This window comes from Panthera leo, chromosome B2 (genome assembly GCF_018350215.1).
Source record: "Panthera leo isolate Ple1 chromosome B2, P.leo_Ple1_pat1.1, whole genome shotgun sequence".
Classification (NCBI taxonomy): domain Eukaryota; kingdom Metazoa; phylum Chordata; class Mammalia; order Carnivora; family Felidae; genus Panthera; species Panthera leo.
In genome coordinates this window covers 15175185-16328617 of record NC_056683.1, presented here as the reverse complement: position 1 = coordinate 16328617, position 1153433 = coordinate 15175185, and the positions used below count along the sequence as shown (strand labels likewise).

Sequence of the window (1153433 nt, the reverse complement as noted above, 5' to 3'; positions counted from 1 at the left end):
AAGCATTATTGGCTGCATATTTCTTACCATGCACAGGTGCAAGAAGTACCCAGGGGGCTTCCCCACAGCTCTGTGTCATGCATAGCTTTCCCTTGATGACATTCTGTACCCTCTTTACACCTCCCTTCCCTCAAGTCTTCCCTGATAATGCCAGGGTAGGGACATTCTGTTCCAAGTTCATTAGTCAAGAATGTTACCAGACTGCCCTGAAGAGGTTTTTTTCTGCTGTGGGCTCTCCCCAGTTGGGCAGAAAAGCTGAACATCATGCTGTCCTTATACTGAGTTCAATTCAGGATTGCATTTCCTCACCAGTGCCCAGGCACTAAATAGATGTTCTCTTGTGACTCCAGCAAATTTACAAAGAAGTACAAATTAATAGTTATCCAGCCTATGGAAGAATTTAATGACCCCCTGGAATAGTCATCCTTGAACCCCTTCTTCCATATGGTTCAAGGTTTGGCCTCATCTTGCTGGGGAGAGTAGCTCTTCTAATGCACTAAGTTCGAGGAGGGTAATGTTTGTGTCTGTCTGCAGTCACTTTGTGGGAATCTCTGGGAAAGATAAAGAGCCAAGCATTTGATTCATGAATGTTTATCAAGTGCCTACTATGTGTCAGGTGCTGTAATTTATACAAGTGATTCTCAAATTTTTCTGTATTTCAGAATCTACTGGAGAGCTTAAAAATAATACTGATGCTCATGTTACTGCCATATCAAATACATCTCTGAAGAGGGAACCAAGGCAGCAGAATTTTTTAAAGCTCCTAGCAGATCCCAATGTACAGTCAAAGTTGGAACCAGTGTTTTTGACAGCGTTCCTCAAATTTAATATGAAAATGAGTCCCCTAGATATCTTGGTAAAAATGCAGATTTTGATTCAGTAGATCCGGGTGGGGCCTGGCATTCTACATTTTCTTAAAGTTTCCAGAGAACACTGATGCTTCTGGTCTTCAGAACAAACTTTGACTAACAAGAAATGAAGCTCATTTATCCCTTGGCGTGTCAAACTTTCCTTCCCTTGAGCTTTCACATAGGTTCTTCCTTTTTCTCTAGAATCATCTCCCTGGAAATCCCCAGAAAAGATATCTTCTCATGCTTTGGTTTTTCAGGTTTTCCCTGACCACCCAATATGGAGTAATCTGTTCCCTCTTTCTCTATAATTCTCTATTTCTTGTTTTCTCAATGGTCTCTCTGACTAGTCTAAGTGCCAAGAAGCCAGGAACCACCTCCATCTTGTTCTATATAAATTACACTCAGCATTTAGCACAGAGGATCTGAGAGATGCTTTTTGGATGAATGACAATAGGGGACCCTGTCCAATTTCATCTGTTTTTCTATTTTAGGTGAGACAAGAAGCAGAGGTGAGAATAGTTCAAAGTTTTCTAAGAGATAGAAGACAGTATCTTTGAGCGTGTCTTATCTGGCCCTTTTTTTTCTAAAATGTGCTTTGACTGAAAAAGTATGGGCTAGCTCAAGAAACTCAAACCCCTTCCTAAAAGCAGAGTTTGAAGAAAAACACTAGGAAAATCGACTGCATTGCCTAGAGAATTCACCCCATTCCTACAAAAGAATGAATCGTCAGTTTGCCAGTATTATCTTTTCAGGTCATTGAAGCTCAGTAAGATAGCACCAAGGTGAATAATCAACAGAGAAATGCCATAAATGTCTCAGAAACTGAGGTGACCTTGGGCCTGTTTCATTACTAACCTGATACCATATCAAAGCCTTAACTCACTAGGGGCATCATCTCATCCTTCCCAAATCTGGGATGTAAGATGGCAACTATGCCAAGAATCTTCTTTAGTTCCCCATTTTATTTATTTGTGTGTTTATCTACATTTTTTATTTTTTAGAGAGAGTATGAGGTCGGAGATAGGAGAGGGAGAGAGAGGATGAGAGAGAGTGTCAAGCAGGCTGCACGCCCAGCACAGAGCCTGATGTAGGGTTCCATCCCACGACCCTGAGCCAAAATCAAGAGTCACACATTCAACTACTATGCCATCCAGGTGTCCCCAACCCCTCATTTTACGTTTAATTTTTGAAAAACAGAAAGTTGTATTGATTTCTCATGGATGGTCCAGAGGTCAGAGGTAATACCAAGGCTGTGGATGCTCCAGGTAAAGGACCATGAAGACCCTAACTAAAGTTATTTGATGGGATTATTATTATGATTCGATGCCTCTTAAGAGGCACAAAATTTATCCAGTTTCACAAAATGGGAGGAAAGGGATATTATCGTCTCCCTTACTCTTGAGAGAACTAAGACACAAAAGAACTAATTGATCACCTAAAAGTCTTTAAACAACCTGAAGTTGGGAAGGCAGGAGAGAATAGAACTAGATCATCTCTCTTCCCAGTGGTGGCCTTTTTACACAGTGACACAGTCTCCCTTTTCCTAAATGTACTACAAGGGATTTATGTATTATGTTTTCTTTAATTTTCCTGAATGGGGCACGACAGAATCTCAAGCCTGTTTCAGGCATACACATTTGAAGGGTAATGAATTTTTGTGTTTGCCTTAAGTGTTTATTTAGTTTTTCATTTTGAAAAATTGGCTGTTACCACTGACCTTTTCCTTGGTGCTGAGAACACCCATGGGCTGTGTATATGCTGGTGAGTGTTTGTTAGTGATGTTACCTTTCCACATTATAGAACAACAAACAGGGAAATGGCAAGAAGATGTCGGAGCGATATTTAGGGACAGGATATATACAATCTGTGAGTTTGGTGACACTGTCTGAATCAGTGCCACGGTATTATTTAATCTGATCCACATGTGGAAAAGGAAAGTTTTGGTAAGATGGTCCATCTCTCTCTCACATTTCCAAGGTCTGGAGTCTCTAAAAGGCCTGGAGCTTAGATATTCTGTGTGAGTACAGCCTATAGAGACCTCTATAGCAAAAATATAAATCAGTAAGGGTAGATGTATTCCAAGGGAAGTTTCTCTATTTGTCCTTTAGCCATTCAGTTCTAAATGCCAGGAAAAGAGAATGAAATTCATTCTGCTGCGGGCTCCAGGACAATCTTTGAAGAATAGGAGTTTGATCAGCCTACAACATCTCACATTGCTAGCACAGAAGAAGAAGCTGCCTCGAGAGATCATAGAAGTCACAGGGTCTCAGCACTGGATACCAAATGGATGGGTCTCACCTAATGCAAGCCTCCTTACAGAGCATCCTCTAGGCCTGGTGAAGAATGCAGAACTCAGAACATCAGGGAAAGTCATTCTTTGTTGGTTCTATTTTTGTTTTTATCACTTAAGTACCTGAGTGTGTGTTTTCCAAAAACAAAGGTTTTTTTTTTCCTTACAGTGTAATTTTTTTTTTGTTTCACTGTCAGTGTATGCCTCTCCAATTTCTGACACAACAAATCCCTTCTTTTTATTTTCTTTTTTTTTAATATGAAATTTATTGTCAAATTGGTTTTCATATAACACCCAGAGCTCATCCCAATAGGTTTCCTCCTCCATGCCCATCACCCACTTTCCCCTCCCTCCCACCCCCCCCCCCCCATCAACCCTCAGGTTATTCTCAGGTTTTAAGAGTCTCTTATGGTTTGACTCCTTCCCTCTCTGTAACTTTTTTCCCCTTCCCCTCCCCCCTGGTCTTCTGTTAAGTTTCTCAGGATCCACATAAGAGTGAAAACGCATGGTATCTGTCTTTCTCTGTATGACTTATTTCACTTAACATAACACTCTCCAGTTCCATCCACGTTGCTACAAAAGGCCATATTTCATTCTTTCTCATTGCCAAGTAGTATTCCATTGTGCATGTAAACCACAATTTCTTTATCCATTCATTAGTTGATGGGCATTTAGGCTCTTTCCATAATTTGGCTATTGTTGAAAGTGCTGCTATAAACATTGGGGTACAAGTGCCCCTATGCATCAGCACTCCTGTATCCCTTTACCCAAGGGATACAGGAGTGTTCGTTCTAATTTTAAAACAGGTCTTCCTTAATTTAAGTCCATGTCTGTATCACTTTAATTTCTATACACCTATCTTAGTTTTCACCTTTAAAGCAAGATATATATATATATATATATATATATATATATATATAATCAATGATCAATTCTTTTTCTGGCCATTTCATATCCTTTACAGAAACAGAGAGTTTCATTTACAAGTTTAAAAAGGAATGACTATTTCCAACAATAATCTTTTGAGCAATTAAACAAATATATTAAGACCTGTCTTAGTTAATGTTCTTTTCTATACTTGGAATGTAAATGATTGATTTTTGTATATGGTTTTAGAGCCTTCATGCTAGATGTTCTTCACGCATTAATTTATCCACCAGGCAATCACTTATTCATCTAACGCTCTGTATATTTTATGAAATATATAGAACGCAAGGGGACTATTATTTTCCTTCTACCCTCAAGAAAGTAAGCCCGTTGTGTTAGTATCTTTATTAGCAGCTTTTTCACATAGTCAGGATCTGTTTTTAGCTCAGTCCATCTCCTTCCGTCTGTGACTGGGAGGAGGTCTGTTGTCTGTCAAAAGATTTACGATAAATATCTTCCGATTCATGTTAAAATGGTCTTGAGAGAGAAAGAGTAGAACTATACCAAATAGTAGCTGCTTTAATGAGACAGATAAGCATAAGTAAACAGACAAGAAACCAGAGCGCAAAAGAAGTAGTGGGTTGCCTCGTGGGGTGAAAGCAACTTTGCCTTCACTAGAGTTTCCTCAGATGTTGTTGAGAAGTGTCCCACCACGAATAGCATGAACTACAAAATTTGATTCAACGTTAGAGTCTGTGATTTCAGTGGTCCCTGTGCCTTTAGACTTCTCCATTTTTTTTTTTCAGTTGTTTGGTTTTGTGTTCAATGAGTGTAGGGAATAAGCCCTCCCTCAGCTGCACTGCTAAATCAACATCCCACTCTTTGCCCCATGGAGCCAATCATACAGGAGCTAGGTAGAGGTTGTGTCATTTACTTAGAGCCAGGCGTTGCTGGCTCTAAGAGCTTTACATGCATTTAATCTTGCTATTCTTCTAATAGCTTTATAGTTTGAACTCTTAACATTGAGGTTTTTGACCCATTTGAAGTTAGTTTTTGTATATGATACGAGGTAAGGGCCCGACTTCATCCTTTTGCATGTGGCTATTTAGTTTCCCCAACATCAGTTGTCGAAGAGATTGTCCTTTCCCCATGGAAAGGTCTTGGTACTCTTGTCAAAAATCATTTGTCCTTTTATTCCAAGGATTATTTCTAGGCTTTCTACTCAATTCCATTGCTTTAAATGACCGTCTTTACACCAATACCACACTCTTTTGATAACTGTAGCTTTGTGGTGACCTTTTGAAGCCAGGAAAGGTGAGATCTCCAACTTTGTTCTTTTTCAAAAATTGTTTTGGCCATTCAGGATCCCTTGAGAATTCATATGAATTTGAGGATAATTTTTTATATTTCTGCAAAAAAATGCTACTGGGAATTTAATGGGGGTCGTATTAAATTTGTAGGTCACTTTGTGCAGTGCTGACATCTTAACAGTATTTTGTCTTCCAATCCATGAACACAGGACGTCTTTCCATTTATTGGTGTCTTCAATTTCTTTCAACAATGTTTTATACTTTTTAGTCTACAAGTCTTTTCCTCTTTGGTTAAGTTTATTCATCTTTATTCTTCTTGGTGCTATTGTAAATGGAATTGTTTTCTAATCTTTCTATGAATATCCCATTTTATAGATGAGAATACTAAGGAATAGAGACATTAAATAACCTGCTCCTTTAGCGGTAGTAATGATATGACCACCAGGATGTGAAATCAGGATTTGATCTCAGACATCTTGACCCCAGAGTTGAGTTCTTAATTGCCCCCACTGTACTGTCAGCGCAGGAAGTGGACTAGACCCTCAATGGCCTTCAGGATGGTGATTTACAGTGGAGAGTCAGGATTTCTGTGGTTCCTGACTACTCCTCCCTGTCCTTCCTTCACCCTTCCAAACTACTTCTTTCTAACAGTTCATTGCGAGAGGGAGACAAATTGTAAACAACAGACCTTCAACTTTCAAACTTTAGAGGCTTGATGAAGATTTATAGCCCATTCTCTTTAGAGTGCTCCTTTTCCTTCCTTTCTTAACTGAACTGTGAATAACTCTTATCTACTTGTGTTTTTATTTTTTTTACATTTTACTCCAATTTCCCAGAATAAGTTCAATAAATGATTATAAACTGGTTTGAACACACAGCAATCCATTTTTTTCTTAATTGAACTTTGTTGTAGTGACTTTGGCATTTTCCTTATTACAGATTTGTCTGGGTTGTACAAGGATTCCTTTGTATGACCAACCTCAATAGACCACTGGGCCAAACAGAGGCTTCATTTATCTCTGGCACAGTAGCACTAACCTAATTCAGGTCAATGACCTGAAGTATTGTGATAAACTCTCTCACAAGCCCAGGTGTCAAAGACATAAAGATATATGTGGAAATACCCTAATGCTTCGCCTGTTTTACTAGAGCAGCATACTAAGAACTCATTGGGGAACCCCTAAATGAAAGTATTGGAAAAATGTCTATTCTGTAACATCCTTTATGCAATCAAATGAGGAATTAATGGAGAAAGAAAAGGCAGTGGTTCTTCATTCCTTTCTGTCTCTCTTTCCATCCAAATAACCAACAAACTCTACCCATGCTTATTTCTAAATATCCTTCCAGGTCATTCACTCTCTATTCCCATTGCCACTGTTTTCATTCAGGCTGCCATTATCATTGGCCTAGATTTCTACTGCAGGCTCCTGACTGCACTCCTACTTTCAGTGTGACCCCCCAGGGTGACCCTTCCAAAAAAATCTCATCAACGGATGGCCTCACCTGCAAACGCTTGATCTTCAATCACACCACTTCCTTTTTCTGTCCCATTTCTCCGTCATATTTCTTTCTGTCTTCTTCTCCAGCTAGACTTGCGTTTAGGATATGCTATTCTCTCTTCCTGGAGCACTAGCACTCCTTTATCTCATGTTTCAGTCAAGGTCCACTCAGGAAAATGGAAACCACTGTAGTTTCAGACAGAAAGAAAGTTAGTAAAGGGAACTGGTCACATAGATGACTGAAGAACTGAGAAAGCAAACAAGGGAGGTGATACAACTCAGATTGCCAAGAACAAGAAAGAGTTACCCTTCTTTGGCATGGAGGGATAAAGAGATAAGATCGTGTTATTTGATTCCAGAATTCAGGTAGATGTTAGACTCGGGGCAGAAGCTGGGGCATGGAGAGAGAGAGAGAGAATGTCTTGTGGGACCTGGACTCATTGAGGACATGCAGCCATTGCTTGAGACCCTAATGAAAAAAAAAAAGGAAGAAGGGGCCAATACCAAGCCTTTCCCTCCTCCCCAAATCCACAATCCCACAGTGCTTCTCATTGGCTGAATTCACATTGAGGCCACAGGAGAAGAGGTCTGAATCCATCGCATACACAGCAAGGCAGAGGAGGGTAGGAAGAGATTTGCATGTTCAACTAATTCCCTCTTTTCAGAATTCTACTTACATGTCATTTCTTTTGGAATACTTTTCCTGATGTTGCTGTGGTATCCAATTATGGTCCTTTCTTTAAGTTTATTACCTTTTATTATAGATACTCATTTAATTATTGTTTTCTGCGCTGGCTAATCCATGAGGTCTCTCAGAATATCCATTGTCCCAATAACATAGTGGTATGGTAATAAATATTTGTTTGTTAAAGGAGAAAATGATCTTGATAATTGCTCTTCGTAGAAGTTGTACTGGTGTGCACTCACCCACATAATAAAGTGCTTATTTTCTGACATCTTCACCAGATTGTATGTAAGTAAACTGGTTGAGACTCGTGGACTCGAACGTCGAAAACGGCATGTCAATGAGGATTATATTTGCATTCTTTTCATTGCAAGTGAAGATAGGAATCTTTTCATATGTTGAAGAATCTGCACTGACAATTATTTGTATTTTTTGCCCAGTTTTCTTACTTGGTTGTTGGTCTTGGTCATATTGATTTACAGGAGTTTATATACCAGGAGATTTAGTCTTTTGCCTCATATGAGTTATGAATGCTCTTAATTCATTGTTCATTTTGAGACTTAGATTCTTATGCTTTTACTACACAAAAAATGTTCAAATTTGTTAATATTTTCCTTTAAGGGTTTGAATTCAATATGGCTTTTGACTTATACTTAGGTCTTCTTTATCCTAAGGATTATATATATATTTTTAATCTCCTGTTTTCTTTTAGTATTTTATACTTTTATTTTTTTTTTATGTTTACATCTGTGATCAACCTGGAATTTATTTTGATATAAGGTATAAAGCATAGATAAAACTTTACTTTTGGGGCTCCTGGGTTGCTCAGTTGGTTAAGCGTCTGACTTTGGCTCGGGCCAGAATCTCATGGTTCATGGGTTCGAGCCCTGCATTGGGCTCTGCGCTGGCAGCTCGGAGCCCAGAGCCTGCTTTGGATTTGGTGTCTCCCTCTCTCTCTGCCCCTCCCCCACTCATGCTCTGTCTTTCTTTGTCTCAAAAATAAATAAACATTAAAAAAAAACCTTTACTTTCTTCCCCTAAATATTTTTTAGTTGTCTCGGCATCATTGCTTAATAAACCATTTATTTTTTCTCATGAATTCAAAATGCTAGCTTTATCACATACTAAATGTGGATATCTCTTATTTCTCCTCTTTCCATTATGATGCACTGATTTGTCCATTGACGCACCAGTACCGTAATCATTTAAGAACTATAACACTGAATTTTGATTGCAATATTCAGATGTTCTGGTTCAATGCCTATTAAAAATGTATGAAAAATAATGAATCATAAATGGTAGCAGTGACAAAGTTTCCTCTTAGAGATTCCAAACTACACCATGAAGATTTATATAAAATTAAATAAGCAAGACTTCTGCTTTCAGGTTGGATATAGACTAATGCTTCCACTAGAAGAAAATCTGGATTCATTACAAAAACATCATATTTTAAAAAGATACCAGGAAACTTCAGAAACAAGAAGAACTAGATATACTAATTTTTAGTAAGGGAAAATGTTTCTGAGGAACACAGCATCCAGCTCTTTTTTTTTTTTTAAGCCTTAAGGACATTTATTAACTATGGGCATAGGTTGAGCATTGGATTTCCCCAAGCAAAGAGACTCTATAGGGGAAAAGAAACCAGCAAGGCCACAGAGCTGGTGTGTCCAGATGAAGACTCACAGGGACCTAAATGCACCACTGGATTCCCATGGAACATTTCCCGGGTTCCGCTGCTTTGTGGAAGAGGAGAACTAGGACGGAAGATTTTAAAAGACAGAGTAAAACCTCTCACAGTCTTGTGTGCTTGGGAAACAAAAAAAAACTGCTGGGATAGCATTGACCTTACTACAAGACATCTGCCGGAGTCTGAGGACACATGAAGCTGGAACCCAAGCAGGGAAGGTTTGGATCTCTTAATCCAAGAGGAAATGGAGACTCTTCAGGCTTTCAGTCAGAAGATCAGAGGTCCATGTCCTGAGGGCAGAAGTAAGCCATAGAGGAGATGATTCTCACTACACTGCAATCCAGCAGTGCCCCAGCTCAATTTCTGACTGAACTGAGTTGATCAGAACCTCACTTTGTTTGCCTAAGAGAGGAAAAAAAGGAACATTCTAGAAAACATCTTCTGGAATGGTTCCTTAGTATGCGGTATCTGGAAAAAAAATGCAAAGTTACTAATCATGCAAAGAAATAAAGCTGACTGATAAACAACAGAAAAATAATATAATAGATGCAGGTCCACAGATGATCAATATATTGGAGTTAGCAGATGAGGCTTTTAGTAAAACTAAGATTATTATGCTAGAGGAAATAGAACAGGAAGAACAAAGGAGATGAAAGTATGGAAAATTTTAATAGATAAATCTGTAAAAAAGAAGCTGTGGATATTCCAAAACTGAAAAACTTTAAAACTGAAAACTGAAAAACAGGATGAACACAGAGAGAACTTAGGCAAATTGTAGTCAAATTGCTTAAAATAAAAGTCTTAAAAACAACTAGAGGAAATATAAGCACATTACCTTTACAGGAACAACAGTAACGCAGTGTCTCAACAGAAGTGATGGAAGCCAGGGGCAGTGAATAACATTTTCCAAGGGCTGAAAAAAATCAAGAACCAATTTATATCCAATAAAAACATAGAATTTATATCCAGTAAAAACATCCTTCAAAAATGAAAGTGGAATACATATGTTTTTAGACAGAGTTCAAGAATTAGTCAAAAATAGACTGCACTAAAGGAAAAACTAAAGAATATAGAGCCCAATCCTTCAGTTCGAAGAAAAATGATTACAGATGGAACCATGGAAATATTGGAGGAAATAAAGAATCATGTAATGGGAAAGTATATGGAAATTTAAATCTGATAGTACAAAACAATAATCTTAATGTGGGCAGAACATAAATTATATGCAGAACTAGAAATGCATGGCAATGGTATGCAACAATGATTGGAAGTAAGTGGAATATAAAGGCTTCTAGAAATGTCAAGAAAGTGGTAAAAGTTATCATTTATATTAATAGTGTAATAAGCCAAGAATGCCTATTATAGTCACTAACATAATAATAATTTAAAACTAACAAGTTAATAGAAGGAAAAAATAGATAATAAATAATTGATTACCTCAAAAGAAAGTAAGAAAAGAAGAACAAAAGAGAAATATAAATAGGTCAAATGGAAAACAAAAGGTAGTCAATATAAACCCTAATGTATCCATAATTATGTAAAACATAAATGAACTAAATACTACTAGTAAAAGAATATTATTGTTAGACTCAATGAAAAAATATGATGCTTAGGAGAGCATAAAGGTTGAAGAAAAAGAATGGAAAAAGATACACAATGAACATTCGACTCCTGATTTCAGCTCAGGTCATGAACTTACGTTCATTAGATCAAGCCCCACATCGGACCCTGTGCTGGGCCTGGAGCCTGCTTAAGATTCTCTCTCTCCCTCTCCCTCTGCCCTTCCCCCACTTGTGCACATGCACAATCTCTCTCTCAAAGAAAATTTAAAAAAATAAAAAAATAAAGAAAGCTAGTGAATCTATACTAATATCAGACACGTTATATTTTAAGACAAAAAATATTACTAAAGATAGAAAGACATTTTACCATGATAATGCCAAATCTATCAGGAAGAAATCACAACACTTTGATACATGAATATCAAAAACATTCTTCAAAATATATAAAGCAAAAAGACAAAAATTAAAGGGTGAAAAACACAAATCTTAAATCATAGTGAAATACTAAGGCTCTTCTTTCAATGCACAATAGAAAAAGCAAACAAAAAAAATCAGTAAAGATACAGATTATGTGGATAAGAATGTTAACTAGGTTGATTTGATTGACAATAGAGAATATTGTATTCAAAAATGATTAAAACTTTAAAAACACAAGAACATTTTCTAAAACTGGCCATATGTTGGGTTATAAAGAAAGCATCAACAAACTTCAAAAGATTGAAACCACTCTGATTGTGTTTCCTCACCATAATGGAATTAAACCAGACATCAATAGCAAAAGGACAAATAGAAATATTTTAATGAATGGAAATTAAACCTATGTTTCTAAATTATTCACGGGTCAAAGAAGAGATCAAAATGGAAATTACAAAACATGTTAAGAAAATGGTAACAAAGATACAACACAGCAAACTTATGGAAATCCCGCTAAGGCAATTAATGGAGGAAAAGAACTCCCTGAAGTACATATATTAGAAAAAAAAGGTGAAAATTTAAGTTTCCATCTCAAGAAACTATAAAAATAAGAGCAAACTTAAGATTAGGAAAGTAGAAGGAAAGAAATAAAAAAGATACTGGCAAGTAAGAATACAATAGAAAAGAAACCAACAGTTGAGAAAATCAACAAAGCTAAAACTGGTTCTTTGGGGGGGGTACAATAAAATTAATAAACCCCTAATAAAAATGATCAAGGAAAAGAGAAAACACAAATTACAACAATCAGTGATGAAAAATGAATATTAGTTAAGATCTTAGAGGCATCTAAAAAATAAGAAAATGTCACATATTTTATTAAGATAATGTGCTAATTTGAATGAAATATGTAAAAATCCTCAAAAAATAAACTTTACAGAAGAACAAAGAGAAAATATGAATGTTTTATACCTACTGGAAAGCTTGAATTATTTATTTGTTTGTTTGTTTGTTTGTTTATTTATTATTTTTCATTTACTGGGGCTCCTGGTGGTTCAGTCTGTTAAACATTTGACTCTTGAATTCGGTTCAGGTCATGATCTAACAGTTAATGAGATCAAGCCTCACATCAGGCTCTTGTGCTGACAGTGCACAGCCGACTTGAGATTCTCTCTCTGTCCCTCCCCGCCCCCCAAATAAAGAAATAAATAAACATTAAAAAAAAAAAGCCTTCTCATAAGAAAATCTAGGTCCAGATGGCATCTTTGAATTTCTCAAACTATTAAGGGATAGAATAATATCATCTTACATATAGTATTCTATGGAGTAGAAATAAAAGGGGGGGGGGTAGTAAGTAAAAGTTTCTTAGAACACACAAAGTTTTAACCATAATAGAAAAAAAACATAAATAAAATTTTGTCAAAATTTAAAACTCTGTTCAGCACAAGATACATTAAGAAAGTGAATAACAGGTAAGAGTCAAGACGAAAATATTCACAATACCTCTATCTGACAAAGAACTTGTATTTTATCCAGAATATATACGCATACATATATATATACATATATATATATTTCTTTTATATATATGTATTTATATTTTTATTTGTATATAAATATATATTTATTTATTTTTATGTATATAAATACATTTATATTTATATATAAATAAAATTTTAATTTTAATAAATTTTAATAAATATTAATTTTAATATTTATGTATTTATATATTTTATTTACATATATATTTATTTTTTAAGTTTATTTATTTTGAGATAGAGCTGAGGGGGAAGGGGAGAGAGAGAGAAAGAGAGAGAGAATTGGAATCCCAAAAAGTCTCCATGCTCAGTTTGGGGCTTAATCCTGTGACCGTGAAATCGTGACCTGAGCCAAAATCAGGAGTTGGATGCTTAACTGACTGAGCCACCCAGGCACCCCCAGAACATATTTTTAAACTAAGTCATCTAAGGTTCTTGCAATTTCCTGCCAACCAGGTCCAATAGGCATAAAGACACCGAATGCCGGTACCAGCGTGATGTTTTGAGGCAAATCAAGTATCAGGTTCCATTTGGACTATATTATGACAAGGAACTGACATGGCCCAAAGTAAAACAGTTAAACAGTAGTAGGCTGCTGTCTGTGCCATGTGGATGCATATTATTTCCCACTATTTTTTCTTCTAGAGCCCTAGGTAACTTCATAAAACACAAGAGTGAAAATAACCACAAAATTTCAGGGCCTTGAATATACTGGTGAAGTTTCTAGGGGTCTAATTTTAGGGACCCTTAGGATATTCCCTTACACCACTCACTAAAGAAAAAAGCACATGATGGATAGTTTTCTTTGAATTATAAAGGCAGCATATAGCATAGTGAAGCATGCTGCTCCAATCTGTTTATCAGGTAACCAACAAGGACATTAGTTTCGAACGGATCAGAATGGAAGGCTCTGAAGCAGGTTCATGCCGCACTGCAAGCTGTTCTGGCACTTGGGTCATATGCCCCACTACATCCAATAGTGTTGGAAATAACTGGTTCTCAGAAAGCTCTGGAAAACCTCAAGAGAACATTCACAGAACAAGTTCTAGGTTTTAGAGTATGGACATGTTCTCTCTGCCAACAATTCTCCATTTGAAAAGAGCTCCTGATTATGCCTGATCATGAGAAATGAAATGACCACCCAATTCTAACTTCTCCTAATGAACTGGGTATTATCTGATCCATTGAATGGTAGTGTCCCATTGTAAAATAAAGATTGTATACACAAAACTTAACCCGAGTGGGTCCGGAAAGTACAAATACGCTGTATAATAAGCAGGCAGTTCAGACTCCTATGGCACCTGCTCCTACTACTTTGTAACTTCTGCCTTGACCCATACCCATGGCCACATGGAGGTTTCTTATGACCAGCCAATGGAGGAGGAAATAATGTGACCCTGGTTTACAGATGTTATCTGCATAGCGTGTACATTATAGTCTTATGGAGGGCAGTCCCTGAATGATCGTGCTGATGGGAAAGTCTCCCAGAAGGCCTAAATCCATACCCTATATCTAGTTGTCCACTTCCCGTGGAAGGAGGGGTGATCTGCTATGGATCTACATTAATTCATGGGAGGTGGCTGATGAATTGACCTCCTGGATAAGGACCTGTCAAGTTGAAAATTTTGTACAGGAAGTTCTGGGGCAAGTGGTAAGTGAATGAGCTTTTGGAATGGGCACAGGGTATGTAAATATTTGTATGTAAATTTGTATGTAATTGTATGTAAATGTAATTGTATGTAAATATGTAAATATCCCTAGATACCAGGCAGTATCTACTTCAGAGGCTTTCAATAATCTCATTGTCAAGATAAGTCACCCTATAGATCTCAGCCTTTTTCTCCCACCGTCCTGCCTTGATGAACCCTGGGGGCAGAAAGGGCTAAGCTTGGAACTTGGTGGATTCACTGTGACATCTCCGAGTGCTGCTGTCTTGCCCAACAGCTCTGATAAAAGGAAAACCATGGCATCCCAATAAACATAGGATGACCGAGCAATCATAACCCACAAAAAGTGAAGGTTCAGCTACACCCTGTCAGACCAAGTTGCGTGGAAGGAACTATGAGATGGGTGGTAAAAGAATGTTGGTATGATTATCCACTGGGTCTCCTGACCATTTTGCAAGTAGAACTGTGTTTTATATTAGTTGATTCTTTTCACGCCTGCTACATTACACCTTATATGGAGAGTATTGAGAGTAACTAATGTGTTAAGTTTTTGATGGCAGCATGACTGAGAGTATAGCAGTAGGACTCAGTATATATCTGAGAGGAAACAGCATCCAATAGGATTTTATGTGTCTCCTGTGCTGGGATCACAATAGTTTGCATCCAAAAAACAAGAGTAGATGCTGAGGGGCAAAAGTGGACTGCATATTTTCTTTTTCCCATTGAAACTGCTCTCCATCCTTTACTCTGTGTCCAGAGAGGCTTACTTCTATGGGTTATATTAATGGGCATCTTCACTTTCTGTCTCCTTGTTGGGTTTACCCAATAGAAATCCCCAGCAGGGGTCCAGAGGACTAGAAGAAAGAGTGAATTCCGAGTGTATATTCCTCTAGTTTTTCATTGTTCTACATAAGGATTAGTTCCTACTAAGGAGAACTTCTGGCTTCTAGTGACCAGTCCCTCTGTAATAGCCTCTGTTGCCCTGGGATAAGGCACTACTCCTTGTTGGCTTCCCTAAGCCCTGCACATACTTCTGTAATTGGCTCTCTACTAAATTTCTCTTAATTACTCATTTGACTGTGCCTTGTTCTCTGCTTAATATCCTAGCAGTTTACATCTCCCCTCAAAACCCTTCTTATTAATGCATTCCTAATATTAACATATGACATTACCACCTACCCAGTTACCCAAGATGGATATCTAAGTGACATCTCGATGTATTCTTTCTCTCAGTCTTCCTGGCTTGCTCACAACCAACTCTTCTTTTCTTTTAAATTTTAGTGAGTTAACAAATAGTGCCATATTGGTTTCAGGAGTAGCATTCAGTGATTCATCACTTACACACAACACCCATTGCTCATCACAACAGGTGCCCTCCTTAGGACGCATCACCCATCTAGATCATCTCCCACCTAATTCCTCTGTCAACCTGTTGGTTCTCCATCATTAAGAGTCTCTTGTGGTTTGTCTCCCTCTCTTCTCTCCCTGCTGTCCCATATGTTCATCTGCTTTCTTTCATAAATTCCACATATGAGTGAAATCATATGATATTTGTCTTTCTCTGATTGACTATTTTGCATAGCATAATACATTCTAGTTCCATCCACATCATTGCAAATGTTAAGATTTCATTCTTTTCGATGGCTGAGTAATATTCTCTTGTATATGTATGCCACATCTCCTTTATCCATTCATCAGTCAATGGGCATTTGGGCTCTCTCCATAGTTTGGCTTCTGTTGATAATGATGCTATAAACATTGGGGTGCATGTACCCTTTTGAATCTGCATTTTTGCATCCTTTGTGTAAATACCTAGTATTGCAATTGCTAGATCATAGGGTAGTTCTCTTTTTAGTTTTTTGAGAAACCTCCATACTGTTCTCCAGAGTGGCTGCACCAGTTTGCATTCCCACCAACAGTGCCAGAGGGTTCCTCTTTCCCCACATCCTTACCAACATCTGCTGTTTTTGTGTTGTTAATTTTAGCCACTCTGACAGGTGTTAGGTAGCATCTCATCATGGTTTTGATTTGTATTTCCCTGATAATGAGTGATGTTTAGCACCTTTTCATGTGTCTGTTAGTCATCTGGATGTCTTCTTTGAAAAAGTGTCTATTCATGTCTTCTGCCCATTTCTTAACTGAGTTTTATTTTGTTTTGTTTTGTTCTTGCATGTTGAGTTTGATAAGATTTTGGATACTAACACTTTATCAGATATACCATTTGCAAATATCTTCTCCCATTAGGATGCCCTTTAGTTTTGTGGATTGTTTCCTTCACTGTGCAGCAGATTTTTATCTTGATGAAGTCCCAATAGTTCATGTTTCCTTTGTCTCCCTTGCCTTCAGCAATGTGTCTCATAAGAAGTTGCTCTGGCCAAAGTCAAAGAAATTGCTGACTGTGTTCTTCTCCAAGATTTTGATGATTTCTTGTCTCACATTTAGATCTTTCATCCATCTTGAATTTATGTTTGTGTATGGTCTAAGACAGTGGTCCGGTTTTATTGTTCTGCATGTCAGTTCTGCATGCTCCAGTTTCCCGAGCACCATTTGTTGAAGAGACTTTTTTCCTTTAGATATTCTTTCCTGCTTTGTCAAAGATGAGTTGACCATACAGTTGTGGGCCCATTTCTGGGTTTTCTACTCTGTTCCATTGATCTACGTGTCTGTTTTTGTGCCAGTACCATACTGTCTTGATGACAACAGATTTGTTATACAGCTTGAAATTCATAATTGTGATGCTTCAGTTTTGTTTTTCTTTTTCAGGATAGTTTTGGCTATTTGGGGCCTTCTGTGGTTCCATACAAATTTTAGGATTGTGTGTTCTAGCTCTGTGAAAAATGCTGGTGTTATTTTGATAGAGATTTCATTAAATGTATAGATTGCTTCAGGTAGTATAGACATTTTAACAATGTTTGTTCTTCCAGTCCATGAGCATAGAATGTTCTTCCATTTCTTTGTGTCCTCTCCAATTTCTTTCATAAGTGTTCTACAGTTTTTAGACTACAGATCTCTTACTTCTTCAGTTTGGTTTATTCCTGGGTATCTTGTTGTTTTTGGTGCAACTGCAAATGAGATCATTCCTTGATTTCTTTTTCTGATGCTTTGTTATGAGTATATAGAAATGCAACGGATATCTGCACATTGATTTTATATCCTATGACTTTGCTGAATTCATGTATTAGTTCTGGGAAATTTTTGTGGAGTCTTTAGGGTTTTCTACATTAGAGTATCATGTCATCTGGAAATAGTGAAAGTTTGACTTTTTCCTTGCCAATTTGGATGCCTTTTATTTCTTTTTGTTGTCTGATTGCTGAGGCTAAGACTTCCAGAACTATGTTAAATAGTAATGGTGAGAATGGATATATTGTCTTGTTCCTGATCATCAGGGAAATGCTCTCAGTTTTTCCCCATTGAGGATGATATTAGCTATGTGTCTTTCATGATGTTGAGGTGTATTCCATCTATCCCTACTTTTTGAGGGTTTTTATCAAGAAAGAATGCTGTATTTTGTCACATGCTTTTTCTGTATCTATTGACAAGATCATATTGTTCTTATCTTTTGTTTTATCCATGTGGTGTATCATGTTGATTGATTTGCAAATACTGAACCAGGCTGCAGCCTAGGAATAAATTCCGCTTGATTGTGGTGTATAATTCTTTTTTTTAATGTTCATTAATTTTTGAGAGAGAGACAGAGTGCAAGCGAGGGACGAGCAGAGAGAGAGGGAGACACAGAATCTGAAGCAGGCTCCAGGCTCTGAGCTGTCAGGACAGAACCCGACACAGGGCTCGAACCCATGACCAGCGAAATCATGACCTGAGCTGAAGTTGGATGTTTAACCAACTGAGCCACCCAGGCACCCCTATCATGGTGAATAATTCTTTAATGTACTGTGGAAACCAACTCTCCTTCTTTAATATTTTTATGCACTTACCATGCCTACTGCTACTACAGCTTTATAACTCAATAGTTGCATGGTCGGGCTCTGCGCTGACAGAGAGAAGCCTCTTTGTCTCTCTCCCTCTATCTTTGCCCCTCCTCTGTGTTCTCTCTCTTTCTCTCTCTCTCTCTCTCTGTCTGTCTCTATCTCTCAGTAAAATAAATGAATTTAAAAAACAAAATGTGATACACACACTCACACACACACACACACAGAGGAAGATTATTCACCCATCAAAAAGAAGAAAATCCTGTCACATACTACAACGTGGATGGACCTGGAGGACATTATTCTAAGTGAAATAAGCCTGTCACAGGAGAGCAAATACTGCATGACTGTCTTCATATGAGGTATCTAAAATAGTCAGACTCATAGCAACAGAGAGCAGAACAGTGGTTTCCAGGGGCTTGCTGGGGGTAGGGCGGCGGGGGAGAGAAAGGGGGAGTTGCTGTTCACACAGGTACAAAGTTTCACTAATAGAACATGAGAAAGTTCTAGATGTATGCTGTCCAACACTGGGCCTATACTGAACAATGCCAGATTGCACACTTAACATTTTGTTAAAAGTGCGTCTCTCCAGTTGTGTTCTTCCCGCAATGAAAAGAAAAAAAAAAAGAAAAAAAATGGAGGTGATCTGTTGACCAGAATAGAAGATGTAGGACACCGCTCTCCTGGCAAAATGCTGGAAAGGTTGCCAATTTGCAAAGAAGGTTGTAAGCATTTCGTTTAGCAGCGCGGTCGCCCTGGCGTAGACCCCCTGCCCTGTGAAGGAAACGACACTGCGGGGCCTAACTGGTGATTTCTGTTTTCACATTTTCAGGCGCCATTTTTTTAGGCGAGTCCTGGAATGGGACAGAGGCTTCTGCTTACTGAGTTATGTGCTGCAAAATGCGAAGCTGATGTCATGATTTCTTCTTTTCATACCAGCCAGTGTCATTTTTCTCTCTTGCAGGGCCCCCACCTCACCCCCGTGCCCACCCAGAGCTACTTGAATTTCCTCCATCAATATTTCCTCCATGTGCTTAGAAAAGAAAAGCCCTGGAGAAGTGAATTTGACACCCTGGCCTTCGCTCTTGCTTGGACATTTGTCCTTTCGGAACCAACATTCAGAGCATTTTCTGTCTCTTTTAAATTTGTCGTGCTGCCAGACGGACACCAAAGGGGACCGTGGATTGTTGACAAGATTCAGGCACTATAGCGTCCATGTAGGACATGGAATATCGAACGTTGAAACACTCAGGCCCTCTTGCCTCTCTCTGAGGGCGTCCCCGTGAGTGTTTTTACTCTCCGGCGAGGCAAACACAAAGAGGTCTATGTGCAAAGCATAACCAGCCTTCACACATCTGGAATGCTCCCACAGTCGGTCTACAAAGCAGCTGAAGGAGGACCTGTGTACCCTGGCCATGGACCTCACGCCATCATGGCACGTCGCAGACTCTTTCCGGGGGGAAGCCCTGAGTTGTGCACCTGCTGAAGCCACGGCTTCATCCCGCTGGGCTGCTGGAGATTTGTCCACTGAGGGCTGAGACATCCTTCTTTTCATGCTGCTCCCCAGGCTGGTCTGGACTCGGGAGGGGACACCTGGATCATTCTGGGAGCCAGGTCCCTGGTTGTAGCTATACATCCGCCCAGCCTCTGTCTCCCTACCCCCCACCCCAAGTTTCCTCATGGGCATGGGCGTGTCCACATTTGACAGCCAGATGGTGAGTCTGAATTATGACATCTGCCTGGTCATCAATGTCACCCTTCTGTCTGACAGTATGCCTTGCTGACTCCTTTACCCAGTTTGTTCAGGTCAGGGTCATTCGTAAAGTGCTGAGCTAAAAGAACCAACATAATCAGGAAATCCCTGTGTTTTCACAAAAAGCAAAATTCAATTTTGCCTTCTCTTGGAGGCTTGGTGATTGACGTCAGCATTGGAATGGTGTTCATTACGAGGCATCCTCTGTATCTATAATAATGTTAGAGATGTTTAGATGCTTCCATGGTCCAAACTGAAATCTAGAACCATAAAACTCTACTGTTGTATTCATTCTCTGTATCAGTATTTCATGGAGATCTGGATGTGGCAGGTCTTATTTTTAGCTTAGTTTTTATAGAATATAAAAATTCTATGCATCTAATTTCAAATTGTCTTAATCCTCTCTTCGGCTTTTATGGACATGCCTACCTCTCACTTTGGTCAGCATAATACTATTTTAGAAATGATAAAGAGGAGAGGAAGTATAGCACATTGTTGGGACATGTGTGAATTATGAGGTGTCCTAGTGGGCCGAATACTAACAAGAGTTTAGGTCGTGTTGTGGTCTCTTTCTCTAAATTCTCTTTATTCTCTAAAATTCTCTAAATTCTCTTTCTCTAATTGGGCAAAATAATAATCCTGTACAGTTATTGTTCTCCCAACTGCATTTTTAAACTTACTCTGACTTTAATAAAAGCCCTCTCTCCTGGTTTTTTTTTTCAGGACTTGTATCTTTGCCCCGGAGGAAATTTAAGAAAAAAAAAAAAAACTTGTGATTTTTCCCAGGTCTGAGAAATCCACAAATGGAGGTAGTGAGATACGGAGGCTCCTTGCCCAACACTGACTACTATGTATTTTTTAAGAATCCAATGTCACCAGGACTATTTTTTCCAATTGGTCCTTTTCAAATTCATTTTTCAGAAGTGTGTACAAATTTGTATATTCATTCCAGCCCGCGTGGAAGGCGAAGGCCTGTTGGGTCAGGCTGCAGTCTTGTAAAACCATCAATGCCTGCTCATTCTTACATGCACGTGCTTCATGAGAGGAACAATTTTGGGGGAGAGTATTACTGTCGTCTCCACTCTAACGGGAGGCTAAGATAATAAAAAAGTGTACTTGGAACAAATCATAAATGTAAATGAATCATAAAGACAGAGACACGAGACCCCGAGAAGCCAGCATTATGAAGTTTAAAGTAAGGACAGTGGAAAGTTTAAGTCCAGTGGGAAATATCTTAGCTCCCCGTCTTGAATTTCTATACCGAAGGGAATTAATCTATTTGCTGGTCTATCCTCCATTCTTTGGCTGTTTACAGCTATTCTTAACATGTTATCCTGGTTAATTAATTTCTGACCCGTCCGAAGGAATCTTAAGATTTACCTATGGAGATCATAGAATCAGATTCTCTCCTACTTTGCCTTCAACGGGGAGGAATGTTTCCTGGATTACGCCAGGTTATTAAACAAGTCTGTTAAAAATGCTCTCTGACCCTCACCCCCACCAACATATATGTGCACTCGTGCACCTAGGAGCACAACTATTCCCAGGTACCAATGTGTCTCCATAAAAACATGCACCATTTCAGGGGTTGGCTGTAGGAAAATGCAGTTCTCCCCCAACCTTACCTCGCGCGATAGGCACACCCCTTGTATTAAAGCCTATCTGTTGGTGGTTCAGGTATAGGGACTGAGAAGAGCATCGTTTTAGGAGTCTGCCCTGAAGGTGATTAAGATGGATGGTTTAATAGTCACAGTAGAAGAGCAAGCAGATGGCAGTAGGATTCCCACGTGCCCAGTTCATTTAGCCTGTTTCACTGACTTTCCGGGGAGGCCCTGGCATCTGATTTGCAATATAGTAAAACCTTGGTTTGCAAGCATAATTCATTCCAGAAACATGCTTGTAATCCAAGCACTTGTGTATCAAAAAGAACTTCCCCATAAGAAATCACGGAAACCCAGCTGATTCGTTCCACAACCCCAAAATAGTCATATAAAAATGATTACAAGACTGTAATCCGATACAAAATAACAAAGAAAATACAAAATGTGAGGAAGAATACACAATTAGTCTGCACTTACCTTCAAAGACCTTCATGGCTGGTGTGAGGGAGACAAAAGGGAGGGGGGTTATTGTGTAGGACGACTTTCAATATCACTAACAGAAGCGTTGCTATCTATTGGCTCAGCGGAATCTTTTTCTGCATGGGGGCCATTGTATATGCTCTCATGGATGTTGACTACAGTTCAGAATTAATAAACTCTTGTCATCCACCGTATGACAATAAGGCGGCAGAGGAAAGGGTCTCTATCTGCAGGCAGCCTGACCTAGAATGAAGCAAAGCATTCCTAAGCTTCCTCTTGTCGGGAAAAGCAAAGGACTGTCCAGAGGTGCTTTGAAGTGACAAAAAATACACGAGTGCCAGTGTGGGCACCTTCCAACGTTCTGAAAAAAATCACTGATTTCTGCCAAACACCGTGGCCTGAGACCGAGCATCCGAGCATGGGAGACTATCACTCACAATCCTGCAGACAGAGAGAGAGAGAGAGAGAGAGAGAGAGGGAGAATCATTGGCTTAGTTGAGATCATGTGATATTCAGCGTCATGTACTACTCGTATTGTAATATATGGCTCATTTATCAAGTTACGATTTATTATAAATGTTTGCTTATCTTGCAAAAAACACTCCTAGAACAAGTTACTCACAATCCAAGATTTTACTGTATTTGGAAATGTACTCCCTATCTGGACTTCCCTCTTGTAATTCCTGGCTCTCTGTATGCTCCATAGAGTTGATATAGCAGATATATTGAGGGCATATTATCACTTATTATTCTAAGAGTTATATACTATTCCGATTTCCATTCTACTGTTGAAAAAAAAAATGAAGAGTAGAAAGGTTACCCTGGCCTCAGTCTTACGGGTAATGAATAGTATGATCTTGGGTCTGTTGGACCCAGGATATATACTTCTAACCCCTATGCTAGACTGTCTCCAGAGTTCTGAAATCCAGCTTGGGCTACAAGTGCTATCTGTCCCCATCTTTAATTTAAATTAAGAAGAGAGAAAAGTTTACATATTCATTAACTCTACGAGCCCCTGGGCTAATAAATTTTCTTACAGAAAACTTTACTCAAGAAATTTTCTGAGTCGTATCAGCCTGAGATTCAATAGGATTATGTTAAATAATATAAAACAGAAACCTATGGTTTAGCACCTATCAAGAGATAGCTAGGGGGTGCTTGGGTGGCTCAGTCGGTTAAGCATCTGACTTTGGCTCAGGTCATGATCTCGTGGTCCATGAGTTCAAGCCCCACATCAGCTCTGTGCTGACGTGCCTAGAGCCTGGAGCCTGCTTCAGATTCTGTGTCTCCCTCTCTCTCTGCCCCTCCCCTTCTTGCACGCTCTCTCTCGCTCAAAAATAAAATAAACATTAAGAGATAGCTAAAATCCCAAGTTCCTTAGGAAATTTTCTTTGGGAGAGGTTTCCGCGTCCTTCCACCTCTCCAGGTGGCGGTCTTCTCTTACGCCTTCATGTTGGTCTCTGGGATTCAGCTTTGTCCAGTGTTTTCACTCATGCCACCACCATCAAGTTGGTGGCATTTTCTCTCTCTTTTCACATTGCTGATGATGTTGCTCTGATCCTCATTGCTTTTTTGTTTGGCTCCCTAAACTGGATGGCTGATACTCTCATACTTTTGTCCCTAGGCAACGAGGTGTATTTTTTTTTAATTTTTTTTCATACTTATGTATTTATTTTTGAGAGACAGAGTGAGACAGCATGAGCAGGGGAGGGGCAGAGAGAGAGGGAGACACAGAATCCAAAGCAGGTTCCAGGCTCTGAGCTGTCAGCACAGAGCCCGACGCGGGGCTCGAACCCACGAACCGTGAGATCATGACCTGAGCCGAAGTCAGACGCTTAACCGACTGAGCCACCCAGGCGCCCCGGCAACGAGGTGTATTGAGCTCATTTCCTATTGGTCTTACAGCAATTTAGCACCTATTTCCCATTGTTTTCAGGCAAACAGGACATCTAGTTCTCCAAACACTAAATTCATGCTCCTTGAGGACAGTCTGGAAGATAATCTGGGTGTCGTGGCCCACATTGTATGCAAAACCCCAAGCCAACCTCAGTCCCCTTGTCTGTCCCTCCCCAGTAGGACTCAGGCCCAGGGGTTAAGGAGCAGCCTCTCTTCCAGGAGAGCTCTGCCGCTGGACTTCAGCCTTCAGCCTTGGCATGTCTGGTCACTGTGTCTTTCCTGGGACCACTTGGCCCTCCAGACAGGCCCTGACATGCCCGAATTCCTGGTGGTTGTATGATTTGGGCCCTTGGTCTGGGACTTCGGCTCTTAGTTTTTGGTCTTTTTTCCCCTCTGTGTTCTTCTTCTTCCTCTTCTTCTTCCTCCTCTTTTTCTCCTCCTTCTTCTTCTTCTCCTTCTTCTTCTTCTTCTTCTTCTTCTTCTTCTTCTTCTTCTCCTAATGTTTATTTTATTTTTGATAGACAGAGAGTGCAGGCAGGGGAGGGGCAGAGAGAAAGGGAGAGAATCCCAAGCAGACTCCACACTGTCAGCACAGAGCCCGACGTGGGGCTCAAACTCAAGAGCTGTGAGATCATGACCTGAGTGGAAATCAAGAGTCAGATGCTTAATCGACAGAGCCATCCAGGTGCCCCTCCCGTGTTCTCATTTCAGGGATCATCTGTCAGATCTCAGAGGTCTGATACCTGGCTCCTGACACTCTGCAAGTCCCCACCTCTATTCATCCAACTCTCCACCAATACGGTATCCCCATCTTTCTGTCTTTTATGACTAGTGTTTATATACTATTATCCGTTTCTAGGACACAGTTTTTTATCTTTAGGTTGAACAAGGTCATATCAGTCGATGAAGTCACATCCCTATTCTGAAGCTATGCACCAGGCAGCTGTTCTGGAAGACTCTTTTGCTCCTTTCCAGAGGGCCTCAGGTTGGGATAGTCATACCCTTGTTGGCGAGCAAGACGGTCTTGGCAGCAGAGGAAGAAAACACTGAACTACTGTTTCCATTTATGTTTTACCAAAAGAAAACTAAAGAGTAAACTCTATAGTCTCTGCTCTGTCTCTTGTTTTTTAATTTTTTTAATGCTTATTTATTTTTGAGAGAGAGAGAGAGAGAGACACAGAGTGTGATGGGGAGGGGCAGAGAGAAAGGGAGACACAGGATCCCAAGCGGGCTCCAGGCTCTGAGCCGTCAGCGCAGAGCCCGACGTGGAACGAGGGGCTCGAACCCACAAACAACGAGATCATGACCTGAGCTGAAGTTGGACACTTAACTGACTAAGCCACCCAGGCACCCCATCTCTGTGTCTTGACACCTGCTGCTCTATGTTCCAATGACAAAAGATGCCGTGTGACCATGGTCCTTGAGGGATCCTGAGAGAAAGGGCCACTGGAGGCCTGATAGTCAGTTGGTCACTCGACGTCAGCAGAGTGGCACGTATCGCCATTTGTGTTTGCCCGGTTCTGTGGATTACAGATATTATCAAGCTTTACTAAATTAAATCAGCACAATTAAGGGCATACAAAAATGGCTGAAAGAGACGGGTGATCGAGATAATATTGGGGCGCCTGGGCGGCTCAGTCGGTTAAGCGTCCGACTTCGGTCAGGTCACGATCTCACGGTTCATGGGTTCCAGCCCCACATCAGGCTCTGTGCTCACAGCTCAGAACCTGGAACCTGCTTTGGATTCTGTGTCTCCCTCTCTCTCTCTGCCCCTCCCCTGTTTGTACTCTCTCTCTCTCTCTCTCTCTCTCTCTCTCTCTCTCTCAAAAATATATAAACATTAAAAAAGAAGATAATATTGATTATGCTGACAAAAGGGGGAAAAAAACGTGAAGCTGACTCTTCTGAGTCCCAAATAAACTCTCATTGGTCACTGCAGAGGTAAAAAAAAAATAACTATTGAATCCAATATCAAATAAGAAGTCAAAATAACAAGAGTTCCCCCCAAAAAAACAAAAATAATTGGGAAGACTACTTGATATATGGATTTAAAGTCATTATGGTTAAGAACGAGTCTGATTTAAGGATGTATATCTGTCGTTTGAGGTATCAACCACTGCAATTAGAAAGACACTTAAAAACCAAGAATTCAAAACATCATCAATATTCTAGGTGAGAGCTAAAAACCATTTGGTACCATTAATATATAGAAGACAAAATTATTGGGGGAGCCTGGGTGGCTCAGTCGGTTGAGTGTCCAACTTCAGCTCAAGTCACAATCTCACAGTTCGTGGGTTCGAGCCCCGCATTGGGCTCTGTGCTGACAGCTCAGAGCCTGGAGCCTGCTTTGGATTCTGTGTCTCCCTCTCTCTTCCCCTCCCCTGCTCACTCTCTCTCTCTCTCTCTCTCTCTCTCTCTCAAAAATAAAATAAGACATTTTTTTCCTTTTATTTATTTATTTATTTATTTATTTTTAATATATGAAATTTATTGTCAAATTGGTTTCCATACAACACCCAGTGCTCATCCCAAAAGGTGCCCTCCTCAATACCCATCAATAAAACATTTTTTAAAAAGACAAAACTATTAACAAAATAGGACCAAAAGAAATAAAAATAACTTTAGAAGTATATCATTTTTATCTTAGTCTTTTAAAATGTATTCTTTATAGTTGTCATACATGATGTAGATATAAATGCATAATTTATAAATGATGAACTGTGCATATACAGATGTATTTGTTCAGTACTTTGGAGTGATAGGAACACATGGCCCCAAAAGACTCTAGAAATGGTGTCTTTGAGAGGAGAAAGAAAGAGCAGCACATTTCTACACAAACTCACATTAAGAACATTTTAGGGGCCCCTGGGCGGCTCAGTTGGTTAAGCGTCTGGCTTTGGCTCAGGTCATGATCTTGTGGTTTGTGAGTTCGAGCCCCACACTGCAGCTCAGAGCCAGGAGCCTGCTTCGGATTCTGCGTCTCCCTCTCTCTCTGCCCCGCCCCTGCTCCTGCTCTGTCTCTCTCTCTCAAAAATAAATAAACATTAAAATTTTTTTTTAAAAAAGACCATTTTAAAATCATTGTACAATGAATAAAAATGAATTAACTTTCCTTGTTGGTCCCCTCGTGATTTTCTCTTTAGACTTTCTTCTGATTTCAATGGCATCTCCATTCTGTTTTTTCCCTTTTAAGTGTAAATGCCAGCCAGGCTGACTTCCTGTTAATATTGTAATACTGTGAAAATAAGGCCAGGCACATTACGTCCCCATTCCACACCTTCCGCTGCCCTCCCATCCACACCCCCCACAATGGACTTCAAAGTCCTAAGGGATCCCTTCCCCACCTCTCCCCTCCCAACCTCATCAATTAAAATTGTCCCTGCCCTCACTGGTTCCCCTGTTCTTCACACATGTCATCCCCTCAGGCTTTTGTGTTCTCGGATTTTCCCAGATTTTCACACGGCTGGTGCCCAGACCTCCTTGGGTCTTTCTTCAACTATTGTCTTCTTAGTGAGCCCTTCATTGGCCACCAGATCCACTCCTGTTCATTTTCCTTGCTTTATTCATCTCCTAGACATTCATGATCATCCAACATACTATGTGTTTATTTACAAAGACATTTTATTTATAAATACGTGAACAAACACATTGCACGCTATCCTTAAAATTAAATGAATCGCTTTATTATTGTATAGTTTAACTACTGTCGTTCTGTGACACATGGAAGGGAAGGTTTGGCTTGCTCACGGACTAGGACCTCTTGGCAGGGACCGATACTGTCATTTGGATGCATCGTATTTGACAAGAGAACAAAAGGTTTCACCAGAAATAATTTGGACTTTCAACATATAAAATATTTAACTTTGGAGATCTATACATCTTTAAAATGCCAAGAAGGTATTTAGAAGAATTCTCTTTTGACAAATTTATTTCTTGGGATATTAAAAGGACTCTGTAGAAAGTGCTCAGTAAGGGTCTAAACATTTCCTTAGAGCCCTTACAGAGGGTAAGTTCATGAATGCAGAATTGGAAATACTATACATTCCAAAAAAATGATGTCATTGATTCTCTATCGCCATAAAAACATAACTAGAAGGAGACTTGCCTATGGAGTCATCAAGATACTAGATCTTTGGAAAAATTACATTCCAGAGGTGCCATGGAATAATTCAAGAAACAATATGATTGGGTGAATCCACTGAGGGGAAAAAGACATTTTATGGATAGCAGTAGAGAAGAGAAACAACATTAGGGTAGCCCCAACTTTAGAAAGCAGTGAGCATTGGGAGCGATTTCTTTCCTACAAAGTAATCTGTCTATCTTTTAGAAGTGGGCAGAACTCAGGGGATGACGGAGGAGTTTTTTCAGAAATGTACTCAGAGTTATTACCACTCTGCACAGAGAATGTTCACTCTACCGGGAACCGACGGCACAGATATCTTCTTCTCTCGGGGATCAATCTAATTCTGGCCCTAAGGTAACGGAGGAAGTAAGGACTCATGGGGATGATGGTGCCTCTAAGTTATTTCCTCTGCTCTGTTAGCACCACTGTTTTATCAGCAAGAAAGGCCTTCAGGAAAGAGGTCATGTGCCAGTTATCACCAGTTACACACACGGCTCGCAGGACATTCCTAAAGCCACACATTTCCAGGATGCACTGAGATACTGCAAAAATGAACCCAATACTTACTTTCTGTCTGCCCTAAAAAGACCCCTACACAGCATTTTAGTCCTTCGGCAGCTCCCGAAGAGTCAAGTTATCAGAGGGTTGCTGAATAATTGGCCTCGCTGTTGTTTCTGATTTTTCTCAGATAGAAACACTAGTTATAGGCTACATAATCTATTCTGATAGCTTGATTGGGCCGGCAGAAATTCAACTTTTTAGGAGATCATGCATGTATTAAGTTTTTGAAATATAATCTTGCCTTCATGATTCTGATGCAAGATACCTCTACATTCTTTATCAATGGGGAAACAGGACCTCGTTTAATGGGTATTGGTAATTAGTTGTTATGTTTTGAAATGTGTTACTTGGGAAGAGCTTTCTTGCGAATTTTAAGATCTTTGACGCTATTTGAACATAATAAATTTTTTTAATGTTTACTTATTTTTGACAGAGAGAGAGAGAGCATGAGTAGGGGAGGGGGAAAGAGAGAGGGAGACACAGAATCTGAAGCAGGCTCCGGGCTCAGCACAGAGCCCAATGCAGGGCTTGAACTCACGGACTGCGAGATCATGGCCTGAGCCAAATTTGGACACTCAACCGACTGAGCTACCCAGGTGCCCCTATATTTGAACATAATAGATTATTAGTACGTTTTCTTAAATGAATGACTCAATCAATACATGAAATATTGGGACACCTGGGAGGCTCAGTCGGTTAAGCGTCTGACTCTTGGTTTTGGCTCAGGTCAGGATCATATGGTTTGTGGGTTCGAGCCCTGCATCAGGCTCTGTGCTGGCAGTATGGAGCCTGCTTGGGATTCTCTTTCTCTCTCCTTCTCTCTCTGCCCCTCCCTCCCTCACACACACACACACACTCTCTCTCTCTCTCTCTCTTTCTCTATTTCTCTGTCTCTCTCCAAATAAATAAATAAACTTTAAAAAAATAAATGAGGGGCACCTGGGTGACTCAGTGGGTTAAGCGTCCAACTTTGGCTCAGGTCATGACCTCACGTTTTGTGGGTTGAAGCCCCACATTGAGCTCTGTGCTGACAGCTCGGAGCCTGGAGCCTGGTTCGGATTCTGCGTGTCCCACTCTCTCTCTCTGCCCCTCCCTGGCTCTCACTGTCTCTCTCTCAAAAATCAATAAACATTAAAAAATTAAAAAAAAATAAAAGAAAGATGGAATTATGAATGAGTATCAGAGACCTGGTCTCTGTCCCTAAAAGCCTTAAGATGTAGGTGAGGAGACAGTACACAATCCGACAAAAATGGAGAAGCAAAGGGCAAACAGGTGGTACAGATGATACCTTCTAATGAACTCCCGTGGTGGAAAGGCCTCTTGGCAGAAGCTGAACTTGAACTGTATGTTGATGAAAGCTGAGTAGGATTTCAGCAACCGGAGCAGGTGTTAGGGTATTCCTAGCAGGTTAGCGATGGCGATAAGGACCCAGAGATGTGAGGTATGTTCTGGGCACAGTGACGAGATAAGATTAGCAGAGGAAGCAGGCTCAGAAAGCCAAAGGAAGGAACTTAGGCTTTATCCCGTAGACAGTGTCGAACTGTACAGTTATGGAATTCATTTTGTAGACTCCAGGAGAGGTGCGAGAGACCCACGTTAAGGACGGACATTGCCACAAATATGTCCACAAAAGCGACAGGCATTCCGATGAATGGGAGTTAGGGTTTGGCGGTTGATTCTCTCTCTCTGTCGGCTTAGCACGTGGGGCTGCTGAGCCCAAGCCCTGTCTTTCACATTAGACATTGTCCACTGCGCTCAGCTAGAGAAAGAAAACAATGCCTCTGTGAAGAAGTGCCCCCAGATGCTCGGCTCCGGGAGCCACCTTCAGGCAATCTGTCTCACTGTCCAGTGTTTTCCCACGAGAGTTGAAATCTTACCCGACACACTGGCCACTAGACAGCCCCCAGCAGCACTAATTACCAGTGTTTCCCAAGGGCTTCAAATCTATCAGGAGTCATGGGGAAAAGTTCTAAATTATTTTCCAGCTTTTCAAAAATCATAGGGAGAAGTCATCATCCTCCTTAACACGTCACACATAAGACACTGTCTTTTGGTCAAAACACATGATGGAAAATAACTAAGATTTCTTTACAGTTCCATGACTGTGAAAAAGAAGTCCACATGCAAATTTTTTTTTTTCACTGCTTTGACCCCCTTTTAGGGAGTAGCAAGAGCCAATAAGTAACCAATTTAATTTTTGGCCATACAGAGAAGGATCACAGTTTTAAGCAGGAATTATAAAGACACATGCTTTTTCATAAGTCTATAACTGCCATCTTCTAATTTTAAAGTAAGAAGAGACTATTTAAATTTGGTTGGGTTTGTAGAGAAGGCATGGTAGCCCTCACTAAGAAAGTAACTTGTTTTAAGAGAAAATTTCAGAAGAAAAATCTGTTCAGAATTTTAATGGGGGAGGGCCTGGGGAGCTTTGTTTTTGCTAAGGCAACCTAGTAATTTTCCCTGTTGAGCTGTTCAGTCTCACACCTGCATGGACCAACGGTGTCGTGACCTTGAATGTCGTGACCATTCTAGAAAAATCTCAGCATGACAGAAGTTGGTACTAATGACTCAGGTAGCTTAGAGAAATGAAAACCGAAGAGCGTGTCCTCACACATGGCTAAAAGAGACAAGGCGACTTTCGCGTCTCCGGTGAGGTCTGGTGTTTCTAAATACGTTCAAAGTTACATTCTTTAGCCTGAAACTAATACAAGAAAATAAAGTTACAAGTTTTAAACATGTGTGCTCAGGTGGTTCAGGTCAATTATTCGCAAATGCCTCCCCTTTCTGTCCTAAGGAAACCCAACCTCTCGAACCGTACAAGCAACTTCTGTTTATAACTGACCTTGTCTGAACATCAGGTTTACATCAGCACTATCTACTTGCAGGTGATTTTACCTTTTTCTTAGCTTTTCAGTATTTCTCCTGTCTGGACCTCAGACACCTGTCTTCCCAATAACCTATGACGGTTCACCTTGAAGCTTTTCTTTTCTTTCCCACTCTGACCTCTGGTAACTGCAAATACTGTGAATCTTGTACCTTGACCACCAGAACTGATGACCTCTGACTCGTGCTTGCAGTGGGCCAGGAGTACCCTCTCCTCCAGTTGTCAGGTTTTTCTAGTCTTGACCTTGACTTTGATTTTCTTGCTGAAATGCCGTTCTTAGACGCTACACGGCTGTAGGACCTCATTAAGGAGGTTTGTGGAGTCACTTCCTTGGGAAGTTTTCATAAGAAAAGCTGAATAAACTTGTTTAGGTATATGAGTCTAGCCTTGGGGACTCAGAGGCATCCTTATAATTTATGATCCTTCTCAACATTACTGCTATAAAGCCACACGGCACCATGCTAAAAAGAGTTTCTGTTGATTACAAAACATTCCTGACGTCTCTCAGGTTCAATTTCAGGCCCCCCCTCACGTGACATGTGTCTTGTATGTGCGGACGTGAGTCACGGAAACCCAAAAGAAATGTGGAATTTTGACTATAAAAACTACAGCAAGAACCACAAACACGGAGCACTTTGTTTTCCCTCAAGTCATTAGATATTTCTAGCGAGAAATCGAAACTGACATGCCTTATCATTTATTTCACCTTCAGAAAGATCTCTGAACACTCAAAGACACTTTTATTTAAGTGGTTACGGCTTGCTTTTCTGTTCAAGGGCTCAAAAAAAAAAAAAAAAAAAGAATAAGGGCTTTCTGAGTTAAGCCTCCTCAAGTCCATCTGTAGGAAGGAGATAGCTGTGGAGCCTTCTATGGAGGGAGTCTGGCCCAGAAAGGTGCAAGACGAGAGCAGGTCTTGAAGACGTACAACAAGATGACATCAGGCATCAAAGAGTCTGGGAAGCCTGGTTAGGCTACTCCATTATCAACCCATAGTGGGATGTAGGGGACCCCTCAGAGGTCGGTGAGGCAGGTAACAAGATGAGGCCCCTTCTCTTTCTCCTGGGGTGTTGGTTTAGCACGCGGGGCCACAGGGCCCAGAGCCCTGCTTGCCTCCCAGGCTGGGCATTTTCCATTGTGCCCAGACAAGGGAAAAAAAAAAAACAAAAACAAACCAGTGGCCGCACAAAGAAGGGCCCCAGACGCTCAGCCCCCCGGGAGTCATCTTCAGGCAATTCATCTCACTCCCAACTGTCCAGTGTTTTTGGAGGAAAGCTGAAACCCTACCCAGCACACTGGCCACCAGACAGCCTGAGCTGGGCATTTCCTTCAGCAGTGCTAATTCCTGGTGTCTTTACAGGGATCCTGACCCAGAAATGCATCTCAATAGGTAAGGAGTTAAAAAACACACACACACACACACAAACAAACAGGGGAAACAACCCGGAGATAAAACATTCTTGGGCTCTGGGGGAACTCAGAAATGGTATTTGGAGCACAATTCACACTTGGGCCAGCCAGCTCTGTTCACGCTGATAAGTCATTTTTGGGAAAAACAAATGAATTCATATCTGATAAACCAGCACATTGATAATACCAAATTCCTTTTGCTTTTCTAAGTCTCTATCGGGCAGGGGGGAGATAAGTTCAGGCTGTACAAGGGCTGAGGAAGGTAAGGTTGACTACAGATGCTACACAATGGAATATTTCTCAGTTTAATTGGTTTTGCAGGGATTGTGGTGATAAGTGCCCTTCCTCCCAGGTAGTTAAGACACATTCATGTCCCCATACCTGCTGCTGATAACATCTGTTTCAGGAGTGTCTGTCATTCCAATCACAAAGAGCAGCTGAGTGGATCTCAGGAGAGTTTTTCTTTCTTTCTTTTTTTTTTAATGATTTTTCTTTAATGTTTTTGAGGAGGTAGGTCAGGTGCTGTCTAAATTTTACCTCCCGTGATACACATATACATATATACACACATATATAAAAGTTATTCTCCTTGTATATTGCCTATTCATCCTTAGCTAGCCAATCAGCGACCCTAGAAAAACGCAGGGTAAATAAATTAGAGATTGGGCTGGATTCTGAATGGTGGGTCTTAAAAACCGACTTCTGATTCTGCATCTAGCCTTAGCACTGAATTACACTTGTATTTACTCTTTGTGATGTCAAATAGTAGAATAGAATTTTTTTAAATTTTTTTAAACTTATTTTTGAGAGTGGGAGAGACAGAGCATGACCGGGAGAGGGGCGGAGAGAGAAGGAGACACAGAGTCCGAAGCAGGCTCCAGGCTCCGAGAGAACTGTCAGCACAAAGCCCGAGGCGGGACTCGAACTCACAAACCATGAGCTCATGACCTGAGCCAAAGTCGGATGCTTAACTGACTGAGCCACCCAGGCATCCCCACGTGGTAGAACATAAAAAGTCAAAAATGCCTGAATAATCTAGTGGCTTCTAGCAAGGCATTCACAAAGTAGAAAGCGACAGCAGTGGGACAAATTCTGAGTCTTTCTGAGTAAGTCAAGGATTTGTTGATACAAAAGATCTTGAAAAATGGGTGGGACATAAGCAGACAAAAGTTTTTGTTTTGTTTTGTTTTTTCCAAATATATCTAACACAGTGTGACATGCTTAAATACTCATTCATTCGTTCACCAGGAAAACCTACAGAAGCATCCGGGATAAGACGGTTCACAAAATAGACTTCCTTGTGTTCATCACACCGTGATGTAGCTGTTTAAAGACTACAGACAGGTACAAAGACAATTATAACACAGTCTGATATACACTAGAAAGGACTATGAGAGAGGGGCAGAGTGCTTAGCAGCACATAACAGAATGAAGAGGAAAATTCCACACTGTGGCTCCCTCTTCGCCTAAAGGTAGAGTAAGCACTCTCTTATCTTCATGGCGATTTATCAAACCTTCTTCTTGGCGTTCCTTAGGGGAATTGTCTCCTGTCGTTTGGGTCAAAATATTCAGAATCAAGGCAAAATTCATCCTCTGGCTTGGCTCCCTCAAGTCCAGATTAAAGGGTCTTCCTTAAAATATGGGTTCGATTTTGTTTTCCATCGCCAAGCAGGGGCCGTGGCATATACCTTCCGGCACTTCTCCTGGCTCGCTGTTGCTGGTTGAAAGACAGGTGTCAGAGTCCCAGAGAAAGCCCTGCTGGTCCACACTGGGATGTAGATGTCCCCCTCTCTTACGGGCAGGCATTCCATAGGAGACTATGCGGGCAGATGCCTCTCTGGGCCTCCGTTGTCCCTTCCTTCTAAATAAAAAGCTTATTTATTTATTTATTTATTTATTTTCAATATAATTTTATTGTCATGTTAGCTAACCTGTAGCAGGATTCGGGCACGGAGAGTCGTGACACTGAGGCTTTTCTTTCCAGGAAGCAACTGTATTCCTGCCGGCACCGCTCAGTTGGGTTTGTACCCAAAGAACTGAGCCCTGAGCACCACGTGGCATAGTTTTTTGTATATTTCCCCACTTTTTGTCACCCGTATATGGTAACACACAAACACGCAGTCTGACTAAGTTGTCTTACGTTCCAAGGTCGTGAGGGATGCTGTCATGTACACGTATAACCAGGTCTCCTTGAGTTTTGTTTTTGTTTGTTTGTTTGTTTTTTTCCTTCTCTTAAGGAGGGGACCCTACCACAAACATACAGTGTATACAGTGTGCTCTTGGCTTCAGGAATAGACTCGCTTACGTACGACACCCACTGCTCATCCCGATAAATGCCTCCTCCATGCCCATCACCCATTTCCCCCCTCTCCCACCCTCCCATCAACCCTCGGTTTGTTTTCTGTATTTAAGGGTCCCTTATGGGTCACCTCCCTCTCTGTTTGAAACGTTTTTTTCCCCCTTCCCCCCTGGTCTTCTGTTAAGTTTCTCAAGATCCACATATGAGTGAAAACATATGATATCTGTCCTTCTCTGCCTGACTTATTTCACTCAGCATAAGACCCTCCGGTTCCATCCACGTTGCTGCGAATGGCAGGATTTCATTCTTTCTCATTGCCAAGTAGTATTCCATTGTGCATATAAACCACATCTTCTTTACCCATTCATCAGTCGATGGACATTTGGGCTGTTTCCATAATTTGGCTATTGTTGATAGTGTTGCTATGAACATTGGGTTACACGTGCCCCTATGCATCAGCACTCCTGTATCCTTTGGAATGAATGAATGAATGAATGAATAAATAAATAAATAAAAAATAAATAAAGAGTTTAGACTCTGTTAACTCTAAACCTTCTTTTCAACCCTCTTACATTCAGAATCTCCTTTTTTGTCTATTTCTGAGGAGCTGAATCTTTGAAATCAATGGTGCTTTTGCATCATTAGAGGGCAGACTTCCCTTGGCGTAGGAAATGAAGGAAAGTTTTGGAAAATTAAAAGCTTTGATGTGAAGCAGTGGATGCTTTTCTTGGGGGGTGAGCATCAGAGAGGCAGAGACTGGGGGGAATGGAAATAAAGAAGGAATTGCCCCCTAGCCCAGAGCGAATGGTCACTATCAATCAGATCCTTAGTGTACGGGGCACTGTGGCACTGTGTCGAAATACAGGTTTCGTTAGTCACGACATCATGTTATTGCATCACAAATAGCATGAAAAATAAAATAAAGCAAAATAGAAAACAGGGTGTGTTTCATATGATACGAACAACGCTATTTCATGAAGTTTGGCTTCGTATATACGTGTGTGAGAATGTGTACTGAATCACGATACAAAATTCATTTCAAACTGCACGTACAGGTCAAACATCTTGAGAAACATTGGTCTAAGGGACCCAATGTTACTTTGCAAACATGTGAGATGTTTGCAAAGTTTATACGCTAACATTGAAATCGTGGTTTAAGATCTGGTTGAAGTAGGGCAAGACCAACATTGATAAAACAGTATTACAGACTTAATCATCGTGAAGAAAGAGAATGCATTCTATTTCATTCACAGACACCAACATCTTTTATCCTGGAACTTATAACACTTTTTTTTTTTATTTTGTAAGTTTTGTTTGTTTGTTTGGGTCTTTGTAGACCGTGTTATTGGCTTTGAAGTTAGACCTGCATCCAGATCCCAATCCTACCATCCCCTACGGGTATGACTTTGGGAAAATAATTTAGCCTGTTTGTGCCCTGTTTGCCTTACTTTTAATAGGATAATTGTACCTCTCACACAGAGTTGTTTTTACTCTATCAGCTAATGTATGTAAAGTGTTTAGTCCAGTCACTGGCACCTAGTAAGCTCTTAATAAAGTATAGTCCTCACGGTTAAAAGAGAATTAAGCATTTTTCCCTCCTTTTCTTTTTTTAAGTTTATTTATTTATTTTGGAGAGAGAGAGAGTACACATGTGCACAGGGGCGTGGGTGAGGGGAGGGCAGAGAGAGAGAGAGGAGAGAATCCCAAGCAGGCTCCATGCTATCAACACAGAGCCCCCACACAGAGCTCGCTCCCACGAACCGTGAAATCATGACCTGAGCCGAAATCAAGAGTCAGATGCTTAACCAACTGAGCTACCCAGGCGCCCCACAAATGTTTTCCCTTTTTAATTTAGGAAACCAAAGTGCAGAAGAAACCATGTGATGGCTGATAAGCCAACAGAGATCCACCATGAAGTGGGTTATATCTTTGTCCTCACCTGCCCCCGGAGAAGCAAAGTATTAGGTGCGAGTAATTAACTAGCACAGATAGCAAAGAACGAAAGCCGATCTCAGCTCACACACACCTCCTTCGAACTGCTACTTTAATCTGGCTAAGAGACTGTATCATTTCTGGGCCATTTTCCAGTTGAAAAACTTCCGAACATGATGCCTCTGTTTAGGGTGAGTGGGTTGGTTGCTGACTTCGGACAATTCACTGCTCCGAATTGGATCCTACTTCTCACCTCTGCTTCAGGTCATGATCGAGAAACATAACATAAAAGGTTGTGTGTGCACGCAGTAGGTTTTAGAGTGCCCGTGACAGAGGGATCCCATGTCGGTAATACAGTTGGTTTCAGAGTATCCAAGTCTTGTTATTTGTGAATAGCACCCATTGGAGGTGATAAAACTCATGTGACATTCGTGAAACATGGACTATCTTTTATCTTTCAAGTTATCTGTGCTGGTGGATAGATTGGTGGTTTGTCTAAAGCATGATGGAATTATATAATACTTTTTAAATATTTATTTGCTTATTTTGAGAGAGAGAGAGAGAGAGCATGAGTGAGGGAGGGGCAGAGAGAGAGAATCCCAAGCAGGCTTTGCACTGTCAGCACAGAGCCTGACACAGGGCTCGATCTCACGAACCGTGAAATCATGACCTGAGCCGAAATCAAGAGTCAGACGCTTGGCCAGCTGAGCCACCCGGGTGCCCTAGAATTATGTAATTTTTGAGTTGCAAGACATTACAGAGATCATCTAGAAGAAATCCTTCATTTTACAAAAGGGGAGACAAAGCCAGACACATTAGATCATCTGCTTAATTTTCTCACGTAGTTAGCATGTGGCACAGGACCTGAATTCAGACATTCTGTCTCCAAGCCCGGTACCCTTCCCACTGCATTCTAGATTCCCAACAATGGGTATGAAGTAACGGTAGTCCTTGTAGTTCAAGGTCATGGCAGGACTACTCAGAGTGGCCTTCACAAAGCTGGCCTGTCAGTTCTCACTCAGCCTGGTCCGGGGACAGACCTTCCAGAAGAGCCAGGAAACTAGGCAACATTTCACATTTTTCTCTAATGAACAAAAAAGGTGTCACCCCCTTTCTGAAAGGCATTTGACTAAATGTTTCAAAAGCGCGGTGAATATGCATGACTTTTAGCTTAATGATTCCACTCCTAGAAATTAATCACGGAGGATCTGGGTAAGAGCAGAGACGTAGCTACCGAGATAACGTGGCATTGTTTCTATAACAAGATCTTGGACCCAGGGGGATTGTGTAAGTAAAGACGATATATTTATACATGATCATTTATTTTACAACCAAAAAAATGATGTTTTAGAAAGTAACATCCAGTAACTTGGGGGAAATGTCCTTGATGTATTGCTAAGTAAAAATGCTTTACAACAATATGTACAGAAGGATTCTAAATCTGTAACAAAAATCTATATGTATACCTTTTTTTGTTGTTCAAAATAAAGACTCAGGTTAGATATTCCAATATGTCAAGAGCAGGTGGTAGAATGGCTGGGTCATTAATAGTTTTGTCTTTGGGTTCTGTTGTGTTTTCCAAAATTTTGAACATGGACATACATCATTATTGTAATGAGACAAAGTTCTTTAAAGTTAGAGTCTGATTTCTTCCTTTCCTGTGTTTCTAGGGGTAATCCCAATGAGCTAAAGACAACGTAGGGCAGTACTCTTTAGACCTTAAGTAGAGGTACAGTGGTGGGAACAAGGGAGGGTCATACTCTGCAGATTTATTGTGTGTAGTATTTCCAGTCCTTTGGATCCTACTGTAAACCTCATGAGACACAAGATATTTTTCAAGATTTTTTAAAATGTTTTGTTCCAGACAACCTGAAGGTAATATTGGTCTGAAACTTTTTAATTTTTTTTAAGTTTATTTATTTATTTTCAGAAAGAGAGCACGAGCAGAGGAGGGGCAGAGAGAGAGGGGGAGAGAGAGAGAGAGAGAGAGAGAATCCCAAGCGGGTTCCGTGCTGTCAGCGCAGAGGTCCATGCAGGGTTTGAACTCACAAACCGTGAGATCATGACCTGAGCCGAAATCCAGAGTCAGACGCTTAACCGACTGAGCCACCCAGGTGTCCCTGAAAAGTTTTTTAGATCAAGATCCAGTTAAGCAAGAAAAACCTACCTCTTCTATCTGTGAGATCAAGCCCTGAGCTGAGATCAAGAGTCAGACACTCAACCGACTGAACCACTCAGGCGCCCTATTCCCACTTTCTACTGGTTACATAAAAAGGGTGAGAAAGAAAATAAAACACATTGCAGCAAACCTCTCGCTCACGATATATAAGGATCATTTACTTCCTGTGTGTGAAAAACAAATGAGCTTATCCACGTGATTGCAAGGTATAAAGCCATCTATAAACCTAAAACACACCAGGTAACGTTATTACCTTGGCTTGTTAGTAAGTTGCAAATTACTTAACTAGAACAAATGTACAATGGGACATAACACCTCGAGGTTTTGCCATCCAAGCACATTTTGGGACTTCTATCTGCTCTCGCACAAGGATGTCGGTGGGTCATATTTGAACGAGAACACATGTACCTTGGTTGAGTAACTGGGAAACTATAGGGGGGAAAAAACTTGATACAAAAATTCATCACTGCACATGATAGGTGATAGGGCCAATCAAATAAACTACATCAAACCAGACTGGTAATAATGAAGCCAGCCAAGAGCAATTCATTATTGAAAAGCAAACATGACCACTATTGAAAACTCTCTGCAACCAAAACAAAAATTTTGAGGCGCTGCTTTGAAAGTCACCTTCTCGAAATTTACGGAATTCTCGAAAATATCGGCATGTATGCCCACACTGTAGGGCCCGGGGAGTGCGGCCTTGAAGGTCCCCCTCCCCCCTTTTTTTTTGGTAGAATATGAAAGAAATTAGAGTCTCAGTAACATCCACTAATAGACTATTCTTGGTTTATGGCTGCAAAGTTTGTGTAACTTTTGATAAGTTACTTAGCAAGTTAAACCTACGTACAATGGACATCAGTGGCCTTGCTCTGCTCCTGACTACAAGCATTCAGGAAAGGATCCTCATTTTGGAATCGGCTCTCTGTCTGAGGGGCCACCACTGTGCCACATTAGTCCTATAGATTACCGTGAGGTTAGGGGCTTCTCGATCAAAAGAAAGTATGGAAATGAGCAAGGTTCTGATTCATGGGTTCACCCAGGGCCTCTGAACTTTGGCCTCAGAGGTGAGGGGTCAGAGAAGATGCCTCTTCTAGAGCGTGCAAAAACCCAGACAGCTTTTCTCCTTTTTCTGTTTGATCTTTCCTCCTTTCCTATGTCCCTCCCCTGTTCAAGGTCTAAGTAGTGACAGAAGATGGTTAGTGAACACGCCATGTCAGTGCTTTTTTTTTTTTTTTTTTCCTTCTGATGACTTTTCATGTTTTGGGTTCTTTCTCTTTTTTTGAATTTTTTATAATTTTTCGTTCTTTTTAAACAAGCCATCTCTCATCTCTGGCATAGCTTTCCTTTTCAATCGCTATGCACCCGTAAAAAGGGGAGCTTTCCAATGTAAAAAAAAAAAAAAAAAAAAAGAGAGAGAGAGAGAAGTTGGAACTTCTTTAATAGCCTTCATCTTCAGGGAATTAGTAATTACGAGAACATTCCTAACAAGGCTCAAGAAGAAAACCTAGGGATCCTAACCACTAGACAGGCACTGTGATGCCCGGGCCTTCACAGTGGTTGAGAATTAGCTGTGGTTTGTGGAATGAGTGGAGGATGTTAATTCCAGCAACTGAAAGGGCTTTGCCTAACCCCCTTCCTTTTAAAAATGGTTGGGCTTGTCAGATGTCATCTGACAATTTACATGGCTCTGGCAATTTACATGGCTCCCTCCAGGGACAGAGGAAAATGGAACAATAGCAGTGGTCCGGAGGCCTCGTGATCTTATGGGCACCAAGGTGAGAAGGGACCGAGGCACGGGCTGTGGATTGCACGGCCAGACTCTGAGGCTACTTACGGCTGACAGACTTGAGGGCACCCCTTGTCGCCCCTGCCCCGTGCAGGGGCCCTGCTGTAGCTGAGGCTGCCCAGTCAGCAGGAGTCAGGCCGAGGCACTCTTGGACATCGGTGATGTTTGTGTTCCGGCCCCTCCCTCCCGCTGTCTTCTCTACTCTGTGTGGCCTCTTTGAGCTTTTCTCAAAGTGTCTTGACTCTTTTCCTGCCGACACTTGCACTCAGAAGAGGTGCTGATCTCTGCCTGACGTGTGACTATTGGCTTAGGTTGATCGCTACCTTTCTGGATGGAATTGTCCCTATCCCATTTTCCTCCAACGGTGCAGAGAAGGTCATGTCCCCCTGGCAGAGACGGGAGTGACACTTTGAGGACTAGGAGGATTTCTCAGGTTCCCTGACATCACAGGACTGCTCCTTCCTTAGATAAAGTCTGCTTTGGGGCGGGGTTGGGGGGGACGGGTAGGAGAATGGTTGAAAGGTACAAACTTAAGCTGGAAACTATCACTGGCTACTGCCAGCTGTCACAGGACTCCCGACAACAGATCCAGATTTTCTCTCTCTCTCTCTCTCTCTCTCTCTCAGGAAAGAAACTGGGCCTATTCAGAAGTGCCTCGCATTGGTGGTAGAGGGTGAGCAGAGCTGCTTCCAGAAGGGCCTCTGCCATGTCTTTACTTACCCTCTCCTGGCTATAGGGAAGTACCTGGGCAAGTGGCCTAAATTTGCTGGCCTCAGTTTTCCTCATCTATAGAATGGGTGTAATAAAAACACATTATCTTTTAGGAGAATTGGCTGTGACAATATGTGTACAAAGGCATTTGGAAGAATGCGTGACACACAGAAATCACACTTGGGTCCCATGACTGGTCACCTCTGAGGCTTGAGGGATAAAGAATTACCACCTAGCTTTGGAACAGTGCCTATAGTTGAGGTCCTTGTTTTTTGTTTGTTTTGAAACTGGAAGGATAAAAGTTAAGTAGTAGGCCATCTTTTCTCACTTGGTGCATCTGGGGGTCCCCATGGCAGGAGCTTATCTCAGGAAGCTTCTTTGGCTTTGAAGTGGTTCTCAGTCCAGCCAAGCACATGAACACAAGGTTGCATTTCCTTCCCTCAGCCTCTTCCAACGCAAGTACTTAATTATCTGGCTTGGTTCACCATGTACTTGTGTCTGTTTTGCTCTGTGTTGCATGTCAACCACTGTCCCAAACCAAGAACCAAGTTCTGTCTCAGCACACAAATACTAAGAGAAAAAGAAAGATGAAAGGAGAGGAGAGGAGAGGAGAAGGAAGGGAAGGGGAGGGGAGGGGAGGGGAGGGGAGGGGAGGGGAGGGGAGGGAAGGGAAGGGAAGGGAAGGGAAGGAATGGGAAAGGAAAGTCTTGAGGATGTGGTCAATCGGGCAATACAAGGTTAATCCAAAAATCCAAATAAACCAATGTATATTTCAGCCACAGCTCCTTGGATTGATGGGTGTCTTAGTATGGATCACGTATTAATATTGAAATGATATGTTTCTGTGTCTGTCAATCCTGCTAGACTCAGCTTCTTGTCATTTCTGGTGTCCTCCGTGTATCCCTAAAGCCAACATGCAAGGTTCCAGAGATACGTTATCCCCTTAGCCAGTGATATACTTACCCTTTGGTTACTGAGACAAGTCAGGGAGGGTCGAGACGAGGGCTTCTTTCTACAGATAGACTAATGGGAAAGACAGGCCCACATAGCATCTGAGAAAAGAGACCAGGCATGTCTGTGTCTTCTAGAGCCTAGGACAGCATGGAGATCCTTCATGGATCTCCACTCCAATGTGTGTCGCTAATGTGGTCATTTCTCTGTCCATCTCTGTCTTAGTTCAGGCTGCTATAACAAAATACCATAGACTGGGTGGCTTATATACAATGGAATTTATGTCTCACAGCTCTGGAGATGGGGAGGTCCCAAGATCAAGTTGTCAGCAGAAACGGTGTCCAGTGAGAGTCTGTTTCTGGGTTGCAGAGAGCCAACTTCTTGTTGTATCTTCAACGTGATGGGAAAAAATGCGAACAAGCTCTCTGGCCTCTTCTAAGGACACTCGCCCCATTCATGAGGGTTCCACCCTTGTGATCGAATCACCTCCCACACGTCCCGTGTCCAGATCCCAAATCCTCGGCAGCAGCCCCGCATTCTTCCAGCCACTCACCCTGTGCCTAAAAACGACGAGAACAAGTCAACAACACCATCTACCATCCAGGTCCCAATGGGATCTCTTCCAACATGCTTGTGACATGGGATTAAACAGCATGGGAGTCAGAATTTGAAACAAGGTTATTTTTATTCTCACCCTCGTGACAAACTATCAACAAACATGACAAAGCCTGGAACATGGAAAGTCATGTTTCTAAGATGAGCCAGCCAATATTCCCAGTTCTGGGACTCTCTCCTACCCCACCTGTGGCAACGGCCGTCTCTCCTATCCCCCGTATATTTCTAAGCAATTGCACACTCTCAGGAGTGAGAACAGGACAGAAATGTTCACCCCAAGACAAAGGCAATCTCCTAAGATACGGACCAGAACTGCAGGACAGAGGACTGCATTTTTGCCATTTTATCTCATCTCAGCATGTTAGGTTCAGAGTTGTCTCCACTCCACAAGATGGGGAGAGAAGAAAGGGACAAGCAATCCATAAGGAAAGAACTACGCGGGAGGAGAAAAGCTACGAGAAGGACAGAGAGCAGTCGATCTAAAAGTGAGAGCCGAGCGCTGAAATACTGTTTGACTCAGCAAACAGTCTGCTACATCTCCTGTCAAAATCTCCGTTTGCTTTGTCCTTAACCCTGTCTCTTCAGGGATGGAGAAGAAGGCATGAGCACAGGAGGTCATCCCTCAGTGCAGTCCTCCCTCCCTGCGCCCGGCTGCATACCCCTCCCCACAGCTCCCAGTGAAAACCCATCCCTGTCGTGCCTGCCACACTATAGTGACATAGGCTCTCGCTCATGGAAGGGAGGCCACGCAGGCGTCGGACAGATTTATTCATCTTTATACTTGAGGGTCCAGCCCTTCGTATGTTGAAGCAATAAGGCTTGAAAGGAGCTGACCGATTTCCTCCGATGAAACACAGTAAAACAAATAATTTTTGCTATTTGCCCAGCTGATTAAAAATCCTCAAATTAGGGGCGCCCGGGTGGCTCAGTCAGTTAAGCATCCAACTTCAGCTCGGGTCACGATCTCACCATCTGTGCGTTCGAGCCCCACGTGGGGCTCCGTGTTGACAGCTCAGAGCCTGGAGCGTGCTTCAGATTCTGTGCCTCCCTCTCTCTGTGCCTCTCTCTCTCTCTCAAAAATAAGTAAGCATTCCATTTCTTCTTCAAAAGCCTTCAATTAGAAGCCGCGTGTAACTTACTCTTTCTATTCCTGTGACCACCCAGAGGCCGCGGCAGTCTTTTCTAGAGATGGAACAAGAAAGATTGCGCTCAGTACCTCCAGTGGCGTATTGGCAACAAGGAACCACACCAACACGCAGTCCTCTTGGGGCCCAGCGTGTCCTTCCTTGCTAGGGTGAGGTTGGAAGCTGGCCTCTCGGGGCCACCCTACGACCTCCCAGCGATATGCGCAAGAGGCACGGACAGCTTCTTGTTTCAAACGACCTGCGAGAGAACCCGATCTTGAATAGCATCAGAACTAAACGGGCAGAGGGGGCCGTGAGAATTTAGCACCGTACAGCCGTCAAAACCAAAATTTATCCTGGTTTGAGGGCTCATGTTTCTTGTCGCAGCTTTCCTGATCAGCTGTCATAAAATAGTTATGGTTGGAATAAGGGTCCTGTAAACAAGTCGTTAGCCAAAGCGGTAACAACAGCGACAAAAAAAAAAAAAAAACAAAAAAAAAAAAACCTCTCATGGTTTTTCTTTCATTTTTTTGTTCATTTTTTTATTTTTTAGAGAAAGAGAGAAAGCGGGACTGGGGGAGAGGCAGAGGAAGAGGGAGAGAGAGAATCCCGAGCAGGCTCCGTGCTCAACGAGGAGCCCAGGGCGGAGCTCGATTCCACAACCCTGGGATCATGACCTGTTTCGAAATCGAGAGTCAGATGCTCAACTGACTGAACCACCCAGACACCCCCCTCACCAGATGTGCTGGTTTTTAATGCAGCACATCTAAAATCTATCTTATCTCAAATGACTTCCAATGAATAGAGGAAGTAGGGCACAGACTAGACGTTATCTTCATCTCACTGTCCCCACAGTGGCATCGTGACCCCCAAAGCTCCCCATCAACTTCCTACTGGGTCCCCCTCCTGCCTTCCTGGACAGGTTCCCCCCCCCCCTTCCCCGCTATTGGAGTTTGCTTTAGGCCGCTTTCCTCTTACAAAAGACCAACTTCCGGACCTGTTTTCACAAACCGAGAGAAACCCAAAGAGGATTTTCGCTTTTGTGACACGGTACTTGCCCTGTCACTTGTGTGCCATTTCGGTGTGCGAAAGCCTTCCTAGGAACACTCTACTTTCAGACAGTGGGGGAAACCCGTATTCTTCTTCTTATTATTATTTGGCAGGGTCTGTTCTGGTCAGAAAGGCATTCCGAGTGACTGCTTGTGGAACTGCTGACCATTGTTAGGGAGACAATAAAAGGATGTCTGATAAGGATCTCACGACAGATTTTTCTCCAGCTGAAGCATATTGGCGGCACAACTTTCCAAATTTGCATTCTACCTGTGGCTCCACGGAGCTAGCTGAGACCCCTTGCCAAGAGAGGACATTGTTCCCTTATTTCTAGAGGCCGCAAACACTTACCAGATTGTTGCACACATTGTCTTGAACTGGCGAATTCTCACACGACTAACTGGCAGCTATAAATCTCTGGTTGTTCAAAGGATTTCTGAACCGTCTCGATTTTTCAGGAAAGTCTATTCTGACTGAGGAACATGTGAGCAGGTACCATTGCCGTCTGGGTTCAACGAGGAGTAGGTGTGAACACACGTGTAAAAATTGGGATTCTTTTCGAAAAGGTTGACTGAAAAAGATGCTTTGCTTTGTGGGATAGTCGCAAAAAGAGAATGGGAATCTTTTGGCTATTTTTCTGTCACTGGATGCTTTCAACCGAGGCTTAATGACTATTTTCAAGTACAGTCTAGAGAGGTACATTAATGTAGGTTGAAAACAACACCAGATGGTTTTTTTTTTTAATGCCAGCTCCAAGATCCAACCTTTCTAGGATGCCTTTAGGTAAGAGAATCCTTACGTATTTAACATACGGTTCAATTAAGGAAATTTCAAGTTACATGCCATACTATAGGAACGTCCATTGGCTGAAATAAAACCCTTGTTTATGTTCGGCTAATCAACTGTATTTATTGTGTGTGTGCTCTTTTGAAGGCACTATACTAAGCATTTTGGGTAGCAAGAAACTAAATATTTGAACTGAAATATCTACTGAAGGAACAAGTCATAGGTATATAGAAAATCAATTTTTAAAAAATTTTTTTAACGTTTAGACAGAGAGAGACAGAGCATGAACAGGGGAGGGGCAGAGAGAGAGGGAGACACAGAATCTGAAGCAGGCTCCAGGCTCTGAGCTGTCAGCCCAGAGCCCAACGCGGGGCTCGAACTCACGGACCGTGAGATCGTGACCAGAGCCGAAGTCGGACGCTTAACCGACAAAGCCACCCAGGCGCCCCTAGAAAATCAATTTTTAAATAACAAATGGTTGCCACAACTTTTACAGGTGATGCGGGTGTTCATACCAAGGAGAGAGCATTCCAGACGGTAATGCTGAGGAAATCTTTCGTTAAGGGAGTGGTATCCGTCCTGTCCTCTTTGAAGAAATTTTTTTATCTGTGTGTTCTCACCGCTTCCATTTACCTGTATCTTTGTGGTTAATCAGAAATCAGTACAGGGACACCTGGATGGCTCAGTCAGTCAAGCATCCCATTCTGGATTGAGGCTCAGGTCATGATCTCACAGTTCGTGGGATCGAGCCCCACGTCGGGTTCTGCGCTGACAGCACAAAGCCTGCTCGGGATTCTTTCTTTCCCTCTCTCTCTGCCTGTGTCTCGCTCAAGCATGCGAGCGTGCTCTCTCTCTCTCTCTAAAATAAATAAATAAACATTAAAAAAAAAAGAAAGAAAACAGTCCAAAATAATAGTTCCTTTTGTTGTCTCCTATGTCATTCAGAGGATCACGAAAGTAAACAGAAACATAAGAGATAACCCAGAAGTAGATTTGCAGGGCAGCTAAAATTTTAAAAAGGTAAACAGGATGGGAGGACAAAGTTGTTTATTGACAACCCATATCTTCAAGAATCTCAGTAATGAATTAACATCTCGGTTCCATTCATTCAGTTTGAGCTGAAGTATTTTCAACAGTCACCACAAGAAACAGCTGGAGGCAAATTATTGCCTCAGACCCTCTGGGTCAGTATCAACAAAAGGGACGATGATTGCAACATTCTGAAATTATTGAGAAGAGCTAGTGGGGTCCCTTCTGACCCAAATGTGAATAATAAGGAAGAACTTCAGGGATTGAACTGCATTTCTGTGTTTTGTAACATTTGGAAAACATAAGGCACCTTCATTTTCTATTAGTATAAAATTCCAACGACCCTTCAATAATCCAAATTCAGTGACAGAACATGACCAAGATTCAGTTAATATTAAGTAGATAACAAAATTCTATTCAATCTCCTACTTTGAAAGTAAAATAGCTTCTGCAGGCCACTCATCCACATTTTTGTTAGAAGGTTTCTCCTTCTTGAAAACATTTTTAATAGTACAAAGTAGTATTGTTTAGAATCCAAATATTTGTTATTAACCAGTTTCATGATAGAATGATAGTTTCCACTTGGCCTATTTATTGTTTTAAATAGTTTACTAGAATTAATAAGATAAGCTTCCCACTTACTTAATCTGTTCTTTTAAGTAATTGTGTTTCAATCGTTTTTTTGGTCTTGATGTTTTGGACAAGGCAGAAAGGATCAAAATTGACCGATAATAAGCACCCAACGTCATACACTTGGGGAAAATTAAGCAGATTACCATTATCCGTAGAGCATGCACTCAGCCCAGTGCTAATTACTTTTCTGTGTATAAAAAAGTGAGCCTCGATCGAGACCCTCAAAGTACTTCCCATCTTGCTAAGGAAAGAAGACCCCTACAAGTGACCTCATTAGGCAATAAGATCTAACTTGAGTGATTCAGGATGATAATATTTAGGGTTAGAAATACATAAATGGGGAATCAGATCCATGAGGAAATGCACAGGACAAAGTAAGATCTGAAGTGGTCTTTGAGATGGATTCCATTCTCAACAGGCTTAAGGGCAACAAACATTGGAAAGAGGACATTCTGTTCCTAACCCGTGAGAAATGATCACTTAATCAAACAAAGAAGCAGAAATCAGAATTAAAAACAAAGAATATTCACAAGTGAACATTCACGAGTGAATCGAGAGCTAACATGTGGCCAGGCAAAGATAGGCTTTGAAATTTAGACAGAAGAGTCTATAGCAGTGTTTGGATCCTGAGGAACCCTGGAGAACCCCCAGCTGGACAAGGCATTTCAAAACTAGTATAAAATGATGTGGTTTTATTTTCAACTGCACTATAGAAGTAAGTTAGGAGATAAAATTATTTCACTCTACATGATGCTTCTAAGTTCGTTTGTTTAACCCATAATTTTTTTTTTTTAACTTTCAGGGATTGTTGATTGTTTTCTAGTCTAATTCTAAAAGACATTAGGACTCAAAGAGCCATTCAACCATTTGAAATCTGACAGCTTGCCTTTTGCTTTGTTATTTTTGAGAGCGAGCTTGTTTTTGAGAGAGAGCACAAGTTGGGGAGGGGCAGAGAGAGAGGGAGACAGAGGATCTGACGTGGAGCTCAAACTCATGAACTGTGAGATCGTGACCTGAGCCGAAGTCAAATGGTTAACCGACCGAGCCACCCAGGTGCCCCCTTTTTGCTTTGTTTTTAAGGAAGGCTTCTGCTTGGGCCTCTAATTTGTTACATATATTTATTACAATCAGATATGGCAGCTGTTAGGTAGAATAACTAAGAACACAGACCTTAGAGTCAAAGCAAGATTGTCTTAAATCTTAGCTCCCCCTCTTACCACTATATGACTTTCAAGAAGTTGTTTTACATATCTGTGCCTCAGTTTCCTCATGTACAGAATGAGGAAGAGGACAGTGATGATAATGATGGTAATAATAAGAACTACTTGGAATTAAATGTCTATCTATCTATCTATCTATCTATCATCATCCAGCTAGCTAGCTAGCTAGCATTTAGAATAGTACTTGAACAGAAGTCATCAATAGGTATTAGCTATGATTATTTTATAGTAGCAAAAGTGTCCCCAATATTATAGTGTAATTAAGTGTACAAGCATTTTATTGTACCTACAAAGAACACTCTAAAATCTGAATATTGGATTAAAAAGTTTGAGAACCACAGAGTCAAAAATAGGAAGCAATTATAGTTTTTGTTCAAAAAGTGACGTGATGAAAATATTTTTCAGGAAGACTAGTTAACTTGCTTCTCTTTTTAATGTATTTTCAGTGCCTACATTTTACCTAAACAATCTTGCCCATCCCCATGGCTTTATATGTAGTATTTTGTATAAGCTGACATCCAAATTCTTATCTCCAAACATGACCTTTTCCTCTAATTCCTCACCTGTCTATTCAATGGCCTACTAGAAACCTGTTACTTCTTCAGGGAACCCAGTGGCAATGTTTCAAACTCAGCTGGTGTCCACATCTGTCACATTGATAGACACCAATGCACTGGTTCCCAGAATGCAACCCCCTACCAGCAGTATCAGCATCCCCAGAGAACATGTCAGAAATATATATACTTGGGCCCTACACCAGGCCTATTGAATCAGAAATTTGGGGGTGAATGGGTGGAGGGAAGGACAATGATTTGTCTTAAAAAAATTTTTTTAATGCTTATTCATTTTTGAGAGACAGAGAGAGAGTGTGTGTGAGCAGGGGAGGGTCAGAAAGAGGGAGACACAGAATTCGAAGCAGGCTCCAGGCTCTGAGCTGTCAGCACAGAGCCCAACGCGGGTCTCGAACCCAGGAACCGTGAAATCATGACCTGAGCCGAAGTCGGTTGCTTAACCAACCGAGCCACCCAGGCGCCCTGTCATAATTGAATTTCTAAAAATGTTTATCCTTGTGCATTTAGGAAGCTTGTGGGCAAATTACATAACTTTTCTTTTTTCTTTCTTTAGTTCTTAATTTATTAAGTCTCAACTATGACCCATGTATCTGCTTAGTATTGGTTATAAAAAATAAATAAAGCACTGCTTTCAAGGAATGCATTATCTAGAGAAGAAATAAGTTTACAAAATTTCATAATAGGTTTAAACAGTTAAACAATGGCAAAAAAAATGATGTTTCTTAATGTTAAAAAATACATAATCTTCATTCAAAACATAATCAGATACTCAAGGATAACAGAGATTTTTATGAAAACCAATTGCAAGAAAGGAAGTAGTGATAATAAATGATACAAATGATAAATCGGAGAGACGGCAGAAAAAAGAGAACAGAAATATAAGGTTTTTGTTTTCACCATTTTACTGTCAGAGTGATTGGAAATATCATGGTCTCCTAAATTATGAATACAGCTTTCTGACAAAAGGAAGAATTCGGGAAACAAAAGCATAAAGTAATATTGTTAAATAATAACCAAAAAAAAAAGGCTGAAGTAAATAGGATGAAAAATTTAGAAAACTAATAAGACTTTAAAGATGAACAATGGGTCCAACATCTGTGTAATAAAAAATCCAAAAGAAAAGAGAGAAAGAAAGAAAATGAAAGAAATGAGCTAAGAACTAAAAGTTGTAATTTCACCAATCTTCAGATTAAGTCCTGGACTGAATAAATGGTTGGGGGAGGGGGGAAGCAAAACCAGACACATTATATTAAAATCTCAGAGTAGTTTAAATAATACGATCATTTTAGGAGTCTGCGCTCTGAATTTTCAGAAATGCAAAGGTTTAGAAAGTTTAACTCCCATGCACCATAGTTGTAAAAATTGTCTGAGAATAAGCTAACAATACAAGGGAAGAATACCCAAAGAGAACATGGAGTTGAAGAGAAGGGGAGCTAATTCGGGTATACAAAAGAAATACTGGGAGGTAACTATGCAGCAGACAAAGAAAACTTCAGGTCCAACTTTCACCACGAATATTTGTTCATCTGAGAAAAAAATCATCTGAAAACAAAAATATTGTAATTTAACTGTATGATGTAATTAATAAGTTGGGCTATCTCATTTATGTAGGAGAGGTGACTTATAGTTCTCTTCTCAGCAAAAACAGAACAAAAAAATGACAGTCAAAAACTACAGGAAGAACCCATAAACTAATAGTAATCTAAATATGAAGCAAAGAGACATTTGCATGGCCTAGAGGAATTTAAGTGTGGTGAAAAAAATTCATATATGGTGAAAGAAAAGAGGTTTCATTTATTCTTGTTTTTATAACATTTTCAATCTGAGTGGCACAGATTTAAAGGCATAGAATTTATTTTACCTCCAATCACACCAGTTTATTTTATGGTAAGCAACACTTTATAATCAAAATATTCTAAATGCTGCTTATTGATTTTCCTTTTTTATGGTTTCCACTTCTCTGCTGAAATTCTCAATCTTGTCTTTTAATTCCTGGAAAATATTACACACGGTTATTTTAAAATTTGTGTCTAGTAACCATTTCTGAATCCCTAGGAGTATGCATCTATTGAATAGTGTTCCTCTTTTCCTTTCTCCTCCTCCTCCTCCTCCTCTTTCCCTTCCTTCTTTTCCTTCTTTTCTTCTAATTCTTCTCCCTCCTCTCCCACCTCCTTCTTCTTCTTCCTCTTCTTCTGCTTCTCTTCTCCTCCTTTTCTTTTCTTTTCTTTTCTTTTTTCTCTTCTCTCCTCTCCTCTCCTCTCCTTTCTCCTTCTCCCTCTCCTTCCCCTTCCCCTTCACCTTCCCTTTCTTCTTTCTCTTCTTCTTCTTCTCCTTCCTCTTCTTCTTCTTCCTTAATCATTTCTGGTTATTTTTTGTTGTGTGCTAGACATTGTTTATGAAACATTGTAGAATTAATTTGAGGCTTAGCATGTTATGTTTTTCTAAAGAGGATTTGTGTTCACTTCTAAGGGATTGAGGTGTTTCTAGGGCTGGTTTCAGTTTTATCTTATTTCTGGTTCACTGTTTTTCCTAAGGTATACCGCTTCAGAGTCCCAAGTTAAAGTCTTAGCAGTTTACCAGGGCCCATCCAGTTTGCAAGTCTTGGTTCAAGTCATAAATCTTCATTTTACAAACTGGTGATTTAACATATACTGCCTAATATCAATGGGACTGAAACTAATGGTTTTACACATATTAAAGTTATAAAAATAGTAGATGAGCGTACCAAGTAACAACAATGTACCTGAAAAATTGGGGACCATTAGGGAAATAGGGAAAAGTATAAGACCTAAATCTTTGTCTTTCATAACAGTGGTCAAAAAATGCAGAACAGTGACAAATAACTTTACTTATAAATGTGGCAATAAACAACAGATCTAAACATAAAAGGTTAAACATGGTTATCTCTTGGGAGTGGGGATCAGAGAAACTAGTGGAGGAACTTTTCCTTTCTTTTAGATCCACTCTAAAATATTTAACTTAAAAAAATAATTCTGGGGAAATCAGTAAATGTTTTATAGAGAGGGAACACTGAAGTTTCATTTTAATAGATAATTTGTGTTTTTCCCCATACTCATAGAAAAACAGTGGTCATTCTAAACAGAGGGAGTGGCTTAGAAGGAGGCATGGACATGTACCATGTTCTATTTTAGAAATAGAGGAACATTCTATGGATTGGAGCATACAAATGAAGGAGGGGAATAGCAGGAAATGAGGCATATAAGTGAATTAGGGGCTAAAGAAGAAATGATCTTAGAAGCTCTGAAAGTTTTCCCCCACTGGTTTTTATTTTAAAGTCTGGTAGGTCGTCCTCAATTTCCTGAAACAGAGGATAATAGAGGCAAAGCAATCATATGAGGTTAAAATGAAATGATACATACTGCATACCCTGCAATACACTCTCACTTGCTCTCTCAGGTTTAGTAGTACAGTTACTTTGACTTTTTAAAATCAATTTAATTCTGCTTTCTGTAGTGACCTTGATTGTTTTCTATTTCAGTCTCCATACTCTTCGTTAAGGTTGAACCAAGTTGGAGGAATCAGTTGGTCTGAAGCCTCACTGTGCAGAAAAGCACAGAGGCACGGAATGCACATATGAGGTAAGGTCGAGGGCACTGCACTCAGACCACCTGGGTTCAAATCTGGATTTTGTGCGTTGGGAAGTAAACTTGGGACAAGTAAATTAATCTTTTTATGCCTCAGTTTCCTCTTTTGAAAACTTGGGATTAATAATGTAAACAATCTCAGATTATTGTGAGATTTAAATAGTTATCGACTGCTGCGCATCACATCACCTTACCCCAAATCCAGCTGCTTAAAACGACACTAAACACTTACCATCTCACATAGTTTCTGTGGGTCAGGAATTCAGGAGTGTTGTTAACTGTGGTCAACATGTCATCTGGGGCGGTAGTCATGTAGAGTTGAGAGGGCTGGAGGATCTGATTTCAGAATGATCAGCCATCACTGCTGGCCCCTGGAAAGAGATCTAAGTTCCTCTCCACGTGAATCTCTTTCCAAGGCTGCTTGAGCATCCTAACAACATGGCGGTTGGCTTCCAAATGATCCGAAAAAGAAAACAAGGAGGAAGTTGCCCTTTTGACCGAATTGCTAAAGTCTCACACTGTCACTTCCCCAGTGTTTAATATGATCTATGCTCAAAGGAAGGAGAATCAGTCCCGCCTTTGGAAAAGAGGAGAAACAAAGAATCTGTGGACTTATTTTAAAACAGCCACATGCCTTAATGCATGATCTACATATGGCTGCGATATCAAATAAGAACTGAAAAGATGTTAGCCAGTTATCCATAGCGCTGTCATGGAGGAACTGCAAATTGATTTATAGTGGCGGCTTTTGAGTGTCTTTGACATGTGGCAGAGAGGGAGTCTGTGGGCACCTGGGTAGCTCAGTCTGTTGAGCATCCAACATCGGCTCATGTCACGATCTCCAGGTTTGTGAATTTGAGCCACGCATCGGGCTCTGTGATGACAGCTCAGAGCCTGGAGTCTGCTTCGGATTCTGTCTCCCTCTCCCTCTCTGCCCCTCCCCTGCTCGTGCTCTGTCTCTGTCTCTCAAAAATAAATAAACCTTAAAAAAAATTTTTTTAAAAGAAAGAAAGTGAGTCTGTAAACTAACAAGAGATAGGTCAAAAGGGGTTGAGTATGTCGTAATATACTTTTGCCTTTTTCCAATAAGTCCTGGTTTCCAAACTGGGCTACTCCCAGGGCACATACGATAGGCAAAAGGAACAAGTGCTACTTGAAGCAACAGGATAAACACATATCTTATCTACTGAAGTGTTATTTTATTTGAAGAAGGGAAAAAAAAGTAACACTAAAAAGAAATGAGCTATCAAACCATGAAAAGACGTAAAGGAAACTTAAATGAATATGACTAAGTGAAAGAAGCCAACCTCAAAAGGCTACATATTGTAGGATTCCAACTAGATGACACTCTGGAAAAGGAAAAACTATGGAGAAAGTAAAAAGACCCATGGTTGCCAGGAATGAGGAAGGAGGTAGGGATGAATAGCAGAGCACAGAGGATTTTTAGGGCAGTGAAACTCTTCTGTATCATACTATAATGGTGGATATAGGTCATTACATATTTGCCAAAGCCTATAGAATATACAACAGCAAAAGTGAACCATAAACTATGGACTTTGGGTGATGATGATATGTCAGTGCAGCTCCATGAATAACAACAAGCGTACCACTCTTGTGGGGCCATTGATAATGGAGGAGGCTATACAGGTGTGGAATAAATACATGGGAAATCTCTCTACCTTCTACTCAATTTTGCTGTGAATCTAAAACAGCTATAAAAATAAAATCTATTTGTAAAAAAAAAAGGTAAATACATTATAAGATAGATGGCAAAGTTGCTTGGATTTTAAAAATGGAACCTTAGACAAGTGGAATATCGGCCTTCTGTAGGCTGCTTTGGATTATATCCCTTGATCCTGAGTAAATAGTATACTTTTCTTTCCATTTGGGGTAACTTAATGGGGAAATTGGATGATTCTGTTAGCTGACAAAGAATTACTGAAGGATCTTAGGCAGGGTAAGAACTTGATGCTCTCAAAAGATACCTCCGTCAAGAATATGGAAGAAATTGTTAATAAAGGAAAGGTGGTAAATGTTTGAATTAATCCAACAGATATTAAAGATGCTTCAAAGCCTTAATAATTAAGCATTTAAAAAACTAGAACAAGAATAAAGAAACAATCCATTTCTGAGAGTAGTTGTTCCAGAAATAGATGCTGATATATACCTAAAAACCCAGTACAGAACTAAGAAGGTGTTACCAAGCAATGGCTGAAGGAGAGGATTTAGGGCATGTCAGGGGAAAATGGACTCTTTAGAAAAAAGGTAACTCCTAGCCTCACCTTGCATTATATGTTCAAGTAAATTCCAGATAGGTGGGATAAACATAAAAATGAAATCATAAGACACTTGAAGGGAAAGGGATTTCTAAATATGAAAGCCTTAGGACTCACCAGGGAAAAATAATGAATGGATGTATCTAAGCAAGTACTGAATCTTTGTGTAACACAATAAAAATTTTAAAACAAACCTCCAATACTCCTGGATAGCATCCATCACGTACCAGCTATTTGCCAAACACCATGCTTGGAGCTTTGTCTTAATTACTTATCCTTAATCCTCACAAAAACCACCAAGGGCTCCGTATTACTACCTCCAAACCGAGACTATAAGAGATTATATCAGTAGTTTGCAATTCTGGATGCACTCTGAATTATATAGAGGGCTTTACAAAACCCCATGTGCAGGCTCTGTCCAAGCACAATGTAATTAGAATCCTGAGTGGCAACTGGACATTCAGTGCTTTGCCCAAATTTACCCAGCAAACACAGAGCAGAGGTCTTACTGCCTCTTAAACGTCTGAATGTTTTCTACACTGCCTAGAAGGATTTCTTTAAAATATAAACAGCTGCTTAGTTCTCAAAGTTTGTAAAACCTAAATGAAGGTTTAATTTAAAGCAGGAAAAAATTTATATATGAAGATATATTTGTTGACCCATCTGCAACATAGACTTCATAACTGTGTTCTGGGGTATTGGTTAAAAAAAACCCATAGGGTGGGAATGGTCGATGCCCCGAGAGCTCCTTCTAAGCTGTGTGCTAAAGGAAAGAAGAGAAAGTGTAGGATGCTTAGGGGAAGGACAGCATTTTGATGGTCTAATAATTCTGAAACGATTGGCAATGCATACACAATGTGTAAGATGTCTGCATGCACCTACTTTCTTTGGCTTATTATTGCCATTGTAACTTCTCCATCAAGCGAGACATGACAATGTGCATGAACAATTTCATTGCATCATTTTTAACAGAACAGGTTTTGAAAACAAATTACCTAATATAGTCCCCAAGTACACCCTTTATAGCTCTGTAATTTTAACTTAGTTACTTAACTTCCTTATGACTCAGTTTCCCCAACTATAAAATAATAATAATAATAATCATAATAATCATAGTGTCATCTTAAAGCTGCATAACAAATAACATGAAATATGATCTTTCTAAAGATCTTCTTAAGATCTTTTATGGTTTTTCTGCGTAGGAATGCAGGAGCAGCTTGGGTTGGCATTTCCAGCTCAGGGTTTCTCTAAGCTAGGGCTGCAGTCATCCGAAGGCTCGATTAGGACTAGAGGATCCACTTCGAAGGTGGTTTGCTCACATGCGTGACAAAATGGTGCTTACCCTTGGCAGGAAGTTTTGGTTTCGGTCCCCAGAGTCCTCTTTACTGGACTGCTTGAGAATCCATATGGCACACCATCTCACTTCCTTCAAAGAAAGTCACCCAAGAGACCAAATGAAACTTGCAATGCATTTTATGACTTAGACTTGAGGTCATACACCATCACTACTGCTGTATTTCATTGGTCATAAAGATCAACCCTGATTCCATGTGGGAGGAGACTACACCCTGGTACCAGGGAGCAAGGATCACTTGGAACCATTTTGGAGGTAGCTACTAAAAGTAACTAGTTTATAGGCTCATTGCAAAAATACACACACACACACACACACACACACACACACACACACATTTATTACAGAGCTTAGACCAGTAACTTAGAACACACTTAGAACTTAGGCCAAGGAATAATATATTGTATGTGTGCATATACATACGTTGCCTTTAGAACAGAGCTTAGACCATAGTTAATATTATATAAGTGAATCAGAAGTTCTGAGGGGGGTCCAGGCAGTAGTATTAGTAGCTTAAAACTCACCTCGGGTGGTTCTAATATGCAGCTAGTTTTGAGTTTCATGATCGTATTCCAATAATTCGCTTCATTATGATAATCAAAACTGAAGCCCCAGCCGAGAGGCGTTCTACTACAGCTGCACCGCAGAATCATCTGGAGAGCTTTAACAAATCTAGATATCCAAACTGCATAGTGGTCCACTTATACCAGAATCTCTGGGGCATGGGACCCAGGCATCAGCATTTTTTAAGCTCCCTAGGCCATTCCAACGCACCGTCAAGTATGGAGACGATGGAGACCCATGACTCCAATTATTTAACTTAGATGATTATATTCCAGTCTCCCCGTTTACTCTCCGAGCTGAGCTCTAACTCGGCATTCAAATCCTGGAGACCTAATTTCACTTGTTGAAAACAAAGAGAAGACCTTTGACTCACCCTAACGTGCTGAAGATGGGTGGGAATGCACAGCATGGCGCCAGTTGTTCTCTGTCTGTAACTCTGTGCGTCTGGAGGATTTGAGCCTCCGGCATGTCAGCCAGGCTCCTTTGGCCAGAATTCGCCTTCACTCGAGTAGAAACCTCCCAGGCATGTGATTGCCGGGCCAGGAAAATGTCACCCATTGCCAGAGAAAAACCAGCCTTCCACAAAATTAGAGTGAATGGCACATGAAACCAATTAAGCCAAAGTGGTTGGAGACGCATCAGAAGCGCCGTGAGATGGCCATTCTGGAAACAATGCCTACAAGATGCACCTGGTAATGTTTATAGGCGCTGTTCAGGCACAGAACACGCCTCAAATTCAAGAACACGGAGCTGCCTATTTTCTGCTCTCCGAGTCTGCTTTTGTAAACGAGCGCTAGCATGGCGTAGAAAGCAATCAATTACCATTTGGGGAAGACAAGTGTTAGAGTGCAAATGGCAGCTCTCTTTGGGCCGGAAGAACACCAGGTGAATGGCAATTTCTAGTGAATGATGCCATCAAACTAGACACAGAACTTGCATTCTGGAAAAATCAACCCTTTGTGCAAATATTTGGGATTGAGGGAAGCTCTTAACAAACTTTGCCCATAGCTCTCTCCCCACATTTAAACCTATGTTTGTTTTAAGTAAAGCTTAATCCTTGTGTTTCTGATTCCTTTACACATAACTCATCAGAGTCTTTAGTTTGAAAAAAAAAAATCAAACAACTTCTTAATGTCCTACATGACTTTGCTTTTTGGCCTTTTAAAGCATTTTCCCCTTCTTTGACAAGGGGCTCAAATAGCATGTTTGCAAATTTAGAGCCCACTCAACTGTTGTGAATGCAGAATTTTGCCACTGTTCGGGATTTGAATTTCTCCACATTTGCCAAAAATGTGACTTCCTGTTTGTTTTTCATATCCAAATCCCCTTTTAAAATTAAGTTTGAGACTCTCAATGAACTCTCAATACAGTGGATTTGCCCGACTGTAGATTCTTTTTCTCTCCCTAGTGTGGAGCATATTGATGCATTCATATTACAATCTTTCTGACCCTTGGGAACAATTTTTATTTGTGTTGCCTAGTAATATAAGAAAAATATTTTAACTTTTGATAGAACTTCTTATCAAGGATCTTAAAGCTGGCTTTCAAACAGCTTGTAAACATGGGCACAGAGCTATGACAACATTAGTCTCCAAATACCCCCATGATGAATGCAGCTCTTGATTTGGAGTAATGAGAAAATGAGAAGTAAGAATATAAAAGAAGGACTGTATGGATGGAAAGGAAGCTAAATGGACCATTTGGACCCCAATAATTATTTTCTCATACATCACCTAAGAAAACTAGTTATTTCTGTTTTTAAATTCTTAAGAAACTACTAGGTATTTACCCAAAGAAAATGAAAACCCTAATTTGAAAATATATATGCATATTTATGTTTATTGTAGTATTATTTACAATAACCAAGATATGAGAGCAACCCAAATGTCCACTATATATAATGGATATTATATATATATATATATATATATATATATATATATATATGCATATATATATAATGGACACTATATATATATATATATATAATGGACACTATATATATATATATATATATATATATATAATGGACATTATATATATATATATATATATATGTAATGGAATATTACTTAGTCAATAAAGAATGAAAGCTTGCCATTTATGACAACATGAATGGACTTAGAAGGTATTATGCCTAATGAAATAAGTCAGAGAAAGACAAATACCATATGATTTCACTTATATGTGGAATCTAAGAAATAAAACAAATGAACAAGCAAACACAAAAACCAGACTCATAAATACAGAGAACAAATTCATGGTTGCCAGGGTGGAGAGGAGTGGAGGTGATGAGCGAAGTAGATAAAGGGGATTAAGAGATATAGACTTCTAGTTATAAAATAAGTAAGACACTGAATGAAAAGGACAGCATAGGGAATACAGTCAGTAATATTGTAATAATTCTTTATGATGGCAGCTAGTGACTACATTTGTGGAGAGCATTGAGTAATGTATAGAGCTATAGGGTCAGTATGTTGTATACCTGAAAACTCATATAACATTATATGTCAATTATATTTCAATAAGAAAGAAAGAAAGAAAGAAAGAAAGAAAGAAAGAAAGAAAGAAGGAAGGAAGGAAGGAAGGGAAGAAGGAAGGAAGGAAGGAAGGAAGGAAGGAAGGGAGGGAGGGATGGAGGGAGGGAGGGAGGGAGAGGAGGAGGGAAGAGGAGGGAAGGGAAGGGATGGGAGGGAAGGAAGGAGGGAGGGAGGGAGAAAGAGAGGGAGGAAAGAAAGAAGCAAACCTAGGTAAGTGTCTCTGTTTCATAGCCTGTTTCGTAGAATGAGAGGAAATGAGAACTGACCATGTTAATCAGATTAAGCCAAAGTTGGGTTCAAATAATGCAGATCACCTAATAAAAATGAAATAAATGTTAGTCAGCTACTCAGACATATTTATATCTGCATAATACTGTATGCTCTGTGATTTGGAATATCTTTCTTTTTCTTTATTACAATTTTAAATTGTACATGCTTGGTTCAGGCAATCAGAAACAGGGAAGAAATAAAGCTCAAGAAAATTGTAATCAACTATTGCAAAGAAACTGAGATAAATATTGTTTTCATAGATGCTGTAAACTGATATCTAATTTAACCCCCAGGTGAGTTAGTTGGTCAACTCCATCTTTTATGGTGACTGTTACTTGGTAACGTGGAACATTTGTACAGGAAATGAAAGTCATAGTTCTTGCCCTTGAGGAACTTACAATTAGAAGAGTTTATAAAATTTCATTATCAAATATCAAGTGCAAAAATAAAGGATTAAGCTACAGCAATGAAGATGTTCAAGCAACTCAGTCCTTGGGGAGGTGAGGAGGACAGAATATCGACAGAGACACTTGAGTGACCAGATCTAGGAGACGTACCACACTTTGACTGCCAGGACACCCACAGTAAGCATGGTTTTCCACCAATAAAAATTCATTTTTGAAAAAAACAATCATCTAAGTCATTCTATTTTATACACATGGTCTCAAGTTTGATATTTAAAGAGAGGATAGACAAAATTGAATATTGCAGTGGAGAAGAACATACCTTAATAATTACTATTGGCAGTTTGAGTCTATTTTCTGTAACAAGGTCATATCCACTGTATCTGTTTAATATAACCAACTGGGCCAAAGCATGTGTTATTATAGTAATCAATTTTTAAGTGAATATCATGAAGACCATTCTTCAAACTGGTTATATTTTTGATTTAATGTATAGGCACATTTTCTTATTTTATTTTATTATATTTTGAGTGTGCAGACATTTTATCTCAGGGCTGGACCCTTAAAATGCCAGTGGTTAATGTAAACTGCACTTGCCTCTTGAAGATTATACCACCTTTTTTTATTAACCAGGAAAAAAAATTAGACATTTTCGAGGGAAGCTTTGAATTTGTTTTCTTTGGGTGGCTAACCTTCATTCAGTAATTCAGTTTGTCTCTCAGTCTCTTTCTTTCTTTTTTCTTTCTCTTTCCTTCTTTCTTTCTTTCTTTCTTTCTTTCTTCTTTCTTTCCTGCTTTCTTACTTTCTTCTTTCTTTCCTTCTTTCTTTTCTTCTTTCTTACTTTCTTTCTCTCATTTTTTCTTTCTTTCCTTCTTTCTTACCTTCTTTCTTTCTTTCTTTTCTTTCTTTCATTTTCTTTCTTTCCTTCTTTCTTACCTTCTTTCTTTCTTTCCTTCTTTCTTTCTTTCTTTCATTTTCTTTCTTTTCTTTCTTTCATTTTCTTTCTTTCTTTCCTTCTTTCTTACCTTCTTTCTTTCTTTCCTTCTTTCTTACTTTCTTTCTTTCTTTTCTTTCTTTCATTTTCTTTCTTTCCTTCTTTCTTACCTTCTTTCTTTCTTTCTTTCTTTCTTTCATTTTCTTTCTTTTCTTTCTTTCATTTTTTCTTTCTTTCCTTCTTTCTTACCTTCTTTCTTTCTTTCCTTCTTTCTTACTTTCTTTCTTTCTTTCTTTCATTTTCTTTCTTTCTTTTTTTCATTTTCTTTCTTTCATTTTCTTTCTTTCTTTTCTTTTTTCATTTTCTTTCTTTCTTTTCTTTCTTTTCTTTCTTTCATTTTCTTTCTTTCTTTCCTCTTTCTTTCTTTCTTTTTTCTTTCTTTCATTTTCTTTCTTTCCTTCTTTCTTACCTTCTTTCTTTCTTTCTTTCTTTCTTTCTTTTTCTTTCTTTCTTTTCTTTCTTTCATTTTCCTTCTTTCTTTCCTTCTTTCTTACCTTCTTTCTTTCCTTCTTTCTTTCCTTTTTCTTTCTTTCTTTCTGTCTTTTGCAAAGTAGAGCTATCATTACTTCCCAGAAAAGAAGTGAGGGAATGAGTCAAGGGTGAATGCTTGAAAAGGACATTTGGACTCCATAGTTATAAAAACCATCATTCCTGGGTTTCTGAGAAAATAGCAGAGTAGTAAGCATGAGGCATCTGATTCCCTACCTAGACAAAAATTGTACTGGTAGAGTCTGCCTGAGTAACTATTTTGGACCTCTGGAGTCTATTGAAGGGTTGCAACTTTCAGGGGGAAGACTTGGATGCTACATGTGGTTAATTATGATCAATTTTAGCTCTTAGCTCAGTAGCTGCTACCCCTCCCCCCACTTCTAGCTCCATGTTAGGCAGTTGTATGTGCAATCCCAGCAGCAGCTAACATGCAGCTTGTAGGAGCCAGGGGGGGTATACTAATCAGGGTTATGCAGAAAAAAAAAGAACTAATAGGCCGTTATCATCAAATTTTCGGACAACAAAGAGAGACAAACGACAGCAGGAAGAAAAAAGTGATTTGCTCCCTACAAGCGATCCTCAATAAGACCGTCAGCAGATTTCTCAACAGAAACTTGGGAGGCCAGAAGGAAGTGAGCAGATATATTCAAAGTGCTAAAAGGAAAAACAAACAGACAAAAATCTCTCAACCAAGAATCCTGTACTTGGCAAAAGTGTCCTTCAAAAATGAAGACAGGGGTGCCTACGTGGCTCAGTAGGTTGAGCATATGACTCTTGATTGTGGCTGAGGTCACGACGCCAGGGCCGTGGGATCGAGCCCCACATTGGCTCCACACTGAGTCTGGGGCCTATTTAAAATTCTCTCTCTCTCTCTTTCTCTCTCCCTGTCCCTTTGCCCCTCTCTCCCATTCATGTGCACACTCTCTCTCTCTAAAATAAAAAAAAAAAATGAGGGAGAAAATAAGACATTCCCAGGTAACCCAAAGTTGAGGGAGTTTGTTATCTCTAAACATCCCTGCAAGAAATTCTTGAGAGAATCCTTCCAGTTAGGATTAAGGTAACCCAGAGCTGTATGAAGAAATGAAGATCTAACTAAAAGTTAATATATAGGCACTTATAAAAGGTCATAATATTGCAACAATAATTTATAACTCCACTTTTTTGCTTCTGCATTATTTAAGAGACTAATACATTTAAAAAAATTATTAGTGTGGGTGTGGTAGGGTCCCCTCCCTAAGGAAAGAAAAAACCTCAAGGCAACCTGGCTATAGGCATACATGAAAACATCCTTCACAACCTTGTAACATGAGACCACTTAATCAGACTGCATGTTTGTGTGTTACCATATATGGGAGACAAAGAAGTAAAAAAATATATAAAAAACTGCCATGTGGCGTTCAGGGCTCAGTTCTTTGGGTGCTGAACCCAACTGAGCAGTGCCAGCAGGAATAAAGTTGCTTCCTGGAAAGGAAAGCCTCAGTGTCACGACTCTCTGTGCAAGAACCCTGCTTCATGGGGCACCTGGGTGGCTCAGTCAGTTGAGTGTCTGACTTCGGCTCAGGTCATGATCTCCTGTGCATGGGTTCTAGCCCAGCATCGGGCTCTCTCCTATCAGCTCAGAGCCCGCTTCAGATCCTCTGTCTCCCTCCCCCCTGCCCCTGCCCCGTTCACACATTCTCTCAAAAATAAACATGTAAAAAATTATTAGTGTGGAAGTGTTATCGTCACTATGGTTTGTAACTGCGCATGTTGTCTTCTACATAATTTAAGAGATCAGTGGATTAAAAGAATTATTAATTTATGTTTTGGGGTGCACAATGTGTAAAGAGGTAATTCTGTGACAACGAAAAGAGGGAGATAAAGCTGTCAAGGAGCAAAGTTTTTGTGTTTTATTGAAATTAAACTGATATAAATGCAAACTAGAGTGCTGGTAATGTGAGATTGGCCATGGTAACCACAAAGAAAATAGCTATAAAATACACACAAAAGAAAATAAGAAGGAAATTTAAATGCTTCACTGTAAAAAAATCAATTAAAAAGAAATGAAGACAGTGACATAGGAAATGAAAGAGAAAGAAAAACTATAAATCTGTTCTTATCAGCAATTACTTTAAATGTAAGTGAATTAAATTCTCCAAACAAAAGGCAGAGATTGGCAAAATGGGTAAAGAAGCCAGGCACACAAAGACAAATATTGTATGATTCCACTTATGAAAGGTAATTAGTCAAACCAAAGAGATAGAGAGTAGACTGCCAGAGGTTGGGGAGAGGAGGGGATAAGGAGTCACGGTTTGATGGGGACAGAGTTGCAGTTTTACAGAATAAGAAGGGTTCTGGAGATGGATGGTGGTGATGGTGGTACAAAATTATGAATGCTTTTTTGGGATGAGCACTGGGTGTTGTATGGAAACCAATCTGACAATAAATTTCATATATTGGAAAAAAAATTATGAATGCTTTTAATACCACCGAACCGTATACTTAAAAGTGGTTCAAGATGGTTAAATTTTATGCTATGTATATTTTACCACAATAAAAAACGAATAAAAAAGAATCATTATTTCTAAAGAACCGGTTGCCAGTTGAATGCTGCATTGTCTGGCAAGACGAGGGAAGTAGATGCATCTGGCTTAAAACACCGAAGAGTGAAAAAAATGTCATCTGCGATTTGCTTGACTTCTCTGGGCCTTAGGCTCATATTACTCGACCACTTCCCCGTATGGTGCCAGCCACATCTTAACTGAGAGACATTAGGTAACTATACATGCCCAGCAGTACATTAGGATCTGCTTACTGGAGTGGGGTACCATGTTCTTGCACCCAGAGCCTCACATGTAGACGCATTTCAGCATGTACATCCCACAAGAAAAAAAATGGTCATCCGAAAGAGAAAGATAACGTGTCAGATTTGAGGTTTGGTTTGCATCCACTCAAGTGACCAACAAACATTTATTCGGCATACACCAGGCACCAAGCGCTAGCCCAGGTGCTAAGGGCTCATTGGTGGGCAAACTTTCATTCCCAAGGAAATGAAATGATATTTTTCCACAATCACGTCTGTGTTGGAGGAATATTGCACCACATCGAAGTCCTAAAAAATTTTTGGCTAAGTCTGGAATCTTTCAGTTGTTCTGTTTCCTTGTAGACATTACATATAAAATCATCATATAATGGGGCGCCTGGGTGGCTCAGTCGGTTAAGCGGCCGACTTTGGCTCAGGTCATGATCTCACAGTTCATGAGTTCGAGCCCTGCATGGGGCTCTGGGCTGACAGCTCGGAGCCTGGAGCCTGCCTCGGATTCTGTGTCTCCCTCTCTCTCTGCCCCTCCCCCGCTCATACTCTGTCGCTCTCAAAAATAAATAAACATTAAAAAAATCATCATATAATAAGAGACATGTTGCAAAGTGCTCTCATGAATTATAAGTTAAAGTTAAAGCCATGTTTTAAACTAGGCCGTGTAGTGTTTTGGACTTATTGTAGTCCCCAAAGCAGGACCCAATTTGCAGCTTTGCTCAGTGAATTATGTAAGCCATTTAACACCACCGAACCTTCCCATTCATGGTAAAATGCTGATAATTCCTGCCCTTCTGCGGTGGACAGTGTTGACTTACCCTTCTCATTGTCTTTTCCCTGGCCGGCTTCTTCTATAGTCTTTCAAAGCTAAATCCGAATTTTCCAGCAAGACTTGCAGCTAGAAACGGTTGTGTCATGAAGCAAGTAGAGGTAAGTAGAGGTGTCAGTACCCAATGAGATTCCAGTAGATACCTGCTGAGATAGGGTGGAAAATTCTGGAAAACATTTACTTCCCAGATAGAATGGCACAGACGTGGCTGGTGCCATTTATTCTCATCTCCTCTCTTCCTTGAATGAAGCCATGATATCCAAAGTGTGACAACCATGCTGTGACGAAGAGGTGACCAGCAGCGGACAAAAACCCAATATGCTGAGGACAGCTGAATGAAAAACAGAGCCTGAACCCTGGAAGACATTACCGAGCCCCTGAGTTGACTTCAGCAAGAGCTAACCTCCTGATTTCCTGCTGCGGAAGGGAAACACCAAGCACCCTCAATTTCTTTAGGCCTCCGTTAGCCAGGGATTCTTTCTCTGGCAGCCAAACACATTGCTGTGTGGTGACTCTTGTCTGCCTAAGCTTATCGTAAGGATTTTGCACGGAAATGACATCACATGTTTATTTTCCATTATTGATTTCGTATTCTCATTTTTCATACCAAGAAGCCGAGACTCCAGAAGCATAAGTAACAGAGCAAAACTAACCCAGGTCCGCTAGCTGCATTTCTTCTGCCCCTTCCCACCCCCCTCCCTCCTCCTTTGGGACCAGCAAAAAGCCCTTATTGTAACCGCCACCAGGATAAACAAAGCACTCCTATTGGCCAACTTTCGGGACAGAGGAAGAGCCTCGTTAACACACACCCACTCCCCATCCCCACACGACTTTTATTCTATCTTACCCTTTGCATTCTGATAGCTGAGCCAGCATACGTTTAGAACGAGACTGAGAGTGAAGGTAGCCCACCTTGTTACGGATCAGAAGTCTAAAATACTCACCTGATTACTAATATTTCCAAGAGTTTGAAAATTCCTATTATTCCAATACGTTGCTCCCGTTCTGCACCTCAGACAAAATTAGTATTTATCTACAACCATCTTGGTTGTCCCGCTGCCCTATTTAGTGTGTGAACTAACCTGCGAGTCGTCTCTCACTGCATCTCTCATGATCACGCCGTGCCTCGCATCCTTTCGAAGCCTGCAGAGTGTACGAAAGCATTTTCTAAATGGTGTCATCATTTCCCTTCATGACCTCTGCTGCTGCTCGGCTGGGCAATCCTGCCGTCACACTGAACGGTTCCCCCTCACTGTCCCTTTTTTCTCAATGGGTCCAAGCTCTTTCTTTGCTTCATGTTCCTGCCTTTGTCTACGTCCGCACATCTCTTGTAAAATCCTATTTCAGTTCAGTGGGGTGTGTGACCACCTCAGTACAGACTTCAGCTTGTCTGAGGCCGACAAATTCCGCAGCTCTCACTAAAGAGGCTGTCTTCTTGGCCAAACTCACTTACTAGGGGGAAAAAATGCTTATGGCATCGGGCATGAAATGTGGCCAGTCCTGGCCAGGGACAACTTTGACAAAGGTGGTGCCTCCGATTCTGGAGGAATTTCACCTCGCTTTTTTTTTTTTTCCTTCCAAGCGTGTGTATGTAGAGGAACTTCTTTGCCTCATTGGAGCTAACCCGGTAGAGTCCGCCCTTTGTACACCGCCCCCCACCAAGTTCATGGCTGTAAAGTGATAACAAATGAAAAAGCAAACACCAGTTTGTTGAAACACATTCTATGCGTAATAAAACACGGCCATCCAGGGCAGACAGGGAGCTAAGGAGTAACTCTACGTAAAATCTCGCCAATGAAGTCCTGCTCTGCCAGACATGGCCCCAGGACCAGCATTATCATCGTTACCTCAGAATTTGTTAAAAATGAGGGATCTAGGGCTCTCCCCCAGACCTGCTGAATGAAAATCTGAATTTTAACAAGAGCCTCTGGGGATGTGGATGTGTGCTGAAGTTCCAGAAGATTACCGTTGAAGCGCTGCCTATCGCATAGTTGCATCGGTTACGGGGCGGGGCGCGTGGACCAGGATTTGCCAGAGTCTGTGCGTTTGCCGTCTCTTTTCTATCTTGCTTACGGTGTCTGAAGAATTTCAGTGACCTAAAATGCACATCCCTCGGCCCACTTCCTTTTATTACTGAAAAGTGCAAGTTGGTCTACTAATACGGTTTTATAGTGAGTACGTTTGAATGCATCCACATGGCGCACTGGTGGATTCCCACCATTGTTTGTCCTCTCCGGTTGGATTTGGACCGACGTTCGTGACTGAATTCCTGAGATCTTATGGCTCCTCGAGTACCACTCCAGTTTGCAAAAGTGGCCGAACAACGTATGTGAAGGCAGGCAGTACGGTGCCTATAATAGCGTGGTGTGCAAAAAACGATGCCCTTACTTTTGTCTGATGAATTGGATGATAACTGTTGTTTGGATTTGGGGGCCCACACTTAGAGGATATGGGGAAGCTAGGGTCCCACGGTAGATAGGGTATCTCATGCATCTTGAGAGAAGTGTGATGCGTGTGAAGTGTATGTATGAGCATGTGTGTAAATGGTGTGTGTGGTGGATACGTATGAGGTGTCTTCGTGTGAGTGTGGTTGGTGTGTGGGAATGGGTGAGGTGATATATACGTGTGCATGAGTGTGCGAGGCGTGTGCACACCTTTGTGTGTGTGTTGGAGGAAGAAGTGAGAAGTCTTGGGGCGCCCGGGTGGCTCAGTAGGTTGAGCGTCCGACTTCGGCTCGGGTCACGATCTCCCGGTTCGTGGGTCTGAGCCCCGCGTCGGGCTCTGTGCTGATGGCTCAGAGCCCGGAGCCTGCTTCGGATTCTGTGTCTCCCCTCTCTCTGTGCCCCTCCCCTGCTCATGCTCTGTCTCTCTCTGTCTCTCTCTCTCAAAAGTGAATAAAGATTAAAAAAAATTTTTTTTTTTAAAGAAGTAAGAGGTCTGACTATAGACGAACCTTTCTGGAGGTAGCGATGTCTGAACTGTCTGTATTTTCAACTCCAATCAGGAATTCTTACCATGCTCCATTTTAATGACACTTGCCACATTCTCAGACCAAACCTAATGCTCGAGTCCCATACTTCACCTAATTTGCTCCACTGAATTCCCATGTTAGTAAATGGCACCTGCTTCACATAGATCCTCAGAGAGTGAACCTAGGAATTATTCTAGACTTTCTTTCCCTCACGCTGCCCAATCCATCTAACGAAGCCTGTTAGCCCTACCTTAAAATACCCTAGAATCTGAGCACTTTTCACAACCTTTGCTGTACCAGAGTCGGTACAGGGTCGGTCATAGTTGGAGGGGGGTGAGAGGACGTTTTGTGCTTTTGGTCTGGCCGTGGATAGCCTTGTTTAGAGGTAAAACGATTAGTTTCGTCCTGGATGTTTTGAATTTGAGGTGCCAGGGGAGCATCGAGTCTGAGACGTCTGGTAAGCAGGGGATAACATGTGCCTGGAGCGAAGGGTGGGAAATCTGAGCTTGAGACGATTGCAAAAAGTGGTTGGAGCCATGGGGGGGAGAGTGGGATCATCCAGTAGGCAGGCCAGGAGTGCAGCCACCCCTTCCTGCTGGTTCATGTGGCCACTCAACGGCCCCATGAATCTCGTTCCCAGAGCAACGAATGTAGATTGGCCCTGAGTTAAGTGCTGGTGGAGGCAGGTGACAGGGCCTTTAGAATTACCTTGAACCCTCTGTACACCCCCAGAAAACGCCCCATTTATGCTTCAACCCACCTGCCATGAAACTGAGTGCTCTGCTCTTCTCCATTGTGATGTGTAACACAGCAATCACTCGTTCCTGTTACGGCAATTCCCCTGTCTCATCACTGCCCGTTCATGGCTGCAGTCCCTTCACGGGTGGCTTTGGGGCCTACAACTCTACAGAAGCTGTTTTCTGAAGGCCTTTAATACCACAGGCATAACCCGTTGCATCTACATGTCCCCTGCCCTTTGCTGCTGCTGACATTTGACCCTGTTGATCACATCCTGGCTGTGCAGCCCTCTCCTGTCTCTGGGAAGTTAAGGACGGTCATTCTTTCTCCTCCCTCGGTTCTAGATCTTTCCCTGTAGGCTCTTTCCAAATCGCATAACTTGGCCTTCCCTCGTTTGGTTTTCTGCTTTCTCTCTGGGACCTCGGTCAAATATACCCCAGCTTCACAACTCAAATCTGTCACTCCATCTCCAGCTACGCTTCTCCCCCATGATCCCTATGTGCCTTACGAATATATGAGCTCTCTGTTTCCGGCAGCCCTCTGAACACTGCCACTGGGTATCAAGCTTCATTATCATGACACTAACGTATTCTGAAACTGAACTCACCATCTTTGCCTACCACACGGGCTCCTTTTTCTGTCTTGCTTATTTTCATCCATGGGAAATCAAGGTGCTGAATTGCGAAATTACATTTAATATTCCGCTATCTCTCAGCTATTTAACTAACCAGCCACTAAACTGCATAAATTCTTCTTTTTTCATGCCTCTTCTATCCATATTCCCCCTTTTCTTTCATTGTCGTCCCTGTGACCCGGGCCTTTAATAGCCCATGCCTAATTAACATGGGGCAGAGGATAAGAGCACAGGCTCTGAAGCTGGCCCACTTATGTCGGACTTCCAGCTCTACTCTTTACTCTGTCATTTTGGACAAGTCATATCATCTCTGTGTGTCTCCGGTCCTCACCCGTCAAATGGAGATATAATGCCGTCCATCTCATACGCTTGTTGGAGGATTAAATCAGTTGATATAGGTAACACACTTAGAATAGTCCTGTCACATTGTAATTATGCACTGTTATCGGCCCTGGGCGTTATTATTCTCTTCATCGGCTTTGCATGACTTACTAACTGCTTGGCCTTCCCAGTACATCACCACCACGTTCCTAAAGTACTTCCACCATTCCCTCTTGCTAGGGGTCTATAATGATTGCCGTTTCCTCCTATTTCCAAGAAAACTGTTTGAGTTGCCTTTCAAGGCTGCCTACAATCTGGTGCCATCCTGGCTGACCACCTTATTCCTTACCTCCCCCGAACACCAGCTGCACGTCATTCAGCTTTCATTTCAAACACAGTATGTGGAGAGATTTGGGGATGTGAAAAAACAAAAATAAGAGAGAAGCACGTCTTACTTTTCTCACCAACCCAGTTTAAGCCTCAGATCTAGTTTCCAATACCAGCTCTGTGTAACCTGGAACAAGTAACTTAATCTCTCTGAGCCTTCGTTTCTTTGTTTGCAAAAACTGGAGTGATAGCGTTGTTATGAGTATGAAATAAAATGGTGTATGTTAACTGCTCAAGGACTCATTGGGATTTGTCTGCATATAAAGAAAATACATTATTTGAATGACGTATCGTGAATGGAATGTAAAAAAGCCGGCTTAAAATGGGTGCTCAGGGAACGTATGCAGAGTCCCTGGAAGTCACGCAGGGTTAAGGAATGGATGTGAGGAGTCGACATAAATCAGACTAGTTCATTCTCATCCTTTGGCTTAGTTAAAACTGCTACTTACTTACTCATCTTGACCTTCTCTGCCTTCCCATCTTTAAAAAAAAGTTTAACTCCTGTATATGTAATGTACAGTGTTATTCATTTCAGGTGTACAATACAGTGATTCAACAGTTCTATGCATCTGTCTCAGTGTTCCTCACGATGAATGTACCCTTAATCCCCTCGACCTATTTCACCCATCCCCCATTCCCCTCCCCCATGCCTTCCCATCTTATAAGTCCAACTCCGCTCTTTGCATTTGGGACCTGTCCCCTTTCGACCCAGAGTTCTCTTTCTTCCTTATAATATCGGCAACACATATCGTCCAGCTTGTTAATTCAGGGTTTTCTATGAACTGCCCCGCCTTGTCAGTTAAATTTTTACGTTTGCATGTTGGCTCTATTCAGCGAAACTATCTGTGCTTCTCGAGCACAGAAACTACGTGTTCGTGTTCCCTCAGCGTGTAGAACAGGATTTGACAAATAGCAGACCCTCAGGTTTATGTTTTTAATTTCATGTGCCGGGTAAATAGGACCATTTGCCGGGCTGACTTGTCATGTTATGTGAATGCCGTGGACTCAGGGCATCTCTCCTCCTCTGTAGAGGAAGTGCTGACCACCCTCAGGCCTGCCGGGTCTTTGGAAGCCATATGGCAAAAGTGCACTCTTTCCATCTCCAGTACGTGCTCCTCTGTAGAAGTCTGGTGTAGACGGAGGCCCAGTATGTGAAATCTCGTTGTTCTATACGCTAATTGCAATGGTCTTCTCTCTGGTGGGAGCATGTAGATCAGGCTTAGAAGAAAATAAGATCCAGCAAGAGGAAGTCTCACCATAAATAATACAGAAAGCAATTTTTAAACAATCCCTAGAAACAGTTGCCTCTTTCCTCATCTGGCAACTTTGATTTGAGTTTACACGAATTTTATTAGTTTCAAATGAGAGGTGTTCATAGAACCTTAACTTGCCTCGTTATTTATTTCAAAGTGCAGAGCACAAAGATTTTGATGTATTGTAAGTGATCCTATTATAATGTTTAGGTGGTGGCCTGAGCTAACTCAGGCTTTCTGTCCAAATGCATTACAAAAACAACCCCTTCCTCAACAAAAGCTTTAAAGCTGACATTGGTGCTGTGGGCCACAGTCCCAGCATAGCCCATTAGAGAGTAAAAGAGGCCGTTCTTCACATGCTTTGGGCATTTATTCTATAATGAGGTTCAACAGCCATTTCAAAGAGCCCAGGGCCATGTGAGGGGAATTTTGATCTACAGACTAAGGAACTTGAGCAGAACCCCCGTCTCCAATGCCTTGTTACTCAGCCTGAGAAAGCACTAGATTTCTGGCAGAGCCTCACATGCTGATCAGTCAGTTGAGGGCTCAGCATTTTACCTACTGGTTGGAGAAGTAACAAGACTAGCATTGGTGGGTCAATAACTCTAGAAAAATAGTGGCTCAGTCAGTTGAGCATCAGCTTTGGCTCAGGTAACCATTTCATGGTTCATGAGTTTGAGCCCCATGTCGGGGCTCAGAGCCCACTTTGGATCCTCTGTCCCCCTCCCTGTCAGCCTCTCCTCTGCTCATGCTCCCTCAAAAATAAGTAAACATTTTAAAAAATTATAGAAATAGTGTTCTTGCTAACTTAAAGAGCAGCGTACTGAGTGTTTTATATATTCTATCTCATTCTACCTTCACAGCAATCCCTACAAGGTAGGTGGAAGACTGAAGTCAGGTGAGTGACTCAGTTTTTAAGTGTCAGGGATATTATTTGAACCTAGGTCTAGCTTGCTACAAAGTTTCTTAGGTCAAATATTATACTGCCTAAATGAGGATGTTTCTTTTTTATATATAATGTGGTTTTATTAATTTTATTTGTTTATTTTAACAGAGAGAGAACACGCAAGTGTGTATGAGTGATGGAGGGGCAGAGAGAGAGAGAGGGAGAGGGGGAAAGAGAGAGAGAGAGAGAGAGGGAGAATCCCAAGCAGGCTCTGCAGTGATAGTGGGAGGTTCTTACCCATGAACCATGAGATCATGACCTGAGCCAAAATCAAGAGTCAGACCCTTAACCCACTGAGCCACCCAGGTGCCCCTAAATGAAGATGTTTCTTGATGTTGTAAATGTTTTCGTGGCTGAGTCTGAATTACTGGGGACGAATGAATCTGTATGATTTGAGAAGTGTGTTTCTTTTGAAGAAAATATTTCAGTAATACCTAATAACAAGAAGGAATTTAACCACATGGTAGAATGAGTGTATAAATCTTTGAAACTGATTTTAGAATATTCTGACTGTGGACTGATTACCTTCCTGTGTGTGAGAGTATTCAGTAGAGAGCAATTATTGACTAGAAAGGGGCACAGGGAGTTGGAAATGTTTAATCTTTTGATCAACATTTATATGGGTGCATATCTATGTAAAGTTTTTTTGAGCTGTATACTTAAGATTGGGACACTATATTTGTAAGTTATATCTCAATAAAGACTTTTAAAAATTAAAATGTCTTTAGATATTCTGACTTTATTGTTATTTGGTAGAGGTTTAGATCATTGATTTTAGACCTTTCTTCTTTTCTTTTTTCTTTTCTTTTCTTTTCTTTTCTTTTCTTTTCTTTTCTTCTTTTATTTTCCTTTCTTTTCTTTTCTTTCCTCTTCTTTGCTTTTCTTTCCTTTTCTTTTCTTTTTAATTAATTTATTTATTTACAGAGAGAACGCACGAGCGATTTGGTGAAGGGCAGAGAGAAAGGAGAGAGAGAGGATCCCAAGCTGTCAGCACAGAGCTGGACACGGGGTGCGAATCCACAAACTGTGAGATCATGACCTGTGTGGAAATCAAGAGTCGGATACTCAACCAACTGAGCCACCCAGGTTCCCCAGATCTTTTGTCTTTTCTAATATGAATATTTTATGCTACAAATTTGTTCTAAACATTACTTTGGCTGTATTTTCTACATTTTGATATATTGTGTTATGCTCATTCAACTCAAAACATTTTCTATTTTCTCTATGAATTCCTAATTGATCCGTGAACTAGTTAGTAGTGTTATTTAACTTTCATATACTTGGAGATGTTTCTGTTTATAATTTCCAGTTTAATTCCATTGTGGTCAGAAAATATATTCTGTATGCTTTCAATTCCTTGAAATGTGTTGTATGGTCCAGAAAGTGATTTATGATCTATATTATACGTGCCTAAAAAGAATGTATATTTTCCTTTTGTTGGATGGAATATTCTATAGATGTCAATTAGGTCAAGTTGTTGATAGTGTTTTTCAGGTCTTCTATATCCTTACTGAACTTCTTTTGACTTGTTATTATCAATTAGTGAGAGGGAACTATTGAGGTCTCCAACTACAATTGTGTATTTGTGTTTTTCTCCTTATAGTTCTACCAGTTTTTATTCATCTATTTTCAAGATATGTTAATAAGTATATAGGGTTATTATATCTTCTTGATTATTTTAGCCCTTTGTCATTAAGAAGTGATCTTTATTCCTGGTAATATTCTTTGCTCAGAAATCTACTTTGTATGATATAAACATAGCCAAGAGTGCTTTCTTTTGATCAGTATTACCATAGTGTATCTTTTGCCATCTTTTACCTTTAGCCTATTTTTGTCTTTATATTTAAAGTGAGTTTCTTGAGATGTGGTTTATATATACAATGGAATACTACTTGGCAATGAGAAAGAATAAAATCCTGCCATTTTCAGCAACATGGATGGAACTGGAGGGTATTATGCTGAGTGAAATAACTCAGTCAGAGAAAGACAGATGATCATATGTTTTCCCTCATTTGTGGATCTTGAGAAACTTAAGACCATGGGGGAAGGGCAGGGGAAAAAATAGTTACAAACAGAGAAGAAGGGAGGAAAACCATAAAAGACTCTTAAAAACAGAGAACAAACTGAGGGTTGATGGGAGGTGGGAGAGAGGGGAGAGTGGGTGATGGGCATTGAGGAGGGAACTTGTTGGGATGAGCACTGGGTGTTGCATATAAGCCAATTTGACAATAAATTATATTAAAAAATAATAAAGCGAGTTTTTATTATTAAAAAATAATAAAAAATAATAAAGGCAGCATACAGCGGGTCACACTTGACTATTTAATCTGACAATGTCTGTCTTTTCACTGGTATGTTTAGTCCATTTACATTTCATGTGATTACTGATATGATCAGGGATAAAACTGCAACATTGGTATTTGTTTTCTAATTGATCTATTCTTTGTACCTTTTCTCCTACTCCTCAGACTACTTTTTAATTGCGCATTTTATGATGAAATTTTATCCCTGCTTTGGGTTTATCACTTATAGGTCTTTTTGAAAAAAGTGTCTGCTGAAGCTTTTATACTATACATGCTTCATCAATTATAGGTTATCCTCAAATAACACGGTACTGCTTCAGGTAAAGTGTAAGATCCTTATATCAATGTATGGCTGGTTCTGCCTCGCATCTTTGGTGCTGTTATTGTCATACGTTTTAAACCTTAGATGGTATAAGTCCACAGTAGACTTCTACTATTTTTCACTTAGACAATAATATCTGGGGCCCCTGGCTGGCTCAGTCAGTAGAGCATGCAACTCTTGATCTCGGGGTTGTGAGTTTGAGTCCCATGCTCAGTGTAGAGAGTACCTAAAAAAATAGACAGTAACTTCTTTTAGAGTGATGAGATACATGAAAAGATATTTTCTATATTGACCTTCATTTCAACCATTCCTAGAAATCTTCATTTCTTTGTTTAGATTCAAATTTCTGCTATCATATTCATTTTTCTTAATTAACATTCTTTAACATTTCTTGTAAACCAGGTTAGTTGAAGATGAATTCTCTCAGTTTTTTGTTCACCTGAAAAAGTCTATTTTGCCTTCATTTTTGAAAGATATTTTCACTGAGTGAAGAATTTTAGATAATTTTTTTTTCCTTTCAAGTCTTTAAAGATTTCACTTCACTGTTTCCTGGCTTGCGTGGTTTCTGACAAGAAATCTCTGGTAATTCTAATCTTTGGTCTTGTGCTTGTAATGTGTCTTTTTTTCCTCTGGCTGCCTTCATGTTTGCTTTTCACTTTTGGTTTTCAGAAGTTTTCATCTAATGTGTTTAGCTATGTGTGTCTGTTTGTGATGGTTGGAAATTCTTCTGCTTATAGATCTTTGAGATTCCTGGATTTGTGGTTTGATATCTCTTGGTATTTTTGAAAAAAATTCAGCCCTCATTTTCTCAGCTACTGTCCACTTTCTATCTCTTTGGAAAAGCCTGTTTCTCCTTAAATATCAGGCCTGTTGGTTGCTTTGAAATCTCAGCTCCCTGAAGGACTCACAGGAAATTCTAATATTATAGTTTGCCTAGGTTATTCTTATCATCAGAGTAGAAGCAGCACTGTTTCCTAGAAGCAAGTGGAATTCTCTTTATTAGACACTTCAAATAAGTATCTCTTTGTTATATGAAACTTTCAAAACATTGAAGGGTTTGAAATTTTACTCTACTTATAAGGTATCTAGGTAGGCTGCCTCTCTTTCATGGATGGTGGCCAAAGACACAAGTCAGACAGAGGTTGATTTGTTACTCATAGTAATAGGGTTAAGCATCTTCATTTTAGTGCCCATCCCCAAGCATAATTCCCATAGGACAGTAACCAGAGGGTCAGGTGATCCCTGCACATGCAGTGGGTTGTGTTACAGGGGAGCCCAGATCTTAAGGAAACCAAATATTTTATAACGGGCAGTAAGTTTTACCAGCACTACTTTTCTATTTCATTGTGAAGACTCCACTTTTAAGAGGCTAGTGCTCACAAGCAGATGTGCCCTTTGCTGCGAAGGAGACACTATTTCCCTCTTGTGTGCTGTACAAATATCCTTGAAGAGATAGTCCAAAACAAAGGGAGTCAGTACCTCTTCTCCCAAGGTGTACAAAAATGCAAGAGACTTATGGAGAATTGGCTCCCAAAAGAGATAGCATCTCGAGCTGATCTGTTTTCTCAATCCACATTCTCAATCCAATTGTAGCAGTAACATAACTCTATATTCTGTGTCATAGAGCATTTATTTCCATTCATTTCAGTGATATTTATTGGGGACCTCTCATGTACTGGCACACGTGCCGGGTGCTGAAGATATGAAAGTGAATAAAATAAATACAGTCTCTATTTCTCTAAGCCGATAAATAGGATAATTGAAGTTTTTTAAAATCCTGAAAGCCATACAAAGTCTTAATGAGCTAAACCACCAGGGATAGAAGACTTAGATATTCAGACCATAATTTCACACGAATGCCACTTACGTTTTCGCATCTCTAAGCTTGTCGGAATTCTTTTCTATTATGCACATCACTGTAGGAACTTTAATACCATACTGTGAAGTTTCTCAAAGCAAGAAATGCATTTTATTATGCTCTGCTTTGCTGTAATATCTCAGAGGCTTTATTACCACATAGGAGACATGAGAACTTTCTGTGTGAATGTGCCTTTAAATGTGTTTTCTAAGCCTCACATGTTATTTCATTAGAAAATAATACTTCATCCTGCTTTTCAATAGCATGGTAAAATGTCCACCTAATTTTTACCTGGATGTTTGCCACGTCATGAAGCCTTGAATCATTGGGCATAGCATGCAAATTCTGATATTTTGTCACCAGCAACCTTTACACTTCATAAAATAGATATGATGCTTCCTATTTCTGTATTTGAAGGTAAGAGATAAAATTGAAGGAAGTTTGCACTTGCAAATGACTTGGAACCACATCTTGAACGCGATTTTTTAGCACATGTCCTTTTCAAAACAGATATAAAATCTATTATTTTTTTCTTTGTTTTTTTTATTGCCAGGAAGAGGAATAGGATGGTATTTCATTTCTGATAAAACATCACAAGTTTACCTATTTTCGCCAAATCATGCCTTTGACTTAGTCAAAACGAGCCAATGTGTTTTTTTCATGTTTCCTCCTGGATTTTTAAGTTCTGTAAATGTGTAGGTGTGTATACCAATGTGTCTATGTCCCTAATTTAAACTATCTTTTTTATTCATTCATGCTTAATTTACATGTCTTGATTAGATGTTTCCGTGCATGAGGTGTCTTGTCAAGACAGTTGGTAAGTGCTGGCCTTTGAACCTAGGAATTAAGTTTTACCAGCACTCAACTGTAGCGAGGCCAAAGTTCAGCTCTCAACTCTGTGTGTGCAGCTTGATTTAAATGTGAAACTTGGCACTGCATGTCCTCCTGTGCCTGGTTATTATTCTTGGAATGCAAAAGGTACATGTTTTTGTGATTCTCTAAGGAACTCCTCTATAGCTTTTCCAGAACCTAAGTCAGGTTTCACTTTCAGGCTATGTTCCAAGTCCTAAAATTCATTTTTGAGCAGCTCTCAGACAGATGGGTGCTATTTTTGAAATCTATACAGCCTTTCCTGTCTGCTAGGGTCTATTTAATGGTCTACATTATTACTACAGCAATACACTTACTGTATCCGTTCTTCCCTTGCGGCATTGAGGGCTCTAATTTCCATCCAAAACACTGAAGCCATCCTGGGGAGTAAAGGGAGAGCAAACTCATCCGTAAGTGAACTTTGGTCAGCATTTCTGAACTTCCACAGCTTCTGTTTCAACATTTATTGGAAACTTCAGGCATTAGCAATAGTAAGAGTATGAGGCCTATGGCTAACTTTGCAGCCTGGGAGAAGGAAATAAGTGAAATATACATATGCATATGCTATGATGTTAACAGCTGGTAAATTCTTAAAAGATTATGCGTAGATTAAGGTTTAGGGAATTAAATTACATTTTCAAGGCAATAGGGGAGCTTCTGAGAACAACATTCTATAAGTAAACAGTCTTCTGTATCTAAAGGACCACTGTGGGGGGAGGGGGTCGTGCCTGGGTGGCTCAGTTGGGTAAGCGTCCAGCTTCAGCTCAGGTCATGATCTCACGGTTGGTGGGTTTGAGCCTCGTGTCGGGCTCTGTGCTGACAGCTCAGAACCTGGAGCCTGCTAAGAATTCTGTGCATCCCTCTCTTTCTGCCCCTCCCCTGCTCATGCTTTGTCTCTCTCTGTATCAAAAATAAATAAAACATTTCAAAGAAAATTTTTAAATAAATAAATAAATAAAGGGTCATTTGCTGTCCATTTTATTAGCCCTTGTTTTTGCAACTATGACTTTACCCATCTGAAAACCATGCATCCTGTAACTGCCTCCATTCAGAACATAACCCAGAGTCACAGAGTAAGCCAAAGGTGATGTTGCAAGCGAAAATCGATATCTCAGTGTTCGTGCACGGAAGCCCAGGAACTTGACTCATAGGCAAGCCCTGCACCGAGATCTATTGATTCATAGTTCACGCACAGTTCTAAAACCTATCTCTTATCCATTTTTTTGTTTGTAAAATTTGGCTAGGGCTGTCATAACAAGTGCCACAGACTGACTAAACAAAAGAAATTTGTTTTCTCAGTTCTGGAAGCTGGGAAGTCCAAGATCAGGGAGTCGGCAGGACTGGTTCCGTTCTGAGGCCCCTCTCCTTGGCTTGCAGATGACCATCTTCTCCCCGTGTCTGCACACCTCTGCTCCTTCAGACATGTGCATAATCTGCGGGTAAATTTCCTCTTTTTACAAGAGCACGCGTCATATTAGATTAGGACTCACCCTTAAGACCTCACTTAACTAATCACCTCTTGTTTCCAAATAGGTACATTCTGAGGTACTGGGTGGGGGTTATGACTTCAACATCTGAATTTGGGGGGTTACAATTTAGCCCATAATGTTATTCATACCAGCTTTTGAAGCAGAAAATAGACACAGTGATGATAGAAAGATATGACCTTAATCAGGGATACCTGATAGTAGCAATAAGCAAAAACACGAGGGCAAGAAAGAAGATAGCAAATTTATTTTAAAAGCTCATGTAGGTACATTGAAAAGCACAAAAGTCTGTTGTGAACATCCTTCATCTCTCAGCACGTCCTGGATCATCTTGATATAACCGCAGAATTATAACCGAGAACAGGTGACGTGTTCATCGAATAGAAGCAGAAATTTGTCATAGAATGACAGATGGGAGTCTAAGTCCAAACAGCATCACTTGGACAACCCACATAAACTCCCTGAGTATTTGTTTTCTCATTCGTATCTTGAGAATAAAATTATTTGTGCAAATGCCAGAGATAAGAAGGCCATGTGTGGGTAAGTGCTACAGAAACTGATAGGCATTCTACCAGGAAGAAGTTCTTAGATCCAACAAGAAGGCCTAATAATTTGTTTTAGGATTAAATAGGATCTTGATTTACATGTCAAAAGGCTCAAGGAGGGAAATGTTAAATTTTTAACGAAGCATAAGCTAAGTCAATTGCCAAGAGTTCTTTAAACTACTGATTTATTGCTACGGACTTTTGTAAGACAAAGCATAATTGCTTGTTAAAATAACCAGATGAGGTCTTTCTGACTATATCGTCCCGTGTTCCAATTCAAAAAATCAAAGCTGTAAGAAGTAATACGATGTAAGTGAAAGAGTTCTGTTCTGTAACTAAAAAGAATTGGATTATGATTAGAATGCTGTAAGTACCTTAAACTTCATTTGTTTTTCTGGGTCAGTTTCGACATATTTAAAATAAAGGACACCCACAGGGTTTGCACGATGTCTTCTAATAGTAGAATTTATGAAGACCCATTTCTACTTCTTTTGTTCTCACTTCATAGAACTGGGAAAGATCTAAAAGAGAAGACAGCTTCTGGGGCATCTGGGTAGCTCAGTCAGTTGAGCCTCTGACTTCAGCTCAGGTCATGATCTTGTGGCTCGTGCGTTTGAGCCCCCCATCAGGCTCACTCCTGTCAGACTGTCAGTGCAGAGTCGGCTTCGGTTCCTCTGTCCCCTTCCCTCTGCCCCTCCCCTGCTTGTGCTCTTACAAATACAAATAAATATTTCTTTAAAAAGAGATAGCTTAGGGGACACCTGGGTGGCTCAGTTGGCTAAGCGCCTGACTTTGGTTCAGGTCATGATCTCACAGTTTGTGAGTTCGAGCCCTGTGTAGGGCTCTCTGCTGACAGCTCAGAGCCTGGAGTCTGCTTCTGATTCTGTGTCTCCCTCTTTACGTGTCCCCTGCTCATGCTGTCTTTCTCTCTCAAAAAATAAATAAGCATTAAAAAATTTAAAAAAAAGAGACAGCTTCTACTTATCAATTCTCCTACACATCCCCACCCCCAATTTGTGGAGATAAGAATGGTGACAGTATGAATTACCAGAAAGCCTGGTCTCCACCTCCTCAACCACCTGTCTTCAATCTTGACTCTTTTTCTTTAAATATTTTTTCATGTTTATTCATTTTTGAGAGACAGAAAGAGACAGAGTACAAGCGGGAGAGAAGAGAGAAAGAAGGGAAACACAGAATCTGAAGCAGACTCCAGGCTCTAAGCTGTCAGCACGGAGCCCCACGTGGGGCTTGAACTCACAAGCTGTGAGATCATGACCTGAGCCAAACCTGGACGCTTAACCGACTGAGCCACCCAGGCGCCCCAGCAACTTTGACTCTTTGAGTGTTAGAAGTCTGTTCCTTATATAGGGACTTCCAGCACAACACATGATTGTCACGGCTATATCTCATAATGGGTAAGGTGCCATTTTAAGCTGCTAACTTCTCCTCAGCAAGGTAGAGCCAGACTCTGCCCTCATCTGTCAGGAGTGTTAATCTCTGCCATTCAGAAGAAACCAAATAACCTGACAAGTCACAGCATGTATGTAGGTTATGTCAAATAAAATGTGCCTTTAAATGCTGTCAATAATTTAGTCACTATAGAAAGCCCAGAGCCCACAGCTTCCTCCTTCTCTAAAGTCCTAAGAAGAAAACCTTGGATGGAAGCATGTCTAAGAGTATCTCTTTGCTTGAAGACAGTAAGAATTCACCAGATGTTAAAAATAAACTTTCCAATCCCTCTACCTAAAGCAGTTAAGCATTTGGGGACAGCGGCAGACATAGTTAGGCAGCAAGCACTTTCCCAGCTCTAAGTGACACAAGGGTGCACATGAGAAGATAAACTTCACTGGGCTCATGGTCTAAGAGAGAAAGAACAATGTAAAATGCTAATACCAGGGACTTAGGAAATAGGGCAATGCTTCTGCAGTAGAACATGCAGGGATACAGACTCTGAACTCCCAAAGACAATTCAAATGGAATATATCAGCCACCAAATTCATTTTCCACCACTCCTTCAAACCAATTTTCCTAAGTCACCCAAGCAAGAGTGTAACCTCCTGTACCTAACCAGTAACTAGGACCTACTGACTCCATCTTGTAAATATTTCTGAAATCCATTCTGTTCTCCTGTTTTTATTACTATTACCCTAGTTAAATGTCTGTCTGCCTCTGGTCTTACCAACCTCTAAATCATCCTTTACACAACCAACAGATTATCTAAATAAAATGCAAATTCAACTGTAATATTCCTCTGCCTAAACTCCCTGAATAACTGCCCATTTTCTTCAGTACAGGTCCAGCTTTCTCAGAAGGGTATATAAGGCCTTCTGTCACCTAATCTCCTTTCATATGTCCACTTCATTCCCTTCCTTGTCCATTGGCCATAGAACATGTCAATTCCAGTCCATCTGTATTTCTTTACACATTGCTTTAATACACTCCATCTTAGAAATGCAACATAAATGTGTTCATTTCATAACATTAGGTACCTTATAATAATTTTATTGATTCTCTGGAATGAACAACTTCTGAATAAGTTTAAGTGGTAAGAGCCATTTTCTTCCACTGGATCATCAATCTAAGCTGAGAATCTAGGTTCCAGGACTTGACAAGGAAAGTAAAATTCTAGATTTTTTTCCCCAAATTTTTATTTAAATTTTAGTTAGTTAACATACAGTGCAATATTGGTTTCAGGAGTAGGATTCAGTGATTCATCACTTACATACGACACCCAGTGCTCATCACAAGTGCCCTCCTTAATCCCAGTCATCCATCTAGCCCATCTCCCAACCACCTCCTTCCATCCACCCTCAGTTTCTTTTCTATCTTTAAGAGTATCTCTTGGTTTGTTTCTTCTCTCTTTCCCCCTTCCCATATGTTCATCTGTTTTGTTTCTTATATCCCACATATGAGTGAAATCTTACGGTATTTGTTTTTCTCTTATTTTACTTAGTTCCAACCACATCGATGCAAATGGCAAGATTTCGTTCTTTTTTATGGCTGAGTAATATTCCATTATGTCTCCCTCGTCTCTCTCTCTCCATATATATATATATATATATATATATATATATATATATATCTCACATCTTCTTTATCCATTCATCAGTTGATGGACATTTGGGCTCTCTCCATAGCTTAGCTATTGTTGGTAATGCTGCTATAAACATGGGGATGCACATACCTCTTCAAATCTGTATTTTTATATCCTTTGGATAAATACTTAGCAGTGCAATTGCTGGGTCATAGGGTAGTTCTACTTTTAACTTTTTGAGGAACCTCCATACTTTCTCCAGAGTGGCTTCACCAGTTTGCGTTCCCACCAACAGTTCAAGAGAAACCCCAGATTAAAAAAAAATGATAACAGCCACCTTCATAAGCCTATTCTCTAACGTATTCTCCACTATTACCTTTTCTCCATGCCAGGCAAAGTTATAGTGAGTAAGATAAATCGATTTACAGAATTCAAATTTAGAAACAGTGGGGAGACAATGTAATAGTCTTTTGATAAGCATTGTTTAGTACAAGGCATCTCTCGCCATAGGTATAAACTAATATTGAGGCGGGAGGAGGGTGGGGTGGAAGGAACATGAGCTACTGTCCATGGTCCTGATACAAAAATACACACTATGACTTGATTGTTCTTCGTGTGCCATGTGCCTCCTTCCCCATGTCTGTCATCCTCCAGCATCCAAGAGTTCTATCAACACTACTGGTTGCAATTTTTTTGAGTGAGCCAGTGATTTAAATGAGTACTATTATAGGTTGTATCCTCTTAAAAGATATACTGAAGTCCTAACCCCCAGAACCTGTGAATGTGACCTTATTTGGAAACGGGGTCTTTGCAGATGTAATATGGTAAATATAGTAATGCCTTACAAGTGAGGGAGATCACATTGTCAACACTAAGTTAGGCTTCAGGCCCGAGTTCCATGATGCTTCTCTACTTCTGCTTCAGCTCAGACAGCAAGGCAAGTACGCCTTTCACTTAAAGGAACAAAACAGCTCCATATTATTCAAAGTTAGTGCTGACTCACAGGTAATTTATAAAGATTTTGCTTTTCAACTTTTCTTTTGAATCTTTAACGCCTAAGTATTTCTCTGAACATTAGCAGTGATTAGCATGTCTACTTACTGTTTTAAGACATTGTTAGGTAAAGAAAAAAATGTGAATTATGTCTCAAAATGTCTATTTCCTTAGGTCTCTTTTGCACAAGATGGGAGACTGGTGAAGAAGTTGTCAGAGAGAGAGGGTGGCATGGTGGACATAGCTTGCTTTAGAAATGGTAAACGTTCCTTGTGACTTGGTTCCTCCTGACTGAAGTGATTCAGGTTATTTTCTCCTCTCTGCCATGCATACATTCATTGGCCGAGAAGGCTATCTTTATTATTCCTCTGCCTATAAATGCCATTTTGTTGCCGATGAGGACACAGAAGCATTCCTACCTTCATTACTCTCTCATCTGGGGTGTGTGTATGTGACCAGGGGGCGTGTGCTCAATACTGGGCTTGCTGATGTTATCAAGATAACCTATAGAGCATACTGTTGAAGAGAGTTTCCTGTTCCTTCACAACAGAACAGCCAGACTGGGTTTTCAAACAATGTACTCTGGGTGGACGATGCTGAAGGCTGCACGTTAACTCAGAAGAAGCCTTTGGCATGATTGGCAAAATGACATCTAATTCTTAGATTGTTTTTCTTCTTTTCTTTTTAAGGGAGAGATATTTTCTCATCATAATTTTCCTCTATATTTCAAAGCACGCTGTGTATCCCAGTGTAAACAGCCTCTGGGGTGGGGCGGGGGGTAGGGTGGGGGCGTCTTCCTGAAATGGATTTTCTTGGGTGAATTTTGGGACTGGCATCTAAGTATGTTATATACACAAACTGACTTCACTGGGTTGCTTTCAGATTGTGGCACTAGTTTACTAGAATTTGACACACCATTAGAACTTCTGTGGGATTCATTTATTTTATTTTGATCATTTGCAACTAAACACAGCAAAACTAAGAACTGTATTTCAAGATTGGTTTCACTGATGTTAAATGAAATAAGCAATAATCTTACAGATAATTGGTTTTAACTTGTGAGATGTTAGGCCAGGCTCTTGCCCTTCTTGTAGGCCTCTGTGACCAAGTGAAATAATTACGATTTACTTGCCAAAACTGTTGGCCAGGTGAACTAATGATTATTTAATGAAACTACTCCTTTGGTTCTTGTTTGAGTATGGTGTCACTGTTGACCGTTGTAGGATTATAGCTTTTGGATTAAGCCAAAAGATCTTGCAGACTTAAGAGCCATAAATTCTGTTCTTAGCATTGATCTGTTTAAAACAAACAAAAAAAAAAAACCTTACTATTACATTCTTCTGCTCAATTGTTGACTCAACTATTGAAATACTTTGTCACTTACATCTCCCTCTGTTTGATTGTTCTCATCTTTCAAACAAGCAGCAGAATGCATAGTATTTCTTGTGTTAAAAAAAAATGACTCTTCCCAGAGTGAAAACACTTTGTGTGCAGTGACATGGCTCTGGGAGGAGACAAATAAGAAAAATGAATCCTGCCTAAATTCCAGAAAAGTTGAAAACTGACTTACTTTATTTAGTAATTGATGGAGCTAGCTAATAAGTTCATCATGGGGTAGATATTTAGAGATTCTGTTATGATTTGAATATTAAATTTTAACAACACATTTGACAAAATCTTATAATATGCTTACGGACAAGATGCATAGTGACAGCTGTACAAAGTACTTTACAGTTAAGATGCGTGAAAAGAAATATAAAACTCCTACCAAGGTACCTGCTTGTCCCACCCAGATCTGTGTTTGTCAGGACTGCCTCGAAGCCGTGGGCTCAGTTCTGGATGTTACACCTTCAAGAAGACAGTGGCTGTATAGAGTGTATCCAGAGAAGAGAAGCTAGAATGACGTAAAGAGTAAAACTCGAGTCATTTGAAGGAAAAGCTGAATAAATTCAAAATATTTAGCTTGGATGAGAGGAGACATGGGAAAGATATGAAAGGCTGAACAATATGGTGGGCCAGTACGTCGAAGAAAGGCTTATTCTGTGTGGCTCCTTGATTTAGAGAGGCAGCAGGGGATAGAAAGGAAAGATCAAGAACTTAGAAGTCAAAACTGGATTGTCACACCATTTTCTAGCTGCGTGGGGCTGGACTATTTTTTTTAATCCTGTCTGAATTTTAATCTCATGATCAGTAAAAGGAAGATAATTATAATTACCTTGAGACGTAACAACAACAACGTGGATGGAACTGGAGGGTATGATGTTCAGTGAAATAAGTCAGTCAGAGAAAGACAGATATATGTTCTCACTCATATGTGGAACTTGAGAAACTTAACAGAAGACCATGGGGTAAGAGGAAAAAATAGTTACAAACAGAGAGGGAGGGAGAGAAACCATAAGAGACTCTTAAATACAAAGAACACACTGAGGATGGGGTGGGGGGAGAGGGGAAAATGGGTGATGGGCATTGAGGCGGGCACTTGTTGGGATGAGCACTGGGTGTTGTATGTAAACGATGAAACACGGAATCTACCCCCGAAACCAAGAGCACACTGTATACACTGTATGTTAGCCAAGTTGACAATAAATTGTATTTAAAAATAAATAAAATAAAAGACAGATATTAAAACTGCCTGGCATATTGTAGATGTTACGGACTGTGTCCCCTCCCTCCCAAATTCATATGTTGAAACTCAAGTGTGATATGCTGGCATTTGGAGGTGCTATCTTTGGGAGGTAATGAGGTTTAGATGAGGTTCTGAGAGTGGTACCCTCATAACAGGATTAGCATTTTTATAAAAACAGGAAGAGACGTGAGAGCTCCCTCTCTCCCCAAGCCCACTCACCAAGAAAAAGCCACATGGGGACATAGCAAGCAGGTGGTCATCTGCAAGAAAAAAGGGCGAGAAAAAAAGCCCTCATTGAGAACTGAATCTGCTGGTGCCTTGACCTTGGACTTCCTAGACTCCAGAATTATGAGAAAATGAATATCTGTTGTTTAAACCCTCCAGTCTATGGTATTTTGTGATAGCGGCCTGAGCTGACTAAGGTAGCAGGTACTATTATTTCAAAGAATTAGAAGTAATATCTAGAAGGTCCTGGGAAATGGTTTTGCTTCCCTATAAAGAAGGGCTTTCTTGTATTCTAGGCATTCTACGAAGAGAGTGGAGGAGTGAATTCCTTCTTGCTGAAGGAATCTAAACGAGAACCTGACTGATCTGTGCAAACTTTCCACCCACCGGCTCGCCCTTTGCTGTCTGCTAGAGAATCTAGGCCCAAGAAAGTGAGAAATCATATAAAGGGGAGGCTGATTGAAAGAAGATCATCCCTAATTCTTATCAACTTCATGGGTCTGTAATTCAACCTTCTTGAAAGAATTTGTTCATTTATTTCTGACTTGGATGCGTTCATTTATTTCAGCCAGTTGTACCTGCAAAATTATATCTTTTAACACAGTATCAGTTACTTCTATCCAATGACGTGGTTATGGACTTAAGAAGACTGCTCATTCTCATAAACTTGGAACTCAGAAATGAGTGTTAATTGCTCCAAACCAAACATACACTGCTTTCAAATGGGGAATTGTAGACTCCGAAGAGAATAAAACTAAAATGCAAGAATGCATCATTTTCTATTTTCAGAGACAAGATAGAAATTCAACTACCATATATTCCCTGAAAGAAATATAGAAATGACCCTCCATAAAGCACAGAGGGTCCCAGTGGAACACTGGATCTAACTTATGGCACCGTGAAGGCATGTTAGTGTAATTTATAACCCACTAATGATTCTTACATGAATTTCATTAATATTAAAAAGTAAATTGTTGCTATCTCTGTGTGGATAAACTATATTTCTTTGGTGGCTTTTGAAAACAATTCTGGGTGCATAATGGGAACTATCACGGGAACTGAGATTCTGCGCATAAAAATTAGTATGCATATATCATCCCCTGTTGGCAGCTCAAATTATCATTCAGTGTAACATATATTAATATGTTAAAGCTGCGTGTATCTAACTAATGGATTAAAGAGAGGCAGCATTTTTTTGAAGATTTTGTTGTTGTTGTCAACTTTATTAAATGCAGTAAGAAGGAAGATTCTAAACATGGCTGACATTAGAAGTCATTCAAATCTGAAGGAAAGGACATCTTAAGTTTCTTTCTGGACCACAAATCTGATCTCCAAATATAAAGTGTATTTTAAAATGTCTGAGTACCTTTTCCAGAAATCAAGATAAATTCATCAGTGTATTCTGTTATCAATTATATGAGATGGGTATAATTAGATGAGTTTTCTCTGTAACAGGGAAATTCATCATGTCTCCCCAACAAACAGGAATTGATTGAAAAATCTTTTGAGACATCCTTTGGATGACAAGTTGGCTTTTCCAAAGACATTTTTAAAATTCTTCAAGATTTGGTGAGCCAGGAACCTCAAGTGCCTCAGGTAAGAAGAATCACTCCTAGGTATGAACAGATAAAGCAACTTACGTATTAACCTGTCCAACCTACCGTGCAAATATGCCAATCATTTCCTGAGAAAGAAAGCATTTGACATAGGACTACAAATTCTTGTGAGCATTATGTAAAACGATTATATCCATATCCATATATGATTTGTCTCATCAACTTCCTCACAATTTAATAAAAGTTATTTTCCTCAAATCAAAAGAAGAATTTTGCTCTTGCTTTCATGAGTGCCTCAGGGAGCTACAAGTGGCTCACACTGAGCCTTTTGAATGTGCATAACACTTTTCCAAACTCAAAAATGATCTTAAGTTTAGAGAAGCTAAATAGTTTCGCCAAGTGTACAAAGATGGCAAGTGGCAGATCTGGGACTCAGACCCAAGTGAGATCGTTTAGAAACACGGGCTTTGTTTTTCTCCAGACACCACTCTCTCTTCTTGGAAAACCTTTCCAGCCCTTTGCTGACCTCATGCCCTCCCTTCAACCTCTGAGTAGCTGAGCTCCTTGGGACCCTGGACTGGGCCTCCTTCTTTCAGTCTGCTCTTTACCTGGACCACCCCATCTGTCCTCACATGCGCAACTATCACTCGCAGGTGGACAACTCCCAGTTCCCACCTCTGGCTGAAATATGTCTCCTGAGTCCTAGATTTATACACCGAAATGCCTTATGGTCAACTCCATACTTAAAATGTCAAAAGCTTGCTTTCTCTACAAACCAAAATGCACCGTCTCCACTTCTTCCATCTCAATAAGTGGTACATCCTCCCACGCATTTGCTCATGATGTGAACCAAGAAGTTACCATTGATTTGTCTGCACCACCCACTCCCACACCCCCGCCCCTGACAACCTACCTCCTAACTATGTTCTAAATATTCTAAATATCCCTTGAGTCCCTTCCCTTCTCTCCATCTCCTGGGGATGACGACCAGGAAAGTGGCTAGTGAATCAGAAAACCCAAGTTGATTTAATGGCATAATAAAGTGGGTTCTACTTGTTTTCTGGAAAACTATGGTCATGCATTTGCTCATTTCTGTAAGAACTTGCCTTCCTTACTTTGTCAAAGTTTGAACTGTCTTTAATTTTATGAAGGCAAAAATAATTCATGATTTTTTTCCTCATCTCAATGCCTCTTTTCCTCTTTTCCCTATGTGGCATGTTTTGTGCTTTCTAGAAGCCCTTCCTATCCCAGTGGGGGTCTTCTTTACTCAATTATTCCTCCCTTGTCTAGTCAGTTCTCAAATCCTAGTTCCACAGGGGCTTTTTTTTTATTATTGTTGTTTATACATTAACATACTTTGTATAGCCAGGCACGTGAAAACATTTTATTTCAAGGTTTTCCTCATTTTCAAAATATTATAGAATGGGATTTTTTTTTATGCTAGAGAAGGGAGAAAAAGAAGAGAAACATTAGCACTTCTAAGTCCCAAGATTTTGCCACAAGAGGAAAACACTGTAATCAAGTTTTTGAAAATATCACCCAAGTTCTTTCTTATCCCCATCAACACTCAACCCTTCAGGTAGCATTTCATGCTTAGAGAGCGGTGTGCGTGACAAACACATCTCACACATTCCTGATAATAACCTAGTGTTTTCTCACAAAGGCAGAGCTTCCCAAAAGGAAGAAAACCTAAGTATTTTTTTTTTACTTTTTTTTTAATGTTTATTTACTTCTGTAGGAGAGAGAGACAGAGCGTGAGTGGGGGAGGGGCAGAGACAGGGAGACACAGAATCTGAAGCAGGCTCCAGGCCCTGAGCTGTCAGCACAGAACCCGACGTGGGACTTGAACTCACAATCCGTGAGATCTTGACTTGAGCAAAGTTGGACACGCAACCGACTGAGCCACGCAGGCGCCCCAGGAGAACCCGAGTCTTAGTCGCTGATCTGAGACTTGACAAGATAGTGGTCTTTTGTTTCTCCTCAAACACCAGTCTTCACCCTACATTAGCTGAGCTAACTTTTTTTAGCAAAAAAGGCCACCTTCTGAGAACAGAAAACAAGGCCGAACATGGATTTCTATCAAGGTCTTCAGGCGCAGTCTCGATGTTGTGAGAACTGACAGGAATCACTGAGTGAAAAAATAGATGTTTTGTGGCTATTTTATATGCAACAATATCTCTAACAAACTTCTAGTTAAGCCTACTTCTTATCTATGGGTAGTTAAATATAGTCCAACATTATTGCATAACTCTCATGTTCAAAATAAGGCAGGAGGATTTTTGTTTCTTTTAAAGGAAAAATTATGAGATTTGAGAGTCAGAATCGTAGAACCAGAAAGATATAAAATGAATACTGCCAGACTCAGGCCAAGGAAAGTCGAATAGAGGGTTTTGGACTCAAAGTCCTGCTTTGCCACTTGCTGGCTGTGTGAAATGGGCCAAATCATTTTAGCCTCTTTCCTCTTATGTAAGATGGAGATCTGTTTGTAATTCAGTAATATTCATTGAGCATTTATTATGTGCCAGCACCTATCTTGGATTGGGATGAGGGGTGGTTAGGGAGAGAGAGCGGTAAAACGAGGAAACCAACAACAACAGCAACAAAGACAAACAGACAAACATGTTTCCCGTTTCCCAGAAACTTCCTTTAGTGGTAGGAAATTTTAAACAGATAACCAAGAAAACAAGTATGATTGAGTGAAGCATCTTGAGATTAGCCAGGATTATCCAGACAGGCCCTAAATGCGATCACAAGCATCCTTATCAGGAGGCTGAGGGAGATTATAATCAGAAGAGAAGGAGGCAGTGATGGAGACTGCCACAGCCAAGGAAGGCTGGAGCCACCAGATGGTGGAAGAGACAAGGATTGGATTCTCCAGCAGAACCTCTGCAGGGAGCGTGGTCCTCCGGGCTCCTTGATTTCAGCCCAATGAAACGGGTTTCATACTTCAGACCTCTGGAACCATGAGATAATACATGTACGTTGTTTTAAATTTGTGGCAATTTGTGTTAGCAGCCTCCGCGTGTCATAGGGCTTCTCAAGAGCAGGCACAGTGCCTGGACTATTGTAAACTCTCAGTTTCCATTCACTGCCATTATTATCTAAACCACCCAAGTTAGTGGGATTCCGTCCTACCTTTAATGATCGTCCCCAAAAAGAAGAGGTCTTGCTCCTCAGAGAGAAGGAGAGTCTGGCCAACCCTGTTGCTCACCAACGGATGGCCATCATTTAGAATTTGTTGTGCACAAAATGGTCTGGAGGGTTTAGTTAATCATGCCGTTCTAAGGAGAAAATATTCCCTTAGGACACGATTTTTGCTCTTTCAGCATTTTGGTCTAGCCTTCGCTACAACCCTTTTTTTCATATTTCAATTTATTTAAATGGACGTGTCTGAATCACGAAGGTGGGGGGGGGGGGGGCGGATCTCTGCAATTTGGTTCTATATTCCCAGAACAGAGCCGAGTGTCTGGTGTGCGGTAGGCATTTCGTTATGAATGATGAACTGATGGGCTGGCTGAGCAAACAGATTCATACTTTCCAGTTCATTTCATTATATAGAAGTCCAGGGTGGCGGAAGAGGGCCACACGGCAGACAGAGCAGCGAGTGCCTTTTCGGAAGGAGCACGTACGTGCAGCGAAGAAGGCTGAAAGCAAACTACTGCGCAGCCTAAGGAAGGCCCTGGTTCCCTGTTCCTATTTTCTTCTCTACTAAGGATCAGATCAAATAAAATAAGGGATTGTAGTGGGTTAGACAGTTGAGTCATTCAAACGGTATTTATTGAATACTTTGGCCAGACGCTCTTCTAGGACCTGGGATAATAGCAATGAAAACAATAAGATCTTTTATTTCATGGAGCTTAAACACAGTTTCTCTAAGAGAGAAACAAATACAAACACGTTAGGTAGTGCCAGTGATTTCGAAATCATTAAGCTGCATAGTACGATAGACTTTTAACAAAAACCTAAATAACAAGGAAGTCATGCAATGATCTGGGGATAATGGTTCCAAGCGGAGGGAGAAACCAGTGCACAGGCTTTAAGATGGCGAAAGCTTTGCATCTTTTGCACAGTGGAAAGAAGGCAAGTGTGGCTGGAGGGATGGGGCAGAGACCAGGATAGCCCAAGATGACAGCAGAGAGGCTCCAAGGGGCCAGATCATGCCGGGTCGTAAAGAGCCACATAGGGAGCTTGTAGAATTTTTATTCTTTCAAGCACTGAAGGGTTTGAAGCAGGGGACTGACTTCACTTGGGCTATTTATTTTTCAGGATCACATTTTGTGAGAGTGGGCCGCAATGAAAGCAAAACACCAGATGGCACGCCATTGCAAAAGTCTGCATGGGGAAGAATGCTGACGGCTTCCATGAGGGTGTTAGGAGTCAGATGGAAAGGACTGGGCAAATCTGAAATCCTTTTTGGTAACCAAGTTGACAAGACCTTCTTCTCTGTTTATCGGACACAGAGATAAAAGAAAGAGGATTCATGAATGACTCTTGGGTCTTCATCTTCAGTCACTGGGTGAATCACGGGAAATTTATTAAGATGAGGGAAAATAAGAGACAAGTCAGGTTCCAGGATGGGCATGATGATTTCCATTTTGAGATTCCTGCCAAACATTTAGTGATATGTCAAGTGGGCAGTCAGATATGTAGTGTGGGGTTCAGAATCAGTGAGGGAAGGAGATCATAATTGGGAATTAATATTACACAGATAAAGTCTGTGTTACCGGAAGTTGACTTTACAACAAACGGAAGTCAAATACAGGAGCTCTACTCTCTGCAAGGCGGGAAGGGCTGGAACTGACCTCTGACTGGAGCAGGGGCCCACTGTCCTCTGCAGCACATCCTTTGATGCATCTCCGATCTGGGACCAGTAAACAAGCCGGCTTGCGGGATCCACAGGCAGGAGGTTTGAGACACGATGATGAAAATGAGTGGTGGCTCTTTTTGGAATCCTTCGACTTCCTTCAATTTGTGTGCTGGGTGAAGCAAAGTCATTCACTGAGAATGAGTCAGGAGGAGGGTGTGTGGGTGATAGGAAGGGAGGGAGAAAGGTGTGAAAGACATTATGGAGAGTGGGAAAGTGACCATACTAAGGACATATACTAGGATTGATGTAAGGCTGCTTCTAATTGGGTTCCATGATTCGAACCTATGATAGCTGGATACACCCACACAAGGGTGCTCTCAGAGTCACTTATTTTAAAAAATATTTTAATGTTTTTATTTAGTTTTGAGAGAGAGAGAGAGAGACAGAGCCTGAGTGGGGGAGGGACAGAAAGAGGGAGAGACACAGAATCTGAAGCAAGCTCCCCGAAAACTGAGTTTTGGGCAGCTGAACTACACGACTCTGGGCTGTGCAGTTGAAGAGTGTGGAAAAGACACAGAGCCAGACCTCGAGCGAATAATCAAGTATGTTAAGCTCTTTATTTTTCCTCTAACTGAATATTAAACTTTCTCACATAGATTCCTCAAGTTTTTGGCCAAGACTCAGTGGAGTTAGGAGTGGGCAAAAATGAAAACAAAAGTAAAGCAGTAAGTGGAAAGAAGGAACATCCAGTGAATAGGTGGAGATACGTTCTTTTTCACCATGGCAGCTGGCTGTCAGATGCCCAGAACAGAGAGGACAAACTTCTTGGAGAGGCTTAGCGGTCAAGAGAAAAGCTGTCCCTCTTGCTCTCTGTGAATTTCGCAGGGCCGGGAAGGGCATTTTGCTCTCAAGGGTTGAGGGACTCTCCAGGGATTTTCTTGGGGCCTGAGGTGTCCCTTGTCACGTTTCACTTCATCCAGCCGACGTGAGCTCTGTCCTTTCCGGCTTGGGAAGAGCAAGTCTGCCCTTGGGTGATCTTAAATTTGATGCTAAAGAAAGAATGTGGAAGCAAAGCAGCATGAAGCATGCCGCCTGGCTATGTGCATTCCTACCAGATTGCGAAGAATCGGGCTGATGCCTCCCCCCTGTTTAGGAATTCATGAAACAACAATTATTTATTGAGCACCTGGTCTGTACCGGGCATCGTTACAGAAATGGGCACTCTTGGTCGTGCCATTGAGTTTGCATGAAGTAGCCAGTCCTTCTTTCCGAAGGAAAACTAACGGCTCCATAGTTTGCAGACTTTAGCACTTAATTCTCCTTGTGAATATCTGCGCCAACTTTCACTTACTGTCTCATAATTATATTTACCCTATGTCCAGCCATTTATCTTTATTCATATAATAATAATGTAATAAATATATACTATATTATGTAATAAAATACACTATTATTTAATATTTAAATTTTCTTATGTAAAAATTAATTCTTATTATTACTTAATAATTATCTTTTTCCCCTTCATTAAAAGGGTGGCATAGAGATCATCAGAATCAGTGTGCTTTCTATGACGTCATCAGAATTGTTTTCACTTCTGTGTCTCTTTGCTCTACCTTTCCTCCTTCTACTCCTCATCTCCCCTTCCTCTCTCTTTCCATGTCTCCCATTACCCACACACGCACGCGCGCGCGCGCACACACACCCACACACACACAGAACACAACCCTCATACCTGGCTTTCAAACACCGGGGATGCTCTTGACCGCATTACTCACAAAGGGCACGACTCCTGCTCTCTCTTTTTCCAGATTGAGTGGCGACACAGTGTTCCTGTCTACTGTCACGTACCATTTTCTTTCTTTTGTGAAGTAATTGAAATGGAGTCATGACTCAATCCTTACTGAAACACCACATTGTGAGGCTGACAGATTTGGAAAATACGGGAACTCCTGCCCTAACCAAAGCGGTCTTTCTGGTCTCTTACTCTATTCTTCCTCCCATCAGCTGCTGTCCGTGCCTGGAGACTCCTTTTCCTACTTAACTTCATTGCATGACTAGATGTAATGAGGAGCCTAAGTGAGCTGCAGATTAGGAATGAAAAAACAAAAATAGCGTTCAGAGAAAAGTTAAAAAGTAAGGAGATTCTTACATCAGAACCACTGCATGTGAAACACTGGAAGAAATCAAATAGAGCTATGGGAAACAAAATTTTGGACCCCCTGGATCACAGTCGATCGGTGTATACGTTGATCCATTTTAAGTGGTTTCAGTTATAATGCCAACCTGGTCTTAAAACGTACATTTTTGTTTTTCTCATTTAACAAAATGTTAAACATTTTAACTAAAAGTAGTACGTTTTTGTTTTTCTCATTTAACAAAATGTTACACATTGTGTTTAAACCCCATTGAGGGGTTACCTATCATCACCTTATCATTTCCCTGGACTTTCATTTTTCATAAAGAACAAATTGGGATCTTTAGAAGTTAAGCATTTAGTGTAATTTTAGGATACAGTGGGATCTGGAATGGCATTTGGATTTTTTTTTAATGTTTATTTATTTTTGGGACAGAGAGAGACAGAGCATGAACAGGGGAGGGTCAGAGAGAGAGGGAGACACAGAATCTGAAACAGGCTCCAGGCTCTGAACGGTCAGCACAGAGCCCGACGCGGGGCTTGAACTCCTGGACCGCGAGATCATGACCTGAGCTGAAGTCAGACGCTTAACTGACTGAGCCACCCAGGCGCCTCTGGAATGACGTTTGAAGCTTCCAGTATGCAGACCTAGAAATCCCAGATCGAAGGTAGCATCTGCTGAGGCTCCATTTGTCTGGTCTTGCTAGTCGAATGGCATGTGCCCAGCAATCTCCCAGTGGATATTGATGCTCTGAATGCTTAACTGCACTTGGGGCTCTCACTTATGATATTTTTTTCTTGTCTTTTTCTTTTTTCTTTTCCTTTTCCCTTTTCTTTTTGTCCTTCCTTTCTTTCCTTCCTTCCTTCCTTCCTTCCTTCTTCTTTCTTTCTTCTTTCTTTCTTTCTTTCTTTCTTTCTTTCTTTCTTTCTTTCTTTCTCTTAAGGGGAAGGGCAGAACAGAGAGAGAGAGAGAGAGAGAGAGAGAGAGAGAGAATCCCAGGCAGGCTCCACACCAGCGCAGAGCCTGACACAGGGCTCAGTCTCATGACCATGAGATCAGGACCTGAGCTGAAATCAACAGTCCAACGCTAAACCAACTGAGCCACCCAGGCGCCCCAGTATTTTTTTTCTTACTATGCAAGATTGTACCCATTTACTCTTGTATATAATGCCAACTTATTATTTGTGGCTTTTACCTCTGTGTTCTCCATCACTCTCTCTCCCTCCCTCTCCCTCCTCCTTCCCACATCCCACCTGTCCTCACCAAGGAGTGGGGTCATTCTAGCGAAGCCACAAAGATCTCGAGTCTCTGACCTGCTCCTTTGAGGACCACACCTTGATTTTACCTTGCCACCTTCTTGGGTACGTCTCTAGTTCTTACTGCTCTGATGTCAGAGCTCTCTGCGCCTTTTGAAATTGCTAGGCAATCTGCTACTTTCACTCTAATCACGTGCCCTCATCTCCATGAAAAGTGCTGAGTCCTTGCCTGGATTGAGCGGCGCCTCTCGCGAGCTCACTGTCGGTTCTGCATCACCCCTGATTCCGCCTTGCCCAGCACTCCTCGGGGCTATACTCTGTCACTGGCCCTGTCAGCGAAGGTCCCTAACTTACAGCCCCTGAGAGATTCCATCCTGGGCCACAGACCAATGACTTCATTCATCACCTTCCTAATTCTCTCCGGGTCCATCCTGATGGCTTTTAGGGTTTTTTTTTCCTGGCCCCCAATCCCATTGAGCAGACCCTCCACAGCCTGCCTGACCAGAATCCACAATGTGTGGCATGACCAGCGACCACATACTGACTTTCAGATCTGCACTCCTTTTATGGCTCCCAGGACTGCGTTCAGCAGGCTGGACGGCTGTTTGTCTTGTCCTGTGGTTTTGAGCCTCTTGGCGGTCAGGCAGCATGGCGACTTGCTCTCCAATGAAGCCTAGATTTTCACCCCTTGCATAGCCCTTCCCTGCTCCCGATTTCAAACGATCCTCCAATGGCCGACAGAGGCCTCTTCTATGGAACCTAATTTGTTAGCTGGGCCTGGAGCAGACAGCATTAGCTCTTTCTCGCCTGCTAAATGAGCAACGCTCGTGCATAGGTCCTTATCGTGATAAGTTGTAATCCAGTCTATTCTGGAAACTCATCGTGATGGGCACACCTCACATTCTCTCATAGGGTAAAACATTGTCCCAAATCCTAGGGCAACAAGATGCAATCCTTACTCTCAGGCGCATGAATGTTCTTATGTTCTTGTGAATATTTACAGTAACACACACACACACACACACACACACACACACACAGTATTCAGCACTGTAAAGATTGGACACATTCCACAACACTCATCCACACATACGTCCATGTGACCGCAGCAGCAAAATATTAGAATTATTCTCAAAGCAGCCATTTTTAATTCAGCCAAGTTTGGTTTGTTTTTGGGTTTTTTTTTTTTTGGAAAATTGAATTTTAAGTTTTAAATGCTGCTTTGTGACACTTTCCCAAAATTCCCTGCGCACACAGACTTGTTTCAGGTCTTTCTACCGTATATGTGATTGCCAACTCTTTATTCTAGAAATACCTGACTCTCTTCGCTTGCCATACCACTTCAGTCCATACTGGTCCCCCTAAGAAACCTCAGTTACAACTCCAGACTTAGAGTCTCACCCCAAAGAAATAGTTCTGCTCTCCCTGTTTTATAATCCCGTAGCATTTTGTGCATTCTGTACTATGTCGATATAGGGTTGTAGCAATTTGTATACATGACTGTCTCCACATTATAGTGTGAGCTGCTCGGAAAAAGGTGCTGTCCTTAGTCATCACTGTGGTCCTAGCACTTAGAATAGTGCCGAGGACATGACAGACCCTTAGTCAATTTCCACCCACATACAAATGGTCAACAGGAATATAAAAAGGTGTTTAATATAACCAATCATCAGGGAAATGCAAATCAAAACCACACCTGTTAGGATGGCCATAGATCATCAAGAAGACAAGAGATAACAAGTGTTGGAGAGGATGTGGAGAAAAGGGAACCCTTGCACACCGTGGGTGACAAAGTAAAGTGGTGGAACCGTTATGGAAAACAGCAGGGTGGGTCCTCAAAACATTAAAGATTGGATGACCATGTGATCCAGCAATCCCACTCCTAGGTACATTCAAAAGAATTGAAATCGGTGTCTTGAACAGATACCTGTATACTCGTGTTCACTGCGGACTCACAAGAGCCAAGATAGGGAAACCCAGGAAGTGTCCTTTGACCTGTGAATGGATAAAGGCAATGTGTTACATACATATATATGTATGTATGAAACTGGAGGTATTATACTGAGTGAAATAAAGCGGACAGAGAAAGGCAAATACTGTATGGTATTATTTATGTGTGGAATCTAAAAAAAAAAAAAAGGCTAATTTCATAGAAACAGAAAGAATAAAATAGTGGTTGCCAGAGGCTGGGGGAGGGGAAATGGATGGGTGACATGGTTCAAAGGATACAAATTTCCATTTGCAAGAAGAGCAAGTTCTCAAGAATCTAAGGCACAGCATGGTGACTATAATTAATAAGATGATATTGTGTACTTGAAAGTTGCTGAGAGTAGATCTTAAGCATCCTTACCCCCCCCACACACACATGCAAAAGACAATAATGTGAAGCAATGGATATGTTAATTACCTTGCTCTTGGTAAACTTTCCACAATATATATGTATATCTAATCATCACATTGTAGAACTCTAAATATGCACAATCGTATTCATCCAAAGAAAAGTAGAAATAAACAGGGCCCCCTGGGGTGATTCGGTCAGTTGAGCATCCCACTTCGGCTCAGGTCATGATCTCATGGCTGGGGTCGTGAGTTCGAACCCCGCATCGGGATTGCTACTGTCGGTGCAGAGCCCTCTTTGGATCCTCTGCCCCCCCCCCCGCCCCTCCCCCGCGTGTGCTCACTCGCTCTCAAAAATAAACATTTTTGTAAAAAATAAATAAGTAAATAAAAAAATAAAAAGTATAAATAAACAAAGCCCACGTTCAACCACAGTGTGGTTTTTTTAATAAGTGGTGGTGCTTGCCCACCCAGCCTGAGGGGTCGCTGTGGTTAGAATCTTACCAGGAGGATCGGTCGCTTTTCTCAGCGCATGGTCGCTTTTCCCAACACCGTCGCTTGATCGTGCTGACACGTTTCAGGGTACCACTCGATTGGATTAAGCCATCGGTCTCTGTTCTCTTTTCAGCTTTCCATCAAGTTTTCTGCGAGCGCTTCGGGGCCTCGACCTTACCATTTTCTTTGCCTCCACGGCTCGTTGGGGAACGCTTCTCGCGAAGGGAAGTCCGAGGTCTTGTCTGCCGGCGTGGCAGTTCTGGCGAGGCGACTGTTTGCCAGGCGAGGACCGAGGACGCTTAGTCATCTGTACATACACTACGCTCTCTTCTGTCCTGTCAAGTTAGGAGCCCATACAGACATCTTAGCCGGCTTAATAAAGGACAGATCATCTCTCTCTGCGTGCATGTTTTTCTAGCGTGGAGCCAAACGTTGCTCGCGCTAAAAAGAATGATACGCGTGTGTTTGGTTTGCTGTTAGCTCTATTTTGAAACATAGCGCCGCGCTGTAATTCATCTTGTCACCCCGAGCACACATGCCACTTCTTTCTTCCCACTTACCGCCAGGATTCCCTTGTCTGCTGCTTTGTGTACTATGTCCGGTGGGGGGCGGTTCTGGGTTGAACTCCATTTACCGGGCCATTATGAAAACTCAGGTTTGGCTGACGCCTAACGTTGCCCTCTCCGAAAATGAGGTTTTCTAAATAAACCTTAAGGGTAAAATAGTTTAAAGAAACGGTCATTGTTTGAAAGCAAAGGGATCCTGCTAGCCAGGTGTCCCTTTCTTCAATCACTGAGCAAAACTTCCATCTGGGGGGCGCCTGGGTGGCTTGGTCGGTTAAGCGTCTGACTTCAGCTCAGGTCATGATCTCACGGTCCGTGAGTTCGAGCCCCGCGTCGGGCTCTGTGCTGACAGCTCACAGCCTGGAGCCTGTTTCAGATTCTGTGTCTCCCTCTCTCTCTGCTCCTCCCCTGTTCATGCTCTGTCTCTCTCTGTCTCAAAAATAAATAAACGTTAAAAAAAATTAAAAAAAAAAAAAACTTCCATCTGGAAATATTCTGCTACATTTCTCTGCATGTCTTGAGGTATGGGAAAATAATAAAATTGCATTTTATTTATTTTTTTAACGTTTTATTTATTTTTGAGACAGAGAGAGACAGAGCATGAACGGGGGAGGGGCAGAGAGAGAGGGAGATACAGAACCGGAAGCAGGCTTCAGGCTCTGAGCCATCAGCCCAGAGCCCCACGCGGGGCTCGAACTCACGGACCGCGAGATCGTGAGCTGAGCTGAAGTCGGCCGCTTAACCGACTGAGCCACCCAGGGGCCCCTAAAATTGCATTTTAAAAATGTTCCTATAATGATTAATTGAACCTCTGTGTTGTTTTTTTTTCTTCTTCTTCTTCTGGTAATCCAAGTGAGAATCTTGTTAACCTTCAAAATAAAACAGTCAGCTAGTTTGCAAACAAAATGGGTTTGTTTGGGAATAAGAGAGAATTGCATTTCGGGACATGCAAGCTATGGGAAAATCATAGGCAAATCCAACAAACAAAGTAGAAGAACATTATTTTATGGAGGAGGAAGCTGGGAGGGGTTGTTCTGGACAAAAATCCTTTGGAGAAGAGCAAGAATTCAGGGTGATGACAGTTTCTCACTGGCTGATTTCGGGGGTGGTGGATCTCTTGTAAGAGATGCAATGTACATCCTTCCCTGTGGGGGCCTGTAATTGACGATTCTTTCATGTTGAAGATTCTTCTGTTGGGACCAGTAATCGACACTGCTTCCTGTAATTCACATGGAGCGGTACAGCGCCCCCTACCGTCTCCCCTCTTCTAGCCTCCCAATTGTACTCTATGCTCTATGTTAGTGAGGTTTCCCTTCCCCCCTTCTTTCTTTTAAATCTCTTATTTATTTTTGAAAGAGAAAGCGCAAGCCGGGAGGGGCAGAGAGAAAGGGCGACAGAGGATCCAGAGCATGCTCCTGCTGACAGCAGAGAGCCCAATGTGGGGCTTGAACTCACAAACCCGAGATCATAACCTGAGTTGAAGTTGGATGCTCAACCAACTGAGCCACCCAGGTGCCCCAGTGAGGTTTCCCTTTCTTAATTTTCACAGCTTTTACAGTCAGTAGAGGGGAATGGAGAGACCAGGATATAGGGACATAGGAAGATCTGTCTCCACTTATACTAGGAACTCTCCAAGTCTCAATGATTTTCCTTTCTGGTTTTTTGTTTTGTTGTGGTTTGCTTTGGTTTTTTTTTTTTTTTTTTTTTTTGTCTTTTTTTTCGAACACATCCTGGGGTAAAGAACTTGTCTAGGATTTGCTGGGAAGTAGGACAGGAGCTGGCAAACTTTTTCCGCAAAACGACTTATAGTAAATATTTTAGACTGTGAGGTCTATATACTGTCTCTCCTGTGTATTCCTCATTGGTTTGTTTTACAGCCCCACCCCCAGCAGCACTTTAAAAATGTAGAATCTCGGGGCGCCTGGGTGGCGCAGTCGGTTAAGCGTCCGACTTCAGCCAGGTCACGATCTCGCGGTCCGTGAGTTCGAGCCCCGCGTCAGGCTCTGGGCTGATGGCTCGGAGCCTGGAGCCTGTTTCCGATTCTGTGTCTCCCTCTCTCTCTGCCCCTCCCCCGTTCATGCTCTGTCTCTCTCTGTCCCAAAAATAAATAAAAAACGTTGAAAAAAAATTTAAAAAAAAAAATAAAAATGTAGAATCTCTTCTTAGCTCATGAGGCCATACAAAAAAACAGACACTGGCGGGATTTGGCCCACAGGCAGTAGTTTGCAACACCCATGGAAGAGAGGGTTGTTTGTTCCTTGAGGACACTCGTAATTATGTGTGTTGTGAGTGCACGTGTGAATGTGTGTGTGAGTGTATGTGTGCTGGGGGAGGGATTTAGATAATGGTCATCGAAAACCTGGAAACGTGGTTTTTTGTTTGTTTTGCTTTATGAAATGTTTTAGTTTTTAAAAAATTTTTTGTATTTTTTTTTTAATTTTTTTAACATTTATTTATTTTGAGAGAGAGAGAGAGAGAGAGAGAGAGCATGAGTGGGGTAAGGGCAGAGAGAGAGGGAGACTCAGAATCTGAAGCAGGCTCTAGGCTCTGAGCTGGCAGCACAGAGTTCAACTCGGGGCTGGAACTCACAAACCACAAGCTCGTGACCTGAACCAAAGTCGGACACTTAACCGACTGAGCCTCCCAGGTACTCCCGTAATATTTTAGCTTTTTAGCACTCCATCTGGATTCATCTAGTGAGCTAAAACTTGCCACTTTAGATCTTTTCCACAACAAAGTAGAGTATAAATGCATAGTCATTCACAAATGAGTTGAATAATACATTAACAGCCTTTTTAATTGGTGCATCCACCTAGAAATGTATATTGATCCCATAGTTCTAATATCACAACCCAACAAAAAAACAGCAATAAAGGTATTTATGTTGATTTCCCTCCAAACTTTTCCTATATGTGTGTTCCTGTTATACACACACATCTATACACAACTGTATACGTGTGTATAGAGCTATACCTATAAATGCCTCCAAGTTCAGATAATTTCATATTTCAGAATCATTTCATATCCACCCATTTTCGTTTAATATAAGTCTTTCTTGATGCAATCACTGGTTTTTTGTAAACATAATCTTCGATTACTAGGCAACACTCTGTCCGAGCAAAAGACGATCAGATATTCGATTGTTTTCTGCTTTTTGTTATCCTATTTAACACTATGAGGTGCAGTGTTCTTTTTTTTTTTTTAATTTTTTTTTATGTTTCTTTATTTTTGAGAGAGAGGGAGAGACAGAGCATGAGCAGGGGAGGGGCCGAGAGAGAGGGAGACACAGAATCCGAAGCAGGCTCCAGGCTCCGAGCTGTCAACACGGAGCCCGACTTGGGGCTCGAACCCACATAACCGCGAGATCATGACCTGAGCCGAAGTCGGACGCTCAGCCGACTGAGCCACCCAGGCGCCCGAGGTGCAGTATTCTTATCTGCAGTATTTGGGGGTACTTTTGGAAACTGGTAGTTTCATGTTCTTGAAAGAAAGCCAAAGATTTCACACCCTGAGTAGTGAAGAGCATGAAACAACCACAGTCGAGTCTCTTGGAAATATTTGTGAATAACAAAAGGAGTACAAGAGTTCGCTTTTGACCGGGAAGTAACTACTCTGGAAGAATCTACTGGGTCTGTCTTCCTCGGCAAGATAGGCCGGGCTCTTCGTGGTACTCGTTCACCCGGTTTGTCTGTTCATTCTCCAAATTCTTTTTTCCACTTGACTTCACCTCCCTGTTCTCCGTGAGCCCCTTGGGCCTCGGCTATGCACAAGGTGTGTGAAGAAACCAGGGCATAGCTGCTAAGTGCTACTTTGTAAGGAAGGATTTTCTGTTAGCAGTTCGACCTAGAGCAGGCTACCGATCTCAGGTTACGGGGAAATAAGGACGATTTGAAACATAAAATTCAACCTAGTGGAAAAGGGTCAGTGTTTGCTTTTAAATCGCGCGTGCCAGCTGAATTAGTTTTGAGCGCGACAGAAAGAGAAACTTCTATTACCAGAAGGGGCCTGATATTAACTGTTGGCAACTAAAGGTCTGGATGAAAAATGCAATGTTTTAACTACCTAGTGTTTGTTACGGAAGCTCAAAAGATAAGAGCAGGTCTAATTGCTTATCCACCATACAAAGTACTGCAAAATATTAATCTAATGCCTTACAGCTAAAACCGTGGGAGCGTCTGAATTAGAAATATGTATAGCATTCTCTTTATCTAAAAAAGTTATACACGGGCAGCAAAAAGAATAAAAGTAAGCATTCCTTTTAGGCAGGGATAATTGTTTGACTGATGGTATCCAGAGATCTGAAAATACATAGAGCCTTCCCTGAATGATCAGATGGGTTCATTTAGAGGACGTTTTCAGGACATGATTCCATCGGCTGTCCAAAAAATCCACTTTGCACGCAGGCAATTGCTAGGTGTTTGGGGGCCCCCAGAAGAAGAGAGGTGGCCCCGGAGGCCAGGGACAGAGAGAGAGGGAGACCTAGAATCTGAAGCAGACTCCAGGCTCTGAGCTGTCAGCACACAGCCTGATGGCTGGATGTGGGGCTTGAACCCACGAACCACGAGATCGTGACCTGAGCTGAAGTCGGACGCTTAACCGACTGAGCCGCCCAGGTGCCCCTAATCAATTTTAATAAGAAGAAAAACGTCAAGAATTTGTGAACACACGCAACGGTATTTTTTGTGTGCTGTCTCTAATCTTTATAAAAACTCTGCAATTTAGAGATTTTTCTTTCCAGTCCACACCTTCGGCTGAACTTGTTTACCTGGCTGAAAATGCAAAGATAATTGGCCATAAAATATTGATGGCAGAGGGAAAGAGAAATCTAGAAGCAGGGACAGCAGATCTAAGCTGACAGTGGACTGCTTGAGGCAGGGGATGTGCATTTAGGGGGAAGAGGGCCTTGACAGCATTGCAGAAGGTCACAAGGCTAGTGTGTGTCCCAGGAAAGTGATGCAACATCTCTTGACATCGTGTTTTCCTCATTTGTAGAAACAGCGATTCCTACCTTCCAGTGTTGTCGCGGAGAAGGGAAAAAGAAAGTTGTGGAGCACCAAACATAATCTGCCTTTACCTCGAAATTTTGCCTCCAGCCAGCCCTCTGCCCGAATGGAATCTATTTTTTCGCTCTCTGATAAATCTTTGTCACGAAAACAAAACAAAACAAAATTGAAAAAAACCTTTCCTTGGCCCCGTTCTCCTACAGCTACTGGGCCATTTCTTGGTCCCCTTTTTGCAGGGACTCTCCTTAAAACAATGGTCTGTTCTCCTTGTCTCCAATTCCTCTCCTCCTATTCGTTCTTTAACTCCAGCCAAGTTCTCACGCCATCACATCACTGAAACTGCAGTCTGGTCCCCGAGTTGCTAAACCCAATGGCCGGGTCTTCATCAGGATCCTGCACGACCTATCAGTGACACAGTTGGTCACTTCTTTCTTCTTGATTAATTTTTTTTTTTATTTTTTTTTCAACGTTTTTTTATTTATTTTTGGGACAGAGAGAGACAGAGCATGAACGGGGGAGGGGCAGAGAGAGAGGGAGACACAGAATCGGAAACAGGCTCCAGGCTCCGAGCCATCAGCCCAGAGCCCCACGCGGGGCTCGAACTCACTGACCGCGAGATCGTGACCTGGCTGAAGTCGGACGCTTAACCGACTGCGCCACCCAGGCGCCCCTCTTGATTAATTTTTTAGGCAGTTTATAAGGCATTCCACCCTCGTGGGTTTTCTCCCACCCAACTGACCACTCTTTCTGTACCTCTTTTGCTGGTCCCTCATCTTCTCCCCAGACACCAAATGTTGGACTGTTCAGGGCTTCGGTCATCGTGTGTTTCCCTCGGTGTATTAAATCCGTGGTGATCATGGATTTAAATGCAGTCTATATGAGGACAACTTCAATCATATAGTCCCAGACGCAACCTTCTCTTAAGCCCCAGCTTTCCTGAGCCAAGTGCCTACCTGCCATCTCCCCTTGGATGTCTCATTGGCTTTTCAAATTCAACGATGTCTAAAACTAAAACTCCAAAGCCGCCCTCGCCCCGTATGAAAGTAGACATCTACTTTATCTGTAGCCTTCCGCCTCGCAACTGGTGGTGACCTGTCCTTCCAGTTGCTGAAGCCAAAACCTCGGAGTCGCCTTAACTCGTCACTGTCTCACATCTCACATCCAGTCCTTCAGGAAATCCTGTCTCCAAACCATATGGGGACCTAACTTCTTCTAACCGCCGCCCCCCCCCCCCCCCCCCGGACACCCCGGCTGCCCTTCTGGTTTGAACTCTGCCATCTCTTATCAAGTTCAGTAGAAAAGCCTCCCGAATGCCGTCCTTGATCCTACATGGGAGCCAGAGTGATCTTTTAAAATGTGAGATTAACTGGGGCCCTTGGGTGGCTCCATCAGTTAAGCATCCACTTGATTTTGGCTCAAGTCCATGACCTCACAATTCTTGGGATTGAGCCCTGCACTGGGCTCCAAGAAGTCAGCATGGGATTCTCTCTCTCCCTCTCTCTCTCTCTCTCTCTCTGCCCCTCACCCATTCATGCATGCTCCCTCTCTAAATAAATAAATAAATATTAAAAAAAAAATAAAATGTGAGATTATCACATCATTCCTTTCCTCAATTACTTGCCATGTCTCTCCATTGCATGAAGAATAACAGCCAAAGCCCTCAAAATGGCCTGCTTGGTCCGGTGCCCTGTGGGCCCTGCTCCTCCCCAGTCTCCATTTGCCTGCTACTCTTCCCTTCTATCCCAGTCACGTGACCCCCTTCTCGGTTTTTGGAAGTCAGACGTATTCCGCTTTAGGAGCTTTGCCGTAGCTATTTTGTGCCTGGGACACTCTTCACCGAGAGGTGCCTGTGGCTGATTCCCTCACCTCCTTCCAGCCTTCATGCAAATGTCACCTTCTTGACGAGAGGAGACCACCTTGCTTAATACCTCATGCTACTCCCCAGCTCACCGTGGATCCCTCCTATTCCTTCTTATACTGATCTCCTTGTTTTATTCCCCATAGCACTCACCGCCTTGTAAATATTCTATATAATGCGCTGATGAATTCTGTTTATTTTGAATTTGTTTTCACCCACCAGAGTGTAGGTTCCTTGAGAACAGAACTGTTATCTGCATTGTCCAGTGATGCCTAGAAGAGTGGCTCCACATAGTAGGCACTTAATAACCGTTTTCTGAATGACTGATTGAATGGCTGAACTGGAAATGAACTGATTCTGACTCAAGAACAGAAAGGGCACTTCCTCCCTGTCAATCTGTGGAGAAGTTAGAGGCGCCAAGCAGAGAATCTACCGGTAACCACTTTCCACTCCAAGGGAGACGTGTGAGTTTTGCAAAGAAAAGCTTAGCTTATCAATTATAATGAAAATGTGTCTATTTTCTATTTCTGGAAATAGAAATCAAAAGAAGTCGATTTATGCAGACTCTCATTCCTAGAAATGGATTTTTTTTTTTGGTTTAGACAACTCTATGCATAATGGTTGTGTGGTCGGTGAGTCAACATTTGAATTCAAATCTCGTTTATAAAAAAGTAGTGATCTGAGCCTCAGACTCTTGTTAAACATTCCTTATTTTCCACGGCACCTGGGTGGCTCAGTCGGTTAAGCGTTCCACTCTTGATTTCAGCTCAGGTCGTGATCTTGTCATTCCTGAGGTCAAGCTCCACATCAAGCCCCATGTCGGGCTCCATGCTGGTGGTGTGGGGCCTGCTTGGGATTCTATGTCTCCCTCTCTCTCTGTCCGTCCCCCACTCGCTCTCTCTCAGAAGTAAATAAACATTTTTTTTTTAATTCCGCTTTCCACAGTATGTTCCTTGGAACTTCAAGCCTGGGAGACGTTTAGTAAAATAAGTGTCCTTGCGTCCAATAAGATAATAAAATCACTCAGTGGAGTCTGAGATCTGGCTTATACTGACTCACAAGAGCCAAATGGACACAGCTTTCCGAACGCTACGTCGGTACTGTGCAGTCTGCTGTATTAGGAGTATCTACACCAAGGAAACAGACAATTGGCAACAAGCAGATACTACAAATCAGACCTTGTTATTTTTTTTAATGTTTATTTATTTATTTTGAGAAAGAGAGAGTGTGGGGGAGGAATAGAGAGGGTGGGGGGAGAGAGAGAACCCCAAGCAAGCTCCACACTACCAGCACAGAGCCCAACACAGGACTCAATGTCACAAACAGGGAGATCATGACTTGAACCGAAATAGAGTCGAACACCTAACTGACTGAGCCACCGGGGCTCCCCAGACTCATTATTCTTGACCAGATTTAAATGAAATTTAAATGAGAGGCCAACAAATAAATACATAAATAAGAAAATAAGACAATCCATAGTTAAATTTTACTACTACACAAAAAACATATGTGCATATTGAAACCATAGAGATGTCTGTGAAAATAATCGATTTAATTTTGTCTTCTAATCTTACTACATGTGCATAACTGTGGAATCAGTTTTTTTGTTGTTGTTTTTTTAACCATGGAACACGGATTAATATTTTAATAAAACATCCTTTATAAAATGCTATGAGAGTGGAAAATGCACGGAATTTTTGAGTTTGAAAAGCCTAGGTTATCAAATGTGTAATCTTGAGCAGAATATTCCTTGATGTGAAGTGAGGAAATCAGCTAACTGGCTAGGTTTTTGAAAGGCTGAAAATGAAACAAAGCAACAATATCTTAAAAGACATTTACGTATCCTGGAGTTAAACTTAAACCTCGATTCATCATAGAGGCTCCTGGGGGGCTCAGTCGGTTAAGTGATCCACTCTTGGTTTCTGTGCAGGTCATGATCTCAAAGTTTGTGAGTTTGAGCCCCACACCAAGCCCACATCAAGCATCGAGGTCCACACTGTATTCCTCACTGAACAGTGTGGAGCCCACTTGGGATTCTCTCTCTCCCTTTCTCTCTGCCTCTGCTTCTCCCTGGTCTCCCTCAAAACAAACAAACAAACAAACAAACAAACTTTGATTCATCATAAAATAGTGCATGTCATAATTTAAAAAAACATAAATCTTACCATAAGATTTCAGTTTTTGTTTGTTTGATCCTGTCTAGTTCTCTTAATTTCTTTTCCTGATGAGTTTTCTTAGAGCCAGGAATCATGGAAACATCTTTCAATTTTACTTCTTTTTTAAAAAAAAAATAATGTTTATTTTTTGAAAGAGAGAGACAGAGACAGAACACGAGCAAGGAGGGGCAGAGAGAGAGAGGGAGACACAGAATCCGAAGCAGGCTCCAGGCTCTGAGCTGTCAGCACAGAGCCCGATGCGGGGCTTGAACGCACAAACCGGGACATCATGACCTGAGCTGAAGTCAGATGCCCAACCGACCGAGCCACCCAGGCGCCCCTCAATTTTATTTCTTCGAGACAGCTTATTCCACTCCAAATTATAAGAGCTTTGGGTCCAAGAAGTTTCAGTATGAGTGAGCTGTCTTATATCTGGTAGGTATTTTTTTCCTAGTAAACAAATTGTTCTCCATATACTGAGTGGGTATTTCACAATGCATTGTAAAATCTTCTTTATCTCTTATTTGGTCTCTCTTATTTATCATGAAGACCAAATGGGTAATTACAGAGGTTTCTAAGAAACCTCACTTCTCAAACAATCTTAATACAGATTCCAGCTCAAGAAGTGGTTTCTTGCCAAAGTCAACTTTCCCTGTCCTAAATGGTATTGAGCAAAACTCCAACGACTTTTTCATCAGAGTAATGTAGATATTCCAAATGATGTTTCAAAACAACTCTTAAAAAATCCTCCTCTGTGTAAATTGGAGACACAGCAGATTATGTAAGGGGAAAATTTTTTTTCTGTAAGAGTGTTTCCCGGGGGACGCTCACATCTTGATTGGAAGGTGCTACGTGATTTTTCCATGAGAATCCCTCTCCAAATTCAAGAGAGGGTGAGTGAGTAGGGAAAGTCATACACGTGCAAATGGAAGAACCCCTTGGCAGGAGTAACAGAGCTCTTACAGAAATTGAGACTGAGATCCAGGTGTGTAGAAAGTCCTAACCATCAACCACCATCTAAGACCTTCTGGTCTTCAACGAAGCCATGGAATAGTAATCTTCAGAAACACAAAATGGCCAACTTTGGTCACCCTGTGGACGGCAAAGATTTTTCTATCTTGTCATCTTTAGGCATACATGATCTTCGGATCTATTCATTGTGTGCGTACATCTCTGTGAAGAGGAAACAAGCACATTCAAGAGGAACCATCAGCGAAAGACCTTCCAGAGGCCGAGGGGTACTTTCACTGCATTCTGCTGGTTTTGCCACAGCCAAAATTCTTGTGCACTCAAACAGCCCATTTGAACTGCACTTAATGCAAAAGCAAGAGCCTTTGCCAAGAGGAGATTATAGCTGGAACACAGACATTAATAAGCTACATAACTAACAACTACAAAAACTAAGCTGTGCTTTCTTCTACGCATCCTTGCCAGCGTTTGCCAGAATTACCATGAAAGACTGTTAATTTTATACGGAAAAAAAAAAATTAGTTCTTTTTTTTTATTAGTAGTGAAATTGAATGGTTTCCCACGTTTGTGAGGTAGTTCACAGTTCAACCTTTAAAACTTTTGTTCATGTCCTTGGCACGGTTTAAATTGCATTTTCATCAGTATTCCTTGTATACTTCTTGCGAGCTCTTTACCAAATAAAGACAGTGGCCTTTAGTATTGAATATATGAATCTGAAACACCCCCGAAATTCTGATTCTGTGCACAAGGAGAAGTTTGACATTTTTATACAGTCAGATCTATCACACTTTTCCTCTCTAGTGTTTTCTCTCACACCTAATCTTGTGAATTTTTGTGTGCCTTGCAACTTGCTAAGCATACACTCTTATTTTCTTCCGGCTTTCTAAGGTTTAACTGATTTTAAACCTCACGTAGCACATCTAGAATTTCTTTTAATCCATTGGGTGAGTGAGGATCTCAGCAGAGAGTTTCATATTTTTAAATGTCTATTCATGTTGAAAGAGAGAGAGACAGAATGCGAGCGAAGGAGAGGCAGAGAGAGAGAGAGGGAGAGAGAGAGAATCCCAAGGAGGCTCCATGCATTCAGCACAGAGCTCCATGTGGGGCGCTATCTCACAACCTGTGAGATCATGACCTGAGCCGAGATCAAGAGTCAGAAGCTTAACCGGCTGAGCCACCGGGGCGCCCCATCAACTGGTATTTTTAAACAGCAAATTACCTATCCCAATATTTACCAAATAATCCTTTCTCTCCCCTCGGATTCATGAACCTCAGCAAGATGGCTTGCATAGGGTGGGAATGTGCATTAGAGAGCTTAGGTCTTCCTCTCAGCTACTTCTTTAACTGAGTCATCTTGAGCGAGTCCCTTTATCCTTCCGGATTTCAGTTTGCTCATCCGTGAAGTAGGGGTAATAATGTCTAACTGCCCAGGTCATCGTGAGGATGAAGCGGGAAAAGACAAGTCAAGGGTGGAACACAGTCCTTGCGACATAATCAGAGCCACCTGGTGGTGTTAATGATACTTCTGCGTCTCGCTGAGAAAGGCAAAATGCTTACGGTGACCTCCAGGCCCTAGCCCTGCACAGTCTTTTCCTTCCTTCTCCCCACTCTGGTCCCTCTCTGACCTCATCTCTTCCCCTTAGCCCACCGCATCCCCACCACAACGTGTCCTGGCTGGCTCGGAACCAGCCAAGCTCACTCCTGCCTCATCCCTTTCCTCTTTCTCTTCTGTCTCCCTAGATGTTTTCCCAGATTCACACTTGGCTTGCTCCCTCACCTCTGAACAGTCTGCTCGACTGACACCTGCTCGTGGAGGCTTTCCCTGAGCCCCCCATTTTGGGTTGCACCTGCTCCCCGGTACTCCTTCTCATCCTTACTTACTTTTCTGCACAGGACTTGCCATCCCAATAGAGTTTATGCTTTGTATTGTATGACTTGCTGATCAGCTGTCTCCCCCACCCCCACCTCACGCCAGGACAAAAGGTCCATTTGGACAGGGCTTTTCAGCCATTTTTTTTTATTAGCGCATCCCCGGGGCTGGCAATAGTATTTGACAGAGAGCACACGCTCCATACATTACTGTTGAATGAACAAGTTATTGGGCTTTTTTGGATATGCTATTTGCTTCAACTAAGGATGGGGAGGGATTAACAAACTGAGACTAGAAGAGGCGAGGGGAAGAGGAGGAACAGAAGGAGGAACCGCCCGCATCATCTTCAGGGTGACGTTCCATTAGAAGCACCTGCTCCCGGGGCGCCTGGGTGGCTTGGTCGGTTAAGCGTCCGACTTCAGCTCAGGTCATGATCTCACGGTCCGTGAGTTCGAGCCCCGCATCAGGCTCTGTGCTGATGGCTCAGAGCCTGGAGCCTGTTTCGGATTCTGTGTCTCCCTCTCTCTCTGCCCCTCCCCTGTTCATTCTCTGTCTCTCTCTGTCTCAGGAATGAATAAACGTTTAAAAAAAAAATTAAAAAAAAAAAAAAGAAGCACCTGCTCCGAAGGTGCATTTATCTTGCTTTCTTAAGTGCCCTAAGACTGAAAAGTCTGTCACTTAATACTCAGCAATCCTAAGTAGTATAGTTCTAAAACACTTTTTAAAAACAAAGCTGATTCTGGGCCACCTGGGAGGCTCAGTCGGACTCCGGCTCAGGTCATGGTCTCACAGTTTGTAAGTTCGAGCCCAGCCATCTGTCTCTGTGCTCACAGCTCAGAGCCTGGAGCCTGCTTCCGATTCTGTGTCTCCGTCTCTCTCTCTCTGCCCCGCCCCTACTCACACTCTGTCTCCCTCGCTCCTTCAAAAATAAATACACATTAAAAATTTTTTTAATTTTTTTTTAATGTTTATTTTTGAGAGAGACAGAGACAGAGCTCGAGCAGGGGTGGGGCAGAGAGAAAGGGAGACAGAATCCAGAACAGGCTCCAGGCTCTGAGCTGTCAGCGCAGAGCCTGACGCGGGGCTCGAACTCACAAACCGTGAGATCCTGACCTGAGCTGAAGTCGGACGCTCAACCGACTGAGCCACCCAGGTGCCCCGACATTAAAAAATTTTTTAAATAAAAATAAAACACACCTGATTCTTAGGTATTGGCTGTCTTTCTCTACACTGAAAAACAAAACAAAGTGATTTCAACACAAAAGTGCAAGTTGCACTAATCTCTTGGACGTCATCATTTCGTGACGGTCTCTGCAGGACTGTTGGGAAAATTAGATTTATTTCTTGTTTTCTATTTATGCGGTCAGATGGGAGACTCCGGAGGTGTCTTAGCACTTCATTCAAATGCCTTTCTCTTTATTCTTGCATTTACTGGACAGAAATGCAGTGATCTCCTAAACCGTATGAACTACACTGCCAAAAGCCTTTCAAATAAACTCTTCTCTTTCCACCCAACTGATGGGCATGGCTTTCTGAAGGATCAGCACCAAGGGCGTGTTTCCCTTTGTCGTCGTCCTGACTTTTCGCCAACCTATGTCATCTTCATTTTGTCCCGTTTCCTTCCATTCTTCGCATTTCCAATGATTCCTAGTAGAGCTCCTTAACTTTCTTCCAGATTGTGTGTCCCTGGAGGACTAGAAGAGCCTTCACTTTAGGAAAAGCAGGGGGAGGGGATGACTCCATTGTCTAAGCTACAACTCTTTCATAACTCCTCTTGGACCTGAGGTGGAAGCTTCCTGCCAGAGAGAGCATTTTGCGGTTGCCTTGGTAACCCCCTGACTCACGGCTCCTAGGCGCTCCCACAAGTCCTGAAATAGCTGAAGCCCGTGTAACCGCTATCAGGATGCCCCATTTGGCCCCTGATTACTGTGGAGCACCCAACCGTGATGCATTTTCGTTCATCCATCATGAGACAACCAGTGGTCGCTTGCCCATACATGAAGAGGCGGGCCTCTCGAAATCAGGGTTCCTTGCCCAGTACCACCAGCAATGACTCAGACAAGTCGGATTTGGGGACAACTGCTTGCGAAGAGTTTCACAAACCAGCCAGCAGCGTGGTGCTCACCTTACTGACTAACAGGCTCTCGGTACCGTGTTGATTAACGAAAGTTCACGCCCTTCTCTTGTAACAGCAACATGACCGGAACAACTTTTTGTTCAAACGGCTCTTTGTTCCATCGGGCGCCCCATTTTTTTCCGAATTAGATCTCGTCTCTACCCTCCACTCCTCCCCGTTGAGAGCAGAAGAGGTGTTTGTCAGTAGAAGCAGTCCACGGGCATTTCCAGGGTATCACGTTCTTTGGCCAACTCTGTGGTGGTGGTTGTGGAGGCCATGAAAGCATCACAAAATATTGTTTCGGGGTCAAAAAGGCTGTAGCATATTATTCACATCAGGAAGATGAATTGATGGTGGAGAACCCACCCACCCCCACCCCCCCAGGCCTGTATGTGTGTTGGTTTGCATGGAAGGGACGGGTGTTTGAGGAGAAAGTTTACACAAGAAAGCCTGGAGTCAGAGGCAGGGGAAAGGCACATGCCTCTCTCTCAGCCTGGCTCATGGAGTAACCGGGAGCTTTCTCACAAGAGGAACCGAAGACAGAAACTGAAGGTGGGGGCGAGGGGGCGGACGTTGAGAGACTCAGAGCGTCGCGCAGAGCTTCTCTGAGGCCTCAGTGACAGAGAACAGCACCTAATGGGGACAGGGATAGAATGACAAAAGGGACATTCTCCTCCTCGTGTATGAACGGGACAGAAAGGGCACAGTTTGGGTTCCCACAGGCCTGCGACTGGGGGACATTTGGGATTTATATTCTGGCAATGGATACAGGTGCTAATGGGCTCTGTGGACAATGGACAAATGGGCCGATGTGGACAAACAGAGGAGGGCCCTTGGTGACCACACGTACAGGGACCACCGAGGGAGTCCCAGAAATTACTGGGAGAGATTTAGGGCAGCAGGTGGGGGCCTCACTGGGCAGGTAGGTGCCATGAGGCAGCCATTTTCCCCTATCACTCAGTGTAGCCTTATTTGTACCCACATGTTGGAAATAGTTCTCCTGACCTGATTTTGGGACTCTCTCCAACATTTATGAAGAGAACGTTGGTGAGGCAGTTCCTTCCAGGACATGGCCAGTCAGAGAGGGAGCAGGCTGAGTGGAAAGAAAGGAGAGGCTCAGAGCCTGGGTCAGTCCTAAAAAAAAAAAAAGGAGGCAAATGATGTGAACATCGTCTTCCATTTCTCTTTGATTACTTACATGACTTCAGAGGGTCATAAACCCCTGGACTGCTAAAAAATAGGAGCGGAGGAAACATTCTAATGGAGGTTAAGGAACATTAGTCAAGTGGAATATTGCTCCCACATGAAACCCGTGTTTGCTTGAAGGGACGCTCTCCAGTTGGCCACACACGCTGCTGATTTTTGCCTCTCTCCTGCCGGCTCGGCGAGGCCAAGGTGAACCGGTCGATCGCTGTGTGAACAAGGCAAGGAGTAAGGTGGAGACTCGGTTAGTACAGGCCACTCTTAATTATTAACAGCTGCTTATGAGCCTGCTTTTTCGAATCAAGCGATCTCCAACTGAAGCAAGATTTCACCTCTTCCAGGAAGTCTTGCAATCTGTCCCTTCTTCTCTTCTGTTATCTGACATTTGATCCACATCCGACGTATGTTAATACGACGATCAGAAACCTGGGGGGAGGGGCGCCTGGGTGGCGCAGTCGGTTAAGCGTCCGACTTCAGCCAGGTCACGATCTCGCGGTCCGTGAGTTCGAGCCCCGCGTCAGGCTCTGGGCTGATGGCTCGGAGCCTGGAGCCTGTTTCCGATTCTGTGTCTCCCTCTCTCTCTGCCCCTCCCCCGTTCATGCTCTGTCTTTCTCTGTCCCAAAAATAAATAAAAAACGTTGAAAAAAAAAAAATTTAAAGAAACCTGGGGGGAAAAAAAATCTGGAACTAGCCCTGTCCTATTTATTGTGACTTCCGCAAGCTTGGAAATGCCCGGAATTGTCTTTTGCGGGCATGCCACTTACCTTTGGAAAATGTATCAGAAGAAGATTAAAGCCAACACGCAAGAAAGAACTTTTATAGGTGACCCCTTGCCCTGCGTCCCTCTATTTCCTCCAGATACAACTGGTTTTATGGGCATTTCATTGCAGAGTTCTGGGGTTACAAAAATGAATTGTGAAATTGATGTATCCGTTCTTCTCTGAAATACGATTTGAAATACAATAATAGATTTCATTTATAGGTAAGGTGTCAGAGGCTAAGTATCTTATGTCTGGTTCGTTATTAAGAGCACCTATTCAAAATGAAATTATCTTACCTATTCCGTATGTCAGAAACTGCGAGGGATCTGGGATTTTACCTTATTTAGAAGCTAACAAATTAGCCTGCCATCATTTCACAGATGCTGGCCCCAGACATGAGACTTCTGAGTCAGAGGCAAAGAACTTTGTGGCTCGCAGCAATAACAATAAGCCAAGTATTAACATTCTCTTGTTCTATTCCACAGCCCCAATTACACAGTGCAGTTCAAAGGGAGCCAGGTGACATCTGTACACATCGTGGGTTCCAGTACAAGATAGAAACCATGAGCTTAAGGGAATTAGAATCTCTTACTGTAAGCCTGTCTGTCTTTTTCTCCAGAGAGGGACACTCTATCTTCCAAGGCAATTCGCTACACGAAAAGCCCTGAAAAGGTAATTCAGAACAAAGGCAGTCAGTACCTCTGCTTACAAACCGTGCAGAATAAGCTATCCATTGAGAATTGTCTCCTAGCCATATGCACACATTTTAAAAGTGAATGTCTGTGCCACGTCAAATTACAGAAATGAAATATGATAGGTCCTCTAATGTCACATGAATTTTACCTGATAATATATAATCTTAATACATATGGTGTTAGTAAGATTCACATCCCAGTTAATGATTTCATAAATACAAACATATAATGATGATAATAATATTTTTAAAAAGTTACTGTTTCCAAAGGGCTAGATTTCTATTTGAATTGAGGTGAGCAGTAGAGTTAGCAATCAAACAGAAAACCAGTTAGTGGAGATATTTGCAAAGTTTACTCAATCACAAGACAATATGGAAGAGAAATCGTTTTCTTTTAAAAATACTCATTTGGGGGATGCTGGGTGACTTAGTCAGTTAAGAGCCCGACTCTTGGTTTTGGCTCAGGTCAGGATTTCATGGTTTGTGGGATCGAGCCCCACGTGGGGCTCTGCATTGACAGCATGGAGCATGCTTGGGCTTCTCTCTCTCTTCCTCTCTCTCTGCTGCTCTCCCACTCTCCCTTTCACTCTCTCAAAATAAAGAAATAAACTTTAAAAAATAAAAATACAAAATACAAAAGTATTCATTTGAATGGAAAGACTCCAATATAAGCGAATAATCAGAAGGAAGGTCATTTGTCCTCCTTAATGGGAAGGAAGCACTTAAGCTTGGCATTGAGCAAATATGGACATAGAAGGCAGGAGGTAGTCCAAAGTCTATATGATGGCATAGGTTACCTGAGAAATGCAGGATGCAAAGAAAAGGCATTGGTCCAATTCAGATCTTTCCAGTAACAGATAAATACTAGTTGATTCGTTGTTGTTGTTGTTGTTGTTTAACTGCCAGAAACATTTGATTGCTTAAATGCAAGTTCTTATCCCCTCTTTTCCTTTTTCTCACTCATTAAAATTTCCCCATCCCAACCCAGGAAAAATAATAATTCTATTAACCCCCAGATGTACGCAATTTGTTCCGATACCAAAAGTTTCAGCGGGTTATGCTTCTACCCTCCAGAACTTGATAGAACTTTAAAGACCGACTAGCTCATTGAAAGTATGCTGAATTTAATTTCTTCCATTTGTTTATTTAGATAAATGCATCCCCTTGGCTTCTGGCAGTTTTAGATCTAGGGTGGTGTTAATATTGACTTGTGTAAAAAATCTTACACAATATGATTTGAATGTGCTAGAAAGCTGTCCTTTACAACCTTCCCCTAACATAGTAACCCAAAACCAACAAGCAAACAAATATAGTGTGATGTCAATGTATCTAAGAGTTTGTAAATGGAATCTCCGCCCACAAATGAGAAAAGTATTGATTGTAGAGTGAAAATGTCCAGGTCCAAATCATCACTGTGCACCTTACAAGCAGGGTGACCATGGGCATCTTACTTTGCCTGCTTATGCCTCAGTTTCCCCAACTGTGAAATGGAGATCGTGATAGTTTTTACCTTAGAAGCTTGCCAGGAAGGCTATATGATCTAATACGTGTAACATCTTCAGTGCCTGGCACACAGGAAGCACTTTATAAACGTTTACTATTATTATCTCAAAAATGACATTTCTCTCTCTCTCTTTTTTTTTTTTTTCCAATCAGAGTGAAGTTTAGGCCTTAGCAAACCTAAAAATAATTACATCACCGTGACTTTTCTGAGCGCCGGATCGGGCGGCTGATAAGCTTTCAGTAGCTATTTGTTGTATGTATGGCTACACTCAATGCCTCCACAAACCACTCTCCCCTCTCTATTCTCATTTGGCCACAAAGTCCAATAATTATGTTGAAAATTAAGTGACAAGGAGCCGGAGAATAATCCTGAGCCTGAGCCAGTGCCTGGGGGAATCTGCTGTGATGGTGGTTACATCAACATTGACTTCCTCCCTCCCTCAGACAGTCCCGTGTGGTGTTGGTGAGTGCGTGTCTGCCTCTTTCTCTCTTGTGCCGTGGAACTTTCAGGGCATCCTTCTGGATAGCACAAGGCAGATCTACGCCCTGAGCTATAATGGATAATTAAAGTGAAAAGTCAGACGTACCCAGTCACATAATGTCCTCTGAGATCATATGGGATGAAACATAAAATTAATTATATGCACTCCAACTGCACTGCGGTCGGATGTTCAAAACTCAAGAGTCATGGCATTCCGTCCATATCTTCATCCACAGATTTTACCCTCCATCACCTTTGGGTGAAATCTATTTGTAGTGGCAGAAAGCTCTTGAGCAGAAAGGGCTGTCTCTAGGGTGTGTTTTATTTTTAATTCCACATAATTACTCAAGTTGTTCTGTCTCACTGCCTGATGGAGTTTAGACTGAGGTAACCTGACAGATATTTTCCAACATGTCTTGGCAGTTGCCTGATGCCCCACCAAGGGCTTTGCCGTGAAGAAAACCCGAGTGCAACTTGGTCCCATTTGGAGGGCACTCCGTTTGGGGCATTGGAGTGGTGGAGATCTGAGGCACCAAGGGCTACGTGAGTAAGAGGGTGTGGGTGGAACTTTAGCACGTATCACAAACCTCGGAGAACTTTTCAAAGCTACAGCAGCACCACGGTTTCTACTGGAATGTGAAGGAATAATTTTCTTCTTAAGAAAAATGAACTCCGAAGACAAAGTTAGTTCCCGATATGCAACTGACTCGGAAGGAAGGGACACAGAGTCGGCAGTCTTGGGTTTCTTCTGGTAGTTCCAGAAAGCCTCTACCACAGAGGAAATGTAGGAAGACATTTTAAAGGAGGCTATCACGCCCTGAATTGTCTCTCTCCCTCCTCTCCCCCAAATTCGTACGCTGAGTTTGCTCTCAGAATGCGGCCATATTTGGAGATCGGGTCTTTACAGGGTAATTCAGTGAAAATGAGGTCATTGGGGTGGGCCCCGATCCAATATGAAATTCAGACACGAGCATGTAAGAAGGAAGATGAGAAAACCCAGAGAAAAGACCGCCATCCACAAGCCAAGCAGAGCAGCCTCAGAAGAAACCAGCTCGAAACCAGCCTTGGCAGCACCTTGAGCTCAGACTTCGAGCCTCTTTAACTGAGAAAATAAATCTGTTTGTCCAAGCCCCTCACTTGGTGGTAATCAGCTATGACAGCTCTAGCAAACTAATACAGGCACAGAAGACTAAAGTCACTGCAGAACAGCAGGAAGGCAAATCGCCATGGTCAATACCGCCATTAAGGTCCTGAGAGGGGTGGAAAGTTCTGATGAAAATCAGTAGTGCAAAGTTTTCACACTCAAGTCCTGCTCTGGAATTTTGAACTTCAGAGCGCTCCTTCTGTTGAGTACTCGGCCCTGTGGGCTTCCTGGTTGTATTTCTTCGCGCATGCAACGTATCTCCCCCCAGACTGTTGTAAGCTACTTGATGAGGGAGAACTCCTTAGCTTTCTTTTTCTAGAATCACTGATTCATTCGTTAAATTTTGTTTGCCTTGTGGGCTAGACTCATGTTTAAAAAAAAAAAAAAAAAAAAGACATACTCAACAGAGGGAGGCCTCTATAAACTTCCCAGAAGGAGAGATCTGGGATGATCATGGGAGCTTTCAAGGAGGATGTGAAATTGACTCAGTCTTTGAAAGCTCAGTGGAGACTGGATATGAAAAAAAGACAGACGTGTCTCAGGCAAAGGCAAAAAGACAGACAATGGGATGTATGTCTTAGGGACTAAGAAAACAGCTTGCAGAGGTGGAGCCTTTTTCACGCTGGAGAGAACACCTTTGGATGGCAGTGTTGTAGGGCACTTCTTCATGAGCCATGGCCTTAAAAAGACAGTGAGGTAATCTGACTAGTTGTTGGAGGCAGAACTGGCTCAGCTATCAAAACCAATCAGGACTATTATGAATTTTATTACAGCAGATGGATGTTTCATCTTTCTGACCTGCATAACGAAGCCTCACTATTCCATGTCAACCCGTTGACACTTTAGACTTTTGGACAGGGACTGCACTACAATTACCTTTGCTCCACGTAAGAAAAAAAGAAGTGAATGAATAAACATGATTCCAGAAGGAATGCTCCCAGAGCTTTAAAATACCAGTTCCATCGCCATGGTATTCTAATGATGAGTCTTGGTGATCTTGTCATCAAAATAGAAACCTGGAGGATTGCCACTTGGCGTTGCCCTTAGGCCTGTTTAGTCCATTCTGTATGTCTTTGAAATCAATGACTGTGTTTTACAATTTAAGCTTTTAATTCAGATTGACCATTACTACAGTAATTCAAATGATTACTTTTTATTATACTCTCAATCTTCTGTGAATTGAATCAACAGATAGTTATTGAACTTCTACCGTGCACAGAATTAGCTTTAGGGAAGAAATAACCCTAAAATAATTGATGATGCTGATGCTGCGTGATGTATATATTGTCTGTTACCGCCATGGAGGGCTCCAAAACCCTGGCAGTAGATACATGTTTTATTCAAATCGAAGTAGGGGCTGGTGGAGAAGTTTGCATTTTGAAGATGAAAGAGACCAAGTCATAGATTTATGGAGGATGACGTTACATGGAAAAAGCTGTTAGCTCTGCCACTCATTAGTGTCTTTACCAATAAGGGGTGGGGAGGGAGAGTGAAGGTAAAATTTAAATTAATTACTGTGTCTCCTTATGAACAATTTTGACTAGAGCTTCACGGTGTGGCTGTTGAAGGAAGCTTTGTTGGGAAAACGCAGAGGGATCAGAGAGAATAATAAGTATTAAGAGAACAGCAGAAGCTCACAGTCTAGAGCTTGGCTTTCCTGTTAAGAGTAATGGGGAGTCATTGGTGTCCTTGGAGTAAGGGTCTAATAAGATACGAGTGACATTTGGTAAAATTGTTGTAGCAGTAATCATCAGAATGAATCCCAACTTAAGAAGCGAGAAGGCAAGGGGCGACAGGGTGGCTCAGTCGGTGAAGCGTCTGACTTCGGCTCAGGTCATGATCTCGCGGCTCGTGGGTTCGAGCCCCGCGTCGGGCTCTGTGCTGACAGCTCGGAGCCTGGAGCCTGGTTCAGATTCTGTGTCTCTGCCCCTCCCCTGCTTGTGCTCTGTCTCTCTCCATCTCTCAAAAATGAATAAATGTAAAAAAAAAAAATTAAAAGAAGCAAGAAGGCAAGCCATGGGCGATTTTGATCGTTTGAAGGAGAGCTGATTATAAACCGTTGCTAACAAGAGTGGTGATGGGGAAGGTGCTGATAGAAAGAACAGGCCGACAGAATGTGGGGGGAGGTAGACTGAGGAGACCAGGGTGGCTGAAAGCTAGTGGACATGAAGCACAGAGAGGCTGCCTGTAGAACGGGCTGTTTCAAAGGTCACTTAGGATAACTTCCAAGGAATGAGATGAGAAACACGATCAGCTAGTGTCCTACACATGGTTGCCCCTGTCTTACAACAGTTGGGGAAGTTTACATGCACCTTTGACGCATGCCTAAGTTCATCAGAGCCCAAAGTTCTTGATTTCTTTCTTTTTTATTTATTTTTTTTAATGTTTATTTATTTTTGAGAGAGACAGAGACAGAATGTGAGTGGGTTAGGGGCAGAGAGAGAGGGAGACACAGAATCCGAAGCAGGCTCCGGGCTCCGAGCTGTCAGCGGGGCTGGAACCCACGAACTGCGAGATCATGACCTGAGCTGAAGTGGGACGCTCAACCGACTGAGCCACCCAGGCGCCCCAGAAACTTTTTGATTTCTATCTCACGTACTGACAAAGACGCTAACGAGCCGTAACCCTGCCATTGAAACATTTTGAATCGCCATAGCTTTATGTCCCATCGTCTTCAAAATCTGAATCTCCCTGCCTAGTCCCATCTTGAGTAAAATTGAACACTTCCCTTGCTTTCGTGAGGGTTCATACCACTCTGCATGGTTGGAATTCATGCCACCAGATTAGGGCACCGAGTGACGAGCTGTTTTTAAAAGTAAAATACCACTACTATTGCTACTAATAACACTAACGAAAACTAAGCACACGATCAAAGAGGAATATGCCAACTTGGGAGTGTATTCCCTCAACCTTTCATAGCCAGACAAGAGTTATAAAAATTCCCCTTCTCTCTGAGGGTCAAGTTCCACAAGGTGACAGATGCAGTGGCAAAAGGAAGAGGCCCGAATCAGATACAGAAGGCCTAGGGTGTCGTTTCTTAGGTCTGAAATCTTAGGAAAGCTACACAGATGTGGATGCTGTAACGTGAGATTCTTCTCGTGAGGCTCCTCGGAAATTTCTCTCTCTGGTCTATGGACTAAATGGAAGCCATGGTTACTGATCTTGTCATCGTTGTTGTTACTCTTACCCTGTCACCGCCCTGCCTTAAACACGGGCTCTGTGGCTTTTCTTAGCTGTTTCCCATGCTGAAGTAAAGAACCAGAAGCCTCGGGCTTGTCTAGGGTTGGCCCTTCTCCTGATGCCAACTTACTGTCATTTTTTATGGGACTTTGAGGAAGGAGCTGGTCTGTTTGGGTGAAAGTGTTTCATCAACTACAAAATGCTTTCATTTCTTTTAATGTTTATTTATTTATTTATTTATTTATTTATTAACATTTGTTCATTATTGAGAGACAGAGGGACACAGAGCGTGAGCGACACACAGAGCATGAGCGAGACACAGAGCATGAGCAGGGGAGGGGCAGAGAGAGGGGGAGCCACGCAATCCGAAGCAGGCTCCAGGCTCCGAGCTGTCAGCACAGAGCCCAACGCGGGGCTCGGACCCACGAGCCACGAGATCATGACCTGAGCTGAAGTCAGACACTCAAGGGACTGAGCCACCCAGGCGCCCCTCGGGCTGTTTTTCTTAAAGCAGTATTTCACCTTTCCAATTTGGTCATCAAGCCATATGTCACCTGTGGACAGCAGTTTCCCTTTCAGATAAGCGATCCACAAGCTGCTATTTGGGGCAGAAAAGCACATTCCGGGTAGGAGCTCTGGTATCTGTAGGAATCCTATCGCAGCTCTGGTTTGCTGCCCTCACCTCACTGCTGCGATTACATCTACATTCGCAGCCGAAGTGCGTGTTTTCTGGAGAGAAGTCATGGATGCACTTCCGGTGGCCTCAGGGACTTTGTGACCTTTGCAGAGCCACAGAAATACTTCGTGCCTTAGAGGCAAGTGATTCCCCATTACCTCCCTCTGACGGGTGCTGTCAGAATTAGAAAGCTCTGGAAGATTCTCAAAACAGAGGCCTAAAATAGTCATTATAATTACTAATAGTAATTAACTTTCATCACAGGTGAGTCACCTATACGTTCAAGTTTCAGTGATAATTTGTCTCAAAGTTACCCTCGAGCGTTTCCTTACTTACTCAGCCTCACTCCTCATAAAAGGTAAGTTATATATATTTTTTGATGTTTCCAGCTTTATGGAGGTGTAATCGTCAAACACTGTATGGTTAAGGCGCACATTGCTATATGTATACATCGTGAAATGATCGCTATAATCAAGCTAATCAACAGACAAATCCATTTGTGTGTGTGTGTGTGTGTGTGTGTGTGTGTGTGTGTGCGTGCGTGTGTGGTGAGAACATTTAGGATCTACTCTGTTAGCAAATTTAACTATACGATACAGTATTGTTAACTGTAGTCACCATGCTATACTTTAGGTCTCCAGAACTTGTTTATCTTGCTTCACCAAAATTTTGGGTCTACCCTATGACCCCCACCTTCCTATTTCCCCCATTTTGCAGCGCCTGGCAAAGGAAAATATGCTCAGCTTTTGAAGAAAGCAGAGAGGAGGTTTCTTACCTTATATTTAGCGCATGTGGATGACTGATGTTGGCAAAGTAATTCTTTCTTCAAAGGACAATGAAAAGAAGGGGTAAATGTTTTCTAAAGTCGTCTGTAATTCTGTATCTGTAATTATGTCAATACTGATATTTTTGCTTTTACATTCCTTCAGTGCGCAACAGGGGAGCTTATCTCGGTGAAATGTTTCCTTCTTCCTTTTTCCAATAACAAATGGATAGGAGGGTCAAACATTTGTACTTTTTCTTTGAAGCAATTGGCCCTAAACCGGGAAAGCTGTTTCATCAGCTACAATTTTGAGTATTTTTATTTCCCCTGATAAAGTTTCAGGTCTCTGCCCATGAACAAGATGTATGACTGTCAATAGCCACCTTTTCAGCGGATAGAGTCAGAGTTACTTTATTAATCAGGGTTCCATTAACTCTGGTAAGTCTGATAACCACACATAATGATGTCTGTCCACTTTCTTCTTCATCAAATCCCACTACCTTTCCCAGGCCAAAAGGAGCGTATGATTCTCTTCTTGAGGCAGATAAAAAGGGCATGGGGACTCTAAAAACAGGTTTAGCTGAGGGACGTGCCATGGTAAATTTGCTTCGTGAAGCTGACCAAGATAACTTTATCTTCCTATGTTTCCATTTCTCGTACAAAAGCCCCAGAAACAGGTTCTCCTACCCAACAGTGTCATAACCATGAAAACGCACGGTCAAGTTAAAAGACAACCACATCTACGTATACATACCAACCCCTGCCCCTTCCAAAAAAATCTGTCAGTTTCAGTGCAGGGAGAAATATAAAGCTTTCAGACAGGTTCATGTTTCTCTAATCGCAATCTTGCCTTTGGTTTACATGATGTGCTCCTGAGCCAGAGGCATAATACCCACTGTGGGTGCAGGGGATTCAGGAACAACAACATGTGAAGAATCAGAAGCTTAACATTATCTAAGTGGAAGAAAAAATGTTTCTAGGCCTCCTATGGATATTGTAAATTCTGGCAAAGGGAGAAAGGAATAAGACAAGCCAGGCGATGCATACATCCGACTCTCCTCTGGCAGCTTTAAGGAACAGAGGCACTTTTTAATATCAATCCTCAATAATTTTCATGCCTATGGCTTCTTCAGCTTGAATCTTTATGTTGTTTTGTTTTGTTTTAAAGTGGCTGGATGCCGGGGAGAGGAATGGTTCCTGATTTCCAGATTTTTAAAATCTGCAATACAGGGAGAGTTCTGGCAGGGGGTTTTCAGCGACTGGATTCACTCTTGTCCTCTCTCTGGGAAGCAGTCTGACGATGAGAAGGTACAACCCGACATCGTCGCTCTCTTTTGGGAGCTACGGCCGAGAGGAATGTGCTCACCGGATTCAAGCTTCATGAACGTTGGTGTGGAAGACGGCAAACTGTAAAAGAGCTAAGCGTGAGACGTTGCATAGAGTGTTACAGCTGAATCCTGGCGAGCCAAGATGGGTATATATGGGAGTCAGATCTTCAGTATGAAGCTTTGGGTTTTCACAGCCCTGGTGTTGGGTTTCGATATTGGTCCTTGCCACTTAGGCTGCGATCCAAGCGAAAGACAGCTCTGGAGATGCAACAAGAAACACGCCCCCGTACCGATGAGGCCAGATCCATCGTTATTACTGCCAACCCATTCCCTCTATGAAGCTCTTTCCTAGACATTCTCGGCCATAGCCGGAATCAGCATAATATTTTGAGGATTGTGCTTTCATGCTTTTAAATTTCCAAACAATACACGCACTTATGGTCACAAATACAACTGAGAGTTCCATGGGTTCTCCTTATTTTTATCTTTCTCTCCAACCTCTTTCTTATCTTATAACTACATTACTAGCAGTCCCCTAGATAACTTCAGATATGAGCCAAGATTTTCTGGTATGCTGTGTAAAATACTACGTTCTCTTTGGGAGTATATTTATGCATTTGATTAGAAAGTCTAGGTTTTGTGCATTTGTCTTAGTGCTGTATTATTTTTTACATGTGTATTTATTTTGAGAGAGAGAGTAGGGGAGGGAGAGAGAGAGACAGAGAGAGAGAGAGACAGAGAGAGAGAGAGAATCGCAAGCAGGTTCTGCGCAGAGCCCAACAAGGGGCTTGATCTCACAACTGTGAGATCATGAACTGAGCCGAAATCAAGAGTTGATGCTTAACCAAGTCACCCAGGCACCTCTGTGTTTGTGCTTTAGATTTCAAGATCGTGGCTGTTTTCCTTTCCAAGTGATGTTTTTCCGTGTTACTCAAACAGCCTGATATCCTTTTCTAAAAATTTCAGTGCATAAATTTCTGTCCCTTGCTACCACAAGTAAACAACTCTCCTCCTCCCTCTAAGCTAAGCATTTCTTCTGTCAGTCATTAAAAATTACCATGGGAGAGACGGTGACACCAAAGCAAAATATTCTAAAGTTAGGCCCTGTGGTTCGCCTTCTCCTCCAGGGCTTTTATTGTGTTTCTTTCTTTTTTGGTCTTGGATAAAGCGTTCGAGAAATTCTTGACGTGAGACTAAATTTTATTGTGGTTAAGACTTACTTTCTTTCTGGGGATGAAACAGCCCATAAAGATTCACCAAAATGTTTCAGTCAGAAAGTCACAACATGTTTTCCAACTCTCAAGCAACTAAGTCGTCTGCACTCTGGAGCCATCCTCCCTGTTTACTGAAAGACAACTGTCAGTGGGAAAGAGCTTTTCCCACTCTCTATTAGAACAGGGTCTTTTCCCCACACGATGACTCCTTGGCCTTCTGAGGGAAATCTCCAGTGAGCTGGCTGGGCACATTCCAAATGAGGATTTGGCACTTAGCAGGGAGAGGAGAATAGCTCTGCTGTCAGTCCTTAGTGGAATATAAATCATTCCAGAGAGGAGCAAAAGAAACAAAACAAAACAAAACAAAACTGTTCCTTTCTAGTCTTTGTCATGAGTTTTACACACAGCCATCTTTCTAACAGGTCCTCTGAGATACTGCTCTAACAGGGCTTTCCTTCTTGGTTAAACCAGACATCAAAGAAAGATGGAAGAGGCCCACAGACAGAGACTCAGCTCCCCAATCTCTCTCCTGATGAGTCTCCAAGGGGACAAATATGCTAGGGACACAGAGAAAAGCAAGCTAATTGAGCATTGAGAGCCCAAGGATTTCAGACAGACTCTCCTAAGGCAAGAGATCTCTCCGAAGAAAGGCCCTTATACCCAAAACTGTACACTCCTATGAGACGTTTGTTAATAAGGGATAGAAACCTAACTCAATCTAGCTTAGAAAGAAAGACAGAAAGACAGAGGGAAAGAAAGAATGAATGAACGAAAGAAAGAACAAAAGAAAGAAAGAAAGAAAGAAAGAAAGAAAGAAAGAAAGAAAGAAAGAACGTTCTGGAAGTCAACAGATTGGATCCTGGACTTGAAAGGTGGCTTTAGCAGTGCATATGCCTGTTCTACACTTCTGTTCATAGGCTCCCCCACAACCTTGAGTCTACATAGAACGTTGAACTTGTGTTCTTAGAGGAAGAGACACCGTCTCTTCCAATATTCTGGCAAGGCTCAAGAGAGGGCTCAGATTGACTTGAGTTGGGTCACATGCCCATTCCCCAATCAATCTTAGTAGCCAGCAAGATGAGTAGCCAGAACGGATCCAGAGTCTATTCCCAAGACTAGTGAGTTGGACAAAGGTGAGGACTTAGGGATCACCTGAATCACTTACACTGAAAGGTGTTATTAAAAGTTAAGGGAGAGTTGGTTCTCTAAGGAGGTATTAGAAGTATAGAAAAACATATGTTTGCTGCACATATGGAAAGACCCTGATAGGGCACTGATTGAAGGACATCATGCATTTCTCAGTGTTTAGAGAAGTAGAGGGTTCTGGATGAAGCTGGCACAAGTCATATACGAGTTACAGCGTAGAGCTGTGGATTCAATTTCAAGTAATTTCATTTACTTTGCTGGTTGTTCTGGTCCTAGATAAGATTGTGAACTCACTGATGCTTGTGTTGTGGGTTTCTACTTCTTATATCTATGGCCCTTACTTCTCCTTCTGTCTACTCACTACCCACCAAAGTACTTCTTCTCAAACCATCTGGCCCTGATCTCCCACGCCTGACTAATGACATAAACACGTTACCCCTCATTCTTTCCCCAAATGACTCACCCTATGCTTTAAGCCCTGAAGAACTTCAGGGAAACTGATGATTAACATGAACTAAAATGAGTGTTATTACCAGACGAGATACTATCGATGTTTCAAGAGAAGCTATCCCTTAACCTTGTGGCTCCCAGACTTTGAGATTTTCATAGTCTGTCAAAATGAGAGAAAGAGCACTATTGAGAAAGTAAAGGTGAGGAGAAGGAGAGGAGGAGAAGGGAAGAGGGAAGGGAAGGGAAGGGAAGGGAAGGGAAGGGAAGGGAAGGGAAGGAAAGAGAAGGGAAGGGAAAGGAAAGGGGAAAATTAAGGATTGGTTTAGGGTTCTTAAGCATTTTATTTTGATAGGTTAAGGACCTTAAAAAGAGCCACAATAAAAGTACTATTTGACATCACCAAAATTTTATAAGAGAAAGGATATTTTAATGCCAAAAAAACTAGAAAGGATTTACTTTCATATTTAAAGAGAATCCTTTAAATTTTAAAAATTACAACTTTTCTGGAAAACTCACTGAAATGTCCTGGATTTGCCTGGAATCATTTAATGATTCACCCCAAACAACCCTTGCTAAAGATGAGTACTTGAAAACCTCAGTGTTATCCCAAAGAGTTCATGGTGGGAGTTTGGGGTCTGTAGGTCGTCCATGAGAATGTTATGGCCACTGTGCCCTCATACCAAGAAAATAAATAACTGCTCTATCTGTAAAGACCTTGGTTTCAGGCTAGGGATTCTGGCAGAATCTACACACGACAGAATCACCCTTGATAGGGACATTATGTCACTCAGCACAACCTGCTCTATCCATAGAAGGGGAAACTGAGGCTCAAGAGGAGAAGATACTTGGATAAATCCACACTCTGCAAATAAATCCCATAGCCAAGGCAGATCTTATACGAACCAGGACTGAGCTGGCATTTAGACAGAAGGCAGAGAGAAGGATCAGAACCTGAAGACGAACTCATCCCTGGGTGGGTCCAATAGAGGATGGGTGAAGAGGACCAGAAATGACAGGAAGGATTCTAGACCAGCAGGTGGAGCACTTCAGCACGAGAGAATGTTGCCAAGGGATGGATCCCAGCCTGGACATCCTGGGCTTTCTGTCTGAGGTATGTCAGTAAAAATGGTTCAGATCATATTTTGGGCCTGGCGGTTTTCAGGCAAACCCCATGAGGTCTAAGCAACACCCTTCTCTCAGAAACACTGGGTTAACAGGCTGGTCATCAAGACAGGCTTTTGGGCTTCCTGGAGGACAAGTCAGGGTAAGGACAGCTGGATCAGCTTCGGAATGTCAGGCCAGCGGGTGGGACAAGTGAATTCCGATATGGAGAGTAGAATGTTAGCACCACAGGAATGTTTTATGTTGTAAATGTGTTATTTGGTGGGAAGAAATTGGTAGCGTTTTTTTTCTTTTTTTCCTAGTAAAATGGCTGTTATCTTTAATATCTTCCTGTCTCTTGAACTCCATTGTTGACCAAGAAAAGCACGTCTCAAGCACGGTGTTAGAAAAGGCATGGTCATGTATGGATGCGGGGACATTTGGACGAGTTGGTGGAACTGTAAGCCATTCGGAAAGAAAAAGAGACAATTTTAGTGAAACCATGGAGAAAGACAAAGGCTTTAGAAGCCTAACACCCAAAGAGGTGGCCTAAGCCTTGGGAATAGGGACAATATAACTGTTTGAGAGACTTGAAAGAGAAAGCTCAGACTAGGCTCTGAGGATCCCTTGAATCCAGTGGGCATAAACCACCAAGATTAAACCCAGTCAGGAATGCCTAAAATTCTTCCGTGCCGTGAGATTATAGGAAGCTGGACTTCGGGGTTCCTCCACAACTGCAATAACATTGACTTATGTCACCTTTAAACCGATGAGCTTAGGCTTGGGGGAGTAGGGTCAGAAAGCGTGGCACCACTCACCTATTTGTCCCGGAACACAGCAGTGCCCTGGATATGGGAAATCTTTGGTGAAAATATCAGCCATCGAAACAAACGAAATATCCTTGTGACATTAATAATTAAACGTTCATATCTTTTACGACGAAAACAATACTCGGAGCACAGCATTACTGGAAGTTCATGAAATGAACCCTCTTTTTTGGGTCAGTGTTTACTACAGTCCTGATTGTTTCAGAAAGAAAACTTTATGAAAGGAAATCAAGAGCGTTTCTCCAACTCCACGGGTACAGCAATAACAGGAAACAAAACTCCTATTTCTGTAGTTTGCCAGATAAGAACTGAACAGTAGATTTTTTTGAAGGCATGTGGCAAATACTGTTAACGACATATAAATTACTGTCTATTGCAGGGTCTTGGCTGGGTGAGTTACAATGTAGCTTCTATTTCTGGTGGGGGAGACACGGGCATTTGTCATGACTCCAGAAAATGGTAAAAAAAAAAAAAAAAAAAAAAAAGACAAGTTGGCAGAGGAGAAATTGTTGTTCAAAGAGCAGCCGCTTCATCCCTGGTCGTCTGGTGGGACCACCCTGCCCCAAGAACATTCCAGACAGTGAATTTGCAACAGGGCAAAAGCCAAGTTACTGAGCAGTTGGAGGTAATTTCCAATGGACTCCTAAGATACTGCATTCCAGATGCTAAGAGTAGAAGAAAAACGTAGCAGCTCGTGGCCTTAACTGAGATCATTTCATTGACTATGTAAGAAGATGCCTTACTCAGTTCAGTCCAGGGCATATTTGCTTATTATGCATTTTATAATTCAAGTACAATAGCTAGCTGGCCTATTACAAAATTACTTCCCCCAAACTTTCCTCAAGTTAAGTTTAACAGCAGACATAATTAGGGAGGTATGTGCGTTTCATTTGAAAGGCTATCTTCTCCAGTGGCTTTGAAAAAGGCAGGAGAGTAAGTTTGGAGAGCCAGTGAGTCATTTAAGACAGAAATGTCATAAAACACACCTTCTAAAGCACATATTGATATCGAAGTATGTACATTGAGGGATCTTTTAAAGTTCTTGTTTTCAACCTTTTAATCATGACGACTGATTATCAGTTTCCTTGTCTGCTCAGACATCATTGATGCTCTCTGTTGTCGACAAGGCAGAGAAGAAGGGATTTTTAATATATGGTTATGTCAACAATTGTGAAATATTCCTGAGACCAATAACAGAGGGTAAGATTAGTATCTTTATTGAATATATTATAGTTACAACCATTAAGGAATTCTAAAAATACAATACAAGGCACCAACATCGCATCCCCAAATTCAGACTTAGTCACTGCTTACATTTTGCCATATTCTGCTATGCGTTTGACTTTATGCCTTTACTGGACCACGTTTGTCCACAATTCTGCATCCTGTTTTTCTTTCACTCACCTTTGTATCATAAGCAAGTTTCTACGCTACTAAAATTCTACGCAAAGACCACTTTTATAAATGGATTCGTTTTTTTACCGATATACCATATTGGTATAATCACCAAAGTTGTTTGCAGTGTTTGTTATTATAAATAATTCTGTGTAAAATGTCTTTGCAAATCTACCTCCTTCTTTATCACTTATGATTTCCTCAAGATCCTTAGGAGTAAAATCACAAGGATTTTATATAAATTCTTTTAGAACTCTTGGTACAGGTTGCCAAATCACCCAGTAGAAAGGCGGTATTAACTCATACCTCCAACAGAGGTTTATGAAGGTAAGCAAGAAAACGCACTTAGTTTTCTTTACTTTGGTCATGGTTCTATGAAAATTAATACTATGGTAACAGAGCATTTGTTAAAAACAAACTATTGGATATTTTTGTTTTAGATAAATAAAGAAGGAGGGCATCTTTCAATTACTAGTAAATGCTAGGAATTTAACAATACCTTTAAAATTCATAGTGGAGGCAACATCATAGGCAATTTTTTAAGTCAGATTTTTAAAAATAAAAATAACCCCTGATATCTGCTACCTGCTCAACAGTTTGCAAATGCTTTCATAAATGACCCGGTATTAATCACCATGAACGTTAGCAAACCCGGAAATAATTCAGGCCTACCAGAAACCCGCAGATGCCGTCACATTTAAAAGTAACACAAAATTGTCTTGCATTTAAAATCATTTTTCTCGGGGCGCCTGGGTGGCTCAGTCGGTTGAGCAGCCGACTTCGGCCCAGGTCACGATCTCGCGATCCGTGAGTTCGAGCCCCGCATCGGGCTCTGTACTGACAGCTCAGAGCCTGGAGCCTGTTTCAGATTCTGTGTCTCCCTCTCTCTCTGACCCTCCCCCGTTCATGCTCTGTCTCTCTCTGTCTCAAAAATAAATAAACGTTAAGAAATAAAAAATAAAAAAATAAAAATAAAATAAAATCATTTTTCTCATTAGCTTTAAAAGTTTTATTCCCAAGGAAGATTTTCTGCTCTGGGTAAAGAATAAATTCTATGGCCTGGTTCCTTCACTCCTAAGCAGCCAGCGTAGGAAGGCAGGTCTATGAGACAGGCTGACTAGTGTCTGCATGTCTAAATGCCTTTGCACCAACTTGAAATCAAATGAGGGAAAAAGAGAAACCCTTGCAGCTCCCCAAATGTGCATGCCCTTACCTCCTTGTCCTCCCACCCGCTGTTCCCTTTAGCTTGGAGCCCTGGCTCCCCAGTGATATCATGGCTTCTTCTCCCCCTTCCCCCAGGTCTTTTGCTCAAATGATATGATCCCAAGTTGGGCCTCTTTGCATGACCCTGCTTAAAATGGCAACTACCACTATCCCTCCTCAACCCCCCGGCCTCCAAAAAGCACCCTCTGTTCCTCTTCCTTGCTTCCCTTTTTACACAGAACTTTTTACCATGATATTTTTTTTGTTATTATGGTTATTAGTATTATTAGTATGAATGTTATGCTCAGTTATCACAGCAATGTTAGGAAGCAGGTAAACTCTTCTGAATATGTATTCTGTGGGTCTCCAGATAAGTCTGGATAATGCTAGGGTAATTCATCCTCCGCTGGGATTCGTATTATATCGCTATATATTACGTATTAACATATGAGGGAGGTCTGCAATAAAGAAAACCATTCAACTTTAATTTGACTTTAATCTTTTATTTGAGTGTAATGAAGCATGACCCAAAGGATGCTTTTCCTTTTTTTTACACGGCCCATATTGGCATCATGTCAAGATGGTGATTCCTGTAAATGCCCTTTAATAGCTACAGAAGGCATGATTTCCTCCTCTTAACAGAGGACGAAGGCGAGATGCACAGAAGCTCGGTGACTTACACAAGGTCATGCAGAGAACAAAGAGAAGCGCAGATATCCTAACCCTGCTCAACCCAACCCAGGAGGCTGATCTTACCACCACCTCGCTGCATGTTGCCCCCTATCACCCAAGTGGGTTACGAGTCTCGCACATAGAGATGACAAGACAACAACCAACGACAGAGCTGCCCTTCTAGCATTGTTGGAAATGCAAACACAGCTGGAAAATGGACTTGACATAAGATTACATTTTGCGGGGGCGCCTGGGTGGCTCAGCTGCTTAAGCCTCCAGCTCTCGGTTTCGGCTCAGGTCATGATCTCACAGGTCATGAGATCGAGCCCCAAATTGGGCTTAGCACTGACAGTGCAGTGGAGCCTGCTTGGGATTCTCTCTCTCTCCTCTCTCTCAGCCCTCCCTCACTTGCATATGTACTCTCTCTCTCTCTCTCTCTCTCAAAATAAATATATACACTTTAAAAAAAAAAAAAAAAAAAAGAGGGGCGCCTGGGTGGCACGGTTGGTTAAGCGTCCGACTTCAGCCAGGTCACGATCTCGCGGTCCGTGAGTTCGAGCCCCGCCTCAGGCTCTGGGCTGATGGCTCGGAGCCTGGAGCCTGTTTCCGATTCTGTGTCTCCCTCTCTCTCTGCCCCTCCCCCGTTCATGCTCTGTCTCTCTCTGTCCCAAAAATAAATAAAAAACGTTGAAAAAAAAAATTTAAAAAAAAAAAAGATTGCATTTTGTGAACCTGAAAAAAACATGCTACATGAACTCCAAGTGCCTGGCCACGGCTTGGTGTTACCAATGACTTTCTGCTTTCTGACATTTATGTGGTGGGCAGGCAATCAAAAGTCAGGCCCTTATCTAAACCCTGGAAATGTCATGATTCACCTCCAAAGATTTAAAAAGAACGAATCAAATTAAGATCCGTTCATTAGCAACAACGAACATAATACAAAATGTTCAAGCTGGTACAAAACGAATCCTGAAGGTATTTTCCTTATGTCAAAGAGAAATCTGGAAACTTTCAGAGCGTTGGGTGAGAAAAGAAAAGCCAAGCTTTAAAAAAACAAAAAAAACACGCGTCTCTGCTGTGACTTAACCAGGGTGAGCCTCCTCGACAGAAATCCCAGCTAGGCAGAAAGGCTCACTGGCAAACAGTGGCTTGCCTGTTTTGGAGTTACACTTATTTGGTTTCTGAATCAGCCAGAGATTTCACATTATGGAACTAGTTCGGCCTTTTGAAAGCCTGACAGAGGTGAACAGAGAGGATTCAGGTTTTTGCTGTTTCTGAAACGTATGGGACGTTGCAAGCGAAAGAGAAAAAAAAAAAAAGTCCATGGTAAATAGGGAAATCGTATTTGAAGTTAGTAGCTTTATCATTAATCCCCTCCCCAAAGGATTTAGAAGTCAGGATGGGCAAAAGCGATGGGAAAATCCAGACGCAATGAGATGCCAGAGAAACATCACAATGGTGAATTGTGTTTGGTCTCAAAGCAAATCCTCTCAGTTCGGATAAGTTGGAAATAGTTTCTGTGCTGTTCGTCTAGCACGCTATAGGAGATAAGCAAGACTGGAAGGGGCGTCTTAAAGATTAGACCATGTATCCATCTAGCTCGGTTTGTTTTGCATGTTGTGTCCTCCACAGTGTCCCTCAATAACTGCACCAAAATAGGAATTGGATAGAAATATTCAAATTGTCACTTCTTTTTTTTTTTTTTTGGTCTCAGCCATGATAAACATACCCAGGTACCTGTCCCAGTCCCAGGCTGACCTACGTGGACTTCTCTTGAGACATTCCACGTGTGATTACTTTATAATTTGTTCCTGGTTGTTAAGACAGTAGACATGGAGGGCCTAAGTAGGGCCCCTTGGGCGTGCCTCTGCGCACTGACACAGCGGCAAAACTCTCAAGGTGTTATCAGTGGCAACACTGGCTACTAGAAAGAACGTGAAACTGTGCTCCTCAATCAGTGTGCTGAGCCCCATCAGCGACAGAGGGGATGAGACTCAGGTGCTTGGAGAATGACACCTTGCTCTCTGTAGTACGGTCTATATGCCCTTACACCCAGTTTAGTGGCCCTGCAATATCATCGGAAGAAAGGACTTCTTTATATTCCTATGGTGTTGTTCTGGGATAATAGCACGCACATTTCTAACGTGCCGCTCTTCCAAAGATAATTAAGGATTTGGGTTTTGCCAAAAATGCATTTGAAGCGGGCCTTGCAATGTCAAACTTGGAGGCTCGCAAGATGCCAAGTATCTATGTTTAGGGCAATTTGTACACATTTTGGAAAAGAGAGAACTATTTATTTTGAAACTAAAGCGTCTCCAGGCAACCCTGCATTACGAAACATTTGAGAAAAGCCTTCTGGCAATGGCTGAGGAGTATTTACCATATGTATGAATAGGCATGTGGAGATAATGGGCAGAAAAACCCATTTCCAACTCCTGACACTGCTTATGCCTGATCTTACCTCAGAAAGAAGTCACAGGAATGGGGCTGCCTGCACCGGCTTGCTCGGTACAGCACCTTCAGGTTTGTGTGTGAGTGTGTGTGTGTGTGTGTGTGTGCATCTGCGTGTAGTGCAAAGTAATTACATATGATGTAAACTGCAAGAACAATGCTAAAGTTTATCTCAAAGGGGTAGGTTTCTACGTTCATTTTTCACATTATCCGTCTTCTGAGGAAAGTGGCCTTTAGGCTAAGCGTTTGTTTGCTCTTTCCCTATATTCTTGGCCCACATGGAAATGCTTATTGGAGAATATCTATCAACACCCACAACATTATGAATAGATGGGGAGATAAGTCACAGGACATGAAAAGCATGATTATTAAGTACATTTACCTGACACTTGCAGGTGGCATTTCTAGAACATTCTCTCGCGAGGTGACAGGTGAATGGAGACTGGACAACATCGTCTCTCCAATACAGGAAATCATGAGGCGAGAAAGTAGAATACTGTTGATGCCCTGCTGTTAGGGCAACTCTCCATCAACCGGCAGGACTTAGTTTGGAGGGTTAACTTCCGGTCTGTCTGTGCCTCACAGAATTGTTTTACTTTAGGAATATTTTTTTCTCTGTGTCCATAAACCTTTCTTTATTTGCACAGAAACTATCCTTTGAAATTGTGTCTTGGCAACATTCTGTGCCTTCCCAAGCAGAAAACAATTGCTCAGTTAAATATAATTCAAGTCTCATGCCTCAGCAAATCTTCTAGAGTCTCGCAAATAAATACATCATCAAATGCTGAAATCCTTGCTGAGCTCAGACCCTCCCTACTGAGAGCTTGATATAGTTTAGCACTCAGCTCATCTATCTCCTTATGTTCTGAGTCTAAGCAAATTCTGACTGTGATTTCTCTCCCCATGTAGGTCTGACCACAGGGAGAGTTTTCACTAATGATGCCACCATGAGTATTCCATTTCACTGACAGTTCTATTTCTCATTACAAATTAATACATGGGCTAGATTTAAGTGACACTCCACAACGGTTAATTTGAGTCTGCCTGCCCTCATTGAATTAACAAAATCTAGTTTCAGAGGCCACAGGTTGAACGTCAGATTCAGGTTCGTGGTAGATCATTCCTCCAAGGCTCTCTTGGGCTGTCTTACTGTTGGTCTACTTCCCTGCAGGCAATTCTCAGATATTACCATGTGGAAACTGTTCTAAATTCCTACAACCTCCTTTGTGCTTTTTATTTTTTTCTTCTGGGAAAATTTAGAAGCCGTGTGGGCAAAAGTATTTTGAAACGGCAGGGGGATATTGTGGAAATTTAGGTGATCATAATGTAGAGGGAACGGTTGCTCTAAAGGCTGGGAGCACCAGGTCAGGCAAGGATAGATTCTATATCCTTCTATAGAGTATCCACAACATTGCTGGCATGCCAATGTGAGGGAAGAAGAAAGGCCTCCACAGAAGGGAATGTTTATCCAACGATAGCCAAATTTTGGAGGATGAGGAAAATAACAGTTCTCTATCTATATTAACTTGGATTTGTCTCTATCCTTTATCGTTAATCACTGCTCCAAACAAAGTTAATGGGAATGTTATGGCTCAATTTCTGTGGACTGGGGAAGCTTATCAATGGGGCTGCCACTTCCTAGCTACTTGTGGAATTTATCTGTGTTAAATGAGTTCACTCAGGGATGTCACGAACATTACAAATGCTGTCCGGCCAGGATGATGAAATATTTAAAAATATACACACACGTTTAGGAAGAAAGAAAAAAAAAGAAATCTCCTAAAATCCAACTTCTTCCCCCCATTCTACCATGGAGACTTAAATGGACATTTTTAATTACACACAGTAATACATATCAATGGAAATTAATTATATTTTCAACCCAAAAACTTTACAACATAGTTTTTGGAATACAGTCTGTGGCTACTCAAGGACACATCCCTTTAAGAAAGAATATTGTAAAAGATCATAAACAATGAATTGGTAGCATACTGAAAAGTTGCTCTCTTGGATTAAATCTACCTGAATGGCTTGCCGTCTACCCACACATGCACAATTAATCACATTGACTTACAAGGTTGTTTTATTATATTATTCAAATAGTGAGTCATTGCTACTTAAGAACCCTTGATTCCTACAACTAAGAAATAAGGCCACATCAGGAACACTGTAGCTGAGTTACAAAGGAGTGTAAAATTCTTGCGCAATACGATATGGAAAACTAGTCACGGAGCCAATCCTTCCAGTTAAAGATACCATCCACGAAGTGCACTAGCGCGCCCTGTGTTTCAATTAAATTCTGCCTTTGCGCAACAAGAGTGAAATGCGAATGGTCTTGAGATAGTAGCAACATTGCTAAGGAAAGATCCGAGAGCTCTGCTATTTGCCTTTGCTCAAGTCTGTGTTATTTACATGAAGATTTATGGTATTGAGAGCCCAGGTACTTTTAGTCATTTACATGTTACCGCAGGGGTGGGGTGAAAGAATTAGGTAAGAGAGAAAGACACCTCACTAAAGAATGTCACACACCCTGTCTTCCTTTAAGGTTGAGAAAGAATTCTGCACTTTAATTTTAAAAGGCACCATGTGACTTTCAGATGGAGCTTCCTAAATAGGCTAAGGTTAAGGCTCTCGGGAGGGAGTGTGTGACAGGAAACAACTAAATTAATTGAAGGTAGCTAAATTTCACAACATTTTTAGGGGCTACAAAAATGACTTAATCAACGTTCCCAGGCAGATAACTGCCTTCCTTCCCCTCACCCCAAGCCTTTATCTCCACATTATTCACCAAAAAGGTACATGTTCCTTGCGAATTAGAACGGATTTTATTAGAAATAGAATTTACTTGGGGCGCCTGGGTGGCGCAGTCGGTTAGGCGTCCGACTTCAGCCAGGTCACGATCTCGCGGTCCGTGAGTTCGAGCCCCGCGTCAGGCCCTCGGCTGATGGCTCGGAGCCTGGAGCCTGTTTCCGATTCTGTGTCTCCCTCTCTCTCTGCCCCTCCCCCGTTCATGCTCTGTCTCTCTCTGTCCCAAAAATAAATAAAAAACGTTGAAAAAAAAAATTAAAAAAAAAAAAAAAGAAATAGAATTTACTTTAAGAAATATTCTCCTGATAACAAAGCCACTGAAATATCCTTTCATGTTAGATATATTCCTAACAGTTTTGCTAGGATGCTAAAATTGAACGACTTTGTTTCTCCTTTTCAAGTGCTATGGGCCTAGGGCTGAAGAAAAGCTTTTCTACTCATAGCTCAGTAATCTTGGGTATGTTGTTTCAATTTTTTGAGATTTAGTTTCCTCCTCTCTACAAATAAAGTTAGCAATTCCTACTATCTAGCGTAGTCATGCCAATTGAATTGAAAAACCATATACATTTTTTTTGGTTTCCAGATTACAGGGGGTCCCCAGTATAAATTTTCCCTATAATTCATTCAACTCCAACTAGATTTTAGGTTTCTTTGGTCCTATGATAGCCAACTTTTTCTATCATTAGTGGATTCAGTCATCAAAAGATGATACACAAATTGTTCATGGTAGAATATAAATATGTTTATTATAACCATAATCAAAGACATTAGATTAAATATGCGTTATTAGTTTTATTTTTCTAATCATATAGTACTTAATAAACACCAAATCCTAATGTACCTATTTATGCCACTGGCAGGAAGATTTTATAAAAATAAATTACATACAAGGAGAAGTAAGAGGTAGTAAAGCTTCTTCACTCAAAATCAAAATGAAATCATGATTTTATCCTTTGATCTTTGCATAAAGACCAACGCATACCAAATCCATCGGAAGGATTTGGGCAGGATTCTGGGCAGGGGAAGTATGAGCAAATGTGCCAATAGCTCAAGACCTAAGTCAAGTACAAACCATTTCAGCATTTCCTTGGCTGTTATCTTATTTGCTAGACACAGGGCACCCTGCTTTGTAGACAAAGAAGACGTGTGAGTCCTTTGACAGGTTCCCAGCCTAAAATGAAGCATCAGGAATAAAATACCGTAGCTTCTAGTGTGGGGGATTTGGAAGCCATAGACGGGACCCAGATGGCCAATTCAATTTGGTGAAGGTAGTGCGGTCCAGAATGTACTTAATGCAGATGGAACCATGAGCCTGATCCTTATACACAAATATTTTGCACGCATGAGTGTCCATCAAGTAGGGAGAATGGAGATGATGGTGACTAGCAATAGACCTCAGAGAAGGACCTCGTAAAAGAAAGCTCAAAAGTGTGAAACATCCTGGGTGGTTTGGAGCTATAGGAATGTGAATGGGCCTGACACAGAGGCGTGGGACAAGAGTAAAGCCGGGAAAAGTAAAAGGTGTCAAATCCTTACAGTTTTCTGTTTATTCTACAGAAGTTGGACAGTGTCCTTAAGGGAGCAGAGAGCCATTAAAAAGTTTTCAACAATGAGGGCAAATGAGAAGATAGACATTCTAGAAAAATCTCCGGAAAAAGCACAGAGGATGGAGGAAGGCTAGATGGACGTCGAGTCCAGGTTGGACACTGTTTCAATCCTCCAGGCTAGAAAGTGGCTAACATTCTCTTCTTTGAAGTCCTAATGTGCTGATTGTCAGTGTAATTAATTTTACCGCTTAGCTGTCTTCTTATTTCACTCAGAAGAGTTTTCTCTCTACAACTACCTTGAAAAGTATTCCGGCTCTGACGTATCTTGAATTGTTTTTTGGTGTCTCCTCTACTAACTCTCTGGAACATACTCATACACACACTCAGCTCCCAGGATAGGGATACATACAGAGAAGATGGGAAGACAATGCTTTTAACTGACAGATTCTACTGGTCTCAAGTGATACACAGCCAGTACCAATGAGGTCAGCAGCAGTGAAGGTCATATACACACATAAGCTCCTGAAAGATATTTGAAAGCTAACTCAACACACTAGAGAGTTAAAATGTGTATGTCTTTACATTTATTCAATGTAACTTAATTTGAGTGTTTGCATATAAAAATGCTTGGCTAGGGGCACCTGGGTGGCTCACTCAGTTGAGCGTCTGACTCTTGATTTCAGCTCAGGTCCAACCCAGGTTGTGGGATTGAGCCCTGCATCAGGCTCCACAGTGAGCATAGACCCTGCTTGGGATTCGATCTCTCTCTCTCTCTCTCTCTCTGTCCCTTCTGTCTCAAATAAATTTTTTAAAAAATGCTTGGCTACCATCAATTAATACTCTGATTTCGATTTTGCTAAATGTATGAGACGACTTTGTCCTCAACACATTGTTTTCATGGCCCACACCTCTCAAATTGAGTTTTCTTAGAGTCTCATCCAACTCAGTGGAATTTTCATTCAAAAGCATCTATTCATTTCCTTGCAAAGTTTACTTTTTAGTCTCTTTTCTGTAAGCACACATTAGCCTTCACTGAATGCATTGACTGAACTGATAAGGGATTACATTATAGGTCTATTAAAAATGCACTCACAGTTTAAGCAGTGACATTTGTGGATGATTGGGAAGTCATAAGAAGGAAAAATCTCCCTGTAAGGTATCCTACAGTTCTTGGCTTTAAGATTCATGGAATTGGGTGACTATGTAGTCTAAGAGAAGATAAAAAGCTTCTGCTTTGAAATGCGTTTTTCCCTGGGTCTAACAAAAATTTTTCATTGGCCTTCAGAACACATTGCAAACCACATTTTAAAAAATGTGTGCATTGTAATAGTGACAGCTGGAGAGCTAAATGTTTAAGGTTTTTAAACTTATATGGATATGTGTGTTTAGATACTAGAAATTTTAGCTGATTCTGAAAGAATTCAGCTATTGTTATTCTATAAGGAGGTCTGGTGTATTTTTTTAGAAGAGAAAGGGACAGGGCAGAAAAGGTGAAGAAGAAGGAAGAAGGAGGAAGGAAGAAGGAAGAAGGAAGAAGGAAGAAGGAAGAAGGAAGACGGAAGAAGGAAGAAGGAGGAAGAAGAAGAAGAAGAAGAAGAAGAAGAGAAGAAGGAGGAGGAGGAGGAGGGGAAGGAGGAGAAAAGGAGGAGGAGGAAGAGGAGGATGAAGAGGGGGAGGAAGGAGGAGAAGAAAAAGAAGAAGGGGGAGGGGGAAGTGGAGGAGGGGGGGAAAGGAAGAGGAGGAAGGAGAAGAAGAAGATGAACAACAACAACAACAACAACAACAACAATAAGAACAACAGAAAAGGAACAAGCAAAGGCAGAGGCAGCTGCAGTGGAGATGGGAATGAAGAAATGATTTTGTATAGTGGAAGGGTTGGAGAGTAACTCCCGTGCAGGAGAAAAGGGAATATCAGAGGCATCAGAAGAAAATGAAAAAGAAAGACCATGTGGACATCCACGATATTGCAAGTTCACCTCACGGCTGTTCCCACCCTCTTCTGCTGTGTCCTTTTGAACTGCAGTTGTGAGAAAATGAACATTGCATTGCCCAGACTCGTTGCGGCTGAAGTTTCTGGACACGATTTGGTTTTGTTGATTAGATGCACTCATGAAAGGCTTGAATTTAGCACTGCACCGGAGGGGAGCCAGGCAGCCTCAGGTCAGGTATCCATTTTTCTGACAGAGGTATCATAGAGGATACTAGACTCTGGAACCAGTCATTCCGGTGATGACTCCTTCATCCCCCAAATATCTCAGAACACGAAATCCTGGAGATGATGACAATCTGAGCCTTGGATTCTAGATAAATTTAGGGCAGTGGCTTCCTGATTCCCAAGCATCTTGACTGTGGTAGAGATAGAGCCTGCCCCTCCGGTATGTGATTCTGTTTTGAATCCCTTGCTGCTTAAAATAGCTCGAGTGCCTCTGTTGTCTGTAACTGAAATTTGATTGATACACATCAGCTTTATGTAGTGACCCTGAAGGATCCATGAGAGAAAATTTGGGAGTGATTCCTTTAGGAAATAAAACTTCACTTTATCATTATCAAAGTACCTTAGACACATTACATCTGTATTGGTAAATATAGTCAACTTCACTATTCAAAGGTCACCTTTCTTTCATCATTCACTGTCCTGACTATAGCCCCTAATACTGGGATTGAAAGAAAGAAAGAAAGAAAGAAAGAAAGAAAGAAAGAAAGAGACTTTTGGACAGAGCACCTGTATAATTCTCATTGGTCCTCATTTGACAAGCATTCAGAGTATCACTGATGGCTAATTACATGAAATTCAAACAAGCTGATATTTATAATTTCTCAGGAACTTGAGCAGAAATTAGAAATACATGGAAAAGACTTACAAAGACAAGCACAAATGAGTAAAAGATGAAACATCATAGAGGAAACGGAAAGAAATCGAAAGGAGATATATCATATTCCCCCAAATATCATCCAACTTATAATGCAAAGACAGCCAAAAAAACCCCACCAGATATTCTCAGAGACAAAATATAAAAATTGCTATCATTTTTGAGCTTAAAAACATACACTGGGATGAGACATCTTACAACATAAGCGTTGTAAGTAAATGAGCCATGCTTTAAAATGGACGGATCACCCTTGGAACAAATGAACGGTCACAGAGATAATCAAGTGTGCGTCCTTCCCACCATGTGTAATTCATCAATGGAAGTTGGACTGACACCAAAGAGCCTGAGTAATAATTCTCTAATTGAGTAAATAGGAAATATAGAAGTACGTCTGGAGTTTGCTTAGACTATGTGGCGTAAGGACACATTTGTGGAGAGTTGTCCATTTCGAGACAGCGAGGATGTTCACTTGACAATCAATTATAAGCCACTGAAAAAAATTTCCCATCACTTTTTCCCATAGCCTACTCGGGGTGGCCACTAAATCAAATCCGTGAGTTTTTGCTGCCTCTCCCTTCTTGGCTTTGTAGTAAGGTCCAAGGCAACAGCGTTTGCCTGTATGCATGACATCAATTATTGAACGGGTTGTGCAAAGCATAAATTGATAGATAGATAGATAGATCGATAGATGATACAATTTTCCAAGGCATCTTACTACATGAACAATCAGTTTGCAGAATAATACCTAAGGCATAATCCCCATTTAAAAGAAAAAAGAAGAAGACAGTTGTTAAGTGTATATGTCCAGGTTTGTGTAACATACACAGAAAGTAGAGTGAAAGACCCCATGTATGCAAAGTAAACCTTTAATAGTCACACCCCTGGGAAGAGAAGCTGGGCTGGGAATAGATGACGTGGTGGTGGGGCTCCAAGGCAGGTGCACGAAAGCTAGAACCATCTTAAACTCCCTGTGCATCTGGATGTAATGGGCACCATGTCCTTTCAGTATTGCCCTTTCCATAATTTTAGAATTTCCAATTTTGAAAGATGGCTGTTCCCACCTTAACTTCCCCAGCTCAGTCAGCCAATATCTTCCCACTTCAGCTTTGAGCTACTCTTCCAAATGGCTTCTTTTCTTTTTATTTATTTACTTTTTCAAAGTATATTTATTTTGAGAGAGAGAGAGAGAGTGCAGGGGAGCAGCAGAGAGAGAGGGAGAAAGAATCCCAAGCAGGCTCCCCGCTGACAGCGCAGAGCTTGATGTAATGTGGGGCTTGAATTCACAAACCCTGAGATCATGACCTGAGCCAAAACCAAGAGTCACGCTTAACCAACTGAGCCAACCAGGTGCTCCCGAACGGTTCAATTCCTTCTAGTTTTGTTTACATGATCATCCCACGGCAACCCTAAATCCATGCCTTAGCCATAGCTCTTTTTAAAATCTTTGAATTTGAATATTAAGTATTACACAAGTATATATTCTGCACAGATATATTTTCAATGCAGATAATTTTGATATCAAATTATCCAAACATTTCCTTTCTGCCCCTCCCCTCCTTCACTTCCCTACACATTCTCCACCCCAAAGTCCACTTTCCTCCCCAGAGGCACTGGGAGTGATTTGTTATGAATCTCTCCCATTTCTGTCTGTCCTTAACACCCTCACACTTCCATACACATTTGTCTTTGTTAGTTTTTGCAGAAGCCTGATTTACCGTATATATTATTCTGCTGCTTTAGTTTTCCCTTAATAATTTGTCTCACAGCATTTTCCATTTAGGTATATAAGGTCTATCCTATTCTGTTTAATTGCCGTAAAATATTTCATATTGATAGACATTCAAGCTTATTACAGTTCCATGCTATTAAAAATTCCATATTTGTAAAGCAGCCCCATTTCTATAGAATAAACTCTCTAAAAGTGGTTGAGAGGATCTTTTTTGTTTTTGATAGATATTGCCCCAAATTACATTCCAATTTTTTTTAACCTATTCACACTTTACCTATTAGCACTTTCAACAAAAGTACCTGTTTCTGCAACTGATTTTACCCTTTAAATGTTTTTAATTAAAAGATAACATATGGGGGCTCCTGGGTGGCGCAGTTGGTTGAGCATCTGCCTTCGGCTTGGGTCATGATCTCACGGTACGTGAGCTCAAGCCCTATGTGGGGCTCTGTGCTGACAGCTCAGAGCCTGGAGCCTACTTTGGATTCTCTGTCTCCTTCTCTCTGCTTCTTCCCAACTTGTGCTCTGTCTCTCTCTGTCTCTCGAAAATAAATAATTATAAAAAAAAAAAACCCTTTAAATGATAACATATGGCATTTACTTATTATTAGAATTAGTAATTCCAGAAATATAAAACATATTTTACTTTTTTGTCTGTTATCTCTACTTCTATGTTTTGACAAACACATATTTTCATTTATTTTAATAGATTTTTTAAATTGCTTTGCATGAATTCTATCTATAGATTGATCGATGATCAATCACTCTTTCATCTGATATATAGAGCTTCTGGATTTTTTTGTCTGGTTCAGACAGTCCTAACCACATATTTAAAAATTACTCAAAATTGTGTTTTGATAATCCATTGGGAATCCATGTTGTTGATGTATGAAGGAGAACACAATATTTTCTGTTTTTTTCCCCAAACCAATAAGTAATGGTCAAAGACCTTTTATTTCATGGTCTTTGTTCCAATGGTGTGAAACCATTTCCAATAAACCACAACTCCATATATACATGGTCTGATTCTGGACTCTCCATTCTTTTATACTAATATGTATTTATGTTTTATTTTAATGTCACATTGTTTTAATTATTATAGTTTAATGACATGTTCTTATATCTAATAAGATAAGTTTCCTTTCCTTACTTAAAAATTTTTCTTGGTTATTTTCATAAGTGTTATTTGTCATATATCATGAAACATCTTATTGGGATTTTAATTGGGGTCACATTAATTTCATGGGATAATTTGGGGGTAAACAACTATTTTGCAACACTGAATCTTCTTGTCCAAGAACATGGGTAATTATTTAAGTCTTTAAATGTCCTTCACTACAGTTTTACAGTTTTGTTTTATATAGCTTCTTGTATATTTCTTGAATTTATTGTAAGGTCTTCTGTTTTTATTTTTGGTACTGCAAAGGGAATTTTTTTTTCCTTCCAAAACATTTTCTAATTAGTCATTTCTGCTATTTGGGAAATTTTTAAATTTATGTCTTTGTTTTTCACTCTGTCTACTTTTTAAACTCTACATCTTGTTATTCATTTTCTAACTTGTTGCATTTTAGGCTTTGCTTCTGAGAGCTTTACTTTGAGTCCTTTTGATTTCTCAGAACCTGGGTCTGGTGAGGGTAGAACATGGCAAAAGTGAACCATTGGTTGTTAGAATCCTGTCTTTGTTGTTGTTGTTGTTTAACATTATTGAGGAATATTGACAAACACAATTATATATATTTAAAGTATACAGTATGACAATCTGATATACCTATACATTATAGAATGATTACCTGATCAAGATCATTAACACACCCATCACCTTAAGAGTTAACAGAGGTAACTTTTGGTGTCTGTGTGTGTGTGTGTGTGTGTGTGTGTGTGGTGTTGGTGGTGATGATGATGATGCTTAAGATCTGTTCTCGGGGCACCTGGGTGGCTCAGTTGGTGGAACATCTGACTCTTGATTTCGGCTCAGGTCATGATCTCACGGTGGTGAGAGCCAGTCCCTGCTCTGGGTTGGGCGCAGATCCTACTGAAGATTCTCTCTCCCTCTTCCTTTGCCCCTCCCTCGCTCATGCTGCACTTCTCTTACTCTTTCTCTCTCTCAAAAAAAAAAATCCGTGATTTAATATCTGCTCTCAACAACTTTTGAGTGTTGAGTACCGTATTTTTAACTGTAATCATTATAGAAAACACTATGGTGGTTTCTCAAGAAAAAGAATTTAATTGAAACACCATACGATCCAGCAATCCCACTCTTGCATATATAATGGAATCTGGATCTCAAAAAGATAGCTGCACCATTATGTTCATTGCAGCATTAGTCGTAGTATCCAAGATATGGAAACAACCTAACTGTCCTTCCACCGATGAAGCAATAAAATATAGTGTGATGTATAGATAATGTGTATTATGTGATATATTATAGTGGAATAGTATTCAGCCATAACAAGGAAGGAAATCCTGCCGTTTGCAACAACATGGATGAACCTGGAGGGCATTACGTTAGGTGAGATAAGGCAGGATCAGAGAAAGAGAGTCCTTTCCCTGAGAGACCAGTATCTTCCTGTAATACTTCTCCATCTTTCTTCTGTAGTGCCCACCCTCATTGGCTCAGTTTTTGGTAGCCACCATGACTGTCCATGTGCAGCCCAAACGAGGAAGCAAGAGATGGGAGAGCCACACTCCAACTTCTTTGACCACAGCCACCAACCCCCACCCCACGCCCAGGGAAACTCCATGATGCTTCCTCCCTGGGTCCTGGGACTCCCAACTTCTGTAGCCATTTCTTTTTTTCTCTCAACTCTATTCTGGACACAGGAGAGTACATGATTTTTTTTTCTATTTTCTATTTTTCTAGGAATTCCTCAAAATCTCAGATCCACCAAGGCTATAGTTTCTTGTTTTCTGTTGCTATTATTGATTTATTCACTTTCTATCAGCTTTTTGATTGGCAGGCAAACGGAAGTATCTGTTGATCTGGTGGTCAGCTCACTATCCTGATCACCAGAATGATTGCCTCCAGCTATAAAACTTACCATATCATTTGTCTCTTTATTTTATTTACTTTTGAATATTTATTTACTTTTGAGACTGAGAGAGAGACAGCATGAGCAGGGAGGGGCAGAGAGAGAGGGAGACACAGAATCCGAAGCAGGCTCCAGGCTCTGAGTGGTCAGCACAGAGCCCGACGTGGGGCTTGAACTCACAAACTAGGAGATCATGACCTGAGCCAAAGTCAGACCAACTGAGCCACCCGGGCACCCCTCATCTGCCTCTTTAAAACATGCCAGTGATTCCTCTGTTCCCTCCTCTGCTTCACAAGACCCTTCATCACCCAGTGCCTGTCACCTGCCCACCTCTTTCCTTAGCACCTTTTCCCTAAAGCCCAGCTCTCATTTTCTACCTGGACACATACTAAACTACTTGTGTCCCCCACATTCCATCTCGCCAGTCCTTGCTGTCCGTTACCCCTCACGCTCTTTGTGAGTTTTGTTCATTTCGCCAGTGAGATTAGAGCTAACATGGCAACTCCTCCAGAAAGCTTTCCCTGATCTCCAAAATTAGGTTAGATGTTCCACGTCTCTCCTTCCCATGGTACCCTCTGCTTATTTCTGTCATTGCATTTGTCACACTGTAGGTCAATTTGCCATTTACTTGTTCTCTAACTCTTCAGCCTGTATTTTATGTGAAGTGTGTCCATCATTGTAAACAACCTGATGCAAGGAACGGCCATGGATTCTTATCTGTATAATTTCTAGAACCAAATCCCCTGCCTTAAACATAGCTATGGTGAAATGCAAGAGCTTTGGGGTGAGTCAGACTTGGATTCAAAATTGAATCTGTCATTTATTAGTTCTGTGCAGGGCTGGTTACATAATTGGTTGGTGGGGAGGGAGGACAGGGCAAAATTAAATGTGAGTCCTTACGGGGGTGAAGAAGTCAGTCTTCCTTCCCACAGGCCTACTTCCCCAACCCACAGCTGATAGGCAGTCTCCAAGGGATTGCGGCCTCCTGGTTGGGATGGGTACATGGATTGGGGATAGAGAAGTGGCTCTTGCCATAACCAAGTACACATGGTAAGACAACTTGTCATGGAAAAGCAGGAGAGGTCTCTTGCCCCTTTCACAGACTCTGACCTTCCCTGTATGCCTGGCCAGGAAGCTGACAACAATGGTAGAACATCGGTCTCTGCCTACAGTCATTTCTCTGTCATAGGGTGGAGGGGAGGAGAGAAGAAGGACAACAGCATCTGATAGGCAATAAGAGGAAGGACCACTTCTAAGCTAAGGTTCCAACTCCTGGCATACCCTCCATTGTCTCTTTGGACTTCACTTTAAAATCAGAAATTCAGGGGTGCCTGGGTGGAGCATCCGACTGTGGCTCAGGTCATGATCTCATGGTTTGTGAGTTCGAGCCCCACGTCGAGCTTGCTGTTGACAGCTCAAAGCCCACTTCAGATCCTCTGTCCGCCCCCCTCTTTCTACACCAACGTGATTTGTGCTCTCTCTCTCAAAAATAAATAAACATTAAAAAAAAAACAGAAAGTCAATGATAAAATAATTAAAATGCCAAGAGAAGACAGCAGATCTTTGGTCCCAGGAAGAAGGCCCCACATAGCCCAGAAAGCTGGCCCTGTCTCTGTGATCTAAAAAAAAAAAAAAAATTCACCTAAATTCTCAGCTTCAATGTCTTCACCTAAAAAACAGACATGATAAAACATACCTCATCAGGTTTTAGTAAGCCTTAAAGAAATAATGACCACAGAGGTGCCTAGGTGGCTCAGTAGGTTGGGCATCATGACTTAGATCACCATCTCACAGTTTGTGAGTTCAAGCCCTAAATCTGACTTTCTGCTGTCAGCACGGAACTCACTTCAGATCCACTGTCCCCCCTCTTTCTGCCTCTCCCCCGCTTATTCTCTCTCTCTCTCTCAAATACATAAACATTTAAAAAAATCTTAAAAAAAAAAAAAAGAAGAATTGTCCCCAAAGCTCATCGCACAGCACCCTGATATTTTTATGGGAATTTCAAGATCTACTCTGGGAAGGACTCAAATATAACTTTGTAATGGACTTTTTTTTTTTTTGGTAATTCTTAAAATGTTTCAAAGTTTACTGAGTCATTAACCATCTTAGTCACGAATCCTTTTCTTAGTCATTAACCCTTTTGAGTTGGATTGAGAAGCAGAGGAAATGGCCGGGAGATCATTTCACATTTCAATCGACCATGAGGTATGGAAATTGGTTCTCAGTACACATCTCAGAGCCACCGCTCATGATCATTCTAGTGTCTAGATGTGTCTAGATGTGTCTAGATGTGTCTCGTGTCTAGGTATCTAGAAAATACTGTTTTCTGAGCTCCACCATCAGAATATATGGAGATAGGATCCAGGAATACATATATATGTTTTGTTGTTGTTGTTGTTGTTGTTGTTGTTGTTGTTTTTTCTTGCAAATCTCCTGGGTGACTCATACACACACACATTTTTTCTCAATATTTTCTTATGATGTTTTCCTCCCTTTAGAGGTAAATTTACATACATGGAATGGGTAGATCTTAAGCACACATTCACCAACTTGACAAATGTATATAGACCCTATGCAATCTGAGCCCCTACCGAGATATCAAATATGCCATGGACTGAATGTTTGTGTTCCCCCCAAATTAGTATTTCGAAACCTAATCCCCAATGTGTTGGTATTTGGAGGCAGGCACCTTTGAGAGGTAATTAAATTAGGAAGGCACAGCCCTCCATCAATGGGATCGGTTTCCTTAAAAGAAGACGCACGAGGGAAATAATCTGTCTCATCCATGTGGAAACACAAGAAACTGGCTGTCTACAAGCCAGGAATCTGCCTTTCCCTGGTACCAGATCAGCCAGGGCCTTGATCTTGGACTTCCCAGCTTCCAGAACTACAAGAAGTAACTGTTAAAAAAGAAAACCACAAAGCCCAAGGTGGAGTAAGCCAGGACTTAATTGCAGTTTCAACTTCTCCAACAGTAGAATTTTAAACCAACCAATCTTGAATTTTCAGGTCAGTACCAGTGAGGTAATCTGTCACATGGGTTCTCTCCAACCCCCAAAGGAAGACAAGGCAATCCATCTAATCAGACCCTCTTCCCTTCTCCCTAAGAGAAGGTGACCTTGCCTGAAATAACCTTTTCTTTTCTTTTGCTAATAACTTATTGTCTTACCTTCTTTCTGGGAGAAAAAAAAACTGTCCATCTTGTACAATTCCTTGGAGCGTCTCACTACTTGCCAGATGGGATGCAGCCTGATTCACGATCACTTAACAAAGCCAATTAGATCTTCAAATTTACTTGGTTGAGTTTTTATTATTTCACAGTTGTTGAAGCCAACCAGTCTGTGATATTTTTGTTTCAGCAGCGTGAACTGACTAGGGCAGAATATTACCATCACTCTAGAAACTTTCCACCTGTCCCTTCCCAGTAAATACACATGCATAGCCTCCCAGAGGCGACCACCATTTAGATTTCTTTCCAACATAGATTTGTGTGCCTGTTTCGGAACTTCATATAAAGGAATCGCTTATCATGTATGTTTTTCTGTAATGTTTCATTTATTCAGCCTGTTTTTGAGACCCATCCACAGCGTCATGTGTTTCGTAGTTTGCCCCTTCTTGCTGAACATTACATAAACTGTATGAATTCGTTTCGTTACGTGAATACACTGCCATTTATTTGCTTATTATCCTACTGTTAGACACCTGTGCTGTTTCCAGTTTAAAACTACTATGAATACAGTTGCCATGAACATTTTTGTACAAGCCTTTTTGTGGACATAGATTCTTACTTCTCTTAAATCCTTAGCGCAGAACCTGCGTGGGATTCTCTGTCTCCCTCTCTCTCTCTGCCCCTCCCCTGCTTGAGCGCTCTTTCTCTCTCTCTCTCTCTCTCAAAATAAATAAGTAAACATTTTAAATTTAACCACTCTGGTAGACATATAGTACCATCTCATCACAGTTGTAACTCCCATCGTCCTGACAACTATTGGTTTTGAGCACGTTTTGAATATGCTAATTGACCATTCAAGTATCTCCTTTGGTCAAGTGTCCATTTCAGTCTTCTGCCATCTTGAATTTGGCTCTCTGTCTTTTTTAGTGTTGCTGTGTAGGAGTTCTTAATATATGCGGGATGCTAGATACCCCTCCTTAGATACGCCTTACAAATAGTTTCTCTCATTCCAAGCTGTCTTTTCTTCTAAGGGTGTCTTTTGAAGAGTTGGCGAAATTCAACTTAATACTTGTCCCTATGTGGTCGTGCCTTCTCCCACACCAGCGAGGTCTGTATTCTCCTTTCTCATCTGAGCTCCCCGCCTAACCGCACATGGGAAAGAGCTGCACCCCCATTTCCATTCCCCCTCACCCTTTGATATCACTCTGCAAGCTCTCCGCTCAAATGACCTCTGAACAACGACTTCAAGGAAGTGGACTCAGGAGGCACTCAAAAAAAAAAAGTCCGTGCATGATACCACGGTTTGACAATTATCATTATTTGAAGAAAAAGATAACTGTCCTGGTTTCCTGTTGTTCACGTTTTTCAGAGGCACAAACTCCTTTCCATGTTGAAGATTTCCTGACAGAATCAAACTCTGGGCCATGATTTGAAATCTTCAGACTTAGGAACTCACAGTGCAGGGAGAAGAAGAAAATTGGGATGACTGCCGTGAGCTCCTTGAGCTATTTGATTTTATTTTATTTTAGGCTCTGTATTTAGAAACAATCATCTGGAGTTCGTGCAGCATTTGACGGGCAGTTAGGTGATAAGGTAACCATCTCTGATGAGAAAAAGCAGACGCGGTGAGAAGGCACCTTGCCGAAGGCCACTGTGGGGGGGGGGGCGGGGGGACGAGGAGCTGGGAACAGAAGCCAAGCCCCTATCAGGAGGTCCCAGTTGCCTCTGAAATTCCACGATCAGAACAGGCAGAACACAAAAGAGAAACCCACTGAGGAGAGGAAATGTTTTCCCACAAAAGCAATTTCCTCCAATTTGTATTTCAGCAACAAATTTGTTTCCAGTTTCAGAGGCCACTATTCAAGAATGACCTGTTGCCTTTCGACTAGAATAGAACCTCTCTCACTTTTCAGTGACTTGCTTGTAAATATTTATCAATACGGCTTGGCCCTTAGCCCCCTTTCTCTGGCTTTATTACAGAGGGCCCCCCAGCCCCAGCCAATGCTTCTCAAACCTCGATTACTGCTATGTCTTTCACGTGGATGGATGTATTTTCTCACATGCTTTATGAAGTGCTATAAACATTTACAACTGAACTGTCCACGTGCGTCAATAAAACACCGTAATTTTTATAGTTCAGTAATCTTTATGATGCGTTCTATTCTTTCGCCCAGATCCAGAAGATTTGCTCCATCTCAAGAAAGTGAAGCATCGGATTAGATCAGTTTCACTCTATTACTCAGGGCCAGTTGTGCTAAAATCCTAACACTGGCCCATCCTTAGAGTTGTATGAGGTTTGTTCTTTCACTGGAAGCTGGCTTATTAATGCTAGAAACAAAGGCTTGATTAAAATTTCAGTCTTCCTCCCATGGACAACTCCAGTTGTCTAAAGCAGCGGTTCCCAAATGTCAGCCAGCATCAGAATTCCCTGGAGAACTTGTTAAAACATAGATTTCTGGGCCCCACCTCCAGAGGCTCTGATTCAGAAGATCTGGAGTGGGGCCCGGACATTTGCGTTTCTGGCAAGTTCCCGCTGATGTTGATGCTGCTGGTCCAGGAATGCCAAGCACTGATTTGGTTCTTCCATCTGAAGAACGAAGGGTACTCACTTTTCGGTTTTGATTCCCAGCGAGTGATCGTTACACTCCATATTCTGAGCTATGCAGAACACCAAGGCTTTGGCTTCCCAGATAGCAGGGCTTGTCTCGTGCAAAATCGGAGACTAAGCGACCCTCACACATGAACAAATGCACATCTCCAGGCACCAGGGGGTACCAGCAGGCACCCTGCCCGGTCTCAGGGGCCTCCGGCCGTGCTGGGCCTCTCCTGCTTTGGGAAGGTTTGTGCAAATGTTCCGGTATGTTCTTTGCTTCCTCCACACCACTACCTCTTTCTAGCCAGATGCTTTTTTTTTTTTTTTCTAACTTCTTCTGCAGAGATATGTTAATCAGTAGGACTCGCTTCTCATTCGATCTTACCCTCCACATCCCCATCTGTTTTAAACAGACTCCTACTCACGCTTCAACGCTTAGCCGAAACCTCACACCCCCCACCCCCATGACACCCTAGAGGAACTGCCAGCACCTCTCTGCGGTCTGGGAGCATTCTGAACGGATATCTTACTTAACGCATGGCCCTACACTTTTCCGATTACATGTTTACCCCTCTCTCTGAAGCTCGGCTTTTCTAGACAGAGCAGTGTCTTATTTATGTCTGTCACCCTGCAATGTCACCCTCAGTACATTAAGGAGAGAAGGCAAGATGGAGGGAAGAGAGGACATTCTGTTTCCAGGACATATGAATCATTTATTGTAGAGAGAGGGGTAGGACGGTATTTGGGTGGCTGGGGAAAGCAGTGGCTGCTGCTATCTACCATGACAACACAAAAGCCTGATTCTCACGGCAACAATGGAATCAGCCACATGAATGATTTTGCCATAGGTCAAGGACATAGTTCCAGCCCAGCAATAGAAAACGCATGCAGAATGCATGGCCTGCGCCCTTGTGGTTCCTCTGGCTCTTTGGCAGAGGGTGCAGATGGCCATGACGCTGACAAGGGCTCTGGGCAGGGGGAGTTATTTGAGGCTGCAGGACTTTGACACTCAGGAAGGGATAAAGGCAAAGACCAGAATAATGTTTGCAAATCGAGGGCCTCATCATTGGCACACTATATGCCAGGCACTGTTCTGGGGTTAGATATACAATGGAATTGGTTAATTACATTGAGAGTTATGTAATAAACTAAAATAAGATGTATTTGTGTCTTCATCATGTGTGAATAGTATTGGGTTTCCCTTTAATATAAGGAAGAAATCATAGACTCTTTTCTATTAGTTTATCTTCAATATCTTGCAATATACAAATGGCAAATGAATTTCATGCAATGTATGTCTTCTTGCGGTGTGCCTGGCTGGCTCAGTTGGTAGAGCACGCAACTCTTGATCTCAGGGTCGTGAGTTCAAGCCCCATGTTGGGCAATGAGCTTACTTTAAAAATGCATGTGTGTGTGTGTGTGTGTGTGTGTGTGTGCGCGCGCACATTTTTGCTCCTTCCAAAAATAGTTTCAGAATATTTCCTTCTCACAGAGCCACTTTAAAAGACAGTTTGGGGGCCCCTGGGTGGCTCAGTCAGTTAAGCGTCTGACTTTGGCTCAGGTCATGATCTCCCACTGTCTATGAGTTTAAGCCCCGCGTCAGGCTCTGTGTTGACAGCTTAGAGCGTGGAGCCTGTTCCAGATTCTGTGTCTCCCTCTCTGTCTTCCCCTCCCCTGCTCACTCTCTCTCTCTCTCAAAAATAAAGATTAAAAAAATTTTTTTTACATAGAGGACAATTTGGCAATGTCTTACCAAACTAAACATAGTCTTACGCTACGATCCAGCAATCATACCTCTAGGTATTTACCCAAGTGAATTGAAAACTTACGTCCACATAAAAACCCGCACTCACATGTTGAGAGTAGTTTCTTCATAGCTGCTAGAAACTGGAAACAATCAAGACATCCGTCAACAGGTAAGTGGATAAATAAACCGTGTTACATCCATACAATGGAATATTATTCAGCAGTTAAAAGAAATGAGGGGTCAAGCCATGAAAAGACGTGGGGGGAACTTTAAACACATATTGCTAAGTGAGAGAAGCCAATCTCAAAAGGCTACATGCTGTATGTTTAGGACAATGGGACATTCTGAAGAAGAAAAATGGTGGAGACAGGGAGAGATGGGTGGTTGCCAGGGGCTGGGGCGGGGAGAGCGAGATGAATAGTTGGAACGTTGAGGGGTGTTAGAGCAGCGAACTGATTCTATGTGATATTAGAATGGCGGATATGCATCATTATGCATTTGTCAAAACCCATATATTGCGCAACATCAAGGGCTCCCCGAAAACAGCGGACTTTACCTAATTTTACTGTATCAATACCGGCTTATCACTTATAACGAAAGTATCACAATAATACAAGATGTTGGTCATAGGGAGAAATGAATGCAGGACGGGAGGTATGCAAATTATCTGTACTATCTGTTCCATTTTTCTTTACCCCTAAAACTACTCTCCACGCAAAACACAGGGGAGAAAAAAAATGAAAGCCGACTAATTCTGTACCACTCCAGAGGATCAGACTTAGGTGCGAGAGAGAACTTGCTTCAAATGAAAGTTGATAAATATGGCTCCCTTTCCTTGGTAAGATCATGCTTGCAATTCTGATCCCCTGTGATGCTATAGAAAAGCAACCACAGGTATAATGAACCCTGTAGAGAATAAATTTAAGTCAAGATGACACATTTGCCCAAACTAGGGGTTAAGGAAGGCAAGTAAAGCATGCAGGAGGAGTGTAATTCTGAGTAGTGGTCCTTGCTCAATGAGGAGTGAGGTGAGCGGGAAGAATTGAGGAGCAGTGCTTTATTGATATTCGTTTCTTTTCTGGAAATTGTATTAAGTGCATGCGATGATGTAAGATATTGACAGCTACCGAATCTTTCCTCCCCTCAGTTTCCCCAAGAGTATGATCACACACACACAAACACACACACACACACACACACACAAATGATGAATGGGTTGGCCCACGAAATGCTTAATTTGGGTCTTGAAACATCCATATCAAGCCTCAAAGATACTCTAGAAACAATAGAATCAACACACGTGGAATAAGAGCCTCTAGGCTTATTCAGCCCGTATCTGGAAAATTTTACAAATCTCCTCTTTCTCCCCCGGTAAGGGAAACTCCAGGAAGATTTTGTAAACACACCTGGATAAAACCCCATCTATGGTCGCTTAGGTGTTCTTCTCTACAACATTAAAAGAAATTCAAGGTTCGTGTCTGCAGAGCTGCTGTTGCCAGGGAAACAGAGCCTCCTCAGAATGCAGCTGCTTTAAGTCTTGGTGCCCCAGTTCTGGCTTTTTTGATTGGTCTACAACGCACATGAATCTCTTCATATCTAAGAAAGTCAATTTCTTCGTATGCATCTATTTCCCCAACATATCTGTCACCTGGGTCCAGATAGAATACTATTTCTGGTTGCCCGATTAGAACGTGTTCATGGAGAGAGGGAAAGCCGGGCCAGAGGATGGATCGTTCCATGCTTCACAAAGAACAGAGGATGGATCGTCCTCTACTACTGGGTCCTACTGGGTCCTCTCTGCTTTCCTAGAAAAAGTTCTGCAGAGACCAAAAGAGCCGTAATACTTGTTTCTGATAGCCAGACAGTCTATCTTCCATGAGGGCCCCGTAATGGTCTATGATATAGATAAATTCAACACAGGCCACTTTCCGACTAGAACGGACACTAACGTTACCTAAATATTGAAAGCCAGGACCGCTCATCCGAATTCTCTGGCACTCAGCTTTTATTCGAAGGTCTTCCAGAAGCAACCTAAGTCCTTATTATAATCTCAGGTGTGTTCCAACTCAAACAACTTACCTGAGTGATTTCTGGAAAGTCTGTGAACTGATGCAGACTGGGCTTGAGCGATTTTGAGCTTGATAAAAACCCAAATGAGATATTACCCCATTCGTATCATTCAGTAACCTAGCAGGCCAATCTTTTTCATGTAGATATGCTTCGGGGAACCATCTGTATCCAATTTTTGTCTTCTTTTCTTTCTTCTTCTTTTTTCTTTTTTTTTTTCCAATTGTTGTTTTATTGGTGATAAGTGACCTGACTTTCTTAGTCATGCGACGGAGGATGAGAAAATGAACATGCTAATTAATGTGTTCATCCAAGAGAAATAGGAAATGAGGTCATTTTCAAAGTGCCTTTTTTAGGAGGGCAATGAAGGTGTGGTGACTAATTATGAAGGCTCATTTCATATGCACCGTTTAGTTTTTTAGTAAAGGATCTTGAAGTGTTACTCTCTGGAAAACTTCATGCCTTTTCTTTATACTGTCTTTGCATTTCCCTGTATATGTTAGCAATATTTCCAGATTTTTTTACTCTCTCCTTAGCATTTATCTAAAGTGCTCTATTCTTATATTTTACTTTTAAAGTAGTCTCTCTCAAGAGTTCTGATATTTACTAATTATTTTCATTAACTTACCACTGCATTTCCAAAGAATATTTCGGGACTTTATTTTTATTTTTATTTTTTTGTTTTTTTGTTTTATTTTGTTTTTGTTTTTGTTTTTGTTTTTTCCCCGATTACGTCTCGCTTGAAAATAACATGATTTCAGGGGTGCCTGGGTGGCTCAGTCAGTTGGGTAACCGACTTTGGCTCAGGTCATGTTCTCAGGGTTCGTGGGTTCGAGCCTCACATCGGGCTCTGTGCTGACAGCTCGGAGCCTGGAGCCTGCTTTGGATTCTGTGTCTCCTCTCTCTCTCTCTCTCTCTGTCCCTCCCCCGTGCACTCTCTTTCTCACAAATAAATAAGACATTTCAAAAACATTTTTTAAGAAAAAGAAAATAGCATAATTTCAAACAAAATCCATTTTAGTTCATTAGGTATAGAGGGAGTATTTACTTATTCTCCTGATAGACAAATTCAGGTTTAATCGGGTTCAGGTGGCCCACACAATCAAGGTATTCTGGATGTGATCTCCTCTGAATGTTTATCCCTTATTCTTATAGCTGGGACCATTTGCCAGGTCATCCGGCAACTCCAAAATGATTGTTTGAAGCAAAACAATGTGCCTGTGTGGTTGAGTGTACAATGTAGAGCCCTAACCCAAAAGGTTGACGTTAAAACTTGACAGAAACATTCCTTTTGCAGTAAAATAAACAGTTTTCTCTTCTCCTAGATAAGATGCGGTAATTTTTGATTAACCCATATGGTTTGTCCCTTTGCCTAGGAAACCGCTAAAGACAACCATTTTCCAGCTCCCTTCCTCTGAGTTTTCATTATCAATAAATGCCTGTGATATCAGCTGAAATTGTTTAGCCCACACATCCGGCTTGTATCTTAATTGCAATAACTTCTTGTCACAAACAGCCAACTCAGTTGATGTATGGAAACAGTGGATTTTTCTTCTCCTCCCCATTCTCCACCCCCCCTCTCCATACCTCCAACGCCTTTCTCTCCATTCCCCATTCCCAACCTCACGGAGCCCGGAAAGTCTCCTAGCATTCCTAAAAAGTTACATAAGACACCAGAAGTAGATAACATTGTATGTCTCAAGTGTAAAATGCAGAATGTTTATGCCTGTAGGGAGAGAAGAATGAAAGAAATGTCTTTTTCAGGAATCCTATCTGAAACGACTGGAGTCTGACAAGTGTTTCCCTTAGAGTAAAAATGATGTTTGAGGAGTTTGGGTGTTCTTTACCACCTACGCAACGGCAAGTTCTTTGTTCCTTAAGAATAAGTAACAAGGATCTTAGATGCCAGGTTACAGATTTCTAAGGTCTCTGAGATTTCTAAGGTTTCATCCGATGCAGCAGTGATGGAAGTAAATCTTCAGATTCAAGTGCAGTGTCTTTGTGCTGAGACCCCACCTTGTTTTAATGGTGTGGAAGGACCAAAGAGAGGAGGACACGAGCCTTGGGTTGGCACGAAAGCAAGGCAAACCAAATTCTCTCTTTGGCATTTGATCACCTTGCTAACAGCTAACTCAAAGATATAGAGACTTGGGTCTGTCCAACACCTTAACTTTTTAATCACAACCGCCCTTGCCATCACGCATAATATAAGCCTTCTCTGAGAACCAAAGAGACGATGCCGTGATTCAAAAGAGGAGATCACGTAGTTGGCAAATGGAGACACCCAAAGATGAAGAGGTTTAATGTGTAAACATATTTCCCCAAACCAATATGCCACACAGAATTGGTTCTTCCAAGGCCTCCTGACCTTGCCCTTCCCTTTGGCAAGGTCAGCGGGGACAGACACGCGGCCCGGGGCTGATTCCAACACACTGCAGCCATCTCCAAGGCAACACTGATTTAAGGTCATCTCAGTGTTGCCCAATTTCCAGGAAACTTCTGGGGCGCTCTGCTGTTTGTGGTCTGGCATCGGGATGGAAAGTTTAACCTGAGCACAAGTGGAGGCTGGTTGGTTCCTACAGACTCTGCATTCTTTTCTCTGGTGGGTCGGGTTTGTGAACAAGGATCGGCCCCACCGATAGTGTAAATATTTTGGAAAGGCTTGGAGAGTGTAGACGTGACCTCTACCCAATGCACTTACCACCCATCTAGATAAGTAACAACAGACGGGAAATGCAGGGAGCATCTCCACTCGTTTCGTTAGAAGGAAAGTGACCTGCGAAAAGGAGTAAATGAAAGAGAACTGAAGAATACAAAACGGTTTGGGCCAGTTTCTTCCCTCTGTTCCTTTTGGCCCCTGCTATTGTTCCTTGTCATCCTGCTGAATTTATTTGTTTTATTTTCTGTAATGGAGTTATGCCATGGTGGGATTGGGGGTTGCCGACTAGAATGGAAATAAAATGCAGCATTCGCCAATGAGTGTCCTTACAGCAATGGCGCCCCTCTGTTTCATTGCATTTATTGAGGTTTGAGGGGGGTGCGGCAAAGCTGAACGTGTTCCATGTATGCATCTTGATGAGTCTGAGAGAAGTGTTCCCTTTTGTTTTAAATATGTCCTCAGCCAGTTCTTTCTCGCATGAGTCCTTTTATCTCGTGTCATGGACGCCATTTCCTCTTGCATGGAATCACCAGAAGTTTATAGAACCGCTGCTAAGCATGAGACACCGTGCAAAGTCCTGCAACAGGGAAACAGGCCATTGTAATGCAATCCATAAGTGCCATGGAAGGCAAGAAGAAAACACGTTCAGATGGACAGGCCAGTGTAATGGCCTCAAAGGGATGATCCCGGACACAAGGGGACCAAAGGATCCATAACCTGGTAAGATTATTAACCTCTCTGTGCTTCGGTGGCTCATCTAACATGGGGACGCGAATAGTATTTCCTACAGAGGCATCTGATGAAGTATATGTGGGCTTGAAGTGACTGTCTTCTACTTGTAACTCATCTCTAGCCCAGCAAGTTCAAGGAGATGACCCATTTGCTCCCTGACTTGCAGGGACTCCCAATGCCGAATGGAGACGAAAGGGAAGTTGGGTTTTCTTCATTTGTTAAGACGCTTTCCATCACTTTGTGGGGTTAAGTTAGACACAGATGTGACCAGTCCCGTCCGGCAGGGCTGATACAAACTTCTATCAGCCAGGCCTCGGGCAAAGTGTAGCTCACCAAATCTCCAGACATTCTAGAAGGCGTGGGAATGTGAATATGCAGGTGTCTAGTGTTTTATGTCCAGACAGACCCAAGAGTGCCAAGAGGGCAGTTGTGATGTACACAACCAACAAGAGACAGTATCACTCTGACAAACAGGACCCGCTCCCACATGGTTCCATCTCAAGTGACCACATCTCCACACAGTAGCTCACACAGACGAAGATCACTGGATGAAGGTTTTGATTTTAATACTTTGCCATACTCACGAACCAAAGAACGGAAGCTGGTTAAACTCTTTCAAAGATATTATCACTAGCTGTGAGAAACTACATACTAAGACTAAAAATTGTCATTTGACTTGGAGAATCAAGGTAGGATGCAGAGGTTTGGGAAGGTGGACTTTGGTGGGTGAAGTGTCTTATCTAAGAGATTTACCACAAACCTCCACTTGTGTGACATCCAAATAACAGACACTAAAAAACCCATAAGTGAAAGTTTTCATACTCAACATTATGCCAAAGAGCCAACATCCAGGGAAACAAGGAGATAAAGGTAAAACAAGCACACACACACACACACACACACACACACACCCAAAGAACTCATAACTCTTCACAATTATCTCATGAAATAGATCTTTTCCCCATTTTATAGACGAGTAAACCAAGACCTAAACAGACTAAGTGATTTGCACAAAGTCATCCCAAACCACTCTCTCTGGCTCTGCAATCTGAAAATTGAATGCTGTAATATTCCTTCACGTCAGGGATTTACTTATGTCAATCCACCAGTTCCAAAAAGGGGGGGAGACACCCAAGGCTACCTAAGGCGTTGCAGCCTTAACCATAATATAATATTATCTAGCATCAAGAGATTTTTTTAAAAAATAAATCATCCTCTAGGGCAAAGGCTGGAAGACTATAGCCCATGGTCCATATCTGGTCCTCTGTCTTCCTTTGCACGCAAAATTTTGTTGGGATACACTCATTCCTTTAGCATTGTCTGTGGTTATGTTTAGTCTACAACGGTGGAGTAAAGTACTTACAACAGAAACCCTAGGCTCTGCAAAACTGAAATTACCTACTACCTGGCCCTTTACAGGTTAGTATAAAAGGGTTAGTCCCAAATGAGTCTATCTGCCTATGTATTATATTCAATATTTTACAGTGCTCATAATATTAACCCTGAGACTTCTTGCAACTTCTTAAGGGATCATATAAACCATAAAAGACTCAAGACTACTCAATGCAGTTTTAGGGTTAAGTACATTTTACACCATTCAAATCCACTTCAGGGAAACTTCATATCAGGCTCTTGACCAAAACGTCCTATCCCCCGAAACATCCTGGTTAAATAAAAGCTTGACATGAAAATACTCAACAGTCTCTAGCACACAGCTCAGATTGCTGCAGTTAAAAGCTACCTACGGGTTGTGGACTCAGCAAGTTTATTCATATTAAAACGTGGTTTAGATTTTAATTTTGCTTCACAGCCCCCGCGAGTACAATTTGATTTCTGCTCTTTGCTGTGGTTTTATAAGCAACGCATCTTTTGACTTTCAGTTGCATTAGCCTTCAAGCATGCTTTTGTTTTCTCTCATCTTAAAAAATAGAAACTTTCTCTTGACCAAACTCTCCCGCTACGGTCCCACTCGCTAACATTTCCTTGAAGTGAAATTTCTTTGGAACGTCCTTCGATTTCTCTTCTCTCTTCTCTTTTAAGCTTTTCCAAGCAGGCTTCCAACCTCCCCACTCGTACTCCGGCTACTAGCAGAGTCGGCGATGACCTTGTTGTCAAACCCATACTCAGCCCTCGGTCCCCATGCCACCTGACTTATGACTGGTGGCGTCTGATGTAACTTGCTTGCTTTATTCTCCTCGATACCCCTTCTGCCCCTGGCTTCTAGGATGCGACACTCTCTTGGGATCTTGAGTTTTGTCCCAGTTCACACCTAGAACTAGGCCTGGCACATGGTACATGCTCAGCAGGTAACTATTTAAATAAAGGCGGCTTTATTTAAGCCTCATCTGTATCACACACAAAATTCACATCACTGCTATTGAGATACTATATCAAATGTTGTTTGAAAGCTAGTTAAATAAATATGTTTATATTCAACCCAAACAATCACATTCCAGTGAAAAAATAACAAGTACTGTTAGCAAAATAGCTATCCTTCATCTATCTATGCTATTCATATACTGACTTCAAGATGTTTAAGGGAACTATAAAATTTTTATTGATAAACCAATGACAGTATTTCATTCTTCTGAGAATGCCACCCATTTTGGGGAAAGAGTTACAAATCTGAGTAGACCGGTGATTGAAAAGCGTGGCCTCGAGGTGCCCGGGTGGCTCAGTCGGTTGAGCGTCTGACTTCGGCTCAGGTCGTGATCTCACGGTCTGTGAGTTCGAGCCCCACGTCGGGCTCTGTGCTGACGGCTCAGAGCCTGGAGCCCGCTTCGGATTCTGTGTCTCCCTCTCCCTCTGCTCCTCCTCTCACACTCTGTCTCTCTCTCTCAAAAATAAGTAATAAAAATAAACATAAAAATTAAAAAAAAAAGAAAGAAAAGAGAAAGAAAAGAAAAGCGTGGCCCGCCATCTTTCTTCCTTACTTATCATTGTATTTGACAGAAGTTGTAGGAAGACCCATGGAAATATATCAGTGGTGGATAAAGGGGTGGATAGCCATGTTAGTAAATCCATTTAAGGAGAAAGCCATTAGGATCAGGGTGACACATTAACTAGGGTGTCATCTCCTCTGGTCAGATAATATGCGGCATGTAGTAGAGGAACCTTCCCTACCTTTTCACTCTCCATTAGAGGACAAGCTCCTGGTGGGTATCCATGAATACTCTGGAATGGAAGGGAACCGAGAAAAGCGTCCTGGTCGATTTTAATTGAGTTGCCGTTGATTGAAGAAGCACGTTTCACTCAGTATGTCCTTCCTAGATCAAAACACTCTTATGGGGTAAATAGGAATTAAGAATCCAGATATTCAAAACGGCCTTTGAGAAAATCGCAAACGATCTCACCGGGCAGACGCACGTTTAAGGAGACGAGAAGCACGTATCACGAGGGTCCTGTAAACAGTGTGAGGACGAAGCCGGCTTTGTGATGTATGGGGCTTCCTCTGGGTGGTTGACATGCCACCAAGACAAATGGCATTCCAGCCACTCAGTTGGCCAAAGTCTAAGATTATTAACCAATTTCCGTCCTGTTCTTCTTTTTTTTTTTTTTATGGGCTCTAATGACCGGGCGAGATTTCACTGTTTAATATTTAAACAAATGTTTTTATGCTGAGACAATAAGCCACTGTGGAGACGGGAGAGGACTGTTTAATATCCTCCAGGATGGCTGCCTGCCATTCCCGCTGGAGTAAACGGCGTCAGTTGATTTCTAGAAGTGTTCAGAAAGTAAAGCTCTTTCTGGTGACACATGTGAATGGAATCTCGGTGAGTGGTCTGCCCCGCAGGGTGAGCTCCTCTACTTTTCCGGCTCTTCTAGCAGAACACGATTCGGTTAGCATGGCTTGTGTTGGCTCAACAAACTGGCTTGTTTCCACGTGCTGCTTCTTCTCCGCATTAACCCTTATCAACTTGCTGGCAATGGCCTTTAACACACCCCTTCTTAATCACCCGTCATCAAATGCCGCTTGCTGGTGGGCCACTGCTGTGGGGGTGAATAGCCGTCGTTGGCAAGATGACCTTCAGTGAGCCACTGAGGCACGCGTACTCAGCGCGAGAGCGTGTTTCACACGAGGCAGGGCATCTTTCAGAATCCACTTTGACCTATTGAAACAGTAGTTCTATATTCTTTTCCTTCAAAGTTCAGGTGTTATAATGGTTGGATTCTACCAAAAAGCTAACTTTACAAAATGTTCCGGGTCGCTTACGTGTCTGAAGGAACTGGAGTGACAAATTCGCAGATCTTTGGAGACACCCCTAGGGAGGTATCCTCTCTTATAAGGTTGGGTGTGGGTAGGACAGGCTGCAAATCGTGTCCCTATCTCTGTGGATATTTAGCCACACAATCCCCAAAACATCGAAGTTGTACCTTCTGCTTGTGCCCGCCATGTTTCAACTAGTTTCTTCCCTAGATGAGAATGGGGCTCAGGACAAAAGCCAACAATCAGAAATAACAATGTAAACCATCTTACGTGTTACCAGGGCAGCAACGAGACAGGGACCAATTAGAATTTGAGACAAGCCTGTTGATTTCTGTTGTTTAAACTTCCCTTCTTTAACAGCGGTCTTTGTACATCTCCAGCGTAAAAAATAAAATCATTTGACTATCATTGTGTATGAATTCTAAAGCTTCTGTAGCACACTGTCCGATAAATAAAAAGAGGATTCCTCTAAACCAAGACCCTTAGGCTATGCATTGGAGAATACATTTTCTCAAAAGGGGCATGAATTGTATAAACTCATCCACATTCTCTCACCTAGCTCTCTCAGACTCATGATTTTGGCACAGGCTGCCCAGAGCCAGTAAACCATGTAAAACTACCTGGCCAAGGGGAAAAGTTTTTTCTCAAATTTGTCAGATCAGAAGTACTACTTGGGCCATTTGTTAAAAATAGAAATTCCCTGTACCCTCGCCCACATACCCCTCACTTCAGATAGACTCATTAGATATGGGTTGGAGCCCAAGAATATGGATTTTAATAAGTCAGTTCTTTACGTGGGGAGATTGCGTGACATACTTTTCCAGGATATAGAATCCCACAACTGTGACTTCACCAATATGAAGATGTTCCAGTTTTCTGGCTTAATATATTCACAGGGAATAAACAAGAGAAGCCAGAAAAGAATTAATAGATAAAAAGCATATATATGGAATATATATGATAGGAGAAAAATAAAGAAAATGAAGCATGACAATATAATAATCAGAAACAAGTAGTGGCCAGAAACTTAGGATGTGAAGATATGAGGGGAAAACACAAAGACCTGAAGACAGAGGTACAGACAGATATGGATTTCCAGAAGAGTTTGCTTTCTCACATCCACTCTGAATTAGTCTTGGACTTATGTCCACAATCAAGACCCCATTCTCATGACCGTGCCCTGCTCAATAGCCCCTGTCTTGTTTTCATATATGCAGCACCAGAGATCTGGAAGCTAAGCGGCGATACGTAAGGTTTTGTTATTAATGTTTATTTTAAAGTAGAAATCATTAAGGAAAAATCCATGGAGGTAGGAATATGTTGCTGAAATGGCAGCATCCAGCTACGTTCCGCACACTATCCTCATCGCTCTGACATCACTTTATGGATCTTCACAACTCTCCGAGAGAGGTTTGACAACAACGTTGTTGATCGGGAAACAGAAGCTCAGAGAAACGGTCATCGGAGGTCACAGCATCTACCAGTGACCGTTGGGGTTTGAACCCAGATGTGTCTCTTTCTAGGACGTCGTATGTTCGGGAGACAGCAAGCGGCGGATTATGAGGCGAGAATCTGGATTCGTTTCCAAGGTTGCCTGGTGGCTCGTCGTGTGTCTTTAGATCAGTGTGTTGGTTCTTTTGCGCTTTGGCTTCCCTAGCTTCCAGTCTGCAGGCAACTTTTCTGTCTCCTGGTCAATACAGCATCAGTTAAAGTAAGGACAAGGCTTCTATTTTGGTTCTAAATCTGGTGTGAAATTGGAAGGAACGTTTTAGAAATCTTCCATTCGCCATCAGAATGGTAACAGTCGTTCACAGATGAGGGAGCCCATTCAAGCAGCGAAAGGAGCTATTCGCCCATCTGAGAACCATTTGATGAATTACTATTGTCTATGGACCTTGGGTCATACAGGTCAGTTTGCCAAATTCTGAAAAAAGGGACAGAATAAAGCTACCATCTAAAATAAAGCACTCTGGGGCTCCTGGGAGGCTCAGCCCATTAAATGTCCGACTTTGGCTCAGGTCACGATCTCGTGGTCTGTGAGTTCGAGCCCTACATCAGGCTCTGGGCTGTCAGCATGGAGCCTGCTTCAGATCCTCTGTCTCCCTCTCTCTGCCCCTCCTGCACATGCTCTCTCGCTCTCTCTCGCTCTCTCTCTGTCTCTGTCTCTCTCTCTCTCTCTCTCAAAAATAAATAAACATTAAAATATTTAAAAAAAAAATAAAGCTTTCTAGCCCAACTGACAAAAGGCAAGCATGATCTCCCAGACACTCTTGCCTAGAAGTAACCGTTCTCTGATGAGTTGCTGTTTTTATTAAATATTATGTAGAGCTGATTCACCCTCTTGGATTATAAGAGACACAAACATAACGCAATGTGCTTTTCCTATGCAGAAGCTGTTTGCAGCCATGTAACAAGTCCCGAGTGAATGTCTGAAAATCAGTCATGTTTGTACAGATTTAAAGAGGTTTTCACAAAGCTTTGAAAGAATTAAAAATAAGCATTTTCGAGCAATCACTTCATCCGAAGGACAGTGCTCCCTGGGGTCAAGGCGTATCCTTTGCAAGAAGGAGCTGGGGAATATGAAAAAAAGAACATGAAATTAATGTTAAGAAAACAGATGTCTAGAGCCGTAGGGACTAGCAATGCAATTCCTGAGCAAGAAAGCTATAAAGTGCAAATGAGTCCAGGAAGGAAATGTGATAATGTGGGGGAGTGATATCTACTGGGTAGGTCCCAGGTCTGCAGGGGTTTCATATTTTCAGCAACGACTCAGTGATGGCACCAAGAACCTATTTGTGTTCATTCAGTTAATAGGTGACCCCAGGCTGACCCAGAGGAAATTAAAACCCAGAGTGATTTTATTCAAGATGGAGGAGAAACTTGGTGAAAAATCTAAGGACATTTTCCAGACAAGGCAAACATTGCAGAAAATAACATGGCAGGAGAACATTGTTTGGGGCCTACGATGAACTTCATGCCGTCTCTAGGTCACCAGTGCACAGGTATGGCACTGTTTCCAAACAAGCATGTGGGATGTGCAGTATTTAACTGGAAAAGAATATGTGGTTGGCCCCCTTTTCTTTAGTCAGTAAAGCAAATGACAGAAGGAGAAAATAGGAGAGAATTATAGAATGGGGATCCAGGTCAACCCAGAGAATGAGATTTGCAATAGATAGAACTGTTCAACAGCAGAATATCTGGTTAAGGATGTAATGACCAACCTTATTATCACTTTCCCATGGTCTTTAAAAATCGGAGAGTTTCTTGTCCAACCAGGACAAGGACCATGGTATTAGGACTACCAGCAAAAATGGCACCTCAGTTCAGGTGATTCTTTAAGACTCCTTTAGTCTGTTGTTTCTGTGGACATCAGAAGAGGAAAGTGCAGGCTGTTTGAAGTTGCCCCAGGCCTCCTGCTCTCACCCTGGACCCAGAAAGCTCTCAGGAAAACACAGACTTAGGTTGTGCTGGCTTTTCATCTCTCTATGTTAATTGACTCTGAAGTTGGAGCACATCTCTGTTTCTTCCCACTCTATCCCCCAAAATGGAAACGGATGAGTTCATTTTCGCCTGACCTGAACTGGCTCTGACTTTGCTAGCTCATGTTCTCAAATTTAGTTGTCTCACATACCAGACTGGGATGAAGAGGCAAAAGATAAAATAAAATAAAAAGGAAAGGAATAAAAGAAGACAAAACACAGGCGGTGCCACGGGGACGGCTGGGGACGTGAGCCTTCGTTCAATTTCCACTTGCCCATCATCTTAAATGGCACTCAACGTCATTGGAAATACTGTCTTGACTCAGGAAATGGAGCTTCCCTGCAAATTCCTCAGCCTCCCCCTTCCAATCCGTTGGCTACCCTAAAGCTAGAAACTCTGGAACTTTCAGTTCTTTGCATTATCAAGGAAGTGGTCTCTGATTTAAGAACCAAAGCCATCGTGAGTTACCCGAGACATCAGAGAAAGAGTATCTAGTCTAACAACTTTATTTTACACATTAGAGAACAAAGAGCCAGGGTGATAAGTGAGTAGACCGAAACCACTGTCCCCTGGTTTACAGTCTATATTGTGGGCTTCTGGTGAGCAGGACACTTGTCCATTTTTTCCTGCCATATCCTCAGAATTTAGCACACTGCCAGGCATATAGTAGAAACTCAATATGTATTTATTGAATGAATGAATGAATGAATGAATGAATGAATGAGGCAAGATTTCAGATGCCCTTTCTCCTGTTCTTCCATTCAGGCACATATTTTAGCTCTCAAAAGAAAAATAAAAAACACCAAAAAGCAATCTGAGGCCCAATTTAGCTCACTTCACCCCACCTAAAGCCCTGAAATGACCTAATATTTTATCTTGGAATGTTCTACTGCGTTTCCAAACATTCTTAGTATGCTGTAGTGTGGTTTGACTTAATTCTGTTTTCACAAAAAAAGTTTGGTAAGTGAGCCTTTCACAAATGCTCCGTTGTTATCACCAGACTCGAAGTTTCGCCAATGAAAGAGCGTCACCTTATTAAAGTTTTGGTGTTCTGATTCTCAGACTTTCTCCTACTTTTTACACTTCAGGGAACTCTTACCTTAGTTCATGGTAGAAGTACGTATAGAGTACCGTAAGCCATACGTAGGTAATTCTCACTATGTATAAAGTCTCATCTTTGAAAATCTGATTTTACAACAAATACATCACAGGAGAAGCCAATTCTTTGTAGTACTGAAGGGTTTACCGTAAGATTCCTTTCAATACCCATCTAGCGTGCAAATGTGGCTCAGATTACATATAGCTTTTTAGGAACACATCTCTTGTGCAAGAGAGGTAACTTCTGATACAACCAAGGATAGACAAAGCAGTCAATTCATGCGGCGTGTTTTCAGACTGACTCAGGGTATTAGGAGCCAGAGTTTCCAAAGCTCCGTAAAGCATGTGGACTCTTTCAAGCTCCGGAGGTCAGGGGAACACCTAAGAACTACCATACTTGAAACTGCTTGCTTCACAGCCGGTTAAGCCCAAAGATGAGAGATGAATCGGAATAGGAAAAGTACATTTTAACTCTTACTGGCAGGTCAAATGCACTAGTCCTGGTTAACCTTGACTGACACATAACACAAACTAACACCCTCCCACTGAGACAGTCACAGTCCACATTAAAAAATAAATGAATAACGTAGGGGGACACATGCGATAAAATAAAATAGAGAAATCAAATGGACCTGAGAAAAGGGATAGGAATATGAAAACAAAGAGGGAAGCTAATACAACCATGTGCACCATAATATGTACTATTGTTAAGAGACATGGATGTTGATTTCTTTTTTTTTTTTTTTTTAATGTTTGTTTTTGAAGGAGAGAGAGAGAGACAGAGTGTGAGCGGGGGAGGGGCAGAGAGAGAGAGGGAGACACAGAATCTGAGGCAGGCTCCAGCCTCTGAGGCATCAGCACAGAGCTCGATGCGGGGCTCGAACCCATGAACTGTGAGATCATCACCTGAGCCCAAGTCGGACGCTTAACCGACTGAGCCACCCAGGCGCCCCATGGGTGTTGATTTCTTGCTTTTTTTTTTAGCGGTCAGGGAGAAACAGGAAATTGATCAGTTACGTAACTCACTCTCTTCCTGTGATTTTTTTTTTAAATGCTCAAGAAAGCATAGCGGGTACGAATTTGTCTCCTGAGCCCTCATAAAGATGACACCAGGTAAGTAATAAATAAATCCTTAATGATGTGCTTCCTATAGACCAGTGGTTCTCAAAACTTCACAGGACATCGGAACCAACTGGAAGACTCGTTCAAACAAAGATTTACAACACCATTCTCCAACTATCTGGTGCAGTACATCTGAAGGGAGGACCGAGTATCTGTGTTTGTAATATGCTCCCAGGTGATACCAACGCTGCTGGGACAAGAACCACCCTCTGAAAACCATTGCTGTAGGCGCAAGGCCAAATTTGCCAGGTCTTCTCCTATAAACATCTTTCCGTAGAAACTGGTGACAGAGAACCACTGAGCAGTTACCTAGCATTTGTGCAAGGGAGTCCAGACACATTCCCTCCGCAGCCTACCGTGGGAGGTACCGGTGGAGAGGGGTCATGGCCACACCATTTATCATCTAGTACATTTGTTGTGTCATTCCTTAATGGAGCCCAGCCCTGTTGGTGTATTTATGGCACTTCTCAGCAAACTTACAGACTTCTTCCTCACCCGTCAAGTGGCGCTGCAACCCGGAGCAGAAAGAGCTCTAGCCATCGGAACACAGCCCTCATTTGTAAGCAATCACGAGAACAATGTTTTCGGATTGAAGCCTGCCTCTTAAGTGTCAATAGACTTTGTGCCTATATTACTCATTAGTTACATGTTCTCCTTTTATTATTCATATGTTGTTCGTCAACTTTTTAAAACTGAGCCTCTTTCCGTTTCCCACCACAAGTCAGATTCTATCAGCCATGTCTGATGCGTCCCTGTATCTCTAAATCACATGGTATAGCGGTTTGTATAAAATGGGCACTCAGTTATTTGAGTGCTGAAAACAATATATAAGAAGAAAACTGTAAGAAACCTGTAAATCTGGCAACTAATGTCAACAGAGGAGATCCCCTTTGGGGATAAGCCTGCCTCTTAAGTGTCAATAGACTTTGTGCCTATATTACTCATTAGTTACATGTTCTCCTTTTATTATTCATATGTTGTTCATCAACTTTTTAAAACTGAGCCTCTTTCCGTTTCCCACCACAAGTCAGATTCTATCAGCCATGTCTGATGCGTCCCTGTATCTCTAAATCACATGGTATAGCGGTTTGTATAAAATGGGCACTCAGTTATTTGAGTGCTGAAAACAATATATAAGAAGAAAACTGTAAGAAACCTGTAAATCTGGCAACTAATGTCAACAGAGGAGATCCCCTTTGGCCATCATGGTATATGTTCCTCCCACAAAGCCGGACTCTTTAAAAAAATTTTTTTAATGTTTATTATTTTTGACAGACAGAGAGACAGAGAGCAAGCAGGGAAGGGGCAGAGAGAGAGAGGGAGAGACAGAATCAGAAGCAGGCTCCACGGGCTCAAACTCACAGACTGTGCGATCATGACCTGAGCTGTAGTCAGCCGCCCAACCGGCTGAGCCACCCAGGTCCCCCAAAGCCGGACTCTTTTAGATGGACTGCATTCTACTGAGGGAAAAAAAAATGTGCATTTAAAAATGTGATTTTATTAACAGTATGAAAAATACATGGTATGATTATTCTCTTGGAAATAGGATTTTCTCTACATTTTAAAGCTGAGTTCATTCACTGATTCGACAAACATCCTGAGCACTTACTTTGTGTGGAATAATAGCAAAACAGAGTACGTTCCTAAGGAGCTCCCATCACAATAGGGAGCCCAGACACATAACCCATCAACTTGACCCATGCTAGACTAGAGGTACACAAGGGGTAAGATGGGGAAACAAAGGAAATAATCAGCATGGAGGTGGCAGAGGATGGGCCTTGAAGATGATCATATTTGAGGTAGCAGAGAGCATACTGATAGAGACAGAACCTTTTAGGAAAACAGGACTCCTGCTGTTAGGGATTGGCATGCCTTTCACCATAACAAGTGAAGCAAGCAAACTAACCCATTAATCAACTGTGAGCCAGGGAAGCTTGGAGAATAGGACTGAGAAGACACACACAGTGATATGTGTTGAGGGGAGCCCAAGATATCCTGCCACCAGTTGCCATGGTCCTGCCATTTCAGCATTAAGAAGCCCTTTCTATACATCTTCATCGCTCTCTGGTTTTCAAAGTCCTCGGGTAAAATGCCATTTCTCCTAAGATAATATCTTTCAACCTTGGTGACACTATTGACATTTTGGGCTAGATAAGTCTTGGCTGATACATTGCAGGATATTTAGCAACATCTCTGGTCTCTACCCCCTGAATGTCAGTAGCAGGCCACTCCTTGGGCATGACAATAAAAAAAAAATCTCCGGATGCTGCCAAATGTCCTCTGGGAGGCAAAATCACCTCCCTTGGAAGACCACTGTTCTGGGAGGTATAACACCATGGGCTGGAGGCAGCTTTGTTCTGTTCCTCATGATCAAAGAATAGATATCTCTCTGGGGCCACGGCCTCCCCCATTTAGTCACTCTGCAGCTAAAAGAGAAGTGACCCACCAATTAGGAAGTGGGATGGCAATTGTGCACCAATCTTATTGGCTATACCAGCTCTGGCTGCCAATGAGGTGATGTGTCACCTCCAACTGAAATGTACAAATCAAACTATTTGAGCAGAAGAGAGACCTTGGGAAAGGGAGAGGAGGCAAATCAGAGTGTGACAAACCAACACGGCCCAAATTTATGAGAGCTTGAAGAGTGCCGGAATTGAATGTTTTCTGTTTAGGTATATCATACAGCTGAAAGGAATTTGACTGATAATTTTTTGATTGACCAGGTGTCTTAAAGTACTTAATTATCAGTAATACACTGTAAATAATCAATCATGATCATAACAATGCCCTTTACATATATACAATGCTTTATAGCTTTCAAAACCCCTTCACATATGATCTTTTCCATTCTGATGTTTCAAGGATCAAAACAATCTAAACGGAAAGTGTGATAAATCTCATTTCTTACCCTTGGCCCCATTCACTCCATTTCCTCCTCACTCTAGATAACTATTTTTGAGTTTCTTTGATACCGTCTAGAATTTCTTCATGAGAATACAAGAATATGCAAATATATATTCATATTTTCCTGTTTCTTACGCAAAAGGCACCATGTTATAAATTCTGTTCTGCAGGGCTTTTTTTCCACTTAACCTCTTAGAGACTGTTCCCTAAAGAGCGCTTTCTCATCACTTGTTTTTATAGCTACATTGTCTTCCATACACGGATATGTCACTGTCTGGGGACATAGCCCCCTACTGATGAACTCCTGGATTGTTCCCAATTATTTTCTATCACACACAGTGCTGCAAGAATTATCCTTGGCCGAGCATTGTTCCATGTACTACCTTCTTCTGATCCTGACATCAATCCTATGAGATAGACAGAAAAAGAATGTTTCCTACATTTTATAAAAATGATTCTTTTTCTGTGTGTGGTAAAACACGCACACACACACACACAGACAAAATGCACAATGTTAACCATATTTAAGGATACAGATCAGTAGCATTGAGTATATTTACATTCTTGTGAAACAGATCTCCAGAAATGTTTCATCTTGTAGAACTGAAACTCTGTACCTGTGAAACAATAAATTCCCTTCTTTTGCCCCTACCCCCAGCCCCTGGTAACCACTTCTATTTCTATGAATTTGACTACTTTAGATGCTGCACGTAAGTGGAATTATACGGTATTTGTGTTTTTGTAACTGGCTTGTTTCACTTAGTATAATGTCCTCCAGGTTCATCCATGTTGTAGCATGTGACAGCATTTCCTTTCTTTTTAAGGCTATATAGTGTTCGTGTGTGTGTGCGTGTGTGTGTGTGTGTGTGTGTGTGTGTGTACTACATTTTGCTTATCCGTTCATCCGTTGATAGACCCTGGGTTACTTCCATTCATAATTATTGTGAATAGTGCTGCTATGAACATGAGTATGCAAATATCTCTTAAAGACCCTGCTTTCAACTATTTTGGATATAAAGCCAGAAGGAGATGGTTGGATCATATGATAATTCTATTTTTAATTTTTTGAAATTAAAATGAAATTTTTGGTTGCGCCATTTTACATTCCCACCAGCAGCACACAAGGGCCAAGCTTTATTCTTAAATACTCTAAAGTCAATGTTTTATATATGCAGGAACCAAGACATGTTGTAGCGTCACAGATAATACAACACCAAACGGGAATACGCCAACAGATCTTCTGACAGAATCTAGTGTCCTGAATTATTCAATTTAATGCATTAAAATTCCAAGTAAGGCAAATAATACTAATGTTATTATCTGTCGTCAGTAAGCTTGGTAATCTCTGTTAGAGACTCTGTGATAATTTTAGCCAATAGACTTTTCTACTCTTTGAAAGAATACATCTTCTCCTTCTTCCTCAATTCTGCTACTGCTCTCCCCCAACACCACTTCCAAAAATATAGAAGATTAGTATACTAGCTCATCAATTGTTATTTATCCCAGGTTATAGTCATCTTCCATTATACACAAATTAATTGAGATCTTGAACTTGGAAACAGAATGATGTCCCACTGGCCTAGCATTAGGGAAAGAGTCCTGAATGACTCATACAGTAACCCGGCTGAATGTGTTTGCTAACCCAAAAAGCTGTGATCTCTGGGCCAGGCACGTGGGGCCAGAGGAAGAACTAACTCTTGGCTGAATTAGTGGATTTTTCCACCAAAGAATTATTGCAGGAAGACAGGTCACAAAGTCAAAGCATATATTACTGAGCAGGGAATACCATCAGAGGCAAAAACAAATACCAGCAGGAAAAAAGGAAAGCCTGGCCCACTCTCCCTCACACGTCTCTCCTCAAAGATGTGGGTAGTTGGAAGCTGTTTCAATAATGATAGCTCAAACTGCTCTCTAGCACTGTCCCCGTGATCTGGCTGTTTTATGTTTCATAAAATGCCCAATGAAGAAAAGGAAGGTAATTACCACGGGGAAGGATATGGCTGAATGTTGTCCAGCAGAACTAATACTTTCCTGCTCTACATGTGTTTCAAGTCAGCTGTCAAAGCCTTTATGCTCTAATTGTCGGTAGGTTTGCCACTAATGATAAAAGAATCTTCTCTGACACTGAAGTGCGTGAAAAAAATTTAAGAAAATTTAAGAAAAAAAATGGCTTTTATACGTGAATGGCATAGTTAATAATCAGCTAGCAAGTACTGGAAACTGATGTATCGAAGCAAACTAGAAATATACCCACATATCGAAGGAGACATGGAGATGTGCCTGCCTAAAACTTGGCATTGGATGGGAGGGGAAAGAATTCTCCCTGAAGAATTCACAGCCACACTCTGGCACATATGTAGGTTTGCTACCCAGTTTCGCACTTCCTGTTTGGTACAGGGAAATCTGAATCCCATCCAATCCCTCGGGGAATAAGCCTTGACCTCCAAGTTCTTTCTATTTCCCAGTGATCAAGCCCTGAATCTGATTATAAATTATCTTATCACTTATCTTGACGCTTAAATTTATTATCTAATATAAATACTTCCAGAAATCAGTAACACATGGAGATATTATTACCTAAGTATCTATTGTAACTCTATTCTTAACTATCTACATAGCTAAAGCAATTAACTCCTGAGTCTCGGAATTCATCAGTTCTGGAAGATGGAAACAAGTTAAGGAGTGAAAGGTAAATGGAATTAACATTTTGAGTTCAATAGTGTACCCTATTAAAATGATTTCTAATTTAATTCTCATAAAATGCTATATTGTACTTACGATCACTATTAACAGTATTGCTAACTTACAGGTGGGGAAACTGAAGCAGTGATTAAATAACTTGCCCAAAGTCATGAGAAGTAAATGGTGGTAATTGGCAAAGTAGAATTCAATCCATGATAAGCCCCAAATGTTTTACTACCATATTGTACACACTGCCTCTTTCCAGTGCACACATTCTACTGTTTTGCAAGAATTTAAAACTCAGAATTAGTTTTCTGTTCTATAGTTAATAATATGTCTTTCATACGATAGATATTTTTCCTATGGTTATTTCCATCCAATGTGAGATAAGAGCTTGGATAATCACGTCTTCCCATTCAACCATTAATGTCTCAATGTGAATAAAGCATCTGAAAGTAGTTGTGACTGGCTTTGGGGAAAAAGAGAGAAATTAATCATTCTGAATGTTTTCGAGGGCCTACTAGGTTCCGGGTCCCGTACGTAGATCACTGAACAAATCGCACAAGAAAACTGCTCTTTTTAAGAGTATAAGAGGGAAATGCGTATAATCGGCAAGTCGAGGGGCACCTGGGTGGTTCAGTCGGTTGAGCGTCCGACTTCAGCTCAGGTCACGATCTCGCGGTCCGTGAGTTCGAGCCCCGTGTCGGGCTCTGGGCTGATGGCTCAGAGCCTGGAGCCTGCTTCCGATTCTGTGTCTCCCTCTCTCTCTGCCCCTCCCCCGTTCATGCTCTGTCTCTCTCTGTCTCAAAAATAAATAAAGGTTAAAAAAAAAAAATCGGCAAGTCGAAAAATAATGATAGCTTTAAGAAAATGGTAATTGCTATAAAAAGTAGAAAAATGGGACAAAGAATGACTGCCAGTCAGGACAGGGCTGCTTTTTCACTCCTCAGTCTGAGGTGGTGACGCTTGAAGAGAACCCTGAATAGTGAGTTTAAAAATCCCATCATCCTGAGATCTGGGGTCTCAGAGAGGACTTTCCAGCCAAAGAGAACAGCAAGTGCAAAGATCCTAAGGTAAGAAAGAAATTGCTATATTTGATCAATAATCCCTTACTGGCCTGTACTTTACATGAAAGAATGGTTGGATGATTTCAGAGAGATGCATGGGTCTAGACTATACGGGGCCTGGTCATTGGTTGGAAACTACTGGAGGATTTTATCGTATCACTCTAACCACTGTTTGAAGGACAGAGTTGCAAAAGCAGTACGGTGAGTTCCCAAGTATCCTTCACCTAGCTTCCCCCAAGGTTAACATCTTACATAATCACAGTGCAATGACCAAAACTAAGAAATTATGAACTACAGACTTCTTAGGAGTTTCAACATTCTTCTTTTTCAGGACTCTACATTGCATTTAGCTGGTACTTCTCCTTCAGTCTCTGATAGTTCTTTAGTCGTTACTTGTCTTTCATGACCTTGACATTTGGAGAAAAATGGTCAGCTACTTTTGTAGTTTTCTTCAATCTGAGTTTGTCTGATGTTTTCTCATGATTCGATTGAGGTTCCATGTTGTTGGAGAGAACACCACAGAAGTGACTTTCTCTTCTCTGTGCGTCACCATGTCAACATGATACTATTGCTGGTGATGTTGACCTTGACAATGTGGTTAAGGGGCTGTCTGTTGGGTTTCTCCACTACAAAGTTACTAATTTTCCTTTTGTAATTAATAATATCTTAGCAGAGATTCTTTAAAACCATATTCTGTAAAATACCCTGTTTTGTCTCAACTTTGTGTCTACTGATTTTAGCATACATTGTTGAATCTCGCTTCCAACAATTACTAGTGTGGATTTTACTCTGCTTTGGTGACAGTAGGGTGGAGGGAGCTGAAGACAAAAATCTAGGGCTTATCCAAAGTGAAGAGTCTAATAAGAAATAGTTATTAGATGGCACGGGCTGATATAAATACACTCATAGAAGGGGATATCAAAAACTTGCGTGTCTTAAACTTGTGGTGTGAAGGGCAAAAATATTTCCTTGGAATTTCAAAGCAAAATCTGGGGCGCCTGGGTGGCTCAGTCGGTTCGGTGTCTGACTTCAGCTCAGGTCATGATCTCACGGTTCGTGAGTTCGAGCTTCGTGTCAGGCTCTGTATTGACAGCTCAGAGCCTGGAACCTGCTTCTGATTCTGTGTCTCCCTCTCTCTCTGCGCCTCCCCCACTCATGCTCTGTCTCTCTCCATCTCTCAAAAATGAATACATGTTAAAAAAAAAAAAGAAAAGAAAATTTAAAATCAAAATCTGTCTTTAATGTGAATTTGCTTCCCAGACTCAGACTTGCAATTGATTCCAAAAATGTATTTTAAGGTAGCTTTAGGTCACTAGTGCCCCCGTCACCTCACGAAATCAAGTGAAAATACTCTAAGCAGAGATCCACTTCCAACATTGACCATAAAATATTTCCCTGGATAATGTTCCACAGAACGTGAATTCACAGTTAAAAATCACAAAATATACAAAGGAAAAAAATGTCTTAAAGGGAAACCAGCAGAAACAACGTAGACAGCAGAATCAGATGAGCCAATATTTCTGATATTTAAATTTTTCAGTAAAAATACTTAATAGGTTTTAAAAATAAAAGAAATGGTCAAGATATTAATAAATAAGTGTCTATAAATTACCAAACAAATTTGAAAAAGAAAAATAGATCACTTAGAAGTAAAAACGAGAACAACTGAAGTTATAAACTCAGAGGATGAGTTAAGCAGAATATCAGATCAGGCTGAAGAAAGAAATAGTGAAATGGAAAGCATATCCAAAGAATTTACCCAGAATTTAGCATATTGAGTCAAAGAAAGAGAATATAAAAAAGAGTTTAAGAGACTTGGAGGAGAGGAGAGAGTCTAATGCCCAACAAGCATTATAAAATTGGAAAGAAATGAGAGAAAAAAGGGAAAGGAAATATTTGAACACAGAATAAAATAATTCTTCAGAATTATGGAAAAGTAAGAGATTTTAGAGTTAAGAATCCTGTGTAAGATAAATAATATACATCTACGGTTAGACCTATCCTAGTAAAACCGAAAAACACTGAAGACTAAGTAATGATCTAAAATTTGCCTGAAAGAAAACATATTACTGACAAATTAACAACAATTTGACTCATTGATATCTCAACAGCAATAATGGAAGCTGAAATGCCTGGAATGATATCTTCAAAGTGCTATGCAAAAACAATTATCTACCTAAAACTGCATACCCAGAAAAAACTATTTAATAGTTTTTTAGATATAATAATATATATTATTTTATATGATATTATATTTTATTTTTTATATATTATCTAAAATAATAATGATATTTTTTAGGAAAAAAACATCATAAGAGAATTTTCCATCAGTAACATTTACTAAAGGAAAGGATTAAAAAAAATCCTTTAGGCAGAATAATCACATATAGATTGTCTGTAATGCAAGAAGGAATGGCTGAGTAAAGAAATTGGGAAAGCATATGAGCAATTCACACAAGCAGTGATTGTATAAAATAACTAATATTTTCTAATTTGTTTAAAATACACAAGAGAACAAAAATACAGTGCACTGATGGGAGGGAAGAGAGGATAAATTGCTTGGGATTGTAGTGCTATTGGAGCCAAAATGTTAAGTAGCAGGGCAAAGGTAGTGATTAGCTTTATACATGAGTCAGGGTTCTCCATCTTAGTCTAAAGGGTTGAGAACTGGGGAGTCCTGGTGTCCCAGAACAGGAGAAGCTGGGCCCAACTCCAACGGGGACATGGCATTCACCCTTCCTCTGCCTCTTTGTTCTATTTGGGTCCTACTGGACACCGCCCACTCACACGGGGGAGGACCATCTACCTTATTCGGTTCGGCAATCCAAATACTAATCTCTTTTGTAAACACCCTCGCAGACCCATCCAGAAATAATGTTTTACCAGCTTGCTGGGTATCTCTTAACCCCCTCAAACTGATACATAAAATCAGTCATCACACGTTAGAATAAAATAAAGGAGTATGGTAAAAAATTTTATGGTAAGTATTAAGGAAAAAGAAATTGAGTTTATAATTTAAAATCAATAGAGGAATAGAAGATGAGATGAGAGGGAAAAAGTCAAATAATTTAAAAAAACAAGACGGAGAAGAAACTAATGCACTCAAATATTTAGAAAAGGGGGAAGAATTTATAATGGTAGAAATAATTCCATATATATAAATAATCATAATAAATATGTACCCACTAAATTTAGCAGCCCAATAGCAAAGATTATTACTTTGGATTTAAAAGAGTCACTTATATGCTGTTAACAAAAGATATATATATACATATATACATATATATGTATATATATATATCTTCTATATATATGTATATATATCTTTTATATATATATATATATATCTTCTATATATATATGTATATATATCTTTTATATATATATATATATATATATATATAAAATAATGTAGAAAATTTGAGAGTAAAAGACAATGTTAGCCAAAAGAAACCCAACATCACTATATTTATACCAAATCCAGTAGACTTTATAGAAAGCAATACTGGAGAAACAGTCACTACATCGGGATAAAATGTTTAGTTCACTAGGAGGATGATATATATAACATATCACCAACATATGTAAAATGAAAATCAACAGAACCACAATAAGAAATAGATAATTTCACTAACATCCCTATTCCTACTTGATAAGTATATAGATTTTAAATAGCACAATTAACAAGTTCAGTATAGAGATGTTTACAATGTTGCACCCAAATCATACTTTTTTTTTTTTAATTTTTTTTTAACGTTTATTTATTTTTGAGACAGAGAGAGACAACAGCATGAACGGGGGAGGGACAGAGAGAGAGGGAGACACAGAATCGGAAGCAGGCTCCAGGCTCTGAACCATTAGCCCAGAGCCTGACGCGGGGCTCGAACTCACGGACCACGAGATCGTGACCTGAGCTGAAGTCGGACGCTTAACCGACTGAGCCACCCAGGCGCCCCCCAAAACATACTTTTTAATCATACAAAAATTTTTTTTTAATCTAGCCTATAGTATGGTTAAATTGTGAAAATGGCAAATCTCAAAATTTGGTATCATAAAGACTTAATTCTCCACCCATAATACAGCAAGATTATAAATTAAATAAAAATATAATCAGCATTGTTCTTTTTATCTGGAATTTTTTCATATATGATGGAATTTTTATCAAAGAAAAACATAGTTCAATATCTGAGACATAAGAGAAATAATAATGAAAATTAAAAAAAAATAAAACTATCCAATACCCAAAAATACTACACATCAAACCCTGAGTGATACTGAAAAAGCAATACTTAGAAGTATAGAGCTTAAATCTTTGAATTAGAAATGTTAAAAGATGAAATTTTAAAAAATAAGCATTTAGCCTAAGAAATTGAGAAACAATGTCAGAAAAAAGGACGAAAGAATGGAATGATAAAGCTAAATTTGGAGTTAGTAACATACAATGTAGAGAGAAAATAGAGGATTAAGAAACCTAAAAATTTATCCTATGTAAATACTAAAAAATTGACAGCATCTTAGCTGAATTGATCAAGCCAAAAAGTAAAAATAAAATAAAATGAAAATAAATTAAAAACAAAACAAAAAAAACCCACAGTTTTTTAAAAACACATCGTTAAAATTGACTTAATTAAAAAAAAAAAAAAAAAACCTGAAATAACCTAGCCATTTAAGATATTGAATCAGTAATTTAAAATCATAGACAAACAAGAAAACACTAGTTGCATCAATGTAAATCATGTAAATCACTCTAATTTACAAAGAAAGAGATTTGGTACAGGGTACTCACCTTTACAAAATCACCACAAGGGCTAGTCTGACTTTGGCAAACTTTTTCTGTAAAGGACAAGATAGTAAATATTTTAGGCTTTATGAGTCATATATAATCTCTGCCACCTATTATTCCTTGTTTTTGTTTTTGACTTTTAACAACACCTCAAGAATGTAAAAACCGTTTTTAGTTCATAGATTATACAAAAACAGGCCATGAATTTGGCCTACAGGCTCTAGTTTGCCGGGCCCCGATCTAAGCCGAACATTCTGGAATGATTCCCAGAAATTCATTAGAGGAGTTACCAAAGGAGAAACGCACCAGGAGAATGGAAGATGTGGGATCTAGGAAAGAGGAGATCCAGCACGTAAGAGAAATGAAAGACATTCCCATGATGGGAGAGAAGAAATTGTGTCCAAGAAGACAATTGTGTAGCAGGCCTGAGAGCTACCCATACAGATTCGAGCAGGAGGAAGAGGGCTCCAAAAAAATTGGCTTCAGGAAAAATGTGGAACTCATAGGTTCAACTGATGTATTTGACTACATGAAAAGGGGTTTTATTGATTATTAGTGAGTTTCAGGATGAGCTAGTTAGTGTTAGCTGCATAGGAAACCAAACATTAAAAACTAAAACAATAACAAACCTAATGGTAACCATACACACACACACACACACACACACACACACACAAAAGAAAAGCAAGAATTAACTCCAAGAAAAATGATAAGATACACGAAAAGGGAAATGAAATCGTAATACCCTACATGGTTCAATTACTAATAATTAGGGTAGGGTGGGGACACATGTAAGACTCCTAAACTCTCATCTTCTGAGCAAAGTAGCAACAAATAATAAACAACTTTAAAATCAAAAAAAAATATTGTATTAGGTCATTATTTAAAACATGGTACTAAATATCAGAAGACAGCTAATGCTCTGTGATTGAGTAGTCCTACCCTTCAGTCCCAGATCACCTGCTTCGTAGGAGGGACAAAAGAGATCCGGTTTTTGAGAAGCCAATAATTCATTCTGAGGCCCTCGAAGCTATATTATACTTACATTTATATTTTTAGAAATATGCATTTTTAACTTCATGAAAATGTTGTTATTCTCTGAATATTGCTGTATCTGGATGCTCCAAGGGTATCCCTGTCAAGAGTGCTACATTCCAGAGGATAAGTAGAGGTCTTAGATATCATCCATTCTTTCTGATAATGGATTCCGTTTTAAAACTCAAAGACCTGGGACGCCTGGGTGGCCCAAGGGGTTAAGCGTGTGACTCTTGGTTTCGGCTCAGGTCAGGATCTCACAGTTTTGTGGGTTCAAGCCCCACTTCGGACTCTGTGCTGGCAGTGCAGAGCCTGCTTTAGATTCTCTCTCTCTCTCTCTCTCTCTCTCTCTCTGCCCATCCCCCGCTCAGGCTGTCTCTACGTCTCTCAAAATAAATAAACTTTAAAAAAAAAAAACCCTCAAAGACCTGGTATATAAATGAAACATAATAGCGACACAGACATTTTTGTCTCCTATTTACTTAGGACCTAGCCCTGTCAATAGCTTGTGAAATGTCTCACAATTTGCTTAAAGGAATGACCCATAACTATTGAAACCTGGGAGCAGTGGAAGCAAGCGGTTTGTTGCCCACGTTTAGAGATAATTGCTAACTCTTCACTTTGCCTCATGCCCTTTAAAATTAAGAGCACTTCATATTCTATCCTCAGGAAAACTTCATTAGGGAAATAAAATGTCCTCAGAACTCCACGGGGCTGCTTTTTGCACAATTGCGTTCAACATGCCCTGAAGTTGAAATATTTGTTCCTCTTTTCCTATCGCACTAATAAATTATGTTCTTTTTCCCTGTAGGTGCTTTTTTATTCATGTACATCTTTACAATATCTGTGTACGATATCGATGGAGACATGTATGTTTCAACCACTATATATTAATATTATACGCTTATATCTAACTATTAAAATGTATGAAATATGTATTTGTTATTCTATTTTCCCAAGGCTGCCGACTCTGTTTGAGCCTTCTGTAGCTGTTGGCAGCTTACAATTACAGGCATTTATTGATTTGCTTATTGCTTTCTTCTCACCCTACCTAGAATGTCACTTGTTAACTAAATATCAAAATCAAAGACATTTTGGAAAGAAGGGGACAAGTAAATTCAATAAATGAAACACGAATCCTAAGAAAGTATGGAAAATGTATTTAAAGCACGATTATCAACTTCACTGTGTTCAGGATATGATATAGGCTACGAAACTTCTAACTGATAATACTGTGTTGACATTGAAAGCCTGGACTATACATCAGAGAACAGTATTCTTTTTGTAAATTCCTTTCAGCTTATTCTCTTTTGTCTAGACGTGGCATGTCCTGAATACGTCTTGGTGCAATCTAGCAATCTAGGATCTCTAGAATTTCTAACCCAATTATTTTAATATTTCTTAAAAATTAATAATTTCTATATGACAAACTGAGCTGCTAGTTGATCAGCCATGATCGTTCAACTCTCTCCAGCCCACCCTCTCTTTTGTATATATTCTCAATGGCCCATTTTCAAAGGGATTTCGTTTTAATATTTCCACAGAAAGCTCGGGGCACATCCCTGGGAAGTCTATAATGTAGTGGATGAAGTCATCAAGAATTTCCCTGAGGTCGAAATTGAAATTCAATGACGTTCTTTCCCTGAGTTCTCAGCTGGAGAGAAAGAACAAAACAACCTGTTCATTGCCATCTATAGAAATTTGGATCTAATCAACGACTGAATATTAATCATGTTTTTACAGGAAGAGCAACACCAGGAAGCTCTTCTCGCTGAAAATAAAGAGAGAGAGAGAGAGAGTGGATGAAAATAAAGCAGTGCATTTCACAAACTTGAGAGTTCTGAAAATGACTCATCAAGGAATTATGTCAGGAATGCCTGGCTGTTACCAGATGGCTGGTTTGGGTGTCAGACTGGATTCTTGAGATCCAGGTGGAGGGACCGAGTCTCTCCTTTAGATCAGACCTTACTTTAAACTTGTCGAGATCCCAGCCAATGTCCAGATGGGACTGGGTGTTCCAAGGACACAGGGATAGTTCCATGTTCTTAGTGGTTAGCTGACTGGTGGAAGAAGCAGATTAGTTTCAACTCTCGTCCGTATATCCGAAAATAATAAAACCAAAAAAACAAGCCTCATCTGTCTCGGTGGGACATCAAATTAATGTAAGCATGTTTCTAAAATACATTTACATGCGGGTCATAATATAATTCATACACATATATGCACTTAGATATGACTCATAGTGCCTTGTCTACTGTCTTTTATTTCAATTAACTATGTACTGCCTTATGAGGCTTCACATATAATGTGTAACACAATTTAAACTTATATCATTTGATGTTTTCATTTATTCTCTTATCTACCAAAGCTAACTATAAACTCACTGAGAGCAGGGATCATGCTTTTTACTCTTTTGTGATTCTCATCTACACTGAGTTGGAATTCAAGCACATTCTGCATTTCAAAGGGATAAAAAAAAATCCACGAGATCGTCTTATGAAGGAACAGAAAACAGCTAAGAAAAAATCGAGATAAAACATTTTCCATAAGCTTATCTTGTTCTTGTTGGAACCAAATGACAAAATCTTGTTGGAGGGGTAATGCATTTGTTGGTCTGTTTGTGGTTCTCAAAGACACTCTGGGTGCACCATGCTTCTCCTTGGGGCATAAACACGGGTGATGCCTTCCCCCTGGCTTCCCTTACCATCGGATATTACCACTGACCTCAAAAGCAAAGTTAAGTAACAATTCATCTAAATATAAAGTAAGCAGGGGAGCCTGCGTGGCTCAGTCGGTTAAGCGTCCGACTTCCGCTCAGGTCATGATCTTACTGTTCGTGAGTTCAAGCCAGGCATCGGGTTCTGTGCTGACCGCTCAGAGCCTGGAGCCTGCTTCAGGCTCTGTGTCCCCCTCTCTCTGCCCCTCCCCTGCTCATTCTCTGTCTCTCTCTCTCTCTCTCTGTGTGTCAAAAATAAACATTAAAAAAAAAGAGTTTAAATATAAAACAACCAGCATTGTTATTGACAGTCTACTATGTCTATGGACTATTTTTCAGACATGAGTAGGTGTTATAAAATCAAAAACAGAACATCGTAACACCAAAACTAGAAATCACTGTGTTAATACTATTTGCAGTGTAATGTTTTTGGAAATAAGCTTTAAGATTAAATTCTTTAAGTATGTGGGGGTCAGGGAGGTATCTGGCTAATTTACCTATTTTAAACACAAGGATCGTGACCCTGATTAATCAGGTAGGCACTTCTGAGTTTAACACCTTAGAGTGGTGTTTCCCAAACTACACTCCTTAGTACACCAATTTCTGGCAAGAAGTCAGTGAGTGTTGAATGAAAACAGTGATTAAGTAAGTTTGGGAAATAGTGCCTACTATATCACCCACTTGAATAATTCCCAATGCATGTAATCATAGTACTGATTCTGAGAAGTCCTTCTGTTCAAAAAGCTTTGCTCTGCTTTGCTTAACTCAGTGTTTCCCGAACTCACTTGCCTGTAAACTGCCTATTATTTTTAATGATTTGTTAACATTTCAAAGGACGCTAGTGTTCCAAACAGCACAACTTAGGAAAAGTTCCCTAAGGAGTTCATTCTTTATTCCCATTCTTTTTGAGGACAATAAAAGGATTCGTTGAGAAAAACCACACCTGCTTTCTGTAATGAGAACTTCACTCGGTTTACTCTGCAGAAGCATTGGTATCATGGCTAGCCTCTCCTCCCTAAGAAGCAGAGAATAATTTGTAACCAGTGGGGTAAAAGAATCATTACTATCTACCTAATCTTCACCTTTTCCCCTTCTCTCTCCTATTCAAGGTCTTGCTCATCGCGCGCGCGCACGCGTGTGTGTGTGTGTGTGTGTGTGTGTGTGTGTGTGTGTGTTGGAGCATTTATTTCTTATTCTTCATCCCAAGTCACTAAATGTAGAAAAGTTCTTAATATTTCCTTTAGTAACCACAGAAATGATTTGTTGCTTACTGCCGAATTTTTCAGTCTTTACGACTGATCTGTAATTCTCTCTGACAGGTCAACATTCTGTGATATTTGGAAGAAAACAACAAAGATAAAGATATATACTACCTACTCTCTTGATAATCCCTTCCATTCGCCAGAATATTCTGTGATGATTGATAGCACATGTCTTCAACTTCTTCCCTCAATTGGCTTCATTGCCTCACTTCATAAACACGTCCAAGTCTTCTCTATGCTAATCAGACAAATTCTCTTAAGTGTCTTAGTTACAGCATTATTCTTCAGGCCATCATCAGCCGAGTTTCTAGGAAAATGTTACTTTTCCTCAATCCATTTGCACCTGCGATTTACTCCTCAGCCCTCCGCAATCTAATTTACCCTACATTCTTCCCCGATCCATTTTCCTGATACTGTTCTAAGAACACCAGTCATCTTGTCTGCTGTTATCTTGTTTGATCTTTCTGATGCAACGGACTCATTAACCATGAGCCTCCATGAACTTTGTACTTTCATCGTTTTAGTTACGCCACACCTCCTCAGTGATTCTCATTCTTGGTCACTCTGTGAGATTCCCAATGTCCATCCAACCCTGACTTTGCAGTTTTCAGGTGTCTCTGCTTGCTCACTCTCCACACTCTGTTTGTTCTTTCTGCAGAATTCATTCCATTCTCAAATATGTGGCCACCACTTGTTTGCTGATGAGTTGCAATTATCTATCACCATTGTGAATATCTTCCCTATACACCAGATTCACATAATCCAACGTCTCCCAGACACCTTTATCTGGACGTTTCACCCGAACTCACACTCGACATATTCGCAATAGAACTTCTCACCCCTTCCTCCCACGTCACAGAGATTTACCCTTCCAAATGTAATCCTTACTACAGTTGCTGGCAACGTTATAGCCTTGGTCATGTCAAAGAGAAACCTGTGTCCCGCTTCCATGCGGCCAGCCTCTCCTCTTTTCTTTCCCTCACGTGCAACATCTACGAGTAAGTTAGTCCTTTTAATTCTGTCACATTACCTTGTGGAATAGCCTCTGAACTTGTGGTCTCACTCATTCAAGTTTGTGACCAAGCAGCTAGAATAACCTACCTAAAACACAAAATCGTATCAATTCATGGCTCTGCTTAATGCTTACCAGCCAAAATGTAATGGAAGGTTATTGTCTAGAGTAGCAGGTCTGTTCCAGATGGTCCATGAATTCTTGACTTTCTTGACTACTTATCTCTAAGAAGCTGGATTTTCTCCATATGCTTCCCAAAAAGTTAACATTAACACAGTAGATTCAATGCAAAAACTGATATGAGAACTCCAGCCAGACACTAGAGATGATTGGCAAAAAAACGTAAAACAATGCTTCTTTTCTCACCAAATTTGATTCTTATTTTGGAAAATATAGCTGATTTGCATCAAAATAGGTTATTTCTGTTAACATCTGATAAATTTAGTGTTGTTATTTTTAGATGAATGGATAGATATTTGAGACGCCTCCGTTGTAATTTCTGACAGTAAATACAGGTTGATACAACCTGCATAAGTCAAAGTTATTTAGGGTCCTCAACCATATGTAACAGCATAACGTGGTCGTGAGACCAAAATCTTTATAATCTTGTGATCTAAATGTCACAATGCAAGCTTCTTAGCAGACAGATGTTCACTCACCTATTTAATGCATTACTCACTTAAAAATGATAATGTAGGGGCACCTGGGTGGCTCAGTCAATTAAGGGTCTGACTTCAGCTCAGGTCACGATCTCACAGTTTATGAGTTTGAGCCCTGCATTGGGCTCTCTGCTGTCAGCGCAGAACCTGCCTCGGATGCTCATTCTCTCCCTTTCTCTCAAAAATCAATAAACATTAAACATTTTTTAAAAGAGTTTTTTTTTTAAAAAAATGACAATGTTACATCTGATCTACAACTGTCCCAATCAATTCTGGGGTCACCTCCTTGAGAAAGGATTCCTCAAACCCCAGTCTGCATTAGGTTATTCCTTCCCTGTGCTCCAATTGTGCTGAAATAACTTGTTTTTGGTGATCTCTCCTAAAGAACTGTCAACTCTTGAAAAAGGTACTCTGTTAACTTTTATATTCTCAGTCCCTCGCTCAGTGCCTCAAGATAATCGATAACTGGTCACAAATCAAAGACAGGTGTATGGCCGACTTTCAAGACGGTCTCAGTTGTTATAACTGGGCTTCTTCCAACTACACCCAAATGGGTCAGTCTCAAATTCTCCTAATTTATGACTACAAATCATCCATTTCATATACTGATTCACTCACTCACCATTCAACAAATCCTGATTACTTACTGTGTCTCAGGCACTTGGCTGGGCCCAGTTTCAGTGCTGAAAGAAAGCATACGTGTTCTCTTCCCATTTGTCTTCCCAAATTGTCTAGGAAGAAAACTCTACTGCACCAGTAAATGCACAAGTAATGTATACTTGCAAATACTCATATGCATTGCTAGGAAAAGCAAACAAACGTTGTGCTATTAGAGAGGGTCAGGAAGGGGCAAATCTCCTGATAGTTTGAGCCATCAGAGAAGAACAACCTTACAGGATGATGTTGAAGCTAAAGGTAGAAAAGAAACAGATATAAAATGGAGTAAAGAACAGGAAGTGTGAAGTCCCTTCGGTAGTAAAGACCTTGGCATATTTGAGTAGCGAAAAGATACTTGGTGTGACTAGAGTAAGAGGAACAAGACGCAGGAGAGCCTGACCTAATATCGAAGAGGAAAGATGCCAAAGCCTGTAGGGGCTTATAAGTAAAGTCATCACAACTTGCCATCCAAAGTGGGACGCTTCAGAAATGAAAAAGAGTGCTCAGAGTAAGAACTCAGTCTACTGATAAAAACAAGACTGGTATAAACAAGGTTCGGCAAGCCTGGACAGACGGCCACTCTACTTACAAGCCATTTGAAGGGATAAGGTTTTAGTTCAAGTGAAATGGGAAGCTGTTCAAGGGTTTCAAGATCAATCTAGCTGCTATCTGGGAAACGACGAATGAGAGAGTAAAATTAAAAGCAAGAAAACCATTTGGGGAACTCCTGCAACATCCAGGTAAGAGATAACAGCAGATTAGACTAGGGTCAAAATGGAAAGATTGGAGATCTATTTGGAAGTAAAATTAACAAGGTTTGGTGGTGAATTAGAAGTGAGGATTTGGGGAAAATGTAGGAGTCAGGAATATTCCTACATTTTTTAGTTGAGCACCTGGGTGGGTGGTGGGGTCTTTTACTGAGAAAGATGTCTTTGGGAAAGTAGGTATACATGGTGAGGAGAAGAGGGCAGAAATCAGGAATTACGTTTGTAATTCCTATGAGACATTCAAGTAGATATAGGTGAAAAGTTGGTCTTTGTATATCTAAGTCTGACCCCAGAAAAAATGACTGACCAAAAATGTCACCGTCAGTCATCAGCACATCGATAATATATAAGTAAAATAAGGTTCAAAATATTTTCTTTTGCCTCTTTTTCCATCTAAAAATGTTGGGATAATTCTTAGCCTTCGCCATCCCATATTTGGGATATAAAAAAAGTTTAGAAACTGGCTTCCCACTTTCAGTTTTGAAAGCTTTGCTGTCTCCTGTCCTTTTTCTTTTTACATTTATTTATTTTTGAGAAACAGAGTGAGACAAAGCATGAGCGGGGGAGGGGCAGAGAGAGAAGGAGACCCAGAATCCAGAGCAGGCTCCAGGCTCTGAGCAAGCGGTCAGGGCAGAGCCCGATGCGGGGCTCAAACCCACAGACCTCGAGATCATGACCTGAGCCGAAGTCGGACGCTCAACCGAATGAGCCACCCAGGTGCCCCTGCTGTCTCCTGTTCTAAGGCGACTTCGATAAATTATTATACATTGCATCTCTCGAAGATTAAAATTTCAGCTCTTCTGGATAGGAGTTGTGGTATTCCTAAGGGTTTGAGAGTAGATCACTTCGGGGAAAATTAAATTATTTTGCAAGCGCATGAATGAGGTCAGTTATTATTTATATTAACCCCGTGGTGAAGGAACTTATGAAGCTAGGGATCTGTCTGATTGGTGAAACAGCATGCTCGGAGGGTCTGGTAGAGAAGTCTGGATTTAGGATACCAAATTGTCTTGAACAGGTAAGACCTGAACGCTGTTTGCAAAGCGGGTACATTTATTTTGTCTGTGGCAAAAAGCCTACCAGTCTAAGTCAACAGTATTCCATTAATTATGGGTGGGTCTCTTTCCACTTTTAGATTTGAAGCTAAAACTGAAGCGCTTAGGTCATTAATCTTGGTACTTCCAAGTTCATGTAAGAACTCATGCCTGTGGAATTCTCTGATTGAGGCGGCGATGTCAAGAATTTTGGAGAATACCCCATTCAGTCTCCCAAAGGCTTATGGCCTCTCCAATCAGTACACATAACACATAAATAAAACAAAACAACTGTGATTTGCTAACAAAACAATCCTGAGAGATGGAGATGGGAGGTATGTGCGCATGAGAAAACATGTCCAGTTACCTGTTTTTTTAGGTTTTTATTTTAATTCCAGTTAGCTAGCACACAGGGTGATATTAATTTCAGGCGTTGGTTACATATTTTTACACACTAGTTTCTAGGTATTACTAGACATGGGGATCTTAAAACAATGACATATCACCAAATTTTTCATCTATCTCTTGAAGATTTTGGAAAAAAGAATATCGCGATTCTGGTTAAGCATATAAATTAAATGTACGTGTGTATTTATGTGTATATGCTATGTCTATACATGTACACACATGTATGGATGTGTATATATGTAGTATATTCATATATATGGCTTATGTGTAGATGTAGGTATATATGTGTATATGTGTGTAGGTGTATATATGTAGGAGTGTGTACATATATGTGTAGTTTATGTGTAGGTGTAGTTGTAGGTATGCCTGTGGGTATGTAAATGTCTGTATACAGGTATGGATGTGTATATATGTAGTATATCCACATATATAGTTTATGTGTAGTTGTAGATGTGGATATATGTGTATGTGTATATAGGTGTATACATGTATAGATGTGTATATATGTGTGTAGCATATTCATATATGTAGTTTATGTGTAAATACAGGCATATATGATTATGTGCCTGTATATGTATGCGGACATATGCATAACTGAAAAGAGAGATATCCGACTATTGATATGGATTTCCTCTGAAGAGGGGTGTGGGAATATAGAGAACCATGAAGTGGGTTTTCATGTTTATTCCATGTACATCCATAATATTCTAATCTTCCACCATGTGAGTATATTTACATTTCTTGCATAATTTAAAAAGAAATATAGGGAAAAAAGAAATAGAAGAAAATAAACAAATGGGTGGATAATACTTTACTTAAAAAGCAGGAGGAGAAAGAGAGCAAAGGGGAGACAATAAACAGTGAAAAGATGGCAAAAGTGTTTAGACTTGCTTCATCCACTTATTTCCTATCTGGAAAATTGACGCAAAGATCTGGACTCTTTTCAGTGTAGCCATCTGAACTTTGGCTAGACCAAATGCTCCCAGGACCAATTGGCTGGTTGGGAAGGCATGAAACTTTTTCTACTGTTTTCATGTAAAGAGACCCACCGGATCTCAGAACTCCTTTTTCTCTGTGCTTCTGCCACAACACCTCCACCGCCGTCCCTCACAGGGATCCTTCAGCAGATGAGTCATTACCAACGTTACACCCTTGGTCTCTGTTTTAAGGCTCCCACTATCTGGATGGCTGACCTTGGCTGCGGTCCTTATTCTTTCTGTTTTTTATTAAATTCATTTTAAATGCAATCTTGTAGGGGCGCCTGGGTGGCTCAGTCGGTTAAGCGTCGGACTTTGGCTCCGCTCATATCTTGCAGTTTGTAGGTTCAAGCCCCTCATATCTTGCAGTTTGTAGGTTCAAGCCCCTCATGGGGTTCTGTGCTGACAGCTCAGAGCCTGGAGCCTGCTTCGGATTCTGTGCCTCCCTCTCTCTCTGCCCCTTTGCCAGTCACACTCTGTCTCTCAAAAATAAATAAACATTTAAACAACTTTTTTAAACAAGCTTGTGTAGGCTGCTTTTCTTTTCCCTTGGGAATGGTCAACCAATCCTCATGCGTCATAAAGTCGGTCCTCTAATCCTCATGAATACTAGTTCAAGATGCACCTCTTAGGAGAAAAAACTTCCGTGAGCAGCTTCTGTCAGAAAAACCCTCTAACTCCTGGGGAGTTACATCCACCCTGCCCTCCACAACACCTGTAGGTCCCCATATCAGAACCTATATTAGAAAATGCTTGGAGAAATTTCCCCAAGCCCTGAGCAGGCCCGTGTTACCAGGGATACAGTGATATCTGGATGAACAAACCTTAGGGCTGGAATGGAAATGGGCTTTCTTACTGACAACAGAATGTCCTGTTGTTCCCTTCTCTCCTTCTGCTCACATCCCTACATTCTTCTTTTCTTTCTTCCTCTTTCTTTCTTTTTTTTTAATGGGTAAAAGATTTAAACAAAGACTTCATTTTTTATATTAAATACAAATTATTGTCAAATTGGTTTCCATACAACACCCAGGGCTCATTCCAACAGGTGCCCTCCTCAAAGCCCATCACCCACTCTCCCCTCCCTCCCACCCCCCATCAACCCTCAGTTTGTTCTCAGTATTTAAGAGTCTCTTATGGTTTGCCTCCTTCCTTCTCTGTAACTTTTTCCCTCCCTTCTCCTCCCCCCGGTCTTCTGTCAAGTTTCTCAGGATCCACATAAGAGTGAAAACATATGGTATCTGTCTTTCTCTGCCTGGCTTATTTCACTCAGCATAACACCCTCCAGTTCCAACCACATTGCTACAAACGGCCAGATTTCATTCTTTCTCATTGCCAAGTAGTATTCCATGGTATATGTAAACCACATCTTCTTTATCCATTCGTCAGTTGATGGACCTTTAGGCTCTTTCCATATGTGTACAGCAGCACTTTCAACAATGGCCAAATTATGGAAAGAGTCTTTCTTCCTCTTTCCTTCCCTTTCACCTTTCTCTTCATTTTATGCCCAGTATCTCCAAGAGTCTTTGCTTTCTGAAAGCTATCTACCCCAGGGCAAGTATGACTTTCTGAGCATTAAGTGTCAGTGGGGTTCCCTGGCATGGCTGCCCAGAATGACACAAGACCCTCAACAGGTCTCAACACAAGACCCTCAACAGGTCTCAACACAAGACCCTCAACAGGTCTCAAGACACTCAACAAGTCTCAACACAAGACCCTCAACAGGTCTCAACACAAGACCCTCAACAGGTCTCAACACAAGACCCTCAACAGGTCTCAGCACAAGACCCTCAACAGGTCTCAACACAAGACCCTCAACAGGTCTCAAGACACTCAACAGGTCTCAACACAAGACCCTCAACAGGTCTCAACACAAGACCCTCAACAGGTCTCAGCACAAGGCCCTCAACATCTGAATGATGAGCTAGAACACTCAGATTTAATCTGACCGGCAGCCTCAGCGACTTGAACAAGGAACACTTGGTCCTCCCTAGTGAATCCAAGTGCTCCCTGTCTGTCTTGTCCTCCCCTCCCTGCCCAGGGCAGTTTGGAGATCCTAAGCCACACTGTAGACAGAGATAGAGCTGCCTGATTGCCTCAGATGCTAAGAACAAAAGTATCTGCAAATGTCTTAAAATTGCCCAATCATCATACTCCATTTTGTTGTTGTTGTTGTTTTATTTTTTTTTAACGTTTATTTATTATTGAGAGACAGAGAGACACAGAGCGTGAGCCAGGGAGGGGCAGAGAGAGGGGGAGACACAGAATCTGAAGCAGGCTCCAGGCTCTGAACTGTCAGCACAGAGCCCGGGGTGGGCCTCGAATTCCCACACCGAACATACCCCATTTTGTTAACTATCTCTACCTCTGCCCCAAAAATTAAAGGAAGGAGAAACAGAAGAAGAAGATAGCCCTGTCATCTCCTTAAGGTCATAAAATATTGTACATACTATGGTGAGAAGTGGTAACGAGTAAAATAGATTGTTAGGTCTTCCTGGACATTTGGAGCTGGTTTTTAATGTTTCTGCGGGAGAAACTGGTCCATCAGAGAAAAAATTAAATCTTATCCGTCTATATTTTAGTGTAAAACTGCGAAGAACTTTAGGTTGACAGACTGACATACATCACGTCTTCAAGGCAAAGATGTCTTAGGCTCCTTCTCCCAAGACCCTCGTATAAGTGACTTGATGTAATAAGTCATTGATTGAGTATGGAATTAAACTTTTTGGAAGCAAATTTTATGTTTGATGTGTTTCTTGGTAAAGACTGGCTGTTGAACAAAAAATAGTTGACATTTGACCCATGAAATTTCCAAAATGTGCACGTGCAAGATTTTGAAGGTGTAGGCAAGGTTATTTAAGTGTAACCTGGGGGGCCTGGGTGGCTCAGTTGGTTAAGCGTCCGATTTCATCTCAGGTCTCGCAACTTATGGGTTGGAGCCCCGCGTCGGGCTCTGCACTGACAGCTCAGAGGCTGGAGCCTGTTTCAGATTCTGTGTCTCCCTCTCTCTCTGCCCCTCCCCCGCTCCCACTCTGTCTCCCTCTGTCTCAAACCATAAATAAACATTAAAAAAATAATTAAGTGTAACTTAAGTCATATACCACAGACTTCAAGACTTCTGAACAGAGATGACAAAATTATCTCAAATAAAGAAATGAAGTCAAAAGAATTTAGATTACTTATCTTAACTATACTTTGGATATTGAGCGCAAGACTTTACCTTCAGGGAAATTCTCACCCTATATCTATTAAATTAAGAACCCAGAATCACTTGTCGACTTGAGGAAACCCACCTAGAAACATCCAACAACTTTTACTTCTCACCAAGTAGAAGAGTCGACCTTGGGTAGAAGTTTGAAGACCCTCTCTATTTTTAGATACGTGCATAGGCATTGTGAGGTATGCTCATCCCCCAGGCAACCCAGAGCATAATATTTTCTTGCTCTGGGTCCTTTAATGACTTTGGATTTGCACCACACCAGCATATAGCACCCCAGCGTTGCTGATTTTGAATAACTCAACAGGTCCAGACTTATAGGCAAGAATTTTAGGGCCATCGCCCAGGCCTGAATCAGCCAGGAGTAAATCCAATTCATCACTTTGCAATGATATTTGTTTATTCTTGTTCCAAATGTGGCTCAAAGAAAAACAAAACCCAGAGGAGCTGGCTACAACGTGTTAGCCTGCAGATAGCAATTATTTTAACAAAACTGTATAGACCTGGTCGCCAGGCCATTCCAAGGACCCTTCGACTTCTCTTATTCGAAGTGACCAACAGAATCAGAAATGACTCATGATAATTAGTTATTGTTCTTAAAGGGGAAAAAAAAGAGTAATAGCCAAAGCCTTTCAGAAAAAGATGATGTACCAGAATATCCATAATCCTTCCATGGTCCTCAGTTGCAGTAATCTGACTGTAGGTCTGTTGACAGACCTGTTTACATACCTTTTGGGTGAAATCTGCGATCACTGGCAGCAATTATGTCAGGACGATATTCGTCTCACGAATCGCCTCCACCTCGGTTGAGGTGACTCTAATCTTATTATTGGTAAGTCACCACCCAGGCTTATTAATCATCCGCATTGCCATTTGGGGTGCAATAAATGCCGAAAACCTCGAAGTATTCCTTTTCTTCTTTAAATCTCCAGATTACAGCTTACACCTGTGTTTTGAGGCCCAACCAATAAGTGTCCAAATTTTAACCTCTCCAGAGGATGCCATCTCACTTTTTGATTTTATAAAGTTGATCCTGTTCATGGATGGGGTGAAATCCCTAAGAAGGTGGGGGTGGGTGGGAGATGGGAGGTACCCTCCTTCCCAGCCCTAGTAGAACACCTGACTGCCCCTGACTTGGGGGGCAATGTATTCTCTGCTTTTACAGTAAAATATGACCAACCTGTGATTTTCGAAAGGGTGCCCTCTTTTTGCCTTAAAGACCAAAAAAAAAAAAAAAAAAAAGATATCTGTTACATTTGCTCCCTACCTCTTGGAAAGAAATAAAGAGAAGAAGAGAAGTCTGGTAAAAAGTGCCACAGGTTGTCAACAGTGGAAAGTTTTTACTTTTGTGTGGGTTGAATTGGTTCAGTGTTGTGGGAAAACCTGACAATTCTTCCTCCCTGCCTCTATTAGAAGAAATATCCCTCTGAGGCAAGCTTTTTTCAGGAGGGCTGGGTCCGCGTCTGAACTGAAATCAGCTACCTCAGGAAACTGTGGGTGATATTCTGGCTGTTTATAGAGACGGTTGGAAACAATTCTTGCAAAGTATTTGGAGATAATTGACCACTACAGGTCAGGATCACAGCTGTACAAATGGTTCTTCAAAAACCATGACTATCAGTGAGGTAGTTCTGATGGTTGGAGGGAGAGACTTCTTACTGTGACCCTTTGGGGAACAGCGTATTTGCTAGTCAGGAAAACTCTCATTGAGCTTGTCCAGACACACTTTACCCCCAGCAGATGATCTATCTTCCTTCAACTGGGATAAAATGGATTTCTTAGAAAGCCACGAGAAGCTTCAACCGCCAATGACGAATAAGGGAATAAACGATCCTTAAACTGAATTATGGTTGTTTTCACAAGCAGGTAACTCACTATAGCCAGCATCTTGGTCATTCCGTACCAAACACAGTTCAACAGAGTTACTGATGAATTAAAATGCTCCGATACCCATGCGTATTGTGTGCTGCTATCCTTAGGATGGCTTGAGTTTGCATTCGAGTCTATTAGAATTCAAACGGGACCTCCTTTGGCACTTTATCCATGTCTGTCTTTTGCAATTTATCTCTTTTGATCTGTGGCCACAAATCATGCCTGCGCTCATGACCTAGCTCCTTTACGAGACAGTAATCCCCATGCTGGCTGGACACAGATCCGAATCACTTCTTCTTCCTCACTATTACTCTGCCAATAGTATATACTCGTGGTAAACAAATTGTTATTGAGTGTAGATAACCGTTCTAAGAATATTTTCTTTCTTCTAAGCAGAAGGCTGGCATGTATTTATACATAGATAAATATGTTGATAACTGTAGGTGAAATCAGGACTAAGAATATCCTCATTCGTATTTCTGGTTTACATGGTATTTACATTATTTTAGGGAAAATTTTCTATTGTAGGTTTTCAAGAATTTCAAAAGAAGAGACAGAAAGAGTGAAGCTGTCAGACTTTCGGAGGCACTTCTATGTTTCTCTCATATTTGGCCTTAACTCCTTTTTGGTGTTTAAGTTTGTTTTCTTTTAAAAGAGAACAGTCTGTCACTCTTCCTCTTTAAAAAATTCTTAAAACCCAGAGAAGCATACAAACATACTTAATTATGATTTAATAGTAATAATTAATATCGGAGAAATATCAGGGGTCTTCTCAAAACTTAAAACTAAAATATCACTTCTTTATTGACTTGGTCTGTCTTCTACCAGGCATAATGAAGTTTCCAGAAGTAATATAATCTATAATTGCTATAACATTACAGACAGAACTACAACCTAAAATAATCTCTTTCTACCCCACAGCTTTCAAGGAGAAATGCCCACAAAATGCAGGCAATGCTGTTCATTTTGATCACCAGACTTTCCGATCTATTGCATCCAACAACTGCACAGAATTTTTGCCTATACAGACACCTAGTTTTTTAAAAAAGCCCTTTTTGATCTAACTTTAAAAAACATTGTCAATGTCAAGAACACAGAGACTGTAGACCGTGAGTTGTTTATTATGCTAGAAAGAGTCTTCTGTGTTGTATTGTTTGTTTGGTATGAAGCAATATTGTGTGCCTGCTGTCCCTTCGGGACCCTCATGAAAAGGAGGCATCTTATCCCCTACCTATGCCCGTAAATGAATTCTGCGAAGTAAACGCAATATATAAAGCCCGGCCTGGCTCCAAAGTCATGTATGTGCCTCCCTTTGGCTATAGAGGAAATTAGTAATGCTTATCAGAGGACCAAATTTTGGGTGCCATTATTGGGTTGTGGGCAGTATGGTAACAGGAAACCCCTAAGTGGTTTTTAATAACAAGGTCTCCCAGTCTGCTGGCCCTCCGGGAAAGTGCTCCTCACCTTATCCACAAGGTGGAGGAACTTCTATTAATAAAAAAAGAAGTCAGATTCTTTGAGAAATGACGTCGGGGCACTAGGTCATGCAGGGGCCGTGGTTAAATACGTGAATTGAATGATACGTTGTCACGTATGCGACACTGAAATTTGGAGAACTGGAATTTAGTTTATTAGCTTAAATCAACGTGGCATTACTTGCCTCCCGTGAGGAAAACAAACATGCAGGAATTTAACCACCTGACAAAACCGTGACCCCATTACAAGCCAGACAATGAGAAAGGACAATGGAGAAGGAAAGTCAAGACGAAATTATAGTGCTTCATGACTAAACCATGTCATTTATTTCCTGATCCTGACTCACAGCCTCTTCCGCTCATGCACATCAGTTTTGTCCCATCCTTTCCTATTTCTCCAGATTCCTTAGAACATCGGTGTCTGACGTCTGTCACCATCAGTGCGGTCTCATTGTTGGGGTTAAATAAAATTGCTTCAAAGCCGTGAACATCCAGACTCAGATCCCGACTCTGCTACCTGCTAGCTGTGTGGCCTCAGACAAGAGCTTTCTAAGCCTTGCTTGCTTTAAAAATGCATTACAGATTTTACACAGCAGCTACAGAACTTACGAAACACAGTAATTTCATAGAAAATGAGGCTATGAAATCAGGTCATCATTCTAAGATATTTTCAGAAAAGCAACTCATTGAAAATACCCAGGCTATTTTTTTGAAGACAAAAGTTTAAACGGGGAGGCATTTTGTTAATTACCATCCTAAGACTTTTAGCACTTGCCGTGTCTGTTAGCAAAGTTAAAGATTTAATTTTTACCCGAAGGCATTGAACTAATTCTTGATATTCACATGAAAACATTGATTCAGATATTACTGATTTTAATGTAAAATTTAGAAATAGAGGGGCACCGGGGTGGCTGGGTGGGTGAGTGTCCAATTCTTCATTTCAGCTCAGGTCAGGATCCTAGGGTCGTGGGATGGGGCCCTGCTCAGCATGGAGCCTGCTTAAGATTCTGTCTCTCTCCCTCTGCCCCTTTCCTCCACTCACGCCTCCTCTCTCCTTCTCTCTCTCTCTCTCTCTCCAATAAAATTAAAAACAACTTTAAAATTTAGAGATACAAATAATTGAAGGTTTTATTTGTTTTCATTGAGATGTAATTGACATGCAACATTATGTTAGTTTCAGGTTTGCAACATAATGATTTGAAATTTGTATATGTCCTACTGTATGGTCACCACAATAAGCGTAGTTAACATCCATCACCATACATAGTTACAAAAACTTTTTTCTTTGATGAAAAATTTTAATATTCAGTTCTCCTAGCAACTACACGACTTAGCAAATATCCAGCATTAAGTATAGTCCCCATGATCTACATCACATCCCTTTTTAAAAAACATTGCTTATTTTAAAAACAATTTAAAATTTTAGATCTTAGAAAATCAAATCTGGCTGGGGCGCCTGGGTGGCTCAGTCGGTTGAGCCTCCGACTTCGGCTCAGGTCATGATCTCGCGGTCTGTGAGTTCAAGCCCCGCGTCAGGCTCTGTGCTGACCACTCAGAGCCTGGAGCCTGTTTCAGATTCTGTGTCTCCCTCTCTCTCTGACCCTCCCCTCGTTCATGCTCTGTCTCTCTCTGTCTCAAAAATAAATAAACGTTAAAAAAAAAAAAAAAAAAAAAAAGAAAATCAAATCTGGGATCTATGAAAACATAACTGAGAGTTTTATAAGCGTCTCCTGTCTTCATTTTTCTCCTAAGGAATCCTTCTTAGAAGCTTAAAAGAAATACGTAGGTCAATATTTTGTCCACTATCCATTGTATACAAGTCTGCTAAAAATTTTAACTTACAATGTCAGCTCTACCAACATTTCCATCATGCATAAGCCTGAAGAATCAAGATCCATGCAGCGGGTGCAAATTTTATACATTTATAACAAATCTGGAATATATCTTTAGGTTTTCTGTGGACATTAAAGTGGTCTATCGTGGCCTGTCTCCCCCTTAATTTCATCCCAAAGTGTAAATGAGAGACTGTCAAGCACCAAACACAGCTGGGATAGAGGCGCCCAACAGTGTTGTCAAACTCCCCAAAAGTAACAGTCTTAACCTGAGTATTTCAAGAAGTAACAGCAAAGTTTCTTCTTCCTATAACTACATGGAGAAAGGGAAGGACTGACAAGATTTCCCACCCTCCACCGGCGGGAGAGAAAGACGCGATGGGAAGAACCGCTTATGATTCTGCTCAGTGGGTTTGTGTAAATCTACACATTATAAAAAATGAAAAAGAACTCACATTGCTCTCAATAGTATGGGCATCGATTTTGTTCCCCTTGGTGATTTAAAAACATATCTGGGTCTGGATGTCTGTGCTCTTAAAACTGCAATCTGTCAACTTTGTTGTTGACATATGGCATTTGTAGGGGTTGATTCATGCTTGTCTTTAAAAAAAAAAAAAAACTTCTTAAAACTGTATGCCTTTATCAGAAGTCGCCTCCGGGCTATTTACAAGTGCCATGGTTACAGTCCTGCTAGACTGATGATATTCACATGCAGGAAACAATGCAAGGAAAACAGGATTTGAACGGCTCCGACTGCACTGGCCCAAGAATTCCAGGAAGTGATTGTACTTTATGAAACCGTCTGTGCTCCCGCTAGATTGTCTATAGCTTTTAAGGTCAAGTCCTATCACACTGAGTTTGCAATGCCCTTTGTAACAACGCGCAGTGTTTATGGAGCTGAGTACATGCTGTATTGTTTACCAGGCTGTGTGGTTGAAAGGTGCGATATCCCAGTCTGCCGTTCAGGATGGCACTGGGAATCCATCACGGGCTTTTCCGACACAGGCTTGGGATCGGTTCAAAGAGGCGTTAGCAGCAGCCACGACGCTGCTCGGCGCATGGAGAAAGTCACGAAGCCCGCGGTCTCTGACGGGAGAGCCGGGGTGAGATAAATGTGGGGAGCATTCTGAGTTTATGTTCTAAGAGTTCTGTGCTTCCTGGTGTGGCCGAGCAACCTCTCCTTGGAAGGAGCAAGGGGCTGGTATACAGTATTCCGAGAGTGCGGAAAGGAGATCGAGACAACAATGGAATTTACTTCTTCGTAAGAGAGCTGGGAGGCAGCCAGGCATTCCAGGCCTTCCTTGCTCTCGGATTCTTTGATTTCTCTGCAGTGCATGATGACTAGAGATGCCTTGTGCCGCTGGACTCGGGCTGCTGGAGCCGGTCGGTGGACACTAAATCTGTCTGTAGCCGCCAGACTAGACATGACCTACCAGACCCTAGTTTGCTCCCTTGGGATGAAGGATGTTGAACCAGCAACACCCCATAGCCCTTGTGAAGTCTGCATCCTTTCACTTAACATCCACTGCTACCCAGGCTTAAGCCAACTGACTTGCTGGAGGTATTCACAGCCTACGCACCAAAGTCATGGCACCTTGGGGGCAACTGTGACCGCACACTGTTTTTCAGTACATGAGCGGAATGAACCTCAGTGGGTGATCCTTGGGGTCAAATCAACCAATGTAAATTTCATGCAGCCTATGCGTTTGCAGGTCACGTGACTTGTCAGTAAGCGCCATTTCCTCTAGGGTGGGAGATCAACGGACGACAGTGAGATACACTCCATCCAGCCTGACATTATGCGCCTCAATATGTATCTAGTTTCACGATGGGGAGTTGTACTTTGTTGAATGTATTTGTTTTTAAATTTACGGATATCCTCAGATTCATCTTTAAATGGATAGGTATGCTGTGAACAAAATTTCCCAGCTTTCTTTAAACTTTTTAGTAAAACTCGGGGTGCCTGGGTGGCTCAGTCGGTTGAGCGTCCGACTTCGGCTCAGGTCATGATCTTGCGGTTCGTGAGTTCGAGCCCCATGTCGGGCTCTGGGCTGACAGCTCAGAGCCCGGAGCCTGCTTCGGATTCTGTGTCTCCCTCTCTGTCTCTGCCCCTCCCCCCCCTCTCAAAAACAAATAAACATTAATTTTTTTTAATTCTTTAAACTTTTTAGTAAAACTTAGTTCTTCCAAGTGGGCTCATAGAGGGTCATAGTTGGATGCAGTAGTGAGTATAACTGCCTAATAAATAGTCGTTTGCTAACTACTAGTCAAAACACACAAAACTAAATAAGATAAAAACAGGGAGGGAGGCAAACCATAAGACTCTTAAATACAGAGAACAAAACTGAGGGTTGCTGGAGGGAAGGGAGGGTGGATGGGCTAAATGTGTGGTGGGCATTAAGGAGGACACCGTTGGGATGAGCACTGGGTGTTATATGTAAGTTACGAATCACTAAATTCCACTCCTGAAACCATCGTTACATTATTCATTAAGTGACTTGGATTTAAATAAAATTCAAAATAAAATAAAAATAAAAGACAGCACTCATCAGGCAAAAAAATATGGTAGAAAACACAGATCAGTTGTCCTATATCTTCGCTCTGGTTTTGGCTTTGGCACTAACTACTAGGAAATTTCACTTCTGCTGTTTGTAAGCGTTGGGATAATCACTCCCTGAACCTTTGTCTTTTCATCTTCAAATGGAGGAGCTTTAAATAGGTGATCTCTAAGGGCTTTCACATCTATAAAGATAGGATCTGAATATTTGGCCTCTAGAAAAGAAGAGTCTGTGGAGGGGGAGGGTGAAGGCTTCCAGGAGAAAATAGGAAAATAGAAAAACGCACATAGGGGGAAAAAGAACCAAGGTACAAAATTTTGAGGATGAATCCGGATGCAAAAAGAAAAAAAAGACTCGGTACTTTATGTTTGCATAGCACTTTTTAAAAAACCACTCAGCAAAAAAAAAAAAAAAAAAAACCGAAAAACGAAAAAACAAAGCGATTCCACATTCATTAAATCCTCAGAAAAAGCCTGGGAGGTTGATATGATAATTTTCAATTCACAAATAAGGAAGCTGAGTCTTGCTGAAGGTACATGGTGTTGAAGGCTTGCATACAAAAAACCCAAATGAAGCTCTCTGGATCCAAGACCAGGGTTTCTTAAACAGTCCAAATAAAAGGGCAGTGGTGGCGCCTGATGGGGAAGATTTACGACTGAGAATATGTCTATGCTCGGTTCTCCTTTCTGTATCGTGTTTTGCTTTCTCGATGTTTTACGTGGCAAAATGCAAAAGGCCACTCACTGGCCCTTTGTAAGAATATTTTCTGACTTTAACTGTGCTAATTTTATTTTTCACCCTTTGAAGACATGCACACGTAGAAAAGAAAGGAAATTATGGAGCTATTCACTTGGGGTATAGCTTGGCTAAGAGAAATATATACATTAGAGATTATGAAAACCATTTTTTGTGACCTAAATGCTCTCAGCACATTGTCAGATGATATAAATAAATAGTAATTGCTTTGTTTATTCAATATTTAGGCAGTTAGAGCTAACAAAAGCAAGTGTTATATATATGAATACAAAATATGTGAGGTGCAAAAATGCAGTTTTGTAGGGGAAAATATAGTTTGCAATTCTTGTATTAGAAAAGAGGAGACTTAAATTTAAATAACCTCAATACCAATTCTAAGAAATTAGAAAAGGAGCAAGAGAAGAAACCCAATGAAAGAAGTAATACGAACAAGTCCAGAAACAAATAAAACAGTAAAATTTCTGATAAATATTCAAAAAGCTACAGGTTGTTTGGGAAGACAAAATTCTGGTAGGTTTATCATAAAGAGGATATGCAAACAAATAGCATAGGCATAAAAAAGGAGAAATAAATATTATTCCCACAGATGTTTAAGAAGAAAATATGATGAACATCTTTAGGCTTATAAGTTTGTAAACTGATGAAATATATGAGTTTGTAGGAAACAGAAACTTTGAAAAATAAGTCAAGAGGAAATAGAAATCCCTTACGAATTACAGGGGCCCCTGGGTGGCTCAGTTGGTTAATCGTCCGACTTGGGCTCAGGTCATGATCTCGCAGTTTGTGAGTTCAAGCCCTGCATCGGGCTCTGTGCTGACAGCTCAGAGCCTGGAGCCTGCTTCTGATTCTGTGTCTCCCTCTCTCTCTGCCCCTCCCTCCCTTGTGCTCTGTCTCTCTCTGTTTCTCAAAAATGAATGCATGCAAAAAAAAATTTTTTTAAGAAAAAAAAAGAAATCCCTTACAAATTAGAAATATAATTGAATCTGTAGTTTAAAATCTCATAAAGGAAATGTCATGCCAGATTTTTTGACTTGGGAATTCTACCAAACATTTTTTATACAGACTCTTCTAAACAATAGAAAAAGATGGAACACTTCCTACCATATTTCATGAGACTTGTACAAAAACTAGCTAAGAACAAAGCAAAGCAAGGAATATTACAAGTCGGGATTATTGTCATTCACTACATTAACAAGTTAAGGGAAATAAGCCAGATAATTACCCCCAGAGCAGCAAAAAATTGTATAATGATATTCAATAGCCGTTTCTAATAAAACTTTTGGCAGAGTAAGAATAGGAGACAATGTCTTAACTTGATGAAGGAGACCTGTAAAACTCCAGAGCAAACATCATACATAATAGGAAAAAATTGAAACTCTTTCTTCCGAAATTATGAGCAAAACAGGGATGACCCTATCACCACCTGTTTTCCACATTGTCATGGAAGTTCCAACCATCATAGTAAAACATAAATAATTGATGAATGAAATCCATCAATCAAGAATTAAGAAGTTCAAGAATTGAAAAGAAAGGAACAGATCTTTTGTTACTAATAAGTGATATGAAAACCCAAAATATCAAAAGATGAATTATTTCATTTTTTAAATTAATAACAAATCAATTAGCAAACAAAATTCATTTCTAGCTATGTTCAGATACAAAATGTATTTTAAAATACCTTCTACAGGGGCACCTGGGTGGCTCAGTCAGTTAAGCATCTGGCTCGTGATTTTGGCTCAGGTCAAGACCTCACAGTTCGTGAGTTCAAGTCCAGGATCAGGCTCCATGCTGACAGTGCAGAGTCTTTTTGGGATTACCTTTCTCTCTCTCTCTCACTCTCTCTCTCTCTAAAAATAAATAAATAAACTTGAAAATAAAATACCTTCTATGATGAGTGAAATAAGTCAGTCAGACAAGGACAGATATCTTATGTTTTCACTAATATCTGGATCTTGAGAAACTTAACAGAAGACCATGGAGGAAGGGAAGGGGAAAAATATAGTTACAAACAGAGAGGGAGGGAAGCAAACTGTAAGAAACTCTTCAATACAGAGAACAAACTGAGGGTGGATGGGGGTGGGAGGGAGGGGAGGGTAGGTGAGGGGTATTGAGGAGGGCACCTGTTGGGATGAGCACTGGGTGTTGTATGTAAGCCAACTTGACAATAAATTATATTAAAAACTAAATAAATAAATAAATAAATAAATAAATAAAATACCTTCTACAAAAGCAACAAATGATATAAAGTACATAAATACATAAGAATAAATCTAACAAAAACATATACAAGGTATGCATAATTAGAAAGCTTTTCAAAGTTCATTAAAGAACTCAATTAATGGAAAAATACACCATGTTCTCAAGATATGAAGAGTCATATCATAAGGTTGTAAATTCTCCTCCAATGGACCTAAACAGTAAATATGATTACAATCACAATTTCCAAAAGTTTATTTTTGAAATTTAACAAGCTGATTTTGAAATTTACATAACAGAATGAAGGGAAAATGGACAGCCAATATCTTTTCAGGGAAGGAAAATTTAAAAAGGAGGAATCCGTGTTCTTAGCTGTAGAGACTCATGTAAAACTATGCTAATTAGGATACCAACAAGGCGATATTGCACGCTAATTAACAACTAGATCAAAGGAATGGAATGGAGAACTTAGAAGCAAACCCACGTATAACATGGAAACTCAATTTATGACAGAGATGGCATTTGAAATCAATAAAAAAGACAGACTATTTAATAAACACTACATCCAAAAAAAACTTTAAGATTTTTTTAAGTAATCTCTACACCCAACATGGGGCCCAAACTCACATACCCAAGATCAAGCGTCTCATGGTGTACTGACTGAGCCAGCCAGGTGCCCCCTACATTCAAATTTTTAAAACTGAAATTACACCCGTTTCTCATAGTATACACAAAAAATCAAATCCCAAGAGGATTGAAGAAGTAAAGGTGAAAATCAGAAGTATAGAATCCCAAGAGGAGGTATCTATAAACAGAACTTAAAATTCACAAACGCTAAATAATAAGATTGAAGAATTTAATGACTTTAAGAACAATTTCTTTGTCCAATGAGCCCACCAAGAGAGTGAAAATAATTAGCTTTGGAGTGAGAAACCATAATTACCCTGTATATAATGTAGAAAAGTAAAGAAACTCCACATCGTTAAAATTTTGGCCTATCACTATTACTGCTTTATTAAGAGCTTGAATCAATTCATAAGAAAAAGAGGAGTAACCCCATAGAAACATGGGCAGATTACCAAAAAGTAATTCCAAAGAAAGTAAACACACATGGCCTGTAATAAACACATGAAAAGATGTTCAGCTTCTTCAGTAATCAGAGAAATGCAAAGACAAGATCACAATGAGATTACACTCCATAGGTACCAGATTGAAGAAAGAAAAACAATTTTGGACATTAGCATGTGTTAGAGACGATGTTGAACCATAGGAACTCTCATCTACATCTGGGCGGGAGGCGGGGTTTAACTACTGCTTGGAAAACAGTTTGGAATTGCCGAGAAATCGGAACATTCATAGTTTATGACCCACTCATCCACTTCGAAGTCCATACTCAGAGACTCTTGCATATGCACACCAGGAGACAAGTACCCGAAAATCCATATCGGTGTTCTTTGGAGGGGTCCCAAACTAGCATTCACACGTGGGCCAAAATCAGAGGAAATAAAGCAGAATGAACAAATTCTAATGGGCATCAAGGTAGGATAAATGAATTCATGGGAAGGAATACCCCACAACAGGGGAAAAGAGTGAGCCACAGACACAAGCATCCACGTGGAGAGATCCCTAAATGATAATATTGAGCAAGAGAAGAAAGTCCCAGGGAAGTATAAACACTTGTATTTATTCGATATCTTTGATATTTCCTTGATATAAAATCCCACAAAAGTCAAAACTAAACTATAGTCTGTTTAGGGATGTGTACAGGAATGTTGAAACAACACACACACACACACACACACACACACACACACACACCTGTATACAGACGTAGACATGGATATATACTTTTTAAAGCAGAGAATGATTGACACAAAATTCAAGATAGTGGTTACCTCTGATGGGATACGGGGAGCAGCTGAAAGTTTCACACAGGAGGATTTAAGTGATAAGTTCTGTTCTATTGCTAAAGCTGGGTGGTAGACAGGTGGGTATTCATTTTATTGTAATCCTTTACAGTACAGGTATACTTTAGACACTTCTGCATATGGATGATACACCTCGTAATAAAAATAAACAAATCTATGCTTCCCTCACCGTTCATGCCCAGAAACGGTGTTCAAAATAGCTTAGTCTTTGCCTCTGGATCATTTCGGTAGGAAATGTTTAGGAAGCCCTGCCTCAATCAGCGTAAGCGATGAGCTTTAAGGTTTGTCTGGATGAGATAATACATCATGAGAGAGGGCGCCGACTACCCCAGGGTGGGGGGACGTGAGAGGTAAGAGATAGGAATTAGTGGGCACCATTGCCAACATGCTTCACATAGTTAGTAATTTCACCCGACGCGGTCCCTGCCTTGCAGAATTGCCAAAAGTTGGAAATCCTACATCAGTCACCACTTCCCTGGTGATGTAAGCTCTTCGTGTAAATTCCGCATCATGGAGGGCTGAGTATTCATCACAAAATAGGAGGAAATGGAAAACAAAGACGGAGCCCAAGAAGTGGAACGCAAGGGCTGGGGTTTCTCCCTAAATTTCCCTTACACGTGTGTTGAGGTTCTCCTTGGTTAAGTATCGGAAAACACGTCATGTTTTATGGGGAGGGGGTTCCCCCTAAAAAGAACAGTTTATTCCCATACTAGAAAGAATGGCAGTGTTTTCATTCCTTATTACATGATAGCACCAGAAGGGAGAGATCTTGTTTAGGGATATACACACGTTTGTAAAACTATAAAGAAAAGCTGGGAATAACAGAAAAATGAAATGGGCACTTACCTCTGGCAAGGGTGGCACGATCCCTGAGATTTACCAGGTAAGGAGGGCGGTTCTAAAACACTGGCAATATCCGATTTTTTAATCTGGCCGATGGGTCTGTGGCCTTTCCTTTCACTTGTTACTCTTTGAACCATGTGTAAACATTTTACACTCTCTTTTCTACGCATTATAAATTTCCCAGTACAGGTTTATTTGCTTTATTTTACCCAAAGTTCTATTTCGATGTGAAAAAAAGAAAAAGCAGAGATAAACATAGGAGCAGGTACAGAATCCAGCAGGCCAGCGTGAGAGAAATTTGTCACGTACACCTGTGCTTTCGTCAGGCTCAGAATTTTAAATACACACTTTTCAGAGGAGACATTTTAAATGCTCTCCCCCTGACCCAGACAAGTCACAAGCATCTGCTGGGATGCTATGGGTTGACTGAAAACGGAAGGGAATACCAGAAGAAGAGAAGCCACTGAGTTTGCCACCCAGTTGGCCTGCCAGAAGCAATTCGAGAAAGATTCCAAAAGCGTCATGTCAATAGACGTCGAGCAACACTGAGTCAGCTAGATAGCTGCCCCTGTGTATACCAGTTTGCTTGCTGTGGCCTTAGCTATGTCTTCCGCCCCAGAATAATTATTATCAGTGTGCCCTTTTGCTCTCAAAAACATCCTAGTAAATTAAGTGGTCGTTCAGTACATAAGGGAAAAAATGTAATGGTACTGTGGGAGGTCAAGGACTCATCCAGGAAGACTTTGTTTTTTGTTTTTGTGTTTGTTTTTTTTATTTTAGAGAGAGAGTGGTGTGTGTGCAAGCAGGGGAGAGGGTAGAGGGAGAGAAAGAAAGAGAGAGAGAAAGAGAGAGAGAAAGAGAGAGAGAGAGGGAGGGAGAATCTCAAGCAGGCTCCACACTCAGCACAGAGCTTGACACAGGGCTCGATCACTCGACCCTGGGATCATGACCTGGACTGAAACCACGAGTCAGATGTTCAGCCATCCAGGAGCCCCTGATCCAGGAAGACTTTATAAAAAGGGAGAATCTGAAGCTTAGATGCTAGGCTGTAACTGGCAAGAAAAAAAAAAAAAGAAAGAATGGAGAAAACTGTTGAAAAAGAAATCGAGAGAGAAAAAAAAGGAGAAGAAGATCTGTACGAAAACGAAATGCACAAAGAGACAGAGAACAGAAACACACTCCTAAATACAGAGAACAAACTGGGGGCTGCCAGCGGGGAGGGTGGGGGGTGGGCAAAATAGGTGAAGGGGATTAAGAGCTACGAACTTCCTGTTGTAAAGTAGGTAAGTCACAGAGATGAAGAGTACAGCAAAGTCACTAAGATGGCAATAACTTTGGATGGGGACAGATGGGAGCTACTCTTGTGGTGAGAATTCGTAATGTACAGACTTGTCCAATCACCCTGTCGTGCGCCTGAAACGAACATAACATTGTGTGTCAACTGCACTTCAACAAAAATAAATAAACACACAAATAAATAGGGAAAAAAATGCAAGAGGAGTAGCTCTGATTTTCTGGACCAACTTTTCTTTTGCTTTGAGCTTCTGAAGAGCATGCCTGGGGTTCTTTGCCCCTCAATTCCCTTTCCATCCGAGATGGGAACTAGAAGGTCCAGTTGGGACACCTGGGAACTGGAAGGATCAGAGTTGACTGAGCGATTAGGGAAGGGCTCATTTCAAGCCCTCCACCGTGTCTCTGGAAGAAAGGGTGGAAGCTTCCCCCACACACCCCCCCCTCCAGTCCTACCCAGGAGAGCTTGTGACCTGTGTTCTTGTTATTCCCCAATACACATTCTTGTGGCTTTGTTAGTTAATTGGAATGCTGGAATTTATGAGCTCTCCTCTTTTGACCCCTTTGGGCTGAATTTATCAACATTCTCCCATTTTATTAACAAAAGAAAAATTATTTTTAGGTGTGATGACCACAGAAGGCTGACACCAGACCCTCCCAAGCATGTTGCAACTCTGCAAGATGGTCCTGTGAGGCTCCTTCTCCCCACACGTGGTCTCAGCTCATAAGTCATTGTTTTGCAAACCTTGTCCTAAGAGGGTCAAGTCACAAAGTTTTTGTTTTGTTTTGCTTTTGCTTTTAAGATAATCTCAATTTGCGTATAACCGTACGGTGAATTATAATAGCTTATAGCAGAAAGGGGAGGGACAGAGAGAGAAAACAGAGTAAGGAGTGAGCAGAAATGATGACGCGTCACAGAGAAACTGGAAAACTACAAGTTGCGATAGGAATCGTTTTCTTTTTCTTTCTTCACCTTTTCTTTCTAAACAGTGACTGAATCAGGAGGGGTGAGATCTGACGGGGGTCCCAGATGCAATATGTCTGCAGGTTTGTGGATGAGGAGGTGAGGAGTTGGACCAGCTAGGAAACCCTTCGGGGAACGAAATTCAAATGAACAAGTTTCAGCATCCCACAGGCGTACCCAGCCTGGGGGAGATCTCAGCCTCCAGACACCCCAGGAAAAACATGAATAGTGGAGTCACCTGAATATAAGCGATTTAATTTGACTCAGGAGAATGAGTAGAGAGAAAAGCCCAGGTTCCCAGCCATGGAATCAGACACTCCTAGGAGGAAAAAAAAAAATGCCATTTGCTAATTTATTCATTGACTTATTTATTCAAAATGAATAACAATAATCAAGTCATGGTTTAGCTACAAGAGGAAAATTTTATTGCTCTCAGGTCTGCTAAACTCTGGGTATGAATTTCTTGATCACTCAGAATTATTCTACAATGCTGCAACATATTTAAGAAAGACCCTTGGCGGGGCGCCTGGGTGGCTCAGTCAGTTAAGCCTCTGACTTCGGCTCAGGTCGTGATCTCATGGTTCGTGAGTTCGAGCCCCGCATCGGGCTCTGTGCTGACAGCTCGGAGCCTGGAGCCTGCTTTGGATTCTGGGTCTCCCTCTATGTATGCCCTTTTCCTGTACATGCTCTGTTTCTCTCTCAAAATAATAAATAAACATTAAAAATTTTTTAAAAAAGACTGTTGGTGGCAAAAAGACTCACACCAAAGCTTAAGCAGATTCATGCCAACTCTAATGGTTCAGTAAACATGATCAGTCATGTCTTCACTTTTCTTGGTTTCAAGGCTGCCACTTTTCTACATGGGCAACTCAGTTCTCCCCTTGAGTATCTGTTTAAAAAAAGAAAGGAGTCAGGAGTCCTATGTTAGACTGTCCCTTGACTCCCCGTGGCAAAAGTGTTGAGACTTATGAATACGAAGGACAATGACAAAGCAATGTACAAGAATTTCTCCCCATCCACACCAACTCCAACAAATGTCATAATAATGAAGATTTGGGAAGTGGAAACTTTTCAGTAAAGTAAAAGGTCTTGACAGAATTGAACTTGGAACAAGGAAGAGAGGCATATAATTTGTGTTTTAGAGCGTAGATGTCCACCATAAATATATATATATATATATATATACATATATAAATATATATATATATATATATATACATATATATATATATATATATATACTTGTTCAGTCCTCATTAAAGCGCTGTGCCAAGTATTTATTTTTTCCCACTCTTTTTCCAAATAATGGGCGAGGTCCACTCTTTCCCAGAATGGAAAAGGTGGTGATGGCAACTTCCCCTCAAGAAACTAGCTGAGCCTCTTAGCTGGGATGCCAAAGGGAAGCCATCCAGAAAGAAAGCTTCCAAGTATCAGGACGGGATTTTTCTCTTGAACATTCAAGTTCACTTGCCCCTTTAGACGACTTTCAGCACCTCCCCCTTTTTAAAACAAATCCACTTGGGAGAAGTCTTCATTTTAAGCGCTATCGACATCTGGATTAATTTTGAAGTGATGCCTCGGTAGAAACTTGTGCATAGTCAGATGACTCTTTCAGAAGGACAAGTGACTGATGAGTATGGATGTGAAGGTGGAAAAGAGATGGCAAAGGCTTCAGGAGACAGACAACAGTAGAAGAGAAGAGGAGAGGACGAGGAAGCTTAATCTCTCAGATTTAAAACTTTTACCTGAACTAGATCTGGTCGTTTTAGGAATTAGCTCCTGCAATGCCTTGCAATACCCAGTCATCTGGCAAACCTTTATTGAACACCTCGTGGGTTCCAGACACTCAATTCAAGTCTAGGGATTCAAGACTGGACAAGACATAGAGATGACTTCTATCACAGGCTGCCTCCCGGAGGAAATTACATCTACGTTGAGCTGTGTAGAATGAATTCACAAGAAGGGCAGGTAGCCAGACATGGCCATGTGTGACTCCCGGTTCAAAGGGACCCTCAAGGATCGCTTACGATTCTTTCATTTTTCCTCCAAGTCTCTGCACTTTATCCCCTGGAGCCTTCAGTGCCACCTCGTATCTACTTGCTGTCAGGAGACGACCTAGGCTCCTGTTTCTCAGAGAAAGAGGGGCTACCATTCATGAAATCTTCAGTTTCTCTCCAACATCACTCATCTATAACTCCCCATTCCCACCTGAGACGAGGCGAGTCTTACAGGAAAATGTATCCTTCCCCCCCCCCCACCGATGTAACCAAGTCTCTCTTCAATCACTGAAACCTGTACCTTTTCTGTCTTTTCTAGAACCTATGACACCACCGACTCCAACTTCTCTTATGCCTTCATCTTATTTCTTAGCCCTAGTTCAGCATGAAAAATGCTCAGTTTTTCTCCCTCTTAAAAGCGCGCGCACACACACACACACACACTCACAAATGTTTATTAAAACAATTCCCATCTGGTTTTCCCCTACCTGTACTTCAATTGTTTTTATTCATCTCCTCATTTACAAATCAATGAATTCTTAGCAACTCTTGACCTAATTGACCTTTCTGTGCTGTTAGACATTACTGTGTCTTCCTTCTTGCAGTGCTCTCCGTTCTAAAATATTAACTCCTTCCCAGTTCTTTTATCTATTTAATTATTCCTTCTAGATATCTTCTCATTCCTCAGCCTTTAAGTATTTGTAGCCCCAAGGGTTCAGGTCTTGATCTGCTTCTCATTCCATTAGCTCTCCCAGGTAATTTTATTCATTTTTAGAGCTTCCTCTCTCTGACTTCTTATGCCCGACCAACAATAATTTCTAGTAGATCTCTTTTCCTTGTATTTATCAATTCTAACCTAAATCCAACGTACTGTCATTACTCAATGTTGGCCAGCCTCGTCTCTCACTTTGTTTAGAATTAAAGCCTATTAATGCATCTCTGCCTCTATTCTGGCAACCTTCCAATTCTTCTTCCACTGTTTGCCAGAGAGATCTTTCTAAGTGATAAGTCTTATTTTGTTCTCCTGCTTCAACACTGGAGTGGCTCTTCATTGCCTTCAGGATACAGTTCAAATCCTTATGAAAATTATTATTGTGACACAGAGACTCACTTAAGATCAGACCCAATCTACTTTTTTGATCCCTCTCCCCTTCTTTCCACTCCAAGCACACGCTTGGGGAAATTTTTCAATACCCTCCAACCACACCATGATTTGCACACTGCATGCCTTTGCTTCTGCTGAAATTTCAGCCTGGAAGCCCTTACTTGAATTTCTACGCATGGAAAAATTATACTCGCTCTTCAAAATACAAAAAATTATTACATCCTCTGCAAAGCATTTTTTTTTTTTGAGAGTGAGAGAGCAGGGGAGGGACAGAGAGAAGGGAGAGAGAAAGAATCCCAAACGGGCTCCACACTGCTAGCATGGAGCCCAGTGCTGGGCTCAAACCCATGAACCAGGAGATCATGACTTGAGCTGAAGTCAAGAGTCAGGCGCTTAACCAACTGAGCCACTCAGGCACCCCTGCCAAGCATTTCTTGATATTCCTCCTTACCCTCTCTACTCTACAAAAACACATCTCCCAGGCAAATTTAGTTACCGTTTCTTTTTTCTCCTCTAATATTTTATTCATTCCACTACTTATAGCCCTTACCATATTGTTTCATGATCATATGATAACTGTGTTTCTCCTAGGAATTCAAGGGCCTAACCCATCATGTTAAGGACAGGTAATGTCACTACTGGAGCAACAATGATCTAGAACACTCAAGCTAGTGAGACATCTCATAGACTGCCGTGTGTGGTTAGTATCCTCCTGCTGGAGAGGAAAGTCGATCTAATAACTCCCGAAAGTGTCTGTACTACCATGGTTCTTTGACCAGCTTCTTGTGCCGTTGCTTCACCACAGAACCCACCTAGCTGATGCCTTTGTTTTCTGAAGGCCACCCTGTGAACAGCGGCAGAAAAAGCAGCATCTCTCTTACCACATCACAGGCGCCATTACTGAAGGCGACATCTTGACAGCATGCAGGCTTGCTCTCATTCCCAATTGCCTGGATGAACAGAATGACATTTTTAGGGCTGTTCCATAAACAGAATCATTTTGAGGAAGGGGCACAGCACTTGGGCTTTCCAATATGTGGCTTACTGTGGTACACAGAATAGTAGAAATGAATTTACTGTGTGTTATTGACCTGTTGGTTCAAAAGAACTTCTTTAAGATCAACCGAAAAATGAGGGTGCTTCTGAAGTCTGAGGAACTTTTTGTTTTCTAAAATGGGAATTGAAACGGAGATGTAGCTACAAACCCAAGAGAAAATTTAATCTAATCGTAAGTACTGGAAATCCCAAGTGAGCATCTACCATGAGCCAGTTGAGTGAGATATAAACAGACACGTGACTGTGCAAATAACATTATATGGAAAGGATTTAAGCTCCGTGAATACATTCTCAGACAAAATTCTTTTACGCGACAGTTTTAGAATACACGATGGAAGTGGTGGGCCTCATGTGAACAGCGTGTGGTCCACACAAAATGGTAGCAGTTCAACTTTGAAAATTTGCCCTGTTCTTTCACCTTCTCCAGTACAGTACGGACGAAACATCTGTTTCACAGAAAGACACAGGTTAAGTACGATAAGTGAAATGGTAGTTGCCTTGGTTCTTAGGAGAAGCCACACACGATAAGGCCAAGGCATGTTCATCTCTACCGTATATTGTCCGTTCATTCAGCAGTAGTCACTGTGCACTCACTATGTGTCAAGCCCTGCTCTAAGTGTGGGATGAGTAGAGAACAGAAGAGACAAGAAGAGCAAACATTCAGTGGAGGAAGAGAAAAGCAAATGAAAGAAAGAAGCTATATATTGGAAGATGATAGATTGTATGGCGAAAAATCAAGGGAAGGGGGACAGGGAAGTCTAGGGTTGGAGATGGATTCCAACTTTGATGGCATGATGCTCTGGGAAGACCTCACTGAGAGCAACAGTTGAAAGGCACCGGAAGAGATAAACGAGATGAGTTGCAAACAGGAAGGTATCTGGGAGAAGAGCATCTGGGGCAGGGGGCAGGGGCCCCCAGGTGGGAAGGGTTTGAGATGGGAACAGGACTCTGCGTTCAAGGAACGGTGAAAAGGCCAAGGTGAGGGGAGAAAGATCCGAGTTAGCAGGAGACCAGATGCACAGAGCCTTAGAGTCCGTTAAAAGGATTTGCTTCTCTGAGAGAGAGGGGGAGTCACTGGGGGACTTTACTTAGAAGAGACACATGGTCTGCCTTGCGTCTTAAAGCTATTCCTCTGGCTGCTGTTTTGAGAATAGATTTGTGGGAAGGCAGGCTGTTGTAGTAACGCAGTTCATGGTTAGGGCAGGAAGGTAGCAATGGAGGCCATGGAAATTGGTCAGACTGAGTGTATTTTGTAGGTAGAGACCACAGGATTTCCTATGGCAATGAACTTGGGGGTAAGAGAAAGGAAGGAGTTGAGACTGACAGCATGACTATCGTCCTGGCAAATGGAAGAATGTACTGGTCATTATGATTCTACTGGTGTGAAATTAGTTCAATTTGGGGGAACGTAAGGCAAATAATTTAACATGATCTCTTCTTCTACATGTGTGTATATCTTTCCAAATGGTAAAAATGTGAATACTCAGTTAAGAAGGTTCAGGGGCGCCTGGGTGGCTCAGTCGGCTGAGCGACCGACTTCGGCTCAGGTCATGATCTCACCGCTCGTGATTTCGAGCCCTGCGTCGGGCTCTGTGCTGACAGCTCGGAGCTTGGAGCCTGCTTCGGATTCTGTGTCTCCCTCTCTCTCTGCCCCTAACCCACTCGCATCACATTCTGTCTCTGTCTCTCTCAAAAATAAATAAACATTAAAAAAAATTTTTTTTAAGAAGTTTTAAAGACTTTGATTGAAAGAAGTTATATAATATTTTTTGCACATATATATGTGTGTGTGCATATATACATATATGCACACACACATATATATGCACATATATATTTGCACATATATATGTGTGTGTGCATATATATATGCACATATATGCACACACACACATATATATATAGCTTTAAAAGGCTCACTTGATCCTAACAAAATATCTGTGATATAAAAAGTTTTTTACAAAAAAAAGATCCACGTTGAGGGGCACCTCGGTGGCTCAGTCTGTTGAGCATATGACTCATGATTTCAGCTCAGGTCATGATTCCAGGGTCATGGGATTGAGCCCCATGTTGGGCTCTGCACTGAGGGTGAAGCCTGCTTGGGATTCTCTCTCTCTCTCTCTCTCTCTCTCTCTCTCTTTCTCTCTCTTTCCCTCCCTCCCTCCCTCTGCCCCTCTTCTTCTCTCTCTCTTTCTCTGTCTCCCTCTTTCAAAAAAAAAAAAAAAAAAAAGGTCCACATGAAAGGGACAGACAGTACAGTGTTATTACCCAGACTTTACAAATGAAGAAACCAAGGCCCTGAGAAATCGTCACGCTGTTAGGATCCAGTTCTGGTTCCTTCTCCAGGGAACTTCTACCGTAAACATTGCCTCTCTGATCACATTAAGCCCATGCATGTTACTTGGATAATAAGAGTAATGATTTCTGTATGGAAGGACTCTTGTGTTCTAACGACGAATGACCCCCCCCCCCCAATCTAGAGACTGTGGATTGCTATTCTAAGACACGATATATTACCAGATGTTCGCTTTTTTTTTTCTTTAAATCCTACTTCCCCATCCTTCAAGTTAGAAAGTCTTTAATCTGCGGCTCTGTCGTGCCAGATGTATCAAAGCTAAACTGTGAGGGTTGACTTGAAATGCAAATACTATTTTAACACCTTTCCAGCAAATACTACCTCTTGTACTAATGCTAGAGCATGTGAGATCAGTGGGTTGTGGAGTTCGGGTTATTTCTGCTTTTCAACGGCCTCTGCTTGCTATCCTAGAATGTTCTGAAGGCAGCAAGTTGTGCTAGAAGAGAAAGTTTATAACAATTTGTATTTCCTCTGCTGTGGGGCAAAGAAAACCTTAAATGTCGGTTTTATAGTCTTCTGTACCCTCGGGGGAATTTAGGTATGCAGCGCTTTGGCCGAGATAGGAAAGGAACAGCTCAGAGGTGGGGGCTGCTGCTTAAAATGTTCCTTTGTTTCGTTTTTTTCCTGTTATTGTATATGAAACTTTGAAACCATCCTGACTTTCCATTGCAGAGGCACAGACCAGCACAGGTACCAATAGCGGGGACTGCTTACATGAGGGGTGTACTGGGTTACTTACTGGCTTTTATGGGGCTCCGAACGCAAGCAGAGGGGGCTTCGTGAAGAAGTTTCCACCGTGAGATTCAGACGTCTGCCGGTTAGGGTGAGCTGTAACCCTTTGTCACCTTTGCGTGAAGGGTATCCTGTAAGGACATTCAACAAGGGAGCTTTCCAGGTTAGATACAAACAAGCGTAAAGCGGGATCCTAGTTTACCCCCCAATCAAGTGGAAACTCAAAGGCTATGGGTTCTAAACCCAGTCTGTTTACTTGCCTTGTAAGCGAGGCAAAGTGTCTTTCAATTCCTTCTGCCTCCATTTCTTCATCTACTGAGTGCTGAATGCCACCAGTGTTATGTAAATACACAGATATCATCATTTCTTGGAAAATAAGGACTTTGTTTAGCCAACAAGTCTCCCTTTTCTGCAGAGCAGGGTGTGAAGCGGCGCTCCTGGGTCTCACTCCGAAATTGGTGAAGATCTTCTGAAGACGCTATGGAAGAGGCACTTTGGCTTTAGGTACATCACCCGATGACTGTGCAGAACTCTGGGAAGATCCCTTTTATTTTTCTTTTGGATAAATTACTCTGAAGAGATGAACTTCAAGTTCTGCTGGACTGACCCCATCTACCACGTTGAACAGCAAATTCCACCTTCACTTGCTGGGTTTATATTCCATACTCTCGCCTACGCCACCTCTCCTCCCAAACACCACACACACACACACACACACACACACACACACACTTTTATGATTATTATTGGTTAGTCATTCTCCAGCTAGAAGAGGAAGGTAAACAGTGTTGGTGAAGAGACAGAGCAAACCATATATTTGGACCAACCTTTTAGGAGTGTTCATTTTAATTTTTATTTTGCTCCTGCTGATGGTAAATTTTAAGGGCTTGCGACAGCAGCCGTATCCTGCAGACAAAGACCGGTCCCATCGCTCTGTTGCTAATGACTGGAGTGACCTCTAGTGGTGCCTTTATTATACGAGGAGGAAAAAAAAAAAAAAAAAAAAAGCCCCAAGTACGAGCATCAGCTTTCTTACTGTGTTGCTTGTAAACTCAAAATTGACAAATTGCTCAAGAGGAAGCGAATGTAGCGTTTGAGTTGACCGGTTTCATCATGAACACGTTAACGTCCACGGAGGAGTTTCAGCAATCCCTTCTGAACATCGTCACACCCTCACTACCATTTGGCTTTGTTTGCTTTACTCCGGAACCAAAGGAGTCCCATTCAGTTAGGACGACTCGGTTGCCCCCCAGGTACCGGACACTGTGCTCGACAGAAAGGGATACACGAAGATGCAAACTGGCCAGGCCTCTGCTCTCAAGGAGCTTCTTCCTGAGTGAAGGGATAGCAGATTAATTCGAGAAGGAGAAAAGCACTAAAAAGAAGTGCCTACTCAGAAGGTACTAGAACAGATGTCAGCGCAAAAAAATTACCCCCGTTTGATGCTTTCTGAAATTGTACACAACCTTTCTCTTTCTGATGTGCGAAGAAACAGATGCCCTTTAAATAAAGGAAGCAGGGGCGCCTGGGTGGCTCGGTCGGTTAAGTGTCTGACTTCAGCTCAGGTCATGATCTCGCGGTCTGTGAGTTCGAGCCCCGCGTCGGGCTCTGTGCTGACAGCTCGGAGCCTGTTTCGGATTCTCTGTCTCCCTCTCTCTCTCTGCCCCTCCCCTATTCACACTCTGTCTCTCTCTGTCTCAAAAATAAATAAACGTTAAAAAAAATTTAAATAAAGGAAGCAGAAGAGAGCGTGTGTATCCACTGAGATATGAGAGAATTCTCTCCCACGGGCTGCGAGGCATTGCCGGACAGTAGAGCCAGGGAGTAAAAAAAAAAAAAGAAAAAAGAAAAAGAAAAAATACTCTGCTCCGCTGTGTTTTTAAAATCCAGGTTAAATAATGCAAATTCAGACTTCACAGGCCGTCTAAAGAAGTCATTTTAAATCTGTTGTGTTATTAGCAATTCTAGCCCACTTAGCTCCTGGGTAATTGCGCTTTCAGATAAACTTACTCCTGTCTATAAAAGCAATGCATTAAGTAGGCAAGTAAAGATGATAAGTTTTTATACCTTGATATAAATTTTCATGTGACTAAGTTCACAAGTCGGAGAAATATTTTGTCATTTTACCTTGTATGAGATTGGCAATGAACATCTATCTACTCTGTGTCTAAAGGACTAAGAATCCCGAAAAGAATGTTAGTGTTCTGATATGATATCCACCCTTTAGTCATTTTTATGTGAGGGCTATATGAAGCTAAGGAATATTTTGAGCTACACATGGAAAGTAGAATTGTCTCTTATTTCTCTACTCACTCTTCATGAAGACTTTGGTGATGTCTAAGTGACAAGCTAATAGCCTGACAAAGAGCTCTTCAGACTTAGCAGAAATTCAGAAATTACTCAAGCCTGCTTCAGTCTAAAGGCCAGAAAAGGAATTCGCAAACCATCAAATTCCCCTTGTAACAACTTTATCTGGCGATGGGGGTAGAGGATTTGCTCCAAAGACAATGTCACTGGAATTTTCCCGAATCCCTGGGTTTCGATCACGAGGAATTCTGTTTCCTTTCTTTTTGTGGTTTCTAGTTAGTCTCGTTTATGTTCCTTCTTACGTCCTGGGAGTACAGCCATCACCGGTGAGCAGCGCCCAAGAAGTTGTGTCTTTAAAGCTGATTTGTTAAGTTATTCCTATTTATGTTTTCTTTTTTTTTCTTTATTCTTTATTTCTGGCTATGTTTCTCTATTCTCTTTTATTCTTTATTCTACTGATGATTTATCTTCTTTATTCCTCGCTGGTCCTCAGTTTGAATAAGCTTTAAGACAGTCAGTAAGATGTGCTGTGTCTGATAAGGGGCCAGAAAAGGATGGAACCAACAGTTCGTGAAGAAATAGTACAGGAAAGATCAATGGGGGAAAAAAACCCAAGTTGAAAATTATAACATTACCTGCACCTCGGGAGTCTTTGATTTCTCACTGTCAAACTTTGTGGACTCTATGTTTTATTTGCTTTACACTTACAACTATATTTTTAATCTAACAGTCCTTGATAGGCAATTAATATTCTTAGCTAACATTGAGTGGTGATTTGCACGCAACTACACAGCTTACGCGTGTCTAAGCACCTGCACTAAGCACTGGCCGATACTAGTTTCTTTGCTATCTTGCTTTTAGTGATTTGGCCTTAAATGTTGCCACTTGAAACAACTATCCGCACGTACCTAAAACAGATAAAAGAACTTAGCTGGCAGCACAGATTTAAAGATAACTCTTCACGCTAAACGGGAAAATCTGGGACATCTGGATGTCTCCTCTTGACTCCAGAGAAATAGTAAAACTGGATGGGGTTTTTCTCAGAAAAGTGTTAGGGCCTGCTGGGTGCATACCTCTTCTCTGTGAAGTGTAAAAGTTGATGTGGCTTCAAGAAGTTTCAGAAATATTGGGAGATACGATCACCGTAACGGTGCCTTTGAATCTTCGCGAGCTACCGTGCTCTTTCCTACCATTCCGTTTCATCCACATGCCATTTGCCACGACTCCCTGGCGGGATCACGCACAGGTTTGAGCGGTTTTTTGGTCCCTTGGCTAAATAATTGTTGATCTCAGCAGTTTGCTGCCACCTAGTGTCCAGTGTGGAGGGCCATGCGTTAAATCCGATTTGGCGAGTGAGGGACAAGCCTGACCCTCACCAGAGAGCGCAAAATGCCAGCATGTAAGAGTGTTGTGACCATGGCTCCCTCAATGACCCCACAACACCATCAGAAAAGACTCACCTCGCATTAATACGTGACTCACAGTGGGACTGGGGTGGGCGTAGGGGTGGGGGACAGACACAGTCCCAGTCTCAAATTAAATTGGAAAACCACCTTGCACATTTTCAGGCGTCCGAGTTTCAAAGCTCATGAAGTTAATCGCAAGAATCCTTCCGGCGCCAGCCCTACCACCTGAGTTTAGTGAACAGGGTCACAAAAGCTTTGGTCGCACTGAATTCGGTCCGCCATTCTCCGGGTTGCTTTTGGTTACTCAGTCCTAGTATAAGGGAACTCGCTCCTTATTTTGCCTACACAAAATTTTAGACTCCTCCACTTTAATCTTCCATTTATATCCCACTACAATTGGATGGCATATTACTTCTGAAAGTCTCTGGTTGTTACCAGGGGATGACAAACAGTGTTTGACAGCCACTTTTCCTCCTGAGCCTGTGCCACTTATAGCTGTTCTGAAGAATAGATCTCGTTTTGGGAGGTGAACACGGTGCTGTTACATAAAGTCTGATTGACGGGAGTTAAGGTGGGCAGGCGTTCTCAAGAGCTGAAAACCAAGTATGTGAAGGGGAAGGAATGTATTATCATTAAAGAGGTAGAAGGAAATGGTTGCCTGCTCTGGCTGAATGATGGGATGGAAGCACCAGCCTTCGCTGGAGATCCCAGCAACCGAGCCGGGCATCCGAGAGGATTCGCTCTGCTGGACTGATCTTTTCACAATCCATTAGAGCCACTTGCCAGAAAGAGTCCTCTTTAGCAATTGATCCAGTCACAAGTAAAGACTTGTTTGGACATCTCTCTCTCTGTCTCACCAGACTAAAATACTAAAACCTACAAAGGAATGACTTCAGCAGCTCAGAGCCAAAAATGAGTTGAGGCAATAAGGAAGAGAGAGAAAAACTCAGCCTCCCTGTTGAGTTGATTCCAACATCTCTCTTCTCCTCTGTCCCTTTCCTCCCTACTGTGTCACAATGCTTACACTTGCCCACTCTCAGTCTCCCTCATACACACCTACAGGTCCTCACACGTTCATCTCTCCTCTTTCTTTTCTGCAAGAAATATATGCCACAAAATCGTTCTCCTGGTAGCAGAACAACCATTGCAATATTTAAAACCCTGTTATAAATTTTACTGCTACTCATTAAATTTCCCAGCTGATTGCCAATCTTTCTCCACTATTTCCTACATGGATATAAGCTTATAAGGCTGGAGCATAACACAGGGTTTTGGAATAAAGCAAGTATAATATCTTTACTTTCATAACTCTGAACATTTTCATTTAAATAGCCCCATATCAGCAAAGGTGAGACCGTTTTTTTTTCTTCTCTTTTGATCACTAAGTACTTGGCTACCTGAAGGAAGACAGGATTTTGGATGAAGAATTTATTCTGACCACACTGGCTCTGTTGTGTCCTTGCGTGTCTGATGACATTCTTAATGAACATCTAAGCCGGTGTTACAGAGGAGGAAAAGCACATCGGTGATAGGCAGTAATGCAAATTACATGCATGTGTGATATATACATACCCACACACACATGCAATGTTACTGAGAGGTTATATGCATTACAGAGGTGCTGAGCCAGGAATGAAAATCTTGATTTAAATACTAGGCAAAGAAAGTCACCCTGAAATATACTTTTCCAGTACAGAACTTGAGTCACCAATTGCTAGTATTCATAAACCTGATGGTAATAAAACACCTATTCCTTGTTTAGAAAATAAAGCGGTGCCCGGGTGGCTCAGTCGGTTAAGCCTCCGACTTGGGCTCAGGTCATGATCTCACGGTTGGTGAGTTCGAGCCCTCCGTGGGCTCAGAGCCGGTGCTGACAGCTCAGAGCCTGGAACCTGCTTCAGATTCTGTGTCTCCCTCTAACTCTGTCCCTCCCTTTCTTCTTCCTCTTCTCTCTCAAAAAATAAACATTAAAAAAATTTTTTTAAATATCTGTTGACACCGTGTTACATAAAGAAGGTTAAGAATCTTTTTGGCAGTGTCCTATTAATAGAACAGAAGATTTCCATCAATTGTCTATTGGTGTGCCCTTGGTAGGATATTAACAACAATTTCTTCTGCAAAAGGATGAAAAACAAAAAAACCTTGAATAGTGAAAGATTGGACATTCCAAGAAGGTTAGCTAATTTCCTGCCATGGAGCACAGTGAAAGCCGTGGACAGTGTGTGTTGTTGTGCTTTATCTGTAATAAAAATTTTTTTACAAAAGAAAAAAAATGAGTAAGAAAGAAACCATGGCATCGCCATATCTTCCGGCATCCAGATACAAAATTCACCGAGTTAAACCACAATGTTGAGCCACTTTGAAAACATTGTCAATATTGTCTGCTATTTTAAAGAACAAAAACTTTCTCTTCTTACCTCCAGCTGCCCTACATTTCAATAAAATAGACTTAAACCAGCAAAACACATATTTCTGGGTTTTGATCATTAAAATGCTTCATCCGTAGACCTCTAGCCGCAAATAATCAACTTGAGAAAACAAACCAAACTAAACGGCTTTCTTGTTCCTCCTCACCACTTCTGGATTTTTCTCAACCTTCTTTTCCTTCTGGCTCAAGCAAAGAGAGCCCAAACAAACACAATCCAGCCGTTTGCTCAATCTTTTCGGTTTAAGCCTGCATAAATCAAACTAGCACTGGTCTTATTTCACCAAAAGGGAGTTAGTGACATATCTAAACTTCCCCCTGAGTAAAAAAAAAAAAAATAGGACAGGCCAGAAAGACAAATCATAAACCTGTAAGTCAAGGTTTATCATACAGAAACAATAGGAAATATCTAATGAGGTTGTTTACAGCTTGTCAAGCTGGCTTAATAGAAGACTACATTATGTGACTTACCTTGACAATAGTTTAAACTCTGGAATTTCCTTCCACTGTAGTAAATTTTATGGTGCCCTTGAACCAGGAAAGCAGCATGGTACGCATTGGGGGAAGGCACAGGCTTTGCTGAAGGGTGAATCCCCAAACAGCCATTGGGCTTTGGCGATTTCTTAATGAATCTGAAGTTCTTAATCATAAAATGGGTATAAGAATCTACACTCCGTGAGGATCTAGAAGTAACATACGAAAAGTCTGTGGAATACATCCGGAGCCATTATCGAGAGCAGGGTGGGCGTCAAGCTACGGAAGACACAATGGGGAGAAGATTTTGTTGGGGACACAGGGAGGGAAAAAAGGCTGGAAATTTGGGAGAACTCAAATACCTCTCTAGTAAAAAGTTTATTTAAGATCCAACCAGCACGATGAGGCAGGGAAACCAGATGATGGAGACTCTGGGAAGGTGTACCCCGTCCCAAACCGGACCTGTTCCAGTTTAACACACCTGGGATGCATGTCCAAAAGACCCTTACGGTCATAGGCACTGTGAACAGGGAGCGCCCCTGGGAAGGGTCCTTCTGCAATCACTATGCTAAACTCAACCTTGGCGAGCCGAGGACCTGCGATGGGGGCCTTGGCAAATGCTGATTTCCCCCACCCACTGGGCACATGCCGAATTGGCCATACTCAGCAGTTCTTCGATTGTTAAATCTACATAAAATAAAGCATTGTAACTTGGAGGGCGTTTTGCTACTTTATAGACTTAGGAAATGAATCACTCGGTAGAAATATGCAGCTAAGGACTTTAATCTCAACTTGACATTATTGTCACCGATGCCAAAGTGTTGTCGTCTTCTAAGCAAGAGCTGAAGTCAGGTGCCTCTCCATATGTCTTGGCAGAATTTGTGTCTGCGAGATTCAGCGCTAAGCCCCACATGCCTCGGCACAACAGCTGCACGGATCAGTGCTGCTGGAGTTGTTCTAAGTACATCAGAGCATAGATTTGCAGCAAGAAGTCCGAAATTTCACATCTAGCAGACAAGGTTTGTTCCTGGAAGGGTCAGTTGATTTACTTCTGCAAACATCTCTTACGCATCTTTTCATACAAGCCGTTGCACACACATTATTTCATTTTTCAGCTGCCTTGCCCAGAGCTCTAAAAGTATGCAAAAGTTATTTTGTTTATACCTCAAAAAACATTTTTCACTGGATAAAAAGGCAGCACACATAGTTTCAAAGCTTCAAAGAAGGGAAAACTTATTTCAGAACCCTACCGATATTCACTGCAGTGTGATTAGGAAGAGATCTTGGATAGGCAAAGAGTTCGTGGATAAGACCAAAAAACAAAAAACAAAAAAAAGGGGGGGGGCACTACCAAAAAAGAAAAAACAAATTAATAAACTGGACTTTATCAAAACTAAAAATGTCTTATCATCATAAGACTCCATGAAGAAAATGAAGAGGCATATCACAGAGAAAAAGGTTTGAAATATATTACTCAGATGACCGAGGACACATATCCAAAATATATCAAGAATTACTACAAATCACCAATAGTAAAAATGCAATAAATACCGGCAAAAATTTTGAATAGACACATCCCACAAGAAGATATACAAGTAGCCATATGAAACAACTTTTCACCATCATCCATCATCCGTTAAATGGAATTTCAAACCAACGGAATACCACCTGACTCTCACTAGAATAGCTCAAATTAAAAAGTCTGACAACACCAGGGGTTGGCAGAGATGCGGATCATCAGGAATGTTCAGACACTGCTGGTGGGAGTGTAAAATGATAAACACCTTGGGAGAACTGTCTGACCTCCAGCAATTCCCCTCATATGCATTTATGTAAGAGAAATGATAAACTATGTCCATAAAGAAACTGACTTGTACAAGAATATTCATAGCAGCTTTATTCATAAGGGCCCAAAGCTGAAAATAGCCTAAGAGCCCCTTCGCAGGACAGAACTACTAATATACACATCGACCTAAGTGAGTCTCATAAGCATCATCCCAAATGAGAGAATCCAGGCACAAACGGTACCCATGGTATGATTCCATGCATACAAAGTCTAAATTCAGACAAAACTAACCTATGGTTATAGAAATCAGGTAATAGTTGAGAGGAAAACTTGACTGGAACAGAGACCGGAAAAAGGTGCTCCGGAAACAGACATGTTTCATATCTGGTGTCAGATACAGATAACCAGGGTGCCTACAAAAGTCAATGATTGAAAGGGGTTCCATTTCTGGTAGTAGCCAAGTCTCTCCTTCCAGAACATTCTACCCACAGGTAAATAACCTCGGGACGAAATGTAAAAAGCGACTGAACTAGAATTTCAGCTGCCATCCACAGTTTTCAGTTTGAGGCCAGTCAAATTATCCAACAGTAGAATTCAGTATTTTGGCAGACGCATTAGAGTCCAAGGTGCTTGCCATATCACTTGTCCAGAATATAATTCAAAGCTTTTCAATAAAGAAAGAGGGAACTATTATCCACACTCAAGAGAAAAGACAATCAGTGGAGACTGACCTCAAGATGATCCAGATTTTGAAATTAGCAGGCAGGTAATCTAAAGTAGCTATCGCAGCTAAGCTAAAGTCTGCTAGAGTGCTGTAAGGAAGAAAACGGTAGGGCATACAGAAGAGAAATGGAAACTAGGAAAAAAAAAAAAGAAGAAGAATCAAATGGAAATTCTAGAACGGAAAAAATTAAATATCTGCAATAAAAAATTTAACAGATGAGCTAACCAGCAGATTGGATATTATGGAAAAATTACTGACCTTGAAGACTAAGAAATAGAAATTATCCAATCTGAAGCAGAGAGAGAAAAATAAGATTGAAAATAATACATAAGGCCTTGGGAGCTTGTAGCACAATATTAAGAGTTGTATCCGAATATTTGGAGTCCAAGAAGAAAGAGAGAATGAGGCCCCCCAAAAAATATGTTTGAATAAATAATGGCTGAAATGTTCCCATTTTTGGAAGACAAAATCTATAGATTCAAGAATCTCAGCCAACACTGAGTCTAAGAGATAGGATATGGGGGCTTAGTGGACACATTTTTCAATCAATCTCTGTGTTTGAAATTTTTCATAATAAAATAGTGAAAATAATATAAAACCTCATCAAAACAAACACTGAACATCTGTATATGATATTGCATCTTAAATATCAATTTTTAACAAGTACTCTAATTCTGGACCATATTCGGCGGACACCGAAGCTTCAAGCATTAACTGAAAGGTACAACATTCAACACCTTTATGATTCCTGTTTATTGAGGTAAAGCGTGGCCCATGAAAAGGGGGTCAATGATTCACATTAGCTGATATAGGGTCTAATCCCCCAAAATCTGTTAATTTATCAGTCCTCTTGTCACTCAGTGAAAGTTCTTCATCTCATCTCATGGATAAATACATACACATCTGATGTAAAGGTGTTTTTTTTTTAAGAAAAAAAGAAAAGTCAGGAATGAAACATGGCAGACAGAGCATCACACATAGCAACCTCCCCCCCCCCCCCCCACTATTGCATTGGTGATCTGGTCTCTATCAGCAAGAGGGTACTGTCTAAGGATACACCAGACAGCCTAATCTTACAGCACTACATCTGAGCTTATGATGGCAACAAATACTGTGCATAAATTTAGTGCCCCGCCTCTGTCACTAACTAGCTGAGCGACTGTAAGCAAACCCCTAAATTTACTCGAAACTCAATTTCTTCTCTACGGTATGAAGAAGTTAAGAAAAAAGTTGCTCCCTCAAGCCCCTCTCATGTCCAGTATTTGTTGTCATCGCTGGGCTCTTTTGAAAAGGACAATAATAGTTCTCTATTTCCGGGAACTCTACCAAGATACCAGGTGAACGGAGTTTGAGATTTTTTTCCCTCTGGTCAAAGTCTAGGACCTACTTTCTGTTGGCCCCACCTGAACCCAGCAGATTGGAACATTTTCATATAAGCATCACAAACTCTGAACAAGTGTTCTTGTTTTAAAAAGGGAACTGACATTAGCAACTAGGTGGGTTTTAAAAGATATGAAAATCCCCAAAGAAAGTTAATGTGCTGCGATTAAGTTCGTACAGAACTGACATCATGTAGGGGGAAAGGGAAAACCACCTACAATAAAATGTTACGCCTTTGCCTGTTTTCCATTTTCTCCCACGCGTCTACTGCTTCTGTTGAAACTTGTAATTGCCAAAGTACTTTTTTATCATAAAAAGAGCTACAGTTTTAAAAGGCACTCTTGGCATCCCAATTCAGCTTCGGTGTTAGAGGCAATTAAATTGTGTTTGGTAATTTCTTTCCTGGGCATTTAATAGCATTATTGTTGTCAGTGTGCCCAGAACAGGGAGGGGGTGCTTTCTATTAATCATAAACAGAGAACAAATATTACACTAATTTTTGAGTATTTATTTTTGAGGACAAAGAGCTGGCATGTATTGAGGGACAATGGCAGAAATTAAAGCAAAGATTTAGCTACTGGTAAAAAGCTGTATCTGTTCAACTGCTAATCAAAACATAAAAGGAAGTGTAAAAACTCATCTCCTAATTCACGGTTCTTTAAGTACAAAGAAGCTGTCTTTAGAGTAAATCTAAACTATACGAAAATCTCCGTTTAAAAATATAAAATCTAGCCTAATTTTCTGAATAAGTACAGATGATCTGATGATCAGTTACTTAACCTTCTGAGAATTAACTATCAGCGAGGCTCTGATTTGCACTTTTTACCCCTTTCCTTCTGGCTCTCCATAGGTGTAACTAACCCTGAAGCAGTATCTATTTCAGGAAATGCTGAAATCTGTTTATTTTATAATTAACAAATGGGGCAGCCTTTTTCTGAAGCTTTTGTCTGGGTAGCCAGAATTGCTGGCTGCTGTTAAGCTTATGGCCCTTTTTTCTTTAGGCAAGAATTTTATCAGTTCATCATTATAATTCAGAAATCAGTTTATCTAGGGCTGCAAAAGACAAGAGATTGCGGTGTTTTCCAAACTCTGCTCCCAGAAGTCCCTGCCGATCTACAGAGATGCATCAAGGGCCTGGCCCTCTTCAAGTAAAACAGCTCAGATTATTCTGTTTCTTTAAAAAAAAATAAAATGGAAGAAAACCGTGGGTTTTATCCAACTCCCTCAATTTAAGGTCAAGAAAATTGGAGCTCAAAGACATGCAGTGGCCTTTTATAAGGTAGCTCAGCTAGAGGACTGGACAAGTGGGAATGATTGGACCAATACACACGAGAGAGAAACAGAGAGAGAGAAAGAGAGAGGAAGAGAGAGAGAGACGGAGACAGAGAGAGAAGCAGGCTTGAGACACCGCCCCACGGTGGTACACCATTTTCCTGGTGCCTTGGGTAAATTTCACTTCTGTGTCATATCTCAGGTCTCTTGTGTCCTTTTCACATTTATGGTTACAAAGTCAGTTTAGGCTTCACTTGCTCACACAGGCACTAGACCGTGTCTCCCTTCAGTTTCATCCGGCATGTTCTTCTTCCGATCCATTCTACCCGTTGCTACCAGACTTCCTACCGCCCGTGTTACTGCCCTGATGAGGGACGCCCAACGGCTCCCCAGTGGCTCCTGCTATGCTTTCCAGGGTGCAGTCCTGGACCAGCAATATCAATGCTACCTGAGAGCTTGTAAGAAATGCAGTTTCTACACAGAACAAACTGAGAGGCTGCTGGAGGAAAGGTCAGGTGGGGGGATCGTTTAAAAGGGGATGGGCATTAGGAAGGCACTTGTTGGGATGAGCACTGGGTGTTCTACATACAGCGATCAAACACTAAATTCTATTCCTGAAAAAAAAAAAAAAAGACAATGAAATAAAACAAAATAAAATAAGTACAAATGAGAACAGAAAAAAAAAAAAAATGCAGTTTCTCATGCCCCAGCCCAGACTTATTGAATCTGACACCGCACGGCCGGGCCTCCATAATCTGTGTTTCATCAGGCCGTCCGGGTGATTCTGTTGCACACTCACATCTGAGGACCCAGGGCTACAGAATAAACTCCAAACTCCCCGCGAGTGTCCAGGGTTGTGCGTCATCAGTTTCCAACCCGCCTCCCTTCTTTATCTTTTACTTCTTCCTAAAATGTCACCGGTCTTCCACATCAACTGGCCTATTCTTTTGACCTAACAGATGACCGACCTGTTCCTACCTCCCGGCCTTTGCACACTCTGCTGCAGGAGCCAGAAGTCTCCTTCACGCTCATCTGTATCTGCTGAAAACCCACCGGTCTTTCAACGCCAACCTCAACGGCTCCTTCGAGAGCACCTCACTATATCCACATGGTGATATAACTTCTTATGCTGCATATCTACAACACTTTCTCTCCTTTCTTTGGCTTTCTGTATCCTCACTGAATTATAATTATTTGTGCATCTGTCTTGTCGTGGCTACTAGATGCCTTAAACCCTTGAGGTCCAACCAAGGCTGTATTTGTTAATATTTTATATCTTACAGGGCCTTTTACGTTGTATACAATTGGTAAAAAAAAAAATAAAATAAATAAAATAAAATAAAATAAAGACTTCTTAAGACCAAGAACCTTATCTTCCTTGGCATACATGTCACAATGCTTGATGTGTTTACCACTTGAATGAAAAGCTGAAGGACAGCAGTTTGCTTCAAAGGGCTGGTGTCTGATTTGTGGTAACAGTCTCTGCATGGTCTTCTCTACATCAATATTTTATGGCCGAAAGTACAAACATCCGGGAATTTAAAACACCTGAATTCTAGACGAGCTATTTGTTAGTATGCAACCTTCCGCAAGTCACTTATGTTTTCTGGGTTTAAATTTCCTCTTTTTGAAATGAAATTTTTAGGGGAGCCTCGGTGGCTCAGTCCGTTAAGCAGCTGACTTTGGCTTAGGTCATGATCTCACCGTTTGTGGGTTTGAGCCCCGTGTGGGGCTCTGCGCTGGCAGCTCAGAGCCCGGAGCCTGCTTCAGAGTCTCTGTCTCCCTCGCTCTCTGCCCCCCAACCCCGACTCGCGCTCTGTCTCTCTGTCTCTCAAAACTGAATAAAAGCTAAAAAAAAAAAAATTTAATGAAATTTTTAGACGTTTTTAAAAGCTATCCTACTCTTTAAATCTGTAATTTTATAAATTAGCGTAGTGCAATGAAAAGAGCATCCAATCAACAGACACCGAGAGTCTTTCTGTGATAACCATTCTGTCAGGCACTAGAAATGAATTTTGAGTGCCAGATCCAGCCCCGTAACTGACTAGCTTTTTATGTTCATCAAGCTCCTTAACTGTTTGGGGACTTCAGTTCTTAATTTATAAAGTCAAATCTTACTAGGTGACTTTTATCGTGACAGAGCATCTCTTTTCACGTTCGTTCTTGCCACACTCACACCGCCTTGTGCTACAGCGACCAGTACGATCTTTTCTAAAGGACTGCTCTGCTTTACCCCCCATATTTTATCTTATAGTCATACAACATGCTTAATAAATGTCTGTTGAGCTTAATTGGAAAGAGCACGTGTTTTCTTTGACCTCTTCGTAAAATTTAATAATTTACTGAAAACATGACTCTACAGTTTTCTACCAAAAAATTTAAAGCTTGGGGTGCCTGGGTGGCTCAGTCATTTAAGCATCTGACTCTTGGCTTTTGCTCAGGTCATGATCTCTCAGTTTGTGAGCTCGAGCCCCGTGTGGGGCTCTGTGCTGGCAGCATGGAATCTGCTTGGGATTCTCTCTTCCACCCCCCATCTCTCTGTCTGCACCCTCCCCCCTCAAAAATAAATAAATATCCTTTTTTTTTTTTTTATTTAAAACTTGAAAATTGTAGAAGAAAACAAGCTCAGATACTGCTGTCTCATTGAAAAGACTTTAGGTGTTAAAAGGAATGGTGGAGAGGGGGCGCCTGGGTAGCTCAGTCGGTTAAGTGCTGACTCGGGCTCAGGTCATGATCTCACAGTTCAGGAGTTCGAGCACCACATCGGGCTCTGTGCTGACAGCTCGGAGCCTGGAGTCTGCTTCGGATTCCGTGTCTGTCTCATCCTCTCTGTATCCCTCCCCCACTTGTGCTCTATCTCTCTCTGTCTCTCAAAAATAAATAAATGCAAATGTTTAAAAAAAATTTTTAAAGGAACAGTGGAACTTTATTTTACTTGGGGCATTTCAAGCCTGACACTTTCTTACAGCAGAATCAATCTGTAGTGGCAAGGTTAAAAATCCACACCGACTGGAGTAACACGAGGCAAAGGAAAAGAAACTAGGAAACAAATCAAAAGGCAGAAAGTCTGGAACAACTCAACAGTCTGTATTGAGGATGGTTGCCATAGGATGGTCTCAAATCTCATGATGCCCTTTTCTGAGGATAACAACGTGGTAAGTAAGATACATACCACGCTGACCATGCTGAAATTGACTGTGTGCAAGAGCTGTTCCTTGGCAGACATGTTCTGTTTCTCAGATTATGCCTGAAGAAGGAAATACATCAGTCTGTCATCTGGATGCTCCAATGGGATTCTTTCCAATCAGTTTCCGAGGAAAGAATTCTGCCACCTTCTGAAATTAGGCGGGGGAAGATATCCTTTCAAATCTTGGGATGAAAAGAATGAGTTAGGGTAGGCATGAAGTCTCCCAGGCACCCTCTTATCAAAATATAACCTTCGCTTCTCCTTCTGTTTAAAACAGCCCCACATCTTCCCCCGGACCATGGACGAAAAACCAGAGGTAGCAAAGAGGGAAGACAATATGACCCCTCGGAAAACTCTGAGTATCAAGTGGTTGTATGTGCACTAACAGTGAGACAATTTTGACCTTGAGGCTATAGGAGGCTAAGGCTAAAACTACCCTAAAAGAATACAAATGGAAAAGTCCTAGGCCCTCCTCCAGAGCAGGAACAGTAGAGGGAAGATTTCCCAAGGCTGGTACAACAAGAATTTCAAGGCCCAGATTCTGGTCACAGACCTCGGTGATGCAATTTGCCAAGTGGCCAAATTATTAGGTTATTTGGTGGTGGGGTAAGTGGTTTCTGGGCAGTGACCGAGCAGAGGGGATACAAATCAGCAAAATCACCAATCACTATGCCCTTGGCCCAGAAGGCATCACATTCCACATTTACCGAGACCTCCAAACTCAGGATACACTGTGAGATAGGAGGAAGAAAAGACACCCACATCTGTGTCTCCTATGTGTCCCTTGTATTTCTTATTAGATGCTTTGAATTAAACCCACGAAAAAGACATCTAGAACTCTTTCCAGCTTGTCACACTTCCCATCCGTGAAATAAAACTGAACTCGGTGGTCTGGCCTCAGTCGGAAACCTAAGCTCTCAAAAGAGCACAGACTGACAAGTCTGGCCTGTTGCAGACTGGGTCGATGTGGTGCATTGTATTTCTGTTCTCCAAGAGCCACTGCCCCTACTTCGGGAGAATGATCTTACCCATCTAATGGACAAGGGGCTTGGCTGTGTGGCTGGCTTTAGCTAGCGGAATGTGAGCAGAAATGATAGTCCAAGCTGAACTTCTAAGAGTTCAGCCAGGTCTCCTGTCCCTCTGCTGAGATCGAAGAGCTTCGGGTTGGAGTCACCCTTCCAAAGTGAAGAGACTCTGGAGAAAAGCCATAACAAACATCACGTGCATGAATTTAGAACAGTAAATCTTGGCGATTGTGAGCCTTTATGTGGAAGGATCATTCGTTACCACAGCATGGCTTAGCTCAAACTACTTGGTACACTCATGGTAAGTGATAGGAGTTCTTGGCTGTAGGAAACGCATGCCAGCCTTCTTCTTTTCCAGTAAACAGCTGGAACGTGCATAAAAGAACTATGTCTGATGTTTTACCGTGCTGAAATTTTACGCCTTTGTGTTTTCTGGTTGGGGTTCAAATGGTCGTATCTTTACCAGGGGATTCAGAACCATGTACATCCGCATTCTCTCATCTATCAGTCTTCATTTGACCTCAAGTCATTGGTAGCCAATTTCCCCTCTGAGGCAGACAGCTGAAAATGTGTCACTAATCTTGAAACTCTCCGCTAATTGAAAATTGAGTGCTTCCCTAGGTCTGCAATCCAAGTTTTATAAATGCATACTGTCATTGTTTGGAAGTTGCCTGGAGAAAAGAAAAGACAAAAGTCATATTATTTTGAGCTTTACCCGTACCCAAAGAAAATATACCTGGTAGAAGCCAAATTGTGGTCCAGCCTATGAAATCAAGGGCGTTCTCTCTCCTCACCAGGTGAAGAGCTGTTACCTCGAGATACAGGCCAGACGGCAGAGGATTTTCTCCTCTTAAGAAATGACAGGAGGAATTTTTTGTATTCCACAATTACACTTTAAAGTTTAAAGATATAATTTCCCCATGGATTATGGTACACGTTCTTTTTCTCCACTGCAAAATTAAATTCACTTATACTTTTCCAAATTAGAGCCAACCAGTTCCCATTGATGTCAGATCTAACAATGTTTGCCCTTTAATTAAAGGGTTTATAGTCTATTTACACTTAATGTAATTACTGATACAATGGGTTTGGGTCTTGTATCATATACAGTCCTTCTCTTACTTCGGTTCAGGTCATGATCTCACGGTTCATGAGTTTGAGCCCCACGTCAGGCTCTATGCTGACAGCTCAGAGCCCGGAGCCTGCTTCGGGTTCCGTGTCTCCCTCTCTCTCTGCCCCTCCCCCACTCACCATCTGTCTCTCTCTCTCTCTCAAAAATAAATAAACATTAGAAAAAAATTTTAAAAAACAGTATAATTCTATTTATACTCTCTCTTTCCCATTGTCTCATTGTCACATATTTTTTTTTAAATACACTTAAATCCCATAGTACATTTGCTATTTTTGCTTTTAACACTTAATTGACTTAATTTAAGAGCAGAAATAAAGAAATTTTTATATTTGATGTTCCATTTGATATCATGTCAGAAATTTCTCTTAGCGGTTATTTTTTTCCCTTCGCATTTCTTACAATGTGGGTCTGCTAGCAACAAATTATCCCAGTTTTGGTTTATCTAAAAATGTCTTACTTTGTTTTAAAAAATTGTTGTTGAATGCAGAATTCTAAGATACTACTTGGTTTTTGTTTTTGTTTCAAAACTTTAAAGATGTTATTCCATTGTTTTCTGTCTCCATCCTGATGGGAAGCCAGTTTTCATTCTTATCAGTGTTCACCTCTATGTGATATATCTGTTATTCTCTGGATTCTTTAAATCTGGTGTTCAGAAGTTTGACTACGGTGGATGGTGGCGATGTTTTTTTTGTAATTATCCTGATACATGTATGGTTGCAGCTGTAGTCAGTGTCAGTTTACATTTGGTTTCTAAAGCTCTGATGACCTCTGCTTCCTGGTGGACTCTGGGGTCAAACTCATATGGTTACCAGACCTTTAAACAATAAGACCTCTGGCCTACGGAAGGACAAAATTGTGAGACCATGGCATATCCATTGGTTGGACATATCCATTGACCATGAGACTTCAACCCTATGAGCCTGTAAGACTGAAGATCATGAGAAGGTGGGACTGTGGAATGACGAGATGTTGAGACCATAAGACTTCAGGTCTCAAGATTACAAAATGCCCATGTGAGGTTGTGAGGTCACGAACGTGATGGGATACACAGTCTCTGTGCCTACTCAGACATCTGACTTAGTATTTTATGAAGCAGTTTAGTAAACACAAAGAACTTATAGCTTTTGTGGATTTATTTGGAACTATCTAGTTTTGGCACTCCTTGTTTTTTTTTTAAGCAATCATTTAGGTATTAATCTTTACAGATTAATCGAAATTACAGATTTCTGGCCTTAAGATTGTCAAGGAGACATCCCTTCACCTCTTTCCTCTTGAAAACCACTCTGTACTAATAAGAACAAAGAACTCAAAATCCCTTTTTGATGAAATCTGCAACCCTCAACCACAAAATGGGAAGAGAGAAAACAGTTGGAGGAATAGTATAACTTAGCTGAACAGGCGGGTCGATCTAAGTGCTGCTGAAGGTCATACGAATAAGGACAAGCCCATTTGCCCTGTAGAACCCAGGAAGAGCTAAGGAATAGGAGGCACCAGATATTTTGTGAAATGCATATACACTTGAAAGTCTATTTTTTTTTTAACATTTATTCATTTTTGAGAGTGAGAGAGACAGAGCATGAGCGGGGGAGGCTCAGAGAGAGACGGAGACACAGAAGCCAACGTAGGCTCCAGGCTCCGAGCTGTCAGCACAGGGCCCAATATGGGGCTCGAACTCACGGATTGTGAGATCATGACCTGATCTGAAGTCCGACGCTTACCCGACTGAGCCACCCAGGTGCCCCAACTTGAAAGTCTATTTTAAGAGCAGTTAGATACCCAGTGTTTCACCTCTTCCAGATAATGAGAGCACTTCTCCTCCATTCTACTACTGAATATAACAGGTAATTTTTTTCAGAGGAAAAACATCAAAGAGGCTTCAGATTCAAAAACACCAGGCACAAAGATAGGTATTAGTGAAGTAATAAACTGCAATCCAGATCCCCTCACCCCCCAAAAAGTGTAGTGGTGCAAACACATTTATGTTTTATTCTCACTTATGTAACAGTCATGCCATCATGCAAGCATCTGGACAGATAGAGACTCTGCAATCTTCAACACATGATATCCAAGACTGCTTTCTGAGAATCCTTTTCATCCCAGATAAAGGAATACACTAGGGTGTTTCCATGGGCCAGGCCTGGAAGTGGAAAAAGTCACTTCTACTAACATTCAATTGTGCAAAACAGTCATAACGCCATATTTAACTGCGAGAGGGCTGGGGATTCTGGTGGGCAGCTGGAAATTTTTTGCCCTACTCAACCCAACATCTAAACCCATGACTGGCGGGTCTCCAGTCAGTAAACCCTGTTTGTGCAAAGATTTTTTTAAGTGCCCGTGCCTGATTCATATAAACAAGCCTCCGTAAAATGACATTAGGACCATATGAAACCATAAGAAATGCAACCATAAGAAAACTAGAAAGTATTATTGGACATTAGAAATATTATGGCCCAAATGAAATATTCAAAAAATGTTGTAAAATGAAACTGAAGAAATCTCTTAGAAAGAAGTATAAAAAGAAGAGAAGACCAAAAGGAAAGGAAAGGAGAGTGAAGGGAAGGCAGGGGAGGAGAAGCAGCAGAAGAAAAGGAAGGAAAGGAAAGGTTAAATTATGTGAGAAGGTTTGAAAATCATTTCAACAGCAACATTGGAAGCTAGAAGCAAAAGATTAATGTCTTCAAACTTTAAATAAGAATTTATTCCAGAGCACTTCAGTCAGTTAAGCATCTGACTCTTGATTTTGGCTCAGGTCGTGATCTCATGGTCTCGAGATTGAGCCCTATGTTGGGCTTAAGATTTTCTCTCTCTCCCTCTCGGCCCCTCCCCCTCTCAAAAAGAATTATTCCAAGCCAAATGATTAACCACATGAAATAAAGAAAATTTCATATATGTCAATTTTTTTTAAATTTACCTTCTATGAATCCTTACTAAGGCAGTCAGTAAAAAATGCGTTCAACCAAAACAAAGAAGGAAATCAAAATGATAGAGACACAAGATCCAAGAAAAAGGCCATCCAAAACAGAAAGAGAAGAGGTGAGGGAGTCTTAGAATGAGGACAAACGGATTCAACAGCAATGTTGCTGTTGAAATGATTCTCACAGCAGACCTCGAGAATGTTCTCTCTAGCAGAACTAGAGAAACACAAGTATAATTAAAAAATTGAACAGAAGTCACAAGAAGGGTTTGTCTCAAGAAAAAATAAAGCAGAACTGATCATCAAACCAATTTCACCATATGTTATTGAAAGGTATTAACAGAGTTAGTGGTTAATGTGGCAAAACTTAACCACAGGGTCAAAGAAAATTAAGCAAATGGAGGAAAAAAGATTATTGATTTCAGAAAGAATACAAAGTGACGCAAGGAAAAACGTAACCACAGTATACAACAATATAAACATATATCTATATAGTCTATTTGTTATTTGTTGATGTATGAGAAACTACCCCCAACTTAGCAGCTCACAACGGCACAGATTTATTATCTCACAATCTGTGGTAAAGGAATTTGAGCCTGGCTTAGTTGACTCTTACACTCTGTGGCCTCTCACAAGGCTGAAATCAAGGTGTCAACCCAGGGTCTATGCTATCACCTGAAGATCTGACTGGGGAAAGATCTGCTCCCATATTCACTCAGTGGTTGTTGGCAACATTTGGTTTCCCACAGGCTATTCCAAAGCAACTCAGTTCCTCACTGGCTGTTTCCCAGAAGCCACTTATCATTTCCTTGCTACATGGGTCTCTCCAATATGGTAGTTTGCACTGGGCATTGTATGGAAACCAACTTGACAATAAATTATATTTTTTTAAAAAAAATACAGTAGTTTGCCTCATCAAAGCCAAGAAAGCAATGGAGAACGTCTGCTAGCAAGACAGAAGGTACAATCTTCCGTAACCTAGTCACAGAAATCATACGCATTCCAGGTTGCCATATCCTATTGGCTAGAAGCCAGTTACGCAAGGAAAGAGAATTACACAAAGCGTGACTATCAGACATGGAGATAAGATCATTGGAGACTATCTTAGAAGTTGCTCATAACAGAGCAAAATAATTGTTGGATTTTTACAGACTGAATTCAGTTTGACAGACATAACTAGAAGTGTGATAGAATTCTATTGAGAGTATGGGCAGAGAAGGAAGGAAACATAAGAGAATTAAAGTCCATTATTGACCATGTAGGAAATATTTAATAAACAGCCACCGGAGGATAGTAACACCAACACAGCACTTAGGCATATGAAAGTAAATGTCAGGAGAATCTCAAAAAAGTTAACATTGATTGCCTCTGGGGAGACGGTGAAGCAGGAGACAACTGGTTTTGGTTCTGGTGTTTTCCTCAATGACATTAATCAAAGAATCTGTATTTCTCAAATCAGTCTAAATGGATGAAATTTTGGTGGCTAGAGGAAAACTTTAATGTTGACCACATTCATTGCATTTCAGAGTTTAAAAACAAACTCTTTATGACTTTCTTCGCTTTACGATTTGTTTTCTCATCAGTTGCATCGATGTTTACCTCCTAACACGTAAAACATACTGTCAGACGTTCATTGTCATTTCTAGATTTTCCTTTGGTCAGTACAAAAGGCTTTATTTATTTTTTTGCTTCAAAAATTTTTTTAATGTTTATTTATTGTTGAAGGAGGGAAAGACGGAGCATGAGCGGGGGAGGAGCAGAGAAAGAGGGAGACACAGAATCCATAGCAGGGTCCAGGCTCTGAGCTGTCAGCACCAGAGTCTGATGCGGGGCTCCAACCCATGAACTGCGAGATCATGACCTGAGCCAAAGTCGGACACTTAACCGACTGAGCCACCCAGGGACCCCTCAACAGGTTTTATTTAAAGTCTATATCGTGTTTGTGTGAAACAAGAGAGTTTCTCTTGTGCAGTAGAGGTTCCAAGCATTGCCTGTTGGAGGGCTTGGCTATAACTCTAGGAAGAAGACACTAAAATATTCTCACCATTACATTTATCAAAGGCTCAATGCTTCTCCCTCTTCTTTCTCTCTCTGTCTTGCCACTTTTTGCGGTGGCCAGGGTTATGGTCACCAGGTAATGTGAACAAAGGAATATTGCACGTGGATTTTTTTTTTTTAAACGTTTATTTATTTTTGAGACAGAGAGAGACAGAGCATGAACGGGGGAGGGGCAGAGAGAGAGGGAGACACAGAATAGGAAGCAGGCTCCAGGCTCTGAGCCTTCAACCCACAGCCCGACGCGGGGCTCGAACTCACGGACCGCGAGATCGTGACCTGAACTGAAGTGGGACGCTTAACCGACTGAGCCACCCAGGCGCCCCTGCACGTGGATATTTTTAAAGTGTCGGCATTTCCTCATGAAAACATGAGACTCTTCTTGAAGAGTTCCCTCTTTGGAGATGGTTGCAACAACTTCAATTGTATTCATGAAATGTTCTTTCTTTTCTTTGTGATTAAAAAAAAAAGATTTTCCTTAGATTAAAAAAAAAAGATAGGGTTGCAAATCTAATTGCTATCTTTTGTAGAAAGTGGAAGAGGCTTTAACAAGCAAGACTATTTTCTTTGTATGCATAGACATTTACATGGTTCATTCAGTTGTAATCATTTATTAGTTCTTTGTAAAGATGATGAAAATATGGTTTTTTTCTTTGTGACACAAGTTTTAATTATTCCTCGTAGCAAGTGAGGGAGTGTTTTCACTTGTATGTTGATCTTCATATTTATTAGCTTTAAAAAAATTTTCCTTACACGTGAAGTACTTTTGAATTTCGGCCTAAATTTTAATGCAAATGAATCCCTGTCCACTCTTGCATTCGCTTTTTTTAAAATATTTATTTATTTTTTTTTTAAATGTTTTTTTTTTTTAATTTATTTTTGAGACAGAGAGAGACAGAGCATGAGCAGGGGAGGGGCAGAGAGAGAGGGAGACACAGAATCCGAAGCAGGCTCCAGGCTCTGAGCTGTCAGCACAGAGCCCGACGCGGGGCTCGAACTCACGAACTGTGAGATCATGACCCGAGCCAAAATTGGATGCTCAACCCACTGAGCCACCCAGGCGCCCGTACATTCGATTTTCTGAATGCTTGCGTTGCAAGCTGACTTTTGAGATAGGGGCCCAACCACCTTATGAATAAGAACACAGAGAGTCCTTTGCTCAAGGTCACGAGGCTAGTTAGTGCCAGTATTGAGAGAATGCCCTGCTCTCCTGACAGACTCCTAGTCGTTGTTTGTTCCACAGTGCTTAAAATCTTCTCACCATTTCCTCTAGTAAATAAATGGAATTGGGATTTGTTTTGTAATTTGGATTTATAAATATTCCCTTCTGCCCCTAGGTGAGAAGTTCAATATATGTCCGTGCAACACTTATGTACTATCATTCATATCAGCACTATTCATAGTAGCCGAAAAATGAAAACTATCCAAACATCCACCCGTGGATGAATGAACAAAATGTGGCATATTCATACAATGGAATATAATACAGCAATAAAAAGGAATAAAGCACAGACACATGCTACCTCTTGGAGAAACCTTGAAAATGGTATGCTGAGAGGTGCCTAGCTAAGAAGAGTGTGTGACTCTTAATCTCAGAGTAGTAAGTTCGAGTCCCATGTTGGGTGTAGAGATTACTAAAAAGATAAATAAAGAAAAACTTCAAAAAAAAAAAAGAAAACCTTATGCTAAGTAGAAGAAGTCAGGCATGGAGGTCCGTATATTGCGCGATTTCATTTATATCAAACGCCCAGAATAGGCAAATCTGTTGATGCATAAAGTAGATTCGTGCTTGCATAGAGCTGAGGGAGGTGGGCAGGAAGGCTCGTGGGCGATGGGTTAAGACACGTGTGATTTCTTTCCGCGGTGATGATGTGTTCTACAGTTGATTGTGACGATGGCTACCCAATGCCCCTCCGTATACTAAAAGCCATTTCATTGTACCCTGTGAGTGAAGTATGGAATATACATTATACAAAAATAAAGCTGTTAAAAATACACTTTGTTGGTGCTCATTTTAAAGAGAATTTAGAGTTATATCATTAACACTAAGATGAAAAGAAATAACCACCAGCCACCATAGATATAAATAATGAGCAAAGAACACCCAGATGGCTTGGAACTAAAAGACATGTAATATATCTTGCTTTCTTGTGCTTTAACTTATGTATTAGATCCTCACTGTAAGCTGTGCTAAGAAAGGATTTGAAAGCCTATTTAGCTCTCTGTGATAGGCTCGCTCAGTCTGCAAATGTGGACCACCTACCGGCTGCCAGGAGCTGAGCTGGACACTGAAGGGAAAATGATAAACAGCACCAAAATAAAGCCCACTCAAGGAGCTCATGGTAAAAATTCCAGTTTTTTTAGGAAAAAAAAAAGAATATGAAAATACTAATTTGAAAGGATACGTGCACCCCGACATTTATAGCGGCATTATCAACCTTAACCCAATTATGGAAAGAGCCCAAATGTCCATCAACTGATGACTGGGTAAAGAAGATGCGATACGGACCCCTGGTGGCTTAGTCAGTTGAGCGTCCAACTCTTCATTTTGGCTCAGGTCATGATCTCATGGTTCATGAGATCAAGCCCTGCGAAAGGATCTGGGCTGGCAATATGGAGTCTGTTTGGGATTCTCCCTCTCCCTATCTCTGCCTCTTCCCCACTCATGCTTTCTCTCCCTCTCTTTCTCTCTCTCTCTCTTCTCCTTCTTCTTCTCTCTCTCAAAATAAATAAATAAACACTTTTTAAAAAAAAAAGATGTCTCACACACACACACACACACACACACACACACACACTGGAATGTTATACAGCCATAAAAAATGAAATCTTGCCATTTGCAACAACATGGATGGATCTAGAGAGTATTATGCTAAGCGAAATAAGTCAGAGAAAGACAAAATCATATGATTTCAGTCACATGTGGAATTTAAGAAACAAAATAAATGAGGGGCGCCTGGGTGGCTCAGTCGGTTGGGCATCCAACTTCGGCTCAGGTCATGATCTCACAGTTTGTGAGTTCGAGCCCCACATCGGGCTCTGTGCTGACAGCTCAGAGTCTGGAGCCTGCTTCAGTTTTGTCTCTCTGCCCCTCCCCTGGTAACCCTCTGTCTCTCTCTGTCTCTCAAAAATGAATTAATGTTAAAAAAAAAAAAGAAAAGAAACAAAATAAATGAGCATAAGGGGATAAAAGAGAAAGGAAAAACCAAGAAACAAACTCTGAACTCTAGAGAACAAACTGATGGTTAGCAGAGGGGAGGTGGTGGGGGGAGGGGTAAACTAGGCGATGGGGTTTAAGGAGTGCACTCACGACAAGCACTGGGTGTTGCACAGATGTGTTGAACCACACCCGGAACTGATATTACATTCTATCTTCACTAACCAGAATTTAAATAAAAATTTTAAAAGGGGGCACCTGAGTGGCTCGGTTGGTTGAACATCCGATTTTGGCTCAGGTCACGATCTCACAGTTTGTGAGTTCGAACCCCACATCAGGATCACTGCCGTCAGCACAGAACCCACTTCTGATGCTCTGTCCTCCTCTCCCTGCCCCACCCCCTCTTGCACTCTCTCAAAAATAAACGTTAAAAAAAAACATCGACGAGTTAGCATTTGTTGAACATACCATATACACCAACCACCATGCAAGTCATTGTGCATGGGTTTAAAGATATAATGGCCAATGGAAAACCCAGTGATCACACTGCAGTTAATATTCGTTGGCTATTAAGATAATTGACGTCCTTAAATTATTCAGTTGACATCTATTTCAAAAATAAAGTCAATCGCTGTCTTATTCATCGCTGTGTCTCAGGAACTTACTCAACTAACGGTCATCAAAATACAGTTTATGATAAAAAATTGTGGAACTACCCAAAGCTGTTAATATTTAGCAATATGATGACCCTGTGACCGCAGTTCCCTAAAATCCAAAGAGCTGTCAAACAGGTGTCTTATTGATTCTCTTAATTTCCGGTTCAAGAGAGCAGAAAAAAGAAAAATATTTACAAAGGTAGCATATGGAGAGTTAGGAGTATAATTCATAAGCCCGGATAAGGCCAGTGCAAGTTTATGGGCTACCATGGTCTGATGACTTTTCAAATGATTTGCAAGACTAACCACTGCGTTCTGCCTTATTTCACATGCCTTCCAAGATGCCCTCAGCCACAATAGTTGCTTTATTCTTTTGGACTTAAGCTTGAAAAGTGAGTTTATTACGTATGTTTTGAGTGCACCGCATGTGAAGGCAGAGACTTGGCCAGTGATATTTGTCCCCGCTGCAGTCAGGTGGATTATAGTTACCTTTCCAAGTGTGACCTTTCTCCTGAGAACAAAGTACTTTACAAATATCTGACTGAGCTCAGAACCTCAGCAGAGAGACTGGAAAGATAGGGTCCAGAGTAAACTACACTAAAACCTTAGATTGTGAGTAACTCATTCTGCGAGGGTTCTGCAAGACAAGCAAACATTTCTAATAAATTTTAACTTGATAACCAAGCGATGTCTTGCAGTACGCGCAGTAGGTGATGCTGAATGTCACAAGGTCACAACTGAGCCAATGGTTCTTCTCTCTCTATCTCTCACTGTGGGATTGTGGGTGATTGTCTCCCATGCTCCGATGCTCGGTCTCAGGCCACTGTGTTTGGCAGAAATCAGTGATTTTTCAGAACGTTGGAAGGTGCCCACAACGGGCACAAGACTATGGACAGTCTTGCTTTTCCAGACAAGAGGAAGCATAGGAATGCTTTGCTTCACTCTAGGCCATTGGATAGGTTCCTTGTTCAAGTTGCAGGAAAAGAAAAGGATTCCAGAGATGCCTGGGTGGCTCAGTTGGTTAAGTGTCAACTTCAGCTCAGGTCATGATCTCGTGGTTCACGAGTTCGAACCCCGCGTCGGGCTCTGTGCCGACAGCTCAGAGCCTGGAACCTGCTTCAGATTCTGCGTCTCCCTCTCTCTCTGTCCCTCCCCAACTCACGCTCTCTCTCTCTCTCTCTCTCTCAAAAATAAATCAACATCAGAACAAATTTAAAAAAGAAAAAGAAAAAGATTCCATTGAGCCAATAGATAGTAGTGATTCTGTTAGTGATAATGAAAGTCGTCCTAAAAAATAAATAAATAAATACATACATACATACATACATACATAAAAGAAAGTCGTCCTACACAATAACCCTCCTCTCTCTTAGCTCCCTGACATCAGCCACAAAGGCTTCCAAAGGTAAGCGCAAGTTAATTTGTTTCTTTTTCTTTACATGTCGTATTTTCTTCATGATTTTGTGTTATATTACAGCCTTGTGATCATTTTTATATGAACATTTTTGGGTTGTGGAACGACTGCTCTGAGTCTCCACTACCTCTTACGGGGAAACTCGCTCTGATATACAAGTGCCTTGGATCGCAGGCATGTCTCGAGAACGAATTCTGCTCGCAAACCAAAGTTTTACCGTCTTCCGCATGTGAGGAAAACAAAGAAAACGAGGCTTTCCAACCGAGACCTTGTAACTACTCAAGGCAAAGGTCTGAGAAACAATTCGAGGCTGACTCTGCCTCTTGCATCCTGACAATGGCAACCCAGTCTGCCGGGTTTGGGGCCATTCTGCTTGAAGTGCAGGCACCCAGCCCGCACAGATGGCGGCATTGCAAATGGCGCCTCGTACAAGGAGGTGTTCAACCACAGTGCCTTGAGTCCAGTGGGCTCTTGGTAAATGATCGTTGAATTCACTTCGGAAAACGTGGCATGAATCTGTAGCATCAGGGTCACACAATTGCTGTTAAGCACACAACTTAAGACAGTCTGCAAACTGTCACTGTGACCATAAGGGATTTGTTAGCTGCACGAAGTCACTTGAGATGGGTTTGGATTATAGCAACCCACAGAAGGATTTGGACTTTTTTGATGTGTGTACATGCATACACACACACACACACACACACACACACACACAAACTATATATATTTAATTCAATCAATAATAAATGTTACCAACAACTAGGGTTTGAATTAAAGCTATTTTATTTTTTTAATGCTGACTTATTTTTGAGGGGGGGAGGGGAAGACAGAGAGAGAGGGAAACACAGAATCTGAAGTGGGCTGCAAGCTTCGAGCTGTCAGCACAGAGCCCGACGTGAGGCTCAAACCCACAAACCCCAAGATCATGACCTGAGCCGAAGTCAGATGCTCAACCGACTGAGACACCCAGGAGCCCCTAAAACTATGTTTAGATGAATTGATCTTGGTGTGTGGATATTTTTACTGTGTTATTCTTTGGAATGACAAGAAAAGAACAAATAATATGGCGTTGCCCTGGGTAGGTCAAGATTTTAGCCAACCAACCGCCATTTCCTGCTCACTGTGTTCTTACAAAGACAAATTGGGTTAATGATGTAAAGGATGCCTAGTAGTGCCCAGAACAGCACATGCTGTATAAAAGCTATCTCTGTTATTGTTATTGTTGTTGTTGCTATTATTTCTATGATTTCATTCACATAACAGTACTCCCGTATGCAAAACAGACATACTATGAAGTGAATGAGTATTAGGAGAGGGAAGAATGCTCCTTGCTCTTGAATAAACACAACAACCTTCTCAACTCGTGCCACAGTCTTCGTTCCTCCTTCCTAGAGCAACATTACCGGGGTTCAGACTCCGGTGAGAGACCCAGGAGGGGCTTCCCACCCTTAAATCCTAGGCAGGCAGTCCAGAGTCATGGATAACGGAGAGAGAATTCTGAACCTAAGTGGGAGAAGATTATTGCCCAGCTCTGTTCCCTTAGAGGAAAGGGACTGAAATGAGTAGAGCAATAAAACCCAGGAGACCTATTGCAGCAAAATCTCCCTTAAAAAATCGAAAGGGGTAGTTACCAGCAGGATGGGAATCAGGGATGGTGTAGAAACAAGACAGCAAAGACAGGCTGTGGTCATCAGTGGCCTCTGGCATCAGGCATGAACACCCTTGGAAAATAGCAATCTCAGTGCTCAGGGCGACATCTGGGGAAGGCAGCAAGAGCCCGGAAGGCCCTCAAATGGCATTTATGGCACAAGTGACATTTTTTGTCATTGGTAGCAAACTGGCAAGCAATCAGGGAACTGAAGGGTACCAGCTGGGGAAGGTCCGTGTTCTGTCTCACTCTTCATGCACCAGACGTATCTTGGGATGGATCCTCAAAGAAGCTTCTATTTAAGGGGCTGTTACTGTCCTGGGGACTCCCGGTTCAATGGGGAGCAATTAAAGAGAAGCCGTGATTTCTGCAGAGCAAAGGAACAGTGTTTTGTTACATTTGAGGCAGTATTTTTGCCCCAGATAACAGTTGCCGGGGCAGAAAAATAGAGGAGTTATGCTCACCTTCCAAAAGGATAACATTTTTAGTGCTTTTAAAAGCCAATTATGAAAAGCCATATGTAATTATAAAATAATGTTGTGTTATTCTAATCCTGTAGGATAGTGCCAACAAGAAAAATAAAACCCCAGAATTAACTGCAGTAAGGTTTCCTGTATGTTTCCAAATGATACCGAGGCTGTAAGTTTTAATTTTTTTTTTTTTTAACGTTTATTTATTTTTGAGACAGGGAGAGACAGCATCAATGGGGGAGGGTCAAAGAGAGAGGGAGACACAGAATCTGAAACAGGCTCCGGGCTCTGAGCTGCCAGCACAGAGCCCGACGCGGGGCTCGAACTCACGGACCGCGAGATCATGACCTGAGCCGAAGTTGGACGCTCAACCGACTGAACCCCCCAGGCTCCCCGAGGCTGTAATTTTTAAAATAGCCTTTATATGGTAGAAGTCGAAATAGTGTGATTTTTTATTTGCTCTTGCTGCCCTGATTATTTCACATATGTTACCACGACCAAAGTCAAGAGAATATTTGTGGCATAAATGATGAAATACATAAACGCCTGGTCTCTCGCACCTGTTGCTGTAGATAATGCAGTACACTGTTTCCATCTCTCCTGAATGTGAATTTATTTTAAGTGCTTGAGGACCTGATTTCATTGTTTTCGTTTTTCTTAAACTTGCCGGTAAACTTATTTTTACACTAATCAAGGTATTTAAATGCCTTTCTGTTGAGTCATCCCAACAGAAACAGAAACGGGGTTGGCTTTAGATAAAATTGTGAAAAGGCAACATTTGTTTCCATGTCCCCGGGTTACCCAGCCTGTTTTCTTAACCTTCCCCAAACCCCAGCTCCCTTCTTCTCTCCTGTCCTTCCCAGCAAACCTTGTCTGTATCACCTGCCTGAATGAACCCGTCAGTGCCTGTCTTTCAGTAACTGAAACTACTTACCCCTCACTCCTTTTATAAAATGTATCAGAAAGTACCAAATATAGCAACTGAATTTCAACCAGAAACATGCCTGGGCTTCTGACATCAAGGTAGCTTTAATCCTGGGAGTGTATTGGGTCTGTCAGCATTCGCAAAGTCTCAGGAAACATCTGATGGTATACATCTTCTTGAACGTAACTATTAACGGTACATCATTTTAAGCATTTTAGAGGAAAACAAACATGGGTGTCAGCATTGGGACTGCAGAGTAGCCATGAACTGTAAAGGCAAAACACAAGACTGGGAGGAATCTTATAGTTATGATAGGCAGGTTGAACAAAAGCCCCAAAGCCATTCATTTCTCTGTTTTTCAGCCTCATGTCCCTCTGCCATCATACAGACATCTGTAGAAAAATGAAGTAGCATAGGTTCCAGCCGAAGGAATGAAGTCTTAATGTATTATTATTTCAGTACCATCCAGCTAGCGAGACACCAGATATTAGCAAGAGGATGATAACTCTTAAGTAGTAGAAATAAATTGAAGTTCCAACATTTACCACCTGTGCGACCTTGGGCAGGTCACTTAACCTCTCTGAGTAAATTTCCGCATCTGTGAAGTCGAAACTATGGCCCCCAGTTCAGCTTTTCTTCACGAGAACTGGTGAGACTGAAAGATGACAATTGGGAAACACTTTATAAATTATAAAATGCCACATAAAGGTAAGTCACTCTTGTTGCACCATTACTTTGTAGAAATGTTCTGGGAAGCCTGGATATCCCGTTCCTTTTTTTTTTTTTTTTTTTAACGTTCATTTTTGAGAGACAGAGAGAGACAGAGCGTGAGCAGGGGAGAGGCGGAGAGAGAGAGAGAGAGAGAGAGAGAGAGAGACAGAATCGGAAGCAGGCTCCAGGCTCTGAGCTGTCATCACAGAGCCCGACGCGGGGCTCAAACTCACGGACCGCGAGATCATGACCTGAGCCAAAGTCGGATGCTCAACTGACTGAGCCACCCAGGCGCCCCTGGAATCCCATTCCTGGGGCTGAGCCCCACCCTGCCCACTAGCGGACTGCTGGTCTCCTGCTCTGGTGTGGTGTCTCCTTCTGGATTTCTGAACTCAAGCTGAGAACTGCCTGGGGTGGAGTGTCGACATTGGATCGTAATTAATTATCCTTGTTATATATTACGATTTTACACAGAAATAGAAAAATGTGTGCATCTTAAAGCCTCCGTGCGTGATTTTGGCTCGCAACCCTCCTCCACCTGCAGGATCTATAGGAGCTTGTGAGGAATGCAGAATGGGTTCTGGTAATGCCTACATCAGAGGTGGAAGTCATTCGAGAAATCACACTTCTTTCTTTGGAATCAAGATTAGATCTATCTTTGGTTTATTTGCCATCTGTGCTGGTAAATCTTTTGGGGAGAGACAGATATATAGCTCTAGATTTGAGGTCCTCAGTTAGGTATTTATAAAAATAGAAACATGTCTGAACTTGAAATTCCTGGTAGTGGGCTTGGATACAGAGAATGCCACCCTGCTCCCCCCATAGAAGGCAAGCCACGCAAATGCATACGGTGAATTACACAGGGTCTTTCAGTCCTAAAAGACATCCCCCAAGTGCAACTGTTGCATAAGAACACGATCTCTTCCAGTGGCTACTGTGTTCTCTTTGGTGTGTGGACAACTGGGAACTTGAGTCAGCCCTAGGGCTTTGTCATCGAAGAGATAACGCAAAACACACGACCACTTAAAGCTCTGAGAATAGTACCTCTCGGGGAAGGGTATATTGGCAAGCAAAAATTAAAAGTGCCCTTTCCTAGGGATTGTTCCAGATAACATGATCTGGTGTAGTCTGCTCAAGTTTGAGAGTGAGCACATCTGGCTTCTAATCCCACTTCTCCCACTGAGATTGTATGACTGGTAGAGCCAGTTTCCTGCCCAGCTGGCATTCGAGGAGGCTTTGGCGGAGACGGGAAAGGCAAACGAACATTCCGAGGGGATGGGAACAATCCCCAATCCAATCCTTCCTTTGGCTTTGAACGTGTTCATTCAAATGCCACAAACTTCGATGTTAGGACACATGGCTCTTATTTACTGTTTTTCTTTTTCCCTTAAGACAGATCATTTTCTTTCTCATTTATTTTATTTTATTTTTTATCTGTTTTATTTTATTTAACACTCGATAACATGTGCTCACTTCCAAAGAACAGATACAAAGAGGACAATAAGAACTATTGTGGGCATGTTGGAATATTCCTTTCAAGGCTTTTCACTATGAATGTGCATGTGTTTGAAAAACAGAGTCATAACATACATAACATACAGTCATAGTTAAAGCATTTCTTCTTTAAACTACACATGTCCTGGGGCGCCTGGGCGGCTCAGTCTGTCCAGCATCGGACCCTTGAATTCAGCTGAGGTCATGATCTCATGAGCCCCATGTAGGGCTCTGCCCTAGGCGTGGAGCCTCTTGGGATTCTCTCTCTCTCCCTCTGCCCCTCTCCTGCTCCTCTCTCTCTCTCTCTCTCTCTCTCTCTCTCAAAATAAATAAAGAAACTTAAAAAAAGAAATATTACTTTCAAGGCTTTTAGCGATGCATATTCATGTGTTTGAAAACCAGCATCATAACGTACACAGTCATCAAACATTTGCATGTCTCTGTTAAACCACACACATCCTTGGGGCGCCTGGGTGCCTCAGTCGGTTAACTGTCCAACTTCGGCTCAGGTCGTGATCTCACAGTTTCTGAGTTCGAGCCCCGCATGGGGCTCTGTGCTGACAGCTCGGAGCCTGGAGCCTGCTTCGGATTCTGTATCTCCTTCTCTCTCTGCCCCTCCCCCACTTGTTCTCTGTCCCTCAAAAATAAATAAAAATGTAAAAAAAAAAAAAAATTTAAACTACACACGTCCTTTGCCCCAGTTTTTAAGGAACCATTCTCCTCTTTCCAATTGATTTCAAAACCCTATTTATACATCAAAAAGAGTAACACTTTATAAACGGAGCGGTTCTGTGCATGGTTTTTCTTACTGTTTGAACTCGCTCATTTTTTTAGGTAAACATAATCATAATTTTCTGAGCGACAAAAGCAAAACATATCACTGTGGGGAAAAATAGCAAATATCATTAAGAAGAAGAAAACTTCGGGGGGAAAAGCTGACACTAATCTACACCTTGAGATAACCACTATTAGATATTGGTATGTGTCTTTTTCCATATGTGTATTTCTACATGCATGTATTTCTTTTGATCATGGTTACCTGAAAATCATTGCCCAATGCCTTTATATCTGACTTGACCATGTCCCTTTACTTTAGGCTTATGGCTTAAGGGCTCCACCTAATTTTTCTTTCCCTCTAATTTGAGAGCCTTACTGTGGCACTTAAAACCAATTTACTCTGCTATCATGTTCCCACCTGCCCCACTCCGGCTGTTTCTGTTTCGGTTTATTACCAAAAGGACTGTTTGGACTGTTTACTCTGTGTCTCCCGTTTCTTTTTGTACTTTATTTTGATACATAGCCTGTTTATGTTTTATTAGTGATCACATTTTATTATGTAATTACTATTCAATTAGTTATTCCATGATGAGTGCTTTATTATTACATGGTTTTCCTGTTAAGAAATTCTGATACTTTCGGGGCACCTGGGTGGCTCAGTCGATGAAAAGCATCCGACTTCAGCTCAGTCAGCTCAGGTTGCGATATCAGGGTTCACGAGTTCCAGCCCAGCGTCGGGCTCTGTGCTGACAGCTCAGAGCCTTGGAGCCTGCTTCAGATTCTGTGTCTCCCTCTCTCTCTCTGCCCCTTCCCTGTTTGCACTCTCTCTCTCTCTCTCAAAAATAAATAAACATGAAAACAAAGTTATATAAAAAAAGAACTTCTCATACCTCTTTATGCTGTAGGTGCATGTTTCTGTTACAAGTATCTCTAATACTAATCAGTTTCAACGGTCATGCACAGTGCCACTTCCTGTTTCACGTAACCTACACATTTTCCAGTTCTCTGTTTTGATTTCTCATTCAGTTCGCTGGACTAACTGATAAGAGACCAAGCCCATCTCCCATCCCCTTTGTGCATAAAATATCTGCAGGGAGTCGTCACTCTCTTCTCATCTGTACATGACAAGCACTTCTCATCTGGAAACTCCAGGGCAATTTTCTCCTTGCTCTTTACTGTTTATTTATTTTTTGAGAAAGAGACAGAGCACGAGTGGGGGAGGGGCAGAGAGGGAGACACAGAATCCAAAGCAGGCTCCAGGCTCCGAGCTGTCAGCACAGAGCCTGATGTGGGCTTGAACCCACGAACTGTGGGATCATGACCTGAGCTGAAGTCAGACGCTTAACCAACTGAGCCACCCAGGCGCCCCTCTTCTTTCTTTAATTATTACTCTGGGTCCATCAACAGCACCATTTCTCTGAAAGGCCATTCTACGTAAATGTAGGTCCTAAATATGTTCTGCATTATTCCTCTTTTCTTTTTCTCCTTATCTCTCCCACTTTTATTCCTAGACTTTCTGCCTTAATTTCAAGAAAAATTCTTGAGTTTCTCTTTCACTTCAGAAATTTTATATTTTCAGTAGCCAATCTACTGTTCATTGTATATACATCATGGGTTTTTATTAGACACTTGTGTTTCTCATCTCTCTCTATACCACTCATGTGATCTGATTTTAGAACTTCATGACTACCTATTTTGGATTCATATATGCAAATGTGTTTAAAGTACTTTAACAACACACTCAGAATCATTGAGTTTTCTTTTCCTACTGTTTTTTTTTTGAGGCCAATCTGTTTCAGAGGGAAGTATTTGCTTTAATTCTCCAGAGCAGTTCCTTATATTAGGTTAAAACATGTAAAATTTCTGGTATTCCAGCCTTTCTTTATTTATAAGTAAAGATGTTATTTGTAAACACGGTGACTTTATATGGTTTCACCTAAAAGAAATATTTCCCTTTTTTTAGGACTTATGACTTACTCGAGTCTTCCAGAAGCAAGTTGTTGCCGCCCAGATTAGCTTATAGTCAACTCAAAGTTAAGATGGGTTTGTTAAGAGATTGATTTGTGTCTTTGTTACTGTTCTTCAGGTCCACGTAAATGGGAAGAGTAAGTATTATTCTTGAGATGAACTTGTATTGTCACTTGAGCTGTCCTGCGTGCTGGATAAGGCATCAGTCAGCGACACTACAAACCGTCCTAACAGTCAACTGTGTCCATGTAATTTCCATATGTGATACTGGCTTCCGCACAGCAGAAAACCCCACGTCTCCTCAAGACTGCTTAGTAATCATTTCTCTTCAGGAATCACAGCAGATAACAACAATGGCCCATGTTCTTCACTGCTATAGACATTTGCCCGATTTGGCAATTAGCAATAAAAGATGCCCAGTTAAATTTGAGTAAACAGCAAATAATTTGTAGTATTGGTATGTCCTATGCAATATTCGGGACCTGTTATACTAAAACTTATTTGTTGTTAATGCAAATCGATACCACAGGGAAGTACCACCTTCTATCTGTCAGAACAGTTAAGATCAAGAAGACAAGAAATAAATAACAAGGGTCGTCGAGGATGCGGAGAAAAGGGAATCCTTGTGCTTTGTTGGTGGGAAAGCAAACTGGTGCAGCCGCAGTGGAAAATAGCGTGGAGGTTCCATCAAAAATTAAAAATGCAGCTACCCTACCATCCATTAATTCCATTACTGGGTATTTACCCAAAGAAAATGAAAATACTAATTCAAAAAGATATATGCACCCTTATGTTTATTGCAACCTTATTTACAAGAGACAAGATATGCAAGTAATCAAGTGTCCATCAATAGGTGAATAAATAAAGATGTGAGATGTAGGGGGCGCCTGGGTGGCTCAGTCGGTTAAGCGTCCGACTACAACTCAGGTCATGATCTCGCGGTCCGTGAGTTCGAGCCCCGCGTCAGGCTCTGGGCTGATGGCTCAGAGCCTGGAGCCTGCTTCGGATTCTGTGTCTCCCTCTCTCTCTGCGCCTCCCCCATTCATGTTCTGTCTCTCTCTGTCTCGAAAACAAATAAACATTAAAAAAATTTTTTTTAATAAAAAAAAGATGTGAGATATATATATGTGTATGTATATGTATATACCATCATATATATATATATATATACATATATATATATATACACACCACCATATATATATATATACATGTACACACACACACACACACATACACACACACAGGAATATTACTCAGCCATAAAAAGGATGAAATGTTGCCAACATGGGTGGACCAGAGGGTATTATGCTAAGTGAAATAAGTCAGACAGAAAACAACAATTAGCACATGATTTCATTTACATGTGGAATCAAAAGAAAAAAAAACACAAGTAAGCAAACAAAAAAGAAGAAACAGACCCATAAATACAAAAAAGCATCTAATGTTGCCAGTTGGGGGTAGGGTGGAGAGATGAGCAAAATTGGTGAAAGGGAATGGGAGGTACAAGTTTCTGGTTATAGAATGAATAAGTCATGGGGTCAGGTACAGCATCAGGAATATAGTCAATGGTATCGTATAGCGACAGATGGTGCAGTCTGATACAAAAATTATTCATCATTTGTCTGAAATTCAAACATTATATTCAAATATAATAGCTTAACTGTGGGGTATAAAGGCTGCCAAATGGGTCATGCTTGTCTCCAATCCTTGCATTTCTGAGTTTTTGGAGGCTTGCCAGGGTCTGTCAGGGTCTCTTCCATGAATGGCCAGGAACACTGCCCTTATTCAGGAGGAACAGCATGGGCCACTCTCTATAATTCCCATCAATGTTGGTCCATCTCACCAGCTCTCCCATAAATTCATCAGATGTTATGGAAAGTCAGTAGTGCCCTTCTCTACTTTCCAATGTTCATGCAAGTTTATCTTCACTATTTCAAAGGAATTTGGGGAAGAAGAATATTATGACTGTGATAAAGTCATCTTACCACCCAACCTGGAGAGTCAGAATAATTTTCTTGATCTGAAACAGAACAAATTTTTGCACATGGTCAATGGGTATATTCCACCAGGAACTTTAATAATCATATAACCTTCATTTGATACTTATCCATAGAATGGCCAGTATTTTCATGAATTGATTATTCTGATTGTAAAAACAGAGAGTTTTTAGAAAAAATAACCTTGAAAGAAATTGCCTCTTGCCCCCTAGTTTGAGCGTGGGGCAAAGTGCAGACAGTAAGAATTGCTAAATGAAGAGTGTAGAATAGATCCCTTTAACATAATGAATGAAATCTTGGAAATTTCACCTTAAGACAATCTCTCATTTCAACACACACTGACGAAAATTTAAATGAGAATCCACTAAGAATAAAAATCAAAGAATTTAGACAGCTTCTCCAAAATGATCATACATGCCCTCTTTCCTTCTCTTCTTTAACTCTTCCTCTCCGTGGGTGACATATAACAGAAGGACAACGTTCTGTAGCATTTAAACTAGATTTCATCCTCATTATTATAATCATATGCACATCAACGGTACATGTCATATTCTCGCTTAACTCATGGAGACTATCAGGAAAGCATTCCTTTGGAGAATTTAATTTTTTTCTCAAGTTTTATGGATATTTCATTCTCGAAAAGTAAGATTTTGGTCTAAGTATTGAGGATCAATGTTTCATTTGAAATATTCAGTACATACCAAGGCCACTGACCAAACCTATCATGATGCTCTCAATACAACAGGAAGTTACAAGTTTGATTGATTTTCAGTTCAAAAAGTATGTTGTTAATAATGCCCTACTGTTCCTGCAGTGAGAGGATCACTTCCCTTTTTTTTTTTTAAATCGAGGCATAGTTGACACACGATGTTACATTAGTTTCGAGTGTACAACATAGTGATTCAACTTCTCTAGACATTGAGCTGTGCTCACACAAGTGTAGCCCCCATCTGTCACCATGCAACACTATTATGATCCCATGAACTATATTCCCCATGTGGAATTATTCCGTTTATTCCTGGGATTTATTCATTCCATAACTGGAAGCCTGTTCCTCCCTCTCCCTTTCGCTCATTTTTGTCCTCCTCTCTGGCAACCACCAGTTTGTTCTCTGTATTTAAGGGTCTGTTTCTGCTTTTCTGGAAGGTTACTTTTCTTTTTCGGCATGGAAATAGCTTTGATTTTTTTATTTTAAGTTTCATATGTAATGCATATTCAAAGGAAAAATCGAAAAGCATAAAGTGATATAAAGAAAATATGAAAAAAATTACCTTTAAATCCAACACTATGAGATAAACTTCACCATGCCGTTGGTATATCCTTCTGGACTTCTCGTTGTTTATAGTCAGAAATATAAACGAGAACATATATGTGAATATAAAAACACAATCGGAATAGTTGGCTTTATTTTAGGTAATGTGTGCTTCAGCACTCTGTCTGAATTCCTTTTTAATTTTAAAAGTCACCCTATAAAGTACTGGTAGCATTCCCAATTTAGAGATGAAGAAATTTTGAGGACAAATTAGTCAGCCTGTCCAAAGCCACATGCCAGCAAGTGGTGAAGCCAGAATCCGAAATGAAGCAGATTTACTCCAGAGCCCGAGACAGGCTGGGTGCTGTTAACGACCTGCATTTTTCACCCAACAGCGCATCACTGATACCTTTCCACATTAATACATATCCAAACACATATGTCCTTTTTACGGATGCAGAGTGTACCATTAGATCATCGTGCCATAGTTTACACAAATGACGTCCTCACGATGGAGTTCAGTTTAGTTCTTTTCATTCTTTTTTTTTTTTTTCACTTCCTCACTAATGCTCTGAAGAGAACCCTTGCCCTATATCTTTGCTCATCTTTCTGATGACTTATTTCAGATCAATCTCTAAACGTAGAACTGGAGAGCTCAATTTAACTTTTTCTACCCAGTGACGAAATGCATCTTCTGAGGATTAGACCTGTCTACACTCCTGCAAACGGTCCACACGAGTAACTCTTCTCCATGCTTGCTGCACTTAGAAAAAGTCTTAAAATCCCACATTCTCCTTCAAGTCCAACTACTCTAAAGACTATGATGCTTTGCCTATGGACCAATGAATGCCTTCCTGCACAACCCTGTTCCAGAATCCAATCGCCCCATCGTGGCCAGTAGGCGGTGCTCACACACAGATTAGAAAGCTCTCTGTGGTCACCTTCAGTCTGACACCCAGGACATCGTTCACAAGGTCTCAAACTCTTGGACAATGCATCGTGGCCTGCCTACTCAAAACTTATATAATGGTTTATCCAGTACTCCTAAAATTCAGATTTATTGTTATTCTTATATCAGTGTCTTGGCAGGAATTAATGTTAGTAATGTCCAAATATCCTGCTGATCACAAGGTCCCTATATAGAGTCAATAATAACTCGCTGGGTCTCATCCAGGTGAAGTTTCAAGCATCTGGTCTTAAATTTGTATCAGCCAGCTTCAGCCTTTCACTTATTTATCTATACTGCATTTCTATAAGGAGGGGCATAGGCCAAAACACTATCTAATGCTCTCCCTTTTCTACATTGCACTTGTGTTTAACCCCCACATATTTCTTTTTAAAAATGTGGCTAAGTATTTGTCATTGCAAGCCTGAGGCAGATAAGTTTTTCTTTTTTCCTTCCTACTAGAACTCAGTCTGTTTCTCTTTTAATGTCTTTATATTTGGAACTACCTTGCTGCCTTATACGTACTGTAAGAACATTTCTGACTCCTCTGTGATTTGGTTACTTCTACCTTGAAAAGCAGAATTTAAGCGGAAAGGTTGAAAGCGTGACCACACAAAATAAAGAAAATGTCTGAAGGTTCAAAATCTCAGAAAAGAAATGTGAGAAAAATATTTATACCAAATATGATCCGCAAAAGATGATCCTTAAGAGATAAAGAGATTATAAATGTCTATTAAAATATTAAAATCATAACAGAAAAAAAATGGACAATGAACTTGCAGAATTTACAGAGGCACAAGTAACTATGGATGTATTTCAAGAAAATATTTAATCTAATCCATTGTGAGAAAAACAGGAATTAAAATGATCTTGTTCAAATTAGCAAAGAGTAATTCGATATTAGGAATGACGGTTAGGACATGGCAAAGGTCAAAGTCACACCTCACACATGGTTAGTAAAGGTATATAACCATTCTAGAAAGAAATTTTAGAATTGATAACAAAAACATTAAAAACATTCATGCCATTTGACCAGTAATATGCCTCTGGAAATTCTTGGAAACCAAATCATATATATGTGTATATATATATATATATATATATATGCATATATATATGTATATATATATGCATATATATATATGTATACACATATATATATATAAAGTTCATTCTGACATTATTTATTACAACAAAGCACTATACACCTTCAAATATCCAATAATGCAGCATAAGTTTTAATATTATACATGTATTGATATACACATATGCAGGACAAATAAAGGAAAAAATATATCCTATTTTTGACATTTATTTTCTGTAGCTATAAAGTCAGACTGTTTGTTTTTAATTTGTGTTTGTATGTGTCTCACGCTTTGTACAGGAAATTGTATTACTTTCACAATCAGAAAAAGCACAGCGTTTAAAGATCAACTTGATTCAGGTATAATTTCCATACCATAAAATGTCCATCATTTAAGGGTAAAAGTAACTGAGTTCTGACAAACGGCACCCTAATGTGGCACTCACTATAATCAAGATACAGAATATTCGCAGTTTTTCGAAATAAGCTCTATGCCCACGCTGAGGCTTGAACTCATGACCCCAAAATCAGGAGTCGCACACTCTACTGACGGAGCCAGTCAGGTGCCCCAAGAGACAGGATATTTGCAGTCAGATCTCTCCACCTTCATTCCCAACAACCACCGGTGAGCATTCTGTCAGTACTCAGCAGTTTAGCCTTTTGAGAATTTCACGTAAATACAATCAGTACGTTGTTTTTCATGTTTATCTTCTTCCCCTCTGCATAATGTTTTTGAGATTTAAACACGATGGTACATATATCCACAGTTTGCTTCTTTTTACTGTTGAGGAGTATTGATTTCAAAGATATACAACAATTTGTTTAGCAAATCAACTAATGATGGAATTTGGGTTGTTTCCAGTTTGGGGCTATTATAAATAAAGCATCTAATTACATTGGCATAAAAGTCTGTGAACATATGCTTTAGTTTTTCTTGAGTAAATACCTTGGAGCAGATTTTCTGGGTAGCATTGTAAGTGAATATTTATTTTTAAAAAACTACGAAGCAGTGTTTCTAAGTAGTTTTACCAATTTATTCTCCCAGCATCCAAGTCTGAGAGTTTCAAATGTTCTACACTCACACCAACATTTGTTATTATCGGTCTTTTTAACTTTAGCCATCCTAGTGATAAGAAGTGGGATCTTTTATTTCCCTGATTATTGATGATTTTTAGTGTCTGTTCATGGGCTCATTGGCCATCTGTATATCTTCTTTTGTGAATAGTCTGTTCAAATCTTTTTCTAATTTTAAATGAGTTTGAAAACTTATTATTGAGTTGGTAGAGTTCTTAGTATGTTCTTAATAAAAGTCATTTGTCACGTATGTATATTGTGAATATTTTTCCCAGTTTGTGAATGTGTTTTGAAAAACACTTCTGGATTTTAGTGACATATAATTTCTCAGTTTTTTTTTTTCTTTTATGAATTACGTGTATGGCGTCATATCTAAGAAATATTTTCCTCCCGTGAGGGAAGAAAATGCTGCAATGCTATCTTTTTAAAGTTTTATATTTTTAACTTTAATGGTTAGGTCAATGATCTATTTCTAGTTAATTTTTATGTGTATGTTGTGAGGTCATTTGGACATTCAGTTTTCGTAGAGATATCTAGAGGTCCTGGTATCATTTGTTGAAAAGGCTATTTTCTTCCCTAATGAATTACCTTCTGAAATGTTTGTTGAAAATCAATAGACTAAAAATGTAAGGGCCCATTTCATGGTTTGTCATTCTGCTTCATTGACCCATGTCCATCCTGAAGCCAGGAATCAACAACTCCAACTGTTCTGTCATCTGCATGTGGCTCCAATACTACATATGGACACTGAAACCACTTAACGCCGAGGACTGTGTAATTGGAAGAAATTTCTCTTAAATCTCAGTGATTCCTCTAATGAGCAAGGAACGGGAACAAGTCGTTTAACTTCTCGGAACCTTCATTCCCTCACCTACAAAATAGGTGTTTTCATACTCAGTTTCAGGGATTGTTTTGATAATTTAAGGTGATGACAGCTTAAAATGTCTAGAGCAGCACCCGACACAGATGGGGAAACCAAGACAGGTTAGCGTGTCTCTTTAAGGACCCTGGTCAATCATGGCTTTTAAGCAACAGTCAGCTAGGGGTATGTTAGAATGCATTCTCCCCAGGGGTCTCCAGCTGTCATTTTGCATCTCTGGCCATCTGATTTTCATTTTGATTTGGCCGCTTCATTATTCAAGGACACTTTGATGAACCATATAATTTCTCTGGCTGTAGTCTCTTCCTCTGAAACATTAGGTCATTAATCATCCTTTAAAGTCACTTCCATCTGGGGTGCCTGGGTGGCGCAGTCGTTTAAGCGTCCGACTGCAGCTCAGGTCATGATCTCATGGTTCATTAGTTCTACCCCTTGCTTCGGGCTCTGTGCTGACAGCTCAGAGCCTGGAGCCTGCTTGGGATTCTGTGTCTCCCTCTCTCTCTGCCCCTCCCCAGCTCGCTCGCGCTCTCTCTCTCTCTCTTTCTGTCTCAAAAATAAATAAACATTAAAAAACATTTTTAAGTCATTTCCGTCAATAGCCTATGGATAGCCACCTTTTCATCATGAATTCAAATACCAAAACCAAAATAAAAGAAGAATAAAATGTGTTTCTGCTTTCTTATCCGTGAAAGTGAAACCACAGTCTTCCAGCTCCGAAGTACTCAGTGCCTTCTACCACTTTCTCCTGGACCAGAATAATAAAAATGAAAAGACAAAACAGCTTGAAGAAAAAAGGTGCAAAGCGATTTTTAACTAGGTCCCACAATTCCAGAACTGAGGGCAAATTAGGCCATCCTTCTAGGATATCAGACTACAAATAGGAACTTTACATCCAAAGAATCATAATGTCGCTATGTTTATTACTTGATAGACTGATACACAAACATTAGCACTGTGTCAGTTGCACACAAACCCTTCAACTACGAAGGTCCATTTTTATCGTGTTTTCTCATTAATTTTGTTCTTTTTTTTTATTTCAGCCTTATTGAGCTATTCACCAATTCCATACTTTGAAATATCTTATTAATACAACTTCAAATACTAAATATTAATTTTTTATAGCATGCTTGATTCATCAAAACCTTTTGTAAGTGATGGCTAGCGCATCTGACTGGCATGAGAAAGCCAGGTTACCCTGATGGAACACCTCTTACAGAGGATGCTTACCTACATGTTGTGGTAAATTAATCGCATTATGGCCCCAATTCTTTATCCTTTCTTGTTTCCATCCTTCTTGTCAATGACTTTAGAGTTCTTCCTCTAGGGATGGAGTATCTCACCATCCCACGTGCCTTGCTTTGACCTTTAGGACTAACGGAAATGACCGTGAACTGGTTCTGAGCCTAGACCTCAAGGGACCTTGCACGTGTCTGCTTGCTGTCTCTTGTTTTCCCATCATCCCCTTGACTACATGCCCCGGCTAGCCTGCCAGAAAATGAGACACATAGAAAATGGAGCTGAAGAGCCCATCGTCTCAGCCATGGCCAGCCTGGCTCTGCCAACCTCCAACAGGTGAGTGAGCTCGATCAAGATCAGCAGGGACTCTTGGTTAACCCAAAGCTGAGCCCACCTGATAAACGTGTCACTGGGCCACAAGAGAGCTTTACGGTTGCTTGTTACGATGACCGTAAGTAACTGAAACAATTATTGTGAGCTTTCTGGCACGTACTGTAACACATCTACTATGCTTTTAAGTACATTGAAAATAATCCCCCAGTTTGTGTTTCCCGGAATACCATGGAAGCTTGGGTACTCCCGCTTACAAACAGACCCCTTCTGTGTGTGCGATCACAGCCATTGTTACAAACAGGCAGCGCAATCTGTCAGATATGAGTCCGTATAACACAAAGCAGGAAGAGCAGCCTTCAAATGCTGCCGTACTCATTTTTACTCTCAAAAATCAACTTCGAAGTGAAATCCATAGAGTTGGTAAATCTGGACCCAATATAAATGTGTGCAGGTATGTGTGAATGCGTGAGTTTGTATCACACATACACCATCCTTATTAAACGCCTTGAAAGATCTTTTAAATCATACACCCGTCTGCAAAGAAACCCTCAGTGAGTTCTAAGTACAAGCACACAGATTATTTTCTCCCATCTTACTACATGAACCCCAGAAATTTATTTTAAAAAGGTTAAACCAGAGCATCAAATTACCTTTAAAACTCTCCTAAAATATTTGTATGCCAAGCAGAAGATAATTCTTACAAATTATTAGTTAATGAGGATTAGCAGTATACTTCCTCAATAAAATAGTTTTCATCTGAAACCACATACCACATCACACCCAGTGGTGAAATATCTGATTTTCGCGGTAATATCAGAAACAAACAGATGTACAATGGCACCACCATTATTTATCTGTGTTCTAGAAGTGAGACATCGTATATTAAAATAAACAAGAGAAGATACCAGTGTTAGAAAAAAAAATGCATTTATCATTATTTGACATTAACAACATTTTCAGTGGAGGCCATTCAAGAATATTGATAACAAATATTTAAAGTCACAAAAAGTTAAATAAGGTAGCTGGTTAAAGCACAGACAGAAATAAGTTGACATCAGATAAGCTGGCACAGCGTTTCAATTTCTATCACTGGGAATTGACTGAAATCATCCTTGTTTTCACATTTTAAATTCATTTATTTAAATTCAAGTTAGTTAACATACAGTGTAGGATTGGTTTCAGGAGTAGAACCCGGTGATTCAACACTTACGTATGACACTCAGTGCTCGTCCCAACAAGTGCCCTCCTAATGCCCGTCACCCATTTAACCCATCCCCCCACCCGCCTCCCCTCTTGCAACCTTCATTTTATTCTCTGTATTGAAGAGTCTCTTATGATTTGCCTCCCTCTCTGTTTTTATCTTTTTTCCTTCCCTTCCCCTATGTTCATCTGTTGCGTTTCTTAAACTCCACATATGAATGAAATCATGATCTCTGTCTCTGACTTATTTGGCTCAGCATAATACACTGTAGTTCCATCCACGTTGTTACAAATGGCAAGATTTCATTCGTTTTGATCACTGAGCGACATTCTATTATATCCATCTTCTTTATCCATTCATCAGTCGATTGACATTTGGGCCTTTTCTATAACTTGGCTATTGTTAATAGCACTGCTATAACCATTGGGGTACATATGCCCCTTCGAAACAGAATTTTTGTATCCTTTGGATAAGTACGTAGTATTGTAATTGCTGGGTTGTAGGGTAAAAATAAAACTACCCTAAGAACATTTTGTTTGTTTGTTTGTTTAATTTTGAAAGAGAGAGCACAAGTTGGGGAGGGGCAGGGAGAGCGGTAGAGAGAGAGGATCCCAAGCAGGCTCCACAGCATCAGCTCAGGGCCCCACACGCACAGACTCAAACCTATGAAACGTGAGATCATGACCTGACCTGAAACCAACAGACACTCAACTGATCGAGCCACCCAAGTGTCACTGAAATCACGCTTTTTACTGATATATATATAGATATATATCAGCTGAATATATCAGCTGATATATATCTATATATATATCAGTATATCTATCTATATATCTATATCTATATATATATATATATATATAGATATAGATATATGTAAAATCTCTCAAGTTTGGAGATAGATAGATGCCAGCATATAGGTATACAGATAGTTATATAACCTTAAAATAATCATATACTTATTTGTGGTTAGTTTTTTCCTGTTGACTAATGCTATGAAGACTACTAGAATTTAGGCGGGGCACAGAACAAGTACTACGAAATGAAAAGCGGTTAAATTTTACTGTAGTTTATTCCTATGCATACTCTATCCCATGCATATCATCAACTAAGTACGTGCTGTAAATTGCCATCGACATTTCAGTTTATACTGCAAAGTCATTTGTACTGTGGCTGTAAAAACCCACACTTGTGTAATTATTTCAGGCAGTCAGTAATACTAGAAAGTACTAGAAAGCACCACATTTTTTTCTTGATAAAAATAATCGTATTTATTGTGAAGATCTGCGAAATATTTGTTAGTACCTTTTTTCTTGAGAGAGAGTGCACAAATGGGGTAGAGGGGCAGAGGGAGAGACAGAGATAGAGACAGAGAGAGAGGGAGAGAACCTCAAGAAGGCTCCACGCTCAGCCCTGAGCCTGATGCAGGGCTTGATCCCTTGACCCTGGGATCGTGTCCTGAGTAGGATGCTCAACCAACTGAGCCACCCAGGTACCCCACCACAATTTTTTTTAATCTGAATATTTTTAAACATGCCTGTAGCTATGGCAAGCCTACTCACACACTCTCAGTTTATCCTGGGCAAGGGATATGTTATTTTACCTATGGTCCCTATTCTTTTCAGATGAGTCCTTTTTTTTATTATTATTTTTTTTAATGTTTATTTCATAAAGAAGAAGAGAGAGACAGAGTGTGAGCAGGGGAGGGGCCGAGAAAGGGAGACACAGAATCCAAAGCAGGCTCCAGGCTCTGAGCTGTCAGCACAGAGGTCGATGCGGGGCTCGAACTCACGAGCTGTGAGATCATGACCAGAGTCGAAGTCAAACACTTAACCGACTGAGCCACCCAGGCACCCCTTCATATGAGTCTTATACTTGGGTTGCATAAAAATCATTTCTCAGTGAGAAGCAATTCACCTTTACACTATGAATTCCAAAAATGCTCGAGTAACACGAAGGCGGTAAGATTCGTGCAACGAGACCACAGATGGATGGATTGGGGTTCATCTTTTCTTCCTCCTTCAACCTACTGCCTGGGAGAGGTGCTAATGAACAGTGAAATGACCATATGCTTAATACAGCCAGAAGCACAAAAAGGGAAAAAAGAATCAATAAAGTCTGCTCCTGAAAATTCAAGTGTTTCCGAGGCTCTAAAGTCAATCCCATAGAAAGTAACAGATACCAATCATTACATCGCAAGCAAAACAATGATGTAAGTAGATGTAAAGCGGATCAATCTCACCAACAATGAGAAATGGAAATTAAGATGAGATACAATTTGTATCCCCCAGATCGTACAAAATGAGAACGATCGTGTCAGCAATAGTGTAGGGCAATGGCATTTTCATCAAATGCTGGTGAGTAGATCAACTGAGACAACCTTGCATAGGATGGTTTTGTCACATGTGATAGAAAAACCCAGCTAACAACCTAACAGTGAATTTATTTTTAAAGCATAAAAACTGCCTGGGAAGATGAAAGTTGCTCACCCTGGTTTACCTGCTTGTCTTTCCATCTTACTGCCCCCTCATTGCACAGTTGTGGAATCTTATTTCCATTCCTTTCATCCCGTGATGGAAAGATGGCTGCCCTAGCTCCAGGCTACTACGGGAGAATATCAAACAGAAAGTCAAGTCTGAGAACAAAAAGACCCTGGATTCTGAGGCTCTGTCTTTTCATCAGGAAGAAAAGTCATTCAGCAGTCTTCCCCTTGAGTTTCATTGGCTAGAACTGACACACCTCCACTCTCAGACCAAAAACTATTGAAGAACAATTAAAGGTACACAAGGCCTTCCTTTCCTGACCGAAAATAACGATTGAATGAGGCATGGATTTGTGGCATTTATGCATTTTGTGTATGACATTTTGGTATCTACCAAAATGTAAATGCGTAAATCGATCACGGTGTAATATTTCTTCGGGACTTTAGGCTATACTTTACTTCCAGAAACACTGTGGAAAGAAACGTGTTTCTCTGTATGTACTTCTGGGAGTATTTCCATGTATGTACATGTATGTGCATCTTTATGTCTTTGCAGAGTACTTCTGGAAATACATGTAATCATACCAACATCATTAATAAAAAATTGGAAATATGGTATAACTTAAATGTCTGTTAATGCATGTTAAATACTTAGTTAGCATCAGGTATGATACATGCTAAGTAAATATTTGATATTGGTTTGGGGCTCGGTGCAAATTTTTTCTTCCTTTTTTTTCCTCTCCATAAAAATAAGATTAAATCATTGGCACTTCCACATATTGGAATACCTTAGAGCAACCACAAGAACAACGTAGGTTGACATTTGCTGACACTGAAAGATGTACAAGATATATTGTTCAGAGAAGAACAATGCAAGTTTCTTCTTATGTGTAGTATCATCTTATTTTTCTTTAAAAAGGCAAGGAAAATAAAGTTGAGAATACACCTGGGAAAGAGCTTAGGTTTCAATTTTGTCATATTTTTTAGACAATAAGTAAGCATCACTTTTTTATTCCTCTGGGTGTTTTTAGATGTTCTTTTTGTTTTCAGTTGCTTTAAGTACGATGAGCATAAATAGGAGGTGTTTTGTATTTAACCTGCTTCGAGTTCTTAGCACTTCTTGAATATACATAACTGGATATTTTCCATCAATTAAAAATTCTCAGCCACTGAGAAGCCATATCTCTTCAAATACTGCTACCATCCATTCTATTTCTTTTTCCTTCTGGCACACCAATTATACATGGTATACCTTATCATATCTTCTATGTCTCTTTTACACTTTTCTGTGTTTTCTATCTTTTTATTTCTTTGCGCTTCAGCATGGGTGGTTTCCTCTATCTTATCTTCAAGTTTACTGATTCTATCTTTAGTCATTTCTAATCTGCTGTTAAACCATCCACTGAGTTTGCAGATGGCATTTTGCAGTTCTAAAATCTCCATTTGATTCTATTTTTAGAGTTTCCCTCTAGAAGTCTCATTTATTTATTTGAAGATATGTATTTTGAAGTCCCTGATAACTTCATTATCCATATCTGAATATCTATTTTTCCTCTTTTTCTCTTGATTTTGGGTCAAGTTTTGTTCTCTAACGTGCCTTATTATTTCTGATTAGAGCCAGATATTCAACATTAAAAATCATACAGATGTTTTGAGAATCTAGATAACATTACCTTTCTCCAGAGAAACTTTTGTTTTGCTTCTGGCAGTCAGCTATACTAAGTGTGTTAGCAATCCAAGAGTCACTGTTTTGATCAGGAATTGAGATGATCTAAAATTGGGCTTGACTGTCTTTAAAGAATATTCTGTTGCTGTAACGCCCGAGGTCGTGAAATCCCCCACAAGAGACCACCAGAGTCGTAAGTCAAAGCCAAGCGGCAAGGGTCGTTTATTGCAGGTTCGAACCTGGACCTCCGCGCACTCGTTGCCAGTGACGCTAAGAGGCCCCGATCAGGGTTGGTACAGCGTTTTTATAGACAGAGACAAATAGCATAGGGGAGGTTTCAGGTTATGAGGGGCTTGATTGGTTAATTTTAAAGTAAAGACATTTGTTGTTCTCTGATTGGTCATCCTTTGTCCTTTGGCGGGAAGGCTTTGTCCGTTACTTGTGGCGGGAGAAAAAGGGGGAAGGGGGAAGGGGAAGAATGTGTTAAGCAAGCAAGATTACAGAAGCGAGAAAATGCTGGTTAGTAATTATTTTCATAATCTTAGGGTATAGCAAACTAAGTCTAGAAAAATTTAACGGTGCTCACATCGAACAATAGGCAAGACATGCAAAATTTTAAATTCATTTTCTACATTGCCAGTATCCCAGATCCCTTTTATCTTTCCCTTGGAAAGTCCCAACTAAAAATCTGGGATTTTTGTGAGCCACTCCCCTCATATTGGTGGGCCTTGATTTCCAATTTTTGTAACCTCATTCCTGTTGATAGTACTACTCACCTTCCCAACCTTTTGACATTGCTCTGAAAAATTGGCAAATGCTTTGAGGGATCAACTCTCTGATTCGATAGACTTACTGGTTTGTTTGGGGTTTTTTTTGTTTTTGTTGTTGTTGGGGGTTTCTGGAGTATATAAATCTTTGCTCTCTAGTTTTTCTAGCTATTTTCTTTTTTGTAAGTTTATTTATTGATTTTAAGAGAGTGCAGGGGGGACAGAGAGAGAAGGAGGGAAAGAGAATCCCAAGCAGGCTCTGCACTGTCAGGGCAGAGCCCGGTGAGGGTCTCAAACTCATGAACCATGAGATCATGACCTGAGCCAAAACCAAAGTTGACACTTAACCAGTCCAGCCACCCAGGCTCCCCTTTAGCTGTATCCAGAGGGTTTGTGAGAAACAAGCCAATATAGCATTGGCAAAACACAAATCACAAGCAATGCTTTTGTTCTTAATTAAAAAGGAGGAGGATACAAGAGAAAATTCCATTAGAACAAATCACACTTTGAGTTAATATCTAACATTTATAAAAATGAGACTGGGGGGCACCTGGGGGGCTCAGTCGGTTAAGCATCTGACTTCGGCCCATGTCATGATCTCGTGGTCCGTGAGTTCGAGCCCCACGTCAGGCTGTGTGCTGACAGCTCAGAGCCCGGAGCCTGCTTCGGATTCTGTGTCTCTCTTTCTCTCTGCCCCTCCCCTGCTCATGCTCTGTCTCTCTCTGTCTCAAAAATAAATAAACATTAAAAAATTTTTTTTTTAAATGAGACTGAGGAGTTTTGAGAAGAACTCTAGATTTAGAGACCATCTATATTCTAGGAATTTGAACCCTAGAAAATGTGAGGGGAACTGCTAAGTGTGTACGATGTTAAAAATGGGAATCTGGTTATCTTCAGGCTACTCCTTACCTTAAAGTTAATCCTACTGGAAGCTGGGATCTATCAAAAAGTGACAAAGTGACCGAACAGTAGGAAAAAGAATGCAATTTCTGGGTTAAAATGTCAACATGAAGCCAGACCATAATCTCTTTCCATGAATACCATTAAGACAGCTATTAAATGAATGGCATTATTTTTTCTTAACCATGTATCTGGCAGTCTATCAACGTAAGCTAATATAAGCAAGTAAAAATTTAACGTAAAACGATAATCATCAGCAACCAAGCAACGAAAGGTCCAATAAACTTTTAAAAAATGACAACCAAGAAACTGAAAATTCTTCTGTGACTTCACATCTCCTGGCCCCACAAGTAGCTCTCAGAAGTCTTATCAGTGAATAAAATGTTACAGAATCCTGGAAATTCTCAATAGTACCCATTTGCCAATTTAGGTATCCCAGACTGGCAATAACTAGGTGATGAAGAACAAATTCAAGGGGAAAATATTAATGAAAGCATCTACCTAATATTACAGGATCTCAGCAAAGGCAAGAAAAACCACTACAGCTCTTTTGTTGGGGGGCACACACATAATGGAGTATCCCAAAGTACCCTGTGAAGGGAACGGAGTATCCCTCCCAAATAGAAGGAGTAAACTCTGAAACAGGTCACCTAGTCCCATCATAGGAGGGACAACAGAGGTGACACCAGTCAAGGATGTAGTAGATGTCTATCACTTCTCAGCTTCTCTGCCACCCACCAGTCCCCACACACTGCAGAAGAGCGACTAAAACCAAAACACCACCGTCCTTAAACTGTGGGTTAAAGGGAAGGTCATATTAGTACACTGGTATTATATGAATTAGAAATATTGTTTAGAGGCGCCTGGGTGGCTCAGTCGGTTGAGCTTCCGATTTTTGATTTTGGCTCAGGTCGTGATCTCACCATCCCGGGATGGAACCCCTCGTCCGGCTGTGCGCTGACAGCTCAGAGCTTGCTTGAGCTTGTCGCTCCTTCTCTCTCTGCTCATCCCCCACTAGCACGGGCACTCTCTTTCTTTCTCTAAAAAAAAATAAATAATAAATAAATAACATTTTTTTTAAAGAAACGGGACAACATTAAAAGAAGTTATGAACTGAGGGACAGATAAAAATTTCCAGTCAGTGCCTCATGTCATAGTAAACTTTTAAAAAATATATACATTTATAAACCAAGGACTCAGTTAAAAAAATAAAACTACATAATGAGAGGGAATGGGAAAATACTTTCCAGCCAAGAAAACAAATGGACAACAAAAACCCCACCATTACCTAGCTTATAAATAAATTAGAAACCTTAAGGAACAGATTAACCAGGGCTGAAAATTAAATTACTGACAAGGACAAAAACCCTTGGGATAATTATAATAAATGCTGAGCAAATGGGCAAACAGATAAGACAATTAGAAAGAAAATAATAGATACAAAAGATGGACGAACACTATCTATCATCAAGATAGTTCCTATCCCTGAGGTAGAAAATGGCAAATAAAATAACAGCAAAAAAAAAAAAAAACCTGTTTAAATAAAGATACAATAGGCAGTTTTCTTCTATCCTAATGGCCAACTATAACCACAGAGTAATAATAATAATAATTGTAATAATAACTTCAGGGAGAGCAAAGAAGAAAAGACTGTAATATAATTTGGGAGGCTAAAAAAGCAAACAGAACAATGGTAACCAATTCAGGAAACACAAGAAAGCCAAATCTTAAGCAGTCAAGAAAGTTGAGGCTCAACAAAGTTTGCTTTACAGAATCCTCCAAGGGTACAGGAACTGGCAGCCTCAGATCCCTCTAGAACTGTGGGCAAATGAAAAGATGCTGAACTTCACAAAAGAGTTAGCTTCTGAAGATGCTTTCCCATTTCATTCTCGGCCTTGGGATTTATCATCTGGAGGTTTAAGTTCGGTGGCTATATGCGCACTGATTTCTGTTTTCTCTTCTTTTTAATTTACTTATTCAAATTCAAGTTAGTTAACATACAGTGTAGTATTGGTTTCAGGAGTAGAACTCAGTGATTCATCATTTACAAAGAACACCCAGTGCTCTCATCCAAACAGGTTTTCCTCAATGCCCATCACCCATTTAGCCCATCCCCCACCCACCTCCCCTCTAGCAACCCTCAGTTTGTTCTCTGCATTTAAGAGTTTTTTTATGGTTTGCATCTCTTTCTGTTTTCATCTTATTTTTCCTTCCCGGTGGATATATGCACACTGATTTCTTCTTTTTTTTAAGTTCTTTTACTGCTTATTTATATTTGAGAGACAGAAAGAGACAGAGGGCAAGTGGGGGAGGGACAGAGAGAGAGGGAGACAGAATCTGAAGCAGGCTCCAGGCTCTGAGCTGTCAGCACAGAGCCCGATGCGGAGCTTCAACTCATGAACCATAAGATCATGACCTGAGCCGAAGCCAGACGCCCAACCGACTGAGCCACCCAGGCGCCCCTAAGCACACTGATTTTTTTATTGCAAAGACCACCATCACCCCACTGTCCCAGTTCCTCCAACTTTGGCTCTAGCAAAGTTTCGCATCTGGATGTTTATCTTCCAGGTAGAAGGAGGGGCTCGGAACACTCAGCAGTCCAAGAGAACATTTTTAAAGACACCCATATCTGGAGTTTCTTAACAAAAAGTCCATCAAGGTCACTCCATAATGAAGCTCAAATACAATAAACCCAAGTCATGAACTTGGTGCTTCCAGGCAGCTTTCAGTAACTCATCTTGATCATAAATAGACAACCCAGAATTGTAAGAACCAAAGGAAAACATGAAAAAGCCAAAACAAACAAACAGCAGGAAAAGAAAAAAGAAAAAGAAAACCCAAAGTAGAGAAAACTGGAAAAACTATGTAGGAATAAAAAAAAAAAAAAAAAACCTTTAAGGATTTAAAGATACTACTAATACCCTCAGAGATAAGGAAAACTAACACATCCTTGAAACAAGATTAGGATGCTCTCTATTTTATTTTATTTTTTAATTTTTTTTCAATGTTTATTTATTTTTGAGAGACCGAGACAGAGCGTGAGTAGGGAAGGGGCAGAGAGAGAAGGAGTCACAGAATTCAAAGCAGGCTCCAGGCTCTGAGCTGTCAGCCCAGAGCCTGACACAGGGCTCGAACCCACGAACCGTGAGATCATGACCTGGGCCCAAGTCAGACGTCCAACTGACTGAGCCACCAGGCACCCCTAGGATGCTCTTTAAAAAGGAGATTTCAGGGGCGCCTGAGTGTCTCAGTCCATTAAGTGTCCAACTCTTGATATCAGCTCAGGTCATGACTTCTTGGTTGTGAGGTCAAGCCCTGCATCAGCCTCCACACTCAGCATAGAGCCTGCTTGGAATTCTCTCTCTCTCTCTCTCTCTCTCTGCCCCTCCCCTGCTCATTTGCTTACTCACTGTCTCTCTCTCTCTCAAAATAAATAAACTTTTTTTAAAAAAGGAAATTTCTGGGGCGCCTGAGGGGCTCAGTCAGTTAAGCGTCCAGCTTCGGCTCAGGTCATGGTCTCACAGTTTGTGAGTTTGAGCCCAGCATCAGGCTCTGAGCTGTCAGCACAGCTTGCTTCAGATTCCGTGTCTCCCTCTCTCTCTGTCCCTCCCCTGCTCATGCTGTCTCTCTCTCTCTCTCTCTCTCTCAAAAATAAATAAACGTTAAAAAAATTTTTCAAGGAAATTTCTAAAAAGCAAAAGCTTTTAGAAACGGAAAACATAAAATAAAAACTGAAAAACTCAAGAGGTGATTTGAAAATATGTGAGGAAGTTCTCATTAAAATAGTACAGCAAGACAAAGAGATTAAGACAGAATGTGTAAGAAAACCATAAAGCTAATCCAGGCACTCAGAAAGCTGGAATAAAGACAAGTGAGCAGAAAAAGTCACCAATATTAGAATGATTTAAGAAAATATCCCAGAACAGAAGGACACACAGCACATCAAATAAAAATTATACAGAATGAAAACATAAATAACCTCATATAAAAATGGTCAAAGGGTATGAATAGACATTTCTCCAAAGAAGATGTACAAATGATCAACATACACATGAAAAGAATCTCAACATTATTGGCCATCAGGCAGATGCAAATCAAAACTACAATGAAATACCACTTAGAAGGATGATAACAGATGTTGGCATGGATGAGGAGAGACTGGAACCCTCATACATTGCTGGTGGGAATGCAAAATAGTGTAGCTGCTTTGGAAAAATTCCAACTGTTCCTCAGAAGGTTAAATATAGACTTGCTGAGTGACCCAGCAATTCCACTCCTGGTGTATATGCAGGAGAACTGAAAACATATGCCTACACAAAATCCTGTACATAAACTATAGATCCTTCACAATAGCTAAAGCGTGGGAAAACCGAAATGCCCATCAGTTGATGAATTGTGATGTATCTATACAACGGAATATGATTCTGCAATGAAAGAGGGGAAATACTGATACATGCTGCGAAATGAATGTATCTGAAAACATTAGACGAAGCGAAAAAAATCAGTCAGGAAAAGTTACATAACTGTATGAATTCATTTATCTGAAATGTGCAGAAAAGGCAAATCCACAGACATAAAGTAGATTAGTGATGCCTAGCTATGGGCGTTCGTGTTGGAGTTAGTGCTAAAAGCTATGGGATTTCTTTAGGGGATAATTCAAATACTTTACATTTGATTGTGGTAGGGGTGCCTGAGTGGCTCAGTCGTTAAGCATCTGACTCTTGATTTCAGCTCAGGTCATGATCTCACGGTTTGTGAGTTCAAGCCCTGCATCCAGCTCCATGCTGCTTGGGATTCTATCTCTCTGCCTTTCTCTCTGCCCACTCCCTAGCCCTCTCTCTCTCTCAAAATAAATAAATAAACTTTATAAAAATAAATACATTTGATAATAGTAATACTGGCACAACTCTTTGAAAATACTAAAAAACATTTAGTTGTACACTTCAAATGGGTAAATTATATGATAAGCAAGTTATATCTCAGTAACGTTGGTTACATGTAAATTGTAGTTCATTAAAGCCTTTTTAAACAACGATTGGCCAGGTTTCCAGTATGATGGGTGAGAATACATGCACCCAAGATGTTTTGTTGCCACATTTCAGAATACCAAAGACAAAAAGAAGATTCTATAGACTTCCAACAAAGGAAAAACTGGTTATATAATGAGAATCAGAAATCTGAATGGCCTCACGCTTCTCGACAGCAACAGAACCATGAAAAAACACAGCAATGCTTGCAATATCCTGTAGGTAAATCTCTCCAACCTAGAATTCTATAGAACCACACTGTAATCCTGCATGAGGGCAAGATGAAGACATTTCTAGCATAGAACGTCTCAAAAAATTACCCTTGGTCACCCTTCATCAAGAAGCTCTTGGAGGATACGCTCCTAGAAATGAGCATGGAAACTAAGAAGACAGTGGATCTAAGGAAATGGGTCATCCAAAGCTGGAGGGAGGCAAAGAGAATTCCCAGGGAATTCCCAAGGAAAAGGGAAATCTCGGATGATAGTTGTGTTGTAGGTTAGAAGGCAAGCGTCCAGTCTGCAGTAGCATGACAAGCAACAAATCTGTGAAAAGCAGTCTCCACCAGGAGACCTACCGCCACCCTACTAGAATGCCTGGATGTGCCTTCTCCACATGCTTATGTGTTTTGGATTGCATAACCACGTGCTGTAGAAATGTCTCTCTCTCCTACCCACGTTCCAATGTTGGATCATCTGAAGATGCTCGTTTTAAACCACAGAAGTGCCACTTCGTTCACCTCTACTGGGCAGCTAAAAGCAAGCCACGATGAGCTGTGTTCATCAGAGTGTGATTATGCTGGGTAACAAATTCACTCTCAAGCTTTGGTGACTTATCACTCGCACACCGCATGCCCTGCGTGCCTTGGGATGGATATCCTGGTCCCTGTACTCACTGAGCACCTAGGCTACTGAACATTCTGGTTCTTAACATCTTGTTCTCACAGTTGCTACGGAGGGTGAAAAGACAGTTGGTTTAGCAACCTCTCTTGAACTGCTCCCAGAAACCACATACATCGCCTCCCCTCCCAGCACCCTGGCAAGAGCTAGAAAAATGACCACACTCTAACCGCAACGCTTCTAGGAAACGCGGCAGACCACACGAATACACGGTGAGCAATAAACATCTCTACTATATAAACTGGGAAATAGAAAATACAAAGCGGCCTAATCTCTCTGACCATATTTTTGTCAGATATCCAGAACCTGGCTCACAGCCCATGCCTGCCAGAGGCCCCAACTTGGTAAGCCCTGTCTTTTCCAGAATGCAGTTGTGACCTTGTCCACTTGCTTCCTCCCAAAGAGGCAGTTGTTAATTCCGGAAAAGCTGAAGCTAGAATATGAAACTGAGATTGTTCAGCTTAGGTTTTCTTCGTCAGTGAGCACTTTCCTTACATAACCGGGTTTGTGCTTGCTACTCGGATTTTCAAAACTAAGAGCAGGTAGATAAAGAGCAGGAGAGAGAATTATCAATACAAAAGTCAAAATAGTGGTTCTCTGGTGGAGCAAATGGTAATACAGCTGGGAAAATTCAAAAGCAATATATTCTATTTCTTACTCCGGGTAGTCAGTACTGGGTACATAAGTCTTCATTTTATTAATGTTCTGAAGTCTCGAGCTAGGTAGCGAGCCAAACAGCCATCCATCCATCCATCTACTACGTATCCAGTCTCCCTGTATGTGCGTCCAGTTTCCTGTTTCGTGGTAAGGATTCAACGTTGACCAAAAAAAAGTTTGGCCTTTGACTAGCTCCTGAAAAGTAACCCCTCCACCCTTAGAAAACCTTTCCTGCTAAGAGTGTGTTTATTATCTGGAGGCCTTGGACCACGCAATATCAGCTTGCCATCCAGAGAAGCTGGAGAGAAAGGTCAGTCATGTGCGCAGTCAGCCATGCCCATGTGTCGGGCCCTAGTGAAATCCTGGGACCCCGAGGCATGCTGGAACTTTCCTGTTTGGCAATACTCCAGGCGTATTGACACGCAGCGTTGCGGGGATGGGTGGACCCTGCCTGCGTGATTCCCCTGGGAGAGGACAACTCAGTTGTCCGAGACGCTGTCCTATGCGCCTCTTCCCTTGGCAGATTTTAATCTGCACCTTTTTGCTACAACAAACAGGAACTGTGAGTGTGACAGCTTTGCCGTGTTCTGTGAATGCCTCCAATGAATCAGTGCGCACGAGAGCGGTCTTGGGGACCCTGGAATTACACCTGTATATTAGACCTTCTTCTCACTTAGGTTTTTGTAATATAATAGAAGAAAATTTCCCTAAACACAGGAAGAATTAAATCTGCGGAACACGAAGACATCTTGCGTTTTGTAAAAGATTTATTGTAATAGATCTGCATCGAGGCATGTCACAAAGAAGTCCCTGGACATTAAGTATAATGAGGGAAAAGAAAATTCTAGTCATCCAGAGAAAACGCGGTTTACTTACAGAGACAAAAAAATAATTGCCGTTAAATTCCAGGAGATAATATCAAAACATCTCTAAAACTCTGAGAAAGTACTATGAAGAATATAGTACTCACCTGAAATTTATGCTCGAGTATTAAACTAACAGGCCGACATTCTTACTCGGGAAACAATCACGGGGTAGTGTGCCCACTGACCCTGGCTGAAAGCAGTTACTCCAAAATGAAATCATGCAATTAAATACGGATGGAAATAGGAACAAAGATCTCAGAGAGCAAGACACAGAGCTAAAATGATGAGCATTGAACCCTGAATTCATTTCATCGTGGCAGCTGCTTAAACAACGGTTGCAATCATGGGCCTAGAAGAGAGCATAGATGTTAAAAACTCTGAGCTAACTAAAAATAATAAAATAGAAGCCAGGATGTGATTCGGAAGGTGGGAGGAAGAAGGAGAAAACATGATAAATTCCTCCACCTTTCCTAGCAGAAAGCTACAGAATGTTTTCAAAAATGGACCTTACCCAAAAACATGACTCCATGTCTAATATTTTTCATAACCAACTTTCCTCAAAATAAATCTATATAATTGAGCTAATATAAAAATAACTGACATTTATGAATCACTATCTTCTAGCACTGTTCCAAATGTTTTCTTTGTATTATCTCTTCTTATCCTCACAGCATCCTATGATTTCGGTACCATAAATCCTACTCTACAGATGAGAAATCTGAGGCACAGAAAACGTTAAGTCACTTGCCCACGTCCCCACAGATAGTTGAGGCATGGATCCTGGAAGTAATATTTTTTTCACGTATGGAAACAATTCTATAAAGTTTGACTTCGGTTATTTTTTCCTTTCGTATGTTCACTTGTTCCTAAATTTGAAATTTTACTCAATAGAATATGCCGAACATAATCTTATTTTTCACAAAAAGGGATTTCTTTTTTTATAAAAGAAAAGTATTTCTTTTTATAAAAGAATGTGTTTCTTTTATAAAAATGTATCTAGCTACTTTTCCAACTATATGTGCATAGAAAAATGTTCAGGATAATAGTGAATAATATTGCCGTAACATTGGATGGTGATTGCTCAAAACAAAAAGGAAGAAAAATGTGGGGAAATGTTGCTCATCTAATATTAGAGAAGGTAGTTCAGAGAGTTAAATTGGGGGCAATATTTTGCTCTCTGCTCTATAGTTATCTATATTGTTTGAATTTATATAATTAACAAGGTATATAAAGTTAATAAAATTGTCTTTAAAAATGTATCTCCTAATTTGGGGGAGAAAAACCAACATGCTTCAGCTGCACCAATACCATGAAATTTTGAGCAGCGATTTACAGTGCTAGTGTTAAGACTTATGAATAAGTAAACTTATTTTTGTAAAAACAGTCAATTTGCAATACAAGGTGAAGAATTCATTTAATGGTATAAAATTAAATATGGGGCGTAGGGGTGCCTGGGTGGCTGAGTCTGTTAAGCATCTGACTCTTGATTTCAGCTCAGGCCATGATCTCACGGGTTCGTGAGTTCGAGCCCCGTGAGTTCGAGCCCCACATCAGGCTCCATGCTGACAGTGTAGAGCCTGTTTGGGATTCTCTCCCTCTCCCTCTATCTCTGCCCCTCCCATGCTTGCACCTTATCTCTAAAACTTAATAAATAAACTTAAAAAAATTAAATATAGGGTGTGTGTGTGTGTGTGTGTGTGTGTGCGTAGTTAGGCAGACAGACAGACATCGAAGTATGTTTTTTCAAGGTATTAGCAGTGGTTATATCTGAATGTTAAGATTTGAGATAATTTTTATTCTGTATTGTTTTCGGTGCTGGCCACATTGTTAATCATAAGCATGTTATTAATTTAACCAAAATTGGGGAGGAATCAAAAATTAAAATTTGGGGAATGGTAAAGGCAAAGGACACATTTGTATTTGTCCCTCAGAGAGGTTCCCTGATTCCTCTAATCTCTCACTGTTTGGCAAACCTGTGGGTGTTCGGGTTTTTTCCACTCTCTTTTTTCCTTTGCTGATGATTGCCTAAAACCTTGTTCTTGATTACCCTCTTTGAGATGTAAGACAGCAGGAACCCTTTGGTATTGAGTCATTTTGCTGGGGAGGGGAAGAAAATGCTCCGGGGCCATTTGAACAGCAAGAAAGGAATTGATTATGTTTCTGACCTATTGCGGCTCAATTAGGTGAGCCTACCCAGCCGTGGAGATTGCCGGGGCAGGTTACTCTGCAGAGGAAGCACCTCGTTCTCAATCCTTTGCTAGACTGATTTAGCCCCTTGCTACTTGCAACGTGATTTCTGGAACAGCAGCACAGATCTCACCGGGGAGCTTATTAGAAGCACGGAGCCTTGGGTCCCACCTCAGACCTACTTTTATCCAGATCCCAGGTGATTCTCAGGCGCATTGAAACATGAGAATCACTGATTCCAAGAGCATCGTGTTTCTGACTCTCTCTGATGGGTGGTCAAATGTGAGCCTGCATCAAGGTCAGAGAATCACAGAAGGTTAAATGGAAAATACCCACATTCCACAGAGGAGAAACCTGGGGCAGAGGATACGCTGAATTAGAGGAAGAGCTAAGCCTGGCTCCTTGCCTCCAACCACACCCCAGACATGCAAACCTACCCCTCCAGGGACCTGCAAAACCACAACTCAGAGAGGTAACTTGGCAGCTTTAGGATACCTAAAGATGGGAAGGTGTACGTAAGAAATCGGAAACTAAAGACCACAGTACTTGAATGTTCTGTTGCCTCTTCGGGGGTGCTGATTGCCAAGCTCACAGTCCACTGCCTGGCACGTAATAAAACACCGTGTTTGTAACCCAATAAAGAATAAATTCGGGGCACCTGACCGACTCAGTCAGTGGAGCAAGCGATTTTTGATTTCAGGGTGTTAAGTTCGAGCCCCACATAGGGTGCAGAGATTACTTAAAAATAAAGCCTAAAGAAAAGAAGGAGAAATTACACACAACCATAACAAAGAAAATCAAGACACAGAGTTTGACAGACAAGCCCGAGATCAATGCTACTTAAAGATAAATCCGGGACTTGTGTTTAGATCTTTTGATTGCTGTTCGGTGTTCTTTCTATTTCCTTCCCAATCTTCCTTTTTCTACTTCTTTCCCTTTTATCTGGTACTCTACCATCCAAGTGATATAATAGACCCAATGGGAGATTATGATTCTCTCAAGAGCTATCAAAATGGGAACTGGAGGGCGCCTGGGTGGCGCAGTCGGTTAAGCGTCCGACTTCAGCCAGGTCACGATCTCGCGGTCCGTGAGTTCGAGCCCCGCGTCAGGCTCTGGGCTGATGGCTCGGAGCCTGGAGCCTGTTTCCGATTCTGTGTCTCCCTCTCTCTCTGCCCCTCCCCCGTTCATGCTCTGTCTCTCTCTGTCCCAAAAATAAATAAAAAACGTTGAAAAAAAAAAAATTAAAAAAAAAAAAAAATGGGAACTGGAAAAGAGTCACCTTGCTTTCCTGCTTGTTAAAATTATCAGAATAATGGATGCTTTGCAATCGTGATTAAATTATGTCAAATAAGCTTGGTGTTGAAAGGCCAAATTTAGGGAAAAGGCAAGCAAAGAAATTCGCAATGAACAACAACAAAACTAAAAATCATGGGATGCCTAGGAATAAACTTACTACCTTCAGTGTAATTCTAGTTAAAACTCTAGAAAAATGTTTTCAGGAGTTCAGAGGACAAGCCCAAATCTCACCTGGAATTATAAAGAAAGCAAAACAGCCAGTAAAATTCTAAAAGAGAAGAGTAGTTAAGTGAGACTTGCCTCCAAGAGTTTTCAGCATCTATGATCAAGCTATTGTGAATGCAACAGTATCTTACAGGTGACTAGTTTGTAGTTTAAATCACATATTAATGGGAGCGCCTGGGTGGCTCAGTCGGTTAAGCGTCCGACTTCAGCCAGGTCATGATCTCGCGGTCTGTGAGTTCGAGCCCCGCGTCAGGCTCTGGGCTGATGGCTCAGAGCCTGGAGCCTGTTTCAGATTCTGTGTCTCCCTCTCTCTCTGACCCTCCCCCGTTCATGCTCTGTCTCTCCCTATCACAAAAATAAATAAACGTTAAAAAAATTAAAAAATAAATCACATATTAATGATATTTTTATAATGTTGAGTCTTCTCCAGGTAAGAAAGAGTATGTGTCTCCTTTTATTAATACATGCCCCTCAGTAACAGTTCATAATATTTTTTATATATTTATATTTTGTTAATTTTTTTTAATGTTTCTTCACTCTTGAGAGAGTGAGAACGATCAGGGAAGAGGGAGAGAGAAGGAAACAGAGGATCCTAAAGAGGGTCTGCACTGTCAGCAGAGAGCCCCATGCAGGGCTCCAACCCACGAACCATGAGATCGTGATCTGAGATGAAGTCAGACAAGTAACCGACTGAGCCACCCGGGCGCCCCTGTCTTGTTAAGTTTATTTCTAGGTATTTTATGTGAATTTAGTAGTGGTTTTGTTACTGCCACTATCTGTGTTGCTGTTATGACGAACTGATCTTTTCCAAGATTCTATTTCCCGTTCTTTTTTTTTTTTAATTTTTTAAATCTTTATTTATTTTTGAGAGAGAGAGAGTCAGAGTGTGAGCAGGGGAGCGGCAGAGAGAGAGGGAGACACAGAATCCAAAGCAGGCTCCAGGCCCTGAGCTGTCAGCACAGAGCCTGACGGGGGGCTCAAACCCACGAACCGTGAGATCATGACCTGAGCTGAAGTCGGACGCTCAACCGACTGAGCCACCCAGGCGCCCCTATTTCCCATTCTTTATAAGAAAGCTTTTCAATGCTTAGCAATTAAGTCTGTAGAAGCACTCACAGAAATCAAAGATATATAAAAAGATGTTCCATTGTGGCTTCAAATAGTAAAAATAGGGTTTGGTAAGTAACTTATGTTCTATCCATACAATGACATACTACAGAGTCATTTTTTAAAATGACATGGATATGTAATGAATTGACAGGGGTCACTGTCCAAGATATATCATAAAGAAAAACAAAGTTTTAAAACAGCAAGTAAAATATACCATCTTTTGTATTAAAATAGTGTGTGTGTGTGTGTGTGTGTGTATACTATATATAAAATAGTATATCGTCTTTTGTATTGAAATAGTATATATATATACTATTTATACTATACTATACTATACTAAATATATAGTATATATTTATACTATATATACTATTTATATATAGTGTGTATATATATATATATACACTATTTTAATACAAAAGATAGTATATTTTACTTGCTGTTTTAAAACTTTGTTTATATATATGTATATATACATATATGTATACATATACATATATACATACATATACATATATGTATATATACGTATATGTATATGTATGTATATATGTATATGTATATATATACACTAATATAATATGCATACAAACTAATTTTATAGAATGAATAATGTGTTAGGGGCTATATGAGGTGTCTTACTGTTATTTCTTGCATTTCACAAATGAGGAAACTGAGGCCCAAAGAGACTAACCCATTCTCCTAAGACTACACATCATAGCTGGGAATCAAACTGAAGTATGACTGATTCCATGCTCTTAGCCTTTATGTGATGTGGTGTGTGTGTGTGGGAGTGTGTGTGTGAGTGTGTGAGTGTGTGTGTGTGTAAGAATATTCCACAGACTTATCAGACTATTAGAATTCTTATTTTCTAAACTATGCATGTCTATGATGTTTGTATTTTTTAATAAAAGCTCATATTGTGTAATTAGAAGAAATTAAGCTGGAACATCTTTAACAAGATGCAGTTTATTGCAAGTATTGTGGCTAACTTGGGAGAAATAAATCAAAGCAGTTTAAGAAAGAAACCTGAAAATTGAAAAACGGTATTAAAAACACCACACTCCCGTGATCTTGCTCCAAATAGTAAAATATCATAATGCATATGTTCCTACCTTTATCATTGCTAACTTGTAAGCATGTTGCACATAGTTTACAATGAATGTGCTGGTAATATCATATCTTGTTGTGCAAATGTCCCATAAATTACTTTCTCCTTTTCTTACAACCGGATAGTTAAGTTGCTTCAATTTTCTCCATCCTAAAGAACAGTATGAAATGGATCTTCAAGCAAACAGCAATATTTATTAAAATTTAATTTCAATTAACATGACTTGCATATTCAATATCTCAAGTTGAAATCATTGCTATGGCCTTCATCGTTATTTATAGATATTTACGATCAGCAGAATAACCACTTGAGAAATAAAAAATTCATCAAAGCTGTTTATTTGACACAAAATATTATTGTACTCACTTTTTTTAATGTTCATTTATTTTTAACGCTATTTTAATATTTATTTATTTTAATATTTATTTATTTATTTACTTTGCAGGGAGACTGCAAGCGGGGGGAGGGGCAGAGAAAGAGGGAGACACAGAAAGCAAAGCATTCTGTGAGCATTCTGTGAGCTGAGTTACCAGCACAGAACCCAACGTGGGGCTCGAACGCATGAACTGTGAGATCACGACCTGAGCCAAAGTCGGCAGATTAACTGAGCCACCCAGGCGCCTCTATTTTTATTCACTTTCTGATTGACTCTTACCTGGAATGCTTTATCTGCTTGATACTCAGGAAGAGTGAGCAGGGTGGAAGTTGCTTTGCATCACAAAGGTCGGCGATCAATTCTTTTTGTCGGAGTTTTGAGGCAAGAATTCAAAAATACCTTATACTGGGATACAGGGGAGAGGCCTCAATGTTCTTATTTTATTTGTAAATTACCATGTAATTAACGATAAAAATTAAGTAAATAAAATTGACTTGAATTAGTAGGGCACTCTAACAACGGAGCATATTATCATTAAAGACCGCTGCTGGAAACGGTCAGTGGTTCCCCTGGGCTTTGTCAGTGCGAGCATTTGAAATGCCTTGAAGGGGAAAATGAAGCTACAGCACACTGAGCCAATTATGCACTTCTACCAAATTTTCCAGGAAATAAAGCTCATAATGTTCATTTCAGAAGGCACGGGATCTCGAAGGCTGCACCTGCAACCTGCCATTAATAATTCAATTTGTCTGATTACTACAGATAAGGAGAATATTGTGCATGGCTATGGAATGCTTCTTTTTAAACTGCTTCTTTTTCTCACCTTTACAACATTCCTAAGGTTGAGTTTAGAGGTGGTATTTTAATCTCCACTATATAAATGAAGAACTGACCCCCAAAGAGTTGGACTCTCTCACCCAAAGTGATGTTAAATGCCTCCCAGGTAGTTCTATTTGAAGTTGGTGATTCTCCATATAGTGTGGGCTCTGATTTGTTTGTCTAGAAAGCAGAATACTCATTAGATAGATGGCTTTCAAAAATCAAAACGGTTATGTAAATTTTCAACCACTTCAAAATTATATAAGCATCGAAGAAGTCATTAAGTGGCATTTAAATGGGAGTTTTACATCTAAGGTAGATGAAATCTAGTCTGCCTTTGTGGAGAGGAGGCAAGATTTATTGGGAAAGGCATGCACAAACTTTCCATGTGGATGGTGATTGATATTCTTAAGGGTTACAGGAGTGGACAGATAGGTGATAAAGCGAGTACTGTAAAATTTAATGGTAGAGTCCTGATGTGTATTTAGTTTTATAAAATTCTCTCCGGGCGCCTGGGTGGCTCAGTCTGTTGAGCATCTGACTTTGGCTCAGGTCGTGATCTCACAGTTTGTAGGTTTGAGCCCCACATCTGGCTTGCTGCTGTCTGCCTGTCAGCACACAGCCTGCATCAGATCCTCTGTCCCCCTCTGTCTGCCCCGCCTCCTTTGTGCTCTTCCCCAAAATAAATAAATATTTAAAAATACAGATTTAAAATTCTTTCAACTTACTGGATGTTGTATGTAAGTGTTGAATCATGGGAATCGACTCCCAAAGCCAAGAGCACACTGTGTGCACTCTATGTTAGCTAATTTGACAATAAATTCTATTTTTTTTTAAATAGAGAAAATTTAAAAAGTAGAGCATTCAGTTAAAAAAATTCTTTCAATTTTTCTGTATGGTTGAAAATTTTCTGCATATTATAAAAATATAATAAAATGTCGGGGGGAAAGGCATGGAGATTTAATCTTATATATGTTAGAAACCCAGGTCTGGGCTGACAAACCACCTACATTTACCTGAGAAACTTACTTTGAAGGAATGCACAAAAAAATTATATCTTAGAGAGGCATTTGGAACCTTACTACATTACTCAAGAAAATATTGATTTCTCCAAACTATATCCTAACTTTCCTACAATGAAAGCTAGATTATTGGTTCTTTTCTGGATACTTGAGATCAATAGTTTGTGTTCAGAATACTTGATTGTTAATGGATTTCTTTACAATCTGTGTTGTCAGCAACTGAATAGACATTTCTTTTAAAAAAATTTTTTAATGTTTATTTTATTTTATTTTATTTTATTTTATTTTATTTTTGAGAGAGAGAGAAAGACAGGACAGAGCGCAAGCAGGGGAGGGGCAGAGAGAGAGGGAGACAGAGAATCTGAAGCAGACTCCAGGCTTAGAGCTGTCAGCACAGAGCAGGACGTGGGGCTCGAACTCAGGAATGGCAAGATCATGACCTGAGCCAAAGTGGGACGCCTAACCGACTAAGACACCCTGGCGCCCCTAAATAGACATTTCTAAGTGTATCTTTTTTCAAATAATTATAGACATTTCATTTCTCTTTCATTGTCATTTCAAATGTTTTCCCTATTCTTAGGACAATCTAGAAAGAAAGCAAAACAAATATTTAGAAACTTAGTATGTCTGGGATGACCTTGCCATCAAGCTCGCTTGTCTTACTCTTTTTCAGGTACAATGGGAAAAGAACCACTTCCTCTTTCAAGGCAACAAGTTCGAGTGACAGACAGCTGCCTGTGTTGGCTGAATTCACCTGCAAGGTTTTCCTCCATTCCACTCGTCTTTTGATTTTCACAGCTCAAGCAGAGAAGGCAAAAATAAACAAACAAAAGACCCCTAAATAGCCCAAGCGTAATTCTCAAAGAAAACTATTTGGGACAATTGCCTTAAAAGAATAGGGAACAATCCTTTTTAAAATGACCTTAACAACGTAGGAGCTTTGCTTTTCTAAAAATGATGCATTGATGGAAGATGGGCATTTTTCTCTCCTAGGTATGTGTCCAAGCTTAATAAAGGCAGGCAGTCACTGCCCATTATTCTTTCTGGAAACTCTGGGCTATCAGAAAACTCACCTTTGTTACATTTCTCCTACTATAGAAGATGAAGGCAAGTTCTGTTTGCTTGTTTGCTGAAGATATTAAAACACAATTCTTTGTTGATATCTATATACTGCTCGAGGCTCTTTCTGATTTTTAAATGCTTCGCCAGGCTAAATACCTTTATATAATTCCATGGTGGGGGCTAAACCTTATCTCAATGTCCATTGATATATTAACACTCTTCAGAATAGTTCTATCGAATTTTTAACTTTCGGAAACCTGAGCTTATTTGTGAAAGTTCCTTATTAAATTATCGAAGAACGATGACAAGAGGTGCATTTATTGTGATATGATTAGTTTTTCCTGGGAGGGATGTCCAGGTTACTGGCACAAAAATATATGAAAAGGAAATGACAGAGTCTGCTGGCTGTTTCTCATGAACCCAAAAGGGTAGAGGCCATAGAAGTGAGAGGGAGCCTGAGTCTAACACGGAAACAGAGGGAACTCCCTGGGGAGAGAGAAGGAGCGGGGTCTCTGTTGCGGGGTAGGGAGCAGGAACAGCGATGAAAAGCAGGGAACAGAGGACAGGGAACTAGGTGGGGAGCATGTTTTACCGTGTTCTTTTGTCTCCTCCATTACTTTACCTGCTGTCTTGGTGGAATAGAACTTTAATTATAGCCTAACCCTGGGTAAAGGAGTAGGTAACATCAGAGAAGTTCTGGAACTTGGTTTGGAGGAAAAGGGGGTAAGAGGCGGTGAGGTAAACTAGCCAACCCTCTATACACAATGCCTTCTCCTCCTACGCTAATTCCACCCTCAGCTAGGTAACTGTAACTCAGTGAGGAGACTTCAAAAAAAAGCAGTGCCTCAGGCAGAGGTGCTGGGGGTTTCCAGAGGAACAGGACCATTCTATGAAGAGGTTAAAAATGCAGTAACTCAGGGGGCGCCCGGGTGGCTCAGTGTCTGACTTCTGCTCATGGTTTGTGAGTTTGAGCCCCGCGTCGGGCTCTACACTGACAGCTCCGGATTCTGTGGCTCCCTCTCTCTCTGCCCCTCCCTTGCTCATGTTCTCTCTCTCTCTCTCTCTCTCTCAAAAATAAATATTTTTTTAAAAAGTGCAGTAACTCAGGTGTAACCTCAGAGGCATATGCCCCTTTCCCTGAGAGGGTGGGAGCTAGGGCTGAGGCATTTGTCCCTTCCTCTGCCTCTACATCATCAGCCAATATGGCTCGTGGATCCAAAGGATTACGGGCTCACAGAGGAGATAAGCAGATATCTGCGAAGCACAAGGAGTATAGAAGTGACTGAGACCACATATGGAAAACCCCTGCTAATGTAAGCAGAATTAAGGAGTGTGGAGACCAGAATTTAAAATAAGCATAACAAAAATTTTCAATGAGATAAAGAAGAATATTGAAAACGTGCTGTGGTCAGCAATTGTAAATAAGAGCCATTTAGTGAGATGAGGCATGAAAAATATCGGAGCTACATAATGACCTTAAAAGATGGTCAGTTCACAGAATCGGTATAGTCAAAAACGGGTGAAACCAGAGTAATATTAGAATATTAGGTCAGGTTTAGGAGTCCCAGAAAGAGGTAAACACACACACACACACACACACACACACACACACATCATTTAATAAAGGGAAAGAAGAAATGGAGAAAATCAAAAGAAAATATAGCAAATAAAAGGCATGACAGAAAAAAGTATTCGCAATAAATATAGTGGAATAAATTAAGATCAAAAGATAAAGCACCAATGTCGGCTCAGGTCATGATCTCGTGGCTTGTGGGTTCGAGACCCGCATCAGGCTCTGTGCTGACAGCTTGGAGCCTGCTTCAGATTCTGTGTCTCCCTCTCTCTCTGCCCCTCCCCCACTCATGCTCTGCCTTTGTCTCTCAAGAATGAATAAACCTTAAAAAAATTTTTTTAAAGATAAAGCACCTCATATTGGATTAAAAACAAGAAAAAACAAAATACAACCCAGCAATATAGTCTATGAGATATATTTACAATAAAATGTATTAAAAGATGGACAATGAGAGGATAAGCCACCAGGTAAATATGAGTTAAAAAACACATTGTAGTTATTTTAATATCAGCCAAAATAAAATTTAAGACAAAAAATTCTTAGGGATCAAAGAGTGACATTATTTACTACAAGAGGGATACTTGAGCAGGCTCCACACTGATCTGGAATATAATTGCATCCAAACGTAGTCTTAAATACATAAAGGAGTGACACCTCAGTGGCTCAGTTAGTTAAGCGTCCAGCTTTGGCTTAGGCCATGATCTCATGATTCATGGGTTCATGTGCACACCCACACTATCTCTCCCTCTTTCTCTCAAAAATAAACATTAAAAAATACAGAAAGGAAAACTGATATAGATTGATCAACTTGTGAATGAATATTTTAATAGCCCTTTTGCACAGCAGATTAGCTTGATCATGCAAAAAAAAAAAAAAAAAAGAAACAAAAAAAGACTTAATACAGTGTATAGGTATATAATTTAAATTTATCTATATGAGAAAATACACATTCTTACCAAACACACACCAAATATTCACAGTAATTGACTATGAATTGAGCAAGAAAGAGAGCTTCAAAAAATTTTAGAGAAATAATGTTATATAGATTATATTCTCTGATCATAATGCAAAAAAATTAGAAACTAAAAATTAAAGGAAGTTCAATCTGAAAAGCCAAAATTGTTATAGCCAGTTCCAAGAAATTAATTACATTCAACAGGTGTTTCTTAAGCATCTACTAACTTGCAATCCTTGGATACCGACAGAGTGCCCAATAATGCCCGTTAAGATATAGGAAAAACATAACTTATTTACCTTTTCTCATACTTTTTTTAAAAAATCTATGTTTGCATATGTTTTATAATGTACATACTATATTAGTGTAGAACTTCAAGCATATAACGCATAAAAGGAGGAATACATGTTATATATTTGTTGAGCGTTTGTTGTTAACGTTTGTATTCGTTTCCTAAGGATACCGTAACAAATTATCACAAACTGGACAGCTGAACACAACAGAAACTTATTCTCTCAAATTCTGGAGGCTACATGTCCAAAATCAAGGTGTCGGCAGGACCACGCTCCCACAGAAGGTCATAGGGAAGAATTCTTCCTTAACCTCTTCCTACGTTCCAGTGATTGCTGGAGATCTTCGGCGTTCCTTGGTTCACCTCTCTGCCTCATCTTCACATCGCCTTTTCCCCACTGTATGTGTGTCTGTGTCCCCCAGGACCCCTACCCTTGTAAGGACACCAGTCATTGGATTTAGGGCCCACCCCAGTCCACTAGGAACTCATCTTAAACTGATTACATCTACAAAGACCCTATTCCAAGTAAGGTTACAGTCATAGGTTTGGACTTCAAGATATCTTTTGGGGGACACAAGTCAACTCGCAACCTTTGTTCAATAATAGAAGTACGCAATTCAAGAAAATTGAGACCACTGATGTGAAATTCAGGGGCAAGTACCGTGGGAGATAGGGGGCATATACCAGAAATGGCTCCTGGCGTTAGCACCCTAGCACTCTGTGTGATCCATCTAGGTTCACAAATTACCATAATATAGTTTGACCAGACAAATGTCACAAGAAGGGTCCTGACAATTGTTCTAAGGCAGCTCAAAAGAAAGGGGGTCATATCTAGGTGAGGGCATCATGAAAGCTCTTGTTAAGGAAGTAATGTTTGTCTTCAGCACTGAATACCATTTCATCCAGAAAGATGAACACTACATAGAATGCATTCCTGGCACGGATACAGAGCCCAGGGAAAGAGCAGAAACACTGAATATAGTTTGGTTTGGAGCGATGGATAGAAAAATAAGATGAGATCATATTGCAGAATCCTTAGGAAACCAGAAGGAAGATTTTATTTTGTTGTTGCTTTTCTTTTCCTGTTTTTTTCCTTCTCTTTATTTGATGGCAATAGAGAGCTCAATGATTTCGAGAATATTATTCTGGCAGCAGCGTGTATGCAATGGTTGGGAAGATGGATAGACAGGAGCTACAGGGAGATGCTGTTTAAATATCTAGGCCAAGGAGAAATAAAGACGTAAAGCTTCAATATCTAGGAGACTACTATGGAGAAAAGTGATTTGAGGGGCATGACCGATGTGGAAGAAATAACCTGGCAAGTGATTGTATTGATAGACAAGTTAGGAAGAGGTCAAGGGGCTGGAGTAATCAGCAGGCCAATTAAATGGTCATGAAAATAGAAGAATCCAAAGGAGACCAGAAACTGTGTTTGTAAGACTTTGAGGCTGAAATGTTGACATATGGCGATTTGGGACTGCCAAATAAAGATGTCAGACAGGAAAATGGAGAAGGTTTTGCATGTCCATGTGACATCCAGGTTGAAGGTGTAATTTTGGGAGTCATCAGCCTAGATCAAAGTTCTGGGAATCTATTGGCTCTCAAGGAAGAAAATAACAAGGAAAGCATAGATGGGTGGGCTGGAACTGGAGGTCTTGATTTAACTGCTTATTTTTAGGGTTATCTTCCACATCCTCCAACAGATTTTACAAATTCAATTGCTGAAGGATGCTTTTTGTGGCAAAACAGGACTTTCTTATGTAATACACTGCTTTTCCCTTCTTCTTGTGTTTACTTTTTTATTCTTTGCCCAATAGGCCAGCTAATTTCAGGCAAATTGAAGTGGGTGGCCACAGAGACGTCTGCAGCAGGTCTGAATTTCGAATAAATATCTTTAAAGATTCAGACACACATACACAAGTTTAGCAAGCACTGTTAGGAGCTGGGATATATGAAAGGCTTTAAGGAACCTCTAGCTTAATGTGGAAGCTTTGAATAATGTAGGGGAGAAATTTTAAAACTAGAATTGAAGGTGTTTGCTGAAGGAATGGGTAGCGAGGTCTCATTATTTAGCTAATGATTAGATATTTTTCTTTTAATGAGTTTGGTTGTAATGCAAAGGGGGGGGGAAACAGCAATAGCTTGCAGGTTGAGCAGGATAAGAGAAAGAAAATCATGTTTTCAATGATGAGGACAATGTAGGCATGATTACTTCAAAGAAAGGGACCCACAGAGAAGGGGGGGCTGGGAATCCCTACGAGAGAGAGGATAACCAGAAGTGCGGGGTCAGAAGCAGGTGCAAGTGGATGGGGCTGGGGCACCAGCCTGACCCTGAGCTTCAGTCTCCCTTTTGAAGAGGAAGAGACAATGTGGAAGATAATTCAAGATGGAGGAAGAAAGTTGAAGCAGCAGACATTGGATGGCCAATTAACGATATTGCTGGACTTCAAAGATAAGCAATCTGTAACATGCAAGTAAAAATATCAAGGGAACAAGAATCTGACTGAGTCTCAAACTTTGCCACGAAGCTTTTACTCCAAAATCCGTGAAGAAAAGGAGCAAGACCCAAGAATTTTATACCCACCCAAGATGTCTCTCATGTATAATGACATACATATTTTGAAACATGCATCGAACTCAGGGACTATAGTCCCAGATATACTGCATAAAAAAAGCTAAGAAGCTATTGCAGAAGAGAAGTGAGTGAAAAGTGTGTTTAAAAGCAACAGATACATAAGGGACTGTCCCTTCCTTTTTGTACTGTACGCGGGATCCATTAAAAGAGGTAAACCCAACTGTTTTCCCTGGCCCAGAAAAACACATGTGAAAAAATTTATTTCTTTGAACAAGATGGGTTCCAAACCAATTTTTAAGTAAAATAGTGTTAAATAAACTCATTCCGGGGTCAGAGACTGCTGGCTGTATAACTAAAAGTAGGCTGCGATATTATGGAGTTAATATGCGCCGATACTCTCTAATTTCCAACCTTACTCTTGGCAAGGGAATGAACAATTATAACAACATAACAGTTTGACTTAAATAACACTGTGCCCAAATTTGTCTTTTAAAAAAGAATTTTTAAACTGCCTAATCCCTTCTGTGTTTCAGGGAACCGCAGTCAAAAATAAATAAACATTTTGGGGCACCTGCGTGGCTCAGTCGGTGAAGTGTCCAACTTCAGCTCAGGTCATGATCTCACAGTTTGTGGGTTCAAACCCCGTGTCGGGCTCTGTGCTGACAGCTCGGAGCCTGGAGCCTGCTTCGGATTATGTGTTTCCCTCTTCCTCTGCTCCTCTCCTGCTCATGTTCTCAATTTCTCTCTCTCTCTCTCAAAATAAATAAACATTAAAAATTTTTAAATAAACATTTTTTTAAGACTGAACGAGGAGGTAAAGATACAAAAATGTGCTTACGGGGAAGCTTTTGTGGTGGGCAACATTGACCTCAAGAGCTGCACTGCATTTCCGGGGGCCCCGGTGGCCACACAAAGGAGCCACCCACTAGCCAGTGCTGGGGCAGCAAAGACCCGACCCGCCAGACTGTTTACTGGTGACGGTAGCAGCGACCCCACCAGACTCATCGCAGGTCTCAGCTGCAGTGAAACTGTGGCCGTGGCCCTAGTTCTGAACTCCTACCCACCCTTTTATCCGCCACCGTGGATCCTGGATATTCACAGTGCAAAACACTCGCATATGCATATAACACAGAAGGAAAAGTCTAGAGTCCAAGCAGCATACCGTTTCACTTAACACAACTTTCCGGGCGTATCTCCGTTATTGCCATGCTCTACAAGCTGGATGACTTATCACCTGCACATGTCCCCCTTTCAGGCTCCTGACAATTCCTTGCCTGGGGTGAAATTTCTCTTTCTCACCAACGACTTCAGCTTTTGCAAGGCGTATTCCCCTTACAAAACTAAGCCAAAGGAGGAGACAGCCACGCAGGTGTAGCTGGAGAGAAACCCGTTTTGGACGTTTGATGGGTCGTGGCTTCCTGCTGGTTCGTGGGTGCTGGGAACACCGACCATCTCTTTGAGAGCGAAGAAGGCTGGCTTATGACTTGAGGCAAGTGAACTTGTTCCCTACCTAGCAATGAAGGGGAGGGGGTATCCTCCCATCTAATTCTGCGAATCCCTTCCTAAGGTGCTTTCCTACGGCTTTTCTCTCTTTTCTCACGATGATTCCCCCTCCAAAGAGCCATCCCTGAACAAGAACCTTGTACTTCATTAGCTGATGCACTGCTTAGTGGAATGAGCAAAAGAGTTAGCCTTCCCCCCACCCCCCGCCAAATAACTACATTTTTCATTGCTGTTTCTGTGTTTTATTATACACAAAAAAAGAACCCACATTAGATGGTGCTCCAGAGCTCATTTCTACTAGCTAGGCAGATCTCTTGCTATACTCCTTAGCCTCCCACTCAAATGCAAGGCCCTCCTCAGTGCATTTCCCGACCCTTCTCCTGCCATTTCACATCCTTACCGCATTCAACTTCTTTTGTGTTGCCACATCAGTTGGTTACTTCTCTTAAAGCAATCACACAATCAGATGTACCAGTTACAAATGACATGTTCTCTTTTTGTATCTTTCCTGTTCTCTCCCCTTTCCTATATTTTAAGTTACCGAAAGAAACTAACAACCCGAGACGTTCACAGATGCAGTCATTCAGCAATCACTAAACAGAGTGCTTGCTTGTTCAGGTACTGTTCTTGGCTTTGATCACACAGAGATGAAAGCAATAGATTCTGAACTCGAGAAACTCAGAATCAAGGGGGAGAGAGACATGTAAACATCACAAGGCATCGGTGTCAGTTTAGGCAAAAATAAACGTGCAAGTTTTGGGACCTCCTGGGATCCCATCCCAAATGGGTTGGGGGAGTAGGGAGGAAACATCCTAAGGAGGTAGGACTTGCTGTCATTCCCGAAGAGTGAGTAGTTGTCAACGTGGGGGAGGGGTGGAAAAAGACGTTCCAAGGAGACGAATAGCGTGAGCCAAAGCAGAAAAGCAAAAAAGCGGCCTGTGTGCGTGGAACACAAGGATTTCGGTGTCACACAAGTGTGAGATACAGAGGTGAGGGTTGAGAAGGGGCAGGGGGGCCAGATCGCAGACGGACACATATACCGCGTAAAGGAGTTTAGGATTCATTCTGGAGGTGTTGGAAAGCCAGTGAAGGATGAAGTGTGGAACTGTATCGTTGGTTTAATATTTTGGATCGATCACTCCATTGCCTTTGCGAAAGATGGATCTGAGAGAGAAAAATCCCAAAGGCTGGTAAAATGATCCGGGGGCTGGCCCAATATTCCCCACCACAGACTATCTGTCCTAGGATAGGAGTTGTAAGGTGCGACAGACATGATGGCTCGAAGAGACAATTATACAGTAAAAGAAAAAAAAAATCGATTGGGTTTGGAGACATATTTTCCTTGGGAGTTTACGCGGGAGGGTGGAGTCAAGGCTGCTCCCACGTTTTGTTGCCTAGGAGATATTCTCAACCTGGAGGAAACACAGGGAGCCAGAGAAGACGATGGTGTCAGCGTGGGGCCAGTTGGGTTTCACTGTAGTCAACACCCAGCTGGCGGTTCCATCATTAGGGCCCCCGTGACTTAGCAAAGGGCTGAATTTCAGGAGAAAATTCCGTGCTAGACAGATGTGTGACTCACCAGCACCCAGCAGGTGTTGGCACACAGGAGAATGGGCATCACTGCAGAGAGGCAATGAGAAAATAACACCGGGCTGGCACAGGAACAAGGCACACCGGCTGTAATGAGGGGAAATAGGCAAAGCGCCCTCCACAGAGATGCGTCAGGGGAAACCACCAGAAGGCAGAGAGTGGAAGCAGCACGCCTGCAATCGCCAGTAGCCCCATGGGAGCACAATTCTCAGAGCCACGCCCTCGATCCCTGACCTTCAGTCATCTCTCACATCAGGGGACACGGCCGACGGCAGGTGTTCTCAACATGGCTCAAGCCGGCCAACCGCTGTGGACGGTTAAGCAGCTGTCTAGCAAAACTGATCACAATGGATAGCCCGACCCTGTGTACATGTTAAGTTTTCTTCGGTCGGCGTTGCTATGAGGACGAATTGTTAGGCTCATGGCCTTGGATCTCCGCGAAGGCATTTCCCACAGAGGGTTTTCCATGAAAACCAGGCAAAGAGGCAACGGCAGAAAACACGGGCTACAGAACAGGCATCTCTGTCTGTCTCCTAGTCTCGGTTTGCCTCTCCTTCCGTGGACTTCTCACGCTACTGTTCATTTTTTCACTATTCTATTTTGAGACAGATTTACAGATGCCGTCACACCTACTGATGTCTGGTGGTAAAAGTCATTTTCCCTGTTTTCGGGCCTTTGCTGACCAGCATTCATAATGAACATTTGGATCTCCTTCGGTACCAAAGGATGCTGGGTGGGAGAAGTGCCCAATGATAGCCTGAGGACTCCCATCACGGTAGACTGGGTTTGGGTATCTTTTTTTAATTGTCAGATTGACAAACACGTTTGTGGTCACTGGGACGATATTCTATCAACCTCAAATCCAGGGTTTTAAAACTCTGACATAAAGGCCAAGACCGTATGTGAGAAACTAGCTGGGCAAAGAATATTCCCTCTCTTCCTTACTCTGACAAGTGAGCAGCCTGGGTGAATGCTGGGGACTGCGTTTGACTGTCCAGTACGTATCCTGCTCGGTGGCTTTCTGTGGGTTGTGACAGAAGCCAGCCTGTAGCAGGAAGGGGGTGGGAAGGTTGTGTCTACACTAGAAGCATAAGCAGTTTCTCAGAGTCCTTTGCTCCTATATTTAAATTTGCTTCCTTAATGCTTAGCACACCGTCTTGTTTCGAAAAAATGCATTCTCCAACTTCTTTATTTAGTTTGTAGACTTATCGTTCTCACTGCCGGGAATTGACCGGGTCAGGGGTGCGGGGGCGGGGGGGAGGTAACTGACTTCTCAGTAACCTACTTCCTGTCACCCTGTCACCACAGGGGATCCCACTCAGGCTGGGAAGGTGACAACTCTGAATGGCCATCGTGTGTGCCACCTGATGCAGAAAGACAGAAAAATCTATATGAAAAGTAAATGTACCTTGTGTCCCAAGGGAGAGAGGACACTTTGAAACATGTTGATATTTTTTCCCCCTTGGTTGGCTAATGTCCTCCCGTGTTGAGGAGAAGAAATGTCAATCCCTCTGGTTTCCCTTGCTAAATCAGCAAAGAACAGCAAGGTGTCCCAGCGGGGTCCCCTCGCTCCTCAAGCCCCGACCGTGCAGACTCATCCCCAGACACACACCAGAGCCAGTTCTGCCACAGACGGAGGTGTTCCAAGCAGAGACTAAATCATGATCGTGCCCCCTGCCACACACACACACACACACACACACACACACACATCTCCCTACTCCCACCCCAAATCCCAACCGTCTTCCAAACGAGGGAAGCCCAAATTAAATTACCAGGTCCAAAAAGTACGTTTCAGCTTGTAATACCAGCAACAACAGGACCCCAGCATCTGGTGTCCACTATAGGACAGGGGAGAGGTCTCTCGCTCCATCATGAATTCAGCCACAAGTCCGAGGGATGACTTAAGAAATGCTGGGAACAAAATATACAGAAGAAAGACCAGTAACGAAAACACAATGGAATACAGTTCTCCACAAAGATTTAAGAGCATGAGTATTCTTTTTCTTTTTTTAAAAATTTGTAATGTTTGTTTATTTTGAGGGAGAGAGGGACAGAGTGTGAGCGGGGAAGGTGCAGAGAGAGAGGGAGACACGGAATCCGAAGCAGGCTCCGGGCTCCGAGCTGTCAGCACAGAGCCCGACGCGGGGCTCGAACTCATGAACCGTGAGACCTTGACCTGAGCCGAAGTTGGACGCTTAACCGACTGAACCCCCGGGCGTCCCATGGATATCCTTTTCAATTGTGAAATCGGAACTGTGGCCCTCTCTTGAAGACCATGTTCCTTACCTGGCACAAGAAGGCACGCGAGGTGATGGTCAAGCATGATGAAGGCCCCTGTGTGAGTGTCCCATCAGAGGAAGCGAGACTCCAACAGCAGGAACCACAGAAGAACACCCAGAAATGGAGCGGAAGCACGAGAGAGTTACAGCCGACCATCAGGTGCTCAAGCAACAAGTGTCGCCTCTGCAGAACAAGGCTGAGTCCAGTGCCGTGTGACGCTGGGGGGGGGGGGGGGGGGAGAGAGTGGGAACCGGGAATTGGAAGGGATGTAGGAGGTGACGAGAGAAAAGGCTGTGAGTTGTGAGCAAGGACTCTGGCTGGAGACACGTTGAAAAGGCAGAGACATTGCTGAAGGTCCACAAACACACAGGGAAGAGCGTCAGGCGAGAGGGAGCTGACGGGAGGGTGCAAAGGAGCAGCAGCGTGGGTGAAAATGAGGACAGGGACTGGGGAGAGACACCAGAAAGGTAGGGGTCTGCATCGAAGGCAGGCAGGAGTTGGAGGGAAATACATAGAGAGACAATTTTGAAGAGGAACTTCCCGCTTTACGGAAGTCAAGTCCCAGGAACCCGGTTAATGAGTTACCAGCGAGTAATAGTTAACGCATTGGAACACTGCCTTTTTTTTATTTTTTATTTTTTTTTTAAGGTTTATTCATTTTTCAGAGACAGAGAGAGAGAGAGCGTGAGGGGGGAAGGACAGAGAGAGGGAGACACAGAATCCGAAGCAGACTCCGGGCTCCGAGCTGTCAGCACAGAGCCCGACGCGGGGCTCGAACTCACAGACCCGGAGATCATGACCTGAATTGAAGTCGGACGCTTAACTGACTGAGCCACCCAGGCACCCCAGGAACACTGCCTTTTTAAAAAAACAAAAACAAAAACAAAAACAAAAACAAAAACCTAAAATCCAACAGGAACTAGCCAAAAAAAAAAAAAAAAAAAAGTACACTCAAATTATTGACAGTGACCAGAAAAAAAGGCAGCAATGGGAAATAAGAGATCTTCTCTTGCTACAAGATTTTGTGACCTGAATGTCACACAGCTCCCCAAGTCTACTGCTGTCCCTTCGTTTCTGTTAGTCATCGGTAAAGTGACTTGAACAGATGTAAGGATACGTCCTAAGAGGCAACGAGGCCAAAATATAATATAGCCCACTTGTACTTTATTTTTCTCCTCCACAGCTTCTGAACACAGAGAGAGGTTTTTTGAGCTAAGCCGATTTACCTAGATGCGTCGTTCTGGTGACATCATCCGTGGGCCCCCAGTTCCACCTGCTATATAACCCACCCTCCCAACCCTTATTCTAGTCTGAGGTCCCAGAAGGCAAGAGTAAGAGGGAGACAAGGAAGACATAGGAGGAAACACTCCCAGCTCTGACGCCTGTCGCTAGAGGGCACTTCCGGAGACCAGGATATCACTGGGGAAAAAATGGCAGGATTCCAGGAAATGGGTGATGATGGTCTGTGTGAGTGTGGAGGATGGGGCAGAGAGAAAATGACAAGCTGAGAAATACTTAGGGGATAAGTATAAGGACTAACTGGTGTGGGATAAGAAAGAGGAAATAAGAGGTCGATGGCTTGAGCCTCCCTGATGAATATGGTGCTTGTTACTGACCTGGGAACAAGGAGGCAGAGGCTGTGGATTGAGATGATTCCATTCAGAACACACTCAATATGGCGGGGGCAGAGGAGGGAGACGTCCAAATGGGACGACCCAGTAGGCAATTGAATGTATGCATCTTACGCTCAGGAGTAGGTCTTCGCTGGAAACACAAATTTGGGAGTTAGCAGGATTCAGGTTTAAGCTGTGAGATTAGGCGCGAACTTCCAGAGGGACCGTAAGGAATCCATAAAATAGAAGGGCTATGAGAAACCCCAACCTTTAAAGGACTGATAGAAAAAGAAGCCTAGGGAAACATAAAAGTGGGGTAAGAGAAGTAGAAAAAAGGTAGGGGTCCCTGGGTGGCCCAGTCGGTTAAGCATCCAACTCTTGGTTTCGGCTCAGGTTATCATCTCACGGTTCATGGGTTCAAGCCCTGTGTCGGGCTCTGAAAGGTAATAACGTATTTCAAGAGGTCTGAAATGTCAGCAAGGCTCACAGAAGACTATTCTGGGGAATCTCCCTAAATTCTCCATGTAAAAGGAGACACTAAACAGCAAAACCAAAACATATGGGAACATGCAGAAGAACTCTCAGGGACAAGACATCTTTACAAACTCCAAAATACCAAGGAGCAACAGCAAACCGTCAACCGTGACAAAACACAAAACCTGCGTGATTCCAGCCTCCACGCGGGAGAACACAGATGGAAGCCACAGGGCACCCGACGGACCGGAGAACAGGAGGACCCCAAAATAGCCGCCAGGAACTCACTGGAAGGTAGAGTGGGCCAATTCGAGAAGAGCAGCTGAACCGGGCAAGGGTTTCTTTGCTCTGAATCTCTTTATTTCTTTTTCCTTTTTTTTTAATTTTTAAAATGTTTTTAATGTTTTCATTTATTTTTGAGACGGAGAGAGACAGAGCATGAGCAGGGGAGAGGCAGAGAGAGAGAGAGAGGGAGACACAGAGTCCGAAGCAGGCTCCAGGCTCTGAGCTGTCAGCACAGAGCCTGACGTGGGGCTCGAACTCATGAGCTGTGAGATCATGACCTGAGCTGAAGTCGGACGCTTAACAGACTGAACCACCCAGGTGCCCCTGAATCTCTTTATTTCTAACGCGAAGGCACCCGCAGTAAGAAGGTCTCAAGCAGTTGAAGGGGCTTCTGTGCTCTGAACTCTTAAAACGGAATTTTGGGGCTTCTCATGGGACAGGCCCCACACTGGAGAAGGGACCTCAAAATCGAGCATATGAAAGAGAAGCCTAGCTCCAAGAGGAGGAGGGGAACAGAGACAGGAGAGCCTAGGAAACAAGCCACCAACATTTTGTGACCCCCCGCAAGAATGACAGAGGGGTTCTGTGAAGTTAGAAAAGCTATCAGAACTAACCTTCTAAACGTTCAGAAACATTGAATTGTCATTAGAAAATTATCAAGTTCACGTTTTTTTACAAAGTTTCTAGAAGATAAAGAAAAGCGTGCCAAACAATATGTTTGAAATAGATCAAAATGACTGCATGTATAAAATGAGTGAAAAGACATAAAGAAAATTATACAAGACATGAAAAATCAACACATATCAGTATCAGAAAACCTCAAATGATGTGACATAACTCAAGAAGAAGTAGAAATAAGAGTATAGAGATGGGACGCTCAGTCGGTTAAGCATCCAACTTCGGCTCAGGTCATGATCGGCTCAGGTCATGATCTCACTGCCCTAGAGTTCAAGCCCCCCCATCAGGCTCTGTGCTGACAGCTCAGAGCCTGGAAGCTGTTTCAGATTCTGTGTCTCCCTCTCTCTCTGCCCCTCCCCTGCTCACGCTCTGTCTGTCTCTCTCTCTAAAATAAGTAAACGTTAAGGAGTACAGAGATGCAGAATCACTATGTTGCACACTTGAAACTAATGTAACATTGCGTGTCAGCTATATTCAAAAGAATTCTTTTTAAAAATAAAAGAAATAAAAGAAAAAATTTATTAAAATTTTTTTTAATGTTTATTTTTGACAGACAGAGAGACAGAGCACGAGAGGGGGAGGGGCAGAGGGAGAGGGAGACACAGAATCCGAAGCAGGCTCCAGGCTCTGAGCTGTCAGCACAGAGCCTGACACGGGGCTCAAACCCACAGACTACGAGATCATGACCTGAGCCAAAGTCGGACACTCAACCGACTGAGCCACCCAGGCGCCCCCCAAAAAAATTTATTTTAGATTTGAGGAGTAAGCTAGAAGGACAACAGTAGTAAATAAACACCACAGATAATACCTGAAAAGAAATAAAAATTAAAAGGTAGAAATGTCTCAACTCAAATGAAACAAAGACATTTTTAAAAGGACTCAAGAGAAAATGACAAGTATTGAAGATGGACCAAGGTGATATAATAAACAGATAATACCAAAGAAGAAAAAATAAAACCAAAAGCAAGGGAATAGAACAAATACCCAAAACTAAAATTCAAGAGACTCTTTCTAAATGAAAAAAAAAAAAAAAAAAAAGATTTGAGACTACATATTGAAATAGCACAAGGGCACACAGACCTAAAACAAACAACGGCAAGACATCGTCTAGAAAAACGCTGAACTTTAAAGAGACTTCTAGAGAAAGAAAATTAGATAAGCACCCAACTTTTTGACCCCACAGCTTTGTATCAGATGAATATAAAGTGAAATACTTGAGATATGCAAAGACGGTGATTATGAACTAAGGGTTTTATATTCAGCAAAACAGACCATCAAGTACAAAGGTAAAGTTGTTATCACTAAGAAAGAACAACAGTGTTCCTATAATCCCTTCCAAAAGAATCTACTAGAGAGCAAGCTTTGAGCAATCAAACGACTAAAGAAATATGACATGAAGCCTGGTGCTAAGCCATAAATCTACAGCAATGTGTCAAACCACAGCTAAGGGAGTTCAAAGGGAGAGAGTTTAGTCTGTAACAGCTTCACAATCTGACATCGTAGATATGGCACAGTCATTACGTTGTGGTGCATAAGGGGATTAGGACACGCAAACACTATTTTTAAATTACTCTAGTTATTGTGGGGTGCCTGAGTGGCTCGGTCGGTTAGGGATCTGACTCCATGTTGGCTCGAGTCATGATCGCATAATTCAAGAGATCGAACCTCATATCAGGCTCTGCGCTGAGAGCACAGAGCCTACTTGGGATTCTGTCTCTGCCCCTGCCCTGCTCATTCTCTCTCTCTCTCAAAATAAATACATAAACTTCATAAAGAAATAAAGAAGTAAATTTAGTTATTGTAGTTGATGGTAGCAGCATCAGGATTATTATTCTGAGAATATTGTGTGTGCGCGATGTGGGGGTAGTGAGGTTTCTGAATCTTGGTACTGTTACCATTTTGGACCAAATAACTATTTATTGTGACAACTAGTCCCGTGCATCTAAGATAGTTAGCAGCGTCCCTGGCTCCTAGATACCATTAGCACCAAAATCCCCTCACTCCAATCGTGACAACCCAAAATGTCTCCAGACATTGCTAAATGTCCCCTGAAGGAGGAAAGTCATCCCTGGTTGAGAACCACTTGGATAAAGCAAATGAAAAATCATAGGAGATGCTCATTCTAATTTATCCCCTGAGTCCTTTTCTTGGTATAGAGGAAAGGAAATACAGGATACATTACATTCAGGGAGGAGAGAGAGGAGAGAGAGAGAGAGAGAGAGAGAGGGAGAATATGCCACATTCCGGTTTTTGTCTCGAAATATTATTTCCCATTAAGAGAAACCAGAGCTTCTTGGAAAAATGGCATGTAGGACAGGAAATGTACACGACGATTCTGGAACCCCTTGACATATCAGATATCAAGGAAGAAATTAAAAGACAAGTAGGGTCACATCAAAAAGATTCAAGATCAAACTTGAAAAGTTAGATCTCTGGCCAAAGTCCAAGCAATTAATCTTGAACAAAGATAAGCTTTGCCATTGACTGGAAATCATTAATTATGTTTAAGTGTATGAATTGTACAATCATTGGTGATTTTCAGAAGATGATAAGGGACCAAGTAATTTTCTTGAAGACTTACAGACAAAGAATATGAATCAATACTTTATCCAGCCTTTCCTCAATTAACCAAATAATAGGTGAGAGAAAGCGTCTGTATACTAAGTTTTCAAAAGTAAGTTCAAAAGAAATGATAGATTAGAATCTCCTCATTTTGCAAACTCCCACCAGACATAAAGTGCCTCTTGTGAAAAGGACACACTACCACGTAGAGTCTTGCCAAAGCAATCAAACCTGACTCTGATAAAGTGTCTGGGCCCAGCTGCCCATTTGCAAGAGATAGGACCGAGGAACATGCCGCCATGGGTATGGCCATCAGCAAAGTTCAGATTGTGGAAAAACATGCAGCAACACAGCCAGAGTGTTTTCACAGTCAAATTGTGAAGGGAAGAAAAGGATGCAAAAGGCAACTAGATGAAAAGAGACCTAAATGCTACATCGAATATTTTTTAAATGGGTAAGACTAAGCTATGATGTCTAAGCTATCATAGGGATGCACACACGAGTGACAAAACTGTGAAGTACAACGAAATTATTAATACAAATGTCAAGATGGAGGTTACCCGTGGAAGGAAGGGCATCTGAGTTGGCCGCATAGTTTCTATTTCTTGGCCTGATGGATGTTAACCAGAGTGTTCACTATATAGTAATTCACTAAATTATACAACGATTCTCCATGATCTTGTGCAATCTGTTTCATTTTACAATGAAACGATTAAAAGAGAGAAATAGAGACAGGCGCCTGGGTGGCTCAGTCGGTTGAGCGTCCGGCTTCAGCCCAGGTCATGATCTCACAGTTTGTGAGTTCAAGTCCTACATCGGGCTCTGTGCTGACAGCTCAGAGCCTGGAGCCTGCTTCGGATTCTGTGTCTCCCTTGCTCTCTGCTCCTCCCCCACTCATGCTCTGTCTCTCTCTCTCTCCTTCAAAGTTAAATAAAAACATTAAAAAAAGATTTTTAAGCGAGAAATAGAGAGAGAGGCATAGGTCTCAAAAATGAGTATTTCGAAACCCTCTCAACTTCATGACAGGGAGGTCAATTTTTGCCTTCATATTGAGGCAGTTTCGGTGACGTGGGAGAAAGAACAGAGGGGAGGGTGAGGAGGGAGTGGGGGGTAGGATATGGGAGAAGCAAGCACGGACAACCCTATCAAGAAACACAGCTCTGAAGGAGAAACAAGAGACACAGTAACAGACAGAGGGGTCCCCCTAGAAATGAGAGGGAGGTACGTTGAAGTGATGGTGGAGAGCAGTCAGCAGAGAGAGAGGGATTGACAAGACAGCTGAGAGATCGCCAGAGACCAAATCTTGAAGATCTGAGTATCAAAACAAATTATGATAAAGAAAGAGAACTCATTTTTAAAAAGTCTCTAAGTCTATAGTAATTTAATTGATGGATGGATTAATTGATTGATTAAAGAGGAGAAAGGAAAACTCTTCCTTTCAGTAAAACATCAATTACTAAACATGAAGGAGTGATAGAGCTGGGAAATAGGGAGTCTTCTACAGGATGGGAATTATAGGATGCTGGACTTCATGAGTGAAATATTGAGAAAGAACAGGATATTAACACAATCTCAAGTTATCTCTCCACAAATAACTTATTATTTACAAGGGAAAAAATAATACCTTTGTCATAGGGAAATATGACAGACAACTTCACTAAGTTAATTTTACCAATATTGGGACAACATGACCCCATGTACCTCCTGATACAATGCACCGAAGAAGACACAGCATCGTGTGTGTTATATTCCTGCCAAATATGAATGGCCTGAATTCTAATTGTGAGAAAATAACAAACAACATTTTACAAATTAATGGGTGTTTATGTTACAAAATCGTCAAGGTCACGGGAGACAAAAAAAAAAAAGGGTGAGGAACTATTCTAGATTAAGGAGACTAAAGAGATACGACAACTAATTGCGAGGTTCATCTGGGCTTGGATCCCAGAATGGGAAAGGAAAATAGCTACCAGGGACATTATTAGGAAAATTGCTGGAATATGAACACGGACCACGGATTCAATCACAGTATTGTTGTCAATGTTAAACTTCATGATTTTGATCATCGCACTACAGTTACATCAGACAGCGTCACTGTTCTTGGAAAATACAACCTGCACCACTTAGGAGGTAAGGAGTTGGCTTTCTTTCCAATGCATCTGAAATTATTCCTTATGAACTGAGACAGAGAGAGACAGAGGAGCAGATGGGGCAAAATGTAAACAAGTTGTGAATCTGGATACAGAGTACACGGGTTTTCTTGTGCTATTCTTGCAACATTTCTGCAAGTTTGAAATTACGTCAAAATAGAAGTTAGAGGGGAGAGGAGGAATGATTGATGGATTGAGGGGGAAAAGTCTTTAGATGACTCTCATCCACTTTTGAAAATTGATGAAGGAAGGAGCAAGAGTGAGCCTAGAGCAGAGCATGTTAGTGAATCTTTGGGTTTGCAAAGAAAGGTTTTAGGTTGACTGCGTGAGAGCACGAGCCCAGTCTTGCGCAGGGGGGGAGAGAGACTGAGAGAAGGACAGGCAGAGAACACATAATGGGGGAAGGTCCCACCTTCAGGCACCTATTCTCCTCTACTGCCCAAACTAGGATGCCTGGTCCTGGTCCTGCTTATGATTTTCCCCTAAGCCAGTTTTCACAAGATGAGCCTTTGGGCTATTTTTAAACAAAGGCATAAAATGCGTTCTACCTGTAAATTGTTCACACAAGTGTTTGCCTTAGTCATCGCTCAAATTTAAAAGCTATTTGTGGAAAGATGAAATCCTGCAACAAATAGTGAAATAGTCAAATTATAAACCCATCTCTGTAAGTACAGAACAGCATTACTTTCATGGTTTTCTGTTAAAATGCCCCGACGAGATCAATAATCAAGATAGATGCAATGCACTTCCATTGAAAAAGTGGGTTTTTCTTCCTTCTATGGCTCACAATGTTCGCCATTGCCTCTCTTCAGCTTGTTAGAGCCAAGAGTTGGTCAACTGAAAGATGCACCATAAAGACTTAAAAAAAATAAAAATTTGACCTCCGGAGACATCTTACTCTTATAATGGTAATACTATTCAGGTATAAAGTTTAAATATAGTGTTCTTTACACATGGAAGAATATAAGGCCATGAGAAAAGTTGTTTTTTTTTTTTTAATAAATGAAAGTGTACGCATTCGAATGAACGAAAAACCTTTTTGTATAATTTTGGATGTTGGCAAATCGAGGGAATGGCTGAATCTCTCTTCTACGAGTCCCTCTTATTTTCAATCCTCTGATAAGATTACTCAGAAAGCTTGACAAATGAGATCTACTGCCAGAAACAAGAAGCTGGCCCCACACAGCTGGACCTTGGGCTCCCCAGAGACGGTACAGTGTCAGACCGCGAGGAAGAGGCTCTAATCTATTGTGGACAACGCAGGTGGAGAGATGGGTCTCAGGTACAGTTCATTGTAACCACCGGGAATGGGCTTGAAGGAAGGAAATTGATATGATATTTACTCAAACACCAAAATCGAACATAAATTGCACACAACAGATACAAGCTAATGTGTCAGATATGCTATGAGAGTACATTTGATGTACAACCCTATAATTGGATCACATCTAAGAGCCAACCATACGTTTTATAGATCGTTCTTTCTAGAAGTCATCTAAAAGGCAAATGTCTAGCAAATACTGCGACGTTTTACTCCTTCGCTGTGTAGGCAGTATTATGTTCAAGATCCCGTGTTAGAAACTGAGGATCAAGAAAAGAGTGGAATAGTCCTTACCCCAAAAAGCTCACAGCCTAGAATGAGGTGTTTGTTACCTTCATTGTTGTTGTCGCCGCCATTTCGTCGCAGTGGATATAGACAATAAAAACATGGCCCTAGTATTTACGGGAATATCAGAGAGGGAAACATGAGCAGACTGTTAACTCAATCTTCTGCCGTAGGAGTACTGGAAGACAAAACAGACTTACACGGGGAGAGGAGAGTGGGTGAACAGAAGGAAGAGCATATACAAAGGCAAGGAGGCCTTCAGAAACCAGAACTTTCATCTTCTTAGGGGGGAGAATGCTTGTGGAGATGCAGTGATGTAGGGCAGTGGCCGAAAGCAAAAATCTGGGACGCTGTATCTTGCGCTAGAGAGTCTGGACTCCTTAGTAAGAATCCTGAAGAAAGAATCTCCAAAGATCGCTATTGCTAGGTAGAGTCCAATTCTTCCCATTTTGAAGGTTTTAGACTGACTTCTCACCTTAAGACTAAGGTGGAAGATTCTTGGAGGAAGCACATTTTAAATGACCTAAGTTTACAGTTACAGGCAATGTATAAAAGACAGATTGACCCAGCAAAGATAATCTGCTATGGAATGTTAGCATGCAAAATATTTATCTCAACCACTTACTGAAGTGCTCCAAACGTGGCTTCTTCTCTTTCTTAAAATTGTTAGTATGGGGGCGCCTGGGTGGCTCAGTCGGTTGAACATCCGACTTCGGCTCAGGTCATGATCTCGCGGTCCATGAGTTCGAGCCCCGCGTTGGGCTCTGTGCTGACGGCTCAGAGCCCGGGGCCTGTTTCAGATTCTGTGTCTCCCTCTCTCTCTGACCCTCCCCTGTTCATGCTCTGTCTCTCTCTGTCTCAAAAATAAAAAATAAATAAACATTTAAAAAAATATTAAAAAAAATTGTTAGTATGATCATCCCTTTCTGGTTTTTTATTTTTTATTCTTTTAAAGCATGTTTATGTATTTTGAGAGAGAGAGAGAGAGTGCACATGCGTGAGCAAACAGGGAAGAGGCAGAGAGAAAGAGGGAGAGAAAGAGAGAGAGAGAGAGAATCCCAAGCAGGCTTGTAATATCAGGGCGGACCCCAATACGGGGCTCAAACAGGAACTGTGAGCTCAAGACCTGGGCCAATTTCAAGAGCTGGACATTTAAACTGACTGAGCCACCCAGGCACCCCTCCCTTTCTGGATTTTAAACTTTTTTTTTGTTTGTTTTTCTGTTTTTCCGTTGACGTATTAACTGTCATGTTCCTGAACAGTGTCTTTCGGGATCAAACTCAAGTGGTCTCTCTCCAGGTACCAGGGGATAATTTCCCAGAAGGGTGATGTATAGAGACTTACATAGATCGAATCAATGCCAGCGAGCGCGGTAAACACTGACATCAAGTCCCGCGAGACACCTAGGGAATCATGAGAAACTGACATGTTTCAATTATACATGAATCTCCGGCCTCTCCTTGTTGGTGGCCCCAGTAATGTTTGAAGTTTGATTTTATCTTAGGCTGATGATTCCCTGAGGAAGAGCCTCTGGCTGATTATAGTTTTCTCAGCATCCAAAAGACTATACTAGTTTCTACTCAAAAGCTGGTAGTAAAAACTTTGCAAAGCTTCTCTGATATGGATTCTGTGCCCCCACTTGTTGTTGAATCTTTAGCTTCCCCAAAGAGTCACTGTAGTGAGTTTGATTTCCTATACTTGAAAAGAAAATGTTTTTAACTAGGTTCCATGACAAGCATGGGGCTCGAACTCCCATCCCTGAGATCAAGACCTGAGCTGAGATTAAGAGTGGGTCACTTAACCAAGTGGGCCACCCAGGGGCCACTTAGACACTTGAAATTTTTTAATTAAAAAAAAAAAATGTGTTTATATATTTTTTTAACCTTTTTACCCTTATTTCTTTTTGAGAGACAGAGAGAGACAGAGCACAAGTGGGGGAGGGGCAGAAAGAGGGAGACACAGAATCCGAGGCAGGCTCCAGGCTCCCAGCTGTCAGCACAGAGCCCGACGCAGGGCTCGAACTCACGAACGGCGAGATCATGACCTGCCCCGAAGTCCGACGTTTAACCGACTGAGCCACCCAGGCGCCCCCCCAAATTTTGTAAAATTCAGGTGCTTTTACAGTACTTGAAATTTGTGCGCGAAACAACATCTGCAATGACTCTCGGGATGAAGAGTGTGCAGAAAACTTCAGGAGACCATGCGGCTCCCTCTGATACATCCGAGAGGCGAGGTTCAAGCAGGAGGTGGTTTTGTTTGGCAGTGGGAATGAAGGGCATAAACAGCACTTACGAAGAGGGAAAATCGACAGGACTTAGCGACTGGCCGGATCTTGCTGGATAGAGAAAATATAGGGGTTTAGGATGACAACTGGCTTTCTGGATGAGATTCCCTGTATGACGATGTGCTATTTTCAAAAAAAAAAAAAAAAAAGAATACAGGAGAAGGGCATGCAAAACGATAACAGCTGACGTTTCTTCAATGCACGATGCCAAACTCTTTGCGTTGTGTTATGTCAAAGGGCATGATGAGTTTGAGAGGTCTATGCTGTCCAGGGGGACATCCTCACCAGCAGCTCCAGGGGACATATGAGTCTGCAGCTCAGAAGAGCTGGTTGCTTTGGAGATCCCAGCTCGAGAATCATGATAATGACAATAACAGCTAACGTTGATTGAGCGTTTATCACATGCTAGGTAGTGTGCCGAGCATCGCATAGGTATTACCCGTGTAATTCTCGCAACGTCCACGTGAGATAGGAGCTATTATTAATTCGTTTCGCAAAAGAGACCCAACAAGAGACATTAGTTGACTTCCCCAAGGTCACAGAGCCAGTGAACGGCTGAGCCAGCATCTGAATCAGGAACCACAGTCCTAATTCCTAAACCTTGAGGTTGAAGACCCAAACGTTGCTGAAGGGAGAGCCCTGAGCCACACTGGGCTCCTTTGACAGTAGACTCACTCTCGTGCATTTTCAACTCTGTGGTGGTGTTCTACAATTCAGGGAACAAACGGGCATATCCCAGAGGGAATGTAGGCTAAAAAACAAAAACAAAATCAAAACCCGGTTCGAAATTCTCCTTTGCGTGATTTTAGGCAAGTAACTTTATCTCTGTGAGCTTCCTTTTTTTTTTTTTTCCAATCGGTCAAAATTGTATAATACCACCCAAAAGGACTTTTCTGAGAATGAAAAGAAATGGGTTTATCTGAAAGTGAATAGGCACTACAAGTCTATCATACATTCAACTCTCTTCAATTTGCTGTAGCCTATTCACTTCTAAAAGTAGCCACCCTTGGGGTGCCTGGGTGGCTCAGGTGGTTGAGCGTCCGACTTCGGCTCAGGGCATGATCTCACGGTCCATGAGTTCGAGCCCTGCGTTGGGCTCTGTGCTGACAGCTCAGAGCCTGGAGCCTGCTTCTGATTCTGTGTCTCCCTCTCTCTCTGCCCCTCCCCTGCTCATGCTCTGTCTCTCTCTCTGTGTCAAAAATAAATGAAAACATAAAAAAAATTTTTTTTAATTTTTTTAAATAAAAGTAGCCACCCTCACAAAATGCCAGCGAACAGCCAAGGCCAGAGGTAGGGGAGAGATATTGCAGAATGGACTTCCTTTATGTCTTCTTTGGAAAATTAACATACGCAAGTGAGAAAACCAACAATGCTTTTGTTCTACCCTATTTCAAGAATTGGAGTGAGCAGCTAATTATGCCTGTGTTCTAAGTTAAAGAGAATTACAGGAGATTCCAACTTCTCAGGCCAGTATTTTGGGTCCTTAAGCTGACGTAATAATTTTTTTTTAATGTCGTATCAGATACTAAGCTATCTGCAACTATTTTACCTTCTTATATCATGAGGGGTATTATTGCCGTCATTCCATTTTTAAAACCCGGGCTTCATGACTTTACAGATTTTTCTCGGCTTTAAGCGCAATTTTATCGTATCTTCAAAACAAAATATTTTCTGTAGATGCACAACTCTAATTGTTTTCATTGAACAAATGTTTCAGCTTCCCAAGGACGGAGAGACTGTCTTTCAATTCTCTCATACCATCTGTAGGTACCCAAGATAGTTTGGAGATCTTAACAAGCAGCGATTGAGCACAAAAATACAGACATTCTATAAAGCGTAAGAATCGTTCTGCTGTTTGGTCACTTTTAAGATTATGGCAATTCTCTCATTATTACCATCTCTGGGCATTCTGAAAAGTCTTATTATGATCAACGCATAACACGTTCTGTGATACTTAGGAACTCCTAAGCTTTTTGAGCTCTTTTACATCATTGGAGCTAGCTTGCCAACGAATAAGCTAGATGCTTGAGGAAATTTGCAGAACTATTTAAAAAAATACATGGTTTAAGTCTTTCTCCATTCTCGGAGTCAGGCATAATCCCTCTGATTAAATTATAACCCAACATAAGTAGTACTTTAGACTCAGTCAATACTTCCTTCTCCGCAACTTGATTTCCAAGGCAGAGGCATAAAATTCCCATCATACTCTATAATTTAGGTATTAATCTTTGACTCATCCTTGACATTCTACTTACACCTACACAGTCTTTCAGTCTTACGAAATGCCACTGTTCCAAGGTTTCGCGAATTGAGGCATACAGCTCTTTACTGCTAAAAGAAAAACCTCTCTCCTTCTCTTGACTTCTTGCCCCCACCCTTCCCCCCAACTGCTTCAGTGCGAGAAAAGTTTTGATCCTATTTCTGCTAACTTCAAAAGGTTGTTGTACAAGGTTTCGAAGTTAATTGGAACTCTTGGGAGTGAAGAGCTTAATAAAAACTCAAAGGTTTCCGAAAGAATATGCTATGTTTTATGCCATGGGTGATACCTTCCAGCAACTACCTCCACACCATTTTTCTGCACAGCAACTAAGGCTTCTACCATTGATATGTTCCTAGCATTACACTCTCATTGTAAAAACGATTACATTTGATTGAATTTAGATTTCTGCTTCCTCTTAAAGACTTCTTAGTACAATGATTCTTTTCCCTAGGTATACATTAGAAACACCTGGGGAGCTTTTAAAATACTAATGCCTGGGCCTTACCCCAGAACGAATAAATCAGACTCTCTAGAAGTAAAGTCTGAGCTTTGGTATATATTTTTTTAAATTATGACTTTTTTTTTTCCAATGCGAGGCCAGGGTTTAAACTACTGTTTTAGCGATTCAGGGGGTACCTAAGTTGAGTTTGGCCAGCACAGCCCAATTATCTTCTAGGGATGACCCACGATCCGTGCAATGGCAAGACCCTGGTCAACTCTCACGTATGAAGCAGGCATTATACTTTAATGTGCTTGGATGTCACCTGTGAATCTAAGCAAAATGAAGATTCTGACTCAGTAGGTCTGGGGCGGGACCTGAGACTCAGCATTTCTAACCAGCTGCCGGGTACACATGCTGCTCTGGGGGACACCTCATTGCTTAGGCGACCGTGCCTGTTTTTACCATTTCGCCCTCCGAATAGGCTGGTTGAGAATCCGTATCTATTGGTGTGACCTCTCCCTTTAGACCCGAATTTCTTATTTCCTTTTCAACGTCCACTGTTGAGTGTTCCTGAGACCCTGGAAAGTCAAAGTGACTCCAATTAAATTTCACTGCGTGAAGTCAAGTCCTCATCGTATTTTGCCTGGATTTTGTCAGTTGTCTCTTCACGAGATTCCCTGGCTCTCATCTGGAGAATTAAACCAGAATAGGAGATCCTCCAATGTGTGGTTCCTGCTTACCTCTTAATCCTCCTCTGCCAGGATCTGACCCCGTCCTCTGGAGGAGCCCCTTCGTCTACTCATCCCTCTTGAAATAAGCGAGGCTTTTCCTAGCTTCCATGCCTTTCCTGGGCTTCCCCTTCTGCCTAAGACACTCTGCCCACTTTATCTTCCTGTGCAACTGCTACTCAGCTGTTAACTTAGGCCAAACAAACCTGCTGTTAAGCACTCGATAGGCCGAGATGAGCTGGTCAATTCCTCTCCTCCATGTCTGTATTAAAACACTATAACCTTTGGATTGCAATTATTTGTTTCATAACACTTTCCTTTACCAAGCTACAGCCCCCTCACCACTTCTGCCCTGGAAAAGGAACTCTGCTGTTCCTTCGTGGCTGTTGTTTTTAAGCACAAGTCCTTTTGAGTGACTAAAAAAAATTGCACAACGAATGGGTAACACTAAATTGTCACTAATGTTGCCTTCTTTGACTCTGTAAAAGCGTTCAGGTTTTGTTTGCTTTAGACTTTCGTTCAATAAACATTTTTTTATTTGTTTAAGCTCAAATTGATTGCTTAGCTGCCCTAGAGAGCCCCAGAGTTAAGAGATGTCGATTTACCAAATAGAAAAAATAAATACTCATGTACTAGGATGAATTCAAATGCATAAATTGTGGTTCTTATGAGGTAATGCGTTCGCTTGTCTCTATACCTTCATTCCACAGTCAGTCCCAGATAAAAGTGTCGTGTTCATCATCATAAAAGCAACTCAAGATCCTTCCAAAAAAAGGTAAGGCAGTTTCAAGGGTATTCTTATTGTAGCATGCTTTACATAGCTTTTCAGGCATTGCAGTTTGAAGAAAGCCAAATTTCCAAGCTAAATTCTATAAGTGGAAATCGGAGGCTATGGTTAAGTGAACAGAAATAGAATTGACAACCTAAATGCGTCAACATCCATGAAAAGTGACATCAGCAGATTTGGTGTGCTATTGCTTTTTTTTTTTTTTTTTAAGGTGAGTAGGTGTGTAAAACTTTTAAATGTTTAGAAAGTGTTCTTTTCGGCTTATTTTTCTTTATGTAATTTTTTTTTTAACAAGAAAGAGGTTCTTTACACGGATTAGAAGATATGTTAGCACCAACAGATGTAAACTCGTGTATGTGCCTAAAAACAAAGGACATCAAAAAAGACTATAGCCCTCTCTCTCAAGAAATGTAATTTGGGGATTATTGTAATAATCCCGAATAATTAGAAGAGGGCTCTGCACCTTGGATCTGATCATGAGTATCTGCCATGGAACATCATCACCACTTGCTTCTACATGAACCATTTGATGACAGTCTCCTTGCTGATATCCAAAGGACTTTTTAATGAAGGGTCTTTTTTAATGTTTATTTAATTTGAGAGAGAGAGACAGACAGACAGAATGCGAGCAGGGGAGGGGCAGAGAGAGAGGGAAACACAGAATCTGAAGCAGACTCCAGGCTCTGAGCTGTCAGCACAGAGCCCGACGTGGGGCTTGAACCACAAACTGTGAGATCATGACCTGAGCCAAAGTCAGATGCTTAACCAACTGAGGCACCCAGGCGCCCCTGTAATGAATTTTTTAAGAGGCTAGAAGAACAGATAAATTTAAAGTTTCAAGCACAAAAAAAGACGAAAATATTCCCAGGCAATCTCCTCTATATTCTGCATGAGTCTGTCGACGTTATTACCTTTAAAATGACTTTGTGAGCCCTGAAAAGGATAGGTAGAGTATTCTATCAGAATATTTTGCTTCTACTGACGAATGGTAATCAGGAAAATTCTTGATAAAACAAAGTTAATCTCTCCATTCTCTTTGTGCCCTAAGTACCATGTACATGTCTTTATTATAGAACGTTCATGTTTATTATATTTTGAAACTATTTACTTCAGTAGACTGTGAATTCCTTGAATGCACGGATTTTATTTTTAATCCTTTCTGAATGTTTAGCACCTCAAAAGTTTTTGATGTTTTTGCAAACCAAAAGTAATTCAATACCAGCAATTTCATATTGTGTACTCTAATAATTGTTCAATATTTAATCAATGAATACTCAGCCAATTGCTTCACATCACTATTCCATCTACCAGTGTTGGACTTTTCAAAAGGAAAGTCAGCACCTATTCCATGACTTTCATATTTTACCATGGTTATGAAATGATAGGAAGTGTCGGGACACTTGGGTGGCTCAGTCGGTTAAGCGTTCAACGTTGGCTCAGGTCATGATCTCACGGCTCGTGAGTTCAAGCCCCATATCAGGCTCTGTGCTGACAGCTCAGAGCCTGGAGCCTGCTTTGGATTCTGTGTTTCCCTAGCTCTCCGCCCCTCCCCCACTCATTCTCTTTCTCTCTCTCTCTCTCCCCCCCCCATGATAAATAAACATTAAATTTTTTTAAAAAATTATAGGGAGTGTCAATTAGTCAACTGCTGACTCGATGGTATGGGGAATTGCCCAGTTACTGTGGTAAATAATGGAGCCCTAATGGAGATCAAAAAAGACTTCTGTACCTCATGGTATTCTGATAAATGAATTAAAGTGGTTTTTTTTTTTAATTTTTTTTAATGTTTATTTATTTTTGAGACAGAGAGACACAGAACATGAACAGGGGAGGGGCAGAGAGAGAGGGAGACACAGAATCTGAAACGGGCTCCAGGCTCTGAGCTGTCAGCACAGAGCCCGACGCGGGGCTCAAACTCGCGGACCGTGAGATCATGACCTGAGCCGAAGTCGGACGCTCAACCGACTGAGCCACCCAGGCGCCCCAAATGAATTAAAGGTTTGTAGATCTTTTGAATATGAGAATGTTTGTTTCTAGAAACAGTTTTTCATTCAGTGTGTGCATGTTTATGTGCCATATATATATTACTCTATATAGGTTTTTCTCAACATTTCTTAAGAGCAGACAAAAAAACTAAAATGGAAAAAATAACTCTGGAAAGTTTAAGCGAGCTTTTGGGGAAGATGCCTCCTTCTGAAGACAACTTCGGAGAAATTCAAACCAACCAACAAGCTAAAGGATTCCAGAGTCAAAATAAATTGGAAAGAGCCATATTTCTCTTAATTGCACTGCCCAAGTTGATGATGTGAGAAATCCTTTATACCACTGAACAATATATTTCAACAACTGCTCATTCTGTGAGAAACAAGATAACCACATAAACATTCCAAAGGACCATTTTTGGTATGGATGTTTCTATCTCATTTAAATGGCATGTTGGCCTTGAAGCCATTATAATTTAACCTAACATCAAAATATACCTCCCTTGATACGTTTACTTCTTTTAAAACCAGTTTACCTCCAGTACTAGTATTCAAAGTGACTTGCTGTTATGAAAAATAATTAGAGCCAGAATTGCTGCTTGTCTGATGTAGAAGCCTCACAATGGGCTCTGCATGTTTACATGTAAGAAAGCTATGGTGTAACCCCTTTCGGAGCAATGAAAATGCCACTGAGCTGGGTTAAATCTTTAGAAGTCGTCTCCTAGAATATTAACTGGAAGGAATAAGATAGAAAAATGGATGTTAAAGTCAATCAACTTTTCCTTCAATTAAAAAAAAAGATAATAACTTTTTTTTTCTTTTGCACTGTTGGTGAGAATATAAAATGCTATGGTCGCTATGGAAAACCAATATGGCAGTTCCTCAGGAAAATTAAAGATGGAACACTGTATGATCCAGGAATTACACCTCTGGGCGTCAGCCCTAAACCGTTCAAAGCAGAACTTAAAGAGTGATTTGTACACCTACATTCTTAACAGCATTATCCACGATGCCAGAAGGTAGAAGCAACCCGTGGCTGGCCATTAGTATGTGAATGGATCAACAAAATGTGATATATCTGTAAGTGGAATGTTATTCAGCCTTAGAAAGGAAGAAAATTCTGATGGCTCCTATAACATGGATGAACTTGGAAAGGCATTTTGCTGAGTGAAATTAAACAGTCACAAAAACACAGATACAACACGATTCCACTTTTATAAGGCACCTAGAGTGGTTGAATTCATACGGGCAGAAAGCAGAAGGATGGTTGCCCCATGGGGAGAGCAGAGAATGGGACGTTATTGTTTAGTGGGTACAGGGTTTCAACGCTACTCAATGAAGAGTTTTAAAGATAACTGGTGACGATGGCTTCACAACAACGTAAGTGCACTTAATCCCGCTGAACGCTACGCTTTAAAATGGCAAGATGGCAGGACACTTGGTGGCTCAGTCGGTTAAGTGCCTGACTTTGACTCAGGTTATGATCTCATGGTTCGTGGGTTCAAGCCCAGTCCTAGGCTTCGTGCTGACAGCTCGGAGCCCGGAGCCTGCTTCGGGTTCTGTGTCTCCCTCTCTCTCTGCCCCTCCCCTACTTGAGCTCTGTCTCTCTGTCTCTCTCGCAAATAAACGTTAACAAATTTTTTTAAATAATAAGATAAAAAATAAAATGGTAAGATGGTAAATTTTATGTTATGCACAGTGCACAATGTAAATTTTTTTTTCTTATTTTAAAAAAGCATCTCCAAAAGGCATTCTCCATTGTCTTGTTGCATGAAGTCAGGACAGGCACACAGTGGCACAGGCGGGGAGCACGGTCAATATTCTGAATCAGACACAGTAGTCAATGACACTAGATGTGGGACCCAGAACTCTGCTTTTGCTTGGGCTCTGCAACTGACCAGCTCACACAAGTCAAATCAGTTCTTAGGCTTCAAGTCCATCCCTTCTGTAAAATGAAGTCATAATCCCACTCCTGATTTCCACGTGATGTGGTCACAAAAATCAAACGATGGTTTTTAAACTGAAAAATCCATGTCAGGTTGGAAGGCGGGTAAGGTCCAACAAAGATCTTCTCTGCCAGGAGACTCGATCTGTTAATAAATAGGAGAGGGGTAAGATGGGCAGTTTGAAGGAGGCCTAGTGGACACGCCTTCTTCTTCTCAGCTGACCGGCCATGTTGGGAAGTCCAGCTTCAACCTGCATTGGTTTCACCCCTTAAGAACCTATTTCTTGTGTAACTATAGTCAAGTTCTTTGCACTTTGGTTTTCTCATCTGTTAAATGATTCTAAAAATCAACAATTACTTCAGGCGTTGAGAGGAAGGTAGATCACAGCGCTTAAAACAGCTCACCTGGCTGCCAACAGATTTATCAACAGAACGTCACCTCTGGCCATACACTATGGCAGTGGCTCCCAAATTTTAATGTGCATACGAAGTTCTTGAAAAGCTTTTAAAGTGCAGACTCTGAAACCGTAAGTCTGGCGTGGGGCCCAAGGTTCTACGGTTCCCAAGTGCCCGGGTAATGCTGATGCTGCTCGTTCGTGGACACATTGTGAGCAGCAAGACTCTATACCACGGGACTCACGGTGTGATTCACCTTTAAATGTTCTGGTTTCGCTTTACAAAAAGAAATAAAAGAGTCAAAAGGTTTAATCAGGCCTCAGTTCTACTGACTTCAGTTCTGAAAACTCTAGACTTCTTGACCCATAAGATTCCTTAGACGTACAGGCTCAGTCAGTTAATATCTCCATCTTACAAGTGGGGGAAAGAAAAGCCCGGAGATGATGAGCACCGTGCCTGCCTAACATCACAGAGTAACGGACTGGGGACCAACATCTGGGTTTCTCAGCTCCCAATCCTTACATTTTCCAGGAATACAAAGGACAGAGTCTTTACCCCACACTTCTGTAGACATACATCCAACCTGAGGAAGTTTGAGAGACAGACGGGACAGTGGTTGGCCTCTAGAGAGAAGCCAGTGGAGTCTCACGGTTCGTTCAGATCCACAATGTTCCTCTGACACTTCCCAAAGGAACAGAAGTGAATGACGAATCCACATTTTGGCAATATCTCGGAACCTACGTAAGTCTTACGCGAAACATCCCAGACCGTTTCCGTCCTGAAAATTATTTTTCCTTGGAAATTGAAAACACACTCAGCCAGGATTCAGGCTGACTCTGGCCTGTGGATCTTTGAATCTCAGGCGTTAGGGTCTTACTCTTTAAAACAGAACCACTGGGGTCCTCCTTGAAGAACAGACAGTAATGGTGACAGCTAACACCTAGGGCCTATGAGACAGTCGACACAGAGGGGGACTCTCTCCACACCCATGACTAACCACTCCAGCTTCCTGAGAACGTGTTATAAATGTTCCCAGAGCTGCACTGCAACCCAGTGGGTGCTTTTTTGGCCCCGTCTCACCACATATGTTATCTTCATGGTAGCTGCTCCCAAAAAGGATTGCAACTCAAGGGAATCTCTTCACAGATTCATGTCTGGCTTTAAAACAAGGAGCTCTCAAACCTGTCAAATCAGGGAAGCAGACGGTATCTCTATTTTGGGGTACATTTTCCCTCTGGGTTTGTAAAGGTTTCCTCTGGGAGGACTCTTCCCTTTTACATTCATGGGTTTGATGCTTGCATGTTGGAAACCAACTCCGTGTCTGGAAAAGAGTCTTTTTCAAGGTATACAATTTAGTGAAGTTCAGGTTGAATCCATAGGGAAGGGGGTAGTGGGGGGGCGGGGAGGGACACGATGCACAGCTTAATGTAAACAGCATGTAGCATGAGTTGAATACTTCTGTTGGTTGCCATAGGAATGAGAAGACTTTTGATTTTAAATCATAGCTCCTCTGGAGCTATGTTAAAAATGTGACTGTGGATTCTTGCTGTTTACAGCTATGAGCTTTTTAAATCAGGAGCTCTTAAAATGATGCAGCCCAAATGTTTACCCTGCCAAAGGAGGTTACACTAACCTCAAAAAATGTCATTCCCAAGACCCTATCAGCTAAAGAACACGAACTTCTTCCAACCACCTTGGATGCCGCATTTCCAAGCTAGTTACAAACAATGTGGTCCCGTTAGTTTTCTTCTGCAGGGGATTTGTGAAATACACAAAAGAGCCTATAAATGGGGGCAATTCCCCCAAGGCAATTGTCATGTAATTGTCATGGGAGAATATTTAAAAACTAAACCATTGGTCTTAAACCAATAGTTCTTGAAATCATTTTTAAAACTGTTGGTTAAAACATGGTGGCACCTCCCTCTGAATTTGTCTCGTCCATCAGTTGGCTCTCTCAGCATTTTCATTGCTAATTCAAAGTTCTGACCTGGAAAACCAACCTGCAATTTCAGGGTTAAACACCACTCCAAGTTTGATTAGTATCGACTCCTTGCATCTCCCACCACCCACTAGATGCTGTATTTTTCATCTAATTTGAAAAGCTATGGAGAAATCAAAGAACTTAAAAGTTGAGCATCTTATATAAATCTTCCCACCTGGCATGCCAAGATGTTGCCCCCTCAATCCTGGATGGCTAAACCCACAAAGCTGACTTCCCCTGAATGCATCTACTCATTTACAAATAGAATCATTTTCAATGTATGCCTTAACATGAAAAAAGTTGGGAGAATCTAAGTTTGGCTAACTTTGTAGCCTCCTTGAGAAAAGAAATTGGTCTAGCTTATTAACGTATTCCCAACAACTCTTAACATTGCCTGGTTCATAGTGCATGATAAACAATTATCCACCAATTAAATAATTATGAATAAATGAATAGTGCCTGAACATTTAGACCAGACAATGTGTCTGGACCAACCCTGGGAAACATAGAAACTTCTGTTGTTGAGCCATTTATTACCCAATGGATACAGTGCCCACTCTGCTGTAAGCATCTACATGTATTATACTGTTTAATGTGGCTGAGGAAAGGGATGAGTTTATGGAAAAAGAGTGGCCAAGATTCTGCTATAGTTTGTAACTCTCCGTTGCAGGAAAAGGAAAACAGAATGGTGGAAAGAATAACAGTGGCCCTTTTGGTGAGAATATACTGGTTGGGATTCTTGATGCTCCCCTCCTTTGCATGGCTTTCCAGAAAAAGAACACACATGGAAGAGTTCATTGAGACCGCCAGCTCCTGTGGAGGAAGATCATTATCATAATGGACACCCCAGGACACTTCCTATGGGCAGGTACCATTCTAGACGCATCTAGAAGTAATATTTCAACTAATACATGAGAGATGTAGCTGGGGTGCATGGGATGGGAAGTCTTACTCTCATAGCTCCTTACACTTGTAAGCTGTTGAAAAAGTATTGTATTTTATTTTTTAATGTTCATTTATTTTTGAGAGAGAGAGAAAGAGAGAGAGAGAGAGAGAGAGAGAACATGAGTAGGGGAGAGGCAGAGAAAGAAGGAGACACAGAATCTGGAGCAGGCTCCAGGCTCCAAGCTGTCAGCACAGAGCCCGACGCGGGGCTTGAACTCGTGGACTGTGAGATCATGACCCGAGCCGAAGTTGGATGCTTAACCAACTGCATCACCCATGTGTCCCTGAAGAAATGTTTTAAAGTAATGCCTAACCTAAATGCTTCCTGTGTGTCAAGTTCTGTGTTGTCTACATAGATTACCTCATTTGAGTCTTATTTTTATTCTACAGAGATGGGAGATGAAGCCTAGAGAGGTGAGATTGCTCAGTGAATACGCAGCATAACCCGGATTCCCAAGTCAGTATGTTTCATTACTTTACTGTATTGTTTCCTGAAAGATTGGATAACATTTCCTCATTGTTTATTATATAGCAATGAGTGTTTGAGGCTAAATATGAGAAATGTTTGGGTTTTTTTCCAGGTTTTTCAATGCTTGTGAGAAGCTAAAACTCAGTGAATACCGATAAGTTTCTCTTCATTTCAGAAGCAAGTGCCCACCTACCATCACCCCCCTTTACGACCATAATGGTAGGGATGCGCCTTCTGTTCTCTTCAATCCACAAGGAGCAGAGAATGCTGATTTGAAAACCTGATATCTGTGATATGATGCTCCTCAATGCCTTCGGGTGATAGATCCCAAAGACATTTATCTCTGAAATCAAACCAGGAAGTGTGCCATGAATATTAATATCTGTTATGCAAATACCCTTGCAGATATGCATAAGGAAAACATTTAGTATTAGTATTTAAGCACATGGACCTTGCTGTAGAACGTGTCAGTATATTAAAAACCTAAAAGGGATGAAACAGTTACCAAAGTTCCTTTGATTTATTCAATTTTGTTTGTTGACCTTGGCATTTGATAAAAAGAAAAAAAAAGGTAATTCAAGGTTATCACTGTGTCTAGATTCATTTTGATCATATTCTTCTACCTCTGTCTCTGTCTGCCTCTCTGTCTCTTTCTAATTTCTGCTTCTACCTGTACATCTATCTATCTATCTATCTATCTATCTATCTAATTTATCTCTTGGTAATCCTCGGTTTTCATAGTAGAGTGGGATTGTAAAAATGACCTTGAAGTGACCTTAAAATGACCTATACTGTTTTGATACAATTCAAACTCATTCCCTGTTGGCTCTCGCTGCTATATCCAATCATACTTTCCTAATATGCTTTGAAAGTTCAGGAGCCACATCTTCTCTGTAGGGTCTATAAGACTTATGACCCTCAGAGATCATTATTTTTCTTTCTTCAACACATCTTGGGATATTTTCAGGTTGCTTACCTAGATTTTTAGGAGGACTAGGAAAATGCAATTGAACTTGTGATTAATTTCCTCCCCGCAAGAGAGTTGAAAACAAATTACACACACCCTACACGTAAAGAATTGAGGGTGATGTGATTTTTCTTGCCAGGGGGGGAACGAAGTCAAATATCATTATAATTCATCCTCAAATTCATGTTTAAAAAAGCGACAACTGTCAATGCATCTCTCCATCAGTAACTGGTCATTTTCATGTCTTCGTAGTCAGGGATTTCAGAGTTATAGTAAGTAGAGAGTTGCTTGAGGATTCCTCATTTCCCTACCTAACATTTCTTCATTTCCTTATTTCTAGATCAATTAGATAAACACTAAGGTAGAAATATAATTTATGAGTATTCTTTCTGCCAAGCAAAGAGATTTCTGTATTGTAAGAAATATCAACTTACTAGAGTCCAGTTGGCAGAAGCCTATGATGCCTTTTTCAACTCTTTTTTACTCTGTGAACAAGCCCTTCTACAAGTATTAAAAGAGGGGACAAAATATTTTCAGAAGTGGGAAGCAAGTAGAGCCAAAGACTTCCTTCATCTTGCCCTCGGCCTCCACCATATTGGCCAAGGTCATCTCTCTTCTAATGTGGCTTTCTCCAATGTAGTCAAGAACAACGGGATGTATTCGCTTGTTTTGAAGAATGTTCCTGCTAACTGAGAATGAGCCCAGGGGAAACAAACTTGACATAATGTTCTTCAATAGGACTTAGAAGTCTGCCTATGGTCCTTTGGGGGCAGTGGGGGTCCTTTTCTTTATTGCACTTCACGGATACCGTGTTTTTTACAAGTTGAAGGTTTCTGGCAACCTACATGGAGCAAGTGTATTGGCTCCATTTTTCCAACAGTATTTGTTCACTCACTTCATGTTGTGTCAGCAGCATGAAAATGACATTAATCTCGTTATCCCTCTCCACCAGTTCTTGGTTGACCTGGCACGTTGTCGATGAGCAGCAATTCCTTGAAAGGAATCTTCTTCTCCTGAGCAGTGGGTCTCAACAGTGGGCTTAAAATATTCAGCAAACCGTGTGGAAAACAGATTTGCTGGCATCCAGGCTTTGTTGTGCCACTTACAAAGCATGGGAGGAGTCGACGCAGCATTCTTCTTCTGGGCCCTAGGACCTTTGCTATGGGGAGTAAGCAGTGGCTTCCGCTTAAAGTCACCCTACCGCGTCAGATCCTAGCAAGAGAGTCAGCCGGCCCTTTGAAGCTTTGAGGCCAGGCGTTGACTTCTCCTCTCTAGCTATGAAACTTCTAGCTGACAGAAGTAACCCCAGAGGGGTTACATGTTGGTAAGCTTCACAATCTTTCAAGCTTGATGATGATGATGTTTGTTATGGTGATTGGTGATCAGTGATTTGGATGCTGCTATTGTAATTGTTATGGCACATCACAAACTGCGACCCTGTAAGACAAGGTGCCAAACCAATAAATGCGTGTGTTTTGACTTTTCCACCAACTGGTTTTTCCCCCATCTCTCCCTGTCCTTGGGCCTCCTTATTCCCTGAGATACAGCAGTACTGAAATGAGGCCATTTAATAGGTTTACAATGGCCTCTAAGTGTTCAAGTGAAAAAAAAAAGTCACACCTCTCTCATTTGAAATCAAAGGCTAGAAATGATTACCCTTACTGAGAAAGGCATGTCAAAAGCCAGGGGAGGCTGAAAGCGAGGCCTCTTGCACCAAGCAATTAGCCAAGTTGTGAATGCAAAGAGAAAGTTCTTGAAGGAAATGAGAAGTGTTACTCCAGGGGCACATGAATGGTAAGAAAGGGGAACAGCCTTATTGCTGCCATGGAGAAAGTTCTAGTGGTCTGGATCAAAGATCAAACCAGCCACAGCCTTCCTTAAGCCAAAGCCTAATCCAGAACAAAGCCCTAAGTCTCCCGAGGTCTGTGAAGGCTGAGAGAGGTAAGGAAGCAGCAGAAGGAAAGTCTGAAACTAGCAGAGGTTGGTTCATGAGGATTAAGAAAAGAAACAATCTCCATAACAGAAATTTATAAGCTGGCACAAATTATCCAGAAGGTCTAGCTAAGATAGCTAAAGAAGATGGTTATGCTAAACAACTGATTTTCTTTTATTTATTTATTTATTTATTTATTTATTTTGAAAGAGTGAGAGAGAAAGAGAGAGCAAGCACAAGCAGGGGAGGGGCAGAGAGAAGGAGACACAGAATCCCAAGCAGGCTCCACACTGTCAGCACAGAGCCTGATACAGGGCTCGAACCCATGAACTGTGAGATCATGACCTGAGCCGAGATCAAGAGTCGGACACTTAACTGACTGCACCACCCAGGTGCCCCTAAACAACTGGTTTTCAATGCAGATGAAGCAGCCTTCTATTAGAAGAAGATGCCAGCAAGTCTGTTTACCACACGGTTTGCTGAATATTTTAAGCCCGCTGTTGAGACCTACTGCTCAGAAAAAAAGGTTCCTTTCAAAAAATTGCTGCTCACTGACAATGCGCCGGGTCAACCAAGAACTGGTGGAGAGGGACAACGAGATTAACGTCGTTTTCGTGCCTCTGACACAACATCCATTCTGCAGCCCATGGATCAAGAAATCACTTTGACTTTCGAGTCTTATTTAAGAAATACATTTCAATTTTTTTTTTCAACGTTTTTTTTTATTTATTTTTGGGACAGAGAGAGACAGAGCATGAACAGGGGAGGGGCAGAGAGAGAGGGAGACACAGAATCGGAAACAGGCTCCAGGCTCCGAGCCATCAGCCCAGAGCCCGACGCGGGGCTCGAACTCACGGACCGCGAGATCGTGACCTGGCTGAAGTCGGACGCTTAACCGACTGCGCCACCCAGGCGCCCCAAGAAATACATTTCATAAGGCTATGGCCGCCACTAAGTAGGGATTTCTCTGAGGTATCTGGGCAAAGTAAATTGAAAACCTTTGGAAAGGATTCACCCCTCTAGATGCCTTCGGAAGATTCAAGGGAGACTGAATGAAGGATCTTCATCTTCAGAAGATTCATCAACAAGAACAGGAGTTTGGAAGAGGTTGATTCCAACCCCCATGGCTGACTTGGAGGGGTCCAAGACTTCAGTGGAGGAAGGAACTGCAGATGTGGTGGAAAAGGCAAGAGAACTCGAGTTAGAGGGAGAGCCTGAAGATGGGGCTGAATCGTTGCCATCTCATGATCAAACTTGAAGGAGCGAGGAGATGCTTCTTAGGGACGAGCGACGGCAGTAGTTTCCTGAGGTGGAAGCTTCTCCTGGTGACGATGTGGTGAAGATTGTTGAAATGACAACAAAGGATTTAGAATCTTACATAAACGTAGCTGAGAAAGCAACGGCAGGGTTTGACCACGTGGATCGGCTCCAATGTTGAAAGAAGTTCTCCTGTGGATAAAATGCTTATTGAACAGCATCACAAGCTACAGAGAAATCATTCATGAAAGGAAGAATCAATCAGGGCGGCCAGCAAAATTCATTTTTGTCTTATTTTAAGAATTTGCCACAGCCACCCCTCTCCTTCAGCAACCACCACCCTGAGCAGTCAGCAGCCATCAATGTTAAGGCAAGATGCTCCATTAGCAAAAAGATTGCAAGTCTCGGAAAGCTCAGATAATGGTTAGCATTTTTTAGCATTAAAGTATCTTTAGGGACACCTGGGTGGCTTTGTCCGTTATGTGTCTGACTTCAGCTCAGGTCATGATCTCACGGTTCCTGAGTTCAAGCCCTGCCTCGGGCTCTGTGCTGACAGCTCAGAGCCTGGATATTTTTTTAATGTTTTATTTATTTTTGACAGAGAGAGAGAGAGAGAGCATGAGCAGGGGAGGGGCAAAGAGAGAGGGAGACACAGAATCTCAAGCAGGCTCCAGGCTCTGAGCTGTCCGCGCAGAGCCCGATGCGGGGATTGAGCTCACGAGCTGTGAGATCATGACCTGAGCTGAAGTCGGACGCTCAACCGACTGAGCCACCCAGGCGCCCCAAGCATCTTTAATTTCAGATGTGTACATTGCTTTTTTAGACATAATGCTACTATGCACTTAATCAACTATAGTTTAAACAACTTTCATATGCACTGGAAAACCAAAAAAATAATTCATTTACTAGCTTTATTGTGATATTCACTTTATTGCAATGGTCTGGAACTGAACCTTCAGTACCTCCAAGGTATGCCCCTATCCAGCATCTTATACATAAGTGAGCCCTCAAAACATGACTACAGGCTTATATGGAATAAAATTAGGCTCCTTCTCCCTGTGAGACTTTGTTTTTCTCAACCTACCCTCCCAACCCGCACAGCCTTCTTTAGCTGTCCAGCTATCATCAAAAGCTTCTCACAAGAAATGTTTGGAAATTCATTTACTTTCCAGTGGAAGCAACTGATGATGGCTTACAGGGGTTCCTCTTCAAGGGAGAATTCAATATGGATAAAACCTCAGCTGAAACATTTGCCGTATCCTACCATTTAATAACAATCTTTAGTGAACAGGGAAGGAGACGCTTCTTTTAGGGGATGGGCTGAGACATAAGAGAGTAAATTGGCAAGCAAAGAGAAACCATTGCCATTGCACCATATTCTGAGGTCCACTGTTCGCAAAAATAAATGAATATATTGCTTTCCATACTCGTTTAGCAAGCTGACACTTAACCGTAGACCTTCAACCTAGGTACCCCATCAAGGAATCCAAAATGCTACCGCACAGTAAGAGAGCTTCTAATATTAAGATTAAAGTGAGTTGGGTTTGTGGGGAAAAGAGAAACATCCCCAAGATTTCATGCATGGAGAAGGCAGAACCTCATGTAGTTCCACACGAACATAAAACATGGGTTTCTAGAGAGCTCTGGAATATAGTAAGGCAATCAAACAAGTAAAATTAGTGATAAAATTGTCGATAACTTCTCTATCTCTTAGCAAACAACCAAAGTGACTCCGATGGAAGTCAACAGGATACTGCAAAAAGAACAAAAAAGCAAGCTGTCTACTTACAAATCACGTGACCTCCTTTCCCAAAATGTTTGGGTCTTGTGCCATCCAATAGAATAAATAAGTATACCCCCAAAACAAATTAACACAAGCTGATGTCTTTGCTGGTCTCCGGGTTCTATCTTGAAACATACGTCCATTTTGAATTAATCAAATACTGTTTCCCTTTGTGTATAGAGCACTCACACACATATCCCCGTGTCACCAACCTGAATCGAATATACACATCTCTGCCACGTCATGTGTTTGTAACAATCCTGGATCATTTGTTTCAGCCTTCCAGTTCCAAACCCCCATGTTCTAGTACCACCGATATAAAAGATAAAACTTCACTTTGGCCTCTTTTAAGATAATTGTTTATTTCTTGCTCACTGAGATACGTCAACCCTGTCTGAATTAACTTTCAGAGCTGATGTCTCGAAGATGATTTGGGCTGAATTGTTCAGTGCTGCATTAAGCGTTAGCCTGAATCCTTGTTCCCACCTTGCCTTCTTCTCTGTCTGGTTCTATTATACCTCAGAACAATGGGCCATTATAAATGTTGCTTTTGTGCAGATTAAAGTTATAAAACAGAGCTGAGCTGATCAGATGGTGGCATTGGGTTTTGCACATGACAATGCTTCCCACCTTTAAAAATAACCCCTCACACAGATATTCCTATATGTAATCCACATCAGTGCTCTCAGAGAGTAAAAGAATATTTTGAACATCGATTTCAGAAGCTGGTCATATTATGTTAAAAAAAAAAACAACAGTTGCTAATTATCTAGCAAAATGAAGTCCTCATTTTGCATGTGAACAAGCATTCCCTTCCCGAATATATTTATTTCTCTAAGTTGAAAACGTCCTTTGAGCTTTCTTAAATCATGGCCCTTTTCTATTACATGTGCACTTTGTAAGACCTTCAAATGTACCTTTCTTGGTCAGCTCTCCAGAAACAATTGACTTCCAAATCCATCCCCCAACCTCTGGGAATCAAGTCTGTTTTTCAAATTTCCAACTTAACATCTCCGTCTTCAATCACACATTCATCTGTGCTCACAGAAACGTTTGGTGTTTGCCAGGAGCAGTAGATTGCGCATTCTCTTTCCCTCCCTCTTTCTCTCTCTCCCTCTCCCTCTCTCTCACCTATGAGTCATTACAATTTCAGTAGATTCACAATAGAGAGTTCAGAACCTGTCGCCCACACCTCACTGTAAGCTAAAGAAACCAGAAGACAGCTTTCTCCTCTTGTAAATGTCAAGTGTTCAGCATGTCTCCGTCAGAGGGGGCATAGATATGTACAGCTTAGGAAAGTAAGTCCTTGGGTCTGGGCAAAGCTTTGAATATTCTGCTCCAAAGTGGACTTTCCCCACCAGAATATATGATTGGTACTTTCAGCTTCTTCTTTCATCAGGCTGAACTCTGCAGCACCAGCTTTGTATCTGATGTGTTCTGATTGGGTGGGACAAGACAGACGGGAGATTTTCAGATTTGTCTCCAGAGCAGCAGGACTGCGTCTATGGGAGGGGCGAGTGTGGTGGTCTTCCGGCCAAGACTTCTCAAACGTAGCTTCTCTTTTCTAATGTCCAACACACCACGCTTGCTACCAATTCTTCTTGGTCAACAAAGGGTGGTAAACCCAATATAGGGCTGGCATTTGGTCATCATTATGCCTCTCATGAACACATCTTCAGGTACTGTGTCCAAAAGTCCTCCGGAGGCTTGGTAGAGAAGATACCCCATCAAAATAAGCTCAGGTATCTAACCAAAGTGTCTTCGTTTGCTGCTGGGATGATTTTGTTGCATTCAGACAGAGAAGAATGCATTTAGACAGATTGGCATGATTGGGACTGGAGATTTGACCAAGCAATCAGAGGCAGGGAAAGGAAGAAAGGCCAGGGAAGAGGTGGGGGGTGGGGGGGTGGGGGGTGAAACCAGATGTTCACTCTGGATCGCACTCCAGAAAACAGCTCACAATTATAATTCCCCACCTTGTTTTGCAGCTCAGAATACAAGTGGCGTTGCACCAAACCCTACCCAAGCAGCCGTCGTGATTAGAAAGTACTCCACACCTTGGAGAACTGAGGAGACATGAGCATAATTTTAAATGCAAATTAAATTGAGGGGGTAGCCGAAAGAACACATAAAAGACAGGAAAACAAAACCTTTCAATTGTCTTAAATTAGCAGTCTAGCGTGTGCTAAAGAGCAGTTGCACTCAGATCCCTTCTTAGGGCTTGCTTTTCATCACAATATAAAGGGGGCAAATCCATCACTTCCCTCCGCTCAGCGCTCTTGAACTGAGATTGAAGGGAAAATTAGAAGCCGCTCATTTGGGCTTCGAGCTCAGCAGCGTACGGTTTCGTTTCATGCTCCGCGGTGTCCTGCTGAAAGGGGCCAACAAGTGCTGGTGAGTACCTGCTAACTTCAAGACTCTCCCTCTTCCTTTCATCGATCTTTTCTGGCTTTTACGCGTGGGGGAGGGGGCCTCCCCAAAGATCTATGTTCTAACGCATTTTTTCAAAGCTGGGAGATTTCAGGCAGCTTTTTAGGCTTCTTCCAGGGACTGAGTCGCAGAAGGAAAGAGAGAGTTATTTTCAGCCTAGATGCTGGTGACTGATCTATGTATTAATTATAACAGGGGAGCGTTTAACATATGCTAGCTAAAATGGCCTTTCCCCGCAACCCGTAGCCAGCATTAGGGTAAGAACTGAGCGCCCCCCATTTCTGGACAACTTTTCTATCATATTAACTGGTTAATCATGCAATGCTGTTGTGATTGCTAATCAAACTGGGACTGGGGGCTATCAACATAAATTATCAAGCCAAAACCCATTTTTAAAGGACGGTGACACTTCTCTGTACACGAGAGGGAAGGGGTGATGGGGAATGGACCACATGATGGTTATATGTCGATTTCGACGGTGATGATTTGGTGCCAAAGTTTTATACGGGAAAGTGGTCATTTTCTTCCTTCACAGTGGAGGATACAAAGAGGCTGAGGCTGGCGTCACCTTCCGTTGCTAAGGTAACATGTTCTGGCCATTTTATCTGGTAAAGGAGGTCCAGTGGACTGTATACATTATTCATCGCTGTTCTAAGCAAACAATCAAAATTGTTTACTTTCATCGGGAATTTAGTGAGATCAAAGCCACTCTGGCTGAAACTGCTCTTGCTTTTACTGCCGGCAGTTAGTCCTTGGTGGTTTTTTTTTTTTTTTTTCTGTAAGTATGATTTGCTGTTGGGGTACCTTTGGGTATTTCTTAAAGTTTCCTCTTACCAGATATGGTTTCTTAAATTAAAATACGCACTGTTAGAAAAAGAAACGAATTGGATTAGCCCTCCGAGCTTGATTTTAATGACATTATCTTGTAATTTCTTTCCTAAAACATCCTGCAGAAATAGAGATACTTCATTTGTGCAAGTATCAGGGAAAGGCTACATATGCTAAAAAGAAGCCAACAGACTGAATGTTTTTTAATGAAGTGCATCAGCTTCCTGACAGGCTAGTGCATGATAATATTAGGGGAATCATTGCAATTCTGAAATAATTGTTGCTGCTCTACAAACCAGAATTCTTTCTCAAAAGCAGCCTAGGTCAGGGGCAAGCAGGTGATGATCCTGTCGCACCTTGTAAAACGTGCTGCAGGGAATCACCAAGAAGGAAGGAATTCAAGGCATTTTTACAGCAAACATGTCAGCATGTGTCATAAACGCAAGGCACCTATAAGTGGAGGCTCGGATTCCCAGGCGATTCTCACTGTTCTAGGGGAATCAGAGCTCCCGGGACCAACTGAGGATCAATTCAGAACGGCTGATGCCATTCGTCAGATGGACCTTTTGAAAATGGAGAGCATATGAATCTAACGGCATATTTTCCAATTAACACACAACAAGGAAATACTGGTATGTTATTCCTCTTTAGCTTGAATCGTGTGTTGTTGTTTTTTTTTTCTGGATGCAATATATTTCTTTTCATGAATGATGATTAAATGTTGCATTTTCTCAACACAGTAGGAAAGGTATGTTGAGGGGTGGTTTTAGCATTGGAAATGTCAGTCAAAGGAGGGAATATTATAATGGGACATTTCTTATTCCAAAATGTTTAAATATATACGTGTGGGTATAAATATATCCTTATATAACAAATATAATATATTGCATCTACATATCTATTTAAATACATATATTTAAATACATGATATATTATTAATTGTATGTGTGTGTGTGTGTGTATATATATATATATATATATATATATATATATATGTTTTTAAAAATCTATTTGCCAGTCCAAAATATTGTGGATTTTTTTTTCCTTTTTCATAGGTATACAAGTGACTATTTTGTCTTGAAACTCTGCTTTTGGAACCTCAAGGATGGATTATCCCAAAATGGATTATTTTCTGGATGTCGAGTCGGCTCATAGACTCCTGGATGTCGAGTCTGCTCATAGATTCTTCTACAGTCAAGGAGCTCAAGGTAATAAAAGGCGAGGAAGAGAGGAAACTCCTCTCTTTTGCATGTTGGTTTTCTATTGACAGTGTCTACCACAGGCGTCCAATCATTGGGATTACTAAATTGATCACGAATCTTTGCCAAACTGTTGCTGAAATGGAGGCAGGCATGTAATAGAATGGATAAGTGCAAACTTTTGGGATGTGGGAAAGAAAGGAAGAAGGAAAGAGAGATGAAAGAGAGAAAGAAAAAAACCATCCTACTCAACTTGTGGTACAAACATCCCTTGGAAAGCTCTGTTAGAAAATGATTCCTCCCCACCTCCTTGCGCCCAAGGCACGGGTTTGAAAGGTGTCAGGAATGCTTTCCCCGTTGCCCCCCCTCCCCCGGAAAAGGTTAAGTTTGCAGCCACTACGCTAGAGGAGATCTAGGACACACTGACCTATCTGACCGAACTCCAGCTGGATTCGGGGCTCCCCGAGATAAGCTTTGTGCCTCTCGAGCTGCCTTATCTATCTTAGATGAATTCAGCTCCTGCTCGAGGAATTAACCGTGCACTCGGGGAGCAGTGAGGAACACGCCTGTTCTAAAGTAGGGCTGCTCTGTGCGTTTTTATTACACATTTCAGGAAGGTCAGTTAGGCTCCAGTGTGCTTCCCGTTCCACGGTGCATTCAGAATGTTTTGCCAGCACATTAGAAAGAAGCCGGAGTGTTTTATGGAATATCCTGATGGGCAGGACATTTTTTCAAAGCACTGTTTTCTTTTTTTTTCCATGCAACATTTAGAGTACCCAGTCAGGGCAATCTGATGATGGGATGGGCCTCCCCCGAATGTCAGAAGTGATGCACTGAGGACAAAGGCAGAGTTCATACGTGTTCTCGAACAGAGAAGTAGTCAGATTCTTGGAAGCCAAACGGCAGACCTGAGAGGGAATGCCGTGTGGACCGTCCTGGCGTCCCTCGCTGTTAGGTGCTGGTGGGCACTTCACACGGGGCTCTGATGGCATCTGGCTTTCCCCAGAGGTCTCCTCTGCATTGGTTTCTTCTTCTTCTCAAGCCAATTTCCCATAGCAACCTCGAGGGCTTGCAAGCCTCTTTCTTCTCTGCGTCCGTTTTCCTGGGCACGATCCAGGCTTCCTCAAGTGGAGAGGAGCTAGAAATTATCCGGTTGATTTGCTCGGGTCAGGGTGCTTGATAAATTAGCCCAAGTGATAGGATAGCTCATTCTCCTCGTGCCCCTGGTTGTAAGCGTCAGCAAATGCTACCTTCAGCCACCTAAAGAGAACATGTATGCTGAAGTAGGAGAAGAGTGAGAGTCTGGCCAGAACCTCCAGCCTCTTCTGGATCTGCAAGTAAGAAGACGCTGGAAGTAAATGGAGGAAAGGGGGCCGAGGCTCAAGCCTGTCACCAGTCCCGTGTTTAAACATTCCCGTGTCCGGATCTGAGCGGGACAGTAATGTTCCGTGGTGGGGTCATCTACATGAGCTGCATACCCTTCGGCAGAGCAGAGAAGGGGGGGCGCCCTTCACGATCGGTATTCAAGATGCCCACCTTGCCTCTTGAGTAGGGACGGTTTAAGCTTTCAAGAAGCCCGTGGGCTCCGGGCTTTCACGGAAGGCAGGCAGGCAGGGTGTGGGAGGCTCAGAGGACTCAGAGCCGCCTGGTGGTTGTCAGCAGATGGATTTGGGGGTGGAGTGGTCAGAATTGTCACCATCCGTGACTGCGGTTTAGACAGCAGAGCTGGGATGACTAGAAAATGCAGGGTAGGCGGTAGCATAAGCCTCTGGAGCTCCCGATAGCACCTTTGTTTTAAGGTCATCGGAAGGATGTTCCAGGCAAAGAATCTCGGATTTGTAGTGAGGTTGAGGGGTCCCGAGACATCACCTAGGCTGACTTCTCAAAACCTCAACCTTCCTGGAGCCGATGGGCAGGTGTAAAGCCGAGGAGTCTGCGTCGTAAGCAAGAGCTCCAATGATGATTACCAGCACCTCCGTCTGGGGGCCCGCAATGAAAAACCAGTCTGCCCGGTCCAATTTCTTTCCTTCATCCCTGGAACAGGAACACTTTCATCACCAATAGAAGCAGGGTGATGCATGGTTACAGACCCCGGGACCTTGTCTAACCGGGTTCAAATCCTAAGTCTGCCCCAGTGAAGCAGGACAAGTTCCCCTCTTTGATCTTCAGTTCTCTCCTCTGCAAAAAAAAGAAAAGAAAAGAAAATGGAGACAATAATAGTGCCCAATTCCTAAGTTGCTAAGAGTCTTAAAACTGTCTGCCATATAAGAAATGCTATGTGTCAGCAAATCGATGAAATAAATCTCCCTGGCAAAAGGCTCTCCCTTCCTCTGTTTGAGATTTCATAAGGCAGCCACTGCCTGGCAAATAAGAATGTGGCCTGATAGGAGTTTTACCTCCTATTTTTAGCAACAAAAAAAAAAAAAAAAAAAAAAAAGGAAGGAAGGAAGGAAGGAAAGAAAGAGAGAGAGAGAGAAAGAGAGAAATAGAGAAAGAGAAAGAGAAAGGAAGGAAGGAAGGAAGGAAGGAAGGAAGGAAGGAAGGAAAGAAGGAAGGAGAAAAAAGGAGGGAGGGAAGGAAGGAAAGTGAAGGAAATAAGGCAGGAAATTAAATTTTCCATAAATTCTAAAACAGTGATTATTTTCTTGTCACATCAAAACCCCACTCAGGGCAAAACAGAAAACTAGTGAAAGTTTGTCTTGGTAGTCCCTATCTGCCCAGTCCTCCATTTCACATGAAAAGTGAGACCCCCCCCCTCCTCCCCACACCTTCCCTAGAGCCCCTCCATCCAGGACCGGTGAACCCCCTTTCCTTTCCCCAGTCTTTCCTGGACAACCAGCCCCTCAGCCTGGTAAAGGGCTCTGGGTGAGTGGGCAGAGGCCTGAGGACCACAGTTTGCATCCCTCCCTTTCAGAACCAGATGCTTGTGTTTGGATGGATGGCCACGGCCAGCATCGCACCAGTGGCCAGGCTCTGAGCACCAGTAGAAAGGGGGCAGTATGGGAGCTGGCTCTCGGAAAGGCATTTGAGGCAACTAAGGTTTATGCTGCTATAAAGCACAGCAGCTCCCTACCTGGCCAGCCCAGCCTGGGGACAGGGGCATGATAGGTCAAGTAGCCCTGATTTGATGCCCTCTTCTCAAAGAAGTTCCAACTGGGGGGGCACTTGGGTGGCTCAGTTGGTTGAGTGTCCGATTTTGGCTCAGATCAGGATTTCGCTGTTCGTGGGAGCCCGGGGATGGGCTCTGTGCTGACAGCTCAGAGCCTGGAGCCTGTTTTGGATTCGTGTCTCCCTCTCTCTCTGCCCCTCCCCCACTGACCCTCTGTCTTTCAACAATAAATAAAACATTAAAAAAAAAAAGTCCAGTCGGGAGCACAGTATTTAGCTGAGCACCTGGAAGTTGGGTGACCTAGGATTTGATCCACTAACTTGTGTGTGATGATTGCCTTGTTGTCCACTCTCAAAGTCATGTTGGTATTTCTACAGACTGGTCAAGTGTTCGTGTAGGTATAAATACTTGTAAACAGGAAAGGAAGGAAATCTGAGTTTTATTTTCCACATCACCATCCTCGTATCAATTTTATTTACAAATTCACAACCTTCTTAGAAACCACCTCTTCTCTATTAACTGCATGTAAAATGGTTATCTGAGGCCATGATACCAGAATTATAATGTTTCTGGCCCCATCGCAGTTATTTTTCAATTCTTTTTGGAAAGTGGCAAAAAGCCTACCCCGAAGTAGAAGATGTTTTTAGCTGGTAAAAGTCAGAGAAATCCCAGAGGGTGAAAAAAGAAGGGGGAAAACAATGCAGTCTATCACGGGACAGATTCTTTTGAAAGTCCCAGAGGTTTTCAAAAGTCAGTCATCTGCTCTGTGGAATAAAGCAGGTTGCTCTGTGGCCCTTCACTTTTCCTTGGTTTGGCTCCAAGGTAGGGAAGATGAGCCCACCTCTCTGGGGAGTCTGCTTGAGAGCGTGATGTGCTGCAGAGAGAGGAAGAAAAACTAGGGTCACCCTGTTCATCATCCGTCAGTGAAGGATCTTCTCCCAATTCATCTGTGAGTGCTTTGTCAACAGCCAAACCTGCTTACCTAGAGAGAGTTCTTTCTGCAAAGGTTGCCATTAACTTGAAAAGAGAACTCTTGAGGTTGAAGACATGCGGGGCATAGACAGCCGCCACGTCCCGACATCACACAACTTGAGCTCACCCATCTTCCAGGTTGCTGACAACGACAACTAACACACTCAGCTTCAGACTCTGCCATTTTTTCTTACTGAACGACTGCATTGGGAGAGAGGTCATGTTCTAAGATCGCAAAATTAGCATCATGGGATTTTCAGGTTGAAATGGACACCACACGTGGGCGATTCTCTTGGTCCTTTCGAAAACCAGGTGAAATGGAACTTGGGAGGGAAAGTCCCGGGTCCCAGTGCTGCATTTACAACCACCCACCGGGCTGGTCTGATGAATACTGAAGGTTGAAAGCCACTGCTCTGGATCGTGTGCTATTCAGAGTGTGGTTCTGAACTAACAGCACCAGCTTCAGCTTGGGGCTGGTTGGAAATACAGAATCTCAGGCATCCCGGCCCTAGAAAATCAGAGCCTGCGTGGTAACAAGATTTCCCGGTAATTTATGTTAGTTTGAGAAGAAATGATGGAATCCAGGGCATGTTAGAAACACCTGGTAAGCTTTTATGAACTCGAGACCGGAGCCCCTGGCAGACCAATTAAATCAGAATTTTTCCTGGTTAGCCTTGTACTTGGGAATCATTTTAATTGTCCCTGGTGATTCAAATTGTGCAAACAAGACTAAGAACCACTGACCTCCCGTTTTATAGTAAAACAGGTTTTAGCACATCGTGCAGCTCTTTTTCCTGTCTAGGTCTTTCCCTTAAATAAATCCAAACCATTGGAAAGGTGCAAATGGACTTTTGAAAAACAGGACTGGGCTACACATGGGTGTACCCTCTGCAAGTTCATTGTATCCATTAATTCTCAAAGAAACTTTGGGAAAGAGGGATTATTTCACAGATTAGAAAAGACGCATTCAGAAAGCAGCAGGGCCAGGATTTGAATTCAAGTACTTCTGACCCCAGCAACCTCACAGGTAGCAAAGGAGACATTTGTGACCAAATCACACATCTGGAAATGGTAAAAGCTCAGAGTGGTTCTACCACATGCCCAGATCACACAGCTCACAGCAGAAAGTGGAGACTGGAACCAGGCTGCCTCTTACCACACACACCTATGCCCTCTCTGCTGCCCTACATTTCTCTTCTCCAAGAGCATCAATATCCTTGGACAATTAAATTTCCTTCCAAATGGGAAATGCATCAAAAGGCAGCCAATTGACTAGAGTCACTAAGCAATCGAATTTATGACTCCTGCTCACAATTTCCCCCTTTTATCATTTTAAATAACCATTGGCATTGGAGCCACGTGCTATATTCACTTCGTCCCAGGGCATCTTCTCTGTCTTGTCCAACCGAGGGAAATGCCGGCTTTGGCAACTGATGAGCGCCACAGTTAACAGCTAAGAGTCTCTTCAAGTCGCATTTGGAAATGGAGAGGAGTTTGTTTAAACGTTTCTCTCTCAAATGTTTCCTCCACCTTTTGCTCACCCTGTGACATCATCAGAATAGCTGGCTTGTCAATCTTTGGCCATGAGTTGAATGTACTTTAAATCTAAACTCTAAACCCCTGGGTCTTCTTGACTTCTTACTCCAAGAGACAAAGACCTGTGATAGCCCTCAATTAGTTGCAAATCATTGGCGACAGTCATCGGCACAAAATGTGCTCGCGCGGTTTCCTCTCCTGTACTCCATGCAGGACCCGGCCCCAGTGGAACCTCCTGTGTGAAGCCTTACCTGACGTTTCCAGAACTCTCTCTCACAGCGTTCCGTTCGGGCCTACCCCGTAGCTTTGTCATGTTGTGTTCTCTTTTCACCATGTACTAGCTGATGAGTTCACATGAGTGGCTTCACGTCTCTAAGCCCGAGAGCCCTCATCAAAATGGATAGAACCCCAACTCCAAAATCATAGGTATTTTTGAGAATTAACGGAGGTGTGCTTATAAAGTGTTCAGTACGTTCTTTATTGTTGATTTGTCATCGATGCTATCGTTTTGTTATCACCCAGGTGTCTCTTGCCTACCCAAATGGTGGTGATCTCCTTAAATACCATTTTCTCGGTGCCGAGTATCACCCTTGGCATAGGGATGCATTTGGACTTAGTAAAGTAGGAGCATTTGGACTTAGTAAATGTCTCTACTGAGCTCAAGACCTGAAAATACTTAAATCTCCATTACAAGGAGATGCTCGGGGTTCAGGCAAAGAACTTTTGACAACTGAAGATTTGGAAAACAGAACCTTCTAGGACCTTTAAAGCATTCAAATCTTCAGGTGAAAATAGAGGCTGCTGAAGGCGAAAGGGAGGGGCAGGTCAAAAACAATTCTCAAACACATACAGGTGCAGGAAAGGGCAAGCGTTATCAACCTGGCTATACCTCCCATAAAATAGAAGAAATTTAAAAAACAAAGGCCCAAAGAAAACACAGCAGGAGGGATTTGACGTCCTAGTGAGGAGAATTAACCTTTGAAACAGAATTTACAAGGCCCCTGAAGAGTACAGTTCTTAGAAGAGCTCTTTAATACTCAATAGTCTGTGATGGTTGAGTTTTTATTCCGCCAAAACATAGAATTGTGGGATAGGAGACCAGTCAAGCTTTACTCTGCTGAACTTCATTGACATCAATTCAAAAGCCGCTCTGAAACTAGCTCTGAGCTATAGATCTCAGTTAAGACACCCTTCCCCTTCCTTCTTTACTGCCTAGTCCAGTCCATAGGCTCTTTGGTTGCATAACCTCAAATCAGCTTCCGTTCACACTCCTGCTTCTGTCCAGACTCAGCAGAAGGTGGCTGCTTCTACCCATGCCCCAAGCCCCACGCTGGAGACACCTACTTTGAGAACCACTCACTGAAGGCCTGACCATGGTGTTTCCAAGAGTCTTGCGAGTGAATACCAGGTTTTCTTCCTTCTCCCGGTCTATCCCCCTGAGACCTTCATGTCATGGTCTTTGATGTAGCTCATATCGGCACTGACAGGTCAAATTTGCTCCATAAGGAGGTAGAAACAGTGACTGAAAAGCAACCTGATCCCCACGAGAAGCATGACTGCCAACTGGGCTCTAACCTTTTCCGGTCACCATTCTGGCGTTCGCCCATTTGTCCCTCAGAGCCCCAACACAAGCAGTATGTCCCAAACAAGCAGTATAGATATAATTTCCAGGACCTTGTCTCTGAGAAGTGCTTCAGAATACACTTTACATATGTTGTCTCTAGCCTTACTTTAATGGCGCTCAAGTCCTCACCATCAATAAACACTTGCTTTTTGGCTTGTTCTACCAGCCCCCCCCTTTAAACCTCTATCGGGGAAGCAGCACCCTGAGCGTCACTCACGGATGACAAGCTAACTACCAAGCCTTCCCTCCTAACCTCCCACACGCTCCATTTTAGACCTCTAATTGCTCACACGCAGGCTCTCCAAACCTGTGTTTAACACAAGGAACATTCTGTGTGAAGGAGAGGGTGAAGGCAAGCGAAAAGAAAAAATATCATGGAGATGGCCAGCCTGCCAAGTTCACCCATAGGGAGATGGCCATAAAACGTAACCTTCCATCTCTGGAGCGTGCCATTGGGTCAAGGCAATTCTCTGCGCGCAAAGTAACGTTCTGGATACCAACGAGCGACCTGCACACGGTCTTCCAAAGCTCCTTGTGCCTTTGCCCCCAGCCAGCCTCAGCTTTGGGGTGCATTGTGATTCAGGGCTCCAAGGTACAGTAAGATATGAGGACAAGAGGAAGAGAGAAACGGCGAGGGGATCAGAAACAGAAAGGGAGAAAAATGGTATGAAAACACGATGGGATCATCCCAACCGATTAATAACTCCCACTTTCACCTAAGGTATATGAGAGGGTGGATTATAGATTCCACACAGGCTCACACACAGCCAACATCAGCCAGGACCCGATTAGCGTAAACAATTCAGAGGTGCTTGGGAAAGAATTCTTTCCATTTTCCCAAGCTAAATCTGTTTTCCTGCAAACCTTCAGGAGCAGCCTCTGGGACTGAGCTGGCAGAGGCAAGGATGGGGTGCCTAGCACATTAAAATCAGTTCATGGTGGGGCGCCTGGGTGGCTCAGTCTGTTAAGCGTCCGACTTCAGCTCAGGTCGTGATCTCACGGTTCAGGAGTTGGAGCCCCCCATCGGGCTCTGTGCTGACAGTGTGGAGCCTGGAGGCTGCTTCGGATTCTGTGTGTGTATCTCTCTCTCTGCCCCTCCCCCACTTGAGTTCTCTCTCTCTCTCTCTCTCTCTCTCTCTCAAAAATAAGTAAACACTAAAAAAAATTAAAATCCGTTCATGGCTAATACCATTTTTTCAATATTTCAAAGAATATTTCAGCAAACAATTAGACCCACACACCCATGCAAAACCACAGAATGAATATTGATGTTAAATAGTACTCCTGAAATGCTAGGACTGAACAGGGAGGTTATGTTGGAGATTTATGTATCTTTTCTCAATCGTAAAAGCAAAACAAGGGTAATATTGAAGTATCTGGCCAAAAAATGGAAAGGGAACTCAGCCCTACATAGCCACCATTGACCTTGAACAATCTGGGACACCTGCTCATCCTGCAGTCAAAAACCAGCCTGTGACCTTTGACTCCCCCAAAACAAACTATTAAGGGCGTACTGTTGACTGGAAGCTTTCCCATTGGTAAACAGTCGATTAACACATATTTTGTGTGTTATATACATATTATTTACTGTATTCTTACAACAAAGTAAGCTGGAGAAAAGAAATTGCTATTAAAACAACCATAAGGAAGAGAAAATACATTTATACTACTGTATTGAATTAAAAAAAAAAAATTCACGGATAAGTGGAACCCACCTTGTTCAAGGGTCAACTCTGCATACGTATTATGAATATCTTCTGCCGGTCTCTGCCTTATTTCTTTTTTTACTTTCTTAGTGGTATATTTTAATAAGCAGACATTTTTAATTTTGATGAAATCCAGTTCATTTTTTTCTTTTATGGTTAGTCCTTTAACAAATCTTTGCCATCCTGCATGTCATGAAGATATTTTTCTGTGCTGGTTTTTTTCAAAGCCTTATAGTTTTAGCTTTCGCATTTAAGCCTATGATCCACCTTAAATGAATATTCCATATGATACGGGGTAGAGGAGGAATTGTCTTTATGAAAGTATTCTTATTACAACTGACATTTTGAAATGTGATCACTGAGACCTGGACATTTTAGTTATTTCTTTTTTCTCTTGTGCTTTCTCCTTTCCTCCATACTCTGTATAGTCTTTATGTTACCCCGATCAAAAGTGACTTATCACAGATGTCATTTATATATCTTTGGAGTTGGTGGTTTCCATGAAACGGGAGTTAGGAAGGTTACCGTTCTGTTTTTAAGTTACCCTCAAAAGACTGAAGAGTTCCCAAACTGGACTTTTTTGTGAAAATTAATTATCTAAGTGGCATTAAATATCCAAAAATCTAATACAGTTCTTTGTTTACACTTGTGAATGTTGGTATACCGATTCCATAACTATTGGCATTAGAAATAATTGAATCTATTATTCTGCCACTGTGTTACTTAAGAAGTTTTTATGCTCTTAAGGTATTCTTCTAGATATTACCCAGTCTAATATCCCTGTTATCCATTGGTTTCTCCATTCAACTACCAGAAAGTTCTCAATATCCATTTCTGCCCATAAAATTCATAGCTTTCACAATCAATTTATTCACAGCTCTTTACTTTTTTGTGACACATCTGCATTAACATTTTGGCTGATTAATAGAATTTCAACACACAAAACACATTCATTCAGTTGGTCATTCAACAAATATTTATCGAGCACCTATAGAGTGCCCACTACTGTTCTGAGTACTGGAGCCTCAGCAGTCAACAAAACAGACGAAAACCTGCCTTCATGGAGCCTACGTTTTAGTGAGATTTTTCACGTCAATTTATATCCCAAACGTGTGCCTTTATTTAAAATTGAATATTCAAGGGGCACCTGGGCAGCTCAGTCAGTTAAGCGGCTGATTCTTGGTATCAGCTCAGGTCACGATCTCACAGTTCATGATATCAGCTCAGGTCACGATCTCACAGTTCATGATATCAGCTCAGGTCACGATCTCACAGTTCATGATATCAGCTCAGGTCACGATCTCACAGTTCATGAGTTCGAGCCCCGCATCGGGTCCTTTGCTGACAGCAGGGAGCCTGCTTGGGATTCTTTCTTTCTGCCTCTCTTCCTCTCTCTCTCTCTCAAATAAACGTTAAGAAATTTAAAAAATAAAATAAAACGGACTGTTCAGATATTAACAATATGTCTGAATACTTTGCAGTAGATAATTATATGTCAATCAAATCGTGCCACCCCCCCGCCCCTTTCGTGGTGTAGAGTTCTCCCGAGATATTGCTGCCCAACCAGGAATGATATTTCCCAGACCCCTTTATACCTTTGGTAGTGCCTATAATCAGTTCTTGTCAATGGAATGACAACAGAATTAATGTGTCCCTTCCAAGCCAAGGTATTTTAGAAGTGGGTATACCTTCTTGGTGCTTTTGTTTGCCTTTCGCTGGCAGGATACAAATGACTACAAAGCCCTGGGGGATGGGGAGGGAAAGAGCCTATGACCGTCTCACTTCGGGCAGGAAGGGGGTCTACAAACCAGTAACTCAGACTCCAATGAGAACAAAATAATACACCTTACTGTGTCAAGGCACCACAATGTAAGGTTTATTTGCTAAATTAGCATTGCCATAACAAATATACTTGCCTTGTGAAGACTGAAGACTGTTCGTCTGAATAGGTATGATGTTTATCTGAGAATAGAACCATTACCCTTGAGCGGTACAATTTCAGGGTTGCCAAAAAAAGGTGATACTGAAAGAGACAGTCAGCCATGCAGCCTCCCAGAGGGCAGGGCCAGCACCTAAGATGAGATTTTTGGTAACTACTGAGGGCAACACAAAATTCAATGCAACCCCGAGGCACTTGGGTGGCTCAGTCAGTTAAGCATCCAACTCTTGATTTGGGCTCAGGTCATGATCTCACGGTCATGAAATCGAGCCCTGCACCTGGCTCTGCGCTGAGGCACAGAGCCTACTTGGGATTTTCTCTCTCATTCTCTCTCCCCCGTCCCCCACTCTCTCTCTCTCTCTCTCTCTCAAAATAAATAAACTTAAAAAAAAAAAAAAGTAAATGCATCCTTAGCAGTTAGGGACCTAAAAAAAAGTTACAGAAGAAAGTAGGAGTAATTTTGAGGACACTTTGGCCCACGAACCAAATTTGCATAATTATAATATCAAGTGATTACTATTGGAATTCTGATCAAACAAGGCTGAAGAATGTGGGGGGGGGGGGGAATGCTGTAGGAAACCTATGTCCTTCTTCATTCTGTATGGCAGTGAGTGTAAAACAGGTCAGAAAATAATATATGCATGCTTTCTATGCTCATACAGGAATAGAATTTGTTTCCTCTGTGGGAGTCGAACCAGTGACTAGAAACAGGCTGGAGGAAGACTCTTCATTTTTTCACTTGTGAACATTGTACCGTATGAAATTACCTATTTAAAAATACAATTTTTAACAACGCAGCTTAGCTGGTGAGAATTAGTTCGCATCCGGGAAGGTATAATTTTCCTGACTTCCAGCAAAACTCATTATGAAAACGGGTGGATGGGATTGCAAAACTGACACTGTAAGTTAGTAAGTACCCTCAATGATATCCTTCCCTTAAACTCTATGAAGTTGGGGCGCTGGGGGCTCAGTCAGTTGAGTGACTGACTCTTGACTTCGGCTCAGGTCATGACCCCAGGGTCATAGGATGGAACCCTGTGTGTGACTTCACAGTCAGCATGGAGCCTGCTTAAGATTCTCTCTCTCTCTCTCTCTCTCTCTCTCTCTCTCTCTCTCGGGTGCCTGGGTGGCTCACTCGGCTGAGCTTCCGACTTTGGCTCAGGTCATGATCTCGCGGTTTGTGAGTTCGAGTCCTGCGTCGGGCTCTGGGCTGACAGCTCAGAGCCTGGAGCCTGCTTGGGATTCTGTGTCTCCCTCTCTCTCTGCCCCTCCCCTGCTCATGGTCTGTCTCTTCCTCTCTCTCAAAAACAAATAAACATTAAAAAAATTAAAAAAAAAAAGATTCTCTCTCTCTCTTCCTCCCTCTGCCCCTTTCCTGCTCATGCTCTCTCTCTCTCTCTCTCTCAAATTAAAAACAAAAAACAAAAAACAAAAAAACATCAAGTCGCATAGGTTTTTGCTTACAACAGCTATTACACCCAGTGCTAAAATACACTGAGCTGAGATCTAACCCTCTGAATTAACAATATCCTAAAATGATCAGTCAAGATGTTGTTACATGTTGAAGCACATTGAGTTCCATGGCTTCACTGAAAAGTTTATGTTGTATCATAATACATCCCTAATGTATGATATTCCAAACTTTTAGTCAAACAAACAAAAAAAAATCACTTGTCTTATTTATCTCCTTTAAGTCATCTGTTAACTCTCTTTTGTGCATATTCTATAGTGTATATAAAATATTCATGCGATACAATATTGGTCCGCAGGTTAAGAAGAACATTCTTGGGGAATGCAGGCCGGCTCAGTAAGCTTCCGCTGGCGGGCTGCTGGGTCCAGGTTTGGAGACATCTCCGTCTGCCCCGGAAGGTCAGAGAGAGCATCTCTGACGGCAATAGTCAGGTCAGGGCCGTCTCAGTGGTTTGAACCTCGACTCGAAGGCTAGACAGGATTTATTTATTTATTTATTTATTATTATTATTTTTTAATTTTTTTAACGTTTATTTATTTTTGAGACAGAGAGAGACAGACCATGAACGGGGGAGGGTCAGAGAGAGAGGGAGACACAGAATCTGAAACAGGCTCCAGGCTCTGGGCCATCAACACAGAGCCTGATGCGGGGCTTGAACTCACGAACCACGAGATCATGACCTGAGCCGAAGTCGGACGCTTAACTGACTGAGCCACCCAGGCGCCCCCTAGACAGGATTTAAATAGGAGAGAGGACAAGGAGAAGGACATTATAAAGCAAGAAAACATAGAACCCACAAGGCTTGTCTGGCCACTAACGCAATTCTCCAAGCAGGATCTGGGCCCGTTCACAACAGCATCAGTGATGTCATTGTTTAAAATGCTTTCCCCAGACCTGTTAAATCAAAACTTCTGGCAATACTCATTTTTATCAAGCTCCTGGCAATTTTTAGGCATACCAAAATTTGGGAGGTTCTCATTCCATCAACATACCCTGGAGGGCACGTGGATTTGTATTGCAGAGACATTATCAGTGATTTTTTTTGTTAAATTTAAAACAGTGATCAATCTCAGAAAAGGAAACTGAGAAATGGCTGCTTTGAAATATTTGTCCTCCATGGGTCAGCCATTTTGCCAATATGTAATTCAGCTTTTCAGCATTTGCATTTCTATTGAGCACTGAAATGTTCTGCTGCTGGGTAATAAAGAGAATTGAAAAGCTGGGTTTCCATTCCTGTTTTGAGTGTTGGGCAGTTCTATTGTTTAATTACCTTTAACTCTAGAAAAAGACCAGAAAGGCAACAACGTTGCCTGCCACATTCCCATCCTGCCTGTTTGCCCTAAGGCAAGGTGAAATGTACTTTTCAAATTGGGTGTTACATGTTTCAGGGGTTGAAAACCTCCTTGTGCCATCAACTGCTCATAGCCCACATACTCAGGTTCTGCGCGCCACAGCTTTGTTACCACTAACGCCCGTTGTAAGGTAGGAAGAGGAGAAAAAAAAAATGACGAATTCCTAGATTCCTATTTTCCACAAGCTGTTTCCAGAACGATGAGTGGAGCTCGCGGTGATCATATTAATATTGAATATCATCTGAATATAACTTTTATTCCCAAATGCCCTGTTTCATGGGGTTATGTTGCTACATTTGCAATCCTGGTGCACCTGTTGCCACTTTGTGGCAAGGGGCTTTTGTTTTTCTTTTCCTCCTGTGGAGAAAAGACCAAGATCCACCCCAGGCTACCTTAAATGAAACCCTGAAGTTAATGTGCCTTCAGATTACAATAAAAGCAGAGTGCCAATTTAAACCGCGTGGGCGTGCCTTGCATTTCTCCCTCCAAAGGGGGGAATGTTCCACAGAAGACTTAGGTTTTTCAAAATAAAATAGGACCTAGGTGCTACACAGAAATGTAGAGCCTGGAAAGCATATTTTAGGCGCATGCACACTGGTTTTGGGAGATGAGTCGCAGTAAGGCTGAGCAGGAAAGCAGGCTTCTGGATAAAGGGACGAAGTGAAATGCAATTGACCCTTGAACAAAGTAGGGGTTATAGGTCCCAACCCCCACCGTTGGAAATCTGCAAATAACTTTGACGCCCCGAAACGAAACTACTAATAGCCTCTGTTGACCAGAACCCTTACCGATAACACATACGGTTGTAATACATGTTGTGTATGTGACGTGTGTTACCTGCTGTATTCTTACGATAAAGTAAGCTAGAGAAAAGAAAACGTGAAGAAAGTCCTAAGGAAGAGAAAATGCATTTACAACAGTACTGTACTGCAGTTGTTCAAAAAATCCATGTATAAGTTGACCCAGGGAGAAATCAAGGGCCAACCGTATTTTAATTTTTTATGCTTAACTTTTGGTCACTCTCATCCCCATTCGCATTTTTACCAAGTTGCATTTGTGACATATACAAAATTGGGGTTAGGGATGAAATCTTTTTTTTTTTTTTTTTTTTTTTTTTTTAATGTTTTAGTTTTTGAGAGAGGGCAAGCGGGGGGAGGGGCAGAGAGAAAGAGGGACGGAGGATCCGAAGCAGGCTCCGCCCTGACAGCCGCTTGTGGGGCTTGAACTCACAAACCGCGAGATCGTGGCCTGAACTGAAGCCCGCGGCTCAACCAACGCAGCCACCCAGGTGCCCCAGGACTGGCTGAAGAATATTATGTTTTAGGGCTAGGCTGCAGAATGACAGGTAGGAATGACTTTAAGCAAGTCCTTTCATCTTCCCTTTTGAATGCAAATGAGAATAAGAGTTCTTAACCCAGAAAGTTCCAGGATTAAATGAAACAAAATGCATTTCACAAACCATGGGCCAATATATGATTCGCAGGCTCTACTGACGAACTCGTTTATAATAATCATGTATCTGTTTTCATTATGTGTTAGAAAAAATGTAAATTAAACCAATTCCATTAAGATATTAAACTATTTAATTAGACTTTAGGGACTACTGCTTAGACCAAGGGGGGGAAAGGTAGGCTACCTGAAGTTCATTTAAGGAAAAGCACTAAGTAAATAGTAGTTAGGTGACACTCTAATGGAACAAAAATCCATAAAAGTGACACAGAAGTGACTAACGTTTGGAAACACTGAACAAATAAACGTAAAACACTAAGCAAAATATCAAGCACCTAATGTGCATTTAGTAAGTGCTGGCGCCTGTGTTAATTATGCTTTAGTTTTGTCAAGGCTCCATGGAAAATGGCAGGGTCTCTGGTTCTCCAGGAGAGACCTCCCGCCCTGTATGATCTCAGGTCTTCTCTGCCATCATCTTATGCCCAATTCAAATTTCTAAGCAACAAAACTTTGATTTTTTTTTTTTTTAAATCAAGTTGCTCAAAATCCCGGAAGAATTTTCTTTATGGTTGGCCTGCGAAGAAATTTTGTCCTCCTGACTCTCTCAAAACATTAGCTACGCTGTACTGATTCCCTCTGAATTTGTGGCAAACTCCAGTTTATCAGGTTGTGACTTTCAGGCGGTGAGTGACCTGAGTCAGCATTTACCGAGGAGTGAGGCGCTTTCTATCCTATTTCTTTTCATCCTTTTCTTCTGTGCAAAAGTGTAAGTAAGAAAGCGTGGCGACGTGAAGAAAATGACATCAGAAACACCGGATGCTAATTCTAACCCGGCCATTAAATAACCATGTGAGGAGCTATACAAACAGCTGAAACTCGACAAGCCTTTGTTTCCTCTTTTGCGAAATAGTAACAATGCTTGCGATATTATTATTAAGAGGATGAAAGGACATAAAATAATCAATTTAGATGAGTAGATTCTCAATTTGGAGAGTAGATGCTCGATGAATATTTGTTTAAGGAATGATAAATTGCCACAATAAGGAAAGACAAGAACATTCGCTGAGTTCTGTATCTTCAAGATGCTCAAAGATAATATAATATATGATATAATATAATATAATATAATATAATATGTATTATAAAATATAATATATGTATTATAAAATATAATATAAGATTATAATATATAATATAATAAAATAATATAATACAAAATATCCTAATAGAAGCAAAAACAGGATCGGAAAGAGGAAAAGAAAGAATTCAGAGAATTTTTCCTGAAGGAGTTGATGCCTGAATCTCATCGTAGAATTAGCACAATAGTGGGGCATTCCTTAAAGAAAAAGCTAGTATGTATAGGTCTTTCCAGAAACGATTCGGTGTGACTAGATCAAAAAGTACAAGAAGGTGAAGGTGATATTTGGGATTGGAGAAAAATGCAGGGTTCAAGGAAAGAGACCTTGAATACCGGTTTAAGAAGTTTGGAATCTGTAGGAAACACAGGGCACCGGAAGGATTTTTCAAGCTGGAACAGTTTCTAGGCCTGTTGATCTTGCTAGGTAAGCCAAATCTTGTTAGATAACAGAAACATACATTTTACAACCTGTGCTCAGATGCGCTGATCAGAATTATGGGGAGTTGGGTGTGGCAATCTGGGTTTTTTTTCTCTCTTTAAGGGGTTGTTTTGTTTTACTTTTGCAGCTCCTGGATGCTTTGATGTAAATAGTATGAAGTGTAGAATTTGAGACCCATTGACTAGTCTAATTCTTTACTTTTATAGATGAGGAAAATAGAGCCCAGAGAGGTAAATGAATTAAATGGAATAACAATCCAAGCTTATATTCATTTAAATTCACTATTTGTTAACCGCTAACCATGTGCCAGGGATTCAAACTCAAAATAGACAAATTCCTAATATAGGGGCAGATAAATACATTAATGATTTCAGGCCCAAAAGAATATATATAAACACTGTGAGTTTCAGAAGCACAGAGGACGCCATCCACGTCCCACAGAGATACATGCGTGTGTTTTGGGGGGAAAGGGTAGATGTGTTTCCATGTCGGTGTCCCAGATGAGATGATAGTTCATCTGTCTTTGAGTTAGATTTAAATAGGAGAAAAGAGAACATTCTGGGCAGTGTGAAATGGCTTGTGATAAGGCATGGACACATTAGAAGTACGGTATGTTCAGAGAACTGTACACATTGAAGAATGAGAGATGTACTGGAAATATAGGGAATGGCAAGAGAAGAGACTAGAATAACAGGCAGTAGCCATGGCATGAAGACTTTATATGCTTAACTAAGGAATTCCAAACCTGATATGGAATGAACTAAAGAATCTAACCCAGAGGAGATCTGTTGTGAGATCTGCTTTTATCAAGACCACAAATATGGAGGACAGGTTGGAGAGAGTAAGAATAGAGGCAAAGAAAGAGAGGCTACTGCAGGATCCCAGCAAGAAGTAAAGAGCACGTGAAAAGGAAACTGACAGAGTTTCAGCAAGGGAGAGGGATCTTGGAAATTATGAAAGTTCTTTACCAGATTATGTGACGGTAGGGGGAGTAGACAGAAAGTCAGAGAGGAGTACTTCCAATGATCTCCCAATGTGTTACACAGACCCATTGGGTAGATGATGAAGCTGTTCACTCAGAGAGGGGATATAAGAAGGGAATCAAGATGGAGTGGAGAAAAAGATAAGTTCAATTTAGAATATGTTAGAATTTGGAAACTCTACAGAATATCCAAGCATAGATTACCAGTAAAGAATAAGTTCTACAGGTACACTTGCTATAGAGATCTTAGAAAGCCATCCAAAATATTCTATGTGCCTATGTAATTCCTAAAATAACATCACTAACTATTTTACATCTGTCTCTAAATACATGGTTCCACTGGGCCTTTAGTTTTCCTTTCATAATTCTTTTGAGGACTGGGAGATTGTATAAAGCAAACATTTATTTTGTAAATTAAAACTTTTTGCTCTGAGTGTAGTATTTTCTTCCTAACACTAGTACTTAAAATTTATAGGCCATTTGAAATATTTACATAAACCAGATGCTTGAAGTTACCAGTTATTATTTCAAATTCTAGCTTGTGTTTTCATAGGAAGCAAAATTTTGAGTTAACACGAGATCATCTATGGAAAACATTTTTTTTTTTCTTAAATAATCTCAATGCAGCCATGTCTCTTTACAGAACTATAGGTTCTGACAGAATGTTGTAAAAGAAGTTGGGGGGGGGGTGGTGGATGGAGATTCAGCTGTAGCTGGTTAAAAATAGACCTTACTTTTCTTTTGAAGGGAGGCAGTAAGATCTTTTGTTACATTTTGTTAATTATGTACTGCTTGGTGACTAATCTTGATAAGTGACAGGCAGAGGGGAAAAACAGAAAAAACAACTAATTGACTTCACCCAATTCAGTTCTTGTCTCTGGAAAGCAAGACCACACTCTAAGACATCATACCCCAAGACTTATTTTTACATTAGCCCCCTATCCTGTGCCAGCTCAATAATGTAGGCGTGCACCCAGAAATTGCAAAATGAAATGAGAAGGGGGAAGAAGCCTTGCATTTGATGTGTCAGGGGCTTAGTATTTATTGCCTTGTTTAGTACCAGAGAAAGGGACTTTTGAGAAGTACTTGTTATTCTCATTTCACAGATGAAGCAATCCATGTTTCCAAGAATCAGGTTAACTTCCCAAGCTCATACTCCTGTTAAGAATGGAGCCAGAGAGGCGCCTGGGCAGCTCAGTTGGTTGAGCATCTGACTCTTAATTTCTGCTCAGGTCATGATCCCAGGGGCTTGGGATAGAGCCTCGTGTGGGGCTCCTTACTGAGTGTGGAGCTTGGGATTCTTTCTCCCTCTGGCCCTCTCCCTTGCTCACGTGCTCTCTCTCTCTCTCTCAAAAAATAGGGGCGCCTGAGTGGCTCAGTTGGTTAAGTGTCTGGCTTCGGCTCAGGTCATGATCTTACGGTTCATGGGTTCGAGTCCCGCATTGGGCTCTGCACCAGAGCCTGCTTGGGATTCTGTCTCCCTCTCTCTATCTGCCTCTCCCCGACTTGTGCATTCTCTCTCTCTCTATCTCAAAATAAGTAAATAAACCTTTCAAAAAAATAAGCAAATTCTTCATATCTTGGAGTGGTTGATTCTAACAAATGTAAGAAATAATCAGACACAACTTGGGCTAAGAGACAGAGGTCAACCATGCTTCGTTGTTGCCGAAAGAGTGACTTTGCCAGCTGGTCGATGGTCCTGGCTCTGTTCTGCCATTATTTACTAGACAGAGTCTCTGACTAATACCCTGTGATCTGATCACTGTCATCAGGCCATCTGTGGACACAACAGAATACAAATAAAATATCTGCTGAATCTATATTGGGCAGGCCTTTCTCTTAAACACATACGTTTAAGAATTTTTGTGTTTTTTTTCCCCCTCTACCACCACAATGTGTTTTTATTTTTATTACAACCAGATGGGGCACTTCATTACATACCAAGAGCAAGTGCACAGATCTAAGGTTTCACTTAACAGTATAATTCCTACGATAATAGAACATTAGAACTAGAAAGGTTTTAATTCAACTGGCTCATTTTACAGGTGATAAAACTGAGGATCAGGGAAAAACGGAGAAGCAAAATGTGTTCAGTAAATACCCGATAAATACCAGAAGCTATACATTTTTATTTCATTCAAAATCATAAGCTTATGAGTTAGATATGATTGCCCCCAGTTTACAGGAAAGTAAAGCTTAGGGGATTACACAACTAAGAAGAGGTAAAGCCTTGATCCCAACATGAATCTTTCTAACTCAGCTTTCCCCTATGACATCCTGCCTTTCTGGAAAGAGGTGACTTATTTAAAATCAGACATCTAGCTGGTACAAGTGCAGAAACTAGAACCTAGTCCCCTACTGTCTAGACCGATGTCCTTATCCCTACATCTCGTTATTGGGATCAGTGGGATTAAAGCCCATGGTATTTGCCTCTAAGGTCACTTTGCAAGTGACCAAGCCCAGCTGTTTGCCACACAAAGATGTATCCAAGTAAATGTGACCCTTTTGTACACTGAACATGAATTCGAGATATTAGAACCTTTAGATTTCGAATTATGTCATTAATCACAGCCACTGTTTGAAAACTGACCACGTAGCAAATACAAAATTAAAATAAATAAGGCATAACATTACCTGTGCTCTCAAGCAAGATTGGAAAAGTGACTTGTGTAGCTGAACCAGGCGTGTTCAACATTTAAGTAATAGAAAGCTATTTCGGTTTATGCCCAACTCAGTTCAACATACAAAGCCTGAAACACATTTTCCTTTTCTGCATCTAGCATGATTTAGCACCCAGCCCCCAGCCGCTCTGCACAGTATCTACTTTAAGAAGCTGAGAAGAAAGGAAGCAATGAACATTTGTTGCCCGCCTCCCATTTGTCAGGCTGCGTGTTAGGTGTTTTACATTTATTATATAATGTTTTATCCTCCCAGGGCCCAGTGAGAGAGTTTATTTTATCTCTAGTTTACATACAAGGAAACTGAAGCTTGGAGAGCTCACTAACTTTTTTCCAAGATCTAATAAGGATTAAGCTTGGGAATGATGCCAACGTTTAATTGCACAGTGACAGGCTTTCTTGGAGCTGTCCAATAATAATAGTTCTGAAATAATAAATGTTTATTGGGAATTTTCTTTGCCAAAGACATTGCATATTTGAATCCTCATAGCAATCCTAAGACCCAGGTATACATAAAGTCCACCTTATAGATGCACAAGGGGGAAGTGATTTGCATGAAATCAGACAGCTCTTAAGCACAAACTCAGGAAGGTTAACCTCAAACCCTGTGCTGTTAATTTCATAGTTCATATTTATTTACTATATTGTCTGCAAGGAAGTGAATATCCACATTATTGCGTTTATAATAAAGAGAACACGACAGAATACCTTAGGTGGACCGTGGTAAAGAAAGAAGATGTTACATTCTCATAGTGGTGTAATCGGGGATGGGAATAAAACGATTCCAGCCACAGAGGCCGGGCAGAGTTTAGACAGGCAAAGATCCCCCAGCCATCCAAAGGCTTGACCAGGGCTTCCAAGGTGACTCACACAGAAGCCTCGGTCCTCGCCACACGACCCTCTCCCGGGGCTTCTTGAGACCCTACATGACATTGCAGCTGGCTTCTTTCAGAGCAAGAGACCCCCAAATAAAGCAAGGTAGAAGCCACAATGTATCTTCAGACCTGGCTTTGGAAGTGATTCACCATCGCTTCTAGCATATTCTAGCGGTCACAGAGACCAAACCTGATTGAATATGGGAGGGAACGACCCCTGGGTATGAATACCAGAAGTTGGGCATCCCGGTGGGCCATCTTGGAGGCTGGCTACCACAACACGCACAACTTTTTGTGGGAGCAGAAAAATGTCAAGAGAAGTCAAAAACATGGCTCCCATACTTGGACAGATTTTGCTAATACCTCTCAAAGCCTCAAGTGGTTGTAAAATTAGCTACAATTTTGCAAAAGCCAAAACGTGGTCCCTCTGGAGAAGCAGCCACTGTGCCAGTGTTAAGGTAGCTATTAAATCACCTTACGTCCATCTTTGTCCAGGTATTAATTCAAGGAAAGCTAGATCATAAAGCCCTAAAAGAAAAGTCAGGACAAGGTCAATGTTAGACCCATATCATTATAGGAACCAGTGCTGGCCTGAATGCCCAGGCATGGAACCATTTCTTTTGAAGTCACCACCTTTGGAGCCTGACAGCACAAGCTGCGGAAGATTCTACAGTTCTAGTCATGTACACTAGGAGGGGAATGGTGTATCTCCAAAGTCGTGCCGCCTGATAGAACTGAATTCAGGCCAGTAAACATTATGGGGCTAGAAAGCTGGGCAGCGATTATAAAAACAAGGCAGCCATGCCCTCACCTTTCTGGCCCCACAAAATTAGCCAGAAAGAAAAAAGAGGCTTCATATCGGAACTTTGTGGAGCGGACGGCTGATTTAATGGCAAAGTGAAGCAGAGAGAGCTAAGATGTATCGATAACAGTTCCACAGACTCTTGGTTTTCTAGCAAAGTATGCATATTTATAGAAAAGAACAAATGTCTCAGCAGCTACTTACTAAATCCAGTTATAATAAAAAGCCCAAAGTCTTTTCGGTGTATTTTTGTCAAACCCTATTTAAGGTCTATGTTAACCAATGCAACCTTGGGGGGTTGATATTTCAGTTAGTTGCTTTGATCCTCATCAGTTACATTTCGTATTTTCCACGAGTGATTTTGAAATTTTTTTTTTCAACGTTTTTTATTTATTTTTGGGACAGAGAGAGACAGAGCATAAACGGGGGAGGGGCAGAGAGAGAGGGAGACACAGAATCGGAAACAGGCTCCAGGCTCCGAGCCATCAGCCCAGAGCCTGATGCAGGGCTCGAACTCACGGACCGCGAGATCGTGACCCGGCCGAAGTCGGACGCTTAACCGACTGCGCCACCCAGGCGCCCCAATGAGTGATTTTGAATAACATCACTGCAATCGGTGGGTGATATCATGCGCATTTTAATTGTGAGGTGTGAAAGTTCTTACATTTTTAACTCATATTAAATTCGCAAAATAGTGACATATATACTTCATCTCTACAGCCCAGATTCTTAATCTGCTTGACTTCTCTAGCAATCAATTTTTTATTTTTTGAATGTTTATTTATTGTTGGGTGGGGGGCAGGGGCAGAGAGAGAGGGAGAGGGAGAATCCCCCAGCAGGCACTGTCAGCACAGAGCCGGACGCGGGTCTCGATCTCACAAACTGTGAGATTGTGACCTGAGTCGACATCAAGAGTCAGACGCTTAACCGACTGAGCCACCCAGGCGCCCCAATTTTAAATTTTTGAACAAAAATTGAAAGACCTCTAGCTTAAATACAGGACCGATTACCCTTAAGATCAATACCGTATTTATCCACAGCCTGTGAGAACAACTGACAATGACAATTTTTCAGAAAGGTTGGAAGTAAGGATGGGGCATCATCTCTAGTCCTTGGCAACTCTCTTAAATAATAAGAAATAGACATGCTTTTACTAGCATGATTGATTGTTCTATCCAGAGAGGAATGTAAAAGTGCGTATTTAGAGAGAGGAATAGAGACAGACAGAGACAAGAGAGGAAGGGAAAGAGAATATATACATGCAAGTGTGTGTGTGCATTTGATTTTGTGTGTGTGTATATATATATCCAAAAATATTTTTTTCTAAACCATCCTAGCCCTTTATTCCTAATACTTAACTGTGCATTTCCTAAGAATAAGAATAGGATAGCCTGTTCCATAACCACAGCATAGCTGTCAACTGGAATCAATTGAACATTTATACTAAATATATATTTTCTAAAGTTTTTATTCAAATATCAGTTAGTTAACATACAATGTAATATTAGTTTCAGGTGTATAATATAGTGATTCAACACTTCCATACAGTACCTGGTGCTCATCTCAGCAAGTACACTCTTTAATGTCTATTTGTTTTTTGAGAGAGAGAGGGAGGGAGGGAGACAGCAAGTGGGGGAGGGACAAAGAGAGAAGGAGACAGAGGATTCGAAGCAGGCTCTGCACTGACAGCAGAGAGCCCCATGCTGGCCTCGAACCCGCAAACCACGAGATCATGACCTGAGCCAAAAGCAGACGCTTAACTGACTGAGCCACCCAGGCACCCCTCGGCAAATACACGCTTTAATCCCCGTCGCCTACTTTTTAACCCATCCCCCCACCCATCTCCCCTCTGGTAATCATCAGTTTGTTCTCTATAGCTAAGAGTCTCTTTCTTGGTTTGCCTTTCTTTCTTGCCCTCCCCCTTTGCTCATTTGTTTTGTTTCTTAAATTTACATATAAGTGAAATCATATGGTATTTGTCTTTCTCTGACTGACTTATTGCACTTAGCCTTATACACTCTAGCCCCATCCATGTCATTGCAAATGGCAAGATTTCATTCCTTTTTATGGCTGAATAACATTCTGTTGTATATTGTACAGATTCCAGTCTAGGGTCAGATATCTTTCACCTCCTTTTATCTGGAAGTTTTCAAAGCCTTAATTTGCCTTTTAGAACATCAGTATTTTTTAAAAATACAGTTTCCCCGTCCCCTTTTTAATAAACGCTTCCTACTTTTGAGGTGTCTGATACATCCTCGTTGTTCTACTCAGGTGATGCATTCTAGGCAGGAACACTCCAAGGGTAATTGTATGTTCTCCATTCAGTGTTTATTTATATACACCACATCTTCCTTATCCACTCATTAGTCGATGGACACTTGGGCTGTTTCCATAATTTGGCTATTGTCGATAATGCTGCTATAAACATTGGGATACATGTGTTCCTTTGAATTAGTATTTTTGCATTCTTTGGGTAAATACCTAGTAGTGCAATTGCTAGATCATAGGGTAGCATATTTTTAGCTTTTTAGGAACCTCCATACTGTTTTCCAGAGTGGCTGCACCAGTTTGCGTTTTCCCCAGCAGTGCGCGAGGGTTCCCTTTTCTCTGCATCCTTGTCCGCCCCTGTTGTTTCTTGTGTTGTTGGTTTTAGACAACAAAATATCCCCCTAGACTTAGCATTATGACAGGTGTGAGGCTGAGGCAATGTCTCATTGTTTTGATTTGTATTTCCCTGATGATCAGTGATGTTGAGCATCTTTTCATGTGTCTGTTGGCCATGTGTGTGTCTTCTTGGAAAAATATTTCTTCATGTTTTAATTGGATTATTCACTTTTTGGGTAGTGAGTTTCATAAATTCCTTATATATTTTGGATACTAACCTTTATCAGACATGTCATTTGCAAATATCTTCTCCCAGCCTGTAGGTTGCCTTTTCGTTTTGTCAATTGTTTCCTTCACTGTGCAAAAGATTTTTATTTTGATGAAGTCCCGGTAGTTGGGTTTTGCTTTTGTTTCCCTTGCCTCAGGAGACAAATCTAGAAAGAAGCTGCTATGGCCGATGTCAAAGAGGTTACTACTGCTTGTGTTCTCCTCTAGGATTTTGATGGATACAGGTCTCACACTTCAATCTTTTTTTTTTCTTCACATTTAGATCTTTAATCCATTTTGAATTTATTTTTGTGTAGACTGTAAGAAAATGATCCAGTTTCATTCTTTGGCATGTGGCTGTCCAGTTTTCCCAACACCTTTTGTTGAAGAGACTATCTTTTCCCCATTGGATAGCCATTCCAGCTTTGTCAAAGATTAATTGACCATATACTTGTGGGTTCTCTTCTGGGTTTTCTATTCTGTTCTATTGATCTGTGTGTCTATTTGTGTGCCAGTGCCATACTGTTTCGATCACTACAGCTTTGTAATATAACTTGAAGTCTAGAATTGTGATGCCGCTGGCTTTGCTTTTCTTGTTCAAGGTTGCTTTGGCTATTTGGGGTATTTTACAGTTCCATACAAATTTTAGGATTGTTCTGGCTCTGTGAAAAATGTTGTTGGTATTTTGATAGGGATTACACTGAATGAAGAGATCGCTTTGGGTAGTATAGACATTTTAACGATATTTGTTCTTCCGATCAATGAGCATAGAATGTCTTTCCATTTGTTTGTATCATCTTCAATTTCTTTTATCAGTGTTTTACAGTTTTCAGAATACAGGTCTTTGACCTCTTTAACATTGATACTTTAATCTGCTCTTTGAATTTCAATTTTCTCAGTTGATCCCAGAATGTCCTTTACAGCATTTTTCCTCTGCAAGACAGGTATAGTCTAGAGTCAGTTCGGTCTAAGATCTAACTCCAGTACAGATTCCAGTCTAGGGTCAGATATCTTTCACCTCCTTTTATCTGGAAGTTTTCAAAGCCTTAATTTGCCTTTTAGAACATCAGTATTTTTAAAAAATGCAGTTCTCCTGTCCCCTTTTTATTTTTTTTTTTAAATTTTTTTTTTCAACGTTTTTTATTTATTTTTGGGACAGAGAGAGACAGAGCATGAACGGGGGAGGGGCAGAGAGAGAGGGAGACACAGAATCGGAAACAGGCTCCAGGCTCCGAGCCATCAGCCCAGAGCCTGACGCGGGGCTCGAACTCACAGACCGCGAGATCGTGACCTGGCCGAAGTCGGACGCTTAACCGACTGCGCCACCCAGGCGCCCCTCTCCTGTCCCCTTTTTAATAAACGCTTCCTACTTTTGAGGTTTCTGATACTTCCTCGTTGTTCTACTCAGGTGATGCATTCTAGGCAGGAACACTCCAAGGGTAATTGTATGTTCTCTACTCAATGTCTATCTGTCTCCTATTGGTGATGGTAACTTTGATTGCCCAGTCAGGGTGGTTTCCCATTTCTCCCTAGGAACTAATAAGTCTGTGGGGAGAAACTTTCAGATCATGAAAATATCCTGCTCATCGTCAAAATTTCCACCGAGACTTAGCGTTACCGGTCCTTGTTTGATCTTTATTACAATGGCTGCAAAATGATGATTTTGTAACTTTTCCACTTTTTCCACATTGATGCATTAGCTCTCTGCATTCTACTGGAAGCAAGAGCCCTCCCCTTTCCTGAATTAACTTGTTTGGTTATTTACCCAATTCGTATCAGTTTTATCCACTTACATATTTATTAGTAGGACTCGTGAATACCCGTTATTAACAATGTATCATTCATTAGTGGACTTAAGTATTTTTTGTGCTCCAATCATTCCAGATTTGACCAGGGCAACTCCTTTCAGGCTGGCTTCTGTGTTCTTATGACATACCCCTTAATTTGGGGGAATTCTGCCTTGTTTCCGGCATAACAAGAAGCCTACTTTCATCATTCTTTCATTGTTCCTCATCTGCATTTTCAATCTAGCTATTTGTTGTTGTGTTTAATGCAGCACAGAAGGCTGGGAACAGAATACTTAAAGAGATCATGGTTGTAAAAGATAGATATGATGATATCCCAAAACTAAGACTGAGACAGAAAAAAAAAAACCCTACGGAATTGGGGGGTAGTGGAATGTTGATCTTCACAAAGATGGCCCAAGTCATTAGGAACCTATTTTAATTAATCAGATCAAAATTAATTGTCATAATAGTGTGGTTTTGTAAATATTTGGTACTCAAAGGCAAGGATTATCACATTTATTTGTGCGTATTAATAAGCTGGAAGCATTTTAACTTTCAAAAAGAGCTTGTGCATTTATTTTTAAATTGATAATAGTTGGTGCCAAATAACTACAATACTCCACCTTCTATCATATTCTCCGGGATATATTTGTTTATATAATAATGTATAAGTTTTATTTCTAAACGTATAGTAAATTTTTACTAAAGCAAGCATAATTTTGTAAGCTGAAAGCTTTCAAAGATTTATTTTTACTGGTATATAATATATATAGTGATATGCACAAATATGAAATGTATAATTTGATGAACTTTTACAAAAGTAATTACCTTTTCTAAAAGAGATAATCACCACTCAAATCAAGATACAGACTCTTGCCTGCATCCCAAAATGTTCCTTTGTGCCCCCTCCAAGGCATTATCTTTTTAATTAACCTATTACTCTATATTCACTTTATTTCTTTTTTTTCAAACTTCACATAAATGGAATATATACGTATTCATACAACATATACTTTTTTAGGTCTGGCTTCTTTTGTTCAACATTATGCCTATGAGATTCATCTATCTTGTTGCTTCTAGTGATAGTTTGTTCTTTCTTCATTTCCATAATGTATGACATTGTAATGAAGATACTCCACTCAGTTTTGTACATTTTTCTGTTGATGGCCATTTGAGTGTTTTCAGTTTGGGGCCATTATGAATACATCTGTTATGGACCTGCTTGTTTGGGTCATAGAGTATTTGTGTGCATATTTGAGTATATGTTTATGTATACTGTGTGTGTAAACAGCTTTCCAGACTGGTTTTACAAGTTCACATTCCCACCAGCTTTCATGAGAGCTCTAATTCTTCCACATCCTCACCAATTTGGCATTGGATGACTTTTAAGTTACCCAAATTGATGGATGTGTAATGATATCTCATTGAGGTTTCTATTTGAATTTACCTCTAAGTAATGATTCTGAGCATTTTTTCTTAGGCTTACTGGCCATTTGGATTTTCTTGTGGGTGAAGGACCTATTCAAGTCTCTTGTCCATTTTTTTAAAAGATATTGAATTGTCTGTCTTTTCATTCTTGTTTTAGAAGTTCTTTATATATTCTGGTTACTAGTCCTTTGTTGTATATAAAACTGAAAATATCTTCTCCTAGTCTGTGGCTTGTCTTTCCACTCTCTTACTGATGTCTTTTCTTTATTTTTTTAAAGATTTTATTTTTAAGGTAATCTCCACACTCAATGTAGGGTTTGAACTCACAACCCCGAAGTCAAGAGTTGCATGCTCCACCGAGTGAGTCAGCCAGGCACCTCTGTCTTTTCTTTAATTAAGAAGAATGCATGTAGTTTATTTGTACTAAGCTATTGAATATATGTGCATACATGTGTTGGTAGTATTCTCTTATTATCCTTTTAATAGATATAGGATCTATAATGATTACCCCAGTTTGATTTCTGATAATAGTAACTTGTATCTTATCTATTTTTATCACCACTAGGCTTGCTAGAAGTTAATCAATTTTATCAATTTTTTTTGAAGAATGAGCTTTTTGTTTCATTTACTTTTTTATTGTTTTCATGTTGTCAATTTCAGTGACTTATGCTCTTATCTTTATTAGTTCTTTCCTTCTACTCACTTTTAGATTTACTTTCCTCTTCTTTTTCTAAGTTCTTAAGGTAGGATTATTGACTTGAGACTTTTCCTCTTCTCTAATGTAAATATTTAGTGCTCTAAATTCCCCTATCAGCACTGTTTTCGCTGCATATCCCACATTTTTTGGTATGCTGTATTCTTAATTGTATCTAGTGATGAACGAAATTTCTTAATTTTAATAGTGTCAACATGCCTGTTTGTTCTTTTATGGTTAGTGCTTTTCATGTCCTATTTAAAAATCTTTGCTGAAGTCATAAAATATTCTATGAAAAAATTTTCTTCTAGAAACTTTGTTGTTTACCTTTCACATTTAGGTCCATGATCCACTTGAAATTGAATTTGTATGGTGTGAGATAGGGATCAAGGTTTGTTTTCTTCCACCATGTGAATATCCAAGTGTTCAAGCACTATGTATTGAAAAATCCATCTTTACCCTATAATACTGCAGTGGGACTCTTGTCATAATCAGGCAACTGTTTATCTCTGGGTCCATTTTAAAATTCTCTGTTCTCTTCCATTTGTCTAATTATCTTATTTTGTTTTTGAATTCTATATCTTTATAATAAGTCTTGATATCCTCTACTGTAAATCCTCCACAGCTATTTTCTTTGTCATGATAAGACTAGTCTCATCCCTTTGCATTTTCATATAAATTTTAGAATCAGCTTGTCAATGAAAAAAAATGGATTTGAACTGGAATGTCATTGAATCTATAGATCGGTTTGAAGAGACCGATGCTTTTACATAGCGTGCCTTTTAATTCATGAGCATGAGAATGGTTTAGTCATACCATTCCTCATTTATTTGGGTCTTATTAATTTCTTCCAGGAATGTTTTGTAGTTTTTCGTGTAGAGATGCTGCTCATCTTTTGTGAGATTTATTCATAAGCATTTGATGGTTTTGACACTATTGTAAATAGTTCTTTTTAAATTCCATTTTCTGATTTTGCCAGTATGTTGAAACAAAATTGGTGTTTTATACTGCCATAGTATCACTAATGTTGTCAAATGCAGGCATTATTTCTAAGAGCCTGGATTCTTATGGTTTCTATGCGTACACAATCCCAACATATTCAACTAATCACAATTTTATTCTTGTTTTCCCATCATTATATCTTTTTAATTTCTTTCCTTTGACTTAACTCACTGCATTGACCAAGACCTCCGGTATTAATGTGACTACAAGTGGTAAGAATGGACTTAGTTAGGAGCCTTTTGAAAATCTAAGTAACGAGTTCTCATCCCCTCAAAATTCAGTAGGTCCAGGTTGGGGGCCTGGAAAACCTACACTGTAACAAGTATTCTAGGTGATATCGATGTAGGGGTGTCCTAGAAACACACTTTGAGTAATATTTTTAAAGCTTCACTCACCTAAAGAGTTTTCTTGATTAGGATGGAATATTGCTCTTTCGTTCTCCCTTCTCTTCCCACTTTTATCCTCTTCCATGCCAGTGAAGGATACACAAAATACTACTTTTCTGACCACCATATTGTTTCTCTTTTTCTGTTTCTCACGGTGGATACAACACGCATGGAAGGGTCTTCAGTGTTAAAACGTCGGCTGGTTTTAGAAAAGAAAAAGACCCTCATCCTGGGTCAGGAGTCTACTCAAAAAGAAGCAAGCTTTTTAAACATACATTCAAAAGTTCTTGAGATCACAGTTGAATTCAGTTCTTTCTGAATACACACCCAAACCCCCACATGTGCACACGCCGTCAGTCATATGGGTGTTGCCACATGATGGAAACACTAGGAGGAAAAAAACCAGATTCTAAAGGATGCACAGGTGTAGAAAATAGACTTGAATAATATGAAATCACTTGAGACAAACATGGATACCATGTGGTTTCCTAAATATGATTAGTTGCAAATCAAAGGAACAATGTATTTTCTGAGACCCAGAGGTAAAATATGCCATGGATATTTACGGAAAGGAGATACAAAAATAGCTGCAAATATCCTAGAGTATTAGAGCCAGGCAGGGCCTTAAGATCCCGTCATCTGACTCTGGTATTTTTCAAGCTGAAGTGACTGAGATCCATGTTGGTAGAGTGAGTGATGTCCAGTGTTGTCTGGTGAGATGCACAGAACCCAGCATCCCGGATCCCCACCACAGTGCTTCTTCCCTTATGTCACTCAGGTAGTTTATGAGAAGAGATCATGTCTATGGAAGGAGTCCCAGAGAAACAAGAAGGGACAAACCCACGAAAGCGAGTCCTCAGACCAGATAAGGGGGAGATCCGTGAAACGGAATTGATTTTGTAAGCGAATTGTACGAAAGATGTGCGAAAAGACGCGACGTGAGCAGAGAGTGGGAAAACCTAGACGAGAGAAAGGAGGCAGTACACTGGGGAAGTCCAAAACTGGAAGATAAAACTATGCTAAAAGGGATGTCTGGGTGGCTCGGTCGGTTAAGGGTCTGACTTTGGCTTAGGTCATGATCACACTGTTTGTGGGTTTGAGACCACCCTGGGGCTCTGTGCTGACAGTTGGGAGCCTGGAGCCTGCTTCAGATGCTGCGTCTCCTCTCTCTGCCCCTCCCCCACTCACACTCTGTCTCTCACTGCCTCTCAAAAATAAATAAATGTTAAAAAAAATTAAAAATATGATAAAATAATTCAAGAACATGTAGGTAGATGTAGTATTTTTATGTCATTTTTATCAAACATAGGTCTGTCGAGAATTATCTCAATCATAAAATGACCATAATAAAATCTTATGAAAGTACACTTAGACTCCTTTAAAGAAAGGTATACCTCAAGTAGTAGCAATGTTAAGCTCTTAACCTCCTAAAATGTCAAAAGTAGAAGATATAGAAATCCAAAGATGTACTTTCTATATCAAGAAACATTAAATGTAAAATCAAAGAAACACAGGGAAAGCTAAGGCTAGGTATTTCTGCAAATGGCTTTATTGTTTTTTTTTAAATTTTTTTTTAAATTTTTTAATGTTTATTTATTATTTTTGAGACAGAGAGAGACAAAGCATGAACGGGGGAGGGGCAGAGAGAGAGGGAGACACAGAATCGGAAGCAAGCTCCAGGCTCTCAGCCATCAGCCCAGAGCCCGACGCGGGGCTCGAACTCACGGACAGCGAGATCGTGACCTGAGCTGAAGTCGGACGCCCAACCGACTGAGCCACCCAGGCGCCCCCCATAATTTTTTAATGTTTATTTATTTATTTTGAGAGAGAGAGAGAGAGAGCAGGGAAAGGGCAGAGAGAGAGAGAGAGAGAGAGAGAGAGGAAGAGAGAGAATCCCAAGCAGGCTCCATATGCAGGCATGAAGTCCGACACAGGGCATGATCTCACGACCATGAGATCCTGACTTGAGCCGAAATCAAGAGTCCAACGCTCAACCGACTAAGCCACCCAGGCACCCCAGGTTTTTTTTTTTTTTCAAAGACACGGCTGATGAATGAAAATATAAGGGGGTGGAGAATCCCAAATATTTTGAACAATTAGTTGCACTGCCTTCATTCAAGAGAGGTAGAGTTTACACAGTGTTCAGAATTGTTGGCATTTATTTCCTTACGTTTCCACTTCCCTAAGAGCCTGAACCTAAATGTTACAATCATAATATTGGTTTGCAGCCTGTCTAGCCATTGAAAAGCACTCACCTTCATGGTTCATTTGATGAGCCAAATACCCTGGTTGTGTCTCCTGAGAGAGGAAGTATCCATTTTGAATCTATGTTTAACAGAGATAAACGGGCCATAATAATTAGGCAAATGTCACAGAAAAGTGAATTTTAAATGTGGCTAGTCAACCAAATATATGTACTTAGCAAATCAATATACTGGTTAAGGGCACAGGATTTAAAAATCAGGCAGACAAGGATTTATTTGATTCCCAAATTCAGCTACTCATTACTTACGTAACAACTCCTTCTTTCTCTTCTCTCCTTCCTCTCTCCCTTTCTTCCTCTCCTCCTTTCTTTTATTAAAAAAAAATCTATTTAGCATTTACTATGTACTATGCCAAAGACTAGTGGGCCAGTTATCTGACATAACTGAGGGAGAACATGCGAAGTTTATAGGGAAGAAATTTGTGGTCTGTGACCCGAGCCAAGACACAAATGCAGAAATGAGCCAGACTCGCTGGGAGAATTCTGGGCAGACTGGAATGAACAATGGGAGACAAGTTTGGAAAAACATATTAGAGTCAGGTTGTGAACGGCCTTGAATGCCGGGATAAGCAATTTCAAATTAACATTGCAGATACTTGGTGAACAATCAGAAATTGAGCGATTCAGGAGGAAGCCTGGCACTGAAAGCCAATGGAGGAGACTGGTTCAAAAGAATAGTTTACTACACGCTTCAGAGAAGGCAAGACAGAAATGGATTTAACTGTTAGAAGGACATGATGACCTTTAAAATAGCATTGCTTGCGTGGGGGGGGGGGGGGATAGGAACCAGCAGTGGGGATGACAGAGGGGGTTGAGGGTGAAGAAACGGAGCCTGTGGGGCAAAAGTTCCACGGGAGGGTGAAGCAGAAGGGGAAGGAAATAGTGTGGTAGGGATTCAGGAAGCAGTGAGGCCAAGGGCAGATATATTTTTCCCAAGGTGAAGAGTTATTCTCCATGTGGGATGTCAAAAACCCGTGCGGAGAGACTGAAGATTCTAGAGCGTAAGAGCAGGAGATGAGAGTTCATGAGAGTTCCCACTGACCCCTGAAGTGCAGAGGGAAGTCTTGCAGAGATGGGGCAGCGTTTCTTCCTCTGAGATTGAAGGGTATGACTTGACATTGAGAGATTGCCTTTGTAGCCGGGAGAGAATCAAGGCAGCATTTATCTGTGTACTCCAGGTGAGCTCTTGCTAGAAACATGAGTGTCAACATCGGGCCACAAAAAAGACCAAGTGACCCAGGCTGTAGAAAGGCAAACATCAAAGGGTATAGCCCATCAATAGATTCAGCAGGAGCATCAGACCATTTTCAGTCACACTCCAGAAACCTTTCTACTTCCTTCCGTGCTGGGTAACGTGGGAAGTTTGCAGTGCAAAATTTCAAAGAAACGTAGCCTGTCCTTGATCTTTACCTCTCCTTCAAAAACAATGGCACTGGGTTACAGAGACTGTGGGTCCAATGTGAAGGTGACTCTTTGTCCTCTAAGTCACCGCATGAAGAGAGTGTTGAAGGTTAAAATGAATAGGTACTTAGGTGGACACAAGCACGTCCTAGAAGTTAGTGGCTGTCAAAGAGGGTCCCTCAGTTCTGGGTGGGTATGCCTGGTCTACATTCAAAGTCCCAACTCTGGAAACTTTACTGCCAAAGTGCTCCCAAACTTGTACAGACTTCTCGTCTCCCTCCACATCTAGGGTTCAATGGGGCTGGTGAGAAAGCTTCCGAGGACTGCAGACCAGGTTGCATCTTTATTTGAGCTCCGGGTTGGGAAAGGGGGAGCAGAGGGGGGCCCTGGGGGCAGTGCCCTCCTCCATGAACCACCCCCCCCCCCGAGGCTTGCACCCCAACGGTATAGTAATTCCATCCGCACAAGGAAAGCCGAAGTTGGTGTGTCTGGCCAGGCATCCTCAGTCTAGAGAACGCTGTGGGTTAAGGAGACCCTAGCGTGCACTTGAAGAGCAGAGTAAGTGCGTTTGGCGGGAGAGGGCACAGTGCTGACTGGGCATCTTTGCTTTGGAGCCTTCCCTTTCGCATCGGCCTGTCTGTGCCAACAGCCGAGAACCGGGGCTGCGGGCAGAGGCGGGGTGTCAGTCCGGGAACACTGACCCATTGGCCCTGTGGCTGCAAGAGGAGTTAGGGGAGCCCTGGGCACAAGCCAGGGATAGAGAGCCTGATCTCTGCTCCAGTCCACGAATCCTTAACGGATTTTCTTTCTCTCCCTTCACCCTTTTCTCTCCTTTGCTCTCTTTCTTTCTCTCTCCCTCTTTTTTTTTTCCTCTTTCCCCTCTTTTCCCCCTCCCTCCCCGTCCGTCCCGTTCCCTTCCTCTCCCCTCCCCCCTCCCCTCCCCCTCCCCGTGCGTGAGCCTCTTCCTTTCCCCTCCTCCCCTTTTCCGCCTCTCTCTCCCTCTCTCTCTCCGTCTCCTTCTCCCTCTCAGCTCGCCGGGCGACCCTGCTCCTGCCTCCCACATTAATGGCGGCATCTTCGGAGGATGATATAGACCGGCGGCCCATCAGAAGAGTCCGCTCCAAGAGCGACACGCCGTACCTCGCCGAAGCCAGGATCTCCTTCAACCTAGGGGCAGGTAGGGACGACCCTCTCGCCTCACTCTCTCCCCCACCCCGCTTCCTCGCCTCCCTTCCCTCCACGCGCCGGCTGGCTCAGCCCCCTGCCCCTCCTGGGGTGCCCCCTTCCCGGCGGGGTCCTCCCTCCCGCCCCCCTTCCTACCCAGCCGGACGCCGGGCTCGCTCACTCGCTCTTTGTGTCGCCGGTGTGCGGAGGGGTGTGTGTGTGTGTGTGTGTGTGTGTGTGTGTGTGTGTGTGCGCGCGCGCGCGTGTGTGTTGCAGAGGTGGGGGAGGGTAGTGCGTGGAGCTCTACATCCGCCCTGGAGTCACACGCGGGCTTCCCCTTTCCATAAGGAGAAGAAAGTGTTGTCAGTGATAACAATGATCATAGCAATAACCCAGAGCTGGATCGGGCTGCGAGTGCACTGGCTGTGGGCGGAGGGTCTGGCAAGGCTCTGCCGGGGAGGTGTGCTGGCAGGGCTCCTACAGGGTGGAACTTGTTGGTGACATTCGGGCTGGTGATTTTGCTGGGCTGATGCCACTGCTGCGGTGTTGGAGGGGTGAGAGGGTGTGGGGTTGACAGCTACCAACGGGACCTTATCTTTCCACCAAGCAGTTGGAGAGCAACCCGAAGTATGATAATAATAATAATAATAATAATAATAATAATAATAATAACAACAACAACATTGTCTGTTGGATACATGTTAGGTGATCTGATTCTGTCACTGGTACTGGTGCTCAAAGTGGCCCGGATGGAATTAAGTGAAAAGGGCAACTGAGGTAGAGGAGGGAGGGAGGAGGGAGGGAAGAGGGTAAAGAGGGAGGGAGGAAGGGGTCATGGGAGGGAGGGGAAAAGAAGAAAGAGGGAGAGGAAGGGAGGGAGGAAAGAAGAAAGGAAGGGGCAATAGAGAGGACTGAGGGATCCAGAGAGTCAACATGCTTCAGTTGAGAGACCTCTCAGGCTTACCTGATGAGAAGTGCCCAGTGTCAGCTGTCCCCACTGCTGCTGCTTCTCCGGATTCATAGGCAGACATCACCCCTGTTAGTAGTAGATGGTCACCATCATCGGGAAGAAGTTGTTCAACAATGACTTCATAGTGCTGCCTTTCTGAATGACTCCTAAGCCACCACCCCAGCTGTGTCTCTTCGTTTTTAGAGTCCCTCAGTGTTCTAGCAAATCCATTGCAAAAAGAGTGAGGGAATTTTCCTGAACACTATCCCTCGAAATAAGTTTAAAAACCAGATAATACCTTTTTCTTTAGGAAACTAAATCTTTGAAAATGGAACTGAATGAAAGTATGTTGTGTGCATGTGTTGGAGCAAAGAGAACCTTCACATGATGAGTATTTTATACACTATTGAGAAGTTTGGACAAAAGAGAAAAAACTCTGAATAGAGAAACAAGATGTGTTGGCTAAGGAACCATATCTTCATGACTAGAAGGGTAACTGAAAGGATCAGAGCAGCCAACTTGGTTGGATTGTTATATTTTCCTGTCTTGGTGATTTGGGTTTTTAATCATATGTTTTCTTGTCACTCCTAAAATGTTTTCCTCTGGATTTCGTGCTGGGGAAATGAGGACTTTATTGGGAGAAGCTTTGGCAATTTTTGTGGCATGCTGTGTAGCCTGTGGTCTCACTTTGGAACTGTTAATCCTTGATTCAGGATTCAGGATATGGTTGTGAGGGGTCTTCAGAAGGACAGAGAAGAGTTTCTTTTATGACTGAGATTGTTTTCTTGCTGAGTGATTTCAGAAATTGTACCACTGACCCCTTTGCTACCAAACTCTGGTACACTCCCTTAGTGTCTTTGTCTCAGCACAGGAAAGGGCTAGAGCGGCAGTTAGTAAAGGTTATTTACCTTGTTTTACTTTTGACAACCAAACAATAAAATAAAACACTAAAAGAAGGCTTCAAGTTTCAGCTACTACTGAGAGAGTTGAGCCATTTCGCCACCAGATTAAACCCAGTGACTTGCCGTCTTTTATTCTGGTTAAATTTCTCTGGAGGCCAGTTAAAAGATTGGACTTTTCAGACAAGACTTGTCTGTCTTTTCTCTGGAAATGAACAAGCCCAACAAGGTCCCAGTCTCTTCTATATGCCCCTTAGAATCTCCCTAAAAGCAAAATCAAGAAAGACACCAGCAAGAAAGAGAAAGTGTATCCAGAGGATGTTGGTAGAGAAGGGAGAGCAGTCGCAGTGGACGGTGTTCTGCAGATAGGGGAGCTGTCCTCCCTCGGTGGTGCTGAAACGAAGGACTGGGTGATAGAGATGTGACTATAAACAAGACAGCGGAGGGAGGGGTGCCCAGTCCCTCCCAGTGATGGAATCCCAGGGAAAACTCAGGAGATCTAGTCACCAAAAACTTTTCTATCCCTGCCCACCTACATTTGCCGCCTGTTTACTACGCCTCACGCCTACTGCTCCACTGCTCAAATCAGGCAGTTCTGCTCTAATTTTGCGCAGGCTGTTCACTCCTGGCGCTTTGTTTATTTTCCAGCTGGTTTCTGGTTGCTTTCCTGACATAGTAAGATCTACTCACAGATGTGCCTTTCCCCCGCGTTTAAAAGTAATTGTAACCCCTGGTTTAAAAAGCAAACAGCCTTGTTTATCTCCTTGAGCAGCAAGTTGTAATTAAACTATTAGTGTCGTTATCAACGTTGCTGAACAGAGGAGTCTGCACACTTCGGGTAAATTACATAATTTGGGCATAGAGAGAACTTTGTCTCGTAACAATTTATAAACAATTAAGCAAGGAAGATTTCATTTGCCCTTTATTGCCACTCTTCTTCTACCCCCCAGTCACTTAGTGTTTATTCTTTCCAGAGAAATCCTTTCTTGGTTTAAACCATTTATGTTTAATATTTGCTTTCTCACACCCACTCATTATATAGAAGTACATGTTTAATATTTTAGAGGTTTAGTAATGCTTCATGGAATAAATATACAGATGTTCATTTTATTTGGATATCACGAAATCATTTTGGGGACCAACTCCCTTCAGCTAACCTGTATAGTTGCCAAATAACGTGTACTGGGCATTTTGAGTACTAATTAAATACTTATGCATCCTTTCAACTACATCCTGTCCCTGAGGGCACTTAATAATATCATTTCAGAAATAACTCCACAGCTTGAGTGAAGGCTATACTCCTTCACCTACCAGTCCCAAGTCAGTCAAAGAATAGCACCAAAATGTGGGTCTTTCATCACTTTATGAAGATGCAAACTCCAAGTTTCAGCATAAACTGACGGAGTATAGAATCGGGATTTTCTGAACCGTGACTTCCATTCTTCTCAAAGAGACCCTTTTGTTGGTTTTTAACTTCTATTCAGCACTTAGTATATTATGCTAACAGTGATAATGGTTATTTGCTGACGGTAGAGAAAATTAAGCCAATGTATTTGCTGAAACTTACGCAGACACATCAGACCTCATTTAAAACATTGAAAGAGGTTTTTTTTTTCCCTGAGAAATTAAAATGTGTTATAAGGACATCGTGTAACAGAAGAGTATGTTCACACTATTAGTAGCAAGTGTTTCTAATTGTGTTCTCACTTAGTAATGAACATCATTGACATTTAGCTTGTGAGAACTTACCCTGCCTTATGAGGTCATGCATTCACTGCATTGAAGCGGGTGCCCTGAAGAGTTGCAGCCTGTCTGGAAGATGTTTTCCTATAGGCTAGTGTGTTTTATTTATCTTTATATTGACAGTATGTAGAAGGGTATTTGGTCCCTAGAGGGTGCTGAAACTGAAAAGTTTTCGGCAGTTACACGCTGAAATGAATGGAAATGTGGTAAATAAAAAGTTAAGCCCATCTAAAATTTCTTAAAGGCGTGTCAAAAGCAGGAAAGCTAGTCACGCTGATGACTTAGGATTGTTTAAACCCCAAAACCAATATTGGGCCACTCTTGAGAAAAATAAGTACTTCTCTAAATCATAAGGAAATTTAACCTTTGTTGACATTTCGGAATTGCTTTTTGCGTGGAGTAGATTTTAAGCTAATGGCATGGTAAGCTTCAGAATGCCCATCGTCCTTGGGACTTCAAGATTAGTTTTTGTTTCTGATGTAAACCAAGGAGAGCTATTTCTGATTTCTGTTGGTCTTCCCCACTCTTCCAGGCACAGAGGATAATGGCAGTCACAATTGGCTTGTTTTGGCCACCTGTAAGAATGGATGGGTCCGCCAGATTAGGGTATAACCTTGGTCTCAGGCGATCTCTTTCTTAACTTTCTTGAGGAGGAAGATCTTTATCTCTTAGTTACAGTATGAAAATCTATGATACTGAGAAGTGACTGCCCAGAATGCGAGATCATCACTTAGCAATGAGAACTGTCCCTAGGCAAAATTGGGAATACTGTCACACTGAACCAAGATTGTTCAACCAATGCGAAGGTCTTGGTAAGCATCTTCCTTCACTCTTTCACTGAAGAATGCCAGTGTCTCCCTCACAATGTTTTCTTGTTACTGATTTCAAAGTGAAGGTAGGTCACATGGGTCTGGCTTTTATTTTGTAAGCTCCAAATCTCCTTGAAAGTACTGATTGCTTCTCACATTCAGTAGCCACAATCCAACTGGAAGGCCGTGTAGTTGACCAGAAGCCTCTATTACGGGGCCCTCTGAGGGTCTGCCCTCCTCCTTTGCTGTTCTTAAAGCTAACCAACCTGGTAATCTCATTATGTAATGCATTCAGATGGTACTGATGAAGACCACTCCAAATAATATAAATAATATAAACAAAGTAAGGGAAAGTAAATAATTAACAATATGAAGAAATAGGAAGCCCTTTGCCGTTAATATTTAACTTGACTGCTTACAATATTTTTGTTTCAACAACAATCCATACGTTTCTGAGACACCTTGAACACTAAATCTGTGTTACATGGTTAAATTTTCTTGGGATCTCTGGTCTGGGCATTATTAAATTCTTTTTAACATCTAAGGATTACATTACTATTCTCTTATCACTAACTGATATGTTACTTAGTTTGTCTGTAATTATATACATATATATATATATATATATACGCATACATGTATATGTATTTAGAGAAAGAGAAGAGATTTCATGGAAGACCATGAAAGTGTGTTTTATATGAAAAATATCAGAAAAACTTGATTTTAATGCATCTCTGCCTCTAAGACCAGGCACAAGACACTTAATTTTTCTAGGCTTCGTTCACTCGGCCCTTAGATGACGGATTTCGATTTTAAAATCTAGGAAGTCTCAGGGTGCCTGCGTGGCTCAGTCAGTTAAGTGTCCAACTCTTGATCTCAGCTCAGGTCATGATCTCAGGGTTTGTGGGTTTCAGCCCTACGTTGGGCTCTGTGCTGACAGTGTAGAGCCAGCTTAGGATTCTCTCTTTCTCTCTGCCCCTTCCCCACTCACATGTGCATTCTCTCTCTCTCTCTCTCTCTCTCTCTCTGTCTCTCTCAAAATAAACAAACATTAAAAATAAAGAAAAAATAAACAAAATATTTAAAAATTAAAAAATAAAAGGAAGTCATTTAATCTAAAAACCTGTGAATAACTGGTGTTTCTGACTCTAGCTGTACTACTGGATATTCACTGATTTTTATATGCAGTCTTATTTATGGTATAAAACATATAGTAGAATAACATAACTATAGCAGTGATTTAAATATTTGATCACAGCAAAGTTATGAAAATAAGCTTAAGTAAAAGAATTAATAAATATTAATCATAATTAATAATTACTTCTTAATAGTTAATAATGTGCTAGGAGGTACATTTACATACACCGTCTTAATTAGAATGTTTTAAGCTTGAATAGTCAGAGATTAGAGTCTTTAACACAGTTGATGCTTTGTAACTGTTTGTTGTATGATTGAAAAAGGTATTGGCGAAATCTGAGCAATAAATGGAAAGTGAGAAAACTAAATATTAATCTGGTCTTCCAATTGGCATTTTAAGTGTTTCCTGTTCTCTTTTGTAATTAAAAGGAATAGGTTATAAGATCTATATTTTCCCTTTCTCTTTTTAAATTACTGGGGAAGGTAAATACTTGCCTTTGGAATTCACAGATAGAATAATCCTATCTTCTAGGTTCTAACTGTAAAACCTGGCCATGGCCTACAGAGAACTTTTTTCCTTCTTCAGAGGCATATGTGCTGATAGGAACAAATAAACTGTTGGTTAAAATAGGTGCAAAACAATATATTCTTATACAGTTCTTTTATTTTATTTTTAATTTTTTTAATGTTTATTTATTTAAAACATTTTTTTAAATGTTTATTTATTTTTGAGACAGAGAGAGACAGAGCATGAACGGGGGAGGGTCAGAGAGAGGGAGACACAGAATCTGAAACAGGCTCCAGGCTCTGAGCTGTCAGCACAGAGCCCGACGCGGGGCTTGAACTCACGGACTGTGAGATCATGACCTGAGCCACAGTCAGACGCTTAACCGACTGAGCCACCCAGGCGCCCCAATGTTTATTTATATTTGAGAAGGGGGAGGGGTAGAGAAAGAGAGAGAGACACAGAATCCGAAGCAGGCTCCAGGCTCTGAGCTGTCAGCACAGAGCCCATTGTGGAGCTTGAACTCACAAACCACGAGATCATGACCTGAGCTGAAGTTGGGCACTTAACTGACTGAACCACCCAGGCACCCCATCATGTATTTTAATTCGAAGCAAAAATATTTTCGTATCGCATATGGAGTTACTCCTTGACGTATGCAACTTCAATTCATGATTGTTTATTGTACAAGCAAGAGTTAAAACACAACTGAAAACTGAAGATAATATATAGAGCTAGTTTTCTCCTTGACTTGATAAGTTGAAAAATGAGACATATAGTCAGTGTATTATGTCCAAAAAAAAAAAAAACCAGAAGAGGCCCTGAAAGAACTATTAATAGATATAACATGTTCCTCATTGTATGATACAAGAAGAATTGTAGCATTTCCCCCCTTTGTTTCATCCCTGTCCCCACCCTCTTTGGTAGTAGGTAATAGAGTGGATGTGATTTCAGGAGGGAAAAAAGTGGGTCATGTTGACATCTTAATTGCTTTAATTTACAAGTCTTTTATATAACGTAGGATAGTTAAATAAAAGACAAAATCAATTTTATGACCTTATTGAAGGATGATGGATTGGCATGACTTCCTACGCAGGCTATCGAAAGACAACAGAAATAATCACACTACTAGTTATTTAACATTTATAAAAGCAAGTGTTGTATAAAAGCTTGTAGTTTTCCTATTGATCTTTTCTGCCTCATTTGTATACCCTAAACTAACAATTCAGGAGCAGAATCTTTGAATAGTAAATACTTGGGCTATAATTGTAGTCATGAGGATTCAATGTATATCTTGGTTTTGAAACTATACTGAACTTTATCAATGTGATTATTTGCCATTTATAGACATAGACAACCCATTATTTCTGGATCTCTACCACACAAATAACAAGTTGGTTTAATACTCAATCATGGTTTAATCGAGAGTATAGAAAGAGCTGTGTTATGCTTGATTTTCCTTATTCCATCTGGGCCCTGTGTTTTGGGAGGGGGGAGGTAGAAGAAGGTAAGAAGAAATCATAATATTTATTCATTCAACAAATGTTAATTGGAAACTTAAATATGTATTAGGCCATGTTTTAGACACTTGGGAAATATTAGTAATCAAAACAAACTCAGTTGGTTCAGTTGGTGAAGCATTTGACCCTTGATCTTAGCTCAGGTCTTGATCTCAGGGCCGTGAGTTCAAGCCCTGCATCGTGGAGCCTACTTAAAAAGCAAAAACAAAAAACAAAAAACAAAACCCATCTAACCCTTGTGAATTTTAACTTCGTAAAGTGGGTTATGGACAATAAACAATCTAATATTTATACACACTGTATAATATTTTAGAAGTTAAGGCAAAAATGAAGCAAGCTAAGTGTACAAGACATGTAGGGGCAAAGAAAGGGGTGGGCTGCAGGATAGGCAACATTGAGAAGAGGGGATGTGAACAAAGTTCTCCAAAGTAGGTAAGAGAATGAGCAATACCAATATGGGTGGAGGACAGCAAGGGCAAAGGCCCTTTAACTGGAGTGTTCCTCGTGTGTTCAAGACCTGGAGAGGAGCCTAGTGTGGCCGGAGAAACTTGTAGGGAATAGGGACCAGAGTATACAGGATCTGGGGGCTACTGTGGGCTTTGACTCTCTTAGTGGAGTGTGGGACGATGCGGGGATTTAAGCATAGGAATAACACGATCTGAGATAGATTTTAAGAGGATTGCTGGGGCTGCTGGGCATGAGCAGACGGTAGCGGGACATGAGGAGGCAGGGAAGCTGATTTGGAAGATTTCAGTAACCCAGAGAAATGGTGGTGGTTAAGCAGCGAGGCAGAGAAGCGGCAGTGAGAAGAGGTCAGATTCTGTATGTATTTGAAAGGATAGCCAACAAGCTTTCATGATGGATTCAGTGTGAGTTGTTAAGAGAAGGAAAGGAGCAAGGAGTCCCTCCAAGGTTTGGCCTGAGCAACCACAAGGATAAAAGGGCCTTTGGGGGGCATGGGGGAGTGGTCAGAAATTCAAATGCAGACGTGTCAAATGTGAGATGCCTACTAGACATCCCAGTGGAGGTATCAGATGAGCAGTTAGATAAGCCTAAGGTTAAAAATGAGGTCTGGCGCAGAAATATTTATTGAAGGGGCACCTGGGTGGCTCTGTGAGTTGAGCATCTGACGTCAGCTCAGGTCATGATCTCACAGTTTATGAGTTTGAGCCCCACGTTGGGCTTGCTGCTCTCAGTGTGGAGCCTGCTTCAGATCGTCTGTCCCCCTCTCTCTTTGTCCCTCCCCCACTCAGGCTCTCTCTCTCTCTCAAAAATAAAATAAAACATTAAAAAATATATTTAAGTTGTCAGCATATAGAGGGTGTTTGCTAACATCTGTACCGTGGGCTTTGTAAACTCTTGGTTATCTATTTCTCATAATGACCTTATGAGATTTACATGATTATTACTGTCCTTATTTTATCCATGTGGCAACTAAGTCACAAAGGGGTTAAATAACTTAGCAGTGGTAATGTAGCTAATAAGATGAAGAAATGGAATTTGGATCATCTTTTATATGACTCAAATCCATATTCTAAATGGCCACGATTTCTTACAAGAGAGCAAGCTGATACAGTCAACTTTGCTATAAAGTCACATTTTAAGCTTATCATGGCTAAGGGAAAAACGAGAGAGAATCAGGAATGCATCCTAGCCCAGTATTAAATATATATATATATTTGGCTAGGACTCATTAAGAAATGCACTTTAACATCACATACACACATGCATATTTATGATTGGAATAAAATATTCCTCAAAATGCCCTTAATATGTGCAAATAAACTCTGATGTTTTCTACATTACCCTATTCCTTCCCTTCCCATCCATTCCCTTCGAACATAGTCTAATTATAAAAATGCTGGTTATGACCCATCTAAGTGATTTTACAACCCACAGTTTAAAAAACATTACTTAATTCAGGGCATCTGGACGGCTCAGTCGCTTAAGCATCCGACTCTTGGTTTTGGCTCAGGCCATAATTTTGTGGTTTGTGAGTTTGAGCCCCAGGTCAGTCTCTGGGCTGACAGTGCGGAGCCTTCTTGAGATTCTCTCTCCTTCTGTCTCTGCCCCTCCCCCACTCACAGGCATGCACACACACACTCTCTCTCTCTCAAAATAAATAAGTAAACTTTAAAAAAAAAAAGTTAAAAAATTAAAAACATTACTTAACGCATTGTTTTCTAGGCACTATTTCTGAACTCAGAAAAAATATTTGCAAGGAAATCCCCATCTTTTTTGATTCCCCCAAAGAATGTGGTAAATTCATTCTCTTCACAACATGAATCAAGATGAAAGAGAAAAGCTCCAGAGTCAAGGCCAACTTCGCTCTTAGGTAGAGTAGGCTCACAATACCTTTTGAGGCTCACAAGAAAATGTTTTAATTTCTTTTAAGGTCAGAAGAAAAAAATGAGTATAATCCAGCCTGGTTTATATTTGTCTCTCTACCAACATCATAATAGATATATAGTTTTTAATATTTTTTGTGGTGAAAGGGGCTTTCGAAGGCAGAAGTGACTGGGACCCATGGAAGTCATAATGCAGCCCTGCAGAGTGGAAAGAAGAGCCGTGAGGAAGAATCCTCTCTTTTTCAGGGTAGTGATAGTGGTTATGTGAGTATGTCTGGAGCTAGGCTTCCTGGGTTCAAATCCCCACTCTGTCATTTACTAGCCGTGTGACCTTGAGCAAGACATTGAACCTCTTAAGTTTCTCACCTATAAAATGGAATTAATAATGGTGACCACCTTGGAGAGTTTTTTTTGAAGAGCAGATAATTTTATGAAATGTGAAAAACTTAGGGGCTCCTCGGTGGCTCAGTCGGTTAAGCATCTGACTTGATTTCGGCTCGGGTCATGATCTCACCGTCAAGGATGGGATGGAGTCCTGTGTCGAGCTTGCTTAAGATTCTCTTTCTCTCTCTCTCCTTCTACCCCTCTCTCCCCACTCGCGTGCTTTCTCTCTCTCTCAAAAAAAAAAGAAAAACGTGAAAACCTTAGGATAGTACTTGGCATATAGTGAGTACTCATTACACAAAGTGGAGAGCAAGCTCCATTATATTTCTGTGTATTGCCTCATCTTGGTTCTATTCTTCCAAGATATTACCCAAAAGAAAAAAAAAAAAAGGAAAGAATGAAAAGAAAAAAGGAAAAAAGAAAGATGTCCTTCTAGTTACCACATCTTCTAAGACCAAATGGCCACAAAGTCATAAACGTTCAGACAAGGAACAAGTTTTCTTAGCTAATTTCACCTCTATTCAGTCCTTGTTTAGAGTACTGAATGAGTGTGACAGGCCCAAGATGAGAAAGGAAGTCACCCTCAGACTCTAAAAGTTAAGGAAATTTACATTAAAAACAGTCCATCCTCTGACTGACGTTGAATGGATCAACTCTGAAATATCAAAGGGTCACATGGAAATGGCCACATGGAGAAGACTAGCTACTGGATGTCCCGGTGGGCCCCTGAACTTGGAGGTGGTGTTTTGTGAGAAGGGAAAAAAAAGAGCAGAGAAAGGGATGAAGGAGGAAGAAAGGAGGAAGGCAAAGAGGGAGGGAGAAAAGAGAGAGAACACAGCTTTTCCGTTTGAGAAGTCATCCACGAAGGCCAGGTGAACATCAAAAATCACGGAATCTTAGCTTTTCAGAGTCAGGGAGAGCATCTTCTCATTTCTGAATCACGGGCATAAGTGTTCCGTGATGGGTTTGGAGATTTGCTGATCCCCAAATCGGACTCTGCTACTTACGAGCTAAGCCATCTCTGAATCTTTGAAACCTCGAACACGGAGATGACACTCTGTGCCTAATTCTGGTTGTTACTTTAAGGACCAAATGGGAAAATGTCTTGCCAATAGGCAAGCACTATATACAAAGACGAGGAACAGAGGTGGTCTGGATGAATGGGACAGCTTTAGATTTCTCGCTGTGGCACGAATGAGGCACTGGAATGAAAATGTGAAAACTAGATTAATTCTACTGAAAATGTGGCCTTTGCCATAGCCAAAAATTCAACACAGCCCAAGAGTCCAGAAAGACTGACGACAGCATCTACCGATTTATAAATGTAGGTGATGTTCATGCCTTCAGTGTCAACTCTCATCACGGTATGACGTGTGGTTGCCTTTGGATACTCTTATCCATCCATAAGAGACAGAGTGCTCGAATGTTTACAAGTGTTTGTTATTTTGAAACTAAAAGTAACTGTACTGCCCTCTAGAATGACTGGCCTTGCAAGGCATTTGTCCAACTTGGTCTTAGGCACACACCAAATAACCAGATGCATCCCTCTTTTCTAATCTCCCCTTCCATTTCCTTCACCTTGTCCTCCCTTCCCTGACTGAATGCCCTAATTACTTGTTTTGACCTTAATCAACACACCCAAAGCTTCCAAGGCAAGATCTTCATTTCCGAGAGGAAGAGGCTTCAAAAGTCCCCTGTGTATCTGAGGAAGTCTAGGGCTGATCATTACCTCCCACTGAAACCACAAAATCACACATTTCGCACAGCTGTGGAGCCAGCTGCCCTAAGCTCACCCCAGATTGCCCACCATTGCTGCCTTCCAGCAACGTCTTTGCTGTATCTGGTCGTGATGCTGGCTTGTAATCAGCTGAGAAGCAGCTATTTCAGTAAAAAAAGTGACTTTCACCGGCAGTTTGGGTATGGCACTCAGAGCCACCTTTCATATAAGGCAACTTCGCAGTTCTAGAAACGATTTCTCCATGTTCAGCGGGTTCAACTGAAATAGAACAGGCAGAAACCAAGTTAGGAGTGGCTGGGCTCTTCGTTTTGTTTTTTTACTCTGTGTCTTTGTCTCCCAGTTTGGAGGGGGTTTCATTCATATAAAAGCAAAAATTTTCAACCGACATCTGGGTCTGGAGCTATAATGTAGGTAATGCAGATCATGCCAAATGGTGGCTCATCACAGATTCCCCATTATGTACAATTTGTGATACCACATAACTTTCATGAGTGTATTTTACTGCATTTTGACACAAAAAGGTATTTGGTTAATAGGCTTTAAGCAAATTAGATACTTGATACATTATTGTAATTTTGTAAAGCTTCAAAATGACTACGGCCTTTTTCAAGTTGTAAAAGCCCTGAGGTAGTTTCCCTTTATCTTCTTGTGTAAGGAATTCATTTTAAATACGCAGAAATAAATCGTTATTGTGGTTTCTGATGTTTTGGCCAAAGGTGTTTCCTACATCCTGTGGTACCACAGACTCCTCGCCACAGAAATCCTCCCCATTTTATGAAGCAACCAGACAGAGCATAGTCAGCGCTCCCTGGGTGGGCCATTTAGTTGATTTAAACATGTCTTTTTTGTTTTTCCAAGTCTATCCATATATTTGCACCTGTCGCACCGGTAATATTCTTTCTGGCATCTTGAGAACATTTGTATTTCCAGAAAGAAAAGATTGGCTCATGGTTTTCTTGTCCAGCAAGATCTGAGTCAAACTATGACATCACTTGTCTGATAAAATAGCAACCATAGACACGGAAGTGTGTGTTAAGTCTAAGACCAACTAGAACCATCCATAAAAATAATGCCAGGTCAACCCAAAGTAAGCTCAAATCAGCCTTAAACTCACTTCATTGGCCTCTCTGTTACAGCTCATATAATATGATCTGTATGAACAATTTCTGCTGTAAAGTTACCTCATGAAGACATATATCATCTAAGTCCTTCCATAAACCCAGTTATAGGGGCAATTCAGGAGAGTTACAGCTACTCAGGTCTGCGTTCTATCTCCTCCCCGGTTCCACTTATTAAGGACAGTGAAGTGGAAATATTGAGGTAGAAATGAAACAATGACTGAATTTAGCCAACACAGAAAAGACTGCTCTAATCACTCAATCAGGCATTGCATTAGCTTTTTTATTGCTATGTTGCCAGCTTCATTCATTATAGAGGTGATTTGTCCAGAGAAAAGCTATCAGCGGCCCTTTGTACACAAATATGAATATATGTTCAATACCTCACTGACTTATTTACACAACATTGTGTATGTTTCATTCAAAATTATTAGCACTCTTTCATTATTTTTTTTATTTAAAAAAAATTTTTTTTAACATTTATTTATTTTTGAGACAGAGAGAGAGCATGAACAGGGGAGGGTCAGAGAAAGAGGGAGACACAGAATCTGAAACAGGCTCCAGGCTCTGAGCTGTCAGCACAGAGCCCGACGCAGGGCTCAAACCTACGGACCGCGAGATCATGACCTGAGCTGAAGTCGGATGCTTAACCGACTGAGCCACCCAGACGCCCCTTATTAGCGCTCTTTCATTTAAATTCAGTCATCCTAGTACTTAGATAACTAAGCTCTTGGTCGCAAGTGGCAGAGAGGAATATAAGAGTAGTAATTAATAAAACACACATTAATTAATAATTGATAAAAAATGTATCACTGAGGCAAAAAAAACCCAAAAAGCCCAATGGTAAAAGATAGAATTCCTTTTCATGTTATAACACGGTTCAGAGCAGGAGATACTCATGTTATCATTTTTTTAAGTTTATTTTATTTGACAGAAAGCACGAGCAAGGCAGGGGCAGAAGGAGAGGGAGAGAGAGAATTCCACCCTGAGCACGGAGCCCGACACAGGGTTCGAACCCACGAACCGTGAAATCATGACCTGAGTCGAAACCAAGTGTCAGAAGCTTAACCGCCTAAGCCACCCAGGCGCCTTTCATGTTAAATTTTTTGTTCCCCACAGAACTGAAATGGTTTTGAAAGGAAATCACATAGGTCCTAATAAAAAGGCATAGAGAGGGACTACATAGAGACGTGGATGTTCATCAGATTAAAGCTTTTCTGCAGCCAATATTCAGCATTCAGAACTGGAGGAAAATGAGAAGCATCTTACGGCTACTTGTACATTGATTCAAATATGTAGCACATTCACCGCAACCGAGCACAGACACTCAACCCTGGTGTATATTAAAGCGGATGTAATTTTCTTTCCATTGCTGGTGTTTCAGAGGAATGTATTCTCTGTCAATCTCTGCAAACCTCAAATACGGTCCAATAACCACAGTGAATCTTGAGCGCATTTTAGTGTCTTTTCCAAATTATTTAAAAAAAATTTTTTTTTTAACGTTTATTTATTTTTGAGACCGAGAGAGACAGAGTATGAACAGGGGAGGGGCAGAGAGAGAGGGAGACACAGAATCTGAAATGGGCTCCAGGCTCTGAGCTGTCAGCACAGAGCCCGACGCGGGGCTCGAACTCACAGACCGTGAGATCATGACCTGAGCCGTAGTCGGCCGCTTAACCGACTGAGCTACCCAGGTGCCCCATTGTCTTTTCCAAATTATAACTGGTTGCATCTCTCTCACGCTTACCCTTTGGTGACCCTAAAAAAAAAAAAAGAAGAAGAAGTGTGTTATTTATGTGGGTTCATAAAAATATATATTTTTTCCATAAGGCTTCAGCTTCCATAAATCTGTTGCTGCGGTTCAATTGTTTTCCTCCCCCGAGTGGGAGAACAGTTTCAAGTCTGAGGTCCACCTAATCCTAGCGTCAGGACAAAATGCCTTACTGTGGGGGAGGTGTAGAGGTCGTACAGGGGGAAGCCGATCAAGGGAGCAGGGTAGCAAGGGAAAGAGAGAGTTCTAGTCTTCCCAGGGGTAAATTGCCAGGAGCGCCCACTGATTTGGAATATGTCATCATGCATAGAAGGAGAAAAATGCCTTGGGATTTTTGACTCACGTGGGAGCTTTGGTTAGGCACAGGTGTAGGGCAGCTCTCCTGGCCGCTCTTGAAGTATCGCTTGGAGAGGGCGAATGTGCCCCGATGTGTCGGGCAGAGCTGGATATGAATTCTGACCCTGTTGGGCAAGTGTACCATCTTGATGAACTCGGTTTGCTTACCTATAAAACGGGCAGGTTCATTTCCCAGAGTCACGAGAATGACCCGAAGGGGGGTTAGAAAGCAAAGTCCCTGGCATAGTAGGTGCTCAATAAACACCTTTCAAACCATTCAAGCAAGACGCATGTTCAGTTTAGTTTACTAACATGAAATCTTGATGTCGTAGCACAGAGACAATGATTAGAATAGCCAAAGTGCCCTTATAAAATCTGGACAAGGGGCACCTGGGTGGCTCAGTCGGTTGAGCGCCGACTTCGGCTCGGGTCACGATCTCGCGGTTTGTGAGTTCGAGCCCCGTGTCGGGCTCTGTGCTGACAGCTCTGAGCCTGGAGCCTGCTTCGGATTCTGTGTCTCCCTCTCTCTCTGCGCATCCCCCGCTTGTGCTCTGTCTCTCTCTGTCTCTCAAAAATAAATAAATCAATGTAAAACATTAAAAATAAAAAAAATCTGGACAAAATTTTCAGAAAGGAACGAATGACTTGTTTATCGTGACTTATTTCACCAAATATCCATATAACAAATATTCATCAAAAGCCTGCTACACGCTCAACATGGATTAAACAGTTTCTTCAATAAGCAAATCCATCCACATCCACCAGACTCCAAGCTTTTTTGCGGAAAGGGATCATGTCTGCCTTATTTACCCCGAATCCTCAGTGCCTACCGCAGAGCATGGCCCATGACAGGTGCTCAAAAACTACTTGTGATAAAAAGAAATGTCATCAGGGCAAAGGCCGCTTTGCTCTTAGTTCGACTTTATACAAAACTCACTGGGTTTCTTCTTCAGTTTTTTTTTAGAAAAGGACTTCATTTTTTATTTTGTTTTTTTGCACTTGTATGTTTTTACCGAGATGTAATTGACATACAACATTGAGTAAGTGTATGGTCTATACGTGTTGATAAAAGGTCTTTATATTTTTAAGAGCAGTTTTAGGTTAGCAGTTTTAGCAGAATGGAGAGGAAGGTACAGAGATTTCCCCTGGACCCCTGCCCCCACGCATGCACAGCCTCCCCCATGATCAGCATCCCCCACCAGAGTGGGACATTTGTTACCAGTGATTAACCTACATTGACGTGTCACTATCACCCGAAGTCCCTAGTTGACCTTAGGGTTCACTCTTGGTGTTGTACTTCCTGTGGGTTAGTCACACGTACACTGGCATGTATCCATCATTCTAGAAACATACAGAATATTTTCACTGCCCTAAATGTCGTCTGTGATTTTCTTATTCATCTCTTTCCCTCTCCCCCCCCCAGCCCCTGGCAGCCACCGATCTTTTCACTGTCCTTATTATTTTTGCCTTTTCCAAAATATCATAATTTCACATGCATTTAAGGTGGTGTGCATGTAAGGTTTTTCCATGTCTTCTTTTTTTAAAAAAAGATTTTTAAAGTGTTTATTTATTACTGAGATAGAGAGAGACAGAGCATGAGTAGGGGAGGTGTAGAGAGAGAGGGAGACACAGAATCCAAAGCAGGCTCCAGGCTCGGAGCTGTCAGCACAGAGCCCGTTGCGGGGCTCGAACTCAAAAACCGTGAGATCGGGACCTGAGCTGAAGTCGGTCGCTCAACCGACTGAGCCACCCAGGCGCCCTTCCATGTCTTTTCATGGCCTGATCATTCATTTCTTTTTTAATTTCTTTTATTTTTTTTAATGTGTATTTATTTTTGAGACACACACACACACACACACACACACACACACACAAACACACACAGAACGTGAGCAGGGGAGGGGCAGAGAGAGAGGGAGACACAGAATCCGAAGCAGGCTCCAGGCTCCGTGCTGTCAGCACACAGCCCGATGCAGGACTGGAACTCACAAGCTGAGAGATCATGGCCTAAGCCAAAGTTGGACGCTTAACCAACTGAGCCACCCAGGCGCCCAGGTTCGTTTCTTTTTAGCGTTGAATAGCATTCCATTGTCTGGATGTACCAGAGTTTATTTATTTGTGCACCTAGTGAAGGCCATCTTGAATGCTTCCCAGTTTTGGCAATTATGATTAAAGCTGCTATAAACATCCATGTGCAGGTTTTTGTGTGGACATAAGTTTTCACCTCCTTTGGATAAATACCAAGGAGTGTGATTGCTGGGTCATATGGTAAGAGTACGCTTTGTTTTGTAAGAAGCTACCAAACTGTCTTCAAAAATGGCTGTACCATTTTCCCTTCCCACTAGCAATGGATGAGACTTTCTTCTCTTCACTTTTTCGCAACATCTATAGACTTCTTTATATATCTGATCCTTGATTCGTTCTGACAGTTTCCATAAGCAGAAGGTTTAGAGCAAGGAGACACTTACCCCATCAAAGCTGTCTACAACCCAGGCAGGCTTCTCAGCGTCTGCCTCTTCAGTCCTGCTCTCTGGGAAGAGGCCAGAGATACGATATTCTCCAGAGTTTGTGTCTGGGTCCTGTAAAACATGGAAAGGAAGGGTTATGTTGGTTTTCACTCCTGTTTTATTATAGTTGCAATAGTACTTGGGATGATACCGTTAACTTTATCAATTCTCAGCTCCTAGTGTCCCCTGAAGTGATTCCCTAGACATGGGGGAAGGTTGAAAGTCAGTTCTTGCGAAGGAGACTAGCTGTTCTTTTCTCCCATGCTTCACAAAGAAGGATCCCTTTCATTTGGCCTGTTTTGAGACTGCAGAAGGAGAAAGGAAGCAGCTCTAAGCAAACTTAATGTTTTTCTCCTCATTCACCTGGCATTTTGTTTCCTTTTTGAGCTGAACTGTAGGAATTGACATCATTATGAGAAGATCATGGCAGTCTCCCACTTGCTATATCTCTGAAAACCATTGCTAAGTTTTGTAAAATGAACCTCAGTGAACTAGAAAGAACATGCTCTGTGTTGGAGGCCATTCTATATCTCCAAGTCTTTGGAGTATAAACTTGGCTGCGATAGAATTTTTGGTAATTCTGGTATCATAGTCTGCCCTAAAATTCAGAGGGGGAAAATTATTAAAATATTTAAGGAGTTGACCTTATGAAGTTTGGAGATTACCTGTTCCAGTTAACACATTATGCCCTAGAGAGCCCTATGATCCCCAAGAAGAGAAAAGAAGGAAAGGGAAGGGGTGCCTGGATGGCCCAGTCAGTTGAGCGTCCGACTTCGGTTCAGGTCACGATCTTACTATTGGTGAGTTCGAGCCCCACATCAGGCTCTGAGCAGTCAGCACAGAGCCTGGAGCCTGCCTCAGAGTCTGTCTCCCTCTTTCTCTGCCCCTGCCCCACTTGTGCTCTCTCTCTCTCTCTCAAAAGTAGATAAACATTTTTTTAAAAGGAAAGGGAAATAGAAAGTCTTCAGATTCTAGATGTTTAAAAGCAGCTCAGTTCCAGGGGGATGCTGGAGGCAGTGCATATAGGTTCTTGAAAGCCAACTAAGCACATCTGTTCCCAACTCCAAGGTCAGTGTCATCACATCAGGAGCTTTGCAATCAGCCAAAGTATTTACACATGGAAATCAACAAACACTACTATACATCAGAACATTTTTCTGGATGTCTGCTTATTTTTGAGAAAGAGAGACACACACACACACAGAATGTCAGCGGGGGGAGGGGCAGAGAGAGAGGGAGACACAGAATCCGAAGCAGGCTCCAGGCTCCGAGCTGCCAGCACAGAGCCCAACACGGGGCTCGAACCCACGAATCGTGAGATCGTGACCTGAGCCGAAGTTAGATGCCTCACCGACTGAGCCACCCAGGCGCCCCTCAGCACATTTTTTTAGAGGGCTTGTTGTTAAACAGTTACTCGCACATCACTGCTCAGTTCACGGAGTTGAGCCTGATATTTAATAGACATACTCTAAGCACCATCCAAGTATCTATGTAAGTGGTTTAGGCATGTTTTATTAGATGCTAAAAATATCAAAGGCAAAGTATCAGAATGGCTTTGCTTGACCCATTTAATTTGAGAACTTCACGTTCAAATGTTTATTCACTTCAAAGGATCTAGGAACATGTTGGTAGGTGAAATTACTTTATTATTGCTTCACTGGTATTTTAATATGGCAAAATCAATATGGCCAAGGTGCAGGATATCAGCATGTCTGTTGAAAATATGCTTTCATCTCTGGCATCGATGTAAAAATGTGTGATACAATCTAGCAGTTTTTCGTCGAAAATATCTTTGCATCTTGCATTGTATTTTGGACACTTGTGACAATGAAAGTGGATTTCTTTCTGCGGTCCATTCGGTCATAAGATCAGATTGGTCAGTGCTTCAGCATATCACGCAGCATTTCCACATTGACCAACTAATGCTGCTGTAATACATTAACTCCATTTGGAATCCAGATTCAATCAAACAAATAGTGAGTCCGTTGCAATATCCCCATCCTAGCCTTGCCAGCTGGAAGGGTGACTGTCCAAGCAAGAAGTCGACAGCTATTGGGGCGCCGGGGTGGCTCAGTCGGTTGGGTTCCGACTTCGGCTCAGGTCTTGGTCTCATTGTCGGTGAGTTCGAGCCCCGCGTCGGGCTCTGTGCTGACAGCTCGGAGCCTGGAGCTGCTTCGGATTCTGAGTCTCCCTCTCTCTCTGCCCCTCCCCCATTCACCCTCTGTCTCTCAACAAATGAATAAACGTTAAAAAATTATTTTAAAAAAGAAGTCAACAGCTATTTAGAATTCTTCTGGTCTATCAGTCCTTAGAACAATTGCTCATCTACATCAGAGTAAAACACACACACACACACACACACACACACACACACAAGTCATTGCATGTAGGCCTTCCAGAGAGAGCCTTTTAAAATTATATTTCAGTTTCTTCGAGTCACATGTATTTTTCAAGCAGTGGAGAGAAAGGGTTTTTTTTTTGTTGTTGCTGTTTCCTGAATGGCTGTTAACTTCTAGTAAATGCAGTGGTGGATGAAATCAGGGTCCCAGGGGAGTTATCTGACTTGCTGGAGGGAATTTGAACAAGTTCCTTTACATTCTTCTTTCTTTTTAAAATGTGACTCAGTGACAATCATAAAGGAGTGTGCGTACATACACTAAGAAACCGATCTAGAACTTTGCATTTATGCATGGGGGCCGGTATAGGGTAAGAAATGAGAACATTTTCTCTCTTAGTGTGTTTTAAAGCGTTCCGGGTCATTTCTGGGCATTCTGACATACAGAAAACAGATAAAAGGATTCCAAACAAGAGGTCATTAGTTAAGAAAAGAGCCTAAAGATGTTGAGAGTTCTAGGAAAAATGACAAGACAAACTCAAAACGCATTGATAAATCCTGTTTCAATTACTTTACCTCATTCTAGCTGCATAACATGAATCAAGCAGAAAATGTTATTGTATGTGGCCTAAATATTATCGCATAATTGGGCTTAGCATTTCCCTTTAATGTAGAAAGTGACACCTGCCTGACACATTGGGACAGTGGATTTGTCTGTTGGGAATTGGAATTCCCTCATTTTGACCAGTTTGATGTGACTATGTACAACAGAATCTCTTTCTATAGGGACAATTACTTAGAATGCTATCCAACCCATTTTAGGGAACAGATCCTGGGGGGAACAGTTATCCCCATCAAATCCCCGTTGGGCAGAAGATCCTGACAAAAGAATGGATTTTACCTACTTAAGGTTCTGGTAGGATGCATTGGTATGAGGGCCAGAAATTTTCTTTTCACCTATTTCTCTTTTTGAGAACAGAATGACTTTCAGTCTGGTTTCAGGTTGGGGTCTGTGGGTCAGACTGTGGACCATGGAGTCCTGGCCCTGGGTTTGCCTCTCACCTCTGGACCTCATTAAGTGTGAGGTTTTGAGTTAGTTGCTGAACCTCTCTATGTCTTTCTTCCTTCTCAGTAAATTAGGGGTAATAATAGCATCTATTTTATAGTGGTGGGGATTAGAGAAAGCAGTATGTACAAAGTTCTTAGAGGAGTTTCTGATACATAGTAAGCACTCAGCAAACACTCGCTGGCATTGTTAGTGAACACTGTTGGCGGGGTCAGCCCAGGATGCTACTAAGCTTTAGAGACTCAGCACCTGTTGGGAGAAGAGCCAGCTGGCTCAGCCGTGCGGTCCCTTCTGTGAGTCCGTGCTTTTGCTTTGCTCCCCTTCTGCACAGATCTGCTTAGAAGCTCAGAAGGAAACCTCTTTAACCCCCAGGTCCAATCTTGGCTGAAGCCACCTGTCCCAAAGCCATCATCCAGGCCGTGACTAAGCAGGTTCAGGATTCAAGGCGTCTTTTAGGTAACTCGATTTATGGGGTTAAGTATTTAACTCAGCGGGCAGGTGAAAGATGTGATAAACCAGTGTTTAGTCCCTTTTGCTGCTAACTGCTTGAGATGATTATGCAATCTGAGATGCCACAAGATGTGGGAAGCACGGTATGAGTCAGTGAAGACGTACATCCTCTTGCCCTTTTCATTTGGAAAGCCTCCTTGGTACGTCCTCTCCCTGTGGGGACTCTTCAGCCTGGTTTCACAATTAACCCCGAAGGGCGATGGTGAGACCAGAGTCCCGGGTATTGACACAGCTATTTTACATCAGCCCTCTGCTTAGTATCCCCTCCCTGCCCCCAGACCCCGTGCTAGGCACCAGAAACACAAAGATAGATAAGGAAGCCCCTCGTCCTAGAGCCCCAACTGGTTTGGGTCGAGGGATAGCAAACAGATAGTTCCAAGGCAGAGTGGTGTCAGGGCCATAATCAAGGCAGGGGCAAAGCATCACTGGACACAGACACTGAAGAGACCAGCCCTGCCTGGGGAAGTTGGGGGATCTTGACTGAGGAGGGCGCTCGGGGCAGATCCCCAGAGGATGAGTCAGATTTTTTTCCCCTGGAGGAAACCACGGGGTAAGGGTTTCAGGGATTGAAGGGCATTCTAATCAGAGGAAATGGTCTGCGCACAAGGCATCTGGCATTTAGGTTACTCTGGCTCGCAAAGGTTGTATTCATTAAGAAATATGCATATATGATCTGCAATGCGCCGAACTGGCCCTGGATGTCTCTGCCATTGGGGAGCGCAGACTGAGAGAGGATAGCCATGGAAGGGTGACGGTGATGTAGCCCAAGTGCTCTATGGGCAGAAAATGGAGATCTCCCCCCAGGCAGAGCCTCGGGATCCTGTGGGGGATCGCGGTGGAGGGTGGAGGCTGGAATGAGACTTCGGGAATGAGAGGCACCCTCGGGAAGGCGGGGGGAAGGGGTGTGTGTGAAGGCACGGGTCAGGGCACGTGCAGCCTCTCAAAGAGCAGGAGAAGCTGGTGCAAATGGAGAGTGTGTGAGCGAGAAACTGCAGGGCGGCCCGGGGAGGGGACCGGACAATGCGGGCGTCATAGGACGCTCAGCAGCAGTGAGGCAGATGAATTGGAGAAGGCCGATACTGGAGGCAGGGAGGTGCTTTGTGTATCTTGAGCATTTGCCAGGACCGGATGGAGGCCTGAGCTGGGGCAGTAACGGGGATGGACAATTGATTTCGAATCCGGATATCTTAAAAGGTGGAATAGCCAGGACCCAGCAACCATGGACTCGGAGGGCTTTGGGGGAGGGGCACGAGGCTCTCTAAGTATCTTCCTTGGCGGTTTCCCAGTTCAGGGAACCCAGGACGGGGCACATAGTCTCAGGACAAGTTAATGAGCTTATACATAGGCGGGTTTGGGTGTGCCCGTGTGGCCTCCTTGTAGAGGATCCATCAAGAAGCAAGTGCGTGGGGCAGGCACTAGGGGAGAAGGAGTCATACTTACTAAAATCATAGGTGAGTAAGAACGCCTAGGTCAGAGATTCTTGTCCAGCGTATCACCCGCAATTGCACTGTGCGAAAGTAGAGACACCCTCAACGTTGTGTTCGTTTTAGGTGAAAATCACAATGTCGTGCTCATTATGTGCTCATTATGAAAATGGTCGTCATGATAACGTTAAGTAACATCCCATCACCAGCCTTTTCTTTCCTTTCTATTTGGGGGCGGGGAGCGTGGGGACAGTTGACCTACGATGTGACGTTATTTTCGGTTGTAGAGCATCGTGCGATTCAACTTCTCTCTAGGTCATGTGGTGCTCACCACAGAAAGCTGCCATCTGTCACCACGTAACACTATCACAATACCGTTGACTCTGTTCCCCATGCGGTGCCTTTCACTCCCTGGCTGATTCATTCCACAATTGGAAGCCTGGGTCTCCTGCTTCCCTTCACCCGTGTTGCCCATCTCCCCGCCCCCGCTTCCTTCTAGCAACCACCAGTGTGTTCTCTGTGTTTATAGGTCTGATTCTGGTTTTCGTTTGCTTGTTCATCTGTTTTGTTTTTTAGGTTCCACATATGAGCGAAATCGTATAGTATTTGTCTTTCTCTGACTTACTTCCCTTAGCATAATACTCTCTAGCTCTATCCGTGTTGTCACAAATGCAAGATTTCATCCTTTTCATCGCTGGGTTATATTCCATTGTGTGTGTATATATATATATGTGCCTACTTGCGTCCCCACAAAAGACCCTGAATAGCCATTACCATCTTTTTCTATATTTGACCTGACAGAACATTTGGAAGCCTTGTGCTACAGAAACCGTGGTGAGAGACAGAAGAGAGTGGGGAACAGATTCCCAATGGACATCCATTTTTTTTAAGTTTATTTATTTATTTTGAGAGAGACGGAGACAGCACAAGTAGGGAAGGGGCAGAGAGAGAGAGAGAAAGAGAGAGAGAATCCCAAGCAGGCTCCACGCTGCCAGCACAGAGTCCGACGCAGGGCTCAAACCCACAAAGCGGCGAGATCGTGACCTGAGCTGAAATTAAGAGTCAGTTGCTTAACCAAATGAGCCACCCAGGCGCCCCTCAACGGACATCCACTTTAAAGGGTATAGAGAAGGGGAGTCAGCACCAGTAGCTATGGAGGAATGAAAGGCCTGGGGAAAGAGGGGTGTGTGAGGAGGGGGAGGGAACAAGACAAGCCAGAGGAAAAAGGGTTTTCTGGGGAAATGCAGCGGCTCGTAGGTTCACATGCAGCAGAGGGACACAGGGTGGGTTAAACCATGGCCTGTCATTTGGTGCCTTTATCAACGGTTATTTGTCAAGTGCAAATAGAGGTGAGAATTTGGAGGCACTAACTAGCATTGATTCTTCATGCGAGGGCGTTGGCTGTGCAAGAAAGGTAAGAACAGTACCCCGGCTTGCTAGAGGGGGACAGGTGGCAGAAGAGCTTCGTTTTGTTTCTCAGTTATGCACAGAGGTGTGGCTAATCTGATGTCCCCAGTTAGGTTACGAGCTCCCTGAACAAGCAACCGTGTTTGTGAAAAGCGCTGGGCACAGCCCTGATGCTAATTCAGGACGGGAAGATTCACATGCTGATTTTCGTCACCCAGTTATTCAGACAACACTCACGGTCTGCACCCAAATTTAAAATGTGATTTCTTAATAGCTTAGAAATATGTGACTATACCCATTTCATAAGGGGAGAAGGCGCATTTTGTGACGCTCGTGAACAATAATGAATCTGTTCAAAATATTGTGATTCGCTAGACGCTTAGCCTCTGGCTCTGGAGATTTTCTTTTATTTAGACTTATTTTAAAGTGTAACAAGATATTTTGTGCCTGCTTTTCTCTGCACACCGGCCTTTCTCCTACATTCATCTGTCAAGCAACATTTTTGCAAACCACAGTGCTCGGACCATATGTTCCCCTTCTGTAGTGTTTTGACTTTTTTTTGGTGGGGTACATGGTACTTAGGGAGGGTCTCACCGTTCTCAAATACCGAGCAAATATACTCATTAGGCTTAAAAATGAAATCAACTCTTTCTGGGCCACAATTCCTTGATCAAAAAATATCATACCCTACCACTGCTCCTAAATCGAAAGGTGTGTGTTGTTTTATGCTAGGCAAAGCATGTCCCCCCAGAACATGACAGTCCACATTTAAAGTTTCTGTTTGTACTAGGATGTGTCGTCCAAGCTCAGAAAAGTGTTAGAACTGATTACAAATCATGGCAAATGGACTCTGTTTCCAACTCCCATTTTTAATTTAAACTTGTACCAAATCCAGTAGGGTTTCCAGACATTTATATAAAGATACACTATGGATGTGATAAGAAAGAGACCCTCAAATAAGAAAATATGCCCTTCAGGGGGTGCCTGGGTGTCTCCATCGGTTAAGCGCCCGACTCTGGGTTTCAGCTCAGGTCATGATCTCACAGTTCGTGGGTTCGAGCCCTGCATCAGGCTCTGCGCTAACAGTGTGGGGCCTGCTTGGGATTTTCCCTCTCTCCTCCCTCTCTCTGCCCCTGCTCTCTCTCTCTCTCTCCCTCTCTCAAAATAAACGAACTTAAAAAAAAGAAAATATGCCCTTCAAAATAATGAAGAGAATAAAACAATCTGGTGAACTGACAGATTACATAACAGAAGCCTCTCTTTAATAGAGGTTTGTAAGTAGTCATTCGTTCATGTTTAATGATTTCTGTGGTTTCGGTGTGCATTTTCCTGAAGTGAAATTGGTGGTAGACATTAAAAGATGTTTAGATCTCCAAATAAAAAAGACTGGTTATGTCAGCGAAATTCCATTTCACGCCAAGGTTTCTCAACGGGAAGCGACGAATGAAATGTCACTTCTGGGCGTTGCCCCTCACGTGTACCTAAGCATGTATATGTTCTGTATCAGCTCAGTATTTTCAGAGTGCTGTGACAAATGGTTCTCTCTTTCCCAACCAATGTCCAGTTACTAGAATTTGTACCAGCTAGCCTCACCTGATTCACTAGGGTGTTTTTCAGACTTACACAGTCTGTCACCTTCCTAGAGGGATACGACGCACAGTGTTATTAATTCTATGACCTTGTTCTAAATTAGATACTTGAAAAACTCCGCATTTCAAACGAGCCCTGCGACGCATGTATAACATAGCCAGAAAGAAAGCTGTCAGTGCAAGTTATATCTCAGCTCTAATATTAAACCTCAGCTTTCACAGATCTCGTAATATCTGAGCTGTGACTATTTGCCTCAGGCATCAACGTGCCATTTAAAACACATTTTTTTTTTAACCGTGTGGACATTTCGCTTTGTCAGAATGTTTACTTCTTGTGTAATGCTTAGAAATATCACACTTTAACTGAAACATCCAATTTTGTCACATTCCACGGGTCAGAAGTCTCTTTGTGTCTGAGGAGGTCGTCTTTCCTTCTTTCCGTTTCTAGGCTCCTACATACTTTGTCACCCATTTTGTATCGGTTGGTTGGTTGGTTGGTTGGTTGGTTGGTTCATTGATTAGGTGATCAAATTGACTGCCCAGAAAATACATTCTAAACACACAAAAAAACCATTTTTTTTCCTTAGAATTCTTGCTTACAACTTTCACTCGGGGAAATTAAGGAACGTAGGCATACAAGTAAAGGACAGAAGAAAGCAGTGGGAGGTAAAAAGAGAGGTGCTGGGTTGAAAGGTGAGCGAGTTCATGAAATTTAAACTATGTGCCAATAGTGTCTCTTCCAGATGAGACAAACACGTATTTTCGTACGTGAAGTACTTCGTGTTTTAGACTCACATAGATATTTGATATCATTAACTCTCTTTGCACACGATATTCATGATTGATGTTTGCATAACCCCCTAGACTTTGCAAAGTGCTCTCAGCTCTTATTTTCTCAACCACAAGGTAAGCGCCTTCAGACCCAGAGGCAAGTTTGTATGTTCCTGACACATCAAGGATTTGGACACATCCAAGTCAATAATTCTTTGAGCTGTTAGGGATCGGTGGGGTGTTGAAACTCAGTATCACACCTGCAGACACGGACATATGACAGCCGATAGTCCGTTTTCAGGAGAGGCAGTAAGAAAGAGGCACAGGCTTTGGCATCTGAGCTGGCTCAGTCCCCCCAAAGCAAAACCACTTCCCAATGAAGTAAGCAGAGATGTCGCTAAGAAGTCCCCGAGTTGCGTTGACAGTGTGTCTGCCGCTGAAGGACCGTGACTTTCTATTATCTCTCCAAGGTGACGCCCCTCTTGGGAAGTGCTAAACTGATGGGGGCACCAGGTGGGGGTCTCCCCGGGCCCTCCCAACCAGAGTAGCCTGCTGAAAGGATGAGCAAGGGAAGGGTTCAGGGACCCACTGTCTTATCTCTCCGGGACCCACTTCATGTCTCTTCATCTTTTTGACACATTAATGACCCGAGGACTCCTGCATTATATCACATCTTGTCCAATTCTTCAAATAGCCGGTTTCTTAGTATTTGTAACCCTGTGATAAATCAACGTGCGGCTCTCCCGAAACACCCTTCGTGAAATGACACCTCCTGTTTAAAAAAAATGTTAAGATAAATATCTTAATTTTTTTTTTTAAGCATTTGTGTAGAGGAAGTTAGATCTGGCCATCTGTTGCCACGTAGCTAGCCAGTAATGTAGTAAATACAATATGAGGACCTGAATCTATTTCCATTCACCGAACTCATTAACCAGGTGGCCAAAGGGGCTGTATAGCACCAGTCACCTATTTAATTTGTATTATGATAAGAGAAGGCTAATCCTGGGACACTTCGTTCCTTTTTGAACACCAAATGACAAATTGAAATATAACTTAGTGGGGGGGGGGGCTTTTAAAAAATCCATTGTGGTGGAGAAAATATGCAAATTCATGGGAGATGCAAAATGGTTTGACATGCGTTTGTACATATGGGAATTCAGGAGCGGGAGGGGCGGGGGTTTCTTTTGCTCTTCCTCCAGTGAATTTGTTAGAAGCTTGGTATTTTAAGATCTGAGAGTCCAAGATTCTCTCCTGCCAGTAGTTTTGACTGGAATATCCTGTACCACCAGGCTTTGCCTACCTCCAGATCTGATAGAAGACAAGAGATTCTCAACCCTTTTCTTAGATGCTTGGGGCAAGAAACCATTCATTACTTGTTCAGGTTACCATCTACAGCCAAGCCTAAATAATTAAAAATAATTACTTCATTCAACAAGTATTCATTAAAGGCTCACTCTATGCCAGGCATTATGCTTGGAAATGAAAAGACGGCAATGAACAGAAAAGTATTATTCCCTGTTTTCATGGCTCTTACGGTCATAAAGTCCACCTTAATCTGAGCACTCCTGTTTGAAAATTTAAAAAATTAAAAAAAACTATTGTCTGAAGACCTCTTTTCTTTGAAATGCATATACAACCTTTTAACCAAATGTGAGGTTATTTTCCTACATCTTTCGGCTATACCTGTTTACTTTTTTTTTTAAATTTCTTTAATTACACCTTTCCACGTCAACAGAAGAAAGTATGGGGTATGTAGCCAATGCTGTCTGTTTTCCTCTTCCTGTTTGCTTATAGATTGAAGGAAAAAAAAGTGAGAGTTTCTTCTGTTGTCTTAACACGCGCCTCATTACCATTTACAGATTTAAGTTAGTCCAAAATAAGAAAACAATCTTTCTACTTCTGCTGACAAAGCTAACTCTGTGAAGCCTGAATCAGCACTGGCAGGAGCTCCCGGTAAAACAGGTGTCTGGTCATGTTCACCAGCTGGTACTGGTCGTGGTCCTGGAGGTCTGTGCACCCCCATCCCGCAAAGGTTTCCACTTGGCTTTGAGAAGCATCGGACAGCAGCCATCCCTGGGTAGATGCGGGCTCCAGTTCTAGGAAAATCAGAAATGTCTTGTGGATAGTATCTTCATTCCATTACTCCATTTTCATATTTGGAATTTCACATCTTCTGAGTAAAATCTCGCGCAGCACTGACATAGAATTATTTAAACAAGACAGACATATTATTTTAAAGTTTGTGTTTATTTTCGTTGGTCATTCATACCATCTTCCCTAACTTAAGACCTGAAGAAACCTCAAACATGAGTTACGTAACCAAATTCCCGCTCACTCACAGCGTCCTAAGACGCTGGGCTGTAGAATAATCCTGAAGATTCTTAGATTTCTTTAGAAAAGGATGAAAACTACATAGTATCCATTACATGATAGAGCCTGTTACGGAATATCATCTTTAATACTTAGAAGTTAGGATCCATCCTTTGTCCCACAAAATAACCAAGAGACAGCTACAGTGGTAATTTTCACTCGTGTTTTGGCAGAAACCCTCACTTTTAAGGTTAGAAATTCTTAATGTGGCACACAGTTTGTGTTTAATGTCCACTGATTGGCAGAAGCGATGAATCGAGTAATACTCGAACATTTTTGTGCTTTATTCAATACAACGATATTTGCAGTACATCTGAAGAATCAGAATACGGACATGTCTGACACTAATTCATATACTTGTTAATAACTCGTATACACCCATGGATGGGGTGGCTTCTCATAATAACTCTGGGGTACCACAGCAGCTCCAAAGGCATGGGGGTGCTGTGGAGTGGAGAAGCGGGTTTCTCAAGGTGGAGTCGTGTATGGATCCTTTTAAAAACATACAAAAAAATATTACTGGACCCCTGGAATTGCAAACTTGGTGATTAACTCCTTTGCACTCAGAACCCTTGTCTAACCATAAAATCAAAAGAAATTAACAATCAAATACAGGCTGCAAAATCAATTAAAATCAAATTAACGAAACCAATTTAATGTGGCAAAACATGTTGTTTGGCTGAAATTAATTTACTACTCAAATGTAATATAGTATCAATGCTATGGTAAAGGGCCTTCTGATCTCCTCACGTCTATATATTTCAAGTGCCAGGTGATAGTTTTCTGGTAGAACGTTAGTAAAGCCTTCATTTCTTTCTTGGATTTAGTTGGTACACATAAATCATTTACTTATGAGTCTATTTTGTAATCTTCAGTAATATTACTTGTCACTGTTGCAAAAAAAAAAAAGAGGGGGAGGGCTTATAGAGGCGCCCGGGTGGCTCAGTCGGTTGAGCATCTGACTTCAGCTCAGGCCACGATCTCGAGGGTGACGAGTTCAAGCCCCGTGTCGGGCTCTGTACTGACAGCTCGGAGCCTGGAGCCTGCTTTGGATTCTGTGTCTCCCTCTCTCTCTGCTCCTCCCCCTGCTCATGTTCTGTCTCTCTCTGTCTCAAAAATAAATAGAAACATAAATTTTTTTTAAAAAGGGTTATGTTAATTTTTTAGATTATGATCTGAATAAAAACAATTCCTGTAGAGAATTTGCAGAATCTTACAAACATGTTCCAACACTCCCCTACCCTTGTTCCCAATGACCATAGGCACCAGTTTGAAACCCCTAGAAGGTAGTGAATGTTGTTCTGAACCCGTACTAGGTCAAAGGGTAGTCTCTGTGATTATAGTGCAAAGGTTTGAAATTCAGTGTTATATTATAAAGCATTTAAGTGTCCAGTTTGAAGGTGGCCTGAGTAGCTCAGTTGGCTAAGTGGCTGACTCTTGATTTCAGCTCAGGCCTTGATCTCGGGGTCGTGAGTTCGAGCCCTGCGTTGGGCCCCACACTGGGCATGGATCCTACTTAAAAAATAAAAAATAAAATAAATGCCAAGTTTGATTTTCCTACATCGTGTATCTCAGGTTCATTACTAACCCATGTTGTTCCCTTGTGCAAAGTAGAAACAGACACCCCTCCCAGCAGACACAACCCCAAGCTGTTGTTCTTGGCTTAGCCACAGGGGCCAGGCAGGATTCCAGCCCCACGTGCCCCTGGCTCGTGCCTTCATGCTACGACAACCTATACAACTGTACATGACAGACCCCATGTATTAAAAAGTTAAGGAAGCAAGATTCCTCTCCTTAATTTTGTTCTCCAAAGAAAAGAAATCCTGACACTCATATTGACTCATTAGCTAAGTTAAACCTCTCTGTGATGTCGTATTTACTTCAGTTTAATTAAGTCAAATGCACTGGGAGAAACTCCATGCAGTTTCCCTCAGGAAATTATTCCTGGTGACCTCATCTTAAATAAAAGACACGTTCTCCTCATGAGCAGCATTTCCACGTATTTCACTAATTTCGGTTCATTTTTCCCATTTTCCCCCCATTGGATATAATTGTCCAAGTAATCAAACCCTAATTGCAAGTCCCCCCACACCTTGTTTATCTCGCTTTACTTGAAAAGCCTATTTCCTTACTGTATGTGACATTGTGACTTATGAGAAATGTATTTTGGTCGTCTGAATAACCAAATACACATTTCTTATATATATTCGGTCTTAGTCCACAGCTCCTACCACCCTTAGAATTTCCTGTGATGAGAGCAATAAAGGTATCTTTTCTTATCTTGATGAGGTGATCTTTGGAAAGCCTTTAGGTAAGCTCAGGTCGGGGGCTGCTTGCCAGGAGAACCAACCAGTGGTGCAGGGTTGGAATGTCCAGTCCCACCTCCGACTTCCTGAGAGAGGAGCTGGGCTGGAGATTGAGTCAATCAATGGCCTATGGTTTGATCGATCCTGACTATATGATGAAGCCTCCATAAAATCTCGAAAGGGCAGTGTTCACAGAGCTTCTCCAGGTTGGAGAACGTGGTGACTTGGGGGAGTGGTGAGTCTAGAGAGGTCACGGAAAGCCCCTTCCCATACACCTTGCCCTATGCACCTCTTCTATTGGGATGTTCATCCGTATCTTTGTCATATCCTTTTATAATAAGCTGGTGTGTGTGGGGGCCTGGGTGGCTCAGTCAGTTAAGCATCCGATTCTTGATTTCGGCTCAGGTCATGACCTCGGGGTCGTGAAACAGAGCCCCACATTGGGCTCCGCACTGGGAGTGGAACCTGCTTAGGATTCTCTCTCTCCCTCTCCCTCTCGCTCTGCCCCTCCCCTACTCACACTCACTCTTGCTCTCTTTCTCAAAAAAAAAAAAAAAAAAAAAAAAGAGTTGATAATCCAGTAAGAAAAATCTTTCTCTGAGTTCTGTAAGCTGCTCTAGTAAATTAATCTGACCCAAAGAGGAGGTCGTGGGAACCGCTGGTTTATAACCTGGGCGTTCAACTGGTCTGATGTGGGTGGGGGTCTGAGGAGCAGTCTTGTATGGATGAGCCCTTAACCGTGGGATCTGATGCGGTCCCTGGGTAGATAATGTCAACATTGACTCGAATTGCCAGACACGCAGTTGGTGTCCAAGCATTGCCTGTTGCTGTGGGGGAACCCCCAAACCACACTGGAACTGGTGACCAGAGCCACCAATTTACATCTGATGGGGACTAGAAAGGAGTATTTTCCCCGTGGCAGCATTTCTCAGCAGTGTAGGGCCATACATATATATATATATATATGTATGGCCCTACATACATACTAAGCTATATATATATATGTATATATATATATATATATATATATATATATATATATATATATAAGTGTTCTTTTCATATTGCTAGAGCATGGTGAATAGGAATACATCATGGAGAATTATGTAATACTGTTATCTTGAATATTGCTCACTGAGCTTTTAAATGCTACTTACGGGTCATTTCTCAATGTGCACGTCATTGAGAAAGCCCGTTCTAACCCAGGGAGAAGGGAGGAGGAGAAAAATTTATCAAGGACCTGTGGCGGAGAACTCTAAGATGACACCTGGAGGTAGAAATCAGGAAGTCCAGGAGGATTTAGAGCTTCAAGAATGTAATTGTAATTTAGTAGTGTGGATGTCGTTTCAAATCTTCGACAGGTATGTGCATAATAAAAGCCTAATATCTAGAAGAGAGAACAGTGGAAGCATTCCAGCGTGTGTGTGGGTGTGTGGGTGTGTGGGTGTGTGTGTAGGGGGCGGGGAAGAGAGGGTATTCCATCTTGTGTGGGTGCGTGCACATACCTAAGCATACTGCAGAGGCAACTTTAGATTTGAGCATCAGGGCTTGATATATAGAAACGGATCGTTGCTGTTACGCGATTGTGAGCTCATATAGTAAATCCTCTCTTCTCTAAGCTTCATAACCAGCAGAATTATGCAGAGGCAATTTTACTTAGTGGATTATGGCCATTTATCACAGAGTAAATCTTTGCAGATCCCGGCAGAAGGAATAGAGAACTAGGAGCCTTATACCTTTGGATGGAGCCTGCCACCCAAAGAGTCCAAGCCTGAGTACCTCCCTCAGACCTCCCTTTGCATGCATAATGACCTCCTCTGGGCAAGCAGATCAGCAAGTGCGTGCCCAAGGCACGTCCTTTTCTAGGCTGCCTTCCTTGGTGTTGGCATACATTCATTCAAGCTGCCTTAAGGTCACCTAAGCACGAGGACGCAAAAGTTACGGAAACTCTATCTCCAAAGCTCTGAAAACACACGCAAATCTTAAAAGGGACGTTTGCTGAAATGCTACCATGCAAACTGACCCTAGCTTCATCCCTGTCCTCCCCCATGTGATACGTGGTTTTAGAGGACAGAGAAACTGGGCAAAGGGTGGGGAAAAACACCTATCAGCTTTATCTCCTTCCCCCTCATTTAGAGAAGGACGCTTAGCACGAGTTGTCACTCACACGAATCTCGGGCAAATTGCTGGGGGTTCACTCGGGGAAAACTGAAATGCTTCGTTACCGCCATTGAGGCAGAGGCCTCCCATCCCTTGTCCCTCCCCTGGGGTGGGGAGGCTGCAGGGCTTGAAGCATGAAAATTAATGGCAATTCCCCAGATATTTTGGAGTCCTCCTAGATTCTGTCCTGGACTTGGAGACTGGTAGTGCCGAGTCGTCCCCTCCCCGTCACATTCTGCTCCAGGAGGATTCTCGCTTCACTGTGAATGCTTTGCTCTCTGATATCTTTAAGGGTGGAGAATCCCTTGAGCCACTGACGCTAAAGTTGATGATTGTTCGTTCTTTCACCACGCTTATAGTCGTTCTGCCCGGTGTTAGAACCTCTGGTGACAAAACCCTTTTCAAAGCAACGTTCACTCTATTAAAAGAGTGGATTCTGTGTTCAGATGCTTGGCCAGCTGTTTATTTTCCAAACAGGCCAACCAGGGTTCCAGGGTTGCCCTGTTCAAAAGAACACTTTCATCAAGAGTGGTCGGTCACTGTTAGCTAGGCTTTTTCATCCGGAAGGAATAGAAAAGCTCCATTCGGTCATCTCAGTTCGTGGGAGATTGTTTTAACGAAAAGCATAGCTATAGGGCAGCCCAAGAGCAGTCGCTGTCTACACCCCTTCATGGTGTACCCCCCAGGACCTGGACAGTTCTTTCCCATCTCGTTGCCACTTTAGCCACAGGTGTTCGTGACTTCTGGCCATCTCTTCCTTTTCCCGGAGCAAGGTGGACAGTCAGTTTGTACTCTTCTCCAGTTACTAAAATCCCAAGTGAAAGAAGGCATTGGTCCTTACAAATGAATATCGACTCTTTTGGGGCCAACCTTTTATACCAAGTCATCTCGTAGGATTCTGGCCAACCTAAGTGATGGCAGTCAGGTACCCCTTCTTGGTCCCTTTCATTAGATCTGGATGTTTTGAATGTGCAGAACATGAGCCCTGCACAGGGCACTGCCTGTGGCTGCCTTCTCCAGCAAGGCAAAGGGCCAAGGTCATTGTCCTCAGAAAGCACGTTAGAGGTGGCGCGTACCATGACCGACCCTCCCGGTATAACGTCAGGCCATAACAGGACTATATGCACAAGGACAAACTATGATCATCTTGTGATTCCAATCTAGTGTCTAAGACTGGATGGCATGTTTGCATATAGATTTGTGACATAGAGGTTATGGCTAAGGTTCCCATAAAAATATGGACTGGAAAACGTCAATCTTTTCCACCTAAGGCTTTCAATCTAGCGTTTTGCTTTTCATGAACTCGGATAGTGATGGCACACGGGATAATTATAGGAAGGGTAGAGTAGCAATTTATAAGAACTGAAAGATGTGCTTAGCCTTTAGGGAATGTTAGATAAGGCTGGATGGTGGCCAGCAGTCGAATTTAAAAAGAGGACTACTATTAATTAGGCAGGCAGAAGAACAGAAAATAACGATTCTGGATAGCATCCTGATGATAGGAAGTGAGGGGCTGGGCAGCTATCAGAAGGAAGAATTGTCCAGTAGACAGTCATTATCTTAGTGGAAATTCAGTTGGGAGGTAGCGAGGAGGGGGCGGGGGAGAAATATTTACATTCAGTCTGTATCCTTTTTGGATTCCCATATTTACAGTGCTCGGCTGTGAGTGTTCCCGACGGACTGTGGCCTTCTGTGTTTCGTGTAGCCGCGTTTGAGGCAGAGCAAATGAAATACGTTCAGTCTACGTGCCTTATGAGCTGGACTGTGGGCTGAAAAGGCAAGGCTGTCAGCGGTCTGTTGCTTTGCTCGTGGATGGTCTGTGTGATGTCAGGAACCCCGGTTTCGGGCGTGTTGTCATGTGGTCTCCCTGCATCCCTTGTCCAGGTGGGCGGCACCGGATGCACAGGTGTTTTTGCGCTGCGGGCCCCGGGCGGGTGACTAGGAGCACCCCGTGGGGGGGTTCAAATGCCTTCGCACCCACAAGAATCAAATCCGCGCTGCATTAGAGTTGCATTAGAGGTGGCAAGTGTAAGGATTCAATTTCACAATGTAAATTTTTTTTCGCGGGCTTAATTAATGACAAATTCTTTGCTCTCCCTGTGCCCCGAAATACGTGGGGCGCACAACGGCAGCTGCGGGGCCATGGTTACGTGACAAAGCAATGCGGAATGTGAATGGATTTTGCCTATGGTTTCGTGACCGTGAGATGACCTTATACTTCAAGTTTACTTTTATCTTGTAACAGTCCAAACCCCATGGATTTTTCAATGGAATAAACACATTTTTATAGCCATCATGGGCTTGCTGCTTTGATAAGCAAATCTGCAGTGGGTTCCAAAATAGCATTTGTCAACTTCAAGGAGCTTTTTGATCACGTTACGGAGAAAGGCAATCATAAAAATCACAACTGTCATAGCAATGAACATTTATTGCATGTTAAAATGTTTTCAGTGTATTTCTAGGCATACACAAAAATATCATAAATCATTGTCTCGCTTTCACAAAGGAAAAAAATAGGGTCAGTGGGGTTAAGTGACAAGCCCAAGTAACCAGATACAAGATTCAAATTTAGGTTATCTGCATGCCAATCCACATTTTTCTGTTATATCATCTTCAATAGGCAAAGGGGTGAAAGAATAAATAACAGCTCTATGAGTAATCGCTCTAGGAATCCAGAGAGAGGAAAGTTCAACACGAAATGTCGATTAGTCCTATACTTGCTTGATAGCCTTTATATGAGAAGGTGCTAGGAGGCACACATACATACGCATGATGATATCTACACACACACAGACCTGTACACGTATATACTCATAGCCATGACGATATGTACGTAGATATGCACACACACACATACCCATGTATGATGGTATAGATCTGCAATGTAGATACACATAGACACATACACACATATTATAGAAAGAAAGAGAAAGCAAAAATTGAAGTCCTTTAGGAATATATAGTCTAAGAAGAAATACCCATGCCATACCCATGGGGAAAAACAATGCCCTTCATTAGAGCTGACACGTAGATCAGCACCGAGCCTCCCCCGCTAAAATTGCAGGTGTTGCCTTTAGATAGAAGGGCCCCTATGTCCACCCTCCTTGCTTCGTCTCCACTGCTGTTCTATAGCAGAGCTGTTAGATAGGCTAACAGATAAAAGTGCACCCATCAGTTTAACACGTAAGGGTAGAAATGGTGCTTTCTTGTTTTGGTCAGTAAGGAAACCTCAGACCGCAGTTACGTCTTGGTCCTGGCTGTCTCAGAGCACTGTGTGGGAGGAGGGCAAGGGTGACTATTCTCCGAAGCCCCGCCAGCCTAGTCACTAGAATCAGTGGGAAAACAGAAGGATGGTTCAGCTTGCTTCTCTTGGGTTGAACAACTGAATTTTCATGATGTCTTGAGTCAAGGCTCTTTGGTATCACAAAACTAACTCAGAAATTTCTTAGGGTCTGAAAGCAACAGAGAAGAGGTCCTTAAAATAGGCCTGATGTCAGGTGCCAGATGCCCTCCTACACGCTTTGTTTCGTAGAAATGATATTTTTTCCTTTGCCAGTCTGGTTTTATTCACTTATTTATATTATGTTATGCGTAATACTTCCTTCACCTCCTATTCATTTGTATTATCCATTCGTTAATCACTCACTGTGGTTTTATTTTTTTTTCATTCATGTAACAAATATTTATTCAGTTCCCTACTTTGTGCCAGGTAATGGGGTGTATTTCACTGATTATAGCCACTGAAATGCTGATGTCCGTTCTGACATCCCTGAAGGGAATTCTTTCTTGACAAGACAATCCTTCGAAGGTCATTGTGCAAATAACAGCTTGGTAGTTTGGAAATTCTGGAACCACTACTCGAAGGGAAAACAAAAACTTTTCTTCTTAAAGTGGTTTTGTTCCCCCCTGCCTCTGGGTACTCAAAAATATCAACATGCTCCTGCGAGTGACTATATATTCTTCCCCAGGAAATGAGACCTTGGTTGTAATAGTCTGGCTATACGCCCTTTAGCATCTTAAATATAACACAAGGTTCAATTATAAAGGAGTGTGACCGGTTTTCTTATGCTACTCATAAACTGATGGTGATCCAAAACCGGGAGCTTCTAGTTTTTCTGTGTGTGTGTGTATGTGTGTGTGTTAGACCAATGCCAGTATTATAAATGCATAGCTTTCTAAGGTGATTCTTTTGAATAGGAAAATAATTCCTAGCACAAATTCTGATATTTTGTTAATAATCAGTTTCAAAGTGGGGCACCTGGGTGGCACAGTCGGTTAATCGTCCAACCAGCTCAGGTCATGATCTCACGGTTCATGAGATGGAGCCCCAGGTCAGGCTCTGTGCTGATATCTCAGAGCCCGGAGCCTGCTTCAGAGTCTGTGTCCCCCTCTCTCTCTGCCCCTTCCCCACTCACACTCTGTCTCTCTCTGTCACAAAAATAAATAAACATTAAAAATTTTTTTAAAGTAGTCATCAATTTCAAAGCATCAAATCGGGGGCTCAATACAGTCCAGAGTATGATGTTTGCTATATAATTGGACCTAAGCTTCCGGAATCAGTATTCAAGTAAGAATAGCAGGGAAAATACTGAATTGCCTGTTTCTGGAAAGTGCCAATTGTTAGTGGTGGTATCTGCTTCAGGGCTGCTTGGGATCTGCACAAAGTGACAGGTTCCCTTGCCACACTATTCAAAGTAGTTATGTGTCAAAGAAGTTAGCCGTCTGGAAATTGTGGTTTTTAAAGTTGAGTTCAGAATGACGGCTGTTTCCGGAGCACGAGAGCCAAGCCCTTCAGTGCCCGCCATCAACAATCTTCATAAAAGTAGTCATTTTGTTGGTCTCCTCTACTTTAAAAGCACTTAGCTAAGCCTCGGTGTCACAAAAGTGGATACGTAAAATTAGGGTCATATATAAAAACATCCCATCTATAAAATGACATGTTTCATAACGACCGAGTTAAATTGCCTACGGTAGTGTTTTGGGAAACAGAAGGGGCAGGGGGACAGACATCATGCCTGGCTTCTATAACTAAGGGAGAATCACAAGTTTTACCTAAATTCAGAGATGTTGGAAGTAAGCTCTGAGAGCATGGGTGAAGCACTACACCAAGGAAAATATTTCACTTAGCGAAGCAGTTGAAAAGCGAGACTATCGTCCAATTGATTGAAAAAGAGACGCCACCTGCCTTTCCACGGAGGCCAGGAAGGCTAAGAAAGAGCTCAGGTTGCTTCCAATTTAGTCAGGCTCCTCCAACAAGCTGGCAGATCCTACTCAGAATCAATCTCGTGTTAGGCTGGGGTTGAATGCTAAATCACAGCTCCCCTCCTGGAGGGATTCTGGCAGGAACAAGGCTCGTGTGTTGACCCTGTGGGGTCCCAGGGCTTTTACCAATTGCATTGCTCTACCCCGAGTGACCTTTCTAGACAGGAACCAACATCTCAGCATCTCAGCATGAGTAAGGGAGCCAAATGTAGAAGCCATGGCCTTCCGCCTCGGCCCTGGCCTAAGCCTGGGGATTCAAGAGGGCACTTGGGTCCATTAAACGGCAGATTCGAGCAAATTAAATGAGAGAAACTGAACACTGTCACAGCCACAGCTCCCCTCTGCAAATTCCCCACCATATCAGCTGGTGTAGTTAGTCGCAGTATTTTCAGTTTGTATCATTTAGCAAGGCGTGGGCTTTGCAGAAATCAGACCCTTTCTCTTTTTTCCAGAGACAAAAATCTAGACTACAGGCAAGAGAAGCATGTTGTCTTGTCAAAGTTATTGTTAAAGATTTTGAATGACCTAGAAATGATGTACAAAATCACAGGTTTTTAATGAGGACCTCACAGGGTGATGAAGAAAAAAGAAATATGACAAATGAGAGCATTTCGTCAGGACTCTGAAGATATGTGAGGCTCGACATTTCGGTGCGATGGTATTTCATGTTGGTACACCGTTATGATTTTCAGGTGGCACAATATTAATTCATATTTGTTATTATTCTTACCTGTCAAAGTATGAATCAAGGGAGGAGTTAGTTACCAGAGAATATAAATTAATCGGACAGAGAACAGTGGCCAAGGCCTCGTTGGGTGCCCATCGTGTGCATAATATTCTAGCATTCGTTTATAAGAGCACCAAACAAATTTAAAGCATTGTCTCTGCCTTCCAGGCGCTAATAATTTTGGAGAGAGATAAGACATGTAAGAGAAGAGTAGAGTACCATCAAGTGGGAGTACAGGCAGAATTTGATTAAATGCTGAATTGAGGCCAGAGGGAATAAATGCCTAAGCACATCTTCAGAGACAAAGCAGATACCATGCGTTGGACTTTAAAAGGGAGACGGGGATTGAAGAAGCAAAGGGTATTTGGAGAAGAAAAGAAGTCACTCAAGAACTGAACAGCTGGATTAGTTTTTCACTTGTTGAGGTTCTTTGGATGATACAAACCACCATTTCTTTGTTCTTCCTCATTAATACTCACTGTCCCCAATTTCTCTGTTCTCGTTTCCTCTTACAGCACCTGGGTTCACGTTTTTGCCTTCACACTTCCCTGAGATTGCTTTTGCTGAGACCTCTAATGCTTTCCATCCTATTACATCTAAGGGCCGATCCCTACATCTTGTCTTTCTGGACCTGTCAGCATCATCGGTGATGGTAGGACCCAGCCCCCTTCCACTGGCAGACTTTCCTCACGTGCCTGCTTTCCAGAGCAGCGCTTTCTGCTGGTTTCCCTCCAGAGTCACTGATAACACACTCCCGATCTCCTTTCAAAGCCCCTGATCTGTAGCATTGGGCTGCCTCAGAGCTAGGTCCTTGGCCCTCTCTTCTCCATCTACACCAACTCCCTTGGGGTCTCCTCTGGTCTCATGATCTTAGATACCAAGTATGCAGAGATAACGTCCAAATTTATGTCCTGAGCCAAGACCACTCTTCCAAATTCTGTAATCACATCTCTTAACTACTCTTTGACATTCCTACCTAGATGTCCAACATCTGTCCAAAACTGAACTCCTCGCCCATGCCCATTAAAATTTTGCTCTACCCTCAACGTTTCCATCGAAGTTGATGGCTCCAGCCGTCTTCCTGGTTGCTTAGTCTAAGGCCCTGGAGCCACTCTTGACCCTTTCTTTCTCTTGTCACCTACATCTGGAAATCTTAAAAACAATTTCTAGTGTCGGACCACCTCTTGCCACTTCCACTAGTATCACTTTGGTTCGGTACCGCAATGGTAAGTCTTCTGGTCCATTCCAATAGCCTTCAAATAAACCCGTGCTTCTGTTTTTTCCCACTAGAGCTCTATTCCCGAGGCAGAAGCCAAAATCTTTTAAAATGAAGGGCCACGTAACTCATCTGCTCAAAATACCTTACTCGTTCCCAGTGTCTCTTGGAGTGAAAGCCCAAATCCCTACAATGACCTGCAGGGCCCTCATGATCTGGGATCCTGTTACCTCTGCCCTTGTCCCCTCGAATGGTTCTGCTCGGCGCTCTCCCCGATCCAGCCACAGTGACCTCCCCTCTTTTTTCGAACACATCAGGTGAGCTTGTGCCTCACGGCCTTTTCGCCGACGGCTTCCCGTGCCTGGAAGGCTGTGCCCCCATATATCACACGGCTCATTCCCTCACCTCCTTCAAGTACCTGCTCAAGTGCCCTTCCCCTCAGCGAGGCCCCCCGCAACTCCTCCATTTTAAATCGCAAACTACTTGCCCAGTCCCAGCTTTGGGCTTTGGAGCCCATCTCCTCAGGTCTCCACAGCAGGCTAAATTATGATCTCCATTTGGATCAAGGTCGAAATTCCAGAAAGAGAGCTCTGATTGACCTAAATCGGTCACCTGCCCAACCGTCGGCCAGGGGAGGTTGGGGCACCTTGATGGACCTTTCTATCTAAACTGGCTCCAGTGGGGAAAGAACAGTCCGTCCCTTTAAAATCAGGGTGCTGTTATTTTTAAAAGGAGAATGAATAATGAGCAAACACAATAGGCAGCCTATTCAGTAGTCATTCCGCCAACACGGGTTGAGCGCTAACTATACGTCTCCTATTGGGCTGCTCAGAGCGGGGAGCACAGGAGGGACAGTCAAAGTAGTTACACGCAATACAATAGGCCAACCTTCTATGGTGATATAGAAAAGCAAAGGGCTCTGCAGCAAGGGAGAAGAGAAGTAAGTGAACGTTTTTAGAGGCTGTGAGATGTTTCTCCAGGGAGAAGCTCAGCCTTTCATCCTTCAGTCCTGTCACCTGTGGCTGCCGAAGGGGTGCTGGATTGGAGCCTCTTTCATGGCAGTTCGAGGTACTTCCTCTTGGTCTCTCCCTGGGTTGGAGGAATATATTTAAGGAGTTAGAGCAGCTCAAATAGCCAGAGATGAATAAGACCCCAGGAACTTGTCGCTCATCTCACTTCCTCCACAAATGAAGTGACCCGGGCAAAGCTTACATGACGCCCGAACGTGGCGTTCTCAGGGAGAAGTGAAGAGACCAGACCTTTGGCAAAAGCAGGTGCTCACTCCGCAACCTCAGGAAAGAGACCGAGGAAGAGGCAGAGGGGCCACATGGCCGGATGCGCTGGCAGACAAGGCTTGAAGCCGCCCGCTTGGGAGAGTTTCTTCACTTCTATAGAAGTCACCTCCAGAAGGAGGAGAAAATGGGCCAGAGCCATAACCTTCCTTCAGAAGATCAAGTAAGAGCATGAGTTACCATGTGCAGAACGACCAGCACCGTGCCCTGTACCAAATAAGCAGCCGCCATGTTTCTGTCCCCGGTGATTGTTTGCTGAGCCCCTCCACGTCCAGCCTCTGTTTCAGGTGCAGCAATGACCAATATGGAAATATATTGCTCCTCTCCCGGGAGCTACACCACGGTATGAAGAGCAGATAGTAAATACATAATAGGTTTCATAATATGCGGATGGTGATGGTGTCGTGAGGAAAAATAAAGTAAGACAAGATGGATAGAAGGTAAAGGAACAGAGATGGGTAATAGTTACTACATAGGCTGGTCCAGGAAGGCTTCGCTGACAATGACATTTGAACAGAGACCCAATGGAGATGTTAATATACGTGTGAACGTGTATGTTAAGTGTACAAAAGTAGGTAGGTGTGAGCATTTATTTAAATGTGTATATATACATATCTATACGCTTATATATTCAGGTATTTGCATTATAGATTACGTTTAGAAATCAGAGAGTAAAGAGTCTGACGTCATTCTGAAAATATTAAATCTGCAGGATAATTTATATTTCTGAGAGGGGCGCCTGGGTGGCTCAGTCGGCTAAGCATCTGACTTTGACTCAGGTCACGATCTCATGGTTCATGAGTTCGAGCCCCACGTCGGACTCCGTGCTGACAGCTCGGAGCCTGGAGCCTGTTTCGGATTCTGTGTCTCCCTCTCTCTCTGCCCCTCCCCTGCTCATGCTCTGTCTGTCTCTCCCTCCCAAAAATAAATACACATTTAAAAAAAATGGAAAAAAATAAAATTTTATATTTCTGAGAAAACGCAAATACTCAAAAATTCACATCCTGCAGACATCACATTCATGCCCATATATTTAATGCTATCTGTAATTGTGAAAATTTCACTGTTTTGTGTCTTGGAAATTAGTCTGTTATGATCCTATTCTTCCCATTTCTGTTCAAAATCCTGAAAATTTAACTTGGGGCTAGGATTCTTTTGAACTCTGGGGCTTTTTAGACCCCATTAAAATGGAATTCACGATTTATGGATATTAAATAGAGCTGTACATTCTTGAGCTTGATATTCCCACTATATTTGTTCCTTAAATAAAAGCTTTTTTCAGGGAGCAATCATCAAAGGAATTCTGAAGCTTTTCTATCTTGACTACACCTACGTGTTTTCTATTTTTGGCAAGCTCCCTCTAGTCAAAAACATGCTTAGATTTTAGATTTTTCTTGCTCCTAGTGAAGTTCGTGAGATTTGTCATTTTAATTTTATCTTCAAAATTGTATTTTCCCTCCTGAGGTCATTATCAATTCTTGCCCCATGTTGGAAGGAAAGAAAGAAAGAAAGAAAGAAAGAAAGAAAGAAAGAGAAAGAAAGAAAGAAAAAGGGAGAGAGAGAGATGGGGGGAGAGAGAGGAAGGAAGGAAGGAAGGGGAGAGGAAGGAAGGAAGGAAGAAAGTAAAGGGAGAGGAAGGAAGAAAGAGAGAGAGAATGGAAGAAAGAAAGGAAAAGATGATTATTAAGGATCATTCACATTAACTGCTTCAGCCTGTGCTGCACTATTTCTCAAGTGCTCTGATCGGAGATTATTAAGTCGGTATTTCATGAGTGTTTTAGAATTAAAATTGAACATATGTCAAGTGTTTCCTTGTGTGACAGTTGGCAACCATTCCCACCAGTACTGATTCTAGAGTTTTATTGGGTTATAAAATCTTGTGGACTGCAAAGCTTTGTGTATAATTTTTCCTTTATTGAGGTTGGTTATTTTTTCCGTGATTGGCATTTTTTAGAGAAAGCCATTTGGCAAGGGACAAGGGTTAACTGAATGGAATAGCGTAGGATTTCAATTCCTGTGTCTTTTTCTCCACCCTCCTTGTATATCAAGTGAACAGAAGGAAAATGTATTATCCATTATGTGAAAAGAACTGCAAAATCATAGAGAGAAGAAAATTTTTATGAACCTTTGAACTGGAAGACACCTGGTGCTCCAAATTCTGATTCTTTTGATTAAGAAACCAAACCCAGATACACGGAGTGGCTATTTAAAATGAATTTAGTGGTGGAAGCCACATCAGAATCCAGGGTTTGTTGTTACCAACCTAGTGGTGTTTCAAGCATAACATTCTATTGTCTGAAGTCAAGGAGAAAATGTATGGCGTAAATCAGCTTTTTAGAGACATACTCCCATTTCTGTTTTCTTTAATGGGGCACCACTTGGGGCGTATGGGTGGCTCAGTCAGTTAAGCATCCAACTCTTGATCTCAGCTCAGCTCTTGATCTCAGGGTTATGAGTTCAAGGCCCACGTTGAGCTCCATGCTGGACATGAAGCCTACTTTAAAAAAGGGGGGGGGGGCATAAAATTTCCCATGTAATCAATATCCCTTTCCTAAAGCTTCCTCCACAACTACCCTATGGCAGTTAGTAACTTAAGTGAGAATTAAGAGGGAATTCATGTGAACTATGAATAAATTTAATCCAAGAAACATTTACTGTGCACCAAGAAAATGTTGGGCATGCTCAGTCTTGGAGATATAAAGAGAAATTAGATGGAAAAGGCAGAGTTTGAAGTCAGAGGGTCTTGGGTTTGAATCATGGTTCAGTCACTTAGCAGCTGTGTGGCCTTGGAAAAATACGTTACCCTCTCTGAGCTTCGCCCCATTTGGCCTACTTCTGAGGACAAAATGGAACATGCCACTTTGTAAAATGTTTGGTCCACTTCACACACCCCACCTTTAACTCACAGATTAATCAGTATTAATTAATCCATAGTAAGTAATATTAATTAATCAATAGTAAGAGATCAAACTAGGAACAGATGACAGTGCTAGTTTGATAAACCTGCAAAGGGTTACTGCTGAAATGCTCCGAGTATCCTTGCTTTATCCTGGAAGAATGTGTCAGGGAGAGCAGAAGATGTGTTTGAATAGGGAAATCACTTGCCAGGCAGAAACGGGTAAAGAAGAAAATTCCAAACTAAAGGAACTGCTCAAACAGATCACTAGCCTGAATATACTGGGCATAGAACAGCACTGTTCCATAAAAGTAAGTACAACTAAAATTCCTAGTAGCCACATTTTTTAAAGTGAAAAGTGGAAAATAATTTTGAGACTTTGTTTCGCTTCGTGGGTTGTATACCTGAAATGGTATGTATCTACATGCCCTCGATATAAAGAATTAACGAGCTGTTTCACATTCTTTTCCCCATCCCGAGCTTTTGAAATGCGATGTGTATTGTCACTCACAGCACATCTCAGGTCATACTGGACACATCTGAAGTGCGATAGCCACGTGGGGGGCTGGTGGCTACCGTAGTGGACAGCGTTGATCTAGAACAGCGGGTGTGTGGGAGGGAGGAGCTCAGGGGGTAGAGAGGAAGGCAGGGACACGATGACAGGGAGACTTGCAGGCGAGATACTGAAATGGATTTGACGTTTGTAAGTAAGAGAATTACATAACCACATCTGAAATTTACAAAGATCGCTCTGGAGGAGAGGGGGTTTGAAAGAAGGACTAGCCCTTAGGAGGCTGTCACAAATGATCTAGGTAGATTGTGGCCTCTCAGTCTGTAGTGTGCGCGTGGATAATCCGCGGATCTTGTTAAACTACAGATTCTGATATTCTGGGTCTCGGATGGGACCTGAGAGCCTGCATTTCTAACGAGCTCCCCAGGTGATTCTCCACCTGCCGGTTCATGGATGGAATTTTGAGTGGCAAGGATCTAGAATAACAACTAAAAAGTCATGGAAAGGATCATTTTGCCTACAGACTAAGAAGAACCATTAGTTAATAATCAAAATGCAAACAGGTGCCAGGAGCTCTATATAGTCCGGAGCTAACACTTAGCACCAAGCCCCTTTTGAAGTCACCACCCCTCCCCCCCACTTCTCCGGGAACTGGTTGTGTCACTTAAGGGTGTGAATGACAACCATTACCTTGCATTTCAATTTTGTTAACCTTTCCAGAAAGCTCGTTAATTCATGTTAAAAGGATAAAGACATTTGGAGCACAAACTGCCTGTGACTTAATGCTCCTGGGGAAGAACATTTTGATTCACAAATAAGTTGGAAACCACAGGACTGTAACAAAATTGCCCACATAAAGGTTGGATGTATGATTAATGGATCCTAGTGTTTGACACAGGGAACATGCTACCAAGTGACGAGTCGGGGAAGGAAAATGACAGCAAAACCGATAAATTTTTCATTGTGTCCTTATACATTAAATAATTTGGGAGAGGTCAGTTGACCGATATGGGGAGTCCCATCGTGGTTTTGAAGTTTATATTATTTTATATACTTTATTCCACTGCCTTTTTAGAGTGCAGAGTAAATTAGCCCATTGTGCTGACTTTCCTCTTTTCTTTTCTTCCTTTCTTTTCTTTTTCTTTTCATTCTTTTCTTTTCTTTTTTTTCCTTTTTGGTGGAAGGGAGAATTTTCTTCAGGGAAAATTCCTGGTAGAAAATTTGTCTTCCCTTAAACAGAATTTATATTTTAGGAAAATCAATCTTCACATTCTTGGAGACACATAAGTTATTGTTCTCAAAATTCTGTAAAGATTCCCAAAAGATTCTTGGCCATTCAGTGAAGCTAAGTAAATCAAGATTTAATAGGCTAAATTAGAAGAAATCCAATGGATACATTGGGAATGCAAAGAGTTAAACGGTATAACTTATGTAAAGTTCACCAAGGCCAACAGAGCTGATTTTTTTTCTTGATTAGGTTGAAAGAACCTCAGAAGGAAGGGGGGAAAAACAGCATTTAGGGGATATATAGAGTGGGGAGACTTAATTGCTGTAATTCCTAAATATATGCATTTTCTTCTATAACACTTTGAGTGCCCCCTGACTTAAGAATGCGTGTGCTTTTGGTTTAGAATAGTTATTTATCAAATCCAATTTGGATCCAAACAGTTTGGACAAGAGAACATTTTCCTTTTCCCAGGGATGCCACCTGGAAGAGGGCTTGATGTCCAGGACCGTTAGGTTGCCTCCTCATGAGACCTAGTGCCCGGCACAGACTGGCCAGGCCGCAGCATCTCCCCTGCCGGCTGACTGAGGGCTAGCACGGTGCCCTCATAGCCACGTTGTATACAGCAAGATGGGTCTTTAAGAGGCCTCTGCAGGGGCGCCGGGGTGGCTCAGTCTGTTAAGCGTCTGACTTCAGCTCAGGTCATGATCTCGCAGTTCATGAGTTCGAGCTCTACATCGGGCTCTGTGCTGACAGCTCAGAGTCTGGAGCCTGCTTCGGATTCTGTGCCTCCCTCTCTCTCTGCCCCTCCCCCGCTCTCTCTCTCTCTCTCTCTCTCTCTCTGTCTCAAAAATAAACATTAAAAAAAATTGAAGAGGCCTGTGCAGAAGGAAGCACAGCATTTGGATGAAATGCCTTGATTTCTAGACACGTGGTACTCAATCGATAACTAATTGTCGGAGCTCCGATTTCCTGGCCAGATTCCCAGCATACCCCCTAGGCATTGGTGCCCAGAGTTCCCACAGATTCCTAAGGAGCGAACTACAGTAGGAGGAATAGTTTAGGGTAAATGAAGGTAGAATCATAGGAAAGAAAGCTCACGGGGACCTGACGGCAAGTAAACAGTGGGACCCTCCAAGGCTAGAGTCCACGGGCAAGGTTTAAGCCGGAGCAGCAAGAGGCATCTAATATCTACACTTGTCCATTGCGTTCCAGATCCCGGGCTGACACTCCTACAGGATTTCCGGGCAAGTCAGTGCCACAGGGCAGTGATCACCACTTCCATTTTACAGAAGACATTCCTGCATGCGTAGGGAGGGGGTGAGGAGGCGGAGAGGGGGAGGGGGGAGTGAGTAATAGCAGAATTTGACTTGGGGACGGAAGAACTGATCTTGCAAATCCTGAGTCCTTACAGGAGTAGAGGACAAGACTAGTCCAAAGTGTTGTGCCCAGTAGGTGCAGGAAGACAGATTGATGGGATCAAAACCTACCAAAAATTCTGTAGCATCCAGCTTGCAGGCAGCCTAGGGGTCCTTCCAGTATTCCTGGAATAAGGGTGTAAAACCAACCACTAGCAAAAAACCAGACGTTCATTCATGCACACTGTTGTGTGGTGATTCAAGGACAAATACTTTTACTGAATTCTCAGTCTGGCAATCAGTACATTTATTATCCATGGGCCCCTTCACAGTTTTGTTTGGTTGCTTTTAAAAAAAAATTTTTTTTAATGTTTATTTACTCTTGAAGGAGAAAGATAGCACGTGAGTAAGGGAGGAGCAGAGAGAGAGGGAGACACAGAATCCGAAGCAGGCTCCAGGCTCTGAGCCATCAGCACGGAGCCCAACGCGGGGCTCGAACCCACGAACCGTGAGATCATGACCTGAGCTGAAGTCAGATGCTCAACTGACTGAGCCACCCAGGCGCCCCTGTTTGGTTGTTTTTTTAAATTTTATTTGAGACAGAGACAGAGACAGAACACACAAACGGGGGCAAGGAGCAGAGAGAGAGAGAGAGAGAGAGAGAGAGAGAATCTCAAGCAGGTTCCACAATCGGCACGGAGCCCCTCGAGGGGCTTGATCTCACAACCCTGGGATCATGACCTGAGCCGAAATCAAAAGTGAGACGCTCAACGGACTGAGCCATCCAGGCAGGCTGACCTTTCGCAGTTTGAGAACGTCAGTGGCTCTACCCATGGGACACACACAACTGAAAGATAATCATTCACTACTTCTTTGATAAATAATTCTTTGAGCATCTTCTCCATGATGTTTCAGGGCTTATAAGCTAGTAGGGAAAGGGGACAAATAATAATCATGCAAGAGAACAACTGAATTGCTTCAATGGAGATAGCAAGTGTAGTAGGAGTGCAGGGCTAGCAAGTGTGAGCCCATCTGCCCCGTGGCCAGTGGAGACCTTGGTCCAGCCCAGTCCACCTGTTGTGCCAACCTCTTCTTAGACCTCCAGTCCCCTGCCTGCCCCCCCACGCTGCAGCCACACTGGCCTTTCTGTCGGTCAAGGCACCAGGCTCATTCCTACCCTGGGGCTCTGCGGTGCTTCCTCTCTCCACCTAGAACCCTTCCTCTTAGACCTTCACAGGGCGGTTAGGTCTCAGCTCAAATGTCACATGCCACTTTGTCGTTCCAGACACCATTTTTAAAATAACCTCCCTCTCCCCTCAGCCTTGACTACCTCTTGATGACGCTAACCACTCTTTAACTCTAATCTCATTTCTGTTCATTTCCACGGTTAACTCCTTGGGCTTCACCCTTCACCCTTTCCCCAACAGGCATACCCCCCGTGTATACAGATATGGGAAGGGATCTGGGTTAGTTACCGTATGTATCCTCTGTGCCCGGCCACTGTGCTTCGCAGGGTCACCAGTCAATACACGCTCAGTGAATGAGGGGGAGAAGGAGACGGGAGGGAGGGCAGGAAGAAGGAGAAAAGAGGCAAGGTTTCACCGAAGAGAGCTGAGGAGTTCCGGTGGGTGTTTAGATAAGACAGGTGAGGCGGGAGGGAGGAAAGCTATATATGATGGATTCCAGGGACAGAGTGAGAGGGGTGGAGTTCAGGTTGGAGAGTGGAAAGCACCACTGCCTGAAATGGCGGGGAAAACCTGGGGAGAGAGGTCAGAAGTCATTTGAGATTCCAAACAATTAATGCTTCGACGAGGCAGTGAGTATTAGAAGGGCATTCTGGACTCTGGGCACGGTCCAAATATCACTCCTTAAGTAAATTAAGTGTTACAGCACAACTGAGCTTAAGTATAAATGACCAGTTTGGGGGCACCTGGGTGGCTCATTAGGTTGAGCGTCCAACTCTTGGTCTAAGTTCGGGTCACGGTCTCACAGTTTCGTGACTTGGATCACTGCATCAGGCTCTGGGCTGGCAGCATGAAGCCTGCTCGGAATTCTCTCTTCCTTCCTCTCTCTCTGTCCCTCCCCCACTTGTGCTGTCCCTGTCTCTCTCAAAGTAAGTAAATAAACTTAAAAAAAGTTACAGGGGCCAATTTCAAGGCAACGCTCGGTTGACAGTACTAACTGCTTACGTCTTGAGATTTTTCAGAAAGAGTGCACATCCTGTTTTCTAATTAGAGGACGGGTGACCTGTCTTGCGTGCTTTGGACAGTCACCTAAGAAGTCAGCATATTGCAAAGGAAGCTGTCTTCGGTGCTGGCTCATTTCCCTAGCAGAGCTCTCTATTGTCTTGTAAATTTTGATGCGTAATTAGCACGTTGGCCCTGGCGCAGTGTTGGAACAAAGTCATGTGGTTTCAAAACATCAACAGCCTCTGGCCCTTTCCTGAATCCGTAAGGTGGCAGTGGAACGCCTCTCTGTTCTTCTATTCTAGTTGGTTGATCTTTCCTCACAAAAATTCTGCCAGTTCCACTTAAAAGAATATTCAGATTCTTCCCCCTCTAAAATTGTTCTCTTTTCTTTCCTTTGTGAGGATCTCCAGGTAGCACGTTGGAGCATTTCATTGATTTAAGGCTATGCCAAATTGCAGAAAGGCTGAGTGACACCTTCTAAATGTCATACTCTACCATAGTCTCTTTTGGGAAAAGCGATATCTGTTTTTTTAATTTGACCTTTCTTGAGAGCATGTTTGGTACATGTGATTCACTTCAGTTTTCCTCAAGTCCTCTCCATAAAAGATTTATAAAAGGATCCTCACCAGCATGATATTTCATCGTGATGCAACGGGAGGAATGTTTTACAAATGCCACAGTGTGATGAGAGGTAAGGCCATGCGTCAAGCTGGGGTCACCCTAGAGGCGGCACTCATATAGAGAGAATTCATCTTCACAGCTTTTTATTTAATATCTTTGGAATCCTACCCAAATCAACATGCATATGGAGATGAGCCATTGTTCACTTTCAAAGCTAGAACCAGTTATCAGGTCTTCAAAATACTAGATATTTCTTTCCAGGGTTTTTGTTCTGGGTGAAAAATAACTATGTTGTCTTCTTGCTACAATAAGAAAAACATCCCTTCATGCTAAGTATCTATAATAACAACATTTGGAGGGATTCCCCAGGAAATGATAAAGACTAACTATATTGTTTTGGAGAGGGGATCAGAAGACACCCCCCCCCCATCTCATCACTCAGATTCATTGGTAGAAACAGACATGTTACAAATTTCTGATGTGTCAGTAATCTTAGCGGTCCTGGCCAAGCTGTCTGGCCGTGTGGTTAGTCCTTACGATCATCTAGTGTGGATGATGTTTTTGCCATGAGGTAGCTTGACTTTAATATGACCTTGAAAGAAGGGGATTTTGAAAGGACTTTTCTTTTCTTTTCTTTTCTTTTTTAACATTTATTTATTTTTGAGACAGAGAGAGACAGAGCATGAACGGGGGAGGGTCAGAGAGAGGGCGACACAGAATCCGAAACAGGCTCCAGGCTCTGAGCTGTCAGCACAGAGCCCGATGCGGGGCTCGAACTCACAGACCGCGAGATCATGACCTGAGCCGAAGTCGGCCACTTAACCGACTGAGCCACCCAGGCGCCCCTTGAAAGGACTTTTCATAGCTAGACTTTTATTCAAGTGGCCATTTATACTGAAAGGCAGAGAAGAAAGCTGAAGGTAATGCCGGTAATAACAGTAGTGATAATTCATTAAGTTCTAGTGCTATAGCGTGTTATTCTGTGTTACCGTTCCCAAAAGAAATCGCACGTACCTTATTGACTTTAATCTTTCCATCAACGCTGTGTGCAAGTTTTAAAATCTTGTTATTGTTCCCATTTTATTGGTGAAACCATTGATGCCAAAATGAAAAACAGACACCACACTAAAACCCAGGTCTTCTGACCTCCAATTCCACGTTCATTCCATTTTCCCAGTGAGAAGGGACCCAGAAGAATTGCATGAGCAAAAATCAGTGGCACAAAACAGTTTTAAACTCCTTAACCTTACCATCTCTAGGCCGGATGCTTATACTTTGTGTTGGTTAGAATGAGTGTCAGGGGACATAAATCTCTGGAGTTAATTTTTTTGAGGCCCAGGGATTGGCATTCCGTATGTGCAAGAGAAAACATCTCAAAGACTAGGCATCTCACCAGAGAGCTACAACCCCCCAGAAAGTGGACAACACATGCAAGAGACAGACTTGAACCTCGGGCGTTTCTTGCCTAGGACAAACTTGTCTTAGCCTCAGGTTCAATAAATTGTCTCATTGTAGGCCATTGTTCTTTACCTTGAAGTCAGCAGAGTGATTCCCTAATTTTAATATGTGTAGGTCGTTAATTAATATCTGTGTTGGTAAAGTGATCTGGAGAAAGACTTCGAGCTTGTGAATATATGTGACAGTAGTCAAGAGGGGAGACAGTACATAAGACTGGAAAGAAGGGTACAGATGACTCGTGGGCAGACGGTCCAATCTGGCGGTAAGGCACAATTCTGCATGTCAAGTCAATGAGATGCTCAAGAGGACCACGGGACTGATGGTCTGGTCAGCACTGTGGGCGTCACGTGCCCCTTGGACCAGGTGTCGGCAGGTTTCACGTAACTCAACCACGTATGGCTTGGGCATCCTATTTTCATCAAGAATGTAGGCAAAGGAGAACGAGTTCAGAAAGGGGCCACAAAGATAATTCTAAGGGTTCACTGATAAGAATGAAAACCAAAAAGAACAGAATATCCCCACTGTGTGGCTGACAGCTCCATCAGGGCACCGATGGCAGAAGGGGAGGAATTAATGGCAGAGAGGGAGCTAAGAAGTCTGTAGAAGTTTAGGAAGGAAGCATTTAGCAGAACCCTGGAATTTTAAAGCTGTAAGGTATCTTAGAGATCGTCTAGAGATTTGGTTGGAATTAATGAGGCTAAATTAAGCCGGGGAAATGAGATAAAAAGCAAGAAAAACCTTCTGCAGACCAGAGTTATTGAATAATGCTTTATTGAGCAAAGTAGAAACTCTTGCTCAGTTCTCCCTTCGTATCATAGGATCCTGGAATATGCTATTCCTTTGCAACATTTAAGCCAACGCCTTTACGAATATGAATCAAGGATTAAGCCACTGAGAAGTGACTTAATAAGTTGTCGTCAGATCCAGTCTTCTGATACCCAGTTAGCATTTTTTGTACCATATTAGTAGCCACATGTGATTGAGATTTATGGAACTGCATAGGGAACATATAATTCCTAGGTTCTGGTGTGATCATTTAGCCTCACACAACCCCTTAAATGTATGTATCCCTGCAATCGTAGGAAATGGCGCTATATATTATATAATTAAACTTACATAGCCGGTTAACGCCAAAGATGATGAGTCGATACTAATCCCTACCTATGCTCTTCTGTTTCCAGCCTAACTCGTTTATTGAAAAAAATAAATATTTTAAGTCCCTATTAGTTTTGTAATCCTCATTAGCAATTTATGATGGTGTAAAAGAGAAGGGAACAGCTTTAGGAACAAAAAGCTACACACAAAATTAATCATTTTTATGTTCTGGCAAATGGAATATATAACTAGGGCAAAATAGCAGCTGAGCAAGAAGCTAATTTAAAAAAGAAAAGGCGTATCTGTAAGTTTCAAAAGAGCAATTGTAGAGATGACTGACCTGATCCAAGTGATTCTAAGAAATTTGGAGAACACAGACTTCATTAAATCTAAAATGCTATCAATTATAGGAGGTACCATTATTTTATCTGCCACCCAAAAAGAGAAAACCAATTAAACCGTGACACAAGGCTCTCTTATCTCGTCAATTATACGATGCATCTTGCTTTCTTTAGTTGTTAAAATGTTTCTTGAAGTGTGCATAGTAGAATCAATGAAATACTGTGTCTTAAGTTTAAACCCATAGCAATGGAAGGCATTGACTGTCTTCCCAGTAGAAACCCCTTGACATCCGAGGTCCTCATCTCTATCCTTTTATTCGGAGAAGAGAAATTTTTTAAAAATGTTTATTGGTTTTGAGAGTGTGAGAGAGAGACGGAGTGCGAGTCGGGGAGGGGCAGAGAGAGAAGGAGACACAGAATCCGAAGCAGGCTCCGGGCTCTGAGCTGTCAGCACAGAGCCGGACGTAGGGCTGGAACTCACGGACCTGAGCCGAAGTCGGATGCTCAACCGACTGAGCCACCCAGGCGCCCCCAGAGGAGAAATTTTTCAAGTGGCCACACGTTGAGGGGGGTTGTTCTTCTTTGTAAGAAGAAAATGGATTTAATGCATCCCTGTTCTTGGATGACAAGAGAGGCCAAATAAAAAGTTTATGTGAAGATAGCTTGTCTGTGTGGCTTTTTAGGGAGAAGGAGACACACTCCAGAATAACGTGAAGGTGAACTTGCTTGTTAAAATACCAGGCTTTCCTTTCAAAGCTTGTGCCTTCAATTGTGAGCCGCTGCCAAGCTGCCCTGTCTTATCTGTGCTCTGCTGAAGTGTGCTCCCCTTTGGTCCCATTATCTTATCACTTGTCTGTGTCCTCTTCTGTGAAAGTCTTTGTGTCAGTCCTGCTACACTCAGTAACTCACAGACTCTGGTACCCCGGAGCCAAGCAGGGAAGCTAATCGGGACCTAAGTGCTGGGAGGAGGTGGGGGGGGGGGGGCGGGGGTGGAGATTTAGACTTGTAACCTGCCTGTTCCATGTCTCCCCTTACACCCTCACACCTGCACCGCTAACCCTGACCAGCTCCCCCCGCCCCCCCCCCCCCCACGCTTCACAAGGAAGAGGGGAAGGAGGAGGCAGATTAGGGAAGGGGAGGAGACCAAAAAACATCCTCCAGTGGGTTGGGCAAGGAAGAAGATGAAATTAAAGATCTCAAAGACTGGCCAACCACGCCCTTCTCGGGCGACTCCCATGTTAAACCAAAAGATGTGCACTCTTCCAGTCTAAAGTGTGTTTTAATCAATAGGAGAAAGAAAATCATTGTTATCTATCCATCCTAAAACATGCTAGAAGCGTTGAGAGTGTGACCATATACGTTTCTAAATTTCTCTAAGCTGTGCTCTAGTTCAGTTCCCCAGCTGTGACACTACTGATATTTTGGGCCCGATGATGATTTGTTGGAGGGGGTGGGGGCTGTTCTGTGTACTGCAGGGTGTTTAGCGGCATCACTTGGCTTCTAGATGCCAGTAACACCCCTCCCCTAATGGCGACAACCAAAAATCTCTCCGTCACGCCAGGGTCTTCTGGAAGGCAAAATTGTCTTCCCACCCCTCTCCATTTGAGATTCTCTGCTCTAATCTCTCTGTAGAGAGAAGCTACACAGAATGGAGTTAAAACCCCAAATGGTAACAAAATTGTTGCTCATCTACAAAAGGCTAAAATGGATTCCTTATTCTAGAATGGGCCAATGCCAAGCAGAGAGAGAAAGAAATGATCAGCATCACTTGTAAAACATTGTCTGGAATGGTCTTGTGTCTCGTAGACTTGTTTTGCTTTTTTAGTTTAAAACCAAGTAAATGCCCATTGAATTATATGCCAATTGAATTATCTGATGATCCTCATATTTAGCTCAGAAAAAAAACAACCCTGTGTTTTATTCAGTGACTTCTGAGAGGGCACTTTCAAGTGTTGACTTCTGTTTATATGTCTTTTAAAATTCCTTTGTCCCATAAATTTCCCCAAGTTCTTTCCATACATTCTTCTGTCTTGCTTGAAATGGCTTGGAGGCTGATAGCCTAAGAAATGAGAAAGCATCGTGCATAAGTTAAATGCGTGAAAGGAAATAATTCACTGAAATCAGATTTATTGGAAGGATGATGATTGGTCCCTTTACACAATATGAAATCATTCCTTATAGAAGTCTTATTAAATAGTATCTTATTAAGTATTATTTTTGTCAACCTCATAGGAGATATCAAGTGAGCACAGCTGTATGAAAATACATGCTACAAAAAATGAATAATTAATCCATAGAAATGTATTCAGAAGCTTTATTGTAATTTACATGGTTTCTGCTACAAAATTGTTCGGTAACAGCGATCACTTTTTCTTTTTCTCTTTTCTTTCTTTCTTTCTTTCTTTGAGAGAGAGAGAGAGAGAGAGAGAGAGAGTTAGCACTCTCTAATGCAGGCTCCATGCCCAGCATGAAGGCCCACGCTGGGCTCAATCCCAGAACCCTGGAATCATGACCTGAGCCAAAATCCAGAGTCGGACATTCAACCTACTGAGCCACTGAGGCGCTCTGGAAATTGCTATTTCAAGTGCTGTTCAGAATCTCACCTCTCTTATCCTCAACACATGTGTGGCGAAAGAATTTTCCTTTTTGGTTGTATGTGGGTTGATTGGGATTGGGCTTTATAACATTTTTCTTGTAAAGTCTGGGGCAAAAATCTATCAAACTATCTTATTAGTTAAGTCAGAAAACTTTATCACAGAGGATATGACTCATCTGTGCTCTTAAAAATATCATGCTTAGAATCCATCAATTAACACATCGTATGGAATTTATTTAACAATGCTTTTCAAGGCATCAAACTCTTCAGCTCCTTTCTAAAATAAATCTCTTCCTAAGTGATCTGGTTTACTTGAGGACATAGTGCCTCGACTATTTCACTTCTCTAGAAGCATGAAACATATGTGCGGCTTTCAATTCTGGCTCACACTCTCTCAGCCTCCCAGAGCCCTCTTCGGCCTCAACAACCTCTATGTGGTCAACCTCCATCGTAACCCAGTCCCCAACTCCTGCCCCACAATGCCGTGCTCCTTAAGGCGCTAATGACTAATTGTCAATGTGGCCTCGTATTTGCTTCCTCACATCGGAATAGCGTTTGCCGCTGTTGGCCACGGTTCTGTCATGGAACTTCCATCCTTTGGCTTCACAATGCTGTTTTCTTCTCCTCTTCCTACTCCCGAAACCCCAATTTCCCAGTCTCCTCTCCCTTCCTACCAATTGTACCTGGTTTCTCCTTCTCTATTGTGTTGCTCACAAGTCCTACCCAGTCTCAGAGCTTTAGTACCTGCTTCCCAAACCATACAGATCTGGCGTTCCCTATCTGCCTTTAAAACCTAACAGGGTCTCAATTCTCAACAGCTGTACAGCTGGGTCCACCACCCTGTCACTTGCAAATGCTCCCGTCCTAGACTCATGACACGACCGTTCGCCTTTGCCATGACCAGAGTTTCATTTAGAAGAAAGCCTTAACGTCCTTCTTTTTCCCCTCATGCCGCACATTGTAGGGGCGAACAGAGAAGAGGTACTTTTGTGATGTCCCTGTGGTCCCTCCCCTTTTTTTATACAGTCTCAGGTTCAGGTCCTTATGCCCTCTCTTGTGGGCTAAGCACCTGTCCAACTTCTCCCTTCTGATCTGTCCTATACGCATCTGCTGGAGCTTACCTCTTTATAAAGAAGGGCTCCTTCCAAAGAATGGAAACAGGTTCCCAAGCTCAGAAATCTGCAGTGATCCATCCAATGAGGCACTGCCTTCTACTTTCTGACCTCAACCCACTTATATCTGTGATGTCGCACAGGCCAGCTGACCCAGGTGACTTACCGTCCCCTGAACATCGTCCACCTGCGTGCCGCTCTGCTCACACCACGGTGAGTACGTATAGAGTGGGCTCAGGACCGGCACATCAGCAGCACCGGAGAGCTTGCTAGAAATGCAGACTCTGGCCAACCTCAGACCTGCTGATTGGGAAATTCTGAAGGGAAGGCCCAGCAATCTGTGTTTTAATAAACGCTCCGGGTGATTCTGATGCATGCTAACGTTTGCAAACATGAAATGCTTTTTCCTGTTCTTTCTGCTAAAATTTTCTCCATCTTTTGAAAAATTGCTTCGATATGAGGTTTGTCTGTGAGGTTGTCTCTGATTCTCTGCTCTGCTCCTACATTTATGTCTGTGCCTTTATCATGCCATTTGCAAAGCCCTTCCTTGTTTCCTAGTTATATGCATCTGTTGGATCGCCTCCTGGTAGGTGTTCAGCTCAAGAATAGGGAGCCTTTGTGTGTGTGCGTGCGTGTGTGTGTGTGTGTGTGTGTGTGTGTTCTGCTTTGCTTTAAGCCTTGTCTTTGTATTTGGTCATTTGCTTTATATTTTTAAAGACTAGAATTAAAAGCAATAAATAAAACTTGCCCAATTTGTGAGTGATGTAATTCATCAGAATCTGGAAGGTTATCAGAAGCAATGAAATGGCACTTAAAATTGGGGAGAGTAGCTTTAATCTTTTAATAAAATAAATCCACTCTTTATTCTCACATGCCTATTCAATTAGGAGGGGCCTGTCTGATACTGTGGTATTGACTTCAGAACACTCTGACTGCCTGATCTCTGGAAAGAAAATTCTAACACCCAATAACCTCACGGGGACAGGAAGTTATGTTTTCAGAATGTGACTTATTTCACTCGAAGCCCATGGCACTATTGCAGTTTGCACAATCGTTTTATCCAAGGAGGTGTCTAGAAGCAAGGAAGAAAGTTTCCCGAGACAGGTGTGAAGTTTAAGTTTTAAAACCAACGTGTCTAAATGGACCCAATTGTCCTGCATCTGTGATTTGAACTCTTATTATGCCATTTTGTACTGTTACTGTTTATTGATTCATTTAAATGGTTATAATGTAAAATCAAGTCACTATGGCCATGCGTGTATGTTGAATATAAAAGAGTCTTTACAAACCCAGCTTTTTTAGGTAGGAAGCAGCCCGGGAGGAGGGGTGCAGGGCAGAAAAATGGAAGGCAGAAAGAGTAGGGTCTAATGGTGTCACACAGGTGGTGGTAACCAATCTACAGTCTCAAACGTAGCCATAAACTGCTGAAAACCTTGCTTTAATTTGTTTCTTTGTTTGAGACTGGGTAGGCAATTAAAGTAGTGATTAATTCACGCTTCTAACGATTGACCAAGAAGAATTCACAGTAATGACTTCGTAATTGGGAAACTCCTAGAGTGTCTATACCCAGCACGTAAAAAATGGCACGTTAGCTCTTAAAACCTCCCAGAAGGGACCTACCATGGCCCCAGCTGACAAACCAAGACGCCTGTGCTGGGGAAGACTAAGACACTTGTCCAAGGTCTCCAGGCTGCAGGGATGCAACTCACCCAGACCTGAGACCGAACAGCCACTGGGGGCCCCTCGAAAGATGAACATCAGTGGTGCTCAACCTTTGGGTCCCTGTAGCCCTTTTGAACTCTAGACATTTTGGCAGTGCATTTAAAGAAATCCCAAGACTTGGAACATCTCAAGTCAGTGCTGACCACGGTGTAAGCCCTTCCCCAGGAAGCAGTGACTGCGTGCCCATGTTGGCATCCTCAGCCCTCCTGCTTTTGTTTCTGACTTACCCCCCTCTGTGTCCGGGGGACAGTGAGCAGAGTCGTGTGTGTCTCTCACTGCCGTGATGGGTCCCGGAGGCTAGCCTTGGCACTCCGGTGAGGGGACTTTTCTTTGACGTAGCTTGACATTAACGACACATTTTCACCTCTGCGCTTTGTAACACAACCTCTCAACTCAATGACAGTCATTGCGGTATATTCAGTAATAACAAAAATAAGCTTTCCACGTGGCTGAAACTTTGTCAACACATGTGACAGGATTGCAAGACACAGAGGACCCCTGGAGGATATCATCTCAGCGTCCTTTGAATGATTATGTAATGGAATATTAAGGCTGGGTCTGTCATATAACAGAAATGTGAACAGGAAAGTTTAAATGATGCTAACTGGATTTTTTAAAGTCTTTTAAAAATTATGACTTCCACCATTCATAGCCTGCTTTAAATACTAGAAATTATCCTTTATAGGGTATTATTTCATCGAATAATGCATTTTTTTATACATCAGATCTCCATTATACATTTTCACTCGTAATAGCTATACATTCAATCTTTAGGATGATTAAACTACTCACCACCCATCAACATCCCTGGGAAAAAATGACTGTCCTTAAAAAACATAGCCGGTAGCACGTATATTTTCAGAATCGTGAATTTGTTTGCATGATAACTGCAATTACAAATCTGGAGTTTTTAATCTAGCAATCAGATGACAAGATGAGCAATTACCATTCCGTGCTTAACTATTTTTATGACGACTTTTTTTTCCCCCAAAGCAGCTGTTGTGGTTAAAAACACAAAGATTCTTATTTTTTTCTTCCCATGCTACAGTATTTTGGCAAACAAATCTCTGTTTCCCAAAACATGAAGAGTCGGATTCCGAGAGATGATGTAACACATGTGTGCTTTCATAGATTTTCCAGTGCTTAATTATCTCGCGGATATGGACTTTTTTCTTTTTTTTTCTTTTTTAACCTCACACAACGCTTAATACAGAACAGGTACCCAATGAGTCGTTCATGAATGGAGGAGTGAATGAATATTTGGATTATTTACCTGTATCTTTCTAAAAGTGATGTGTGTGTGTGTGTGGTCGCAACTGGAAAAGAAAACCCAAAATATTTATCGATGCTGTTTTCCTTTCTTCCCCAACTGGCTGATGACATTAAAGAGGTAGATAATGTTCTCTGGAGAATTGCAGACAAGAGATACAAGTGTGCGTTAGAGAGTTTGAGTCCCTGTGTTAATCATTGTGTCAACTCAACGAAATACAAGGGAATGAGAAAAACAGGATGAGTAGTAAATAGATAAATGCCACTGATCAGTGCTGATTTCAGATAGTTTTGTTTCCCAGCAGACCGTTTTGGTTAGAATAGATGTGTAAAATTCTTACAAAAAACAGGCAGGAACTCTGCGCAAAAATCTCATACCAACCCAGGCTTCTTTGTGAATCCGTCTAAAAATCCCTCCTTTATAAAGCCTTCACTGTTAATCACGGACCTAGCTTATTGTGTCCCTTGCCCCTGTGTCTGACACTTACTCGCACCCATTCTAGCACTTGCTACGCTGACACCTCCCCCCCTCCACCCCCCAATATGTATTTGGATGTTCTCCCAATAGCCTTGTTACAGCTTTAATGGGTGAGACCATGCTTTAGTAGTCTTTGCACCTGCTGTGTCTGGCATAATGTTGTTGCCCAATGAAATTTGTTGAGTTTGATTGAGGGAAGGGAAATGGGTAACATACGCATACCTCAGCTGCAGTTACTTTAAGCAGATTTACAGTTTACAAGTATAATCTTCAGAGATCGAATTTTCCATTCAGGCTGCAGGACTATTTCCATAAGTTTAAGGGGTTGGTTTTAATTTATAGTCAAGGTCATATTGGAAACGGGGATCACAGTGTAGAACTCTGTTGTTCCTGTTGGTAGGAGCTTCTTATTTTCTCTGAGACATCTCAAAGTAGAGCTCAGTGGCAAGTCCTGACCCATCTGATGAGTCAAGATATTCGTGATAAGCAGGTAATTTTTCCATTATGCTTTTGTGTGCATAAAAAGTATTGTGTCACCCACATGGTTTCACATATGACATTAACGCGATTCATTGTAGTCATGTGGTGCAGAAACCAGTTTTTTCAGAGCAATCACTAACCTATACAACAGAATTCTTCATCGGTCTTTTAAATCTCAGCACCATTATTCAGTCCTTGGGCACATTTAAAAATGGACTTTCAAATTTTAAAAGCTGGTGGAAAATAAATTTATAACATTGCAGGAGGGCTGCTCATCAATACCCATCAAAAGCAATCGCATGTAATTTGTCTCAGCAATTCTGTCATAAAATTCTACAAAAATTTCATGAAACTGGGGTTATCAAAACAGAAAAACTTAAAGGCCATCATGATATACAAGAATTGTGGTTAAGCTACATAAAACTGGTTAAATGGAAGACAAGGAAAGTATTTTGAAATACAAATATTTTCATGAGTTAGGAGCAAAATTAAAACATCAGGTTGCAAAACTACATGAGCACAACCCCTTTTTTGGAGAACGATACCTAGATGGGAAAAAGGGAGAGGATATCTACCAATATTGCCACCACATCTTTAGGTTAAAGAATGGTCATGATTTCTACTATCTTATTGGTAGCTACAGGTGTTTTCTAACTTTCTGCAGTGAACATGAATTGCTTTAGCAATAAGGAAAATAACTCTGGAAAACAGTATGGAGGTTCCTCAAAAAATTAAAAATAGAACTACCCTACACCCCAGCAATTGCACTATGAGGTATTTATCCAAAGGATACAAAAATGCTGACTTGAGGGGCCCCAGCACCCCAATGTTTATAGCAGCACTATCCACAATAGCCAATTTATGGAAAGAGCCCAAATGTTCATCAACTGACGAATGGATAAAGAAGATGTGGGATATGTATATAATGGACTATTCCTCAGTGATCAAAAAGAATGAACTCTTGCTATTTGCAACAATATGGATGGAACTAGACTGTATGATGCTCAGTGACATAAGTCAGTCAGAGGAAGATACTTATCATATGATTTCACTCATGTGTGGAATTTAAGAAATAAAACAGATGAACAGGGAAGGGAAGGAAAAATAAGATAAAAACAGAAAGGGAGGCAAACCATAAGAGTCTCTTAAATGCAGAGAACAAACTGAGAGTTGCTAGAGGGGAGGTGGGTGGGGGTTCAGGCTAGATGGGCAACAGGCATTACGGAAGGCACTTGCTGGGATGAGCCCTGGGTGTTATATAGAAGTGATGAATTAAAAATTCTACTCCTGAAATAAATAAATAATGAATGAATGAACGAATGAATGAATGAATAAATGAATGAATGAATGAATGAATAAATAAATAAATAAATAGGAAAAGGAAAAATAAATTTTAAAATCCTGGGGGAAAAAAAAGAAGAAAAAAGATAAAAGAAAGCTATCATTGACATTTACACAGAGTCTTCCGCACGGCATTGAAAAAAGCAAACCGCCTAGTGCCGGAATAGCAGGTACTCCACACCCAGGGGACCCCACTCACTAATCGGAGCCCTTTGCCCTGGGCAACCTTGATGGAACCCAGTTTTCCTCAGCACCGTGCTCTTAATTATCCATTCATCCAAGCTGGCGTGAGAAATGCAACCTGTTCGCCGACTCAGCTCTATCAAAACAAAACAAGCAAAACACAGTAGAACTCTCTCTCCCCGGGGTTGAGATTCTCTTGTTGCATTCCATTGTTTTCTATAATAGTGGTTTTTAAAAAATATTTTATTTATTTATTTTGAGAGAGAGAGAGAGAGAGAGAGAGAGAGAGAGAATTCCAAGCAGACTCCGCGCTGTCAGCACAGAGCCCGATGTGGGGCTCAAACTCACAAACTGTGAGATCACGACCTGAGCCAAAATCAAGAGTCGGACTCTTAACCAACTGAGCCACCGGGCGCGCCTATGATAGTGTGTTAATTTCTCCACTCGTAAAAACTTCTCTTTCCTTCCAAGGAAGTAATGTAGGTGAACAAAATGGTAGATGTGAGGCCAGATGTCTTTCTCGGAGGAAAAAAAAAAATAATGCCTTAAATCAGGTTCATAGTTCAATTGTTCTCACAAGATCAGATACGGATGGAAGGCCTGTGGATGAGAACTTTCTCTCCATCCACCTCCCCACCCCCGCCAAAGTCTATCAAACTTTATCTTTTGTGCATAGCAAAACTTACTATTTGATTATCCTTCCAACGACTGGTTAGGACGGTAAATATAGTGTAACATAATTCATGTCTTCTTGGTATTGAAGTCCAAGGCCTCACCCTTGTAAGGAAAGTGGTCTAGGACCCTCATACTGGAAGTCCCTTCTTAGATGCAGCACTTACAGGTTCAGTGGGTGTGGAACAGAGCTAACCAAGTGAAATTTATCTGGATTAAAAATGAAATTATTTCCTCAGATTATTTCTCTCTTCATAAGGTACACTCATTTCAAAATCTAGGTCTTTTTTTTTTTCTTACTGGTGATTAATTTAAAAGGGGGAGGCAAAAGTCTTCCCTATTTTATGATATTTAGTACTGTCCCCCCATCTCCTTTTCTCCCCAAAATAATTCCTCTTCCTGAAGACAATACCTCTTTCTTCTTCCCAGGCATTTATAAAAATGTTCTCATTGAATTTCACAGTAAGATCTGTGTGAAGCTCCTTCAGGTTTCAGGAAATGGAGATACACTTCTTGGGTTTTCTCTGTACGCGGTGTTTCTTGTAAAACTCGCTGAGAGACATTAGCAGCTGCAGAACTGGAAGGCTATTCCCTCTGTCAGGAGGTGACAGTGGCTTATGTTCCAAACGTCTTTTTTGTAAGTGGCCCAATAGCAACAACCCTACTCATACCTCAGTGTTCTGGACCCCACTTCCGTCATTAAATGTCTTCCCTCTCTATCACCAACTACTTCCTTGTTGTCTCCTTCCCCTGTCATGGCTTCTGCGTACTTCCTTCTCTCTGTGCTTTGCTCCTGTTCTGCTCTACTCTGTGTCGCCTCTCTCTGTGTGTCTCATTCAGACTCCTCAAGAAAGAGCATGGTTGGCCATCCAGTCATCCCCTAGTACCAGGTGGAGAACCTCCAGGAGGCAGCAGACTTTTTAGACTGCTGCCCAGGCTATAAATGGCTGCCTTTGTGTTGGTTGATGACCTCCTTCCTATCAGGTGTTTCTCTGCCCAAGAAACATCTCAGAAATGGCTGTAGATTCAGCAAGTTCATATACCATGACCTATCCTGGTAGATCAGTTTCCTAGATTATTCTGTGAACTATAAGGTGACGTGGTATTTAGCGTAATAAAAAGAGGCCTTATTGCCTGATTGACTGTCAGTCAGACATTACATACGGGGGTCTCAGAAATCATAGGAGAAGGGAAGTGTAATAGTTTGAGAAAATGTTGAAAAATGTAGGAGATTACAATTTGCCGGCTCACCTAATCCTTCAAAGTAAATGGAAGACAAGATCTGGCTCTGAGTTTCTTTATTTCTTTTTAATCTTTTTTAATATTTATTTTTGAGAGAGAGAGAGAGAGAGAGAGAGCAAGTGAGCATGTGTGGGGGGACGGACAGAGAGAGAGGGAGACACAGAATCCGAAGCAGGCTCCGGGCTCTGAGCTGTCAGCACAGAGCCCGACATGGGGCTCGAACCCACGAGCCGGGAGATCATGACCTGAGCTGAAGTTGGGTACTTAACCAACTGAGCCACCCAGACACCCCTAATGTCTTCAAAACCATTATATGAAATGCATCCTTGATTACCTAGGTTATACTAGAGAATATGGTTTCATTACCGAAAAAAAAATTGATAGGTTTTAACAATGTGACTTGCTTAACATTCACATTTTTTTACAAGAAACATTCTCTATCTTGACATGGGCGGTGGTTCCAAGGGTACATACAAATGGAGGGAAAAAAAAAGAAGTCATCGAGCTGGATGCTTAAGGTTAGCGAACTTGATGCACTTGATGCTGTTTTTCAATTCAAAGGACACTGCATGATTTCTTTCTTCCTTCCCATCCTTGTCTTGGCCGAATCTTCTCCAGCTCGAGGCTCTAGACTAAATATGGCCTACGCTGCACTCTCTTCCCTTCCTGTTGCTCTACCCCAGGTCAATCACCTCTTCTGACGCAGTCCTGATCTGCTTCTGTCTTCATCAGGTGCCCTTATTTAAATAACTCTTGTGCCCGTCTCTTATCGCCTACTTAGCAGTACGCTTCCCGGAGGCAGTCATCATCCTTTATTTTGCCTTTATGTCTCCGTGGCAACCGGCACAGGACTTAGCTCATAGTAGGATTCCATTAAGGACATGACTCCAGGAATAGCGGAACTTCCAGGAACCATAGAGACTGATGGCCCTCTTTCTTTTTTTTTTCTGAAAGAGATCGCTAATATACAGGGTGTACGTAGGGAAAGACAAACAGGCACTGATTTTTTTTGTTACTAATAAAAACGTTATCATTTTACTTTAAATTGCTACACGTGAGATCACACTAGCCATTTTGAAGCCTACAATTCAGTGGCTTTTGCTAGAGTCACAATATTGTGCGATCACTGCTTCCAACATATTTTCATTGGCCCCAGAGAAAACCCCATATTCATTAAGCAGGCTCCTCTGCCTCTTCCTTATCCCCGGCACCTGGGACAACCACTGATCTGCTTTCTGTCTCCATAGGTTCGCCTATTCTGGACATTTCATATAAATGGAATTGTATGACACGTAGCCTTTTGTGTCTGACGTCTTTCATTTAGCATAATGTGTTCGGGGTTCATCCACAGGTTATCACGTATCAGTGTCTTATTCCTTTGTATGGCTGAAGTCCTAATGGGTTTTTTTTTTGGGGGGGGGTCAGGAGAGCACAAGTAGGGGAGGGGCAGAGAGAGGGGGACTGAGGATCCCAAGTGGGCTCTGCGCTGACAGAGGTGGGGCTTGAACTCTCGAACCGCGAGAACATGACCTGAGCCGAAGTCAGATGCTCAACCGGCTGAGCCATCCAGGCGCCCCCGAAGTACTAATATTTTTAAGCACAAAACACCAGATACCGTGCCAGCTACTTTCCATATGTAAGTAGTCCCCGTAACAGCCCTAAAATTCGTAAACAGTATTATCCTTATTTTTACAGACCTGAATGCTAAGGTTCCCAGAAGTGACGTGTCTCGCCCGACTTTGGAAAGCCAACCCACCAGCCAGCCTAGTTTGGGAGCCACGTTCCTGACCACACCGAGTTGTCTCTCTTGCTAGGATCCTTCCTTACTTTACGTCTGGGTCTGGTCATGCATTCCCTGATGTCATATCAGTGACATCGCCTGACATTTCAGGGTGGGCCAAACAGACCCTTGTTTGTGGTTTCCCTTGTTTGAAATCACCTGTCCGTTCTCAATATAGATACTGAAAACTTCCCAGAAATTTCCATTGCTCTCCAGGCGTGTGTAACTAAAGTTTCAGCCGACTGAAACGTGAAAGCAATTTTCCCTCATCGCCTAGAGATCATCAGAGAGGAAGACCTCATCCAGCTCGCTTTAAACTGGTGAAAAGAGGGAGTGCTTTGAATATGCATGAGCATCACCGAGGCGGCAACAGCAGAGGTGGATTTTAATAATTAATTCATTAGGCCAATTTATTTCTCTAATTGGTTGTGAAGCTTTGTCAACTAGGAGAGAGTAAAAACAATTACGAATTTTTAAAAGAATTTAAAACTTAGCGGAGTTTGGATGTTAACGATGCACAGAGAGACGAAAGCAGACAGGAGGCCCTAATTATTTCTTAAATAAGCGTTTAAATATTTACAAATTGCACTTCAGCGAAACTCGTGTTTACTTTCATGGACGTGTGCCGTCTCCATTTGTGCTGGGATTGTGGTTCCGAACACAGGCCCTGAGGGCCTTTTTCCGGTTGAAGGGCCGCATTCTTAACCTTGGATTCATGAACCTTTTCAGGGGGTCTGGTGACACCTTGAAATGATCTGGAACACGGTCCAGCTCTGGAACACGTGCATTTTTTTTCTGAAACGGGAATGCGGTTTAAGGAGCTGCAGCAGGGGTCGGAGCCCAGCGTTGGAAAGGCTGTCCCTTCATACCTTCCACCTGTCCCTCTCTTACTAGTAAACCAACTGTACAGTCAGCTCAAAGCCTGCAGGAAATTCCAGGGGCAGCTAGAGGAAGGCTAACACGAGAAGCAGTCCGCTGCCGGAGATGGTTTTCAGGAGGTGCAGGAAGCAAGAATGAGCAGAACCTTACAACTCAAAAAGCGTGGTCCACAGACCAGCCACACCAGCATCCCTGGGGAGCTTGTTAGACCCGTAGAATCTCAGGCCCCACCCAGATCTCCTGGATCAGAGTCTGTATTTTTAACTGGGTGCCCAGGGATTCCTAGACCCGGTAGAGCCTGAGAAACACAGGTCGGGCTAGTGCGCTTTTCCAGACACCGCCGTCCATTCTCAGCACGGCCCCTTCTGCTCCGTCCCCCGTAGGAAGCCACATCCTCTTCCATCAGGGCCCTGATTCTAGCCCCTCCATGTCACTCGGGGTTCCTGGTGTTCTCTGATGTCACCTTATGGAAGTGGCAGTTTGTAACGCATGTGCTGTCGGCTGCAGCCTCTGTCTGGTGCACAGGCTCCTGTGACTACCCTCTCTTGATGGTGCTGGGATAAGAAGAGAGGAAGGAATGGGAAGATTAGGGTCTCCGGTCACCTTCTCCATGGGCCATACGGCCTTGAGCGGGTCACGGCCTCCTGTGCTCGGTACCCTCATCTTCAGCCTTCGCGGGATTGGGGTAACTGTTTTCTTCTTTTCTAAAGCCGCTTTATTGAGGTATGAGTGGCATGTAAAAGTGTGTTCATGCATCATGTGTCCAACTTGATGAGTTTGGGCATACACCACCCCCATAGCCCTCACTCCCCAAAGCGTCCTCGTGCCCCCCTTTTTATGATTATCACTGTTATTGTGGTATGATTACTATCTTGTGGTTCTTCTTATGAAGTGTTCTTAACATAAGGTCTACCTTCCCAGCAAAGTTTAAGTGCTACAGCATGATTGGCTCTCGGCACTACTCTGTACCGTACGTCTCCCCCTCCTTAGGGATTCTGAGTTACCGTGGCTGCTTTATGGCACCCAGAGCCACATCCTTGGTCCTTTGCGAGGCGTCCTCCACCAGGTTTGCCGCGGAACGCGACACGCTTCGCGTGCATTGAGCAGGGTTGCAAATTCCTCTGCGACAAAATGAGAAGATTAATTTTTGAGCTTCAGTACTTGGTGTTTATCTGTTGTGGTGCTGTCATTGCAATGATACAGTCTCCCATGCAGACAATTAAAAATCAGGCTGACGGAATCTGTCCTAATTGCTTTGCCTTGAATCATAATTCAGTGAAGAAGCATCGCCCGTGCAAATAGGAGAGCCGCATGCTTTGTTTGAAGGTTCACCGTTGCTTTGACTTCCTGTAGACACTGTTCTCTTCCTCCAGAAGATCTCAAGGACCCCCTCTCCCCAGCCAAAGCCAGGGACTTAGGAGGAATGGCTTCGGTGGCGCCTAGAATTCCTTTTCCCTCTACTCTTAAACCCCAGGGCTGTCCCCATGTGACCCCCTCAACAGGCTACCCAAAATTCCCTTCTCCACTGAGAGCTTCGCACTTGGATATTTTCTCTACTTGCGTCTTCCTACATCGAACTTACCTGTTTTAATCGTTCCCTCAGAAGCCAGATCACTGCTGCTAAAGAGCAAACGTGGCAAATTAATCTGTTCGCAAGCCCTGAATAGTGGGTGCTAGTGAAGTTATTTCTTTGTGCTTTACAAATGGAAAAGGAAGACGATCATGATTCTCCTCTTGTCACGGAGCGTGAGTGACAGTCACATGGGGGCGTGGGGAGGAGTGATGAGGGAACAGCTCCTTAACTCCATCTTCTCCCAAATTAAGTCAAACTGGAGAAATCCCAGCTCACGCCCACAACAGGGGACCGAATACAGGCTTTGGGGGAAATGAAAAGAGGGATCTGATGAATTGTTCTTTGGTTATTTTTTTTCTTCTATATTTTTTGTCCCTTTGTCTCTTTTCTGCCATAGACAGCTTCTGTTCTCCAACTGAACACATAACAGTAGGTAGAGCCTTTCCATGCGAACCTAATGGCATTTATGAAGTTTAGTCCCCTTCTGCTGGTGTGTGCCATCTTCCAGGGGAGCAAGGCAGACAGTCACGTGCCTAGGCTCAGTTTGCAAGGGAAAGAATCTCTCCAATGTGGACAAGACAAGAGCAAGTTAATTGAGCACACTCACAGGTGTGGATCCTTTTTGGGTGCGTAAATAACAGTTGTACATAAATATTACGTTCTAGAAGGTTCTTCCAATGCTACTTTAAATGGCTCCCTATTGACTCCGAATTGGACCTGAGTTAATGATTCTTTCTTTTTTAAGTTTATTTATTTATTTTGAGATAAGGTGAGCAGGGGAGGGGCAGAGAGAGAGAGAGAGAGAGAGAGAGAGAGAAAGAGAGAGAATCCCAAGCAGGCTCCGCACTGTCAGCACAGAGCCCGATGCGCGGCTCAAAGTCACAAACCGTGAGATCGCGTCCTGAGCCGAAACCAAGAGCCGGACACTTAGCCATCTGAGCCACCCAGGCGCCCCTGAGTTAATGATTCTTAATTTAAATGAACAGTGGCATTAACATGAGGAAGCCGTCAACTTACCTCCTTAAGGTACTGGATGATACCTGATCTATTCAAAAGAGGTGTAAACTTCGTAACCACTTAGGAGAGATGGTTTTTCAGACCCATTCCTTCTGAGTCCCAAAGAATGGATGTCATCTCTTAAACATTTTATCCCTCTCTTAATCTGAGGTTCTCTCTAAGGTAAAATCAGCCATTCCCTTTAGTCGTTTAGACTTCGTAATTAAACACTGTGGTTGTGTATCTAGGGTTTCATGTTAGGGGGAGACAAAGCCTGGTTCGGCTCCCTCCCTAGGGACAAGTCACTAGTCTGAGATGGAGGGGACTCTTGAGGGGCTTGTATTAGGGGACACCCTAGTTTGGAGACCTCTATCAGCACGCCACTGTCCTGCAAAATCATATCTGATACTTTTCGTCCATCTTCATAACCTGAAAGTAGCCTACAGTGTTTCAGAAGTGGGAAAATCCTGTTTTCACCTACAGCAATTGCAATAGCCCCAGCTTGGAAGAGAGGCTTTGATTTTTTTTTTTTCCTTTTGTTTTGAAAACTCTTTCCAATTTTATTAACAAACCAGAGCGGTCAGATGGATGTGTTGACAAGTGTCAAAAGATTTCGTGAGTCCCATTTCAAGAAAGAAGACCAAATGATCAGAGCAGTATTTACATCCTACTGGAATAGGATGTGTAATGGAATTATGGCTTCGCGGTGAGAGCCCCCGCTGGGTTTAGCTGTGGGAAAGAAAATAAGAAATCACTCTGGCAACTGAGAAGGACACTCATGGTTTATACTGAAGAAGGGGAGAGAAAGGAGAAATAAGGCAGTGTATGTGCGTGTGCACGCGTGTGTGTTGTGCAGGTGTGTAACGACAGGATTCTTCAGTGGTAACACGGCTTCCCTGATTGTCGGCAAAGTACAAATTTGGTTACGCTTGCGTAGTGATCTGAAGATGACATTTTTCATAAATGCTTACTGCCTTTGGGTATTTTTAGCTAGTGGTGGGAGAAAAAGGCACTTTTACAAAGGGGATTTTAACCAAGGAGATAGCGATGGCAAAATTAGGAAGCAGGTGAAGTTTCTCCTTCTGTCTCCCTTGTCTGCAAACTATTTACTGCTCTCCATACCTCCTTCCGACTTCTCCATCCATTGAATCCTGGGAAAATAGTTTTAAACTTCTTCATAGCAATGATAAATGGCTTGGTAGGCCATGAAGCGAAATGGTCAAGGGTCAGAAAGATCTGGGATCGAATCCTGGCTCTGCCAGATACTGTGGAGTCTTTCCACATACAAGGTCAACTTTCCGAGCCTCAGTTTCTTAAACTCAAAAGTGGGAAGAATCAAATTTTCTTGGTGAAATGCTATGATTGAGTGAGATAATGCTATAAAGCACTGAGCATAGGAGTTGGGACACAGTAAGTGACAGATTAATGATAGCTTTTGTTATTGCTGTATTTCGTCATCCTTGAAAGGAGAGAAGAGATTTCAAATCTTTGGAATTTTTCTAACAGTAATTGGAAGACTTTGGTTATATTTTCTAGGAAAGGGAAATCCTGGAATCAATCCACTTTCTATTGGGAAGGGAGGCTGTATGTATTGCACAAGATCACCACTACTTAACAACAAGCAAATGTTTAATTAATTTTCGTCAGCTTTATTGAGGTATAATTGACCCTTATAAAATTGCAAGGTAGTTAAAGGGTACGTCGTGGTGATTTAATATATGCATACACTGGGAAAGGATTCCCCCCACCTAGTTAATTCGCACACCCGTCACCTCATACTTAAGTTCTGCTGTCTCAGAAGTGTTCAGTTATATAATACAGCATGATCAACTGTAGTCACCCTGTTTCACATTTCTCTCCTCAGACTTTGTTCATCCTTCAACTCCCTTTGTACCTTTTTACCACTTCTCCCTGTTGCTCCCACTGTCCCCAGTACCTGAGAACCATTTTTATACTCTGTTGCAATGAGTCAGACTTTTTTTTTTTTTATAAGATTCTACACGTAAGTGATATCATTAGTATTTGTCTTTCTCTGCCTGGCTTATTTCACTTGCCATAACACCTCCAAGGTCTGTCCAAGTAGTCCCAGATGGCAGGAATTCCTTCTTTTTCATGGCTGGGTAATGTTCCATTGTGCATGTAGATTGTCTCTTCCCATTCATCTGTTGATGGGAGCTTAGGTTGTTTCCAAAATTTGGTTATTGTGAATAATGTTGCAATGAGGATGGGAATGTATATATCTCTTCAATATCCTGTTTTCATTTCCTTTGGATATGTATCCAGAAGTGGGATTGTTGGATCATATCATACTTCTGTTTTTAGCGAAACCTCCATTCTGGTTTTCTGTATTTTTTAAATTTCTTTTAATGTTTATTTTTTTAAGAGGAAAAGGAGACAGAGCGTGAGAGGAGCAGAAAGAGAGGGAGACACAGAGTCCAAAGCTCCAGGCTCTGAGCTGTCAACACAGAGCCTGATGCGGGGCCCGAACCCACAAACTGTAAGATCATGACTTGAGCTGAAATCAGACGCTCAACCAACTGAGCCACCCAGGCACCCCATACTGGTTTTCTATAGTGGCTGAACCTATTTACATTCCCACCATCAGGGCACAAGGCTTCCCTTTCTCCACATCCTTGCCAACACTTGTTATCTCTTGACTTTGAATGATGGCCATTCTAACAGATGGGAGGTGATATCTCATTATGGTTTTGATTTGCATCTCCCTGGTGATGAGTGATGTAAGGCACCTTTTCATGAACTTGTTGGCCATTTACGTGCCTTCTTTAGAAAAATGTCTATGTAGTTCCTGTGCTCATTTTTTTTTTTTATTGTATTGTTTGGGTTTGTTTTGCCTTGTTTTGTTTGCTTTTGAGCTATCTAGTTCCTTATATATTTTGGATATTAACCTCTTATCAGACATACATTGGCACACACTTTCTCCATTTCCATAGGTTGTCTTTTCACTTTGCTGATGGTTTCCTTCTTTGTACAGAAGCTTTTTAGTTTGATGTACTTCAGCTTGTTTAATTTTGCTTTGGTTGCCTTTGCTTTGGGTGTCAAATCCCCAAAAATAAGTCATTGCCAAGACCGATGTCAAGCAGCTTACCCTCTATGTTTTCTTCTAGGAGTTTTGTGGCTTCAGGTCTTACATTCGAGTCTTTAATGCATTTTGAGTTGATTTTTGTGTGTGGTGAGATAGGGGTCCAGTGTCATTCTTTCACACGTGGCTGTCCAGTTTTCCCTACACCAGTCCCTGAAGACACTGTCCTTCCCCCACTGAATATCTTTGGCTCCTTTGTCATAAATCAGTTGATCCATATATGCCCAAGTTTATTTCTGGGTTGTGTATTCTGCTGCATCGATTTATGTGCTTATTTTTGTGCCAGTACCATGCTGGTTTGATTATCGTGAAAATCAGGAAGTGTGATGCTTGTAGGTTTGCCCTTCGTTCTCAAGATTGCTTGGGCTATTCAGGCTCTTTCGTGGTTCCATAACGATTTTAGAATTGTTTTTTTTTTCTATTTCTTTGAAAAATGTCATTGGAGTTTTGACCAGGATGGTATTGAATCTGTACATTGTTTGGGTAGGATGGACATTTTAAGCAAACACTTTCTTTTCAATTATTTTCTTTGGGGGGAGTGTGAGAGTGTATCATTTAGCATATACGATGCGACAAACCATTCCCCAAACTGAGCCTAAAGCAGCATTTGTAATTTCTCATGATTCTGTGGATCGTCTGGATGCTTCTCTTGGTCTGAGCCAGCCTTGCGGGGGCTGGCTGGTCAAGAATGGTCTCACTCACATGACTGAGCCTCAGCTGAGACAGCTGAGCTGCCTGGGCTGGTTGGAGCCTGTGACATCAGGCAGGAGGCTCACCTCAGCTTTTGGATATGGTGGCACAAGGATTCCCAGTAGCTAGAAGGGGTAAATCCCAATAAGCAAGCACTTTTTAAGTCTCTGTTTGCTAATCCGTCAAAGCGGATGCAGATTGAAGAAGCATAGCATCCATCACTCGCTGGAAGTTACTACAAAACAACCCCCCTGTGACTATTCAGACTCCACGATACAGACATTTTAGGTTAGCCAGCCCTTCTAATCCCCATACATGGCTATAAAGAGAGCTCTTTAGAATATTCTGTGGCGCGTCGACAGCTTTGTTCCAATAAAAAATCAAAACCTTTAGGAAAAGTGCAACACTTCGTAGAGCACCGAATCATCATCTATATATAATTCTTGGCCTTTCAATCTCTGCTAGGTTTCCCAGTAAGAAAGTCTTTGGAAGTGTCTTAAAAACGTGAAAGGGACAAGGAAAAGTAAGGCATTGTTATCATCTCTCAGGAGTGGATAGGGTGGCTTTCGTTTCCCACCCCCTTTATTATTTTATTTATTTATTTATTTCGCTGGTTTGGTTTTGGTGAGAACAATGACGACTTTTTTTTTTTTTTTCAGAGAATGCTCACACAGACAGTTCTCGTATTTTAGTCACCTGGTTTCTATTCTTAATCAGAAAAACGACATCGGTATACCTTTTTAAGTTTGAAATAATAAAGAGTTGAGATTGTAAACGAAATGTTTGGCACTTTGATTTCAAATTAATTTCCATTTTCTCTTGCCAACAATGCAAGCTGTGCCTTTGTAAATCTCCCTGGGGAGTAACCCTTCTGGTAAGGGCATATTGCTTGAAGATAAGAGATGGGATGAGAAGGAGAAAAGGGCCGGAGGAGAGGGAAACCGTGCAAGTGAGAGGTAGTGGGAAATTGCATAAAGCGCCTCTTTGCTCTGAAACAAGTTTCCATCGTCTTTAGAAACATTAAAAATACTTGATCACAGGGGCGCCTGGGTGGCTCAGTCGGTGAAGCGTCCGACTTCAGCTCAGGTCAGCATCTCGTGGTTCACGAGTTCAAGCCCCGCATTGGGCTCTGTGCTGACAGCTCAGAGCCTGGAGCCTGCTATGGATTCTGTGTTTCCTTCTCTCTCTGCCCCTCCCCGCTCGCCCCCCCCCCCACAAATGAATAAACATTAAAAAAATTTTAATTTAAAAAACACTTGTTCGCAGATAATGTTACGACACAGCGAGCACTCAATCGTGTATGCCACACATTTTACAAATAAGGGAGGGAGGGGCGCCTGGCCGACTTGGTTGGAGGAGCACTCAACTCTTGATCTCGGGATTGTAGGTTCAAGCCCCACATTGGGTGTAGAGGTTACTTAAAAATAAAATCTTAAAGAAACACAACAAATAAGGACGGGAGGTTAAATAAGCTGCTAAGCTTCACCCACCCTGATCCACGTTGGAACCCAGACCTAAGAGTAAACAAATTGAACAATCTGATTTTACTCTGTCTTGGTGAATGGTGCTCAGGAATGTGAGAACGCCTGGAGAGAAAATTTTGGAGAGGCTAATTCTATTTGCAAGCCACACGAGGCGACCATGGTTGAGGTGCGCCCCCCTGGCCTCAAGCCAAAAAAGATGAGACTTAAGAAAATGGTCAGGAGAGGGGCGCCTGGGTGGCTCAGTCGGTTGGGCGTCCGACTTCGGCTCAGGTCGTGATCTCACGGTTTGTGAGTTCGAGCCCCACGTCGGGCTCTGTGCCGACAGCTCAGAGCCTGGAGCCTGCTTTGGATTCTGTGTCTTCCTCTCTCGGCCCCTCTCCTGTCTATCTCTCTCTCACACACACACACAAAAGTACATAAACATCAAAAACTATTTAAAAAAACAAAAAGGAAAATCACAAGGAGAGTCTGTTTTGGGTCGTGTGGTGCTGGGGGAGCACAGCAGCTGCTGTAGGACTCGGGCGGAAGAAACATGAAAGACAGGAGCCTCAGTGCCGCCACAGAACAGAGGTCTGTGGTTTCTGGAAGTCACTGGCCTCCTGTCAACTAACCGTCAAAGGTGTGTGTTTCCAGGGAACGTGGGCAGAAATAGCAAACTGACCCGGAGCTCCTAACTGGACTTTGGCACCTGGAGGGACAGTGAGATCCCAACAGGGAAACCCTGTGTAACAATGGGCTTCTGAGAACCCGAGACCTAGTGGGAAGCCGCAAGGAACCAGCCAGTCCCCTGGTTGGGGATCTACTAGGGAGAGACGCCAAGCAGATGGTGGCTGGGGCCCAGCTGGGGGACAGCTGGGTGGGAGGCCTTTTGACACTCTGCAAAGCTGTCTGTTGACTTTAAAACTCTGCCCCAACCAGAAGAAACCGATGCCGGCTCACGACGGTTCTAAGCAACGAAGACATCCCCTGAGCCTTATCTGTCTCTTCTTTCTGCGCCTTTCCTGAGTCCTGGGGGAGAAGGAGCATCTAGAGAGTGTGGGCCGAGGGCAGTAAGGAGGGCAGAAACTCCAGGCCGGAAGGAAATAAGTGTGCGATGAAAACAGAGTTTTCTGGACATACTAATTACCGAATTGACAGTGTTTCAAGGTCTGCAGTGAGAAAAGGATTTTGTATTTTCTTTTGTTTTGTTTTGTTCTTATCTCTGAAAAGTGGCTGAGCATTCGTCACGGCACAAAACCTGACCGTCTGTGGTGGCTGTGCCATTTACTAGTGTCCATATAACCTTGGGCAGCTTACTTATATTCTCTATGCTTAGATTTCTTTTTTTTTTTTTTTTTTTTAGTGTTTATTTTTAAGACAGAGACAGAGCATGAGTGGGGGAGGGGCGGGCAGAAAGGGAGACACAGAATCCGAAGCAGGTTCCAGGTTCCGAGCTGTCAGCACAGAGCCCGACGCGGGGCTCGAACTCACGAACCGTGAGATCATGACCCGAGCCAAAGTCGGACGCTTAACCGACTGAGCCACCCAGGTGCCCCTCTATGCTTAGATTTCTAATTCCACGAAATGGGAGGATGAGTGTCACCTTTTCATGCGACTTTGGAGGAGAGGAAATAAGTTGATGTGTCTCAAGTGCGTCGAAGAGGAAATGACACGTGGGGACCACGAAGTGTGGTATCTCCAATGAAGTTGGTGAAAATCCACACAGTGAGTCCAGGAAGTTAGTGTGAAAACATCACTGGGTAGTGAAGTTACCTCTGGATGTGGGTACGTTTGTCCTGTTGGCTTTCATACGGATTGGAGATCTGCGTGACACGTAAAAGTGGTAGAAGCAAGGGGCGCCTGCGTGGCTCAGTCGGTTAAGTGTCCAACTTCCGCTCAGGTCATGATGCACGGTTCATGGGTTCAAGCCCCACGTCGGGCTCTGTGCTGACAGCTCAGAGCCTGGAGCCTGCTTCAGATTCTGTGTCTCCCTCTCTCTCTGCCCCTCCACCACTTGAGGTCTCTCTCTCTCTCTCTCTCTCTCTCAAAAATAAATAAACATTTAAAAAAGTGCTGGAAGTGAGCTGACCCACTCGCGTGACCGGAAGAACACAGTACTGTATTGAATTCCTCGAATTGACTTTTATAAAAATCCCTCCCTCAGTTGGAGCTAGAGATTCATCCTCTATTTTGATTCTGTCTGTGGTTTCGTCTATTATCGTAATAGGACAGAAGTAGTTTCCTACCAGTAGGTTGTACTCAGCCCTCATTTATTACATGCATTTTCCCCCTTAGTTTGCAGACAAATACAGGCTAAAATTCACTAGCTGTTAGGGATCATTTGCTGCTCTGTTAGGGTATGACTACATTGTGATTTTCCGCATTCCTGAATTACCTTTGCCGTGATTTTCCTTCCAAGAGAAGGAAAATTCTGCTGCCTGCCTGATGTCTCTAATGGGATTATACATCTGCACATGATTAAAGAAAAGAGAAGCCATATAAATATGTTTCACTCTCAATCTACTGCTCTGAAAGAAGAAGGCTTAAGGATGGATTTCAGAGGGCTTGGGAAGGGGCGGTGAAGGCAGGGATGGAGACCCTGAGGGAAGTAGAAACAATGCTGTCGTATTTCCTAACTCTGTTTTCATCACACACTTAATCCCTTTTCGGCCATGGGATAATAGGATCTATTAATACACCTGGGTCCTGAAGTTTCAGAAGATTAACAATACACATGGTCTGTGTGTGTTTGTGTTTTGATCTAACACTTAGTGTAGTGGTCAAGAGAACACCGGTTCTTGATAAATAATAAATAATAAATAACACCTGGGCTTGATTCTGGGCTCTGTCCATCCTCGCTTCAACCCCCCCCCGCCGCCGCCCTCCACCCCGTCCTCACTTCCACCCCACCCCCCAGCCCCTGACCTTGGGCAGGGAACTTCTGCTCTCTGTGCTCAGGTTTCCACCTGTGTAACATGAGTGCCAAGGAAATTAAGTTCATGTATTTAAAGTGTTTAGAAAAGCTAATGACGTTATTAGCTACTACTCGTTACTTCAAATGATAGCTAAGGGTTTAGTATTGTTCTTCTCCATTTTGTTTAGAAACATACCAGCGTTTTACAAATGGAATAGAAAAAATGACCGCAACACCTCAGTTTGTATTAATACGGCTTATCTCTGTTTTTAAGAAGTTTTGAAAAATCATGTGCGGGAAGGAATAAATCCTACCATTCTTGTTTTTACGTGGCATGTACATTATAAAAGTCACATCCAAAAACAGCAATGAGCCTCAACAGCCTATACGCTGCCTTCTTCCTTCCCACCGACTTCCTTCCCGTTTCATTGTTTGCATTATTATGCTGCTGCTTTTGAAAAATTTTTTTAATGTTTATTTATTTTTGAGAGAGAGAGACAGAGTGCAAGAAGGGGAGGGGCAGAGAGAGAGAGGGAGACACAGACTCTGAAGCGGTTTCCAGGCTCTGAGCTGTCAGCACAGAGCCTGATGCAGGGCTCGAACCCACAAACCGTAAGATCATGACCTGAGCCTAAGTCAGATGCTTACCCGACTGAGCCACCCAGGCATCCCTATGCTGCTGCTTTTATTTAAAAAAAAAAAATTTTTTTAATGTTTATTTATTTTTGAGACAGAGAGAGAGCATGAACGGGGGAGGGGCAGAGAGAGAGGGAGACACAGAATTGGAAGCAGGCTCCAGGCTCTGAGCCGTCAGCCCAGAGCCCGACGCGGGGCTAGAACTCACAGACCATGAGATCGTGACCTGAGCTGAAGTCGGACGCTTAACCGACTGAGCCACCCAGGCGCCCCTATGCTGCTGCTTTTAAAACAAAGATATTCATGTGCCTCCTCTTACATCAGGACCTTTTTTGAAAGAAACTACCCAGACTCGGTCTCAGGGCCACATGCCTATTGTTGTAAAGGAATAACTTAGCCTCCATATTGGATGAATGTCCAAATTATACCATTTATTTTAGAAAAAAAAAAAAAAATTGGATTTAACATGGGAGGGACACGTCAGGGGCAAATGGCAACCAGAACTGAAGGGTCCCCACGCTCTGCCATCTGGAGCCAACCCCACACTGGGCACCTAGAAAATTCCTTTTCACTGAGAGTACTCGCCCATTGAGCATATAAACAAATCCTCCTTGAGCAGTTAGTCAAGCAAGGCATGAAGATCTGCTTTCCTTCAGTTACAGGCCGTTTGGGAATGTTAAACCCAACCAGGCAGGAAGCCAGATAGCAATAGTACAACCTTTAGGTGAACTTGGCAATCCAGCCCTGATCTTGGCTTCAGAGACTCCTGGCCATTGCTTTCCCCTGACTCCTTGCTTGTCCTGTCACCTCATACCTTCCGCCTACCCACCTGTACTTTCCAGAATTTCCTTCTGTCTCCGTGTTTGCTCCTTCATCATACGATCCTGTGCAAGTTGCCTCTTTCATCACGAAATTAAGGTTTGCTGCACTCACCATGACTCTCAATAACCTCTCCATTCATTAGGAGGTAAGCCTTCAAAATGATGAGCAGAAGGAAAAGAAATGTTAAGAGGAGACTTTTTTTTTTTTTGTCTCCACATGTTAGGTTTACATTAGTAATGAGATTTTTTTTTCCAGATTAAAGTTTTCTTTGAATTTTAATTAATAATTTTAATACATTGGGAGTGTTTTTCAGTATGGTTCTATGCATTCACTTACATTACAAGGCTGTGTAATGTTGAAAGTAATTTTTGCGCCTGGCTAACTCCAAAAAATCCAAACATGTCACTGATTGATTTAGAAACAGGAAGACCAATAGACGGTACATTTATTTCATCTTGTTTTCAAGATTTTATTTTTAAGCCATCTTTACATCCAGTGTGGGGCTCGAACTCGCAACCCAAAGATCAAGAGTCTCACGCTTCACTGATTGAGTCAACCAGGCACCCCTCGTGAGCGGGGAAGGTGCAGAGAGCCCAACGTGGGGCTCAAACTCACAAACCGCAAGATCGTGACCTGAGCTGAAGCTGGACGCCCAACCACCTGAGCCACCCAGGCGCCCCTCATCTTTTTTTTTTTTTTTAATCTATGCATTTACCATTTTTTCCAGAAAGCAATTGAACCGCTCACTCACAAGGATACATATCCTCCAACAAGATCGCTTGATGTAAAGTTGTGACACCCCCCTGCCTCCAAAAAAAGAACAGAAAAAAAAAAAATTAAACATAAAGTTGGAAGTAATATCGAGCCCAAGAGGCTAAACACCTATATCTTCATGACCCAAATCTTTTCTTTGGAGGAATTCACCTGGTTGACTAGAAAAATGGAAACATAATCAAATTTAGTAGCAATTCCCAGTAGTTAGTAGAATCAAATTTCGTAACAGTTTGTCAACTTACAGAACAAGTGACTTTTACCTGCCAGAGAGACTTTCCTGTGGGGACCCAAGTATAGACTATTTTGCTACTTGTTATTCGTTCTCTCTGCCACTCAAGTATTCCAATGACTCTGACATAATTCTAGGCTATCCTTGAATCTTCTCTAATTTATTTCTTAAGTACATAATTTATAATCTTTATTACTTGAATATTAACAATAAAAACCACTGGCAATACATCTTAAACATACTCTGCCAGAGAACCTCCAGGTTTGCACAATGCTCAAGGTCCATAAATCAATATAAAGGAAATAATAGCTCAGGCTAAGGGCAATTAATCTTGAGACAAAGGTTAAGTAGGGATTTCTCCTGTAACTCCTCATGAAAATGAGCACACTTTGATTACCTGGATGCCTTTCTCCCATGACATCCTGACAGAACTGGCAAGAAGTTCCATGGGATTAATTATTTTAACAGCCTTGAAAATAGGCCGCGAATAACATTTTTTTTAAAGCACCTAAATAAGCAATTCTGTCCAATACCTACATTTTATCACTTGTCATCTTTATTAATTGCTTCTTATCATAAAGCTGATTATCATTAAGCTATTGATTTTTTTTCGGCAAACAGCCCATCTTGAAATAGTGTTATTGGCAGGGCACCTGGGTGGCTCAGTCAGTTAAGTGTCCGACTTCTGTCCAGGTCATGATCTCACAGCCCGTGAGTTTGAGCCCCGCATCGGGCTCTGTGCTGACAGCTCGGAACCTGGAGCCTGCTTCGGATTCTGTGTCTCCCTCTCTCTCTGCCCCTTCCCTGTTCACACACACACACACACACACACACTCTGTCTCTCTCTCGCTCTCAAAAATAAATAAACATTAAAAAAAATTTTTAATAATATTATTAGTTAAAATTCATCAAGGTTTCCTGAAAGGACTTTTCCTGTCTTTTGCTGAATCACTTTAGATACAAGGGCTATCCAAACAGCTGTTAGAACCTTACTGCATAAACATCGAAGCAACTTCATTCAGTGTATTATTGTAGGGCCTGGTTTCGTAGACACTTTGGGGTCACACACCCTTGAGAAAATGATGAAAGCTATAGACCCCCTTCCCCATAGCAACGCACAACGATTCATCCTATTAAATGTTACGTGCCTTTTCAGAGATGTTCTGGACCTCCTAAAACCTATGCAAAGGCCCCTCCACCCCAAAGATGCCATTCCTTCTAACTCAAATAAATGGACGCTGGTTATTTTAAGATATATACACATAAATGAAAGCCGGCATAAACTTTCATAAATGAAAGTTCTGGGACTTAACTAGAAAGGACCGTAGCATCCATGTGGAGAGATAGACTGTGAAGTGTTTTCATCCATGTAAAAGGCAACAAAAGTCCCCACACAGATGGAGATCCAGTTTACTGAAATTAACAGACCCTGATGTTTATAACTGAGAGAATTCTGGAACTGCCAGATATTGATATTATCATGGAAGCAAAAGGAAGCTTAAAAGTGTCCCCCCTTCATGAGAAGACTGGACCTTGGCAGGCATACCAATGATGTTAAAAAAGGCTGAAGTGAATTCTCATATCACCTCCAACTATATTATATGACGACATAAAACACAGTTGTATTTTCTGACTTCGATGAGGGAAGGAGTCCTGAAATAAATAGAATATTTAGGAGCTATCATGATTGGATATTTGGGTCTTTTCGGTACTCATTAGTCATTTTGGTGTTTAGCAATTGTTCAGTGCCTCTCTTTTCCAACAGCAAATTTAATTTGGGGATGGGATTGTCAGGTTAATCCAGAGCTAGAATTATCTGTACAAAGAAGTAACTGTGGGCTCTGATGACCTTGCTAATCTTAACCAATCGCAGGTGGCTTAGTGGGTAGGCAACAGAATTGTCATTCTGTGATTTTGCTAATAGGACGTCAATTGACCAAAAGGATTTATTTATAGATCATGAAATTCTCAGCTTAAAGTGGAACGTTATGCTTCTGTGTTCTCTTACTGGTTAAGAACTGCCACTGATGTTTCCAGTTCCCTACTTAAAAACTATTAGGATTGACACTGTATATTTCCTATAGATTACCTGTCTGTATTCAGCACAAAAACATTACTCGTGAGAACCCAGAAATTGAAGCAGATTTAGACTCTGTGAGAGGACATAAAATTTTGTGGAGGTATTCTTTTTATACGAAAATAGCTATGAAAAGTAGATGATCAAAGGTATTCTGTGGTGGAATTTACTATTCATTTTTGAGTTTTTTATTGGTGATAATTAGCGTTTTAGTATTACTTTAAATTTACACTTGAGAACTTGGGAAGTGTAATATTTTGTAAAAAAAAAAAAAAGGGAGAAGGAAATTCATGAGAATTTAATGGTAGCTTTCTCTGGATGGGTAGGATGATGGATGATTTCTATTCCCCACTGTTTCTTTATCTTTCTTTTCCAATTTTTCTGTTATATACATGTATTGCTCTTATCATGAGCAAAAAGCAACAAAAGAAACTCCATTGGGGGGTGGGGAATAGTGTTTTTGGTGTAAAAAATGTGGGCCTTTTTATTTTATTTTATTTTTTTTATTAAAAAAATTTTTTTAACGTTTATTTATTTTTGAGACAGAGAGAGACAAAGCATGAACGGGGGAGGGTCAGAGAGAGGGAGACACAGAATTTGAAACAGGCTCCAGGCTCTGAGCCGTCAGCCCACAGCCCGACGCGGGGCTCAAACTCACGGACCGCGAGATCATGACCTGGGCCGAAGTCGGCCGCTTAACCGACTGAGCCACCCAGGCGCCCCTGTGGGCCTTTTTAAAAAGCAACTTGGCATAGAAGCAAGACATACCTTGTGGCCTTTGGCCAAGGCTGCCACATCGTAGAGGTGAGGAGGGGCGATGCCTGACTTGAAGGGGTGTGAGTGGAGTGTCTCAGGAAAAAAAAAATGTAAAAATCACAAATTTCGAGGCTACAGAAGCTTCTTTCTAGTATTGAAAAGAACTATTTACATGAAGTCGTATCGCAGCCTGAGACAATCCCGAGGGACTCTTAGGAGGCTTAATGGAAGAGTTTGGGGTCACGTTGTAGCCTTAAGGAAAAGACCAAGGATTCAAGGGTCTTGGAAAGAAAGAATCCGAAAAAAAAAAAAAAAAAAAGCATCGATAGTAAGATATTGGTTTCTTTAAATCTCCGCTGTATGGCGTCAGCATATTTAATGCTCATATTGATAATGTCTATATTGAACATGTAAATAAAAATAATGAATTTGATAGAGGGGCACAGAGAGAGAAGCAAAGAGCCTGGAGTTCAGACTACCAGTCTATTATCAGCTAGTGACAGCATATGATAAAGATTCACTTCTTCCAAGACATAAACAACATTATAAAATCTTGATATGTGCAAACCTGACCATATGAAATTATACAAGAACTGATTTTTCGGTTTCCCCCAGAAAAAGAAAATAAAGTTGAAGTGCCCGTCCATGTTTTCTGATTAAAAATCCATTATAAAACTGCGAGGGATGACATCCTTAATATAGGAGGAAATTTTATCTATGGCTCAGTTGGTTAAGCATCCAACTTTGGCTCAGGTCATGATCTCGCGGTGTGTGGGTTCGGGCCCCGCGTGGGGCTCTGTGCTGACAGCTCGGAGCCTGCAGCCTGCTTCCGATTCTGTCTCCCTCGCTCTCTGCCCCTCCCCCGCTCATGCTTTGTCTCTCTCAAAAGTAAATAAACATTAAAAAAAATTTTTAAAGGAAATAACACACGATCTAAACTAGGAGTCCGAAACAGAATCCACGCTATATAACCGATAACTGAATTGTATACTCATAGAGGTTTTGCTTTAGACTAATGGGCTTCTTCCCAGGTCAAAGCATGTGTCACACTCTAACATCAACAAAGAGAGTTCATCATGGTCCAGTTGTGGATGTGGAACAGTAAACACTGCGAAATAATTCATGTCTGTAGTTAACTCAAATAGTTAGACAGTTCATCTCTTGTCAACAGGAAGCACTTCTGGGCTTTTTCAACCTGGTCCTGGTATGTGGCAGCAAAGAGATGTTCTAGAGAGTCAAGAATTTATTGTATGAAAGATGATGAACTCTCAAAGCAAGGAAAATGGAAACGCTGGTATTACATTTAGTGTAATGCTTAAGATTTCATTTACCCTGTTGCTTGTTTCAAAGTTCTCTGCCTCCTGAGATACTCACCCGGAAGGGAACCACTTCCCGCACCCCTCATCCTTTGTTCCCCTTGTGTTGTCAGGCACAAAGAAGTACACGGCAGAGCGCCTGGGTGGCTCAGTGGGTTAAGTGTCCAGCTCTTGATTTGGGCTCAGGTCATGATCTCGCAGTTTGTGAGATCGAGCCCCGTGTGGAGCTTTGTGCTCACAGTGCAGAGCCTGCTTGAGATTCTCTCTCTCTCTCTCTCTCTCTCTCTCTCTCTCCCCGTCCCTCTGTCTCTCCCCTGCTCGCGCTTTCTCTCTCTCTCTCAAAATAAATAAATTTAAATATATATATATTTTTGAAAAGCACATGGGGATATAGAAAGATTGGTAAGTCTTTGTCTACACTAAATGTAAAAATACCTTCCCTGAACCAGCACACTTGACCTCTTTAACATCACGGCCAGTTAAAGTCTTAGAAACTATGAGGTGCTTTGTAAAAGGAGTCTTCCTGAGATGTTCTTTAAGTAACCTGTAGTTTTAGAGTATCCACTATGATGTGATCCAAAGGGCAGATTCCAGATTAGCATTGGGCCAGAATATGACGAGGAAGATAAGATATGGAGAGATGTAGTCTTAGTTTCGGAGCCTATTAATTGTCTGTCCTTGGTGACGTTATTTACCGATGCAGTTCACTGTCTTCTCATCTGTTAAATGGCTTCCGAGGTCCCTTCCACCTCAGAAACGCTATGATGTAAAGAATTATCCATATGTTATTTGTTTCTTTGCTTCCTTTTCTGTGTGAAAGCTGAGCACATCTGAGGTCTCTTTTGATATATCAGATCATCACTGCTCCAGAAACCTCTGTACCGTAATCTGAATCTGCCCTTCTCTCTAGCCTCACCACTGCCGCCATGTTTGAAAACACCACCTCTCTCACCTGAATTATTGACTGGTCTCCTGCTCGTCACTCTTGCTCAGACACACACACCACACACAGTCCGTTGTCCACATGACAGGCGGAATGAGCACTTCTAAGTACCAATCCTCCGATGGCCTCTATCTTGGAATAAAATCTCAACCCCTTTGCCTGCCTTAGAAAACCCTGCATGGTCTGGCCTCTGCCTCTCCGTCATCCTTCTCCCGCCCTTATTCACCATGCTTAGTTGCTCTGGCTTTTTTTTTTTTTTTTTCTGCTCTTCACAAACACCGAGCTCTCTCCCACCTTAGGGCTGGCTTTTGAACAAATGGCTGACTCTATCTGGAATAGTAGTCCCCGATCAGTCACCACGATGGATCCCCAAGGCTGGGCCTTTCGTGTGATTCTCAGTTTGGTTGCTGTCTCCCTTGGAGAGCTTTCCAGAACCCCGGTCCCGACATGTTCTCCGGTCACTCTCCATTTGGTCATCCTGCATGGGCTCCGCCACAGCTTGGACCATTTTCCAGAATCATTTTATTTGTGCGTGTGTCCACTTGTTCACTGATTTTATTCCCACTCACCCAAAAATATGTGAAGAGATTTTGCTTATATTTTCCACTGATGTATCAGTAGAACAGTGCCTAACTCAATAATCATTTTTTTTCAATAGCTATTTTAGAAAATAGCTATTGAAAGATTGGATGGAATCTTTCATCCAATCTTCCATCCAAGATGGAAGATTTTAGAAAAAAATAAAAATATGTTCCCTTTGACTGAAATAATTTAGTTTCATCAACTCGGGGGGTCTGAATGGCATAATTGATCCATTGATATTAGTGTAAATGTCTCAGCCTTGTTCCCGGAAGAGGCCTGAGCTTGTGAAGTCTGGTTCTAGAAACTGAAATTTCTGCAGATTGGGCAGAGTTAAGTGGGTTTAAGTTAGTGCAGAGACACGGTAGTGTTAACCCAGAAGAAGTGAAAATAGAGGGTGCAAGGTATCTTCATGTAACTTACACCTTCAAATTATATACAGCTATCTGTAAATTAAACAACCAAGAATAAACCAGGTGTAAATGAAACATGCCTGTTTCAAACAGAAAATTCACACGGATTCAATACGGTCAGAGCGCACACAAGTCCAGAAAACCATAGCAGTGGACAGAAACAAAAATATTAGTAATTCAAGCAAAACATATGCTAAGATGGCTTATCCTTGCTTTTGAAATGTGATGGTGGGAGCCATAAGGGAGTGAGATTAGAAAAACAAAAGTCTGAATCCACAGTTCTCTTCATATTATCTTCAGAATGAGTCAGAACATCATAAAGCTTTCGTCCTTGTAGGCAAATAGATCCAATCAAACTCCTAATGGTGACTCATTTTTGAGAAGTTGCTAGGACAACCTAGAACATGCTAGAACAGGGGGACGGACCACCCTCAAGAGGAAGCATCTGCACATTTTCAAATACCGCCATCCCCAAGATGAACATTTGATCCCCGGAAAAATGAAATGATTTGCTTTTGACTCACAACTGGTTTAGCCATGAGGGGAATTCGGAAAAGGAGAGTAGGTGAAAAGCTTTGAGAACGAATCGGAGCTGGGGCCCAGATGGGATGGAAAAGGTGACAGGGGCAGGGATAGCCGGGCAACCCCAGAGGGAGAGAACCACGGACACAGTAGACCTCTTTAGGAATGTGTCTTGGGAGTCAGGATAAGCCTGAGGTAAGTATGTCTGTGGGAGGAATGAAGAGTCTTGCGGAGTACATGGAATTATAAAGGCATTTCTTCCTCGCCAGCCCATCACAGGCATCTGGGCTGAGGAAGACAAGACATTTCTGGGGATGCCTGTGTCGGACTGTGAGACAGAATATCGCATAGGGGAGGTATGGAGTGCCCTTTTGCCTCATCCTTTATCTGGGAGCCACTTTTGCGGTGTGCCCGGCCGAATCAAGGAAACATTCTTTTCAAACATTTCTTTGTTGGCTTTAATTTTATTTGCTTTATTTTTCAATGGACCATACGTTCTTATCATTCAAAATTCAGAAGCTTCAAAGGGCTATACAAATGAAACAGTTCTGTGCCACCAACGAATGGTACACATTTCTAGGTGCCCCTTGTGGGAGATTTCTCAAAGAAGAAAGTATATGAGGGGGGACAGATTGAATAGCGATGTACTACACGTTATAGAGTGCTTTATTCTCTACCATAGTGTCACGCAAAGTATGACAGGTTTGACTGTTTCAAATCTTCTGACCAAAAAAGGCAGGGGGTGGGGAGTTAAGTGACATATCCCAGGCTTATTCCCTTTTTAGTGGAAATGTCCAGATTAAGACCCAGCTGGGGACGGGGGGAACACAAAGGAAAAAAAATAATTAAAGATAACTATAATAAATGAAATTTCCCATGTACTAATTTCATCCGTGGTGTTTTGAACAGCTACAAAGCAGAAAGTTTTAGATTCCTTTTGAGGCAAAAAAAAAGAAAATTTAAGCCATTAATTTGCCTACATTGTTTCTTTATAAAATTCTATAAAAAAAACAATAATGGCCTTTTGTTTAGTACCACAAAAGCGACAATAATCATGGTCTTGGTGCTGGGGAATTAAGCACCAGGGCCTTTGTTTCAGCTTGAATACCTTTCTGGAACTTACCAGGAAGCCATCAACTTCACCTGACTTCTAAAGACGTCTGAAAAGACACCCACAGCAACTTAAAATATTAAGGTAATATTAATTACCTGGCTCTGAATTTCAGCTCCCGTCTTTCTCTTTCTCTCAACTGCCAACGCTGTTTCTTTCTTCAGTTCCAAATTCAGCGTAAAAGATGAGAAAAGGGACTCTTTTTTTCCTACTGGCCAGGCAATGCCTCCGAAGTTTTTGGTAGCACCGTTTAGTGAATTTCAAACAGCAGAGTCCAAATCTTGATTTCTCTTGAGCTTGACTTGTCAGGATTTTATCTCTTTCATTGATCCGGAAGCCAAGAACGTTCATCCATCGGGAAGGATTTTAGGCTGAATATGAAAGTGGAACATCTGCAACACCACTTAGCAAACTGAAAGGTGAAGAGGCATCCGCGAGTACTAATCAAGCTGTCATCTCGGAAAAAATTTCCAGAACAAATGCAATAAAGAATGATTTAAAAAGACACTGTGTATCCCAGAGAGGGGCTCATTTAGCTTGGGTGTCCATTGCTAGAAATGATAGTTCCTGGGGCGCCTGGGTGGCTCAGTCGGTTAAGCGTCCGACTTCGGCTCGGGTCACGATCTCGCGGTCCGTGAGTTCGAGTCCCGCGTCGGGCTCTGTGCTGACAGCTCAGAGCCTGGAGCCTGTTTCCGATTCTGTGTCTCCCTCTTTCTCCGACCCTCCCCCGTTCATGCTCTGTCTCTCTCTGTCTCAAAAATAAAATAAAAACGTTAAAAAAAGAAAGAAAGAAATGATAGTTCCTGTGTCATATTGCTAGAGTCTAAATTACCTACTTTTAAAATGACTGTAGTTACAGAGAAGACAGAATTGTTCTAAGACAGCGAGTACCTCTTCAGCAATTCAGGCATAATTTGAAATATTTAAGATTATTTCAAATATTAACTGTGCTCACGAGCGTCTCCAGGGAGCCAGGGGTTTCTAAAAGGCATTATCTCATCAGTCCGATTAGTTCCTCATGTGCTGAATGCATGGAGCAGATATTTCAAATCTTTTTCACTTTCTACCGCCACTACATAGATAAGCAAGGGACACCATTTATCCAACTGAGTACAGAGATGAGACCAGCAAAGCACAAAAATCGCTTTCTCTTTATGAAATACAGCCCTACCTCAAGGTAGCAGAATGGCCCCGGGCAAGCAACTTAACATCCCCGAGCATCAGCTTTTTCTTCGTCAAAACAGGGCTAAAGCCTTCTTCGCGGAATTATTGGGAGCGTTGTAGAGCTATGCGTGTGAAAATAGCAGTCCGGAGACTGACAATAATAGATATCTATATTAGTTCTTTGGATCTGCATAACAGTGTCACTTCACTTTGTGGCTTAAAACACCACCCATTTCTTGTCTCACAGTTTCTGTGGTCAGGAGTCCAGGCACAGCTTAGCTGGGTCTCACAAAGCTACAGTCAAGGGGTTGGCCAGGGCCACAGTCTCATCCGTAGGCTCAACTGAGGAGGCCCCATTTCCAAGCTCACATGCTTGTTGGCAGAATTCAGCTCCTTTGAGCTGTAGGGTTGAAGAACTTGGATTTTCACTGACCATTGGCTGGAGGGCCCTCCGTTCCTAGAGGCCTCGTGGGCCACCCTGATAAGGCCACTTGCTTTATCAAACCAGCAAGGGGGAGAGTCTCCCTATATTACATAATCATAAAAGTGACATTTCATCACCCTAGCTGTTTTCTACTGAGTAAAAGCGAGTCAGAGTTCCCGCCCACACTCAAGAAGAATGGATCCCACGAGGGTTTAAAAATAAGAAGTATCCTCGGTCCACCCTGGAATCTGCCCACCACAGTATCTCATACCCATTTCCTTCCCTTTCTGCCTTACCAACCCTTTCTTTTTTCTTTAGTTTCTATGTCAGAAGACCATGACCCCTACTGTTCGTCAAAATCCTCTTTGTCTAAGTAGCTAAAGATCGCACTTTAGAGTTCCCTGAAAATAAAAGAGAAGAAGACAACTCGCGGTGGAAAACACTTGGTGTTTTATAACAAGTCAAATTGTGTTCCATAAAATTACTAGTTGAGTAAAATTTGATTAAAATAGAAGCCCTTTTATTTTCTCTTGTTTCATGCTTTTGATGCATTTTTGTTGGAGTCTGTTCAGAAAATGATTGCACATCAAAATCATTGAGTACAGAAGTACTCATGAAACACAGGCACTATAAAGTAATTTCACTAACTAGCCTAGAAGTGGTTGTGGATTTTGTTCCCCAAGCGTGGTTAAAAATAGCCCCAAGTCCCAACATGAGGCCGAGGGGCATCGATGCACGTATTGGTTGTACGGTAGTTTGGCCATGTTTGGCATGCCCTACCTGAATCTCCAGTCTCTGGAGTCTCTGAGAACCAGAATCTTCCAAAGATGGTAGGAATTCGCATGACTACAAGGCTGTCGCTACCAATGGAAACAAGGACAGTGATGGCTAGCTAACATTCACTACGTAGTTATCACGCGCCAGTTACTCTAAAATGCTCTATATATGCGATCGAACACAACCCCATGAGAAAGGAATAATTATGATTTCTATTTCACAAATACAAAAACAGAGACTTGGAGAGATTAGGGTCATAGAGCAGGCAAGCAAATAGAAAGGCTAACCTTAGAAAGGCTCCATCTCAGAACCTCAGAATTTGCCGTGAAAAACCAGGAGCCTAAATATTCTCTTCAAATGTTCTAGGACTGTCTGCCTGAAGCTGGATCAGAGTTGCACCTGTGGCCAAGGAATGGTGTCAGCCTTGGCTCTGACGTTCGCTCACCCTATCCTAGCTGCCGGTGAGCCATTATCCCTTCTCTCACAGCCAGTCAGTGGGGAGTGGAACAGGATATCCGTAACCCCCTCTACCCCACATGGAGTCCTTAGCGGGATTCAGGAAGGGTCAGGTTGTACCGTGCCAACAAACAGAGTAGCTAGGGCGTTTCCGCAGCACGCTGCCCCCTCTCAGTACTCCGTGGGTCCTGTGCACTGGTCCCCTTCCACCTGGTCCCACTGGCCCATAGTATGGGCACCAAGATACCCCTTGTTTCCTCAGGCATCAGCCTCCGTACCTGATCCCAATGTCTAACGCAATTAGTGGAGGCAGAACCCTGGTCGCAGCACATCAAAATGTGCACATTTTGACGGACAGTGAGTCCATCCGTATCACGTGATACGCCCCTCATTAAATTAAAATGAAAGACCGGATGTTTATACTCCATGAGCTCACCTGGGCCAGATGTGGTGAGGGTGGGCTGTGCAAGATGAAAAATTAAAGGTCTGTGGCAAGAAGGCAGGAACGTAGGTATAATACTGCTACAAAGCAAGAACCAAGGATCGTGACCAGATATATGCCTCTGTCAGCAGAGATCGCTCCCAGCCCCGAAGCAGAGGAGTTATATATGGACGAGACATCGTGAGCAGAATTTTTATGTGGATGTCCCACATGAGACTTCAGGGAGATTCGGTTATTATGTCTCACTAACTAAAATTATTTTCAGACATTTATATTCGGTTCTTTTTTATGTTAATTCTGTTAAGAATGCACTGTATAGATCTTTATAGAAATTTATGTCAAAAGGCAGAACATCTGATTCCACTCAAGCCAATATTTTGGCATGTGTAGTCTTCTTTCTTTAAACACTGGGCGTTTATTCCATTAGCTTGGTCCATTGTGCTCACAACCCAAACGTAACAGAGAAAAAGCTTTCATCCATGAATAAGAAGCTAGTAGTGCCTGTATTTGGGGCGTTCCTTGTAGAAACCGACTTCCAGACACTTGAATTTGCAAGGAGACCTTCCCAAACCCCTGATTGGACCTGCTTCCTCACCCACATAGACAAGCACCAATGCATCACAGCGGGGGAAACTTCTGGGAGTCCTGAATGAGGTCCTATGTACTAATGGGTAATTCAGGCATGGATTTTCTATACCCATACCTATATTTTCTATATCATTACACTTCTCACCATGTCTGCAAATACAATGAAGTAAAACCTTGGACTGTAACTTGTTTCTGCGAGTGTTCCGCAAGATGAGCAAACATTTTTAATGAATTTTAACTTGATGAACGAGCACTGTCTCGCAACACGAGTAGTAGGTGAAGCCGAACGTCACATGATCACAACTGAGCCAATGGTTCTTGAGATTCGCTTTGATATGCAAGTGCTTTAGATTACAAGCATGTTTCCGGAACGAATTATGCTCGCCAGTCCAGGTTTTAGTCTGTACCCTCCACCACCTAAAGTAGTGACCATTTCTTTTTGCCTTTTAATTTAATTCCAAAAGTGTTATCAGTGCTTTACAGAAGAGTGCTGTGTGGTTCATGAGTTTGAGCCCCCATGTCCAGCTCTGTGCTGACAGCTCAGAACCTGGAGCCTGCTTCAGATTCTCTCTCTCTCTCTCTCTCTCTCAAAAAAGAAATAAACATTCTCTGACTGACTAATTTCACTTAGCATAATACCTTCCAATTCATTCCACGTAGTTGCAAATGGCAGGATTTCATTCTTTATGATTACCAAGTAAATATGCTAACTAATTTGGATGTAAATTATAAAAAAAGAAAAGAAAAAATAAAAGAAATAAACGTTTAAAAAATTTTTTTTAAAAAAGAAGAGTGCTATGCATGAAGGAAGCACTTAATAAATGCTGTTGCATTGAGCTGGTAAGAAAAAAAAACACCACAGTCTCAGCAGCTGAACTGACTTAAGTCGGTGACATGGTCCCTCTCTCTGCCATGTTCAGACAAGACCTCGGGGATACTCTGGGGTACCCTGGCTACACGAGAGTGAGTTGCAGAGAGAAATTAACGTTGTTGCTTTACTGTCTATTCCACAGTAGGCACTGTAGGAAGCTCTTCAAATATACTTACTTCTTTTCATTTTCACAACTTTTTGAGGTATGAGATAAGGAAACTGAGATTTGGAGAAGTCAAGGTCAGATATTTAATACATTGTCAGATGGGGCTCCGACTCCAAGGCCATGTTCTTTCCATGAGGGCAACGTGTTCCTTGCTTCTTTTTCTCACTTGATGGACAGTCACATCATCCTACTAAAACTGAAGAGTATGCCCCTACAATATTTGCACGAGGGTGCTAGGAGAGGCCACAACCTTGAATTTGCTAAGTTCTGGGAGACTACTGTTTACTACTGTTTACTAAGAGTAAAGCAGGTAGGACTTCAGAGTTTCTCTGCTCTGTACACTTCCATTTGCAAGGGGAAGAGCACAATATATATGAATCGAGCTTCACATATCAAGATTTTTCTCGTTCGTTATGTCACTGGAAAAATAAGAATAATTTTAAGGTGCTGATGACGAGATTAAAATCAAATTTCTAGCACGCCTGGGAAGAAAGTTAGTCTAATGGAATAGTTTAGTATTTGATGTTTACTGCAGCCGTCCAGCTATCAAAAAAGACTAGAACTGATAGTTTCTAAAATAAGCACTCTATTTAAAGAATTACACAGAGTTGGCTGGGAAGGAGTGGTGTAAACATTTCAATTTTACACCACAATTTATTTTGATAAGTATCTGGCTTTAGTTGGTGTATCTCCCGTGGGAATCATTAGGCACTGACAGTGTTCTTTTCTACTGATATTATCACTTAATTAAGCAGCTTACTTCAGATGCCCGAGAGCGTCTGCACCTTTATTTTAAAAATAAAAGAGTACTCTTTAGAACCCTCGTTATTATCTTCACAATCTACTTCAGTTTTATGGCTTCGTGTAAAGCAGTCATGAGTGGTTATGTTTATGCTGTTAGAAATAAGGAATTTTAGGGGCTCCTGGGTGGCTCAGTCGGTTGGGCAACCGACTTCGGCTCAGGTCGTGATCTCACGGTTCGTGAGTTCAAGCCCCGCGTCGGGCTCTGTGCTGACAGCTCAGAGCCTGGAGCCTGTTTCAGATTCTGTGTCTCCCTCTCTCTCTGCAACCTCCCCCCCCCCCCCCCCCCCACATGCTCTGTCTCTCTTTGTCTCAGAAATAAATAAAACATTAAAAAAAAAGAAATAAGGAGTTTTATTCTGTGATAACCATATAGCACTGTATTTCTATCCCTTAATGAGAGACATTTACAAATAAAATAAATAAAAATGCATATCTAAAACAACAGTAAGGAAAAAGCTATATTTGACTAGGAAAAATGCAGCTAAAAATTTAATTGAAAAATTTCTGAAAGCAACCAGATAGTTAATTTGCATTACACAGGTATAAGTAATTTAATTATTTAAAGCATAATTTCGTGTCTTCTCTCAGTATTATACGCTACATAGAAAAATCTTCAACTTTTGCCCACATTACTAAGAAAAATAGGTTGTAAGAAGTGTGTCAATTTTTCTTGTAACAACAAGGTTGTAAGTAGGAGGCTGTGTGACCTTGACCAATGGCTCAAAGTTGTAAATTACTGATAATCTGTTTAAAGGGAAGGATGTTAATTTAAAGGATTAAAAATTATCTTAGTGTCTCACTGGTCAGGGCCTGATCTCCCGGTTCGTGAGTTTGAGCTCGCCTGGAGCCTGCTTCAGATTCTGTATCTCCTTTTCTCTCTACCCCTCCCCTGCTCACACTCTGTCTCTCTCTCTCAAAAATAAATAAACATTAAAAAGATTTTTTAATAAAAATACAGAAATTATTTGAAATAATAAGACACATTTTAATAAATGCATTGAAACAGTAAAAGTATTTTTTTCTAAATATTGCAAAACATCAACATGAATACACTGTACTTACTATTTGAGGAATTTCAATGTACCAAAGGCACAATGGACATCTAGCACATAATTACACATGTCTTCAGGGTTACAGTTTGACTTATCTCCCCTTTATGTGCTATCTGAAACAACCATTTTCTTAGCAAAGATGCTTTTTTGCTATTTGGGATGTAGAAAGACTTTGTGGTGATATTTTGATGCTCCAAGTATCTTGAAGTTGGAATCAGCGGCACCCCCCCCCTAGAGCGAGGCACCTGGGTGGCTCAGTTAAGCACCCAACCTTGATTTCAGCTCAGGTCATAATCTCACAGCTTGTGGGATTGAGCCCCGGGTCAGCTCTGTATTGATGGCACAGAGCCTGCTTGGGATTCTCTCTTTCCCTCTCTCTCTGTCCCTTTTCTGCTTGGGTGCACTGTCTCTCTCTCTGTCTCTGTCTCTCTCTGTGTCTCAAAAAAATAAATAAATCCCCTAGAGCAAGGAGAATATTCAAAACTTCCCCTTACTAGTTAAGAGCAGAAATCAATGTGAGTCAGTTTTTGAAGAAATTAAAATAAATGTCAGTTCTGCAGCTCTACTAAGGACTTCAGCTCCGGGAGTTTGGACAGCAGAAACCTCACACATCTAGTGCTGTGATTGATCTTCTTTTCACTGTTCCCATTTCGATAATTGTTTGGGAACCTGGAAGAAAAGGGGAAACACAAATGAGGAGCCATAGAAAGGGTGATGATACTAGAAGGTTGGGGAGGTAGCCACTGGGGGAAGCAGAGCAAGAAGAGTGGAGGATAGCAGTCACACACACACACACACACACACACACACACACACACTTACCCAGAAACACCTTTTCCTTTTGAAGTTGAGGGGCAAACCAGTTGCCTGGAAACCATTGATTCCTTGTAAGTGATGTGTTAAGCCACGCCTCATAAATTGACATCTTGTTCCCAATGCCAATAAGAGGAAGGTCAAGGATTTAAGGCTGACAAGAGGAACCAAGTTTTGCAGATATTCAGAGCGTGGTTAGCAAAGACAGGGCGCTGAGCAGTGGAGATGGCACAGGTAACTGACCTCATACTGGGTATGACGCCTTGACTATCAGTCAATAAAGTTCCCTTTGCCTTTCACTCAGAACAGGTCCATTTAATATTAGTATTTGTACAAAATGCTTTACATGGCCATAACTGTCCTTTATTTCTTTGAAGAAATAAATTGTAGTAGAAACCAAACATGTTTTAAAGTCAAAAAGATGTAGGTCTGAACTTTAGTTGTGTCCTCACTAGCTGTGTGACCTTGTGCAAAATGGTTGATGTCTCTGAATCCTGGAGTCCTCTTACGTTAGATGAAGTTAGAAACCTGACTCTAAGAATCCACTATCCAGCTATGAAGATCTGCAATCGTGTAGGCAAGTGCACACATCTTGGTGTCCTTGATGATGCTGCAGGCATTGTCCTAAGCAACGGGGCCACTCAGGTGAAGCATACAGACCGGGTCCTTGCTCCTAGGAGTTTATATATTGGTCATCAGCTTCCATAAATGATAGAATTTATTTATTTTAAAAAATGTTTTTAATGTTTTTATTTTATTTTTGAGACAGAGAGAGACAGAGCGTGAGCAGGGGAGGGGCAGAGAGAGAAGGAGACACAGAGTCCGAAGCAGGCTCCAGGCTCTGAGCTGTCAGCGCAGAGCCCGACGTGGGGCTCGAACCCACGAACTGCGAGATCATGACCTGAGCGGAAGTCGGACGCTCAACCGACTGAGCCACCCAGGCGCCCCTAGAATTGAGCAATGTATGCAAAACACAGTCTTACAGGGTGAAGGGGATACTAGATGGGATAGATGTCATGTAGAGCCTGCAACGATTCAAGAAATATTTAAGGGAAGAAATAAATACGGGAGAGGGGTCAAAAGCAGCAGCAGAAGTTGCCACTGGAGAAATCAGGGAAGAGGTGTCTCGGAGGAGAGATCAGGACCTCATTTAAAGGATCTACAGGCCTGGGCGAGGGACCTGTCCCCCTGTCAGCCATCTAATGGTAGAAACAATTAACCACAACGAAAGCTTGAGCAACAGCAGGCAACCACAGATGCACGAAGGGTCACTAGTTGGTTGCAGTTCTCCCCTGCTGTAAGAGTCTCCCCTGCTATTAGAGTCTCTGTTTTTCAGCATTTTTTTTTAATTTACAATGTGATTACGTGCATGGTACGCTTGTAAATCTTTGCATGGTACAAGAGGGGAAGTGAGGAAATGCCCTGAGTTCTTTTGGCCTCTTTTCTTCTCCAGATCCCATGATGCATGGGTGTCCCCCATCACATATGCTGCTGAGTCCTTTGTGAACCCCTCCCCCACCCTCTCCTTTGGACTCTAGTCCCTGTGGCCAGGCGCTGGCGCATTCTTCTGCAGGGAGAAATGAACGGAGCGCAAAGACGTCCACAGAGAAAAATCCCCCCTAATGCTGAGCATCCCTTCTGCTGCTCTGCAGCCTCACATGGCAGGATCGTCATCCATGGCACAGAGGTACTTCACCTCCGGGATTACTGTTTCTGTTCGGCACAGAGACACTCTAACGTGCAGAGATTATTATCATATATGTGGCTTTTGTGCACTATTTACAAAAAAAAAAAAAAAAAGTACTGGTGAAAGGAAGATAACCAGTGAGGTTAATGCTTCTATTTAGCGTGCCCCCCGCAGGTCAGGGTACCAGATCCCCGTTTATTAAGTTGCTTCTGTGGGCGCTGATACGGAATTGTTCACATGCGTCCCTGCAATGCACGTTATCTTATTTCTTTTAAAAGGCCATTTGTCTCCCCAAAAGGCAGCATTCTCTTAGACTCTGCAAAAGTCACTTTGACTTCTTTATTCGACAGAGCTCTTACATTGCCTTTACAATTCCCTCTGACAGAATAAGGAATTAACTGTGAGCAGACCTCGGGCACCTGCTAAAAATATGTCTCTTTTTCCCACCGTATTCCAGAGTCAAGCCAATGAAGTGAATAGTTTTTTTTTTTTAAGTTTATTATTTATTTTGAGAGAGAGAGAGAACCAGCAGGGGAGGGGCAGAGAGAGAAGGGGAGAGAGAGAGAGTCCCAAGCAGGGTCTGCACTGTCAGCACAGAGCCTGGTAAGGGGCTCGAACTCACAAAAACGTGAGCTCATGACCTGAGCCGAACTCAAGTCAGACGGTTTCACTGACGGAGCCAGCCAGGTGCAAAGTGAAAAATTTAAACGTAATCTGGTTGCAGATAGCAAAAATGAGGATTGTGGAAAGGCGAGAATCGATACCCATTTCGAAACCATTTCTTAAAAAAGATAAACAAAAAAAACCTTGAGGCCTATGCACTATGGAACAAAAAGGCTTCCACTTGGAAGGTTGATTTTAGCCCTCATGTTGGTATTCGACCAGGGTGCCTGGTGGACAGCCTGGCCCATAGGAAGAGCTTAATGAATAACTGCCCAGGGAATGGATTGGTAAATGTAGCCGTCTGAGAGCACGATCTTAAAAGGTATGGAACTGGAAAATTAATCGTACTTTGATGCCGCAGGTCAGATACTCTCCTCTTGGGATTATGTCGCAAATTTCCTTCCACAGAGTGACAGTTCTAAGGGCTCTGTGCTCTGACAAATCACTGTGCCTTTCATAGTTTAAGGATCCCTACTGCTAGGCGAGTGCACCTGTGGGCGGATGCCCTTTTGCAGCAAAGCTTTGGGTAGACCCCGAGTCTAGCATTCAGACAGAACCCGCGGCCCGCACTGATGTCACTTGCTCACGGAACTCAGATTTCTGATGTGTAGATGTGGCAAGAGCTTTGGGCGCTTTTTATTGGGCTTTTCAGTTCTAAGTTTGCTTGTTAACTTCTGACGCGATATTGTGAAAAGATAAACTGAGGCATATTTAAAAATTCTAAGAGCTCGTTTGAGCCAAAATCCATTCAAATTGGACAACACCAGACCGGAAGTGGTGAGGGGCACTCTGTGACAGGGAGGGGCAAGACTTTTAGACAGAAGAGGCGGAACCGAGCCAGGAAATCGTTTGGTTGGCAAACGCTTAAGCATTTGCATTCTTCGAAAGCCCAGTTGGTGGCTTGTGATCGGTTGTTCTTGGGTTGCAATTTCTTTCTTTCTTTTTTTTTTTTTTTTTTAATTATTGAGAGAGAAAGAGAGAGAGAGAGAGAGAGAGAAAGAGCGCAGTGGGCAGGGGAGAGGGACAGAGGAAGAGAGAGAGAGAGAGACAGAATGAGAGAGAGAATCCTAAGCAGGCTCCACACTCAGCGTGAGCCCGATGTAAGGCTCGATCCCATGACCTCCGCTGAAATCAAGTCGGGATGCTCAACTGACTGTGTCACCAGGTACTCCCTACAGGTTTCAGTGTCTTAACCGTGAGGCATCTCAGGTTTAGGTTTTGGTTGGCTAATGTAGGCTACTAAGGCATTAAAGCCACTTTCATCGAAAGGCCTCCTTCTTTAATTAATTTAACAATAGTAACCCCACAGAAACTTTGTAACTATAGAAATTGAAAATATTTCCACCTTAACCCAATGACAAATGCTCTCTCTGCCTGTTTCTCTTTGGTCCTTCTTCCATAGCCTCAGAGAACTTGGAATAATTCCAATTATACTTTGAAGACCATTCAACATCCCGTCTTTTTCTTTTTTTTCTAGATAATGTTCTATACAAACATTTTAAGTTGCTGCATAGTCTTCCCAATTGTAAATAATTCTACAACCTGTTGTAATGACATTCAATGATGTCATTTTAACATCAGTGCCCTGTGTGTGTGTGTGTGTGTGTGTGTGTATTAGCAGATATAGATAAATAGAGAGTTACGAATTCAATAATATATACACATATATTGGGAGGAACAGGTATATATGAATAAATAAAAGCCTCTCAACTATTTGTAAATCGAACACTCAGCAACCTCATCTTATGACAAAATACACGAGTCAAAAACCAAGCAGAGAGGGGCGCCTGAGTGGCTCAGCCAGTTGAGCTGCCCACTCTCGGTTTCGGCACGGGTCACGATCTCACAGTTTTATGAGTTCGAGCCCCCACATCGGGCTCTGTGCTGACAGTGCAGAGCCTGCATGGGATTCCACCCCTTCTCTCCCTTCCTCTCTCTCTCCCCCTCCTCTGTTCACACTGTCTCTATCTCCTAAAAACAAAACAAAACAAAACAAGAAGAGAACAAACCAAAAAGCTTTTTCAGTAGCCAACCTAGATGACACAGAGCTGATGAATCTTCATTATATTAAGCACTTGTAGTTCTTATTGAGAATCTACTCCTCTTTTTTTACGTGCAATTCTAACACACTTGGTTATTGGTTTTGATGTTAGTATTGATATTGATATTAATAATGGCTAGGATCTATTAGCCCGGAGAGAAGTGGTAAAAACGATTAAAACGACCGTGAAACCTCGATGAGAGCGGAAATCTGAGACCATCTAGGAAAAGAGAAAAAAACTTCAAAATACGTCCCAAGATGTTTCTGTGGTACAGTATTCTGGTAGGAAGCTATTTAAGAAATGCTGCTTTATATTCAGGAGACTATTTCTGAGGGCGAGGAAATACCTAATATATTTGGAGATATTTCCATCCAAATTTGATTTTAAAAAACTAAAGTGAGAGTTCAAAGGACCAAAACAACATTCCTCGAAATTTACCTCTTTAAAACAAGTTGTTCCTCCTTGGGGCACTTTGGGTGGCTCAGTTGGTTAAGCATCCGACTTCAGCTCAGGTCGTGATCTTGCGGTTCATGAGTTTGAGCCCCACATGGGGCTCTGTGCTGGCAGCTCAGAGCCTGGAGCCCGCTTTGGATTCTGTGTCTCCCTTTCTCTCTGCCCCTCCCCTGTTTGCACTCTGTCTCTCTCTGTCGCTCAAAAATAAATAAGCGTTGAAAAATTAGAACAAAAAACAACGTATTCCTCAATGATACCATTTAACTGAGGTTTTAAAAGTATTTGTAATTTCCTATGTATTATTTTTTATTTAGGCTCTGATATACCTCCTATCCTGACGTGGTTAGGAAAGTATTTCCTGGAACAACAGCTGACCATTGGGTGATGCCCGTATATACACATTAGAGTATATACGCGTTATATACATCAGGAAGAACAATATAATAAATGATCCGTCATAATTGTTACCCTTTTTTCATGAATCCTCAACTTTAGGCTGGACCAATAGCGCATACTGGTTATAAACAGAGTAGAGTTAACCCGCCTCATGGAGATCAAGACTGTGAGTCCACATCTTGACCTTTAACCGTAGAAACAATCACCCAGTGGTTTCCAGTGTTGGAAGATCAAGCCATGTCCATGTTTTCTGCTGATAGTCTCACCAGTATACACATACGTATATACACATATTTTAAATATGCTAGATTTTACAGAAACACGTATACATAAGGGCAATTGGTCATTTTTCTTTCCTTCTAGTATCTTCTTTTCCCAAGCTCTCTTAGGCTCCTTTGGACTGAATCAAGGCACCAATTCATTTCTATTAACAATGCAATGCAACTGGGGTGGAGACATTCATTTGGAAATTTTATAGCTGTGCATTTAGAAAGGAGGGCGGGAGTGGAGTTTGATAAAAGGTTTCTCAAGACAATTGGTTTGCAACATGCCTGGGGATTAGCTCACTTTAAATGACATTTAATAGCTTCTGTTCCACATCCTGATAAACATTTCAGCGTAACTGATCGCTTTGAAAACAAGACATAGGAACTTGAGCAGACATGAGGAAAATAGCTAGATTTCTGGTCCTGAACTTATTTTCAAATGGCTTTCTGCTATCAGAACACTAAATAAATTCCCTTGAGAAAGAAAGCCACCTCTAGAGGAAGCAAATCTTTCTCTTTTCTTTCTTTTTCTTTTTTCTTTTCTTTTTTCTTTCTTTCTTTCTTTCTTTCTTTCTTTCTTTCTTTCTTTCTTTCTTTTTTTACAGAAAATGTAAGCTTCTGGATTAATAGCTGAAAAATCAAAAGACATTCATTAGAGCCATCCAAATATAAGGAAATGGAGATCTTTTTTTTTTTTTTTTTTTTTTTGCAAAGTACATTTAATCTGACCACCTCTAATTATCAATGATTATTCCATCTAGGATTTCAAAGACAGGCAGCATTCTTCCCTGCTACAACTCAAATTACTTTGCAGATGGTGCCTTGTTCCTTTCACACAACGCAATGCCCTGCAAAGCTTGAGGTGGATGCCATTTCTCCCCAGCAGGAATTCCCGGTGTGGCCAGTAAGGAGTCTGCTGAGTTAGATGCGGTATTTTCCCAGTTTGTGAGCAATCACAGAAGTTCCCTGGGAGTGTGTGGGAGAATGGACCTCACCCTTCCTTGGAATTCTGGAAGACTTGGCAACAGAGGCACCATGGCAAGCTCTTAGGTTTCCATGGGTGGGGGGGACCACGTAGGTGTTCGTCAGCAAGATCCACAAGCACCTCCCCGTATGATGCACCTGCTTGGAAGGGGGGGGGGCTGCCCTGAGTGGGGGGAGCGGGATGGAGAGGATGATGGGTGGTCTGCGGCCCTTTGTGGAGAGAGCCCGAGGGCAAACCCATCTGGAGACATGGTTTGTGAGTCAGATCTGAGGAGACAATGTAACCGACAGCACCCATCATCCATCATTGCAGTGGCCGTGGTCATGCAGGAGAGTTAGTCTGCGGGCTCCTGGAAGTAAAAGGCTGAAGCTGAGGGAGAGGCCAGGACTCCACGTGAGCGGGAAGGGCAAGAACCTGTGGGTTTTGAGACTTGGCTGTTGCCATGACTCGGGTGCTTTGCTGGAGGCGGGGAGGCCTGAGATCGCTCAGATTTCACCAGCTGTGACACCAACAGTTATGTTCCTAAGTATCGTACTCTGTGCCATATTGAATGGCTTCCCCATCCTCAGATAATCAGACAACAGTGGTGAAAAAGTCTTCCCTCTTCTGTCCCCAGGACTCCTATGAATATGTGAAATACAAAACAAAAATACACAGTGACCCCAACGTTATGTGAAGAGGTTTCGGTTTCAGGAAAACGCATAAAAGTACGTTGCTTCTCATTGAATGTGTAGACTGCTTAGTCACGGAGATTTCGCTGGTGACTTTGTTCTATAAAAATCAGTGCCTGCTTCTTTCTCCTGGAAGGGCTTTGAGATCTAGGGAGTCCCCTGTCTTTGTGTCCCTTGTCCCAGCATGTCACAGGATTTGACTGTCAAGACTGGAATTGGCAGTGTTGAGGATTCAGTTTTCCTTTTGCTTCAGTCCAATTTTACTTCTTCATCTCTACTCCTTTTTTTTTTTTAATTCTTTTAATGTTTATTTATTCTTGAAAGAGAGCAACAGAGCATGAACAGGGCAGGGGCAGAAAGAGAGAGGAAGACACAGAGTCCAAAGAAGGCTCCAGGCTCTGAGCTGTCAGCACAGAGCCCGATGCAAGAACCTGATGCACGAACCATGAGATCATGACCTGAGCCGAAGTCGGATACTTAACCGACTGAGCCAACCAGGTGCCCCTCCTACTCCCCCTTCTTATCCCCATGCCTACCCCATCCTGGATCTCCTTCTTCCCTCTCAACATCTAGAAGCTTCTAGAATACCAATGGTTGCTGACGCCCTAGCCTGATAGCTACTTCTCCTTCTCTAAATTCACTGCAGCTACTCCTAATAGATGCTTTCGCTTTTTCCCACCAAGCTCGGATACAGGTGTAAAATCTTTCCCAAGCTGTGCTCCTGGCAGCCACCGCTGATAAATCAACTTTGCACATGAGATGAAATAGATTTGCCATTCCTCCCGTGAGACATTGCCTGGAGAAGAGAAATTTACTCCATCATTGGTCCTTTCATTAGCAGAAAACCTCTTCCTATCTCAATTGGATCTCCCAGGGTCGGAGGGCCTCATTCACTATTTGTATCAGTTTCCATGAGCTGCTGTAACAAAGTACCAAAAACTGAATGACTTAGAGCAATAGAAGCTTATGGTCTTACAGTTCTAGAGGCTAGCAGTCTGAAATCGTGAGGTCAGCAGGTTCATGATCTCTCTGGTAACTGTGGGGTGGGGGTGGGGGGTGGGTCGGTCCTTCCTTGCCTCTTTTATTTACTGGTGTTTCCCAGAAATCCTTGGCATTCCTTGGCCTGTAGATACATCAGTCCAGTCACATGGTGGTCTTTCCTCTGTGCGTCCTCGTATCACCTTCCCTCTGTGCCTGTCTGTGTCACAATTCTACCCCCTTAATAGGACACCAATCATGTTGGATGAGGACACATCCTAATAACTCCATTTCAAATTCCTTCAATCTGCAAAGATCCTATTTCCAAAGTCACATCGTGAGGCACTGGAGTTTAGGATTTCAACTCGTCTTTTGGGAGGGGGACATAATCAAGCCCACAACAGTATTGCGATGTCTCGTTTCAAAACAGCCCGGGTGGCTCAGTCCCTGAAGCGGCTGACTTCAGCTCAGGTCACCATCTTGTGGTTCGGGAGTTCAAGCCCGCATCGGGCTCACTGCTGTCAGCACGAAGCCCGCTTCAGATCATTTGTCCTCCGCTCTCTCTCCCCTGCTCCCCACCCCCTCAAAAATGAATAAACATTAAAAAAAATTTTTAAATACCCATATAGTATAAATCCTCCCAATTTTATGAAATGCTGTGTGCTTGCACATCTAAAGCATTCTACCATAGCCGGATTCCACAAACTAGATGTGATCATTCCACACTCATGCATGGGCCATAGATCCACGTAAGCATGCCCTTGGATGGGCTGACCAACGAAAGTACTTAGTATGTACCAGGGAAGTGGGGGCTGGGCAGGATATGAAGAGTATAAGATGCATTTTGGATTTCATTTAGCCTACCTCAAGAAAGGCTTGGGAGATGATACATAGATGCAGGGTTAAATAGCAATCTCGGACATTAGTAAGGTAACACAGGGAACCACAGTACCGTTGGGAGTGGTGCTGGCTTGTAATGGCATTAGAAGACATTATTGCAAGGAAATACAAGAATACCCAAATCTTGCAATTAGTCAATGCCCTGCAGGTTTCCTGAAGAAGACGGATATAAGTAATAACAGTCAAAGGCAATAAAAATACTATGTTATCATTAATTACACACATACCCAATAACTCATAATACAGAGGGGTGGCAAAGCCATGTGGAACAGAGGATCCCACGCCTGAGGAATGTTACATATTTCCCGTAGCTCAGATGCCACATACTTACTCTAAAGCATTTTGAACTTTAAACCCTAAATTTTCTTTTCTTAAAAAAAAGAGAAACTGTAAACATTATGCAATGCTGTGCTGAATGTTTTCTTCTCTTGCCCTGCGTATCATGAGCTTTGGCACTACGCTTGGCAGCATTTATTGGGGCACCAGGGTGGCTCAGTGGGTTGAGCGTCTGACTTCAGCTCAGGTCATGATCTCACAGTCCATGAGTTCGAGCCCTGCGTCGGGCTCTGTGCTGACAGCTCAGAGCCTGGAGCCTGCTTCGGATTCTGTGTCTCTCTCCCTCTCAACCCTTTCCCTGTTCATCCTCTGTCTCTCTCTGTCTCAAAAATAAACAAACATTAAAAAAACATTTTAAAAACAAATAAACATTTAAAAAAAGTGCTCCTGGGTGGCTCAGTCAGTTAAGCGTCCAACTTCAGCTCAAGTCATGATCTCGTGGGTTCACAGCTCATGGGTTCGAGCCCCACGTTGGTCTCTTTGCTGACAGCTCAGAGCCTGGAGCCTGCTTTGGATTCTGTGTCTCCCTCTCTCTCTGCCCCTCCTCTGCTCTCTTTCTCTCTCTCTCTCAAAAATAAATAAACATTAAATTAAAAAAATAAGTAAATAAAGTATCAATGACCCACTGTGCAAGCAATGGCCCAGAGCTGGGACGATTCATACCTTTCTCCCTTCCTTCCAGCCTACCCTGTAAAAACAAACACAACTAACAAAAGAAAACAACAAAAATCTTACAAAGGGAAATCACAAACTCAATCAGAAGAACCTGACTTAAGAAAGACATGATACTCAGAACTTCTACAACTTGTTTTTGAAATGCAAACTGCTTATCCATCCATGCCAAAATAACAACAGTCTCTAGAAATCATTGACTCTTGGCTCTGAAGAGTCCCCTAGAGGTAACTAAATGCATCACCTTGCTTTGACAGTGCTGGAAATAGACCATTCCCTACAGACTGTTTGCAACCTGTGTCCCAAAACCTCTAGGCGGGAACTCCTTGACCTCCGTTAGAAACCTTTTCTATCATATCACAGCCTGAATTATCAATAATTCATCCTTACTTCTAACCTAAGTCTCCGGCATTGCCCACTGCACAGGACATATATTAAGGACGTATATTAAGCACCTACTAAATGGAAAAAAAAAATACATGCATTTTAGAGTGTATAAAAATCCAATAAGAAACAGTCCCAGCACTTAAAAAGTTTAGTCTGTTGCAGAAATGGGAGACCTATGGCAAGGGAATCACCACTGCCCCTGTTTCTTGCAGACATTATTAATTGATCACATTTTTCCCCCACTGGTGGACACAGTTTCTGAAACCTCAGCACAACATCTAGGCAGCCCAAAGACATTGATCAAATTTGGCAGAGGAGAGAAGACTGATTTGTTAACCTCAGCTGGCACGTCAGCAGTAATAATACATATATATACACACATATATATATGTGTGTATATATATGTATATATATGTGTATATATACACACACACACACACACACACACACACATATATATATATATATAGAGAGAGAGAGAGAGAGAGAGAGAGAGAGGGAGAGAGAGGGAGAGAGAGAGATTTTTTTTTAAGGCTAAGTAGAGATTCAGATAATGTGTGGACAGAATGAAAAGAAAGGACAATTTATTCCGAATGGCTGAAGCAGAGAAGGCTTCATGGAGGAGAAAATATTTATTTATTTTAAATCTTTATTTAATTTTGAGAGCGAGACAGAGCGTGAGCAGGGGAGGGGCAGAGAGAGAGAGGGAGACACAGAATCCAAAGCAGGCTCCAGGCTCTGAGCTGTCAGCACAGAGCCCGATGTGGGCCTCGAACCCACGAACTGTGAGATCACGAAGTCGGACACTCGACCGACTGAACACCCAGGCGCCCCTGGAGGAGGAAGTATTTACATAAGACTTTACAGAGTGACTACGATGTCAGTGGGTACAAATTTGGAGCGTGAACATTCCTGACTGGGACAGCATAGGCACATGGCCCATGTATGTAAAACTGTGTGTATTGACAACTACATGTGATGGGTTTCTTGGGTATATATAAAGTGGGAACAAACGTAACTTAGGGTCATGTTATTAGAGACCTTTAACGTCAGGCGAGCCTGGGTGGCTCAGTCAGTTAAGCCTTTGACTCTTGATTTCGGCTCAGGTCATGATCTCCTGGTTCATGAGTTTGAGCCCCTCATTGAACTTTGGGCTGACAGTGCAGAGCCTGCTTGGGATTTTGTCTCTCGTTCTCTCTCAACCCCTCCCCTGCTCATGCTCTTTATCTCTCTCTAAAAAAATGAATAAACTAAAAAAAAAAAATTTTTTTTAAAGACCTTCCATGTCATAGGAAATTTAATTGTTTTTCTTGAGGTAAGGGACGTTTGGGGGAAGGGGAGAAAATATCAAACATATTACTCTAATCAATTCTTCTATTTATTGAAAAACATTTTTATAATGTTTATTTTTGAGAGAGAGAGACAGACAGAATGCGAGCAGGAGAGGAGCAGAGAGAGAGGGAGACACAGAATCCAAAGCAGAATCCAGGCTCCGAGCCATCAGCACAGAGCCCGATGCGGGGCTCGAACTCACGAGCCGTGAGATCATGACCTGAGCTGAAGTCAGACGTTATGTTTCTTCTCTTTCCTCAGATGTAGGGTAGTAGGCCAAGCTAATGGGATGTATTTTTGGTCGACTTGTTTGTCTCATAGGATATTTGCGCCTCGTTAGCATCTTCCTTGTTTCTGTCAAATCCTGATAGAACGCTTTAGTGTGTACCTATGGAAGTGTCACTGTGTGATGAATGGCTTTTGTCCAGGGACTTCCTGAATACCTTAGTTTTTGAAATTTGGCTCCAAATCTGAAAACGACCTGAGAAGAATCTGATGTGAAAGTGAATGGGAATACAAGTTCAGAATTTATCACTTTGGGTACTTCCTGGCAGAGTGACTTAACAATGAATTCCTGATTTCTGTTAATTCTAGACCCGTACAACCTGGAGCACAGTAAACCTTAAAGTTAATAGTCACAATCAAAAGCTGCTAAACTAGAATAAGAGTGTGACCAAAGGCTATATATATGTGTGTATATATATATATATACGTATACATATACACGTATACACATATACGTATACACATACGTATATGTATATAGGTATACACATACGTGTATACGTATATGTATATACGTATGTGTATACGTATATGTATATACGTATGTGTATACGTATATACGTATACGTGTATATGTATACGTATATATATATATGTATATATATATATATTTTAGTGATGATGGTTTTAAGGGAGGCTACTGTGGAAAGCTCGGCTAATCTGAATCCAACTACTGCCCTCTCGTCTCGGGTCCCCGGGGGAGCATAATTGTTTAGGCTCTTCAGCTCCTTAAGTCACTGTCTATTTACTTTTAATTCCACAAATTCACTCTTTCTTGAATCCTCTGAAAGATAACTACACGCACGAATGCACACATCACGAATCTTCCTTTGCGATCAAATATACAAGAGCCCTCTGGTTACAGAGAACCCGACTTCCTCCTGCAGTTTTACCATCATGATCACCAGGACTGCCTCTCAAGATCCTGAGGTCCTCCCACTTTGGCTCCTTTGCCTCCACCAATTCTTGGAAGCCCTGGGGAAAGGGTGTCGGCTTGAGAAACAAACAAGCCAGGAGCACCCCGGGACTTTCTCGTCTTTGCTAAGGACTAGAGACAGAGAATGTGCTCTCCTGAGCCATGGGACCCAGGAAAGGACCCTGCGACCGTCCTGAAATCCCAGAATCCTTCTCAGCCTGTGAAAATGGAAACCTCCTCATGTGCGTTCTCCGTTGAAACTAGGGATGACTCTCTGTGTGGAACGTTGTGTTTCAAACAGACTCAAGTCGTCAACTGAGAAAAGTAAAATCTCCCAACACCGAACCTGGAAAGCCATCTCCCATTCTCATAAGCAGCTCTGTGTAAGAAGCAGATCAAATGCTGACTTTCTTCTTCACAGGATGCTTGTATTTATTTTTCCTATTAGCTAGTTCCTGCCTGTGGGCCACAATCAGATGGGAATTCATTGCTTAGATAAAAATTGGGTCAAGTGTTGTCCTAAGAAAAAGATCCATGAATTACACCTACAGCACTTAAAACCCAAGTTAACATAGTTCTGTGCTCATTAAAACAAAACAAAACAAAACAAAACTAACATTTTTCTAGGCAGAAATAGTATTCAACTGGTGATAAAAAATAATCATGCTGAATCAGCTAACAATATGAGTTTGTGGTTTGCGTTTTTTTTTTTTTTCAATCTCATCAAAGCCTCAGGCCATATCTTGTAGCCTTCCACCAAGATTAATGCCTCTCAGGACTGGTTATGATTCCCCTGCTCTTAAGACAAGAGATTCAATCACCCTGCTTCAGCTAAAGTCTGTGGACACAAAATAAGGGATTTGTATTCACAAGATCTGGGCTTAAGTCCCAAATTCACCATTGATTTATTCACTGCAGTCTTGGTCAGGTCATTTGAATCATCCAACAGACAAGTATTGAATGCTTCTCCCATGCCAGCTCCTGTTCTAGGCGTTTGGGATGCCAAGATTGAAAGAGATAGCCTGATCGCAGAGATACGCAATGTAAGAGTTAAAATAATGGAGGTTGTGGATGTTGGCATGGAATGTATACAATGAGTTTGGAGAAAGACTGGGAAGGCCTTTTAAAGGGACCTCACAAGGTGACAGGAATATTGATGAATTCTCCGAGACTGTATGTCACCTTTGTCATTATAGAAATTCTCTTTGGTCAGGGTCCCACTGCCCATGAGGGTTGGGGAGGTCAACATATGCTGATCATACTACGAGAAAGCTGAAGAATATATATCATAAAACCCATTCATTGGAGTGCCTGGGTGGCTCAGTGGGTTGAGCTCTGACTTCAGCACAGGTCATGATCTCATGGTTTGTGAGTTTGAGACCCATGTCGGGCTCTGTGCTAACTGTGGAAACTGCTTGGAATTCTCTCTCTCTTTCCCTCTGCTTCCCTTCCCCACTTGAGCTCTCTCTTTCCAAAATAAAGACAAAAACATAAAAAACCCAATTCATTAATTTGCAAGGAAATATATAACTTCCCAGGGGACTGGATAATCACAACTGAAGCCTTAATTTCTCACCTGTCAACATGGCAATAATGATAATATCAATACATTTCTTAGATATTTTATACGTGTGTGACTAAGTTTGGAGATCCAAGTTTAGCCATCAAAATATCTACCATTCATTGAGTGTTGAAACCATTGAGTGCTAACCATGGATTCTTCTATGGAGTCCTTCCTCAGTGTCAAGATGTAAATATTAGTATGACAGTTTTATAAAGGAGGAAACTGAGGTTCAGAGAACCTGAATAACTCATTCAAGATCACACAACCAATAAGCCTCACGGCCAACAAAACCTGGGGTGTTAGACACTAAGTGTACAATTTCCTATGAAATAATAAAAATGTATCTGTAAGAACTTGAGTAGCTGCAGACACCTTTACAAGAAGGACTTGATTAGACGTGGCAAGAAACAAGAGGGAGCTAATGAACATAACTGCTGGTTTTAGATGTTACTGGCTATTCTTTTTTTACCACCCACACGTACTTTTTTTGCCTTTTGAAATATACAGCACTTGCTATATAACCATGAAGGAACCATCCCAAGCCTTCTCTATATCAGTGAATTACACAACCAGTATATGTATTATGGTGCATGCGTTACAAATATAGTAATTTATAGCTTTTCCTTCCTGTTCTATACATATTGGTAAGGCTTTGCCATGGCTTGTGTATTTCAAGCATATTTCACAATTTCAATATACCAGTGGTGTGTACTAAACGATATTGAAATTCGATGCTAAGGTGGATTTTATGTAGACAGAAGTCCATGGGCATTGAGAGAAGATAGCAAGGGGTTTTTGGTGCTGTTTGGGTGTTCTTTTCTTTTTTTTCTTTTCTTTTTTTTTTTACAGCAATAGCAAACACCCTTTAAGAACCATGTGTGCAAACTTCAGTCTTAGGGAATAGGGCTGTGAATTAGACCATCAGCCAAGGACCCTGTTTGTCCCACGAACGCTGATTGAGGTCTCTCCTTGCTTATGAATGGTGCCTCATTACCCATATCTTTGTACCCTGGCCCAGAAGCAATGTGTTCACCATCATTAACCAACATGGACTCTAATACATAAGGACAACAGATGTTAATTCCAAATGCACAAGAAATTCTCCAGAGAGAACCCTTTACACGTGGCTGGTATTATTAGACACGGGGCTTTTTAGGGCTAGGAGGCTCCAACATCAGTAAGGCACCATTGGGTTTTCTATAAAAATTCTTAAGCATGGGTTCAAAATGGTATCTTAAGTGTACCATTGTTCCAAGGCTATGATGTAAGGATTGCTTGTCAGTTACAAGATTAATTGCTGGTGTATTACCTAAACGGTACCACTTTTGTTGGGCAAGGCAGGCAACATTATAAAGTAGATTTACAGTTTTAGACCACTTTCAGAATGTCGTTACCCTGAACATGTGGTCCACAGACAGGATGCCATTGCAGGGCTGTGCCTTTCTTCCCCAAACGGCGCACACACTCTTGATAATGCTGGTGACTGAAAACTATTTCCTCAATAAATTAGAAACGAGTTTCCAAAATGTAGACATTTTTGTCTGTGTAGGCGTTTAAAAGTAAAGACGGGTGGACATAGTCCTGTCTCACATTGGACATCGTGAGCTTTTAGGGACTTGAGCTGTTAGGAAAACGTCACGTCTCGGATTTCTTGACAGAAGAGTCCCGTGAAGAGGCTGAGAAACGGTCACCCAACACTCCCGTTCAGAAGACGAAAGGCAGTATGTATGCGTTAGGATCTGCCAGTCTGGATCTCGTTTAGACTGCGCGCAGGCCCTGTGAAACAAACATATGCAAATAATAACAGCAACCCCTAGTCTTTCTTAGGCTAGAACAGCTAAGACACAAACCTCAATTTGAAACACGCATGTTAGCTATGTGTGCTAATGAAATTTATGTTGAGTTGAAAAGAAGAAACAGAGAAGCTGAGCAAACGCTTCACCCAGTGTCGTCCCATCACTGCACTCTTCTAGACAACCAGGTGATCTGCTGTTAAAGGAATACATCTATTGAAAGAGCATAGGAGCTCTGTGCCGTGTGCAGACGAGGGACGGTTCTCCTCTTTGTTTTCCTTACATCAGCTCTGAAAATGCAGTTTACACAAGTTTTTCTTCTTGGTGGTTTTCTTCACCTTCCCTTGAAGCCCATAATTAGTCATACTCTCCAGTGTACAAATAATAAGTGTGAGATTCTAACCTCATCATGTCTGGCAAGCTAGAAATCAGATGCGCATTTTGAGCAGAGTTCAAAACTGGCCCTGTGCCACGATAGCTAATTTTCTATTGCATCAGGTTTAATTAACACTTGAGATAAATTGGATGGTATGTACATATAAACACGTTTATATGTATATTTGTAAATACACATGAATGTATATATACATATTATGTAGTATGTATATGAATACATGTGTATATTTGTAAATATACGTGAATGTGTACATATACCTACCTTACATAAACTTTATACAGATATATACATAGTACTTTGCACATACTAATATACATTAATTAGTGTATATATAATAATTGGTGTTATAACATACACTATAACACACGCTAATTTGTAAGAGTATATAATATGTATAATTGCGTATATATCAAGTGTTATACCAAGAATTATTTATATGTTGGTGGAGGTAAAAGCAAGAGGAATCTACAGATCAATCAGATATAGTGTGTGCTTTTCAAGAAGCTTGGGGCGCCCGGGTGGCTCAGTCGGTTAAGCATCCGACTTCAGCTCAGGTCATGATCTCACAGCTCATGGGTTCGAGCCCCACGTAGTGTTCTGTGCTGACAGCTCAGAGCCTGGAGCCTGTTTCAGATTCTGTGTCTCCCTCTCTCTCTCTGCCCCTCCCCTGCTCACGCGCTGTCTCTCTCTCTCTCTGTCTCTCTCTCTCTCTCAAAAATAAATAAACATTAAAAATTTTTAAAGAAGCTTATATTGTAGTAAGAGAGACCAACAGGAAATCCAATATCATTGAAGGGAGTGAATGAAAGATAGGAGCCAGATGGAAGGAGGAAGGCCAGTGTACGGGCTGAGTATAAAACAGCTACCCTCAGTATTGCAGATGAAAACACCAGTGTTAGGGGGCAGGCAGAACCGCGTGGCCTTGAGCACGGAGCATCATACTGAGACATCAGAAAGAAATAACACGGTTGGAGTCACAGCCAGGTCAGCTGGAAGGCACTAGAACTGGGGAGCTGTGAGGAAAGAGGAAATAAATGCATCTCTGCTACCCTTATCAGGGTCACTAGCACAGACGGAGTAATGGTACTGATCACAAGTGGTGCTCTGTGAGAAGAGCCGCATCTCACTCCTTTCCAAGCCCGAGATAGGAGGAGAGTGGTCAGCGGTCTTACCATCCCGCCCTCAGCTGCTGAGAAGTCCAGCAGGGTCTAGGCCCACACTTCCGCTGTATTGTCACCTACCACGGGGTCATGAGGCACCCGGTGGGGCTGAGAACAAGGAAGAAAGGCAATTGAAAAGGTTCTACTTTGCTTGATGTGTCTGGACACCCGAGGGACTTCTAGAGGCCAAGAATATCTCTGTGTGCTTCCCATTGGCAATTATTCAGAGAGAGCTAGGATATTGATTAGCCCACACCAAAATTCGCAGTGGCCGAGGAGACCCCTGTGCAACCAGAACAACTGGGTTACAGTGGACGGAACGACGGTGTCCACTTTGGAAGGTATGGATTCCACCCTAGTACTACTCCTCACCAGCTGTGTCCTTGAGCAAGGCATTTCAGCTCCCAGAGCCCCAGTCTTTTCACCACTAAATGGGGACTCTCAATATTCCAGGAAAGGGCTTCATGAGCTCTAAGGTTTGGTCATTTGACAGCATCATTTACTAACCAATAGTGTAAGTAGAGAAGTTATGAAATTGGAATCTTTACTGTTATGTATCATTCAGCTCAGGTTGCTGTAATAAAATACCACCGACGGGGGGCTTAAACAACAGACCTGTATTTCTCAGGGTTCTGGGGGCTGGGAAGTCCAAGATCAAGGTGCCTGCAGGTTTGCTCCTGGTGAGCGCTCTCTTCTTGGCTTGTAGAAGCCTGTCTTCTTGCTGTATCCCCACATGATGGATAAAGAGAGATCTCTGGTGTTTCCTGTACGTATAAGGCACGAAGCCCATCGTAAAAGTCTCACCCTCATGATCTCACCTAAACCTGATTACCTCCCATCACCCCCCCCCCCCACCCAAATACCATCACATTGGGGATTAGGACTTAAACATATGAATTTTGGAGGGAAACAAACCTTCAGTCCATAGCACCGTCATATTGAGATAACCATTGTTTTATTAACCCAAAGAAAAGAGGCAATGACCAGAGATTATGAAATGTCTGGAATGATTTCTTCCCTGTGGGCAGACCTAGGCATGGTAAGTGAGGAGCAGAAAGGTTGGCTAGTATTGTTTGACTTCCTCGCATGATGCTAGGTGTCCAGAATCTGGTACTATATGCAATATTTTCTGTTGGTGGTGGTGATATCCAGGATTCTCAGTTGTCTGTCTTTGGCATAGAGTAGAAATACAAAAGGTAGACTCAAACACCTAAATTCTTCGTGTATCTTATTAATCCCCGAGTGTCCATCACAAGTCAGGAAGATCGGGCGCAGGTACGTTAATTCAGTGTTTCTCAAACGTTCGCTGCATGTGTGAGAGGGGTCGTCTGAGGGGGTCGTCCAGATACAGATTCCTGAGTCCCGTCCCCAGAATATCTGATTCACTTGGTCTGGGGTGGAACCCGAGACCCATATGTTCCCCGGTGATTTCAATGCTGCTGGTTCAAAAGGATGATGTTCTTTCAAACTCCATGTAACTAGGAAAGGAATGACACCTCAAACCCGAGTCTTTAACTTCTAAGAAGTAGGGCCTTCAGCGAATCTGTCCTTTTGAAAAGATCACATGAAAACTCAGGAGACAAACATGGAGGTCGCCACAGACCAGCATGTAGGACTTGGTTTCCATGAAAGGTTTCCTCAGTAGCTTAGAGGATTTCAGATTTGATTTCTGTAGCCTAGCATTTTGTAATCACTGGCCTTCTTTGTTCTTGATTTTCTGCTATGTGTCATTGACTGAATAGTCTTCATCTCGACCTGCATAACTGAGTTTGGCGTGTTAGTGCTACGTAGGGGTAGGCAAGGGCAGGAAGTAGGGGGAGAAGAAGTAGAAGGTCAGGTGAAAAACGTAGCTCCGTTTGCCCAGGTACTGCCCCAGGTTTTAAAACAGAAACTTCCCCTGTTCCAGCAAAATCCTCAGCCTGGGCAAACCAGGAGAGTTGATCACTCTAGCAGGACAGCTTGCCAATGACCTTGGGGGAAGGGTGGGGAGAAGGAAGGATCGTGACTACTGATCATGTCGGTCATACTCCCGTTGCTGCTTCAGACTGGTGAAAGCCTGGAACAGTGATGGTATCATGAGAGCAGAGAAGTATCTTTCAATGCCGATGAGTTGATTTGACAAATACCAGCAAGGTCATGGCTGCTGCCTTCCGCCTAGATTCCAGTGTGAGGCTAATGTTGGAATACCATATAACTGCTTCATGGGTCCACATGTGTGAGATAGCCCCTCCTCCCCAAGCTCTTTTCATCTTCAGTTCCCCAATCTTTTCACTCACACTGCTGGACACCTTTGTACGCTTTTACCTTAGGCACTGTGCTAGCTGCTCGGTAGTCAGAAGCTGTCCTAAAGGGTCATTGTGGAAGCTTTCTCATTCTCCGCTTATCGATGCTATTCAAATGTTATAGTTTGCAAAGTTATAAAATCAAGGGTTTTAACTCTTTGGTTTTCCAGGACAGTCCCACTTTCAGAGGGCTTCTTACATTGTCCCAACAAGTATCCTTGGCCTCATTGAGTTTGATGTTATATATTCCTCCAGCTATAAAGCCTTATGATTCTGTCCCCCCCCCCCCCCCCCCCCAATGCAAATGATCCAATAATGAAGTTCAGCGGGAGAACTTGAGCTCTTGGCCCTTTCTTTTTTCCTTAGAAAGGCACTCCTTTCCAACAGGAATAGCTGAAGGGGACTCCGAGTTACCCTCTTCCTGATTCAAAGAGGGATACAGGAAGGAGATACACAACTCTTTCAATTATGTCTTACACCATCTGTGAACAGGCATCGTACCCAGCGAATTTCAGCCTAAGCAACAGTTTTGGGGAAGAACCATTATGGTAAACAATATCAAAGAGTTTATACTTTCACTCTGTCTAAGTAATTCAAGCTGATGGTGGTGTTTGTGATTGCAGACTTAACGCTTCTCACTTCCTCTCATCCAGAACAAATGGGACATCAGGCGAGCAGATTTCATGTATTACAGGATCCGAGCTTTTCCTGGTAAAGGAAAGAAGTTAGATAAATATTTTGGTTTCAATCCTGGGTTCTCTTTAACCTCTTCCTCTCTGTCCACTTCTCCACCCACATCCTGGCTGAAGGACTGGTTCCTTATAACTCTGAAATTCTCCCATCGCTTCCTCTCTCCCCAAAAGAGAATGGAAAAGTTTCAAGAGCTCTCCCCCTACAGCCCAGCACTGCTATTCTTTCTGTCAGAAGGAACTGATGCCTAAAAAGCTCAGCCTGCACAATCCTCTCTCCTCCCACACACATGCCAGTTTTTGCTGGTTGAGTTGGGGTAATTGAGAAGGCATATTCAAAATGTTCCATTTATGTTCACAAAGGTTAAGGAGCCTCCGCAGGTTGCCTGACTTCCCTCTGCAAATAAAACATTATGCAAGTTGCCTTGCTGAAAAAGACTCAGGGCTTTGGTGGCAGAAAAGAAACTTCAACAATAGATGAGAGGTGTTTTCTGCAGGGTTGTGTCCAAGGGAGCTAAGGGGCCCGTAGGTGCCAAACTAGTCTCTGTGTTTGACTGCTGTTGAACTAAAATAAAGCTTTCAAATGAAACACATGGTTACTTATGGGTTAGTGGGCTAGATCTCCACTTTCCAAAATGCTTTCATTTCTCCTCCTTTCCCTCCCTCCAATCACCTTTTTGTTCACAAAGTTTTGAGCGTAGCTAATAGTTAGGAACTGGTGGTGGAGAGAGAGAAAGAAGAGAGAGAAAAAGAGGAAGAGAAGTACAGAGGCAGAGGGCAATAAAAAAGAAAGAGGGAGAGAGAGAGAACTGGACGTAAACGTCCTCTATTCTGGGAAAAATGGCTGACCCCTATGAGGACAGCCCTCCCAAACAGGGTAGTCAGGATAGAAAACTGAAGGAGGCACAGAAGCTGACTTATGTAAGTAACAGACTAGAGAATCACAGGATTTAAGGGGGTGGGAAGTAATCTAGTTTAACCACTAGCTTGTACAGATGAAATGAGAGGAGAATCCAGGAAAGATTTTTGTGGCTTGTCTGGGCTCACATGGTTAATTACCAACACTGTTATTTGTAAGACTATTAAGCTGCTTCAGGCACAGTTGGAAAAAAAAAAAAAAGTATGTCCCCAGTTGTGGGTTTTGCAGAATGCTTGGGAAAGGGTTCCTTTTGACCACCAGTCTGGTCATTTGTACTGGTGGTGCCCTAGTCTATTCAGTTTGGAGGTCAGGACCCAAATCCAAGTCCTACGACCCCTGTGCGGCTCTCTGACCATAATGGGACATCATATCTCATGTATCTGCTGCTCCTCAAGGGGCCAGAGGAGAGATGCACCTCACTAGGCTCATTGCAAACTGGAAATAAAAGTACCTAACTGTTCAGATCCTTCCAAGGATTAAATGAAAAGTCATTTAGCAGATGCTTGTTGAGCCCTTCCTATTTGCCGTGCTATACTAATTCATTTAGTCCCTTGGTAACAATGATGATTCCAGCTCAGTTACTGTCCCCACTTCACAAGTGAGGAGCTTGAGGTCCAGACAGGACGACTGGCTGGCTCCAGATGTTAATTAATGCGGCGTTCGACGAAATACTGTAAAAGGCGGAATTCAAATGTTGACATCAGCCATCTGACTCAAGAGACCCAGCCCATTATTATCACAGCCCTATTCCAACGCCTGGCATTTGACAGCTCTTCACAAAATACGAATTCACTTCCATTATCCATAGGAAGACTTTTGGAGTGGTAGTGACGTGGGTTGCCAGATGGGGAGTGATAGATCCACAGGTTGGGTCCCCCCCCCCTTTTGTTTCCTACTTGGTTTAGGTTGATTTTTAGAGAAAGGAAGGAACGGGAAAGGAGGGTCCTCTATTCGTGTGGGTAAAGCTGTGCGACAGTCTGGGACAAGTATGGGACAAGTCCTCTTTGTTTCCAGAGGAACATTGCCACGCATCCACGCTCATTAATGTTCTCATCTCAACTCACATATTTGGTGGGAATTAGTTCATGCACAGACCCATACATGGAGGGTCTGTATGGGTCAGACCCAGCACCACAGCTCTGCAATTCCTTAAGGAACGATAGCCGTCTTTTTTCCCCCTTGGTTTTCATGATGCTCTCTGAATCTATACTTTAAAGACGGATTCTGTATGAAAAGACATTTCTGGAGATGTCAAACTCAATAGAGAAGTGACAGGAGAGGACACAAGAAGCAAGGAGGGCGGGGGAGACATGCTTACAGTCTATCAACATGTGTAGCTCAAGGCTGTCCATCATTTCCACCAGAATAGCACCAAGGACAGATCATGGATGTACCAAAGAGAAACATGAAGTGGAAGGAGGAAGAAGAGAGTGAGGGAAGGGAACAGAGAAGAAAGTTGTCACATACCTTCTGGATATCCTGAAAAAGCAAACGGCATGTCCTTGTCTTTTCCCAGAGGATCAAGGATGCAGGGAGCAAGAAACAGTTCATGAAAACCTATGGACAGTTTAAGATAGGCTTAGGATCCAGACACTGGGCAGGCATCCTATTCATTTAGAACAAAGGGAAATTAGTATCTGCTTGGCAGTCCCTTCACCAAAAGCCAGGGACCTCAATTCTAGCTATAGAAACACTTCATAGAACCTCTTATAGGTGAGAGTAGCCTACAACTTGCCCACTGCTAAGTGCCAAGTCTTGGGTAACTTGTCCTCATTAATTTTCTTTCTAATTAATAGCGAGCATCTTCCCCTCTTCATCCAAGTCCCTTCTCACTGCCACCCACATCCGCCTTCAAACCTGCATCTACCTCTGGGGTATGATTGTGCTTCAGGTATAATAACTAAGCCATGAGAGAGACTCACAGGGCTTTGATAGATTCCCAGCCTGGAGCTGACGGTGCTTCCCCAGGGCATGCAGAATGGCAAACAAATTCAATATGACATTCAGGTCCTTGTGTCAACAATCTCCACCTAATAACCCAGCCCCTGTCCCACCCCCACACCATGTACCCAATACATCTCTACTTCATATTCCCTGGATTTCGACTGGATAGTCCAGCCCTGTCTTAACCCTTCGTACCTCTCCCTGATGGCCCAGCCCTATCCCCAACACACTGCGCCCCTACCTCCTTATTTAGCCCTCCTGCCCACTCTTGTACCACAGTAATGGTCCTACTGCAATTCTACATGATGGTCCAGCCATAACTCCCACCCCTCAAACTCTACCTCAGTTCCAGCCCTAACCCCTACATTCCAACTAAACTGGGCTCTTCACTGTGTAGCAAACACATCTCCTTTCTGCCAACCGTGGTGTCTGTTAATGTTCACTCTTCCCAAATGCCCTTCATACTCTGTATTGTCGAAACTTTACCACCTGTGTGAGATCCTTTTGATCAGAAGTTCCCCTTTCGTCTTCTCTGCCCATGGTTCTTTTCATTTGCTTGTGGTACTTAGCACATTCTGTTTTTAGTTATATGCATTTGTAAATATATCGCCCCCCACACAGAAGATCGTAAAGGCAAGGGACTTGGGTGCAATGCCTCAGATCCTTTTAACACATAGTCCCTGAGCCTCTCCTCTGTGTCAGCCGTGGTCCAAGGTGCTAGGACTAGAAGGTGACTAAGACATGGTTTTCTAGGACCTTATTTTGTAGCTTGGTACTTTATATGCCCCTAAAGTTCCTGGAAAAGGGCCAGTAACAGGTCCTCAGTACATTTTGTTGGATAGGATGAAAGGGGGAAAGCAAATTAGTTGGCTGAATGATCACTATAGCTGAATAGGGACTCAGTAACAAACAAACAACAACAACAAACCACTCCATGCACCAACAACATCCCTAATTGGCTCAAAGAAAACATGCACATTTTCTTCAATAAGATGTCAGATACTTTGGCAATACATGTAGGTGTAATAACGCATTGCTGTGTCTATTCAAAGATTCTTTGGTGCGCTCATTTCAGGGAAGTGTGTGTCTTCTTTGGGACGCTTTTATTTATTTGTTCTCCCTTTTTTTCAGACTGTTGCTACACAACCTGATATTCAATTCATCTAAATGGAAGATTCATTAATGTATGATTACATGTTTCATCAAGGGGATTTTATCAAGCCTCTTTTGGGAGAGGGATTTGGTAGAATGATTTTTATGAGAAAATGTCAGCCTCTGAAAAGTTCAAAATTATAATTATCCAGAAAGCAGTGGAGCCTGATTCCTTGGGAATTTTATCGGAAGGATCTAGAGCAGGTACATCCACAATTGCACACACACACACACACACACACACACACACCTGTGTGCGTTCTTCCCTTTCTCTTCCTTTGCATGTGGAGTGGAGGAACATTAAGTCTCCCCTTCTGAGGACACCAAAGCTCCATAACCCGTAATATATGTGATGTATAATCCTGGTAACACAGACAGCCCCCTACCACATACTTTCATTTCCATTTAGCAATAAAGAACCTCACACTCTCATCCCATGACCGAAATCCTTGGACTGGCACAAGTTGGAAAGCTGACTTTTATGGGCTTCTAAAGGTCTCCATCAAAATGATGACTTTTGAAAAATCAACTCTGTCTAAAACGCAAATGCTGACATTTAGTGCATGAGGGAAAGTAGTTAGTTCTGAGAACCAGGAAGTGGATTATCATCTTGGGAATGACACTATAATTACCATCTATAATGAATGAACTTAGTTAGACCTTGTGACTTAGGAGAAGTCACAAAGTCTCAGACCATCAGTATACGTGTGGCTGAAACACAGAAAGACCCAAATTCAGGAAACCCAGTGAGGAATCAAAGGCATGTAATGGTTGACTGTAAAAGTTGAAACCTAAGAGGGAAGAAAGGCTTCCTAACAGAATGGCCTGCTAGATTGAAAAAAGGGTGACAGAAAGAAAAGAATTTGTGAGTATTTTTTCAAAACTAGGAACTATTAGAAGTTGGTACATGAGTCTAGAGTTCAGACACCTGACTCACTGGGTATTTACATGTTTCCGACCCCTCCCCCAAATGTCTCAATGATCTTCACTGTGTTCAGATGTCCTAGTTATCTAACAAATGGCTTTTTACAGTTGGTTTATTCTAATCACAAGATCCAAAAAGAGATCCTCCCATACTTGGTTTATGAGTTTTTTAAGTCTCTTTGAATTCACATCAATCCCCTCTTTTATCTTTCCACTCATTGTAGAGGTAATCAGGTCATTTAATCTGTAGAATTCCCCACGGTCTAGATGTAGCTCATTTTACCCCCGTGGTGTCATTTAACATGTTTCTCTGTTCCCCATATTTCCTATCAACTGCCTTGATTAGATCCAAGTTCACTCTTTGTCAAAAATACTTCATGGATGTCATAATGTTGGTTGTCCTGCTTTCAGTGATGTTAAGATTGATTAATGGACTTAGATATTATCCTTGATCCATCCATTCTGAAGTTTTTCACCAATATTATACCTCAATATGTTAACGCCCATTGATGATTGTTGCTTAGATTATGTTAAAAATGGTTCTTTTCTAATTCTCTCATTTCTTCTGTGTTTATTAGCTGGAATTCCTGATAAGGAAAAACGTTTCCTCATCAAACATTTGGTTACCCTGAAATACGATGTATATGTGAAAGGCAGGAGATGCGATTATTTTTCCTTTTATTTACATATTTTCAGAATAATGAGTTGATGACCAGTGAGTTTTTGTTCCAATAGGAACGCATGGGTTTTTAAATAACAAATGTGCTCATTTATGAATAATGTAGTCATTATTCCTTGTGATGCCCTAATTATTACATCTGTGACAAGTAAGACCCCCTTCAAGTTAGCTCCTATGCCTTTTGAAATGGCTTCAGTAGTTCCTGATAGCATCGTTCTTTTCTGGAATAATGAGATGTTTTTAGTTCATCTGGTACACTTCCTATCATCCTAGATCTGGATCCAGCCACCTCTCCAATGAGCCCTCATTCCTTTTTCATGGGAAGTGATGTTTAAAAACCACAATCTAGATGCTGGATGAGCTTGTTAGTACTGGATTTTCATTGTCTCTAAGCTTCATCGTTAGACAGAGCTAGGAGATTTATAAGGGTATGGTGAGTACATTAAAAGAAAATGTTTTAGGGGCACCCGGGTGGCTCAGTCAGTTAAGCATCTGACTCTTGGTTTCTGCTCAGGTCATGATCTTGGGTGTGTGGGTTCAAACCCCACGTCAGGCTCTGTGCTGACAGCAGGGAGACTGTTTGAGATTCTCTCTCTCCTTCTGTCTCTTTCTGCCCTTCCCCCCTCTTGCTCTCCCTCTCTCTTGAAAAATAAATAAATAAACCTTAAAAATGAAAAAAGAAAACTTTTTATCTGTTCGAGGTGCCTACTGCAGTATTTATTCATGAAATACGATATGGTAGCTTGGATTCACTTTAAAATATCCTACGTTTTTTCAAAAGAGGGATGGAAGAAGAAGAAGCCTGGAAAATGTTAAAAGTGGATGATGGGTATGTGGGAGTTGTTTACATTGTTAACTCCACTTGTACTGGATGTTTGAAAATCTCCATAATTGAAAGTTTAAGAAAAGGGTGATCACACACACACACACACACACACACACCAATACCTTTTCACTTCTCCTCTCTCTCATTTCATGTATGTAGAGAAACCTTTTAATTATTCAATTCTCCTATATCTTGACACAAGCAAGAAAGTAGGGGAAACAAGCTGTGAGTATTTTATAACGTCCCCCAAAAGGGGAGTCCCCGAATATACATTAATGAATTGTGAGCCTCGTTTGTTTCAATACCGTGGAGGTTTCTAGGTCAGCACCTTTGCCCCATTGACCCCGGTCCCGTGAGGTTCTTCATCATTCTCGTTCTTCACTATTGTCCTTAGACATGCTGGACCCAGGTATCTCCTCCTGAGGGCAGGCAGGGACCAAATCTCTGTGTCTTGAGTGCCTGGCACTCCCACAATATTGCAGCCCTTCTAGATTTCATTTCTCTGTTTAATTCTAAATATATTTCTTTTTTTATTTTAATTTTTTTTAACATTTATTTATTTTTGAAACAGAGAGAGACAGAGCATGAACAGGGGAGGGGCAGAGAGAGAGGGAGACACAGAATCAGAAACAGGCTCCAGGCCCTGAGCCATCAGCCCAGAACCTGACGCGGGGCTCGAACTCACGGACCGCGAGGTCGTGACCTGAGCTGAAGTTGGATGCTCAACCGACTGAGCCACCCAGGCGCCCCCTAAATATATTTCTTAAAGTAAGACCAGTTTAGATCCGAGACGAACAAAATTAGAAACATCCATTCGGTACATGCTATGCCACTGTTCTGGGCACCAGATATGCAAACATCAATAAAACCCCGTGCCTGCTCTCAAGGAGAATTCATCTTAGTGGCAAAGAAAGACAGGTAAACAAGTAGGTGCATATATAGAATCTGTAAGTAGAAAAAGAGTTTCAATGTTAAGTGCACATGCTGCCTTAGATGTTGGCGGAAAGGGCTTTTGAAGCACGGAGAAGGACCAACTGATTTGAGGGAGCACAGAGTAGGAGGGTCAGAGAAGAGGTCCTATGTGAAATGGTCGTCTAATTTTTTTATTCTTTTATTTATTTTCATTTTTAAATTTTTGAAGTTCAAGTATAATTAAGGTACAGTGTTATATTAGTTTCAGGCATACAGTATAATGTTCCAACAATTCTGTACGTTTCTCAGCGCTCGTCAAGGTGAAGGTACTCTTGATACGCTTTATCTGTTTCACCTGTCCCTCTACCCACCTCCCCTCTGGCAACCATCAGTTTGTTCTCTGTGTTTGAGAGTCTGGGTTTTTTCTTTGTTTGTCTCTTTGCTGATTTATTCCGTTTCTTAAATTCCACGCGAGTGAAATCGTGTGGCATTTGTCTTCGTCTGGCTGACTGATCTCACTTAGCGTCATACCCTCTGGATCCATCCATTTGGTGGCAGATGGCAAGATTTCATTCTTTTTTATGGCTGAGTAATATTCCATGGTATTTATACACCACATCTTCTTTATCAGTTCATCTGTGGGTGGACACTTGGGTTGCTTCCCTCTCTTGGCTATTGTAAATAATGCTGCCATGAGCATAGGGGTGCGTATACCTTTTCAAATTAGCGCTTTTGTTTTTGGGTAAATACCCAGTAGTGGAATTACCGGATCATATGGTAATTCTGGTAATTCTATTTTTTTAAGAGTTAATTCTTTATTTTTTTCATTTTTTAATTTTTCACTTTTTATGGAGATAATTTGTCATATTGGCTTACCTACAACACCCAGTGCTCATCCCAACAGGTGCCCTCCTCCATGCCCATCGCCCACTTGCCCCTCTCCCCCAACCCCCCATCCACCCTCAGTTTGTTCTCTGGGTTTAAGAGTCTCTTGTGGTTTGCCTCCTTCCCTCTCTGTTTGTAACTATTTTTTTCCCCTTCCCTTCCCTCATGGTCTGTTAAGTTTCTTGATCCACATATGAGTGAAAACATATGATATCTGCCCTTCTCTGACTGACTTATTTCACTCAGCGTAAGACCCTCCAGTTCCATCCACATTGCCGCAAATGGCAGGATTTCATTCTTTCTCATTGCCCAGTAGTATTCCATTGTATATATAAACCACATCTTCTTAATCCATTCGTCAGTTGATGGACGAAACTCTTTCCATAGTTTGGCTATTGTTGAAAGTGCTGCTATAAACATTGGGGTACAAGTGCCCCTCTGCATCAGCACTCCTGTATCCTTTGGGCAAATTCCTAGCAGTGATATTGCTGGGTCATAGGGGCAGATCTATTTTTAATTTTTTGAGGAGCCTCCACACTGTTTCCCAGGGCGGCTGCACCAGTCTGCATTCCCACCGACAGTGCAAGAGGGTTCCCGTTTCTCCACATCCTCTCCAGCATCTGTAGCCTCCTGATCTGTTCATTTTAGCCACTCTGACAGGTGTGAGGTGGTATCTCAGTGTGGCTTTGATTTGTATTTGCCCTGAGGGTGTGTGACGTTGAGCATCGTTTCCTGTGTCTGTTGGCCATGTGGAGGTCTTCTTTGGAGAAGCGTCTGTTCATGTCTTCTGCCCCTGAAATGGGCATTTAAACATGAGTGAGGAGGCCGCAGACGTGAGCTGGAATCAAGGGAAGAGGAGGAGGTATTTAGCAGAGAGGGAAGTGCGTCCAGAGGTGGAGGAGTGAGAAAGCACAGAGGACAGAAGGGGAGGAAGCTGCTCTGTGCATCTTGTGCCTGTGGCTCTGGGCCCCGCAGGCCACATCCAGCCTGTACCAGGTGTTAGAAAGAATGTTTACTGGAACACGGGCACACGGCCGTGGTCACAGATTGTCGATGGCTGCCTTCGTACCAGCGTGGCTGAGTTGAGTGGTTGTGTAGAAAGCCTGAAGTGTGTACTCTCTGATCCTTTGCGGAAAGGTTTGCCTACCTCTGCTCTAGAACGGTATTTCTCGAACTTTAGCGTGCATATAAGCCACCTCCGAATCTCATTGAAATGTAGATTCTGATTCAGCAGGTCTGAATACGCCTAAATTCTGAATTTCTAGGAAGCTCCCAGGTGATGCCAATGTTGGGAGGCAGCCTGGCATGCTCTGAGTAGCACGTGCCTAGAGGAACGCCGGATTGCCACGATCTGTTCTTCCAGAATAACATGAAAGAGTTGCATCTGAGAAAGTATCTGAGAGCTGAGAATATGGACAGCGCTGAGCTCATTCTGGACACAACCTGATTTACTAGAGTTCGCAGGGGTGCAAAGGCTTGTCTCAGTAACCACAGTTTAAACTTGTACCAGAAGAGTTTTATAAATGCCAAATGGCCATTGACCGTGTCTCTCTCCTCCCTCAAAACAAGGCTTATACCAGAATCACCATAGGCTCTGCGTCCATTCTCAAAGTATCTCTACCTCTATTCCTTTAGACTAAGGATCTTCTAATTGCTGGGCCACCTAACCACCCCCCCCCCCGCCATGCCTCCGAAGAACACTCACTTGGGAGGCGCCTGGGTGGCTCAGTCCGTTGAGCATCAGACTCTTGATCTGATGAGTCTGATCTGATGAGTCTGATCGGCTCAGGTCATGATCTTATTGTTCGTGAGTTCAAGCCACACGTTAGGCTCCACACTGTCAGTGAGGAGCCTGCATGGCGTTTTCTCTCTCTCCCTCTCTCTCTGGCCCTCCCCCGAGCTCCTGCATGCTCGCTCTCTCAGAAATAAATAAACATTGGGGCGCCCGGGTGGCTCAGTCGGTTGAGCATCCGATTTCGGCTCAGGTCATGATCTCATGGTTCGTGAGTTCAAGCCTTGTGTCGGGCTCTGTGCTGACAGCTCAGAGCCTGGAGCCTGTCTTCCGATTCTGTGTCTCCTTCTGTCTCTGGCCCTCCCCTGCTCGCACTAGCTCTCTCTCTCTCTCCCTCTCTCTCTCTCTCTCTCTCCCTCCCTCAAAAATAAATAAAACACAAAAAATAAAAATAAAGAAATAAATAAACATTTAAAAAGAAAAGAACACTCACTTGAGTGACTTCAGAGATGTTTTGCTTATTTCAGCTTGCTGTTAACAAGGATTAGAGCTGGGAATAACCCCAGTTCTCCCCTTTATTTTTAAGTAGAGGATTAGAACTAGCTCGGATTTGGCAAATATTGAATCTGAAAGAAAATTTAAAATCCTCTTGCATTCAAATGTATTTATTCCTGGCCAAGAACTTCCTATTTCTGCACCTCCCCACCCGGCACCCCCCAGAATAAAAAACACTTATATAAAGGACCAAACTTGAAGGGCACATTGGAAATCAATAGCTCTCCAAAGAATAACATTTAGATGAGCTAACTCCAAATGACTCAGGAAACATATGGATTGAATTCACACAGAAACTTTATACATGGACTTTATACTTACCCTATAATAGAGTGCATGTTATAATTTATCTGGAAAAAAAATATGATCTCTCCTTCATTATGACTCCATAGATTTCTTGGTTCTTCTGGAGCTTAGCCCAGGGGCTAAGGGTGAGAGCCCTCACTTGACTACTAACTCAGTCATGTTCGACCGGTCACTGAAACTTGTCTCCACGTCTGCGTCCTGCCTGCCTGGGCCCATCCAGAACTGGGTGGGTTTTGCCTGAGATCGCCCAGAACCAAGAGTCAAGCTTGGCTTTCTGATCTCACATCAAGGGCTTTCTTCAACGTTCTGTGCTGCTCCTGTCAATAAAACCCATCCATTTACTGCCTGGTTCTTGACAGACCAGAAACGCAAGCTTCCCAATCCAAGCTGATCTAGAAGTACAACTCCAGTGCTGTTCAGTTGCTATCCCATTTTTTGGACCCTAACATCACTATCGTGGGGGATTTGTGTGGGTTCCCATGCAACCGTGGAGATTTTGAGTTCAAATCAATGGAGAAATGACTAAGTAAGCTTGGCCTGCGTTGTCATCCTTTTCAAGCTTCTCTGAGAGGGACTGTAGGGGCCAAGTATGTCCTCACCATGACACGTGCCTTAAGGATTTGCTTGAGAAGTGCCTTCCCTCTGTTTCTAAGTGCCTAACAAGGAAGACCAGGGGCCCTCCCGGGAATCGTCAGGAGTGACTGCCCCACCGTGTGTTTTGGCCAAACGTTATAGTAAAGCTAGGGATGTTCACGAATCGGAAGCCTGAAACGATTCATAACCCATCTGAGGAAGCCTTTCGGTGGGTCTGTTTCCCAAACATTTCTCGATGGTCAACAAATGAAGAAAGCAAAGCGGCGTGAGCCGAGGTGGGGGGGGGGTGGGTAATTCATCATCTCTGCAAGCAGAACTCTTTCCCAACTTTTGTGCCTATTAAGGCAAGGTGCCCTCTGCATGGCTCGGGGCTTACCGAGCAGAGCAAAGGCTGATTTTTCGCTCACGCTTCTAGCGGGAACACGTATTTCAGTGCTGCTTACAAAGTGCCTGGCACCGCTCTAAGCTAAAGATACGTATTAATTTTGTAACCTTCCTAATAATCCAATAATGTGAGTATTAATTACAGTAATGGCTATACTCACCTTCTTCTTCTTCTCCTTCTTCTCCTTCTCCTTCTCCTCCTCCTCCTCCTCCTCCTCCTTCTCCTCCTTCTCCTCCTTCTCTTCTCCTTCTCCTTCCCATCTTACAGACCAGGAAACTGAAATGAGAAGCCGGTAACAGACTTCTCCCAGCTGGTAACACAGCTATTAATCCCTAATGAGAAAACAATCCCGTAAGCTTCAGCCCCTCCCTGCCTTTGGGAACAAACACACGTCACTGTCTTCTCAGGGAAAACCTCGGAAGACCGAGCGTGCAGATGCTTTATCAGTACCGTCCGACTGAAGAGACCCTCCCCAGACTCAGAAAAAGATTGACTTCAAATCTGTATCAGGCAACAATGCCCCAGACCTGCAGCATCCTTAGGCGAGGCTCACAACCAAGGCTTCGAGGTGAATGTGAAAAGCCTTCAACGGCTGGGGGGAAATGATGTGCGCGTATTCGTGTCGTATGGCTGTCATGCCTGGGACGCGTCCTGTTTCGCGTACGTGAGGTTGTTTCCTTCTAAAGCTCAGCATCTGAAATCAAAGGCTTGGGTGTCAAGGTAGGGTGGAGGTAGAATCATCTTCAAGCTCGTGCATCGCCTGGAGAAGAAAAGACTGGTAGACACCACACGATAGAACAAGGCATACCGTCCTGTCCTAATCGACCGAGAATAGGGAGTGTTTCCCGTATACCAAGCCGTCCAGCATACAGCAGGACAGGGGTGCACACGGTCACAAGATCTGGCCCTTCCCTCCTCAACTTCGCCCCACACCCCTTCATCCTGTTTCAGGGCACACAGAACTCTGGCTGGTTCCTGGGGTGTCCCCTGGAGTTTCACACTTGTGTGGCTTTGCATTGGCTCTCACTTCTTGGAATGAGCTTCCTGCGGGTCTACCGGGCAAACTGTTGCCCACTCATCAGATGACTCTTACATCAACACCCTGTGATGCTTTCCCTGTCTCCCGGCAAACCTTCCTTCCTCTCTCAGCTAGCACACTGCACTCCATACTCCCCTTCATCAGAGCCATTTTGGCATAGTGTCAGGAGTTCAGGCTTTGGAGTCAGAGTTTTCTCCCTCCCAGACTCATTCGTTATCCAGAACCAGTTGACTCTTCCTTAAATGCAGATGGTCAGAGTACATATCTTAGAGTGGGGAAGGATGTCCTGAAATACTCATGTAAACTTTTAGAAATTCCCTATAGGTCTGTCTTTCCTACCCACAGCATGGTGGGCTGTAGTCGTCTCTTTAGTGTCTGTCTTTGAAGCCAGTCATACTCTCCCACCCGTGATTCCAGAGTACTTAGCAGAGTGCCTGTGGAGGAGCCTTCGATGAGTATTTATTAAATAAAAGGATGAATAAACATAAAGCAGCATAGGATCCTAGGATCTTAATCTCATGTTTTGCCATGTGTCTAAGGACCTCCTCTACAAATCAGAATTTGATGATCGCCACAAAATCATAGAAACTTGAAATATCTGTGGATTAAGGAAGTGATGAGCTGCCATAGATTTGTTAATCCAAATTCCAGGGTGGACGAACGCTGTTGTGGTTGAACTTGTGAAAGAACTCTGCTGCTCACTAGGGGCTTCCTGATACAATTCAACGCCTACATTGGAGAGGCAGAGGGAAATTGAGATGGGAATTAAATACTTTTAAGGTCATAGAACCAATGGGCAGTGGAGGCAAGGCAAGAAAGTAAATCTCTTGAGTCCCTGGTACCTGTCCTGGCTTACCATCTTTCAGGAAAGCCTTGATTACGCATGGAATACTTGGAAAGAAATACCGAGCTGCGTACGACCAAGGGCTGAGTGGTAAGCCGGCATCCACGAGAGCAGCTGGAGTTCAGCCTGGTGATGTGGTTGCCCTGGAGATTAGTGAGTTGGCCCCGGAGAATTGAATCACTTCTGAAATATTTAGAGCACCTGTGTGCTGTTCTGCCTCATTAAATTGTCTCGTCCCCCTTTTAACTTCACTGGGTCCTGAAAGTGTTCTATATTATACTTTGGAACATTTGTCTAAAGTGGGAGGAGTTGGATAAAAAAGATTCAGACGCATGGTTTTCAGTGGACGTATTTGGAATTTATGGCTCTGTGCAATCAATCTTTCATCCACTTAAAATTTCACCTCTGCCTCTTCTTGTATCAACAGCATTGAGATGACACATGTGGCAGCAGGGGTTGTTAATAGTCTGGAGATGCAGTGTGGTGGCTCACAGTTTCAATATTTTAATACGGTTCTGGCTTGCAGTCGTGTTTTTCAAGCAGGTTGACGTTACTCAAGTGTAGAGCGTATTACGGCATCATGGCTGAAAGCAGTGAGGATTCTAGGAGGCTGTGGCAATCGTCTGAGCAAGAAACTTGAGCTGTGAGTTTGAAACAAGGCAGAGACAGGGGGGCAGATGGAGAGAGGAGAGAGCCTTGGTCCGTCTGCCTCAGTTGAACACGGAAATTGAGAAAGAAGGTAATGCAGAGAACAATGTCATTGTCCAAGGCCACTCAATCAATTCAGATGTAACCTCCTGCAACAAAGCCTCGAGAATCAGCCAATTGGGAGGCTCTCAGACTCCTACATGCATTTTTGCATCCTCCGCCCCCTTTTCCCAGGTGCCCAGAATCCTCTGGAATCTTCCAGAATCCTCTAGAAGCTTCGTGGCTCATGTTTTAATTGTTTCCTTCCTCTTGGTTTCCTTCAAATCTAATCTGCGACCCTTCCGTCAGGACCTTGGTGCCCCAGTCAGACTTACTCAGGGCTAGATCGACGACACATAATCGTATCAAGAGCCAGCATTTATTGAGTACCAAGTATTTTACATTTATTATATGTATTTGGTACTCACAAGAGCTCTCTGAAGCACATACATTATCATCTCCATTTATCAGAGTGTAAAACGAGGGGACACAGAGGCAAAGAGTCAGGATTTGAATGCAGGCAGCTGGTTCCTGAACCCCACTCGAGCACCACACTTCTTTCACAAATAGGGGGTGAACCTCGCCCACCACAGCAGCTCTTCTGTTCTTACATGGGTACCTTTCCTCCAGCCTCACAGTAGTCAGAAGACTGTTATGCACATGTTTATTGATTTGAATGGATCGATATTGGGAGGGTATTCATGGAGGTCACATTATTCCTGAAATACTGTGCTCGGCTGGGGTGCAAACAGCTAACGTTTATGGAGTGTGTACCGTGTGCCGAACTCGGTACACACTTCTGTGCGTTCACTTATTTAAACCTGACAACAACACTTTGAGCATTGGAGTATTATCATCAACTCCAGTTTGTAGGTGAGGAAATGGAAGCCCAGAGTTCATGCAACCACTCAGGGACAGGGATGGCGTTCAAACTCCAGAACTCTGTCTCTAGAGGTCAGACAAGGAGGGAGAGAGAGAATCCTGAGCAGGCTCCATGCTGCCAGAGCTGAGCCTGACGTGGGGCTCGAACCCATGAAGCCACAGGAATGTCATGTGAGCTAAAACCAAGAGTCAGACGCTTAACTGACTGAACCACCCGGGCGACCCTAGAGGTCACACTTTTAGCTACTATGTTGTGCAGCAAGACAAGTGGGCTCATGGTTAAGTTGAGGAAACTTATGCATGAGCATGAGCCAAAAAATGGATCCCCAAATAACATATGATGTGGGATTTCATGGCCTCAGTGAATGAAGACTGCGTCCCTAAGAAGAGGAGCAGAGATCAGGCAAGACTTGAATAAGCAAAAAGAAAAGGTCAAGGCATTCCAGACATGGAGGCCAGGTAAGTCCGACTGGGGCACCAAGGTCCTGACGGAAGGGTCGCAGATTAGATTTGAAGGAAACCAAGAGGAAGAAAACAATTAAAACATGAACCACGAAGCTTCTGGAGGATTCTGGAAGATTCCAGAGGATTCTGGGCACCTGGGAAAAGGGGGAGGAGGATGCAAAAAGGTCGGGGTGAGGAAATGTGATGGATAAAAGCAAGATTGATTTATCGATCAGCAGAGTCAGAGATTTTCTGTTGGGGGTGGGGATGGGGGTGGCGAGTGAGTTGTGATTCAAAAGGAAATTTTGCAGCCTTGTTTATGAGGCTAGGAAAGATGGTCTTTTTCCTGTAGATATTCAGGAAAAAAAGAAAACAAACACAAAAAAGAGGCAGAGTGAAGGCTTTGATCTCGGGGGAATACCGAGCCTCAGTTTCTCCATCTGGAAAACAGAAGTATTAATACCACCTTGCAGGTGGCATGGGGCAGTGTGTGCGACGTGCCAAGCACGGTGCCCGCAAGAGCGTACATTTGCCACGAACGGTCGTTATTCGTCCCACCGCGAGTCACAGGATGAACCTGGCAACAAGGAGCTGCATGAGAGGGTGGAGCTTCAGGGCCAGAAAGGACACTACGACTGTCACTGCTGCACTGAACATCAGCAGAGAAGGCGATGACATGTGCCTGGTGACTCCCCAGTTTCCAGCCCGGCTGGCACTAATGAAGGAGGTCGAGAAGGCAGGAAAGAGAGAGCCAACTTGTGTGGGAGCCTGGGGTTTGGCTACAGGCAAGCTGTTCCTGCAGTGACAGCGGTAACGACTGGGAAGCAGTCAGAGAGAGGGAGCTCCTTAAAGTCCTGAACTGTGGCCCTGAGTTCCGAGTCATCTGTGTAGATGTCATGTGTGTTCCCGCTCCGCTCCCCAGACACTCTTTCTCCAGAGATGCCCACGGCTTCCTTATCCACTCAGGGCTCAGCTCAAATGTCACCTCCTAAGGGGAGCCGTCTCGGACTACCCTCAGAGAGGGCGGCAGCCCCCACACTCTCTACCCCATCACCTTGTTTTCTTTACTAACACTCACCGGAGTCCACAGTTGTGTAACATGTGTCTGTTAGTCCACCTCCCCAGGAGAGGAGAGGCTCGGTCCTGTTCCCACTGCATCCAGAAGAGGGTCTGGGGCATAGCAGGACTCAGTATTTCTAGCAAATGGTATCGAGCCCTGTTAAACCCAATAAACACAAATGCACAAGAAGAAATGAATAAATGAAACTACGATGTCAAACTTAGGCAGAGAATAAGGAGAGAAAAGAACCTATGATCCAGCCCCTTGGAAATATCCAAGGTGCAGGAAGCAGGACGGAGAAAGAGAGTAAAAATGAGGTCAGAGAGGCAGGAAATGAAGCAAGATACAGCAGTGTCCTGAAGTCCAAGGGCAGGAGGTATGTGAGAAAGAAAGAGAGAAGGGGAAAGAAAGAAGATGGAGGGAAGGAAGGAAAGAAGGAAGGAAAGGAGGGAGGGATGGGGAAGGGAGGGAGGGAGGAAATAAGGAAGGAAGAAAGAAGGAAGGGAGAGAGGGAGGGAGGGAAGGAAGGAAGGAAGGAGGGGAGGGGAGGGAGGGAGGAAGGAAGAAAGGAGGGAGGGAGGTAGGGAGGGAGGGAGGAAAAGAAAGAAAATTCAACACGGCCAAGCACTGCAGAGACATGGGGAGACTGAGCTACAAGAAGGAGGCATTTGTTGGGGGCGGGGCTCCTCTGGGCTGTGAGCTTGAGCCCGAGAGAAGGCCTGACGGAGGGAGGGAGGTCCTGCTCCCCACCAGGCCCTGCGAATCTTGAAATGGGGAAGAGGGTTGAGAAGGAAGATAGTGGTTTAAGGGGAGAAGGATGAAGGAGAAAGCAGTCCCCCCCCCATAGGAGAGAATTCGGCGTGAAGAGGGGGCGACTGAGGATGAACACGTTGAGGAGAGGACGTCTGTCCCCAAGGGAAGGCAGACGGACTGGGGACGCCCGGTGACCGCGGCGACCGAAATCCGCCCAACAACTTTTTGGCGACTTGCGGCTGCGTTACCATAGAGTCAGAACCTCAAGCCCACGGAGGGAAATAGAAAAACGCACGGAAACAAATACCAGCGCCTTCGCCACCTGGAAAGATGTTTTCATCTGTTTAAAATCCACTTGGGCGCAAAACAGAGCCTCCCAAGCAAACTGAGAAAATTAAAGAAAGATGAAAATAGTCAAAGTAGAAGAAGGAGAGAAACGAAGGGCCCGAATGAGGGCTCGGGAGAGCAAGCTCCACGCCACTGGGCGTATTCTCAGACATCTCAACACAAGACCGTCAAGCAAGAAAAAATACAATTAAATTTAAAAAGGTCTAAGGTCCTTAAAAAGAAGCACACAACAGAGAAAACGAAATGCCTCAAACTCCAGGCCCCAAGGGCTTTGAATTCCCCAAGGTGCCTGATCTCTGGGGGCGGCCTGGTCCCGCTGTGCCCTCCTCCCATCCAGCGGTCAGAGCTGGGGCAGGGTGAGGAGGCCGAAGCCCCGGGGCTGGTGGATTCGTATTTTCTCCTCCTTTTTCCTTCTTCTTGCGTGTCACCGTTCTCTTTCCACTTGTACCTCATGCTTTGAGCTCACCGGTACCGTCTTGTGAGAGGACAGTACATCCATGCTTTGGTTTGTGCACGTGCACACACACACACACACACACACACACACGCCCATGCGCTCGCGTTATCACAGCAGATCGTAAACACCTAAGGGCAGGACCTACTCCAACCTTTTTATCCTCTAGTACCTGGCGCAGTAAATCTTTAGGGATCGTAGTTCCATTTTCTTTTTCTTTTTTTTTTTTTTTTTTGGTCCATTTGTAAATTAGCACAAACTTTCGTTAAAGGGATCATATACACACAGAGATGGGCATGATGATTTATTCCAGAAAATTACAGCATTAGATCGTTGAGTTCCTAGAATTTCTTACTCCTCAACATGGCCACAATGTGCCATTCATTCATTCATTGATTCATTCACCGTGGAACATCTATCATTTCCAGGCATTATGCACACTGTGCATACACATACACACAGATCCCTGCTCTCTGATAACTCCGTTTTATCAAAGAAATACTAACCATAAATAAATAATTACCAGATGGCTTAACATAGCCCAATAGGAGTGCCACGTAAAGGAGCCACTGGGGTTGTTCTGGTAATTAAGCAGTGGCCACAGGGGACTCGGGTCCTGAAGGATGGCTAGGTGCTTCCTTACTACAAAAACCCTCATTAGGCCTGATAATTCTAACATCACACCCCCCCCCACATCACACCCCCCCCCCGCAACTCACCTAGAGACAGTGCAAATCTAAGGGTGCAGCCAATGTTTGCTCAAATCTACAGACTGGAGTGAGGTTACCACAGGTCCCTGTGGAAGGCAGTGTTCCCAGAGTCTCCCTGAGTCAGGCCCAGACGCCCCCCACGGTAAAGAGACGCTCACATCCCGCTCCAGCATGGCCTTTCCACACTCATCGGGTGCCGTTTGAGAAAGTTTTGTTGGGAGGGTTGCCCACAAGCATCTGTGCACATCCCCTAGAGGCCCTCAGAATGCTGAAGGATTTAGTAATTTGGGTGTTTCATGTAGGCAATTATCATTTGACCCATTTAAAGGGAAGTGCCCGTACGTCTTTGATCAGAGAATTCCTATTATCTGGAAAATTGGTTTTCTAGTAAGCTGGGCTAGGGGGTGTTGGGGACTTTGCCTGTTTAGTTCACTTTGAAGTTTTAAATAGTAGTCTGGCTTTAGAAATGGCAAAGATGCATTTTCTTTCTGTCTCTCCGTGCTACTTCCTTCAAAGGGTTCATTTTATGAATCATTTCACCAGAAGCGTGTTGTTTGAACATGTCTGTTACAATGACACAGCCACTTGTGTGGCTTTATTCTTAGAGGAGATACTATTCTGGATCTATACCTTTACAACATAGAAAATGAGAGAGGATCTCATCTGACAAAAGGGACACAGGGATTAGAGTCTAGGAACACACTGACCGTTTAAAACGCTGTCCCAGGGGCACCTGGGTGGCTCAGTTGGTTAAGCGTCCGACTTCAGCTCAGGTCATGATCTCATGGATCGTGGGTTCGGAGCCCGTGTGGGGCTCTGTGCTGACATCTCAGAGCCTGGAACCTGCTTCCGATTCTGTGTCTCTCTCCCTCTCTGCCTCTTCCCCACTTACGCTCTGTCTCTATCTCTCTCTCTCTCGAAAATAAATACACGTTAAAAAAAATTTTAAACCCTGTCCAAGCAAGCTTAATGAGGTGATAAAGAGCTCTCAGATTCTACTATGACCTCGTGGTATTGGATCACTGTTGCACTGGGATGAATCAAACCACAAGAACATATATTGTCACATTAAAACGTATGTCTTATTGTTAAAAACGCAACGTGAAAAAAAAAAACACATTCAGATGTCAATGGCTTACACATTCCTGAAAACGAAGAAACGTTTTTGCACGTTAAAAGTGCTTTGCACTTTCAGTGCTTGGTGACTCCCGTGTCAGACAAGTATCTCAATAATAATCTCTATTATTATAAAGGCTCCAATTGAGCGTCTGTTAGCACCAACTCTCAAATGCTACGTCCGCTATTCCCACGTCAGTGCTTTGCTGGGGACGCAAAGCAAAAAGCAGCAAAGATGGCTAGCCAGGCCTCCTAAATGAACTGAAATCCTAGCTTTAAAAGTCAGGTGATTTCATTGAGACCAAATGTCCGAGACAATACAGGGCTCCAGTTACTAGGATGGATCTTAAACGCCAAGGGACCCAAACAGAGAACCGCCAGAGAGAAGCTGGTTAACAGCGCTCGAAGGTGCCTGGTGCAGGGGAAGCAGCCGGGCCAATGGGTGAGCAGAGACTTGCTCGGTCGTTGTTCGTATCTGGCGATCGCCTCTGGGGTGAGTCCGCATTCTGAGGCAGGTGGAAACTTGCAGAGTGCAGATCCAAATAATGCTTTCGCTGTCACTTAAAAAAAAAAACCCCGTAGTGCGAAGGATAAAGGGATGTAGAGCATGAGCCAGAAAAGTCTAGTTCCAAGCATGCGATCCCGAAGGAAGTCCGTACCTGGTTCCAGACCAGCGGTGCAGTGCTGTGTGATAAGACGGCTCCTTCTCTTTTACGTTCATGGGCATCTTCTCCCTTCTCCTCTTTTTATGAGCTGGAGACTTTCCCAGTAGCCATGTGCAGTCCCACTCAGTCACCCAGCACCAGAGTGCCCCCTTTTCCTCTAGTTTGCCAGCCCTCCTGAAATTGGGGAATCAAGACCTCTCCTGAGCCCCCCACGCTCAACGCCATCTGTCCACTCTGTTAGAGTCCTTGTTCCTTTCTTTGAACAGGCAGCAGCAGGGGAAAGCAAGGGACTGGTGGCCAGGTTGCTCAGTGCCTGAAGACAGTAGAGGAGACAGTTAACATTAAAATAAGCTTAATAAGTCACCGCTTCCTGCTGAGTCCTCCGAACTGTGAAATGTACCTCACATGCTTCTGTCCTTCCCTCCCGAATCTTCCTGGCCATCTCAAAACCACCAGCAAAGCTCAACACTCATCGTCTTCCTCCTCCCATCCATCACCGACCCCTGCCATCCAGCAGTGTCCATCCATGGAATATCACCTCTCAGTCACAAAAGTAGTAATTGTCCAGCACCGAGAGCGTGATATTAGCCCTTTGTTTTACTTATTCTTGCATTCATTTGCCACATGTCTCAACAAACACTGAGTCCAGTAAGTGCCTGGCATCATTCTAGGTGCTGGGGGCACAAAGATGGGTACAATACTATTCCCAGTCTGAGCAAACATATCATCTAATAGAAAAGTTTTGAACAGGAATCCAAATTTTAATAAGCTGTATCTAGATTTTGATGACTCAGAGTCCTCAAAAAGGAGTTTTATGTAACTCTTTCTAAAGGCCATGCATTGAGTAATGTGTTTTTGATAGATAAAGTATGTCTTTAGTTAGATTAGCACTCTAAGAAATAAACCCTTCCACTAACTGGAAAATGCACCCCTCCAGAATGACGGTGTATTAGTTAGCTCTGCTGTGGTAACAAACATCTCCAAACTCTCAGTGGCTTGCAACATGTTTCTCACTCCTGTGATGTGTGGGCTCTCTCGTCAGCTGTGGCTCTGTTTTCCATGTGCCTTTTGATTTCAGAACCCCTGGTGCATACTGATCTTGTGAAGGGAAAACAGGAAGAGAATGGGTGGAAACGTAGAATGGCCCTTAAAGCCCCCGCCTCCTGAGGTGTATGTTGTACTGAATCATATTTCATTGCCCAAAGCAGGTCACAACATCAAGGTCACAATCAATGGGGTGCGAATACTCTTCCCACACAGGGTGGAGGAGGAAAGTAAGTAGTTACGGAATTCCAATACCTCCAGAAAGTCTAATTTGTTGGCCGGATGAGGCTGTATCTACCCTTCTATCTATACCAATCTCAAAGACATATCGTGATCAAGCGTGTACTAGTCAAGGCAGTCTGGGAGAATTACATGTCAAGAAAAGCCACGAGAACACGATTATTGGGAATATATGCTAATATCTTTTTTCATGTTTATTTTATATTGAGAGAGAGAGAGAAAGAGAGAGTGAGTGAGCATGAGCAGGAGAAGGGCAGAGAGAGAGAGGGAGACAGAATCCCAAGCAGGCTCCAGGCTCCGAGCTGTCAGCACAGAGCCCGATGCAGGGCTTGAACTCACGGGCAGTGAGGTCACGACCTGAGCTGAAGTTGGACGCTTAACTGACTGAGCCACCCCCGCGCCCCGGGAATATATGCTAATGTAAACTAATCCTTAGACACCAGGGTTCTAACTCTTCCATTTTGCACGTTGGAGGCCTGGAAAGAAACGGAAGTGGGTTTGTCAGCCTTCTCTCAAATTTCTGGGACATCTGGGAACAGATGGCCGCAAGTAAGATCGGATGAGCCAAACGATCTTCCTCTAGCCAGTGTTTCAGTGTGATCCAGTGCCATTTTGATGCGTTTAAAAGTGTTTTTTTCCCCCCACAGATGCATTTCTTTAAAAAAATCAGATAACCAAAAGACAGATCTGAAATACAATCACAGTGAAAATCTTCTATGGTTCAATGTCTCTTTTCTTTTTTGAACTCTCCCCAAACTAGCAAAGCTTGATTGGAGCCAAGCTATGGTGGGGGGTGGGGGGGAGGTGAATCTTACCAACACGTGGTCCCACCCCTGAAGCTCCATCTTGCCTGTTTCTCTGCCTTCACTGCTACCACCTGGCCCAAGGCCCCTCCTGGAACCCTGCCACATTCCCCTGAGAGCCCTCCACTTACCGCTTATACCCTGCTCCCCTACCGTTCTCAGTACCGTGGCCAGAGTGAGCCTTTGAAACTGGAAGGCAGGCCGTATGTCTCCTCTTCCCCAAACCCCGCAATGGCTCCCATTTCATTCAGAGCAAAAGGCAATCCCCTGCAGTCATTCACAAGGTCTTCCCTGATCCGGGCCCCGATGCCCCCCATTTCCTTCTCCCTCCTTCCCCACTCACACCGTCCCAACCTCACTGGCCTCCTTTTTCCTACCACCAAATATATCCCCATCTTCAGGCTTTAACAGTAGGCATTGCTCTTTCTTTTGCCTGAAATGGCCTTCCCTGGACATCTGCTTGGTCAATTCCCTCAGTCAAATATCACCTTCCTCGGGAGGCATGTGCTGGTCACCATTTTTGATCATGAAAACTGCCTTGGGGTCCTCCTGACCCTGCGCTGCTCCCTCCTTTTTCAATAGCACTTCATCGCTATATAACCCTCTTCATAATCGGCCTATTATATTTACTTTTTAATAGCTGCTTTCCCCTCTCGCATAAGCTTACGAGTCTGAGTGCCTGTGTCCTATTCACTGATGTATCCCAACCACCCACAATAATGCTTGGCACTAAGTGGATGTTCAATAATTTCTTGAATGGCAAAGCGAATCCCTATCTTCATTCCCTGAAATAAATCATGTAAGGATTTGGGGGGCACCTCGTTAACCGCCAGTCGGTTAAGTGTCCGACTCTTGATTTCAGCTCGGGTCATGACGTCACGGTCATGAGATGAAGCCCCAGGTCGGGCTCTGAGCCGGGCGCAGAGACTGCTTGGCATTCTCTCTCTCCTTCTCTCTCTGCTCCTCTCCCCTGTTTGTGTGTATGCTCTCTCTCTTCTCTCTCAAAAAACAATGAAAACAAAAACATGTTAGGATTTTTGTAGATCATTGATTCACTCCCTTCATCATTTTACTTGCTTTTTAAACAAAAATTATTAAAAAATAGTTTTGCACTTGATTCAAACGTAAACTTTCATTCGTGAGTCGGATGCCAGATAGATAGACCTCCCTGATGCTTTGACTTTATTACAAAAATTATGCTGTCATTGCATAGCTTAGGGAATGTTTGCATTTTATCACGAGGAAAGAAGGAACTAAAATTTCAGGACGCTACCTAAATCCGAGCCTCCTGATGAACAAACCTAACCATTGGCTACTCCGGATAACTCCTCCATTTCATGCGCTGACTGCTCTCGAAAAGCCTCCCTGGTCCCCCTACTCCTCCTACAAAGTCGCTTAACTCCTGGTGCATCTGTTACAGTGCTTCCCTGGCAACATTTTTCAGAGTCTGTAGAAACGTACAACCCGTCCTTGAGTGGACTATAAAAATCGAACCAGAAAGGATCTGGTTTTACTACGTCATTCACGATGTGGCACAAAATCATGGTTAACCCCAAAATCAGAGTGGGCATGAATTTCATCTACCTGCTGGTGTGACCCTTGGCAAGCCATTTACTCCCTAAGCTTCATCTGTAAAATGGGTGTAAATGTAGGCCCACTTTAGAGGGCACTGGGAGGATCGAAGGAGATAATACACCGAGGGTTCTCTACCATTACTCCCAGGCAGAGTGCAGCGTCTACAGGAGAGACCCATTTCCCCTCCAAAACAGTAGCTTATTAAATGAGTGTGCTGCAAGTCTGTGTTCAATGTAGAAATGCTATAGTGCTCCCCGTGAACCCTCAATCCGTCCAGAGAAAGTACTGAAAAATGGAGCTCCTCTTGTATTGTTAGCCTAGTGACGGGGGCAGGCAAGCACTTTTACTCAGTTTGAACCATCTCGGCAAAGTGAGCGGTCTTTGCCAAAGGCACACATTAGAGAACGCTGTTCTCGTTGTAAAAACCGAAAAGCCTGGGACCTTGGCCAGCTCGTTTATGATTTAATACATCTAATGCAGGCTTCACCTTATGCAAATAATAGACTACACATGCAGAACTTCTTTTGCCTGGAGAGTGGCTCCTCAAACCTGGATCGAATTAGGAGAGAAATGTTCCGGGTCTGTCCGAGGGGAGCAGGGAGACGTACACACCCATGTGGATTTATAGTTTCGCGGGAGATTTGGGGACCTAGTTGCGAAACTTTCACGTATAAGATCCGCTGCGGTTGTCAGAATCATACGGTCTATTACAACGTTTCCTTGTCTTTGACTGTATCTTGAGTTAATCGCAAAGCAGAGCCGAAGCAATGGCAGTTACTGTTTCGACGTCTTCTTCCTTTCCATGGAGACAGGATAGTGTGGGTAATCAAAGTTCATCCTTCCACTTATTCAGAGAGGAGCGAGACATTGTCGTGACCTCTGTCCTCGAGGAATCCACAATGCGGGGTAAGGGGGGGAGGGAGACAAGGAAACCACCATCGCTGAGTAGGACAGTTTGTACAAGTCCGATGAATGACACCCGCGAAGGAGAAAAGGTTTCCTTAGAAGGCTGTTTAGGGACGGGGTGATGGGGCTCTGAGGAAGAGGCGGGCCTGCTGAACCAGGCTTTGAGGCAATGCTAGGATTTCTTACGGCAAAGGAGGATAGAGGTTTCCAGAGAGTATAGAGTGCCCAGGCAACACTCTTAGGCCAGTAACGCGGCGAATAATGACACTGGAAGGGAAGGAAAATCCCATTACTGCAGCCTCTACCGTGTGCTGGGCATGGGATAAACAGGATCCCCCCCACTCCTCCCGTGAGCCCCATGGAGCAGGTGAGAAAATCAGGAGCTCAAAAAAGGGACACAGTCACGTGCAGAGCTGAAGCCACACTCACGGCCATCGGACTCCATCACCTATGCTCTTTGCGTCCGATACCCAAACGCTATATAAGCTACAACTCAAAAACAGACCTTCGATAAACTTTCATTCGTCAACAGTAGAAAACTACTGCTTGAAGATCCTCCTGCTGCCCCTACTTCTCCAGGTTTTCCACAGAAATTGCTACTGGGGTAAGAACAACAGAGTGGCTTGAAAGTTAGTTAAGCAGCGAGGCACATCGTACACTGGCTAGCTAATCCCTGGACAAATTCTAGGGGTCAGTCCCGTGACCCCTTCATTGTTATGTGTGTGACTTTTAAAACTTGTGTTTGGGGGCCCCCGTCCCTCCTCCTTGTGGCCTCCCTGGGCCTCTGCACCTGCACCATGATAACCCCCAGTAGCTTGCGGCCAACCCGTCACCCCCCACCCCCGCCGCCGCCCTTTTCCAGCCTCGAACCTGACCAAAGGCAGAGACGGTTAGCTTTTCATTTTTCCCTCTTCTTCCACATTACTGCAGATACCATTTCTGCCTCGGAGACAAACAGCTGAGGTCCTTCTCACACAGGCAGCTCACTTGAGGTTAAAACCCTTTACTAAGTCAGGAGCCGCATGGGCCTCCAAATCCAGCAAAGCAGCCTTGCCACTGGAGGGAGAGAAGATTCAAGAGCCCCGTTTCTATTTCCGTGAGGCCAGCCGCGCCCTCTGTGGAGCAGGGGCAAGGGAGGGAAGGCTCTGCAGGTGGGAGGTAACCTGAGCTGTCAGTGAGCTCACAGGGATGGCAATGGGCGAGGGAACACCTCTTCCAATCCTGACCTGTGGGATTCTTTTGGGGACTCCCCGCTTCACTTTTTAAACTTTGTCGCCATCTCGTGGCTGCTTTTAATATTGCCGGTGCGTAATTCCAAGCAGGTCAACGCGCTTTGCGGTCGTTCACTCGTTCAACACGTACCTTTTGAGCCCCGACTATCTCAGGCTCTCGCACAGGAAAAACAAGCTGATAAAGAGGAAGAAAACCTAACGGTATTGTTGTAATACGACTTAATACGCTTTAAACCTCAGTAATCAGGTTCGGGTTGCCAGGATTCTGTGGACGTATACATCTTCCTGCTGTTTCAGCCCAGCCCTGCTGTCTCCCCTATGACAGCTAGACAAGCCCTTCTGTGTGACAAGTCACTTAAGAGTTGTGGGGGCAGCGGAGAAAGAGAATGGAATATCTAACTTACATACATACAATTACATGAATAACAAGTGTCCAGCCTGGGAAAAAAATTCCAAAAAAATGAAAGTTAAAATTGTCTTTTTTTTTAAGTCTATTTATTTTTGAGAGAGAGAGAGAGAGAGAGAGAGAGATAATCCCAAGCAGGCTCCATGCTGTCAGCACAGAGCCCGATGTGGGGCTCGAACTCACGAACCATGAGATCATGACCTGGGCTAAAATCAAGAGTTGGGCGCTTAACTGACCGAGCCACCCTGGCGCCCCAAGTTGTCTTTAATTCCATGGCACGGAGATAACTATCCCAACGTTTTAATGTATATCTGCCATGCTTTTATGCATCTATGTGACATGAGTAGTATAATATGCACATTGTTTTTAAATTTCCTTTTTAAAAAAATGTGAAACCCTCTTTCTTGTTCACCATCAGAACAATCTTTGGCCCAGAAGGATCCTCTAAAAGTAGTTGTTAAATACCTCTTGCAGTGTTGATGGGAATGCAAACCGGCATAGCCACTCTGGAAAAAAGTATGGAGGGTCCTCAAAAAGTCAAAAATAGAACATCCCTATGACCCAACAATTGCACTACTAGGTATTTACCCAAAGGATACAAAAATGGAGATTTGAAGGGGCACATGCACCCCGATGTTTATGGCAGCATTATCAACAATAGCCAAACTATGGCAAGAGCCCAAATGTCCATCAGCTAATGAACAGCTAAAGAACATGTGGTATACACACACACACACACACACACACACACACACACACACTAGAATATTACTCAGCCATTAAAAACAGAGAAATCTTGCCATTTCCAATGATGTGGATGGAGCTAGAGTGTATTATGCTAAGCAAAATAAGTCAATCAGAGAAAGACAAATACCACATGATTTCATTCATATGTGGAATTTAAGAAACAAAACAGACGAACACATGGGAAGGAAAAAACCGAGAGGGAAGCGAAACATAAGAAACCCTTATAGAGACCGTGGGGCACCTGGGTGGTTCAGTCCATTAAGCCTCTGACTCTTGATTTCAGCTCAGGTCATGATCTCACGGTTCGCGAGATCAGGTCCTACCTCAGGCTCTGTGTGTGTGTGTGTGTGTGTGTGTGTGTGTGTGTGTGCGCGCGTGTGTGTGTGTGTGTGCGTGTGTCTCAAAATAAACAAACATTAAGAAAATGGTACACGAGGTGAGTGGGAGATGGGCTAGAGGGGTGATGGGCATTAAGGAAGGCACTTGTGATAAGCACTGGGTGTCGCATGAATTCTACTCCTGAAACCAATATTATACTATATGTTAAATAACTAGAACTTAAATAAAAATTTGAAAAAGAAAAAAACCCAAAATAAATATAAATAAGTAAAAGTTGTTAAATAAATGAATGTGAATAAGCAATTTGCATAATTGCTTTTAATACCTGTGTGATATTTTACCTTGGGGATTTCCCATATTTATTTAACCTACTCTCATCTGATATTATGATTCTCTCTATTTTTAAAGTTTATTTTGAGAGACAGAGAGAGCAGGGGAGGGGCAGAGAGAGAGGGAGAGAGAATCCCAAGCAGGTGCAGAGCCCAAACCAGGGCTTGAACTCAAGAACCATGAGATCATACCTGGGCCAAAATCAGTAGTGGGACGCTTAACCAACTGAGCCACCCAGGCGCCGCTCTATTTTTTTATTTTTATTTTTTAATGTTTCTTTTTGAGAGAGAGACAGAATGCAAGTGGGTTAGGGGCAGAGAGAGAGGGAGACACAGAACCTGAAGCAGGCTCCAGGCTCTGAGCCATCAGCACAGAGCCTGATGCGGGGCTCGAACCTGCGAGCTGTGAGATCATGACCTGAGCTGAAGTCGGAGGCTCAACCGACTGAGGCACCCAGGTGCCGCTCTATTTTTTATTAACAAAACTTTGAAAGTGAAGGCCATGGAGTTGTAGGACTCCTGCTATTTGGTGGCAGGGTACAGGGGTCTCTGATCATGAGCAACAACGAGGCTGGGGACCATGTGCCAAAGAAGACAGAAGCTCTGCTACGGAAGCTTGTTGTGTCCGTGCAAATTCTACCCGTCAGAGCAAAGACCAAAGTGACATCGTCTCCCCCAGAACGTTCATCTGTGACCCGCGAGTCTGGCTGCAAATTAGAATCCCCTGGGGAAATTTTACAACTAGGGATGCCTGGGTCCCGGCCTCCGGAGATCCTGACTTAATCGGTCTCAGGTGCATCTCACCCACACGTATTTACCAGAACTCTGGGGTAATTGCACGTGCGGCCAGGATAGAGAAACTCTATATGGCGTTGCCACAGATTTCGTGTCAGGGAGACACACACATGAGGGGAAACAGCCCGAGTAAAGATGCCCCCCTCCTCGATGGTGTGTGGCCCAAGATGAACACATAATGCCGCGGGTATCCTCGCTGCTCAGATAGAGTGCGGCAAGTTCTGGATCTTCATGCCAATTGGAACCCCTCAGGGCTATTTTGGGGAGTTAACAACACAAGTAATGCGAGTAGAGTATCTTATAACTTGCCCATACCGCAATGGCTTTGCATACAGCAGTCACAACCCTTGTGCACAGAAAGCCGTGGACCGCATCTCCCTGTTGTAATACAGTAAACCCCTTAAGAGCCATTATCCTTAGGACTGGACACAAGTATTAAAATAGGCTTCAGGGGTGCCTGGGCGGCTCAGTCAGTTGAGCCTCTGACTTCGGCTCAGGTCACGATCTCGAGGTTTGTGGGTTCGAGCCCCGCGTCGGGCTCTGTGCCGACAGCTCGGGAGCCTGGAGTCTGCTTCGGATTCTGTGTCTCCCCCCTCTCTCTGCCCCTCCCCTGCTCGCACGCTGTCTCTCGCCCTCTCTCTCAAAAATAAATACACATTGAAAAAAATCGGTTTCAGTTGCCAGGTAGAGGAAATTAACTTTGGAACCGCACGTATACTTTGTAACTGGCTTAGCACCATTCGGTTGATTGGTGAGAGAGCGTCTCCTCTGGGACCCTTTGGAATCTGAGACCCCGTACTCCTCTGAGAGTTCCCTTAGCCCGATTCCTGTTCGCTCTCCCTCTGCACGAACCAGACTTCTGAGCAACACTGTCTGGACTGAGCGGGCCCAGACCACTCACCCCGCAGACCCTCCCCCCCACCCCAGGTACCACGAAGTGCTTCACATGGGACCAAAACACCAGACGGTCCCGTGGGGTGGAAAAGAGACGTGGGCACGAGATGTAGTCCCCGCTCCCCAGGAGATTCTAGTTAAAAATAAAAGTAAACAACAGAGGAACATTCTCTAGTGCCAAAAACAGCTCTAACCATATTTCTTTAGGGAATAAAACGTCTCATTTTTAAAACGCCAGTGAACTGACAGTTCCCTCTATGTTTCTCTTCCCACGCAATCGGTTTTGATCTGTGCAGCTCTTTTTCCTCTTTCAAGTTATCACCGATGCATTTTTTTTTTTTTTTTGGAGGGCTGGGAGGGTCTCTCTGGAGAACTGGAAAGGTCAGTTTCGTGCCTCCCTTCAATGTGTTAAGGGTAGAATTCAAAGTAAAGGAAGCAGAAGTTCTATTGATGCCTCCTTGATGGTGAAGTTTAAGTTCCCAGTAGGCCTGCCTGAGCAGTTTGCCGCGACAATGAATTCACACTAAAGCGGTTCACTCGGGTCAGCGGCAGGTGTGGGAACGCTGCATTCAGGTACAGCTCTCAAGTCGAGATGATCGCGCACGTTCTTATTCAAGGAGACGTTTCTGGAAAGAACACCTGATTGAAATGAATAATGAATGACAGTCGCCACCGGCTTCGGTTTGGGTGTCCCTTTGTTACACAGTGGACACGGAAAATATTTCAGGGCGCCTCTAGAATGTTTCCATTGGCATTAAACGCGCCCAGTGCTTTCTGGGCAAGAAAATAAAGCCTCCTTCCAGCCCACACCCTCTAATTATTGCCAGAGGCTGTCACCCTAACTCCAAGCACACACACACACACACACACACAGCACCTAATTGTTAGTGGCCGTTCCCTCAATTACACTTATATCGTCATCTGATTCTGGCCTCTATCACTCCACTGAATCCTCTCCAGCTGAAAAGACAAAGGCCTTTGTTCCAAAACACAATGGAACAGTTTTTACACAGCATTTAGCTCTGTGGACCGCTCCCTCCTTGAAACGCCATTTTCTGTGACTTCAGGCCATCTTACTCTCTTGGGATTTTTTTTTTTTCCTACTTGGAGGCCATTTCTTGCCTCCTTGTCCTTCTTTGCTACCCTAAATCCCGTGGTTACACCCTGTCCTGCTCTGTCCCCTTTTCTCTCTGTAGCTTCTCTGCTGAGGGACCCATCCGTTCCCATGCCTCCAAATACCAGCTGTGAGCTCACGACTCTCGAACCAACTCCAACCCTGAACGTTCTCCTGAATCCTGAAGTCATGTGTCCAACAGACCCCACAATCACAGCACATCCCAAGCTTGTCTCTCCCACTCGCTCTCAGCAACTTCTCTCTTCTCATGTCTATGACATAGAAGACATATATCCTATGTGTTTCCACGAGGCAATACCCAGAGCCCGTTTGCCCAAATCAGAAACCCGATGATCACTCTGGATGACTGAACCACCATATGGATCAAATCTACTTCCTAAATGTCTCAGACACATCACTTCTTTCCATCTTGGCCACTGTCTCCATCCATTCCAGCTGCTGGGACAGAATACCCAAACTGAGAGGCTTAGAAACAACAGAAATTTATTTCTCAGAGCTCTGGAGGCTGAGAAGTCCGAGATCAAGTGCCAGTAGGTTCCGTGTCTGGTGACAGCCTGCTTCCTGGTTCATGCTATAACCTCCCATGACAAAAGGGGGGGGGGGAGGGAGGTCTCTGGGGTCTGTTTTATAAGGGCGCGAGTCCCATTCACAAGGGCTCCACCCTCAAGGCCCAGGCACCTCCCAAAGCCCCCACCCCCATCGTTGAATTGGGGATTCCTTTGCAACATACGAGTCTGAGTCAGGGGAAGGGACACAAACATTCAATCTATAGCAGCTACTGCAGCTTTAATCTAGGCAGTCTGTGTCCTCTTGCGTGGGGATCACCTCAGCCACCTCCTGATAGGACACACTGCTTCCACTCTTGCTGGCCCAGTCTCCACGCTGCAGCCAGAACCCTCTCTATAAGGCAGTCCATCCTTGTTTTTGCAGGACCTCCCATCACTGTTGCCTACAACCCCTAGGCATTTGCTCTGTATGGTTTTCTCTGCTTCTCTACCCGCTTGCGTTTCCAGGCTCCCGCTTATTCTTATTCTTATTCTTATTCTTATTCTTATTCTTATTCTTATTCTTATTCTTATTCTTATTCTTATTCTTATTCATTTTAGAGAAAGAGGAGAGCGTGAGTGGGGGAGGGGCAGACAGGGAGAGAGAGAGAATCCCAAGCAGACTCCCTCTGTCAGCACAGAGCCCGATGTGGGGCTCTATCCCACAACCCTGGGATCAGTGTCCCGAGCCAAAATCAAGACTCGGACTCTCAACCGACTGAGCCACCCAGGCGCCTCTTGCCTTTCCAGCCTCTTCTGTGTCAATCACCTCCCGCTGTGGTCACTCAGCATATGACTTGTGGACCTGCCTTACCGTGTCTTACCGGAGGCCCTTTGCATAGCTGCTCCCTGAGCCCAAAACACACCCCTTCACCCAGCCTACCCGACTGTTTCGCCTTGTTAGCAACTACGTATCCTCACATTCAGCCTCCCCAGGAAAACAACCTGCCGTAGCCCCTCAAGGCTGGGAGAGGTCCCTCCTGGGCTCTCCCAGAGCACCTGTGTGCACCTGTATCCCATCACTTATTACACTGGACTGAATTAGCCTGTTTGTCTGCCTGTTATCTTCCTGCTCAGAGAAGACTGTAATTTCCATAATGGTAAGCGTCTGAATCTCACTCATCACTTGCCCACAATATCCACCAGTTGCCTGACAACAGTAAGTGACCGATCAATATCAATTGAATAAACGCGGCATGATTTTACTTTTCTAGTAGCGGGACGGCATGAGGAATGGTAATGGCAGCAATCATTTTAAGGCACTGAAGTCATAAAAGTACCCCCAGAAGAAAGATAAAAGGCCCTTGACCTGTTACCCTATTTAACGTAATTTTTATGCCATAAACTGTTACAATAGCCTCGCTAATATAGTTCCTTTAATTTGTCCAAGGGAATAAGACTGTGATTAAAAGGTGTGTCGACATGTAACTACCCACAAGTGTTCATAAAATTCCTCCACTAACCTAATGAAGCAGCGGGAGCAGAAGGAGATAAGCTAACATTTCCCGGTTCTGGGATCCATATGTGTTTTCCTGCGCCCTCTTCTGGATGAACGAAGAATCGCCGGAATGTGAAAAAATTCCTCGAGGGGGGGTGGTTTAGGACCAACCCGACAGCGTGTCCTGGGTTCGCATCCACTCAGACTTTCCGGACTAGAAAGAGTAGTCGAGAACACGAGGAGGAAAGCGTGTGACGACACCACTGGGCAAGAAACTGCTGTTGTGCAGTGCCCTGCAAGCTTATACTGGAGGAGGTCTGTGCCCTGTGATGTGGCCTTGTGTCCCCCCCCCCCCACCCCCAGCTGAGAGCTTACCACCTTCCTGGTGGTAGCACCTTGGCCTCTGAACATACAGCCCGGCCCCCTTCCCCAAAACCACACCAGGGGACCAACTCTGCCCAGTGACCCTCTTAAAAGCCCGATGGCCAGACTTAGTAAATAATTTGGCAAATCTTTTCTTTTACCTGGAAACCCTATCTCTGACATACACGACCACACCACCTGTGGTGTCCCGAGGCTTCCCACCTTCACTGTTTCAGCTCACTTGATTTTTCTTCTTAAAGTTCATTAGTCTCTTAAATTGCTTGAATGATTGGGGCCCCTGGGTGGCTCAGTTGATTAAGCGGCTGACTTTGGCTCAGGACATGATCTCGCAGTCCATGAGTTCGAGCCCCGTGTCAGGCTCTGTGCTGACAGCTCAGAGCCTGGAACCTGCTTTGGATTCTGTGTCTCCCTCTCTCTCTCTCTGCTTCTCCCCTACCCCAGCTCTCTGTCTCTTGCTTGAATTATTTTTTAAATATTTATCATTTTTTATTCATATTAATCCCTTCCCCATCCTTTGTTTTTAATTCACTGTTTTACTTTCTATTGATTGTTTTTATTAAGTTTACTTATTTATTTTGAGAGAGAGAGAGAGCATGAGTAGGGGAGGGGCAGAAAGAGAGGGAGAGGGAGAGAATCCCAAGCAGGCTCCACACGGTCGGCACAGAGCTGGACGTGAGGCTCAAACTCACAAACCGTGAGATCATGACCTGAGCCTAGATCCAGAGTCCATCGCTTAACCTACTGAGTCAGCCAGGCACCTGATTATTTTTAACTACTTCCTTTCTCTCATAAATTCTTTCTGAGCTGATAATATTGTGCAGTGATTTATTTTTCATTCAGGCTTACTATGACTCCCACTAATCTTTTCACTGAGAGGCTTTCAAGCTTTAAATTTCCTGGTCAATTAGATTATTTATGCTTTTCCATGGTCTTTGCTTATTTTAATATTTTACCAATTCTCTTCTGTGAAAGTCCGGGTTTCGTGTTTGACTCCTGGCCGCTAATTAATTCTTTGCCTCCTTTTTATTGTATCTACTGTCCGCTAATTATTCTTGACTCGTGTGTGTGTGTGTGTGTGTGTGTGTGTGTGTGTGTGTGTGTTACATTTTAATTTGACATTTTCCTTGACATTTAAGCCTTTTGGACTTGGCGGGGGGGGGTTCTTCTTTGTTATTCAGACAAGTAGCATCTTCTGATTTTATTTTTAAATTGTTGGTCTCTTCCTCGGATGTTACAAAAAGCTATTCAAGAGACAAGCTGATAAAAGCAATTGGAAGGATAGCCTGCGCTTTAAAGGAGAGCTCAGGATGCTGGCTCTTCCCCAGGGCACTCCCTGGGGAGAGGGTCAGGGCAAAGGGGTAGGAGGGGTGGGGGTGGGGCGGCTACTGGTTGCTCTCCTTCGCTCAGTTTTTCATGAGTAAAGAAATAAAGACTGTTGAGTCAGGAAGTGAAGCAAGGAATGGGATCTTGGATGCTGTTTTCTGCTTATAACAGTGATTTTGCAATATATCTAAATATCCATACCCAAAACATTATTATAGGTGATTTCAAAGAGATAACTTGTTCCTTGGCTTAGTAAAGTGCAGAAGACCCAAGAATAAGAGATTCTTCGTATATGTCCTCCAAAATATGATATGTTTTATTAAAAAAAAAAAGGCAAATGCAAAGGGGAAGAAAGGAGGAGTGAAGGGAGGGAAAAAACAAAAATGAAGTTTCAGGAGTGTTTGTAGCAACCTCCCGTTTGCACAGTCTAAGAGAGAAAAGAGAGCCTGCACCTTAGACTCAAGTACCTGGAAATTCACCTTCAGTGTTGCTGCCTGCATGCAGTGGCTTTCAGTAAGGGGGTGGGGACATTTTGTCTTCCGGGGGACATTTGGCAATGCCTGGAGACATCCTGGTTGTCCCAGCTGGGGAGGGGGGTGCCACTGGCATCTGGCGGGCAGGGGGAGTAGAAGCCAGGGACACAGGACAGCACCCCAGCACAACAAACATCACCCAGCCCAATGAGCTGAGGTTAGAAACACTGCTATAAGGACAGTTTGCTTTTTTTAATGTTTATTTTTTTTTTGAGAGAGAGAGAAAGAGAGAACAAGTGGGGGGGGGGGGCAAAGAGAGGGACAGACAGAGGGTCCAGAGCGGGCTCTGTGCTGACAGCAGTGAGCCCAATGCAGGGCTTGAACTCACAAACCACAAGATCATGACCTGAGCCAAAGTCAAACGCTTAACCGACTGAGCTCCCCAGGTGCCCCTGTGATGACAGTTTTCTTAAAAATCTTCCTCTCACCTGACAGGACTTCTGTTCACTCCCATTCGTTGACCTCTTCCCAAAGATCCCCTCTGGCCTCTGGCAAGCACTGTTCTAGCCCCATCAACCAGCCGTGTCCCAGATGTCCTTCTCTACAAATTGTTTCCCCACACATCTTTCCCGGGTTGAGGAGCTCAGACCCCAATTTTCTGTTCCCAGAGTCCTGTTTCTTCTCTTTGAGTCATAGTTCAGTCAGTCAGCTCTCCCTGTGAATGCAAATCTGGCCTGGGGAATATGTAGATCCTTACTAGACAGGATGGACTATCCGTGCTGTGACCAGAGCCAGGAAAGCCCACATTGCCCATCCCAGCCAGTCACAACCAGCAGCCCAGCCACCGAGAACACAGAGCTTCCTGAGGACCATGGCTTCATTTTGGCAGTCCCAGTAGGTTCTCGGTGACTGCTTTCTTCCACGAGCTCTGAATACCCCAGTGGCTCTTTCAGTTTACAGGTTAGAAGCAAAGGGAGATTGGGGGGGGGGGGGGGCTATGAACGAGAAGAAGCAGGCATCCACGTGGGAGGGGATAGAGTGTGTGGGGGGGGTGGGGGGGAGAACCTGGGTTCTGGAGCCAGATCACCCACACTTAACCCCCAGGTCCTGGTCACGTGCCTTAATCACTCTGTGCCTCAGTTTCCTTATATGTAAACTGGGGCTATCTTTAAAAAAAATTTTTTAATGTTTATTTATTTTTGAGAGACAGACAGAGCACGAGCAGGGGAGGGGCAGAGAGAGAGAGGGAGACACAGAATCCGAAGCAGGCTCCAGGTTCTGAGCTGTCAGCACAGAATCTGGTGCAGAGCTCGAACCCACAAACCCTGAGATCATGATCTGAGCTGAAGTCGGACGCTTAACCGACTGAGCCACCCGGGCGCCCCCAAGTGGGGCTATCTTAAAGGGTTATCGTGAGGATCAAATGTGTAAGGGCAAGGAAAGCAGTTAGAACAGTGCCAGGCACAAATGCCTGGGAAAGGTGGGTATTATTAAAGAATCGCCATGCCATGAACCAGTGGCCAAGAAGCAAATGTTCTTGTCGCCAGTACTACTCTGAGAAATAGCATTGTTATGAATGCGTCAACCAGATGGTCAGCATGACCAGAGGTGAACTCTCTCCGAGGTTAAGTGAAAACCTAAACAAACTGCATTTCCTTACAAGGGCAATGGGACTGGACTCTGTCCTACTTCACGTTAATTGCTATTTAAGAACAAATACACCAAGTACGGTCCTCCAAGCTTACCGCTGGTTGATGCTCAGCTCCTTCTCCTTTGCCCCAGGGAAGTTCTTGGTCTTCTCCCTTATAACTCTGTACATAATTATTATGAAACACAAGTGAAATGGAACTTTAATTATTTTATTAAAGGTAAGAAATATGGCTATACCCTTGAAGTCATATAAAACAGGTTTTTTAATTCATTAATTCATTTAATTCATTTTTGAAAGATAGAGACAGACAGACAGAGCATGAGCAGGGGAGGGGCAGAGAGAGAGGGAGACACAGAATCCAACTCACAAACCGTGAGATCATAACCTGAGCCAAAGTCAGATGCTTAACTGACTGAGCCACCCAGGTGCCCCCTAAAACAAAATAGGTTTTAAATCATTGGCCATAGTTATATATTTACACCAGCTGGGTTTTAAACTATGTGGAAAGCTTGGGTAAATTAAGAGAGATTTTGTCCGGTTAACATTCCTAAACAGTTCTAAATAGGTCAAGAATCCAGTCATCCTATCTATGGATCTTTGGTCCGTTCTTATTTCCAGGTAGTACTACATGTTTTATAATTTAACATCTTTTTAAGGTGGTGACACCTTAACACTTAAAATAAGATCCCGTTTTTAACCTTCAAAAATATTTTTTGTTGGGAATGCAAGCTGGTGCAGCCACTCTGGAAAACAGTATGGAGGTTCCTCATAAAACTAAAAATAGAACTACCCTACGACCCAGCCATTGCACTACTAGGCATTTACCCATGGGATACAGGTGTGCTGTTTCGAAGGGGCACATGCACCCCCATGTTTACAGCAGCACTATCAACAATAGCCAAAGTATGGAAAGAGCCCGAATGTCCATCAGCGGATGAATGGATAAAGAAGAGGTGGTATATATATACCATGGAGTATTACTTGGCAATCCAAAGGAATGAACTCTTGCCATTTGCAACTACATGGATGGAGCTGGAGGGTATTATGCTAAGTGAAATTAGTCAGCCAGAGAAAGACAAAAATCGTAGAACTTCACTCACATGAGGACTTTAAGAGATAAAACAGATAAGGGACGTAAGGGAAGGGAAACGAAGGGAACGAAAATAATATGAAAACAGGGAGGGGGACAAAACAGAAGAGACTCACAAATATGGAGAACAAACTGAAGGTTACGGGAGGGGTTGTGGGAGGGGGGATGAGCTACATGGGTCAGGGGCACTAAGGAATCTACTCCTGAAATCATGGTTGCACTCTATGCTAACTAATTTGGATATAAATTTTAAAAAATAAAAAAATTAAATTAAAAAAATATATTTTTTATTGGAAGATTTTATTATTACTTTAACAGAATACTTACATCCATCTTCAGATTTAGGGGATAATCAAGTTATCCTTTCTCATATCCCAGCACATACTACAGAATCTGGAACAGAGAAGACATTTCTTTTATGTTTGTTAAATGAATAACACATACATATAAATTAACAAATGAACTATAAGAGCTATTCGTATTTTATTTTGTTGTTTTAGGTTGTTTGTTTGTTTAACTAGCTTCTTTTATGGAAACTACTCCCAACAATAGTAGTTTCCCTGACATGAGAATCATATTAAACATTAAACCTTTCCATCTTTATTTCTTGACATCTCTTTGACCCCAGGGAAGGGTAAATAGTTCATTACCTGTAGGGCAAATCAATTATATACCCAGAGGTCAATGACCATTTTTCAGTCTAGTATAATCAGAATCGCGTCCAACCAACTTAATGCAGCATTATAGAAAAGCCATGGTCTGGCTACTGAGAGAGGTGGTTCCCAGTCCATGGTCTGTTGCTGCCTAAGCCCCGGAGCCTCAATTACCTTCTGTATGAAAGGGAACCGTTGTGATTTTATTGAGATGATAAATGTAAAGTGCCCGGCCTACAGCGAGCCCTCTGCACATACGTTACTTACTGGGCAATGATCCCAATAATCGCTTCCATAGAAATAAAAGGAAAGTCATAGGGAAGCTGACTGGATGGTAGGAAGCACTCTTATCCATTAGCTAATTCAGTGTTTCTCAATCCTTGGCTAAATGTTAACATCGCCTACCAAACTTCTGAAAAATTCTGATGCTTGGTACCCATCCGCACGGAGCCTGATTTAAATGGGAGCGAGGTTATCTATATGGCTCTAGCGTTGCCCCAGGGGATTCTAGTGACCATCCAGGGCTGAGAACTACCACCCCAACAGGTGTACAGGATCCTGTCCCTGCACTCTGATAGGTCATAGGTTTGGTGATCAATAACCATTCAAGCCCATTTCCATTTGAATTTATGTTCTTGTCCTTACTGTTTAAGTTAGTACACTGGATATCTTTTAAGTAAGATCTTTGATGCTGATTCTAGAGCCTCCCTCCCAAAACATACTGTCTAACCAGCACTCGTGTATTCATTAAAACACACAGTTTGTTGAGCCTCACCCATGTGCCAGGAACTGTGTATTCTTCTGGGATCCAGAACCGAGCCTGACACAGTCTTTGCCCCAGGTTGCTCTCAGTCTAGCTGAGGAAACAAAGGACGATGACAGTTTAATGTGACCTGTGTTCCTGTGCGGGTGTGCACTGGAGAAGGGGCACTAATCCAGGCTCAGGGGAGGGAGACCCTGAGAGCACATCCGGCGTAGCTGACCGTCAGGATAAATAGGAACCACCTGCCCAGAGAATAAAGGTCCAAAGACAGAATGTTAGCGGCATGAGTGGCAGCAGAGTTTGCTAATTTCATACAATAACCACGAATTTAATATTATTTCATCTTAAAGTTTCTGATGTAAGTCTGTAGGTACCTATCATACATTGAGGACTGTATTCGGATTCTAGGGGGTTAGAAAATTCCAACACGGCAACATCCCATGAATTAAATTCCCTGGGAAATATAGGTGACAATACCCTGACATAGTACGAGGAAGGAGTTGAATAAATGACTTCGAATATCACTTCTAACTTTTTTTTAAGTCCTAGAACCCAGATCAAATGAATTTGCAAGCTTCTTGTTTCTCACTTATTTCCGACTCTTCTGTTTATCTAATAGACTAATTAAGGTGGGTTTTGTGCACCTGTCATTGCCTATGTGTGAGATCGACAGAAGAGGGGCAATGTCAGTCGTGTTCCAAGGAAAATAATTCCCAGAGAGTTGGCCTGTTGACAGCTCTGTTTTTAACCACTCAGAGTGATTTATAAATGTATTACTCCTTATGTTCAGTGGTTTTCAACCACAGATTATTGAATTTGGGGAAGGACATCAAAGCATTGCGGAATTGACATTTGACTTAAAATATGCATAAATGTTGTGTTTCCATGTTCTCATTTCCCATTATCATATAGTTAAACTACTCAGGGGTCAACTTTTTCGCCTTCCAAATACCTCATGTTTAAAGATGCTTTCCGATCTTTAAATGAAAAGTGCTATCGATAATAAACTATTTCCTTCCTTCAGATAATCTGTAGATCATAGCTTTGAGTTCAATGCAGGGTATATAATTTGTCAGCATTCTTTCCTTTGAAATCTAAACTGTATTATTTTTTTGACATTTTATTTATCAATTATATTTTAATAGGTTATGTTTTTAGAGCACTTACAGGCTTACAGGCAAATTGCACAGAAAACATACCTACTCTCCCTCCACCTGTATGCATTTTCCCCTATTATGTAATCTATACTTTAAGGGGTGCCTGGGTGGCTCAGTCGGTGAAGCGGCCGACTTCGGCTCAGGTCATGATCTCGCAGTCCGTGAGTTCGAGCCCCGCGTCGGGCTCTGTGCTGACAGTTCAGAGCCTGGAGCCTGTTTCAGATTCTGTGTCTCCCTCTCTCTGACCCTCCCCCGTTCATGCTCTGTCTCTCTCTTTCTCAAAAATAAATAAACATTAAAAAAATAATAAAAAAAATAAACTTTAAAGGGAGAATTTATTGGCTCGGGGAATAGTAATAGGCAGGCAAGGATGAATACAGACCCTCAACTGATCTTATTAAGACTCTGGCTGTATCTCTTCATCTCTCCGTTTTGTTGCCTTCCTTTTCTGGTAGGTTCTGTCTATGCAGAGGGAAAGCCCAGCTATGATAGGCCCAACGTTGCAAGTGAATACAGCTCAGGGTCTCTGAAAGGGAAACCGTCAGTGAATCAACCTTTCAAGTCCCCAGAAGAACTCCGATTGGCCCTGGTTGGGTCATGTGCCCACCCTGGACCAATCATCTCCAGGGAGATGAGGTTTTCTGATTGACCCTTGGCTCCACCCCTGTGATGAGATGGGAGCCTTGATGGACACGCCCACCAGAACCACAGGAGAGGGGAAAAGTAGTTCCCATGATAAAGAAATTGGGGGCAGGCAAATTAAGAGATGACTGTTACAATAGCTGTTATTAGAGTGTTTCTCTTGTTCCACCGTCTAAGTTTTAATATTTTTTCACTAAGTAAAAAAGTGAAAATCTGATAGAAAAATTAACTACATTGTATAATTGGCCCTTCTTCACGTTTGAAAATTCTTTTAGCTACTGACACGTTTCTCTTCCGTGAACAAGTACACTGTTTCTGCAACATCACAAAATTCTCTTTGGTTAGTCAACTACCTGAGAAAACTCTTAGCTGGTAGTTCATGTCACTAATAAATCAGAAAAGGAATTACGGTTTTATAATATAAAAACACATTAACCAAACCTATTTGGCTTGAGGTTGCTGTTTTCCAGGGAAGCGGATGGGGGCTGGGGAAGAAGGAGATAGGTGGAAAATTATACGCCATTTCATTTTCATGTTCTTCGCCGTGTAAGACTTTTGTGAAAGCTTGTTAGCATATTCGTATTTCTATATAGTGGTTGCAGGCGGGAAGGCACTGGTTTCCATCTAAGGGGCCTGGTACTCCGATAGAATCTAACAGCACAGAAGTACCTCAGAAAGGTCACTTTTGTCCAAGAACGGCCCTCGGTTTAGAAAGCCCAGAAATTGGGGCACCTGGGTGGCTCAGTCGGTTGAGCGTCCGACTTCAGTTCAGGTCACGATCTCACAGCTCATGACTTTGAGTCCCCGTGTCAGAGCCTGGAGCTGCTTCAGGTTCTGTGTCTCCCTCTCTCTCTGCCCCTCCCCTGCTCCTGCTCTGTCTCTTTCTCAAAAATAAATAAACATTAAAAAAAAGGAAGAAGAAAGTCCAGAAATTGTTTTCCCCCCATTCTTCCAAGCATTATCAGTATCTCCGAGTCTGGGAATACCAAGCCCACAGAAAAAAAATCTGAGAATCTTCTTGAAACCTTTTCATGTATATTTCCATAGTGACCACGTTCCCCCGAATTCCATCTTCTTAATACATCCCCTTTCTCAACGTCCATTACCTCTCCGCCTCTACCTTACAGGGACACTCATCATTTCTAATCTAGATGGTGTTGCTACTCTCCTGCGACCCTGACTCCATCATCCCCCCTTCCTTAACCAATTCTTCATATTGACATCAATAGCCACCTTCAGAATGAAATTAATTCCCAAGCCTGGAACACCGGGACCGAGTAAGTAGGTCCGCAATTAATATTTGAAATAGTTCTACTTGACATGGTACTTCAAAGATCTCTCTTTGAGTCAGTGATTTCTCTCCCTCAGCGGAAATTTTTAGGAGAAGCCAGATTTCAACCTCCACGTTGCTCAGCAAACATGACGTATTAGCAAAGATCTCTTACTAGGATGAATGTGGTAGGTGCTGGAACTAAGCTGTGCCAGACTGATGTATCCCTATCCTCTGTCTGGAGACATTGGATCCGTAAGCCAGCTGGTCAGAGAATCCTCTTCTCAGGGCTTTAGTAAAGAAAATTCTCAATGTCTCTCTTCATAATTCCATTTTTTTTAAGTTTCCTGCTTATTATATTTCTTCTGCCGGTATACTCTTTCTTTAGAAATGTAACGAAGGGGCGCCTGGGTGGCTCAGTTGGTTAAGCATCCGACTCTTGGTCTTGGCTCGGGTCAGGATGCCACAGGTTTTGACCTTGAGCCCCACATCGGGCTCTGCCCTGAAGCATGGAGCCTGATTGGGATTCTCTCTCTCTCCTTCTGCCTCTCTCAAAATGAATAAATAAACTTTAAAAAAAAAAGAAGAAGAAAGGTAATGAAACCAGTAGGCTCTGATTGGACACTCTTCTTTCAGATTTAGGCCTAAGAGATCATTTTAAGGAGATTAGATAGATAGATAGATAGATAGATAATGACCTTTAAAATATGTATACTTTTGTTCTTCATATATGGATTTCAACTAGCTTACCTAGTTGACCCAATGCACACCTATGCTATATCGCCTAAATTAGTATCTGAACTCTGCCACATGTAAATTAAAGATTTATATTTAATAAATAAATAAATAAATAAATAAAGAATGATGGCATAATGAGGAAGAAAGGACCAAGAACCACAAATTGCTACATGAGAGGGTATCTTTCCTTGTGTCACATAGAACCATTCAGAACTTTGGCACCAGGGGAAAAGGACCTAACACTCCAAACCCCTACTACCCAAATCGGAGCTGTCCTGACCCATCTTGCCAGTGGCTCCCAAACAGAAGTCTTCACATACTGTCACTTGCAGAGCAGTTACTGTGAGTGATTTCCCTGAACAGTAGGCGGGCGTCTCCAGGTGGCTGGACTGTGATCAGACTGATAGGGGTGACTGATAGGTTCCTCGATGACAATAGGTACGAAGTGAATGTGAAATGCCACCTCCTGACTGGGCGCCTGCTGGGGGACCCGGCAGACTCAGTACCCTCAGATGTGTTTCTCCGGTACAGGGGTGGTGTATTTCTTGGTGGTGTATTTCTTTCTTGACTGGAAAGATGGGAAAACGCTGTCAGTGTCCTGTTCAAGGAGGCAACAAACTTCGTTCAGCAAGCCAGGTTCTCTGTCCTGAGCCGAACTGGAAGGACCTTGCCTCATCTGCAGTCCCAATGAGTTTTGAGGCACATCCCATTTCAAATAGCCATAGTCAACTTTAAGAGGATATCTTAGGGGCACCTGGGTGGCTCAGTCGGTTAAGCATCTGACTCTTGATCTCAGCTCGGGTCCTGATCTCAGAGTCGGGAGTTCAAGCTCCACGTTGGGCTCCATGCTGGGCATAAAGCCTACTTAAAAACAAACAAACAGATAAATCAGAATAAGAAGATACTGGGGCACCTGGGGGGCTCAGTCAGTTGAACATCCAACTTCGACTCGGGTCCTGATCTCATGGTTTGTGGGTTCAAGCCCCACGTCAGGCTCTGTGCTAACAGCTCAGAGCCTGGAGCCTGCTTCGGATTCTGTGACTCCCTCTCTCTCTGCCTCTCCCCCGCTCGCACTCTGTCTCTCTCTCAAAAATAAATAAACATTAAAAAAATATTTTAAAAAAAGAATAAGAAGATACTTTAACGCTAATAAGAGGCAAATTTCCTCTGGGGCTTTATTTAGATAATAGGAAATCCTCCTTAGGAGGTTGTGTAACATAAAGCAACTTAATCTGGGGCCATGTAAGGGTTGGCAGACGCAGTAAAACTGGAGTTTGTAGACAAATGGGAAATGATCAATTAGCTTTGTGCCACCACAATGGTCCAGCACCGCAGATTCAGCACAACTATTTTATCTTTCCCATCCTGCTGCAGCAAAAAAAACAAAAACAAAAACAACAAAAACAAAAACCCAGCAGCATAAAATCATGTGATGTACAAAATCTTAAATAGTGATGGGACTTCGGAAATTTCGCAGTAGGAATCTCTATTTGTCTCCAAATGTGCAGCTGACTCTTAGCAAAAACAGAAAGGCCCAATCAAACCTGTGGATGAATCCAAACTCTCAGTAAGAATCAAAGCCATAACAAGCTTGATGTCGTCAGGATGAAGCCGAGAAAATGGAAACTTCTTTTCAGCTCCACCCTCAAGAATCAGGAGGCCATCCCCATAAACATGAAATATCGTTTGCAAAAATCCAAATCTTAAATGGCGAAGTAGGTCATAGACCTTTCTGGAACTACCTCATGTATTCGGTAACCTTATAAAAACAAGTGTTGATCATCTTTAACATTCGATAACTCGTATCAAGCATCTGAGGATAATGATATAGGCAAATCTAGGTCCTAGCAATTTTACTTAGGGTTGGGGTTTGTTTGTTTGTTTTGTTTTTTGAGATACAGAGAGCTAGGGTAATAGAACATCAAGGCCATGTTTTAATTACCGTATCATAAAACAGAAAGAACCAACACGGTCATCCACGTGATACTTGAATAATTCCTACAACATCTCCAGCTTAGCCCAGATCCCTCAGTTATCAGAGGCTCACTACCTGTTTCAAGGGACAGCCGATTGTCTCTTTCGACAGCTGACATTTAGGCCAGCCTTCTTTATGTTATTCCTGTCCCTTGCTCTGTCCTCCACGCATCGATCAGGCTTCACACCCACAGCCAGATACAACAAGCCCAAAGCCTTTCGCATGGGACCAGCCTTCATCCGCTTCCAGACACTTCTCACCCTCCTCCAGTCTTCTTCAGACCCCAATTTTTTCTTTCTCAAAACCAGAATTCAACAATCATCTGGACACTGCCTGTTACAGATCAGGCAGTGAGCCACGCCCTAGTGATAAACGGGGCGTAGACATCGGTGGCTATCTTTCACAGCTCGTGGTTTCGGGAAGGGGTCGACACATAACCAGAATGGATAAGAATGCATAAACGCAGTGGCATTGATTCAAAACAAGATGCTGTGTGGCACCCAAGGAGGAGTCTTCCTGGAAGAACCAAGAAAGGCATAACAAAGGAGGTGATGTTTGAGCCGGGGCTCGAAAAGGCAGATAAGAATTGGCAGGTGACTCTGGGACGGGGCGTGGCCAGGAGGAGACTTGGCCGTCGCTCTACCTGCAGGGAATGAGAGCAGATGCCATTGTGGGGGTTGGGGGGGAGGGACCAGGTTAGGAACAGCATGTCCGTGGAGCTGCAAGGCAGCCAGATACCAGGCGGCCGGGGCAGGAGGAGAAAAAGGAGGCAGAAGATGGTGATCCGTGGGAAGGAGCATCTCCGAGGGCCTCATAGATTTTCTTGGCAACATGAAAACCACCTGTTCTACGGGTCCTGAAGAGCCACTGAGCGATCTCAAGCAGAGAGATGGCATGGTCCGATTTGCATTTTTAGTAAAACGCGTCCGATGGTTGTGCAGAGGGGCGGGGAAGGGAGGACGGCGCAAGGGAGGCAACAGAAACCCAGAGGCAAGGTGGGGGCCCGGACTGTCACGCACGTAAGATCCTCAGCACCCCAGCACCTGACTGGGTGTCAGTGAAGCACAGGGTCAGGGAGATTTTGTTTTTTAAGTTGATTTATTTATTTTGAGAGAGAGGCAGGGAGAGAGAGAGGAAAAGAGAGAATCCCAAGCAGGCTCCGCTCTGACCGTGTGGATCCCGATGCGGGGCTCGAGCTCTCGAACCGTGAGATCACGACCTGAGCCGAAATCAAGAGTCAGACGCTTAACTGACTGAGCCACCCAGGCACCCCTGGGGAATTTTTTTTATTATTATTACTTTCTTAAAGACTCCGTCTTTTCAACCAGGGTTATACCATACGGTTTTCCATATCCACGCCATATTGGCTAACTTTCTTGATATTGATGGAATCTGGTGGCCCTACTACCGTAATTTAATTGCAACCCCTTCTTCCTCGCAGGGTAAATGACCCTGAAGTAATAGCAGTGTCACTGTTTACCTCGTGTTGGCAACTGAAACTACAATTAGGTCGCAGTTCCAGGCTCTTAGGAACTGTCATCATAATGGCTAGGACTTCCTTTATTTGCAAAGGCCGAGTTGTGAGATGTAGAATTTTGCGCAGGAGTCATTAGTGTTACATTTATTTTTGCAATTATAGTAATTGAACACGCACGCGAATTTAAAAACAGGAAGGGCATGGCATCGAGCCTGACGCAATGTCTTCACAACAAGTAGATCAAAGATGCGATTATTACCAGTGGCTCAACCACAGCAGCGCATTGCAGATACAGTGACCCGTGCACCCCCTCCAAGCTCAAGGACTGTTCAGTACATTCGCCGGGTGGAGTCTTCACGGGAGCCCCTTGGGAAGTGGATTGATCCCCAGAGCGAGAGGAGGGCCTCCGGTTGTCCTGGGGAGGCCGGGGATCTGAAGCATTCCCGCAGACATCACCAAAGGGCGCGCACAGTCTCCCCGGGAGGCGTGTTCAGTACCCTCGCCACTCACACGTGCTCGTGGCCAGGCCTCCCACGATCCCCCAGCTTCTGCCAAAACACATGACCGCTTGTGATCTCTCCAAGCTCCTCCCCCTAGGACCCTCCCCCCCTTGCCCTCGGTATCCAGCCAGCCCCACCCTGGCAAGCTGTACAGCCTTTCTAGGGGTCACGGCGGTGAGGACTGCGGAGTGTAGCTGCTTAACGTCACGAGGCCCAGCTCCTTATCCTGCACAGTCCAGCCTTTGTTCCAAACACAGAGGGGTCCTGGCAGGTCCCGTCCGGGGACTAAACAGGTTCTCCTTTGCGTGTCTCCCCAGATCAGGGCTGGAATGCCAGAGAGATGGGAAGGAAAAACTTGCTGCTTGCAATACTAAGCCATCTGCTAGAGGGCGACATGCGTTAAATAATAACGTGGCTGTTTCTCTGTAGGATGACACAGGGTTTTTCAGTTCAAAACCAAGGTCCGGTTTCTTTGTTTCAAAAAAAAAAAAAAAAAAAAAATCCACAGTGTCCAAAGGCATCGTACGTGAAAAACGATAGCCTTTGAGTTCTTGCTATTTTTTTGAAGGGATTTATGTGGACGCCTTTATCACTGCTTTTGCCCACTTTCCGGATTCACAAAATAACCCTCCAGGATTCAGGGCGGCTAACTTTCTCCACCACCCACTGTAAAACCCTCTCCTGAAAGCTCTATTAGCTTGACTACCTAAAGACCAACAGAGGAGAGAAGAAGGTCGAATCACATTTTGTGATTGCTGTCCCTCTCCCACAGCTTGTAACCTCAGGAGTTGACAACGGCAGGCTTTGGGGGAACTTGTGTCCAAATTAATCAGAGGGTCCATTATTTCAGCTTGTATGGTGCCCAGCTTGTGCCATCCAAAGAGAATCAGTGGTTCAGTTTTGAAAACATGTTGTCGGCTGCTAAGTTTTGCACGTGTTTATAAAGCCAGGATACGCCCCCGGAAGAAGACGTACGTGCGAGGTATAAACTCCCCTTCCACTCTTCCACTCGCTACCCTGCCTTATCTAAGAAATAGCTTATGTTTTGTCCTTGTGTGTTAAGAAATGACAATTTTCTCAAGCTCACCAGTAGAGCCATCAAAATTATGTTCAGAGGATGTATCTATCCTACTTGGAAAGGTATTGTTGTATCTGTCCTCTCAGCGCCCAGGAAGCATAACTTATCAGATTAGATACTGAGTTTCCTACAGAAAAACCCAGTGCAGACATATGGCCAAGACACAAAAATCAAATGGCTCCGTTCGATAAGAGCACGGAAGATGATTTCCCAGGTCTCAGTGAGAAGAGATCACGCAGGCTATAGAACAGTGCGCGATCCACAGGTTTACCAAGGGACTTGTCTATGAAGCTGGGCTGCCAGACAAATTGAATGTGAGCTCTCACCGTGTCCCAGAGACACTTACAATGTCAAAAACTGCATGCAGATGTTAGCGCTCCAAGTCCCAAGACCCTCTTGCAACAAATCCAAGAGCCATATGCCAGTTGGGCAGCGGGTAGCTTAGAACTTGGTAGGACGGATCAAACACTATCAAGCTTCCACCGGAAACCAGATCTCCCCAGGAAATGTCTGAATGGACTAGATGGCTCTCAGATCATATCGGGGGCTCCCAACTGACTCCGGATCCACTCTGCATGCCCGCAAGTGCAAGGGAGCTCCTAAGAGGTGGAATGCCATTCTTTTGTCCTCAAGGAAGAAAAGGCAGTAATACACCAGGTAGCCCTTAGTAACATTTCACTCTTCCCAAATGGGAAGCGTTCACAGAGGTGATGTGTTTACACCCTACACGTTTGACACTCTCAGGGTGTCATTCCTGAGAATGCCCTGAACCTCCCAGTAAACTCTGAAGACAGCCCGATCCTGCTGAGTCATCTGAGACATCTTGTCCCATCCCTCCTCGACTTCTGCGAGTTCTTGTACCTTGGGGTCTGTTCCCCTTGCCTCTTTTGCTGACACCTTCGCTCTGCTCGGTCCTTACACTGGGGGGATTTTAAGGATTCCATTTTGGGGGCCTTCTTGCCCCTGAGACTCTGCTTGTCTTCCCTGGATACCTTTACTTCAATCACCATGTTTGTGCTTGAGACATCTGTATCCCCGGGCTGAGGCTGAGTTCCACGTCCCCGGGGCCAGTCCCCTATTCGACTTCTCCACCTGGAGGTCCCACAAGCACCTGAAATGCAGCAGTTGCAAATATGAATTCGTTGTCTTTACCGCCAAAAGGTGGTTCTTGCTCTCCCACCCCCATTAGGACCACCATTCCCTTGGTTGAGCTATGACCTGGGTTCAACCAGGATACAGAAGCCTCACCATAACTGAAATTGGGAAGCTTAACACGAGAAGTATTAAACTATGCTGGGGGTTAACTACAAAGCTATAAAGAGGACTCTAAAGGACAGCTGAGGGCTGAGGGAGAGCACCCAAGAAAGGACACGTTTGGAAATGGGTCCTGCACTCTAGGGCTGGCACACAGAGCTCACTGACCAGGTATGCTTGCAGCCTTCCCCCCGGGGGGATGGAGAAGTTGGTGGGCGTCCGGGCACGAGCTCACGGACAGAGAGGCAAGCCCTGGCCCTCTGGGGTTCAGAGGAGCCCACGCTGGTGAGTGGGGCTCACCGGGAGTCAGGACCTCACTGTAGCATGAGGTCTGGAGAGAGAAGGCTACAGCCATTGGGTACCAGGCCAAGCCAGAGCTGCTAGATGACGAAGGGAGTACACATCTGGGGTGGGTGTCTGGGGCAAGGAGGCACTGGGTGCCCCCACACACCTGGCACTGCTGCGGGACAGGCAGCAAGAGTAGAAAGAAAACACCGAACAGGAAGGGAAGCTCCCTTCTTCCTGTCTGCCCCTCCTGCGCCCCCTACTGGCACTGAAAGGAGAAATGCTCTAAGAGTCCAGTTCCTTTGGGCAGAGCAGGTCTGGAGCGCGAACCTGGGGCCTCACGCTTAGTTCCCAGATCTTGCTAACCACTTAGCAGGTAATCTGGTAGCACAGAGTCCAACCTGTCTCACCCTCTAGCACATCTGCCTTGGCTCTAGCCTCTCCCCAGCTGTCGGGTGGAACTTGGCCCCAGAGCTGTGACCCGTCTCCGGGCTCATCACCACACACTACCAAGTTTCTTCCCCAAATACTAAAATTATCTTTATTATGCCCTTGCTTGAAAACCTCTGGTGGCCAACTGGCTGGTGCAAGACGTTAATAACAGAAAACTCCGGAGGAGGGCAGGAAGCATGGTGGGGGGATTCTCCGTGCTGTCTGCTCATTTTTCTATTAGCCTAAAGCTGCTCTGAAAGAAGTAACAAAATCTTCTAACTTTTGAAACGAAAGCCCTTCTGGGGCGCCTGGGTGGCTCAGTCGGCGGAGGGCCGACTTCGGCTTAGGTCGTGATCTCACAGTTCGCGAGTTCGAGCCCCGCTTCGGGCTCTGTGCTGACAGCTCAGAGCTTGGAGCCCGCTTCGGAATCTGTGCCTGCCTCTCTCTCTGCCCCAACCCGCTCGCATCGTGTCTCTGTCTCTCTCAAAAATAAATAAACATTAAAAAAATTTTTTTTTAAATAAATAAATAAATACGAACGCTCTTCTGCCGCTCCCCTTCGCCAACGTCTTTCGCCGGGGATCTGGTTTTGCCCACCCTTCATGTCCACACAGCCTCGTTTTCACTTCTCATCAGACTGACTTTCTCACACGAGCCCCGAATGTCCACCACTGCCCCGCAAAACGAGGCATCTCTTTTGTGTGGAACACCCTTTGCTGCTTTCCCTCACGGGCAACTTTTACCCATTCCTGTGAGCCCCCAGCTCAGATGCCCACTTTCAGCCAAACCTTTCCGGATAATCCAGACAAGCCAGTTGTGTGTTTCTCCCTGCTCTCGTTTTATTTCTTAACATACAAAATTTTAAGTCGCCTCTATACCTGCCAGGCTTTGTCATCTGTTCATACACTAGAGGACAGGGTTCGTTTCTTACTCAACTCTTCATCCCCAGCACCTAATGTAGCATCTGGTGCAGAGGGGACACTTGGTAACCGTTTGTTGAAAGGTGACAGATAAGTGAACAAATAATGAGAAGGGCACCAGAGCCTGTGTAACGTAGATGTTACCGTGTCTCTAAACTTGAGAGAGCGATGGCATTTAGAGAGTAGGCGCACTTGTCTTCTTTGGGGGAAAGAGTAGATCACAATAAAAATGCTAGACATTCCTGTAGACACATCCTTAGTGAAAGTATAATGTTGGCAATCAGTAAATTTACAAGTGCTAAACTCAAAATGATTTATAACTAATAAACCTCAGGAGAATTGGATACTTCTGGGCCTGGGATCCTGAGTAGAATAAATTGTCAAAGTGATAAATGACTTCTGTTTATTTTGCTTTCAACATATCAGCACTTGAGGCTCTGGTAACTCAGAAAGCCAGGTGGCTCCTAGTCTGAGAGTACTGTTACCGTTTCACAGCAAATGAGAAGCAAAGTAAGGGTAGGTCATATCTGTGATGATAATTTAGGCTTTCATTAATAATAATAATTAGTGTGGCATAGGGCGCCTGGGTGGCTCAGTCGGTTAAGCATCCGACTTCAGCTCAGGTCATGATCTCGCAGTTTGTGGGTTCGAGCCCTGCATTGGGCTCTGTGCTGATGGCTCAGAGCCTGGAGCCTGCTTCGGATCCTGTGTCTCCCTCTCTCTCTCTCTCTCTCTCTGCCTCTCCTCCTCTCTCTCTCAAAAATAAATAAACATTAAAAAAATTAGTAATACGTTAGTGTGCCAGGCTTCGAGCTCAGTGCTGCCCATGGATGCTCCCACTTATAACTCACACTGACTCAATCAATTCCTTCCTCCATGACTGGGGACAGTTCTTTGAGTAGTATAGTAGTTTACTCTTTTCAGATCAGCCTCTCCGTTAGTGAGAGTGCTTAAGTAAGTGTTGTGGAATGAATTTGTCTCAAAGAGACTGGCGGTGTTCCCTGGGGTTTTCTTTAGCCGGTCACTGTAACCAGGTGCCATTGAAAGGGACAGGTTGGAACCTAGCTCAGGACCTACAGCTTTTCAGGTTGACCTCAAGGAGAGACTCAGGCCCTATCAGAATCACCCATGTTTATTTTGAATTTGCTACTTTGGCCAACTCCAAGGAGAGAACCACAAATGAAAAAGCAGCTCAAACGGGGCGCCTGGGTGGCTCAGTCGGTTAAGTGTTCAACTTTTGATTTCAGCTCAGGTCATGATCTTGCGGTTCATGGGATCGAGCCCTGCATTGGCCTCTGTGCTGATGGCATGGAATCTGCTTGGGATTCTCTCTCTCTCTCTCTCTCTCTCTCTGTCTCTCTCTCTCTCTCTCTCTCTCTCTCCCTCTCTCTCTCTGCCCCCCGCCCCTGCTCATGCTCTCTTTAAATGAATAAACAAACAAACATTTTTTTAAAAAGGCAGCTCATACCAACAGGTAGACTTTGCCCCTTCATTTCAACACCAGCCCTCACTCACTGAAATGCTCAGGATCTCAGAACTCAGGAATTCAGAGGTGACTGGCCATCCAGGCATCTCTCTTCTGATGGGACCACTAAAAATAGAGTCCAATTCGTTCTTGCTGGTTAGCAGAAAATACCTCCACAAACACCGTCCTGCCTTCTAGAACATGAAGCTTCAGCACCACCCGTAATGATAGGAATCAAGTCCGATGACAAGAACACCTATCCACTCAGAGCCTTCACCGCGGGCTCTATGTCCCGTGTTCCTCCCGAGCAAACAACTTAGATAGAGGGCTGGCCATTTGCCCCACATGTGAATCATCCATAACACTTTCCTCCTCAGCCAGCCGCCATCAGGGAAATTCTAGGGAAACCCTGGGCTGACATTTTAAAACTCCCACTACTCTTCCAGAGCCCAGAATGCCTTTGCAGGCCAGAGCGTTTGTAATCACGCGCACGTATCCAGACCTCGGACTGCGAACACAGTTTGTTTCGTGCATGATTACGTCTCCGCTCGGTGAAAGGTGAGCCCAGATTTCGGCAGTGCATTTGCAGTGATGTCTGTGGACCCTGCTTCTGCCTTTGTACGTAACATCAGCTTTGCTCTGTGAGAGCCGCCACGGCAGCTACCATTGTTCCATTCGCAGATAGAGGTTGCCTGGTTGTATTTTTCAGTATCCGTGCAATCGATGCGGTGTCATTCTGAGCGTAAAACAGCGTGTGCCATGTCATCAGTGAGCAGGCTTCCTCAGTGTGGACTTCGAGTACAAAATCATCGACCAGTGCGAGAAACCGTTAGGACGTGTCGTGAAATCTAAAGAAAGAAGCGAAAAGGACAATCTTAACCAGAGCTATCTAAGTGGGCCAGGCGTTGGTTTCTGGACACCGTTAGAACCTTATTTGCGCCCAGGGGGGAAATGACCAGTCTTCAAGGTCATTGGAGCTTTAACTTTTACCCTCTAGTCATCAGCCAGGAGCAAAGGAAAAAAAGGATTTTAAGAGGTCTTTGATTCTAAAATGCCATCACTCGGTAGGGCTCAACGCTGACATTATAAGGGCTTTTAAGAAAACGCACACGTTGGATGTGCACATTGCTAAGGTAATCTTTACAGTCCAGAAGTAGTGTTTTAGACTCAAGGAAATGAGATAAATATTTTACCAGGGTGCCTCACAAAACTTCGAGTTAACAACTTTCTCACGCGCAAAGGGCTAGCTCATTTTTCCACCGTGATGCTTCCCGTGGCGTCTGGCGTCTCTTACTGCGATCACTGAGAAATTCGTAGGTCCGGTTAACTCATCATTTTATGTGTGTAGCAACAATGCCCTTACAGGTGTTATGTGTACTGGGCCGAGAGTCAGTGTTATCTCTGCCAGACTCCGATCTCTTCAAGAAGAAACTCCACCCCCCCATCTTTTGCATATTTTATTTTTTTTTATTCCTGCTCTGTGCCTGATGTTGTAGAAACACTGGGGTGTATTGTCACATAGACCTGGAGACCATTCACGGCCCACGTTTTCTGTTGACCAGATCACTTCCCGACCTCAGCCCTCATTCGTTTTCCCATCTTCAAAACGTCGTAATAGCAATATTTACCTTGAAGGCTATTGTTGAAAAAGGAGAGACAGAAATTAACATGTGACTCTTTTGCCTGAAATGCATTATTCACTCAAGAAAGGTTGACGTTATGATTGTTACTATTATCGGTAGCAGATAAATTATTGTTCACAGACAAATACCTGCTTAGGTGTTGGCTGAAAGTTTTCGAATGAACTTAAATGCGTGGTAAACAGAGAGCAGAAGAAAACAAAACTTGCTTCTGTCCTGTTACCAAGTTACATGGCAATGATGAAGCATAAAGCTTTTTATACTCATAGACCAGTAAAAGACCCCAGTATGTTGTACGAAGTTCAATATCACATTATGGAGGGTGACCTTGAGTATCTCATGCTATTTGCACGTGTGAAACTTCAACTGTCCCCTTCTCCAGTTTGAGTCATTTGTTAGGTTAACAGAGGAGATTAAGAGCTTTTCTGAACCTGCTGCCTGAAATAAACTTCCAGGGAGTGTGCATCTGCCAAGAGGATAATGTACATTTTTCATTATCTCTTCATTAATGGTAATCCATGCATTATCAAGCTTTTGCTTTTCTTCCTGTTTCTATTTTTTTCTGCCGCGGCGCTATAAGGAGGGCTCAATGTAATGATGAAGTAAATTCGGATCTGCATGATAATTACCAAGTTTGCAGAATTACAGCCAAGGTAAAAGGATCGTTGTTGTACAAGTGTCCCTGAGAACAGGGCCGGGCCAAGGCGAAGTAGACGCAAAATAAACGGAATGGGGAAAGTAGCTTCAAGAAGATGCACATTCCTGTGGTTTTTGGAGGGGAGAAGGAAGAATTGTGCCTTCAAGATCAAGGGACCTGAAAATAGTCTCCCTAATACTAATTGCTACCATTTTTTTAGTAATTAGCTGTGCAAAACATTGCATTTGTCCTTAAAGCCTTTGGGTTGGCTGTTGAGTTTGGCAATGGCAATGGATTTAGTGCTGCTAACTAGCCTTGTCGTACAGACGAGGCTTAGAGAAATGGAAGACCTTGTCCAAGGTCCAGAGCCAGGACTAGAGAGGCAGATGAGATGCCTCGGCTGTAAACTTGAGGAAACACCAGGTCACAGGTTCCTGCAAGTGAAGAGCCGGCCCTGGAGAGTGAGTGTCTCCTGAAATTTTGGACCCCGGGCACCTCCTTGCTTCAGCCTCGTGTCCACCCTGCCAGGATCACACGACTGAAAAGAAAATGGTCAAAGAAGGCTTTAGATCTGATCTCAAGTTCATGTTGTTGACCCCTCTGGTAGATACGATGGTAGGGAATCATGGTCAACTTTCTGGAAAATAAATTCAATACCTAATAAGCACCTGCTAGTCTAAGGCACAGGGCTAGGTAGACAGGGCACACAGAGATCAGAAAATCAGTGTTTTCTTTAGTCTTCAAGGCTAAAATGCTGGTGTTCTATGAATTGCTGACCTCCCCAGCAGGCTAAGAGAGAAGGAGAAAGAAAGGAAGGACTATGCCTTGCCCCACATTGCAGTCGTGTCTGACTCCAGTGCCTGTAGGCCTCCTGGAGAGGGCAGCTGAATCTTATCCTCTCTGCGTCTCATTTCTACATCGGCGAAATGGGAATGCTGGCACCTGGGACTATCTACCTCACAAAGTCACAATGATGACAAGTATCGAAAGGTGTGCCTCGTGGGACTGTCACGCAGAGAACCAACATGAGCTCCTTTCACAAGGAATGCGGAGTGTAACGCTCAGAACAATGCCTTTGGACTTGAAATCCCTGAATCTGAATTCTGACTTTGGCTTTTATCCCCAGGTGACCTCACAAAGGACTCTTCTTGCAATATCTTGCTTCCTCATTCATTCAATGAGGAAATTTGATTCAAAATACTCAAGCCTTTCATAATTATGTGACTGAAGTATTGAGGGGAAATGTTTAGTAAAAGTTTGTCACGTTATTTGTAATCTCGTCTTATTTGTACATAGATTAGTACACATTCAATGACAAGGACTCTAGAGACTAATAGGCACACGAACTAATGATGCTCTTTAGGGCAAGACATAAAAATAGCATAAGGAACAACATCACAACAATCCATTTATTCAGGAAATGTTCGTGGAGCACCACGATATGATGAGTCGAATCTACATCTCCAGAATCTTAAGTGTCCAAGAGCACAAGGCTTTCTACTTTGTCACGATATCTTCCGAGCTGCCGGGTGGTGGAATGGAGACACAGAAAAATGGGGAGTCTTTGGAGATGGCTGGCCGAGGTTCAAATTCTGACTCTGCCACTAAGTAGCTCTGTGGCAGCTGCTGGGTATGTGACCTCTCTGAGCCCCCAAACCCCAGGGTGTGAATGGAGCTCACATGACTTCGGAGGGCTCCGTGAGGGTTCACGGAGCTTATAAAGATCATTACACATAGTAGGCACTCAAAACTTTAGCTAGCAATACCAGCACTGTAGTCGGTAATCAGAGCCAGCAACTGCGTCCTGGGGAACGCTGCGGGCAGGTAGATTTACGGGTTCTGTTCTTCTCTGTCTCAGCTACATCCTCTTGAAGGGTCTCACAGGCAGGCTGACCCTCAGATCAGCCTTGAGTAGGATCTTTCTTGGAAAAGGAGAGGCTGTCTGGGGGCACCTGGCTGGCTCAGTCGGTTAAGCATCCAACTTCGACTCAGGTCACGATCTCACGGTGTGTGAGTTCGAGCCCCGCGTCAGGCTCTGTGCGGACGGCTCAGAGCCTGGAGCCTGTTTCAGATTCTGTGTCTCCCTCTCTCTCTGCCCCTCCCCCCCCCCTCAAAAATAAACATTAAAAACAAAAGGAGAGGGTGTCTGTACAACCTGCTCACATATGAATTCCCAGATGCACAGCTGGGCGTTTCCTCCCGTCACGTCATCCCTCCCCCCAAACCCGACACGTTTGCACTCTGCCTCCTGGACTCACGGGCAGTAAGAATGGCCTAGTTGGAAGAATTATGTACTTGGAATCCTAGAATCTCTTTGAGCTTTTGGTTTCTTTTCTCGGTAAAATGGGAACAGTGATCCCTGCTACACTTTGCACAGTTCTGATAACTGAGTAAAATAATGTTTTTAATTTTTTTTAACGTTTATTTATTTTTGAGACAGAGAGAGACAGAGCATGAACGGGGGAGGGTCAGAGAGAGAGGGAGACACAGAATCTGAAACAGGCCCTGGGCTCCGAGCTGTCAGCACAGAGCCCGACGCGGGGCTCGAACTCACAGACTGTGAGATCATGACCCAAGCTGAAGTCGGACGCTCAACTGACTGAGCCACCCAGGCGCCCCTAAAATAATGTTTTTAAAACACTTGGAAGATTACAGTGTTGTACAAACACGAAGATCCATTGCAGAATACGGGCCGGGGCCCAGGAAGCACAAAGCAAGAGCCTGTGATGAGCCAGCATCACTTCTAGGTGAATAAGCAGCGTTATGGGTAACCTGGAAATTATCTGCAGCCCTGCTGTGTATACTCTTTACCTTGAGGGCAAAAAATATTAAGACGGACACTTGGAAGTCAGGCCCCCGGGGAATTAAAAGCAATAGCACCTCCTCCTGCAAACCCTGCTCTTGTCCCAGGACTCTGCGTTGGACACTGGGGTAAATTGAAGAGAGTTTAGTCACTTTTAGAATATTTACTGAATACTGCCGACACACCAGACACGGTGGGAGATTACAAAGACAGAATCAGAAACTCAGCCGTCTTTCCTAGATCTATTACCCCTGCAGCTAAGAATATTGAAAGAGGATTCCAGCAGCTCAGAATTTAATGCAAAGGAGACTAGGGATATTCCAAAATTAGAAAAGATTCAGGGGATCTAAGGTATGATGGACAGGTCCTTATCAAAGGCCGTGGACGTGAATCTACTCCAAAATTGGCTACGTTTCAATAATAAGTAGCTGAAAAGATGTGTGACGAAGGTTTTGCCTTGGAAAATGAATGTATATTCATCAGCTATTTCATCCCATATTTGGCAACATTTAGGAGGAAATACCATTATGCAGTAACTCACAAAACACACTCACACACAAAGAATATATTACTTAAATAACTTCGCAACAAATATTACGATAGCACAATGCAACACCCTAGGCATCGTATCTGGCTTCTCTGCAGGACGATGTGGAACAGAACCACATTTATGGAATCATGTGGAGACCTCCTGCATTTTCCTAATATCGTTCTCTTGATAGTGAAAGTATTTCTATGGAACGCATCTATCGTGTCGTTGTCTTGGCCAATTTTTTTTTCTGTTTGAAGTTGCTAACTGATCTAACTCTTAGAAGCTCATGTCTCACTGGCTTTGCGGTTCTCCAACATCTGTTCGCCCATGAATTCCCTGAAACATCCATTCCTCGCAAGATCTGCTGTTTCTCTTTACAACTGATGTACGTTGTGGTGTCAGAGCACATCACCCCTCAGCAAGACACGATCTTCGAAGATGGGATGGGTCTGAAGATGTATAGTGTGAGGAGGTGACACGGTGATGTCTTATTTCATAAGTGGAAGGTTTACATGTGTCATTTTACCTTAAAATGATATTTTGCTTCTCTAAATAACTTTGTAAACGTGAAAGTTTGGGTAGTGAGGCGTTTCTGTTCGTGATAATCAAGTTCTGAAGCAGACTGTGAACGTCAAACACTCTAATTTATTCATTCAATCCGGAATGATATGATCACCAAATATAAATTGTGGTGGGGTGTTTTTTTTTTTTTGCAGCATTTTAGAGTATACAAATAACTTGCCCTTCGAGTTAAATTGACCTATATTAGAGATTGTTGGCACTAGGTGTTCTAGGTAGTATATGTGTCTGTATATAAGCACACACACACACACACACACACACACACACACATATGGATATGGATGGATACAGCTAGGTACAGATATGGATAGATGGAGGTACAGGAATGGGCATCGGTGGAGGTATCAGCATAGGTATGAAGCTAGAGACAGAGATAAAGGTGTGTGTGAATATACAGACACATATACTAGCGTGTGTAGATTCATAACTATATAGGGGCGTCCGGGTGGCTCAGTGGGGCAAGCATCCGACTCTCCATTTCGGCTCAGGTCATGATCTCACAGTTGTGAGGTTGAATACATGCCGGGCTCCACCCTGGGTATGAAGCCTGCTTAAAATTCTCTCGCTCTCTCCCTCTCAAAACAAACAAACAAAAAACAAACAAACAAGCAAAACTATATTTGGGTTATTTAAACCATGTACAAATAAAAATACACGTTTTATTGTTGGTTTTATTTTGGGCTTCAATAAACAACCGCACCAAACTCTTCTGTCTTCCATTAACCCTGATGGGCCAGGCTTTTGACAACACGCTAATTTCCATGAATTTTTAATGCGGATATAAAGTGAGATGAACATTCTTAAATTATAGTAAGTAATCATATTGTGCAGTTGCTTGCACTCATTGAGGCCCATCTGAAAAATGCCGAAGTGCTTTTTCTTATGATTTGTATTGTAAGTTGATGAACATAATGGAAATAGACATTTTCAAGCCATTTCTTTTTTGCATTACCCTTCAGTATGTACCATTTATGACAGAAATCACGTGTGAGAGGCTCGCTATGCCAGCATGGATTGTTTCTCTGGTTCTGGTTCTCTTTCAGATCCATCACCTAAATTGCCTATTTATCTTGGCATATGCTTTCCTGGCAGTAACTGCTAATATAGATGCACAGCAGATGTCATTTGTATTTTATATACGATCAGATATCTCATAGGATGTTTGTGATGCAAATTTCAAGCACCAATAACTCCCAATAACTGTGTTATTCTTTACCGAGGGCCCACCTGCCCTGCTGACGCAATACAGCTAAGTTGTGGTGTCAGCTGTAGGTTGAAAGTGAAAATGTCTCTATTGTCTTTTACCTCTAAATTATAAATATGTTTGAGTAAATGCAAAAGCCCACTAATCAATCAACAAGTGCTGAGAACCTACCCATTGCTCAGACTATGGGGAGGGCGGTACAGAAGGCGTAGGAACTCTTCGCGAGGCATAAAAAATGTAAACAAAGTGAAATTAATGCTTATGACTCTGTTACACGCTGTTTGGGATAAACGGTCACCCAAGTCAACAGGTCTTAGTGTGTTGGACGCTATGGATTATCTCACTAAAAGCTATGGGTTCTCTGTCAAATGCCACCTATACGTACACAAAACGCTGAATAAAATATCAAGAACATCATGGGTCGCCAGGTTTGAGAGCCTCTGTTCCGAGAGAAAAATTCCCACATCCTATAGTTATTCTGGAGATCATATCAGATGATCTACGTAAAACTTCCAGCACATGGAGTGACATTTAGCCGATGTACATCTTGGTACATTTTCCCCACCCCCCTTAATATTTGGAATTCATGTCTTGTTGTGAAAGTCCTAGACTTGGCTGATCGCTCTTCCCACTGGAAAACCACATAAAAATAGCATCTTCTCTTGCAATTGCTTTGATATTATAGAAAGCCCAGAACAGAATTCCAGAGGTAAACAGAAATGCCTGGGGACTCCTCTTTCTCTACTACCCCCAAAACTGTCTCCCATTTGTCCGCTGTCCGAAGCAGAAATATATAATCCATTTCTGGGAGCCTCTCCCTCATAAAACTCATGCTAATAAACCGTATATCTTTCTCGTTTCTTGACTAATCTCTTTGAAAAAAAAATAGTCTATGTTCCTCCCTCCACTTTCTTAAACTCACATGACCTCCCCTCTGTAGTGTTGCTGCTGACTTTACCTCATTACTGGTACTTCTTCGGGTAGGTCCCCATGAAGTCCTAAATGCTACCTCTCAGACCTCATGCTTCTAGAACTTTCTGCAGCTATTAGCCCCATTGGCCTTTAACTTCTTCTTCTTCTAGAATTATGGCTGCCCTTGATGTCCTTCACTCTTTCCCCTGTCTCTCCTGGAACTTCTCTGCCATTTTGGGTTGTCTTTCTTTGTCTAGTGTCTTCCTGTTTAGTCCTTTATTGGTGTTTCCCAAGATGTTGTCTTAGATCTTCTTTTCTCATTACATACTGTCCCCGACAGATTTCATCCGCTCCCATTGCTTCAGTTCTGCCCTATAAACTGATGACTCCCAAATCTGTGCCCTGATCCCCACCTGAATGCCACTTCCATATCCATCTTTGGATATTCCACAGATACCTCAAAATCTGTGTTCCCCCTAACCCAAGTCCTTGCCTATGCCACCTGTTCCTTGTCCTGACTTGCCACATCGCTATCCATCAAGCCTATTGGACTAAGTGATGCAGACTCACCCTTGACTCAGATTCCTTATTTCCACAGAAGGTTGTCCCCACGAGACCCGAAGAGCCTTCCTTTGTAGCATTTCTGGCGTTGGCTGCTTCTCCATCACAACCTGCTTTGGACCCTCATTCCTGTTATCAGCATTTGGAGAGTGGGCCTCTCTCTCCACTCTGTTTACAAATCCATATCGCAAATCTCCAGCAGGCACTGAACTCAAACAGAGCTGATCGTGAGCTCCTAGGGCTCATAGACAAAACACCAAGTTCTTTTGTGTGGCATTCAAAGCTCTTCACACTCTCGTCCCACCGGGGTTTCCAGCCAGCTCCCTTCATGACTCTCTGTGCCTTTGTTTTACTCCCCTTTCTGGCACATCTTGCAGGCCTTGTTGAATCTAGTCTTTTGTTTAGGATATAGCTCCCATGCCCCCTTCCCTGTGAAGATTTCTTTGACTTTTCCTCTCCCAAGTACAATAATCACAATTTTGCTACTGCTGCTGGCATAGCTCATCTCACATATGGTCAGTATGCACAGTGGTTCAGGTTGTTCAGTGAGCAGGAACACCTGGCCAAGAGGGCAAGGGTCTAAAATCCAGCCCACTGGCAGAAGGGGGCATCTATTTTTCTGAGAAATGTCCAATGTAGGGGCGTCGGGGTGCCTCAGTTGGTTAAGTGCCCAGCTGTTGATTTCAGCTCGGGTCAGGGTCTCGTGGCTCCCTCTCCCTCCGTCCTTCCCATGCTCACGTGCACGCACACTTTCTCCCTCTCAAAATAAATAAATAAACATTTTAAAAAACACACACACACAACACAAAAAAGTGCAGTGTAGGCTAGTGGTGACCCAGTGTCCAGTGGAACGTCACTTCGTGCTTTTAAATGCATCTACCCTCTAGACTATGAGTTTTTTAAGGCCAGGTCTGCTTGGTCCTTTTATCCTTAATGCCTAGTGCAGTCTCTTGCACTGACTTGCAAAAATTGTCAAATTTGAAAGATCAATAATAGCAATGATAACAATAATCTAATCAACACGTTAAATCCCCTGTTACGCTGTGGGAACAACTCTAAATGCTTTTGCATAACACCGGGGCTCAGAGAAGCTCAGTTGTTTGCTTAAAGTCACACGACCAGGATTTGAATCCAAGGCCTATCTAAATCCAGAGCCTGTGTCCCTAAACACGAAGGCAAGTAGAGCAGGTGTGTGCACGCGTGTGCCCACCCGAAGGGCACTCACACGCCCATGTTGATTAAACCTGGGGCTCGGGACCGTTTGAGAATCTTATCCCCGTGCCCTACTGTGTCACCCAGGATCCATTAACACATCGAACGGGAGCAGGACAGACACCTGCTGAGCAGAAGGTCTGCTGATGGGTGAACGATCCTCTCCAAACGCCCGTGGGAGAAGGGCAAGATCTCTTTCCAGAGTGGTTTTCACTACGGGTGTTAACAATCCTGATTAGTCCCTTCTGGAAGGCGGCGGAGAGGTGCATCCACAGTGCCTGCTGCCTACCACCAACACTGGCTTGAAATTAACCCCCAGGATTCTTTCTAGATAGACCGAGAAACGGGGACATGATGGGGGTTTGTTTTCCTTTTTTTTTTTTTCTTCGGAATCCTGGCTTAATTTCCACCTTTCCCTCAAAGCCTGCTGCAGTGCTGAACAACTGCTCCCTCCTCAGAGCTCCTGGAGCCTTTGCGTCCGTCCTACTAGTTTGGAAAGTCGCATTCCATCCACTCGTCCACTCCACCCCGTCACTCCCACTCCCGAGTAACAAACCCTGAGCTTGTCCTCTGTGCTGGGCACCGTGGTGGTGGTGGTGGGTGGGGGGGGGTGGCAGGGATAGACAAGGCTCCGCCCACTTCCTCAAGGGAGAGCCCAAATGGGCAAGGAAGTCAACCGCAAGGAGGGCTGATGGTCTCTGTAACAAAGAGAGGTAAAGGCTCTAAGAGAGAGTGGAGTTGATTTGTTAACCCATTCCAAGGCAGGACTCAAGAAAGGCTGTGCAGAGGAAGGGCACTGGAGTCTTGGAGGGGAAGAGGGAGGAGTCAGGGAGTTTCAGGCAGAAGCTCCTTAAATCACAATGTCTGAGTGTGGACGCAACACAGTGTTTTGTTTTTTTTTTTTCTTTTTTAAAGATCGCCGGGATCTTTTAAACCCCACCTTGCCCTAACCTGCCCTAACCTGCCCCTGCTTACCCTTTCTCCCAAGAGCATCACGGAGCAAGTCACATGCGCCTGAATCTCTGTCCCGGCTCTGCTTCAAGGGCACTGACTCCAGATACCCCAGTCCTTTGAACTATTCATTATAGACAGTGTGGATTTCATGCTGGTGATGGTGGTAAAATTTCCTAGCCAGGGGGCGTATGGACACCAAAATGTTATCTGCCATGATGCATTGTCCCAAGAGCATGGAGGACAGTGGCTCAGCCCAAGGAGGCTGAAGACTCATGGTGACTCTCGAACTTGACACAGACAAATGTGAAGGACAAAAATGACTCATTGTTCCTTAGTCACGCTGCGCAAACAGCTGCCCATCTTACCACTTTTGAGGACTATTTATTCGCAGCCAAAGCCTGCCCCTCCTCCCCTGTGTTTTCTTGCTTTAGAAAAACACATCCAGGATTGCCAGATGATCTTCTTGAATGGTATCTAACTGATCACCCTCTAACTGAGACTGGCCCTTCATTCAAGCTTGTCAGAAGTAATCACTTTAATTTCATGTAAATGCCTTCATGGCACTTCCTGGCTAAGTAATGATTGTTTTAAAATGTCGATGCAGGGGCGCCTGGCTGGCTCCCAGGTTTTTGTGTGTCTGGAGAATCTCTGTGGGGGCTAAAGGAAAAGAAAGAAAAGTGCCAAAGAGCTGACAATTGGCCCTCCATCAATTACCCAAGTATTTGATTCTCAGAGTCTTTGCCTGGGTTGCTCTAAGGGTACCTGTTAGCAGCACTCCAGCCACATCTATCCTTCAGCACTGTCTTGTCTCTTAGACAAGTACCCCAGGTGATGAGTCACTGGGAAGGAGGGCCCAGGGGACCAGATGTAGTTGAACAGCATGGAAACAAATACCAACTCAAGGCCAGTTCTAGGCACAAGATTTTAGCAGTACCACGATTCTAACACGTTGAGCTGAATCTTGAGTCCAGAGAGATAACACATGCAAAGAACAACCATGGAGGCAATTGCATTAGTTAAGATAAAGGCTAAGCTGCTGTAACAAAGAAGTCCCCAAATACAGTAGCTTAAACGAGGTAGAAATTTGTGTTACTCTAACCTATTAGCCTAGAAAGCAGTGGTCCGTGGCTGGTCAGGTGGCCCTGCCGTCTTCGACATGTGGCTTCCAGAATTGTTCTAGTCACTTCTCAGAGAGCAGGGAGGGGAGAAAGGAAATTTGGGGAAGCAACTCTCCTCTTTAAAGAAGACAACCCAGAAGTCTCACATGTTACTTTGGCTCATCTCATTTTAGCCTGAATTTAGTCTCATGGTCAAACTAGCTGCGTGGAAGGTTGGCAAGTTTAGTGGTTTTGTTGTTGTTGTTTTTTTAACGTTTACTTATTTTTGAGACACAGAGAGACAGAGCATGAGCACGGGAGGGGTGGAGAGAGAGGGAGACACAGAATCAGAAGCGGGCTCCAGGCTCCGAGCCGTCAGCACAGAGCCCGACGCGGGGCTTGAACTCATGGACCTCGAGACCATGACCTGAGCTAAAGTCGGATGCTTAACCACTGAGCCACCCAGGTGCCCCAGCAAGTTTAGTTTTGAGCTGCGGCTATAGGCCCAGCTAAACTCAGGATGTTCTCTTTCTAAAAGGAAGGAGTCAGCAGTCTCTACTGTGGCAGGTTAATATAAATGTCCAGGGACCCCCGAAATCCAGCAGAAGACTAGAAGTGGAGTCAAACTAAGTATATGCCAAAGAACTATGCACACCGTAAACATCGAGTACATATTTAAAGGCTGGGTTGTTGGGTAAATGAGTAAATGCCTGAATGGAATGAAAATATTCATGTCCGCATCCAGGGACTCCAATTAAATAGGTGTGATATTCACAAAGCAGAATCCCACATAAACAGATACACCTAAGTACACAAGACCTAGGGGTGTGCCCCCTGGCCTGCCCTTGTATGCTTCCTGCTAAGTGCAGGTGTGGGCTGAGACATGAAGGAAAAGACCTAACAATTATTTCATTGATGGTCTCAGCATCTCGCAGATGGGAGATTCAGTCAGCTGGGACCGAGGCCACTATGCTGGCATTCAGACATCACTCAGACCATAGGAATCTTCCACTCTCTATGGAATCTCTTTTCCTATAGATAGTGGGTCTCAGAATATGGTCCCCAGATCAACTGTATCAGCATTCTCTGGAAACTTTTAGAAAAGCAAATTCTCAGGCCCCACCCCAGACCCACTGAATCAGAATTGTTAGGGTGGGGCCCTCTGGATGATTCTGATGCCATTAAGTCTGAGGACCACAACTCTAGACAACTACTTTCCTTCAGTTACCGGCTGCCTGTTACTGAGCCATTATCATTTAATGTCTTCCAAGAAGGACAACGTAGCCTGGGATACACCTCAGTTTGGATTGGATCTTACAGGAGGAGAGTTACAGATCTTGTTCTGGAATCCCAGTCTAGGGAAGACTTTCGAAAAACTCTTCTATTCATCTGTTTGTCTCTATGGTAGTAAATATGCAAACCATACAAGGTAACAATTGTAGCCGGCACTGGTCCCAAATATCTCTGAGGATGGAAATCCTAAGTGTTCCCTGTTAGATAGTCCCAGTGTTTAATCAGCATGTAAGACAGACATGTCTCCTTTTTTGTTTATTAATAACCAAGCTCCTTCCCATTATAATGTAAGCCCATTTAGTTTTAACTAATCTTTCCAAAAGATCTCTATCCTTTGGTTATTGTAGTCACCATTTGTATACTCAAAGACATTTATATTTTAAATTTTTTAATGTTTATTTAGTTTTGAGAGGCAGAGAGGGAGACACAGAATCTAAAGCAGGCTCCAGGCTCTGAGCTGTCAGCACAGAGCCCGATGCAGGGCTCAAACCCACAAAACCTTGAGATCATGACCTGAGCTGAAGTCGGACGCTGAACCGACTGAACCACCCAGGCGCCCTGACTCAAAGACATTTATTAAATCATTGTTTATTCTTCTCTCTTTTAAGTTAAACAATTTCAAGTTCTTAAGCACTAAACATGTTTAAAAAAAAAATTCCAAATGATGTTGATGGTTTCTGCTATGATCTGAATGTTTGTGTATCCCCAAATTCATGTGTTGAAATCCTAACTCCCAAAGATGTTGGCATTAGGAGGTGGGTCTTTTGGGAGATGCTTAAATCGCTAAGGTGGAATCCTCACGAATGGGATTAGAGTCTTAGAAAAGAGACTGCACAGAACTCCCTAGACCCTTTGACCATGGAAAGATACGACAAGAAGTCTATGACCTGGAGGAGGGCCCTCCCCTGACCATGCTGATATCCTGATCTCAGACTTCCAACCTCCACAACTGTGAGAAGTAAGTTTGTGTTCTATGTATGCCACTCAGTCTATATTCTGTTATAGGAGCCCGAAAGGACTTAGAAAATCCCCTAATACATTCTTAATATTATCCCATTAGTTATATAATATATAATACCTATATATAATTATAGATATATAACATCTCATATAATTGTTATAGGCAATAACCCTAAGAAATAGAAGAAACCCTAAGACATTTTTTAAATTTATTTTGAGAGAGAGAGAGAACAGATGGGCAAACGAAGAGGGAGAGAGAGAATCCCAAGCAGGCTCCATACTCAGCACAGAGCCCAATACGGAGCTCGATCCCATGACTGTGAGATCACGACCTGATCTGATATCAAGAGTCAGACGCTTAACCGACTAAGCCACTCAGGGCCCTGGAACCCTAAGACAGTTTATCTCAGTTTTACATATGAAGAAACTGAGGTTCAGTCAGGTTAAACTACTTGCCTAGAACTACAGAGCTTGGAAATGGCCGGGCCCACACCCACAAAGACAGAGACATTTCCCTTGCTCTTATGTTTCTATCGATGTAGCTAGGATTTAATTTATTCCAAATCTTGGTTAATAATGATGTTAGGTTTTTCTTAAGGTTGGAAATCCAATTGTAAGTCATAAGCTAGCATTAGAAGGGGGCTTTGCGCACGGTGTTGCATTTACCGCGTACTTGTGGAATAAACAGTTGATTCTTCATCTTCGCAGGGGACCATAGAAATCAGACTCGGGTGTATATCAGCAACTGCCTGTGGGACGAGAATTCTCCCCAGAGACCTGCTAGTCCATGTTTCTTGCTTCCAGGTGAACAATGGGAGACCCAGAACTTACGTAACAGGTTCAAGGTCTTACAGATGGATAGTGGTTAAGACTGGAACTAAGAGTCAGGTTTCCTACATGGGTTATGCATTTGTCAAAACGCGTCAAGTGGACCCTTCAGATTTGTGCATTTCACTGTATGTAAAGTATACTTTTAAAACAACCCTGTTCTGCGGCGCCCGGGTGGCTCAGTCGGTTAAGCATCCAACTTCAGCTCAGGTCATGATCTCGTGGTTGGTGAGTTCGAGCCCCGCGTCGGGCTCTGTGCTGACAGCTCAGAGCCTGGAGCCTGCTTCACATTCTGGGTCTCCTTCTCTCTCTACCCCTCCCCCACTCACGCTCTCTGTCTCTCAAAAGTGAATAAACATTAAAAAAATTTTTTTAATCAAAAATAAATAAATAAATATAAAACCCTGTTTTTCCAACTCTTTTTTCTGTCACTTCTCTTCCATTATAGTTCCCTGCCAAGGAATGAATCAGGAAGAAGTTAGCTGATACAGTTCTGGCTACAAACAGCCTTAACCGAGAAGGGCAGACTTTGAAATTCCATGGAGCACATTATAAAATCTTAATAAACAATCAGGGCTTGACGCAGGAATGCCAACTTTGTTTATTTTACCAAAGCAGGAAATTAAAAGATCAAAAAACTTCCTGGTTACAGTCACCTTCACTGCATAAAACAAAGGACATGTTAACATTTTATTTTATTTTTTTAAGTTTATTTATTTGTTTTGAGAGAGCGAGAGAGGACAAGTTGGGGAGGGGCAGAGAGAAGGAGAGAGAATCCCAAGCAGGCTCTGCATTATCAGTGCAGAGCCCGACACGAGCTTCGGGCTCAATAACTGTGAGATCATGACCTGAGCTGAAATCAAGAGTCAGAAGCTTCACCCACTGAGCCACCCAGGCACCCCGGCCTATGAAGATTCTTAATGGGCCAGCACACATCAGCATCTGGAACTTCTAGGCCAGGTCAGAAAGAGCTAATAAATGAGGCTATTTGAATACTAGATACCTCCCTATAGTAGGGAGTGTTCCTCCTTCTGACCTGGGCTCGCAACTTAATGTGTTCATTTTCCTGCAAGGTCCAGACTTGTTTCCTCTTTTTTTGTGGGGGGTGGGGGTTATGGATAAAGCAAGAGTGGGATTAGTGGTGCCCACCCTTGATGGCTTCTTCAACTAGAGTTCATGTACTGCCCAACATGGAAATCACGTTCTCCTCAAGAGAGCTCCTACATAAACTACATTAGCCCATACAGGCTGGGGCCCCAGCTCCAGCTGTGCAGGTCTATACTCAGCACGAGCTCTGTTCACAGACTTCACAGGGAGACTTCACAGGGCACCTACAGTTTGATCTACTGTGAAAAGGGAAAATATGAGTGGGTGTCTATTGTATATTGGTTTCCTAGAGGTACCGTAACTACCACAAACTAGGAGGCTTAAAACAACAGAAACCTATTCTCTTACCGTTCTGGAGGCTCAAGGTCCAAAATCAAGGTATCCGCAGGGCCTTGCTTTCTCTGGAGTTTTTAGGGAAGAATCCTCCCTTGCCTCTTCTAGCTCCTGGTGGGGTCTGCAATCCTTGGCACTTCTTGGCTTGTAGATGCATCACCTCAGTCTCTGGCACCGTCGTCACATGCTGCCTCCCCTGTGTGTTGTCACGTTATCTTTCCTCCGTATATGCCAGTCTCTGACTCTCTTCCCTTCCCATAGGTCACCCTTCAAACCGGCTTAACTCTATCGGCAAAGACCTTCTTTCCAAATAAGGTCACATTCACCAATACCAGGGCTCTAGAATTTCACGTATCTTTTGGGAGGACACAGACCAACTCGTGGCCGTGCATGAGGTTTACTCCATGGCTCTGGTGAGCCGTGGTCTTGAGGGGGATTTCAGATCTGTGTCAACTCCCCCAAGACCCCGGCAAAGCGTACGTTTACTCATCCCATGGGGTTGGAACTCTGATGAATAGCCACCTGCTGGTCACCTTGTCTGTGTTTATAGTGCTTTCTGAGGCACCCTCAAGATGCACAAAACCCTGTCTCTACCTTCAATGCCTGCTCTACCCTTCACCAGACATGGACCCCTTCTCTGCCCCAGCTTCTCTGTTTATAAATTGGGGATAACGATGGTACCTTCCTCAACGGCGTGTTACGAGGATTGCAGGAGAAAATAGATACTGCCTGGGCCCCTAGCAAAGGTTCATTAATTGTTACCAATTGCTACGATGCAAGGTGTGCCCAAAATACACCCATACTCTAGAGAATAAGCAAGAACCAAAGGCACAATGTAACATAGATACGCTGATGTGATGATATAAAGTTCAGACAAAGGAAGGGGAGCGTCTCGGATACTGACTCATACCTTATTTATGGTCTGGGGGGGGTGACTACGGAGATGTGGGGAACCCCATGGGTGTGTGTGTTTGGGTCAAGTTGGATAGGGGAACAGTAATCCGGAGGATGGATATCTGTCCTGGGACTGAAAAAGGATTTAGGACCCTGTCTTCCTCATTTTATTTCCATCTAGCCACGTGGTTCCTGCAAAGCCCCGGGGACAAACTCTTGTTCGGTGTTCAGCCCCGCGCTCCTGGTGGCCGCCAGCCTGTGTGCCTTGTGTGAAACGAAACAGGCTCCTGAAAAATCCTTATACCTGTGCACTGAGCCGGGAGGTCACCCCCTCGCTGAGCAATGCATTCTTATTCTGCCTGAGCAGAGGTTATTCTTGGACCGTAACCTTTTTTACTACCTGCTCAAACCCCCCTGTTCATTGAGAGCCTTTGATCAAGGCCGCCGCTTTGCGCTCCCGATCGAGCACCATAGAAAACAAGAGAAAGAGACAATGCTGTTGCCCCTTAAAGAACTATGCATATTTGCAACAAGGCAAGAGCGTTGACATGGCACCAGAGCAAAACAGAAAACCATCTAAACCCCTTCAAAATGGCTTGAGAAGAGTTTCCCACAGCTCAGCTTGTCTTTATTCAGAATTGAAGTAATATATCCGGAGCTACTCTAGCTACCTTTCCACTTATAGTTATACTGGTATAATACTAATTGTGATATTAATTGATTAATCTAGCCCGAGGCGCTCAGGTGTCTGGAATATAATTGCAACAATGAAGAGATCAAGTGAGATCATGAAAACATAAAAGATGACAAATACTAACTCAGGAAGCCCTTCGTATGCACTGAAGCGTGTGCTACTTATTGACAAGGCATTGTTTGCAGATTCCTAAGGAGAGGGTTCAAGGCAGAATTAGTTCAGCGATCTGTTTACACATGGATATCAAATGAAAGTCCTCACGTGAGAACGGGCCGCAGTACAATTGCAGATTCAAGCATATATTCCGTAGGGCACTGTTCAGATGCGTCTTTATAGAAGACACAACATTGAACTGGCTTTAATGCCGTTTTTTTCGTTTCTCCTAACGTACTTCCTACAAACTGAAGACATGGTTATGTGCGGAAAACACGGCGAGAGGAGGGCAAGACAGGCGAAAGGAAGCAAGTCAAGAATTAACTCCTTTCAGGTGTAGACATGTCATTGGCATTCCCAGAATTAAAAAGAAGGGAAAAAAGGCAGCCAGGGTAGGGCTTGGGTTAGCCACACACCATAACACATTGAGGGCACTTTTCAAGGGCCACTGGAGGGCGGAGAGGATATGGTGCCTCAGACCCAATCTGTGTCCAATTTCTCTCCTTATCAACCGTAATAAAAGAAAAAGCCTAAGGACCCATCACCTCGAAGCCATCGCGTTCACGACTTTCTAAAACTGAAGATTTCTACGCTTCATCATTTTCGTGAACAGTCTCTGGCCCGGATCTCATGATTATTTTACTTTTATTTTTTTTCAAATACCTTATTCAGCCGATGCAGTCTCTTAACGCCCGCAGTCTCGCAGTTCGTGGGTTCGAGCCCCGCGTCGGGCTCGCTGCAGTCAGCTTCTCAGTGCGGGGGCCTGCTTTGGATCCTCTGTCCCCTCTCTCTGCCCCTCCCCTGCTTGTGTTGTCCCCAAAATGAGTAAATACTTTAAAAATATATCTTAAATAGACTCATGAACTCAAGTCTTACGGGAATGAGATGTAAAGGTAAAACAGAATCCTTTCTTAGTTGTTCCAGGAAAATAAAAGGACGAGCTAGGTTTTACTGAGCACCTCACCGGTATGAATTCAATCCCCCAGCACCTTTGTGAAGTAGGAATGAGGGTTACCTCCCTTTTGCCAACGTGGTTATTAACTCACCAGAGGTTATACAGCAAGTGGATGGTGAGGGTGGGTTTCAACGCCAGGCCCCTTGTGGGTTTTTTTATATTTATTTTTTTGGAGCAGCTGACGTACTGTAAACGACACTTCTTTAAAGTGTTGAGGGGCGCCTGGGTGGCTCAGTCGGTTAAGCGTCCGATTTCAGCTCAGGTCGTGATCTTGCTGTTCGTAAGTTCGAGCCCCGTGTCAGGCTCTGGGCTGACAGCGCAGAGCCTGGAGCCCGCTTCGGATTCTGTGTCTCCCTCTGTCTGCCCCTCCGTTGCTTGTGCTCTGTCTCTCGCATTATCTCAAAAATAAACATTAAAAAAAATTTTTAAGTGTTCGATTTGTGGACTTTTAACACGTGTCTCTGCTCATGAATCCATCACCACTGTAGAGATCGTAGACCTATGCCCCTCTCGTGCCTCCTTTCGGGCCTCCCGCTTTTCCTCGCCAGCCTCCAAGCAACTCCTGATCTGCTTTGTGTCATTTCAGATTAGTTTGCGTTTTCTGCAATTTTTGGCTGTTACAAATTAAGTTGTCGTGAACATTCGTGCCCATGTCTTTGTATCAGACCCTCACTCTCAACCATCATGTAATAAATGTCTCTAAAACACCAAAACCAAAACCAAAAGCAAGAAACAAAACAAAAGATAAAAATAGACGCACAGAAGCTGTGTCGGGCGGCAAAATCACGCTGAATTTGAGGTACCTCACGCTGAGTCCGAGGTAATGAGTAGCTATTGGAAAATGCAGTTGGAAAGCCTTTCATTCCGATGTCACGTGGTTTCTCTGTAATCCAAAGAGAGATTACCTTAGATAACCTCGCACAGAAATTCCTACCTTTACCAGCAGTGTGGCTGTTGACGAGTCACTCGTCCTTCCCAGGACTCTTTCCTCATCCATCACAACGCCAGACGATTTCAGGCTGACTCATGGCTCCTACCAATTAGAGGAAAGGAGGAGATTATCCAAGAGGGGATTATCCGCTCCTCTTTACTGCTACTGCTACACCCTCCTGGTTACCAGGATCCTGGCATCTCGGAGGAAGCATGTAAGAAAACCGAGGCCCCGGGAGTCAGGGGTGCCCAAGGTGCTCCCACAAGTCCTAGAAGGGAGTCCAAACGCAGGCTTCCAGGCTTCCTGGCGTCTGGTAGAGAACTTTTCCTCCTACGCCAAACAGCTGCTTGTTGATTCTGCGAGTTTTATATCCAGCAAATGCACTGAAATAAATGAGTGCGTCTCCCCCCTATTTTATGATGAATTAGGCTGGCGATCATCCGTCTCAGAGTGTTTACAATTTGCGATCCGATCGCAGGTGCTGAAGGCCTCAGGACACAGAGTAACACCTCGCTAGCAAGGTAGATGCTGCGAGAAGGGAAACGCTTGGGGAAGAGAGAAGCTGAAATAAGAGAGGCAAATAAATGATTCATCACACCCCCCCCCCCCCACCGCCACTGTTAATTTAAGTTATAATTACCGAAACCTTAAAAATAAAACCTGAGCGGCATCGCTGTCTCTGCTGCACGACAGCAAAACACCCCCTATCGCATCTGACTCAAGTCACCCATTTAACAACTGCTGTTTTAGGTTTCGACTAATTACGGAACGGTTCGTGGTACACGTATTCCTACTGTAATTAAGTAGCTCACAGGGTACAATGGAGCTGCTAAGGCTTCTTCAAGCTCTTCCGGTGTTAAAAGATGAACTTCTCATAAGGACGTAGTTGTAAAAGGTTTGTGTTGTAACTCACGACAGCCTCAATATATTGGTGTTGAGGGACTTCTTCAGAGCAGCTTAAATGACAGGGCAACAAGCTGGAAGTTTCTATTTAGGATGGTGCAATATTCAGTGGAGATGCATTGCTTTCTAGACGGCGGACCAGCACTCAGTTGAGAATTCATGATACCTGTCAAAGCTTGAGTGGAAGGAGGCGTGAGTTCTTAGGGAGCTTTATGGCTAGGGACCCGTGTACTGCCAAGAAGTGAGGCAATGTCCCTCCCGTCTGTAGCCTCCCCTGTGTCTTGTCCCATAGACAGCTCAGGCTGGCTTTGCCATGTAAAAAGCAAACAAGATAGGGGCACCTGGTGGCTCAGTCCGTTAAGCGTCTGACTTCAGCTCGGGTCGTGATCTCACGATTCGTGATCTCACGATTCTGTGCTGACAGCTCAGACCCTGGAGCCTGCTTCGGATTCTGTGTCTCCCTTTTTCTCTGTCCCTCCCCTGCTCATGCTGTGTCTCTGCCTCTCTCTCTCTCTTTCTCTCTCTCTCAAAAATAAATAGTGATAATTTTTTTTTAAAAAAAGCAAACAAGCTGGAGATTTTGATGTCAATGGTCATGTTTAAGGAAGCTCTCAGTGTCACGTTCATTTATACCATCTAAGTTTCTCAGCCTGGGGGTGCCTGGGTGGCTCAGTCGGTTGAGCATCTGACTTTGGCCCAGGTCTTGATCTCACAGTTTGTGAGTTCGAGCCCCGCATTGGGCTCTGGGCTGACAGCTCAGAGCCTGGAGCCTGCTTCAGATTCTGTGTGTCTCTCTCTCTCTGCCCCATCCCCACTCATGCTCTGTCTCCCTCTGTCTTAAAAATAAATAAAACATTGAAAAAAAAATTTTTAAGTTTCTCAGCCTGTCATGCTTGCCCCTCAATATGTATCATTTGGACAGAGACACTGGTTGTCTTCAGACTGCAGGTGCTAAGACCGGAAAAGTGGGAAAGACGGAAATGATTCTTACTACCTTCACCCAGCACAGTGGTACCTTCAAAATGTCTATAACGATTGGCCATAGGAATTCCAATATGGTTGAAAGAGGAGGCTGGGGGCTTGGTTTTTAATTAAGAAGTGTTTATACAGCAAGCATACACTCTTCGGTTGGATGTTATATTTATTGGACTCCAGTCATTTGCTACTGGTGAGGTTCGTGATCAAGGTGACCTACCTGTCCCAGGTCACCTATGGAAAATCCTTGGGCTCCAACACTTTTGGATAAACCCTTGGCTGGTCAAAGTCTAAACCAGGCCAGCAGTGAATGCCCCTTTAAGAAGTACCCCCAGAGTGGTAACAAATTAATGATAGGTGCATGATAATTAACCAATCTCCTATATCATATCTGTCCCTTGGCCCTTTGCATTGGGAGCTCTTTTGACCATTTGTTATGACATAAATCACCTCTGTAAAGTAGGTGAAGGGTTTTCCCTGCATACCACAATGGGGAACAGTAGCAAGTAGAAAACCATGGCACGTGAAGTCTGACTGAAAGAAAAGAAGAGATGGGGGGCTTCTCCCCTAATGAACACACTGCTCCAAAATCTTTCCACGGCATAAAGAACTCACCACTGGGGTGCCTGGGTGGCTCCGTCGGTTAAGCGTCCAACTTCGGCTCAGGTCATGATTTCATGGTCCGTGGGTTCGGGCCCCTCATTGGGCTCTGTGTTGACAGCTTGGAGCCTGGAGCCTACTTTGGATTGCGTGTGTGTGTGTGTGTGTGTGTGTGTGTGTGTGTATGTGTCTCCGACTGGCCCCCACTCATGCCCTGTCCTTCTCCCTTTCTCAAAAATAAATAAACATTAAAAAATTAAAAAAAAAAAAAAGAACTCATCACTGGACACCATCCCCTCTCTCACTAATTCCTATTTCCCTACTTGAACCTGGCTCTCACCTCAGGCGGATGGGCAGCTGAAAATCCTTCAGGTTTAACACTGGGATTCTGGGAAGCTGCCAAATTGGGAATTATGGATGTATGTTGGGACAGGTGAGCCACCAACAGATGTGAGTCAGGGATACAGCATTATAAAACCTGAGAGCAGATTATAAACCAGAAACAAGTACACCTGCAAAGGTATATACAATCTGATGGTTGCAGAGTTAAAGGAACCCACTGGCATAGAAAATCCCCTGAAGTAGAGTAGACTGAATTGGTTCCAGGGCATTAAAAATGGAAATAGGGCTTGCAATCAGATTGCCACAGATGGAACTGAATTAATAAAAACAAATTTTCTAATTCACTCAAAGGATTTTTAGGTATTTCTTTTTGGAGAAGCTCTTCTCTGAGGTATGCACAAATTTGAGCTGGCAACACCAGAGTCATGAACCCACCCTATGCTGCCCACAACTGATCTCACCCACAAGGGATCTCTTCCCATGTTCATGGACATTGGATCTCCAGTGGCAGATTCCATTGGTTGCTCATCCTTTAGGAAATGAAATAGCCCAACATGAAATAGGAAGGGAAGAAGGAAGGTAGGAAAGGAGGGAGGAAGGAAGGAAGGAAGGAAGGAAGGCAGGAAGGAAGGAAGGAAGGAAGGAAGTTGGTTCAAAAACCTCAAAAGGACCAAGCACTGTGACCAAGCACCAAGGCCTAGCACTGTGCTACTTACTTAAACACTGCAGGGATATCACGAGGTATTAATACAATCCAAGCTACATTTCTCGAGCATTTGTTAGCCAACTGATGTAGTAAGTCTTTTAAATACATTGTCTTATTGAAAGTAACAACACCCTATGTTGTCCTTACAGCCAGTCCCCCATTTACGAGCGATGAAACTTTTAGAGGTTATACAACTAGTTTAAGATCACACATTGATAAATGCCCCATAATCACAAATCCTACTCCAGGGCCCAAGTGCTTCAACAAAGATCTGCTGAAGAAAGCAGGCCATGAGCTAGTGGAGAGAGGAGGGACCCCCACACAAATCTTCCTGACCCGTCGTGAAAGAAACAAGCACATCCCAGTGCTTGATAGCATTTCCATTAAGGCATTTCAGCAAGTGTAGATTTTCCCCTACCAACCACATTCAACCTTTGCAGAATCCTGGTGATACTCAATAAAAAAAGTATTATGTGCGCCTAAATAAGTTAAACATGAATTTCCATGTGACTCAGCAAGTCTACTGCTAGGCGGATATCCAAAAGAATTGAAAATGAGCGTTCAAACAAAAACTTGTACAGGGGCACCTGGGTGGCTCAGTCAGTTAAGTGTCCGCCTCTTGATTTGGGCTCGGGTCATGATCTCACGGTGAGGTTGAACCCCGTGTTGGGATCTGCTCTCACAGCAAGAAGCCTGCCTGGGATTCTCTTTCCCTCTCTCTCTCTCTCTCTCTGCCCCCCTCCCTTACATGCTGTCTCTCTCTCTCAAAATAAATAAATATTTAACAAAACAAAACAAAAACATGTACAGAAATGTGTATGGCAGCATTTTTTACAATGGCCAAAAGGTGGAAACACTCCAGATGCCCATCAAATGATGAATGGATAAACAGAGTGGAGTACACAGTAGATTATTATTCACCCATAAAAAAGGAATCAAGTACCCATACATGCTATAACACGGCCAAGTCTTGAAAGTGTGATGCTAAGGGCAAGAAGCCAGACACAACAGGCCACGTATGATACAATTCTATTTATATGAAATATCTAGAATATGGAAATCCGTGGGGACAGAGGGCAGATTAGTGGTTGTCAGGGGCTGGCAGGGAGGGGGAAATGAGGAGTGAGTACTTATTGGTGACAAGACTCTGTTTGCAGTTGAAAATATTATGGAACTAGTCAGTGGTAGGTTGTACAACATTGGGAATGTACAAAATGGCACTGAATTATACACTTTAAAGTGGGTAAAGTGCTGAATACTGTGTCACGTGCATTCTGCCCCAACTGAAAAGAGAAAAGCCATATGGATCCCGGGTAAGATGTTCCATGAGGCATTGGGGGGGGGGAGGTTGTGGGTAGGTGAGACACATTCTTTATCCTCAGAGAATCTAGAAATGCAAGCGTCTGATGAAATGAATTCATTAATTCCCTTTTTCCCCCATGACCACGATGGTGCCTTTGCTTCAGCGACCAAGAGCGTAACTAATCCAGTAATCGCTCCACTGGTGGTTGAGTAGATGCCAGTCATTGTGTGATGTCTTTAGAGGTTGTAAAACGTTTGGGGGTTCAGAAGATCTGAAAGGCATGTGTACGTTTCTATTTGAGATTATATTTAAGAATTTCTGACACTGTAAACCCTTAGCCCTTTTACGCACCCAGAGCTTCTGAATGTTCCCGCTTTTGCTGGAACAACAGGGGGAAAAGATATGACTGATAAAAGATGATTGCTCTCCATATTTAGATCCTAGGTCATTTTATGGATTATTAACTTTGCCAAACTGCATGTGGGATTAATTGGAAACAATTGCAGTATTCTCACTACGTTGCATCACTTCCTTTCGTTAATTAAGAGACATTACCCTCGGATGACAAAAGGGCTGGCTCGTCTTTTATGACCAGACAGCAGCCACAGAAAGAAAGGCAGGAATTCCTGTGTGTCTGCGAATCACGGAAGTGACCAGAAGACATAGAGGGCAGGTAGAGGGAAGTGATAGAGGGCAGGTAGCCCAGCATGGCGGCCGCAGGGAGAGATGCTGAGTCCCAACTTCTGGGCTCTTCGGTGTGCTCAATTCCAAGCATCTAATTCAATCTGCCCAATGACACTTTTACCTCTCTGTTTGCTAGGTCACAAAAGCAAGCTGCCTAATAATGGAAAACATGTTAAAGAGGATTAAACAGCAATGCAGTTAATTAGGAAAGTCACCTCGCCATTCACAATCACATGTCCATGTTTAAATTTTTAATTAAAAAATACATTGGAAATAAAATTTATGAAACAACATCTGTATACAGTTTTAACAGTAAACCTTTCTAAAACATACTCCCTCGTTTTGAATTTAGGAGTGTTGGGGGTGGAGTGTGTGCATCCGTGTGTGTGTGTGTGTGTGTGTGTGTGTGTGTGTGTGTGTATCTCTGGGCTTCAACAGATCATAGCTGTGATCCCATTACCATATGGGAAATAGCGATTCAACAAACATTTATTGAACATCCACTTTGCAAGCTATTTTGGTAGGAGGACAGAGGAAGATCCCAGGATCCAGGATTGGGGATGAAAGAAATATCAAAGACTTCATGGTGGCCTTTGAGTTGAGATGTTTTCTGGTCACTCAGTCAGCCCATGCCCTCTCTGAGTTGGGGACCTTTATGGAAGCAGTGACCCAGCCCGCATCATACTTTCAGTTTCTGTCCCTAATTTCTATCTGGCTAACTCCCATGTCTCCTTCAGGTTCCCATATTAAGCCACTTCTTCCAGGAAGCCCTCCCTAACCACCCCAACAGAATAATCAAATCCTAGCCCTATGTACTGCCACAATTCTATTTCCCCCACGATAGCTCTTACCACATTCTGTGGTTGTTGCATAGTCACTTCTCTGCCCTTCAGGCAAAACAATAAGCTATCCATCTTGTTTTCTATTGTTCTCCCAGTACATTCTCCAGTGTCTGGCATGGTGTTAAATACATATTTGCCAAGCCAATGAATAATGGACAAAGGAAGAATGAATGAACGAAGGTGATTTGAATGTATCAGTGTTTCCCAAACTATAGTTAATAAACTCTTGTTCCTAAGGGCTTCCAGGAAAAGAGGAAGTCAATATTTAGAAAACACTGGGTTAAACAAAGTTAGCCAGCTTTATTTGTTGCAGGACTTCTCAGAGCATTTGAAATGCTAATGTGCATGTAACCTCAAAGGGAAGGTGAATGTAGTATATAGTATTACCCAGAACCATTGACCACAGCTCTTTTGTCAGTAGAGCATTTCATAAGACCCATATTCTGAAGACAGTATGGTGGTCGATGGTCCAAAAGACAGAGAAAAAGGGAAGTGTGTTGTCTGAAGAGTTGTTTATTCTTTAAAAAGTAGCTTAAGAATAAGTGGGGTTGTAGAAGGCAAGAGAATAATTGCAACATGGTGTCCAATCTGACAGAGGGCTCAGAGGTCTAGAAAGACTTCATATACAGAACAGTAATGCTGGTGGGTTTTTAATGGCAGTCCCCTAGATTATTAATAAATTTTGTAGTATTTCCAACTTTTAAATGAAAGAAGTCGTGCCCATAAATGACCACACGGCCAGATAAACTCTCTCTGACTGGATACTAGCTGTGTCTCTTTCTGCTGCACAATTTAGATCAGGACGGATCTGGAGGATATTACGCTAAGTGAAGTCAGTCAGACGGAGAGAGACAAATACAGTATGATTTCCCTTACATGTGGGATCTAACAAACAGAACAAACGAAAACCGACCAAGAACAGGAACAGAGTCACAAATACAGAGAACAGACTGGTGGTCGCCAGAGGGGTGGGGGGGGGGGGGGGGATGGGTGAAATCGGTGAAGGGGATTAAGAGGTGCAAACTTCCACTTACAAAATACGCAAGTCACTGGGATGAAAACACGGCACAAGGAACATAGTCGGTAATACTGTACTGATGTCGTATGGAGGCAGATGGTAATTATACTTCACTGCGGTGACCGCTGAGTAACGCATACAGTCTTCAAATCACCGTTGTACCCCTGAAGCCAATATAACATTGTATGTCAACGATATGTCAATAATAAAAAAAAAAATTTAAGACATCCTGAATAACCCAACACCTTGCTTCAGCTTCTCAAGTATAACCTGAAGAAACGTAACTATTGCTGTTATTTTCTTCTGTGTTGACGCAAGTTGTCTAGCGACTCTCATATCAGTTAATGCCTACCGCATTGGGTTCTGCAGAAGAATGACAAAAAGGCATGATAAAGAAAAAGACATGGAAAAACAATTTTTTTTCAATTTTTGAATGCTTGATGCATTGAATTAATGACTTGGGGGACTCAAAATAGAAGTAATTAACAAATACCTTTTTAAAATTTTTTGTGAGTTTATTGAAAAAATTTTTTAATGCTTATTTTTTTGAGAGACCGAGAGAGAGAGAGACAGAGAGCAAGCAGGGGAGGGGCAGAGAGAGAGGGAGACACAGAATCCGAAGCAGGCTCCAGGCCCCGAGCTGTCGGCACAGAGCCCGACGCGGGGCTCGAACCCACGAACCGTGAGATCATGACCTGAGCCGAAGTCGGTCGCTTAGCTGACTGAGCCACCCAGGCACCTCTAGAAAATTCCTTTAAAAGCACAAACCTGGGAGTCACACACACCGGGGTTTATATCCTGATTCTAGAGCCTAGCTGTTGTATGACCTTTAGGAAAACAGACATACATACACATTGCCAGGAGCCATGGTGCGCGCTCTCCTTACGTTAATTCATTTAACCCTCACGATGGCCCTAAGGAAAGGATGAGGCTCTGAAAAAGTTTAAGCACATTAAACATGTAGCAAGTGACAGAGTCAGATTCAAACTCTAAGCTATTTAATGACAAAGCCAGTTACTTTCCACCAGTCTGGAAACTTTATGACGACAGAAATTAAGTCTGCTTTGTTTATATGTTTGTGTGTCCAGAGTCTGGCACATAGCAAGCTGTTAATAACTATTTGTTAAATGACCAGATGAATATAGGAATATGGAAGTTACTGAACAAACTCTCATGCTGTTTTCAGTATACTTTCTCGTTTTGAGCCTTAATTTTTTTTTTTTTCTTCTGTTGGCTCATTGTAGGTGCTCAGAGCCCGAGCTCGATGGCTCAGCGATCTTAGGGATAGATAGTTCTGCGTCCTTAGTCAAAATAGATCTCTTGCTCCAGGATATTTGGCCATTAGTGGCAACAATAATTGTGACAGTTGAGAACATTGAGGGTAAAGTGAGAGCTGATTGACTGAATCGTTTGAAACAACTCCTTAGGACGGTGACATTAGCATAAAGGCTGAAAGTGTCGCTGTTCAAAGTATGGGTTGAAGGGAACGTGTCTAAACGGAAGGAAATGTGACTATAAAAAGAAAGGGGTGTACTCCAGCCGGCTCTTAAGGCCTTGGGAGCAAACACCATCATAACGGTTGGGATCGGGTTTCTGGTGACGGTGTTGGGGTCGGTGTTGGTGACAAACAGTATCTGAGATGTGTCTACTCCGTATCACTCTTGATGCTAAGTACTTAACGGAACCTCATTTATCCTGACAATAATCCTGCAACCTGGTCATTATTTTTATCACCTTTTTAGCCACGTGGGCTCCGTGAAGGTCACACAGCTAAATGATAAGGTCAGTTTAAACCCTGGTCCTCCCCGACTTCAGGGCCTGAGCTCTGAAGCCTACGTTTCCGTGCTTTAGGAGACTGTCATGGAGGCCATATTTGTTTTCCAATTAGGTTTTGTTGTGTTTTCAACACCTCCATTTCATTGACATGGGTCAGGAATTCAGGAAGGGCTCTGCTGGGTGATTCTGGCTCTAGTCCCTGGTGAGGTTGCGGTCAGACAGTGACTATGGGGGGATGGGGTTCGAGCATCTGAGAACTCTCTCTATGGCGTCTCCACTTGGGCCACATTGGGCTTCCTCCTAGGATGGCAGGCACAGTGAGGTGAATTGCTTACTTGCCAGCTGTCTGCTTCGAGAGTAAATATTCTAACTAGTAAGGTAACCCTAGCCTAGTCTCTCTGGTCCCACAGAATTACTTCCGCCACGCTGACGGCAAGAGGGCTCCAAGCCGCCCCTGACTCAGATTCTCAGGAAGAGGAAGTAAACTCCACCCCCCGGGGCCAGGAAGTGGCAAGGTTCTAAAGAGTAGGTGGCATGGGAAATACAGCTGTGTCCAACTTTGGAAACTGTTAGCCGCAAGGTGAAGGCTTGGGGATGGGCGGGGACGGGCTAAGAGGGAAGACGTCTTGCACGTGCCGGAGGCCTCACTTAACTGACACCAAGGAACTTTATACAGGGGGCTGAGGGGCGTTGTAATCTCTTTCCATTTCAGACCTGAGGAAATGGAAACTCACAAACATACCTGGCCAACGTCATTCAGCACCTGCTGTTCCCCGGGCCACCTGACAGACGCTTTTACACACATCACGCGCGACTTGCCCCCGATGTATTAGTCTCAGCGTCGCACACGTGAAGAAACAGAGGCTAACTAGGTTGTTCCCGGGGAGCAGGTAGCCGAACCCGAATTCAATCCCAGGTGTCTCCCTCCTGGGCAGTCCACCTTTTAAAATCTCATTCGTTTGCCCCGTTCGATGGTCCGCTGTGTATCTCCTCTCCCTTCCTGTGTCTTTCTTGGGTCTCAGCCCCTTTTATAACGTCCACTTGATGCTTTGGAGAGAATTAAAGGAAACAACACCACCACCTGCCCTCTGGGAAACTGCCCTTTTTCTGTTGTTCTCCCGAAGCTCTCATACAGACATTGTGCTGAGCTGGCCAGAAGGCAGTTTGAAAAATGGCTTGGGAGATAGACAGTCGCATTGACTTGGCAGAGAGTGAGGTATTAACTGCTCAGTGATAGATTATGCCAGAGGCCTCAGATCTTTTTCCTGTCAGGCTCTGCCTTCCTTCTGGGAAGCTCTGTGGGAAGCAGCCCCCTTTGCTCTGAACAAGAATCCTTTGACCTCATACCTTTCTTGTTTATGGTATGGCAGGCCTTCTAAGAGAGGGCAGAAACAGGCTGGTCTAAGTTTAGCAACCTGGGGAGCTTAATATGGCTTTGGCAGAAAGATCTCGATACAAAGTGTCTTAGTCAGCTGGCCAAGAATAGCAAGGGATAAAATCAACTCATTTTGTGTTTTCATTATTTTATTTTATTTTATTTTTTTGGTCATCATGTCTCTTTATTTTATTTTGTTCTATTTTCATTCTAGTAGTTAGCATTCAGGGCTCTGTTGGTTTCAGGTGTACAGGAACGTGATTCAACACCTTCCACACATCCTCCGGGGCTCGTCGTGACGAGCAACAACTCAACACCCCTAAAAAAACAAATAATCCGATTAAACGTCAAACTCGTGTGAACAAAAATGATAAACGGAAAGGGTGGGGGGAGAAAAAGGGAGGCGGGAGGGAGGATGAAGGAAATGAAGAAGAAAGGAAAGAGAGATGGAAAAGGAAAGAAGGAAGGGAGGCAGCAGAGGTTGGGGAGATCAATCTGCTCGTTGCCTGAATGCGTGCCAACAGCAAGTTGAGTAGAAGGAAGGTAAGCGAGGTAGGTCACAATCTCATGGTTCGTGAGTTCGAGCCCCACGTCAGGCTCTGTGCTGACAGCTCGGAGTCTGGAGCCTGCTTCAGTTTCTGTGTCTCCCTCTCTCTCTCTCTGCCCCTCTCCCACTCATACTCTGTCTCTCTCTCTCAAAAATAAATAACCATTAAAAAAATTTTTTTAAAAGAATAAACATTTCCATTAATTGACACAGTCATTAGCCAATCACGGACATGATCTCCTGTAGCGCCCACAATAACCCCCAGTATCCACGGCTGCTTTTTACAGATAAGGAAACTGAGGCTGACAGTACCTTACCCTGCAGAGGCAGCCCTACTCTGTGCAGTGTGTTGTAAATCCAACGGGCGGTGGCAAGGGTCGACCCCTGGGGGCATGGAGAACACTGCCCGGATTGAGTCCAAGAGCGAGTTAAATTTTTGCAAGACTCCGTCTGTCTTCCAGCCCCGGGCCAGGCGTCCTAGCACAACCCTCCTCGAGGTCTCAGGCTGTCCCAGGCTCCAGAGTTTCCAGAAACTGCATCAGTAATAGCTTTTCTGGTGACACTCAGGCTATTATGCTGTTTATGTGGGTGGAAATATGTATTTATTATTTGAAGCATTAAGTATATTTTCTCTTCATTTCATTTAAACGAGAATTTATTAATCCCTGACCACATGCACTGCCATTTATTTAGTGGTGCCGTGGAAACAAAGTAGAAAGAACAATGAATAAGCCTGAGCAGCTGACAATGCAATGGGGAAACAGTCCATCGTGCCGGAACCCAGTGGGTGCCATCCCTGGGCACCCGTGAGCAAGCCATTCTCTGGTCCCTCCACGTTTCTTTTTCAGTTAGACTTGATTTTTTTTTAGACCAGTTTTAGGTTCACAGCAAAACTGAGCAGAAAGTACAGAGAGTTCGCATATATGCCCCACACCCGACACCCACAGCCCTCCTCCGTATCGGCATCGGGCACCAGACGGTTAGTTCCATGTGTTTCAAGGGATGAGTCACCACTGACCTGTTACTACAATAGCCACATTGACTCATCAGTATCACCCAAAGCCCCAGTTCACATAAGGGTTCACTCCCCGTGGTGGACAAATTATGATAACATGTATCCACCATTAGAGTATTACACAGACTAGTTTCACTGCCCTAAAAATCTCTCTGTGTGACATCTATTCTGTCACACACACACACACACACACACACACACACATACACACACACCTCCCCAGCCCCTGACAACTACTGACATTTTTTTTACTCTCTGCATGCTTTACCCTTTCCAAACTGTCACAGAGTTGGACTCCTGCAGGATGGAGCCTTTTCAGGTTGGCTTCTTTGACTTAGTAAGAGACGTGTAAGTTTCCTCCGTTTCTTTTCATGGCTTCAGAGCTCACTTCTTAGGGCTAAAGAGTCTGTTGTCTGGACGTACCAAGTTGACTTCTCCACACACTTCCCGAAGGACATCTTGGTGGCTTTTAAATCCTGGCAGTTGTGAATACACCTGCTGTAAACATCCATGTGCAGGTTTTGGTGGAAACCAAAGCTTTCAATCCATCCGGGTGGACACCAACGGGCACACTTGCTCGATTATAGGTCAAGAGTCTATTTGGTAAGAAACCCCCTACCTGTCTCCCAAAAGGGCTGCAATGCTTTGTATCCCCACCAGCAACGGATTCCGTGGCTCTGTGGCTCCAATCCTCACCACCCTCTGGTGCCGGTGCTTCCGCTTTTTAAAGCCCCACTAAACTGAACTACGTGGAAATGACTGGAAAGCCAAAAGTAGAGCCAAAAATGATTCTGAGCAACAAAACTCAGCATCCCATCCAGGCATGTCCGTGTGGCAGGGTTTCTCAACCCTTCCCGAAAGCTACCATATTCTTGTTCTGTACAAAATACCATTAAGGTAGGCTTTCTGTCTTCCCAGCCCATGAAGAATCGGAAGCATTAGGGGCGCCTGGGTGGCTCAGTCGGTTAAGTGTCTGACTTTGGCTCACGTCATGATCTCACGGTTTGTGAGTTCCAGCCCCACATTGGGCTCTGTGCTGACAGTTCAGAGCCTGCTTTCGACTTTCTCTCCCTCTCTCTCTCTCACAAAAATAAATGAAGACACTTAAAAAGACACAAGATACATGCATTAGCCCGTTAACAAATGAGTTAACAAGCGAGTACGTGATCCTGCATTCTTTAGGGGCATACCCGCACATCAACTTTTCATAAGTGGTGTTTACAAGAATGACCCTAAAATGTTACATGCACCCTGACATTTATAACAGCATTATCAACAATAACCAAATTATGGGAAGAGCCCAAATGTCCATCGACTGATGAATGGATAAAGAAGATGTGGTATATATATATATATATATATATATATATATATATATATATATATATACACACACACACACACACACACACACACACTGGTATATTATTCGGCCATAGAAAAGAATGAAATCTTGCCATTTGCGGCAACGTGGATGGAGCTAGAGAGTGTCGCTCATGCTAAGTGACATGAGTCAAAGAAAGACAAATATCATATGACTTCACTCAAATGTGGAATTTAAGATTACAAAGCAAATGAACATCGGATGTCAAAAAGAGAGAGGCACACCATAAAACAAACTTTTTTTTTCTAAAATTTTTTTTGATGTTTATTTATTTTTGAGAGAGACAGAGACAAAATGCACGTGGGTTAGGGGCAGAGAGAGAGGGAGACACAGAAGCAGGCCCCGAGCTGTCAGCACAGAGCCCGACGTGGGACTTGAACTCATGAGCCATGAGATCATGACCTGAGCCGATGAAAGACTGGAAATGCTATTCAAGGTGCCACAGTTTTGAAAAATTGAGAAGTCCCTATCGTGCAGCTTTCTCTTTATTGTTGCAGCTTTATTGTTGAAATTAAATGAAATGTCTGTAAAATGCTTACTACGGTGTAGGGTACTTAGTGGTACTAATAAATCTTGGCTCCTCCTATGCAATGATGATGGTGGTGGCGATGACGGTGACGATATACCAAGTGGTTAGACAATTAGAAGGGGGGGGGCAGGGGTGGGTGGAAAGGGAAGGGAAAATGCCCCAGGCATTTATTGAGATGCTACTATATCCCAAAGTGAAATCAAAGGCAAGCATCATGTGGTTCCCCCCCATAAGGAAATGCCTGTCCAGCGTGTCATGTAATTACAACAGAATTGTGATAAATGGTATAGACATCTATTTGTAAGCGTGGTGTAGACGACCTAGGTGAGGGGGCTGTTAATTTGGACTACAGGGTTAAGAAACCCTACGGTAAATACTGCAGCTAGGCTCACAGGATTTTTCTGCCTGCGAAGGGGCAGGCATTTTAAGAAAGGACGTTCCAGGCAGAGGGAACAGACTAACCAGAGGCAGGTTGTCATGGAAATCATGAATGTAGACCGAGGTAAAAATCAAAGAAAGGGCAGCCAGGAGATGGGCCAGAGAGTTCCCTGAAGGCCACTTTATGATTGCCTATGGATCTTATTTGAAAGGCGTCAGGTTGCTCTGAAAGGTTTACAGCTGAGACGCGACGGGGTTAAATGTCTGCTTTCACGTGTACTCACACTGAAGGCAGGATTGAAAGCCAACATGAATGGCTGGAGAGGGGAGGCAGGGAGCCCAGGCAGGGGTTCCTGGGATTGTCTGGGATAGAGCAGAGGTCCCGGAACTGCAGAAGAGGTGACAGGGAGACCCGGGAAGACCGAGTGGTCTGTTGGAGGGGTTCCAAGGAGCGGAGGGAGACGTAGAAAGTGCAAACACGAGGGGCGCCTGGGTGGCTCGGTTGGTTGGGCGACGGGCTTCTCTTGGGTCACGATCTCGCAGTCTGTGAGTTCGAGCCCCGCGTCGGGCTCTGTGCTGACGGCCCGGAGCCTGGAGCCTGCTTCGGGTTCTGTGTCTCCCCCTCTCTCTGCCCCTCCCCTGCTGACGCTGTGTGTCTCTCAATATATAAACGTTAAAAAAAAAACCCAACAACTGCAAACATGATTCTGAGGTTCCTAACTCGGGCAACTGGGGCTACCCAGTGAAGGAATGTTTCATAAACCTGAGATTTATTTCTTAATCTTCGCTATCCTCTGGTGGCATGAAAGAAGCTGAACCTTTCAAACCATTTCAGTTCCGAGCTTATTTGATCTTTTCTCGCTGCATCCAAGAGAACACCACTCGATTTATGCCGTAAGGCCAGCGCCAAATGAATGTAATTTATCTTTCTAAACGTTTCAAGTAGGGATAAGCAAATGCGTCCTCAGAAGAACAAATTCCAAGCCCCGAGTGACCAAATAGGTTCTGAGGTCGCACCATCCAATGTGGTAGTCACTGGCCACATGTGGCTTTGAGAACCTGAAACGTGGCTCCTACCCCCCAGCGGAGATGTGATGTAGGTGGTACATACATATAATTCATACCAGGTTTCAGAGATTGAGTGTGAAGAAAAGAATAAAAAATAGTTTGTGGCTAAGTTTACATTGACTACATGTTGAAATGACATTTTGGATATATTGGATTAAATGAAATAAACACATTGCCAAAATTAATTTCACCAGTCATTTAATTCTAATTCTAATTTTTTTAAAGGATAGGCTTTTAAACGTTGATTTCTGAGAGAGCGTGAGTGGGGGAGGGGCACAGAGGCTCCCAAGCCCGCTCTTCACTGTCAGCATGGAGCCCGTCGCAGGACTCGAACCCATAAAGCATGAGATCGTGACTTGAGCCAAAATCGAGAGTTGGAGGCTCCGCTGACTGAGCCACCCAGGTGCCCCTCACTAGTCTTTTAATGCAACAGCTAGACAACTTTATTTCATTTTATGTTTTAAAAATGTTTATTTTTGAGAGAGAGAGAGAGAGAGCAGGGGAGGAGCAGAGAGAGGGAGACAGAGAATCCAAAGCGGGCTCTGCACTGACAACACGGCACGGGGCTCAAATTCGCCAGCCAAAGTCTGATGCTTAACCGACTGAGCCACCCAGGCACCCCTAGACCGTTCTAAATCACATATGTGGCTCCTCTTATATTTCCATTGAATAGTGCGGGTCTGGGAAATTCAATTTTTGTGGTGTCAATATTTAATGACTATATACAGACCAAGGGTATATTTTGTATTATTGCTTTTCTCCCCATTACTGAGGAGGGTCTCATCACCTGATGCTTCCTATTCTCTTACTGTGTAGTTACCTTAGCAACTGTGGCAACATTAATTATATTTACGATACCTAGAGGGGGTGAAGTAAACAGACATCAGTCTGTCACTGGGGTTTACACATTTATATTTTTTTCACATGTGTCTGGGTCTTTGCAAAACCGTGCATGGAGAGTCGGAAGGCTGGCCTGTAATCCCTGCCTGTGTCACTGGCTTTTTGGGGTCTGTATAAGGAGAGTAAAAATGATCCCGGGGCGCCTGGGGGCGCTGAGTCGGCTGAACGTCCGACTTCGGCTCAGGTCATGATCTCACGGTCCGTGGGTTCGAGCCCCGCGTTGGGCTCTGTGCTGATGGCTCAGAGCCTGAATGAACCCTGCTTCGGATTCTGTGTATCCCTCTCTCTCTGCCCCTCCCCCTGCTCACGCTCTGTCTCCCCCTCTCTCTCAAAAATAAATAAACAGAAAAATAAAAATAACGATCCCGTGCCCACTTCAGAGGGATATGTGGATAGACGCTTACAACGGACTTTGGAAGCTATTCTTAGGACACAGTATCAGTCTCGTGTCAGCACAGCTTTATATAGTAATGGTATCTAATGTTACGCCCAACGCTGGAGGTAGAAAGGAACGGCAGGGTAGTTTCCTCTGGGGGCTATAGGCCGGGTGCAGAAGGGAGCAAGGAGGTCAGAGTAGGACAGACCAAAAGAGGGTGATCAGGGTTAGTATTTGTTCCCGTAGACTTTAAAGTCCTTTTCAGGTACTTCCCACATTCACCAACAAGCCTCCACTGGCTGGGAGAAGACAGGGAACCCAGAGCCCAGCCCCCTTCTCCTGCAGCTCAGCCTGGCTTTGATATGGACAAAGCAAACAGGTTGCAGTTTTTTTATGTTGGGATTATCATGTTTCATGATGCTTTCAGTGTTCTGCTTGTTTTACACGGTCCGAGTTTCTCAAAGAGCCTCTCATTCGTGGGTCAGTTCTATGGTCTAACATGCTGCCCCCTCCATGAATATCACAGAAATGACGGATGCCGAGAAAGGGAAATTGGAACAGACTGGGATGATTCTTATCACCTTCGCCCCAGACAGTGCTGGCTTCAAAATATCCAGGGAGGTTTGCCTTAAGGGTTTCAGTTTGGTGGAAAGTAGGGGGTGAGAGAGTTGGCTTTTAAAAGGTATTCGCATAGCAAGCATGTGGCTTTCCCTGGGGTGTTAGGCTTATCTGAGGAGGCTGGGGGAGGGTTTATGGTGATCAAGGTCAGGTGGGGAGAGGGGAGTTGGCCGATGACCCCTCAACCCAATTTACCCCTTTGACATTTCAGGGAACTTAAGATCTGTGGCAAAAGTAGTAAACACTCCAGGTTTCAGCGCTCCTTCGTTCAGGTGTTACAGATCTACACCCTCTATCATTCAGCGATGTGGCTCATCTGGAGCCCCCCTGAAAGAAAATCAAGGAAGCTGCTACAGTTACATCTTAAGATGTTACATCTTAAGCAATCTCTGCTAACTCAGCATTGGCATTTAGGAGGTCCTCTACCCAAAAGTATCAAACCAAAGGGAAATAAACTGCAAAAATGTAGCAGTCCCCTCTGCCCAACCTGAAGTTTCAAAAAAGAAGGGTCAGCGGAGTTTCCAAGGTCTCCCTCACCCCACTCCACTCCTCTCCCGTCACTCCAGGGGGAGGGGGAGGGGGAGGGGGAGGGGGGGAGGCCTGTGGGGGGAGGGGCGGGGACTGTGGTTTTCTGATCCGAACTCCCAACAGCACAGTTTGAATTATATAATGGAGCTGCTGTGAGTCAGGTGACAGGCTCACTGAGTAATTCCCTGCAGAAGGAGACAAACTGCATGTTAAAAAGCTCAACAAATACTAAAAAAGAAAATAATAATAAATAAATAATAAATTTAAAAAAAAAAACAACCAAACAAACATAAAAAACTCCAGCCGTGAGTTCCAGACTGGCAAGTGGCAGGTTTCTCTGAATTTTCTCCAAGCTGAAACCGCTGGGAGGGCTGTCCGGGTCCGGAGGCTCCCAGAGGCTGCCGCGGAGGGCCAAGTGCAGGTCGGGGGGTCTGGTTGGATCCCTGGGTTACTTTCTGTTTCATTTCGAAATGTTCCCTGCCTCTGAAATTGGTTGCCTCCAATGTCAAGGAAAACGCCTGGCTCCTTGGAGACTTCAGCCAGGCTTTTAAGAACTGGGGCTTTGTGAAGGTAAGAGACATCAGAGTCCTGCCAGCCCCCCCGGGGGGCGCCGCCCGGCAGTGGCCTGGGTGCCAGCAGGGAAAGCCAGGAGGAGTCTGCCAACTTGTTCTGGGATCTGGATGAGGCTGGAGAAACCTGTGGAAGGGTTTTAAGGTTACACGGGTGGCCACCCAGTCCATGGTGAGTGGGATCGGTCCCCCAGCTCCCGTGGGCTCCCTTCCAGCCCCCATCCCGTCTTATGGAGGAGATTGTCAGCAGTCAGGGACTTGGCACGGGCTGGCCCGGGGCAGGGAAGGAAGGCGAAGGAGCCGCCTGGCACTGAAAGCCTTGCCTGGGTGTGTGTAGCATGTGTATTTCAGACCCGGACGCTTCCCACTGTTGCTTAGTCCAAGAAAGCACAGCTATCAGCCAGAAAACAGACCCGGAGGGGAGGATACTTGCGTGAGCAAAGAGCTTGGGAGCACCCGTAAGGTAGGTTTTTGAGTCTTAAGTAATTGTAATTGCTTTTTGTGTGTTTGTTAGTTGGGTTTTGCATTCGGTTTTTTGTGTGTGTGGCTGGGTTTAGGGAATTTTCCCCTTTTGGAGCTGCCAGCGTGGATTGATTTGGTTTTTCAGTCTTCGGAGCCGGTTCACGGGATGTCTTGGAACCCACTGGTGGAGCTGTGGATGCCTGGAAGTCAGAAGACTCTGGTGGGAAACTAGGGATGTTTTTCAGATCAGGGGGATTCACTTGCAAATCTCATTGCGGTATAGACTTGCTGGGCGCCCGCTGAGGCAGGCAGCACTTAGGAACCTCAGGAAGTTTCCGACTTAAAGAGACAGGAGAGGAAAAATCGGATCAAGCAGTTGTTACTCTGGGGGAGGTGGGCCCCGGGGAGAAGTTGTGGATGACAAAAGAGAAAGCGGACCGGACCGGGGAATAAATAGAAGGAAAAAGAAAGGTTTGGTTAGACCCCATTTCAGGCTGTGGCATTTTGAGGTTTGAGGCATGGGGATAAAAATCAATATGGCAACGGGTCACAGCTTGCTGGGCATGAACGAGAACGGCCACCATGGGTTCTTTTTCTCACGGATTCTTAGAGAACTCGGGAAATAGGCAAGGCGGTAGTTTTGAGGGGTTCCTTTTGAATTGCGTTTCTTTTTTGGCCACACTGAGGTGCTCTAAACAAAATACGGTGATGTTCAAGCCAAAGGGAACATGTGTTCAGAATGATGTCTTGTGAAGAGATATTCAGGTTTTTGGCTGCCTCTTACCCCTTTGCAACCTCACTCCTTGGCTGAGGCAAATTCTATGAGCCAAACGTGTCCGATATAAACAACTCTTTGGAGGGGCACAAGGATCGCCATGAGAGAGTATTCGGATATCACAAAAAGAAATGATCCTGATTCAGTGATTCTTTGAGATCACCAGCACATTTCGGGATGGAAAAGATTCCATTTAGCACAACTAAATGATGACCACAGAGCCAAATGGGATAACGTGGTGAGGTTTCTGATTAATGCCCATGTGTGAAATATAGATAGCGTAATATCACAAATATTCGTAATATGAGAGAACAGTTCACGGATCCCCCTTTGCAGGCCTTGGCAGTCCCTCCAGAAAGCATCGCTTAAATAATTAATGACAGCACACGGAGTGCCTTTTGTGCAGATTTCCACCCCTCGAAAACGGATGCATTTCTACATTTCCATAATATACCGAGGACCGAGATTCGTGAGGGTGACCTCTGGACACCATATGACCCACCAGTGCCTTTGAGATCACAGAAGATGACACGGTGCCCTGACTAGTTTTACTGTTGAGTGCCTTGCCTTGCACTCTGTAATCCACTCAAATTTGGTCATCTGCCTAAATCGTGGTGCCCACATTTTCCACCCCAAGAACCAGGACTTGTGGTGTTACAAAGGATTTTTGTGTTACTTTCAGGATGAGGCACGGTCTGGGAAATGCAGTTTGGACACGAAGATAATAAGTTTGGATGTCCGCTTCTGGGACAGTTCAGTAGCTCATGTGACAGCTGATCAGAAGAGGCCAGAGAGGAAGGGGAAAATCTGGTCCCTGTAGAAATGTGGAGACTTTGTTTAAAAGCATAAGCCTTCTGTGTTCACACTGACTTGGGCTCCGTTTGCAATTCTTCTACCTATTCAGTGAGTGACCTTGGGCAAGCTTCCTGACCTTTCTAAGCCTCGGTTTTTCCCTCTGTAAAATCGGATATTAACAGTAGTTAACTCACAGGTTGTATGGGAAGTGAATAAAGTGATATATAAGGAAAACAGCACATAGCACAATGTTTCGCATAAGTAGCATCGAATAAACAGTACATGATATTATTATGGTTATGATTTGTGACTTTTAGTGGCTACTGTTGTTAGTGTAAAACAGTTGAGAAACCAGTTCATGGTTTTCCTTTTAATATCCCAGAGAGGAGGGAATAAATAATGTTGTGCAACTTTACAACAACGTTTGGGATCCTCAGAATGTTCTGGAATGAAGCTGTTAGCATGTCTGTTCCTTTTTGTGAATCATTGTCCCCACGTTTTGCACAGAAGAGTCTATTGAACTGGTTGAAGCCACACAGGACATCCGTGGCAGCACTGGGGGTGGGGGGGTGGATATCTGTCCCCAGGCTCCCTGAGCCCTACCTGTGGGATTGCACTGTTCCTGATGATCCCACTGGGGACCACACCAGGGCTGGCCCCACCGAGGCAGGGTAGCCCTTGTCTCTGGAGAGCCTCGGACACTTTCCGTGGATGGAGTCCGGTGCAGCCGACTTGATTTTCCTCACTTCAGCTTGCCGTTAGTTACGCTGTGTCATTTTTTTTTCTCTCCAGAATTGCTGGTCTTAGGGCCCCTAAAGGTGTTTACCCACGTGGCCAGCTCATGCCGATGGGTGGTTGTGATCATGACCCCAGCGCTCCAATTGGAACAGCGCAAAATCTGCGACCCTGCAGCCCCTTCTGGGCTCTGTTTTTATTTTGTCTTGCAGCCTCCCAATGGGGGGGATTTCATGCCTCCCATCAAGCAACCACCGATCATATGCTATAAAAGTCCAAAAACAGTCATATAATTAATCTAAAGGCTAACGATGTCAAAAGGCCTTTCTTTTTGCATTCCATGGGTATTCTGCTTCCTGTAGGATTCAGAATCCACAGTTACAGGGAAGGTGCTGAGAGAGGGATTTCATAAAAGGTGCTCCGGGAATAGCCTGGGCTCTCAGGGCAACAAAGTGAATAAAAATCCCCCCTGCTCCCCGACAAGGGCAGAGTGAAAAATGGTGTAGAGTGTCTTCTTTTAAGAAACCCACCACAAAGACAGCACAAAAGTCTAAAATTAAGACAAGCAGAAATGGGGGGCACCTGGGTGGCTCAGTCGGTTAAGCATCCGACTTCGGCTCAGGGCATGATCTCGCGGTTCGTGAGTTAGAGCCCCACATCGGGCTCTGTGCTGACAGCTCAGAGCCTGCAGCCTGCTTCAGATTTTGTGTGTGTGTGTCTCTCTCTGCCCCTCCCCTGCTCATTCTCTCTCTCTCTCAAAACTAAATAAACATTAAAAAAAAAAAAAAACTGAAGAGATGACCAGAACCTTCGACTATTCCATCAACAATGTTTAGAACTTGAATGTTAGCTGGGCCTATCAAGAGGTTTTAATAACTATTTAGGATTAAAGAAAATCGACAAAAAGGAAGGAACGTGTATGTTACTAAAAAACGGGATTTTCTTCTTAGGGATACAGAAGAAAATCACTGTGGATAATCTATAGCTAATGCATAACCTATAACTGCTGTATCCATTTGCTAGGGTGACTGTAACACAAAGGCTCAGAATGAGAGGCTTAAACAGCAGAACCTTATTGTCTGATGGCTCTGGAGGCCCAACTCCAAGGTGGTGGTGTTGGCAGTTTGGTTTCTCCCGAGACCTCTCTCCTTGGCTTGAATATGGTGGCCTTCTTTCTGTGCCCTCAGATGTGTGTGTGTGTGTGTGTGTGTGTGTGTGTGTGTGTGTGTGTGCGTGTGTGTGTGCGTGTGTGTGCATGTGTCCACGCACACACACATCCCTGGTGTCTCTTCCTCTTCTTTTTTTTTTCTAATTTTTAATGTTCTATTTATTTTTAAGAGACATAGAGCATGAGCAGGGGAGGGGCAGAGAGAGAGGGAGACCCAGAATCCGAAGCGGGCTCCAGGCCCCGAGCTGTCAGCACAGAGCCCGATGCTGGGTTCAAACCCAGGAACCACGAGCTCATGACCTGAGCTAAAGTCGGATGCTTAACTGACTGAGCCACCCAGGCACCCATCTTCCTCTTCTGATAAAGACACTGGTCTGAGGGGATTAGGGCTCTGCCCATATGACCTCCTTTAACTTTGATTACCTCCCTATAGACCTTATCTCTAAATACAGTCCCATTCTGAGGGGGGGCCGTCGTCAAAGTGCCCTCAGTACTGGGGGTTAGGGCTTCATCCTGTGGATCTGGAGGGCACACAATTCAGCCCATAACCTCTATCAACTAAGAAAGCTCATTAAAAGGTATGTTCTTGTTTTAGAAATTTATTAGATCCCTAAAGGAAAATACAATCTCCAAAATCTCCATGGAGAGACGTCAGGGAAAGTGGTCTGGGAGACGTGGCTCCAGATTCAGAGGAGCTTGACTTCCTGGGGTATTTCTACTAAGAGGGGAAGCACGGAGCTTGAGTTCTGACTTCCTCCCAGGTGTTCTGTCCAAGAATTAGCAGACTGTCCCTGTCAAGGTTGCATCTCTATGGTGACAGATGTTCTCAGAGAATGGATTTAATTGTTTGGAATTAGAAGCTCCTTCGAGGTCAGAAGGACTGTGGCATTTCCCTGGCTAATTTCCCACTTCCTTTCAATGTTCTGTCTCGTAAAGGAAGTCGGAGATTGGTCCTGCCATCCGGGGTCCTGACGTGTTCAGAGTGATCGTGCAGACTTCAGTCAGTCTGCAGCCCTCCCTGCTCTCAGTCAGTATGAACAGTGACATTCAGTTACACGGTTGCCTGAAATACACACACATGTACATTTATTTACTCCTGAAACAGAATTTGTGAGTCGAGAGGCAGATGGTTTGTAAGTGATGTTAACATATCACTTTCTTAATTTTTTAATTTTTTTAATTAATTTTTTAAATGTTTATTTTTGAGAGAGAGAGAGAGAGAGATAGAGTGTGAGTGGGGGAGGACAGAGAGGGAGGGGGACACAGAATCCAAAGCAGGGCTCCAGGCTCCGACTGTCAGCACAGAGCCCGATGTGGGGCTCAAACTCACGAGCTATGAGATCATGACCGGGGCCAAAGTCGGACGCTTAACCGACTGAGACACCCAGGCGCCCCTACATATCACTTTCTTTTTAAATTTGAGATCATTGATTTCAGAGAAGAGAAACGATGCCCAGCTGATGGCTGAGATGTCCCCACAAATATGGGAAGCGCAGGGGGACTGACACCTCTTCTAAAGTCACAGGCATGAAAAGGCACGGAAGAGAAAGTGGTAACAGGTGAGGAGCAGGTGATTCGCAGTGTCTGCAGCTAAGAGTGGGCGTGCTCCCTGCCTTCCTCTCGCCCCTTACCCCTCACAACCGCCCCTTTCGGTGACCATTTGCACACTCCGGGAGGGCACATCCCAACAGGAAACGTGAGGAAATCATGCAAACAAGGCATACCTAGATTTAAAAAACAAACAAGCAAACAAAAACGATGGTAGTGAAAAATTATATTGGAAGGGACAAGGAAGCACACATTTAGTGACTCGTAAAATACCCTGTTGGGTCCTTTTGCTTTAAAAAAAAAAAAAAAAAAACATACGCCTGCATGCCCAAGGGGAAAGGATCGGTTCCCCAAGCATCATGACCATACCTCCTGAGTCTGCTCCTGGTGCTGTCTTGGCACAAACGAGAACACACTGAATCCTTAGTGGATGGATTTCCCCCTCTAATGGGATCCCTTTCAGAGGCAGAGGAAGGAAAGGGTCAGCAAGCTAAATGAGTCTGCCCAGTCTTCAAGCTGTTTGGGTGTGGTGTTGTCTCCATGTGGCGAGTTCTCTTGTCTGGGTTATTAGAAAGAGGCTGTTGAAACCGGGATACAATTCAGAATATGTCAGAATAAGGATTACTTAGCACTGATTTTAAGGTTCGTGACTTGCCCAAAAAAGGACCTGGAGCCTGAAAAGTTATAAGGATACACAATCAGGAACAAGCCATCAGACCTCAAGAAAAAATTAACATTGGTTCTCTTTGGCTTTCGTATAAATTAGGAACATAAATTAGGAACTCTTGTTTAAGTTGGTTTGTTCACATATAGAACTTCCCAAGTGAAGAATGTGGGTCTTTTTTTTTTTTTGGTTTTTTTGTTCTTGTTTGTTTTTTGATAAAGCAAAAAATCACTACCTTGGGGTTTTTGTTGTCATCGTTGTTATTGTATTTAATCGGTAAGCACTTACTGGTTACTGAACCAAGAACCCTGTTTTGCAGGGTAAGAAAAGATGAATCAGATCTATTGTATCTAGAGAAATAAATCATGTATGTAAAAGTTTTAGTAAGATCCAGAACTGGCAGCTTCATGAGAACAGAAAAAATGGTTACTGAGTTTGAAAAAAAAAGATAATTCTAGCTAGAGAGGGCTTCGGGAATGTTTTCTGGTTTTTTTTTTTTTTTTGTTTTTATTTTTAGTGTTTATTTACTTTGAGAGAGGGAGAGAGAGGGAGGGAAGGAGGGAGAGGTAGAGAGAGAGAGGGAGGGAGAGAATCCCAAGCAGGTTCTGCACGGTCAGTGCAGAGCCTGACTCGGGGCTCGGTCCCATAACCGTGAGATCAGGACCTTAGTTGAAATCAAGAGTCGGCCACTTAACCGACTGAGCCACCCAGGCGCCCCTAAAGATGGCTTTGGGAATGTTTTTAACCAAGGTCTTGAGGGATGAACCGGTGTATTTCAGGGCGGATGGGGAGGAGGAGAAAATTCCCAATAGAGGAGAGCTGGAGTACGTGGGAAGCAAAATGGTACCTGAGGTGGGTGAGCGGTCCCGTTTTACGAGAGGAGCGGGTAGAAAGAAGGCGACCAGTTGTACATTCATTGGAGAGAACTTGAATATCAAGCAGAGAATGACATGGTCAGAGCTTAGAAATACGCGAAGGATAGGGTTGAATGGAGAGAGGGGAGTGCAACAGTCAGTTACAATGTTATTGCACGGGTGGCGAACCAAACAATGATTAATAATGATGATGATACTAATAGCAAGTAGCTCTCACTTGCTGAGTGCCTAGTGGTTGCTGGACATTTCCTTTAGATATTACTTTCTGAGCATTTTCTTTGACCCGCCCAGCAGACCTGCGAGGTAGGTGCAAATAGCCAGGTAGGTGCAAATCGACTTGATCCGCGTCATTCGTGGGTTCTGTACTTGCACATTCGCTTATTCACTCAATTTATTTGTAACCCCAATACTCGTGATGCTTTCTGTCGTCTGTGGGCATGTGCAGAGCAGCACAAAAATTTTGCCCCACATGTATATTTCCAACTGAAAATCGAAGAAGGGGACACTCTGCTCTCGTGTTTCGGCTTCATACTGTAAACAAGTGGTGTTTTCATGGTCTGTTTAGTCTCATGTTGTTCATGGTGTTTCGTTTTGTTTTGTTTTGCTTTTTGTTGGTAACTCTGCTGTAAAATGGTCCCCAAGTTTGGGGCGCCTGGGTGGCTCAGTCAATTAAGCATCCGACTTCAGCTCAGGTTGTGATCTCACACCTTGTGGTTCGTGAGTTCAAGCCCTGCGTCGGGCTCTGTGCGGACAGCTCAGAGCCTGGAACCTCCTTCGGATTCTGCGTCTCCCTCTCTTTCTGACCCTCCCCTGCTCACGCTCTGCCTCTCTCTCTCTCATATAAATAAACTTTAAAAATTTAATAATAAAAAAATAAAAAATAAAATGGTCCCCAAGTATAGTGCTGAAGTGTTGTCTTGTGTTCTTGAGCACAACAAGTCTGCGGTATGCTTATGGAGAAAATATGTGTTTGATGAGCTTCGTTCAGGAATGAGTTATAGTGCTGTGGGCCAAGTTCAAGGTTAATGAATCAGCAATAGATACTAAGAGGTCTTCAAACAGAAACACACTTAATACAAGGTATAAATTGATCAGTTGGTGAAAACATTGTGACCAGAGGCTCGCGGGAATCTTACCGTACATTTCCCCCAGGAGCAATGGTTCTGTACTCAGTAATTGAGTGTTCACCCTGACTTTACAGAAGAGGGCTACTTGAATATTGAGAATCCTATAGTAACCTCCTTCGCACAGAGTTAGAGTAAACTAAGGCTGGGAGAAGCCTTGCTGGAGCCTAGACAGCAAGCATGAACCCAGTCTGCCAGACTGGTGTCTCATTGTGCAATGCCATCCACTTGTAATGACTTAGCAAAGGTCTGGATCAGGTGATAGCGAGGAAAAATGGAGGAAGTGGAATCAACAGGACTTGGCCACTGATTGCATATGAAGGGCAAAGGGGAGGCAGGGGTCCAGGAGGACTCTGAAGTCAGCAGGAGGTGGTGGGTGGTTGGGAGATTGTAGGAAGGGTAAGCAGCAGGTGCAGTAGGGCTTAAGGACCGGGGTCTGAGAACAGAGATGCCAGCTGTTATTTTCTGAGCGTTCATATAGTCCAGGTGCTACTGAGAGACTCTACCTGAGCAAGCTCACTTAATCCGTGCAAAAGTCCCGAGGCAGTGACTATGATGCCCATTTTACAGATGAGGAGAGTGAGCTCAAAGAACTAAAGCAACTTGCCAAGGGGCACCTTGCTTATACATGGAACAGGGAATTCAAGCCCAGGCAGAGTGACCTTGGAGGTTGGAATAACAGGGTGAAGTTTTGGAGTTTGAGACCTTGGAGGAAGAGAAGCATTAATGCTAATGATACCCTGTCTCGTTCTCTAGTTTCTTGTTTTTTTTTTTTTGTTTTTTTTTTTTTTTTTAATTTTTTTTTTTTCAACGTTTTTTATTTTATTTTTGGGACAGAGAGAGACAGAGCATGAATGGGGGAGGGGCAGAGAGAGAGGGAGACACAGAATCGGAAACAAGCTCCAGGCTCCGAGCCATCAGCCCAGAGCCTGACGCGGGGCTCGAACTCACGGACCGCGAGATCGTGACCTGGCTGAAGTCGGACGCTTAACCGACTGCGCCACCCAGGCGCCCCTCTAGTTTCTTGTTTTTAATTTTATTTTTTTCCAATATTTTCTCTTTGCACCACAGATATTCCTACCTTCCTGTTTTTGTTCAAATTCTTCTGTCCCACAGGAATGTTGTTTTCTCTCCCATCCTTTAGGTTTCTTTTCTTTCTTCTTCTCCCCCCTCAGTGTCACAAAGGGATAGTAAAATTATTTAATGGCTGCCGAAGTTGAGCATGTTATGTCGGTAGGTTGTGCCGTTTCATAAAAAAGTTTGAAGATTTTAAGGTTTCCAAGAATACAATTCATGTTACTTGGCAACAATTCTCCTAATCGCTTCTGCATTTCACATTAATAGACTTATGGTTTATTGACAGATTGCTCATTAATAGGGGAAAACACAATTATGCTATTTGTATGTTAGATTTGGATAACGCGACACAAAAGACATTGTTCCTGTTTTGCATTTCATCTCCCAAATCGATTATCTTTGAACTTTTTTAAAGGTATGAAGTCCCTCTTTAAGTTTCCCAAATCCAGATCCCTGAGACTTCTTTGTCTACGACCCTGAGGTATGAAGAAATTAAATATTCCCCTGATACTTAGGTATTAAGCGTTATTTCCCAACGGTACTGGGCCTGGGAAAGGAATAGTTTCTACATGCAGAGGGGGCTTCATCAAAAAAGGGCACAAGTTGTTTGTTATATTCAAAAACTTATTAATGATATATAATAGGGGGAAAAAAACCCACCAGAATCCTGGGCTCCCTCCTACTTTCTGAAAAGCCCCTCCAAGATGTCCAGAAGTTGAGCAATCTTTCTGACCACACAGAGGGGCTCTCCAGAGCTGTGCTGTTTCATCCAAACACCTCTGCCCACAGAGTTCAAATGCCGGAGGCTACAAGAATAGAGAGCTTGAATCTCTGCAGGCAAGCAGGAAAGAGTTCACCTCCAAGGGACTTTCCATTCTTTGAAATAACCCAAGTATGAAACCCTTCCTTTATGAATTAAAAAGAAACCTCTTGAACCATTCAGAAACCAGAAGAGAGAGTTGGAATGCATCTGGTAACTGTACTCTGTCCTCGTTCAGCCGCAACCCTTAGGTGAGCAAAAGCTGCGTTTGTGTAGACGTCTGGTAACGGTAGGAACAAAGGCGAAGGCAAACCCGGAGAAATCTTTGTCCTCTTCTTAAACTGCTAGAACGTAAAAGGGAGCTGGGAAGAGCGAAGCCGTGTTTGTTTGATTCCACAAACACTCGAAACCGTCTTTCAAATATTCTGGACGGAATAAAGTCCAAGGTGCATTTTGCCAAACCCGAGGGAAATTCATTCACTCCATATGTTTCTGATTCATGTATAGTTTAATCATCAAAATGCTGCTTTGCAAGGACTGGTTATGTCCAAGAAACCTTTTATGAGCCATTTTAAAACATTATCTTGAAAACAGGAAGGGCTGTTTTGCCAAGAGCTAACAGATGCCTGAGCAGAGGTTCTGGATTGGGGGGCGGGGGGGGGGGGGCAGAGCCCTGGAAATGGAGATTTCCAAAGCTGACAGAGCCGACCTTATGATGCCTTTGGGGAATCTGCACTGCGTGTCTGTCTCACTCACTAGAATAATACAATCCTTCAGGGAAAATAACCCAAGGGGAAGGTGACCACTGGCTTCTGTGATTTCCGCTCAAACTCCTTCCCTTTCTTAGATTTTCATACCCTTTCACCACATTCCATTTGCTAAATGATAATTCAGCATATAACTTCTCTACTGAAATCTTGTTAGTATCTTAGCCCTTAAAAACCCAAGGTAGAATTTCATAATCGAGCTTGGAAAATAGTAGCTTCAAAGGAGCTACTAACTTCGGGGATAGTAAAAAAAAAAAATAATAATCCCATTATTTTTGAGGTTTTTTTTTTTTTTTAATGAACTAAAATTCCCAGAATTGAAGCCTCCTAAGTTAGTTTTTTTTTTAATTTTTGTTTTACACTTATTCATTTTTTGATAGAGAGAGAGCACAAGTGGAGGAGGGGTAGAGAGAGACGGGGAGAGACACAGAATCCGAAGCAGGCTCCAGGCTCTGAGCTGTCAGCACAGAGCCCGACGCAGGGCTTGAACTCACAAACTGCAAGATCATGACCTGAGCCGAAGTCAGAGCTTAATCGACTGAGCCACCTAGGCGCCCCTAAAGTAGCTTTTACGTAAAGTCAAGTTTATGTTGCTTTCTCTTTCATTGCTCTTCATCGGGCAGTTTTTGATGTTTTTTTAATGTTTATTTTTGAGAGAGGGAGCAAGGGGGGGGGGGGGGGGGCGGGGGACAGGGGATCCAAAGCGGGCTCCATGCTGACAGCTAAGAGTCTCATGTGGGGCTCGAACTTGCAAACCACGAGATCATGACCTGAGCTGAAAGCAAGAATCGGACGCTTAGCCGGCTGAGCCACCCAGGTGCCCCACTGAGGGGGGGGGGGTGGGTGTTTAACGTAAGTTCCCTGATCAGCTTCACTTGGGAAATTGCTAGAAATGAAAGTTCTCTGAGCCTCCCTCACATCTGCTTCGAGTGGTTCTCAAATTCCATGTCCATCGGAATCATGGAGGCCCCATCCTCAGAGTTTCTGCTTCAGCAGGCCCGGGGGTGACCTGAGAACTTGTATTCCTGATAAGCCCTCCAGGTGATCTGCTCGTCCCAGGACACCACTTGGAGAGCCACCACTCCCCACTCTTCCCAGTTCTGACCCCTGGCCTGCAGTTTAATCGCAGGGAGATGGGTACTGAAGCCCAGGTGTAACTGGAGACCTTCCCAGGCACAGCTACTGATGGTTCCTCCGAAATCCGTTTCAAAGATGTCGCCAGGATGCCGTCTCGAAATTCCCGTGGACCGTTAATTCATCTGGTGACATGAGCTTTTTCTGCCATTGAAATGTTAAAGGACTTTTATGGCACGGATTCTTGCATGGGGACTATTGGGTATATAATGGGAAAATGTCCTTGACGGGAATTGTGTAACTGACCCCAATGGGCCATACTGATCCTCAGACAAATCATGAAACCGGAACTCATTCACCAGAGAGTTCGGCTGGCCTGCTGCTCTTTGATGATCTGACAACACAAACAAAGAGCCTATGGAACCTTATGTTTAAAAAGGCAGTTCACGAACGTTCAAATGTATTAGAATCACCTGGGAATCTCGCCAAACATGCAGATTTTGATTTAACAGGTATGACGTGGGGCTCAAGGGACTTCATTTCTTTTTTTTTTTTTTTAATTTTTTTTTTTAACATTTATTTTTGAGACAGAGAGAGACAGAGCATGAATGGGGGAGGGTCAGAGAGAGGGAGACACAGAATCCGAAACAGGCTCCAGGCTCTGAGCTGTCAGCACAGAGCCCGACGCGGGGCTCGAACTCACGGACCGCGAGATCGTGACCTGAGCCGAAGTCGGCCGCTTAACCGACTGAGCCACCCAGGCGCCCCGGGACTTCATTTCTAAGAGTCTCCCAGGTCATGCCCATACAAACCACACTTGGAGAAGAAGCAAGGTTCTAGAATAGTGGTTCATGAGCCCGGGAAGCCTTTAAAAAAATTCTAAGTCAAATCCCTACTTGGATGTAGGGAATTTCTAAAGCACCGCAGGTGATCCTAAAGGACAGCCGACATTGAGGAGTTCTGACCTGGAGAAATCAAAGCGATAGTTCAAGGCTGCCTCTCTCAAAACCAGGTGTCTTGCCTGAGTCTTAGGTGAGTATTCAGTTGCAATAAACTCACACTTGACTCCTCTAATAAGCATCTTAAGGGCCCATTTCTATGTTGCTGATAAAAGAAAGAGGCAAATGCTTTAGATTCTAGATGTGCTGACTGCAGAGTTCACATTCAGCTGTGAAAATTTAGCAAACCATCGTGTATTCTCACCCCTACAAAGGTTCTCCCTGTTTCCTCTGATAGGTGAGCTACAGATAGGACTGTGGGTACAACCAACATTGAGACTCAGAAGAAAAAAAATGTTTGATATGCTCAAGGACTTAGACGCATATTTGAGAATTCAGAATCCTGCACTTAAGATGTCATATTACTTCTTTTTTTAATTAAAAAAATGTTTTAATGTTTATTTTTGAGAGAGAGAGAAAGAGAGAGAGAGAGCAAGCAGGGGAGGGGCAGAGAGAGAGGGAGAGAGAATCCCGAGCAGGCTCCGCCCTGTCAGCACAGAGCCCAATGTGGGGTTCGAACCCACGAACCGTGAGATCATGACCTGAGCCGAAACCCAGAGTTGGACACTTAACCAACTGAGCCATACAGGTGCCCCACTTCTATTTTTTTAATGTTTATTTATTTATTTTTGAGAGAGAGAGAAAGAGAGAGAGGGAGACAGAGAATCTGAAGCAGGCTCCATGCTGCCAGTGCAGAGGACGTGGGGCTCTAATTCACAGACCTCGAGATCATGACCTGAGCTGAAGCCAAAGTCAGACACTTAACCTGCTGAGCCACCCAGGCGCCCCTGTAATATTGCTTCTGAGGAACGTCTGATTCTGCTCGTAACTGCACCCCAGTGGACCTTGTTGGATGAGTCACAGAATGCACCCCGAAGTAGCTGCATGTGCTGTGGTTGGGGTAATTAAATATTGTATCCCTAACCAGGAGAGAATACCTGCCAATCAGAATTAGTTCAGTTTTCACCTAGGTGAAGCTGAACTTCCCATTCTCCCAATAATTAGCCAACAGCCGCGCTCACTTCTTAAGCTCGCTGCTACTTTTTGATAACAAAACTATGGCAAGATAGAAAAGAATATATTCCTATTTATGCAGACCCAATTTGTCTAATAACCAGTCATTGTAGTATTTTTTTTATTTTTGTTAATGTTTATTTATTTTTTAGAGAGAGACAGAGTGTGAGTGGGGGAGGGTCAGAGAGAGAGGGAGACACAGAATCCGAAGCAGGCTCCAGGCTCCGAGCTGTCAGCACAGAGCCCAACGTAGGGCTCGAACCCACGAACTGCGAGATCATGTACTGAGCGGATGTTAGACACTGAACCCACTGAGCCACCCAGGAGCCCCTCCAGTTGTTTAAGTATTAAATCCCAAAGAAGGGGACTTAAGTATACAGCATATTTTAGAAGTTAAATTTAATCCACCAAAAAGCCATTCTAATCCCACCCTCTCCCCCTCCTTTTTTTGCTGGAAGTATTTATAACAGGCTGTAAAGAACTGAAATTTTGGACGCCATGTAAATATTTCCCATTTTATGCTACGGGTAGTTCATAGGCATGAATCTAAACTGACCGGAACAACCATCATTGCGTAAGTTTTCTTCTTAACCATACGTCTCCATGAACTGAAACTGTGTAGCAATGGTCAGTAGCACGATCAGTAATAGAACAGACATGGTCTGGACAGTCACGATGAGATCTCTCTTGTCCCTCAGGGCACTACCCTATTGGAAGCTCATCTGTGTACTTGGAGTTCACTTTGTTCTCTCACATATCAGGGTAAGGAGCGCAAACCAGCCAGTGTGTGAGGAAACGCTTCAGGAACCCCTTTCCTTGTTTCTTCTCTAATTTCATTGTCACCCGACACTAGCCTGGAACGCATCTCTTGGCCTCGTTACAAATCTACTTTTGTCTGAGTTCTTGTTACTACTTAGACTTCAGGCTTCCTCCCAGTCTTTGGGGTGACCACCCTACAGCATATATCATCCCCTACTGCCCCAAGCAGAAACTGACTGTATTAGAAAACGTTGGTTTGAAATTAATTTTACTTTTTTGTGTTTTTTTTAATGTTTATTTATTTTTGAGAGAGAGAGAGAGAGTTCAAGCAGGGGAGGGGCAGAGACAGAGGGAGACACAGAATCCGAAGCAGGCTCCAGGCTCCGAGCCGTCGGCACAGAGCCCGACACGGGGCTCGAACCCATAAAACCATGAGATCACGACTTGAGCCGAAGTTGGAGGCTTAACTGACTGAGCCATCCAGGCTCCCCGTGTTTTTTTTTTTGTTTGTTTTTTTAATAGTTCAATACATACCTTCTGTACAAAGGTTAAAACATGACTCAATAGAGATTTAAGAATGAGCCTTCCCAACCTACCCCAGGTGGAACTATTTCCCGGATTACGTAGAATATTGCATAAGTTATTCAGCCATGTTTTGTTCAGAAATTAGTCAAGGAGAAGGAAATGCTGTATAACGCTATATATTTCTTGATATATAACACATTTGTATGCACACATCCCCCCAACTATCCCTAGTAATATGTTGGTACCAAACAGACCCAGGAAATGTCTGATATTTCAGCCTTAGTTTAGCTTCTCTGAACTTAGCAAAAAAAGAAGTCTGAACAAAGTGGAGACGCTTTTTAAATCCATCCTATCGATAAATAGCTAGAGTACCAGGTACCATGCAAGATCCTAAGGATACGGGGATGAAGAAGATAGATTGCAAGTGCTACTTTCTCAAGGCTTACAGGGATCGCAGACAAACAGGCAGTTATAATGTAGCATGACGAGTTATAGAATCAGGAGCCAGGAAAGCACCTGTCAAAGACTTCCGGAAAAGAGCAGAGCCTCAGCTGAGCCCTGAAGGATGCGTAGAGGCTGTTGTAGGCAGAGGGGGGTGCGCATGGATAGGGCTGGAGGCAGAAAAGTGTAAACTGTGGAAACTCAGGGAACTGAAAAGAATTGTTTTGCTGTCATGGCAGGTGGGGGGATGGGCGACTGGTAAGGTGCGAGCCTGGAGAAGTAAACAGGGCCGGGAAAACAGCCCATGTATTGTGTGGTTCTACGAAGTGGCCGAAAAAGGCAGAACGCTGATCAGTGTTTGCACAGGGTGAGGGAGGGAATAAGTAGTAATGGCAAATGGACACGTGTCTTCTTTTAGGATGTTGGAAATGTTCAAAAATTAGATTGTGGTGATGGTAATTCAACTCTGCAACTATACTAAAATTCATTGGCCCATGCACTTAAAATGGGTGAACGGTATGGTATGTAAATTATGTCTCAATAGAGCTAGGAGAGTAAGAAGGAGATAATCCCTGCTAAGAAGTTCTGATGCTCTCCCAACGCGGGCGGGAGGCTATTGGTGATACAGGTTCATGCGCCTGCCTTTTAGCAAGCTCGCTGTGGGATCCTACACAGCCCCTGCTGTGTAAGGCTCAGGTGAGGGGAACAGAACTGACCTCAGCGGACCAACAGTCTGCTGTGTAACCAACACTGCATTGACATCTTTTGCACATGATCTCATGGAAATCCCACAACAACCTGCTGGTACGTTGACTCTGTCTGGATGGTGTATTGAAATGCAATTCTGTTACATCTGAAACGTAGACAACCACCACTTTACCGAGGAGAAAATGATGGTTCAGGGAGGTGATGTCACTTGCCCGAAAACAGACAGTAAGTGGCAGAGCCAGGATTGGAGCACAGGAGACATCTGATCTAAGGCTTGGTCTTTCTCTTCACCCTGCTTGTCTGAGATTGGGCGAAAGGGCGTGCATGGCACAGAGTAGCCCTTCTTGGTAGATTGCCCAGCAGTAATTCTTAAACATACTTGTGTTTGTTTCCTGTTGTTGCTGTAACAAATTATCATTAATGTAGTAGTTGAAAGCAATGCAAATGGATTCTTTCTGGGGGTCAGAAGGCCCCTTCTAGAGGCTCTAGGGGAGAACCCATTTTCTTTCCTCTCCAGACCACCTGCATCCCGTGGCTTGTAGTTGTCTCTTTGCCATGGGATCACAAAAACCTCTGCTTTCTTCTGTCTTCACATCTCCTTCTTCTTTGACCTGACCCTCTTGCCTCCACACAAGGACCCTTGTAATTTACATTGGTCCATCTGGATAATCCTGCATAATCTCTTTATCTCAAGACTCTTAATTAAATCACATCTGCAAAGTCCCTTCTGCTGTGTAACCTAACATATTCACAGGTGGGGGAGGGGCTAGACTGTGGACATCTTTGTTGGGGGCGGGGCATTATTCAACCTACCACATCCCTGCTCTGGAAACCTGTGTTTGAAAGGAGTCTCAGAATAAACACAGCCTTCCACATTTTGACCTTGAAGGTACACTCAAAAGCTTCTCTTTATTCATAACAACCCAAGTCAAGAGTAGAATCAAATAATCCTGCTATTTGTGTCCCATTTTAAATGTCCTCCTCTTGAAACTTTAGAGGAACGCAGTAAATTAAAAACTTGATGATGTGCCATTAAGAATATCATTTTCCTTTGAAGGTATTATTATTAGTTGATAAATTGCAGGCTTGCTTTAATCTGTCAAGCCCTCAGAGAGATCTCACACCGAAGGAATGTGGAAGTTTGGACAAATGAGAGCAAATACACATGTAGAATAATATTTATATTGCTCATAAACTGTCTTGAGGCATACTTTCTCTTCTACAGTGTCATTTAAGACAATTATGTGCTTCGTAAAGCACTGTTCACATAGGCCAGTGTCTTATTTTTTAAAGGTTCTGAGGTGTCTATTTTGTTCTGGGTTTACCTCCTACAGCAACAGCTGTAAATTGTCAAAGTCAAGGCACCGAATTACAACAGAAGATGAACAAAAGCAGAGGCCATGAGGCAGCCTTCAATCTGCGGACTGAAAAAGCACAATTTAGAGAAAGACGCCTATCTATTTTTATGTAAGGGTCCAGGGCTCTGAGCGGTTATTCTTCCAAAGGTTGGAGGTTATATATATCTATATCTATATAAATGTATCTAGATATAGATATAGAATATTCTATATATAGAATATAGATAGATATAGATATATAGCTATCGATAGAATGGTAAGAATTTGAGAGTTGGAGACAGTAGAATATTCCTTAGCTCTTAGGCAGAATTTTCTTGTACATTCTCATCTCTCGTTGACCAATGATAATAATACCTTTCTCTGTTGACTCCTGTCACCCTCACAGAACATATCCCGCTCTTCATTTTTTTGTTGTCTTACACTCAGTGTATCACCATGGACTTTTTTATTCCTCAGTTTGAACCCCATGGCTGACTTCTGCTAAAAGTAGTGGGTTGTTTTTTTTTTTTTGATGTTTATTTATTTTTGAGAGAGAGAGAGAGCACAAGTGCAGGAGAGGCAGAGAGAGAGAGAGAGGTACAGGGAATCTGAAGTGGGTTTGGTGCTGACAGCAGAAAGCCCGATGCAGGGCTCAAACTCACGAACCCCGAGATCATGACCTGAGCCAAAGTCAGACGCTTAACCGACTGAGCCACCCAGGTGCCCCTAAAAGTAGTGTTTTAGTTCAAAAATGTCCTGGGCGGTTAACCAGGTTTAGTCTCCCTGCGTAGAATCTTGGGGACTCAGGGATCTTGCTCTCTGCCATTAACTGCTTATGTGACCTTGGGGTCAGTCTCTCTGGATCTCTGTTTTTCCATACGAAGGACAAGCCGGTCAGGGTTGTATAACAGGCCTGTGAGCCCAGAGCATCCAGTGAATATGGGAACCACGTGTTCGATCTTGGTTTGGGGTTTCCAAGAAGCTGACCCAGAGATACAAGTAGCTTACTTGGGAGGCAGGCTCAGGAAATACTGGCAGAGGTTTGGGGAGATAAGACAGGAAAGAGAAGGAAGGTGATAAAGAGTGTATTATCAAGCCAGTTACCACTGGAGGCACCACGCCTTCATGTGATTCCAGTTTGGGGGTGTGGAAACTGGGTATTTATTCATCCACTCCTCCATCATTGGTTGAATGCTGTTGGGGGGGGGGGCGGCATTGTCTCTCCAGTAAGTCTCGCTCCTTTACTCCTACAATCAGGAAAAAAAAACAAAAAAGCTCTCTCTACAGAGTTGCAGGTGTTCCCCCTGGGCTTTCTGATTCCGGAAGTGAGTGCTAGCGGGGATATGGGCGGGATGCTGATTACATCTGCTACAATGTGTGTGAAAGGGACAGGGAAGTATGGGAAATGAATGGTCAATTAGGAAATGAGAAAGCGGTGGTCTGATGTTTTGGTTTCTTTTAAACTTGTCAGGAAGGTTCCAGAGATTACAAGGCATTGTTCTGCACTGTTTAGCATGCTACCTTCGCAGTGGGTAGAGACAAGAAAATAAATTGGCAGCTAAATGTGAAAGAAGGTTTATAAAAATCCTGACCAGAGTGAAATCCCGACCCATATGTTAGCAAATTATGGGTGGCCCATGTTATTTACATAGACGCATTCTTAAACACCACTCTGCAAAAATCTGCAATGCAATTTTCTCTCTCTCCCCATTGTTCAGAAAACGACATTAACATGTTAATAATGCTATGACATTTTAACCAACAATGAGTTCATCTTTAATTGCTTGGTATAGAAGGTTCAGTTTGGCCAGGAACCTTCCCTTACGCGTTTGAGTCTTTCTTTTCATGCACAGCCAGTGTGATGTGTAGAATGGGCCTATTGGTTCTGCGATCACCCCATTGCTCCTTGAAAGGCTTTGGGATTCAGTTATGCTCCTAGAAATAAGTGGGGCGGGAAGAATGGGATAATTAAATTCATTTTCCCCCTTCTGAACTTTATTTCTGAGAATCCAACTTGCCAAGATCTATGAAATATAGAAGAGGCTTAGCAATCCATCACGAGGGAAGGAGGTGATGGAAGGGAAGGAGACAGTTGGCCAAGGAGCTCTAAGGGTCAATCGTTTTGCATTTCAAGACAAGAGAGCAGGATTGCTGACTTTTACATTTCCTTTGAGAGGTGGTATGCTAAGGGCATATTGAGTAGTCTAAGAAGCCAAGTGTAGGAGTAGCCCCTTCAGGAAACAGTCAAACTGGTAAAAAGTGAAACTCCTTGGGTGAATATTAAATAAGTTGCATCTTCGAATCTTAGAATGAGAACAGACTTCTCAGAGCATCTAAATTGATCCTGTTGTTTGACATAAGAGAAAAAAACCAGACCTTGAAAGGTTCAGTCATTTTGTCTATCAGGACCACAGAGCTTATGAATTCTAGTGTCCGATGCTCTTTCTCCCTCCCCCCGCCCCCCGCCGCCACCTGGCTACATTGTCCCTCCCTCTCTCCCCCTCTCCCCTCTCACTCTCCCCTCCCTCCCTGCCCCCCAAATAAGAAGTTCCTTTAAACAAGGAAACCCCTGGCTTGAATGGTCACGATCATTTTACCTTATCCCTACATGTACTAGCTTCACATGCAGCCCCCCCACTCCCTTCAAAAACTGTGAAGTCGCCTTTGGTTTTACGATGATGAAAACAAAACATTGAAATCTCCCCGTCAAATGAGGTGTGCGATGCTTTGTATTGTGGTTATTTGTTGAACACAGAGGGCAGAATAATTTACCGTTATATAAGGACGGAAGTTGAATGAGCATGCCCTTAGAGGGAAAGGACAGGTTTTCACAGAAACAATCATTTTCCGGACCTGGTCTCTATTTGGTCTCCCCTTTGAGCAGCGGACCATAGACCATTTCATTTAAAAAAAAAAAAAAAAGAAAAAAGAAAAAGAGGTCTCTGTTCTCTGCCCTGCTTCCGTCAGCTCCTTTTTTGCCTGACATTCTCCGATGGGATTGTCGTTTTGTCATTTAACACTCTGAACTTGTGTTGGAGTAACGTCCTGGGAGGGGTCTTTTTAAGAAAAAGACGCAAAAATACATGACTGGGGAAATTTAGGAAAAACCATGACCCTGTGCACACATTGCTTGGTTCCCCCCACCATTCCTCGGGCCTTGGCACGAACTTGTACCTCATTTAAGCCTGATTACCTTCTCGGTAAATCCATCCCTATGTCCCGGTATCTGTCCATCTCAAAAAATCTCTGCCGTGCCCTGTCTGGCTGGATTTATGGCTGCATTCCTTGGCTGGTCCCCTGTCTGCCTCAGTTCTGTCTTTCACAAGCTGCGCCAGTCAGTGCTCAAAAATCTAATTTAATCATTCGCTGTATCCGCCCCCACCTTGTGGGAATCTCTGATTCCCCATCATCTTAAGGATACACCCAAAACTCCTCAGAAAGGCATCCAAGACCCCCATGGAAGCCAATCCTTGCCCCCTCAATACGTCCCATTGCCAAGCGCATCTCCACACTGCACACCGTCCACAGTCCCCGAGGTATGTTGGGTTCCCCTGCCTTCAAGCCTGTCAAGTCTGCTCCTTCTTCTCTAACATCTGTCCAGCATACCCCTCTTTTTGACCCTGCCCCCAGATCATCCGCAGTGAAGCCTCCCCCAGACCCCCGATGAAAATGGCCGCTTCTTCCCTTACTGCTCTCACCTTTACAGCGTCTTAAGTCCTGGCAGGCTTTATTGCTTGATGAACTTCATCCTTCCCCCTCACGAAGCTTGAGGATAGTCTTACGTGTCTTTGTATTTGCAACGCTGGGATATAGTTGTACAGAATGAGTGTTTGTTCCAAGATGCCCAGGCCGTGTGAACTCAGAAATCACCCCAGCAGAATCATGTCTCAAGGGAAAGGTGTGTTTGGCAACTTTTCAGAATGAAGTAAAGGAACTAATAATAAGATAGGGACTCAGAGTGACTCCATTCGAATTACTTTATTTTTTTTTTTAATGTTTGTTTATTTTTGAGAGACAGAGACGGCGTGCAAGTCGGGGAGGGGCAGGGAGAGAGGGAGACACAGAATCCGAAGCAGGCTCCAGGCTCTGAGCTGTCAGCACAGAGCCCAACGGTGGGGCTCGAACTCACGAACCGGGAGATCGTGACCGGAGCCGAAGTCGGACGCTTCACCGACCGAGCCACCCAGGCGCCCCTATGATGATTCTTTCTGAAACCAAATCAAATGATAAACGTTTCTTCATCTTTCAGTTGCCAGATACGGGCTAAATAACACAGTTGATTTGGAACTGGGTTATTTAAAACTTGCTTCTCATTCCCAGGATGGCTCAGCTCTCCAAATGTTTCCGTTATGTCTGCACACGAATGAAATCACTTTCTCAGCCAGATTCAGCAGCCACAGGTAGAGAGGCAGAGTTCTCTTCACGACATAGAGACGTGTTCCATCTACTGCTCGTAAAATCATAACCTAATTATGATACCACGATCAGGCTATAGATCAGGTTGTTTTGTGTCGTGGCAAAAGAAAGGTGGGAGAACTCCAGGCAGTTGTCAAACGGTGTGGAACGCTGGTGATTCAAAAAGCTTCCAGAAAACAAATCACAAATTGCGAGCGTGCACGCAGGCGCGGCGGATGACAGCTACTGAAAGGGTGTCTTATTTTGCCTCTTTTGCTCTCTTTGCTCCTGCTCACTCATCCCCCCCCCCCCCCGCCACACCCACCCCGGTGGCCTTAAAGTGACCAGGTTGAGAAGAGGATTCATTATCCCCCACCCTTCACTGTTAACCCAGCCCTGGAGCATCAGGCCAGTTCCCTAGCAGGTGCGCCTACAGAGGGGTAATGCTTTGTGCCTGGGGACCTCTCTGCTTGTCCTCACACTTTGCTGCTTGCTTAGAATATCCCTTTGCCCTCTTCCCCCTGGCTGCCTGTCCAGGTCTCGGTGTGACCTGCCCCGGGATCACGTGCTGTTCCTCCACGTTTGGGTTTGGGTTTTTCTTATGATGCCGCTCAAGGGCGTCCTTGGCTCTTGCCCTCGTTCTCGTCGTCTTGCCGTTTTACCCCATAGACCCTTCCAGGGGATGTGCTCTCCTTGGGCTCCAGGACGCAGGGCCCTTGAACATCCTTAGCACCATCCGATAAGCATTGGATTGAATGCATTGAAGACTCAGGGGGTGGAATTGTGGTTGAGTTTAGAGTCCTATTTCTGAGTTACAAAGGGAGTGACTTCTCCGTCTGGTGGTGGTAAGGAGAGTCGGAGGAAGGGGGCAGGTTTTTAGAAACTGCCCCCTGCATGTCTATGACAGCTGTGTTTTTTGTTTGTTTGTTTGTTTTTGTTTTTGCTTTAGACTCTATCTCCTAATTCTTACACAAATCCTTTTTAGTGTTTCCTGGAGACACGGATGGAGACCAAAGATAAAGACAGCCAGGAGAGAGAGAGAGAGCCTTGCTATTTATATGCCTTTATCAAATCTTTCTTAGTCTTCCTTTGACTTTTTAGAAATTCCCTTGTAGAACTGAATCTGCCTACACAATTTCTTTAAAAGTCAACGCGATGTCTGGAGATGTGCTTCTGTTCTCTTTGACATAAACCTGGCCAGCTTCCTCCCCACCCCTCCTGCCAAGTTTACTGGTGGGAACATTCACCAAACAGGATTACAAACCAGCCGTCCTCAGGCATGCCACCGGCCACAGTCAGGCCTGTCTTTGCAACACGGCCACGTTGCATTTGGTTTCCCTTCCTGCCTAAGTGCTACATTCTGGACAATGCTGTTAATAACCGGCCTTTTCAGTGGGCTAAGGCGACAGATTTTGGAATTGCCAAGAACTTGGCAGGTTTTGTGACTGTGACGGTATAAGGTGCTAATGCACAAAAGTAATCCCGGGGATACTGAAGGCCATACCATAAAAACTCTCCCCCGTCTCTGCCTCTCTTGCGAAGCAAAATGATGTGAGTTGTTCACCCAAGTGTCTTATGAGGACTGTATTCTTCCTACCCCGAATAGGAAGAAAACCTTGAGGTGGAAAGAAATAACATATATGTCCCTTCTTTCTTCTGCTAGACTGTGAGCAATCTGAGAAAAAAAACTCACGTTGGAAGGCTTTCTATTCTGGTTACATAGGAAACATTCCACAAAGCATCCCCAGACAGAGGCACTTTTCCCTTACATATTATTTAACTTCTGGACATGGCCTCCTTAAAGGGGTAGAAGTTTTCCATTCAGAATCTGACCAGGGGATAACTGTCGTGAGCTATGTTCATTTCCAGCCCTCACTAGGGAGCTGATTGAGCCAGAAAGTTCCCGAATCGCAGGGGGAGAACCCCTCAAGCTACACACCACATGTAAGTGGATAGTTGTACCAGATAGCTTAACTGTGGGCCTCCGCTTGTCTTGACATATATATATACATATATATATATATATATATATATATATATATGTATATATATACACACACATATATAGAGATAGATAGATATCTATAGATATCTATCTATATCTATAGATATATCTATAGATATAGATATAGATAGATATCTATAGATAGATATCTATAGATATATATCTAGCCCTGGAAATAAACATGAAAGATTATATATATATAGATATATGTCTATAGATATCTATATCTATATATCTATATCTATATCTATATCTGTATCTATATATATCTATATATCTAGATATATAGATACATAATCTTTCGTGTTTATTCCCAGGGCCCTCTCCAGGCCAAAATAAGATGCCAGTTACTTGAACTCTGTCAAATTGTTCACATTCCCAGAATCCACTTTCCTGCGTCAATTTTCTTTCCAAATCCCGGGAAGCCTCTTTTCCTGATCGTCTTTGCGAGGACATGAAACGGTTGCATATTGACTAGAGATGCCAGAACTGAAACTGAGGTAAAACTGTGAGTTCGCATTTCCCCTAACTGGCTGGTCCCCACATCCCTATTCCCAATAGGGATGTGGCTTCTCCTGTGTGACTTCCCCTGAATCAAGTGGCCTCTGCTCACTTCATGCTGCTGCTCTTGCAACGTAACGTGCCTTACACGTTTCTGCTTGGAACTGCCTACGTTCCATTCTCCAACGCAACTTTTCCCAGCTACCGCTTACGTCCATTTCTAGGTCCTTCCCCTGAGACACGAATGATGGCCTTTCTACTGCTTGTCAGTTATTTACTCATTATAAAGATGAACCTACCTAAAGCCCCCTTTCTAGGCTGGCTCTCAAGAGACAGTTTCCCTGCATAAAAAACAGTAGACTTGAAATCAACCAATGTGGGTCCAAAGTCCAGTTTCTGTCACTGTTAGAGCCTCTACTGTCTCATCTGTCCAGTGGATCAGTTCCTGACCCTCAAAGCATGTTCTTCTTGACTACAATTAAGGAGGTGTATGTTCATAATAACTATGTAATCGGTGATGTGACATTCAATATAAATGAGAGGGTTTTGCAATTTCTTCTTTTATCATTAAAGCTAAGACCCCTAAGGTTATAAAGACCAATATGTTGATTTTTGCAAGTGAGGAAGTGGCATCCCAAGGTCCCATGATCAGATAGTTAGCAGCAAAGCTGAGAACCAAACCCCGGCCCTAGGATTCCCAGTCCATTGCGTTTTTTCCTCTATAACGTTGTGAATTTGCAGACTCCGATGCATACAAATTAAGTGCATGCTTCCTGCAAGGAATTAAGTTAAGCACTGAAGATCTAGGAAGAAAGCCTTGTTTCTGCTCCCAAAAAGATTACGAACAAGTAAGGGAGACAAATAGGTCACCAACTAATTAATACAAGGCGGGATGAAGTAAATGGTATAAAAGACAAAATATGTTTGTGATTTCTCTAATGAGGACATGACGCTTCAACTGGGCCTTGACCCTCACGTGAAAAATTTGGCACCGTGGGGAAGTAGGAGTAAAAAGTACATCCCAGGCAGAAGAACTTACACAAGGAAAACCAAAGGGGCTTGAGAGTACATGGTGTCGACTGGGAATATAGGAGAGACTGGTGTTCAGTAGCATGTAGAATTTCTAAGTAGATGTGTTTAGAATTTCGACTAAAAACGTGAAGAGTTTGGGGGCCATATCATCAAGGGTTTGGGCCTCTTCTCGGTAAATGGACAGCCATTGCCGCTTTGAGGAAGCCGGGCGTATAAGATAATTTAACCTTTTAAGAAAGTAACACCTAAAAGTTCAGTCCAGGTTGAGTCGGGAGGACCCAAAGGACACGCCTGACGGTGATGGAGAGAAGAGGGCAGATTCTGGCAACGAGGCACGCCACGATTGAATGTAAATGGACAGGGACTTCCATCGTTGCTCACTTATAAGCTACCCCCTCTGGTGTTCCCCAAAAGGGTATCTTTCCACATGATTTTGTCATCTCATAGACCCCAGGTTGCGTCTTTTATAATATTAGCTAAAATGAATTCCTAAGTGTTTTTTTGTATTATCCCAGGGGAAAGAACAGGGTAATGTTGCTTACACAGCTAAATAGCTTGTTTTATAAGGAAATAGCAAACTTTCTAGTTCTGGATCAATAATACTGGAGTATCTACTGATGATGGTTTCAGAATGCATGCTTGATAAACAGGAAGCCTGTGTAGATTAAAAAAAAAAAAAACTTCTTAAAGTAGGCTCCATGCCCAATGTGGGGCTTGAACTCATGACCTTGAGATTAAGAGTCACATGCTCCACCAACTGAGCCAGCCAGGACCCCCCACCCTCCCTCCCCATTTGTGCATTTTGTAGCACATTCATGGAAATGTAAGGGAATTTGACCAGGAGTATATAGCTAAAATAGTCACTTTGGGTTTGAAACTTCTAGTTTACAAGTTCTGTAACTAGTTTTATACGTGACAAAAGCCAGGTTGTCCCTCAAGTTGATATTATCTAAACCGCAGTATTCCACTGGCATAGACAAAACTGAAATTTCATCCAACGGAAACCGCCTACATGGAATTTTCATTAATAGAACATGAGGTTTGTCAGTATTCTCATTGTTCTAAGTTGATATTTTAAGAACACTCTGTAAAATACTCTGTAATTTCTCCAATTCACACCTAATCTACCATAAATTATCTCAATAATCCAAATTTTCCTGTGGCTCAGATTTCCTCCACAGACAAAAATATGCGTCTTACCTCCAAATGAGAGATTAGCCTGCATTGACCAGATACCTGGCTTTTTCTGGGTTCAAAGTAGCAGATATAGGTTTAAAATAGATTGAGGGTAGATACAGTTGGATCTCCTATATTCTAGTAAGTGGCTGGCTCCCTTAATTCTCATTTCAATGAAAAAACAAGTTCATTTGTATTTAAGTGTGGCTACTGTTTACACTGAACATATTGCTTCATCAGAAGTTTGTAATGCACTACAAATTAAATTACATATGTATATGTATTTGTGAAAAATGAAAGAAAGTTTTCCGGTTTATGAAAAGTGCTATTAACATATCTATGTGTGTATACACATACATATACATATACACATGCATATACACATACATACACATACATACACATATACATATACACACATACACATACATATACACACACATACATATACACATACATACACATACATATACACGTGCATATACATATACACACATACACATACATATACATATACATACATACACATACATATACACATACACATACATATGCATATACACATGCATATGCATATACTTATACACATACATATACACATACATACACATACATATACACATACATATACATATACACATACGTATACACATACATGTACATATACACATACATATACACATATGTATACACATACGTGTACATATACACATACACATGCATGTATACATACACATGCATATGCGCGTATATACATACATATACACATACATGTACGTATACACATACATGCACATATACACATATATATACACATAGGTATACACATACATATACACATACACATACATACACTTACGTACACATACATATAAACACACAAACTCCCCTCTGGAGTTCCAAAAAAGAGTACCTTTCAATTTGATTTTGTCATTTCCTAGACAATAACCAGGTTATATCTTTCATTTATAGAATATTAGCTCAAACTAGTTTCTAAATATTGTTTATACATATCAATATGTATATATATATATATATATATATATATATATATATATATATGTATTTTTTAAGTTTATTTATTTTGAAAGAGAGAGAGCATGCACACACACACATGAGTTGGGGAGGGGCATAGAGGGGGAGAGAGAATATCCCAAGCAGGCTCCACACTGTCAATGTTCCCCGATTTGGGGCTTGAACTCACAAACCATGAGATCATGACCTGAGCCGAGATCAAGAGTCAGATGCTTAACTGACTGAGCCACCCAGGCGCCCTATATGTATTTTTAATATATGGAGATGAATAGCATTTTTCATAAAAGCTAAAACCTAGAAACAATCAAATGTCCAACAAGAATAGAATGGATAAATAATAATATAATCTTACAATGCTATACTACAAAACATATATAGATACTTCCCACAAACATGGTATTGAGTCAAACTAGAATACATATTGTGTGGTTGCATTTATATAAAGTTCAAAAACATGCACAATTAAATTATACTGTTAGAAACAATTTACGGTGCACTAGGGAGGAGGGCGTGGTTAGCAATTGGGTGGGAACATTAGTAGGGGCTTATCTTGATCTGGATGATGTCTGCCTGTATGTTCTTGGGACTTTGTTTGCAACGATGTACACATTTGTACAGTGTGGAGCTGGAATTTGGATTGCCTACATGGATTCCAGACCTTTCGTTCCTAATTGGGCAACATTTTTATCATAAAAGATAGGATGTGCTGAAAACATAGGTAAAATCGAGCGTATTCATGGCGTAACTATGTGTTTATTACTGTGGGACTTGGAAATGACATACAAATTTGGTTTCAGCCTTCAACTCACTAAGTGAGAAAAGCCATAGGTAATGCGGAACATTCATTATTCACTTAGCATTCTTTTGAATGCCAGCTCTGTGCAGGCAAGTGTGCTAAAGCTACAGGAATGAATAAAATAGTCCTTGCCATCAGAGAGCTCCTGGTCTCGTCGGGGTGATGGATGTGCATGTAACCCTAACCCTAACCCTCCATGATATGTGTAGTGGATACCAGGTACCATGATGCCAGTATGTTAGAAACCCATGGAAGACTGGGGTGGTGGGGGAGGAGTTATCCTACCTGTGAGGGTGGGATTTAAGGACAGCTTCACAGGTGAGATGATATTTGGATAGTTCTTGATTCGTGCTCGTTTGAGAGGACTCAGTAGGACAATACAGTTTAGGAGAAACAATGTGAGTAAAGGCAAAGACACGTGAAAATGCATGGTTTGGTGGGAAACACGTCTGAAGGACACCTCCCAAGCTGCTAATGGGACTGCCTTGGAGAGGTAGATGTTTCCTCCCTCTTTATATAAGAAGTTGTTTACATTCTCTACAGTAAGAATGCACTATATTCACAATCAGAAAAATATATACGTATATATGATTTTTAAATGGGTGCACTTTGCAATATCATGATCATAGCCAATGATCTATTATGACTAGGTTAAGAAGGATCCAGAACCCTAAGGATTGGATTTTATTCTGTAGGTAAATGGGAGGTGAGCACAGGCTTTTTACCGAAGAGCAACATCAGTGACAACAACTGGAGAACAATTCAGGATGGCCTTTGATTCGGTTCCAAATTGTGTCACGTCAATACACGCACTAGGTCAGAGACGAAAATCGCACCATGGACCAGAATGTTAAGGCTAGGCTCCGTGGGCTCGGAGCTCATCTTGGAAAGATTTGTAACATTTACATCATGGAGAAAGCAGGGGAGAGGACATTTTAGGCCGAAGCAAAGTGTGAACAAAAGCAGGGTGGGTGATGAGGACGGATGTTTCTGCCTGGAAGGGATGAGCTCTGGGGATGCATAGGTGAACTGAGGGGAGGTTAAGACAGCTTCTAGTTCTAGGAGGGAGGGTTGGGGCTTGATTGTGTAAGCCAGGGGAGATTTTCAAGCAGAAGAAGGATGGGATAAAAATAGTTCTTGAGCAAATAAAGCTCACTCAGCAGCAGCACTCAGGGAGATGTGGTAGGAAAAGCATGAACAATCTCTGTGTGGGGGGAGACAGTGGAAGCACTGGGAACGGAACAGCAGAGGTGACACGTTTTAAAATTGCAAAGTTAACGGAACGGGTGGCGATTGCCTAGGGACTGAATGGGAGGAAAGAGTTAATGGGGCTTCCACTGGAGAACAGAATTCCGGAGTCTTGAAGAGAACTGGAAATTGCCATAAAGTCCCATCCAAACGAGAGCGTCAACACCGGGCCCCCTTGAGAAAGCATACATTTTCCAGCAGCCGGGCTGGGTTCGACTAGCCTCTCATTCTCCTGCGGAAGCTTCTCAGGGGCCCATGGTGGGTATCTATGCAGAGGTTGGTCAGCCTATGGCTGTGAAAAAGAGCAAGCCTATCTGATAACAGGGACACACCCCTAATGCTAGTCTTACACATACCCCGTGACAGCCAACTAAGGTAATCGACATGAATCGGTATTGGGAATTAAACGGTTTGGGCTCCACCCACTGCAGTGTCGTCTCTTGGTAGGCAAGAGACGTAGAGAATAAAGGCACCATTTTTCCTTCAGAGCTTCTTCGAATGCGGAGGAATCGTCGTAAGCAATTACAAATTAAATAGTCTTCATCGAGCCTGATGGCTGAGGTGACCTGGAAATCATCTTGAGGTATTACGTGCCACAAAGTCACATCACGCAGATCCCCAGTTACCATGGGTAGATAGCAAAAGGGTGGGAAAAGTGCTTGGATGCCACGGTAAATATTCACAATGGAGTATCGAAGCAGAAGGTTCCCTTTTGATCCTTGGTTGCAAAATTATCCGCAGTGCTGGCAGGGGTGATGCATTATGAATGCATGTGAATAACATGTCCATCAAACAGTCATGAAAAACCACCACCGAGATGCAAAACGATTATATTTGCAAAGTACCCTCGCCACCTTTTAATTCCTGGATCTTACCTCCCCACTGCATACAATGCATGTTTTTTTCTTTAGATAAGAAATCTTAAAAGATTCCTGAGAGTTTAAGCAATTGGGCAGCCATCACGCTGTCAAATGTAGAGTAGGAAAAACTCCGAGTTAGTCAAGAAAGTCATGTTTGCATTTCGGGGACCAGGGATGCCTCAGTTAACCAGTCTGCCATTGCTTTCTTTTCCTGTGAAGTAAAAGAGCCTACCCATCACCCAGGGTTTTTGAGAGGATCAAAGAGATAATGGGTGTGGAAGCAGGGTTCAAATGTGAGATCCCGTCAGTGTGACTAGAATATGAAATTCCCATACATTTTTAAAAAATTTTTAATGTTTATTTACTTTTGAGAGAGGGACAGAGTGAGCGGGAAAGGGGCAGAGAAAGGGAGACACAGGGTCCAAAGCGGGCTCCGGGCTCTGAGCTGTCAGCACAGAGCCCGACACGGGGCTCGAACTCACGAACCGTGAGATCATGACCTGAGCCGAAGTCGGATGCTCCACCGACTGAGCCACCCAAGTGCCCCTGAAATTCCCCTACATTTTTGAACTTTGCAGAGCCCACTGAGGAATATCGATCTCCTGGAACAATGTGCGTCTTCTTCACCCCGCTGCTGCAACAGAGGCTTAAAAAGGAAAAGTACTGTTTTTAGCCATTCGTATGAATATTTAACACAGCATCGCACTGCTGGTCACAGACCTTTTCCTCCTCTGCGTGGTAATTAGCGATCAGCGCATGGCACACCACCACGTGGAATGGCTTGTAGGTGGACAGGCCATTCTTTTCATTCATTTTTCCAAACATCACTGCTCTTTCACACGTGTGGGCACTGCAGACACGAGGAAACACAAGATCTGATTGCTCCCCCCAGAGTCTTAAAGTCTGCAGGGGGAGGGAGAGAGATAACCGCATATTCGCACAAGCCCCGTGAGAGCTGAGGCGTGAAGAAAATGTTACGGGAGCACAGAAGGAAGAGGGAATAGCTCTGCCTACTTAGGCAGATAAGTCTTGAGTTGACACCTGAGCCACACGTCATACCCATGTCTGGCAAACCAGCTACCTAGGACATGGGGTTGTGGGCTTGTCTATAGCAATGTGACCTCAGAGTTCCCGACTCGGGCCCCACATCTCAGGACACTCCTCAGCCTCCCATCCATCCAGGTGTCAGTTGGGAGCATTTTCCTTGAAGTTTTCTAAGGTCCTTATAAGGTGCCTGGGATTAGAGGGATGGCATCTGTCTGAGCAGGGAGCCCTGGACCTAGACCAGAACCCCTGTGGGGCCTGGACCACCGTTTCTCTCTTTTGGAATAATCTCCAACCCTGTGACTCCATTCCATCCCAGCACCTGGCATGTGAGGTTGATCAGATGTCCCAAGGAGCTCAGAATTCCCACCATGGGTTGGTTGCGGGCCCTGTGGTCTGTCCCTCGTTCCAGGATGGTGGACTGCCTAGCAGATTGTTCCCACTGACCAGCATGCTAGTGTGTGTGTGTGTGTGTGTGTGTGTGTGTGTGTGTGTGTGTGTGTAAATCAGCCGAGATCAGTGCTGACATGCTGATTTGGGAGGAATCAAATAGTTTCTGTAGACAAGGACCCTGCACACTGTAGGGATGGCCATGGTTTGCAGAGCAGTCGTGTGGGTCTCCCCAAGACTGCCCCCGACACTGGAAAATTTTCCACCTGCAGAGTTGACCAATAAGTCAACGCTCAGTAATCATTATGACAGAAATACCTATGCAAAAGAATGAAACTGAACCACGAGATGGGTTAAAGACTTGAACATAAGACCTGAAACCATCGAAATCCTAGAAGAAAACCTAGTTTTAAGCTCCTTGGCATAGGTCTTGGTGATGATTTTTTACATATGACACCAAAAATGAGAGCTTTAAAAGGGCAGAAATAGGGGCACCTGGGTGGTTCAGTTGGTTGAGTGTCTGACTTCGGCTCAGGTCATGATCTCGCGGTCCATGGGTTCGAGCCCTGCGTCAGGCTCCGTGCTGACTCAGAGCCCAAAGCCGCCTTCGGATCCTGTGTCTCCCTTGCTGTCTGCCCCTCCTCAGCTCACACTCTGTCTCTCTCAAAAATAAATAAACATTAAAATTTTTTTTTAAACTCCTAGAAGAAAACCTGGGTCATAAACTCCTTGGCATAGGTCTTGGTGATGATTTTTTGCATCTGACACCAAAAGCGAGAGTTTTACAAAAGCAGAAATAAACAGTTGGGACTACCTCAACCTAAAAAGCTTCTCTGCGGCAAAGGCAACTTTCAACAAAATGAAAGGCCGCCTACTGAATGGGGGACAATATTTGCAAATTACATATCTGATAATAGACAAGTATCCAAAATATATAAAGAACTCATACAAATCAATAGGCATGAAAGAAACAATCCACTTAAAAAATGGGCGGAACACCTGAATGGACATTTTGCTAAAGAAGACGTGCCAATGGTCACCAGGTACCTGAAAAGATGCTCTACACCTTTAATCATCAGGCAAATTCAAATCAGAACTGTAATGAGGTATCACCGCACATCTGTTGGAATGGCTGTCACCGAAAAGACTAGAAATCACAGGTGTTGGTGAGGATGCGGAGAAAAGGGACCCCTCGTCCATGGTTGGCGGGAATGTAAATTGGTGCGGCAGCCACTGTGGAAAACAGTACGGAGGTTTCTCAAAAAATTAAAATAGAACTGCCAGGTGATCCAGCAATCCCACTTCTGGGTATTTACCCCCCAAAAATGAAAACACTGATTCAAAAAGATATATGCCCTCCACGTTCATTGCAGCATTATTTGCAATAGCCAAGAAATAGAAACAACCTAAGTGTCCTTTGAAAGATGAATGAATAAAGAAAATGTGATATATATATATATGTGTGTATTACATACACACAAAGGAGTATTATGTATCCATAAAAAAGAATGCAATCTTGCCATTTGCAGCAACGTGGATGGACCTCTAGGGCATTATACCAGGTGAAATAAGTCAGAGAAAGGCAAATACAGTATGATCTCTCTTACGTGTGGCTCTAAAAAACAAATAAATAAAAAACGAAGGTCACAGCTCCAGAGGACAGATTAGTGGTTGTCCAAGCTGGGAGTGGGAGAAATGGGTGAACTGTATTTAGTTTTGGTTTTAGTTTAAATAAATTGAGTTGGAAAAGAAAAGAGTATATCCAGGAAGAATGAGTGAAAACAATGTCCCGTGTTGCTGATTACAGACATTATCTTAAAGGTATTTTTTTCTCTCGTGTAATTACTTTGAGTTCAACTCCGTCCCAAGTCTTCAAATTCAGTGGCACAGGTGTCCCTCAGGAGAGGCTGGGACTGTGCCTGATGGATCTAAACATGCGCCCAGCCCAGGAGGTGGAGAAAGTGAAGGAAGGGTCAGCCAGGTGGGCTGGTTGATACACGATAACATGTCTAAGCTGCAGCAGCATTTAGTGACCCTGGACCAACCTTCTGAGCATAAAAGCCACCTGTCCCTTCTTTATGTCCACCTTCAAAATTAAAAAAAAAAAAAAAATCTGTCCGCAGAATGCTTTCTGAAAACCAGCAGTACAGAAAAGTAGTCTTCTGGCACTTTTCTGATTTTATTAAAGTATCCTTCTGCTCTTTGGTTTATTCTCTGACACAGTTCTGTTTCTGTATCTTTTTCTTCCTCTAAAAAAAAAATCACACAAAAAACTGTAACTGAAGAACTCAAACTACCTCATCAGCATTTTGTTGCCATATGGCGGTGGCTGGCCTCAGAGGAATAAGCTTGAGACTTGGATGGGTGATGGGGCACATTATCTAGAGTGACCAGCACACTACGGTGAGCACCGAGAAGGAAATAGACTTAGTTTAATTAAACTATCATGTTGGGGCTGGGGGAGGGGAATCGCATGAACAGTATTTTCTTTTTTTTTAATTTTTTTTAATGTTTCTTTACTTTTGAGACATACACACACACACACACACACACACACACACAGCATGAGCAGGGGAGGGGTCAGAGACAGAGGGAGACATAGAATCGGAAGCAGGCTCCAGGCTCTGAGCTGTCAGCGGGGCTTGAACTCACAAACTGGGAGATCATGACCTGAGCCGAAGTCAGACGCTTCGCTGATTGAGTCATCCGGTGAACAGTATTTTCTGAACACGCCTCATTTAAAGCTTGCTCAGGATCTCGGATAATGCAAATATCAAGCACTCAGTATGACAAACCTTGTAAATTTCAAACCACAATGCAAGGGTTTCCTCAGTTGCAGCACTGATGTAACTGTGTCAGCATGTGTGTGTGTGTGTGCATTTTACTAATTTAGTATCTGCTAAATTAACGTATCCTGTTATGTGTTATATGTTTCACTGTTCTATGTTACAGTGATTCACCAATTCTACACACTGCTCGGTGTTCATAGTGTAGCAGGATTCTCGCACAGAGTAGTGACTTTTTTTTTCCAGGAAGCAACTTTATTCCTGCTGGCACTGCTCAGTTGGGTTTGTACCCAAAGAACTGAGCCCGAACGCCTCATGGCTTAGTTTTTTATTTTTTTACTCTTTTGAATCCTACATATGGTCACACACAAATATGTAGTCTAAGTGATCTCATGTTACAAGGTCGTGAGGGATGTTGTCACGTGCGTGTATAACCAGGTTGCCTTGAGGTTTTTTTGTTCCTTTCCTTAGGGAGGGGACCTTACCACATTAGCAAATAAGTGTACTTTTAATCCCCATCACCTATTTCACCCATCCCCTCCCTCCACCTCCCGTCTGGCAACCACCACTTTGTTCTCTGTATTGAAGAATCTGTTTTGCTGTCTGTCTTTTTGTTTGCGCATTTGTTTTGTTTCTTAAATTCTACGTGTGAGCTATTTCTTTTACATCCAAAATCTGCTGGCGACACACACGTGGTTATTTACCTTGTCCAGAAGGTAAACAGCTGGCTTAAAGTAAAGTAAGGAAAAGGATGAGTCCTAGGTTAATACAACACAAGGCTTTTCTTCCCTCTGTCTCCCTCCTCCCAATTCCCCATGTGAATCCATCCCCCAGTGATAGATGTTGAAGGACAAATCAGAGCGCCTTCCTCTTGCACTGTAAGCACCTTGCAAATGAAGCATCCCCGTATTTTTAAGAAACTGAAGATCTAGAAAGATGCTAATTAAATTGTCAGAAAGCTTTTTGCCTCTCATTTCAGTGCACTGCATAACTAGGTAGCCAGATGCTAGATATAGCATTGGAGTGCTATTCTTGGCTGCTCGTATACTTTTAATTATTTAATTTAAGCTATGTCTCAAACAGGGAAGAAAAAAACTAGTTGCAGACCCGGTCAGATCAGTCAGGCACCACAGAAATCTTCAAGTGTCTCTCTCCAATCCTCCTTATTCTCTGACACATCTCCTATCTGTGTCTTGGAAGACCTCTACATCATGCTGCAAATGACAAGTCGTAGGGAACTTTTTGGTAGATGTCAGGTGCCCATATATTAAAGCCTCCATCCGTCCATCCATCCATCCATCCATCTGTCCATCCATCCATCCGTCCACCTATCCGTCCATCCATCCATCCATCAGTCCGTACATCCATCCGTCCATCCATCCATCCTTCCATCCATCCGTCCATCTGTCCACCCATCCATCCATCCATCCATCCATCCAATATTTACCGAGCTCCTGTTTACCAAGTGCCAGGACTATGTTAGAAGCTGGGGGAGCAGAGCAGAGTGGAATGATGGATAGTAAACTGTGGTTCTTGCCTTAGCAATGCTTATGGATAGTGAGGGAGGCAAACATACAGAGATGCAATGAGAAGAACTTTCAGCAGTATAGGCAATGGAACTGACATTCCATTGGCCTGGCCTGGATAGACACCATTGACACTGAAGGCTGGAGTTGCAATGCTCAATTCAGGGACAAGAAATGTGGCCTTGGCCCTGCTTAAGGGAAGGTTCCTCAAGGGTCTTCCACACTTAAACCTGGAAATACGATAGTAAAAACAAAAGTATCTTTTTTGCCTCTAAGGACAGGGAAGTAGTGAGAAGTCCTAAGCTCTGGGGATCTGGGTAGAGGCAGGAATGCCCTTGGGATAAATCAAAACTGCAAGCCTATCCCACTCTTTCTGTGGGATTTGAATGTATGCTACTGATAAGATTTGGGAATCCCAGTGCTAAAAGTGAACATAATTTTTTTTCCCCTGGGCCATTGGAATCCCTGGGATACTGACAGACACAAATGAAAAATCACTCTACAGGGAATGAAAAACCATCCTGCTGAGCATAATTTTGCATGAAAAACTCAAGGTCTCCTGAAGAAATAGATCACAATAAGGAGAGTCAGTAGATGCCATAAAGGAAGAATTACAAATAGGAGAAAAATCTAAAGATTATAACATACAGATGCTTACAATAAGAAAATTAAAGAACAGAAACCATCATGAAAGAATAGGTAGCTATGAAAAACAAATAAAAGACCGACTAGAGAAGGAGATACAACATCTAGAAATGAAAAACTATAGTCTTTGAAACTAAACTCTTACGTGGTTGGATTAAAAAGCAGAGTGGACACAGCTGAAGAGAGAATCAACCTAAGGAAGTTACTCACAATGAAGCCTAGGGAAATAATTAGAAGAAAAGTCAGCTGTATTGAGAGATACAGAAAATAATAATAATAAGGATACCTAGGACTTTTAAGTAGGAAAGGACTCAACAGAGCTAATCCATGGAAAAAGAAGGGAAATCTAGAAATAAGAGAACTGAATGGGAAGGAAAGCCAAGATACCATCAAAGACTCAAAAGCAAACAAACAAAGCAAAAGCTAGTGTTTTGAGAATAGTAATAAAATAGCCAAATTTCTGGCAAGATTCATTGAGAACAAAATGAAAGGCAGAACATACAAAGAATATTAGGGGAACACAGTTAACAGATAATTGTCAAACATCTTAAGGGAATATTATGATCAAGTTGATGCAAGTAAATTTGAAAACCTAGACAACATGGTGAATTTTTCTAGATAAACTGTGAATTACCAATACTGACCAATAGAAAAGCGAAATCTCTACAATTTCTAAAGAAATTGAATCCACATTAAAAAAAATCTGCTAACCAGAAATAATTAGTAGTAGAAGGTTTGCTGGTGAGTTTTGATGAACATTCAAGAGGGCTTATCTTAAGTTATATAAGCTCTTCTAGAGAATAAAGATGTAACCTCCATCTTATACAAACTATTCAAGGAAATAGAAAAAGAAGGAATACAACCCTGGACAAGGAGCATATAAGAAAGAAGTTTTATTGGGGTGCCTGGGTGGCTCAGTGGTTAAGCATTGGACTTTGGCTCTGGTCCTGATCTCACGGTGAGTTCCTGGAGCCTGCTTCAGATTCTGTGTCTCCCTCTCACTCTGTCCCTCTCCTGTTCATGCTCTCTTTCTCTCTTTAAAAAGTAAACAAACAAAAATCTTAGAAAAGAAATTCTATTAACCAATGTAATGTATGAATATATATGCAAAAATACTAAATATTTGAAAACAAAGCCAGCAAGCTATTTAGAAGTAAGATTCCAAGGCCAATTAAAATTATTCCAAGAATGTAAGGTTGGTTTAATCTAGGAATTCTATTTAGGATTTCACCGCATAATATATCAAAGAAAAAGAAAACAATGATTATCTCAATAGATACATAAAAACGATTCAATGGGGCACCTGGGTGGCTAAGTCGGTTAAGCGGCCGACTTCAGCTCAGGCCATGATCTCCCCCATCTGTGGGTTCGAGCCCCGTGTCGGGCTCTGTGCTGGCAGCTCGGAGCCTGGAGCCTGCTTCGGATTCTGGGTCTTCCTCTTTCTCTGTCCCTCCCCTGCTTGCTTTTTGTCTCTCTCTCAAAAATAATAAACATTAAAAAAAAGAACATTCAATATAACTCAATACACCGGAACATGGCAAAATAGCTTTGTAATCGAGGAAAGAAGGTGCTGTGAAATAAATAGTACTCAGAAAGAAAATGTCTCTGTATTGAAAAAAAAAAGTGGGATTTCTAGCTCACATCATGTATAAAAACAAATTCCAGATGCATTAATGACCTAAATACGTAAAGCAAAGCTTTAAACCTATTAAAAGAGAGCATAAGGGACATTTGTATGACTTCATCGTAGGAAAGAATTTCTTTAAAAGTCCAAAAGCAGAGCACAACATAAACGGCTGCTAAAAATGGACAAAAATATGAGCAAGCAGTTTGCAGAGGAAATCCAAAAGCTAACAGGTAATCAGGATATAGGCAGGAAATCGCACCCAGCATACTGAGAAGCAAAATGTTGGTAATACCACCAAGGGGTGGTGAGGCGGAAAAGGAAACTTTCATACATGGTTGACGGAATGATGATTGTTACAATCACTCTGAAAGCTGTCAATGTCAAGTGTAGCTAAAGATGTGCGGGTACTATGACACAGGGCTATTGGAGGTTTGTATTCCTTTGAGAAACTATTGCACAGCAGTACAAAAGACAGCTTTATCTATCAGGATGCTCACTGAAGAATTGTTTGTAATTATCCGAAACTTAGATACCAACTAACTAGCCCTCCCATGAGGGAATTCATAAATGAATTGTAACATAGTCCTATATCGGAATACTGATGCAGCAGGAAATATGAATGGACTCGATATACGTGAAATCAACATGCAATAATCTTAAAACATAATATTGACTTACATGTAGACTGTTCAAAAATGATTCTTAAAATGTGATACCACTGTGTCCATTTGAAACCCACAAAGCTTGCCAACACGTACACATATGGTAAAAATATAAAAATATAGATGGGATGTACACACATCAATTTCAAGGGAGCAGTTGCCTCTGCAGAAGGGGGGGGTGAGAAAAAAAGGGAGGATTGGTTGGTCTTTCGCCTTCGTATCCTTTTCAAAGCAAGGAAACAACTAGAACCCATGTTAACATTTTTCAACCGGATTAACACACACATGAATAGTGTATAATATAAATAAAAATAGTGAATAGTGAATAATATAAATAAAAATATTTTCAGGATGTTAACAATAAATGTCCAGTTAGCAGTAGGCTCCAGGATGGCTCTGAGAACGGACAGCAGGTAGCTGTGTCTGCCCAAGTGTGCTAAGGGATCCTTCCCAAATGGCACTCTTCAGGCTGTGATATGAACAAGAAAGAGACTCCAGGAAGACGGAAGGGAAGTGGGCGTCACCTGGAGTAACCAGGAAGTGGCAGGAGATCTGCAAGGTAGTGGGAGTTGTGGCTGCAGAGGACGATTTGGTCTATCTTTGCTGTAGGTCAAGATTTGCTATCTTAGCAAAGTTCAGCTCTCCCCCCAAAGCTCTTGCTTCTGTTTAGACTGTCCTTTCCCTCTTCCAACACATTTCCCTCTTCTTTTTATGTTTCTTTTCTTCTGAGCCTTCTTCCAGGGGTAGAAATGTAACAACTATTAAGTCAAGGATTGCATTGTTGAAAGACCTTAGCATCATCTACTAGCCTGACCCCCTCATTTCATCCACCAAAGAATGTATGGCTTACTTTGAGGGCAAACCATCCTGAAAGTTTTTACCTTCGCAACTCAAGTCAACTCAGTTGGCTTTCTGGGGGGATTGATTCCTAGAAAAGATTTATGAAGGAATCAGGGGAAGGTCTGTGTCCAGAGACAGTTCATTGTTCACTGGTAGAAAATTTCATGAAAGTAACACGGTGATATATACCTATGGGTGCTTAGTATATTATACATTACTTTCATGGGTTCTTTTTTTATTAATTTTTTTGAATGTTTATTTTTGAGACAGAGAGAGACAGAGCATGAGCAGGGGAGGGGAAGAGAGAGAGGGAGACACAGAATCGGAAGCAGGCTCCAGGCTCTGAGCTGTCAGCACAGAGCCCGATGTGGGGCTCGAACTCACAAACCGCGAGATCATGACCTGAGCCAAAGTCAGAATGAGCCACCCAGGTGCCCTGATGGGTTCTTAATTATAAAAATTACTAGGGGCACCTGGGTGGTTCATTGGTTAAGCGGTCGACTTTTGATTTTGGCTCAGGTCATGATTTCACAGTTTGTGAGTTCAACCCCCCACCCCCCCATCCAGCTCCACGCTGACAGTGTGGAGCCTGTTTGGGATTCTACCTCTCTCTCTCCCCACACCCGGTTTGCTCATGCTCTCTCCGTCTCTCTCAAAAATAAAGGCACTTAACAAAAAAGAAGCTGTTTCTTGAATTCAAGTTTTGAAGAGCGAGATGGGGCATCATCTCATCCCACCCCACCCCACCCCCAGATCTGGGGATTTTTCTCACAAATGAGCGAAGAATTAAGGTGAAGCATGCATAAGGCTTGGCCACTGTGTACAGAAGACAGAGCGACATTGATGAGGCAGGAGGATTCAAGTGCAAGTGACAGGGGAGAAACGAGAGACCTGGGAAGGAACAGCAGTCTGCACCAGGAGACAATCAGAAAGGTTCGGGGCCAGACTGTTGAATCTCAGAATATGACTACACATTCCGGGTCAATTTGAGTCCTTCCCCTCCCCCAGCACCACTTGCAACAGCTCAGGCAAACACAATGATGCCTTTCTCCAGGGTTCTCTGTACTGTTCCGAAACACGGTTTCTTGATTCAACTCTACGTCTTAAGAGAAACGCAGCAGGCTGAAACACACGGTGCCCTCACTTTGGGGAGGCGGTCTCTTGTTTCCGGACTTCTCTTTAACTTCTCATGTTGGTTTGAAACCTCTGTGTTTCCTGAGTGTCTCAAGCCATGCTTCAGCCATAGGTAAATCAAAATGTCCAGGAGGAATTCCCCTGGTTTATAAGACTGCTCTCACTGGAGTACTGGTCCAGCTGACCCTGGCAGGCGATCGGCGAGGAGAGCATCAGTCTGGATTTGCCGGTCCAGATTCTGTTGACTCCTTCATTCCTGCCTCCAACAATTAGCGATGTAAAGATTTCTGGGCAGTCTCCTCATGTTTTCAAACGTATCCTTATATTTATAACGAACGCCCCCCCAAACTATTTATTTGCATGGAATGGACCCTTTCCTTCTTGGGTTACCGATCTTTTCCCTCTGTTCTAGAGTTTTGAGCCAAGGTGGTGTTGGAGAACACAGAAGCACATGGCTCGTCTCTTTTAGCAAACACAGTATCTCAGGTGAAGGCTCCCACCAGTTTCTTCCTTGACCTGGCAAAATGCCGGCATGCGATACAAAGCATTTTATACGTTTCTGTGCACTCGCATCCTTGGTTGCCAGTATTTATTGGTGGCAAAGCAGCTCGGTTCTCTTTTTCGTTCCAACATTACACATGGACCTATCTGTGTCCCTCGTTATTTGCATGTTAACAAAACCCGAGGAAACTTTAAGCAGAGAGCATTTCCTGTGATTTATTGTGTCTCCTGTATTACACGCATACCTACAAAAGCCGTTAACAGAAACAGAGCCTGTCTCTGTTTAAAAGTATAGCTGAGCTGGAAGCAGTATCAGCTGTCGGTTGATCATGTACGGTTGTCAAACACTGAGCTTCGTTTGGCCAATGCCTGCTTTGGGGGTTCCCCCTCCGTGAACATAATGGCGGGTAACAGTTCCCAAACTGTGTATCGAGTGTTCTGAACAACTCACGGCTGACTTGATATGCACCATTTAAGAAAAGTGGGGCAGATCCTCATATAAAACATGCCCTGTGTGGGCTCATGAACATATTAGCAGGGAAGCTTTATGATTAATGCTTGTAATTCACATGCACGAATGCCGTCGGAACCCTTTTAACTTTGGCACGTCTGGTTCGGGCTGTGGAACAATGTCTGTGCCTTTCTCTTGCAAGCAAAACAGGGGGGTTTCGCTTTTAAGGTAAAGTTGAGATTAGGACTTAGAAGCGTGAAGGGCTTCTTCGCCTGAAGGGGACTGACAGGTCTCTGGGAAGCTAGCCTGGGAAGGCATGGCTGTTGTCTTGAAATCAAGGGATCTTAACCTGGGCTCCAGGTCTGCCCTGACATATCACCAATTTGGGAAAAGAAAGAGAGTCTGGAAAAGGACTTCACATAGTTAAAATTTGGGGCCAGATTTACTTTAAATAATTTCTGTTCATCATGTTTGGTGGTAGAGAAAAACACGTCGATTTGATGTGTATGGACTCTGCACGTTTCCTTCATTTTTTATCGTAACTCCCAGGTTTTCTAAGAGTTGCTCACTTTTGTCAAGGGTTCAGTAAGTCTGTTGTTTTTGTTTATTTTTTACTTGCTGAGTTTCAAGGAAAAAAGGGCATGTCTTACAATGTTTTACAAATTACAAAATTGGGGAATGAGAGAATGTTCATTTCGGTACTTGGTTGTTTTTTTTTGTTTTGTTTTGTTTTGTTTTTTAATCCATGTAATGGGAAAGTAGATTTCCTTCCAGTGTAAATGGGCAGATCCTGATGAAGATAATAGGCTTGCCCTTCATCTTTAAGAAGCCCTCCAGGAATTTCTTCCTTCCTGGGTTGGCGTAGAAAGATATTTTTACCTTCACTATAGCTTCTTTCCTTTGGGCACATTTCTGGACAGGAGCACAATACGGTGGAGAAGGGCTGTGTCTGGATGGTGTGTGACTGGCAGTCCTGTGCGTCTGGGCTCTGCCCCGTTCACATGATACAACTTTGTGCACCTTCTCTCATGTCCCTGGCTCCTTCCTTGTCAGATGGTGGTTGGGACACCTCAAATCTTGGAATTGCTGTGAGGATTATGTCAGAGTCTTTTTACTTAAAAATAGAAAACGTATGGAAAATATATGATATTATATAACGTTTAATTTTTTTGCATGTTTATTTGCATTAGAGAGAGAAAGAGAGAGAGAGAGAGAGAGTGCATGAGTGGGGGAGAGAAAGAGAGAGAGACAGAGACAGAATCTGAAGCAGGCTCCAGGCTCTGAGCTATCAGCACAGAGCCCAACGTGGGGCTCGAAGTCACAAACTGCGAGATCGTGACCTGAGCCGAAGTCAGATGCTTAACAAACTGAGCCACCAGGGGCCCCAACATTTAATTTTAATATATGATATCTAATATATTTGTTATTCCATCAATATATTTTATAAATAAGTGTATAAATAAAAATATCTAGTATATTTATTAGTAAAGAGCCCAGCAGTTTCACAAACACCCTGGAAACTCACAAAGTGATGTGTCCCTCCCTGCCTCTCCCCTGCAATGGACTCTTTCTGTGCAGACTCATCATTGTGGCCCTGATTGGGTTTTTAGAGCTCATCCTTATCTAGATACACATGTGTATCTACTCATCTACTCTTAAATTCCAACAACACATTCTGTGTGACCTCCCTTTAGACTCTTTGTAACTTTTTTTTAAAAGTTTATTTATTTATTTTGAGAAAGAGAAAAAGACAGGGGGAGGAGTAGAGAGAGAGGGAGAGAAAGCAAATCCCAAGCAGGCTATCTACTCTCAGCGCAGAGCCCAACGTGGGGCTCTGTCTCATGAACCATGAGATCAGGATCTGAGCTGAAATCAAGAAGCAGAAGCTTAACCAGTTGAGCCACCCAGGTGCCCCCCTTCTTAGCTTTTTACCGTATCCTTCCAGCACTGTAAATAACATTCCTTTTTCATGTAACACGGCTACAAACTGTTGTTATAATAATTTGTGCAGAAAGAATATGTATCACAGAGGAAAGCTCTATTGACCTGTAATGTATAAAACTAAATACAATTCCTCTTCAGCATGGCTTCTCTACTGTAAGAGAAAGAAAGAAAGAAAGAAAGAAAGAAAGAAAGAAAGAAAGAAAGAAAAGAAAGAAAAGAGAGAAAGAAAAAGAAAAGAAAGAAAGAAAGAAAGAAAGAAAGAAAGAAAGAAAGAAAAAAGAAAGAAAAGGAAACAAAAGGAAAACGATTTTGGAAGCTCACAAGATCACAGGACCCTGGCATGCTGGGAAGAGGGGAACAACTTGGCTTGTTAGAAGCAGAAATATTCCTTTGATGGTTCACTTCACAAGTCTTAGAGCACATCGTAATGTGCTCAGTGAATTAGACCATCTTACTTTCCGTGGAAGAAATAATTTGCCGATCTCACATTTAGACACCTGCAGTACTCATTTAAGATCTCCCCATTGGTGGCTACTCACAGCTACTCACACCGCAGTTATATTTCACCCACAACTAAAGTTCTCACACTGGAGGGGGAAAAGGCGCCAATCTGCATTTCTTGCCAATGTCACGTTATCCGATTACCTTGTTCCTGCACCTGCTCTGTACAAACACAATTGTGATTCGGTCCTAACGGCCAATTACCATTAGCTGATCCTGAGTTTTTGTCAGACAGCCCCGAGGGGCTCACCACGCTGTAGATGCAATCTCGGTCCTAAAACAGTAACATCAGTGAGTATCAACCACAGTCTGTTTCAAGACTGAAAAGGCAGGACTCTGCCAATATAGATGATAGATAAGATCTGTGCGTCCTATTTTTACCCCTGTTCTCCTTCCCCCCAGCAGCTCTGCTCTGCATGACAGGCAAGGTTTCTATGTCCCGTGCCTGTATCCTGATAACCTTTGTTGGTTGTGTTTCATGATGGCATATGTTTCTGTCCCTGCATAGTGCTGAGGGTCCTCTGAAGGAAAACCACCTTCCTTCTGTGTGTCAGTGGGATGGCTGGGGAAGGAAAAGGATGCTTTGCAGGTTAACACATTTTGGCTCAGGCTTCTAACTGGCAAACTGCTAATTGGGTAACCTGGGAAATTTGTTTAAGCTTCTCGCGCTTTGGTTTCCTGTAGCGTAAAATGGAAATAATAGTTCCATTTTATGGTGTTGGTGTGATAACTAAATAAAGTAATAGATAATATACAAATGCACGCACAGATACACATCCCTCACACCCACATGTCGGTGTTGGAGTAATCTCGATAGGCTAGATTAATCTGCAGTTAAATCGACACCGGGACTTCAGCAGCTTAGAACAGCGCAAGTTCATGTCTCAGGGTGCATGCCCTTTGCGGGTGGGCAGGTAGGTTCGGCTCAGTTCATAACACAAAGCAGCAGCTACAGTTCCTCACTGTAGGTTACACTTGGCCACCTGGCTCCAGCCGTTACCCTTGAGGGGATTTAGACGTTTTTGCAATCCCGCCACGTATATGAAGATCGTGAATCAGAAATATTTGGAGACTAATACCCATGCCCACTGTATGTGTCTCACAAAACCGAGTCAGTCCTCTGTATGGTAATTTTCTCATTGACAATACGTTGTGGAGATGCTTCCGAGCCAACTTGTAAAGACATCACTCATTATTTTTAGTGGCATCATGCTTTAAATATACCATAATTTATGTAGCCATCTCCTTATTGGTGGGCTTTTTTATTGTATTGTGATATAAGTACACTTAATGGCATCTCTGTGGTCAGGTGCTTTTATTCTGTAAGATCACTATCCAGAAGTATCTAAATCGCCAACATCAACCTGCTTCTAGAAAGAAACATAAGGCTGTGTTCATATGGCTACATATCTCATTTAAAACGGGATTTATGAGGGGCGCCTGGGTGGCTCAGTCGGTTAGGCGTCTGACTTCCGCTCAGGTCATGATCTCACAGTTCGTGGGATTGAGCCCCGAGTCGGACTCTGCACTGACAGCTCAGAGCCTAGAGCCTGCTTCGGATTCTGTGTCTCCCTCTCTCTCTGCCCCTTCTCTGTTCACTGTGTCTCTCTTTTTCTCCTTCAAAACTAAATAAAACATCAAAAAAAATTTTAAAAATAAGATGGGATTTATGACTTGGCGTAAAATGTAAAGAAACAGACTACTTTGGAACAACAGGCTTCTCACTAATCTTAACCAATTCTCAACCTCTACCTCTTCTCCTCTGTTTTCCCCTGGACATGAGCAGAAATACTTGATCTCAAATTAAAAAAAAAAATGTTTTTTACATTTATTTATTTTCGAGAGACAGAGTAAGACAGAGCGTGAGCAGGGGAGGAGCAGAGAGAGAAGGAGACATAGAATCTGAAACAGGCTCCAGGCTCTGAGGTGTCAGCACAGAGCCCGACACGGGGCTCGAACTCACGGACCGTGAGATCATGACCTGAGCCACCCAGGCGCCCCCCCCCATCCCGAATTTTAAAGTGTAGACTGAGCGCCTCCATTGGGTATCAGCAATACAGGTTGTAAAGATGCTTGACAAAGAAAATCTTGCAGAAAATATCCTACCGGACTGATCTTTGCATCCCACCCGCAGAGATGAGATTCACTCTGACCGCATGGCGGAGTTCTTTGGACCTGAGGACTAGACGACTCGGGTCCTCTTCCCATCCGCGGGAATGCAGAAAGAGAAAGAAACACCCCAGATAACACTGCAATCAAGCTATAGGCATGTGTTCCTGACGGTTGTCCTTCAAATCACCTCTTTGGTCACCTGTTTTGTCTCAATCCTTTCCCTCTTCCCTTCCCATTGGGGTGCTATCTGCTCAGTGTTTGTAGAACAGTTTGCACGGAACAACCCCTTAGTAAGCATAATTATCCAAGCCTACAAGGAAAATTGCTTTCTGTTCAGTTTTAGGGGGGAAAAAAAGCAAACCCTTAGCTAAAACAAAACAAAACAAAAATCCCATAAATGCGTGTGCGTGCACACACACACACACACAGAAACTGCTCACGCCATTTAGATGTCTCAACCATATTTTTAAGAACTCAAGTTTTAGGGGCGCCTGGGTGGCCCCGTCGGTTGGGCGTCCGACTTTGGCTCGGGTGGCGATCTCATGGTTTGTGGGTTCGAGCCCCGTGTCAGGCTCTGTGCTGACAGCTGGGAGCCTGGAGTCTGCTTCGGATTCTGTGTCTCCCTCTCTCTTCTCTGCTTATCCCCCACTCATGCTGCCTCTCTCCGTCTCTCAAAAATAAAATATAAACCATTTTTTCTAAACGAAAAGAACTCAAGTTCTAAAACCGGGCACATGAGATTGTTTCTTCAAAGCAGCTGGCCCCTGACTGCTCTCTGGTTCTTCCACCAACAACCTGCCAGATTGGAGTAAGAAATAATAAGGGAAAAGCTAAGGCCAGAAGAACTTTTACTATCGGCTCCAAAACCCATTTTTTGGAAGAACATTGTGGGAGAGACCCTTCTTTCAGGAGAATTAAAGTCTGCCATGGTGCGGCTGCTTTCTAACGTTTATCTACAGGAGTGGCATTCAAAATATCGAATAACTAGACTTGCAAGGGTCAGAACGGATGGTCAACCTGTTAGAACAGATGCCAGCCACAGACAATGCCCTACAGCTGTGCCAGCGCACGGAGCTGAGTATGAGCTGTCCTTATACATCACTGAGTCGCCTGAAGAATTTTCACTGGCCTCCACTCTGCCTGTGTCTCCTTGCTCAGCATACAAATGCATTATGATGAATATAAAAAAGTCTGGAAACTGCATCCCCTTCTTAATGAAAGTCTACTTCGATTCCATTCCATACTTCCCTTCCAGCGTCTGTAAAAAAGAACAAAAACCACACACACACACACACACACACACACACACACACACACACACACAGGAACAGCAGTAGTGTGGAACGATTCTGTGTCGGAAACAATGTGGACGTCATTTTTAACCCTGTTCTTAAATACGTATTTCATAGATTAGTTTACAGTTCTGGTTTTGTCATCATACACATTTAGATCAAACTAAGAAAAAAAATAGATGTTTTTCTTAAATTAGAAATGTAACAGGGGCACCTGGGTGGCTCCGTCGGTTGAGCGTCTGACTTCGGCTCATGTCATGATCTCACTTCGGCTTGTGAGTTCGAGCCCCGTGTCGGGCTCTGTGCTGACAGCTCAGAGCCTGGAGCCTGCTTTGGACTCTCTCTCTCTCTCTCTCTCTCTCTCTCTCTCACTCGCTCTCGCTCGCTCTGCCCCTCCCTTACTCATGCTCTGTGTGTGTGTCTCTCTCTCAAGAGTAAGTAAAATGTTAAAAAAATCGTGTTAAGAAATATATTGTTAATATTTAGGGAGCGGATGAATTTTCGAGCGCCTGTGTCACAAATTACCACAAAGTTGGTGGCTTAAAACAACAGATACTTATCTTCTTGCAGTCCTGGAGACCACAAATACAAATTTAAGGTGTGGGCTGGGCCATCTCCCCCTTCCCTGCCCCAGAAGCTCTCTGGAAGATTCCATTTCTCACCTTCTGCCAGCTCCTGGTGACTGTGTCATTTCTTGTGACGATGCCACACCAGGCTCTGGTTCCGGTTTCACATCCCCATCTCGTCTCTTGCCTGTGTCTTCCTCACTGTCTGTGTGTCTTTCAGGAGGGCACTTATCATCTAATTCAGGGCCCACCCAAGTCATCCAAGATGATCTCCTCACTACAAGAGCCTTCACTTAGTTGTCTGCAAAGAACCTTTTCCCAAATGTTCCCAGGGATTTGATGTGGATGTATCTTTTGGAAGGCCAGCATTCAACCCACTACAGGGAAGATAGGAACAAGAAAGGAGACAGACAGGGGCGCCTGGCTGGCTCAGTTGGTAGAGCATGGGACTCTTGATCTTGGAGTTGTAAGTGGGAGCCCCATGTTGGGTATAGAGATTACTTGAAAAGAAAATCTTAAAAAAAAAAAAAAGGAGATAGAATCAGGAAAAAAGAAAACAAAACAAAACAAAACAACTAATGGACAGCCTGAGTGTAAATTGTAGAAAAAAACAAAACAAAACAAAACAACTAATGGACAGCCTGAGTGTAAATTGTGGAAAGAAATGGTAAGGAAGGAAGAAAAAAAAGAAACCTGTTAAGTCTTTTTATAGATTAAATCTGTGTAGTAATATTTACCTAAGCATAGCTGTCTTGAATGGTTCCACTGCTTTGCCTTGTGCTGACATTAATATTTGGTATTTCTACTCTATCTTTCTCATAAGAGCTTAAGCACGCCATGAGCATTTCCAAATATCTACCCTTTGATTTTTTTAAGTTTATTTATTCATTTTGAGAGAGTGTACGAGTGCACGCTCACAAAAGCAGGGAAGGGGCAGAGAGAAAGGGAGAGAGAGAATCCCAAGCGGGCTCCGCACGGTCGGCACAGAGCCCAGTGCGGGGCTCAAACTCACGAATTGTGAGATCATGACTTGAGCCCAAATCAAGGGTCCAACACTTAACCGACTGAGCCACCCAGACACCCCTATGCCCTTGGATTTTGACTTCTCTTAAGCCTAATAACTGTTGAGCATTAAAAGCCGGTTGGGCAGGGACAGGCAGAAAGCGGAACACAAGCTGAGTTCCCAGTTGATCACAAACCGTTTCTCACATGTGGCCGTGGGGAATTTTACGGTTTCCGGTTGCCTTCGCATCATCACGACGGTGGCGTCCTCTGGAAGGCCCGATTTTCACACGCTGCCTTGCGGGGTGTAACGCTCCCCGCCAGGCTAAAGATCATCCTGGACCCCCACCCCATCACCATGAACCCCTTCCAGCCTGTGACCTTGCACACTCTCCACGTGGCCACCACGTCTGTCACCACCCCTCTGCCCCCAACTCCTTCAGACCGACGCGCTTCACCACTTCCGTCGATTCCACGTTAATCCCTGCAGAATTCCCTTTACACACGGCTCCCACTCCGAGTATTAAACGCATATTTCTCCCTGGCTGCTTCTAGTTCTGAATTTGCGTGTTTCAGCTGGGTGGGTTCTGTAAATCTCGTATGTCCTTTCGTTGACTGCCTCCTCTCTCCTATTAATTTGTTATTAAAATTTTTTTAAAGTTTATTTATTTTTGAGAGAGAGAGGGAGGGAGGGAGACACAGAATCCGAAGCAGGCTCCAGGCTCTGAGCTGACAGCACAGAGCCCGACGCAGGGCTCGGACCCACAAAATGTGGTCATGACCCGAGCCGAAGTCAGACGCTCGGCCGACTGAGCCACCCAGGTGCTGCTTTCCTATTAAATTTTAAGCTCTGGAAGATCAGGGGTCTTATCTGCTATTTACTTTGAAAGTATGTGTATTCAACTGGTAGGCAATTAATGCTGTTACCGGGCTGAAGCCTAGGGGGTGGTTCTCAAACCCTGTTGAACTACTGAGTCACGTGGAAGTCTTGCTAACACGCAGGTTCTGGACCAGACCTTGAGACGCTGCATTTCTCCCAAGCTCTCAGGCGGCCAGGATCTGCCCGTCTAGGGAACTGTACTTTGAGTAGTGAGTCTTAGGGCCCCAAACAAGTTTCAAGGAGGGGATTTCCACATTAAGTGTATACTGAAGAAGGGATGGGAACAAGATTGCCATGGGGCTAAGTGACACTGAGAGTGACCGCAGGGAAGCCTTCCTCACTTGGATCCTCTGGGTAAAAGTCCCACACAGGCTGCATTGAAAATTCCCGTTACAGGTGACATGATGTTCTGCACTGTTCCTTTTTAGTGCTTCCCTCCTTCCTTTTCAAATTAAAATCCCACAGCTCCTGGGTGGCTCAGGCAGTCGAGTGCCCAACTCTTGATTTCGGCTCAGGTCACGATCCCAAGGTCATGGGGTTGAGCCCCGTGTTGGGCAGCACACTGAGTGTGGAGCCTGCTTGAGACTCTCTCTCTCTCTCTGCCACCCCTCCCTCACTCACACACTCTCCTTCTTTCTCAAAAAAAAAAAAAAGCCTCACAAAAAACCCTCTTTTCAAGAATGCTGTCGGATGACCGTTTTCTTTCATTATCCATACAGGAAGATGATTTTCTTTTTCTTTTTTTTTTTAATTTTTTTTTAACGTTTATTTATTTTTGAGACAGAGAGAGACAGAGCATGAATGGGGGAGGGTCAGAGAGAGGGAGACACAGAATCTGAAACAGGCTCCAGGCTCTGAGCTGTCAGCCCAGAGCCCGACACGGGGCTCGAACTCACGGACTGGGAGATCATGACCTGAGCCGAAGTCGGCCGCTTAACCGACTGAGCCACCCAGGCGCCCCAGGAAGATGATTTTCAATAGCAACAGAGCCGAGCCATGATTGCAAGGATCATAATTCACAGGTTTGTCTTCTGCGGTGACACAAACCCAGACTCTGTATGCACACCTCTCGGCATCAGGAGCCATAGGGACGTTATAGTAATGGATCAGAGGAAGGCTTCACTGAGGTGGCATTCAGGGTAGAGAAGAGGGTCAAGAAAAGATAACCGGATGTGTGTGTGTGTGTATCTGTCCCGCTGCCTGCTGAGGGTCACAGGAAGGACAGTGCTGGGAGCCACTGGGCACAGCCATCTTCTTCCAAACTCCCGCCAGCATTAAGGTTTATTGCATCCTGGTCCTTTCTCCAGCCACCTTCTATTGTGACAATAGGAGACAGTGCCTTCTCGGCCTCCCGGTTGGGCCCGAGACACTACGAGTCCCACATCTTCTAAGACCAGCGTGGTCGCCTAGAACTTGCAGCATTGATGGAAATGTTTTACCCTCTGCCGGGACTGATTCAGTAGCTACTAGGTACATGGGACTACCGGGCACGTGAACTGCGGCTGGGGCAACTGAAGGACTGAATTTTAGTTTTGTTTAATGTTAATCAACTTAAGTATAAATAGCCACCGGTGGCCAGTTAGAAGCTGCAAATTCAAGAAAGGGAGTTGAAGGAGATGAATCCCCAGCCAAGGATATGGCACTCAGAGGTATACCTTTGACTTTTTGAGTTGAATAAAGAGCCACCATAACGGTGGGGCATCGTTTTTAATATTTGAGCCCAAGCTGGCGGTCGAGGCCGTGTTCTCTGTGCTATACCACTTGGCCAATTAAAAGAGAGACCCCCGGAGCCTGTAGGTCTGGTTTAGTGTTCCGTGAGTGCATAAAGGATTGCAGCGGGCTTAGCTGTTTTAGTAGGACCATATGGGGTTAACGCAGGTCTCTTGGTCCGTGAGGCATTAAGGTGGGAAAAACATGCAATTTAAAAAAAATTTTTTTTTAACGTTTATTTATTTTTGAGACAGAGAGAGACAGAGCATGAACGGGGGAGGGTCAGAGAGAGAGAGAGACACAGAATCTGAAACAGGCTCCAGGCTCTGAGCTGTGAGCACAGAGCCCGACGCGGGGCTCGAACCCACGGACCGCGAGATCATGACCCGAGCCGAAGTCGGCCGCTTGACCGACTGAGCCACCCAGGCGCCCCAAAACGTGCAATTTTAAAAAGCCGTTGAAGAAGAGACGCGTCCTTTTTTTCCCAGAAGGTAGTTAAGAGGTGATACAGTTTAGGGGAGGGATCTGAGGATTTGGAAAAGAGAATAACAAAGGTTTGCCCGTAACACAACGCAATGCATTCTGTCGTATACCCCCGCTGATATAACAGAGGGGTCTTTTGCTATGCCTAGAGTAAGAATTATAATGAGCCAGGGACTGAGTGGTAGGAATCGGACACTGAGCAGATACAGTGAGATTTACCCGTGGCTGGTTCTCGGCTGGTCATCGAGGTGAGAAGAGAAGGGTCCCTGAAGGCCCCAGGGGACACCAGGAGAGACTAGCTGTCTACTTCAAGAGCCTGCAACTCCAACACGTGAATTCCACGTGAGTCTCTGGCACCTACTTCTCCAGCAGGCTATGGCACCGCTTGACGTCCCAAACTGCGTCATGAAGAAGAAACTGCTGATTTGGGTGGAACATTTTGCAGATGAGAAGCAATATCAATGAGGGAGTGGTGGCATTGCAATGATCAGACGCTTATTAGGACACGGGAATTTGATATCCCCAGTGGACTGTCGGCATTTTTATGTGGGAGGGGAACCATCACGTGTGGAACTGGCCCAGTTGGAGGAGAGGCTAGCAGTGACTTGCCTTTGGGGGGGGGGGGTGTCAGTCACAGGCTATTATGAAATTAACTTTGGGGAAAGTTCCTAGAAACCACTAGTGGTGATAATACCTCCTTTGATAGTATTTCAGTGGCCTGGGGGAAAAAAGGGGTTAAGGTCGTGGTTCACAAGGAAGGAGGTTTAATAGGAAGCCGGAGCCCCCAGCCTGGGAGCTAGACCCCCTGGCTCTAAGCACCTGTTTCACCATTCATGCTTTGCATCAAGATCACAGAGGGGAGCTTGTTAAAGCTACAGATTCCTGGCCCTCCACTGACCTCCTAAACCAGAATCCCAGTGCCCAGGGTCCCCAAAGCTCTACTTTTTTAAATGTTCATTTAGTTTTTGAGACACACACATACAGACACACAGAGCACAAGCAGGGGAGGGACAGAGACAGAGGGAGATGCAGAATCCAAAGCAGGCTCCAGGCTCTGAGCTGTCAGCACAGAGCCCGACACGGGGCTCGAACTCATGAACTGCGAGATCATGACCCAAGCCGAAGTCAGAAAGCTTAACCGACTGAGCCACCCAGGTGCCCCAAATCTCTATTTTTTAAATAAGTACCCAAGGTGGTTGTGATTTGCGCCTTCTCCAAGCCTTAGTTCTCTGAAAGGTGATGCAGGATTTGGCAACATCCGAGTCAAGATTACCGTAATAGACATAGTATGATTTAGTTTTTGTAAAGCACACGACAAACTCGATTAACTCGTATCTGTCACAACCCCACTGAGCCATGGGTTTGCCTTATTTAACACACTTCTCTCTTTGGACATCTCGACAGATGTCATTCGCCTGGCTGAGCCTTCTTCACCGTGCTAAGACAGCTGGGGGAACCTTCGAGCCAAATGAGCTGGGTTCCCTGAGTTGCAAGTTGTTTCTGAGGATTGATAAAAGCAGCCTTTCCTGTTCCGTGTTATTCTAAGTTTGAAGGACGCCGGTGGAAGGCCCCCTTCAGGTTGGGGGGATTTTTACGCAGGGTGAAAAGATCAGTTATGCCCTAACAGGTTGCCGGCTCCGGCGAAAAGTCAAGGGCGGTGGGCTGGACCCAGCAGAGAATGGTGATGTGTTCTGGCCCACGAGAGGGGCGCTCGCACCCCGAGGGCTCCGAGCGCAGCTGCCTCCGGTGTGGCCCATCTTGCTTGCATTTGGCGGCGCGAGGCTCCAAGACCAGGGGGAGGGGGGGGGCTGGCGTCCTGCCCCCGAGCTGGAGAGGGAGCGAAGGTAGCTGCAAAGCCCAGCAGGCGCGAATCGCCGGGGCCCAGATTGACGGAGGGTGGGGCCGCGGGGAGGCAGTGCACGCGAGGCCGCGGGAGAGGTGGGCGCGCCGCGTCCCAGGTGCGACCGCCGAGCGCCTCCCGGAAGCCCTCCTCGCGCCGCGGGGTTCGGATTGGCTCGGGCGGCGAGGTCGGCGAGGTCGAGACCCTTTCGGCGCCTTCCCCACCCCACCCCCCTCGACCCGCCCCGCGGCGGTGGCGATGCCGTAGAGACGCGGGCGCGGGGCCGGGCGGGGGCATGCTGGCCGGGCGGCGGGGCGCGGGTGGCAGCGCGCGGGGGCCCGAGCGGCGCCCGGCCCGGGGCGCCCGGGGGCCGGATGGCGGAGCCCACGCGCGCCGCGGAGCCGGGGAGGTTTGCGCTCCGCTCGCCGCGCTGCAGGGAGGGCGCGGTGCCAGCAGCGAGCGCCCAGGGACCCAAAAAGAAAGCTTTTTATTTGCCGAAGATGAAGCCCCTGAAGGAGCCCGCCCCCAACAACAACAACGTGTCCTTTGTGATCCATTGTCAACTGGGCAAGGAGATCAAACACATTTGCAGCAACTGCAGTCGGGGGGAGGACGCCCGGGACGGTGAGTGCCGAGGCCCGTCGGGGCGGCGGCGGCGAGCGCGGGAGGCGGGGAGGTGTCGCGGCCGGCCGGTCCCCAGTTTGGGGGCGCCGCCGGCGTGTCTCCCCGGAGAACTGTGGGGACATCCGCCCGCCCGGCACTTTGCGGAGTGCAGCCCGGAGCCACACCGGGACCGCATCCGAGCAGCTGTATTTGCAGCCTCAAATGAGGGCTTTGAAACAGTTAAATGGGCAGCTCTGGGATTTCCTTTCCGGGAGGTGGGGTTTGGGGAGGGGGGTGGGGTGGAGATTTGTCAGCGGTAGCATTATTAGCTTCAAAAAGGTGATTACACCTGCTTTCCTAGCTTTCCGGGCTTCTTAGCCATTCATTCTCCCTCCCATCTTTGCGCTCTGATGGGCTTTGCCCGGGGCGGCGTTACAGATGTGGGGTTCGGGTGGGTTCACTTTGGAGAGGCGGTTCGGCCTCGGCCACGGCGCCCTGGAGACTTGTGGAGTTGTTGAATGGTTTCTGTTTGGAGTGAAACATGGCTGTGATTTTTGGAGCGCAGCTGCCGGCCCCTCTTGGAATGATGCCCCAGTGGCCAAAACGTGGGAGGTGGGGGAGGGGCCTGCAGCGGCTTCCTGCAGGTGAGCCCGTGCGGGTGCGACCCCGAGAGCTCCCCCAGACCTGATCTGAAGTGGGGCGGGGAGAGGGTGCCGGGCCGCCAGCGACTCTGGGCTGGAGGAGCCCAGAACGAGGGACAGCTGGCGCGGACCAGGCAGCAGCCTCTGCAGATGTGGACGCGCCCGTGCATTTGGCCGGAGCCTCCGGGCGGTTCCGAAGCAGCTCACAGAGCCGACCCCGGAGGGCCCCTGAAGGTCGCAGAAAAGTTTTGGGCGGTAGGTTTTGCAGGGAGAGCATTAGCTCCTGGCCAGCCAGAAGCTCATGGCCTCGCTGACACGCACACTTGCTTGGGCAGGCAGATTTTCCCATCCACCACGAGGGTTTCCCTTCTTCCCTTTGGAAGAACAGAGAGTATCCCTCCTCCGGTCCTTGTGGGCCTCTTCAAGTGCAGAGTAATGAAGGGACTGTGGCTTGGCTAATGTCTTTTCAAAATTAGAGTCCTGCCGGCGTAATGATACTTTTCTTTGATTAAACTGTGAGAGAGGCTATGCAGGATGGCACCAGGCATACAGAAGGAGACCTGGGGCCCTCCTGGCGCACAGAGCACACCAGTGAATCTCCTGTGAGGTGTGGGGGAGGAGATCCTTTCATGAGAAGCACACACTTACCGGACTTGCGGTTTGGTCCTTTGGGTACTGTATAAACTGAGGGCGCTTCTGGAATATAAACGGATGAACGGGATGATGCAAAAGCAGACTTTTGCCATGTAATGAATGTGATAGAGCATGAGATGCAGGCTAAACTGTTCAGTGAATCAGTCTGTGGACTGATGTGCTCCACACATGGGCTGCTCTCACAGCCTTGGGAGTTGATTTAAATTAGGATCGGGAAATGTGGCTACAGCAAGGAAAGGTTCCGTGTCTGCACTCAAGGATGCGTGGTTACCCAGGGGTATGAATGCTGTCATTGGTATACGTGTTGGTGCACACGGTCAGAGGAGGCAGGCTTGTATTTTTAGCTTATGGCACCTATTTATGCTTGGGACACGCATCATCTCTGCGGTCTCAAACACCCTGGAATGCCTTAAGGAACGCCCTGTGGATGTTCGCATATCCTCTGATGCAACTAAAGTATTTAATTCAAAGGATGCTAGTATGGGGGAGACCTCAGGTGACCGTGTCTACGTGGCTAACCCTGCCTTCCTAATGCGTGTGGTGCGCTCCTGTAGTCCAGGAAATAGAAGGAGGTTGAGTTTCGCCCTGCTTTTATGGCCGGAGCCCCGAACAGTGCTGCCCGCTGTCAAGGGGAAGGAAGTTCCAGTAAATTTCACTTCCTGCAAAGATGAACCTCGTAGGATGGCTCATCATGAGTGAACTTTTCTGTTCGAGAAGTTCTCTAGAAGCTCTTTTCAACGTGACTCCTCTTTTCTGTATGCCGGGAGAGCCAGCTCTTTTGAAGGGAATGTGGAGGAGAGATAGTCCTGCCAACAGATTTGGTGGGGCTCCATTGAGGAGGAGTTTTCCTGCATTGTTTCCAGCACCATGAATGTGTCTGGTTTCTCGTGCGGCATTGAGGAGGCCACTTAGTGGCAACCCAGGAAAATTGTGCTCGAGTTGGCAAGTCTTCACTTGAAATGTTACGTGGGCAATATGTTATAGAGGCCTTGCTCACGGACTCTCTCACTCGATTTCTTTATATAGAAGATGGCAGGGGTGCCTGGGTGGCTCAGTCGGTTAAGCGGCCAACTTCGGCTCAGGTCATGATCTCGCGGTCTGTGAGTTCGAGCCCCGCGTTGGGCTCTGTGCTGCCAGCTCGAAGCCTGGAGCCTGTTTCGGATTCTGTGTCTCTCCCTCTCTGCCCCTCCCCCACTTGTGTCCGTCTGTCTCTCAAAAATAAAACATTAAAAAAAAGAAGATGGCAGTTATTTTAAACAAAATAGCAAATTTTGTTAACTTTCAGTTAAAGACCACCGGTAACTAAAAATATTTGGCTAACATAGAATACTTTAAAAAGAAGTATTTCTGGCTGAGCATTCATTAAAGATGAAGTTACATTTATCTATTGCCATTTTAGTTAAGAGTGTTAAAAAAAAAAAAAAAGTTCCTGATATCTACTGACTAGTATTAAAGATGCTTTGCTGACCTTATTCGAAGTAAACTTTTACTTAAAAAAAAAAAATTGTAAACTACAGGTCACCACTAATGGTCAACGATAGGTTTGTTTCGTTCATTTTTGCTGTTTTGGTGACATTACTGAAGCCATTTGCAAATCAGGAAACCAGCTTCTGTTGCATTTCAGTGCTAAAGGCCAAGTACACAGAGCAAGTACAGGGTAGAAGAAAGATTCAACCCTCGTATGTTTGTCTCTAAAATCAAGGTGCTTTCCATCTTGCCATCAAATTGATTTTAAGTGTCACCCACACTGAATGCAGAGCATTAGGTACTATGGTGTGTGTGTGTGTGTGTATGTTATATACATGTGCAGAGTTAATAGACCATGTTTATTAGGATATGGAATGAGAATTGCAGAACTTCCTAGTACATTATTTTTTTTTAATCTGCCTTATCTACTTGACAGGTTGGAATTGGTAGGAACAGAGGGAGAGAAAGTTTTAGCTAAGTAGATTAGAAGTAATGCACATTGTACAGCTATAAGAAACATGGCTAAATCATCACAGAACTTGCATTGGAAGTCAATATGAGAATATGATTTAATTTACAAATAGTTGAAAATCAACTTTAAGGAGGAATCTATTCTAGAAGGCAAGATATTTCTGTATATAATTTTGTACATACTTACATACTGTATTTTCTATTCTTATTTGAATCCCTTTTAAGTCTGTTAATAGGGAGGGATCACCATAGGAATTATAACATTATGAATCATTACTAAGATGTAATGTCAAGTAATTGTAATAGAAATAAAATATTTTTAACATTTTAAAACACTTTTTAGGACAATTTTGAGGGACACCTGGGTGGCTCAGTTGGTTAAGCGTCTGACTCTTGATCTCAGCTCAGGTCTTGATCTCAGGGTTATGAGTTGAAGCCCCACATTGGGCTCCACACTGGGCATGAAGCCTGCTTAAAACAAACAACAACAAAAAGAACAAAAATACTTGGAAGCTTCTGTCTTATGGTGGCATATTTTAAAAGTAATCAAATGATTTAGAGATAAGACCTACTGATTGCAGGTTGCTGTGCCTTTCACATATGATTGATCAATATTTCAAGGTTGCCATTTTACTAAACATCATTTCTACTCAAATATTCACATAGAAATTCACCAATCCATTGACTCACTAGATACATTTCCAAATTTTGTTTACGGATTAGAAATATTTTCCGTGTTTCCTAGTGGATTCCAATTGGAACTTTTTTTTTTCAAAAAAAAATTTTTAATGTTTATTCATTGTTGAGACAGAACAGAGACAGAGCATGAGCAGGGGAGGGGCAGAGAGCAAGGGAGACACAGAATCTGAAATAGGCTCCAGGCTCTGAGTTGTCAGCACAGAGCCCGACGCAGGGATCAAACTCATGGACCGCGAGATCATGAGCTGAGCCGAAGTCGGATGCTTAACCGACTGAGCCACCCAGGCACCCCAAGAACTTTTTTTAAGTGCATTTATTTTGAGAGGAGGAGGGGAAGAGAGAGTGGAAGAGAGAGAATCCCAAGCAGGCGTCTCACCATCAGCACAGAGCCTGATGTGGGGCTCGAACCCACGAACCGCGACATCATTAACCTGAGCCGAAACCAAGAGTTGGATGCTTAACCGACTGGGCCACCCAGGCGCCCCTCCAATGGAAACTTTTAGAGTGACAACAATTTGTCCTAATATTCCTCTGTGACGGACTCTAGGGTTCATTCAGCAAGATAGCCTTTTGGGAGAGAATGCCTTTTGGATTTCTGTGGGTCAGAGCCCTCATTTTGCAGGTGAGAAAATTGAGGTGCATAATGGTCAGGCGAACAGTCCCCCGTGGACCCAATCACCACTCGGTGTCAGGGCTACTAACCGAACCTGTTCCTTTGTGAAGGAAGCCGTTTCTAGTAATGGCCCAAGACTGTCTCCTGACTCCACTCACTAGCTGGGTCACTTTAGGATACCACGGTATCCTTTCCTGTGTGTGCAGAACGAAAGCACCCATTTCTACTCTACGTTTAAGACTTAAAACCCATGCCTCTAATAAGTCCGGTGGAGTAGAAATGAGACTAGGGAAGAGCCCCTTCAGCATTGCACAAGTCAGGAGAATTTTATTGTTGTTTTAAAGCCTTCGCAACGGTGACCAGTTATGTTCTAGGTAAAGAGACTCACGTGTAGATCTGAATTTACAATGGCTAAGCTTTTGTTTTTGGTCTGTTGAGTAATCAAAAAAATGGGCAAGGGGAGATCTAGTTGTTTCTCCGAGAGGAAGAGGAAAGGCCAGGAGCTGAAGGAAGTAGTGACTGGAGGGATGTCTGGGTGGCACAGCGAGTTAAGCGTCTTGATCTTGGCTCGCGTCATGATTTCGAGGTTCATGAGTTTGAGCGCTGATGGTGCGGAGCCTGCTTGGAGTTCTCTCTCCTTCTCTCTGCCCCTCCCCTGCTTGCCCTCTCTCTTTCCCTCAAAAAGAAAGAAAGAAACTTTAAAAAATATACTTAAAAACAAAGAGAAGTGATTGGAAGATTTAATGGACGTGGGCCTGACGAGCCCTCAGAGTCAAAGGGACGGCTCTGGAGGACGTGGTCCTCCAGCAAGAGACGGAGGCAGGAAACTGCTTCCTTAAGGTCAGGAGAGCCTAGGAAAAGCTCTGACTTGGGCTGAGCATAGAGGCTGTGTGGAACCCCGGAAAGGGCACTTGCTCAGCCAGTAGGGCAGAATGGAGAGGAAGGGCTTAGCAAGATGTTGGGACTGGTGTACTGAGGGGGGAATGTTAATGCAGTTGGGTTCTTAAAACTTTCTTGCAAAGCATCATGGACTCCCAGCCATGGAGCCGTTGACTGATTGTCTTACAAATAGTGTTAAAATCAGCAGCTGGAGTGTGCTGGGCCCCCTTGGCTTAGCGATAGACACCAACAGGTACAACGACCAGTTACGGCCTTTGAAGAGTCTGGACTTGAGTGAGAACAGCAGGAAGTAAACTGCTGGATTACCAGAGGGAGCCATTAATTGTGTGAGTAAAGCAGGAGGGCTTCCTAGAGGAGGTGGTATTTGCAATATCACAATAGAAGAGTCCTTCCGGTAAGGAAAAAAAACAAAAAAAAACAAAAAAAAAAACCCAGCAAGACCTACACAAACGATGGAAGCTATAGAAGAGCATGGATAGCTCAGGAAAAGGGAGAAGTTCAGCAGGTAGAACTTGAAATGGATGGGGAAACGAACATGACTTCGTTTGGAAACATACGTTTTTTCTAGCAATATGTGAAGCGTTTTTGTGTGCCATGTTAAGTTTTGGGAATATAAAAATCAGTAAGACTGTATGGTCTTTGCCCTCAAATAGCTTATAAAAATTTTTTTAATGTTTATTTATTTTTGAGAGAGAGAGGGAGACAGAGTGCAAGCTGGGGAGGGGCAGGGAGAGAGGGAGACACAGAATCCGAAGCAGGCTCCAGGCTCTGAGCGGTCAGCGCAGAGCCCGACGCGGGGCTCGAACCCACGAACCGCGAGATCATGACCTGAGCTGAAGTCGGACGCTTCACCGACTGAGCCACCCAGGCACCCCTACCCTCAAGTAGCTTACAAAGTAGTACAGGGAGATGCGTAGACAAGTGTGTGTGCAGAAGTTTTAAAGGGTTTGAGAGAGAAAGGTATTGTTTGAGAAGCTGAAAGTAGAGAATGGTCAGCCCCACCCTGGGAACGAGGGAGGTTAGGAAGATCCTGGGACCATTTCCAGAGTTTGGATTCCACCCAGTGAGCACTGAAGGCTGCACACAGATTTTTTTAAGCAGAGGTGGTGTGAACAAGTTACCTTTTAAAAAACTATTAGGGAAAATCTTACACATATACAAAAGCAGACTGAAAAAGATAAATGAGCCCCTCTAAATTTATCACCCCCATTCCCCAGCTCCCGTGTTAATGTTGAAGCGCATTGTGAGTGGGTTTTTATGATGGTGTTGCTGGCAGACAAGAGAAAGGTCCCTAATGCCACAGCCACTCAGAGTTCAAGAAAGGGCGTTTCAAGACCTTGAGCGGTGAGTGTCAAAAGATCAAGATTCTGTGATTCTGTCACAGACCCTTAACAAAGCCCCAGGAACACCTTCCAGCACCAGCGGCTCAGAGTCACGTGGCCTTATTTTTAGCAGAGCTTTGAACTCCTGTGTGATTTGACTAATAATTTCCCCTTCCATTTTAATATCTTTTGTTCTGCAGACGGCATCTGTAAATACTGCCTTCGTTTGGGAGAAAAGATGTTAAAAATATTTGTAAGATCTGTAGCTTGAAATATACCCACGTGTCTAAAGGAGATAAAAAGGATTCATGCATAAGATCTATATATGAAACCGTATTGGTGGAAGGAGGGATCGATAACGTGCTTACTGGCTCCAAGCTTTCATTTCTGCAGTTTGCTAATTCATAAGAATGGCAAAAAACCTTTTTGGGCTTCCGTAGGTGTTTAGAGTTTCAAGTCCTGTGTGAAAGGAGGGGCGCAGTGAGCCAGTTAGCAGTTACCTCTGACGGCTCGGAGCTCTGTGCCAAGTAAGCATTTGTGTTGAAATTGTTGTTACCGCCAGAGGCCCTGGGGGAGCACAAGGGATGAGCTTCCCTTCGACCAGCAGGTTGATAAGGGAGAGAAGGAAAAGGCCAAAGGGCTGCAAGTTGCAGAGATCTGGGTAAGCGAACCAGGAGCCGAACAAGAATCCGGTTGTCGGGATGGAAACAGAACAGTGGAGATTCTCTGCCTCGGGACAAGACAGCCGGAACGCTCGCAGTAGACCGCGTGCAAGAGACAATGGGATGGTGGCTTTGGCAGTCATTTCCACCTCGGAGGCTGGAGGAAGGGTAGAACACGGTCACTGATTGATTCACCTAACAAGCATTGATGGCGACCGTGAACTTGACGTGTGAGATAGCTAAAGGATGAGTTTGTGCTGTGGGAACACCTAGCAGAGGGCTTCCTTCTTGCTATGCAGAGGTAGACTGAGGACGTTGCGGACGCCTAGGTGGGGGGGGGGGGGGGGGGGGCTCCACCTTCTTGAGAGAGAAGTCTAGAGTGGGGGGAGAACGGCACGTGAGCTCAATCGTGGTGGGTGAATAGCATTGGCCTGGCAGAGCTACCTGAAGGGAAGTGTCCCTCAGGCAGGATCCAGACCAGAGACAGGAATGGGTTAAGAGGCCCTGGGAGAGGACATTAGTTGTAAAGTGCTCAGGGCCAGGGTCTTTCTTCTCTTTCCTCCTCACTGCTGTGTTTTCAGCGGCCGGAACGTACACAGATATTAGGCACTTAAACTATGTTCATCGTAAGAATATACAAGTTAACTTACGAATGTTTCATCTGTTTGATAAATACGTGTTTACTTATTAAAGTGACTGCAGGGACCGTGGGGTGATAAGGCTGGAGCGGGGGGTGGGGGGTGCACCTAGGAAGGTGAGACGGGAGGCTGGGTCGAGGTCTATCATGTGGTCTGTCATGTCGAGGTCTTGACTACCAGGCCAAGGAGCTGGGACACGGGCTGTGAAAGGATGCAGGAGGCCTAGGGAGATTTTCAGAGTGTACAAAAGTTCTTTCTAGATTTACGGCTTTTTTTTTTTTTTTTTTTAATATCAAGGCACAATTGACAAAATGGCGTAAGATGTTCAAAGCGCGTGTTGTGATGATTTGATATACATTGCGAAGAGTCCCTCCGTCTAGTTACTGAACGTATATCATCACCTCCCATGGTTACCTCTATTTTGTGAGAACACTGACGTTCTCCTCCCTTAGCTAATTTCAGTTATACATGCAGTGTTAACAGCGTGCAGTATTTGTCTTTCTTTGCTGTATCTCACTTCGCGTAGTGCCCTCAAGGTACACATCCGTGTTGTTGCAAATGGCGGGATATCCTTCCTTCCCTTGACTGGATAATACTCCGTTGTGTATAGACCACATCTTTATCCATTCATCCAATGATGGACAATTAGGTTACTTCCAACTCATGGTTACCGTGAATACTACTGCAGTGAACATAGATGTGCAAATACCTCTTCAATATCCAATCTATATTTCCTTTGGATACATACCCAGAAGTGAATTGCTGGATCGTATGGCAGTTCTATTTTCAATTTATCGAGGAACCTCCATACCGTTTTTTCTGTAGTGGCTGCGCATCCCTTTACGTGGTCACCAACAGTACGTAAGGGTCCCCTTTTCTCCACATCCCCGCCCACACGTCTTGTTTTAGTTTGTTTGTGTAACACAAGAGCCGTTCTAACAGGTGTAAGGTCATAGCTTGTGTGGTTTTGATTTGCGTTGTTCTGATAGTGATGTTGAGCACCTTTACCTGTACCTGTTGGCCATTTGGAGTCTTTGGAAAAATGCCCATTCAGATTCTCTGCCCATTTCTTCATTGGATTATTTGCTTTTTCGCTGATGAGTTGTATGAATTCTTTTTTTATATATTTTGGATACTAACCCCCTCATCGGATATTTGATTTGCACATATTTTCTCCCATTTCGTAGATTGCCTTTTCATTCTGCTGGTGGTTTCCTTTGCTGTGCAGAAGCTTTTTGGTTTGATGTAGTCCCAATAGTTCCTGTTTGCTTGTTGCTTTTTGCTGTTGGTGTCAAATCCCAAACAAAACAAAACAAAACACTGCCAAAACCCATGTCGAGGAACTTCTTCCCTCTCATCTAGGAGTTTCCTGGTTTTAGGACTTACGTTCAAGTCTTTAATCCATTTTGGGTTGATTTTTGTGTGAGGTGCGGTCCAGTTTCATGCTTTTGCATGTGGTTGTCCAGTTTTCCCACAACCATTTCTTGAAGAGATGATCATTTCCCCCACCGTATATTCGTGGCTCTTCTGGCATAAACTAATTGACCATAGTGCATGGATTTTTTTCTTTCTGGGCTCAGTATTCTCTTCCGTTGATCTGTGTGTCTGTGCCAGTAGTAACACACTGTTTTGATTACTATCGCTTTATAATATAGTTTGAAACCAGGAAGTGTGATGCCTCCTGCCTTTTCTTTCTTTAAGAACGCTTTGGCTCTTTGGGGTCTTTTATGGTTCCATACACATTTTAGGGTTTTTTCCCCCTATTTCTATGCAAAATGTCACTGGAGTTTTAGGTGCTTTGGGATGTAATCCATACACTATATAATTCATCCATTTAAAGTGTGTAATTCAGGGGCACCTGGCTGGCTCAGTCGGTTGAGCGTCCGACGTCAGCTCAGGTCATGATCTTGCGGCTCGTGAGTTCAAGCCCCGCGTCGGACTCTGTGCTGATGGCTCAGAGCCTGGAGCCTGCTTCAGCTTCTGTGTATCCCTCTCTCTCTGCCCCTTCGCCCCTCCCACGCTGTCTCGCTGTCTCTCAAAAATAAATAAACGTCAAAAAAAATGTACTTCAGCAGGTTTTAGTATATTCACAGGGCTGTGCATACATCACCACAGTGGATGTTAAAACGTTTTCATTACCCAAAAAAGAAACCTTGCCACCCCCAGCCTGTCCCTGCAATCCGCCTATCCTCCACTAACCCTAGGTAACCACCAGTCTACTTTGTGTTTCTATAGAAACAGTCTATAGACAACAGTTCTATAGACGACAATCTACTTTTCTGTTTCTCTGTGCATTTCGTGTAAGTGGAAGTTTGATCCATTTCAAGGTTGATCCGTGGCGTAGCGTGTATCACTACTTCATTTCTTTTTATTGCTAAATTAGTGCATGGATGTGACACGTGGTGAATAATACTGCTCTGAGCATTCACGTACAAGTTTTAGTGTAGACGTAAATTTCATTTCTCTTGGGTGTTATACCTAGGAGTAGAATTGCTGGATCATATGGTTATGCCACTTACCCATCTGAGGAAGTGTCAGAGTCTTTTTCAAAGGGGCTGCCATGGTACCTGAAGGTTCCATTTTTCCACATCCTTTCTAATCTTTGTCCCCTGTATTTTTGGTGATAGCCTCTCTAGAGGATTTTTGAGAAGGAAAGAAGGTTCTGAGTTGTTGGTCAAGAAGAGAGTTAATTCACTCCATTTAAGGAAGCCAATAAGGTTTCTTTTTTTTTTTTTTTTTTTTTTAGAAAGTCTAGAGGTCTTACATAAATCTATTGCACTTTATTTATTTTTTGAGGGTTTTTATTTTAAGAGCGAGACCAAGTGCAAGTGGGGGAGGGGCCGAGAGAGAGGGGGACACAGAATCTGAAGCAGGCTGCAGGTCCTGAGCTGTCGGCACAGAGCCCAATGCCGGGCTCGAACCGACACGCTGTGAGATCATGACCTGAGCCGAAGCTCGGAGGCTCAACCAACTGAGCCACCCAGGTGCCCCAATATATGACACTTTATAATTGGCACATGTTGTTTCCTTGTGATCATCAGAACAGCCTTTTCACATTGGAACTACTATGGTGGCCATGTTAGAAAAGAGGGAACAGAGAACCAGAGTGGTCACGGCATCCTGTGTGTCATGTGCTGAGGCTGCTGTACCTGGACTGTCCCTCTGATGCCCCCTTGAAGGTGTGAGCCTCTGAGAAGACACTAGTTATTTTGGTCAATGAAGTTCAACTTTTTTTTTTTTTTTAAGCTTATTTATTTTGAGAGAACAAGCGAGCAGGGGAAGGATAGAGAGGATTCCAAGCAGGCTCCACACTGTCAGTGCAGAGCCCTCTGTAGGGCTCAGATTCATAAACTGTGAGATCATGACCTGAGCCAAAATCAAGAGTCAGATGCTTAACCAACTGAGCCACCCGGGCGCCCCTGAAGTTCAACTTCTCAAAGTGATTAATTAAATGTGAAAATGATTCCTCCAGAAACATCTGGGCAAAAACCAACACCCAAAGCAAACTGTCAATTCGTTAAAAAGGGCAAGAGGAGACTATGCAGTGGAGAGTGTTTGAGTAGCATTAGGAAGTGTTGGGGACCCACTTGGGTCACCGTCACCCTGAGTTTTTTCCACTTGTAAAACGAATTTACTTCTCTTCCTTAAACATGTTGCCAAGGTGCCTGAAACCCAGCTAATCAGAGCTTGGTAAGCTTTGGCTCATGAGCCCTCTGCCTGTTTTTGTAGGTTGAGGAGGTTTTTGTTTTTTTATTTATTTGTTTATTTTGTTTGTTTTACAATTTCAGATGGTTGACCAAAATCAAAGGAAGAGTAATATTTAGTGACATGACATTTAGGTGAAATTCAAATGTCGGTGTGTATAAATAAAGTTTTATTGGAACACAGCCACGCACAATCATGTATGGACTGTCCATGGTGGCAGCCGCACAGCTGAGTAGTTGCAACAGAAACCCCGTAAAACCTCCAGTATTTACTCTCTGACCCTCATCAAAAAACTTTGCCGATCCCCGACTGCATCAAAATTCCTCTAATGAGATGATGCCGCTTCTAACCATCTCTGCACAATATCTGATTCTGAGTCCAGGGGGACCCTGGCAACATCTGTGATGCTCACCCGAACCTGCGGTTCTGGTTTTTATAAAGGGCTACTTGATGTCCTAGGGTGTCCAGAGGGACAGATTTAAAGTGAAAATCCACCCAAAAAGAAACCGCTCCTGGGAATTGGGTTTGCAGACTCTCTTTGCTCCCCACCCCCACCCTGACCTTTATGTGGGCTTGAGGCTGGCACATTTTACAAAGGGAGTGGATTTCAGATCCCCACCTAAGAGTGAACCATCTTGACTCTGCTATTGTTTCTGCATGAACTTGAGAATAATCGCCTCCGCTATCTTGGCACATGGAGATTTGCCTCCACAGTAATTATTTTGCAACCCACAAGAGTAATTATAAAATCAAATAATTATCTTCTAAACAAGCTGCAACCCCAGCCGTGGTTCTTGAAGGGGGAGGGGTGCTCCCATTCTTTAATTTTCATTTTTAGACGTATAACATTTCTGCCTCCCTTGTCCCCCTCTCCCCGTACCTCAGTTCTTGTGTTATTTCAAGTACAATAACCATCTATGATGAAGCAATAGCTCCTTTCGATGCAGCCTCTTTAAAACTGTAGCTCTGCTCCAAGTTTAGGAGCAGAAAGAGAAGCCAGCAAGAAAAGGGAAAAGCAAAACCTGATTTAATTTGGGGGGGGGGGTAGGGTACCAGGAAATAAAATTGCAAAAGGGAAGATCTGCCTACCTAACTACATTCCTGGTGTTGGTTTGAATTACTGAGAGCCGCATTGTAGCGAGGACTCCAGATTCTGAAGGTGTTCTCAGTAAGAGCTGGCACCGGTATTTCCTGGCACAAAGGGAGGAACGAAATCCGCTCACACAGTTAGCAACCATCCATCGCTGACAGGCTGGGCACATACCAGAATTAGGTTATCGCATGAGAGACTTAAAGTCTGTGTATGGGAGTTTGTCTGACATAACGCAGCAGACACTGTATGTAACGTTTATTTGTATGTTGGGAAATTGATACCTGCCTGATAAACTGAGCTTACTTGCATGTGACGAAAGGGCGTGTAGAGAAGCAGATCTTAGTGACCGGGGCCGTCACAGATTTGCACATTCAAGAACGACCCTCTGCAAATTTCAGGAACTCCTTAACTTGTAACTTTCTTTGCCAGCCCGGTAAAGTCGAACACGCCACCGCCGGGAACTCACGCCCCAAATGAACACACAGTGAACCTCTTGGCTTGCCCAGGGCCCTAATGTTGTGTCATCCAGAATGAATAGTATGGTGCAGTTTCCTACCAGCCACGGATGAATTATTCATGCACTATTAAGCAGCCTGTGGTCAGAACACCACAACCCAGAGTAAAAGTGAATACAAAAGAAGAGATTTTAATACTTGCAGCTGAAAGAGCCCTTTGCAGTGGAAGTAGAGATGATGGGCTCCTGGACCCCTCCCGGCCTTTCTCGAGGTCTTTGAGGTTGGATCGTGAATGTATATGTAGATTTCTTGCGATAGGACAAGAAGAAATAGCTTGGACCATCCGGGGACTGTAGTAGTTCATCAGATTGCATGCCTGGGTTCATTTTTCAAGTTTTTTCTAGAAGGCAGAAGAGGGGGAGCATATACAAAAGGGAATATCTGTATTCATAAAGAAATAAAAGCATAACCAAGGAGAAGAGGGATTCTTTGGAAGAAAACGTAGAAACTTTGGAAGACCAGATATATATATACGTATATACGTATATACGTATATATATATATATATACGTATATACGTATATATATATATGTGTGTGTGTGTATACACACACACACACACACACACACACACACACATGCCAGATAAGAAGGGGGTTGTTCTCTCTGCCCTCCCATAGCGTCCTAGAATCCCAGAGCTTTTTAGAACCACAATTTAAATGCTGTTCTCTGCTCTACTCCATTTAGATGAGACACAGTGTATTGTAGAGTGATTATTTCTAGTATATAAACATCAGGTCATAACAGGAGATTGCACCCTTAATTTTAATTACGTGGAGGTGATGAAATCTCTAATAGAGCAGCTGTGATGTAAATAAGGTATAACCACATAGGTTACAAGGAGTGCGCGTGGGGGGGTGGGCAGGGAGGGAGGGAGAGATACCCTAGGGTAGAGTTAGCTTTGGGAAATTGTACAAATCAGCTGAGGAATTACATCATGTATAAATGGGTAGGAATATAACATTTTTAGGTTCAAATTATTTCAGTAGGAATGTTTAATCACACACCAGCATTAATAATCACCTCTTAAAAAGCTGCTTAAAATGAAATTGGATCAGGTGTACAATCCCTTTTTCTCCCTTCTTCTTGTTGATGGCTCTGAAATTCACCATTGGATTTACCAGCAAGTGTTGAAGACCACAGAGGAGTGACATTTAGCATTTACACCGTAAGTGTGACAGATGGGTCAGTGTGTGTTACCAGCTCAAAGTACGTAAGTCCCCGCGAATGAAATGGCCCACATTTACTTTGAAAATATCAGAGCCTAAATTACAGTAAGATTTAACTGGGAGGATTTCCACCATGATTTTGGAAAGCAGACGCAGCTTATTTTTATTGCAAAATCCTAAGAGTGCAATTCCTGGCAGTGTTTACCAGAGAGAAGGAATTAGCAGCCTCATGGGGGAGGGTTAGGAAAACAGAGCACCCTGTGGGAATGAGCTCCTGCATCTCGGTTCCAAGAGCCTCAGCCGAAGCTGACCTCAGACAAGCCACTCAGTCCCAACCTCTGGTTTCCTTCTTGCGAAAGGGGGTGCAGGATAGGAGGCCCCGTTGCTGGTTTTTCCAGAGGGTCTCGAGACTGTGCAGGAGGCAACCGGGACGTTTTCGGAAAGAAACACAGGACTGTGTTGTGCACTTTTTATAGCCATGGCACTGGCTTGCCTTACACATTCCAGAGGGAGGAAGGAGGGACGTTTCTCTTTGCGTCTTCTCTTCGCCGTTCGTTAGTGATGGTGAATGGAAGAAGAGAGGACTGGACAGGCTGTATGTCCTGTAGGACTAGAGGAATGACCGCCGTTTTGTTTCAAGGGGAAAGAGCAGAGAGGTCCCCTCAGCGAGATGAACAGATGGCCTCATCGTTGCTGCTACACTGCTTCTGGCTGCGAGTGTCCTCACCCCCGTCCTCAGCCGAGCCCTTTCAAGCCGTGCAGGTCACAGGGCCGTGGGGGGCTCTGAAGAGCAGTCCGCAGAAGGCTGATCTACAAGATGGGGGACCCTGCCGATGACCATTCTTCCTACTGGAAAGATAAAGGCTACACGTTCTTCAGCAAGGGCAGATGGGCTGAGGTCCTCTGGGAAGTACAGATCGTCTTCGGAATTCACAGCCCTCTGCTGTTCAACTAAATCCACGCACAAACCAAAGAGTTTTAAAAATGAGCATCTCTGTCCGTGACCTAGAGCTACAAGATGTGGGAGTAGATCAGGGAGCAGGGAGCAGGGAGTTGGAGTAGATCAGGAAGCGGGTGGTAAAACTGGGGTACTTTGCACCTCCACCTTGGGTCTTGATTCTCTCCCTTACTCAGCTGCCTTATGAGTATTCAGGATCATAACCTGTTGGGTTTTTAAAAGTTTGAATTTGCCTTACTGCTTGTGAGAAAGTGATTTTTTTTTTTTTTTTTTTTTTTTGCCTGGGGTGTAAATATGTTAAGGTCTGTACTGTTACAACCAATCCAACGTAATAAGGCAGGAAAGACCAATTCTGTGCCATTTGGAAATACGGTCTGCTCGGATTCTGGGGTCTGTGTCATATTCCAGCAGAGAACCAGCGGAAAGCATTCCCCTTCCTGCCAAAGACGTAAAGCCCAGGGAGGGGCTGTGCCACTCTTCTCTTTTGCGTTCCACAGGCAGCTCTGATTACAGTGTGAGAAGCTTTACAATTCAAGTTCTAAAGTTCAGTGTCGAGATTCTTGTCAACCGTAACGAGATGTTTTCCTGGATGTCGTCCACATAACAACTTGTCCCTTGGGATGGTTCTAGGCGGTACGTGAAAAATTTCAAGACCAACCTAATTTGGAAAACTGAGCTAAAACAAAGTTGGGTAGATTGTTTTAGTCTCTGAGCCCTTGGTACGCCCATGCGCTTTATGAAACTCCAAGAACAAAGGGTATATACTTATTTACCCAAATTACCGGGGTTTCTTTCGTTGTCGTTTCCGGGGGTGGGGAGACCATCACAAGGGATCAATGCCCCCGGGGGCAATTAATGTGCTGTTGCAGAATCCTGCCCTAGAAAATACCATATTGGCCGAATAAGTTCCCCCACTTTGAGAGATACAGAATGAAACAGAGCGGCGAGGCTCATCCACGAATATTCCCTTCTGCCAGAAGCTATTAGCACTACACTTGACATGCTAACAGGAAAGAACTTCCGCTTTTGCTGAATATATTGGCTCAGTGAGTGAAAAGTCCTCTGGATGCACATTGAACTGTTGGATTGATTGTACCCGTGCTTCAGGCAACCCAGGCCTCGGGGACTTCCTGTGGTGCTAGTCAGACGATAGAGCCATATGGCAGGGCCGGGGCTTCTGGAGACCTGGGATCTCCACGTGTGGGGCATTTTAGGTCCCTGTTACTCAACTGCAAGGCTGTTGACATTTTGGACTGGACGGTTCTTTGCTGGGGGTGGCGGGGGTCTGTGCGCGGTAGGATATTTAACGGCATCCCTGGTCTCGACCCACTCAATGCCAACAGTCTTAAAAATGTACCCGGGATTTTATTCAATCAGGTATGGTGAGGGGACAGACACGGAGACTGCCTCTGAATGAAGAGTTGCTGACAATTTGCAAGAGGAGGGGGCCGCATGGGGAAGTAGTGGGGCTGGTCAGGAGGCAGAAAGACCGAGGGGAGAGCCTCGATCAGAGCTTTATTGTGGGTTTTTTGGTTTTGGTTTTGGTTTTGCAGGGAAGGACTGTGCAAGTCAGGGTAGGCAGTACTGAACGTCAGGTTGGATAGTCTGAGTAGTCCGTGACTGGCTCCGAGCTGTAGAGTAGTCTCTGGCTGTGGGTGCCTGGCCCTGGGGTGATTTAGGACAGAGGCGATACCAACTTGGTGTATGAGAATTAGACAAACGGAGGCAGGGGTTTGGGGTATAAGCTTTGGATTGGTTGGTTTGCGTATGAAAGACACTCTAGGGATCAGCTAGCCTCGGGAGGGGCAGTCCCTCCAGAAGCCTGGATGTCAGAGCATCACAAAATCCAAAAAAAAAAAACCCATAAAAGACGTGATTAATACAGTCACCTCTTGGTTGTGACAACCCAAATGTCTCCAGACATTGCCAGGTGTCCTTGGGGGTGGAGGGGGGATGGGGAAGGGCGCAATCACCTCTGGGTTTAAGAGCCACTGATGAAGGGCCAAAGTGGGTCGCTCCAGCTATGAGTCATCTTACCCAAGCAAGAGAGCAGTGTGGACTAAAGTCCCAGGAGAAGGCTTTGTGTGAAGGTGTTGATTTGGATTGGCAGAAGTCAGGAAGGAAGAAGTCCTAAATGGGAGGGATTCACAGGACCTGGAACCCAGAGGGTGGGGAGGGGAAGACTTCAGTATACTGAGTTTTTGGATGTTAACCATAACATCTCTTATCCATTTACTGTACGCCCAAGCCCTGTACCAGTGACAGGAATCGTGTACTTAATCTTCCCAAGAGATCAGTAACATTGATCTCCTCTTGACAGAGAAGGAAACTGAGACTCAGAGGGATTCGGCGGCAGGCTGGGTCACACTGGTGGTATGTGTGGGGGTTCAGATTTGAAATCAAGTCTCTGTGATTAGGAATAATGTCAGGTAAGGTGAAAGGATGTTACATTACAGACAGAAATGCCTAGATTTGGGGCGCCTGAGTGGCTCTGTCGGTTGAGCACCCGATTTCAGCTCAGGTCATGATCTTGTGGTTCGTGAGTTCGAGCCCCGCGTTGGGCTCTGTGCTGGCAGCATGGAGCCTGCTTGGGATTCTCTCTCTGTCCTACTGTCTCCCTCTCTCTCCCTCCCTCTCCCTCCCTCCCTCTTCCTCCTTCCCTTGCTCATACTCTGTCTCTCACACAAACAAACATTAAAAACAAGTGTCTAGACTTAAAGGTGTGTGGTACCCAGCACAGCAGCAGATTCCCCAGCAGGGGACAGGTAGGATGTAGAGGAAATCTGTTTATCTCACGGCAGGCAGGGGGAGCTGGCCGCAGGTGGCCTGGGGTGCTACGCAGCTGGGCGAGACCAGGTAATCCAGGTGTGATGATCTGTGCCAGGCCAAGGGTGACGATGGTAGGATTTTGCGGATGAGCAGACGAAGGCTCAGAGAGGTACAGTGACTCGCCCCAAATCTGACTCCAGAGTCACGCCCCGAAGCATGTTATTAATACTCAGCGGCTGGGTGCTTCTGACAACTTTATCTCCTGTCATCGCTGGGTACACTCACACATTCTGTGTCTCCAAATATTAATTCTACTGACTGAACAAATGAGACAGAATTCTGTTACTTGATTCAACATCATGGAGACATTTTCCTTAAAAAGAGAAAAGGGTTTTCAAATGTCTTTGAGCCCTTGGTTGGCTTGGGAAAACCTACTCCTTTTCTGGAATCCTAGCCCCTGAGCATAGTTCCCAGAAAGCCATTCTGCCGTGTGTGTGCCTCAGTTTCCCCTGCTCGCCTGTGAGCTCCTTGCGGGCAAGATTATGTTTTATTCGTTTTCATATTCCTGGCACATGACTGGTTCCCAGCGGAAAACCAATACTGTTTGGTTTTTGCTTTTTAATGATTTCAGACTGTGAGGAAATCATTTTTAGTACGTTTCACGTGTGTAACATCACCATGCTTCAGGTGAACTCGGTACAGAAGAAAAGGACGCTGTTTAGCCTTCAGCACGGCTACAAAAAATAGAAGCAGGGAGTCATGAGGAAGGGAAATGAAGCTTCTTCGTGAGGAAGCGTGAGGGCAAAGACTTCCAAGACCTGAATGTACGGAGCACGAGGTCAAGTTGACGTTACTTAGAGTTTAGACAGGCGTTGGCAGACTTTGTCTGTAAGGGACCAGATAGTAAACATTTTAGGCTTTCACCATATGGTCTCTGTTGCAACCAATCAGTTCTGTTGTAGCTCAAAAGCAGCCATAGGCAATGTAGAAATGCAAAAACATGGCCGCCTTCCAGTACGATTTTATTTACAGAGACGGGCAGCAAGCCGGATTTGGACTCAGGTCATGGTTTGCCAAGCCCTGATGTAGACTCTCCAATGCGACAGAACAGGGCACGTATCCCAGCCACCTGCTAACTGTGCGGCCTTCATCAGAATGAGCCTCAGTTTCTCCATCTATGAAATGGTAACTCCTACAGCATCCACACCTAGGGCTGGGGGTACAACTCAACGATATGAAGCATTTGGCCCTGACCGTAGCATACAGCCAGCACACCATAAATGGTGGCTATTATTGTTACCCTTGTAAGTAGTATGTATCTCCTCCTGCCTTTTTTTCATTCTTGCTTTTCATTGTATTAAAATGAAGTCACATGAATTCATACTCCGTGGCTGCTGTGTCAGATGGTTTCTTTCCAGTCCCGTTTCTCCCTCCTTAGACTTCTTGAGTTTGAGGGACAATAAGGAAAATAATATCTGTATTATTTCTGCAGAGCTCCTACCAATTAGGATTGTTGTTAACTATAAATTTCATGTGCAGTAATTCGCACAGTGCCTGGGAAATCACACTCAGTAGATCGTAACTAGTAGAACGAGGAAGAAGTTTAAAAATGTAAGTTTGTGAAGTGAATAGAAAGGAATTCACTAAGGACTTAGAAATCTCGTGAAATGTCAACCGAGTAGGAATTCTGATGGAGAGTTTCTTAGCATTCAGTGCTGAAACTGTAAGACTTAGGTGTTTGTTTTTCTTTAACATTTGGAACCAATTAATTGCTTGGCTCTGTTAATCAGTGATTTCCTAAAGTGGAATCCGTTGCTCACAAACCAGGAACTTTGAAACCAGTCGAGGCATTTGCTTTTTCAAAATGAGCTGTTTATATTATCGCTGAAAAAGATAAATCCCACATGCAAAACAGCTGTCTGTTGGTCATGAAGACCAGAGTGTATTCTGTTTATTGGGAACACTCATTATGAACAGTCCTGTGTGCGGACCCAAGCCAATGATCGTGCGGTAACGCATCCAAGAAGAGAGAGCAGAACTTCTCCAACTGGGCCTGGTTTCTTTCAAAACATGTGGTCTAAGGTTTAGAGAACAGGGTTTCTCAGACTTGGCACTCGTGACATTGGGGGCCAGCTGATTCTTCATTACGGGAGGTTGTCCTGTGCGCTGTAGGATGGGTAGCGTCCTGGCCCCTAGATGCCGGGAACCACCCCCCACCTTTCCCCAGTGTGACAACCATAACTATCTCCAGATTTTGCCAGATGCCTTCCCCTGTTCGAGAACCACTAGTGTGGACTGGGGATTTAACAGTGCCTAGAGAGCCATCCCCTTCCAGCATCTTCAGGCAATGATAGCTTATTCCTATGGAAACATTCTCCGTGTAGTCCTGATTCCAGAGAGCTGGCCCCACTGACCCAATGCACGTGCCTAAACTTGGAAGCCCACACGGGCTGCTTTTCGTAAATTTGAAAATCGGGCACGACCATCCCCGATACACTGCTTGTCTTGTTTAGGCCCTCAAGTTTGAGGGCCTTTCCCTTTTCGTCTTTCTGAATTTTGCTTAGACGCATAGTCGATGCACTTCCCGCTGGTTGACAAAAGTTAAATGTCCTTGTAGCCTGAGAGTGATAGAAGTCTGCCATTAGTTTGATTGGACAACGTTTTCATTTAAAATTTTAATAGGCAGAGCAGTGCAATGTTTTGGTTTCCTGTTTCCCTTCCTGGTGATAAGGTAAAACATCTCGGTGGCCTTCCTGTGTTCCATGACCATGGATTGGTTTAGTAATGTGTTACATTAGGTGAGATTGGGAAGGGCAGGCCTCTCGCAGGGCAGAAGAGTATCTGTACCTGTCTACCGGGATACCTTTTCCAGGTAAATTCTGGCATATCAGCCATATTAAAGTTTACTTTTTAGTAGATCCTACACAGGCACTACATGCGCATGTGGTTGTATATTAAATCTATAATAAGATACGTTATAGGGGATATTGAGAAAGGTGTCACTCTTTAAATGGCATCTTGAAAATATTTATGCTAGGCCGTGTATATATATATATTTTTTAAAGGAAGAAAGATTCTTGTTTTTAAATTTTTTTAATGTTTACTATTTTTGAGAGAGAGAAGGAGAGAGAGAGAGAGAGAGAGAGAGAGAGAGAGAGACAGAGCATGAGAGGGGGAGGAGCAGAGAGAGAAGGAGACACAGAATCCGAAGCGGGCTCCAGGCTCCGAGCTGTCAGCACTGAGCCCCATGCAGGACTTGAACTCACAGACCGCAAGATCCTGACCTGAGCTGAAGTCGGATGCTTAACCGACTGAGCCACCCAGGCGCCCCGAGATCCTTTTTTTTTTTTTTTTAAGTTTATTTATTTTGAGACAGAGAATAGGTGAATGGGGATGGGACAGGGAGAGAGAGGGAGAGAGAGAATCCCAAGCAGGCTCTGCACTGTCAGCACAGAGTCCGGCACGGGGCTCGATCTCACAAATGGTGAGATCATGACCTGAGCTGAAATCAAGAGTCGGACACTTAACTGACTGAGCCACCCAGGCACCCCCGTGTATACAGCTTTCTATATCACTACTCTGAGACTCACAGAATTTACTAGTCCAATGAAATACTGTATTATCAACATGGGGTGGAAGCATTCATGATTATACTGTTTTACCTAGTCCTGTAGAATAATTACCCTTGTAGATATTTTTTTTTTCTGATATTCTATAGCCTGGGGATAACTTTGCCAAATTATTCCTAGGCTGTTCTATATTTATCATTTATTAAGGAGATACATTTTACACTGAACAGTAATACCTTGAAAAATAATTGTGGCCCAGGGTATTGTATATTTTTTGAATTTTGGCTTTCCTGAGGCATAATTACTTTAAGCTCAACCTGTTTTGTATTAAATCTGTGTGTATGTGATAATTCACCTTTGGTTTTCCCCCATTTAATAGTATTTGACTCTCAAAGAGGACGTGTATAAACAAATGACAAAAAATAACTTAGCTTTAAGCTCTCAGCCCTGGGAAGGTCATGGCCACATAGTAGAATAAATCTTCATGTTTCTGTGCGTTGTTACAACAGTATTTTGTAGGTTTTTCTTACTGATGTGTACAGAATATCCCTTGTGCCTTGTATATTTATGACAGTTACTAACTCTGTTAAGAATTTTTATACTGTTTGAGAATACAGAAGATGATATGAAATTGATACTTTTTTTATTGGAGTTTGGGTCAAAATTTTCTGTTAGACAAGAATCTCAGTTTTGTGAAACTTTTGTTCCTTAGTGTCATGAAAACGAAGCGAACTTAGTTTTCCCTTTCCATCTCTTTTTCTGTACTTGATTTTTTTCAATATTTTTTTAAGTTTACTTATTTATTTTGAGAAAGAGAGAGAGAGAGCACACCAGGGAGGGGCAGAGAGAGGGAGAGAGAGAGAGAATCCCAAGCAAGCTTTACACTGGTAGAACAGAGCCTATAAGGGGACTCAAACCCACGAACTGCGAGATCATGACCTGAGCTGAAATCAGGAGTCGAACGCTTAACTGACTCAGCCACCCAGACGCCCCGTGGCGCCTTCAAGTTTCTTTAGAATGCTCCGATCCATTACCAGGTGCCACCAACACCCCTCCCCCAGTCAGATCCCCAAATTAGGAATACCCCGAAATCTTCAAACTCTTTAACATTCAATTTTTCATGTCCGCAAAATCTTTACCATTGCTTTTTGGCAGGGAACTGATTTGGAAGAATGAAGGGAGACTAGTCTTCCCTCTTTCTAGCCCCAGCTGAACTGTAGATATATTACTATTTGAAGGTATTTCTCATTTTCAGGATGCAGTCGCTTGACCTAGTCTACCTGCTGTTATGACAGCACCATACAAAAAGTGTTATTGCCCGTTTTATAGACCACGTGTCTTGTATGGGCACATTCTGTTAGAATGTACTCGTTACATCATTGATCTTTTCTATAAAGAGCCATACCTAGCAGTTACTGGGAATTAGACAAAAACATTTTTTTTAAATGTTTTTTTTTAAACGTTTATTTATTTTTGAGACAGAGAGAGACAGAGCATGAATGGGGGAGGGTCAGAGAGAGAGGGAGACACAGAATCCGAAACAGGCTCCAGGCTCTGAGCGGTCAGCACAGAGCCCGACGTGGGGCTCGAACTCACGGACCGCGAGATCATGACCTGAGCCGAAGTCAGCCGCTTAACCGACTGAGCCACCCAGGCGCCCCCAAAAACATTTTTTTAAGATCACCATCTAATGCTGTTTGTTTCCAGCTGCTTATTCTAGTCGGTGGGTCTCAGAACCAGAGAGGACGATGTGTTATATGGCATCGATTCAATCTGTCAGAAGTCAGAAGTTTATTAATTCATGCAAACCGGATTAAGGCATATAGTTGTAGTTGCCTCAACTTTTGCAGTATGCGTTCTAGAAGAGAGCATTCTTGGTGCTATACAGAGCTGCTGTGCCTTCTTCCTGTCCCATAGAGTGCCCTAAACAATGCTAATTTATGTTTTTAACAGAATTGTCTGAATAAGAGAAAAACAGTCCCAAGAAATATTTCTGCTAAAATTTCAGCACAAACTTATCTTCAAGAAAATCTGAAAAATTGTTGCGTCTATATCTTGCCTGAACCATAAGTTGAGTGTGTGTGTGTGTGTGTGTGTGTGTCTGTGTCTGTCTGTCCCACAGTGTTGTACTTCGAGAAGCAGAGAGACTCCTCTCTGTCCAGTTCACGAAGCTGCACACACAGGGCAGATGTTTAATAAATGTTTGTTGAACTGAATTCATGAAAGGCAGTTTGTCGGCAAAACTAATTTTTTAGAGTCCTTAATGTACACTTTTCCCCCCTTCAAACCACTTCCCCTCATATTTTATCTTCGAAGTTCGGTTATTGCCCTCTTGCTGAGCTGCGAAAGAGCTCAAAATGAACAGCTACCGTTTCTCCCTCAGTCGATATGTGGCTGACTTCTCCAGATAATTGAAAAAAAAAATTCCCGTTACTGGCTTTGGGGTCGTGGTTGTATCTGAGTGTGATACGGAAGGCTTCGTTGTCAGACTTACATTTCTGACAATGTCTTACCCACTTGCAAATAAGGATTCCCCTTACCTGGCTTGTTCTCCTGAGCTGAATCTTTCTCCAAGCCATTCAGTTCCATAACTGCGTCTAATTTTTAAATAAGCACCAACGGGAACAGTTATGTTTGCATTTCTGCCAGTATAAATGGCAGAAATTGACTTTACTGGGTAGCAGAAAGCCAGGAAATAGATCAAAAAATTACCTTCGGTGTTTCTTGAAGGATAGTTCCACAAATATCAAAGGCTGTTAGAAAACCTATGAAAATATTGACTTCATGGTGTCTAATTCCTTTCTGCTTAATGGATCTGTACCAGATCTCGGGCAATTTCCATTTAAATACATGCCCCGAAAGCTTCAGTGCTCACCGAGTGTTTGCTGTGTGCACTGCATGATAACATTGTGAATATATTTGAATTACTCTTTGCCTTTTTAGTCAACTTAGTTTAAATTAAATTCCAAATTATTGTCCCCAAGACAAAAAAATTAACTGTAGCGATGTCTTATTAGACCAGCCAGTAAGCTCTGTTGCTTTTATTAGTCTATAAAATACTACACATCCATTTTTCATGAGTGCCGTTTTCATGGGAATTCAATCCTGCAGAATCAAGGTGGTTTGGGCATCCAACTAAATTTGAACTTATTTTGTTATATACCCTCCACTCATAAAGAGTCCCCTTATTTCTCCCTCAACCCTTTTTAAATGTTTTCATTTATTTTTGAGAGAGAGAGAGAGAGAGAGAGAGAGCATGAGCAGGGAGGGGCAGAAGGAGGAGACACAGAATCTGAAGCAGGCTCCAGGCTCTGAGCTGTCAGCACAGAGTCCATTTCACTTTTGTTTGTTTTTTAATGTTTGTTTATTTTGAGAGAGCGCGCGTGCTTATGAGTGGGGGAGGGGCAGAGAGAGAGAGAGACAGAATGAGAGAGAGAGAGAGAGAGAGAGAGAGAGAGAGAGAGAGAACAGCAAGCAGACTGTGCTCTGTCAGTGCAGAGCCCAACGCAGGGCTCCAAGCCATGAGCCCTGAGATCATGACCTGAGCCGAAATCAAGAGTCGGACGTTCGAACGACTGAGCCACCTGGGTGCCCCCACTCCCCTTTGTACATAGGAGTGTATCTCCTTTCAGAATACAAGCATTCCAGAAAGGTTGTATGTAGTTTTTGTTTTGTTTTGTTTTTTAAGCTCAGCAAACCATTTCAGCGCACTGTTGTAGCTTCTGTTTGAATTAATTCTTACAATTCCACTTTAAAATACGAGCAGTTTGCTAGGTAAAAATGTTAACTAATGGGACGTCAAGGTGATACTATATTCTTTTAAAAAAAATTATGAGTTTATAATGTTGGGTTCTTAACTATGGCCAGGAGCTGTATTCAGTCTTTAATAACATACATGATCTTATGTAATACGACAACCGTATAAAGAAGATGCTGTTATTCTCATTTAAGAAATGATTTAGGGGCGGGCGCCTGGATGGCTCAGTCGGTTAAACATCCGACTCTTTAATTTCAGCCTAGATCATGATCTCACACTGTGTGAGATCGAGCCCCATGTCGGGCTCTGTCCTGACAGAGCGGAGCCTGGTTGGGATTCTCTCTCCCTCTCTCTGCCCCTCCCCTGCTCGCTCACACATGCGTGCTCTCTCTCTTTCAAAACAAACTTTAAAAAATGATTTGTTTAGTGGCATCTGGGTGGCTCAGTCAGTTAAGCATCGGACTTGGGCTCAGGTCACGATCTCACCGTCCGTGAGGTCGAGCCCCACGTGGGGCTCCGTGCCGACAGCTCGGAGCCCGGAGCCTGCTTCGGATTCTGTGTCTCCCTCTCTCTCTCCCCCTCCCCCACCCACGCTGTGTCTCTCTCTCTGTCTCTCAAAAATAAATAAACCTTAAAAAAAGTAAAAAATTGTTTATCATTCCCATTTTAAAGTGAAGAAACCTGCCTTTGGTCACAAGGCTCACGTCTGCCCATTCCAAAACTGAGTTCTTAAATGCTACATCACACATAGCCCAGGGATAGCCTCCAGTAGGAGAGATAACGTTCAAAGTTACCAGTAATTCCTCTATTCCCCGTAGAGTCAACCAAAGCTACACCTAAGTACCATTTATAGATTTCTGTTAGACTTAAACACAAGGGCGATATTCACATTACAATAATGGCAATAGGCTTTTCATAAAATAATAATCACGATAGCTATTATGCTACGTACCATACTAAATGCTTTACATATATTCATTCTTTATAATACTTTTCATCCACTTTTCATGACAAGAGGCTTTGCATATGGCTTGTGGATGGCAGAGACGGGCTTGCACTCAAGGCTATTATCCAAAAATCAGAAAATAAAATTATAGAGAAGATCATCTATGACTTTTTGGTGCAAATAAACCTCTCTTTAGCAGAGTTTCTTTTTCCAGAAACCGTGTCCCCCTATAGATAGCTAGGTAAACTTTTAGAACAATCTAATCGTTCTGTATATAATGTTTGGCAACTTACTATCTGACCAAGCAACCATGGCAGTTTTTCATGTCAGTAATTAGAGGGGTCCATCAGCGTTTATAACGGCCACATAGTTGTGCATGCGACTTTTGCCCCTTCACTTAATCCCTCAAAGTTGTGTAGTTGGCTTACTTTTTGTACTATTAAAATACAAATGGGGGCGTCCGGTGGCTCAGTATGTTGCGTGTCTGATTCTTGGTTTCGGCTCAGGTCATGATCTCATGGTTCATGAGTTCGAGCCCTGCGTCGGGCTCTGTGCTGGCACCGCGGAGCCTATTTGGGATTCTCTCGCTCCCTCTCTCTCTATCCCTCCCCTTCTCTCTCTTTCTCAAAATAAGGAAATAAAAACTTTTAAAAAATACAAGTGAAATTTAATTGGTGATGTGACCCTTCAATAACATATCAAACTTGACCCAAGTTAGTTGGCCTGTGGGACAGACTTTTGGTGAAAGGCGCCAGTTATCAAGTCGAAGCCAAAACGGTTCAGTCAGATTGGGAATAACCCTTATAACCAAGACACCTCTTTCAAGAAACGTGACAGCCTCTCATCTTCCCTTACATGTGACAAAATTCTCCCTGTGTCATTTTTTAACTATGGCTTGCTCCATAGCCCCACCTCCAGCTAGGGCTCTCCCTAGAAATAAATAAATAAAGGGTGAACCTTACCTACAGTTGATTGTCCTACCCATGAACACTCCAGGAGATGGGAAATATTATATGTACCCAAGGCAGAGCCTATCCTGTGTTATTCTAAGAAATGTGCATTCATTTATTCATTCAGAAATAGCGATCATTTCCTGTGTGTCATAAATGGTCCTTACCCACCAATCTACTAGGGACATGTCCCTTAGGATGCGTTGGCTGCCGTGAGAGAGGACTTTGTACATTTTGACCTTAAAAACTAAGGTCATTCACTGTCTAACATAAATTTGTAACTGGAGCTGGTTCCAAGCCTGATTCCATGGCGCCATGATTTTGTGCTTTGTCCTCTTTTGCTTCTGGACCCATCCTCGGGCTGGTTGAAAGATGGATATGACAGTTCAGGCCTCACATCCTGAGGACACAGTGACCAAAGGCAGAAACAGGACTGTCTCTCGTTGGCTAGGAAGGAAGCCGTTCTTAGAAGCCCTTCTTAGAAGCAAGCCCTGCCACCTCCAGGCATCCCTTACAGATCTCACCAGATCTGGACGGCCTACCGACTCCTAATTACTGACCAGAGATCCACTCACTAGTGCTGGGATTAGATTTTAGGAAGCTCATGGTCCCGTAGAGAAGGATAAATAACTGAGTACTAACTGGGTCCTCCTAAGAAGGAAGATGTGCAGAAATGGGCTTGACATTTTCCATTAAAGAGAAGGCTGGCATCCCGAAGTGACACAAATAATCATCCAGGCAGAGGGCATGGCAGGTGTAAAGGCCTTGAGGCAGATATGATGTGTTTCTTGTTGCGTCTGATGAACAGAAAGAGAAGCAGGGTTGGAGCCAGTGAATGGGGCAGATCATGGCCCCCTGAGTTGATGTAAAGACTGTGGGTCGTTGGCCTGAGAGCAGGATGATTCACTGGGGGCTTTAGGGCAGAGCAGTGACATGTTTGGGAGAGATTCTCAGGCTGCTGTGCCAAGGACGTGGAGGTGAGCAGTAGGAGTAAGAATGGAAATCGGCCATGGGGACAACTGGTCTACCCTGAGGACAAAAGTAGAGAGGGTTGAGAAATATTGAAGAATTTGTTCTGACCCCTCTTGTTGATGAATTGGATCTGGGGGGAGGTGAGGGAAGAGGTGGGGTCAAAAACGACTCACGGGTTTCTGTCTCAGCAATTACAAAACTGGCCTTGCCATTCCAGAAGAAGTGATCAGATTGAGGGTGAAAGTAATTCACTTTCGGTAAAGTGAACGTGAGATGCCTGTGACATATTTAGAGACAGTAGAAGTAACACAGAGTGATGCAGACACCATTCAAAATCTTCGTTGTGTGAAATAATCACATTTTCACAGTAACCCAAGGAGGCAGATGCTGTTGTTATTCCCATTTTACAGATGTGGTAACTGAGACCCAGAGAAGTATTTGGGCCAGAGTTAACACAGCTAGTAAGGTGTCGTATCACTTAGGAAAGCCTTCTAGGCTAGAAGCTTACCTTTAGAAATCTTCAGCTTATCAACGTTAAAGCCGTGGGAATAAACAAAGTTGTTTAGGGAGAGCCGACCTTTGGGAAATTCCGTGATTAACTCAAAGTCTGAAAGATATACAGGTTCTCTAAAATCTTTAGTTTTTTTAACATTTATTCATTTTTGAGAGTGAGAGAGACAGAGCATGAGTTGGGGGTGGGGGGGAGGCGGAGAGTGTGGGAGACACAGAATTTGAAGGAAGCTCCAGGCTCTGATCTGTCAGCACGGAGCCTGACGCGGGGCTCGAACTCACAAACCGCGAGATCACCTGAGCCGAAGTCGGACGCTTAACCAACTGAGCCACCCAGGCACCCCAATATACAAGTTCTCTAGAGGAGACAGGAAAGGAGGAAGAGGGGAAGAAAGTCTTGTATAGGTTACCTTTAAAAAATGAATGTTAAATTGTTAAAAAAAAAAAAAAAACAATAAAAGCGTTTGACGACAAGCTAAGAAACAGGCTGTAAAAGGTTCTGACATTCTGTCAAAGTGTGTGGAACACGGCCACGTATGTCAACGCTTGATGTTGTGCCACTTTCAAGCGATAGTTTGTATAAACTTCAGCAAGTCACTTCTTTGCATGAGGGTTAGGTTCAACTGCAGAAAGCAAACTCAGAAGAATAATCAACAGGACAGGAGTTTGTTTCTGTCACAGACAAGTGCAGAGGCAGCCAGTTCAAAGCTGTTATACGCGATGGCCCCGTGAAGTTCTCAAGGACCTGGGTGCCACCTAGCTTACCGCACTCCTCCAATACTATGAGGTGACCCTTGTCCTCATAGTGGCTGCCAAGTTGCAGCCATCACAGCTTTGCCCCAGAAAACCAGGTGAAGGGAAGAGCAGACCGGAGAGATGGCCCATCCCTTCCCTTTGAGCAGACTTGGCGGGAGTCACGCACAGAACCTCAGCTCACAGCCCAGTGGTCGAAGGTTGGTGATATGACCACACCTGCCCGCAGGGGAGGCTAGGAAACTGCCTTTTAGCTGGGCACAAAATCAAGAAGCTTTCACTAAAGAGAAAGGGAAGAATGGATACTGGCAGGCAACCAGCCATATCTGCCAGTGTCAATTTGCTCTTTTGTAAAATAAAGATTAACATATTCGCTTTCCCTCTCCCGCTGGTTTGTTGTGGGAATCAAATGACACAGCCAGGCATGCGCTTGATACGTAATAAAACACTGTTCAAACTGTTGCTGTGAGAATGACCATTGGCTCCTCTCGTGCACAGTAGGCATTTATATTTTGAATGAAAAAATGTTGGGGAAACGTAGGATTTTCCACTAATCTGTAAGCGCACAAAGGCAGGAAATGTGAATTGAGGAGAGAGAAGATTTTTCTACACATCTTGCATTTCAATGACAAGGCTTTCCTTTGCTTTCACAATCAATTTCGGGACAGCCAAGATTGATATTTGATTAGTTCTGCAGGAAAATGTCCCATCAGTATTGCCTAGGGGTACTGAACAGAGGCACTGTCCAAGGAACACTGGAGAATGCTCTGTGGGGACAGCAGTCATGTTATTAACTTACCCGATCTTCCCCATTCTGACTGGTAACATAACGAAGCTTCCAGACCAAGGTCCCTGGAGAGGACCTCATTGAAGGTAATGAGGGAATGGCTCTATCATTCAGAAACTAGTTGGACTGATCACTAAGAAATTGGCTGCAAAGCGTCGCTCCATTTTGTGTCTGGAGATTCATGGGTAAAGGCAAATGAAGTTCTTTTCCTTGTTAATTTCCTGATGACCCCGGATTTATTTCATCTGTGGGTACTAATAGCCTTTTCAGGTTTTGAGTTTGCCTCCAGAAAGATGACGTTTTCGCCTTTAATAATGACCTTTAAGATGATTCTGTCATTAAGGGCAAAGAATTTGTGACCTTTCATTATATATGTGCTTGCTAGGTCCACATCAATTCCCCATTCGTCTCAAAACGGAATGGTGTTCGCTTTTGTGTGGTACTTTCCATTTTAGGATTTTGTTTGATTTTATTTGTATATAGATTTTTTAAATGTTTATTTTTGAGAGAGAGAGAGAGATGGTGCACACATGTGAGCCGGGAAGGGGCAGAGAGGGGGAGAGAGAGCAAATCCCAAGGAGGCACAGGGTTGTCAGCACAGACCTCACTGTGGGGCTCGATCCCACAAACTGTGAGGCTCGATCCCACAAACTGGAGATCATGACCTGAGCTGAAACCAAGAGTGAGATGCGTAACTGAGTGAGCCACCCAGGCGCCCCCCAATTTTAGTATTTTTAGAGTTGGGGTTTCACCTTCTCCTTCCTCAACTCCCCTATCCCATAACTTGTGTTGTACAATAAGTGTGTAACAAATGTTTGCAGTCAAAGCACCGTCATCTCCTATGCTCATGGGCTGTGATACCTCCCAAAAGTGCCCCAAAGGACAGATATGAAGACAGAGGGCCAAACGGCCCGTTTCTTATGATAGCCCCTTTTTTTCCTTTCCTTGACCTGATGCCTTGTCTAATCCCTGGCCACTTTGGAAAGGGGACAGAGGGTAGCCAAATCAGAGCTAATTTCGTTGTGCTAAGTCTTATTATGTAACCACAAAGAAAAACTGAAAAGATGCTTTATAAACAAATTAAAATACCATATCACAAGTAAACCTGGAGTCCAAAATCCTAACTCACAATTTCACTTTAGCCACCTGGGGGAGGATTCCCAGTTGGAACGGGTACCGGCCAGTTGGTTTCATCGTTGCTCTGGAGCGTTTGATGGTCATTAACTGTACTTTCTGAAGCCTTCCAGCTGAGACAGGGCAGCTGTCCTCCCTCCCACGCTGTCAGATGACATGAACCGGGAGTAAGTTCAGACAAAGAATAATTGGTGGAACCAACACCCTAGATTTGGAGCCAGGAGATATTTCATGAGCACTCACTAAATGCCAGTTATTAGTCTTGAGTTTTCATATGTTAATATAATGATTATTATAATAATTATAATACATGATAATGCCTTGGAGAAACAGGTGTATCATCCCTGCTTTGCTGTTAAGGAAATGCAATTCTGACATCAATCGGTCAACGTGCCGATGGCCACAGAGCTAAATGGTGATTGGCACTGAAACCCCAGTGGTCAGAGTTCAAATTCGAGGCTCTGAGGTCAGTATATTCGGTCATTAAAAAAAGAACTTAGGGGCGCCCGGGTGGCTCCGTCAGCTAAGCATCCGACTTTGGCTCGCGTCATGATCTCACAGTTCGTGGGTTCCAGCCCCGGGTCGGGCTCTGTGCTGCCAGCTCAGAGCCTGGAGCCTGCTTCGGATTCTGTCTCCCTCTCTCTCTGCCCCTCCCCCACTCACATTCTGTGTCTCTGGCTCAAAAATAAATAAGTTTTTAAAAAATAAAGAATTTCAAAATACACTCCTAAATCAATGTGAATGCAGAACTTCTTAGGGAGCAAAATTAATCGGTAACTTTCCCTGCTAAGACCTCTTTAGAAATTGAACATCTTTCACACAGAAGAGTAATAAAAGGTCCCCAGAGGAACTATTGACAGGATGAAAAGGACATTCGCCTCTAGAAAAGGACTAATGGAACTGAATTTCTGTGTTCTGAGACCGGGGAAATTAAGAATTCCTTGTGAAACCCTCAAAAAATGCATAAGTGGTTGCTTCCTTTCCGGAGTAACAGTTCCGGCAGGCCTAGGTTCGAGCTGCCGATGGTAAATACACACGGAAACGATCTACGAAAGGAAAGAAAGAAAAGACCAACACCCCTGCGAAACTGTCTTCTCCAGGAGGGCTGTTTAGATTTCACATAGTCACTGCACAAATGACCATGAGAAACCGGTCTGTGATTCAACGGGAGGTAAATCGGGAGACCGTAATGTCATCCGAGAAAGAAAATGAGAAATCTGAGCTTCAGAGGAAGTAGACCCGAGAAATCATTCTTCGATGGAACGTGAGGTCTCACGAGGTTCTCTGTAGTGCCCTGTTCAATAAGTAACTGAGTGGCCGTTGTTATGAGACCTTGGAATGAGCTCAGGGGAGGAAAAATGCTGAGGGTGTTAACCTTGACGGTAATAGAGGAGGAAAGGCTTTTGAAAAGAAGTGGGTCAGGAATCCTACCCACATTGCTCGTCTTTGCATCCTTAAGCCATCCGTGAGGTTTGGGGTGGACTGATGACAGGCCTGTTTCTAGATTCGGGAGCCCTGGGCCACTTCAACTGTCTGTCTGAGCTGGTGCACTCTGAGTAAGCCGCCTGACTCCTCTGCATCTTACTTCCCGCGCCCCTAGAAGTCGTCAAAAAAGACACTGCCTCGGCACCTTGGAAATTGTGTCCCACGGAACGCTGGCCAACTCTGAGACCTCCGTGGTTGTCTCACTGCGGAACACCAACCAGCCGTATTTGTGGTCAAATTAAGTGTGGGAAACAAAGTGCTAAACAAAGTTTACAAGGTTTATTGCAGACCTCCTCAGGGCCTGAACAAAGGCTAGAATAACGTGTGAAGTGATTCTTTGACAAGAGAACCCGGTATGTCAGTCACAACTGCAGGGGAACACAGGGAATCACGGAAAGGAAAGATTCTAGGCTGTTTGTGGAATGCCGTAGTATATTGTTCAGAATGTGGTTCTTAGACTCCTCACGCCAGAATTACCTGTGGGCTGCTTATTACGTATTCGTGTTCCTGGTTCAGATCTAAGATAGAGATCCGGGATCAAAAGTTTTAGCAGATATTTGAGTTGATTCTTACGTACACCGAAGTTTGAGATCCACCAGTCTGGAGGGTGTTGGCATAGTTCAGAGCCTTCGAACTTCGTGTAATCTCATAGGGGACGTCCTAGTGGTGAAGTCAGAAGGAACTTTACTCCTTATTGACCAGGTGGTTGGCCTGATACGAGACGCCTTTCATTTTTAAACAACTTCCGTTGAGTCTGTATCACATGCCCCCGATGTCAATCCTTACGAGTCGGTGTTCTCCTTATGGTATCGGAAAACAAGCTGATAGGACTTCCCTAAGGTCACAAAGTGGATTTGTGGGAGCCCTTCGATTCGAAGTGAGAGAGAACCCAACCTTCTTGGACTGGAGGAAAACCAGAATCTATTGGTTCATATCAAGAAACTGTCCAGTGTTATGATGGTTTCAGGAAGGGCTGGATCTAGGGGCTCAAATGATGTAAGGAAGTCTCCGTTTCACCTGAGCCATCCTTCCCTCGGTTTTTTTTTCTTCTTCTCGTTTATCTCAGTTCTCAGACAGGCTCTCCCTTCCCGGTGGCAGGAATATTACCAGTAGCTTCATGCTATAGAACGGGGGTTGGCAAACCATAGTCACAGGGCTGGCTGCCTGGCTTTGTGAATAAAACTGCGTTGAACACAGCCGTGCCCGTTTGTGTACTTTGGTCTGTGGCTGCTTTCATACTGCCACAGCGGTTGGGTATTTGGGACAGAGCTGTATGGCCCGTGAAGCCTCAAGTATTTAGGATTTGCCTTTATGGGAAGGGTTTGCTGACCCCTACAGGAGAAGCCAGGTTGTGTGGAAGTTTGATTTTGAACCTGTCCGAGGCACTATTTATTTATTTCAAGAGTGTCAGACCCCAGGGTCTGATGTTTTAAGATGAACGAAGAGCCTACATGACTTGGGAGTGTTGCTTGGGGTTGACAGAAGACTTGGGAGTTCATTGACTCTTAAACAAGTTCCATTCCCAACACAAACAGTGGGTTAAAAGAACAATGGGGGTGGGGGGGACGCCTGGACGGCTCAGTCTGTTGAGCGTCTGACTTCCGCTCAGGTCGTGATCTCGCATTTGTGAGTTCGAGCCCCGCGTCGGGCTCTAGGCTGACAGTTCGGAGCCTGGAGCCTCCTTCCGATTCTGTGTCTCCCTCTCTCTCTCTGTCCCTCCCCCACTCACGCTCTGTCTCTCTCTCTCTCTCTCTCATAAAAGAACAGTAGGATGTTTTGTGAGTTTTTATAGTCTTACATGCTTTAGGGGTTGAAGGGTAGACTCCTGGAAGAGGAAACGGGAATTTTTGTCTTGAATATCTCAGGAAGAACTTTGTAACACCTATCATCGCAATAAGCATAACGACACGGACATGTATAAATTTGAATTTAAAAAAGACGTCGCCCCCACGTGTCTGGTCTGTCAGCAGAGGCTTTTTGTTCATTGACGGCCTGTGGTCACGGAATGCAAATACCCCGTCAGCACAGTGCTTAGAAAACACGAAGTATTGGACATGACAGGATTGCTCCCTCTCGGAGCCTGGGAAATTACCATTGTGACTTAGAGATTCTTTTAATATTCACCAAGTCTAAGTGAAGGTTCTTGAGTTTATGGCCCCAGCTTTGACCAGGCTTAGAGAGAGCCTGTCTAATCTGCGATCCCAGATGCAACAGCATATCTATTTATAGCCCCAGCAAAGTCCAGAATTGAGTCTCCTTGGCTGGGCTCAGTGGCTCGTCCCTAACTGCATTACTAGGGGTGGGGGAGGGAGGGTGGTAGAGAATGCAGTGTTCTGATTGGTTTGCACTGGATCACGTGCCCCCCCCCCCCCCCCCCCGCGAGTCAGGAGTGAGACCATCCTTTCCTGAACCACCTGGACTGCCAGAAAGGATTCTCCAGTGGAACATTCCAGGACTCCTGGAGTTCTTGCCACCTGCAGGGAGGCCAAAAAGAACTCCTGCCCAATGGCTATTAAGTGATAGGTTCTGGATCTGAACCTGCATCCTCCTGGTTTTAAAACTAACATTTTGGGGGCGTCTGGGTGGCTCAGTCAGTTAAGCGAACGACTTCGGCTCAGGGCATGATCTCACGGTTTGGGAGTTCGAGGCCCGCGTCTGCTCTGTGCTGACAGCTCAGAGCCTGAAGTCTGCTTCGGATTCTGTGTCTCCCTCTCTCTGTCTCTTGCCTGCTCGCGCTCGCTCTCTCTGCGTGTCAAAAATAAATAAACATTAAAAAAATAAAAATAAAGCCAACATTCCTTCCACTGTGCGCAATGTGTAGTGAAGCAGATCAGACCCCGTCCCAGGCCAGACTCTGGTACCTGCTGAGCTCCTTAATTGCAGCCTGTGGGGTAGGTGCAGAGGAGACCACGTCCTTATGGTTCCACGTGTCCTACTGACCTAGGGTGGGCGTCCTCCAGGGCTCCCGCATTCAGGCGTGCGTCTATTTTGTGACCTCTCGGGACAAGGCACATAACGCGTGTTTCCTCTTGCTGGAGTAGGATCTGTTTATACTGGCATCTGTTTTGTAGCCTTTTCAAAAAGAACCTCATCTCTGCCCTCTTCCTGGAGACATCCAGTGACTTTATTTTTTTTCCCAATGTTTTATTATTTAGTTTTGAGAGAGAGAGAGAGAGAGCTAGAGAGAGCCTAAACAGGGGAGGAGCAGAAAGAAAGGGAGACAGAGAATCCAAAGCAGACTCCAGGCTCTAAACTGTCAGCACAGAGCCCGATGCGGGGCTCAAACCCGTGAACACGAGATCGTGACTTGAGCCGAAGTTGGCTGCTTAACTGACCGAGCCACCCAGGCACCACTCATCCTGTGACTTTAGTCAGTAATATGGAGATGTGAAAAGCCAAGCTCCCCCAGTGTGGGCAGATGTTCTTGAAAATGGACAAGGCTTGGGGCGCCTGGGTGGCTCAGTCAGTTGAGCGTCCGACCTGGGCTCAGGTCATGATCTCACGGTTGGTGGGTTCGAGCCCCACGTCGGGCTCTGTGCTGAGAGCTCAGAGCCTGGAGCCTGCTTCCGATTCTGTCTCTGCCTCTCCCCCGCTTATGCTCTGTCTCTTAACATCTCAAAAATAAAGATAAACATTAAAAAATTTAAAAAAAGAAAGAAAATGGAGAAGGCTTGATTAATAACATGCGTTTCTTTTCTTCGAAGCATCCTGTCATTCTGTTCATTTACTTCCTCCCCAATTGCCCCAAATGTAAGGTGGGGTGAGAATAGCACCTCCTCATTAACGGGAGGATCACAGAAGGCAGTATTTTAAGTGCCTTGACCAGTGCCTGGAACAGACTTAGTGACTAAACAGTGGAAGGTGTATCATCGCTCTCACTGTCATGGTCAATGACTGAGGAAGCACCGTCCTGTTGAGACTCTCCCTTCTTGTTGTCGGGAAACTGGAATGGCTGTTTCCGGTGTGCAGAGTTCCAAAGGTCACGTCAGTCATTGCTGTGGACTCTTTCTGATATTGAGGCTCTTCCCTTTCTCTTTAGTGAAAGCTTCTTGATTTTGTGCCCAGCTAAAAGGCAGTTTCCTAGCCTCCCCTGCGGGCAGGTGTGGTCATATCACCAACCTTCGACCACTGGGCTGTGAGCTGAGGTTCTGTGCGTGACTCCCGCCAAGTCTGCTCAAAGGGAAGGGATGGGCCATCTCTCCGGTCTGCTCTTCCCTTCACCTGGTTTTCTGGGGCAAAGCTGTGATGGCTGCAACTTGGCAGCCACTATGAGGACAAGGGTCACCTCATAGTATTGGAGGAGTGCGGTAAGCTAGGTGGCACCCAGGTCCTTGAGAACTTCACGGGGCCATCGCGTATAACAGCTTTGAACTGGCTGCCTCCGCACTTGTCTGTGACAGAAACAAACTCCTGTCCTGTTGATTATTCTTCTGAGTTTGCTTTCTGCAGTTGAACCTAACCCTCATGCAAAGAAGTGACTTGCTGAAGTTTATACAAACTATCGTTTGTAAGTGGCACAACATCAAGGGTTGACATACGTGGCCGTGTTCCACACACTTTGGCAGAATGTCAGAACCTTTTACAGCCTGTTTCTTAGCGTGTAGCTGCAATTCCTGAACCAGCAGAGCTGCTTCTCTTTGCTGTCTTTAAAAATCAGTGCATCTTCGGGGCTTGGATTTAGGGACATTGTCGTATTCCTCTAGGATTTCAATTACCGCTTTAAGAGTTAAGAGGAGATTAATGGAAAGACTCAAGCCATCGTCGGTCCCATCGGATCCATGAATTCCCTTTCTCTCCTCCCTCCCTCTCCTGGCATGGCGTCCTCATGTCCTTTTGCGGGGTGCCTCTAAAGGATGCTCTCCGTCTGTTCACAGGGTTAAAGGCCGCACGCAGCCAGGCCATGAGAGCATCCTTTGGGACCTGCTCCTGGCAGTGGGTGGAACTGCCTCCTATCAGGCAGAAATCTGCCGAGCAGGAAAAAAGTTGGCCAAGTGGCTGAGCGGGTATGCTAAGTATAGGCCCAGTGTCCAGAGTACGAGTGTGGTTTCGTGGGGCGTGTAATTGGCGTTTCCCCTGGTGGTTCCCGGATCGAGAAGGCAGCCACCTGTGGGTCCAGAAAACTGAAGGGCACAGAGCTCTCTCCCCCCTCCTCACTGGGGCCTGCAGCACTCAAGTGGACTCTACATTGAGATGGATAAACTCTGTACTGCGTGCTGCTGTACTCCCATTAACACTGTGCTGGGCCAGGATCAGTGTTCATCTCCATCAGTTCTAGTGAGCAGACGGGATCCATCTTTGATGGCGAGGGATGGGGAAGAAGGTGGTGCTCAAAGGTCGGAAGGCTGGGTAAGGGCAGCGAAGCTCAAGAAAAGGGCAGAGCGAGAAGGCGCGTGGAAACGCCATAGATCCTCGGCGATGTTAGCCCCAGTTTGTTTTCAGGCATCAGGTCGGTGTTTGCACTGAACGCTTTGGCGGCCCCGTGGTCAACCCGGTAGTGTTGTTTGTCTCATCATATTTCGCCTGCTTATAGGCCTGGATGTGTTCTCTAAACCAGGTAACCTTCTCTGGACAGAAGAGCCTCAGTGTGCCCCCTTATCCACTTCTTCTAATGTCCAACCCTTGTCCCGTCTCCTCTCTCCTCCCCATCTTCATCCTACTCCTTAACCCATGGGCAGGGCAGGGCTCCTGATTTTCAGAACAAAAAAGTCTTCTTTTCTTCTCCTCCTCCTCCTCCTCCTCCTCCTCCTCCTCCTCCTCCTCCTCCTTCTCCTCCTCCTCCTCCTCCTCCTCCTCCTCCTCCTCCTCCTCCTCCTCGTCCTCCTCCTCCTCCTCGTCCTCCTCCTCCTCCTCGTCCTCCTCCTCGTCCTCCTCCTCGTCCTCCTCCTCGTCCTCCTCGTCCTCCTCCTCGTCCTCCTCCTCGTCCTCGTCCTCCTCGTCCTCCTCCTCGTCCTCCTCCTCGTCCTCCTCCTTCTCTTCCTCCTCCTCCTCCTCCTCGTCCTCCTCCTTCTCGTCCTCCTCCTTCTCTTCCTCCTCCTTCTCTTCCTCCTCCTCCTCGTCCTCCTCCTCGTCCTCCTCGTCCTCCTCCTCGTCCTCCTCCTCGTCCTCCTCCTTCTCTTCCTCCTCCTCCTCCTCCTCCTCTTCCTCCTCCTCCTCCTCCTCCTCCTCGTCCTCCTCCTTCTCTTCCTCCTCCTTCTCTTCCTCCTCCTTCTCTTCCTCCTCCTCCTCGTCCTCCTCCTCGTCCTCCTCCTCCTCCTCCTCCTCGTCCTCCTCGTCCTCCTCCTCGTCCTCCTCGTCCTCCTCCTCCTCCTCGTCCTCCTCCTCCTCCTCGTCCTCCTCCTCCTCCTCGTCCTCCTCCTCCTCCTCCTCCTCGTCCTCCTCCTCCTCCTCCTCCTCATCCTCCTCCTCCTCCTCCTCCTCCTCCTCCTCCTCCTCCTCGTCCTCCTCCTCCTCCTCCTCCTCCTCGTCCTCCTCCTCCTCCTCCTCCTCCTCCTCCTCGTCCTCCTCCTCCTCCTCCTCCTCCTCCTCGTCCTCCTCCTCCTCCTCCTCCTCCTCCTCCTCCTCCTCCTCGTCCTCCTCCTCGTCCTCCTCCTCGTCCTCCTCCTCCTCGTCCTCCTCCTCCTCGTCCTCCTCCTCGTCCTCCTCCTCCTCGTCCTCCTCGTCCTCCTCGTCCTCCTCGTCCTCCTCCTCCTCCTCCTCCTCCTCCTCATCCTCCTCCTCGTCCTCCTCCTCCTCCTCGTCCTCCTCCTCCTCGTCCTCCTCCTCCTCCTCGTCCTCCTCCTCCTTCTCCTCCTTCTCCTTCTCTTCCTCCTTCTCCTTCTCCTCCTCCTTCTTAAAAGTCTATTTCGAGAGAGCGCAAGCACAAGCATCACAAGGGTCAGAAAGAGAGGAGGAGAGACCATCTCAAGAAGGCTCGTCACTGTCAGTGTAGAGCCCGATGCGGGGCTCCAACCCACGAACCACGAGATCATGACCTGAGCCAAAATCAAGAGTTGGGCACTTAACCGATGGAGCCACCCAGGTGCCCTCCCCCCACCGTTTTTTTTTTGTTCTTTTAAACATACTTCCTAGTTAATACAGATCAGTCCTAGATTGGAGAGAAGTTCTTCAAAGAGTTCTAGCCTCTCTAAGACAGTGGGGTATCATGGGGCGCCTGGGTGGCTCAGTTGGTTAAGCGACCGACTTCAGCTCAGGTCATGATCTCGCGGTCTGTGAGTTCGAGCCCCGCGTCGGGCTCTGTGCTGATGGCTCAGAGCCTGGAGCCTGCTTTGGATTCTGTGTCTCCCTCTCTCTCTGCCCCTCCCCTGTTCATGCTCTGTTCCTCTGTGTCTCAAAAATAAATAAAAACATTAAAAAAAATTTTAAAAAAAGACAGTGGAGTATCACTTACAGAGTGAAAAGGTGAAAATTCTGCCCTTTTGGCCTGATAATTCATATTAATCCCTCATTTCCCTGCCATAAGGTATCTCCGTAAAAGCACAAGTATGTGTTTCCAAAGGGGGAAGACAGAGTCGTGGAGAATTTCCTGTGTGGCTGGGTACTTGTATGACACCATCTGGCAGCTGTGAAGAAAAGTATGGCAGAAAGGTGGGGGGTGGGGTTCGGCCCTGGGCAGTTGAGCATCATCAACTGCCCACCAACCTCCTCTCCACCCCCATCTTTGGCCACCACTCCTAGGATGCTGAAATGTGGACACGACATCCCCTCCTCATGGAATTGGAAGGAGTGCATATTATCAGATCCGGCTACATAAGCTTTCTATTTCTGAGTTCACTTTGGTTGCGAGGCTGGTATCTAATTTGCGAGAATCTTGGGTCCTCCAAAACTCCAAGGAGCACTTGGCACACAGAGAGGTCTCAGGGGGAGGAGGGATAGACAGAGATCCTGGTCTTTCTGCCTCCGTTCATGACTATAGGCATCAGATAGCATAGGCCCTGTGGCTTCTGAACTTCTCAGTGGGTAATTGTATGACTGACACTTTCTAGGACTCCTGGGTTGGAGTTCTTCCTTTGGATGAGCCTTGGAAGCCGAGCCCCCATGAGAAATAGAATGGTAAGGGTGCTAGGCGAAGTGCCCCCTGCTTTGCCCACCCCCTGTTGCATGCTTTAAGAGCCCACCAGGAGCAACCCAGGCTTCCAGAAGGGACAGGCTTCAGGCACATGCAGATACAGGTGCTTGGGTTCTCCATAATGGAAATCGTGCGTCTATTAAGTCTTTTCTCTCCTGCTTTTCTATATGTTTTAAAAAAATTTTTTAACGTTTATTTATTTTTGAGACAGAGACAGAGCATGAACGGGGGAGGGGCAGAGAGAGAGGGAGACACAGAATCGGAAGCAGGCTCCAGGCTCTGAGCCATCAGCCCAGAGCCCGACGTGGGGCTCGAACTCATGGACCGCGAGATCGTGACCTGAGCTGAAGTCGGACGCTTAACCGACTGAGCCACCCAGGCGCCCCCTCTCTATTTTTTTAATGTTTATTGATTTTTGAGAGAGAGAGAGAGAGAGTGTAAGCAAGGGAGGGGCAGAGAGAAGGAGACAGAACATCCCAAACGGGCTCCGCACTGTCAGCGCAGAGCCCGACGCGGGGCTCGAGCTCACAAACTGCGAGATCGTGACCTGAGCCGAGATCAGGAGTCCGACGCTCAACCAACTGAGCCACCCAGGCTCCTCTCTTCTGCTTTTCTAAAGGGAAAGAAAAATCATGTCCATCAACCATTTTGCTCCCTCTGAGTGAAGCTAATCCCAGACATGTCATGAAAGGGAGCCCAGGCTGCCTGGTCCCTTAGAAGAGCGTTTTCCTGGAGGCCCTGGAAAGATCCCAGAGCTCATCTGGCCAGGCCTCCCCTTTCTCCTGCAGATCTCTGAAGCAGCTCAGCCGGCCACCTCCTCCCTTTTGGTTCAGCATGCTGGCCTGGCAGTTGACATTCGAGCTGATTCATGTCTAAGTGAGCAGTTTCTCCGGACAGCTGTCTCCTCTCTCTGCAGCATGAGGAAGCCATGTTCCAGAGCAGTGGGCTTGGGCAAAGGAGCCTTTTCATCATCGGTGGCAAAAGAAGGCTGTTGTATTCAACGCGCCTGGCCTGTGTGCCCTTCCTGTCCCCTGGTCCCCATCCTGTTCTCTCCCGTGCTTCCGCGACCTTGGAGACCACTTTATTCAGAGTCCTGTTTTACTTTCTGTTGCTTTTCTCCCCATCCTTACCCTAGGGTGCCAATCCTCACTCGTAAACCTCCTAGATTTCCTTATCCAGTGGCAAAGTAGACAGGCTGGGAACCAACCCCTATTGTCAAGTGAATTGGGGGAGAATGTAATGTGGCTGATGAAACTATAAATCAGTTAGAGTAATCCAGTCTGCTCAATAATCTGTACTTAAACAGGCTAAACACCCTGCATTTCATAATGTACTTATTAAAGATCCATTTAACTATGGAGTTCTAATTACACCTTTAGAAAGCTCTGTCAGCTCCTTGCCACTCTGGGTTTCTCCAAGGCACTCCTAACTTCTTGTAATTATTTTAATGTAATTTCAGAATAATTTTTATTCATTTTTAAACAGATGTGATTATGACACCGCTTTTTGGTCCTGGCGGTGCATTTTTCTTCAGGCAGCTAGCGATTCCGATTTTATCCTTCGTGAGACGTGGATAATGGGATCCGTGGATAACGGATCGCAAGACGGTCAACGGACCGAATCAAACGTGCTCAAATTATTTAACAAATTGTTACTGGATGTCAACTGGGAGAGCAAATCTCGGTACCAGTCCTGAATAACTTACACCTTGATTTCTTTTTTTTTTTTTTTTTGAGGGATTCAGTATATAATCTCTTCCTTTAGCAAACCTTTCATAGAAGATATTTCAGGATGGCTACATTCGGAGCAGTCTCAAACTGGGTACTTTAAAATTTTTTATCTATTGTGTCTTAGATTAGAGAATCAAAAGAAAGGTAGAAACTCTCCCAACCAAGGGCAGATACCAAGATGGGCTCAAACTCGTGCATGTATTTTCAGTGGTGTATGATGGCCTGTTGGGGTCTGCAGATCCCAGGATGGGACCGTTGCTGAGCGAGACTTCCATTTTGGCTACCGTGTGTGTTGAGGGAGAAACTGGCAGATAATTCTGGGCAAGCCACTCAGATGGAGGTTCCAGAGGCCAAGACAGAAAGTCAGAACCCTCTACTGTTAAGTTGTGGGAAGCCACCGAAAACTTCTGGGAAAAGCAGGCTTCTGGAAGAGTCCTCTCATGATAGTGTAAAATATAGGTTGGGGCGCCTGGGTGGCTCGGTCAGTTAAGCATCTAACTTTGGCTCAGGTCATGATCTTGTGGTTCGTGAGTTCGAGCCCCATGTCGGGCTCGCTGCGGTCAGCACAGAGCCCACTTCGGATCCTCTGTCCCCCTCTCTCTCTCTGCCCCTTCCTCACTTGCGTTCTCTGTCTCAAAAATGAACATTTTTTTTTAATTAAAAAAATAAATAGGCTTGAAAGCTGGAGACTGGGGTTGGGAATGTAGGTTTGGAGTCTTGCAAAATCTGGACGAGCAACGCTCATTAGAGACGAAGGAAAGAAACAAGGAAACAAGGTGATGGATGTGAAGGAGAAAGTGATCTTGTGAAAATGAAATCACTGGACTGTCTTGACTTTGCTTCTTTCCTGGACACAAAAAACCCTTAGTGTGTAATTTCCACATTTGGAAATTATCCGGCTTGCACCCTTACCATTATATTTCTCAGGGGGGCTTGGCTTCCAAGGCTGATCTCCCTATAGCGACTCAGCTACTGAGCATTGTTGAAGAAGCACCCACCCAAGCAGCAGATACCATTTAAAGAGAATGATTTCCGGGGCGCCTGAGTGGCTCAGTCAGTGAAGCGTCCGACTTTGGCTCAGCTCATGATCTCGCGGTCTGTGAGTTCGAGCCCCGCGTCGGGCTCTGTGCTGACAGCTCGGAGCCTGGAGCCTGCTTCGGATTCTGTGTCTCCCTCGCTCTCTGCCCCTCCCCCAGTCATGCTCTATCTCTCTCTTTCAAAAATAAACATTAAAAAAAAAAAGGAGCTGCCATGCATGTAACCATGGAGTCAGAGGTTTAAGGGCCATCACTTTGCAACACGTCCACATTGTTGCTGCCCTCAACACCAAACCTGCACCTTCCCTGTGTTCCCTGTTTCCGTCAGCGAAGGGGGTCACTCCACTGGCGTGAGTCTGGCCGTTAGGAATGATCTACCTCCTGTCCCTCGGGCCCTCCCACTATGTCCTGTTGGTTTTGCTCCCCGACATCTCCCAGATACATCTACTTCCCTTCAGTCTTGCTGTCAGGAGCCTTTGCCAACCTGTCCTCTCTGTCACCAAGCGCACCGCCTGGCACATGGTGGAGATGCCCTATATATTTCTTGCGTAAGTGAGTCTCTTGAGTTAAAACCGTCTCAGGCAGACTACCAGGCCAGGCCGTGAGATGGAGTTTCGGAGGAAGCCTGTGTTGCCAAAGCCTGCGTGATTTTTCCGAAGATGGTGATAGAGGCCCAACAGAGTGGTTTTGGATCAGTCCCATGGCTCTAGATGTAGCCTGACTTTCTAGAACAGTGAGTGTCTCTCACCCTCCTGATTTTGCCAAGGGGAGTATTATTATTTTTTTTTTTCCCTAATTCTTTCTGTCTTAGAAAGTCAAACCTGGGTATATGTCCCTCACTGGGGTATGCAGATTCTCACGTAAGTTGGAAAAGAGTTGCGTCTTCACAAGTGATGAAGGAGGTCAAGGTGATTGTAACCTCTAAGGAAGGTGTCCACTGGGCGTTACGAGTTTGAAGGTCTTCGTGTCCTCACATGTGAAGTTACCGGGATTAATCCAGGTGTCCCTTCAAGTCAGTCTCCGATCCCGATTTCTAAGAATCTTTATTATTATTATTATTATTATTATTATTATTATTATTATTATTATTTAAGCAAAACACCAGGAACAAAAAACCCTAGAGGGACTAGAGCAGTTGTAAAGCCTGCTGAAGGGTGAGCGATTCTACAATCCGTCCATCCAAGGTGGAGACACTCACTTCAACAGATTCCAGTGCTGCTTTGGTTCTGGGCAAAACAAGAAGGAGAGTCATGGCAGTGGAGACACTGGCGTTGAAACAGACAGTTGGTCAATGCTTTCTGTCCCTCCTCTGGTCTCAGCAGACCGTGTTACAGCGATGGCATCTGCCCAGTCTTATGTGAGATCTTGCTGGACCAGGCGTTCCACAGGCTGTCACTTGACTCTTCCTAATGCCCTCTTCCTGCCTCGTTGGGGAATCTTGATGTGTCAAGAGGGTTTGTTCCCGCCACCTCATTGACCGCTTCCTCTGGTGCGAGTTGAGGTTGGGTACATTTGGGGGTGCCCCAGATCCTCAGGGCTCTGGCGGACCGTCTCCAGCCTTTAGAACCCGTCGGTGTGACTTCCAACCCACGAGGCAGAAAAGAGAAACGGAGCCTCAGTCATGTGGTTTCTGTTATCTGTAACCATGGAAAACGCTGGCCATCTGTGAGGATCCCATTTTAACACTTTTTTTCCCCCCTCTCTCTCTCTATTTCCATCTCTTTCTCGGGGAAAACAGCGGAGGAAGTGGAGAGGCTGGCGGCCATGCGTTCTGACTCCCTCGTGCCAGGTACCCACACCCCACCCATCCGGAGGAGGAGTAAGTTTGCCAACCTGGGGAGGATTTTCAAGCCCTGGAAGTGGAGGAAGAAGAAAAGCGAAAAGTTCAAACACACATCTGCAGGTAAGATTATTTTTTTTTTCCTTCGTTTCGCATTGGGAGTTTGTTGACTTCAACTCTGTATGTTAATTAGTAGAATTTAATCATTGTGAGCTGTCTGACCCAAAGGAAGGAAAATCAAGCCCTAGAACTGCTCCTGTGTTTAATAATTCTGCAGGGCGATTGGAAATGGCTTTTGGATCCCTGTGTGTTTTCTTGCGTCTCAGGTTTTTGGTTGTTGTGTTTTTAATCGGCCACTTGTATTGGAGCTATAAATATGGGCTTAGAACTCCACCTTTTCTGTAGTAGAATGCTTTCTTTCCACCCCTGAGAATCTGTTTCTCATTGTTCACCCTTATTTTTACCGCTCCTGTAAAAATCAGCACACAGCAGAAAATAAGTTCTATGTGGTCTTTGGCAGATGAGAGTAGGTGATGCCATGGTGGAAAAATCTTGAATGAATGATTATTGGACATGGCAGGAAAACACAGGAGAATGGAGACAGAGATCACGGTAATGGCAGAGACAGCTCAATGGGCAGCAAAGGGATCGGAGGAAAGTCAGCACCGCTGAGGAGTACAGAGCAGAGACTCCGGGGTCAGACTGTGTGGGTTCAAGCCCCAGCTCTGATACTTGGTAGTTACGTGACCTTGCCCAGTTTGTTCAACTCTGTACCTCAGTTTTCCCATCTGTAAAAGAGGGGTAAGAATAGTACTTTACGTGACTTAAAATTATGAGTTTATGTGGCATGCTATGTGGATATATTTTAAATGAGTAGGAGTGTGCAGAGGGACGTGTATATGGGAAGAGGTCTGATTTCACCCTGTTGGATTTGAAAGAAGATGATGGAACAGCTACGCAGATGCTTTTTTTGTTCGTTTTGTTCTGATCTTGCTCATCGAATGCCCGGGTCATTCCAGGCCTACACTCCAGGGCTTTATTTCCTCCTTCCTCTTCATCCTCAAAAATTCAACCCACCCTCTCCCCTCCTCAGGATCATCACCTCCCCTCCTCCTTTTCCCCACCCCCAGGACTAACCCTCAAGTAGGAGATGGGGTGCTTGTTGTACCTGAGCTGGAGTCCACAGATCTGGGAATTTCAACACTAATTGCTTTGGGGAACCCGGAAGAGGATAGCGAACATAAGAAAGTTGCAAAAAGTCTTGAAATCTTTTTGTCTTTTAAAATGTTTGTCTCTATTTGAGGGAGAGTGAGCCCGAGCAGGGGAGGGGCGGGGAGGGAGAGGACAGAGGATCCAGGGCGGGCTCTGCGCTGACAGCAGAGAGCTCGACGCAGGGCTCGAACTCACAGAGCACGAGACCATGACCTGAGCCACAGTTGGACGCCTGACCAACTGAACCACCCAGGCGCCCCCAAAAGTCTTGACATCTTAAACAGTTCTCGTGGACATCTCAAGTTCGTGTTTTCTGACTCTTCCTTTGATGGAAGCCCCAATGCCCCTGTTGCTAGAATAAGTTAATTCTTGAGATTAGAGCGAACCTCTGAACTCCATGAATCTCTCAACTGTCATCCCTGGGACGGAGACCCTTCACCTGACTTCGTTCTGCACCCTCGTGGTCGTTGTACAGCTGTACTAAAACCTGGAGGCCTTTCATGCGTTTCTAACCGCTACTGAGAGACTGACGGGCAAGCAGAAACCTCAGTGGGTGACTCCCCCGTGTCCAGCCAGCTGGGGTGAGACTAGATCATGGCCTCCAAGAGGAGAAATCTTAAATATATCCTTTAGGCACAGTGAGGTGTAAGACACTTGAACAAGAAAGAAAGAGGGAGCGTTCTGTAAGCACTGGAAAAAATAACCATTTCCACGAGATTCCTTTTGACGGTCTTCCTGACTTTGCTGTGGAAAATGGCTTATAATAAAACAAACATGCAATTAACGAATGGCCATTCGTCAGCACGAATCCCCTAATGAGGGTGTTGGTAGATGCCTTTCCTCCCGGCACATCAAGAGCTTTGTTTTGTCCATTTGGCAAGACCTTAAGGTAAAGCTTGGATGCTTCTTGCATGCAAAGATCAGGCGTGCTGACTTCTTCGGGATGTTGGAAAACTAGTCCTTTGACAGATGCAAAAACAGTGACATCACATTACTCACGGATCATGAAAAGGTTGAGCACTTTGTTCATTTAGGGGAGGAAAAACAGACATACACATGACGGGCAGAGTTGTGGTTTGAATCGTTCTTATCATTAACTATTCTTAGCAAGTTCTTATCCCTCTGGCCTGATTAACTTGGCAGTTGAATGCGATATTTGTATGTAGTGTTGTTTTTTTTTTTTTTTTTTCTTTAAGAGACATTCAGCTCCTAAAGTAGAAAAGGTAGAGGGATGTACTGTGGAATATCTTTATATCCAAATAGATGGATGGGTACATGGAATGAGTGAAACTATTCCAGTTTAAAAAAAAAAAAAAAAGTCAATGGTTTACAGTTCAGTATACTTTGTACTTAACTGGATAAGGAAATATTATTCCTCATTTTTGGAAAGGAGAGACTTGTGCCAATTCTTGGCCCAGAGGAGGAAAAAAAAATGGCAGCATAAGGGCGCATAAGATGATAAATTGTATGTATATTCAAGTAGGAGTTGAAAATGCACACTTTTCTACGTGTCGATAAGAGTCAAACGTTATGTATACGAGAGGGTCGGTTGATGATGGGATTGTTAATGGTCGGCCAGTTTTAGCTGGTGTGCATAGATTTGTATGTGTGCAGACGTATTGTTCTTTCATTTATAAGATAATGTCCACAGTTTTAACTACAGAGAAGAAGTCCGTATGTTACATCCATTTTGTGCATTTGTATTTCAAATTGCGCTCCTAAAAAATATATGAAAAAGACATTAACGTAGCCCATACTTGGCCTGTTTTTATTTCCACAGTGAAGTGCCCTTATAATTTGCCATAATTAGCTATCCTGTGGTTTTCCTGGGTGTCAGGTTAGGGCTCATGTGTGTCTGTGCATAGCACATTTTCAGAGACATGCCCAGAAATCTTCCTTTGTAAGTTGTATAACAGGAAGGAAACTACATTGGGAAATTATGATGATGTCAACGTTTTCCTCAATTTTGGCATCCACAATTGCATGGATTTTTTTTGAAGTGTGTTTATTTTGAGAGAGAGAGAGAGAGCAGGGGAGGGGCAGAGAGAGAGGGAGCATGAGAATCCCCAGCCGGCTCCGCACTGTCAGCTCGGAGCCCGGCGTGGGGGCTGGAACTCATGAACCATGAGATCATGACCTGAGCCGAAGCCAAGAGTCGGACGTTTAACCGACTGAGCCCCCCGGGCGCCCCCACGATTGCCTGAATCTTTCGAAGATCTCCACATCTCGCGCCGCTCATACAGCCTTCCTATTCCAGGCGGAAGGCCAGTGTCCTGACAAGGCCTGCAGCACCACGACCCCGAGCTGTGCTCTGGGTGGGGGTGAAAACACTGGAACATCACCATGCCATGACATGGGGAGACAACAGTAATGGATAGATCGTAAAATACGGGTCCTCCTGGAGGTGAACTTTACAGGCTTTGCAGCCTGTCTCAGAGGCCGTGCCCAGGGCCTGCCAGGCAGTTAGCCTGACACACCCAGCTTCTTCCGTGGAGTCAGCAGTGCTGGCCACGGCTGCTCTGGGAACAAAGACAAGTGATAGCCCCCCTGAAGTAGAACAGACCAGCGCCTCCCCAAAATAGTCCACTGCAACCGTCTTCTCCAAATTCCTTGAAAATGAGGACTGTATTTATAGAGAAATAGAACTGGCAGGGATAAACTATGAAGATGCCACCGAATTATGCTTTTATTTCCTCTTGACAGAAAATCACAAGACTGCAGGGGGTTGGCCCTGAAAATCTACAACGTGCCAAAATTCCCTTTGTGCTTCTAAGCTTTTCTTCGTACCTAGGGCCTTGAGCAACGTGATATTTTTAAAAATTAAAAAAAAAATTTACAGAATGTTACTGAATACCTACGCATACTGAAACTGTACCTGCTCTGGGGACATGACGGTGAGCAAAACCAGACCTTGTCCGTGACCTTGTGGCACGCACGGTGTAGTGGGGGGAGGCAGGCGATCAAAACAGAAGGATACAGGTAGGATCGCAATTGTGGTTAAGGGCAGTGAAGGAGAGGTACTCATTTGGGAGAAGGAGAGGGAAATTTGGCTCAGTCTGAGGGCTCAAAGAAACTGTCCTGAGGAAGAGAAATTTGAGCTGAAATCCAGGAGAGGAGCAAGAATTTAGAAAATGAGCCTTCCAGGGGCACCTGGGTGCCTCAGTGGGTTAAGCATCTGATTTCGGCTCAGGTCATGATCTCATGGTTCACGAGTTTGAGCCCCCCATCGTGCTCTGTGCTGAGAGCTCAGAGCCTGGAGTCTGCTTCGGATTCTGTGTCTGCCCCTCTCTGCCCCTTCCCCTCTCACACTCTGACTCCCTCTCTCTCAAAAATAAACATTAAAAAAAAAATGTTTTAAAAAAGGAAATTGAGCACTCCAGGCAGCAAAACAGCCTGTGCAAAGGCCCTGTGGTAGAAGAAATAGAGATGAACTGGCTGGGAAAGCAAGAAAGACCAGTGGCTAGGGAATTAAGAGAGCTAGGAGTGTGATATCAGCTGAGGCTGGAGAGGTCACCAAAGAGTGGACTGTCACTGGGCCTTCATCCTGCACAGCAAATTAGACAAGGGTATGAGTGGCTCCAGGAAGACCAATTAGGCCACGTGCAGATGACAGTAACCTGGACTAATATTTGCTAGTAGAAGTAGATGAATTTGGGTGTTATAAGGGACAAGTGACAGGACTTAATGACAAGCTGGATTTAGGAGGGAGACAGAGGGAAAGGTCATGTTTGATACTCTAGTGTTGGGTTAGGGGGTATGGTGGTAGCCTGTGCGTCATTGGCGGGGGGGGGGGGAGAGATGGAATTCGGATCGCAGGTTAGATTTGAGTTGGTTTTGTGATGTCTAAAGTTGGGAGTTGATTATATGGCATGCAACGAAGACGTCTGCACTGGGTCCATAAATCTTGGGTCTTTGCACATCCGTGTTAAATTAGAGTGATGCCCATGTAGGAAATGGTCTAAGGAACTAGTATAGAATAGAAAGAATGGAAAGAAAACACAGCCAAAGACAGTCTTAAAGACAAAGGAAGACTATCATTACTAGTGACCGAAAGAGGAGTATGAACTTATAAAGGAGAATCGAAAGGCAGTGGCTTTGACGTATTTCATTTAGCATTATACCCTCTCGCTCCATCCATGTTGTTGCACATGGCAGATCTCTTTTTTATGTTATTTTATTATAAACATTTTTTAATGTTTATTTTATTTTATTTTTCTGAGAGAGAGGGAGAGAGAACAGGGAGGAGCAGAGAGAGGGAGAAAGAATCCGAAGCAGGCTCCAGGCTCTAGGCTCTGAGCTGTCAGCACAGGACCTAATGCGGGGCTTGAACTCACAAATCGCGAGATCGTGACCTGAGCCGAAGTCGGACGCTCAACTGACAGAGCCGCCCAGGCGCCCCAGATCTCCTTCTTTTTATGGCTGAGTAATGGTCCATTGTATACGTACACCCCGTCTTCTTTATCCATCCATCTATCCATGGACAGTTTGGCTGCTTCCATATCTTGGCCGTTGTACACAACGCTGCGATAAACTTGTGGATGCACGTATCTTTTCAAATTAGTGGTTTCATTTTCCTTGGGTAGATATTCAGTAGTGGATTACTGGATCATAGGGCATTTCTATTTTTTTTTTTTTTTAAGATTTTATGTTTAAGTAATCTCTGTACCCAATGTGGGGCTTGAACTCACAACCGTGAGATCAAGAGTCGCATGCTCTACTGACCGAGCCAGGCAGGTGGGCCAGTATTTCTATTTTTAATTTTTTGCGGAACCTCCACACGGTTTTCCACAGTGGCTGTACCAGTGTACGTCCCCCGCAACAGAGCACAAGGGTTTTTTTTTTTTTTGCTTTGGTTGTTTGCTTAGTCACTTTGGCAGGTGTAAGGTGATAATCTCATTGTAGTTTTAATTTGCATTTCCCTGGGGTGATTGGTGATGGTGGGTATCTTTTCTTGTGTCTGTTGGCCATCTCCATGGGTTTTTTGGGAAAAATGTCCCTTCGGGTCCTCTGCTCCTTTTTTAATTGGTGGTTGTCAAAGGGTGAGGTGGGGGTGGGGGTGGGTGAAATAGATAAAGGGGATCAGGTGCTTATCTTGATGAGCGCCCCGAACCGTAACATGACGTTGTACACCTGAACGTAACCTAGCACCGTATGGTTGCACTTGGATTTAAAAAAAAAGAGAGAAGGCGGTGGCTAGAGAGGTAGGAGGAAAAACAGAAGAATGCGGTGTGACAGGAGCCAGGAGTGGAAAATGTTTCAAGGAGGGTGTGATGAGCCACGTTCAGTGCCGTGAGGGGGCTGGGGCGGTGCGGAAGAACATTGTCTGGGGTGGGTGATTCTGATCAGCTGGAGCTCATCATTGATAACTTAGCAAAAGCCGTCTGGGTGGATTCTTTGGGGAGAGATGTCAGATTAGTGTGGAGTGAGGAATTCATAGAAAACGGGGGACGATGGGAGTGAGCTTTCGGAGGAGTCTGGCCGTGAAGTAGTAAGAAGACATACTACAGGAGAGATGCTGGAAGAAATGTACGCGTGTCTACAGGGGCTTGTGCGTGTGCTTGGGTTGCGAGGGGCTGTCTGTGTGTGCCTTCTGATTGGTTGTCATCGTACAGGGAAAGTGACGTAAGGGTGAGAAGCGGGCGTGAGGGATCCGGTAGAGAGGACGAGGAGGAAGATAGACGAGACGAGGCGGGTGGGTGAGGTGCTGAGAAGCTAGGGGCAGAGGGGGGGTACAAGGCACAGATTGCAGGGCTCGAATCAGCAAAGGCATGGAAACTCCCGCATGAAATAACCAGGCCACCAGAGGGTCTGGCTGCACAGGGCGGGAGTCCGGCTTGACCCCGTCTGGGGGCTGCTCTTTTCCAGATAATAAGTCTGCTCATTTCTTCATGGGGAGGGGAGGACAGGGACGTGCAGAGTCAGGCCGATTTCAGATTAGGACTCTACGTGGCAACAGTGACTGCTTCAGTGGCTTTGGCTGTCCAAGTACAGCTCTGGATGAGGTAGACAGTTGGGTCCATCAAGTGCTGGCATTTTGCCAGATGGATGGAGAAGGGGGCGGGGAGCAGAGGCGATTCGGGCGTCTGTATTCGTTTCCCAGGGCTGCAGTAACAAATCACTACACGCTTGTGGCTTAGAACTACAGCAACGTGTTGTCTCACAGTTCTGAAGGTCCAGAGTCCAAAATCAAGGTGTTAGCAAGGCTGGTTCCTCCTGGAAGCTGGGGGCGGGGCGGTGGGAGTGGTGGTGTAAATGTTCCATGCCTTTCTTCTAGCTCCTGGTGGCTGCCGGGCTGTCCTCAGCCAGCCGTCCCTTGGCTTGTATCTCCATCACTCCAGTCCCTGCCTCTGTCTGCACATGGCCTTTCCCCCATGTCTCTTTGTGTCGCCGGGGCCCCCTCTCCTTTCTCTTAGAAAAACATCAGCCATTGGATCCTCTATCCAGGATCATCTTGAATCATCCAGGGACCTCTAACTCCATAATATCTGCAAAGACCTTATTTCTAAATGAGGTCACACACACGGGCACGGTGTTAGGGCTTAAACACGTCTTTTGTGTGGATACAGTTTAACCCGCTACAGTATTGACTCTGGATTGGATGAAAAAGCAAAGGCCCAGTGAATTGAGCCCAGTGAGAAAAGTGCATAGACTTTAGGCTGCAAGGGAGTCGAATTTGAAAACAATCCGTGGGACCGGTGGCCAGAAGCAAGCTAGAACGGCGGGAGCCTCTGGGTACACAGCTGTGTCTTGAATTGGGGATGTTCAAAGTAGACCTAAAACACAGACTAAAACCACGGAACTGGTGGCTGAGGTGGAGGAATAAGTCAGAAAATTGTTGAAAATGTGGTAAACGATCCGATCCACTAATAGACACACATATCTTATTTGCCAAATTTTGTGCCGATTTAACTTGCCGTCTTTAATGGTGAAACAAAAGGAAGGGCGCCTGGGTGGCTTAGTCGGTCAACTGACCAACGCTTGATTTTGGCTCAGGTCACGATCTCATGGTTCGTGAGTTCGAGCCCTGTGTTGGGCTCCATGCTGGGCAAGGAGTCTGCTTGAGATTCTCTCTCTCCCTCACCCTCACCCCCTCCCCTGTTGGTGTATGTACACCCTTTCTCTCTCTCTCTCTCTCTCTCTCTCTCTCTCTCTCTCTCTCTCTCTCTCTCTGTCTCAAATAATAAATCAACTTAAAAAAATAAATGGGGGGCGCCTGGGTGGGTGGCTCAGTCGCTTGGGCGGCCAACTTCGGCTCAGGTCATGATCTCATGGTTCATGAGTTCGAGCCCCATGTCGGGCTCTGTGCTGAAAGCCTGCTTCGGAATCTGTGACTCCCCCTCTCTCTGTCCCCAGCTCATGCTCTGTCTCTGTCTCTCAAAAACATAAATAAACAAAATTAAAAAAAAAAAAAACATTTAAAAATAAATAAATAAATGGAACTTTTCTCTTTGGTTTTAGCATTCAACTAATTACTGACCTAACATTTTCTTAGAAAGATTCTCTATTTTCTTTTTCCAAAGTGAGATGTTTCAGTCCATCACACCTTTAAAGGACCACAATCTGATTCATAGAGAATCAGAGGTTGCTTTTTAATCGTTCACTGCACCTTTGGACACGTCTACCTCCTTAGTGTTGGGCTAAGGCCACAACTTGGCAATAGGGGTAATTGATGACCTGGTACCCTGTCACATGACCGGGGACCCGTGAATCCTGACAGCAGTCTGTTGGTGTGAGCCCCCCTGACTGCTAGCAGTAGTGAAGGGCCAGGCCTGAATACACTGGAAACTCCCCTCATGTTCGTGACGGGGTCCAGGAATAGCCCACACGCTTTTGCCCAGCGTTTTCCGTACAACACGATACCGGGGTCATGGTGTCCTTGGGCGGGACACTTGCAGGCAGTCTCGTGAGCACGGAGCTCCTCTCCCTGAGCCCATCTGCCCTTCTGCGGTAGGTTCTCCTCACTCCAAAGCTCCCAGCTCAACAAGAGCCAGCCCTGAAGCCTGGCTTCTTAGCTCACTACTTCATCTGGTTGCTGGCTGCCCCTTTCCCTCAGGGCCGGACTCCGCTTCCTTTATTTCTTGCACCAATTCACCGGAGTCATTGATGACATTAGGAATCACTAGTCTCCAAGAATCCCTTCCTGGCAAGCCCATATCTTTGGAAGTGTTGCTCTTTGAATAACACTCCTTGGGTCATGAAGATCGTCTAAATTGGAATTGGATTCCGCCTTTGGACTTGGTGTGATGGGCTTCTGAGCTCTTCAGAAGGAGCCTGTCACTGAGATCCTGGGTGGTTGGTTGGCAGGTGAACCAGTTCCTGTCCTCTAGGGATTCCCAGTGGGTCCTGTGATAAGGGCAGTGCATATGCTTCTTGGAGGAGAGAGAGAAACCCTACGGTTTTCATGGAGGCTTACGTCGACATCCTTTTGTAGCATAGGATTAAAGAGCACTGTTAGCAAATGGAATCACTGCCTCTATATCCAGCATAAGACCAGCTCTGCCCACCGTAAGGGCCCTGGGGACCATCGCTGGCACAGCTCTGGAGCGGGAAGTTCTTATTCGTCCCACTCAGGCAGAGGGGTGAAATCAGTACATTGCAAACATTGATGCTGTTGAACAGACACATGTGCCCTTGCGAGAGAGATGGCATAGGCCTTCGTACCCTAACGTCAGTGGCCCCGTGGAGTCCCCGTTTCAAACTAACAAGGTAACGTTATCTACTTGGTCAGAGCTTAGGTTTTTAAACGTCTGTGAGCCGTGGAGGGTTCAGTAAGGATAGCAGCTTGGCAGGTTGCATTGGTTTATGTGCCAGGCACCGCCATTATCCCCCAGAATACCACAACAAGTAGATATCTGACCCCTGCCTCCCAAAGGTTGTGATCTTGAGGGAAAAATAGATAATAAAACCAGCAATTACAGTCAAGTGTCTGTGATATTAGAGGAGACACACGGGGGCTGCAGGAACTCACATTAGACAGGGGTGCCTGGGTGGCTCAGTCAGTTAAGTGTCCGACTTCAACTCATGTCATGATCTTGTGGTTCATGAGTTCAAGCCCAGCATTGGGCTCTGTGCTGACAGCTCAGATTCTGGAGCCTGCTTTGGATTCTGTGTCTCCCTCTCTCTCTGTCTCTCTCTGTCTCTCTCAAAAATAAACATTAAAAAAAACCCTCAAATTAGACAAACCCAGCTGAGTTACAAGTTACCAGGACAGGTGCCCCAGAGAAATGGTTGTTTAACCAAAGCCTGAGGCAATCAATGTGAGGAAGTCTTCTCTCCTGGTGGAAAGAAAAGTGTAGGAGCGTCTGGAGAAGAGAGGAGGAGAGATTGCCAATCCACAGCTTAAAAGAGAGGCTTGGGTTTGAGAAGGATTGCTGAGGGGGAGAAGCAGAGAGTAGTGAAAAATGAGGAGAAAGAAGGATCTGCAAGGATCTGCTCGTGAAGGGCCTCACGGGGTCTCTTACAGAGTCTGGACTTGACCTCAGTGCCCCGTCCTACTGAAGCCGTTGGAGGACTTGCCTTTTAGCAAGATCATTCTTTGAGCCTGGGCAAAGTTTGGAGTGCGACCAAATGTTGTCGTCAGCTTCATGATATAACTGCTTGTATGTATTTGTGGAATGAGAGGAGACTATGATACGCTTAAGGAGACCCCTCCTTGCTCTCCTGGAATCAAGTGGGATTTTGAGCATTCCTGTTGATGTGGGTCACAAGGATGCTGTTGGTGGGAGGAAGCAGGTGGTTGGTTGTAAGGCTGGGGAAAGATGAAGACAGTCCCAGACTAGGATGGGGGCATTAGGCACCGAAGACGGTGGACCGTTGCAAGAGATCTTTGGGAGACAGAATGAGCACAGGTCGGATGGGGAGGGTGAGGGAAGAGGAAAGCACCAGTCTGGCTTCTCGCCGAGTAGTAAGATGGGTAGAGGCACCACTCCATCGGGGACACTGAAGATGAGTGGGTTGGTGGGGGAATTGATGATGGATTTCGGGGTAGGGTGGCTTTCATGTGCTTCCAAGATGCCCAACATAGAAGGCTACTGGATGTAGAGAACTGAGATCAGGAGAGATCTGGAAGTCATGCGTGCCTGCTTATGCGTTTGAAGCCCTGGGGTGGGAACTCCAAGGGGAAGATACAAAGTGAGAAGCACAGAAGGGCTGCAGGAAGAGCACCCGGAAGACCACCGCCCTGTAAGTTATGTGCAGAGGCAGTGGAAGCTTCCGGAAGACAGGCGAGGCCCGCTGGAGAGCTAGGAAAAAAACCGGGAGGAGCTGGTAGTTATCACCTGTGCAGAACAGGAAAGTGTTCAGGAAAGGAGAAGGGTCAACTCTGGCAGGTCCTGACGGGATGGCAAGGACGGAGGAGCATCCTGTGTGTTGAGTGACAACTCGTCATTGATGTTCTGGGGAGAACGGTTTTGGGGAAGCTACCTGGCTGGCATTTAGATAGCCTGTGGTTGAGGCGTGAACGAGAGAAGAGGAAGTAGACTTCTTTATTTTTTAAAGTTTGTTTTTTGAGAGAGACCGCGTGGGTGGGAGAGGGGCAGAGAGAGAGGGAGAGAGAGGGAGAGGGAGAGAGAGGGGATCCCAAGCAGCCTCCACGCTGTCAGTGCAGAGCCCAACGCGCCCGGGCTCGAACTCATGGACTGTGAGACCATGACCTGAGCTGAAAACGAGAGTCAGATGCTTAACCGACCGAGCCACCCAGGCGCCCCAGAGGAAGTAGGCTTCTTTTAAGAGGTTTGGCCAGGAGGGAGAAGGAGAAATAGGTAGTCGTCCCCCAAATGGGAAATGAGCAGGAGGGAGGTGTTTTCTTATGATTGGTTGGAGTCTATCACGATGCCAAGTTTGCCTTAACATGGCTGTGGCATTCCAAGGGAAATAGAAACATCAGCACAGTGACTGTTAAGCCAAATAAATATATTTCCACACATTTTTCAGTAATGACATTACTTGTGACTAGGAAAAACAAACATGCAAATAATCGGAGCGCTATTTAGCATCTGATTTTAATAAGAAATCATCAAAGCAAGCTGTCTAGCCTTCAGCATCTGGCTAGATCCCACGTTCTCTTTGGGTGATGGGAGGCTTCAGTTTCTTTCCTTCTCTTTTTTTTTTTTAATTTTTTAAAAATGTTTATTCATTTTTGAGAGACAGAACGCAAGTGGGGGCGGGGGGGACAGAGAGAGAGAGGGAGACACAGAATCCGAGGCAGGCTCCAGGCTCCGAGCCGTCAGCACAGAACCCGACGCGGGGCTCGAACTCACGAACTGCAAGATCATGACCTGAGCTGAAGTCGGACGCTTCACCGATTAAGCTGCGCAGCTGCCCCTGGAGGCTTCAGTTTAAGAAAGGAGCTGAGCATGGAAAGGCAAAGAATATTCTTACCTGCAGATCCATCATGACCCTCAGAGGGAACACCTCGGAGTTGGAAGGCAAAATAGACTTATAAGGCCCAGTTAAAAAAAAGAAAAAAGTCTCTAATAAATACAGGCTAAAGACTCTGGACATCAATACCTTCCTAGGGCTGGGATGGTAAAGATATCATTGTTTCCTCTTCAAGTGATCTATATCCATCACTCTTAGGTGGCAAGACTATAAAATCCTTAATGACAGAGACCCTGCCTTTTCCTCGTCTCCCGGGATTGAGCAAACACCTGACAGTGTGGGTGCCTAATAAGTACATATTGAACTAAAAAGTCAGGGAGGTAGCTGCAACTATATGAGTCCCCCTGTTTACGAGAGCTGAAAGAGGAGAGGCAAATTTTACTGAGGCTTGGAGGGGCTAAATAATTTGTAGCTAGCAATGGCACAGCTAGAATTTGAAGTCTTATCACCTATGTTGCATTTCGGATCCATGAGAATGGGCACTCGTGATTCATGAGTGCTTTGGAACATGGCGTTCATCTACACTTAACAGGGATGTCCTAGAACAGTTTCCTTCCCTGACACCGTCTCTGTAAAGCCAAAATGTGAAGGAAGAAGGAGTTCATCCATGAAAACTGACGATGGAAGTCACAGCGTGAGTCTTTATTGAATGCCCTTAACGGTCACCGTTAATATCTTACACATCTTTGTGCCTCACAGCGTCTGGTTCAATGCCATGCCCACGGCACATGCTTTCTTTTTGTTGAATGGCTAAGAGAGAGTACGTTGATACGGGCCCCAGACAAATACCATTCAGAGCCATCATGTTCAGGTTTTCAGCGGAACTTGACGTCTGTATGCTCTGCGGCATCTGGGAACAGAGTATGTGTAGATGGGGCAAGCGAACGTTGGGCACACAGGCTTCTGGAGCGGTTGCTAGATTTACAGCTGGACCTTTGCAGAACTGATTCCGAAAGGGCGCCAGCCATCCGGTGTTTATCAGAAGAGGTGTGCTTCGGTGCGTGGTTAGGGTGCAGACCTAGCCGCCCAACCCCCAGGTTACTTCAGGCAAGTTATTTGTACTCTGTGGGCTCATTTCCCTCGTCGAAAATAGGAATAACACTGGCACCTCATAAAGTTGCGAGGGTTGGAAAAGAAATTAATGTTGGAAAGCTCTTAGAATAGTACCTCGCACATAATACGTTCTAAGTAAGTTTTATCTGTCGTAACTTCTTTTTTTCTGAAAATGTATTAAAAACCAACAATCGAGGGGCACCTGGGTGGCTCTTGGAGAGAGTTGGGCATCTGCCTCTTGGTTTTGGCTCAGGTCACGATCTTACGGTTGCGGGATCGAGGCCCTGTGTTGGACTTCATGTTGACAGTGTGGAGCCTGCGTGAGATTCTCTCTGTGCGTCTCTCTCTCTCTCTCTCTCTCTCTCTCTCTCTCTCTCTCTCTCAAAATAAAAGCAAACAAAAACCAAACAAACAAAACCCAGCAAGCATCAAAGAATAAGGAAAGACTTATTTTATAGTTTGTCTTTGGAAATGGTGTAGGTACAAAGTGACAATTCTGGTGAGCTTGTCTTAGATTTAGGTAGTTTTGTTTAGATCCTGGGTGTAGGAGCCTGCTTTTGGACACATCGTACAATTCCACAAAGCTGGATCTTGTCCCCTGTTTTCCTAAGGTACCAGTGAGTTAGCTCACTAAAGTATTTCCTCCTCTCTATGAATTTACAATTAAGCGAACAAACACAATGGCTTCTGAGGAAATACTTCATCCTGTTTGTCCTTTGCTACACCAGAGGCAAAAATATGTGTGATTTATAAAAAGGCGTTCGGGCGGGGGGGTGGTTGGTGGAAATAACGTGGGTGTAGTCTCCTTTTGAAAATCAGAGATCTGTGGCAAGTCAGAATGCTCAACGGTAAAGAAAGGTGTAAACAGGATGACCATATACTGTATTTTCCAAACGTGGACGTTTTTGATAGTACAATGGGATGCCATTTCTGCTTAGAAGAGGACAGACAGTAAGCTTGAAACAGGCCTGTGTTGGGCAAAGAGGGGGCCTTGGTCACTCTGTCCGAGACCGCCTGGACATAAGCCATAGAGTCTGAGGCCAGTTCTGTTCTACAAACAGAAAAGAATTGCCAGTTAACTCACAAGACAAAATGGAAGGGACCACTTGAAACCGAGACTCCTAAGACCACGAGAAGGCACTCTGTGGCCTGCCATTTTGGTTAAATGAATGAATGCTGGTTGAGTCCCATAGGGTCTCTGCAGAAAGGAACAGCTCTGTTCCCAGCCCTCAGACCGTGTCTCTGCTTCCCCTCCCGCACTCCCGCTGATGTCTTGATCAGAAATTCAGTCCCCGTGCCAGTTTCTTCCACCAACAATTTGAGCTGTCTCCTTCGGTGTATCTCTTGCTCTCCGAGGTTCTGGACTGTTCCTGTCACCTGCTTGCATGCCAGCAGGCCCCGTGCGTCTCCCCAGTTGCAGACCCCGTTCTCACTGGCCTTGGTCACCTCTCCTCATGTGCAATGCTGTCGTCTGTCTTTTCTCCTCTTCCCTAGCTCTAGTCCCCCTCTCATTCTTTCCCTTCTCTCTTCTTCTTGGAGCACTCATTTATCCTGCCTGACGATCTGATGTCTCCTAAGTTCATTAAATTCTCAGACCTTTGCTGGCTCCATCCATAGGGTGGCATTGGACTCCAGTCGCCATGGGCCAAGAGCAGAATGCCATTGAACTCAGAAATTCAGTTCTGTGAAGATCTCCACCCCGGGGCCAGCACTCTGCAGACCTTCCCACTGTCTCCCAAATAAGTATGTAGGCACCAAACGCCTCCTTTCTGCCCTAACGGGCTTCCCCTCCCAAAGCACCCTGACGCTATGAGATGAATCCTCATTCATTTTGGGGGTATCTTGGAATCAGGTCCCAATTTTACTTCCATATCCGGTCTGATTGGACACCTGCACCTTTCTTCCTCCATTACCGCTTTAATATAGACGTCCACGTGGGCCCCCCGTGTTTCCCCAGAAAAATCTGGCCTTTTCCCTTTGCCTTTGATGCACTGTAAACATCCTGATGGTAATAGCTGACGGTCATGAATGGGTCATCAGTGGGTGCTGGATGACAAATACCAGAGCAGCCACAGTGCAGCTCTTACAGCTTCTCTAGTCCTACAAGTCTGTTACGGCTAACATCTGTTTTATAGATGAGGATAATGAGGCTGAGGAAGGGTCAGTAACTTGCCCCGGATTACCCAGCTGGTTAATGGTAAAGCCCTAGAGGACTTGGACGCAAGCCTGTCTCACTTCAAAGTCTCCTGGGCTTTGCTTGGAAATATCACCGTTCCAATTGGTGTTCAGGCATCAAGAGTGAAAAGGTTAAGATGTACATACATCCAGGTGAGATCGGTGTGGAACACGCTTGAATTCAGAAAGCTGATCTCATCAGGAAGACAGTGTTGGAAAGAAGACTCGATGGTCTCAGTGACTAATGCCAGCGTCCCCCAAACAAAGAAAAATACCTACATGATGTTTGTTAACTTGTCTCTTAAAAAACCGAGTTCTTCTTGGGGCGCCTGGGTGGCTTAGTCGGTTGAGCGTCTGATTCTTGATTTCAGCTCAGGTCACGATCCCAGGGCCTTGGGATGGAACCCCATGTCGGGCTCCGCACTGAGCGTGGAGCCTGCTTTAAGATCCTCCCTCTGCCCCTCTCCCTAGTTGCCAAGCGTGCTCTCTCTCGCTCTCTCTCTCTCTCTCTCTCTCTCTAAATGAGTTCTTCCTGTGTGTCAGTTGATTGATTTTTGTTGTTGTTGATTTCCTTGTTGAATTGTAGAAGTTTTAGGGAAGATGTCGGGCAGTTAGAATTTGGGGTTTGTTCGACTAGAAATATCAAGGGACCCTAGGAGAAAAACAGACCATGAGCCCACATAGGAATCAAATGATTTGTGAAGGTCCATTTTAAAGGTCTTCCTTCTTCCTTTTTTTGTTCCCCAGGGAAGAGTTGGGCCGGGGGCATTGTGTGAATATAAAAATGAGTGAGGTATTAATGAAGTCACATGCATGAAAGAAAGTGTTGGGTACCACGCACCTGCTCCGAGGGGCAGTCTGACCTGGGGAAGGAGGGCGTGGATGCTGACCCCAAGCATCTGGGGGGACCTTCCCATCCAATCACAGTGAGTTATAATTAAGCAATGTTGTGAGGGGTCTTCATGAGGAAAGTCAGGGAGCAGTGCTAATGACGTTCAGACAGATAGAAGTTTGGCCTGGAAGATTATTGTAATGTTTGTGTATTTTTGTCCTCAAACAAGTGTGGGTTTCTGAAGAGAATAAATGTCTCCCGTATGGCATTGCGACATCTCCGTGTCCTCTGAAAGGCTGCTCTGTGCCGTGTGGCTAGGCTGTACATTTCCTAGCTTCTTGGGAGCTGTGAGGTGGTCTGAGATTGTAGGAAGCTGCTTGCTGCCTCTATAAATTGTCAGGGAAGGCCGTGGAAAGGGCTTTTCACCACTTCTCAACACACAGGAAGGGGTCGTTTAATGCAGTAGTTTGAGAACCGTGCTAATTATACCTCCAGACATTTCTGTGATGATTGTATGAAGCAGGCTATGAACTATAATTCCACAACCTCATTTTACAGTACCAGATCCCTATGTTAGAAAAGAAAAGAAAAGTTATGCAATTTATCCATCAGTGCACAAAACCCTATTTCATGCCTGGACAACTGGAAAGATTCATCACCAGGAGATGTGCCACTACAGTGAGGATAATCTCACCTGCCTCGTGAACGACTGAAACATCATGTGATAGATCTGGGTCAGGTGGATATTTACAGAGATGCTCACAACAGTGTGCCTTCACTCACGGCCATGGTCCTGTCGGTTTCCGGTGTTTCTGGAAAGGCTGGCGGGCTCTTGTGTGTTGAATTCTCGTCATGTCTTTAACAAAATGTCTCTAAACAAGTCATTTAACACGTTCATCGCAGACTGACTGCATCCCGGTATGAGGTAATTATGGTCATAATTCTGTATTTCGATTCTAAGTAGCAAATTTGAGAGAGGTTATTTAAATGAAAATAGTAGATTCCGTTCAAGTTTCAAAACAGAAAATTTACCTGACACCCTTACAAATTACGATCGCTTATACACACTTGCTTACGTTCTTTCTTAATGGTTTCACAGAGTTGAACACATTCGTATCATTTTTTTCTTGCACTTAAAAAAATTTTTTTAATTAATATTTACTTACGGGGGGGGGAGGGGCGGGGAGGAGCAGAGAGAGAGGAGACTGAGGATCCCTAGTAGGCTCCACGCTGTCAGTGCAGAGCCTGATGCAGGGGTTGATCCCACGAACCTGTGAGATCATGACCTAAACCGAGATCAAGAGTTAGATGCTTAACTGTCTGAGCCACCCAGGCACCCCTTACTTTTTTAACGGAGGTAAGGTTCTTGCTGAGAATCAGTCATCTGCCGTACCGCGTTCCCTTGAGCGTATGCTGTTACAAATAACCGTGCCTCTGGTCCCTGCATAAGTAGTGAATCCTTCGTCTATACTTTTTTCTATAGGGTGGAGACTTGGTTCAGCGGCACATTGGGTGTGCGTATTTTTTTGGCCCTAACTTTCTGGAAAGGTTGGGATGTGACACGTAGAGTAATGACTTCACACTCAGCAGGGTTGGGATAGAGAGCTGCGTGGTGGTGTTAAGTTAGAAGTGCGGTCAGTGGGAAATCCAGCGGGGGAGAGGGGGGCTCTCTCCTAGCATATGCCAACATTGGACGGTCTCTCCAGAGTGGGCACAGCTTTGCTGACTGTGGCCTCTCTTTGGACCAGCTTCTTCTTTTGCAGTTCACTTAAAAATTTTTTTAACGTTTTATTTAGTTTTGAGACAGGAAGAGACAGAGCATGAACGGGGGAGGGTCGGAGAGAGGGAGACACAGAATCTGAAACAGGCTCCAGGCTCCGAGCTGTCAGCACAGAGCCCGACGCGGGGCTCGAACTCACGGACCACGAGATCGTGACCTGAGTCGGAGTCGGCTGCTTAACCGACTGAGCCACCCAGGCACCCCTGCAGTTCGCTTTTAACTCCTGGTGTGAACGTTGCAACCCACACACAGTCTAACATTTTCCTTGTCAGAATACCTCAATTGTAGGGAAAACTTTAGTTAAGAGCCAGCTAGAAGATAATCTCGATATCGTTACCGATATAAACTAGCAGAAGCCACAAAAGACACTGTTTACAAATGGTCCCTGATAAGTAGGATTGACAGGAACAAAATAAAATACTTGAGGAAACAGTTGAATGTTTCATGCTAGTTCTTTTTTTAAAAAATGTTTATTTTTAATATTTTTAAGTTTATTTATTTATTTTGAGAGAGAGAGTGAGTGAGCACAGGTGGGGTAGGGGCAGAGAGAGAAGGAGAGAGAATTCTAAACAGGACCCACACTGTAAGTGCAGAGCCCAGTGTGGGGCTTGAACCCACAAGCTGTGAGATCAGGACCTGAGCCGAGATTGAGAGTCAGACGCTTAACTGGCTGAGCCACCCAGGCACACCAAAATGTTTATGTGTGTGTGTGTGTGTGTGTGTGTGTGTGTGTGTGTGTGTGTGTGTGAGAGAGAGAGAGAGAGAGAGAGAGAGAGAGAGAGAGAACAGGCAGAAGAGGGGCAGAGAGAGAGGGTGACACAGAATCCGAAACAGGCTCCAGGCTCTAGGCTCTGAGCTGTCAGCACAGAGCCCGATGCGGGGCTCAAACCCACAAACTGTGAGATCATGACCTGAGCCAAATTCGGACACTTAACTGACTCAGCCACCCAGGTGCCCTTCATGTTAGTTCTTTAGTTATGGTGACTTCTATGAAAGTTGGTGTTTCTTCAATAATTCAGTGAATCTGTATTGAAGAAGACACAAGGCTGGGAACCACAAACAACCAGATGTTGCCTAGACCATCAATTTTGAAGCAAGGGGAGCAACCATATAAAAGAAGGCTTAGAAGGGGCTGGGTCATAGTCCCTTTTTGTCATATTAGGGGTGTCAGACTTTATCATATACAGTGGGTCACCAATAAAAGTTTTAAGCAGGAAAATAGAGGTTCTGTTTTCAGTTCAAATCAAATTGGACAAAGGACATGAACTAGCAAACTGAAGAAACATACAAGTGTCCCTAAGTAGAAGACAGATCTCATTTTCACCCATAACTTAACATAAATCGAAACCAGTGAGATACTGTTTTTCGCTTACGACTTCTTTGGCAAAAACCAAAGAAATTGCTAACTACTCTGTGGCAGCTAGTAGAGTAGAAAACAGCCACTCTCATCGGGTGCTGGTGGAAGGGTGAATCAGGGCAGGCTGGTCTGGAGGACCATTTTGGCAAGAACGACCATAGTTTTTTTTTAAAAGGTTTTATTTTTAAGTTACCTCTGTGCCCAACACGGGTCTTAAACTCACAGTCCCAAGCCCGAGAGTCGCAGGCTCTACTGACAGACCCAGCCAGGCATCCCAAGAATAACCAGAATTTTAGATGAACTTACCCTTGACCTAGCAATTCATCAGCCTAGCAAAGCATGGTAGGGCAAGCAAAGATTATAGACACAGGGAGAGATGCTACAAAGTTACTGACTTGAGGACGAGCACGCCCAGTAGCAGGTGGAAATTTTGAGTAATTTCCTATGTCCCTGTGTGCAGCATTAGGGTCAGATAGATGTGCAAGGTTGTTCTTTACAGATCGTTTATAATAGTAGCATCAACTGAGGCTGGTCTTTCTGACATAATCATGGTCTTTCTGCACGATGGAACACCAAAAAACATAAGGTAGATCTTATACCTTCAGATATTGAGGGAATGTTAAGATGTACAGTTTTAGTCGTGTCCGTTTTATTTGTTTCTTGCCTTCTGTGTCCCCTCTTATTTTTTTAAACAAAAATTGTATATATTTAAGGTATGCAGTATGATGGTTTGATAGGCATATAGTAAAATAATTATTATTTTTTAAAAATTAAAAATTTTTTAAATTTATTTTTGAGAGAGAGAACACGAGCGGGGGAGGGGCAGAGAGAGAGGGAGACACAGAATCCGAAGCAGGCTCCAGGCTCTGAGCTCTCAGCACAGAGCCCGACGCAGGGCTCGAACTCACAAACCGTGAGATCATGATCTGAGCTGAAGTTGGACACTCAACCGACTGAGCCCCCCCAGGCGCCCCTAGTGAAATAATTATTACGGTCAATCTAATTAACGTATCATCTCCTCACGTAGTTAACCATTTTGTGTGTGTGTGTGTGTTGGGACCACCTGAAATCTACTCTCTTAGCAAATTTCCAGTACTCAAGACAGCGTTATTAACTGAAGGATAGATTATATGTATGCATGTTGGTTTCTGCAAAAATGTGGAAGAAACATACAGGGGTGTACTGGTTTTCAGGGAATAGACCTGGGTTTTGAGCATAGACAGAAGGAGAAGCGTGGGGCATTTCATCGTATCCCTTTCTCTGCAGTTGAAGGATTGCCATAGGTGTGTTGCTTTTATTTAAATGATTGAGGAAGAGACCTTCTCACTGAATTACAGTCACGCGTGATCTTTGCCTCGTTTAACGTGAGTCCGTCAACACGTATGTATTTAGTGCCATTCACTCTTCCAAGATCTTCACGTTTACTAACCCACATTAATCATCGCAAACCCACGTGAGACAGGATCCATTTTGTTCCCCATCTTGCAGATGAGGGAACGGAGGCACAGAGAGGGTAAGCAACTTGCCCTGAGGTCACGCAGCTGTGAAAACGCAGAGCCAGGATTTGAACTCTAGAAGCCTGGTACCCCAGCCCACTGTACCTTGGCTCAACACTTTGATACTTGCCAGCATCAGAACAGAAAGCCAAGTCCTGGAGTGAGGTCTCGGTAACAACCTGTATACGGTTACTTGTTACTGACTTGTAATTGTTGTCGGCCAGGAAATCGTTTTATTTGGTAACAGGCTGACATTGTTTCTGGCCTCTGCTCCCATAGGTACTTCTTTTTCAGATGCAGAAATTATCCAGCCTTCATCTGCCTGCAATGAGACGATTACAGAAGGTGGGAACTGGCCCTTCAAGCCGCCCTTTCCTCTTTATTAACCCTAGTTTTGCTTTCCGAACAGAGATTCTAGAGCTCTCCTTTCCAGGCATGCTGTGAGCCCACGAGTGGCTGGCCAAGACCCATTTGTATCTATCTTTTAGCTTGCAAAGCCACAGGCTCCCAGCCTGGGCTGCCCGACTTCCCCGTAGCAGAGCACTTGAGAGCTCAAGGTCATATGCCAGAGAGCTTTCTGCTCTCTGCCTGCCTGAATCAAGCCCGGAAAACAGAACACTGATAAGTCAAGCCAGAGCGTGATTATTTGAAGCCAAGGTGATTATTTGAATGTAGCCAAGAATTTTACTCTTTTCAGAATTATGTCATAGAAATAATAGTGTTTGATCAGATAAACCTTCTTAGCAACGGATGTGGTTTTTGGAAAAAAGGTGAGGGAGCATCTTTTTTCCTGCCGGATGCCACTTCGTGGCTCATGGTGCCCCCATGGTTGAGCTCAGGTTTCTCTGGCAACTTCTTTTGTTCAATGAATACTTACCCAAGAGCTCCTAAGTGGCAGGCTCAGAACAAAGAGAGCTAAATAAGACAGAGTCTGCCCACACTGAACATACACAAACGGAAGAAACCAAACTGGCAGCCAGTAATTACGAGGCTGCAAGATAAACGATCATGAGGTATACACAAAGTGCTTTGGGAGCACAAAAGAAGTGATTTCTGGATTGTCTTAATTTAGTCCCGGTTGAGAGTTCCTGCACAGAGAAATGACCTAATGTCTCCACTGGAAAACACGGGTGCCTCGGGTTATTTCAGCCCCTCGCCCGTGCGTGGGTGCGTGCAAGACCCACTCGTGTGGCACCTAGAAATGCAGCTACGGGGAGCTGTGTAGAGACGTCCTGATAGCTACAGATCACTGGGATATTCACACCTCCTCGTGGTTCGATTCATTCGGTCCTCACTGTTTTCTGAGCATCGTGAGTTAGGCCCTTGGACACGAAGATGAAGAATATAGGGGTGCCTGGGTGGCTCAGTCAGTTAAGTGTCCGACTTCGGCTCAGGTCGTGATCTCATGGTTCGTGAGTTCGAGCCCCGCGTTGGGCTCTGTGCTGACAGCTCAGAACCTGGAGCCTGCTTTGGATTCTGTGTCTCCCTCCCTCTGCCTCTCCCCTGCTCATGCTCTCTCTATTTCTCTCTAAGAATACATATACATTAAAAGAATTTTTTTTTAAGATGAAAAATAGAGTCCCACCCATCCCCTTGGAGACTGGAGTCTGACCCAGCTGGGGCCAGAGAAGAGCTCACAACAGAGTGCTGAGCAGGAAAGAACACAGAGTGAGGTTCCCAGGAGGCTTTGGAGCTAGTGTTCAAGGTCGGTAAGAGAGAAGAGACCTTCGGGATACAGGAAGGAATGTGGCAAAGTTAGGGATTTGAGGAGGAGCGTGTCTAAAAGAAATTATAGAAGAAACCTAAGTGGCCGAAGAGCAGGTTAGTGGCGATGTGCTGAGGGGTCACAGAAGAGTACTCTGACCTTCACTTTGTGAGAAAGAACCGTAGGCGAGAGTTCTTGCAAGCCTCACATGCCGGGTACTGTTCTCAGCACGCTTCATGCACTTTCCTGTTTCCCGGTCACTGTAGCCCCACGGGGTCTTATTATCCTCGTGTTGCATTTGTGGAAATTGCAGCACAAGGAAGTTCACTAACTTGCCGATGTCGCATCCTAGCAGGTAGGGGAGGCAGGTTCCATCTGGTTCATTGCCCAGCGGAGCCCACAGACTTAACCACAGCACCACAGCTACGGTCCTTAGAAGTTTGGCAGACATGGTTGGGGACAGCATATCCCTGACGGAGCCAGTGGCATAAACAGAGGCCCCGAGGTGGGAAATCAGAGGTGTGATTTGGAAGTTCGGAGCAGGGGTTCGTAATAGGTAAGGGATGGGATGTAAGGATTAGATCACATGTGAATGTTAGGAGCAGTGCAATTCAGCCCATGACAACAGTGAATGAGATGAAGGCCTTCTTCCTCTCAAAAGATAACCAGGTTGGGGCACCTGGGTGGCTCAATCAATTAAGTGTCTTGACTTCAGCTCAGGTCATGATCTCACGGTTTGTGAGTTCGAGCCCCACGTCGGGCTCTGTGCTGTCAGTACAGAGCCTGCTTCGGATCCTCTGTCCACCCCCCCCCCCCCCCCCCCGCTTCTCTCTGCAAAAAAGACAACCAGGTTTTTCTTCTCCTTAGGCATCTTCCAGAAGTGAGCAAGCCATTATTGACTTAAAAATTTTTATCAAGTCTATCAGGTTCGGGGCCTGTTGCTAACTCGTTAATGGACTTGCAAACATTGTTCATCAGCAAAAGAATGCCAGTAGCTCAGTTATTCCTGGGATCAACGCCCTCCTGGTTTTCCAGCCCCAGAGCCCTTTTGAGCAATGAGAATCCTCCAAAATACCATATTCCAGAGAAAGTAGTTCCTTAGCTGGGAGCACATGGCCTGATTGCTGGAGGACTCTTACTTGGAAATAGCTGCTCGAGAGACAGAAGAGGTACAGACTAGAGCCTCAGCAAGTAGAGTCCCACACTGAGTACCCAGGGGGGAGTGACTGGTGCCCGTTTTGTTCTTCTTTGGGCATCCAGCTTTGTCAATAAAAATGGCTTACAATTTTTAACACGAACTGAATTTTGTCTTCTTGGAAAATGAATTCTATTAGCTTGTTGGAAAGGAAAAAAAAAAAATCTTCCAGAAATGTTTATTTAAAAGGTATCTGATTTTTTTTAAAATTCACCCTCATCCTCCTAGGCTCATAGGCTGTTACACCCCAAGGAGGGTCAGAGAAAAACCCATCCGGATCAAGACGCATGATCCTCCATGAAAAGGAATTGTCAGCTCAGGGAGAGCTGAACCTTCCATGTCAAATGGCTGCAGGTTTGAGCCTCCCAGAGACGGACAGACGCCCATGAATGAATCACAGAGAGTTCTGCCCTGGGTATTTATAATTCAGATCCAGGGCCTCCCTAAATCGCTCTTTGGTGGTTTTCCATTCCTGTGTGGGTATATTTACATTTACACCCCATTTATATGATTTGCCAGAGCTTGAGGCCGATGACTTAAACTTTTCCCTTCACTTCCAATTTTCATTGCCCTCCCCGTCTCTGTAGCCCTGAAAATGAGCTTTTCTGAGCTCCTCATTAATTTTTCACTCCTCTCCCTGCGGGAGATTGCACAGATACACAGCCCTCGGAGTGCAGGCCAAAGAATGCTTGGCAGGCTACTGCTGCACCCAGCAATAGATTTCAGAAACATACCCCCGGGGATTCTGACAAGCGAAATGCCCAGGGCTCACTCGCACTGTAATTAAGGGGTTCCCATTAGACCTTGAGAAAGTCGTGCCGTATCCCGATACCAGGGGTGTGCAGTGAATTTGCTCTGTTTTTAATTGGGTGTTAAATTAAGAGTAGCACTGTGATATGCTAACAACACCACGGGTCTGGCTCCTGCTGGCTATGTGGCCATAGACAAGTGAGTTCACCTCTCTGAACCTTATCTTTCCATCTTCAAAACGTGAGGCTCAGACTAGACCATCTCCAGGTGTCTGATGCGTCTAATACGCCCCTCATTTTGACCGCAGACAGGCATTCTTTTCGACAAGTGTAAAGAAAAGTCATTGAATACGTTTTCCTTAGTCTCACCGTTGCTGTGGCCGAGAGCAGGATCTATGCATTGAAGGGCTACCGAATTCACTTGCGCCCAGCTTTATGTAAGAAACATGCCACACAGGAATATTCCCATTCGAACGGCTCCATTGCTGGCTATCTGTCTCGATATTGGATGCGGTCTCCTGGCCTCCGCTGCCTTCCTTCCCATGTGGCCCGTTCAGCTATCACTCCTCATTAGAACACCGAATGCATTTCTTTGGGGACCTTTTACAAAGTTATTTCGACCGCTGGAGTCTGGGGTTCCGCAGGATAAGCGTGGGCCGGAGACCTCTGTAATGAGCCTAGAGTCTCCGTGAGCATGAACTTGCTCAGCGGGCAAAATTAACCCTATTGAAATTTGTACCTAGCTGTCTTAATTGGAACTAAGGTGTCTGCGGGGTTCAAACGGATCAAGGCTTTCAGGATGCCAAACTAAATCAGTGGGGCACATGATTTCCTTCTGCAAAGTCCTCTGAAACGAGATAACCTTCTTAATATATAGGTAGTCTTCCAAGAACTAATTGTTTAAATGTTCAGTGAACAAAACAGGGTAAAAACGGTCTCATCACCACGCACAGCCTATATCTGATGTCCACGAGTAATTGGGAACAAACTCTTTTGGTCAGGAACCAGGACTAGCTGTGAAAACTCAATGCCGTGAACATTTGTCCTTGAGGACAATAAACAATGTCACACGAAGGAAAACCTAAAAAGCAAACCTGGTGGAAAAGAAAAGAAAGAGGTGTTAGAGATTAAGTAGGACCATAATGTTAGAAAAGCTCTTCACCTAAATTTTGTGTCATCCTAGGTTAGAACTTTTTGTAAAAAGGAAAGTTTTCATGGCTTGATTCCCTCGTAGAAAATGAGAAGAGTTTTCAGGCTGAGCTAAAAATGAGCATAGTTTTAGGAAAATACAGCAAGCACTTAGAGTTCCAGAAATCCGTTATATCAACAGTAAATCAGAAATGTGCCAAAGAGCCAATGGGTTACTCCTTCACATGAGCAGAGAGTAATACAGAGTCCAGTATGTAAAACACCAGACGAGAAAATCCTGAAAGTATCACTCTTTTCACGTACCCAAAAAAGTATCGGAACATAAACCCGGGAGTTATAGCAGTAATTATTTTGAGCAAAGCCGTGCTCTAGTCCTTGGCATAACCTCATTTTCTTGTCCCAAATTGGGTTCTGCCCCTGGACGAACTCCCCCAGAGCTCTGTTTCTCAGGCATCAAGTGAAGGGTTCAGAATCGATGGTCTCCGAGGCCTCTGCCAGCTGTAAGATCCTTTGGTTTTAAATCAACATATATGGGGAAAACATGTCAAATTTTATTAAGTCAGTTTTCGGCTGCATTCAGATACAGTAATAGCAGAAACGATAGACACAATATTTATTCTTCCCGTTAGCAAAATACCTCTTTGCGCAAACTCTCCCCATGACACTGCTCCAGGTTATAACTATTTGAAGAGGCTGCATGATGTTATCTGAAAACTTATTTAAATAAGGAGGCAAAAGTATGGTTTGCTCTTTTAAATTTTTTTTAATGTCCTATTTTTTTTTTAATTTTTTAAATTTTTTAAAATTTACATCCAAACTAGTTAGCATGTGGTGCAACCATGATTTCAGGAGTAGATTCCTTCGTGCCCCTTCCCCGTGTAGCCCATCCCCCCTCCCACACCCCCTCCAGCAACCCTCAGTTTGTTCTGCATATTTATGAGTCTCTTCTGTTTTGTCCCCCCTCCCTGTTTTGATATTATTTTTGTTTCCCTTCCCTTATGTTCATCTGTTTGGTCTCTTAAAGTCCTCCTATGAGTGAAGTCACAGGATTTTTGTCTTTCTCTGACTGACTAATTTCACTTATTTTTAAGAAAGCGTGAGCCAGGGAGGGACGGGGGTTGGGGTGGGCGAGGGGGACAGAAGATCTGAAGTGGACTCTGCGCTGAGAGCGGCAGGCTCGACGTGGGGCTCGAACTCACAAACTGCGAGATCATGACCTGAGCTGAAGTCAGAGGCTCACCTGACTGAGCCACCCAGGCGCCCCGGTTGGCTCCTTAAATGTCATCACAGTAGGCTTCCCTTACAGGGACTTTAGGAATATCAGAACAAAGACTGCCTTGTCCTTGCTAGCTCTTCTTCTAGTTCGACCAACAATTCATGGAGAATTGCAGGTTAAGATCATTCTCACAGCCCTTTCTTAAGAACCAGCAGAGATGTTGATTCTTAAAGACGAAGAATACTTCTGGGCCAAGAAGGGACTATCAGGCCTAAGCACAGACTTTTGGGAGCTAGCACTGACTTCCCTCTGTTCCTCCTACCTCTGTTTATCCTAATGCTGTTTACATCCTTTTCTCTTCTTCCCTTGTGAGTCTGAGTCACTAATGGCTCTCAGAGGCATCATTTTCCTCAAAGTCATTACACTAGAGATGACTGGCCATGAAAATTGTATCTTCAGAGCACTGAGGGGAAACACTACTAACCAACAGTTTTGTGCCCTGGTAAAACATTGTTCCGGTGAATTAAAAATATTTTTAGGCATAAAAATCAAGACGAGTTTACACGAAGAGATAGACCCCAAAAGAAGTGGAAGAGAATATAATTCAGGAAGAAGGAGATAGAACCCACAATAAAGGAGTGGAACACAGGAAGCAATAATGAGGAAAGAAATTGGTAAAGTTTTGCAGATAAAAACAAGGGCTGCTCGTTTAAGAATAATCATAAGCAATTGGGGGGGATAATAAAGGCAAAATCAGTATACTACACATATAAAATAGGAGAGGATGATCTGAGTTAAGTTGTTCTAAGCTTACTATGTTATTCTGGAGGTGGAAATTAGTGATTCATTTTGAACTTCAAAAAATTTTTATTTTAATGTTTGTTTATTTGAGAGAGAGAAAGAGAGAGAAACAGAATAGAGAGTGCAAACCGGGGAGGGTCAGAGAGAGGGAGACGGAGCCCGACGTAGGGCTTGAACTCGTGAACTGCAAGATCATGACCTAAGCTGAAGATGGACGCTCAACCTGACTGCACCACCCAGGTGCCCCCGTTTTGAACTTTTTACATCAAGTAAGCATATTGAATATTTAAGGCTAACCACTAAAACAATAGAAGTAAAATGTATAACTTAAACCAGTGAAGAGGAAAAAGGAAGACAAGAAACCTCATCACTCTAAAAGAAGGTAATAAAGAATGAAGGAAGAAAGGAAAATCATGATAACTAGCATAGAATAAGAATAGAAATAAGTCCAGATATATCAGTGATTGCAATAAACATAAATGGTCTATATATATATATCAGTTAAAAGATTAAGGTTGCTAAAAACTATATAACAAAAACCTAGATATAAGCTACTTATCAAATATACTTAAGTGTAAGGATATAGAGAAGTTTAAAAGAGCATAAGAAGATCAACAAATGTTTAAGGGATGCTAATTAATCTACATTAATAATACCAGGCAAAATATATTTTAAGTCAAGAAACTTAATGTTCATTATGTATTGATAAAAGGAGCAGTTCATTTGGAAAATGTAACAATTCAAAATATGTATGTATCTAACTATATAGTCTCAAAATATATACAGCAAAAGTTGGCTGAATACAAGGATAAATGAACCAGTCTATTAGTGTATGTCTCTCAGTAACTGTTCAGGCAGACAAAAAAAATAGTTAAGGATGTAGAAAATAAAAATACACAATTAAGCTGTAAGACAGCCAAAGCTCATTATAAATTTAGAAATTAAAAAACAAATATCCAAATAGTTTATTGATTAAAGAATCAATTATACTCAATGTTAAATGTTTAGAACCAACTGACTTCTAAATGTTTAGAACTGACAGACACATATGAAATATAAAGCAATAAGTAGAAGGAAATCTATAACCTTAAATGCATACCTTTGAAAATAAGATTGAAAAGACCCAAAGTTAATGAATCTGAAAACAAATAAACAATAAATAAAATCCATAAAGCCTTCAAAACAGTTATTTGAAAAAATGTCTGAAACAGATAACTATATAAAGACACAAATTTTAAAAATAATAGAAATGAAAAGAACATAGCTACAGATAGAGTGCAGTCTTTTTTAATCAAAAGGAAAAACCCAACAAGTTATGGAAAAACTTAAAAACCAAAGTTAAAAAGACAACTTCCCAGGAAATGATACAGGTGGAGGCTAATAGAAAACCTGAATAAATTATAACTAGTATCCAAACTAAATTCAGAGTTTACCCATCCACTTTCTTTTCTGTATCTTTTCTTACCGAGATATAATTTACATACAGTAAAATTCACCCTTTCTCATGTTCTATGAGTTTTGATGATTATGTTCAGACATATAACCCCACCACAGCTATGGTATAGTTTTGTGGGGTTTTTTTTTTCTCTAAAAAAATTCCCTAGGGGTGCCTGGGTGGCTCAGTTGGTTAAGTGTCTGATTTCAGCTCAGGTCATAATCTCACGGTTCACGAGCTCAAGCCCCACATAGGACTCTGTGCTGACAGCTCAGAGCCTGGAGCCTGCTTCAGATTCTGTGTCTCCCACTCTCTCTGCCCCTCTCCTGCTCATGCTCTCTCTCTCAAAAATAAATAAACTTTAAAAAATACTTTAAAAATTCCCTCATGCCCTTTTGTAGACAACTCTTTCTCCCATAACAGTTGATCTGTTTTCTGTCCCTGTCTTTTCCAAAATGTTACATAAATAGTAGAAAGTGTGTAGCCTTTTGAGAATGCATTTCAGATTCCTCCGTGTTATGGTGTATATCAGTAATTCATTCCTTTTTCTTGGGAAAAAACATGCAGTTGCATGGATACCCCACTTTATCCATTGGGCCAGTTGAAGGGCTTTTGGGTTGTTTCTAGATGGGGGCAATTCTATGTAGACATGTTTTCATTTCACTTGGGTAAATGACAGAGACTGCAGGGTCATGTGTTAAGGGTATGTTTAATCTTGTAAGAAATTACCATGCTGTTTTCCAATGCAGTGGGGTTTCTGCTGGCTTTGTGTTTCCATCAGTACTTGGTATTGTCCATTCTTTTCTTTTAGCTATTCTAATGAGCATGAGTGGTATCTCCTTGTGATTCAAATTTGCATTTCCCTAATGATTAAGGACATTGAGCATCTGCTCATGTACTAATGTACCATTTTTATATCTTCATTCAAATCTTTTGACAATTTTTTTTTAAAATTGGGTTGTTTTCCTCTTGCTGAGTTTCAGGCTGCTTTATACATTCTAGATAAATATTACACACAGTAATTTAAAATCACCCTTCTTTAAAAATATAAAAGATAGGCCTAGGTGGTTATTTAGTCAAATTCTACTATACTGTCAAGGAACAAATTATTCCGGAACACAGAAACTGGGAGAAAGCTCCTCATTCTGTTGTATAACCACAATACCAAGAAGACTTTGGGAGAAAGGAAAATCTGTAGATCAATTTTACTTGGAAATATAGATTAAATATTATCAAACTAAACAGAGATGGGGATGGGGGGGAAGAGATATCCAAGTAGGTTTATCCAGCCAAGGGCAGGTTAGCATTAGAAAATGTATTAATGTGGGGCACCAGGGTGGCTCGGTTAGTTAAGCTTCCCACTTTGGTTCAGGTCATAGTCTCGCAGCTCATGAGTTCAAGCCCTGCACCAGGCTCTGTGCTGACAGCTCAGAGCCTGGATCCTGCTTCAGATTCTGTGTCTCCCACTCTCTCTGCCCCCTGCCCCACTCATGCTCGCTCGCTCTCTCTCTCAAAAATAAACAGAAAGAAAGGAAAGAAAGAAAAGAAAGATGGATGTATTTATGTGGGACACCTGGCTGGCTCAGTTGGTAGAGCATGTGACTCTGGATCTCAGGATCATGAGTCTGAACCCCACATTGGGCTGGAGACTGCTTAAAAAAAAAAAGAACTAATATGGAAGGGTTGGCAAGATGGCTGAAGACAAGATTAACATGTATTTAAAAATCAATAGAATCCACATTTAACAGCTAAAAGTAGTAAGAAACAGAACAGTAATTTTTAAGAGAATCTATTTTTGACAGTCAAAACAAGCCCTCAGAACTATGACTGTAGCTTCTATAGTTGATTCTCTATTTCACTCCCAAAGGACCTGACTCCTTATATTGCCACTAGGAGAAATCTGTTTCTCCCGATGCCTTCCAACTTCTTTACAAATATCCGTTCCCAGCAGACTATCCTCTGTGTGGGTGTATATTGATCCGTTTAATTTCATTCCCAAACCTTTATAAAGGAACCACTATGTTTCCAGCACTTTCCTTTACCAAGCACCCATTTACCAAGTTTCCTTTTTTAGATCCAGAAAATTTGTCTCTACTCATGCATTCCATAGCCCTCTCTAAACACAGATCAAATAGTCTGTTTTTGCCCCAAGATTGTCCTCATAGTAATCCTGAAAAGAGGCATTCTAAGGTCAACTTCAACATTTAAATGACTCTCTTACCTGTAGGAAGACAGAGGATAAGGTGCAATACACAATAAAAGAATTCCTCATGTGCTTTCGGGAGCAGGGACAGCATGCTATTATTCAACTTTGTATTCTCTAACAGAAAGTCTTACAGAAAGAGGGAGCCAATTATATTTAACTGATATTCAAAACCTCAAAGGAACAGAAAACAGAGTGATTTATTTTAGATTTTCCATGAGCAATAGGAAGGCGCTGCTTCCTTCCTTCTATCTCGTTTACTTTTCTGTCATTGTGACATCATAAAGCAACCTCTGGTAGGTCTTCCGCTAACATTTGTTAGACCTGGACAAAAGTACAAATACAGCCACTCTCCCCTTGACTTTCTCTTCCCACCCTAGGCCCATCCCCCACCACAAGGAACCTCTGGGGCACGAGTGTGGACCCAACCAGCCCACTACTCAAGCTCCATCTTCTGGAAGCTCTTGGCCATCTGGGCAAGGAATTCAATGGTCCCAAGTACCCAATGCCCAGAATGTGGTTTAAAAGGGGGTGCGGGATTCAGGGTATACCCTTGGCACAGGCATCTTATCCTGTATGGAGGGTCAGAGTTGGCAGTGGGGTGGGGTGAGGGTCCTCTCAGCTACCAGGCACAGGGCAGGCTTTCTCTGCTGCCTGTGCAACCAGGAATACATCAGCCTGTTTCCTGAAGAATTCCGACTCAACGTAACTTACCACTTGTTAGGTAGAATCATAACTTGTAAGAACTTAAAGAGACCTTTGAAACCATTTTATCCAAACCTTGTATTAACTGAGAAAACCAAGGCCATAGAATTGAACTAACTTGCCATTGGTCACATGAGAAAGTCAACTTCAGACAAGTAATAGAAAACCAAGTCCCCAGAGTTCAGATGATCCTTCCCATTATCATTCTTCTAGCTATGTATTCAGTGCCTGTCGCTGTGGTTCCCCAGCACTTTGGCAAACGATGTTGGTTGCTCTTGAGTAAAACTGGCCAATTGTAACCATAGCGGAGCAAACTCCTGCGTTGGAGGGCAGAGGAAAACGTATCTGCATGCTTTCAGCATCTACATAAGTCAGGTTTCTCCTAATTGTGAAATAATAAATTCCATGTGATGAAAAGGATAGGTCATTTAGAGTCAGAAGTGGACACCAGTAAGCCATCAGATAGGCTGAAATGCCAGAAGCCAAGTAAGTACAATGGAAAGGAATAGCATTGCGTTGTTGGCTTTTATGAAAGTTGTCCATTTTCATCCTTTCAGAGATCCCCCCAGAGTAACATACCAAGACAACTATGCTGGATCCAACCTGGCACCATAGATCAGCCCTCTCTCTGCCGTGAACACGATAGCTGTAATTCACTGATTTTATTCTTTGATGAAGTGAGAAGAAAAGGAGGAAAACAGCTCAAAAAATAGCTCTTTTCATTCATTTATATACTATTTGTTCTTTCAGTAAATACTTGCTGAATGGTTGCTGTGTACTTGGTCCTGTGCTGGGTAACAGGTGAACAAGGCAGATGTAGTCCCTGCTCTTGAATATTTTCCACTCTAATGGGGAGAATCATGGGAGAATCATGGGGAGAAGTATGTGAAAGAGTTAATACAAAATTTGGGGAAGCCCTAACTAGAGCAAAAAGCAAAAAGGAACTCTACCTGTTAGCAAGCCATGGGGGAGATGATAGGTGCTTTGCTGCTGAGCCAATGAGGAATAATGTTTTTCATCTTTGTGGAGAACAAAGTGCACTACAGCCTGGGGGTGGAGGGTGCAGATTTAGGTGGGGGAAGTAACATGTACGTAGTTTAAAAACTTTTAGAATAGAAACTAGACACTGAGAAGAGATTATGGAATATTCTTATCTGATAATCTTTAAAATAGACCCGCTGACCTGGGGTGGTTTAGCCATGATCTTGTTTGCGTCTGTCAGTGATCAACTGGGGAACCCCTCAGGGTCACTGCAGGCTTCATGGGCCTTTCTTTATTTGGTTGGCAGAATGCTTAGTGATATTGGGCAATATGTGTCTGATTTCTTACTTAGAAACTGGCCTGACAGTGTTTAAGACTGATGTGAGGTTTTGTGAACTATGGGCGCGACGTTAGTCTGTCAAAAGCACCTAGGTTTTTATCGCACTTTTTTAATGGCTTAATAACTGAATTACAAAGAAGAGGCATCTTCTGAGCCACCCGTGGAGTTTCATGTGTATTTTTACAACTTTACCTTCTTATTTTTTAGTTTTAATTAGGTAGCATTTAATTTATTTAAAAAATTTTACGTGCATACAGTTGATGTATAATGTTACATTCGTTTCAGGTATATAATGTAGTGATTCAACAGCTCTCTATGTTTTCATCACTAGCTACCATCTGTTACCATATGATGCTATTATAATGTCATTGACTATATTCTCAATGCTGTACCTTTTATTCCCCAATTTATTTGTTCCGTAACTGGAAGCCTGTATCTCCCATTACCCTTCACCCATTTTGCCCATTCCCCCTTCCCACTGGAAACCATCAGTTTGTTCTCTGTATATATAGGTCTGATTCTCCTCTTTATTTGTTTTGTTTTTTAGATCCTGCATGAATGAAATCATAGAGCAGTTGTCTCTGTCCGTCAGACTTATTTCACTTAGCATAATACCATCTAGGTCCATCCATGTTATTGCAAATGGCTGTGTAATATTCCATTGTATGTATATACCACATCTTCCTTATCCATTCATCTATTGATAGAAACATAGGTTGTTTCCATATTTTAACCATTGTAAATAATACTGTGGTAAACGTAGGAGTGCATATATCTTTCTGAATCAGTGTTTTCACTTTCTTTGGGTAAATTCCCAGTACTAGAATTATTGGTTCATAAGGTATTTCTGTTCTTTCATGTTTTGATGAACTTCCATACTGTTTTCCACAGTGGCTTGCACCAGTTTGCATTCCCACCAACAGTGCGCGAGGATTCCTTTTTCTCCACATCCCTTCTAACACTTGTAAATGTGTTTCTTTTCTTTTTTACTTTAGCCATTCTGACAGGTGTGCAGTGATACCTCATTGTGCATTTGATTTGCATTTCTCTGATGATTAGTGATGTTGAGCATATTTTCACATGTCTGTTGGCCATCTGTATGTCTTTTTTGGAAAAATTTCTTTTCAAGTCCTCTGCCTATTAAAAAATTTTTTTTTAATGTTTATTTATTTTTGAGACAGAGGGAGACAGAGCACGAGTGGGGGAGGGGCAGAGAGAGAGGCAGACACAGAATCTGAAACAGGCTCCAGGCGCTGAGCTGTCAGCACAGAGCCTGACGTGGGGCTCGAACCCACAGACCGTGAGATCATGACCCGAGCTGAAGTCAGATGCTCAACTGGCTGAGCCACCCAGCTGCCCCCCTCTGCCTATTTTTTAATTGCATTGTTTAGGGTTTTTTGTTTTGTTTTGGTGATTGAGTTGTAAAAGTTCTTTATATAGTTTGGACATTAACCCCTTATCAGATACATCATTTATAAATATCCTCTCCCATTTAGTGGGTTGCCTTTTCCTTTTGTTGATGTTTTCCTTTGCTATGCAGAAAGCTTTTTACTTTGGTGTATTTCCAGTAGTTTATTTTTGTTTTTGTTACTCTTGACTTAGGAGGAGACATACCTAGAAAAATGTTGCTAAGGCCAATGTAAGAGAAATTACTATCTGTGTTCTCTTCTAGGATTTTTATGGTTTTAGGTCTCACATTCAGGTCTCTGATCCATTTTAAGTTTATTTTTGTATATTGTGTTAAAAAGTGGTCTGGGGCGCCTGGATGGCTCGGTCAATTAAGCATCCGACTTCGGCTCAGGTCATGATCTCACAGTCCATGGGTTCAGGCCCCATGTCGGGCTCTGTGATGACAGCTCAGAGCCTGGAGCCTGCTTTGGATCCTGTGTCTCCCTCTCTCTCAGCCCCTCCCCCACTCATGCGCTGTCTCTCTCTCTCAAAAATGAATAAACATTAAAAAAATGTTTTTAAAAAGTGGCCCAGTTTCATTCTTTTTCTTGTAGTTCAGTTTTCATAGCACCATTTAATGAAGAGAATATCTTTTCCCCATTGTATATTCTTGCCTCCTTTGTTGAAGATTAATTGACCATATAATTGTGGGTTTATTTCGAGATTTCCTACTCTGTTCTTTTGATCTTTGTGTCTGTTTTTGTGCCAATACCACACTGTATTGATTACTGCAGCTCTGTAGTGTATCTTGAAATCTGGAATTGTGATACCTCTAGTTTTGTTTTTCTTTTTCAAGATCGCTTTGGCTATTGGAGTCTTTTGTGGGTTCATACAAATTTTAGTATTATTTGCTCTAGTTCTGTGAAAAATGCTGTTGGCATTTTGATAGGGATTGCAGCAAATCTATAGATTGTTTTAGGTAGTATGGATATTTTAACAGTATTACTCTTTCCATGAACATGGGATAGATTTCTATTTCTTTGTGTTGTCTTTAATTTCTTTCACCAGTGTTTTATTGTTTTCAGAGTATAGGTCTTTTGCCTCCTTGGTTAAGTTTATTCCTTGGTGTTTTAATCATTTTGGTGTAGTTGTAAATGGCATTTTTTTAACTTCTCTGTCGTCTATTTCATTATTGGTGTATAGAAATGCTACCAATTTCTAAGTATTAATTTTGTATCCTAAAAATTTGCTGAATTTATTCATTACTTCCAGTAGTTTTTTGGTGGAGTCTTTAGGGTTTTCTATGTATAGTGTCATGTCATCTGCCAACAGTGACAGTTTAAGTTCCCCTTTACCAATGTGGATGCCTCTTATTTCTTTTTCTTGTCTTATTGCTATGGCTAGGACTTTCTGTAGTATGTTGAAAAAAAAAAATGGCAAGGGTGGACATCTTTGTCTTGTTCCTGATCTTAAAGGAAAAGCTCTCAGTTTTTCACCAGTGAGTATGATGTTACCTGTGGATTTCTCTTTATTAAGTTTTTCTTTCTTAAGTTGAGGTATGTTCCTCCTGAACCCACTTTGTTTGGGAGTTTTTATCGTGAATGGATGTTGAATTTTGTCTGGTGCCTTTTCTGCATCTATTGAGATGATCATATGATTGTACCCTTCATTTTGTTGATGTGGTGTATCATGTTGATTGACTTGTGAATAGCGAACCATCCTGTTTTGGCAACAACTTTAAAATATGTTAGCAGTTATATTTAGCCAAAAGAATGCCAAACGTATCCCAGTCCATAAATTGAGAGTTAAGCATAAAGTTCTCTAAAAATTATCTTTCCGATTTCTAGAAACAATCAAGACCCAATTGTTATTACCATATGCCTCATCACTGTTATTATTTCCAGCCAGCTTGCCACATCAAGCACTATAACAGGAAAATAGCAGTCATGCTATGCATTTTAGGCCATTTTTAGTTAGTAGTTATACCCTTAGTACTGATTTATCCAACTTAGTGCAAATAAAGCAGCAAGATAACAGACTGATAACAGGGGCCTCCATACCCGAAATTAATTCATTTCAGGTTGTGACTAAAATGCATATCCAATATATGTCATCTACATTGGGCTTTAGTTAGGTTCTTCTGTTAATATTATATTTAGGAATAGCACTTCTGTTAGGCAAAGACAAAAAAAATACCAAACATGGATTAAAAAACTAGAATAGAGGGGGGGCCTGGGAAGCTCAGTCACTGGAGCCTCCAACTCTTGGTTTCAGCTCAGGTCATGATCTCACAGTTCGTGGGTATGAGCCCCGTGTCAGGCTCCACACTGATGGCACAGAGCCTGCTTGGGATTCTCTCTGTCTCTTCCTCTCCCTGCTCATGCTCCCTGTCTCTCTCTCAAAATACATAAATTAAAAATAAATAAAAATAGCAAGTAGAGGCGCCTGGTTGGCTCAGTCTGTTAAGCATCTGACTTTGGCTCAGGTCATGATCTCACAGTTTGTGAGTTTGAGCCCCACGTTGGGTTCTGTGCTGACAGCTCAGAGTCTGGAGCCTGCTTTGGATTCTGTGTCTCCCTCTCTCTGCCCCTCCCCTGCTCACGTGTGTATTCTCTCTCTCTCTCTCTCTCTCTCTCTCTCTCTCTCTCTCTGCCTCTGTCTCTCTGTCTCTCAAAATTAAAAATTAAAAAAAAATTTTTAAATAAAAGCTAGAATGGATGTTAAAATAGTCCAATAAAGAGATAGACTTGGATGCACAATGGAATCTGATTTTGAGGAGCTCTTCTTCTCCATGTGTCCTGTTTTTAGTTGAGGGTAAAAATTTCATTTTAAAATTAGAATGTATTACCTGCATCATACTTTTCCCCATAGTTGTTGAACGGTAATGTATCTTCATGGTTTCAAGAGGGGAGGAAGATGTGGCTAAGGAGCCCAGGAAGGAGGCTGAAGATGACAGATAGGAACATAAAACCGCCGTGTATATTTGATAATACAAATGTACTACAAAGTTTTGACACATATGGAAGTATAATGTTATGTACATCTGATTACACTGATACATTGCAAAGTTATGAAGAATAAAATGCACACTCACCCCTTTTTTCCTCCCTGTTATGGACTGAATATTTGTGTCCCTCCAACAATTACACGCTGAAGTCCTAAACCCCAATTTGACTGAACTTGGAGGTGGGGCCTCTGAGGACATATTGAAGAATAAATAAGCTCATAAAAGAGAGGCCCCAATCTAAGAAGGTGGGTGTCCTTGTAAGAAGAGGCATGGGAGAGCTTGCTCACCCTGGTGTCTCTGCACCAAAAGAAGAGGTCACGTGAGCACACAGCAAGAAGGCAGCCACTTACAAGGCACGAGAAGCCTCAGAATGAAATCTACCTTGCCTGCACCTTGAGCTTGGACTTCCCAGCCTCCAGAACTGTGAGAAGTAAATTTCTGTTGCTTGAACCAGCCAGTCTGTGGTATTTCATTATGGCAGCCCTGATCCCCTCCCCATTTCCAACGTCACTTGTAAGAGAGGAAGCCCAGTTGAGGATGTGGCATCATTAACGGCCTATGAATTTGTAAGATAAACAGACCCATCAGCTAAGACCAGAACGTACTCTCTTTTAGTGTGAGTGATTTAAATTATGTGACGGCGGTCGTCATCATCACCAACACTGACGCTGGCTCACTTTTGGTGATGCTCTGTTGCTCTCCAGGATGCACGTAAAACAGGTGTGGTCTCTGTCTTTTAGGAGAGATCCTTTAGAAGGATTTCAGTCCTTCAGCAAAGTAAATGTGTGTTGTGGGATCCCCACAATATCCTAACCTTACTATGGCATTCCTGTGCTATCACAGGGAGCCTGGAAAAATAACCCTGCCTACAAGAGTTGAAGAGAAAGAGTGGGAGGAGGAATATGACCTTGAACTTAATTTGGAAGTATAATTCACACTCACCTTTAACAACTAAAGTGGATTTCTTTGAAGCTTTCTGTTGGATCAAAGACGCGTTAAACTAAAGGGGGTAACTTACCAAGAGGAAGAACCGGGTTTTGATCCGTTGCCTTGTCTCATTTCATGTCTGTGTGTTATGTCATGTACGTATAAGAAATCAAGCAGATAGGAACAAGTGCAGGTTTGAAACCCAAAAGGCAGAGGGAGGTCTCCTTTGATCTGTGTGTCATTTCCTTTAACTATGTGCTTTCCAATCGCTAGCGTCTGAAATAATCACAACAGGCAATAACATTCCTTTTCTGTATGCTCCCTAGTTTTTTAAACCTTGTTCCCACAAATGATGTTAACTTGTGAGTTTTTATTCCACTTCACAGCCAGCCAGTGGATTCAGGCATCCTGTGGAGGTTTAAATGAGTCTTTCCAACCCACGCTTTTCTCTTTTTCTCTCTCTCTCTCTCTCTCTTTTTTTTTTTTTTTTTTTTTTTTTAACCAACATGCTTTCCTGGACAGAAACCAAATTGATAAGTTAAGGAAATGAATTTGACCATTTCTTTTCCACTCCCTTGGTACTAATTGGTTTATCATAAAGAGCAAACAAGTGCTTGGCTCATTTGCAAGACTCTCTAAAGGTAGAAGAGAAATTCCTCCCCTGATTAGACATTAATGCTTCAGATCCTTCAAATACATAGGCTAATTAGAAGTAGTTAGACAGCCTTTAGATGGCAGACAGAACCTTAGGACGGGAAGTTACTTACATATGTGTCATCTGATTTACTCTCTAAGTTGGGGAAAGCATACTTGAGCAGCTTCTTAGGAAAGCGGATGAAATTTTGGTGACATTGGGAGTGCAGATTACTAGTGTTAGTATCTTAGTAGTCATGAGACTTGCAAAGGCTGTGGACAGTAAACAAAGATGTGCACTGTAGGGAAAAGACAAGTGCAAAGCCTGTGGCCATGACAAAACCCAGGTAATTGACACGTGTGGAGACCCTTCATGTTTGGCTCATTTCTAAAATATTTGGATTATGGGTGTAAGTCACTGTTGTGCCGATTTTGTTTATTAAGCAAAGCTTTTGTGAGTATTACTTTTAGGAAAGGTCTCTGTGTGGAGAGGCGTCAGGAAAAATAACAAGTAAAGATTGGATCTGTTCTATGAATGGTTTCGAGAAGAACGTAGCTTCTTCTGGCTCTCGTGCACGATCACTGGAATGTTGAGGTCTTACATTGCAACTGTGCTCAAAATGAAGAAACAGAGGTGGATAGGAAGGTGGATAGCATAAGTTTTACATGCCTGGGGGAGAACGAATCTGATACTCAAAAAAAAAAGGCAAGGCCCATGCTCTTCGTCACTATAAACATTCATATGGTAGAGGGAAGGTAATTAAAAACTGAATTTCCCATAAATGCAAATTTAGATGTCAGGCATACGCTATTTTTCCAGAACCAAGTTAACTCCTTGCCACCTATGTGGTTGCAAACAGGGTCCTTTGGAGCTCTCTTGAGCTCTGCTGGCATTCTAGAAAAGGAATACTGTTTATAAATCTCCAAATGGTCTACTGGCTGTCTTTATGTTTTCCATGGAGACTGGAAAGCGTTAAGCCAATTAAAGATGGATTTATTTCTAAGAAAGTATTATCCATGTTGATGCAAGTTAATCTCTGCCTTGCCCTCCTCCCTAATTCCTTCTTCTCTCCCTCACCCTCCTGCCCCAAATGCCCCCCAGTAATCGTATAAAGGAGTGGTGGGGGCAAGGAAATATTATTTTTACACCTTCTCATGAGTTATTTGTCATAATATTCTGAGATTTTATCTTCTTTGTTGTTAGAGTAGAGGAATGCTAGTTTACTTTTGAACTTTAAAAAACCGTGCACCTTGGGGTGTCTGGGTGTCTCAGTTAAGTGTCCGACTTCAGCTCAGGGTCCGACTTCAGCTCAGGTCGTGATCTCATGGCTCATTAGTTTGAGCCTGGCATCGGGCTCTGTGCTGACAACTCACGGAGCCTGGAGCCTACTTCGGATTCTGTCTCCGCCTCTCTCTGCCCCTCCCCTGCTAACAGTCACTCTCTCTCAAAAATAAATAAATATTTTTAAAAATTTTTAAAAAAAGCATACACCTTTCTACAAGGAAACTGGTTTTAAAGCTGAAGAATGTCCCTTTTGCCCTGGCTAACTGGCTGATGGGCACTGAGTAGTTCAGAGCCAGATTCATCTCCAACCCGGGTGGATTGCCCTGCTGTACCATGGCAAGCCCAGTGGCCTCCATCGGGGTCTCAGTTCCACACTAGCAATCCTACTATGCTTCTCTGTCTGCTTCTCCAGGACAGTCACATCCCCACTGTTCTCACTACTTGAGCATCTCAGTACCTCCTCCCTGCTCCCAACCCCCTACTCCCACCCCCTCCCTACTATTTTACCTTAGGAGCCTGGCTTGGACAATGGCAGCCCTCAGGCCAGCCATGCTTCCAGCTTCCCACCCTCCGCCTGTTCTCGGTCCCCTCCTCCTGAGCTGGATCCTTCTAAAGATCCCTCTCAACCCTAGTCTCGTGCCTAGACGGAACCTCACGTTCCCCTCCTTGCTCTCCTAGGATTCAGTTTTCACTTGTGACTCGATCTTTCCCCTACCCAAAGATGCTGTAGCGTCCTCCTCCATCTTGGAAAGCTCTCCCTTGACCCTGTCGCTATGGGTGCCATTCTTTTTCGCTCATGGCCGAGTTTCTCACCTTGCCCGTGGCTTTACTGCAACTGCTCCTTGGAGATCTCACCCCTCCATGTTGCTACTTCCAGTTTTCGTCTCCCTTAACATCCCGGGACACTTCCCCAGGGGATCAGTCCCTTCCTTTGCCTAAGGACTAGTCCCTCTTCTCTTGGCTTTGGTTTCATGGCACTCTCCTGCTTTTCCTCCACTCTCCCCTAGCTGCTCCTCTGCCTCTCCCCAGTGCCTAATCTATGACAGTCCCCGAAGATTTGGTCCTGAGCCCCCTCTCCTCTACACTCTGTTTCTAGAACATTTTCACCATTCACGTGGCCCTACGTGTCACCTACGTGCTGATACAACCCAAGTTTTGATTGCCATCCGTTTGCATCCAGATTTTCTTTTAAGGTCCAGACTCACACTTGATCTCTCCAGTGTGTCTTACAAGGACCCCAAAATCAAAGCCATCATCTACCTCCCCAAACCATACCCTTCTCCTGTGCTTCCTTCCCCCACCCTTGCTCTCACTCAAGATAAACACAGCAGCGATTCTGAGCACCTGCTGGCCTACCACACTCAGCCAGCCTCAAAATCCTCTTTACTCATTGAACATGCTCACTTTCCTCTGGTTCCCACGACCCCTTGCCAGGCCAGCCTCCACGTTCTCTTGTCAGGACTATGGCAAGAGCCTCTTCTAGTCTCCTTACCTCCACATTGGCACCTCGCAACGAGTTCTCTGCCCTGTAGCAACAGCCAGCTTGGTTATGTTCCTCCTCTGAAAACATTTGAGTAGCTTCCAGGATGCTTATGAAAGTCCAGAATCCTTGACACAGTCTACGAGGCCCGGCTTGAGCTAGCGCTGCCTGGAAACCTTCTGTGTCCCCAGCCACCCTCCCCTGACTCGTCGCTCCAGCCACACAGCCTTTCCTGTGCTGGTGGGTTTTCACTCCATGCCTCTGACACCCGTCCTCCCAGTGTCCCAACTCTTGTCCCTTTAGACTTGCCCCAGTGCCCCTTACTCAGACATCCTCCCGTTGAAATCCAGCACCACTGCCATGGTCACCCATCATGCCTCTGTGTTTCCATCGACCTTCTCTCAATTCACAGTTCTGTGTCTCCCCTTCTGGCACCCACAGCAGACTGCTAGCCGTGGGCCCTCTGTGCAGTGCGAGGTGCTCCTGGCACATGGGAGGTGCCCAGTGATTGTTGGTGAATGAATCAGTGAGTGACAGATGAACAAATACATCCTCCTGGAACTGACCTGCAGCTCTGGTGGCTCAGACTGCCTTCTTCAGTGCTGCTGGTGACAGGACAAACCCTGTTCCCTGGTGCACTGCTGCTTCTGACATGTGGCAGCGAGCGTTCCTGCCTCCCATCCACAGTCACCCCAAAGGAGATGTTTATATGTATGGGGACCCTTCTACCTTCTTCCTCTGAAGGGTGTTTACTCTTTAAGAATTTTTTTTTTCCATCTTTAAGAAATTCTAAGTTGGGCACCTGGGTGGCTCAGTCAGTTGAGCGTCTGACTTCGGCTCAGGTCATGATCTTGTGGTTCAGGAGTTCGAGCCCCGCATCGGGCTCTGTGCTGACAGCTCGGAGCCTGGAGCCTGCTTCTGATTCTGTGTCTCCCTCTCTCTCTGGCCCTCCCCCCTTCACACTCTGTCTCACTGTCTCAAAAAAAAAAAAAAAACATTACAGAAAAAAAAAAAAAGAATTTCTAAGTAGACCTGAAAGGTAACTCATCTGCCAAAATCCAAACATACTTGTATTGACCCAGGAAAATGGCATTAACCTGGAATGTTGCAACGGGAGCTCTTCATGTTTGAACACATCATTTCAGCTTACGCTTTACTGTGATCGTTGATGGTTGCTTTTTAAAATTTAAGTTGGGAAAAGAAACAAAATACACATTTGAAAATTAGGCCCTACCTCACTGAAAGTCCTCTGTAATTTTTTTTAATGTTTGTTTATTTTGAGAGAGAGCGCAAGCAGGGGAGGGGCAGAGAGAGAGGGAGACAGAGAATCCCACACAGGTCCACACTGTCAGTGCAGAGCCCGATGTGGGGCTTGATCTCACGATCAAGTGAGATCTGGACCCGCGCAGAAATCAAGAGTCGAATGCTTAACCGACTGAGCTACCCAGGCGCCCCGAAAGTCCTCTGTAATTTCTAAGTCTTCTAGATGATGGTAAATCAGGATGGGTGACTGGTTTAGTGTCACAACCGGGGTTAGTTTTACTCTCTGCATCTTCCTAACAGTCAGTGATATTCAGACACGCAAACACGGGGTGTGCGGTGAAACCCTCGTGGTGAAGGAATAATAGAAATAAAATTGAGGAAGGGGAGTTCCATGCTATCACAAAGGACAGAAGTCCCAAGCCTTACGGTGGTACCTGAGGCCACCCACCAGCAGAGAATTTCATTTTCTCTTGATTAACTAAGGGCTGTTGTGAAATTTTCAAGTTGTATCTGCTCGAATCTACTTTCCACCTGCCCTCTGTTAAGACAAGCAGTCGAGCCAAGATACATCTTGAAACCTCTGAATGGTCACATTCGAAAATCACAGACTCCCAGAATAAAATATTTTTTCCTGGATTTGCGAAAGAGAATGACAAGACTTCACGGAAGACCCGGCCGACTGTTTAATTCCCGGGACTGAAATGTGATTAATTGTCTGCCTATGGTAGATATGTCACAGGGCTATGGAGATACGCCATTCTGTAATTGAAGAAAAAAATGTTCTTTCAGCTTCCTCCGACCCATCTCCAAAATGCTGTGTCCCTGTGTACATTTAGGCACGTTCTGTTTATTCGTTTATTCCCCTTCTAGCCTTTAATAGCAGTCTTGATAGTCCTGTTTCCCACATTCTTAAAGCCCAAATTGTGAACCAGCTGGTTGGTTGGTATTATAATTGCCTTCACCAAATTGTGGGATTATCAGCTTCAGGAAACCCTCTGTGAAGATGAACTCATCAATCGACAAGCACTTACCATGAAACTATGAGCTGTAAGGAAGGATTCTCTAGAAGATGGAAACATTGAGGCTTGAGCCCTGCTCATAGCTCCCCAGGTACTTGCCGAGGCTCAGGTAATTGGGATAAAGGAAAGGGCAGAGAGGAGAGGGGAAGAGATGTCCCAGATTGCCCTTGTCATGACTGGAGTTTATTTCTCCCGGTTCTTCTCCAACTTTAGTGTATATCAGAATCTTTTGAAGATCTTATTCGCCCTCACATTCCTGCCCACCCCCGACCCCCTGCTACAACCCTCCAGAGATTCTGACTCCGTAAATCCTAGATAGGGCCCATCAGTTGTCATTTTTATAAGCTTCCTAATGATGCTTCTGCTAGCACTGTGAGTGGAACTTACTTTGAGTAGAACTGGTTGAACTGGTGTAGTCCAGCCAGCCAACAGTGGGAACTGATTTAGTCCCACCAACAGTGGGAACTGGGTTAGCCCAGCCAACCGTGGGAAGAGCTGACCATAATTTCCCTTACCCAAGTCTTTTGCCACTTTTGCAAGAAACCTTTGTGAAGAACTAAGAAAATCGAGGAGAACCTCTAGTCCTGTAACCCACAGCATGAAAATATGGGCGTGGAACTCAAAACAGCATATTCAGGGATGATAGTCCCCCACCACTGGTGCAGGCAGCTCTCAGGCCGACCATGGCAGAAACTTGTGGAAGCTATATCCTGGACCCAGACTGCCCCACGCAAGGAGCTACCCATAGGGCTGGAGGAGAAACATTACAGTTAAGTTTCAGACTAATCTTCAGAATTCAACTTTGACCGAGTGGTTCCAGAGATTCATTAAAACTCCTCTCCCATTGGCTTGGAGGAAGGGAGTTTCTGGGTTTGTTGGAGAGAGTCCTTGGCAACGTGAAGGAAAACCATGGTTCAGCAATTTGGAATAGTCTCTTCCTCTCAAGGGGTCAAAACAAAAGCGAACAAAAATGGTAGATCTCGTCAGTACGTAGACATGAAAGGCAGGGAGGATTTTAGTATTTAACAGCATAGCCTGTTCATTTACAACAAGTAGACCAGGAATTACGTGTATTTTTGGTCAAGGTTGTTTGGCTTTGGGGGGCGGGGGGAGGTTGGCTTGGGAACATTGCAGAGCAATTAAGGCTGGTGATGCATCTGTTGTAGGTGCCCAGGTCCACTGGGTGCAAGCTTAAGGATGTGTGGGATTGCACTGGGAGGCAAAAAATTGTTTCCCTGTATATCTGCTTTTAGCAGCAAAATCTGTTCTTATTTTGAAAAGCTCACAACACATCCTGGCGTAATAGCAGTATATACTGTGATGAAAATGCAATTGATGTTGCATCATGAATTATTCATATGCAAATCACGCCTTTTAAAATAATCTCTACAGCGACAGATGGACAGACGTCCTCTGCCTCCTTTATGACCAGTCAGCCTGGATCCAAGCAGGTCTCCTGTTAACGGGGTTTATGACCTTTGCTTCATCCTTCCTGGTGTAAGGCGGTCCAAAGTGCTGTGTTACGTCTTTGCCAAGAGGCTCAGCCTGGCCAGGCTCCAGTGTGATTGGAATTCGTTTTGATGTCATCAAAACAAAAGAGATACATTTCTACTTACTTCCACCTATTAAGGTTTGTCACAAAAATATGGCTCGGAAACATTTCTAAATAAATTACTTTGCCCTGTTGGAAAAAGTGCCATGCTGTTAATTTTATTGCTTTTCTGGCAAGCACATTAGTGCTAAGCAGTAGATATAATTGGAGGCATATTATAAATTAGACATGACGGCTGCTGAACAAAGATCTATACCAGCTTTAGACAGAGGAAAACATCTGAATTGGTTTCCAAGGAAAAACAGGAGAGAGCTAACTCAACCAGAGCAGTGGTTTGTAAATTGTGAGAATTCGCGAATACTTCCCAGTGTTGGAATGGCGATTATATCACTTTCATAATAAGAAAACCCAGTAGGAACAACCGAGGTGACAATTTGCAGGACTTATCGTTATTTTGCTCACATCTCAGTACCTGTAGTAACTTCTGGAAATGAACTTCTCTTCTTTCTGAAACTGTGTGTTTAAACCAAGTAAGCATGTTAATATGGGGTAGAAATGTTTCTTTGCTTTGAGCTTTTAAATTCGAACTGATTTTAGACCTACAGAAAAGTGGCAGATACAGCACAGATCTTCTTTAGAGCCCGCACCTTGCCTCCCCAATGTTGGCATCTTCTGCAACCATCGTATTTGGTCGAGGGGAGGGCATTAAGATCTGTACCAAATTATCAAGTCAACTACACACGTCATTCAAATGTCACCTATTTTTTTCCATTATTTTCTTTCTTTTCTTTCCGGGATCCTATTGATGAGGTTTTGGAGCAGTGGGGGTTTGGAGCTGGCCAGGAAAGAATTCTTAAAGACGTCTTTGGTGCAAAAAGGTCATTTTGTTAAAGCATAGGGACAGGACCCCTAGGCAGAAAGAGCTGCACTGGGGTTGTGGGGAGTGACTGGCCATATCCTGTGGAGTTGGAGGCAGGTAAAGTCAAAAGGGAGGCCTCCAGAAGGACTTTGAAATGTTAAAGAGGACTCCTAAGATACCTGAGGCCTTGCTGTTGTCAAGCTAAGGTTGTCTTTCCTCTAGTAAGGCATTAACAGTAGGACAGTAGGGGGTTCCTGGAGAAAGGTTGTACTCTGTATTTGCCTTGAGTATTTGTCAATGGGCTGTAGGTAAAAAAGAAATCTAATTTTACCTGTCATTTCCTTCTTGCCTTTGTTCCCCACATCACTGTGGAGGGGAGGGTGATGTTAGAGCTCCAGGAAACGGAGTCTATAGGTTTCTGGAGAATAGGCTATTGATAAGATTGCCTTTTTCTTCTAATTTACTAAGATATTTGTAAACTGATGGAGACCCACATCTTGCATGACTATGATCACTCTCAGTTAACCATTTGTTTTCTTTCCTTTCCTTTGTTCTTGGGCAGCCAGAGTGCCTGAGGGATATCACACACATCCCAAGGTGCGGGCGGAGGGGGGTAGTGTTTCTAATTTGTACTTTGCCCTCAGCTTGCCTTATGCTCCCTCATCACTGTCTAGGACCTCAAGTTGAATTTTGTAAATATGTCTATTTAATTCCCTGTAGTCTATAACAATTCATCTGTTTTTCTTTCTCTTTCATATAAATGTTTCTTGAAGCAAATTTTTTATGTATTTGGTGAAATATATTTGGCATGGTCATGTGTGTGTGTTGGGGGATAAAGATGGCAATTGAACAGGAGGCTCTCAAATGCCCCCTTGTTTGCTTTGAGGAAAAATTTGATGGAGGCCTTCCCAATACATTAGTAATCTATGACAACTTAGTCTTATTCAATAAGCTTTACTAATTGAGATTAAGATAGAAAAAGCCATGCAGATTTGGTTAAAAACAAAGGCTGAATATTATTTTTAAAATCCAACATTTCAAAAATAGATGGGGTTTTATTCCATTAATTTTTGTAAAACTCTCAAGTGATTAACATTTTTCATTCTAATTGTTGCCAAAGAGATCATATTATTGAATAAATAAGGCAGGTTTATAATTAACATATTATTTGTATGTTGTAGATTCTTTCCATTTCATAAAATAATTCTGTTCCTTGCACATCCTCCCCAGGAAGGAACTTTTCTTTTCCTTCTTCTTCACTCTAAAAAAAGCATTGGCTAAGCCAAGATAAAATTGCAGCCGGAATCTTGCCTAGATTCTACACATTTCAAATTAGTGTGATTCAAATTAATAAGTTTTTGTTGTACTCTAAGAAACTTAAAGTTGTTACCAAAATATGATTTGGGAGAAAAGTTGGACTGTTTATAAATGTGTTCTTCTTAGATCGTGGCCCTCGGGGGTAGAAAGCGCAGGAATTCTCCTAGCTTAACGTCTTTACAAATGACTATTGAATGGGAATACACCTGCACGCGCGCGCGCGCGCGCGCACACACACACACACACACACACACACACACCCCAGTTCTACAACCATTGCTCTTCTCTTCTGTTTCAGCTATACTGTTTGAACTGTTCTGCAGCCCACTTCTGACACTAACCACCCAGAGTTAGCTCAGACCCCACAAGGGTGAAAGCTCACGGTCCAAAAGACTGCCCCTTCTTCAGATGTGAGCAGCCAGAACCCCCTGCAACTTTTCGCTGAATCCCTACAAATCTGGGACTCTTCCCATCTCCAGTTGAGTGATTTTTGGAAGGACCCACAGAACACTGGAAAGCACTGGTACTACGATGACAGTTTTATTATAAAGGATACAGATCAGCATCAGCCACGTGAAGACAAGAGAGCATAAGGCAAACTGAGGGCAAAGTACAAGCTCACACACCCCAACGCTGCCACTGCCACCACCCCCCCACCAGGTGGGATATGTGTGACATTCCTCAGGCACTCCTGGCCGCCCAAGGACAAAGGAAAGGAAGGAAAACAAATGGTTGACTGATAGAGATCACAGTCATGCAGGACAGGAAACTCCACCAGTTTACAAATACCTTAGTAAATGACAAGAAAAAGCCTTTTCTCCAGAAATCTATAGACTCGGTTTCCTGGAACCCTAATGTCAACCTCCCTTCCATAGTGCTGTGGGAAACAAAGGCAGAAGAAAATGGCAGATAAAATTAAATTTCCTTATTAAGCTGCAGCCCATTGACAAATACTCGAGGCAGGCAGAGTAAGTTTCTCCAGGAACTTCCTACTGTCTTAATGCTAATGCTTCGCTAGAGGGAAAAGCAACCTTGGCCTGAAAATAGCTAGGCCTCCAGTCTCCTGGGAGTCTTCTTTAGCAGATGAAAATCCCTTTGGAACATTCCCCTTAACTTTACCTCCTCCAACTCCATAGTGTATAACCAGCCACTCTGCACAACTCCAATGCTGCTCTTTCGGCCCACGGACCCTGTCCCCGTGCCTAATAAAATCACCTTTTTGCACCAAAGACCTCTCAAGAATTCTTTCTTGGCCATCGGCTCAGGACCCCACCATCACCCCGAAACCTCATCAAAGAGAAGCATAGGGTGAGGTCTGGACAGGGTCCTGAACGTAGAGCTCCCACACCATCTCCTCGTGGACTCAGAGGATGTCACCCTCCCACAGCACGTCACTGTGTTTGCCAACCAGAAAGCTCCAATGAGGGGCATTTTTATTAGGGTTTCATTATGAATGAACATTGACCACTGGTTTGAACTCAGTATCTAGCCCCCTCTTCGCTCCCCAAAGGTCTAAAGGTCAGGCTGATCGCAGGTGGCTCAAAGCCCAACCCTCTCTCATCACGTGGTCTTTCAGTTTGACCATCCTGGAAAGATCTAGAGACCCACAGTGAGTTACTTCATTAGCATGAGCTATCAGAGCCAGCCGCGAGTAACAGCTAAGATGCCTGTCACTTAGGAAATTGCAAGGATTCACAGTCTTTCTCTCAGGACGAAGCCCAAATTCTTCAGGGTTTTTTCTTCTGTACATCTTTTTTTCTTTCTGACAGTGAACAACAGGATATTACACACTGTTTGGAAATTAGGAAAAGTGTTAAGAGGGAGATATAAAGCATACATCATCCTACACAGTGATAGCACCACTATGAATATTGGAGCATGGTGTATAGATTTTCTTTTCATAATTTGTTTAATTTACCCCTAAATATTTAATGTTTGGATGCTGTTGTAAATAATACTTTAAAAAACTTCATTCCCCCACTACATATTTTTTTTTGTAGAAACCTAGAAATGCAGTTAGTTATATAGTTGTTGTATATTGACATTGCCCTTAAAATTTTCCAAGTAGATGGCCATGTTGCCTGCATATAGTTCTTTTTCTTCCTTCCAATATGTATTTCTTCCTCCTCCTCCCCTTCTTATTCTCCTTCTGCTCCTTCTCCCCTTCCCTCTCCCCTTACTCCTCATCATCTTGCTTCATTGTGATGGCTACGTAGGATATTTTTAAAAACATTTTATAATACAGTACAATGTTAAATCGAAACTGGACAAGTGTGCATCCTTGCGTCACATTCCTGATTTTAGAGTAGATGTGTGTGGTCTCTCATTGTTAAGTATGATGTTAGCTTGTAGGTTATTCACAGATGCCCTTTATTAAGTTAAGGAAATTTTCTTTAACTCCCAGTTTTCTGTGAATTTTTTTTCATCCTAAATGGATATTACATATTTTTAAACACTTTTTCCTACCTTTTAAGATGATTATTTTCGTCCCTTCTGTTAGTGTAGTGGTCCACAATTGAATCACTTTTGAGTGGTATACCAACCGGGCATTCATTTGGTCATGGTGCGTTAAGCCTTTTGTATATATTGCTGGATTTCATAAGGATTTTCATGTTTATGTTCATGGACAGTATTGGTCTGTAATTTTTCTGTAATGTCTTTGTTTGGTTTTCTCATCAGAGTAAAGCTGACCTTATAAAAGAAGCTTAGAAGAAGTTTCCTTCTCCTCCATTTTCTGAAGGAGTCCCTGTAAAATTGTCATTATCTCTTGTATAAATGTTTTGTAGAATTCAGCAATGAAGCCATTTGAACCTGGAGTTTTCTTTGTAGAACAAGTTTCAATTTCAAATTCAATATCGGTAGTAGATATAGGATTATTTGCGTTTTCTCTTTCTTCTTGTATCATTTCTGATGATTTGTCTTTCAGGCAATCTACTATTTCATGTAAGTTTTTGAATTATTGACTTAAAGTTGTTCACCATATGTGCTTAGAATCCTTTTTAGTGTCTATTATAATTGCAATGACGTCCCTTAGTTTTTCCTTCATTTCTGATATTGACAGTTCAAAAAATTCTTTTATTTTTGATCACTTTTGCTAGAGGTTATTTGCTGATTTTTTCAAAACTCAACTTTTAGTTTTATTGATTTTTGCCTCATTTTTGCTCATTTTCTTTCTCACTGATTTCTAGTCTTTTATTATTTCCTTTCCTATACTTTTGTTCAATTCAGTTTTGCTTCTCCAGTTCCTTTAAAGTGGGAAGTTTCTATCATTGATGTTTTTTTCCTATAATATAAGCACTTAAAACTTTATGATTTTTCCTGTAAAGACTATCTCAGCTACATCCCACAAACTTGATAGGCTGTTTCATTATTAATCTGGTCCCAAATATTTTCTAATTTTTCTTATGATTTCTTCTTGAACTGATCAGTTATGTTTACTGATACTGTCTAGTTTTATAATATGTAACTATTTTTAAAAATTATTTTTGTTGTCATCTTCTGATTTAATATCATTGTAATCACAGAACATTTTCAGGATGATCTTAACTGTTTTACCTTGACCAAGACTTATTTTATAGCCAGCGTATAGGCTATCCGGGTCAGTCTTTCACGTGCCCTGAAAAGAAGCATATTTTGCAGTTTGGCATATAAAGTACCCTACAAATTAGGTCAAGCTGGTTGATAGTGTTGTTCAAATTGTGTATACTGTCACTGTGCTTTGTTTACTTTTCTAGCATATACTGCAAAAGCAACATTAACGTTTCCAAGTAAAATTATGAATTTGTCTATTTCTCCTTTATGTACTGTCGGTTTTTAATGACTGTATTTTAAGCTCTGTTGTTTAGGATTGCTATATAGGCCTTCTTCAAAAATAGATGCATATCGTAACATAATGGCATTCTTTATATCTGGCACTATTCCTTGTCATGAAAGTTATTTTGCCTGGAAATTAATGTAGCTATTCCAGCTTCTAAGCATTAGTGTCTGTATAGTAGATCTTTCTTCTGTCCTTTTGCTTAAAGCCAACCAACCTACCTTCCTCCCTCCCTCCCTTCCTCCCCTTTCTTTCTTTCTCTTTCTTTCTTCCATTCTTTCTTCTTTCCTTGTTTTTGGAGCATGTAATTGGCTTTATTAAGCAAGTCATGAATTCGGCAGCGTCTCATCTCACAAATAGAGAAATGCTCTCTGTGTCTTTATATTTAAATTGTGCTCTATTTGTAGTAGATAGCCTATGGTAGGTCTCTGCATTTTGGGGTGTTTTTTCATGTAATTATCAGTGTGATCGGATTTAATCTACATTCTTACTACTTGTTTCCCACTTGTCCCATCTATTCTTTTTTCAATTTTCTTACATTTCATGCCTTCTTTTGGATTCGTTGTTTAATCGTTTGTTTATTAGCTGTATTCCCTTGTTTTATTTATTGGTTCTTTTTGTTGCTCTGGGATTTACTATATTCATCTTTATCAGAGTCTACCATTACTTAATACAGTGCCACTTTATGTATAATTTAGGACCCTTAACACAGAAAACTTCTATTTTCCCTCGTTAGTCCTTGTGCGACTCTTAAAACATATTTTATTTCTGCACAATCTACCATGTATTTTTATTACTTTTTTATTACATTTTTATTACGTTTTTATAGTTACCTTTTAAATAAATTTAAAACTACGAAAAAGAAATCCTTTCCATTTTGCTACTCTTTTTTATTTTGTGTAAATCTGGGTTTATCTCATAAAATTTTCTTTCGCCTAAAAACACTTGCCTATAGTTCAGCCTTGCTAGAGATGAATTTGCACTTTTATTTATCTAAAAATTTATTTTACCGTCAGTTTTGTAGGATATTTTCTCTAGGTTTAGAATTATAGGTCATGGGTTTATATTTCCGTTTGCAATTTAATTTTTTTTTTAATGTTTGTTTATTTTTGCGAGAGAGAGCATGAGCAGGGGAGAGACAGAGAGAGGGAGACACAGAATCTGAAACAGGCTCCAGGCTCTGAGCTGTCAGCACAGAGCCTGATGTGGGGCCTAAGCCCTTAAACCAAAAGATCATGATCTGAGCCAAAGTTGGATGCCTAACTGACTGAGCCACCCAGGTGCCCCATTCCTTTTGCAATTTAAAAGTATTATTCCATTGTCTTCTAGATTGCCTCCTTCCTCCCTCCCTCCCTCCCTCCTTCCCTTCCTTCTTCCCTTCCTTTCTTCCTTCCTTCCTTCCTTCCTTCCTTCCTTCCTTCCTTCCTTCCTTTTCTAGAGCAAGCAGGGGAAGGGCAGAGGCAGAGAAAGGATCTTAAGCAGGCTGCAAGCTCAGTTCAGAGTCCAACACAGGGCTTGATTTCATGACCCGACCTGAGCCAAAATCAAGAGTTTGATGCCTAACCAACTGAGCCACCCAACGCCCATAGGTGGCTTTATTTCTGATGAGAAGTCAGAGATCATTCTTAATTCTGTTCACCTTTATGTAATATATCTTCTGGGCTGGTTGTTTTTTTAAGGACTTTCTTCTTATCGTTAATTAGAATAATTTGATTATAATGTGTCTTGGTGTCCCTTTTTAAACATTTATCCTGCTTGAGGTTTAGCAAGCTTTTTGGATCTGTGGTTTTATTCCTTTACAGTTTTTTTAATAACAAAATTAGAAGAATCTAAACATTATTTTTATGGAAATATTCTGCACCTCCCTCTTGCACCTGTCTTTTGGAACTCAACTTACATGTGTATTAGGACATTTCGTATTGTTCCATCGGACTCCCAGGCTGTGCTCATTTTTTTCAGCCCTTTTTCTTTGAGTTTTTCTGTTTGGATGGTTTCTATTCCTATGTCTTCAGGTTCACTAATCTTTTCTTCTGCGTTGTCTGATCTCCTCTGTTAATCCCATCTGGTGAAACTTTTAATTCAGATAAAGTATTTTTCAGTTCTACAGGTCTTTGTTAGTTCTTTTTCATATCTTAAATTTTTTCAGTTTCTCTTATGTTTATGCTTACTTTTCAGTCCTTGGCCACAGATAAAATATTTTTTTTGAGTCCTTGTTTGCAAATTCCATTATCTCCGTTATTTCTGGATCTGTTTCTATTGATTGGTTGTCTTTTTAGTTATAGTTTACAATTGCCTGCTCTTCCAATTGCCTAGTAGTTTTTTATTGAATACAGACCATTGTGGTGTCACATTGTGGACTCTCTGGATTTTGTTTTATTCCACTATAGAGTATTCAGTTTTGTTCTGGCTAGCGATTGTCATTTGCATGATCCTTCCAAAGTTTGTCTGTAAGTTTGTTTTGAAGGAGTACAGAGGAGTTCTCCCCTTAGGGTTAGTGTAGCCCTACTACTAAGGCCTTCTGGGGTCTATACAACAGAATGCTGCAGGTTTTCAGTGAATTTTCTCCACTCTTAATGGTCAGAGTTTGAATGAGTCCAGCTTTCTGTAGTCTTTCTTTGCCCAGAACTTATAGTTTGCTCAAAAGCTTCGATTCTCAGCTAAAAACTCAAATGGATTTCTGTTCTCATATCCCAGCTGCCTCAGCCTCCCTGTAGCCTCCAGTCTCTATTTAAAACTCAACAGGACCAGTGAGTTCTACTTGATTCCCACATCTCTGTACCACAGTCTGGAAAATGCCTTCAGACAGAAATCTGGGGAGATCATAGGGCTCACCTCATTTGTTTTCCTTTTCTCATCGATCACAGTCATGCGCTGCTTGTCTAGACTGACAATAGTCGTTTTCTAGCTTTTGTCCTCATGCTTAGTTTTGTACAGTCAGAATCAAGCCTGGTTACTCTCTCATAGCTAAAAACTGAGTATTTGCCCTTCCTGCAAAGTTCTGTACCATTTTTTTCTTTCTTTCTCTCTCAGTCTTTTAAGTATTTTCCATGCTCTTCAGAAAGTCTCCTTTAAATGACTGGAGAAGAGTCCTTTGAATAGATATACCATAATTTGCATAAGAATCCCCTGTAATTTATGTGTTCTCATAGACCCCAGTTGTAGTGCATTAATATTAATGTACATTTTTTATTATTTCTGTAGGATTAAATGAAATTACTGTGTCGGAGGAAATAGACATTTCCATGGCTCTTTGCACAAATTACCAACTTGCCATCCAGAAAGATTATTCTAGTTTAAACCCAGCAATACTATATGAAAGTGTGCATATCACCATGAATTGGCTAGTACTGGGTATTAAAATATTTTTTAAATATTCAATTTAAATAAAAATTGATATCTTATTGTTGGAATATCATTTATTTAGAGGTTCATTTATTTTATTATTGCTGTGCATGAATTTGTATAACACCTATTGGCTGTTCACATTTGTTTATTGAAAACCTATTAACTTAAAATACATATATGTTTTAAAATGTCAATAGTGGAGAAGTTCTTCTAATGAAAACAGTCCTCCCCTGTCCCACACCACATCAAGCCCATTTTGTTGCTCAAAGAAAGCAAGTTTCAAGTCTAGATTTCTAAATTAGATCTTCTAATGCTACTACTTCTGTTACTAATTTTACTACTTACTCTCCCTACTGTTTTAGGTTAGACTCTTACTTTAATCCTCTATCTTCCTTTCCCCATACTTCCAGTATATTTATATAGTTAAGTCAGTGTTTATGTTATTAGGTCTGTATAATGATGTTCTCTGCAGAGATGCTAGTGTGTTATTATACTTCTCATTCTTATTTTTTTTCCTCTTCCTAAAGTGTGTAGTTGTTCATTGTTGTTGTTTTTTTCTTTCTGTGATGGCTTCCTTAAAAGAAATTTATTTTTTAGCTCTGGCGTGTTTATATTTATTAATATAAATATCTTTTCAAGAAGACCATCTCACTTTCACCTTTCTATTTACGTATGGGATGTTTACTTTCTAGACCACTTTTTCGTCAGGAGACTTCCTTAGCTGTTCGCCACGTGTGTGTCATTGTTTTCTGGATCCCAGACCTTTACTGTTTTTTTTTTTTCTGTAGTTTTGCTGCAGCACATTCTTAAGTAATTTGCAAGAATCACACATACTTTGTTTCTTTAAACATGGAATTCCAAGTTCAAATTAATTGTTATAAAATTTGAGGATATTATTGTCTTAAAGCATTGAGTAGTTTTGAGAAGTAAAATGCCTTCTGATTTTATTCTCTTTTGGTGTGGCCCTTTATTCTTTGGAACATCTGGGGGTAGTCTCATTGATCATTGATGTTCCAGAATCTCCTGATGGTACACCTTGACATTCATTGCACCTGCTATCCAGTTGAGCTTTTCAATCTAAAGGCCCTTATCTTTCAGCTCTGGGAACTTTTCTTACATTATTTCTTTTAAAACTTTACTTCCTTTGAGTTTCTGTTCTCTCATTGTGTAAATTTTGTCAGTTGGATGTTAGATTTCATTGAGAGAGTCTCTTTATTTGCTATTTTCCATCTTTTGTCTTTTGCTTCTAATTTCTGGGATATTGTCTTTGTATTCTGATTCCTACACATATGAATTCATTTCTTTTGGCACTCATATTTTATTTTCAAGAAGTCTTGTTTTCTGTTTCTTTTTTTCATAGCATATGGTTCTTTTTTACTCACGGGACTTTTTTTTTTTTTTTTTGGTATTGTTCTTGGTCATTATATTATCTATTCCTCCTAAGACCAACTTTTAATTTTTGACTTGTCATGGTATCCCTCTTTTGTATAGCAGTTTTCCCTCACACCAGGTGGCCATTGGCTATGAGTTTATATTTAAGAATGAGGTCTTGAGACTTCCAAATTCCAGCTGTATTTTGGACTAGATCTCTAAAGGGCTCTCCTACAAAAAGGCAAAAAACCAATTAGATCTTAGATGAATCATATTATAATGCATGCTGAGTTTTCAGGAAGCAACAAAACTTTTTGAGTCCCCATAAAGCAACCACTGCAATCAAACGTAAAAACCAGAAAGTCTTATGCTGACACCTGCGTGGAATCTGTTGAGAAGAATCAAAAAGCTAAAATGGTGTCATCATGAAAGAAAACACTGAGCAAAGGTGGCAGCAGAAGGATACACGTAAAAATTCCCGTTAAATGTGGAACTTAAAAATGTACGTTTAAACAGCTCATGGGCAAAAGAATAAATCATAGTGGAAATTTAAAGTATCTAGAGTAAGAAATAACTACTACGTATGAAAATATTGAGAATGCAGGGAAGTTCACAGCCTTACACGTTCGTAGAGAAAAGAACAAAAATTAAAACATCCAATGTAAGAAACTAAGCAAAGGAACAACAGAATAAACCCAAAGAAAGCATAGAAGGAAGGAGATTCCTAACATACAGAGACAGATTAATAAAATAGAAAAGTTAATGATACAGGGGATCAATAAATAGAGCCCCCTGGTGGAAAGATCATGAGAAAAAGTGAAAAAGCACATAAGTGATATCACAAATGAATAAGGGGCAAAGTTTACAAAGGTAATGAGAGGGGCACTTGGGCGGCTCAGTCGGTTGAGCGTCTGACTTCGGCTCAGGTCATGATCTCGAGGTTCATGAGTTTGAGCCCTACATCAGACTCACTGCTGTCAGCCTGTCAGTGCAGAGCCTGCTTTGGATCCTCTGTCCCTCTCTCTCTACCACTCCATCACTTGTACTATCCCTGCCCCCAAAAATAAGTGATAAGAGAACATAGTACACAGCTTTATGTAGATACATGTTAAGACTTAGATGAAATAAATTTAAAAAAATAACAAAATTGATCCAAGAAGAAATAAAAACATGAATAAATTTATAATCATTAAATAAGTTCAATAAATAGATAAAAATCCTTCCACAAATAATGCATCAAAGGCGTCAAAGCAAGTCTTACCAGGCTTTCAAGAAACAGATTATTATAAATTTAAGGGATTATTATAAAGAGATTATCATAAACTTTTCAAAAGAAAGGAAAAAGGGATATGTGCTTTCTCATTCTGCTGGACTCAGCTCACAATTCACACTAACAAATTACAGGATAAAATACATGCCGTCATTTCATATCATGAAATCTAACACCTACCCATGATTAACAACAAGGGAAACACTAGGAAGGGAGCATACATTAATAAAATGGACCAACAGCAGGGGCTCCTGGATGGCTCAATCGGTTAAGCATCCGACTTCAGCTCAGGTCATGATCTTGTGGTTCGTGGGTTCAAGCCCCGTGTCGGGCTCTGTGCTGACAGCTCAGAGCCTGGAGCCTGCTTCAGATTCCCTCTCTCTCCCTCTCTCTCTCTCCCTCTCTCTCTCTCCCTCTCTCTCTCTCCCTCTCTCTCTCTCCCTCTCTCTCTCTCCCTCTCTCTCTCTCTGCCCCTCCCCTGCTCATGCTCTGTCTCTTTCTCTCTTAAACATTAAAAAATAAATAAAAGGTACTGACAGCAGCAAAATCAAAGCCAAATAAAACAAACAGGAGTAAGCCTCATTTTTACTTATTTTTAGTTTTTTTAGTAAGCATCATTTAAAAAAAATGTTTGTTTTATATTAAAAGAGATAGGTAGCAAGCAGGACAGGGGCAGAGGGAGAGGGAGAGAAATGATTCCAAGCAGGTTGTCAGCGCAGAGCCCAACTCGGGTCTCGATCTCACAAATTGAGAGATCGTGACCTGAGCCAAAATCAAGAGTCAGACGCTCAACCAACTGAGCCGCCCAGGCGCCCCAATAAGCATCAGTTTTAATGCTGAAATGTGAGAAAGCATTTCAAATCAGCAACAACATTGCCCGCGATTGAGGCTTTTATTTCATTCTTTTACCGGTGGCCCCAGACAATGTAATAAGTCAAAACAAATTATATGAGATTGGAAAGGAAGACACTGCCATTGTTTGTTGACTACATGAATTTAGGTAAGTGCATAGCTCTCAGACTAGTTTTAGAAAGAACAAAAGTATTGGGGCGCCTGGGTGGCTCGGTCGGTTGAGCGACCAACTTCGGCTCAGGTCATGATCTCATGGCTCGTGAGTTCGAGCCCCACGGCAGGCTCTGGGCTGACAGCTCGGAGCCTGGAGCCTGCTTCGGATTCTGTGTCTCCCTCTCTCTCTGCCCCTAACCCACTCGCATCCTGTCTCTGTCTCTCTCAAAAATAAATAAACATAAAAAAAAATTCAAAAGAAATAACAAAAGTATTGAATAAGATGAGTTATAAGAAATCAGCTTCCGGCAGGATAAAAAAGCAGTAACAGTGTATTGATTTTTGAAAAACAAAAATACTAAGAAAATCCGAAAAGGAAACTGAAAGATCTGCAAAAACATTTTGCTAATAGCTATGCAAAGCACAGGTTTCTGATCCTCAAAGCAGCTGAGTGCTGGGCACAGGTTGCTGGCGCCCCTCGGGCTTTGCTTCTGTGCCTTTCCAGTTCCCAGAAACAAGGTTGCCCCGATGGCTTCACTTTCTCCCTCTTCCCTGTGCCAGGAGCTGTTTGAACTGCTCCCATGTGTTGGCTCAAGAACAGAAAGACTATAGTTATTTTCTTTCCAAAAACTCTATGCTCCCTTGAGACCTCTCCGAGTTCTTGAAGGCTCTAGCGTGGGGAGAGGCATCTGGTCTGAGTTCATCCATAGAGCTGTTACTGGTACATCCACAGGAATAATTGCTTGGTCTTTTCAGGTACAGGTGCTCCTTTCTGACCGGACCTGGGGGCATCTAGTCAAATCTCCTCCTCCCACCCCAGGAATATTATTCTAATAGAAGATCAGAGGATCCAGACACGAAAAGTATTAAGAAACAGCAGGAAGACGTTTTGTCACATGATAAATTGAATTTAGGATCACTAATCACCAGGTATAGAGTTAGAGCCTAATTTCTTTAGCTGAGTGGTTTGCAGTGGGGGCATTTTTGCTCCCAGGGGACGTTTGGCAGTGTCTAGAGGCACTATCGGTGGTGATGGCTAGTGGTGTTCCTGGCGTCTTGAGGGCACAAGGCCAGGGATCTAGCTAAACAGCCCCCCAACAAAGAATAACCTGGCTCGGGGCACCTGGGTGGCTCGGTCGGTTAAGCGTCTGACTTCGGCTCAGGTCATGATCTCACGGTCTGTGAGTTCAAGCCCCGCGTCGGGCTCTGTGCTGACAGCTCAGAGCCTGGAGCCTGCTTCGGATTCTGTGTCTCCCTCTCTCTCTGCCCCTCCCCTGTTCACGCTCTGTCTCTCTCTCTCTCTCTCTCTCAAAAATAAATAAACGTTAAAAAAAAAAATTAAAAAAAAAAAAAAAGAATAACCTGGCTCAAATTCTCAGTAGTGCTGAGGCTGAGAAACCCTGCTCTACATCAGCAGCTCATCCAACAGTTATAAATCCAAACTGTCATCGCAGTAATAACAATTAGCATTTATTGAGCCCTCAGGACACCCGAGATGGGGTGCTAAATCAATTGCATACATAGTCTCACGGAACCCCGCCGTGAGGAAGGTACTATTCTCTGCCTACTTTGCACATGAAAAAAACTGAAGCTTGGGGAGATTTAACCAGTGACTAAGGGGTAAAGCTGGAATTCAAACTGGTCTGGCTCCAGGGCCAGACCTTTCCACTAGGCTAAACTGCCTCCTGAGCAGGGCCAGTGCCCTCATCTTATAGATGAGAGACCGTATGGGATCTTGAGGTAGGTGTGTTCCTGTTTCCTCTTTCAGTCCTTAGGTGCTCTATTAATTGTCTTTCTACTACTTGAGTCAACATCAAATGACCTCCCTAAAGCCATACAGCTGGTTGAAGGGGGAACTGAGAACCCGCCCCTACTCCATCACGAGGACTCCCAGGTATCAGTCTTCATGGCACTTGATTGTGTACCCCTCCCCCCCAACAGGAATCCCTTTTGAAGCCGCACCTTTTTCTCCCTTCTATACATGTCCTAGCTTGGGTTAGCTTGAAAGCAGAGCCTGAGACAAGGGTTCGGGTGCACGTAGTTTATTTGGGAGGTGATCTCAGGAAACAGGAATGAGGCAGTAAGCTAGGGAGGGAGAAAAGCCAGTAAGAGGTGTGTTTTTCAGGTAGCCACAGGGAGCATTGGGAGCCCCCCCCCATCCCCATTGCCTTAAATCCATGCCTTTCCTTTTTTTTTTTTTTTTTTATTTTTTTTTCAACGTTTTTTATTTATTTTTGGGACAGAGAGAGACAGAGCATGAACGGGGGAGGGGCAGAGAGAGAGGGAGACACAGAATCGGAAACAGGCTCCAGGCTCCGAGCCATCAGCCCAGAGCCTGACGCGGGGCTCGAACTCACGGACCGCGAGATCGTGACCTGGCTGAAGTCGGACGCTTAACCGACTGCGCCACCCAGGCGCCCCTAAATCCATGCCTTTCCAAGCTGCGCTTGTACTTGGGCTGAGCATACAAGAGCTTGGGGCAGGTAAGAGGAAAATGCCGCTGTGCCTTGCATGCCTGAGAAGGGGTGAAGTCAGCAAAATTGGGTTAGGTCACACGAGACCGTCCCCTGCAGGTATAGCCGAATTCAGAGTTGGGCCTTAAGGGACAGGAACCCACTACTTGTAAAAGGTTCACCAAGTGAGGTGGCGAAACAGCAGGGGCATAGTGATTTCTCAACTAAGCTTGAATATCCTTCCGCTTCACATAAATTGGAGAACATTTGCTGCTGTAATATGGGGCTGTCACAGTGTGTGATCACATGGCCCCCGTAATGGTGGGTGTGCTACAGCCAGACTTCTTGACATTAGCTCTCCGCTTTTTCCTTTCAAAGGGGTGCTGGAATTATCTGGGGGGTTTTTGTACAAGTTCTAGACCCATACAATCAACAAGAGGTAATCCTTGTTTCAAAGAATTTTCTTACCGTTTGTTTCTTTTTGAGGGAGACAGAGTGCGAGCAGGGGAGAGGCAGAGAGAGGGGGAGACAGGAGGCCCCAGGCTCTGAGCCATCAGCACAGAGCCCGAGGCGGGGCTTGAACTCACGGACCCCGTGAGATCATGGCCTGCGCTGAAGTCGGGTGCTTAACCGACTGAGCCACCCAGGTGCCCCAACAAGAGGTAATCCTTCAGGGTCCTGTTCCTCATTGCTATTCTTGAGGAAGTTGCTCTTGAGGATATCGGCTAACCAGACGGAAATTGAAGGGATGTGCGCTAAATTAATACATTTTTACAAATCCAGCTGGCTGTGGAGTCTGCCGGCTGTGTTCAGAATGACAAGTACAAGCTGGTTACGGATCCTGAGACAGGCCAAGTGGGAGAGGCGATACATACAAGCGCAATTACGAAATGAGAGTCTTGTGACTTAAAGAAGCAGAAGACTGCTTGACTGTAACTTTGATTTTCTTAAAACCGTAGCCAACATTCATGGAGCACTTACCGTGTAGTAAGTCTTTTAAAGCCACCTTGAGAAAATATTGAAGTATTTTAGAGACAGAACGGTGTTTACTTTTAGGAAGAAAGGAGGGAATTGGGAAGGAGAGAGCTTCCTGAGAGTCTCTGGAGCTGGCAGGATTCTCTCTCTGCCCCTCCCCTGCTTGTGCTCGGCCTCTCTCTCAAAAAAGAAATGTTTTTAAAATAACGCGCAACGCGTTCAACTACGTATACTTTTCTGTAAGTATATGTTTGCAATTTATGTATGTATGTATGTACTAATTAGAGTGAGAGGGAGAGAGAGAGACAATCCCAGCCAGACCCCACGCTCGGTGCAAAGCCTGACATGGGGCTCCATCCCATGACCCTAAGCCGAAACCAAGATCTGAGCTGACACCAGCTCAACTGACTGAGCCACCGAGGCACTCCTGTTTTTGCAATTTAAAGAAGGTGAAAATGTTGGTACTTTGTTAACTGCAACTTCTGAGGAGGAAGGAACGGTGAGAGTGCTTTCAACCTGCTCTTTGCATTATCTTATTTCCTCCCCATGACACCCTATCGAGTGGATGACAGTGTTATTATCCCCATTGTCACAGGAGGAAACTGAGACACACACACTTAAATTACTTATCCCAGGTCGCACTTCAGGTGGGCGGCAAGTTTTGTTGTTTAAACCTAATGCTTTCACTTTTTAAAAGTCCCAGATCTGGCCCGTTCAAACGAAGTGGTCAGCAGCCTCTTGGTTTATTCAAAACCTGAGCCAGCCTGCACTCGCTCGATTGTTCACTGACTGGGCCTTGGAGCCCAACATGACAAGGGCACAGTGTCCCATAGGAGGAAGTTGGCCGCCATGTTGTTTCAGAGCACTGATTTGTTTTTATAGAAACCTGCCACTTTCTGCAGTCTCTTGGGTTTTTCCTTTAAATTAAAGGTCACCAGTTGATCATAGTGGCAAAGACAAGTGTCCTGTGAAGGCAAAAGGACCTCCAAAGGCCAAAGGCACTGGAAGACTGAAGGGAAAGGACTGCAAGCCCAGTTTGATGAGAAACGGTTTATTTCAGGGCACTTAGAAACATGTCTTCACTGCCTTAAGGAGAGTTGATCGCCCAACCCCACTTCCCCTAAACCTGCTTTTGTGACCCTAGAGGCCAGGAGTCTGTGCTGAGGGACCTCTGGGAGGAAAGTGTTTGAGAATAGCTGGGTGCCATATCTCCAGGGCTGATCAAGGAGGTTAAGCCCAGAGGGTATACTTAAGGGTGTGGTGAAACAAAGGAAAAGAACGGGGGTGGGGAGGGTGTAGTGCTGTGTTCTAGAACGCTTCAGGTCACAGAGAAGTCATCCTGGTAGACAGCCTTAGGTTCACACTTATTCTCATGTCTGCAGACTTGACCCCAGCAAGGTGCCATGTTTAACGGGCTTGGGGTTTGATTCCAGTTGACATTCTTTTCATCAGAGGTCTGGTCTTTTTTTTTTTTTTAATTTGGGCTCTTCTTCAATACCGATGTCTTGTTTGATGTGTTTGTCAAATGGATGTCTATGAATAATCTTGGAAGACTGTTAATAAAGGGCAGTAAATATCAAATTAAAATACATCCGTGGCTCTTAAAGGGCTACAGTTTGACTCCTAGGGAGTGTCTGACATTCATTCAACCAAGCAAGCATTTATTTATTTGGCGTCTGTTTTGTGACCAGTTAGCACATGCTGTAAGCTTCACAAAAAGGTGGTCTCCGATCAGAAAGATGGGGTACAGGCAAATGTGTGTGTATTTTAAATCCTACCGAGCTAGGCTTTTGAATCAGCGTGTTAACGTAATGTGCGATAACTCACCTTATAAGCTTAGCCCACGCATCTCCTATGGCTTTCTTTTTCCTTTATGTTTGGTAGTGACTGTAGTGCTGTATCCTTCTGTCACCCTCTGGTCATCTTTTTTTAACCACCTCCTTTTCTATCTTTTTTATTTGCCCTCATGGTGCCTAAAACCATATCTGCACCTGGTAAGCTCTCAGCAGATGTCTCAGATAAATGAATGCCTACCATAGCCTCTCTGTTCCACTCTTGATTTTTAGGAGCAGGAGGATAATTTTAAGTATTCTGTTGTATGTAACATCTCCTACCTCTCTCTTCCTTAAACCAATATGTAGTCCTCAGTGCCTAGAAGCTAGATGGAGTCAAGCAAAAAAATTGAATAGTCCGTGCGTTTCCACCCCGTGAATTAAAATTTTACAGAACTATTCCAAACGTTTCTTAAAGGAAAAAGGAAAGTGAACTGAACGTGTTGATAGATTTTCTGCTTTATCCATTTTTACTGCCCAGAGGCGCCAAGGCTTCGAGAATGTGCATGAAGAATTATACACGTGCTGCCCCAGTTCAGCTCAGGCACTGTGGCTCCCCTCCCATCTTTCAGAAAGGCCAGAAGGGAGGCTTTGGGTTTGGGGAAGCAAGGAAATGAAGAAGCCACTTGACTGAGATTTTTCACCCAGGTCCTGGTGGCTTGTTACATAGCATCCTTTTCCTCCATGAGGTCACGGCTCTGACGCATGCCCCACCCAGACCCCCTCTAAGAAGGGCAGTGTGGTACAGTGGTCAGTGCCCAACACTGGGTTTGCACCTCTGCCCAGCCACGTTTTAGCTTCATTCTTTTGACACCGTGCCTACAGTGCTGAAACTTAGTTGCTTCATCTGTAAAATGGTAACCAGAGTACTCATAATGCTAGGTCACAGTGAGGGGACCTAGCCTCGTGGAACCTGGCACAGAATCATCCCTGGAGACATTTTTCTTCTCCCCTTACTGAAGAGTTTGTAAGAAACCTCTGTCTTCCGTCTTCTTAAAAAAATTTTTTTTAATGCTTATTTATCTGAGAGAGAGAGAGAGAGAGAGAGAGAGAGAGAGGGAGGGAGAGGCAGAGAGAGAGAGAGAAAAGCCCATGCAGGCTCCATGCTCAGCAAAGAGCCCGATGCGGGGCTTCATCCCCTGACTGTGAGATCATGACCTGAGCTGAAACCAGGAGTCGGACGTTTAACCTCCTGAGTCCCCCAGCGCCCCCGTATCTTCCCTTTTCAAGCTTTCTCTGTTTTTCCTAACTCCTAAGGAACAGAGTAGTTATTTCTTTTTAACATTGCTTCTTCCCCCCCCCCCCCAGGCATATTTTTCAGGTGGTGGAAGATAGAAAATAAGGCTTGTGTAAGAGGAGAAAATCATCTCTTCCAGAGAAAGTCCAGTGTTAGGCGGTGTATTTGTGAAAACCCAGGAGATTAATTGAAGCTCGTAACACTTGTTGGGAAACACCAAGGGACTTCGGAATTGACCCGGGACTTTTCAGTTGTAAAGATGACCAATTTCATGATAATCGTGAATGTTCCCCAAGTTGGAGGAAGTCGATGCTTGCGTGAGACACAGGGAATGGTTCCTGCCCCCCACCTACAACCTCACCCCCCCACCCCATGTCCCCAGGTTCAGGACAGACCCTGGAGGAAGAGACCCCAGCTCCCAGCCTCTGCATCTATAGCTTGCAGTACAGAATTGGTTATGTTTTCATCCTGCTTCCTACCCAGGAGGAGTTTCAGACCCCGCGTGTGCTGAAACATTAGCCCCTTTGATCTCCAACACCACACCCCCGGCTATGGGAACACTTCCCCCAGAACAGAGGTTTCCCCGGAAAACCTGGCCCTTTTCTTCTCCCCACTCAGTATGGCTAGAGTCACCTCTGGGGAATCTAAACTGGCGGGGAGAAACCCGAGTGGCAAGAAAGTGTGTTTCCCTGCCTGGGGGGGGCAGTCAAGCCAAACCCCGCCCCTCTGTTTGCGGACTTGCTCACTCAAGATGCACCATGTCAATAACGTCACGTCCACGTGCTCCCTGAAATACTTGGAGAAGGGGCCCCTGGTCATCTCTAATCTTGACTTCTGGTTAGTCTTGATTCCGGAAGTGCCTTTCTCCCATTCCCCGTGGGGAAAACGCTTCCCTTTAGCAGTGTCTCCGGCTTGCAGAGCTTTTATGAATTGTTACCGCATATAAAGAGTAAACGCAGGACTGTAATACAGGGCCTCCTCCTGGTCCGCAATCCAGTTTCCTAAACTAAGCTCTTCTTCTCTGCTCACCTCCTTTCCTCCCACCCTAAAAGGAAAACGCTCCATTTAAACGAACTAGGAAAACCGAAGAGTCAGCAAAATTGAACAGTGAGGCGCCCCACTGTGGCGTTGCAAACCCACGCTGCTGAGGTCTGGCTTCTTGGATGGGAGGCTTAGTAGGAAAATGATGAATGACCTTGAACGAACTCAGTGTAGACTGAGAAGGTCTGGCGTGCTTCTGTCCTGACAGTAAGGGAACAGAGGCAGGTAGCAATTTGAAGGAGGCACGAGGTAGGGAACGTCGGTTTCCTTTCTTCATACTAGCCATTGGGCGCAGGACCTTGTTTCTTCTTCTGTAGGCTGCTGTGTTCCTGTGTGTCCTTTAATCCTGCCTCACAAGGATGGTGATCCAGCCGAGAACATGCGACCTCTCGTGTCCTTCCTGCCACCACCCAGTCATGTGTGGGAAAATCAGGGTTTGAGGAAAGCCCAGGCATCATCCATCAGGACTCCTGCAGTCCTTGTTACTGATGTCATTTTCAAGTGTCTGTTCAGAGGGGCACCCGGGTGGCTCAGTCAGTGAAGCATCCGACTCTTGATTTCAGCTCAGGTCACGATCTCATGGTTCGTGAGTTCAAGCCCCACATCGGGCTCTGCGCTGACATTGCAGAGCCTGCTTGGGATTCTGTCTCTCCCACGCTCTCTGCCCCTCCCCTGCATTCTCTCTCTGTCTCAAAATAAAATAAAATAGAATAAAATAAAATCTGTTTGCCTCTTTTGGAGAAAACTTACCCAGCATTGTGGCCCTGGTGTCACCATACCCCTTCACATTTTTTTTTTTAAATGTTCTATTTTATTTCTGAGAGAGAGAGAGAGAGAGAGAATGAGCAGGGGAGGGGCAGAAAGAGAGGGGGACAGAGGATCCCACGCTGGCTCTGTGCTAACAGCCCAATGTGGGGCTCAGACTCACGAACCATGAGATCATGCTTGACCTGAGCCAAAGCCGGACCCTTAACCGACTGAGCCGCCCAGGTGCCCTGCCCCCGTCACATTTTTATAATTCAGACGAGTGGCCGGCAAGATGGAATGCCATCATGCCAGCCCTCTGGGTGGGAAAGGACAAGCGCTTTCTAATCTAAAGAGGGTGCAGTCTGGGGTACATACAGGCCCGTCTGCAGCTGCCAGCAGCACAAGGCAGAACCAGATAAGTGCAGCATGGAGGCAGGGCTGCTCAGAGCAGGGGGTGGGGGGGGTGACGTGACCGTAGACCTTGGGGAGCCCCGGGGAAGAATGTCTACTAGTTCAAGATGGATGATTTCCAGGCTTCCGGCAAAGCCCAGAGTGCTGAGAGGGGACAGCCACAGTGTTGGGGGGGTCGGGGTGGGGGCGCCCAGAGGGGGCCTGGCAGAGCGGAGGGGGTGTAGTTCACAGGGGTCAGGGTACTGACTCCAGAGCCAGTCTGCCGGGGCTCACCTCCCAGTTCTGTCCCCTAAATAGCTGGGTGATCTGGGGAAAGCTACTTAATTACTCTATGCTTCCTTTTCCTCGGTTAAGTGGGAATAATAGTACCTCCTTCATCGGATTCTTGTGTACTAAGCTTATTATAGATCGTACCTCTTATCTTAGTGCCCGAGTGACAGGTAACAATTACATGAGTATATATAATACTACATATAACAGCTGTATAATATAATTACAATTTACATTATAATAGTAACTAGTAGCTACTAAAATGGCTATTATAAGGGTATAAATCGAAGCTCAGTGGCGTAGGGCCTAACATGCCAATTCCGTAAATGTCATTCAATTCATTTTGTAAATAACGAGGAGACGCGAAAGGGGCACAGGGTACATTTTCTAGGATCTGACATGGTTCCTAGAAAATAACTCTGACAACAGTGGGAAGGAGAGGTGGGCACAGGTGAGACTGTCAGCAGGATGACCCAGCAGATGCCGCTTTCCATCAAGACAGGGCACGAAAAGGGTTGTAACCGGGGCCGTCGTAACCCACGTGGGAAGCAAGGCTGTCTAAGCGATGGCGGTCAGAGAAACAGGACTTCACAGCAGATTGGTGGGGGATGCGGGAAAGACTGCATTCAGATGTGTGTCCTACAACGTGAAGTTCACGAGCACTGTGGGCTTTAACTACGTGGATTTATGCTTGTATATGCATGTGTGTATGTCCCTATATAAACGTGTGTGTATATCCACATACTGAGACTTGTAATGAGCAGGGGAGGCGTGTTACGACACGCCATGTGTCGGGCTGCACATGTGCCTCCCTGCGATGCAGAAGCAATCTGTTCCTCAACCCTGCGGCCACCAGTCTTCCCTAAGGATTCATCTCCGTGTTGGAGTATTTGCCAGCACTTTCCAAATAGCGAACGATCCAATAACAAAATCACTTTTAGAAAGCTCACTTTGAAGCATGGCAGCACAGAAGGATCTTATTTTTTGCGTCGACGTGTCTTGTGTTTGCATGAGTTCTTGATTAGGCTTACTGATCCACCCCCCCCCCCCAATAACACCTTCAGCTTCTCTATGTAATTACATGCAGTGTGGTTGTCCTGAAGTATGGGGAACTCCCTCCACACCTGATCAGAGGTGGGCTTTGTAAGTGTCCTAGAAATGAAGCTTTAAAAATACGTGGGCAGGGGCGCCTGGGTGGCTCGGTCGGTTGAGCGTCCGACTTCGGCTCAGGTCATGATCTCACAGTCCGTGAACTCGAGCCCTGCATCGGGCTCTGTGCTGACAGCTCAGAGCCTGGAGCCTGTTTCAGATTCTGTGTCTCCCTCTCTCTCTCTGCCCCTCCCCTGTTCATGCTCTGTCTCTCTCTGTCTCAAAAATAAATAAACGTTAAAAAAATTTTTTTTAAAATACGTGGGCACGTCAGCACGGGCTTGCAGGTTAAGACCTCCTCAAGTGTCAAACTACCTATATATCCATTCTACCCAAATACAGGACTTGACTCTAGAGGTGAGCTCACTTACTTACCAGAGTTGCGAGAATTACAGTGACGGTTCTTGAAAAGGGGAGATAAGCAGGTGGGACTTCCTTGTGCTACTCTTCTCTGCTTTCAAATACTTAAAATCTTTCCGGTTGTTTTCTCTCATTTTTAAGGAGAATTAAACTGCTGGAAGTTGGAAGATATGGTCTAGTACTTTTGCCTAGAGACTATGTGATGTGATTTTAGGGCCCCTGGAGGGACCACTGGTGCACCACTAGATTGACTCCATCAGTCAAGCTCACGGTCTTTAGTCTTTTTAAAAACGACCAAGGGTGGCCTGTGAGTTTACGCGGTCCCCTGTAAATAGCCACTGCACAGTAGCACATTTTGAGTGTCCTTGGCCTGTGTCATTTTGTTTAATTAGCTGTCTTCTTGACCGCCAGAGACAGAGTTTGGGCCCCTCAGGAAATGGTTCACGGGCTGCATTTTGAAGAACTAACAAAAAGGAAGATCGAGAACTTAGCACACTTCCCACGGAGTGCGGCTCCCAGAACTTGGAAGGGGAAAAGGGTCCCCAAAATGTGAAAGAATAAGTAGTTTAGATGCTGAAGACAAACATTTCTAATTTAATTTCGCCTAAAGCCAGGTCAGCCTGGATCCAGCTCCTGGGTAGGGATAATGGTTTACAAGAGAAATTTATTGCCTCTGAGCGGCCAGGGTACCACTGCGCTCCCATGCGAATGTTGGTTCCTTTTAAAACGGGAACATTTTCAAGATGGTGAGAGAATCCACATCTGCATAGTTTTACTGTTGGAAGAAAAGTGAGCACCAAGCGGGGTTGTCACAGGAATATAAATGGGGGACAAGAAGAGGAAGGGGGGAGGAGCTTAACAGATTGTCTCTTTCTGTCATCCAAGTGCAAAGCGTTGAACGTGGAAAGGCTCGTAATGGGTGTGTGTCTTTTAAAATGAGAGCCGGAAGGTCTCTCTCTTTTTTTGGTTTTAAGTTTATTTTGAGAGAGAGAGAGTGAGGGCAGAGAGAGAGGGAGAGAGAGAGACTCTCCAGCAGGTTCCACACTGTCAGCACAGCGCCCCCCACGGGGACGGGGCTCAATTCCGTGAACCGTGAGATCATGACCTGAGCTGAGATCAAGAGTCAGACACTTAACCAGCTGAGCCACCCGGGCGCCCCGAGAACTGGAAGGTCTTAAATTTAGATCCTACAGCCGTTTCTGCCTGTGGGGGGGGGGGCGGGGGATGAAAGTCATTAATACTCTCCCATCAAATTGGCAGACATCTGTCCTTCTTGCCGATTTGAGGAGGGACGGGGATGGGTGGGGCGTTTTGCTGGTGTTAATCTCCGAACTTTTGACCAGAGTGCCAGTGTCCATAAGCATTCCTCTAAAACACATAAAACAACACGAAAACAATTATGAAGCCAAAAAACAATTACGAACTGTGTGGTACAAATGCTGGCCCCGTCACATCCCTTTTGTTACCTGTGTCCCGAGCCAGGTAGATGGCACTTGCATTCGGGCCGTCACAGTGGCCTGTGGGCCGAAGGCAGGGGCCGGGGGGCTCAGACGGTCCCGAGAGGCTGTGGTTCCAGTTGCGGGTTTGCAGGTGAAGGAAGCAAATTCTGACCTGAGGTCAGATAGTCCCAAGTCTCAAAGGGGCAAGAGAGGTCGCCATCTGGAGTTCAGGAAGGGGACAGGTCCTTCTGTATTCAGATGACGCAAGGAGATAGAATGCCCCCCAGTATCCCCAAGGCTGAGTAAGACCCTCATCAGAAAGATCCAAGGGGTCTGGGGGTGTTGACCCACAGAGAGCTCATTCATAAACAGTGGTCCGTCCCCTGTGCAAGCCTCCCTGTCCCCGGTGTTTTAACTCTCCACGGTACCACCGGGACCTTGAGGGGCAGATGCCGGGACTGACTGTATCTTCAGCCAACTTGGAAGAACCACGGAGCTTGACTTCTCCTACCAATGGTGTTCGCCGACCACGGGGTTCCCTGGGGTTCAGGTCATTAAAAGCAGTTGCGATATCTGTTTCCATTTATTTTCTTAAATGAATCACTGAGATAATTACGTAAGTGTACTGCCTGTAAAATGAAACCATTTGAGAGCATTCAAGCGTGCATTCGTGCAGGCTCGTTATGACTCAGTCACTTGATCAGTTTATAGTTCAGCAGTAGCCTGCATACCTGCGGGCGTTCTGGCTATTAAGACAGTCCCACATTGATTTTATTCTGAGCCCCATATTGTTTCATTTATATCTATAAAGGCCTGTTGATTAAAGACGAGAATTTGTATCAGTCAGCTTGGGTGGCCATAACAAAGTACCACAGACTGGGTGGCTTACACAACAGAAACTTAGGGGCGCCGGAGTGGCTCAGTCAGTTGAGCGTCCGACTTTGGCTCAGGTCATGATCTCACGGTTCATGAGTTCAAGCCCCACATCAGGCTCCCTACTGTCCTCATGGAGCCTGCTTTAGATCGTCTGTCCCCCTGTCACCCTGCCCCTCTCCCACTCATTCTCTCTCTCTCTCTCTCTCTCTCTCTCTCTCTCTCTCAAATTAAAAAAACAAAACAAAAAAACAGAAATGTATTTTCTCACAATTCTGGAAGCTGGAAGCCCAGGATCAGAGCACCAACATGGTCGGGTCTGGTGAGGACTCTCTTCCTGGTTTATAGATGGCCGCCTTCTTGGTGTTTCCTCACATGATGGAGAGAAAGACAGGAAGCCCTTGGTGCCTCTTCTTATAAGGACAATAATCCCATAATGGGGATCCCCGCCCTCATGACCCCATCTAAACCTAATTACCTCCCAAAGGCCCCATCACCAAATACCATCACACTGGGGGGTAGAGCTTCAACTTATGAATTTGGGGTGGCACCCAATGTAAATGGTCGGTCCATGACAAGTCTTGAAATTCAAGTGAAGGGTATCTAGGACACCTGGCGGAGTGAACTTTGTCACCGTGCTTTCCTGAAACACCGATAAATGATGTTAAAGGGGAATAGTAGCATGGACCAGGGAAGACAGTAGCAGAGAGAGAAGTCAACCAACTTTCAAAGCGGGAAAGCAGATGCGTGGGCTGAGGGGACCAGAGGAAAGCGGAAATGAAGGGAAGCCAGGGGCCAGACCGTCCATGCTGCAGAACCCCAGAAAGGTCAAGGAGCTGGAGGCTTCAGGTGACTCTAAAGACAGGCGTACAGGTGGGGCTGGAAAAGGTGGGTTTGTTGAAAGACCTTATAAGAAGCAGTTAGATCCCTGGATCTCCTCATTTACCCCCGTACAGAGCAGCAACTGCCTCACCTGAGCCCTAGTAAAAGAAATGGAGCTCTAATCTTTGTGGACGTTGAGCCAACCTGAGTTTGGTCACATGGACCATGCCAACTGGGGTAGCAGGCCACCATAAGAGATGATGCATGGCCTCACGTTAAGCTGTGATAAGACCCATCTCCTCCCCTATGTGCTGGGAATGCTGGCAGTCAAGGCTTGTGTTTTCCAAGCAAGAGAGTAGAGAGGACTCTTGACTAGGGACAGTCTGCATCCTCCACAGGACAGAGGGGTCTCTGAGTGAAGCCCCTCACGTGACAAACTGCTCACTGCTCTCTGTATCAGTCAGTGGAGTGGCTCTAGCCACGTGTGGCTACTGAGCCCTTGCAACGTGGCTAGTATGGCTGAATTTTTATTTCTATTTCCTTGTAATGAACCTAAATCTAAATCATCACAGGCGGGTAGAGGCCACCATATTCGACAGGCCTGGACGACTGAGAGTTTGACTTTGTTCTTCTAGAGGTTCTGACCTCAATTTTTACTGAAGCAGTGGTATTAAGTTTTATACTTGCTGGACCATTCCCAAGGAATTTCCTTTCTTTCTTTCTTTTCTTTTTTTTTTTTTTTTAATTTTTTTGACACATTTATTTTTGAGAGAGAGAGAAAGCACGCATGGGGGAGGGACAGGAAAAGGGAGACAGGATCCAAAGCAGGCTCCACGCTGTGAGCGCAGAGCCCTCCGTGGGGCTCAATCTCATGAACCATGAGATCATGACCTGAGCCGAAATCAAGAGTTGGCCGCGTAACTGACTGAGCCCCCCCAGGCACTCCCTGAGGAGTTTCCTCTGGGCCCGGCGAGAACAAGTCCTGTGTAAGTCACAGACCCTGTGCTATAGTTCTTCCTTTCCTGCACCCTTCCCGCCCCTGCAAGAACCCCGTATTTCTGCAAAAGTGTAACGCCCTCTGCTGGTGAGTGACTAATCTGCGTCTGTGTTGAACCCGTGTCTGGGCTCGTGTTCACGCGGATGTAGATTTGAGCCTCCTCTTACCAAAAAGGCTAAATTCCTTCCACATCCTGTCCCTGTGATCAAGTACTGTATTTAAGGCCTTGTGGCGATTGGATTGCCACCCTTTTGGGCTTCATTTGTCCCGAGAATCGAGTCGATCGCTATTCAGATGCCGTATTTGGAATTCACCTACTCGCTAAAATTTATTTGTAATGTGTGACCCCAAAGTCGGTCTTGTGGACCTTCTGCAGCCATTTACTGACGCGTGCAGAGCAGGGAAGAATTTGAATCCCGCAACATGCCTGTTCCCAACTGAGGTTAAATGGGGCAGTCATCTGCCTCCTTGTTTCAGCTCTCGTATGGGAAGTAAGTGTCCTTTCTGCAGTCTGTTTTGGCCCTGTGTTTTTGTGCTTCGGTGCTTTTTGTTGGTGGTTTCTCTGTTTCTGTTTAATAATGGCCTCCCGGGGCGCCTGGGTGGCTCAGTCAGTTAAGTATCCGACTTCAGCTCAGGTCATGATCTCACGGTCTGTGAGTTCGAGCCCCGCGTCGGGCTCTGTGCTGACGGCTCAGAGCCTGGAGCCCGTTTCAGATTCTGTGTCTCCCTCTCTCTCTGACCCTCCCCGGTTCATGCTCTGTCTCTCTCTGTCTCAAAAATAAATAAACGTTAAAGTAATAATAATAATAATAATAATAATAATAATAATAATGGCCTCCCACATCGTGCCAAAGCACGATCTTGTGTTCCTAAGTGCAGGGAGGCTGTGACATGCCTGTGGAGGAAATGCATGTGTTAGTGACCTCATTCGGGCATGACTTACAGTGCTGTTGGCCGTGAGTTCAAGGTTAATGAGTTAGCAACAGGTATTAAATATGCGAGAGAAGGGAGAATTCATTAACTCCATGGGGGGAGGGGGATTCTTTCACTCTGTCTACACGTACCAAACACCCAGGTTGTCCACATTTTATTGGTCTGTTATATATACCTCAGGAAAGGTGGGGAAAAAACATGACAAAACAGAAGCACACATAAAACAAAATTGTGTGTTGATCAGTTGGCAAAAATGTGACCAGAGGCCGGCAGGAACCTAGCCCTGTATTTCCCCTAAGAGCAATGGGTCAGTGTTCATGAATCCTTCATTAGTACCGGTGTTCTAAAACATAACTACCACAAATAACGAGAATTGACCATAATTACTTCCTGCTGTACTTGTTACTGTAGGACAAATCTTGAAGATTCTTAGGGTCTCGCTTTGCTCCAATTTGTATTTGTATTCTTAGATTGTAACTAAAACCAGGGTGGCAGTCTTTATTTCAGTGGTTTTTGTAACTTGATTTTATCTTCGTTTCAAGGCCAGCAGCTTTCTGAGTTTTTTTTTTTTTTCCCCCTATCCCTTTCGGTCATTTTCTTTCTTTTTTTTTTTTTTTTTTAAACGTTTTTTATTTATTTTTGAGACAGGGAGAGACAGAGCATGAACAGGGGAGGGTCAGAGAGAGGGAGACACAGAATCCGAAACAGGCTCCAGGCTCTGAGCTGTCAGCACAGAGCCCGACACGGGGCTCGAACTCACGGACCGCGAGATTGTGACCTGAGCCAAAGTCGGCCGCTTAACCGACTGAGCCACCCAGGCGCCCCAACTTTCGGTCATTTTCAACATTAGTTTCAGTGGAAGAAACCTACTGAAAAACGACGTAATTGCTACTCGTAAGACTTTATTTTCTACCTCCTTCCAACAGGGGAAGAAACATATCGCTCCTAAAACTCCGTAAAAATTTTACTCTGTGGTCAAGGATTTACATGAGAAATTCCCAATATTGAGAGGTGTAGTTGTTATGTTTAAAAAAAAAAACAACACTATATTGAAGATAGTCCAGGCTAAATAAACACCTTTCATATGAAGATATTTCTACATGGAAGATGTCAAGCCTGTGCATCTGTGCCCAGTTAATGTTTAATATGAAGAATTTAATAATATTTAAAATTAATAATATTTAAAAGCTTATTCTTATTCAAATACTATTTCTTTCTTGGGATTTAGGCCACCAAATAACCATGTAAGAAGAAAAAACATGAACGTAGCTCAAATAATAAGACTGAATTAGTTGTGTGTATGTGAGAGAGAGAGTGAGAGAATGTGAATTAGAAATTATCTTAGTTAAAAAAAATCTTAGTTACTCTACTAATTCGTGAGGATACTTTATTGCATTTGTGTTTAAGAAACAAACACCGGGGGATGCGTGGGTGGCTCAGTCCGTGGAGCGTCTGACTTCAGCTCAGGTCATGATCTAGCCGCTCCTGAGTTCCAGCCCTGCATCGGGCTCTGTGCTGTGAGCACAGAGCCTGGAGCCTGCTTCGGACTCTGTGTCTGTCTGTCTGTCTGTCTCTCTTTCAAAAATAAACAATCTTTTTAAATAAAAAAAAAAGAAACAACATCAGTGTATCTGGCATCTCATAAGTACCAAATACTGAATGTTCTGGAGGGGAAGGGAAAAAAAAGAGGAAGAAAGGGAGGGAACGAAGAAGTAATTTACGCAGTTCTTTCAATGTGAGGAAGAAAGCAACCACAGATGCCCAGACAGTACTATTTGCTAACAGAAGCTTGCTGAATGCTGGGCAGGCCCCTCCTGTCCAGAGAATGGGCAGCTGGTTTATACACAGAGATGGAGGCCCTCCCATTACAGCTTGGAACGGCCTTGAACAAGCCTCTTAGCCCCAGAATCAAGAAGTGTGACCCATCACAGGATCCAAGCTAAGTGTCCACCGTGCGTTGAGTGTCCACTTGTGCTCTTTTAAACATTACAACCATCCTGTGCGTCAACCATCAGTCAAACATCAGTAAACAGTACACTATAAACAAGAGAACTGAGGCCCAGGGAGGCCCAGGAACTTGTCCAAGGTCACACAGCTAATAATGGTGGCAATGGAGTTTTAGGTCAGGTCTATCAGACTCCAGATTCTCTGCTTTTAACCATTGTCAAAGCTTTACTATACACATCAACCTGTTTTCTGGATGCCCATTTGATTTAAAGGAGGCGTGCTTTAATATTCTTATTTGCCCTTTCTGTCTACAGTAGATGCTGTCGTGGGGGCATAAAATAATGTATTCTTAAAATACTCTACGCAGTGTAAGCACTTGCCACTATTTCTAAAGAAAACATATGGAAGTTGGCTGTAGACGTCAATCATCGGTTAGGAAGTTTTTTAAAATTTGGCAGAAATTGACCAAGCGGAGAAATTTTAACTCTTAGCCACTGGTTAGTTCCTTCTTGCATTCCTACTTCTGCTACGTGATTACTCAATGTAAGGTCCATATGAAATGACTGTCAGTTGTTTTGGGAGAATAAGAAGCCTGGATGAAAGTGCAGGTGTTATTATGTGTCTCACCTTCCTGAGATTGATTCTTGGTGTGATTGGTAGTTTCCTGGAGTTTGGCTTTGGTCTGAGCTGCTGTGTGTCAACCTTGAGCCCCTACGTCATAGGAACCTCTCAGCCTCCGTTTCTGAGAAGGTTGCCATAGAAAATCCTTTTCTTCTTGTCCATTCGTAAAATAATTGATTCCATAGCTCTTGGATGTTTTTCCATATAGACCTATATATTATACTTACAACTTCTAGAAAGGATTTAAAGTGGCTTACGTGTATGAAAATATAAGCACAGATGTATCTCTGATGTATTGTGTATAGATGATTCGTTACACTTGAAGGCTATGGCTTTTTTTTTTTCCTGTGCTAGACTTTGTCCCATCTTGACACCGACTGGTATATACAAAGTATGGCTGGCCTATTTGGGGTCATATGTGCCTTCTATTACGTTTGACCGAAGACGACGTTACTCAGAGACTTACTCTTTCCCTCTCTAAATGATAGATGGCTTTAGTTGACAGCTACCGGAAATTTTGACTGCCACTGGCCCTCAGAAATGTAGATTTAAATGAAGTTAGGCATGCTGGACGTGATGTTGCAGAATTAGAACTGTCTTCTGGCTTCCTAAGAAAGGTATTCTGGACTTGGGAAATACATGTTCGTTGTTGAAGTGCTTAGAAAACAGTCACATCCATATACCTTTATTAAATTGTTAATTTCTTTGATTGATATTTTTAATCAGATACCAGCATACAGTGTTATAGCTCTATAGATAATCATGCCTCCGTGTGATTTATGTCAGCTTACATCATTATGGAAATATCATAACGCTTCATTAAGCAGTAGGAAATTAGGCGTTCTGCATGGGTGATTTTACCAAAAGATTATCTCTGATAAACGCCTTAACGATTTTTTAAAATCAATCTCAATAGAAGTCTCTTGAATATACATGCTTTCCCATTTCTCCTTAAAGTAAACCTAATTTTATGTTTTCTTGATGCTTCAGGGTTCTTATTAAAACATTTCTTACTATGCCATGTGCTGAATGATGATGCTCACAGGGGCTAATAAAAGGCGTAAGACGATTTAGTCCTTTTTCTTTCAAATCCCCTCCCCCGTCTCCATTTCTGTAAGCTGCTATTTCACCAGCCTGCCTCTTGCTTCCTAATTTATGTTTCTAATCTGGAATGGGCTAGGAAACCAGACTACCAAACCCATTTAAATTGTGAGTACAATTAAACTATAAGCTAGGTGTGGGAGTTTGGGGAACTCTCAAAATGATTCACTGCATGAGTTTTAATGCATGGATTTGTGCCATCCATTCTGCCGGCTGCCTTGCTTCTCTGGCTTCTTGCAAGTTAGCTAGAAACTTGAGCTGCAATTTAGGTAAGTGAATGCTGTAGTGACTTAAAGCCCCGAAAAGTATTTGAAAGTAATTCCTGGAGTCACATGGAGGACAGCAATTGTTGAATGTATTTCAGGTCATTAGGAAAAGTGAAATCCCTCTAATTTTAAATACAACAACATGAAGGAAAACTATTAACGGAATTCAGAAGCATACTCTTAATCAGATCACCTGCTCTTCCAGTGGTTTCTTTGAACTGGGGGGAGAAAATGACACCGATATGGAAGATTTCACCTTTTGGCTTCAGCTCACAATAGACCATGAGCCCAGTATAAATCCTGCAATTCCGTGGAGGTAAATTAAAGTTTTAACAGAACCTTCTCATTAACTGGTAACGTGAGGCTTGAAGGTAGTTTAAGGACCTTATTAGGAAGTTCATCCAACCTGTGCTTTTAGACAGGTGCATTTTAAAATAACCTTTTAGGTGCATTCTAAATTAGCAGAGCCTGGTCTAGGTCCCCCCCCCCCCCCCCGCCCCAACCTCCACCCCTACCCCTGCCTCCGCTATCTGAAAGTAGAGCGTTCCCATGAAGTCTTTTGCAAACAGGAATGGCATAAAGCAAGGAAGTAGTTATAGTTGACCCTTGAACAACAGGGGGGTTAGGGGCACTGACCCCAGCTCCCTGCATAGTAGTAAAAAATCCACATAAAACTTTCGAATCCCCAAATCTTAACTACAAATAGCCTGCTGTTGACTAGGAGCCCTACAAGTAACAGAAACAGTTGATTAATACCAATCTTGTATAATATATATATATATATATATATATATATATATATATATATACGTGCATATGTATATGTGTATATATATGTGTGTGTACATATGTATATGTATACGTATATATGTACACACATATATATACATATATATATATATATATATATATATATATATATATATATATATATAATAAACTGTATCCTTACAGTAAAGTAAGCTAGAGGAAAGGATGTGATTGAGAAAATCCTGAGGAAGAGAGAATACATTTACAGTGCCGTACTATGAGTAGACCAGTACGGTTCAAACCCGTGTTTTTCAAAAGTCATCTGTGCCATGAATTTATATATCAATATCTTTGAGCATTCCTACACCCCCAAAATAACTTCTTTAAGCTTTCATGATACCTCAGGACACACTTTGCTGACGGACGCACAAAAATAAATGCAGTACACACACCTACACAGTTCAAAGCCCTGGCGGCTGAATGCTGAGATGCTGGGTGTAGTTCCAGGGGAAGAAGCTTGGTGGCGCCACTCTCACTGCTCAGGGCGCGTGCTGCCTCTATCAGGGCTCTTCGCAAAACACCAGCTAAATGCTATTTTCGCTTTCGACGTTTTTGTTTTTTGTTTTTTGTTTTTGTTCAAGTGAAAATTGTCTTTGCATTTCTCTCCGTTAACAAAAACAGTCACTAACGTAGGTCTTTCCTACATGCGAAGCGGCGTGATGCGAAGTTTTAAAAAAGCGAGGGATACCTGTATGCTTTCAATGAAGCCGGTCGGGGAAAATTCCCACCCCAAATTTGTAAGCTGAGACTTGGATCTTTTTTAATCCTTTTTTCCGTGACAAATCTATTTCCTCAGGGTCTTGGTAGTGGAATAAAAAAATTCTCTGAATAAGGCAGTTGTAGGCAGCGTGTGTAAATGGAGTATCCATATAGGCTTTGAGTGTGTAATTTCCTTATTTGGAAAATTAAAATGCCTTTCCCCAGCTGTGTAAGTTAGGAAATGACAGTGACTTTGAAATGAACATTTGAAAAGGTAAAAATTATACTTTGACTGCAAATGACATAGTAAAGCCCCCTAATGGGGTTATTTAAACAATGGTACACAACTTGGTGTGAAATGAAATTAACTCTAGGAAACAGGGCAGTACTATTCCTCATACAGAATGTCCAGAATACCTAGAATTTGTTGAAGCCCACTTTCCAGCAGCTTTTGTTTTTCCCCCTCTAACTTCTGGTGTTTTCCCTCCCGCCTGATCACCATGCTGGTCTCTAAGGCTCAGTGATTTCTCTTATGTTGCTTCTCATCTAATTTCAATTCCCTAGGAAGCCCCTTCCCTCCCTTGGTTGTGCACTGAACTCTGGTTGTCTCTTTGCTTCTGATTCCTTGCTACTTCTCCAATTCCATATATTTTGTTGACCATCATTGTTTTCATTTGGATACCCCAACTCATTCAAAAGGTGATACCTGCTCCCCTGTCCCCACCACCCCGCCCCCCGCCCAAAGCAGACCCTTTCCCACCCAACCTTACTGTCATGGCAAGGGCATCACTCTAGTTCAGTGCAGAAAAGAATTTAATTTAGGAGATGAGGTGCTTATATCACCAGAAGAATGGAAAAGTAACAGAAAGTTATCTGAATACATGTAGGTGGGTGGGTAATCAGAGTCAGGAAAATACACAGCAGAAACTCCGATAAAGGTCTGAAGATTCAAGGGCATGATTGCAGTCCCTAGCAAAAATCCTCGGGGGAAAACAAATCCCTAGCAGAAGTGAAAGAAACAGAAGAATCTTAGTCCCGAAGAATGGAAGGTTCAAGGATAAAACTGAGAAAAAAACCAAGTTACTATAAGTGGGGCTCCAGAATCAGAATATTCAGGTGTTAGCCCTGACTCTGAATACCCAATTAGGGATTGATTCTTCACTCTATCCAAAGCCTTGCTATGTGCCTAGAACGTAGGATGTGCTAAAACCAAAACAAATTGTTAGGAAGAATGCATGAATGAAATCCACAGGTGAAATATTCAGAATTTGCTCGTTGACTTGAAGCAGAAGTTCTACCCTGAGGATTGAGGGCACAGGAGACCTGGTAGAATCAGCCTGTAGTATGGATGAGTCCTTCATTGAGGCAGAGCCCATCTAGTGAGATCTGTCCCTGGTGTTTCTCTGAAACTAACTTTCGTTAGGTGTAGGTGCTACATTTAATTCCTGTAACTCTCAGGAGGTCCAGGAGAAGGCTTATTTTAAAATTTCTTTAGTTAGCGTTTCCTTGTTTCAGAGCCTATTCAAACTTTTGTGAAATTTTACTATTGTTTAATTCAATAACGTGTGGCATCCTGCGCTTAAAATAATAATTTTAAATATTTTTATTTCATTTTAGAGAGAGCATGCGCAAACGGGGGAGAGGGGGCAGAGAGAGAATTTCATGCTCAGCACGAAGCCGGACGTGGGGCTCAATCCCATGTCCTTGGGATCATGAACTGAGTCGAAATCAAGAGTCGGACCAGGCGCCCCAGTAATTTCAATTTTTTACAAGTCTCCTTCGCTTGTTAACACCTGCTGGGGGTTAAGTATTTTAAAAGATTTATTTCAGTGATTTGACTGAACCTCAAACACGAAATCCTCTCATCTTCCTTCAATAATATAGTAAAGAGTTTTCATAAAGCCAGAAGTTTAGAAAAAGAAGCTGGCACTCCTATGTCCTGCAAAATTTGACCTTCGTGATATTTCCTGATCTTTTTTTCCCCCCAAATCCTTTCCAAAATCCATCGTAAATAAAATAGTGCATTAGACCCCCTTCAGGAAAAGAAATTCCCATGGCCCCTTACCACGTGACTGAAATAGACCTGCAACTTTGAAGACTGAGCCATATCCCAGGCATCGAGTTCTTCTATTAAAGTGGATATTCATGGCTATATCATGGACTAACCCTCTCAGAAGAACCTTTCAGAATTAGTAACTCAGAAGGGGTTACCATAACTTGGTGGGGGCGCTGGTTGAGACCTTTGTTCTTGTTCTGATGAACTAGAGGAACTTCCTGGCTCCTGTGACCTCACGGTACTCGGCTCTGCCTTCCCAGCCCAAGTCCCACCAGCTTGCACCTGCCACGTGACTCCTCCCTGCTCTCTCTCCCGCCGCTTGGCTCTTAGCTGATCAGCTGTCTCTAGAGACCCCTGGCCTCATGTAGACCAAGGCCGCCACCACCTCTGCATCATATATGTGGTAAATACTTAGCAAGTGTCTATTCTCGACATTGTGGTTAGTGATATAGTGACAACTGTATTTTATTACGGGGTAATAACTATCTGTTGGAAGCACTGGAGGGAAATTGGCAGTTAAGACTGCCGAGTTAATCAGTGGGCAATCTTTTGTGCCCAGGATGTTTACGCTTAAGCCTGGAAACCTAAGGCATTCGATTTTGGTTTGGTTTCATTCGGTTCTGGGTTTGTGGGTTCTTTTTGTTTTTATCATAAATACAGAGGATACGAAGTAAATATTCAAGGTGTACCTAGAAATCAAGTTAATGGAATGAGCCTCCTACCTAAAGCTAGTCCAGTGTCTTAACTACAGAAATACTTAGTATTTGGTGACCAAATTAAGGAAGGAAGGAAGGAGTGAGCTAGCTTTGGACACAGCCGTCTTATTTCAGGAATGTTGACTTAAAGTGGCACTTTTGTGGGGCGCCTGGGTGGCTCAGTCAGTTAAGTGTCTGACTTCGGCTCAGGTCACGATCTCACTGCTCGTGGGCTTGAGCCCCGTGTCGGGCTCTGTGCTGACGGCTCAGAGCCTGGAGCCTGCTTCGGATCCTGCGTCTCCCTCTTTCTCTCTGCCCCTCCCCTTCTCGCGTGCTGTCTCAAAAATAAACATTAAAAAATTAAAAATAAGTAAATAAATAAAATGGCACTTTTGAGAATCGCCTCACTGGTAGGTTGCAACCGCTTAGATTAAGTCATCTACACATCTTTTCTCACCATCCACCGGGTTTCCCTAAGGTTGGAAGGGGTGACAGTGCTAAGGAAAATAAGAGGAGAGAGTTTGGTCTTTCACAGGGCCTGAACATTGAAGATGGACCAGTGTCCCCCAAGGTAACATGGACAGTGGCCACTGTCAAGAAGAAACAAAGCTGGACACTCAAGACAGATTTTAGTACCTACTGTTGCAGTAGAGGAGAGACCCCAGTGTAACCTGAGCTCATCTCCATGGGAAGGCAAGGCAGGAGGCCTTTTACACCCCGGGGGTGTGCCGAAAGGAAAGTAACAAAGGGCCTAGGGACATGCCTAGGCCACCTATGTCTGCTACCCGGGTCTTCCTGAAGCTGGGCTCCTTCCCTCCACAGAGATCGAGAGACAGAGGCTCTGTGTTTTTTGATGCTTATATTTCAAAGGAATAACTTCCTTGAGAAAGACACCCTTAGGTTGTAGATGACACACATACATCTCCAAGGGACCGCGGAAGTATTTTCTGTCGTCAGTTTTCTAAAGTAAATGCTCTAAGAAAAGGGAGCTCGGGAGCTATGTAGGTGTGGGCCAGAGCAAACAGTTTTTAAGTTCCTTCAACAGCCTTGAGCCTTCTCAGGAAACCCCTGAAAACGGGGTAGAGTCATCATCGTCCTAGGAACATGGCCTTGAGCTGCTAGAAAGTACGCTAGTGTTTCCTCAAGTCTCTTACGGGATGGTGGGGTGGCGGGAATCATTTGTGTTGAAAATTGAGTTCCAGGGCGCCTGGGTGACTCTGTCAGTTAAGCTTCCGACTTCGGCTCAGGTCATGATCTCATAGTTTGTGAGTTCGAGCCCCGTGTCGGGCTCTGTGCTGACAGCTCAGAGCCTGGAGCCTGCTTCGGATTCTGTGTCTCCCTCCCTCTCTCTGCCCCTCCCCTGCTCATGCTGTCTGTCTGTCTGTCTGTCTCTCTCTCTCTCTCTCTCTCCCTCTCTTTCTCTCTCTCTCTCTCCCTCTCTTTCTCTCTCTCTCTCCCTCTCTCTCTCCCTCTCTCTCTCCCTCTCTCTCTCTCAGAAATAAACATCAAAAAATTTTTTTTAATTTGAAAATTGAGTTCCTGTAGGCCAGGATTAAAGCCTAGTCAAGAAGAGGGCTAAGAGGAGCCTGACTACAGTTTAGTTGAGGAGAATGTTGGTCTCCACTTTGGGAGAAACTCCAAGAGGACAACGAGATGGATGTTAGAGGGACATTTTTCCCAGCCTCCCCCTGAGAAGCAGCACTTCTGCGGTTACCTTGGGGCCTCCAGTTACGGTAATGAGAAAAATGTCACTTCCTTATCCAGTAACAGAATTTAAAGGACTTGGGATTGAGTGTGCAATTTCTACCTGAGACTTTCTTCTTCATAAAGTCAAGTTAGGGTTTTAAGGTTATGCTGATTTTCACCTATCATAAGCTTTTTTTTTTTTTTTACTTTTTTTTTTAAAAATTTTTTTAACGTTTATTTATTATTGAGAGACAGAGAGACACAGAGCGTGAGCAGGGGAGGGGTAGAGAGAGGGGGAGACACAGAATCAGAAGCAGGCTCCAGGCTCTGAGCTGTCATCACAGAGCCTGACACGGGGCTCGAACTCACAAACTGTGAGATCATGACCTGAGCTGGAGTCGGACGCCCAACCACCTGAGCCACTCGGGCACCCCTTTAATTGTTTTTAATGTTTATTTTTGAGAGACGGAGAGAGACAGAACATGAGTGGGGAAGGGGCAGAGAGAGAGAGAGAGAGCGAGACACAGGACCCAAAGCAGGCTCCAGGCTCCATTCCGAGCTGTCAGCACAGAGCCCAATGTGGAGCTCGAACTCATCAAGGGGTTTACTTTGCCCCTTGTCTTTTCCTCCCTCCCGCCCTTCCACTCTCCCTTCCTCTCTCCCTCCTTCCCTTCCCTTTTGCCACAGAAGATGAAGGTTGCTTCCTCCTCCTTTAACATGTGAGAAAACTCTAATTTTCAAAGTTGTTTCCCTTGGGCCTTTTACAACAGGGGTCAGCAAACTCTGATGTACAGGCCAAGTCCATCTCCTACCCTGTTTTTTAAATAAAGTTTTATTGGAACACCGCCATAATCACTCATTTGTGCACCATCTGTAGCCGCTCTGGTAAAGCTGAGTGGTTTCCACAGAGACTGTGTGTGTCTTTCCTTTTGCAGAAAAAGTTTGCCAACACCTATGCGACGTATTACAAATGAATTCTTTTTTCCATTATAAATATGCTTTCCGTCTGCGTGAAAAATGGAGCTAGAAGGCTTACAGAGTCCAGACTTAAACTTTTGGACTCCATTGTATCCCCACCAGCTTCCCAAATTATCATCTGAGAGATTCAACTTGAATGGGAATAATCAGTCCTATCAAAGCTTCGAGAAAGGGACCAAGTGCATAATAGGCAGCCAAGTTTCCTCACAAACAAGGAACTTTGGCTCACAGATATTCTCAGTGAAACCACAGTTCTCCCTTAACTGTGGAGAAATTGTATGGATACGTGTGTGTTTTGAAAATCAAAACAACCCCAATAACAATCCTTTCTTTCTTTCTCTGAAAAAAATATAGAAGCTTTTCTCTTATTCATCCTTTCTATAAGATTCATCCCAGTTTTCTTCTATAAGGAAATCAAGTCTTATAATCCCAAAGGGTCTCAAAGAAGGTCTTTAGTTTGTGATATGATTTCTGTGACCTTAGGTGAAGAAACAGCAACTTTTAAAAGCTTTTAAGCTCATGGCCAAATATCATATCTCTGGATTCTCATAATTTTCCCTCTCTGAGTTTTGACATCTTTTAAAAAAAAATGTTTAATGTTTATTTATTTTTGAGAGAGAGAGAGAGAGAGAGAGAGGGAGACAGAGCATGAGCAGGGGAGGGACTAAGAGAGAGGGAGACACAGAATCAGAAGCAGGCTCCAGGCTCCGAGCTGTCGGCACAGAGCCCGACGCGGGGCTCGAACTCCCGAACCACAAGATCATGACCTGAGCGGAAATAGGAGGCTTAACTGACTGACCCACCCAGGCGCCCCATCACCATTGTTTTTAAAGATGCAAAGCTGATGGCATCACTGAGCTAATAGCTTTGACACATCATATGACAGAGTCCAGACAGTTTCTCTTCAGATTCGGTCTTCGTGGTTTCACAGTGATTCATTTATTTAGTTAGCTCTGTCAGGTCACAGGGCATTTTAATAAGGAAAAGCCATCAAATCGAGTTGATTGATCTGTTTTCATAACTTGGTCCTATAATATCGCATAGGTACATCCTTGGGCAAGATTTTCTATTAACCTGATGATGAGACCAGCATGGCCCCTTTCGTGGGTTTGCCAGGAAGGAAGACAATGGGTTGATGATTGACATTTGCCTTTGAACACCACTGAGATCGGCTGGGTTCTCATCAGTGCCTACAGCCACGCTTCAGCCCTCACTCATTCGAGCTCCGATGGTACCAAAAAAAATCAGAATTCTCATTCTCATTTGCTGCCTCGACCCAGACCTTTGCTCATATCCATCCATCCCTGGGACTGGGAAACAGCCCGACGGGCTTACGGAACAGTATTCCCTTGGTGATGTCATGAACAGTCTCGAGCAAACGAAAGAAACTGAATTCTGCCAGTTTAATTTGTGAATTAAGGATCGCACCTTTATCAGCTTCCACTGTGCAGGCTACAGTTATTTCAGAAGTGCAGAAACGACCCACCAGAAACAAAATGCGGAAGTTGCTATCACAAAAGACGAACAGAGAAGGCTGAGCATCCATTTAAGGGAGCAACGTGCTACCTGCCATGTTTCCCTGCCTTGTTACAACTGTGAGGACTGATGGCCGTCCGTAAGAACAAGCAGTGCCTCAAGGAAAGCTTTGAGTGACTTCCTTCTAGAACTTCTTCTGACCTTTCTTCTCTATCGCGTATGTTAAAGAAATGTCTTCTTTTTGTGGCAGTTTTATTTTTCAAGCTTTCCCGCTGCTGTTAGGACACGTTTGTGACTTAACCACCATGTATTGAAATATTCTGGGATTTCTTTTTCTCAAAGCGAATATCCAGGCCCTAATGGGTTGATTTTTCCCCCTAAAAATTAATAATAATATACTAATTCACTTCTTCTCTTTGAAAGTAATGGGGAGGGGCCACCTCGGTGACTCAGTTGGTTGCACATCTAACTCTTTGTTTCGGCTCAGGTCATGATCTCACAGTTTTGTGGGTTCGAGCCCCACCTCAGGCTTTGTGCTCACAGCGTGGAGCCTGCTTGAGATTCTCTTTCTCCCCCTCTTTCCCTGTCCCTTTCCCTCTCACCTTGTCCCTGTTTCTCTCTCTCAAAAAAAAACAAAAAAGAATGGCTATTTGGCCATATTGTTTTCCTCATTAGTTGGCAAACACTTGGGTGAGGGTCCAGCCAAACCCAGTCCCTATTTCTGGGTGAAGCATCGCATCATGGGAGAGAAGACTGAGGCAGAAATGAAAAAATGTCTTGCAGGCAGAAGAGGAGGGGACATTCCTAAATTGCTTGAACTTTTTCTTAGATTTGGAAGGTTTTGTTATTTAATTGCAAGCGATTATTACGTGCTTCTTCATGAGCATTTCTCTTCTGCTTTGGTGTAAAAGTCTGGATGTAGCTCGATATTTCAATGTACGCATCAAAATCCACGGGACATATCTGCACGATTTCTTTCTAAATCATCCTCTCCACCTGAAGTGACTGATTCATACCCGGGCCGATATGCACCTTCCTAAACCTTCCTACGCATCTAAGGGTGTGAAATTATAAATTTGCGCGTGACTCTGTATTTCCTCCGGCCAGTTTGACTTTTTCCTGAAGCGGAGAGTGGTAATAATGATAGTCACATGGTTTATGAGTTTTGTGTGCAGGGCAGCGTGCTTGGTCTTTGTGTGTGAAACGTCACTCGATAAGTAAATAACTGCTGAACTTAAGACGATTTCAGAAATGATCGTAGTTTACAAGCTACAGAATTCTGCCCAGGAAATGGCAAAGAAGATGCATCTTTAGTTTTTCTGTATACACACTAGAGCCAGCCCGTCTATACGAGTTTGTTCATTTATAGATACACTGGACAAATTAGGAGGCATATGCCAAGCTTTTAACGACATAGATGGGCGTATAATGTCATGTTTAAGGGTTCACACACTGGAATCCCATGGCGTGGGTTCGAGTCTGGCTGTGCCCTTTGGGCAGGTTACGTAACATCGTGCTTTTCTGCAGAATGGAGGCGATCGTACCAACCTTGGAGACGTGTGTTGAGGTTTGCTTAAAGGACTACATGGAAAACAAGCAGAGCAGCTCCTAATGCAGAGGAAGCGTTACCATGGCAACGGAAGGGCAGCCTGGCTGGAGCGGGGGGGGGGGGGGGGGGGGGGGGGGGGGGGGGGGGGCGTTTGCACAAAATATCCCTTTCAGGCAACCTACCTGTGCATAGTTACGATTTTTTAAATCTTCGCTCCCAGTTATTAGCTGACTTTAGTCCTGACTGTAGGTATTGGGACAAACAAAAACGCCCAATCTACTGCTGTCTTTCTCTGATTTATATAGTATCAGGGAAGTACGATCTTAAAGCCTAAATGTCTGAATTCTGCCTGCTTCTAAAGACTTCGTTGCAGCCGCGTCGATGCGACCGTGGGTAGAAAACCAAGCAGTGAAGCCGTTGGCATGAAGTTGGCACCACAGGCCATGCTGAACAAGGGCCCTATTATCCTTTAGGTAACAGGTGGTAGCCGGGGTATTAAGCTCTTCTGGGCAGGATTTCAGATTTCCATTCTTCAGTGCCTTGGGCAGTACGCTTCCATCATAAAGCGATCAATAATAATTAGGTGCCTGGAATGAAACACAGTACAGCATTATGCTTCCTACATCTGGAAGGAGGAACTCACATAACTAACTCTAAATCGGTGCATTTTCTTTCTGTTCCGCGGCGGGGGGCGGGGGGCGGGTAGTGATAGAGGCAGCAGAGAACACAGTTGAAACGTGGATTGTGGCCTGGTGCCATCACACACGAAGGTGACGTGTGATGACAGGCTTTCCTGCAAGGAACGGAAGCAAGCCCCCAAAGCACAGAACCTGTATTTCCGACATAAACACTGTCATCACCGTGCGTTCTCCATGACTATAGGGCCACCCGTTCCACACTTAATAAAACTGTCTGTCATAATAGGTGACACGCAGGTGAAGGGACAAAGGGACTGTGGTAAACGGGGCTCCACGTGAATTATTTTTCAGATCTTCCGGTTTATTAAATCGTGTTCTACCATGGTCCCGTCAACAGGGAGCCGATAAACGGCCAAAGGAATCATTTCTTTTGTGCCTCGGCTCAGAGATCTCAGAAGAGAACGCTGATGCTTTGTTAGAATTTGACAGGGGCTCTTCTTGTGCAGACTGGGGCTTAAAGAGCTAGAACCTGGAAACCTTCCTCCGTGTGCTCCCGAGAGTTCTGTGCCAGATCCTCGCAAAATTACGTCCCCTAAGTTGCTGCTTCGTCGTCACTGCGAGGTCGGACGGCAAGAGCAGTGTGTCCTGTTTCCAAAATTCAGAATCCTTCCTTCTGCAAAATTACCTAAAACGTTGTGCTAACTCTCTGCCCCCTGAAACAGCAGGTCCCCGTCGTGCCGCCTTGAGATTTGCAAGCCAGAAGAATAGCTTGTCCACTCTCTCGTCTGACCTATTTGACGAAATGACGGGGAAGAGAATTGCAGCTTTCATTGCCTTACAGTCACCCTTCCTGTCATTTCACAGGAGATAGTCAGCTGGCCAAGTGCATAATCTCATTATATGGTGGCTGCGTTTTTTATTCCCCTTCAGAGACCGTTGCAGCGCTACAGAGAGAAGCAGAGTTAGTGAGAGTGGCCTTTTATTGTTGGTTTTTTTTTTTTTTTCTTATTTCACTGGTCCGTGTTTATTTATTTATTTTTTAATTTTATTTAAATCCAAGCTAGTTAACATCCAGCATCATCATGGTTTCAGGAGTGGAATTGAGTGATCTGTCGCTCACATAGGACACACAGTGCTCATCCTAGCAAGTGCCCTTGCCCATCCCCCTGCCCACCACCCTGAGAATGTCCTTTGATGCCTTTATTTTAGAAAGCAAAATACATTGAGGAAATGCGGTAAGCATTTTAACAGGTGTGGTTGAACAGATGGTTATAAAGCAAACCCTGTATAACCACTGCCCAAGTCAGAAAAAACACCAACAGCCCCTGTAAGCTCCCTGATGTGCCTTTCTTTTTTTCTTTTTTTTTTTTTTTTATTATTTTTTATTTATTTCAAGGAGGGAGAGTGAGAGCATGAGTGGTAGAAGGACACAGAGAGAGAGAGAGAGAGAGCAGAGAGAGAGAGGGAGAGAGAGAGAGAGTCCTAAGCAGGCCCTTTGCTGTCAGCACAGAGCCTGAGGCGGGGCTCGATCTCACAACCCTTGAGATCATGACCTGAGCGGAAATCAAGAGTCAGACGCTTAACCTACTGAGCCACTCAGGCGCGCCTCGATGTGCCTTTCTGATTGCGGCCCTCCTCCCCACCAAAGGTAGACAGTGACTCAATTTGTATTGTGGTTCTGTCCTTGCTGGTATTGTAGCAGGATTCTCACACAGAGTCGTGACAGCAAGGCCTTTCTTTCCAGGAGGCAACTTTATTCCTGCTGGCACCATTCTGCTGGGTTCCTACCCAAAGAACTGAGCCCCCAAACGCCCCGTGGCATCGTTTTCAAAATACATTTTCTACTTCTTTGTCTCCCCTCTATGGTAACACACACAAACATGCGGTCTGATTAAGTGGTCCCCTGTTACAGGGTCATGAGGGACGTTGTCACGTACTCACATAGCCAGGGTGCCTTGAGGTTTGTTTTTTTGTTTTGGTTCCTCTTTCTTTTTTCCTTAGGGAGGGGACTCTACCACGGTATCTGTAGTTTTCAAGGTTAGAGATGCACCTCTACAGCATATGTTTAGTTTTGCCACTTTTGAACCTGATGCAAATGGCATCACAGGATAGGTCTTTTAACTCAGCATCACTGCTAAGGGTCATGTGTTTTGGGTGTTTACTTTTTATTTTGAAAATTTTCAAACGTAAGAGAAATTGAGAGAGTTACATAATGGTATTGTTGGATAATTGTTCAGTTATCACCTAGAGTTACTGAGATCTGGCCATAGTTGTCGCTTCGTTTCCCTCTGAAGTATTTTTTTAAATTTTTTTTTAATGTTTATTTATTTTTGAGAGAGAGAGAGAGAGAGAGAGAGAGAGAATGAGTGGGGGAGGGGCAGAGAGAGAGGGAGACACAGAATTCGAAGCCAGCTCCAGGCTCCGAGCTGTCAGCACAGAGCCCGACACGGGGCTCGAACTCACAGAGTGCGAGATCATGACCTGAGCCAAAGTTGGAGGCTCAACCAACTGAGCCACCCTGGCACCCCATCCCTCTGAAGTATTTTAAAGTTCATTACAGACAGTTTTAATCACGCATGTCTAAAAAATAAAGGAAAGGACCTATATAACCACAAGACCCTTATAACTCCCTAATATCTGATACCCAGTCCATATTTGTGTTTTCCCGACTGACCCCAAAACCCTTTTATGGCTGGTTTGTTCAAACCAAGATCCAGTCAAGATCCGTGAAGAATGTAGTTTTAACAGCTCAGCTTACAGCTTAAAATGAGTCCGTGATCCTGCCCTTTTCCCATACCCTCAATTAGTGGAGAAAGTTCTCGTGGGACCTGCCCGTAGGCACTTCGCCCACAGGAAAGAGGAAAACGAATCACCTCATCTCTGCTAGTGACAGGGTCCTACTCGTCTCTCTGACTGCAGAGGAAATTACGCTGTCTGAATTACTGTCAGAAAGAATCGCCAAATATCAATTATGTCAAAGCCAAAATTGTTATTTTGGGCAGATACTCCATGGTACTGGCCGGCTCAAGGTTAAAAAAAAGGACTAGTTTTCCCTAGCTGCGCAATGGATGGGCCGCTGGCCCATCCAGGAGCTCCCTGGGATGCAGTTCCATTCTGTTCCAGGACCACCGGAGGACAGGTAGATGGACGGCTGGTCCCTTTGCTCTATTAGGATCCTCCTGGTCGGTCACATCTTGCTTGGTTGGTATGGCAGGGTTTGGGGGTGTGTTTGATTCATCCGCCATATAGGTCTTTATGAAGGAGCATGGCCCTCTGCGTCCCTGCTGAGGTTAAGACAGGCTGACCTCCCTGGTTCCTTTTTACAAAAGACCTCCACATTTGCCCCCTGTGATCTGGTACGTATTTAGCTCAGTATTTCCCAGAAGGTGTGCCTCAGAATGAAAGTCCCATGGTACTCCATGGAAGGACCACCTTGTCCAATGAATTTGGGAGAAACGCCGGGTTAAGCAGAGTTAAGCTGTTTGGTTTACCGTAGGTCCCTTTGTGCTAATAAGCACTGTGATACTCCCGTGGAACCTGGCGTCTCCCCCAAGTTATTGTCCTCAGAATCCTTTCTTCAGAGCACCTCTCTGAGTGACTGTTCAACAGAGCGGACTTTAGAAAGTGCTGATTTGGAGGACTTGGATGGAATCACAAACAACAGTAAGCAAACAATGTCATCCACCCCGTGGGCCATGAAGACTTCATCCCAGCTAGCTACGCGGCCTTACACAAGAAGAGTGGCCGGGTTACCATGTTGGAGATGAGGAACTTTGCTCATGGGCGTCCACCACTCAGACTTCTGTGGAAGTGTGTACTGGAACAACGCGGGAATCCGGGTCTGTGCCTGTGACCAGGACAGTTACGCCTTAGAGTCTGTCTTTCAGATGGAATTTCCACATGGTCTGGATTTTTAGAGGGGAGAAAAGTTCTGAATGGGTCAGCCTCTCTGGAGGATCCCTCGATCTTAATAGCCAGTTTTTAAAATTTCATTTTGAATTCAGTAAGCTTTCAAGATGATCAAGTAATTAAACCTTCTCGCCCAGTTATACACTTTTGCCAAATGTTTGGATATTCATAGGGCTCGAATATCTTCGTTACTAAGAGGCACGATATCTGGCGATCCTACCGTTTTGTTTCTAGATTAACATGACTTCTTGAATATGTTGGTCATACCGTTCTGTTTGAAACTAGACATGTACAGGTGCATTCGCTTCCACTTTTCCCTCTTCTCACTATAGCATTTAGATCGACAACCTCATTGCTCTTCTCATTAATTTCCTTATTAATTTTCCTAATTTTTCTCATTAATTTCCTCCCTAAAAAAGCTGGCATTTGCCATCTGGTTTTTCAACCTGGAAGGTCTCCAGGTTTATCCTACTTCTTCAAATCCTTCCTCCCCTTTCTCTCCTTTTATATATTGTACATATAAATTTAGTTTGAAACAGGAGAGTATTTTGCATGGAGATAGTGTGAATGTGGGTTGATTATGTCGTGCTGTGTTTCCGAGGCTATGATCGTTGCATTATATTAACAATCGTCATTTTTCATAAGTCCAATGGGAAGCGGAGGTCTGTTCTAGTCTCTTGAGGTTCATTCCATCTGTCACTTGGAAATTTCTAGACGCGATCCACATTCACTGGGGTTGTAAAATTTCAAAGGGATAAGAGCCACTGGTTTTACTTACACATTGACTGTTTTAACAACCGAAGGTGTAAGAGTCTGTGGAGACTACTGCAGATTGCCTCATTGCTCGATTGTTTATCCCGCTTGAAATTTCTAGCTCCTCCGGAATGTAATTTAAAGGCAGTTGAGCAGAGAATTCAACAGAGATGGATTATCGTAGAGGACAATCTCAACAAGTCCTTGCCTTGATACTCTGAGGAGAAGCAAATAATCTGTTGCAGCATCAATATTGCTTCCCCACCACTGGCCCTGCTTCTTCTTTTTTTTTTTTTAATAAAAAAGCAGTACTTAAAAGTGATGAAACATAAGTGTTTTTCTTCCCTCGGTACTGGGAGCACGTAAAGGATATACTGCCCAGAAATCGTACATCTAGCAATGTGTTCTACAAAATTCTTCCACCTGTTCCCACGCATGCTGGAAAAAAAACAGGTTTATGGTACCAATGTTTGTGCGCCCCAGATTTGAAACGGACTTAAATTTCCATCGGTTGCAGATGGGTAAATAAATTATGGTACTTGAGCCATTCAAAGAGAACGAGGTGCTTCTGTGTGTACTGATGGGGAGATCTCTAAAGCATATTGATAAATGAGAGGGAAGAAAGAATTGTAAGGTGATACGAGCGGAACGATCTCGTTTATATTTTTAAAAACTGTGTTTATATATGGGGGAGGAGGAGTGTGTGGGAAGGAGGGAGGAAAGAAGAGACAGGGAAATAGAGGGCAAAGGAGGGCAGATTTGGGGAGTTGTATCCAAGGAAGGAGGGGTGGTGAAAAAAGGACTTTCTTTTCACTATATTTCTTAAATCATTTACTGTGAAAAATATTTTTGTAAATGAAGAACCATAAGCATATGCAGTAAAACCTTGGTTTGTGAGCATAATTGATTCTGGAAACATGTTTGTAATCCAAAGGACCTGTGTATCAAAGCGAATTTCCCATAAGAAATAATGGAAGCTCAGATGATTCGTTCCACAGCCCGAAATATTCACATAAAACTGATCACAATACTGTGATATGATACAGAACCATAAAGAAAATACAAAATATAAAGAAAAATAAATTAATCTGCACTTATCTTTGAAAACCTTCGTGGCTGGTGTGAGGGAGACAAGAGAGGAGGCTTATGGTGTAGGATGACTTTCGCTATTACTAACGGAATTACTGCTACCCATTAGCTCAATGGAATCCTTTTCTTCTCATGCAACTTGTAACAAGAAGCCTTTCCAACGACCTAGAATGAAGCAAAGCTTATTCCTCACCTTTGTCTTGTATGGAAAAGCGAAGGACTGTCTGTAGGTGCTTTGAAGTGACAAAAATACACTTGTGCCCTTTGTGGGCACCTTCCAACGTCCTGAAAAATCACTGATTTCTGCCAAACACCGCGGCCTGAGACTGAGCATCCGAGCATGGGAGATGACCACCCACAATCCCACAGTGAGAGAGAGAGAAGAACCATTGGCTTAGTTGTGATCATGTGCCATTCAAGGTCATGTACTACTCGTATTGCAAGACATCGCTCGTTTATCAAGTTAAAACCTATTAGAAATGTTTGCTCGTCTTGTGGAACCTCGCAGAACAAGTTACTCGCGATCTGGTAATTTTACTGTATGTGTACTTTTAACAGATTCTTCCAATCTGGCCATTCCGTAGGGAGAGCAGTCCACCCAAGATCAAGATGTCTGTTTGAAGTTCATTGATGTCAGGGAAGCATGGGATGGATCCTGGGCTTAGCGTACATCGTATGGATAGGGAGGCTAAGAGAATACACAAAGCGGGGTGCTGGAGAGCCGGCTTCCGGTTAACTATGGCACAGACCCCAGTGCTGGCTGGGAAGAAGAACTCACCAGAGCACTTAGACTGGAACCACTCCGTTGTTAGGGTCGGTCTCTGGGCTTCGTTGGAATTTACTGCCAAGGATCAGTGAGCTCTTCACCAGGCTCTGCATTTCTAAAGCATTTGCTTAAAAGGGCACAGACTTCAGAACAAGAGGTTGGAGTGTAAAGCCTAGTTTTTCCTTTGTTTACAAGCCAGAGCAAGGACAGGTGTGGGGTTTTTTTGTTTGTTTTTGCTTTATTTATTTTGAGAGGGAGAGCGAGAGCACGAGCAGGGGAGGGGCAGAGAGAGGGAGAGAGAGAGGGAGAGAGATTGAGAATCCCACAGAGCCCGATGCGGGGCTTGAACTCACGGACCCGTGAGATCATGACGTGGGCGGAAATCAGGTGTCAGGCACTCAACCGACTGAGCTACCCAGGCGCCCCAGGATAGGTGTGTTTTGAGATGTAGCTTGTTATTGTTATTTAACATGTGGTGAGGCCAGCAGGTTGGAAGACAGCTGCCATTGAAAATATGGTTTGCTACACTCACAGAGCCCAAGAGAAAGGGCCGTATGATGGGGGGCCTTGCGGAGAAGCACCGGGGTGGGTCAGGAGGCAGAAAGAGTGGGAGAAAAATGTGGGCAAGAGACTTTGGTGTATTTCCCACAGGAAAGAATGGTCAGTGTAATAAGCAAGCTTACCTGGCTGGTTTGAATAATTTCAGCAGGCTCTGGGGCACAGGGACCGTCTCCAGTTGTCTGGTACCAGGGCCTGGGGTGATTAGGGCAGGGGGAAGTGGCCTGTGTAGTAAGAGCCCCCTAAAGGAGGTAGTTGGGGGTGTGAGCTCTGGGTTGGTTGGTTTGCACGTGGAAGGTATGTTCACACAGGCTAGTCAGGTACTGTCTGTAGGAGTTGGCTAGTCCTGGAAGAGATAGTCTCTCCAGAATCAGCAGGACCCCAAGAGTTATCTGAAAGTAATGTAGCATTGTGTGTGGAGCATATTCAAATAGAAGGGAAGGGGGGAAGGAGGGAAGGGAGAAAGGAAGAAAGGGGAGGGAAGGGAAGGAAAGGAAAGGAGAAAGGAAAGGGAACGAAGGAAGGAAAGAAAGGAAGGGAAGGGGAGGAAAGAAGGAAAGGAAAAGAGGGAAGGGAAGGGAAGGGGGGAAGGGGGGAAGGGAGGAAGGGAGGAAGGAAGAGAGGGGAGGGAAGGGAAGGAAAGGAAAGGAGGAAGGAAAGGAAGGAAGGGAAGGGGAGGAAAGGGAAGGGAAGAGGGGAAGGGAGGAAGGAAGAAAGGAGAGGGAAGGGAAGGAAAGGAAAGGAAAGGAGGAAGGAAAGGGAAGGAAAGGAAGGAAAGAAAGGAAAGAAGGGAAGGGAAGAGGGGAAGGGAGGAAGGAAGAAAGGGGAGGGAAGGGAAGGAAAGGAAAGGAGAAAGGAAAGGGAACGAAGGAAGGAAAAGAAGGAAGGGAAGGGGAGGAAAGAAGGAAAGGAAAAGAGGGAAGGGAAGAGGGGAAGGGAGGAAGGAAGAGAGGGGAGGGAAGGGAAGGAAAGGAAAGGAGGAAGGAAAGGGAAGGAGGAAGGAAAGGAAAGGAGGAAGGAAAGGAAGGAAGGAAAGGAAAGAGGGGAAGGAAAGAGGGGAAGGGAGGAAGGAAGAAAGGAGAGGGAAGGAAAGGAAAGGAGGAAGGAAAGGGAAGGAGGAAGGAAAGGGAAGGAAAGGAAAGAAGGAAAGGAAAGAAGGGAAGGGAAGAGGGGAAGGGAGGAAGGAAGAAAGGGGAGGGAAGGGAAGGAAAGAAGGAAGGGAAGGAAGGGAAGGGAAGGAAGATACAGAAAGTAAAAGGACATGATTAATAGATGGTGATAAGGATGCAAGAGTTCTGCTTTTCAAGGTTTTCTGCATCTTTGCTATTAAGGCTGAATTTGCTGGCAGGCTTTGGAAGTCTTTCTTGGATATGCTAACCTTTGATGACGGTTTTGCGGGAGCCATTTGGGGTAAATTTTGGCACAGCAATTGAGAAGTCCCTCTTCTCTTCCTTTCAGGCAAGAAGGGTACTGGAAAGTTCTTTCTGTGTATTTGGATCTCAACTGATTCTTTATTGGTAACTTCCGCCCTTTCCCCCTTCAGGCTGTGTCTCTGGTTGGGCACAGAATTTTAGCCCAGGTGTCCCTGTGCTGGTTTTTGCATGTTCACTGGCTCATGCGATTTTGTGTTTGATGTTTCACTTGCCACGGGACCACCTCCAAAGCCTGTTACGGTGTGGTCCACTTACCGCCCAGAAAAGTGGTTCTTTTCTAAAGATCTATGGAGTTGCATTGCCGCTATCTGAGCTGAATTTTCATTTTGGGGGGGGGGTGGACTTAGATGCCTGCTTTTTCTATTTTGGTTCTGCTGGTTAGAGCTTTAGAAAAATGCTCTTAAAAGTTTACCTTGACATTTTTTTAATGTTTATTTTTGAGAGACAGTGTGAGCTGCGGAGGGGCAGAGGGAGAGGGAGACACAGAATCCGAAGCAGGCTCCAGGCTCTGAGCTGTCAGCACAGAGCCCAAAGTGGGGCTCAAACCCACGACCCACGTGATCATGACCTCAGCCGAAGTCTCATGACCTTAACCGACTGAGCCACCCAGGCACCCCCTGAGCAAGTTAATTTTACTGGGACTCAGGTCCCCCTGAAAAGTGGGACCTACTTCAGAGGATTGTGGTGGGGATTAATTTAAATAACATGACCCGCCGCCCTTCTCAAAATGATCTTGGTATCCCCTGTGGGCACGGTGTCCTGTCCTGGGAAATGGACAGACCCAAAGGATGAATAAGCCATCTCTTGCCAGAATGTCAATTAAACTTGGAAACTGGCTGGGGAGGGGAGGGGGATGTATTGTTTAAATACGAGCAGATCTGTTCCGTGAGCTCCACCTTAGTTCTTAAGGACAGACTCAGTGTAGTCAAGAAATGGCACCTTTGGGGGACAGCCAGCTTCAGTCCTGCCCTCGGAGCCCCTGGCATTACTGCTTTGCCATTAGGAGCATCTCTGTGGAAGAGTGTGAGCAGCACTGAAAAGAGTCCACCATAGTCCACGCCAGTATAGCTCAGTCTCAGTTAACCTCCCATCCTTGTTTTAGAAAGTATCTGGGTACGTTTCCCCGGCATGTCCTTGATATCACCTCTTGGGCATGGCCAACATTGGGATCGCCGTCTTCCCTACCAACCTGCTTCTCATCCTGTGTCCCCCCGACCCGAGCGATCAACAGCAGCGTCCATTCAGCGATGCACGTCAGGAACCAAGCAGTCGCCCCGGACCCCTCTCTTTCCTTCCCATCCTCAACGTGATGCCGAGGCAACGTTGCCCCCTTCCCGTGACTTGAATGCACCCTTTGCCTGCATCCCCGTCACCAGCGTTTTGGTGCAAGTGACCGTCATCTCCTGCCTTAGACGAGGTGATCCCCTAGAACTGGCCTCCCTCCAACCTGCTTCCCACATTGACGTGGGCATTGATCTTTCAGATACCCAACTCTGACCGTTTATTCCCATTGCCCTTAGAATAACATGGTCCGTGAGGCCCTGCGTGGCCCAGCACCCCCGCCCCCCGCCATCCCTCTGTCTGCATCTCGAGTCCTCTACCTGGTGCTGGTGGCTGCAGTAACATGGGTTGCTTTCTCTCCACCAATGGTGGCATGATTCCTCCATCGGGGCGGGGGGAGGGGGGCAAGCAGTGCCCAGCTTGCTGTATGTCTGGAATGTTCCCCTCAGCCCCTACGTGACTGCCCTTTGCCAAGATAACATATGTTCACCTCTCAAATTCGGCCTGTGGGTCTCTTCCTCAGAAAAGCCTTTTCTCATGGCCCAGTGAGGGAGGCTATCGACCACACGTCGGGCAGGACGTGTCCCTTTCTTTAAACAGGACTTCCCTTAATTTGTAACCCTACATTAGGTGATACTATCTGATGACCGTCTGAACCACATCTTAGTCTGCCAACTCTGTGAAAGGAAGGACCGTCCCTTCGGTCACCATCGTCTCCAGCCCCTGGCAGAGCGCCTTTCGCCACGGGCAGGGGTCTGTCGTCCTTGAATGAGCATGCGTGACAGCCGAGGTCCGCGTGGTTGGCCTGGGAGCACCCACATTCTACGGAAAGTGCCACCGCAGTTCGCCAAGCCCATCTCTTTGCCCACCTTGCTGCAGATACTTCCTTTAATGCTGGGCGTCAGGTCCTTCCACTGGGAAAAGCCCCCGGGAAGCCTCATTTTGTTTCAAAGAAATCTGTTCAATTTGTGGCTCAGTATAGGACGGGCCAAGCACCCCTTTCTGCATGCCTCCCGCACGGCTTCACGTCACCCAGAGGATCTTTTCACAAAGTCCTTGCTTAAAAACCCTGCTTCACGTGGCCTATCCAGTCTTTTCCCACTGCACCACTAGCAAATCTTGGCTTAAAAGCAGGCGGAACTTCCTAACCTAGCTGCCCGCAGTTGTCTCTCCCTTCTCTGGAGGTTCCTCTCGGGCACAGAGAACGTCTCTCTACCCTCCTGCCACCTCATCATGCCGTCTGATATGAGTCCTAAAACTCCAGCCCCCAAAACAAGCCCTCCTCTGGTGACTCCTTCACCCACCTTTGTGGCATGACCTTCGTACAGCCCTCCTGCCCTCACTTCGGGGGGGTATATATTTCTACGTTTCCATGTTATCATTAACCTGTTCTCAGTAAGCTATACGTGAGTGCAGTCTAACCTGGTGTTTTTTCTCTTGTCTCATATCCCTGAATTCACTAGACGTGAAGAGAACGTTAGAATATTTTAAAAATAGTAAGTCCCCAAATCTATAAAAAAGGGATTTTCAACCTTGATATGACCCAATAACCCAGTGAGCTTTTGATTCCAAGATAGGTCTTCAGGTCCTACCCTGGACCTATTAAATCGGAGAAGCTGGGGCTGAGGTGTCAGTGTTTTCTCAGAGAGGCAAAGTGACTTGACCAAGATCACACAGCTCGTAGGTGACAGCATCACAGTCCCCGTTTCCTTGCTTGCTTTCTAGCGTTTCCTCATATTCTTCGGACTAAATTCTACTGAACTCTGTGTAATTAATCTGTATCTAAATTTGCATAAAAGTTTCCCTATTTTATAACTGCCCCCCCATAACTGTGTGTCCAAAGGATGTGGAGAGTCTCAAGGTGACAAAAGCAAACAAAATAACGTCTCACCTCCTTTACCCACTCTTCACCCAGAAACAGGGATGCCAGCTGCTGGGGGGGCTCTCTCGCCCGCTTCCGTGGGCTCTCCTGACCTGCCCAGCCTGGCCTTGAGCCACAAGCCTGCCCTTTGGGCGGCCACTCACTCTTCCACTCCTGGGCTGTGTTTTCACTCGAATTGCCCTCTGTCGTGCCCACTGATCTGAGAGAAACGCTCCTTCTTCGCTCCTCCAGCCCCACCTGCCTGAGTGTTGGGCTCAGATGAGCAGCTGAGTCACGGTAGACGTGCATTTCATAACTGGGCAGCTCACGGGTCGCTTGCCTGCTTGGGTTTGGAGCCTAAGAGAGGAGAGTGATGGGCATCTGTACCGTGGGGGTGGGGGTGGAGTCCCCCTACCACCTGCCTCCATTTCAACCCAGAGAGTTTACAGGAGGTATTTTCAAACTTTTTTTTTTTTTTTAAGTAGCTGGGAAGGAAAAGAAAAACTCCTCAGTGACATCTATATAATCTACATAATTTAAAAAAAAAAAAGAAAAGAAGGAAGAAGGAAGGAAAGGAAGGGAAAGAAAGATGGAAAGGAAGGAAGGAAAGGAGGGAAGGAAAGGAATGGAAGGAAGGAAGGAAGGAAGGAAAGGAAGGAAGAGGAAAGGAAAGAAAAGGAAAGGAGGGAGGAAGGAAGGAAGGAAGGAAAGGAAGGAAGGAAAGGAAGGAAGAGGAAAGGAAAGAAAAGGAAAGGAGGGAGGGAGGGAGGGAGGGAGGAAGGAAGGAAAGGAAGGAAGAGGAAAGGAAAGGGAAGGAAAGGAAAGGAAAGGAAACGAAGGAGGGAGGGAGGGAGGGAGGAAGGAAGGAAGGAAGGAAGGAAGGAAGGAAGGAAGGAAGGAAAAGCAATCCCACCTACGAGGAACGGCCCGAGTCAGGGAGATACGCTGTGACACACAAGTTGAGCCGACCTTGGAGGTAGCATTCCTGACTTTGAATCCTGGCTCCTCTTCTCAGGAGTCTTGCGGCTCTGACGAGTTGTTGAATTTCTCTGTGCTACAGATTACAACGCCGTAAAGTGGGGTGAAATGAAATGAAATACAAGTGCCTACCCCTTAAGTAGTTTGAAGCTTGCTTTGAAGATTAAACGAAATAATCTGAGTGAAATGCTTGTTCTCCTGTCAAAAAATGTTAACAGGTCTCAGTAACTGACATTAATAAAACAGTAACTTACAGAAGCGTCTCCGGATGTTACTTTTTAATACATATTAACATTTGATTCCTCTGAAAAAGTCTTTGTTACTGACCCACACTTGCTTCTCTGTGTTTTTGCTTGTAGCCCTGGAAAGGAAAATATCAATGAGGCAAAGCAGAGAGGAGCTTATAAAACGAGGGGTTCTGAAGGAAATCTATGATAAAGGTAAGGGGGACTGGTCCCCTCCACAGGGCCCAGAAAGCCACGTGTGGAATCTGTGTGCGTGTTTCTCGGAGTTGGGTTCCGTTTTCTGCGTCACTTTGTCAGGATTTGAACCTCTCACACCCCCAACGGTTCTGGAGAGAAAAGAGAATTTTGCAGACCGTTCCAAAGCTCTCAGTAGTATATCAGCAGAGAGAAATCAAGCTCCCTTTTTCTCACCATTGGAACTAAACCACGGGATGCTGTGAAAAAATGATGTGGCTGCAGGAATGATGCAGGTTACTGGTTGGGAGCCTGTGGGTGTTCGAATGCACACAGCTGGGGTGAAGTTAATTGCGGAGGCTCTTTCGGGCACTAGGGGTTCCCAAGACAAATGTTAAAAACCTACAGGCATCTAGAATTTCCTTAACAGATTTTTTTTTTTTACTGACAGTCTGTCTTGCCACAATAAAAGAAGTCAAAGTGGCAAAAATTAGAAAATACGGCCGTACACCTAAGATATTTCAAATGATAATATCGACAGTAATACAGATGCTCTGTGAATGTATCCACAGGTGTTTCCCAGTGAATACTGTGTGTCTTTTGCTTATTGAATGACTGTCTTTAAATATAAATGTATGCAGTGGTTTTATATTAGGTATTCTTTATTTTTATTTTTTAACAGCTTTGCTTTTTTTTTTTTTTAATTTGTTAATGCTTATTTTTGAGAGAAAGAGAGACACAGAATGCATGTGGGGGAGGGGCAGAGAGAGAGGGAGACACAGAATAGGAAGCAGGCTCCGGGCTCCGAGCTGTCAGCACAGAGCCCGACGCGGGGCTCGAACTCACGGACCGCGAGATCGTAACCTGAGCTGAAGTTGGATGCTTCACCGACTGAGCCACCCAGGCGCTCCAAAGAGCTTTGCTGTTTTTAATTAGGTTTCTCTCCTTCTCCCTCCCCCCGCTTACTCTCTCTCCCCTCCCCTCCCCTCCCGTCCTCTCCTTCCTTTGCCTCTTTCCCTTCCACTCTCCCCGTTAAGACTCTTGGTGAAATGACAAACTGTCATTGTCCAGTCTTGATACAGGAATCACAGTAATTGTTTCAAGTCTTATCACTGTTTGAAGCTGGTGTTAAGCGGTGGGCCAGATTATTAACGCACATATTCTCCTCTAAAGAGGGATTCTGGGGCGCCTGGGTGGCTCAGTCGGTTAAGCGTCCGACTTCGGCTCAGGTCATGATCTCGCGGTCCGTGAGTTCGAGCCCTGCATCGGGCTCCGTGCTGACAGCTCAGAGCCTGGAGCCTGCTTCCCATTCTGTGTCTCCCTCTCTCTCTGCCCCTCTCCCACTTACGCACGCACGCTCTCTCAAGAATAAAGAACAAAAAAAATTTTTTTAATGCCTGCTCAGATCCAGTTAAATGACCCCTTCCCCTCCCTCCTACCTTCCCGCAGCCCTTCTCGCTCTTCCTGTTAACCTTCAGGAATACTCAACAGAATATATTTAACTGTACTGCTTATTGTTCCCATCACACCCGATAACTGGGTTAGGGTAAGCATTGCCCAAGAAACTTCCGACGTAACCAAAGACGCCATGGGTCGTTGCAGCCAAAGCCTCGTTTTCTAGAGACAGAAATGGTGGCGTTGAGGCCGGGGCCTCAGATGGTTTTCCCGTTTGCTTCGTTGTGGGCGCTCAGTAGCGGGTAGTGGAGGAAAGGACCGGTTTAGCCTCCACTTGTCGGCACAGTTTCCCCACTCGTTTGTGCATTGTCTCTGTCTGTGCTCCTCTGTTTAGTTGTTGGCTGCCTTTCCTTGCTAGCGTGGACGCTCCAGGAGAACGCGGGCCTCAGAGGCTTACCGCCAGGCCCCCCAGCCTCCGATAGTGCTTGAGAGAGACAAGGCTCGCAAACGTATTTATCGTTTGGATGAAGGGAAGAGGAGAAGAAGAGAGGGACTAAAACTAGAAATCTGGTTGCACACAGAACACGCACAAGCTTGTATCTGCTCTGGGTTTTTTCCGATGGGAAGCATCCATTTGTGTCACCGCGGATGTTAATCTTGTTACCTCGTGTCGTATCAGCCGTGAGGGACGTGGGCCCTGTCGTCAGATTGCTGGTCCCACTCCAGTTCCACTCCTGACCAGCTGTGCAACCTCAGTCGCACTGCTTACCTTCTCTGGGCTTCTGTCTGAATTGGACGAAGACCGCGGGGATGATGTCGTGTCAGCGAGATTACGGAAGATGGCACCCGGACGTTGGTTTGCGAGGGCTGCCGTGACAGAGCGGCCCAGACTGAGTGGCTTACGCAACAGAGACGTGCTTTCTCACGGACCTGGAGACTGGAAGTCTGAGATCGTGACGTCAGCAGGACTGATTTCTGGAGTGGTCTCTCTGCTTGGCTTGCGGATGACTGCCTTCGCACGTGGCCCTTCCTCTTGCTCACATGCTCCTGGTGTCCCTTCCTCTTCACAGAAGGACGCCAGCCCTGTTGGATTAGGGCCCCACCCTTGTGACCTCATTTAACCTTCATTATCTCCTTAGAGGCCCTTTCTCCAAATACAGTCACATTGACCGCTTGGGCTTTGGCATGAATTTCGGAGGTGGGGGAGGGGATCCAGTCCAGTCCATAACAACCTGTAGAATGAGCTGTCATCCCATAAATGCTCAAGAAGTGTTAGCGTACCATCATGAGGGGTCGTCATCATCCTTTATAGGTTCTGAGACCCTTTACATGCCGCACCCTCAGTCGGCAGGCGCAAGGGTTAGGAAGGAACATCCCTGCCCCCTCTTACCTAGAGGTGCGGGGTCCACCAACCCCTCCTACGGTGTGGGACCACTGACACGAGACCGCCCGGCCCCTCTCTCACGCCTCCGCTGAGGGTTTCCTGTTCTCCTCCCCTCTCTAGGACATCACTCACCTTGCGGTAGCTGGGAGCCCGGTGGGTAGAACGCATAAGACTCTATCGCCGCGACCCGAGGGAACAGCAAGTGGCAAAGGGACTTTGCTCGTTTTCCAAGTCGTGTGTTTCCAAGAGGCATTTCCTGGACTTGGAGCAAGCATTCCATGTTGCCTGGCTGGTGACGCCTCGTGCTGCCTCCTGTGTTAGCTCACGGCACTCGCGGGTCACCTGGCAGCGCGATGGGGTCCTCTGGGGAGGCACGGGCCCCGACAGCGGCCTGTTGGTTTGTAAATGACCATGTCGGCCCATCGGGCCGCGCAGAGCCCACGAGGGCCGGCTTCTGTCCACACCGCGGCTACTCTCTGTCCGCGTGAGCTTGCTGATAATGGAGAGCCGTTTGTCCTTAGTTAGGTCGCTTTCCTCTTCCACCTTCTTTACGCTATTGATTTTTGCTTAATAATACCCCACTTGTCCGTAGAAAGTGTAAACGTAACCCGTGGGGACGTGAGATTTATCAAGACGCGGGCAGGGCAGACTCAGAATCGATGAGGTTTTATTACCCTTGACGGTTCTCCTCAGAATCCTTTGCATTTTGCTTAGCGGGTTAAAAATCCCAAACTGGTGCATAAGAAGTCAAATCCGGCAAAATGAGAGCTGGGGTGGAAGAAGGAAAAGTATCTCAAATGCCTGCAGGAGTGAGGTCAGGAATCCTTCATTTAATTTTTTTTTTCAATCTTTATTTATTTTTGAGAGAGAGAGAGGGACAGAGTGTGAGCAGGGGGAGGGGCAGAGAGAGAGGGAGACCCAGAATCCGAAGCAGGATCCAGGCTCTGGGCTGTCAGTACAGAGCCTGACGCGGGGCTCGAACTCACAAACCGTGAGATCGTGACCTGAGCCCAAACCAAGAGCCAGATACTTAACCAACTAAGCCCCCCAGGTGTCCCTACGTAGAAAGTTGTTTGGTTGTTTTTGTTTGGTTGGTTTTTTGTTTTTGTTTTTTTTTTTTTAATGTTTTTTATTTATTTTTGGAAGACTGCAAGCGGGGGAAGGGCAGAGCATCTGAAGCAGGCTCTGTGCTGACAACAGCAAACCCGACATGGGGCCGGGACTCACGAACCGTGAGGTCATGACCTCAGCCGAAGTCCGGCGCTCAACCAACTGAGCCACCCAGGCGCCCCCGACCTAAAAGTTTAAAATCAGAGAAAATGGTTTATTCTCTGGGTATATGGAGGCCACGTAAGAAGGCAGGACACTTGGAAAATTACATAAAAAGATAATTTTTAGTTGTTAACCACGGTGTGGTAGGGATGTGAAATCATACATTCTTTTTCTCCCGTTTTCCAAAATTTCCACAATATGGATGCAGCAGGTTGAGGGGGAACACAAGGTAAGCAATTAGAGGAGCCATTACCATTCCACTCATGGTGGAAAGTAATCTATAGTTTGATAGCTCATTTTTTAAAATGTTTATTTATTCTCGGGAGACAGAGCATGCATGAGCATGGGAGGGGCAGAGAGAGGGACACAGAATCCAAAACAGGCTCCAGGCTCCGAGCTGTCAGCACAGAGCCCGACGCGGGGCTCGAACTCAACATCCATGAGATCATGACCTGAGCCGAGGTCAGATACTTAACCAACTGAGCCACCCAGGCACCCGTGATAGCCCATTTTTTAACTCTGTTTACCAACCTTGCGGCCTGTCTGTTTGAATCAGAAACTAAGGGTTCTCTTAGACTCCCTGGAACACCCCTTGGTTTATTCAACAAATTGGCCCTGAGGGCCCCCTCCGTGCCACGTGGTCTCCCAGACCCTGAGCTACAGCGATCACCAAAAGAGCAAAATCCTAACCTTCTCAGAGTTTATGTTCTACAAAAAGAAATAGGAAGTAATTAAATACGCATAGGGTATATCGTCAAGCAGTTGCAAGCTGTATGAAGAAAAACGAAGCGGCAGGGTAGAAAGATAAAGTCGTAAGGAGAGCCATGATTTAGACAAGTGCAGTCATGGAGGACTTCTGGAGGAGGTGATAGTGACACAGAGAAATTAAGTGCTCTGTGGCTGAAACCCACATTGGCCCTCCTGCCCTACTTCCACAAAATTGTAAATGGACTCAGTATGTTACTTTTAAAGCCTCTGTAGGGCATTTGCCTCTCTTGGTTTTCTGTAAATCAGAGCACATCGTCCCCTGCCCAGAGCCTGCAGTCGCTCCCCATTTCACTAGGAGATATTCCAAATCCCTGCGACAGCGTGCAAAGCCCTCTGCGATTTGCCCTCCAGCCCCTAAGTTTGCTTCAACTCCCTGGCCGTACCGCCTCATAACTACCTCTCGGTGACACATCTCTAGGCTCGCTTTCTAGCCCTCGAGGTTGACATTAGCCACTCCCTTTCCTGGAACCCTCTTCCCCCAGATGGCCATCCACATAGCTCCCCTCTTTTCAGGTCTTTGCTTAGATGTCACCTTCTCCTCGAAGCTCACCCTGCACCAACCAGATTTTACGTGGCCACCTCCTTCCCTAGGTCCTGCGTCTCCTGCCCCTGCTCTGCTGTGTTCTGTCTTTTGTTAGTTTCTGTCTCTTACCACCTTCAAACGGGCTCTAGAAGTAAGTTATTTATTGTGTTACCCTTTTTGCCATCTGTCTCTTCTCACTGAAATGGAAGTTCCACCAGGCGGGGTATCGGGTCTTGTCTGGTTTGTTCATGGATGGAGCCCGAGAGCCTCCAACAGCGCCTGGCACGTAGCTGATGCTCAGTAAACGTGTGTTGGGAGAACAGTACGTGCCAACCGGAAGCTGGCTCTCCAGGTTCACACCACTTGCTTTATTCGCTGTTGCTGGTGAACCTCCCAGTTCTCTGATCCCCTTGTTTATTCAGCTTTATGGTCCATGAAACTTTATGGCCAGTTATTTAAATAGGCAAGAACAGATTATGTATATTTATGTAGATGGGTGCTAAATACTCCACTTTCATATAGTGGCTTTTTAAAAAAAACTTTTAACATTGATTTACTTTTGAGAGTGAGAGAGAGAGAGAGAACGCAAATGGGGAAGGGGCAGAGAGAGAGAGGGAGACACAGGATCTGAAACAGGCTCCAGGCTCTGAGCTGTCAGCACAGAGCCAGGCGTGGGGCTCGAACTCCCAAAATGTGAGATCATGACCTGAGCCGAAGTCGGACACTTAACTGACTGAGCCACCCAGGTGCCCCGGCATATGGTGGCTTTTAAGTGTTAAGGAGAAACATATCCTGACAACGGTGAACGGTTTGGCCGTTAGTAAAATGGTGATGATATTTCTCTGACTTAGGAAGGCTCTCAGGAGGTCACCTGGTGTCCCTAGTGTTACTTTTCCAAAATAAAGATGAAGCAGGGGAGGCCACTTATTACCTTGTGGAACGGCACGCGGCCAGTGGGCGTGCACTCTTAAAACCCCCGCTAAGACTGTGTGTCCTCCGTTGAAATTTACAGGAACACCGAAAAACTTTGTTGTAACATGTTGCCAGTTGGTAGTCAGACGATCTGAGTAAGTCATGCTGTTAGCGCCATTGAAAATAATCTCTGCAAAGAAACATAATGCGGGATTTAAAGGATGTTAGGGTCAGGACACCTGGGTGGCTCAGTCGGTTAAGCATCTACCTTCAGCTTAGGTCATGACCTCACAGTTTAGGAGTTCGAGCCCCCACGCCGGGCGCTGTGCTGACAGCTTAGAGACTGGAGCCTGCTTTGGATTCTGTGTTTCCTTCTCTCTGTGTCCCTCCCCCGCGCTCGCTTGCTCTCTCTCTCGCTCTCTCAAAAAAAAAAAAAAAATTAAAGAATGTTAGGGTTAATAGTGACGACTGTAGTGGATTTTCCTGGGAAACCTCAGTCCTCCCTCAGGATCACCCTCTCCGTACAGGATGGGCGTGGGATGTATATGGCAGTTGTCAGGGGGGGGCAGGACAGGGAAAGGAGACCACCTCTCTGCTGTGGCATGATACATCGCGCCTGCATGGGACACACATCCACACCCTAAGGGGGAACAGGACACCAGAATGTGCAATCAGGTAGCTCAGACCACGGCAGCTCTCCTGGGAGTCTCCACGGGGATCCCGCTGAGACCCCGGGAAGGAGAGGGCCCCCCAAGGAGAGGAAGGAAGAACAGGGCGGGGGGGGGGGGGGCACATCAGCAGAACAGACTGGGAGCATCTCTACTGCCCATTGTGTGCTGGGAATTAGAGATAACATTTCCCAGCACATAACAGAGTGCCCCGAAGTGTGCTCTCTTCCTTCACTGAGTGAGAGCGACATCGTGGAAGGTGTTATTTTTCATTATAAGCACAAAGAGAAGCTCCCTGAAATGGACAACTCTTTTATGCAAGAGGCTGCGTTTTTCCCTTGTCTGGCATTCCAGAGAGAAGGAGAGAGAGACAGAGAGAGAGGCCTGATATTTACCTTAAAAGGTCCTCGTATTTTAAAAATAAAAATAAAAATTCTCCAGCGGATCAGAGGAGACCAAACTGTACTAGGCTCAGCCCTTCTTAAGTCCCGTGTTTCTCTGTAACCCGGGTGCGTATGCTTCCCAAGTCGGAGTTTGTGGGAACCGCTTTTCACAGCCTCTGCCAGGCGCCGTTAATGGGTCACATCCTGAGATGTTCCCCGTGCCTCTTGTGGAAGTGGCATCTTCCGAAAGCTGTGTGTAGAGTAGCGGTGTGGAAATCAAAGGAGGGTTTACCTTCAGTATCAGCGACATGTAATTGCCCTCCTAGCACCTCTGAGCCCAGTACAGAGGAGTTTGCCCTAGCAGTTGGAAAGTGGTTTAAACGATAAAGAGAATGCGCAGAAGTTGTGATCAAAATTCTCTTAAGTAATAAGGCTCTTTCAAAAAAAAAAAAAAAAAGTCACCATCCCAAGCCAGAAAACTACGGAAATTATTATTACAGCCATGGCCAACCATCCCCAGTATATGTACTCCTCTCTCGTGTGCTTGTTGATCACCTGTTACATTGCAGGTGCCATTCTGGGCACCAGGAATACTAAGGAGGGACAAGCCAGACTCCCCTGGCTGACAGAACCCACAGTCCTGGGAGTAGGGTTCAGGCACTCAGCAGTCAGGGCAAGAACAGGATGTCTGGGGGCAAGGGAAGCATCACCCACCCATGTCTGGAGACTTAGGGAGGGCATCTTGGAAGGAGGGGTATCGCAGAGGAAACCTGAAGTGTGATGAGATTTATCCTAGGGAAGCTGGATGGGTAAGGGGAATGTCAGAAGGGGAGGAACTAGCCCCCGAGGAGACACCGAGCTGGGGAAAAGGGAGGGAGACAGAGTGTGTGTCCAGCACATCTGTAAGATGAGGGGGAGTTGGGGCAGATCGTGCAGACAGGAAAATGATATTCATTGTTTGTGCTTTATCCTGAGAGCAGTGAGGGGCTTTGGAAGGGTTTGCTGCATGATCGGATTTGCAGCCTCATCGCTCTGCCTGTAGGGAACCAGAACTTGGAGGGAGCCCAAGACATGAGTCAGGGTGGCCAGATAGTGACTGTTGCCGGGATCCAGTGACCTGATTGCGGGGGTGGGCAGAAATGGGGGTGGCTGGGGGAGAGGACAGATTGAAGAATTAGAGGAGATGGAATCAGGAGGGTCCTGATTTCGGAGAGTGAAGGAGAGGGGGTAACCGTGGCAGCTACTCAGGATTCTGCGTTGGACAGAATCTGCGAGCAGATACAGGGACCATTCGCTGAGCTGGGGACCCAAGACCCAGTGAGCTTAAGACACAGAATATTGCCGTGGTTTGACCACACTGGGTGTGAGATACCCAAGTGTCTAAATAGACTACTAAATATACAGATTGGAAAGCTCACGAGAGAGATCTGGGTTGGAAATGCGGGTTTGGAATAGTCGTATAAATAAATGGTCGTTAAGTCATGTGAGTTGACGATGGCTCCGGAAGAAGTTGGAGGAGGGGGACATAAGTGGTCCTGATAGAAAACCCCATGGAACCCCCAACATTAAATCATCTAGGAGTAAAGCAAAAATGGCCTGGGGTTAAGGAAGACCCTCAAAGACTGAGAAGTGGACAGAAAAATAGGAAGTAAACCAGAAATGTGTATCCGTGTGGAAGCCAAGACAAGGGGCAGTGGTTTGGGGGACAATGGTCTGAAGTGTCGAATACAGACACGCCAACTAAGATAGGGTCCAAGAAGTGTCCGTTTGATTATTTTTATGCTGTTTAATTGTAGGCTTTTAAATGACCTGTGAAGCCAATGCGCGACCAACAGGGTGAACGTTAAAATGCTTCTGTTTTCCGTTAACAAAAACTTAAGGAGGGTGAAGCGATAAGCAAAATCAGACCAACAGTCTTTGTTTGTTTTGTCCTCTATGGTATTCCTAATGCCTTGAGCAATGCTTGGCATTTCTTGGTGCTTATTTAGTACTTTTTGCATGAATGAGTTGAGTGAGTGAATGAATCTCCCATTATAAAGCCCAGTAGTAGGACAGCTCTGAGGCTGGTTAATTCAGCAGTTCAATAACATGGCTAAGGGATGCCATCATCAGGCTGGACGCTTTGTGGTAACAACATGGCTGCACTAATTGCAGCATCACGTAGAGACACAGCGTCCGGAGGAAAGAGTGAGTGAATCAAGGGGCGCCTGGGTGGCTCGGTTGGTTAAGCGTCCGACTCTTGGTTTCGGCTCAGGTCACGACATCATGGTTCTTGAGTTTGTGGCCTGTATCGAGCTCCATGCTGCCTGCATGGAAACTGCTTTAGGTTCTCTCTCTCCCTCTCTGCCCCTCCTCAACTCACTCACTCACTCTCTTTCTCTCTCTCAAAATAAGTGAACAAAATTTAAGAAAAAAGAAAAGAAAGCCCTTCCTGATTTGCCTAGGACTTGCGTAGATGTAAACAAGTAAGCATTCAGCCTCGATCCCCATGTAAATATCTGCAAACCAGCAACACTCAGCTGGGAGATCTACACCCAGGATCCCGGTCCCCGCTCTCTCGTCTTCTGGGCATACAAGGCACAGGGAAACTTTTCATCTCCCAGGACTCGGCTTTCAGAATGCAACCCCAGGACCCTGACTGTTCCATCCCCTCCGGCAACCCTCCGTTTGTTCTCTGTGTTGAAGAGTCTCTTATGGTTTGCCTCCCTCTGTTCTTATCTTATTTTTCCTTCCCTTCCCAGCTCTGTTCACCTGTTTTTTTTCTCAAATTCCACATGAGTGAAATCCTATGATACCAGTCTTTCTCTGACTTATTTCACTTAGCATAATCCCCTCTCGTTCCATCCACATTGTTGCAAATGGCAGAATTTCATTCTTTTTCATCACTGAGTAGTGCTCCATTCTCTCTCTCTCTCTCTCTCTCTCTCTCTCTCTCTCTCTCTCTTTCATTTGGGCTCTTTCCATGCTTTGGCTGTTATTGATAGCACTGCTATAAACATTGGGGTGCATGGGCCCCTCCAAATCAGAATTTTTGTATCCTTTGGATAAATGCCTAGTAGTGCAATTGCTGGGTCGTAGGGTAGTTCTATTTTCAGTTTTTTGAGGAACCTCCATACGGTTCTCCAGAGCGGCTGCACCAGCATACATTCCCACCAGCAGTGCAAGAGGATTCCCCTTTCTCCGCATCCTCGCCCAAATCTCTTGTTTTCTGTGTTGTTAGTTCTAGTCATTCTGACAGGTGTGAGGTGGTATCTCATTGTGGTTTTGATTAGTATTTCCCTGATGATGAGTGATGTTGAGCATCTTTTCATGGGTTGTCAGCCATCTGGATGTCTTGTTTGGAAAAGTGTCTGTTCACGTCTTCTGCCCATTTCTTCACTGGGTTGTTTGTTTTTTGGGTGTTGAGTTTGGTAAGCTCTTCTTCTTAGATGGTTGCCTTGCCCCAGTTGCCTTCCCTTCACTGGAGCCTAGACTCCCCCTAGTGCCACCGGGAGAGCTGAGATTCCGTTGTGAGGTTTTAGGACTTCTCCGAAGGCCATGCCCACCTCTGTAGCTCTTGGCTGCCGGTCTCAGGGCTCCTGCCATCCACACGTGCCCCAGAGCGTGTCTTCACTCGCCAGCCCTCTCAATTTCTTTGAAGGAAATATTACCCATCAAACTGACCACTTACTGCCATCTGGACCAGGTTAGCAACATCATTTTACCTTCCTGGTTCTGGAAATGGGCTCACTTTTGCATATTCATTAGGGCCATTATGGTGATTTTCAAGTGGGTTACGAGCAGTGCAGTTCAGTCGACTTTTCAGCCATAACAGAAATGTTTGTCATCATCTATCCTGGCCACCGCAGCAGCCTCCAGCCTCGCATGGTTATTGAGCACTTCAAGTGTGGCTGGTCTGACTGAGGGGAATTGCATTTTTGGTTTTATTGAGTTTTAACTAACTAAAAGTAGCCACATGTGGCCACGGGGTGCCCTTTTGGAGAACCGAGCTAGAGAAACAGAGCTACTTAGATCTAGAAGCCTCTTGCATTTCCCTCCCCAGCTCGAGTCATTGAGGATTTTTTTAAAATCTCAGCTTCTGGTTCCCACCTGGCCTGCTCCAGTAACCATGTGAGGCCTTTGCACGGCGCGGCATGATTCTGTGAGAGTCACGTGATTGTATAATAGCATAGGAGAGAAACGGTGACATCCCATTCATTTTATATTCAATCCCTGCCCCAGTTGCTTTTTTTTTTTTTTTTTTTTTTTTTTGGTATCCAAATGCTCAGAAAGAGCAAGATGGTAAATCCCCTTCTAGCTACAAACCTTGGGGCCCGAGTCGTTGTTTGGAAATAGTGGTCAGAGCCATGATACTTCATCAGGATAGATGATGTAAGAACGAGTGGGCTTTGGCATGAAGATGGGGGGAGAGGCAGAGTTATACCCAGTACAGATAAAAGAAACAGCTCTGGGTGGGGGGACACCACAGCAATGACGCAACCATGCATTTGCAGTCCCGGCCAGCAACTGAGAATCCACATGAGCGATAGTTGGTTGACCATCCGGTCCAGTTCAGGCAGGAAACGCCGATAAATCCGACAGAAAACAGCTACAGAGAAGTGCAGCCCAAACAGGCTCCCCAAGGTCTGTGCCACTTTTGTGACAGGAAGTCATTGCACCTCATGTATTCAATGGTTTAGGCAAAGGCCTCTTAATCATTTTAAAATAGGATATCAAGTCCAGACCAGTAGCAACAACAGAAAAGCGAGGTGGTTCTCCAAGCACAAAAACATGTGCCGCTCCATTCCATGTATGAAATTGTCCAGAGTATCACAGAACCAATTACATTCTGAGATTGGAATACATCGTGTACAGATTTGCAAGGTGATAGGTTCAAAAGGACTCCGAGTTACGAAGATGCTTGTATCAGACAAAGGAGCCTCATGGCTTTTGCAAAATTGTTCCTCTGTACAAGCTGGCCAGAATAATCCAAAGACTTCTAGCTGTAAGCAGAGATAAAGTAGAAGATTCTTGTAAATTCCTAAAATACAGGTTCCCCGATCCTACAGACTCCTGGAGTGTTTGTCTTAAGTCCTGGTGATACACAGAGACTTTTAAACACACACACTCAAAATGACTGGTCCATGGTGGACAAGAAAACCCACCAGAAGAGAGAGAGAAGAGACTCTAGGGTTTTTGTTCTGGCAAAGAAGAGGTTCAAGCCTTTTTAAATGCTCAGGAATCCAGTGCATTCGTTCCCAAACAGGCAGTGTTTAATAGGAATGTATTTCTTGCTGTGTATGTTTAAAGTTCTACAAAATGTTATCTGTAGCACCGTTTAGTTTAATTACAGCTATTCCCTGAACTCAGGCAAACTGAAGAAAATAATCTCCAACGAAAGTTGACAAATGCCAGGGGAGCCATTTCTGACTTCTTAGGTTTAAGGCTTTTAACCTTTCAATAAAACCCTTAGATAAATTATTTCTTAGCTAACTGTTGCTTGGCAGATCATCTGACCAGGAGAGCAGCTAGTGGCTTTGATTTGCAATGATCTAAAAGGTTATTGGGATTAACGGAAGCTTTGCCAAAAGCCTCTATGTTGTTCTAAAGTGAAACCTTTGTGGGTTTCAAAACAATGGCTCTACCCCCTTCGTGGGTGGATTTTTCCCTACTCTAGTGGAAAAAAATATATCAGTGTCAAAAAAAAAAAGATGTTGACAAAGTCTGTGTTTCGTGGCTTATTAATATTAGGTCCACCACCCAAGAAACATTTCTTGGAAAAGCACCTTTACGTTGAACTCATCAGCCACTCAGCGCAGGTGCCTTTTTGGGTCAAAGAGCATGTCTGGGGAGCTAGAATGAGAACATGGCATAGACTGAACAATAGCTCTGGTCTCAAAGGGGAAAAAACAGGAAATGCTTGCATTAGGCTCCTCGTACGTACGTGTCTTCACAAAGGTAATGATTTGCTGTAATGTACGTAGCTTCGCTTTTGGGGTTTGCTTTAGTGATAGCCCTTGGGGACCACCAGTACACGAAAATGTGTTTGAATTTTCACAAGCTGCGTGTATAGGTTCTACAAGTTTGCCTTAGCAACAGTGATGCAGTTTACTCTTCCTCCTGTTTCCAGCCTGAAATTGCTACATGATGCTTCTCTTACGCTGTCATTTTTCTTTCCCCTTGACACCTAAACGTAGTCTCCATTTCATGATGTCATTCACTTTTCTTCTCTATTGTATGTACTTCACAGTAACAGAATTGGAATTCTAACTATGACATCTACATGACTTACTTATAAAGGATTGCTACGGTGTTCTTTTGCCATCCTTAAGGAACTAAAATTTCCAAATAAGTCGTTTTAAATGAGATCACACAGTCTCACCACTTACTAGCTCATCACCTACCGATTATGGGATTCTACACAAGTCATTGAAACCATCTGGTGTTCGCTTTCCTTTATACAGCGAAGATAATCTTGAAACCAACCCCATAGAATTGTTTTAGGTATACATTAAGTGAACAAGTACCTGGATCATAATAAATTCCCAAAATATTATTTAAGGGGCTGTTATTATATATATTTAATGTATAATTATAATATATATTAAAAATATATACAATATAAATATATATAATATATAATTATATATATAACATCTGTCATTGTACTTGACATTGAAGATGCTCCAAAATGCTTAAAAATGTTTCTTTGACCATCCCTTTCACTGTCTGTCCCATTTCCCCCCCTTGTTTGTCTACTGAATCTAGTGGCTTTGTATGTAATGCACAGGCTCCTAGCTCTATGCTAACACTTTGCTTAACAGTTTTTTTTTAAATAAAAATATAAGACCTTATTAGCGAACAACGAGCCTGAAATCCATCAGCGTACTTCCTGGTTCTTGCTGTGATATGCCCACCTAGAGTAAGTCAGACAAGGAAAAGGAAACTGAAGTGGAAAATGGTTTGCTGGTTAGGTTTATTTGCAAGTTTTGGGGAGAACTTGTTCTCATTTCTTACAACTGCCCTACACATAACGCTTTGGTCTGGGAGGACGCTGGGCACCAACACAGTAGTCCTTTTTTGTTTTTGAGGGGCAGAAACTGAAGTCCCAGACGCTGAGTCACTTGTGGCAAGCTAGCGATGACAAAAACGAGAACGTGGCGCCCCCACGCTCAGAGTCTGGCTCCTTTGCATGATACCTGCTGCTCCCCTCTCCCCGCCCAGCCCTCCTGAGATTGAGTTAGGAATGCTCACGGTGCATTGCTGTTTGCCGACATACGGACAGCATGGTTTGTAACACCATTCTTCCTGTCACCTTCCTATTTATTTATTTGTCTATCTGCCTACCTACCTAACCTACCTACTTACCTAAGATAGAAAAGCCTTCTCTTCCCTTGAGACTCCAGACTCTTCTCAGGTTCTGCAGGGTCCGATACTAGGACTCTTGATAAAGGCTAGTGTAGAGGAGGTCATTAACGGGCCTGACAACTTTCTACTCACGCCCTCCCCCCAAGCCTAGACCTCACATCAGCCCACCAAGAAGAAAAAGTCCGAGTCCTGGATCAACGCTGGCCCAAGGTGGCCAGGGAACAATGCAGAGTAAAGCCCCCAGTGCTCACCATTGGGGTAGGTTCACTCCCCCTAGTGGGAGAAACAGGGACCTAGCTATGAGCTCACTGCAGAGAAGAAAGAGTAAGAAGCCAGGCAGGAAAAAAAAAAAAAAAAAAAAAAAAAAAGGGCTTAGGAGAAAGCAACGCATTCATAAGAAACCAGAAGTGTGAGGAAGGGGTTTTTCCCTCCAACAAAAACTATTATTTTTTTATTTAATGTAACAAGGCACCACGCGATTGGTGTGGGTGTTTACAAATGTAAGCACCTTTACAGAAAAGAAGTTAATGATCACTAAACTCTCCTTCTTGTCTTGCCAAGTTTACACCAGAACTTTGCCACCCTGCATCCGTATTTCATTTTGATTTTCTCCTGAGCCACGTGTACAAACTGTCCTCCATTCCTGCTTCTGTACTTGACATGATTTCAGACCCATGTTTTTAAAGTGTTTATTTACTTTTTGAGAGAGAGAGAGAGAGAGAGCGAGAGAAGGGCAGAGGGAGAGACACACACAGAATCCGAAGCAGGCTTCAGGCTCCAAGCTGTCAGCACAGAGCCCGACACGGGGCTGGAACCCACAAACTGCAAGATCACGACCTGAGCCGAAGTCAGTGGCTTAACCGACTGAACCATCCAGGTGTCCCCAGACCCATTTTTTAATGTCTGGGCATCACCCACATGGTCATTTCATTTGCGTTTCTTTCCTTCCCAGCAAGTATCTGCATCTCACAAGTGGCCTGTGGAACACTTCCATTTGTTTGTACAAATACTCTTCGTTCTTGGAAGAGTCGGTCTTTTATTAGCCGTGTTTGGCTCATGTTTCTCCACGACACTGCTCTTTTTCTTACATTTGGTGTATAGCTTTTTATTTTGCAGATTGAAAATCAAAAAGTTTTGTGAGTCAGTCAAAAGCTCTCCATCTGGCTTCCCTCTTACACAATCTGAATAAATAAATGTGTGTGCATATTTATTTCTACTATTCTAGTTTTGAAGTTTTCTTTTTTTCATCCATGTGAAATGTGTTGCCATAATGGTTCAGTGTATAGGTATAAAGCAATTCTTTATTAAGTATGCTCCGTGCCTAGCATGGAACCCAGCACAGGACTTGAACTCATGACCCAGAGATCAAGACCTGAGCTGAGATCAAGAGTTGGACGCTTAATGGACTGAGCCACCGAGACGTCCTATAAAGCAATGTTTTTACACTCAGAGTCAACTCTTATTTATTAAGTAAAGATAAGATGTCTTATCCAACTAGAAATACATTTTTAAAAATTTTGCTTAATGTTTATTTTTGAGAGAGAGACAGAGCGTGAACAGGGGAGGGGCAGAGAGAGAGGGAGACACAGAATCCGAAACAGGCTCCAGGCTCTGAGCTGTCAGCACAGAACCCAATGCGGGGCTCGAACTCGTGGACAGCGAGATCATGACCTGAGCTGAAGTCGGATGCTTAACCGGCCCAAAAACAAAAAAAAACATTTTTTAATGCATCTTTTGAACCAGTCCTCTGGAAGACAACTTTTACATAAATCTTACTTTCAGAACAGTAAAGAAAAATTCCACGTGAGAGGAAATCCTCCTGAAATCTGTGGCCTCCTGGGTTCTGAGCACAGGTCTTCTGTCTCCTTTCTGCCCCTTCATCTACTTCTCAGGGTTTGACTGCACTCTCGCTCCTTTGTCCCACCTTGGATGCTGGTTCCTCATTGCACCTGCGTTTCTGCATTTCTTTGTGTTCTTTTTAGCAATTGACTCCATGCCTGGCTTATGGGAGGGGAGGCAGGGCGGGCTGTGGTAAAGCTCCAGGGCTTGGGGGGGGGGGGGGGTGCAGACGGGGCAGGGGTTTCTAAAGTACCATAAGGAGCTGAAAGCCAATTTCTGCCTTACAAGGTCGTGCTGAGCGTTTGCAGTGTCTGGTTTCTGCTGCGTGTTGTTAATTACAGACTCTCGACAGATGTTTGTCAACTGAATGAATTCATTCACTGACCCCTCTCCCTTCACTCTCCTTGATTTGGTGGTTAACCTGACTCTACCAGCACCTTCCTTTCTTAGGTCTCACAAGGGGAAGAGGAGAATACGGCTGGCACAGTTTCCGTGGCCAGTTCTGTGCCTTAGACCCACTGCTTTCTGTGTCTCATCTTTCAAGATTTATGACCTTGACTTGCACTCACGTCTGCCTCATTCTCTCTGCCACTTCTGTGACCTGATTTTCCCTTGTTAAATATGTTCGCATCTGGCTCACATTTTAACTTTCCACTCTGCCTTCCTGCTCTCCGCAGTCCCATATTCCTTTGTGACAAGTTCATATTCATGATCCATGGTTAGACAATGCAGCCTCCTGCTTTCTTGTCCTCTTTGCGGTTTACCAACAGCCTCTCTTCCCCATTTGCCGCATAGACAGCATTTCCTGCCCTTGGGGCATCGTGACAAGGCGCTGTTGTCATTCCAGGCTCCTTTGCCTGATTCCTAACCTCCAATCGTCTCCAAGAGTGGAACCCTGACCACCAAAGCAGTTCCAGCATCCCCCAAGAACTTGCTAGAGGTGCATACCCTCCATCCCACCGCAAACCTTCTGGCTCAGAAACTCTGGGGGCGGAGTCTAGCCACCTGCTTTAGCCTGCCTCCAGAAAACCGCTGATGCCGGAGAAGCACCGCCTCGACCCCTCTGGTCTCATGTGCCTTCCACCTTCTCCTTGTTCACACTCCTCATTCTGGTAGGAAACTGCTGGGCACTTGTTGTGGGCCATTTTGAAGACCATTATTACAGATAATTTTAGAAGATCATGTAAAACATCAAAATAATTTCTAACATTCTATAGAGCAATGTAATTTCTAATATTATTTCTAATATCTAATATTAGTATAAGGAGCAAACTTTTTCTCATCCATGATAACAAGAGACAGTGATGTTCTGAATAGGGGTACCTGGATGGCTCCGTCGGTCAAGAGTCTGACCCTTGATTTCGGCTCAGATCTTGATCTCATGGTTCATGAGTTTGAGCCCTGCATTAGTGCAGAGCCTGCTTGAGATTCTCTCCCTCCCTCCCTCTCTCTCTCTGCCCCTCCTTTGCTCACTCGCTCACTGTCTGTCTCCCTCAAAATAAACAAACATGAAAAAATTTAAATAGATGAAGGTACGAATAATCCACAAGACTCCTGTTACTCAGGAGGGTTATGTTCTTTCTAAAAAAGAAAAACACTTTTTCTAATAATGCTAATTAAAAGGGCCAGTAAAGAGACTAATAAATAGTGCTGGTAAATAGAAAGGACATGAAGAGTTATATATTCCTCAAACTAATCAAATTTGGAATTACTGAACATTAGGAATTCCCAGCTAGATATTGAGATATTAATACACATAAATTTCATCTATTGGGATCTCTCCTAAAAGGAGAGACTTCCTTTTTCTTTTTTTTTTTTTTTTGAGGTTTATATTGTTTTACTTCTGAATGCTTCTTTACAATTTAACCTTTTTAAAACCATGATGTGTGGGGCGCCTGGGTGGCTCAATCGGTTAAGCATCCGACTTCGGCTCAGGTCATGATCTCGCGGTCCGTGAGTTCCAGCCCCGCGTCGGGCTCTGTGCTGACAGCTCAGAGCCTGGAGCCTGTTTCGGATTCTGTGTCTCCCTCTCTCTGCCCCTCCCCCATTCATGCTCTGTCTCTCTCTGTCTCAAAAATAAATAAACGTTAAAAAATTTTTTTTTTTAAAACCATGATTTGTATCATTTAATGAAAAACCATTTTTTAAATTTAAATTCAAGTTAGTTAAAATGCAGTGTAGTCTTGGCTTCAGGAGTAGAACCCAGTAATTCGGGGTGCCTGGGTGGCTCAGTTGGTTGGGTGTCCAGCTTTAGCTCAGGTCATGATCTCATGGTTTGTGAGTTCGAGCCCCGCATCAGGCTCTGTGCTGACACTTCGGAGCCTAGAGCCTGCTTCAGATTCTGTGTCTCCCTCTCTCTGCCCCAACCTCCCCCACCCTCAAAAAAAAAATGCATATAAGAGGGAAAAAAAAAAAAGCCTGGGGATTCATCTCTTACATATGACACCCAGTGCTCAGAAACTTCTTACTAGTCATGGCTCCGGAGGCAAAGGAAACAAAAGCAAAAGTGAACTCTTGGGAACTCATCAAGACAAAAAGCTTCTGCACAGCGAAGGAAACAATATTTTTCCTTTTTTTTTTTTTTTAAGTAGGCTCCACACCTAGCATGGAGCCCAACATGGGGCTTGAACTCATGACCCTGAGATCAACACCTGAGCTGAGATCAAAAGTCAGAGACATTCAACTGACTGAGCCACACAAGCGCCCCTACAAGTGGAGAATTCTAATGACAGAAAAGACTTTATGCAGGGAGATTTCTTCTTATAAAACACTAGAAATCCCTTTGCAACCAGCCATAGGGAGATTGCTAAATAAATGCCAGTTTATTCATCCAATATAATCAGCAAGATGATAATTATGCAAATTAGAATGCTTATAATAGTAAAAAAAAAAGACAAAATCTGATGCATAGTAAGATTACAACTATGAAAAATATGTACAGAAGAATAAACTGTATCTGTTAGGGTGGTGATATGATCAATGTCTTATTTCTATTTTCTCTATTTTTAATTTTTTTAGTGGAAATGCATATTTGGAAATTATGACAGTGGAAGTCCCAAGATCGTTCCCTCTCCAAAGTGGTTTGGGCCTTTGTGACTTAGCAAAGTTACCTTTAATCTATGGGGACCTAAAGTTTTGGCGAGTTGCTGTGTCCCAAGGAGTGCTTCTCCGTTAACCAGCCACGCCTCCAGCACTAAGCCACCTGCCTTGATGAAACTGAGATTCAGAGAGTCTAAGGAATCCAGTTGTGTTGTGTCTTTTCCCCACTTTCTGTTTCTATGGTTCTTTTTATCTGCTACAAAGGAACAGCAGTCATTTGATTCCACTGTTGTCCCAAAGAAGCAGAATTTGGCAATAGCACTGAAACCCCTCCTCCTCCGGTTGTCATACCCAGGACTTTCATTACACTGGGAGCATCAGAAGTCCAAGTGGTTTCCTAGAGATGCGTTCAACCGAACGGCAGCCGCGTCACTCATTATTCCACCACCTGGGAACCCAAAGCAGTCCTACTTCCCACGGCATTGGTGTGAACATGCTACATTAAAGCATGTTAAGGGGACTGGGGACCATCCCCTATGGGACGGCAATGCGTTAACTCACCCCACAGCCCTTCCCTCCTGAAGACTCTCGGTTCAGCTGTGTACTTCCCATGGCCTTGGCCCTACCATCTGCACTGCTCTTCTCTCATTAATGAGGAGTAGCCATCATTTGTTAATTACAATGATACTAACTACTCTACCACTCAGGGCATACAGAACGGCCAAATGAAAAAGAAAGGCGGAGGGGGGAGCCCCACAATCTTAAAGCATGTCGGTGCAATCATCTGCTTTGGGTGATTTTTTGGTATCCTGTGTTTTTCTACATTTATCCAAGATTCAGGTCAAATACCCTATGTCCTTGAACCGTATGCTGCTGAAACCTTTCTGTCTGTAGATTACATTGTTGAATGTACATTTCATCAGGCCAATTCTAACCCGGGGGGAAGGGGGCAGGCAAGACTCCTTCACCACCGCATATTGTTGCGTATAAAAATCAAGCCTTGGGAGGAGCATGGCCAAAGAAAAGGATTTATTGATACAAGATTAACCTTGGAGTCACTTCGCTGTTTCATTTCTACAAGTAAATCATCTTTTTTGCAGTTGTAAGGCAGGTCATTGCTTCGTGGGTTTCTGTGTTTCTGACTAAGCATAACTTAACAGCCTTTCATCTGGATGTTTATTCATCTTACTGGAACAGCTTTCAGTCCTTTTTAAAAATTAATTTGACTTTAATGCCTAGTTATTTAGGACTCCCCTGGGCCAGGATGAAATCACGCTGGGGGAATTTTGATTTGACAAATGGCCATTGTGCGGGAGCCTTTGATCCTCAACCATGTGTTAACTGGCTGCCTGCCCCTTGCTTTGAGGGAGCTTAAAGCAAGATCAAAATCTGCTCACCCCCAAGGTGTGATCACTGGTGGACGCTGGGAGAACTGGGGCACTTCCCAGCATCCTTAGGTCACTGCCGCCTTGTAGTTTGGTCTGAAGCCCTCTGAGTGGTCACCACTCTATCCCTTGTAAGGTTAGAAGAAGGTGGGACCCTCCCACCAGCCAGTGAGGATTGGTCTCTATTGTCAGGAGGCAAGCCTGGGCGGGGAGCTTTGAGCCCTTCCAAACATTTATCTACCTGGAGAAATGGGGTGTCAGCAGGAGGAAAGAGAAAAAAAAGGATGAATTTTGCTTAGAGCCTTAGAGAACCCATTCTTCTGGTATTGAGCGGTATAGAAAGCCCTTTGTTCCCTAAAGTAGGAATTCTTATTCCTGGTTTTCCAGTCTCTGAGGCCTGCTCAGTTTTTCCAGGCTTTCCAAAATTATGAAGAAAAGTATATTTTAATTCACTTGCATTAAAAAAAAAAAAAACATACTAAGTACGGTGATTATGGTTAGAAAGATGGAGAAGCACGCAGGCAATTTGCTAGAGGTCACCGGAAATTGCTGCCCTCGTGGTCAGATGCCAGAGGTCTAAAATTAAAATGAGGGTCTGCAAAGCAAAAGAACAAGTGTAGATTTGCATCCTGCCCTTGGTAAAGATTGTTCAGAAACGTTTAGACTCAACTAGCAGATTCTAAATGTCGCCCTTCCCCGGGAGGCAGGCACTGTCTCACTGCGCAATCTCCTTCTCGCACTTGCAGACGGGGAGCTCTCCATATCCAATGAAGAGGATTCCCTGGAAAACGGACAGTCCCTGAGCTCCAGCCAGCTGTCTCTGCCTGCCCTGTCCGAAATGGAGCCGGTCCCGATGCCCAGGGATCCCTGCTCATACGAGGTGCTCCAACCTTCAGACATCATGGATGGGACAGGTAAGGCCCTTGGTAGAGTTGCAGAACAGGTCCCCAGCATGTGGCGTTAGGGGCCTGTAGCCTGGCCGGACTTGGGGTTCTTTTTGAGCCACCTTGAGCATAAGAATCTCCTGGAGATGAGGGCAAAACGGCCCCATCAGGACCTATGTACACTTACTGTCCGTCCTATGGTTTTTCAAAACCTTTTTTGTAATCTTAATCCCTCCCCAAAAGACATCCCCTTTGTGATACGGAGGATTTAAAACGTCAGTGGTTTGTTTCTAACACTCGTTTCCGTTAAGCTCAGCGAAGGAATCCTATACTTGGGCACGGTTCCTACCTAGGTCACGTTTGTAAAGCCCTAGCACGACCTTTAATCCCAGGCTCAGTATACAGCCCAGCTACTGACTGTATTACCATACACAGTCAATGTGTTAATTGGCTATTCGATTGTATGCAATTGACTGGTTAACTCGCATGCTGCTGACAGATGATGTTTGGTACCATTGACTGTCACTCGTTCTGTGGTCCAAAGCCCTCTGAGTGGTCAGTACCTCCTCCCTGAGAAGGTTTGCAGAAGGTGAGACCCTCCCGGCAGCCAGTGAGGACTGTTCTCAGGAGGCGAGCCTGGCGGAGGGACCTCTTGGAATCTCCGGAGTGTGGCTAGGAAGGCCATATCCTTTTTCCACAGCACAGGCGAAGTCTGCCATCAGCACAGCTCCGATGGGAGCAAGAGAGAGCTGGTGTCCCAGAGTCCACGCCAGGCTTCACCTTGGGACCTGCTGAGTCATGGCTCCATCGGTGTGTCCGATGCTGACAATAATGGCATCCCTTGCGAGAGGGGGACAACCGGGGGCTTGTGAGGGTCACTTGCAGGGCTTTGATGCGGCAGGGGACACTGAGTCACATTCCCCCCAGGCTGAGGAGAGCTTTCCAACTGTAGCAGTGATTGTGTCTCTGATCCAGCCTTCCTGGTGACATGGGAATCACACAGAGTTGACTGTTACAGGGCAATCTGTCATCTCACTGAAATCAGAGTTTTGGTCTCACTGGCCAGGCTGCCATCACGGGATGAAGGCCCCGTGCTAACCCCCCGGGACAGCTCTTAACTGGAGCCAGTCGGGGTCTCCTGTGGCGGAAAGGAAGAGTGACGCCCAATGCGGAGCAAAGAGAAAGAGGGAAAACCAAGTAAGAAGGCCACAGTTCTGGCAAGTGAGAGGAGAGAGGAAGCGGGGAGACAGAAAGGCGTTCCCTTGGTGCAGTCTCTGCCTCATCGAGGTTCAGGGGAGCCCCTAAAACTGCAAGGTGCCTACAAGGCTCCGGAGTCGGGGGGAACAGCCACCCCAGGCCTGTGGGGACGCCTGGCCTGGCGTCAGCCTCTAGGCTGTCTTCGTTCCTTGGCGTCCCACACGCCGGGAGACCCAGTGGGCAAAAACCAGACCCCAGCATCGACTCTCTCTCTTCCTCCCAGCAGAGGGCAAACAGGCCCAAAGGAAGATGCCAGCCTTGGTTTGGTTCATTCAGATGGGGCTCTTTGTCCCTGGTCCGCTGCACCTGCCATCTGTTGATTGTGGCTGTGGCCCCATGAGTCACACTTCAGAGCACTCACAGAATTTGTGGCATAAACGCCCAGATGGAAGCGGTGAAGCTTAGGATAGTTCTGAGAAAATGTCCTCTGGCTTCCCCTCCCGCCCTCCTGCCTCTGCCTTTCTGCCTTTGCCTCCCCGATGTGTCCCTCCACCCACCCCACCCCCTCGCTTTACCCTTCAACTCTCCGCCCGTACGTGACAACGTGGAACGGGTGCTCTGCTGTGTTGGTCACCCACGTCCCTGTCCTGTGTGCCCCCGCCGGCCCCACCTGCGCTGCGTTTGTGTAATGTCACCTGTGTGTCATGTGGTTGTCCCCTCAGTGTCTGAAGAGAGTCCCTCTGCCAGTGAGTCTGGAGCCCTCCTGTCCCAAGATCCTTCAGCCAAACCAGTGCTGCTACTGCCCCCCAAAAAACCTGCTGCTTTCTCTGGAGACCATGAGGAGACCCCAGTGAAGCAGCTGTCCCTTCTCAAGCAGCCCCCCGCCCTGCCTCCCAAACCCAGTGCCAGGATTGCCAACCACATAACAGGTGAGTCAAGATGTCTTTTGGAAGCGTCCAGCCCTGCCTTCCCTTCATGGGATGATCTCTCGCGCTCTCTCTCTTCTTATCTGAGGCCCGTTGCGCCTCTTCGGTGAGGTTGCTCTGTGGGGCGTTTGGGTGTTTCCACATCCACGCGGTCATGACCTGGGTTTGTGTGTTTCCGTCAAGAAGCATTCGACGTGCACCCTGCCGGCCATATGCCAAGAGCCTTCGTCATGTGTACCTGTGAATATGTGCGTTGGTATTTGTGTGACTGATTCACGATTATGTGCCCGTCGAGGTGAATTAGCCTCAATGTCAAAATCTTGGCAAAGACGAAGCGCAGTACCTCGTTCCCTTCATAATGAGTTTGCCAAAGCTTTCAATTTTTTTTGTCTCTAAATTATTGATCTGAAGCCCAGCCTATTTCCTTTATTAAAATTCATGTCTGTATTGTTTGTTCTGTTAAACAAAAACAAAAAAAGGCAATCTACAAAGTATGGTGGGAAGTACTCTTCCAAGAAGAATGCGTTCGGGAACGTTGTCCTAAGATGCTTTTTATATATTCATGTTTAAAGTGTTGGTGAATGTCCCCCCAGTTACTAAATTGGGCATCACAGGATGTGCTAGTGATTGGGCATCTAGTAAGGACTGCATTGCACATGAACGTGAATGGGATGCTGCTTTCTGATTTAAAGTTGCGGCTTTTAAATTAAAGAGTAAAGATTTCAGGGGGTTGTTCCTCCAGCCTGGACAGTAATGCCAACCTGATCGGCTGCCTTTTTGCGATGAGTCTGGTGTTTTTCGAAATAGTTTCTGATTGATCTCTGTACATTTTTGTGAGATGTGATGGGGATGGAGGTAGGGAAGAATAGTCACCTGGTTTACACTAGAAAAGCTGATTGTTTAAGAAAAATCGGTGCCGTTAAGAAAAATCCTGCCGTTGCAGGAATTCTGCAAGAGAAGTATGCCTAGACCCCGTGCTTCCTAACTCCTAGTCCAGGAAATGAAGGCTATTTCTGTGATAGAAAGGTGTCGAGTCCCAATTAAACACAGGGTTGAGTCAGACTACTCTATCAACGTACTAAGTCAGATGTTTGTGGTTTCAAAGAGCAGATTTCCATTTAAAGGAACCATTCCATTCAATACCTCAGTAACACCTTAGCCCAGTGTCCCAAAAGGTAAATGCATAGAAACCCACAAAGGAGAAGGTACCCTCATAAGCTCCCCCCCGAGAGAGAACCACTGTCCATTCATCTGTCTGTCTAATAAAAACCAAATGCCTGCTCTACATCATCTCTTATCATCAGCTTTTTACACATGGCATGATCTCTTGTGAACTGGTTGTCCTGTTCGTAAATACTCCACAATATGGTGTCGTTAGCTGCTCGGCGTGCAGTGGGATTTGCTTGTCCGGCCCTCATGGGCTCTCCCATCATCTGTTGTAAAAATCACAGCAGTGAACATCCTCAGCAGCATACATAGCTTTATAAGCACCCGAATTTCTCCTGATTTATTTCTAGAATTAGAATTACTGATTCTAAATCTAGAAGTCAATGGTGTGGCTCTTAAGAGCTAGCAGCTTTTGAAGGTTTTGATGCCAAATTTCCCTGAAGATTAAATATGGCAAAATAAACTCCTGCCTATAGTTCCTATTTATTCACCACACTTCTAGGTGGAACATTGTGCTAGGTATCAAAGCAGATGCAAGTGAATGAAAGTTTAGTGGATCTGTATGTACACACGTGTATGTGTGTGTATGGACACACACACACACACACAATAGGGTGCTGAAATAACTACTGTCAGGAGTATCCTTTGGAGTTCAATGTGATCTGAGAGAAGGGCATAGAAAGGCTGAAGCTTGAGCTGACCCTTCAAGCATGAAGGGCATTTATAGAGAATGAGGCGAGAACATTCCAGAGAAAAAAGGCCCTGGTCAGAGACCCAGAGATGGCAAGTGCTTCGGGTCTGTGATGAGGTGGCCAAGCTGGGGCAGAGGGTCCTTCTCAGGATGTATTGAGAAAGGGCTCCCTAGGTAAGGCATATGAGCATTTAGATTTTGTTCCCCCTGGCAGTGGAAAGCCTTTGGAGGTTTTTGAGCAGGGGAGAGATGTGACAGTGATTCGCCTTTAGAAAGCCTTCCTGGGTCACCGTGTAGAATGAACAGGAGAAAGTTGAAAGCCTAAAAAGGCCAGCCCTGTGCCTCGTTCTCCGGCATCACTAGTTGAATTCGACTGAGTAATTTGAACCAGCGAGACTATGGAAAAAGCTGTTCTTGTTTCTGAAATTGAGCTCACAAGCACTTGGCCGATCACAGCAGGAGGAGAGAGAACAGTGGGTAAGACATTTTAAAAGAAGAATTGACAGCTTCTTAACCAGCAACAGCCTCTAATTTATTTAGTTATCTGATTAATGAAGGCACCCTTCATTCATTCACAGCTTCAGCCATGAGCGGTGAACTTGGGTGGCTTGATATCCGCAGGACTCTTGATCTATGAGCCACTGAAGATATCTGAAATTAGCCCAATCTCTCTGGCTTCCCGCATCCCTTCCCAAGGAGAGAGGACTCATCTACTCTCTATAAACCTCCCCTCCGCATAGCTAGGATCAAATGGATAAAAATACTTAAGGGCTAATAATCCTTACCGCGTTGTATCTGGCAGCTTCTTAAATATGAGGCAGACAAGACAGGTGGAGATGCCTGTGGGCTGGAAGCCTGGTGCTGGCCTTTTGGGCTTAAACTCAAGCAGACATGCTTAATTTTTGTAAGTGAACAATCAGTCATAATGAATCTGCATCACCATGAGGCAGCTACATTAACCCTGTTCTGTTACTAACTACTCTAGAGACATCTGGGCTATATCAGAAGGAATTAATAAACCAGGAATGATAGAACTCTAAACTGAGACTTAGAAGTGGTAGCATGTTCTTACTGTCTGTTGCTCTGTTGACATTCTTGAAAGGCAACGCAGGACAGCTTGAAAGACACCAAGCGTGATTAATAGAGAGCGACAGTGGCTAGTGGCCCGGTAGGATACTAGAGGAGGAAGCATGAGCCTGACCTAGAGCTACTTCCAAGTATACGATCAGACAAAGACGAGCAGAAACATCTCTCCTTTGTCATTTGCTTGCTTCGACTTCATCTGGAAAACCATTATAAACTTGGAGACTTTCTCATGAGTTTTCTCAGTTCTCCAGCAAGTAGAGAGATGCCTTTCTGCTCTCCCAGACTGTCTTCTTCCATCATCATCTTCTTCCTTCTTATCTTCCCCAACAGCAGCGTGCACAGTGGCTTGTAAGACAGGGGCACCAGATTCCTTTCCATTCGGGAAGCACAGTGCGTAGCAGAGCTGGTTGCATAAGGCATATGATCTGAAATGAGTGAGCCTCAAATGCATCCTTCTTGGAATGATGGCGAGCCCCAGAGGAAAAGGGTCGATTGAGGCAAAAACAAACAACAACAACAACAACAACAAAACCCACTGCTGTCTCCTATGTTTCTAAGTCTTCATCAATCATCTCTCTAACCATCCTGGCTCCAGGAGTCAGATACGAAACACTGCATGAATAATTCATGACTCTGCATAAGGTACCTGTGATTAGGTACCCCCGTAGGTGCCATTTGTGTGAAGCATAATCAACTAATGTAAGAGCTGGACTTCACAGTCAGGCATTCACACTTGGGTGATAAAAATGGCAGCTGCCATTTTTTGAGAACTTGATGACATACCGTTTAGTGCTGTGGAGTCGATACTGTGATCATTATTCTCTCTTTTTCCTGGGGGAGGAAAATGAAATTCGATTAAGTTGAAGGACTCAGTCATGGTTACATAGGTACTAAGTGCCAGAGATGGACTCAACCCACTTTGTTTTACTCTGGAGTTCTTACTTCCAACCACGAGTTTCTACCGCACTAAGCTACCTATTCTTAAAATGCAAAATAAGAGAATCATGAGCTTCCTTTGCACGTTTTTGCCTTGTGCGTTTCTGCCTGTTTAAGAAAATTGGCTTCTTTATTTGCATAACTCAAAGACAAAAATGTATCCAGTCTTTCAAACGTAAGTCAGACTCTCAAGGCACTGGATTATAAAGCGGAGGACCCGAATGCATGCAGTTGGGTTGGGTTTAGAAGAACGTGCTAGAAGCAGACAGTCCATAAGAATCAAGAACGGTGCAAATGGCACGGGAGCATTTGGCCACAATTGGAGACTGGCAATTTGGCAAAGAAAGGGAGGCATTGCTGATCCTTAAAAAGAAGTCCTTCTGCTAACGTGAACCTGCCCAGGCTTCTTTGCATTGTCTTTAGACCCTGAAATACAAGGAAACTTCTGGTGGTTGATGGCCAGTTTCAACATTCTGAAGGTTTTGCAACTGCAGATGTACCTGGCAGGTGACCTCCGTGCCTTGTGGTATTCCTCAGCTTTATACTCGTCTAATGAGAATCTTCTATCCAGAGCTTGTCACCCCAAAACCAACATTCCTGTCTTAGCCGTCTCTCTAGTTTTGTGGACACTGCCCATGGCGGACTCTTCTGCAATCACATCCTCATGGTGATTTTGTTGTTCCTCCCTGGCTGTCTCATCCTCTGTCCCCATTTCTCTCCAGCACCCCACCCCACCCCACCCCACCCCACCCCACCCCACCCTACATCCTACTCTCCAGCCCTACAAAATCATATACTTTTGCTTCTATCCTTGCCTCCCCTCCCTGCCTTCTACTCTGAAGGCACAAGAAGAGTTGTGAATGGATCCCTGTGACCTTGAACCTCATCTCTGCCTTAAATGGAAAATATCAACTGTAACCCAGAAGCCTCAGAAAGAGGTTTAAGGTTCATTCTCTTGATAGCTGATACCGTGAGGCATGGGAAATACACCCAATATACTCTTGGTTTCCCTTTCTTAAAATGTAGAAATTCCTTCCTGGTGCCTGTGAGGACTTCCTATTAATAAAAACATGTTTTAAAGGGTGCTTTCTGCTCTGACCTCTGTGATCAGCATGAAGATTACAGCGAAACACTTTTCTTTTTTATGTAGCACCGTTAGGTTAGAGATTTAATTCACTTGGCACTTTTTTTCTTTTTGTAGTGAAAACATAATGTAAAATTTACCTTCTTGGGGCACCCGGGTGGCTCAGTCAGTTAAGCGCCCAACTCTTGATTTCGGCTCAGGTCACGATCTCACGGTTTGTGAGTTCGAGCCCCGCTTTGGACTCTGTACTGACAGCTCAGAGCCTGCTTGGGATGTTCTCCCTCTCCCTCTCTCTCTCTGTTGCCCCCTCCTCCCCCCACCTTTTGCTCTCTCCCTCTCTCCCAAAGTAAACAAATAAACTTAAAAAAAAAGTACCTTCTTAACAGTTTGTAGGTATGCAACTCGGTAATGTTAACTGTATTCACAGTGTTGGGCGGCAGATTTCCCGAACTTCTTCATCTTGTGAAATTCAAACTCTGTACCTGTGAAACAACTCCCCTTTTTCTCTCCTCCCCGCTTAGCCCCTGATGACTGCCATTTTACTTCTTGTTTCTCTGAGTCGGAGCTACCTTCTAAAAGTGGAATCAGACGGTGCTTGCCTTTTTGTTAGAGGCTTATTTCACTTTGCATAATGTCCTCAAGGTTCATCCGTGCTGCAGCACGTGATCAGATGTCCTTCCTTCGTAAGGCTGAATGCCACGTGCGTTTTGAGCGCCCACCATGTGCCTGGTGTTCTTCCAGCCTTAATTTAATTTATGAGCAGTGTTCCCTCATCAGCTGTCGGGGTCGTAGGCAGTTAGAAGCTACAGAGGTGTTCAGTACGAAGACGTGATGGCATGGTTCTGAAGAAATTCAAACAGCAAGAGACCGATGCCTTTGGAAAGACAGAAAAAGCAGGATAGCATCATCAGGGAGGGGGTATTTAAAACAGGCCTTAAAGATGAGTACAGTTTTGCCGGGTAGGGATAGGAAAGGAGGTCTTGGTAAATGAAGTAACGTACACAGAGGCACCTACGTCTGAGGCATAATATGTTCGAGAAATAGGGCGCCTGGGTGGCTCAGTCGGTTGAGCGTCTGACTCTTGGTTTCGGCTCAGGTCACGATCTCCCTGTTCGCGGGATGGCGCCCTGTGTCCAGCTCTGTGCTGACGGTGCACAGCCCGCTTGGATTCCCTCTCTCCCTCTCTCTGCCCCTCCCCTGCTTATGCTCTCAAAATAAATTTAAAAAAAAAAAAAAAAAAAGGCAAATAGCCCAGCGTGGCAAGAATGCAGGCTTCTTGTAGTGAAGCCAAGATCAGGCCAGAAGTGGGTCGAAGGGAAGCTGTGGAAAGCCTCGAATGCCATGATGAAGGATTTAACTTTGGAGGACAAAGTGGGGCACGTTTTGTGGGCATTTAGCGGCGATTGCTTGATTTCAACCAAACCTGTCTCTTCGATGTTCTCCTGGATTCGATGGACGATAATGCTGCGGGATGGATTCACAGCTGGATGCACACATGAAGGCGGGAGATGGCCATCGTCAACCTGAAATTGCGAAAGGCCCCCAGCGGCTGCCCCTGCTGGTTCTTCCTCTTGAACACTGGTTCAGGGTCCAGGGGGCAGTCTGAGAGTGGGGTTGTAGTCGGGCTCGTTCCCCGCCGCGTCCTCGGCTAGCACCAAGCATCCCCAGGACAGGAGGGCTTGTGAGGGAGAGAGCCGCCTGTAGCTGAGGCCTTGAAGGAGAAGCTGGATGACCATTTGCCCACAAGTTCATAGCAGGATACTTGTTCTCGGGCTCTGGGTGGTGCCGTAAACCAAATCTGATATTCGTGCTTCGATAGTGCCTGAAGGAACCGTGATACCTACATGGACAAGTGAAAGAACATGACAGCCATCCATCAGTCAAACTTGGGGTCCAGACCTGGGTGCCATAGAGCACGCTGGGGGTTTCAAGGGAAAATGGGGAGGCCCTGGTAGACCACCGACTGCGGGTAGGTAGACCAGCCACCCCCATCACTGTAAATGCAAGAAATCAGAGTGTGACCCCCCCCCAAAATGAATCCATATCATGCCTCAGGTAGATGCAGGGCTGGGAAGTGCAGCCATCCGTAGGTTGCCTTTATAATACCTAGGGATCTAGCTTGAACGTATTTGTACCTTCTCCGTGAATGTTCTGCCCCTTCCTAGCTCCCTAGGGTCTATGAAGTATTTCATTTTATGCGAGCTCAGTGAACGACTTCGAAACATCATAGATCTTCCCCTTGGTTCCAGGGTTCTGAGATCAGATGAGCATATTTGTGCTTGCTTTCATGACTTTGTGACTTTGAGACTTTGGTCGGACCCTCCCAGCTTTTGCCGGGATGGTCACAAATAGCAGTCTTCCCGGGAGGGACTGTCAGACCCATCTCTGGAACCTTCTCATTTCCCTTTGTGCCTGTCTTGCAGAAGGCTTAGGTTCCACAGCTCAGTTATCAGTTGAATGGTGCTCTCCTCCCCCGGTCTCCCTAGGGGCAACAGGGCTCACCTGCATTGCTGCAAAAACAAACAGGATAATGTGCTTTTGTACAGATGATTTATAATTTCCCCCAAACCGCTGATCTCATCAACAGGTGTTTGTTGTCATGATTTATGGGACACCTACAATTCTAACTCCTTAAGAGCAGTTTGCTGGCAATGAATCGTGTAATTTCACTTTGAAAAAAATTGAATTTAATTTTTTTAATGTTTATTTACCTTTGAGAGAGAGAGAGAGAGAGAGAGAGAGAGAGAGAGAGAGCGGGAGGGAAGGGGCAGAGAGAGAGAGGGGAGACACAGAATCGGAAGCGGGCTCCAGGCTCCGAGCTGTCGGCACAGAGCCCGATGCGGGGCTCGAACGCACGAACTACGAGATCATGACCTGAGCTGAAGTCAGACACTTAACTGACTGAGCCGCCCAGGCGCCCCTAAAAAAATCTAATTTAATTGCATGCCCTACAAAGGTGGCCGGTGACCCAGCTGTGACCCCCACCCACTGCCCAGCATCTCCATCTCAGTGATGCATGTCCCTCCCTCCTTGTTGTCATCTGCCGTCCAGATGGTCTTTGGAAGGGGACAAATTTTAAAACAGAATGCTTTGTTGTAGAAAGTGACTCAGAAACAGAGTCAGGTGCTGGTGATGTGTATGCTATAATGGCCCTCAGTGTTAGGATTCTGGAAGGTCTCAGGACATCTTTGGCACAAGCATCAGGTGTTTATGGTCGTGTCTGTGTGCTGGCCGGCTTGGGGGAGAGCAAGCCAGGCTTAGGGCATTTAACACAAGTCACTTCTCTGTTACCCGCTTCCCGTCACACCATCCCTCTTACCACAAGGAGTCGGGAGACCCGTTTTGCCTTTCCAGGCATCTGAGCAACGGAAAAGGCCTGGCAGCCTAAGAATCCCTAGGATGGTCTGAAGGAATTGACGGAACTCATCTGAGCACCTTTGTCTCAGCGTTGGAGCCAGAGGGAGTCTGATTCTGGGCTCTGTGATTCTGGATTCTCATTTAAATTCTAAGTACTCTTTCTAGAGGCTCTTTATGTTCTTGGGTGGAGTGTCTGTGTCTATAAAAGGAGATCAAAGACTCTGACCCGCTGAAACCAGGTGGCAAATGACCGAGCAACCGTTACCCCACCTCTGTCCACGCAGACGCTAAGTGCTACTCTCACGGACAAGCGCTCTAACGCGTCCTTGGTTATAAATGGGCTTCTCCGGCAGGTGTTAATAAAAAAGTGAGGAGAGAGGCTCGGGCTGTGTTCCTTTAGCCCAGACTGGTTCTGTTAGACACTCCGGTCCTGTGGCGTAAGAATGGACTGCAGAAGTCACCTGGGGTTTTCATTTCCTTGTCTGAAGTCGTAAGCCAGGGCAGTGTCGTGTTTGGAAATACAGCCTTCTTTTATGGCTCCGTGACACCCACAATTGGAGTTTATTTCCCTTGCTCTCTGGAACTGGTTGATTTTGCTTTTTGCACTCCATCAGCATAGACAGGTTTATGAATATACTGCATCTCCATCAGTCGGGCTGCAGAGGACTCATCCATTTCGAAGGCAGCAAGCAGAGAGCTCCGTGCGTGCCCCAGCAGGACCAGCCACAATCATCATTATACATGCAGGAGCTAGAGTGGGTCCTCTGGCAACCCATAAACACCATGCATCCCATGGATGCAAAGTATTTTATTCAGCGAGGTGCTATCGAGGTAAAGGAGACCTTCTCGATCCCTGGATTTTTGGAGGTCAAGAGTCTGAATTCCACCCCCACCCCCATACACACACACACAAGGATTTGCTATCCTTCCCAGCTGCTGAACCACAGAGAGTCTGGATTCTGTCATCCCAGGTTCTGGGTTCTTTCCTGCCAGCCCTCAATACCGATGCAGGGCAGCGCGTCTCAGGACAGCACCCTGAACCCCGATGGCTGTGCCTTTTTTTTCTTCCCGCACCGCTTTGCCGCAAGCCCGGAAGGTTGCCGGGACGGTCCTTCCGAAGCTCTCATTCCCGTTATTTGGTTCACTTGCAGCTGGGTTTTCGCCTACTGACTTAGAACCACCACACGTCAAGCCACCACACTCCCCGTTGCTGTCTTGGCTTCTCGCTTCCCACACCAGCCGGGCAGCATCAGGCCGAGGGGGACTCTCTCCCAGGGTTCAGCAAGTGCCCTGCAAGCAATGGGACAGAGGTATACGGCGGTCCTCAGATCACAGAGCGTGTCCGCCTCGTCCGACCCTCGCGGCAACCTGTGGGGAGAGGCAGAGAATGTATTGCTTTTTCAGAACCAACGAAGCCTGTATTTGGTGAACTCCTTTTACAGATCAAGGACTCAGCTGCACAGATTTCACACTCAGGCCCTCCGCTCACTGTTCAGGGACTTTGTAAAGTTATAGAAAGCTATTTTTAAACGTTGTAAAAAATTATAAAAAGGTGCCCTTTGGAAGAATGAATTCACAGAAGGCGGCCCCTTCCTCTGGGGGTGACTGCCCTTCCCACGACAGGCCTCAGGCTGGATTTCAGCCCGCTGGTCCCCGTGAAGAAGCTGGGTAGACATTAAGGCGGGTTATGCTCCCTTTGTATAGATGAGCAAACTGAGGCTCAGAAAGGCTAACGTCTCAGGCAAAGTGACAGAGCTTCTTGGTCTTGGACCTGGGATTAAACTTCAGCTCTGCTGAGACCTGGGTGATTTCGCAGCCCTGCAAGAGAAGCCTCCCACCACCCCTGCTCAGCGCTCCGAGAGCAGGTGCAGGAGCAAAATGGCCCCCAGGGGGCCCTGCGCGGGTCCCATTTTTCACGAGGGAGCAGCCTCTTTGCAAAACGGTGGCTCTTAGAAGATAGCCTATCAGAGTTGTCGGGTGCAGAGTCCCCCGGGGACTTTGTCAAGACGCAGATTCTATTCAGAAGGCCTGGGCTGAGCCTGGGAATCTGCGTGTCCGACTCGCTCCCAAGAGTCACTGCCTCTGCCAGTCCACGGACTGCCCCCCCTTTGATTAGCAGAGCCTTTGCATAGGAGACCCTGTTAAGTTCTACCTTTTCCCGCTGCTCCGAAGACGTGACGAGAAGGAAAACCAACAGATGTTTCTGGAGCACCTGCTATGCCCTGGGCCCAGTTCCTGTCCCTGGCCAGGTGAGGAAACAGCCGCACCGAGCAGGATACAAGCAATGCGTCACTTGTCATATCTCCTGCAAGTAAAAATCGGCAACAAGTCAAGAAAAATGCAATGGACTGAACTGACTCTGTAGGAGAGGCCGTGACAAAGGGAAATACAGGACCCATGAGAGCCTAGTGATGGCACGTTAACCAACCTTGGGGGGAATAGATGAGCCCCTGAGGAAGCAGTTCTATAATGAAGACAATGATAGCGACCAGATTCATAGCTACTATTCATTACCGAGTACCAGGCACCGTGCTGCCCCGGGTACAAACTGATATTATGTAATTGGCTCAAGAAGCCTATGACCTACTAATTCCTCCCCATTTCACAGATTGGAAAACTGAAACAGAGCTGGATGAGTGTTTGATTTGACAGTTTATCTTCTGTGTTTAGCATGACGAATGCTGGAAGTGATTTAATGCCTCTGGGGGCTCTTTCTCAGGGTGGTCTCGACCGAGGTCACCGTGATCCGGGAGCTTCTCTGCAAAGCAGACTCCTGGACCCCACTGTAAACGTGCTGAATCTGAATCTGCAAGGGGGGCCCAGGAACCTGCATCTCCCATACCTGCCTAGTGAAGTGGGTGACATCACTGCCTTGAGAAATTGGCCTCTTGGGAAGAAACCATGAAGTCATGCAGGACGTCCCCAATCCATTCATCTCCGTCTGTCATCCTTGTCACAAAAATGCCAGTGGCTCATTAAACAGAAATGAGTACTGGGTATACGGCTCTTCATTTGTTTAATAACTGCACACAGAAACACACAGAGGGCGTATCAAAATCAGCAAGAAGGAGGCAAGAGGGATCTCATGCACTGAATCAACTCGGTAGGAAAAGCGAGACATCTGATTAAGTATTTATTGCTTGAGACAAAATTTTGAAGACAGGCTCTTTAGGCAAACTTGTCTGAAATGTCCTTAAAGCATTCTAAAGCAAATAAAAGAGAAAAATTCACCCAGAAGGATATAGGAAATCTTTTCATCCCCGAGTTGCTCAATGATAAGTGATTTTTATAAAGAGACAATTAAATGGGAAGTGCCATTAGACAAATCCGTTTAAAGACAAGTCCCTTAATTGCAGACGTTAGATTTAGGCACAGCTACTGGTGAGGTGAGTGGATCTCCGATAGTTTAGCTTTCAGTACTTTGGTCTCCTGCAGATTGGTCTTTTACTCTTTGTATGTTGGGGGCATAGAAATAGAACCTGGAGACCATGCCGCGGACCAGCCCAGGGGCCGGATGGACCCGATGCATCGTATCCCTGCCTCGGGCAGCACTGTGCTTCAAGCGGTTCGGCACCCTCAAATCAGTGGTTCTCCCCGATTCTTTCCTCTCACTCCCTGACTGGGGAGCACCTGGGAAGCAGCTAAACTCCAAATCCCTGGCTCAGAGATTCTCATTCAGCAGGTCAGAGGTGAAGCTTAGGGACCGCTTCAGTGGTGGGACCGCTGCAAGTGGTCCAAGAACTCTGCTTAAGAATGAGCGCCCTTTTGTGTTTCGTTTTCAGAGAACAGGGCAGGAGTAAGAAGTTGAGGGGTTTTCAAACATGGCTTGTAAAAAGTACGCAGCGGGGCGCCCCGCACCCCGATAGAATCCCTGAGAAGGGCAGGCGGGTCGGCATCGGTATGAGGGTGACGTGCCCCTGGGGTTGAGGACCATGAGGCTGCAGGAGCCTGGGCTTCCCCACGCTCCGCTCTGGGCATCCCGTGGGGACAGCAGTAGCACATGTGGGAAGAGCCATCCAAATGCAGCTGGCCTTGACCAGTACAGAATCGGGCGGAATTAAATGGGGGGTGCTGGCCATCAGGGCCGTGGGAGTTCGGGGCAGGAGAGGCCGCGACGGGGGACGTTGGGTCTTCAGTTGTGCTTTGAAGGGTGAATGCAATTTTGATCATCCCGCAGGAGCTGGGAGGGTGTTTTCGGGGGGCAGGTGTGACAAAAGCCCTGACTGAGGGTGAGCATGGTTCCTGAGAAACTCAGTGTGGAAACTTGGCCTGGCCAGGGAGCTGTAGGGCAGGAGGCACCGGCTGGGCTGGGCTGGGCTGGATGACCCGTAGCACTGACTGGGGCAGGGAGTCCTCATGGGACCTCCGGCATGACACGTGCTGTAGGGAGATGCCCCTATGGGGTGCAGGTGGGTTACTGCTATCCACCCAGTAAGAGGAGTTGAGGCCCCAGACTGGTGCAGTGGCCAAGGGGGCGGAGAACACAGAAGTTTGCAGGGGACAGAAAGATAAAGCCATAGACAGACACTCAGAATGGCAGACGACGTGCAGCTGGCTCCAGATCTGTTATGAGCAATGACGTGGTATTAAGATGTCGTAAAGATAGACAAACAGGCACTGAAACTTACTGAAGATCCAGACTGCCTAGGCCCTCCTCACTTGTCTACCATGTTGGAGAAAGATGGGAATGGCAGAGCGAATTCGCTGAAAGCTGATCATTCCAGCTGGTTTTACCCTTTTTCCCAATCTCCTCTCTTTATACCATGTCTACGGAGCTAAAAATTATCTTAAATAATTCATTTTCATTTGCCACACCTATTTAATTTATGACCGTGTAGAGTAAAACAACCGGAAAGGAGATGCGGGAAAAGAGAAGGGGTCCCCTGGGACCCCAGCATCTCCTTTCTTGAGCAATGAAAGTAACCATGTTCGCTAGTTCGGTCATTACTTCCTTACCCGTTCTGACAGAATTCCTGGTGTTCCCTTGGCCATTTTCCTAGTGAAGAAACCAAGGAAGCTTTGCTGGAGTCGTGGTGACAGGAAGTCATGTGGTAGAGTGTGTGCGGGACATTATAGGTTACAGAGATGGGTAGAACTCAAGGTAATCACTGTTCCTTCCCAGGTAGACCATTCCATGCTGCCTTCCTGGCTCTGCTTCCTCCTGCCCAAGCGAGTGAGCACCTAGCTACTGCCTTAGATCTGCAAAGGAAGGAAGGACAGGCTAAGAGTTCTTGGGTAGAAACCCTTAACACTTCCGTACACGTTGCATTTGCTAGGTTTGTGTGAAGGCTTCCAAGAGTCAAGGGAGTGGACCCTTCGGTAGCAGGAACTGGACAGAGGGGGGTGAGTTTCTACATCTCAGCCACTTTGCGGTGAGCACCATTGGTCATGCTCCTGAACGTGGTTACCTTGTGTCCTGTGCTTGGGGGCTGGTGGCAAACAGGGTGAGCCTTTGTGGAGGAGCACGAGGGAACCATGGTCATGATTGGCTGCCATTTTGGCATTGGGGAGCAATCTTTTCTCAGGCCTCCTGGAATTGCTAGGTTTCCTCGTATCTCAGCTCTAGGATCCACGGTTTAGCGTCCATACAGCTGCGTGATCCTGAAATTTTTATCTACCTTACGCTCCCATTTTTCCCATCCCGAGAGTATCTATTTCTGGGGAAGGTGAGAACTCATCCCACAGCAGAGCCTCGTAGCATCAGCCCGTTCTAGAAACATGTTGTGAGCCACTCGCTCTGTGAGCTGGGCACCGTGCAAGATGCTAAGCATAGAAGGACAAGTTATCCGAGGTCCTTGTTCTCCAGGAGAGGAGACAGCTATCTAAGCAGGAAGTGCTGTTGGGTATCTTCAGACTCCGGTGCCGTCGTCTGTAAAAGTGAGATGCTGTGTGTCTATGCCAGAGGCTCCTTGTGAGGACTGAAATGAAAAGCACTTAGAACAGTATCTGGCACATGGTAAGCATGGGGTAAGGGGCGGCTAGAGTTATTTCTGTCATCATGATGCCACTGTTGCCGTTAGCACTGACCTACTTCGTGCCCAAGGTAGGTCTGCCGGGTGCAGAATGGAAGGAGGGAGGTAAGGACCCAGGAAGGTTCTTCAGGGCAGGTCATTTTTGAGCTGGATCGTGAGAGAGGAGGAATTGACCAAGAAGACAGAACAGAGAGGAATGTTCCAAAACTGAGAGAAAGTGGAGAAGGCCCAGGGGTGTGCAGACATCAGCTAGTTTGGGGAACGCAGTGGTTCTGGAGGGCAGGGGAGGCCTTGCATGCACACCTTGGGTTTCTCTGTGACGTAGGAGTAGTATCGTGCTGAGCGACGGGAGCCTTGAGGAGACCAGGGAAGATCGTGACAGCCCCATGTGGAGGATGTGAGGGACAAAGGCCACCCTGTGGGATTTAGGGGAGGGTGGACACTGAATTTGGGGGCCAGCAAATAGGTAAAATCCACAGGAGAGAAACAGTAGGAGATTCTGATCTACAGTCTTTCAGATATGGTAGGAGAGATGGGGTTTTTTTTAATGTTTATTTATTTATTTATTTATTTATTTATTTATTTATTTATTTTTAATTTTTTTACAACGTTTTTTATTTATTTTTGGGACAGAGAGAGACAGAGCATGAACGGGGGGGGGGGGGGGGGGGGCAGAGAGAGAGGGAGACACAGAATCGGAAACAGGCTCCAGGCTCCGAGCCATCAGCCCAGAGCCCGACGCGGGGCTCGAACTCACGGACCGCGAGATCGTGACCTGGCTGAAGTCGGACGCTCAACTGACCGCGCCACCCAGGCGCCCCTAATGTTTATTTATTTTTGAGAGAGACAGAGCGTGAGCAGGGGAGGGGCAGAGAGAAAGGGAGACACAGAATCCAAATCCAAAACAGGCTCCAGGCTCTGAGCTGTCAGCACAGAGCCCGACGCGGGGCTCAAACTCACAAACTGTGAGATCATGCCCTGAACTGAAGTCGGACGCTTAACCAACTGAGCCACCCGGGCGCCCCGGAGAGGCTGTGTTTAACAGGAGAACCAGAGCAGGCTTCAGGAGGGAAAGTGTGAGCATAGAGAGATGACTTAAACATCTAAACACAGACCATGGGAGCCATGGATGATGTGCCAGGAAGGTGGGCTCTATTTCTATCTCTGGGGTTTAAACAAAGGAGTGACATCAGGTTGGTGCCCTCAGGATGTCACTTTGGCAGAACTGTGGGGGTTAAACTATGGAAGGCCACACGGGAAGCAGACAGATACTTGGAGAAAAATCTAAGTCCCCAGAACCCTGCAGTGCCCCCTGATGTGGATTCCAGCTGTCAAGTTCAGAGAGCTCTGTCTGCATCACACACATGCCGTATGGCCTTCCCCCTCCCCACCATCTTGCTCTTATTGGCTAGGCTTCTCCCAGGCCCACCCACAGCCCACAAGACCCAACCATGCCCCCCACCGGTGCTAGATCGTGTCCCGGAATTTGCAAGGTCATCCCAAAGATGCCCCAAGGGCTGGTCTGTCCCGAAGCTCCCCTAAGTTTAGAGCATCTCTGGGAAGCTTCAGGGACATTGTCGTGGAACCAAGGGGTGTTGGGTGTGTGCACCTTCCACCGGGGCCCAGGAATGGGTAGTGGAGCCTTTCTACAGTTTGAACAGCCCAACTGTGGATGCCACATGAGTGGGCCAACGAGCCCAGCCACCATGCTCAGACTTCATGGAGGTCAAGTGTGGAGGTGAAGAGATGAGCTAAATAGCCCACAGACCGTGGAAGCCTTGCCTCCCCGTGGGGGCACCTGAGCCCTAGGACCACGAATCCTCCTAAAGCATCATCCCCAGGTTCCAGATGAGGGAATTAAGGCTAGCAGTACTGATGCCGCTTGTGGAGGGACATGCCATTAATGGACTTGAACCTAGGGCTGGCTTCTAGTCCCATGCCTGTTAGAAAGTGAATTTGCAACTACGTGGATGGAACTAGAGGATAGTATGCTAAGCGAAATTGGTCAGAGAAAGACAAATACCCTATGACTTCACTCCTAGGAGGACTTGAAGAGATAAAACAGATGAACATAAGGGAAGGGAAGCAAAACTAATATCAAAACAGGGAGGGGGACAAAACACAGGAGACCCTTAAATACAGAGAACAAACAGAGGGTTGCGGGAGGGGTGGTGGGAGGGGGGATGGGCTAAATGGGCAAGGGGCACTAAGGAATCTACTCCTGAAATCATTGCTTCACTCTATGCTAATCAACTTGGATGTAAGGTGTAAATTGAAGAAGAAGAAGAAGAAGAAGAATTAAAAAGAAAGTGCCGGCTGAAAAGGATTATGTTCACGTGACAGTGGTAAAATTGTAGACACCACGGCATTTCCTAGAGCAGGTCTGGTTAAAGTTCCAGGGGTTTCTGTGATCACATAGAGCGCATTCACTTCCCCTTCCTGCTGCTGGTGAGCCTAATACTTAGCCTGATGGCCGTGTGACCCACACGGCTAATCCCTGGGTCCCTGAGCTCCCTCGAGGCGGGAAACCAGAGCGGGTGGGTGCGTGGTGGGGGCACCAACCCTGCTGGTGTCTTCAGTGGGGGCCCGCGTCCGTGCCCACAGTCCCAAGGTGGGTACGAGTGGTGTTCTAGGTCTCTTCCGCCCCACCCCCCCCAGAACTCACGTGTGCCTCTCGCCCTCCTTGTGCTGCAGATCCTGGCGCCCCTGTGAAATTGCCTTGTCTGCCAGTGAAACTGTCCCCTCCGCTACCTCCAAAGAAAGTCATGATCTGTATGCCTGTAGGGGGGCCAGACCTCTCCCTGGCGTCCTACGCGGCCCAGAAGAGCGGCCAGCAGAGCGGGGCCCAGCACCACCACACGGTCCTGCCGTCCCAGATCCAGCACCAGCTGCAGTACGGCAGCCTCGGGCCGCACCTGCCCTCCACCACCGGCTCCCTCCCCATGCACCCCTCCGGCTGCAGGATGATAGAGGAGCTGAACAAAACGCTGGCCATGACCATGCAGAGGCTGGAAAGGTAACTGGCGGGGGACGGGAGGGGGGGCAGGGGGGGTGGGCGTGGCCGGGTAAGGTGGTCGGGGATCTGACCATGACTGAGGAACATCAAGACCAGGGTAAGGGCTCATTCTCACTTGGGGTGGGGGGCGGGGGGCGGGGGGGAGTTTGAAAGTAAAACCAGACCAAAAACCGAATGTCAAGGGAAGTATGGAAGAAAAAAAAAAATGTCACCTGTTGCCAAACTATAGAACAGTCACATTTATCTGAAAGGAGAAGTGGGACATCTGGATGGCTCAGTCGGTTGAGCATCTGACTCTTGATTTCGGCTCGGGTCATGATCCCAGGGTTGTAAGATCGAGCCCCACGTTGGACTCTGTGCTGACAGTGTGGAGCCTGCTTGGGATTCTCTCTCTCTCTCTCTCTCTCTCTCTCTCTCTCTCTGTCTGTCTCTGTCTCTCTCTCCCTCTCTCTCTCTCTCTCTCTCTCCCTCTCCCTCTCTCTCTCTCTCTCCCCCCCCCCGCCCCTCTCCCTGCTCTCTCTGAAAAAAAAAAAAGAAAAAGTAACAGATGTATCCACATACATACTGTGTAAATAGCATATGTGTAAATATATAAATACGTAGATATATAATACATATTAAACATTTATGTTTGTAATAAATTATATATTATATAAAATATATATTTAATGTAAGTTTTAAATATAAATATATTGATATATGTATTTATATGTGAGTATATGTAAGTACATAAATATATATAAAGAGTAACATATATGTGTTTTATATATAACACATATGCTTCTATAACAACATTTCGTGAAAACATATACATACAGTTATTAATAGTGGAGGGCACCTGGGTGGCTCAGTCGGTTACGCGTCCGACTTCTGCTCAGGTCATGATCTCAAGGTTCGTGAGTTCAAGTACCACGTGAGGCTCTGTGCTGACAGCTTAGAGCCTGGAGCCTGTTTCGGATTCTGTGCCTCCCTCTCTGTCTCTGCCCCTCCCCCACTCGTGCTCGCTCTCTCTCTCTCTCTCTCTCTCTCTCTCTCAAAAATAAATAAACATTAGGGGCGCCTGGGTGGCTCAGTCGGTTGGGCGTCCGACTTCAGCTCAGGTCACGGTCTCACGTTCCGTGAGTTCGAGCCCCGCGTCGGGCTCTGGGCTGATGGCTCGGAGCCTGGAGCCTGCTTCCGGTTCTGTGTCTCCCTCTCTCTCTGCCCCTCCCCCGTTCATGCTCTGTCTCTCTCTGTCTCAAAAATAAATAAACGTTAAAAAAAATTAAAAAAAAATAAGTAAACATTAAAGAAATTAAAAAAAAAATAGTGGCTATCCCTCAGATGGGGAGAAGGAGAGAAATTCTTTTATTTTTCTATTTCATATATTTCTGTACTGCTAATTTTTTATCTTGTGTATATTATTTTTATGATGGAGAAAGATGATCTGAATATAAAATAAGAAAGGATGAGAGCCAGCAGGACAGCAGCGGAGAAGTAGGGGGCGAGGAGAGGTAGAAAGGCACGTGCTTGTTTTTGCTGATGAAGGAAGCGGGGTGCTGTAGTCTGATTACTGAGCCGTTAATGTTTAGCCACACCTGATGCAGCCCCCTCCTTCTCCAGAATCCTCCTCTAGTTACCTTGCTGGGAGATCTGCGAAGAGAATCTGAAGGACTCGTTCTGAATTGTGTGTGTGTGTGTGTGTGTGTGTGTGTGTGTGTGTGTGTGTGTGTGAGAGAGAGAGAGAGAGAGAGAGAAAGAGAGAGAGAGAGAGAGAGAGAAAGAGAGTGTGTGTGTGTCTGTGTGTGTGTTCAAATACCACCCCACTTCTGCCAGATTTCCCAGTGTGATTCCAAGGCATGTTGCTTGACCTAATTCCCTAGCATCACAGGAAGAAAGTGTTGCACTCCGCTGTGCAGAAGGTGTCTGAGTTCAGGACCGTCTGTATCTGTCCCAGAGCAGTGACAGCTGTTAGCTGGGTCCTACAGATGGGAGAATTGTAGTCTGGAGGGCCCGCTGGCCACCAGAGAACCAGAGGCAAGATGAACCTGGTCAGGAGCTTTCTGATCTAGTGTCCAGACTCTCAGCCATGTATTCTGGGTTTGGGTCCTAATTGATTCCAGAGGAAGTAGCCGTTGCTGGGAATTCTGACTTGATGGTATATTAATATCCACCCTCACTGAAAAAAGATTGCTTTGGCCCCTTACCATCCTTTCCAACTACTGTTATTGTTAATAAGGAAGGTAGTCATTTCAAATTTGGATGGCACTTTTTCGCCTTTGATAGACTATTATCTTAATCCTCACATCAGCTAGGGAGGCTGGGTTAGTAGAGAAACTAAGGCAGGCTAAGTGAGCTCCCCAATGCCAGCTTCTCGGAAGAGTGGTCCACAGATTGCTTGTTGGCCATCTGCAACCCTATAGGTACAGAAACTGAGAGCAAGCTTTTAGACACTTTCCTAGTGATTGGACAATGATTTTATGTCTGTTGAGTATGATAATAGGAAAGGGTTTCATTTTTTATGTATTTTCTATTATGTTTTACAAAAGCATCATTTTGTGATAGATTGAAAATAGAAATATCCCAACCAACCGGCCAACAGAACTGGTCCTTCCTCACAGATGTTTTGAAAAGCACCATCCCAGGTAGTGAATCGAGGGGACACGTCCCCCAGCCTGGCTCTTCCTAATGCAAATCCAGACCTCTTTCCGCAATAGGACAGCTGTTTTCCTGGAGACGGCTAATACTCAACATAATTCCCGATCCCCACGCCGACTGTATATCCAGTAAGTCTTTGTATCTCGTAGGAACTTGAATCAATTGAAAGAGATTCTCGCAGGAACTCAGGACAGCATGTTAGTTGCTCAACACGTCTCTACTCGAAGGATGCCATTTTAAGAGTTTCCATGGAAAGTACTAACCAAGTGACACGCTGTTCTTCAGTCATTTCTGCGCATGTTTGCAGAACGTTTCAGTTGAGTGTAGACCAATGGATAGGTCTTTTGGACCCAAACCAGGTCAGGTTCTTTACTGAAATGAATCAAAGAAAACAGATTTGTTCTGTTCCATAATATCACAATATAATATGGACACGGGTAGGAAAGGGAACAGCACGACCAAGGCAGCCCCCTGTGCTCCGTGCTACCCTCAGACTCTTATTACTTCCTGTCTCACTCCCTTCCTGTCTTCGGTCAAGACACAGGGTTGTTCTGATAGACCAGCCAGGACATAGGGAATTCATGTATATATCACTCTAACAAGATCACCCTCCAGAGAAAGAGAAGCCTACCACCGAAACAAATAAAGGTGGAGAGATTTTGGAGGCACCTGGGTGGCTCGGTTGGTTGAGCATCCGACTCTTGATTTTGGCTCAGGTCACGATCTCACAGTTCGTGGGTTTGAGCCCTCAGTGGGCTCTGTGCTAATCAGTGCGGAGCCTGCTTGGGATTCTCTTTCTCTCCCTCTCTCTCTGTTCCTCCCCAACTTGCGCTGTCTCTCAAAATAAATAAATAAATGTAATAAATTTTTTTTAAAAGATGGAGGGATTTTTCTGAGCATCCAGGAGTCCTGGAAGGATCTGAAGCATTGAAGTCACAGGCCACCTTTTAGTTTAGTGCGGGATCCGCCGTTCTCTCTGGTGATGTTGCCCTTCTTTTTTACTGCCTAAAACTTCTCCTGGTTGCCTGTCAACATGATTTCATTCTTGTTCTGACCAAATTTAACACAGAAAGGAAGAGTTATTTTGCCCTTCTCTTGCTAATTTCCAGTGATCCCAAAAAACACTGAAAGAAGGAAGACACATTACTGAGCACTTATGCAAAGTGCGTGCCACCTGCAAAGACCCGGGGTCTCATGGGATGTCACGTGTACGGCATTGGTGCAGACCTGTGGCCCGATCCTGACGGAACACTATAAGTAATGCGAAAATCGAATGAAGAATTAAGCAGCATTCATGCCAGACTTTGGGCCATAAATCTGAATAAATTGTCATGTTATCATTGAAAAGGACCATAAAAAGCATCCAGGCAGCCAGCCCACTGGCTACTGCAGTGTTCCTGACCACCTGTCCTCTACTCCCCGTGAGAACAGGAACCTCCCTGGGTCCCAAGATAGCCCACCCCGTTGTCAAGAAGGTGCGATTATTACAAAGTTATTTCTTACATTAGGTCAAAAGCTTTACTTCTCATAACTTATACCCCCTCAGTTTTCTTTCCCTGCCTGTGAAAACCTTCCCAAGCTTTGAAGGTGGCTACCACTGACTTTATTAAGGGCTTCTCTCCTCCGCACGAATAATCCCTAGCTCATTATAATAATCATTTATTGAGATGGCTTCTAGACCCTTTATCGTCTTGTTCGTGGTCTCCCAAGAATATTCTCAATCCGTTCCAAATCTGTTCTTACTCGTTACTCTAACCTGAACTTGCTCAATGACACAAAAATGTGGCACGGGGTTGGTTGCTCACAGCATTGGCTCACCCGTTCTGGGGGGGGGGAGGGGTACAGGAGGAGGGAAGGAACTAGAGACTAAGTTGAAGCAAACTTGAAGAGGGCCGTGTTTATCCGAGGTCACGGGGCTGCCCTCACCTGCGTGGCCAAGCTGGAGGCCGCCCCCGCATCACGGTAAGCGTCTAGGATCCAAAATCGTAAACTGCTGGGATTTCAGCCTGACACCTTTTCTTTTTGCCTTGGATTCCTCATCCGTAAACCAGGGAAAATAACACCACCAGCAACCTCGTTATTTATGGAGAACGAGGGGCTTAGTCCATCCAATCAGTTGTCTTGCTGCATGGCACGCCCTGAAAGTGTCCAAGGGCAGTAGTGAATGTTACACCAGATTCCATGGAAAGTCACCCTTCAGTGGCCCCTAAAAGGCACATTGCAAATCGGTTTGATCCAGTCTTGTTGGAGATTTTGTTTTTGTCGGTTTCCTGAAATCACGTGGTCTTCGTTTCCTTTCCTGATGATTCGTATCTTTTTTGCAAGTGATGTTTTATCATTCCAGGTATCATGTAGTTTTTAATATCTGCAGTACGCTCCGTGATCTAGTTGACATAAATCCTGGAATTCAGACCTAAAATCGTAATCAGCCACTAATTTTCTCATCTTAATTCAGTTCATCGGTTCCTTGTCCTCTGGCTTCCCTATTAGTAAAATGACAATGGGAGGGGCGCCTGGGTGGCTTAGTTGGTTAGGTGGCCAACTCTTGATTTCAGCTCAGGTCATGACCTCACAGTTCGGGAGTTCGAGTCCCACATCAGGCTCCACACTGATGGTGCAGAGCCTGTTTAGGATTCTCTGTCTCTCTCTCTCTGTCTCTCTCTCTCTCTCTCTCTCTCTCTCCCTCCCTCCCCCTCCCCCTCCCCCTCCCCCTCCCCCTCCCCCTCCCTCTCCCTCCTTCCATCCCTCCCTCTCTTCTACCCTTCCCATGCAGTCTCTCTCTCAAAATAAGTAAACTTTAAAAAAATTTTTGTAATGTTTATTTTTGAGAGAGAGGGACACAGAGCACAAGCAGGGGAAGGGCAGAGAGAGGGGGAGACACAGAATCCGAAGCAGGCTCCAGGCTCCGAGCTGTCAGCACAGAGCCTGACGTGGGGCTCGAACCCACGAACCGAGAGATCATGACTTGAGCTGAAGTCAGACGCTTAACCGACTGAGCCACCCAGGCACCCCTTAAAGGAATACACTTTAAAGGATTCCTGCTTAATTAAGGAAAAGGAAAATTCATACTTCCAATTGCTCAGGCCAGAAATCTGGACGTCACCCTTAACGCCCTTCTTTATCTTGTATTTCATGTCTGATGGGTCTGCAAATCCTATCAGGTCTATACTGAGAGCCACTTTGTACCTGCTCCTGCTACCCAGTGGCCTAACTTCCACTGTCCCTCCCTCCTGGTCTCCTGTTTCCATTCCTTCCCCTTCAGTCAGACAGACAATGTGTAACAAAAATCAGATCACGACATGGGGCGGCCTGGGTGGCCCAGTCGGTTAAGTGTCCGACTTCGGCTCAGGTCACAGTCTCACAGTTCGTGGGTTCGAGCTCCACATCGGGCTGTGTGCTGACAGCTCGGAGCCTGGAGCCCTGCTTGGGATTCTGTGTCTCCCTCTCTCTCCGCCCACCCCCCACTCGCACTCTGTCTTTCTCTCTCTCTCTCTCAAAAATAAACATGAAAAATTTTTTTTTCAAAAATCAGATCATGACTGAATTCGTTTTCGAGGACGGCCATCACAAGGGACCGCAGACTAGGGCACTTAAACAACAGGAGTTTCTGTGCTTGCAGCTCTGGAGGCTGGAAGTCCAAGATCAAAGTGTCACAGGGCTGGTTTCTCCTGAGGCCTCTGTCTCCTTGGTTTGTAGATGGTCATCTTCTCTCCTGATCTCTGCTCAGGACCTGTCCCACTCCATAACCTCATGTTAGATAGATTGAAGTAGGTTGTTTGCTCTAATGTGAATGTTTCTGGGAATATGGCTGTATGAGCAAGTCCAGACCAGTGATGGTCAACCAGATGCCGAAAGGCTTCCAGAACCATGTTGAACTCTCAGCAATGCTTCTTGAGTACCACATGCCAAGCATTGTGGTAGTCACACAATAACATCTGTGGCCTTTCCTTTAAAATAATAATATTGATAAGTGTAGGTATATGACTAGTTTAGTGTGCTTGCTTGTAATGTCCCCATTTTTATATTTATATATTAGCTGGGGATTAAGTTACTACCTGTCAAGAATATTAAAAAAAAAAAGAAATAACTTCAACTTTGGACAGAAGCAAATGAAATCAGTAGCCCCCGCCCCCAAGATTCCTTCGATCTTTCGAATCCCATTATTCCAGAATTAGAGAACTTTCAAAGGGCACAGTTGATTCATAGTCCTAGGATAAATCCATTCCATGGTGACAAGTACTTTTTTTTCATGTGACCTTCAGGGTCACAGGGAATTCTAAAGAATAATTCATGGTCCTGAACTGGATGATTTCCAAGGGGTTTTTTTTGTGGCCATAACAGTCTAATTACCGCATTGGCTTGTGTTAATAACGCTTCCGTCTACAAATCAGAGTGTTCTGTGATGGTAAGCAGATGTACATTGGTGCCCTGGCAAGGACGAAACTGAGCACCTAAATGTCATTTGCTTATAAAGTAACACTGGTTTGAAGAAGTTCAGCGTTTTGTTCGTCACATATGAAACAACGTACGTTTTTAAAGAAATGCGTTTCCGGGAAAGGACTCTCCTCCTCGTATTGATGACAGTATTTGTCCCTGACCTCAACACCGGTATCGTCAGCCTCTTACTTTAGGTCATATCTTTGTGAAGCATACATTTATCTTCAAGTGGTGGCACGTCGGCAGCGTTTTATAATTTAACTCTCATTCTAAGCGGGGGCGTGACGTGATTTCAGTGCAAGGTGAGGTCACTGGGAGCAAGACCGATCTTGAGCTTCGAGGTGAGGAGCAGACTGCTTAAAAGGAAGGTTAATGAGACCGCACAAACCACTGGCATCTTTTGAAGTCTTAAGAGGATAAAAAAAGGGAAGTATATTTTCAAAAGAGAATCTGCTCCTGAATTCCTACGTGTGTGTCAGCAGAAACCCTGCTCTTGCCCGATGCATGACTGTTGATTCTTTGGTCTTCTCAGAAACCGTTGTCCGGGAAGATTTTTCAGGCAAAAAATACAAAAACGCTAAAGGAAGTGTTTTGATAAATTCATGGGCAATATCCATAATGACTGGTTGATGAAAAATGGCCAGGGTTTAAGTATAGCCCTAGTTAAAACCGCCACCCCCAGCATTGACCGATAGGAAGCTCACCACACCAGCATTATCCTCTGAGAAAGCAAACAGGTTTCTCCATTCAGCTGATGAGGAACCAAGCCTGGTGTGTGAGACCCTGGTGAGTGGCCCAGCCGGGTCTCAAGCATAGGCCTCCTCACTGCACGTCCTACCCTCCTGGCATCCAGCCAAGCGTGACCCAAGACTCCTGCTGGTGTCTGCGGACAAAGTCGTGTGAGAAAGCCACCACTGTTTGGCTCCTCCATCAGGACCGGAGGATGCTGGGAAGGGTGGGCTGCGGGTCAGATTGTGTGTGCCTTAGGGTTTTCTTTTCTGACACCCAGCCCAGACAGGATTTCAGAAATGTGGGTCCCTGGTCCTCGTAAAGGGCAGAGAAAGGGTTGTGAATGAATGAAATTAAATTCATCACCACTGCTGGGGAGAAAGAGGCTCCAAACACATTCTCCACTCGGGAAGGCTCAGACCCTAGTCTATATATAGAACGGCATAGTTTCCTGCTGACTAAAGTCCCACCAAAAAAAAAAAAAAAAACCCACAAAAAACAAAGCTCTGATGTTGAGTTTCTTATCTTAGAAGGCCACGATCAAACACACAAAGCGTGCCTGCTTGCCTAAAATGAAGCCGATTAACGATTTTCTTGGATTTCAGTGGTTATTTCTGTCACTCTTCAGCCTCGGGCGCTGCAACTTGTACCCGAATTTCTCACACGTTTTTGGTCTCCAGGAAGAAAACCGTTCTCTCTCCCCTCCGAAGACTCTCTTTGTAACTCGTGGGCACCAGAACTCAGAAGCTCTTCCTCAGGAAGTCTCATTTCACTTTCAGTGTTACATTTGTAGATAATCAATTTTCTCTGTCCTTCGAGGAGATTAACTCCGTCTTAAAAACTTTAACGAAGCGTTGCGTCTGAAATCCGATGCCAGAAAGCGGTCTCTCCTTATTACACGTTTTCCTTCAGTAAGGGATGATAAAATGGTCCCCAAGTATTTTCAAGGAAGATTAGGATTTAAAATAGACGGTTTTTAATTTCAAAACCTGTCCCCATTTTCCTAAAAGAGTATCAAAGGTGTTTGATAATCCCCCGACGCATGGATGAGGCCCAGTGTCCTTCTGTGCCTCTGCCCGTTAACCACGTGATGGAGGTAAAGCGATGATTATGAAGCTTTCTTGTCAAGAGGCCAACTGTGGTCATGACCCTGAATTCTTGTAGAGGTTTTGACATGCATTTCTTTATGAATTATTAAAAAAAAAAGCTGTTTCTCCCTTACCATTAAGACAGGCTCTTAATTTTCAAAGTCCAAGGATTTCTTAGAAACATGTGACTATTTAAATGATAGGAAAATGGCGGAGGGGAGGTGGATGGAAATCTGAGGGATGCCTTTGTAATCTCAATCTGTGTGTTTCCTACTTGGCTTAATAAGAGTCGAAAGGGGGAGTCGGATTTTCCAAAGACTCGATCAGTGTTATTCTTCTTGGAGATAGGACTGAGTGAGCAAATAAAACTTTTCACTTCTGCGATGTATCGTGGGGACACGACGAAGGAGCAGAGAGTTGGAAACGCATGCTTTTTCTGATGTAGGACTGCCCTTTTGCTCTCAAGCTTTTAGAAGTTTTCTGTTTTCAGTGTGTTGAAAGCAGTAGGCATCCCGTTTGAGGTAAATTTTTCTTTATACTCTCCTGTTGGTTCATTTTTTTTTTTTCCTTGAGGGAAGATACCATTTTTGGCCAACGAAGGCAAAACAGCGTCTGCATCCTTGTGGGCTTACGTTTCAGTGGAGGAGACCGATGAAAACATAATGTGCTTAAAGCAGGGAGGGGGCACTGAAGAAAAATAAGGCAGGGAAGTGGGACGAGATGATGGTGAGGCCTTTCTACCCTCAGTGATATAGGCATTAATGTGGCCACAAGACACCCACTGCATTCCCCCTTTCTAGTGACAGCACTCCATTATCCAAGGCTGGATTATTCAGCCTCCCAGTTATTCTCTCTCTTGCGTCCTCTTCTGCCTGAACACCTGATCACCCTGAAACTATTATGCTGCCTGAGTCCAGAATTCAGACCTGTGTCTGTGTTCCATAATAGCCTTGGGGCTCTTCAAAGCAAAATTCCTAGCAAGAGAGTAGTTGGGTTCTGTGAGGATCTCTTACCCTTGCTTTTTGATGGGTGGAAAATTATGTTTCCCAGTGTGTTTTCTGGAATTTGGGGTGCAGACGGCATTTCACAGCACGTACGTGTACAAGAAAATCGTCGGCCTCAAGGGTTCTCTGGGACAAGACGGCATGGGTGATGCCGAGGGCACAGGCTCAGGACATAAACCCACGTTTATGTCCCTGCCGTGATCACAACCACGTGATCACTTGTTTTCTGAGAAACGTAATGCCCTCGTCCGTAAGATCATAACAGTACCCTTCCTAACTTTGCAGTGTTTTGTGCAAATTAAATGAGATGATGAACATTTGCAAAGCACTTTTCTAGGGCCCTTAAAGGACTATTTGTGTTAGCTATTGTCATTGTTTGGCAGGATGCTCCCTGCTCCTTCATCCTGAGCCGTGGAGCCCCTGCTATATTTAATGCGTAGAATGGAAATAGTCAAAATGGCACAGCTGTCCGATGTGTCGTAAATATCATTGCATGTTCATCCCTAAGACATTTGCTGAGAAAATTACAACATTTGGAGCTACGTGAAGGGGAAAGAGAATCTCCTCTTTTTCCCCATCCGTGGAGAATAATTTAGGGCCTTTGGTGTTTATTTAAATTCATTATAGAATGTCATAGAAGAAGAAACCACCTAGATTTCGTCTAGCCCAACTACCTTACCTTACAAGACAGTCTAACTCTGGACAGTCTTAATGGAAGTGACCTGATGGGCTATGAGTATAAAATTGGAAAACGTGAGTATAAAATGGGAAATGAGCTGGGTGGCTCAGTCGGTTGAGCGTCCGACTTCAGCTCAGGTCATGATCTTGCGGTTCGTGGGTTTGAGCCCTGCTTCAGGCTCTGTGCTGACAGCACAGAGCCTAGAGCCTGCTTCGGATTCTGTGTTTCCTTCTCTCTCTGCCCCTCCCCTGCTCACACCCCGTCTCTCATTTATGATTTATAATTTATAATTAAAAAAATTTATTAGAAAACATAATGACCTTAACTCTTTCTTACACATGTTCTGTGCTCACATAGTCCCAAGGTGGAAGGCACGTGGGTACCATGACATTCTTCCTTGCCTAGATCTCTTTGCCTCGTCTCAGATTATTTTCTTAGGGAAACACTCTCTCGATCACGGTTTCCAAAACCTTAATTCTCCTTCCACAAGGATATTTTCCCTACGACGGCAAGGCTCTAAAGGTCACGGGGATCGTTATTTTATGAATTAAATCATAGATACAATGCATCCTACTGTGATTCCAGGAGACTTCAGTTCAAATATTTGCCTGACTTTCCCATCAGTTCCAAAAGCATGCACAAAAACGGGGCTGGGGGATAAAGATAATTAATAACCCGCCTCCATCAGCGATGCTCACGGTCGGTGGGGCAGGGGGTAGATGCGTAGACACGTAATCACAACGTAAGGTGACCAGTGCTCTCTCAGAGGTGGGCTCAGGGCCTGGAAGCAGGGAGAAGGGCCTGGTTTCTATTAGAAAAGTCAGAAAAGGTTGCTCAAAAGCAATGGCACATGAGCTATCCCGAAGGGAGGGGGATGCCCCAGGCCACACTCCGAGGGGATAGTTCGGAGCCTGAGCAATGGCAGGAACAGAGAGGAGGCAGGAAGGCTCCCAGTGTGCTTGGGAAGCAGCAAGCAGCCCAGTGTGGCTGGCTCTGGGGTGAAGAATAGTAACAGAGAAAGGAAGCATAGGACCATCTCATGAGGCGTCCCCCTAGTCCAGGCCACAGGGGGTGGACTTTATCACGGTGACAGTGACACCCTTCAGAAGTCTCCAGTGGGAGAAGTACCCGATCAGACCTGTCTGGCAGCCCTAGAGATGGTGGGGAGGGGAAGGTTCTGGAAGCAGGGAAAGGTTCAAAGCCATAGCAGGACTTCCGCTTCTGCCTGGGCAGCGGTACGGTGACGTCAGTAAGGGGTAAGGTTCTGCTGTCTTACTGCCTGAGATCGGTAACGCTTGCACCACTGCAGCTGTGACCTTGGCCGTGTGCCTCACTTTTCCTCTCTAAAACGGGGGGATAACAGTAGTACCTACCCAACAGGGTTGTTGCGAGGCTTGCCTGAACCAGTATGTGGCACAGGGTGAGCTGTTAAAATGTCAACTGTTACCCTCTTTGTGTGCAGTAGTATGGTAACGGTAAAAGAAGGTTCCATTCGGGAGGCGGGGATGAGAGGCCTTATGTTTACCTGTGGTTTTAGTTCCCAGGCAGCTAACTGGGGAGAGGAACCATGAACACAAACCACAGGCAACGAGATCCGTCTGAATGCCAAGCAAACTCAGTGCTCCATCCCAAGGAGTTTTGCCGTGAATGGTCTAGAAGGGATGTTATTACATGAGTCAGCTTTTTCCTCCAGGAGTTTGACCGGGTCCCCAGTTGGTCCCCAGGGACTTTTGGCAATGTCAGGTGATATTTTCGGTTGCCACACCTGGAGAAGGTGCCACTGGTATCTACTGGGTAGAGACCAGGGACGCTGCTAAGCCCCCTGCAGTGACCCTCACCACAAGGAGTTGTCTGTCTGGCCTGAATGGGAGTCGTGCCGATGCCGAGAAAATCTGGTCTAGGCCATTATTCAGCTAAAATGTGAGATATGCATTCCTGGTAGCACATCAGTTGAGTGTAGGACAACTTTTCTCTAAAAGTTTTTAACAGTCGCGTATTTAGTTTAACCTAAGTTACAAACACACATAATAATTAGCACATAAAACCCGTGGTTACAAAGCTGTTGCTTAAGATGAGGCTGAAATGGCGTTTGTGTTCTTTATTTATGTTTTAATTTGGGGGAGAGACAGAGGGGCACCTGGGTGGCTCAGTCGGATGAGCATCAGACTCTTGATTTCGGCTCAGGTCACGATCCAGGATCGTGGAATCAAACCCTGCATCAGACTCCACACTGAACATGAAGCCTCCTTACGATTCTGCCTCTCTCTCTCTCTCTCTCTGCCCCTCTTCTGCTCACGTGCACTCTGTCTCTAAAATAAAAAAAATAAAATAGTATAAATGGACTTCAAATATGGCGGGCGCGCGCACACACACACACACACACACACACACACACACGAAGTGAGTGTAGGTGTGATCGAGGTTAGGAAACGTTGGTTTAAGCCAGCGGTCAGAAAAGCTTGTTGTTTTTCCATTGACTGTATTCCTCATGCGGTCCTTTCATCCCTGTGACCTCTTCATTTCCATAACTGGAAGCCTGTACCTCCCACTCCCCTTCACCCATTTGCCCATCCCCCCCACCCATCTCCCCTCCGGCAGCCACCAGTGTGTCCTCTGTATTCATGGGTCTGTTTCTGCTTATTCGTTCTGGTTTTTAGATTCCACGTATAGGTGAAATCATATGGTATTTGTCTTTCCCTGACTTCTTTCACTTAGCATAATACCCTCCAGGTTTATCCATGTTGTTGCAAACAGCAAAAATCTCACTCTTTTTTATGGCGGTGCATTATTCCATTGTGGAGATACAGATATATGTCTGTCTCTCTATATAGACATATATACCACATCCTTTTTATCCATTCATCTATTGAGGGACACCTAGGTTACTTTCATGTATTGTATTTTTTGCCACACCGTTCTGACGTGTGTAAGGTGATACCTCATTGTGGTTCCGATTTACATTTCTCTGATGATAAATGATGTTGATCATCTTTTCAGGTGTCTGTTGGCCATCGGATGTCTTCTTTGGAAAACTGTTCAGACCCTTTGCCCATATTTTAATTGGTTTGTTTGTTTGATATCGAGTTGTAGAAGTTCTTTATATATTTTGGTTATTAACCCCTTGTTGGATATGTCATTTGCACATATCTTTTCCCATCCAGTAGGTCGCCTTGTTTTATTGATGGTTTCCTGTGCTGTGCAAACGCTTTTTCTTTTGGTGTATTCCCAATGGCTTAATTTGCTTTTGTTTCCTTTGCTTGAGGAGACAAATCCAGAAAGTTGTTGCTAAGGCCAAAGAGAGCCCTACCTATGCTCACTTCTAGGATTTTTATGGTTTCAGGTCTTACATTTAGGTCCTTAATCCATTTTCAGTTTATTTTTGTGTGTATTGTAAGAAAGTGATTCAGTTTCATTCTTTTGCATTTGGCTCTCGAGTTTGCCCAGCAGCATTTATTGAAGAGATGGTCTTTTCTCCATTGTATAGTCTTGCCTCCTTTGTTGTAGACGAATGACCATTAAAGTGTGGGTTTATTTCTGGGTTCTCTGTTCTTTTCTGTTGACCTGCATGTCTGTTTTTGTGCCAGTACCATACAGCTTTGTAGTATATCTTGAAATCTGGGATTATGATCCCCCCACCCCCGCCCCAGCTTTGTTCTGCTTTCTCAAGATTGCTTTGGCTCTTTGGGGCCTTTTGTGGTTCCACACAAATTTCAGAAAACATTTTCTGATCGCTCAGATAGTAAATATTTGAGGCTCTGTTGCAACTACTCACCTCTGCCTTTTGGGGCAAAAGAGGCCAAGGCAGTCAGCGTGATGAGGTCCTCAGATGAGTCAACAGATGAGTCCCTTTCCCAACCTGACCCCTTACAATGCATCGTCCAAGATGAAGCCTTTAAACTCCGTGCCCAAGGGTGGCCTGACTGTGTCAAGGTAGAACGCTACCCTGGTTAGTAAGATTGAAAATACTTCCAAAGAAGTAATGCTATCTTGTACACGTTTCCTCCACCTTGCACCTGTACAGTTAGTGGGGTTTGTCTTTAAGTTCACAGTCTTCCCAGTATCCCAATTCAGTTTTTAGGTACGGCGTACTAAAACATGATGAGTTCAAATTCCCACCCCCTTCTGTACTACCTGGGTCCTCACGGGCCTATAATTGCCCTCCCAGAGCCTCACTTTCCTGCCTACTAAAACAAGGATAATGACACTTCTCCTGCCGAGTTTTATAAAGATGAAATGAGATGCCAGATGTGGAAGTTTCTAGAACAGTGGACAGCCCGACCAGTAAATGTTCACTTTTTCCACTCCCTCCTTTCCTTCTCTTCCTCACTTCTTCCACATATTTGATGAGGATGCCCCCTTTTTGTCGTTAAGCCATTGATGAAAGTGCCTGCCCTTCAAGGAGACTACAGCGTGGCTGGGGAGGGGAGGCAGCAAGCAAACAGATGATCACAGTTTTCGCAGTAGTGGAGTCCCTGGAGACATAGGCATCACTTCAGGCATCGCCTGACACAGATATTAAAAGCTACATAAAATTAACCCCGTGGAGGTGGGAGGGGAGCACATTCCAGGCCAAGAGCATGTAACACGTCGTTGCATGTGGCTGAGGGGTAAGTTACATGGAGACAGGGAACAGGGAACGAGGGTGGGTTTAATAATATGGGTCCAGAGGATATAGGAGTGCTGATGCATAGGGCACGTGCACCCCAATGTTTATAGCAACGCTTTCAACAGTAGCCAAACTATGGAAAGAGCCTAAATGTCCATCAACTGATGAATGGATAAAGAAGATGTGGTGTATATATACAATGGACTGCTACTCGGCAATGAGAAAGAATGAAATCGTGCCATGTGCCGCAACGTGGGTGGAACTGGAGGGTATTATGCTGAGTAAAATAAGTCAGAGAAAGACCGATATCGCATGTTTTCACTCATATGTGGAGCTTGAGAAACTTAACCGAAGACGATGGGGGAAGGGAAGGGGGAAAAAAATAGTTACAGAGAGGGAGAGAGGCAAACCATAAGAGACTCTTAAATACAGGGAACAAACTGAGGGTTGATGCGGGGGCAGTGGATGGAGGAAATTGGTGATGGGCATTGAGGAGAGCACTCGTTGGGATGAGCACTGGGTGTTGTATGTAAGTGATGAATCACGGGAATCTACCCCCAAAACCAGGAGCACGCTTTACACACTGTATGTTAGCCAACTTAACAATACATTACATTTTAAAAAATAATAATAATATGGGTCAAGTTGTGCAGGGTCCTGCACATCGTGCTGTGTTTAAACTATTGCTCCCAGGCTGATGGTTTTCACTTCCCTTTAACAGTGAGAACTTTTCCTGGGAGCAGATCTGCTAAGTGACAACTCTATTATAGAAAACCAGCCTTTACTAAGACTGATGTTCGGCTAGGTGTTCCCCTTCCTGCCCACAAACGCCAGGGGTGGAGGCCAGATGTAATCAGGTGGTCCGTTTGCGTTGATTTAGTTCTTGGCCTTGACTAGTATAGCTCATAAGGTGTTAACTGGATTTTCCCTTTGTGTCACTCTTGGAGCATTGGTTTTGTGGACGGGGCAGGTATTCAGAGTCCTAATGGGCGAAGCAAGGCGATCTGGGGTTTTGGCAAGTTGCCCTGACAGCGGTGTGAACAGTCTGAAGCTGAGAGTTACTTTGAATCCACTCGGAAGGCCATTTCTCTAAATACCAGGAGAGGGCCTCGTTTACAGGCACGTCACATGCACGAACCTTCCTCTTAGGATAGGTTTACCTAATTTTGCCCAAGGAGACTGGGGCTCAGAGAGGTTAAATAATTAGCCCATTGTGAAGATTTGACAGTCAGTGGCAAAACTTGAACTCGGATGTGTATATCTTGACTCGTCAGACTGAGGTCCCATAACAAACTTCCCAGCCTCCCCTCAGCTAACTCTCCTCTCCTTTGTTTTTTCTTGCTGCCCTTTGGCTCCCCAGTGACCCGCTGTGTGGGATTATCTGGGTATTTGTCTTCTACCCAGCACCTTTCCTCACATACCGCTGGCAGCCAGTGGATATTTATGAATCAGACCCTTCTGATGGATGCACCTCGCTTCCCCGGGAGGCACCTTTTTTATCCTTTGTATATCCTTGTGGTAAATTAGACATTCTATCACCTGCTAGATGCATACTTCAGCAAGATGAAGTGATTGGCCAGGCGGGGTCTTCAGAAGTATCTCGAGGGCCCCCAACAGGTGCTCGCCGATCACCATGACCAGTCCCTGTTTCACGAGGTGGGTGGCCTGATGCCTCGCACCTGCCACCGTGGCCGGCGGGCCCTCCTTACGGTCCTGTCCTCCTCGAGGCCTCAGTCTCCCCTGCACCTGTTGTGAAGGAGGAGAAACCACGGCCTCTTGTTTATCACAGCCTAGCCGTGAGGCTGAATCTCTTACCTACCTTTGCATGATCTTTCTCCTTTCTTCATCCTCTTGAGACAATTTGGAGCCTTCTGTCTTTTAAATTTTTTTTAGCATTTATTTATTTTTAAAGGACAGAGAGAGAAAGAGTGTGAGTGGGTGGAGGGGCAGAGAGAGAGAGAGAGGGGGAGACACAGAATCGGAAGCAGGCTCCAGGCTCCGAGCCATCAGCACAGAGCCCGACGCGGGGCTCAAACTCACAAGCCGTGAGAGCATGACCTGAGCTGAAGTCGGAAGCTTAACCGACTGAGCTACCCAGGTGCCCCTATTTTTTTTTTTAATTTTTGCTATGCACTTCCTAATTTGCCTACAGTAAACTTAAATGGTTTTCATAATGAAGCAAACCATTTTTAATTAAAATATATATTTTATCTGAATGGGTTCAATTTAAGAGGTAAAGCCAAGAACGTCCTCATTGTCCCCTGGACAACTGATCTACGAAATAACCAGACTGACATGACCCGTGGCTGCTGAGAGTCTGACACTGTCCTTGGGAGAGAAATCCCTCTAAGGCATCCAGGGACCTGTTGACCCTGATGGTCACACATGCATCTCCAGCCTCGTGGTCCGGCCTCTACTCTTCCTCTACGTCTCCATCCATGACATTCAAAATTATTTCAATCTCCTGGGACACCTGGGTGGCTCAGTTGGTTGAGTGTCTGACTTTAGCTCAGGTCATGATCTCATGGTTCATGGGTTTGAGCCCCGCATCGGGCTCTGTGCTGACAGCCCCTTCGTCCCTGAGGACGGGGACATCGGAGTTTTAGAAAGGTTCTGATGCATTTATGCGACATGTTCGCCAGAAGTAATGGTCTCTCTGCTTCTTGCCTTCGAACAGCTCTGAGCAGCGGGTCCCCTGTTCCACTTCTTACCACAGCTCTGCTTTGCACTCCGCTGATGGCGTCACAAAAGCAGGACCTCTGGGCCTTCCGGAAATAAGACAAGTGCCAACCGTCGTGATTGAATGTGATGACAATAAAGAAAACGTGCCTCATGAATCCGACTACGAAGACTCTTCCTGCCTCTACACAAGAGAAGAGGAAGAGGAGGAGGAGGAGGAGGAGGGTGACAGCTCTCTGTATACCAGTGGGTACCTGCCCCCCCCCCAGCTCTTCCCCGGGGCGGGGAGGGGGGAGGAGGGAGGGCGGGGCTTATGGGGGGAGCTGCCCGCCGCTCCGGGTTCCAATCCCGGCGTCCACTGGCCCGGGGTCATAGGGCAGCTCAGTGAGGAAGATGAAAGGGTAAATGTCCCCCAGGGACCCTCATAGCTGCAAAACTTGCACCATCACGCTGCCCCTTTCTTATCTCCTAGGTGGCTTTTTCTTCTTCCGATTGCTTCCCTTGGGATCCGACCCCCTTTCTGGAAAAAAAAAAAAAAAATGAGGGAGGGACCCTGAAACTCAGTTCCAGTCCACAAAGTACTCAGAAATACTAGCCACTGTGTATGCAACAAATTCATTTGTAAACGTACCTCAGTGTTCCAGAAGGCCTGAATTTAAATTTCTCATTTAAGGCCTTCACCTGCGCCAAGACCCAAGCAAAGCAAGGGAAAAAAAAAAGCAAAGCCCCAAAGCTGTCCTTCTGGCCGTGAATAGTAAATTGTAGTTAAGTGAGTACACACTGATTATTTGGTCAGCTTTTTTTCTTTTTTGTAAGTTTTTCATGTTTGTTTATTTTGAGACAGAAAGCAAGCAGGGGAGGGGAAGAGAGAGAGGGAGAGAGAGAGAGAATCCCGAGCAGGCTCTGTGCTGCGAGCTCAGAGCCCGATGTGGGGCTGGATCTCCCAAACCGTGAGATCATGACCTGAGCCGATATCAAGAGTCAGGTGCTTGGGGTCCCCGGGTAGCTCAGTCGGTTAAGCGTCTGACTTCAGCTCAGGTCATGATCTCATGGTCCATGAGTTCGAGCCCCACGTCGGGCTCTTTGCTGACAGCTCGGAGCCTGGAGCCTGCTTTGGATTCTGTGTGTCCTTCTCTCTCCGCGCCTCCCCTGCTCATGCTCTGTCTCTCTCTGTCTCAAAGATAAATAAACACTAAAAAAATTTTAAAAAGAGAGAGTCAGGTGCTTAGCCAACTCAGCCACCCAAGCATCCCTATTTGGTCAACTTTTTAATGAAGTTCCATAATAGCAACCTTTTACTGAATATATACCGTGTGCCTGCCAGTATGCTAAAATCTTATTCTCTTATGTGCATCTTACAACACCCGGTGGCATAGGTACTGTTGTCCCATTTCACAGATAAGGAAGAATAAAGAGAGGAAAGGAACTGGCCCAGAGCCTCACATCTGTCTAAGAGGCAGTGCTAGGATTTGATGCCCGCTAGGTCTCATTCCCAGGCCCTTATTCTAAGTCCAGTGGGGGCTCAGTCGCTTGAGCAGTTGACTTTGGCTCAGGTCATGATCTCACTGTTTTGAGTTCGAGCCCCACCATGGGCTCCGTGCTGATCGTGCACAACCCCCTTCGGTTCCTCTGTCCCCCTCTCTCTCTGCCCCTTCCCCGCTCATGCTCTCTCTCTCAAAAATAAATAAACATAAAATAAAATAAAATAAAAAAGACCAGGGCACCTAGGTGGCTCAGTTATTTGAGCATCTGACTCTGGCTCAGGTCATGATCTCGCCGTTGGTGGGTTCGAGCACCGTGTCGGGCTCGGTGCTGGCAGCTCAGAGCCTGGAGCCTGTTTCAGATTCTGTGTCTCCCTCTCTCTTTCTGCCCCTCCCCTACTCATGCTCTGTCTCTCTCTGTCTCTCAAAAATGAAGAAATGGTAAAATTCTTTTTTTTGAATGTTTATTTTGAGGGAGAAAGAGAGACAGAGTGTGAGCAGGGGAGGGTCAGAGAGAGAGAGAGAGAGACAGAGAGACAGAGAGACAGAGAGACAGAGAAACTGAAGCGGGCTCCGGGCTCTGAGCTGTCAGTACTGAGCCCAGCGTGGGGCTCAAACTCACGAACATGAGATCATGAGCCAAAGTCAGATGCTCAACCGACTGAGCTACCCAGATGCCCCTAAAAATGAATAAATGTTAAAAAAAAAAAAAAAAAGACCAGTGGAGGAAGAAAGACCAGCACTATTAAATAAAATCTAAAGGAACCCCCCTCCGCTCCCCAAACATGGAACTTCCCAGCCTCTCGCTGTTGGCTTTACGCACACCAGGCTTCAGACAGCTAGCTGAACTGGAGAGCTGAGAAGAGGCCTGGTGAGCAAGCAATGAGGTGGTGGAAATAACATCGAAGAGAGAGAACCATAGACGGGCCACCAAAGTCCAGGGGACCCCTGAGTGGGAGTGGCTCCCAGCCTCTGCTCACCGTTTCCTGCCTGGAGAATTGAACGATTTATACCACGGGTTCTCAGCCTCGGCACCGCTGACATTGGACCAGATCATTCTTCACTGGGGGGGTTACCTTGTGCATCGTAGCATGTTCAGCAGCACCCCTGGCCTCTGCCCGCTAGATGCCAGGAGCACCCTCCCACCGCCCCCCCCAAGACCCCAGTTTTGACAACTGGAAAATATCTCTAGACTTTGCCAAGTCTGTCCCTGGCGGGGGTAGGGAGATGCAAAATCACCCTTGGTTGAGAACCATAGATGCATTCCAGGCATAAGGAAGCCCCTTCCTCGGCTCAATCCCAGAATGTTCCCTGTTGGAATGATCTTGCCTCCACTCTCGCCCCAAACTCCGCCAACTTTGCCCAACTATACTTTCCTTCACACACCCCGGGGTCCCCTCCAGCTGTCTCCTGCGATTACCTGGCTTCTCCATCATCTCGGAGGCTTCCCCCCTGCAGAGGGCCGCCAGCCACTGCTGGCCCCAAGTGACCTCTGTCCCGCCAACACTGGCCCCTTCTCCTCTTCGAAGCTCCCACAGCTCCTCAGGGCCTCTGACCACTCTGTCTTGCATTCTCTTGTACTCCCCAGGCCCCGCCAGCCCTCCTTTGTGATGCTGCCTGCCCGCTGGGGGTTCCTGGGGGAGCTGGGACCCAATCACAGGCTCCCCCTGTGCTCCTCACCTGCAAGGCACCTGGAACCTGCTGCTTTCGGGAACTCTATCAATGAGCGCTTTGAATGAGGCCTTAGCCACGCCCTGGGTGTTAAACCCATTATGTCGGCCTTCCTGCCTTTAACCTTGAGGCCCAGCCTCGCAGAGGAGGACAGGCAGGTTTGCATCAGCATTAATGACTCGCTTCTCCCTCCTGCAGCCTCCCTGGCCATGAAGGTGTGCAGGAAGGACTCCTTAGCCATCAAACTCAGCAACAGGCCCTCCAAGCGGGAGCTGGAAGAGAAGAACATCCTCCCCAGGCAGACGGATGAAGAGAGACTGGAGTTGAGGCAGCAGATCGGCAGCAAGCTCACGAGGTAGGTCAGCCCGCCGGCCGTCAGCTCTGCGGCCTTGAGTAGAATCCAGTTTCCATCGCCAGGTCAGGCCCGGGTGCCCCTTGAACAGCTGCCGGCCGGAAAGGTCCGCGGAAAGCTTTCCACTTTTCCAGGGTTGCTTTTATAGTCCCTTCCCCTTCAAGACTCAACCAGATCTTGGGAATTTGACTTGAATAAAGGTTCAGGCAGAAGCCGAAACGGCAGCTTTCCGGGGCGAATAACCGCCGTGAAGAATCACCACCATCCAATAAGACGGGACCGCCTGCATCCGTAGGGGTTGTGGCTTGGCGAGGCCCAAAGCAATCAGATAAATACATTTTCTGCTACGCTGTGCAGCTAGAGGGGACCACAGGTTAATCGGGCCTCGTTGCTAACCTGAGCAGTGGCTCGTATTTGCAGCTATTACAGACATAGGTGTAGCAAGCATGTTACAATTGTGTGTTAAACACCCGTGCGTGTGTTTATAACCTAGGGCATGTTGATGTATCAGCTAACGCTAGCAGAGCGTGTATTATGGGCCTGGCTTTTCTCCTACACATTTTGCGCGTATTGAGTCACTTAGTCCTTGAGCCTCGCTACGAAATGGGCATCTGTGTGCCCATTTTACAGAGGAGCACACCAGGGGTGGACACCTGTAGTTACCCTGTGTGCGGTGCTGCACAGAATAGCTCCAGAGCGCCCCCTCTGGGCCACGTGCATGACACCGCCTCTCTGTTCTAGGAGCTGGCACACGGAGCCCCTTCCCTTGTAGGAGGCGCTGTGCCCAGGGTTTGGGCTGTGCTCTGCCTCTTGGCACAGTCGCCTTGAGTGAGTCACTTTTCCTCTCCGCCTGTGTTTCTGCATTGGTAAAATGGGAGTTGCAAGAATTCAGAAGCATAAGGAAAGCCTTCAGGCCCATCCCTGGCCCACAGTACACACTCAGTCATCTGTTATTATTTCGTTTTCTCCTCCCATCAAGTCCGGCAGGTAGCTTTCATGGTCTCCTCAAATACAAGTGGGGAAAGTGGTGTATAAAGAGCTAACAGAGGCGTAGCCGTCACCCAGCGGCGTGCTGGTATTCTCCCCTCCCAGCGGATTTAGTTCTTTACTTCCGGGGCAGCTCCTGTCTCGTGGTCAACTTGGTTTCGGTCTGGAGGATGCTGTTTCACTGGTGCAGGGCTGTGTAACTCATTGGACACTGATGGACGATATGGTCTCCCTTCTGCCGCCTTTAGAGTCCTAGGATGCAAATCGGTCACCACCTGCCTCTCGCACACGCTCATCGAATGCGGTAACCCGTTCGGAGTTTAGTGATCCGCATCTCTCTGAAAACTGTGGTGACGGCTCCTTCCAGCGCCCCGGAGAGCCTGTCCCATCGTTGGCTCGTTAAACGTTGTTCCTTTCATGCAACAGACATTTCTGTCCACGCAGCTCTCACCCCTTGTCCTCATTCTCCTCCTTCAGCGACTGCTCAGAGCCTCCTCCCTATTATCGTCCCTCCTGGAGACCGTGCCACTCCCAGGGTATAACCAGCTTCTCTTTCTGGGGGTGGGATGGGTGGCTATAGGTGTGGGCTGCTTCCTGAGCCAGCTTGTTCGTTTTACACCTAATACAGACAGGGCCGGCCCTTGGTGGGACTCGGGGAAGAAAGAAAGAGCCATTTCTTGAGCCCAGCCCATCTTCTCGAAGGGCAGCTCCCTCATGCCAAGGGTCAGCGCCCTTTATTGTATTTGTTCTCCTCACTTCCCACTTCCCCGGCTTTGCTGCCGAACAAGCAGAGCCCAGGCATGTGAGGGGGGAAATGAGGGAGTTCTCTGGGGGACATGATGTCAGGAAGAAGCCAGGACATCTGGCCGCCCAGGGTGGCATCTTCACTGGGGAAAGAGAGACAGGTGGGGGGGGGGGGGGGGTGTGGTGTAGAAAGCAGTTGTACGGCTGGCTTCTCTGCTTACCCATTGTAGAGGTGTTCCACCTGGAGGTAAGCGACGAAGTGAAACAGGAAATTGCTGTCCCAGAACATACTCCCCAAAAGGGAGACAGCCCCCAGCTTCTCCTGCCTGAACCCAAGTTCCCATCTGGCCGCCATGACCGGCCGGCAGATGGGAAGAGACCCAGACCATGCACGTGCCGGAAAAAGTCCTCCTTGAACATCAACCCTTGAACATCAAGTTCAAGTTATCCTTGAACATCAACCCTTCCCAACCCTTCCTCTTCAAACAACACTTAGCTACTGCCTGGAATTCCTAAAATCCACTGAAGGTTACCATTCGCCAGCCTCTTTCACCCTGATGGTGGCCCGGGGGAGAAAGAGGGGGGCAGGGAGGGCAGCATTGGGCACATTTGAGGTGTTGAGCTGGCCGGCATCCTTGCTCCCAAGTTCACCCCGTCTTGGCTCCCTCTTCCAGCTAGGGAGTTGATTTCCTTGCGGTAAGACCCCGGGCATCTCCAGCCAGACTGTAGAAAGTGGATCTTAAAGAGAGAGGATTGTCAGAAGTGTTTAGCGGGCTGAGTACTACGGTCTCCAGCGGCCAGGCCAGTCTGCATCTCAAGCCCACCTTCAACATAGTGCAGCCACTGATTCACACCCAAGGAGTTTTCGAGACCGTTCCCTTTAGAATGAGAACCCAGCTCTGTGCTCATAGCCACTCCTTTATCCCAGAGCCAGGGCCGAATGGAAGGGACTTTCTGAGAACCAGAAGGTGACAGTGGTGGACAGAACTAGTTGTAGGACAGGAACCTTGGGTTCTAGCTCTGGTTTCTGCAGTTTCCTGAGCAGGCACCTGCCTTCCCTGGGCCCTCACTCCCTAACCCGAGGGGATCAGATTAGGTCATCTGATCACCTTCCACCATTTGTGGGCTTAATTATCGAAAAAGTCGCTAAAAGAATGTTAGGAATCTGCATTGAGTTTGCTGCGGGGCTGTGGCATTCTTTGGCTGCTGGAGGTGGCACAGAAGGGCTAGAAATCTTACCTGCTTTGAAAAACACGAGGCCAAGTCTGCTGTGCTCACGGAGTGACAAGCAAGATACAAAACCTAATGTTAGCCTGGCAGTGTTAATAGCATAAAACAAACAAACAAACAAACAAAGCAGCATTCCAAGAATGCTCCCAGCTTGGGGGTGGGAAGCAGAAACACCACGTAAAACGATGTCAAGCATAAGGCAGAGAATGCAAACACATTGTCCTTTCAAAAATATGTTCTCGTGGATGCCATTGGGCACACTCTCCAGAACCCCAATCAGGGAGCCATCCGGGTGTCTTGACAGTCGGTTGCCATTTGAGAAATGTGGGCTGCCCTTGAGACATGAACATGGTCCGCTGGGTGCACATTGGCTCTGCGCCTTCTGTATACAGACTCAGGATGGGTGCAGAGAACCAAGGGGTGAGCAAGCCCATCTACTTGGGTGTCGGGGGGACACAAGTAGCAAGACTTCTATTTAAATGTATTGTGTATCATTCTTTTTAATTTGATTGCGTGCGTGTGTGTGTGTGTGTGTGTGTGTAGTATATGAGTGCACTTGTGTGTGGCTAAAAGAAATGGCATATATGGGGGTGCATGCCTAGATTTTATTGATGGAGGTTTTTTTTATAGTTTTTTATGTTTATTTATTTATTTTGAGAGAGATGGAAAACATGAGCAGGAAAGGGGCAGAGAGAGAGAGAGAAAGAGACAGACAGAGAGGGAATCCCAAGCAGGCTCTGTGCAGAGCCAGACGTGGAGCTCGAACTCCTAAAACTGTGAGATCATGACATGAGTTGAAATCAAGAGTTAGATGCTTAACCAACTGATAGAGCCACCCACGCGCCCCTATTGATGGAGTTTTCAAAAAGCATAGAGTCCCCAGGTCAAAGGGCCCTTCTCAGGGCTACGTGAGGAAGACTTTTCATCTCCCGTGACCTCTGGTCCATGGAAACGTAGAACCTCAGGGTAGTCCCTCAGCCCACCGGAGCCCCACCCAAATGTAAGACCGCGCTGCTCTCCATCTGGGCCTCTTCTTGGGAGCCCTCCGGGCTGGACCGTAGGAGGTGCTCAGCCCAAGTGTGTGCTGTTAGCTGTCGGAACCACTCCTAGTTCTTTTCCTATACCAAGCTGGTTATTCTCCCGAGATAAATATTCAGTCCACAGGATTCCATTTTATGTGCCACCAATTTACCACCCACCCCCCCAAAATCACAGAAGAAATGAGGGAGCCATGGCTCTCAGTGTCCGTAGCTCAAGTGGCCTCCTGATCAGCCAGGGATATGACTTCTGTTCCTTCTCCGCTCTCCAGCGGGGGGTGGCGACAGAGCCAGGGAGTGAGACTCCCCTGCAGGGCACAGAGCCCCTGGGAAGGGGGCTTTCAGAGACTGCACAGAAGCCTGACGCCTAAAAACATCGTGCTGTTGTCTCTGAACTATCCTTTAGAAAGCAAATTGTTCTGTAAGTCACCAGGACTGCTTGTTTTAAAAGGAAGGAACTGAGACTCTGGAACATGGCTCGTTCATGATCACTCAGCAGCCAGTGGACTTAGACTTTCTCTCAGGGAGCTGCCAGCTCTCCAGACCTAGCCGGCTCGGTCCTCTCCCACCGAGACCCTCTCCGCCGTCCGCTCGAGTCCCCTCTGGAACGTTTAGATGAGACAGAGGGAGGAGAGAAGCCTAGGAAGAAAAATCAAACAGAAGGCGCCTGGGCAGTGGATGTAGGAGCGCATAATCTAACGCACGCTCGGGATTAAGTGGGGATTGAGGCGGTCTGCTTCCCTCACACACTTGCCCCCCAAAAATACCTCTCCTCCCTTGAAATATCAGCCTCCCGCTTGGGTGAAGTGCCTTCACCTTTTTTGCAGCCATGGTTGACCAGAATCTCTCAGCACCGGCCTGAGTGGGTGCGCGCCCAGCCCCCACTTGTCTTTGGAAACATCTCCGTGGGGAAGCTCTTGAAAGCCACGCTTGGTTTGGGGAAGGATGTTTCTCTTCGGGATGTCCTTTTTCTGGACCAGACGTGTCCAGAGATTCAGGCCGTTCCCCTATGATTCCACCTGAGGATCAAAGGAAGAGACTTAAGCTTCTCAAAGTATTCTTTGCTGTAGATGCATCACCCTGATTGACCTGTGTGTTTATCTCATCTCCCTGGGAGTACAGCTCTGTGTCAAAATTTCCCCTTTTTATAAGGAGACCAGTCATATTGGTTGGGGCCCAACCGTAATGGCCTTGTTTTAACTTGGTTATCCCGGTGAAGAGCCTGTCCCTAAATAAGGTCTTATTCTGCGGTACTGGGTTACAACTCCAACCTACAGATTTGGGGGAGATAGGATTCAACCCATAACATGTGGGGAGGTATAAAGTGGGTCTAGCTAGGAAAGGGGCCCCAACCACAAATGCACGTGGGGGCAGCCAGAGAGTGAACATAAGTGAAGCAGGCAGCTCTGAGATTGTTAACAGAGAGTGTTGGGCACAGAGGCACTGGCACGGGACACCTGGGTGGCTCTGTCAGTTATGCACCTGACTTCGGCTCAGGTCACGATCTCGGGGTTCGTGAGTTCAAGCCCCACGTCAGGCTCTGCGCTGACAGCTCAGAGCCTGGAACCTGCTTCGGATTCTGCGTCTCCTTCTTTCTCTGCCCCTCCCCTACTTGCTTGCGCTCGCTCACTCGCTGTCTTTCAAACATAAATAAACATTAAAAAAAAATTTTTTAATAAAGGCACTGGCACCATTCACCTTTAGCCCCTGTTTTTTTGCAAAAATGGAGGACTAGTTTGTCATATCCTCTGAAAACAAAATCCGGATTTGTTTAAATGACAGTTCCAAATTTTTAAAACTTGGCACAGAGCAAGGAGAATACATTTATGGACCAAATCCAACCCCGGGGAGCGCATCTCTGCCTGGGTCCCTGGTGTTGACCTCTGACCTGGAAGACGTACTCTTTCGTCCGTGTGACACAATCCTACCTTCTGTGGGGAAGTGCGCTACGCATTTTGCTGAGAGTTTGACATGGGAATATTCTGTGCGTCACGCGCGTAAATGTGAGAGCGTTGTATGTGTGTATCTGCAGCAATTGGGAATTAACATCTTGTAGGTATCATCCCAGATACACCTTGAATGTAGGTATTTTTGTGGATGGATCCTTAAAGCAGTCCACCACATCCCTAGAGAGAGCTTGTGATCCAGCGTTCTCTGTCTCGGGAGTTTAGTCAGATGACTCCTGAAGAATACGTTAATTTGGATTTTTTTCCTCAATGCCCATGAGTCTGGGAATCAGAAGGATTTCAGAAGCACCTGCTGCTCGTTGATCGTGCGAACGTACCCCTAAGGTATGAAAACCAGCACTAAGCTCCAGGTCCGGATCAGAGGTAGAACCCTCCTTTGAGAAGTATGAAAATTCTCCTCTCCTCCTCGCTGGGTACGGTCCCCGTCACCTAGCGAGTCACTGTCGTTATTCTGGCGGAGGGTGGTGAACGAGATGGGGCCGGTGGGAAAATCCCCCTGGAACTTACTATGTTCTTGCCTCGTATTTAGAATGTAATAACGTGGTAGAGAGAAAGAGTGTGCTAAATCCGTGTGTTCAGCTGCCAGGTGGCTCACAACTAGAGTCGCCACGAGCAGAACACAAAGTGATACGTGCAGAGGATTAGGTCCTGCGTTAAATCAGAGTGCAGCGTTCAAGGGAGAAAATTGAAATCCATTTCTTATGCTCGTGGCACAGGCAATAAAAGACAGTCCTTCTGACTTGTAACTGTGGCTTGCTCACCCGCCGCTTGTGGTTTGGGAAAATGCCGCCATCAGTCAGCCACACCAGACTCTCATTCTGAGGTGGCAAACAGCATTCCCCACACCCCCGAAATCTAAGGACCGATGCAAAGCGTGAGCTGGCATCTCCCCAGGCTAGGTAATTTCTTTGTTTAATTTTTTTTACTGTTTATTTTATTTTTGAGACAGAGAGAGACAGAGCATGAGCAGGGGAGGGGCAGAGAGAGAGAGAGAGGGAGACACAGAGTCCGAAGCAGGCTCCAGGCTCCGAGCTGTCGGCACAGAGTCCGACGCGGGGCTCGAACTCACAAACCGCGAGATCGTGACCTGAGCCCAAGTCGGACGCTCAACCGACTGAGCCACCCAGGCGCCCCTCCCCAGGCTAACGTAATTTCTGCTGCTGCATAAGCACGTCCTAAAACTAGGGATAAGACTCGAAGGCTCTATGAGTTCAGTTCAACTTTGGCTGAGTGCGCCCGGACACGAATCACCGCGAGCCCCACTCCAACGAAGAAGGAGGAAAGTAGACCCGGGTGCACTTTGGGAGGGGTGCCTTGTAGACCCCGCCTTGCAGGCCAGGCGGCTCCATCATGGTCATCCCCGGCATCTTGACCGTGGCGGTGGTGGTGGTGGCCGTGGTACGGAGCCCAGCCCGGGGGGGGGGACCCGGGGAGGAAGGGAAAGCGGGTCATGGCATCCGCTCTGCGTCCCGTCCACAAAGCCCGGCTGGCTATGGCTCCGACCGGTGGGCTTTCTCTGCGGATTCCGAGACCACCCCCTGAACCAAAGTGCAACGAGGTCCGAGTCACCTCGCTGACGCTGCGCGAGTGCACGTGGTTCTTCGGCATCTGCGTGGCACACGCGTGGACCCGTCCAGTGGCTCCCACGCTTGATGCCTCTCCCGTCACCTGGCCGCACAAAGCAGGAAATCCTCTTTAAAAAGCCCTTCGGAAGCGCTGGCATCTCGTGAAAGGCGCTGAGCTGAGATCTGCATGAGGCACCTTGGGAGGCTGCTTTCTACTCAGCGAAAACAGAATCCGTCTATGTTTAAAACTTGCCAAGGTTAAAAAAAAAAAAAAAAGTGGCCATCACTGGGGGGGGGGGGGACAGGGAGTCTCATTTTGTTTTCTGCTTCATAGCTTTTCTGAACAGCTGATTCTTCATGCCAGCAGCATGTCAAATCTGGGGCGCTGCGTCGGGGAGGGTGCAACTCTGTGTCGCGCTACAGACGAAGCAGAGAATGGGGGAATCTTCCAGGCTGCCGTATGGCCACATTTTAAGTTGTTAACGGCCCTTTTAGTTCTCCGGTGATTTGTGTCCGGGTCGTTATTGGGGTACTCTGCAATGATCATGCTTGTTTGTCGTTAATTTAGCGGACGGCAGAAAGGCCCTCTCTGTCTCTTGGAATATTTGGCTGGGTAAGAGAGGAATCAGCCTGTCTGCGTTCAGAGGCGACCACTCAGGGTGATGGCCCCTGACATAACATTACATAAGACTCCAGAGGCCTCTCTGTTGATAACAAGCTTTCCCACTGGCATTTGAGCTGATAATTTTCATCTCAACCCTGCAAGATGGCCGTTGTTGGGATCGCTTCGTGTAGGTGAGGAAACCGAGCTGAGGATCGTAGAGGTGATAAGCGGCAGAGAGGAAGACATCTTTCAAACCCCAAGACTTTCCTATTTGAGGCAGACATGCTAAGAAAAATGTTTAGTCTGGTTTAGTTTTTGTGTTGGACGGAATTTCCATCCCAGGTCCCCGGGGTTGGGCGGGAGTTGTGTGGGATGGTGGTGGAATTCTGGAACAGGGGCTCCGTCTTATGTGTGCAGATGTCCTCAAGGGAGAGAGAAGCTATGGAAGGAGGAAGGGATAGGAGATTTCCTTCCATCTTGGACTCCACTGGGCTTTTTATTGCATTTCAGGAACACTGCCCACAGGGGGTAGGAAGAGCTGAGGTTTGAGTCTAGAGACACTCCTGCCTGATAGAATGTGGGGAGCGAGGGGGTCCACGCGCTGGTTCCCACAGTGTGGTCAGTGGCATTAGCGTATCCTGAGAACTTGCTGAAATGCGTACTTTCAGGCCCCACCCAGACTCTGAATCAGAAATTCTGAGGATGGGACCTAGACATCTGCATCGTAACAAGCATGATTCTGACACACACTGATGTTTGGGAAGCAGTGGTCTGAGGAGAAAGAACAATCCAGGCCTATGAAGCTAGACCTTAGATTGAAAGTGCCATCGTCCGTTTACTGACTGGGTTCCCGTCCAGCCTCAGTGTCTACCTCTATAAAATGGACCTTCCACCCTAGGTCATCAAGAGCTCTAAATGAGTAATTCTTTCAATTGTCCCCGATAACGAACACTGGTTCCTTCCCTCTGTCTGTGAATTTGAGTGTTAATATTATGCCGGCCTCTCCCTACTCAGAATAAGTCATGCTATTTGCCCTAACAGGCAAATCCTAAATCCCAGTGGCCTAAGGCAGTAAAGGTTTGCTTTTCACTGGAGTAAAGCCTTATGTGGATCAGATGGCCTCTCCATCCTATAGCCCACAGGCTTCTAGAACACATGACTCCAGCATCTCCATAGCCAGGGAAGAGGGAGTAGAGGAGATAATCCACGTCGCTTCTGCTTAAAACCCACCAATGAGAACGAGGCTTATGACTCCAACCCAACTGCAGGGGAGGCTGGAGAAGGTGAAGAGCATTTGTAGTATTTGATGAGCACAAAGTACCTTAACTACAACGCTAGCCAGCCAGTGTTTGTCATAGTCCTTCTTTCCTTAAGGGTTCCGGTCATGGTGCCAGTCATATAAAAGGGGCCATCGTATCTAAAACAGACTCGATTAAAAGACTTTTCAGAAACTGGGGTGTGTTCACACAGTGGGAATATTACACGGTCTTTAAGAAGGAAATTCTGCCATTTGCAACAGCACGGATGAACCCAGAAGACGTTATGTTAAGTGAAATAAGCCAGACATGGAAAGACAAATACTGCACAAACTCACTTGTATGGAGAGTCTTAAAAACCCAAAAAGATCAAACACAGACTTGACAGAGAGTAGAATGGTAATTACCAGAGGCTGGGGAGTTGGGGGTGGGGGGGGCGTGCAAAGGCAAGTCTGTGCTCAGGCGGCACAGACTTTCAGTTCTAAGATGAATAAGTTCTGGAACAGGTAATGAACAGCATGGCAATGAGAGCTGATAGTAACACATTGTGGGGGCGCCTGGGTGGCTCGGTTAGTTGAGCCTCCAATTCTTGATTTGGGCTCAGGTCATGTTTTCACGGTTCGTGGGATCGAGCCCCACATTCAGCTACATGCTGACGTCGCGGAGCCTGCTTGGGATTCTCTCTCCCTCTCTCTCTGCACCACCCCCCTCGCTCATGTGTGGGTGCACGCGTGCTCTCTCTCAAACAAACATTTAAAACAAATGGCAGGTAACACATCGTATGCTGTAATTTCCCAAGAGAGTAGATCTGACGTGTCCTCACCACACATCAAAAAAAGAAAAAAAAAGGTACCTATGACACGAGGTGATGGATGTGTTAATTTGAGAAAATCATTTCACATTTTAAGTATACCCAGTTTCCATCTGTCCCAAATGAAACATAAATAAAGGCCTTTCCACTGTTGGCCGAAGTATAGAAGGCAGCCAGTTGGCGGTTAGAAGGCAGAGAGCACAGTTTTCCGAGGGGAGCAGACCACGAGAAGAGTCTTAGAGAGTGTGTGTTGGGGCCAGTGTCTCTGCGTGCTGGCGAACGGCGTCAGTGGATGAATTGCTCCTGAGGTCCAGTTGAGTAAAGCAACTCATAGCATTGAAAATCATCTCACTTAGAGAAAAAAGAGACCCCCCCCCCAAATAAACACTGCCTGCATCTAAAGAAGAAAAACAAAGCAAAAACTAGCTTAAGTACAAATGGATGGGTGTAAGGTGAACTTTCCAGGGCCACAAGTTCCTAAGGGAGACCACGGACCCTCGGCTTCAACAAATTAATTCTATAGTAAACTATTAGTTAAGCACCCACTGTGTGCACAACACTGGGCTGAGCGTCATTAAAAAACGTAGCTGGATAACCATCCCTCTCAAAGGATTAAGACGAGCTAGTCAAGGCATACTCGTTTTCGGGTTTACTCTGGGAAAAGATCAAAGGGGCAAGTTCTGCGTGGCTTCTTCTGGAGCGCGTGGTTTTATTGGCATGAATCTCTTAGACTATTTATCTTCCCATGTTTTTCCTTTATTCCCAAACGAATGGCGGGGGTCGGCGGGGGGGGGGGGGGGGATCATTTAAATATTGAATAATCCAAACCTTTGATTCAGAGTCATTTTCTCTGAAACCAGCACATTAATGGGAACATCTTCAACTCGAGTTGTCGTAGCACTTTTCCTGCGATACAGTCTTTTTCTTGCCGCAATCTTTCGGTCCCCTTATAAACTAAAACAGATAAGGACATGTCATTTCTATCACACTGTGATCCAGGAAAGGACTCTCGGAGCCATTTGTGAACTTGCCAGGAGGCAATAAATACACTGAGTTCAGTTATCTTGAGAAGCATTCAAAGTATCTTTCGATCTTTGGTTGAAAGATAATTTTGTTGCTTGGAATTCTACCTCAAAATGTGGTCTGGTGCTTTCAGAATGGCTTATTCAGATTTTCTTTTTTTTTTTCTTCCGCGATGGGCTTTGTGCCTGTATCTCAAGAAGAATTAATATACCTGAAATTACTATCACACTGTGTGTTAACTTTGTAAATAAAAACTTACACAATTGGGGAACCTGGGTGGCTCAGTCGGTTAAGCGTCCGACTTCGGCTCAGGTCATGATCTCGCGGTCCGTGGGTTCGAGCCCCACGTCGGGCTCTGTGCTGACAGCTCAGAGCCTGGAGCCTGCTTCCGATTCTGTGTCTCCCTCTCTCTCTACCCCTCCCCTGCTCACACTCTGTCTCTCTTTCTTTTTCTCTCTCTCAAAAATAAATAAACATTTCAAAAAAAATTTTTTTAACCTAGAAAATTAATATCCCTCAAAAAAGGGAGAAATATATTCACATCTCTCCGGAAGAAACAGGCCAGTTATTTGATTAAGAGCTTCACAAGTCATATTCTTAGTTATTTTTCTCAATTCACGTCTGAAAGAAAAACAGATTACTTAAAACAGAGCTTTTGAATTAAATCTTTGAGGAGATTTTCAGTCATCAAAAGGCCCGTGAAGAAAGGGATTCTTGAATTCTCACAGAGGTGGGTTCTTCCATGGGCACCGTGCCCCCCTGGATCGTGCTTATTAGCTCATAGAACATTTCAGCCAAAGGCCCAAGCAAGAGATGATTCCCCATCTTAGCAGATGGGGATTCAACTATAAAGTTGAATCATAGCTCGGAAAGTCTCAATAATTTTGAAGACTGAGTAGGTACTTTGGAGGATCCTTTACCCGGTGCCTTAGTTTGGAGTTTGCCTACTCTCGCTGTCATTCGGATGAATGAAGCTCTAATCGTGTATTCTGACGATTTCTTTGTTCCTTGTTTTGATGGTGAAGTTGGCATTTCCGGTCTCCGGGATAATTTCCAGGGTACGTAAGGTGCCTTCTGCCTCGCCCGCCAAAATCGGCTTCGGGTTGCATTACAGGTGATTTTTCTGCAGCTCCCGTGTAGAGCTTGCACACGGTCCTGGATACTTAAATTGCAGAGTTGGATTACACTTGAGAAATGTGCAGTACAGTTCTTTTTCACGTCTGCCCGCACATCTTTGCTTAGTGGCGAAATACCGCGGATCGCGTGCAAAATGCTAATGAGAGTAATTCATTTTATTTATTTTCATTACATTAATTTTACTCTTGGTTACAACGCAAAGATTTTTGTAATAGCCTCGAAATCTGCATAGATGCTCTCACTAAATAGAATAGAAACGGGAAAAATCATCCAAAGATACAAACCCTGGAGAATCGCTTTTCCCTCTGATTCTGAAGGCAATTCCTTTGAAATATAAGTGAATGTGCTTCTATTTTAGGAAGTGTGATCATGAAAATTTTATGTTCTTTGCCCGTTGAATCGTGAAAACAATAGTTCTTCAAAACGGGAAGCCTTGTTAGTTCCTTTGGAAAAAAAGTAGGCAGGCAGATGAATAGTGCACGCTCACAGGTAATCCGTCTGTTGAAAAGAGTTTTCGCTACCTTAAATCCAGCCCTCCTTTTGGCTTCTAAGATTTTCCTTGTGTTGTTCATCTTTATACTGTAACTTACCAAGCTCTTCTTTTTTTTTTTTTAATACTTTTTAAAGTTTATTTATTTTTAAGAGACAGAGAGCACAAGCAGGGGAGGGGCAGAGAGAGAGAGACACAGAATGTGAAGCAGGCTCTGAGCCGTCAGCGCGGAGCCCGACGTGGGGCTCGAACCCACGAACTGCGAGATCATGACCTGAGCCGAAGTCGGACGCTCAACTAACTGAGTCACCCAGGCGCCCGCACCAAGCTCTTCTTAAAAGACGCTAAGGTAGGAGCGCCTGGGTGGCTCATTCGGTTGAGCGTCCAACTCTCGGTCTCCGCTGGGGTCGTCACCTCACGGTTCATGAGGTCGAGCTCCACGTCGGGCTCTGCGCGGACAACACGGAGCCTGCTTGGGATTCTCTCTCCCTCCTCCTCTCTCTGCCCCTGCCCCCCCTCGTGCTTGCTCACTCCGTCTCTCTCTCAAAATAAATAAAATATTAAAAAATGAAACGATGCTGGGGGTAGTTGGTTGCATCTCCCCGTGAGTTACTGATGACCCTGTACCAGGGCTGCCCTCCTGAATCTGACCGAACCAGGCCATCTGCCATCTGTATGTCCATCCCAAGAAGCCCGGCCCATGTCCCATGCAGGGACACCCTCCTTGTGTGACCTGGCACCCCCTTTGTACTCGTGGGAGCTAAGTGGACGGCTTCTGCCTGGAGCCTGCCATGTGGGTCCAGCACATCCCTGGAGCCCCTCCCCTCCCCACCCTGGGCGCCCCCCGTGTCTCAGTTCTCTGTCACGGTGCCCTCTTTCCTCACCGTCCTTGACGAGCAGAGTCCTTTGGTATTTCACAACCCGTGAGATCTGATTCTCACCCCACTGTCAACGAGCAGGGCAACAAGGACATGCGCAGGCGTTTTCCGTGAAGGAACCGTAACTCCACGTGGCTTCGTCCAGACACAAAGGAAATAAGCCCGTTGTTTTTCTTTTCTTTTTGAAAGCCTATGTGCAGTCTCCAGTTCAGGCTCCTTGAGAAATTAGCAACAAAAACAAACAAAAAAAAAAAAAAAACGGTCACAAGTTTGCACCGTGTGTCACCTGGTCTCTGGTTCATAATTTATTCATAATAGAATGCTGAGGTATGTATAAAACTGTGTCGGTCATTTTCTTAAACATTCATCGCTCCCATAAAAGATTTCAAACAGCCCGTTTGGTCTGGCAATGGGCTGGATCCAAGAGGACATTCTGATCTCCCTTATGTACATCACAGTTGTCCTCCCGTTGAGTTGATAACAGAGCCCTAAGGTCAGGGACCCCGTGAGAAGGAAGAAATCATCCTCATAAGGCCAAGGAAGGTGGGGCAAAAACTCTTATTGAGGGAAGGGTGCCGTAAGTGGGGGAGCTCACAGCTCAGCCGCACGGCCACCGCTCTCCTCCAACTGTGGAGCCATCGAGACTGAACCCCCAGATGGGCCAACGCATGAGAAAGGGACAGGAGCCCGGAAGCCCCGAGGGAGGAGGATAAGAGCATAGCATGGGGACAGTTGGCATAAAAAAAAAAACACTGCAGGGGAGGTGATGCCTGGGAGACAGGACGTCTGCCAGATATTTGATCTGTGATGGCCGTGACGAGGAGGAGAGCATTGTTGTGTTCAGGTTCGCGGTCTCGTGTGTCGGGGACCCGGCATATTGCCTCTTTTTACGGGAGTAAGAACCACACAGCACGTGACTAGAGAAGAACCCTTCCATTTTGCATTGAGGAACCAAAACCATTCGTGTTGTGTGTGCTGTGACACGTCTTGGGGTTCCACTGCGCTGGGCACGGTTTTCAGGAGCGGGTGACACCCTGTGGCAGGGGCCGCGAGCTAGAGCGTGAGGGCCACATCCGGCCTGTTGGGACATCCCACTTGGATGGAACTCAATGGCTTTTCCCTGGTATAGTGACAGAGTAGAGTGGTAGTGACAGAGATCACATGGCCCACCAACCTTGAAGTATTTACTGCCTGGCCCTCCGAAGAAGAAAGAAATGACTCATTAAAGGATCTAGACGGAGGACGTTTGGAGAAGGTGGCCTTGCCTCCTGCAGATTGACATTTACGAAGCACATCAGCTTAAAATCTCCCCGTTACGGGGAGAAACTTTATCTTCACGCAGAGAGGGTTCTGTTCCCTGTACTAGTTTCTATAATCAGAATGGTTCCATTTGCTTTTGCTTACTTAGCCCAAATCTGAAGCCCCGTATTGCTTCACAGATTATACTAGGGATGTAGTGCACTGTTTTTAAATTCGCTTTATTACCTGAGCGACTAGAAAAGCTGCTTCCAGGGCAACCGGGTGCCATCAGAAGCGGCACGGCCGAGCCCTTGGCCAGCAGAGGAGGGGTGGGCTGTACAGACAGATGAGAGAGGGAATCGGTGTAGCAGAAGATGTGTGTTGTCCTCAAGAAAGGAGGGGCCACACGCCATGCCCAGCAGGCCCAGCTGGGAAGGGAGTTTCAGCAGGAGTGATAGGAGGGTCGTCTTGTTTTTGCTGCGGGAGCTGGATTCCGGCCCCAGGAAGAGGTACGAACGTGCCAGGAGGAGGGACACAAGGAGGAGACATCCAGTACTGGCACCTGGTTCCTTGAGCGCCAACCTCGGGACGGGAGATCCAGGGGACACCTAGACCCAGCCTCGCACAGACGGGAAGACAGGTTGCGACGGAGGTTCCAGGTTCCTCCTGGAAGGTTCCAGCAAGCCTCGGAACCACAGACACGCGGGATGTGTGTAAAACTGAGGTGACCGGGGGCGCCTGGGTGGCTCGGCTGGTTAAGCATCCGACTCTCGGTTTCGGCTCAAGTCGTGATCTCACGGTTGGTGAGTTCAAGCCCTGCGTCAGGCTCTGTGCTGAGCCTGCTTGGGATTCTCTCCCTCCCTCTCTCTCCCTCCACCCCTCCCCCACTGGCCCGTGGGCGCGCTTTCTCTCGCTCTCAAATAAACTTTTGAAGAATTTAAAAAATAAGATTGAGGTGACCAGAGCCCGACAGAACCTCTGTAGGACACTTACTGTGTGATGAAAACATGTACTTAACACATGCACCCCCCCCCCCCCCGCCACGTGTGCCCATGTCGGGAGAGCCCGTGTTCTGACTGGGGACGTGGGGTGCTGAGAAGGACCCAGTGCTCTGCTGTGGTTGATGGTCCCCCATCCCTCCCCCCACCACCCGTGAAGGCCCAGAAGGAGGCCTTCCGGGGCTCTGAGAGGCCGAGCGTCCCCCCGTGGGTGGGATCCTGCTTTCAGGCAAGGCTCAGCCTCACGGTGTTCCCCGGTGAGAGACGTGTTGGTCGGGGTGCTCTCCCGGAGGAGGAGACCGCTCCTGACCGAGGGAATGTTCCACAGTGAGCCATTTCCTTCAGGACGGAGGGGGCCCTCTGACACCTCGGGAGCTGGTTTTGCTGGTGGTCCTGGGAAGGACGTGACCGTCACGGCCCAGGGCCGCTCATGGAATCTGCCCAGTTTTCTCTGGGCTCACACTGGGCCTTGCAGCCCTGAGACGCTGCCTGCCTGTGCCCGGGGGGCCACTGTCGAAGTGCACACGTGGGAGAGTGAGGGGCTGTGTGGGCCGTGTACCTCATGCGACCAGAACGTGAGGACGTCAAGCAGAAAACCAGAGGGAGGGACAAGAACGTGGGCTCTCATTCACCACGCTGGGAACTAAGAGTCCTTTGGTAGCTACGTGCTCTAAGTTCCCGGTCGCCTTTTGGGGAATACATTTAAGGAGAGACAGCCTCTTCTCACACGGGTCTCCCAGAGCATTGGGTGGATAAGGCCAAAAGAAAGTAGGGAGAAATCATTTCTGTTTCCTGTATAATCAAGGTAAAATGTATTCGAAGTGTCCCTATCAGTCCGTTTTCCCGTTCCCATTAAATAGATCCTTTCCCGGACAGGTCAACCCTTCCCATTCATCTTTCCTGATCCTTTTAGAATTAACAAAAAGGTTGCCAAAGAATGCAAAAATGCAAGTCCAGATTGTTTAGACATTCCTAAAATCCATGCTGCCAGAAAGAAAAAGGGTGGGGGGTGGGGGTGGGGATTGAGGAGGAAGGGATCTGGTCTGTTACATCACATATACAGAAAGATACGTCTTATGAAAGATGATCATGCCACAGGAAAGCACTTACAGTTTCATGAGAATAACTACATTTGAGAGGCACCTGGATGGCTCTGTCAGTTAAGCGTCTGACTCCGGCTCAGGTCACGATCTCATGGTTCATGGGTTCGAGCCCCACATTGGGCTCTGTGCTGACAGCTCGGAGCCTGGAGCCTGCTTCGGATTGTGTCTCTCTCTCTCTCTCTCTGCCCCTCCCCTGCTCACTCTGTTTCTCAAAAAAAAATTTAAAAACATAAAAAAAAAAAGCCAAAAAGCCTTTGGGCTGCAGGGTATATTGGCTTAAAAATGAAGCTTTACATTTGGGGCACCTGGGTGGTTCAGTCGGTTGACTGTCCCAACTCTTAATTTCGGATCAGGTCATGATCTCACGGTTGGTGAGCTCTAGCCCCACGTCGAGCTCTGCGCTGACAGCATGAGGCCTGCTTGGGATTCTCTCTCTCCCTCTTTCTCTCCCCCTCCCCCAAGTTAGCTCACTCTCTTTCCAAATAAACATTGAAAAAAAGAGCCAGTTTTACATTTAAAATTAAGGAGTGAAAGGGGCACCTGGGTGGCTCAGCAGGTTGAGCTTCCAACTTTAGCTCTGGTCATCATCTCGTGGTCTGCGGGTTTGAGCCCCGCATCAGGCTCTCTGCTGTCAGCACAGAGCCCAGTTCACATCCTCTGTCCCCCTCTCACCGAAACCCCCTCCACCCGGCATCTGAGACTCTTTGGGGTTTTTGTGTCCTCATCTCTGGGTTTCTAAACAGCCTGGGATCTCAGCTGAGCCCGAGTTGTTATTTTCTCTAGAAATAAAAGCTTGTGGGAGGCCGTGGGAAGAAACTGGCCTGCAGCCACGCTGGGCGAAGAGAGTTAGTCTCCAAAGGAGGCCAGGGCCTCGCGTCCCCTCGGACCTCTCCTTGTTGAGCACTAATGGCCCTGAGAGATTGGCCCGTTGGGGGTGAATGTGAAAAAGTCAGGAGCTGTACATAGTCTGCAGCTCCTAGAAGGAGTCCAGGTGGGAAGAGACCGTGCAGGGCCTACGTCCAACTTTTCGTCCCTTGCCTTCCTTCGGAAAGTAAATCAGGGATCCCGCCTGCTGTTTATTGAGACCCAGCAAAGCAGAGGCATTGGGGAAATTTGGGACCATAACATTTTTTGAATGAATGGATGAATGAGTAGGTGAATAAATTAGATGTATACTTTTAGGCCATTCTCCTATGGTCTGGGCTGTGTACGTCACCCTACCCATGATACCGTCCGTGACTGTCACTCAACAGTGACACCCAGAGCTTCCTCTTTTCATTGGAACCACCCGTCGTCCTTGCCCCAGAGTTCTGTGTCCATCAAAAGCAATATTCTTTAAAGGATTAAGAACAGTAAGTCTAGAGATGCCTGGGGAAGGCTCAAGTTCAGAAAAGACTCTGTAGACGCCCATGTATACTTGAAGTTCCTGCTTGAGCCTAAATCAGGTCTTTGCGGAGACTCGGACGGTTGTGGACAAGTTTGGTGGACGTGTCCTGAGTCCACCAGAGGTCAGCTTTCTTGCATGAGATCAGCTCCATTGGCATGAACATCCGTGCCCGCACGCTGGGGAGGCAGCCACTGGCGGTAAAGTGACCGGGTATTGCCAGGTGGCTTTTCCAGCAGTGAAGGCAAAAGCCATCGGTGAAGGGGTTAAGGCGTGAAAGTGGCCGATGCTATCTGATAATGGCAGGACATGTTAAAAACTAAGCGCGGGGGTGGTACCTGGGTGGCTGAGTCGGTTAAGCGTCTGACTCTTGGTTTCGGCTCAGGTCATGATCTTGTAGTTTGTGAGTTGGAGCCCCACATTGGGCTCTGTGCAGGCAGTGTGGAGCCTGCTTGGGATTCTCTGTCTCTCTCTCTCTCTCACTCTGCTCCTCCCCTGCTTGCATACTTTCTCTCTCTCTCTCTCTCTCTCTCTCTCTCTCGCAAAATAAACTTTAAAAAAAATTTTTTTAAAGAAACCAGAAACCTGGGTTAATAATAAAAAAACAAAAACAGGGTTCACCTGGGTGGCACAGTTGTTTAAACGTCCAACTTCGGCTCAGGTCATGATCTCATGGTTCCTGAGCTCGAGCCCTGCATCGGGATTTGTGCTGACAGCTCAGAGCCTAGAGCCTGCTTCAGATTCTGTGTCTCCCTCTCTCTCTGCCCCTTCCTGGCTCATGCTCTGTCTCTCTCTCTCAAAACTAAACCTTAAAAAAAAAAAAAAAAAAAACAAAAAACTAAGTGGGGACTCCCAGAAACCGTTGGGATAATTTATAAAGATGGGAGATTATATGTTTGTATGACATGGGACTATTGTATGTATGTCATCTGATTGTTTTTCTTGGCTTATTCCTCTTGGTTGGAGCACCGTACCCATGTTGAGCCTCTACCTTTAAAGAGAAATGGCACGATGATTATCTAATAAAGGTACTATTATCTCACATTCTCTTGATCCACCAGAGTGGATATGTGTGACAAAGCAGGTGTCTCCTTCTCCACTGGTTTTCCTCAGTGTCTCAAACAGGAAGCTCTCCATCCATCTTTCCACCAGGAAACGTATGGTTCACGAATTACGATAACCTGGGGAAGATTTATATACAGCAGGACTAATAATGAAGATGCAGGCAGGCATCAGAATCCTCAACACAGAGCTGCTGGCCATTTCTGTCAAACAACCAGCGGTGACTAATGAGATGAGCCTGGTTTTTGGTGTAGTTCACGTAGATTACTGCTGCACCTTCCATAAAGACCAAGAAAGCGGTAGACTGCTTCTCAGGCTAGCTAATGGAAGGCCTAGACCAATGTCTGGTACGTAACGGATGGACAGTCAGATCGACTCACTGATGCATGACAGATGGATGGATAGATGATGGACAGATAAGATGAAGCTAAAGGTGACCAGATCGCCTTAGTCACTTCAACGTGGTGGAATCGTGGACTTGTTTTCATTTCCACATTCCTTATCTTTAGATATCATATTGTCTCAGGATTTGTTTTGATTGACTCTTCCCGTAGAGAAGGCCATGTTGAAATGAGCATAGTCTCTGGTTGACTCCATTAACGGTCTTAATTTCTCTTGTAAACAACTCAGACACCCTTTCAAAAGTGAAATCTTCCTGATTGCTAACATTGGGTTTATGCCTGAACATGCCAATAATACCGAAAGCATTCGCTGTGGAGGCTCTTGGGTCTTTGTTTGTTTTTGAAGATGTTTATTTTTTTCAGTAACCTCTGCACCCACCATGGGGCTCAAACTCACAACCCCGAGATCAAGAGTCTCATGCTCTACTGACTGAGCCAGCTAGGCGTCCCTAGGCCGTCAGTTTTTGTAACTCTTTCTTATCAAACGGGTTTGATGTGTAGCAAAAGCCCTTGTCTTTTCCAACCTGAATTCAACTCCACACAATCAGCATTATTTCAGTGTTTTCTCTGGTTTGCAACTCACAATACCTGAGCTTAGCCGTGGGGCCTCACACTGGGGCCACAGCCTCCAGGGGGGTAAAGCCAAAAACATTTTTTCTTTCTTTTTTTTCTTTTTTTCTGAGAGTTTATTTAGAGAGAGAGAGAGAAACCTAGCAGCAGGGGAGTGGAGGGCTGAGAGGGGGGCAGTAGAATTCCAAGCAGTTTCCACACCGTCAGCACAGAGCCCGGTGCGGGACTCAGACTCACAAACCGTGAGATCATGACCTGAGTCGAAATCAAGAGTTGGACGCTGAACCGACTGAGCTACCCAGGTGCCCGCCCGTCTTTCTTGAGAGAGACCTGTGTATCTGCTTGAGGTCAGAGACGTTTCTCAAGTTACCAAAAACAAAATGTTATGGTTTATAGTTACTTTTAAAAGGGACGTTTGCCTCCCATTCTCACCCGGGCCTCTCGGCCCCCCTGGGTGGCCAGCAGGCTGGCTTGTGGTTATGGCCACTTGTCAGACAGCGAAACTCGGCGCAGAGGTACTGCGACACGACGTGCCCTTCTGGTTAACGTTGGAGGCAGGCCAGGAGGCAGGCTCTGGACCCCAGTCCATTTTCTCCTCTCTGGGCTCTTTCCCGTGCTGTAGGCAGGCTACCTGTGAGTAGCTTGAGGGGAGTGAGGAAGAAGAAGAAAATTGAAAATCATTGACTGAAATTCCTGGAAGGAGTTGGGTGCACGGAGCAGTGATCGACAGAAGGGGTAGCAGGGCGTAGTTCTAAGGCATAAAAGCGGAATTGCTGTTCACTTTGCCCAGAGGAACCTCTTCAGTGGTAGGGGCACCTCAACGTACGACGCACAACTCCCGGGACGGATTATTATTCATTAATTGGATCACCCAAGATCTGTGGAGCCCCTCCCGTGTGCCAGGAGCTGCACTAAGTCTAGAAACACAGAGATAAATAAGACATCATTTGTGCCCGCGAAGGATTCCCCGTGTACTTGAAAAGGTGGTCGCGTCAGTGGGTGGATAGGCGTGAGGCCAGGATCCGGACGGGGGGGGGGGGGGGGGGGGGGGGGGGGAGCCCAGCAGGGGGAGCCGTTAGATCTGCTGGGAGGCTCCGAGGAGGCCACGCAGGCACGAAAGGCTGAGGCGTGGAGAGAAGTCTGGCTCCTCCGAGGTCCCCCCGCCTGTTAGGTGACAGACCCACGCTCGTCACTGGCACGCACGGTGGTGTTTCTGAAGCCACCCCCAGCAGAGGCCACTTCTGGGGCTCTCCCCACGCGTGAAACCTGCTGAGGCGCAGGAGCTAGGGGTGTGGACAGAGAAGTAGTGAGAGCCCTTGAAAACCCAGCAGAGAAAGAGCTTCGAGAAGTAGCCGTTCACTAGAGGTGCCGTGTGGTAGAGAAAGGTCCGGTCAAATCAGGGCTCCGTAAAGGCCACTGGATCTGGGAGATCCATCCTCAGGGACCTGGACAAGAGCTCTTTCCTGATTCGGGAGACCAGGGTTTCTGAACCTCGTCGCCGTCGTCGCTCGGCCCGGCTGGTTTTGCGTTGTGAGGGGTAGGCGTGTGCACGGTAGGACCCCAAGCTAGATGCCAACATGGGCCTCCCCGGTCGTGACAACCCGAGTGCCCGCAGATGTGGCCGGAAGTACCCCGGAGGCAAAACCGTCCGGGTGGAGAACCAGGGCGATAGAATGGTGTGGACTGATGGTGATGACTTAGTGTCCCCTCACGCTTGGACCACTCTTTGGAAAGGTCTGGAAGCCCAGAGCGGGCTGGAGATGGAGACTCCCTGGGGGAGGAGCAGGGTGCCAGGAGGGGAATCTGTGTTGTTTCTAATGGAAAACACACGTGCTGGGCCTCGGGAAAGAACTAGAAGAGAGGGAAAGGCTACAGACAAGAGACAGTCATGGGGCAGCGTTCACTTACTGATTTCCCAAGTGTAGAGTATATCCAGTCACCAGACTCAGTGTCGGCATTGTGCATGCCATGGTGAGCCAAGGAAGGGCTCCTCATTCAAAAATTACTGAAAATGTCAGGGGCGCCTGGGTGGCTCAGTCGGTTACACGTCCGACTCTTGATTCCGGCTCAGGTCATGATCTCACGGTTTATGGGATCGAGCCCGGCATCGGGATCTGAGCTGACAGTGCAGAGCCTGCTTGGAATTCTTTCTCTCCCTCTCTCTCTGCCCCTCCCCTGCTCACACTGTCTCTCAAAATAAGTATTTTTTTTTTAATTGCTGAAAATTTCAAAGTGGCAGAAGGGCATTAGAGCCCAAGTGTGGGGCCCTATGCAGCGGCCCCGGGTGGTGAGGGTGCAGGGCGGCCCAGCCTCGCGGAGCTCAAGCCCTGGGGCCAAGCACCAGCACGAGGGAGATCCAGGACTGTTGTCACACCCTGTCGAGGCGCCTTCACCGAAAGGTTAGTAGTGACCAGAGTAAGTGAAGTGTAAGATTGAAGCTGTGGTCTTGGGGATTAGCATCAGTTAGCCAAAGAGAAATGCTTAGCTATAAGGAAGGGCATGCATATCGAGAGGAAACCAGGAAAACACAGTTCTGTCCGAAGGATGGGGTCGCGGGGTTCTTGGCAAGTGGCCAGATCAGGAAGACTCTCATAGGACCTGGTGTTTTGACTCCCTACTGCACGCACTGGGCGGGCATGTGTAGTTCTCAAGCAGGGAGTGGGGTGACCGTGTTTCCCCGGGGAAAGAGGACCCGAGTTGGACGGGCCATAGCAACCAGGAGAGGTGCTGGTGGCCTACTTCCTTGAGGTGGCTGTGGTGGGCTGGGACGGGGTACCATTTGGACCTGGTGGTGGACTGGCTGTTGAGGGTGAAGCCGAGCGAAGACAATTCCTAGTTTCCTGGCCGGGGCACTTCACCAGGATGGGGTGGGGGGGAGGGGACGCAAAACCATGAGGACAGAAGGGAAAGATGGATTAATTTGTTTAGGACCTCCTGAGTTTGACCACCTATAGGAGTATAAATTAGAAAGGCCATCTGGAACTCAAAACTACTACTGGAGGTATAGACGGCAGAGTCATCAGCATGTAGATGCCAAGTGAAGTCTTGAGTGTTGATGGGATCATCCAATGAGCGTGTGCGGCTAAGTAAGTACTAAATGAGCACCTATTATGTTGGCCGTGGTCTCCTAAGAACTGGGGGTGTAGCAGTGACCAAGGCCAGACAGACGCCAAGCCCACAGGGAACGGATGTGTTCTCTGGAAAGATTCCAAAGGAGGGGCCATACTTCAGTGCTTCTCCCCCTTCCCTGGCCCCATCATGCCTGTCTGTCTCCACTCGCTCCATTTCCCATCCGGGGCACCAGTTGGGAAACCCAAGTCCTTCCCGATCATTTTCTCTTCCCCTCTGTTCGGAAGGGCAGTTCCCTCCCCCTGGGCCTGAGATGCCAAAGACCAAAGTTTCTGCTTTTCTTTTTCCCCCCGAAATGCAGATAGAGCATCAGAGATGCCAACTTTAAAAAAAACAAGGCCCTCGGGGCACCTGGGTGGCTCGGTCAGATCAACTTCAGCTCAGGTCACCAGGTCACGATCTCGCAGTCCGTGAGTTCAAGCCCCACATTGGGCTCTGTGCTGATGGCTCAGAGCTTGGAGCCTGCTTCGGATTTTGTCTCTCTCTCACTCTCTCACTCTCTCACTCTCTCACTCTCGCTCCCTCTCCCTCTCCCTCCCCCTCTCCCTCTCCCTCTCCCTCTCCCTCTCCCTCTCCCTCTCCCTCTCCCTCTCCCTCTCCCCCTCCCCCTCTGTGTCAAAAATAAACATTAAAAATTAAAAAAAAAATCAGAGCCATCCAAACAATAAGCAGTTGCACATGGTAATGAGAGCCTTGACCTTGCCGTTCTGATGCCAGCAGCTGGCTCACTAGCTCCATGCGGCAGAACAAATCCCTGTCCCCATCGAGAGCCAGAGCAGCCCAACCTACCGGGGTTTCGTCACTTCTCTGGGGAGACAGCCTCCCTTGCTCTGCATACATTTAAAGCGTCTGGACACTTCATTCTCTAGCGTCCCCTTATTCCGAGGCAAATCCCACGTTGCCATGAGCTTCGGGCTTGTTTGTTTTTCACAGTCTTTTCACGCAGAAAGAAGAGCCTTCGTTCATTTGGTTGTTTCTTGTGGTCACCAGCATAGAGTGTCTCGCACTGATAATACACAAAATCCATTCTTAAATAGAAGGCTTAGATAGGGGGCTGGCATGTGGCCATTGATGGCGTGTGGCATTTAAACAGGAACTCCGTGACTTTTCGGTTTGCGGCCAATGCAGATCGTTTCGCTGTGGACTGTGGTAAAGAAGAAATCATCTGAGGAGTGCAGACAATTTTGCAGGTCAGAGCTGTCTTGTAAACCAGGGCCACACATGTAACAGCAAAGCGATTTAAACAGGTCACTTGCGCACACATTTTAAACTTCTACTTTTGGATAGTTCACTTTATATAAAAGTTTAACTCCCAAGAATGTTTCTCTTACCGTCTAGCATATAAATGGCCGTGTCTGAATACCTAGTCAGGAACGACTTTTTAAAGTTAATGTGTTTATTTTTTTTTTAATATGACATTTATTGTCAAATTGGTTTCCATACAGCACCCCGTGCTCATCCCAAGTGTTAATGGGAGTTTAAATCAAATATAATTAAATTGTACCATCGAATCAGGGGTAAGATACAGCGCATTCAGAAAGCACCTCGGTCGTCTTCTTTCTTTGTTTTGAGAGACAGCAAATGTGTGAGTGGAGGAGGGACACAGAGAGAGAGAGAGAGGGAGAAAGAATCCCAAGCAGCCTCTGCGCTGGATGGAGCCTGACGCGGGGCTCGATCTCACGAACTGTGAGCTGAAACCAAGAGTCGGAGGCTTAACTGACTGAGCCACTCAGGCGCCCCACACCTCTGTCCTTATTCTGGAGTCGTCAGCAGCTTGGGATCACTCATAAAACTGACCGCTTCATTCATACAGTAATTGTGCTCTGCCGTCTGGCTTTCTAGTAACCACTCTTTCTGCACAAGGTAGATCTTGAAAGGAGCCAAGCAGGTGGCTGCCTTACATGGACCATGCCGGACTGCCCTGGGTCCTTCCCTAAGATGCTGGTCGCGAGAATTCTGAAGCTGGAGCTTTATCGTCCCTTTGGTTTATGAACTTGGCTCTGTGCAAAGACAGATCTGTCAAGGATAGAGAATAGTTTATGCTGATCAACGTACTTGTGTTGCACAGCACGTGAGAGCCATCCGTTGGGAACTTCCTGAATTCTGATACCAAACTCACCCTCCTACGTACAGCACACCCCGTCCTGCTCTGTCACGGTAAAGAGCCATCCCTCCCGCATGTGAGAAGTAAGGCCTTCCTTCTCTGTCCCCGGACCCCAACCCCTCCTGCCTCCTCGGGGCTCCGACACTACCAGCTGAACCCTCTCCCTCCCTCCATAGGCAGCTTCTCACCAGCACCACCTCATCTGGAGTCTTTCCAGGAAACGGTGTGAGCCTCACCGGCGCCCCCTGCACCTGTACCCTCTCTTGTCCAGCCAGGCTTGGGGAAGAGTCGCCCATACTCCTCCGTTTTCTCATCCCCCATTCTCAACCCGCTGCAGCCTGGCCTCCGTCCCCTGCGCTCCCTAAAAGAGCGCCAGGCGAGCTTGCTAACGGCCTGCACCCTGTGCTTTTCTAGCCTCACCAGCCTTTCCAGCCTCACCTCCCTCTGTTGGCCGGGTGCGTCATCCCCCCCTCGCTCCCAGGATGGAACATCCTCCGTCTTCTCCCGCCCTCACGCACTGCCCTTCTCTGACCCCTGGCGGGTTCATCTGGCTCGGTCTGCACCGTAAATGGTGGGATTCTGTGAGGTTCCGGCCCACGGCCTCTCGCCTTCTCAGGCCATGCCCCGTCATGCTCCTGGCTTCGAATATTCTCCGTAGTGCAGACCAGCCACGGGTCTCTGTCGGTGGCCCAGACCTCTCCTCCCCACTGAGCTCAGTGCACACCGCCGCCTATTTGACCTTGCCACTTGGGTGGTACAGAAGCATTCTGACTCAGCAGATCCAAACTCAAACTCGTGGCTGCCTTCCACCCTTCCTGTCCTCCTCCACAAAGCCCCGCCTCCCTTCCAGTGTTCCCATCTCAGCAAACGGCATTACCGTCCACCCAGTTGTGTTACGTCACGAAACCTAAGATAGATGGACAGACGGATCTCCCCCACACACACCTGCTTCTCCCCACCCTGTCCATCTAGGCTCCGTCTCCGTGGATTGTCAACTTGGCTTCCTAAGCGCGAGCGCCTCAGCCGCCACAGCCCAGCCTGGGTGACCGTCCTCCCCCAGCAGGTGGCCACTAGCCTCCCAGGGCCTCTTTCCCAACTGTCTTTTGCCCCCCCCCCCCCGCCCCACCCCCAGCCCCTTCTCCATAGGACAGCCAAGGAGATGTGTTGTAAAGCTGAAATGTGACCCACTTTATCTAAAACGTAAACCCTTCGCGGCTTCCTGTTGGCTCCTTGAGAAAAGATCAGAACCCTGAACACAGCTTCCCTGGGCCACACGGCCTCGCCCGCCTTCCTTCTTCCCCTTGCTCTCCACCCCGGCAAACTGGCTTCCTCTGTTCTTCAGATTAGGGCGCGATGTCACTTCCCCCCCGGGACCCCTCTCCCGACCCAATCGGGTCAGATGCCAGAGGCCCTGCCCCGGTGCCTCCTGTCGGAAGCTCTCACCACAGTCACATTCCATACTTACTCCCGTGACTATTTGATTAATGACTGCTTCCCCCAGAGGCAAGGCCTTGATCTGTCTTTACTCATCCAGTGCCTAACACAGAACCTAGCACAGAACTGGCCCTCAATAAGTAATGAACAAATGAATTTACATTTGGATGGGGCTGAGAATATGGCAGCTGCTTCTAAGAACCATTCCTGCACATAATAGGCATTAAATCAGCCTTAGCCTCTTAAATTGCTGTTTACTCTTTGCAGGGAAAAGAATGGAGTGGAGTCCAATACCTTGTCCACAGCAAGTCGGTTCAGAGCCGAGCCACGGCTAGAACCCAGATCCTCGACCTCCTGAGCTGTTCTATGCCTTATCCTCACAAAGCCACAGGATCATTTTCCTCCCCAATCTCATTTTTTTTTATAGCTTATTTATTTTTGAGAGAGTGAGAGCGTGTGCAGGGGAGGGGCCGAGAGTGAGGGGAAGAGAATCCCGAGCAGGCTGTGCTCAGTGTCAGCCTGGAACCCATTGTGGGGCGGCTCGATCCCATGAACCGTGAGATCACGACCTGAGCCACAGTCAAGAGTCGGACACTCAACGGACTGAGCCACGCAGGCCTCCACCCCCGCCCCCCCAGTCTCATTTTCAAAGCCAAGATAGCTAATTATATAGCACATGTCCTTCGGGAGGGCTTAGCTGCATTTTATGGCTAGGATTAGCCTCGATGTTCTCAGACCCTTTCAAGGAAATGAAACATATATACAGGGCCTCATTCGAGAGCATGTATCTTTGACTAAAGGCTGCCTCGTTAACAGAATTTGCTCTGGTTGCAGTTCACTCATTGTTTCGTCCCCTCCAAATGTGACCCATAGGAAACACAAGAACGAAAAAGCCAGCACAGAACCAGGCCACGGGTCTGGCAACAGAAATCGATGGGCTTCTCAGCATAAGCCAATGGCGGAACTTTCTGCAGGCGCTTCTGGGCATGAGCTTCTAAAACGTTGGCCTGACTCCTGGGATGCAACCTCCACCTTGAATCTGGGGCTTGTTCGAAACATACTGACCCCAAAGCCCTAGCTTCATTCAGAGCCTGGGTTCTAGCAAGTGGTCCCATAAAGATGGCTGCACACCCCTTACCGATGAGCCAAGGATTCTGGGGGAGGAGAAAGGGAAAGGTAAGGCAGGGCTTCGAAGAAGCTCATGCCGAGTGGGGTCTGCATTCCAGACCGATGACATAGTTTCCTCCGGAGGTCTGAGAATGCTATTTTAGGAAAGGCTTCGAGACTACGGAGTCCAAATTTAGAGCCTCCGATATTGCAGATTTCCATATATACAGCTGGTCCTTATCAGTGGGAATAAATAGCGCCTTAATGGGGCATTTCGAAAAGAAAATGACTAATGAACGGGAAGACGTTCTTATAAACTTAAAAATGCTTTGGAATACAATTTCCAGCAGTTTCCAGGGTGCTGTAGATTTTACAGACAGCTGACCAGAAATCCTTTCTCTGGTATCAAAGCCCATTCCCTACCTGTAGCATATACGGTGATGACATTGGGGCTTCACAGGATCCATTGCTTGGCCCAGGGCAATGAGGAGAATTACAGGTGACCTCAAGCATTGCATTTGAGATATTTGCGCTCGCTAACTCCACGGACTTTATATTTTCACGCTGGGTGTCTCTGGAGATCCCGTGGTTGTAAACACCTTGCCAACTAGAGACACTTGGTCGCCGATATTTGGAGAAGCAGCAGGAGAGCGCCCCTTTCCACCCCTTAGGTCACAGTGCAGGGCTCTGAGGAGCCTCGGACTCCTTCTACAGTTTTCTCATCTCACACACACCTCATCCCATGGGTGAAGCAGGAGGCTGAACTTTGCCGGGTGGTTGGTTAACCAACTTCCAAAAGCTTCAAAACAAAAACGCACAAACATCTCTGTGGATGGTGAGGCCCGCTGTTTGTGTGACTCATTCCTGGAATCTTTTACGCCCGTGCCAGCTTGTAGTTCTCCCATGTGGCACCCTTCCCACTTTCTGGCGCCTTCTGTCACCTCGTGGGGCCACCATGGTCTGTCCCCGCCCTCCATTGCCGCATCGTGGCAGAGTTCATGCCCTTGCTGTGATGGTTCCCTTGTTATGGCTCAGTTCCGTGCCGGCGACAGGAGAGTCGTTTCTGTTCCTGCTCGCTCGTCATTCCACGTCTAAGGCGGCCCTGGTGGTGACGGGTGGGGACAAGAAGACCGTCTATTGTTCTTTGCAGACAAGACATGCTCTCTTGCATCACCCCGGGGCCATGACCCTCTTTATGGTCTAACTGGATCTGCACAAACATGGCAAGAAGCAAGCTCTAGCCTGGGGGGTTGGGGAAGAAAGGCAGAGGCCACAGGAGAGAAAGGGACCTCTGTGAAGAGAAGAGTCCACTTGCCTAGAGGCCCCAGAGGAGCAGGGCGGGGCAGGGGCCGATGACGGGAGGAAGGAGGAGGGTCAGCCTGGCATGACGTGACGCACGGTGCCTTTCCTGGGGTTGAAATTGAGGAACTGAGGATGAGGTAGTAGTAAGAGCCGGTCTTTCAGAGCACAGGATGGAACGGGACCTCCGGCCTTTTACTCTGTCTCATGCATCTACGAGGGCTGAAGAGATTAATGACCCAAGGAGGATATGATATGGTCCAAAAACTTTTCCTGGATTTTTTCCGTAGGCGGCTGAGCCAGAGGCCGACCGCGGAGGAATTGGAGCAGAGGAACATTCTAAAACGTAAGTGACTGAGCCCGTGGCGGTCGCTGATGTCTTGCGGTGGCTTCGGTTATTCGTTCATCCGTGGGCCGCCAGCTTTGTCCCTCGTGCCCGCATGGGAATGACTGCGAACCGCTCTGCCGGTTGATGCTTGACCCTCCTCGCGTGTTACAACACCCAAGGCAGCGTCCCCACAGAGAAGGCAGATTCGGGTTCACTAGGCCCACCCAAAGCTCACGGGCTGCAAGGGCCACCTTCCCTTTCATGGGCTGTAAAGTCAGAGAAGCTGCGAGATGAGGGCAAGCAAAGCCACTCAATGATTCCGAGCAGGGTTAGGGTCACCTTCCAACCTAAATGGGCTGAGAACCCACACATTTCTATACTGATGGCTAAAAGGAGGCAGACAGCCTCTGGAAGGCGGGGGCTCGAAACCATGACCTTCCGTTGCAGCTGGCTCCCCCCTCCCCCCCGCCCCGCTTTGAACATGAAATGCAAAGTCTAGGCAGGCATTTCTCAGGGAGAAGGCTTCCTGTCCCCTCTCGGGATTTCTACAGCTGGCCCACGGCCTGCCTGCCGAATGCTCTCACCCAAGAGAAACTCGCCCGTCACCCTGGCTGTGGCCAGAGACCATGAACGAGCCCCTTGTTCGGTTCAGGACACAGGGATTCTTGAGTAGAGCGAGGGAATCCACTTGGCGTCCCACCAGCGTAAAACGAAAACACACAAACATCTCAGGGACTGCATTTGGCGGGAGATCTTAAACAATTAAAAAACAAACCCCCTCTGCCCACATCTGCCCCATCTTTATTACTGCTGCCACCAGCACCTGTCTAAGATAGGCAACAAATACTGTTTTTAGTTTCACTCATGACCCTTTCTCCCCACGCACACATCCGCTTCTACTTTCTAGAAAGGAGAAATAACGTGCTATTGCACAGTTTCCTGGGAATGTCATGGCATGTGCACGCGCGTGTATGCATGCACGTGCACGCGCACACACACACACACACACACACACACACACACACACACACGCCAGCCACGTGAAGCCTGTTTGAGCAGCTGGATATTTCCACTTAGACCAAACTCAAATGTGCTTGATCTTTTCTACCCACCACCCCCCCCACCCCCCACCCCCACCCCCCACTGTGGCCTTGAGACTCGCTGGGTTTTGAAGGGTTTGCTGCCGGGAGCTGTTGAGTTGCTGTGGGGGCAGGCGTGTGGCCCGCAGCCCCTGCAGAGGACCTGTCCCTGCCATATCTGCCTCTGTGGACATCCTGCCCGCCCTGCTCCCGGCCTTGCTGCCTCCCCAGCTCTCAGCAGGTGTTCTTTTCAAGGTTGGCATTCCTCATTGCTGCCCACACCTCACATACCCGCTAGGTCTCTAGGAATTCGTGTATATGTAGTTTTCTAACCAAGAATGCCCTTCACGGTTTTGAAGCTAAATATGCCATAAAATGAAAGAGAACTTTTTCAGATGATTTCCAGGGTTGGGGGGGGGAGGCGTTTGGCCTGTGTGCTGTCTCTCCCTTTCTGTCCCAATCGGACACCTGATCCATTGTAACCTTTCCGTTGTTGGAGACAAAGAAAAGCAGGTGTCCATTTATTCCTAAAGTGGGAAGGCAGGTAAGGGTGTGTCCTTCCCCCTCTGTTGCTTCACCCACACACATACACACACATAACACGGATCTGTGTTTTCTGGAGGAACCAATCTCAGTGCCATTTACTTGCTGTTCAGTGGCCTCCAACCTGCCCCCAAACAAAGAAGCTACCGCTTGGGGCGGCTGAGTGGCTCAGTCGGTTAAGCATCCGACTTCGGCTCAGGTCATGATCTCCCAGTTTGTGAGTTCGAGCCCCGCGTCGGGCTCTGTGCTGACCGCTCGGAGCCTGGAGCCTGCTTCAGATTCTGTGTCTTCCTCTCTTTCTGTCCCTCGCCTGCTCATGCTCTGTCTCTCTCTGTCTCAAAAATAAATAAAACATTAAAATTTTTTTTAAATAAAAAATTAAAAAAAAAAAGAAGCTACCACTCTCTGGGGGATTATTCAGGTCTCAGAAAATAATTCTCTCAGCAAGGGCAGGGGGTTTAGAAAGAGGAGGTCTAAAATCCCCAGCTCACCTCTGGCTTCCAGAAGGCACCAGCTCCTACTTGCTTGCCCAGATCCCTGGGAGACTGCGGGCAGGGCCTCACATTGGCTTTTTGTTGCCATCTAGAAAGACCTTCAGATCTTAGAGACCGTTACTTTTGTCTGGTAAGCCTGAGAGGCTTAGATCCAGGGACCAGAGCAGAAAACATTGTTCACATGCTCCCCTTTGGTTCTAGCCGCCCCTCTCCTCCTCATCCTGTTCAAACAGCCAAATGAAAGAACTGCCTGACTGCATTCAAACAGGTTGATCATTTCAGTTTTCAAAACTTCTCAGAAATGAACTTCTCCTTCGTGTGAACTTTTATTTTTTTCCTCTGTATTCTGGAACTTGGTTTTCCTAAATGTGTTTTTCTTTTTCTTTCTTTCTTTTTCTTTTTCTTTCTTTCTTTCTCTCTTTCTCTCTTTCTCTCTCTCTTTCTCTCTTTCTCTTTCTTTTTCTTTCTTTCTCTTTCTTTCTCTTTCTTTCTTTCTTTCTTTCTTTCTTTCTTTCTTTCTTTCTTTCAAGTTTGTTCTGATGGTTACTCAAGAGATGTTTTCGTGGTGTAAGAAAACACCCTCAAACAAATTCTTCTAAACCTTGCTTTCTGGGTTCTGAGTCATTTGAGGAACCCGATCTCTGAGGGTGCTGTGGAGACACAGGTCGCGGCTCTGCGGTAGAGCTTGGAGGGCCCGCAGCTACCTTCCAGCCCCACCCTGCCCGCCCCCTGGAGGCAGCACCTGCTTTGTCCCGCAGCCAATGAGACACTGTGCACATTTGAGCACATAATGAGCGCACTCTGATGGTGGCAGCAGGTGATGACATCACGGGCCTTTCTTAGCCTCTCTGTCCAGTGGCCTAATGGGGTTGTCTTGGTACCCTCAGCCTGAGAATTCACGGCCCTCGGTTTGTAAATGGCTTTGAACTAGAGGTATAGATTCCATAGGTGGTGGCTCGTGGCCCTGCCCCTCAGGGGGACCTAAGAAACACACACAGGAGAGGAAGGCTCCCTGCTCTGTCGCAGAACGCCGCCCTCTGTGGCCCGTAGGGGGCTTGTAGGATGAGGAGAGGGTCCGGATTGGAGTTTGAGGCCAGTAACCAGTAATGAGGAGGAGGGGCTGGCCCCAAGCAAAGCATGACGGGGAAGAGGCTGCTTATTCTAGTGAGGAAAAAAAAAAAAAAGAGCTGGACTGTTTGTCTAACTAGCTGCGTGGCGTGGGAGTAGCCACTTAACTCCCCTGGGCTTTCACATCCTTATTTCCAGAATAGGAGTGTTAGACTTGGTGGTCTCTTGGGCCCCTCGTGGCCATACTTTCCTGTGAGCCTGTACATTTTAACCAAGTTCCCTTGAGCTGCCTCCTGGGTACTCACTCTCCAGACCAGACCTCCCCTTCTGTACTCCAGCCACCTGCAAATGCAGCTTGCCAGGGGTCTCCCTTCTTCTTGCTTTCTGCCTTCCCGTTTCTCTCTGATAGATGAGTTCGTACTAAGATGTTGATGGCTGACTGGTTTCATGGGTTTTTATCCAAGAGAAATTTGCCTATTAAAAAAAATTTTTTTAATGTTTATTTTTGAGAGAGAGAGACAGAGTGCGAGCAGGGGAGGGGCGGAGAGAGAGAGAGGGAGACACAGAATCCGAGGCAGGCTCCAGACTCTGAGCGGTCAGCACAGAGCCCGATGCGGGGCTCAAACCCATAAACCGCGAGATCATGACCTGAGCTGAAGTCAGACACTTAACTGACTGAGCCACCCAGGTGCCTCTCGAAACTTGCATTTTTAAAGGAGTTCTGGGAGGGAGATGGGATATCTTTAAATCCAAAGGAAAGGGCTCTCATGTGGGGGGCCAGGGCCCTGTGGGGCAAGCTTCCGTGGAGACCGATGGTGGCCTTTGCCCACCGCAGGATGTGAGCATTTCTGTGCCCCCATACAAGATCCTCAGACGCACCCCACCCCCCCCAGGCAGCCACAGCAGGCAAGCTGTGCCCCTGGGGGTGTCGCTCAAGGGCCTGAGCTCTGCTCTGAACTGCCATTGTCCCTTCCAGCCGGAAGTGTGAGTTGCCTCTGATTGTGGTGGCCGCTGTCAGGACCCGCAAGGAGGAACGGTGGGAACCCGCTTCCGTGCACAGGGGCTTCCCTCTTTTACCGACCTGGCCAGTCATGAGCCAACTGAATGGCAAGTGTGCCCTGAGTTCAGTTACTGAAACATAATTTAGCAGCAGTGATTTGATGCGAAGACCAAGCTGAAGGAGATTGCCTTCACGGATGCCGTTCTAAATTCAGTGGGTGAGAATCAGAGACCTTCTTTAGACACGGTTTGATTTCTGTGACCTTCAAGCTAGACGATATTGGGCTTAGACCCTCGCCTCCATTCCAAGGCCCGGAAGGAAAGTGCCGTACCCAAGGTCACTCGCTTTGCTTAAAATAAGCCCGCATTCTCTGCCCTCCACACCTCTGCTCCCTTCCCCAGACCCTCTAACCTATGGCTCTTTAAACATCTGGTGAGTAAGTCACCCCGCATATCAAGCCAAGAACGTTTAGACTCCGAAGTCTGCTCTCCTAAGACACTCCTTAAAAGTCTAAATGCAGGCAATTGTGTCCCACACTCTGGCCTCACACCTGCTCTGTGGACTTCTTGGAAGATTCAAAGAATTAATGGAATCAGGGCTTGCGAAAGGTGAGCGTTTTGAAATCCCTCTCCGCGTGCCCAGTGCTGCGTTCGGCCTCAGCCGTGCCTGGTTTCATTTCTGCAGCAAGTGGCAGGCACCCCCACAGGCTGGTCTTCTGTTCTGTCCCCACGGAGCACCAGACATGAGGCCACATCACAATGAGCCCCCGTCAGTCACTGTGAGGCCCAAGGCAGAGTTGAGCCGGCCTGAGTCTTGTCCAAAGAAGGGAGCCTCGCCTCCCTCCAGAGGCCCATGTCCCTGCTAACAGCACCCTCATCCTGTTAGGACCTATCTCCCTGCCTTAGAGCCATACTTCTCAGCCCGGCATTTCTGCCTGGAGACTTGAAAACCCGTGACACACACGGAAAACACAGTAAGGTCAGCCAGCTCACCGTCAATTTGAAACAAGGCAGGCAGTTTACAAAGCGTCCCATAGGCAGGAGGGTGGCCGCGGTGGGGTGGGGGGGACAGGAGCTCGCTCTCCCCTTGTTCAAGTCGTGAGGGGCTTGGCCTGGAGCCTGCAGAGGTTCAGAGGGTACACCTGCGTGTGACACTGTTTCCCAAAACCAAAGCATGGTCAATGTTTCTTGCAGCTCGGAATGAACAGGAGGAACAAGAGGAGAAAAGAGAAATCAAGAGGAGGTTAACTCGAAAGGTGAGCGGGTTCTCCAGGCGGGAGCTGGGACAGGACAGCGCGGGCCGCCCTTGGCTCCCGTGCCGCCTGTGGGCCCCGGTGGCCTTGCAGCTGCCTGGCCCGGAGGAAGTTCTGTCAGTGGCCCCGCGCCTTGGCTGTGAGAGCGAGCGGCTCTCTAGATTCTCCGGGACTCCCCCCGGGGACGGTGGTCAGCTCAGTTTCATGGCCTTCAGTGCTTTGGGCTGGTGACATTCCACTGCTTGATTCTGTGACACCCATGCCTCCCTCCCCCCAGGCAGCTTGATGTCAGGTGCATTATGTTTTCAGTTACCGCGAACATTTTGTTGTTGAGAAATTCACCGTAATGCCACCAAGCATGGGAACGTCATGATCAAAATCGGTAGTTCAAATGTAACGCAGTTATTTGCTGTGACCCTGGGAGAGTAAGTTTTCCTTGCCTCCCCTGATACTGTTCCTTACCTACAAACTGAGAACTACTTGGTTTGATTATGCCAGATCCAGCTTGAATTACTGAATTTAGGAAAATGCCCAAAGTGCTGATAAATTTACTGCAGGTGTTTGAAAAGCACTTAAAGTCACAAAGCTGGAATTCTTATGTATTTAAACCCCCAGAATAGGTGATGCGGCAGCGTGACACAGACCCGAGCGGATCTAATTCCATATGAGTGGCCTCTCTAGTAACAGACTCTTAGTTGAGGCTATTCCTGGATGGTGTTGACAAGTTTAATTAATTGATAACACACAGGAAACGGAACTATGTTCTGTTTTTAATCAGCCTCCTACAGTGACCTTCTTGAGAGAAAGATACTCAAATCTTAGAGACAGTTAAGAGACCCATTAAAATTTATTTTCAAAGGTTTATGAATGGACTTTCTCCCTAGAAATATTATGTAAAAGAAGAAATGCAGAGATCCTAAAACATCATGCCAATTATTAAGGTGATGATTTGTGCGTCTCTGACCTTGTCTCCCTTGGAGCATCCCAAATACCCAGTGACAAGCCAAATGCTATCCCAATTATAAGGAAAATAAACAAGAGCCTGAAAGGCCAGATGACAGGCTGGCGTCCCCCTGGTTGGGAACTCGAACAAGAGCTAAGTGACCTCACTTTGTCCAGGTGCCCTCACCCAAGTCAAGGTCTGATTCTTCAAATCCCTAAGACCACGCCATCTTTGGAGGCAGGGCGTCCTTTCTCCCGAGCCTGAGTAGTGAGGAGGACAGGGGAAGATACGCCACCTTGTTTTAAGTGTGTCCTTGAAATGACTTAGACTATCCAGAGGAGGCTGGTGATAACCCCTCCTTTCTGATACAGAAAGGTCTAGACATTTCAGGGAAAAAAAAATCACATTTTTATAAAATTCATTGGGGTTGATTGCTGCGCCCAAGTCTCCTAAACTTGAGGGTTTCTTGCTAAAAGCTAGAAATAGGAAAATACTTAAGCCTATATTTAGTTTGTGTCTTTTTAAAAAGAGCATACAAAAAGTCAGCTAATTGCATAATTTGGCAAGGGAGGAGGGTTCCCTCCCCCGCCATCTCCCGAAGGATGGGTACCGCTAGGGACAGGTGCCCCCAAATAGCCCCTCATTTTTGCAGGTCTCCAAGGCAAGAGAACTTCCTTCTCTTCCTCCCGGTCCCCTCTCCTTCCTTCTCCCAGGAAAGCTGCCTTATAATTTCAGCATTTGCCCTTCCCTGGGACTGGCTTGGGGAATGAAAAATGCCTTTAAGGGAAGGGAGAACCGCTTTGAAGGGGAAGACCGGAAGGCACTTTCACCTCTGTTTTTGACGACAGAGATGTGAGCCTGCCAGCAGGTAGGGAATTCTGTAGTGCCTCCTGGCCCTGGGCAGATCTTTCTCCTCTGGGGCCTTGAGCACAGCAAGACCAGATGCCAGTGACGATGGCTGTCGTTCGGTTACCCGCAGCCCTAAGGTTTCCTCAATTCAGTTCTATTTCGTTCTAACGCAGTAGGGAGAAAAATGAGAGCCAGGAGCTGATACAGGACACTGATAGCAACAGACCAGTCGTTTTCTTCAGCCAAATTGAGACTAACCTAAAAATTATGTGCTCTGTCTTTTAATAAATGCCAGCCTCCCCCTTTGGGAAAAAAAAAAAACAAAACATGCTGGCTAGCTAAATGGATAGATGGATGGGAAGAAGAAAGGAAGGGAGGGAGGGGAGGGAAAGGGGAAATGCACTTGGGTCAAGTTGTATTAGTGGTGGATCTGGGGCCTCAAGTAATTTACTTTTCAGTATCTGGTTGCAAGTGATATTTCTGCCATAGATTGAAACATAATGCTTCCAACCTCTGCCCCCCCACCCCGCCCCTTCTTCTAGCCCGCCATCCCCAGAAAACGGACTTCGGCCACAAAGATCATTTCCTCGCCATCTGAGGAGGGACCCTAGGTTCATGTACCCCAAAGGCAAGCCAAAGGCACATCTGAGCACTAAGTAGCCAGGGGCACGAGCCCATGCTCGCAGGGGAGAGTCCCAGGGGGCATTGGTTAGGTGGCCGACACACCACCCGAGACACCCCCCCCCCCCCCGGGGAAGAAATCGGTCCCCTCCTCATTCCCTCCCTCCTAGCACTTGGGAGCAGCGCCTTATCGATTTGGAGAGATCGTGTCTAAAGTCTCCGATGGGACTCAGGCATGAAAAATAGCCCCTGACCTTTGGATCTAACATTTAGTTTTCTGTTCGCTCCAGACTGCCACCAAGTCTGTTGGTAAAGTACCCAGAGCATGATTTCTGGAAATATAAACTAAAACTTCCGTGCTTAATCTTCCTCTTGTCACAGTACACTTAGAAATTGGCACCATCTGCCCAGCATTTCGCGGTAAATCTTGCTAGTCCTAAGAGGCACAAGAGATGTTGAGCAGAGTCCTTGTGTAGCTGGGGAAACAGGAAATGTTTGCATGTATTTTAACGAGTGTGCAAAAGCTGCCTGAACTCACATTGCAGAGGGCACGTGTCCGGATGGACTGTTCACAGTACCCCACGAAGCCTGGGACAGCTGTGGGTTTCCTGCGACAGGCCAGCACTGACACCAGAAGGTCCTGTCCCAAGAACGCCAGGGCTGCCTCAGCACAGATCTGAACCACTCTGACAGGAGCCCGCTAGGCCTCTGATCCCCCACATCCCCCCCTCCCACCATTGGCCAAGAGGGAGCCTCAGGCTGCTTTGGTCCCGCCTGCAGCCTGGCCGTACCCGGCTCCATTCTGTTTGATCCCAGCCGGGCAATCATCTAACTCCTTTTCCGCGTGCTCTTCCACGGTCCACCAGCTGGCAGCGGGCTGGAGCACGCTGGCACCACCAACGGTGTGTGGCAGCCGCGGGAAATCGAGTCAGGACAGCCAGGGTGGTTGGGATTCACTTGTGCGTCTGTGCGTGTTGTATAGGCCTTTGTGGTGGGGTTGTATCTGACCGCACTTTCTGTTGGTAGAAGTGAATACAGCGTAGGGCTTGGAGGAAAAAGTGCTTTAAAATAACGTCGGTTAAACGTGCGTTCACAGCATCCTGAAGACACGGCGACGGTGTTGCTCCAGGAGAAATAAACCCAGTGACGGGAAGCGATGATAGAAACGTCAGCCTTGTGCCGCCCAAGTACAAAGGGACGGTGCTCGTGACTGGGACCGCGAGGCGGCTAAATAAATACACGTTCTCGTCCTAGTTGTTGCGCCCCTCGCCGCAGACCCGTCCTGAAGGCCTGTCCCATGCCTTCCTGGCCTAAACCCAGCCTCGCCCTGCATTTGCGGACGGACTGTGAAGAGCAGGGTCCCCTCTGGCCTCATACATCATGGCCGCGGACCCCTGAATTTGCATATTGTTTGCACATCCGCCCTTTGGGGGGGTCTAAAACACACGCGTTTAAAACGATTTCCAGCCCCATCCTGCACAGCACACTCAATCTGACACACGGGCGTGGGCTTACAAATCCAAAATGAGACCGAAGCCTGGTGTGAGGTTCCCGTCCCCGAGTGGGAGGCGCGGCACGGGTGTGGGAAAATCCACAGCGGACGCCCGCACCCACGCGGGCAGACAGGCCGCTTACAAGGAGATGCTGCGGTGTTATTAAGACTCAGCCTACCTGTCTATCCGGAAAAGCCTGAAGGTAGCTCAGGGGATAATAAAGCTCTCTCTCTTTGAGTTCTGGAAAAGTCCCAGGCCCGGGAGTCAGAAGCCCTAGGTCCCCACCCCGGGCCCTGCCCCTCACTTGCTGAGGGACGTGTTGGTTGCCTCTCAGGACCTCGTTTTCCCACCGACCCAGCAGTCTACACTCCTCTGGCTGACCGGGTCCGTCTCTCTCCCTCCCTGCAGCTCAGCCAAAGACCCACAGTGGAAGAACTTCGAGAAAGAAAGATCCTCATCCGTTTCAGTGACTACGTGGAGGTGGCTGACGCTCAGGACTATGACCGCAGGGCCGACAAACCGTGGACCCGCCTCACCGCTGCCGACAAAGTAAGCCGAGGGGCGAGGAGTCGGGTAGGGGGTCCCCGTGCCTCGGTCTCCCCCCGCGTTGGCGTTCCCGCTTGCTGCCGGGACCCTGGGCTGAGACCAGCAGCGAGGCTGTGGTTGCAGTGGCCGTCATGGGGTGCCAAGCGCCCCCTGGGCCTGCTGAGGGTGCTGCTTCTCCCAGGGCTCCAGATAACCTGCGGGGAGGTCACCAAATTGATTCTCCACTGCCGGAGAGAAGGCACGCGACAGTCACATAATGTCATGCTGAGTGACAGCAGGAGGAGAGGCCACGTGGGCGGCTGTGCCCACAGAAACAGAACATCTGTATGGGCACAGAACAGTTCACGAGTGCGAGGCTCCAGGCTTCTCGCAGCCCTTCGTGGAGAGGATGCTGTCCTTGGCACCCAGTAGGATTCGCAAAACTAAAGAGAGACCGGCTCACTGTGTCTGCGGTTATTATACCCTAACGGTAGAAACGGGCCACAAATCACAGAGATGGCAAAACGTGCCTTGCTACGCTAAACCGTCATCCGTTTGGAAAACAAGAAGAATCTGAGGCTGAGTTTTGTAAGAAATGCAGTGAAGCAAAAGGGAATTCTCACCTGTCCCCTGGACCATAAATCGAAATGAACCTCTGCTGCATAATCCTTTGGGACCCTAGTCCAGTCACCGTTAGGAACTGGAGAGCTAAGGCCTTTTAAAACAAAATCTAAAATAATGACCACGTCTGGTGTGCAGGTGACATTGGGGAGACTCTGGCACACACCGGGGGCCTTCTCTTGAGTCCTGCCTTTGCCCCACGAATTTATGTGGGCTGTAGGGTGAGGCCGTCTACAGCGCAGACTCTGGCCTGATCGAACGCAGGGAGTTTGAACACAGGGAAGCCGAGGCACGCTGGTGGGAACATTGGGGCCAGAAGCAGGCTTTCCAGAAATGCGTCCCACACGGTGGGTCCACCCACAGGTCCCGATGAGTGGAAGCCTCTGCCCTCCTCTTAAACGTAACACTCATTGCTTCCCTGGACAGGCATCTGTGGTAGTGACCCCAGGAACCAGCACCACCATCCACCAGACCCAGAGGCCCAGCCCCCAGGCTGTTGTGTCATGTAAACGGGAACAGAGGAAGGAGCCCTGGCGCCTTCTGCCTTTTGTTCACAGCCTGACTGCAGCGCCCTTGCTGACCGAGGATGAGGGAGGGTATCAGAAAAGCGGGGGGAAAGTACAGCACGTCTCCCCATGCACGTGCTGAAGTTGTGCGTCGCATTCAGGGAACCCAGTTCCTCAAGAGCTGCGGCCCAAGAACAGGAAGTGGCGCCCACAGAGGGGGGGTGTGCCTGCCTTCTCTGGGGGGAGCCACTCTGATCCTGCCTGCGGGCCTTTCCGGCCTGACTCTCAGTGCCTTGACAGTCCCATCGAAGGAAATACAGCAAAACCTCGGATTGTGAGGAAGACAAGCACACGTTTCTAATAAATGTTAACTTGATAAATGAGCGACATCTTGGAATGTGAGTAGAGCATGACGCCGAACGTCACATGATCACAGCTGAGCCAGCGGTTCTTGAAATTCGCTTTGCTACACAAGTGCTTTGGATTGCAGGCATGTTTCCGGAGTGAACTATTCTCACAAACCAAGGTTTTGCTGCACTCCCATTAGAAGGAGCTCTGGGAGGGAGCGCCTGGGTGGCTCAGTCGGTTGGGCGTCCGACTTCAGCTCAGGTCATGATCCCACGGTTTGTAGTTCGAGCCCCGCGTCGGCCTCTGTGCTGACTGCTCAGAGCCTGGAGCCTGCTTCGGATTCTGGGTCTCCCTCTCTTTCTCTCTGCCCCTCCCCCCCCCCCTCAAAAATAAATGAACATTAGAAGTAGCTCTGGAAAAGAGCGCATGTTTAGAATTTCAGTGCCTGGGGAGGAAGTGAGGTTTTCTGCAGTGTCAGAACCTTCTGTTCCACCTCCTCGTCTGTCCTTGCATCCTGCCTGCCTGCCCTCCCTCAGCCGCAGCACGTCTACGGGTGCTGCTGGAAGGGGGCAGCTACTCAAACGAGGCCATACCCTTGATAATGGCATAGACCACCTCCGAATCAACAGAGCTGTGAAAGAGCTAGGTCTTTGTAAATCAAACGGAAAGGAGGCAGCTGGCAATCACCCATTCCCTTAATTTGACTGAGGAATTTGACCCACCCCTTCTAGAAGGACCCATCCTGCGGCAGCACAGTGCTTGTGCTGAGCTTAGATTGTTTGCCTACGGAAGATGGGGGGTTGACGTTTAAATGTGCACTCGGGGCACCAGGTGGCTCGGTCGGTTGAGCGTCTTTGTCTCAGGTCCTGGTCTGACGGTTCGCGGGTTGGAGCCCCGCATCAGACTTGATGCTATCGCTGCAGAGCCAGCTTCGGATCCTCTGTCCCCCTCTCTCTGTTCCCCTCCCCTGCTCGCACTGTCTCAAAAAATAAAACATTGAAAAAACACCACAACTTTAAAAGTGCACTCAGGACCCCAGGAGTGTGGGGCAGATCTGCATGGCCTCTTGCTGCCCCGGAGGCGCTCCTCGGAGAGAGGAAGAAAAAGACACTTTGGGCAGTAGGCCAGATATCATGTGCGATTTACATTTAGGGGGCGGGGGGATTCTCTGTCGGTTCCAGGTGATTTTCTTTCCCCTCCCAGTGAAGGAATTCATTTTCCGTACTTACACTGGGTCGTTCGGCTTTGTCGAACAAAACAGGTAATAAGCGAACTCCCTTCTGCATCTGTCTCTTCTGTCTCTTCTGCATATTCACGGAGCTCTCTTCTTTCCAGGCTGCCATTCGAAAGGAGCTCAATGAATTTAAAAGCACTGAAATGGAAGTTCATGAATTGAGTAGACATTTAACAAGGTTAGTAAATTGAGGGGTTCTTTTCCCTTTTTTTTTTCCTTCAAATGGTCATACCTGCTTCCCGACTAACTGCCATCTGCTGCCGGATTACAGGTGGGTGTGGTGGGGAGGGGTGGGGGATAAGAGAAGGTCCCCTGTGGTTTCCGAATCGAGGGGAAGGAGCACCGCGACCTTCCGAAGGCCTAGTTTTTCACTTAAAGATCTGTTAAGTGCCAGACCGCCCATAACCCCAGAGTGGGTTTTTATGGAAACCTAAGCTGAGAAGAAAAGCCCGTTGACATTTATATCCAGTCAGCCCGAGCCAAGCCTGGGCAAAATACCAAATCCACATGGGACTTCCAGAGTGGGTTTGCTCCTGTGATTCCGTGTGCCCATATCCTCCTTTGGGGAAACTTAGGCACAGAGAGATTTAAGGGGCTGATATAAGGTCACATGGCTAGCTAGTGGCAGAGCCACTGACTTAATTCTTAGGACTCCTGTGGCGGACACTTAGAGAAACAGGACGTGCCGACTGGTGCCTGGGCTCAGAGACGCAAGTTGGGTGCTCCACCTTGCTGCTGAGTCCAGGCTGAGCGCGTGGGCCGAGGGCCACCGGGGCCGTCCAGTTTGGGCCCCCAGGAGCTCCAGATGAAACTACTCCCAAACATAAGGTGAATTCCGTGGGGGCTCGAGTACTTGAGGAGTTGTGTCAGGGATGTGCCTTTGGCCGGAGGTTTAACCAGATTTAACCTGCCACTCGTCAGCCACGGGGAGTCTGAGGATGGGAAGCTCGGGCTGTGGCATCCGGCACCTCTAGCAGCCCCTTGGTCTTGACTCAATTATTTGTTTTCTAGGTTTCACCGACCTTAACAGTCAAATTCTTCCTGAGTGCTATGCTGTCTTCGAAACATAAATTTATAAGAACCATAAGTGCTGGTATTTATTCACTTCCCCATTATGATGTAAATCTTCTGAACTGCCTTTTTTTAAAAAGAAGAAGAAGAAAAAGGAAACCCGATCAGGATTCTCTTTGCGAAAGCCCAGTGGTCACCACTCCGCGGTCAGAGCTGCTGGTACCGCCGCGGACTCCGAGGGCACCGGCAGGCCAGAGTGGAGACTTCCCGGCGCTCGGAGCGGTCCTGGTCCTCTCCCTCCAGGCCTGGCAGGTGCCGTGTTCATTGAGGCTCCAGCGAACCTCTTCCCCTCAAGTGTCTGTCACCTGGGTCCAAAGAAAGCTGAGGCGGTGGGTTCGGCCTGGAATGGACTGTGCACATGGTCTGGTTGGCTTTCTAGACTTGGCCAAACACACTGGCTCCGGGTGTGGCGTCCGACTTGGGGGCCTCTTAGGAGGAGGAGGCTGAGAGGGAGCACTGTTCTCAGTCACCCCTGTCCTTTCTCTCCCCTCAGCCGTCATCCATACCGTGAACAAAAGGGAAGATGCTTTTCTGGGGGAGTCTGTGGTCGACTGTCTGTCTCGAGAGTGTGTGGGCTGCAGGTATGGAAGGCCGGCACTGAGCACCTATCCTGTCCCCTCAGACTGAGCGGAGCTGCCTCCCGGGAAGCTCTGGCGTGCACAGGGGAAGTCGTCATCTGCTCAGTTCGAATTAATTGACCCATCTGTGTTAAAAAAGCCAAATGTCACGGGTGGTCTTGTGCACCCGGCCACTGCTGTGGGACGCCCGTGGCATTGGTGCATCTGAGTGTAAGCCTGGTGAGGACGGAGAGGCTGGGGAGAGAAACTGCTTGGCTGACGTTCGTTTTCTCCACGCACCCCAGGGCCAGTGACTGTATGGGTTGGAAGGTAACAGCTTCTGAGTGTAGGACCAATGCATGCAAGCCAGAAACCATTCCTGAAAGGCCGGCTCGCCGGTCTCTGATGGACTGGGACTCCAGAACCACCCGATGGCCTTCTAGTCTCCTTTCTTTGCACTGAAGAGTTTCTGTGGAGGGCCTTCAGGGTTCGGCATATGCCGGAATGGCGCAAACACCAGCCACACCTGCCCGTGCTGTACCTTCCTGCTCCTACCCATCTGGAGAGCATCCTTCCTCTCCCTCGTGGTGCCGGTAAAGCTGATGGGAGGTGTATCTCTAGCTGTCCCATTTGCTTGGGACCACAGGAAGGCAGTGCCCTCCTGACGGGGACACCCCGGGTAAGATGTGCAGTGAGTGGAAGGACAGCCCCAAACCCTAACCACTCTCTTCACGGGGCCCGTCGCGGCTGCTTCTGTTTTCCTGCCTGACAGACCCTGTAGGGCCCTCTGTCACCAAGCCCTGCCTGGACCTCCGTCGTGGTCTCACAGTTACCGTGATTTTTCTCGGTAATGGCTTGCTCTCCTCCACACATGCCCGAGATTTAGAAAGATCCCAGACTGGCCTTCACAGAAAGGAGTTGACCAGTTCCCACCCCAAAACGTGTGGGAAGCAAGTCACTCTTGGGATGCACACCCATCGGCGAGGCCGTTGAATTTTCGGCAGGCATTAACAGCCCCCGTGGCTGCCGTTAACCCAGGAGCTGTGCAGAGTCCGGGGGGAGCTCAGGGCAGTTCTTCAGGCAGTGCCCAGTGGCCGTCGCGAAGTTGTCCCCGTACCACCGGGAGTGAGCACGCCGCTGCCTGGCCCAAGGAGGGGCCGTCACTAGATCCTTTTCTCTTTGAATGTGGAATCTGATAGTTCAGGGAAAACGTGGTCGGGATTTTAGCGTGGCTGTAAACACAGTCTTCCCGAAAGGCTTACTGACGTTTGAATGTGCAAATGGTGTGACGAAAGATGTAGGGCTCTTTCGTTTAACTTCTCTACAGCGGGCACGTGTTCCAGGCGGAGGTGCCTGCCTTGCCCGGGTTGGAGTCTGAGCTTCCTGTAACTCACAGCTGTCTTCATGCGGCTCACAGGGCTCTGACATGATGGCCAGGCCTTCCGCGGGCCCAGGAGCGAGTCCTACGGAAACTCATTCCATCGCCTGGACTCCTCCCTCGAAGGCCAATGGCTTCTTTGCTGGCTTTGGTTTTTGGGCCTCTGATGCCCTGGGAACGTGACGCCCAAGTCCGTTTCCTGCAGCCAGCCAGCAGCCCAGGTTTCCTGCCCAAAGTGCCCTGTTCTTGCAGTCCGCTTGGAGCTGGGGAGAAATTGAACACAATTTCCGCCTCCATCCCCGAAGAGCACCCTTTGGGAGAAGTCAGTCGCAGGAATTAGGGGTGCACCTGCTGTGCTACAGAAATCCCACCCGCCATCAAGGTGGGCGATTATTTCAAGTCCAGCTCAGGGGGCTCTGCCACCTCCGTGGACCACAGGTTGGCCCTCTGCCGCCGCCTCCCTTTCATGAAATCCTGAGGTCTTTCTAGAAATCTATCCCAATTTCTTTTTTTTTGCCATACCGTTAGGACAACTGGAAGAGGTGTTACTTTCTAAGATGGCAAATTGACAATTACAAAAAAAAAAAAAGAGAGAGAGATGGGCTAGATGGTTTAAAATGCATCCCCTTTTCTGAAAAAGCTGCGATTCTCAAAGGTCTTGTGCGTGTCAGTTCCCAGTTGAGCCTTCTGTCCTCTGGGTCAGTGTGAGGAAGAATGTGAAGTTTCTCAAGAGGTTTCCCTCTTGAAAGCAGACATTGCCCCATGCTCCGCACCACCTCCTGTGGCAGAAGGGACTCCTGTTGGCCTCCTTGCTGTGTTTCAAAATTGCTGATCGATTCCTCTCCAAAGGCCCTCAAAGCCCTGTAAAACTTTTAAAACGTTAGCCTTTATGTCCAATTAGAGAAACCAAACAACGTGATGGTAGGTGTGATTAAAAAAAAAAAAAACAAAAAACAAAAAAAACAACAACAAAAAAAAAAACCTCTGGGTTTATTTTTCTCCCGCTATGGACGTGTATTTATATTTGCCGAATGAATATTGTGGTGTGTGCTTCGATGAATGGGATTTCAGACTCTCCCCGTGCACAGCCAGTGGGTGGAGGTCACCTCCGATGACTTTTTCTTCCCATCTGTCTGTCAGTCCCCAAACCAGTTGCTTTTTCCAGTGGCTTCCTGGGTGTCTGTACATAGTTTGTCTTCATATAGGAGCGCTCTCCTGTGTTCTAATTTAACAGATGATGGCTGTGTGAGGAAGACGATGTAAATACAATACAAATTAAACTGGATCTCTATGGCCTAGGTTTTGTACATACAGAAACTGCATGGTATTTAAATTATTGTTTGTCTCTGATGATGTATGCAGTTTCTTTAAAAACAAACCAAAAAAAAAAAAGTCTAAAAAAAAAAAATCCTTTCCTTGGCTCCCGTGTGTCTTGTCAACCACCGAAAAGAGTTGGGCTGCGGCTGGGATGAAGGGCAGGTCAGCTCAGCAGCAAAGCGTCAGAGTTATGGAGGCAGACAACCTCCTCGTGTATCAGGTGTTACTGGGTGCGGGGAGGACGGCTGCACGTAAATTAGCTTTCTAGGACTTTCTAAGACATACTGCCCAGCTGCCCTTTAATAAACTGCAGTCCCTCAGAGTCCTCCCCATAAGAGCAGCTATGAGACAGCTTTGGGTACCAGCAGTGCCATGGGGTGTCACTGCCCCAAAGCAAAAGCCACCAACTACTTGGCTTTAGAGTACTTTCTCGGTCTCTGGGCGAAGTCTGAGTATTTGTCCTGTAAAGCTAAGAGCTTTATCGCCTAACTTTCTGGTCCTGACTTGTCTTTTTGAAGTGCTGGGGGGAAGGCAAGACAAGCTTCGGTGCTTGCTGGCTGCATTTTTCTAGGTGGGTGAAGTGACCGGACAACCGATGTTTGGCCCGGCCCTGGAAGAAGGTGACCCTGGGGACAGGGAGCTTACCCTAGCGCGGCTCCCCTGTGCCGCTCCTGGGAGTCTTGGTGAAGGTCTTACCACGCAGGTGCCAACTCAGGAAATCTGGGTGGGCCTGAGAGTCTGCATTTCTAGCTAGCTCCCAGGACATGCTAATGCTGCTGGTCCAGAAATCATGCTTCTGAGTAGCAAGGGCTTGGACGACAGGAGCCACTTTTGCTTCACCTGGGAATCTCCAGCTCCGAAGACCAGAGTGCGCACACACACCGCTTACTTCTTTGCTGAGCAGCGACCACAAAGCCCGCGCTGGCCCTCAGCACTCTGCAGCATTGCCTCAGAGGGCACACAGGCTCTCACCTGTGCAGGCGGAGGGACTCTTGGAGCAGGAGTGGCTATGGCAGAGGGGGCGAGGGGTTACAGAAAGGTTTTCACGTTTCGTGCCGAGAGCTTCGGCCCCATTCTGCCCCTGCGCACCCGCAGAGCTCTCTGACTCGTAATAAATCTAATCGCAGGACAGAACTGCAGGTACCGAAAGGCGTGGAAGACCTATAAAGAGAAGCTTTGGTGGCGCCCCCAATAGGCTTCGCCCTGCAAGACGGAAGGAAATGGGCCATCATCCTGAGGGAGCCCTTTCTGAAGTGAACAGAGGCTATGGCTCTACATCCCCAATAGGTAGAGGCGGCCGGGCGTGTCCCATCCTGAGATGTTTAGTCATCCTAGGACAGAATAGTGGTGGCTATGCCACAACACCTAACCAAGCAGTTTGAGTCATTTTATTTCTCTGGGCCTCAATTTTCTCACCTGGAAAATGGGGACACAATCAGATGTCCTATGATGTCCTTTAGGACATCAGCTTTCTATGACTTGGGTTCGTCTGAATTTTAAAACACTACGTCCCAAAGAAAGAGTAAGCTTTAGGTAAGTCCTGGCAGGGCAGTCTCTTAGAGAACAATCTGGATTCCTCTCCTTCAGACCATCTGCAAGGCTGACGTGCATGCCTGCCACCCCTCCTTGCCTTAGGTTGGCCTCCTGGAGGGCTCGTTGCTGGTGGGACCTCCCTGCCCTTTCCCAGTGTGCCTTCGTGGGAGCTCATCCTGAAGCTGCTATCGACCAGACTACCTTCTGCTGTCCTGCCTTCCCCTTCCTCTGGGCAAAAAAAAAAAAAAAAGCATCCTGGAGGGGCTTGTGGGCCCTGAGCAGTGATGCTTAAGACCCAGTCTGTTATCTTCTACACACCCCAACTTTGGGATGCATCAGTGATATGCTTGCCTACACCTGATTATTAACAGAAAGGACAAGTTGGACACCAGAAACACTCCCTAGCTGGCTCTCCACAGGTGCTAAGCACTCGCCTGGCCTCAGATGAACCACAGATCTACAGATACAGCTCAAATCTACCCTGAGCCCCTGGCCTGGGTTTCTGGATGTCACAAAGCAGCCGTGGAGCATATGTGTTAGGAGCATGCAGTGCTGCTACCCTGGGACCACCTGGCTTGCCAGGTCACACCCTGTGTGGAGCCCTCCAGGCCCCCAGGCTGCACCTGCCTTGGCTAGGGTACTCCCCATGCAAAGCAGCCTGGGACCGTTCAGCCAGCACCCCGCTTCAGCTTCAGCTGCTCCGCCAGGGCACCCTCTACATGGGGTGGCCCAGTACCCCCGGCCTGCGCCTGCCTCGGCTCCAGAGGCTCCATCAGGGTGCCCTCTGCATAGAACACCATGGGACACCCCAGCTCATGCCCATTTCAGCTCAGGCCATTCCACCAGGGCAGCCCCAAGCACAGCCTGTCCTGGGACCCCCCGCCCATGCGAACTACAGCTCCAGCCGGTCAAAGTCACCAGGCACACACAGTCTATACAGGGCATAACCATACACAAGACCATTCTTTCAAATTAGGGGAAGTAGGTGCTCCCCCACCCCCGCCCCGCCATTCATATAAACACAAAATTGAGCAAAATGAGACAGAGGAATATGTTCCAAACAAAAGAACAAGACAAAACCTCAGAAAAAGAAAAGGAAATGAAGATAACCAACGTACCTGATAAAGAGTTCAAAGTAATGGTCCTTAAGACGTTCACAGGACTGGAAAGACAAGTGGATGAATTTAGTGAGAATTGCACCAAGGAGAAAGAAAACTTTATGAAAAAGAACCAGATCTGAAGAGCACAGTAATTGAAATAATCAACAGTATATTCGAGGATGCAGAACAGATCTGGGAGATAGGATAATGGATGTATACAAGCTGAACAGCAAAAATAAAAAAGAATTTAAAAGATGAAGATAGGTTAAAGGATCTCCTGGACAACAGGTCCAGCAAACAAACATTGGCATTACAGGGGTCCCAGGAGGAGGCGAGAAGAGAATGGGGCAAAAGGCTTGTTTGAAGGAATAATAGCTGAAAACCCCTAAACTGGGGAAGGAAACAGACCTTCAGATTCAGGAAGCACAGAGAGTTCCAAACAAAAGGAACACAAGCAGGTCCACACCACACCACAATACATAATAATTAAAATGCCAAAGATTAAAGAGAAATTTAAAAGCAAAAGAAAAGCAAAAAGTTACTTACAAAGGAAACCCTTGTAAGATGATACAGTTTTCCAGACCAAAAAAAAAAAAAACAAAAACAAAAACAAAAACAAAAACCATCATCACTAGACCAGCCTTACAAGATATGTTAAAGGAATCTCTTTAAGTGGAAAAGAAAAGGCCATAATTAGAAGAAAATTACGAAAAGAAAAAAATTTCATGAGTAAAAGCAAACATACAGTAAAGGTAGTAGGGCAGTCATTTATAAAGCTAGTATGAAGCTTAAAAGACAAAAGTGGTAAAATCAATTATACCTAAAAAATTAAGGGTAACCACAAAATTGAGAAATGTAAGTGTACACACAAAATGTGGAAGGAGGAGTAAAAAGACAATTCTTTTAGAATGTGTTCCAACTTAGGTCACCATCAACTTAGTATAGATTGCCATATATTTAGAATGTTATATATGAACCTCTTGGTAACCACACACCAAAAACCTGTAATAATAGGTACAAAAAAAATAAAGCCAAAGAAAGCCAAGCATAACAATGTCATCAAACACAAGAAAGCAAGTGATGCAGAGAAGAACTATAAAACAGTCAGAAAACAACAAAATGATAATAAATACATACCTACCAATAATTGCTTTAAATGTAAGTGGCCTAAATGCTCCAATCAAAAGACATAAAATGGTGGAATGGATGAAAAAACAAGACCCACCTATATGCTGCCCACAAGAGACATCAGATCCAAAGATGCACACAGACTGAAAGTGAAGGGATGGAAAAAGACATTCCACACAAATGGAGGCTGAAAAAAGCCAGGTATAAACACTTATATCGGACAAAACAGACTTTTCTTTTTTTTTAAGTGGACTTCACACCCAGCATGGAGCCCAATGTGGGGCTTAAACTTACAACTGTAATATCAACACCTGAGCTGAGATCAAGAGTTGGACACTTAACCAACTTAGCCACCCAGGTGCCCTGGACAAAAGAGACTTTTAAAAAAAGACTGTAACAAGAAGGGCAATATATAATGATAAAGGGATCACTTCAAAAAGAGGATATATAACAATTGTAAACATCTATGCACCCAACATTGAAGCACCTAAATACGTAAAGCAAATATTAACAAACATAAATGAAGAAACTGACAGTAATGTGATAACAATAGAGGGTTTTAACACTTCACATCAATGGGTAGGTCATCCAGGTAGAAAACATGGGAACAGTGTCTTTGAACAACCCATGAGACTAGATGGACTTAACATATATACAGAACATTCCATCCAAAAACAACAGAATACAATTTTTTTCAACTGCACATGTAACATTCTCCAGGACCTATCACATATTAGGCCACAAACAAGTCCCAATAAATTTAAGATGACTGAAATCATATCATGCATCTTTTCTGACCACAACAGTATGAAACTAGAAAAAAATTACAAGAAAAAAATGACAATAAAAACAACACAATGGAGGCTAAACAACATGCTACTAAACAACCAATGGGTCAGTGAAGGAATGAAAGAGGAAATAAAATACATGGAGACAAATGAAAATGAAAACAACAGTCCAAAATCTTTAGGAAGCAGTGAAAGCAAATCTAAGAGGGAAATTTATAGTAATACAGGCCTACCTCAAGAAACCAGAAAAATCCCAATCTAACCTTATACCTAAAGGAACTAGAAAAAGAACAAATAAAACTCAAAGTTAGTAGAAGGAAATAATAAAGATCAGAACAGAAATAAATGAAATAAAGACTTAAAAAATAGAAAAGATTAATGAAATCAAGAGCTGGTTCTTTGAAAAGATAGACAAAATTGATAAACCTTTAGCCAGACTCAAGAAAAAGAGAGAAAGGACCAAATATATCAAACCAGAAATGAAAAGAGGAGAACAACCAACACTACAGAAATACAAAGGATTGTAAAAGACTACTACGAAAAATGATATGTCAACAAATTGGACAACCTAGAAGAAATGGATACATTCCTGGAAATATATAATCTTCCAAAACCAAATTAGGAAGAAATAGAAAATCTTAATAGACCAATTACTAGTAACAAAATTAAACCGGTAATAAAAAAAACTCAACCAAAAGTCCAAATGGGTTCACAAGTGAATTCTACAAAATATTTAAAGAATTAACACCTAATTCTCTACTCCAAAAAACAGAAGAGGAAGGAAAGCTTCCAAATACTTCCTGCAAGGCCAACATTACCCTAATACCAAACACACTGTTTAAAAAACAAAACTACAGGCCAATATCCCTGATGACCATAGATGCAAAAATCCTCAACAAAATACTAGCAGACCACATTCAACAATACATTAAAAAATCATTCACCATGATCAAGCAGGATTTATTCCAGGATACAAGCATGGTTCAATATTTGCAACTCAATCAACATGACACGCCACATTAACAAAATAAAGGATAAGAATCACAAGATCATCTCAATAGATGCAGGAAAATCATTTACAAAATTCAACATCCATTCATGATAAAAGCTCTCAACACAGTGGGTTTAGAGAGAAATACTTCAATATAATAAAGACCATGTATAACAAACCTACAGCTAACATCACACTGAGCAGTGCAAAAGAGCTTTTCCTCTAAGATCAGGAACAAGACAAGGATACCCACTCTCACTGAGCACTTTTATTCAACACAGTACCGGAAGTCCTAGCCACAGCAATCAGACAAGAAATAAAAGGCATCCAAAATATAGGTTTAGGTTTTTTTAGGCATCCAAGTTAGTAAGAAAGAACTAAAACTGTCACTATTTGCAGATGACATACTATACACAGAAAACCCTAAAGACTCTACCAAAAACGATTAGAAATTGTAAGTTAACTCAGTAAAATTCCAGGCTATACAATTAACATACAGAAATTTGTTGCCTTTCTATATACACTAATAATAAAGGAGCAGAAATGTAAACAGCAAACCATTTACAATTTCACCCAAAAGAACAAAGTGGCTAGGAGTAAAGTTAACCAAAGAGGTGAAAGACCTGTACTCTGAAAACTATAAAACATTGATGAAAAAAAACTAAAGATGACACAAATAAATGGAAAGACATACCATGCTCATGGATTGGAAGAATATTGTTAAAATGTCCATACTAACCAAAGCAATATATAGATTAAATGCAATCCCTATCAAAATGCCAATAATATATCTCCTAGAACTAGAAAAGATACTAAAATTTTTATAGAACAAAAGACCCCAAATAGCCAAAGCAATCTAGAGGAAGAAAAAAAAAAAAAGGAAGTATCACAATCCCAGATTTCAAGGTATACTACAAAGCTCTAATATTCAAAACAGTATGGTACTGGGACAGAAGGAGACATTTAGATCAATGGAACAGAATAGACAACCAAGAATTAAACCCATGCTTATATGGTCAATTAATCTATAACACAAGAATACACAATGGAGAAAAGACAGTCTCTTCAATTAATGGTGCTGGGACAAGTTAACAGCTACATGCAAAAGAATGAAACTGGACCACTTTCTCATACACCATACACAAAAATAAAGTCAAAATGGATTAAAGATGTAAATGTAAAACCTAAAATCATAAAACTCCTAGAAGAAAACACAGGCAGTAATCTCTGACATAAGCCTAGCAACATTTTCATAGATAAGTCTCCCCGGGGAAGGGAAACAAAAATAAACTCTTGGGACTACACCAAAATATAAAGAAACGTCAACAGAAGATACGCAACCTCCTGAATGGGAGAAGATAGGAGCAAATGATAAATCCAATAAGGGGTTAATATCCAAAATACGTAAAGAAGTTACATAACATCAAAAAATAATCTTATTAAAAAATAAGGAGAGGATCTGAAAAGACACTTTTTCCAAAGAAGGCAGATGGCCAACCAGACACATGAGAAAATGCTCAACATCATTAATCATGAGGAAATGCAAGTGAAAAACCACGATGAGCTATCACTTCATACTTGTCAGAATGGCAAGCATCAAAAACGCAAGAAACAGGTGTTGGTGAAGATGTGGAGAAAAGGGAACCCTGTGCCCTGTTGGTGGGAATGTAAATTGGTGCAGCCACTGTGGAAAACAGTATGGAGGTGCCTCAAAAAAAATTAAAAACAGAACTACCATAAGATCCAATAATTCCACTACTGAGTATTCACATGGAAAAAAAAATGAAAACATGCACCCCTGTTTATTGCAGCGTTTACGACAGCCAAGGCATGGATGCAACCCAAGTGTCCACTGATAGCTGAATAAGGAAAACGTGAGAGTGAGAGTGAGAGTGAGAGCGAGAGAGAGAGAACCATTTGCAACAAACGGATGGCCCTAGAGAGTATTCTACGAAGTAAAATAAGTCCAGTGGAGGAAGACAAATACCATGTGATTTCGCTTACATGTGGAGTCTGAAAAACAAAACAAATGGGGGTGCTTGGGTGGCTCAGTCAGTTAAGCGTCCGACCTCAGCTCAGGTCATGATCTTCGCAGTTCATGGGTTCGAGCCCCAGATCAGGCTCTATACTGACAGCTCAGAGCCTGGAGCCTGCTTCGGATTCTGTGCCCCCCTCTCTCTTTGCCCCTCCGCTGCTCACACTATCTCTCTCTCAAAGATAACATTAAATTGAAAAAAAAAATCTTAAACAAGCAAAAAAAATGGACAAAAGCAGACCCATAAATATAGAGAACAAACTGCTGATTGCCAGAGGACAAGGAGAAGTGGACAATTGGTGAAGACAGAGAGAGATATAGGCTTCCAGTTCTGGAATGCATAAGGCACAGGAATAAAAGGCACAGCATAGGGAATATGTCAATGGCACTGTTGTGGTGCTGTAGGTGACAGGTGGGTAGCTACACTTGTGAGCACAGCAAAACACACGCACTTATCCAGTCACTAGGTTGTACACCTGAAACGGGTGCAACATTGTGTGTTGACTCTACTTCAATAAAGAAAGAGAAAAAGAAGAAGAAACAACATATGGCACTGAGCCCAGAAGCTCTGGGGTCAAATTCTGGCTCTACCCGTTACCAGCTATGTCGGGCAGGTCAATTTCCGCTGTGCTGGGCATGTTACACTGTGCCTCAGCTTTCTCATCTGTAAAATGGGAGTAAAGGCACCTATTTTATGGGGCTCTGATGAGGGTTAAATGAAATATACATAAGGTGCTTAGAACAGTGTCTGACGCATTGTGAGCTCTTACCGACTGTTAGCTGTCACGCGCGACACACGTCTCCCAAGCACCAGACTCAGTTGTGTCTCACACTTCTGTTTCCACGTGTTCAAACCCTGCCCTTCTGCCCCAATCCTCTTCCTCCTCTTCCTTCCTTTTCCGGTGAACGTCATCACCTAGAAGTCACCTTCTCTCTTCCACTTCCAGCTGCTGATGAACACCTGCCAACTGGCAGGAGACAACTGGCCGATCGTCTCCGGCCTGAATGATCACAGTCACAGCCTCCTCGCCTGTGCCTCTACCAGTCCACAGGTGCCCCTGTGGTGACCACCTCCGGGACAACAGAGGGGCTTCAGGGACTGAGCACCTAGGCCTCCTTGGAGTCCGTGAGGGGGCTCGCTTAGGTGACCCTGGACTCTAACAAGGAGCCAGAGTACTCGTGCGTGCAAAACCCAAACAGCTGATACGAACAAAGTGTTGTCCCCTATGGTCCCTGGCGTGTGGCCAACATCTAACGTAGGCTGTGTGGGCACCACACACAGCTCCCAAATATTAAAACGCTCATTACATACCCAGACTGCGCTACGCCATTTTCATGCATGATTTTATTTAATCCTTACAACACCTGGTGGCTTCCAAACCGGGTCTGACTCTAAAGCATCGCTCGTAACTGCCCTCCTAGGCCAATGGCTTTCCTGAGCTCTCTTTCTCAGCCTGCACCCAGTTATCCCACCTGCTTAAGTAGTAATGTCATCATCTGACATCGATCAGGAAACACACCCAGCTCTCTCCAAGCCTCCAGGTAGAGACAAGCTGTTTCCCTAACAGCTCCACCCTCTCCCCTCCGTGCACAGCCTGTGACTCCCACCGGTGCGGACCTCACACAGTCATGAGCCAGTGGGCCAATATTTATGACTTCCTGCAAGGGAAATAATGTTGAGCCAGGCACCGGCCTGGCATGGGTCCCACCTGGGGCTGTGGCAAAGGCAGGAAGAGAACAGCATGCTGTCCAAAGCCAGATAGGACGAACATATCCGACATTTAATCAGTCGTGGACACGCAACCAGTCCCTTTCCCAAATACTGTTTTTGGTAAAGGGGGTTCTGCTCTTTAGGTGCCATTAATAAAAAAAAAAAAATTCCACATTTCCCAGTAAGAGGCCATGATCATTCATACTTCCATGGGGCAACACCCCAAATTAAGGCAAAGGGCCATTTTAAATGAAGCAGTGAATTTGTTCGCAGAAGAGACAGGAAGAATAAACCACAGAAGCAGAATTGAACGGATTCCTCTAAGTTGACAAACCCGTTAAGACGCATGCCGTGCTGAGCTGCAATTCTGCACACTCGTCTCCCTTCTCCCCTGCAACAGATCAAGCCTCAATCTCGTGTTCTCCCATGTGGAGATACCCTTGCCGCCGTTGTTCCTTTAGGAAAAGACAGAGGACGGTATGGAAGGGAGGAAGATTCCATCCGTTCCTTAACCACCACCCCGGAGTGGGAGTGAGACGGTTGTCACTGACACCTTGTTCAATGGGGGTTTCAGGGGTCCGTGGGAGGCCTGTGATTTCACAGCCCCCCTCCCAGAGGAGGGCAAGCGAGTTTTCTTCAGCTAAGCAGGTAAAAATACTTCACACCCTGGTGAGGCCCATTAGCTCAGAAAGTCCTTCCCGTGAACAGAATCAGGGTCAAAGGCACTTATCCCAGCATCCTGGGGGCGGGGCGGTGCATGTACAGGAGCTGGGGCTTTTCTGCCTTAGCCCCTGGGCCTCCGAAGAAGGAAAGCCCCAGCCGGGGTGCCAGCTCTACAGGGCCCTGTGGCTAAAATAGCAAAAATATCACCAGGCAGGAGGCTGGCCTTACTCACTTTACGTGCTGCCTTTTTTTTTGGGGGGGGGGGGCGCGCCACCTTTCCAAGCCACCATATAAAATGCTTATGGTCCTCCCCGCTGGCCCCCAGGCTCACCCCACCTTGGGACACCCACCCACCCACAGCAAAAGCCCTCCGGCTGCAGGTGAACTCTCTTGGGTTTTCCTCAATTCTCTCACTGACTTGGTTATGACAGCCCCCAAAGCAGGCAGGACACGCTGTCCTTTCTTCCTAGATAAGCACATGCAACCCCAAGCTTGTGTTTAGGCAGACAGGTGGCTTCTGAGGAAGGGAACCTGGGGCTGTCACTGTTCACTGCATGCCCTCTCGCCCTGGCTGCCTTCTATCCCCACACGCACACATCCCTCTTCCACTAAAAAAAAACTTAGTTACAATTACTTTAAAAAAAAAAAAAAAAGGGAAGAAGAAGAAGAATTTAAAAGTATGTATAGTACTAATTACCTTTAGTCGTGCCTGAGCGAGGAACATACCTATGTGTAACGTTGTTTACTTGGACAAACCTTATTTTAAGCATATCAAAATTTAAAATCTGGGAACAGACCACAATAAGGAAATGGAGGCATTTTTCAGACCATCTGGCAGCTGGTCAGGCACATGCAGCCTCCTGGGGCCCAGCAGTGAGGTTCCTAGTTCAGGTCTCCGCCCGTCACCTCCTCCCCCTGCCAGGCTGGGAGATCAGGCCGCCTCTGCCTCTCGATGGTTTCAGTTTCTTGTAAAGACGTAGTTTTGCCCCCCAGGAACCAGCCAGCTCTGCGAGAGTGGAAACAGTGCAGGTGCAGAGCATGATTCCCTGGAGCTGGAAAGAGGACGGCTTTGGGTTTGGACGGTGGGGGAGAGAAATTTGAAGCAAAAATAAATAAATGAATAAATAAATACATAAATAAATAGTCCCTGATTTGGACGGAAAAGGTGCAGCCCGTTCCGCCGTGGCTGGAAACACTCCTCTGTGGGCCCCGGTCAACAGGAGAGGGAGCAGACACGGGCCCATTCCAAGGGCTCGGAGCAAGCGGCTGCTGTCAAGCGATTGGCGTTTCGGCAGCAAAGCGACGAGGGGAGGGGAGAGGTGGGCTGAGCGGCCTCCAGGGCCTCAGCTCGCAGCTCGCGAGCTGGCAGAGGGAAGAGGTGAAGGCACGTTTCTCGAGGCCCCCCCGAAAGCTGTTTGTGCTCTACCGCGTCCCCTCAACCAAATCACACGGACAGAACGTTAATGCTCACAGGGGCACGTCGTCCAGCCCCCCTGCTTGCGGCAGAGGCAGCAGCGTTCGCTGGCCCCGGCACACCGAGGTGCCCGCCTTGATGGAAGCACTGGGTGGTGGGTCCCTGCCTCCACCCCAGCCGCACCCCTGCCTCCCTTCAGGTCAGCACCGGCCGCTGCTGCCGGGTTGACCGTTGTGCCCTCACACCGTCATCCTGAGACCACCCCAACCCCACCGACATTAGCTCTGCACCCGGCACCGTGCTGGACACTTTCATCTCTCCTCCCCGTTTGACAGGCAAGGAGACTGAGGCTTAAAAGAACGGGACCACGCAGCCAGGGAACGGCAGAGCTAAGAACCCCAGGCCTCTGACTCTCAATCCAGACCCCTTGCCCCTACATGACTAGGGAAGCCCACAAAGGGTGCTCAGAAGGGGGTCAGATGAAGACGCCGATTTAAACCCGCGTCTACCCTGCTGAACCGCATCTGCTCTGGCAGTGTCAGCAACGGGCTCAGCAGCCTTCAGAGAACAGGAAACCCAAACTGTGGCCCAAACAACTGTACTTATTTGTTTGTGCAAATGAAATCCGGAGCTAAGCAAGGAAAAGCTCGTGACGTCATCAGTGAGCCGCAACTCCATTTTTCTGCCCCATCATCCTTATCATGTGGTTTCCATCCTTGTGGTTGCCTCATGTTCCAAGGTGGCTGCTGGAGTTCCAGACCTCATGTACGTGTTCTAGGCAGGAAGTAAGATGCCGATTACCTGCCGACTGAGTAAATTCTCTTCAAATAAAGACCTTTTCTAGAAGGTCTTACCTAATGACTTTGCCTTCCGTCTTACTATCTGTCCCTCTTTGCACAAGAAGCTGGTAAATAAAGTTTTTGTAACATACTCCTACCTCAAATAACCTGAGGTCTGGTAAGGAAGGAAGAAAGGATGGATATGCCTGGTCAGCTATCCTTGTGTGGACAGCCACACAGCTGTCCTTGGTAATGAGCTGACTTGTGATACGTTATAGTGAAGGCACTTCCCGTGCCCCAGGGGAGAGAGAACAATTCATAGAGAACATCCACATCTCAGTACTGAGATTAAATTCAGGCTTTGATGAAGTGCTTTATAAACTTCTGGTCATATCCCTACCATCACCTAGAAATGAAGTCAGACGAATCATTTAAAAATGAGAAAACTGGGGCACCTGAGTGGTTTAGTCCGTTAAGGATCCAATGCTTGATTTCGGCTCAGGTCATGATCTCACGGCTCCTGGGATTGAGCCCTGCGGTCAGGCTCCTGCTTGGGATTCTCTCTCCCTTCTCTCTCTGCCCATCCCCCACGCGCGCTCTCTCTTTCAAAATAAAGAAACTTAAAAAATAAAAATAAAAAAGAGAAAACGGTACAGGAAGGTGGCATTGTCTGCGGTGTATTTCTTTCTTTGTCAGAGTTAAACACTGTACTAGGCAAAACCTACTTTCCCTAAATCCTTGTACTCAAACTGTGGTCCCCACGTCCAGAAGCATTGGCATCACCAGGGAGCATATCAGAAATTCAGAACCTCAGCCCCCCACCCCCAGAACTAAACCAGAATCTGCATTTTAACAAGGGCCCTAGGGGATTCCTCTGCACATTAAAGTTGAAGAAGCCCCATTCAAAATGCATGATTTAAAGAACGTGTAACTGGTTCGTAGTCTCCTAAAAGCCTCATCTCAGGAAGCAGACTCGTCTAAGACATTTCGTCTTTAGTGAGACGGAAAATTACAATGCCTCCTCTATGAGAAGAACAGACACGTGAATCGTTATCACCGGTGAGGCAGTCGCACCTAACGTTTTTTTTGTTTTTGTTTTTTTAATTTTTTTCTCAACGTTTTTTATTTATTTTTGGGACAGAGAGAGACAGAGCATGAACGGGGGAGGGGCAGAGAGAGAGGGAGACACAGAATCGGAAACAGGCTCCCGGCTCCGAGCCATCAGCCCAGAGCCCGACGCGGGGCTCGAACTCACAGACCGTGAGATGGTGACCTGAGCTGAAGTCGGACGCTTAACCGACTGCGCCACCCAGGCGCCCCAGTCGCACCTAACGTTTACTGAGAGCTTATTCTGTGCCAGGCACTGATCGGAGGACAGTGTGCATCCTTCTGCACTTTTCCCTAACAACTCTGTCAGGTGGCTACTGTTACCATCATCCCGCCCCTATTTACGGATGAAGACGACGGCCACATCACCCAGCCAGCAAGCGCCAGCTGGGGGACACCCGGACAACGTTTTATCCCGATGAAGGGACCCTGAGGATCAGAGAAGAGACTGGGGCATTGCTTCAAGGTGAGGGAGCAGCTCGGTGAACCGAAGTACACCCCAGCCAGGAAGCAGGATGCCTGGGCTCTAGAAGCTGCTTGGCTATCTGTGGTGACCTTGAATAGCCCCCTTTACCACCGGAACCTCACTTCTCCTATCTGCACCCTGGGGAGGGGAGTGTGGAAGCAGACGACTTTCAGGCTTTCGTCCAGCTCCGACACGCCTCAGGTCTAGGTGTGCCTCCCCTGTGATCTTGAAATCAGCCGGCCATAGCGGCTGCAAACCCTAACTGACCTGACGCAGGTTCACCCAACTGCCACCAGGTCTGGCCGCCGCCCGACTCCGTTCTGAGACCCAGACGGTGGCCACCCCGGGGAGGAACGTACACCCTCCCAAGCAATCAGAGGCAAATAAACACAACTGCTCCACTCGTCACCAAGCCCTCCCACTTGACTCAGGTTGGGGGAAGGAGCTGGGTGAAGCCAACTTTCTGTAGAGTTCCAGAATGAAGTTAGAGTTGATACAAAATGTCCACAAACGCCTAGCCCTAGGAGACAGTTTGCTGAAGTTCCTAGTGGGGCATTCCCACTCTTCCTACCCCATCTGAAAGAGCTGGCTGGGCCACCCTCCGACCGGTTGTCAGAAACCAGAAATGAGTGGTGACCAGAAACATCACTCAGACTTGGTTCAAGGCAGAGGCGCCTGGTACCCTTCCTGGCACCTTTGCAGGGTACGTATCCAGTTAACAGATTTGCTAAATGGAGAGGAAAGCTTTTCAGAGTGTCTTCTCAGTTCAGAGTGGACCCCGTAACAATGTCCCTCCCTCACCATCCATACACTGCCATGGACACAAGGGAGGCTCCCGGTAGCCACGTGTGTGCTGAATGACCCCCTCCATTCCCACGGCTAGAGATGACCGGTCTGTGGGTAGCACCAGACCCAAGCTGGACCACAGACTCTTTCCCACAGTCTGACGAACTGGAACCGAGAGCCTCTGTCTCCAAAGACTGGACCTATGGCAAACCAGCTTAGGATCTTAGGATAAGGCATCCTCTACCAGAGCGGTCCGGACAGCAAGGAGGGGGAACACAGCAGACACACAGAGCAGGTCAAAGAGAAGAAAGTCCAAGAGCACAGACTCTCTTTACCCCAGATCTAGCCCTAAGCCCTCTGGGTCCTGACCCTCACCCTGTGCCCTAAAATACAAATCTCCTGTAAGCCAGCTAGCCCCAGAACAACCCCACTGTGTGTCACCACAGCAGTCCGCATCAACACTGAGCCGGGCATGTACTCAAACTCCTATCCATGGCGAGCCCAGGCTGGCCGAGATGTGCTTGGCCCTGAGGGAAAGGAAAAGGGAAAGAAACACGATCTCTACCCTTGAGGAGCTCACAGGCTAGTGTGGGACCTCAGCCAGTGTATTAAAGGACACAGAGTGCCAGGAAGGAAACAAGCCTGGGGCAAAAGGAAAAGGGCAGGGAGCCAGGAGAGCTTTTTGAGGAGGGGCTCCTCGAGCTGAACCTCAGAGATGGGAGCCCGGCTTTAGGGAGTGGACGTCCCTGGCAAAGGTGACCGCACACCCAGGGAAGGGCGGGCCAGCACGGTTTAGGGGAGAAAACATGCATGAAAAGCTGGACTAGGTAAGGTGGGGATTGGGGAAAGGGAATAAGACACTGGCCTCAAGAGGCTTGCAGTTTAGAGGAAAACTGCATGGAAAACTTAGTAAAAGTCCAAGACTAGCAAACAAGACACTTCCAAACAATTACTACAAAATAAGTGGTGCCTGAAACAGTACAGAAGCTGAGGGGAAGGACAATGCCCTTCCAGCTTAGAAGTTTACAGAGACTTTCAGGACAGGCAGAGCGGAGTTAGGCCTTGAAGCACTGTGTAGAGTCAGAGGCAGCACCTCGCCACATTCTTGCACAACGTGCTGTTAAAAATATTCAGTATTCTACAGAGCTCCAGATTTCTTAAACTGCTTTCACATCAAACTCATTCGATGCTCATGGGCACACAGAGGAGAGAGGTCACGAGTGTAACAGAACTGCCGTCTGGTCATAGGGAAGCAAATACACACCGAGTGAGCCCCTCAGGTCACAGAATTAGCGAGGGGCACAAAAGCTCAGGCCTTTCCCCCACACCCTGGCCCGGGCCCCCGATTAAAAAGGGACAAGGGACGGGGACAAAGAACCACACACATCAGAGTAATCCTGACCCTGGTCCGGAATTTCTGGGCTAACCCACGTTACCTTCTCCCCTACGGGGCACAGAGAGGATTGAAGAGTCCCTCTTAAAGACCAAGAGAACACAATGCGTTGGGCTTGTTTAATTTCGTATCTGTCTTCCCCGCGTGATTAAAATCTCCAAGAGGTCAGACACCCCGTGACTCGTGACTCGTTCAGCAGTTCGGCTCAGTTCCCGGCCCATAATTAGGAGTGTGTTCATACCGATTTCAATGACTGAATGAGAACTACTAGCAAAGTAAACGAACCAAACAGAAGGGAAGGGGGAGAAGGGGAGGAAGGGGAGGTGGGGACGGATGTTCGTCACGGCGTTGAGGGCAGCCTTCTGACATCTGGAAGTGAACTGTCCAAAGCTCTCCTCCTCCTCGCCGCCTCCCTCACAAACCTTCACGGCATTAAGTCCCGAGTGCAGGCAGAGGTGGGAAAAGAGAGACGCCAAAGCTACAAATGCCAGGTTGCTACTTGCTAACCCTCCGGGAGAAGGAGGGCGGCGGGAGGGACCGAACAGAGGGGTCAGAGGCGAGAGGTGAGCGTGTGTGCCTGCGGTCCCTGGCGTGTGCGCGCACAAGTTCCTGGTAAACGACACGTTCGTACCTCCATTTCAGGTGGGATCTGAGGTCTGAACACTAAGCACCCACTGTGATACTCTATTTGGAGTTCTGCCCGTTCAGGACAAGTTGCTTGCTTGAAGGATTTTTCCCATGTTCCTCTCGGATCACATTCTCCAGCTTCCTCCTGTGGTTACCCTACAGTAAGACCGGCTCCCAGGAGCAAGGTGGGGAATCCTCACCTCACCGGGCAACTAAATGTCCACTTACTTTTTAACCTCCAGAAGGCAAGGCTGAAAGAAACCAAAACGGAGAGGGAGGAGCTGATCAGGAAAGCAGGAAAAAGGAAGGCATCCCCACCCCACCCTGTGGTCCTCCAAGAAACTTCCCAGCTCCCTCCATTCTGACCCCCCCTCTTCCTTCCCACAGCCCTCCCTCCCACTCAACCTGGCGCCGACTGTGGGGAAGCCAACAGCGGACCTAGGGAGGTGAGGCTGCTGCCAAGAGCCACAAGCAGTTTCATTTGGCACGGCGTCTAAAGGAGAAACAGCTCTTTGTTTCATCAACCGGGGGGAACGCCACCGACTCCTGCTGCAAAAATTCCCACACTCCCCTCTCTGGTGAGGCAAAGGACAGTGTCCTCTGGCCCTTCCAAACCCAGACCATCCACCTGAAGACAAAAGCGGCTTATCCGGTGTGACCACCGGCAGATGCAAAACGCAGAGCCAGAGGACCCCACCGGCTGCCCACACCCCCAGCCTCCCAGAGGCCGCCTCTGGCTGCCGAAGTCTGGGCTCGCCTCCCGCTTGAAATCTCACGGCACCGGCAGAGGCTGTCACTTAGAGCGAGAGGCCAGGCCAGGGCATATATGCTCTGTTTTTGCCCTCCTCATCCTCATGGACTTCCCTCCAGATCCTTCATTTTTAGGGAGAAAACAAATCAACCCCTCACAGCGGGGACGTGATGACCACGTGACAGGGGACAAGTCAGAACCAAGCACGGACTCCTACGTAAGTCAAGACATGGCGGCAGGCATGTAACAGGATGGGGGCCTTCAGGGCTCTTCCTACACATCCTATGACTTGAGGGTCCCCCCATGACTTTCAGGCAAACTTTCCATTAACAACAAAAGCACTTCACTCTAATGAACCCAGACCCCATTTACTGAGGTAAAGTCAGACACACACCCACAAGCCCGTGGACAATGTGTTGATTCCATCTGTTATTAGGCAGAAGCCACACACCCCCCCGACCGTCCAATGGCCCTCAGTATCTCCTAGCAGAGCAGCGTTAAGAGCTTTTTCATCAGTGTTTATGAAGACACTGTAAAAAATAAATGAATGTGTGTGTGTGTGTGTGTGTGTGTGTGTGTGTGTGTGTGTGTTAAGACATTGTGGAAGGGAAGGACTAAGCCTAAACAATGTTAAATTAATTTTCCAAGGGACAGGGAGGGAGAGCCCCCACGTATTAGCTGAAACAGTTTTGGTTACAACAAGAACCCTGGGCTGTAACAGAGGGGAAATTCTGCAGTCTCCTGGCAGAAAGTTTTGAATAATGGGAATATGGGTGGATTTTCATCAGGAGCTGTCCTTCTCACCAAAAGCAGTGGGCAGAAACATTTTCAAAATACTTAGGCTCTCTGCAAGATAAAATTCTGATAGCAAAATGAAATTGGACCCTCACCTATTCTATCACTGGGGGCCTTAAAAAACCCTGCTGCTGAGATGAGCCATTTGGCTTTCTAAGAAAACTGGTGATGGTATCAGATTGACTCACTTTAAAAGAAAATCTCCCAGGCCACAGCCCATAGCCAGAAAGGTTTGTCCAACCTGCTATGACAGAAGATACTTGCAGAATACTTCTGTTTTGATCCCTTCGTAGGACAGTAAGAGTCTTCCCTTCAGTGTATCTAGACCCTCCCCTAAGTTGTAAAGAGGAATACCCCTGCCCCCTGAGCTTCTTCCCTCCCAAGAATCCCAGGAGCCCCCTGTGCCCCTCTCCCCCCCACCGACACCCACTCTAGGGCATGCTAGTCTTCCCCCAGAATCCGGGATGAAGCAAGAACACATACCTTGAAACTATCCTCTTGTTGAGAGGTTGCTAATTCTTTGTTTCCTCTTTTTCTGAAGTTGAAATTTACTATCACTTTATAATCTGTATTTCACTAAAAAGTTGTACTAATGTTATGTGGCTATAAATTAAATAGAAATAAAATTATTTTTGTTATAGGACTTGTCTGTGAATTTCACGTATCCCCCAAAATCACCAAATAGTAGACAACTGGAGCAGGAATCCCTTCTTACATGTTTTCTCTCAGATCTCCAACTGGCTGGAAAGTTCTTTGGGGGCAGAACCAGTCACTGAATGAATGCAAAGCATCAACTGTAGGCAGCATTTTGCTTTAAGAAGTTTTCTTCTGGGTGTATTTTTTTGTTTTAAACATGAAACACTCTTGGATACGTTACTATACAGAAGTACCAGCTGGTTTCAACGACTCGACTCCGTTCTGAGTTTTTTCCCAACAGTTATTTTACACATCAGGGAAGGAATGAATTGTCCGAATTATAGCTCCGTAATTTCATGGTCTCCCTCCTCTTCTGGGTACAGGGTCCAAATCACCCCTCGGGCTCCTGCAGGTCTGGCAGCTCAATCAGGGCCTCGTCTCACTCACCACTCTCAATGCCCGCTCAATGAACAGTCACCATCGTGTGGCACAATATGGCCCAGGCCTGTCAGCTGTTAACCTTACTTAACCCGCCACTTCTCATATTCCAATTCTAGGTGGCAGAGTGCTCCCTAAAGCCCACCCGACATTGAATGACCCATCAGGAAGAAGCAGGAGTCCAGCAGGACATCAGCAAGCACTCTCCCTCCTAGTAGGTACATTTAGACATGTTTTGTTCAGTAACTGTTTCATTCCAACCGAAACTGAGAAAAAAAAAAAAAAAAAAGTAAGGCTTTTATTTAAACCGATTTGGCAAGACAAAGCCTCAGAAAGCAGCCGGCTTAGATTTCAACAAGTACTGCATGAACGAAAGCCGAATCTGAGCTGTCAACAAAAGGAAGTTGTTCTTTATTCCAGAAATAGACCTTAGAAAGTAACAAGCGTGGTGCTAAGGAGACAGAAGCAGGGCGGGCTTGCTTATACACTGCCTACCGTGGCACCCGCTCACCCTGACTGAACTGCTTTGCAAACAGAGAGGCATTTTCGAATAACCCTTTTAAAATGGTATTCAGAGTTGAACTTTGTACCTCTGTGCACCCAAAAGAGGCTGCTCCACAACACAACGTCACCAGGTGTCGTAAATCATTTTACTGGAAAAAATGATGCTTTGAGTGCCAAAGCAGAACCCTATTTTCAATGAGTTTAGTAGACCGTGTCCTGAGAGCACTCTGCTCAGGGGGGACCTGGCAGGCCGTGCACGTGTCGGGAGTGGTCAGGCAGAGTGCACCGGGGTCCCACAGTGCTTGTGCCATAAGTCGATGGCCTTGCTCACGATTGCGTCCGAGCTGTCCTGGGGAATCTGTGGACAAGCAAACCAGTCTCTGTGAAATTTCAGGGTTTATAACTTCATCATGTCCCTTATTCACTATGGCACAGCACTTAATTCCCACCGGAGTCTCCACTACTTGCCAGAGAGTATCGTATAAAAGGCTGCTGCCAGGATCTTTGTTTCACGGGCCACCTGAGGACACACTAAGGAGCTCTTGACAGACCGCCTGGGTTTAAAACCTGCCTTGCCCACCGTGTGCCCCTGGGCAGGTTACCAAAGCTGCCCGAGTTCACATCCCATCTCCACAATGGGGCAAATGACAGCCTCACTTCCTAGGGCTGTTTAGGATTACATGGGAGAATCCATGAGAAATACTTAGTATGGGCCCTGGCACTGTTAGCCACCAATACAATGCTGATGATTCATTTACTCATCACACGTTCACTTAGTACTTACTATTTACTAAGCCACTATTCAAATGTCAATAGTGACCAATTTAAAAAAAAAAGAATAGACCTGGGGTCCAGTGAAATTCATCCAGATTCATTCATCCATGAATCTCTTCTACCTCTCGCCTGGTTAAGTTTATTTATTCTAAGATACACAGAGATTCATTTAGACCTTTTCCAACACGCACTAAGTATATACTTAAGCACATTAACAAACCCAACTGGGATTCAACCAGAGACAGTAACAGTAATGAAAAGGCTTACAAGCCCCCCTCCCCCCCCAAAAACCATCAAGCTTCCTTTCCACTAAAAAGGATTATTCAGCCTCACATGACAGACCTCACCTCTTCCTTTTCTCAACAAGCCTTCTGAGAGTCACATCAGGGGAGGAGACTCTAGTCTTCAGTGCACATGACAACGGTCTCACTGCTCAGACCATCATCCCCCAAAGAGAGAATGCAAACTGTAATCCACAGACCAACTTTAAGCTAAACTTTTCCAAGGGGAAAAAGTATTTCTTATAATGTAAAAATATCAGAGAAAGAATGTGACGCAATAAAAAAATCTGGCTTCCCAAACGACTTCCTTTCTAGATTCAAAATCAAATTGGAAAAAAGCATACTTACATTTTCCAGAAACTTTGTTATCTTCTCTGCACTGTTCAGAGCCATTACTTTTATTTTAAAGGTTAATAAAATTTCCACAGCTACAAAAACTAAGATCTTACAGGATCCACTTACAACTTTATCCCAAACCCTATAAAAACAAAAAGATACAATAAAATCATTTGAGTGTGAAATTTATGTTTAGCTAAACATCTCAAATTACAATATTAAACCAAATTACTTCTTTTAAGTATAAACTTCAGAGAAAAGCTATAATGAAATAATCATCAAAAAGACAACAAAATAAATCAGCCATTTGAAACTTATTTCAGACACAATTAGCACTGGAAGGGAAGAAGGAATAATCACTAAAAGGTACTTGCTCTGCAAGGGATCTATGAAACACCCATTCCCTAATGTTTTAAAACTGACATTTTAGGAAAAGGAAGTCGGTTTTTTTTTTAATGTTTATTATTTAATTTTTTGAGAGAGAGACAGAGACAGAGTGCGAGCAGGGGTGGGGCAGAGAGAGGAGGAGACAGAATCCAGAGCAGGCTCCAGGCTCTGAGCTGTCAGCACAGAGCCCGACATGGGACTCAAACTCATAAACCGTGAGATCATGACCTGAGCCGAAGTTGGACACTTAACCGACTGAACCGCCCGGGTGCCCCTAGGGAAGGAAAGTCTTAAACCAAAGTTTGGATTTCACTAATATTGTGTAATGCTAATATAATCATTAAATACTAAGGAAAACAAAAGCATCATTTGAAATGAGATTGGTGCAATGGTTCCAGTGGTTCAAATTCCTAAAACTTCTCTAAGAGCTTAAGGAGCTAGTTATTCATCTCAACCACTCTAAACACAATTATTCTGGTAATTCTTCAAGCTGGTGTTACACTCTGTGTGCTTAGTCACGTACTGTCTTGTGATGTCCTCTGTATGTCACCTCCCCTCCCAACCACCTCACACGGTCTTTGAGCGGGAAGGCCCAGGGCTCTGAACTACTGGCAGCACGTATCTGAGCTGAATGAGAACGGAGTTTGAGTCTTAGCTCTCCGCCTGCCTTCACCTACTTTAAAGATGCCATGATGGAACTAAGAAACAGGAAGGTTTGCTTGGGATTAGGATCCCCCACATTTCTGGCAAAGGAAAGCCTATATCCATATAAACTCCTAGAGACGGTTTCAGATGTGAATAACTTACAGCATCTAGCATATTGAGGGCCTTCAAGTTTTCTAATGTTACATTCTAATATTTCCAGCATTAACATCAATTTGTATTCATATTAGATTAATATTACTAACGTTCTAGTATCTCTAACTGTATACATAATAAGTAGAATCAAGTGTTGCTCTGTGGTCTGCCAGAGAAGTTCGCTTCAAACTGTGGTATTGTTCTAAAGCAAATTCATACTTTGAAGGCTGATCGTGTGAAAAACCAGGACGCTTCTCTGACTCCAAGCCTTCAGAACATCCATGAAATACTTGCCTCTGTAAACTGGATTCGGGCAAGCACCCTGCGAAGCACCTCTTGAACCAGAGATCATAAGGAAGTTTGGACAGCGCAGAACACGTCTTCAGATGACTCAGCAGTCGGCTATCTTCCAGATTCAAGTATTGTTCAAAAGCCTTTGGCTAGTGATTAAAGAGGAAGAGAGATTACTCGTTTCCTGTGACATAACATTACCCAATCTTACAGCCTGTGGTGAATAAAATGTACCTGCTGACTGCAAGTAAGTGCTAGAAAACAAAATTTCAGACTCATCCAAGTCATTAGTGACGCAGGTTTCCCAGGTCAGCACCATCAGAGCAATCAACAATCTGGGGCTCAGGGGTTTTCCGGGTTGTTACCCTAATGCTAACGGCACTAATAAGGTTCAACTGAAGGTCAAAGTCCAAAGCAAAATTCAATTGTTCTGGGGAACTAAGAGCGGCCCATGACACTCCTGGCTGCTCTAGAGTAGATGATATACTCAGGAAAAAGGGGGAAGGGGAAAGGGTAAGACCAGAGAAACAGAGCGGGACCAAAGCGGGGAGACGGGGTTTGGAAAAATTAGACCAAAAGAGCTGGATGTGAAACGGGCCCACCCGTCCCTGGCCACACCGATGCCGACCATGCTGAGCACTGCTGTGCACCATGCCAAAGACACTCCTAAAAGAGACGTCCACAGGAGGAACTCTGTACCCCACGTGCAGGAGAACTCTCAGGAGGCAGAGAAATAACGGGAAGGGGATGAAGAGCCTAGATTCTATCTGGTAGCCTCTCCCACTGAAGGTTAAGCAGCAGCCAATTCTAGGAGCTGGGAGAGCTAACAAAGCTGGCTCCCAGACCAGCCAAATCCACCTTGCACGAGCCGCGGCATTTAGAGTCCACTTGGCCAAGAATGGAGCCTGGGGGTCAAACTCTGCCAACTCTGAAGTCTGTATTCCCTAGCCAAAAAAAAACCCAAAAAAACCAACCACATCCCATATCACCTGAGCAAATATAAATGTTTATTTTCCTAAATATCTGCATCTCAGCCAAAGAAGTAATTCATATCCCTTACCATGTTCACTACAGCAAACACTACGCTACATACAGGGAACAGAGTAAAAGAAAACATGAAGCCCCTGCCTCCAAGGAGCTTGCAGTCTGCTTGAGACAAACATGTAATAAAGCTATCATGGGGTAAGCACAGGATGCTGGACACGTCGAGGTGGGAATCCTAACCCAGCTTTTAGAAGCCATCAACAGTCTCCCAGAAAGGGGACATGTGAGTTGGCTTATAAAGAATGACAGGAGCTAACCAGGCAAAGAGAGGCCCACATATTAATATGGGGCCCAATTTTCTCCTCTCTCAGGGGATCTCGAATTTTTTCTGTTTAACCAACTTTCCTACACGACCTAATAATTCCTGGAGCTTCTCAAGAACACTACACACAACTCCCCCAAAGCCAGAAGCTTTTCTCCAAAGTACAAGTCAAAGGACTCTTGTCCTCGCCTTTCACCTCTAAAATCCTATTCTAGAATTTTCATTGGTTCTGCCAATGGAATGTTTTTTCACAAACATGGATGAAAACACATATATCATGCACTTATATGTTACGTCCCATAGCAAAGAAACTCTCATCTAAAAGACAGTACAAATAATAGATAGGGAGGAGTGAAAATTTTAAACCATTACCTTTTTCCCTTACCACAGTGTAAGCTCACTAAGGGCAGAGACTGTGTATCTATTTTATTCACTGCTAGTTCTCTGGTACCTAGAACATTACTCAGCATTGTAAGCACTCAACATAGAATTGTGAGTAAATGAGTATCATGAATTAAATGAAATGCTGAAATACATTAATCAACATCTTTTTTTGAGAGAGAGAGAATACGAATGAATGAATGGGGAGGGGCAGAGAGAGAGGGAGACACAGAATCCAAAGCAGATTCCAGGCTCTGAGCTGTCAGCACAGAGCCCGATGCGGGGCTCAAACCCATGAACCACAAGATCATGATGTGAGCCAAAGCCGGACACTTAACCCACTGAGCCACCCAGACGTCCCTGTCAACATGTTGATAATCACTCAATGTACATCTTTTTGCCAGTCTTATTAAGTTTTTCTAAACATTTTTTCTTGATTTATAATATGTTCATTATAAGAAATCTCGAAAATACGGTAAAGAATAACGAAGAATATAAAGATCACTTATACTCGCTACTGATAATGTACAGATCGTACAGCATCCAACCGTTTTCCTGTCCCTCCCAGCTTGTGCGCACACGCACCTGCACACCCTCTGGCTTAAAAAGCACAGCAATGGCAATGAAAGGAAACCCACTTACTTTAATGACTACACACAATTAAGTCTGAGATGGCTTACAGACAGTCTGCTCTGAAAAGAGATTAACGAGGGAGGCCATCCACATCACAGGATGGTTTCTCTTCTCCCTGCTGGAGAGACCCTGTCAAAGAGCAGAAATTCCTAAAGCTTGTAGAGAGAGGAGTGGCTGTGATGTAAGCCTATGAATCAGAATACTGCAACATAATCAATGTGTCATCACCAGATCGAGTCTTGTCTTCTGATGCCAAAAACCCATCACTGCCCATTGCATATGCATTTCGCTAGAATTACAAACCAAGCTGTGCTTTGTGATAACCACTTTAGTTGGTAACAAAAACCTGATGATGATAGGAAAGATTATAAAAATTCTCCTTTAACAAAATCCAGGAAGAAGAGGTCGACTAACCATAGTAATGCAAATTTTAAGGTAGACCAAACAGTTTAAATAAAGAGAAAAGTTCAAGTGAATGAGTAAATCAAACAGCAACGCAAAGGAAATTTAACTTTTCTTACACATTCTGAAGAACTTAAAAAAAAAAGCTTCATAACAATTTAAAACTATGTGCTGGGTACTATAAACATACATATTAAAATAAACCTCTCTTTTGAAAATGAAGAAATCAACTTAGGAGGCATTAAGTATCTTGCTGATTTAAAATTCATTTCTAAAAAGCAAAAAGAGTTCAAGCATAGCCAGAGCACTTTTGAAACAGAACAACAATATGAGGGAGTTTACCCTACCAGGTACCAAAACATACTAGGAAGCTATATTAAATGACTCATATGGTGTGGGCCCAGGAATAGACATATAGCTTGAGGGGGGAAAAAAAAGTCTAGAAAGAGATATAAGTATATATGAAAATCCAGTATATAATAAAGGTGGCATTTCAGATCTGTGAAAAATAAGAATGAACTGACACTGTAAATGGTAGGCAGTTCTGTTTCCTAATTGTTTAACTTTGGGCAAGGTACTTAACTGCTCTGTGCTTCAGTTTCCTCACCCATAAAAACAAAGATGTGCGTTAAAATTAAGTTTTCATTAATAAAGCAAACTTCCTGGCATGAAGCACAGTCTTAATAACTGTCAAACAGAAAGAGGAAGTGGAAAAAGGTTTACTGCAGTTAACAACCAATAAACAAAGTCAAATCTGAGTCTGATGTCAAGCACGAAGATAAATCCCTTCACAAATTAAAGGACTAAATTTTAAAAGGTTTAACAGACACATAGACCAAAGGAGTAGAATAGAGAACCCAGAACTGGGCCCACAAATGTATGGCCAACTATTCTTTGACAAAGCAGGAAAGAGTATCCAATGGAAAAAAAGACAGTCTCTTTAGCAAATGGTGTGCTGAGGGAACTGGATACCAACATGCAGAAGAATGAAACTGAACCACTTTCTTACACGATACACAAAAATAAACTCAAAATGGATTAAAGACCCGAATGTGAGACAGGAAACCATCAAAACCCTAGAGAAGAAAACAGGCAACAACCTCTTTGACCTCGGCCACAGCAATTTCTTACTTGACACATCTCCAAAGACAAGGGAATTAAAAGCAAAAATGAACTATTGGGACCTTATCAAGATAAAAAGCTTCTGCACAGCAAAGGAAACAACAAAACTAAAAGGCAACTGACAGAATGGGAGCAGATATTTGCAAATGACATATGGGATAAAGGGTTAGTATCCAAAATCTATACGGAACTTATCAAACTCCACACCCAAAAAACAAATAATCCAGTGAAGAAATGGGCAGAAGACATGAACAGACACTTCTCCAAAGAAGACATCCAGATGCCCAACAGACGCATGAAAAGGTGCTCATCACTCATCATCAGGGAAATACAAATCAAAACCACAATGAGATACCACCTCATACCAGTCAGAATGGCTAACATTAACAACTCAGGCAACAGTGTGGCGAGGATGTGAAGAAAGAGGAATCCTTTTGCACTGCTGGTGGGAATGCAAACTGGTGCAGTCACTCTGGAAAACAGTGCGGAAGTTCCTCAAAAAATTAAAAATAGATCTGCCCCTATGACCCAGTAATATCACTACTAGGAATTTACCCAAAGGATACAGGAATGCTGATGTATAAGGGCATTTGTACCCCAATGTTTATAGCAACACTTTCAACAATAGCCAAACTATGGAAAGAGCCTAAATGACCATCAACTGATGAATGGATAAAGAACATGTGGTTTATATACACAATGGAATACTACTTGGCAATGAGAAAGAATGAAATCCTGACATTTGCAACAAGGTGGATGGAACTGGAGGGTATTATGCTGAGTGAAATAAGTCAGGCAGAGAAGGACAGATACAGTATGTTTTCACTCATATGTGGTCCTGAGAAACAGAAGACCATGGGGGAAGGAGTAAAAAAAAAAACAGTTACAAACAGAGAGGGAGGGAGAGAAACCATAAGAGACTCTTAAATACAGAGAAAAAACTGAGGATGGGGTGGGGGAGAGGGAAAAATGGGTGATGGGCACTGAGGAGGGCACTTGTTGGAATCAGCACTGGGTGTTGTATGTAAGTGATTAACCATGGGAATCTATCCCCAATACCAAGAGCACACTGTATACACTGTATGTTAACCAACGTGACAATAAACTATATTTAAAAAATAAAATAAAATAAAATAAAATATAAATTAAATATAAATTAAATAAATAAATAAATAAATAAATAAATAAATATTTTTAGGGGTGTCTGGGTGGCTCGGTCGGTTAAGCATCTGGTTAAGCATCTGATTCTTGATTTCGGCTCAGGTGATCTCCTGATTCATGGGATCGAGCCCCGCATCCAGCTCAGTGCTAACAGTGGGGAACTTGCTTGGGATTCTCTCTCCCTCTCTCTGCCCCTCCCCTGCTCATGCTCTCTCTCAAAATAAATAAATAAATTTAAATAAATAAATATTTTTAAAAGTTAGAGCAAAGTTTTTTAAAAATCTGTTTTTCAGGAGTGCCTGGGTGGCATCCAACTCCTGATTTTGGCTCAGGTCATGATCCCAGGGTCATGGGATCGAGCCCTGCATCAGGCTTCATGCTGGGCATGGAATCCCCTTCAGATCCTCTCTCTCCCTCTGCCCCTCACTCCCACTGGCACATACCCTCTCTCTCTCTCTCTAAACAAAGCATGCTTTCTCCCTCTCTCTCTCTCTAAAAAAATAAACAAAAATTTCAAAATAAAACCTGTGTTTTAATCTTGGAATTAGAAAGGGCTTCCTAAATAAGAAAAAGCAAAAGAAAAATATCGACAGATCCAATTGTATCAACACTGAAAAATCTCTGTATGACAGGGAGAAAATATTGTCAACATATGTAACAAGGGATAAATATGCAGAGCATATCAATAACTCTTACAAATTAAAAAGAAAGATGCAAACAAAATAGAAAGGTGGACAAATACAAGTGGCCAATAAGCATATGCAAAGCTGCCCAGCCTCACTAGAAAATGAGGATATGTAAATTAAAATGGGAGACCATGTTCACTATCAGATTAACAAAAATTTAAGAAACTGATACCATCAGGTATTGGCAATGGAGTGGAAAACAGAAAATCTTCTAATCTGTTGTGGGAAGCAAAATTGATATGCCTTCTGGGTGAGCAACCTGGCAATTAAAAAATTTAAATACATCTTTCAACCGAGCAATCCCTTTATAGGTGCCTGACCTACAAAAACATATATGTTTAAAGGATCATATACAAGGGCATGCTGACTGTCAACACAGAACTGTTATATTAAAATATGGCAAATTCTTAACAGGCAATAATATCACATTTTTAAGAGGAAAAAAAAAAAGGTGGTTCTGGATGAGTGGCTCTCAACCCTAGCCATACTCGAGAATCACCTGCTGCTTTTTAAAACATAGAATTCTGAGCCCCACCCACCCCCAGAGATTCGGACTTAATTGGTTTGGGTGGAGGAAAGGCACTGGTAAGTTTTTAAAAGCTCCCAGGTGGCGCTAATAGGAAGTCAAGGCTGAACACTACCGATCTGCCCTTAAGTGGAAAAGTATTCCAAGACATTAAGTCAAAAAAAAAAAAAAAAAAAATTGTTGCACCATATGAACAATGTTATAATATTTATGTATTTTTTAAAGTTATACATGTAATAAATACATGAATCATTACATGGACATATGTGTATATATTTGTGTACATGTGTGTGCATGGATGCATTCCATCCATCCTAATGTACATAAGATAGTATAGAATATATACACTGAGCTAATGACAATATTTACTTCTTAGAAAGTAGGGGATAAGGAGGTGTCGGTACAGATCTTTGGGAACACTGGATTTATCCAGATTGTTTAATACTTCAAGAATGTACTTATTACTTGTGTTATCAAAAATAAAGAATTCTGGGGGGTGCCTGGGTGGCTCAGTCAGTTAAGCATTCGACTTTGGGTCAGGTCATGATCTCATGGCTCGTCAGTTCAAGCCTCGCGTCCGGCTCTCTGCTGACATCTTGGAGCCTGGAGCCTGCTTCAGATTCTGTCTCCCTCTCTCTCTATCCCTCCCCCACTTGCATGCGCACTCTCTCTCTCTAAAATAAGTACACGTTAAAAAAAAATAAAGAATTTTTTAAACATAAACTAGCAAAATGCTACTGAATTTGCTCCAATACGAAATAAGAAAAGCTAATGAAATCATGGTAGAATCTGGATCTCTTGATTTAATTAGGCAGCCAACATTATGCTTCCCTCACCGTGTTTGAATTATTTTTATTGAAATCATACTAAGTCAATTAAATTTTAAAATTCTGAAAATCAAATTTTACTTAACCGAAATCTAGAAAATACTCTTGTAACAGTGCTCTACAAAGCTGAAGGATCTTGCCAACTGCCCCAGTAACTGTTGTAGTTAGCTCAGTTATCCTCGGGGCTCAGTCAGCCTCCATCAGCGCCCCCTCATCGGGCCCTGCAGCCACTATCACGGTCACTGATTTCAAAAGAATTTTCTAATGGAACAAGTCACTGATTTAAGAAAAAGACATTCGTGCAACACCCAGTGCTCATCCCAACAAGTGCCCTCTTCAACAGCCATCACCCACTTTCCCCTCCCCCACTCGCCATCAACCCTCAGTTTGTTCTCAGTATGGAAACCAATTTGACAATAAATTATATATATAAAAAAAAAAGAAAGAAAGACACTCATTTTTATAAATGAGAGAAATAAAGGAAAAAACTAGAAAAAGAGCATGGCAAAGAGCCACTGGCTTATGCTGACAGAGCAAGTGGCCGTAGTTCTCCGGACTTGCGGGTCAGAGCACAGCCGCCAGCAGGCCGCCTGTCACATCCAGTCACCTTTCCTTCTTCAGTAACAGGATCCTGTTTCCACAGGAGATCGCAATGTGATCCCAGCCTCTGCTGCAGACAGAGGTGGCCGGGTGCCGTGGTCCTGCCACTAACAGAGGTGCAGAAGCAAAGTCTGTCCAAGGAAGACAGACGAGACTGGCTGTCCCTTCCACTCCTTCCCTTTGGTCTTTGCCCTTCCCTTTCTACCATCTTAGGTCATAGATGTCATGGCTGTCACTCTAGCATCCATCTGTGAACAGAGGAGGAAGAAGGGTCACACCTAAGAATGCCAGACCAAAAGGACAGGAGCCTGGGTCCCCGCAGACATCATGGCACTATGGCACCCGCTCTGGACTGCCTTCCCTCTAGACTTCTGGTTACAGCAGAGAAAAAGATAAAGCTTCTGTTATCTAGGCTATCCGTTATATGCAGCCAAACATAAACCTTAAGTAACAGAGAGGCAATCCTAGATAAATCCAGTATATTCTAGCCCAGGATAAGAAATACAAAAGAGCAGAGGTTGCAAACTATGGCCTGCAGCAGGCCAGATGCACCGCGACCATTCTTTCATGCACTGTCAATGGCTGCTTCTGTGCAACAACACCAGAGCTGAGTGTTTGCAACAGAGACAGACACAGAGACCATCTGGAAATAGTTACTGTTGACCTTTTACGGAAAACAGTTTGTAGGGAGCCCGCTCATAATTGCAGCAGCACCAGGAAGTAAGGCTATGTCCCTAGTACCACTGTCCACCGCTACCCTCAAGAGAAAGAAAAGCATCCCTCACCAGCTGGGGTAAAGACTCCCGGTACTTGTTATTTAATTGGTTCACAAAGCATCGGATGATCCAGTAACAGTCGACGCTGTCCTCCACCATCTCTTCCACGGCTTTGGCAATGGCAAGAAATACTTCATCTTCTGGCTCCTGAAAGATTAGTAATAAATCTCTGGTTAAAGGGCGGAAGCCAGCAGAAGAGAGGAATACATATTTCTTTGATGAAAATGAAACCTTACCCCCTAACTTTTGAAGAGGCGGCATTAATAAATCAAAGTGGAACTGAAAAGCACATGGTCCATGACTAAACAGAAGACTAAGGCGGAGATAAGGTTGGGTAACCAGAGAAATTTATTTGGATCAGTGGTGCTCATGACTGCCCAAGTTTCAGATTAAGCACTCAGAGATCTTCCACTTTCTAACGTTTAAGGTCATCAGAGAAAACATAAATCATAAGCAAAGTGCTGGCTCTCTCCACCCAAAAATATTCTCAGGGCTAGAAAAGAATTTCTTCCAAAAGGATGTGATAAATATCATAAACAGTAACCGGATACATCTGTTAATACAGTAATTTGCAAAAATCAGATGACTCCAAAAAGACTAATAAAGCATTTTCTTTATTGGAAAGCATTCATACATACCTTTAGAATTTTGTTCTGTCTTTAAGCAGCTAATAAGTTAAAATGTCCCTAGAATCAGAATTTTAGGAATGAGAAAAATGGTATTTCTCAAACATTGTGTCAATACTCAAAATATGAACATAAACCTTCAAGTAAATTTAAACAAGGTAATCTTATAAAAACTAGAATCTACTAAAACCTATTTTGTTTTCAAACACCATATCGTACACAAAATTATGTTTTCATCTAGGATTTAACAGCCAAGGATTTTAGTGTTAAAAACAAACTAAAAAGCATCTTTCTATTCCTCTTAAAAGCTCCAAGTTAAATCAAAATTCCCATTTTGTTTTTTTTATGAACTAAGCTCTATGCTTTATTTGGATTTTATTAGTCCCCCCCCCCCCCCCCCACCAATATCCTTTTTTCCATTCCAGGATTTTTTTTTATTTGCATCCAAATTAGCATCTAGTGCAACAATGATTTCAGGAGTAGATTCCTTAATGCCCCTTACCCATTTAGCCCATCCCCCCTCCCACAACCCCTCCAGCAACCCTCTGTTTGTTCTCCACATTTACGAGTTTTGTCCCCCTCCCTGTTTTTATATTATTTTTGCTTCCCTTCCCTTGTGTTCATCTGTTCTGTGTCTTAAAGTCCTCACATGAGTGAAGTCATATATTTGTCTTTCTCTAATTTTTCTTAGCATAATACCCTCCAGTTCCATCCATGTAGTTGCAAAAGGCAAGATTTCATTCTTTTTGCTCTCCAAGTAATACTCCATCGTGTATGTATGCCACATCTTCTTTATCCATTCATCCGTCGATGGACATTTGGGCTCTTTCCATACTTTGGCTATTGTCGATAGTGCTGCTATAAACATGGGGGTACATGTGTCCCTTCGAAACAGCATACCTGTATCCCTTGGATAAATGCCTAGTAGTGCAATTGCTGGGTCGTAGGTTGGTTCTATTTTTAGTTTTTTGAGGAACCTCCATACTGTTTTCCAGAGTGGCTGCACCAGCTTGCATTGCCACCAACAATGCAAAAGAGATCCTCTTTCTCCACACCCTCACCAACATCTGTTGTTGCTTGAGTTGTTCATGTTAGCCATTCTGACAGGTGTAAGGTGGTATCTCATTGTGGTTTTGATTTGTATTTCCCCGATGATGAGTGATGTGGAACATTTTTTCATGTGTCAATTGGCCATCTGGATGCCTTCTTTGGAGAAGTGTCTATTCATGTCTTCTGCTCATTTCTTCACTGGATTATGTGTTTTTTTTGGGTGTTGAGTTTCATAAGTTCTGTATAGATTTTGGATACTAACCCTTTATCTGATATGTTGTTTGCAAATATCTTCTCCCATTCTGTCAGTTGCCTTTTAGTTTTGCTAATTGTTTCCTTTACAGTGCAGAAGCTTTTTATTTGATGAGGTCCCAGTAGTTCATTTTTGCTTTTGTTTCCCTTGCCTCCAGAGACGTGTTAAGAAGTTGCTGTGGCCAAGATCAAAGAGGTTTTTGCCTGTTTTCGCCTCGAGGATTTTGATGGCTTCCTGTCTTATGTTGAGTGAGGTCTTTCACCCATTTTGAGTTTATTTTTGTGTATGATGTAAGAAAGTGGTCCAGGTTCATTCTTCTGCATGTCTCTGTCCAGTTTTCCCAGCACCACTTGCTGAAGTGGAATATCTTTATTCCATCAGATATTCTTTCCTGCTTTGTCAAAGATAACTTGGCCATATGTTTGTGGGCCCATTTCTGTGTTCTCTATTCTGTTCCCTTGATCTGAGTGTCTGTTCTTGTGCCAGTACCATACTGTCTTGATGATTACAGCTTTGTAGTATAGCTTGAAGTCTGGGATTGTGATGCCTCCTGCTTTGGTTTTCTTCTTCAAGATTGCTTTGGCTATTCGTGGTCAAAATTCCTATTTTAATAAAAGCATTTCATTTTAGGTCTCCTTTCAACTCCTTAATATTCTAGAAAATGTCAAGAGTAAGAGAATCACAGAAAATAACATTTTCTTAACATTTAATTAATGTCAGAGGAAGAGAAAGAAGAAGGGAGACTCCATTCCCAGACTCCCTTCCCAGACTCCCTTCCCAGACTCCCACCCAATACTGGAACTCTGCCGGGGGCTCCCGAATGTGGCAGCTCACTGGCTCCAGGATGGTCTGAGAGGCCAGGGAGGAGGACCAATGTCCTCGACCGTGTTCCCAGGCCTGTGTCGAGCACTGTCACGCACTCTGCTATACAGGAATACTAAACAGGCTGCGTGGGGCTCAATGACTGGGGAGATGTGGGGGCAGAGCCAACACCAACACTTTGAGGTCACACTTGCCACAGGCCGCAGTAGAGGTGTCGGCTTGGAGCACGGACCAGCTGAGTAGGGATGAGACGCATCACTTAGGTTTCTTGAACTAATAGATAGTCTAACCTCATTTAATATATAATTTAAGAACTTGCAGAGAACTATCCACTTCGCTTTGTCAGAGGTAAGCAAAGTTTAAAGACGTTTGTTAAGAGTTCCAATTATTTTCAGTTCTCTCTTGATAAACTTAACAAAAGTGGACAACAACCTAAGCTCTATCCGTGGGAACCACATCATTAACTTCAAAAAGAATGAATAAGTCAAAACTCTCAAAGTGCTATACTGACTGGTAGGCTGTAAACTGCAATGAAAAAAATAAGCTTGGGCGGGGGGGGGGTGGCCTGGGTGGCTTAGTCAGTTGAGTGTCTGACTTCGGCTCAGGTCATGATCTCGCAGTCCGTGAGTTCGAGCCCCGTGTCGGGCTCTGTGCTGACAGCTCAGAGCCCGGAGCCTGCTTCAGATTCTGTGTCTCCCTCTCTCTGCTCCTCCTGTGCTCGTGCGCTCTCTCTCTCTCCCTCCATCCCTCTCTCTCCCTCTCTCTCTCTCAAGAATAAACATTAAAAAAAATAATTAAAAAAAATAATAAGCTTTGGGGCACCTGGGTGGCTTAGTCAGTTGAGTGTCTGACTTCAGCTCAGGTCATGATCTCACGGTTCGTAGGTTGGAGCCCTGTGTCAGGCTCTGTGCTGACAGCTCAGAGCCTGGAACCTGCTTCAGATTCTGTGTCTCCCTCTCTCTGCTCCTCCTGTGCTCGTGCGCTCTCTCTCTCTCCCTCCATCCCTCTCTCTCTCAAGAATAAACATTAAAAAAAATAATTAAAAAAAATAATAAGCTTTGGGGCACCTGGGTGGCTTAAGTCGGTTGAGCATCTGACTCTGGATTTTGGCTCTGGTCATGATCTCATGGTTCATGAGTTCAAGTCCCTCATCGGGCTTGCACTGATGGTGTCAGACTGCTCGGGAGTCTCTCTCTCTGTGCCTCCCCTACGTGTGCACACGCATAGGCATGCACCCTTTCCTCTCAAAAATAAATAAACTTAAAAAAATGTTTTATTGAAGAGCACAGCTTGCAGGCAAATCCCGATTGTGAGCAGTGTTTTAGCCACATACAGACACAAAAAGTTAAAACGCCGAAAATGAACTTCGAACTGCATTAAAATAGCCAAAGCCCAAGAGTTATCATCATTCCTTTGCCTGAACTTCTCCTCTTGACGAACAGCAAGCAGCCCAAGTAACTGGAGTAAAGGTTTGTCGAAGATGGAAGTTTAAAAAGCAGGTTGGGGCCTCCAGGCGAGGGCCAAGAGGTAGCTGGCAGTGCTGGTTCCGAGACGAACAAGCAGATCAGTAAGTGTACCAAGGGGGACCGGAGCCTTTCATATTCGCAACTGTCAGACAAGGAACTCGCACACACAGGAGGGTGAAGGCTAGAGGCACTCGTGGTACTGGACTGGAACCAGAGGGATCAGTGTGAACGGGGGCATCCAACACCCAGAGCCAGACACACAAACACACCTGGGTGTGTGTGAATGGGTGTGGATGATTCTATATATTTAGAGAAGGTGCACATGTGTCCCAGCTCTGTCTACGGACAGGACCTAGAAGCCACCACACACCAGCAACAACACGAGAACATCCGCTGCCCTGTAAAACCACACTTGATTCAACACGGAAACAGCTGATTTGGGGCTTGGGTAGAGACAATACAAGATGGGTTGGGAATATTTTTTGTGTCGGAAAGTACAGAAATGCTCAAAACGATGGGAACTTATCATAAAGACAGAGGAGTCGATCTGAAGGGGCTCCCACTGGCCTAATCTGAGACAAGCTGAACATCAAGTAAATAATAGGAGTAATGGATTACAGGCCATTGAATAAAAGAGGAAACCATAAATTCATTCTGGCATAAATAAATAAATGAGGGAGAAGGGAAAACCCTTCCTTATAAAAGAATGCCAATTAATAAACGCAGAAGAAAAAAGCAGTTAGAAAATCACCATCTGGCAACCAGCACAGTAAAAGTTACCTCAGGCAGGAATCATTAGTGCATGGACATTGACTTGGTCTCAAAGCATCTCCTCACAAATGACTTCTTAGTTACAAAAGGAAAAATAATAATCTTACTTTGAAGAAAAAGGGCCGACACCACTTTAACCAACTGGTCAAAGTTAGCGGCAACAGTAATTAAGTATCATTCTTCTGCAGTATTCCTGCCAAAAATTCATAATCGAATTTTAATCATGAGGAAACAACAAATGAACCCAAACTAAGACACGCTCTACTGCCCAGTACTCTTCAAATGTGTCAAGGTCATCACAGACAGACCAAGGAACTTTTTCCAGATGAAAGGAGACGAAGATGTGGCAATAGATGCCACCTGTGAGCCCACACTGTATTCTAGACCCAGAAAAGGAAAGCAGCAGGACATTCAGTAAGGTTTACAGATTCATGGTATTTTATCAACGATAATTTTATGGGTTTGATAATTATATAAGATGAAACATCTGGTGACACTAGGTAAAAGTACATGGGAACACTATACTATTTTTGCCAGTTTTTCTATTTCTAAAATGGTTTTTAAATGAAGAGTTAAAACACTTAAAATATTTTTTAAATCATCGACAAAGGTTAAAACTAGTGGGTGAAAGTTTGGTAAGAAAGTCTGATAAGTTCTGAACAAAACTTTTTGTTGGTTGGTGATACAGGGCATTATTGGGACAACTAGTCAAATGTGAATGGAGTCTGAAGATCAGATCTTAATACTGTATCAATGTAAACTTCTTGTTTTCAATGATTATACTATGGTTATCCTATACTGTGGTGACCTAGGGGAATGTTATTTTCTTTAGGAAGTATATACTGAAGGAATTTCAAGTAATGGAATATCATGTCTGCATCTTATTTTCATATGGTTTAGAAGAAAATATGTATACGTAACACAGGGAAAACAACAAAGCAAACATGGTAAGATATTAATGATGGAGAAACTTGGGTAAGGAGTATATAGGAATTCTTAGTATTCTTGCAAGTTTGCAATTATTTCAAAATAAAATGTATTTTAAAAAATTAGATTGAGTAGGAATGTGCAGGGCCACGAACGCCAGGGAAAGATGTATTGCTTTTATTTCCCAGAGAGAGGAGAGCCACTGAGAGTTTCTAAGGTAAAATATGATGTAGTCAAATGCTAGCAGGATGGGACAGTCTAGACTTGAACTAAGTGTTAAACAAAAGTACCACTAACCAGTGGAAAGGAAGGACTTCGAGGCAACTTTCCAGACTCCAGCTGGTACATGCGGAGATAGACTTCAACCTGAGGCGTGGCCTCAGTGACACAGCGAACGACTTTCAGGGCGTGAAGGACGTCACAGTACTGCTCCTTGCGGTACAACATCACCTGGGCATGGGACTCATGGTGTGGAGGCAGGATCCCTATATGGAGACAGAGGGGGGGAAAGAAAGTGCAAAAACACTGAGATGCAAATCCAAATCCCCCCTTTATTGGAGAGAATCAAGTGAGAAGCTGCCCATTACAATCAGACTAGAATCACACAGATATTTAGTTACCATACAGATTCTGTTTTAGAAATTCTCTCTATAAAGCAATCTTAAATTTTAAGTACTATCATTATTTCAATGGTACCTGCATCATTGATATTTAAGAGAAATGCAATGGCATCATAAAGCCCTTGAATAAGTGTGCCACTTAAACTCACGATAACCACATCGTGATCAATTAATTACATCAAGATGATGTAATTAAATGTATGGTTGTCAGCCCGGGGCCACCCTCGGCTCCTACGGACCGGTCTCCAGTTGTTGCATGTTGCTCCTGCTATGCACTGAACTGCTTCCCCCAAAATGCAGATGTTAAAGCTCCGACCCCAGTGTGGCTAAATGTGGAGACAGCGCCTAGAAGCAGATTAAGGTTAAATGAGGCTGTAAGGGTGGACTGCAATCCAACAGAGCTCGGGCCCTTACAAGAGAAGGAAGCGACACCATTTGCTGTCTCTCTCTCTGCCATGTGGGGACAGATCGGGATGGTGGCCATCTACAAGCCAAGTGAGGCCTCACCAAGAACCAAACCAGCCAGCACCTTGATCTTGGATTTCTCAGTCTCCAGAACTGAGAGAACATAAACTGTTGTTTAAGCAGCCCGGTCTGTGGTATTTAGTTATGGCTGCCCTAGCCAACCATACAGGCCCCTCATCTCAGGACCAGCACCAACTTATCAAATCCTTCTCTTCCCCGATGATCAAAACTTGCTCACAAAGTAGCCTAGCTTGGGGACCACAGAAATCTCTGATTTTCACTGATGAGACCACCTTACATCATATTCTGATGCCATTTTATGCTCACTGGCTCATTTAAACATGCCTACCTATGAGGTTTGGGGGCAAAAACCATCTTTTTTACAAACAAATGGCATGGAAAAAGCAGAGTGGGAGGAGCACCGGACAGGCCTTCAGCAAAAACATAGTTTCTAGTCCCACGTGTGAGAACAGCAGGACTCTCAAAATGTCTCTCTGCGAACTTGTTTCCTCAGCTGTCAGAGGTGGGAAATGGGAGGGGTAAGCATCTCACCGAGCGTCCTCTGCACAACACGAGCCCTAAAAGCTCGCGTGGAAAGAAGGATGCCAGGGTCAAACAGGTTTGTAAAACGCTGACAATGAATTTTCAAGGCTCTAAATTCTGCTATAAAAAAAAAAAACGTATTTATTCCGGCCTCATTAAATGTAACAAGACTGTACAGGAACATGGACTCTGGAGTCCAAGTTCCTGGGTTTGAACTCTAGCTCTACAATTACGTGGCTGGACGGCTGTCGGCCACTTACTCAATCTCCCCTTAGAGAAGGCTGAGCTTCTCCATCTGAAAAATGAGACTAATAATATGTGTCATACAGTTGCTGTAATGGATAAAAAATTATATAAAGTGCTTCGAAAGTACACAACACATACTAAGCCAGCGTTAAGTGTTAGCGTACATCTGATAAGGATCACTCTTTTAGTAGAAAACACCACAGATACAGTATGCTAAAGAACAGTCTGGAAAACAAAAGGTGGGTGAGCGCAAGAGACTTTAGCTAACATGACGCAATGTTAACATCTAACTCGCTTCAATGTTCTTTGTCCTGACAGAAAGCTTTACCTACCTTAGCTTTGGAGTTCCGTACCAGGCTTCCGCAAAAGCCAAGGGAATACACTAACATGTCTGACTCCCAATGTCCTAACTAACTCCTCCATGTCCTCCAAATCTGGGCTAATAAAGATTAAACAGCTGTAATTACTCCCTCCTCATACTACCTGAGGCAGCACAGTGCCTCCCATGTTCAACCTCAAAGAGCTAGTTCTAAAGTTCGGACAGTTCCCTGAAATGGTATCAGCAGGCCTGACAAGGTCCCTGAGTAATCAACCCCTGTTCTAGGAAGAGTCAGCCTGTCTCCTTACACGGCATGGCGGCTCCAAATCTCCAGTGTCTTTACCACAAAAATAACAACGAAGACTTACCTGGTAAAGACAAGTGGGGAAAACAGGGGTGACGAACAAGCCTAGACACTCTCGACGTGTCACAAAGCGCAACTGTACGTCTGCCACCCAATCCACTGGTGTTAGTAACTGATAAGACACATAGTATTTCCCAGCAGAAAGAGTGTCAGCATCCCTGGAAGGCATTTATCTTGATGGCCACTGGAAACACCAAGATTTAAGAACAAAGGCTCAAGATGTAAGAAACACTAAAATAGTTGATACCTGCTCTCTGGGCAGTAACCGCACTGTCACCCACCAGACATACGAGAGCTCAAAGACTGTCGGGACGCACGACAAAGCAAGGCATTCCACTTTCTAGAATGGACTGTGCTTGCTCGCTGCCTCCACATTACATAATCAGACTTAGGACAGCAGATGTCTCAAGTCCTGCAAATACAGTACATTTTGGAAAGAGAACGGGGCCGACAGTCTACCTTACCTTCAAACGGGCTCCACCAACCTAAGTTCGAATCCTAGCTCTGCCACGTACAGACTAGAAGGCCCCAGGCAAGGGATTTAGCCTCGCAGTCTTTTTTCCCCATCTGCAAAACTGGGATATTAATACCTACCTCACAGGAGAATTTGGCGAGTACTCGAATTGTTTGTTTGTTTAAGGAAGAAAGAAAAGGAGGATGGCAACGGACAGGTATTATAAGCATCAGCAGGCCCAGCAGAAATCGAGGAAAAAACACTTGGCTCAAAAGGCCAGTCACCTGTGGCCCCTAATACACTTTTTCTCCCAGGGAAACTGAGCAGGCGCATTTCTCCTTCTCCTTCAGCCACTCGTCACTGGAATGTATCCATTTATGCTTCTAGGAAGTAAAAACGCCTCCATTTCTTTCTGACTCTGCTAGCACTCATCAGGAAGTTAGACCCCCTAGAGCTGGGAACCACAGAAATAACCAATTGAGAGCCACAACCTAGGAGTTAATTTAATTTAGCTCAGTAACCTCATTTTACAGGTGCGAGAGCTGAGGCCTAGCCGGGGTCTTCCTCAGGTTCACCCAGTTGACAGTGAAGCCCAGGCCAGCTCTTGCTCCAGTCCAATGCTCTCCCCGCACCTTGTTTCAGGAACACACCTTCCTTCCTCTTCTATTATTACTGACGCCCGGAGAGTAATATTTAACGTACCGCTACTGAAATCACCTTCTTAAAGGCTTTCACAGTGAGCAATAATTCAGTCTCCTGACAGTAGGCCCAATATGCAGCAAAGGGCCTAGAAGAATCCTCTCTTTCCTGACTGATAAGAATGACAAACATCCCATCACTCAACATTTTTGAAGATAAATCTTCCAACTCTTGAGTCTCATACCTAGAAGCACCTTCCATACCAACGCACGGTACATGGACGGGAGAGGGAATCTCTGACTAAAAGTACAAAGTTTCTCGATATCTAGAGGAAGAAACAAAGAACAATTGGTTAGAAACTTTTTATGCTGACGACACGAAAGTGCATTTTGGTTTTTTGTTTGTTTAATTCAAGTGCAGTAAGACACTTCTCCAGAGGATGTCTAGTAAGTCAGTAAATCTAGAAAAGGCAACACTGGTCTGATTTCTAGCCCGGGTGTTTCACCAACTGGCTACTTGAAAACAATCAGTGCTTCACAGCCTAGGAGATGCATGTTGCATACATTACTACGTTCCCTGTGTCACATTAGCAGTAGTCACTATTTACAGAATTTCATTTAATCCACACTGCAAGCTTGTTGGGTAGTTATTGTTTTAAAGCTGCAGAAACTGAAGCCCCAAGCAGTTAAGTGACTTTAGTTAGCAGAGCTAGTGAATGGCATGGTCAGCCCTTAGATCCCCACATTCTCCAATAAACCACACTCAACTGTCCTGAGCCTCAATTCCCTGTGCTCGTCAAATTCCAGCCATGCTTAAAACACAAAGATCAGGAGGGAAATGGTTTTGAAATTTTAGAAGCATTCTATGCATATAAAGTACTATTTTTACCTATGGTTCAGTTTATTTTACTTTAGTCAGCAGAACAGACCTTATTATTACTACAAAGCAACTAAGATGTCAACACATAATGTAGTCTCACAGTATTTGCATCGGAGAAAAATCGTCTGGAGAGTTACGAATTTACCCAGAAGCTATGATAACAGCTCTGAAAACAGAGGAAATATATGGGTCTAATATGAGAAAAAATACCACAGCCTTCTTAACAGTCCTCTCAAAGACATCCGACTCAGCCTCAGCAAATAGAAGCTTGAAAAATCCATAACCTCTCCCAAAATACACATTTACCTGTCATCCTATCACTAAAAGATACAGCAGGTAACAAATACTTCTGAATGTCTTTTAAGATACCACTTCTTTCAGGACAGCTGGGACGACTAAAACCCAATAACCTCAATCTAACTTGTAAAACTCACCGAGCCGGTCATCTTTTAGGAGAATCTCCAATGATTTCTTTTCTTCAACTCCACGAAACCCCACTTTCTCATAATACACTGAACGGAAGTTTCTCTGAGAGTCCTCAGTCATGTTTCATTCTTGGAGAGAGAAAGAGTAGGGAGAGGGAAAGAGTGAGATTACAAACAAGAGACTGGACAATTTGGGAACTTTTCCAATGATTTTCTCAAACTTCCCCCACGGATTCAATATACTAAAATAAACTGGCTGCCTTTGCATAGGACTCAACATTATCTATTTTTTTAATGTTTATTCATTTATTTTGAGAGAGAGAGAAACGGAGGGGCAGAGAGAGACAGAGACAGACAGACAGACAGACAGACAGACAGAGAATCCCAAGCAGGCTCCACGCTGTCAGCACAGAGATGAACAGGGCTGGATCTCACAAACCATGAGATCATGACCTGATCTGAAATCAAGAGTCACTTAAATACTGAGCCACCCAGGCGCCCCTAAATGTCTCATTTTAAACAACGAACACCACCTCACCTATGTTCCTTGGCCAAAAACCAGGACATAAAACTAAAGTCCTCTGAGCTGCTAAAATAGATTTCACAAGGTGCATGCACTAAGGCTCCTACTTTACTTATGGGAGTTCCTGGCCATTATACACGTTCAAAGAAAAGAGGGAAAAAAAAACAAAACAAAACACTAGTGAAATACGAGGACAAGATGTCATACAAAAGGGGTTACCAAACAGTCTCCACTAGGAATTGTTTTTGTTTTTACAAATATTATGCATTAAAAAAATGAAACTATATTCTAAAATGCAGGCAATGTGTCTTTAGGTAGGATTCTGGGTGATTTCCTTTCTTTTGCTTTGCCATATTTTCAAATGGGCATTCTGTGAAATGAAAAACTAAACTATAAAAAAAGTAAAAACAACAACAACAAAACAAGCTTCTCACTTAGTTTTCCTTTAAACACAATCCTATCAAATGCAGTTATCGAAATCAGAGCCCACAAGAGACGAACAGCACTGAATTGTAAACCAGAAGGGGGGCAGGAGTGAAGCCTATTAATAAACGATGCCACAGAACTGAAGACAGAATAACGACTTAAAATCTGGCATTGGGACTCAAAAAGTTCAGCGGTGTCAGGTTCTTTCACAATAACGTTCATAGGACTGACTGCAAGACATCGGGGGGGGAAAGGTGAGATTAGGTTGGCATTTTAAGAATAAAAAGGATGTAAGGCATTTTTCAGAAAGTATTGCACTGCCTGAAATCAAATACTTAAAATGTCAGTGCAAAAAGGAGTCTAATCCTCAGGTTTTAGAAATCCTGACAAGTCCCCAGCGAGGAAGGGAGGGTTGAGTTCCAGACAAGCCAAGGTCTTCCTTATCGAAAACTCTGCACCCCTTCGGTCTCAGGAAAGGTAAAGATTCGTTAAAAAGGAGAAATTCTAAAGGGTTCTGAGCTTTGGGGACCACACGTTTTAAACAAAAACAAAAACGAAACAAAAAACAAAAATTCCAGGGTGGCTCAGTGGGTAAGCATCAGACTTTGGCTCAGGTCGTGATCTCGCGGTTTGTGAGTTCGAGCCCCTCGTTGGGCTCTGTGCTGACAGTTCTGAGCCTGAAGCCTGCTTCTGATTCTGTGCCTTCCTATCTCTCTGCTCCTCCCGTGTTCATGCTCGCTCTCTCTCTCAAAAATAAATAAGCATTAAAAAAAATAAAAAAAAAAAATTCCAAAGCACTAAAACGCCAAATGAGTTCGGGGATTTCTTTAAAAGCAGCAAACAGCTGCAGGGCGGTGCGGTGCCCGTTACCTACACACACGATTCTCAGATTGCACTACGATGGCTACAGGTCCTCCCGGAGGAAAATCCTGTAATTTACACGCCGGCCCCTGAGCGTCCACCTGAGGAAAAGTCAACACACCCTGCTCCACGACCCCAGGTCCCACTCTCCCTGTTATGCTTCACCTCTAGCAGTGGAAACCACACCCGGGTTGAGACTAAGTGGTCCGGGGGGAGGCGGCGGAAACCAGGCCCAGCGCGCTGACCGGCCGGCGGGCAGGGGAGGCGACGTGAAGGCCGCCGAGGGGACGGGCGCGCCCGAGGGCGGACCCCGGGGCGGAGGGAGGCTACGGGCCACCTGCGCCCGGTTAGCCAGCGCCCCGTCGCCCCCGCCGTCGCCGGACGTGACGTCAGCACCCGTCGGAGGGGCGGTGCCGAGAGTGCGCGTGCGTGTGGAGCATGCGCAGAAGTTCCACTCGCGCCCTGAGACCCGGACGCTTTAGAGAGCAGAAAGCGTCTGGCGTCGTTGCTTAGACTCTCTCCGCGGCGCCTGCCAGTGGTAGCGGTCCTCTAATTCTCCACTCCTGGTCCGAAGAGTCTGGCAACCACCTTATTCCTTCCGTCCTGGCTAGTGTTTGGGATGCTCTCTCCTCTCCGGTCCTTAAGGTCCCCGCCTGCATGGGAGGGCGGGGAAAGCTCCTCGGAGCCTGGGAAGATGCTCCTCCGCCCCGTCTGCGGTGGAAGACGCCTGCTTGCTTTATTTCCTTTTTCTCCGTCCACTATGTGAAGACAAGTAAAGACCAACCACACGAGAAATGCAAAGGCAATTTATTCAGAGCTTGCTATGCAAGAGAGCCACCATCACTTGAGTTTTGGCAGAAAATCAAAGGCAGGCAGAGGAGTGGGAACGGTTGGTGGAGGAAAAAAGGGAATGAATGCGTCAGGCGTGCCCTCGTTGGAGGCTGCAGGGGAAGCGGTAGGGAGACTAGTTAGAAGTGGGACGTGCTGTGTGATCCCTGGCCATCGCCAGTTAGCCATGTATGGCTTTCGTTGGACCCAGGTCGGGAGAAAAATTAGGGAAGCTGTGAGTTGTTAATCACGCCCTGGCCATTTGGGGGCAATTGTTACAGTCTTTATTGTTTACTTTCCTGGATGGTTATTGAAGCCAGCAGCCCGGCTTCCTGCAAGTCTGACTTCTAGCAGGCAGGCTTCCTAGGCAGATGACTACAGATAAGGGGTTGGTTTTCTAGCTAGGCTGCTGCAAGTTGTGGGTCAGAGTCCTATTTTTAGATGTGTCTATTCAGGCGCTCACGTTAAACACTAGAAAATGAAGTTCTATGGAAAGTGAAGTTTAAAACCAAGGTATACTAAATACAAGCCCCAATTTATTAGATTCAGCAGACATAAAACTACTCTGTAAGATGGCTCCTGAAGTTCATAAACATTTTCAGTTTCCCTCCTTACCTTGTCACACACCGGCACTGGTCCTGGGGACTTCCCTCTGAGCACACTGCCTGGGTGGGTTTTTAAATCACCACAGCTTGAGAGGTACCCCTTAGAGAAAAGTCCGTTTTAAGGGGGGTGCTGCCCCCTTAAAAGCCCAAATCTGTACAGAACAAACCCCACGGAGGCCAAGCTCTACAGGGAAACTTCGGAATCAGTGGTCTGGAAGTCAGTCCAGTTACGGTGTCCGTAAGTTTGTGGTGTAACGGCTAAATAGAACTTTTAAAAGAGGCATGTGGTGGTGGAACTAAGCCCTTATGGTCCTCCCAACCCCCCTACCATCACCGTCTTTGGTTCCTGAGTATTGGGGTACTAAGCCTTGCTTAGGCAGTGTTTCTTCAAATTGGGAGGAATTCTTTAAGTTACAGCTTTCAAGAATCCCGCTTGCTTTATTTACTTCATCTGAAACTTGGACCAGTCACTAATTTTGCAATTTCCTTTTTTTATTTTAACTTTTTAAATTTTATTTATTTATTTATATTTGAGAGAGAGAGAGTGACAGGGTGCGAGCAGGGAAGGGCAGAGAGAGCGAGGGAGACACACAGAATCCGAAGCAGGCTCCAGGCTCTGAGCTGTCAGCAGAGAGCCGGACGCGGGGCTCGAACTCACGAACCGCAAGACCATGCATGACCTGAGCCGAAGTCAGACGCTTGACCGACTGAGCCACTCAGGCGACCCCCACTTTTTAAAAAAAATTTTAAAATAGAGCTAATCATGGTGACAATATCATAGAGGTATTGGAAGGATTAAATGAGAAAGTGCTTGGCTCAGTGCCTGGCACTTGGCACAGTGAGGGTATAGGCACATCAGCTGCCAATAGCTAAAGGGTGACAATATGGTTGTCTTTAACTGCCATTCACTGTGCTTTTTGATGAGCTGATAAACAGAATGTTTGGAAGCTTCTATAGGAAATAAGTCTCTTAGAGACTTATTAACTTTGCAGCCAGAGTGACCTTTTTTCTTTTTCTTTTTTTATTTTGGAGAAAGCATGAGCAGGGGAGAGGAGCAAAGGGAGAGCGAGCGAGAGAGAGAGAATCTTAAACAGGCTCCACACTCAGAATGGAGCCCACCATGTGGGCTTGATCCCACAACCCTGGGATCATGACCGGAGCCAAAATCCAGAGTCAGATGCTCAGCTGAGCCACCCAGGTGCCCCAGAGTGACCCGTTCAAAATGTGCTTTCTCAGGGCACCTGGGTGGCTCAGTCGGTTAAGCGTCCAACTCTTGATTTGTATTCAAGTCATGATCTTGTGGTTCGTGGGTTCCAGCTCTGAGTCTGCTTGGGATCCTCTCTCGCCCTCTCTCCCCTTTCCCTGTCAGCACATGAGCTCCTCTCCCCCCACCCTCTCTCAAAATAAATAAATAAACATTTTTTTTTAAATGGCCTTTCTCTGCTTAAAATCCTCTGTGCCTCTTTACCTCAACCTCATCTACTATCCAGGTCCCTCCTGCCTTAGGACTTTCTCACGTTTGTTCTCCCTTCCTGAAATGCTCTTTTCCCAGACAGCCACATAGCCTGTTCCCTGACCTCAATTTTGGTCAAATGCTTCCTCCGAAAGGCCTGTTATAACCACCCTACCTAAAATGGCAAACTCATTGCCCAAATCCCAGTTTCCTCCTACACTCTACTTTTCCTTTCTTCCGCATCACTTACCACCTCACACACAACGTAATCCGCATACTCATTTTAGTTGTTATTGAGTCTCTCACCAGAATGCCAGTTTCACAAGGTGAGGAACCTTTGCTTTGTTAACTGATGCATTCCCAGTTTGTGGGACGGGGCTTGGCACATAGTAAGGGCTCAACTGGGACTCCAATGAAAAGAGATCCCACACTGTGAGTGGGCAGCCATTCTGTCCTTCTTTAATGTTGTACACTCAGAGCTCCTAAAACCCTTGGAATGTCCTAAGTGTAGAAAGTGATAGACGCCTTGCGTCATGTTAATGAGGTGACTTGGGAACTACACCTGAGGATGGGGGCTGGTTGCCTGGAAAACCAACCAGGTGATTAAAGGGTCAGGACTTTCAGTCCTGCCCCCGTGACCTCCAGGAAGGGGAGAGAGGCTGGAGGCTGACTCAGTCCTCAATGGCCAATGATTTAATCACCCATGCCTGTATAATGAAGCCTCCATCAAAACCCCCAAGAGGAGGGGCTTTGGAGAGCTTCCCGGTTGGTGAATACTTGCAGATTTGGGGATAGTGGTGCACGCGGGGAGCGCATGGAAGCCCGTGCCCCTTCCCCCACACCTTGCCCTAAGCAGGTCTTCCATCGGGCTCTTCTTGAGTTCTATCCTTTTAGAATAAACTAGCAATCTAGTAAGTGAAGTGTTTCTCTTAGTTCCGTGAGCCACTCTAGCAGATTAATCAAACCCAAGGAGGAGGTGGTGGGAACTTCCAGTCTACAGCTCGTCAGTCAGAAGCCCAGGAGACAGCCTGGATTTTCAACTGGAATCTGAAGCAAGGGTGGCGGGACACCCATTTGTAGGACGGAGCCCTTAATCTGTGGAGTCTGATGCTATCTCTGGGTAGATAGTGTCAGAATTGAGTCAAAATATAGAATACCCAATTAGTGTCCCAGAGTTGCGTGGTGGTGTGGAGAAACCATCCCCTCCGCACACTCGCACACACACACACACACACACCAGAATTGGATGACACAATCTTAGCGGGCAATGCAATTTTCACGAAATTTAATTGAAATGTGAATTTTTCAAAGTCACAGGTGCGCTTCATTTTGACCGTATACCTTGCTGCCCGGTGGTGGCGTCACTTCTCACTGCCTTGTAACCTGACTGCCCCCTGGTGGTTAACTGTCCTCACTAAATCCCGGGAATAATTGTATCGCTAGTCAGTCCATCAAATCTGGTTGGAAGCGATTCAGAGTCAGCCAGTCCCATTAAATGTGCAGAGACCTAGACTTCAGGCTATGAAAACAGAATATGTTTAGGAATGGCATCATAGCTTTCCGATTTTGATTTCACTTTCAGCAGGCTAGTATTTACCAAATATCATCTACCTCAACCCCTGATGTTTTTTTCAAGTGATAAAGAAATGGAGACCCAGTGAGGTTATAGCTCTAAGGCAACTGTCTTCATTTTGAGTAGCAATTAAAATTGATCTAATGACAATCCATTACATCATGACTGGTGGATATATAAATTCAGGTACTTGATGTATTAAATCGCATCTCCAAAACATCGGAAGAAAGACAAATCTCGGATGTTCGTGGAGGCTCATTTTCCTGGTCATTTGACCAAGAAGTGGCTCAGCGGGTCTGAGTTGGCTCAATCAAATAGGCAGATAGCAGCTGTGGGACTCTGGATGTTCCCCTATTCTGACCGGTCATAGAAGTTCTCTACCCACTCTGATCCACCACTGTAATGCATATGTAAAAAATTAAGGGCAGAGGGGCCCCTCTTGATTGGAATGTTGGACCCTCTATGACTGGCCTAAGCTCTGGGATAATTAGATTTGAGGGATTGCATGCAGTTGACTACTTTCTACGAGAAGGTTTTTCTCTAATAAACCTGCATAGGTTTATTGATTTATGAAACAAACCTATTTTATACCTGCAACATTTGACCCTACAGGTGTTTCCATGACCCTTTTCCATGATGCGTGGCAACACACAGGAGTGTCCTGTGTAGGAGGAGACTTCCGCTGACCTGTGAAAAGTGCTGCCATGTGTATCATGTAGATATGATTACAGACTTCAGTACTGTCCCTATGGTCAGTCCCATAGGCTACCTAGCGCTTAAGGAGTGATTTAACAAATAATGAATCCATTAACCACTAAAAATTATTTGGCCTTGGCCCTGTCTGATATTTTGCATAAATCTTTGGCCCTTTCAGTGTCAAGATGGCATGTAAAGTCAGCAAAGTATAAAGGAAAACTCCATTTTCAGTGAAACTAGAAAAAAATATATAAAATAAGTGAAGAAAGTTCCAAAAGCAGTGGAGAATAAGCAGGGCTCAAGCAGGAGAGAGAATCTGTGAGTTCGGAGTCCGTTTCAGTTGCTTGATTTTTCTTCCCATTATGAGTGGTATTTTCTTCTCTCTTTTCATGCCTGGTAACTTTTTATTGGATGCCAGACTTTCACCTTTTTGGGTGCTGAATATAATTGTGTCCCTGTAAATATTCTTGAGCTTTGTTCTAGCATGCAATTCAGTTACTTGGAAACAGTTTGATGCTTTTGGGTCTCGCTTTTAGGATTTGCTAGGTGGACCCAGAGACCCGTTTATCCCAGGGCTAATTATTTCCCACTTCTGAGTCCTCTACCTGATGCTCCATGAATTATGTGGCTTCCCAGTCTGGATGGTGGGAAAGGCACTAATTCTCCCCAATCCAGTGGATACAGTCCTCTCTAATCCTTTTGGATGATTCTTCCTCCGAAGGTTGTCCCTTTTCACATATGCAACGATCAGCACACTACCGGGAGCTTGAAGGGGACCCTCTGTAGATCTCTGGAGTTTGCTGTCTGTGGTACCTTCCTCTCCAATACTCCGTCCTGTGAACTCTAGTCACTTTGCTTTCCCTGGTCTCTTAGCTCTGAATCCTGAAACCAAGGAGTCCACCAGGCCCTGAATGGTCTCCCCGACTGCACCATGGATTAGAAACTCTCTCAAGGCAGGAAGCTGGGGTTAATATCATGGGTCATACTTCATTTGTTGCCTGATAGCCAAGGTCTTGAAAACAACTGTTTTGTTTATTTTATCCAGGTTTTTTGGGTGGTTGATTGAGGTGAGAGACACATCTGTCCTTGTTAGGCTACATCTTGGTTAGAAGCAGAGGACCAATAATTATTTTTAATTTTTATCCTTTTCTTTATTAGTTCCAAACATGTCAACAAAACATTTTGTCAGGGGAGAAAAATGTTAAGAAGAAATTTACCCAAGTTAACAACACATTTGATACTAGAAACCTGAGTAGTACGTAAGAAATGCCATAGAGGGGTGCCTGGGTGGCTCTGTGGGTTCAGCATCCAGCTCTTGACTTCATCTCAGGTCATGATCTCACGGTTTGTGGGTTCGAGTCCTGCATTGGGCTCTGCATTGGCAGCACGGAGCCTGCTTGAGATTCTCTCTCTCCCCATCCTACTTCTGTCCCCCACTCCCTCTGTCCCTCTCTCTCCTCCCCCACCCCCGCCCCTCCTCCATTCACACAGTCTCTGTCTCAAAATAAATAAATAAACTTTAAAAAAAAAAGAAAGGCACAGAAGTTTAAGCCGTGTTTCCAAGAATGGGAAGAGAAGGCGCTGTGGAGGGAACAGCATTTGTAGAAAAGGGGATGTTTTTATCTACTCCTGAAATCATTGTGACACTATATGCTAACTAACTTGGGTGTACATTTTAAAATAAATTAAAAAATTATTAAAAACAAAAAATTAATAAAAAGAAAAGAAGGGGTATTTTTGGCAAGAGATAAGGCACCCACCGAATCGCAAAGGTTGACGATGTGTATTTGGAGAATGGAGTCAGCCTGTGGAGGCTGTGTGGGTGTCATGACAGATAAAGCTTGAGAGAAGGAAGGTCGGACATAGAAGGCCAAAGGAACTTGGACCAGGAACGGTCAGGGGAAGAGGTGACTCAGATCCGAGGGAAACCTTAGAACAGATCTCAAAGACCTATACAGGGGAGAGACCTGGAGGGAAGAGGGCCTTGCTGGAGGTGCTAAAAACCATTGCAGAGGGAGGGCAGGATGGGCTCCAACAGCTGAGAGAATATGAGAGGTCGCAGCCAACCGGGGACTCAAATCTGGGACATCTGGGAGACAGTGGCACAAAAAAGCCAACATGAGGAAGTCAGCAAGGAGCAGGTTTGAGAACTGGCCAGGTTCAATCCCAAACTAGCTAAGCCTGAGATGTGACAAAGGTCAGCATTGGATGACAATGTCCAGATGCAGCCGTAGATGGTACACCCATGGGGGAGAAAAAACCCGCAAAGATAGGATGTTACATGCATTTTAAAATGAATTCTTGGGCATTCAATCAAATCCTGAACCAAGTGCCTGTCGAGAATCCCCTCCACGTGGGGTTAGATTTTCCCCGGTTTCCAGCAGTAGAAACTGCTTGGTACAATTCTCAACAGCAGCAGCAGAGGGTAGCAACGGCAGGTGGTTGGGAGATTCCTCCTGAGGCACCCGAGGGACTTGGAGTTCTGCCTCCAGGTATTTCCAGATGCTGGGGAAGAGAAGGCTGGCCCGGGCTTGCCAGGAAAACCACACATCCATCTTGCGGAGGGAAACGCTGAGCAAGACAATAGGGACCTCTTTATTCCCTCAAGGAAAAAGAGTAATAGCTAAATTTCTTGAGTGCCTACTATTTCAAGAGCTATGTCTCTGTTAAGCCACTTAATTATCTTCACAACCTGAAGAAGTTGCTATTATTATCACCATCCACATTTTGTAGGAAATGAGTTCAAGTGGACACAACTTGTAAATAAATGGTTGATATTCTGCTTCCAGAGTCCACATACTTCAACATTACATTGTATTCCGTCTCCAGGAAGTGGTATTGTTATTGGAGTGTGTGTGTGTGTGTGTGTGTGTGTGTGTGTGTGTTTGCATTTTGGTGCCCAGAGAGTTTTTGTTAGTTTGTTTACATTTCGGGTAAGATGAATAACTTGTAGATATTTTTATCTTTTCTTTTAAACTAAGACACCGTAAGAAACAAGTTACTCTGGTTTGCGAGAGCAGAGCCACTCAAAGCGTGTTCTCGTGACTAGTGCTGGTCCCTGAACTATCATGGGTCTGCAACAAGGAAGTACAGAAATTCAGAGCAAGCATTTAGGCCCTCTTGTAGCAATTCGACAGCAATTTTAGGCCTGTTGGATCTAATGATGAAAATTGAGGGCTTGTATTTTGTATCTTTATTTTATTCCCCTAGTAGTGTATATTTATTATATTTGAGAAAAGTGAAATCCACAACAGATTGGACTTTTTTATTTTTAAAAAGCTGATTTCTTCGCCGCAAGATTGCTTGAAATCACTGCAGTAGAGTTCATAACACAGACATAACAGTCTGTAGGGTTTGGGACAGGTTCCTTTTACAGCGGAAATGAGCAGCTAACACGGTTATTACAACACGGAGGGGCTACAAAATTATGAAAAAACAGATGGAGTATGGAATAACTTTTTAAAACCCTGTTCTCAGGTATTGCTGAAGTGCAGACATTTGATACAGCAAAGGATTCTGAGGTCCATGTAATAAAAGAGGCTTTCGTCTTGATCTATTCCTAGTCACTTACCTTAGAAAATACCTGATTTTCAGTTGAAAGGTGAGCCCTTGGTCTCCTCCATCAGGCTTTGGCATCAAAAAGTTACTATTTAGGAATGTAGGGGGAAAATTCTTCTAAAAGAATTGGCATTTCTCAGGGAACAACAAAAATCAAACAAAAAACAACTTGTCAAGGCATAAGTAAAATTTTAAAATGGGGGCAGTGGGGGGGCGCCTGGGTGGCGCAGTCGGTTAAGCGTCCGACTTCAGCCAGGTCACGATCTCGCGGTCCGTGAGTTCGAGCCCCGCCTCAGGCTCTGGGCTGATGGCTCGGAGCCTGGAGCCTGTTTCCGATTCTGTGTCTCCCTCTCTCTCTGCCCCTCCCCCGTTCATGCTCTGTCTCTCTCTGTCCCAAAAATAAATAAAAAACGTTGAAAAAAAAAATTAAAAAAAAAAAATGGGGGCAGTGGGGCGCCTGGGTGGCTCGGTCGGTTAAGTGCTGGCCTTCAGCTCAGGTCATGATCTCGAGGTTCACGAGTTCGAGCCCCACATCAGGCTCTCTGCTGTCAGCACCCAGCCCGCTTCAGATCCTCTGTCTCCCTCTCTCTCTGCCCCTCCCCATTCACTCTCTCTCAAAAGTAAATAAACATTAAAAAAAAAAATTAAAATGGGGGTGGAGTTTGTTAGGGTAAAGGAGAAAAAAAGTGAGCCGTTCGTGGCTCACTGGCAAGTGTTTTCCTCCTCTGAGGAAATAAAGGGGAAAATGCTTAGTTGTCTTGATTCAGGAGAACCCGCTTCAGAGTGCACCAACACGGAGTAGATATCCATCCGTGTAATATGATTTGCCAGGATGTGTTTCCCAATTCCCGCCCCCCCCCCAGCATGCCTCCCCTGCTCCTGCTCTGCATTTAAATGCCCTTCTTTGGGGGTGCCTGGGTGGCTCAGTCAGAGGAGCGGGTCCAGCTTCAGCTCAGGCCATGATCTCACGGTTCATGAGTTCGAGCCCCGCATGGGGCTCTGTGCTGACAGCTCAGAGCCTGGAGCCTGCTTCCTATTCTGTGTCTCCCTCTCCCTCTGCCCCTCTCCCCCTCACGCTCTGTCTCTTTCTCTCAAAAATAAATAAACGTTAAGAAAAAATTATAAATGCCCTTCTTTGACTTACGATTCTGCCCACTATCAGAAAGCAAGGAGCCCTGGAAGGACCAGTACATGCAACCAAACTGATTGATCACTTGTATCCTGGTGTGGACGAGTTTATCAGACCGACCCAGAGAGTGGGGTGGGAAAGAAGGGCTCGAGGGGCCTGGCAGTGCTTCAGGTGTTCATTCCTATTGAGCAAACACTCTGAGTCACCGCTGTGTGCCAAGCACCGGGATCGCACGTCCCCGCCCCCAAGGAGTTGACCGTCTACTGAAGGAGATACAAATGAATCCAGAAAAATCACGCAGATATTGGATGCTTTCACGCATGTACAAGGTGGTACAGAGGGGTCAGAGGAGAATGCATGCAGCCTGGGGCAGAGGGCGGGGCTGTGCCAGCCGTAGCCAGAAAGGTTAATGGGGAGGTGGTTGGAGCCTAGTGGTGACTGTGAGACCTTGGGCCTTTTCTCTGAGTGAAGAGGGGAGCCTTCTGCAGAGGGGTGACATGATCGGACTCATACTTTATTAATAAAGAAAACAGAACAACAACAACAACCCAGGGGCGCCTGGGTAGCTCAGTCGGTTGAGCATCCAACTCTTGATTTTGGCTCGAATCGTGATCTCAGGGTCATGGGATCAAGCCCCACTTCGGGCTCCATGCTGAACATGGAGCCTACTTAGCTGAAGTCGGGTCTTTGAGGAGTGACCTAAATCAAAAGTCAAGTCAGGTGTGGCCACTGCTGAGAATTTGGAAGCTAGCTCTTGGTGGGTTAGAGTGGGGGAACTTCCTGTCGGGGTGCCACAGGGCCATCAGAAACAAGACCGAATTTCTCAGCCTTGCAGGCAGGTATGGCCATGAGACTTAAGTCCCGGACCAAAGGATGTGATGGGGCGGTATGTGTAAAATTTGGGGTCATACCCTCAAAGAGAAGGGACCCGTTCTCCCATTTACTTTTTCCTGCTGCCTGGAATGCAAAGACAGGGGTGAGCCATCTAGAACCATCCAGACAAAGTCAACTTCCTAGGAAAGACAGAGCAACCGGACCAAGAAGCCAGGTGCATGACACCTTAGCCGAGAACACCCACGACTCCTGCGTTAGCTGTTACGAGAGAGAAAAATATCCTCATCTTGCTTAAGCCTCTGCTGTTTTAGACTCTGTTTTATGCAGCCAAACTTATATTCCAATGAACACAGACTTCCAGAAAAATATCCCCCCAAGACCACTGCTTTGAAGGCCATAAAACCAATTTGAACAGACATGTGAACACAAAGGTGCCAACTTTACATCTGGAAGAAGGTCAGCGACAGAGAGGAGATCAGAGAGCTCTTTGTGGGCTAAGAAGAAGTCTCAGCAAGATCCACTCCCACCCCCGGTTCTGAGTGCTTTTAGCCTTGGAGTGCTGTTAAGTTATTCTGAATCTAGTCCTCTTTCCATCTCTGTGAAGCCTTTACTCTCTTCATTCTCCACCCTTATCCAAGTCATTTTGCCATCGCTCCTCCTCCAAGATGCCTGAAACGAAATCTAATCTCTCAGTCTTACGCTTGACCCGATTATCCTAAATTTCAGACCAGAGGCGACTCCATTGCAGTCTCCCAAAGGACTCTCTCAGCACTCCTCCCCTATGTTCTCACACTTCCTCAGGTTGGATTCTCCTGATGTGTGGTTCCCAAGAGGACCCTAAAACCATTTCCTGAGCCCAGAGGTGGCTTACCCAATGTAAGTTCCCCCTTTCTCCCTCTTCCCACAAACGTGTGTTAAGCCCTTATTCTTTGCCAGGGATCATACTGGGCACCAGCCCGGACCACTGGCACCGGGCGACACACGTGCAAAGTCCAGGCATCATGTGACACAGGTGTTCGGTGACTCACTTCCGTCGGTAGGATTTAAGGCCGTATGTATGTGTGATGCAGGTACGGGGAAGGGAGTATGTGAGAACTTTTCTGCATGGGGTCAGAGCAGAATTTCAACACAATGTAAAGAATGAAAGTCTAATTTTAAAATTAAAAAAAAAAATGTTTAGGGGCACCTGGGTGGCGCAGTCGGTTAAGCGTCCGACTTCGGCCGGGTCACGATCTCGCGGTCTTTGAGTTCGAGGCCCGCGTCAGGCTCTGGGCTGATGGCTCGGAGCCTGGAGCCTGTTTCCGATTCTGTGTCTCCATCTCTCTCTGCCCCTCCCCCGTTCATGCTCTGTCTCTCTCTGTCCCAAAAATAAATAAAAAAAGTTGAAAAAAAAATTTAAAAAAAAATGTTTAAATGTTTATTTATTTTTGAGACACAGAGAGACAGAGTGCGAGCGGGGGAGGGGCAGAGAGGGGGGAGACACAGAATCCGAAGCAGGCTCCAGGCTCCGAGCCATCAGCACAGAGCCCGATGCGGGGCTCAAACTCATGAACTGTGAGATCATGACCTGAGCTGAAGTCAGATGCTTAACCGACTGAGCCACCCAGGCACCCCTTTAAATTTTTTTAATGTTTATTTATTTTTGAGAGAGAGAGAGAGAGAGAGAGGCAGAGTGCAAGCGGGGGAGGGGCAGAGAGAGAAGGAGACAGAGAATCCGAAGCAGGCTCCGGGCTCTGAGCTGTCAGCACAGGGCCCAATGTGGGGCTCAAACTCACCAACCATGGATCATGACCTGAGCGGAAGTTGGACGCTTAACCAACTGAGCAACCCAGGTGCCCCTAACAGTCTAACTTTAAATAGGTGGGTGATAGGTAGTCCTAAAGGAAAGCCAACTTAGAATTTTAGGACATTTCCAGAAATCAACATGCTAGTACACCTTAACATTAATTTATTTTATAAAATAAATTGCACTGCAGACCTCATCTCAAATTAATATTCTATTGGGGGGCGCCCGGGTGGCTCAGTCGGTTGAGTGTCTGCCTTCGGCTCAGGTCATGATCTCCCTGTTCTTGAGTTCAAGCCCTGCATCGGGCTCCGTGCTAACGGCACAGAGCCTGCTTGGGATCCTCTCTCTGCCCCTCCCTCCTTCTCTCTCTCTCTCTCTCAAAATAACTTAAAATTTTTTGAATAAAAAAAAATGAGTGTCCTCCTGGTTTATCAAGCAAGTCCAATGGGAAGTCAAAGGGGTCTGAATATTTCTATCAACACAGAGCTGCAGTTTGCAAACTGTGGATTGTAAAGAGTCCTCTTTGCTTTGGATCACCAGGAACACTTTCTCCTTGGAAGTGGTCTCTCAAATGCCGCCTGGAGCTCTTGGCCTGGCCCTTCTCCTTAGCGCCTGATCAGTGGGAGATTGTTAGCACTATCCGAGGAGGGAAGCGCTAGGGTAAAGGTAGCAGTGGTCAGACATCGCTGGCCTTTCCCAATGTAATCTGCCCTCCGTACAGATATTGGTTAGGCTATGACATCTATCATTTGGTATCTGTGTTACCCGTGGCAAGTTGCTCAGCCTGTCTGAGCTCTGGATGTGGAAGAGGGTAACCCACAGTGAGGGTGGTTGTAGGATTAAAGGAAGGCACCGTCACACTTGGCACACTTCTGTGGCTGAATAGGGTTCCAGCTCCTGCCAACTCTCCATGGACGAAGTTCTTGCCCTCCTACCTCCGCTCCCTTGTATACTCGTCTTTTCTAGCGAATCTCTATAGAGTTACCGGCCCCGCCTATGCACAGCCGGAGCCACACCCCCTCTCTGCACCACCGGCAGAGAGTGGGATGGAACCCACTTCTCTATAAAGTCCTGCTCCCCCTGAGCAGTCCTGAGTGCCACACCACCCACTCACTCTTACTTTGGCCCCTGTCTTGGGGTCCCTCATCCACCAATCAGCAGACGCCAAGGCCCACCAGCCCTTATCTGTGCAGATTGTCTGTCTTCCATCAACCCCACGTAGGCCAATCAGGGCAAGGTAGGCGCCCCGAGAACCTTGTGAAAAAGGTGGGGGAGACAGAGAGACTTGGCCCACCTCTCTGCCTTCCCCAAACCTGCTCCTTTTCAAACGGGTGCCATACTGAAAAACGATCTGATCGCTCAAGTATCTTTCAGGCAAAATCAACAAGCAGCTTTCATCGGGACTATTTGTACTTTAGTATGGGTAAACCTCTAGCCAGTAGGACGAAGTTTCAGCTATAAACAATAGGACGGGAAGAGAGAATTCCGGGAGTCCAGTCGTTCCAGACCCTCAAATCGGACTCACTGGGCCAGTTTATTTCACCGCAAGGCGGGTTCTACTCATCGGAGGATTGTACAAGGAGCTTCTTGCCTAGGTGGCCTTGAAAAGATGTCTTAGGATGCACGTATTATAAAACCAAAAGGTTGGAAAAGTTGTCTTAGAGACCACTCTGTCTAATCAGGATTTAACAATAGAAGTTATAACTGGGGCACCTGTGTGGCTCAATCCGTTAAGCATCCCAATCTTGATCTCAGTTCAGGCCTTGATCTCAGCATGGGGAGTTCAAGCCCCATGTTAAGCTCTCCGCTGAGTGTGATGCCTACTTTAAAAAAAAAAAAAGAAGAACCAAAATCTGTAACGAACTTATCAAACTCCACACCTGAAAAACGAATAATCCAGTGAAGAAACGGGCAGAAGACATGAATAGACACTTCTCCAAAGAAGACATCCAGATGGCCAACAGGCACATGAAAAGATGCTCGTCACTCCTCGTCAGAGAAATACAAATCAAAACCACACTGAGATACCACCTCATGCCAGTCAGAGTGGCTAAAGTGAACAAATCAGGAGGCTATAGGTGCTGGCGAGGATGCAGAGAAACGGGAACCCTCTTGCACTGCTGGTGGGAATGCAAACTGGTGCGGCCGCTCTGGAAAACAGTGTGGAGGCTCCTCAAAAAATTACAAATAGATCTACCCTATGACCCAGCAATAGCACTGCTAGGAATTTACCCAAGGGATACAGGAGTGCTGATGCACTGGGGCACTTGTACCCCAATGTTTATAGCAGCGCTTTCAACCATAGCCACATTATGGAAAGAGCCTAAATGTCCATCGAGGGATGAATGGATAAAGGAGATGTGGCTTGGGGCACTTGGCTGACTCACTTGGGCGTCCAATTTCAGCTCAGGTCATGATCTCACAGTCCGTGAGTTTGAGCCCCGCATCGGGGCTGCTGACAGCTCAGAGCCCGGAGCCTGTTTCAGATTCTGTGTCTCCCTCTCTCTCTCTTCCCCTCCCCCACTCATGCTCTGTCTCTGTCTCTCTCAAAAATAAATAAACATAGGGGCGCCTGGGTGGCGCAGTCGGTTAAGCGTCCGACTTCAGCCAGGTCACGATCTCGAGGTCTGTGAGTTCGAGCCCCGCGTCAGGCTCTGGGCTGATGGCTCGGAGCCTGGAGCCTGTTTCCGATTCTGTGTCTCCCTCTCTCTCTGCCCCTCCCCCATTCATGCTCTGTCTCTCTCTGTCCCAAAAATAAATAAAAAACGTTGAAAAAAAAATTAAAAATAAATAAATAAACATAAAAATTTTTTAAAAAAAAATAAAAAAGAAGATGTGGTTTATATACACAATGGGATACTACTTGGCAATGAGAAAGGATGAAATCCTGCCATTTGCAGCAACGCGGATGGAACTGGAAGGTACCATGTTGAGTGAAACAAGTTAGAGAAAGATGGATATCACGTGTTTTCACTCATATGCGGATCCCGAGAAACTTGACAGAAGGCCATGGGGGAAGGGAAGGGGAAAAAGTAGCTATAAACAGAGAGGGAGGGAGGCAAACCATAAGAGACCCTTAAATACAACAAACTGAGGGTTGATGGGGGAAAGTGGGCGATGGGCAGGGAGGAGGGCACTTGTTGGGATGAGCACTGGGTGTTGTATGTAAGCCAATTTGACAATAAATTATATTTAAAAAAAAAAAGAAGTTAAAACGTCCCCACAAGTACAAAAAAAATGAATCACAGGCCCAAGCAAAAAACTGAACGGCCCACAAAAACCCCATTAGTCATAAAGGCAGTGGGGAGAGCAAGAATGTGTGGAATCTGCACATCTTGAACGCTTACCTGTGTCCCTGAGAATTTCTAGGCGCCATGATGAAACTGACGACCTGACGCCCAGAATACTAACCTCAGCCAACAGCAAGGGGAGAATGCGGGAAAGAGAACTGAAGGCACCTGTCCAGATCAGAACACCAATCGAAAAGCATGGCCCTCATTTGTAGCCAGCTGCACTTGAGTCTCCCGAATTCAAGCTGAGAAAGGAAGGCCTGTGGGGTAGCTCACTGGCTGTGGAAGGCCTTTTGCCTCTACCTCTCCTCTGGGAAAGGCACGTTCTCTACGACAGAAATGGGGTGGGCAGGGGGCATCTGCGTTGAAGGTGGGACACCGGCGCATGCGACATGACATCCAGATCTCTGCTGTCCCCATGGTGACCGGGGCCACAGCTGGGAAGTTCCTAGGGTCCTTCCATTTTTAGTTTTTTTCCTTCTAAAAAGATTTTTTTAATGTTTTTATTTATCTTTGAGACAGAGCATGAGCAGGGGAAGGGCAGAGAGAGAGGGAGACCCAAAATCAGAAGCAGGCTCCAGGCTCCGAGCTGTCAGCACAGAGCCCGACGCAGGGCTTGAACTCACGGACTGTGAGATCATGACCTGAGCTGAAGTCGGATGCTTAACCGACTGAGCCACCCAGGCACCCCTCTTTTTCTTCCTGAAGGAATTCCTAGACATTACGGGTTGGCTTGACTATTGACATAGTATGGTTGATACACTATCACCTTGAAATAATTTACCATCTTCCCCCTGCCTTCTAAGCTTATGACTTAAGTGTTAGGAGGCAGAGTATGGGGAGGGTGGAATATCAAGTCATTTGGTTTTCTGGGAAGACCAATGTGACCATCCCCCAAAATATATAGGAGTGTATATATTAGGCACCTGGCTAAGGAAACACCTGACCAACATGTTCCCTTTCTCCATCCTGACCCATTCTACTTGTTTTTCACGCAGACAAGCTCCATGAAGATTAATCACAGCTGATGAGTATACTTTTTGCAGAGCCAGAAAAAAAAAAGAAAGAAGAGTAAAAAGGAGGAGTTAGGAAGAAAGGCAGGTAGCTGGTAGCTGGCTAGAAGCAAAAGGACTCAGATGCCCGTGAATGTGGGGGAAGCTGGTTGAACGTGAAAGCCGTCTGCTCTCCAGATAGACTGCTGAATACCCAGTGGAACCTCTTAGGGCACAGTAAGAATACAAACCACTCTAGCAGCTTCCTTTTTTGGCATCTGTTCGCCTGAGCATCAACTTCTTTTAGGCTCGACCCATATTTGTCCATACTGGAAAAACACAAGGTTGACGGGCTCACAATATTCTTGCCCATCCTAGAGAGAGTTAAATCAATATTAGCAATTCTAAGCCGAAGACCAGTTCTGACCTGTTGAAAGCTCTTAGAATCTGAAATTTATTTTTCTGCTAGAAAATGCTTTAGGAGACTATCAGCTGGCTCTGTGACTTGAAGAAAGGAAAGAATTATTTTTTAAAAAAAATTTTTTTTACATTTATTTTTGAGAGACAGAGAACAGTGAGGGAGGGGCAGAGAGAGAGGGAGACCCAGAATCCAAAGCAGGCTCCAGGCTCCGAGCTGTCAGCACAGACCCCAAGGCAGGGCTTGAACTCACAAACTGTGAGATCATGACCTGAGCCGAAGTTGGATGCTTAACCAACTGAGCCACCCAGGCGCCCCAAGGAAGGAATTATTAATGCAATTTCTGCTTTGGAGTAAGGCAGCTGAACCGTAGAAGAGAGGAATTAATTTTCCCAAAGTCCTGCAGCCAGTAAGGGGTGGGGAGTGAGAATCGAAGCCACCCCCTTTGGCAAAGTCCTGTCTTACATCCTGTTGTCTCTCTGGCTGATGAGTGAAATCACGATGCGTTCCAAGGAATCAATCCCTTCCATGCTGGGAAGAGGCAGTGGGGAGCCAACAGGTGGTTACTCACAAGGCTGCTGAAATCTGCAAAGGGAGTAACAGGAGTGTTTCTGGAACCCTGGCTGTCCATTAGAACCATCAGAAGAGCTGTGATTGAGCCCCCCCACCTTTTGTGATTTCTGATTTGGCAGGTCTGGGGTGGGACTGGCCATTTGTATGTCTAACAAGTTCCCCCGCTGAGGCTGATGCCATGAACTCAGGACACCGTTTGGACAAACTCTGACCCAGAGGCAACTCTTCAAACTACGATTGCTCGTCCTGAGCCTAAGAGTCTGTTGTGCCCCCTTAGAGAGGACTTGGGGTGCACAGTTGGGCAAGAGGGTAGTTCTGATTAGGAATCCCAGTAAAAAATGATCACAGAGCACGTAACTCCCATTATCCTATTTACTATTTCTCAGGTGTCCTGGAGCACGAAAAAGTTGCCAACTAGCAATCCAGAATATAAAGGTCAGAATTGAAAGGTTGATCTTATTTCTTTTATGTTTCTTTATTTATTTTGAGAGAGAGAGAGAGAGAGAATCCAAGGAGGCTCCGTACTGCCAGCACAGAGCTCATTGCGGGGCGCGAACTCACGAACCGTGAGACTGACCTGAGCCAAAACCAAGGGTCAGACGCTTAACCTCCTGAGACACCCAGGCGCCCCGATCATATTGCTTTTCTTAGCTTCAAGTAAAGTCTCTTGAAACTCATGCTAGAACTAGTTAATCCTCGCAAACAGCTCTAAAAAGGCTATAAATGGTCTATTATCAGGCGTTGTGGCAAGCCAGTAACCCAGAGCAAGAAAAGCAGGATACAGGGAGATCCGGGGCCTGTCTTTCCCCCGTGGGGCTTGTCTGGACTCCTCTACTGCACCTTATAGGGTAATTGCCAGGACTTCGGTCACAGAATGAGGTCTGAAAACAACCTGCTCTCAGAGGAAAGGCAGCAGTGAAACAAAAACACAATGGGCGCGGCAGCCTCCTGGTTCTCTGAATTTAACCAGCAGTCTCTGCTGCTCCCTGGATCCTGAGTCTCCGCGCTGAGCCATGCCTGAGCCGGGCAAGTCCACAATGGAAGGAATCGTGCGTGAGTTGGTAAAAATCCGACAGAGGGGGCAGTGGAATAGAAGTCACAGAGGCGCAGACGGTGTTGGTGACCCAGGGGGAGAGTGTTACATGATGAGCCATTCTCGAGAGGCGGCTATTAATCTCCGATGCACTTGTAAACCCAGAGCCGTGCCTCACCCAACCCAAGATCCCTTCCACAAAACGCTGAGATGTTGATGTGCGCGGTGGCACAGCATAATGTAACGCTCTAGAGAGTGACGAAACACAAAGCTTGGGGGAATTCGAATCCCCAACCGAATAACCTCGCCCCCCCCCCCCCCCCCCGCCCGACCCTACTGGTGGGATTGGGGCAAACCCACAGAGCCAAGCTGCTCGAATGTGGGAGGCCTTGAGACTTTGAGACTTGAGATTTTAAGTGATTCCTTAACAGGGAGAGACAAGAATTTAGGGACCCCCGGTAACTTTGCCAGGTCACTACAGCCCCTTTGGCCAGTGTCTGAGTTGGCGCCCTACGTCAGTCTGTGGCCAAAGCCATGCTGCTCCTTGGTTTCTCTGAGTGACACAGAAGGACTGAGGCTCTGGGGGAATCTATCCGGCTGGGGTTGAAGGTTTCACGGTGCCGTACTCTGGACCCGCTTTGTTCCCTAAAATCTGAACTGCCCCAGGGTATGGATCGATGGAAGTAGTTTCAACCCTACAGATACACCACATGGTGTTGACTTTCAGGGGATTTAACTTTTCTGAACACATCACTTGTGAAAAGGCTCTTTCTAATACCTTTAGCCGGGGTCAAGGACACCAAAAGGCCGGTTACAGAAAGTACAAGGAGGCTTTAGCACAAACTTTGGGGGTTGTTTGTGACCGGGGCTTGAATTGTTTCACAAGCCCTGGCCTAATTTCCGCAAAGCTTTCAACGCTGAGGATGAAAGGCATTCCAGAGCTGAAAAGGATTCTATCCTCAGAAGTGCTGGGCCTACCAGCTCTCTGCTGACTTCCGACAGGCTTCGGAGAGAACCCTTTCATACTGGCTACCACTCATGGTAACAGCCGCGCCCTAGAAACGAGATCGTCTTTTTCCATAAAGAAATACACATCGTCCTTTGGCTTGCAGGTTCTCCAGCGCGACAGGGCTCTGGGTGGCGGCAAAGAGGCTTAGGAGAGGAGGCGTCCCCTGACCTGATCAGGGGAAGAGATATAGAGGAGGAGGCTCCGTCACCTGGAAAGCTTAAAAAAAAAATTTTTGTTTTAAGTTTTGGTAAAATACGCAAAACATAAAATTGACCAACGTAACCATCTTTAAGCATAGCGGTCAGTGGCCCTTGGTACGTTCACGTGATGGTACAACCATCAGCATCCTCTCTCTCCAGTTTTACAATGTTTTAATGAGAATTTTAATGTAGATTTCTTTTTAGAAAGCCATTAAAAAGAGTGAGGTCGGGGTGTCCGGGTGGCTCAGTCGGTTAAGCGTCTGACTTGGTCTCAGGTCATGATCTCGCGGTCTGTGAGTTCGAGCCCCACGTCGGGCTCTGTGCTGACGGCTCAGAGCCTGGAGACTGCTTCCAATTCTGTGTCTCCCTCTCTCTCTGCCCTTCCCCTGCTCATACTCTGCCTCTCTCTGTCTCTCAAGAGTAAATAAAAATATAAAAAAAATTTTTTTAACAATAAAAAAAATAAAAAGGAGGAGGTCGATCTTATATGCTGATGCGGAAGGATGTTAAAAATACATTATTAAGAGAAAGAGCCAGACACAGAGCAGTGTGCACAGCATAGATAACATTTGTGTGAGTGCTCAGATAACTTCAGGGAGAGGGTACCGATTGTTGGTGGGGGTTACCTCTAGAAAGTGGAAATGTGGGTCTGGGATGGAAGGGATTTTAACTTTCATTGTATACCTCTTTCACAGGGTAGGCTTTAAAAAAGTGTCTTTTTTAAAAAATGTTTATCTTTTGAGAGAGAGAGAGAGAGAGAGAGAGAGAGCAAGCTGGAGAGGGGCAGAGAGAGAGGGAGACACAGAATCTGAAGCAGTCTCCAGGCTCCCAGCTGTCAGCACAGAGCCTGACCGGAGCTCGAACCCACGAACCGCGAGATCATGACCTGAGCTGAAGCCAGACGCTGAACTGACTGAGCCACCCAGGCGCCCCAAGAAACAATATATACTAAGTCACCAGGAAAACAGGTAGGTAGATTCTCATCACGCAGCCTCGGTTTGGATGAATGAAAGCAAAATGTGATTATAAACAGGGAAGGGAGAAACCTGGATGTCACAGGCAACCTGATGAGAGAGAGGAGCCAGGTCAGAGCTGAGGACCGAGCCAAGGGTCCAAGACCGAAGAGGCCAGGACTAGATGTAGCCGATGAACAGCCATGCCTGCTGGGCTGGGTCCACTCCATCCGGGGACTTCCTTCAAAAACGCTCTGGTACGAGAGGCAGAGGCGGATGGGAGTGGCGTCCTGGTGGCCAAGGTCTTTGGAAGCTGAGGAGGGGCGAAAGACACTGTGTGTGCACAAAAAAGGGGGGGGGCTGCTGAATAACAGATTCTTCAGTGGAGGGTGTGTCCCCGGGGCCCAGGAGGGAGACAGCAGGGGGAGACGGCAGATGATGAATCCTTGAAGACTTCAGGTTTGGGAGAGTGACGGGAAAAGCACCAAGAAAGGAGGGTGGCATCCAAGATACACTTGGCTTCTGGTGCCCATTTAACACAGAGGCTGGCCCTGGAAATTGTCCAGCGAATGCCAACAGCTTGCTCTGAGCCGCTCTAGAGGCGAATCAGCCAGCCTTTTTAAGGTTCCCGTAAGACTTCCTCCTTCATTCCTTTTTGTCTGCTCTCCTCGTCCTCACCCAAGCTGTTCTCAGAGCACAGATGAGGCCTGCCAGTCACAGAGGAACCATATTTCAGATACCTCATGTAACAGTTACTTACCTCTAGAACCTTCCCTATCTTACGTGCATAACTCTGGCCTTTCATCTATTTTCCCCATCATCTGCTTTTACCCTGGGCACGAACTCCCACTCCCTTCCCCCCCCCCACCGCCCTCCCTTCCCCTCACTGCCCCCCATGACTGCCAGCTCCCCCTTCTCTTTCCTCTCCCCATCCCTTGCCTCCCACGCGCTTCATCAGTGATCCGTAGAGTGTTAGTCCGTCACAGCCAGATTGATACACGGCTGTTCTTTCCAGGCCAGCTCTTCTCCACCGTTTCATGGCAGGAACCTGAATGTCAAGTCCAGACTCAGCCTGGCATATTGAGGAGTGACGGACTGACTTCTCCGGGCTCCCCTGTTAGCTCCCACATCCCGGACAAGCAGCCTCCGAAGGCTTAGAGGGACAGTGGGGGCTCTGGTCTTGCTCCCCACCCCACTCCCGACCCTTGTTATCTCACTGGCTGTCATGGCTTCCTGGGCCTGGATTTTGAGTAGTCTGGAGTGATTCCTCCTTCCAAAGGCAGCCTCAAACAGCCCTTGTCTGACTTCTGACTTCTGATTTAGACCCCTTGGTGCTCTCTAAAAAGGGTGTTAGTGCCTTGGGGGAGTTCCAGACTGAGGAATGCTTAGAGCCTTGGGGGCTGTGGACATGCTGTCCATATCTGCAGCCACACAAGACGCTCTTAGGGGTCCCCTCCTTCCTGATGGCCAATGATGAATGAGTCAGAGACAATGGGATGCACATACGTATATGATCCAGACTGCGATTCTGGGATTGAGACCCATCAGTGTACCAATCATTGACCAAGAAATGAATTAATCTAGAACTGCCCAAGAAGGGGTCCTAAAAAATTATTTAGTCCTTCATTTTCACGCATTCCTAAAGCGAGAGGTTTCCAAATGATACAAGGCGACCAGAACCTGTGTAAAAGTAGGAGAGCAAGGTGTTACCAGGATTAGGATGACGCTTTAGAGGAAATCCAACAACCGGTTTAGATGTGGGGAGCACATCTTGTAGAGCCGTGGTTGGCCCCCAGCTATACTATCAGGCTGTTATAGTTCAAGTCTTGGGAATTTAGCCGGCAGATGTAGGTGCAGAAGAAGTCTGAACTTGAATGAACAAGGCAAAGGATTTTAAATATTTTGTACCAGCTTTTTTGCAGAGGTTTTGGCTTAAGTAGGCTGTAAAACCGTCCATCTGGTTGTGAATTGGCCCAAACTCTCTGCAGGGGCGTCTTTTTCGTCCTTGTCTCGGACAGCCTTCCAGCAGGGGGCACTGTGACTGCAGAGTGTACCTGCCCAGGGATATCTAGGCGGAGGGATCTTTTCTGCTTAGGCAAGAGTGAGGTGGGTGTGGGTTAGTAAAATGGAAGCCTACTCTCTAGACCGAGGTGAAATTATCTTTCTCATTTCTGTACAGAATCCTGCATTCTTTGTATAGGTGTGATTCTCGTAACAATTGTTGCAGTGATTTTGACGTTCAGACTGAACCAGCCAGACTTGTCCCAACAGGTGCTAAAAATGCACGAGATAAAAAAGCAGGTGAGAAGAGAAATGGGAAAATGGTTCTGTGTGTGCGTGTGCAGCAGCGGGCGGAGGGCAGCGGTGAGAGGTAGGTGGGCAAAGGTGGACACGCAGGTTTCTCTTCCTTTGACCTTGTCAACGATTCGAATGCCTTGCAACACAATTGCATCCGTTCTTTTTAAGCAACAACCGAAGGACTGTGAAAGCAACGCTGGTCAGGTCCTGTGATTTCATACGAGGCGGTAGAATCCCTGGTTTACAAAACAGGAAATGGGCTTGAATGGAAAGAAACCAACATCACTAGGAGATTCCAAATGTGTAGAGGCACAAATGGCTCCTGGATTGCAAAGGTACATAAATGCTCAGGTGAGTGCAGTCTCCCATCAGGGCCGGGTGTCAGGCCACTCTGGTGCCCGGACGACTAGACCCCATCACCACCATCCCTTATACTCGGGCAGATGGCACCTTTAGCTTTGGCAAAGACTCATCCTTACTGCCTTCTTCAGAACCTTCACAACAGGTCCTCGATTTACCGCAGTGCCGTAAGATGTGAGTGTTACATGTGCACTGTAATAATCCATGGAGATGCAGGCTGTCCTACTGTCTTAATGGTCGGACTGCGATCTGAATTCATTAACATCAGGACCTCCTTGTGAAGGAGTGAATAAGGAGATTGCGGCTTTGTGAAATTATGTCTAATTCCTATTTTTTTTTTATGTTTATTTATTTCTACAGAGAGAATGAGTGGGGAAGGGGCAGTGAGAGAGGCAGAGAATCCCAAGCAGGCTCTGCGCTTATCAGTGCAGACTCCGACGCGGGGCTCGATCCCACAAACCGTGAGATCATGGCTGGGCCGAAATTGAGAGCTGGCACTTAACCGACTGAGCCGCCCAGGCGCCCCTCCTAACTGTTCTTAAGTGATGGGAAAGCATGGACTGTAAGATCTATCTATGTGCAGAGAAGTGGAAAGATAGCAGGAGGTGGAAAGGAAAAGCCAGCCCATCCATGGGGAATCTCATTAGGCTCAGCTCCATCCAAGATGGTTGCTCTGACATGCTGCTGACAACGAATTAAGCAAAGATGCTCTTGTAAGGATGCTCTTGTTGGGCCCATTAGGGTATCTTTCCGAGGTTGGTGTGAGATATTAGGTTAAGGTATTAAAATAATAGAATTCTAAAACCTGCTCCCCCATTGTAAAGTCTACATTGTCATCTTGTTGTCTGGACTAAGCTTTCACACACACACACACACACACACACACACACAGCCCTCCAGGCATCCTCAGCCCCCTGCCCCCTTCCCCCAGCCAGGTGGCCTCAGGTAGATTATCTCCCCTCCACCTCCACATTTCCAAAATGATGTTTTGTACCAGACTGCTCTAAAGTGCCTCCAGTTCTAACGTTCAGTGAATCTTTAGGACAGTTGATTCCCACGGTCAGTTTCACGGATGCTGACACATGGACAGCATCCCTCACACCACACACACACACACACACACACACACACTCACTAGAGGTACCACCATCATTCCTTCCCACCCACGTTCTTGCCTCAGAGCCCACAGACTGGCCAGGTACCTAAGTCATGAGCCAGAGCACCCGGGTCTAAGAACAGGAAAACAGAAGGAATTGTAGATTCTCTTCAATCTTTATTGGCTACTTTCATTTCCTTATCCCACCAATGCAGGTCGGGGAGGGCAGCAAAAGGTCATGTGTAAGGTGGCACATGCCAGCTGGCTGAGCGATGCTAACCACGGTCCCCTGAGTCTTGCAGCAGCAACAGTGGGCATCTATCAGCTCCTGGGTCTGGAGCTCAGACTGCATGGCCCAAGGACCGCCCCGCCCCCCCTCCACCCCCCCCACCGCAGGGACCATCTCCTCCCACAGTAAGTTTGGCCTTAAAAACACTACAAACAGTTGCATTCATTGTCCTTTTTTTTTTCCTTTTTCTTTTTGCCTTTAATAATAATAAAAAAAGAAAACCAAAACCTTCTATAATTTATAAGCTATTTTTTGCTATCTACATTATATATAAAATATAGACTCTGTTTACTGTATAACACACATCTTTTCCCCTTGATAAATAACTCTTTAAAATATCTAGTATACATGCCTTGACTTTTTATATAGAAGTTTGGTTTTATACATATATATATACTCATGTTTGTAAAACGCAATAAATACATACTTGACAATATCCACCAAACAAATGTAATTTGGGTTAAAAAAAAAAAGAAAAAAAAGAAGAAATGGTAGTAAAAGCACCAGGCAGCAAACAGAAAGCCATAATTGCTAGAAACTTCTCCCTCCCCTGGGCAAGGCACAGGGCAGAATACTAAATATATTTAAATATGTTTGGATGCCTGAAGGAGAAGGAGGGGCGCAAAGTAGCTGCTGGGGTCACTTGCTTTTGTTTTGTTTCTCAACCTGGGGTTAGACCAGAGTCACAGGTAGGTCATTGCGTTTATGAGGAGAAACCACGGGGGCTCATCCAAAGGCTTAGCCCTTGTGACGGCTGCAGAGGACAGCAGAGATCAGGACGAGGAGTGACAGAAACAGCATGACCCTATGGCTATGCTGTAGGCCCCGCCCACACTGGCCCAGGCCAGCTTTTGACGCTTCACTAAGCGGAGAGCTGTTGCATGCGACGCGTCTTAGGATTACTCGCTGCTGGTTTCAACAAAAAGAGGGCACAGCAGATTCAAGAGCATTCAGCAGTGCAACTCTTCAGTAGCCTGGCCAAGAGCCAGGGGCTTCGGGGGCCCTCGCAAGGGCTCCAGGAAATAGGGACTGACCCGGGGAAGAGAAGGCTCAGGAGGCCACCGCCTTCCGCTGCTAACGGCTGTGGTCGCTTGGCTACGGTGCTGGCCTCACCTCCAGCCTCAGACCACCGAGCTCATCACCCCTGACGGCAGCGCGGGAGGACTTCGCTCCTCTTGCGGGAAGTCCTGGGAGCCCGACTCAGTCAGGGTCGTCCCTGGAGACTCAGCACTGCCATTGGCCAGCTTCCCTGCCTGGTGGGGGGGGCAGCGGCGGGGGTGGGGGCGGAGGTGGGGGGTGCAGACAGGCCAGGTAGAACATGCCAGCTGCCGCTTAAGACTGCAGCCGCACTGCAGACGCACACGGCTTTCCTTTCATGGCCCTCCTCCCCTCCTCCCTGTCCCGAAAAGGACTGGAGCGCAGGGGCTCTGAGAGTTTGTTTTCGACGAGCTCTCCAAGGTCATGGCCTCCGCCCTGTAAAACTTCAGGGCTCTGGTGGCCAACAAATAGGAGGCAACAGGTGAAGCAGGAGGCCTGACTCTGCACCTAGGAGGGGAGCGGAGGGCCACCGAAGCAGAGCGGGCCCCGGGAAACCCCAAAGGTGGTGTTGTGTCCCCCATCCTTGCCACGTAGAACACCGACTACGGATAACTGTTCGCACCACGATCACGATGGAAACGCAGAGCAGCTAGTTTCTGAGGACATCCAAGACCTAATGCCGTTGCTAAGAAATGGATGCGACCGCAGCAGCTGGGGGAATACGGTCGTCACAGGTCTGAATTGTAATTGTCGCTCGTTCACCCACTAGCCGGGGGACCTCAGACGAGTCGTTTCACCTCTCTGCCTCCCTGTCCCCATCTGAGAGCCCTGACGGTGCTACGTGCAGCCGCAAGGGGCTTAGAATGCAGCTCCGAAGAAGCGGGGGTGACCTCTGCTGTCACCGAAACTCTCGGGGCTGTGACAACAGGATGTGAGTACCCGGGGCTCTGACATCCCTTCAGAGACAAACAGAGCTCCTTCCACCCCGGGATGTCTCCCCAGCGTGCTGCCATCCCCCCGCCACAATAAAAGGCGATCCTCCCGGAGACCTAATTTCCGACCCAGGTCAAATTCAACAGCTGCGACTCTGAGCCAAGATGAAGAGAGTTGACAGAGTGTGCAGGTATGAAGGCAAAACGCACAGGTAAAACCGGAGTCACAAGCAAATGAACTGGAAAAGCCCCGCCCCCTGAGAAGAACACGTGCCGCTGTTAGACCACCAAGGGCAAGATCCAAGGCCACCTGTGACGGTCGGCCAATGACGTCTTGAAAATCCCCAGCTCCTCGGTTTGCTGCATCACCGACGATCGAAATCGACTCAGCAAGTCGATTTTCAAGGAAGGAAGCTGAGTGCTATTTCCATTCTGGAAGGGGCAGAAACACCGACTACTTCTATTCGCGGCCCTGTCAGGAACCTTCTGGCAGAACATCAAATGTGGCATTCTGCTCAGCGGGAGGGTACGGACTGCAGTGGCGTAGAGCCCCACACGAGTCACACTCAGCATGAGTCCCGGATGCGCCACAGGGCGTGAGGACAGCCCCCTCAGTGTTCAGCGAGGAGTGCTTTCCTGCCTGGCGACAACTTCAGGGGTACGCACCTCTCTTCGTGGGAGGCAGCGCGGTTTGGAGAAGACAAGCTTTGGACCCAGGTGACTCAGCTTCTGCTTTAATCGCCGTGTGACTGTGCGCAAGTCACTCTTCCTTTCCGAGCCTCGATTTTCTCACGTGTGTAATGGGAAGAACGAGAGCCAATGCCTCGGGGTTGCTGAGGGCATTAAGCGAGATCATTCACCTAAAATACCCTGTGCACGGTGGATGATCAAGAAATGTTGGTGCACAGAGGATGCTTGGATGGCTCTCTGCAGACGGGAGAAGGGGGCCGGGAGAAGCTCAGCTTAAAGTGGAGTCAGCCACGGCTGCCACCGCAGGGTCCACGTACATGTGACACACAGCTATTTCCCGCCCAGTAGATCAGGAGTGTGTGTGGCACCCTGCGACGTCTCTCCCCACCGAGAGGGGACGTCAGAGAAAAGCTGACGGTGGTCATGGACTTGCTCTCCAGAAGAGCACTCAAGAGAATCCAAACTTTTCAAATAAGCCCAGAGCGTCCCCAGCCCTTGTGAATGCCAGGTGAGAACCCGTGATGCCCCGTCCTCTCTCAATCAGTAGCACGAGCCAACGTTTCCAGGACCGGAGGCGTGCGTCCCCAGAAAAACGGGAACAAATCAAGCCACAGGGACTAAATGTGAGACCCTAAGGCGGTGCCTCCGGGACACCGGATCTTTGAAACACAGTAACCTAAGCAGACAAGGGCCGGATGGCTGCTCGGGGCTTCATCCTGGGTCAGAGTGGTGCTGACGGGACCCAGACCCCAGAGCGCACGAGTCGGCGTTGGGACTTGGCCCCAGCGAGCCCTGTGGGGAGCTTGAGATCTCAGCTGCCCGCTGCGGCTCCCAATTGAGGTTTGCCAAGTGGTAGTTCGGGGGTAAAAGGAGCACGAGAGAAAGATCTTAAACTCATCTCCGGGAATTTTTGTATTTAAAAAAATGAACTACCAGGGCGCCTGGGTGGCTCAGTCGGTTAGGCATCCGACTTCGGCTCAGGTCATGATCTCACAGTCTGTGGGTTCGAGCCCCGCCTCGGGCTCTGTGCTGACAGCTCAGAGCCCGGAGCCTGCGTCCGATTCTGTGTCTCCCTCTCTCTCTGCCCCTCCCCTGCTCATGCTGTCTCTCTCTGTCGCAAAAATAAATAAAAACATTAAAAAAAAGTTTTTTAAAAATAAAAAAAAAAATGAACTACCTAGGTCTTTTCTTCCTCTCGTTCCTGTATCTACCTACTACATGCATTTCAGTAGGTAGGATTTGAGAACACTCACTAAAATATTTTTCATGCTTCTGTTAAAGAATATATATTCTTTCTATATCCCCTAGCCTCAAACGAGAATCTGTGTTTTAGACACTATTTATCACAGGACTCAGAGGCCTTTGGAAGAAAATAAAAAAAAACTTCCCAAGTCTTTGGGTTAAGTACAGAAACATAAAATTAAAACCCCTGGAATATCCCTACTTAGATTATATAAACGACTTAGAAAAATGAGACCCATAGAGTTTAATCTAAGTTTTCTTTCCCTTCATCTTTAATCACAGCCTTTCAGGCTAGACAGGAAAAAAAAAAAAAATTCTTTCCACTCAGTTCCTACAAAAGTTATTTCTCCAGAAGGCAATTTAGGAGAACCTGAACCGACAGAGTCCACGGCACGGCTGTCTGCTCCCACTATTACTGGGGCACATCCATGCTACCAAATCTCTGGTTTTGAGTTGGTAGCTACAAAAGCCAGCATGCTCACCACGAAGTAATGATGTCAGGGACCATAACATACCCTGGAGAGTTCCAGCTGACTCACCTAGCCGTGTTGCAGCAGCGGGGTGACTCTTCTGGGGAAGGCAATCCTTCCTCACTGTGCTGGAAAATGACCCAACATTCCTGCGGTGTTTGGACATGCCCACCAAGCACCCCCCCGGGGCAGCCTGGGCATCACAGTGTATTGACCCTGGGAGGAGAATGGAGAATACAATGGACTATATATACTGTTCATTTCCAGATTCTGCCTCCTCAGAGCCCGGGGCGGGGGTGGGGGGTGGGGGGGATGGGAAGTGGTGGGGGGAGGGGCTCTCGGCCCCTTAAATTCCCTTCTACCTCTGCTGCCAGTCATCTGAAAAGACGTCTAAACCTCAGGTGTGTGCCAAAGACAACCGTTGGGTTTCCGTGACCTGTGAACAAAAGCTATGGAGATTCAGAAGTTCTCGTCTTCCTCAGTCAACCCTGACAAGTGTCTAATGGGGGGGGGGGGTGAAGGATTAAGGATAATTTCCCAGTTTCAAAATGTTTGACTTGCTGTTTCTTTCAAGAGAGAGGTCTGAATTTTTAAGAGCTATTTCAGCGACATTTGGTGGTGGTGAGGACTGACAAACCCGTGTGTGTGTGTGTGTGTGTGTGTGTGTGTGTGTGCGTGTGCATCTCTAACAGTTCCCCTTTGCAACCACCCCACTCCAAGCCTGCAGCCGTCTGCCATTTCCAGTAATACCTCTCTGTAATCAGGGCGTGACAAGGGAGACAAGAGACCAAGGAGGGGAAAAATACGTTTTTCCCCCCAACGTGACCCTTCTCAACCCTACATGAAGATACCCCTCCGTGGCTCTAACACCCCATATTAGAAACACTGAAAGTGATGTTCCTTAATTGTCCTTCTGTTTTAATACCCATTCAAAAACTTGCAGGTGTCAGAATCCTGAAAGCAAAGGTCAAAGCTAAGGAAAACACCCTTGACATTTTCTTTTTTCTTTAAGGGAAGACGATTATATCTGCGTGGAACCGAAGGCTTCCCTTTTAAATTCACAAAGCCGGGTGAATCTCCTAAAAGTCCTTTACCGGCTTGGTTGGAGACACGGGTGTTGGAGACCAAAGCCCGCCAAGGGCTGGCTCCCTTTCCCATCTGCTGGGACATCCGCACTGCAACAAGTGGGGCCCGCAGCATGCGAGGGCGGCTCGGGAGCTTGTAGTCTGACCCATTCAGGCTGTGCCCTTGACTGGAGAGCCACCGGAGAGGACACTTGAGCGCCACATCCCTTTACCCTTAGTTCTACCCCACCGGAAACAGGATTAAAGGCAGCTCCCCGCCGCTTTGTAATTGATGCCAAACCCAAAGGGCTATTGTTTATTCTCTGCCTACTCTGCTTCCACGCAGCCTGCGTTCTGGTGCTCTCCTCTGGGCTTACTTGCTATTCCCGGCTCTCCCTTATCCCATCTGGGGGCCGGGCGCAGGGCAAGGTACCAATTAGGAAGACACACCCTCCCGCTTCCTATGAGGACGACCAATCAATCAAGCACACTGTTCACTCTGCTACCAAGTAGCCTTTCCTCCAGATATTTTAAGTGGCCTTCCGGAATTTGAGCTTTCTCATTAGCCCACTGCACCCCCGCCTCCCCCCAGACTAACAGGCTTCTGCGGACGGGTGAGGATTTGCCTTCTCCCGCCAGAGGCAGGTGGCCGGGAAGCCGGCACCCACCGAGCTGGCCACTGGGTCGCGGGAGCATTTGGCTTGCGAAGGAGGCCGATGGGTAGGGGAGGGCTGAGGGAGGAGGAAAGCACCCCCTCTTTGCTTCTCATGGTAAGGGGGCCACAGAGGCTAAGCCGCCTCCTCCTCATGCAAACGCCCCGCAGGGGTGATCTCGGGAAGAACAGGCCCCCTGAACACTCCCGGTCTGTTGGCTCGGCCAGCCGACAGTCTTATTAGGTGCCCCTCACCCAGGCTGGGGGGTTCACCTTCCCAGGCGCCGCTTAACTCACCCTGCCCCTCCACCTTCCCGCCCCCGCACTCCTCGCGGCCACCTCTGCCCCAGCACGCCTTCCCCCTCTCCGGGCTCCACGCTGAAGACCTGAGTCCCCCTGGGTCCCCCCGTCCGTGCTAACAGTACAGGGACATCCTGCTCCGGCGCATGGCCTCGCTGATCAGGTAGGCGGGGCTCAGCTCGGGCTCCTCCGTCATGATGGCAATGTTCTGCCACTCGCCCGTCTGGCTGGACCTCTTGATGGTGTCCACCACGCACAGGGCGTACAGGCAGTCGTCGAAGGTGGCGGCCATGGTGAGCGGCCGCCCGTCCCACGTGCGCCGGTCGTCCTGGTCCTGGAAGGCCTGGCGCACGGCCTGCATCATCTTGATGGTGCCGCGCAGGTAGGGCGCGGGGATGTCGCTGAAGGCCTTCTCGGGCAGCAGGGAGTTGCTGACGGGCGTGGCGTCCTGTAGCAGCAGCTCCTGTTCGGGGGCGCTGTTGCGCTGCCCGTACAGGTCCGTGCCCACCGCCAGGAGGCGCCCGGCCGAGCCCACCACGGTCACGTCCTGCTTGAACTCGCCCGGCACGTTGAAGTTGAGGGTGACGGTGCAGCACACACCGCCCTCCAGCACCATCTGGAAGGTGCAGAAGTCGTCGCTGGTGATCTGGCGGATGCCCTTGATGTGGTCCGTCTGCTTGACGAAGGTCTTGAGCAGCCCGTGGACCTTGACGGCCTTCTGGCCGGTCAGGAAGGTGAGCAGGTCGATGATGTAGGTGCCCACCGAGTGCAGGCCGCCGCCGCCCATCAGGTCGTCGCAGCTCCAGTTGTACTTCTTGCCCAGCAGGCTGCCGCCGTGCACCTGCACCTCGCACACCAGCAGCTCGCCCACGTAGCCCTCCTCGATGAGCTGCTTCATGCGCACGAAGGCCGGCAGGAAGCGCAGCACGTTGCCCATGATGCTCATGAGCTTGGGGTAGTAGTGGGCGGCCGACATCATGCGGAAGGCGTCGAGCGGCGTGGCCGTGCGGTCGCAGATGACGTTCTTGCCGATGCCTGCGGGGCGGGAGCAAAAACAGCCGTGAGGGCGCGGGCGTGCGCGGCGGTAGGGGGCGCTGTGGCCCCCGGACGCTAACCTTGCAGCGAGCGCGCCAGACCTGACCTGATCCCCGCTTTCCAGTCTGAAAAGAGCTCGTAGCGCCAGTTATTTAGGCAAAAGTAATAGAACCTAAGGTATGTTTAAGATCTACTCATGAGGCGCCTGGGTGGCTCCGTCGGTTGAGCGGCGGACTTCGGCTCAGGTCATGATCTCGCGGTCCGTGAGCTCGAGCCCCGCGTCGGGCTCTGTGCTGACCGCTCGGAGCCTGGAGCCTGTTTCGGATTCTGTGTCTCCCTCTCTCTCTGATCCTCCCCGGTTCATGCTCTGTCTCTCTCTGTCTCAAAAATAAATAAACGTTAAAAAAATTTTTAAAAAAATCTACTCTACAGTATAATTAAATATTTGAGTCGAATTCCTTTAGTATGAAGCCAAATTAAATCAACTAAATATTAGCTTATTTTAATATATTTAAATAGGCTCTATTTTGGAGATTTTTTTTTAATGTTTATTTTGGGAGAGAGAGACAGAGTGTGAGTCAGGGAGGGGCAGAGAGAGAGAGAGAGAGGGAGGGAGACACACAATGGGGAGCAGGCTCCAGGCTCTGAGCTGTCAGCACAGAGCCCGACATAGGGCTTGGGCCCCCAAACCGGGCGATCGTGATCTGAGCAGAGGTCGGAGGCTTAACCCCCTGAGCCACCCAGGCGCCCCGGAGAGATTTTTCGATATACGTCAATATAGAATATAAAACACCTCATTTCATGCTTTGTGTCTAGAAGTCTAGGACATTTTATATACAAACATATGTTCCTTGTGAAATATTGATAAATCTAAACTATTTAAATAGGGGCACCTGGGTGGCTCAGTGGGTTAAGTGTCTGACTTCAGCCCAGGTGATGATCTCACAGTTTGTGGGGCTCTGTGCTGACAGCTCAGAGTCTGGAGTCTGCTTAAGATTCTGTGTCTCCCTCTCCCTCTTCCCCCACCCCATTCACACCCTGTCTCTTTCTCTCTCTCTCAAAAATAAATACACATTAAAATTTTTTTAAATAAAATATTTAAACATAAAATACAAGTCCTATTGAAGTATACAAGATCATCTTCTTACATGTTTTATTAAAATTATCTTACATATGAACTGTTTTATAGCTTTAGTTTGTAAAATATAATTTATTAAAAATGTATCACTAGAGAGGCACCTAGGAGGCTTAGTCGCATAAGTGTCCAACTTCGGCTCAGGTCATGATCTCATGGTTTGTGGGTTTGAGCCCCGCATTAGTCTCTGTGCTGACAGTGTGGAGCCTGCTTGGGATTCTCTCTTTCTCCCTCTCCCATTCATGCTTTCTCTTTCAAAAATAAATAAATAAAAACTTTAAAAAATGTATTATTAGAAATATCATACGTAAGGAAGAGAAGAGTGTCTCTGGACAGAACCGGAATATGTAAGCTTAAGTCATAGCCAAGGCAAGTCTGATTAAATATGAGGAAGAATTTCTTAATGATATCCTCTGAAGGTCTAAACATTTAGCTCTCTCTCCTATAACCACCAACAAAGGATTACATTTTGAAAGTTACCTGCTTGTTTCTTTTGCATTATGGATTAGGGCTGGCAGTGGTCAGACATACATTTGTTGAGGTTTTTCTGCTCTTTACCCGGGGGAGGGGGTGGGGAGTGGGTAGTCCCTGGATCTGAGGGGTGTGCAGTGGCCGGTTCCTGTCATCTGTCTCATGGTGGGGTTCCGTGCTTTTGGCCAATGCACCTGGGGCCAAATAACAATGAGGCTTGATATGATGACTGTAATGGGTGTGTAAATTACAGGTAGGTTCAGGCCCTTTGGGAGACTAAGTGATTCTGGGTCTGGAGAAAACAAAAGATCAAAGGAAAGGAGAGTGACAATCAGTGGGAAAGGGATTTATTCAGTAGAAGCCAAGAGTCAAGGGAAGAAAAATAAGTCAGCTAAACCTATAGAAGCAGTCAACTGGAACATGCTCTGCACACAGACCCTTCCAGTAGAGACCTGTACTCTCCAGACCGGGGAGATCCCACAGACAGGGGAAATCCACAAGGGAAACGGAGCAATGAGACACAGCTGTCCCGGCTGTTGGCACTCAACCCGACAGAATGCATGAACTCTAACGACAAGCTGGACTGAGACCGGGTTCTGTGGAAGTCCTGCAACTGTAGGCGTCTGTCCAGTGGAGATGCCCGGACAAGCCCGCACCCTAGAACATGGCTCTCATGGCCAAACGACAGACGTGGTCAGAACAGGTTGTAGAAAATAAATATGCGTGATGGCTGTCCATTTCCACATGCACGTTTCATTCTGGCCCCGCAGGGAAAGGGCCGGAAGCCACGCAGTGACCACGTCTCCTTGACTTTTCCATGTTGGCAGAGCTGGCTGGCTCTTCGGATGACCAGGAATGACCAGTAAGAAGCTCCTTTAACTCTTAGCAACCAGTTGAGGGCTGAGGCTTTGGCACAGGGATGAGAAAACACTGGTGGGTATTACCAAAAATGCCACACGCTTACAACACATCATGTTCTGATAACACGATCCTGTAGGCAGCAGGCTCACGTAACAGTGGCTTGTGCTGGCAGGAGCAGATTTATATGCGAACGGATTGGTAGGTCGCCGCAGGGACAGGTGACTCATGCTGCCAATATCTGCCTGGCACCTGCTGGGTGTGGGCGATGGCCTCTCCTGCACCCTAACCTCAAGGTCGCCCTAGCCAGGACCCTGTCTTTTTTTTTTTTTTTTAATACTTATTTATTTTTGAGAGAGAGAGAGAGAGACAGAGAGAGAGACAGAGTGCAAGTGGGGGGAAGGGCAGAGAGAGAGGGAGACACAGAACCCGAAGCTGTCAGCACAGAGCCTGATGCCGGGCTCAGACCCACAAACCGCAAGATCATGACCTGAGCCGAAACCAAGAGTCAGACCAACTTAACCAACTGAGTCACCCAGGCCCCCCCCCAAAAAAAAACGGTCATCTTCTCAGGATGCTCTTTCGGTCTTATCTTAATGGCACATGAGAAGTTTACCGTATTTTTTCTATTATAAAAAAAAACCATAGAATGAAATAGTAAAAGAAAAAATAAATGGAGAACATTCATTTTACTTCCCATCCGCACACCCCAAACCGTCACTAAGTGGGTAAGGCTTTGCAGCTCTACAAATGGAAGATTCTGAGGCGATGAAAGCTCCTTTTCCAGAAAATGCCGGGTGAACACACACCAAAAGCCCCTATCTGAAACTCGTGCCTGGCTGCCCCAAGGATCTGAGACACAGGACCTCTTCCTTGAGGCTATTTCTGTGCGCTGTGAGTCCACACCACACAACCACATTCTCAGAGATAAAGACTGGTTCTGACTTCTTAAGTCTCCACTCCGCCCACGGCACCTAGAGGCGCGTCGAGCTCCGGGCAGGAACCTGGCAAACTTGCGGCCTGGCCCCGCCTCGCCGCCCGTGGTCTTCAGCAACATCCTCGCTTCGCGGGCGGGTCTCAGCAACATCTTAGCTCCTGGTATTCTCACGACGCACAAGAGACTTCTAGAAATCTATCATAGAGAATGATCTCAAACATAAGCACGGCCTCTTGCCCAAAGAGGCTTCTCACTGAATTATTTATGAGAGCAAAAAGCTAGGAACGATGCAAATGCCCAACGCGAGAAGAATGGGGGTGTTAGTTCTAGCATGGACGTACAACAGAACGTTGTTAAGCCGCTGAACGCGATGCTAATGAAGGCTTTTTAATGGCAAGCAAGAGGATTATGATGTAATGTTAAGTGAAAAGGGCTCTATTCATAGACACGCTGTGATCTCAACTCTCTCTTAAAAACTACACAAGAGGGGCGTCTGGGTGGCTCAGTGGGTTAATGGTCCGACTTCGGCTCAGGTCACGATCTCATGGTTTGTGGGTTCGAGCCCCGTGTCGGGTCTGTGCTGACAGCACAGAGCCTGCTTGGGATTCTCTCTCTCTCTCTCTCTCTCTCTCTCTCTCTCTGCCCCCTCCCCACTCTCTCTCTCTCCCCAAATAAACATTAAAAAAAAAACGCACGAAAGGAAAGGAGAAAATCTGGAAGGGAACACCTCAAAATTCGTTAGTAGGATTATGACTGATTTTTATTTCCTTCGCTACATTTTTCTGTATTTTTCTAAGGGTCTACTTTGATGGCCAGAACAACTGTTAGCTTTTCTTTCCTAAGCCCAAAGGAGGCACGAAGCCTTTTGAAGGATGGGGCTCACATGATGGCAGAAGGGCCTTTTGAAGTCTGGGATGGGCAGCCGGGTCCTAGAGCAGGCCGGTCTGTCTCAGTGCCTGGGCCCTGGGGGTAGGGGGGCGGGGGTAAAGGCGCCACTGACCCTGAACTGTGAATGCGTCAGAGACTCAGGCCAGGTCTCCTGGCTCCGCCTCCTCAGGACTCTCTGATTCTCACGGAAGCTATGGACTCTCTCCAGAAGAGGCAGTTCAAACTGCACCCACACGGTGAGCCCGTGCACAGTCTTCTTGGGTTCCCAGAGCAGGCCTCTCCATCATAAACTGTACAGTTACTTCCTATTTTTAAAGTACTTACGTATGAATAAATGTTATATATGTCTTTAAATTTTTTTTAGTAGGCTCTACACCCAACGTGGGGATCGAACTCACAACCCCGAGATCAAGAGCCCATGTGAGCCGGGTGCCCTTGCACGATAACTTCTTGAAGGCGTTAGGACATATTGTTTACAAACAAGATAATGCTTCCAGTTTTAAAAGAAACCCAAGGGGCGCCAGGGTGGCTCAGCTGTTTGAGCAACCAAGTCTTGATTTTGGCTCAGGTCATGATCCCGGGGGTTGTGGGATGGAGCCCCGCATCGGGCTCCATGCTGAGTGTGGAACCTGCTTAGGATTCTTCCTTTCTCTCTCTCTCTCTCTCTCTCAAGAAAAAAAGAAGAAGGAGAAGAAGAAGGAGAAGAAGAAAGAGAAGAAGGAGAAGAAGAAGGAAAAGGAGAAGGAGAAGAAGAAGAAAAGGAAAAGGAAAAGGAAAAGAAAAAAGAAAAGAAACCCAAAATGCAGAGCAAGCAGGCCCCTTACTGATTTGTAAAGTTTGTTTTCTCTCTGTTCTGGACACTCTTCCCTCAACTCTACCTCTTGGTGGGGCTTCTGCACAGCACACTCTGGACCCCCCAACTCCTCCGGTTGTCTTTCCCAGAGTCTCCCCACCAAAATGCCCAGAACCTGAAGCTCCAATGTTCTTGGCAGTTTAACAAGAACAGAGGGCTTAAGCTAAAGAAATACAAGTCTATTCTTTGTTGTTTGCTTATCTGATTTTTCTAATTTTTGTTTTCTTTCAGCTTACTTGAGGTACAATTGACATAGGAAATTGTAAGATATTTAAAGGAGACATCATGGTTATTTGATGCATGTATGCATTGTGAAAGTATTTCTACCATCGGTTTAATGAACCTCGTGTTTCTCTCGTGTGCGAGAGAACACGTAGGTTCTACCCTCTTGGCAAATTTCAATTATACAATACAATGCTATCAGATATAATCATGTTTACCTAAGATCCTCAGGGGTGCCTGGGTGGCTCAGTTGGTTAAGCGTTGGACTTTGGCTCAGGTCATAATCTTGAGGTTCTTGGGTCTGGGCCCCATGTCGGGCTCTGTGCTGACAGCTCAGAGCCTGGATCCCGCTTCAGATTGTGTCTCCCTCTCTCTCTGCCCCTCCCCTGTTCATGTTCTGTCTGTGTCTCAAAAATGAATAAAAACATGTAAAAAAAAATTTTTTTTTTAAATTAAAGGGGCGCCTGGGTGGCTCAGTCAGATAAGCGTCCGACTTCAGCTCAGGTCATGATCTCGTAGTTCTTGAGTTCGAGCCCCGCGTCGGGCTCTGTGCTTCACCTGCTTCGGATTCTGTGTCTCCCTCTCTCTGCCCCTCCCCAACTCATACTCTCTGTCTCTCTCAAAAATAAATAAACATTAGAAAGAAAAAAAAAGATCCTCAGACTTTATTCATCATATAGCTGAAAGTCTGTACTTAAAGAAATATGATTCTAACTGGAGACTTCCAGTCATCAGACAGTGTGTGTGTGTGTGTGTGTTTGTGTGTGTGTGTTTCACAGAGATTTCACAGAGGATCCCCTCACCCCCAAAATCACATGCAGCATAAAGGACACGTATACTGCCGGGGCATAGAATTAACACACCTCACAGTCCTGGCTGCATCAGATGCCACCGAATATATGCTGGGATTTCTTCCAAGGAGAGCAGATAAATGCCTACCTTCCAAGTCGCCTGTCAGCCTGGCCTTTGGTCTGGCTGTCCAGAAAATACCACAGGTCTTCAGTGTCTTTGTGATTTTCAGGTGTCTTAGCACAATGCCTTTCCTGCCACCCCCGAGAAAGTGCTAGAATAGGCTCTTTGGAGAAAAGCCCTTCTCTGTTTTGTGCTGAAAAGGAAACAATAAGGTTGGGGCCAAATCTGTACGCCTCCCTGAGCACGGGACTCTGACATTCCTTTGATATGAAGGTACATAGACAACACCAGGCCAACAGGGGTTGAGAGAGTCCGTTTCTCAAGGGAAGGAGCTCGGGGAGAGACCGGAGGCCCCTCCATATGCTGGCCCTCCCAAAGAGCCACGGCTGATTCCTAATGGGGAACCACGAGGGGAAGAATATAACCCTCATCTCTGCTTTGCAGACCCTCAGAGGATAGTGTGTGTTTTCTCACTCCTGGGAAGACAGCTCTACCTCAAGGATGGGAAGGCCATCTCTCCCACCTGTATCCACACATCCTTCCCGGAGCCATGGAAACACATTCCCTTAGGAGTTTATACTATCTTGCAGCAAGATGTGGTATCCTCCTTCCAAGGCAAAAGATCCAAAACTCGGGGACCCCAAACAATCTTTTTTTTCAATGTCTATTTTTGAGTGAGAGGGAAAGAGAGAGAGTGTGTGAGCGAGCAGGGAGGGGCAGAGAGAGAGGGAGACAAAGGATCTGAAGCAGGCTCCCTGCTGACAGCAGAGACCTCCATGCGGGGCTCGAACTCACGAACTTCGAGATCATGACCTGAGCCAAAGTCCGACACTTAACCACCTGAGCCACCCAGGCGTCCCGGGGCCCCGAACAATCTTCAAGAAAATCGCGCCACAGAGGATCAAGACAATCCAGGCCCCCAAACATATGGATTCACTTTCACTCCAAATAAACAGGCCGTGCAACATGGAGAGCAGGAAAAAGTACTCCGTGAGAAAGAAAGAGTGCGTTGTGCTTCGCCAAGCCCCAAGCATTTCCCAAGCAGTTGGAGAGCTTCAGTTATGCCCACAGAGGAACAACAGGACCTTTCTGGGCATCTAGGGACTATGGTGGATGTGGTCACCCCGCTGCTAACTCCCCCGGGGACGTGACATGAGCCATTACACCACCGCCGCCAGCTCAGCTCTCTCCACCGAGGGATCTGCCCCTGCACCCAGAAATGGATGTCTTGGAATCTTACCACCTTTGTCAAGGCGGTGAAGTATGACTCAGGGCGGGTGGCAGACAGCACATCAGGACTGCCCTGGCATTCTGGGGAAGTCTTCATAGCCTGCCTCCACGGAGACCATTTATCCTCTCGTGTGGACACAAAGAGCCTCAGTTGGGTCTTTCGGGGATTGACGGCAGCAGAATACGTCACCCTAGAATGGGCCGCTCTGGCATGTGCATTATTTCTAGATTAAAGACAATCAGGGCTCAGCAGACTCAAGAAGAGCTTTTTACCTTCCCCTTAACTACCTGAAAGAATTTAGATGGGGGCGGCTGTACCAGGAAGAGAGCTGTTACCAAAGATAGCTTTTTATATCGGAAAGACTTATCTGCATGGCCTGGAGAATATTTACCAAGTATTTGTCCTTCTCATCTTCCTGTGAAATGTCTTCCTCCTCTCCTCCCAAGCCCCACACCTCTCCCCTCTTCTCCTTAGCTTGGTTATGATCTCTCAGCCTCGACTACCTGCCTGCCAGGGAGTCCCCTATTTTTATGGGGCTCTCATCCATAAGAAGCTTGTTTTTCTCCTCTTAATCTGTCTTATGTCAACCTAATTATTTAGCCAGCCGAAAAACTTTAGAAGTTTGGGGAAGATGGGGAATGTTGTCTGCCCCTGCAGTTGAGAGCCTTGGGGCCGGAACAAACTTCACTTTTCAAGCAACCCCTTCCCCCCACCCCACCCCACCCCCGCATCAGCAAATAAAGCGAGATCTCCCCATCCATAAAATGGTGGAACTAATACCTTCCCACCTCTGTCGCGGAGCTGAGGTAGGGGAGGAAAGGAGATCGGCGGGAGAATTCTGGAGGGTGAAGGCACAATGTGGAAGGCAGTGTGCTGGCTCTTTGTCAGAAGCTTTTAAACGAAATCATTTCAGAAGGAGCTTTACTGCCCTCCTGAGATCTCTCATGGGGAAACGGGAGATCGGCCCCCTCCCAAGCCCGCTGAGTGTGTTCTCGGTAAATGAGCCACAGCACAGTATCCCCGGCCCTCACCAAGGGTTAGTGCCGTAGAGAAGGAGTTTCCAACCAGTAGACCCCAAGGTGCCTTCCGGCAGCTGGGCCCCTGCCCTCCAAGCTCGAAGTCTCCAAGCCATATCTCTTGCCAGAGACCAGAGCTTTTGTGGGGGCTGACACTCCATCCAGATGGGCCCCAGAAAGGAGCAGGGGCAAGGGACTTCCCCCTGACACCTCTAGGGAAAAAGACAGGTGCCGTCTGCCGTCCGAAGAGCAGCTATCCTCTCCTGCCCTTGATCAGGTAGGTTATCCCTGGGTACCTGGAGTATCGCTGTCACCTGGCCACCCAGGGACCAGAGCCATTCCCGAGCAGAATCACCCTGAAACTTCAAAGCATGCTTCCCTGCCAGCACCCTGCCAATTACACACTCCCTTATCTAATCGATGGGGGAAATCTACGAGGCCAAGGCGACTTTCCCACCAGATCTTCCCAATTACTCCACTCGTGTTGACAATTCCTTATCTTCTGAGAGCCAAAGTGGCTGTTGGGTCTGCAGGCTGGCGCACAGCTGTCCTGGCAGACTGGCAGAACTCCCACAAGAAATTCCACCACATACAGCTTCCCATTCTTTTCCCCATTCACAGAAGGTAGAGAACATTTCTCTGCAATTCAAGCCGGAACTCATGATCTTCATTTGTACTCCATTCTGTCACCATTTCTGTGCTAGGCACTGGGACTGAAAAATGAGTAGGCTATGGGGCGCCTGGGCAGCTCAGTCGGTGGGGTGTCTTGACTCTTGGTTTCTACCAAGATCTCATGGTTCGCGAGATCGAGCCCTGCGTCGGGCTCTGTACCCGCCGTGCAGAGCCTGCTTGGGATTCTTTCTCCCTCTCTCTGCCCCTCCCCACTCGTTCTTTCTCTCCCTCTCTCTAAATAAAAATTTTAAAAAGGGATAAAAAAAAAAAACCTGAGTAAGATAGCTGAATATGAGCTCCCAGTCTAGTAGAGAAGACCAACCAGAAATGAGTAATTACAGTATTTTATAGATTATGGGATCTAATATAGGGATAAACAATGAGAGTGCGAAGAAGGGCTGCCCAACTGATCTGGGCATGGTAGAAAGCTCTGTTTCAGGGCGCCTGGGTGGCTCAGTCGGTTAAGCGTCCGACTTCAGCTCAGGTCACGATCTCGCGGTCCGTGAGTTCGAGCCCCACGTCAGACTCTGGGCTGATGGCTCAGAGCCTGGAGCCTGCTTTCCATTCTGTGTCTCCCTCTCTCTCTGCCCCTCCCCCATTCATGCTCTGTCTCTCTCTGTCCCAAAAAAATAAATTAAAAAACGTTTAAAAATAAATAAAAATAAATAAAAATAAAGGCATGCAAAAAAATTCAAATAAAAATATAAAGACATATATATTACAAATTAAAAAAAAATAAAAATAAATTGGGAGGACGGCCCCTTTGGAGAAATCCCTCCTCTTCAATCCCCTGAACAACGTCCCAACTCAAACCACTAATCTGACCTCTTCACAATAGTAATGACATAATTTAAAATAGCAACAACCATCTCCTAAGCACTTGTGCCAGGAGAGGCTGAGCATTTTACATACACTTGCATTTTTTATTGTACACAACTCCATGAAGCAGGTACTCAGACAGCCCCCGTCTCACACATGTGGAAACAACCTTTGAGAGGGTAACCACTAGCCCGCCCTCCACAGTTCGGTGAGCGGTAGAGTTGGGCTCTGAGCCCAGATTGCCAGCCTTCGAGCAAACCTGGTCTTAGCTTTCTTACTCCAACTGCCTTAGCCCCGCCGGCTTACGGCTGGCTCAGTTCCTCTCATATCTAAATTGTATACGACACCCAGAGATGACATCCGCCTCCCTGATGCGTGCCTGTGCACTTGTGAGCAATGCCAGTGCTTCGGGGGGGGGGGGGGGGCAGCTCCGAGGGGGACCGCGTAACTGACCTTGGTGAGCATCAAAAACCAGGGCGCTGGGAGTGGGGGGGCCTGCTGTTCAGCTGGATGACAGCCCAAAGTCCCCAGAGCACCACGATTAATTTCAAACTTGAGATGGAAATGGGTCATGGTGACCCACATTCCGTTCCTTTTGTCAAGGCCCCTGACGCCGCCAGTGGGCTCTGAAAGGGGGGAACAGCCACGGAAAGGAAATCAGCACAGCTGATACTGATGGGACTTGATATTGAACTGAATTCAATGTTGAAGTGCTTTGTTGAATGTTTATTTTTGAAAGAGTAAGAGCGCGAGCATGAGGCACGTAAGCGGGGGAGGTGCAGAGAGAGAGGGAGAGAGAGAATCCCAAGCAGGCCCCGAGCTGCCAGCAGAGAGCCTGATGCGGGGCACAAACCCACGGACCGTGAGATCACGACCTGAGCTGAAATTGTACGCATAGCCACCCAGGCGCACCTCAAATGCTTTTTTTTAAAAGTTTTTAAAGGTTTATTCATTTTTCAGAGACAGACAGAGTGTGAGCAGGGGAGGGGCAGAGACAGAGGGAGACACAGAACCCAAAGCAGGCTGCAGGCCCCGAGCTGTCAGCACAGACCCTGATGCAGGGCTCCAACTCACCACCGCAAGATCACAACCTGAGCCAAAAGTCGGATGCTTCACCGACTGAGCCACCCAGGCACCCCCCAAACCCCGCAGCAACCAGCTCTTTGTACAGACTTCCTCCCACTACTTAGGCTTGTTGCCTGAAATTGCCTGTTGCAGAGGAACCCCTAGCAGTAGTCAGATTTTCTCAGATGGTTTCAGGGACATTCTGTCATCTAACCGCTGAGCCCATGGCAGCAGGGACAGCACTCCTGAAGCACTTTCCACTTTCGGTTTCCTTATCTGTAAATCCCACGCACCTGCATCACTGTGGCCTACACGTGCGGAGTAGGAAGTCACTAGCCAGCCCCTTCCAGCCAGGGCATTCCCCAGGAGAGAAGAGCAAAGCTTGCCACTTCTATCCAGCCCAGGGGAGGCCCAGGGTAGAGGCTGAGACACGGCAGGTAAGGTGTGTGGGAACCAGAGACCTTCCAGGCCAGTGGCAAGCCTTCCAGAAGGTAGGTAGGCCTGCCACCTACAGGTGGCACACAGAGACCCCGGTGTGAGGGGCAGGAGGCACTGAGAGGGCCCATGGGAGAACAGAGAGGCCTGGGGTTGGATGTAGTGGCTGCAGCGGTCAGGGACTTGGGGACAGAGGAAAACGGCCAGGACTGTGGGCTCACCTGTGGAGTCCTGCTATGCTGGTCCCAAATAGCCAAATACCACCCACTGCGTCTCGGTGGTCATCATTCTGCGGAGTGGCCTGGACCAGCCCCCCTCGAGCCTGCACCACTATTCCACACCCTGCCAGGCCAGAATTCAGAGGACACCACCCGTATGAAGGTGGTGCATGTAAGCCACACTTGCCCCATGGAAGCAGCCACCTTCTGCTGTGGGGGAGGGCAAAGGGCAGAATGCCGAATAACTGGGCCACCAGGGTCATCTAAAAGAGACAGCTATTCAAAATGTAAATGATCGGGTTGGGTGACTTTACTGGATTGCACCATAATTCCGTTCCCTGCCCGCCCGTCTAGCAGGATGGGGCCCTGAAATGGTATAGAAGTATGGTGTGAATTTCCATCACACATCCAAAAGGGTGGGAGCCCCACATCATCTCCCAAAGCCCCTCCGTTGTCCTCTCCAAAACCTCAGTACTGAACGGCCGGTTTCTGAGCCAAGGCTTTCCAGAGAAACACTATCCTCACTCACTGTGCACATCGTATGCAAGACAAGAGACTTCAGGCAACTCCTCAAACAAAAAGCAGGAAACTCTCCATTTAAGACAAACTCTCGAGCGAAGGAATCGCAGCCACGCTTACCCAGCGATGTGTTTTATTTTTTTAAAATCAGGATACTGTATTTCATGCTGCCTAAGTTTTTGGCCGTTCTGAAACAATGGAGAGATCCAGAAACACTGGGTTTCTTCCCCACGACAACAATCAGTTGGAGTGGTACAGCGGCTTCCACAGGTGGGTCAACCACGCCCAACCCTAACCCCTAACCCCCAACCCTAACCCTAACCCATAGACCACAGCCCCCGCCTGCCCCTATTAATGGCTGTATTCGTTTTCTATTGCCACCATGAACACACACGCATAGCTTAACCCAACCCCCATTTATTATCTTTCAGAGCTCTGGATCAGAAGTCGGGCAGGCTCAGCGCGGTCTCTGCTTAGGCCTCTGGGGAAGAATGTGTTTCCAACTTCACAAGGCTGTTGGCTGAATGCGTTGCTTTGGAGCTCTGGGCCCAGCTTCTCTGCTGGTTTCCTCGCTGGCTGCCCAGCTTCTAGAGGGGCCTGCATTCTTCATGTGCTGTGCCGTACCCAGGCCCGTAATAGTTCCTCGAAGTGAGTCCTTCTCCCGCTGGAATATCTCGGACCTCCTCTTGTCTTCAAAGGGGTCCTGTTATCACATCAGGCCCACCCCGGATCATTCCCCTTTGGCCATAGAACTAATCGCAGGAGAGACACCAGGGAGCAAAGGTCATCTTAAATTCCACCAGCACCTTCCGCCAGTTTGCTGGTGAAGCTCCAGAGAAAAAGTCCTGCCAGGAGGAAGATTCTCGAGTGATTCACCTCAGACACGTGCAGACGGACACTCCTTTCAAATCATCCTTTGTTTCTGTGTTCTTTCAGTAGTTTTTACTCCATCAAAAAGAGAGCCTCCGTGAGGTACTCCAGGCTTTAAAAACCTATTATTAGTCTCCTTGTTACCACGGAGATCGTGTCCCCAATTCAGGGCTCCCTGTAGACAGCCGTAATAGGGACAGTGCTGGGCCGGGTGGCGGTCTGGGTCTCTGGGGGCCGGAATGAGCACGAGGAAGGGAACTGTCATGCAAGGATCCACTCGGCGCCCGGCTGCCCGGCGGCTCAGTTAAGCATCACTCGGGCATCCTTATCCCCATTCGTCCAGAATAGGTAATCGAGGCTCAGGGAGATTAGGATTGCCCGGGATCACAGCTGTGTGACAGGCCCCCACTGCCGACTCGGTTCTGTGATCCCAAAGCCCGAGGTTTTCCACTTTCCGCCTACGGAACCACTGCAAGGGGAAGGGAAGAAGCAGGATAAAATGCCTGGGCCTGGGCGCTCCCAGATGGGTTGATAAAAAAGGGCCAAACCCCACGGGTGCCCCCCCTGGACCCCGGCACTGAGACCAGAAGTGACTTGGGAAGGCAGTGGAGGTGGCGTGGGGGGCAAAACCAGTGCTCGAAGGGGGAAGAGCTGGAGAACAAGAGGGCTGGAGGCTCAAGGCAGAACAGGGGCACCCGCTGTCTCTGCAAGGCAGGTGCCCGGCCCCCACTTCTGTGGCGGTGAGCGGGCAACCGAAAGAAGCCTGTGAGGAAGGAAGGGGAGTGGCTGGGCAAACAGGTCACGGTGGACACAGGGTCCCCGCGGCCGAATCAAGGAAACTCTGCAAGAGCCACAGCCCTGTGCACGCGGGGCCCCGCCGACCCGGCCAAAGGAACCGGGAGGCAATGCGCCTGCCACACACTTCACTTCTAAGAAGCAGACGGGGCCATGTGGTCACCACCCCGTGGGGCCTGCGGGTGCAGATCCTTGCAGGGGAACAAACACCTCCGTGGGGCGCCCAGGAGAGGAAAGCAGACCAGGGCACGAGGGAACAATGGATCTCATCCCTCAGCCAGGGCGGCGGGGGGACCCACGAGCTGGGAGACGGTCTTCAGTTCTAACTCTGCGTTCCTGTCGACAGGGCTGGACAACAGCAGTAAACCCAGATCAGGGGCTCCTGGATGAGAGGTCAGGATAAGCATTAACAAACCACTTCCCCCAAGCACTTTCACCTACATCATCTCTGCATGTTGGACCGAGTCTGTGACAAGGTGTAGGGGGTGTGGGAAGGCAGTGGCGGTTAGAAACCGAGAGGTAACCGGGGCGCCTGGGTGGCTCATTGGGTTAAGCGTCCGACTTCGACTCAGGTCATGATCTCACGTCTTGTGGGTTCGAGCCCCGCATTGGGCTCTGTGCTGACAGCTCAGAGCCCGGAGCCTGCTTCGGATTCTGTGTCTCCCTCTCTCCGTCCCTCCCCCCACTCACACTGTGTGTGTGTGTGTGTGTGTGTGTGTGTGTGTGTCTCAAAAATAAATAAATATTTAAAAAAAGAAAGAAAGAAACAGGCAACCTACGATTCGGTGAGTGTGTTTGGGGGAGGGGTGGGTAGTAGAGATTCATAGTTTTCAGGGACCGCCTAACATCTGAATCCCCCTGTTCTATCTGGGAAATTCCTCACCGTGTGAGTCTCGGTGGGAGGTAGAACTTCTCCCCACTACGGAAGCCAAGCCAGGGGCATGCTTTCCCATCAGTCTTTGTGGGAAAAGTCATGGGCACACACCTGGGTTTGGCCAACCAGGGACCCCACCTGGGTCTGGTTCAGAAAAAAGGAACAGTATGGAGAATCCGCGCTGGCAGTGGGACGTGGCAATCTCCGGTTTCCAAGGGTTGCTGTGGCAATGACTGCAGTGAGGACACCTATAACCTAGTGCCAACACCATCCAAAGCAACAGGGCCATCCACGTTGGCTGGGTCCTCTGGCGTGACTCATTCCAGCTGCCCACCCTTTCTTTGTTCCTCTTGTTTTCCAAGCCTACTCCCCCAACCTAAGTTTCTGCGATGAACTAATCTCCTTTCTAGAAATTCTCTTCCGCTAATATCAGTCAGGTAGTTTCTGATGTTGGCCGTTGAAATGCTTCTCCAGCACAACAGGTTTACAAGCTTTCTGGATCCCTTTCGGAAAAGGTCGGTTTGAGCCCAGAGGAACCACGGAGAGCCTGTTAACAAAGGAGCCTAAGATCCAGCGTGCTTTATTGGAAAGTGAAGTAGAATGAGGGTCAGGTGACCTCATTAAAGTTCCAATTCCAGCATTTGGGACTGTGTGACACTGAGGGAACTCCGTTCCCTTATCTATAAAATTGGAATAACGACGCCTTCCCAGGGCTATGCCGAGGATGAAATGATGTATCGGCAACTGTCCCGACACATAAAAAGTGCTCCTGGATGTCTACTGAAGTCAACAATGGATCTAAATATACACTGCTTCTGTCAGTTCCTAGAGCTACAAGAATTCAAAATAGGGGCGCCTGGGTGGCTCAGTTGGTTAAGCGTCTGACTTCAGCTCAGGTCATAAGCTCAAGGTTCATGAGTTCAAGCCCCATATCGGGTGAGCTCGAGCCCCAATGGGGGGAGCATGAACTGTGCATCAGGTGGTGAACATGAGCCCCGCTTCAGGGGAACCCCACTTCTCTCCCCCTCTCTCTCTCTCTGCCCCTCGCTCACTTGCGCCCTCTCTCTCTCAAAAAAAAGAAAAGAAAAGAAAAAAGAAAAGAAGAGAAAAGAAGGAAAGAAAGAAAGAAAGAAAGAAAGAAAGAAAGAAAGAAAGAAAGAAAGAAAGAAAGAAATCAAAAGAAGTCGGACAGCAGGGGGGTGGGTAGGTACCAAGACTTGAAATCAAAATGGGTTCTACCTCTGGCTCTGGCACCAATTCAACGTGCAAAGACCATCTTTGAAACAGGGCTGGTATCAGGCCCTGGCAGCTTTCTTTTTAAAAAAAAAAAAATTTTTTTTATTTTGATGTTTTATTTTATTTTTATTTTTTTATTTTTTTTATTTTTTTTTTTTTTTATTTTTTTTTTTTTAAATTTTTTTTTTCAACGTTTTTTATTTATTTTTGGGACAGAGAGAGACAGAGCATGAACGGGGGAGGGGCAGAGAGAGAGGGAGACACAAAATTGGAAGCAGGCTCCAGGCTCCGAGCCATCAGCCCGGAGCCCGACGCGGGGCTCGAACTCACGGACCGCGAGATGGTGACCTGGCTGAAGTCGGACGCTTAACCGACTGCGCCACCCAGGCGCCCCAATGTTTTATTTTATTTTTGACAGAGACCGAGGGTGAGCAGGGGAGGGGCAGAGAGAGAGAGAGAGGAAGACACAGAATCGGAAGCAGGCTCCAGGCTCCGAGCTGTCAGCACAGAGCCCGACGCGGGGCTCGAACTCACAGACCGTGAGATCATAACCTGAGCCGAAGTCGGATGTTTAACCAACTGAGCCACCCAGGCGCCCCGTTGGCCCTGGCAGCTTTCTAGGACTGCTGACAGCACGAAACAAGTGGTACATAGGGCAGTCTGCCGGAAGGCACAGACTATTACACGAACAAAGTTACTGCTGAGATACGGTAGCAAACCAGAAAGCCTAAAAAACCAAGCCAACGGCAGTGCTCTCTGTCTGGAATCGCTGGGCTGGATGCTAGCTGCGGTCACGAATGACACAAAATGCAGAAGCTACAGGCACTGGCTGGGGTGCTGACTTGCTCCATAACCCCGGGCAGGGACTTCTGTCGGCCCTGGTGGCTGGGAGGCGTGGCAACAGGGCGTCAAGGCTGGGCAACTGCGAAGCGAAGGCAGCGCCCGAGACATTTAGCCGTGCACCTTATTACCGGCTCCTGGCAAATAACTAAAGCTCAGCTGGTGATGGAAGGGTAGAACCCTTTCTTCCTGAGAACCAAACCTCACCCTTGGTTGCCTCTGATATCTTGACAGGTCTGTGCTAACATCATGGCCAGGAGGAGGGTCCTGTCTACAGAGCTCAGAACCTCAGGAATGGGCAAGACTGAGGGAGGAGGCTGGGGGTGCGGCGGGGGGCAGTTTTACAAAGCACCTTGCAGAACACGGAGATCCAGTCTTCCCTGAGCAGCCCAGAAGCCAGCAACTTCTTCCCTCCCGGAGCCTGCTCTCTTAAAGGGACTGTGCTCAGTTTTTCATCCTGGAACCAGATGACAGCCCTCTGGGCATAGCTGATGACAGTTTCAGCCAGCCCCTTCCAGCCGAGGCTAAGAGCTGGAAAATTGCTCCCTGGGAGGAGCAGAGACCAGTCACATTGCCCAGTCGCATTGTCCCGTTGCATTGCCCCGTCACATTGCCCCAGGTGCTGGCTGTGGTGAGTCTTGAGATTTTTTTTTTTTTTTTTTGGCAACAATCTGCAAACAATGCAGACTCTTTTTAAAAAGAAAGAATCCTAGTTGGCAGATTCCCAGGAAACTGGGCATACCTGCGTCTGTGCTTGCCCCAGTAATGCCAGTTGAAAGCTTGGGAAACCGGAAAGCCCTTGGCTTGCTTGGTGAGGTCAGGTGGCCGCCGCCCCATTTTACAGATGAGGAAATGGGCCAAGTCTTAATGCTTTCTCTTCTCCGTAATACTGTGGGGCCCTGGAGGAGGCTGGGATGCAAACATACAGATGGTAAAGGCTCTTAAGGCTCCATCTCAGGGGAAAGAGTCCCAGCAAGGCTGTAATGGCTCCAGATACATACTGCAGAAGCTCCTGCATGAAGGACTCTCCCGGACTCCCAGGAGAGGGGTCCGCGTGGGCACAGTGCTGGCCTGGGGCTCCTGAACTCATCAGACTTGCCCAGGACTCGGGTCGAGTATGTGGGGAGATGTGCAGATGTCTTAGACACAGCGGATGCCCTAATGGCGGGCCAGAGACAGAGAACAAGGACAGAAACCACGCTTGGTGTGGGAGGGGTGTTGTAGGACTGATGTCCACGCCTAGGGAGTTCTTCAACCCCTTTCGGGCCCTCTGAGGGCAGAGAGCCAGCCTCTGCCAAGGGGCCTCGCGTGGCTTGTCCCCTTCCCTCTGGGAGGGGGCTGTCCTCCACCTCTGCCCTCACCCATGCTCCTAGTACTAACGTTGCATCCAGAGAAAAGCTTGTCATCATCACTCTGAAGTCTCAATGCACCCCAGTTAGAAGACGAATAGAACGAACACCGATTCACTGAAGCATTACCATGTACCAAACTCCTGGCAAAGTGCACTTATACTCCTCCCAGTACTCTGGGAGGTCACTGCCCTTCCCAGGTCACAAACCACCACGAAGGGTCAATAACCCAACCAAATTCAGACGCTAGTAACAGAGCTGGGGATTCGAATCCACATATTCTGGCTCTGTGTATCTGTGTCTCACCTTGAATACTACGTTGCAATTCTAAATGCAACCTGCCAGGCACTAAAACATGACGACAAGAACCGAGGTGTAATCGTGGATTTTCCCGTAACCTTTTGTTCCGTTGCAAACCCTAATGGAAGGCCTCCCGGGGAAGAAATGGGAGAGGGTGCCCTGGCCTCTACCTGATCTAGAATCTTCCACCGCGAGTTTCTGTGCTTTACAACCATGGTTCCCAGCCTGAATGCCTTGGCACCCAAGGCGTCCCAGAGGTCCCACAGGGAAGTCACAGGGGCACTGCTGTGTATTTTCAATGTTTGAGGACCACGTAGTCCTAATAGATGCTCTATTATCTCAAGCTCAAGGAAATTATCTATCAGCTCAAGGAAATTCAGTTTTGATATTGGATCGTATGACATTCCTTTCAGTAATACCCACTCTCTGTAAAACTTGGTTTTTGGCAGTTGCTGTGATGAAAACAAAACAAACAAAAGTACCAGGCAAAAATTCAGGCAGGATAGAAAATGAGAGCGGTTGTGTTCTGATTCCAGGGTTTGAGAAGTTGCACAGTGCCCAACAGGCACACACACACCATTACAATTCATTCTGATTATTTAAGAATGAAACAATTACAGGGGCGCCTGGGTGGCTCACTGGGTTAAGTGTCCAATTTCGGCTCAGGTCACGATCTCGCGGTTCGTGAGTTCGAGCCCCGCGTCCGGCTCTGGGCTGACAGCTCGGAGCCTGGAGCCTGCTTCCAATTCTGTATCTCCCTCTCTCTGCCCCTCCCCCGCTCACACTGTCTCTCAAAAAGGAAAAAATGTTACAAAATTTTTTTTTAAAAGAATGAAATAATTATTCTTTCAATGTAGGTGTCATTTTTTCCCCCAAGTCTCCTGCATGTTAGAACACAAATACTTATTATTTTGACTTACTAAATGAAATTTCTAGGTATTTCTTTGGCCCTTAGGAGCACCATGAAAAATTACCGAGACACTAAAAATGTTGAATGGAGAATGCTGAATGGAGAATGTTTGGGAACTTCTGTTCTAGAACATTCTGTGAACGCCCTCCTCTCACCTATAGTTATAAGTTCTTTAAAGGCAGGAACCACCTGTACTGGTCAAGACTTTGATTTCCCCTCAGCAAAGTACCTGGCTTGCTATACTTTTTTTTTTTTTTTTTTAGCACCTGTTCATAATTGACAACAAAAGACTGAACTGAGGTATAAGAGGCCATTAATGATCCACAGACGTCCAGCCAGGTATGAGTGATTATGGGATGATTACACTTCAGCTAACAGGTCCCACTAGCTGGGGGTCAGGGACACATAAGGCACCTGCTGGGCCCTACAGAATAAATACAATTTTCTGAGCTCTCTGATGCAAAGTAAAATAATCTAACTGCCTCTTACGGGTTTTGGATTCAAATAAAGATACAGCATTTAGGTATTAACCACATTAAACTCCTCTGAAAAGGAGACTTCTCTTGCCATAGGTTGGGATTCTGTTTTATTTAAGTGGAATCTGCCATTGTGGCATTGAGCTACATCATTCCCTCCCGTCTCAAAAGGCAGACCCACACCTCCAGGAAGAAGGGGCCCTCGGCATACAAGGGAGGCTTGGAGCTGGCAGGCAGCAGCAAAGTTCGAGTCCAGCCCCCACCTGTCTTTCATACACCCCCCCACCCCCACCCCGCTCCCAACCTGGTTTCTCATGGCTGGAACTCTCCAGAACAGGGAGTTGCTTCCCTGCTTCTCTATCTGCTGACCAGGGGATAAACTGGTTGCTTAGCAACAGCCACATCCCGCTGCCAGAGCAGAGGAGTTGGGTGTCCAGTGTGTGGCTGACATTCTAATCTCTGGCATGTGCCAGTCTTCTGCGTGGGTATCTCGAGATAGGGCAGGTGGGGGGGGGGGCACCCCCCCCACACACCCCCAGGCACCTGCTCCCACAGGGCTCTGGTCCTAAAAAACAGCAGATGATATCAGCAACCTAAAAGCGCGACTGCAAACTGTGACGTTCACGGAACTGTCTTTGGCCCCGTCCCCCACCAGCCAGAGTCAGCAGAAGCGTCGTTCGCCAAGCAGAACCCGCTCTCGGCAATCCACTTGCCTGCCATGAGCTCTACTCCCCCAACACCCCTCGTTCTGCTGCTCTCCCTGGCGGGTTTCAAGAGGCAGCATTCCCCTCTACACACACCTCTGCTGTCAGTATATACGGGCATGCATTAGGTGGCAGGGGTTGAGCCTTTACGTGGACCTCTGTTCCCGTGGCCCAACTCTGCTGCCATCCATTTTCTCATCTGCAAAAGGAGGAGACTGAGCCAAAGCAGATCTCTCAAAGGGCTTCTGATTCTTTTCATGTTTATTTATTTATTTTGAGAGAGAGAGAGAGAGAGAGAGAGCATGTGTGCGTGCATGAGTGGGGGAGGGGCAGAGAGCGAAGGAGAGAGAGAATCTCAAATGGGCTCTGAATTATCATCAAGGAGCCCAACGACACGGGACTCGAACTCACGATCCACGAAATCATGACCTGCGCTGAATCCAGAGTCAGACGCTTAACTGCGCCACCCAGGCGTCCCCCAAAGTGCTTCTAAGGAACACCGGTGCTCCTGGGTGTTCGTTGCCGGGCCATACACGAGAAGAGGACTCCAAGGCCGAGAAGTTTGGGAAGTGCTTGTTAAAAATGTTAAAATGCTTCAATTCTGTGTGCCACCCTCATTCCCAGCCTCCATCCTATTCCTCACAGGGCTAGGAAACATCAGACCCACCTACTAAGGAGCCAATGACCGCTTAGCCTCATATGCTGGTGTGTGTTGGCTTCAATGTTTTTTGGGTTTTTTTTAAAGTTTATTTATTTTGGGCAGAGACGGTGTGAGTGAGGGAAGGACGGAGAGGGAGCGAGAGACAGAGAATCCCAAGCAGGCTCTGTGCTGCCAGCTGCAGTGCCCAACGTGGGGCTTGATCCCGTGAACCAAGAGTCAGATGCTCAACCGACCGAGGCACCCTGGTGCCTCTTGATGTTTTTTTTTTTTTTTAAAGCAATTTTAAGCACCCTGTCCCAAAGGCACACAATAAACTGAAGCTGCGAGCGTCCTCCCCATTAAAAAAAAAAAAAAAGCTTCTCTAATATGGCACTTTTTTTGCACTATTAACATTTACATGAATCTCCAAGGAACCAACGGTGTGGAACGACCCCCAAACTATCTGACCGTTCCCTTTTATAACAAAGCATGTTGGGGAGAAGAGGGACAGCCTGTGTTTGGACTAGACGTTCTATAGGGTCCCTCCAAGTATACTTGTCCCATGACGTATATTCTCTGTATACTGCCCTGCTCGTGAAACAGCCAATCTGTATTTATTTGGGGGTGTAGGAGCAGAGAGGAGATGACAGACTGGAGCTAAATCAGAGCTAACTATGGTCCCACCAGCTGGCCCTCCCGTAGCCTCAAGAGAGGACAGTGCCTGTAGCTGTTCTCGTGGGTACAATTCATGGAAGTGTGGGGAGGTGAGAGCATAAAAAAAACACGTTGGGAAGCAAATGCCACCCCCCCCTCTCTCGCATACACACACCTTGAGGTTGAATGAGTAGAAAAGGGGGAAGTGCATGTGTGGAAAACTGCTCAGAACAAAATCCAAGCAATTAGACATGTAAACAGCTCCCTGCAAAATTCAAGTAGAGGTGCTTTGGCCAAATGCTGATATGCAATCGACTTTCTAAAGGTCCACAATCAATGTGTGTCTTTAAAAATATCTGACACCCCTTTCCAATCCATCTGACTACTAGAATCTTTTCCAAATGTTGATACAGTGTGTGTGTGTGTGTGTGTGTGTGTGTGTGTGTGTGTGTGCGCGCACACACACAGATACATACACACCTTCCCGTTTAGAAAGGTAATCTATCACTGCCCATCATATGGCATTTGAGACTTTCCCTGCCTCGGCCATGCCGCGTCTCTTCAGTTTCTCAACATTCCTGCTGCTAAGTCCTCAAGTTCCAGCAGGTTCAGCCTCTCACCATGCACTTTCCTCCCTCAAACCTTTTCTCCTTCCTCTGCAACCTCTGTTCTGGCAACCCCCATCCATGCTCCACCTGAAGTCTTATTTCAATGCAGGGTTTGAACCCACAAACCATGAAATCGTGATCTGAGCCAATATTAAGAGTTGGACGTTTAACTGACTGAGTCACCCAGGCATCCCTCAAGTATTCCTTTTTAATAATGCCAAGGAATGTTTGAGTTTCAAAAAACCGTTTTTTTTTTTAAGTTTATTTATTTATTTTGAGAGAAAGAGAGAGCATGAGCAGGGAGGGGAGGCAGAGAGAGAAGGAGAGAATCACAAGCAGGCTCCATGCTGTCAGCTCAGAGAGCAACACAGGGCTCGACCTCACAAACCAGGAGATCATGACCTGAGCTGAAATCAAGAGTAGGACACAACTGACTGAGCCATCCAGGCACCCCTCAAAAAATTCTTTTAGAAGTTGCTCAAAACAACTTTGTTTTTGGTGGGGGGGGGGGGGTCATTACTTACTCAATAAATTTGGACTCTACAAACAGCACATTATTTTCTTTCCCCAATTTCTTAAAGAAATAACCTACAGGTTGCTAGCTAACTAGCTAATAAAAAAACACGTAGCCTGTTTTTAGAAGATCTGTCATTCAATGTTACCTCTCTCGTGACTTTAAATTTTGTATTTCACATAGAAAATGAGAAAGATAGGGGCACCTGGGTGGCTCAGTCGGTTAAGCGTCCAACTTTGGCTCAAGTAACGATTTCACAGTTCATGAGTCAGAGCCCCGAGTCGGGCTCCATGCTGGCAACGCAGAGCCTGCTTGGGATCCTCTCTCTATCTCAAAATAAATAAAACTTTAAAAAACATTTTTTTAAAAAAACGAGAGGGGTGCCTGGGTGGCTCAGTCAGTTAAGCGTCGGACTTCAGCTCAGGTCACGATCTCACGGTCCGTGAGTTCGAGCCCCGCGTCGGGCTCTGTGCTGACAGCTCAGAGCCTGGAGCCTGCTTCGGATTCTGGGTCTCCCTCTCTCTCTCTGCCCCTCCCCCACTCATGCTCTGTCTCTGTCTCTCTCAAAAATAAATAAACATTTAAAAAATTTTTTTTAAATAAATAAATAAAGGAATATACTTTTGGGGCACCTGAATGGCTCAGTCGGTTAAGCACATGGCTTCAGTTCAGGTCATGATCTCGCGGTTGTGAGTTCGAGCCCCACATCGGGCTCTGTGCTGACAGCTCAGAGCCTGGAGCCTGCTTCGGATTCTGTGTCTCCCTCTCTCTCTGCCCCTCCCCTGCTCATGCTCGCTCACTCTCTCTCTCTCTCTCCTTCTCTCAAAAATAAACAAACGTTAAACATTTTTTTAATAAAATAAAAAAACAAGAAAGCTCTGCCTACAAGATATAGAAGTTAGAAAGGAGACTATGTAGGCAGGAACCAAAGTACATTTGCTTATATTTACGTCAGGCACCTCCGCAATAAAACACTGATAACCAGTGACATTGGCTCCCCCTGCACAGGAAATGGGTGGTTGGGGACAAGGGAGGCAGGGGGGGTTTTCAGTGCATCTGCCTTTGTACTCTAAATTTTAAACCAGATGACCACATTCCTAATTCAAAAATAAACAGACAAAATTACAATGCTTATTCAAAAAGCGAAAAATAACCCTTACGACGTCCTTCACATGGACGTGGGGGGCCTAAGTGTCAGGCGGGAGGGTCAGGACAGATGAAACAAGGCGGGGGCATCTCCTGCAGCACGACACCCCCGGCCTTTGGCACGGCATTCTGCCAAAAGGCACCGGTTACACGATAATGGGCCTATAAATCACCCGATAAAACGCCTATCAGTGGCCTTGCCTCTGATAGAGGAATCTTGTTTTTCCTTTCTTATAATACAATAGATTCATGAACTATCCAGAAATTGCAGTGTTGCAGGCTGGCTGGCTTTGGAGCTGGACGGATGCCAGACACATCCCTTGGTGACTGTGCAAACCCAGATAAGAGTTAACCGCTCAGGGCTGGAGCTTCCTCACCAGGCAAATGTGGACAGCGATATCCCGAGGAGCAACTAAAGTTAACTTACGTAAAGTGACCAGCTGCCAGCACTCACTTACAAATGGGAGATCAGGAGCCCAGAAGCCACCACAGGGGGAGGCTTGATGAGTTCCCCGGTCTTTGCCCTTCCCCCAAAGAAACCTCCCTGGCATAAATACCGCTACCCCCAACCCCACTCGAGTCAGTTCCTGGCCAAGAACAAGGAAATCTGGGGACCTTCCCTGGGGAGGTCCCACTGAGGCTTGCGTTATCCTGGCTCCCGGGGGCCCAGGGCAATTCCAGGTCCAGCTTGGGGTTCGTTCATTCTGGGGAGACCTGATCTTGGGAGGAACATGGCAGCCACCGAGCCTGGGGTGAGTAGGGGCAGACAGAAGGGAGTGCAAGAATGTAATCCTACTTTTTCCCTACCTACTGCCTTTTCTAAACTTGCAGAAGGAGGCTCTCGAATTTGGGAGCCCGGGGAGCAGCATTTAGACGTGCAGTTAGTACTCATAGTCACATAGTACATACAGGTATCCGGGAGGCTACACAACATGAAAACTAAGCTGAGGAACAGAGTCAGTCCCAGTTCCATGGAGCTCACCAGAAATTCTCCAAGGGATCATAGGCATGATTCATTGAGCACCTACTGTTCGCCAGGCACGGTGCTAGACGCTTTATCTTCATTTTCCCTGCAAAGTTAGATTACTGTGTCCTTTTTACAGATGAGGAAAACAAGGCTGGTATATTCAACCTGCGAGAGGTCATAGCGCCAACCACCGGGTGAGGATTTGAACTCAGGTCTGAGCACCCACCTGCTTTCAGAGGCACCTCTCAAAGGGAGTGCCACACTGAGGGTCTGAGAGCTGGACCAGCAGCAGTCACCCACAGGACAGGCGGCCTTTCCCAGGAGCTCGTGCCGAAGATTCCGGGTCCCCTGGTGTGGGAGGCTGAATGTCAACATCCTAATCCCCAGAATCCGTGAATGTTCCCTCATACGATGGCAAGAGGGACTTTGCAGATGTGATTGAGTTAAGGATCTTGAAATGGGGAGATTATCCTGGATTATCCAGGCCAGTCTGATGTCATCACAGGGTCCTCATAAGAAGGAGGCAGGAGATTCGAATGAGTGGGAGGGGATGCAAGAGAGGTTGGAGTGATGTGAGAAAGTAGTCACCGGGGAATACAAGCAAGGCAGCTTCTAGAAGCTGGAAAGGTAAGTGGATTCTCCCCTGAAGCTTCCAGAAGGAACGCAGGCCTGTCAGCACCTTGAATTCAGACTTCTCACCTCCAGAACTGCTCAGAGAATAAGTCTGTGTTGCCTTAAGCCACCAAGTCTGTGATAATTTGTTTCAGCAGCCATAAGAAACTCACATGCCAGAAGATGCTTCCTGTCAGAGGGAGGGATACGCAGGGAGGACCTCTGCCAGGGAGATGCACAGGCTCTTGGGTGGCAGTGACCACAGTATGCAGTGACTCACAGAGGACCCACGCCTTATGAGCCACGGAGAGGCTCAGCTGGAAACAGGTGCTCATGGAAGGACCAAGGCACTCGTGATTGTCACTTCCGGAGTCCACAGCAGTGACTGGGGACCTTGGGCCCCACAGAGGCCAGACTACAAAGGGAAAGGGATGTCAGCCTTCAGGCCCCTCCCTCTCCACCTGAGGACAGCCACATGCTGTGAGAATTTATCCGTACCTTCACTGCATAGCTTCTCACTTCTGCTGTCACTCCCAGACCCTGTATCATCTCAGGGGCAGGTGCTGACATATCCCAAAAGGGTGGGAGCCAGCGCTATATCATGAGACCCAGAGGTGGACCACGGGGGAGACCTGGGGACCCTGTGACCAGCTGGCAGGGCAAACATTCGCCTGCAGCTACTTCTATGGTAGAAGCCAGCACAAGGGCCACCTGGGTGGCTCGGTCAGTTAAGTATCCGACTTCAGCTCAGATCATGATCTCACGATCTCATGGTTTAGGAGTTCAAGCCCTGCATGAGTTCAAGCCCCACCTCAGGCTACCTGCCATCAGCACAGAGCCTGCTTCAGGTCAGATCCTCTGTCTCTGTCTCTCTCTGCCCCTCCCCTGCTCACATTCTCTCTCAAAAATAAATAAACAGTAAAAAAAAAAAAAAAAAAAAAAGCAGCAGCCAACACAAAACAAAAGAGCTGTGGGGAACAGGGAATATACATGGCCAAATACCAACTCAGTCATACGAGTTAAGAAAAGACAGTGGTGTTGTCTCCTGGCCCGTATGGCATCTCCTTGAAGTGTCCTTTGACTTGATTATGGGGGGGGGGGAGACAAACATTTTCATATTAATCATATTTTACATTAAAATGAACACAGACATGGGGCACCTGGGTGGCTCAGTTGGTTAAGCGTCTGACATCAGCTCAGGTCACGATCTCACAGTTCGTGGGTTTAAGCCCCGCATCGGGCTCTGTACTGATGGCTCAGAGCCTGAAGCCTGCTTTGGATTCTGTGTCTCCCTCTCTCTCTGCCCCTCCCCCATTCATGCTCTGTCTCTGTCTAAAAAATAAATAAACATTAAAAAAACATTTAAAAAAATGAACACAGACATATCTGGAACTGAATACAAAGTCTGCATGAACTTTTAAAAGAAGAGATTTCCTACTACAGACCATGTCCCTAGATACTCCCTCTGTCTCCCAAAGTACGCATTCCCTTTTCGTTGTCCTTAACAAACGTGTCAGAAGAAAGTCCGAGAAGCCTGGTTTAGGGAAAAGTGCCAAACACTGGAGCCTTCCCAGCTGTGTCTGACTCCTGGGGTGGCCAGCAGTTAGCTGTATCATGTTAGTTACGGAATATATGTTATATATTGTTAATATATATGTTCATATATAGTTACATAATATATACTATATAACATGTGCAATATATAACATATAATATGTAATACATATACTATATGTTATATAGTATTATGTTATATAATGTTATATAACAATACCTATACACATACATGTATTTTACACATATACATATTAGGTCAGTCATGTCTCTAGGCCTGTTTCCTCATCTGTGCAACAGAAATAAGAACTCATACCAGTTTTGACTAATGGGCTTCCCTGCGCTCAGAAAGGAAGTAATTCAGGATCCCAAAGCCTGGAGGCAGAACACGGCCCTACTGGGCAATGAACCGCCCGCTCAGGATGCCGGCTCTTCAATGGCAACTTGTCTACCCCACCAGTCAGGGCTCAGGCCAGCCGGTGGCCGTCATCAAGCACAGTGCCCCAGAACGGGAACCAGAGAGGGGCATTCTGGGGCTCAGGGTCGTTTTGGGAAGCCTCTCTGTTGACGAAGATGCCACAGACACCAGTCAGCTCTGCTCGTTCTCTCCTGGTTCTCCCAGCGGAAAGTGTGAGCAACTTAACGGTAATGCTGGGCGCTCAAAACAGACAGCTGGACAAACGCTTTGGACAACGGGCATTATTTTTAATAACGTGAAACACGTATCTACCCTAGAGCCCAGAAATTCCACTCCTAGAAACGTAACTGAAGGGAAATGAAAACCTATGTCTACACAGAAGACCTGAATGTGAATGTTCACAGCGACTTTTTTTTTTATATATATACAGTTAGCTCCAAACTGGAGACAACACAATGTCCCTGAGCAGCTGAGTGGATAAACAAATTACGCTACACCCCCAAAATAGGCTATTTGACAATAAAAAGAAACAAACCAGTCAGACATGCAACAATACGGAGAGATCTCAAAAAATATTACCCTGAGTGAAAGAAGCCGTATGCAAAGGGGTACATCCTATGTGATTCTAGTTATAGGCAACCGTAAAACAGACGAAAGCAAGCTATCGTGACAGAAAGCACATCGGTAGGTGCCTGGGCTGGGAGGGTGGAGTAGGGACCACAAGGTCACACGGGAAACCTTTTGGAATCGTGGGAATGTTTCATATTTTCAGACTGGGGTGGTGTTAAGTGATAGATATATTTATTAAAGCTCATCCACTTATACAATGAAAACGAGTGCATTTTGTTACAGGTAAACGACACCTCAATAAATAGAAACAATTGAGAGACAGAAGGGGGAGTAGGGTGGTGGAGAGAAGAGATGGAGGGAGAGAGGGAGGGGGAAGAGGGAGGGGAAAGGGAGGGGAGAGGGAGGAGGGCGGGTGGGAGGGAAACGGGGAGACGGAGAGGTGTCTGATGTCTTTGATGGCACGTTCCATTTGGGGAAGGCCAACGCATCATTTTCCCTTCTCCTAAAATGCTTCCCACAGTTGTTCCCACTCTCGCTAAGAAACAGACTTTCATCCCAAAGGAAACCGTGGCAACACTGACTTCTTTGTTTTTTAAAGGAGGGTAGAAGACCTCCAGCCTTCGGACACATTAAAGAGAGCAAAGACTTCACGGAAGGCGATGCCCCAGAGAGGACACCGTACAAACTATGACACTGAAACAGACACAATGCCTGGGTCGACATTCGACTAGCACACAACACTCACAGTGGAGGTAGGAAAAAAAAAAAAAAAATTAAACACGGATTTATCAGTCGGCAAGTAGTTGTTGGCCTGAGAGTCCCAAGTATCTCCTCATCACCCGGGACCCCTCCCCACCTCCTCATGGTCCAGCAGTTTGGTGGCTTGGCAGCTACCAGACCAAGACCCTACTCTTAGCTCCACGGTGGCTTTTGTATGGTAGGTTGGTGCCCGGCCATACTGGATGGGGAAATATTTCGAAAGCCCTCCTCCGCCTGAACAATATAAATTACGAACAATCGGCAAGCATATGGTGATCAAAAGAACATGCATTTTGTCAGAATGGAGTCGTGTCAGTGGAAAAAACCCACAGAAGTGGGATGTTTTTAGTCTTATGCCATGTAACACACTTCAGGGATTTTTCCACTTGGAAGCGCTTTGACCCGAATTGCAGACTTGTATCTTGCTTCCAGACCAACATTTTAAATGAAGGGAAGGGGAGGGATCTCGGAAGAACAGAAGGAAAACCACGTCTGGGGACTGGAGGCCAAGGAGATGTGGGAGCATGCGAGGCCCTCAGAGAGAAACAGAGCCCCCCTCTTCTGCGGGGCCAAGGGAATCCAGCTCTCCACCCTATTAAATAAAGTGAGATGAGAGAGAGCCCTGTTTGTCAGTCCTTATAACAATTAGTCATTGATGCTCAAGTATTGGGGACGCGGACAGACAACAATGGTGTTCTGTCCAATATCTTCAGCAAGGATTAATTCTCCTTAACAGGTGTCTGGAGAGCCAACCCCAGCATCGTGCACTTGTGCAGACCAGCGGTCGTGCTGCTGAAGAAAATAATTTCAGGTTTCAAATTTCTTTATGTGAAAGAGGGAACCGTTTAATGAGGATTGTCTGACTCCAGAGGTTAGCCTCGAATGAGGTTAGAGACTCACTGTGCCTTAATCATATAAATTTGAATCTTCAGGGCATAAAAAAAAAAAAAGGGAAAAGAAGGCTGTTAGAAAATAAAGGAGAGTTGGCCGATATGACTTCAGATACAAGGGGAAGACTTGGTTGGACCCTGATTTGAGAAAGCTAACCGTGAGATGGCATTCTACAATCAAAGAAACCTGAATGTGAACTGTGTGGTAGGTAAAAGCAGGGAATTTTGTTAATGGTTATGGGTCCCAGGGTGACTTGGTGGCTAGTTAGAAAGGCAAGAAAGAAAGCAAAGGGAGGAAGGAAGGAAAGAGAAAGGAAGAAGGAAAGGAAGAAAAAAGGAAAGAAAGAAATCAACAGATGCTACGTTAGGTATTTACAGGTGGAATGTCAGTACTCTGGATGTTCTGACACTGTTTGAAATTTCACAGAAACATTAACAATCTGAAAACGGAAGTAGGAAAACAGTTCATTTAGAACAAGGCCGAGAAGGATGAAGTGCTTTGAAATAAACTTCAGAAGTGCAAAACTTGCACTCTGAAAACTAAGCAACACTGTTGAAAGAAATTAGCAAAGATATAAGCAATGGAAGGACTTCCTGGGTCCTTGCGGCAGAAGGCTTCATATTGTTAAGATGGAACGCTGCCCAAATTGATCTACGGATTCAATATAATTTTGACCGAAATCCCAGCTACCTGTTTTGTAGAGATTGGCCAGCTGATCCTAAAATTCATATGGTAAGGCACCCAGAACAGTAAAAACAATCTTAATAATTTATTTTTTTATCTTAGAGAGAGAGAGTGTGTGTGTGTGAGCAGAGGAGGGGTAGAGGAAGACAGAGAGAGAATCTCCATGCCATGCGTGGAGGCTGACATGGGCTCTATCCCACAACCCTAGGATCATGACCTGAGCCGAAATGAAGAGTCAGACGCTCAACTGACTGAGCCACCCAGGCTCCCCGAACAGTAGAAACATTCTTCAACAAGAACAAAGCTGGAAGACTTGTAATTCACGATGTCAAACTTACTACAAGGCTATAGTAATCAAGATGCTGTGGTAATGGCATAACCATGGGCAAATCGATCAACGGCACAGAACTGGGAATTCAGAAATAAACCTGCACATGTATGGTTAATTGATTCTCAACAGGGATGCTTAAGGTCATTCAATGGGGAAAGAATCGTTTTTTCAAGTAATCCTGAGACCACCATATATCCACATGCAAAGAAGCTGGGTGTTTAGCTTATACCCTATGCACAAATTAACTCGAAATGGATCAAAGACCTAAACGTAGGAGCTAAAAATATAAAACTTTCAGAAGGAAACACAGGGGTCAAACCTTGAGACCTTGCAATGGCAGATTTTGACAGTAGCATCTGAAATACGTGGGCTTGAACCTCATTTCTGCCATTTTCTTGCTGTGGCCAAGTGGGTGGCCTGATTTCCCTGAGCCTCAAAGGGAACAAAGATACGATCATCATCACGGCGCTGTTAGAAGAACTATACCAGGCACCGCTCTCCCGACAGCTCCCAGAATATGAACTCAACGCCAGCTAACTGCTGGGCACGTTCTCAGTACAAGAACATGTAAGCTACAGAGTAAAGCTATGAGTGGACTTGGGTGCCAGGGTTAAAATCATGTCATTTCAAGATTTAAAAAAAGAACTTCCAATTTACAAAGCTCGGTTTGAATTGTCTGCAAGAGGTCGTTTTCAGGAGATCTGTAGCACAGAGCAGCTTTCGAGTTTTAAAGGCCCCAAGGGACACTTGGGTGGCTCAGTCGGTTAAGTGTCCGACTTCGGCTCAGGTCCTGATCTCACGGTTTCGTGAGTTCGAGCCCCGCGTCGGGCTCTGTGCGGACAGCTCAGAGCCTGGAGCCTGCTTCGGATTCTGGGTCTCCCTCTCTCTCTCTGCTCCTGCCCCGCTCACACACTGTCTCTCTCTCTCTCAAAAATAAATTAACATTTAAGAAAAAAATTTTAAAGGTCCCAAGAGTGGCACGCAGGAATCCTCTGGGTTGAATTCCACCTGAAGACGTTGCTTGTGGAGCACCGGTGTTTTAAAAATTTTTAAATGTAGATGCTTTTACATGGGTTACTTCACCTCAGTGAACCACACGCTCCACCATTCCCTATCATCTAACCTCGAGCCCACCCCACTTATTTGTATCATTACCTGGTTCCTGAAGGGGATTACATTTCTCAACTCTGTGTCAAACGCTAGCACATCTCTGTTCGTTAACCAACCTTCTTCCTACAAAGTGTGAAGAGCCTCTCTTCTTTTAAAAGTCTTTTTATTTTTATTTAATTTTATTTGATTTACTTATTTTGAAAGTTTTTTTTTTATTAAAACAATTTTTTTAAGAGAGAGAGCGCATGAGAGCGTGTGCACACAGGGGAGGGGCAGAGGGAAAGGGAGAGACAGAATATCAAGCAGGATCCACACCCAACACGGAGCCCAACGGAGGGCTTGATCCCAAGACCCTGAGATCTTGACCTGAGCCGAAATCGAGAGTCGGACGTCCAACAGACTGAGTCGCCCAGGTGCCCCTGAATATGCGTTTAGATATCTTTATTAATGTACAATATGAAGTTCTAAACTAGTTGAAAGGATAACATAGACCAGCGTTGCCCCAGTAGAAACGTAACAAGAAATGCAAGCCACATGTGTGATTTTGAAGTTTCTAGCAGCCACATGAAAAATGTAAGAAGAAACCATGGATTTTGATAACACCTTTTGTAGTCTACTGCATCCAGCATATTATCAGCATGTAATCAGTATAAAAGTTTGAGATGCTTTACCTTCTTCCCACCTACGTCTTTGAAATCTGGCGTGTGTTTTATACTTACTTACATCTCGGTTTGGAATGGCTACATTTCAAGGGCTCAATAGCTCCGTGTAGCCCCTGGGCTCCCGAACTGGGCAGAGAGATACAACCAACAATAAATCATGCAGTATTAAGACCTTAAGGGGAGGAGGGTCTTCTGCAGGAAGAGAATATCTACGTTGCAAAGTACTGAAGTGGCAGATTCTGGGGCTTCGGTGGTCCTGGTGGCGGCCATGGTCACGTCGACGCTTACGACGAGCGAAACTGAGACCACGTTATTCCAGGGCAGAGGGGGAGGGGAGGATATCCAGGGCTTCTATTTCTGCTGTTGTTTCCACTTCTATCCTTTGTATGCCATGCGTGCCGGGGGTGAGGTAGGGCAGGTCGAAAAAGAAGTAAACAGAACGGAAATGAAGGTGGGGTTGATAGACCACCATCCCTAATATTTATCGCTGCCTCAAGTCCTGGCCCCAACTCATCAATGGTTCTCAAGGTCCCCAGGCCAGGGAGTTGCCGGTGCGGGGATGTTTCCTGCCCTTCCTGACTTCGCCTCTCCAGCTTCTGAGGCAGCCTTCTCGAGCTCCCAAGAACAGGCCTTCTGCTCCTGCTATTCAAGGAATATTATGTTCTCCCAACTGTGATATTTTGGGCCTTTTTGGCAGGAGGTGGGATGGGCAGGGGTGGAAAAAACTCACGAATGTTCTCTGAACAAGGAACCAGTAAAGCACAGACATCTGGCTCCAGGATTTTGCTGGCTCCAGGGATGTCACCGTAAACCCACTAACACTAATTGCTTTCACGTCTGCTCCCGTTTCTAGTGGAAATAAAATGCCTCTCTGGCTAATGGAAAATGAAACGCCCAATGGTTGTTTGTTTACCATGTTACATAACAGCTCCCTGTACCTCCAGTCCTGCCCCCAGCCCTCATCCTGAAACCCTCTGAAGGATCTCTTGTCCAAGACTATAAGGGCTCCACACATAAAGGGGAACAAGGCTCAGAAAGGATACCTGCATTCCTGCCAGGGCCATAGAACCCCTTAATCCTAGACTAAATGGATGAGAGGGGAAGGAAGAAAGAAGAGAGACAGAAAAGGGAAGGAATGCTACTTTTTTTTCCAATGCGTATTTATTTAGTTTTTATTATTGTTTTTTAATGTTTTTTTAATTTATTATTATTTTTTATGTTTTTATTTTATTTTTGAGAGAGAGAGAGAAAGAGACAGAGCATGAGTGGGGAAGGGGCAGAGAGAGAGGGAGACACAGAATCCGAAGCAGGCTCCGGGCTCTGAGCTGTCAGCACAGAGCCCGATGTGGAGCTTGAACCCACGAACCGTGGGATCATGACCTGAGCCGAAGTCAGACACTTAACCAACTGAGCCACCCGGATGCCCCAATCCTACTTGTTTTTAATTCATGCTTCCATGAAATTTTGGGTCTCCTTACTTGACCTAAATACAAAGATCTGAACCTCAATTTCTGAATTCAGTTTGACTGCCAAAGAAAAGAGAATATAGGTCCAGCTGAAACTGGGATTTAGGGAAATGGCTCTCCACCCACTGGGTCTAATACAGCTGTCCTTTAAAATGATTTACTGTTGTAAGTCACTGGACAGCCTTCTTTGACAGTCCTGTTCCAGCTTGGTTGACTGTGTTTACCCATTAATTACATAACGTGGTAATGAGTACTTTATCTATCTCCCACTGACCACTGGCAGGACTGCATCGTAAGCATCACTTTATTTCCAGTGCCTAGTGGCAAATCATAAGAGTAGTGGAGACCCTGAGCTGTCCCTCCCCACCCCCAAGGATGCAGTGACAGAACCATTTGTTGTTAGCTCTGCACGCGGTGGGCAAGAATAAAACTACATTTCCCAGTATCCTTTGCTGTTAAGTATAGCCATATGACTAGGTCCCAGCCAATAGGGTATGAGTAGAAGTGTGATGTGTAGATTTCCCATGGTGCCATTCAACATTTCCCATCTTGCTGTGTGGATCCCGCGTTAGGCCACGTTGGCGAGGACAACACCCTAGGGATAGCAGAGCAACAAGACAGAGACCCCTGGATCCTAGAAAACATGGAGCTGCCAGATGGCTTTCAGAGGGGCTGTCATGTGGGGCAGAAATAATTATTTCGGATCCGGGTTACAGTAGCTGAAATTGTATGCTGAGGACTTATTTGTTGAAGAGGAGAAAGGAGAACACCCATACGAGAAATAATAATTCCACTGTGATGGTTATTTTGTAGGTCAACCTGAATGCACCACAGAGTACCCAGACATCTACTCCAACATTACTCTGGGTGGATCTGGGAGAGTGCTTCTGGATGAGATCAACATCTGAATTGGTAGACTGAGTAAAGCAGATAGTGTTCCCCGGTGAGGGTGGGCCTCATATAATCAGTTGAAGACCTGAATTAAAAACAAAAGGACTGGGGCGCCTGGGTGGCTCAGTCGGTTGAGCGGCCGACTTCAGCTCAGGTCATGATCTCGCGGTCCGTGAGTTTGAGCCCCGCGTCAGGCTCTGGGCTGACAGCTCAGAGCCTGGAGCCTGTTTCAGATTCTGTGTCTCCCTCTCTCTCTGACCCTCCCCCGTTCATGCTCTGTCTCTCCCTGTCTCAAAAATAAATAAAACGTTAAAAAAAATTAAAAAAATAAAAATAAAAACAAAAGGACTAAGTCTTTCCCTGCCTTTGGACTTGAACTGAAATATTGGCTCTTTTTCGGGTCTCAAACATGCCAGCTTTGGACTAGAACTCACACCACTGGCTCTCCTGGTCCCCAGGCTTTCCCACTTGGACTGGAACTGTGCCATTCGCTCTACTGGGCTTCCACCCTGCTGACTGCAGATCTTGGGACTTCTCAGCCTCCCTAACCATGTGACCCAATTCTTTTCTTCCCGGCAACCATGGGTCCGGCTAAAAGCTAACGGTTCCGCTCCTAGAGAGGGAGACAAGAACTGATTAGGGGGAGGGGAGGGGTAGCCAGGGGTCTGTGCTATCCCTGTAATTCACCAGGACCCGTGCTAGAGGTGGTGATGTGTAAGAAGACGCAGGCTTGCCCACGGTCAGTGGGAGAGAGACAAGGGATTGTGTAATTACAGCATCTGTGACACCTCCCACTCTTTCTCTCTCTCTTTCTCTCTGCCCCCTCTCTATCTCTATCTCTCCTATTGGCTCTGGCTCTGCTTCTCTGGAGAACCTTGACTAATACACCTACGATGTGGCTTTCATTGTGGAGAGCCAGCCTCCGGCTGATGAACAACCTCACATCCCCAACTGCTCTATGTGCTCCCGGGCTGCAGAGTGCCGTCTTCCTCACCGCCTCCTTTTGCTATATGATGTCTCCTCCTCCATGGCTGGATACAGAGCAGGACCTCTTGACCAGATCAACTTAGACACTTGGGATAAAGATCACATGAAAAACAAAGCCCTCTGTCATGTCCCTTGGGAATGCCTTTGAACCGTTCGGTTACGACGGCTGAAAAAATGGTCCAAGACGGCCAAGTCCAAAGGGCTTATCTTGGAATCAAAACCTTCTTGGACGCAGAGACCGGGTTTTGTATAAACACCTTCTGCGAAGCTATGAAGTTCTATGTAGCAAACTTTAGGGGAAATTAAGATGAGATGGGGCTCGGGGAGCAGCTATCACAACAGGGTTTATTTAGTCAGATGGTTTTTCCTGAGTCACTCCATTTCATCAGGAGAGGAGTGCAAACACAAACCCTCTGTCTAACGTCGACAGTGAGGAAATAAATAGGGCGACTCCAGCCCCAACTGCCTCCCTCGTCACATGCGCCCAACGGACTCGCCAAGATTGCCCAACCAAAGAGCGACAGTTGGACAGTTTGCAGAGTATCTCTTCCTGGGTCACCTCCCAAAGGATGGGAATGCTTGGCTTTGCTCCCAGGAAAACCGCCATCTGGCAAAGGTATGTGAGAAATGCGCCCTTCCCTACCGACCACTGCAGAAGAGAGTGGCCAAGAGCCCTTCAAAGTGGCGTTTGTCCCCCATGTGGAGAGTGTTTATGAACCGACACATTCTCTCTCTAGCTCCGGAAATAGCCGCCTGATCAGAACACAATTGAACGCGACCTTGGGCCCAGCTGTGGTAGGCAGAGGTTAATTTCCTTTCCCGCTCAGGGCAGGACCCAGTTCCAATTGTGTCGCTTTGCCTAATTAAATTTTCTGCACAATGTAGCAAGTACCTTATCTTGGACAGTGAGGCAAAAGCTCCCCCTTGTTCCTCCCTGCGGTTTAAAGTGGAAGTTTGATAAAGGGCACATTTTGCCTTAAAAAAACAAACACAAAGCAGCATTAATGGTGAGGAGAAAGTGCTTTTTCTACTGGTGGCTGTTATTCTGGTAAAAATTTATACTCGCCTATGAAGACCTCCCCACCTGCCCCCCCCCCCCCCCACCACATGACCTGACAGGGAGGAAAGATAAAGCAGCCGTGTAAGGGAGCTCAGGTGAACGACTTAGGACCCGAAAGAAAGTAGGCCAGTGGGTTGAAATAAAATCCAGCCACGAGCAAACAAGAGGTTTAATAAACAGGAGACAATCTGCTGTCAGCACAGTCCCCGGGCCCTCTGCCCCTCAACGCTTTCCTGGCCAGCGGTACCCCACACTCACCTGGCTAAGACAGCTCTGGAAAGGGAACAGAGGGGCTGATACATTTGCTCCCTTACATATTCATTTATTTTGGAATGACTTTATGGTTCTTGGAAGAAAAGGATCCATGTTCCTTTCTTTTCTTTTTTTTTTTTTTTTTTAATTAAGAAATGCAGAAAAATCTGAAAAGGGAAATGAAACTTGAAATCCCACCACCTGTCAAGAATCGATCAGGAAGTTAGGTGACTGTAACCCAGTTATCTCTTGACACACACACACGGGGAGGAAGACGGGAGCACACCCCGCACTATCTTTAATAAAGAGGATTTCATCATTTAAGTCAACAGACAGAAAAGAAGCAGAATGAAGCAGCATCTGCTGACTTTCCAAGATAATACAGATTTCCAGCCTGGCAGGATTCTGAAGGCGGGGCGAACGTCCAAGGCCAACTGAGGTAAGGGATATCAGAAAGGCAGATAACACAGGGATATAAAGCCCCAAACCCTAAGTGATTTGATGGTGTTTTCCTTGGCACTCTGGAGAGGTGCCTTCAGCTGAGATAAGAGAACTCTGTCCTGGGAGCCCAGGGCCCGGGCTGTCACAGTGCGGCTGGCTCACCCCGTGTCCGGACAGATTTTCTGACCTCTGAAGAAGGGAACATCGGGGCACCTGAGTGGCTCAGTCGGTTGAGCCTCCGACTTTGCCTCAGGTCATGATCTCACAGCTCGTGAGTTCGAGCCCCGCGTCGGGCTCTGTGCTGACAGCTCGGAGCCTGGAGCCTGCTTCTGCTTCTGTGTCTCCCTCTCTCTCTGCCCCTAACCCACTCACACTCTGTCTCTGTCTCTCTCAAAAATAAATAAACATTAAAAAAAGTTTAAAAAAAAAAAGAAGGGAACGTCTACCTAGCACCCGGTGAATCCAGAAGGCAACAATGAAGTGTGGGAAGAAGGATGGGAGTCACCTAACATGCTGGCAGGAGAAAAGTGGGAACCAATTGGGAAGCTCAGAATTAGTGTCAGGGGACTCCCTGGACAGGCCAGTGGAGGTCTGGGCACTTGGGATCAAAGAAGAGAAAGAAGGAAGAAGGAGAGCATAGGAGAAAGAACCAAAGCCTTGCCTACCCCAAACGCCACTCCCACCCTCTGCCTCAGGGAACTAAGGCCAAGTAATTATTCACACAGCAGAGCAGTTTAAGTGCCAGGAGACAGTGGGCAATGCTTTCAAAGTGACCGGGACCTCCTACATCACCGCCTGGGGAAGCCTTGAGCTCTCCCACAGGAAGAGCCCAGGGCCCTACAAATAGCTGAGTGTGTCTGCAGTCCTGTAAGCTTGCTGTCACTGTCTCACAGCACTGGCAGAAGGAAAGAGGGAAAGAAGGAAGGAAGGAAGGAAGGAAGGAAGGAAGGAAGGAAGGAAGGAAGGAAAGGGAAGGAAGGGAGGAGAGGAGGGAGGGAGGGAGGAAAGAGGGATGGAGGGAAGGAAGGAAGGAAGGAAGGAAGGAAGGAAGGAAGGAAGGAAGAAGGGAGGGAGGAAGGGAGAGAAGGAAGGAAGGGAGGGAGGGAGGGAGGAAGGAAGGAAAGGGGAGGGGAGGGGAGGGAAGGAAGGAAGGAAGGAAGGAAGGAAGGGAAGGAGGGAAGGAAGGGAAGGAAGGAAGGAAGGAAGGGAAGGAAGGGAAGGAAGGGAAGGAAGGGAAGGAAGGGAAGGAAGGAAGGAAGGAAGGGAAGGAGGGAAGGAGGGAGGGAGGGAGGGAAGGAAGGGAGGAGAGGAGGGAGGGAGGGAAGGAAGAAGGGAGGGAGGAAGAGAGGGAGGGAGGGAAGGAAGGAAGAAGGGAGGGAGGGAGGAAGGAAGGAAGGAAAGGGGAGGGGAGGGGAGGAGAGGGGAGGGAGGGAGGGAGGGAGGGAGGGAGGAAGGGAGGAAGGAAGGAAGGAGGGAAGGAAGGAAGGGAGGAAGGGGAGGAAGGGAAGGAGGGAAAGAAGGAAGGAAGGAAGGGAAGAAGGGAGGGAAGGAGGGAGGGAGGGAGGGAGGGAGGGAAGGGAGGGAGGGAGGGAGGGAAGGAGGGAAGGGAAGAAGGGGCCAGCAGAAGGAAGGCTCCAGGCAAAGTAAGACCTTGGATCAGAGAAAACAGCTGTGAAAACAGCAGGCTCCAGCCCTGACCGGATCAAACCCAGGGCTGTAGGGCCTGCCTCCTCTATTACCCAGAGAGGACCCACACAGACATCAGCTGGCCGTCCGCATGTGGTCATGACTCGCGGCCTGCTCACACGCAATGATACAGTATCGCCTGGACGATCTCCTTCCCACAGGGGAAGGCCTGTTGTCGCAGACTGTGAGGGGCACTAGGCATGAGCATAAAAGAGTACCCCAGTATCTCCTTCTCTTTGATGAGCTGGGACTAGGCCTTTCCCCAACCTATCCGGTGACATCACCTCCAGTGAGAAAAGTGGGGGAGGCCTTTGCCTCTGCGTGGACCCTGAACACGGCTTCGGAGTCAGGCTGACCAGTCTCAGTGTTCTAGCTGTTGGAGTCAAAGACCTTCCGTTCCCTGTGCCTCCATTTCCTTGTCCGTGAGATGAGGGAAATACCAATCGCCACTTTAGAGCTGCTGCAGAGGACATGGTGCTCACAAAGTGTCAAAAGCCATTCCAATAGAGAGTAAGGCCACCCTGACCATTACCATCAGTGCCCAAGTGTTATGGGCTAGATCGTATCCCCCAAAATTCATGTTTTGTGTTGCTAAGCCCAGGACCTCAGAATGTGATCATATTTGGAGATAAGGTCTTTATATATATATCGTTTTATGTTTATTATTTTTGAGAGAGCATGAGTGGGGGAGGGGCAGAGAGAGAGAGGGAGACAGAGAAGCCAAAGCGGGCTCTGAGCTGTCAGCACAGAGCCCGATGCGGGGCTCGAACTCATGAACCGCGAGATCATGACCTGAGCTGAAGTCAGACGCTCAACCGACTGAGCCACCCAGGCGCCCCTGGAGAGAAGGTTCTTTTAAAAAAATTTTTTTTAACGTTTTATTTGAGACAGAGAGAGACAGAGCATGAACGGGGGAGGGGCAGAGAGAGAGGGAGACACAGAATCGGAAACAGGCTCCGGGCTCCGAGCCATCAGCCCAGAGCCTGACGTGGGGCTTGAACCCACGGACCACGAGATCGTGACCCGAGCTGAAGTCGGACGCTTAACCGACTGAGCCACCCAGGCGCCCTGAGAAGGTTCTTTTAAAGAGGTAATTAAGGTAAAGGAAGTCACTGGGGCCCTAACCCACTATGACTGGTGTCCTTGTAAGAGAAAGAGATTAGGACACAGACACACACGGAGGGAAGACCCCGGGAGGGCACAGGGAGAACCTGGCCGTTTACAAGCCAAGAAGGGAGAAGCCTCAGGAGAAACCAGCCCTGCCGACACCTTGACCTTGGACTTCCAGCCTCCAGAGCCGTGAGCGCACAAACTCTGCCGTTTAAGCACCACCCCCAGTCTGCGGTCTCTCGGGAGGGCCGCCCACACAGACTGATAGACGCCAAGGTTGTCCGTTATTCTCAGCAGAGCTGATGCCCACCCAGCATGCACCAGTGTCGAAGCGGGGCCAGCGTCACATCCGGTTGGGGATATCGGCCCTAAAATATTTCAAGTGCTTTCAGCATCCGCCCCTCCACACACTCGTTGGTCTCGGATGGTGAGGGAATCAGCCTGGGCTGCAGAAATCAGCAAGAACATGTCTGCTTCCTGCCCGCCTCCCCCCGCCCCCCCCTTTCCTCTTGCCTTCCCTCCTGGGCTCGCACAGCTCGGTGCCACCAGCCCCCTCCTTCCTCTGAGGCATGTGCCTGGTGACAACGTGCTCTTCTGCAGGGGGGCTCCTCTGAGCAGAGCCAGTTGCTAGGCCCTCACCTGAGAAGCCCCACGGGACGCTGTCTGAGGACTAGGCCAGGGTTGCCACGACAACAAGCACGCTCGCTCTTTGCTGGGTCCCCCGTTCGGTCTTTCCAGCGGTGGCAGCGGCATCCAGTGTGCACACAAGAAGCCCAGAGAGATGTCATCTGTGAAAGAAGTTGTGTCAGAGCACCAGGTGGGCCTACCCCCTTGGCTCTGTCATGGAGGTAGCCTTTCCCGACATGTTCCCTTGGAATGTCTGCACCCAACATTAAGTGCCACTTTGATGTGACATTCTCTTTTTTTTTTATTTAGAATTTTTTTTAACGTTTATTTATTTTTGAGAGAGAGAGAGAGAGAGGGCGGGGGAGGGGCAGAGAGCGAGGGCGACCCAGAATCCGAAGCGGGCTCCAGGCTCCGAGCTGTCAGCACAGAGCCCGATGCAGGGCTTGAACCCACGGACCGCGAGATCGTGACCTGAGCCGAAGTCGGACGCTTACCCGACTGAGCCACCCAGGCGCCCCGTGACGTTCTCTTTTTTGTAAGGTTGCTGGCTGCACATCTCGGTGGAATATATTTGCCCATGGTGCCCTGGCCCCCTTCATGCCCTCTTGGGTAGCAGGAGGAAGGAATGCAAGGGACCTACGAGTCTTAAAAATGTGCCCGGGGACAGCCGCCAGAGGGTTAGGTCACCCACTCACCACGGGCTGTTCAGCCTGGCACTGGCCTCCATTTTTGCCCCTGCCACCGAGGTATACGTGACAGGCAGTAAGTATGCATTCCTCATCCAAAGACAATCCACAACAGAGGTCGGATCCAAGAATAACCAATAAAACCCTTTCTAATGGAAGGTAACCGCTGTGGCATCCGTCCGGAAGGGCAGGGTACCCCCAGATGGCTATAATTTAGCTCCTTTCCTCTCCTCATCTAAGGTGAGCCAAGGGTGAGGCAAGCTGAAAAGAATGCCTGAGCATTCTTTGACCAAAATAGGAGGGGGAAGAAAAAAAAACCAAAACAAACTGAAGCACGTACTGTCCCTTCCCTCCACGGCCGCACCAGCTACCTCTCCCCGGCTCGTCGGGCAGCCCTCGCTCCTTCTCAAACAAGCATGTGGGCTAATCGACCAACAGCAGCAAAGCAGAAACAACCGGGCAGATCAGACCCCACAGCCCTGCCAAGCAAACCAGGTCCAATGTCAGAGCTCATTTGGTTCTGTCTTTTGAACAGATTCCTGAGAATAGCAGTCATCTCAGGAATTACACAGCACAAAACACCCAATATAGGGGTGCCTGGGGGGCTCAGTCGGTTAAGCGTCCGACTCCGGCCCAGGTCACGATCTCAACGTCCGTGAGTTTGGGCCCCACATCAGGCTCTCTGCTCTCAGCACAGAGCCTGCTTTGGATCTTCTGTCCCCGTATCTCTGTGCCCCTCCCCACTCATGTTCTCTCTCTCTCTCAAAAAATAAATAAACATTAAAAAAAATAACAAAATAAACCACTCAATATAAAGAGGCCAATATAAAATGCATAAGAATGCCATGTCCCTGACAACTCTCCCAAAAGTCTGGTTCTAAGAGTCTATAGATGATGTTCTCCTCTCCTTTACAGATAAGGGCTTTAATAACAGCCCAATGCAAGCTTCCTCCATTTCCAGAAGTCTGCTACTTACCAGGCAGGCTACTCTGTCCTCTAGTCAGGCTAAAGGGCATTAAACCACTTCCAAGTTCCCAATAACATGCCAAGTGCTGTGGGGAAACTGGAGAAAAATCAACCATGGGCCCTTTTCCTTAGCATCTTGCAATCTGGAGGGAAGAAAAGATGTGCATATTTGGAAATGACTCGAGATGGCAGTACGGTCCTGCTGCATGGAGTGCCAGATTGTGTGACGCAGATCTGTGAGTGCTAGAAGAATCCGGAGAGGCCCAGAGTCAGCCAGCCCCACTGCAGACCCAATCGACTGAACAAGACTGACTCAAGAGGCCAAGAGCTGAGCTGTTTGCCTTAAATAGAAAGCTCACGGTGATCACGGCTCACTCGGGCGGGGCACGCTGCCTAGCTTGGGGCTGAAGCAAGCAGGTCTGAGAGTCGCTCTATGTGGGTTCAGTTCCTGGCCCCCGCCCCCCACTCGCTGGATGTGTAGCCCTGGGTCCCTCACATGACCTCTGGGTGCCTCCACAGCTCCATCTGTAAAATGGAGGCCAACAAAGAGTGCTGACATCATTGGGCTGCCATAGAAACGTTTCAGCACAGTGCGTAGTAATATGCTTCATAAATGTTAGCTGTTATTATCATGGGCCTGAACGTCTAAAGGGGTTAACAGCAGGCATCAGGATAGTCAGTCGAAGTCAAAAGACACATCACGTAAGTAGAACATAATTTTAAACAAGATTTTCTTGGGTGGGGGTCGGGGAGGCCCTAGATTCCCAGGAATATGGCGTCAGTCAAATATGGCGTCAGTCAGAAGAGGCTGGTACTCAAAGTAAAGGCTGTCGTAACCCCAGCTGATGCAGCGGCCAGAAACAGAACTGGCCTGCTGTTCCTGCTGCTGGTGATAAGCGGCCACAGCGCCCAAGCAGGGAGGAGAGGTCTGCGCTGAAGAGAAAGCGTGTCAGGGATGATGTCCCACAACACCCAGCGGCAGGGAAGGAGCAGGCTCTCTGCTGGAAGGACTCCCTCTTCCCCCTGCACTGCCTACCTTCAGATCCCTCCCCAGCACTGTTGGCCTCTTTGGTGAGCACGCTTATAACATGCGTCAGCAGCTAGACCCGAACGACCAGCTCTTCTCAGGTCCTGGTTAAAGTTGGTCCCCTCCCCTCTTGGACAGACGGGTCTCCTCATGGGACAGTTCTAGAACACGCTGGACTACGAAACACACGGCCAGCCAGTTTGCCCTGCCCTTCCAACCCATCGAGCCCCTTCAACACTGACATTCCCTCCGAGAGGGGGGAGTCGTCCTTACGGAAACAGAAGCGGTATCTCTGAGTCACCCCACCTCTTCCACCCACCTAGCCTTGGCCACTCAAGCTCCGAGCACAAAACCTAGTTCTCAGGAGGTGGATGCCACTGGGCAGGCAGCTGCCAACCTCGATGCCTTCCCACCCCTCATTCTTTCCTTAGGGCGAGGCACCTGTCCGTGTCCTGGATCTGATGGGGGCTTGGCCTAACCTCCACACAGCATCAAGTAACAGCCCAGAGCCTGTGTGGTTCTGGATTCAATAGCCAGACAAGCTGACCCACTGGATGGCTCACTTTCTCATCACACGCATATCTGCTCCGAGCTGTGTGGAAGTGGCCACTTGACACGAAGAACACAAAGCACGCACTTGAGGGCTCGGCACATGCTGGCCATTCGCCTACCTGATCGTTAGCATCATTATCTGTGTGGTTATCATGACCAGCATCCAGCTCTCTATCCATTCATTCAACAGACACAGACCGTGTTTTTCTAGCACCAACCACGCGCCAGGCACTCGTAAAAGACAGACGTGGTCCTCAGCCCTCATGGAATTTAGGGTCTACAGGCAGGGGCTGGGGCTGTTGGCCCTGGTAGGCCCTTGATTTTTATCCGAAGGGGAGTCTCAGAACAGTTCTAATCAGGAAACGGTAGCTCATATAGATGCATCACGCTTCTCGGATTATCCACAGTCAACATTTTATATCTATCCTCTATTGAGCACTCACCATATGGCAGGCTCTACACTAAGAATTTTACCTGCGTTATCCAGCCATGGCTACCCGCAATGGGAGCTGGGGTGACGGCGGTGGGGACAAAGACAAGTGGTCAGATTCAAGAAGGACATGCTGGTAGAATGAAGGGGGCCCAGGGAAGAAACCAGCACAGACCCTGCCCCTGGCTTCTCAAACCTCCCCATTACCCTCGTCATCATCCCAGGTCACGATTGTCATCCACGCCAGGAACCAGATTAAATCAACTTGTCAACGTCCTTATAAAGCACCTACCATACACACTGCGCTTTGAAAGACAACGAGTTCCCTAACAAGCCCGTGCTAGGTTTCTCCGTGCCCTAGAGTATTCCAGTAATCCATGCTTGGCAAAGTACTCCACCTTTACCTCCTTTCAAAAGCTGAGTTAGAAACAGGTTCCAAAAGAACCCGACAACTGCCGAATGGTCCCACTGATTTAAGTCAGCTCCAAGAGCAAAAGCGGAGAATTAGACCACAGACCACTAAGTACCAGTACTGTTTACTGACCCAGCAGTGCTGCTACGAGAGACGGGCATCACCTAGCACGGAGGGCTTCTTATGGGATCATGCAGCCTGTCACGCACAAAGACCCACAACAATGTCAGGCTCAAAGCAGCAACCAAGCCCTGAGCCCGGGGACAGTGTCTCGTAAACACGGCAGGGAAAGCGTTGCTACAATATGGGTTCTTTCAGCCACAGCATGAGTGACGCCATCACTTGCCACATCATCACTGAAACAGTAACGCAGGCCTGCACTGGGACCTGCTGGGAAACCAGTAAGTCGAAAGAGCTGAATCCACCCCTCCGTGTAGAGCACACACTCGTGTAAGAACATTCCAGAAACATGTCAGTACATTCCAGAACATGTCAGTAAGAACATTCCAGAAAACATGGGCCGCTTTCATCAATGTAAGGATGAATTAACTGCACAGCAGGTGTCAGGCACATTGAGAAGATGGAAACAAGGTAAGAGGGAAAAGGGGCTTTCTAAAGGTGAAGGCCTTGGGGCTCCCATCCTCTTCTGCCTGGAAGAACCTGGGTAGCTCGTAGGCAAGAAGAAAGGTATTCAGCCCCAGACCTGGCTTAGGCCTGTCGTTTTTGGAAGCCAGCCACGCAAAAATCCAAGCAAGACACACAGCCTGGGTGACGCGTGGCTGATGAGACAAGGTCCTTTTGCTACATATGAAGCTGTTGGGGACGATTCTCCCGGCAGGGAAGAAGTTTTATTTTCTTATCCCACCCTTCAAACCATGAAGCTTCTGATATCTTGAAAATAATGAATATGGATGTCCTAAAGGGGGGCACAGAGAAGCCTGCCCTGAATTCAGACCTGGGCCACCACTTGTAGGAATCTCTCTCCTGGAAGCCCAGAAGAGTGGCTTGATCGGTCACCTCTGCTGTATTTCTTCTTATATTCTTACTTAGAGGTGTAAGATGTTAAAGCAGAAAGGCATCTTGGAAGTCAAGCTCAGACTCCAGTTAAAGCTTAAGAAGTAGTCCCACCATCTGACACGGGCTGAATGAAAACCAAGTTCTTCTGAGCACTGGTCAAGCAAGGGCCTTCCTGTTATCCTGGGAAATGTTTCTCAGTCCCTTTTGCTGATATCATCGATAATACAAAGCCCCAGAAGGAAGTCAAACAGGCAGAGAAGCCAACAGACGTTTAAAATGCATCCTTAGCAACAGCAGTCAAATTATGGGAAAAGCCCAAACGTCCATCGACTGACAAATGGACAAAGAAGATGTGGAATATTACTCGGCGATGAAAAAGAACGAAATCTTGCCATTTGCAACAACGTGGATGGAACTAGAGGGTATTATGCTAAGCCAAAGAAGGCAGTCAGAGAAAGACAAATACCGTATGATTTCACTCATATGTGGAATTTAAGAAACACAACAGAGGAACATCGGGGAAGGGGAGCAAAAATAAGATAAAAACAGAGGGAGTCAAACCCTAAGAGACTGTTAAAAACAGAGAACAAACTGAGGGTTGCTGGCGGGGTGTTGGTGGGGGGATGGGCTGAATGGGTGATGGGCACTAAGGAGGGCACTTGTTGGGATGAGCACCGGGTATCATACAGAAGTGATGAATCACTGAGTTCTACTCCTGAAATCATCACACTGTATGTTAACTAACTTGGATCTACATTGTCAAGAGTCGAAACAAAACAAAAAACAAAACAAAAACAAAATGCCTCCTAACGAAGTGTCTGTTCCGTGTTTCCTGGTCAGCCCGTGTCGTTGGGGAGCTGCAGCAGGTGGTTCCTGATTTTGTTTTTTTTCCCCTTAATTTCCCATCCAGCAGAAGGCTTGGCATGGGGGGAAAGGGAGCAGATGGCTTTTGCTCGAGGCCAGGCTGCCATGTTGGACCTCTCCTGCATTTCCTGTTGAAGAAAGAACGCAGAGAGAAAGACTCGTGCCAGTTGAAGGGGTGAGTGTCTTTCCAAAGGAGATGGCTGTGATTGGCACCTGGAGATCAAGATTCCAAAAAAGGAAACAGGCTATTTTAAAAGCTCTTACTTTGCCCTGTGGGAGGGAAGGATGCCAGAGAGCTGCCCGGGACTCTACTGGCCAGAGCTCTACTCCCAAGGGACAGAGTGATGGCAAACGACACCTGGCCTCCCTACAGCGTAGGATACCAAATGGGCCACTCCTGGATCTCCACGTTTGAAAACGGGACCTCGGGGGCGCCTGGGTGGCTCAGTCGGTTGAGCGTCTGACCGTTGATTTTGATTTGGGTCATGCTCTCACGGTTCATGAGATTGAACCGTTTGGGGCTCCGTGTTGTCAGCGCAGAGTCTGCTTGGGATTCTCCCTCTCCCTCTCTCTCTGTCCCTCCCCCAGTTCTCTCTCTCTCTCTCTCTCTCTCTCTCTCTCTCTCAAAATTGATAAACAAACATAAAAGGAAAAACAAAAGTGAGACATCAGATCACACTGCCCTCCTGCCAGCCACCCTCCGATGGCTTGGTGGCACCCTGAACAGAGAAGCCCCGAATCCTTACCATGGCTTACTGAGCAGTCCTTGATCTGCCCCTCCTCCCACACAACCCCACACCACAGCCCCTCGGCCCCTCGGCCCCTCGGCCCTCTCCCCGTCACTGGTTCCCTCCCAGCCCACCGGCCTCCTCTTTGTCGGGAACACGCCAACACATTCCCGTTTTGTGCTTGCTGTGGTTTCCACCTCCAACATGCACCCTGGGAATGTCCCCAGACATTCACACATCTCGCTCCCTCGCTTCCTTCCATTCTCTGCTCAGCTGGCACATCTTCAGAGAGCCCTTCTCTCGTGACCCCAGGAGGCCAGCATCTCCCCCCCCCGCCCCCATCACTCTTGGTCCTCCCCCTGGTCTGCTTTCTGCAGGGCCATCATCATCCCCTTAGGGGACACCATCCCCCACGGGAAGATGTGTAACCTCCGTGCGGCCAGCGCTTGGTCTGTTTGCTACCCTGTCCCCAGTGACAACGGCTGGGACACAGAAGGCATCCAAAACATACCTGCTGGCTTGTGCGGAACTGAGCCCATGCCCTTCAACCTGGTCTGGAGGAAGAAAACTTGATTTTCACGGGAAAACCCAAGGCCGGCGGGGCCCCCCTGACTTCTCTGTATACACAGGCTTGTTTCCAAATATACATTCTCCCGTTTGTCCGCCGTTTTTAAAAGGCGACACCCCACCCAAGCCTTCGGACATGCCACACGGAGCCAGGCAGAGAGAGCCGGTGGGGAGGGCTCAGCAGTGGAATCCCCAGGGAGCGGCTCTCCTCCCGCTCAGAGCCCACGCGTGGCCCTGACCCTCAGGAGAAGACCCCCTCCCATCTCCTTCCGAGAGACAGCTAAACTCGAGAGTGCAATGCTAAGGAGGTTAACAGTGGAAGAGAAGCAGGAGCAAAGATAAAAGCTGTCATACACCAGGATGGCCTCCAGAACCCTCCTGAAAACGTCCCGACTCCGTGGGAATGAAGGCAGAGTTTTTCCTTTCCAACTTCGCATCGGATGGACACCCAGGAGAAGACCCGACGTCCTTTCTTCTAAGTCTCTAGAATAAACTAGGTAGTCCTTTTAGCTCTCTGCACTTCTGGTTAGGCAGCTGGCTGATGCCTCTACTTTGACAAAGGACTGATTTTTCAGAGTCTTTAGGAAGAAGTAGGCACAGGCACGTTCCTCCTTTGTGTGGGAGTAGAACCTGGCTCTAAAGCAAACCTGCACGAAGCATGTTCCAAGCGTGTTTTTTTTTAAATTCCATGCCCAGTAACTGTGCTCTGAGAAGTCCACTCCACACGGGATGTCATAAATCAGGCAAAAAGTTATATGCTAAGATAGTCATCTAAGCACATTTATACTAGAAAAAAGAGCTGGCAACAACCTAAACATCTGAACATAAGAATTATTTTGTGTGTAAAATTCTTTAAAAAAAAATTTTTTTTGAACATTTATTTATTTTGGGGAGACAGAGACAGAGGACGTGTGGGGGGAGGGGCCGAGAGAGGGAGACACAGAATCCGAAGTAGGCTCCAGGCTCTGAGCTGTCAGCACAGAGCCCCACGCAGGGCTCGAACTCACAAACCGTGACATCGTGACCTGAGCCGAAGTCGGCTCAGATGCTCAACCGACTGAGCCACCCGGGCGCCCCTTGCGTGTAAAATTCTTAGCCCAGTGCCTGGGACACAGTGAGTATTCAATAAGGGGTAGATATTAAATCTGTGTTGTGAATAATTACAGAAAATGTGGTATACGAGATGATGAATAATTTCTTAAGCTTCCCCTCCCCCCTCCATTGGTGTGGCCACATGCATATCAAAATCTGAGCGAAAGAAATACCTGAAGAATTACCTTGCAGTGGGAGACTGGATATCTGCCGGTATTGTCAGAAAAAGCCCCATCAAATCTTTTTCCACCAGCCCGAGCCCCCTGCATTTGACCAGTGCACAAGAGGCACATGCCGCCCCTGACACCTGTTTTCTCTCCCCTGACTGCGGCTTTATTCATCTTTACTGAGGCGGCGGAGAAAAACCTCATTCTGTAATCCAGTCAGCATCACTTAGCGTCTCTCACTTTTTGGGACTTGGCTAGGATGAACGTCACGGGGGCTGGACGCCCCTCCTGTCTAAGGCGGGTCCCTGGAAGAGTGCAGAAGGGTTTGCTGGGCAAGCCGAGCCTCCCTCTAGGGCTGTCAATCAAACAGACCCAGCAACTGGGAAGCAGCCAGGGGCGAAATCCGAACTTCCTAGCTGCAGCTCTTTTGAGGAGAAATGCATCCAAGGGATCGCAGGGAACGGTTGGGGCCCCTCCCCTTTTTCACTTCTGTACGTACATCCAGGTGCAAACACATTTGCACACGCAGACTTACTCACACAGACACACACGTGAAGACACGACGCACAAATAACGCATGCACACGCAAATGCACAATACACGGGATCGCCCTCCCTTTTCCGCTAATGATGCCCTTCTCCCTGCAATCCAACCCTTGTGTTCTAGTGACAACAAAAAGAGCCAGAAGATTCAGGGTGTGTGACGCCATGAAAACCCCAAGTGCTACCGTAGCTGTGGTATTCCGGTATGGCCGGAAGGGACCGGAGAGACAGGCCACCCTGCAGAGAAGGGCACTGGGGTTCCTCAAGGGATGCTGGGTGTCCCCAAGATGCTACAGCACAGACTCTCTATTCCTTCCCCAGTAAATCCCTCCCTCCACCCCACCCCCCCCCCCCCCGCCACTAACCACGAGTTAGTCTCACTAACACCTCCCCAGGACAGGTGCAGACGCTCCCAAAGAGCAGAGCGGAGATGCTTAGCACATGTCCACACTTGGACCCTTGGCACGTGAGTCACTGTTTCAGGCAGGTGAAAAGAGAGAAAGAAAAAGGAAACCCACGTTCCTTTCGATTGAGATAATTTCTATTTTAGAAAGCCAGCCAGCAGAGTAGACTGTGAATACGAATGGCTAGCGATTTCACCCCAGGAAGTATTTTCAATCCACCTTGCTTTTCTTTTCTTTACTTTTCTTTTCTTTTCTAAGTTGTATTTATTTAAGTAATCTCTGCACCCCACATGGGGCTTGAACGCACAACCCTGAGATCAAGCATCGCGTGCCCTGACTGAGCCGGCCAGGCGCACCCCTACCCCCCACCACCTTGCCTTAATTGGTGGTTTCTTCAACATCCGATGCTGCTTGAAATGCGGATTCTTCCAGGAGGGAAAGCACGTGTGGGAATGAACGTGGCACCCACAAAATGCTGTACCCCTTACAGCTGGTTCACTCAAAACTTTCTTGCCACCCAAGTAGGTGACAGTCTGCTTCACTTCCAAAAGCAAACGGGCAGAAACCCCAGACAGCATTACGTTTGAGGACACATCCAAAGTGCCCAGCGAAATGCCTGGCAGGCAAAAAGCAACATAAGCACCAGACCCCCTCGCTCCAGCATTCGAGTGAGACAGACTCCTAATGACAGCTGAAATTCATACGCAGTGATGCTGACAAGGACACTCCTGAGAAAACAGGACCGGTCCACTTACTGAGCACCTGCTGTGTGCAAAGCACTGGGCTAGCTGCCCTCCAGAAGGGTCACGTGTCGCCCTGAGAGTACAGCTAAGCCCACTCTCCCATACAGGGGAGGATGCTGAGGGCGCTCAGGCTGCGAGGCCAAGGTCATTCCGTGAGTAGCTCAGTACACGACACCCTACCTCCCTAGCTCAGCTTCTTTACGTGCAAAGAAAACTCCTGACCTGCAGATGTGATACTTCTGCTCCCTGGGATGCCGACTGAATACGCTGCTCTCATTTTGCAGGCACCAGGGAGCGGGCAGCCGCAAGGGCCTGGGGGCAAGCAGAGGGAACGACACCCCTGGGGACCGAGAAGCACAGGTCAGGGTGGATGGGTGAGGCAGGGACTCCCTCCAGCAAGGGACGACCCGGTACCCTGCAAGCAGGATGGCACTGGGAGCCAAGCAGCAGAGGACAGAGAGCCCGTTGCCAAATGACACAGGCTCTTTGCAGGGCTCTCCTGCTTTGGGAATGAATGGCTGGGAGAGTCCACTGGGGAGAGAACACAGCCCTGGTGCCAGAAGCTTGGGGTTCGAGTCTTGGCTCCTCTCATTTCCTGTGTCTTGGGGCAGGTCATTTAATGTCTCTGGGCCTCAGTTTTCTCCTCCAGGAAGCAGGAATAGGACGGCATTTCTTCTGTGGTTGTTGTGATGAGCAAGACTACGGAAAAGCATTTTCAGAAAACACAGGAAGCTGGAAACGGCCCCGGTGTGGTTCTGTGGGAACCCGCAGAATGAACCAGAGGTAGCAGAGGCCCCCAGCATGCTGAGTTTTTCCAGTCTGACTCAGTCGTCTGAAAATTACATTCTCAAGGTCATGCAGAGTCTGCCCAGAACCCAGGACCACGTGTCTTCGCACACAAATCAAGCCCCTGCAAGTGAGAATGTGTGTGCAGGACGGCTGGCCTTTCGGAAAAATCCAGAAACTGTGCAAGAATCCAAATAGACAAAAGGAGAGACTCGAGGGAGGTAGCAGAGGCGAGCAAACTGTAAAGAGTTCAAAACATGATTTTTTTTTTGCAAGGACCGCTTACAGAAAACTTCCCTGATGCTTTTGGGACACTCGGTTCACTGAAGTCTGACGCACCCACGTTTCACAAATGCCCGACTACAGTTGGTAAGGAAGGAAAGTCTGTGCCAGCATCTGCTATGCCGGGAGCTCCCTTGGTCTGTGCACATCTGAGAGGCCTGGGGGCGGGGGGTGGGCCTGCTGGGCACCTCTCCATCGTTAGCGTGCCCCAGGACACCAGACTGAGCCTCCTGACCCTGAGGCCACCAAGCACGGGATGGGACTACCAAATTTTGAGGCCAATCTTGCCAAGAGAGAAAACTGACCAGTCCCTGATGGCAGGCTGCTGACTGCTCCCTCTTCAAGCAGCTCGGAGCTGGGCAGAGCACAGAGTCCCGACGGCACCCCCAGCGACAGCAACACAGTCAACATTCAAAGACACGCAGGCCTGGGATGTCCGAGCATCTCGGGGCTGGGAAAGTCCAGGTGGGAACCAGTGACTTTTGCCTCCCAAACACCTCTGAATTCCACATTCCCTTTCCTTTGTGGCGTTAGAAAATAAAAGGGGGGTGGGGAGGACGCCGGGGAGGCTCAGTCAGTTGAGCCTGCGACTCTTGGTTTAGGCTCAGGCCATGATCTCACGGTTCGTGAGTTCGAGCTCCGTGTGGGGCTCTGAGCTGATGTGTGGAGCCTGCCTGGGACACTCACTCTCTCTCTCTCTCTCTCTCTCTCTCTGCCCCTCCCCTGCTCGCATGGGTGCTCTCTCTCTCTCAAAATAAATAAACTTAAAATGAAGAAAACAAAAGGAAAACCAGCCCACGTGCAGTGTGTGGAGAAGGCTGGGTCCCAACCACATGAACTTCCCTTGCACTGGTCCCAGTGCCTCTTCTGCTTAAACTTGAGCCTGGCTGGGTCCAGGGTGCCATCAGTCACTGAGCCCCATGAAAACGGGGCGCTGGAGAGGAAGTGAGGAGGGCGTGCACGTGGAGGCTGGGGGAAGTGCCACCCAAAGCCCCGCGGCAGCCTGTGAGGACACACACTTGACGTTTCCATTTTCCGGTCCCCTTCTCAGCTCGGGCACCCAGGGTGACTGCGTCGGCTGCTCGTTTCCACAGCCTTATGCACCCAGCACGTGAAAGACGGCCTCAAGTTTAAGGAAAAAAAAGGTTCAAGGGTTCACATGGTGAGGCTGAGGTGTCTCAGCAACGTCTCCAACAGAAGCACAGGGAACTTTCCCCGAGGGAGTCCGCCAGCCCGTGCCCCACTGGGGCAGGGGGAGGGATCACCTACGCCCCCGCACCGCCCTTCCATGCTTCCGGCCTGTGACCTTCCGTCAGGGGCAGAGAACTTTCTGATCATTCAGCCACTCTGATCAACTTCCTGCCTTGCCTTCTGGTCTGCTTAAAAAGTACCGTGTTGGGGCGCCTGCGTGGCTCAGTGAGTCTGACTTTGGCTCAGGTCATGATCACATGGTTTGTGAGTTCGAGCCCCGCGTCGGGTTCTGTGCTGACAGCTCAGAGCCTGGAGCCTGCTTCGGATTCTGTGTCTCCCCCTCTCTCTGTTCCTCCCCTGCTCCTGCTCTGTCTCTCTCTCCTTCAAAAATAAATAAATGTTAAAAAAAAAAAAAAAGAACAGAACAGAAAATAGAGTGTAATGCATGGAATAAAGGAAGTATTACCCTGCAAAACTTGTTTTATATGTTCGTATATTTATATATTTTATAACATATGTAATATGAATATCGTATATATTATGTGTTATTTATACGTATGTAACATATGTTATTGCACAAATATGCTGGTATGGAAATATTGGTTTGGCAAACTGGATTTTTCGAATGTGATCACGTTACTTCTGGTCTCACATATTCTAGAACCTTGCCACTTCCGGATGAAGAATTAGAATCTATGGCTCTCCTCTTGAATTTCGGTGGGTCTTTGTAACTGGCACAATGGGAAGAAAGAAAAAAACAAAAAGCAGAAGTGACACAATGTGACTTTGAAGGGTCAGTAATAATAAAAGGTGATGCAGCTTCCAGAAGACTCCCGCTTTCTCTCAGGATGCTCTCTTACAGAATCCAGCCATCATGCTACGAGGAAGGCCAAGCCCCATGCACGTAGCTTCTGCCAACCGTCCAGGCTGAGGTCCCAGAGAAGAGCCAGTGTCAACAACCAGACAAACGAGTGAGTGAGCCTTCGAGTGATTCTAGCCTCTTGCCCTCTTTAGAGCTACCCAGATGATGGAGTGTGGAGCAGAGAGGAGCTGTCCCTACCAACCCTGCCCAAATTACAGACCTAAGACCTAAATATATGGCTGGTATTGTTCCAAGCCACTAAGATTTGGGATAGCTCATTACGCAGCAACAGAGAAGCAGAATCAGTCAGTGGGTTGCAATATAAAACGTACGTTATCTCTCACTATGGATCATGTTAAAAAAAGTTTGGGAAACATTAGGGGCGCCTGGGTGGCTCAGTCAGTTAAGTGTCCGACTTCAGCTCAGGTCATGATCTTGCGGTTCACGAGTTCGAGCCCCACATCGGGCTCTGTACTGACAGCTCAGAGCCTGGAGCTTGCTTCAGATTCTGTGTCTCCCTCTCTCTCTGCTCTCTCTCTCAAAAACAAATAAACATTAAAAAATTAGGAGGGGGAAGTGGGGGATGGGCATTGAGGAGGGCACCTGTTGGGATGAGCACTGGGTGTTGTATGGAAACCAATTTGACAATAAATTTCATATTAAAAAATAATTTAAAAAAATTAAAATGCGGGGCGCCTGGGTGGCTCAGTCACCTGGGGCGACTTCGGCTCAGGTCATGATCTCACGGTCTGGGAGTTCAAGCCCCGCGTCGGGCTCTGTGCTGACAGCTCGGAGCCTGGAGCCTGTTTCGGATTCTGTGTCTCCCTCTCTCTGACCCTCCCCCATTCATGCTCTGTCTCTCTCTGTCTCAAAAATAAATAAACGAACGTTAAAAAAAAAAATTTAAAAAAAATAATAATTAAAAAAAATAAAAACGGGAAAAAATTTTAAAAAAAAGTTTGGGAAACATTGAACTAGACCATCGGTACGAGGGAAACTTACATGTACTCACACATTTTTCTAGTCATTTATTCACTTATTTACTCTATAAATGTTTACTGCGCCTAGTACTATGCTGGGCATATTAATATACTATTTGTCCCATTTTCCCAGCATCCCTGAAGGAGCCGACCTCAAAACCCAAAGCTTGGCAGAAACCATTGATGTTTGCAGCCTGTGCTCCCAATGGCACATTTCACAGAAAAAGCCACTGTCTCCACTCTCGACATTCACAAACATCGATACGAAGGTCATGTCTCCCCGCTGACATCCTCGCTCTCCTCTGTTGGGGGCCTTCTCCCTCATCACTGACTCAGCCCCAGCCTGTCCCTCTGCACACCAGGTAGCTTCAGAACCCACCCTGAGCAGCCTGATGTCAACACAAGAAGCTACAGGTGCAAAGGTACAGATCAGTCAAGGAACAAAAGACAGCCACGGCCCCAACCGGCGACCAGATTTCGTCTTGGCCAGATGACTTTCCAGAGTGATAAGACTCTTAGGAAGCCAAGCGAAGGGGGAGCTCCTATTTCTAGGTCTACTCTGATACTTCTCTCAAAGTGAAACTTGAGGGAAGTTTCCCCATCTGGTCCCTTCACCTCTGTCTCGGCCCGCTCAGGCTGCCGTAGGGCTTCAGGCTGTGGGGGCTTCAACAGCAGACATTTCTGCTCACAGTTCCGGAGGCTGGGAGTCTGAGATCAGCATGATCGGTTCCCGGCGGGAGCCTCTTCCTGGTGTGGAGACGGCCACCTTCTCCTATACCCTCAAATGGGGGAGAGAGATCATCCCTCTGGTGACTCTTCTTAGAAGGGCACTAATCCCATCATGGCGGCCCCACCATCCTCATGACCTCATCGAAACCTACTTATTTCCCCGAGGCCCCGCCTCCAAAGACCATCACAATGGGGGTTAGGGCTTCCAGGGAAGAATCTGGGAGTGGGGGGGATACAACACTCAGTCCACGGCACCTTCCTCTCCTCGGGACACATGGTTCCTCTTGCAGCTCCACACCTGCCAACGGCCTGTGCACGATCACAGCAGCCGCTGGGGCTGTTCTGGGAGCGGGCAGCACAGAGGACTGTGCAGCCTCTATCTCCTGCCTATCTTCCCGTCTCAAGCCCTGACAAGGGGCCCGCTGAAGCTGGGTCCTGAGAGAAGACAGAAGACGTCAATGAACAAAGCAGCAGAGGGCCCCCGACCCACTTCCTCTGAGGATCCCTGGTCATAAAACACTTCCTGTCAACGGTCACCGGTCATGTGTGCAAGTTAATTAGAAATATGACCATTTACTCACCTAGCCCTGGTCTGTTCAGCAGCATGTGACTAGGCCACGGTCTGCTTACAACAGGGTTTCTCAACAGCTGCACGAGGGACATTTTGCACGGGCTCATTCTTTGTTGGGGGGGGGGGGTGACTGTCCTGCCCTGTGGGATATTCACAGCGGCATCCCTGGTTTCTACTCGCTAGATGCTGATAGAACCTCCTTAGCTGGGACAACCAAATTTACCTGCAGACATGGCCAGATGTTCCCTGGGGGGCAAAGTCTCCCCCCCTGGGAACCGGGTTGACCTGCAGGAGGGAGTCCAGTGGTGGGGAGAAGGCCACGGGGGTCCTCCAGATGGTGTCCACTCTTTCTCTCCCCCTCCACCCACCTCGCCTCACATTCTGTCTCCTTGGTGAGTTTCCCCTGCCTTCACCCAGCTGCCTGTGGCTTCCTCCCACTCTGCCATGAGGATCAGCAGAGAACAGATCCCTCCTATCAAGGCTTGGTGGGAGGCTCAGTCCATACAGCATCACCCTGATCCAGTTCCTAAAGGTGTTGTCTGCAGACCATTTGTTCAAAAAACATTTTCAGCGGGGCGCCCGGGTGGCTTGGCCGGTTAGGCGGCCGCCTTCGGCTCAGGTCATGATCTCGGGGTTCGCGAGTTTGAACCCCATGTCAGGCTCCGTGCTGACAGCTCAGAGCCTGGAGCCTGCTTCGGATTCTGTGTTTCCGTCTCTCTCCACCCCTCCCCTGCTCACGCTCTCTCTCTTTCTCAAAAAAAAATAATAATAATAATAATAATAATAATAATAATAAATATTGAAAAAAAAGAAAAAAAGAAAAGAAACATTTGCGGAGCCTCCTTGAACGGCCTCGCCAAGTTCTTAAATACCAAGAGAAAGTAAGCAGAGACCTGCGAAGCACCATGTCCTGGGAGAGCCTCAAAGTCACAGACAGACGGCTTCACAGCATGGCAAACCCAGGAGTCCAGCGCCCGACTGGGGGCTCAGGCTTGAAGGACACGAGGAAGGAGTCGACGTCCCCCAGAGAAGCCATGTCAGGGCCACAGCTCCAAAGTCCAGTAAGAAGCAGCCAAGCAGGTGGAGCAGGGAAGGCCTTCCTTGAACAGGGGGTCAGAGGAGGCACAGTGGGTTCTTGGGAGAACGGGATGGGGGTCAATGTGCTGCAGAAACACCAGGGGGAAAAAAAAAACCAAACAGCAAGACAAAATGTGGCTGGAAAGCCAGAGGCCTAGAGAATTTGCCACACGCTCAGCCAATGTCTGATGCACTTCAACTGACAGGCTACCTGTGGCAGCAAAGGTCACTCCGCAAACTCACACAGTCCTGAGAGGCATGGGTTCCCCAACCCAACACCGCCAGGGCAACCTCAGAGCTGCTCCTTTCTAGAATTTTCTCTCGTGGGTATCTTCGGGCACAGGCTGTGTGCTGTACTTGTTACCCTCTCTTACCAGACCCTTCTTGTAAGAAGCTGGGAGTCTGTCAACCTCTAGCTACTTACCTGGGAAGGGGGTGCCAATAAAAAAAAAAAAATCAAGCAACTAAACTCAAGCACAGAGGAACAGAGAACTCTAGAGGAAAGTATCTTTGATTTGTAAGAAATGATGGTTGTCGGGCACCTGGGCAGCTCAGTTGGTTGAGTATCCGACTCTTGATTTCAGCTCAGGCCATGATCTCACGGTTCGTGAGTTCGAGCCCCGCGTTGGGCTCTGTGCTGGCAGCACAGAGCCTGCTTGGGATATTCTTTCTCTCTCTCTGCCCCTCCCCTGCCCACACACTCTCTCTCAAAAAGGAAGAAACATTAAAAAAAAAAAAATGATGGCCGTGGTTCTCTACATCCTTTGCTTGCATATCGTGAGAAAGTTATCGCGTGAAGCCTTGGCACATGCTGTTCCCTCCACCTGGAATGCTGCTTGCTCCCCATTCTCCACCCTCCTCCCCATCCTCTCCTTGCCAACAAGACTTGCTTTGCTAATGGCCTTCCCCAGACCCCTAGTGTATGCTCTTGTTTCTTGTCACGTCTCATACTATAACTGTAATTAAATAACCGACTGTGTGCTTTCCTCCACTAGACCAATAATCTCCAAGAGAGCAAAGCCTGAGAATGTCTTGGGTACCACATCTCCGGACGGGTCTGCCCAGGTGCCTCCAGCACACCAAGCAGTTGTGAGACTGCTGAGCTATCTCTGTACTGGCTGGTACCCACCACAGGCCTTGCCTAGGACTCAGACTCGGTCCAAGCTCAACAACGGGTGTTCACAACAGGCGTTCATTGTCCTTCCTGTGGACAAAGGGCAGGCCCTCAGAAATGGGCTAGCCTGGGATTCTCAACTCTTGCCTTTTATCCATGGCTAACAGGCTGAGAAAAATTTAGTGTCTTCCCCGACTAGTTTTCTTCTAAAAACCCAGTATTATAAATATAGTAGTTGGGCAGTGGAGACTATGACAGAGAGGATGTCAGCTTGTGTTCATGTTTCCCTGTGTGATTAGAATGCTAATATCAGGGGCGCCTGGGTGGCTCGGTCGGTTAAGTGTCCAACTCTTGATTTCGGCTCAGGCCATGATCTCACGGTTCGTGAGATCGAGCCCCACGTCGGGCTCCAGGCTGAGCATGGAGTCTGCTTGTGATTTTCTCCCCCTCTCTCTGCCCCTCCCTTGCCTGATCATGCAAGCCTCTCCATGGGGTGGAGAGAGAGGGAGATTAACAGTTCATGGTTTATTCTTTGGAACGTTTGAAATTTGAATCACACGCATGTATTTCCTGTACAAAAAAAAAAAAAAAAGTACACACACACACAAATGAAACAAGTGTTGAAAAATTAAATTTTGGAAGTAAACAAAAATTATTTTTAATGTTTATTTATTTTTGAGAGAGAGAGAGAGAGACAGAGACAGAAACAGAGACAGAGACAGAGTGTGAGTGGGGAAGGGGCAGAGAGAGAAGGAGACAGAATCCGAAGCAGGCTCCAGGCTCTGAGCTGTCAGCACAGAGCACAACGCAGGGCTCGAACTCACGGAACGTGAGATCGTGACCTGAGCCGAAGTGGGATGCTTAACCGACTGAGCCACCCAGGCGCCCCAAACAAAATTTAATTTTTTTTTTTTTTTCAACGTTTTTTTTTTTTTTTTTTTTTTTTAATTTATTTTTGGGACAGAAAGAGACAGAGCATGAATGGGGGAGGGGCAGAGAGAGAGGGAGACACAGAATCGGAAACAGGCTCCAGGCTCCGAGCCATCAGCCCAGAGCCTGACGCGGGGCTCGAACTCACGGACCGCGAGATCGTGACCTGGCTGAAGTCGGACGCTTAACCGACTGCGCCACCCAGGCGCCCCCAAAATTTAATTTTAAAATGAAAACAAAATAGGGACGTTAAAAAAAAAAAAAAAAACAAATCTGACACTACAGGATATAAAATGAAAATAAGTTTTCCCTCACCGATCCCTGTCTCTTCCCCAAACAATTATGAACAGTTGCTTGTATAGCCTCCTAGAATATTTATCTTTTTAAAATAATTAACCTAAATGGGAGCATGCTATACATGCTATTTCACACCTTCACTTTTCACCTAAAATCTCGGAGATCTTTCCATATCCGTGGATATGTACCTGAATTCTGTATATTATACTTGCTGTATATTACTACTTGCTGTATATTATATCGTATTAATATAGCACAATTCACACAACCCATTCCCCTACACATATACACTCAGGATGTTTCCAGTTATTCAACATTATAACTCAGGCTGTAATAAACAGTTGTGCCAAAATAGGTAAACGAATCCCCAGATGTGAAGGGAATTGCAGGGATGAAGGGTAGGTGTGATTTGAACGTTGCTATTGCTGCATTGTTGGGCATGTACTCACTCACTGCACGGCTTTATTTTCTCCATCTATAAATCAGGAAAATATTGACGGGCTATCAGGTTTCTCCCATAAAAGGCTTGGCTAGCCTGAGAAATACAAAGCAGGGTCATTTAAGGTGACATTCACTCAAAGGCACTGTGTTCATGCAAAAGCTCAACACAGAACTGTGTCTGGGGCCAGACACTGGGCTTGGCTGGAGGTCCAACAGCATGAGCCTCAGTGGCCCTGGATGTCTTGTGGCCAAGTAACAGGTCTGCCTTGCCAGGAGGGCTTTTTGCTTTCCTCCTAAAATCACGTTCAAAGCCAAAAAGGTGCTCTCATGAGTAAGGTATGAGAGAAAGGGGGAGCCCGACCCAAAGGCAATGGGTCTCAGTGAAGGCAGCGTTAAAGAGTTCCAGCTTCAGAGCCAGGGGTTTAGGAAAAAAAAAAAAACCCAAGAAAATGCAAGAAAGTTGGATTTCTGCTACTTCTCCCTTGACCTTAACCCACTTTTGAGTTCCCACAATGAGACACCAAGCCCCACTGAAGGTTTAGCTTTGAAAACGTCCTTCCTAGGGGTGCCTGGGTGGCTCGGTTAAACGTCCGACTTCGGCTCAGGTCACGATCTCGCAGTTCAAGAATTCGAGCCCCGCGTCGGGCTCTGTGCTGACAGCTCGGAGCCTGGAGCCTGCTTCAGATTCTGCGTGTCCCTTTCTCTCTCTCTCTGCCCCTCCTCGATTCACACTCTGTCTCTCTCTCTCGAAAACAAATAAACGTTAAAAGTAAGATGCCCTTTTAGTCCTGATCTCTCTCAGTCGGCTCGCTGAACACAACAGACTCCCCAGCTATCACATAACAGGTGGATGTACGGCGGGGAATACCCCACAGGCTAAAATACTGATCACGACCTTTGGCAGTCCCTGCTTGCGTCTGGTGACAAGCCGCTGCACCCTGGACAGGATCAATTGCTGGTGCACTTGAATCTGGGGAAGAAAAGACACTCCCCCTCCCCTTCATTCAACAAAAATCCATTACGTCTGTGCTGGGCTGGGCTCCAGGGTTATCGATGTTTAAGATGCATGAGAGGACGAGGAGGAAGAAAACATATACATGTGGAGACAGAGAGACCCCCAAGCCACGCAAACCACGTGCTGAGCCTTCTGTGGGTGCTGTTCCCTGCAGCATCTCATCGGTTTAGCTTAACAGCGAAGATCCTTAAATGCTGAGTGACAATGTGACGTGATCAAAGGGGTGAGTCATCCTATGTACAGAGAACTCTGAAAGCCTCAAAGGGCATGTCGTGAGTTAATAAGGCTTCACCTCTACTCCAGCGCGTGATTCCGTAGATCTAGTCTGGATGCCCCCCTCACCCCTACCTGGATGCCCCCCTCACCCCCACCTCCATCCACCGTCGCACCCATCCTAGTGAAACCTAGAATAAAGAAGCCGGGCACGGCGCGCTTATGTAAGAAGGAGCAGAAGAGACAGTTATTTCGACGGGGAAGGCAAGAGCAATGAAAACGTTGAGGAACCGAGGATGCAAATTATCTTCTTTACAAAGAGAATCACTTATAATCATACAGACTCTTAACAGATCTTGTAGGCCATGACCGGTTCCCAAGCCTGAGAAAATACGGTGCCGTCTATGAACATAAAATTTTGCCTTCCCAAACACGAACAGAGAAAAGTTTTAATTTTAAGACACGATGACCCGTCCCTCCCCGGAAAAGACATTAATATTAATTATATAACATTATACATGACATATGTTGCACATATTACATATAACATTCATATATTAATCTATGTTGCTGAGCATTTATGGACTTGACATTCGTATGATTTGTATTATTTCTAATCTTTACCACCGACCACCCTGCAACATAGGCACCGTTGTCCCCATTTTACAAATGAAGAAAAACTGAGGTTCAGTGGCCAAGTCCTGACCTAGGATCCTAACCCAGACCTCCTGAGGTCAGGACTTCATGCACGCCGCATGTTCTCATGACCTCAGTGCAGTGCTATCAACTCTCTATTTCCCTCCAGAAGCGAGCCCTCGGTATTGCACTGTCCCAAACACGGCACAGGGGTGAACATCTGGCCCCGAGCAGGTGTCAGTAAAACCCCCCGAACCAGCGAATCTGTGTCACAGCCGGTACTCTGGTGAGAGTACTAGCTGATAATGTTCCAAGAGAATTGTTAACCCAGACACAATGTGTGAATTTTTTCTAATTGATATTTAAGAGGGCGATACAGACACTTACTAATATTCCAGAGGTGGACATGATTTTATATCAGGGAGTGAGAGTAAAATCACAGAAACAGGGGCCCATTTGCATTCTTGACTTCTGGAGACATCCTCCCTGCAGTCACAGCCCTCGGGACTTAACTGTTCCAGATGTGCTGGGTAGGAGGGTAGAGACATACTATTCAACCTTCACTCACATTTGATTCTCTGGAGACTGCCCCCTTGTCAAACACTGCAACAGGCTCGAGTTTTAAGCAGCTATTGTAATGCCGAGGCAAATGAGAGGGAGGGTCAAAAAATAAACAATTGAAAATTTAAAAAATGGTGATGACGAATTCCTGAGATTTCAAATGGATTTGGGCGTGCCGACAAGTCTGAGAAAGTCAGACAACGTCAGCACCACTGCCCCGTGCGGGCCCGACCCAGAAGGGGCTCTGATGCCCAGCTCTCCTCTACACCACAGCTGCAGGCTCGGAGGCTGTCAGTCTGTCTGTCTCCAATGCACCAACTATTATCCAGAGCCTTGGACCCGAGAAATAACACCAGTTCTGCATTTCAGGAGGGTTTTGTTAGTTTGCTTCTTTTGCACGTAAAGAAGCTGAGCTTGTAAAGTTGGGTGTCGTTTATTGAGCACTTACTATGTGCTGGGCCCGGAACTAAGCACGTGGCACGTATTACCTCCTTCTACCTTCACAGGGACCATCTATGTTAGAAAATATTATCCCCATTTGACAGATGAGGGAACACAGCTACCGAACTCCTAAACTCCACGGTCTTCCATCAACAGTCGTTGTCAGCCTGGTTATCCACTGTGAAGGGAGAAGACGAATTCTTTAAAAAAAATACCCGTGCCTGTGTTCCACCCCCAGAGATTCTTATAGGCTTGCTCTAGGGTGTAGCCTGGGCACCCAGAGTTTTAAAATCAACCTGGGTGACTCTAGGGTGCAGTCAAGATCGAAAAGCCCTGCGCTAAGGCAAGTACATGGAGGAGGGAGGATCTGGACCCAGGTCTCTCTAATTCCAGAGCCTGGGATGGCAACTGCTGATCTCTGCAGCCCTCCCTGCTGAAATTAACATTAGGCCCCGCCAGTCGATAATAATTGTTACAGGAACGCCAAGCGAGACTAGTTCTGCCATCTCAGGCTGCCCGGGTCTCCCTGCAGCCAACTTAAGGGTTAATGTGAGCTCTTTGTGAACCGTGCCCACCTGGACTGTAATCCATCAATCTGCAGACGACCGGGCTCAGAGCCCTGCCCCTGGACAGCACCTCTCCCTTCTAGAAAAGCAAGAGCTCAGACGCTCTCCCCTTCCAGGGCTGGCTGGGTCTCCTGGCAGCAATTTTGCTAACAAATGTTTGCAGAAATCAAAACCAGATATGTTTCCTATTAAATCAGAGAACAGCTTTCAATGTAAACAGTACTCGGGTTATGATCCAAACATCCGTAGCCCATTTTGAGAAACGCAGAGCCCTTTAATACTTTAAAAGAAGTGCTTATGTTGTTATCTTTCAGTGCTTCAGCTTTGCCTGGGGTGTGTCCGCCCCGTGTGTGTCTGTCCCGCCCTCCGTACATCCTCCACTCACTTCTCTTCCCTAGTGTTCCTCCCCACTGGATAGGCAGGAACCACTGCAACTACCTGGGTATCCAGACACACTGATGATCTCATCTGCTAATCTACAAGTAATCAGACCGCGGCAGAGAACTCATTCCACGATTCACATCTGCCCAGGCTGATATGATTTCACGATATCCTGAGCATTTAACATTAAGTTCGCCTCCCCCAGCCCTCCCTACTAGCTAGGGGTAGGTAGTGCTGTGCCCAGATGCGTGTCATGATCTTGGGGTTTTATGAGTTCCAGCCCCGCACTGGGCTGTGCACTGGCAGTGTGGAGCCTGCTTGGGACTCTCTCTCTCCCTCTGTCCGCCCCTCCCCCAACTTGTGCCGTCTCCATCTCTCTCAAAATAAATAAACTTAAAAAGGGCGCCTGGGTGGCTCAGTCGGTTAAGCGTCCGACTTCGGCTCAGGTCATGATCTCGCGGTCCATGAGTTCGAGCCCTGTGTCGGGCTCTGTGCTGACAGCTCGGAGCCTGGAGCCTGTTTCAGGTTCTGTGTCTCCCTCTCTCTGACCCTCCCCCATTCATGCTCTGTCTCTCTCTGTCTCAAAAATAAATAAATGTTAAAAAAAATTTTTTTTTAATTTTTTTTAAATAATGAGGAGCAAAATGGGGTACAAACATGTTTGATATGAGCTCATCGGGCAGGGAGGTGAAAGGGTCAGAATCTGCATGCACCCCAGTGGCCGCACTGTCCATCCCTGGGTTCAAATGGTTTGCTCTTGTTCATGGAAAAGTGACTAAGGCCATGGTGTCATGGAAATGACCAGACTTATCTCACTGACCATTTCTGTTCCAAACTAGCTGTGACCTCAGGCAAGCACCCTAAAACCACTCGGGGCCCAAGTTTCTTTCTGTATTCTGAGGCAGTCTCCGACCCGCAGGTCCGTGAGCACCACACAGAAATTTGCTCTCCTCTGTCCTCACACATTCCTGTTGCCACAGCACACATAGGGGCTTTGCCCCGATTTCTGAGCTGGTGAGGGTTTGGGCGAAAAGCTGTGGGGGAAACAGCAAATCTGAGATCACTGCAAATGACATGATCTCTTCAAAATGAAATGCGGCAGGGGTGCCTGGGTGGCTCCGTCGGTTAAGCATCAGACTTCGGCTCAGGTCATGATCTCACAGTTTGTGAGTTTGAGCCCTGTGTGGGGCTCTGTGCTGACAGCTCAGAGCCTGGAGCCTGTTTCAGATTCTGTGTCTCCCTCTTTCTCTGCCCCTCCCCTGCTCACGCTCTGTCTCTCTCTGCCACTCAATAATAAATAAACGTTAAAAAACATTTTTTTTAATGAAACGCGGCGCACGGAACTGACAGGTCCCACAGAGAGAGACAGCTGCCAAGAGGAATGGAGAAGATATTTGAATTTAGACTTGTCTTCAGTTTCATACTTCATGCAAAAGAATTGCATCGTCTCAGCTCCACTAGAAAAATCAACCTCCTCTAATTATCAAGTGAATCCCCTAAACCTAACTTGATAAATAATACAAATACCAGCCTTCCTACAACAGCACATTTATTGTCAGTAATGCAGTAACAGACCAGCTTACGTGCACGGTAGAGGGGATTAAACACGGGCAAAGAAACAGAGCTCAGCCTCTGGCAAAAGGCAAAGTGGAGGAAGAGGGAGGAGGGAGGTCGTTAGCATTCTGGTAAAGGAGAAGTCTGGCAGCATTCCAAGCCCGCACTCCTGTCTCCATAAAGGACCAGATTTCCTGATGTTCCATGAGTACCACTTCTCACTTATGCTAATATGCGAATATTCAGGAACTAATATGCATATCAACAAGATCTAGACACTGCCATGGCCACAATCTATTTGATGACTGTAATAATGTTTGCACTTGTACTGAGCCCTTAATCTTTTTTTTTTTTAAGTCTATTATTTATTTTGAGAGAGAGAGAGAGCGCACACACGCAAGTTGGGGAGGGGCAGAGAGAAGGAGAGACAGAATCCCAAGCAGGCTCTGCGCCATCAGCTCAGAGCCCGCTGTGGGGCTTGAACTCAGGAACTGTGAGATGGTGACCTGAGACGAGATCAAGAGTCAGATGCCTTGGGAGGGGGGATGGGCTAAACGGGTAAGGGGCATTAAGGAATGTACTCCTGAAATCATTGTTGCGCTACATGCTAACTAACTGGGATGTAAATTAAAAAATAAATTAATGAATCTGAAAAAAAAAAAGAAAAAGAGTCAATGCCTAACCACTGAGCCCCCCAGGCGCCCCTACTGAGCCCTTACTCAAAGGAGACCAAGATCCAACCCTACCTTTCCCCTAGCAGCCTAGCCATAGTATTCAAACAATTCAGGAGAATAAGCTCTTGTCTAACATTCTCCAGGGCCAAAGGCAAACAGATTTTTGTCCTTTGGCAATGCCTGGCTTCTTCCCTCGCAAAGCCACCGTTCTGACGTGGAGAGAAGATGCCTGCCACCAGCCAGAGGGAGGGACAGCTGGGTCTGACCTCACCGTTGTTGCTAACAAGCTCGCTTCCCTTTCCAAAGAACCAAGAAACGTGCTCTGTAAGAAGACATCTTACTACTGCAGCTTAGAGCAGGCACACACATAAGAAAACACAGGTCTGATCTTTAAGAAGCCAGGAGCTTGTCCCGCTGGGTCGCACAGTCCATACATCCCACCCTTCGCCGTCCTAAGCCTCTGGGGCTCGACACCGCTGTGCGGTGTCTGATCTCTTCATAGGGCATCACGTCAAGGAAGCAGCCAGGTGCGGAAGGCTTGATTAGAAGAGACGTACACACGGTAGCAGAGGGAAGGTGCGAGAGCTTCTGCCTGCTCCACCGCAAAAGGAGGAAAGCAGTGCTGGCAGGGACTGACCAGGACTCGCAGGGTGAGAGGCGAGCACAGAGCCACGGGCTGGGGTCTGGACCAGCCACCTTGTCCACGTGCCTAACACACACAGCCCCATTGCCAGCATCCAAACTGAGGCCAGAAACTGAAGTTCAACAAAGCCGCAGCTCTGGGGTCTATGAAACGCAACAGGGCGTGGGTTTTTAAACAGCCACCCGGGTCAGTGGCATTTATTTCAAATCACTTTTCTTTGTTTTTATTTTTAAATGGAAGGGCTTAAGTTTATTTGTTTATTTTGAGAGCGAGACAGCACGAGAGGGGGAGGGGCAGAGAGAGAGGGAGAGAGAGGATGCCCAGCAGGCTCTGCACTGTGAGCACAGAGCCAGATGCGGGGCTCGAACTCACAAAACCGTGAGATCACGACTTGAGCCAAAAGCAAGAGTCAGACGCTTAACCGACTGAGCCACCCAGGTGCCCCTGAAATCACTTTTTAAAAAAAATTTTTTAACGTTTATTCATTTTTGAGAGATGGTGGGGTGGGGCAGCTGAAGAGAGAGAGAGAGAGAGAGAGAGAGAGAGAGAGAGAGAGAATATGAGCAGGGGGAGGGGCAGTCTAGAGAGAGGGAGACCCAGAATCTGAAGCAGGCTCCAGGCTCTGAGCTGTCAGCACAGAGCCTGACACGGGGCTCAAACCCATGAACTGCAAGATCATGACCTGAGCTGAAGTCAGACGCTTAACCGACTGAGCCACCCAGGCGCCCTCAAATCACTTTTAAACCCCCATGGACCTCTTCACCTGACACTTCAAAATCAAACCCTAGGAACCAGCACTCCCGTACTGCCCTAAGAGAACAAGGGCAAAGCTTGGAAACAGAGATCTGTATTTGTTAGCACGGTAGGGGCCACCGGTGGGGTGATCAGTTATAACAACGCACGGCCCCAATCTCTAAACCTGAGGCTACCGTCAAAAGGGAGGACCATCCTTCTGGAAGACAGTCAGCCCAGGAGAAGCCTGGGCGTGCAGCCCCAGGAGAGGAAGGCTAAGCCGGGAGGAGCTGGATATCTGCCAGGTCCAAACAGGCCTGCTGCAGCCACCTGCTAATCCCAGAGTGACATTCTCAAGCAGTGTCAGCAGACACGCCCCCAAGATTGGTGGTGAATCCCATGTGCAGGCTGCGTCTACTCCCTCAGACACATCTATGCAGGTGGCAGCCAGTTACGGCAAGGGAGGGCTTGCAAGGACGTGGGCATCCTGAGAGAGAACGTGCAGGCCGCCATGATCCCACCAATCTGTCCTGCTGACAGCAAAGAGAGCTTTTAGACGCTGGAAGCATGTATTTGAGTCTCCCCTCCTTCTACCAGCCTGTAGTAATGTGTCCCTTACCCCGCCCCCCCCCCCCAGACCCTTCCTGCCCACCTCGTAGGGCCTACAGCTGAAGTGGCTTCCTGAATTCTAGGCCCGTCCGCTCTAGGTGTCAACGTTTTTTGGCAAAAATTTCCCAATCTAGAAGGGAATGTTTAAGAACCCTTTTTGGAACCTGTATGCCCTCCTAGATGTGAAGCAGATCCCTATGTTACCATCATTATCGAAGAGCAAAGATTTCAGTTGGAAGGTGTATCAGTCTGCTAGGGCTGCATAACAAAGTACCCCAGATGAGGTGACTCAAGCAGCAGAAATATGTGGTCTCACAGTGCTGGGAGCTGAAGATCAAGGTATCAACAGGGTTGGTTCCCTCTGAGGGCGTGAGGAACAACCCATTCCACACCCCTCTCCTGCTTCTGGCCATTTACAGGCAACCCTTGGCTGGTTCCGGATCGCTCCAGTCTCTGCCTTTGTCTTCACATGGAGCTCTCCTTGGGCAAGTGTCTGTCTCCAAATTTTTCCTTTTTATTTTATCTTTTAAAGTGTATTTATTTTGAGAGAGACAGAGAGAGAGAGAGAGAGAACAAGTAGGGGAGCAACAGAGAGAGAAGGAGAGAGAGAACCCCAAGCAGACTCGGATGCTTAAACCGACTGAGCCACTCAGGTGGCCCCGAGTTTTCCCTTTTCATAAGGACACCAGTCATACTGGATTAAGGCACACCCAACGACCACATTTTAAGCTGAAGGCCCTATTTCCAAATAAGGTCACGTTCTGAGGTATTCAGGGTTAGGACTCCAACATAAATTTTTTGGGGGGCGGGGGTGGGTGGGGAAGGGGCACAATTCAACCCATAATGGGAAGGAATCTTAAAGACCCAGGGATTTTCAAGCTATATTTTATGAAACACCAGCTTTTAAAAATGCTCCGTAAAAAGAATCTCTCCACAGGTGTATACGTACCCCCAAATTCACTGAGTTGCCTACATTAAATATGTATAGCTTTTTATGTGTCAATCATACATCAACAGAGTGTTTTTAAAAAATAAATTAAGGCCTTGTTAAAATTAATAAATTAGAAAAAGAGAGACACAGACAGAATCCTCTGGTCCGCTATGTTTGAGAATTGCCACGACCATGTCCTAGAAATTCATTATTATGACACAAATTTATGAAACACCACTCCTCCACATCAGGCACTGAGCTTGCTGAAACTCCAGAATTCAGTAAGACCTGGTTGCCTCCAAGGAACTAGGGGTTTTTTGAGGGGGATGACGGTGGGGGTGTACAGAGAGGTAAATGTCACTGTACTGTGGTAAGTGCTATGACAGAGGCAGGTGCAAGTCACTTGGGAGCCCAGAGGAGAGAAACTTACCTTAGCCTAAGGCATAAGAGAAGGCTTCCTCTGAGGGATTTGGGGGAACCTACCTGGGTTTTTTAAAATGCCAAGGTGGGGCACGTGGGTGGCTCAGTCCATTAAGCATCCCGCTTTGGTCCAGGTCATGATTTCATAGACCGTGAGTTTGAACCCTGCATCGGGCTCTCTGCTGTCAGCACGGAACCCGCTTCAGACCCTCTATCCCCCTCTCTCTCTGCCCCTTCCCCACTCATATGCTTTCCATCTCTCTCAAAACTAATAAATAAAAAAAAAAATTTAATGCAAAGGAGTTTGCCAGGCAAAGTCATCAGGAAGGAGGGATTCCGGTCAGGAAAGTCAAGGGAACTGAGGTATACTGCAGTGTGTATTTGCGGTGCTCCTAGAGAAGAGAGGACAAGGGCAAATGACGGGGGGGGGGGGGAAGGGGGGGTGGAGGTAAAAGATGAGGACGTACAGAGCCAATGAGGGCTTGAAGTTTATCCCAAGAGTGAGAAGAGCCAGGGGAAGCCCTGATGCGTGGGGGATGACAGAACGAGAACCAGTTCTGAATAGACGCGGGGTAGATAAGAAAGACTAGAGGCGGGGAGGCCCGCGGGGAGGCCCACGGGGAGGCTGGTGTTGGCAAAGCATCATTTCGCAGCCATCCTAACAGAGACCGGCTGAGGTACAACGCCACCGATGGATGTTAAACCCAGGGAGCAGTTGTGAAGGTGAGCCAGAAGTAGTCTCAAAGAGTCTCCCCACAGACTGCTTGTTAATTGCAACCGAACAGATAGTAACAGACACAGGAGCAACCAGGTATGCCTTGAACTGGGTGATCAAGATTACCACCACCAATGCCGGGCAGAGACATTGTGCATCTCCACACGGGATCCTGAGAACAGGAGAACCTGAATTTGACCATGAAGAAACTCAGACGAACCCAAACTGAGCGACATACTATTAAAAAAAAAAAAAAGGAACTGTATTTTTTCAAACTGTGAATGGCATAAGAGAGAGAGAAAAACTTGAAAATGCTAATGAAACATGACAGGTAAACACAATGTCTGACCCGCATGGTGCCTGTGTCAAGGATAAAGGGCTACCGAAGACACTATTGGGTCAAGTGGCAAAGCTGGGCTATGGAAGGGAGATGGGAGGGAGACAGCGTGTGGATGGTTAATTCACGGAAGTTGAGATAACTGCATCGTGGTCTTGTAACAGAACGTCCCGTTCTTAGGAAATACACACGGAAGTATATAGGCGTTAGAGGCCATGATGTATGCAAATCACCCTCTAACGGTTAGGAAAAGATTAGACAGGTGTGTGTGTGTGTGTGTGCGCGTGTGTGCGCGTGTGTGTGCATACATGTGCGTGTGGGAGAGAGAAAATAAGAGTGCAAATACAACAGGGATGAGATGTTAGCAGCAGGGGGACCTGGATAAATGGCAGATGCGTGTTCTTTTATTCTAGAAATTATTTCCTCAGAGATAATGCTGAGGGCCTGAACTGGGGAGGCGTTGGCAGCAGTGAGGAAGGGAGGAGGTCAGATCTGCAGTGGTTGGTAGGATTCGGGGGGACGAGGGAGGGGGACGAGGGAGGGGGACGCACAGAATGGTTCCAAGTCTCTGGTGTGTGCGCCCTGAACACAGGCAGGGAAGAAAGAAGGGGAGCCGATCTGGCAGGAAAAGGAGAGGATTCTGGATTAAGTGTCAGCTTGCATGGCTCCTTCAAAAACCTCTTCCTTAATAATGTCGGTGTAGTTAGCCACATCTGACTCTGGCTACGATCCATCCTAAACGTAGACAAGGGAATGCTCACCTCAGGCAGCTATTTTCCGTTAATTTCCCTTTCTGCTTTGCAAGCACCCATCCGCCATTTTTTCCCAGGTGATGGTGGCACTGTGGCGTTGCCACCTTGTCCTGTCCAAAGGAAAGTTCCAGAAGGGAGAGGAGAAGCCTCTTCTCCCAAGTGTCTCCTCCACCCCCATAAGGCACTTCGCACACCGAGTAATCTGCACCAAGGACGCGCTCTGCAATAGGGGCTGGCCCACAGTTCCCTTTTGTGTCATGTCATTTTAGCTGCCCCCCAAAAAGGGTATTCTTAAATTTTTTAACATTTATTTACTTTTGAGAGACAGAGACAGTGTGAGCAAGGGAGGGGCAGAGAAAGAGGGAGACACAGAGTCTGAAGCAGGTTCCAGGTTCTGGGTTGTCAGCACAGAGCCCGACGTGGGGCTTGAACTCACGAACCGTGAGATCGTGACCCGAGCCAAAGCCGGACGCTTAACCAACTACCCACCCAGGGGCCCCCAGAAAGGGTCATCGCCCACCAAACGTGGATCTCTGAACAACTTGGAAAAGAAAGTGAAAGCTTCCAAATGCCATAGCAACACTCAGACTTCCTCCCACATGCCAAGAAGGGCAGAATATCTACATCATCGGCAACGGCTCCGTGTGCGACTCGATGGCTTGCCTCCACTCTCCCCGGGATGAAGAAAAACGCCCTTAAGCCGCATCCAGGTAAGGTCAGCGTCTCATGCCACTAAACTGCCACAAAATCTACAGACTCTCAGAACGGGCCTCTGGGGGTCATGCTTCTAGCACCCCGGTGGGTGGGGTCCTGGCACCACCTCCTGAAGATGTTCTGGAGCTGCCGACCTCCAGCTCTGGCTCCAGAGAGAGAGCCAAAGCCATTAGCAGGGGCTAATTTTAAATGCTGGAGTAGGAGCAGTGACCTTCTGCCCTTGGAGAGCAAGTACTCAACCACCCAGGCAACCCAGCCCAACTGCCAGCAGAGAAGACAGCTTCGTAGAGACTCAAATACTGGGATTAGAGCCCTCATGGGCCATAAAAGATCTGACGGCCAGACACACAGGTCGTGTTCTCCACGACTTACTTATAGACTCCCAGGTCTTGCCACTAAGGGGGCAAGACCATACCTCCCCAGGGCAGGACTTTTTTCGGAACAGAACGCTTCCCCAAAGCATTCTTGCTGTATTTCTTCCCTTGCTTGCATTTCTTCCCAAATGATCTTCCTCCGTCAGTCATTTTTTTTTTTTTTTTTCTCCAACTTACACAAGACCCATTGGCTTTGCTACTTGGCTCTGGAGAATGCGTAGCCTCATTTGATCAAGAATCCTGAAGCATGCCACCAGAGTTGCCCTGATGAGAAGGAATGCCAGCCAAACTGTTTCAGAAAATTCACGCCATATTATGGAATGTCAAGCCGAACCGAGGAGAGTTCCTTGCTGAGTTTTTACACGGGGACTACGAATGCTCTGGCCTCTCACTGGATTCTATGTGGGGCTAGTGGGGACGTTAGGACTCAGGACACAATTTTAACTAAACTGCCACTCCTCTTGGAACAGGCAAAAACAAAACAAAACAAAACCCTAAGTAAACTCTGTGCCATGAATTAGCACTGGGGAACGGCACAGGGGTGTGGGGTTGATCTTTACTTATGGGACACTCCAAAGTCCGTGAGTATCCAGAGTCCCCAACACCCGCCCAGGTTTGGGAGGAGGATTAACAGGACTCGGCATATAGTTATACCCAAGGCTATGACTGCTCACAGTGAAAGAACAGGAAGCGAGAACAGCAAAGGGAAAAGGCTCACAGGGCAAAGTCTGGGGGAACCGGGCACAAGTCACCAAGACTACCTTCCCGGGTGGGAGTAACGCAGGACATGCTTAATCCCTCCAGCGGCTGCCAGTGACCATAGGCGTGAACTGCTGTCTGTCAGGGAAGCCCATTGGAGACCCTGTGTCCGGGGTCTTTACTGGAGGCTGGTCACGTCGGCACTTCCTGCCTGGAACGCACCAAAATTCCGGACTTCCAGGAGGAAAGTGTTCGGTATAAATCATACACGCTTTGCGCAAACAGTTTAGGCACAGTGACCCATGCTTATCGCTTAGGGAAAGTTTTATATCCGTGTAGGGAACTATTTACAGCCAAGCTCCCAGATGCCTCAGCCAAAGGTCAGCCTTGCAAGCAGGCCTTTCTCAGGCGGACAGTCTCGGGCCTGCATCACAAGTAAACCGAGACTCGGGCCTAGGTATGTGAATCCCAGACCACAGCTGCCCTGGGAGGGTGCTCGGTAAGGTTACCTACCCTGATGTTAGAGAGGCTCTCACTTACGGACCGCCCGGTTTGACACGTATGACATCCTTTTTATCAGCTGTGATGCTCACTCTTTGTGCGTGCTCAGCAACTCCCGCCAGAGTCCCTCACGGACATCACAGAATTTCTCAGAACCAACAGACCCCTGAAAGAACATCTGGTACATTCCCTTCAGGATACGGGATGAGGAAAGAGACCCATAGGGAGGTTCAGTGATTGCCCCAGAATAAATCTGGATTTGAAGGCCCCTTTTCCTCTTCCAGACTCTCCTGGCCCCTGACACTGACCTGGCCCTGGTCCATGGCCCTCAGCCATGACCTCCAGACCTGAGAGAACGGAACAGACCAGCAACGTGGAGGCCTGAGCCTAGGGAGCAGCCTGGCCCTGTGACTGGACCTGGGGAGATCAGGGAGGAATGACCAGTAGCTGAGTCATGAAGAGGTCGTGGAGTATGCAGGGTCAAGTCTAGTGCATCTTGATAAACACTGGGTCACTCTGTAGGCGTCTTGAGACGTCATCAGTAAAGCCCTCCAAGTAGTGTGTTAAGCGGGTCCCGGTATCGTGGCTCCAATATGAAGACAGTAGCTTGGGGGCAGGGGCAGCCAAAGGCCAAACAGCTTGCTAAGGTCAAGGGAATGTTTACTCCAAAGACATAGCGAATGCTAGGTTGAGGTCAGAAAGACTAGTGATCTTGATCAAATCCACCACGGGAGGGAGGGCCCCTGCATGCTGTGTTTTCTTTAACCAGACCCCCATTCCCGCCCCCACTCTCCGTTCTCACATGCAGAAAGGTAACAGGATTCGTCTCTGAGGAGTTAGAGGGCTGCATTTTGGTGGTAGTAGCTGTTTTCTAAGTGTGGACTAGGAAAGAGAAAGTCAGTGGCCACACAGGGAAACCCAGGTAGAAGACAAAGAGAGAAGTCGCTCAGGATCCCTGTACCCCTCCTCCTAATCCCTCCTGAGGCCGAGGCATGGACCTGTACCCTAATCATACCTCACCCACCCACCCCCCGACCCCTTTCTGTCTACTCCTGGGGCTGGTTTCTGTGACCTACAAGCAAAACAGACTTAATAAATACCAGTAGGACTGGCTGGCCCAAGCTTGTAGAGTTAGCCTCTTCGTTCTTATGACAAAGAAAGCCTGTGGAAATGTTCCAGATTAAAGGAGTTTAAAGAAATGAAGGCTGGGGATGCCAGAGGCCAACAGGTAAGATGACAGGTAAGAAGTCTGCCCCCCAGCCTTCCCCAGCTGGGGAATCACACAGTGACCAAGCTTGGAGCCCTGGACAGAGAGGGCTGGCTCCGAAAGCCAGTTTCCTCCCTTCGAAGCTTCGAGATCTGAGCAGACAGCTTAACTCCTCTGAACCTCGGTATTCCTTGTCTGTAAAATATTTTATTATACAGGCTCACCGTCCTTTTTCCAAACTCTCTGGAGCCAGATACAATTTAGGTCTCCCAAATCTTAGAAAAATACGGTGCATTTACTAGATGTTACGTATCACCCCCAGCATTTTTCTACAGAGATATGTGTGGGATGAACACTCACGTGCTGCGGGCCAGAGAAATCAAACCATAAATTGTCTCGCATCAGTTCAGCTTCGGCTCTGTGATCAAATGAGTTTGCACAAAACCAAAGAAAAAATTCAGTTTTCAGACTTTGGAGTGTTTGTTTGCTTTGGTTTTAGATTTTTGTTGTTGTTGTTGCTGTTGTTGTTGTTATTTGTGGATTCAGCATTGAGGCTTGGGGGCCGTGGCCCTGTTATCTATCTTGCCGGATTATTGTGTGAATACACAGGTTAATCCAGGGACAGCACTTTGCACAAGGTCTGTTACCGCCTACGATCACATCAGCGTATGCCTGTGTCTCTCACTAGGCTGCGAGCTCCTTAAAACCCAGAGATATTGGGGCGCCTGGGTGGCTCGGTCGGTTAAGCGGCCGACTTCAGCTCAGGTCACGATCTCGCGGTCCATGAGTTCGAGCCCCGCGTCGGGCTCTGTGCTGACAGCTCGGAGCCTGGAGCCTGTTTCAGATTCTGTGTCTCCCTCTCTCTGACCCTCCCCCATTCGTGCTCTGTCTCTCTCTGTCTCAAAAATAAATAAACGTTAAAAAAAAAAAAAAAACTATTTAAAAAATAAAATAAAATAAAAAAATAAAAAATAAATATAACCCAGAGATATTATCTTAGTCATTTCTAAATTCACCTGAACACCCCAATGAAGTGTTTTGCGCACTGCAAGGTTTGAATAAATGTTTCTTAAACGGATAAATCCAGTTTCAAAGGTAAATTGTTTTCTGCATTCAAAACACGATGGATCCTTGCAAATTCCCTGCAGGGGACAACTATTTGATCATTTGAAGATGTACACATGTAGGAATCCAGGTGGTAACGTCCTTATTCCTTTCAATGCATCTTTTTTTTTTTTTTTAATGTTTATTTATTTTTGAGAGAGAAAGAGTACAAGCGGCAGGGGCTGGAGGCGCGTGGGTTGCAGAGAGAGGGGGAGACACAAAACCCAAAGCAGGCTCCAGGCTCTGAGCTGCCAGCACAGAGCCCAAAGTGGGGCTCGAACCCACGACCCACATGATCCTGACCTGAGCCGAAGTCAGATGCTCAAGCGACTGAGCCATCCAGGCACCCCTCAGTTCATCTTTTTAAAGCATCCTTTATGATATGATGTCCTCAGAACTTTAAAAAACAAGTCAAACGATAGCGATAACAGTATAGCAGCTTACATTTAGTGAGGGAACGGTAACATGCCAACTGCTTTCTAAAGAACTTTATACGTATTAACTTATTTGCCTCCGTCAACCTTTTTATTCATTTATGTTTTGTTTTGTTTTTTTTAATTTGCCCATTTTACTGATACGGGAGCAAGGCAGGCACCTTGCCTACAGATACACAGACAGTAAGTGACAGCTTTCGACCAGGCCATCGGACCCCACAACCTGTGCTCCCAAGGCCTCCCACGGAAGGTGAGCACAGAAACCCTTTTAGCCAAATCTTATGGGTTGAGTTGTGTCTCCCCTCCGTGGCCAACTCTCCGTGAGAGATAAAGTCCTGACCCCCAGCATCTGTGAATGTGGCTTTATTTGGCAATGAGATCTTTGCAGATGAGCAAGTTAAAACGAGGGAGTGGTTGGGCCCTTGCCCAGTATGACTGACTGGTGTCCTTATAGAAAGGGGACATTCAGACATACGGACACACACACACAGGGAGGCCACCACTGAACATGAAATTGGAGACAGGGAGGCACGTACAAGCCAAGGAATGGCAAAGATGGCCAGTGAACCCCCGGCAGCTCTTGGAGAGTCCTGGAACCGATTGTCCCAACACCTGGGTTTCAGCCTTCTGGGCTTTAGAACTGTGAGACATTTCCGTTTCTTAAGCCACACAGTTGGAGGTACTTTGTTAGCATCTAGGCCCAGGAAACCAATACGAGTGCATTAAGCCAATAAATCTGCTGGAACCAGCAAAGCCAACCTGTCCTGAAAGTCCTGCAAATGAGCACACGTAACATGGTGACACATTCTAGCTGGAACGACAGCAAGAGACCCAGGACACCAAGAGGCTTCTCACTCACTGGCGTACCGCCAAATCCTCCTTTCTGGCCTTTGAGGGACTACTTCTTCCAAGTCAACCAAAAAAAGAAATGAAGAGAAGGCACATTTCCATGATTCGGAGATGAGAGCTGACAGCCAAGGACCACAGCCAGCGCCTCCTCGCCCTTCTGTGACTGCCAGCGGGAGACAGAAGTGGCCCCATGTGGGACAGCAGAGCAGGAGTCAGGGATTGGGGGAGGGGGGGGGTGCGGCGGAGAAACAGGTCTTTCAGACCCCAGGGCCTTGGCTTCACCCTTCAGCTGTCACTCACGGCAAACCTGTGGCTACCCCAATATGAAAAACCTCAAAGAGACTATACATGCATTGGGATGAGACTGTATACCATCTGATTCTGTGGTTCCCGCTAGAGTTTAGGGTTTAGTCATCTGAGGCCTTCTGATCTAAATCTCTCTGCTCATGTGCCTGTCACACTGGGGCTCTGGGCATACTCTCCTCCCCCACCCCCAGGCTCCCGTCCCTGCGAGCACCTAAACGGAAAACCCGTGCCTCCTGACGGATTCTGAAAGCTTGGCAGCAGGTGATTACGCCTTGAGGGGTGCATGGTGGATCCCGTTACTGACCCGATCTGGGCTGAGTTCTACACTCAGGGTTACTTCTTTCAGAAGTCCCTATCACTCAATCACCTTGGTAATTCCAGACGCCCATCAGGGGTTCTGTTTCCGGAGAGGAAAGCCAACCCCGGGGCTCACAGAAGTCCTGGAGAAGGCTTCTGGGCAGGGAGCCTACCATGAGTGGGAAAGCCCCCTGGTCTCTGGCCTGAATCTGGTTGTAGAAACGCCCAAGAGGTGGACAGGTGTTAACTCTCAAGAGGAGATCCTGTGTCTCCCCAAAGGCTGACACACTGAGAAAGAAATGGAATCGTTAGGCCCAAAGGGGTAGCAAGCCCCCTGTCATCAGCGCCCCACACGGGCCACCTGACATTCTGTCAGAACAGAGGAAGCCCAGGCAGAAGGGAAAAAAATGTGTCTGCTGAATTCGGGACAGTCACCTACACGAACAGCAGCGTTCCATCAGGAAGAGCACAGAGGGTCCAGCTGTCCCGATCCTGCCTGCCCTGCTGTGTTCATACACCTACCCTCGGGAATCTGCTGAAAGGGAGGAAAACGAATAGCTGAAGATCTCACCCGACCGGCCAGGTGGTCGTGGTTGAACACCTGCCTGGTCAGCACTCTGTGGACAGCATTTTCAAACAGTATGAGAGTTCAGGGACCCATTCCTCCAGCTTGATTGCTGCTTACTCTTAACCTATTGCTGGCCGTGACTTTGGCACAGCAGGCCAGACAGGCCGGGGCTTTCCCGGTTCAGCCCAGCTCGGTCCCGGGAAGCCCTCATCCCGAGAAGGTGACTCTCAAAGGTGGCCCATAGCATGGCCGCCCTATCTCGCAGGAAGCTCCAGAGGGTTGAGAGGAATCTTCTTCCTATAGATTGGTTTCGTTTTTTAAAAATATGAATGAATGCTGTCGTGACAGATCAGGTTTATTCCACTTTCTTTGAGCCATTGAATACAGGCTAATGTTTAAGCTACCCGTAGCAGCCACCTCTAATCCTTTCTAGAAAAAAAGCATGAATCTAAATAATATATAGGCAGATCTCAATGGCTCTCTTACTGCAGATGATCGATGCTGAACAGAGTGTTAGGCTAACAGAGTGTTAGCCTCGAGCTTCACAGACCAGGGCACGTGTACCTCCCCGCCCAGACAAACACACCAGGCATATGATAGCCTCCTGGGAATAAAAGTTGATCTAATCATACAGTCACAGGAACGTGGGCATGCAGAATGAAGAGCTCATGTGAATTTTTGAACTAAGAACAAGAGACCTCGTCATCCCTGCTGGGCATGCTGAGCTGTGCCCCTCCCCCGCTCCGGGGGACCTGGGCAGAGGAGTGTGGGGAGCACCACGCAGGGACACGTTCCCGCTCCTCTCTGCTCTCATGACTAGTAGGTGTCTTAGGGGCCAGCCCACATGGGAAAATCAAAGACGGGGCTTTCTATCGTAAATTTGAGCCAAAAAGGCAACGCTGCCTACGGCACGAGGCTGTGCAGACCAGAGACACACGTGCCCGACGAGGAAAGCGGGAAAGACTGCACGGGGAGCTCAACCTGCTCAGACACGCTCCCGCCTGTGGATCCTGGCGCAGACTTGCCAGAAGCAAACGGGCACCTGCCAGGGACTTCAGAAGTGACCCGGATTTGCTGTGATTTTCCAGAGCCTAAAATGGAGGCATGGTCTCTAGAAAGTTCTACGGCCTGTAAAACCACACCCTACAGATAGCAGGTGCTCAGGAAATGTGTGGGGGTGATGATTAATAGGCCTGCCACCAGCAGAGAGTCAAACAGGGCATGTGGCTCCCCCGGCCACCGGTGGTACCTGATATGACACGGTAGGGCCCAAGAGTCTCCGTTTGTAACCAGTTTCTTGTCCCTCCCAATTCAGGGTCCTCAGAAACACTGGGAAACTGGTGCAGAGAACAAGACATATGTGCAGAGAATGATGGAACTGGGGCTCTGGGTCTGGATGACACCTCACTTGCTACTTCTATGCCAGGCTCTTGATTATTGATTATTGATGGAGAGTACAGATTTCCCGCTAAGTGTTAGCATCCATCTGTAACACATTCCTGCAGCTGGATGGGATTGAGAGTAAGCAAGTCATCCTTGGTATATAGAGTTGTTTTTTTTTTTTAATTGATTTATTTATTTTGAGAGAGAGAGAGAGAGAGAGAGACACACACACACGCACGGGGCTTGAATTCACAAACTATGAGATCACGACCTGAGCCAAAATCAAGAGTCGGACGCTCAACCAACTGAGCCACACAAGCACCACCTCCTTAGTATAGTTTTAAACTGGACTTTATAACTTAAATTCTTTGGAAGTAGCTGCCAGCCTAATCTCGCAGGAAAAATAAACACGGAGCTTTCACTGGCTCTCAGCATCCTTAAATCACTAGCTTGGGCTACCTCAGAGACAGCCTTCTGATGAAACCAAAACGTGTTTTCTATCCAGGCAACAGCAGAGGTTCCAGATGTAATTCCTGGAATTCAGACTGGGATCAGTGCTTCGAAAGGATGATTTCACTCGTATCCCGTCCCACAAGCCTAGAGGCCTTGGCTCACCCAAAGGGAACTAAGGACAATTAAAATACAAGTCTAATTGATTGCTTCCCAGTCCCTTGGCCCCGTTTTCCTCCTGCATATTTTTTAAACCTCCTCTGTATTATTTATCATCTAATAAACCATTTCCAAACTCCTTTGAAATAGAGATGTAATCAATAATGCTCTCCCCCACTGAACTCATCAGGCGATGTGGTGTGGTGGAGAGGTCAGGCTGATCTTGACTACAGTCCCAGCCCCTCCTATGAGCTGTGACCTCAGCAAGTGACCTAAACTCTCTGGGCCCAACCTTCCTCCTTTATAAAATGGGGCCAATGTCTGCATTATAGGGTCACTGCAATGATAAAAACGAGGTGAACCTGTTTTGTGGGGGTGGTATGGTCCTGATTATCATCACCAAGGGCAGCCAGAAAAAGATTCCATCACTCCTCAGGCAAGAGAAGGGAATCTAGAGGAAGATGAGGGGGAGCATTTGTGATGGGATTTCTTCCAAGAAGCGACGTGGGATGGTGAGAAGAAAAGCCCAAAGGACCGCCATGGTGGTAACCAACAGATCAGACCAGCGTCTCCTCAAAAGCAAGATGGGCAAATGAAGAAAGGGGCAGGCGGGAAGGATCCAGAGATTCTGTCCCGTCTTTACCAACTGTTAGGAGTTGAATTATGAGTCTTCAAAGACGTTGAATCCTATCCCCCAGTACTTCAGAGTTAGCCTGAAAATAGGGTCTTTGCAGATGATCAAGGTACGATGAGGTCATCCGGGTGGGCCCCAGTCCAATGTGACTGGTGTCCTTCTAAAATGGGGACAGTTGGACACAGGCACACGTACAGGGAGAAGGTCGCGGGGAAAGGAAGACAGAGGTGGGGATGATGGCATCCGTGAGCCAAAGAAGACCAGAGAGTCAGCGAACTACCAGAAGCAGGTCAGAGGCATGGACTAAAGTCTCCCTCACAGTGCTGGGAAGGAAGCAACCCAGCTCACGCCTTGCCCTGGGATTTGCAGCCTCCAGGACCGAGAGACAATAAACTTCTGTCATTGAAGCCTCCCGTTTTGTGACAGCAGCTCCAAGAAACTAATACGCCAATCAGCCGCAGGATGCTCTTATAACTGTCACGATTAACTATCGTACTTCCACACTGCTGGGCACAAGACCGATGCTGAGGAACGATGTCTGCGGCTCACGCCCTCAGGGTGTCGTCCGATTACGGTCTAGACTTCTACAGCTCTCTTCTATACCTCGGGGCCCTTCCCCCGGCACTGAGGCTCACGCTTGGTACCAGATTAACAGGCCTGAACACATCCTCCCCACTCACAGAATCCGTTCTGGAACGCTCCTCCACTCCAGCCTGTGCCGACTCTGAAGCACTGACTGGTCTATTTGTTCCCACTTCCCTCCTCCAGGGCCCCAGGACAAGCCCACCCTGGTGCCAGCTTTGTCAGTAACGGTCCCACCAAATTTCGTTCCCTCTGAACTCAGACGTGGAATCCAAGCAACTTGCTCCCTAAAGGGGGGGAATCAAGTTAGGACAATAGCTGAGTCTGGCAGAGAGCCTCATATCTCTAAAGAATATGCCTACCTCTCTCTCGCACTCTCTCTTTTAAAATACTTATCTTTGAGAGAGAGAGAGCGTGCGCGTGAGCAGGGGACGGGCAGAGAGAGAGGGGCACAGAGGATCCAAAGAGGGCTCCACGCTGACAGCAGTGAGCCCCACGCAGGGCTCGAACCCACGAACCCTGAGGTCATGACCTGAGCCAAAGTTGGAGGCTCACCGAACTGAGCCACCCGAGCGTCCCCTACGTCCCCAATGCACAGGTCCCCTCTCCACTTTCTTCTGTGATAGATGCTCCCAATAGGGTTCTAACACTACTTTATCCCCTCTAAAAACCACAGTGGTTAAATTTAATCATAGACTCGTGGAGGATGGTTGGAAACACCTCCACAAATTCCTTTAATGTCCCTCCCGTCAAGAGGGGTGATCTATAACCCCTCACCTTGAGCCCAGGGCCTTTGTAACAGCCGCAGTGAATAGAATGAGGCAGGGTGACGACGGCATGACTTCTAAGCCTGGGTTTGAAAAGCCACACAGTAGCATCTGCTGGGTTCTGGGACGCTCACTCTGGGAACGTCCAGCTACTCTGTAAAAAGTCCCGCTACCCCCCAACATCTGGTGGGGAGAGATGCGAGGGAAGGTGGTGGGGAGCTGAGGAGCCCCACCCGTTCCAGCCCCCCCTGTTGATCTCCTCTTCCCTGCCCAGGTGTGGGCAGGAATCTTCCAGAAGATCCCAGGCCCGTCCGCTATCAGACTGCAGCACCAGGAAGAGAGACCCTGAGTGAGAACAATCCAGCTGAGCCCAGTCACCTCTAAGTTGGTGAGCAAAAGAAATGATTATCAGGGCGCCTGGGTGGCTCCGTCGGTTGAGCATCCGACTTCGGCTCAGGTCATGATCTCGCGGTCCGTGAGTTCCAGCCCCGTGTGGGGATCTGTGCTGACAGCCCGGAGCCGGCTTCCGAGTCTGTGTCTCCCTCTCTCCCTGCCCCTCCCCCGCTCGTGCTCTTTCTCTTTCTCAAAAATAAACATTAAAAAAAATTTAAAAGAAAAAAAGAAATGATTATCACCGGTTTTTTGCCGCTAATGGACTCAGCCACTGTTTTGGAGAGATACGTCAGCAGCTCTCACTTATCATCACGACTCTGCGTTGAGTGTTCGTCCATCAGGGACACACACGGCGGTCCCACGCCCCCCGGAAGGAAGCTCATCCCTCCGGAAGCCTCTCCTCTCCCCTCCCCTTCCACCTCCCACTTCTGCCATCTGTGGGTCCACTTGTCCACGGCCTGTGTTTATTACAGTGACGTCCTGCCCACCAGCCACAGCGGGTCCTACCACCTCGGCTGGCCTCCCTGCCTCTGGTCGCCCGCCACCTCCAGGCTCTCCCGCGCTGCCGCTGAGGGACCGGTCTTCCCAGCACGGAGCTGGTGGTGACCCTCCCCACCGCCTGGACGGCACTCTGCTCCTTGGGCTGCTGGCTTTGACAACAGTCAGTGCTGTTCGGTGCCTCCAGCTCCACTGCCTGGCCGTCACCCCACACTCCAGCCGAACTCACGTCCTCCCCAGGCCCCTTCCCTGAACACGCCAAGCCCATCACCTCCCGCTACTCCCTTGCCGGCAAAGCTGTCCTGGCTCAGCCTCCATTCAAATGTCACTTCTGTGGACAGTTTCATGGAACTTCTATAAAGATCCCCTCTGGGCCCCGACACCCTGGCCCCCTCCTTTCCCAGGCTCACAACAGCCTGTCGCTCTGTACCACAGCGTGTCCCCCAGGGGACTAGGAGCTCTTCGAGGGCAGGACCCCAACTCGTTCCGCCTCTAACAGACTCGAAGTAAGCGTCTGCCACATCGTTGCTGAAGCCAACTTTAGTAAGTCCCGCGGGCTGCCTCCCCAGAGGCCACAGGCTCCTGGCGCTGGATGGAGAGGTTTCCAAGGAGAGATGAAGGCAATCGGATCACCCCCCTGGCCAGCCCCGGAATCTGCCTTGGGTTTCGTTTCTCACCTCTCAGAGTAATGGGTACCAAGGACGCCCGTGTGTGTGTGTGGGTGACAAGGACGTCAGTGGCACACAGTGAGTCACAAGTACCCCGGGGCACCTTGAGCTCGTCATCCTTGAAGTGGAGAGGCAGCTTGCGTAGGTTTAAATGTTGACTCTGACAGTTTTTGTTTTGTTTTGTTTTTTCTTTTTTAAGGTTTTATTTTTAAGTAATCTCTACACCCTACGTGGGGCTCAAACTCCCAACCCCGAGCTCAAGAGTCCCACTGACTGAGCCAGCCAGGTGCCCCCGCTTTGTTCTGTTTTTGTGTAATGTCTATCTTTGATTTCCCAACGTCAAAATGGTGCAGTGGTAGCATGGGAGATGGGCTTTGTCAGATCCCCCCCACATAAATGCAGCCCGTTTTGCCACAAGAACAAAATTCTGCCACGTGCGGGCATCTCGCTTAATTCTCACCACCACACTCTGAGGGAGTGAATTATCTTCATTCACGGCTAGAAAAACAGAGAGGTTAAGTAACCTGCCCAACGTTACACAGCTGGGAACCGGCCAGAGGCAGAACCCGAACCGGCCATCTGGGCTATTAAATTGCTGTGCTGCCTCTCGGGAACGCCTGGGTGGCTCCGTCGGTGAAGCATCCGACTTCGGCTCAGGTCATGACCTCTCGGTTGGTGAGTTCAAGCCCTGCGTGCGGGTCTGTGCTGAGAGCTCGGGGCCTGGAACCTGCTTTGGATTCTGTGTCTCCCTCCCTCTCTCTCTCTCTCTCTCTCAAAAATAAATACAGATTCAAAAAAAAATTGTTTTAATTGCTGCACAGGCAACTTCAGGCCTGACAAGCTGAGTGCGGCCTGCTGTGCCCCGGGGTCCTCGTGACTCGCTACACCCTCCTTGGTACACGCAGACGGTACATGGGGCACACGCTGGCATCCTTCCGAGAGGTGGGCAGGCCGGTCCTCCCCTTGCCTGCTTTCTCGGTGGCGGCTGAGCCTGGCTTCTGTGCTTTCTGGGGGAGATGGGGGGGGGGCTGTGGGGTGAGATGGACCGATGGAGAAGGAGGCTTCTTGCTCTCTGGACTCAGGGGGAGGGAATCCTCGGTGGTGGAGAGGGGTGTACCCCGTGAGAACCAGATGAAGGAGGAAGACAGCAGCACACTGCTCACAGATTCAGCCAACAGGAAACAGTTGCTGGAGGAGAACCGGGCGGGCGTGCGGGCGTGTGGGGGCAGAGTGGTGCCGCCCTGCTCTGGAGGGTGGAAGGTGTGAGCTGACAGAGGATGGAAAAACAAGGCGGGGGGTGGGGGGGGGGGTGGGGAAGGCTGCTTTGGCTCACTAGTCAACGGAGTCACAGCTGTGAGGGCTGACACAGGACACCCAGGGCACTTCGGATGGCACTGTGGCAAGGTCTGCACACGGCCGGTCCTGGTGGGGGGGGGGGGGGGGGGGGGGAGAAGACACAGCCCATCCCTCTTACGTAGGGGGAGGGGGGCGCCCTCCCTCCTTCCCCAGCGGCTCTGGCTCAGTGCTGTGACAGGAGCAAGCCTAGTGGGCTTATGCACACACAGAGAAAGCAAGGAAGAAACCAGATAAATGCTCCCAGCAGCCTGGGGCCATTTAATTCCAACCAGGGGCTGGTTATTTAGGGCCTTTCCTAGAATTTCGGCCTCTCTTTCAACCCCTCCCATCAGAGCCAAAATCTACTGGCAGAACCTCTCCGATCGCTCAGTGATTGGGCTCAGCACAAATCACTGGGCTGTGAGCTTCTCACCGAGCTCACCTCCAGTCCGGTCAACAGCAAGGGCCTGGGAGAAGAAATCACTTTCCGAAAAGTAAAATGAGCTCTTACCTGCCCCAAACCCATCCTGAGTCAAGGTTGATTATTACCGGAGCTTTTCTCTTGGGGGGGTGGGGGAGAGAAAGAGGAAGAAATCACCTCTTCTTCAGTCCTTTCCTGGGTCCCCTAATTTTCCCAGCCAGGCCTTGAGGTCAGCGAAATAATGGGCCTTTTGAAATTCCAACTGCTAGAATTTAAACAAATTCTGTCCTCCTCGAACATAATCACCAGCTGTGTAAACCACATGCCCCAAAAATAACGCGCACCCACCCTGACGGTTAACCGATGCACCCACATTCTCACTGCCGTGTTCCTCTGGGCCCAGACACCTGGTCTGCAGAGAGGCGAGAGCGGACCACCTCGTGTTCGGGTTACAGATGCCACCCGCGGAGCTCAGCCAGTCTGTGAGGATGAGCTGCTAAGATTTCATTAAGCAGAAAGCATCTCTCTTTTCAGACTGTCAAGTCACACGGGTGAGCGGTTAAGCAACTGTAAGGGAAGAAGGGAAAGGTTTCTTAAGGAGCATTTAAAAATGCAGAGCACGTTACCTGTAACACCGCCCAGGGCGCTCAATTAACTTGTACGCCCCACGTCAGCATCCAGGCTAGCTTTCCTGACCACCAGAATCCAAAAAGCTGGAGCTAGCAGGCACGGTGGCCATCACAGAGTCCAGCATCCCAGTTTATAGATGCGGCACCCAAGGCCTGGGGGTGTGGGACAAGGGCGTACGGCGAGGGAGGGGGCTCACTGCCCTACAGCTGGTTAGAGGCAGAAGCAGGGCGGTATCCCAGGTGTGCGCTGTCCAGCACGGGAGCCACTAGCCAGACGCAGCTACTCACATTTAAATCAATTAAAATGGAATAAAATAGGGGTGCCTGGGTGGCTCAGTCGGTTAAGCGTCCGACTTCGGCTCAGGTCACGATCTCGCGGTCCGTGAGTTCGAGCCCCGCGTCGGGCTCCGTGCTGACAGCTCAGAGCCCGGAGCCTGCTTAGGATTCTGTGTCTCCCCCTCTCTCTGCCCCTCCCCCTCTTGCTCGGTCGCTCTCATTCTCTCTCAAAAATAAATGAACATTAAAAACAAAAATAAAATGGAATAAAAGATAAAATTCACGTCCTCATTTGCCTGCCCATGGCTCATGTGCTCAACAGACACATGGGGCCTGTGTTGGACAGGGCAGAACAGAACATTTCCATCATCACAGAAAGTTCTAGTGGACAGAGCCACTTAGAATCACAAGACTCTCTAAGTTCTTTCACTCCTCCAGGGTCTGGGTCTCATTTTTACTGCAGGTTTCCACCCACGAAGCATCATGAAATCGGTTCAGTAGGACAGAGTCAGCTTTCCTTATCCATAATGAAATAGAAGAGAATAGAAAATATCATAGTGCATCATTTGCCAATGAAATACGGGTAATGCCAGGTAATTATTCAGTTGTATGCAATTTTATTGATACACATACACACATTATCTATATCTATGTATTCATAGTTGTATATCCACTAGGCCACAGTGTAAATGTATTCCTTCCTGCGGGTCAAAGTCAGAGAACATCGGGCCCTCTCATTATAGTGGGATCCTTGTCTCTAGATATTTAAGTATTTTTGCTCCCATTCCTCTTCCCCTTTTCCAGATGATTCAAATCACAAGACAGTGAGACGGAATGCTTGCTCCATAGCACCACACACGGGTTTTTCTCCAGACCTGACTTTCCTTGTGTGTTCTTCCCTATTTGTCTGTTTCCCAGCCAGGCAACTGGAAGGCTCAGACACTTGTCTAGGCTCCAGTGCCCGCACACATGAGCAGCAGCAGAGGGGAGGGCGGGCAGACAGACCCACTGAGCAAACACAGATTCTGTGGCTTGTGAAGTCTGGCTCTTCTACATGTATAGCAGAACCAAGACTTGTCAGAACATCAACAGCAAAGATTAAGAAACGCCCAGACGCCTGGGTGGCTCAGTCGGTTGAGCGTCCGACTTCAGCTCAGGTCATGATCTCCCAGTCCGTGAGTTTGAGCCCCGCATCAGGCTCTGTGCTGACAGCTCAGGATTCTGGGTTCTGGGTCCCCCTCTGTTTATGCCCCCCCCCCCCGCTTGTGTTCTCTCTCTCTCTCTCTCTCTCCCTCAAAAATAAATAAAAATTAAAGAAAAAAATTAAGAAGTGCCCAGAAATCATTCTTATTCCCCTGGACCACAACCTCCTCTATTTCCAGCTATAGTCCTATAATTCACAGAGGTCAAAAAAACTGAAATACCCCCTCCCTGTGATGGTTAATTTTATGTGTTAATTCGGCTAGGCCATGGTACCCAGATATTTGGTCAAACATTATTCTAGATGTTTCTGTGAAAGTATTTGTTAGGTGGGACGAACCTTGAAATCAGCAGACTCTAAGCAAAACAGATTATTCTCCATAATGTGGCTGAGCCTCATCTAGTCAGTTAAAGGTCTTAACAGACAAAGACTGGTCTGCTCTAAAGAAGAGGGAATTCGGCCAGCAGACTGGTCTTTGAACTTGAACTACAACACTGACTCTTCCAGGGTCTGCAGCCTGCTGTCTGGCCCTGCAGATTTCAGATTTGCCAGCATCCAGCATCAACCACGGCACAAAACAATCTCTTAAAATAAATCTCTCTCTTTATACACGCACATCCCTCATTGGTTCCGTTTCTCTGGGAAAACAGACATTTCCCTGACTAACACACACTCATATTCTGTCCAAAAAAAGCCTCCTCATTGTTCAAGGCTCTCTCAAATACCACCTCGTCTATAAAACACCCCCTGATTTCCTCTGTTAGAATAATTTCCTCTGTTCTAATAAAGTTTGAGAATCACTGTGTTAAACAAAGCTCCTTAACTGTGAGGACCACTAAAATATACCAAAGCCCGGTGACCACCCTCAGAGACTGATGTCATTGGTCCGGGGTACAGCCTGGGCATCAGAATGTTCAAAACCTTCCCAGGGGTTCCTGATGGGCAGCCACATTGGAGAACCCCCATAAATGAACCCCTCATTGTTATAAGAGGAATCGAGAGAGCAAAGTCAAGGGACTGTGTCGGGCACAGAGCGAGTTAATATCAGGAACAGGACCCTACCAAGGTTTCCTGTGTCCCTGAACATGTTAATGAAAGAGAAAAAAGATCTATATGCATGATCAGCAAATTTAAAACGAAACCTGGGTCATCCAACACCCAGCTGACAAAGGACATTGTCACACCAACTGTCTCCTTTGTAAAGAAGAACTGACAAGATTCTCTATGGATTGAAAGAGCCACTCAGTTTAGGCTGGATCTCAGGAACCCTTCCCATTTATAATGACCGTCAAGCACTGAAGCCCAATGTAAAATCAGTGCTGGGAAAGACAGGAGCCATCCCCACTGCCCGGTCTAGGGTGACCCAAAAACGTCCCATGCCAACAGAGACAACACCCCCACTGGCTTCTTCCTTTTGTACTGGTCCCCGATCTCTGCTTACATAACTTCTGTGAAAGGTACAAGATGCTCTATTACCACGCCTTCTTAGTGTCTTTGCCATATGGCATGGCTTCCCTAATCTGAGTTAGGAAGCAAATAGCTATTACCCTTCAAGACTCTGCCTGAGTGTTATCTTGATGCTGACCTGGTGAGGTCCACTCATCCTGCCGCCAGGGGTCACAAACAGTAACAACAGGCTTCCCTCCACTGCTCAGCCACGTCATGTGCTCTTTTAGCAAGGGTGATGACGTGTAGAGGGGCCCATCTTGGTACCAGCATGGATGTCAGTTACTCAAGGATGACAAAGTGACATTCTCTCTTGTCCCCCTCCCTCTGGCCTCCTGTAAACTGTCCCCAGTACAATTTCAGGCGCGGAGTTGGTTGGGATGAACATCCCTTTGACACTGACATGAACATTCCTCTGACATGAATATCTCTACTGTTGCTGACAGTGCAAGAGTTCTTTTTGGGCAAAACTACATCTTTCCTTATTGCAACAGAGCACAATCTGCCTAATGAGGCATGGCAGAAACAGCTAACCCCCAACACACACTGTGCCGATAAATTTGTGCCCAGAAATTATACTGAACTCCACAGAATTACCAGCTTGACAGCTGGTAGCAGCAACTACACATACAGATGTGTTCTCAGCAGTGACATTAACAGAAGAAAAAAAAAAAACCATACCATCAAGGGCGCAATGCACATCAGCAGGCACACACACACACACACACACACACACACACAGCTGGCAAAAAGCCTTCCCTTAAGCCACACCAATCATGCCACTTTGCCCCCAAGATAGGGTAAAACTGCTTCCTGGTATAAAGGAGAGCTATGTGTGTTTGTGAAATAGATTTAAAAAAAAAAAAGTCAAACTAAACAACAATCTGGCAACAACAGTAATAACACGGTGCTTAAAAACATTTACCAAACCAAATAATTCTGGCCAGTAAGTGCCAAGTTTTTAAGTAAGTTTTACTGGAGTAGACAGACAAGGTGGGAACGGGCAGGGACTCGTAAGTCGACTGTGGCACCTGCATTTTACAGTTAAGGAAACGAAGATCTAACAGGTGAGGTCACTTGCCCAAGGTCACACAGCTAATTCGCTGTGGTATCGGGACAAGAACCACCTGTCCGGGATCCCAGGCCAAGACACCACCATCCCCACGGCCCAGAGGGTAGCTCCAGCAGACTGTAACGAATTTTCTGAAGCTGCTTCCCATGTATACCAGTGTAGGTCTGGCTAAGTAGAAAACTTCCCCCAAAGAAATGGGGAAATGTAAACGCAGCAAATACATCACTCCTATATTCCTTTGGAAGGCTGAAGCCGACAAAAGCATCACTCTCCACTCTGGGCCAAATTCAGAAGCCAGTGAGAAACGATGCTACCACACAGCCCTCTTCAGGGTTGTGTTTGGGTTTTGGCTGTACACGGTTAGAATTACAAATAAATTACCCTACAACCAAGAGAGGCTACGGCTCTCCCCAGGTTCAGAGTCACATCCAATTATCCCCCTGAAAACCAGCAGAGCTCCTTGACCTTTATGTATCCACTTCCTACAAGATTGCTAATTTTCCCTTCGGCCAATGCTGGACAAAGTTTTGCTTCACCACAAATGTCTGCATGTGCCTGGGGAGAGCCGTCCCAGATCAAAAAAAAAAAAAAAAAAAAAAAAAAATCACAGAAGGTAAGAATCAGTCACCCCCAACCAAACAATTTTCCCCCATGCTATTGTCTCTCTCTTTTTTTTTTTTTTTTTGAAAAATAAATTTATTTTTTCCATTAAAATCAAATTTGTTAAATTGACAATTTGGAGAGGAAAAACCACCCATAATCCCACAACCCCATAATAACCATCATTAGGATTTTGGCTTATTATCTGCCAGGCTTTTAATTTTCTGGGTGTGTATGTGCATGTGTGTGCTTCCAAAAAGCCAGCATCAGGATATGGAAACATTTCTGCTTCTTTTTGTCTTTACGCACAATTATATCATAAAAACTCCCCATAAGGCTGCAGTCTTCCCACACCTAATTTCAATGTCTATTAAGTATTTAATCAGCTGTATTTGCCATCTTTACATAACTGTTCCCCCGCTGTGGAACGTCTGTGTTGGTTTCCAGTGTTTCAATAACATAAATCAGGCTTCGCTAAACATTACTGTGTATGCAGGTCTCTTCATAGTTATTATTTGAGGTTCCTTCCTTAGGACGGCTTCCCAGAAGTCAACCTTCCCCATTTGACTCCTTCTTGGAGAAACTCAGCGCCCCCAGTGAGTAAATATCTGATAAGCTGAAAGGAACATTCTCTGGAGACCTAGGTTGGATTAGCAGTGTGAACACTGACAAGCCACTCCTCCACTCCAAGGCTCGGTTTCCCTGGGGCATCGGGAGATAGGTCCCAGCAAGGCCTGTCACGGCGCTCTGCCCGCCAGAAGTGCCCCCCCGTTCTGCTACTCCACGCAGCCTACCAAGGACACAAATCACCCAGCCAGTCTCCCTCCTGCTTCTCTGCTTTTCACATCAGCTGCTCTGGAAAATGACTTACTGAAAGCCCGCCACGGGACCTGATTTATTTCAGCACGTGGGGGCTGTGCAGATCAAGTCCAAGGTGTGCAAAGCGAGCAGCGAAATCGGCTGTTCCTCCCCCTGTCGTCCTTGGCCCTGCTCTCTCAATTCAGGTCAGCCATGGAATAGTCCAGACCTCGCTGCATACCTGGGGGTGGTGACCATAAGGTACTGCGACAATACTAAACACACACAGGCCGGGACTTGGGGACTTCCCAGAAGCCAGGATATGGGGGAGGGTGTCGGTTTGTGTCTCCTGTCTTCCAGGACGGTAAGGAGGCTACTGTGCCCACGACTATGGGTCACATCCCTAGGGGACGTCTGCAGGTAAAAACACTGCCCTCGGCCCAGAGCAACCAGGATTTTACTCGCTACCAAGAAAGAAAGCCTCTGCCAGTTCAGCTAGGACGTGCCATCGACTGGAAGACAGATCTGTATTGTAGATGCGGAAGTGTGAAAACATGTGCCTTAGAATCAATGATACGTGACGTTTAACCCCTCTACACTTACGCTTCTCACTTCTAAGCTGGAGATGCTAACTGTCCACCTGGAAGGCTGGCTGTGGGGTGGGAATGAGAGGGCACTGAACTGCGCCTGACTCGGGTACGCAGTGAGGCTCGATAAAACGTCAGTTCCTCTGCTCATTTCGAAGTGATGGGAACCGATCCTGGAATTAAAAGGAAGGAAGGAAGGAAGGAAGGAAGGGAGGGAGGGAGGGAGGGAGGGAGGAAGGAAGGAAGGAAGGAAGGAAGGAAGAAAAAGGTACACCAGGTGGCTCAGTCGGTTAAGCGTCCGACTTTCGGCTCAGGTCATGATCTGAGGGTTGTGGGTTCATGTCCCGAGGCTGGCTGTGCACTAACACCGTGGAGCCTGCTTGGGATTCTCTCCCTCCCTCTCTCTCTGCCCCTTCCCCGTTCACACAAGCACTCTCTCCCTCTCTCAAGATACATAAATTTTTAAAAACAAACAAAAAGAAAAATAAATTAGAAAAAGAAAAAAAGGGTGAGGAGTAGTTTCTGGATAGAATATAAGCTCTTTCAGGGGAGCCTGGGTGGCTCAGTTAAGCATCCGACTTCGGCTCAGGTCATGATCTCACAGTCCGTGAGTTCGAGCCCCACGTCGGGCTCTGGGCTGACGGCTCGGAGCCCGGAGCCTGCTTCGGATTCCGTGTCTCCCTCTCTCTCTGCCCCTCCCCCACGTGCAGTCTGTCTGTCTGTCTGTCTCTCTCTCAAAAATAAATAAAACATTAAAAAATTTAAAGAAAAAAGAATATAAGCTCTTTCACAGTGGACACCGTGTCTCGTACATGTCTGACCTCTCCTCACCCCCTCATGGTCCAGAATACTGCCGCACCCTTTGTAGGCACCCAATGGGTGGTGGATACAAATGCTGAACTGGTTTGAAAACTGATACCCAAGCAGGGAACTGTCGGCAGAGGATGGGACCGGCGCAATCCCCCTGGCTTCCCCAGCACCTGGAAGTGACAGGCACGGCTGCCAGTATGGTCTTCACCATGGGGGTGCTGTGGGGGGCTGGAAAGGAGAAGAGCGAGTGTCAGCCGCTCGGTGCACATCCCCCACCCCACCCCTGCCGGAATCACCCCTGCAGGCAGCCTGTGGGTGGCGCCCAGTGGGTCGGATCCGCACCCACACGCAGCCGGGTCTCAGTTCCACAGACAAAACAGCACAGAGGTACCCCTGGGCCTCCCCCCTGCAGGCAGCCTGTGGGTGGCGCCCAGTGGGTCGGATCCGCACCCACACGCAGCCGGGTCTCAGTTCCACAGACAAAACAGCACAGAGGTACCCCTGGGCCTCCCGGGGAGAGCCAGCCTGCCTGTGTGTCCTAGATGTGAACGGCTGTGCACATGAAGTCAGACAGGCTGCGTCCCCAGGGGCTCTAAACCTGTCCCCCAGGACGCTCTGAGAACAGTGCCATTCGGTGTAAACAAATGTCCCACGTGGGCGGTGCTAGGAGGAGCAGAAGTGTAGACAAACAGAACCATGCGGCACTCTTTTTTTCCCTCCGTGTGTTTGCCTGCTGCTTTTTCCTCTCCTCGGGGGCCCCAGCACTACTGGAAAAGGAGAAGCGACAGGGTGGGAGAAAAAAAATCGCACTTTCCACCGCCCACTTTGGATTATTCACATTCAGGCAGGTGAGGAGAGGGGCCGCGAACGGCACATTTCGGTAACAAGTCACCTCAAGTCCCCGCTTTGCCCTTGACCTCAGGCAAGCGACATTCTGTGGGGGGCACGGGGCACGCGTGTGCTCACGCCCCCTGCCAAGGCACACTCACCTCGCCCTCCACGCTCCAAATAGCTGGAATTTCGAGTCCCGGTGCCCCAAAGCAACGCTCAGGCAAACGGGTATTGCTTTGGGGGCGCCTGAGTGGCTCAGTCAGTTAAGAGTCCGGCTCTCAGTTTGGGCTCAGCTCATGATTTCACAGTGTGAAATTCGAGCCCTGCATCGGGCTCTGTGCTGACAGTGCAGAGCCTGCTAGGGATTCTCTCTCTCTCTCTCTCTCTCTCTCTCTCTCTCTCTCTCTCTCCCCCCTCTGTCTGCCCCTCCCCTGCTCACTCTGTCTCTCTCTCAAAAATCAATAAATAAAACTTTTTTAAAAATTATTTTTAAATAATGGGTATTGCTTTCCCCCAGAGGGAGGGGGAGAAAATCACAATTATAATTAGAAAAAAGGAATTACCTATTCGATGAGGCTTTGCGCGTTAGCACTTCTTCAGCCTCTCCCCTCGGCTTCAGGGACAGACAGGGGTGCAGAGAGAGGAGGCACGCGGGCAGAACCCCCATCTCCCCTGGTGTGTTGGTGGGAGAAGAGGAAGCAACCTTCCCGTGAAGTCGGGGTTCTCCCCCAAAGCACACCCTCAGGAACTGGCTGCAAGTGTTCTCGGTTCTTGTGGGATCAAGGCACCTGTGACAAGTCCCTGCCCGCTGTGCTTCTCTCCTGTGGGCTCCAGATTGGCTGAAAGGAGGAGGACCTCGAGTACCTGTGACGACCCCACGGTGAGGAGGGGTGTCATCCACCTGCTTACCCACTCCCAACATCTAATGGGGATTTTAGGAAACTTTCCACAGCCGGCACATCTCCATCTTGTTAATCATAGAGTCCTTACTGGGGCGCCTGGGAGGCTCAGTTGGTTAAGCGTTCGACTTCAGCTCAGGTCATGATCCCGCGGTTTAAGTTCGAGCCCTAGGCCAGGCTCTGTGCTGACAGCTCAGAGCCTGGAGCCTGCTTCGGATTCTGTGTCTCCCTCTCTCTTCTATGCCCCTCCCCGACTCGTGCTGTGTCTTTCTTAAAAATAGACATTAAAAAAATTAAAAAAAAAATAATAATAGAGTCCTTACTAATAAATAGAGGAGGTCATGCCCACACCTCAAAGTTCTACGAATTACTCATGAGACCAAATGCACTGTGTAGACTATCGTCCTATTCCTGGGAGAAAAGGAAACACACCCAAAAGTTTGGATTTCTCAAGAATCCGCATCTAGATGAAGCATAAATGAGTGCTACGTTCGCCCCTGATTCCCCAGCCTCGATTCGCGCCATCCGACAGAACGTTTTCTACAATGATAGAAATGTTCTATGCTGCACTGCCCAACATGGAAGCCATCAGCCAGCCACGTGGGACCTTCAAGGACTTGAAATGTGGCTAAGGCAACCGAGGAACCGAGCTGCCTATTTGATTTAGTTTCAATTTATGTACATGTAAAGAGCCACTTAAAAAAAACAGAGAGCTACATACAAGGGTACAGCGAATGGCTAGTACATTTCAAAGCACGGATCTAGACAGTGCCTGGTATATAGCTGGTGCTCAATAAATACCTGCTCAAGGGAAGAGTGAATAGATAGTAAGTAGCTCACTGTAGTAAGTCCTGATAAAGCAGGATTCTCATGTTTATTGAGTATTCACTTTAAACAAATCCCTGATTAGAAATGGGAACACTCTTGCACTGTTGGTGGGAATGCAAACTGGTGCAGCTGCTCTGGAAAACAGTGTGGAAGTTCCTCAAAAAAATTAAAAATAGAACTACCCTATGACCCAGCAATTACACTGCTAGGAATTTACCCAGGGGATACGGGAGTGCTAATGCAGAGGGGCACATGTACCCCAATGTTTACAGCAGCGTGTTCAACAATAGCCAAGTTATGGAAAGAGCCCAAATGACCACCGACTGATGAATAAAGAAGATGTGGTTTATATACACAATGGAATACTACTTGGCAATGAGAAAGAATGAAATGTTGTTATTTGCAGCAATGTGGATGGAACTGGAAGGTATTATACTGAGTGAAATAAGTCAGAGAAGGACAGATATCATATGTTTTCACTCATCTGTGGATCTTGAGAAACTTAACAGAAGACCATGGGGGAGGGGAAGGAAAAAAAAAGAGAGAAAGGGAGCCAAACCATAAGAGACTCCTAAAAACTGAGAATAAACTGAGGGTAGATGGGGGGTGGGAGGGAGGGGAGGGTGGGGGATGGGCATGGAGGAGGGCACCTGCTGGGATGAGCACTGGGTGTTGTAGGTAAGCCAATGTGACAATAAATTATGTTTAAAAACCAACCAACAAATAAATCCCTTATTAAGTCAGCAACCTTCAGAGTTAGGTACTTTGGTTAACTCTGTTTTACAGATGAAGAACCAGAGGCTCAGAAGAGTTAAGTAGAGGGTCCGCGGCCACTCAGAGGGTGGCAAAACCAGGACTCAAGCCCAAGCAGAGTGACGGGCAGCCTCTTCAAACTGGTCAACTTCACCCATGATAGAACAAGCATTCGGTGCCTCACTTTACTTTCTACAGGTTAACAGAAGATTCAACAGGCAACTCCTCCTTTTGAAATAAAGCAACAGAGATACAATGTGTCATACAGTGGGGGGTGGGGGGTTTAAAAGCCCAGCCAGTGCACTCAGCTAGCAAGGCTCGGTTGACTGACTACCGGACCCCGGGGCAAGAACTAACTACCGATCCCCCCCACTGTGGCCTTTCCCTAAAACCATCTCCCCCAACAGGGGCGCCTGGGTGGCTCAGTCAGTTAAGCATCCAACTCCGACTCAGGTCACGATGACGCGGTTCGTGAGTTCGAGCCCCGCGTCGGGCTCTGTGCTGACAGCTCGGAGCCTGGAGCCCGCTTTGGATTCTGTGTCTCCCTCCCTTTCTAACCCTCCCCTGCTCACACTCTGCTCTCAAAAGCTGAATAACGTTAGAAAAACATTATTTTCCTGAGGTTGACATGTGCGTCCACATATCATGCACGGAGTGTTCTTCTCCAAGGAGATTCCTTCATCCTTTCTCTTGTGGTGCATCACAGCCCCACCCCAGCACTGACCCCTGTACCAAAAGGGGTTCCCCTGTATCACACAGGGACACGCACAGACCCAGAAACTGAGCAGGCTCCCCCTGTCCTCACCGGACCCCAGTCTCCACCAGAGCATGGCCCCCAACCCCATCACACAGCCAGCTTCTGTCTTTACAAGGTCTCTTGCTGAGGGGCGCCTGGGTGGCTCAGTCCGTTAAGCATCCAACTTCGGCTCAGGTCATGATCTCACGGTTCGTGGGTTCGAGCCCCACATCGGGCTCTGTACTGACAGCTCAGAGCCCGGAGCCTGCTTCGGATTCTGTGTCTCCCTCTCTCTCTGCCCCTCCCCCACTCGCGCGCTGTCTCCCGGTCTCAAAAATAAATAAACATTAAAAAAAAAATTTTTAACAAGGTCTCTCGCTGAATGGATTTTTACAGCTCTTTTCACACCCCATGAGGCCGCCATTGTGTTCCTCTCGAGGGGGTTCTTTCCAATGATCCTGCAAGCTGTTCCCTTTGCCTACCCCAGAGCTGTGTCATCTGTGACTGTCACCGTTTGGAATTCAGGGGAGAGAAAGATATAAGTGGAACTTCCTGCTGATGTGGCGGGGGGGGGGGGGGGGGGGGGGGGGGGGGGGGGGGAGGGGGGGGGGGGGAGGGGGAGGGGGAGGGGGCAGTCAATTTGCCGGCAAAGAAGAATTTTTTTAATTCTAGACGAGAACAATTTTTTTTTTGTTTTGGACCTTTTTTTAAATTTAATTTTTTTAATGTTTATTTATCTTTGAGAGAGAGCACAAGGGGGAGAGGGGCAGAGAGAGAGGAAGACACAGAATCCGAAGCAGGCTCCAGGCTCCGAGCTGTCAGCACAGAACCCAACACCGGGCTCGAACCCAAGAACCATGAGATCATGACCTGAGCCAAAGTTGGATGCTTAACGGACTGAGCCACCCAAGAGCCAGTGGGTAGCCACCCAGGAGCCAGTAAATTTTGGACATACTTAAACTACTCTTTGTCCTAAGTGGTCAGTCATACGAAACACAATTTTCCTCAGAGTGTTGTCCCAGAACCAGATGGTTCCTTGAAAAGGATTTTACTTCATAAAACCTTCTGTATCTTCCTTTTCAATTATTTAAATCCTACCCCTCTTCTGGGTCCATAGAAGCCCCACCTCCTCCAAAAGGTCTTCCTGGACCCTCTCAGCTCTCAGAATTCCTCTTTCCTCAGCTTTCAGGCAGCATCCATTATCGGCAGGGCCACCTCCCTTGGGACCCAGGCTGCCTGAGGAGAAGGGCCCTGGGGACCAGCGTGGCCTGTCGTCACAGGCCCTGTTCATTTCCCTCTCTAACCTCAAACCCGAGTTCCCCGCTCAGCAAAACCAAAGCTCGGCAGTGAACATCATCCAGCCTCTAGATCCAGCCCTTCTAGAAGAGCGCACAGCAGTAATTCAGCAGCTGTTAGAGGATGCTCCTTCCAATCTCTCTCTGCTCTAAGTCTTTTATTCACACACATAGCACCTTTTGTGGGGGGAATTCTCTGGGTTTTTTCTCTGCTTTTTCTCCTTCGCATTAGTACCCTTTGCGGATTGGCACTGGGGAGCTTCCCAGTGGCTGACCCTTAACCCAACACTGACATCTGGGGGGTTATTCAGTTGCCTCAAGCAAACACTTCCCGGCCTCACAGTCTCACAATTCACTCTACTTCATGATACGTGTTATTGCATTGTTGCGTGTTTGCGTATGCTTCTCTTCGGTCAAGAGCAAAGACTGTATCTTACCATCTGAGGCACGGCTGGTGGGCTGGTGACAGCTAACAGAGTGCTATAGGCATCCAAAGACATTTATTAAAGAGAAATGAATGAAGAAGAGAAACATTCTGCAGACAGTGGGCAGAATAGGCGACTGAAGGATCCTGGACCCCCTCAGATCACCTTCAAATTGGAAATCTGAACGTTCAGCGCAGGCGAGCCTGGGCGGTTCAGTAGGTTAAGCGTCCGACTCTTGATTTCGAGTCAGGTCATGATCTCATGGTTCGTGGGATCCAGCCCCGTGTTGGGCTCTGTGCTGACAGCGTGGAGCCTGCTTGGGATTCTCTCTCTGCTCCTCCCCCATTCATGTGTGCATGAGTGCACGCTCTCTCTTGCTCTCTCTCAAAATAAACATTTAAAAAAATTTTTTTAATTTTTTTTTTTTTTTAATTTATTTTTGAAGGAGAGAGACAGAGCATGAGCAGGGGAGGAGCAGAGAGAGAGGGAGACACAGAATCCGAAGCAGGCTCCAGGCTCTGAACCGTCAGCACAGAGCCCGACGCAGAGCTCGAACCCATGAACTGTGAGATCATGACCTGAGCCCAAGTCGGATGCTTAACTTACTGAGCCACCCGGGTGCCCCTCAAAATAAACATTAAAAAAAAAAAAAAAAAAAAAAAAAAAGGATTTTCAGCACATTATCAGGGCCTGGGGCAATGCTGGTGCCCCAGACATCAGCATCCGCTCACATGGCTGTCTTGCTTTTCTAAATAATGAACCATTTCCATGAATATCTGGCAAAGCTCATCTTAATTAGGTTGGAGAATTAGTTCAGCTGCATCTAGTTCCAAAATCAAGAAGAAAGGAAAGTATTCAAAAACCAAAAAATCTACCCCTAACTGAACAACACAACAAGATCCCAAAACCAATGCTTACAACTCAACAGTAAGAAGAAAATTCAATGTAAAACTGCTCAAGAGGGGCGCCTGGGTGGCGCAGTCGGTTAAGCGTCCGACTTCAGCCAGGTCACGATCTCGCGGTCCGTGAGTTCGAGCCCCGCGTCAGGCTCTGGGCTGATGGCTCGGAGCCTGGAGCCTGTTTCCGATTCTGTGTCTCCCTCTCTCTCTGCCCCTCCCCCGTTCATGCTCTGTCTCTCTCTGTCCCCCAAAAAAATAAATAAAAAACGTTGAAAAAAAAAAAATTAAAAAAAAAAAAAAAAACTGCTCAAGAAATCTGAAGATACATGAGTGGCTAATAAGCACACAAGAAGTTGCTCAACATCAATACTCACTAGGGAAATGCGAATCAAAGTCATAATGCAATAGCTCTATGCACTATCATGGTTGTCCTCAAAAAGGCTGACAATACCAAGTGTTGGTGCTGGTGTAGAGGAATTAGAATATCCCTACATAGCTGGTGGGAATACAGAATAGTACATACGAGGCAAATATATACATAGCATACAACCCAGCAATTTCGCTCTTAGATATGTATCCAAGAGAAGTGAAAAAAGCCTGGGTCTACAAAAGACTTGCATGCAAATGTTCAAAGCAGCATTATTGATAATCGCTAAAAACTGGGGGCGCCTGGGTGGCTCAGGCAGTTAAGCGTCTGACTCTTCTTTTCAGATCAGGTCACGATCACGAGGTTGGTGAGTTCAAACCCCGCATCGCATCGGGCTCTGCACTGACCGTGCGGAACCTGCTTGGGACTCTCTCCCTCTCCCCTCTCTCTCCCCCTCCCCAGCTCTTGCTCTCCCTCACAATAAATAAACTTAAAAAAAAAAAATAGCTAAAAACTGGAAGCAGTACAAACATCCATCAGAGGGTGAATGGATGAACAAAATGTGGTATTTTACTCGAAGGTTACTAGGCAATAAGAAAAAGGAATGAATGTCTGATAGACGCAACGATGCAGATGAACATCAAAAAACATGCTGGGGAAATAAGTCAGACACCAAAGACTACATACTACAGGACTTCATTTATGTGAAATTTCTAGAAGAAGCCAAATGACAGAGACAAAGCGTATCCTGGATTGCCAGGGGGTTGGGGTGGGAATGGGGGCCAGCTGCAAACAGGCAGGAGGAAACGTGTGGGGATGTTGGAAGCGTTCTAAAATTTTTTGCACAATGGTATACGCTTACTAGAAATCATTGGCTCTCGATGGGTAACTCTTGTGATACATAAAGCTTATCTCAATAAAGCTATTTAAAAAAAGCAATGCGAAAGCTACATACCCATTTCACTGGGGCTTCAACACTCTACAGTTTCAGTTTATGGGCATCATGCTAATTGAAAGAGCCTCTCGGTACCATGAAAGCCGTTGCAGTTGGAAATCAGAAATTTTAAAAACAATTCCTATCATTGTAAAGTTTTTTTTTTTCCTGCACTTTTTAATGCTCACGGGGCATTAACAATTCTCAAGGAAAGTTTAAACTCCAGGGCGTCCTAAGCTTGCTTAAACCTGAGAAGCCAGCTTCCCCAAAGCCTGGATGACAGAGGTAGAACTGGTCAGGGTCCCTGCGGCTCTCAGCAGCGAGGGTTCTAAAGCCTTCCCGCCCCTCCTTGTTGGAGTCTAAACCAAAAAGATCTTTTGCCTTCAAAGTCTTCCCGTTCTAGAGGACAAAGCTCAGACAGTGCTCTCCTCGGGGCCCACACTCACCGGCTGAACTCAATGGAACAGCTTCAGCACCAAGGAGTCTTGCCAGATCCACACTTGGGTGACATCGCCCAGCTCACCTGGCCAGGTGGACTGGATCCAGGCAAAATGTGTGTTCATCAGAGGGCTCCAGAGAAATAGAACCAATATGGGGTGGGTGGGTAGATGGGGGGGGGGAGGAGAAAGGGAGAAGGGAAGGGGGGAAGGATGTGGGGAAAGTGAGGGGGAAGAGTGGGCGAGAAGGGAGGGAATGGAAGAGGAGGGAGGGACTACGGGTCGGGGAGTGAGGGCAAGGCAGGTTTATTTTTAAGGAACTGGTTCATGCAATTATGGGGACCGGCAGGTCCCCAGTTTGCAGGGCAGACTAGCAGGCTGGAGGCCTAGGGAAGAGTTTTGCAGCGTGAAGCCAGTCTGAAGGTAGAAATTTCTCTTCCCCAGGAAGCTTTATCCTTTTCCTGACTCCTTGGAGGCCCTACGCTCACCACAGTCCGCCTCTGGCACGTGCCAAGCAGAAGGTGCTCGGCCACCAAACCCCATGGAGCCGGTCAAGTCTATCCATTCTCCCATCACATATTTTACAAACACACACTCCCTGAACTTAATACTAATGACAAGGTTGGCATTGGGTCGTCACACACGTGTTTCTTCTGTCCGCTGTTTTACTGCGGTTATTATAAAAGGGGCAAGTGCTGAGCGTGTGTTTCAGCAACGTGGCTAAAGAACCCACGGTATCCAGAAACATCTACGTTTGTAAAACCTTCACCCAAGTGTGTGTTCTTAGAATTAGCACCTTGAGGGAGTGGGGCCCAGCTCGGGACGCCCGCTTGTCGTCCCTCCACCCCCCCACTTCCCTGCAGTAGAGGGTCCCCCACGGCATTTCGTGATGGGTCCCCCATGTTACAAGATAACCTCCAAAAAGACCGGGCCAGGGGAAAGCATTAGACACAAGCGGGGACAAGGGGAAGTGGGGACCGGTGATAACTGCATTTGGGAGTCCTGGACACCATATTTGGTATTCTGTCCACCACATGGATGCAGGAAGGCAGAGAAAGGTGGTTTAAAGCAGGACAGGCGATGAGGCCAACACGTGGAGAGAAGCAGAGCACAAAAACGATAAAATTCCAGGAGTTCATAGTTGCCAGGCGCCTCCTGAGACCTGAGCTATGCCCCTGCCCCTGAGTTCCGTGGAGGACCCGGCATCCTTCTCGCAGGGGATGATGAATCTCCACAGGTGTGGTGAGTTCCTGGGAACACCATCAGCACCTTCTAGATCATGCATCTGTGAAGCAAGTACTGTATTCTCAGCAAATCCCACATGTGAAGCGTGGCTTATGCACGTTTCCTCTAAAAGAGGACAATAATAACTTTCAACTGTATTTTCCGAATCTAGCAGGAGGGAATCACCTCTTTGAAAAATATGATAAACAAATCTTCAAAAGTACCACTGGTCGGGGGCGCCTGGGTGGCTCAGTTGAGCGTCCGACTCCTGATTTCAGCTCAGGTCGTGATCCCAGGGTCGTGGGCTCAAGCTCCGCGTCGGGCTCTGTACTGAGCGTGGAGCCTGCCTGGGATTCTCTCTCGCTTTCCCTCTTCCCCCCTCCCCTGTTTGTGCTCCTGCTCTCTCATATTAAAAACAAACAAACAAAAAAATTAAGTACCATTTGGAATAGGTTGAAGAATTGATCACATCAAGAAGAAATAGAATAACATTTATTGAGTTTAGGCAGATAGCGGGTGGGGGGCATGGGCTCTTTACACACCCCCTCTCATTTTGTCACACCAACCTTGTATGATTTTTTTTTTAATTTATTTGAGAGAGAGAGAGAGAGAGAGAGAGAGAGAGAGTCGGGGAGGGGCAGAGAGAGAGGGAGACACAGAATCTGAAGCAGGCTCCACACCCGACATGGGGCTCAATCTCATGACCATGAGATCATGACCTGAGCTGAAATCAAGGGTTGGACGCTTATCCCACGGAGCCACTCAGGCGCCCCCAAGATAATATCTTTAAATCCATCTTGTTGGCCAGAAACCTGAGGCTCGACAAGGATGGTTACACACTTGTGACCTGCCAACCTACCCTATCACCAGTTCTGCGAATCACAATGTTGTCTACAATGACAGGCCACGACGGCCCTCAATCAAAATATGTAACTAATTGCCTGTGTATTTCCTTCTTGGTGAAACCTTTAAAACAAGCTATTTACTTCCACCATTTTTTTTTTTTATTCCTCCCTAGTTTCAGCATCAAAATGTCCAGTTTCTTCCTTTGGCTTTTTCTCATTTCCGTTTAATCTTCTGCAGAATCGTACATTTTCAAAGCCAGATATCATCAGCAAAATAATCACTCAACTGCACCTAATTTCAGTTAGATGGATTGGGATTGGTGAACCTTGACTTTTCCTAACAGTACAGAGTCATTCCTGCCATGGTTAGACATAACGCCCCAGGGCGTCCTCGACCCTACAACAAACCCATAGACCCAAACCACCGCACTCAGTGCTGAGCGGGCAGAAACTCAAGAGAGAAGAGCACATTGCCTTTTCCACCCTGTGTTCGGAGAGGAAAACATCCCAAAGTGACTTCGAGGGGGGAGCTGGAAATGCGGGGTTTGCTGGGATTTCAGAATGATGACCTCCAAGTGCAAAAATGATGTCTGATTATCTACAGCCGTAGCTCCGCGCGTGTGGCCATGATGACCATCCCCGTTTTCTGTCCCGGCAGCCCTTGTCCGCCTTGAGCAATTGCAGACACTATGACGCAGGGGTGGCAAAGGGCATGGAGCTGAGAACGCCAAACAAGTCCGGGCAAGATCCACGTGCAGCACCATCAAAGCTCAGAGAAACTCCACAGCCTTCGTCACCATCCCAAAGGAGCCTCCCATCCCGCGGAGAGGCTTCCCCCAGCTCCAGAAACTGGGGCAGGGACCAGGAAAACAGAGGTCGTCGTGTTACACACAAAGGCACCAGATACTTTAACACCGTTCCCCCCACCCCCCCCAACCCGCTCACCAGTTTAATTATTCACGGCCAGGTTGGTCTTGTTTTCCCAGAGGCACAGAGCCATCACATCTCTGTGTCCGGCTGTCCCAGCATCCACACCACCCGGCGGAGGGAGGCGGGGCTGGATAGAAACTCTGAATCTTGGGTCCCACCCTGGAATCTGCCTTTTGACAAGGGCTCCAGGCGGTGAGACCGCGTGTGAGTGTCTGGGAGACAGAAACTGGGCTACTGCGTGCAGGGCAAAGCGTGGTTTACTGATGGACCCATCCTCTTTGTAACCTTTTGCCTTCCCCAAGCATCCATTCATTCATTAAAAAGGCATTCATTTGTCATTTAGCAAATATTTACAGGGTGCCTAGTAGGTGACTCAGCGCCTGGCACTGTCTAGGGGAGATAAGGCCACCCCGGAGAGCAAAGCAGTCGCAGGCTCTACCTCAAAGAACTTTCTTTCCACATGGGGAGATAAATACCAAATAAGAGAACTAGCAAGGGAAAGAGGTCATACGAACAGCAACAGCGCTACAAAGAACATAAAGAGGGTGCAGAGGGAGAACTGAGAAGTGGGGGAAAGAACTTTTTGTTGGAAGAGGAGGATCAGAAAGGCCTCTCTCTTGACATAACATCGGAGCTGAAACGTGAAGTCAGAACGAGCTAGCCATTCAGAGGAGTGAGGGAGAACCTTCGAGGCAGAGGGAAAAGCCAGTTTGCAAAGGCCCAGAGTCAGGAAAGAGGCTGGTGTGTTTGAGCAAAACGGCCCAAGGTGCTGGAGGGTAGTGAGCCGGGGAGAGTGGACAGTCACCAAGGAGGTGACAGGGATTACTAGGCAGGGCCACTCAGGCCAAGAAAGCTGAATGATACCCCAAGTGCCATAGGAGATAGCACTGAGAGATTCTGAGCAGGGAATGACACAGTGCCATCTATATATATAGACAGATAGGTGGCACTCGCCTATCGTATAGAGACTAGACTGGATAAGGAACAAGAGTGGACCTAGGGAGCCAGCGTGTGGCTCATTGCATACTCCAGGTGCAGCAGGGCAAGTTGGAGACAGGTTTTGACTGACCCCAAAGGCTGGCTGGGAGCTTGTGCTGATCTGGACACAAAAGGTGAGTGAGACCATCCCGGCGAGGAGGGGCAGGCTGGAACCTAGTTCAGAAGCCTTCAGGCACCTGGCAGGCAAGGAGCTTGCAGAGAGAGAGGCACACGAGGAAATGGACAAACAGCAGTGTCATTTTGGGCGCCGGTTAATTTGGCAACATCTTTGTTAAAGGAAATGAGCACATACTTTTTGACCAGCCGCTGGCATATTTGTCCTACAAGCACATTCGTGGATGCTCAAAATGACACAGGTTCTAGGTTGTTCACTATGTGTTTGTATAAGCAAAAGATTGGGAATAACCCGAATGCTCAGTAATAGGGAACTGTTAAATAAATGTTGATTTATCCATATGATGAAATAGTATGCAGCCAAAAATAGGAAAAAGGATACTTTCAGATGGTTTTTATATACATATATATGAATATGTACGTGTGTGTATCTTTTCAAGATTAACATTGTTGCATGACAAAAGTATATTAACAGTACATATGGTATGGAATGTTACCAGCTACGTAAAAAAGGTTTTAGAATTTTTCACCCACGTTTGCCACTACATACCCAGCCAGATCTTCAAAACTGGTAAGAGTGATTGCCTCCAGTTTGCTGCGATGCACTACGATCAGTTTGGGGAAAGATGGGGGGCATGTGGTGCTGAGACCACCGCAGGGTACATGAGGGGTGAGAGGGAGAAAGGGGGAGGCTTCCGGGAGGAGGTAACCCAAGGGCAGACTCTTCCAGGATGAACAGGCAACCCTCACAAGGCAGGTGTTCCAGACAGAGGCATGGACATATAATCAAACAGGGGTCCATTCAAGGGCACACTAGTAGTTTGGGGTTTAGCTAAAGCTCATGGGGTTCCAGAATAGCCAGCAGGATATGAGCCCGGGCAGGCTCACCCGAGGCCAGCTCTTGCCCGACATGCCAAGCACTTGGGACTCTTCCTAGAAGTGACGCAAGGGGGGCACAGTGACATGACCGAGTGTAAAGTTCTTCAAGGAAATTCTGGCAGCAGCGTGGACAATGGAGGCAGCGGCGAGGAGGGGCAGGCTGGAACCTAGTTCAGAAGCCCAGGTACGGAGCCAGTTCCTTCTCTGGAGGAAGCAATGATAGCGAAAAAGGAACAGATATAAGAGGGAACTAATTCCATGGGTGGGAGAAACAGAAATAAAGGATAATTCTACAGTCTCACCCGAGCTACCACGATCTGAGAAAAGGAACTGAGGCAAAGAAGCAAGGTTAGGGGATGGAAGGGGGAAGAAAGGACTCCAGGGAGGCAGAATGGTGGTGTTCGAATCCCCAGCAGTATTCCCTTGAGCAATTCCACTCGGGTCTCTGGATTTTAGTTGCCTCACTTGTACAATGGGCACCACATCTATCTCAGAGGACCATTCTCATCATGAAATGAAACGTTTTCCATACTGCACCTACCATATTGCCCGGCACAGGGTAGGTATTTAATAACGGGCAGCCCTGGGCACTGGAGAAACTGTACAAAAGAATGGCAGGAAAGTCTCTACAACAGAGAAATGCCTAGTTCACCAAAGCAGGGATTTCAAGGGAATTTTTAGAAATTAAAGGAGGATGTATGTGATTCTATTTTTTTAAGGTTATTTATTTTGAGAGGGAGAGGGAGAGGGAGAGAGAGAGAGAGAGAGAGAGAGGGAGAGACAGAGAGAATCCCAAGCAGGCTCACACTGTCAGTGCAGAGCCCGATGCAGAACTCGAACTCACAAACCCTGAGATCACGACCTGAGCCAAAACCAAGAGTCAGACACTTAACCGACTGAGCCACCCAAGTGCCCCTGTGATTCTACTGATTCCAAGTGTCATTCCTCGATGGTCCCCAGACCAAACCCTTACCTTGACAGGCCTGAGACCAGTTATGAGTATGGATAGACGGCCACAGACCACTGGCCACTGCTGGGCCAGCAACTCAAAGCCCTAGCCTTTGCCAAAAGAAGGCCAATTCACTAGGACCCGTCAAAACCGGCTTGTTTCTTTTTTTTTAACGTTTTTTTGTTTTTTGTTTTTTGTTTTTATTTTTGAGACAGGGAGAGACAGAGCATGAACAGGGGAGGGTCAGAGAGAAGGAGACACAGAATCTGAAACAGGCTCCAGGCTCTGTGCTGTCAGCACTGAGCCCGACGTGGGGCTCGAACCCACGGACCGCGACATCATGACCTGAGCCGAAGGCGGCCGCTCAACCGACTGAGCCACCCAGGTGCCCCAAAACCGGCTTGTTTCAATTCCGGGCAAACTCTAGCATCTATAAACCCCAACGGCCAAACCAGGCCTCTAACTGTCTGGGGTGTTTCACTTCCTGTGTTGTATGTGCTGAACCTCTAACCATGACAGCAAAGCATACCAAGATGACCACCAGGCTGCATATTTGCAGGTCCATCGTCCACGGGAGTGGCCTGGGGATTTTCCAGGAGAGACGATGTGGGGCATGAGACCAACATCCGGCCACATCTAAAGTCGATGCCCCCCTTCATTTTCGATAATCACAACCTATCTCAAGTTACCTGCAAAATCAGGAGTCAAAAAAAGAAAAAAAGCTCAAAACTTCCTACAAAACATATACACAAAACCCTATTCCTTAGTCATGCTTATTAAACTAAGTCTGTTTCTGAAGCCTCTTTGCTTGGCTTTGAAGAGGTAACTCATGTTAGTCTTGTCAAGGGAAAAAAAGAAGTCACGGGGATTATTGCAAATAAGAACAGAAGTATCCAGAAATGTATAAGGTGCACCCCTCCTCTCTGACCAAATGCTCTTTGGGCTGAAGTACAAGAGTTGGTCAGGAAACAGGGACATCCTTGTCCCCCAAATTGCCACTCTCCTGGTGATACGCCTTAGGGGTGCTGACCGACAGGGCTGCGTTGCCATAGTGGGGAGAAGCGATGTTACAAGGTCTGTCTGATATGACCAGGCATAAGCTCTTCAGTAGAAACCTGGTGGATACCAACTGTCCTAATAGGTTCAGGCCACAGGAGGGTTATGACCTATTTGATAACGCACAGACCCACTGTAAGCACAGAGGTCAGCTATCCCACATATATGACACCAGACAGAAAAGAGAGCCCAGAACCCAAGGACATTCAATTCAAGGCCAAAGAAAAATAAACAAAGGTCAGAAACCTAATCAAATTGACATGAAAACGGACAGGCTTGGGCAGCCTCCTCAGGAATTCGATCAGATGTCCCGTCTGAGTCCAGAGCAGAATGGCCTAATTTTTTTTAAAAAAAATGGTTTTCTAGGAAGAAAGAGTTCTACCTTCCGGTCATAGGTCTCTGCAGTTAATTAAAATATACGTACATTTCATCTACCCTTAATCCGCGCCCATTAAAACGTAAAAATAAAACACGCCTTCCCAGATTACATAAATTACCATGGACTTCTGGGTACTGTCCCTGCCCTTCCCTTGAAACACTTCTTTAATGTTGCGTCCTGGGCCATAAGCTTGGTCTCTTTCCTCATCAATAAAAATTCCAACTTTCAAGGGCGGGCGGTACACTTTCTGGGCGGGTTCCAGAGGCAGGGATACTGCTGGGATCGTCTTAGGTACGTGTGAGGACTGCCAGTGGACAAAATTACGCTTCTTTTTCCCCTGGGCACGGCAAAGCTGTGGCTGCTCTGTGCTCGGAGATTGTTCAGACTGCCTGGGTTATACAGGTGGGGGGACCGGATGGCCAGGGGCGGTGAGCCCGTTCCCAGCCTCCCTGCCCACGTCAGACCTGGGAACTTTCCCCACGGTTATTAAGGAGGGACTAGTACATGCTCCCACGTGAAAGGGGCTGCGCGGGGCCTTTTCCCACACAAAGCACCCATGCCTCTGGAACGGCTGCGTTCGTCCCCTAAAAATTCAAGACCTATCATTCCAAACCCACGCAGAAGGCAGCTGCTGAGCTGCCACGCTCGACACTTAAATCCCCCTGGTTTTATCAAACCGGTCGTCACTAACCCACGACCTCCTGGAAGACGTCCCCATAAATCCCTCTCCCCCGCCTCATCTAACCACTCCCGCCGTCCTCGCTTACAGCCAAGACTTAGTAATTCCAGCTGATCGTCAAATTCTAACCTCACACCAAACTAACAGCAGAAAGAAGCAAGCTGGCCGGGCAGGACGTCACAGCTGCTCCGGATCAGGCAGTCTCCCGCCCTCAGGAAAACCAGACACACGTGTGGGGCCCTTGTTTCGGGTGTTCCCGGGCGCGCACTCGCCTCTCCCAGGCGCGCACCCACGCACACACTCGGGGCACTACAGACACAGCTGGGGACTGAGTTTCCTCTCCCTCCGAGCAGCCCATGCCCAGTCCTCGGCATCCGATCCGCCTGGTCGACATCCCGGGAACACACGCCTCCTCCAGCCTCCGCGCCACACACGTGGGAAGGCGCGTCCAGGTGGTGCCAGAAGGGAGGAGAGAAGCGCAGAGGCTGGGAAGGCCGGGGATGAGGAAGGAGGGAGCTCCGAGTGGCCTGTGGCATCTCAGGTCCCCGGGCCGGCGTAGATGCCTCGTAAGCCTCGGGGATGAAGAGGGGGCGAGAGCAGAAGAGCAGCAGGGAAGGAAGGAAGGCTGCAGGGGAGGGGGGAGGGGGTCGCTCACCCAGGGTTTTGACAGCGATCTGCCTGGTGAGGGGCGGCGGCAGGTTGATGCACACCAAGTCCACGTCCTGATGCAGCAGCACCTCGTCAATGCGGCTGGTGTAGAAGGGGACGCTCATCTCCTTGGCCAGCTCCTCCGCTTCCTCCTGCGTGCGGCCCCACAGCGCCTTCACCGCGAAGCCCTCGTCTTTCAGCAGCGGGATGATGACACGGGCCGTGAGGCTGGTGCCGAACACGCCCACCCCGGGAAGCATGGCTGCTCCGGTCCGCCGGGTTCTGCTTCAGCTCAGATCTCCAGTCCCACAGGCTCACACACCCCCGTGTAGCCAGTCCTGCGCCCGGCTCGCCGCGGTGCGCCAGCAGCCCGTGCACCGGGCAAGGCGCCCGGGTGCCGAGAGCGCACCGAGCTGCAGGCGGAGCAGGCTCGGGGCGCCTCAGTGCGGCGTCTGCTGCAGTGTCCGCCACGCGGGGCTCCCGTCCCTCCCGGGGGCGGCGGCAGGGACCCCCCCGGGGCGCCCGAGGCCCCGAAGCCCCGCGGAGCCCCGGCTCAGGCAGCGCCCCCGCCGCAGCGCCGGCCGGCTCCGCGAGCCCCGCCGAGGCCGCCCCATGGCCGGCTCATCCCCGCGCCCGCGCCGCCGCAGCCCGGGACCCGCTCTCTCCCGCGTGCTTTCCGCAGCCGGCGAGTCGCACACCCTGCCCGAGCACGGACCGGCGCGGCTGCGGGGTCCCCCTCTCTCCCCCGCCCTCGGCTCCGAATGAAATAATCCAGCGGCCACCAGGAGGCCGGCTAAGCGCGCGGCTCGCAGGGCGCCGGACGCGGATCTCGAGCTGCAGCGCGGCGCCGACGGCCACGACCCGGCGCCAGCCTTCTCATTCTGCTGCCATGTTCGCTCGCAGCGCGGCTCGGGCGGCCTCGGCCCCAGGCCGGCTCGGGCTCCGGGATCCCGCGGGGACGAGGGCGGAGTTGGGGAGTTTGGCTGTCAGCAGCCGGGTGTCGCCGCGCCGCCCCCGCCGCAGCGCCGCGCGCCATTGGCCGCCGCGCGCCGCCCCCGCCCCCGCCGCCCCGGGCTCCCGGAGCGCGCCGCGCGGGGCCCAGGAACCCAGCCCGGCTCCTCCCCCGCCCCGCCCCGCCCCGCCCCGCGCGCCTCGGGCCCCTTCGCCGCTTCCCTTTCTTCGCCCTCACCTCCTCCCTCCCTCCTCGCCTCTTCCCAAACCCCGCCCCAAGCGGGCCAATAAATCCACCGGCGCGGGCGCGCCCTGATGGGCTAGGCGTGCGTCCCTGGGAGGAGGAGCGCGGGGGACCGAGCGAGGTGTGAGCGACGGAGCGGGAGCGAAGCCTATATGCCCAGAACACACTAGGGAAGCTTTCCAGGCATTCTCTCTGAATCCTCGCGCTAACCTTAAGGTTATTGGAAACCCACTTAACTGGTGATGTAATTGAGTCCTGGGAAGGGTAAGTGACTCGCGCAAGGTCACACAATAGGTGAGCAGCGGGCCTGCCATTGGAATCCAGGCTAGGCTCCAGAGTTTGGGCTGCGGGCTGGAGAGTTCTCTCTCCTTCTAAGAGGTCTCGCTCCAGTCGCGCGCCACCCCTGCCGCCGCGCGCGCAAGGTCCTGTAGCCTTCCTCCTCCCAGTCGTCTTAACAAAAGCTCTGCTTTCCCCCGCGAGGCCAGCCCCTGCTATGTGAGGGGTCCCCGGAGTGGCTGCTGCACGTGTGTCCACGTCTGGGTTCCGAGAAGAAGAGGACGCCCTGGCCAGAAGCTAGGCCAGTTGCTTGGCTTCGAGCTTTGGCTTCTTTGGCAGCTTCCCGTGGCCTCTACTCGCTGGTCTCTCCCCCACCCTCACCCTCTGCTCCTTTGGAGGGAGGGGGGCCGACTAAAGTTGGCTCTGCGTCCCTGGAGCCCAGGGAATCCTGCGCCTGTCTGGTTTCCCATATCCTCCACACGGATCACACTGGCCTGTGTGTAGTAAGCACTCAATAAACATTTGCTAAACAAATGAATGAATATTCACCGAATGTCCGCTACGTGTCCACTTGGTGCTGGGATGCGTGACCCAAAGCTGAAAGGGACCTGGCTTCTAGCTCCAAGTCTCTTGAGAGGTCAGGGGTCCTGTTCCTCTCTTGTCTTCAGCATTCAGCTCAATGTGGCACACGGTCTGCTTCAACGCAGGAGCGGAAAACGTGATACTTGCAAGCGTTTGAAGCAACTTGTAACAATCAGGCGAGCAACTTGTGGCAATCGGGCAGGCGCGTGGAGAGAGCAGGATACCAGAAAAGCTCGTGTGTTGCAATGAGGGGGGAGGTGGCTGACCTCAGAGCGTTAGAAGAAAGGCACAGAGGACACTGAGTGCTCTGAGTGGCTGCCAACGGCCTGGGAAGGTCTGAGACAAAAGGAGTATTGCCATCAGTACTGACAGGCTGCTTTTGAGCAGAGGTTTTGTAAGAACCAAGGCAGGAACGCCTACCAGAGTAAGGGGTGCAGGCAATGGGGTCAGACACGAGGCACCATCTCGGCACACAAGAGGCCAGGTCATAGGTCAGGGATGGCAACGGCTCATCCAGAGCAGGGGGGTGTGGAGCTTGGCATGGGGGTTGGAAGCAGAGACAGAGCACCTGGGGTTGACTCTTGGTTCTGCCATTTACCAGCCATGGGGCCTTAAGCGGATTACTCTATCTTTTGGTGCCACGGTTACGTTCCGTGTGTTAAATCGGGGTAACAATGGCATATACAAAGAGTTTTGGAGGATTATCAAATCCTTAGAATAGTGCCTGGCACATAGTAAGCTCTAGATAAACGTTAAATACATATGGTAAATAAACATGGAGAGGGGTCTGTTACCAAAGTCATGCTTGATACGAGAGACAGCTGTCCAAGGGCAGCAGTATCTAGCCAGTAAGAGAGAATTTTGTTTGTGTTCTTTTCTTTATTTTTTTAATGTTTTATTTGTTTTTGAAAGACAGAGTGCGAGCCGGGGAGGGGCAGAGAGAGAGAGGGAGACACAGAATCTGAAGCAGGCTCCAGGCTCCGAGCTGTGGGCACAGAGCCCGCTGGGGGGAGGGGATCCCACGAATCGCGAGATCATGACCTGAGCCGAAATCGAGAGTTGGATGGTTAATCAAATGAGACACCCGGTGCCCCTGCTTGTGTTCTTTTAAAGGGGACTGTACCCATAGCTGCAGTGTGAATAAAAATAAACCTTACTTCTGTGTAATATCAAAAGAAATTGACCACAAGTGTATAAAACAGACATCATCCCCATTTCGTAGAAGACAAAACAGAATCCTGGCAGCATCTCAGACTGAGGGATCTAAAACAGAAGGCTTCACTTCCAACCTCCCCCCCCCACCCCTCCCCCCATCACCCCCATCTTAACAAGTGGCACCACCAGCCCACAGCTGGCCAAAATCCTTGGAGGCGGCCAGGGCTCCTTTCTCGTACACTCTACAGTTGAGCATCACCAGGTCCTCAGCTTTCAAAATGCATCCAGAGTCTGACAGCTTCTCCGCCGGGTGGGGACCTGGGGTCCCCGTCATCACTGCCCGGACCAGAACATTCACCTCCCCGCTGGTCTACCTCCTGGCTCCTTTTGTACTTCCCCAGTCTGTATTCTCCACTCAGCAGCCAGAGTGAATCTTTAAAAGGTAAGTCCAGTCACGTCCCATCAGACTTGACGCCTAGCAGTGAATAAACCCCAAATTCCCCAGGATGTCCTGAAAAGCTCCTCCTGAGCCAACCCTCTGCCTCGCACATCTCTCCGCCTCCAGCCCTCCACCCCACCGCCTGTACTCCAGCACACTGGCCTCCTCGCTGTGCACTCTACCCACAGAGCCCCTTCTTGACTCAGGGCCCTTGCACTTGCTGTTTCCTCCACACGCCCCCTTACACACACACACACACACACACACACACACACACACACACACCCCTTCCACCCCCATGTATCCACCTGGCTCACTCTCCTCACTCTACTCCGGTCTCTGCTCAGATATCACTTCCTTACATGGCTTTGCCCAACCATCCTGGCTAAAATGACATTTTGTCACATTTCCTCCCTGTGTCTGGCTTTGTTTTTCTTCATAGCTCCCCTCACCGCCTTGCAACATGTAATATACCTGTTTATCTGTTTATCATCCTTTTGCCTCCACAGATTAGAAACTCATGGAGGTCAGAAGTTTGTGTGAATGCCCAGCGCCCAAAATTGTATCTGGCGCCTGTTAGACACTCAATATGCATTTGTTGAACAAATCCTTAGATGTCCTTCTACCCACCGCCCACCGTGTTTTATTACGAAGTTCTGCACGAGTTAATGTTTATAAACTCCTTAGAACTATGCCAAGTGCCGTGTGCAAGAACGATTTAGGCCCCGGAAGAGCAAGGCTGAGTATGGCAGGGCCCCCGCCTTCAGGTTACTCATGCCTGGTGGCCTGTTGATACGAACTGACAATGGCAATGTAGCGTGACTCACACCATGGTAGGAACCTGCGGGGGGTGATCTGGGAGTGGAGGAAGCCTTCCAAGACTTGTAGCCAGAGGACACAAGTAGACTCAGGTTTTGAAGGACTTGCTGGAGTTAGCTGGAATAAAGGGGAGAATATTCTAGACTGGGGGAGGCTAAAAATAGGCCAACTCAAGGGGTGCCTGGGTGGCTCAGTTGGTTAAGTGTCCAACTCCTTATCTCATGGTTCATGAGTTCGAGCCTCACATCGGGCTCTGCAATGACAGCACAAAGCCTGCTTGGGATTCTCTTTCTTTCCCCCTTCCCAACTCTCATGTGTTCGTTCTCTCTCTCTCTCTCTCTCTCTCTCTCTCAAAAATAAAATAAACAGGGGCGCCTGGGTGGCTCAGTCGGTTAAGTGTCCGACTTCAGCTCAGGTCACGATCTCGCGGTCCGTGAGTTCGAGCCCCACGTCAGGCTCTGGGCTGACAGCTCAGAGCCTGGAGCCTGCTTCAGATTCTGTGTCTCCTTCTATCTCTGCCCCTCTCCTGCTCATACTCTGTCTCTCTCTGTCTCAAAAATAAAAATAAATAAAAACATTTAAAAAATAAAAATAAATAAACTTTAAAAATAGGCTAACTCAAGTTGGAAGCGTTTGCGTGGAAGAGGCTAGGACATGAGGGACGGTGGCCCAAAGACTTAAAGCAGACAGTGAACAATCAGATTGGAATTTTAAAGATTAAAAAAAAAATTTTTTTTAATGTAATGTCCCAAGGTGGGACTCGAACTCATAACCCTGAGATCAAGAGTCACATGCTCTACCAACCGAGCCAGCCAGGTGCCCCACATTGGCCTTTTACAACCATTACTCAGGCTCCGTTATGGAGGCAAATTGCAAGAGGGCATACCACACGCAGCCCCACAAGGAGCCCACCGCAATACCCCGAGTGTGAAGGGAAACTCAGGCATGGGAATGAAAATGCAGGCACAGGTACATGATAAAGCAGGGCACTCTGCTATGACAAGATGGAGTCTCCCAGGCCTTGCAACTAATTGGACGTGCAAGGGGGGTGAGGAGGAGTTGGGGTGACTTCCCAGGTTGGAGTGGGTGGAGAAGCCGAGTGTCCATTTGTGTCTCACCCGGTTCACGGTACCGGGCAGGGGAGGATTGCTCTTAGCACACATCGATCCCGAGCTTCTGATAACATGGACCTTTGCACCCCAGTGCTTTTGCACATGATACCCTCACAAACATCTGGTGTTTATTCTTCATGTTCTTTGTGCGAGACCCTCTTAAACCTGGATCCTGAATCCCAACACAAGCCGACGTTCTGACCTTTTAAACAGTTCTGAAAATAAGCCTAAAATTTTCTCTCCCCTCATTCCACGATTTATCTGCCAATCTCTACTGTTTGCATTTGGGTAAAGAGTTTAGGCCCATTTTCATGTCATTTAAGATGAGTGTCATGTGACTCCAAAAAGAACATTCTAAACCTTTCTTTAGAAATAAAAATAGTGTGGGGGCACCTGGGGGACTCAGTCAGTTACATGTCCAACTTCGGTTCAGGTCATGATCCCACGGTTAGTGAGTTCGAGCCCCACATCAGGCTCTGTGCTGACAGCTCAGAGCCTGGAGCCTGCTTCAGATTCTGTGTCTCCCTCTCTCTGTGTGTCCCTTCCCCGCCTGTGCTCTCTCTCTCTATCAAAAGTAAGTAAACATTTAAAATGTTTTTTAAAAAAAGAAATAAAAAATAAAAATAGTGTGTGGGGCACCTGGGTGGCTCAGTGGGTCAAGCATCTGACTCTTGATTTTGGCCCCGGTCATGATCCCAGGATCATGGGATTGAGCCCTGCATCAGGTTCCATGCTGATCATGGAACCTATTTAAATAATCTCTCTCTTTCCCTCTGCCCCTCTACCCTGCTCTCTCTCTCTCTCTCTCTCTCTCTCTCTCTCTCTCTCAAAATAAGAAGAAAAAAGAAATAAAAATAGTGGGGATTCATTTTTCTATTCATAGCCCTAGGATGATGATAAAATGGAATTTCTTCTCATATTAATTTAGTCTAATGATAATTTTAAATATTTTCATTGTACAAGTCACTGACACAGATTACAGAAATTTCAGAAATAAAAGGAATTCTACCTTAATCTCTCCAGCTTTACACAGCCACTGTAAATAATTTGGTTTATTCGCTTCCGCAATTTTAGAAATATTTTATTGTTTTAATGAAAAATAAAAGAGAAAGTCTTGCTATCTAGCTAGATTTGTTTATTGTTCTTTTTGATACAGAGTAGAAATAAGTTTTGATCGTTTTTAGCTGAGAACCCATAAATGTCCAATAGCCTTATAAATCTTAATATTTGTAGAACAAAATACTTTTGCTCTTGGTAGAAACCTAGCTTTGCCAAATGCCTTGCTGGAGATCCTGGGATTCTACTAAACATTTCTAATATGGAAAGTGCTGAAATTTATTCCTGGACTTGTCATTAGTAGAGTTTTAAAAGTACCCATTCAACATTGGGTACAAAAGGCTGGGTGGCTCAGTCTTTTGAGTGAGTGACTCTTGATCTGGGCTCAGGTCAGATCTCAGGGTTGCTGGGGTGGAGCCCCATGTCCGGCTCTGCATTGACAGCAGGGAGCCTGCTTGGGATTCTCCCTCTCCCTCTCTTTGCCCCTCCCCTGCACGCGCTCTCTCTCAAAATAAATAAACTTAAAAAAATAACTACCGTTTATTGAGTGCTTGCCATACATGAGCCACTAGGCTAAGCCCTTGGCATGTATTTACTCCTTGCAGCTCTTGCTGGTAAGTACCATTATCCCCACTATACAAATAAAGAAACCGCTACCTAAAAAAAGTTAACTTGCCTAAGGTAGGTCATGAAGGCATGCGTTTGACTGAAATCACCAGACTCCAAACTCACAGGGTTATTACCACTGAGCCCTTGAACTTACGTTAGATACCACAGCCTCTGTTTCCCCCCTGACAACAGGGCACCGGGCCCTCTAAAGAGAAACACACTTACATTTCTCCCCTATGTCTTTCTCTCCTTCCCCTAGCAAAGGCCAACAGGCTGCCTGAGGAGGGGTTCCCTACAGCTGTGTCCAGGACAGAAAAATCAGTGTGGTACCTGTGCTGTTGCTCCTGGGGACAGGGACATGGGACAGGATTGCCCACCAGCATCTCTCCCCTGGACTCCTAACAGGCCCGACCCTCACGCTGTCGCTGCCTCCCACCTGTAAGTAATCAGAACTTTGAAAAGCATTAGCCATTGCTTCAATAATTAAAACATATTTTTTAAACGTAAAAATTGTATGTCAAATATACCTCAATAATAAAAAGAATTTGAAATACATATCAAGACAAAAATAAATAGAAATAAGACCACTGGCCATCTGGATTAAAACCCTCTGCTGCTTTCCTCCGGCACCTGCAATACTAGCCTAAGGCCCTCGCTATGGCCTCGAAGGCGCTCGGCTCAGTCCCTCTGTCCCAGGAATCGGATTCTTGGGCCCGGCAGGGATAGAAACGAGGCCAGACCTAAAAATCAAAGACACAGGGAAGGCTTTATTGGGGTCACAGATGGAGATAAAGGAAGACACGGCAGCAACAGAGAGGAAGTCCTGCTTCCATACAGACAGTTCTTGTCCAGGGTCCCTCTCTGGTGCAATAGGCTAACGAGGGGGGGAGTGGGGGAGATACCTCATTCTGATTGGCTAGAAGGACCTCGTCCTGATTGGTCGATATTGGCAGGCAACTCAGGCAGCTCATTGGTGTTTTTCCCAGCCTGAGTCTTCTGGGGTTTTGTTTTTTGTTTGTTTGTTTTTTTTTTGTTTTTTTTAATGTTTTTATTTATTTTTGAGACACAGAGAGACAGAGCATGAGCAGGGGAGGGGCAGAGAGAGAGGGAGGCACAGAATCCGAAGCAGGCTCCAGGCTCCGAGCTTTTCAGCACCGAGCCCCATGCGGGGCTTGAACCCACCAACCGTGAGATCATGACTTGAGCTGAAGCCGGAGGCTTAACAGCCTAAGCCACCCAGGCGCCCCCAAAGAGTCTTCTGTTTTAAGTCTGGCTTGTCTGTGGGGCCGCATCCTGGTCACATCCTGCTTCTGTTCTGTAAGAGAAGACGTTGAAACAATAGCCGCTCACAAAAAGTGCCCCGGGTGCATAATATTTTTTTAAATGTTTATATACTTTTGAGAGAGAGAGATAGAGGTGTGAGCGGGAGAAGGGCAGAGAGAGAGAGAGAAAGAGAGGGAGACATAGAATGTGAAGCAGCCTCCAGGCCCCACGTGGGGCCTGAACTCAGGGACTTCGAGATCAGGACCTGAGCTGAAGTCAGACCCTTAACCTCCTGAGCCACCCAGGCACCCCAAGGTGCATAATCTTTTTAACCTGGGGCCTGTTTCTATGGTCCCTAACTGTTTCCCCTTCACCTCCTTTGTCATCCTTGAGCTGTCAGTTCTGTGTCAGTGACACTGGTGCCTTCTCCTGATTCCTGCTCAGTCTCGCCTGGTTCTCTCCAGCCTCCAGACGTCTGCACTTTCTGTTCCCTCTGCGAGCAATGTTGTTCTTCAGCCCTTCATTCACCTGTTGGCTTGTTCACAGCCTCTGGGGCTCAACTGGCAAATCGCATCTCCCCCACCATATCCCGGTAGCTATTCTCTCCAACCCCCCCTGGCTACTCTCCAACACACCCCTGTTAATTCCACCCTCAGCACTTAACTCGCTTTCTTGACCATTGCCTGCCTCCCCTGGCTGGGACATAAGCTCCTTGGGCCCGGGTTCTTGTTGGTCTCATTCATCGCTTTATCTCCCCAGCCCAAAACAGTACTTAGTACCTCACTGATACACCATAAATCCTCGTTGAAAGAATAAGTTAATCATCTAGGCGGTAAAACACTTTCTAATGTCGTGCAGTGGAATGGGAAAATGCTTAGAGCATAATGTCATGTTTTAAAAGCCAAAACAGGTTACCTGGGTGGCTCAGTTGCTTGAGCACCCGACTTTGGCTCAGGTCATGATCTCACCAGGTTGGTGAGTTCAAGCCCCCCACATCAGGCTGTCAGCACAGGGCCCGCTTCAGATCCTCTGTCCCCCTCTCTTTGCCCCTCCCCCACTTGTGCCCTCTCAAAAATAAATTAAAAACATTAAAACAAACAAACAAAAAAAGCCAGGGCGCCTGGGTGGCTCAGTCGGTTAAGCATCTGACTTCGGCTCAGGTCATGATCTCACGGCTCATGGGTTCGAGCCCCGCATCAGGCTCTGTGCTGACAGCTCAGAGCCTGGAACCTGCTTCGGATTCTGTGTCTCCCTCTCTCTCTGCCCCTCCCCAGCTTGCATACTGGCTCTCTCTCTCTCTCAAAAAAAAATAAATAAACATTAAGAAGAAACAAGCCAAAACAATGTTGCATATATAATATTGCAACTCTATCTTTTTTGTTGGCATACAATAGACATAATATGAAATTTACCATTTTAACCATTTTTAAGTATACAGTTTCCACTGTTGTGTGTACAACTATATGTTTGTAAGAAGAAATAGCCTATCAAATGAAAACAAAGCCACTTTTTTCTCCATGTCTGTATTTTCCTTACATTTAAGGTAAAGAAAAAAAAAACCATTGAAATGTTTACGTGACCAATCAGTTCTGGTCACAGGCTCAGAAATTCGTTTCGTCTCGAACTCCCACTCTGAGCAAATGAACTCAGTGGAGGAGGGAGCCTAAATGCATCTGGCCCTTTTGCTCGTCCTTTGAAATACCAAAAGGAGTAGTGGACGCAGCTAGGGTGCCCAGCAACAGGTTCTTGACCTGCGTCACTCACGGGGCCAAGGGAAATGGAGACATCGTTTAAAATGCTACCGCCGAACCCGTAGCTCTTAGACTGTGAGGACGGGCTGAAAGGAAATACACCGGAGCCTGGACATCGCTGGCTTCTGTGGAAAATACAGAGCTTTCTTTCTTGACAGGTGAAAATCCTCAGGGCACTTGCACTTGGCCTCTTCATGCCAAGAGAAACCGGGGGGGTTCTCTGAGAGAATGCTGTGTTAAGTAACTTTCTGCTGCCTCAGTCGGTGTGTTAAGGCATGGGGGCAGATGATAGCATTGCTCTATAAATAAACAGAAAGGAAGTATGGTGCTTTTTCCGGACAGATCAATAAGTACACAAGAAAACTATTTAGCATCCCAAATCATTAACACATTGCCTACACACACAGATGAGTAGACCAGAAAAATAATACTCTTAACCGTCTCGCAGAAAGTAAATATTATTGGAGAGAGAGTAACATGGCCTTTGCCATTCAGATTAAGAGCATTATTCCACTCCCTCAATTGCTGGTTTAAAGGGTAGCCACATAAAACAACATATGCTCCATTTTATTTTATTTTATTTTTTTAGTTTATTTATTTCATTTTAAGAGAGAGAGAGAGAGAGAGCAGGGGAGGGGAAGAAAGAGAGAGGGAAAGAGAGAATCCCAGGCAGGCTCCACACTGGCAGCACGGAGCCTGACACAGGGCCCCATCCCAAAACCGTGAGCTGAGCTGAAATCGGGAGTTGGACGCTTAACCAACTGAGCCACCCAGCTGCCCCTGTGTGCTCCATTTTAAACAGGCCTCTCCTGTTTATTAATTAAGGCAATATACAGAACCCCAAATCAATCACCTGAGCTATACATGTCTAGGCAGTGACACCGTAACATGGGCTGTGGCCTTGTAATTCTGTGGTCCAACAGAGGGCCACCCAAAGGGCTGAGAGACCCAGGGCTTATTCTTGGAGAGGTAATCCAGGCCACAGTGTGGCCTGGGAGAAAGATGGCAGAGAAAACATGTCATACAACTCAAGCACAATGAGAATGGAAGGAAACCAGGGTCGTTCATTCACTCATTCATTCATCCAGGGATGATAGCAAAATTATTTAGCACCTGGTGTAGCATAGGCACCAAACAATCCAAATGCCAATGCCCTGGAGCATGGTCTTGGAGGTCCCCGGCTAAATCAAGCATCGGCACGTTATTCCTGGGTCATGGTCAGGCCCAGGAGACCTGGGGGAGAGGTCAGGGTGATGGGGTGGCAAAGTGGCACTCCACGCTCAGAGTGGTGGCTGAACGTGTCCACAAGTGGTATCACCTATGCTGAGATCGTTCATGCCAGCTACCCAGCAGCCCTCAGTTCGGCCAGGCTCGTGTACTGCCTGCTCTGTCCGAGTCCCTGAATTGCTCACTGGAAGTCTCCATCACGTGCCTAAAGGTGCTCATAGCCTCGTGTATCACACACACAAGCAGACAGACACTTGCGATGGAGTGTGGGCAAAGCATCATCGTGGAGGTAAACCACAGTTTTGTGGCAGTGATATGCACACACAGCAGGTGGGGTGGGGGAGGGGAGGCAGAGGAAGAGTGGGGACAAGTTATGAGAAAGAAATAGGAAGTGCTTCTTGCCTCAGTTAATTTTAGATCCTCTATAGTAAGCAATGGAGGGACAGTCCCCATGGGAGCAGCAGCCACTCTTCTCCCGGGATTCTCTTTCCCCTTGGAGTGTCTCACCAGCTTTTGCTACCGCCACAGGGATCCAGCTGTCGTGCCCCATGGCCCCACTCCCTCCCTCCCCATCACCCCCTCCCCCACGCCCATGCCACATGCATTCATCTCTTGTTTTTTCTCTCCACACACAGCCAAGACATGACTACAACTTTTACATTTAAGTTTAGTTATTTATTTTGAGAAAGAGACACAGAACAAGTGGAGGAGGGGCAGAGAGAGAGAGGGAGAGAGAGAGAGAATCTCAAGCAGGCTCCACACCAATGTGGGGCTTGAACTCACAAACTGCAGGATCATGACCTGAGCTGAAATCAAGAGCCAGACACTTAACCGAATGAGCCACCCAGGCGCCCCGACATGACTACCACTTTTATTTATTTTTTTTTAATTTTTTTAACGTTTATTTATTTTTGAGACAGAGAGAGACCGAGCATGAACGAGGGAGGGTCAGAGAGAGGGAGACACAGAATCTGAAACAGGCTCCAGGCTCTGAGCTGTCAGCACAGAGCCCGACGCGGGGCTCGAACTCACGGACCGTGAGATCATGACCTGAGCCGAAGTCGGCCGCTTAACCAACTGAGCCACCCAGGCGCCCCAACTACCACTTTTAAACAAAGGGCTGGGAGCGGAGGCAAAGGACTAGGAGCTAATGGCAGAGAAATAATATCGGGAATAGCATTAAACTTGAGAACGTGGCTTACAAATTAAAGCATATTTATCTTCAGCTCAGAACCCCTCACAGGGCTTCCCTACCTTTACCATATCATGGTATGCAGAGAAATAGTATTTGACAGTACACTGGGGTAAACCAAGGAAGGCCTCATGCAGCTGGGGTGATCTGCCTGTGGGTCATCGGGTCTCCCAAGGAAGGAGTGACCATCTCTCAAGTAAATTGGGAGATCCCTCTAGCCCGTCCCTCTCCACAGGGGTTGGTAAGCTCACTTGTGCCCCAACTGGAAGACTGCCATCTAGCAAGAGAGTGGCGCTCATGAATGTGCAAAATCACAGTCAGAGAGTGAAAAGGAAGGTAAGCCACAGAGTCCCTGGCTACCAAAACGCGGAGCAACAATGCTTAAGGAGGAAAGCCTTGTCTATGAGAATCCAAACGAAGAAAATTAGAAGTCCAAAAAAAAGTTCTTGCCCCAAGGAATATCTGATGACAATTTTCCTAGCTAAAAGAAAGAACCTGCCCCTGCCCCAAGGACTCACATGGAACTTAAAGGAAAGGCTGGTTGCAGAACCAAGACCTTCTCTAGCCACCCTTTGGTACAATACCAACCTCGGGCCGAGCTAAATCAATATTCAATTCACTTTAATTCAATCCAATATGATCTAATGAGATAACATCCCTAGTGAAACAACCCTATCGGGTATTGGCAAAGGAGAAATATTTGAAATAGGAAGGGCCCAGTTAACCAGTGGGTCACAACTGTGCTGTCTCGGCAGAGGCTACTTCTCTGTCACCTACTGGGTCACTAGGAATGCAAAGGCAGTGGCACAGCTGGCACCTATACTGTCCTGCTGTTCTGGCATTTCCAAGGACAGGACTGTTACATTAGACCCTCCCCCACCTGGGGGTCAGAGAGGTAGTTTGTTTTTCCAGGACTACATAGTTACTGTAGCGTTTGATTTCCCGGGATCATACTCAGGTTCTGCTTCTTGAACTCTTCCCTTCCTGATAAGATGAGGTTTCTGAGACATAGACACTTTTTCACTCCTCTTTTCCAAACAATAAGCTATTTATCAGTAAAACAGCAGTCATACTGAGAAATAATAATGGATATGTCGAGAGAATCTTTGCCCAACAAATACAGAATGCATAGCCTTTGTAAGCCCACCCAGAATGTTTACACACTTGACCATTTGTTCAGCCACACAGGAAATCACAACAAATTCCAAAGGACTGATGTCATACAGATCATGTTCCTGCACCACAATGCACTGAAAATAGGACCCAACAGTAGACATTTATTCTCCTATCCTATAAATTTAACAATAAGAAATATCATTCCAAATAATCTCGGAGTTAAAAATGAAACCATAATGAAAATGAAAAATGTTTAGAAACGATACATGAAGAAAGGATATCAAAATATATGAGGTACAGATAAAATGGTATTCAAGGGGAAATTTAAATCTTAAACGCATTTTTTAAGAAAACAAAAGAGATGGGATTCCTGGATGACTCAGTCAGTTAAACATCTGACTCTTGATTTCAGCTGGGATCCTGATCTCATGGTTCATGAGATCGAGCCCCGCGTCAGGATCTGTGCTGACAGTGCAGAGCCTGCTTGGGATCCTCTCCCTCCTGCTCTCTCTGCTCCTCCCCCACTCACTCTCTTTCTCTCAAAAAATAAAAAAACCAAAACTTTAAAGCATACATTTAAAAAAACAGAAAACAAAAGAGATTTGAAAATTAATGAACTAAGCATTCAACTGAATGATCTATAAAGTAAAGAATCTAAGAGAAAACAGAAATTAATACAAAACACGAATAACAGTATCTAAAACCAACAATTTAAGAATTATCAATGAAAGCAAAAGATTGTTGATTAAAAGAATAATAGGCAAATCTTTGGAAAGACTAAGTTAAGAAAACAAAAAAGGCAAGATAAACAATATTAGGGACAAAAAAAATGCCATAAACAAATTTGTTGCCTATACTTTTGAAAATGTTCATGAAATGGACACCGTTACAGAAAAATATAAATTACAGAAGTGACCCAAGAAGAAATAGAAAATATGAATATGCCAATAACTATGAAAATAATTGAATGGCTGCAAATATCTCTTCTGCTACAGGTTCAAACAACTCAACAGGCAAGTTTTTCTAAACCTTCTAGGAACACATAATTCTTAAAATTTTTTTTAACATTTTTATTTTATCTTTTGAGAGACAGAGACAGACAGAGTGCTAGTTGGGGAGGGGCAGAGAGAGAGGGAGACACAGAATCTGAAGCAGGCTCCAGGCTCTGAGCTGTCAGCACAGAGCCCGACGCAGGGCTTGAACCCATAAGCTGTGAGATCGTGGCCTGAGCTGAAGTCAGATGCTTACCCGACTGAGCCACCCAGGCACCCCATAGGAACATATAATTCTTATTTTAGCCAAATAGCTCCACATAATGGGACAAAAAGAAAAGCTATCTAGTTCATTTTATGAGGTTAACACAAGTAGAAAGTATTTTGTAAAGCAACAAAAGGAAAACATAGGTCAATATAATTTTATAAATTAAATGCAAGGATTCTAAATAAAAAACCAAGAAGATCTAATTCTGCAGTACATAAAGATATCATAACTAAGTAGGCTTCATCCTGTAAAAATATACATGACTCAACATTAAGAAAATGTATCAAATTACTATAAAATATGAAGATGTTAAGAGGAAGAAAACTATATGGTCATCTTGAGAAATATAGAAAGATGTAGGCAATAGAACTAAACATTTATTCGTCTTAAAATATAGTAAAACTTTTAACAAAGGATAGACAGCAACTTCTTTAACTTGAGAAAATATCCCTCCCCACCCCCCAAAAAATCCCTATAATAATATCACACTTAGTGATGAAACTTTAAACAATTCCTATGAAGTTCAGGTACAAGTTGAGGTGCCCATTATCACCCCTACTGCCTGACGCTGAACTGGAAGTCCTTGCCAATGAAAAGAGACAAGAAGAGGCAAAAGAATCAGGGAAAAGGCAATAAAATGCTCATCATTTTCCAATTGTCTTCATCGAAAACCCGAGAGAATCCTCAAACTGTCAGAAAGAATAAGGGTTTGCTGCATACAAGGTCAACATAAAAATAATAGCATTTCCTTATGTCATCAATAACTAAACAGAAAAGGTAGAAAAAATACTCACTTGCAATAGTAATAGAAATTACACTGAATCTAAGAATGAATTAAGCAAAGGATATTCAGGGTTTGATGGGGAAACTATAATGATCTGTTGGGGTGGGGGAAAGCTAGGGGTGCCTGGGTGGTTCAGTTGTTTGAGCATCAAACTCTTGATTTTGGTTCAGGTCCTGATCTCAGGGTCATGGGATCGAGCCCCATGTCAGGCTCCATGCTGAGTGTGAGACCTGCTTAAGATTCTCTCTCTCCACCTCTGCCCTTCTCCCCAGCTCTCTCTTAACAACAACAACAAAAAAGATGGGGCGCCCGGGTGGCTCAGTCAGTTAAGCATCCTACTTCAGCTCAGGTCATGATCTCATGGTTTGTGAGTTCAAGCCCGGCGTTGGGCTCTGTGCTGACAGCTCAGAGCCTGGAGCCTGCTTTGGTTTCTGTATCTCCCCCTCTCTCTCTGCCCCTCTCCTGCTTGTGTTGTCTCTCTCTCTCTCTTTCTCAAAAATAAATAAATATTTTAAAAAAATTTTTTAAGGAAAAAAGAAAAGAAAGAAAAGCTGAATACATGGGCAAAAAGAAAGACCCAATATTCTTTCCCCCAGTGAATTTATAAGTTCAATACACAGTAATTTTGCAATAGAAGAGAAAGGAGGGGGAAAGAGCTATATGTTATCTATTGATGTGTAACAAACTTCACCCAAACGTGATGGTTTAAGATAGCCATTGTGACCTTGTGGCCTGGGATGCGCTCAGCTGGGAAGTTCTACCCCTCTCCCAGGGACACCTGGCCAGATGCCAGCCGCTCAGCTCAGGGCTGGACCCAGTTGGCTTGCTAAGATGGCTAGGCTCCTGTCTGTCTCTAGGGAGTCTCACGGCTCATCACTCTCCACACGCTCTCCCACCGGGGGGGGGGGTCTCTCCAGCGGGACAGCCAGACAATTTATACGGTGGCTTGAAGGTCCTAAGAGCACAAAACAAAAGCTTACAGCCTAAGGCTTAGGCCAGGAACAAGGAATGTATGACTTCTACCTTATCCTAAGATTGAAAAGCAGGTCACAAAGCCAACCTAGAGTCTGGACTAGACTTAGGGAATAGAAGTGGGCTCACTTCTAGTGAATAGAATAAAATGGAAGTGACAGCGTGTGACCTAGAGACTATGTCATAAAAGGCACTGAGGCTCCCCGCTTGCTCATCCTTTCCCTTGAATGGATCACCTGCTCTGGGGGAAGCTAGCTACCCCATCCTGAGGACTCTCGGGCAGCCTGTGGGGAGACATCTCTACAGGGAGATACTGACGCTTCTCGCCAATAGCCATGTGAGTGCTTCATCTTGGAAGCACGGCTTCCTCGTGATTGTACCCCTGACCAACATCTGACACAGCCTCAGGAGAGACCTGAACCCCCCCCCCCACCCCCAGCTAGGCTGCTCCCAGATTCTCAGCTCTCAGAAATTGTTGAGATAATATAAATGTTTGTGGTTTTAAGCTTCTAGGTTTGGGAGTAATTTGTGGTGTAGCAACATAATATCTCATCCCCCGAACGAAACAAAATTGGGTCCTTCCTTGGGGCCCCTCAGTGGCTCAGTGGGTTGGGCCACTGATTTCAGCTCAGGTCATGATCTCACAGTTCGTGGGTTCCAGCCCCGCGTTGGGCTCTGGGCTGACAGCTCAGAGCCTGGAGCCTGCTTCGGATTCTGTGTCTCCCTCTCTCTCTGCCCTTCTCCCCACTCGCACTCTGTCTCTCTCTCAAACATGAATAAATATTCAAAAAAATTTTAATCGAATCCTTCCTCACACCTCACACACACAACTTTAGAACTTTCCAGAAGGTGATGTGGGACAATATCTACGATTATAGGAAAGATTTCTTAAAGCAGACACATACACACAGACATGTGCCATAAAGGAAAAGACACTACAACCAAGATGAAAAGGTACATGAGGTAAAGAAGAAGGTAATTTGCAATGTATAGTATCTAGAAGGCATAAAGAATCTCATCAAATAACTAAGTAAAGATAGACAGCCCAATAGAAAAATAGGTAAATGTAATTAATAGATAATTCATGGAAGAGGCAAGCTAAAATAACCATTAACCATCTTACTAATAACCAGAGAAACGAAAATTATGAATTTTTTTAAGTTTATTTATTTTCAGAGAGACGGTACAAGTGGGGGAGGGGCAGAGAGAGCCGGAGAGAGAGAAAATCCCAAGCAGACTCCATGCTCCCAGTGCCGAGCCAGACACGGGACCTGAATTCACGAAACCATGAGATCACGACCTCAGCGGAAACCAAGAGTCAGACACTTAACCAACTGAGCCACCCAGGCGCCCTGAGAAATGCATATGAAACCAGGGTGAGAGTCTATTTCTCATCCATCTGACTGATACAAATTAACAAATCTAAAAATATCAAGGGTGTACCGGGATGTAGACAAATGGGAATTCTCCGACATTGCTGGCGTATAAATTTTTATAGCCATTGTGGAAGCAATTTGGCAGTCGGAAGTAAAACTGAATGTGTGCACATACTGTGAACTGACAATTTCACTTTGGCCATCGGAGAGCTTCCAGAGAGAATCTCTCGTGCCATCGAACGAGAAGACTCACGCAAGGACAGTTATTGCTGAATCGATGATGGTAGAGAAATACCCCAAACAACCTAAATGTCCATTAATTAGATGGATAAATATTAAAAATCATATATTTAAACCAAACACTACACCAGAGTAAAGGAATAGCCTATAGAAACATACTGTTGATTAAAATAAAAATATACTTTCATACCGATTTTTAAATCACACGCAAACATTCTGTGTTTTCATGGATATATTTGTGGTTTGTGTGTGTTTAAAAAAAAACTGGAAGAACTCATACAACGGTACATTCAACTATAAATTAAGCCTCAATAGGAGACTTTAAAAAATAGATTGGCAAGACTAAGATGGTTAATTTATGGATCAACCTGACTGGGCCACAGGGTGCCCAGATATTTGGTCAAACGTTATCCTGAGTGTTTCTGTGAGCGTATTTTTGGTTGAGATTAACATTTGAACTGGTAAACCGAGTAAAGCAGATTGCCCTTCCAAATGTGGGTGGGCCTCGTCCAATCAGTTGGAGGCCTGAGTAGAGCAAAAAGGCTGACTTTTCCTCAAATAAGAGAAAAGGCTTTCCTGCCTGACTGCCTTCAAACTGGGACTTCAGGTTTTTTATTGCCTTTGGACTTGAACTGAGGCATCAGCTCTCCCTGAGTGTCCAGTGTGCCAACTCACCTTACATGTTAATAACTTTTGAAATATACTACCAAGCTACTTTCCCCAACCCTTCCAGAGTTATAAAAAACCAACTTATACTTCCCTAAGCCCTTTTCAGCACTGAAAGCTGAACCCTCTAGGACTCCCTTAACCAACATATTCTCTGTGGTTTATTTATTACCTCCAAGCCTTTAGTTTCCTGGAATTCTTCATTTTTTTTTTAATGTTTATTTATTGTTGAGAGACAGAACATGAGTGGGGGAGGGGCAGAGAGAGAAGGAGACACAGAATCTGAAGCGGGGTCCAGGCTCTGAGCTGTCAGCACAGAGCCCAACACAGGGCTCGAACTCACAAACTGTGAGGTCATGACCTGAGCCGGAGTTGGAAGCTCAACCAACTGAGACACCCAGGTGCCCCGAGCTTCCTGGAACTCTTAATAAAATTCCCAAATCTTTGAATCCTTGACTAATAACATAGAGTTTTTGTTTGTGCCAACATCAAAATCTTATATATATATACATAGATATATATGTATATGTATATGTATATGTATATGTATATATATATATATACGTATATATATATATATATGGTGGCCCTCAATCCCCATTTCTCTTTAGCCTAATGGACTCTCCTCCTGTCTTGGAGGAGAGGTATTTTAATTTCGAACTGTTTGACGGCACCCAGAATTGCTAAGTAGGTTCTGGTCCTTTTTTGAAATGAGCTCTGCGTTTATGGAAGTCACAGGATGTGCAAGGTGTCAATGGTGGCATCTCTATCAGTGACCAGGGCACGCTCCTGCGAGGTGTGGGGATCACTGGCCACTGAGCACCTAGATGCAGGGGCTCGTCCCAGAGGTGGCATAGCCATGTGATTTAAGGATCTCCAAAGGTAGAAGCACCAGGCTGATTTTTAGTTAGCTGTTCAACTGCTCAAGATTTCTTCCTTCTATGGACAACTTCCGTTTCCAGTCATTTTTCAACTTACAAAAGATTCTACTTGGCCAAGTGCCCAGCAGGTGACCCGTCATTCTTGCATATGCTACGGAAACATAAATGAGGCCATATTTTTATGGTGTGTTGTAAAAAGAGTCTGTAGAATGGTTCAGAGTAGCGACGGAAGCATCTTAGGATCTATCCCCCCTCCGCGCCCTCCCCCCCCCCCCCCACCTCGGGGGAGAACACTGGCATGGAGACAAGAGGTCAAACGAAAATCCCAGGATTTATTTGGAACTCTAGTAAAGAGTGTAGGACTTTTATGGGAAGCATCTGAGATGGCAATGTGAAAGCCACGCTTTGGAAATAGAGGCTGAAGGTAGCCCCAGGAATGGAAGGATAAGGTAACCGGTTTCTGAAATCAGCTACGCCCCGGACGAGTGGGCAGCAGGGTGACGAGAACTGGGAAACCCTCTGCTGTGGCCTCTGATTCTCAGATCAGCTTCTCTACCCAAAGTTCTGCCAAGTAGCCCTCTAGCTGGCCGCTCCGTTCCACCAGCCGGAGGGGCAGAGAGGGATCCGGACAAGACCAAAGGGAACCCGCAGCCTCTTTCCACCTTCACAGTTGGCTGCTATTGGCGGCTCTGGTCTGTAGCCTCCTCATCTGAAAATGGAGGGGAATGTTAACAGGTGTGCAAGGGCCCGTCCTGCTTTCATTAACCAGCATCCACTGTCTTGTCATCCATTCATCCCATGAACAGTGAATACCTGTCAGCTACTGTGCTGGACCATTCTGGGAGGGCCTACGTGATAGGAGAAAGAAAGCAGAAACTGAAAACGTTGCCGATAACAAAGTTTTGTGTGTGTGTGTTTTAACGTGCACAAAAATAAGAGATCTGGGGTGTGACTACAGACCAGTCAAGGTCTTTTCTTCCCTGTGACTCCCTTTAACCCCTGAATATTTTTTATAATACCTGTGCACAGGTTGTGTGGCAAAGCATAACACTCCCTGAAAACTGGTTCCAAAATTCCATAACCACATTTTTTCTGGGAACAATGGAAACACTTAGTACTGCATCCTCTTCGTGGAAACCTTACTACCCAAATATTCCCATACTGGGTATTATGCCAATCTCATTAACGTTCATGAGGTAACTAAAAACATGAGAGACTTGGAAGGAATACTTGGGTGATTGGTTTTAATCCTTCAAGAACTCCACAAATCGTTACTCTTAGCAGGAGCATGTAAGCCATCGGTAAGAAAACTGAAATAGGCAGAAAACCATTTATCATTTGAACACTTGGAAACTTTCTGTGCATGCCCGAGTTCCAATCCCATGTCAAGATTGCGTCGAGATTTGGAAATCCGTATTGCAACTAGAGAAGAGTTGAGCTGTTCAAAAGTGAATTCTTTCTTTTTTTCTTTTCAACTAACAGAAAAGTGAATTTTTTTACTTTGTTAATTTTTTATTTTTATTTTTTTTTTAGTGAAACAGCATTTTATTACAGTTATGTAAAAATTGTTTATTGGTTTATCTTAAAGACACAATTCTTTTGTAAAATAATTCACTATTAGATTAATTCTATCATTTCATCTAATGTTTGTCACTGGATTAGATTTGTTGAGCTCATATAACAATCTGTCTTTCCCTATTAATTTTTCATGTTACCATACAAATAGTAGCACATTAATCAACAAACTCCAGTTACTTCAAGATGAGCCATTTAATGGTTCACTGAGTTAAATTACAACTTGAAATACTCCCCAGTTGAGAAAATTTACCAAAGTTACTTAGTAATTATCCTCTATCTCTTGTCTTCTTTTATGAAATAAACAAAATTGTGATACTTTTTACTTTCTAAATGTACAACATAAGTTTCATATTTAACTGCACATTTATATGGCTCTTTCTATTTAGATACTATTATGAATTTCTAATGGAATAACAACTTTTGGTGCCATGGAACATGCTTTTAATGCTAATTCAATAACAGAAAAATAGGATTTCTTCCATTTTATAAAAAGCTGTATTTCAAAGGTCATTCTTTCAGAAAAGTGAATTTTTAAATGAACTTGAAGAAAACTTCGGTTTATCAGAAGGGCGCCTGGATGGGTCAGTAGGTTAAGCATCCGACTTTGGCTCCGGTCATGATCTCACGGTTCGTGGGTTTGAGTCCTGTGTCCAGCTCTGAGCTGACAGCTCAGAGCCTGGAGTCGGCTTCGGGTTCTGTGCCTCTCTCTTTCTCTCTCTCTCTGCCCCTCCTTCTCTCACTCGTTCTCTCTCAAAAATAAATAAAAATTAAAAAAAAAGAAAACTTCAGTTCATCAGTAAAGAGAATTATAAGAGTCTACTCTATAATCGGGAGATCCATTGATTAACTACTTTTGTTCTAACCTAAGTTGTTAAACTGATGTCCATTCTGGGTATTCCAAAATATTCAAATACTCATTTATCTACTTTATAATAGAGGCTACTTCTAATTAGATAAAGTAATAGGGATGCGATTTGGGGGGAAAGGATGTCGTTTTTCAGATTTAGATTCTTCTAAAATATCAAAAGCTCAGGAGGTTTAGAATACACTTACTTATTAATTTCTTTATTTTTAAAAACTTGTCCGCCGATCAAGTGGATAGTGAATTATCACCAAGTGCTTACACCTGTGCAACCACTTTCCTCGTCAATCAGCAGAGATTTTCTGGCACTGGAGAAGGCCCCCTCCAACCTCTTCCCTCTCTGTCCCCTCCCCACCCTCCACTGTTCTCACCTCTAACAACAACGATTAGTTTTGCTAGTTTAAAAAAAATTTTTTATATAAATGAAATGATATGATATGCGTTCTATTTTGTATGACTTCCTTAATTTAACGTCTTGTTTTGGAGTGTCGTCCAAGCTGTTATGCCTGGCTGTCGTTCATTCATTAAATTTTTTTTTCAATTCCAGTATAGTTAACATAATGTTGTATTAGCTTTAGATGTTTCTACAATTCTATACATCACCCGCTGCTCGTCACAACAAATGCCCTCCTTAATCCCCATCCCCTATTTTAACCCAGCTACCTGCCTCCCCTCTGGTAGCCATCAGTTTGTTCCCTGTAGTTAACAGTTTCCTGGCTTCTCTCTTTGCTCATTTGTTTTGTTTCTTAAATTCCATACATGAGTGAAACGTTACGGTCTTTGTCGCTTGCTGACTCCCTTATTTCACTCGGCATTGTACTCTCTAGCTCCATTGTGCCATCGCAAATGGCAAGATTTCATTCTTTTTTATGGCTGAGGAATATTCCATTATATTTATATTTATCCCCCACATCTTCTTTATATCTACTCATCTATCAACGGACACTTGGGCTACTCCTATAGTTTAGCTATCATAAATAATGAGGTTATAAACATGGGGGTGCAGGTACCCCTTTGAATTAGTGTTTTTGTATTTTTTAGTAACTACCCAGTAACATAATTACTAGGGTCGTAGGGTAGTTCTATTTTTAACTTTTTGAGGAAACTCCACACTGTTTTCCAGAGTGGCCGCACCAGTTTGCATTCCCACCAACAATGCAAGATGGTACCCTTTCCCCTACCTCCTCACCAACGCTTGACGTTTCTTGTGTTGTTGATTTTAGCCATTGTGACAGGTGTGAGGTGACGTCCCACGATAGCTCTGATTTTCATTTCCCTGATGAAGCAATGTTGAGCCTCCTCTCATGTCGGCCATGGGTATGTCTTCTTTGGAGAGGTGTTTATTCAATTCTTCTGCCCATTTGTAAATCGGATTGTTCGTTCTTGGGGTGTTGACTTCTATGAGTTCTTAATGTATTTTGGATTCTAACCTTTCATTGGGCATGCCATTTGCAAACATGTTCTCCCATTCAGTAGTTTGCTTTTTAGTTTTGTTGAATGTTTCCTTCACTGTGCAGAAGCTTTTTATTTTGATGTAGTCTCAAGAGGTTATTTTTGCTTTTATTTCCCTTGTCTCAGGAGACACATCTAGAAAAAATGTTGCTGCCACTGATGTCAGAGACCTTCTTACTTCCTGTGCTCTCTTCTAGGATTTTTTTTTGGTTTCAGCTCTCACATTTAGGTTTTTAATCCATTTTGAATTTATTGTTGTGTGTGCTGTAAGAAAGTAGTCCGGTTCCATTCTTCTGCATGTTGCTGATATGGTTCATTCATTTGATTTCTATATAATATCCCGTTATATGGCTGTACAATAATCTATTCATTCGCCATACTATTCATGGATATTTGGGTTTGCTTATAATTTGAGGTTGTTAGAAATTGTGCTCGTATGAACATTCTGCTACGTGGCTTATAGTACGTATCTCAGCATGGTTTTCTGTTGGATGTATACCCAGCAAGGAATTATTGGGTCATAGGTTATATGAATGCTCAATTTGGAGAAATCATGCCAAACAGTTTTACAAAGTGGTCAGGAAGCTTCATCTATTCTTGGCCATTGTTCTTTTTCTGTTTCTGGCAAGGGGAAGTCGAGTGAATCGGATTCTTAATGTCTCACAGGTGTCTTGGAACAAAACATCGTTTTATAAACACTATTTGAAGAAGTACAGTTTAAAGTAATTAAGGGATTAGAGATTTCATTTCTTTCTAAACTATAGACATGTGTGTGTGTTTTTTTGGTAAGGAGTGTAACAGTGCTGGGGGAAGAAGCCATTGGGGATTTCCTTGTTGCCAAACTATCTGAAAAGTAATCCCAGCCACTCAGCTCAAATGCTCCACGGCAGGGCCAGCCAGACCCTGACTTGATATCATCCTGGGGTTTTCAATAAAATAAATAAATACAATACAGAGAGAAGCTGGGGTCTCCACTGTCAAAGCAATGGCACTCCCATGAACTTAAGCAAATAAGCATACGTTTTCAATACAGCCAGAGCTCCGGCAACAAATAGGCAGGTGTGGGGCACTTGGGTAGCTCATCACTTAAGTGAGAGACTCTTGATTTCATCTCAGGTCATGATCTTGCCGTTCTTGAGTCTGAGCCCCTTGAGTATACATGTCATGCTGTCTTGACAGCATGGAACCTGCTTGGGATTCTCTCCCCGCCCCCCCCCCCCCCAGCCTCTACCCTGCTGGCACTATCTCCATCTCCCTAAAAAGTAAGTAAATAAACAGACAAAGAAGTAGGCAGGTTTGAAGATTTTTTTCACGTATTTACTTTTAGGAAGAGGGTGAGCGTGTGAGTGGGGGAGGAGCAGAGAGAGGGAGGGAGAGAGAGAGAGAATCCCAAGCAGGCTCCTTGCTGTCAGCACAGAGCTGGACACAGGGCTCGATCTCACAAACCGCAAGATCGTGACCTGAGCCAGAATCGAGGGTCAGATGCTCAACGGACTGAGCAACGCCGGTGCTCCGATTGTGATTTTTTTTTTTTTTAAACAGACCAGCAGCTCACACTGATGCTGAATAGCCCACTCCCTGGTCAGAAGGACACAGCCTCCCTACAGCTTTAGCCGTAATAATTACCATTTTGTGGCGTAACAGCTACGCATTGGCTTTGTGTAACGTCCTGTACGTACATTATCTCCAGGCCTTAAAACAAACATTCAAAATAGGTAATATTGTCCCCCAGCTCACAGGTAAGAAAGTAAGTTCAGAGACGTCGAACTGTTTGCCCAGGTCACACAGCTAGTCGGCGTCTGAGCCAGATGTGGGTGCAGCCGGTCTGCACCAGAGCCCAGGCTCCCTCCTGAAGGAAGATCCGGGCAAAACTCCACCGTGGGCAGTCAGCCCACGCCATCTCCCTCTGGGGCGAGCCTGGATGAAGGTAAACAGCCAGGCCAGCCTGGAAGGGGGCCAGACTCAGAAGGCCGTGCACCAGAGGCCAGTGTGCAGTCTGAGGAGTGGGCGCCCGGGTGGAGGGGTGGGGTCCAGGCTTCCCGGCCCCGGCTCGGGTTCAGGCCAACGATGCGCTACCTTGGTCCTTGTCACCTAGCCACTTAGGAGGTTGTCCTGGCTCACCACTGCTGCGCGGCAGAGGTGATGTAGGCTTGGGACGAAATTCAGATATGCTGGGGGCACCCGGGTGGTTCAGTCGGTTGGGCGTCCGACTTCAGCTCAGGGCATGATCTCGAGGTTCACGAGTTCGAGCCCCGCGTCGGGCTCTGTGCCGACAGCTCAGAACCTGGAGCCTGCGTCGGATTCTGGGTCTCCCTCTCTCTCTGCCCACCCCGCCCCCCCCCACTCACACTCTGTCTCTCTCTCTCTCTCAAAAATAAATAAAAATATTTTTTAAAAATTCGGATGTGCTGTAGAGGCTTGCCTACCTGTGAGCTCCAGAAGGGGCCACGTCAGACAATGTCCATTCATAAGAGGTCAGTTCAACCCGGGCTTACTCTTCAGTGATTAAACCCTGATGAACCGCATGTCTCCCCAGGTGCTGTTATCACAGCTTGGAATGCTCCCTCCTCACCCCAAACCGAACACACACGCCACCGCCTCCAGGAAGCCTTCCCAGCTCTCTGAGCCCACAGGGCTCTCTCTCTCTCATTTTAGGGAGTCTCTTCCACATACACAGTTACATTTAATCTTCAAAGTGGCCAGTCGGTGCTATCCTCTTTTCTCAGTCAAGGAAACCAAGGCCTAGAGAGGTTCAGGGGTTTGCTTGAGGTCAAAGTGCTCAGAAATGGCAGAGCTGGGAATCGAAGTCGGGTTTTGCCTCCTAATCGCTCCACATCCCACACTCTGTCCCGAATCTCCCTGCACTGTTATCCCATAGCTCCCTGTGCTGCTGGGTCTTTGAATGTATCACCCGGTCCTGTAATCACTGACTCATTTGCCTGTCTCCCCGGACTTGATGGTTGAAGCAAACTTGGAGAGGTTTATCTGGCTGGATATCCCCAGTCCTTAGCAAAGTGCCCAGGAAACAATAAGTACTTAAAAAGATTACCGGGGTACCCCGGGTGGCTCAGTCAGTCAAGCGTGGGACTCTTGGTTTCAGCTCAGGGCATGGTCTCATAGTTTGTGAGTTCAAGCCCCGCATGGGGCTCTCTGCTGTCATCGCAGAACCTGCTTCGGATCCTCTTGTCTCCCTCTCTCTCCGCCCCTCCCCTGCTCATGTTCTCTCTCAAAAATAAATAAGCATTAAAAAAAAAAAAAAGATATAAAAATCAGCCCCGTTTCATAAGGTTGTTCCCCTCATTCAGGCTACTAAAACAAAATACCATAGACTGGATGGCTTAAGTAACATTTATTTATCACAGTTCTGGAGGCTGGAAGTCCAAGATCAAGGTACCAGCAGATTCAGCCTCTGATGAGGCTTGCAGGTGGCCGCCTTCTCGCTCTAGCCTAACTTGGGGGAAAGAGAGGGAGCTCTCGCACCTCTTCGTCTTCTTCTAAGGGTACCAGTCCATCGTGGGGGCTCCACCCTCACTCATGACCTCATCTAAACCAAATTACCTCCCAACGGCCCCACCTCCTGACACCACCACATTGGGAGGTCGGGCTTCAACATATGAATTTGGGGAGGACGCAACCGTTCAGCCCATAATCATTGTTAAGAGAATTAAGTGAACTGAAATATGTTCAGCGCCTCAAGTAATACCCAGTACATAGTAGAAGTAGACATACCTAGTCCAGGGGAAAAAATAGCCAAATTAGCCGGGCAGCTTAGCAACAAAACCACCGTGGGTGCAAAGGAGAAAATTGTCACCTGGGATTCTTGGGTGGCGCAGTTGGCTGAATGTCTGACTTTTGATCTCAGCTCGGGACTTGATCTCAGGGCGGTGAGTTCAAGCGCCATGTTGGGCTCCGTGCTGGGGGTGAAGCCTACTGAAAGAAAGAAAGAAAGAAAGAGAGAGAGAGAAAGAAAGAAAGAAAGAAAGAGAGAAAGAAAGAGAGAGAGAGAAAAAGAGAAAGAAAGAAAGAAAGAAAGAGAGAGAAAGAAAGAAAGAAAGAGAGAGAGAAAGAGAGAAAGAAAGAAAGAGAGAAAGAAAGAGAGAGAGAAAAAGAGAAAGAAAGAAAGAAAGAGAGAGAGAGAGAGAAAGAAAGAGAAAGAGAGAGAGAAAAAGAGAAAGAAAGAAAGAAAGAGAGAGAGAGAGAGAAAGAGAGAGAAAGAGAGAGAGAAAGAAAGAAAGAAAGAAGGAAGGAAAGAGAAAGAGAAAGAAAGGGCAAGCATTGTCACGTATTCCTTGGTTTTATGTATGGGCAAGCAGATACCTAGAGAGGTGAGAACACCTGCCCAAAGTCACCCTGCCAACCAGCTGTGCAGCTGGGGTGTGGACCCAGGTGTACCTGCCTCCGTGGTCCATGCTCTTAAGCAACTGGCCGAGGTAAGCCTGGATAGGGGCGGCTGGGGACGGCTTCAGGGTGAGAAAAGATGTAAGAAGAATCTTGAAAAAGAAGTCGGGTATTAAGGAGTAGAAATATCTGCAGTCTTCATTCTGGCACTCAGTGCCCAGGATTGTGTTTTGGCCAATGGGTCTGGCTGGGTCGGGGCTTCTCAAACTCAATGCTGGTAACATTCGTTGTGGTGGGCGTCCTATGCGGTGGAGAAGTAGCAGCATCCTTTTTTCTTTTTTTTTTTTTTCTTTTTTTTAACGTTTATTTTTGAAAGAGAGAGAGAGCGCGCGCGCACAAGCGGGGGGAGGGGCAGAGAGAGGGGTCAGAGGATCCAAAGCAGGCTCCATGCTGACAGCACAGAGCCCCATGCGGGGCTCAAACCCATGAGCCGCGAGATCACAACCTGAGCCGAAATCCGATGCTCAACCGACTGAGCCACCCAGGCGTCTGTTTTAATTTTTTTTAATGTCTGTTTATTTTCGAGAGCAGCATCCTTGATCTGTACCCACTAGATGCCAATAGCACACCCCTCTCTCCCAGTTATGACAACTAAGAATGCCTCCAGATTTTCCTCCCAGGGGAGAAAAACCACCTGTGGTTGAGAACCACTGATCCATGTACATACGTGATCTCTAGAACTCAGTTGTCAGCAGTACGAGGCCAGGAATATATTATGTCTTTTTGCATTCCGCAAACTTAACAAGCCAAATCTGGATACACAGTGATTGCCCCATAAAACACCTGTTGCCATCATCGACCTCTTACGACTTTCGAAATCGCTCTCCCATTAGTCCTTCAGATCTCACCTCTAATGTGACCTTTTTAGGGATGTTTCTCCAAACCTAGGCTTGTCAGTTTCTCTTTTTTTCACTTTCAGCGAAGCGCTGCTCTCGGTGTTCTCCCATCAGTTCCTCAGGCACCCTGGCGTGGTAGTAAAAGAGCGTGCCATAAGCTCTCTATTTTTCCTTAATGTGTATTTATTTTTGAGAGAGAGAGGGAGACACAGAATCCAAAGCGGGCTCCAGGCTCCAGATCCTGAGCTATGACCCGAGCCCAAGTCGGACGCTTAACCGACGGAGCCACCCAGGCACCCCTCTCTATCTTAAGTAAGGAAATGAAGGCCCAAAGCACTGATGTGGCGTGTTCAAGATCACGCAGCAAAGAAGTGACAGGCAGGAACCCCAGTCACGTGACGGTGGGGCAGAACAGATGCTGAGCAGGACATCAAGGGGGCTGGCCTTGGGGGCCGAGTCCCCGTCGCGGGAGAAAACTGGAGTTTTAGGAGGAAGGCCGATCAGACACCAGAAGAGCGCTGAGGGCGGGGACCCACAGCACGCGCGATGCCGGCCCACGGCGCGTGGACCAACCCGGAGGAAAGCCCACCTTGCGTGGACGAGGCCGCTCGTGCATCTGAGGACGCCAATAAACCTCTGGCTCGGCCCGGGCTTGCGGGGCGCTGAGCTGCAGGTGGAGGAAGGAGGGGTGTGGACGTCTATCCATCGCGTGGGCGCACACCAGCGGGTGTCCAGCGTGCGGCGTCCACTGTCGCGTCGCGGGGAGACGTCAGCCACGCGTTTCGTTCCTGGCGTCAGTAATCGGCACCTGCTGCTACGACAGGTCCCGGGACGGGCACAGGGGGTGCGACGGGGAGCCCCGCAGAGGCGGTCCCGGTCCCGTGTGACCTCGTCATCACACGGATAAATGTTTAATTACGAAGTGTGACAGGAGCGGGGAGGGGCGCCGGGCCACGAGAGCGTGTGTCAGGGGGACATGTGCTAACCTGAGGGCTGGGGAAGGAGACCCCTGAGCTAGGACGCCAAGAGTGAACCAGAAGTAACCATATTCCCGTGTGTGCGCGCGCGCGCGCGGAGCTAGGTAGGCGCTTCCGGGCTGAAGGAGCTGCAGGGCAAAGACCTTGAGGGAGAACCGGGGCAGAAGGAGGTGGAACAGGAATGCAGCGCCCGAGAACATGCGATTGAGCCCTCTTTGCCCTTTAAGTTTATTTCGAGACAGCGAGTGTGCGTGAGCACAGGGGAGGAGCAGAGAGAAAGAGAAAGAGAATCCCAAGCAGGCTCAGTGCCGCCAGCACAGAGCCTGATGCAGGGCTCGAACTCAGGAACGGTGAGATCATGACCTGAGCAGAAATCAAGAGGCCGAGGCTTAAATGACTGAGCCACCCAGGCACCCTGAACCATTTTTTTGAAACAGGCAAAGCGATAAGAAACAAAGAAAATAAATCTAATGCTCCATCCAATGTTCTCAGTGGTGAAAGGTTCGCCTCCCAAGAGGACAAAAACGATGTACTTCCTCAAAAAGAGAGGTTGGCTGGCTTTGCAGTCAAGGCCTCCTTCCGGGTTGGTGGAATCTTGGTGGAGGGGGTCAGTCCAGAGTTTGAGCTGAGAATGTCCTGCAATTCAGTTTTTCCAGTTCATCAGATCAGTCAGATTCAGGGGGCTGATTCACATTGACTGAAGTCATGGAAAACAGATCTATAAATCAAAATGCCTACGTATAATTTTCCCATAAAAAAAAAAATGCACTGCCTAGAGGCACCTGGGTGGCTCAGTTGATTAAGCATCTGACTCTTGATGTTGGCTCAGGTCATGACCTCGTGGTTTGTGAGTTTGAACCCCGCGTTGGGCTCTGTGCTGACAGCTCGGAGCCTGCAGCCTGCTTTGAATTCTGTGTCTCCCCCTCTCGCTGCCCCTCCCCTGCTCATGCTGTCTGTCTCTTTCTCAAAAATAAATAAACATTAAAAAAAATTTTTTTGAATGCAACGCCTAGCAAACTGAGATATTCATGTCTCTTGGTCAGTGCCCTTCCTTCCCTTTAAAGTAGCCCACAGAGGAAAGCAAACGCTGGTCAGAAGGTTAATGGGGGAGCCGGAGCTCGAACAAAGCCTACCGGTCAACCAATCCAGCTGTGACCATTTGATGCTCCATTTTCTGCTAGAGGTACGCATATTTTCTGAGCTCCAAATCAGAACACAGAGCTTAACGAGGAACTCTAACCTGATTTGTGGCATTAGTTCATTTAGCTGTCTTTAATGGCTCTTTCCTAAAAAATAACAACATGAAATAATTAATTTTTAAAATTGTAATGTTTACTTATTTTTGAGAGAGAGAGACAGAGCATGAGCGGGGGAGGGGCAGAGAGAGAGGGAGACACAGAATCCGCAGCAGGCTCCAGGCTCCGAGCTGTCAGCACAGAACCCGACGCGGGGCTTGAACTCACAAACTGCGAGATTATGACCTGAGCCGAAGTCAGAGGCTTAACCGACTGAGTTGCCCAGGTGCCCCACATTAAAAATTTTTTAATAATGTAATTAAGTAATTATATAATCAACGTCATAATATATTATTATTTAATAATTAATGTAAATAAGGGGCACCTGGGTGGCTCAGTCGGTTGGGCTTCCGCCTTCAGCTCAGGTCATGATCTCACGGTTTGTGGGTTCGAGCCCCTCGTCAGGCTCTGGGCTGACAGCTCAGAGCCTGGATCCTGCTTTGGATTCTGTGTCTCCTTCTCTCTCTGCCCCTCTCCCACTTGTGCTTTGTCTCTCTCTGTCTCTCAAAAATAAATAAATGTAAAAAAAATTTTTTTAATAATTAATGTAAATAATATTTTGTTACAAATTGAAGAAACCACCATTACTAGAAAGACTACAATAACATGAAAATAAAATATAACACTCAGAAAAATATATAATATATAATTAAATATTTGTGTCATCACTTTTATAAAACATTTATGTATCCAAGTTGATAGCAGAAAATAAGCATCAGCAGGTAATTAAACTAATACTCAGTTTTCTCAATTATTATTTTTTCTCGCAATGAAAAATCTTTTTAAAAGTCTGAGTAATGGGGCTCCAAGGTGGCTCAGTCGGTTAAGCGTCTGACTCTTGATTCCGGCTCAGGTCATGATCTCAGGGTTCGTGAGTTCGAGCCCCGCCTCGAACTCTGCCCTGACAGTGCGGAGCCTGCTTGGGATTCTTCCTCTCTCTCTCTCTGCCCCTCCCCTGCTTGTGCTCTCTCTGTCTCTCACAATAAATAGATAAAAAGTTTAAACTTTTTTAAAAATAATGAAATAAATGTCTGAGTAATTTAAGCGATATTTATGGCTTCCTTCATGATGTAAGACAGTTTCCGTTCTTCAATATTATGCATCAGACCAAGAAGCAATGACAGTTCAGTGGCAATGAACAACCCTCGCACCAGATGTAGTTTCTAAATACCATTTCTTACTAAAAGAAACCAGGGCTCCTTGGCAAAACAACTGATTCAGGATCTGGGGCAGGAATTGTTCAAGATAAGGCTACAACATGTTGCTATGCCTGAAATCAAAGCCGTCATCAAAGACTCCTGGGTCATGGCAAAAGGATACAGAAACTAACTTGAAGGGGCCCTCTCTCCGGCCATAGTTGGGTCAGTTTGAATACCAAAACAATACTCATAAAAGACGGAAACACATCAAATATATAAAAATCACATCGCTCATATAATGATAATTTTAAAACAAATTGGTGATCTCCTTTGGAGATTGCTAGGAGACCAACTCCAGACAGGCTGTTAAATAAAAGGAACGGATCTTTTCCTGCTTTTTCTGAGTAACCTGTATTTCAGGGTAACCGAGTTGTCGATATGGGAAATACCTTCTTTGTAGAAAGAGCACAGCTAATAAAAGCAGAAGGAATGACATAATTAGAAAATGATCATTTTCAAATCCCTATTGAGTTCATGGATCTGGGTCATGGACATCGATGGGTATGAAAACCATTAAACGAAAGGTTCATGGGGACCTGTATTATAGATCTATCAGGCTGACGATATCTAGAACCACCAGTCAATTTAACATCACTAAAGATGGAAATAGCAGACATCATATTTCTCCTGATGTGATGTAGTAGAAATGTGCACTGCACTACCATGAATCTAGTCAAGACTCTGCTCTTAACTACCTGTTTGCAGACAATACGGGGGCAGAGGGATGTGTTCAATGATGTCAGGAGAAAACAGTCCATCAAATCTGGAATGGGAGAATTTTTATGGAAAAAACTGACCCAGTTTCTTTGACAAATGAATGGCGTAAAAAGGAGGTGCTCGTGGGGGAATGTAAGAAACTTACGGGATATATTGTATTAGCCAACTCAGGCCGCCATAATAAAATGTCATAGACTGAGTGGCATAATCGATGGAAACCTATTTTTCTCAAGGTTCTGAAGGCTGGCGGTCCAAGTTCAGGGGTGCAAGCATGGCTGGATTCTGGTGAGAACGCTCTTCCTGGCCTTTTTGCTGTGAGTTCATATGCCTTTCCTTAGTGAGTGCCCATGGATGCTCTTCTTATAAATCTTACAATCTATCAGTTGGATTGGGACCCCACCTTTAGGACCTCATTTAACCTTAAATGCCTCCTAAAGGCCCTACCTCCAAATAGAGCTGCCCTGGGGAGTAGAGCTAGGGGCACACAATTCATTCCATAGCACATATCAACTAGATATCATGCATAGATTTTCTTTGAATCCTGATTGCAACTCACCAACTGTAAAACAATTTATGGGCCAGAGAAATTTTAAAATCACCTATTGGATACCAGATGATGTTAAGGAACTATTGTTAATTTTTGTACACGTGACAAAGAAGTTGTGGGATTTTCTTTATGGTTATTGTTATATAAGTGAGTTTATTTGGGTATTCTATTCAGTAAACTACGGTTCTTTGTTTTTTTCTTTTTTCTTTCAATTCTTAAGTTAGTTAACATAGAGTGTAGTGTTGGCTTCAGGAGTAGAACCAGTGATTCATCTCTTACATATAACACCCAGTGTTCATCCAGAAGAGTGCCCTCCTTAACGCCCATCACCCATTTAACCCACCCATCCCCCCCACCCCCCAAGATCGTGCATATATCAATTACTTTACTGTCGGAGCTGGGTGATGGGCATTCAGGGTGTTACTATACTATTCTCTCTACATTTGTGTAGAGATTTTTCATAACAATACAAAATATATTTTTGTAAGTTTATTTTGAAAGAGACAGAGATAGTACGAGTGGAAGAGAGAGAGAGAGAGGAAGAGAGAGGATCCCAAGCAGGCTCCTCACTGGTTGGGCAGAACCCAACACAGGGCTCAAACTCATGAAACCGTGAGATCATGACCTGAACTGAAACCAAGAGTTGGACACTTAACTGATTGAGCCACCCCGATGCCCCACAAGAAAAAGTATTTTTAATGTAAAAGAGAGAGGGAGAGAGACTCAGGAAACATTATCAGCCGTGCACAATGTATAGATCTTGTGTAACCCTTATTCAAACACACCAAGTGATTAAGAAGATGTTTTGAGACAACTGAAGCAAATTGACCATGAAGTGTGTGTTAGGTGATATTACAAATTATTGTCAACTTTGTTGTGTGTAATGGTGAGTTTTTTATTTTGTAAGGTCCTTACTGTTAGAGATATGTATTGAAGCTTTTATAGGCTGTATTAGTTAGGGAAGTCCAGAGAAACAGAGCCAGATATAGATATAGATACAGATACAGATAGATACTTCTTTCAAGGAATTGGGTCACATGATTATAGAGGCTGGTGACTCCAAAATCCGCAAGGTAGGCTGGCAGTCTAGAGATCCAAAGAAGAGCTGCAGTTTGAATCTAAACAGATTCTATCTGCTGGCAGAATTCCCTTTTTCTTAGTCTTTGTTCTATTAAGGTCTTCAACTGATTGGGTGAGGCCCACCCACGTTATGGTGTGCAATCTGCTTTACTCAGAGTCTGGAGATTTAAATGAGAAAAGAAAGAAAGAAAGAAAGAAAGAAAGAAAGAAAGAAAGAAAGAAAGAAAGAAAGAAAGAAAGGAAGAAAGAAAGAAAAGGAAAAAAGACCTTCACAAAAACATCCAGAACAATACTTGACCAAATATCTGGACATCATGGAAGCTATGGACTGAATTGTGTCCCCCAAATCCCTGCACCAGATTTGTATGTTGAAACCCTAACCACCCCTGCCATATGACTGTTTTTGGAGATAAAGCCTTTAGGATGTAATTCAGGTTAAATAAGGTCATAAGGGTGGGGCCCAGAGAGCAAGATGGTGGCTACCTACAAGCCAAGAGGCAAGGGCTCAGAATGCAACCTACCTGGCACCTTGATCTCTGACTTCCAACCTCCAGAACTGTGAGAAATAGATTTCTGCTGTTCAAGCCCGTCTGTGGTATTTTGTTATGGCAGCCCAGGCTGACTAATACAGTGGCCCAGACAAATTAACACATGAACTTAGCCATCATACAAGCATTTATATTATCTAGAATTTGCTTTAAGATGCTAACAAAAAAAAATAAAATAAAAGTAAAAGTAAACAAGGAGGATAGATGAAACATGATTGGCAACGTGTTGATAATCATTAAAAATGATGGATAGATGGGGTCTCACTACATTTTTAGCTGAAATTTTCTATCATAAACCTTGGGTAAGAAATATTCATGAGACTCTCCGTTGCAACCCAATAATGACAGGAAGCATTCACACACCCTCTTCACACTTCGAAGACGAATGTTTTAATAAGGAAATTCTTTAAGTACTTTTTTTGTTCAACTCTGATGTGTAGCTTCCCTTTTCCTTTTCAACCAGCAAGTCCTGATTAAGGTATAACTCAAGGACATAGAGCCCATTAAAATGATCATCGTATCACGTAGAGGGAAGAACACGGTTAAAAAAAATTCCGTGTCTTGGGCAGAGCAAAAGGGTTTTCCACAGCAGAAACCACAAGAGCTGATAAGGGTGTTTGAGATCGAGATAAACACCTCGTATTATCATGTTAAGCCCCTACAAAGAGATTCAAAATGCAAACTGCTTTACTTCTAAGGTTCTCATACTTGGCCTGGGGGGGGGGGGGGGGAGCTTAGACTATTTTCTTCCAAAACTGAATATTCATGCGAATATCCCGATCCAGCTTCCTATTACAACATTTCTGTTTTAGCTAGGTGAATGCTAAGTGGTGTCATCAGTGAAAAACCACCAGAACCAAAGTGGTTATTAAGGATCTTTGATTTTTTTTTTTTTTTTAAGAAAATGCACTCTTGAAGGTTAAAGCGTTTGTATTACTTTAAGAATAGGTATTTTCAGATTTCTGTATGGAAATGTGCAAGTTAAAGAAAATATCATTAAAATTTTCCAGCACAAGCAGAACTGGGTCAGAGAACCTGTTGAAGTGGACGAAGAGGAAGGGCCTCCTAGCTGCTCTGTCCCCTGGATAACTCGTCAGTGGGGCCCAAACGGGCTTGAAAATTGGGACTCAGCATAATTGTTTCTTTTTTTTTTTTAATATGAAATTTATCGTCACATTGGTTTCCATACAATACCCAGTGCTCATCCCAACAGGTTCCCTCCTCAATGCCCATCACCCACCCTCCCTTCCCTCCCACCCCCCATCAACCCTCAGTCTGTTCTCAGTTTTTAGGAGTCTCTTATGCTTTGGCTCTCTCCCACTCTAACCTCTTTTTTTTTTTTTTCCTTCCCCTCCCCCATGGGTTTCTGTTACGTTTCTCAGGATCCACATAAGAGTGAAACCATATGGTATCTGTCTTTCTCTGTATGGCTTATTTCACTTAGCATCACACTCTCCAGTTCCATCCACGTTGCTACAAAGGGCCATATTTCGTTCTTTCTCATTGCCACGTAGTACTCCATTGTGTATATAAACCACAATTTCTTTATCCATTCATCAGTTGATGGACATTGAGGCTCTTTCCATAATCAGCATAATTGTTTCTAAGTGAAAACGGAAATCGGGTTTTTAGGGGACTTGTTTGCTGGGAAATCTTGACCAGTGTAAATGAGAGCCTTGCCGTCCTGGTGCCCTGATGTGACATTTCGGTGCACTGACAGTCCTTTTCTGTTCTGAGAGGTGTGGGCTGGACAGTCAACCCTGCCTGGGCTTCCGGGAGGAGCCGCCCCCCCCCACCCCGCGTCTTCCAGGCCTGAGAGCAGCCGAGTCCAGAACCATATTGATCAACCGCGGCCGTGTGACAGGCGGGGCCGACTGGACAAGGCAGCGTCTGCAGGTGTTTCTGCCAACTGAATGAAACAAAAGCAAAACCTCCTGGGAAGGGGGAGTGGGTCTGCCTGTCAGCGTCTAAAAATACCCAGGAAGGAGCAGAAAAACATCCCATCACCCCAGGGCAGTCCCAGGAAAGCCACAGAAGAATATGTTTGGCCAGAAAAAGAAGAGGGCAAGCTGGCGAGGGGAGGAGAGCCTGGAGACCCAGAAAATCTGTATTTGGGTGACTGGAAGGCTGGCACCATAGCCCTTAGCAGACAGATGCTGGGAGAGCCCCGTAAATAGCCTCTGGTTGATTGCCAAGGGGCGGCCTTTGCATCAGGCCAAAGAGGCCAGCTTTGAGCCCCGAGAGTCCGTGGGCCTCTGGCCATGCTATCAGAACTCAGCAAGTTCACAGAGGAGCCACATGGGCCCCACCAATGCTGAGCCCGCAGGATTTTCCAGAAATCACACAGAGCGAGGAGAACTGGGTGCATTACCTACGGATGGTGGGCCTCCAGAGTTCAGAGCGTATGTGAGACAAAATACCGGCAATCATCACTCGGCACCTTGTTACCAGAAACGCCCCTGGATGAAGGGCCATCCATCCGGTCCCACCATCCGGTCCCACCAGGCTGTGCTGTCTCTCTCCCTCCTGATGGACGAGTATTCCTGGTCTGCTCCGGGCTTTGCCCTTCCTTGTCACCCAGGTTTCCAGGCACACCCTCAGTCAGCCAAGAAGTGCTGGCCTAGGGCCTCTGGAGAGCATCACACTTCCAGAAAGCTGGAAAAAATCTCCTCCCCTCCCTCGCCTTCCTTCCGTAGCCCAGCACCCTCCCTTTCTCTTCTCTTCCCTGGATAAAAGTATGTTCCCCACAAGTGTCTGATGGGGAACGAAGGCCCATTTCTCCTCGGGACCCTCCTAGGGAGAGGATAAGCGGTAAACCAGAGCAGAGACCCACATAAGACAAGACAGGAAGGAATTTTCCGCCACAGAGTGGGCCACACTACCTAATACGTGTACAGTGCTGTAGAATTTATGACGACCTTTCTGACCCATCGTTACATCTTGGCCTGGCAATCGCTGAGTGAGGCAAGTATTATCAATCCCAGGCTGAGAATGTAGAAACGTCAACATGAAAAGCTGAAGTGATAGTTCCAAGGGCACCCAGTTACTCGATGGCAGAACTAGAATTCAAGGGGCACCTGGGTGGCTCAGTCAGTTAAGCGTCCGACTCTTAATTTCAGCTCAGGTCGTGATCTCCTAGTTCATGGGATCAAGCCCCTCATTAGGCTCTCTGCTGACAGTGGAGAGTCTGCTTGGGATTCTCTCTCTGTCCCCTCCCCTGCTCTCCCTCGGTCTCTCAAAAGAACAAATACACTTCTTTTTTTTTTTTTTAAGAACTAGAATTCAAGCCTGGGCGTTTAATTCCAAGTAAAACCCTTTCTCCAATAAAACAATAATAATAGCTACCATTTATTTAGATATGCTATGCTTCATGCCCTATCCTATGTGCCTTACACATTTAAATGTAGTTAAACCTCGGGCGCCTGGGTGGCTCAGTCGGTTGAGTGTCCAACTTCAGCTCAGGTCATGATCTCATGGCTCGTGAGTGCGAGCCCCGCGTGGGGGTCTGTGCCGACAGCTCGGAGCCTGGAGCCTGGAGCCTGTTTCGGATTCTGTGTCTCCTTCTCTGTCTGCCCTCCCCCACTTGTGCTCTGTCTCTCAAAACTAAATAAATGTTAAAAAAAGTAAAAAATAAATAAATCTAGTTAAGCCTCAGGAAAGCCCTCTCAGATAAGGGAATGCTATCATTATACCCATTTTGGGGATGAGGAAAACTGAGGCACGCGGATGTTGTGTAATGGCCTGAGGACACACAGCTATTCCTCGCCATTCTACACCTGCCTTGAACTCTGCTGTTCCTGTTTCACTACGAATCGGGAACCCAGGCTAGGAATCGAAGCAATGAAGAGAAAAGGACCCAAGTAGACGGTTTGCGAAACACAGAGCCAACAGTCAGGACCCCGACAGGGGGCGCTCATCCGAAAGCTCAGCCCGCAAGCAGTGGACCTGGAGGCGTTTGCTGCTAAATCTGGGGAGGCAGACAGCACCGACTTATTTGGAGCCTAAACGAAAAGCAGGTTCAGTGGCAGCGTCGGCCAGGGCGGCGGCAGGAAGCAGATGGCGTGCACGGCGGAGCGTTTAACGGAGGAGAGCTTAGCAAAGACGCTGTTTACAGAAGGGTGGGCAGAATGAGAGGAAGCAACAAGGGGTGAGGAGGCCCCCAGAAAGAACAAATGCCGGAAGCTCTTACCACCTGGGACCGCAAGGGCAGAGGGAGGGAATGTGTCACCAGAACACAGTGACCCCTGGGGCCGTCCCCAGGGGAGGAACGGCCTTGCCGGGAGATGTGGGTCGCAGCCACTCGCAGGACTGCCCTGTCACCCTTCCGTTTGCGGCAGGTGCCGCCCTCTCCCCACCCCCCACCCCACCCCCTGCAAGGTTAGCAGGCAGAGGGCCTCGGCCAGGCGGTCCAGAGATGGCTCCTGGGCCACAGTCAAGGTGGAGAAGGGCAGAGAAGAAAGGGGCGAGGGGAGCAAGTGGGGAACAGCCAGCACGTGACCGACACTTGCCGTCCTGACCCTGCCCACGCAAGAGCTTCGGCCAGAGCCACAGGCCACAGCGTTTGAGCGCCAGTTGCCTGTCACAGAGTCGACGCGCCCTGCCCCCTGCTTTCTCCAAAAGTGCGACTGTGTTCAGTGGACCAAATACAGCTGCTTGAGCGTTCCACTTCGGCTCAGGTCGTGATCTCGCGGTTCGTGAGTTCCAGCCCCGCGTCGGGCTCTGGGCTGACAGCTCAGAGCAGGGAGCCTGCTTCGGATTCTGTGTCTCCCTCTCTCTCTGCCCCAATCTGACTCATGCTCTCTCTCTCTCTTTCAAAAATAAATAAACATTTAAAAATAAAAAAGGGGAAGCTGGGTGGCTCAGTCGGTTAAGCATCCGACTTCAGCTCAGGTCATGATCTCACGGTCCGTGGGTTCGAGCCCCACATCGGGCTCTGGGCTTCAGATTCTGTGTCTCCTTTTCTCTGCTCCTGCCCTGCTCGCACTCTGTCTCCCTCTTTCTCTCTCAAAAATAAATCAACATTAAAAACATTTTTTTTTAATGAAAAAGAAGTGAGCCTCAAAACAAAAAGCAGCCTCCAAGGCCTGAAAACAAAATACCCACCGTGGGGGGACTGAGTGGGGCCAGACCCTGGGGCCTGAAGCAGCCTGGACGCCCACTTAGAAGACCCAGAACCTCAAAGCTCAGGTGATATAACTGCTCTGTAACCAAGGAATGTGGGGGAAGATTGAAAGAGGAGTTTTCATATTGAATCTCTTTGCAGTGATAAAAATGGATTTTATTTAAATAATGAAAAGTGAGGGGGGGGGGGCTTTCTTCCCACCTGTTAGACTTGTCACTTGGCTTCATCTCCCAAGACACCTGTAAGATCAGAATCCTGATGCTGTTTGACAAGAACTGCTCTCAAGTGCAGAACGATTATGTAGGACGGCAAACTGGGACGAGGTCCACACTGAGAGACAAGCGAGTCACAAATACCCTGGGCTGGGGGAGAGGCGGGGTGAGGAATTGTAAGTGACTCAACCCGTGCCTCTTAGGTCTGGTCTTTGGGGTCCCGCGTGCTCTCCCTCACTCTCTGTTTTTGCAAAGGGTCCATGGTAGCAACTGGGGACACAGTGGAGATGGGAGCCAAAAGGTTAGCAGGAAAATGCCCAGTGGTATCGTACATGTGGGCTCTTCAGTATTTCTATTCACGTCACACCCATCAACCTGGTCACTGGGGCCCTGAACCAGGAAGTTGTCTTGAGGTTGTTTTGGGCTCTTCCCCCTCCTCCACCGTCCGCATCCCAGCGGTCATCAGGTCTGGCCAAAAACTGGAATTAAATATACAGACTGTGTATCTACGATATGCCAAGCAAAATTCAGGTCCAGAGAGATTACCAGCATAAGGACCTCATGGCCGAGGAGCTTATAATTCTACGTGGTGAGATAGCAACAAACAGATGGAAAAAAAAAGCATCTCCAGTTGTGTGTTAGGTTGCTTTGGTCCGCTAGGTAAGTGAAACTGGCTTAATTCCAGTTGTGGAAGAGACTTCAAGGGTTTGTGATCAGCGGTTGAAGCACTGTCATCAAGGACCCAGTCCCTTCCAGCCGTCTGCCCTGTTCTTGTTTCGCATGAAGGTAAAGCTCGAAACAAGATGGCTGCCGCAATTCCAGGCATCGCGCTGAGATGACACCAAGGCCAGAGGGAGGAGAGGGCTTCTCTGCCTGTGGCTCTCCAAGGACAGAGGGATCTTTCCCTGGCAGCCCTCACAGCCTTCCCCTCATGTCTCTCCCTCTGGAACTGGGTCACTTGCCCATTCTAGAACCCCAAATTAGCAGAGGGTGTGAGATTACGATTGGATCAAACAAGATGGAGCCTCTTCCCCAAGGGGGTTTGTGGGAGGGTGACATCCGGCCGAAGCCAGGGTTTTGTTAAGAAGGAAAAGGAGGGGAACCAGCTCTGGCTTGACGGCCAACAGTGTTGACAAAATATTTAAAAAGCATTAAAGGGGCGCCTGGATGGCTCAGTCGGTTGAGGGACCGACTTCGGCTCAGGTCATGATCTCACAGCTCGTGAGTTCGAGCCCCGCGTCGGGCTCTGTGCTGACAGCTCGGAGCCTGGAACCTGCTTCAGATTCTGTGTCTCCCTCTCTCTCTGCCCCTAACCCACTTGCATTCCATCTCTGTCTCTCTCAAAAATAAATAAATGTTAAAAAAAAAATTAAAAAAAAAAGCATTAAGAATAAGATGGACTAACGAGACAGAGGGGTCAGAAAAGGCTGCTCTTGACCTTGCTCCCATTGTCACTGCCTGGAGTTATGACAGCAGCTTCCTAATTGGTCTTCCAGCCTCCAACATTCCCTCCCCCACTCAATAAACCCATTTTTCATTTTGCCCCAGTGGATCTGCCTAAAATACATATCTGCTCATGCTGTCTTCTTGCTGAAAATGTTCCTGTCGCTCCTAGTTCATATGCAATAAAGAGACGAACCTTTTAGCATGATGTGATGACTGAGTATTTCGCCCATGCAAAGCACTATAGCTTTGCTAGATGGAAATGCTCTCATAGCCATACTGTATAAATGAGACGATCAGGAACTGAGATGTTAAATAACTTGTCCCCGCAGTAGTACTTTCCTATCATCGCCGTAACACGTCACTACACACGTAGTGGTTTAAAACAGCACAAACATATTATGTTATAGTTCTGGAGGTCAGAAGTCCCAAACCAGCTTCAAAATCAAGATGTCTGGAGAGCTGTATACCTTCGGGAGACTCCAGGGGCCAATCTGTCTTCTTACCTCTTCTACCGACTTGAGGCGGCCTGTGTTTTTAGCCGTGTGTCCATATCACTCAACCTATGCTTCCAGACTCCTTCTTCTTGATCTCCTGCCTCCTCTCATAAAGACATTGTGATTACCTTGGGCTCACTTGAGTAACCCAGGATAATCTCCCCATCTCAAGATCCTTAACTTGATCACGTTGGCAAAGCCTCTTTCGCCATGTAAGTCCCTTTTGTCACGGGATACGGGTCTTAGGACAGGGACATGTTTAGGTAGCCTGTATCCTGGCTACCACTCCCAAGGTCAGATGACCAGGAAGTAGAGGAGACAAGGTTTGAACCCAAGCTCTGGAGTTCCCAGAAGGAGTCACACCCTACTTCCCAATCTGCTTGCTGTGTCTTTCACCTGGAAGGCCTTTCTTGCATAACCAGCCCCTCACATGGCTAATTGCCACTTAACCTTAGGACCTAGCTCACAGTGACCTCTTGAAAAGTTTTCCACAACAGCATTCTTACCCTACTCTTTTACCCCTGGACGTACCCTTCAGCGGAACTAGGCGTCCCTGCTCTGTGAGCCCATGTCGCAGGGCTCACTACCAAATTATCACTTGTAACTCTAAATGGGAAAGGCTTCCCACAGAGCGCAGGGAGCTCAGGAAAACTAGTTGATCGGTTTGTGGGTTGGTTGGTTGGTTGAATAAAGGAATCAGCTGGGGGTAAGGTATTTGCAAGGAGAGATATAATTATAAGAGCTAATAGACATAAGGAAAAGGGGCTCTTGGCAGTAGTTCTGAGAAATCGGTCTTGGGGTAGGAGGACGTTTGGGGGTTTGGAACACCTTATATACTTTCAAGAACCAAGAAGGATCTGAAAAAAGAGGCAGGCAAGTGACCCTCTTGGGCTGCTCTGGTTTCCCAGCTAAATCTCCAAGTGAGAAAGGAAGTGAGTTTCAGGGCCGAAGCTGGGTTCTAGAACAGAGTGAGCACACAGTTGTGCCCTATCTCCCGGGGACAGGGCTGTGATGGGTGAGGCACAGAAGGAAAGATTTTGCAACCCAGGGTGACGAACTTTTAACTACTCCCTAGCTTGCGAACATCCAGTTCATTAGAGCTCAGAGTTAGAAGCTTATGTTGAACACTCTCCCCACCCCCACCCCCACCCATACTGGGGCAAAAAGAAATGTGTACATCACAGAACTAGTAAGTACCAGAACCAGGCTTTCAAACTGTCGGGGTTCAGGCCTGTGTACTTAACCACCACACCATACTGCCTCTCGAATACCAGTGTTTCATTTTTAAAAGAAAGTAATCTCTGGGGACTTTGGAGCCTGGCCTAGCAGGCAGACAGGTCACAGAAAGTCTAGGAGAAAAGAGGGAGGAAGAGGGGGTGAGAAATCATTTCCGAACCAGATCTCCTAAGGCCGAGCACAGCACCATGCCCGCACCCCTGTATCAGGCCAATTCTTTGTCTTCTAAATGACTTTCCCTCTCAAAACTCACGGTGGTTGCTCACTGAGAATTATCATTTTTACCAGCTAGAAAGGAAACCTAGAGGTAAAGCAATTTTATGCTTCTGATTCTAGCTAATTAAGTCTTGTAAATAAGAGGCAGAATGACTTCTCACCCCAAAGGGCATATTTATTTCCACTATGTGATTTTTACCAATGAGTTGAATCAGTGAGGGGTTCCTCAAAGGGCCTGCCTAATATTCGGAATGATGTTTTTATGAACTAAATAAACAGAGAACCCTCCTGTAGTAGGAAAGCTACCAACATAAGTCACTACAAACCAGGGCTTCCCTAAGCAAACCCGTGTATACTTTGTTGGATAACAGAGGGACCCGGGCTTTAGTTCTTACTTCCCCAGCAGAGGTGTTGACAGATATTGACAGGGACGTGTGAATGCATCACACTTAACCCTGCTGGTAAGATATCCCTGAGAGAAGCCAAAAGCCCTAGCATGGCAAAGCATTGGCGATTTTCCAAGGTTAGACTTTTTCCGCCAATATGAAGCTCTGAGTCCATACAAATTGTGCTATGGCTTGCTAAAACACAATGACAACACCTTGACGTACTGTGGGTCCTATCTTAGACATCATCCAGCCCACCATCTAGTGAGGAAGTTAGGGCAAGGGACCCGCATGACTAACTCAAGGCCTCAGAGGGTGGGGCAGACACCCAGGCTGGAGGTAGGGGTGTGGCAGGCTTCAGGAAAACCAAGGGAGGAGGCGGCCACAAATGGCAACCTTTAGCGGGTAAGCAGCGGGAGGGGTGCTTCTAAAGGGGCAAGGAAAACCGGGAGGGTCCAGGAGCCGGAAAACAAGGGGGAGGAGACAGTCAAAGCACCTGTCAACGCAGTCAGGTGCTACCGGGGGCAAGAAGGAGAAGGGCTGAGAAAATCCCACTGGACCCGGTGACCAGGAGGATGTCAGTGATCTCTCCCCACCCTGTTGTGGGGGCAGAATCAAATCTTAAGGTCTTAGAGAGCGAATGGGAGGTGAGTAAGGGGAGGTGGATTCAGGGGGTGCTGCTTCTGAGAAGCTTGGCTGTAAGAAAAGAGGAGAGAGAGCACTCTGGCTGAAGGAGCACTCCGCTCCCGACCTTCGGAGAAAGGCAGGGAGGAGGGAAGATCGGCAAGTCTAGGGTCAAGAGACTCGAAACAACAGAGCTACCACAAGGAGACAAGTGGCGGGGGGGGCGCCTGGGTGGCTCCCTCGGTTAAGCATCCGACTCTTGACTTCCGCTCCGGTCATGATCTCGCGGTTTGAGTTCGAGCCCCGCATCGGGCTCTGTGCCGACAGCGTGGATCCTGCTTGGGAGCCTGTCTCCGTTTCTCTGCCCCTCCCCCTCTTGCTTTCTATCTCTTCTTCAAAATTAAAATAAAATAAACTTAAAAAATATATTGAAAAATAATAAAATAAAAAATAAATTTAACTTAAAAAAAAGAAAAGAAAGAAACAGGAAGTTCCATTCTTATTTGAAACCCAGACCAGCCAGAGGAAACTAGTAGGAAACATGCTGCTTCCAGAGATATTAGGAGAATTCACTCGAATCTTGGTTACTGGAAACGCTTAGGGAGGACTGACTGTCTTGCTGTACAGGGCGATCTCCCAACTAGTGATCTGAACGACTCTAGGGAGGCATCGGGTCCCCCTAAACTACTGTCCCTGGCCAAGGTGCTCCTGTCACTTCTGCTCTGTGGCAGGAAAACACTACAAGCATGAAGGGAATTGTTTCTAAACCAAGACAATCAAAGAGTACCTTCTGATCCAAATGGCCACAGAGTCATCCCTAATGGGTCCTCATGGGGCATGTTGACACAACCACTAATCTCTTTAGGGGATAATTTATTCTCTCTAGAAACTGGCTGTAAATACTGACAACCATTTTTCAATGGTTGCTGTTGTTAACAGGCCCTGTTACCCCAAACCTACAACAGCTGGGTGTTGTCCCGCGGTCCAGAAGGGAACAAAATCCAGTGCATTTTGGGGAAGTCAAGGGATACCCGATAAGTACAGCACTGGTGTTTGCCTTCTCGGGAGTAACAGAGAGAGAGGTCTGAGAGGTCCAGCCCACACCGGCAGAGGCTGGCTGTGAAGTTCGTGGGTGGACACGTGGTGATGCCCGTCCCTCACCCAGTGGCAACAAATACATTCACGAGACACTACCTATATACACCAGGTGCTTTCCTAAACGTTTGACCCGTTTCCCCTCCCAACAACCTATGCGATGGATAGGAGGCCTCCCCTGAACCGACAAGGAAACCGACTTCAACGAGATGAAGGAATTGATCAGCTATCACACGCTAGCAAGCTCCGGACCCAAGATTATGAGCCAGACCTGCTCGCCTTGAAATTCCGAGGCTTAACTACGCTCCAAGACTCGGCTTAAACAAGTCCGGTCTAGCTGTTTGTTCTGAAGATTGGGCGAGTTAATGACTAAATGTGCTGTGACAACTTCAAAGGGGAAGAGCAAAGCCTCCTGACTGGTCTCCTTTGCGCACCTACAGCGAGTATCGAGTACGCGTCTTCCAGCCCTGGGGGCGGCATCCACGCGGTCAGGGGATCCCGGGGAGGCACGTGTTTTCAGGCCACCGACCAAGGGTGCCATACCCATCGGGGCTCACGGGAAGGTTTGGAGTGAAGGGGGCACCGTCTTGCCTCTCTGGTTAGCACGATGTCATTTCCTCATGTCACCTGCGGAGGAGTAATAGTGGGTGACCTGGCCAGCTAGTTCCGGAGGGCCACAGTTAGGCAAGGGAGACGTCTGCTGGCCTAGAGCTCCCTCAGGTGTGTACTAAGGGACTTGGCTGGGAGGGGAAAAGCCTGTGTCGTCGTTTCGACCCAGCCCTCTAGAAATGTTAGAGAATCAATTCCAGAACTCCCTTTGTCCAGCTCTTGGGTTGGCTGACTCATTGCTCAGATCTCCTAGCTCAAATGTCACTCTGTAAAGTGGCCCCCTCCTGTCCCTTCGGGTTTTTTTTTTTTAATCTCTATTTTTTTTAATTTTTTAATGTTTATTTTTGAGAGAGAGAGCGAGCATGAGTGGGGGAAGGGCAGAGAGAGAGGGAGACACAGAATCTAAAGCAGGCTTCAGTTTCTGACCTGTCAGCACAGACCACGACGTGGGCCTCCAACGCACGAATGCGGAGATCATGACCTGAGCCGAAACCGATCGCTTAACTGACTGAGCCACCCAGGTGCCCCTCCTAATCTCTATTAAAAAAATCTTTTTTAATCTTTACTTATTTTTGAGAGAGAGAGAGAGAGAGACAGAGTACGAGCGGGGGAGAAGCAGAGAGAGAGGGAGACACAGAATCCGAAGAAGGCTCCAGGCTCCGAGCTATCAGCACAGAGCCCGATGCAGGACTCGAACTCAAGAACCATGAGATCATGACCTGAGCCAAAGTCGGATGTTCAACAACTGACACGTGCAATCATCAGGCTCATTAGCCATGAGTTCCGTTCAGTCACTGCTCCTCGGTGAGAGGCCAGGTTCATCACACCTGTTCTAGACTCCCAGGTGAGGGGTAAAGTGCTATGAAGTCAGGGACCCCAGTAAACTGCTTGGCTGCTAGTGAAAAACAGCACATTTCTTAAATATCGACCGCGCAGCAGTATGTGGAAATAGATTATGTCTGTGATCTGTACCAAGTTCACAGATTTATGACAAATGGCCATTAATCATTTTTTAAAAGCCATTAGTACTACATATTCCCTATTCCCCATTTTTTCCATTCCTTTGCAGCGTCGAGGTAATAATTCATCCGATAACGGTGAGGCTTTAACAACAGGAAAAATTTCCGGCCAGGTAATCGATTCAATGGCTGCAAGTTATGCTTGAGATTCTCACTGAAATACGCCCAACCTATTCTTTTAGGCTCTTCCAAGTCGGAATCCATTCCTGAAAACATGAATGTTCAGTAAAGAGCCAAGTGAGCATGTAAATTATATTATTGGAAATTATTGCTAGGGTATCTGAAATTCTCAATAAAAATGTAACAGCACCCCAACCGATCTTAAGGGTGAACTTGCTTCAAGCTCATGCACACTTTGCTGGCTGACTTAAGTCCTTTTGATCTGTAGCAGAACTAAGTTTCTTTTGAGATTTGCAGACCACTGGCCCTGAGGAATGAAGGACCAGACTTTCTCAGAAGAGATGGCCTGACTACATTAGAAAATAGCCACGGTAGGGGCGCCTGGGTGGCTCAGTCGGTTAAGCGTCCGACTTCGGCTCAGGTCACGATCTCGCAGTCTGCGAGTTCGAGCCCCGCGTCGGGCTCTGGGCTGATGGCTCAGAGCCTGGAGCCTGCTTCCGATTCTGTGTCTCCCTCTCTCTCTGCCCCTCCCCCGTTCATGTTGTGTCTCTCTCTGTCTCAAAAATAAATAAACGTTAAAAAAAAAAAATTAAAAAAAAAAAAAAGAAAACAGCCACGGCGGGTGCCAGCAAGTCTGTTCATGGTCATGTCGACAGGTGACTAACTGTCTGGGCACCTGCTTCTCGTGCGCATAGCCCCTCTCCCTCTCCCCATGCCTTCGAAACCCCTACCCACCCACCCCCGGCTCCCCCCTGGACACGGAAGGTGGTCTTTGAGACATTAGTCTACCTTCTTCCCAGGTTGCTGGCTTCCTGAGTAAAGCAAACTTACCTTTCCCACCATCGATTGTCTCTTGAGTATTGATTTTCGAGCCGTGAGCAGCCGAGATGGAATTGGAAAGTGGTTCGCGGTCCCATGACAAAAACTCCAGAAAACCTCTTTTTAGGGAGAAAAGGATACTGCGCATTTGGAGAGAGCCTGGATCTCGTTATTATAATGACTCGGGAAACTGAAAAATCCGGATTCTCCATCACGCTGTAAGTCAATTATATTCCAGGCCAATTGAATTAGAATTTCTGGGGGTGGGGCCTGGGCGTCAACAGTTTTAAAGCTCCCAGGTGTCTCCACAGATAACCTGGAACAACCCCCAAATATAGGATCACCTGGAGAGCTTTTTTTTAAATATTAATGCTGGGCCCCCTCCCCAAGGATTCTGACCCAACTGATCTACAGAGGAGATGCGGATTTTTTTTTTTTTTAACGTTTATTCATTTTTGAGACAGAGAGAGACAGAGCATGAACGGGGGAGGGGCAGAGAGAGAGAGGGAGACACAGAATCGGAAGCAGGCTCCAGGCTCTGAGCCATCAGCCCAGAGCCCGACGCGGGGCTCGAACTCGCAGACCGCGAGATCGTGACCTGAGCTGAAGTCGGACGCCCAACCGACTGAGCCACCCAGGCACCCCGATGCGGATTTTTAAGATACACAGGTGAGTCTACCGTGCGGCCGGGATTGAGAAGCTCTGGCCTAATGCTGCTTCCTTAATTAAATCAGTCCAGACCAGTGAACCAGTCTCGAATCTTCCCTACATCCTCCAGGTTTGTTTGTTTGTTTGCTTGTTTTTTACTGCTGCTTTCTGTAGTCAAGCATGATAGGGTAGGGTGAAGCTAGTTTTTTCCCTTTGAATTTATATGTGGATTGAAATCAGCACAATCTTACACTGTCAGTCATGTATACCTTTGTGCATTTGTACCTTTCTTACCTTTGGGGCAGCAGCCCTTTGGAAAGCTCACTCATTGGATTGCTGCTGGCCATCAGAAGTGCAGAGAAAGGGGGGTGCCTGGGTGGCTCAGTCGGTTAAGCACCCAACGTCAGCACAGGTCACGATCTCATGGTTTGTGGGTTCGAGCCCCATGTCAGGCTCTGTGCTGACAGCTCAGAGCCTGGAGTCTGCTTCACAGTCTGTGTCTTCCTCTCTCTCTGCCCCTCCCCTGCTAATGCGCTCTCTCTCTCTCTCTCTCTCTCAAATATAAAGAAAAATGTTAAAAACTTAAAAAAAAAAAAGTGTGGAGAAAGGCAAATAGGGTAACTTCAAATCAACCGATTCCTTCATCTGAACTCGGGAATCTTAAAAATCCTGATGCCCCATCATGTCATAGGCCAAATATATTCTAGGCCTGTCAATTCTGAGAATACCATAGAACTTCCCGTTTGGCTCACTCACCATCCGCCTGTGGTACAGTGGCCTGAACAATTCAGGCATGAAGCAGTCTCCAAAAACGACAGGTGGATGAATGAAGGAAAAGATATATTGGGGGGGGGGGGTGCAGAATTTGAGGACGCTCACACCTGGGCAGTATAGGGAATGATCTATCAACCACCTGAGCTGTGTAGAGAACTTAAGTCACTGTCCTGCGGCCACAAAGTGGAGGGCCAGGCCTGGATTCAAAGCCAGGTGTCCAAGAATCCAAAGTGGTTTATTTTTCTCTGACTTGCGTTGGCATCATGTTGACATAGGTCCACAGTCCATTTATTTGAAACCTCTGGGACAAGAGTACTCTGGAATTTAGAGTTTGGGGGGTTTTAGGAAGGTATATAAATTAATATTTCTGCAGCAAATCATGTTCGTGTTTTCACGAAAGGGGTCGAGAAGCCTCAGATCAGACTTTCATCAATTCAGTACAAACCATACCACCAAATTTAGGGTTTTCTGAACTTGTAAGGTTTTGGGAGTTGCAGATTAAAAAAAATCATCACCAAGATCGGGGTGCTCAGTCCGTTGAGTGTCTGACCCTTGATCTCAGCTCAGGTCACGATCTCGCAGTTTATGAGTCTGAGCCCCACGTCCGGCTCTGTGCTGACAATGTGGAGCCTGCTTGGGATTCGTTCTCTCTCCCTCTCTTTCTGCCCCTTCCCTTCTCTGTCTCAAAAAAAATAAATAAATAAATAAATAAATGCAAAGAAATTGTGAAGATGAACATCAGAGGAAAGAAATTATGTATGTAGTAACAAACTTTCATTGGCTGATAAATATGGAGTGAATTGAGACACTCTGCAAAGCTCTGGACACGCATAACCCTAACGATAACTTGGCAAGATAAGTGCTAGTGATACCTCCATTCTCCAAATCAGGAAACTGAGGCATGGAGGGATTCAGTAACATGCCTGAAATGACCTAAGTCCATCCATTTGGTTCAGTCTCCGTTGCAATTAAAATCTGACAGCTGACATTTTTTAGAGAAGAATTTTTCTTTCTTATTGAAGGGTGGAATATGTCCAGCATGACTGGGAGGCACGGGGCTTTGATCTGAAAGTTTTGGCTTTGGGGCTTTAAATACGCCTTTTCTCTGGTGTTATCTGTCTTAATTTAGTGGCAGCCCATCCACGGAAAACAGCCGCAGCTTCTCCCCTCTGAGCGCCTTTAGAAGTCTTAGGAAATTCAAGGGGAAACTCATGGTTGATTCAATTCATTCATCTGCTGCTTGTTGAACACCCACGAAGTGCTGGCACTCTACCAGAATTAGACCCACTTCTGAGAAAGCAGAGCAGCCTGTGAACTTCTAAAGCCGTGTTGTAAAATTAGAGTCAGATGACCGCGGAAGGTTGCCCTCAGTAATGAGCTTCCATATGTAGATGCAGAGTTTGGCCATAAACAATGTGTTCTGCCTCCCGCATGACTCATTTTCCCCTGGAATGATAACCTTTGCCTTCCTAGAGGAACCTGATAATGAAATTCACAGGAGTGGTCTCCTACTACTGTGCCTGATCGATTTTAGGATACACTTTAAATGCTCTCCGTGATTTACCAGGAAAGCACCGGTGTTCTAATAATCATTGAAATAGAAAGCACAGTCATTCAAAACGCGGGAAGTACAATGCGTTCTAGCGTTTAGTGATTAATTAGCCTTTCACCTTTCCCCCTTTAAAACTTAAGACCATTGCATAAAGCACACAAATCGCCCTAGCTGTCAGGCATCTATTTTGTGATTAACTGACGTTTATTATTTCAGAAAATAAGACAATTTTTTTCTAATTTAATTTTCAGGATTTAAGTTTGGGGTTTTGAAAACAGACAAAAATTGACTGCTGTTTATCCAGGGGTTCCTGGGTGGCTCAGTCAGTCAAGCCACCAACTCCTGATTTTGGCTCAGATCATGATTTCATCGTTCGTGAGTTTAAGTCCCGTGTCGTTGGGCTCCTTGATGATAACTCAGAGCCCGTTTGAGATTCTCTCTCTCCTTCTCACTCTGCCCCTCCCCTACTGGTGCTCTCTCTCTCTCAAAATAAATAAACTTAAAAAAATTGCCCGTTGTTTACACATAAATGTGTTTTTTAAAAATATGATGCTATCTAAAGAGTAATTTTATTATGCTTGGGTAATGAAAATATCAAGGCAATGAAATCCAATGGAAACAATGGTTTATCTGTAGAAATTCATTCTATGGGCAACTTTGAACTAATTTTTTTTTTATGTTTATTTATTTTGAGAGAGAAAGAGCACATGCAAGGAAGGGGCAGAGAGAGACAGGGAGAGAGGGAATCCCAAGCAGGCTCCGAGCCATCAGAGCAAGCCATACTTGGGGCCCAATCTCACAAACCGTGAGATCGTGACCTGAGCTGAAATTAAGTTGGATGCTTAATTGACTGAGCCACCCAGGTGCCCCTGAACAAATTAGTTCTTAAAAAAAAATAAGGGACACCTGGGTGTCATGAAGCCTCCTTTAAGGAAAGGAAGGAAGGAAGGAGGGAGGGAGGAAGGAAGTGCCCTTATGCTGGGTTGGCTTGCCCTACAAGTCTGCTACTTTCTTCTTCACAAGGCTCCCCCTGGTGTTTCATAAAGTTCAACTTTACCCAATTCTTTTGGACTTCTAAGTGCTTTTTTTTTTTAACATGAAATTTCTTGTCCAGTTGGTTTCCATACAACACCCAGTGCTCATCCCAACAGGTGCCTTCTTCAATGCCCATCACCCTCTTTCCCCTCCCTCCTAGCCCTCATCAACCTTCAGTTTATTCTCAGTTTTTAAGAGTCTCTTTGGCTCCCTCCCTCTCTAACCTTTCTTTTTTTTTTTTTTCTTCCCCTCCCCCATGCTCTTCTGTTAAGTTTCTCAGGATCCACCTAAGAGTGAAAGCATATGGTATCTGTCTTTCTCTGTATGACTTATTTCACTTAGCATAACACTCTCCGGTTCCATCCATGTTGCTACAAAAGGCCAGATTTGATTCTTTCTCATTGCCACGTAGTATTCCATTGGGTATATAAACCCCAATTTCTTTATCCATTCATCAGTTGATGGACATTTAGTCACCTTCCATAATTTGGCTATTGTTGAAAGTACTGCTATAAACATTGGGGTACAAGTGCCCCTCTGCATCAGCACTCCTGTATCCCTTGGGTAAATTCCTAGCAGTGCTATTCCTGGGTCATAGGGTAGGTCTATTTGTAATTTTTTGAGGAGCCTCCACACTGTTTTCCAGAGCGGCTGCACCAGTCGGCATTCCCACCAACAGTGCAAGAGCGTTCCCGTTTCTCCACATCCTCTCCAGCATCTATAGTCTCCTGATTTGTTCATTTTCGCCACTCTGACTGGTGTGAGGTGGTACAAGAAGCATAAAATACCTAGGAACAAACCTAACCAACGATGTAAAAGACCTGTATTCTGAAAACTATAGAAAGCTTATGAAGGAAATTGAAGAAGATACAAAGAAATGGAAAAACATTCCGTGCTCATGGATTAGAAGAATAAATATTGTTAAAGTGTCAATACTACCCCAAAGCTATCTACACATTCAATGCAACCCCAATCAAAATTGCACCAGCATTCTTCTCGAAGCTAGAACAAGCAATCCTAATATTTGTATGGAACCACAAAAGATCCCGAATAGCCAAAGTAATATTGAAGAAGAAGACCAAAGCGGGAGGCATCACAATCCCAGACTTCAGCCTCTACTACAAAGCTGTAATCATCAAGACAGCATGGTATTGGCACAAAAACAGACACATAGACCAATGGAATAGAATAGAGACCCCAGAATTGGACCCACAAAAGTATGGCAAACTAATCTTTGACAAAGCAGGGAAGAATATCCAATGGAAAAAAAGACAGTCTCTTTAACAAATGGTGCTGGGAGATCTGGACAGCAACATGCAGAAGAATGAAACTAGACCACTCTCTTACAACATTCACAAAAATAAACTCAAAATGCATGAAGGACCTGAATGTGAGACAGGAAACCATCAAAACCCTAGAGGAAAAAACAGGAAAAAACCTATTTGACCTCAGCTGCAGCAATCTCTTACTTGACACATTCCCAAAGGCAAGGGAATTAAAAGCAAAAATGAACTATTGGGACCTCATCAAGATAAAAAGCTTCTGCACTGCAAAGGAAACAACAAAACCAAAGGCAACCAACGGAATGGGAAAAGGTATTTGCAAATGACATATCAGACAAAGGGCTAGTATCCAAACTCTTAAGTGCTTTCAATCATCCTAAAAAGCTACCCATCGACGCCTCATTCGTTATTACCAAAACTAGAACATCTGGCCAAATTTTGAAAGATAATGGGCACATAATAATTCCTCAACAGTTGTTTGTTGATATTCCTACAAACCTCATGCCAGAAACCAGGCAACTAAGGCAGAAAGAGGTAACTTAGCTCTCAACATTCACCTACTGGTGACCTTGGGTAAGTCACGTAACCTCATTTATTTATTTATTCAACAAAATCTCCTTGATCGTTAATCCATGATGGTCACCAACCCTCCACTTCCACTCCCCTTCCTGGGTACTAGGGACACAATGGTGACAAGACAGGTATGGTTCCTTCCTTCACAGACCTTATACATTGAGAGAATCTCAAACCTGGTGTGCATCAGAATCACCCATAAGTCTTGTTAAAAACGGTTGCTGGGCCCCACCCCCAGAGTTTCTGATTCAGTAGGTCTAAGGTTGGGCCTGATACCTGGCATTTCTAAGTTCCCAGATGATGGTGTTGATGGATGATGATGCTGGCCTGGGAACCCTACTTTGAGAACCGCTGCTCTAAGAGAACGGGGGTCCTAATAGTATGAGTGCTATGATAGGCAGTCTATGGGGATAGAAGTTTCCCCAGACACAGCAGATTCAGTCAATACTAGGACCCTAACATCTCTGAGGTTGTAAACACTGACTATTTTCTACCTTTTAATATCTCCAAAATCAAATGCATTTGATGAAATACTGTGACAACATTTGTTTTCTGAATGTTTATTTAGAGAGACAGAGGGAGAGAGAGAGCACAGGCAGGAGAGAGGGGCAGAGAGAATTCCAAGCAGGCTCCACACTCGGTGTGGAGCCCAACTCTGGGCTCGATCTCACGATGGTGAGATCATGACCTCAGCTGATATCAAGAGTCAGATGCTCAATGGACAGAGCCACCCGGGCGCCCCACATGAAATACTGTAACAACATTTAAGCAGACACAGTAATCAAGACAATTCCGTACTGCCACAAAGGTAGACATAGTTCGATGGATTAGAATTGAGAGTCCGGAAATGGATCCACGTCTGTGCTCAACTGATCTTCAACACGAGTGTTAAAACCATTCAGTGGGGGAAAGGATGGTCTTTTCAACAAACAGTGCGGGGATAAACCATGGAAAAGAATGAAGTTAGACCCCATCCCATACCATATATAAAAAATTGTCTCAGGGCGCCTGGGTGGCTCAGTCGGTTAAGTGTCCAACTTTAGCTCAGGCCAAGATCTCACAGTTGGTGGGTGTAAGCCCTGCATCAGGCTCTGTGCTGACAGCTCAGAGCCTGGAGCCTGCTTTGGATTCTGTGTCTCCTTCTCTCTCTGCCCCTCCCTTTCTCATGCTCTGTTCTCTGTCTCTCAAAAAGTGAATAAACGTTAAAAAAATTTTTTTTAATTTACTCCAAGTGGATCAAAGACCTAAGTGTAAGAGCAACAACTATAAAACTTTATTTTTATTTTTTAAATTACTCCCCATTATTTTAATTTTTTTTAACGTTTCTTTGTTTTTGAGAGAGAGAGAGAGAGAGAGTGGGGGGAGAGGCAGAGAGAGATCGGACGACAAAGGGTCTGAAGCAGGCTCTACGCTGACAGAAGAGAGTCCAGTGCGGGGCTCGAACTCACCAACCACGAGATCGTGACGGGAGCCGAAGCCAGACGCCTAACTGACTGAGCCACCCAGGTGCCCCATAACAACTATAAAACTTTTCAATGAAAATATAGCGATGAGTCTTCATGATCTTCGAATTGGCAAAGGATTCTTACACAACATCAAAAGCACAAGCAACAAAAGGAAAACGAGTGGATTAGATTTCATCAAAATTAAAAACTTTTCTGCTCGGAATGGGAGAAAATATTTGAAAATCCTATCTCTGGTAAGGGAATTGAATCTGGAATATGTAAAGAACTCTCACAACTCAAAAATTAAAAGATAATCTAATGTAAAAATGAACAGAGATTTCTCGAAAGAAGATATGCAGACGGCCAAGAAGCACATGAGAAGGTGCTCAGCATGGTCAGGGCTGAAGGTGGGAGTGCAGGAGGGGAGAGAGTGAGTGATGGCTAAAGGGTGCAGAATTTATTCGAGGTTACGAAAATGGTCCCCAGTTGACTGTGGTAATAGTTGCACGTCTCTGTGACCATACTAAAGACCAAAGAACTGTGTGCTCTTTTTCTAATGTTTATTTATTTTTGAGAGAGAGACAGAGCATGAGCAGGGGAGGGACAGAGAGAGAGGGAGACACAGTATCCGAAGCAGGCTCCAGTCTCCGAGCTCTCAGCACAGAGTCCGATGTGGGGCTCGAACTCACAGACCGCTCAAACTCAGATCATGACCTGAGCCCAATCGGACGCTTAACCGACTGAGACACTCAGGTGCCCCCTGAACTGCGTGTTTTGAACGATGAGTTGTGTGGTATGTGAATTATGTCTCAATAGAGCTATTTTTAAAAAGGACACACACACACACACACACACACCATATAAGCAGATCCCTCGAGGGTGGGTGACAGGTCACCAGGCAGAAAGTGGGGGTAGGGAGGCCACTGGAAGGAGGGAGCAGGGAAGGAGAGAAAAGGAAGACAGTCCCAGGCTGAAGGAACTGTTTGCACGAAGGTCTGGGGAACATAAAGCATTCGAGAAAACAAAAGAATTTTGATGTGGCTGGCAAATGTTTTCCTGGAGGGGGAAGGGGTGAGAATTACAAAAGTGGGGCCAGGCCACGAAGACCAAAGACCGTTGTTCTCCCTACTTCCGCTCTAGGCCAGCGGATCCCACAGTGTGGTCCCCGGATCAGAGGCAGCCAGAAGCAACCCAGATGAGAGCATGTTAGAAATACAAATTTTGGGGGCATCTGGGTGGCTCAGCTGGTTGAGTGTCCAATTCTTGATTGCAGCTCAGGTCATGATTTCAGGGTTCATGGGTTCAAGACCGCATTGGGCTGTGCACTGACCTCATGGAACCTGCTCGGTATTCTCTCTCTCCTCCCGTCTCTGCCCTTCATGCGTGCTTTCTCTCTCTCTCTGGCAAAATAAATAAACTTTAAAATAAGGCAGGGGCGCCTGGGTGGCTTGGTCAGTTTTAAGCGTCCGACTTCGGCTCAGGTCATGATCTCACGGTCTGTGAGTTCGGGCCCCGAGTCGGGCTCTGTGCTGACAGCTCAGAGCCTGGAGCCTGTTTCTCATTCTGTGTCTCCCTCTCTCTCTGCTCCTCCCCTGTTCATGCTCTGTCTCTGTCTCAAAAATAAATAAACGTTAAAAAAAAAATTTAATAAATAAAATAAATAAATAAATAAATAAATAAATAAAATAAAATAAGGCCAACTGTCTACTCCATTCCAGAAGGCCCCACCCCTAATCGAGGGAACCAGAAACTCAGAGGGTGGGGCCCAGCAACGTGGATGTTAACAAGCTCTCCAGCTGATAGCACTGAAATTTGAGAACTCCTTCTCTTATCTTCTTACAAATCTGGCTTCCCTACAGAAGCCCGTGTTTTTTTGATCCGTGTAAATCCAGTCGTGGGTCTTCGGTGCTTGAAATCCTCTGACGTTCCCCAGTGCACTTTCTTAGTGGACAGAGGTTTGACCAGATTGGATTTAAGCTTTCGGAGGTCCCCTCTGGGCTGTCTGTGGAGAAGAGATGGGGAACAGTAAGAATGAACACCTGCAGACAGATGAAGGGGCCCCTGCGGTGACCCAGGTAAATGTGATGGGGGTGGGCTTTGGGGCGCCTGGGCGGCTCGGTTGGTTAAAAGTCCGGCTTCGGCTCAGGTCATGATCTCTTGGTTTGTGAGTGCGAGCCCCACATCAGCCTCCCTGCTTTCAGCCCAGAGCCCGCTTTGGACCCTCTGTCTCCCTCTCTCTCTGCCCCTCCCCCACTTGTGCTCTCTCTCTGTCTCTCCTAAAAAATAAATAAATTGGGGGCGCTTGGGTGACTCATTCGGTGAAGCATCGACTTCGGCTGAGGCCATGAACTCACCTTTCGTGAGTTCAAGACCCATCCCTCCCAGCCCCGTCGGGCTCTGTGCTGACAGCCCGGAGCCTGGAGCCTGCTTCGGATTCTGTGTCTCCCTCTCTCTCTCTGCCCCTCCCCCGCTCATGCTCTGTCTCTCTGTCTCTCTCAAAAACAAAGATTTTTAAAAAATTAAAAAATAAAAATAAATAAGTAAACTTGGAAAAATGTGTTGGGGGGGCCGGACTAGCGGTGTAGCATCAGTCGGGCGGGGAGAGCACATCTGAGAGACGCAGAAGCAGAATCGACAGGACTGGACTCTTTATCTTTGGCTGGCCTCCCCGTAAAATATACACAATATTAAATTTACCATGTTAGCCGTTTTTAAGTGTTTGGTTCTGTGGCATTAAGTGCATTCGCACGGCTGGGAAACCATCACTGCCAATCCTTCTCTAGAACTTTTTCATCTTCCCAGAGACCGTATACGCGCTAAAGAATAACCTTCTGGCTGGGGAGGCGGGGGGGCAGCGGCTGGGGGGGCTCAGTCGGTTGAGCATCCGACTCCTGATTTCAGCTCAGGTCACGATCTCCACAGTCATGAGTGAGATCGAGCCCCACATCGGGCTCTGTGCTGGCAGCATGGAGCCTGCTTGGGATTCTCTCTCTCCCTCTCTCTGCCCCCCACCCCGTTCTCTCACTCTCACTCAAAGTAAATAAATAAACATTAAAAAAAAACAACAACAACACAATAACTTCCCATTCCCCTGCCCCTAATAATCTCCACGAGTTTGCCTATTGCGGATACCTTCTATGAGTGGATTCATAGGTTATTTGACCTTTGTGTCTGGCTCCTTTCACTCAGCATTACGTTTTCAGGGTTCATCACTGATGTAGCCCGTGTCAGAAGTCCACTGCTTTTCGCGGCTGAATAATATCCCGCGGTATCGTTTATCTCTTCGTCCACTAATGGATGCTTGGGGGGTTTCCATCCTTTGCTATCGTGAAGAATGCTGCAGGGGACATTGGTGTACAAGTACCTGTTTGAGTCCCTGCTTTTAATTCTTTGGGGTATATACCAAGAAGTGGAATCATTGGATCACATGGTAATCCTGTTCAGCTCTTTGAGGACCTGCCAGCCTTGTTTTTCATTGTGGCTGCCCCAGTTTCTCCTCATCCAAATCAACATTTATTATTTTGTTTAAAAAAAATTTTTTTTAAATGTGTACTTATTTTTGAGAGTGGGGGGGAGGGGAGGAGAGAGAAGGAGGGACAGAGAGAGAGGGAGTCAGAAGATCAGCGCAGATCCTGATGCGGGGCTTGAACTCACAAACTAGGAGACCATGACCTGAGCCGAAGTCGGACGCTTAGCCGACTGGGAGCCACCCAGGGGCCCCTATTTTGTTTTTTATAATAGTTGTCCTGATGGGTGTGAATGGGTGTCTTGTACTTTTGATTTGTGTTTCCCTAATGGCTGGTGATGTCGAGCACACTTTCATGGGCTTTTTGGCCATTGGGAGATCTTCTTTGGAGAAATGTCTATTCAAGTCCTTTGGCCAGTTTTGAATTGGGTTATTTGGAGGCAGGGGGATTGTTTTGTTTTGTGTTGTGGGAGATCTGTATACATTCTGGATCTTAATCCCTTAACAGATGTATGATTTGCAAATATTTTCTCCCAGTCTGGGAGATCTTTTCTTTCTCTTGATAATATGTTCTGGTGCACAGTTGGGCTTTGGTTGAGTGTGCCTCAGGAGCTATGGAGGCAGCAGGAATTAATCAGGAAAAAAACATGTTTGGTCCCAGGATGAGGGAGGGGTAGTAGGTAAGGGAATAGAAAACCTCCCTTTAAGACCCGGACCTCTGACTCAGGGCTGAAATTTTGCTGCCTAGTCCTATTTTGCCTATGAGTGGCAGAGTATTATTTTTCTTCTGGCATCATTTCTGTTACCAATTCCATTCCCCTTCCAGGCAGAAGGATGCTTCGAGGAAAAGGAGGCCCAGATCTTTGTTAGTTTTAGAAATGGCTGAAATGATGGGCCCTGGAGCTTAAATGTCAGTAGCTTCAAGGTAAACTGTCCTCTGGGCTTCTGAGCCACCTGGGAACTTTGCTGAGGACGAAATCAGTGCTGTGGGCCAGCATTGCCAAGAGGAGCTACAGAGGAGGAGGGATTGATTTTGAAGGAATATGAGAGTAGGATTTCCTTGATCAGCTGTGGGCTTTCTTTCCCACGGGAGGCAACCCTACTCTTTCTGACTATGGATTTAACGGTTAAACCCAATATCGTATGGGACCGAAAAGCTGGACAAGGTAGGGAAGAATGCTCATCCCCCACCTTTCTGGTTCTAGGAAGAGAGATTTTCCTCTAAAGGGTCTTTCCGCACCCACCCTCGTCCACGCCCAGGGGGAGGAACAAGTCACTCATCAGGTTGGTGACTTTGGGACAAGTAATCCTCTTGTGACTTTTCTCTTTGGGAAACTGAGTGGTGCAGAAAGCACTGTCCTTTCAAGATACAATTTAAGTTCAAGCTCTATCTCGTGAAGCAAAGTTTCATCGCTGAGGAAAAATGTTGTGCAGTTGAAGAAAATCCCAACCGACCATGTGAGAAGAAAGCCTGGCTTATCTTCCTTTTACATAAAGGGATGTTGTAAAACCACTCTTTTGTGAAGAGGTAATCAAAGAATAGGCGGCAGCCAAAAAAATGGAGAGGAATGTCAAGAAATGTATTTAAAAAAAGAAAAAGTCATGTTACTTTCTAGATTTGTAGTATCTGTCAGCTTTATAGAATTGTAATTTGTTGTGATTTCTTTTCTCATTCTAAATATTTACCTATTTAAAAAAAATTCTTTTTATTTTAGAGAGAACATGTGATGGGGGAAGGGGCAGAGGGGGGAGAGAAAATCTCAAGCAGGTTCCACACTCCGCGCGGAACCCGACGTGGGGCTCGTTCCCATAACCGCGAGATCATGGCCTGAGCCAAAATCAGGAATCGGTTACTTAACAGACTGAGCCACCCAGGTGCCCCTAAATATTGTGGTCATAATATTTATATTTATATTTATAAAATTTATATTTAATTTTGTGGTCATAATTTTGTTCTTTTTCTTAAGAGCGTCCCGGCATATTGTATAAGCATCAGGCCTCACGAAACCCAGAGCCATTCTCTGTCCCAATGAACTGAGGTACGAGAAAGCTCAAAACCCGCTCCTTAAGCAATGTCCCATTCTAAATTAGGCCAGTCACGTTGTCCAGTACAGCCTACCAGGGGTTCTGCAATGAGCTTAGGTGGCGTCATAATGGTAACAAAATGCTAACGGCACATCCTTCCTGTCAGGATGTTCAGTGTGGATTGAAAGCTCAAGGATGAAAATCCCAGAGAGGTTGAATTCCTGAATTTTTAAGTTCAAGTCCAAAGGAATTAATCTAATATTTTCACTCTTATGTGTGAAAGCCTAAAGTTCCAATTCCTTAGGATAATTTTAAAAGAAATTAACAGTCTTCCCAATTTCTTCTAGTCCGTTCTACCCACAGGGGTTCTTGGAGCCTGGGTGGCTGGAGGGGCTCCTCTGGGAGATCCAGCCTGAAATAACCGTGTTCCTCCAGCATATCCAAAATGTCATCCATCACACTACTTTCCAGAAGGTCCGTAGTATGCAACAAGAGACGAGGCTTTGGGTGGCCCTGGCCCCACACCTACTCACTGGAAAAACAAAAACAAACAAACAAAAGCCAAATTCTTGCTCTTAGTACAGTCATCCAAGTTCTCCGAAAATTACGTTCCAGAAGCCAACACCTTGAGCCACAGCTTCATGGAGGGAGAGAGGGCAGAGGAAGTCTCTGTGCCAGCTTCCCCAGGGAAGAACTAGTTAATCCCAGTTATCTACGACCCATGAGTTGGGCACCTATGTTTCTTTGGGAGACAGTTCCTAGCAAGAAGTCAGGCATGCTTCACCACTGCAGCCAAGGGGGTGGAGGTGCTGCACGCTATGTCCACTGTCCTTCCGAGGAGGAACATTAAAATCATCTCCACTTTCTTGCATAATTTAGAAATTTGCAACTGCCTACTTGTCACATCTTCCTCTGTTCGTTCCCACCCCCTCCCCCTGTCCCTGCATATTGAAGAGCTCAAAAACTCGATTTCCCCTTGGAGTCTTAACCATTTAAAGCCAGAGGCTAAAAAACAAATACTCTGCAACACTTGCAGAGTAGAATTCTCTCGTAGTTGAAAATTTCAACCTGCCGATCTGACTGGAAAACACACACACACACACACACACACAGTAAAAGGTAGCAAATGCTTGTTCTGACCATAATGATCAAAAGTTCTTTTCTTAAAAAAAAAAAAAAAAAAAAAGTTCTTTCATAATTGGTGTCCCTCACCTTTGTTGCACAATAGAATCGCCTGGGAAGCTTCTCTAAAAAAACTACTCACTGAGGGGCCCCCGGGTGGCTCAGTCTGTTAAGCGTCCGACTCTTGGTCTCGGCGCGGGTCACGATCTCACAGTTCCTGGATTCGAGCCCCGAGTCGGGCTCCGCGCTGACAGCCCGGAACCTGCTTGGGGTTCTCTCTCCCCTTCCCTCCCTGCCCCTCCCCCTCTCGCTCTCTCTGTCTCTCTCTCAAAATAAATAAACTTAAAAATAAAAATAAAAAACTACTCGCTGAGCTCCACCCCAGGAAAATTAAATCAGAATTGGGGGCGATGCAGACGGGGAAAGGGGGAGGGGACCAGGGGAAGATTGAGTGCACAGCCAGGGTCAAGAACCGTGTGGCCTGCTGGGACCTGCTGCAGCCACCGATCACCCCAACCTCCACTATTCTTTGGCTTCCTCATGTTGATGAGACATACCTTCCAGTGGCCTCTTAAGAGAGGCGCATAGATGTAAGTTTTCTGAGTCTTTAAATGCTTGAAATGTCACGAATTGGGTGAACCGGTAGTTCACTACGTGAACTAATGAGCTCACGGTTTGCCTGCACAGAGAAGTTTACGTGGAAAATAATGACCCTTCGGAACCGTGGACATTGTTCAGGAATCCTGGCGCTTCTGACTCTCAGAGAATCCTGTGGAGCTATTAAGAAGCCTCATGCCATTCTAAGTCTTAGTCCTTCCATGGGAACCTACTTTCTCCTCTGAATGTGTTGGAATATGCCGTTTAGTCAGGAGACTCACCTCAGACATTTAAAAATTATTTTCTTATTAATTTCCTTCCCTTCACTTTCTCGATGTTCATTTTCTGGGACTCCTACTGCTTTACCCGACCTCCCGAACTGAGCCTTCGGGTAATTTTTTCTCGCTCTCATGTTTTCTATTTTCTTTCTCCTGGAAGATGTCTTTGACTGTTCTCCGACCTCATCACCAAATTTCTTACTTCAGTCAACCTACTTAATTTCTTTTGAACGCTATTTCGACACACATAGCAAAACCTTTTCTCTGGAAGTACGCAAGCTGATTTTGACGTTTATGTGGGAAAATAAACAAAAAAGGCCATAAAACTTCTAAGAGGAAGTACACTGTGAAGGAACAAAGCCCTATCAGATGTTAACACATTTACAAAGCCTTAGTGATAAGAACAATGTGGTATTATGCCTGAAAAGACACTAAGACATATGGATCCTTGGAGCAGAACAGAAAGTCCAGAAATAGATTCAACAGATTACGGATCAGTTTCATGTATGACAAAAGTACCATCTTGAGTCCGTGGAGTAAAGATGAACTTTTTAGTAAAAGATACCGCAGTGACTGGGTACCCATTTGACCCATGCTTTATCATCTATCTATCTATCTATCTATCATCTATCTATCTATTTCTAGAAAGCAAAACAAAACAAAGGGCAAAGAAGACAGGGAGTTCATGGAAGAAAGAACTATAAATAATCCTTAAACATAGAAACAATTCACTTTAATGAGAAAAATATAAATGGAAACTATACCAGAATTCCATTTTTCACCTATCAGATTATTCCCCCTCCCCCCAAAATCTAAAAATGTGCTATTATACTTTGTTGGAAAGGCTCAGAAGAAATATGCAATTCCGTATTTTATTGGTGCAAAGCCATACAAGCCCTTATGGTGGGGAATCTGGTGATGTTTTCCAAAATTACAGACACATTTTCCTTTGGACACAACAATCCACTCATCTGGGAATATATGCTATACAATCTTCTACATAGTAATGCAAGAACACATGTACAAGTTTATTGATGGTGGTGTAATTTTTTAAATTTAACCCATGTATTGGGGCACCTCGGTGGCTCAGTCTGTTGAGTATCCGACTTCGGCGCAGGTCATGATCTCTCGGTTCATGAGTTCGAGCCCTGCATCGAGCTCTGTGCTGACAGCTCAGAGCCTGGAGCCTGCTTTCAGATTCTGTGTCTTCCTCTCTCTCTGCCCCTCCCCCGTTCTCTCTCTCTCTCTCTCTCTCTCTCTCTCTCAAAAATAAACAAATTTAAAATTTAACCAATGTATTTAGCAGTTAAGTACTAATTCAAAAAACGAAGGCACACCAATTCAATGCAACAATAGGCAGCTATAAAAAAGGAATGTGGAAAATCCCTACTGAAGTGAAGAGTTCTATCTATAGCTACACCATTAAAACATGAAAAGGGTGGTGTGGATAGAATACTATTTGATGGAATGTAAACAGTATGCTACACTTAGTGGAATAAAAATATCAGTTGTATTTGTCTGCAATTGTAGAGAACAACACTGGAAATATAAATAAGAAAGTAATAAAAATATTTTTGGGGGGAGGAATCATTAGTCAGTGTTCAATTTCTCTAAGGATATCAAATAGATTTGAGTGACTTAGGAATTTTTTGTTTGTTATTCTGTTTCCTGAATGATTAACTTTGGTCTCTGTATCGGTGAGGAATGCTTTCAGCTACAAGCAACAAAACAATAAAAAGCAGTTCATTTTCCCAGGTAACAAGAAATATGGTGATAAGCGGATGCTGGGCATTAGTTAGGGCGGGCATCCTTACAGTTCTTTTGGCCTTTCCCTCATGACCATCAGATTGTGGCCCCAAATCCAAATATCACATCTACTTTCACAGCAAAACAAAAAGGATAGAATAGGTCATTTCTTATATTCCTGAGGATTCCGTCAACAAAGCAAGACTTGTCTAGAAACCTCCCCTTACAGACTTCCCTACACCAGGTCTTTTGGCTCCCCAAAGAGGGAGCCAACCAATGGCTTGGACTATTGGCGATTCGTCATCTAGAACTGGGCACATTACTACCTCGAATAAATTTAGGGTTCTATTCAAGACATTGGGGGAGGCTTATTGTGGGGCAGGCCTCATGCTAGAATGATTAGCCAGAGACTCAGACCTTCTTTTGCAGAACCTCAATTACCAGTATGGTGTGGTGGATCTGTGGCCCCATTCAGTTCCTCCAGGAGAGAAGCCTTCTATAGAGGTCTGCCTTGGAGCCAGGGTGGCTAGGGGTGGGTGCCAGAGGAAGGGAGTTGGCGGTCAGACCAGTCCATTCCCAGGCAATCAATCCTCCTGACGACAGCCCCAAGCCTCAAGACCATCCTCGGGTTCCTATTATCTTTAAGGCAGTGGTTTTCAACTGGGAGCCATTTTGTTCCTCAGGTAGGGTTGCCAAACTTAGCAAATAAATGGACAGGGTGCCCAGTTAAATGCGAATTTCAGATAAACAATGGATAATTTGTTAGTGTAAGTATGTTCCAAAACTCGCATCATTTATCTGAACTTCACATTTAACCGGGCATCTGATATTTTTTTATCTGGCAAGTTGAAGGTACCCAGGGGATATTTGGCAACACCTAGAGACTTTTCTGGTTGTTACAATTCCAGGAGTGGGTAGGGGCCAAGGATGCCGTTAGGCATCCTGCCATGCCCGAGGACAGTCCCCCACCACAAAGAATTATCTGGTCTGAAATGTCAATAGCACCGAGGTCGAGAAAAATTGCTCTAAAGCAAAGCCTTTTCCTTTCAGCTTCTCCAGAGACGGAGGCTCCAGACTCTTGCCTGACATTATGTGCCCAGGGTGGGGCCCATTCATCTGTTCTTGAAATCTTAGCATGATCTATTTTTCGTGGCCGCATTAGAGACTCAAACGTTCTGTCTTCTTCTTCGTTTTCTTTTATAGGTAATAAGCAACCCAAGGAAGCGCTGGCCAAGAAGAAGACAGTGTCTATATTATGTTCAGGACCACGAGGGCCAGCCTGCAGGTACCCCTGGAGTCTTTTCCTGGGAAAGACCACGTTCAGCCGCAGCCCCACAAAGCAGCCCTGAGGAGCTGGGGGGGGGGGGGGAGGGGAGTGATGGGGGGGCACTTGGCTGGCTCTTTCAGGCAGGGGTGGTGGGGAGTGGGGTGGGGGTGGGCTTCCACCTTCCTGGCTGTGAGGGGAGGGATGCAACCCACACACAGCTGCACTTCTCATGAAGAGACGCTTTCTTTGCAGCCCCAGGGATGGGAAGGGAGCAGGGGGCAGAAGGGGAAAGTGTGACACGACTGTTAATCAAACAATTTTTCAGAGAACAGGGGAGGAAGGAAGCGAAGGGGTGGGGAAGGCGCTGAGTGTTTTCTGGTTATGAGATGTGTATAAATTCGCGGGAGGTTATTTGAGGATATTTAGCCAAGCCCTATTCACAGTTGTCCTTGAAATGAATACCAGAGCATTAGAATTCAGGGGTAATCGCTCCTCTTTCTGCAACCATCGGGCCCCATTTCCTTCCCCCCTTCCCCCCGCCCCCGGCAGACCCCTGTGTCTCACACATGTTGGTGTATGTGCAAACAGAATGACCCACATAGACCATTAACCCGTCCAGTCGATACACCTTGAGGTCCCTAAGGAAAAAAGAAATGACTGGTAGGTTTTTCTCCCTTTATTGTATTAATTCTTAAAATAATGAATAAAAAACTTTTTTTTTTTTTTTTTACCCAGTAACTGCTGACTCCAGGATAGAGATTAAAGGGTTTTTTGGGGTTTGTTTGTTTGAGGTTTTTTTTTTTTTTTTTTTGAGAATTTAAAAATAAAAATCCATTCAGGCATTCATTAAGTCAAGCAAGATGAATCAGGCTTTGGGTTCTATAAAAGCTCGGCTTTTTCTGGGAGATCTGTCGCTGCAGTTTGCTGCTTGCTGGAGAAAAGAATGCATAGATCATAAGAGGGGCTGGACGGACAGCTTCATCAACACTGGAAAAGTCCCTTTTAGGCTCAGCTACAGCCTTGCACCGGCTAGATAATAAACCTGAGTGGGTGAGGGGTGAGGGGCTGGAGGTGGGGGATTGGCCACCCCTCCCTTCTCCGTGACCATGTGTCATTTGTGGGTCCAGTAAAGTCACTGGGTATAGTGCTGATTAATGGTTGTCATTTCCATCTCAACTTTAGTGACTTAATCCGTTTCTCTCGTTTTTGGAAAGTATTGTAAGCTAAACCGAAATATATTAAAAAAGAAAAAGACCTTGAGTTTATCATGCATTGTAAGGGCCGTAGAGATATCCAAGGGAAAAGGAAAAAAAAAAAAAAAAAAAAAACAACTCAGAAAGTACCAAAAAAACAGAAAAACAAAAAACAGAGAAAATAATCATTGAACCCTGTTTGAACCCATAGTTGAATATCCAGAGATGGCCCCTGTCCTTGTTCTATTTCTTTCCAGGGTTTTCTCTAAGCTTCGTTTATGGATTGAAGTGTTGTGGTGACTTTTTATTTATTTATTTATTTATTTTTAATGTTTATTTTTGAGAAAGAGAGAGAGTGAGAGCAGGGGAGGTGCAGAGAGAGGGAAACAGAGGATATGAAGCAGAGGATATGACAGCAGAGAGCCCCACGCAGAACTCGAACTCACAAACCGTGAGATCAGGACCGGAGCCGAAGTCAGCCGCTTAACCGACTAAGTCACCCAGGCGCCCCCGGGGTGACTTTTTAAATGCCAGGTTGTACCTGGCTTTAAAAAATAGCAATTGCCATTTGACAAACACATTGCACAGTACGTACATAATTCCAATTAATGATCCAACAGCCTGATGTGGGGAAGATACTGTCGTGACTTCCCATTTTAAATACGAGCAATGGAGTTTCTTACTTGGCACAGAGTTAGTAAGTGGGAGAACGAGGCATATTCTACTTTTTTCACTTAATATTGAACACGACCTTTTCCATGTTGTAACTCTAACATCATTGTAATGGTCCGATATTTTGAGTTGCTCTCTCACAATTTTTTACCTAGCATTGGACACTGGGGTTACTCCCAGTTTCTTATGGTTGTGGACCATGTTAGACTTTCTTTACCTATGATTACAAATAGCGGAATGAGCGTCTCTGAGCAAAATTATTTTCGGATTTAGGGATTTGTAAGGATAGATTTCCAAAAGTGAAAATGGAATGTTGTTGTCTTTTATTGTCTTTGTTTTTTTTTATTATTGAAGTATAATTAACATAAAATGTTATATTAGTTTCAGGTGTACAATATAGTGATTCAACAATTCTATATACTTACTCAGTGCTCGGTGAAAAGTGTGCTCTTAATCCTCCCCACCTGTTTCACCCATACCCCACCCACCTCCCCTCTGGTAACCATTAGTTTCTTCTCTATAGTTCAGTGTCTGTTTTTTAGTTTCTTTCTATCTCTCGCTCTCTTTTTTTCCGTTTGTTCATTTGTTTTGTTAATTAAATTCCACATATGAGTGAAAGCGTATGGTGTTCATCTTTCTCTGCCTGACTTATTTCACTTAGCATTATACTCTCTAGTTCCATCTGTGTTATTGCCAATGGCAAGATTTCATTCTCTCTATAGCTGAGTAATGTTCCATTATATACATAATGGAATATATATATATATATAGGAACATTACTAATATGGAACATTACTCAGCTATAGAAAGAATGATATATATACATATATACATATACATGATATATATGTACACATATATACATATATATGATAGATATATATATCTTACATATATATGCATATGTATATATGTAATATATATTATGTATATATGTATATATGTGTACATATATATTATATATGTACATATATATTATATATATGTATATATTATGTATATATATGTATATATTATGTGTATATATGTATATATGTATATATATGTATATAGTATATATATATATATGTATATATATGTTCCATTACTAATATGGAACATTACTCAGCTATAGAAAGAATGATATATATACATATATACATATACATGATATATATGTGTACACATATATACATATATATGATATATATATCTTACATATATATGTATATATATATGTAATATATATATTATGTATATACGTATATATACACGTATGTATATATACGTATATACATAATATATATATATATGTGTGTATGTGTGTGTGTGTATATATATATATGTATATATCTCACATCTTCTTTATCCATTCATCTATTGATGGACACTTGGGTTTCTTCCAAGTCTTGGCTATCGTAAATAATGCCACAATAACCATAGGGGCGCATATATATTTTTGAGTTAGTGTTTTCCTTTTCTTTGGGTAAAGACCTAGTAGTGAAATTACGGGGTCATAGGATATTTCTATTTTTAATTTTTTGAGGAACCTCCATAATGTTTTCCACAGAGCACACCAATTTGCATTCCCACCAAGAATGCACAAGGGTTCCTTTTTCTCCACGTCTTTGCCAACTCTTGTTATTTCTTGTCTTTTTGATATGGCCATTCTGATAGGTGTGAAGTGATATGTCATTGTGGTTTTCATTTGCATTTCCCTGATGATTAGGGATGGTGAGCATCTTTTCATATATCTGTTGGCCATCTGTATGTCTTCTTTGGAAAAATGTGTATTCAGGTGCTCTCCCCAATTTTTAATTGGGTTATTTGGGGTTTTTTGGTGTTGGGTTGTATAAATTCTTTATATCTCTTGGATATTAACCCCTTATTGGATATATCATTTACAAACATCTTCTCCCATTCAGTAGGTTGCTTTTTTATTTTGTTGATTATTTCCTTCACTGTTCAAAAGCTTTTTATTTTGGTACAGTCTAACAAGTTTAATTTTGCCCTTGTTTCCCTTGTCTGAGGAGACGTATCTAGAAAAATGTTTCTGTGGCTGATGTCAAAGAAATTACTGTTTATGTTTTTGTTTGAAGAGTTTTATGGTTTCAGAACTCACAAGTCTTTAATAATTCATTTTGAGCTTATCTTTGTGTTCAGTGTTAAAAAATGGTCCAGTTTCGTTCTTTGGAGTGTATCTGTCCAGTTTTCCCAACAGTATTTGTTCAAGAGACAGTCCTTTTTCCATTTTATAGTCTTTTCTCCTTTGTCAAAGATTAATGGACTATATAATCATGGGTTTATTTCTGAACCCTCTGTTTTGTTCTATTGGTCTATGTGTCTCTTTTTTTGTGCCAGTACCATACTGTTTTAATTACCATAGTTTTGAAATATATCTTGAAATCTGGGATTGTGATATCTTTAGCTTTGTGCTTTTTCAAGATTGCTTTGGCTATTTGAGGTCTTTTTTGGTTCCATACAAATGTTAGGATTATTTGTTCTATTTCTGTGAAAAATGCTGTTGCTATTTTGATAGGGATTGCCTTAAATCTGTAGATTGCTTTGGGTAGTATGGACGCTTTAACAATACCGTTTCTTCCAGTTCATGAGCATGGAATACCTTTCATTTATGTGTGTCATCTTCAATTTCTTTCATCAGTGTTTTATGGTTTTGGGAGTACAGATCTTTCACCTCCTTGGTTAAGTTTATTCTTAGGTATTTGTGTGTGTGTGCGTGCAATTGTAAATGGGATTGTTTCCTTAATTTCACTTTCTACTACTTTGTTATTAGTATATATAAATGCAACAAGTTTCTGTATATTAATTTTGTGTCCTGTAACTTTACCAAATTCATGTATCAGTTCTAATAGTTTTTTGGTGGAGTATTTCAGGGTTTTTTATATATAGTATCATGTCATCAGCCAATAGTGAAAGTTTGACTTCTTCCTTACTGATTTAGAAGCCTTTTATTTCTTTTACTTGTCTGATTGCTATGGCTAGGACTTCCAGTACTATGTTGAATAAAAGAGGTAAGAGCGGACATCCTTAAACCCTAATAAAGATTAGAGCAGAAAAAATTGAAATAGAGACTGAAAAAAATCTTCAATAGATCAATGAAACCAGGAGCTTGAAAAAAAGGTTTGAAAAGTTGATAAACCAACCTTTAGGTAGACTCATCAAAAAAAAAAAAAAAAAGAGAGAGAGAGAGAGAGAGAGAGAGCAAGAGAGAGGGGGGATTCAATAAATAAAATCAAAACCAGATAAAGACGCCACAAGAAAAGAAAACTACAGGACAACATCTCTGACTAACATAAATGCAAAAATCCTCAAAATATATTAGTAAGCCTCATTCAACAATACATTAAAAAATTGTTTGCCACGATCAAGTGGGATTTATTCCAGGGATGCAAGGGTGGTTCAATATTCACAAATCAGTCAACCTGATACATCATGTTAATAAGAGAAGGGATAAAAAAAAAACAAAGAACATATGATCATCTCAACTCAATAGAGGCAGAAAAAGCATTTGACAAAATACAACATCCATTCATAATAAAAACTTGCAACAGAGTAGATTTACAGGGAACATACCTCAACATAATGAAGGCCATATATGAAAAACCCACAGCTAATAATCATATTCAATGCTGAAAAACTGAGAGCTTTTCCTCTAAGAAAATGGAATGTTTTTTGGGGTGCCTGGGTGGCTCAGTCAGTTAAGCATCTGTCAGTTAAGCATCTGACTTCAGCTCAGCTCAGCTCATGATCTCATGGTTTATGAGTTTGAGCCCTGTGTCAGGCTCTATGCCAACAGCTCAGAGCCTGGAGGCTGCTTCGGATTCTGTGTCTCCCTCTCTCTCTGCCCCTCCCCGACTCTCTCTGTCTCTCTCTGTCTCAAAATAAATACATTAACATTAAGAAAAAAAAAAGACTAGAAAAGAAAATGGAATGTTTTTAAGGAGTTTTATATGTAGAGAATCATTGATGTCCGAATAGTCCTCTTTTCCTGTATGTTCATCAGCAATAAAAGTTACTATTGAAAAAATAACCTGTTGATTTTTTTAGAAAGAAATTTATAGTAAGTGGTTTGAATATAATTTTGCGTTGCTCAGCTTCTCCCTTCTCCTTCCTCCAGGTGTAACCTGTGTTTAACACTCCTGAGAGATTTCTCAGTAATATTTATAAAAAGTAAGTTTCAAAATAACACACAAACAACATACCCTTTCTCAACCCCCAGCTTTACTGGAACAATTGATTGCTGTAAGCTACCGGTCTGAAACCACCCAGAACTGATTTGTGCAAGCCAGCCCCAGGGCTCCCTCCATCCCCTTGGCAAGCCGTCCTGGTATTTAACAGCCCTCACTTTGTGATGTTGAAAATTCTCCATTACGGCTAATTTGAGCCTCTTCTGCTATGCAGAGCCATTTGCCTTTGTTCCATTCCGGGCAGAGACCTAACAGCTAGGCATTGTTCCCCAGGAGATTATTTCTTGGGGGGGTAACACTCCCCCAGTGCATGGTGGGCTCTCAATGAATATTTCTGGATTAAAGGTGATATTGAAAAATCTCTAATTAGATCTATTCTCGGGCTTTCTTTCTCAAAGTTGAATAAGCTAACAACTTTGTTTTTTGGTTTTTGGTTTTGGTTTTGGTTTGTTGTTGTTTGTCTGTTTGTTGTTTTTTGTTTTTGTTTTGTTTATGCTTTGGAACATCTCCGTGCCTCTAACTTGTTGGTCATCCTGAAGCCCAGTCTCCAAGTTGGGATGTGAAGTCTGTGTCCTCTGGTCACTCCTGCCCCACCACTCTCCCACGGTGTGAGCACCCAGCCTGTCCCCCCCAGCCCCCCTACCCAGAGGTGGCCTTTACCAGGGGTGTTCTCCCTGGAATAGATACAGATGAGAGGAAGCCATAACGGCAGTGAGAGCTGGCTGGGATAGAACCAGCTCTCAGGTCCAGGGGCACCTTAGTAATAACTAAGGGGCTCACAAGCTGACGTTGGATTGAAGATTAACCGGTTTCAACCAAAACAAGTTGTCATAGGTAGTGGAAATATTTATCATCGACACGAGAGGCTATATTAAAGTCAACAGATAGTTTTATATGTATTATACATAACTCTAAAAATGATTAAGAGAATTTTTTTTTTTTTCCTGAGAACGGCCTACATTCCCCAGTCTTTAAAATACCCTCAGGAAAAAACCAGACTAATAAAAACAATCGCGCTATAAGCCCTATTTCTGTGCCACCTCATATCTGGGTAATCGGACGGCAGAGGACATCCTTATTACTCTGGAGTGAAGGAGTTACAGCCAGGAAAAGGGGGAGGCCTCGATGGACACTTGTTCTTACTTTGTACGTGGTTTGAATTTTACATCATCAGAAGTTTCTCTTTCCAGTGTTTCACAACCTTAGTTGTTACTAAAATTGAATTGACAAAGAATGATGTTAGGACTCCGATGCTGTGCAGAAGCCTCATTTTACGGGTGAAAGCCATTATGTAAAAAAACGAACTATTCTCTTTTGTTTTACTTATTTGGCTTAAAGAGAAATACATTGCCCATCCCCTTCCTCACCTCCCATTTAATTTTTGTCGCTGGGGAAGGAGTTAATGGCCTGATTTAATGCTCCACCATCACCTTCATTGGATGCTAAATAGAGTCCCCCCAGAAGAGAGAATCTCCATCTTACACTGCTTTCTGGGGCTTCTGTTTTGTCATCTTTGTGTACATCTTTAAATCTGGAACACCCTGGGGTGCCTGGGTGGCTCAGACCGTTAAGCCTCCGACTTTCCGCTCAGATCATGATCTCGCAGTTCGTGAGTTCCAGCCCCACGGAGGGCTCTGTGCTGACAACTCAGAGCCTGGAGCCCGCTTCAGATTCTGTGTCTCCCTCTCTCTGCCCCTCCCCAGCTCGTGCTCTGTCTCTCTCTCTCAAAAATAAATAAAGATTAAAAAAAAATTAAAAAAGGAAAAATGCCCTTTCAGCGCTTTAGCTGATGGGTTTTGTTCCTCCACACTTAACAGGCTCTGTTCCTACCTGCTCTGTGTCAGATAACCGAATGCTTGTCTTCTCTAGGATATTGCTTTATGCTGCCCCGGAGATAAACAACGAAGACCTTAGACAGTTGATGCCATGAGGATAGATTCCAGGAGTGAGCAAAGAAGTTGCTTTAGTCAGGAGCTTGTCTACTTGGATCGCAGAATGATCCATTTTCTTAGATTCTCTCATTAAATCACTATTACTTAATTACAGGGTTCTCTGGAAGGCAAAGGAAACTGACTTTGAATTTCCTTCCAGAGCTTTTTTTCAGCCTTTCTGATGAGCCTAAGAAGAGACATTAGAAGACAAGCACTATTCTCATGCTAATGCCCAGAGGTCGCCACTATTGTGCCCAGGGTTCCTTCTAGTGTTTTCGACATTTCCTCGCTTGAGTGTCCTACAAAAAAGGCATAGTATTTTTGCCACCTTATAGGTAAATGGGGCAAAGGCTCCCAGTATAGGACAAAGGTGTAGGAATAGGGAATCTCAGGATGAAAATATCCAAGATGAGGTAAACAAGATTAGGTATTCAGGGCGGAAATACCGCCCAACTTAGTACAATAGCAAGAAAGCTGCTTGCACTGGAAGGAAGGGCCAAATTAGGTGAATAGGTAAACAGGGCTATAGACCGCTGCAGGGCGAAGTTGCCCAGAGCAGATCTAATTAGTAAAAGAAAGGAGCCTTGTTGACCCAGAGGTAGCAAGCTCGTCTTTCTTGTCCCCTAGACTAGGTAAACAGAGGTGGTGCCTCACGTTGGCTGAAAACAACCTTCCACCTGGACGCCAGGATTTTGTTTTATATTAACCCAAACCCCTAACACCGCGTATCTTCAAAACCTCACAATTTCATTCTCTTTGTGCGCGCCCATCACCACGTTTGTAAGCCTTCTGATCCTAATAAAAACGGAGCAAGGACCCTTACTCGGGGCTCTTGTCTCCTCCCAGACATTAGCCTCTCTCACATTTTTAATCCTGTGTCCCACTTTCTTGTCCTGGACAAGAGAGAACTCCAGACCTAGAGTCTACGACACCACCTGTATTTTAAACCGACTCTACTCTTAAGAAAAGAATAAAGGAACATTAGCTACCAATTGCTTTTAAGCGATGGCTACTACATTAAGCTAAAATTCTTTCTCTTTAATATCCATTTTAGTGACCTTGGGTCTAAATCACCTCTTCCCTTAATCCCTCAGAAGGTCATTTTTAGAACATGAGTGTGAATATATAAAACACAGGGAGAAATATCTCAAGTGACAGTTTTAGTGTCTGTGGTTAAAGCGATGACCTGGATTGATTTAGAAGTCCCATTGTGGCAAGGTTATTGGCCCTTCCCTGGGCGGCACTCGCCTAAGCCAAGTTTTGAAACAAACCAGCTCAGCACTTAATCAATCCTTCTCTTTCCTTTGACTTTTAAAGTGGCCTTGATCAAGAGCAGCCTTCTTCCAATGCATGCTACCCCGGTGGAATTTTCTTTTTCTACTGAATTATACAATCCCAGGTTTGACAGTGACTCACCCCTGACCTTGGACCAGCCACTTACCCTCTATATCCAGGTGGCTGCACTTAAAAAAGAAGATGTTAACATTGACCTGAAGATTCAGGGACAAATAAGTTATTAATGATTTGAAAGCACTTAAGACCTATAAAGCTCCATAAAAATCCCTCCTGCAATAACGTACGGGTAACATAAGGGAAGTGCGATAGCCAATCACCATAGTGGAAATGAACCACGTGCGATAGCCAATCACCATAGTGGAAATGAACCACGTAGGCGCCATTCTGGTGTTCTGTGAAATTAAGCAAAGGAGGCTGTCCCTTTCCACCAGAAGGTTTTTGCCAAAGTAGGTGAACACTTGCGAACCCGCCTTCTAGTTATTTTCTTGTGGCCGTAGTGTAACAATTTGATGTGATTCAAAGCTGTCTTCATATGTCAAAAAGCTTGGAGTGTCCTCATTGCCTTTGGCCTCCTTTGACCTAGAAAATAGAAAGCAAAGCTTGTGTTGCTAAACATGTTAGCGGAAAATGCTAACAGGTTTGGAGTTCGTAAGGGTCTGTCTAGAAACCGTGTTGGAGTATGTGGAAGAAGAGACAGGCAAGTGGTAGGTGAACCTTGTCAAACATCTTAGTGTTTTGAAAAATGTGTAGGTGCTTTACTGTCATGTGAAGCATTGCTAGACCAAAAGGAGCCAATTTAAGACAGTACTTAAAAATTAAAAAAAATTTTTTTTTACATTTATTTATTTTTGAGAGACAGAGAGAGACAAGCATGAGCAGGGGAGGGGCAGGGAGAGGTAGACACAGAATCAGAAGCAGGCTCCAGGCTCTGAGCTGTCAGCACAGAGCCCGATGCTGGGCTCAAACCCACCAACCACGAGATCGTGACCTGAGCTGCAGTCCGGCGCTTAACCGACTCCCGAGTCTCCCAGGCACCCCAACAATACTTTAAAGAGACGGTGCTTGCTGTTGGGTGGACATTGTCCTTCTCCTTGGCTGCTCAGCACAGGTACCCCCTTCCAGTATTGGGGAATTCTCTCACTTTAGGGATATTGGTGGGAGGCAGGGTCTGCTTTCCACGCTAGAAGGTAAAAATGCAAGTTACCTGCTTTCCCGGGGCACAGCCACAGGACAAAGTCCTGCCAGACAGAGACACCTGTTGGGGACTTTGAAAACAGAACTAGTCACACAAAGAAAGGACCAGAAGAGCTCTACGTGACCGTGACCGTGGCAACGGATGCGGGAGCCCACCTCCTCGGGCAGCAGAGGGAGTTGTGAGTTGGCCATGTCCAGATCCAGAATTAGCAGTCTGTGGTTCAAGTTCAGATGTGGTCCCATCTTCAGACGTCTTCTTTCTACTGGAGTTCTACACTGGGATTTTGAGCACTGCTCCTGGCTGGAGGTCCCAGCCCTGGTCCCAGGGCTACTGCGAGATACCCAGGACTCTTTCGTTGTTAGTAACTGGTTAAAATGAAAAATATTCATATTTTGCATCTGTGTTTGTTGTTGTACAAACATGCACAAACCTCTCCTCTCCCCACCCTCCACTCCTCTTGGTACAACTAATTTACCATAACATTCACACATTGTGGTTGAGCAATACAATGGGCTTTAGTAAATTTATAGTGCTATACAATTGCCACCACAATCTAGTCACATTTTTGTTTTGTTTTAGTATGTAGTTCTAGGAATTCTGACCCAGGTATGGATTCGTTTAGCCACCCCACGGTCAGGATACAGATGAAGCAACCACTAATCTGTTCTCCACCTCTAGAATTCTCTTTTCCAGAATGTCATATAAATGGAATTCTACAGTAGGTAGTCTCTTGCGTCTTTGCATGATGCTTTTGGGAGTCACCCAAGTTGTTGCATGTGATAATAGTCTATCCCTTTTTGCTGAGTGGCATTATGTTGACAGCTGGACCACGGTTTGTGTATCCCATTCACCTTTTGAGGGGCATTTGCGTCGTTTCTGGGGTTTTTTTGGTGTTGGGGGAGAA

General features: G+C 44.7%; 3 protein-coding genes, 2 long non-coding RNA genes and 1 other non-coding gene across 10 annotated transcripts; 2 read left to right on the top strand and 4 right to left on the bottom strand.

Moving 5' to 3' along the window:
- Positions 1-160814: 160814 nt before the first annotated feature.
- LOC122218948 lies at positions 160815-165241 on the bottom strand. Its single transcript, XR_006202190.1, has 3 exons — positions 165137-165241; positions 164907-165049; positions 160815-161628 (listed from the first exon to the last, which is right to left on the bottom strand). It is a non-coding gene; the product is annotated as an uncharacterized LOC122218948 (long non-coding RNA).
- TRNAR-UCG lies at positions 164447-164531 on the top strand. The gene has a single exon. It is a non-coding gene; the product is annotated as a tRNA-Arg (tRNA).
- Positions 165242-332273: 167032 nt separating the features above from the next.
- On the top strand, positions 332274-885393 carry PHACTR1 (phosphatase and actin regulator 1). 3 transcript variants are annotated; one of them, XM_042937880.1, is made up of 14 exons: positions 332274-332376; positions 367302-367448; positions 676801-676965; positions 779190-779270; positions 800911-801078; positions 802968-803174; positions 820159-820480; positions 838338-838585; positions 841690-841846; positions 871693-871748; positions 877108-877169; positions 881481-881621; positions 884408-884484; positions 885318-885393. In XM_042937880.1, exons 1-14 carry the CDS (start codon positions 332274-332276, stop codon positions 885331-885333), a joined length of 1950 nt encoding a protein of 649 aa, XP_042793814.1. In that variant the 3' UTR covers positions 885334-885393. The 3 variants fall into 3 exon arrangements, with proteins under 3 accessions (XP_042793814.1, XP_042793815.1, XP_042793813.1); XM_042937881.1 differs by lacking the exons at positions 332274-332376; positions 367302-367448 and adding an exon at positions 575756-575899; XM_042937879.1 differs by lacking the exons at positions 332274-332376; positions 367302-367448 and adding an exon at positions 630863-631112.
- LOC122219557 lies at positions 866124-874229 on the bottom strand. Its single transcript, XR_006202440.1, has 2 exons — positions 873844-874229; positions 866124-866623 (listed from the first exon to the last, which is right to left on the bottom strand). It is a non-coding gene; the product is annotated as an uncharacterized LOC122219557 (long non-coding RNA).
- A 22760-nt stretch (positions 885394-908153) lies between the features above and the next one.
- LOC122219555 (TBC1 domain family member 7) lies at positions 908154-932618 on the bottom strand. 2 transcript variants are annotated; one of them, XM_042937882.1, is made up of 8 exons: positions 932406-932618; positions 930440-930559; positions 929371-929451; positions 925774-925961; positions 919571-919708; positions 911145-911290; positions 909678-909807; positions 908154-908632 (listed from the first exon to the last, which is right to left on the bottom strand). In XM_042937882.1, exons 2-8 carry the CDS (start codon positions 930549-930551, stop codon positions 908546-908548), a joined length of 882 nt encoding a protein of 293 aa, XP_042793816.1. In that variant the 5' UTR covers positions 930552-930559; positions 932406-932618; the 3' UTR covers positions 908154-908545. The 2 variants fall into 2 exon arrangements, with proteins under 2 accessions (XP_042793816.1, XP_042793817.1); XM_042937883.1 differs by lacking the exon at positions 929371-929451.
- A 29973-nt stretch (positions 932619-962591) lies between these two features.
- Positions 962592-1075928, bottom strand: GFOD1 (glucose-fructose oxidoreductase domain containing 1). Of its 2 annotated transcripts, none has more exons than XM_042937877.1 (2): positions 1075394-1075928; positions 962592-964636 (listed from the first exon to the last, which is right to left on the bottom strand). In XM_042937877.1, the coding sequence occupies exons 1-2, from the start codon at positions 1075644-1075646 to the stop codon at positions 963717-963719; spliced, it is 1173 nt and encodes a 390-aa protein (XP_042793811.1). In that variant the 5' UTR covers positions 1075647-1075928; the 3' UTR covers positions 962592-963716. The 2 variants fall into 2 exon arrangements, with proteins under 2 accessions (XP_042793811.1, XP_042793812.1); XM_042937878.1 differs by lacking the exon at positions 1075394-1075928 and adding an exon at positions 1005894-1005965.
- Positions 1075929-1153433: the final 77505 nt, after the last annotated feature.

Coding starts and splice junctions, on each gene's coding strand:
- PHACTR1 (XM_042937880.1), top strand. CDS start 332,274: ATGGATTATCCCAAAATGGATTATTTTCTGGATGTCGAGTCGGCTCAT. Junction 871,749..877,107: donor GCAGAGGAACATTCTAAAAC/GTAAGTGACTGA, acceptor TGTTTCTTGCAG/CTCGGAATGAACAGGAGGAA. Junction 877,170..881,480: donor AGAGGAGGTTAACTCGAAAG/GTGAGCGGGTTC, acceptor CCCTCCCTGCAG/CTCAGCCAAAGACCCACAGT.
- LOC122219555 (XM_042937882.1), bottom strand. CDS start 930,551: ATGACTGAGGACTCTCAGAGAAACTTCCGTTCAGTGTATTATGAGAAA. Junction 929,452..930,439: donor CCTAAAAGATGACCGGCTCG/GTGAGTTTTACA, acceptor TTCTTCCTCTAG/ATATCGAGAAACTTTGTACT. Junction 909,808..911,144: donor CCCGAATCCAGTTTACAGAG/GCAAGTATTTCA, acceptor TTGTTTTTATAG/GGTTTGGGATAAAGTTGTAA.
- GFOD1 (XM_042937877.1), bottom strand. CDS start 1,075,646: ATGCTTCCCGGGGTGGGCGTGTTCGGCACCAGCCTCACGGCCCGTGTC. Junction 964,637..1,075,393: donor GATCGCTGTCAAAACCCTGG/GTGAGCGACCCC, acceptor CCCGCCCCGCAG/GCATCGGCAAGAACGTCATC.